A 1,153,433-nucleotide genomic window follows, 5' to 3' on the forward strand; every position below is an offset into this window, starting at 1 on the left:
ACTTTCATAGTCCCTCTATTTTGGTAATTTCACTTGTTTACTAGATATAGCCTAATTTAGATTATTGATATAAACTAGGAAGACCAGGAGTAGTGGGACCTAATAAAGATCCATGTTGTACTCCACTAATTGCACACAATATCTTGAATACATTTCCCCTACAATTTAATAATTAATCTTTTAAGAGAGGTTATTTAAAGCTTTCTGAAAAAAATATATACCATAGTGCATGCTCAGTGCAGGTCAATTAATGTTTTTGCTTGTTTAATGAACCTTATCAAATTAATCAAGCAAGAACTCCAGCAACTTGGTTCTGTTTTGTCATCCTTTTTATGGATTTTTCATTCAGGGTAACACCCCTTGTCCTGATGTCTTGCGTGACTGTTGGATGACTGTCCTTAAGTACAATTCATAGCAAATGGGACTATTTTAAAGTCCGTCAACAAAATCCTCAATTTTCCTGCTCTACCAAAAACTCCAGAACCATTGCTATAGTATATCATCTCATTTTGCAAGAAAAATGAATTTGAGAGTTTTGGGACAGGCTTGCAAAGGTACATTTTTGTGTTTTCCCCACAGTTTGTGGTTTGTGAAATGGAAATAAGTTTTGGGAGTTTCAAAGGTTTTGTAATAGCACAGAAAGAAGTTCATTACCCCCTGTTCCAGGCAATACCACTGAAATGGGATGGGGGTCATGACCCATTTCACAAGGAATGACAACGGCCCAAAATCGAAGCGTAACGAACTATTGTGGAGTGAAAATTTGGCTTAACCCGCTTGGCTGAGGGCCGACCTCCTGGCCGTAGGACGTGGAGGCCAGGACCCCCCCGCAAGGTAACCAAAGGGTAGCTGCAGAGGTGGAGTTGGGGTGGAGGTGGGATGTAAAAGTCGCAAGCGAGGGAGAGAGATATCACATTTGGTAGTTATAGTGTTCGGTGGAGGAAGGACGAAGGGAGTGATTGAGCGTGGTTGTTGTCATCCCTCCCAAACTTTAGTGAAATAAACTCCATTCATGTGCTTAAAACTAAAACTGTTTTGGTTCACAACAAATGGAAACTAGTCCCAAAGGTTCTTACAGAAATAAGTTCAGATTTAACACCTGATTTCCCACACTAACAGTAACTCACTAACCACTTTTATGCCAATTTGCCAACAAAGTGATTTACAGTAGATGCTGTTTTCTCAGAAGTCCTAGCTGAAGAGCAAATGTCTACATGGAGTTGGGGATGATTTTTCTGGTCAAGGCCCTTTTGTACATTTCAGGTTGACATCTGAGAGGTCACACATTTTAAATGGCCAGCATTTCTTAACTCAGCTGGACCAAACTCACCCAGGTGAATTTGTCTAGCAAAATCCGAGACAGTCAAGCAACAAATCCCTTGGCTTGGGGTGATGTTTTTTTTTTTGTCTCATTTAGAACTAAAGAATGTTTCTTCTAACAATCCTGAAAGAAATAACTAGAATTTCATCCATTTTGACAGAAATTAGTTTTTATTCCATCTGCTTTGAAAAGCAAGTGTTTTATTTTCTTTCCACCCAGTTTCATTCCAATCACACCCCATAAAATGCATGATTTGACATAAACAGCAGATGTTTCCAATATGCAGTACCTTCAGACCTCACATGAAATAGCCCTTTCATTAAATATCAATAGTTTCCTTGTCTGCTGTGAAAATAGACCTGTTTTAGGATAAGCAGAGCTAGCTGTTATTTTATTTAGTTTGAAATCGCAAGCGTAATTTAAGTCCTATGTTTGATGAGAGTTCCATTCTTTGCGTAATTTGAAAGTTTGTTAATGCATTTCTTAAAAGAACCAATTAACCCTATAGCTAAGCTTGCTTTTTAGTATTACAGTTTAGAAAAGTCTCTAGGGAACTTTCTCATCAGTACACTTACTTTAGATATTACTTTAATTTCAGAACCAAGATAGTTTAAGTGGCAATTTTTTTATTTTTTATTTTTTTAATATTATAGGCACATCTCAACAATGCTATTGTTCATGTCTTCATATTACTAGTGACTGATAAGGTGATCTGGGTGTCAATGTAAGTTAATTTACCTTGTCAACAAGACAAACAAGGGGGCCACATCTCTTCAGTTTTGAAGATTCGATACAAGTGTACAGTACAGTATAAAAACCTAAGGGATAATGATGGGATCAACTCAAGGGACTATTTTGCACACAGTAGTGAAACAAGGATGATGGGGTGAAATCATTCAGGACAGATAAAAGTAGATTCTTCCTTACATAAAAAGTTTTAGATATCTGGAAATGGCTTTGAAGCCAGATTGTTGAGCCTTAAACTCTAGGCCCAGTTTTCTGAAATAGCCGGATAATATTTTAGATTTCCTTAGCTGCTGAGTTACCAAACAAGCAACCAAGGAGCAAAACGAATGCCCCTTAAATAATATTTCATAAGTTCTAATGATCTCCTATGATGCTTTGCAAAAGAGAAATGATCCCATTTGATATAAAACTTGTTTTTAACCTTAATTGATTGAAGCACATGGTGTAATAATTGGTCTTAAATTTCAACCAAGTAATACAGGAAGGAATATATATAGTTGGTGCACTGTATAAGTATTTAAGGTGCTGTCACACATAAAATATCTCCTATATGGTAAAAGGAGCTATCAATGAATCAAGTTAAATGCAGAAAATAAACCTCTTTTTAATGTCTCATCTGAGCATGCCGTATTCTGCATCTTTAAGACCTGTATAAACAAGAACTGTCTATTACCCATAATCCATGTTTTTTTTTCAATGCATTTATGCTGCATCAATAAGTGGTAGTGTGACATGGAGCTGTCACTTCCCCCCAAATATGGTCCATCCTCAAGTTTGTCTGGGTTTTCTCTGGGTATGTTGGTTTCCTCCCACAGTCCAGACCCATTCTCTATAGGCTAATTGGCATCTGTAAAGGACCTCTTGTGTGTGTGTCCTGTGATGAAGTGATGTCCCTTCCACAGTGTAACTTTGCCTACTGCCTTGTGCCTGCTGGATTAGGCTTCAGTTCAGCACAATCCCGATGGATACTAAGCTTACTGAAAATTGATGTGTTGCAGTCATAAATATTACCACAACAGAGTTTTCATTTTTTTAAATGAACAATTTAATAAATTCAGCACAATAGCATCATAGTACTGGTCCTTTTTATAATTGTGTTAGTACAAACTTTGGTAGTTCTTTTGTTTTACACAGAGAAGGTCATTCCTTGCAAGTTTCCAGGCTTTGGTTGTTCATACATTTTCATAAGGAATGCAAACATACTCCTTCAGGGTATACATTTCAAACACAGCATAATTCCTCATCATAATCAATAAACAAGGTTGAATAATGTTAAAAATCATTCCAATTAATGGAGGCGTCATTAAAAAGTACATTACAATTTAGCCCAAAAGAACAAAAAGATAAATCAGACAGGCAGCAAAAATGCAGCCTTGTATATACAGTATGAGTAAAGACTAAACAATAACATCTATAAATTGTTACTAATTGGTAATAATAAATCTGCTAGGAATTCTACAATCTAACAAATTCTGTAATTAACGGAAAGCCTAAAATGTACTCCATTGTCCCAAAAGTGTATACATAAGGTTTAAGAAAGTATATTTTATAATTGATTTTTTTGTAGGTCTGGAGTAAATATTAAAATTGGCATTTTGACAAGGAAAGGGTGCTCCTTTGATCCTGTGCCATTTTGACAAATTTGACAAATGAAGCATGGCTGTCTTCACATTAAATTCACATTTTTGTTTTATTGCTGTCGTTAGCAGCACAACCCTTTAAAACAACAGATTTTATTTCCTGATAGTTTTATGGGTCATCAACTAGCCTTACTCTTTCATATGATTTCTATATTTCATACATGTAGCTAAATTTGTTTGCTTTTCACGCTGCTTGAAACAACAGCTTTTGTACCAAATGCAACAAGGGTAGAACTTTGCAGTGCTTCCTGGTCTATACCCATCAATTTTGACCACTTACTTCTGGAATGTGATCTATTAAGACAAGTTACATGGTCATCCATTCCTTTCTTTACCATACTTTATGATGCCAGCTTAGATGTTTGACCCAACGTGACGTTTCAGTCATGAGCCAAACGCACACCGATTGCACTGAAACACCTCCCTATACTCCTAAAGAAAGGGGAGATGGCAATGTCCAGGACTGATCCCCAGATGGTTTGTATGGACCTCATGTTGATCAGCAGGATTTGGACACAAGGCATGACGCACCTGGAATGAAAATGCGGAAATGTAATTGTCGAGCAATGAAAAGCTTTACAATATGCAATTTTTGTGTATTCCTAAACTGAGAGGTTAAATAGAGTACATCACACATTCTTCCCTCTTCATACAGTTATAATATCAATTATATCATATAGGTTTGTTGAACTTTAAGAATACAGATTTTAAAACGCATTCTGAAACAAATCAGAAAATGGCAAATTATATAAAGGCGTAGTGAAGTCTAAGTAACAAATAACTAATATTAATACTGTATTATTCAATATACTGTATTTCACATACTTAACTGCTAGATTGCAATTTGTCTGTTGATATTCAGCTTTAAAGAAATTGAAAATCAACAGCATGAATTATGGTTTGCTTCTAAATCGCTCCCTTTTTTAGCATTTCTGAATGACTGTCAAGAAAATTATTAGAGACATGTGAAATGCGAATACTATATTAAACTGTCATTAAAAAATTGAGGGCAGATGATTTAGTACAGTACATAGTAATAAGAGGTATGTCAAGCCCTACGTACCAAATGTGAAGGCAGCTTAATATAGCAAAAAGTATTCCACTGATTAAAGACACAGGGATAGCAAGGACAAGTGTTATTATCCTGTAAAACCAAAGCCTTGAAACTTCGAACAGGGCATGGCTCCAAATCCATACTTTGTCAAAACTATGTACTGTGTCTGGTTCTGCAATCACATCTTCGAAGGAAACCTAAGACAGGAAAAACAATTGTTACATTAGTCATTAGACTGTTTTTTTTTAAATACACCATCTTTTTGTCCTGAAGTTCAAGGATTCTTGACCGAAGAAAAAAAAAAAAGAAGGATCCTGGTACAAGAAAAAGACCATTTATAAATTGTTGTTTAAAATATTTCAGCTTATAGCTGAAAAGCAGATGAGTTGATAATTTTGAGAAGTCAAACAAATTTTTAAAAAACATGAAAAAGTAAGAAACAAAAAATGTCCTCTAGAGGTCAGTAACAGCAAGCAAAAGGAGCAGGAGACCATGAAATACTTTCTTCTAAATGTTTTTTTTTCTTGCATTTTTAAAAACTGCATCACATTAGGGAATATATAAGTTCTGTGACTTGTAGTTGCCTTAATCAGTATGCGCACTTATTTTAAAACATTTTGTACCTAATATTCCAATATTTAAATTTCACTTGTCCGTATAATAGTTTCTGCATTCAATATGGAGACCAAAAATGCTAAACAGTTTCCTGAAAAGCAGTAAAAAAGTAAGCTTTTCTGCATAGAAATTTCTGCTTAGAACAAACTTTCAACCATTCACCCACAATCTTAAAAACATTTCTTCAGACATGTTTTCCTACTAAGTGAGACAGTATAAAGCAGTGATTATCCAATTAAGCATCAAACAATTTGTTTTAGTCACTTTCATTTACAGTTACCTTAAGGTATGCATTTACACCTCTTGGGTCTCGACTCTCCACCACAGGAATTGTGTCTTGTTGGGCTGAGTGGACATTATTCTCTGCTTGCTGCTCTACCACATCGAGAGCACTCTTGGTTTCTGCAGTATGATCCACTTCGATCATCACGGAAAGTTGTACAGAACAAAGAGCCAAGAGACTAGGATCTAGCTGTGTAAACCTCCAAAGTGGACACTCCAAAAGCCCTCGTTGTGTGAAACTGCTTGATGTTAATGTTGTCTGAGGGATATATTAAAACACTGACTTTCTCCTTGAAGGCATCTCCAAACTGCCAATAACAAGTGCAGTTTTCACATTGTTACACTGACTGGCAGCTCAATAAACAGGTTATTGGTACTAATGTGATACATTCCACTATTTAAATATGGGGTAGTGTGCTGAGGTGCTAATGAAAAGAATAACGTGTTAATGAGTTGCATAAATGTGAGGGGGGCTTCAGAAACAAAGCAGCGATCCTTTGTACAATTTCAGAATGACAACAAATTGAAACTTTGTCCTTCCAGTAAAATAACTTTTGTAATAGAAACCACAACATTTACAGGAAAATGGATCTTACTTTCTAAATATAAAACTGCTTAATCCATTACTGTCCACAAAGCCAATGTCATTAAATCTAAATTTTACTATGTAAATGTACAGTACATTACCTGCTATGCTGATAACAAAATTCTTCAGACTAATGTGAAACCTGTTGTATCAAAATACAGGTCATACATTTCATGGGTCTATATAAACAAAGTATTCTTAACAGGATTTGTCAATACTATAGTCAATTTCTATACGTACAACATTGGTGTTAGAACTTGCAGTTAGTCGAACCATTAGCAACCTTGCATCATGCATTTACTCATAATGTACAGACCATTTTCTTATATACCTCAAATCCTTCTCCTTACATTTGCAGTAGCAAAGCACCTGGAATTATATTGAAGGTTACAGATGGCATCAGAAACAATTAAAAATTATGTATCTACATGGAGAAACACTCATTGAAGTCAAAGTAGAACTTCATGCTGGTGACAAAAATGCTATTGAAGAAAATAAGCTTTGGTAAGTACAACTGAGAGGTTCAAAGTCAAATAACTTCTTGTTGCTTGACCATTTCAATGGAGAAACCATTGTTTTTTTTCAATGATAGAGTTAATTAAATTATTTGGTTTCATTTGCAGGAGTTAGGAATGGGCGTTGAGTTAATATTTCAGCACCATGGATAGCAGCTTTGTTACTGCATCTTTTAAGTAATTCCATTCCTACAGCAGCTTCTCATAGGCTGTAATAAATTCATTAAAAAAAACAAGCTTTAAACTCAAACTGATTGTTTCAAAGACACTTCAAGTTCTCCTACTTCCTTACCTTCCAGTATACAGCTGATATAGTAGTCTTTTATATCTTCTTTTAGAATTTTGCCCATTGAGATGTTGGTAGTTAATCCTATAATATATACATGTTTAACACATACTGTACATAGGTTCACAGTGTCCTCTGCTGGCCATTGTGTAGGTTCTCACAGCCTTTAATTTTCTTGTTTTATTATAATTCAGCTTTTTATGCACAAATGAAATACAACCCAAGTGCTTAATTAAATCTGATTTAAACACAGCACTGGATGCTACACGGATAAATATTTCGCCTGATCCTCCTTTGAATGGCATAGACTTAAAGGTACAGACATGAGGGGAAAAATGTATGGTAAACCATATTTTGGTCCACCTGTAGCCTTTCTGGCACTTGCAAATAAAAGTGAAATTTCAGATTGACCATTCAAATACGCAGAGCTCTTTTTTTGGCAACAGCCAATCTCGTGCTTTTGCAATCTCGGCTTTGCTCAACACTGGCCTTTGTTTTGTTGAAGCTGCTCAAGGTGGAAAGCCAGTTCATTACTGCTGTTTTCAGGATGACAAACTCTCTTACCAATGATTTCACAAGGTGCTTTTCAGAAAAATCTGTTTTCCCCAACCTTTGGACCCATTAACGGATCAGCCTCCACAAGCTATTAATAGCTCAAGGCAGCCTTGAAAGTCTGCAAAATGTGCCTTTTAAATGTGCTGGGGAAAATAATCCGTTCAGAAAATAACTCCCGGGTAACCTGAAACGAGGTAGCATAAAACCCACTTAGCTAGATGGATATTAACATAAAATTGATGTCCTTGGATGGGAGACTGTCGTATTTTACTGTAGGTGCTGTATATTTTATAATGCTGGGATTCCAGATGAAACCTGTTTACTGAGAGGAATATAGCCAATCAATATTGAAATCACATACTGTGAAAGTGCTAAGTCTTTCAACAATGAATCAATAGGGAACGTATACATATAAAGACAAAACATTTTATCGCTTTCATGTAACAGCCTAATCAATTTAAACAGCAATTCAGTTTCTCTTTATTTATTTACAGAAAACCTAGAAACTAGATGAAAGTTCATTCAGTGTTGACATGGGTTGCAGGGGACATACACAGCACAGCTCAGGGTCCCTCGGAAACTCTTTATCAACAAAGCCTGTTCACTAACAATCAAAATGCATTAGTGGGAAATGTTTTTGATTAAAGATGAATGTTACACCTGACACATCACCACAGCAGAACAATTTAAAGGTTTGCATGTCAATACATTAGATCACATATATTGGACTAATTACATTTAAAAGTAATGAGAGAATTCTCACTTAATAGCCACATAACACAATCAATCAATGTTAATTTCTAAAAATAGGGTTTCCATGGCAATTTATTTTTGATCAACAGGCTGAAAAGAAATTAGGTTTCTAAAGGTCTGTATGCTTTGTAAAAAGTAAATGCGAACATCTGAAATTCCAACCTAGATGTCACTTATTTCTGTTTGTTCTTTATACTTCCAGCAGTGTAAATTCAATCTGCATCCATCCCAATTTCAGAAGTTTCCCTTTTTCAATGCTAATAATCATTGTGCTCTCTTCTGGTCTTCATATCACAATTTTCATTAACATACTTCGACTTGGGCAGCAGGGTGGTGTGGCAGTTAGCTTCATATGTATCGGGTTCAGGATTCAGTTCTGGTCTGTGGCCCCTTATGTGTGGAATTTGCTATCTGTTTCATGGTCTCTGGTTTTCTCCCACCTTCCAAAGTCATGCTGGTAAGGACTAGTAAGACCTGTCTAAGGTGTACTTATTTCCCAAAATGGACTGTAATGTCTCATCCAGGGTGCAGTCCTGTCTTGTACTCTATGAATCCAGAATACACCTGGGTCCTGACTTTTTGCAGGAATATGCTATTTTTGCTATTGGCTTTCATTTTTCAAGTGTTTGAAATATCAGGTCTCTCAAAATGTAAGTACGATACGCAAAATGTTCTCTTTACTTCACTTCTCCATACAGTGCCATAGAAAAAATCATTTTTTGAGATGCAATCTTTCCTGGCTACCTGTATCTAAAGAGAGCATTGAACTTTCAATCAGCATAGGAATATACTGTACTAAAATGTCTTCACATTTCAATTTAACTACCCCTCTACTCAAAGATCATAATTCAAAATTGAAACCTGAAATATTATACAGATTCCTCACTTGATCTTTGCTCAGGATTAAGAGAAAAACTATTTTCTACTGTATATTGCATGGAAACCTAGTTCCAATGCCAAGTTATAAAAGGTCACAGGAATTGTAGTCACTATCTAAACAGAAGCACACATACAGTATTAAGATACTAAGCTAAATGACCCAAGAGCCCCCTCACACTTTAAATACATTCTACATTCATTCACCAGATATTTTCAAAAGAGAGTGGGTGGAATGTTAGGGCTTTCTCCTCTTTCTAGTTCATGTCCTCCCAATTGATTTTAACTTCATTTAAAATTTTAATGTATGCAATGTAATTTGTTGTGTCTTTTATTTTTAACAGGATCACTGAATTAAAAAAATATATGAAAGCTGGCTCTGACAAGTGTCAAAGTGTTGTCTTGTAATGAACATGAGGGCCTGCTATCAGAACAGTCAGGCCAGTACTTAAGCTTGTGTCTGGGTAATGTGGATAGATCAGTTTCCTGGGGCTAGCAAATCCAGACCAAGTAAATGTGCAAGCCATGCTATTAATTCATAACCTCTCTGTTCTTATCTTAAATCTAAGTCCAATTACATACAAGTCCATATTCCTGCCTTTTTGGCTCCATCTGTAGCATAACACAAACAGTAAGTCACTTGATTGGAAACAAAGTGCCTAGTTTTCCATTCTGGATGAACTGTCCACCTACATAATTTAACCTGGAGTAGGCAGTTTCCCACAATGGAAAAATAAAGAACATTTATTTTTAATTTGCGCAATAAGTAGCAATTGAAAGAGGGGAGCTAGAAAGTGAGGGATAGTTCCCTGGAAAGAATCTATTGGAATAACATAAAATGACACTCAGCAAAATCTAAAATCTAAATAGAACATCTGTATTATCACACAGAAAGCAGCAGCATTAGACTCAATGCTCAACTCATTTCTGAACCAAAGATGTTATTTTTTCCAGGAAAGAAGAACGCATCATTCAGACTAAACCCTGCCGGTTTCCTGCTGGAAAATAGTGGTAAAATCTGGTTTTCATGACATACTGTACATTGTTCTTACCCACAAACGTTGACATTGGCATGTTAATTAATGCATTGCAATGGCAGATGGCAGGCTGCTTCTGAGCAGGAAAGTGAAATAACATTGGCACTGAAATCATTGGAAATCATTGGACTCACCTGCACCTGTCTTGATCCACCTGACATTGACTTGCTTTATTTCCTCAAACGATTACTCAGTAAAAGCTTGACCCCTGAATTTTAATTTTCTGTTAATCATGAATAGCCATCAAGCACAACTGCTTTCTTAGTGGATAATGATAATATACAAACCGTTTATTAGCATGCAACTGTAGTGTTAAGGAGTCCATAGGCCTTTATATTAACCTCCCCTTCACCAGAACCTCCCACCAAACACAGTCCTCAATCCTGACCACACTGTAAGGAGATAGCTCACTCTAACCTTGCAGAAACAGGTCATTACCAGTGTCTGCTGGCCTGTGCTAATCGGCGTGATGAGAATCTAATTATTGTAGAACAGGATCCCCCCTGGAAGACAGAATAATGAGAGTTACATGCATCGGGAGGAGGGATGTGACAAAAAAACATCTGCATTTTCAATCTTTTCCCACTGTGGAACAAATGAGTGATTCAATACTTCATAAGAAACTTGTGTCTGGATAGAGACAAGTGTACAAAAAGATCTCGTACTGCTTGAACATACTGGTTAAATGATTCATATTAAGCTGGCATTTAAGTGGTTAGGAAACTCAGAAGCTAAATTAATAACAAAGTCTAAATTGATTGCAACAGCAGTGCACAGCATCTCTTACTGGTGTCATGTGTCTTCCCAGCAGGATTCTGTTATCCTGCACTAAGCACTACAGCAAGCACAAGACCTGATTCTGTACAAACCCCTCAGCTTCATTATGTTAGATCTTAATACCATTTCAGAATTTTTGGACTATCCCACACTTTCACATTTCCACTTCTGTATATACATATTTGCTTGTTATGATGGCTGTGAATTCTGCTTGGTTTCTAAGATGGATAAGTGTCCTTTTTAACAATATACTATAATTCTGTGCAGCACAATGAGGCAGCTAATATAGCTATAAAAGCGTTAGCATACATTACATGAATGAAATCGCAGTAACAACAAAATTTTTTATATTAACAATAAACTGAAAACAAAATCATTTGTCCACACAGAGTCTTAGTTTATTTGTATCCATGTTTTCCTTCTGAGATGTCAGATATGAGGGTGTGTGCCCAACAAGTCCCTCCCCACAACTAATCCAAAATCAGCTAACCTTACCTTTTAATGTATGCAGTATGCTTGCCTCAAAAATAGTGTATTTTCTAGTTTCCAGTTTATGCAGAAACCTCTTGCAATGTTCTACAAAATGTCAAACAGTTTTGATCCAGATTTAATCCAAGATTTCAAGAATAATATGCAGTCTACACGGAATTGTAACTTGCTTCTCATCTGCATTGTTGATGGAATTAATCATATATATTTGCTAAAATATTACTCCATGTTTCAGAATCTGTCAGCAAGCAAAGTTAGCAGTCAAACACTTAAAAATTTCCTGATAAGCAGAAAATGACATTTTAGCATCAGTGATGAAATGAGTAAGGATTGCTTTTGAAGGTGATAGTGCTCTTTGTGGGAGCATGGACACATACACATAATAGACAAAGTGTTTTTAGATGGGAGGTGCAATAAGAAAACTTACAGTATGGGGTATTTCAACCCCCTTATGCAGTATTTAGTACTTGCTCAAAAGATGTAATAAAAACTATGTAACCTTTTTTAAGAACAGATTTGCTACTCCCATTCCTGGAAAGCATTAATCAATTGCTGTAGGTTGAAAATCTAGATTATCATATAACGACTGGAAAAGGTAAAAAGCACATGTTGAATGCTGAATTAAAGCACCTAATAGCCTCTTTTTTAAATTTTATTGTAAAAATTGTGGTGTTCTCCAAAATCTTCTAATGGCGTTTACTTAAGATCTTCTGCAAGTCTGGTTTTGTTAAGGTAGCACATCTGCATATAATGGTATCTTACAATCTCTGTTTGCCATTTGCAGTCCAAGTGCATTCATTTATAAGGATATGCAGACAAATAGGCCTTTCTCCTTGTTTAATCAGTGCCCTTTAATCTTCATCACAACATTCCTGACCACATTTAAACTCTATATCACACAATGTTTTGATCATAATGTGACACTTGTAATATGAATCTATAATCACATCACATGACTTCAGTTAAGCATAGCCTCTTTTCACAGACAAACTGATTTATTTAATTCATCATTTGAAGCCAAAGATAAAGCTTCCTTTCTTGTGTCTTTCATTAGCCTGGGTCTCTTTTAGTTTTTACAATTCAATCAAAGCTGCTCCTGCTGTCTCTCAGTTTTAACCATAGATGTGCTTCAGAAGCCACTTAACCCCTGCTACTGGGCTACATGAGGTTTCCTAATGTGAAGTCTAAACATCATTAATGTTTATAAATAGATGGATTTTCCTAGAAATATAGTAACAGAACACTATATATCAATAGAAACAAGGCAACATTTGGAATTGTATAGTGATTTTGCTTTAGAAAAGCTGAAATATCCTGCTGTGTCTGCCTTTTGTGTTTGTAATGTCATGTAAAATCCATTTTTCTATCCAATACAGGAACATGTTTGACCAGCTCCAAAATCAGCAGACAATTGGCTCAAGGAAGAACACATCCTTGTTAGGATACCAGTCCATTAAAGGACATACCATCATACAGGAGCAATTTAGAGTTGCCAGTTGCCAGTTCACCTAGTCAACATGTTTTTGGAACGTGTGAGAAAACCAGAGTACCTATAAAAAACACAGCCATAGGCAACAGGCAAAAACCACACAGAGGATTTTTCAGACTGGAGTCAAACTGTGAGCTGTAGCTCGAACTGCTACTTATCGTGATAAAGCCACGTGTAACTTATACTTACTTTTTAATGATAATTTCCATTTGGAATTTTGTTCTATTATACATTTAATGTCCTATGTCTACTCCTTCCTTAATGATCTATAACAGATAAATATTTGTTTCGTCTGATGTCTTCTGGTCCCCTACAATTGAATGATTATAATGAAGAGGCAATTAATGGTGTACCTGCTACACCTGACCTTTAAAGTTCTCTAGATAAAATGTCAATGCAATAGAAAGCCGTCAGATTTCGAAACAGGTATGTGAGATATAACTGATTTTGAATAGAATTGAATATATTGCTAAATCTTAAAACATTCTTCTCAAATTGTTGTTTGGACTGGATTATTATTACTAGACACCTATAAAGGACACTGGTTTCTTTATCACACAAAATTAGACTTTAACCTTAAAGTTCATGTAACTTAAACAGATGTTAAAGACAACACTATTTCGGCTCCCACTTAAACAAAGTACAAGGGTTGGGGGATTATCTCAGAGACTGTTAATAAATGAAGAGGTAAAGAAACAACTACAATAATGTAAATAGAGCTTATGTGCCAAAACAAGGTAACACAGTAACAACCACATATTGTGAATAACACAATCTGTCTACAGAAAAGAAGAAATGGGCCACAGGACACTCAACCAAGAGGCATGGACTCATTTAGACCCCCTGGTTAAGCCCTATAATCTTTCTAGATGAAATCTGGGTATGTTATTAGCTGACTGAGGTTGGGACTATCCAAGCGGCGGTACAAAACCTTCCAAGAGCGACCAAGCCTGAGAGCCAGCCAGGGTGCCCCTGTGAGGCAATAAGAGTAGCTGGTAAACCTTATCTACAGATACCCCAAGTTGTAATTGAACCCAGAAGCCTGGAACTGTGCTCTTCACCACACCATATTGCCTTCAGATACAGCATGTTCCAGGTGAAAAATGCTAGTTGGTTATGAAAGGAGTAGTGCGGTGGTGAAGTGGTAGGCATTGCCATCTCGCAGTGCTAGGACCCTGGTTTCAATTCTGTAACTGGGGTACTATCTGTGTGGCGTTTGTACTGTATGTTCTCCCTGAGCAGACTTTCCTCTGGACGCTCTGGTTTCCTCCCACAGTCCAAAGACTCGCTGGTTGGTTAACTGGCTTCTGGGAACTTTGGCCCTGGTGTGAGAGTGTACACGTTTGTCTGTGTGGGCCCTGCAACAGACCGGCATCCCATCCAGGTTGTTTCCCACCTTGCCCTCTTTTCTTACAAGGATAGGCTCCTGTGAAATGGATTATTGGCTAGGAAATGGATGGTTATGATAGGTTCCACATGAGTTGGGACAATAGCTATAGAGGTGAAAGTGTGTTTATTATCCACTGTGGGTTCCAAATTGGAGAGAGTGCTTTTAAATCTCTGTGTGCCCAAATTTTCAAACTGCAAAAATTGCTCTGACTGATTTGATTTATAGCTGCACTGTTTGCATGTATTTTGCTTTGAGGAGTTTGAAATTCCTGTTTGCATCCCCTGCAGTGTTCCCAGGGTTATACAGCAATGAAGTGATAAATAAAAAGAACACCCTATGTGCATTATCCAATAAACCCTTTAGCACATCCAAATTCAAGTTTACATTGGTGTCTTTCTTTAAAACATACAGTAACCTAAGTAATGAATTTTTCAGATGCTTGAAGTGCAAAAGTCTCACGTGTTGCGGTGTGGTTTTCAAAGCATGTTTCCTTAGCAACAAAGGGGTTTGATAAACTGGATCTTCACTTTGATTAAGGCTTCATTATGTGAGCTGTAAATGTACATTAATTAACCATCGAAGAAGTGGAAGAGGCAGATTCTGATTATCTTAAAACATGAGCACTTGCCTTTGAAACAGTGCCTATTCATCTGGCACATCGCTGGTCCACAGAAAGTCTTCTTCCAGGAGCTGTGTTAATTAAATTAGATAGAAGAATGGCACTAGATTAAATGGGGTTGGCATTTCTAGGCAACTGTATTAATAAAAATCGATACCTGGTGTTCTTATCCAGATTTTCCCTGTCTGGACACAATGCACTTCAACCATTGGAGAACTGCTGTAGTTTTCAATGTTGTAGCTGTTTTACCTGTATTTACATTGACTGATAGTATTGCAGGTTATTTTAATTTCACATTTACAGCTTCCTTCAGCTCTAACATTCCTAAAACCTTTTACAATAACTCACCCTACAGTATGTCTCACATGAGACAAGCTCACCTGACTGAACTTCAGCCAAGTTGAGGATAGTTTGCCTCATTCTGTTTATGTACAGTATACTGTATATACTGTACGTTCAGTATATAAAAACACAAGCTTAGACCATGTCATCCTGATATTTGAATATGCTTCAGTTCTAACTTCTCAAACATTCCATCTAAAAAAACCTAACGCTCTGAAAGTAGTGATACCTCAGACAAAACAGATATTTTTAGCTTTTGTTGGTATTAATGTTAATAGATGAAAGTTTGTGGTCTTTGTAAAATAGCTTAGAAAAAAAGCTTAACTGAATCCAATGCATTTTGTTTTGTTTTTGTTTTTTGTTTTGAACTGTTTATGCTGAAAACTCCAGCAATTGACTGACAACATCAGTAGAAGGAAACAACCCTTAATCCAAAATCACGTAAAATGATTGAGCTTCATTTCATACCTAAGTATTGTAATCTTTAGATTTCAACTAAAAATCAGAAGCTTCAACAGTGTGTGCATGTGAGAGAGAAGTACAGTAGTTCAGGCTGCCATGACACAAAATTAATGGACAGACAAAAGAATGTGCATCTCACTATGACAGTGTGAATGAAACAATGTAGCCGACTTATTCAGCATATATTTTTACATATTTTCAAATAAGTGTACCTTTAAATAGATTGAGCAGTCTTCTAATTTAGGTGTACAATATTCATGAATCCACCCTCCTATTTCTCAGTTCTGAAACCGTAATCACTCAACGGGCACTAAATACTCCTCTTGACCCAAAAAATGAAACAGCTGTGCAAATGTTCACATGCCCTAATTAACAGGGGTGGTTGGTTCATTTTAACCTATTCTCCATAATTTACTCCATCTATAGTGAAATAAGTAGTAATGGAGAAAGTCTCTTTAATGGGTCCCATGCGTTCCTAAATGAATTCAACACTTTGATGTGTGTATTATAGACTATGTACTGTATGTCTTCATGCAATGCATGATAGACATAAAGACATGGAGCTAAAATATATATGCATTTGTAATCCATTAAGCCTTTATGATTTGAACATGACTAAGTAGTACTCAAAATTCAATAATTGTTTTTCCTGCAATGATAAAACTGCTGTACATATTTAAGTTGTCCCTGTATAATGCACCTCTAATAAAGGAATTTGTGTAAAAAGTCATTCTAGCAAAATTAAGCAATAAAAATCATAATGACAGTTACAATATATCAAAATATCACAGCAAAGTATTGATGACACATCTGAAATAAATCACCTCAAAAGGTAATTCACTATTTAAATGTTAAAATTACCAAAATAGCTTAAATTTGAATACATACATGCACAAAGTTAAATTATATATTTACAGCATGACAAATGTTTTTTTTTAAAACTCCAAAGATAAAATTTCACTGCCAAATTATCTTGACAAATGCAAGTCACTGAATACTGCTGATGCATCAACACTGCCCTACTGCAAGTAATCCATTCCTGCTTAAACTGCTTCATTCCATCTTATGACAACCAACAGTGGCATTTCTCTGAACAAAGTAGATCAACTTACCTGAAAACGGCCTAAATAATTACAATGAATAAAACATTGAATGTTCAGCGTGCTTTCTTTTCCAAAAGATAGGAAATTACAAGTTTATCTGTGGGTTCTGCTCCTACCCATGATTAACTATACTATCATCCTGATATACTGTTAAAGCTACACATAAAGGATATACTACCCAAACAAGACAACAGAAAAAATGTAAAGTACTAGAATTTGCTCAAATCAAAGATCACTGAACAAGATGAACATTGCTTTTTATTTAATTTTCAATACTGAACTGTCTGAATAAAATAGACATATTTGGGTATTTTCTGTCTGGCAGCGTGAAATGCTACAGTACATGGTGTCAATATAACCGCTTTTACTTATTTTACTTCATAATACAGTAGAATATTGTAGATAATATGCTATCTAAGAGCTTATCACTATTTACAAAGGATGCTTTCCTCTAGCTCATCTTAGCATCACTGTAGAATGCAGATAATAAAGTCCATAAACATACTATGCTATCTTTGTTTGTTGTTATTTTAATTATACAGTAATTCCATGCCAAGGTCTTTTACTATGTCACAATAAATATTCATCTCCTTGGTTTGGAGATGGTCCTCCTATTATTCAGTTGCACTGATTGGAGGCTATAGATCTTTGGGCAGCCAGGGGCTATCAGCTATGCATTATTAAGGCATGTCAAAAGCAACCCACTCACTTTTTTTTTCTTGTTTTGTCTCTGCAGTTAAAGATCCTGCTTAAAAGCACCTTGTTGCTATGTGAGCAACAGGAAAGTTATCAGCTTCCTGTCTCATTGCATTCCCATGGCAACTGAGACAGATGGCTTGGAGGGGGTGTATTAGAACTCCTTTAGATTATTTATTAAAATGAGACTGCTTCAACACTAGATTCAGTTCTAAAGCAAAGGTCATGGTATTTATATTTTTAATTTTTTGTATTCCCCAAATGTCTAAAACCTTGAAAGACCTTTAAATCTGTATTATAACTCGTTGGGGTAATCCCCAGCTTCCAATATCAAATCACCAATGTCTGAAATTTAGGTCTGTTTGCGTTTTATGGCAATGAAGGAAAAACACATTAGATTGAGAGGCATTAGATACATGACAAATTATATCGGTTCCATTATTTATTTGTTACATTTTAATGTACTGTATCTCTTTGAATTATCTTTTAAAGTACTATAACACATTAAACTTGATCATAAAGACTTAGAGAGGTAAAACATTGTGCCTCCATTTCCTTACTAAATACACTGTATGTAATTGCAGTTGGAAGCTGAAACCAAGTTCATAAAATGTGAGCATCGCCTAAACTTGGATACATAGAAACCACTGTTTCATTGAAGGAATCATTTCCACTTACTGTAAATATGAAATAAGAAGCCCATTGATGTTTTCCAATAATCTTTTTATTTTTACAAATAAGAAGCCATATGCACATACAAATAGGCCCTGTACAAACTACTAAGAGCAAGTAGCAAAATTCAAAACATTTTTTGCTTTATATTAAGAAATGTTTCCTTCTAAGTGATATATTTTAAAGCACAGAAAAAAAATCAATATCTTTGGATCTAAAAACCAAAGTGCAGTAATACAATGACATATAATTAGAGGAAAAAGTGCAAATGCTGAAAGCAGCACATTGTGTTTTGCTGTTGTATTCTACATTGCTTCAAAACAGTATATGCACAAAAAACGCTCCTTTACAGACAATAAGGGAAAAGGCATTTGATTAAAAGCAAAACAGCTATTTTCAACAGCAAAGGTTTTGAGAAAAATCTGAGAAAGTTGCTCAAAGAAAGACACTAACCTATATGTTTGTGCTTTGCTTTGTGCTTTAACAAGTTGTGTTCACTTTTGTTTCACTGTTAGAGAATACAGACAAGATGTAATGAATTGTGGATTCTCCACCAACCTTTACAACAGAGCTCTTCAAACACAACATCCCCTTCAAAAAGCTCAACTACTGCAAAGTGCATGCTTGAAAAATGTCTCATTCAGAGAAGCAGATTGCGGCATGGTCTTTTGCGTTATTTGCTCAGCTTTATAACAGCAGAGCAGTACATAACAAATAAAAATATATATATACAGTATTACACCTTCCCACACAATCCTTGCAGTAATTAGCTATGCAGAAAAGACCTTTTTCTGATTTTAACACTTTCCTCCCGATACATATCATGACAAAGTCTATTTTATTGTAGAGTTAAACAGTTGATTCTTCCTATCTTTCTTTTTCTGATCATCTTTATTCTTATTATTTTGAAATGGAAAATGTGCCTCCAACATACCTTCTCAGAATAAATCACTTTAAATAGAACCAGGTGAGCTGGTGTAAGATTTGGTTTCAAAAGTTATTCTATGGTTGAAATAAACTTTCTAGGATAAGGATGAGTTCAACAAACCTGAGGCAAAGCCACATTTTAAACCGTTTGAAACTATTAAAAAATGAATAAAAATTTTCAACAAAATGGCAGCATGAAAAGGCCTTTCTTTGCTCAGCTGAACTCTTCGGGAATTTGTCCAGGAATACGGAATCCTTGTATAGTCTGGTCTAGAGTGTTTCTGGGGCTGGAATTGATGTAACTGGAGCGGGTTTCCACTGTGCAGCTGGTCCTTTGTAAAAACTGAAGGAAGTTCTCCTGAAGGGAGCCATCGTGGCTAGACACGCCAACTTCTGTGGGCCTCGTCGTGTAGCACCTTCTGAGCTTGCACAGCTCCTCTCTGATCTGCCGGTTCAGAAGTCCGTAGAAGAAGGGGTTGATGGCGAAAGAGGAATAGGCGAGCCAAGTGACCACAATCTCCATGTCTCCTGGGCTTTTGAGTGCTTTGTTGCCTGATAAGTGCAGGTGAAATGAAAAGTAAGGCAGCCAGCAGAGAAGAAACTGGCCCACGATGATAATCAGAGTAAACGCTGCTTTGCTCCCTCCAAAGATTCTCTCAGGGGAAAGCCTTTGGGGGAGGTTTCTGGTGGTGATGATTGTTGTCTGGCTGTTGATCGAGTCGGAGCGTCTTTTCGGACTAGTGGTCCACGTGGGAATGGGTCCATGTTGCAGAGCGGCAATCCTGGCCACTTTGTAGACATTACAATACACAGTGAAGATGACAACAGCAGGGAGGAAAAAGCAGAGGATGCTGAAGATAATGACAAAGATCTTTTTGTAGCTGCTGTGGTTCCAGTATAAAGAGCAATGGGCAGCATTTGTTGAGGTCTGAGTACTGTCCATGGACCACCCCAGCAAGGGAATGAATGCTAATAAAATCGACTTAACCCAGATGAAAATCATCACTGCTATAGCTAGGCTGAGGGTCATTTTGACCTCATACCTCATGGGATGTACTATGTAATAATACCTTTCAATGCTAATGGCTGTTATGGTAAATATTGAGGCACAAATAAGGCAGATATTAAGGAAAATATAAACCTGGCATTCCAACACACTGAACACAACCATATCAAAAAAGGGGGAGCTGGAGACAATGCCCAAAGGCATTAAGAATACAGCAGAGAGAAGGTCCACAATGCACAGATGACAGACAAATCCAAACTTCCTCAAATGTGGGGCTTTGATGATCACCACTATTACAGCTGTATTGGCCAGTAGCGCAACAATGTTCAGTGACACCATAAAGAAAATCCCAAGCAGGTTTTTGAAATTGGTTTGTACGTTGAGAAAAACTCCTAGATCTGTACTTGCAGGTGTAGAAATAGGCTTCACTTGACTAGAAGAGTCATTTGTTGCTGTGTTATTTGTCATCGGGTTCAACATTTGACCTAAGACCTCCATAGTTCATAGAGAGAGCTTTTCAAGAAGCATACTTAACTGCCCCATTCTAGGGTTTCTGTTTCCTTCTGAACTAGTTCCACTTGGCGTGACCTTTTTTAGAAAATATCTTGATATAAAATCTGTGTCCTGCAAAATAAAAAAATGATATTTTAACATTTCTACGATTTTATTTTGTAACAGCACAAAAAGAAGAAGGAAGAATCCCACTTACCAAAGATTCTGCAATTGTAAGAGTTTGCAAGAGCTCCTAAGAGATTAAACTAGAAAGTCACAATTTCAGGTCATGTATACTATACAGTATATTCAGCATTTTTTTAAAGTGCATTTGTCTCTAGCCATTAATTGGAACACAGAATAATTCAAGAAAGTACCCTATTTAATGTTCTGGAGCTATTTATTTTTCTTTTGGTCCAGCAAGATTATTTTCTATATGGAAAAAAATTAGAAAAATCTTATTTCATCTGTTATCCTTGATGATGTAGTTTAATCTGTAACTGGACGTAACTGGATGAAACTAAATTAGAAACGATACCATATATCAATATGATTTTTTCACGTCTAAGACAAGTAGAAAAGTAGAACCATGTAACGTGCTGCTGTATTTACTGTAACTACATGAACAATCATGATTTATAACAACCATGATTATGACATAATACGAGTAAAATGAAAGCTAGCAGGGGATTGCTGATGTACAGCTTAATCAGCATGCCCTTGTGATCAAGGACCACTGGTCTTTTCAGCCAGCTCTTTCCTTTCCAGATGAAATTTCCATTACAAGAACATAAGATGCATAGGAACAGCCTAGTTTATAAGCTTACCATCAGCTGTCAAATAGCTGTAGTATAGATTTTGATGTTGATATTGGTTTTCAATAACAACAGACCCTTTCAGTAAATAAACCTATGGTTTAGCTCCTACTAATGTACGTAAGAGAGCAGCTTTCCTGTGTAATAAAAGGTCCATCAAAGTCTCATTTTGGACTTAATACATTTATTACTTGTGATGACAGCATGCCCTTTTCTTTTCTTTCCTAGTTATATAGCTCTGTACTACATTAAGAAGCCACAGTTTGGATGGACAGCAATATAGGTGAAAAATAGATGCTAATGTGCTGTGAAGCAAGGGGGCCTATGTCATCTTTCAGAGGAGGTGTATTATGCAGGTGAGTATTGCATTCCCTATTGGTTTTCAGGCTATTAAAAACAAGTGAGAATGGGAAATACAAAAAAAATATATCAATGTGTTCTACAAGAAGAAGGAAAAACCTCTGGAAACATTTTGAAAAAAGACAGCAACATACAGTAATCGTAGACCCACAGTGCTGAAGGGTTAAATGGGTTTTTGGCTGCCCAGGTAAGGCAGTGAATAGCACGCTAACATTTTTTACAATGTTTTCAATGGATAATAAACCTATCAAAACTATGAGATACATCTGACCACAATTCTTAAGCTGTGCCATTTGCTGGTGTATAGGATTTGTGAATCTGTACTATGGGTAATGAATTCTCATAAAATCTTCAAATATCTTACAGGATATTTTTTCAGGGATTGTATGTAGCAAAAATATATTTGCATGATATGATATTCAGGAATCATATTTTAAAAAATTCTAATGTAGGATTTTAGTGTGTGTTTTGCAAATAAAAGCTTTATTGTCCTGTTGGATTTGTTAATGGCCCCCAAAGCCATAATCTACAGTAGATGTAGCTTAACTCTTTCTTTCATTAAAAAATATTTTAAAATGCCCCTAATAGCTGCAATGCATTCTAATGAATGCTAGTGCTGTCCTTAATTGTTTATTTACATGGATCTCCACAAGACAAAAATGTAACATGGATTAAGGCAAAAGACCAGTGATGAAATATACAAAAAAGGCCAGAGGTGAACTATTATTATTGTCACCCTTCTAAAATGCTTTACGTTTAACTGCTGCAATGTAAAGCAAAGTATTGTATTGAAACTCCAGTTTTACACAGAAACATATCCTGTCTGGAACAACTCAGCCCATATCCTGTCAGTTGGAACGCCAAAAGATTAACTTGTGCACCATGCCACTTTAGGAAAGACATGTTCCACATTGCCATCAAGGAAAGGCAAATACTGTACATGTGCCAAACGGTTATTATTATTATTATTATTATTATTATTATTATTATTATTATTATTGTTAATAAAGATGTTCAACATCCTTATTAAAGATCTCATTTGGCCATGGTACTGCATATTTGTTCTCTTTTTTTATTGCCAAAACAAGGTTACACTGCTACACAGGGTAAACTTAAAAAATGCTAGCAAGCATACCACAAACAACTTATCTTTGTGATATAACATCTTCACATTTTAGGATTTTATGGCTGAATAATGCCAATATTTTCTGTCACATTGTAGCACATAATATTTTGATATGAGAAGAATGTTCTCAACATAGCAACCAACACCTTGACATGCCTCTAGTCACTGTACAGATCATAAAAGATAAGCTGACCTGTATTGACAAGCAATATACTGTAGGTTTCCATAGCTCAATATTAGTGCCTCACAACTGTGTATTTACAGTATGTTTTGCTCAGCTCCTTGATTATTATCTTTCATTACACCTTTTAAAATTAGCATCATTCTTCCATCCTTTTGTTTGATGAAGGATCATTTCCAACCTGTCTTTTTCTTTATTTTACTTGTCTCTCAGCAATCTTGTCTCTCACTGATTCTTTTTTATACTCCTTGTTTCACCCTGTGCTGAATGCCTTTCATCAAAAGCAAATTTGTGGGAAGACCACTTCTCTCAATCAGACCTTCAGTGATTACTGACACTGAATCCTCATTTGACTGTGTAAAACGTGTGAAACCGTGTAAAATAGTGCATTAATTATAAGAAGCATTATGAATGCTGGATACTGTACTTTGAATGACCTGGCTATATGAAAGTTGATAGCCTATCATTTCAATTTCCAGCTCATTTTTATGATTCCCTGTTCCCTGTGTATTGAAAGTCCTATTGGCTATCATTGGCAATCTTAAGCAATTTTCACTATGAAATGCTAATGTAAATCAGGATGCAAGGCCTCCTAATACCCAGCTGTTCATCTTGACAGTGGAAATAGGAATCGTGATGGCTAAACTCTGAAGTGCTTGGAATTAGGAACGTCACCATTTTGACTTTGGAAAGTTCTCTTTTGTAGTAATACAAAAACACCCGACATTTATTACTTTTGTAGTAATCCAAAAGAGAAAAGAAATTACTCGCTTTAGTAATACTGTACATTGGACAGTGAACTCACCTCTGTTTCATCATTAATACAGCAGATCCCCTCATGAGTGGTTCGTGGATTGTTCAACTTGCCTTGTATAACAACAGCTAACTCTCTATGCATGGACACCTACACACAAATATGTGCAAGCAGAACTGAACCTAATTCTTCTAACCCTATCCGAATCCACCCCCACCAGTTTATGCTTGTTTAAGAAACAGATGAAAACTCATAATGACGAACCCATACCTCCTCTAGGAGGTATTGTATTTTGAAATAAAATCGCCTTCATTTTTGTTTTTTAGCCATCTTTTTCTGTAGGGTGCTTTTGGATTGCTGTTTTCATTCTGAGCAGTATTCCTCTGACATTGTTTCTGCTGACATTTTGAACTGCCTTTGTCGTGTTTGCTAATAAGAACTGCAGAGGGCATGTGGCTGCTGTAAGCAGAAGTATCCTTCAATATTATGTAAGGTTGTTCTAATTTTTATAACATCATTTTCGGTTTGAATGTGTTGCCAGAAGTATAGCTATTTTGAAGACATTTGACAAATTTAAGGCCAATTTAAATCACAAACAGATTAACAGTGATCGGAAGGCAATGAAAGCAACTGTGCTTTTTTTAGTGTTATCACAGGTTTTCAAAATGTAAAGCAACACACAAAGGCAATTGAATATTTAATTATTAATATTTCACTATGTAATGATATTGAATCCAAAGTTGTTCTCTGTTTTGCTTTTTCGATAAAGTTTCCATAAAACATTGCAGGATTGGCTAATGGAAAGAGTTAGCCAGAGAGTTTTTATTATTTTGAGCTGACTATTTCATTATTTTATTTTAATAGTGTAATTATTATGACACAACTATCTGATAGTTGTATTATCTGATAATGGTATGGTAGTTTACAAGAAAGTATGGAATTACAGAATGACTGTACAGTATATGGTGTCAAAATAATAAATAAAGGAAAACAAACAGCAAATATCAATGTTATAGAAAATTCAGCATTAAAAAGTTTTAGGTTTCAATCTTAAAATGTTATTTTAAGTGTCATATATGCTTGGCTGAAAGGAAAGACAGATTTTGTAAGGTTTCACTGTTCTGACACACTGGACGGATAAGCCATGATTAAGGCCAAACATGATTCAACAATCTGGACCAAAATCATCTGTTATTTTTATGCTACAAATTGCCTACTTAATTCTAAATTTAAATAAAAATGATTTTAAATAGAGGTAAATCAAGAGAAATTGTGTAATTATGTAAACTGAGTATTTCATTAATAAATGAGATAAGGCTAAATATATACAGTAGTACCTCTACACTTTTTGAGTTAATCAAAATTTATGTTAGGGGTTCTGTTAATTTACCTTGTTCTCTGAATAAGAGTTCATTAGTTTGATTTTTTTTTAAACATAAAAATCAATTCCCAATTCCTAAGGTGTCACAACAGCAATCATTCTACACAGGTATCCTTAGAAACCCCAGATAAGCTTTTGTGTATTATTTTCTCTTCCGGTTTTCTCAATGTCACTGTGTAAAGGTGTGAATAATACCACGTTCTTGCTAGAGGAGATGTGAATGTGTTCTACAGGGCAGACCAGATCTAAAGCTTCCAGTTCTATTAGAACAGTCTGACTTTACAGTCTGTATTTGTTAACCAGTTTTTCTTTTTACATTAACAGTTCTGCTATTCTGCTGTTGCATGGGTAACTCACATGTGGACATGGTGTGTAGCCAGTACCAAGATGTTGAGGCATGGGGGCATGACCTTTCCCAGTCAATGATTTAGGTAAGACCCAAGGTGTGGCCTGTCCCATGACCCCTGATGGCAGAGCCAGCAAACTAGGGCCCTTTGTCTCTTTGGGAGAAAGAAGGTTGATGTACTGTACAGTAAGTAACATTACAGGAGTTACAGTATGTTTATTGACACACTGGTGCATATGGTGAACTGGTGAAAGGCAAATTCAAATAGCCTCTAAGGCTTCCAGGCAGCTCTTAGAAGACAAAAAATACCAACTCTAAATGTGCTAGGTGAGTGGTCCCATATCTCCACAGACTTCTATGAACATCTAGTAACATGATATTATATGACATTACAGTTTTCACAGCCATTTGACATGGACTGACCCACTGTTAGGCATATTCTCCAACATTCTGTAAAAACTGTATGTCCACCCATCCATCTTCTGACCATTTTATCCTATATAGCAATGGTTTCCATTCTGGTCCTGGTGACCACTCAACTGTTGGTTTTTATTCCAGCCAAGCCCTCAGTTACAGTACACAATCAAACCCTTCATTGACCTAATAAGAAGATTATTTTGAACTGTTTGTTCCCAAGTCAAAACATGTTAGAGTTTTAATTGTTGCATTTTGGAAGTGAAATAAAATCCCACACTTGTGACTAGAAACAAAATGCAAATATCCAATAGAAGCAACTTCTTAGATCAAGTAAGGCTTCAGTTCTCTAATTAAGGTGGGATGGAATAAAGACCAGCAGATGTGAGGGTCACCAAGACGAGGATTGGAAAGAGGGTCGCAGGGAAGACTGAGCCTATCCCAGCCAGCAACGGGCACAAGGCAGGATACAAACTGGACGGGACACCAGTCCATCACAAGGCGCACACATAGACGTACACACAAAGGATAAAAATTAAATGCCGACAGCAGCCCGTGAATTAAAATTAAGAGCCCCAGCACTGCTAGGAAGCAAAGCTAACTACTGCTGCACTCTGTGACCAATACTGTACAGTATGTGTAGGAGATGTTTACAGAATAAGAAATGAATGTGTGCAATGAAAAATTAAAGATCTTAAACTGTCTGCATTTCCTCAAATGCCAGTGTTGGCACAGAGATCACAAACTATTGGCAACTAAACAAGAATTTAATTGCACAGGCTTTCTAGGTTTAATAAATAAATCATGTTCCTTTCATTTTATTTTTGTTGTTTTTTGTATCCCCTGAGTGTACTATGTGTACTAGCCCAGTGATCACACATCTTGACAATAATATTTTTTTCAGCCTAACGGTTGTTCACCTTCTGTGAATCGATCACATTTAAGATCAAGATTCTTGTCAGAAAGTCATGTGACACTAAAAACAAATGCTCAGTTCTAACTTTAGTTGTCCTTGCTCCCTTACCTGACTCATCCAAGCGGGGAACACGTGTTGTCTGTTGTGTTTTGTGAACACTATGTCTGGTGAATGTGTGACCTCTGTTCTACATACAGTATACAGTACCTTGTTATTCCCAGAGGATGACAAAAACTGGTTCAAACATGAACAAATAATTATCAATAAGGAATTGCTGTAAATTTATTTTTATTAACTTTATTATATAATTTGGTCTTCATAGAAAATCTGAAGATAATTGGTTAAACTTGCATTTTTAAAATACTGATTGTTTTACTATTTTAGATGAAGATGGTTTTGGAATTTGTGCATTCCTGTGTGCTTTGTATGGTGTTGTATAGACAATTTCTTCAGTTACTAAAAAACAACACAAATGATTAATTTCTTAAATTTATATGATCAAGGTTTCAAGCAAAGGTAGTCTTCTTAATATTATTTTATTAAGGGTTATTAAAATACTTTTTTTCATAATAAGCAGTAAGTCAAGAACACATTTTGTTGTAGAAGGCACTCCCTGCACACGTGCACACATAAAATGCTACATAAAACTTAGAATTACATTGTTACCAAGGTAAGTACATTTCTGGTTGAGATAAATGATTAAATAATAATTTAGTTCAATTATTAGACAAATTTAATTTAAAATGTAGTAAATGCAAATGACTAGACATCAAAAATTGAAAACTTGAATTGTATTTTTAATACTTAAACATTTTTGCTTGGTTATTAGTCTCATATTGACAGCACTTACACAGCTTCACCCTTACTGTTTTAGAACCTTTATCTTAAATCTGATGAGACATTTACGTTTACGTCACTTTGGCTAATTTCCTTTTAAAAATCTTTGGGCTGAGGAGCATACTAAAATGTGTTTTGTTCATCGTTGCTCAGAGGACTACAAATGTCCATAAGATGTCTTTAAGTTGCATTACTGTACATACAGTACCATTGAATCCTGTTATACTGTACATGCAACTCCTGGCAATCAACCTATTTAGCATTTTGTTGAGGTCACAAACCAAATGACTTCCTACATTCAACAATTAAGTAAAACTGTAATATTTAAGATAAATGTACAATGATAAAAAGTAAATGTCTCACCTTAAATTCAATGGTGATGGGCATTGAGCTTCAGGTGTTAGGTTGTCATTATGAACGTCTCTAATGTGCCTGTATTTTGTAGTATAAGGAGTTTTTTCCTCCTCTCAGATGTCCTCTTCAGGAAAGTTCAAAAGGGTCTTTGGTGCCTCTTTAGTGGAAAACATTTTTCTTATAATTCATTTTTCTTGTAATTAATTGTAATTAATTATTTGAAGACAAGAGGAGAAATCAAACAAGATATGGGTAAGGAGGCAAAACATTCTGACCGCAAATCAGTCCAGCAATATTTAAAATATTAGGTTTGGGTCGGTCTTACTTCGGTACAGCTTTAAAAAGTTCAATCAAGGCAGAGCAGGTGAATTTGGAATAAATCTTCCTAAATGGAGATTTGTCAATAAAATGTTCTTTATTGTCCTTTTTTTCTTTTCTCTCTTCTGTAAAAGGTGTTTGAGGTAGAAAAAAAGCCACTCAAATTCACTCTTTATGTTCGTCACATCTCTAGCTCATATATAGAAAAAAACATGTCACTCAAAAACTGTAGCATTGCACTTTTCCCTTATTTCTAGTCATTCAATAATGCCACATAGTCTCCTTGAATTTCTTCTAAAAAAGAAGAGAGCCGACTCCGTTTCGCTGAGGTCCTCTTAGTGGATGATGTGACTGTGTTGAAACCAGATTCTCAATTCTGTGTTAAATGCAGCCTTGTTTTTCCATACGTCTGAGCTGGACAAGATCAGAGCAGTGCTGCTGGTGGCTGGTAGTGCGTCTGCTTATTGTTTTTCAAAAGCAGATTGATTTGGAATGGATGATATCTGATGATGCTCGCTCTCTCTCTCTGTCCAGTGCTGTGTATGGCAGTGACTGTCACACACTGTGCGTGCCTGCCTTTCTTTTTTTAAGTACACACACTCTCTGTGCCTCAGAATCAGGGTTCCTCTGGGTCCTAAAGCACATCCCTCAGACACACTGTAAATATCAGAAGCTTTGCTTTTATTTGGGGGGGGGGGGGGGGGGGGTGGCGACGACAGATTTTAGTGAAGGAGATTTCTTTTGTGAATAAAATATAATTTCAGGGGAAAAGTACTGAGCCTTTTTATCACATCATGTTCACTTGAGAACACAATTTTCATCTTTTGCAGTATTGATTCATTTAGATTTTTATTCCTTATAGACAATATAATAGAAATGACCTTTAATGATTAGTCATATTCAGAACATTTAAAAAGAGAAAAAAATAAAGAATATATACTGTACATTTATCCAGTTTATCCAGTGCTGCTTTCTGTGTCTCATTTAAGACTGAAAGTCATTATTGGTATCTGAAAACAGCCAATGCATACTTTGGAAGAATAACATTGCAATGTCATTAGAAGCACCAAAACTGAATGATTTAAATGTCCTTATTTTTTTCATGTGTCATTTATCATTGAGATTTGCAATTGATAACTTTTCTTCTGTAGTTTAAAATCATTTAAGATTTTTAATATACAGTATTTTGTCTTTCTTGTTTAGTAGCAGTCTACTCCAGTCTAGCTGCTCATCAGAGCTGAAGACTATCCCAGTTTCTGTGGAATTTAACTCTATGGGTGTCTTTCTAATCGAACAGTGTTAATCCAGAGATTCTGGTATCCATTTATACAGCTGAGAAGACTGGAGTACTAGAGCTAAAGTGCTTTTGCTGAACAGTACAACAGCAGTGTCTGCAGTGAAACCTTTAATCTATAACCTTCCAGATATGCGTTCATAGCCATAGCAACTATTTAACACTCCCCCCCCAGTTTTAGCATAGTAAAATGGCAGTGGGTATTTACTGTATATTTTAAAAACTAAGGTGATTCAGTGATTTTTTGAGTTACTCCGAAAATGGGATTGCATCTGATGCAGTTAAAGCAAAAACAGAAGCCATTATTAGAAACACTTGTTATCACCACAGTAATACATAAGTAGGCAACATGAAAAATCTGATGGCAAAAGGAAATGTTGCACATACAATATACAGTATAAATTGTGTGCAGACATAACATTTTATGGTCTGCTTACACATTTCCATTAAGACCATAAACATATTTTTTTATGTTTCTGAATGGTTTGGCAAACATAATACATAAAGTTTTTGCTGTATGGTTTCTGAAATTGCAAAGGCTTAAAAGAAAAAAAATGCCATACATATATTAAGAATGAAACCGTAAACAAAACAGTTTTCTTTTTTCTTATTTTGATTAAATCAATACACATTAATCTTGTTCAGAATAAGTAACAGTAGATTTCAGAATCCTAGCCAAATAATTGGTAACTTAAGGTCAGCAAATAATGAACTACAATTTCCAAGCATAACTGACAGTGGAGTAAACAATTTACAAGAAATGCAATTTACAAGGGACTACTTGCACAATTTGGGTCCCTTAAATTGTCCAACGCAATACTGTTAAACAAACAAGAGAAGGCATTATCCTTGTTCGGTTGTTGGTAGCCTATTGATTTCAGGACCTATAGTTCTTGACCAAGTACCCAAATGAGTCTCAGGTGTAAAGACATTCTGCCTTTTTTCTTTTTGTAATCAAATGCCCACTCGTCTTACAATTGTGCTCTTCAGGTGCACCTGTCTTTTTCGAGCTGAAAGCTGTTGTTCTACCTCATTTTGTTATAAAGATGAAGGAATTCCAAGTTATATTAGAGAGGCTAAAGAGATTGAGTTATTGTAGTCTATACTGTATTTGACTGACCTTTCCTTCCAGAATTTGTTTCTGGCTAATGTTTTTTGAATGCTTTCCGGAAAATCAGTGTATTTTTGTAAGACAGAGGACAGTTATGTGTCAACAAAAATAACTAGGTCGTTCTCGTAGATTACCCCCTTCAATTTCAGTGCCTCTCTTCCGATTATTATCATGCACTTTCCTTTGGCTTGAGTGCAATCCATCACACTTGTTTACATTGAACTTCATTTGCAAAACATCAGCCAGGAAAAGATTAGGACCTTTTAAGTTCCCTTCATCACTGCCTGAGTATTTCAGAACCATTCTAGTTTTAGCTTATCTACAAATGTAACACAATTACACAAAAAAATACACAACACAATTTTAGTCCTATGTATTAAAACTTTCTAATCACCAAAAATAATGTTGTAAATTAGGGGTGACCAAAACTAGTCCTGCAGAGATATAACCCAGCACATTATAGAAGTCACCCTTAAGTATGGAGGACATTTTGGTGATGAGCTGTTCAATTAAGTCTTTTAGAGACAATTTGAAATGCAAATACCTAAATCCAGTAGCTCTCAAGGACTACAGGGACCCATACCTGATACACAGGTAACTGACCCAATTAACAATTTTCAATTTACAATTTTAAAATGTACAGGGTTGTAGCTTTCCAGGACCAGGGCTGGAAACCTCTGCCAAATGCCATTTGAAAAATACTATAAATGACACAAGTCATTTAGATTGATTTTATTTTACCTTTTAGTTTCAGTTTAGTTTTATACAAAAAAAAGCATAAGAGAGGCTTTGGCTCCTCTGTGACTCTCTATTGGATAGAGCAGTTAGAAAATGGATAGAGGGAGGGGTGGATGGACTGCATTGGTACTGTAAAAAACAATATTTTAATATTAGTTGATCACACCTATAACGATTTTGTTCTTATTTGATCAAAAGACAGCAACGGAAAAATCATGCAGTTCTAAATACCAGATGCACTTTAAGTATTGTACACCTTTGTAACGTTTTGCTGTAAAGTGCTGGTGGAAGATTAACCTAAGGCTTCCAGGTGAAACTTTCCAATGAGAGAAAGTACTGTACACTAGACACTAAAAGTGTAAAATTGCTCTTTGTCTTCTTTTAATGTATTGATGTTCAATAACTTTGTTGAACTACAGGGGGCTGAATATTGGCTTGTCTGAGCACAGAATCTCTTGGATGATGTAAAATGTTATGTTACACAACAATATACAGTATAATAAGTCTGACTATACTAGAGATCTGATATTGGAAATAGATCTTATGAAAAGGTGTAAGTAGACATAAAACCATTAAAAATTATGTGAGTATACACAAGAAATCTGAATGACATCCTGACATGTTATTTATTTTTATGACTGTAGAGTGAAGCATTTAGTGTGTTGTTTATATGGTGCATTATTTGAAGTTAAAAAAAAGTTTTTTTTTCTGTATCTGTAAACTCATGTTTTTATTCTCATATTCAGAAGTAACCTCTAGTAATAACCGTGTGTTGTTCAGATAATGCTCTATAGTACCATCTACTGGCAATTAAAATATGAAAAATTCCATATTTAAGTCAGGGACTTGCGACTGAAGTTTGAATATTTTTACAAATTTCTTACTTTTACAAATAAAGATCTCAAAATATTTAATTTTTGTTCATTTTTATTTGAAAACAGGAAAACAACACATTTTTTAAAAAAATCTTCTAGTTATTCAACTGTTAATCAAGCAAAAGACTGGTCCACCCAGTCACATTTTCAGAACAATGCTGCCCTCACTGTTGCCCTCCAGTTTACATCAAGGTACAGTACATTCATACAATCTGTATCAATAATTTAACATTAAAAACATTCTATCAGGAAGCATTTTAGCAGCTTCACTAATGAGGCCTCAATAACTCTCGCATGGACTGCAGCAGCTCTGATCTGTCCAGTTTATTAGTTTTTAAGCCCTGGACCAGAAAAGGTGAAAGAAACTGTAACACAGGCTGGGCTGAAAATAAGACCATGAACAATAAGCAGCGTCAGCTATATTATATCAGTATTAATATAAACTGAAGTGTGAAAAAACATATTAAAGGTCCTCTGCATTGAAATTGATTAAGCTTTTCTGTTGCTGCTAAAATTGATATGAGGCAACTGCTTATCTGGAAGCACTACAAAGCTGTGAGCAGGTCTGACATTATTAGATTCAAGAAAGCAACAATATTTATATAACAATATCACGTATGAGCTGCAAATTATAGCAAGAATAAAACCACAAAACATGCCTTTATTTACTAGTATGAAAGGACTTTATCTTCCCCTTACGTCAGTTGTTATAATATAACAATTACTTGCTTAACAGGAACAATGCAATGTATTCCAGGACTTAAAAATGTTGTTTTAGAACATATTATATAGTAAGCCTTACAGTACGTTACTTATCTAAAAAATCACAAACTATTCACAAACTATAAACTATAATAAAAATAAGAATGACCTAAAAAACAAATGCATTAAAGTTAATGTTGTGATGTTTTTTACTGTATTAAATGTATGTACTAAAAGCCAAGCAAGCTTTATGGGCTGATATAATTTTTAATAATGGAGTCCAATTGTGTGTAATGTGTACGTGTCTTTGTGTAGATGGCTAGAACAGGCCAAATACCTGCTAACATGTAATGTCTTGTCCAATATTTGTACAAGAAGTACGAAGCAAAAGTATATTTGTACATTGTCTTGTACTGACACTGTACATTCTTGTACATTCCTGAACAAATAAAAGAGTATGACAGCAAACTATTTATTTCTCTTTGTATAGATTACGTGATTAAAGGCAAAAGTGCTTTCTCTGTGACAGTCCATTCCAATGTAGAAAGTATATTTATATACTTCAGATTTCTTACAGTATATCCTTACAGTATACAGTATGTTCAGTCTACAGTAAATTCTTACTTTTGATATTTTACTTAGCAGGTTCTACAACTAAATCACAATCTGGCCAAATGAAACAAATTATTTTACTGTAGTCTCTGCAGCTAAACAGAACCGGAAGATGAAAGGACAAGCATATCACTTGGACAGGGCAAGTCCGTTCCTGCACTTAATGAGAAGCTGGACTTTCAAAAAAAGACTTTCAAAATTTGAAGGACATTTTCTTGAAGGGAAACAGAAGAACAGTAGTGAAATATACTCAAGGAGTTCTCTCTCAAACATGTTGACTTTATTGCCAGGGGTAGAGACACTAGGAATATAAGGCACAAAATGTTAACCAAAGCAAAGGTCAACAGGAACCCTGCTAGAACAGCACATCAATAAAAAGTATACATTAAGTGCAAAAGATGATAGCATCTTGCTTCATACGAGAAAAGGCAATTGAGAGGAGAAAAGGCAAATCAATTAAACCTTTTACATTCAACCTACAGTGCAAATATGCAAAGACCTTGGAAATCAAAGGAATTATTCATTACTAAATCACCAGTAATATATACAAACCTGTTTTACAAGTTCCCAGAATGTCAAATTATTACTAAATTATATTAAACACACAAATCAATAAAAGACAAAAACATTCAACTTCAGCTTTTTTTTCAAACATCCTTCTTTAAAAGGAGGCACAATAGTGTTCTTTGGAAAGAAAGGTTTTTGGAACTCCTAGACACAGCTAATTTTTCAGAACACATTCATTCCCTTCAATATGCCATGCCTAAAATTGCATCTCCAAGAGGTATCGAATGCGGCACTGGCTCTCCTTGTAAATGAGGTACTCACTCTGAGAGAAATAACTGTCACTATAGAGAGACTGGGAAATGGGCTTCCCTTGTGGCACAGTTACTTTCTTCCCATCCAATGTGATGAAGGTGTCCATAGAGGGATCTAAAAGGTGAAAATATATAAAAGACAGCTCACACTACAGGGTTCATGTTGAACAAATAAAAACAGATATTTCTTGTAAGATGTCTTAAAATCAGTTTAGAAAAGCATTCTCTATAGAAATATATGGACCCTTAGAATGGCTTCTTCAAAGAGGGGTTGTCCTTAGCACTGTCAAATATTTGTTAAAAGGTGAGAAAGCATCTACTTCAGCATTAGTACAGTACAGTAGATCAACCTAACAGGAGCTCTGCTTAAACTCTGTCATCTAGAGATCACAGTTTTGATCCTACAGCAGGTTACATCACCAACCCCCCTGGAATTGGGATTCACCCAAAGGTGACACACAAGGGGAGTGGCTTGAAGGTGAGGTGGGCGGAGTCAGAGGAGTCTACCTAAGCTTCTTCATTTTCCCTGTGTGCGGCTACAGTGTTTGTAGCCATGAGCCAAAAGAAAAAAATTAACAACTGCTCCAAATGCCAAAAAACGTAACTGGCAATTCTATATTTTAAAAGGTTCACTAGAAGCATTTTATCTAATGACTTCTTATATTTAGTTTTTATTTTAAAAATCAGAATTAGAGCAGTAATTTAGCACTAGTTTAAAACTGCCCTAAAAAGTGTAACTTCAGGAGGAATTGAATCTAGGACTGACCACTGTAAATGATCTCTAGAAAAATAGCATCCACAATAGCAGGATTTAAAATGAAACATTTTCCAAACGTTTTGTCTATTGAAAACAGTGTCAGGAAGAGTCAGCACCTTACTGATTTTATTTGAACTGTCACAACTGGCATTTTCACCTAATTTATACAGCCATGACTAAGCTTTGTAATTTTTCAACATTTTTCTGTGTTAACAGATTTCTGAACCAGCCATCACTGTCAAATATGTGAATGCAAAATAAACTTTGTCCCAGTAATACCTATGCAATATTTAGAAACACATGGGTGAATGAGTGCTGTTTTACAATGTACAAATTCAGAGTCACACCATCTCAATCATTCGTCTTATTCTTCAAGGATAATGATGGTCACATCTTAAGTGTCTTACCTGGCTCTGTATTCCCTCGAGCCACCACGCTGTCATAACCCTCTGGAGGTTTCTTCAGAGAGCAGTCATCCTTAGTAATGGTGTACTCCTTCCCGAGTGACACCTCATTGAGTAACATGATGCCAACTGATTTGGAAGTAGTGCCAACTGCAAAGAATGCATTTTTTTAAGATTTAAAAATCGTGTCCATTTCTTTACAGTTCCAAGAGGTCTGGTAGAGTACATGAAAGTCAGCCTTACCGTAACCTGCGGATTTCCCGTTCTCTGAAGCAAAGTAAATCCCTTTCCCGACACGCCCACCGGAGTGTGGCATGATCCTAAGGCCACTCTTCAGAATTGCTGCCACGACTGCAATGTTTGTGCCGTGCCACAGCAGGCGGCGGTTCTCCAGCGCATCATGCTCTTCATAGCGCTCTGCCTATGAAACAGACCATGCACCATTAACACTGGTTTCAAGTATTACTGCATTAGTCCATCATGTCTCATTTGTAGCCTTTCAGCTCCTCTTGCTCATCTAAGAAGTAGCTTAATGATATAAGAACTCCATCAACCTGTCTCTTAAAGAATCCTATTAAGTTGGATTCAACAATATAGATAGGGATCTGGCTCCAGAGCACTATAGCCCTTTACTACAGTAAGGAAATGTCTCCTGGTTCCTATTCCCAGGTCTTTGCATTACTAGTCCACTAGAAGAATGACCTAGCCAATGATGCCTTGCCTGAATCTGAATACCTGGATCAAGTCCTCACATAATCTTCTCTGTTCCAGGTTAGAAAGATTCAGTTCCTCATTCATACATTTGTATGAGTTTGTCATTCATACATTGTCATTCTGAAGTACTGTAACACCAATAAGAATGATCCCAAATAGACTGTATAACAAACTGTGTGTGAAATAATCTCACCTCTTTGTCTCTGTTTACCACCCATACATTGAGAATGGTGGGCCTTCTCCAATTTCCTGCTGTTGCATTAAGGTAGTTTTCTATTATCTAGAAGAATAAGATACTGTTTAATATTAGTAATATAAATAATGATTAATACTAAGCACATTTAAACTGACAGTATCATAGACGTAAGCAAACATGGGACATTACTGTCTTCACTTGGATCTAAATTTAAGTAATTTTTGCAGTATTTTAAATTGTTTTGGGGCGTATACATTTTTTTCTGTGGCTTGATTGATACTCTTTCTAATATTTCTTTGCAATATCCCTCAGTATTAAAAAACGGTATTACTGTACCTCGTACTCTTTGGAAGATTTATCCATTAATGCTAGCTCACACTTCAGTGACAGATAATCCTGGTCAGTTGGATGAGGTATCTCTTCAATCATCTCCTCCTTTGTCTTTTCAGTTTCAGCCTTGAGACTCTGAGCAAGCTCGATATCAGCCAAGACCTGCAAGAAGACAATATTCAACAGTTTTGATACCAGCCCTTATAATCATCTGAACAAATTGGACATTGATCTGTGTCACTAGCTTTAGTAAAATATATATTTTAGCAGACAATATTGTTGTGATAAAACTAAGCCGTGGAAGAACATGTTACAACTGATGAAAAGTTGTAATGTGATTTTATAATAAAGATATGCAACATGAAGTAAAATAAAAAAGGCATTATGATGTTAAGTAATTATATTGGAAATCTCTTATACTTTCAGTTAATGGGATAAAACAATAGCAAACAACACCTACTGAACTTTATATACTTCATCAAAATGAGCATAAAAATATTCAAAAATTATAGTTGAATTTCAAACCACTCATGCCTTGTGACTTACTGTAGGAAACTAAATAGTTTCTGTCATACTTATATTAGATAACTATGGAAAAATGAAAAATAGTGATGTTGCTAATTAAATTAATAAAGCAAAGAGAAAAACAGACATGTTGCATCAATGAAATATACCTATTAGTTATAAATCTCCAATGGATTAATATAAAGAAGTCACAGGTCATACGTACAGACAGATACAAGGTTAAGCCACTTTATTGTCTACCTTACCAGAAGCATCTCTTTTTTCTTCTCTATTGTACTCATATCAGCAATAACTGGAGGCCTGTTGCGTCCAAAATTGTGAGGAATAGTGGTGTAGAACTTCGAGGACAGTTGCTCCAATAAGGCCTTTTTGTTCTTCTTCTTCAGTGCTTCTTCCATTTCCTCCAGAACTTCAAACCCTTTAGCAATCTGTACCTTGCTCAGCTTCCCTAAGGGCATTTTCTTTATGTCTGTGCATACAAACAAACAAAAGTTATTGAATTCATGCCAAGCACTATGTCACAGTATAGCACGGATGTCAATCTAGTAACCATGTAAGAAAAAAGGTGTATGACACCATACGTTATTAAAAATGTTCACAGTGTCCAGGACAGTGGAATGTTTGATCTTGATACTTTGATGTATCTTAATTTATAGCAGAAATTATTTGTTTAAATAATTACAATGGTGTTTCAACATGAAAATTAAAAAGAAATAGGGCTATTCAATTTAATAGTTTCTGAAAGTGGTTCTCCTCTGAACATAAGAAAGCTTATTAATGAGAAGAGGCCATTCAGCCCATCTAGCCTGTTTGGTAGGTAGCAGTTAAATGATCCAAGGCTCTCATCCAGCTTGTTTTTGAATGAAGCCAAAGTATCTGTAACAGAATTATTTTTGCAGTAAGGCAACATTAACAAAATAGCTTTGTGTGTGACATACTGCTACAGGGTTCCATCTGCTTTGTGTCATAGTGCTATGTCGCCATGGTTTAAACTATTGCAAGCATTTGAAAAAGCTTTCTGCTATGACCCAAGACCCATATGTAAAGGTGATCAAACCATTTCTGCACATTAGTTGTAACCTCTTGCATTAGTTTTGCAGCTTCTATAACAGAGCTATCCTGAATCTGGACTTCAAACATTCATAGTTGAATCATCAGCATTTGATTGAGCTCAAATATTTCACTCATGATGTCAGTGCCTTCTACGTTATGAAGGCTTGGCCACACTTCAGGGCTTGCTTATGAAACAGTTTTGACAATTTGGATTTTTCGGTATTTGCAGACATGTTCCAGTTCACACAACTCCTCCGGATTTTGTAGGTGGTTTTATGGTCTTGGGATTGTCAGTCTAAACCGGGGGTTCCACCTCTGACCCTTAGGGTCCAGAATCCAGCAAGTTTTCATTATTTCCTGGGGTTACAAACAGCTCATCACCAAAGAGAAATAATAAATTGATCAAATTAAGGATACAAGAATTAAGTTCAACTGGAGATATCTATCCATTCTCCACAACCTACAGCCATTGAGGTTTTAAAGAGACACAAAACCTCTAGGATTCCTGAGGCGCAAAGTTGGGGACCACTGGTCTAATCTTAAGTTCTCAGTTAGATTTGTACTTTTTCAACACAATGCATGGATTTGTTGTTTTTTTCTCTATTCTGGTGGTTTCTGAAAAAAAATGCATCCATCAAATAAATTTGAGTATTCCAAACACAACAGGCCACAAGCACCTCTTTAGAATGGCATGACATCTGCATACATGGTTCTCACTGGTTCCAGATTCAGAAAGACAAAAGACTATTCTGGGGCAAGGGTAGGTTTGACTAGTTTAATGATTATCCAGAATCGAATGGAATTTGTAGCTGAGCACAGTAAATGTTTAACACCTTGGATACCCCTAAAAAATGAAATGCTCACAATACACAAATACACAGAAAAGTGAATATACTGTACATACTGGACAAACATACTGCCCCCCCACTGCAAAAGTTGCAGAGAGTTGGTCTGGCCATCCTCTCCAGGCATTTATATTATTGTATAAAATAGACCATAAAGGAACAAGTTGAAGGTTTATTCCATGCTGAAAAGAGAGGAAAGGAAACACAATGTTTCAGCTGTGGAGCCTTCTTCGGATGTGAGCACAACCTTGCGTTTCCTTTCTTCTCTTTTCAGCATGGAATAAATCTTTAACTTGTTCCTTTGCAGCCTACTCATGCTGATGCAGCTACCTACTTGTACTAAAATAGACCATTACACTTTCAAAAAATACCAATGAATACCACAAGTGCTGTACACTTCAGAAGTTTAGAAAGACTTTAGGAAAGCGTATGCAATAACACCTCACGTTATAGACCTTTATTTAACCTGTTCTGAAAAAAAGATCAAGGAATACTTGAATACTCAAGACCTTCCAGTGTCATTAAAAAATTCACACCTACAAATAAAAACAGACAGAAAGATGGACAGGTGAATTTCCCAAAGGAATACTACAATTAATGTGCTTTACCTTACCTAGGTTCATGACTTCCATGGCCTCTTTAAACATATCGGTGCTGAAGATGAGCTCAATGAGCTCCTTAGTGGGCGTGTCAAGTTTGCTGGGCAGAACCTTCTTCAGTCCATCAACTGTATCCACCTGAAATTAGATGCAATTGACACCATCGCTTATATCAGCACCACAAGTATTAATTGCATTTTATATACATTGCCTCCTATAGTCTGTCAACACCACTTACAAACCTTATTTGCAAACAAGTACAGTTTATGTAATTGCCTACATTAATCATTGCCATTGTTCTCCCCTGTAAACTAAAAACAACAAGATCAGCCTCAATGAACTCCTTATCTGAAAATATACATGCTTTTGTATTGTCAGTTTCAATCCAGGGAACAAAAAGACAAGCTGAATACAAACTCCATCTGTTCTGAAGATATTTTCACCCCCTCATTTCTCTCACCTTGACCTCAGCTTCTGATTCACCATCCACTTCGATCAGGGTGTATTTTCCAGGGTGGCAGACAAAATTGTCCTTTTTCTTCCAATCATTCTTTGTCTTGTCTTTGAATTTTTTCTCAAATTCACTCAGTGCTTTATCAGGGCTGCTGTAAGCACAAGACAGCTTTGACTGCCCAACCTCCCCCTGAAAATAAAAGCAGTATGTCAATCTTCACAGCTGGCTAGAAGGGAAATCAAACTAGTCCTTTCCAGACTAAGGGTAGATGCTGTGTGTTAATATCAAATATTTCTGAAGTACAGTAATGCGATATAATTACTGATTTAATTGAGGAAAATATTAAATGTTAAGCACACATTACAGTATATTAGTAGTTATCCGTATTATAATCAACAACCTTATAATTGCTGAATTTTTGTGGCATATATTTCTATTTTATGATTTAATCATTTTTAAACGCAAAAGAACCAATGCTATTTTGACTCACCACTCGACCCCATCGGTTCCAACAATAGTACTGATTTCCTTTCTTTATGACTTGAATAACATAAAACTTGTTGTTGTTAGGCCCAATGTTCGTCTGGTTTAGCATGCAGTCACAGTCATTATATATCTGGGGAAAAAAGTAAAAAAAAAATTAAATATTTACAAAAACTTATCAAAGCAGTAATGCAATAACCAGTGTTCTTAAAATGCCACATAAAGGGATCACAAGCTATGAAGAAGAATAAGTACATTTACCAATACTTTTTTTGGCCAACTATGTACATTTGGCTAAACGTTTTGCCCAGAAAACCAGTCCTCGAAGTTTAAACCCTTTGAATCATATGCCGTAATTGTTTAACAATACATAATTCAACAAATGAAACAAAGAAATGCACAGAGTAGTAACGTGTTAAAAAAATTCACCCTGATAGTCATTTACAAAACAAAGTACCAAAGGGTTTGCAGAAGTCACCCTTAAACAGTGTCCACCAATGCTCATAGAGTCAAAGTAATTCATATTCCACTTTATTACTGGCAGGAAGCTACAATACAGTCATGTACAAACAAGCAATCTCATACAATCAGAAAACAAAAACCTTTCTTTAAGCTCTTGGGTGCTGCAACCCAAGCAGCTTTCTGATAATGGATGGACCTTTGTTGAAAAATGTCTAAAACAGCAGAAGAACACATCCTGTTAAATATCAAAGGAATCAATAATTCAAAACACAGAAAATGAAAAACGTCCTCCTTTTTTCTGTGAATAGACATCTGCACTTTAATTTGGCACACAGGGTATCCAACAGTGTGTACTGTGCACAGTAAATTGTTTCCTGTACAACCTTGCCCTTACTAGGCCACAAGGCAGGGATCTACAGAAAGAAAAAGTGGCCTTGTTTCCTCGATCTAAAAAAGTAAGGAAAGAGGAGTCAGATTCACACAAACAATGTATCTACACATGCTTATTAACCTTTTTTCTATTTATAAATTAATTTACATTTAAGCAGAAATGATAATGGCTCTAAGTTTATACTGTATTAAAACACTGAAAATCTAATAATTACTTATTTCCAGTACTTATTCAGAGAAGGCTTAAATGCCTCATAATTCAGAACACATCGTTTTAAAAAGCTTTACTGAGAAAAAAGCTATAGTTCGATTTCACATGTACAGTAATTATACACACTATAGTCTTAACATCAAAAGGTACAGAACAAATAGCAAAAATCTATTTTTTAGTAACTCTAAAATTATGTCAATAACTACAATGTTAAAAAATAAAATTGAGAAGACCTACTGGTGCAGCAAATGTTTAAAGACTATTCCCTACTTCTGTGTACATTTATGAAACTTTGGAAAACTGTTAGAATTACAGCTAGGAAACAAACGCAACACTACTAACCACCAACTTATGTACTTATCAGGTTGTTCAGTCTCTTCTTCAACATTTTATCCTCATTATTTAATTTTGTCCTAATAGCAGCTCTTATAAGGCTTGAATCAACTCCAAATTTTATTTTGACGTGCTCTAGAACAAAAATATAAGCTTTAATTAGTTACATATTTTTGTGATTTAAGAAAAAAACAAACAGTAATTACTAATTTGCAACACATTGCAAAACTGGGAGTCATTTCATATTCTATGTTTCAAGGGAAAGATAAAATAAACCTTTCTGATTTAAGTGACAATAAAAAGTTCAATGTGCAGAATATTAAATGGACTAAAAGAGGAACTACTTTGTTTTAAAAAATCATTTTAATATGTATCCACACTGTGATAAAGGCAGATTCCTCTATTTTACATGTTTTCCAGTTTCCAAAGACAGAACCATTTTAAGTTATTGTGTTTTTTCTGGCCAGTAGGCAGCACTAACTTCAATACAGTAGGCAGCACTAACAGGAACAAAAAATGACATGGAAAATAAAATTAGGATACCTATTATATTTGCTAGTTCTTCAGAGGGAAGTGGTGGCTTTTGGAAATCCTCTTTGGAATTGTAGGATTTTCTGCCTTGGAGGGAATGAGTTGCGAGAGTTTCTCTATTGAAGACCAGCATTAACAGTTCAGAGGTGTACTTTTTGAAATCTGTGGTTGAAATTCTGTTGTACAAATTCTTCTGCACCTTTAGACCTCCAGGCAGCTCAATAAACTTATCATCCTATAAAAAGAAGTAGAAGGGGAAAAACTATTTCAAAACACTTAACTCTGCACAATATGATGATACACTGATTTCAAAATATTCAAAAACATTTAGGCCAGTATATTATCAAAAGTCTAGTTTAAGATTGGATTCTGCAAGCAATTAGCCAACTAGGACTGGAATTTCCCAAATGGCAGTATCTGATTGGCGAGTAGGTTTGGGAATAATCTGCAAGGTCACTCTTGGCACAACTGTAACTTCTGTGACCTGCAGGGCGCCTATGGGCTTGCAGTAAGGTCAGTGAGAGATGTGCTATTCCTCCAATTGACTGTGAGATGGTGGAGGTCATAGTATGTCAAATGTCTCTTTAAAAATTAATGTTCTTTGCAAGTCTTAGAGATCCCTGATTCATAACAAGTTTGACAATATAATTTTGAGGAATGTCAAAATATTTTAAGGAAACTGCGTGACCACCAATCTACAAATATTACGATAGTTCAACATTAAAATAAGTCATAGTTTGGTTAGCTGCCCACCTGTGAATCATTTTCAGGTGAAGCCACGGAAACCTGATTTATTCCAACAGCAGAGCTCCCATTTCTGTTCTGTGCATCTTCAATGCCCATCTTGGCATAGTTCAGAATTGACCTCAGCTCATTAGCTGTTCCTCTCATTTGTGCCATGAGGTTGTTCATTTCTGTTAAGAAGTGAGAAAATGAATCAAAACCCCTAATGTTCTGAAATTCTAAAAATGTAAATGTAAAGGTTAATACCTTTGCACTGTCTCAGCTCCTTTTCTGCAATCATCCTACATCTCCTCTCATATTTAAGTTCTGCTTCCAGCTTTTGAATTTTCATTAAAAGGCTTAAGGTGGCCGTTTTAATCTGGGGGCAACTGATAAGCCCGTCTTCATCCTCAGAGTCATTCAATTCATTCTGAAAAGTCAAAAGTAGAAGATTATGAGGCCATTCCATTGTTTCTACTTCTGCTGCAAAATAAAAAGAAGCACTAAATTGATGGTAATAATTTGCAATTCCATATAAATGATAGCTCAAATTTCTGTAAACGTTTTTAAAAAATAATACTACACAGTATTTTCCTGCTTTTTAAATGTTGCAATAAATCATCTTGCTGAACACAACTTCAGACCTCCTGTAGATATTTTAATATTTTAAAGGATCGTTTTAATTAAAGGAATAAGGTATGGCAAGAATGTACAGTAATACATCTATTTGTACATGTAACATTTAGTAATTCAATAGAAAATGTGACTTATTCAAACATCTGCAAATAAAGCAGACACCTTATAGCGCATTTTTGCCTCAACAGAAACTTAATTAACAATTAATTCATTAATTCACCATATCATAGTGAATTGCACATACCAAGGGATCTCAAAATTCAGTTCTGGAAAACTCCCTTGTTTTTTTCAGTCTCCTCCTCCTGCCTGGGAAACTTGGCAACTACAGCCAATTAATAAGATAGTTCTAATATTTTGTTTTGAACTCAAGCTCTAAGGCCCTTCAGGACTAGATTTTGGGCATCCCCAACATACGCAAATCACATTGATTTCAAGATTCACAACATGCAGAACTGCAGCCTTCCATGCAAACATATAGCCATGCAATACATAATGAACAATGACATGACCATATTCTGTGTCAAATAAACCAGAATGTTATACTCAAGATTTAGATTTTTCTAATACTTTGTGTAGTAGTACACTGGTAAATATTTACAATATGTTCAATTATTGCTGCTGGAAAACAGCACCCTTTTAGTGTCTTTGTGCACTGTGCAGTGGACTTAAAACATGTCTGCTTTAGTACTCCTGTGTACCATGGTGGGGCCTTAAGATTGAAAATCCCTCCACTGTGTTAAACCTACAGTGATTTTTAAGTGTTTGTTTCTTGAAAAGAAGGACAATTTCTGTTTTAGCTCTACTCTTCCATATCTACTTTACTGTGTGATTTAAAGATCACAAATCTAAAGTATCAAAGTATCAAAATTGGCACCACCTATGAAGGACTGTTAGGTCTTGTGACAAATAAATAATCTGAACTTTGGTGGGCTGAGAGAAGAGAATTTGTTGTGGAAAAATAATTCAGCTGGTAATATCTTACATTTTAAGAAGTGAACCAAAATTAACTTTGCTTTATGATATGATACAGGTATGTTATAATTGTAGGGTATAAATCAGCTCAATTATAGGCATAATCAAAATCTTGTGGCAGGAATTTCCTAGTTTATGGATGATTTAATTTGGTTATAATACATGTATGCATATAATGTAAAGAATACTGTTAAACATTGCATTACACAGTAAAAAATATTTTATAATGCTCTTCAATGAGAGAGAGGCAGAGCACAAATCTGGCTTTTGTAAGCCTGTACTAAGTGTACTGTTTGCAACATAAATCCTAAATACTAAAACATCGACCCACTTCATTCGGTCCCCAGTCTTGAGAAGCATCTCTTGAGTTCCATTAAGTTTTCTTCTCAAGCCTTTATCCTGGTTGCAAAAAATCTACTGACTAAAGCAGGCATGAATATTAAGCTTAATCGGATATTTGTGGAGATTAAGCCTACAGTTTGATTCAAAGGTTTGGAGCTATGAACAGCTCTAATTGGATAGAGAGCTCTCTTGTGCATGAGCACTGGCCAAGAAAATCCCATGTAACCTAAAAGGCACAGTGATATCATCTCTCTATGAGAGGCTTCAACATTAATTCTACCAAGTAAGTCTGTTTCACACAACATAATGTTTCCACATTGTAAATCTTCTCAAGAACGTAAGCCTTACGAGGAGGTAAATGTTCTTTTGAACAAAGAGACGCTAATATTTAAAAATAACTTTGCTTTCAAACTGATCAGAAGGGGTGGCCTGATGCTACTGAAACTTATTTTAGCTTATTAAGCTCAGTATATAACATACTCCCTGAAATAAATATATGAAGCTCATTACTTTTCAGTAAACCTGCAGGTTTCAGTACAGCATATGCTAAAGCAGTTTAACTTTTTGCATACTTCAAAACAACTAAAAACATTTAAAAACAATATATGTTGGAATACTTACAGTATAAAGGAAGTGTATTTAAACTTCAGGGATATTGTATTCCTTCTCTTCCAGGATCAGACAGTGGAATAAAAATCACAAAACATCAGCCTCTTCTTTTCTTCCACTTATGTAAAAAGTTTGTGCTTATGGATTAATAACACCCACATTGCAGATATGGGAAATTCACACAAAATCAGTGTACAAGTGAAGCACAAACTGATAATGGACATTTATTAATTCTAAAACAAACAGACTGGAAAAGTCAATCTGGACCAAAAGTAAGAATCAGCAAAATGTAACTAGGGCAATATAATGCAAGAAATACATTATTTGTGGAACATATGCAATTTTTAGTGCAAAACACCAATGGGATGTCATATGTTGTCTGTTACTGATAAGGAATTTAAAGTGTCTCATAATTGTTTTTCTGTATGGTACAATACATGTCATTTTTTGTATTGAATTTTCCCCCAAAATAGGAACCTTAGAGTTCAGACTAAGAAATGTGCTCACGACTAAAATTACAGCATGTTTCACTCATTTGACGCATGTCAATCACAGTGATTAAATATGTTTGTTCAGCATGCTGGGCTCAACTGTTTTGTAGGTCACAGTCTCGTGATATGGAATATCTTAAATATAACCCTTGTAAATTCCAAGATCTGTTCCAAGAATATATAAATATTCTCATTTGTGGTAAACGATGAAGCAAATAACCCTTGACTGAATCAAAGGTGTAACGAATTTCAAACACAGCTTGGCAATAGTACTTGCAGTTCAAACAATGCTCAGTCTGCTAATACACTACTTCAGGTAAAGATGCTTATGATCAATATTTAGTTACAGTATTAAGAGTGCTGCTTCTTCAGACTGGGGAACTAATCTAAGTACGAGTTAGCTTTTCACACAAAATCACATTGTCGTGGAATTCAAATCAAGATTAACATAAAAGCAATATTTAGGGAAAATATCTCCCTCTCTCAGGACAACATCCCCTGAAGAAAAACAAAACAGTTTTTTGGGAAGGCAGAAATTCTTCTTTATCTCCATAAACTAAAAAAAAAATTGCTGTCTTGTCTTCTCTTCCAATACTCGAATGCATTAAGAGTCTTGCCCTTGAGTACAAATTATAAAATACATATTTCACGTATAAGTACAGTAAATAGCATTTTACTTCTGCCATTGTGCGACAAAGAAAAAACATATAACTCGTAAGCAACAATTTGGTTTTCTGTTGTATATATCTCAATTTGAACTTTTTTTGTAGAAAATAACAGTGATACCATGGTACTGTACATTCCATGTTAGAGCACGGTATACTTACTTGCAACAAAATAATAAGCTTTACTGACCCAAATAATTAGAAGAACACCATTCTAAACACTCACTCGAGTTCAAGGAAAATGTACAGTAGGCATAATTTTGGACCCTAGAAACCAAAACTGGAGGTGCGATGAAAGCAATGAGTCTACAACTGCAATGACAGACCAGTGTAGCAGGCCGTGTGAAAAATAAAACACAACACATCAATATGAACAGAAAAACAGGCACACATTTGTCTCACACTCCGCTGAACGGTCCTCACCTCTGATGTTGAATCCCAGCTTAGATGGCAATTCTCATCCACTTTACTCTTGCACTTCTTCTTTGGGGCAGATTTCAGAGCCTCTCTTGCAGATTTAAAGGCGTCTTCGGGGGCGTCTGGTTCCTCTTTTATTTTCTTACCCCCAGCTTTGGTAGCTGCGGCCGCTTTTCTCTTTGGTGGCATCTCCCTGTCCGATTTCAGTTGCTGCAAAATAAATATTTACGTAAAAACCACAAAACAAAGTTCCAGTTTTCAGAAGTGTTAAACCACTAACCGATTTACTATTCAGAGGTCTGGATTGCCCACAGTGGGAGATACTTCCCGCCATTTCCTAAGACACAAATACACACGGAGGTTAACACTCTTGATGTTACCGTGCATTTGTAGTCCCAAAATAAGAAAAAAACTTCATCATGTTTATATCACATCAGAACAGGTAGGCTTTATTTATTTCGTACTATGTGTGGGTTAATAATATTGCTAATTGATAATATCAAGAGGTGGTTTCTGATTTTTAATAATTCATCCATCTATCCATTTCTTAACCACTTCTTCCAATTCAGGGCTGCGGGGGAGCCAAAGCCTATCGCACCAAGCACCATGCACAAGGCAGGGTACATCCTAGACACAATGCAAGTCCATTGCCGGGCAGACGCAATTTTCCCAGAAGCTGATTAAACTACCAGTACTGTGTGTCTTTGAACTGAGGGAAGAAACTGGAGCACCCAGAATGGAGCCCAAGCGAACACAGGGAGAACTTAACCCCACACATACGTGTAGCCCCCCAGGTCTGGAATCGAACTTCGGGCCCAAGCGCTGTAGGGCAGCAATGCGAACCACTGTGCCACTGCTGGTTTTGATAGTGTCAAAATAAATCTGGATTGGCTCAAGGTTGTTTTGGTAAAATATTGCAGCAATAATTATTGGACAGGCATCTCTGGCAGGACACAGGATACAGTATATGGAATTAAATCTATAAATTTGTTTGATGCTCATCTAGTCTTATACGACAACCATTTTGCAGGTGCATTTAGGAAAACATCCAGAAAACGGCATGCAGTTACTGCTTTAGTTTTGCCTTTACCTCACACACACACAAAATAAAGAGGTAATCCCCAGTTACCGATTACAAGGTGTGATGAAATTCTGAAGCTGATTTTAGTTTGATGAAACCTGTGAAGCTTCAATTATTAAAAATAATTTGGATTTAATTTGCATTATAGTTTTTAATGAATAATAATAATATCAAGAGTTGGCTTCTGGTTGTAAACATCCATCCATTCATTTGCTAACCACTTCTTCCAAGCAAACTAAGCAAAGTGAGGTGCATTTTCAAAGAGGATAACTTTTGGGCAAAAAAAAAACTGAGAGCTCCAAATCTGTAGCAGGTTTCAGTGTGATGAAATACACTTGAACTTACAAGAAAAACAATTTTAATCACTTGAGTGAAAACAATTGAAATTCCTTTTATAAATATTTCCTAGAAATGGCTTACTACTTACTGTATGTTGCCACATCTTAATCTCTCTTTGAAGGTTACTCTCTCGGAAATCACTTTAACTCCAAACACGCTGGATGGTAAGATTTGAATCTGCAAGGCTGTAAACCAACCTCATTATATTCTTGATTGACAGATGTTGTGTGATTAAATGTGCTATTAGATTCTGTTCAAAATAGTTAAATTGGCTCAAATATCTCAAAATCTATAAATTGGCTTCATTACTCCGCTCTCCTCCCCACTGATAGCTGATGTGTGGTGAGCGTTCTGGCGCACTATGGCTGCCGTCACATCATCCAGGTGGATGCTGCACATTGGTGGCGGTGGAGGGGAGACCCCATTACCTGTAAAGCGCTTTGAGTGGAGTGTCCAGAAAAGCGCTATACTGTAAAAGTGTAAGTAATTATAATAATAATAATTATTATTATTATTAAATAAATTATAGTCTTGTCATATAAAGTGTTTTCACTGACTTTCAACATTGAAAAGTTAAAATTTGTTTTTGCACATCTGTTATCCAGAATGGTAATGTACATCAGCAAAAAGATCAATTTCTAAGCATAAACAGTAGTTGTTGAATTAAACACTACTGAAACTTTCATTTCAGAAAAAGACATTTTGGAAAGTTCCAAATATTAAATTAAAAATCCAGTACAGAGGTTAAACCTAGTTATCCATCAGCCTCATATTCATGACTCAATTTCCCATACGCCTCAATGATCCTGAAAGGTTTCATGATTGTTCTTCAACTGTAATGATTGAATACACTTTGTGGCAATTAAAAAGATCCAAAACAATATTGTTTTTTTCGTTGCTTGGTGACCTTTTAATCGAAACAAAAACAGAAGAGCCAAAAGATGTACTTACTGTACTGTATGGAAACAAGATCCCACTGCACAGCAGTCTGAGACAATACAAGTACTGAAACTGGCAGACTAACAATAGCTATATTTCAAGGCATTTTCAGATTTTTCTTTTTACAAATATCAGATTTTGTGCTTCAGCAAACAATTTGTAGAAGAGTGTCCGCCAAATAAAATCTAAAGTGCATTAAACCTATGCAATTGAATTCTTACAGTATTTCTAGTCCTACAATAACAGTGTTTTAAAATAAAAATAAGTTTTGCTAGGGATCTTTCTACTTGCAGTAGAGCGTTTTGCAGTTTAATTCTTTTTGTCTTTCACTGGGCTCATTCTAAAACGTTATTAAGCTATCTTGTGCTGATGTCTTACTGTACGCCTCCCCTCTCAATGTTGCCCAGACATGCCACGAGCAATGTCTCAGTACTTAGACTGCCGCTTCAGTCTGTTAATACTGTACATACAGTACATGTTTTGTCAAAACTTTTACGTTTTGTTTTATGTCATCATACAAACATATAAAACTGTAAACGTCGGGTTGCCTGTGATAAAAGGATTGATTTATAGTTTATATGAACGGCTCGCTGATTAATATTGAAAAAGCATTGTTTTAACTTTCACGTTTACAAACAGTTCGTGACTAAATTATTTTGTAAATATCGCAGTGTACATCTCACAGGATTAACACGAGTGCATTCATTTCGTAGTAGTCTTTTTTGCCGTATGACTTCAGCCATTGAACTGTACTGCACTGCTTAGACGACATAGCATCACTGTACTGCAGTAGAACTGTATGACCTACGCAGCACTGCAGTCTCAAATAATACTGCGTGGCCTTTCCTTATCGCAATCACTGACAGCTTGTCTAGGCGAGTTTTCTGGAAAACAGCTTTAAAAACAAGTGTTGAAGACGACACATTCCCGTTACGTTTTATGTTTCGATACTCTGTTTTAAAAAAAAGTTTAACCTTTTTGGATATAACTTCTAAAGAATAATAAACACCCACCTGTTCTTAGAGAGATACAACACGCCCTGGCAGTCACCTGAGTTGTGCTGTGTGTTTTGAACTGCAGTTGCTGGGCTCCTGAATTGTAATGTGAAGTGCTGCAGGACGACTCGGGATTAGGAACTCATGATGAAAGCGCATCGGGAGTGGCTACGCTTTTGGCTCACTGCCTGTTTTTGTGGTTTCATTAATTTGTAAATAATTTACTGATGTAATGGAAACTAGTGTTTCAAAGTCCGAATTTCCCAAAGAGCATTTTAACATGTAAAAATATTCGCGAGTGTATATTGTTTTACCACTTCTAGTGCTCCTCGATGTCTACATTTTGAGCAGTTATACTGCAGTAGTAACTACTGTACGTATTTCTGCTGTCTTTTTTACAGTGCCTGAAACACGAAAGTTATCTCTTCGATTTTTTTTATTTCATTGCAACAGCATTGGGACATTTTCATTCTTTTTAACTATTATAAATGCCCCAACCGCCCCAACTCAAGACCGAAGCTGACAACCCTCTCCTATTCTCAAACCCGAGATCATTGCAAATCCCAACACATGCACATCAAACTAGGTTAGGGCGAACTCCTATCACGTAGTGTTACTATTTCTATGGACAGTGCTAAAATTTCAGATTTTTTAATGAATAATTCATAACATTGCACAAGGAACGAAATCACTTTCGACTACATTTTTATTTGTTGGACATTTTACAATCAAAGAATTCAAAAACATCTATAATGTTTAACAAGTACTGTCCAAGAATTTGCTCGGTATTTCCCGGAACTGTGTTTCTTACTTTTCGTTTCTCACGGTTTCATTATTTCACCGGACGCATTTCCGCCACAACCTACCCTAAAATGTGGTGTAATGTATGCACCAATCGAAATCTGGTAGGTGGGAAAGGGCACATTGCGATTCAATAGAAAAGCGAAGACGGAGTTAAAGTATTTAATATCCAATCAATTACCTGCTTTGATGGAAAGGCGTGGTGAGTGAGGTCCAGTTTGAATGCACGTGGACGGTGCCAATGTGGTTCTAATGTTGATTAACAGACTGAAATATTGAATTCCAATTATTTTGCTTGTTTTTTTTTCTTAAAATCGTTAAATAAAGAATCATATTGTCTGCTAGTATGTCTTCCTTCTTCATCAAGAAGAAAGTTAACGCGAAGCCTACTAAAAAAGCGGGCAGTACTAGAGTTATTAAAAGGAAGGTAAGTTTTTTTTTTTGCTACTACTTGAAAATGCCGGTTATGTTTTTATTTAACCTAGATTGCAGATTTTACAAGGTAGTCAAAATAAACAATTTGCTTCCTAAAATCCTATCAAATGAGCACCTTCCAACTATGTGTTATTTCGTTTGGAGTGCACAGGAGGAAAACGAAAAGAAAAACATTAAAATGGATGTATGAATTCTTAAGCGGCGAATGCACTATCTTCCAGTTTAGGTATACTTCACTCACTCATTTCAAATCACTGTTGTGCTGTGAAACCGCTATTGCTTGAAGTTAACTGCGAATATCCAGTATAAATGAATCCAACACAAATTCTTAATAAAAACAGGACGTTTCAGATGCCGACTGAGAGTTATCAGCAATGCGATATATGACCTGCTTGAAACGCATGTTTTGCTCATTGCCTATACATTATTTCAACTGGAAACTTAAAATGTTTCCTTTTTATTTAGAAAAGTTCTACAAGGACAGAGGTCTTGAGTCTTCCCATTCCCTCGCCTGTGTTTGCTGATCTCAGAATGTCGTTGCATTGCACAGGGGCAAAATCTATATTGCGACATATGCAATAGCTATGCCTTGGGTTCTATTCCCTGATAGAGATGGGTCATTAAACATCTGTGGAATTAGCTCAGACGATTTGTGTCCTGTAGAGCTCACAGACAAGTGAAGAGGCACAATGCATATTCAGACTGTACGAGAGCAATGGGGCAGCGTCTTCGATCTTGTGTCCATGAAACGCAGATGCACAGCTTGTTTTCCTTCCGATAGCCGAAGCCCTCCCTATTTTGAGGATTCCTGTTGGTGACAAAGGTTAATCGACATAATGAAGTTACATGTGTCTGTTCAATCAAATTCAAATGACTCTGCTACAGATTACAGTTTTCCTGATGATAACTTTATGAACTTGTTGCTGTTATACGTGGTTTCTTCGGATGCTCAGCAGAGTACGCTTATGTAGTATGTATGTCATACAGTACGTTACAATGGATGCTTCTAATTCAGTTACTTAAAAAATAATGTTTTTTGTTTCTCATCCTTTAAGGCTGACGATAATGGTGTGAGTAGAGGGCGCGCCAAAAAAGTAAATTCTGGAGCTAATGAAGAAATTTCCAGCGAGTCAGAGACAGAAGGGTGAGGTGGATCATTTAAACCTAGAACTATAAGCGGCACAGTTGGCTTCCAAACAAGTACTGTCACTTTGAACACAATCACTGTAATCTTTTGTATCTCGAATCAAATTTACTTTGAACGTTTACAATGTTCACCACTGATACTAGCCTGATGAAAATGTTGCTGCACCCATAATAAACAGCTTCAGTATCTTCTCCAGAAATACAGACTAAGGTAGAAGGGTCATCTTTTCCAGGCATGTTTTATATACATTCTGAGAAAAGACTTGTGAAAATATCTTAGTATAATATTGTTAGACAAAAGTTAGATTAAAAATAAATTGTCAGCATGAGTGTTATAATTGGGGATATCAATATTTATCCTTATATAAATAGGTTTTCACCATGGTTATACCCACCTCGGTTAATTATAATTGACTGAAAGAATTGCCACACTGTGAAGATTACGTAATATTTTGATTATCATCAGCGCAGCAATTTTGTTATGTAGAAACAAAAGTTTGGGAAAAGTGAATCCTATGATGCACGCATGGTGCACAAAAGTTTGGCCATTTTTCAACAAAAGCAGTTAGTTTCCAATTTCCATCCAAGGCTGAACTTTACAAAATGATCAATACAGAAGTGATAACAGAATGACCAGTTAACACAAATTTGGATTTAATTAGGTTCACAGATTTTTAAAAAGAAGTCTAAATTTGTATCAGGTTTTTTGCATCAAATCTAAGCTGATGTGTATTTGGATGTTTCTTGTTTTGGCTAAGGTTCAGATCAGTTGATTTACTGGGTCTTATGGAATACTGCTCAGGCTCAGGCCACCTTTTTGTTTTTCCTGTATTATTGCCAAATTATTAACTGGCTAGGATTGTAACTGACAATTCTGAAGTTCACTGGCGTTAGTTTTTTTTCACAAGGAAAGCAGACCGAATTTTCCTTCTGAATTCAGAATTGAATTGTCAGTTACCATTGTGCCACATTTTAATTTTATTGTCCCCAGGATTATACTTCTCAAGTTTTCTTAACTGTCAAAGAAGTTTTTGAACAATAGTAGTTTGACATTTACACAGTGTGTTCTCCAAGGCCTAGCTTTGTAAATCAAGTTTTTCTGAAAACTCAAATCCCAATATGTCAGGGACGATTTCTGTCAAATGTATAATTAAGTAGCTAAATCAGTGTAGAACAGATTACGTCTTGAATATGAGAACAAAATGGTCTTCATCCAACCATCCTGGATTACTCTGAGAAAATGTTGCTTAATTTATTTTAATTGTAGGTGTGCTTGATTGGTAATTATTAAGTGTGGAGTTATCAGGTCAGTTTTCAGAGAGGAGTGGTTTGCAGTATGGAACATACTTCACCAAGAGTTTGGTGACTCGCTGTGAGCGATAAGCAGATTATCACAATATAATTTAAACCAATATAGTTTCATATATGTCACCGATTTGGGTGTTTATTAAATTTACCACAGTTCAATCAGTGCAGCCGTTCCCAAGCCTGAGATTTTGAAATAATACAAGTATTTTTCAAACTCACTGTAGAAATGAATAATTTTTGTGACTCTTTTTATTCTTCTCCCCAGTCCTACAGTCAGTAGGAAAAGAAAGGAGAATGAAGAAGAAGAGATTGAAGAAACTCCACAAGAGAAGAAGCTTCGATTAGCCAAACTGTACCTTGAGCAGTTGAGGGAGGAAGGTGAGAGGGAGACGCACCGCTTTAAGCTTCATCGTGCACAGAAATGGAAATTTCCCTTTTTGGAGTCCATCCATCCATTTTCTAAATGCTTCTTACAAATCAGTGTTGCAGGGGAGCTGTGGCCTATCCCAGCACACAACTGGCACAAGGCAGGGTACACCTTAGATGGGACACCAGTCCACCATAGGGCAGACACGTACCAGGTCTAATGTTCCCGGAAGCCAGTTAAACTACCAATATGTTTTGGCCTGTAAGAGAAAACGGGAGCACCTGGAGGAAACCCATACAAACATGGGAAAAGTATACATGCTCCACACAGATAGCACCCCAGGGATTGAATTTAGGGCCCCAGTGCTACAAGGCTGCGGTGCTAAACACTGCGTCACCACACCAGCCATTTTGACATGAGCCCAAAATTAGTTTTAATTTCAGCCACTGTCAATTTAAGCGGATAGATTCACATAGATGACTGAGAATGGATCACATGTATCTTTGCATTATGGCCACCTTGTGTACAGGGCAAAGCAGTCAAACTTCTGTGATAGAATGTGACTTCATTTTTTAGTGCGTACCACAGGCAGAAACAAGACAGCAGTGTAGAGAAGTTAGGGCTCTGGGGAAGGTTGTGAATACACATCCTAAGTTAGGTACTGTCACTGTACCCTTAAGGAAGCCATTTTACTCATTGCTCCAGTCAAATGCCTATCTGTATAACTGAGTACAAATGTAGGTTACTTAGGATGAGTGTCGGTGAAGTCAATAATAATAAAATGTGAAACAGAATGTGTTTCCTGTGTCAAATACTTTGAACAATTGTTTCATATTTGTCAAATTAAAATAGAGTTTCTCACAGTTGAATTCAACACAATGGACAGCAATTTCAAATTTGGTACCTCAAAGTTAAATAGTACATAACAAAGAGTTTATGTTTTCTAATTTTCAGAAGAAAATAAGGCTGAAGAGGATTCATTTGAGAAGGATTTAATTGCGGGAAGACTTCAGGAGGAAGTAGTAAGTGCTTTGCAGCTATTTTTGCAGAGTGAGCTGTTGGGTATGTTTATATATCTGGCATCTCAGTCATTGACATTACATGTACATTTATTTCTAAATTAAGGATATTTTCCTTGTTATTCCAGCTTGAACAAAGAGGAAAACTGCAGCGCTTTATTGCGAAAGATGTAAGTACTGTGTTTTTTTGGGAATTCAGTGTATGCAGTTGTATAGTGGTGCAATAACATGTTGTTGCTTTTTTAGGAGGGCTTCAATATGTCTTCAGTCATATTAGGTCGTTTTTTTTTTGTGTGTGTTACAGCTCCAGGCTCCGGATGTTGCCGATCTCCGTCTGTTGAGAGGGCACCAGCTTCCAGTCACCTGCCTAGTTATTTCCCCTGACGACAAGCACATTTTCTCTGCTGCCAAAGATTGCTCCATTATTAAGTGTTAGTAGGCTTTTTTAGATGCTGTACGTTACTAATTTATTTGATTCTTTTTTAGTTTGGACACGTTTATACAGCTGTTTATTTTACTAGAGCAGTTTGGGTGATGTACCATTATCAAGGGTATAACAGCGGAGTCACTCTTGGGATTAAACCCACAACCTTTCAGTCGACAATCCTAACCACTGCTCCACCCAGCTGTTTATGTGAAGGGTTGGATCTAACAAATAAATGGTGTTTGAATAGACCTTTTGACTATTTTTGACAATTTTATTAACCAGACAACTTATGTTCCATCAGGTATGTAATAGAAAGAAATAAGGTGGACAAACAATGTATCAAATGTGGAGAATCTTGATATTCTGTTTTGTAACATTTTACCCCTTTTAAATGTAGTTTGAGTCTTTTTTTTTAATGAATTATTTACAGTGACAAACAAATTCAAGAATATATTTAGGATCATGATGAGTACAATTTTAAAGTATAGCTTGTTTAACAGGAGATATGAAAAACCCTGTGTGTGCTGAGTGACAGAGATAGGAGTAGGATACATTTTGATCAAGCTGCAGTTAAAACAGGTGCTTTGGGGATCAAAGGCCTGTTGTCCGTTAGCTTCTTATTAAAGGTTGTTTTCGTACCAAAGGGGATGTGGAGAGCGGGAAGAAGCTTCACACCATTCCAGGAGGGAGGAAAGGAACAGAAGACAGACATGTTGGACATACTGCGCATATCCTGTCCATGGCAATATCATCTGATGGCAAATACCTGGTAAGGGAGGGAGAGGGAACGTGCTCTTTCTAATCAAACTCACAGTACTACAACTTCTCAACTGAAAATGTTGTGGATAGTGTTAGAGCTATGAATTCATAGGTTCTTCTGTAACGCTAAACTAGCCTAAAACCTTTTTGATTACTTAATTTTTTTTTTTGCTTCTGGTTTTGCTTCTGCAGGCCACTGGTGATAGGAATAAGTTAATCATGATCTGGGAAGCGGCCACATGTAAACATCTTTACAAGTTCACAGGACATAAAGATGCTGTGTCGGTGAGTCTCTTTGGGCGTTTCCTTCCCGGCTGTGTGACTTTAATATCGCAAGGTTTGAATTTTATTCCTTAGAAACAGCTATTTTAACCTTTCAAAAACTTTGTTTTATGTACAGATGTTGTAACTGATTTATGTACAGATGTTGTAACTGGGCAGAGCGGTGGCTCTGTGGCTAAGGATCTGCGCCTGTGACCGGAAGGTTGCCGGTTCAAATCCCGCGGCCGGCAGAGGAATCCTACTCCGTTGGGCCCCTGAGCAAGGCCCTTAACCCCAACTGCTCCAGGGGCGCCGTACAATGGCAGACCCTGCGCTCTGACCTGCTTCTCTCCCTGTCTCTGTGTCTGTGTCTCCCTGGAGAAAAGCTGGGGTATGCGAAAAGACGAATTCCTAATGCAAGAAATTGTATAGGGCTAATAAAGAAACATTATCACATTATCATTATCATTATATACAGTACAAATGTCAGCTGATGGTGTCCAATGTTTAGGAGCAGTCTGGCTGTTCTTTTTTTTATTTTTCCCTTTGTTTCAGCTTTTCTAGACCTTTTTGCCAGAAAATCAGTGTGAGAGCAGATTTCAATAATGGTGAAAAAACACATATTTACTGTATAGTAATTATTGCTGTAATGTACAGTACATGTGTAGTGCTAAAAGGAACTCGAAGATTTTAACACAAAGATGGGATCCACTTCATCTGCGACTGAAGTGCAGTGCCAATGCGTGATGTGCAGCAGTCCTTCTGCACCAGCAGATCAGGCGGAGGAGTGAGACATAGGTTCACCAGATGACTTAAGGGCAAAATGTAGTTGCCTCATTGAGCAGGCAAAAATTCAAATTTAGCCTGGAAGCTTGGGTGAACGTCCCTAGCTTGGGATCTTTAACGACCGTGTTATTTGATCCCCCGTTCAACACTTAATATCACCACAGTAAATATTGGAGCTTCACTAAGCTTCTTTTGCTTTCCCAAGGGCTTATCCTTTAGAAAAGGTACGCATGACCTGTACAGTGCCTCTCATGACCGTTCTGTGAAGGTGTGGAATGTCAGTGAGAACGCCTACGTGGAAACACTGTGAGTACCTGAATGGATTTCATCACCTCATGGTTTCCTTTATGGTATGAATCTGTGAAATGCAGTGTATTAAGTCTTGTACACTTATTTGGTAAAAATACTCAAAATACTAAAGTTGAAATAGAACATTCAAGTAAAGCCATGTACCACAATATGTTTTGTAAAGTTTTTGTGGTGAACTCCAATCTTTTAGTGTCATCACAGAAAACTGGGGTATCATCTGTTGCATAAATTTAAAAACTGAACATAACACTCAGAAAATGTTGGTAATCTTTCATAGCAGTGGTAAAACCTTTGGTCCAATTTATCCATCTAGTAATTAAGGGTTTAACGAGGAGGGTGGGGAGAGGAGTTTCATTTTTTTTATTTCAAATATTCGCTTTCTGGGTACTTTTTTAATTTTTAACTGTACTACCTATCCATTGCCTTTGAGTCTTGTTCTGAAGAATCTCTCTCTGTAGTTTCGGCCACCAGGATGTTATCACAGGCCTGGACAGCCTGAGTCGAGAGCGTTGTGTGACTGCAGGTGGCCGGGATGGGACTATCAGGGTCTGGAAGATTGCAGAGGAGTCACAGCTTGTATTTCATGGGCATGAGTGAGTCCCGTACACTGCTTTATCACTTCTTGGATTTAATTCCCATCTTTATTCAGAAAAACAAATGCTGCGAAAACCAATCTGCAATGCAGCAAAGAAGAATCTGTCTTTTAAAAGTTAGCAGAAGGATAATGGGCCTGTAAGGTTTTTTTATGCTGTATATTTTTATTGCGAAATGTATATGAGTATTTGTAAATATACTGGTAACGCCCCCTGCTTCTTGATATTTATTTCTCAATATACTTGCAATTTTCAAAGAGAGATCTGATGAACAATTATTCACAGTTGTGTGTTGCAAAAGGATCTCTCTTAGTTGTTGATATTTGCTCTCCTCAGTTAAGTGTCACTGCTGTAATATGTAGTCACTCCTCAGTGGCTTTCTTGCATACTTTATAGTTGTTAAATTGTTTTGTATTTTCTGTGGTATGCATGTGCTTTCTGTGCATTGAATATTTTTCTCTTCTTTTTAGAGGTTCTATTGACTGTGTTCAACTGGTTAATGAGGAGCATATGATAACAGGATCTGATGATGGGTGGGTATAATAGAACAATGTAATAAATATTGCTTACCATGCTAAATGCTGTAGTAAAATGAACTGGTGCCATTTTCCTTGACGTTTTGGTAATGGTTTTGACCAAAATATTGCTGCACAGTACTTGTATTGGAAGGATAAGGAAGGCTATATGTGTTTTTATTAATTGGTGCCTAGGGATGAGGTTGAGTTCTGCTAAATCTTCTAAGGGAATAAGTTAGACATGCTTGTCTTTTGTATCCAATGGAAAATTCACTGAAACTTTGTCTGTTTACAGGTCTGTTGCTCTGTGGAGCGTTGGCAGGAAGAAGCCTTTAGCCACAGTAAAGCAGGCCCATGGTTGTCATGGAGACAAAGCCCTAGAGCAGCCCTATTGGATCTCCTCTGTGGCAGCTCTTCAGAATAGTGACACTGTAGCCTCAGGTACTTCAAGCTGTGAGACTCCTTGTCAGTGGTTTCATAATATCATTCTTTTGGGCATGGGGAATAAAATTATACCACCAGATAAAACTTGTACAAATGTAGGCAGTTTGTGGTTACTGAGGAAGTGTTCTTCCCTTATGTGGTTATAAGAACCTTGCTGTGTTTTCATACTCCACAGCAGTGATCACATTGAATGCAGATCTACCTTTGTTATTGTCTTGCAAAATCTCTCCTCCTTTTTTCCTATATAGCCTGAAGCTGGGTTTCCATGTGTACATAATCAGAATCTTTAGTTCCTGTATGCAATACAGCATCTGGATGAAATGTATTGCAATGGTTAAATCAGCTTTGCAGCCAACTAAATTAAAAACATGATTCCTAGCATGTGTGGTGTACTAGAATACTATCCCAGGTGCTATAGTAAAGAGATTATCAAAAACATGACAAGACAGAGCAGTGACAGTTTGGTTCCTGATCAATGTCTGCATGTTTTAAAAATGTCCATTTAACTAATTTGGTTGATTGTATCTCATTTATCCAAAGATCTCACCCAGCTGAGTTGTGAAAGAAGCTACTGTTTTTTTGTTTCAACAACATGTACCTGAGCTCACGTCCTCAGAGAGATTCTAGAGTAATAATAAACTTTTTATATTGTGGCAATTTCTTACTAGAATGTGGTATGGATAAGGAATGCAACATTCCTTACACTAAAATATATGCTTTTAATCATATGGTAGTGTATTACCCCATTCTACAGTGACAACTAGAAGAGTTTTTGTTAATAGTGAGGAAAGAAAAACTAATTTCCTTGAGTACGAATAACACAGTAACATAATTAAGTGTGAAATGAACACGGACATTGTTCCTGTTGGTTTTTTTACCATTTGGGTAGGGGACAGTTTAGACAGTGACTTGGGAGTATTGATTTACTATAGAAAGAATTGACAAATCTTGCCGTGTCCTTATCTGCATAATGTTAGAAGAATATCATAGAGTAATGTAACAAATAAAAGAAGGATATCTTATTGTGTACATATGGAAATGTAGTCTTGTCTCTTTCTGGTGACCACTCATAGTATTTGAGTTCTTATCTTTTTGACCTAGAACATTTAAGGCACAAAGAAGAATTCAAAGCTTAAGTGAAACAGAAGAGGGTCGATTGCTGCTAAATTTAGTGAATTCTTAATTAGTGCTGAGTTTCTGTGAACTGTTAACTGTACTTGGAGTAAGGGTTATAGAAAGGTTTTCTGTCATACTACAATCATGAGTTTCTTTGAAGCTGAAGTACATGATGAATAATGCGAAACCATCACTGGTTTACTGTTACAGTTCTCTGATGTTTATCGTTTCTTAGGCTTATTTTTATAAGATGTAATATTCAGTTTTGGATAAAATTCCCATTGTTAAGTCCAGATATAAACCTCCAAATTCTTATGGTCAAAAATAGGCATACTGTTTTTCTGCTACAAAATAAATTTGATTTAACATTTGTCAACATTTTAGCAAACACCAGTCTTCATCAAATTTCAGTCATTTGAAGATCTTTTCTTCTTTTTTTTATAGGTTCTCACAATTCCAAGGTACAAATCTGGAAAAGTGGAGAAGGATTCCGTAGTTTGCAGCCTCTCTTCAGCATTCCTGTTGTAAGTGTTGTGTGAAAAATTACACATGATCGCATCTATTAAACATAAGAATCAGAAGGGAAAATTGAGATGTTATGGATAACGGTTTTGCATTCTTCAGTAAAAAAAAAAATCTGCAGACAGCCATAATGCTAGTACTTTAATTAAATCACAAACATACCTTAACAAATAAGCCTTAACACATTTTCAGTGCTTTATTGCTTTTTATGTCGTTTTGATAAAGATTAATACTGATGCATTATTTTTATTGTAAAGAAATACTTAAGATGCAGTAGTTAATTGGAGAAACTGTATACTTAACACTCATTTCATTACTATGGTCAGTCCACTTTGTTGTTAAAGCACTTTTTTTTGTTTTTTCCCATCAGGTTGGTTTTGTGAACAGTTTGAAATTTTCAAGTTCAGGTGATTTCCTTGTTGCTGGAGTTGGACAAGAGCACAGGTACTAAGTTTTGAACATCTGGTACAAACATTAAAACTTGAAATTAAATATTGTAGTGTGTTGTATCCTAACTATACGATAACATTCAATAAAGAGACAGAGGCGTGACCACATTTGTTGGGCAAAATTTAAAGAGTGTTTGTAGTAATGTATGCATTCTTGCTCTTTTACGAAATCTTTCCATTTCTTTGTGTTTTTTGTATTTTTTTTGTATGATGGTTTGAGATGCATACTCTATAAGAGCTGATCAAGTATCAGTGCCTCTCTGTTCAAGTTATACATGTAGAGATAAAGGTATTCTTAAAGTCACCATTAGTATATACAGCATGTTTGTTCAAATTAAAATTTTATGTACTGGTTTATTAAAGGGTTACTAAATAAACCTTGGTGGATTTTTATGTGTGCACTTCAGGGAATCAAATAATTTATATGCATTGGTGCAAGAATATAATCTGAAATTATTGAGGTGTACACCAGTATGAAATGTGTCGTTCCAAAATCCTCTTGAAATGATGTCCTTTGGGAATCTTGTTACTATGCCATAGCCTGAATCTAAGAAGTTGGAAATAATTTTTGTGGCAGCTATGTTTTATCTGCTACTGGATAAATCTGTTGAAAAGTGGTGCAGACTTGCTGTGAATTAAAGAGCTGCTTTGCACTAGATGGCACTGTTGTTTCATTGATGTATTCCATCGTTATATTTACAAAGGTGTGCAAAGTGTATAGGTGATGGTGACTGTTTTCTAAAGGCTTGTAGCACTGGTTAACTTTTTTTCCCTCCTTTACTGATGAGAATATTTGTTGCGTTGCAAATAGACTGATGGTGTCTCTTTTTGTCTTCTAGGCTAGGCCGGTGGTGGAGAATCAAAGAAGCAAAGAATGGAATTTATATAATTCCACTAAAGAAAAAGAGTTCTGAACAAGACCCCACAAGTGACCAATAAGTGACCCAGATAAAGACCTGTATGTGCAATAAAGGACTTCACTCTCCACACAACCCTGGTTATAGAACTCAACATGTTATACAATATAGAATTAAATTGGAATATTGGGCTTTTTGTATCTCCCATTGATTAAATGTTTTATTTAAATCAAACAGGTTATATACCCTTGTTTTGACATCGGAAGCAAGTTTGCCTTTATTATAGAAACTGCACTCATCCAATGATCTGCAGTTCAATTTTTAACTTGGTCTGCTACATAGCTGTGTGTCAGCAGCTAGTGTGAATGGTTCTGTGATTTCAAAATAGAATATGAGGTACTGTTATCATTGCTTAGATTATTAATACTGCTGACTGGCATGATATGAAGTATAATTCTACAAAAAGATGGAGTTTGGAATAGGTGAGTAAAGCATGTTTGGACTGGTGGTTTTACACCATGGCCAGGTTTTGATGCCTCGATATTCTGCTTATCTTTCAAAATCTCTTTTAAACACAGTTTGCTCCATGCTCATATAATATGCCAGCAGCCATATCACTCTGCAACTTACAACTGGCAACCCACAGATGCTAAGCATGTGTGATTCTGGTCAGTACCTGGATGTGAGACCTCCTGGGAAAAACTAAGGTTGCTGCTGGAAGAGGTGTTAGTGGGGCCAGCAGGGGGTGCTCACAGGTCCTGACTCTGTGGTCATTAAAAATCCCAGGGTGTTTCTTGAAAAGAGTAGGGGTGTAACCCTGGCGTCCTGGTCAAATTTCCCATTGGTCCTTACCAATCATGGCCTCCTAATAATCCCCATCTATGGCTTCATTACTCTGCTCTCCTCCCCACTGATAGCTGATGTGTGGTGAGCGTTCTGGCGCACTATGGCTGTCGGCGCATCATCCAGGTGGATGCTGCACATTGGTGGTGGTGGAGGGGAGTCCCCATTACCTGTAAAGCGCATTGAGTGGAGTGTCCAGAAAAGCGCTTTTTAAGTAAGAAATTATTATTATTATTATATTTTGTTTACCAAAAATAATCTCAACATATTAGATATCTGAAGCATCACAGATTAACCAATAATACAATTTTCTTTAACATTTCTGGCAGGATATTGGGAACAAAAATAGTGTTGGCTTTAATATCATTGTTCATTTTGTTTTCTGTGGCTATACACACTGTTTTTTAATGGAATTTTGTACCTTATTGTGCTATGAACATGCCATTGGTCTGTCCTGCAGAGTGTCTTATTTTTACAATAAGAATGCTCAAAATATACTCGAAGCAGGTTTAATGTCTGCTGATATATCTTTCTCTATAGGAAATATTCCCATCACAGACCAAATCTTCATTCATTATACTGAGTTAGAGCCTTGATATTTTGTGTATAGAAGTCGAGGCTATTGCTTTTTGTTAGAAATATTGTTTTAATAGGCCAGTACTTCCTGAAGGAAGGTTTAAAACCAAAAATCTCACTCCAATGATTGAATAACTTTGCAGAATAAAATGACATTGCACAAATACAGTTTTTAATATTCATAAAAAACACCTTTTATTTACATAAATTACAAGAAAGCACAAACTGGTTCACAAAAATCTACATTAAAAACATTTCTTTTTTTATACATTTAACAGATTAATCTATCATTTACTTCATGTTTCAAATAAAGTGTACATTTTTTTAAAAAGGAGGGATACTGATATTTAAAATTTATTGTACTAGTCAAAAAAAATAATTGGGACATTGTATTCACAGCACTTTTTCAGGACAAGAAGATCATATCTTCTGTGCAAAAACATTCTCATACTGTAACACTTCATTCTTGACTAGTGATAGTAACTTTCATATATTTGGCCAAAGGACGTTTATATCCGTCTTCACAATGAAGAGGTAGTGGAATCTACCACCTCTCTACCATTGCAGACTGTTGGCACATAGTTGGAGGCAGAGGCTAAAAAGAAATTAAACAATGTTTGGTTTTATTGATTTGTGGTGTGTTCTATATAAAAAAGCCACCTGAAGCTTTTTAATTAACTGAAATTAACCCAGAGCTTTCTCATCTTTCCTAGGGTATATTTATCCTTTTTCTGACTTTTCCAAATGGCGCCCACCACCGCCAACACAAACCTGTGCTTTTAAGGTGTGCAGGAAAAGAGGAAAAAATGACCAAGGAAAATGTTGACAGTTGGATTTCTTTTTTCTGCATGCCATTTAGATTAATTCCTTTCCAGGAATTTTGGATTTGGTATCTTGTAGGCACACAGTGTTGCCTGTGAAAGTTGAGTTTAAAACACTCGAAAAGGCTGCATTACTTTTTAGACAGAACCTCTGAATATTGCAGAAAAATATTTACACACTTTTTCCTCCTAAGTGAATTAAGAAACTTAGTAAAGGCTTTTTGCACTATGCACACGTACTGTATAAACAGGGTTTTGCTTCCAATTTCATTCCTTAAAGTAGCCACAAACCAATGGGATGTGCTCCCAGTGACAGAGGACTGAGCTTATCTATCAACATCACTAGCAGTCTGGTCAGAAGCATGCTACTGTATCTCTGCGCCTTCTCCTCAGGGCTACATTCTTTACTTTCCTCACAGTTAAGTGACTGAGCAGGGTTTTATCTGTCTAGCTCATTGACTGAGTGTGTATCCAACTGGAAATGGGCTCGATTGCACCTCCCTCGGGTTAATCCACGCTCTGGTTCCCTGTCCAAGGCAAGAAACAAACTTCTTTTTAGTGCTATCTTTGGTCATGCATGGGTATGGATTTTACTGCCTGCTGCTCTGTCTGTTGGTGATCTACCCTGCAGCTCCATGCTCCTTTTCCCTATAAGCCAGTGGATCTCAATCCTGGTCTTGGTGACCCATATACATGTTGGGTTTCGTTCCATCCCACCTTAATTAGATAATTGAAGCCTTACTTTTCTTCAATTGAATATTTGCCTTTTGTTTCTAGTCACAAGTTTGGTACTTTATTTCATTTACAAAATACAAAGGTTCACGTTCCAACATGTTTAAGAACTGGGAACAAGCAGACAAATTAATATTTATGTTGTTTTATCTAACGTTCTGGAGGAGTGAAGGCAGCCGGATGAAGCTCAGCTGCTGCAACCCACAACAAATCTTGACTCAATTCCTTAGTTTTCCATATACTATATTCCATGTCACCCTCTCTTCTTCGTCTTCTTCCTTCATTTTTCATGTCTTCACTGGGTAACCTCCTAACCTCCCCCATCCTACGGCAGGGAGGTTGGCCCTCATCCAAGTTTCCACAAACTCAATAAATGATTCTTTTACACAATCTTCGGCTGCACTTCTTCCTCGTTCCTAAGTCAATGAAGAGTTTGACTGTGTAACTGAAGGCCCGGCTGGAACAAAAACCAACAGGTATGTGGGTCACCAGGACCAGTATTAGGAATCACTGCTATAAACCTTATAGCATTTTAATGCAACTTGGTGCTCCATTACACTCCCTTTGAGTGCTCTCACACAAGCACTGCCCCAATCTCTCCATCTGAATGACTTGTTCACTGCAGTGAACATACAGTAATACTTTCATATTCCTGTTCACTCCAATCAGGAGAAGTACAGTATTTTTGTTTCTCCTTATAATAATGATACATTTTCCATGCTTTGTTATGGTTGGTTTCTCACGTATGTTTTCCATAAATGCTACAGTGAATTCTGAATTATCTGGCCATGCGATTTATTTACACACTGTCCAGGGATCTGGCTGCACTGTATCACTGACCATCTTCAGTAGCTCAGTCTTACAGTTAGCCTGCAAAAGAGCTGCTTCTGTTTGGACTCTCATGATAAAAACACATCTCTTGTCACAGGTATTTCCTATCTGGCTAGAGAAGACGGGGACTGTCATAGAGTCTCAGGCTGCTAGATCTGGTTGATGGATTTCACCAATCTTTCCCTTTGGAAGGATATTTTGCAGGGAGGTCAAACACCTGAAACATGAATACATCAGCAGGATTCTGTACAGCATTTGCAGAGAATGCTGACAGTGCATACACATCAACACTGGAAATTTAGCCCTACAGTTTCTTGTCCTTCAGCACTTTCTCCTGATGCTATGGACCTGCTGTGTTCATACAGATGAACAACAAAACAGTTTTGTTCCACTTCAGTCATGAAGAGGAACTCAACCCCACCTTAATTCCCTTGTAGGATGCATCAGTGATGCAGTCCATCAAGTGGGATCCCATCAAGAAGGAAAACATAGATCACTTCTCATCACAAGGCCAAAGACTGATTTGAAAGATAAAAGATGCAGTTGACGCACTGGGTGTACTGTAGTTGCCCTATTGCACAATTGTCCACACTATCAGCTGTGATTCGAGCAGAGATGTTTGATGCTCAAGGCACAATTTCTCAATGACATGATAGTGCAGGAGCTATGAGTTTGGTCCATGAAAGGGAATATTAGATGGCTCTAGGCTTGTCATCAGCCATTGCTGCTATTATCCAGAGGGCTAAAACACATTTCTACAGACATTATAACAGCAGTGGCATTTGACCCAATATCAGAATCTGGTGTCACTGTTATTTTTCTCTTTCAGTTCAAAAGTATCAGTTCAGACCCTAATGAAACTGCAGCTGCAAAAGCACATGTCACCACCTCCCATGGACATGGCAACATCATGGTCAGTATTCAGAGTGCTTCTGTCTAACAACTACACAACTGACGAAGTAAAATTGTTCATAATTATCTTGTTTTAATGCTTCGTAAATGATTACTAACTATGCCCATGTAGCATGTCTACACGTCTATGTACGTGCAACCCTCACATTTTATACTGTCAGAGTAAGACAGCTTTGATCAATGCTAATTTATTATAGCTAGCTGGGATACTCGGCATACCTTTTCAACTGCATGACTGTGTCTGTTTTTTTAAGCCATTTGATGGTGTGTTCTGTTTTAGACACAGAGTGGCACCCTAGCCCTGATGTTGAGTTACTCCTGCTGCAGTTACACATTTTCCACCAGGCCTACAATGTGACATTATTGGTATACTGCCCCACTGTTTGGTGGATACTCCTCCAAATGAAAGAAGTGAAACTCCTTGAAAGAAATTAGTAGCGGTCAATTTGAATTTGGCAGTCCCTATGCAGTGTTCATCAATGAAAGAGGAAGTGTCAAAACTGTGCCAGCTTTCTTTTACCACATGGGAATCAGTAGCGATAGGGTGATAGTCCTCACTAGGCTATTGGTAGTATTGATATTAATGCTCAGTTCTCTGCCCTGGGAGTGGCAATATTCAATGGGTTGATGTCTACTTTTCATTCAGGGTGTCAAGGTTACAGAATTAACTTGAATTTAACATTTTCTCCTCTGAATAGACATACAGTACAGTCCATAATTAGCTTTAACTCCATTTGTTTTACTGCCTCATAAATAAGTACTAAAGCAGACCCCCGTAAACTATTTGCACTCTAAGAATAAAACAGCTTTATTCATGACTGTATTGCTACAATATTTTTTAGTAAAATATCTGTTTTTTGCTTCTGTTTACTTACCATGTGAATAGCTAGATCCTGGGCCAGTGACACTAAACCGGTTGGTTGCGACTCTGTGACTTGTCACATTCTTCTGGGGTTGAAACAGGATGATATGCATCTTAGGAGCAAAGAGGCAGCCCAGGACCACTGATCCACTCAGGCTGACAGAGATACACATGGTGGTGGTTTGAACCTACAGAGAAACGGAGAGGAAGAGACACATTTACACAGTGTGTAAGTTCAGTCCCCTGCAGTTGACTGAATCATTGAACTTCCCCACCACTACCAGAAAAGCCAAAGAAAATAAAATTATCAGTAACTGATATAAAAGATGCATCTGCCAGTCTTTTGCATCTTGCAGTTTCTATTTAACTAACCTCAAAGTGATTTTCATTTTCTCTTTCAATCACTGGTTTATTTATCTTTTATGATGTAGGCTTTAAGCCTGTGAAAGTCTCTTATTCATAATACACCCACAGTGTGCGCTTTTTCAGGCTCAAAGTATGAATTGGGGATGAGAGAGTATGAGATTAATTTCCTGAATAATATCATTTTATGTTGAAAAGACGAAAGAGAAACCTGTGAATGTGAGCAAAGATGCAAGATGCATCAATGTGGGTGTACATTACAATAAGAAGTTAACACTGGACACTAGCATGGAGGGTTAGTGAGGAAATAGATTGGAATAAAATCAATGTGGAACTATTTTGAGAAATGGTCAGTCATACAGTATAATATCCTATTATAATCATGAGTATAATTTTTTAGGCACATATTTTGAATGAGTAAACTACACAAATATTCCCTGAAAAGGGTACTGAGACTATGCCTCAGGTTAATGTAGGAAAACATTCAGTTCTGATTAATCTCAGTATAACAGAAGATGAAGTATAACAGGGATTAAGAGTGTTTTAAACCAATAAATCTCTTAGGCTATACAGTATGATTCCAATTGCATTCTAAGAAAAGAAGAGTGATATTCAGGAATCATTATACAGGACCTTTCTGGGGTTACTCAATAGTTGAACTGAAATCCAAATCAGTGATATAAATAATCTCATGAGGATGCGTCAGCATGGGTTAGAAAAGACTGATCCTATGTAATTAATTATGTCACATTGTGCAAGCAAAGTCTTATATATTGTATATAATGTATATCTTATATTTACATTTCCAGAAGGTTTTTGATAATTATCCACATAAAAGATTGATTCTAAAGCTGAACGGCATAAGGAATCAATGCTAATACTGTATATGTAAATAGATTGAGAGCCAGTTAATGCATAGAGCAGTGATAAGGGACAAAACCTTGAACTTGAGTGGTGTAATTAATGGAGTACCACAGGGGTCTGTGTTAGGTTTGCTGCTCTTCATTTCAGACATTGCCATAGTAAACTTGTGAAGTTCACAAATTATGCAGAAATGGGAATAGTATATTTCCTTTTCTGCTTGTAGAGTTTGCCAAAAACTATGACACTTTACAAAGTAGAACGTGCAGATAAGAAAATAGAATGTGCAGTAGAATTCTAGATATGAGGCATTAAGGTATAAGACATACTTCTGAAAAGCATTTAAATTTTATATTGAATCATCACTGTTTTCTTCTTAACAATATGGGGAACAAAAAAGCTATAGATGTGGTTGTAAAAGAACAACTCTGTCTTACAAACAGTTCAAAGTAGATCTACTGTACCAGAAAAATTCCTGGTATAGAAGTAATGTCATACGTGGGTTAAATAAACTAACTTTCTGCAAAATCCAGGAAGTTGCAGTCAAGGCTGACAGCAGAGAAACAAAACACAGGGTTCCAAGATTCAAAGACAGAAAAACGGTATACTGAGCTTTACAGTACAGTAGGTACAACTAAAAAACATTAAAATTGTCAAGAGAGAGACGGGAAAGAATATTGAAACAAAAGCAAAAATAAATGATAAAAAAACAAATTTCAGCAGCACAACAATAATAAATATTCATAAAATAAAATAAAAATAGTAAATACATTAACATTTCATGCATGTTTAAATATTAGGTAAATTCAACATAACTGTCACTGATGTTATACAAGTTTTATGTCATCTTAAAACTGATGGCAATATCCCAGCTATACTTAAGGAAATAAAGAGATATTAGAGTTATTACTAGTATTCTCTAACATAGTAGGGATTTGGGCGTTTACAAACAGTAGATGGTTTGTAATATGATCAATGAGGTAATATGAAGAAACAATAAAGATAAGTAGAATGCTTGGAAATTCAGCATAAAGCACAATGTACGAGTAGAATTAAAACCAAGGACTTTATTTAGAATGGTATCTTCAGTTTTGGTCACCATACAACTAAAAGGATATTATAGTCTTAGGGAGAATTAAAGGGAAAGCAGCAATAATTCCTAGTCTCAAGGGATTGTCATAAACACATACTGTATTAAAATAGCAATCTCTGCAGTCTTGAGCAAAAGAGATCAAGGTCAACCCAGGGGACTATTTCAAATTCAAGTCTTGGAACAGGGGCACAGGGTCACAATCGTAAAATAAAAGGGAATTAATTTATGATGAAAAATAGGAAACACAACTTTCACACAGAGTTGTGTGTATTAGGAACATACTTCACAGCCAGATGGCTGAGAACCACACATTCAAAAACCTTCATCATTTCAAATCATGACTACATTTTTATTCAGGGAGCAAGGGATATGATAATCATGTTCTCTTTCGAATAAATCATCACATCTTGTGGAACAGAATTGCCCCAAGGTGTGGCACAATAGTAAGTTAAGCAGCCAGAGGTCACAATGATGTATAATCATGAAGACACTCAGAGGCAGACCACAGACATAAAGTGAGGCCCACATTGCCATCAGGCAGAGATCCTCAATGGATGCCCTGTCATGGAGGGACCAGGATGAAGTCAGTTATGTTGGCTCTATCAGGCCAACAAAGGGACAAAGGCGTGAATTCTAACTGGCTGCCTGGATATACTTCATGACCCTTCTGGCCAGCTCTGATCTTCGATCCTTAAGGTGACGAAAAGCTGCTTGTGTGACAAGTGCAGCTCTGCCCCTGCTGGGCTCTGATTAATATCCTTCCAGTACATCTCCACCCTCCGATCCACACAGCACTACTCCCCAAACAGCAAGAAATTCTGCTACGCAAAACTGAAAGAACAGGTTTCCGTGCAGTAGGAGAATCCGGCAGTCTCTGGGTTCCTTGGGAATTACTGTACATCACTGTAAAAGGCTCAAAGGACCATAGCTGCCTCATAGCACTTGGGCCCTGGATCCAATTCCTGGGGTGCTAAGTGCATGATGGCCGTTCTTCCTGTGTTTGCGTAGGTCTTCTTAAGGTGCTCTGGTATGATTCCATAGCCCAAAGACATTCTCTGGGAAAATTGGCCTTCATGCAAGTGTGTGTGTCTTTGTGGATGGATAGGCGTCCAGATGTATCCTGCCTCGCACCTCTTGCTTGCTATAGGCTTCGGCTCCTTCTCTCCCCCAAATTGGGAAAGAAGTTAGAAAAGGGAAGTATGGATGGAGTCCTGTTATACTGGAGGTCTTGAATGGGGCTCTCCAGCATACACAGTATGAAAGCCTGAAGTACCCTGAAGGGGCACAACACATGAAGAAGCTTCTGCCGTTCTGACTTAAAATTTAAGCTAAATGGGTGGGCTCGAAGGCTTCTTGCTTCACTGATTGACTAATGCCTTTCCATCCTCTAGCAACTGCTGAAGAAAACTAAGTATAGCAGATACTGTAGTTTGTGGGGAAAAAGATCTCGGTACCTGGCCAAGCACTTAACTGCAAAGAATGCAAGGATCCGCTCTGTGATGAAAATAAATGTATGCCTGTATACAGTAAACATGTGTAACTTAAAATAACTATTTACTCTATGCAGAATATTGATGCAGGTCTCTATTATCAATGTCTTGTATTTGCTATTTTATCAACTAAAACATACATTACTCCGTGTGTAGGCAGGTTTTGCAACAGTGTGCTTACCTTTACTTCTCTTGATTTTTTTCACATGAATCAGTGAGCCCAGGGGTGCAAAAATTCAGTCACCTAGTGTTTCAGCCGAGGTGATTTTATAGGATTTCAAAACCACACCTGAAGACTTTTACAAAGTGTTAATTTTGTACACGTACGCTCATAAATACCTAAGCAATCAATGGCTCAGATGGATTGAAAACCGTAAAACCCTACAGCTGTCAATGACTGGAGCTGTGCTACCCTAAGCTTATCAGGACATTTCAGTTATGACAGCATGAAAAAATGACACTGACGGAGTAGAACAACTTGAACAAAAAGACAAAATGACAACAACATGAAGAAAAATTAAAAAATGCAAATACTTCTATAGCGATGCATACAATTAATGGTGCAGAAGGCTATATTGTACTTAAACTTGTTTAAATACTTAGCTTATTTATCACTTGAAATATGTATGTTTGTTTGTGAAGGCATTACCCATAACTCCTGTAAATCTCCCATATAAGATTATAGATTTATTTTGCAGGCTTAAACATAGAAACAAACAGAAATATGTAGCCAATATAATTTTGACTTCCCTAATTAAGCTTGAGGTCCTTTTTATTTTGAAAATTGAAAAGAACAGCTAGCCCAGTGTTTTGTGAGAATACATTAAGCACGAGAGACTGAACAGCTCAATACTTCTGAGGTCAGATTCCACAGCAAAGCACCACAATAATGATTCCCCTTTTCTATGAGGCATATCTAGTATCTGTTTCCTTAATAGCCATTCTTGGCTCCTTCTACGACAAGAATTCAACAACGTAGCCACGTTTACACTATGTCCAGGGATCTCTGAGAAAGACAGAAATACATGTAAAAGCCTACCGGCATTTCTAATTGACAAATTCTTTATACTTCAAATCTTTAATGGATATTAATTATTATAATGCCTGGTTTAATTATAGTTGAATGCACATCATTTACACCATTTTGAAATGTTTAAGCTTTACTTATCTTAGAAGAGTTGTGTTTCTAACTGCTGTTATTTAATAACTGCTGTATACTGTATGCTTATTTTCAAGCATTTTTGTGGCTTATGCATTCTAAAGTCAACTCAAAAATGCAACACAACATCTTATGAATGTAAGCATTATTCCGCCACTTTGAATGGACACAGTTTTTTTTTTCTTCCATTTTTCTCCATTTTCTTGTAGTTTTAAAACTGATGAGGATGTTTGTGAACTGCTAGGAATTAAAGCTCCATAGATAAAAATGTCATACTATGGTAGTTTGGCTAATCAGACTCTCATGATATTATTTTAATAAATGTAACATGAGCAGTCAAAATATATTAGTTGTCATTTTCAACTGCTTAAATATTTTCCATACTAAATATGTTTGTCTTCATACTGTATATGTACTTTAGATCCTCTGCATACTAATAGTTAATGGATCCATGAACCTCAGGTTGTGATCTTCAATTACGCAGCAAGTCTGTGAGACTCATTACGTTTAGGAACAGCCTTGGGGTTGCCCTAATCATGAAATTCATGCACCACCTGAACAAGATTACATTGAACAAAAGATTATTTCACTATTTTCATGATTCGTTGACAGGAGTAATTCACTCAGAATTCATAATGGTCAGCTAAACTTTGTCTTAATGCCTTGATCTTTCATTGCAACACAATTATCGTGCCTCAGCATTGATGTAATTAGACATACGAACATACTCTTGCTATGCATTTGCAGGTAAAGCTATGTTGCTGGAGCTGAACAGAAATGTTAATTGTCACTGATGAACACAAATGACAGTCACATTGCCTATCCTGGACTGCACCTGTCCACCCTGAGTGCCCAAATTCACCCAGAGGACCTGCGTTATGTGGGTTTGAACAATGTGTTCTAAGAGTCCCCAGAAGAATTTTGTTGCTAATGGTTGCACGTTCCGTAAAGGTTATCGTAGGTGCTGCAGATGCAGTCCAGGTTTGTCTGCTTTACTGAAAAGGCTACTCTGGCCCCTGAACACCACAGCTGAGCGCTCTGTCAGCACACATCAGTCCCAATCCAGGGACACAGCTGGGATGCATCCTCCTCTTTAACACTCCATTCCACACAGCTAAGCATGGGCCACATCCCCCAGCCTGCGGTCGGTCTACACATACAGAGACTAGGGCATTGCCTGTCAGCAACTTAGAAGGAGGACGGGGGGAGAGGATCCTTTATTTAAAACATGCTGGAGTTCTTTTATCTTCTATCAGACACTGCACAGCCCTCTGTCATATTATGCATGGATCTTTGGTTAGGTGTATAAGGAGACAGTATTGATGTGTTTATGTGTAAATATTCAATTTTCTGATTTGACAGAATCTTTACATTTATACACTGATGGAGGGTAAATTATGAACATTTTCCTGGATTAATTCCACTTCGTACAGTCAGGGCTTCTTCTATTTCAGCATGAATCCAATTGGTGAAGTAATCTCTACCTGTGGCCCAGTGGTTGAGAGAATGGATACCTTTTTATGTGAAATGCTACAGAATCCTTTGGAATAAAAAGCACTATATTCAGCAAATGCACTTTAATTAGAATTGTATTCACTGTACATATTCCGAAACAATGGTACTGTTTGATATTTGTTACATTTGAGCTTTCTGTTCTTAGTCAAGTTCTTAGAAAAGGGTCAATACTAAAATACGTTTTTAGTATTCCAGCTTCATTATTTAATATTTATTGGTTATATAAGAGTCTACTCTAGGAATGTTATAGTCTTTAATGTCCCTCCAAGTTGTTTTTGGTTCACTGAAAGCATATTGAAAACACTGTAACATAACTGACAATACATGATGATATACAGAATAAAGTAACTTAAAATGAGGAACTGACAGATCGAAACAGTACTTCACAACTAAAACTGGTATCACACATCTATCTTTAAAATTAATGCGTCATTGTCTCAGACAGCAAACCCAGAAAAAAAATACTTCTGACAAAGGTTGTTGAAAAAGCAGGTAAAATAATGTTACCTTGGGCCACACTGAAAACTGCTTTTGCATTTCAAATTACTCTCACACAGTGCATTGTGGCACTAAACTCCTTGTAGCAATGAAACATTTATGTTTCAAGCAGATGTACCCATCATTCTGTGACAGTCTCATGTCTATAAATTCCTTGTAAATCAGTGATTTTTAACTGATACAAAACATTTCTCCCAATGTGCATTTTCTTTACTCATGTAATTAGTGTGGGGGTGGTGTGATGATTCAGTGGCTAGCATTGCTGCCTTGCAGTGCTGGGGCCCTTGGTTCAATTCTAGACCAGAGGAGCCATCTGCATGGAGTATGTATGTTCTCCCCATGTTCCTGTGGGTTTCCTGATAAGTTAATTGACTTCTGGGAAAACCGTGATGTGAGTGTGTGTTTTTGTGTCTGTGTGTGACTGGCGTCCTGTCCAGTATATATTCTGCCTTGTGTCCGTTGCTAGCGGGGATTGGCTAAGGCTCCTCTTTGAGCCTGTGTTGAAATAGAGTGGTTAGAAAATGGATGGTTGTACTTAATATGATGTTATTGATATTCTCTCACCTATATTTTGGTGCCCGGTATTAAACAGCATTAATGAAGTATTTATTTAAGGGACAGGTAAAATACTGCGTGGAGTATCCTACGGTAATATCATTAAGGTACTGTAGGTGCAGGAACTGCAATGACAACTTTTAAAATGTTTATATTCCTTTAATACTTAATACTGCTAAGTAAATGAGAGCCAGATATTAATATCTCATACTTTGAGATCCTGTTCAAAAGAGAAATGATTCATGAGCACTTACCATTATTTATTATTGTTGTATATTAAATTTCCAAATCGAAGAGGGAATTAAATGCCTGGTAAAAGAATCATGTTGTTTTTTTATAAGTCTGTGCTGCATTGCAATCTTTTTTCTAAAATGCATTAAGTGTAGCCTGAAGAAATGTTTGTCTTATTTGAGGCGTTCCAACAAGATTTCTCACACAATTGTTTTCACGTGTGCAATTATATGTGCAGCACACAAACACAGCAGAAATCTATTATTCATAAACAAAAGGCAGAAGTATGCTTTCCTGATATCTTTCATGTTTACTAATACATCATTATACTGTATATTATGCACAAAGTATAATACAACACTTGACACTCTCGGAGAGACTATTCCAATTGAACTTTAACCATAAGAATACGAGATCATAAAAATAATTACTAATTATTACTACATATTAAATAATTAATTAAAACACAAAATTGCAGGTCAGACAATTTTTATTGAAGGAACACTTGGATTAAAAGTCATGTCATGTCATTTAAAGAATCGCTTTATACCATATGGTGTCATGGATGATTGAAATGTAACTGATCGTAGAAAAGATTACTTAGAATGAGAGTCATCTTTTCATAGTGTCCAGTGTCAGGTAGCCACAGCATATCACGTTAGCAAAGCACTTTATATCATTTTTACAATTAACAAGATTTCTGTACCTAAAATAGACAGCCCTTCATCTGATGTTGTGGTTCATTCCCAGAGAACTACTTTGTAGCCATTCTCACTCATCATAGCAGCCAGTGCCCTTTACCCTGACCTGATTAAAAATTCACTCCCAGCCATCCTCATCTACAAAACCCTCCCCTGTGTTTCTTGAACAAGCTTTAGAAATTCTGTGTGGCTCAAGGCTACCATCGTGTCTCAAAGTGAATGTGTCCCCACAGAGAATGAGCAATCGTTTTAGCTTAGGCTCTTATTAATGTCCTTCAAAGCATGGTGTGTTGACTTAATATTACTCTAAGTATAAAAATGAGTCCTTTGGGCTAATCCCAGATGAAAACTAGCACTGATGCCCCAACTGGCAATAACTACAAAGGGCAGACCCTTGGGGATAAATGCTGAAGTATTTCACGTCCCAGAAAAGACAGCACTCCCAATGGATCTCATCATAGCAGATTAAATAAACCTTTATGAAATAAAAAAAAATATTCTAACTCAAAATATATTATTTCATGATAATTATATACTGTAATGCTGCTTAGGCTAACTATCTTATTTCAAGGACATTCTGCCATGATATGTGCTGGTTTGGAAGCAATTAAGACTCATTGGTTCAACTGTTCTTCTTTCTCTATTCCATCTCTTTGTTTTTTACTGTACCAGATTTCTTAGTCACATAAAAAGACAACTGTGCCTTTTATCAGACGTAAAGCAGGATGATCAAAAGAATAGTAAATCTTTTCTCTGCCTGATACCACAACAATTAAGTTCAAAGGCAGACCATCATTTGTGCTTCTGATTTCTTTGGCAATAGCAGGTAACCAAGTAAAGTTCATGTGGAGGCAGGTTCCAGGAAAAAAAGAAAGATGTACTGTACTATAAATACGTTTTTATCAATCAGGCTTGGGAAATATTATTTTAAACCATTGTTTAAATGATTTTAGTCTATGTACTTAATTTTTCCAATTTCTGAATGAAAATAGTTAGTAAAAAATGAATGCATAGAATGTGTAGTAATAGCCTTTCACAACTATTAGCACAAACAGTAAATGCATGAAACAATGCATAACTCTGAACATGACATCAAAGAAGAATAGCAAAATAACGAAAAATACTGAATAGCAGCACTGTGTGTAATTCACAAATATAGACGGGAAACTCAAAGTGGTAAATGTTTTTTTCATCCTTGCATTTTCTAACGATTTGTTCTAGTTCAGGATTGCAGGAGTCTATGCCAGCAAGCACTAGGTGCAAGGCAGGATACATTCTGGACCCCAGGTTGCTACTCCATCGCAGGGCACACACAGACATGCACACTCACACCAGGACCGATTTTCCCAAGGCGAATTAATCCACCATTATTACTTTGCACTGTGGGACAAAATTGGAGTATATGGAGGAAACCCACACAAACATGGGGAGAACATACAACAACTGTACACAGATAGCGCCCCAGGTCCGGAATGGAATCCAGAGCCCCAAGGCTGCAAGGCAGCAATGCTAACTCTTGTGTCACCTCACAGCCTCAATAGAGTTTTTGATGTTTTCAAAAATCTACAGTGTAGCCTTTTTGGAGTCATATATCTGTGACCAGTTATATATATATAATAGACACTTACCCTGTAGTCGCTTGCCGTGACATAGAATATGGGCTGGAAAGCCAGCCAGATGATGCAGGTTGTGTACATGGTGAAACCAATGAACTTTGCCTCGTTGAAGTTCTCAGGGCACTTTCTGGTCTTAAAGGCGTAGACAGTGCACAGAATGATCAGGACGCAGTTGTAGGTCAGGGACATCAGCATGCTGGAATCCTTGCTATTACACTTCAGAGTTACCACATCTCGCTTCTCTGGGTTGACTTCCTTGCGGACCCCAGGTGTCTCTACCAGCAGCCAGACGATGACGACAATAAGCTGGCAGGAGATGAGTGCCATGCAGATGACCACCTGAGAGGTTGGGCTGATGAACCTGGGCCTCTGAGCCCCTTCCTTGACTCCGTTGAAAATCCGGGCAATACGGTTTGTCTTGGTCAAGAGTGCAGAGTAGCACACAGCAAAGGATGTACCCAAGCCCAACCTACGAAGGGTGCAGATGACAGCTGATGGCTTTGCTATGTAGATGAATGTCATACTATAGCACATCAGTACTCCAAAGAGCAGAATATAGGAGAGCTCTCGGCCAGAGGCCTTCACAATGGGTGTATCATTGTTCTTCATAAAGACACCGATCACAAAAAGCGTGCAAATGATGCCCAAGCAAGAGATAGTGACTGGACCAATAGCCCATGCATCCTCCCAGTGGATGTATTCTTCAGGCAGATCATAACAGCCAGTGAGATTTTCTAATGGCCAGCGTCCAAAGCTGCAGTCCATGCAAGTGAATTCATCCAGCAGGTACTGATAGGGCTGGCAAGGGATGCAGATCCAGCAGCAGACATCTCCCGGCTGCATGCTTTTCACCTCATTTTTCTTGCAGGGATCACTGCACTGGGAGGTGGGAACTACCTGGTTGGCCCAGGAGATGAGGCTCTTGTTCAAGACCAGATCCTGAGCCCAATAACCAACTTTTCTGTAGATGTACTTGCCCTCCACCTTATGATAATGAAAGATGTTGTAGCGCCCCAGGCTATCACCATATGAGTCAAACCTGACAATATTTTCAGTGTCTGCTGGACGGAATGGAGCTAAAGAAGGGAAAACAAAACCGTAAATTAGCAAAGTAACACACTAGGTTTTCTGACATCCCGCTGAGAGTCAAAATGGTGGATGTGTGATTCCTGTCAAAGTTCAGAAGCTTGTTGTCCACTGATCACTTACTGTACTTGAAATCAAAATGAATCTCAGTTAATGTACCAAAACATTTATTTTCTTTTTAAGCTATTCTAACATTTTCATATTAGAAATGAAAATAGAACTGTGCTCTGCAGTCCGTCTCAAGGGTAGTGATAAAAGCATCGGAAAACATACAATGTGTTCATGTGAAGAAAATCAATCTTTAGATTCATAATGCTGTAGTTGCTACACACAGTAGGTACTCAGCACCTCAAAAGCCCTCTTCCTTTTCCAGACCTCTATGCACCAAAAACCTTTCTCAGATGAATATCTAAACACTAAATCTGGACACAGGTGCAAACTGTAAATTAACATGATTGAAGCTAAAAGGGCATGTTTTCAGCAGGCCAGCCTTCTGTGCTGCACTCGACTTTGCTATTAATGAATGGCAACGAGCCGAAACACAAGGAAAGAAAAAACATTTTTACCAAAGAAACAGGCAAAGTTAAGTAGAGGGGCAATTGGACATGTTTTAACCATTTCCCCCCCAAAACGTACATGTATAAACATATAATGCATTTTATTATCATTCTATTTATTAGAATTGAACTGAAAATCTATATTACACAATTAAAATTTTTGCAATATCAGTTAATGAACGATAATTTATAAACTAGTATACATTAAAATACCTAACGTATTAAAGACCTTTAAGGTTATACTATAAATAATATTCCCTTTTTAGCAATTTTAAAAACTGCTTTCATGTGCATGAAGAATACAAAATCTAGTCTCTAGAAGATAACCTATCTTCTGCACAATGCATTTCTGAAAGAGATTCAGAATAAAGAGTTTGGGGATTTTATCTCTGTCAGCCCAGACGTTCTACTGTTAAAGAAACCACATCTGGGACTGTGTTCTTAAAACTCCATTGAAATATTAGATAGCCTAGGGTTTGTGCCATTTTCCTAAACCTTAAACCACCCAGGATCACTGAGGCATGAGAATATTGTCGCATTTACTGCATTAATACCTGGAACAACCTGGAGTCATGTCCGATAATAGGGCTCTCTGGGAGACTAGGTATAGCAACATTTTATTATTGGATACTTAAACAGTGAGCCTGTAATGATCAGGGATCATTCAGAAGCCTACAATCACATAGCAAGCATGTCCTTTTGCACCTTTTTCTATAAAGTTATTGGCAGCAACACTACAAACCAATAGAAAAGGTCAACATTTCCCTCGTCAGTCAGGTTCAACATGTACAGTATCAGACCAGCAGTGCAGACTTTAATACTGGCTTTACAGCACTGTTAATTAAAGAGCACACTAAAACCTCAAGTGTGAAAACATCAATTACAGGGAAATACAAAATGGTATTTAATGTATTCATTAAAAATGGAACTATTAAATGTTCTGCATATCAAATATAAAACAAAAATGTATCCTAAAAGCACCACTAAAATCCTGAATAAGCACCAAACAAGGCTAAAGAACATGAAGATCCAAGACACAGACTTCCATACGTGCTACTAGGAAGTATATCACAGCTGAAAATTCAGAGAAAAACAAAAATCCCTCCATTGGCCTAATATAATGTACTTATTCATAATTTATATTCTCTTTTCTTTTGTTGTTTGTTTTAACCTATGCAGACACAGTATGGGAGCATGCAGATACAAATATGTCTAGAATGTCTAGAAAGAGAACAAGACAGAAAAAGTATTTCCATTTAAATGTAAGGCTTAAAGGGCTCTAGGAGTTTTTTTAAAAGAACAAAAAAGACAAAGAACATTTACCACAAGCTGACTCAAGCTGAAAGAGATTATACTGTATTTATTTCAAAATGGACTCCTAAAAAATATTATTTAGGCTGTCCTATCATTTGAAGCCCATGTTTTATAAAAAGAGAAGTGCTAAATCCACAGCACTTACCATCAAACTTTGTTTTAAGGATGTAGTCCCTGTAAAACCTCTTCCCGTTGCCTGGCTTCATGGCATCACACACTTTGGTGGCGTTGGGACACACGGCCTGCCTCATGTTGTGCAAGGCATGTGCCATGGCAAAAACAGCATTCACCACAAACATGATCTTTGACTCCTGCTCAAATTTGCCATCTTGGAGGGAGCGCTGACCACAGCTCAGGTCCTGTAGGCTGCACTGGAAGCGACGCTCCCAGAACTCCCGGAACCACGGGTTGCGAGTGTTGTTGTAGGGATCCAGCCGGGTGAAGTAGTCAGCAAACTCCTTGATGGGATAGGAGGCTAGCTCTATGGTGAAGGCGCCATTGGCCACCAGCTCGCTGCCCCGGACAACACTCTCCTGTGCCCCCCAGCCATCGCTGGCCACCCATATGAAAGACACGTTCATGCGCATCGCAGCCACCAGCAGCTCCCTGGCATCTTCGCTCCTGGTGAAGAGGATGACTACCCTGGCATTGGACTTCTGCAGCAAGGACCTGATGACTACTTCATAACTCTTCCGATTCATGGAGCGGCTAACCTTGGCGGAGGTAGCAATGCAGATCTGCCGCGCACGGGCTTCCTGTTGAAAGGCCTCGATGCCAGTCTCCCCATAGTCCCCTTCTGAGGCCACTGTGGACACATAGGTCCAGTTGAAAAAGCGTAGAATCTCTGCCATGGCTTTGGCCTGGTAAAAATCAGGTGGCACAGTGCGAGCAAAGTAGTCATAGCGGGTCTTGTCACTGAGCTTGGCACTGGTGGAGGCATAGCTAATCTGAGGGATCTGAAAAAGCCTCAAAAGATTGGCCACCTATGTGAATAAAAGGAAAGCAAGAACAGAAGAGTCATATTACTAAGCTGGTGAAAGGTTGAAACCATTGCATGCAATTTCTACAGAATACAAATTGTAGCTTCTCATACCATAGCTTTTTATGGTATAGACATATAACATGTTTTGGGTGTCGCAAACATACACAAGAAGGCTTTACATAAGGTTAGAATGTTTCTCTTCAGTCAAACATGAAAAAATGAGGATATAACCTTATCCATAAAATGCTAAAACAATCTTTCCTGACCTTCCTTAGTAACTGAATAAGAAGAACAGAGATGGAAAATTTGTATCCATTAATAAATAGTCACAAACATATCACTGTGAACTGGCAGAGCATACCTTGACTTATTTTTGCAAACAATGTCTCATCTTTCTAAAGAAATTAATGACCTTAACAGGAAAGAAAAGGTCTATAAGATCATTTTCATTTAGACAACGTGCTGCAAGGATTCTGCTGAAGTGCATTTTATTTAATCCTGGAATTTGTCACGCTGTAGCCACTGCAGTCTAAAAATGAGGTGACCCTCTACCTTCCAGGATGCAGCTGGTCCCTCCTACAGGTGTCGCAGTGTCCTGGTTTCCTTGTACTAGTCTGCCAATTGTGGAAGCAGAACATCTCATTCTCTAAGCAGCTTACCTCACAGACCGACTACATGTATGTTCAATAATGCCCTTAGCAACTAGGTGATCTTCATTAACCAGGTGGGGAAAGGTCTAATCTTTCGGAGATTTTGCATTCATAAAAATGATGTCTCTTTGAATAGCTATTTATAAAGATTTTTGAGCATCTGAGAATCTGATGATCACACTAAATAACTTCAGCTCAGTATTTTGTTATTGCAAAGAACAATACTTTTCAAACAAATAAAACTCCAACTGTATCTGCTCAATGTTTAAAATATTAAGTATACATTTTATTATATTTTAGCCATGAGTTATTAAAGCATAACAGACTGTTGTGTTTTCATCATGCATCAGTATGTATTTTCAGTGATGCTCAGATCAAAGGTTTCACTGGGAATGATGGGTAATAAACACAGTGGTATTTATTATTAACAAATCAATGGGCTGTTTCAAGTTAAAATGATTATCTATTAAGCATGAACATGATATTAATAAATCAATGTCTTATGGCAGGCAAAATTAAAAATAGATCATTAATATCAGCCTACATTTTCTTAAAAAAACAATGTTTAGCATGCAGCCTACATGTAACTAGCTGTAAAACAAAATGGAATATTGGTTTAACAAAGCGATTATCGAACAAATGCATTTCTACCATATTAAGTCTAAGCTACAGGGACTCCACAAAGCCTAAAGAAACCTTAAGCAACAATTCCATACATTGTTTCCCCTTTAATACGGTATTTTATTTGTATTGTTTCAGAAATTAACTTGAATTCCAAGAAAGATATTAATTTCAATGCTTTGCCCACAAAGAAAATCAGTTTACAGTTTGAAGAAATTGGTGTGTTGTTTTAAAGCAAGAGCATATTTATATTCTAGTGTAATGCTGTCTTAGATAAGTCAGCTGTGTGATCTGTCGTAATGCAATTTGACCTGTAATGAATCAGATTATACAGGATACAAAATAATGGGTGGAGCATACACAAAGCACAATCTCAGACAGCAATAGTCCATGACTAATTTAGCAAGGCCATTCCTCTTGAAGGATGTGAATAATTGTGCATTTCTATCTGATTTGCCTAGGTTTTTAAACCATCAGACTTTAGAATATCAATCTTATCTTTCTTAGCTTGTTAGAGAGGGAAAAAAAAGTTGTCTAGAATATACTGCCTCTATTAAACTAAATTAATACTGAATCAACCCTTCAATCATTTTTTTATGTTTCTGTCCTGGCAGGGTCCTCTGAACATGTTTCATGTGAAAATCTCTTGGTATCTAAAAGCAGTAATAGTAGTAATATTAAAAACAACAATGACAATACAAGCAGTTGCTTGCTGTCAGTGGTAATAAGAGTTTCAAAGTGCCCTTGTCACATTGAGAGTACAATGCATTAGGTTAGATGTATGTTGCTATAGAAACCCGATAGACTCTGCAGCACTTTCACACTGAAAGAAGAGTCTTTTGGAAACCAGGTTGTTAATATTAGAAAAGCTGTTTCTCTGGGGGTTTCTCAGAGTACAGCATTATGGAAAGCTGAGAGCCATTGAAAGTTATTTTAAAATGGTTTCTTCTTCAACAATCAAAACCCAACAATTTAAACACAGGACTCACACAGACTAACATTCACACCAGGGCCAATTTTCCCAGAAGCCATTTAACCTGCGAGTATGTCTTTGGACTGAAAGCAGGAAAGCAGAGCACCCAGGTGAAACCCATGCATACAGTTCATTGGGAAAACATTGGGAGCACACCAGGAATTGAATCTGGCACCCCTTCCTTGAAGAAATGAGTAGCCTTAGCAATAGTTGAAGGCAAATCCAAAGCAATGATTAGCTCACTGCTAGAGAATGAATATAAAATATGTTCACAGACTAGTTTTGACACTTCACCTATCAATACTTAAATTAAACTGATACAATTTTCCATAAAGCATGCATTGTGTACTGTGACTTTGTTCAAAAATTGACTTGATACTCAATTTCCCTGTGAAACAAAATACTTACCATCTTTTTGAATGTCAGTAATTATGTGCAAATGTTTTATCGTTGCTAAAAAGAAGGGTTTCAGAAAAGTGAAAGGTGGCAACTTACAGTATATACCGTAACATTTCTAAAAGATCTTTTTAGAAGTCATTTTAAAAAAGTGACACATTGTATTTTTTCAGTACTTAAAGAAAAAGATGGGCGAACATTATAAAAAACATGCGTGTCTTACTGTCAGGCACAATACAACAGCAGATTTCACAATGAATAATTCACTACTGTGCCATTTGACACATTAAACAGAATCATTCGTAGCCGAAGCATGCTGCATGTTCTTAGGAGGTGACATATGTTCTCTTCAGAAGCATGTGCTACAGATTTTGCTAGAAGGTTATTTAACACCTAAAGCTAACTGTAGGAAAAGTGCACATTAACAGAGCAACAGCAGTTGTACTAATACCCAGATTTGCACAGGAAGTTTAGTTTTTTTATTACATGTATTGTAAAACTGTACAACATTCGAGAATCAGAGGCATAATACACAGCTTTCATACAGGTTGTATACATTTGATTCGGGGTTAGGGTACCTTCTGTGTGGAATTCACTTATAATTTCAGATGGGTTGAGATTAGATTTGTCTGGGACTTCTGGTTTCCTTCCACCTCACAATGCTACAAAAAAGATGCTTACTTGGTTTTATTGGCAATTCTAAATTTTCCTTTTCTCCTTGGTCCTGTGATGGACTGGTGTCCTACCTAGTGTTCCTACTAGTGCTCTCAGTGTTCTGATGATGGATCAATCGATAAATAGATTTTTCTTGCATTAGGTTATGTAAGTCATGTACAGTACTTTAGATGACCAGAATTGTTCAAAAACTGACAAGATTATACAAGAATTGAGCATAACTCTTATTAAAAACAGCACAAAGATCACATTACCCTTAATACTAGTATATTCTATATTAGAAACACAAACAAAAAAAATAACCACACTGAGATCTTTGCAGATTTAACTGTGAAGAAATGTTAGGATAAATATATTAATTACGTGACTGTATCCTGTCTAGGGACAATATTTCAGAAACAAAAAGTGGAAAATAAATAGGTAAAACATAATTTTCACAGTCTATATTTTTTCTGCATATGAAATACAGTATGCTCTCCCTATGCAGTTCAGCTTAATGTATTAATAAATATAATACTGTACATGAAAAAAGGCTTCTGAAATGTTCCCCCACTCATAATGTCAGATACTCAGTGGAATCTCTTCACAATAAAGAAACTGAGATTTTAATTAAAAATTAGTGCAGATGAGGCAGGGATTTGTGCATGTAAGGTCTTAATATCAAACGGATTATTTTCACAATGACTTGCTTTGCAACTGTGGGAGGATGGCATGTGAAATCCTACTATATTTCAGTAGAGAAAGCACAAAGCTTACTACTTTTGTCGCATCAAAGCTTTCATTTTCATAGTAGAACAATAAGCTGCAAAACGCATTATGAAACAGTCATTCTTTAGCCTTCAGTGTAAAAATGATCATCAATATCATCATCACCCTTAACATTATTGTCAGAATGAAAAGTGTCATAACATGCCTTTTAAAAAAGCAAAATTTTCTCAAAACATTCACGGTGTAAAATTGTGGAACATAAGCAGACAGAATTCGATTGTGACACCCCAATGGAAATTTTCACTGCAAAAGAAAAACTGAAACAACACAATCTGCACTTTATTCATTCCATGCTATGTGTGTGTCATGAACGTACACTATTTGTGTTATATAAATGTGTATTGCACCAACAAGAGAAATAGAAAGTTGAAACGCACATCCCATGTTATCAATACTGTATCTTACATATGTTAGACAGTGGACTATTGGAAAATATGAACAGACAACAGCAGTACACTAATACATAATGACTAAATAAATTAAAGATGCACAGATATTTATATATGTTGGAGAAACATGGATATTCTATGAAGGTACTTAAAGTGAGAGAGGTTTGTCTTAGAGGCTAAGCTTTGCATTTTGTGCTCTGAGAGAGGTGACAGAGGGTAACAGCTGCTGCCTCAGTGATAAGGCATTCATGAGGACTAAGCTGTGAAACTGGGAATGGCAAAATGGAATGGCTTCTTATTTCTAGTTTTTAAAAAAGCAAAATTCTAGTTTATGTAAGACTTTATCCAATGATGTAACCAGATGTCAACCACGGCTCCACCATCTGCAATACTCTAGGATTTGAGCTATTCATAATACTGAAAACATACATGCAGGTATAGATAAGATTAGATCACTTTACTGGCCATATACTATTTCTTGTATTAGGAATTTGTCCTTTTGCATACCCCAGCTTGCTCTCCATGAGACACACAGACAGGGAGAGAAGCTTGGGGTCCAAGTGCAGGGTCAGCCATTTATACAGCACCCGTGGAGCAGTTGGGGTTAAGGGATTTGCTCAGGGGCCCAATGGAGTAGAATTCCTCTACCGGCCGTGGGATACAAACTGGCAACCTTCCAGCCACAGGCGCAATTCCTTAGCCACTCACTGCCCAGACACTGTATATTGGTACCCTCATTAATAAACAATCAGCTACAAAATGGTTATGTCCTGTCTGGGGCTCATAAGTGCAGCCTAGCCATGTCTTCAGTATGCCATTGTTGCTGTTTTGTCATTCAATTGAACTGGTGGTTCCCAGTGGTTGCTAAAGAAAGAGACTCACGAAACACTGGAGACCAATTGCTGCATCTAAACAGCACAATATAACCTTAACTGATCTTGCAGTTTGATGCAACATTTACTACATACTACCACATAGGTAGAATTTCAAATGGCTCAACTGAAAGGTTGGTTGGTCTTTATGATTCTGGTGTTTTAGATCTGAGATTAGGATATGTCAGTACTTATTAATATCCCAGTCTACATATGATGTATACAGTATATTATGGGTATGAATATTATCTAGTTTTTGTCCAGTCACAATACTACAGGAGACAGACCTGTTTTACAACTTCTCATTCTCTACTTTTGCAGTAATCAATTCAAAGTTGACAGGTACTTAAGTTTGTTAGGGCTTCATCTCCTACAACATTGTCATTGAATGAAAAATTCAACACTAACATGGAAAGGTAATCATTTTAATACATACTTACTGTATATCCATCTATCCAACCACTTTATCAAATACAGGATCAAGATTAGACCCAGAGCCTATCCCAGCAACCAACACGTGCAAGGCAGGATACACCCTGGACAGGACACCAGTCCATGGCAGGGCATACACACACTCACACCCGAGCCAATTTTTTTCAGAAGCCAATTAACCTGTTTTTTTATGTCTTTGGACTGTGGAAGGAAACCCACACATACACAGGGAGATTATAAAAACTCCACATAGATAGTATCCCAGGTTCCTATCTGAACCCAGGGCCCCAGCACTGCAACAGTCTTCAGTACCATCTGTGCCACCCCCATACATATATGGCATGTACTGTACCTAATACATATTTATGTTATCTTTTAGATTCTCAAACTAAATTAGCATTATGGAGTATTTGGATCCTGTTTGCTGCAAAACTTTAACTGATACACCTTTAAGTGAACTAGTTTTGCAAAGTGTACTGATTATTATCATGGTCACCATTAGTTTATTATTTCTACAACTGGTAAAATAAGCTAAAAGCACAAGAAAATAAAGTAACTTAGAAGAAAGTAGCAGTATGAATAAAAATATTTGAACTAAGGTACCAAAGAAACTAAATTTTTGAAGACGTCATGTTATTTTTTAACATGAAAAGTCCATCTGCAAATCCCAGCAGGTTAGCGGGTGCACTTCAGCATCAACAATTCCAATCACATGGAAAAGTGTTAGAAGCAATATTCAGTAGTAATCACTTGGGCCCATGAAAGGAAAAAGAATGAGCAATCACTTTTCTCTGAATCCACATCTGTATGAATTCAGGGAAAATTGAATCCTTTCATATATGAGCATAAATGCAGTGTACAGGTACAGTATGTATACCTGATGAGTAAGTACACATGAAAGTTACAGACTGAATTGTAAAAAAAGGGAAGGACCATACACAAACTGTCAAACAGTGAAAGTACAGGGGAATATATATATATACAGTATATATCATATATAATTTTTGAATGAAATTGTGAGCACCATTGGTAACACTAACTAAACTTCTAAAGAACCCCGCCTGATCAACCGACCTTGATCCTGTGATTACAGAACAGTAACTGATCAACAACCAGTCTATTTCACTTGACAAGTTGCAGCATTTTCCAGATTGTGAGAACAGAAAGAGAAGAAAAGCAGATAAGTTAAAACAAACCATTCTCTTCAATTTTATTTAAACTCTAAATCATTAATGAACTATGCAGAATTGCGGGTGAATTGGCAGTCACACAGATTTTGCGCATATGTTCTGACTTACTTTTATCAGCCCCTTCTTTTCAGAAGGTTTGTTTCACCTCCACTTTGTTAATTAGCGAACAGCACAGTGTTTGTAAATGTGCTAAAACTTTCAGCTTAAAATATCAAGTTCAGAAGCAGCTTAAACTCACTGCATAATAAGCAGCACCTTTTTGAAGTCTTCTCAAGGAAATCTTTTTTCCCCACTTTTAATGAAGAACGCTCAAACACCACAACAGCTTCATCTTGTTCCTCCCTTTCTTCAATTTTCTGTAATCTTCTATGGACGTTTTCCAGACGTGCCCAAAATATATGCATTACAAAGAAGCCCTTGTTTCTTACTGTATATCTAATGGACACATAGGGATGAATTCAGAAGCCAGAACAACACCATCCAAATACTCCCAAACAACTGAACTTTCTGTGCATCAGTATGGTCACTCACCTCTTACCTCTTAAGATCTTTGCTTATTCAATAATCCACCTGTTATTTTTAGGGAACAGCTGTTGAAGTAAAAAGCACAAACACTACAGAAATGATTGGCTTTACATGCATATGGAATTAGAATATAATTGACTGGCCTGGAGCATCCACGTACTAACTCTGTAATCACAAACACCGTATTCACTTCCAATTAATACCGAAGTGTATGGTGTTTATGCAAGTCAGTGCCATGTTTGTGTACTGTATGTCTTGATTGCAAGGCAGCATTAACCACAAGGAATTATCCCTCAGCAAATGCCAAATATATTTAAATTGCTCTGGTCTCACATCTCAGTAGAATATCTTTAGTTCTGAAATTAATTGGTTTTTGTATGTATGAGCATCTTTATGAAAAGTGCTGTTTAACTTCTTAAGATGCAAAATTCTAAGTGTAATTGCATTTGAACAGTCACTTATCTCAAGAGCATTTCTAAAAATGCCCTGTGTTTTACTGGGGGGAAATAGCAGTGCCCTATGTGACCAAGATTTGTGAAGCACTGCATAAAAAATAGTTTTTCAAAAACATGCTTCTTTCAATGAAAGAGGAGAGTTACTTTTTATTCACATTTTATTTACATGGATTTGTTCAAGTGGTTAGATGCTGTGAGGAACTCAAAAACAAATGACAAAATGGATTGCCTATAGTCTACAACAGAGGAAGGGATGCCCAGAGACTATTATGGGAAAAATTAAAAACAGCCTTTGGACCATAATCCATATTGGAAATCTTAAAACCATGGTAACTTTGGTTGTAAATATCCAAAAGTACAAAATAGAAATGGAGAATGATATGGAATGAATTTTTAATACTATTATTCTGACCTTTGGTCATTTTATGAAATAATGCTCCAGGGTACCCAAAAATTAAAAAAATACAAACAAAAGAACTGAAGAATAAGAGCTTAAGTCTAAGTATGTCTCTTAATAAATTCCAAAAGTAATTACATTAGAAGAACAATGGGATGTTCATAAATTATGTGGAGAAAACCTTTTAAAAATGTTTTTAACTTTTAAATAATGAGTATAATAAGTTTTTTTGCCAATAAAAAATGTTTTTTTCCCTTAAATATAAAGGAAGTAAGATACAGTAATTCATTAGAGATTTTTGGAAACTTGATTTTGAATTTTGTACATCAATAAGCTCTAAAACATAGAGCTTAGATAAGATAAAACATAGATACATAGATAAGATATAGTACACATTTTTCCATAACATGCTAATCTACTCCTAAATTTTCCTAAATGTACCACAACACACAAATGTACCCCATGTATGAAAAAGTACCTTGATATTGTGATACCTAAAATGGCATTGCCCAGAATCTATAACAAACCTCAGTCTCTAAAGTATATACCTAATATCTCATTTTCAACAGCACAGTATTTCAGTGATTCATTTCAAGCTGAAATATTATTCATGGAAACAGCTTAATCTTAATAAAACTTTGTGTAAGTAGTGCAGGTGATTGTGAGGTAATCAGCTGTCTCAATATCCCTGTATAATGAGATAATAAAATCCATAAACTGTTAGCTTCATCACAAGAGGATGAACCATCTTTTCTTTTATATAACGGTTTCAATGGATTACAGGCATGTCCAAGAGTGGAAGTCAGATGGCAGAGGAATTGTCATTTACAGTCCTCTGTGCTAGTGACATTTTGAACTGTCATTCTGTTGTGTTCTATGAATACTGCCTCACTCCCAGTGCATTGAACTAAAGGGCCACTGAGCTCAAATCGAACACTACCTCATAAATAGATTTCAAAAGATGGAAAGGCTGTTTTAAGTAGTATAAATATAATCTTTAACTTAAAATATACATGAGACTTACAGTTATATTACTTGTTGAGTAAAGCTAAAGAAACTTCATGATCCCCTTTGCTGTAATATAACTTTCAGAGGTTCAATCAAACTTTGATTATTGCAATAATGCAAGAACATTTCTAGGAATAGTGCATTTGACATTTCTGTGGTGTAATTTTCCTTGGTGAGAAAAGGGCAACCTGACTGTAAGGACAAGACTTACAGGGAATTTGCTTTGCACGGAATGAGCCAGGGAGCAGCTGCAGGGGTGAAGATGGTTTGGAGAGAAGGGTGTGATAAAAGATACACAAAGAGGCTCAGGAGGTGAGATATTTATATATTATATGGAGGAGTGAGGAAGGGGGTGAGATTACAATTTGATCTGCTCCTCTATTAAACCATTTCCGTTTGGTCAAATTTCAAACGTTTGGTGATGTGACAATAATGTTCAATAATGTTTATTACGAAAAATTCCTTGAAAGTTAGTTTTATGTAGCTCTGCTGGCTGAGTAAGTGGCAAATGGACAGTAATAATGAGGCTGACAGCATTCTATTAGTGAGTAAGATTAAAGTCTGATATCCAGTGGCTCTGTGGCTAAGGGCCTGTGACTGGAAGGTTGCTGGTTCAAATCCTGTGGCTGGCAGAGGAATCCTACTCCGTTGGGCCCCTGAGCAAGGCCCTTAACCTTAACTGCTCCAGGGGCGCTGTACAATGGCAGACCCTGTGCTCTGACCCCAAGCTTCTCTCCCTGTCTGTGTGTCTGTGTCTCCATGGAGAAAAGCTGGGGTATGCGAAAAGACGAATTCCTAATGCAAGAAATTGTATAGGGCTAATAAAGAAACATTATTATTATTATCTGTTTAAATGGTAAAATGATTTATGGATTATGGTTTAAAACTCCATGATGTACAAGTTTTTTTCATATACCAATAATACAGTAAAAAAATAGATTAGCTCCTTTGTTTCATTAAAGGTGAGCTAAATCTAATGTTTTACTGTGTTCTCATGCCGGCAGCAGACAACAGAAATGTATTAAAGGCATTGAGTATGACATTTTTGACTGTGGAGCTCAAATTGTTTTTAGTCACACAGGGGTATAAGACAACAGCAAATTGCAATAATCATAGCCAGGGGTTAATGCAAAAAGTCATGCATCAAGCTGATAGTTGAAATGAGGATCTAGTGGCTCCTAGCCTTCATCCCAGAGCTCAAGGCTACAATACAGTGGGAAGAGTGAATCTTCTTATTATCTGGCTCACCTTAAACAACACCTACAAAATGCACCATAAACTATTAGGAAGAACTGTGTAAATGTTTTAGAACAGCGTGGTTTTACTCTGTCCAACATCAGACATGTAAACCTGTTCATTAAAATGTTAATTTAATGCGGTCTATGACTCTCTCCATCATCTATACAGTTCTATCATGTTTTAACAGGTCCTCACGGCTTGAAGCCTTGAGATTTAGAGGTTAGAAGCTGCAGTTGGAATGTGGGAGAATTTATGATGAATGGCAACCTGATGAGGAAACAACAAAATAATGGGCCGTGTGGGACCAATTACACAGTAGCAGTTCTAATTGTTATTGAATGTTTCATCAAATAATTTTATCCTTTTTGCTATTCAGGAAACAGCTGCAATATCTGTGCGCTTATGTTAAGCATAATATGAATCACCAGAACACATTCTCAAAATTGAACATATGGCTAAGAGGTAGAGACAGTATGTTAAAATCAAGGTTATTTTCAATTTCCAACCCATCTGAATTAAATTGATGGATCAAGATGATGCTTACGCTTTTGTTACATTGCAATACTTTTTTTTACTATTGTTCCAGCATGCAACTTAACATCGTATTGACACTGTGCTCTTCAAAACAGCAGTCCTGGCTAGCTTAAGATCTAGATAACTAACCTTAAGATCTGGCTTATAAATGCATAAAATAAAATATTTCTGTTATAGCGTTCTTCCTTTATCCCACTGCATAATACATCACAGAAGCAAATGACACTATGATACTAATTCATCACGAGAGTATTCTCATCTTAATGTTGTGGAAATTCCTACTGTTTGCAACCCTCCACGTACAGACTAAAAAAGGTTTGCAAGGGGTGAAACTCTCTCTTCTTCCAAGAAACAGCTAGATGAGATCCTTGGATCAATTAATAGTAATTAATGTTGATGGGTCATTTGGTCTCCTCTCTTATGTTATGTTAAGTATTTGTGAAAACAAAATATTATAAATTCAATTAAATACCGGGAAGATTTAGCAAGAAGCTAGACAGTTTGGCTTTCACATCTACTTACATTTGCTCTGAGTAGTACTCTATAGGATTTTCCCAAAGACAGGTGTAAAACATGCCAATACTAACCTCTCAAAGAAATGTCATTACAGAATCCAGGCCAAAATCCAGAATGGAGTCTGCATGCAGTTTACACAACTTCTTTATTAATTTTTGTAAAGGAGGAAATTCATTTTTAGAATACTGTATATCAATTGATTTGCTATTTAATTTGTTGACAGACTAGATTAAGGTTAACAGCTCACAGAATTAATCTTCTTGCAGTAATGTTTGATCATTGAAAGCAAAACATTGTCCTTTTTCCCTTTCAGATACTGAATTACACCAAGCCCAACCTAGCAAGGTTTTACTCTTAGCCAGTCATACCCCTGCCATGTGCTGTTTTCTTATTGCTTCACTGCCAAGCATAGGAACAAACAAGTTAGCAAGGTAAAGCATTAAAGCATTCATCTCATAAAACCATATGGAATTACTAAAACAGAAGAATTAAAAAGTTAATTATTTTCAGTACCTGAATGGAGACATCACTGTAGGAGCCGCCAATTACCCCAGAGATAGCCAAAGGGAAGTCATCATGAATAGCATATGAGCCATCAGGACAAATGTACTCTGTCTCATCTACTTTAGTCAGGGAGGCCCTCACAAACTCTAGGGACTGTTCGAGGGCATAGGTGTCTTTTGAGCAGGTGTCTAAGATGTGGGCACCCAGTTTGAGGCCAGGTAAGATTTTATTGTCCTTGTTGATCTCGTCCAGAGCCAGGAGCATAGCCTCTAGCCTTTGGATCCCTCGTTGCTCATTTATCTTCCCACAGTCCTCTGTTCCCTCCCCTTTCTCGTGGACGGGAAAAAGTCCTCCAATAACAAGGTCCCCTTCCATAGTGATCTCCCTCTTGATGCCTGTGTTGTAACTGGAGGTGGGAAGAGCCACTTGCACCAGAGTGAAAAGAAACAGGAAGTGGAGAGCACAGGAAGCACCCATTCTGAACCACATGCTCTTCATGGAGCTCTCTTGGTGTCCAGAGTTGAAATGCAGCCTAGTTTTAAAGGTTTTGTCTTTGCATTGGTATGTGTTCCTCTTCTGGCATCAAAGGTGACATTTTATGAATCATTAACCTAGGGATAGAGTACAACATAAATACAGTAGCTTGATTGCAACTTTTATAATCTAACAACCAAAAAGTGATTATTGTATACTGCAGCCATTGTCTCAAGCATCCCACAGCTTGCAAACATGCAACATAATGCTTTTACACCCCAAAGACATTACACTGAAGAAAGATGAAAAGGCCTGTCCAGGTATACTGTATGTGATGTGTACAGTATGTTAAGCTTGGAGATCATGAGTATCATAGACAGTAATGACAGGTTGATACTGTACATAGTAAGGTGCAAACTGAAGACATGTTCTTTGTTCTTCATTGTTTTAGGATGCTACTATTATAAAAATGATTTTTAATATCTTGTTTCATGTCATTAAGGTCCCAATATGTGGCATGCTAAAGCTTAGTGAATATGCTAGAAAGAGATGTGTGCAAATTCCCTGCCCATGAAATGTTAATAGTCTGTAGTTTATGCAATCTTTGCCCAGGAAAAGATCAGTGGTTAGGTCAAATTCTCATTAATGTGACACCCAAGAGTTTATTCGGATAAATACTGAAAGTTGATTCAACATAACTCTCCTGGCTGAGGAAATGGCAACCTGACACCAAGCATGAGGATTACGGCACTCATAAACGGATCAAAGGAAACCCATTACACCCATACAGAGTTCTTATACAAAGCATATGTCATGCAAGCTTTTGGTTGACTGGCGCTCAGTTGGAAAATAGCCAAGGCAGGCTTCAGAGGACCACCTACCTAGATTTTGAAGGTAGAAACTGAGATTCCACAATGTGCCAAAGAAGACGTTGTGCCAAGCTGGAAGAAGTGACCTTGTGGTCGATTTTGGCTACCCAACCAAGAGGTGGTGGAGGAACAGGTAATGAGTACAAGCTCCTCTGCTTGTTGAAGCTCGTCAGTGAACAACGGGTCAGAAGGAACGTCTGCCTGAGATAAGTGAAGAAAGTAATAAGAATAAGGCCAGGAAAGAGAGCAGAAACTCATCACCACCGCTGACTAGACTGAAGCACCAGGGGCGGCGAGGCCTGTGAATGACAAGCCCTGTCAAACCCTGTCAAAAACAATTAAGCAGCTAATCTAAGCAGTATGCAGTGCATCACACTTGACCAAACTGATCAGCTTTGTACCTGTCTCAGCTATTGCTGTGGTACTCTACCTCAGTTAGCTGGATTTTTCATACTGTCTGATGTGTATTTTTCAAGTTTTAAACTCCTTTTTATAAATTTCCTTTGCCCTTTCCATGATTGCTTATTATTTCTGTTGTTATTAACCATAATGAGTATTGCTACTCTAAAAAAAGAGCATCATTTTTTTTGTTGTTGCCCAGATCAACCCAAACAAGACAAAATACTCTGGTACTCTGGGAGCACTTCATAGAGCTGATCTGTAATACTCTTCTCATATAGAAGTGTACGTGCCAGCGATGAGCAGTTCCTTCACCTCTTATCAGCCATCACTGTTGTTTTTACTGTTATTTTTTGCAGCGCAATCATCTCTGGATCTTACTGCTTCTTCTACAACAACCTCTCCCTCAGAACAGATAACAGGCAGTTGAATTTGTGTTTTTTCGAATTTGACTTTCCAACTGCATTTTTTATTACTTTTTATTGCTTAAACTTTTTCATTACTTGTTTTTTTTCTCAGTATGACTGAGCTGTATTACTAGGGGGAGGGAGATCTAGTGCAAGACAAAGTACTAACATGGTTGCATAGCACCGAATACAGGCAAAAGACAAATCACTGGGCTAAAATTCAGTCAAAACATGTTATGTATATTTTTCGGTATGGCTACACATTGTATGTATCCATACATCCATTTCCTAAACTACTTTATTCATTTGCAGGGGAGCTGGAGCCTAAACCACCAAACAGTGACCCTGCACAAGATGCCAGTCCAAGGCAGGGCACATACAGACATAGACACACTCATACCAGGGCCAATTTTACAGAAGGCAATTGACCTACAGTACCTGCACGTCTTTGGACTGTGGGAGGAAACAGGAGCTCCCAGAGGAAACCCTTGCCAACAATGGGAGAACATTCTGTACAAACTCCATACACATACTGTAACACCCCTGGTCTAGAATTGATCCCAAAGCCCCAGTACCGCAAGACTGCAATGGTAACCACTGTGCCACCCCACATTTTATTTATTTTAGGCCTAATTTAGCACCAGTGAGTATTAAAACAGCATCAGGTATGGGGCAGAACATACATTAGATTTCATTTGTCCTAACTTGTTTTTTCATGCTTCTGATTATGATGGTTTAATAATAAACATGATGTTGGTATTTTACAGTCTTTGTCTGCATGTTGGTGTTAACAGTGGTACCATACAGTACCAGTTGTATGGTCTGCCCAACACCATGAATAACCTGTTTTCATTCATATCCTTTGTAACAGGAGATAAAATTTGCATTTACCTCTGCCACATTTACAAAAATGGCCAAGTTGTGTGCAATTACGTATTCATGAAGGTAAGTTTATTCATGATTTGTGTATGTGACAGATTTCCCTGTTCCACACATTTAAACAAAGTCCATTGCAATAAACACTGCATAAAAGTACAAATGGTTATAATAAGTAATAAACAATTGCTAATAAATACTAATAATTAGGGCAAAACAAACATTTAAATAAGTTTAGCAGGTTTCCTTAGACATGATTATTGATAATAATATCCATTACCAAATTAAATCTGAGTACCTCAGAAGCAGCAAATACACATTAAGATAAAAAAAACACATTTAGGATACAAGAAAATATAATATTGTATTTCTAATAATCTAAACTGATGTAATATTGAAAGTTTACTGTCTCTATGGGAAAGGCTACAGTACAACACATTTTATGGAAATTGTACCTTGAAGTGTGTTATTTGTTCATCGCACTTTTCACCATAAACATAAACACATGACAGATACCTACGGAACTACACTACATCATTTACATTTACGTTTGCTATTTTATTATGTTTTGCATGATAAAAATTACCTTACTACCATTCTATTGCTATACTTTATTTATTGTACTTTCTTGATTGTATTCCTATGATATGTACTTATACATAATATAATGATTTGCATATATTGTTAATTGTCCTGGATAAACAAAAGCAACAACAATAATCATAATAATGATGATGATGATGATGATGATGATGCCAGGTTATGACAGATTTTCTGCAAACCTCTCTTAAAGTGTACCTAAATGCTTTGTCACTGGTTAAATCTAATGACAAAAAAACAGTTCAATGGAGATTCACAGTTCAGTTAAAGAAATCTGAAAATCTATATATAAACTGTATATCATATTTACATTTTAGTGTGCACAGCAGGTTCTCTATGAATTAAAGTGAATTGAAATCAAAGGATAAAAGCTTAATCTCCCCTCCTGCATAAATAATGCAGTACATGTGAGTACATCATTTCAAACTGCTGAGTGGATTACTATTTTATATACTGATATATAGGGTCAGTGTACAGCTCCCTTGGCATATATCTCAGAGCAGAATGACAGTTAGAGTGTAATTCAAAACTTGTGCACTCATGAATTGTGGAAGTACTCTATCATGTGCATTATGTCTATGTCTGTTGTGCACACACAGATCCCTGAAGAATACAATGTCAGAGCGAATGATGCATAAGAACTGCAAGAATGCCATGAAAATTATCCTCAAGTAAAATTCAATGACACTTCCACTTGGGATCTTCCCAGTCCCAATCTACATCTAATATTTCACTTAAAGAGAGGTTAGCACATCCACACAAACATGTACTAACAAAGTAATGATGAATATATGTTAGAAAACATATCCTGTTTCATGTTTGTGCACCTTATAAAGCAGCTTCATTAACCCTAAATGTAAACCTGACAAGGTAAAAAAAAATGAATAAAGAAGCGAAAGGAAATTTCAGCAGTTGGGTTACAATTTTTATGCATTTTCACTACTGTACTTGGACAGTTGTAATATGCAGTTTTAGGTTGTGGCAGTTTCTTATTGTTTACATTTATATTTCTTGATGAATACAGTTTTGTAATTTTTATATGCAAGTGCAATGTGTTTTTTTAAACAGTATACACGGGAAATTCTTGAGGGACTGCATGGTAAACTGCAGAACCATCAAAGTATAAAGAACAGTCTTTTATTTAATGTATAGAAAATATTTAAACACTTAGTATTATGGGAGATCATAGAAAATGAAATAGTCCTGTTTTTTTAGTGTTCATATTTTTTAGTTTTCATGTTTAAAAGGAGAGGGAAGTTACAAGTCACTTGGAAAAGAAAAAGATTAAATAATTGTCAATTATTTATAAGGGAATTTGTTAGAATGCCAGTCACAGTATATGAACAATTAAACAAAAGTTAGTCTACTTTTGGCTCAGCCTTTCTCTCTGTTGTCCACTATAAATAATCCTAATATTATAATAGTAATAATAAATGTCCACCTGGATGATGCAACGGCAGCCGTAGTACGCCAGAATGCTCACCACACATCAGCTATTAGTGAGGAGGAGAGCAGAGTGATGAAGCCAATTCATAGATGGGGATTATTAAGAGACGATGATTGGTAAGGGCCAAGGGGAAATTGCCCCAGCCAGGGTTACAGCCCTACTCTTTTCGAGAAACGCCCTGGGATTTTTAATGACAAAAGAGAGTCAGGACCTTGGTTTTATGTCTCATCTGTCACTATACTGGGGCATTAGGACCCAAATGGACCGCAGGGTGAGCGCCCCCCTGTTGGCCCCCATAAATACTATTATGTCGATAGAGGGGTGATTATATACTGCATATAATGTATCTAGAATGCAAAATTAAGAAAATGTACAAGTATAACTTAAAGAAAAACGGACAAAACCAGTAGGTAATTAATTATTAGGGATATAGTATACAGTGTACAGTACATGCTTACGTAGAGTTAAAACACTACTTAATATGTTGGGTGCAAAAACAATAAGGTGCATACATGAAAAAATGAAATAATGAAAAAAAATGACATGAAATATAAATTATACAAAAACTAAAACTTAGATGTACAGTATGTTTTCTATAGTTGGAACAAAATGTATATCCTAAAGATAAGAGACAGGTGAGCTTATAAACAGCAACATAAATGTGAAGCTGCCAGAGAGATGAAATTGCAGCAACTTAAACCCTTAATCAAACTAGAAGAAGCTTAAATAGACAAAGAAGAACCAAAACAATGAAATAAGATTAGTGTTATGGTCTAACGGAGCATGAGAATAAATTGAAATGGAATCTTTACTATTTTACAGGAGAACCTAATAGGGAAAGTTATAAAAGTGCATGTGATACAGAAACCTACAGAGAATTGTGCTTGAGTTGAACTGGTTAACAACAGTACAGGAAGTATTTAAGTCTAAATTGTACAACAAAGTTTATTATAGTTTGTATAGACCTTTGCAACAAGAATAGTACTATTGAGAGTTAAATGAAGAATATACTGTATAAGATATGTTTAGAAGAAATGTACAATATTAAAGAGACAGCAACTCACCAATGTGAACTGATTAATCCTGTAGTTCAGTTTGATTGACAAGACCATGCTGTATGTGTAGATAATGTATGCAGGAATGTTTTTAAGTGACATTTACCATGAGGGAAAAAACTAATTTAGAATCACCAAAGCTGTAATGGTGTGAGAAGGTTACAACCAGTAACAGAACTACAGTAAATGCTTTTTACCAACATCACTTATTGTTCAATTCTTGTTTTTACAGGAACAAATCCAAGGAGCAAGCTTATATTTTACAGATAATCAAGGGGCAAGCCTGAAATGCACATTTAGAAAACATAATATTTAAAATTGGCTAATGTTTGTGCACAAGAAAAATACAATGGTAAAAAAAGAATTTGCAATTAGACTGACAGCATAATTCACAGAGCACAAGAGAAAAGTTCATCGTTAAGTCTCAAGCCAAAAAGAGAACTGGGTTTTTAAAAACTGCACCCAAATTCCAACTAACTCAAGTGAATGAACTCTTTACACAAATCTTCAAGACTCCCCAAACTTAATGGAAAAAGGAACGTATCAAAGATTTGATAACAACGCAGCTGCAACTGAACTCAGTTAAAATGGATAGTGCAAGGTGTACACCAAAGGACTTTTTAACACAACTGAAGTTGGATTTTAATCATGTCTATAGACAGATGATTTATGGACTGTGTGAATTTTAAGAACAGTATTGTTTTTGTCTTAAAGATGTTATTTAAAATGTCGAAGTATGTATGCCAAACAATATGAACATGTGTAAGTGTTGTAAATTTGTTTTTAAAAATCTTATTTCATAAGGTGACAGGTTACAATGTTCAAACAAATTCGATACTCTGTGATTGCTGCAGTATGGCATATTCATATTGACAGTGAATAGCACCTGAAAAGTAAAATTTAGTTTTTAAAAGATATTTGAAATCTCTTTTTGAGAATACAAATGTGGCCCTAAAGCACATGTACAAATAAATATGTCATTATTGCTTCCTCAGAACCACATTTTAGATACTGTACAGCGACATAATATGAAACAAAGTAAAGGCAGTAGCTGTCCACAAATGAAAATGGTTGTCTGTATAATCAGTGGAATCACTTTCTGGAGCAGTTTGTCCACATTTCCAGCACATCAGCCTGTACAATTCCCCTGTTAGATAATTAAATGCTGACTTAATTGCATACTGACATAATTTACAGGCATTTTTGTTGAGCAAATATCGCTGGAGGTCTCCTACGTAAGTGAAGCTGACTTACTAACACACCACGAGTCACAACGAATTAAATTACCAGGAGATGAAAACATGAATAAAATTAATTCAGATTTTTAAATATTCACTGTTGCTCTGTGTGGACAATGTGTACTTCTCTGGCATGTAAACCAGAGACCCTGGTAACACTGCTGGCTTTGCTCATAACTGTGTGGGAGAAAGAGATTGTTAAATACAGGCTGGTGTCAATTATTCATCAATGGAATTTGTTACAGTGCCAGCCACAGAATATGAACGGCATTTTTTATTCACATAACATAGACAATCCCCATCAGATGCTCGCCAGTTCTGCTCTGAAGTATTTTCTAAGGAGCCCTAGCATACAGGTTTGGTTTGTAATGGTACCATTTAATTAATGGATTCTATTTAATTCAAGCCCTGTCATAAGAATTATACTATTAGGGTTACTTAACATCAAAACGGTATGTTTTAATATGTGTTGTTATTTTAACAACTGTGAAAAGAGGACAATATTCTATCCTAATTTTAGAATGTCAAGTGATATGTCCTCTGTGGTCATTACTTCAGTCAACTTGAGGTCAAAGGAGACTGTCATGGCCTTAATCTTATTTATACCACGATCAGAAACAAAGTCAGTATTCAGTGACCCCATTTAGCCTTCCTGTTGTGTCCTTGACCCAAAATAAAAATCTAAAATAGGAAATCTATATTGCTATAGATCTAATAAAAAAGAACAGGTACCTTTCTTAGCATTAAAGGTTTTGTTTTCACTTTATTAAATGCAGAGAAGTTCTAAGACTCAGTCACAGCTATTTGAACCTGTATTCAGGTTTAATTCTCTATGGTGTGATTTGTTGCATTTCACAGTTCAGAACATGCTAGGGGCACGTCCTGCCACTTGTTTTAACGAATGCTCAGTAATGAGGTGTTGATACCTTTCTGGATACAGCTGAGCTCTAGACAAAGGAAAAAAAAACATTTATCATTTCCTTTGTTGACATATATTCATATACACAGATGTAAATAGAGACAATACTGTACATTCAAAAAAATATTATTTCACTCATTAGGTATCCCTAACCTTAGTTTCCATGGAAACCTGCCAGGCAAGATGGAACCTAGGAGAGAGACAAGCAAAGACATGTACCAATATGCAAGCCCAGCCAGCGGCTTAATGAAAAAGCGGAGCTCCTCTGTGTGTTGCAATGTGTAGTGTTTCATACCAATTTACTGTAACTGCAAAGTGCTCCCAGAAAATCGTCTTCAGTTTTTTAAGGTAAAGTTAAAAAAGAAACATCACCCCCCTGGCAGTGTTAACTAATTAGGCCTTATACTAGGAAGCAAGGAGATGGACAGATTTTGATACTACTGATTAACTGTGCAGTTATCACTTTATTCATTTCATTCTATTTATTTCAGCAGCTCTCAGTGAGTGATATTGAATTTAACAGGAAGGTGGAAAAAGTCCCTGCATGCCGATCCCAGAAGGTACCACCAGGGGGACTTTGTTTTCCTATGTACTGTATTTCTATGCATCATTTCCATGCTTCTGTTCATTCTTTAACATTTGATTACATGAAAACTCCTTCAAGCTTTAAGGATCGTGTTAAATGCTTTAATCATAACCTTTGTGTCCTCTTCAGTCTCAAAAACATTGTCTTACAGAACGCTACAGTAACAAATTTTAAACTAAGTAGGGCACAGAAGAGAACAAGAATTAAGTGTTAAGCGCTCTCCACTGTTCTAACTTAATTTCTGCAATAATCTTATGTCACAGGGAAATGTCATGAGTTCACGATGCTGGCAAGCGATTTTATCAACACTTCATACCAAAGTATCTTCAGAGTATATTAGCAATGACTATGTATACCTCATTTGTCCTGTCTCTTACACAAACAGCTGAGTTCAAATCATTTTCTTTTCTTCAATGGCCCTAAATATCATCAATATATTTTACAGGACAAAGATTGTAAAATTGTAAAGATTGCAATATATACATATATACTGTATACTGTATATGTAAAAATGATCATTTTATTGTGATTTATGTATTTGACTTTTACTTTCCAGCTCTACAGTCTTTTACAATACAGTATATGTTCATTCATCTTAGACTTGGTGCTGCTGGGTTTTCAATGTGGTCGTAATCCAGAATTTCAATATTCATCCATCCATTTTCTAACCACTTCTTCCAGTTTGGGAGTCAGCGGGGAGCCAGAGCCTATCCTACTGAACAACGGGTTCAAAGCAGATTACAGACACACACAGACTCCAGGGCTATTTTCTCCAAAGCCAATTAACCTACCAGTATGTTTTTACACTGGCAGGAAACTAGAGCACACAGAGGAAGCCCACACAAAACATGGAGAGAACATAAACGCAGATAGCCACCCAGGCCTGAAAATGAACCCAGGGCCTTAGCAGCGTGAGGCATCAGTACTGACCACTGCACCACCATGCCTCACAGATTTCAATCCCTTAATTTTAAATGAGTAAATTTATGATTCTTATCTTCAGTTGTCTGATTTGCAGTTATGCAACACACACAGACACAACGCTGAGCTCTGCTTTAAAACAGCCTCATACCACGTGAAGTGTCACCCGTCTAGCTGCTTATAGTATGATGTGTACTCATTTGCATGCGATGCTCTTTTGGTTAGTTTTGTTAAAAACGTCAGTGGGTGTGATGTCTTTTAACAGCCTGTTTAATATGGACTCCCACAGGAAGAAGACAAACAGGCAATAGAAAAAAAAACCCCAAAATAAATAAATACAACAATGCTGAAATGATTCAATGGCAGATTAAGCACCATAGATTATAGTGATTTGAAAGAGTGAGCAAAAAGATATGGCACATCTTGCTGTATATAGAATAACAAAATATCTTCTTTTTGAAAAGTAAACCAAATATTTGTGAAAGATGATATGTCTTAGAGCTCTTTTTGTTCTCCTAGGGGGCTGTCAATAATGATTCCTGATGTCTGCATTAATTGGTAGTGTTAAATGTGTTGGCCATCAGCCAGACAGCATGTAAAGAAATCTATGCCTAATTACAGTTGTTTCAGAGACAGTTACACTGGGAGCAAAGACAACAGCATTGGTTTGGAGAAAAGGGGACAGGAAAGAGTCAGGGAGGGGGGATGAAATAAAAAAAATATACAAAAAAAGGGAAATTTAAAAAAAGTGTTTATGATCTTCAGAATATGAGAACTGATTAAATACTGGATTACTTAAAAACCTTGAGCAAGAATCTGTAATTCTTGTAATATCTGGCATTATGAAATGATTGATAGAGAATGAGGACAAAGATGTTGAGGACAAAGATGTACTCACTTAAAGAAACAGTGCTGATACTGTACAGTATATGTTACTTGTTCTAGAGTATAAAAGATAGTAGAGGTTCATTTATTCAGCCTAGCCATGAGCACTCTTTGACACCAAAGGATTAACCGTTTTTTGTAGAATCCTGCTTCCTAAACTGTTGACAAACTGTTGATTTTTCCCCCTGCATTCCAAAGCACTGGAAATCTGCCAGCATGAGTCTGATATCTTGGTGGCTCACAACTTTTAATTAACGTTAAAAACCTAATAATTAAGCTGGCATTTCCTTGAACAGATGGCCCCAGTGTGAAGTTCCCATTTGCAAAACCAGTGTGGGGCAAAGTGGCCTTTCAAGGAGCATCAGGGACATGAGTGGAGAAAAGGCTAAGGAAACAACCTGGGTTTCCTCCATTTGCCTGACAAATTATAGACCTAAGCTGGCATCAATAGTCTGTCAAGATGGCTGTTTGATCCTGTTAATACCCTGTGTCAGGAAAGAGGGAAGGAGGCACACAAGAAGTATAAAAACAAGCCCTCGTTACTTAAGCTTTTGCACAATCTGGAGTCTTGATGATCAGATCTCTTTTCCACTCAACATTAATCCAAGATGTTTTGAATCCAGAAAGCACCCACAAAACACAATCTACTGTAGGTTTCCAGAAAATTAAATTCTGTATAATTTTGGTACAATATATACAGCAATACAAGCTGCATGAGCTACACAAAAACAAATAAGATGATAAAATGAATATTTACCTAAACAGTAACCTGAGCACCTGAAGAACAATTACATGGGCTCAAGAAGAAACATACAAACCCCAAACCTAAGATCTGTGAGGTATTATTAGAAGTAGAAGTAGTAAAAGTGTTATTGATTCCATGCTCTACTTGTCTTAAAATCTGACAATAAAATAAGGTGTGGTGAGTTTATGGAGATTTTAGTAAATTGACCTGACAGTAACTCTTCAACGAGAGGTGTAGTGTTGTATGAAGTCATTAAAAACAGGGTATGAAGGGAAAAGAATCTAACTGTATATTGGCTGCGAAACCATCATTTTTCATGATCAAATTTAGCTCTCAGCGGGAACTGCCATCATATTGTTTTTGCAGTCGAGAGAATTTCTCTCCAGATGTCTCTTCAGAATGATTCTCTCTGAAAGAAAGAATCAAAAAGAGGAGCAGCTTCAAAACACTTTGAAGCTTCTGATACAGTACAACCACAAGAGCCTTGCTTGATATGATTTTGATGTTATCCACTATATATGTATACTGCATATATTTACATGTCTGTGGTCTATTTTCCTTGCATGTGCATCATTGCATTGTCAATATTAATTCTTGCAGTGTTTTTTTTTGGAGTAACGTGCATGAATTAAGAACAGACTAAAAGCAGAGAACAGGTAACTATCCAAAGAAACATGGACATTTTCCAATGAGAAATATGAAAGATTTTCTTTATCTTTTTTTCAGAGATTTTCCAGAGAAATGTCCTTAGTTTTTCCCTTTAATTTGGACAGATGGTGTTTTTAACGTAATTCAATAGCCTAGCCAGCTTCTTGAACACTTCAATCCTGGCAACATCCATTTCAGAAGAACGGAATGAGATGGGAGCTGTGAAAACTGTTAATCTGTCTGAGCAGTTTCAATCACATTCCTGATGGAAAGTAGTATTAATATATGGTAATTTTTAGAGATTGGTGGCATATGAGGAATGGTGCTTTGCCAAGGCTGTTAATCTGTTTGGGACTTGAAGAGTCCTTGAGAAAGAGCTGCACGCTTGCAGACTTCTATAAGTGCGCTGCAGAAATCTTCTGTATATGAACAGATAGAGCTATCGTACCATTTTCAGCCTGTCATGGAAATGATCTGGAGGGATGCAGGAGTCACAATGCTAATAGGAAAATGTGTTTTGTGTTAATTTTTTATCCTGAGCAAACCTGACATACAGTGAATAATGAATAATGTGTCAAATCAATGCAAGCTTGTGACCCATCAACAGAATTTGGATGTTTTCATAACATGTTATTTAAAATAGCAGAGAAAAGAATATCTATTAAATTACACTATGTCACATGGTCATTTATGTTACCATGTCTGCAGGAAAGGAGATGTCTTCTGGTCTTTGTGGAGTCTTCTCTGAGCAGTGAGACAATAATCAACACCTTTTGCTTTTACCGTTCTCCACTCCTAAATGTTATGCTTAGCTACTCCAACCATAAAATGTAAAGAAAAGTCATTACAACATCCATCAAACACCTTGGAAAACAACATCCTTAATCTTTGATGCTAAATTATTAAAACTATCTCTCTTTGCGCAATATTTTATGATGTTTGCATCAGTGCCAATCCTGCCCTCCTGGCAAAAAAACATAGGGAATCTGATTCAGTTGCTAATATCTGATCTTGTTTTTTTTGCTTTTTCAGTTTTTCAGCAGATGCGAGTAGAATACAAAATGAGGTCTGCTATGATAATTAGGTGCTTGTTCTAACAAATCCAACCACCGAAGAAAACACAGGCAGAGTATTAAAGGGATGATACTTTTAATTCAATTTAAACCATCCTTTTTTTTTCCTTTTCCTTTTCTGTTTTGGTTCCCACTGAATGCAGACTTTCAAAGTATTTCCTTCTTATTCATACAGTACTCTGAGTCCCAGTGTGACTATAGTTAAGTTAGCATCAACTAGAAGAGTGACACAATTCTCACTGAAAGCCCTGGAAAATCACAGACACCCAAGAAAAAGGCCATTGTTACATTCCAAGCTGAGAATGCCTGGCTAACTCAAGCCCACATGACCCAGCCAGCACTTGACTGCATGAATAATCTTAGTCAACTAATGACATGACAGACTTAATCGGTCAATCAAGACTGAATAAATCCTGACTGCAGGGCTCAGCCAGAACTACACATGAGTGCCTTTGCTACTTGAGCTTATCAGGAGCCCAAATGCCAATACTGAAAAATAATAATACCTAACACTCATATAGCGCTTTTCAGGACACTCCACTCAAAGTGCATTACAGATAATGGGGACTCCCCTCCACCACTACCACCGGTGTGCAGCCCCCACCTGGATGAGGTGACAGCAGCCATAGTCTGCCAGTATGCTCACCACACACCAGCTATCAGTGGGGAAAAGAACAGAGTGATGAAGCCAATTCATAGATGGAGATTATTAGGAGGCCAAATGATTGGTAAAGGCCAAAGGTGTCACGATCGTTTCTCCTCCTCTTAAGGGCGCTCCAGCCCTTCCTCGTTCTGTCCCATTCCCCACACCTGTTTCTTATTCCAGCCCCTCTTTAGTTCCACCTTTAAAGCCAGACGCATGCGATTGCTCGGGGCTTCTCATTGAATCCCGTTTCGTGAGAGCCCGGGGTCCTGCTGCGTCTGGCTCCGTTATGGTTTTAGTTTCCTGTTCCTGATTCCCTGTCCCGCCGGTCCCGACCCGGTTCAGGTTTTTAGTTACTTTGGATGGATACCCTGGTCTTGGACTTCGCCTCCCGTTTTGGATTTCCTTTTTGGATTTATGCTTGGATTGTTTGCCCCGGACTCACTTCCCCTGGACACCTGCTCACCTCGGACATGCCCCCCTGTCTCCTGACCGACTCCTGCATGATATTTTTCCTTATTGTTTCTTCACCTTTCGGATCGTGTCGTCCGCATAGGGACCTGAAAGAACTGTTTCCTGACAAAAGGGAAATTTGACCAGGACACTGGGGTAACCCCACTACATCCCCTTAAGGTTACATTCCTTCACATACTGTACATCCAAAGCTCGCCAAAAGGCTGGGTTTAAACCAAGATAGTGATGGTCCTTTAAATATGCTGTTGCATGCTGTGTAGGAACTCCCTGATACAAATAGCTTTTAATTACACATTTAGTTTTTTGGTTCCCATAAGATGTTCAAAAGATTGTTTTTTCAAGCCTATCTTCTTTTCCTCTTACAATTTATGATTAACATCCATATTGTTTAATATTATGTTCATTCTGGATGTGAAGCAGTATGGTTTCAGGAAACAGGGATGACTTGGTAACTAAGTTGAATATGAAATGTAGGTCATTGTATGAGATGATCATTTGAATAGGTTCACTGGTGCACTTTAAAACAGCCTTTAATTAAGAAGATTCTTATGGAAAATTCAGCAGTATACCTTCACAGAGATGAAAACCGGTGATTGATGCACATGTGCAGCAAATGCATAATATCGAGCAGCTGTTTACTATTCTTACCATCAATCAGATCCTGTGAACAGCTGTTAGCTTCATGTTGCAGTTATGTTTTAAAGTGATGTAGGTTATGATTTTGCTTAGAATTAAGTGTTCAGAAAGATTCTAATAATAACATTTATCTTACCTTGAATTGCAACTTACCTTCTGGAAATGCTTAACTTCTTTGAGACAGCTTCCTAATGGTAGGTTTTTGAGATGGTATATTCAATAAGAAAGATGTCCCAGTGCCAATCAAAGTCACCACAGATTAGTTTTAATCTGACACCTCCAGTGATGAAGTAAACAAATCCGCACCTCTGCGGCTCCAAGAGGGAGGCACATTTAGACTCAAACCCCAGTTTGAGGTTAGCCATTGACTAGGCCAAAGTGATCCACCAATCAGCAAGTGCCTTGAGGGGATGCTCTGATGGCATCACAGCCAATCACCAGCCCTAATGCTGTGATCTAAGAGGTGCTGCTCAAGCAGTTGTGATGCACTCTGGGACCACGGCAACTTGACAGTTAATCTGATCACATGACTTTACCACGATGGCGAATAAATGTAGATGAGAAAAGCAATTGCCATACGGACAGATCTATGTGAACCAAAATAATGCCCAAGACATACTTGGAAGTAAGAGAACGTCTGGGAAAAGTTCCTTATTGTAATTGAGCCAATCAACACAATGATATACTGTAGTTGGACATTTGTCAATACCACTGAATGTTAAAGAATGTTTCGCACAGAAGCTAAAAAATAAACAGACTACCTAGGATTCTGCCCATCTAAGCCTCAACTTGTAGCCATGTTCCAGAGTCTTGAGATTTTGTTCGAGTTCGAGTGGAGGGCCTGACTTCAGCATCACTAAGCACAGAACCATTCCTGCACCAGCAGGACATCCCTTTTGGCACAGAGCTGGCAGACGAAGACTGGACACAATCCAGCTGTTCTTCTCCCCATAGGACTTGTATAAACCTCATTTACTTTATACTTTCCTGGCCAATCATTCCCAGTTCCAACCAGTATACAGTAATTCAATATTCACATTTTTGTACTTGAGAATTAAGCTATTTTTCCAAACAAGTATGATAATAATAATTTGATCAAGATTAATTCAGGAAAGTTATTGAATATCTACTTGTCTATCAAGCATTTATGAATGTTGATGTCAAGAGACTGATTATTATGAAGTTGAGGGATTGATCAACTATTTGTGTCTATCATGGCACATAGATTCATATATACTCCATTAGGGTATGTGTTTATGGCTGACGTTATTATCATATCAATAAAATTGTATATTGTATTCTTTGAAGCTGCTATTGACTCAAGACATACTTGGAAGTAAGAGAACGTCTGGGAAAAGTTCTTTATTGTAATTGAGCCAATCAACACAATGATATACTGTAGTTGGACATTTGTCAATACCACTGAATGTTAAAGACTGAGTTATTTATTCCTAGTAGCCATAACATACTCTATGACTTTATTGCCTAATTTCTAATTGCTTAATTACATTCAAATAATCAAATCACCACGGAAATCAGCATTACACATTTATTGGAAAAAATCCGTTTTAATCCTAGCAAATCCTAGCAAAGGCAGAATGCTGATTAACACAAATTAACATTTTTCAATTGAAGGACATTTTTTTTAAATTCCATCCTGCCTCAAAGCAAACATGGAGTCACATGGTCACCACGGGAACTCATGCCATCTTACATACAGGCTTGTTGTGGTGTAGGACAATGAGATTGGACAGGATTTTTGTTCATCCCACATACATAATTGAAATCTTACATTATTATCTCATATGAAATACATATCCACTTCCATTTTTAGCTCCCCCTTAGCCACTTGTGTTTGGAATTCTTCACATGTTCACTGTTCTTGTACACTTGGCCACACAGGTGTTTCCAATACAATAGATGGAGAGAGGAGGAGAGGAGAGCGTGTGAGGATGGGAGCAATACATGTTATTCTGAGCTATCCAATGTATATTTCCCCTGACATACACTACCTTCTGTCTGACTGTGCTCCGAGGCAATCAGGCATGCACTTCACACCCAAGCAGAATTATCAGATTGCACAAAGCTGCAGATGTCATCTTCGTCAGATAGCAGGGAAATTCTCAGGCACCAATTTAATCTTCATTTTCAAATGCTTTCGATTTGCTTTAATGAGCCATCGTGCAACTCTTCTCCTCCTACACATGACCTCTTGTCTTTCATCTATTTCTCTAACCGGCATATTCCATCGTGTTTTGGTAATCTATTCCTAAAGTCTAGCTCATCAACACGACCTGCTTACATTACATCCTTGCACACAGACAAATGTCACAGCCTGCCTGGGACTCACTGAGTGTCTCTTGGGTAGTATTCTAAAGGCCCATGATATACTCAAATCTTTAAGGACAGTTATTAAAATATTACTATACTGACTTTCATCAAATCAACATTTACTCATCAAAAGATTTTATTGGCCTCATGGTGGAAAGAATACAGAGGAGAACTCTTTAGAACTATGTCTATTCAAGACAATATTTATGTAAAATTGTGTTTCAATATAAATGGGCTGAGTAAAGAAAACTAAAGTGATGGGGAGGGAGGCTTATAATGGTATACAAGTCATGTACAAATCCATTTCTACCAGTATCGGCTATCTCTACCTCTCTCCTTTATAGTTGAGGACTGTGGTAGTGTTTCAAGGCTGTATGCATTTACTATAACTGGTTTAAATTCAGTTGGGGGATTTAAAATGCTTGCTGACAAACCAGAACAGTTTTAGAAGATGATATTTTCTTGATTGACATAATCACTTCCCCCCTTCCTCTCCTCTCAACATGTGTCAGGGAAAGCACTAGCCAAAGATCATGCATCTTTCTCCCTTGGTCACTAATTACACTTAACAACTTTGATTCCTTCATCTATATTCATACCCTTGTCTCCCCTCCTGTTGCCTCATTAGGACATACAGTTTGATGGCTGGTGACAGGGTAATGGATATTCGGATGGTATAGGAGACTGAAGCTCCTTTTTTGAAGGGAAGTGCTTTTTTATTAACCAGTAAGCTATGACAAGAGTAGGGCTAGCTGCTGGGCTTTTCCACAAACCCTCTCTGAGAGTAACCTACTGTAGCTCTGACAGTATGACAAAACTCCAACTGTTTGAGCTGACAGGAAAGGGCCTCAGTTTGCATTCAACACTCACACACTCTCACAGACTTGCTTGGCATACTCTGTGTTGGCCCTGTGTTCTGTCACCATGTGTTGGAATATGAGTTTGAAATGGCCTGAGTTTTAAAATCAGCTCTGACTCTACTGGCAGAAAAACTAAAATTCAAAAACAATAAAACAAATTGATTTTATCTACACACCACAGCTGCACTCACATTGTTGATGTCAGGAGCAATTGTATAAAAGATTAGCTAACTTCTGACAATTTACCTGTCCTCCATGATTTCATCCAGCTTGATTCATTCATAATTCATATAAAGCTTGTTAATGATGACATTTTTAGAAACAATGGCAATGCTTTACCTTTCATTTTTAAAACACTATTTCTCAAATCTACACAAAAGCTTAATGAAGTTCAGAACCAATTATTTAAATAAATTGTTTAAATAATGTAACGTTTTAAGTCTGAACACAATTTCACATTCTGTTGTTCACGAAGAGTATCATCTAAATTGGATTTGCAACAGTGTAGTTCTGACAGAATAAATACTGTACATTTATAACAGGCTTTGAATGTACATAAAAGATATGTTATATAAAGTATTTCTATAATATTTACAAAAACATACTGTACATTTCGAACAGAAATGAATAAATCTCAAAACAACAAAAACTAGAGAGGTGTTATGGCTGATATTCATCATATGTATGATGTGTGTGAATTAAAATTACATTAGCCTCAAACTGTGAAATGGTGTCAGTGTCAAAGCTACCCTGTTTCAAAAAGATTGGTGATATTGCGATCATTAATCATTCTGCTGTGTATTTCATCTGGTAGCAAGCAAAGAGTGTCATAGCATATCTCAATGATGATGTCGATGATGATAATAATAATGTATATGGTTCATCACCATTTCATGCACTCAGAAATAAGGCAAAATGATTTGCTTGCTCAATTACCATTGCCTGACAGTACTTGCTAACCCTATCACAGCAGGACCTAATGTAGAAACAGTTTTGTTTGGGGTTTTTTCTCTGTACTGTAATAAACACAGCTTTGACAAAATATTAAGATACACAGGGCCTTGGATAGATGACAGAACACTGAAAGTAAAAACCTCAGAGGTATTTGTCAATCCTTCCTCAGTGGACACAGGTCAAAGCTTGTATCTCGGTACCTCCATGTTCTCTCACCTTGCCAAAAAGAGCTGACATAGAATGATTCTGCTTTGATGTGAGGATCTTGAAATGGAAGATTTACCAGAGGGACTTTCTGTGTTACTGATCCATAAATCAATTCCATATGCACTATTTGCATATGGTTTGGTTTGTTCTTTGTCAAATGTTTGGTTGGTTTTTTTTTTACCAATTTTTTCTTAATTTAACAGATCTGATTCCAGATTCCAGCTTCGGCAGACTGCTTACAAAAATGTTTACGACCCAATGTGAAAGCAAATAGCTTTTTTGAACCAAAATGTACAGTACATTTCCAATGTTGGACAATATCCTATTGAACACACAAAGATAAGATCCGCTTTTTCAGATTAGGCATAGATTTTTGACTTTCCAAGACAAACTAATAGATATATCTAATGGATTTTTTGAACTTCTTATTTTTTAAATCTCAGACTTATCATTTGTTAAAATGTTTGACTACAGACATATAGTTTAGATGACGCACTATTAGAAGAAGAAAATGTTTGGTTTACTACTACCATTGCTACACTTATTATTAGAAATATATATTATGTAAATCATTTAACTTTTTGCAATCAGATACATCCTTAAATGCTGGATGCACATGCTATATCCTATTTTCTCTTAATAACCATAAAACTGATAGATCTTAAACAAATCTATCTGTCTGATAATCAGACAAAATAATGCCTTTTGTTTAGAGTTCTGCATTGCATTTTCTCATGACAGTGATCTGTCTGGGCATTTCACCTAGAAGCTATATTTCGATACTACAACAGCATGACTTCAGGATGGAATAACTAAAATAATTTTAGATCAAAATCACATTTGTGTGTGTAACAAAAAAAGAATACAAAATAATGACCCCATTAACATGTGATTTTCTTGCAATGGGTAATTATGGCTTGTTTTATTGCATTTTAATCCAGGTGTTGTAGCTATTTTACGGTTTACCAATTTCTGTTACAGTATATAGCACGTGGGGGAACAGAGAAAAATATAAATTTACATACAGGTTGCTTTGCCTTCCACCATAAATGTATTGGGTTCATTTCTGGATGAACAGTGATTAGAAAAAGGTGCTGTTTTTATTTTTGCTAATGTGATTATACTTTGGAAGTAGGCTGGTACTGACCACATAAAGATCTGGAGTTTAAGGATCTACAACAATAAAACGAGGAAGCTTCAAAAACCGTGACTGTCAAAATTTGTTATTCTGGGATCTGTTCTAACATACAGCAAGTACTCAGTTGTTAGAAGGACAGCTGGCATACAGGACAGTGCCTTACCTAAATGAGCAATTTTTGCATCATACAGAGTAAGAAAACTTTACTTACCAGTCCTGTCACAGACTCCTATTCTACGTCAGAACAAAAGAACATAAGGTTGCAAATAAGAGGAAATCATTAGATCCAACATGTTTGATTGCTAGTAGATAATTGGTTCAAACCTCCTTATAGGTTATCAGTGTCAAGGACATGTGGCTGGACACTTGTCCTCGGCTCCGACAACCCTTTGATTTAAAAAGTGCCTTGTCTTCTCAATTTTAAATGCATTTCTTCATCTCTTCTATTTGTGTCCTTTGGAAAATGTTTCACTGTCGATTCTGAAGAAATCCATCAGGCGAATGTCTTTGAGGATTTTGATTAAATAAATCAGGTCCCTCGTAGTCTTCTCTGTTCAAGACTAAAAAGATTCAGGTATTTTTACCTGTCAGTGTAGGACATTCCTTTAAGAATGGAAATATAAAATATTGAAAATAAGTGAAATATCTGATTGCATTTCTGCTGACTGATTCAATAACTGCAAGATTTTTTTTTGTCATCTGGCGATCATAATAAGGTTCCTGCCTATTCTGCTGAAATGCAATTTTGGTCTTCTAGGCAAGTGGAATGTCACTTGTCACACATTGTTTTTTTTTTACATTGTGATCATAAACCTGTGAATTGCCTTTCATTTTCACAAACTGATTGCAAATGTATATCTTTTACAGAGATCAGGGGCATTTGACACCAAAATATAAGAGTGGAAATACAACTTTTCTATTTTCTGTACTGAGGAAAAAAATATCAAATGCATTATGGACTTTGAAAAGAGTTTCATCCCAAACAAATTTAATTTCAGGACTGAGGTCTACATCATATATAAAAATATCAGTTTGATATTTTGTAGTACCATTCAAAAGAGTTTGGTTGCACCTTATATATTTATAGCTGTTATTTGTATTATATCCCAGTTCTAAAGTTCACATTTTCATTTGCTAACTGACAGAACCAGTATATATCCAGATTATACTGTTCGCTTACAGAAAACTAAGAAACTAAAAAAAGAGAAAAGAGAAAGAAAAAACTAACCAGCAAAAGGTAATAAATAATGACAAAAAATATTGTGGAAATCAAAGTTTAATAATGTACAGTAGCAGTAAACATGCAATGTTTTTGGAGAATAACTGCAAAATGTAAGATCAGCAGAGAGCTGTACTACTATAAGTGCTGCTGGACCTATAAAGTCAGCCTACTCTGTTCATTGCAGTTGTGTATAACACAGATAAGGTGATGTTTTACACACTTTACCTCCGATAAGCAGTTCTGCAGCACGGATGGGCGTTCTGCACACTATTTCAATCTGGAAAGTCAAAGGTTTCAGCAGAGGCTGTGTCATGCACTCTTCTTTAAGCTTCCTCTTGTTAACAGTGCCAGTATGCAATCATCTGTGGGTTATCTCTTGTAGCAGCCTTGCTTTCTGCACTGATACAGGTGAAGTGGATTCCATTTGGACTAAAGAGCTTCGTGCTGGAAGCTGGTTTCATAAGCTTCTAAATAGAGGATCAGAGCGTCTTCACTCCAAGAAAATGCCTGAACTGAAAACTTACAGTTTAACTATTTAAGCACAGCATTTTTCTTGTTTATGAAAATCGAACTTATTTTCAGAAGCCAGTCTCAAGCCAACAGATCATTCCAAAAGATACATCGGACATGCTATGGACTCAACATCCCCCTACAGGAGAGTTAGTGATTATTAGAGGAGAATCCACTACCAATGTACAGTACAGTATCTGAAAGCCTGCGAGACCCCTGACCATATGAAGTCTGCCTAGTCCAGTTCTGTACCACCACTTGGAGAAACCTGATAGCAGTTGACTAAAGACAACGAGAGGTCTTGACTACTTTTTTCATCCAGTCCTCATGCTATATTTATCCAGCAGTCATATCACCCTGCAACTCACAACCCACTGAAGCTAAGCAGGTGTGAGCCTGGTCAGTACCTGGATGAGAGACCTCCTGAGAAAACGTAAGGTTGCTGCTGGAAGAGGTGTTAGTGGGGCCAGCAGAGGGTGCTCACCCTGTGGTCCATGTGGGTCCTAATGCCCCAGAATAGTGACAGGGACACCATACTGTTAAAAAAATGGCTCCGTCCTTAGGATGAAACGTAAAACCGAGGTCCTGACTCTCTGTGGCCATTAAAAATCCCAGGGCATTTCTCAAAGAGTAGGGGTGTAACCTTGGCATCCAAATTTCCCGTTGGCCCTTACCAATCATGGCCTCCTAATAATCTCCATCTATGAATTGGTTTCATCACTCTGTTCTCCTCCCCACTAAAAGCTGATGTGTGGTGAGCGTTCTGGCGCACTATGGCTGCCATTGCATTATCCAGGTGGGGGCTGCACACTGGTGGTGGTGGACGGGAGTCCCCATTATCTGTAAAGCACTTTGAGTGGAGTGTCCAGAAAAGTGCTATATAAGTATAAGCAATTATTATTATTTTTATATTTCTGTCTTTCTTTATTCATGGGTATCTGAGTTGTCCTGGACATGAAATCTGGCATGACTGTGATTTACAGTACATGCTAAGCCTGGGGTTTGCCAGTTTTTAACAAACCTACACTATTTGTACATACTGTACAGTATGTTAATCTATTTGATTGATCGGTCAATCAAATGTTAAAATAGTCTCGCCTAAAATGACTAAATTCCTATTACCCTGATACCCATTTTTTACTCTTGTCAATTCTACGGGTATCTTCCAGGAGCCAGAATCCTGTGAAAACAGGAGACGTAGACTCCTTTCACCTCTCACACCTTTAGACACTCCAAAACCTGTAAATTACATTAAGTTTGCTACCTCTTTAAGAAAAAAAAACCTTTTTAAAAAAATCTGAAACATAAACATAACTGCACATTGGTGGTTGTGGAGGGGAAAGTGCTTTGAGTGGTGTGTCCTGAAAAGCGCTATATACTGTAAGTGTAAGCAATTATTATTAAATTACATACATAAACATACTCTAAACACTAATATTATTTTAACTGTTCTTAATGTCCTGAAATAATTATTTAATTATTTTTAGAATTGTGAGTTTTCGACTTACTTGTGTTACTTAAAAAAGACGTTTTCCTAATTTTGTCTGTACAAGTAAAATTAGCAATGATTACGTTACCTTTACCTTTACTGTACACTTTTGATTAAATCCAAGCATATATAATACATCTTTATAAATTATGGTCACAAATTCAAATTTAATTTTTAAGGGTGTGCTTAATAAATAACAATTACTTTGAAATAATATTCCAAATTGCAGAATACTACAGTCAAAACACAGTTTCTATTTATACTGTACCAACACAACACAGACCAAATATGAACACAAAAGTATGCATAAATAAATAAATAGTGTCACAGATAACATGAATCATGTATTTTTGTTTCCAGACAAGAAATTATCCCTCTGTGCAAACAAAGTTTTGTTAGATGGAGAATACAGGCATTGGAGTCCAACATCCATCAGTGGTGTCTTCAGTCTTTTGTCTACACATGTGATCAAATGTAATTTCATCTGGCTAAAGACCAACAGCATCATATTCTGTACACAAGTTGAACAAGTAGAAATAGAAGATGCATAAACCGCAGTCACAAACCTCACTGGCCTTTCAAACTATATTGAAACATATTTCTGTAGAGCACTACAGTACACCTAATCATAATAAAATACTGGTACTGTAAGTCAAGAAAGCTTGAAAAAATGTCTCATTTGCAAATTTGGAGCTCCCCAGTGACATAAGACTAATTTGTCATTTGCTATGTGAGAACAGCATGCATGTGTCTTTGAACACAGAGAAAGCAAAGAGAAAAATCACTGCATAACTACAGACAGTGCAAAATCCAAATTAAAAGACACAAGCTAAAGAAATATAAGAGAAATGACAACGTATTATCGAGAATGATAAATGTCACTAAAAGTATTTGATCGCAATCGACTTCAAAACGACAACAAACCTTTGGCGTCGAGGCAGAGAAAGACAGCTACAGGGATATAGCAGAATGATGCAGCTAAGGGTTAACAGGGGCCATTGTGTGGATGGAATAGTAATTTCTATAACAATAGTACAAAATAAAAGAAAAACATACTTATAAAAAGATAAGAGACATAAATGTCTCACTGTATACTATACAATATGTCGATGTTGAGTCAGCTCCCAGCCTTTGGTGAGACATGATACACAATATACAGTACAGTGCTACTGTATACAGTGTGAATACTAACTAAATGTAAAAACCACATGGTCACACTTCATTTGACAGAGGTCAATATCCACAGTATAACACCATCTAGGAAAATTGTGGTAAAGGAGTAAAGGACTAGGAATATTATTTTGGCAATGTAAGTAGCCTCTATTAAGGTGTGCTGTCTACATAAAACAGCTTTCAAATAAGCCATCAGCAGTCATACAGTCATCTTCAGATACCAGTTAATCAACTAACAAAAGCATGCTTCCTTAAATACTACAATTCAGATGGAACCCACATCATCAGGAAGTTAAAACTACCCAAATTTAGATACAAGCAGACATTTTAAGCATGAGAGATACTGTATATACTGTTCCCTATTCCTATGGTTTCCCACTTTGTGACTTGTAACATTTTCTTAAACCTATTTAATTCAAAACCCTATAGCTAAAACCAAAGATTGCTAAGGGTTAGATAAAGTTACAGCAAATGTCAGCAAAAGCCAAAGAGAAAAAAAAATGTATATGCTGCTTACATAAATAGTCATACCCATGAACTGAATGTTTGGAGGAAGCACCTTTGCGATTACAGGCACAAGTTGTTCAGGGTAACTCTCTACCATTTTTTTCCACTACCTTGGAACATTTTTTGCCTTTTCGTCTTAGGAGATTTGCTCATGCTCTCTCAGGTTGCTTGAAAAAGATTCTACTCAGGACTTGGACTGGGTCACTGAAGGACATTCACTTTCTTATCCTTTAACCACCCAACATAGCTTTGGTCTTGTGCTTTTGGATCATTGTCCTGCTGAAATGTGTTTTTTGTCCCAGACTTAGAGATCTGAAGCAGGTATTCCTCTATGATTTGCCAGTACTATTCTTCATAGATGTTCCCATCAGTCATGACAAGTTCCTCACTCCCTGCTGATGAGTGATGAGTAATGCAATATGCCTGGTACTGTATGTGACTGATGTAATGTTTTGCAATTAGACCAAAAAGTTCAAATTTTGTCTTGTCTGACCTCAAAACCTTTATGCCACACATATGCAGTATCAATTAGGTGTTTTGTTGTAGGATTTGAGATGTAGTTTTTTTGTGGGGACTATACAAGTCTCCTTAGTGGAGAGACTGGGATATTGTTGACCCATGAATGCTTTCCCCCATCTCTGCCACTGAACTCTAACTGTCTCAAAGTCTCCGCCTCACAGTGGCATACAGTATCCAAAGGATTCCATTTTGACCGGCTGCTTAGTTTGAAGGGACAGCCTGATCTAGGCAGTGCCTGTGTGTGTTATACTTCTTAATTATTGACTTCACTATGCTCAAAGAGATACTGTAGTAAGGGACCTTGAAATGTTTAATACTTGTCTCTTGAAGTGTGGCTTTATACAATTACATTATATTTCTGCATTGTTCATTAAGCTCCTTGGTCTTCATGGTTGAATCGTTGCTTGAAATACCGGACTGAAGGATCTTACAGGGACACATGTATTTATTCAGAAACCATGTTAACCACCATTATTGCACACAGACATCACTTAAGTAATTGTGTGCTTTATTAAGGTAGTTTTGTACACCTACATTAACTTAGGTGTGCCACAGCAAGGGGTTTGAATTCTTGAGCAATCATGATATTTCCATTTTTCATATTCATTACTGTTTTTACGTCTTTTTGGTTTTCGCTTTGAATGTTAATATTAGTTGTTACTTTAAAGTGTTGTGACTGCAAGCTTTAAAGCAACAAAATATGAAATGCGTGGATGTGAATAGTATCATAATGCACTGTTTATTCTTAAATATACACATACAAATATTTAATAAGTGTATAGTCTGCCTTTGCCATCTACTAATAAGAAACAAAAAGAGCATAACACTACACACAGATACTGTATGTACAACAGACATTTCGAAATATGTACTGCGTCACAAATGCAGACAGTATGCATACACAGTACAGTACTGCTATTATGCATGAACTCACTAATGTTTCTACTAGATAAATAAGCAAATATGCAGGCATGCAGAATAAATTGAGGCATAAATTAATAATTGTATTAAAGAAAGGCAAAGGTTGTGCTTTAAGTTGCAAGAGTGCCCAAGGTAGTATTCTCATGTACAGTTTTAAATGCTGTTTAATATGCTTAAGTTAGAGATAAGACACCACCTTTCTCCCTATACACATATATTATCAACACATGTGCTATACAGTAATATTAGAAAAACAGCATTTTTGATAAGCACACCACATTTCCATACAAAAGATGTATGTGAACTTAAGTTTGAAAGAAACTGCTGCAGCTGCTGAGTTATAAATACGCACTCCTTCATATGATCTATCCTTGCTCTTATGAATCTTGTGGGATTGTGTGTCATGAATTCCCTTCCGCATGGGGTGAGATGCTACACTTTCAAAAAAGCTCATCCCTTCCATGTTGAATCAATTACAAGGGAAGTGAATTGAAGTCATATTAAAGGTTAATGTCACAGCACTCCAAACTGAGACAAGAAATTGTGATAATTATGTATTGTTATCTATAGTACACCTTTCCTTAAATTATTATTTTGTGATTTTCACATAGTTTTAACCCATTTTACAAGTATAAGGTCTGATCATGAGATGTTTAACTACAAGCAGCTTTATTGTATGAATTAGAAAACAATTTCCTTTGAGTAAAATATTCTACAATCACTATTAATAATGAAAGTCTTTTCTGACTGCTTTGATGATGAAATATCATAGAATTCATCAAACATCAATCATTTTCTCTGTTGGGATTACAATTGCTTGTCTTATTTCTAATGAGGTATCAATTGCAAATTCAACCTTAGCAGATAGTTACTGTTTCTTGTATATTATCAAGAAATCAGCAATTAACATTAATTTTCATTAGGATATTTTAATAATTTTGAAAAACAGTCAACTAACTTTTCCATACTGTGACATTCATATTTTAAAACACATTTAATTTAGTTATTGTGGTACTGCTGAGCCATTCAGAAAGGTCTGTTGCTCTCCTGTCATGATTCTGTTACCAATTAGTTGTTCAAAATGGTTGAAGTATTTTTTACCATTGGGTAAATTGCTCTAGGCTTTTACAGTGTTTTGATTATTATCTGCTTTTATTTCATTTTATATGCTAAGAATATGCTAAGAATGCTAAGTAGTCATGTTCTGTTTTTGTCTTCAGAAAGTACATGTAAAGAATTGATGGCAACTTCACAGATGAATAACCTCATACAGTATATAGCCTAAGCCATGATCAGAAAAACATGTTTCTGGATTATTTACATTCACTCAAGCTCAATTACTATGTAAATGCACAGTAAGAGTAAGCACTATAAATGCAACATTACTCCATTTGGATGAATAACCTTATAAAACTGTCCCCACTAACAATTTATTATAATCACAGACATAGCTCTATAATGGAACGTCATCGATTTCTTGACTCTAACTAAATAAAACATACTGTATACTGCACTCCTGTAAGGTGAATTTGATAGCATGCTTTTTCCTTTACATTATCCACCAAAAGCTATGTAGCAGAAAGCCCATTACAATCACAAGCACCATAAAAACAATTCACAAGCAATTAGTAACAGCATGTAATAAAACATGCAAAGTGTTTTCATTGTCTTTATCTTTCACTATTAATGTACTTATCGTAAGTATTCCATCCAAAGTTCTCATCTGTGTTTTATGAGTTAAAAAGACAAGCTACTATTTTTTTGGTTAATATTTGGAAAATCTTTGCACTAAGGTGTGGAAAGGGTGTGTGTACTTCACATCTTTTACTAGAGCTCATGTTCCAAGTACAGAACTCTGCACTGGTTTTGTGTCATTGAAATTAATAGTGTATATACAGATGCAGAGATAGACACATTACACTTGTATTGAGTGTGATGAGACTGAATCAACAACTTCACTTTACTTTATAAAATTTACTTTATTTCAATTTACTTTATAAAACAAACATTCTTAATGTTCCATTCAAGTCAAAGTAGCAAAAAAGGTATGCTTCAGCCCTGCACTGTACTCCAGAGTTCAACCTTGACCTTGTTTAAACTAATAGGATGTTGTTGACCAGTGACCAATATATTCATTATATTCAAACCCCGAGGGTAAATAAATATCATATGTGGAGTATACAGTATGATTTTTTAATGCACTGCCCTGCATACGTTAATTTTGGTATGAGAATAATTGTCACTTCACAACTTAAAAGTTGAGAGACATTAATCTTAATCATAAACCTATTTATATAGATTACCATCAATAAATAAAAATAGCATTTGATTACGATATAAAACAGGTGTTAAATTAGAATGAAGAAGAGTGAAATCTTCCAACAGCCAGTCTGGTTTGTATGAATTACATACATACTGTACAGTATATGCAGTTTATCTATTTCCAAAACGTTGTTAGAAGTGTTTAATAAAGATCGAAGAATGATTGTTAATATTCCTAGAGCACTATTCCTCGGATGAGCAAGCCGTATCCTAATAAGATGATAGCTGTTACTGTACAATTTACAATATTATTAACGGTTTCAAACGTAATGCGTGTGTAAGCCGAATTAAAGAAAAACAAAAAGTATCCTTACCTGTGTAATTCTGAATCGGTTTTCTCGGTGAATTTAAACTACTCCATGTGTGGACTTGTTCAGCCTTGGGTTCTGCGCTCAAGCTGTCCGCGTATTCCTGCTCAGTTCGAATTGCCACAGCTTGGATGTGGATCTGTCCTTGGTCCTGAAACGGAGTCAAATTCGCGTGAATTGTCCATGCCTTGAAATGCAGAGCCTCATGCGAAACTCCCGTGTCTGCAATGTTAATACACTCTTCGCTCTGACTCTAGGTAGCACAACAGAAATATGGTTTGAGAAATCTGGATTCAATAAAAATTTGTTTTCTGCTGCAAGTTCACTATTCTATCAACAATTAGACATATTGAAAGTGCTTTCACTTTGCGCGACAAAAGCTGCTCGAAATAGCCGCATGGAAACTATTCAAAATAAAACCAAAGGCTAATTGCTAGGCAGTGATTACGCTTTCTCTAGAGAGATTTTCGATTTTTCATCGTTCCTTTGTCTTCATTTTTTAATCGGATCTGTCCAAAACTGAAATACCGAGATCAGATTTAGTTTCTCATAGCGGCTGAAACTGAGAGCTTCAAATTATCAGCGACCCCAATCTCTGAAGTAGTGTGACTAGAGACGTTCAAAGCTGTCTTCGAGGCAGCACAGACTTTCCTTGAAGATATATCCAACTTTCCCTCTCCACGTGTGATTGATTTTTGACTGAAAACTGCTCTTCTTTTTTTTTGAAGCGGCTACATATAAACTCATTCTAAGTGGACGTGCTCATAACTTTCTAGATTCACTGTTCATCCTCATTTTATTTGCTTTCTGCAGCAGGCTTTTTCACCCAAGGAAGCATTTTTAACTAAAGTGCTCTCAGCCAATGATAAGGCATTGTCTTACACAAGAAATTTCCCGTTTAGAGAATGCCCGTTTTCTCTATATATACAAGCATAAATCTGCTGCGCAAATGAAGTTCAAACGCTATGTCAAGCCTCGGCAGGGATAAGTCTTTAGAGGCTCCTTTGTTATTCTGACGTTTAACCGCTGCTCTTGCTATTTCTGGTTTCTGTGCAAGACCAAACCTGGTATTTTTGTTGAGTGATAGGGATTCTCAGTTGGTTTGACACCGTGTTGAGAGCGGTCTCACTATACATCAGATGAAATTAGACCTCTAGCCCAGTGTTCTCGGACTTACCACCTAAATCCAGATGTAATGAAAGGAGGAGTCACGAGATTTTTTTGCCCTAAGGGGGATGTTGCAGCCGCGAGCTTGTCTTATGCGAGATGTCTTATGACATTTAATTTAAAACTCGGTTAATATTCATCACCAAGTGAAGTGCAATCCGAAATTTGCATTATCTTCTCGTTTGCTCTAGAACATACTGTATAACCAGGCTATTTTTTTTTCAAACCGTTTTAAAAGTATTATCAAATCACAAGAAAAGCCCACTGCTCGTAAACAATTTAATTAATTTTACAGATTTGAAAGTTCTGCGGTGGCATTTTCATGTGGTGATTATAATCGCGTTCATTGTGTGACTCCTGATAACAATGAGATACTGTATATATAGTGTATACTTTGTGATTAAGCTTTTCTACTTCACAGTGTTATGCGGTTGTGTTTCAACTCTTCCTTCTCGTTTTGAACTAATATATAAAACAGATAAATTAAAAAATGTCAGTACTCGAGTGGTTCAGATTCAGATCACTGGGATTATGAATGATTTGATCGGAAATCTCCATGTACTTAAATATCAATAAATCAGTAGGTTAAGTTCTGCTCACACAGACCTGGGAAAAATGTATATATTGTAATATATTCCTGTCTCTTTTGAATAACTATTTACATGTGTGCATTTTGTTTGGGGATTTAATTGCATTTTGAATTGAAAATAAAACAAAAATATGCAAAGTAATCTAGTAAAAACTAGATATGGACAAAACATCTATTTGATTATATCTCGTAACTAAAACATCTAGGTCTAGGTTTACACTGACTGACAGCACCTAATAATCAGATCCTTCTGATTCACAGGACATGACCCAAGGAGGAGAGACAGATGAATTTTCTTACCTGTTGGTTTTTTAATCCACAAGGAAAGAGAGAAGTGAGATTTGATATTTATGTGTACACCACAGGGCATCTTCTCAAATTCAGCATTACCCTAGCCAGCTAACACCTCCTAACCAGGCTTTCAGTTAACAGTAAATGAAGCATCTTTCCACTTTTTTCATGAATATTTAATTTTACATCAGCCTCCTCAGCAATAGTAAAAATGTTATCGTTCTTTGTTTAAAACCAGTAAACAATTATTAATTCATGAATGGTTTCTCAATAGAATCACTGATTGAGAGTATTTTCTTACACTTCAGGAAACAGGTGTAAAAGGCTAATAATGTAAGTATCATACATAAAGGGACTTCTATATTTACAGATATGCAAACTGTAAGTATGCTCACAAACATTTTGTAGATAAAGTAATTAAAGTTAAGTTATTAGAAAGACGATTTGGGTAGTGAGTAGCTCAACATGTAGTGGACAATATAATAATTGAGAGAATACCCAGTGAGTAGACTTGAAAAGGCAGAAATATGATGTCCTGATCAACAAATTTCTGCAAACATACCAGATAAAGTCACTTTGCGCGGGCTCCTTTGTAAAGACTTCGTGCTGAATACGTTATAGTCCTGTAGAATGGGTCTGCTAGTACAGCCACACATTGTTTCAGTGTGTTACTTCTGCCAGTCTAGTTTATTTCTTTTTCTTATATTATCTTATCAATGTAAATCCAGCAACAGAAAATTTTACATATGTACTGCACATCCTACAGCAGAAAAAAACGTAATAAAAATAGTGCTTCTTAATTAGTTTGTTTTTTCTAATTGGTAATTATCACTCTATTTTTACTCAGTCCTATTTTTTCCCCTCACCGCACTATTTTAATATCTGCCTTTATCTGTTTTTTTCTGCTTTTATTTTTACTTCAAAATGCCTTCTTACAACATATCAACTTCTTCCTGAAATAATCCATAAGATTTGGGTATTTGCTCTGTCAAAATGATGTTACCGAGGCAACTGAATAGTTCAAGGAGTAGGCAGATCATTGTTTTTACTAATTAGCTGTAAATTTGTGTACTTCAGCCACTTCAGCCACTGTTAATGCAATAGAAAATAATACACACTAATTGCAATATAAATGTCAAATGGCAGGATTGCAATTCACCAAAGTGTCAAAGTCACAAAAGATCTTATAATTTATCTTATAATGTCAAAATGAAACTAAAATTAATGAGTTAAGCTAATATAGTGAACTCCTTGTTAACCCTCTTATGCCTAAGAAACAAAAAGGCTGTACTTTTTTTACCTGCACTGTTTGTCTGCCTCATTGCAGTCTGTTTAGTTTGAAATTACTGATATAGCATTTTGATACAGCCTCCCACTAATAATGCATGTATTTTCTCTGATTACAATAAAAGTGTGCTAATATGAGTAATCCTATTAAGTGAATTTGCAGAAGCTATGACTTTTTGTATATCTTTTTTAGATCAAAGTACCTATGCTTTGGATCCCTCTCCAAGTAAGTCTAGCAACATTTCATTTTTAAAATGATTGAAAGCTAAATATGGGACTTATTAATTATATTGGACAATTAATGTGTGCAATCATCAGTGAAAAGTCTATTGTTGTTGTTTAGAAACATCAACATTATATGTTACTTAAATCCAGGAGATCTGGAATTGCATTTAAGTCACTTAACTGTTCAAGCATTTCTTTCTTTTGACCCATGATTTAGAGAAATGTGATAATTGCCATATCATTTTGAAAACCTCACATAAATGTTGTTTTTTTACATATATTCTTATGCCTGAAAGAAGAGGGCATCTCTTCTCATCATGAGTTCTTTCAGTGCTATTTTTTTTTTCATTTCGCTGTCCAGACTCAGACAGCCATATCCCAGGAGAGCAGCCTGTTCAGAATATTCAAAATAAACTACAAGACAGACAAAAATTCTCTTTCAAAAATCAGGCTGTATATTGCTAGTGCTTGAGAGAGCTTTTTAATAACAGTGTTAAAGTGACGTGGCTTAAACACCACAAAATCTAAAAACATTCATGAGGTTAGAATTCTATTATTTCATATCTTGAACAAGAGTTCATGGATTGTTTCACAATACAGATATATTCTCTTCTTTGGAAGTGCTTTGAATGTACTTAGGAGAGATACACTCCGAAGAAGTTTCTGTTGATATTGTCAGCAGGGTTTATTAAATCCCTTCCAATCTTTTGCTTCTGCACTCATTAAGATTATTGCCTTGGTTAGTTTCTGGTTTTCAGCAAAACCACCAGATTTAAAATCATTTGTTGAGGTTTGATAGAAATAGTCACTCCTCTAGGATAAGTACTGTAATTCGTATCAGGGAATCTCCTTCCTATATAGCTACAGTATAAACCCACCTACCATATAATCACTTATCTATTGACATCACTGCATACAGCATTCAAATTCAGCAGGGAAGAAAGTTGTCCTTCATTAGTCAGCAGTCAAAAAATGAAGAATTTCTCTAGGAATTTTATTTCCTATATCTTGTAATGAATTTAATGGGCTGAAGAATTGAGAACCATGGTTGTCTAGTTTCACACTTACAGTATGTCACTTATTCAGTATGTCTATTTTTAAGGCCTGTCAATACAGTACATACAGTAGTATGTATTACATGCAATGTAAACGTAGTAAAAATCTATAGAACAGAGCTCTGGAAGAATGTTGAAGAATGCTGCTGAAGGATTAATCTTTCAGATGGGAAGCTCAAAGAAAGTATGTCTTGATTAGTGAACTTTCCCTTGTCTGATATAGACTAATGTTAAATCAATGCATAGTAGTACCTAGTTAACCATGTGGGTCAAACATTAGAATGTAAGTCCATGACATGTATCACTTTTACAACATCACACAATGGCAAATACTGAATACCTGTAGCTATCTCACAAAATAATCTATTTTCTTTGATATGTCAAGTGACCACTTTCAAAAGTAAAAAAACATCTAAAAAATATCTAAAGAATCAAGCTGCAGCATACAATGTTGATATTTTCCTGCAGAAAAAAGGATTATTCTGAACAAAAAACAGATAAAGTATGACTCAAGGAGTGCTGTAGAGAATTTCCTAGAAAAATCTTCAATAAGGTGTTTTTTAAAGTGAGTATGTTCCTTTATGTACTTCATATATAAACATGTTAAGAATGTGATGTGCAGATACAGTATAAATATGGTCTAACCTAATACAGGTATTTTGCATGGTGCATTTTCAATGCTGTCTTCCTTTGGTTTTAATGGCCTACAGTTAATTGGGAGAGAAAGTTTTACTGTAGAGAAAGAGGAATAAACAATGCTAATCACTTAGAGCTTTGTGTAGCAAGGAAATAAGAAAAATCAAAGTGGGGCATTTAAACATTTAATTTATGCTTTATTTGAGAAGTGGAATGGATGTTATATCTGGCAGCAGCTATAGTCCGTCACTGTTGGGAAGGGGAGAAAATATTAGATCCATCCATCAAAACACAGGGGTACAGTACGTTTCCTTTGTATCTACTCTTTGTATGTCACAAACACTTTCAACATATTAAAAAAAAGAAAACTCTAAATGCGTGCACTGGAAATTTGTTTAGCTACCCCCATTGTTAAGAGCAACTTTTGTGAATAGAACCCAATGCAATTAAGTATGAGAGAGAGGAAAAAAACATCAATCTGTTTTGAAATTAACTTTGTTATCAGTCTTTTTAAGCATTTTTTAATTTACAGGCAAATGGGATGGCCATTTTTGCATAAAGAATAATTTGACACACACAATAGCAATTAAAGTGCTAACATTTTTACTATGTCCTGTAATCCCTCTTTCACTGTCACAAAGGGACTAATCTACTACAATTTTAAGCCATAGGTTTTTGAAGCAAATGTTACAGTAGCAACAGAGCAGAACAGAGGGTTCAGATAAGAGCCCATCATTTAATATGACTATATATTTTTAATTAAAATCTACGGCATGACATATTGTTTGGTTTTAAGTAGTTTGGAGCACTTCCTGATTCCTTCCTTTCAATCTAATTCTTTTTTCTTCTTTTTCACTGCTGTAGTAACATTTACTAGGGTGGATATGGGCTTCTAAGGCACTTTTATAATGGCAATATCACTAAGATGTGCCAATTAATACATTGTCTTGTTTGGTTGCAAGAGTGATGAGGACAGCCTTTATAAAGATGTCTTTTTTATTGTTAAAAACCCTGTTTTTAGCCAATCAATCCTTCATTCAAAGACCTTTGATCTATGGTGACAACCTGGCCAAGACATTAACTCTAATTTTACTTTTAACAAGTAACAAAAGCCAGGAGGCCACTCCTATGTGTGAAAACATCTGCAGAAATTAAATGTTTAACTTTTGCTGCCATTAGCAGCAGCAAGGTGAAATGAGCAATAACCAAGAGCAGTGCCTAGCCTGACAACAGCTCCTTTAATTAGATCAGAGAGTCTTAAATTGTACAATGCAGAAGAATTATTATGCAAGAAAGCAGGGGTTTTCCTAATTGTTTTTATATACTGTAATTAAGCATATACCTACTGTAAATTACATACCTAAATGTTTCTGTTGATAAGACTGAACAAAATGCAAATTTACCAATGTTAAATTTGTTTAGGAGGATGCTAAAGGAACATAAATCTAGTAGCAATGAGGAAACTGTATGTTATTTTGAGACATCTTGGGATTCTTTACCTGTGAGAGACAAATTATTACAATCAAGTCTGAAGGAACTATAAAGTAAACATAATCAGCAATAAGAAAGTGTTTCAACTGCTGTACATGCTTTAGCTGCTACATTTTAATGTATGAAAAAATATACCAAATGATAATCCTTCTCTATGAACGTTTTTCAGATTTGTCACTGATTCAAACTCTGTTTCCGACTGGATGTTAAAAAGGATTTGTTCTTTTAAAATTCCTTTATTACTATAATACAGTGCCAGGCCCGTGTAGTTTCACCTTTTGTTACTTTAAAGCTTGCAGTGATGGCACTTTGAAGCACGGTGCTTTGAAGCAGCATTTAATATTTGTTATGTGTACAGTACCAAAACGCAAAGCAAATAAAACAAGATGTAAGAAGATAATTAATATGAAACAAAAATTTAAAAATCATGATTGTATAAATATTCCTTTGCTGTAGCCAACCTAAATTCATAGAGTGTACAGTATGCACACAAAATTATCTTGTGATAATTAACATACCCAATGAGTCTTTGAGCACAGTGAAGTCAAAAAATTTGAAGTGTAAGGCACTGAGATACTCCCTTCAAACTGAGCAGGTGGGCATGGATAGATCTGTTTAGGGATGCCACTGGAGACCTTGAAAGAGTTACAGAGTTTAGAGGCGGAGATGGGAGAAAATGTTCTTGTGTCAACAAGATTCCAGTTACACCACTAAGGGGGCTTGTGTGGAACTGGATGTGCATTTTGAACTCAGACAAGACAAAATTGGAACCTTTTTTGGGGGACAAACACAGCATAACGCATCACTTTGTAAATCCCTACTCTTAAGCACGTTAGTAGCAGAATTAAGTTATAGACTACTTTTCATCAACAGAGACTGGGAAAGTTATCAAAACCAATGGAAATGTACAGTAGATGAAGCAAAGTGCTGCTAAATATTAGAGGAAACGTGCTTCAGACTTAAAACCGAAAGAAAAATTCACCAGGACAATAATCCAAAGCACAAGACCAAAGCTTCACTAGAATGGCTTAAGAATAAGACAGTGGATGTCACTGAGCTGCTCAGAGTCCTGACTTGAATTATTGAGAATCTGTAAGAATGGATGAAAGCTGCTGCCCACATGTGATCCTGAAACAAATTGGAGTGAGCTTGATTAAATCTGCAAAGAAGAACGTCACCCAGCCAGGGTGCACATTTGGTAGAGATTTACCCAAAAATATTTTGTGCCGAGGAAAGGTTTGAATATGGTTTCAAGGCACTGTACATTAAAAGATCAGGGTGCCCTGAAAATCCCAAGATATGTTCAACTTTGGAATACATGGAAATATGTTAAAGTTTGAAAATGTTTCATTAACCTTGTTTGACATTCATTTTAGTCTGTAGCCGAAAGGTGGAAAAAACAAAATAACTAGCTGATTTTTCTTAATGAAGGTACGGTATCATGCCTTAAGAGCTGACAAACTGTACATTACATATTATTATTTCTTCAAAGGATTTAATGCCTCCAAGTTACTAAGAAGATCCTTATCCTGGAACAAAGATAAGAAATTCATTGTTATTTCATCTTTTTCATTAGCGGTGAATTATTTTTTCAATAGTTTTCAGCTAGAACATGAAAAAAAAACAAAACACAGGGGAGCATTAAAGTAGAGTCCTTTGCATTTATCCTATTTTGACTGCAGAATTCCTTCTTTGGTTTAAACTAAAATGATAATGCCCTCGAGCTGCATTTAAGGTCAGAAAGGGTGCATTCCATTTACTTAGTCAGACATCATACAGTGATTTGCAAAATATGAATGGGCATTCTGCTTCAGTATGGAAGCAGCTGTTGTAATGCCTGTCCCAGAATAACCGCTGGCTGTTTGAATCTTTGAGCTTTCCTGACTTTTTATTTAGCCATCTCAGTTGGGTTGTGGTTGAGTAATTAAACACAGAAACTAAGAACTAAAGAAGTAAGTGGCATTAATAGAAGTTGGCTTAAAATATGTGAGGGTTACTGCTGTTTATTATAGGTGTACAGTATATACAGTAGTTTATCTTCCTGTTTTCTGTAAATACTACATGCTTAGAAAATCTTGTAATGGCATACAATAATATTCCATTAATTTGTAAGAATCTATACCTGCACATGTAATTGAAATTCTGCAAGAATACTATTACCTAGAGAATTTCATGGTTATCTCTAACTTGTATTGTTATGAAAAGATTTATCTGGTAACTTGCTTGCCTTTAAATTCCATGTTATGGCTTCTTTTGTTGTGTGAAGTAACATGTATTGAGGGCTTTACTTTATAAAAAAATCTTAGCTTTTATGACAAGTACAGTTTAATCCTCTTACTCAGGTTTGTCAGGCTCTTGTATCTAATCCAATTGCAGTCATAAAACCACTCTTTTTACGTTTCAGTACTTTTACATTCCACAAGGGGGAGCAAACACATTCCCTGCTGTGTGTCTAGTATTAATGTTCTAATTTTATTTTTAAATAGTTCACGCTTTCCTTGTCTTCATTTTGATTGACCTGGTGAAAAAGGCAACTTAGGAAACAAAAGACTTATATTTCTAAACATAAAATAATTCTGCTGATACAGAATCCTCCATCTACTGTTAGCAGTGTAGTACGTTTTGTACTCTATACACATACAAAATTAATCACAGGCTGATATACAATTAGATATGCAGTAACCAGATTGTGTGGTAGTAAGCTGTTAACATAGCACTTCAAAACTAATTCAATTTAAATTTCACCCACTGTTTCCTTAGACTAAAGGAAAGGAAATGTTAGCAAGGAAACGGCAATAAATCAGAATTCACAAAACCAATTCCTGCTGCACAGCCATACCTGCTACAAGGGCTCAAGAGTTAATTAAGTGCAATCATCTGTATTTGTGATTCACAGGAGGAAATGTGTGTCTGATTTTTGAAGTACAGACTTATAAACGTATGTTTTTTTATCTTAAATCATTCACAAAGGCTGTAGAGTGACTCAACCGCTCAGAAGAATGTATTAATAATAATTATGTTCAGTTATTTCTGTTTCATGAAATTCTGACTGAAGGATTACCTTTTTAGTGATAATACACAGATCAAGATTATTTGATTCAGTTGCCAAAAAGATAATTGTTCTTTAAACACAGCCAGGTGTGCAGGTGCATATCTGTGTATACGTACAGTACCTGTATTTGTTTATTCAACAGACATTGACACATTAAGAGGGTAGCACTGTTGCACAGTGGCAAGGGCTTGCAAATAAAAGTACCCATGTTCAAATCCCAGGGGGAAATGATATATTGCCCCTGTTAACCTCAGACTTGCGTGCAGTAGTGGTTCCTGGTTTTAGGGACCTACAGTACAAACCTGCTGGTTGGTTCAAAGATTCATTTAAGTAAGGATCTCAGCTGCAATGAAAACCAGCAGCTGTGTTGGTCCCCACGAGCAGCATTGAGAGCCCCTAGGTTCGTTTCTTGATTCCTAACAAGATGTTCATAGGTTTAGATTCCATATGGGCATTGCTGCTGTACCCTGGAACAAGGTACTTAACCTAAATCATCTATCTATCTATCCATGCATCCAGTTTCAGCCACTCCCAGGAAAGAATGCCAGTCCATCACAGGGAACACATAAATACAGACTCACACCAAGGTCAATTTTCCCAGAAGCCAATAGACCTAACAGTACTGTACTGTATATCTTCAGAGCCAGGACAGGTTAAAGAGACATGGACTACAGCAAATGGTAACACCCTGAAGGGCTTGGAGGGATGCATTATTGTGCAAATCCAGGCCCAACAACCACTTGCAAAGTGAATGGATTGAGAATGGACAACCACCCCTTTAAGACCTTTTATTTGATAGTTTTCAGGTTAGAATTGCACTCAGTGTAAGAATTGCACACATTGTGGTAATCAGGTTTACTTACATAAAAATAGAGTGTGGGAGGAAACCAGAGCTCCCGGTGAAAACCCATGCAAACATGGGGAGAACATATAAACTCCACTCAGATTGCACCCTAGATCTGGAATTACTCCCAGAGCCCCTGCGCTACGAGGCAGCACTGTTAACTAAAGTAACTAATGCTAACAGCGCCACCGTGCCACCCTTAACCTACTTCCTGGTCCTGGAGGACCACACACCTGCTGATTTTCTTTCAGGCTGTGCCTAATTACCTTATTGAAGCCTTAATCGAGCTAATTAGTGGTTTGATTGGAAAATTTTCCTTTTTTTTCCCTACTCAGAATCTTGGGATTTTATTTGACTTGTGAAATGCAGTAATGAAAAGACAACTTCCAACATGTTTAAGAGCTGAAAAAAGGCATCTTAAATAAATCTTATTATTAATTTACTCCAGAGTTCAATTGTGTAACTGAGGGCTCAAATGGATTAAAACCCTGGTCCAGGTACAGGATTGGGAACCTCAAACCTAGATTATTTCAGTTAAAAACAACCTGCTGTAGAAATGAGTTCTCCGCATGTCATTGCTGTCAATGTGAATTTATTTCCTCAATTGACCTCTCGGGTTAAATTTAAGATTATTTATGTAGCAGGCGCTTCACAGAGTAAAACTGTGGTGAAGCTCAGCAAATAAGCAACAACAACAAATGAATTGAAGGAAACAAAGGAACTGAACCATGTGCGTCATGAGCTGAGACTCATTACAGGGGGACCTGGTCCTCAACGCAGAAGAATTCTTCAGAAGGAACAGTGAAACACGAACCAGTTGAAACTACATGGAGGTGCATCTAAAACCACGGAGACTCAGGTTTGTGGGTGTATGGAACAAGCTACCTAATCCTGTTGTATCCTAGCTTCTTTTAAGAAACAGCAGGATGAAGTCCTCAGATCAATTAACTATTAACTACCAATGGACTAGATGGGCTGAATGACCTCCTTACATGCAAAACATTCTTATGATCTTAAATCCCTTGCTCTGGCAATAGTAATTATTATTACATTATTTAATGAATCTGAGGATTTCTGTTAATGTATTAAATCGCTTAGTTTTTCACATACAAGTGAAAAACCTGTAATCATAGCCTGTATGTGTAATTAAGGGTGACTGATTTGGAACAGTTGCCACCTTGACTTTTTAAAACAGAAAGGGATTAGTTATAATCTATTGATCAATAATGAGATGTACAAAAATACTTTGAAATTACTCTCCCAACCCTAATATGTTAATTGAGCAAGAACTGTGAACAATTTATCAGACTATTAAACATTTGCCACACCAATAATCTTAATTCATACATTAATTTATTTTAGTCCTGGTTACCATAGCCCAGATTATAAGCAAAAAATGTAAATAGATATATATTCTCTCCCCCAACATTTCAACTTCTTTTTCTAGGCATAATTTTTTTAGAGTTATACTTTATGTTTCTTTAAAAAGCATCACAACACTAGCCACTAAAAGCCTTGAGTCACAGTGCTACAGGACAAGAATTTCTGATTTTGGCTAAAAGCACAGAAACACATTTTTCTTGGGTTAAGCCAGTGAACCTCAGCTTGGTTACACTGGCAGTGGAAATGAGACTCAATAATCTGCCTTCAACTTCTCTTTTACTACCAGAAGAACATCAATTATCCATTGCTTTTCCAGAATATTCCTAAGAATAATGATTTTGCTCATAAAAGATGTTTTTAATATTCAATACTTTGGTACCGTACTGTTTCTCTATTTAAATCAGGTTGTTTAATTTTGATGTCACTAAATTATACTTTCTAATCCCCAGAAGACAATTCTTTCTGAGTTGATTATCTGTTTCTTTTGTTGTCAAATGTGAATGTGATTGTGTCAAATGTGTAGAGATTTAAACCGTGAGATGTGTCTCTGTGTCTCTGTGTCTCTGCTGTTATTGAGAAAGATGAGCACCAAATGGCTGAAGCAGGGATTCTGAAATCAGGCTGACACCTAGGCATGGTAAGATGGTCTCAGAGTTCAAGAAACCATGCTTGATTAGAGATTCACTTCCCTCTTATGCCTGAGTTCTGTAGTGTTATAGGTTTGAGCTGTCTAGCACTTATCTTCCACTCTTTAATCTGAGGTAAACAATCTTTCCTCATCACTGTACAGTATATACAATATTTTATTTTGTCCTTTGGAGCATTGGAAAGGAAAGTTCTATTTTCAGACAACCACTGACCAAAGCATACCAGACATCTCCATTTCATTTTAGCTTACCTCTTCTTTTCTAGATCCAATCAAAGAGCTTTTGGGGGGGTTTACATATTCCTCCTTGATCTCCTTTGAGCTCTTTTTCTCTAAAACATCTCCCAGTTGTGTGAGCAAAAGGGGCCTTTTTTTTCTTTTTGCCTTGAATTGTAAATATACTTTTAAAAGCAAGTATTAAGTAATCTATACATGAATGAGTGAGATTTTTTTCTAACTAAAAGGATGATGAAAATGCACAATGACCAAAGCAAAAAGGTGCATATCTGGTTTACAAATTCTAGTCCAACCAACTGTACATACTGCATACTGTACAGTACAGTATATGCAGAGGAGACAGAACAGCAATTATATTTGTTCTTGGTCTAGTTTGGCTGTCAGGTGAAGGCTTATGATTTTCTTATGGTCTTAGGGTAACAGATAAGCTTTTAAGTCTGTACATTTGGATTGCAATGTCTCATTGTACATGTTCAAAGTGCACTTAACAAATCTGCAATGCCAAATGAATGACTCTAGTCTGATGTATTAATTATGATACAATAAGCAGACATATCCATTTACAAGAGCTGTGCAAGGACAACAAGAAGAGCACATATAATGCATACCCTCCTGGAACACCTTTTCATTAATGAATTTATATTTGGTCATGTGCGTGACCAGGGTTATCTCTCAAAGTCCTTCTGGGGTTTCTGTGTCTCAGCTGCCAGACGTGCTACTGAGTTAGAGCTTACAGTGAAGCTGAAAGGGACCAAAGGAAGTATTATCACCAGAAGGTAGCTTATTTTGCACTCTCTGAAAGACAGTGCAAGTATTAACTGCAAAAATGCATTGTCCTACTTAATATACTGGGTGAAAGGAAATCCTAAAGGAACAGTGATTGACGTACTCCGGTTCTGAGAAAGAAAACTTGCATATTATACAAGATCACATGAGCACTACGGATCTTCTCAGTTATCAGTTATCTTTGTTAATTGCAAACGTGAAAAAAACAACATCTAAGAAAACTGCAAAAAACACAAAATGGAATATAAAACTCTGCAGTAATTAAAATCACAGTAATTAGGTTCATTGACTTTATTGCTCAGCTTAACCTTTCTTCAATGTATCACTCACTCTTGAATCAGTGCAAGCAATGTTGCTTTCTATTCATTCTTATTAATTTGCCTATGTTCTAGAGGCACCTTCTCTTTTCTTCTTAGGAAAGCCCTAAAAAGCAACATAAAAAACATTTTTCAGGTGTCATTTCACTATTGTTTTAAATATTTTGATACTTTCATTATAGCAGGTACAATTGTATTTGTGATCCTGGCTTTTTCTGCTTTTCTTTAATACTACAAAATATGTTCCGTTTTTTTTTTTTGTTCTGTCAGATGTGGATCCAAACTGTAATTTCAATGGTGTTCTACATTACTCTTTTCTACATGAAGCCCAGTTTCAGCCTTTCAGTGACTGATACTGAGATGTTACTGTATATTGTACGGTACTGAAGCTCGGAAAGTTTCTGGTTGTTTGGTTCATTAGCCAAACTCTTTTAAGCTTGTGAAGGTAGTTGTGCTTACAGAAGAAGAACAATGTTAAAACTGGCAAACACAAGCAAGTAAGGAGTTTAGTTCTTCAGAAACCTGACCTCTCTTTCTCATTCAGTGAATATATACTGTATAATTTGAGAACACCTTTAATTGTTTACACTGCAAATGCTAAATGGATAGATAGCATAAAATAATGTTATATGTTCACAATTTCCTGGATAAAATACCTTTAAGTTTGGATTTACCATTTCCTTGTCAATTTACAGTGGTATGAACTTAGTTAAATTTCAGATAATTAATTCAATTCTCTATACTTTTTCAAAAAGAAATCTGGTGCTTTCAAGGCTCAGCTGAGTTGTGAGCCTAGTTTGCACAAAGTCTTTTTGCTGTCAATACGCGCTCATCTGAAAATGCATTGTCAGATATGCCTGGACACGAGCTGTATGCTGTGTTGTGCCGAAACAGTTTTGGATAGCAGCTGGCACCCTTCACACTTCAAATGAGAGAAGCATTCAAATACATTTTACTTTTTTATTACTGAATTAATATTTATAGCTAGTCACCCTCCTGTCAAGTTATCCTCTGACTTATCACATGATTCTTCAAAAACCCCTGAAAACGGAAGCACATTTAAACTGCGGTCATGTCATTCAGATTTTCTTTTCCTACTGCAGAACCACATCTGTTAACCCATCAGCCTCCAGCAATTTTTGTAACACTATCAACTCAATATCATCCTGACAATTCACAAATCGGCATTTCACTGTTTACTTCTTGAGATATGACAGCTACAGCAGCTGACAGTCGAGAGACAGTAAAATAACTCTCGGACAGATACAGAATTGCTATGAAATTTGACTTCAATAGCAGTTTGAATTCATGCTTACATGTCCATAAAAAGCTGAAGCAGGGTTTTTAGGTGTTTCATAGGAAAGAACATTTTATGAAATAGAGAATAAAAGGTGAAGAACAAGAGAAAAATGTCAACAGAATCAATTGAATAACGTTAATTTATAGAAACTGATCTGTAGTGTTATTTTAATATCTGTAGGTGTCTTTGGTTTAGACCCATCAGGGGAAACAAGATGATTCGCAGATTTAATATCAGATATATTTTGAATTTAAGGGAACAGTCCTTACATGTTTGTATACCAGTTAGCTATCATCCTAAGTGGATACGAATTAGTTGTTAGTTGCATGTGGGAAATGAACATGCAGTCTTGATTTTCAAACACATTTGAATGTCATTATTATAATTAATGGAGACTATTACAACAGTTATAGAGATTGTTTGCTTGGTTTGAGGCCACATTAATCTAAGGCCCATCTACTGTAGCTCTTTTTGCAAGTGCGAGAGGTGATGGAAATATATTTGACAATACACTGTAGCTGGATAGCTTGTTCCAGAGTCCTAGAACCTTCTCTGAGTTGTATTGAAAGTTCAGAAAGGAAAAATCTTCACTCAATCTTCACATATTTGAAAGCTCCATTTCTGTTATCATTGTTTGCTTTTTCCTTAGACCTTCAGGTAACATGAATATTCTATTCTACAAAACTGGTCTATTGTACAGAGCTGTTCAGCACTTAATGGGATGGAATTAATATCCCTGACAATGAAATTCATATAAATGCACCTACTAAAGCTAGATTTCTAAAACCGCCTGGCCTAAATTATGGGAGATACAGGAATTCTAGAATAATTGCTGAGGATTGTGCAATTTCTAAGGCATGTCCATTAGGGGGGGAAAAAACGGGTAATTAAATGTCTAAAATTATTCTTCATAATCCCACATTTCCTTAGTTTATTCAGGTAATGCATCTATTAGTGCATACAACATCCATATACTAAATATAAATATTTTTAAATGTAGTATTCACTTCACATTTCTAAGATAATACATTTCTTAACACAACAGTTACAGGTTTTTTGTGCCTTATAAAATATAGGTGTAAAATTTGCTTATCAGAGCAGAGTTAATCTTTGAAAGCCTTCACTGGCAGGGTGCATTGTGAGAATATAGTATGTCTTAGCCTGGGAAGGAACTAAAATTGACAGGAGAAGAGCCATTAAACAGAGTGTGAATCTCAGATTTTCAGTTTGGATTGATATTTACTACATTGAAATCCTCTGAAATACAGTATGTATTCAATCAAGGAGACGAACAAGTCTTTATATTAGCATTGCACAGCACCTGCAGAATATATTGGAATGATGCAGTTAGATGTGTGCAAGTCTAGTATATTTTCATATATCATTTTCTTTCATTTACCTTTTAGAAATATAAATGACATTTGAAATTAGTAAGCATGGCATATACACTTCAATAAAACATCAAGCAATCAAATGAAATGACCATAAAACTGTATGAACAACATTTCAGTGCTGCCTGTGGTGAATGCTTATTTGAGGGATCTCAGATTCCCAGTTTATTGCATAAAAATTCCTTAAGTGTGGATTTAACATACCTGCATGCATCCTTTGATATTATTCTTCTTCATATTCAAAGTCTCATCATCATCTCTACACTGCCTTATGATACCTAGAGATTGTGTTTTACACCTGGAGCCTATAATTCTTTCTGGCTTTGTAATAATTAATGCTGTATTAATCAGTCTTCCATTTTGTATGCCACTTACAGTAGATCACAAGGTTTCGTACTTAATTATTTGCACTCCATCAAATGTTTTAATTGGAAATTGCTTAATCACTAATACATTAAGGCATCAGCTAGTAATGAACCAATATAATAATTCTAATAAAACAATTTACTGTATTTTATGACACTGTAATTTGTTGATTTAACATAAGAATATGAGTAAGTCCATTAATTAGAAGAGTTCTTTTCGCGCATCTAGCAAGTGCAAGAGGTGATGGAATATGATTTGACAATACACTGTAGCTGGGTAGCTTGTTCCAGATTCCTATAACTTTTTGTGTAAAGAAGTGACTCCTGGTCTAAGTTTTACATGCACTTAGTTTCCACTTGTATCCTCTGGTTTGTATTTCAATGTTGATTCTAAAGAAACCCGTTGGGTTAATTTTTTTCAATTCCTTTCAGAGATCTCTGTTCAGGAGCTCAGGAACCTACCTGGCTGCTTTTCTCTGGACTTGTTCCATAGCTGCAATTTAATTTTGCATCTTGGTGTGCAAGATTGCTGCCAAATTGCCTCTGATTCCTGTAATTAGTTCATTTGGGTGTATTCTCACTAATTGTTTTATTGTATAATTGCTTCATCTGCATTTTCACATGGGATTAACTTAGGAGTGTACACATTTTCACATGGTTTTAATGAATGGTTTTCTGTATGTAAGGTTCTGTCGCAGACAAAGCGCTACAGTAGATGAGTAGCATTATGCTAGAGAACATGGGTGAGTGATTGTAGCACTGGTTGATGAGTATATTGAAGAACACTTGTTTTTCTTGGAAGATATTTTTATTCAGCTAAAACATCATTTTTAAATAGAGGCCTGGATGTTTCCTGGACTTTAAAGGAAGCTGGATTTGTGTGAAAGTTCCCCAAGGCAAGCTACCAGAAGCTGTCCTCCTCCACAAACAGAATACCTCAATTTAAATTATATGCTTTTAACAATATATCATAGCATTCTGTTTACCCTTTTATTACCTCCACATAAAAGCCTAGTTCCCCAATCCTGGTGACTCAGACACTTGCTACCTTTCATTCCATCCCACCTTAATTAAATAGTTTAAGCCTTAATTGATCTAACAAGTTGCTTCATTTGAATATTTGCATTTAGTTTCTTGTCAAAAGTTTGGGATGTTATTTCGCTTACAAAATACAGTAGTTAAAGCTCCAACATGTTTAAGAGCTGAGAACAACCAGCTCAAATTAATTAATTAAATTAAGTTAAGAGTTTGATTGTGTAAATGAGGGCTCAGCTAGAACAAAAACCCACAGGTGTGTGGTTCACCAGGACTGCGTACCGCGTACCGCGTACCGCGTACCGCGTACCGCTCATCTAGAAGATGACATTGTCAATGTAAACATGTAAGTCTTTTTCATAAATAACTTCAAGTTTGGGTGTTTCATATTTTATATTTATAGTTTTTGCTGCTGATGTGTAAGACATTGTCTGCATTAAATATCACCTTCTAGCTGTTCGCCCTTGCCTTAAATTCTGTTTCCTGTGATACTTCTAGAGAGTTTGCTCACCCTCCTATTTTAGTATTTAGTAGTACTAGTATACTATACCAGAATCTACATCTTTGGTGTAAATAAGGAAGAGCAGTGGTCCTAATAGTTTTCGACTCCACTGTTTTCATGATCTCAAAATATGAATGCCCATTTAGGATAAGATTTCTCAGCTGGGTTACTAAAGAGCCAGATGGTCTATTGCCAGATCTTCTGGGTGAAATCTTACCATTTCTTGAGATTCTTACCCTTGCTTTCTCTTGCTGAATTCCTCAATATAAGGCTCATAGCTAAACACTAAGCAGCACAGGAACCTCTGAGGATGCTAAGGTTCAAGGAAAGCCATTAGGTAATGTTGCCATCTTCAGTTTCTTGCTGGCATGAGGACAAATGCTTAGTGGTTCTAGAGATGGGAACAGAGGCAGAGGAATGGAGTAAACCCAATGAATGACTAGAGAGGTATGCTGCTGGTTTGGAATTACTGCACTGAGGTGCATAAGTGGGTTAGCATTTCAGGAGAGTTTCCAACTGCTGTAATGTTTTCTTAGAATAGTTGAGCAGATCCTCAAAAGCTGTGGCCTGATGTCACCAGAACATTAAGAGGTAACACATTATTAGTGTCTCCCCACCATACAACAACTGTAGAATGCCAATTGAAACAGGTGAGCTGTGATCAACTATACAGTAACTATTTCCTGTACTCTGGGTCACACTGGGCTTTCTGTTCCTTGTACAGGTTTTCCATGTACAGTATACAGTAAGTGTTCAGGATGTCAAAAAAAAACTCCCAAAGTGTACAGTCTGGGATGCAGTGTTAAAGGCCCCTTGCAGAAGAGAGAAAGGGATAGTATTGCTGTACCTGTTGGCCCAAAACAAATTACAGTGGTTTAGCCCTGCACCAATTCTGAATGGCCTCCTCTTTTAACCTCTCTTAAGTTGTAGCATACTATTATAGCCACTAAAGCAAGGGTCAGCAATCTTTCGGTATGGGCATGCCAAAAGTTAGCTCATACAATTGCTTTTCTTATGGATTTGTGTGCCATTGATACTTTAATGTTAATAAAAGCCCTACTTTTGATTTTGATTAAGAATAACAATATCTAAATTGATAAATTAATATGCATATATTGCCATATGGTGTGATCCTTGCTTTCCTTTGCTGAGTTCCTCAATCTGTAGGATCTAATTACAAGTAGAGCTTTTAATACTTATTTTTTAATACTAATCAGCTGGAAAAGCATAGCATTCTTACATTCACTGTTAAATAAAACATTAGAGTAAGTTTTAGCTTTACTTTGAGAAACCAATACCATTTTTATGGCATAGCGAATAATTTTAATACATGCAGTTTGACTGTTCATGCATACAGTATGATCTACATACAAAGAATAAACAGGAAATGTTTTCAAAATAAAAATATACAAGATTTCTACATTTAATATGGAGACCATACTGAAGCTGTGCAAAGACTCATTAATGTACATAAGGTATAAGAAGCATTCTGTTTTGTTGTTATTACTGAAAGACGCACATTGTTTGTGTCTTTAAGCTTTACTCTGTAGTTTTTAATGAAAGTTCAGGATGGATGACAGCAGCCAAGGTTTCCTTCACCTCAGCTACTCTAACTTGTAATTTGATGTTGTCATTTCTTGAAAAAACATACACAAATACCGTAGTAAGCCTCTTTCCCTAGATCATAAAGACTCTGTATAAGAAAACCTGTGCTACTGAATTACTTCCTACCTCTTCTTCGCTGCTGCTGCTGCTGCTGTTGCATCATGTTTAAAAACATTCTCCACCATTTTGCTAGGGATCTGTTGCTTCAATAAGATCCCCCATGGATCCAAGCAGGATTCCTCAGCTCCAGCGAAGATTCTCAGGTTCAGTTGACCACCCTTCTGCTAAGGCAGCCAGCCCTATTTTGCAACTTAACCTTATTTGGATGCCGAAACTCCTTATCATTTTCTCCACATACTAAACAGTGTGCAGATTTATAAGGTACACAAGCTTGCTCAATGTACAGTACATCAGCTCCCAACTTTTGCTTCAAATCTCAGGTCGGTCAGCTTCCCCCAAATGTCTGTTCTCTGTGTTGTTATCATTGACCACACAGTATGTTTGGCATGGACCAAAGAAAATGTTAATGTCACTAAACTAATGTGTGTTTACTGTAATCTATGGCACCTCTTTAGGATATATAAAAATACATACTAATTAACAGTCCTTTTATAGGTTTTGTGCGTCCTGCAGGAAAATACAGTAAAAGGGCTTTTTTGCAGACCCAAGCCATACAGATTCTCTCTCATCCCCCCCCTTTCCTCCACCATAATTGCAAACTGTAGCATTTTCACTGTAGCTTTTTCTGGAGTTCCAAAGAAAAGTGACACTCCAGACCTTCATTCATGTCTGCAACCAATTTGCACTCCTATCCGGATTTCTGGTTACCCATCCAAAAGTCTTCAATGTGGTTAACCTTCCATGCTAAACAATGCCATGAACTCAAATGACAGCAGCATGCAGTCTGTGCTATTTCACATTCCACATTACACTTACCTTTGGACTTGGAAATCAAGAGTTCACCTCTGTTTCATGCAACACAAGCTAACTCTGCAGCTCTGTTTAGTTGCTCATGAACTAAGACTTGAATAATAATTAATAATGAGTAGTATTCCTTACACTTATAATGCACTTTTCTGGACACTCCATTCAAAGGCTTGCACCTGTTATTTGCCGAGATAGGATCTGGCTCCTCTACAACCCTTAATTGAATGAAGCAGTAAGAAAATGGATGGATGGAGTACATAAATATGTGATCTAATTTTGGTGGTTCCTAAATAAGGCACAGATGGTTGTAGTATATAGGTGCTTTTCTCCTAGTGAGGATTAACTACATCATGTTTCTGAGCAAGTGAGATAAATACACCAAAGTACCATCTGATATACTGTACAAAGGAATGTTAATTCCAAGCTACAGATGGAGATGCCCCCTGAACACCCAGAATAAATAATACAGCCAATGAATTCATTGAAAAACCTGTAATTGTTTACAAGTAAAGATAAAACAAGATTGAAAAGAAAGGTGGGTTTTTAGAAGTAAATCTTTGTCATACAAAAAGATGAATTAACACTGTTGTATTGGAAACCAACACCAAAGGCTCTGTTCTGAAGTCGTTTTAAAAAACTTCTTATTAGGTCTGCTAATTTTACACCACTGTTGATGCCTTCAGCAAAAGTCTGCCTACTTTCTTCCTTTAATGAAATTCTAAACTTCTTCATCTTATTGTTCTAAGTGTAGCAACAACTAAAACATTGTCGCTGCCTGGTGTGCAAAACATTTTCATATTATCATTGTCAGTGACTGGCAGCTTGTGTCTGTTTTTAATATAATCTTATTTATACAACCCTTTTTCCATTAGATTCTCATGTGAAGACATTGAGGGATGAACATCTCCTCTACAGACATGTGAAAATGTTAAGGCCTGTCGCAGGTCCCGCACAATGACAACATTTGGCTTGAGTTCAAAACAACACCACCACCAAAAAGCTGAAGTTTCCAAACTCAATAGGCATCACATCAGACATTTGACTAATGATGATCGCTGTCATCATAATCGTAGTAATTCCAAAGTAGATAGACATCTTTCGCTGCAATCTACTATTCAGTATCTCAACAAATGCAGTAGTTGAATCTGCAGATTTAGTATTGCAATAAAAAACAATACATATTCACGTATTGGTCCACTGCAGAAAAAAAGAATATGTCAGATATGCTGAACGTGGTATAACTAAACCCAGAGACAAGATGACCTGTTAATTTCTCACACTGCATACAATGAGAATACAGAGATGGTAAGTTATCCCAGGCTATACAATCTTCACATCAAGGCGAGGGTTTACTGTACATGCAGTGGTTGGCTTATTATAAAGAACAACAGGAAATACACCTAGGGCCACAAAAATTACTGAACTACTTCCAAAATTTCAGGCAGAGCTGCATCAAATGCTGTTGGTTGAGGGGTGCTATATTTTCATAGACATCTACCGCTAGTATAATAAATGCAATGATTTGTAGCTGTAGTTACTGTTCTGTGTGGACTGACCCACTATCAGGAACATTCTCTAATATTTTAGACAGGTGGTCTATCTGAACTTAATATTTATTTATCTCATACACAACCCCTGAGAGGGTAGAATACTACACTGCAATTTTTCTTTCATTCAGACTTCATGATACTGTAAATAGTTTCAATGTTGGAAAAACATTAATGGCTTGATATCTCTGTGTGCAAAAGCCATCATATTTGAAAAGAATGGTGGAACAACAATTATTTCCCAATGTATCAAGTCAATGAATGAAGTAATAATACTCAGATTATGACAGGAAGATGTCTCTTTCACTTTGCCCAGTCGACACTCTAGCTTGTGTCATTCATCACCTTTTTCAAAAGCATTGTTTCTTTCTGTCACCATCAGTTCCATGTCATTCTGAAAGCAATCATCTTGAACAGCAAATTATAAAACGGGGGACATTTTCTCATCTCACAAGTGAAATTGATGAGAGCTTTAAGAAGAAGGAAAACAGAAAAATCAATTCTAACTATTTTGTAAGGAATGAAAACATTTACTAGCGTATTTCTGATACATCTTTCTCCCAAGAATCAACATTGCAATCCCTTTAATGGTTGAATCGATCAGAAATAAAACCTGTTTATGGCCAGAATCTAAGGAGGCTTTAAATAAGTGTGGGGCATTTTGAATTGATTTTTTAAAAAACATTCCTTTAAAATGGTAGTAGTATTTACTGGATTACTCGCTGATTCTTTATTGCTTCTGTGTTTTCTGAATTGTGTACCAATCAAACACAATTGGGGGGGAAAAAAAACACTTTGCTGAAAAACAATGATTTAGGTGACATTTGCAGAGTTAAATGCTGAACAAGACAATAAAAATCTAAAGAAAATTTATGTAATCTTCATCATAAAGCATGATTTTATTAAATTTTTCAGGAGAAAGGGAAACACTAATGTAACATTCCAGCTTTTGATGACTCTAAAGTCTGCAGAACTCAGAATTACTTCTTAAGAAATAAAAACCACTGAATGTTTTTTGGGGGTGTAAAATGTTAATTTTAATAGGCCTTTTTTCATATACTGTAATTACACCTTAAATTCCAATGTAAAAAAATTATAAATGGATGCCTGAAGTGAAAGAGGTGCAGACAAAAAGAACTCGCAATTGTTTGTTTGGAGTGGGAAGAGACTCTTTATTACAGTCAAGAAAATGAAGACCATGTGAGACAGAGTACACTTTCCATCAACAATTCAACAACACAAAATACTCTGGCCAAAACCAAAGTGTTAAGTTCCTACAATATACTGTATATGCTGTGACCTAATTTCAGCAGTACAAATGTGGCATGACATATCCAAAAACGCTGAAAATGAATTAGTTCAATAAACGCACTCTAATCGCCAGCAACATGCCAAGTTTAACAGGTCTTAATAGGAAAATGCCTTTGTAGCACCACTGCATTTTCTGTATAGAGATCACAAAATAGAAAATGCCAGCAGCACAGCTCCACAAATCACCAGATAAGGTGTGTTATCTAGGTTTTGGTCCCTATCAGAATCACAAAACTTGAAGACTATTGGGGGAATTGATACAGCTTTGAAAAATCTGAAAGTCTACAGTTTGAAGTTTAGAAAGCATCGTCAGGGAAAATAATGCTAACTTAATCAAAGGATATATGTATGGAAACTCCACCGGTGTACAACGTCTTGATAAAATTTCAATATCAGTTTTTATAGCAGGACTGACTGGAGACGAGTAAAAGCTAATAATCAAGCCTTGTTTAGGAAGTCAAGTTTACAGTACCTTTATTCTAGATTATGTGTGTACACAATGGATTACATGAGAGTGCTTTTAAATTTGCTGTTCCTGGTTCTAATTATTTAAACCCTTCACCAGTGGTTTTGTCAGCTACACAGATTTTCAGGGAACATTCAGTCTCGCTGACAGAAGAGCAGAGGATTTGCTGTAGATACAGTAACTTCCAGAAATATGAGATTCAAAATGTCAAGATAGGAAATTCTGAACACACTACAAGCATTGTACTGGAAAAATATAAGCACCACTATTTCCAAAAATTATGATATTGTAGATAAATAATACACCTTAACAACTAAGAGCCCTTATTTCAGGTTGTGTATTTTTTTTTAATCTACTGTATAGAAAAAAATGTGCGAAAGTTACTTTTGGACTACATATAAATCTCTGAAAAAAAGAAACTACTATAAGAATAAAGTGACCATAAACATTTTAAGACCAATCACGGGTTTGAAAATGTCTGTTTCCAGATTACGTTTCTCACATTTCCACATGTATTTAAATGAAAAACTGCAGGAGCATTAAGAAAAATGTCAGAAACTCAATTTTCCAGAACACATTTATCTCCTTTTATATTGCACAAAATAAAAAATTAAATGCCACAGATTCCATATTTTCTAACAATGTGAGGCTGCCATAAATTGATTTAATACGTGTGGTAGGAGTCAAGCGCAGCTACATATTCCCTCTGCATTCTGAAACTACTTCTTTAAGTAAGATTACATCTGACTGTACTTCTTGCTTCAACCAAAGAGGGGGAGGCCTCAATGTTTTGGATTCTAACCTTATATCTCCAGCAGACAACACTTACTAAAACGAAGACAAAGTTGTGTTTTTTTTTTTTTTTATTTGAATGGAGAAACAGACAAAAATGCAAATATAATGAAGAAATCCCACTCTGCCCCTTAACTGACAAATGAAGCTATTTTAATACATCAGTCACATTGAATTCTTATGTCGCTCATTGCAGGTTGTTATCTGTTAGCCCTGTCAGCCATATGGGATCAAAAAGGAGAGGCTGGATTTTATCTGAGGTCAAAACAAGCTCATGAACGCTAATCTGAAACTGTACCTATGGCTAACTGCATCCTTCTTTTCCTTTGGACTTGCATCCTAGGGGCACCACTACAATTTCTTGCATTGTTTTTAGTGAAAGACATGTTGACAATATGTGGTTAATTCTTTTTTTTTACATTCTCAAACTACTGACAAAAACCGCCTGCCTTTTTAGTAACTGTCTACTCCTCCCCTTCCACAATGGCCCCACGCTCCTCTGCGATAACATCCTGGTTCTTGTTGGCCCTCAATTCCGCCTGGGTGACCCCCACATTTTCCGCTCCCTCAATCGATTCTAGGTCGAGCTCCTCGAAGGAGGAGCCACTTCCAACCGATTCGTTAGAGCCCTTGTCACTTCTGTCACTCCTGTTGTCCCCGTCGTCTTGGTCCCTGGGAGGCAGAGAGGGTGCAACCGACGTTGCCAGGGAAGTCTCACGGCTCTCAGACATGGCCAATTGGCTCACGGAACCAGTTTCGCTGTTTGAGTCCTCACCTTAAAAAAAAAAAAAAAAAAAGAAGAAAATGAATATGCAATTTATATGAAAGGAATGATGCACATTCCAGTCCTGGAATGAGAGAAATCAAGGATAAATGAAAAGCTACCTGTTTGATTACTAATTTGGTAGTTTGGTTAGATCCCAATGAATGCAAAGACAAGATACAGTATGTATGAAGTGTTTGGTGTGACTCGCCTAGTGAAAGGAATGTCAGCCTATCAGAGAGGCTGTTGTGAGCAGTGAGCTAGGGGGTTTGCTACAGGTGCGTAGATGAGGAGGCAGGGGGGATGCAAGACAGACAGAAAAGGGAGGACCTGGGTACACGATTTATGTACGTACTGTAGGCGAACTGAAGTGTGTGAGATTAGTATCTAGCCTTCCTCCCGAACTTCAGTAACAAACACAACAAGTGCATTCCCATCTGTTAAGTGCAGCTTTTGTTAAATGCAATAATAAAGCACAAGGAGGATTTTAAAGGTTGATTTTTTTTTTTTATCCCTGTAATTAGAAAAAAAACACTGAGTTATTTTTGGCTTAGCTGCTTTAAAGTGACACTCAAGCTCAAAAGAAACATACCTGAAAGCTAAGCAAAGTACAGTACTGTACATGAGAGTGACTGAACATTTAGCAGGCTATTATCTAATTGTGAATCCTTGCTATGGCACAAAGTAAGCTTTTTTTTAAGACCGGTAACATCTGTTTTCTGAAAGTGTGTGCTTTGCCTTCCTCTGCTCTTGTGTAATTGAGAGAATAAAGGGGAAAAAAAGAAAGTCGGTCATTTTAAGATCTAAGCGTGTAAAAGTCTGGAAAGACTCCTGGCATGCCAGTTACCACATAATATACAATAGGTGAGATTTGTTTTTCCTTTCACAAATAATGGAGACCATAAACATTTGTCTTGCCTTTTCCAGAAGCATTAAGCATCAGCCATTATAAATGTATTCTCCTGTCAATACAGGCTGTTAAATGTCAGTTTAAACACTGATAGGCAAAATATCATTTATTCATTATAGACATTTTATGACTCATTTATAAAGGCATACAAACCCTTTCACAATACGGTTTGGAAACGCAGAACCTGGCTGCAAAATCAACTTTGCCTGCTATTGTCAGTTAAAATTCCAGGAGGTATCTGTGCTTCCAACACCTGGTCTTCATGATTCATCAGCATTGTTGGAGTACTTTCTGAACCAGTTGTTGTGCCGAGCTACAGTATATGAAGCCAGGAGTGCTGGCAGACAAACAGCTTTGTAGTGACACTAGAAAGGGGCTTTCCTTCATTGCAGAAGCTGTACTCCACAGAACAGCTTGGAAATTAACTCATTCACTGCCTATGGCAACTAGGATTGCTAAAAAAAATCCTGAGTTTTCTACACTGTCTGTGAGAACTAAAACAATAACTTTAATTTAAATATGCAAGATAATACTCATGTACCATTAATTAGAATATCTATATAGAAATTTGTATCTTTTTGATTCTATGCAACAAGGTTAATGACAGTGTGCAGTGTTTTGACAGGTAGAAGACAGGAGAGGAACATAGTAGCTCTTTGCAGGTTATAATCTTTTGAAATGTTGGTAGCCACCTTGCTTTGCCTGGCTGAGACTTCCAAATTCCAAACCAGATAAGCAGTGAGACAGGTAAATTAAGATCTTATCAAGAAGATATGTGGACATCAATGCAAATGTACCCTCACAGGGAGTGGAGACGGATAAATGACTTCCTACAGGCCACAATACTGGCATAGAATAATCTTGTTTTGGTGAAATTTTGACCAATTAAACACATAATCAATTCAATCTTGTACTTGTGAGATGAGGAAACACTAATAAAACGATTTTATTACTACAGAGGAATAGGTTTTCCAACCACTAGTACACAATATAAAACCATTAAATGGTTCTGAATAACTTTTGTGTTTTAGTTTCACCAAACCTTTGTGATTTTACTGAGGCACTGTCAAACAAACCTATGTTCACAACACCGTAATCTTTAATTTATTTTAATTTAGTGATGATTTTGATGACTAAACAGAATGTATTAAAAGTCAAAGTTAGTACTGAATCACCTTAGAAAAATAAACACTGAAATGAAAGTTGCAATTAGCCAGTACTACCAATCCCACCGGAGAACTAACATATTGGGTAAAGATTGAGTTTCAGATGCCTCCTCAGGACAGTGAGTTTTTCATTTGAGTTGGATCCTGACCCAGACACATTGGAAATGGTCTATCTGACAAGCCAGGCTCTTTGATTTTGTGTCATTAACCATGTGAGATTCCAAGCTGTGGAGTTTATTAGAGGCTCTTTATTTAGCGCAAGAAATGTTTAATCAATACAGCTCCATCTCAGTCACCCTGTTACTGTCTTGGAGTCTATTAACCCCCACCAGACACACATTCAATAGTGCATTTTATTTCTTCCTACCAGCCAGCGACACGCATCTTGCATTTACAGTGCTATAAGAGTCACAGGGAAATTCACAATTAAGAGATGTAATTAATCCAAAGCCAGATATGAAAAAGGGCACCAATCACAGCAAGAGATCTAAATCTCCTTCTGTCATGCACAGGATAATGATTCATTTCGTTCCCCTTCTTTATAGATCACAGAAGACCTTCTTACTTAAAGGGCCAAGTGCAATATTTTTCTCCTGTCCTTCTTTTTATTGTGATAATGTATTTGGTACATCAGACAATTTCCTGAAGCATCATGAAAAGTGCAAAACAGAATAACATAAGAGTCTGACTGACAAACATAGATAATCTTCATATCCCTAATCAAATTACTTGTTTTCATATCCGGGATATGATATCGCTGGCCAAAATATGTTTGCAAAACCAGAAATATTCTCTGTGGGCACTCTGTAGCATTTCTGTTATCAATTTTAATATGTCTGATTGTATTTCTTTTGGCAAAAATAACTGTCTTCTACTTTTTGGGTAAATTGTCCTTAACAGGATTAGAAAGGCTCAATTTAACTTAGCTGTTATTGGTAACATCTGATGTGCAGGCTGTATTTCAGCACAATTAACAGTTTCTAGTTGTTATGTTATATTGCTGTCAATCTTTAAAAATGGTTGCATGGTTCATTTACAAAATGCATTTCTTGTACGAAGACGGTTTTCCGATCAATATCATATGTACAGTATCTACTTCATACACCACTTAAAATAATACACAAATTTGAGTTGCCTTGTCACTAAAGAAATTATTTTTACCATATCAATACATTTTTTTTCTGCTTAGGCCTGGGGAAAGAAAATGTTTTCTTTTGTGCTGCTCACAAAAATTAACTCAAGCATCTCAAATAAATCAGGCCTCCTCAGCACTAACTGTACACATTCATTTGGTGACTATAATATTCTCCAAAGATCTGAGACCTTTACAGAATTAATTAAAGCTTGAAGCACAGAACACCCTGGGTTCTCCACAGCCACATTTAAATGTCATTTAGTTCATGAGCATCTTGATTAGAGCACTGCTGCTCATTTTAATTATATGAAGGTACAGAATCTGATATCAAATATCAAATAAAAGGGTAAGTTAATATATAAGGTGAAGTTATTCACCAAATACACTTCATTGGAGAAGGAAAACATTTATGAGATCGACATCCACACAATCCGCAGGCTTGTGTTGATGGCCCTGTGATAAATTAATGTTGGTTGGTTTCTGAACTGGACCTGCATGGCCAGTTGGACCTTGCTGTCGTCACAGAGACTTTCTGTCATCTGGCTGCATAGATACACATCCAGCAGATGTTTGTAAAGCCCTGTGATGGACAGAGCAGTCCGACTCTCAGTGCTATCTTGGGCCTTGTTCTGGAATAAGCTCTGAGTGGTAGTGAACCTCAAGAGGAGAAGAATGATTTCACATAATGGATAACATAATGGAGCTGCTGCCTCTGAGCTGTTTTTTATGGTTTGAGCTTAGGGAATGCTGCTTGGTGACAATTGTTAGAGAGAAAATATGTACAGGCATTCACATGAGGTTGCAAGAGTAAATTAGACTGCTGCTGATTTAGATTAACAAGAGAAACGACTCAGGAAAATTTGTTTAACCATGGAGTCATGGTGAGACGAGTCTAAGGGCTATCAGGTGGACCAGGAAAGAGATAAGATAGTCGACAGTGCAGTGCTCAACTGCCAACTGACTAACTTCCCGTAAGATAGAAAGGAAAAGCAGTGTGTGCTTCTCATTGGTTATTAGGGAGAATCACAGCTTCATCTCCCTTAGGGTTAAGAGATAGGATGGGATAAGCATCATTTGCACACCCATCATAAAATTTATACAAAAAGGGAATCCAGTCAGGAAATTAACTTTTTCAGACCAAGTAAGGGCTGGACTGCAAGTTATTAAGGGTTGGTCCATCCTTAGCTTCTCAATTCCCCACAGTTTCATTACCATTAAACAGAAAGTAGGTCTAATGCTACACTAGCAGTTTAAAGAAGATCCGGCACAGATGGATCAATTAGAAAAGACGGAATCATCAATGAAACGTTAAGCTCTAAATGACAAATAATTATGCAAACTCTATCCAGTACCAATTAGTTCAATTATTGTATTAGAGTTACTTAGTATGTTTATTTGCATTAGACACAATTCAAAAATCAGTTAAAGTAGGTTAACAAAGATATACAGGGAGTGAGCACTCTAAGCAGTTAAGAAGTACAGTAGATAAACGTACTTTGCTAGTCTACACACACAGGCTTGTAGGAATGCATATGGTGACCATGGTGAAAGATTACACTAAGCTCCTTACATCTATTTGTGGGTAATATATTATTGTGAGCATACTTTCATGATAATTAATCACAGGCTATGAACTGACCAGGCTAATTCTGGGTGATATCTGCTTAGGGACACACCAGCCAAGCACCTAGGTCAGTCAAGCCCTAACTGTGCGTGCTTACTTGCTCATTTATATTGAACTGTTTCAAGGCAGCAGCATCTCTACAGGAAACACAGAGCATGTGTCATTAATAAGCAGTGCAGAAACCCATGCCACATTGAGGGAAAGAAACATTTATTCAACAACACGCCTGCAACCTCACAAAGTATATCGATGGTGGAAATCCATGGTTTTCATTCATGCACTTGGGGAGTTTATCAATGTCCCGGTCAGGCTGTTTAATTAAAGAGCATCCCCCAATTTTCCTGTCAGAGCTTTTCAAAGCAGTGTACATTTTCCAGGTTATCCAGCTATGTATGAAAAGTACAATTCCCAAATCAATGAGCTGTAACTCACTGGTATTTTTAATGATGTTGCTTCTGTAAACACTGACACCAAAAAAGGAATATGGTCCTGAGCGCTTGGAGGTCAGTTCTTGCAAGTGAAAAACAGATTTAAGGCCATCTCCTGCCGAGAAAACCCTTTTTTAAAACCTGGAAGAGATGGAATAAGATTATAATAAAAAATTAAAGAAATGATAGCTCTAGAAATGAGCAGATATAAAAGAATACACGGATAGAAATAAAAAAAAACATTACTCTACACAGATTGTTTTTCTAGGGCTAAAGTACCAAATGCAATATGAATAATATCTTACATGCTGTGAAATTCAAATTTTGACAGTGCAATATTAATATTAAATATTAGTAATTAAATGGTACACATTGAATCAAATAATCATTAATAATTCAGGAGTCCACTGTTGAGATCACTGAAATAGCAGTAAGTCTTCTTTGTAAAAAGGATTTGTTTAACTGATCACAGGAGCTCCGGTGCTTTGAGATTGAAGGAAATTAAAGAAAAAATGTTTCTAATTTAAAGTTTTCCAACTACAGTACATGGAGTCATGGAAATTGTGTGAAAACACATTTTAAAAGGTGAAGTCATGCTGTATCTGTCAAAACATTTGCTTCCTTGATTATTTCATTAGTACTACCGGGGATGTGTGGGTTTGCATTTCCATAACGTGAAAAAAGCTCTCCCTGATTTTATTACTGTGTCAGTTATGTTTTAAAAAATAAATTGATGTTGTATTTGATTTATTTAATGATGTATGTTCATTTCTGTTTTGACTTACACCGTACAGTGTTTTTAACAAAAGGAAAAAGCTGACAGGTTTAATAATCTGGAATGAATTGTACATCAACATCAGACAATATATTTAAGAGAAGATTATTATCTTGAGTTTACATTCATATTACATAAAAAAGTATTTTTCCATGGGATGTAATATCAAGACGGAGATCATTTTATTTGTTATGTTTTTGTTGAACTCGCGTTTGGGACAGTGAAAATGGATTTGTATGTATTTCTTCACATTCAGCTGTGAGATAGGATGATATTAATGCACAAGTGCTATTCTTGCTGACGGTTGTGAACCTTCGTGTAGTCTTTCCTCCTTCATATTTATTTATTAAATGTCATATTTTTATTGCTTTGGAAAAAAACAAGTCTAAGGAGTGCGGAGTATCGATGGCAGTGTGGTCACCTTTAATTAGCACAGTCTGCAGTAAGAGGATTTGGGAAAGCGCCTAGAATCTCCACATCTTATTAAATACTGCTGGGCAGCTTCAAGGCACACAGTCTCCCAGGGGGAAGAGATCTGTGGAAATGCTATAAAGTACACTGGTGTTGAAAAAGCTTGTGTGGAAAGTACAGTATGAAGTCAGTTCCTCTGTTACAGGTGAAAGATGGTTTTGAAAAATTAAGCCACGTAGAATAATACATACAGTATATGTACACTTTCATAAGGGTCACACTGTGCAGCACATTCAAGATGTGTATCTCTTAAGAAAGTCCATAGATCTACTATTCCTTCCGAAAAGCCTCCTATGCCTGGCTTAAACCTTGGCAAGAGCTACAGTATGATTCTCCTTCGTGAATGAGTGAAAATTCACCCTAGCAGATGTTTTTAACACCTTTGCACTTACACTCAAGTAGCAAATTTGACTAGTTTTTGTCAAAAATGGCTGTGCTCCAGTCTTTAATTATTTAACTGGGCCTGATCAAGGTCATTTGTGAAATGAATATCCTTGGGGAAATACAGCTCTGCATACCATGAAACAGCAGAGAGATCTCCCCACCCCAACAAGCTACAGTCTGTCTTAACACCACAAAAGAATCTGTCTGAAGCAAAACATAGTGTCCTAGTGACCTGACTCCTACATGTTGCCCCAAACTGAATTTCAATCATTTGAAAACCGCTGACTGCCACTCTGGGTCATGTGGAAAATGGGTTAAAGGTCTAATTTTTGAGAAGTGACCCAATTAGTCTCTTTTTACCTGGAGTGGACCCCTGCACAGGTCAGGATACCCTGATCGATCACAAGAGTATCTCGGAAGCACAGCACAGCAAGTACTGTACCACGGGTCAAATTGTATCTGCTGGGTGTTTTGAGTGATATCGTATCATATCACTACCACAGCAGTAAGACGGAAATTAAAAACACATTTAAAAGATTTGTAACGAACACAGTTAAAAGAAGTAATGTTGTAATAAACAACAAAAGAGGGAGGTGTTTACTTGTGGTGTTAAAAATGAAAAGTACAGTATGTGAGAATCACAAGGTGAGCTGCTATCTTATAAAACTGCAAGACCATAATAAACGTGTAACATGTTTACAGCATTCCTGAATAAGACTCCAAGAAATAAATAAAAAACATTGTATGAAAGAAATCGATTGAAATTCAGCCTTGCACATACTAATGTACAGTAGGTAAAACTGTTTCTGCAACATGTTTTTTTCTTACCAATTAAACACATTATGGATGCAGAAACTGCACTTATTTATTATAATGAGAGACCTACTGTATGTGTGATCTCCCCTTACTACCAAATGAGCCAGGTTTACCAGAAAGACCAAAAGATTGAAAGCAACTATGAGGCATTAGTTTAGTTATGAGTATTTCACTTGGTCAATTACTGTAGATTAAATCTTAAACTAAAATAAAATTGGGGTTTCTTTACATTCTTTTAACACATTTTTTTCAAAGAATGAAAGGGGAAAAAAAAAGTCAAGATACAACTAAGATTATATTTCATTTTAATTAGAAGAATCCTCAATTTCATTGCACTTTAGAAGTGCTGGCACATTACAATACTCCTATTGAAATTTAAATCATTAAAAACATTTAAAAAATAAAAGCTTGTGAAAGAGAACAGCCCCAGCTGATCTTCCACAAAAATACCCCAAAATAATGACACAGATCCAACATCTTTATATGTATTCTTCAGCTGAAGCTGTTTTGGTTCCTTCAGAACACTTGCCTGCATTAGTTGCTAAATTAGTCCCAGTGGGATTATTAAATGAGAATCAAGGTCTTGTTCTTAAAATGTAAAAAAAACAGAGCAATAAACTTCTAATATAAAACTGAGATAACCAATAGCTAATAATGTACCCAGGCTATTTCAGGTCAAGACTGAATAATGAATGATGACTGAATAATACAATGGTGAAGTGCAGATTTTAACTCGGAAGATATCCAAATACTTTATAAAATATCATATCAGATAACCAAACTACCACTTCAAAAACTACAAGCCTCAGAGCAATCATGATGGTCTGATTTTGACAGCACCCATACAACAGCATGGCTGGAGCCTGTGACCACCTGGGAAACACAACTTAACTGAAACCCCCCTCCACATTACCTCTTAATTATTCTTTTTAATTTATGGGTTTTGCACAAAGTAACTCATTATACTATGATCGATATCATTATCCTTAGAAACAGTATCCTTTCATACTTTTTTTTTTTGTACCCATAGCCTGCTTCAATATTTTCAACGCAGCATGATTAAATGTCCCTAAACTCACCTATGGTCACGAACTTTGGGTAGTGACTGAAAGAATGAGATTGTGAGTATAAGTGATGGGAATGAGGTTTCTATGTAGGGATGCTGGGATTACTCTCTGTGGCAGGATGAGGAGCCCGGCAGTCCAGGAGGACCTTGGAGTCAAGCCGCTGCTCCTCCAGATCGAGACAAGCCTGTTGAGGTGGTTTGAGCAGCAAGTGAGGATACTTCCCACTGGAGGTGTACTGTACCACTGGGAAGTGACCCAAGGCAGACTGAGGACACTCCCTCGACTGGCCTGGGAATCCCTGAAGAGCTGGAGACTGGTGGCTGGAGACTGGTGCTGGGGAAAGGGAAGTCTGCTCTGCTCGGCCTGTTACAGTACCTCCTCACCAGGAGTCAGAAAATGAGATGAGCATAATAAAAAGTTCTAGAGCATGAATACAAGACACGTTGATGGTAAGGACGACACAGTCAGCTCATTAGTGTTCATAATTCTAGACGTTAAGTAAGCCTATCATGACATTGGGAAAACAATATGTATGTGAAGGCTCCCAGCATGTCTTCCTCCGGAACTTGTCCTGAAAGTCGATTCCATACATTGATAGATTCATAATTCTATGAGTAAAAAGTGTTTTCCAAGGTTCACCACAGGACTGACTTTTAACTGACAGGACTGACTCTCCTCTGTTGTATTCACTGCACTTGCAATGTCTTTTGTTGACCTCAATTACATTTTTCTCTTAAAAACACTTATTGAGCCTCAAACGTTAAGTTCATGTGACAACGCCTATCAAAATTTTCCATGTACCCTTGGCTTCTCATCTGATATTCCAATGAGAACAAAAGATGAAGGCATCTAAATCTTGATGAATCTTTGCTCTTTAGGGATGAGGAAATGAATGAAGCTCCAAAAACATGAATAGAAGATTAGACAATCATCATCTGGAAGATGGCCTGAGATCACCTCGGAATACTACTGCTGAAGTGCTGTCTGCTCACAAGTGATTGATCATCTCAAGCAAACAGAAACAAGGATTAATGATTCCAAAACCTTAATATGCTGCTAGACCTGAGACAGCTTAGACAGGGTTAAAGAATTAGTGCTGTGCTATCCATCTACGCATCTCTTTATAAACTGTTCATTGCATATACAATATGATGTACTGTAATTCCATTTCAAGCTACACAAAGGGCTCAGTGTAACATTTTTGACCAGTAGTACTGGCATGCATATCAATGGTAAATCTTAAGTCAACGCTTAGGAAAACATAACAATAAAATACCTGCTGGTTTGCATATTCAATTTCTCCCACCCCCAAGGCATAACATTACACAAGACTGAATAGTTTAAAAACTGACAAAATAGACGATATGATTTCATTACGGTTTAAAGCTCAGAAACCCAACAGTTAAGATGATTTTCATGATTTTGTTCAAGCTACTTGCATCATTACTATACAAGTGTGTAGGATAGAGTGGGAAGGTTTGTTTTTTAATGAAAGGCTTTCCAGCCTCTATTAAAATGCAATGGCTCAATTTGGCAACCAATCTCCTTTAAGCTATTTTCAAGAGGATGCACATGAGATAAGGATTCATGTATTAGGCTGCGACATACTGTTGCAGTCACAATCATACTAAAAAATAATGCTGTTTTCCATCATATCTCTATCAGCTCTAACCAAGACTTTCCAGGCGTGTAGTACACTAAAATAGTGACAATTTGTCCATCCAATACCAACCCTAATAACTATTCAAATGCTACTGTAGCACTAGAAGGTTGTTTCAGCTCAGATAATTCCTTTTTAGTAATATATGACAAATTGGAAAGGAATTTCAAAGTTCAATAAATCCAGCCTCTTCCTATTTCAGAGGTAAGGTAAAACAGGACTACAGCTAATAGTGTTTTTAGAGGAAAGCAAAGAAATGTGCTGTCACTGATTGTGTTGTTTCTATGTATAGTATTTCAAGCTAGTATGGCATAGTGTCTGTCCAAACTGTTTTTTTGTTCTTGTCAAAGCAAGATGGAGGAGTGTTCTGCAATTCAGCCCCTAAAATCTGCATCTTCTTCTTGATACATAACATGAAGATGAACAGATTCCAAAAGACTATTTATTAGAGAAAAAATAGACTAGTGAGATGAAAAATTGATCTTGATGTGCCTACATAATACATATTTTCATTAAATATTGTGATCTATTAGCAAGATTATCTAATTTGCTTTCCTAAATCTCCAGACTGCCAGTATATGTTACAAACATCTCTTTCAATGAAAAGGCAGCATTACTCATTCTTTTCATGAGTATGATCTGTTGTGTGATAAATTCAATTCAGAAAAAAGCATAAACAGCATAAACGGAAAGAAAAAAAAACATCACAAAGTAATTTTTATTTTTACAAGAAACTGGTATTACTTTTAATCTGTACATTATTTTCCCTATCTTCTAAACTTTTCTGAAACAGAAAAAAAAACTGTCACTATCAAATCCTGGCTGTAAGAATTGTTCCACCTCTGCTCTAGTTGACAACTGTGCCAGTCTCTGTTATCTCTGCCTTCTGAACTATACAAAGCTAACAGCATTGCTCTTAAACTATGTTGATCCTAGAGTGAAAAACCCTGGGGGCTCAGAATCACTGAAGAGTCGGTCTGCAATGCTGCAGAAATTCTCTGGGATTATGGGAAAAATATGATGCTAATTAAAAGTCCATCTCTAAAAGCTTCCAGAGTCCTTTGGTCAACATCAACTTGCCAGTCTCTCTTAGTTAAAAAAAAAAACACTCTTCATGCATTTTTATAGCAAAATATTGTAGCAAACCAATCAATAACAAAAATACTCATGTCAGTTAATTATCAGTTATTGAAGTGCACAAAGCTTAATCTGTTTTACTATATTTCTTATCAGAATATTAGTATAGATTTTAATGTGCAAAGAAACATTTGCCAGATCTAGGGTTTGACTAGTAAAGTGTTTGTAAAAGAGATGCTGAGTACTGAGTACAACCTTCATGTGAAGAATAAAAAGCATGCATACAGTATGTTTAGAGAGCAGAGATCCTGCTGTTCCCTTGATGTCAGAGAGACATGTTTTCTAAATATTAAAGAGATATCTAATTTACTCACTTGCTATTCGCTTATAGCAAGTAACTTATAAATCACTTCCTTTATATTATCAGGAAATGTGCATTGCAGGCACATACTGTACAAGACACAACACAAAACATAAAACATTTAACACAACATGAAACTGTTAACAACTAAAAAACATACATGCATTAGACGAGGAAAACAATTTAGCAGCTTACGTACTGTAATCTTTACAATCATGAAAAAACAAACAAACTGGGTCATCATTGTGTGAGACAGATGACAGAGTTTAAACTCCATCTATGTTTTACAGAATCATATGAAAACCTTTATCCATGAGCCTTTGATGATGATGAGCTAGTGCTGAATTCTAAATATTTTGATGGAACTGCTAGCACATTTCAGTGCTGTGAGCTGCTTTTTAAATTATTGCTTATATAACAAGAACAAAAGCATTGATCAGACTCTAAGCAGCTTCACTGACCTGTACTCTATAAACAGAAACTCTAGGGCAGGCACAACATTTTACTGTATATCTTAATTAAGCTTGCAGTTTTTGAGTAGGAATGGATGAATTTACTTACATACTGTACATTCTAATGCTCAAACCCATTTGGCTGGTGAACAATGGCCTCACTATGAAGACTGGGTCCTATACAGTGGCTGGAAAGACACACTGGAAGCACACACATTGATATTCACTACTGGTCCTGAAAAGCCTCAGCAATGCATTTGTAGAGGGATTTCAGGGACTAAAAACTAGGAACTAGTTGTATTTAAGACCAAATAAGTTAATAATTGACTCTAGCTAGTAAGAACAAACCAAAAGACCTTGTAGCTCCAGTATGAAGAGTGAAGATCACTGAGTTACATGAAGTGATACACAACAGGAACATCATCCTTCAGCCAGGAACATCCTGTAAGAACAGCTGATCTTTTTTTGTTATCTGAAAGTTTAACTGTGTCCTCTATTTTGTGTTTCAGAGTCATTGGGAAAATACAAACCGGAGGGCACAAGTGAGAAATAAAATGAAAGTGCTTTTAAAACCAAGGACAGGATGCACTGAAAAAGGTTGTAGGAGTCTGGAACAAGCTACTGTACATACCCTGCCATGATATTTAAGCTTCTTCCATGGAGAGGTTGGATAAGATCCTTGCATCACTTAGCTACTCATTCTGTACTGTTCTGCATATGTAAGTACAGTACAGTATGTATTAGGTGAGCTGGAGGTGGTCTTTGTGTTTAAGTTTACTGTCCAAATTTAATTACCAGAACAGGTGTTTATCACAGTCTGTGATGACTGTAGTGTATGAAGAGACCGTTACAATACTATCTACTGTATATAATGTAATGCTAGTCTGCATTCTCCAGAGAAATGTGTGCACTTAGCTAACCTGAGGAGACAAAAATGCTGTGGCCACTCAATTGCAGATATCAGCACTGAGACACCACTTCATAATACAAGAAACTGTCCTTAATGGTGGTGTAAAGGGTGCCCCCAGTGATTTTAACTCACTGGAAAAGAGTGGAAATGAAAGGTTCTCAGAGCCTAATTAAAGAATAACACTCACAAAGTTGTTGTTTTCTGTAAGTCCTCATTCTGCTGTTTGGATTAATAAATCTATAATATGAAGAAAAAAGGAAGCCAACATTCATATTTGAAATGTTCATGGTTTTCTAATATTTATTAAAGCCTTACACATCATGAATCTCATTTCTTCAAAACAAGACTAAAAACATCAAAGCACAAAACTCACAATGCACTGCATGAAATCTTTAACAAGCATTTTTTAATGAGTAAATACGTCCTTTAAGGAGAAAGATGTGATTATTTTACTACTTTCTAGCACAACACAACTTAAATGAGATAAGTTGGAATGGGAAATAAATTGCAAGGGCATTCAATTACTGAACATGGCGTTTAAGGTCATAGTCAAGGGATCACGGCTCAATAGAAACTTGTAGATCGGTCAGTCCATGTATTTGGGCTGTATACTGCATATGAAACTCAATGGAAAATCTCCAGAATAGGCAATAGATTAGGCAAGACTGAAGATTATAGCAAGGCACACTCAAGCAGATGGCAGGCTTGAATTTGAATCCTGAAGTACAGATGTTTAAATACGAGGCAAGAAGTGTGGCTCCTTGATAAATACTATGACAGGTGCTTTTGCCCATTCAGATTAAAAAGCTCTGTGATAGGGCAGCACCTGATCATTTGTTGTTGAGGTTGTTTTTCATTTGTGCTTTTTGTTGTTTTTTTTCTGCGACTCGGGGCACACAGAATGCAAGCTCCCACAGACAGCTGGTGAGCTAGCATTCACACCTTAAAGGCCTACCAAGGACTACATATAGTAACAAGACTTTAAATATTAACAGTGACTACTCCATTTTATTATTAGTATTAAAGGCCTTGAACTGCATTTTTGCATTCTGGAGCACAATTCTTAATGATATCCAGACCTTAAAGACAGCACTTTCATGTCTGCCTGTGGGCAGTATTTTAACACCCTGTCCCCACTGCAACACAAAACAACACTCCCCCTTCACCTTGCAAAGAGAGAAAATGTTGTCTTACTGGCAGAGAGTTTATAAAAGTAAAGACACCAAGGACAGCATGCCCCTTGCTACTTTCTATAATACCATAAATATGTTCAACACATAGAGAGTTAAAGCACTTCTTTTGTCAACAGTATGGCTTTAACAAGCACTTCTGCTTGACTACGTTTGACACTTTGTTAGAAAGCTCATAACACATTGAGGAGAAATAGCAATATCCCTCAACATAAGTCACAGAGATGAGAGTCACCATTAAAAAAAGAATAAAATAAAAAAGTCAACTGAAAGGATACTTAATTGTCAATCTGAATTGATGTTCTAAAATTCTTATTATTATTATTGTTGTTATTGTTGTTCTTATTCTTAGCATTATTATTACTTATTTTGTTTCTCTGCCAATTGCATTTCTTGAAGGGGTGTCACTTCAAATCATTGTCCACATGCAGAATGTCCCCTCGCAGATAAATTCATCACAATTACCAAACCACTGCTAAGGAGGGAAATTAAAAATAATATTATTAAGAGATCAAAACAATGAGACGCTAAAAACCCAAATGGGTAATTTGTAAATTGTGTAATTTTAGGGCCCGTAAAGAAAGTATCAGTTACATTTTACATCAATATAAAATCTATTATTAAATTCTATAGCTAGTACCCCCAATTTGGTAAAGGCAGTCTGGTAAATGTTTGGTCCAGTGATTGCATTTATGCATGGTTCCAGTTTTGAAGTATAATATAAATAAAAAGTAAGACGGTAAAAAAAATTGTCTTGTTCTTAAAGGGAAAGAGAAAGGTACTGAAACACTTAGAAGCTAAAAGCATTTAATAATTTGAATTACATGATGTATTTTCAAGAATATGAGCCTATGCTGATACATGTAAGCAATCTTGCAGTTTGATTTGCACAGATTTGATTTTTAAAAACTTCCCATTAGTTGCAGTACTTTAGCTCTAATTGTCTGAACTCTAATTATCTAAGTAATTCACTTCACCCCATAAGCATTCAATTAGTGGGTGCTACTTATTTCTATGAAAATAATGACTATCATACAGTACCTCTGCAGAGGCATCTTTTACCAGGATATACAGTATTACCAATGCAGAAAATTGTCATGTACATGCTCAGGTAAGGTAAGAGTTAAGAAGGCTGCCTATTGCTGCTGTGAGACTCCAGGGCAGGCTGAGAGCTATGGACTAAGCCTCAATGTGGATTGTTCTCCGAGTTTTACTATCTGGGTTGGACAGCAATCTGTAGACTTGAAACATTCCAGCCCCTAGACTTGGTGACCAGCAGGCCAGCATGTGTCTTATTGAATAACATCAAATGGAAGGCAAGAACCACACAAACACTCACAAAAACCCCAAGAATTCCCTGAAAGTAATATCCTACAATAACATTGTGGAAGGAGAGAATTTGAAACCTATGCCTTCTGGCTCGATCTTAAGGATTCATACCTACAGCATGCACACTATGGTGAGCTGCATTTAAGTCTTAAGCCCCACAAATAGAATTTATGGCAGATGTGACAAGTTTATAACTAAAGCAATTTTGACTTGAACTAAACATCACATGGTCCTGTCCAGACATAAATGAGGTCTTGAGGCTGCACAGCACTGTGACTTTTTAATTCACATAATTCATAACATTCTGACACCAGAGCATGCCATGAAACTACAAAAGCTCTGTTTACTGAAGCATAAGTCAAGCTGCAACCTGAGGCCTTTAAGAAGTAGTCATGCAATTCCATACAGTGAAAAAAAATATTTGGTATTTGACCAATCTTGAAGGTTTGAATATAAATGGAAAATACTATATTGTAAACCTTTATATATGACAGCAATTCTCAATCCAGGTCTTTGTCACCCCGGTTCTTGTTTCAGCTCTGGATTTTCATCAAACACTGAGTTTTTTTTATCTATGATCATTCTAATCAAATGAAAGGATGAATGAGATATACAGTACAGTACTGCATTTGCAAAAGTCATATTTTGCAAGTGCCTTGCGAAAGTATACATTTTTCCAATCATATCCCAGCTTGATGAATGACAAAAAATGTACACAGTTTTTTTTTAATTGACTATTTTTCCATCAACAGTTATTCTGGTCAAGCCAAATATTTCTTTAAGGATGAAAAAGCTACGTGTTAGCTAACACTGCAAAGAATAATCTAAAAAAATACATTTTTCCAAATTCTGTTTACATCACCTGTTGTGGAAAATCATTGGAAAGGGGTGAATACTTTTGCAAAGCACTGTACGCAGAAATGGAGGATATCTGCTTTACAATATGTGGTGCTTTTAAAAATTGGACTGGACTGTATAGCAGATAGATCTGACATTAATTAACAATGACATTAATAACCCACGACTGCTGCTGTGAGATGAGTCCGATCCTGAATCCATCAATGGCTTAGACATTTTGAAAGAATTACACATGAGGCATCATGTACAGTACTAAACTATCATCCATTCATTTTCCAGCCACTTTATTTGGTACGGTGTCATGGTGGAGTTCAAGTCTAACCCAGCGAGCAACGGGCTCAAGGCAGGATACATCCTGGAGGGAACAGACATGCACACTCGGACCAATTTTCACCAGAGGCCAATTAACCTACTGTACAAGCATGTCCTTCGACTACGGGAGAAAACTAGAACGCTGTGTGAATGTGGGGAGAACATACAGACCAAGAATTCAAGAATTCTCAGTTTATTAATCAGACAGTGAATTACTACAGAAACATGCCCTGTAACTGCACCTGGCGTAGGTAATAAGTCAGGATTAGTCTGCATAATCTCCCAGAGCGAATTAGTATTAATTTTACTGCAGTGCTGGAAGCACTTTACACAGATGAAATCAAAACAAATGTTTCCAAATATTTCAGATGCTCTTAGCATTCTACAGACGTGATGATTATGTCTTTAAAAATAAGGTTGAAGAATTTATACTACAAAGAAACTTGAAAATATAAATATAATATTTAAACAGGACTTGCTAGTTTTCGTTTTCCAAGACAATGTAGCCAGCAGGACCAAAGAATAAAACATGTATCAGTTGATGTTAAATGGGAGGAAAACTGAGTCAAAATTCAAGTAACAAATCCCAATAAATGTCAGGGATCATAAGGAATCAGTGAGGTAAATATCTTCTGAAGCCTGTGGAGTCTCACTACTGACTGCTGAGATAGGAAATGTGTTCCACAGTGTAACAAGGAATGTCCTTCTAAATGCCCTTACCCACTGGCTTCAGATAGAATAATATCACAGCTGTACTCATAACTCTCCAAATGGGTGACTCTAGCCCAGTCATCTAGTCACACTTAATACAGTGTCACAGCTCAGTTTTCAAATGATTTATATTGTGACAAGTTAATATCTCCGCTTACCTAACTCAAGACCTTTTTACTAGAGTCCCGTCAGGGTTTTTTTTTCTGTTTTCTTTTAATGGTAAGGCTATTCATCTTGTTTGACTGCTAGCACTTTGAAGAACATGCTCAAACTGACAGAGCAATTATACAACCTCATCTATCAACAGATCGATGCAATCAATAGAGGGAGTAGCAACTGGAAAAATACATTTCAAAAAGTCTTTGTTCAGCCTCTGTATAGTCTTCAATATGTAATCAACATGCCACACGTCCAGCTCAGCAGTGTGTTATTGGCCTTCTATCTGGCAGGTACAGCTATAACCCTTACACAACCTCTTTTAATGAAGAACAGAAATGCTGCACAATAGATTGAAATGAATCCTGCCCTCAAAGCAACATATAGCAATTCACTATTCACTCCTCATTTCTTATTAATAACTCTAAAGAAAAAAGGTGTTTGTTGTGATCTGTAGCCTGCATAGCACCAACAAGAAAGAACGTACCACATTTGATGAAACCTTATTACCAACAAAACCTTAAGTTTCACAATGTATAAAATCTGGACTAAAATAGGGTTCAAAGATGGTAGCTCCTGGGCTGAGACAACATAAGATGAGGTTTTTCTTATCAAAAAAGGTTCCTCTGGCAGAATTTCTACAAAGAACGCTCTTGAATAAGAAATATTGCATTTTAGAATAAGGAAGATCAGACATATCTATCATTATCACTTTGCTTAACTGACTCTTTTATCCAGAGTAACCCAGTACACCTATACTACATACAACAGGGCATGTTAGTGCAGCAATCTGAGCATACCACTTCCCTCAAATATCCTGTGCAACAGCTGTACTCCACCCAGGATTTCAACACCCAACCTTCCAGCTACAACCCTAACCAATACTACACAAACCAATACTGCCTGAAAAAGAATGCCACATTCACAGGGTATTTATAGAGTCTCACGGTCTCCTCCAAAAAGAATCTATCTGTGACTATTCATCCGATTTCCAGGAAATTCTCAGTATACACACATGCAGACATGGGCATGCAAATGACAGTGGAGAAGAAACAGCACTTGAAGAGATACGGAGAGCCACTAAAGTGTGGTTGTTCTCAGGGAATGACTGCAAGAATGTACAGTATAACCACCCTGTATATTATAAAGTTTCCAAATGTTTTTACTTTGTTGCAGTTTGGGGCAATTTTTGTGTTGACACTGAACAAGTCTACCAGACTTCAAGGGTTGAGTTGCACCTGAAAAGCAAAGCGAGGCTCACAAACCGAAGATCTGTAAATTACGTGCATAAGCATAATAAATCAAACACTACTGTAAGACATGCAGTACGTTGAAAGGTTTAGAAATTTGGGGGAAGCCAGGGCTGCCGGATTTGCACAGGAGGGCAGCAGTGCATATCATCGTCCATTCGTTATCTGACAAGTTGATTCCTTGTGTGGGCAGGCAGGCAAGGGGAAAGGCAATGAGACAGCATAGTGCAGTGCTCTCTCATGTGGAGCCAAACCACTGTTTTGCATTTCCATCTTACCTTGAAAGAGATTCACATCCACCTTTTCTACAACAAAAACAAACAGTACACCATCTTAACTCGGAGAAACGTAAAACAACGAACAGCAGGCCTTGGCTTCACGAAACTGTTGCTGCGGGTGATGTCCACCATTTGGAACCACCGCATAAAACTAACTCCAGAAAACCATAAAACCTTGAATTATTTTTGCATATATCATGTTTGAATTTATTATACCATTCTCTCTGCAACTTAATCCAAATTGACCAACATTAACATTGTCATAACTCAGCAAGCAGCAAAGATTTGATATGTCAATCTCAAATTTCAGCTTCCTCAGTAGAAGAGCCATAATGATAATGAGAATAAAGATATTTGTAATCATTTTAACAGTTATTTAATAATAGATATTTTGGCAATAGGTCATAGCAAAATGTTAAACAACAATTAAACAAAGCTTTCCCAAATATGTGCTCTGTTTCCCAAAAAAGCATTGCACTCCATTCATTTCTACAGTTTTTTTTTTAAACAGTCTCATTATTCATACTATTTGTTACTTATGGAACACATTCTCATTTTTTGTTCAAGTGTATTGTAATATTACCAGAACAAAAAAAAAGAATCTAGAACAAAGGGAAAATATGGAAGATGAGTTTAAAGCTCTAGAACCAAAAGGGTAGGATTCCTAGACTTCTAGTCTATGAAGGGAAGGTCATGAGAAGAAAGCTGTAGAGTATGCTCTCTTGCAGATGTACTGAGAGGAGTCTGTTCAATGCCTACCTGTGATGTCTGTTTGCCTGTCCTCTGACTCTTCATCAGCCTGCAGTTTCCGTTCAGTGTCTCTGACCTCCGGTACATAGAAGTCACTCTGGCGAGCAAGAGGGCTCATGTAGTGAATCAGGTCTCCCCGGTAAATCTCAAGGAAGGGGTGAGCACACAGCTTTCGCTCCTGGGAAAGGAAAGAACGGAAACAAAGAATGGCTCAAACATTTGTCTCTCCTGTCACAAGGCCCACCCATGTCCCCAAAACCGTTGAAAGAACGTCTTAGAAGGATTCTGCAGTATTAAGAGCTGCCAGCCATTGTTACTACTCATTATTCATATTCCTTCATAGAGATTTCTCTCAGTGAGCATTATAATGTCCCCCTCACTTCGCCACTGACTGCATAATGGAACGAGAACTGAAGGCTGAGTCACTCAATTGACTGGAGAATTGTAATGTTTAATTGAGCTTATAAATAACTGCTATCTTCAGGGGTGTGCAATTAATTTGGTAAATACGTGCTGGTTTAAAAGATGTATTTTAATAACTTCTGATAGGTTCAGAAAATTCCCCAGGTGCGGGGAACTTGAAGTTCAAGTTCAAAAGCACAATGCTAAAAAGCCCTCAGGTACGTCAGCAGAAAATAGTGACAACTCCAGGCACCGTGAATCAAAATGTTTACTGGGCTTACAGAAGACTTTGGTAATATCATGCATAACACAGTTTTAACATGTCTGTTCAAAAACTAAAAGGGTTTTTAATTGAAAAGACATTGGGCTTTTCAGAACCAAAAAGGTTTGCTCAAATTTAACTGTACTTTAGGTATCAGATGTATGCACTAAGCACAGAAGTAAAACTTTCAAATAATGTCATCACACTATCTGAATTACTGTAGTCTCAACATCAGGTTTTCCTACACAGGAAAAGAGCTTTATTTCTGTATCTGCTCTTGTCAGATTTGTTTTGCTGTTATTGTTTCTTCCTTGATTTCTGGTCAAAAAAAGGTCATTTTTGAAGTACAATTTGTAAACAAATAAGAACAATATGTCCCTGATTTAGCAAAACGCATTATCTAGAGCTAGTTTCATCAAATGAAACGCAGTGGTATGCATTTTCAGAGTGCGGCCTGACTCCAGGCGAAGCCTACAGCACAGGAAAGGTGAGGCCCAGTTCGGCTATACCATGTACAGTATATCGCCTTCAGGAGCCAGCCTGGATATCGCACTGACTTAATGGAAAGAGCTTCAACTGAATGTGTTCGCTACAGCTGCCCCGATCTCCCACCAGTTCAGTCATCTGTATCCTCAGCATGCAAGCAGCTGCCTGTCAGTGGGCTTCAGGAGCATTCGTCCTGCAGAGAACCTGCTGCGTTTCCACTCCACAGAGCGCCAAGCAGCTGCCTCCAACTTATTTATTATTTTAGTTCTTTACACAAACTTCAAGTGAAATCAGACTCCCAAGGAAAGCTGCAAGAGAGAATGAAACTGTCACCACTTGGGCACTTCTGCCATTAAATACTGAAGAGCACTTGCGCCAGTGTTAAAATTCTATTTCTTTCCTTACGGTCATGAAATATAAATTAGCCTGAAATGTGGTCATCATAATAACTACTTTTATAACTAAAATGGTTTATATTTGGGGAACAGTGCTCCTTACGGTATTTCAGCATATTCACGTTAATACCATGAGGTTTATTGATGTAAAGTGGATTGCTTTACCTAAAAATTGGCAGCGAGAAAAAAACCTTGAAAATGTCAAATGCTTACAACATGACAACAGGATTTCAGAATCTCTGTATTACGATAGTGGAGGGCACTTAGCAGAAGAGGAAAAGTCTGATAAGTGGGATTCAGATAATTGCAATTCTACGGGACTGCATTTGAAACGAGATAGAAGCTGCACCTCCATTCATGCATTTCCCCATCACAATTCAATTGTGGATGCTCCTTACATCTCTTCCACTACCCCCTCCCCCAATATATCCTCTGATCTTGAGTTTGATAGTTTTATTTAATGCATGAGTAACCTTTCTTGCTGTATCCCTGAATTGACTGTCCAAATTAAAACTACGTTGTTCTTTTCTGTCGGCTTTCTGAAAAGAGAAACTACCCCAACGGAGACCATTAGCCGACTCCCAGTTCATTAACTTTTAATTTTGTGCAGTTTTGTTATGCAGTGCACACAACTGATTACTGAACGCTTACCACATATAGGTTTAGAGCGAAACAACTTGCCCCAATTAAATTGCACTTAATGAGAGCATTTAATTCTGCCACAGACGAGACACAAGCAAGACTCAGCTAAAAAAAAAACTGAATTTTCTGATACATAAAAGGTGAGGGCAAAATATCAGAGAAATTTTGCATTTGAAACTAATTAGGATGCCCCTTCAGCCAAATTGTAGTTCCGTTTTTATCTATATAATTGTAGTCACTCAGGAAACTGCTGAAAGGTGATTTAACACTGATGTTCTGTTAAATTGATCTCACACAAGCTACCTATACTGTATCCTATTGCAGCTCAGCTGGAACAAGAAATATTCAATTTCAGAACACTTTATTTCTCTACATTTTAAATTATATGTGCAAAAACTTTCACAAAGTTTTGTCGGTTTTTCAGGTCTGCCACATGGCTGTTACAGTATGTGATGTGCAACCTGTTCCTTAGAAATGGAGAATTTGTTTAAACTTATGTTTCTAACAAATACGGACTTTAAATAACATCTTCTGATCTTAAGCTATTCTAAAACAGATATTATTCCTCATGCTTACTGAATTAAACTTTTATTTCTTCAAAGGCTTTTACTGTGTTCTGGGAGTGGGGCACAAGCAGGGCAAGGACAGTTAATGTCTTCTTGTGGCTGTTTTTAAAAAAGTTCACCGCTGGCTTTAAACACCCCTGTGACTGATCAAATCCTAACATCATCGCACAATACTTCTGAGTTCTGTTAAATAGTGATCTTTTTAAAATGAGTACGAATGTCTTCAAGGTATAGTTCTTAATTTCAAGAACACTTAGACACCAATCATAGAAGACCATCTACTGTACATTTAAAAAATGCCTTTCTTTAGTATGGAGGTTCAGAAATCTAGTTCATGGCGCAGTGTTAATAATCTGTTCATGCAAATACGAGAATATCTCATGATTTACAAGGCAACGATACAGGAATCAATCTTGCTTCTAATGTGTATGTATACTGTATCTAAGGAACAAGTAATAGGTTTATTCCATACTGAAAAGAGAAGAAAAAAAACACAACGTTTCAGCTGTGGAGCATTATGTACTTTATCTATAAAATAGGGAAATTAGCTCTTGCCCTTTTTCAACACAGAATTCCACAGTGTTGTGCTACTCTCCAAGAACGTTTCTTGGAGTACCTGCACTACTGTCCAGCATCACAGATAATTTCCAGTGAACTAAACGAGCATTAAGATTGAGAGAAGTAACAAATATTAAGATTGAGAAAACCTCCCAAGGCAAATGTGAACCCAGATCTCCTCCAATAACCTGAACATTTCAAATGGCTGACTGAGTTCTTATTCTACATGCTATTTTACTCACTTTCCCATGTGATGAAAAATATATACAGTACTTGCCTATGCAGCCAGCTTCCTGGAGCAGGCATAAGAATGGTACCTTACTACCACTGAATGGAGCTAAGTGTGCTCCAGCTAGAAAACCTGACAAACATGGCTGGGATGAAAATGTGGACCTTCCAGATGTCAGTCACAAGCTACGAATTTAGAGTTTAAGCTGTTAAAAAAGAACATTATAACCTAGTTAAAATATGTCCTTTGGCCTTATCAATGCTACATCCCATGATAAACTACTGAGAATCTGGATTTTATTTTTGCTATTTCTGCAACCTTGGTGGCTCTTGGAGGCTCATGATGGCCTTTAATTTGGAGAATGGTGTCCAAACTAGAGGCCATCATGGACAACATCTCCCATCCCCTCTATGACAGGCTTGTAGAAATGAAGAGCACATTCAGCAATAGACTGATTCATCCACGGTGTGACAGGGAGCGCTACAGGAGGTCATTCTTGCCTTCTGCCATAAGATTGTACAACCCATCCACCTTGCGTCTGGGCAGAGGCAACATTGACAGTGACCTGTTTCTGGACTGAACGCATCTACACATCTACTGCTACATCTGTTCTCTTTCTTTTCCCGTTTACAACCGTTTTTTGTGCAATACCCAGTTTTTTGTGCCAGGGACCCATGCAATACATTTATATTTATATCTATATCTATATTTATATTCATATGTGTGATACGATTTTTCTGCGTACTGTTCTGTTCTACTTTTTACGTTCTACACTCTATGTGTGTCCAGACTGTGAGTAACTCTTTTAGTGCTCCCCTCACTGCACTGATTGTATTGTATGTATTGTACTATTACTATTATTGTATCATTCGTTACACTGTGGCTGTGTTGTCTGTGTAAAGCTGCTGCTGCACTGCAATTTCCCTCACGGGATCAATAAAGTATCTATCTATCTATTTCATTTACCTTGCAAATGTAAACCTACAGCACTTTCTACTAGTAGTATTTTAACATTATTCAATACCCCCCCCCCAATGTATGATGATTTTGAGAAAAAACAAATATTGCAAGCCACTTTAAGAAAATATAATAAAATTTCTCTTCTAGCTCAACTGTGTCAATTCTTCGTCAATTTTCATCAACTGAAATGCAAATATTCAGACAGATATCAGAATGCCTAGCAGAGAAGCGTTTAACTATATATCCAATTTCATTTTTTGCATATATGAGCTCTTACGTTTCTTAAACATGTACGCAAAGCACCATTTAGTATCATACTAGTGCTGTTTAATCTTCATTAGAATTGTCTGAGTTGATCAGTGTGATGTGCTACAGTTTTTCTTTCTTCCAGATGAACTATTTAGCCAATTTACTTTACAGTCCACTTCCACTTTTTTACTAATATTTACATTTTAATACTTTTGCAAGTACTGTAATATGGATTATTATCACTCCTTTATCAAAAAGGTTTTTGTTCCTGGTCAAGATCTCAGAAACCTGGAGTTAAGATTATGGATGCATGAGGCACAAGAAAGGACCGCACCCATGACATGAGGCCAGTACATCTCATAGGCAGTAAAAGGTTACACGGTTCATTTAAATATAGCTACATATAAGCTTCAGATTTTATTTAACATCACATGCATCACCACATCCTTTGTCAATATGACCTTCCATGTCATTTCAGAAAGTCCCTGCCCTACAACACCTTGGTGGACAAGTAACTGTGACCATGAGGTGCTGGTGTCATATCAATGTGCGGGTTGGAAATATGCATCTGGGATATTCTTAATAGGCTGCTAAGTGTTTTTTCTATGTTTACCATTGCATTGAAACATTAAATCAGAAACGAGATCAGCAGAATAAATGTAAAAGATGTTTAAGTTAAATTAATAACACTGTAATTTAGATATTTCTAATAAGCCACACATTTCAGGCAGCCAGTTGACTCTTCTGTCCAACTCCACATACTGTTTGTCACTGGTGTACTCGTGAGTACATCATTACATAATTACAGTATATATCCATCCATTTTCTAATGACTTTATCCAATACATGGTAACAGGGGAGCTGGAGCCTTTCCCTGCAAGCAATAGGCACAAGGCAGCATACTGTATACCCTGGATTGAACACCACTCCATCGCAGAGCACACACAAACACACACACTCACTCCAGGGCTAACCTTCCCAAAAGCCCATTTAACCTGCCAGTATGTCTTTACACCATTGGGAGGAAAAGGGCATACCCAGAGTAAACCAATGCAAACATGGGGCCAACACACAACCTCACCACACATACTGTAGCACTTCAGGAATTGAACCAAGGCGGAAAAGCTAATCACATCACCACCATATCGCCTACATCTGTACTGTATATATTACATAAAACAAACATGAATCAATGCAATCAGTTTGCACAAAAAACATTTACTTACAAAGTTCATATATTTATTTGAACACCGAATAATAAATGAGCCACTGTTACACTATAATCTACTGTGAGTATATAAACTATGGCAATACCGTCTAGTAGGTACAGTATTTCAGTGTTCCTTCATCAAAAGGCCAACTTAAGCAATCAAAACAAAGATAAGGCCATTCTAATGATATTGTTGGAACAATAATTTGCTGCTATTAAACTTTTTTTCACTTGAATCTTGCCTTGTCGAAAAAAAAATGGTTAAATGTTCAGCTCAATGCTGAAAACATCCATTATAGACAGTATAACAATTCCTCCTGCAGGAACAATGTCTACGAAAACAGGAAAGCGATTTCACATCACTCCTGTTCTAGAAAGTTAATGGACACAGAAAGACCAAAATGAAAACTGATGTGTAAAAATAAGCTGCAAACTGAAGTGTGACGATGCTAATTGATGCTTGCTGCTGTGTGCTGACCTTTAAGTGCTTAGCTCTTACTGAGAAGACTTAATGGCAGGTCATTTAAAGACAAGCAAGAGCTATGTAGGGCAAACAGTGAACTAGCCTTAAAGACATGCTTTGCTAAAGATCTCTGAGCTGTCAGGGACACTAAAACTAGATATTCATTCTTGTATAAATTCTTTCTCCCAACAAAATTCATCTTTTTAACTGATAGATCTGGTCGAGCTGCTAGATTTGGAGTTAGAAAAGACACTGTCTGAATTTGGGTCAGCTGTTTTATAGTTTATGAATCCTATTTGGACTGTATTGAGCAGCTTTCATCTCTTTGAATATAATTAATAAAATGCATTGTGGTGCATTTCTTTGAGGAAAGACCTTACATTTCAGGACACAATTTCAGTAGCTGTTCAGGCAATTAAATCATAAACTGCTGCTGCTCTTGGAGAAATAAAACCTTGAGGAAAACAATTACAACACAGATAAGCCCCAAACGCATTTTCAGCAATAAAAAGTGAATATAATAAACATTGAGGTCACAAATGTTCTCTTTATAACAAGTAAGCGAGACTCTTAAAAATAATTATTTCAGCTGCACATTTCTTGTATTGAAAATGCTAGCTTTTTTTCATGGATTTTGGCATGTGGCTACAGAGCAGAGCTATTCCATTTTAGAATAAATGGATTAATAATAGTGTTCTCTAAACTTTCTTATTGAGCAAGCATATACGTTTACTGACTTTCCCTCTCTACTCTGAACAACCCCCGAAGCAAAGTAGCACTATGTTAAGTGTACCCGCAACTCTATTATCATTCTTCCTGGGATCTGGACTTGTGATCTATCCCAGCAAACTGCCGGCACACCATCAATTAGTGTCAAGAGTCAACTGAACTGTAACAGTGATCACTGCTACTGTGAAGTGCATGTGTACTGTGCCATAAACAGCATGCAGCCCACAAGAGCAGAAAAACAGAAGAAATAAGAAAAAGGCTTTCACAGCCACCAAACACCACAGGGAGCTGGACAGCTACAGGAAATAAGTAACAAAAAAAAAACATGATTTTGCTTGTTCTTGAGAAGGCCCAGTACGTCATGCTGAGATGTGTTAAGTCAGCCCACTGAAAATACGTATGCTTCTGCTCCTCTTGCGCCTTTTCCCTTAGACTGTCAGATGAAATTGAGGACTTTATTTGTGATCAAATTTTGTTTATAACCACATTCTCATATGAAGCAGAGAAGGCAGTCTGGCATGAAGAATGAACATCAACAGTTATTTCCATTGATCTTGCTCTAACATGTTCACCTTTCAAAAAGTACTCACTAAGATTGTATAACAGGTACAAGCTGCAGGCCTGATTAGGTTAAAGATTGAAGCAATTGTAGCACAAAATGATAAGGCAACACATTTTCCCATTTATTTCCTTCTGTTTTTCCTCATGAAATTGACATTGCCTTCAATGTAACTTTGCTAAGTTTGTACACAGGATATCTACTGTATATTGTGGTAATCACAACTATCAGCTGTTTTCAACCCTTAGTCCAACAGTCCAAGACTTCCCCCAGTATCTACAATCAGTTTGTTCATGCAAACATTGTGATTTCATCTTTCAAAGAGGTCTTCTTTTGTTCTCTTTCTTTCACTCTATCAATGTTACCATCAAGTCCCTTCTACAGTATATACTACTCCCATCTTTTGTTGTCTCTTTTCCCAAGGCTTTCTCTGCTTCATAGGACCATCTGTATATACGGTACTGTATTGTTCAATTTTTGTCTTCAGCTACCAGGTTTCAGACTGACAGATTAGAAAAGGCAGGGTCTTTTGGACAAAGACTTTCCTTTTAAAGCACAAAGAGATCCCCTATCAAAATAACAATCAATCTTGCAAATGCACTTTATCTCATTTTCATTACTCTTACTTTTTCTGACATCCTGTTTACAGTTGATGACTTTGGCTGACACATACTGTACAGTAAATGGTGACACATGTAGAGCATCCACTACTTCATCCATGATCAGGGATTCTGTTCTCTTCAACATCATCCCATACTGAATTGATAATTTCCTAGTTTTTGTAGCCAAAATTCCCATCTTAATTGCCATAAAATGGCCCTATTCCTCACCAAATGCTATATTGGGGTTGCACCAAATGCACTGAATGCACCAAATGCTATAGTCCTAATAGTTCTTCAGTAATAATTCAGTCAATATTTTATCTTCAATAGAGCAAGTAAAAGAAAATCAGAAAGAAGAGACACAATGCAATCTTTCTCTGGGTGTGAAGACTGCACTGAGGAAGAGTCAGCAGCCAAAACAGTGTATTTCTTCTTTCTATGATTCAGCACGAAATTAACCTTTACTTGTTCCTTTGCAGCCAACATATACTGACACAGCTTCCCACTCAGTTTTTTTTTATCACAACAAACTGAAGTTAAACAATTGCAATTGGAAACAATAGGTACTCAGCTATTAACTTTGGACTGTTGCATTTCTTTGTCTTTTCTCTCTATCTCAGTTTAATAGTCTTCTACAAAGAATGAGCTGTGGCCGGCTTTTCAATGTGCCCTCCAGATCATTTTCTCAAATGCCACTCTGTGGGGTTCCTTTCCACCTTAAAATTCCTTTAAAAAAGCAAAGGGAAGGCCCCCCTCTTTTCAAAAATAGGATTCAGGAAATTAAAAACAACACACCATACAGTACTGTATATAGTCGACAGCTCTGTTTCCAGATGATCTCCCCCCATTTCCAAGATTTCGACAATCTGTTTTCTCAATTTACAAGGCTATTCTCCCTGCCTGAATAAATGATATAAGTACAGGGATTGATTAGTTTTAATCTAAGCTCCTGCAAGGTATACCATATGAATCACCCAACACACCTGTTGTGTGGCGCCCCAGAGCAGCTATGTAAATGAGATCACATCTCCTTGGACATGCTGATAATGAAGAAAAGCAAAGGAAAAAAGCCTGACTGTTCTCTCATTGAAGAAGGAAATCAAAAAGAACTTCTAAGTTCACACAGAGACAGACAACTAAACAAATCATCAGAGTGAGAATTCAGACAGAAAAAAACTAAAAACGCCGGAGAGTAATTACACTGGAACTCAGTCCTGATTAAACTAAGTGATATTGGTTTTGTTTTTTTTAGTTGCTTTTCTTTTTTACTGCCATCAGCTGCGATAAAATACAAGTATTAACAACTACAAAGTGTTTGGATCACATTTAGTGCAGTGTCCTTAAAAGTGTAATCTGTGCAGGATCTACAGTGTTAGTAAAAGATTTAGCCATGCAAATTCTACAACATATCTCTGTCTGTGATCAGGCTCTCTGAGATTAGTTCCAGTTATAGTCCTAATTACTTTCCGGTGGCTTCATTAAGATAATTGCTTCTAGTTTTTTTTTGCTTTACATAAAACCTGTTTCATTGTTAACTTTCAAAGGTGTTTTGTTTGAGATTTACAGTGCAGTACATTCAGTTAAAACAACAACAACAAAACGCTGGGGAAATAAACCAATACCTGCTTCAAAACATATTATATTATAAGGAACAAGTAATAGGTTTATTCCATGCTGAAAAAAAGAAGAAAGAGAACACAACGTTTTGGCCGTGGAGCCTTCTTCAGGTGTGCCACCTGATATATTATATTATATTCTTTTAACTTTAACAGTTACAGAAAGCAGTTACAGAACTGTTTTAGCCTGCAAGAATTCATTCACATTTCAAAACTGTTTTCACACATCAGTAGCTGAAAACAGCTAAAGTCTGGATTCTGATTCTGCAGCTTTCTAGACTAAACAGCTTTGGTGCATGAACTTTCTAAACACTTAAATACCCAACATTTCCCAACAACATATTTATAACATTTATATTTTCAGGAAGAACAAAGCAAGTTCTGCAGTTTTACCATTTTATAGTTAATACGCAAAGGTATTCTATTGCTGCAAGATTTAAAATAGAGATGCTACTGTACCAACTGAATACCAACTGAATGCTGTGGTAAAAAGCCTTCTAAATAAGACATAAGGACAGAAATTTCTGATGTAATAGTCAGAACAAACTAAAACAATTTAATAACAGATCCTTGTAAGAGTTTTCATGACCTTGAGGACGAAAAGCTAATCAAGAAAGGTGAGTGAATGCACTCTGCAAAAATATCAATCTGCACAGGTGAAAGACGATTCTCCTTTCTACTTCAACCAACACTGACATTTTTCCATTTTTATAAAACACAGAGTACATAAAATAACTTATTTTCAAATGCAGTGTAGAAATGTGACTCCAGCAGGGTCATTACTCCTGACCTGGCTTGAGTGAATTTTAAACAGACGCCTGCTGTTGTACATTACATCTCAGAAATATCTCAAAGGTGGGAATAACATCATCAGGAATAGCAACTGGGCCATTTTGGTAATAGTCACTCTAACACCCATTCATGGTAATAACATAGGGTGACAATGACTGGATTTGGACTATACACCCTTCTGTAGCACTGTTGTGTATGTCTCCTTCAGTGTCCTCTGGAAATGGCCGGTTGCAATTAAAATTAATTGGACTGTGTTGTGACTCCTTGCATCCCTACAGCAGTATCTTAAAATGAAAATGTAGCATTAAGGGACAAAACACAGGATAAGCATGCACAGTGTTGAAGATGTGTACTTAAGGATACCTCATTGGGAGTCTTCACACATGAACACAAACTCCAACACACATCAAAAGCCCAGGCTATAATTTATTGAAGATTACAATATTTATTTTACAAGAAAAACAGTAAATATGATTTATTTTTCAGGTTCTAACACAAACAAAACAGAAGACTCTTCAGATGAAGACACCACTCTAAACTTACAGTAATTCTAGTGGCTACCACCAGCTGTGATCTAGTCACAATCCTCTAACCAACACTGACTTGACGCCAACAACACCAACATCAATCCCTAGTGAGTCAATGCCACACCTTTTATACGACTTATACCTGTGCACAAACTCAAACATTCCAAAACATTGCAATTGTTCAATTAATTACACTCTTCACACCCAAGACTTTCATTAAACTATTTCTTTGGCATCCCCTTGTGGCCGACACTGTCATTACAGTTGCCTGTTTATTTCTACAGGAGGCAATCCACCACAGTATTAACGTCAGAAAACGATGAACAAGAAGTCGCAATACAGATGAATTCAAATAAAAATACCATTGCAGGAACCTCATATTATATTTTAAATAAATATAACTGAGATTTCACTAACACAAACTTCAAATGCATTAGTTGGATTAATGGAATCCATTAGGGGAATACACTGTATGCATATGCAGTACAAATTCAATACTGCCTTGTTAAACAGATCATACTTTTCTAGAGAGAGGAGTCAAACTGTATAATTAGTCGGAACATAAGCAACTGTGGATTGGCATCACAGAAACCCGTTGATTTCCCCCAAAACTGATTTGGGGGAGCTTTTCTGTAAAAGCTACAGAGCAAGCAACATTTTTCATTTTTTTGGGGTCATTGTTGTTTTAAAGTCTAACTTGTTTCTAGCAGAATAAATGCTGGATTTGTTTCTTATTATTATTCATAACAACAAAACTTAATTGCGCATACTAAATGCTTTTAAGACAGGATTCTAAAGTAGTTAACTGCTAGGAAAGGACCTACTTCAGCCACCACCTGAGTGATGTGCAGTATTTATTGAGACACCAACATTCCCTCTGAGGAATACAGGGAGGTCAGACTGAACATGTGCAGAGTGGAATTTAGCCAGGACACTGGAGACCACTCCTCTTATGAACAGTGCCATGGGAACTTTAATGACTTCAGTCAGGACCACATTTTAACTTCCCATTCAAAATTTGGCTCCCCTTACAGCAGCTTGTTTTTGGTTACTATATTGAAGCATTAGTATTGGACATTCTGGGCCAGAGGAAACAGTACATACTGGTTTTCCTTGTAGGTGCCCTAGGCCCAAGCCTTGCTTGGCTGGCCAGAATAGGCTCGTAGGCTGAAATGTACATTGATGAATACTTAATCACAATATCGCTCCATCTTCATTACATTTATTTCTGTGATCTGCCACATCACCACTATCTATTGATTAAACATTCAAATATGAACCTTATCTAATTAATGCGTTATTAACATATGAAAAATGGATTGCACACAAACTATATTTTCTCTTGCCAAAATCAAATTAATTGCCTGGTCATAATTGAATAATTTACAATGCAATCTCCAAAATACTCATCTTAATTAGTGCATGAAGATTTAACAGCTTTTATTTTTCACACTGTCACAATGTCTCTCTAAGGTTGCTTAATATACATACTGCAACACAGGAGCCTTACTGCAGGATTTTAGACAAACTCTAACTTGTTAATGGCATGTTAATGGCATGGACCTTACTTACTCTCATTTCAAATTTCAAGGGCATCAATCAAATATTCTCTGAGACATCTTCATTCATCTCCTTATCATCTGTCATCATTTACATGAGCCCTATTCATCCATTTTCTAACCACTTCATCTAATTCAGGGTCACTGGGGAGCTGGAGCTTCTACTAGCAAGCAGGATACACCCTGGATGAGACACTAATCCATCGCAGGGCACACAAACACAGACACACACTCACACCAGGATCAATTTTCTCAGAAGCCAATTAAACTATCTGTATGTCTTTGGACTGTGAGAGGAAACCCACACAAACATGGGGTGAACATACAAACTCTAAGCTACCCTTGGTCCTGAATTGAACCCAATGATCCAGCACTTTGAAGCAGCAATGGTAACCACTGAGCCAAAGTGCCTCCCCTAGAAAAAGTGTTGTTGTTCTTTTCTAGACTTTCACTGACACTTCTTGATCCATTTTGTACAGTGGTGCCTGAAATTGTATGCTATTTAACTGGTGAATTCTTCAGTTTTAAAAGCATTACCTCTTTCACCTAAATTGTGCACTATTGTCTACGTTTCCAAGCTTTCTATTAACCTTTTTTGCCTTTTAGTACTTTTAAAATTCATTCTGTTGCTCCTGGGCACCGTGCAGTGGATTTCTTTTTCCCATTTAAATCTTGCATCTGATTAATGACAATATAGTACAGTCCACAGCATGTTATTTTTTAAAACAAGATTTGTATGTGCACTGTTCATTTTTTTACAGCCTCGACTATTGCAGACTGAAAAGCAATATTGAAAACTGATCTATCCAAGAATTCAAAATGACATTTTTGTATGACACTGTGCATGTAGAAAGTGTCTCCAGTGCATCCTGCAATAAAGGCAAGACAAGATACTTTACACAGAATTCTAAATTAAATACAGAAGGTATGCCTCATCACTGAATCAATCTGAATTGTTTAAAATTAATTCTCTATAGCCACAACACAGGATGGATTATAGGAAACAATAAAATAGGCTAAAGAAACCACAAAGAACAGTAGAATATTTTAAGTAAGTCTCAAGCTTAAACCTGTAGCATCAACCTCAAAACAGGATGAAAGAGCCGTGATAGTATTCTAATACTGTGTTTTAACAGCTTACACTTTGTAGTTGCACTAAAAAAAAAACTTGACAAGGCCAGACAAAAAAATAAACTACAAGAAAGTTCTCAAGCCTTTCTTGACTGTGTAAGCCTTCTTTCTGTGGTGATGCCTGTCAATTTTTTGCTCCCAGTGTCTTTTCACTCATTTCCCATCGCCATTCTTAATAATATTTTCCCTTTCACTATTGGTTTTCTCTTCCACCGATTTCGCTATAGAACGAATCATTTCTTTCGGTCTGGTTTCATTTCACCCCACTTTGCCCAGATTCTGCGACGCGCTGTGGTGTTACGTCTGACAGATAAAGACAGAAATATAGAGAGAAGGAAATCGGTCAGATTGACACCCCAGTGTGTGACTCAATAAAATGTAATGTTCCCCAAATAGAGAACCTCTTCACAATCCCCTTGTCTAGACACCGAATTGAATTGAGGAACAGACTTTGGTTATTGGCTCTCCTACCTAGTGAACTTAGTTATTAATCTGGCATTAGTGGGTTTGTTTGCTTAAAACTTCACTTGGCTGCAATAATATGTTCTTTTTACTAACTTCCTTTGGGTAATGTTTATTTTTAAACAATTACATAATTGATTAAAACTAAAAAAAAAGCTAGGAACTGCAGTGCTGTTCTCTTTGTCTTTTTTTTCTGAGGCATTTTGAAGTGGCATAAGTGAGATGTCCTGCCTGGACACAAAACAGAAATGTACATTTCCTTAGAAATGGTCTCAAGAGAAATCTTCATTTTGACCACTGGGCCCCTAAAATGAAGAAGAATGAAGAGCTGATACCATGCAATACCAGAGGGAACCTTACTCCAAAAGGACACAATTTTGACCTTAGACACTTGGGAAGAACTCGGTGAACAAGCTGGGTGGGTGGAAGATGTGAACATGAGAAGGAAGCCCCTTGTGGGCCTGATAATCAAGATCGATGTGCATTTTAGAAGCACAAACTGCTTGGCTAAGAATAAGTATTGACAGCAGATTGTTTAATGTTCAAGATGAAAGGCTGTTTGCATACTGATTAGGGATCAGTAGATCAACAAAAGACCCCATTAGCTAAAGCTCAAAACTCCCTTGGGTCTTTCCTCCTGTGTGTGCAAAGTATGACAGCACAGAAGTGAAGAAAGCAGTGTGGGCCTCCACTGCACAATTACAGTGATTTGACATACAAACTCAAAGGTCACAACTTGGCAGACCAGAAACAGCAGTTTGATTTCTGTTTTCTGTTATCAGTCTCTGCATATAGAGGTCAAGCCAGCCTCTCACAGACACATGGGTCAAGAGGAGAAACCACCACACATCTAGCTCAGCAGGAATGTGCTGTTATAACCTGATCCAGGGGTTCCTCCATTCTTTGCAAAACCGAATTGACTATAATTATAATTTCAAGTGGGAATTCCAAAACATGGGCACATGGCTTGCAAATGGCTTGCTGCCAACAGTCTTTAAGAACAGATGGGACTGTGAGGAAGCAACATTTATAGTCTCAAAACACGGCCAATAACTGTCCTGCTGAGACTGAGTCATAGAGATAGGCAAGCATTGACCCATGTTATGATGGCTTGATTCCTAAACTTTCAAGTCCAGAAGCTAACTGAATTCATGAAAGAGGATGGTTGCATTATCGGAAATCTATCACGAAGATTTCCAGTACCTCACAGAGGAGTGTCTATTTTCTTAGAACATGGGAAAGGCTTAAATAAAAAATAATAATCAATTCCGACAGGAACAGAATATCAAAAACAGGAATGAAACGTTCCGTGAGGGAGTATGGTGGAAGCAATTATGTACCTACCCTGTCATAATCTCATCAGTCTAAGATTTGAATCTACAAATACTGTCTCATATACTGTAATGTAGCTCTTTCAGTGGGTTTTGTAGATCATCAGTTTTTTAAAATATGGATCAATTCCATTGAGATCAGTTAATGAGCAGGTAATTTGTTGAGTATATCAGAGATCATTTAGCAGTAAAAAATAATGGAGGTACTCTTTATCTCTCAAGGACCAGAGTTGCGGACATACTACTTAACTACATACTTAACTGGATTTGGGTTCTCTTGGAACATTTTTGAAAACCTCTAGTTATGCCCGAGGGACGTCTGGTCATTGACTAACTTATACTGATGTTGTACCGAATTAACACATCATATACTGCAGGTTTAAGGGATGAAAAAACACATTGAGCTGAATTATTCTGTAGTCATTAAATATATACAGATTATAAATATCCCACAATCTATAAAACCCCTCTCGGCACAGTCAACTTGTTTTTTGATGCAGTACCCAGCACATTCTCCTTCAAATATGCCAATGAAAGCTACCAGGTACTGGCAACCTGTGAGCCGTGCTTCTGCTGAACTGTAATTACAGTATCTCATCAGCCCTGACATTATTATGCTTCACTTGAGTCTACAGTGCCATAATTGATTATTTGTTGGAAGGAATCCAAGCAACAGAACAGAAAGAAAAACATTTTCAAGAAAAAAGAACATTTACCATGTACTTGATTTCTGAGTCTGCAGCTTCACCATGGCTTCAAACAGGACACTGAAAGCTTATCAAATGCTTTTTCCAAAAAAAGATTTACCTACATTTCATTTACCAATGAACATAAACATAGGTATCCAGAGATATTCAAAACAAAGGCTGCAATTCTCATGATCATTTTCAAAGAAGTATCCTATTTACAAATCATAGAATACTGCAAATTGTAAATGGTCTTAATTTCTGTATTTTTAAAATTACTGTGTACAGCAAAGGCAACTTGCCAATTAAAGTTCCATTTCAGTAGTAAGTCCATAGGGTGCATAACATGACGCTAGAGAAGAAATCACTTACTTTTATGGCCTTTCAGAGAGAAACAAACATGGTTTACAAAAGACAGAAAGAAGAATCAATCTCAGAGGACTTTCACAGCCACAAGAGATAAAGTACACTGTTGTCTCTGTCTTTCTGTAGAAAGAAAATTTAAACAATTGAAAGGCTTATATTAAAGTCCCCGGGGTGAAGGTGTTTTTCATCTTTATTTTTCCATGCAGAATTCTGAAGTATTATTTGCTGTGTATACAAAGCCATAAATCTGTGAAGCACAAAACCATTAAACTCCAAAAGATTACGTTTTTTTAAATCAAAAAGCATTCAATTAAGGTTATACAGGAATGGTCCATGGGGTTCCTTGTCGGATCACGTCATGCCATTTAATGCTATGCTTTTCATAAGAAAATTATTTTGCTTCTTTTACTCCTTTCCAGAAGGAGAGGGCTTTATATGGTGTATGGACTAATTAAGAAAGGAATGAAACCCATCAGAAAGTGCCACACTGCTTCAAGGCCACAGCATAGGCAGTGGTATCATCCTGCAGAGAATAATAGTACTGGATTTATCACTTATTACGTGTCAAATTTACACTGAGGAATTTGACACTGGTTTACAAGCTTTGGGGCTTTCTTCCTTGATCTCTTTTATTGCACATTTCATTTACCTCCCTCTGAGTCTTATATATCTTATGCTGGGTAAAAGATGGGCAGCAATCTGTCAATAGGAGTAGCCATCATTTGCTAAAATTAATTTCTTGTCATGAGATTAAATTCCCAGGAGCCATTGTCTTCACCACATACTTAAAACTCTACAATGGCTGCAATGCTATCAATGCAAATAATTACACAGACCTTGAAGCAGCACAGCACTTTCTGATGGGTTGCCTGACATTGCCAATGACATTGAAGCGTTGGGGAACGTTTCATTTTTACACAAAACTTATTCGTTTATAATACATTATAATAATATAATACCCATAATTATTTCTTCTCTTCTTCTTCTTCTTCTTTTTCACAGCCTTAGTCCCAGACTGTCCTGGGGTCAGCTGCTTTGGTTGCTCTTCTCCATTTGTCTCTGTCGAGCACATCTTCCTCACTCACTTCACATACCTCCATATCTTTTCTCACACAATCTATCCATCTCTTTCTAGGCCTGCCTCTTCCTCTGTTACCTTCCACCTCAAATTCCATTACCCTCTTTGTTACTTCCTCAACGTCCCTCCTCATGATATGTCCATACCACCGTAACCTCGCTTCTCGCATCTTCTCAACCACATCCACCACCCTACATCGTCTACGGATTTCTTCATTTCTGATCTTATCCTTCATTGAAATCTGCAGAATCCATCTCAACATCCTCATTTCAGTTCTTCTCATCAAGTTCTCTTCCCTCTTTCCAACTGCCAAGCATTCAGCTCCATATAGTAATACAGGTCTAATCACAGTCTTGTACATTTTGCACTTTAACTTTCTGGGAATTTTCCTGTCACAGATTATTCCAGTTATTTCTCTCCACTTGTTCCATCCAGCTTTCACTCTTTGTTTTACTGCCTCCAGTGTTTCTCCTCCCTTTACCAGTTTTGATCCAAGGTATTTAAAGTCATCAACTTGTTTCAGTTTTCCTCCATTTGTCTCCTCAACATTGGTCATAGTATCTCCTCTTCTCTCCATTACCATTATTTCAGATTTTTCTGCATTCATTTTCAGTCCACCCTTTTCCAGACTCCTCTGCCATTTGAACACTTTCTCCTGTAGTTCTACTTCTGAGTCTGCCATCAGTGCCACATCATCAGCAAAGATGAGTTCCCAAGGCACTTCTGTTCTTACCTCCTCTGTCAGTGTGTCAATAATGTTTATGAAAAGGAAAGGACTTAGTGCTGATCCTTGGTGTACTCCAACTGTGATTTCAAACTCTTTTGTCTCTCCCTGTTGTGTTATCATCTTTGTAGTTGTATCTCTATAGGTTGCTTGAACTAACTTCACCATGCTTTCTGGTACTCCTTTCTTCCTCAAGCACCAATACACCACCTCTCTGGGCACACGGTCATATGCCTTCTCCAAGTCCAGAAAGGCCACATACAGCTTTTTCCCTTTCTCTAGTGTCTTCTCCTGTAACTGTCTCATCACAAAAATGGCATCTGTTGTGCTTTTCCCCGCTGAGAATCCAAATTGTGAGTTGTGGATCCTGATTATCTTCCTGAGTCTCTTGTCCAGAATTTTTTCCAGGATTTTCAATCCATGTTCCAGAAGTTTTATTCCTCTATAGTTTTTACACTCCATTGGGTCTCCTTTCTCCTTGTAGATGGTAACCATACTGCTTTTTGTCCATTCTTCTGGAATTCTCTCTTCCTTTGCAATATTGTTTAGCAATCTCGTCAGCCACTGAATCCCCTCTTCATCGAGGTTCTTAAAGTGTTCTGCTGCTATTCCTGATGGTCCAGTTGCTTTGCCCACTTTCATCTCTTTGATAGCTTCTGTCACTTCCTTTACTGAAATTTCTTGGATTGGTCCACACACTACGTCTGCCTCCACTAGGTTCTCCCTCTCATTTTCTACATTTAACAGATTTTTGAAGTACTCCAGCCATCTTTGCTTGATCTGTTCTTGTTTAATCAAGACTCTGCCTTCTCCATCCTTGAGTACCGCCACCCGGATAATATCTTTTTTCTGTCTCGCTCTATGTTTAGCAATCTTGTAGATTTGGTCCTCTCCTTCCTTTGTTTCAAGTTTCTCATACCATTCTTTCCAGGCTCTTTCCTTTGCTCTTGCTACACTTCTTTTTGCTACCTTCTTTAGTCTCTTATATTCTTGTAATTCTCCAGTGCCATCTTTCATACCCATATGAATACCCATAATTATTTCACATACTGTAAATGACTCCTTGACTTTACTGGCTTCCTGTGAAACCCTTCCTTAAAAAACCTCATTAATAAATAAAAGAGGACAAAACCAGTGGAGTCCTTGATTTTATTTCATTTCCACACAACCTGTGTGGTACCACCTATGGCACGACATATTTACTAACTAAAAACATGCAAACAACTAATTGAAACACACAGTGTCACGACCACCAGCCAGCGGAGATCATCTCACAAAAGAACTAACCAGTACCAGCAGCAGGTTAATAATAATAACAACAAGCGCCGCACTATTTAAACCATCTTAACCCGCTTCCTGCTGCTCAGTATTGAGTTTACTCCCTGAGAGCTCTACCTGGCGATTACTAAACCTTGCGTCACTCTGGATGTTGGACTACCCCTTTTTTGCCTTTTGACTTCGTACCTCGCCTCTTGACTCGGATTGTTTGCCACCTGTGTTTGTCCTGGATTGTACCCTACCTTACTCCCTTCCACCACGATCTCGCCTCTCAACTTGGATTGTTTACCGCCGGTGTCTGTCCTGGATTTCGACATTCCTTACTCCCATTGACCACGAACTCGCCTCTTGATTCGGATTGTTTGTTGCCGTGTCAACCGGCTACTCCTGCGGCTGCACAGGATCCATATCTCCTCATTAGGGTGTCCTTACACACAGTTCAAAATTGGCACAAAAAGAACCAGGCCTACTGTGGATACTTCTGAGCATTTAATGTAGTTGTTCTCTTAAATCTATAGATGGATTTGATGCTTTGGATTTGACCTTTATTAATTGGACACTTTACAGGTTAAATGTTGTCCCACATGAGAAAAGCCTCTAATAACTAGGAGGCTGTTGTAATACAGTACGCCACATAATGAAAATTACGATTTTCTTAATTACATGTCTGTTACTGTTTAAAAGCCAGAAAAGAATCTTCCCTTCATCAAAGTTGCTGAAATTCCTTTCAGGTTTTCTTTAACCCCCGATAGATCAGCATCTGTCTAATACAACCGAGGTTCTAATACACTGTATTTGCTCAGTTATGCAACTGACTCCCACGCACATCAAAACGCCTACGCACCTGCTTTTGCATCTGGTAATGATCCCTAATACAACATCCCCAAAGCTCCCACAAAGATTGGCTAGGAGACCATTGCATGCAGGATTAGGAAATTCACCCTACAGCTGAACAGGCAAAATCTAATAAAATGCTGGACTGATATGAAGACCTTAAGGCCTTCCAAAGTAACAGTTCAATGCGTTAACACTTCCACAAAGAGTGCAGAAAAAAACCTTTTCTTTGCTAATCATTACTGGCTAATAGAAACCTACTGCATGCATACCGAAAAGTGTATGTCTTGGAAATGAAAACAAAATAATTATTATAGCAGCAACTTGATTGCGTTTTCACAAAGGGCCACAGAAAAATGGCTCAAGAACACTAAAAAGAAGTTTAGAGACTGTGGGCAGAGGTACAGAAATACACCAGCCCAGTGAAGTCATAATGAATTCAAGCAGAGCCTCCCAGACGTACAGAGCAAGTACTGTCAATCATAGTGTTTGCTCGGTGATCCATTGCAAGAATGAGCTGTGATTTATGTGATTGTTCAGCTTCAGGAAGGTCCAGATATGTGCCATATTAATGTAGAGCCCATTCATAATTATGGTGACAAAACTGAACCAAATAATTTTAAACCAAAAACTCTGACATTTATAACAAGACGTTTCGGAACCAACTTTTAAAACTGATTTAGAAGATCACCGATACAGAAATCACACAGAAGGGTCAACAAGTGCTGTGAAGCAACACCCGTTACTGCCATACCACCATGCCACCCAAGTAACAAATAGAATATGCATTTTCTATCCCATTGATCCATTTTCCAACTGCTTCTTCCAATTCAGGATCACAAGGGAGCTGGAGCCTGTCCTGGCCATCAAGGGATGCAAGGTACAGTAGGATACACCCTGGATGGGAAGTCCATCACAGCAAAAACACACAGACACACACATTCATGCACTCACACCTAAGGCCAATTTTCCCAGAAGCCCATTAACCTACCAGCACATCTTTGGACTGTGGGAGGAAATCGGAGCACCTGGATAAAAACCCACTCGAACACAGGGAGATAATATAAACTCCACTCAGACAGCCCCAGGTCAGGAATAGTCCTGAGAGGCTGCAATGCTAACCACTGTGCCACTGTGCAACCCACAAGTAGAGCATTCACAATTCAATTAATTAGAACATTTCCAAATCAAATCCTGATTGTATAATATATAGTCTACAAGGTCAGCTTTCACCAGGCTAAAATATGTAGCACAGTGGTAGAGTCCAGGACTGACACCAAGCACGTTTTTATGTAATGGTCACATGCTCCTTCGAGAACATTTTTGTGCCACTTTCAAAAATCTTTCGGCACTCTGAGTTTGATGTGGAAATGACGAAGATTTAGCAGGTTGCCTGCAATTAATTTACTGTTAAGAGCCATGCCTTTGAGCTATGGAAAAAAAAAGTCTGTGGGAAGGATTCTGACACTCAAGAGCAAAAAGACTGCACACAACTGTGCAAAAGAACCCTATTGGCACTGCATGCCATACTGACAGGATGCACAAATGTGCTGCAGGTTGATCCAGCTGCCTGGCACTGCTGGCAGACAAATGTGTTCCCTGAGTGAAAAGGTTTAAGCACAACCAGAACAACAACCGATACCCAGGCTTTAATGAGCAAGCAGAAAAATGCTAATTTGAAGGCTGAATTAGCATATAAAAGTTAAAGCTTTCCTTGATTAATGTGAATGGCAGACAGCGCCAAGGGATCTCTTGGGACTTTAAAGCACAGCCAGAGGGAAACCTATGAGCTAACAAACCACAAATTGATTGTACTCTGTCAATTAGTATGCAGAACAAGGCCTGGCTCTCCCAATATTAATGGACTGTAATTGGATTTTCTGTCCGATAAGGCAAACCTTTCGCAAACAAGTTAGCAACATTACAAACAATCCATTTAATTGGAAAGCTCATTAAGAATTCTTACTATTTGTAATGTGGAGTAATAAAGGAACAAATCAGAAAGTGCTAATTTTTACATGGGTTCTCTCACATTAATCTCAAGTATGAGCTATGCAGCAGGTCTGCGGCAGTTAAGTACCTCCGCTTTTGAGTTTGTGCTCTGACAGCTCTAAAAAAATAGGTCCTCAAACATTTAAAAGGAATAATTAGGGAAAGCAACTTGTCAACTCACTTCAGTCAGATTTTAAGGAAACATTTTCAAATTTGTGAGCCTTTCACAAACAGGTAATGCTAAAAGATACAGCCTTAATCATAATTATTATGCACAGCATAATGTGCGTATGGCATTTTCATTGTACTGCTATGCACTCTAATGTGACCATAAGGGAAATGTTGCACAAACAATGGAAATTAATTTAAAAATATTTTTGTGGCTAATAAATGCAGTTCATCACTGATGTTGAAGCCAAAGGAGTGAAAACTGTCACTCTCCACACAGCAAAATCCACAATAACAACATGACAAAGTTCTTCACACTTCCAAACCAACAGTATCTAATGCTTGTTCTGAAGAAGTCAGTGTTTCTGCAAAGTTTCCACATCTCTTTACAGCAGAGGCACCCAAAGAGCTGGGAGATGTTTAAATTAATCCAGTTAATCCTGTAAAGAGTTTAGTTGGCTTGAAAAAACACAGATACCTCAGCCCTCCGGAACCAGCATTGGGCACTCCTGACTCCTGATAAATGATATAACATAATAAAACTTCACGACTATTTTAGGTACCCTTAGTGGCAAGTATTTTATTGAAATTACAGTTATAAACCATGGGACTTAATCCAAGTTCATGTGGCACCGTTACCACTTAAAATTTATAACTGACCACAAATCTCAACCAAAGCACAATGTTTTGAGTAACACAAATTCACTGTTCTTCTAGAGTGAGAAAAAGAAGAGCACAAATGACTAAAGTTTAGCAGCAGAATTTCTGGCGAATGGGATACTCTTCATGCCCCTGCCTCTTCTGCTGTACAAAGAGCGTGCACCACTGGTAGTCCTAAAAAGCTTTCCATGCCTCATTACACTGAAGAAAAGCTTGAACTAAAAGACATAAAGTGATGAAATTCTTTAATCTCCTGTCCTTCTGTTGTTCTAAATTTCTAATTCCCTTACATATACTGTAGTTATTTTATTCATGTATAATAATCTTATTTCACAGTTTACTATACATTTTCAGCATCAATCATAACATTTGAATACTTTTTTTTTTTTTACTTCAATACAGGGTCAATGTCAGAGGGATGAAGAGCATTTATTCCCCAAAAAGCAACAAATGGTAACATTTTTGCTGAGGTTTCTCTGCCAAGGAATTCAGTTCCTGACAGTCAGCATTCAGAACATTCAAAAGAGGATCACACTTGACGCAGTGAACTGGTTAAAAAGCATAAAATCTTCATCTTTTTGGCACTTTCACTAAATCCTCCTACGCAAGCAACACAAAGATATCCCAAGGGAGGTCTTTTCAATGCGTGCCACGACCAAAAAAAAAACAAAACTGAACCATCATCCGTCTGTCTTATCTGTTGGCTTTATTGCTTGACGTCACTCTCACCCTCCAATCGTCACCCTCATCCCACCTCCCCATTCACGCCATCGCCACATTCGCCCCTCACCCCTGCTCCCTCACTCACAGGTCTGCAGGTTTACGGAGAAAATACTGGACAAGCAACAGCCTGACGTTTGCCGTGAAAAGGAGCAGGGAAAATGAAGCTGGTGAACATAAGGGAGCAAGGCACTTGGCCCACGTCTTTTGTTTGTTAGTTTAATGGCTACGTGAATTAAAAAAAAACGAATCCATCCTTTTCTTGAAAGAGCCCAGGATTTGGATCTGAATGATCTGGCTGGGAAGCCAGTTCCAGATTCCCAGACCTCTTTGTCTGAACCAGTGTTTCCTAGTCTGCTTCCTCAGTGAATTCTGTTTTAGTTGTCAGTTGTGAACTTGTTTTGCTAAAATCAAATCAAAGATCAAATCTCCTCTCAATCTTCTTTGTCTTAGACTTAAGAGATTTACTAAAGCAACTTGTATCCTGTCTATATATTGTATGACATTCCCCCAAGGCAAAGAATCATTCTATTGCTATTCCTTAACTGTTTCTAGAGCTACAATTTATTTTATGTGATATGATGACCCAAACCAAACAAAATATTCTGAACGAGGTCTTGTAAAGCTTGAGCGTAACTTTTTGCTATATACCCAACTATTCTGTTTGCTTTTTTAAGGTTACATACTACTTCCTGTTCACTAAGCAGGTTTTGATCTTCTGTATGTGTGAACATTACCTAGATTTCAATATCTTTTACTTTGAAAATTAACTTTTTATGAAGAACCTTATCAAAATATTATCACTTTATAGAGATATGAATATATATTGCCTCATGCTTTAGTGCTATCACCTCCCCTTGTTGCTTGTTCAAACAATTCTGTTATGATAAATACAATATTTCATTTTTCCTGTCTCTTAAAATGTCATTGTTTTGTAAGTATTCTTCTAGTCCAGCTCAAACTATTGTTTCCATAGTTTTACCAGTAACTGAAGTAAGATTGATTGGGTCTTACAGCTCTGACTGATGTTATATTCTCCAATCTGTGGGTACGACTAGCATCCTAAGTGAGAGCTGTAACATCATAGCTAGAGGTCTATGAATAACAGCCCTCATTTCCTTCAGCACGACTGAGAAACTACTGTCATGTCCTCTGGTGATTTATTAGTTTTAAGATGACTTATCACCCATAGAACCTCAGTGTCAGTTTTGTTAAAATTACCCAACACAGAAAGTGCTCTTTCTATAACATGTAGAGTGTCATTGACATCTTCTGTTGTAAACACCTGTGTAAAATATTCATTTAGAAAATTTACTATTTCTTTTTCAGCTTCCATTATAAATCCCAACTATTCACATGAGCTTTTACAGTTATTTTTTACTGCTACAGTACTGAAAAAACATTCTTTGCAGTGTTTTTGCCTCTGTTGCAATTTTCTTTACTGGATATCTGGTTGCAATTCTAATCTTTTTTTTCTGCTATTCCTGTAGTTCGCTATACTCTTTTTCTATCTTTGAATCCTGGGCCCTTTTATGTAAAGGCAGATAATGAGCTTGTTTCAACCTAGTAAATAGATTCATAAAGAGGGTATTTTTTTCCTCAACTTTTTTAAAAATACAGTAAATTGCGTTAATGTATTTTTTCATGGAAATTGAAACAAATTCATAGAATTTGGAAATGTTCATTTGAATTCATAAAACAAACTGCAACTGATTGACATTGTATTTTTTTTTTACTTATATTATCTTTATGCTGAAGACACATAGAGGTCTGAGCTTCTCTCTTTTCAATAACTTCTACTGTACAGACGAACTGGGGGATTAATCTATAGAATAACAGGCAGATGCAGTGCAAGTGTGGAAAAGATCGTACGAATCTATTCCAACTGCCATAAAGCTAGAAGCAAACAGGTATGACATACTGAAGCCCTGATCACCACTGACTGTTCTGCAGACTTATACCAGAGGCAGACCAAAACACAGATAACCCAAGGATAAAATTGTAAGGCTGCTCTTGAAAACAGCATTTTATTACAATGGTTAAACTACCTGGGAGGTGGCTCTGTGTTCTTAGTTGAGGGAAGCTGAATCAGTAAAGTCCTTTATGGGAGATAGAAAAAGCATTTATCCCCTTATTACAGATCAGGGACTGGTTCATTATTTTCCTGAAAATGGCTCACATGGATGTCTATTTTTAGGTAGCTGAAGTTTCACCAGAGCCTACAGACAGGGAGGAAAATTAATACTAAACAAGACATCTCACAATGCCAATTGGTGTCTGTCCCTTGTGTGTATGGGCCTATTTATTTCCCCTCTACAGTAAGTGAGCATGAATTCTAGCAATCCACTCCCACCAGAGACCTAAAACTCCATTTCACACCTTTTAAGGTGTTCAATTCTGTTTTCCCTCACGGATGCCACTTCCGAAATGCACATTACTCTTTTCTCAATTTATCTTTTTTTTTTTTCCATAATCCTGAGCTACTTGAAAGCTGAGAGGGGTCCATCTGTGTTCCTTCTAAGGGAACACACTGTGTTCTCCATAGCTTACATTTATCACACAATGGACGTTCCCATTTGCAAAAGAAGGCGTGAGAGATCTGAGGTGCATTTTAACAGACTCCACAATACTCTGTGACAATGATCTGTTACAGGGAAAAAAAAAGAAGGAAAATCCCTAAAGCCAAAGATAAAAAAACTTACCTTAAATCTGCCACCCCATCCCTCCCACCCACCTCTTCTTACATTTAAGCCACACTCAATAATAAAAAAAAGACTTAATGACTTCTTATTGTAGGGCCACTCTTTTCACTTCTGACTGAGGCAGAACACTGAATGCCTGATGATCAATATGCCAAACTGGAGGAAATGAAAAGCAATAGGCTTAACTGCTCAGAATCGATGGAGCTGTAATGGATTACTTGTCTTGTTTGGTCAGAACTGATAGGGATTTGCCTGCTGCATGTTTCTCCATTTGGATGCAACAATGAAGCACTTTCCATCCCCGCCAGCACTCACGCACTAGAATTCACCCATTTTTTATCAGTAAAAATATTATTCCACATAATATACTCTTCTTCAGATCAATACAGCAATCAGCAGACAATGATTAAAAACAACACACAGCCATTTCATAGCACAGGTCGAAATTTTTTCCACTGTGTTCTTTTTGTCAAACGTACTCAAGAAGAAATAGACTGCAAAATTGCCTTGCTGCAAGTAGAAAAGACACCAACAAAACAATGATTTTGATAACAAAATACTACTGTATGTTGTTGTAGGACTGGAGATAAAAATCTCAATGAATAGGTCTGATGTATTTTCTTTAAATTCAAAAATGTACCAAGAGTCACACAGTTTGGGGAGGTACAGTACCAGGCAGTAGTGACCTCTCAGATATTAAAAGACATGTTATTCTGATTAGATTTAAATGTAACGTCATATTGTGAACCACTTAGATTCAATTAGAACCATTAGATTAATTAAAATGTGTACAGTTCAACTTCCAGGTACTTAAACAGAGTTACTGCACATTTAATTCCTTAGCTTTTTTAAAATAATTGATTACAATTTAAGATACAGTACAGAGGAGACTCAGTATACAGTATAACTCAGCAATGGTATATTGTGCTTTCATTCATTTTCTTTGAATGGTATTACATCAACTATTAATGCATTTTACCACTATTATATAACATACAGAATCATGCAAAAAGAGATCTTAAGAATTTCTGATCCAACTAATTTTCCTTAAAACTTCTAATGAAGAGAGATGCCTGATACCACCCACAGTAGTGTTATTTCATTCTTTATTTCTGTAGGCATTAGAGTGCAATGAATTGCCTGAAGTCTTTACCCACCTACCATTTTGAATTTTGTATAATTTCAATGAATGGAAATAGGCCAGCCACGCAGACATTTCATATTTAATGCCATTTTTCACAAGCAAAATACCATATACACTGCTTTTCAACTCTATTCAATATCAAATTCTAGACATTTTAAAAGACAAAGAAATAAATATGTTCAATTACTCTGTCTAAAAACTTCTGAGTCTTCTAGCATCTTATCACCATGCACATACTCAAGTGTTAAAAGTGTTCTCTTGAAGAGACAATACAGTGTGGCTGGAAGGCTGAAGACTGCATACATGTATTTACTTTATTTTCCCCAGCAAGACAATGAAAAGGATTAGCACATAAATGTGAAAATGAAGTACAATGGATCATAATTGTGGCAAAGAGAGAGTCTAGTAATTTGCTACAGCCCAGAATAATTACTGTACAGTTTGTGCTAGCAGGACCCATAGCTAGAAGAGCTTGGACAGCTAGTACTGTACTGTATATACAGTATTTTAGCAGCCACTGGTAGGTAGTTTATTTAAGTATACAGCTACCCCATAAATAGAGCACTATAGCATGATAAAGGTAAAAATTGCTTTGTCTAATAGAAGGAGGAAGAAGAGGAGGAGGAGTAATAATTTAAAGTAAAAAAAGATAATACTGCCATAGTATTAAAATGTGTCATCAGTGTGGAGACTGAAAAACTGTATATTTTGCATTAAAGAAGCTTCATACTGTACTTCCACCTAATACTTCACCTTATTATGAGATGTGGAAGAAAGGCAACGACAATATTAAACTGCAATTCGAAAACATCTTTTTGGGTGGTATTGTCAGTCACGTCTTCCTTCTGTTGCCCACAAAGCTCCAAGGCAGGGTTTCGACAGCTGTAATCAAAATATTGGTCCATCCAAAACAGCATTTCAACCAAAGCCCTTGTGAATGAGCATTCCAAGCTACATAATCTTCCACAGTGAAAATTAGCCTTGTTATTCAAGTGTCTCATCCAATATAATGCTCCTTAATGCTACACCTAATCTGTTCCTTTTTTTTTTGCAGTGGAGGATTTGGTCCATTGAGTTTCCCTCACAGCATCGCAGCTAGCGGGATCAGTGCTGGCATCGACTCGCACTCTATCCGAGATCGCTGACAGCTGCAGCACAAGTTATTACAGCCCACGTGTTGCTGTTTTTCTCTTTCTTCCACCTCGGTAAAATCAAAAACAACAAACTGCTGCTTTCCCCTTTGTTGTCGGGGTTCTGCCAGTCTACCTCAGGAAAGTCACGGGTCTCTTTCAGAACAAGACAGGCGTTTCAGATCGTTTTCTGTGTAGGTTAAGCTTAAAGTCGTAGAAAGCATACGCCAAACCTGAGTTATCAAACCTTCAGTTGTAACCAAATTAGTCTATGCTCTTTGTTGTCAACTGCTTTACTACTGTAGCTTCGTTTTCCCAAAAAATTGTATCTTTCTGCAAAAAGTTTATGAAGTGAATAAGGAAAATATTCACGTATTTCTCAGTGTAGGAAATGGGAAGATGGTAGCAAAGATGACAAACCCATTTGGCCATCTAACACATTTAGTTGGTAACTGGGCCAACGATAACATCCTGCCATCCAGGAGACATCCAGGTGCTTAAACTTCACTTCACTTCATCCCCTTGTTCATAATTCATCATGGCACTGTAGTCTGCTTTGTAAACATTGCCCAAATCCTGCTGTATCACAGGATTTTATTTATTTACCGAAGATGTGCATATTCAAATCCATCATCTGTGTGGGGCTTAGAATATTTTGCATTAAAAACTTCAAATGCTTCGTGTTAAACATAAAAGATAGTCTTACTTGAGAAAAGCGTGCCATCTACTAAATCATTCCTCAGCAATTAACATGATAAGCAACTTGAGTAGTCTTTGTATCGTGCTACAGATAACACCTGATTACTAGAAATATTGAATATTTCTACTCCAAACCCAATAAATTGGCTTCAGAAGACACTGGTCTGTTTTAAATTATCATATTTTACATTCTTAAAACAGAAGAATTCTTAAATCAGCCTTGCAAAAATGCCAAAATTTAAATTGGCATGCCAGCAAGTTGAATAGCAGTGTTTTAACAGCTTGCAGATCTAAAATAGTTATGTAAACTATTGTTGTGATGTTTTGAAAGTCTGCCTTTCGGCTTCAGATTTTTCTGGAATAATGAAAAAATATGCAGGGATACTCGGGGGAGTCACATTTATTAGCAAAAAAAGTGGATCCCAAATTAATTCTCACTACTTATTACTACATAACTTTGGGTGCAACAAATTTACATTAATAGTTCTCTAGCTTCTTTGTTTACTTCCTTGCCAGTACATTTAAAAATAAATTTCACTGGCTCCCTAATTCAGTCAATTCAGTCAATTTAGACTAAATGCCATGGGATCTATAAAAAGTTTGCTAAATTACTTTCTTCTTCCTGTACCTATGCATATATTTCTTAGATAAGGAGACCTCCTATCAGGAACTACATACTGTAAACAGTGATGTATGGAGTATCAGCCTGCACACGCATTGTGTCATTATACTACATTGTAAGCACTGTAGCAAAATGGGTTAGGTGTGTACAATCGCAGTGATTAATACTCATCATTGTTTATTCATGTAGCCAATGTAAAAGTTCTGCACAGTTTTATGAACCTGCGTCTATCGCTTAATAATTTACTGCAGCTGGTGTCTAGTCTGTTATCAACACAATTTATACTGGATTGGCACTGGACGTCATATTCTGCTTTACTTGCTAGTAAAAAAATACACACAAAAAAGATTATCCTCACTGGACCTATATAGTCTGTCTTGCAATAGAATTGTTAGGTGGAAATTCTATTTTTCAATTCCAAATGGCTAGCACAAACAAAACTCGTCTTGTTTCTTAACAGAGAACAAAATGTAAATGACAAAATTTTAAATGTGATTTTCTCAGGAACTGTTGAAGCTTGAAGACCCTCTTGCACTGTGCACAGTGATAGACGATGGTGTAACAGATATATTGGCTTTCTGCTTTCTGTTTCTGTCTGCTTGCTTTACATAGGCGATTCTGAAGAAGAGATGCAGCACAGCAGCACCAAAAATCAGATGACAGGAAGACATTCAGCTGAATTCTGCTTTCAACTGAATTTCCAAGAGGGTAAGCAGATTAGGAGAGACTGAAAAAAGTTGAAGTTCAAAACCTCATAAAGAAAGAAATTGCCTAAATCTTTTTTTAGAAGTCTAACCTTGTGTTACACAATTTCTTGTAAATTGGATTGTGAGGTTCTGGGTTACTCATGAAATGCCCTAGTAATAATAAAAATAAATAATAAAAAGCCATCTATTGCCTCTTCATGAACACAAAAGGTCAAATTAGTTGTTATTAAATGCCGCTTAAATTATATCACCCACGCCTTCATTATTCTAATTCATAAACTTTAAGCTGCCAACAGATCTCAGGTAACAAGCTATTATAGACTCTGGAAATTACTTCTGGATGAATAAGTAATGAGTTTCAGGCCTATGTCAGTAACTCAAAACAGGGTCTGCTGGCTAACCCTCTGCCTGTAAACTTCACAGTTTGTGCTTTTACTCCTTTCATCCCAATTTTCACATGCCCATTAAGCAGGAAGAGTATGGAAAACTAATTAAAACTCAATTTGCACCGTTGTGTGGCTAGCAGGCAAGACTTAATCCTGTTAAATTAAGCACCAGAGCTGAGGGAGCAGGGCAGCAGGTAGCTGTTTGTCCAGAAATCAGCTTCTTCCTCAGAAGACCCAGCAGGACCCTCTCCTGGGCAGGGAAGTAATTAAAATGTTTCTAAATGTAAAGAAGACAAGACTCAGTAATCCTTCTGTTTTGATTTTGTAGGGGTTTTTTGCCATTATAATTAGCAGGAGCAAGTCAAACGCTTTGATTGTGAATTGGATTTTTCAAGACCCAGCTTCGGAGTTTTCTTTCCTTCTTCCTTTTTTAACCTTGAATCGAAATCCAGCTCGACGCTGCCCATCCCCACCTTTATTTCTCTGGAGGCCAAACTTCAAAAGCTTCAGCCTGTTATGCTGTGCATTAGAAGAAATGTATCACATTCAGGAACTCCAACACATTCCCAAATTTATAAACTGGAAAATGGCATCGTGTTTTTGTCTATGTATGTGATGGCTTTTTTGAACAGATTCAAAACAGGCAAATTCATTACTCTGATTATTATAAGAGATTAAGTTAAATTTGATTTTATCTAGCTTGGGCATTCTAAGCCTGTTTTAGGAAAGTCCATGGCAGAATTCATAAAATAAGTGGTACTTATTCATTGCATCCCAGGTCTAATTTATTAGTTTGTGTTAATTCAACTGATTTGCCAAATGTGAGATTATTCCCGAATGGTTCTGTATTGTGTGTGTGTTGGAGGGCAAGTGGCAAGCAGGCATCATTAAACAAACAAGAAACAAAATAAATGTGGATAATGAGAAACAGCTATGAGATTCAATGGTACCAGTAAGGTTATCTTGAAATGAAAAGTATAAAAACAAAAAGCACATGAGCTTTGGAACTATTATTACTCCCTGACAGGTTCAGAATTAATTCTGAAATATACTGTTTCAATTGGTACGGACTATAGAAAGTAAGGAGGGGGGCTGAAGAGGTAAAAGCTGCTCAAGGAAACAAGAATGTTCTGAGTTCATTCCTTTTGCCAGTTTCTGGAGTTCCTAGTACAATGAGTGTTTAATGCATCTTCCAGTCATCTAATTCTGTGAGACTGCCTGTTCGTCGGTTTGCACTGGTGTTCCTTTCTGTCACGTTCTAAAATCTGTCCTGACAGAATTCATGCAGATTTGCGCTTAATTGTGTTAGTACATAAACTGCCACCAACAACATGTTCAAAAACTGCTCCATTTGCTTTTACTGAACAAGCCAAGAATGGAGCAAAAGCAATCACGGAGATCATCATTTGAAAAGTCTGGGTGTGAGGTCGACTTGTAGGAACCAGATGGGAGCTTTATTTTTATTCTATGTTAGCACATCTCTGTGTTCGAATGGTCAAAGAGAGTGAAATTATCATATGCTGATGATAAAAACAGAGGATGACACAGACACTTTCAAGCAATGTAGATGGCTCCCCACCTTTAATTACATTCCAAGAGCAATTCCAATTTATTTATTTTTTTCTAGGTAAAACAAGCTCAACCAAACAACCTTTCAAATATAATTGGACCACTCTGAGGTGGTGTACAATTTAGAAATCTCTAGCCATTTCCTAAAGATTTGGGGAGAGCAATAAATGCTCATTATGGATGTTACAATCTCCAATACACAAGTGAAGAAATAAGGGAGACTAAAAACAGCTAATATTGCTAGAACCGACCAGAAAGAAACACTGAAATTGCCCACATAATGAGCTCTGGTCTCCAATGGTGACAAGGAAAGTGAACATCCTTGCTAACATTACTGACAGTGATGTAAGCAGGTGGCTTGGTAAAGAACAGTCCTCCTGATGCGTGTAATTACAGTACATCTACTCATGCGTTTCTATAGCAAAACAATACTGGAAGAACGCTCTGTAATTCCACAAGCAAGACCGAACAGCATACTTCTCAAACCTTGTGTAAACTTAGTGTAAACCCAGGGGAAATCTATTTAATAGATCATTTCTTGGCTCGTGGAGTGAATGCACCTTCACTACAGAAATTATACAATTACCTTATTTCTACAAGGTTATCACTGTGTTGCCTGCATTGTTTTTTGAGCTGCTTTTTATTTACATGAAAAAAAGGCTTTCTCCTATAACACAGTTTTGTAGACTGGAACTACCTTAATACTTAGTGAAGAACAAGAATGAAGAGTGCTTGTAGTGTTAGGCAGAGTTCAGTTTATACCATACCAGGATACTCTCTGGTATGAAATGTTCGAAATGTTCCCATTTTGTTCTAAAAATGCGTATAATGTCTCTGGAAGGTCTGAAATGTTTTAAACCAAATCACTTTCTCACTCTCTATTTTCTACTGATAAGTTGAAAATATTTATTTTTGAAAAATATTTTGGTTTTTTGTAAATCTATAATTCCATCAAACAATACAAGAAAATATAAGAAGCTATCTAAGTTTAACATCAAAACAACATGCGGTTTCTATACTCTCAGCTTTTCAGACCTGCCAAGTCAGAGTCGCTGTAGGTGTTCATAATTGCTACAACATAAATACCAGGCTGTCATGTTATAGAACTGTCATGGAAGTGCAGTACAAGAACTAGGCTTCCTGAGAAGTAAAACTACTAAATGCATGTGCAATACAACTTTTTATTATAAAGCACAATATGTTTGGTCAACTACTCTCAAATAAAAGTTTAGTATAATGAAAAAATAAGTTTTTTAATGCTCTATGTACCAATTTCAATACTTAAACATATGATTTAAAACTGCAGCCTGAGAGAGTTCTCTTGTGAAACTCAGTTTTCTCTCTGAGTTAAGGATTTACACCAAGAGTAGGCCTTTCAGACAAAAAGTCATAACAGAGGTGTCATCACTCATGAAAGAAAATATATTGTTTCTCTGGAAACTATCAAGACAAGAGAAAGCAGATACATTTCAGAGCTAAACAGATTGTCCTGACTGGCTGAAGTAACTGAACCTTTTTAGTCTTGAAAAGAGATTACAAGGGCACGTAATACCAGTATTCAGTGGACCCAGGGGACTTCTTCAGAATGAACAGTGAATCGTGAACCATAGGGCACAAGTGAAATCACTGTATGCACTGTAGAAGTGGATTTAAAACAGGGGACAACAGAGCACGTCTTTTCCCAAAAGTTGCAGGAGCACACAGTGGGAGCACAGAATAAGAACCACATTGCTTACGTTTTATATCAGATAATGTGGATATCAAATACTTGGTACAGTGTATGAAGAAAGTGAATAGATCTCAGGGTTTGCAAGAAGGAATAGAGGACCAGCCAAAAACCATAATCTTTCTGGTATCATCACTGCTAGCAAAACAACTGCAAGTAAAGTTCTACTCAACAAAACAAACATACTGTATTATTAAAACCTGGGAGGTTATTGTGTCTGGGGACTGTGTGTTTTAATACTCCTATTCACAGCAATAAACATGTTGTACTCAAACTTTATTTCAGCTCTTATCCTCAGAATCATTAAAACAGGTACTGTATGTGGTCAACTTTTTGTAAAAGTTTTAAGCACTGAATGAATTTCCACCACCGAAATTCTTCCAAGCCAATGATACAGTATGTGGCTAAAAATATTGCTTCCCTGCTGATGCTGCAATAGCTGTAGTGGAAGCTAATACGTTATTAGGTTAAATCTTTCTTCAAAAAATGTTCTAATATTCTGCAATTTGGCTGACTGGGAAACTAAAGAAGTTATTAATTTTTAAATTAGATCAATGTTTCATGCTTCTCTGAACAGTTAGAACTTTTAGAAAAAGCAGGTAAAATAAGTTCACCAGAAAACAGTTTTTCAGCATTAATCATTGACAGCATTTCATTAAAGAAAAGCTTCATTAAAAGAGGACCTTTCCTTTACATTAAATCTCGTAGGAAGTGTAGGAAGTATTTCTTCACATCTTAGAAGTGATGCAAGGATTTCAAGTCATAAATAATGATTGAAACTGTAAAGTGTATCATACAGAAGGTTCTTTGAATGTACTTGTAATCAAAGTGATCATTTTAACGAGCCAAAGGTCCCAGTCAAAAATAAATGAAAAAGAAAAACCTTTGATATTAGTACACAGTGAAAATCGCAGAGATTGTGTGTGAATCCTAGTGTAAAGAAAACAGCAAGAAAAAAAAAAGCACCAGATAAAATTACAAAACGTGCACAATTAAAAATCTCTAGAACTGTTTCCTAGCTGTGTTCTCCAAGGGATCCCAGCTGTCTGAGCAATCCACTTTAGGAGCCACTGTGAAGTGACAGATGTGACAGAGGCAGACATCTTTCACAAGTGTGGTAAAAACTACCAGATGTCCAACTTTTGGACTGCTTGAACATTTGATAAGCATTGTCCTAATTAGAACTATTAATAATACATACAAAACTGAGAAATGAAAGAATATGCTAACTGGCAACATGCAGTACAATTTTCACATAAAACCTGGACTAGGCATAATCACAAATCCTGCAGAAAAAAATAAAAACACTTCTATAAAGCAATAAAAGCAAACTTGTCAATCTAACTGCCCTAGTGACAATATTAACTGCCCCCTTTATTTGAAATACAAAATTGTAAATTGTAAAATTGATTCACAGAATCTAACTGCCTTATTTTCTGGATACAAACAAAATAATAAGAATTAAGCTCAATTTCTTTGTCTGTTAGCATTGGAAAAGTCTCATAAACCATGTGCCCATGCGTAGATGAGGTTCTGCAATTTATAGACATACTGTAAGAACCTCAATTGTTATTTTCCAAAGAACGTATCTTAATCAGTTCTTTTTATACCTACAATCATGCTACTCACCTTTATCTTTGCACTTTGCCTAACATGTTACAATCTTGTTTGTTGTAACTATCCATCCATCCATTGTGGAACCTCTTTATCCTATTCAGGAGAGCCGGAAGTCTATCCCAGCAAGCAACGGGCACAAGAAACGATACACCCTGGATGGGATACCAGTCAATCTCAGTTATTGAAAGTAGTTGTTTTGGTCAATTTTAAAAGCATAGTTTAATTTATTTTCTCCTTTTTTTTAGTAAAAGATCAATATGTTCTTCACGCATACAGTAAGTGTAATGCAGAAGCTGTGTGTTCTAGCCATTTGGGACTGCGGCACTGCGGCTATGGGGCTAACAGACCAGTCAGAGAGAGACATGAGCAGGCATTCGCACAAGGGGGAGAAGTAAGTTCAGTTACTATCTCTTTAACAGGGCTGTGCACAAAGTTTTTAATGTCCAACTGGCTAGTAGTGGGGTACCGTTAGCCCTGAGAAATGATTTAATATTTCCTGTGTGGTAAAAAGGAAAAGTAGGTTTAAAAAGGGAAAAACAGGGTTAGTTTTACCTGGAGGGTGAAGTCAGAAGGAAGAAGATCAGTGCTGCTCTTCCATCCTTTACAATTTAGTTTATAGGGGAATCCAGTGAGGCAAAAGCAGAATATGGGCCAAGTCAGGGTGGGAAGGTTTGTACACCAGGTTTGGTCCTGCCTCAGCCTTGATGTCAAAATTCCCCAGAGTTATGACAAAGGTTAAAGACAAAAGGGCGCAGATACCCTACGACAAAGAAATCATGTGAGTAGATCCTTCTTGCCATGCCACCAGGTTAGGGGGACATGCTGCAATATGCTATGCATGACTGGGTCATGGCACATTACATCATGTTCAATTGACTCTGGGGGCTGGAAAACCAGAGCACCTGTCCTAGACAGACCCCATGCAAACCCATTGAGATAGGAATACACATAGAAATCAAACCAGGGACCCAAGAGTTGTGAAGCGGAAGAGGTATATTAGGAGCAGAAGCACTGCCATTTGTGGTAAGATGCTGTAAACAGGTACAGTATAAGTGAAGTGAAGAAAAATGAGGCCCCACATGGTTGTGTAGCAGACAGCCAGTAGACTCTGGCTGGTGGTCTGCCACAAATGTTCTAAATATTTGTTGGCCATATCTGTAATGTTTTGTCCTGGGTTAGACAGGCTATAATGAAAACTTCTAAAACTAATTACCGGCTCCCTTATTTTTAGTAAGAATTGAAAGTCTTTGGTTTACTCTGTGATCACTGTATTTAATAAAATCACAAATTCTGCAATGTTTGTGGGTCAGAATAACTTCACATACAGAAGGATCTCTCTAGAGTACAATAAGGAACCGAGCACATTAAACCACTTCTTAACTAATTTACTAGATTTCTTTGCACATGTAAATTCTGCAGTAAATATATTTTAACTACTGTACGTAAGTAACACATGACAGACTAATCCTTAAACTTAAAGCTGCAAGAATTCAAGGCACTGTATGGAAATGCATAAAGAACTGGTCAAAAGGCAGAAAAATGGTGACTGAAAAGTTATTTCAAACTGATCAATTCTAGGTCTTCTACTCTTAATATTATACATTTGTGATCTAGGCTCTGCAATGGTGAATAAAGTTAATGATTTAAAAGTAGTAAATAAACTTTTTAGCAAATCTGAAGATGATAGTATCTCATTGATACAAAATGGATGTAGTAGGATGTAGTGCACAGCACACACAATATGATAAAACAGTGGACTGGGCAGACAGCTGGCAGTTGCCAAATAAAATTTAACCTGGATAAGATCAGTGTATTACACATAAAGTAAGAATGTGTATTTCAAATGCCAAATCGTCTGTATTTAACCAGGAAAAAAGCAATAAATGAGGAAGATCTAAGAGATGATGTTGATGATTCAGCACTTTCTTCAATTAAATATTACAGGGAAGCAATAAAAGAGGCCAATAGAAATTCTGGAGTGTATCATTAAGACTGTAGAATTTGAATGAGCAGACGTCATGCTAAAACTATATAATGTGTGAGCTTCACGTGGAATACGGAGTTCAAGAAAGATATTACTAATATGGAGGCAGTGTCAAGGGAAGCGAACAGATTAATCTCTAGTTTGAAGGGCATGTAATACTTGCACAGACTATGGAATATTTTAAGCCTGTAACTGAGAAGATTACATGGGAATTTTTTTTTTCACATATTCAAATACTTTACTAAAAGGCAGTGACCAAAGGAAATTGTTCAAGTTCAGCAGCAACACAGGTAACCTGGGAAATAACAGGACATGTCTTTACGCAGTGGGCTGTAGGAAATTCACACTTCATGTGGTTAAAACCGATCTTTTAAGAAACAAATGCAATTCTTAACCTCATATTTCTCTCTTCTATTAAGTTACGGAAAGGTACTCAGACATTTAGCTACTCTCATTGAATTGTTTGACTGTTTTATCCATCCATCTATTTTCTAATTGGTTCTTCCAATTCAGGGTGGTGGGGGAGGTGTAGCTCAATGCAATGAGCTCAAGGCACGATACACCATGGACAGGACGTTAGTCTGTCGTAGGGAGGACAGACACAAATACAGACTGTAGTTCAAGTAGGTAGCAAGAGTTTCCAACACTAAATTTAAGGATTAAATATTATTAAATTATTTTGTTATCCCTACAAATTATTAAATTAAGAACAGTTACCGATGAGAGGAGGCTATCTAGTCCATTTGATAGTTTGTAGATTATTGATTCAAGGATCTCATTCAGCTGTTTTTTTTAAATCAACGTCAAACATGTCTGGATATCTTGTTTCCGCAAACCCTTGTCTAATAGGAACAATACATAATTATAAATTAATAATACAAGATCCTTTACAAATTGAAGAAAGGATAATTGGTAACAGATTTCAATCAAATGCTTGGTGTGTGTAAAAGGACTGCTCCCTAAACTATTAATTTGTTCTTTGTCTTACTCTTTTCATTTATCTAATTTGTCTCCAGATGTATCCTGAAATGGCTTAAATGAAACATGAGTTTGCATTGGAAAGCACAGAACTAAAGGACATGCCCACACTCCTAGGGCACAAAAAGAAATTAAAGCTTAAATGTCACCATCTAATCTCTGTTGCTCTCCACAGCTACAGTATGTATAGTTACAGTATGTGTGCCAATCAGACGTGATTATTGCACTAAAAGCTGTGCGTGGCATGAAAAGAGAGGCTAAGATAATGACACACTGTATTGTTTCTCACCTTTTCTTCCACCTACACTTTCAATCTTAAAAATATCATCCTTACCTGTTTTATGACCCATTCTAATTTTGATGGAAATCTAGCCATCACCAAGAAATAATACAGTGCAAAATTACTGTATTTTGAGGACTTGCCCGATTCTTCAATATTCCTATTTAAATAACAAAGAATGATAAAATGATTATGTATTTATACTGAAAACAGTAGATAACTGACAGGTTGCTACAGTTATTAAATGTGAAATGTAAGAGTTTACACCCTGCTTAAAGGTCCATCTTGCTTGGAATCACCTTTTCACTCTTTGACGACCTAAAAAGTTTCACAGTTAAAAATGCGTCACCCTAAATACAATAAATGGCTCAGGGTGACAAGGGGGCAGCATAAAGACGAATAAAGTCCTGTTACATGGCTCAGCCTTCTATCTGAGTTAAGGGTTAACATCCATTTTGAGCACTGTGGAAAAAAGAAACACATCTGGAGTGCCGTAAGCCATGTTAGGGGTCTTAATCTTTTAAATGTAGGAACAGTGTGAGACAATGTTCTGTGGGAGCACAGAATAAGAAACAGAATGTTTAGCAGACCCAGGAAACACAGTGGTATGGTGTTGAGCATCGCTGCCTTTACAAAGCTGAAGCCCTGTGTTCAATTCCGGACCTGGGCTGCTACATGCATGAAGTTCTGGGTTTCATATGTCTGCCTTGTGCCCATTGCTTGCCAGGATAGGCTTCGGCTACCCCGAGACCCTGTACTGGATAAAGCAGTTAGAAAATGGATGGATTATGTGGACCCCATTTTGCTTACGGGGTTCAGTTTCATTATAACCATCCAGATTATTAGTCAACACTTGTATGATCTAATTAAAAGGAAAGAAAAAGTCAAGAAAGGGAAGCCATTTTCATGGAACATTTCCTTATCTTTTAAGAAAGTTATCAGCTGCTAGTGTAGCTCTCACAATTCTAGCTGTTTAATTGCACTCTATTGTTCCAGTTCTCTTTTTTAAAGGCTACCCTGCCTTCTGCCACATAACTATGCTTTCTCAAGGGAAAAGGCTTCCAGGACCTTGTCTACTATAATTGGCATTGCCCACTGCAGAACAGGACAGTATTTAAACAAATTGCTCACATAATTATTCTGCATGCTGACAGCACTCCCAATTAAAGTCCTTCTGATTCTGGGTTGTTAATGCTCCCTATGATTAATGTACATGGGGAAAGCAAGGATAGTGCTGACCCATCAATCTGAAAGAGTCTGAAATTAACCTTCATGCTGACAGTTCACAGGGTTTTTTCTAGAACAGATTCAAGGTTTTCCAGGCCAGGACTCTTCACCTTTCAATTAATCTGACAGCAGAATAAGGAGCTCCAAGGAACATGAGGTCTACTTCATGAACCTTAACACTTTCTGATTCAAAAGTATTATAAATCTGTCTTTTTTATGTCAAAACATTGTGTTCATACAGTAGTTCAGATCCCTGTATCTAAAATTGTATTATTATATGTTTTACTCACAATACTGAAATATGAAATGTAAAGGCTATATTTTTTATGTTGAATTCCAAAAAGACTTCCCAAAAAATCCTAAAGCTACCAACAGTCAGTTCTTCATTGTTTCAAAACCACTGGTCCGAGGTAGACAGTAAGAGTCCACTTGATTGCTGGTCTGTCTTTGGCTGGTACCACAAAATTGCAAATTCCTCAAAATTTGACACTCCACTCTGAGGGCAAAGCAAGAAACACATCTTTCTGCCTCACTCATACTTCACTGGCTCCAAATTGCATTTTGAATTGCTTCTGAAAATCCCCCTCTAGAAGTGACGGAAATCCCACGCATTTGCATCCCTATCTCAATTATGTGACTCAAAGGTACTATGTATTTCAGGGTATTGCTTTTAAATCTTTGGAAGACGAAGCTTCGTTCTTTTCAGTGGAGTCTAAGGTGATGAAAGGCTTCTATATTACAATGCAATCTTGAAGAAGACTTAGAATAAAGCTTGCTAACTTCAAAAGGCAGAGAAAAGGCTAGGATTCCATATTTTTTAATATATTTTTATACATTTACTTCCAAGTCAAAATCCCCAAAAAGACAGGAAGATCTTTAAAAACTTCTATTTCTTCTTGTTCGAGCTAAGCCGTTTCTTCAGACAACACCCACAAGCTGGTTTTTACACATAAAAACTCCTTCTGGAGCAGGAACCTCATACAACAACAAAATCATATCCAAGAGTTCTATTTCTACACATAATTTACAACTGCCTAAATGCCAGTTAGCAAAGTCTCAAAGTACACAAAGCATCAGAATGACTTATCATCCAACACTGGGTACTTGATGTATGTACTCTGTTGATCTGTGTCATGAAGACAAGCTCTCTAACTGTTGAGGAACCACTCCTGTTCAATCTATAGTGCTGTGCTATAATATATTGACTCCCACATTCCTCCAATTTATAATGGACCAGAAAAATTCTAATTGGGATTTTTGACCCCCTGAAGCAAAGTGTTTGTAGAAGAACAATAAGCCTCATCAGCAACGCAAGATAAAGAAAACAAAATGAAGTGGTTTTTGAGTTCCGTATTGGAAAACAGCTTTATACTAGATGCAAGGCCTCCGCTTGTTGTCCTGTTAATGAAAAAGAAGCTTTAAAGGCAGATTACTTTAAAGGTTGTGTTGCTAAAAAAAATGCTTACAGTCATCTATATAAGAAAAACACAGCTGTCAAGCAAGCTGAGGAATCATGTAAGTGGAATTCTGAAACTGTGGTGCTTAACTATTCTGAAGTGATCTGTGGGACAGTCAACATATCTTCCATCACTGAATTAGTGGAACATAAGGCCTTGTCAAAGAACCAAAACAACAAGCTCAAAGTGAAGCACAATTCATGACACCCCTCAAATATGAACTAAATCAAAACTGACAAGAAATCACGTGAAAAATAATTTTTGAGAATTCTGACATCTTGTGGTTTATTCACTTGAGACTGCAGATAAGGAAGCTTGCTTTGTAGTTGTTTAAGCCTTATTGTTTAAGGCTGTGCCTCGTCACTTTTAGCAAGAGGGGGGGGACCCGGCATAGTGCAGTGGTTGAACACTCGATCCAGCGTTCGCACCACTGAAAAGGGCAGAGTCCTCACTGGAACAAAGAAGCTCATCAGGTCACAGCTCATGTTTCTTAACATGATGTTAATCAATTTGATAGGATGTGACCCAGCCCCCCTCCCGGATGGGACACTGGTCCATTGCAGGTATTATCCTCAGCAATGCTGGTCTACTTTAAAAATTGGGTAGACTGGCACCTGTTGTAAAGTATTTCACTCAAGGCTACAGCAGCAGGGTCCGCAGGAGAGACTTGAAAACTAACCTATCAGCTATGAGCACTGAAGGCACTGCTTGGCCACGGCACAAGAAATCTTTAATATAATTTAATTATAAGGGAAATAATAGGCCTTATTTATGACAATTAATTATGATCTATGACAATGTTGTACTGTACATATCAAAGGCACTTACCAAAGTGAGAAGGGTCTGAGATATAAATATTTAGAAGGGTAAAGTGTCCTAAAGACTTATATTTTATTGTAAACTGCTATCCTAAGCATGATACAACATATTAAAAGATATTTGATACGCATCATAGGAGCACATTCTGAACTAGACAAAATACTGTAAAACTGTAAAGAAAGAGGTAACAGATGGATTATAGGTCACGGCACTTAAGGTAAACAGAGGGCATGATCTGTCAAGGTTTTTGCTTATATTTGATTATTTATTGATCTACACATTATCATGCAACAGACATTATGTATATGGGCAAAGCACTGTACATAACACTTTCAAACCTAGTCAAAATCAGACCAAGCAAAAATACAAAACATTAACAATCACCAAAATCGGCTGTTGTGATTTTATTTTGCCTCTACTGAAGTGAGACAGTTACCAAGGAAACCATCTCCATTGCATCCCATCCTTTTTCCTATACAGTTCCAGGGAGCAGTGGATAATTTGGTCATTTCGAAAAGAACCTACAGTATATAACTATAATTCAACACACGCAGGGCCTCCAATGCTAATATGTTACATCTGATGATATCAACTTTCAAAAATTGCAATAAAATGAAATGCTGAGAATGAAACAGATGTTCTAAAAACAGAAGATTGACAAAATGTGTAAGGGGTGCCACACCTTTATTTCCATGTCATTGTGGGCTTTTCAAATAAAGAAAATTGATTACAATTAATCCATTAAAGTTCCTTCATATTAAAATAATAAATAAAATGTAAAAACACCGACACTCAGTAGTAGCCTGACTGTGCCAGAAAAATGAAAACAGCTATGTCTTATCTGTTTCACAAGGAACACACCACAAAGGCAGCAAAGAGGAAACTAATACTGTAAACAGGACACCGGTAAGGTGCCAGCAAAACAGATTTAATGACAGGAGAGAAAAAGGGTGTTTCATTTCACTCCCGTTGCCCTAGTAGGTTACACAACATGATCACAAACATCAGGGTTTTATTAACTTAATATTAGGATGTTCAGCTGAACTTTGGAGTCCCAGATCATTTCAACACCTCTGTGTGCTCCTGTGTTACAATCTGTTATTATCTGCCATGACAAAATGGCTTGATTAGCATGCGGCACCTCTTGTTATCAACAGCTTCCCTTAACATGGAGCATGTCATGACATGGGGGCAGATGTCCTTATTCTGAACTTATGAACGGGGCACAAATCGCTGTATCCGAAAACAATTCTTATTTTAAAATAAGAAGCCCGTGGTATTCCAGTCAAATGGAAATGGCATTATTGGCAGTGCTCTTTGCAGTTAAGCTATCTGAAGACATTGTTGGTGCTAGCGAAAGAATGTGGTTTAATTGACATAACTTGTTTTCTCCAATGGAAAATAAATACATTAAGAACTCTCATGCACTACAGAAAACACTGTACTTCTACCAGGGTAAAACATGTTCTGTGCCAGTTCTAACAGTATTTTATGTTGAGACTGAATATGCTAAAATGCATAAACTTCATTAAAAAACCTGCTCCATGTTTTAAGCCCATTCTGTACTTTATTCCCCATGAGGGAAGAATAATTGTGCTGCACAGTTGTAATTTGTTGGGTAGCGAAGGGTAACTGCCTCTCCCTTCCATGCAGTGAATGCAGACAGCCAAAAATGTTGAGCTAGAGAGGGCAAGGCTAGTTAAGAAGATGATGTCTGTGTTCAATTGTGTTTAACAGGGAAGAGTTGCTTTTTACAGAAACAGGCAAGATTATCAGCTAATGAAGTTTTCTTCTACAGCTCCTAACTACATTTCATGATGGATGTCATAAAGCTAGTCACATTTTAAAATCAACCAACAGACTGAACAGAAGAGGAGTCTTGGCTTGGTAAATCGACCAGAACCACCGATTTTGCCAAGTTTATTGTTCACACATGGTGAAAATCAAACCAACAGGCAGTGCAAATCATGTGGATGTACTTCCTCTATTTTAGCCAGCTTTCCAAAGCAAAATATTTTAAATAAACAACATAGAATCCATAGTGATTAGTCAATAACTCCATAGATATTGCATCTTAAATCTTAAATAGCCCTGCAGACTATTTGGATGGCGATAGATAGCTACAGTTTTCTAGTTAAAAATTAGTATTTTAAAAAAGATATGATATATGAGCACTTACTTAACCAAGGAAAAGTCATGGCCAGGGCCTTTGGTTATTGTTTTGTTACAAAACAGGCTCATGGACTACTGATGGATCTACGGTATATTGGTGCACATGATGACACCAACATCATACCAAGCAGTTTCTTCTGTATTCTATGTATTGCCTAGAATTCACATCTGTGACAGCACCTATAGCGACAATATCTAATATGCTCTGATAAGATAAAGTAGATTCAGTAATCCCACAGCATTGCTAGGGTTAAATAAATCAAACTGAAAGCTGTGCGATCTGTGTCCCCTATCTATTAGTCTGGTAATTGTTGGTAAATGAAGATTAATCTGAGAGGTGTAACATCAGCAATTTAACAGGGTTTTCTTTTTTTTCCTCCCCAGCGGTGAAACCCAATCCATTTTCATTAGCCCCAGCATGCTTCATCGACCAAAGGCATGTTCAGTCCTTCAGACTTACATTTATATCTATTAGTTCTAATAACGGAGCCCTAAACATGAGCCGGAGGTCAGGAATGTGAGAGGCGAATATAGAACAAGAATGTGTCTTAGTGAAGAATCGGTATCAGACTGTCCATCACAAATTTGGCTTCTTAGCCTTCTCTTGAAGGAAAAATTTAAATGCTTCAGCTCTGCGTCTCTCCTGAAGTAAAAGACTTTGCTAACACTGCCGCGCTATCCCACCCCTTTACAACAAAAACTTTCCTCCTCCCTTGTTGCCTTTTCAATCTTTTTTGGGGGAGATACAGTACAGGAATAGACATGTACTCAACCCTGTGGCCACAGGCCATATGGTCCAGTATATCTCTCATAAAAGTTTTCTGGCACAACTTACTTAAGTGCTACAAAACACAGTTGAATCATGGTAACAGTGAGTATAAGAGGCATGGGGAAAAAAAAGGAATGCATGCTATAAGCATGGTAGAGCCAAAAGAGATCCAAAAATGCTACAGATGGGAAAGGATGTATTTGAAAAGCCTTTGTTGTTAATAATTTTAAATTAAAAAGTAAACATCTCTAATAAGGAAACAACACAAACAGCACACTTCCGTGTCCAGAAATGGGGAGAAATCAAAGCTCCTTTTGGGTTGTTTTGGTTAGATTTGTTTTTCCCCGAAAGAAAGCCGACTGTACAGTATTTCCTTTACTCCTGCCCACCCACACATGCACACGTACTGTACAAATGAATCATTTGATACAAAGCAAATTTAAATTCCCAATTATTTTCAAAACTTAAGCAATCATTTATCTTCATGCACAAAAAAAAAAACGAATAGAAAAAAATATAGAATATGCTGTGAGCCCAAATCTCCCTGGAATGAAAATTATGTATTTTTTCTGACACTTTCTGCTTCTTGACATTAAAATGAAAGATGAATATTGTCCCAGAGAATTGTTTCTTACACTAACGCTGTAAAAGCAGTATTATCCATGATTATTAATGTGCTGAAGATAATAAGCTCTAGGAGCTTGCATCCAGCGTCTTAATAAATTAACTATATGCAAACATGTCAAGGGATGCCTGATAGCTCTAGACAGAAGACAATGCCTGAATAATTGCAAAACTTTTCTTCTGCCATTATAGCCGGACACCTAAGGCTTGTTTCTGTACCACGTTAGAACGAGGATGACCTCCAGATAAATTTCAGTATGGTTTTTGTGAGATTGCTGTGATGAATAAAAGACAATGCAAAATAGATTAAGGCGATAACTAGCTAACATTCAGGAACCAGTGAATGAATTGTACAGTAACCATTTGGAGTTTATAGCTTTTTGAACAAAGAATACATAAATAACAAAAAAAACAGTCTGTACCAGAAATACTGTATACTGTATTTAGACCTTTTCTAGGATCTTGGACTGAGATCCTAAAGCAAGTGGATGCCCCTGATGAAAATGGTACCATCATAGTACCAACTTTTATTAAAAAAAGTTAATGTGCTGCCTTTAGTCAACAGAGAAATGAATGCTGTTATTTTTTTAAACTGTTTTTTTTTTCATAAAAAGAGGACAATATTCTAAAAACAGGCTACATAAATTAATCATTGAAAATGAATGCACTCACCCGTTAGGGAGAAAAGCTTGTGAATTTATCCGAAAGCCCGGCTGTTGAGATATAATGTGTAAATCTATATAGGTATTTCATTTGAAAAGAAAGTACAATGCTTTCATGTGAAATCCACACTTACTCATTAATTTCAATTACATTTTCACAATGTAAATGTGGAGCATCTGTAATTACAGTACATAACATTCTAAAGGCAGAAGAAAAGACACCTAGAGATACATACTGTAGGTTCATATTTTGTACCAAGCAAATAATTTTTGGTTTTATATTTAGATTTTCATGGTAATGATTTTCTTTCTAAAAATCCTCAAGATGTCTGTGAAGAGTTGTATTACTAATACTTACTGTTTATAAAAACATCTAAAAGTCCATAACTGGATTGTGTGCTACTTCACAATGCTCTCAAAAATACTGTGTCTTAACTAACACTGCTCAAATGTTGCCATTGTATACTTGCATTGCTGCCAGTGCTCTGAGTAGTTATACTGACGAACGTTTACAGTATGTAATCCTGCCTTCCCTGGCAAATTCTCCTACTGACGTCTGAGGAAAATGACCATCCCTTAACCTTTACAAGAGAAGGATATGATTAGATCATCCCAAACAAAGGAAACCAGATACAGCTCATACAGTATCTGTATGTGTAGCAATATCGGTATGTGTAGCAACAATCTCACAGTTCTACATCTTAGCTGCTCTTTAGCCATGGTGCTAAATTGTTGTTAGTAATCCACCCACCCATTTTCTAACCTTTTCATCCAATTCAGGATCAATTCAGGGGGAGCTGAAGCCTAACTCAGCAAGCAAAGGGCACAAAGCCTGGTACATCCTGGACAGAATGCCAATCCATCACAGGGCAGACACAAATACACAGACGCTCACACTTACATCAGGGCGATGTAAGATACATGGAAGTATCTGACATGATGAAGCTCATCCTATGTGGTTGGGTTTCAGCCAAATGTCAGTTAACCTACTGTGGGCCGTGGGAGGAAACTCATAGCACTCAGAGGAAACCCACATGGGGAGAAAATACAAACTCCATGCAGACATTGAACAAATTTGAACCACTGTAACATACAATAATAACACATCAAAAGCTAAATTTCATTCTTTGCCTATGAAAACAAAGAGCTTCCCTCTAGTTTTATTATAATTACCTGCCACTGAAGGTCATTCGGGCCTAAATCACTTGTACTGCATATACTGTAGATTCTCATGGGGGTAAATTAGTTAACTGACAGTAATTGATGGAGGATGAGAGATGCGAACTCACATGGGTGTCTACAAAGGGTTCCAAAGCGATAGCTGGTGTTGAGTCTGGGCGAGCAGGTTTCCTTTGTGTGCATAACAGAACTTGACCTGAAATAAATCTTATCTAATAGTATTTCGTTTCCACTTCAGTTTTGTGCTCAGGCCTCATGAGACACCTGAGGAGAGGCTGGCCTGTCACAGTCCCTTTTTTGCTTTCATTGTGCATTTTATTTGTAATTGCATGTAGTTTAAACTGCAATACACTTAAAGAGCGAAGTACATTTAGAATTAAAGGACAGTCCAAGACTGAACACCATTAAGAAATATAAAACACAAAAGTTATATACTGTCAATTTCCTCCATGGACTGTGTGTTGTAAAAATGAACTTCCAAGACATTATGATTTCTAAAGTTCTAAAAGTTCCTTGGTGCCTTAGGTAATTCCCAGTTTGAATATAATGTGACTCTAACCCCATGTTGCACTCTTGGAATGCACCCTAAATGTCACTCTAAGTTATTTAAGTGTGTATTGAAAAAGAAATCAGTAGGCTATTTTCTTAAGCCTGGCATGCGTTCTTTTAAAATAAAATTCTGCTGCATCTCTCTGAAAAACCCTTTTAACATAACTTCACTGTTTTGCTTCACCAACTCCAATGCAAATGTAAAATAATTACTATTATTCGACAGTCATGAATAATGACTACTTTCTAAAAGGTACATTTGCTTGATTTCTAAACTATCAGGGATACTTAATGAGACCTAATCTCTATTTTTTTCCACTGTGCTTTCAGAATTTGATATGAATGAATGTCAGCAAAAGTAATTTTTAAATTCATAACTAAAAGTACTTCCAAGTTTATCTACAAAGTTAATCCCCAATACCAGATGAGGAATATACATTAATGAGTTTTGTCCTGTCCATTAAGGAAATAAAATTGCTCACTACCACATCGAAGTATGATAAAGCTCATCCTGTGAGGTCGGGTTTCGAGCAGCCACAAGGATATTTAATCATGCTGTCACCTAGCCATATTAATTAAGTTATAATTTAGTTATTTATTCTCTCTATTACAGCTCTCGGTAATGCTCTAAATTAAGTTAAATTAATTCTGCGTTATTTCCTTTTGAAATAATGTACATACATTTTGAAGTCCATGAATTAATTAATTCGCTGGAAAACATAAGGTCTTCAGAACTAAAATTATATGAATTTAGCATCCGGGATGATGGCCAACAGACAAAACAGTCAGTACATTCACACTTATTTCTGTGTTTTCAGCTATGACTGAGATGTCAATTAATTCACTTCCTCACTAAGTGCTCATAATATATACGAATATGCAACAGCTCTATATTTTTCATATTAATAACCACTGTGATTATGTATATATGTTGTGTGACAGCTTAGTTGAAAAGTGACACAACACTGGAAAATGTCTTCACAAATATATTTTCAAACACTGACTATTACACTTTGAAGTTACTGCTCAGCACCGGAAAAGGCCTAGATACTGTAGATGAAGGTAATGTAACTCCTCAGACATTTGAAAACTTCCCTGACTCAAGTGACACGACCCCATTCTTAAATCTGTTGTGATCCATTTTATTTTTCCTTGAAAATTACAGGAATGCGACAAAGGAGATACAGCATTGTATGTAGTACCTTTCATATACAGTATTCACCTCCTACAAACGTCCCACTTTGCTGTACTGTACGTACAACTGATGCATTGTATACACATTTTTTGGGAATGTTTTCAACCAAAACTAGGATGTTTAAACTGTGCACCACTAATGAGGCTTTGTCATGCAGCTTCTGTCCTCCTGAGACTGGAACAGACAAAAAGCAGCAGATGCCCCATGTTATTGTGGGGATGCATAAGCAATACGTGGACAGATGGGCCTGTGCTTTTTTGGGTAAATTAGTCCAGTTTGTACCAACGGCTCTCCCAGGCTCCTGCCTGATCTCTGTTTGGCAATACAATTCATGAACACCTTCTGAGAAAGAATGCGAGAGGAAGGATAAAGGTAGGGTCTCACAGATGACAAATAACAATGGACACAGACAATTCTGACACTTATAACAATTACAATAATATTATTAATATTGCATGTTGATTGAATTAATTCCTTAATTTCACCAAGCAGAGGTTTAGATGTTCTGTTGAACATCTTAAAATCTAATTTACGATTTTAATTAGCTAATTTAACATTCACGATGTGGAGTTTAAAACAAAAGTTTAGGAGGTCAGACCCTAATCTCACCCACATGCCTAGGTATAGATATCACAGTTCCTCCTGACCCACTTTAATATATTGCACAACTGCCTCTATTCCGAACTTGCAGGAGTAAATTGGCTCGACGGAGTGTTTCAACGGCCCCATTCTTGCCAGGTAAGATTTGAACCAGGCCTCTTGCCCTAATTCCAATCTGACTAAACTACTGAAAAGTACCGTATACATACAGTGACTGATACACCCAGTTTCATTGGAATTGCACTTTTACCTCAGACACAGGACCTGAAAAAAAATTGGGGGAGAAAGTATTTATGCATACAGCTACAATGAGTATGCCTGATGAAATGTTTTTTAAAAAAAAGAGATGGAAGATTCTTCCACAATCAAACTTCCACTTCTTTCTGGACAATCCCAGACTCCATTTAAACACACCTGCTTTCTAACAAAGACAACTAGAAAAATACATTTTTTTCAACTAAGGCAAAAGACTAAGTAACCCTTAAGTAACTGTAAAGGTGAGAAATGCAAAAACACAAATCTCTCCAGTCCTTTACAATAATGTCTGCCAGTTGTTCCATAAGAATGTCCAGGATGACAACAGGTCATTTGATCCATCAAATTTTCATCCAATTCAATCACTGCAGACATTCTACCATCACATCTGATGCTGGCTGTATCCAATGCATCAGACTGAATAGCTTCACAGCTTAGCAAACTGCTTCATACGTTCCATAAGAATGAGTTAGCTTGGGATTAAAACCAGTTTCCTCAAGGACATTGGTAAAGATGTGTACATAACTGTCAGCACATATGCCCATTAGTTGTAACAGCTGCAAAAGTATAGCAATATTTAATGAAAATTCCTACCGCAGATTATTCCAGGGACAGTGTACACCCTTCAAATGGCATTTTCACTTGAGTACAATTACTTCATAAAGTCCAGAAAAACTGTGGAAAGCACTATTTATAAAACCTACAGCTTTTCTGAATCAACTCTTCACCAAGAATAAAAAAATACTGTAGTGAGAGAAAGAACAGTCCTGGCTCCATGCCCATCTAGTTCTCAGTTATTTATCATGTGTAGATGCCAGTTTTGTTTGGTGGTTCTAATCACAGATTGCTTTAGTAGACACAGTCCAGTCTATTTCACTTGAGTCCTAAGCCAGCTAAAAGCACAAACATGTAGGTTGGTACTAGGACCTGAGAAAAAAAAAGATTTGGCTAATCCTTAATTTACGTAAGTAGGGGATCTGTAATTATCAGACCAAGGGTAGCATTGATAAAACAGTACAACATTATGTTGTAGTGAATCAATTCTTCTTCTATGATAATATATTCTTGCCAACAGAGATGTTTTTATTGATGCATTATTAAGCCAAGAGCTATAGTTTTCAGTTTCACCAGAAGGTCTTACTCACACTGATGTAAACATGAGAGCTTTGACAAAACAGTAAAAGAAGAGACACATTTTGACTGTGGAGCCTTCTTCAGATGTGGTGTCACACCCGAAGAAGGCTCTACAGCTGAGATGTTGTGTCTCTTTTTTTTTCCTTTCAGCATGGAATAAACCTTTTCCTGTTCCTTTGCAGCCTATGCATGCTGATGTAGCTACAGTGCCTACTTGAACTTACTAAGGCAGCAAAAGGGTGTGAAACTCCATAGATAAAAGAATGGCCCAGCTATTTGGACACCACAAAAGCATTAAGCTTATAGCCCTTTACTCTACTCCCATCTACTATGGGTCCAAAAGCCAAACACAAAGTTGCTCTTTAAACAAGTAGTAATAAGAACTGGTGATTTTATTGTAGGATTGTGCAAAATGAGTGAGTTTCTTTTCGAAAGCCAAGCCAAGCACAAAGTGCTTTGGAGTCTGTTTGTGGAGAAAGAAAAGCATACACTTGCTAATAAGCATCTCCTCTGGTCCGGTTTATCCTTCTATTAAATCTGTATGTCATTTTCCGACGTGCTTCAGCACCCTCTCACAAAGCAAAAGCAGATATTATTTTAATGTAGCACTGCATTTCACAAAACCTTTCAAGTTGAAACATTTGGACCTCGTTCTGTTGTTTTGTGAGTGACAAGTTGCTGAATACTCCTAATAAAACTGACACCTAGTTTGAAGGGTTTTTTTTAACTCAAACTGTTGTGAAAGGCATTCTTCTATGTAACGAACTCTTTGCTATTAACGCATCTGAAGAATGAATGCATGATTAGAAGCTTTCTGGTCAGTAGAAATGCATAGCTGGAATAATTTGATACATGAACAAAATGCATACATTTGGACTGATTAGAATGGGAATTTCATAGATAAAGATAAAAAAGCACTTACTATTTTTTCAAAGGAATATAACACTCCAACATTCACTGTCAAAAAGCTGCTGTACCCTTTAAATATATTTACTGAAACAATGAAAAATACCAATAAAACAGTTTGCTTGGAGTTTGAAATACCAAAGCCTGTCACTTTCACATTTCCATTAGTTTTAACAGGAGACTGACATCAGAATCCCAGACAGTTGAGCTTAAGGTCATTTTTAGCAAAGTGGAAGGGACAACTCCTAAGTTGTAAGTGAAAAGTGAAATCTCTATATGTTTTTTTTTTGCATTCAATATGATTTTCAGCATGTGCTTTTTTCACATAGTTTTAGATCTTAAAATCTGATGTTCTGGGTAAATTCTGGAAACCCATACGTTTTATACATAAACTCAGCAAACAGTTTTGAAAATACTGAAAAATGTGATTGCATTTATAACTGCCTACATTTGTCTGGAGGATAAGGGTCCACAAGTTTTTAAACACTGCAATACAGTATGGTCACTCCCACCTTTGAGCAAAGATTAACCCACAGCAGCTATGGTCAGTGATTTGTATGGGCGATAATAGCTCACATTCGACACCTTTTCAAAATATCCTCTTTTGACTCCAACACATCACAGGCAAGTTGTAACCAAACCTTAGCTAATTGGATTCACTTCAATTTTTAATTAAATTCAGTACAGGCAAACATTAAAGAGAGCAGCCATTTTCTTTTCTTTTTTTAGGATTCAACTGACAAACCAACAGCAATTTTCAGCTGTCAAAAAAAAAAAGCAAGTCAAAACAAACTGTGCCTGCCCTTCCTGCGTGTTACTGAAATAATCATTTTCATCAGGTCTTTCACCCTTCAGTAGTTAACAGTTCTAGCTATTCCACCTTAAGCCTCAGTATGGTATAAATGGAAATAAAGTACAGCATTAATTATACCGTTTCTTAAACTCCTGGTTTTAAAGTGATGGATATTTTAGCAAATATACTCTAAAACCTCAATAAATATGAAACATTTAACACTGCACATTACATTGGCTCTGTAGGTAGTTGTATGTCATGTGCTGAACCTGCTCCTCTTTTTCTGCTCTACTATGATACAGAATCAACACCTAAAGCAGCAATAATTGCCCACCTAACTCTGACCCTAAGAGAGGTAATTTGTCATTATATAAGGTGCAATACCCACCAGTGTCAATCATTTTTAATGCCATATAACTAATTGTGTCTCTGAGCCAGCCGGGTGACCATTTAAATAATCTTAAAAGGAAAGAGAAAAAAAAACTGCCAGTAGAGAGCATCCAGGACTTGACGCTGCTTCATTTTCACCTCCGCTCTGTCAGATTTCTACACAATTTACACCTCCTAGCGCTGCCATCTCCTGACACCTGCTTCAGAAACAATTCCCAGGGCCCCCTCCACGTTCTCCAGCACTAAATCACACTCACATTCTCTCTAAAGTACAAGATTCTGTAAAATATAGCCCACGCTGGCAGCTACTAGACACAGAACACAAAAAAAGAAAGCACTGAACCACACAGCAGGCAAAAGCAACATTATGTACAGCAATTAATAACATGGTTGTCCCTCAGACATGCACACAATTAATCAGAGCCCAATAAGCAGGTGCTTCAGTGTGTTCAGTTTTCTCTGCACTATTTTTGATATTAGTAGAAACCTTCACAGGAAAATCTTTTCTAGTCCCTTTGCTGCTAGTGGCTGTTCAGTTGTTTGCTTTGTAAAATCATTCTAACTTAATATATCCACGTTGATTGAGTGTTATTTCTTAAATCATTCAATAAGACATAAATACACCTCCATTTTCCAACATTTTCATTCAGATGAATTTTGGAAGGAGTCTTTTGGAAGTGGCTTTGTAGCATTGCTGTCTTACGGCTTTTGGGTTCTTTTAGGACCGGGAAGCGTCTGTGCAGAGTGTGAATGTTCTTTGTATGGTTTGTAAATACAGCATTTCCTTTTACTCCCTTATTCTTGGCTTTACCATTTGTGAACATGGTCCAATGTTTGGAATTGTGGAAAAAGAATAAAACAACACCTTTAAAAACTATACTGGCTTTAGCTAAAAGAGGAACAATATGTTGTAGTTACAATATCTTCTGATGGTTGAAAGGCACAAACTTGTTTTCAGCAAGCAGATATTAATAGGTGTAACTATAATTCAAAGAGTATAGTTACAATAAATTATTTCATACTGTATTTCTGCTGCTGTTCAAGACACAAATTGCCCATGGCTGATAGCACTTTTCCATCCATCCATCCATCAATGTTCCCACATGGGGACATGGGGAGAAAATAGAAAACTTCATGCAGATAACACCCCAGGTCCAGAACTGAACCCAGAGCCCCAGTGCTGCAAAGCAGCAAATGCAAACCTCTGTGTCACCACTCAGCACTTATTTCATAGCTACTGTATTTCTAAGCTTTCTTTAATTATACATCATCCTGTTTTAGCTTGATTATACTTTGATTTTCTTTTCAGAGAATGTAAATGTGTACTTAAGGAAAGAGAACCCAAGGAAAGCAGTGAACTTCCCAGAATGCTCTTTATCCAGTGGCTGACGCTGTATTCTCAAAGGGAGTATACAGCATCAGAGATGCTTTGACAGATGTAAGTACTGTACATGTGATAGGCCTCCTGTTGTCTGCAATCAGTGGTATACTCTGCACTTGACAAGTGAGTACAGTATATTAAAATACAAAGTCAGTTACATAGAGATATTGTCTGTTACCAAAAATGGGAACCAGCAATTGTAACTTCATAAAAAGCTGGTCTTTAATTTAATTTAAGTGAGTATATATATATATGAACAACTACTGTACAGTATATGTAACTACATTGTCCTCATGAAGAAAGCAAAAAAACTGTATTACTTTAATTGACAAAGCATTTTTCCCATATTTGGCATTGAAAAGTGATGGCTACACCTGAAAGAGACTGGTATTTTTAGACCAGATTGCTCACACATTTGTACAATTCCTGGCTATTGCCACATAGCCTGGAGAGTCCTGCTGGGCATTTGGACAGTCATAGTAAATCAACTCTAATCAAAATTATCTGGAAATAGGGTGCTAACTGACTTTATTTTTCCTGCAGATGTGAACTGAGATACAGTACAGAACTGAACAAATATTACCAATAGATAATGTGTTATAATGCTTCTAGGTGAATGATTTCCAAATTCCTGAAGAAATAAACACAAAAAACATACACCTTCAAAACATGTAGACAGTTTAGCATTTTAACTTTAAAAACTACAGAGGGATTTCTTTAGCGTTAGCGACCATATGAAAATAAAAAGTAGCAGTGTGCATCCTAACCTCTGACAAGAAAGAAACTGATGCCCAGCCAATTGAGTGAGTCACCAGCAGGAGCCTGCTGGGATTCCAGTTTGGCATCTCATTGACATATCAACTGGAATCTTTCAAAGCAGCTGGTAATAATGTTTTGGAAAACTGAGGCCCAGCAAAATTAAATACACTGTTAACTGCTTTGAAGGCACCAGGGAAAGATTCAACGTTGCTGAACATCAAAAAACAAAACATTGTTTCTTCACTGACGTCTGTCTGGACATTAATTTAATTTTCAAGGGTGAGATGCAGAATTGGAATCGGCACAAAAAACACAAGATGAACATAAAAGGCAATAAAAAACACCCATATGCTATTGATTTTGGTTATAACTATATTCATGGATTGCCTTCAAGTTAATTGCATGAGTTCTGGGCTCCTGGCTTTCATTCTGGTCTGGGGCACATTCTGTGTGCATGTTCTGCACATGCTCATCTGTGATTTCTCCAGGTGCCCTGGCCCTCCAAAGACATGGACAAGGTTAACTGGTGTCTCTAAATTGTTTGCACCCTGTGCTTCCCAGATACATTCTGGTTTATATTTATTATATACACTCCCTTGCCCTTACCAGAAAAAAGTGAGTTTCTGATCATGGATGGATGAAATTAAAGGATGCACTACTTTTTCTCACTGCCTCCTTCTCTAAAGGCAGCTCAAAGCTATTATGTTACAATCAAGCCAATAATTGGTCCCATTAGCTTTAACAGTAAAAGGCTTGGCTTATTATGCAGGTATTTTCTGAAATATTAAGCCTTTTTTGTGCTGTAAAGTGACCCATACTTAAATCCTTCAGAGATGCCCCAACACAAAAGTCACAGGGCGTGTTCTGATAGAAAAAATCCTGGCTGAGACAGAACCTGCAAGATAAGAAAGATTTTTCCTCTTATTCCCGCAAAACAAAATATACAAAAAACTTAAATTACTTAGAAATGGATCCCCTTTCATACAGTTCTCTTGCTATGTCACAGTCATCTCTTTGTGCATGAAAGCATTATAGAATCATTGACACTCCTAGGGCTTTAGTGTCTGCTTAAAAGGTCTCTGCCATTATATTTATATCTGATAAATCATATTCAAATGTAACATTTACCCCTTATAAATATCTCACAATTCCCTCAGCTGGAAAGCAAAAGTCATATTTAAACACTGACAGCCAAGTGTCAGAAACACATCAATTATGAATGCTCCAGAGTCGTGATGCAATGGCTTGGAATGTAATCTAATTAGTGTTCAGAGTCACATTGCTCCATTAACCCCCTGTAAGACAGACCACTGGGTCAAACAACACACCCAAAGATGTCTAGTACATGAAAATCGTGTTTCCACTGGTCATATAAGAGAAGCTGAAAAGCTTCTAACTCCAGCTGAAGTATTACATAAGTTATATCCATGATTTTCTATTTAAGTATTTTTTTTAGTTTAAGACCACAAACATTTCAATGTTCTATAATAATATTGACCATTAATCTGCAGATAAACTATCTCCTTGGCCAGTTATACAAGAAGATAAGAAAGCTAACAAACAAGATGAGACCCAACCAGCTCATTTGATTGCTCATAACTAAGTGATTGGAGGAGCTTATTGTGATCTACAGTATGAGGACTTTATTATTAGACAGAGCATCAACGTCTCAACTTTCATAAGACTTCTGTCTGAATATCAGCCATGTCTCTCATAAGCCTGTGTTATTTATTCAGTCTTATTCTTCAAAAGCACTTCAAAAACAACTTCTGCTGAAAACTGGAAAACTGGAAGGAAGCAGTGATATTCATTTTGAAAATTCTAAACTGATTTTAAACCAAACAGATTTTAACACTTTGAACTAGTGCAGTTAACCCAAAGGGTGGCAGGAGTTTTGAACAAGCTACTCAATCATTCTGACGAAACCAATACCCTCGTAACCTTCAAAAACCTGCTGGATCTATCAGATGCTTGGATAAATTATTGTAGACAGTAAATGCCAAACGGGCTATAGTAGATGGACTGAATGGGCATTTAGAACAATTCTTATGGTTCTTAACTTCTGAAAACATCCTGAGAACAAGACGTCTGCAATGTTTTTCCTGTTGCATTTTCTTGCCTGTTCTGAAAGGATTTCCCTCTTTCATCTCTCCTACAGTATACTGGAATGTACTCACTTATGCTTCCTATTGTCATGCTAATTCAACTAAGCTTATCCTAATGTCACTCAAGATCTATTAGCAAAAAATGCTACTAGCCTTAATTTGCTATGCACAAAGTCCCAGGGAACAGTGAAATGCAAAATTAGCAATTAAAGAAAACAACAAATACAAACTAAGGCAATTTAGTTTGTTAATACGATCAAAAATAAAGAGAATGAGAACTATACTTCTTAGGATATTTAAATATAGCATTAGGGAACAACCTAAAAAGAATATAGATAGTAGATTAACAAGGTTCTTAATAATAGTAGAAGTATACACTGCGCACACATACACACAAATAATCCTGCAACCCTGGGGTCCCTTGTTGGCACAGTTATTTTCTTATCTCAGAGTATGAATGAAAATATCAATAAGTCTTTGCACTGAAAGCCATAAATATAAGGATTTAGTTAATAAGGTTATGGCCTGGTCTCTAAGATATAATATTCATATCCTTTTACCCTTTATTATGTCTGGGAGATCAAAGACTTCTTTGTTTGGAAGACCAAGTTTTAAAAGGAATGGCTGAACAATCTGCAAACAAAGGGGGTTTGCTCTTTGGGATTTACTGCTGAAGGTCAGGAAGAATTTGCAACTGTCCCTAAACAAGATTGTAATACTACCTGCTGTGCCTTGCCTCAAAAAAAGTCAGAAGCTATTCCTAGTTTTTAACCCCAGTGATACTAAAGAAATGCAACCACAGTCTAAAAAGGCTTCAAAACTTCAACAGTATGGTAAAACACTTTTAAAACTGGAAATAAAATATAAATGCCACAGTTAACTGGACAGTCAAACATTATCTGTATTTTCTTGGATATATCAGATGATGCACTTCAAACGAAAATACAGTGGAGAGATCAAGCTCAAATTTGAAAGGCAGAATTAGGAGTAGGACCTGGATATACTGAAGAGAACCCCTCATCTGTTTAAAACAGAATTGGGAAAATTCTCCAGTTTGATGGCACAAGTGTTTTCTTTATTTGTACTTATGTAAACTTTAATAAAAGGCTATTTATTTAAAGATATTTCAAAGATTAAAAAATATTATTCACAATTTGCTGTATATAACGTAAAATGTGTAAGTCGGCAGAAAATATTTGATGTACAGTTGCATTACACAGTACTGTATTGGTATAATATTGCCACAGCTCTACATGAAATGTACTGCATAGAGTATATTTATGGATACACTTTTTTGTGGTACAATGAGGTAAAATTCACAGAACAGTCATAGCAAAAATGTAAAAGATTATGGTATGTTCATGGTAACAACAAATGTAACAATTTAACATGTTAATTTTTCCCTTTCATTAATCTTGGAAACAATGACAATCCTGTTTTCTTTGGTTGGGGGGTCTCTTTGTAACCATTTATGTTTTATAGCTTTCTTGCTTGCTGCCAAAAATATGTTTAGCAAGTATTTATCTCTTCCCACAACCTCGTCAGGCAGATTACCCAGATACAGAACTGAACAAGACTTTGGAATTTCTAAATATAATATATCTTGACTCGGAGACCACACTTCTTCCCAATAAGATTGAATTTTTGGACACTGCCAACATATATGGGAATGTCCTGCGTCTCTACGACCACACTCTCTCCAACATGGTTAAATTCTTAAGTTAAGTTAACTTAAGTTAAATTCTTCCGCCATCTTTTGGATATTAAGGAAGTGCAATGTGTTTTACACATATTCTGCCATTCCTTGGTGGTGATAGTAGATCTTTTTCTAACTGATATATCCAATACAGGGGTGCAGGGGAGCCAGAGCCTATCCCAGCGAGCAAGAGGCATGGTGGAGGATATACCTTGCATGGGACACCAATCCATTAGATGCTGACACATGGAAATAGACACACACACTCACAGCAGGGCCAATTTTCCCAGCAGCCAATTAACTACCAGTATGTCTATGGAGTGTGGGAGGAAACAGGAGCACCCACAGAAAGCCCATACGAACTCGAGGAGAACATACAAACTCCACATACATAGTACTTCAGGAATTGAACCAAAGGCCCTGGTGCTGAGCTGCCGTGCCACCCCATAATACTTTCCAATCAAAGTATTTTGAGCATCTTATTCATAAATGTTCTGCATTGTTTCAAAATCCTTCACCCATGCTCCGAAAAACATTTCTTTAAAACTGATTTTGATTTCATTGAAAAAAATGTTTCTAACATAATGGGGAAAGTCAGGCCAAATATTTTGTACAGATATTACATATGTATTGTGCGTTCATTTTTTTTCAATAAAAACAATCAAACACTAAATAACAGAAATAACTCATTCTGATCAGCCTGGTCTCTTTGGTACAGTCACTATTACAAACTGTTGCACTTTTGGGATAACAACCTACGTATAGAAAGATTGTCATTTTTAACACATAATTATGAGTTGAGAGAGCTCTGGTCTGCATGCTATTGTGACTAAGCATCACAGAGCAACAACTGTCAGACTGAGGACATGGCTGTCATACTTCTGCAGAACTAGAAAGCAACCTTGTTCCTCAGCACATTCCTGAGATATTTTAGGAGTACTGTTCTGCTCACTGCTCAACACTTTTGTGGTTTGCCATTTATTTGCTAGTTGTTCTAGTGTTTAGCACACACCATGACATACTGTACATCCTTAGTTACTGCTGCCAAGTGGTTATAAACAAAGTGAGCAGTGAACGCAAAACAAAAATGTTAGGGATTTTAGAATACATTTATTACTGTACTGTAGGTTTAAAATCTACAGTAGGTTCAAATTTAATTTAAAAACTTTTACAGTGGTACAATATAATAGTGCCCTTTAAGGCATGCTCACCACTTTCACAGTACACTGAAATAAATGGAAAGAATTGCAGATGCCATTACAGTAGTGTGAGCACTGTCACAATCATATTCAAAATTATAATTATGCTTCTATATCCGCAGCACTTAAAAGTCCTAAATTATTCAAAAGCTTCCTTTTTGTTTAATACTGCAAAGAGATAGGTAATGTTGTGGGCTGTATTAAACAATGTAGGGTTGTTTTAAGATATATCAGTAAACTTCATCTGGTGTTGAGAAACAAGGAGAGGTCACATACAGCTCCTCAGCTTTGGAGAAGCCCGGGGGCTCCTTGAGCCTTCCTCACAGGCCTCATTATCTCGCCTGGGTGAGAGAAGTCACACCACTGACTTCCTGTTCCATTGGCGAGCGCTAGTCGGCCAACGCAATTACAGGATGGCACTTGACAGGCAACGAGGAAAGGAGAAATTGCAAAGAAGTGTCGCAATGTGGGGAAATAAAAGAAAAAAAACATCTTGAAAAGCAGTGCTGGGAGAGAGTTATTTTGTTTATAAATGCTGGTGACCTTAGCCATGCCTGTTTCTTCAATGCAGCTTCTCATCTAAGAAAATGCACATTGCCTTGAGTGACAGCTGTGTGCTTTACGGGAGAGATAATTATGGAGAATACTGACCCTGGTTTTGTTTGGAATATTAGTCAACTGTATTCAACATCAAGAGGCTTTAAGTGGCATTTTTATTTGTTGGTTTTGGTGGCTAAATTATATGGTAACTCTTCTAATGAGCTGACACTGAACCAGGTTTTTGGGATCCAAGGTCAGTTTAATGGCAAATAGGGTGAGGAACCAAGTCCAACACCTTACCAACTTCATGGATTCTCTCAGTTTTCAGTATACTGCTCTCATTTTCTCAAATGACAAACTGCACTCTCGCATTTGACTTTTTCCCCCGAACAGCTTAGAATTTATCAAATTATGATTCACAAGTTATACTGAAACGCTGCCAAAATGTAAGGCAGCACTTTTAATCCCAAATCCTCTTCTGACACTATGGGGGTATACTCACTGTTGAACCATTTTTAAACAGTGAGGGGCATCAGCTGCAGAAAAGGTCTTGCTGAACTCTCCATGGAAACGCACAAAACGGCCTAATGATCCTCTTGAGTGTCCAGCCAAATTCCATGGCTCGGCCTCAACAGACATCTATCCAGCTAAACCCCACAAAGGAGAGATTCTGGTGCAGAGGGAACAAAATGAAATAGGTAAAACAAATAATGCAATCTTTCTTCTTTGCTATCCATAGCCTTTAAATTCCTGATTATACATAGTGATGGTGAAATATAATTTAGATTCAGCGCAATCAAGCCTACTGCCAGTATGACTCTTTTTGCCCACGGCAAACAAATGTTGCAGGGCTGAGGCTTGCTGTCCCACAGAATGTCAGCATTTGATAATGACTGGATTTTGACCTGAACATGGTCTCTAGACACCCAGGTCATTGGCGGACCCACAGTCTCCAAAGTCAAAACGCAAACGAAAAGGGCAGCCGATCATTTGAATACCCAAATATTAGCCCCACTTGACAGCAGTCAATCAAAATGACTGTCAGCTACTTCCTGCACTCCAGAAAAACAGGCGAAGCGTACTGCTTGCTACTGAATTAAAATGAAAGGTTTTTATCCTCAGGGTCTAACATTGCTGCGTGCTGTTTGAAAGTCTGAACTAACTTTGAACTGCTTCCTTAAGAACTTCAGTTTCAAATGTGTCATGTCATCTCAGGAAACACTTATATACCTGTGGGCGAAAAGCAACAACAGTGACTGTGTAAGATGGACTGAAGTTCACTCTTTATGCACAGAATCTGCCAATATAGATGATGAAAGACTGCTAAGAGGTCAAGGCTTGGTGGTGGCTTGGGAATAATGTACACCTTGTTAAAATACATCTGACAGGGGAAGAACCACAAATGTATCCCTGTCCTGCTTCCCCTTATTACTGGCCATAACACCCTGAGAGAATTTCCAACAGAGTACAAATCCTTCTGCAATTACCGCACGAAATGCACAATGCTGCAAAGAGCTGGTTTATGGAAATTTAAATCGCAATTTTGTAGTTAAGCAAGTCAAGTGTAGCCAGAAGCATCATCTCATGAGGAGCTACAGTTTAAATCTCTTAAATGTGTAAACTATCCATATATAACAGTTATAAGTTTGTCACTTTGAAGGCTTTTCTTTATGTTCCATGCTGGGTTCAGATGTTTTTCTGAAGGTCCCTGCACAGCTAAAAGCATAATAATAATGAGGAAAAGGGAGAAAAACATGAAGAGGAGACTGTGGAAGAAGAAGGCTAAACATAATGTGAAAAGCATACAATGGCGACATGGTCCATAGATCAAGTAATGAGCCTAACAACAGACCAAACAACTATAACTATAACTAAATTATTTAGGACAAACATTTGCATTATTTTATGACAGTTAATGGGTATTCTTGAACGAAAACTCAATAGATGGCCCATTTTTTGTGGTTTTCCTTTATGAATGACTCTTACACATCTTTCAAACAAATGATGTGAGCAGAAATTGAAAAGGACAGGGGAAAGGAGAAAGCAAGTCGGATCAGGTTTTGAAAGCAATAGCAACACAAATCACAAGACCTCTGACTGACAGTCACTATAACCATGACACCATAACAATATTAAGCAGTGCAAGGTGTTGCTATTAATTTTATTCAGTTCATGATCCTCTCAGTCTTTTCCAAGCCAATGGCATTCAAAACTATCAAAATACAAGCTCTTCTTGTACTACCTTCCTCATGAGCCATAGAGGCATGTTATTCTATCATTGCCACCTCCATATAATAACATAGCAAATAAAATATAACGCTACATGTAATTTAATGCTACATGTCATCTGCCATTTCCTGAGTAGCAAGAGACAAAGTGCGTTGGTTCGAACCCAAATCAAATTAGATCAGATATTTTTGATTATTTTTTTCCAGCATGTTTTGCAGAACATTATGCATTTTTCTGTGAGCCCTGACTGGTCTTTATCATTCACTATCATTCCCTAAACCATACTGAGTCCCAGTTAGTCCCTTCTCATGTCACCAACCATTCACTATCATTCCCTAAACCATGCTGAGTCCCAGTTAGTCCCTTCTCATATCACCAACCACGTACAAATTAAGGTGCTGGAAGTTCAGACTAGAAATCTTAGGGATGTCAAATAGGGATGTGGATAGCTTTGCTGGCTCAAAGCACTGGGGCCCTGGCTTCAGTTCCAGACTGGAGGTGATATCTGCATGGAGGATTAATGTTCTCACTGTGTTTCCGTGGGTTTTCTCTAGGTGCTCAAGTTTCCTCCCACTGTCTAAAAACACAGTTGTAGGTTAATTGGCTTCTGGGAAAACAGGCCCTGGTGTGAGTGTGTGCAAGTCTGTGTGCAATGGACTGGTGTCCTGTCCAGGGTGTATCCTGCCTTGTGCCTGTTGCTTGCGTTGATAGGCTCCGGCTCCCCCACGACACAGAATTGGATGAAGGGGTTATATAACGGATGGATGGAATACACAAAGAATTGCATTCTTAACAAAAGGAGCGTTTTTGGACATCTGGATCAGTAATATGTGACAACAATTTCACGTTCATGTTCCTGTGCATCTTATGTGAACTAGGCAAAGTTCTTGAGTTTTTTCTATGTACTGTAGGAACTATGGGGAACAATTCTTATCTTTGTCACAAGGGTGGGCAAATTCCCTGCAGACAGCATGTTGCACACAGATACAGCAGATAAACACTGGCTACAAAAGTAAAATGGGAAACATTGACTGTTAAGAAGCTTATCTATCAAAACAAACTTTAATGATTAATCATTCACAGAATTTCATCTTCTTGTGGCAAAGCAATAATAATACAAGAATGTTCATATAGTGTAGGATATATAATCTAGACTCTAAGGGTGACGTGTACAATAAACACTGATATTGAAAAGTGATACAATACAAATACAATATTAAGACTATTAAGACTTTTATATAATTTTGGTCACCACGTTAAACAAATATTGCTTCTTCACAGTCAGTCCAGGGGTGTATGAGAGTATACATTTCCAGGCATAAACTAACGTCCTGCTTCAACAGGTTAAATAACTAAACTTTTCACTCCTGAATAGACACAGAGAGGCTTCATGATTTCTTCACAGTCAACAGTAAGACATAAAACAAGAAATGGCAAAATGTGATCTTCCAATCAACTACTAGAAATCTACTAGAAAGTATATGAACTAAATGAGCCATTTTTGCCTTCAAATAAGACTGCCTTTGAAAACAACACTCCAACATTGTACTAGTATATTTACACTCTCCTTTTCCTTTGAAAACAAAGACTCCTCCAACAACAACAGTTGTCAATGTTTATCAGGAGTTGTGGACCAGCAAAGAAATAGCCAAGCTCAGAGATCACTAGTTCTTATTAAAAGTGCCTGTTAAGATGTTCTATTCCAAAATCGTCTACACTTGTCAAACATGACACTTTCTAATGTCAGAGTGAAATATTGCAGAAAGATTTCCCGGCAACATATTTATTCACTACCATCCAACTTTAACACCTCAGCTCATCTCGAGACGTGACAGATTGTGGGGCATGAGCTGTTCTTTTCGCCAGTTCATTTCTTCCCTATCTTTACTCTGCCTTTCATTTTTTGTTCTGTGTTTTAGTGACCCAGAACAGTCAAAGCAGCTGTCATATCTCTTCCAGATCTGATACGAAGTCAACACAGTTTACAAAAGCTCCACTGAACCCATTTTTGTAATACATATAGAGTGTCTTCAATTTTTCTCACTCTGGCATTCAGGCTGAATGGATCCAAGTTCTTGCCTAGGTATAATCTGGAGTCACTGGGGTCAGTGAACCACTTTACACAGCTTTGTGAACAAACAGGGCCCAGCTATATTCACAGAAGCATACAGTGTGCTTGACTACAATTAAGCCTTACCACACTGGATGTTTTGTTCTGCACATTACCAGAAGAGATCTTAAGAATTTGTGTTTCTGTAGATAAACAGCTTTTTACCTCTAAAATCCAATTGCTGTGGAAAAGCAGCAACTAATGAGTAATAAACTGAGAACATCAAGTCAAAAATTTGGAAAAGAATAATGACTTACAGATATAAAAGGAAAGGCTCACTTACAATATAGATGTAACAACGGGCAGCATAGCCATCGTTACTTGACTTCTATTGAGGTCTGTCATAAACCTTATACTTTCTCATCTGTTGCTCTTATCATCCTGGAACAACTTGGAGAAATTTCCTTTAAAAACTGTTTACTATTTTGTTGAATATCTCCTTGTTTTGTAAAAATTACCTACACAAGAACATTTAAGTAATAAGACATCTTTTTGTAAGACATCACATCTATGATTTTATAACTTCTGCAACCATCCCTGCACTATCAGGTAGGTTTGTCACAACATTAAATGAAGATTATGTTAATTTGGAAATCTGCAAAAAAGACTAATCTACTCATACACTGTTTTACTGAGAAAAGGAAGTCTTTCACAAAAATTTAACAAGCAGAGATGAGTGGTAAAAAACGGCTTTACATTAAATATATACGCCTTAAATGCTCATTTTAGACAACAAACAACACTTGTACATCATCCACTACAACACCCCCGTATTACTTTCTTGTTGTAGTCTAATATGGAAAACAAGATAAAAAACCTGCTATGAAGTCAGCAAATCCATCTAAACAGCTGGTTAAATTGAAGATTTTATGTGAAAAAAATCATCAGGCTTTTCAGTGTCACTGGTTAAGCACTGGATTCCACTGCAGACTGTTGAAGTAAAAAGCAGACCTCAGCACCCTTTCACGGGCCACATACAGTGGGTGTCAGTTTGACAGTCTGCACATATACTGTATACTGTGCAGCTTCATTTCCAGCCAGTTACATGCAGCACACCAAATGTATTGCAATATTTCCACAAACTGTGTTTTATTTATTTATATCCATCCATTTTCGAACCAATTCTGGGTCATGGGGGAACCAAAGACAGGGAACCATAATCTGGACAGGACCCCAGTCCATCGCAGGACATACACAGACACACACACGCCAACACTTACAAGAGGGCCGGTCTTCCAAGAAACTAAATTAGCCTACCTGTATGTCTTTGGACTGAGGGACGAAACTGTAGCACTCTGAGGAAACCCATGAGAACACAGAGAGAACATACAAGCTCCACACAGATATTGAACTAGGAGCCCCTGTCTTGTCCAATGCCAACCACTGTGCTGCCTCTATTTATTCACATATTTGACTTCATTGTTAATGCTACCACTTTAAGATCAAGAGTCAAGGTACTGTAAGTGTTGTGTAAACCTAGAATCAAACCTAGAATCAGTTATAACAAAGACCTCACGAAAGAATTTACAGAGCTTTCCGAGATGAATGAACCGTAATCTGTCATTCATAAGGGACACAAGTAAAGGCTAATTCTATGCCAAAAAGTGGGAAAAAAGAAACAGAACATTTCAGATGTTGAGCCTTCTTTGGATGTGAACACATCTTCCTTCCTTAATCTTCTTCCTTTGCAGCCAATGCACACTGATACAGCCCCCCACTTGAACATTTCATAATACAGTTCTCCTGAAGCCCTGAGGTCTGCTTACGGTCACCCTTGTCATAAATTATGCCAAGCAAATCTAAAAGCGTTAATCAGGCATTTATGAAACATTTACGTCTGCAAATTTATGTTGTACTACTGGTGTACTGTAGACTGTCACACGTAGCTAAGGCAGCTGGAATACAAGTGCCCTGAAGCCAAAGAGCCTCTCCTATTGCGAGACAGAATTCCACATAGCAGACTTGACGTACAGCCAGAACAGCTCCTGAGAGTTTAGACATGCTTCTTCATTGCCCAGGGACCAGAACAAGACATTTTACATTCCAAATTACATGAGCATATCTAATATTTTTCAAGTACTGTAAAAGAATGTCTGTTCTCAGAACCTTAGGAGACGCTGTGTATTTAAATAATTTAAAGCTGCCACAAATGAACTGTTTACAAGCGACAAGAGTTTTTTTTAATGAATATATTAATCAGAGCTACAAAGTGTGAACAGATTAAGACTCTACAGAAGTGAATGCTGCTTAAGAGTTAATATAAACTGGCAGTATTTTGCCACTTTTTTGAGCCCAAATTCAACTGGGAAGAGAGCAAATAAGTTCATTCCGAGACCAAAGAGAATGTTTTTCACAGATCTAAATTATCAGGAGTTTTACAAAATCAATATTTAAGGCTGCATAACTATTCATGTTTGAAAAACTGCAGCTCACCCTTCACTTTTTTGTGTTTTACTTTGAGTTTGAATCTAGTGACACTTATTTCTTCTCCCAAGAAACAGGTGATGGAATCCATATTTTTTCATTCAGAAGAAAATATGGTATTCTGTCTGTACAAGATTTACTTAGGAAACTAAAGCACTTTTAAATAAATGGTAAACAGTATTGTTTTGAAAAGTTTTTTTTAAGTGTTCTACATTCACACCTCAAAAAGGCAAACATTGACAAAACTTTAGTTTTTCCACTCTGTGTGAAGCTTTTGTCAATAAATACTCAAGAGGGTAAAAGGGTTAGCACAACCAAATGTGTTTCCAAACTTGCCCATTTCTGCTGTACTACCGTATTTAACAGCCAATGGTGACTGCCACAGCCAAGCCAGAGCTCAAGCACTCTATAACTAAATGTAGCTTGAGTTTTCTCCTCCACTGAGCTATTGATTGGGGGAGGGGAACATAAACTTGATTAAGCTAAATTTGACTTTTATTTAAAAGACCTTCCAAGCAAACTGCATAATTCTACATAATACTTCTTTGATTGTTAGTTGTTTTGCTAATTTCTCTACCGTAAACATTTTGAACACCCTTCTCAGAGGTTAGAGATTACAGAGAGATTACAAGCTGAACGAGAGTGAACGAGAGTGAATGAAAACCCTAATAAAAACATGCGGTGGTCAAAATGAGGAAAATCAACTTACAAATCATTAGTGATCCAAATAAGTCAAATGTTGCAAACATGTTGAATTGTGATAAGGATCACCAGCATTTATAACTAAACGTGTTATTGTAATAAATGACTACCAGAAAAATGACAAGCTTGATATTAAAGCACATGTTAACTTAGGACACAGGAAGTGAAAGGTTTTCAGTCTGCAACACCTTTTAAACAGATGGTGTCACTGGAATGCTTCATCCTCACTCACAGACAATTTTCCTACAAAGAATGTTTTCTTACGCACATATCGACCTCAGTGTCAGATCAACATAATGGTTGGTAGATACCACAAAAACAGTTATTTCAATCATTCCATTACATTGTATACAGTACTTATGGGAATAAATAGATACATTATTAAACAAACACACATAAACAGCAGTCTGGATAAAAAGCCAGTAAAAAAAAAAGAAAGTTACATATATATTCCTTCAGAAAAAAAAGACTTATCAATGCAGTATGGGGGGGTTTAAGACAGAAAACAAGTTAGTGTTAGATAAGCCATTATTTTAGAGATTAGGTTTATGGGTCAATTACTGTAGGAGATACTCTGGTCCTCGGAGCCCATCTACTGAGAGGACAGAATTTCCCAGGGACTGAGGATGTCTAAGTCGACTATGTCTGTCAGTGAATAGCCTTTGACTCCTCCTTTTCAGTTCCATGGGTAACTGACGTAAGTGCTATCCCACACTCCAATCACACACTCTTTATCTCATCCAGTTTCAACTTTTTACACTTTTTTTTTCCTGTGACATTGACGCAGTTCTGTAGCTTCATTTACTTTTCCTCGTTATTCGATGAACCACATGACGTCTTTTGGGAGGCAAACAGATGAAGCGCTGGGGAGCAAAAAAAGCAAGCACAGGCCTTCTAAGAGAAAAGGGTAACTCATTCCAAATGTAGCTCTAAAGCTGAATGAGCCAGAGGAAATATGGATGACTTTTATACAAAGTTCAGACGAATCTGAACCTGACATTAGTTTCAAAAGAAGATAAGGAAGCCCAAAGGCTTTTCTATTACTATTCTTTTATTGGTCGATGCTTTCATCCAGAGCAATTTACAAAAAAATCTAACCCAGAATGGAGTGTCCTACTCAAGGGTAGCGCAACAGTGCCCTACTCAGGAGCTGAACCCACAGCCTTCCAAGGTTATTTCATAACTACACCACACTGCTGCCTGAATGCTAGTTTTCTTACCCAATGTAACAGGATACACTTTCAAGAACTAATGCTTTTTTGGTATTCCAGAGATCTATTCATTTCTCTGATAATAACTGTCACAGGCACCTTTTCGTGCAGTACTGTCGCTTTGAGTTGGCTTGTGCAATGTCTGTCACCCAATACCAAATGTGGAACAACTGCGTGATAAGGGGACACTTTTTCTCAGAAAGTGGTAGAAGACGGGCCTAACGTGCCTTCTGTTTTCTGGGAAGAAACCATTCAAGTTTCAGTACCGTGCCTTTCAAGTGATTGAAAATCCCCGCCAACATCAGACTTTAAAATTACATCCAAGACCGGGGCGTGAACACGATAAAAAATTCAAGGTACACCCAATTCTACAGATTTTTTTAAAGAAATGCAATTGTCTTCAGTGCCTCTTTACTTGTCGGGTTGAATCATACAGTAGGTGTCTGCCGTCTGAAACATTTCAAATCATTAATTTTTAAATGATGGCTAATAGAGGCAGAGCTGATCACAAGGTGATGTACACTGAGTTGTGATGCATGAGAGGAAGCACACAGGTCTTAGAGAAAAACCCCAGACCTGAGTCAGTCAGACACATAAGCTCTTGTATGCAACAAGCCTTGAGACTTGTCCTACAAAATGTACAGGCAGATTTTCGAAGTCTGAAAGCAGGGGCCTGACGTAACAAGGTGGCTGAACAGTCTGCAAAAATGTTTATGAACATGCAGTTAAAGTGTATATATATATTTTCCATTCGAACAAAATACTGAAAAAAAGAGCCCTTTGGTTGAGTTTCCCGCTCAGCATACTAGGTGAATACTTAACTGGTTCAAATTAATTTACAGATCTTTAATTGGAATAAACTTCTAAGTAACTTCCTAGTTTCTCACAGGTCTCTGTGCCATCTTTCAATTTAAGATTTAGTAAACTGAACCATCCCACTATCATTTTGGTGGCCAGGTCAATCAAATGTGTCACTGCCAATAACTGGAATAATTTGCACAGGAAGCTAAAACTCCTCATCTTTGTATTTGAGCACATTTTCAGTGCTCAAGGTCTGTAATTTCCACTTAACACTTCTTAATATTACCTAATTCTGCTGTGTTACTGTATTTACATTTTATCGATGGCTCTTTTCTTTGTTTCAATGCTTTGTTCTCTGTGCTCTGGTCACTTCATCATTTTACATGATAACTCATGTATTTAATAAACAGTGCCATCTTAAAATTCGATGCGTTTGAGGATGTTTATTGAGTCTTTAGTGTGATTTGGCTTTATTCACTTGGATTCCATGCAGACTGAAGAGTGAAAAAGCAACAGCTACCAAGGTGGAGGAATAATGCATGAGCCAGAATTCAAAAAGAGGGGTTTACAGTACAGTGTATATATATAGCTTTCGGAAAATTACATCACTAATTATGATTTAGAACAGCTGGAATAATAGTAATGTGGTTGTCATCTTCCCTTCTGCACCTCAGTCAAAAACCTCTATTTTAATTATTTAGTTCAATAATCAAATACCTAAAAACAAATAAATGAAAATACAGGTCAGCCCATCTCTGAAGTTGATGAAACTAGGGACAAGCCGATCAAGTGGATAGATTTTACTACGGATATTAAGCAACAGCTATGGTGACTTACAAACTGAGGTGATACTGTACCTGTAATGTTTCTCATTGCATTTTTTCTATCTCTATTTGAAGAATTCCAACAACAAGCGGCACACAGAGAACGAGTAAATGTGAATATTTAACATTTTTTAATGACTAGATATGAATCTAATGTTCAAGGCTAAATCATATTACAAAACCTAGCAAAATCATCTGTGCCCATATTTGCATATTTTCACACCAAGATACAGTATAATGAAAACCACACACAGTTAAATTTAGGAATCTTAAAGAAGTATAAAAAGCAAGAGTTTTAAGACAAGCACATTCAACCTTAAACTCAAGCTGTTACAATAAAAAATACAAACTGAATTGATGAGATTCACATTACAGATTCTAAATATACCCCAGTCTGTCTACAACCCTTGTGAAAACTGTTGGCAAAGAGAAAAAACACAAGTTCCAGATACTCGCCTAGCAAAAAAAGTGTGAATATCTCAGTCTGGTATCTACTTTTTAAAATTAGCAAACTGTTACCAAGGGATTTGATAAAGCTATTCAATGAGATCACAAAGCTGATTTCAAAGGGTGAGCTGAACTTTCATTAGCTGAGGAACCATTCAAAGTCAGGTGAATTTTTCATGCGTGGAGCTAAGCTTGAATCTTAAAGTCTGTGTACTTGACATTCTGTTCAATAATGTTTCATACAGAGTGTGTTCATTACGGTCAGATTTTAAATGCAAAATTCAGTGTTATGAAATCTTCCACTTCATCCATACAATGGTAACTTAAAGTCACAATGTTTCTTCCATTTTCATGTTTGAGCAATATTGTTGACATCTGTTTTGGTCGTGTTTATATTCATCTTTTTATTTAAAAGCTTTGGCACACAGTGCTTTGTTAAGGAATGTCTGCAATATACTGTATGTTCTTTTTATGTTTTATTAGATGCATGAATCCTGCAAACCTTATGTAGTTATATAGGTGGTTAATCAAATGAAAATAAATTCAGCATTCTAGAAAACCTGTAAATAGGTCTACAAGAAGGGAAAGCAGGTTGCTTCTGATACAACTCATTTCAAAAAGTTCAGAGTGGTTTTGTTCCCTCAAAAACTAAATTTGTCTCTGAAAACAAAGATCTTGCTATAGTTCATTCTTGCTTTAATATTCACTTGTGTCATTGTATAAATTTGTATATTATTATTCCTTACACTTATATGGACACTTCACTCAAAGCACTTTACAGATAATGGTGACTCCTCTCCACCACCACCAATGTGTAGCCCCCACCTGGATGATGCGACAGCAGCCATAGTGCACCAGAACGCTCACCACACATCAGCTATTAGTGGGGAGGAGAATAGAGTGATGAAGCCAGTTCATAGATCGGGATTACTAGGAAGCCATGATTGGTAAAGGCCAATGCGAAATTTGGCCAGGACGCCAGGGGAACACCCCTACTCTTTTCGAGAAATGCCCTGGGATTTTTAATGAACACAGACAGTCAAGACCTCGGTTTTACGTCTTATCTGAAGGACGGTGCCTTTTTTACAATATAGTGTCCCCGTCACTAAAGGGGCATTAGGACCCACACAGACCACAGGGTGAGCGCCCCCTGCTGGCCTCACTAACACCTCTTCCAGCAGCAACCTTAGTTTTTCCCAGGAGGTCTCTCCTTCAGGTATTGCCCAGGTTCACACCTGCTCAGCTTCAATTGAAGTTCCCTTAAGATGTAATAAAGTTATTTGATTTGAATTAATTAGAATAAATCATATAGTGTATCTGGTTTAGTACAACTGGTAAATCAGCATGTTAGTGTTACACAATAAACATTTGAAAAATATAATATATAGAAACATTGTAATAAAGTTCATAGGAAGTCATACAGTAGGCTGTTTTATGGGGCGCCCAGATTCTGATGTGATTGCATTTCTGTACTAAAGTTCTATGGTATACACAGACAGTACCATTCTCTATAATTAACATGCATTCCTTGTCAAGCAATAGGACTATGTTATTCACTTGGTTTTGGAGTTATTTAGATGACCAAAAGACTCCTGTTGAGGAGTTAACAAGGCACTGCAGTAAATAGGACTGTGCTCCAAAGGGTTTAAAAACTTTGTGGTTTTGTAGGGTTTTTGTGGAAGAACTAGCCTTAAGCTATAGCCTTACCCCAGGAAGAAAAAGGTTACAAAAATCAGAGGAACAGAACTAAAAGAGACCAGAAGATCTTTTTAAACAAAAATATTGTTAATGGCACAAAACCATCCAGAAACAAATTTGGAAAATGTAGTTTGATTTGGTGCTCAGATGAAGGATCAGTCCTTGATTAGACAACAGTCCAGAGACAGGCTGAGGCAAAACTCCACAAGGAGACAGGTGTTTGCAGTGATTGCATTAAAAACACTGGTTATCCTCTGGCAGCCAGTTATAATAACATTATATGCACAAAAAATAAAATAAACTTCAATCAAAATGAAATAATATTTTTATATGTCATCATCTGTAACATGTAAACCAATATAATATTATCCATTTGTATGATGATAATTATTATGATATGTATTCGAAAGCGTATTGCCCATTACTAAAGTATGTGTCCCTTTGAGATTTTTTTTCGTATACTATATCTTTACCATATGTATTGCTAAAAAACATGATGGGATAAACCGTAACAAGCATTTGAAGTTAGTAGGCTTCAAACATACTACAGTATATAAGCAGCTAGCTCCGCTTGGGCAGTGCACCGAGTTCTAATTGTGAAGGGCTTTACAGACGGGATCCGAATGAGAGGCCGTTATAATTGTTATAATAGTAAATCATTTGTTATTTGTTAAGGAATAACATTGACACAATATGAATGATCCTCTCTTTCCAAATAGATAGTTTAGAAACAGTATGGGCGGGTATTCTGAGATTTTTTTTACTCATCTAACAAGCCACATCACCGATCACTCTTTGCAATCAGTAGAAATTAATCCACTGAATAATGCAGCATAAGTGAAAACCTGAGTCTGAGTAAAAACAGGCAGCTCTCAGTATCATACTATGGGGAAAATACTTAAAGGCCTTCACAAATACATATGGTAGAGACAGGAAAAGGCACTCTTTGAGCCAAACACTGTTTTAAACTCTGTTTTTTTTCACTCAGGGCATTTGCTTTATGACATTTCCCGAACATGCTCTTTGAGTCTTTTGGTTTGAAAGGGGATTAAACAGGATAGAGTTCCACCAAAGGACAGGAAGATGCACTATAAAAAACAAAACATATTTTCATCGCAGAGCTCCGATACGAGGTTTGGTGCAGTAGCAGATGTCCCTGTTTTTTCTGCCTTTTTTTGCTTTTACTGTGGGAACCTGTATGACTATAACCAGCCCTTCGGGGAGAACTAGCAGAAGGCAATAAAACATAATAGGAGAAATACTGCTGGTGGTTTACATCATCAATTATAGAGGAACAATTTAACTTCCTGTGGCCCATGAGTCAACACAGAGCTGAGTGACACACTGGAGTGCACTGCCACCTCATCTCACACAGGATCTGCTGCAGGTTACATGACCGCTGATATTGCTTTGATGGCATCTTGCGTCTACCTTTCTATTTAGGCAACTGCTGAGGAAGAAAAGCCAGCAAGCAGTAAAGAAACACAGAACCTATTAAAAATAGATGACCACTGCAGAGGATCAAAGCCGATGAGACTTATGAAATCCAGAGAGGGAACCCTGATATTATTGCGAGACCAGCTTTGGGTCATCTTCTTATGAGTGTGCAGCCTCAAAGGAATATAAAAGATCTGTGTGCCGAGTATTTTATTGACCAAAGGTGCAATACAGAAGAGATGAGAATTTAATGGAGACTAAAAGGTGTGTAAGAACTTGCCATCAAATATTAAATGTCTAAGGAATCTACAGCTGTTGTGTTTTTCATTCCATTATTTCCAAATCCTCCATCTGTATTTCACCACAGATCAACTCCCAATTCAAAGGGCTGAAGACACTTCACTGAAAAGTGCAATCTCACATTTTTCAAAGATTTAACTGCACTGCCTCTGAGCTTTCCTCCTGGAATCCATTTGTGGACTACTGTTTTACCCTAGCAAAAAAACACCCTTGAATTGTGCTGAATTGTACTGCACCTACAAAGATCTGACCTCTCATAGCTCAGGAAAGAAGGAAAGATTAACAGAAACTCCCCAAACTGCATATCAATACTGCTCGTTAACAAATACAGCAGATACAGAAGTATATTGAGCATTAACATTCAGGAGTGACCAGTTACATGTAAATGTTCATTGTCTGAGAAACAATCTTAAAAATATGCCGTATCTTGTAAATTTACTCTATGTTGTCCCCCTCTAGTGGCTGCCTGTATTTCCTGAAGCACAATCTAATATAATTTATTTTTTAAATACTGTCTTACACTGAGTCTTACACAGACTTACAGTATAATATTCTAATGTTTTTTTTCTGAAAACTGAAAACAATTAAGCCACTAAAATAGATTTACTGTACCTTGTAACTGTAACTCATACAACACTAAAAGACTGACTGCTCGTGCGGTTGATGGTGATGATTGGGCAAGACTTGTTTGGTTTCAGGTAACTTTTTCCTATTCTTCAAATTTCTCTCAAGGCTATTTCCTAAATCAATGATTCAAAGTGAACACAAAATCAGGAAATTTCTCAAAAGCAACCAAGACACAACATTAATTAGGGAAGTAACTAAAGAACTATTTTTTTCTGTTGAGTAGCCATTCCCCACAGTGGGAAGACAACAAGATGCCTTGACTCGGACATGAAAGTTGCTTTATGTTAAGGAACTGATGTCTACTAACTTGATCTCCATACACTCATCTACTGTATACTGTACATTTCACCGGCTCCAAAGGGTCATATCTAACTGCATCTCTGCATTCACATACTATTCATGTACTGTAGTAAGAAAGTAAAAATTAGAATACACTAATGGAGGCCACACATAAAGTATCACTAATTAGGATGTAAAAGATGACAAAAAAAGAATGGTTAGCATTGCTGCCTTGAAGCACTGCATTCAATTCCAGAACTGGGGTACAATATGTGAGTTTCTATGTTCTCCTGATGTTCATAAGGGTTTCCTACAGTTACAGTTGTCTTCGGGAAAACTAGCCCTGGTGTCAGTGTGTACGTGTCTGTGTTTGCATGTCTGCCCTGCAATAGACTGACATCCTGCCAAGGTGTATCCTGCCTTGCGCCCGTTGCTTACATCACTTAGGAAATATATGACCAGTAAAAAAAAAAACAGTGGGGGAACAAAACTCAGATTTCAAATCATTACAGTCAAAACCTTTGGGAACTGATAAAGCCGGGTTTGGTACAAATTCTACTTCACAGGCATTGTGCTCAGACACTAAATCTAAAGTTGCCTCCTCAAAAGTTTTTAATCAGGCAATGGGTCCTCGTCATAAATTAAGACTCGCAGAGCTGAATTTAACCCTGAGCACTTGAAACTGTGTATCTCCATCTGTCTGTATGCCTGTAAAAAAATAAGAATTTCCAGTTCCCAAAGTGGATACCTGATGATGGTAATGAAGTGAATAAGCCTGAAAATGCACTATAAAAGCACTATAAAAGGCAGGGTAGTGAACAGAAGGTTCGTAAATGGAGCGAGTTGATCAGGTATAACCTTGTTAGATACATAGCAGCTCAGTAAACCTGATTTAAAGCAATCTTATGTCTGTAAAGGCTCTATTTCTTTTGAATGTTTACTCTCTAATATATGTTACATTTGTGTTTTCAGTGATTTTTATTATACTGTATGGCTGTCTCTGGACCAGGTCCTTGAAACCTTCAGTGTAAAACATTTCTTTAATTAATTCCGTTGCTTTTCTTTGGATCATTTCAGTGCAACTAATGTCTTTTTGAAATGCGACAACCAAAATTATACACAGGATTCTGAATGAGGTCTTAGCAATATATTTAAAAAAAATTAACATGATTTCCCTGTACTTGGAATTCTTCAAATATAGCTATATATTTTGATGTTTTATTTTGAAAATACATAAAATTACAAAAGCTACTTCCTAAAACTTAGTACCATCCATTTTGTATTTATAATGTATACGTTTACTACCTACAAGTAAATACACTAGCCTTTACTGAATTTCCAGGTAGCTGCACAGTCATGCCCAAGATTTTCTGCTGCTCTCTTTTTGTGTCACTACAATTCTGCAGACTATATCAGAGTTCTGGTTCATTTACATAGAATCAGAAAAACCAGTGTCCCTAAAACACATCCCTGTGGTACACTACTAATTACCACAGCACAGTAACTTTTACTGTACCTTCTTGTATTCAATTAACCCAAAAATTGAATTGAAAATTCAAAAATAAGGATTTTCAGTGAGGATATGGAACTGTATCAAAGGCTTTTCGGAATAACACATATACTACATTCAAGGCTTTACCTACAACTACTGCAACCACAGCTTGTTCAAAGAAATCTAGTAGGTTTGTAAAACAAGAACCACCCTTTTGCATCCTTCCTGACTATTCCTGATAAACCTTTTAACATAAATTTATTAACACAAACATAAGAAATGGATATAATTTCATTCCATATATAATTCCCTAGTTTTTATCTCCTTTGTTATAGACGAGTATATATGTCATGTTATCTTAAATGTAGATCTACAGGTGTGCAACCTAAACAGGAATAGCCCCACACACAAAACACATGCTAATAAATCGGTTAAATGCTAAATTAAATTAATTGGTTGGGGCGCCAATTAAAAGATAAAAAATACATCAGCACTACCATGGCTTCATTAAAAACAGTGTCTCCAGCACACTGCTTTATTCTGTCTAAACCACAACTTTGTATGACAGTTGTCATCCTTGAAAGCAAAAAGTATGCTTGTAACGGCTAATCCAAATAATTAGTCCAGAAGCACAGATAACCGCAAGAATGTCTTCATTAGCTTTAATTATGAAAATGCCTCTGAAATAGCTATGGTTACAGCAATTGTGATGGTGATCCAAAGGTTAGGATATAATTACAATAGTTAATGACAACTAACTTGCTTGAATGATAGGTTCCCAGAATACACTACAGCACCCAAAATACCATAGTGCATACCAAAATACTAATTTGCTGAAAATGTTAATGAAACCTTCATTTTCTTTTATCTGTTTTGTCCAATTTTTACACATTACATTTATTGTATTTAGCAGCTAAAAATACTATACTGTACAGTTCAGGTCTGATCTCTGCTCTGCTGAATATGTTCAGTGGGATCTTGCTCAGAATGGTCTGAAGTGGACTGTATTAGCTATTCAATTCACAATTATACATTTATTTCTGAAGTTAATTTAACTGAAAAAGTGGAGTAAAATGCAAAACCCAGCACATTTGTTACAATACTTCCCAGAGAAACAGTGCTGATGAATACATCATGCATATACTGTACAAAATCAAAGAAAGTTGTTTTTTAAGTACAGTATATTTAATATGACCTGATGTAAAATATGCTTATCACAAAGCATAGAAATGGCTCACCAACCTTCCACATCACATAATGCCCATTTCACCTGAGAGGTAAGAATCTTAAGAGAACCTTAATTAAACTCATTTCAGGAAGACAATGTAATTTACCAAACAGCCAAGACAACAGGAAAAAAGATAGAAAAGGACACTTAAAGTCTGCTATGGTTCCAAAGTGCCCTGATACGAACCCCATTATTGTTATTTTCTCACTATATTTAGTTATATTAATAAAGAGGTCTCTGATGTATTTTTCAGTAATGTCATTTTTAGTCTTTATTGGAAAAAAACAGAAATTTCTAATTAAAAACCTATCAAGATCGGAAATGCTGATTTGCACAACAATGCATCTAGATGTGGAGCAAGCTCTAAATGAAATTTACTTAAGATACCAGGGTTATTTCTATGAACAATGCCATGAGGTTTTTCATGACGTAGCAGGACTGAGCTTTATTGTCTCTCAGGGTGGGGAGAAAGTCAACCAAAACTGGAGCACCGGTCTTCCAAACACCACTATATGTAGCAACCTATTATCCTTAGTTTTCCCATCCCAGTATAGACCAGTCTCAGCCAGGCTTAGCTTCTGAGATCTCATGAGATCAGGCTGCAAGGTGATTATGCCAAACACATATGACAGTATTTGAACAGGAACTGTTAAATTACATTTGTGCCCAAAGAGTTTGGTAATACTAACATGCAATTTGTAAATAAAACATCTGCTTTAATGAAATAAAATACAAAACTGTACTGTTCATGTTTTACGAGCTCTCATATTATTTTGGTAGAGCATCGTATATACTGTAATACTGTATTGTTTTATTTGTTTTGCCATTTTTGTCTGTTCTTTAAAAAAGTACTGTGGGTTTATTTGCTCGTACATGACACCTGTTTCAGCCTGGTTATCAGCAAGTTGGCGCTAAAACTGTTGGGTCTCTGACACAGTCACATTCACGCCTGTGCTCGATGAATGGAAGAAGCTAGCAGACATCTTCGGCTCTGCAATTTCCGTATTCACGGCGCTCTGAAGGAGCTGGACGCGCTCGGCTGGACTGCTGTGTTTCAGTGGTTTCATCAATTAAACTTTAATATATTGTGCCCAACCTCGTTGACCCTGCAGCCAAGAGCATTATCTAAATCCAATTTGTTTTTAATCATTTGTGTATTAAGAGAACGACAAGAAATCCCCTATGGACACCATTTCTTCAACAGGATCACCAAAAGGATATGAAAAGTGTGACAAAAAAAAGGAGAAGCCTAATGCATTTAGCCTGGCTGCTGCTAACAGAAAGGCGCTTGGGGGTCAGTGCTGGGGGTGGCAGCATCACAGTTGCTGAGAAATACAATTTTATGTTTTCCTTTATCAGTGAGACACTTTTCAGAACACAGACCATTGTTCACCTCCACCTTTCGCCCAGTTATCACATAGATTCATTAAAAATGAATGCTGTGGACAACAAACCAATTTCCCATGCTTAATTCAACAAATAATAACATCCCAGAAGATGGGAAAGGCTTCGTGAATAATACATCACAGCGCTGAAAGTGGAGAATAATTTATTGGTTCAGTCATGGGGGTGGAGGTGAATAGCTAAAGGGGAGCTGAGGTGGTGGTGGTGGGGGGGGGGTATTCAGAACGATTTTCTGTGGGGCGTGCAGAAGTAGATCATTAATCATTAACACCCAAGAAAACACGGATAAATTAAGAACATTTCATGAACGTGAACATAAGCCATTTCCTTACGAGATACAATCAAATGGAATAGTGACATCCTAAAACATTAGCTCTTGACAGAAGACCACAGAAGGCTTTCAAAAGGTCTAGGGAGAGATGAGATACAGGTGGGGCTATAATTCACATGAAAGACTAAATCGTTCCAGAATGCCTTGTAAGAGAGAGAAGAATGGCAAAGGAGCTTTAATGAGATCGAAAACGGGATGATGGAAGTCACTCCAATATCATTTATCATTTTATTTCTTTTGTATAAAACTCCTGTGCAGGTGGATTAAAGGTGGCTTTCCCTCCAGGCTGAAAGACCACGTGAAGGGCATAAAAGCTCTTTCACCCAGAGGGTGAAATGAAATTACACATTCTTGACAGTGAGACAGTCTCAGCTGGTTACTTAAAGGGGGCTTTAGTGACTAGTTATGATGAAAAATGTCATTTGAGAGAGATAAGTCAAATTTTAATTGGCTTGGCTGTTCGGCAGTATTCAAACTCTAAATGACTTGAAAACATGGCCAAACATACCTCCTATATCCATCCAATTATTTTGCAATTTGCTTATCCAGTACAGGGCTCTGGGGGAGCAAGCAAGGGGCATATGGCAGGATACACCCAGAAGGAGTCACCAGTCAATTGTAGGGCATACACATTGTCACATCAGGGCCAGTACACGCACTCTCACAAACAGACATAAAGTACACTCACACCAGGGCTAGTTTTTTTACAGAAGCCAATTAATCTACCACAAAGACTTTGGAGAACAGACAAACAGCCTTCTGTCATTGCAGCTGCCTCTTCTCACTGTGCTATGCCTGCATCAGCCTTCTGACATACCCATGGAGAGATTATTAACCTACATGGGCCTTATATCCTGGAGGATACCTGTGAGCTCCCCCTGGAGGCGTGTTTGAGATTTGTAATGATACTGGACAGACACATTCACATTCTATTGATTCAAGAGTGACGCTCAAATTCCACCACCTCCGAGCTCTCATGCATCTTCCCATGTTGCTGTTAATGAGAGGAAACAACAGGTTGTGTAAGGTTGTGACAACTCAAACTTTGAAATTTTTAACGGAGAAGACAACGAGTGAACCCAGGTCAAGTACCCTCAAGTTGATCCAATGGACCTCTTTATAATCTAAAGTGAGACATGTACCAGAGGACATGGAAGCTAAAGATGAACGTCTGTATTGAAGCTGGAGTATCTATTGCAGCCATATTGCCAAAGCAAATACCACCTTTTTTTAAAAAAGGACTGGATGAGATGCTCAGAGCCATTAGCTACTGGGAGCCAAACTAACTACATGGGCTGAATTGTCTCCACTTGTCTCTGCCCTCTCTCATGTTCTTAACCCTTGGTTTCTGAACGAGAAACAACCCCTAACTCGTAGATTTCCTGGTGAACTGGCAACCTACACAAAATTCAAGAGAGAGCATCAGAGTAATGTGGTGAGAGGCAATACAAGCAGACTCCTAGCTGGGCCACACTAGCAGCTCTGAAAAAAAAACTCCTGCCCCGTCGCACATTGCCAGTGTTTTCTCCATGCCTCCCTTGGGATATTTCTTTTCACGATGAAAGAAAACAGCATCTTAAAACAATATCTGAGGTTAGTTTTTATTAACGTCATTCAAATTGCTGTCATTTTATGATCATTCCCTGGAAATGTTTTCATATGATTTAGTAAAAAGTTAGGCATTTACTGAACACCTCCTGTGTTTCTATTCTAGAGAAATGTGTATCTTGTGTTTGTCCATCATTACACACATGGAACACATGGGACTGACTACATTTATAGATTCTATAGTCTACATATCAAAATCAATTCATGTAGCCCCAGAATTTATCTTATTAACTTATTATCAAACCAATGTTGCTCTTAGAATTCATATGAATAGTGTGATTTCAAAGCACCAGAGGAAAGAAATCTAAATGTCATTTTAAGCATGAATATAATTTTTGTAGCAGAGCTAATGCTTGAATTCATTAAATGTATGTGTATAAGCCCTGCACTTACAATTACTCATTCCTGTCAGAAATTACTCTATCGGGGACTAAGACATGAGCTATAAGAAAAAAATGGAAACCCTGCATGCTAGTGCTCTAGGAAACTATGAGGACAAAATCCCAAAGTCTCAAGACCACAATACATCAATCTTTTTTCTTTTTGTTTTACCTTAGAATCTACAGTATGGGTTAATAATTACATTGCAACACCAAGGCATTTGTTAAGCGACACAAGTTTAATCTTTTTACTTCAAGAGCCTCTTTAAACAAACACAATCAGATTTGTTGAAGAAATGTATTACAGTTCAGAATTTAAATCACTTTGAACAATTTGTCATTACGCTTTCACCAGGGAAAGCAGACAGACACATTACAAATGTTCATTTGGGAACTGCTACGACAACTATTTCATTTATTTATATTTCAATACACAAAGAAGAGATGACTTAATTACTTGCCATTGATATTTTCCTCCATACTGTACTTTAATAGCAATGGAATGTAGATGAGGTATGGGAAGAGCTGTCCCCTAGTGTTTCACCATGGCATTTTAATAGCTCAACTGGCTGTTGATTACAATTTCTGAAAAAGCTATATATATATATTAAATGAATAATATTCCCTTTGCATTTTGCCTGTGTGTAATTTGTACATGTGAAAGGAATTCTAAATCACCTGTGTCTCCACTGAGCTTCACCACACATTCTGACAGCTTGGGCATCGCAAATTAAGTGTCACTTTTCTTAAGTGATGCTTTGTATATTGAAAACTGAAAACTGGGAAAAAAAACTAAACTTTTATTCCGGTAGAACATTCAAAGTCAAGCAGTCTAAGAATTATGGCCATAGCAAAAATAATAAAGTGGAACAATTATAAGTGGAATCATTTTCTTATATAATATCCTTAGCCTCAAAACCCTTAGACAAAAGGTATTCAGCAAATTCTCAAATCATGCTGCTCAAGCCAACCCTATTGCTAAAGCCTTTAATAACACTACAGGCAACTTTGCTAACTAGGAAAAAAAAAAACTTTCTCTGAGAAAAGTTACTTTAGGGATTTCACTTTGGACATCTAAAACAGACGTTTTTTGGGTGCTTTCCCCTACTTCTGTTAATCAGACCCATAATTGCTATTCACTCTGAATTTTGTTAGTATAAAGCACTGTTACGAGGCCCCGACTCTCATTATTCCAATTCAAAACACTACCATGGGCTCGTCCAATAATCTCTCAGATTTAAGAAAAAGTAATAATAAAACAGGAGCTTGAGAAAACATTTCACACTGGTTATGTACAGTAATTCATAGTCAATGATTTCGAAAACGAGTACTTTTGAGAACCCAGTTCATTTTTCAGACAACAAATGGTCTGGGATTGGTTAGAGCAAAACTGGAGTGGATACTAGTGGGCTCAGCCAACTAGGCCAAGGTTAATTACAGTGGAATATCCAGGTCAGATGTGCATGGTGGCACAGTGGTTTGTATGTAATAGTTTGTATGTTCGCCCCACGATCGTGGGTAGGGTTTTCACCAGGTGATCCGGTTACCTCCCACAGTCCACAGACGCACTGGTAGGTTAATTGGCTTCTAGAAAAAAATGGCCCTAGTGTCAGTGTGTGCTGTCTGTGTGTGCCCAACAACGGACTGGCATCCCAACCAGCGTGTACCCTGCCTTGCGCCTGTTATTTGCTACGATAGGCTCTGCCTACCTGATGGAGCTGTTAGACAATGGATGGATGTTTGGTGCATGCAATGGTATTTTTTTTGGGTGAGACAATGAGAAGAGAGAAGTTTAGCTCAAAGGCTTATTTACACATTTTCAGCCTTTGTGAGGGGTCTGAGTTTCTTCGTTTCTAACTCAGGAAGCAATGCCTCCCTTTACAACACAGATCTGCTGCACTACATTCATTCCTTGCCAGGGAGAAAGCCATGCTGGAAGTGGGTCAGGTAACAAGCTAGAGTGATGCCCCGCTGTCATTATTTTCCCAGGAAGTGCTCAACAAGCAGCAACCCTCACTTTTACAGAACTAATGAAATAGAAGCCTGCTGCCATTTCGTGTGACCCTGGAGTGACATCAAAGCATCCCAGAAGATAACTTTCTTTCAGAAGTATAATTTAACTCTGACAACAGAGCTATTTGAGGTCCTCTGTTTCTAACTCTGAGGCAAGAAATGGAAAATGCTCAAATGTCAGTTAAAAAGATCATGTTTTTTCTTCAGAATGGTAGCTCTACATACTGTATAAAATACACCAGAAATTATTTGCTTGTGAATACCTCTTTGTCCTCAGAAGGTTGTCCGTCGTTACTTTGGGCACTTCTTAATACAGACTAATCTGAGTTTTGGGTTTAAACCAAGTTTGATCAAGTCTTCACTGATTCCATTAAAGCTGCAGAAGGTCAAACTAAACACTGTCAGAAATCCTTCTTGTTTGGTACCAACGTTTGAGATAAAAGCGTAACACAATTCTTTGCCAGTAAGCTGAAAAAAAAAATAACACCAAATATTGTTGAATGCATTTTATATGTTTGACCCATACAAATTGACTTCCTCAGCCTTCCTAGTTTAGAAGAATGCCGTAGTGATCCCCACCTTGAACTTTAAAATTGCAAGCCCTAAAGTCATTGTCCAGCAACTCCCACTCGATGTGGTTCTGCATCAAAAGCAATGGATTTAAAAAAAGGGGTACGTTTTCAATTCCAACACTTCATTCCTGAAAATAAATGACTACGAGCCAAAGCTACACTATCTCTGCTGATACTTACTGCACTACAACGTTTCTTTTACCGGGGTTTCTTTCTCCCCCCAGTGCTCTTGGTTGATAAAGATTAATTTCTGGTATTAGGGAACCTGTAAGAGGTTCATACTGCTGAGAGGCCAACAATCACAGGATAGGAGCCCTCTTTAAGAGAAGCCGCAAGAAGTCCTTGGGCACAGCTGGTGGCTCAGAGGAGGGCGGTAAGGAAGGCAGCCTGGCACTTAACATGTTTTCTGTCAAGGAATGTGCTCCACACAGTGGCTCAGTGCGTCGTGCAGGCTGCCAGGGCAGATGGCACTGCCAGCCTGAAACATGCACTTACTTGGAGGGAGAAGAGGAAAAAAAAAAGGAAACAACTGACTGCCTGCCGGGCTGCCACCTGCGAGAAACAGAAGAGATAATTAAAGCTCATCAACAACTCTGCAGTCCTCCACATTTAGCAGAAGTCTTGCCACCCCTGTATTACGTGGTAAAGCCGGACACATTCCGCTGGCTACCCCTCTCTCTGAGGACAGTGATTATCTGGCTTTTTAAAGGAGAACCTTTGCAATCACCCCTATGGAATTAATTACAAGTTCATGGCATGACTAAATCCACCAGTTGTTTTTTTTCAATTGCTACCCTCAAAAGTCTGTGTTTAATGGGGGTTGATTAATGCAGCCTTTATCTGCTTAGTCTAAAGTCTTTCACATTTCAGTGCCCTGTCCAGAACATTGTCCCAAAAGATGCCACATTATGTTGCCATTTTGACTTCCTTTTCAAATTATCTGTCCCTTATTATAGTCATGGTTGGAATTGCTGGCTGTTTTATTACTTCGGATACTGTATCAGTACCACCCAAAACCACACACATTCTCGGGAGAACAAAGATGATGCATCAGAACGCCTGGATCCACTTCTTTAAAAAACGCCTGCTCTTGCAGGCCATATCGCCACACCAGAAAAATGAAATAATTGAAAGCTCTGTTTTTTTTATACTTTGGGCATTTGAGAATGAGCGCTCCGGAGACAAACACTCTGCTGTGCCGCAAATATCCATGAAGAACGCCTAGCAGAAATCATGTAGATTCCTTTTTTTACAGAGAAGACAAAAGTAAAACAAATGCATGACCATTTCAACAGGCCCTAAGCCTCTGCCGGTTTTCTATTCACAACTCAAAACATCTCAGCCTGTCTGACTTTTAAATTGATAGTAAATTGTGGAATCATTACAATTTTGAAGAGAAATGTTCTACATTGATCTTCCACTTAAATGAGCTAAAATAAATACTTTTCAATTACGTTGGGGTCAGTGTTCAGTCTCTTCCCAGTGGATCAAAGCATTTCCTATATTAAAGCAAATTAATTAAAGAATATAATCGCAAAGTGAAAGAAGTAAATGTTTCTTAATAGTTCAGGTGGGTAGCTGCGTCAGCATGCGTAGGCTGCAAAGGAACAAGTGATAGGTTTATACCATGCTGAAAAAAAGAAGAGAGAAAACACAACATTTCGGCCATGGAGCCTTCTTAATGCTGTGATCCACCAGTGGATGTCTATTCAAGCCAAGCCAAGGCTCCTCTCTACTGGGCTGTGACGATTTTTACTGTCCACTTTGTTTCCTTTAGTGCACTAGGGAGACTAGGGCTAGACTGTCAGACTGTCAGGAGAGCACCCATGTTGCTCAGTCCTTGTTGTTTGCAGGCAGGCTGCAAACAGTGGTAATGGGAGCAAAATACATAATGTATTTGACATTGATCACGAGGAGAAAAGCACCAAGGACAATGAACTTATTCATAAGCAATAACTCAATAGCAATTCTTTACACATTAGTCTAAGACATTTATGTTTTTTAATGAAGACCACTCCAAATAAACTCATGCTTTTGAGAATTATGGGATCCAAATAAATACCTGTGACGTACTTCATAGGACTAAAGTAATCCACCAAACTAGGAAATAGCTACCACGTATCTGGAAGCAGAAGAGCTCTTATTGTTTGGCAAAATTGAATAACACATAATGTTGTCATATACTCACACGCAGTAGTCTGGCTAGCTGCCATTTTGTTATTTTTGTATTTGAATCACAAACATAAAAAGACCTTTATCAGGGCAATGTTAGAAAAGCAGCATACTGTCAAGTTACAATCCTAGACACTGCATGGCAATCTCTCGTTATTCTTGTTTGTTTGTGTGTGTGGCTTATCAGTCTGCAAGCTGACTGTATTTCTGCAACTGACAGGTACTACTGCTACTTGTCATTTTAATAGAGAGCTGACTGCTTCACTCATGAAGTACAAAACTCGCGCCTGCATTTAAAACAAAAGAGTTCTGCCCACCCCTTGTCCTAGCCTCGTCGTCCTGTGCTGCCAAACATCCCCAGCAAGGAAGCGTTAGTTCTAGAAAGGCACAAGAAAGAAGAGACAGAAGAAAAAAAAACACTTCGAGTTTTTAATTAAAGTTAATGTCTAACAGACGCTTGGCATGTCTGAATTTTTTTACAGTATAATAAATTCGACGCTGGACTGCTGAGATTTTCCATTGCACCATAATTAAACGCTCCTGCAAAAATCACAACCGCGTAGGTGGAACTGATTAAAAGCCAGCAGCTTCATGTCTTCAAAGCGGCAGAAACTCATTAAGCCCTGCACTGTTTACCTGCCGATTGTGTAAATTACAACACCCTGTCTTAGCCAGCTCCTGTTTAAATGATTTAAAACCGTATTCCTGCCATCTGCTGCAGGTGGGCATTTCAAAGTAAACAGGTAGAGCTGAAGGCACAGCAGGAGCTCGCTAAGAGGGAGGGAGGATTCCCTTCTGCGCTGCCCTGAGCTCTAATTGTGCTGTCAGTCATTGGAGACGCGGTATTCAAGCTCAACTTCACTTGTGTGACAACTGGGGAACTCCACAGTCATTCCTGAGCCTGAAAACTAATGGAAAGAAAGAACAACAACAGAGAGGCGGTTTAATACAGGAGTTAGAATCAGGGGGAGGAGGAATAGTTCTGTGTTAATTCGGTCTAACCAGAACGCTGGCGCGTAATGGAGAGTTCATGAACCGCTCAGCAAAAGCTGGGTCAGAATCCATGTAATAATAATAATTAATAATTGCTTACACTTATATAGTGCTACATTGACACTCCACTCAAAGCGCTTTACAGGTAATGGGGACTCCCCTCCACCACCACCCATGTGCAGCATCCACCTGGATTATACGACAGCAGTCATAGTACGCCAGAACACTCAACACACACTATCTATCAGTGGGGAGGAAAACAGAGTAATGAAGCCAATACATTATAATAATGGGGATTATTAGAAGGCCATGATTGGTAAGGACCAATGGGAAATTTGGCCAGGATGCCGGGGTTACATCCTACTCTTTTCAAGAAAAGCCCTGGGATTTTTTAATGACCACAGAGAGTCAGGACCTCAGTTTTATGTCTCATCCAAAGGATAGCGCCTTTTTACAGTATAGTGTCCCCATCACTATACTGGGGCATTAGGACCCAGATAGACTGCATGGTGAGCACCCCCTGCTGGCCCCACTAACACCTCTTCCAGCAGCAACCTTAGTTTTTGCTTTAGCTTCAGTGGGTTGCGAGTTGTGAGTCTCAGGGTGATATGGCTGCTGCTATGTACTGTACGTACAGATGAAGGAAAAAAAAATAAAATGAGAGAGATCAATAGGGTCAGTGACTTTTCTTTTTAAAAAAAATAAAAGCTGAATTCTGCCAGTACTTAAAATTAAGGAATTTCAAAAGCAGGAATTATGCAAACGCCAATGGGTAAAGATGTTTAATTAAAGCTAGTCCACAGGACAGCCTTCAGCATGTAATGAAGATCTAAGGTGAGATCTAATAATGTATTGAGCTTGCACCTGTTACTGCCCTAGCAAGAAACCTATACCTCCCCTTTCTTTACAGTCTGCTGAGAGTGCACCACATGGTTTTCTGCTATTGTTCTCACTTTGACAGTTTTATCACCTTGCTAATTCACTGTTACAAAAATAGGTTTTGAAAGGGTTTTGCAAGACTATATTTGTGGTAAATGAGGCAGGAAAGTATATTACCCAAGGCTTAAGTCCGGAACATTTCGTGGCAGGTATTCAAAGCATCCCAAGTTACACGTCGCCACACAGTGAGTTGGAATGGCAATGCGTGCATCATGGGGGAAGACAGAAAATGCACATGGCTCTATAATAAAAAATGATGTGAAAGATTAAAAAAGAACTTCTGTCATCTTCAATTTAAACCCGACTTATCACCGGCTTCTGTTTAGACGATAAAATATTTCATTTCCAAAGAGGAATGCGAATATCAGGAACAAATAGGTCCGATGCATTATTTTGTAATAAGTGGCCTAGAAATAGAAATTCAACCAATCAAAACTGCCCTAGCAAGAAAAAAAAAATTAACCATAAAAACAATGACAAACAACATCCATCCATTAATTTGCATTAAACATTAATTCGTATTCAAATATTTTTTGAGGAAAGTGACTCAGAATAACATTCAAGAACATAAATCTCACATGGTGCCCCTGCGTTTCTGTGATAGGCTCTGTGTTGCCATGACCCTTCTCCGGAACGAGCTGCTTTCTGACTTTGGATGAATGGAAGTGACCCACAGACAGGATTGTGATAAAACCTTGCTAAAGTTGGGGTTCTTGGCGGGAAATGAGGGAAGCTTTCATATACACAACTCCTCTGAACTGCACGAAATGTCAGGAAGCATCTTTCAAAAAATCTTCCTCCATGAAAATAAAATGGCAATATACTTAACTATTTTTATCATCTTGTTTGGTGTTATGTTCCTAAAGAACCCACGCTACCCTTATTTGAGCTTGTCACAAATGTTTAATCAAAACCTTTACTGGGAAAATAATCCTTTAATGAGGAAAGTCTCATGGAATCTGGAGAGTACAGGCAGTTCTATATATAGAAGCAGCAATCTGTGATGATATATGGGATTGTATAAAAAATGAAAAATAATTATCTGCCTAAATTATTCATAGGTCAGAGTTTTTCATCAAAATGTAATCATCCATCACAAAAGTGAAGTTAAAAAAAGCATTTTACCACAGGAAAACCCAACAAATTCAGGGACTTAAAAAAAACATGTATCCAGGTGAGATGGGATGATAGACTCAGACAAGATGGCAGCTACTATCTGAACTACATCCCCCAGAAAGATGTGTGGAATGACCTGCCACCCTCAGTCCCCTGACTTTAGTCAGTCATTATGTCATTCGAGAGAACTTCTGAACCCTACCAGTCAACAAACCATGGGACTGTGGAACCTATGTGTTTTTGTACTGTTGGGAATTCAAGAGTTTCAGAGAGAAACTTTGTTTTAGAAGAGTTTTTTGGAATGAGTTTTGAAGGAGTTTTAGAAGGAAACTCTCAGTCTCTTGGTCCACTTACTTGAGAGAGGGATTAAATATATCCTGTCAGTAGCTTTAAAGAGAAGCTCAGGCTTTTGTTGGTTTTGTAGTGTTTGGAGTTTTGGTTATTTTCCCTTGCACCGTCAATAAAAGAGCACTTATTTTTACCTTTTGACTGCATTTATGTCTGTTTCTCTGCAACCCAGCTATTTAGCTCTGAGGGCACACCTTTCCTGCATGTCACACACAGTGACAATATAAAACAATATAGACAGAATTTCAGCAGATCACCTCAAAAGTGTTTCAAAAGTGTTTCTGCATAGAGTAAGAAAAGCACTGAGTGAGAAATGTTGGGCAATGCAAAATGTCTAAGATTACGACACAATAGTACTGTATATTAATGTTATATTAATGACTTAAAATTTTTAAATTTTTAAATCTTCCATCCTTCCTATAAAAGGCAAGACACTCCTGTCATCAATGTCATGTGGCCCTCAGTTATTCATTATCTCATGTCAACCTGCCCAATAAATGTTTGGCCCAACCAAGCCCAATAAATCTCTCTCACTCTTGTAAGGACAGGTCGTTTACTATTTTGTTCTGCTTAACAATCTGGAAATGCACAAAACAGCAAAGAGGGAGGGAAGCAGTATTTCCTCATTTTCTTATATATGTGACACTAAGCAACACGCCACACTCCGATTATAGTCCAGCTTTCAACCGGCAAAGTTTCAGCTTTAAAGAGAGAAACATAGACTTAAGGATGGAAACTCAGTAATAATGTAATGCTATAAGAATTTGCATGACAACAGTGTGCTAAACTAAAGCATAAAAATGAGAGGTTTTCAATGTATCCACCTCCGATAAATGTCATAGACAAAGAGATAACACACACTGAGCATCAAAAGAAAAATATCACATATAACTACAACAAATTCATAAAGTTTTTATCTGGAAAATGACAATCCTTTTGTTGCAGATGACCTGACATTTTATTGAGCAGCCATGACATGACATCAACTATGTCCTCAACAGGAGGTCTACTGTGAACCTCATGGGCTATTAGTGGCTGTGACCCCACTGGACGAAATAAAAGCTGTACATCTGCAATGCCCCTTTCCTCTCAATGAGCCTAGAGCTTGGCCATGTTTAATAGTCTCAGAGACATAATAAAGATTCACATGTTGTCCCAGATCTTCCCATAAATGCTCAATGAGTCTCAACTCTGGTGAAGCATAAATGTCACGTGTCATCTTGCCATTATTACAGAGTGTGATGAGGGTGTCCATTGCCCTGAAATGTCATGTCAGGATGAATCCATAAAAACTGCCATAGTTTCACAAGTGAGGTCCGATGGACTTCATCAATGTAGTATTGTGCAGTTAGATTGTCGTCAATGACTACAAATAGAGTTCTGCAGAGACTATTGATCCAATTCATCACACTTAAACCTCCTCAGTTATTGGCATGTTACACACAACAATTAAAGTACTGTTTGCATTTCTATGCAAAACTCACCCATGACCAATAGGGTGGTCTACACCACACTTAAAGTCATCGCCAAAGACAAGTGTCTTTGCTCCAACACACCCAACACACATTTACAAGCAGGTTTTCTTGATAAGTGGGGCATATTGGTTCCAAATTCAGTTTTTCTTTTCACCATGCTTGACATTCAACTGGTTAAATTACCATACCACCTGTGCCAAATCAACACCCTCATCTAGTGACACTAATACAATTTAATCAATTTTCAAAATAAGCATCCATTATTTTTCTAAAAGCACACCTGCATAATAACACTGTGCAAGTGTTTTTGATGTGCTGTATGATTTGCATTTTTGCATATGCTGTATGAAATATAATGAAATGTTTAAAAGAGCATCTGTAATACTAAATTAATACCTTCTAACTGTAAGAACGGAATCAAACCAAAAGATACTGCTGACATTGATTTTGCTGCATAGCTACACTACATTTGTTAGTAATAAATAACTTGAAAAAGTGTGTAAGAGTTCTGTTGTGCTAAAAAGAGTAAAATTACTATCCCCCCTTATACTCCTGTTGTAAAAGCAAATACCCAGAAACTAGGCCTAGTAACTCTAACCGTATTCCAGCACCTCAAGGAAATTGGTTCTGTATACCTTTGCACTGTCTGTGATGTTACATTTCTTTGGTTTCAGTTTCTATAGACCAGTGATTCCCAACCCTGGTTCTCGAGGAATGCTGTGTCTTTTAGTTTTTGCTTCAGTTGAGCTCTTAATCAAAGGCTCATTGATTTCAGTTTCCTGTTTGGGGCATATTTGTAAATTTGTCTTGAGCTCTTAAAAGGACAGTTGGGATTTGAAAATGGTATCCAATTTCTGAGTCATTCTGGCATGTTGCCTGACCTGCCACCAGCAGGACCTCTGGAGAAGGAAAAACTCTCACTGTGGTTGTGTCTGATACAGCGTCATTCCCAGCTGCGTATGTTCATCAACAATCAATCATCATCAATTGATCAACTAGTAAAAGCTGTTTAGTCAGAAATAACAGCATGCAAGTTGAGGAAAGGCTACATAAATTTCTGTATGCTGACGTTGTTGAAAACAGTTTGGTATATTTGAAATTCAGGACTGCCCAAAGTAACAAGTTAATAAAAATGTCTAAACAAGCAAAGAGATCAATAAATCAATTAGTACTGGAGATTTAGAGCTCATCTGGAATAGAAACTAGCAGATGCAGTATTCCTCCAGTACTAGGGTTGGGAAACACTGCTGTAGAATGCACATTTAAACTCACATGCACATTTAAAGTGGGGACAAAAAGATTTGTCCCCACTTTTTGAATCACAAGGACGATAGATAATAATTTCTCAAATTAATTTAATCAACATTGTATTTACTTAGTAGCAACCCTTCAAACAGATCCAATCCATTGTGAGGAGCTCATCTACTTTAGAAGATCAACTGCAAATGAAACAGAGGCTCTGCCCCTTTACAGTACCTTTATGTAGCTGGACAGCTGTGGGTACACCCTGTGTACACCCAGCATAACGGACAGGAAGGTTTTGTGAGGGAAGGCTGTCGTGACAACGTGCGTGACCTCCGGGAAGGAGAAGATCTTGTATCCATACTTCTCGTAAAGCCGCAAAAGATCTTCAGAGGGCTTCACCTCCCCCTCGCTCAGGATGCTGCCCACAGCACACCGGCATTTCTCAGCAGGCACCTGAAATGCACAGGGTGACATCATGACCACACTGGTTAACCACAAAACACGGCCTGCAATGCCCAGAGGCCATCAGAGACCAAATGTGACGTGGGTTGGACAAAGAGGTACTAAGTGCATCAAAGGTTTTTTTAAAACTTTTCTATCTTTTCTAACATGCCCTATTATCAAATCACTTCAAGCCAATGTCATTACCTTGCTTTTGTCAATGCCTCTGATGTCAAGGGGCTTTCAAGATTGTGAATGGAGCACTGAATTTCAAAAGTGTGTTCCTGCATACTTTTTAATACAGATAAGGGCAATAGGCTTGTAGATGATCAATACTCTTTATAAGCTATGTTTTCAGCAAAACCCTAGTTTGTACCCTGTCCATTTTAAAACATCTCACATGTCATTAGGCATATAAACCAAAGCACTGGACAAAATACCAATGTGACTGTAAACCATCAGGATTAAATAAATATGAACATCTTGTTTCCTTCCTACAAAGATAAGATTCTAACAAAGAGCTATACTTTTCCACTGAAGGATGTGAAGGCTTTTGAAATAAGCTACATTTTGTCCGAATGAACTTAAACCTTAGTTGACAGTCAGATCTGATTTATGTTTTCCTGAGCTATATGAATTACTTAAGTGGATGGTTTGAAATACGCAGTAAAAGATCAAAATTAAAGGTGTTTGTTTTGGTTGCTACTCGCTCTTCAGCTCTTATTGTGACTTTTTTTTTATGATGACCTTTTCACTATGATTAGTGTTTGCTGATAAGAACATTTTTAAAACAAACAGGATCCGGTAGAGGCAACAGTTCAAGCCAGGATGGCCAAACAATTAGAGGCGCCATGAAACAAGTGTGAAAGAGAATCTTTGTGGCAGGGAGTTATTTCTGAACCTCGTGTGGCTCCTGGCGATAGCTTAAAACTTAAGACAGGGAGCAAAGACGAAGACTGCAAATCATTTCAACACACCTGTAACATCGTCGACCCTTTTTTAAGAGAGGGAAGAGTTAAAAGTCATGCTGAAGTAAATGTTTAAAAGACAAACTTTGAATGCTGCCATTTACAGAAGTTGTTCCTTCTTCCCTATTTTTTTGAGGGAGGAGTAAAGAAAACCGTCTACGCTGAGCTGCTTTCATGAAAAGTGAAGTTGTCAGCAGATGGTATTTAGTCTTCTATGTGCCAAAGCTCTGACAGGCTCTAACCAGCCTGCTCAGAAGATACACAGACTAATTGCTGTCCCTATCACTCTCTTATGTTCAGGGGTATGCCTTTTCAAGCTGCTCTCTCCAGAAATGTTTTGTCACTTGAGGGTTTTTTCCTTCTTCTTCAATCCTACACTGTTTCTCACTTGTTAAGAAGCACTATTGCCTTTCAATTACTGTGATTATCCCTGTTTACATTGTTGTATATCATTACAGTAAATGTATTTCCCCGTGTCAATCGTGAAGCATAGTATCATGCTAGCCTGATATCCTGTCGTTGTATTTGTAAGTCCCACTATTAGAGAATCCAACCAGGAAGGTTGTCTTTAAGACAACAGAGTACATAGTAGAAGGATTAATATCCCCTAATTTACCTTATTTTTATATACGTCAATAAATTACAGTTCTTTTAAATTTAAGGATTAGAGTGCAGAGTATATCATGGTTTATATTCACTTAGAACAAGTTAACTTCCTGCATTTTCAAAAATTCCGATAATCAATTTAAATCACAAAGCATCCCCCCCTCCCAAAAAGAGCCACCATATGGATAACTCAAACGCTCTGTCAACAGAGGTGACAATGTGCAATCTGGAACCCCCAGCTGCTGCTTATTCCCCTGTGTGAGAGCGTTTGTCAGATCTACCTCTGAAAGACTAAGAAACAGTAAGAAAAAGTGTCCAGCAGTGCAAAATCATAATGCAGGAGAGACAGTTTAGTTTCAGGCTTATGGCAGCAAGAGCAGTGCAACCAGAATGCAACCAGGAATCTGGAATTCCTAACATGAAGAACATTAAAGAACGTAACAAAGAAGGGGGTAAAGAATAGTGCAACAAACAAGGCACAATGTATTATCATATACAGTAATATTACATTTTACCACTCAATATGCGAAATGAATCACATGCTATAATCCTACCCTGCAGCTCAAATCAAATCACTTTCTCCACCAAAAGAGGCATCTAGTCCTACGCGAATAGTAGCCATTTTCAAGAAGACCTGCAGAAAGACGGTGATGACTTAGCTATGTAATAAAACTTTCGAATTCCATTTTACATTTGTAACTACCCAAAGCTCGTAACCTTTGGGTAGGTGAGGATAGGGACGTACTGTAGATCGACCGGAAAACTGAGAGCTTCATCTGAAAACTCAGCTCCCGCTTAACCACCAGGGTTCGGTACAGTGTCCGCATTGCTACAGTTGCCTCACTAATCGGCTGGTCAATCCCCTCAATGTCCACCCGTAAACAAGACCCTGAGCTATTTACACTTCTCCACTTGGGGCAGCTGTTCCTCCCTCACCTGGATAGAGCAACCCACTCTTTTCTGTTCTCTCATGGGAGAGGAAAATGACCTCAGATTTGGAGGTGCTGACCCTCATCTCAACCGCTTCACACTCAGCTGTGAACCTCTCCAATGTGTGGCAGAGATCACAATCAACGAGGCAAAGAGGACAACACCATCAGCAAACACCAGAGATGCAAACCTCGGATGCATGACTTGGATCCACTACAAGCCACGGCTGCATCTCCATATCGTGTCCATGAACAGGAGAGGAGACAAGACGCACCCTTGGGGGAGTCCGACACCCACTTTGAATGGGTCTGATTTAACAGAGGGGATCGTGCGATTGACGTGACCAGATTCGTGCAGCAGCTGCAGAAATACGGACACTGTACCAAACCATGGTGAAGTAGTGGCTGAGTTTTTAGACCAAGCTTTTGGTGTTCTGCTCAACCTATTACTTTCCTTGCTAATGGTCATGAGCTTTGAGTAATGACCAAAAGAATGAAATGGTGGGTACAACAGAAATTAGGTTTCTGCATAGTCTGCCCAGGGCTGCTGGGCTGACTTTCCATGACAAGGTGAGGAGCTCGGCTATCCCAGAGGACCTTGGAGTAGAGTCACTGCTCATCCAGATCTAGAGGAGGCAGTCTGAGGTGGTGCAGGCATCTGGAAAGGATACACCCCAGGCGACTTCCACTGGAGGTATACCGGGCACTTCCCACTGGGAAGAGATCCCAGTGCAGACCCAGGACACACTGAAGGGATTCTATCTCCCTGCTCACCTGGGAATAACTGGAAGTACCCAGACTGTTGCTGGGGAAAGATCTCCTCAGCCTTTCCTCTGCGACCCTCACCAGGAGTAAGAGATTAGAAACTGATGATGATGAAGACAATGATGATGATGTTTAACTATAAGGAAAGCTATAAAGAAATACAGTAATCCATGTTTTCTATGTCTATTCCTTGACTGCACCGAGGATGTGCAGCAGTATTATTCATCCAAACAAGACCTGCCACCTGGCCTTTGCCTCCAAACTAATAATAATGTTAGTTCTGAAACATTCACAATCAAACTTGTCTATAATTTCCTTGTTCAGTGTTGTCTTCCTTTTTATGAAAGGGTGTTATGTTTGCAACTCTTCAATACGTATGTATAACTCCCACCCTTGGTGACAGTAGAAATATCCTACTTAAAAGCCTATGATTACCATCCCTCAGTTCCTTAAGCGTGATTAAAAAGTAGCTTCGTTTTTAAGATGGTCTGGTCCCTGTAGTACCACTTTGTCAGTTATGCTAGATTCAACCTGGACCATGTTTTCAAAATGGGAAGCACAGTGGTGCAGAGATTAACATTACTGCCTCACAGTGCTTTAGCCCTGGGTTTAATCCTGCACCTGAGGTGAAGTCTGCATACTCTCCCTGTTTTTGTGTGGGTTTCCTCTGGTTGCTACAGTTGCCTCCCACAGTCCAAAGACATACTAGTAGGTTAATTGGCTTCTGGGAAAATTGGCCCTAGGTACAAATATCTTTGTGTCTAGCCTGTGATGGACTGGTGTCCCCTCCAGGATGTACTTTGTGCCTGATTCTTGCTGGGATAGGCTTCGGTTCCCCTGAGACACTAAATTGGAAAATGCAGTTAGAAAAATGATTGATGGATATTTATGAAACAATCTTTCGTAAAAACCTGCATATAATATTAATTGAGCACATTACTTCATACAATATACCATCTTCTAGGAAAAATCTAATATTATCTTCCAAAACTCTTTACTTAAACATTTAAAGCTGCATTATTTTTAGCCTGAATTGTCGCTCTCTTGACGATTCTAATGTCTTATTTTCAGTTGCTCTTCCAGCATGATGGACTCTTTTTCTGTCTTTAAATCTTGGGAGACTGCTCTCTTACTTCTGTTTTTTTTATTAAATTATTCTGTTAAACCATTAGATTATATTTTCCTACCCTTAAATTTAGTTGTGTGCCTTTTATATTACAGTATGTTCAACATTTTTCTGAAGTATAACTTTCTAAGAGGCTCCACCTCATTCCTCAGTTTTTAAGAAAAGCGTCCTTTTCAAAATTATAAACCCTAATTCTAGGGTCATCCTTTAACTACCAACAGTATTACTGATTAACAGTTCCAGATTACAAACAACAAGGGCAGCACATTGGTCCAGTGGTTAGCATTGCTGCCTTCTGGCTCAGGGCCTTTCAATTCTAGACCTGGGATGCTTCCTCTGTGGAGTTTGTATGTTCTCCCCATGTTTGCTTGGGTTTCCTCTGGGTTCATCCCACAGTCCAAAGACATACTGCTAGGTCAATTGGCTTCTGATGTGAGTGTGCATGTTTGTGTCTGTGTGTGCCCTGTGAAGGACTGGCGTCCTGTCCAAGGATGGTTCAACCTTGACCCCTTGCTTGCCAGAATGAAGCAGTTAGAATGTGGATGGAAAAACGGATCGATCAGGAAAAACAAGTGACTGGCTATTCTATCATCACTAGAATATCACAAGAATGAAAAAGGTCCCTTTAAGTGCCTAACGCCTTTCCATTAATATGTGAAGCCATTTTAGATGTCTACTTTCTTTGCATATTGTTGCAGATTATAATTCTTCGGGACAGGACCTAAGAACCATGTTTCATGTTTTAGTTTGCATTAAACGTATAGAATATATATAGAATAAGTTTTTACTGATGCTAAATATCAAATGAAATTTAAAAAATGAAATTCAATAAAAAGAAAATGTAAATAAAAGTATTTTTCCTTGATTTTCTAAAGTATTGTCAACCTTAATGTTCATAAAATAAAATGGTTAAAATGGTCTGCAATTAATACTCAAAATACTTATTTTTTCCTAAATAAAAATAAATATTGTACTATTACTTAGGATTATTAAATTAGTTGTCAACTAGTTTAATTTAGTGTCTCTGGGACTCAACTGGAACATGTTACAGACCAAAAAAAAAGTCTGTTTTGCTGAGCTTCGGTGAGTTGCACAGAAGCCAAAAGATGAGTGTTAAGAAGAGGCTTCAAGTCTTACCAAAGAAAGTGAGTAAATTGCAGGAAAGCTCATGTTGAAAGCCTTCTTTGATTCATCTCAGAGATAATTGGACTGCTAGCTCGCCAGTTGTTACCGAAGCGGTCTTCAAAATTAGAAAACAAGTTGTCAGCTGCACAGCAGAAAACAAGACTGTGCACAACACAGACTGCATCCAAAATACCAAAGATTTATGTAAGCAATCATTTCAGGATGAAAACCCACAGGTAGCACTGTCCAATTAAAATTCAGGGGAGTCCTTTGGAATGTACTGCTAAAGTTTACCATCATTTTTTATTGTTATAGTTTTGTGAAACCATCAATTCACAAACCTTTAAGACATTATTTGCAGACATTTACAGACTGCCTTTACTCAGACTATGTTTTTGATTGCTAATAAAATACAAGACTGGTTGATATTCTTGAGCCTCTTAATAGCTGCTGAAAAGTTTGGAAATTTCTCACTGAACATAACTTTAAATTTAATTATCTAAGATAAGCCAAAATATGTAAGATGCTTTATGATAGTTATAATAGGGCTAAAAAAAGTGGGTCTTGCTTAACTAATTTGTTAAGAGTTCTATGAACAAATGGAAGCAATAAGGATGTAAACAAGATGCAAATTATTTAGATTTTCAGAAGCCTTTCCATGATGTTCCTCATAAAACTTTATTGAATTATGAAATTGCAGATGGTAGGCGTTCAAGAACAGGCGTGTATTTGTATTACGAACTGGTTAATTGATCGGAAGTGTACAGATTAGGCTTCCATGCTCTCATTGGGAAGATGTAAGGTAATTAATAGAAGTAGTTCAAGTAGGTAGCGTGTCAGCATGGGTAGGCTGCAAAGGAACAGGTAACGGTTTTATTCCATGCTGAAAAGAAAAGAAAAGAAACACGTTTCGGGCGAAACGTTGAGTTTCCGTAATTAGTAGAATACCACAGGACTCTAGACACTGTTCTTCCTAATTTCGATTCAATGATCTAGATTCTGGCATACTTACTGTAGTAAACTAGTATATTTCACAGATACCAAAACAGGAACATTACTGTAGAAGCTGCAAAGGATATTCAAAAAGTCTTAATTGGCTTTCAAGACTAGGCAAAAGATTGGCAGATGATGTTTAATATAGACAAGTGCAGAATAGAAAAGATACATTATAGACACAACCAGAAGCTTTAAAACTGCTTATGAAAAAGACTTATGTACTTACTGTACATTGACACATAATTTACATTTTCTAGGCAACGTGGGAAAGCAATAAACTAGCAAACCAAATGTGAGGATATATTAAAAGCACTGACGTTATTTAGAATAAAAACATTTTTCTCTTCTGAAACCTCGACAATATCAACCAGACAAATCCCCAGGCCTAAAGGAATGCCCTACACTGACAAAAGACCTGATTCACATATCTAAAATTCTCAAAGTCATTTACACAATTAAGCCCATGCATCTCTTTGGAATCAACAGTGAAACATAAACCAAGAGCACATAAATGGAAGCAAAGGGATGGTGAATTTAAAATAAAACAGGAGAAAAAGTTGAAAAACTTGCTTTAACATTCAATACAATAACAGTTACTGTGTAACACTGGGTAGAGAGTTAGCCCTTTCTGTTTACCACAGTAATTCCTTATGGGACTAAAAAGCATTTATGGTTGCTTCTAAAATGCTTTAATGGCAAATGATTGTCAGCTCATGGGATTTAAAAGATGGTTTCTATTCCACACAATACAGAGTGCCTCATCCTTGTTCCTTCAGTGGAGTCTCAAAGGATTTGTGGTATACTTTTTGTATCAAGTAATTTTCTTTATGTAGCTCTGAAATCTTTTTGACAAATGAGCAAGCACATACCTGGACAATATAGAGGCCATCTTACAAGGGTAATTCTTCATTAAATGGAGATGTAACAAATTGAATTTTCTCTGTTTCTGCTGCTGTTGGTAGCTTGTGGTAATAACTTCCTGTGTTCTTGGAACTCTCTGACCTTCCTTCCACATTAACACTTTAGTTCAGAGGGACTACTTTTTAGCTATAAACTGAGCCCGGTGCACCAAAAACATCAGCACAACCTATTCATGAGCTCATAAAAAGTGAATGAGACAGTATTAAATCACCTATTACAGGGTAAAAATCAAGAAATGATCCGGAGCTAATTAGTACAAAAAAATGTGAACTTTTTCCCACCTGTATAGTGAGAGACACTAGACATTAGAACTGCATTTGTTTCATATCTTTAGTCTTTAGGATTAGCATAGTCGACATAACTTGCAAGTTGAAGTTGAGAACATAGCCTTTTCTACTCAACATCTCTTACTTTTCCTTGTATTTGTTTTCATTTCGGGTGACACCATTTCTAAAGCAGGAACTCTGGTTCATTTTCATCCTGAATCCTGCAGCACCTCACATCACTTAAAGCCTGAAGTTCCTTTGAAATGTGACAGGCTTTTCTCTGAGGACTCACTCTGAGGTTAAAAAGACAAGGCTGCATTCCTGTCAAAGGCTGTTGATAAACACTAAGGCAGTACTACATGAAACGTAGAGAAATGCACAGAAACATGCCGCTAACCACCACAGAAGTAATTTATTTCACAGGGCTGCTGCCGCCTGTGTATTCTCAGCCCTCAAGAGGATTAAGCACCACTGATCAGCCGTCGCTGCAGGCAAACTAATCCAAGTCTAAAAAATAATTGGGGACCCTCTAATAATGAAACATCCCCTCCAGAAGTGACAAAGCACCTCTAACATCTTATCATCTCTTTCTGGCAAAGTAAGTCGTGAAATATCCCTTTCATCCAGAGAGAACAGCTTAATCTTCCAGAGGTTATACTCAAAAACAATGTTTACATCAGACACCCACACCGATATAATTGTCTGTTTCACACCAGTATTAATTGAAGTAATTTTGAAACCATACAAACATTTTTCATTGCTTTCGAATCTGTTGTAATCAGTCTATTATTCCATGAATTCTCTGGTCACGAGGAGTTACGTTTCCTTTCTTTGGGGAATTACTATAAGCACTATGGTGGACATAATTCACAACAGAACATGGAGTTGCACAATTAACATCTTGATGAAATAGAAGAAATAAGTCATTTTGAACTGCTACAGAACATAGTTTAATGTCTTAGTAGTTTAAGTACTGACAACTGTTAATTACCGTTATAATCTGTTGGACGTCTACTGTAAATGCACAAGTCTAATAGAAATAAATTAATCAGCAGCAAGAATCAACATTGACCCTTCACAAGTAGAACCATGGGTGTTCAATGTCACATTGAGTAAGTACTCTCATCACACTACAATATAGAAATAAGAGCACATTCAATAGCAAGGCACCATGAACAACTACATGCACATGTATCACTGACAGCAAAGAACATGCTTATGTAAAGAGTAAACACAGTGAGGATCTCCCAGACACTGGCAGTGACCGACAATGCTTTTTACTGTGCAGAGTAAGATTCCTTAGTAGTGGAAATCTAAAGAATACTGTCAGTTCATCTCAGGCATTTGTGTCTGTGTTAAATGCCTTTTGCTTTGCAAACAATTTATTTCACCTTCATTTCCACTCGGAAATTAACTACCAAACAAGCAGGAAATGCTTTGAAGGACACTGCGAAAATGTTGTTCTGTGCTGTTAATACAAGCTGATCACAGGCAGGGTAATAGCTTCACCACTTGGTGAGCCCCGTGTGGTCAGAAACCAGGACAGCAGGATGAGGCAAGTTCAGAGCACTGTTGGGCCAGATGAGATCAATCAGTACCAGGTGGCTACACATCTCATTCACAGGGAAGTGAAGTATACACACTCTGATGAGATGTAACAATGAATTCATTGATAGGGGCACAACTTCACACATCACAAAGACACAGGGAACACACATGTCTGCGCTGCCAAAAATGCATTAAAATAGAGAGACTTTAGTTTCAAAATGCAAAAACATGACTTGTCTTGTGCAGTACTAGACAAATTCCTGCTACCGAATACCTGTAGGCTCTTCACTTGGTCATTCACACACCTGCTGTTACCAGTGTAGGGTTGGTATCACTATAGTAAATGCTACTTATTTCCATGTGACCTCCTCTCAATGGTCTGTTACGTTTTGAAATTTACGTGATTTTATATTATTTTACATGAATTTTAGCACTATGATAATTGTGCTTTGTGGTCATAGTTTCCTGGAATACATCCCCGTCAGTTTTTGGGGGGTAAACACAGGACACAGGAATAACAGGAATAAAAGTAAGAACTGCTGGATGCAACAATATAGGACTACACAGCAAAGACTTGCACAAGTTCTTTGAAGAAGAGGAGGGTATATATGAATTAGGTGGATAATTCAATTCATAGTCTAGTATTTCTACATAGCACGTACTGACAAACATCTACATCAACCAGACCATAGGATGAAAATCCTTGTCTTTGACTGTCCATCCATTCATCCATTTTCTAACCACTTCATCTAATACAGGGTCACAATTTTCCCAGAAGTGACATAACTTACCAGTATGTCTTTGGACTCTGGGAGGAAACCAGAGCACCCTGAGGAAACCAACATGAGCATTAGGAGAACATACAAACACTATATGCCGATAGCACCCTATGACTAGAATTGAACCCAGAGCCTCAGTCCTGTATAATGTAAATTGGCATATTTATTAAATTGCCATTAGGCACTACTGAGAGTAACCCACTAACAGGTTATATTGCCTTTAAGAATTAACAGTAAATTAACCAAAAATAGAATCGAAATGGAATCAGAATCTGTTACTTATTGAATAGAACAAAACAGTGAAGGGAGAAATACCTGACAGTGACAGACCCACATCTTTAAAAAAAAACAAACTATTTTAAAATACTTTTAAAATAGCAGAAGATGTATTAACACTGCTCTATCAATGCAAGTTTCTTATTCAAGTCAAGTCAAGGTTTATTTATCAAATGCACAACAATACGGCATGCAGCAGTAGTTGCTGGCAATGAAATGTCTTATTAAAACCTATTACCAGGTGAAAATTTTTGTTTGGTTCTGAGCTCTCTTTCAACCAGGCCTAATGGTAACACACTACTATGAACACAGTATATTACTACAGACAAGGTGGATCAAAGCTTTGAGTGATCCTAGGTCCAAGTTAGTCACTGTTAACAGGTCTCCTTTGAAATACAAACAGAATGAAGTGTCACTAATGAGCCTGCTAGCAAAAAAACTCAAAAATAAATTTGACAAGTTATTGATTTCAATTCCAAGTGGTCAGCTCTTTCAAGGTGTAAACGTTCACAACCACTCAATTTTCACTGTTTAAGGAGCACAGTGCTACCGACAACAGCAAAATTTCGGATAGGGAACTAAGGGAACACAGTTCCCATCTACTGACAAAACCAAATCTAAAAAGTAACAATGCAGAAGGCTATATTTCAGCACAAATTAAGACACAGGGATAGGCTGTAAAACACATGTCCTACTCTATAATGTGTTTCATAAAGTATTATACAACACGGACTAATCATATTGATTAGAATTTACAAGGAATGTGTGATCTATTTCTCTTCAAGTTTGTGCAGCACATCTACTGTCAGGCTGATTGATAATTCATTGCATGCTGTAGGATTTCTCAGAATAGTAGAGGAAGAAAGCCTGTGTTGGAAAAAAACAGAACTCTGCTTCCAAACATGACACGCAAGATCAGACCATTAATGCATAGGAGAGACAGTACTTTCTTCACGTTCAGGTTCAAACAGAGCACCGATGTCCATTTGCAAAGCTGACAGTGTCTGTGTGCCCACTCTGTTTACAGCTCCTAAGCCCCTGAAGGATAAGTCTTTTTTTCTGGCCAATAGCTCACAAAGTTCTCTGGGAAGGCTGACATCACTGTGAAAGAAAGTCTGTCAATCAAATCAGCCTAACAGTCACTACGTGCCCCCAGTAGTTGCTCAGACATTCGACCCTTCTGACAGAAAGGCATCAGCGCTGGTGCATCCATTATCTCGAGACTACCGTTTCCCACAGAGTCTCTCTCCCAGCACAAATGGTAATGCCTCTCAAAACCCATGTGTAAAAACACAGTGTAGTTTTTTACAACCTGTATAGTAGTATAAGATTATAAACAAGGGGTTACAATTTGAACCATTTGGTTGCTAATTTATCTAGGGCTCTTGTATCGCCATTTCTCGAAGAAAGACAGTATCAGCTTTAATAACAAAGCTGAGCAGCTTGTTCCATTCTCCCACCACACTTTGTGTATAGAACAGCCACCTGTTCAGTCTTAAATGCACTTGTCACTTATGTGTTGCATGGTTCATGTTTCACTGCATCAGAGAAGCCTCTTAACAATATCAGCAACGCTGTTCATGGACCAGACTTTGATCAGGATGTCCAGTTGGCTGAGCACTGCCCTGATATGGTGGGCATCGATCAGATTAGAGATCCTCCTGGTTTTCAGAGCAACAGCAGCTCCCGGAAGGCTCTACAGAGCTTGTGACAGACAATGGGTGGCATGCCAGAGGAGCATGTCTGCAGGTCCTCCTTCTGCCCATGCAGCAAGGCAGGCCCTGATCTGTCAAGCCGAGCCCTGAAATTTCTGACCATTTCAAGCTGAGTGGGTATAATTAAAGTTTTTATAAAACATTTTTTTTTAATAAAAATCATACACACAACATGGGAATAAATCAAATGCCAGTTTAATATGTCCTCCTTGCCTGCCTTCCAACAGTGTGCTCACTGCCATCTTAGTTACATTAGCTCGTATTTCCTTCTACATTAAAATTACAATATTACCTTCAAAGATTATGTGTCCTAGACTTCCATAATGCCCAGACTCGAGCTGGAGTTTTCCTTGCTTCATGAATGCTCTTTAGTGGCAGTGAGGCCTGGGGAAACTGTCCATAATCCTCTGTTGTCAAGCCCAGCCTCTAAGACGTGTCACTAGCCGGTATGTGACAGCGCCTCTGTAAATGGGATATGGCCAATGACAACTCCCCCATGGGCTCATACTTGGTCCTTCCAAGCTCATTAAGCATGGCAGCCTGTGAGTACTGGCACTTGAGAAGAAGGGGTCGAACTGCTAAAAGCAAGACAGATAACTTGGCAAAAGTGATTTTTCCCTGCTTATCATTAGATGTCTCCCTCCCCTGTCAGGCAGTCAAACACGTTTGTGATTACAAGAGAGACACCTGGGTGCAAACTTGTAAGTAACAAGAGAGTATTAAACCTGACAGGAGAAAAACAAGTATATTAATGAGAAAAACTGTACACGTTGGGGATTTTTTGCATGGGGCATCTCAACCACTTTTCTGTGGAACTCAAATGTATTTTGAGGTTTTCATTCAGCGCTGCCAGCAGTTCAGGAACACACAAATGGAAATCCATGCTCACTGAACACTATTAAGAACATCCTTATCTTCACTACCAGAAAGCTGAATCCAATGTCCTTTTAAAAAGGAAAGAGAAACGAGCGACCCACCAGTGTTGGCAGCTTAAAGATAAATCAGTAATAGAATTGAAATTTAAGCTGTCTAACTCTCTGAAAAACCCAGCTCTTGTCAGCTGTGGCAGCTGAACACCCCCCCATCCAGATCTCTCACTCTCTAAAGTCTTCACAGTTGCCTCTGGCTATTCTACAAACATACTTGCCAGGTAACAGGGAGTTAGCAGGCCGCTCTGTATTTAACAAACTGTTCTGTCAACACTGCTTCTCGGGAAATTCTTCACCAGTCACTCGCACAAAGACTCCACCTGGGTCACCACGCGTGCTGGTTGGTGGGAAAGGACAAAAAAATCTTTCCTATTACCAGCAAAAGTGACAGCGAATCAAAAACCACAGCAGACACAGCAAGGAAAAAAAAACACATGTTTATGTATGAACGGACTTAAATAGCTGTGCCCATCACATCCTGAAAGGCTGTTCATCAGCAGAGCTGACAGCAGTCTCAGCCCTGGGTCTCTAATTAAGACCACGGTTCCCTTACAGTCTGCTCCCTAGCATCTGCAAGACCGATAACAGGTATTATAATCCCACTTCATCTTCCATCACACCATTCATCAGATGGCAGGGATAAAAGGTTATGTAATGAATTCAAGACAAACCAGCAGTGAAACAAGACAGGACTTATGAAGTGTAGTAGTCTATAGCCAGAAAACAGTCTCTTCAAAAACATTATCCTAACTTCTAATGGACTGTACATGTTGTTGTGGAAAGTAATTATATCACAAGTCTCTATGTGAGCAGTAAAACAGGGCTATCCAGGGCTAACAAACTTCTAATGGACACTCAAAACAAAACCAGGTGACTCATATACCTTTAATAGATGACTTCAAACCATCACAGTGCAGTTTTCCAATCCTGCTCCTTGTAATCCCCAGTATCTACTGGTTTCATTCCAGCTGTACTCTTGCTTAACTGAGTCCTCAGCTAAACTAATTGATAATGTTTTTTAAATCGCTTTCTGTTCCTACAAAGCTGCAGTTTTTGAATTCATTGAAAATAACCACATTTCACACCTCATGCAGCTGCAGGTCCAAAAACAGTTGTGTCCAATTAGTGTTTCATTAGTTATATCTGGGTTCCAATTAAAGTGTGCACAACACTGGGGTCAGAAAGACCAGGTACTGAAGCATCCTTTTTTATACTAACTAGAAAAACAGCTTCTTCTGACTACGAAGCAAGTTTTCCTTTCATGTTTTCCCATCAATAGGCAGCTCGCTTGAGCTGCACATTATTAAATTTCACTTTGAGGGCTTTCCCTTTTGAAAGTTTTGATCTCAGATCTGCATTTATGAATAACATTTTGGAATTTACTTAGGAAAACAATTTATTTTTGTGGGGGCAGCATTTTAGACACAAAATTCATCTTGTGTTTGGAGCATTAATTTGTGAGATATTTGACCATATGTTGACTGAATTTAGAGGGGAAAAAATGCACTTTGTTTTCATACATATTCGGGAGTTGGAAGACTACAAAGCTCCAAGTCCCAGCAGGCTCTGTCTGTATCTGCCTTGGTGGAAAAGGCTGTGGTCTTTACATCAAGGTCACAGTGCTCTGACCCAGCCTTGTAATTTTAATAAAATCTTCCAATTACCCGCTAAGGGGTTCAAGGCAGATATCAGACTCTTTTATCTGGCTCTGCTCTCTTGGGTTTGGTGAGGAGCACAACCGACAAGAACCTTCCTTAGCAGTACAGGTGACCCCCCTTATAAATTGCCTTGCTATATGCCGTTTCGCACTCAAGTTGTTAATTAATTTATAAATTCAACATACAAAAAAAACATTGTATTTACACCAATTTCCAAGGCACCAAAAGGCACTTTCATCACAACATATACTGTACTGAGTTGGACAGGGGACAAGGGTAAAATCATATAGCACACTAACATTTTACCTGCTTGTATGAACTGTTCTTATGTGAACACAATGCCGAACACAGGAATTAAGTGTGAAATTGCCCTGTGTCTTGCATGCATGTGCAAAACTGCACTTGCACTCCAATACTTCTCTGTAGCTACAATGCTACAGACCAGTGAGGGAGTTCCAGAGAACTGTGTTTTTGAGGGCTTGTACCTAGCCTGCAGGCGATGAGAGCTGGGAGCCTTAGCACAGAGCAGATCTTCGTCTCCATGCCCTGCTCATCCCGTGCCTGTCAACTCTTCACATAAAAACACAAACTTGCCAGGGCTGATCCGTTGTTGCCTATGAGGTGCCAGTAGTGCTAATGTATTCAGTGTTGATGTCACCACTGGTCGGCCTTCAAAGAGCTCTGCCTTCCCTCAGATCTGTCAATCAGAGAGCGGGAGGTGGGAGCAGACTGACCTCTCCTGTCAGCCCCGTCTGTGCAAAACCACCCCTGTCACTTTGAACCTAGATCCTCCCCAGAAAGAGAAAATGAGGTTACACCTCTCTTTTATTCTGCAGCTGCAAACTAATGTGAAGTGTGAAGGCAGGACAAAGCATCTCTGCCGAAGTATCCATGGCAACAATCACAAGATACATCCCTGGGGTCTACTGCTTTGGACTGGACCATAGCAATGTGCTGCTGAAGAAGAACTGAAAGAAATGGACCAAGAATAAGGACTCTGACACACCTCGCAGAAAGTCTTGTCGCTTTCAGGGTACTTCATACCAATCCAGCGGCATAAATTCACTTAAGGTCTTCATGCGTAAAAATGGCTTGGAGCATTAAAAAAATGTGCTCACACCTGAAGAAGGCTCCACAGCCAAAACATGTTTTCTTTCTTCTCTTTTCAGCACGGAATAAACCTGTTCCTTGTTCCTTTGCAGCCTACGCATGCTGACGCAGCTACCCACCTGAACTGCATAAAAAAATGTTCTTATTTTTTAATCACTTGAAAGGACATTTCCATTTAAGGAATGTCAAGCACAAAAGCATCAAATAATAGCATTTTAACAAAGATAGTGTTTAAATATGTCATTCAGTGTACTGCTTACTGTCTTTGCAGGAAGTCATATTCTTTTTGTTCTGCTGAACGGTTGTTTGTCAACCTAATACAACATAAAAAATATACAACAAGATCAAGAGGAATTAACATGGCTACTGTATCATTTATACCATTACTACAAACGGCCAACACTGTTTGATATGGTGTTAATGGATTCCAAAAAAACAACTAATGACACAACATTTTTCCTTTCCAAATCTGTTGACCATACTCTAGAATCTTGTTGTCATACACATGATCCCAGAGTTTTGTTAGAAGTTTCATAATCCTACATGTGATAGAAGACGTCTACATAATTATGTGGTTTGATTTGGTAACTTTTTTATGGATGGGTGTTATCAGTTTTCAAACCAATGGGTATTACCCCAGTTATGTGTGACTGCTAGAAGGGTTTTGTCAACAACTGGATCACACTTCATTTCCTTAAGTACAACTGGCAGAACATCACCAGGTCCTGGATATGTGTCAACCACAGATACTGCAATACTATTTAATACAAATTCTTGTTCACCAAGAGGAATGTTGTTGATTTCTTTCTTGGTAAACACTTGATTAAAAATCATTTAAAACATTCACCAAATCTTTTTCATCATAAACAGATTCCCATTATTATCTGTACTACTAAACACCATCATTGCAGGGTGCAGGGTTGCAGGGTGATAGCAGCCATATCACCCTGCAACTCACAACTGGCAACCCACTGAAGCTAAGCAGGTGTGAGCCTGGTCAGTACCTGGATGGGAGACCTTCTGGGAAAAACTAAGGTTGCTGCTGGAAGAGGTGTTAGTGGGGCCAGCAGGGGGCACTCACCCTGCGGTCCATTTGGGTCCTAATGCCCCAGTATAGTGACGGGGACACTATACTGTAAACAGGCGCCGTCCTTCGGATGAGACGTAAAACCGAGGTCCTGACTCTCTGTGGTCATTAAAAATCCCAGGGTGCTTCTCGAAAAGAGTAGGGGTGTAACCCCGGTGTCCTGGCCAAATTTCCAATTGCCCCTTACCAATCATGGCTTCCTAATAATCCCCCTCTATGAATTGGCTACATTACTCTGCTCTCCTCCCCACTGATAGCTGATGTGTGGTGAGCGTTCTGGCGCACAATGGCTGGCGTCGCATCATCCAGGTGGATGCTGCACATTGGTGGCGGTGGTGGGGAGACCCCATTACCTGTAAAGCGCTTTGAGTGGAGTGTCCAGAAAAGCGCTATATAAGTGTAAGCAATTATTATTATTATTATTATCATTTAATATTATTTTGCTGTTGTATTACTGAAAACAAAACTTACATTATTATTTCAGCTTCCAATGTTATATTCTTTTTACCTGGTCTTCTTATTTAGTGTACTTCACATATTTACTTGAGCGCTTTTCTTTATTTCATAAAGGCTTTCTCCTTAAATTAATTTGTAAATGATTTAATAAACCATTTGGGTTGCTACTTTCTACTCTGTGCTTCCATTAGAATGCCTTTTGGTATCAGTTCCTTACTGATTCCATGTGTCTCTTAGTCTGCTCCACTGAAATTACAAACTTTGTTTTGGTCTCAAGTAGTACATTTTTACAATATTCTTCAAAGCAGACCATATTATGATCACAGTTCCATAATGTTTCTCTTACCTTTGCTTTTCTCACTGTATCTTCTTTGTTAAAAACCACTGGATCAATAAGGGCATTCCCTCTAGTAGGTGCTCTGACAAACTAAGTACGCTTTGACAAAGTATGAATACAGTCATTAACCACATATGCCATTTCAGTTTCAGCTGCTAATATCTATAAGGTTCTTACTGATCTATAAGGAAAATTAAAATCTACCATGATAAAATATTCCTTTCCATACATGTATGATTTCATTATACTGTATATGCCTGCATTAGAATTAATAACTGAATTTGATAACTAGTATTATGATTCTAACAATATGGCTTTTGATTTTTTCTAATTGTGACCCACATTGATTCCTCTAGGTTTTTTTTTCCTATGGCTGAATGTTCATTTTTATTTACAGAGCTACATCTCCACTTCTCCCATCATTCCTGCCTCTCCAAAATGTTGTATATCCACTAATATACAGTATTCTTCGCCAGCATTCTCATCGAGCTTCTGTTAAAGAACACTTCGAAACAAATACTAAAATTGACAGTGAACTTCCAGGATCTTGTCTGTGAAACAGCTGAGCAGAACACCACCAAATGAATGGAAGCAAGAATTCTGAATACTTGCTTCCACAAAAATGCCAACACTTTCTTTCATTTTTCAGCTTTTACCTACAAATTGGGGATTTAAAACTACAAAGATGTGTCTTTCTAACCTGCAGCACAGGCTGTGTCACAATACTTGTCTCTCCACCTTTAAACACACATTGTGTTCTAAGAAATTCCAAAGCCAGCTGTGTGACAAGGAATCCCGTTGTATTATTATTATTATTCAAAGGCAGTGCTCCACTGAGTACCTTGGTCTTAACTAACACAAAGTCCAGCTCCTGTTTTCTTCCCACACAACAGCTCCCCATTTTCTTCACCAGCTCCTTAAGCCTTTGTCATGTCTGTCTCTTTTTTCAATTCACCTACTGTACAGGCACAAATAGTTGAATGTTATTTCATACAAACTTTTCTGATACATGGTCCTAAAAATAAGTGGCACAGGGACACAATGGTTAGCATTGCTGGCTTACAGCCCTGGAGCCCTGGTTTCAGTTCCAGACATGGGGTGCTTTCTGTGTGGAGTTTATATGCTCACCCAGTGTCTGTGTGGGTTTGTTCCCACAGTCCTAAGACATACAGTACTAGAAGGGTAATTATTTTCTGGGAAAACTTTGGTGTGAGTGTGTGTGTTTGTGTCTATGTTTGCCCTGCAATGGACTGGCACCCCATCCAGGATGTATTCTGCCTTGCACCCATTGCTTGCTGGGATAGGCTCCAGCTCCCCCGTGACCCTGAACTGGTTCAAACAGTTTAGAATATGGATGATCCTAAAAATTCAAGACTGCTGGGAATAATACAAGATTACTATTAACATTAGCATTAACGGAAGCATTTTACCATCTGTTCTTAAATCTCACAATAACATTAAAAATCCTAAAAAGCTTAAAGAGAATTTACTCAAGCATAAATCAACAGACTATCTGCTTTGGAGACCTTATTATTAAAAAGAAAACACACTGTCAGTTACTGCTATGAAAATAAGTGTATAATGCTTAATTTTGCTACTTAATGCTAAAAGGCAAAAACTGAAAGGCTTATCCAAGAGATATATAAACACCAATTTAACAATTTTACCTGTAACTGTACTAAATGATAGGCCTACAATTGCAAGTACTTTGTTGGTTATGAACACACAGCTGTCAGCCCATTCTGAACATTCTACAAGATCAGTAGGCAGCTGGTGTCACCAAGTGGTGAAAGCCGGTATGAGTTTTCCTTAGAATTCGCCAGCTAAAAGGTGTAAACAAGGAGGTGAAAGGGGAGACTTTGTAAAATCCCTATAAATTAAAGGTCATCGTGTTATGCAGTACTGAGGATCATTTTAATAGATTTTGCCTTATTTCCTGTGACCCTGCTAGTCTGGTAATAATTATTGTATATGTTGTATAATGTTCACTCCTGTCTACAAGACAGAGTGATTTTAGTTCTTTACTTACTGTGAATCGTAAGTTACCTAGAAATCCTGCGGAACAGACTTTGTCAAGGACAAGGAGAATATCACAAATATAGACCAATATACTCTGAACAACAAAACAGATATTTAAAATTGAACTGTTATCAAAAACTACACACAATGCACAAAGGTAGCTTGAGATTTACAATGACAAGCTAGGTATTAAGTCCTATATTAACAATAACAAGTTAAAAATTGGGATGTCTAGAGGTGATTAAACCCTGTGTGCATGTGCAAAATACACCATATTTGTAGTACGAGAAATGCAATTACTTTTCCCATAACTACAGGGTTCATTCACCCTCCAATAGAGGGAAGTACTTTCCTTTTAAATTATATCACAATTGCTGCCACTTTTTTAAAGATGTATTTACAATACACAATTTACATATACATATACTAAAATTTCCTTTTGTTTCATATACATCTGAAATATCTTATTCATAAATTTAAGGTTATAAAAATCATTACATAGTTGCTGTACTGGTACCCAGATTAACCAAACATCTGAATTCAACACCTGAAGGAGTTTTGTTTTTTTAAAAACTGCTTTTTTGAGCCACAGCAGGCTATCAGATATATATTAAATTTATCAGTTGCCAGTTATTTATCAGTCACTTAATTACTGAAGTTAATGTGATTAAAAGTTTTTTGTGGGTTTGTATACAGGATTTGGCAATAAATCTTAAAGAATCAAGGCCTTGGCATATACTATCAACCCCTACTGTCAGACATAAACTTAGTGTCATGCTTAAAATCCAACAAAAATCATTCCACAACACCCCACTCACTGCTGTGAAATATTGCTTTGGCCCCTGTGTGTTTCTAAGGAGTACACACAGTGATATTACCCCTGGTTTTTCCATTAGTATTATTTAAGGAAAATTTAAGGTTTTCTACACCTATAGCCATTATCAGAAAATCACTTTTACACAGGTGGTCTTCCTACAGCCACTCTCCACATAAAAATACACTTCCAAATTACTACACCCTGCCAGCTTGGCATGACAGGGAGCACAGACAGGGACAATTTAGAGACACCAATTATGCAAGTTAGTCAGCATATCTGTGGAAGGAATCTGATGCAACCAGAGAAGACCGACGCCAACATGAAAAACGCCACACAGAAGGCAGCCCAGGCCAAAATCAAAGTCAGAATCCAAGCAGCGCCAGCAGTTATGCAAGGTCGTGTAAATATTATTGCCACTACTGCTTGCATTTGTATAGCTCTGTTCATTGCAAAGCACTCTATGGGTACTGTAGCAAAGGACCCACTACATCCACCACTCAAGTGTAATCTGAATCATGGCACACTGTCCCAGATCACCATACAGGGCTGTGGGTTTTGAAATTCTACTGGCCCACCAGCAGCAACCTGGTTTTCTTCAGAGGTCTCCTATCACTGATCAGGCTTAACCTTGCTTAGCTTCCAGATTCTAAGCTCTGGCAATATGGTGGCAATGCTTTGGTCAATGTGGCTTGAACTAAGTATGCAGAATAGTCACATTATTGAGCATACATTGTCCGATTACCCAGTTACTGATATGTTGTCTTCTCAAATATTCTTAAAAATCATGACATTTTAGGCTGAGTTACACCAATCTAATTCACTCATGAATTTTCCCTGAACCATACTTACAGAGTAACATTAATTTGCTTTCTCTGGGCACTGTGGCTAACTCCCTGCAACCGAGTGGAAAATAACCAACCCAAAGGCCACACTGTCATTATTATTGGCAATTGGTTGGCAACCCATGAAGAGTGTAATTGGTTGTTTGTGATGGCATCTTCCTGAAGTTTCCACAGACAATGTGCGTAACTAAACTCTGCCTGAATTAGCATGGTTGGGGCTGTTTGCATGTGACAGCAAAAGACTGTAGAGACACTAATGAGAGAGAAGCAGGAGATAAAGACCCTCAAGTTTTGTCTGAGTACTCTTTTTCTTCTGGAATGCGGTGATGTGAGACATAAAAAATACAATGTGTTGTGTTCCTCCCAGGAGAAGAAACTAGGGTTTGTAAGCTAATGAACCATTCATGTCAGCACCAGGGCTTTTCTGAATATAAAAACGGACTCCCAGGATTTGAGTGAGAAAAGAAACTGTACTCTGAGCAGTATCTGGATAAAGGACCAAAAGCCCAAAAGGGAAAAGTCAAAAAGTCAATTTCCATTTATCTGTTGGCTCTGTCGTATTCCGACTATGAAGAACCCTGTTTCGAATTTTAAAACAGGTCATTATTATGGGAGGGAGGGAGCTAAAGAAACATTTCCAGCATATGGTTTATCTTTTCCAGAGACAATGATGAATAGTTTGCCTTCCTTCTTAAAAATAAAAAAAAATGCTGACACGGTGCCGAAACAGCAAGAGGAACTGTAGTTTTAAAACTGGTTATTCTAACTGCAGCATTCAGGGAACTTTAAGGCAAACAGGCCTGTTTTTGTTTTTGATATAATGTTAGAGTGAAATTATGAGACCATTTTTTCCAACAGCACTGTGTAAATTTAAGGCACTATTAATGGAGTAATGACAATTTAGAATATAATATTCATACCCAGAAACTTAATTGTCTTAAAGCATTAAATTCTCAGTTCCAAACCAACAAAAAAATAGACAAAAACAGGACATAACTCAATTAAAGGACCTAAATTTGTTTACTGTGTCCTCTTGACCCTCAGCAATGCAGTATTTCCTGGCCTGTACAATGGGAAGCAATGTAGCTTCAGTGATGAAAAAGGCTTCTGGAGAAATTCAGTACCTACACATAATTTTATTTTGAGTAGAGAGCTCAACATACATCAGAGTGCGCAAAGGAAAAAGTCAAGGTTAATTTCATGCTGGAAAATAGAAAAAACAACAAAATTTCCACTGTTATGAATGCCCAAAACATTATGTTTTTTATTCCACACTGAAAATATTATATTTTCGGTGTAAAATTAACCTTAACCTTTTTCCTTTGCAGCCAGTTTGTTCCTTTACTTAAGAAACAGTACTTAGCGGGCCTGTTAAAGTGGTAATTAGAAGCATAGACAATAATGTCCATTTACTTTAAATTCTTCATAAAGGCAGCTAGTAAGGAGTGAATTTCGATGTACCACCCATTGGTGGCAGTGTGGCACAGTGTACGGGGCTCTGGACTTTTGACCAGAGGGTCATGTGTTCAAAATCCAAGCTGGTGATGCTGCTGTACCCTTGACCCACTTACTTTACCTAGATTGGTAACTGGCATTGGTTGGACATAGATTGGCTTCTGTCAAAGTTCTCTCTCCTTCTCTCTTTCAACAGATCTACATGCTGGGAAAGTAGGTCTAGCGTCTCAGTCACACAGTAGCTTAATCTTAGGAATCCACATATGAATCACCGCAATCTCTCCAAAACAAGAGCTCAGAGCCTGACCACAGAGGGAAAGCACACTTTCTGGGCCAGGGAACTCTGACACTTCAGTCAACTGAATTCCCAAATGCTGTCAACTGCACTGGCTTTTAGAGTCATGCTTTTTTCTTCTGTTACTTAGGACCTCAATTAATGTTATTTCTGAGCAGCTGCTGTATATAGCAGTGCAGCAGTCAAATGCTAACAGGTTAATACTTCTCAACTCAAATAAGTACTTATTTATGTAAGCCGAAATTTACACAAGTGAGAACGCACAGGTGGCATGGTGGCACAGTGGTTGTGGCATTACTGTCTTGTAGCCCTGGGGCCCTAGGTTCAGACCTGGGGTGCTATCTGTGTGGCGTTTATATGTTCTCCCTGTGTTCGTGTGAAGTTTTCCTCCAGATGCTCCAGTTTCCTCCCACTATCCAAAGACATAGTGGTAGGTTAACTGGATCTTGGGAAAAGTGTATGTGTTCTTGCATCTGTCTCTGCCCTGTGATTGGCATCCTGTCCAGGGTGTGCCCTGCCTTGTGCCCATTACTTGCCAGAATAGGATTCGGTTCCCCCAAGACCCTGAGTGGGAAGAAAGTGGGTAGAAAATGGATGGATGGAGAATGCACTCTTATACAGTACATGAATACCTACAACTGTTATCATTATTATAATTACAGTACTGTTGTAAAACAAAATTACACCATTGCATTAACATAGTGTGCTATATTAATAAAACTGCACTCACACAGAGCGTTGTATGACTCCTTTTCACAACTCCAGCTACTTCCACATCACCAGAGCACTTTTCAGGCAGGACTAAAAGGGTAAAACTGAGAAAACATGGCGGAGATTATTCCAGAAAACAGACACATAAGAGCATGGTTTCCATTTGGCCAACAAAGCCATATGTGGAATAAGCCTGAGACCAGACACAACCTTTTACATGATATCTGATTTACATGTTGTAAGTCAGGGAGTGGCTGTACCCCCGAGGGCTCAACATTGCAGAGGGTGTAAAACGAAAGGAAGGGCAGTACATTTTTTGGGGTTCAAGAAACTGAACCGCACGGTTTCATGGGGCCAACACGGCCAGTCTAGCAACAGGGTGTGAGCACTCATCCTCAGACAGGGTGCGGAATGTCAGCAAATCTGGATCTCATCTGCTTCTTCAGGGCGGGGCCGCGAAAGTATGCCACTGACCTTTGGAAAATGTGGCCACACCGTGTCTGACATCACTGCAGAATGACTTTCACTTTGGCTGACACGAAGTAGCAGACTGCCCTTCCATCTTCTTTTGGACAACCAGATCTCTGCCAATACTGCTCCCTCTGAGATTATCTTATTCAGCAACACCATTGGCTCTTTTTTCATTTACTGTACGGAAATGAAAAACTAACCTAGGCAGTAATTAGAAACAAATACAGCATTTTATTGAGTCCTGAAGATATTAGAAGGGGACTTGTTACATTTATTTAAAACACAGAATGGTACTGACAAAGCCAGCCCAATGGACTACTTGAGGTTTAACAACCGAACAGTATACAAGTGTAATCACACAGGAATTGGATTTAACGAAGCTTTAATTAGAAAACACCTCTGTAAAAAACAGCAGGTGGTGTCCAGAACAAATTAAAGCAGCTTTAAACCAGCTAAGTTATACCTCACTATTTGGGCTTTTCGGGAATTTAAATTCTTGGATCAATGAGCCACTATTTTCTAAACAAGCAAGAGGAACCAAACCCTTTTAATGGTCTGCCTGTACTGCTTCATTGTTGCCACATTTAACACTCTTTACAAGACTTGCTATCCTAATGTTGAATGTTCACCAAGGCATACTGGTACTTTCTGGGGCTCAACTGTCCTTGCCAACATCCCAGACTTTCACAGCCAGCCTACCTACTGCATTTTTTAAAGAGATGAAGAACTCCATATACTGTAGTGAAATGAGTGTTGAGAAAATCTGATTACACTTTCACTCAAGCAGATAGTCTTGAAAATGTGGTATAAACCAAGGGTTTCCACATACAAGTAAGTTACATAACTATTACATTTTCCTTAAATGTTAGCTGACAGAATATCACACTTAAGAAATTTCAGGCTGTTTTAAAATGGCTAGATGGGCCCAATGCCCTCCTTTCCTTTGTAGTTTTGTAATCCACTTTCTGAAAGCAAAGTGCATACTAGCACAAGCAAAATAAAAAGATTTTTGGAAGGAATATCCTGTCACAGTGTTTTCTGGAGAACCCTTACATAGATTTAACCTACAGTAATAAACTATTTTATAAACTGCAAGATGGCAAAGGAGGTCTGGGCAGCTTTCAATAAGTTCACCTATCACACAATTGATCATCATCGTTATTTAAAAGACAGTCGGACTCTTCAATTCCTATTCCGTGAACCCAAACTAAAATAACATTTCTCAGAAGAAAAAATATAAGCCCACAAAACCCATTTAATAATACACAGCTGAAGAACAGTTCTGCAGTTCATTACAGGGATGTAGTGACTAAGTGTTTAGGCAGGGCTATTACCAGTGATTTTGAGTCTCTTAAATCAGAGGGTATGCCAGTGTTCTGAATTCCTCTGAAAAGTACATAAACATAATAAGTTTATATCCCCTAACACTGAATCACACATACCACAGCAATGACACGGAAAACCAGCAGCTAGGAAAAGTACAATGAAAACACACATGTAGTTTGTTTCAACATGTAACCGTTTCCTTCTAAACTACTGCACTGACAAGACATGACTTTCCACACACTGCTATAAGAAGACAATAAAGCCACCCAAAAGCACTTAATAATAATAACTGCTTAATTCAATATAGAGGGTTGTGGGGGAGCTGGACACAAGGCACCCTGGACACCACACAAGCCCATCGCAGGGTATACAAAGACACAAACATGCACAAACTCAAACCAGGGACAATTTTCCCTGAAGCAAATTAATCTACCAGCATGTGGGAGGAAACCAGAGCACCTGGAGAAAACCCACCCAAACACGGAGAGAACATACAAACACCATGCAGACAGCAACCCAGGAACTGAACCCAGGACCCCAGCACTGTGTGGCAGCAATGCTAACCACTGCGACACTGTGCCATGCTTAACAATAAATCGAAGTACAAAATTCTAATATTGTGACTTTCTAGCCATTCTGTTGCAGCCTATGGTTAGATGTGCTTAGAGATCACAGCCTTTAATACCTAAAGAGAACAGTACATAGGCACATCCACTTACCTTCAAATAGTTAACTACAGCAATCTGTTAAGCAATCAGCTTTCACAGTTACTGAATTATGACCTCAACTGCTTCAGAACTCAACTGTCTAACAACTCATAGTCTCCAGAAAAGTGTAATCGTTTCATCAGAAGTAAGGGACGTGTATTTCACATACCTCTCAAGCTGTATCAGGTTCATTAGAACCAAATCTCTAGAAAACAACAAACCTGCATTCAGAGAAACGTCATGTTTTTTCTTACTGCTCGTCCACATCCGACAGTTCATATATATTACGTGCTGTGGGTGATTATCATGCCAACGCATTTACAAAAGAAATTAGTGCAAAGAGTGTTGGGCTGCAGTGCTCCCCATAGGTAAGAACAAATCGCATAATTGTCCAGGAACAAAGTTACTATTTAACCTGACCCAGAAAAAAGGCAAGAGATGAGTATAAAGAAATTCTAGTATTGCTAATTTGTGACCAGGGTTAAAAATGAAAATGTCTTTTATCCAAAATCTATAGCTTCCTCGCTTGGTGGCATAAAAGCTTTCAGGTATGGTCTCATCAACCACTGAGGGCTACCAAATTATCCTCTTTTGTTGTTCTCTTCTAATCATCTAGCGACTAATCTTTAAAATAAACACAGATGATCTAACACAGTAGAACCCCCTTCCCAGCACAGTTCCTTCATTTGCACCAAGAAAATATTTGTTTAGTGGGTCCACAAAACCCCCTATTCATTCTTGTTTTTTTTCCCACTCAGGATTGTGGCTGTTGTGTACAGAGACAACAAAGACAGGGAGCTGCAAAAGCATGTGATTAAGTTGGTAATGCGTTCATTTGACTTTCACCACCCAAGCCCTCCTAGACCTGCCAAAAAAAACAAGGCCATTATCAGAACACTTTATCAGCAGATTCCAACTCTTCAGAATCATTGAAGGCAACGAGTATGTATTTTGCCACTCTTGGTGGCTTCGACTCTGGACTTCTATAAAAAACGATGAACAGGAGGCCTCACCAGCTGTTTACTGGAATAAAGCTTGTTTCACTAGAAAGGAAAACAGCAAGGGCCTTATTCTAAAAAAAAAAAAATACCTTTGGTGACTTCATGCCCATTGGAGCTGTTGGCTTCAATATATCAGTTATTTCCAGTTACACTTTCTAAGGAAACTTGGGAAACAATGTGAAAGTCTATGGAGGCAGAAAAAAAAAACAATGCAGTATGTGTCAAGAGACCCTTAAAAAACAATCAATTTTCAACATGCCTTGAAGATTTAGAATAGTTTCTTTACACTAGCTTCTGTATTCTTTTGGGATCTGATGTTTACAATGTTATGATGTAGACCTGTGGCATGAACCACTGTTTCAAAAACAAAAAACGTCAGAAAGACACACAAAGAATAAAATAACGCCTAACAATCCTTATTTGTTTTTCCATCAAAGGCAGGTGTTTACATGTGAAGGTAAACTCAGACTGAAGCTCATTCTTTTAATGATTCTGACCAGTTGAGGATCCAGAAAATAAACACTAAGAGAGTAGACTCATTTCACGAAACCATTTCATCCGGATTCAACAGTCTAAGATCAAATGTGAATGCTGAAAGGCACAGGTGTCCAATGTCATTCCAAAACATTTGGTATACAAAAAATATTTGTCATGCACATTCTAATGATTTATTCCAATCTTTGCTACATGTACCAAGTATTAAATTCATTGGAAATGCTGGAAACCTCCATGCTGAACAACAAATGATCACAAATACTGTCCAAAAATCACAGTGCCAGCACAAGTTCATTCTTTAATACCTCCAAAACAATTTTAACACTGTCTCTAATGATTCCAAATATGTCTACAAAGTTATCTCTGAAAATATTAACATTTAATAGAATTTCTGTTATATGTGCATTAGGCCTCTTTGTGAAATAAAGCCACCTCCATCCTCCACCCCACTTTAAATGCTACAAAAAAAACAATTTTACTTCATCTGTCAATAAAAGGACAAGAACTAAAATTGCAGTACAACTGGCTGTTATTTTATGACAGCACTGCTATCCTAAGGAAAACAAAAACCTTTGAAACAGAAAGTCCAATGAAAAAAAGAAACCTTCCTTCAAACTCATACACACAAAGTATTTTTCAGAGCAGTCTAAGCTTTCTGCCAGGAACATGAGTAGATAATACTATAAGAGCTCCTGGGCCCTATTACGACAAGGCAACTGCTGTGCCAAAAGAGCAAGTTCACAGCAGCACAGCAACTCAGCAACACAGTTTCAGGCCTGGCACTGATGTGCCAAGAGAAAACCCTTTCAGCCCTACTTTAGAAGGAAAAGAAGGATTAGTAAACATTGCCTGCTAAATTCATAATCTGGCATTTCTTTGTTTGCAGTATATATTAACCATCTCCTTCCGCATGTGTATTTAAATATGTATGGCCATAACAGGATTCCTCTGGTCTTGAATAACACCTTCTACACAGAACAGCCTATAGAACATAAAAACCGAAGGCCCAACTTAATGGGCCTGACCCCTACAAACGTTTAACTAGGTAAATTTCAATAGCATTTGTGCACTTTCATGATGGATTTGCTACATTTTTACTGTCATTTCCCATATTTCAACAAGTTTTTGCCTTTAAAAACACCATCATTTTAAACAAGATTAGCTCTGATAACAAGAACTAGTATTAAGACATAGTATTCCCAAGTATTGGGAAAATCATGACATGTTAAAACCTTAGAAATAATAAAAAAAACTACAGTAACTCTTCAGTAAGACTAAACAAAAGTGCAGAAATACCATGGTATAAATAGCAAAGTAAATGCTCACAAGGGGGTGCTACTTTCAGTGCAAGGTTCTTCTGATTGCAGTCGATGTGCTGCACATACTGTCTCTGTCATCATCTTCATTGACTTGCAACAAATTCCAGAATTGTTCTAATATTTTTATGGCACTGATCACTTTTATCGCTATTATTATAACATCAAAGGTGTTCCAAAGTTTCTGAACAGAGTTTTGGCTTCATTTGACAAACTTGACATCCGAAGATGGGCACAATATAAAAATAATAAATTATAAGTTTTAAAAACTGTGGCTAAAACATTATCATGGAAGGTTTATTTGATCATTTGACATCTCTGCTTGTCTTGGAAGTGACATAAAATACAGAAACCCTGAACAGAAACTGGTGGTTAGATTTATAAAATACACATGCTCGGGCTAAATGAGACTTAGCCATGAATAACATGTCTGGATTCAGTGCCACAGCCCACCACATCACTTTTTCCAGAGGCTAAATTAAAGTAGCAGGCTAATTCCCTGCTACTTGCAGGGAAATTCCAGAATAGGAAGTGCCACGCTTTCGATTTCCATGCCCAAAGGTGCCACTTGAAACCTATCCAATAAAGTTCTTAGTACAGGCTGGAAAGCTGAATTTGGCTTCAATAAAACCTAAATGAACAGCCCTTAAACAATCACGTGTTTCTTAAAAAATCCTATCGGTTCGGAGCCAGTTAAAAATTGCAATTGTGTCGAAATGCTAAAACTGAACAGGCGGAGAATGGCACCCGTTGCCAACTCACCTGTTTAGGGTCATCATAGTACACACCGATTGAAGAAAGCTTCGGGCCGATGCTGCAGCTTTCGGTGAAGAGAGATCCGCACTCCTTATACGGACCCTGTTTGAATTTGTAGGCAATGGTGATATTCCTGATCGGGGGAGATCCAGTCCGGACGATGATTTCCGTTAACAGTCCCGAATACAGCACATACCCCAGAATAGTGAGCAACAGACCTAGTAACAGAAAGGCAATCGGCGCCAGCAATACCAGATCAGACATGATCATCAATCAGATCAATCGGAGGCACAAGGATTGTGTTGTGGTTGTTTTTGCTCGTTTTTACGTCTTACAAAATAAGGCAATACACCTGTCCCCGTTGGCTCTTGGGGTGACGCTGTCAAGCTCTGATTAAATCTACCTTTCCACAAGTAAGCAATGATCAAAGTACATAAACCCGTCAGATTCTACTGGTGCGTCCTTTAACCCGGTCTTAAACAACAGCTAGGACCTGTATTTGTTTTTTTTTGCATTCAAGTGCCGTGTAATTATTACATCCGTTAACGTGGACACAAGAATTTTTCCAAAAGCAGGACGCAAAGGGTAGCTGCACCGCTTATTTCCCTAAACACAGCGACATGCCATACAGCTTCCTGCATACACCAAGTTCCACTTCGCTCAAGGGGGGTTGTACGAAATACAAAAATCTCTTAAGCGATCGTTCTGTGCCGCAAACAGAAAGCTATAACACTTTGCTAAAAGTATAATACATTATACGTAAAGCACGAAGAAAAAAAATACCCAAAATAACCTTTTTTCCTCCTCCACCTTTAGTGAATATTGGTACCGACCAGCTTAGAGCTGAAGCTGTCCCATCAACATCCTTTGAAAGGAAGGTACTAGGTAAGAAGACGAAGACTCGGTGTTACAAGGTGGAGATTAGATTTCCTAGTTAAAGACAGCAGTTGCCATTTTACATACGTGTCCCAGGTTAATAAAGTATGCCTTTTTGTTCAGCAGGAACGGCTGAGCCTTCCTCAAAATCACTAAATCACAGACAGACTTCCTGCTGCTGTCACATCCTCAGCTAAGTCAGCATTATCTACTGCGCTGTAGTGGCAGAGCACAAAAGCCGATAGATCTTACCGTTTCAAACACGACCGAGTTCATAAATTGTATAGTTATTCCCTTTGATCTTGAGCGTGTTTAAATTTTCATTTTATCTTTCGTTTTAAAGTAAGATTTCTTTCTGAATAAAAAGGTTCTTCCATTCCAGGACTTCTAAAAACTTAAAATGTTTATCGACCCAACAATATTTATGGAGAGAACCAATACAAATTAAAATGACATGGGTACCATCTTCGCTCAAAATTATGTCTTTATAGATATTATACTTCAAGCAGGATATCACATCTATGTATTGAACAGATAATTTATATTTGGAACAATAACTTTTTAAGTGCTGTACAAAAACAGTCATACAAAAGTGTACAAGCCACAAAGACCATTTTAAACTGAGTTAACATTCACATAAAACTAATATTTTTCCCAAAAACTATATAAACCGTTTTCTTTTGAATAACATGTTATTTAACAAGCTTTAAATGTGCAATGTTTTTATTTATAACTCAACAACGTCAAAGTTACAAAATAAAAATAACCTGCATGAATGTATACTACATTAGAAACCTCACATACAGTATTTTTTTCAGAGAACTTCTCTAGAAATCTAGGTTATATCAAAATATTCCATCTTGTTCAGCTTTACAAATCATCCTAATACAAATACTTCAATATGGATCCCCAACTCTGTTTTCCAGGAGTAATTTTCACTCCGTCTTCCATTTCCCAAGTGGCTATTTGCCTAAACAAAATTAAATTAAAATCCTTCCGACTCCATATTTAGAATTTAAACATTTCTACCAATTCAGCAGCACATTACTACAATATGTTGTGAAGAAGGGTCTTTTTAAAGAAGAGCTCATGGATGAAATGAGCTCGAGATTAAGATTAAGTACAGGTTACGTCTAGATACTGCCAGTGGAGTGGGTGTAAACAAAGATAGAAATGAATGTTTCCATCTGAAGTCTAATTAAGATGAATTTAAGTAAACTAGTATAAGCCTGTTTACATTAGTTTAATAGAGCAGTGAATGGTCTGAACACAGTCTCTTTATCCACTTCAATAAAAAGTCAAAACAGTGTTCGTTCTTCTGTGACCACTGCTAAATTCTTAACTTTCGTTGTATATCTGTGTAAAACCGTTTGGACTCATCATCCATAGCTGCACCACTTATGATGATGAATAGCTTTAGCAGAATGAGTATGTCACTAGCAGTTGACTACAACGCTGTCTGGAGCGCTGGTAGAGTTGTGAGGCTGGAGGAGGCCATACAGACACCATAGGACCAGACCACACTGACAGCAGCTCTAAGGGACCTGCTTAGTCCTGTGACCCTCTCTCCACCAGGGGGCGTCTAATCCGAGTCATCGGTACTTTCGTCATTCTCCTGCCCGCTCTTCCTAGCTTCAGAGTCGCTCCTCACCTCCTGTTTAAGAGGAGAAAAAACACGCTGTAAACCAAGGATGAAGCGGGGACCTCAAAAGATGAAATTCTCCATGAGACACACAGACAGGGAAAGAGCCTGGGGTCAGAGCGCAGGGTCTGCCATTGTACGGCGCCCCTGGAGCAGTTGGGGTTAAGGGCCCTGCTCAGGGGCCCAACGGAGAAGGATTCCTCTGCCGGCTGCAGGATTTGAACCAGCAACCTTCCAGCCACAGGCACAGATCCTTAGCTACTGAGCCACCGCTCCACCATAAATTTTTAACCTAATTTAGCTTTTTGACCCCCTTTATTACTAATATTAATATTACAAATAACCTGTCCACATTCTACTTGTTCTTAAAAAATAAAGTCAGCACATTCAGTGTATTAATCAACCCAGAAGTCTACTGGCTGGATCTCACTATTTAAACATTGCAACTGCCTAAAGGGCGTTTTGGATCATTGGACACCTTGTGAGCAAAGAGAAGATGAAGCAGCAAACGAGTGTTAGTGGGAAAAAAAAAAACAGGCAATTTAATGAAAAGTAGGACTTTATGAAACTGGTTTTTAATTAAATTTGCTTTTGACACAATAGTAGAAAATGTGATACACCTTAATTTACTATGGAGTGAAAGTATCCAGACAGAGCTCACAGTGACCTGGAAGAAGCTCCAGGTTCTTCATCAACATCGCCATAGGAAGATAACTTGCAGAAAGACCCGACAGTTTTTTCTTTCACATTCAGGAACTATACTGGGCACCCAAAAGGAAGAGAAAAACTAAGTTCTGCTTTTACAAGGACTGGACTCCATATAAATGAGTTGTTTCTTATACATGTATACACGCATTTAACTTTTGGATTTTTACTTATTCCATTTTAGGGAATAGGCTTTTTTGACAGAGTCCTGCAACATTTTTCGTAATGTTTTATGTCTTAATATATTATAACTCACTTTGGCTGTGAGCCTACTTAAGTAAAATGATTTACTCTCTGCCATTGAAATTACCCAGCTTATTATTTTAAAGAAAGTAAAATTAAATTTGGTGAATTTTTGAAATAATGAGTTTTCATTTTTGAAACTAAAATAAAGAGCTCTCACTTCATAATTTTCTTTAAAGAAGCTGATTAAATACAAAAATAGGAATGTATTTCATGAAAAATATAATTTCCTTTTATCTAGTGTGATGTACGAGTGTGTAGTTGGGAACTGGGTGAATACAGTTATGTAAAACGTACAAGTTCATAGTTAAGGCCTTACCTCTGAAGGTACTGACCCATACACATACAGTGATGCGAAAAAGAATGTGCATTGTCTCAAGATTCTTTGGTTTTACGTATTAAGACATATCTGACCTTCACCTAGTCCTCATTGAGTCCTAACAGTAGATACATCTTAATTCATGTGACAGATAACACACACACACAAACTTTACTTTGTCATTATTTATTAAACAAAAATAATCAGGCAGGATTCAGAAAAAGTAAGTGCACCCTTACTGCTTGCTTCAAGGTAACTGGAACATGTGCTCATGATTAAATGATAATCAGGAAGAGCTTCCACCCGTGTATAAAAATCTGAACCTTTGGCAGTTTGGTCTGAAGTGTTCAGGTTTGTGGTAACAAAGAGAAGTAAAAAAAGATATCTGCGATGGTCTCAGAGAAGGAATCATTGCTGCTCATCAGACTGGGAAGGGTAATAAAGCCTATATGAAGTCGATCATTCCACAGTTAGAAAAAATTGTACAGATAGAGAAAGTTCAAGGAGTGCACGTCCCAGCAAATTCGCCCCGAGTTCAGACCACATGATGCTCCTAGAGATCACAAAGAACTCAAGAGCTACATCCAGGGATCTACAAGCCCCTGTCAATACAGTAAGCATTAGAGAACCATCGGGAGAAAACTGAACAAGAATGGCTATCATGGAAGGGAAGCCAGGAGAAAACCCCTTCTCTCCAAAGAGAACATTGCTGCAAGGCTTAGGTTTGCAAAACAGGACCTGAATGATAAGCATTTCATTGCACTTGTGCACTTGACAATAAACTGAACTGAACTGAACCACAAGACTTCTGGAACAACGCCCTCTGGACAGATAAGAGCAAAAAGGAGTTGTTTGGCCATAATGCATCAACCTCATTCCAACCGTCAAGCATGTGATGATTTGGGCCTGCTTTGCAGCCACAGGACCTGGATGCCTCACAATCATTGAGTCCACCACTATTCTTCACTATACCAGTGCAATTTAGAGGAAAATGTGAGACAATCAGTCCAACAGCTAAAGCTTAGCCACAAGTGGATCATGCAACAGCGCGATCCAAAACACGTCAGTAAATCTACAACTGAATGGATGAAAAAGAAAAGAATCAGGATTCTGGAATGGTCCAGTTAAAGTCCAGACCTCAACCCCATTGAGATGCTGTGGCAGGACCTTAAGAGAGCTGTGCATAAACAGATGCACTCAAATATCTCCAATCTGAAGCAGTATTGTAAAGGGGGAATTGGCCAGAATCCCTCCCGAGTGAGGAGATATACTGATAGATTCTTACAGGAAATGTTTACTTCACGTTATTGCTGCTAAAGAGGGGACCACATGTTACTAAATCATGGGGTGCTCTTACTTTTTCACACAAAGCTACTAAATGTAGCCTGATTTTTTTGTTTAATAAATAAAAATGACAAAGTAAAGTTACCTGTCACTTAAGGTTAGATTTATCTACTGTTAGGACTTGAGGACTAGATGAAAGTCAGATATGTCTTAATCTGTAAAACCATAAATCCGTAAGGGGGTATACTTTTTTTTACATGACTGTGCAAAATTTCATGAAGTTTTAGAATTAGTTAAAAGGGTAAAAGCCTGGAAATGAAAGTTCACTTTCAGAAACGAATAACTGCAAAGCTGAGACTCCTCCACCAAGTGTGGAATCAGATCAGATAAAATACGGACATTTTTAGAGAAAGGAGGGAACCCTTCATAATACTGTTACTTACATATTGGCAATATAAAGGACGATGGAGCATTATTTAGCAGGCTGACTTTTTTAAGAAAACAAAATGTGTACAATTTGAAGAGATAAGTATGATCTTGTGAATTGTCTTACCAGGTATTCAATTTCAATTTTATATATATAGAAATTTACTTCACATCTTGGGTATGTTTGTACCTCATTGAAAAGACCCTGGCAAAGCACGTAATAATTAACTGAGAAACTCTACTTATCTTATCTACAGAACATAACAAAGATTGACCTTTTAAAAAGATCACTCTATGTAGGGCAGGATATGCTTATGTAAGAAAAGATCTTGCACATTTTGCTGAATTGACCTGTACATGATAAACACCATGAAGTGAGTGAAGTGAAGTTTCACATTAGGGACTCTGCTGTGGATAAATCCCACCTCCACTACTGTTCCATTCAGCACTGCTGTTGAATGCAGATGAAGGGGGGTCAAGACTGAGTTGGAACGAGCTGTCTGGCTATGAATCCTCAGAGATGTATGATCTGGTTTGAGCAATAAAAAGGAAGGGGAAATTGCCTGTGGTTGATTCTTTTCACTGTACTTTAGATAACCAGACTGGATAAGCAGACAGCATCCAATAACCAAGCTAGCTAGCCCCACTGTTTCCGAGTCCAACACCGTCATTCATTGGGCGTGCTCAGAAGAAAAGAAGCCCCAACTGCAGGATTTCAAGTGACTGTGTGCGACAGTAGCAGAGGTCGGAGTCAGACTCTGGAAACGAGAAAACGAGCCCCAGTACCTCTTCTTCAGACTGCTCCTTTGGCAGCTGTGAGACCTGTTGCTCATCCTCCTCGTCACTGGCCTGAGATCTCTGTGACAAGATCTCCTCACCCTAGGGAACACCACAGACACAGAAATGAAAAAAAAAAGGTGACGGGCTCAGAAGACTGCACTTTGCTCAGGAAAACAGAAATTCTATGTAAACACGTTCCAGAGAATGTTAACCTCACATTACATTGTGAAGCTGTACAAGTCAAAACTTCTAGATATCCATGATAAAACCTTTGGTTTATATTCTTCTTGAGTGAGCACAGCCAGACAAATCTGGTACAAATAAAATATTATTAAAGACATTCTGTTATGATCTTCTTTGTATTTAAACTATAACAAAACTGTTTTTACTTTTACTTTGCATTAGCACTTTTTCCTAGGTGCTAATGCCCTTTTTGCCCTTTTAAAGGCTACGCAGTTGGTAATGTAGCAATACCTGCAGGTCTCTGTTCTTGAGGTTTCCTAGCCAGAAAGCCTCCTGGCAGCTGTTGAGGACGAGAGTGGCCTTCACGCGATACACAAACTGCTCCAGGGTCTTCTTCAGCACTGGCACATGATTTGTCAGTCCTGTGTCCTGTCGGATCTGAAACCAGAACCTCAAGGTTTAGGTGACACTCTGGCTTGAGCAATAAGGAAAAATAAAGACATTTTCCAATGTTAATGTGCTGGAAACTTGACCAAAAGAAAAAGTCATAGAGGTTCAAACCTTGTTTCTCACAAAAACATAAAAAGCTAGCTACAATACATCAGGGTCAGAGTACATAAACTGGTCTTCCATTCTGCTGCGCAGAGAGAAACACACAGAACGACCTTTGAACCCACAAGTCTGTGGAACAACACAGTCAAGAACGTTATACAGTACTTCTAGTCAGTGCCAGACATCACAACTGACCACTCCACTTTGTCATGAAGGGACACATCTGTGATTCTCTTTTAACTTGTCAGTGAAGGAGACTGTTTAGCCACTGGCCTACTGGCCAAGTAAGGGAAGCTTTTCCGTCTATATAGAATTGGAATGTTATCCAGTCAACCTGACCCTTTTCAGTGCTGCAACTTTTCCTGGTCCTACTGTATGTAATAATTACCTTTGAGTACCCACACACATGATGAAGCTGTCTGGTGCTCAGCTGAAATGTTTTCAGCAAGGTCTGCACGTCTTCCTGCAGCACAGAAAACCATGAGGGCAACAAGACCACTTTTGCTTAGTTTACCTTAAAACTAAAGACTTAAAAATATCGAACAGTTAATCTGCAACACTTGGACAGGGCCGTACATGAAATGATATGGAACTGAAAGAAATACACATGGTTGTGTTTTGGAAGGGAAGGGGTGACAAGTCAGTTAACAGATGGGAAAATGAAAACTAAGAAACAAAAGATTGTTTTTAAGAGGACAGCTGTTAACGGCTGAAAACTGATAGGACAAGCAAAAGAAATGAGCAAGAGCTGGCAGACATCTAAATCCTGAATGTTTCAGGATTGGTAATTTGGTCATTTGTAGTTGGTAGGAGACAGGCCCCTTATACTGAATATGGAATTTTAATTTTGCGTAGGTGTTTCAAAAGGGAAGGCAATTTGAAGACCCTTCTGTGCCTTTGAAGATGTATTCAAGATGCTGCTTTACCTTGTGTTTCTTAAAGCTGAAATCTAATAATGGCATCCCAAGCTTCAAGAAAGCTTCCACAAAAAGGCGTCCATACTGACAGGGCAGGGGTATAAAACAACAACATGAGTAACAATGACAGGAAACACAGTTCATAATATTTTCACTCCACAATTACTAGCCACCATAAATCCATTATCAAAAAGGCACTTTTTCCTGGTATCGGGAGACTATACTATAAGCATGGGGCATGAGGTGGGACTTCATTCTGTACAGGAATCCAGTCCATTGCAGGGCCACACACATACGATCAGGTTATATTTGATTAGCCTAATCTGCATGTATGTAGAAGGTAGGTAGAAACCAGAGTGCCTGGAGAAAAGCCACATGAATGCATGAGATCACTGAAACTCCTCGAGGAATTTACCGTAGTCCAGAATTAAGTGCTGCCTTACAAAACAATTTGTATGTGTGTTTATTTTATTACTGCTATTATCAATATAGTTGAAAACAGAATATTGTGCATAAACATTGTTAAAAGCCACACTTACCTTTAAACAAACACCAATCACAGATCTGCTGTCAAAAACCTAGAGATGTAAAAGAAAATTATTTTTACAGAAACCTAATAACTGTATCTAGAAGCAGGCTTACATATGAAGACAAGCAAACACTCCCTTGGCTGTGCATGATTGGAATGCAACACCTGCATATCAAAATGACAGTGTCTATTTTCAGAATCAGAACAGAAAATGAATAAGCATCTAAGGAGTCAATACTAGCAAGGCTGACCTTCCATACAGAACAGAGTGACTGAATGTGTTTTTATATGAACAGAACCAATCTCCTCTCCCTCTGGAATTCACCTGGAAACACCATTTAATCATAATGCAGCAGACACTTTGAATCTTCTCCCTCCACAATTATTGAAGCTTAAAGGAAAAGTACATTTTTAAGAGCATTTGCGAAACAATTCTGTTGTTGTTGGTTTTCAAGACAACGGAACATTCCGTTTCTCCATGCTGAATATGCTAAATGAATGAGAACAGTGTGTGTCCACCAGTTCCAATGTCCAGCAGGGACAGTGCTCAAGACTTGTACGACCCTCAGCTGAGCCCTCCGCTCACCTTAACCAGATTCACCAGGATGTGGAAGTCTCGTACTGCCAGATTCCAGATACAGAGTTTCTCAGTCTGCATCTAAAAAGACAGAGATCACGGTCACTGCCAAGGTCTTTTTTCTTTAAAGATCTTAATTGTTTTTTTTTAATATATCAACCCATCCATTTTCTATCCACTTTTAATCCAATACAAGGTTGCGGGGGAGCTGGAGTCTGTCCCAGCAAGCAATGGACACAAGGAGGGATACACCCTGGACGGGACGCCAGTCCATCTCAAGGCAGACACAATCACAAACAGTTGTACCAGCGCCAATTTTTCCAGAATTCAATTCACTTACCAGTATGTCTTTGGACTGTGGGAGGAAACCGGAGCACCCAGAAGAAACCCACACAAACACGGGGAGAACCTACAAACCCCATGCAGATAGCACACCAGGTCAGGAATTGACCCCAGGGCCCCAGTACTGCGTGGCTAATGCGTGCTGCCCCTTTTTCTTATATGCTGTACCATCAAAAATTTAGATCTTTCAATACTGCTACTGTATTACCCCCTTTTCCACAGGGAGAGAATAAGGAAGTGAAGACAGACTCTTCCAAACCACCCATCAGTCTAGCCATTCATTTGTGACAGGCTACAGGCTGGACAGCACCATACAGCCTGTACAGCCAGCCAGGGGGATCAGTGCCTATTAGAGGAGAGGGGCGTCCCTCACCAACTTTACTTCAAGCCTGCATACATCCCAGATCTCTCTGAGGGCATCTGGGAGCTGAGCTCTCCCTGGTCCACTAATCCCAGCGCTACCCCAGACAGTGCTTCACCATTTGGGGAACCTCAGTTACAGCTGGCTAGTTCACCAGACACATCTGGATCACAGAGTCCAGCCAGTGCTCACAGTGGGCAACTTTACAAGTTGAACCACAATGGATCTCCTTGTCCTTCCCAGTTGTGTTTTTTTCCTCCATTCTGCCAGCAGCCACATCACCCTGCAACTCACACCTGGATGGGAGACCTCCTGGGAACACTAAGACTGCTGCTGGAAGGTATTAGTGGTGGGGCCTCACCCTGTAGCCTGTGTGGGTCCTAATGCCTATAGTGACAGGGACACTATACTGTAAAAGGCACCATCCTTCAGATGAGACATAAACCAAGGTCCTGACTGTCTGTGGTCATTAAAAATCCCAGGGTGTTTCTTGAAAAGAGTAGGGGTGTAACCTCAACATCAAATTTCTCCCGGTCTTTATCAGTCATGGCCTCCTTATAATCCCCATCTAGGAAATGGCTTCATCACTCTGTTCTCCTCCCCATTGATAGCTGATGTGTGGTGAGAGTACTGGCGCACTATGGCTGTTGTCGTATAATCCAGGTGGATGCTGCACATGGGTGGTGGTGGAAGGGAGTCCCATTACCTGTAAAGCGCTTTGATTGGAGTGTCCAGAAAAGCGCTATATAAGTGTAACAAATTATTAATTATTAGCATGCTTGGAAGAAACTAGAGCACAATGGCTTGGTTTTGCAGATGGTGTTTTAACAGCTGACAGCACCTATACAGAACAACAAAATAATGTAAGACAGAAGAATGTAAAACAAAAATAAGCTGCAGTTGCTGTTTTTTCTTAAAGTTGTTATGGTGCTATTTTTCACATTTAATTTTTAGGTATGATTGACTAAAAAAGATCAGGTCAAAGACATCAAAGTCTTCATTTTGGCATTATTGCTAATATTTTGTTATAAATTAAGTCTCTGAAAGATAAAACTTATAATATTGTCATATCTCCCAGTCAGACCATTTAGGCTTGAGATAATCAAGCAGCACAAGTGTGACAAAATCACAAGCACACACAATGTTGTGTACCCTAGTGCTTTGTGGAGGCCCATGTCAAGCACTCCCTATCCACAGCAAATACTGTACCTCACTGGAGTCCGTCTGCTTCCCAGGTTGAATCCTGCGGACAGATTTCTCCAGCTCCATCATCATTCCCCGGTAGAAAACCAAGAAAGTCTGTCTGAGATTTAAAGCAGTGAAAAGTCAGGCTGGGCAAGCACAGGTATTTGCTTTTGCAGTCACAATGAGAGACCTCAGGGAATAGATGCTTGGTAACCAAATGTCACTGAAAAGGTTGCCTACTAACTCACTTGTGGACAAAATCAGGAGAAATGAGCTCGGATGTGAAAAACAAACCGAGCTGAGGTTGAAATGTGGACACAGAAAGAGGGGATATGTTTTAAACCATGTTAAAGGAATTCTAAATACTAAAGGATTGCATTTCTTATTGCAACAACTTCTGTTCAGCACTCAGCAGAGCAATGAATTCTGGGACATTGACAAGTCCTTAGTCAAGTTTACCGGTTAAGAGTGGGGAAGGTTTTGGAGCAGCCATCCTTGGCACTGCTCACAAGTTCAGACACCCCCTCCTCAGCAATCTCTTCAATGGCCTTCAGCACATCAGCGCTGTGATCCAGATAAATGCTAAAAAGGGAGAAAGAAATGGAACCTCAAAGTGGAAGAAAGCTGATGCTCATGAACTGTTCAATATTTTTCATGATGTTTTGCTGCACAAACTGTATTATGAAACTGTATCTTGTATCTGTAACTTATCTCTCCACAATGAAAGGTAGTAAGAAACCATCAATGTTTTAACATTTCCTGAATGTGGCCACTAGATGGCAGTGTTGGTTTTACTGCAATTCATGGGGGGGCTGTTTTAGCAACATGTTTTGAGCAGAATCTAAAGCTGAGTACCTGAGGAGGGTCTGCAATGTGTCATTGTGTTTGTTCCCCCTCTCTCGCTCTCCACTAGGCAGAACCCACTCCTGGCACAGGAAACGCCGGGCAAGAGAGGCTGGGTGGAGGGCACACAAACAAGCACATCAGAAATCCGGCACCACCGAGGAAGAAAAGCTGAGGGATTAAGCTACATTACTGAAACTCGTCATTACGTTGGTAGCATCTAGCCAATTGAGCTAGACGGGTCTGGTGACCCTATCTAGAAGAGGTGAAGAGGTGTTAGTGGGGCCAGCAGGGGGCGCTCACCCTGCAGTCCATGTGGGTCCTAATGGCCCAGTATAGTGACGGGGACACTATACTGTAAACAGGCCCCGTCCTTCGGATGAGACGTAAAACCGAGGTCCTGACTCTCTGTGGTCATTAAAAAATCCCAGGGCGCTTCTCGAAAAAGAGTAGGAGTGTAACCCCGGTGTCCTGGCCAAATTTCCAATTGGCCCTTACCAATCATGGCCTCCTAATAATCCCCCTCTATGAATTGGCTACATTACTCTGCTCTCCTCCCCACTGATAGCTGATGTGTGGTGAGCGTTCTGGCGCACTATGGCTGTCGTCGCATCATCCAGGTGGATGCTTCACATTGGTGGTGGTGGAGGGGAGTCCCCATTACCTGTAAAGTGCTTTGAGTGGAGTGTCCAGAAAAGCGCTATATAAGTGTAAGCAATTATGATGATTATTATTATTATTATTATTATTATCATCATCTGGGTTTGTAACCTTTCTTTTCAGGGAACTACGGACATTTCACAGCTTGATATAGCCTCTGCCCCACCCCTCAGCCCTCATCAGGATATGAACAGATGCGTACGGAGGTTGTTGGATACCTAGGTGCTCTCGGTAAGCAGAATTACTGGGTCCGGCACACTCTGCAATCAGTATCAGCAGCTGAATGAGGGAGAGAGCTGTACAGCAGGTGGGCATGCTGCTGCGGAAATTCAGTAGGTATTCGAAGCTGTGCCTACATAGACAGGGAACACCAGAGACAACTGGGTTAGCGCAGCACTTATCCCACACAGATGTTCTCAACACACATAAGACACCAGCCAATACTCAAACACACAAGCTGACCGGGAAAGGTCACAGTGCAGTCCCAAGTAAACCTTTGTTAGTTTTAATAAAAAATGTATGATAGTCATGCTCAGAACTGTGTAATTTGTAATTGTGTTTTATCTTGTGTATTCTTTTTATTTATTGTTGTTCCCATTCTGTAAAGCGCTTTGAGAAGCCACCTTTAAAGGTGCTATATAAAATAAAGTTTATTGTCAGAACCAGAATTTCGTTCCTGTCCTTTTAAGTGACCTTTACCAATCGGAAAACGGGCTAGTACGTTTCAAACCCAAAACGGGACCCTTTTTTAAATTAAGGGTGTGGAACAAACTATCTACTTATTTATTGAAGAAGTTTCAACTGTATGCTTTCAAGAAACAGCTGGGCAATATCAGGGCTAAAACTAACCTTTTCTAGCAGCTCTGTAGAACATATAGGCTAATAGAATTGTCAGGAATTACGTCTCTCAGGAGTGCTTAATAAAACTGCTTATGCTGTTACTTGGCAACAAAAAATCGTTTTAAAGGAAAACTTGACCAGCCCATTCCTACAGCCGCCAGTGGGAAGTTCAAATTAATTAGCAAGACAATTTTTGTACACATTGGCAAAATTGAGTCGTTAATGCAAACACCACAAAGGTACTTTCAAACAGGTACTGCCAACAAAGATAAGAATATTTTTTAAAAGATGAAATAAATATATAGAAACAACCTAAATACAATGTGTATGAAACATCAACTACTGTTCACTGTCTTACCTGTATCATCAACCAGATTTCACATACTGAAATACCTAAATAAGACAAACACTCCTTCATTTACCCAGCGTACACAAAGGAGACCCATTAATGCGAATCAACAGAAGATTAATTCATTCAATTTTTTTAAAACGTGTTCCTGATGCAGTGCAGGAAAACGACAGTTTGTTTCAGCATCAGTTTCAGACTGTAACGTGACAGTTATGTTACGTTATTAGTCTGTGAAAATGGCAGAGCTAATTGACAGTTTGCCAGATGTGTAGGTGTGTAGCTGGTTCCCATAAGCATATGGGAAGAAATATTGGAAGTAAATGACAAAAGTAGATTGCTTCTACTAATTCTGAGCCCTGGATATCCTTGGATGAGTTAGCTGTAAGTAACCCAATGAACTGAATGGGCTGAACAGCCTCATCTAATTTCTACAGTCCTCATTCGCTTTCAGTTATGACCAACAGATGAAAAGAATATTTTGGGTGAGCTGAATTACTCAAAACACACACCAATCAGTCAGAGTTTTTGTAAAAAGCTGTTCCCAGCAGAACAGTACAGTTGTAGTACCATGGCGCTCTCACACACTCAGACAGGTGAGACTGGAGGTAGGGAAAGATTACCTGACCTGCTCCTCTAAGCTCAGTTCCACCTCCTTTTCCTTCAGACGCCCAGCCAGGACACCCAGCGCCATCTTCAGCAGCTTGCGCTTCTCCTGTTGAAGGAACCCATTCCTACAGCAGAAGAAGGACCAGGCAAAATGATTGCTCTTCCCTATTAGCCTAGAACACTAGAACGCTTACACTTCAGACTGGAGGAAACCTCCATTTTCCAACACTTTATCCAATACAGAATACAGGATATTGGGTCACAGGGGAGCCAATCCCAGCAAGCAAAGGGCATAATAATAATAATTGCTTACACTTACAGTATATAGCTCTTTTCTGGACACTCCACTCAAAGCGCTTTACAGGTAATGGGGACTCCCCTCCACCACCACCCATGTGCAGCATCCACCTGGATGATGTGACGGCAGTCATTGTGCGCCAGAACACCCACCACACAATAGCTATTAGTGGGGAGGAGAACGGAGTGATGTAGCCAATATATAGATGGGGACTATTAGGAGGACATGATTGGTATGGGCCAATGGGAAATTTAGCCAGGACGCCGGGGCTACACCCCTACTCTTCTTGAGAAACACACTGTGATTTTTAATGATCACAGAGAGTCAGGACCTCGGTTTTACGTCTCATCCAAAGGACGCCTTTTTACAGTGAGCGCCCCCTGCTGACCCCACTAACACCTCTCCAAGCAGCAACTTTAGCGTTTCTCAGGCTCACAGCTGCTTAGTTTCAGTGGGTTGCCAGTTGTGAGTTGCAGGGTGATATGGCTGCTAGCATAAGGCAGGATACACCCTGGATGGGAAGCCAGTCCATCACAGGGCAGACTCAGACACACTCACACAAGGGCCAATTGTCCCAATAGCCAATTGACCCACCAGCATGTCTGTGGACTGTGGGAGGAAACCAGAGCACCTGGAGGAAACTCATACAAACATGGAGAAAACCTACAAACATCATGCAGACAGCCACACAGGAATTGAATCCAAGGCCCCATTGCTTGCAAGGATAGGCTCCGGATCCCCTATTGGCCTGAATCAGAAGATGTGGTGAATAATGGATGGATAGACCCTTCACAACAATTTTCTTAGCTATTACATGCTCAGACATGTGGCAATCCTGCACCAGAAACAGCAGCTCATCTCCATCTCTCTTGGCTCTTGGCTCAGTCTGTAAGGGGTGCAGCCCACAGTGAGAAGAGAGGGGTGCTGGAACTTACCAGCTGAAGGTGGTGTGTAAGACCTGGATTAGCAGCTGGTAACAGGAGGCCATGAGCTGGTATTCTTTCACATCTACCCCAAGCGCATCAACCACACCCTGGTTCTCCGTCAGGAGACTCTGTGCACAGCAATGGGAGATCAGGGATAAAGTGGGACAAACACGTCAAAACATATCCTAGGTTGTAGAGTTAGCATTGTGTTGTATTGTGGAATGTGTAGAATGTGCTAGAACTTAGCTATGCAGCTCTGTATCGGTCACCAGAGTGCCTCAAGGTTGGTTAAAGTACAATAAAGACTGACTTTGCAAAAAGTAATTGGTTTGTTCCTCATGAGATTAAGAAAAGGAGGGATCAGCTTTAAAGAACAGGATGAAAACCACCTGAAACAAATCAACAACAATCATATACTACATGAGGCTATACTATATAAACAGGGCTAGAAAACTTTAACAGTTTGTCAAAGCTCCACTGCTGTGTGTGTTAAGCTCAATAAAAACTGAATCTGCCCAAGGCTGTCTCCTACTCCTTTGTCAAAGAATCTCCAACTCAAGAAATCTCCCTATAACAAGGGAGCTTACCTACAACTACTTCCTCGGGGCAGGACAGGAGAGCTATCTAGCTCTCTGTGAATATATGGGTCATACACAAATCAAACTGCCAGCTCTTAATGGAATTCTTTACAACTCACATTTACTTAGAACCTGCTGTACATGTGAGCTGCACAAGCCTTTGGTATTCATAGAGTGCTGAGGCCTATTTACATGATTTCTGCTTTGCATGACATTTTCTAGCCTCAATAATCTTACACCTTACATTAAAAAACTGAAAATTTGCCTAAAAGAGGAAAAAAGGTCTAAGAATCATATACTTGTGGTCTAAATCATTTGCAAAAACAGAAAATATGATTTTATGATTGCAACATTGAGCTATGGCTTTTTGCTCACTTTTTCCTTTTTTGATAGAATTCTGTTGACACAGCTGCAAATTAAAATCCCCTTTGTTCATTTCATTCAATGACAGAGAAGTCTGAGGGATAAAGCTCCTCACGAACCAAAGCAGTTCAGAGGACTAGAACATATCCCAGCTCCTGGGGTGTTAAGTGATAAACACCCAAGGTCTGCCTAAACATCATTCACTACAGTCAGGCCATTTTTCCCTCATTCCTTCAGTCAAACCAGCTGAGGCTTGCTGGTGGTGTTGACTGTAGATGGTGTAGGAGCTCTGGAGACTGAAAAGTCTTGGTTATCAATGAAGGCAGCTCACAGGAAGGGGTCTTGGTGAAGGAGGAAGAGCTGGGAGTCACCTGGAAGTAGTTGTGCGAGTTCTCCAGGTGGGTACAGAGAGTGGGCAGCAGTTGCACACAACATGCGGCGATTTCCGCAGGACTCTTCTGCTGGAGGTGAGAGAATCCCACCGTCTTATCTGCCTTGCCCTGGAAAGACCATATGTATCAGTCACACAAAACAAATTAAACCCCCATATTTTTCTAAATCTGCATGCCAGCATACCATTATTTTAATGGTTCTTTTATGAACACAGAACTTATAGTCATATAAGAACCCTGTGACTCTGTGTGTGGATCAGGAAAGACTGAGAATAACAGCTGACCTGCCATCCATAGATAGAATAACTAGTGAAGGATTAGAAGATATTCTCACATGGGTGTGATTAAAGGCAAGTTTGTTATATAAAGGGCTTCGCAGGTCTAGCTAGTGGTCAGGCTCAGAATAGCAAACTTCAGTGTGGTTTCCACTGCTAGTATGCAGAATAAAGACTCCTTCACTGCATTGATCAAGTCATTCCGAGTTCTTAATGTTCCCACACACTGAGAGCTTCCTTATTGAGTCAGAAGCTGGTCAATTACACGAATGAGTTCAACAGAAAAAAGGCAAAGTGCTAATTTACAATACATCAAAAAACTCTTTAACATTCTCCAAACAGCCTAAAAAATGACCCACTTTAATTGTACTCATTATAACATCCAATGAATTCTGAATTACGAATCTGAAGCTCGCCTCCTTCCACACGGTATCCCCAGAAAGAGATATCTTTGACGTGAACCCACTTGGTGATAACCTCTTTACCTTGGAGAGCTCTCACCTTGAGAAAGGGAGCCCTCTTAGCAGGGGAGGCTGCCAGGCTGAACTCCAGCTTCCGGGACAAATCTTCCAGCAGGAATACGAGCTCCGAAGGGCCAAGTCGCACTTCCTCACGCACCTGCAAGGATCAGAGCATCGGCTCTCCTTACCATATCCCAGCTGAACTTCTATTACATAGCTCTGGGGCTGCTTCTGCACTCACGACTGCCTTAAGAATTGGTGAAAAGGAGCTGTAAAACCAAAATCTGGAGGGACTGTAGGGACAAGTGTTTAAACCTGTATAATACTGTTCTGACAAAACTGCCTTGCTCCCGTTTCTACACCAATGATCAGGTCTGAATTTATCTGTTTCATAAAGGGTGAGTGTGAGGGATTAAATGAAAATGCAGTCTCAGCAATTAGCCCTTATGTTTTACCAACTGCCTGTCTAGTTCAGTCTTAACAGTATAGCACAGGCCTGATGTTCACCTTTAGATTTAATCCTCACTCCATCACTGCTGACTCCTCCCCACCGTGCCCTCTGTCCTGAACCCTGAACCCAGGCACCGTACCCTGGTGTGGAGCTCGCTGTCCAGAAGCGACCGGGAGAGGACACCACACTGCAGCACATTCAGCACCTCAATGTCTAGCTCCCGGAAATAAGGCCGGAATGAGGCCAGGCTCACTCCTGCCTTGCCCTCCTCCTTCTCCTTCTCCTTCTCTGCGTGATCCTGGAGGGAAAGAAAGCCCAGGGGGGAAATGAAGCCATTGGTGGGCTTTCTACACAGAAGGGGGCAAACTATATAAAATAAAATCCTAAATTTAGGAAATTACTGAAGGCATTAAATGAGCTAAAAGAAGGGAAAGGATCTAGGCTCTTTCAAATTGTTTTTCTAGAATACTTCTCTAGACAGAAACGCACAGCTCCGAAGATCTCCAGTGAGCCTTTCCCACCCTGCCTAACCTGTTTCCTTTCCTCCCCTCTGGTAAGCAGCTAAGGTCTCTCAAAACAAGGATGACTAGGTTCCATAACAGTACCTACCCAGAGGCTGTGATATGCAATATGGTAATGGAATATGTTTATTTTCATACTCGTCATAATACAAAAAAAATTCATATGGGGCTTTTCCAGCTCGCAAATGATCTTTTTTTCATAACACTGATTTAACACAATTGGAACAATAAGCCTGTTACTCTACTAACTACTTCATGCACTAAGCAAGAGATTACAAATGCAAAATCATAAAAATGGTAATTAAATTACCCTTTAACCAAATGAAGTAATGTAATGTAATTCTAAAAATGCTCAGTCACACAAATTACAATGAATAAGGGGCATAGCACCCTAGAATAAAGCTGGGCCAGTGGATGAACACAGTGAACTATCATTCACATTTCTCATTAATTTCAGGCACAGAGCTCTGAGATCTGTTTTTCTTTTCCGTCTGCCGTGGTTCTCTAATTTTTTAAACCAGAAACTACTGTATGGTTCCCGAACAGGCTTCTGGAATGTTCTATGCGATTTTCAACAAAAGCACAAGACAGGAAATACAGCTCTACATATTTAAATAGCACGGCAACCTAGATTTTACAAGTGTTTTCCTGTAGGGGGGTGCCATTCGTAACACATTTATAGGGGTGCAGCCCACGCTGTTGAAGATCTGTTGAAAGTAACAGCGCAAGCCTCCTTAATTTAAATCTGGTGTGATCTAGAAATCTTAGGGTGTGCAGAGCCCAGGTAAGAGAGAACAGGAGCCTGCCTTATGGAGCACCAAAGGGACGTGCCTGTACCTTCTCCTGCTGGGATTCCTCGGCCTCACCACCCTCCTCCTGCTGAGAGCTGTCTCCAGGGACGGCCTTACTGGCCTGGGCCTTGCGTTTCTTTCCGCCGAGCTCTGTGGGCACAGGAAGCATGCGGCTGTTAGGACAGAGTTGAAGAAGCACCACACAGCTGCCCCACTGTTCACATGCTACCCTTCAACTCCTCCTCCTTCTCTTTCTTCTTTTCACCTGGACTGGTCAATGTGGAGTCGTGGGAACTAAAGGAAGCCGTGATAAACCAGAGCAGAGCAGCCATTTGAAAGGCTATAAAAACTGGAAGCCTGCGAGGAAGGAGAATCATTCCTCTTTCAGCTGGAAAAACTCACTTTTGATATTTAACAAAACGGACAAGTCAACGAATGTCTAGCCAACAGCAAACAAAGAGTGTTCAGGTAAAAGTTAATAGAAAGAGACAATAGCTCTTCAGAACAAACTTTTTTTCCTTTTGTGCCTTTCCTCTGGTAGTGCTGTACCTTTTCTGGCTTTCTTGAGAGGAATGGTGCTTGTAGGGGCTGGACCTCCTTCTGCAGTTTCACAGTCAAAGTTGGCGGGAGGGGGCACATAGCTGGGAGTTGCTACAACAAACACGAGAGAGGGAGAACTAATTATGTTTAACTTTTCTCCAAGTGGGTCAGACTTCAGATGTATACTGGCAGTTAAGATGTGTGAATTGGTCAAGTAATCCCACACTGCTTCAGTTGCACTGTAGTGTAGTGTGGCTGCTGGCACATAACGGGCACCAGGTGGGTACTGCTCTGTGGTTGCCAAGTTACTGTATGTTCCAGCTTGCTGTGACCCTCTACAGGAGGACGTTGGATCAGGAATGGGCAAGGTTGGGGTGGTACAGGAGGTTGAAGAGTTGCAGGGTTAAACTGAAGTCCACAACACAAATTTATGACCAGCCAGAGCAAGAATGAAAGAGTACTGGTTAGACCAAGCCTGACAGCAGGAGCACGCATTCCTGGGTACCAAACTGTGGCCAAGAGAACATAAAAGGTGATATATGAGAGAGGTCCTTAATATATGTAGCTTAAGCAGAAATTGAGGAAAACGAGCCTAGAAGCCACAGAAAACTTGGATTTGGTTTCTGTTGTGTTACAGTAGCTCCAAAGTGTTGTACAACTTTCAGGTTTACAAACTGTTTGCTAGGTACAAAATCAAGCAAAAACAATGAAGCAGCAGTGAATAAGATTTTCCATTTTCCTGTTCCCTCAGTATCATTTTCGCCATGACAAGATGGATATTACAGATAGGAAAAATCTGATAATTAAGAAGCACGTTCTCAGCTGGAGAAAGAGTGCATGAAAAAAAAAAAGGCCAAGTACAGGTTGGGATTTTTTACAGAGCGAGTGCATTACAGTGCTGCTCAGAGATCCAGGTCCTACCTGCCAAGCACCTCTCCAGGATGCTCTGCAAATAAGTGATGTTCTGAAGACGCATCACCACCTTCAGCTTTACCTCAGGGTCCTTCTGTCGGCAGAATCCATTCACCACCTGCAGGTGGTAAAAAGAACGCTTCTGTATTTGTGACACGCATAAAGGTCTGGGAATGTCAAATGTGTCAGATATTCTGAACTGCCCTAATGATCTCTCACAGGTAACCAGCTGGTGAAGGTGAAGTATTACATTCTTCAGAACACACACCAAAGCACTCCCTTTCTCAGCATTTCTAAACACTAGCAAGTTCCCAGTAAAACAGATGTGAAGATTACGATTAGATTATGTAGCTGGAGATCTCTGTACCTCTCTGAACCAGTTGATGGTGTAGAAAAGCAAAGTGCAGAGAAATTCCTTCTCAGACTTGGACAGGGACTCGATCTTGTCAACGACATCCAGGTCAGTCAGAATCAGAGGACACCCTGCAAGGCAGAGATGATCCCTCTTACTCCCAGCAGTATGTATAGAAAATTCTCAGAGCAGTATTGCTTTGTTACAATTTGAATGTGGTAGTTCAATGCTTAGAAGTGCTTTCACACTGGAGGTCAGTGTTTCAGAAGTTATGTCCAAAATATCAGAGCATTTATTGCTACACAGTCTCAAATGCGAGCTAATGTGTTACAGTAGCTCCAAAGTGTTGTAAGGCTTTCAGGTTTACAAATTGTTTGCTGGGTAGAAAATCACTCTAAGTCAAGCAAGAACAATGAAGCTGCAGTGAATAAGATTTTTTATTTTCCTTTGCCCTCAGTATCATTTTCGCCTGCAGTAGCAGGCTTAAGCCCCCTGACCTCCGACCCCAGTGCCCCCCCCTCGGTGTCGTTACCAATCAGGGCGTCGATTTCCTCCAGGTTGCCGTCGTGCTGCTCTTCCTCGCACAGACGCAGCAGGCGGAAGAAGGAAGCCAGGCGCAGCGGAGACACCTGCCTGAAGCACCACGGGGAACTGTAACACTTTACCACTGGTGTCATCTTAAAACACATCCTCACTCTTTTCACTCGCCCTCTGGTTCAGCATTTGTAATGCTAGGCCTTCTGCAGATCGAGAACTTAACTTCAAAGGGCAAAAAGTTCCAGAGAATGAAAAGGCCTCAGAAGAATCCTAATCAAACAGGTTTTTTATTTTTATGTCTTTTCTAATCTTCTTTTCCCGCCAAAGGAGCAAAGAACAAGTGACAAGAAAGTGAATACGTCAATGTCGATTTGAAGTAAAATTTCATTTTTAAAATCCGTTAGTGTATTGCAAGCTCAAATTTGTAAACAAATGCGTTTCTAGAACATTTCTTTTACCCTCCCTTCTACTGTCTCCATTGAAAGATCAGAAACAGCTGAAGACTGGAAAACTGTGACATGATTAATCAGACAGTGCTATATCTTGTCTTGTGTTGTCGTATCGCTTGTTTTGCATTATAAAGGCCTGTTTTTCAAAGCGTCCTGCATACAGCACTTATGTGCTGGAGAGACACGGGGTTACTGACTTCTTGTTCTCCTCTCCAGGCTGACTCCACTGCGCCCCCTTCTGGCTGAGATCTTTGACAAGCAGCGGCAGGAGGTTGACTGCAATTCCCCCCTGGCTCTCCTCCTCCTCATCTAGGCTATACATGACTTTCACAGGGAAGGGGAAGTCTCTGAAACACATAGGCAGAGGGCTGCAGAGAATGGAATAGTCCCCTCGCCAAACAAAGCTGCTCTGAGAACAATGGTTTCTACAGGACAGAAAACCCAGGGAGAGAAACATGGAAACATTCAACAGATAAATGCATAGGCCTATATTTTATCACTGTGCAGTACAGAAACTATCGTCAGATAATTACAGCTCAAATCACATACAAGCCACAAACACAGAAACAAGAATGATATGGGTTATTGAGATAAATCTCCAAGCAGATAGTTAATCATATCAAAATCAGAAAGGGTTTATATTATACAGATCTGAAAATCATAGAGGTGTTCAGATGCATACAGTCATCATAGCCTATGCTGACTATACGTCCTTACCCCTGTATCTCTGGCCCAAGGTCCACCACAAAGTCATCCTGGAAATCCTCAAGTACACTTTTCCCAATCCATTCCTGCAATCACACAGACAGAAAATCTTATGCTGCTTCACGCAACTCCAACTCAAGCTTGATGCTCCCCCATCGTGTAATTCTCTGTACATTTTGTTCGGATAGAAAGACACTTTTAGGTCTGTCTAAGGGGGTTAAAGAGCTAAGAGACAAACCTACAAGGCAGCGAACCCTGAAAAACTAAAGAATTGTATGAGTTCTGGATGGCAGGAACTGGGCCCCTCTAGTGTGAACAATACCTTCTATGAACTAAACGACACACTGACAGGTCCGTGTGCTACAAAGTTAGTGCGTTGTCCTATTGGCCGAGTGTGAAGGAAGGCTCAAGCCTAGGGAAATGAAAGCAATCCCGGCGCAAGGCAGACTGACCTGCACAACTTTGTCCAGGTGACCAGTCTGCACCAGATTGGCCAGTTCATCGTAGTACAGTGCGGCCGCCTCCGGGGAGCCCTCGCTACAGGACCGAACCAGCTCCAGCAGGGCCGTCACCTGACAGGAAGCACACACGCGTCGCCATGACTACCAACATTCTTTCCAAACATCCGATTGCTTTCCTGCCTACTTTTCTTCTTTCAGGATGAATTAACAATTTTGAAAAGGGATTTGGGATTCATCCATTTTCCAACCTTTTCTTCCAATTCAGGGTTACAGGGGAGCTGGAGCCTATCCCGGCTAGCAATGGGTACAAGGCGGGATACGCCCGCAGAGCACACACAGACACAAACACTTACACACTCACACCAGGGCCAGTTTTCCCAGACGCCAATTAATCTGCCAGTATATCTGGACTGTGGTAGGAAACCAGTGCATCGGGAAGTAACCCACTCAAACCCAAGGAGAACATACAGACTCCATGCAGACAACACCCCAGAAACTGAACCAAGGCCCCAGTACAACGAGGCAGGAATGCCAGTCACTGCACCACTCAGCCATTCTGAAATAAAACTAAGAAGCACCAACATTATTTGGTGGTTGAAAGGAGCTGAGAAAACTTCACAACTGGCTCACCTGCCTACAAATTTCCTTGGACAGAGAAGGCTCCTGTCCATTTGACGATGCCGAGTTAGTCCTGGGAACAAAGACAGTTTGGAATTCTTATTCTGCATGTTTCTGAGGGGAGTCAAAGAGTTCACAGCACTGGGTATACGGAGTCCCTGTTTAATCCTGGTCTTAACGTGCCGATATGTTAATACATATTACACAGACAAGCTGTTATAAACCTGCTGCATTCAGCAAAGGGTGGATTTCTTAAACTTTTAATCCCATAAATACAGAGAATAACAGCTAGACAGGTAACAAAACTAGGCAACAGAAAAAAATATACATACAGTAGCTGCCCACTGTTCCACTCCTATCTGACATTATTTTAAAAAACGTGATGATTCTTAGAATGCCCTGTAGTGCAAAATCCATCTAAATATGTACTGTACATGTACCCTACACTTCCCTGTTGTAACTTATTAAAATGCACACACGCCAAACATAATTATACTGTATACTGCCACTCTTCCAGCTTTAAAGGTTACCCCCACTCAGTCATTTAAATTATGTATTTAGTGTTGTAAACTATATACTGTAGAGGGCAGAGAATCAAAAGGATGTTCATGCACAACAGTAATGTTTAGAATTTGTAAAAGCAACATATTATAAAACACAAACACTTAAAAAACCCAATAAAACATGGTGTCTATATAAGCTCTTTATGTACGTACTAATCTGAGGTTACTTTAATTTAAAAACAGCAAAGCTAAAACAACGATTAAACTATGTTGTTTTTTTCTATTACAGTTTGAAGACTTGCCCCTTTCTGAGGTTTAAATTTTTAACTGTCAGTCAATCAGCTGAGTATTTCATTTTTAGATGACTTTCAAGGCAGTGGGGAAAAAAAGAAGACTGAAGTAAATGAACACTTTAAATGAACACAATATTTCCTGAAAATACTTGCAAATGATTTGCAAATCGTTATAAAATAACACAACTGTAACAAAACTGCGTCACTTGTTATCTATTAACATGCTGTGGATTGTTTTAAAGGTTGAAGATCCTATTGGACTCATGGCTGGATTGCCACAGACAGCTTTATTACTAAATTACTATAACCTCTAAAAATTGAAAAGCCACTGTTTTACTGTTTTGACACATGCATGTCAAAAAGTAACAAACTTATTTAGACATAATTCACAATTTCATCAGGTAAATTTGAAGTACCATCAAGTACCTTTAAGAAACATATAAAGTATAGCAGTGTTTCTCATAAATGTGAAAATTACAGTACAATGGAATGTCTTTTCTGACAGACTCATAGTCACCCAATGCTTTCTCTGACCTCTTTAAGAGCTTGTTATATTTCCCTGTGGAAAAGATGGCACCAGAGGCCAGAACATCCTACTGGCTTTTTTTCAGAAACTTTTCTGAAACTCTTCCTCTTTCCTTTAATTAATTTTACCAAGTCAGTGTCCTAGTGTCCCTTTGCCTTTAAGACATGTATTCAAGATGAATAACTTCAGCAAGCGGATAGTTTGAAATTCCTGCTTGAGGATCAGATTCTCTCACTTCACTGACCCCATCAAGTTTCATGTAACCAGGGAGTGATGTTTGTTAGTATATCACTAACGTTAATGTAATGTAATGTTATCTGTAAAACTGAATCCACAACCTTGAAGAAATTGTGAAACATCATAATATTATGGGGTAGTTATGTACTCAAAAGTACTGTTTTCCCTTAAAGCCCATCTTTTTCCTTCTGGACTGTATACTCCTCTGTTACTGCTGCCCCTCAGTGCAGTACAGATCGCTGAAATGACATGTTGATCTCCAGTGCCCCCTACCTGTGAGATGCCATACCACCCACCACCATCACTGCGCCTATGATCCCGATACGTTTGTACTTGGACACCGTGCTGGACAGCTGCTTCCGGATTACGATGTGTATGTCATCCTGCAGCAAGAGCAGAAAGCGACACCATCCATCAAAACCCCACATTGAAGCATAAGAGCACGAGACAGGTTTGAAAAGAAAAGAGGCCATTAAGCTTGTCTGACTGCTGGCACCTGAAGGACACTACAAAGACAAGTGTCCAACTTCAACAATGGGACTGGGTAGCTTGTTGCAGACTCTTACAGTTGTTTAAGTAAAACAAGTTACTTAACATTGTGTTTATGTTTTTGTGAAGCCTGAGGCTTGTTTCCTTGGTAAACACACCTGAGCGAAATATTCATTTACTAAACTAGCCATTTTTATCATCTCCTTTCCCAGTTTTATCTCTGGGACACCTTTACTTCCTCATTTACTGTTCTTTTGATGTAAGAAAAACTGGACTTGCAAGTCTTGTACTTATTTTACTTTATTCTTTAACAGAATGATTTTAGATCTTTTCTCCATATATTTTCCTAACATAATGTATTAAATCAATCTGGCCATTGGTTTCTAACTTTTATTTACTTACTCTTCAAATGGAACTATTCTGTTGCTCAAGAAGAATGTCATTAAACTTCTACCATCAAGTTATTTACTAGTTTCCTCTCTTATCCCATTGTCTCTCAAGCTCAGTCTCACTGCTATAGAGCATATTGCCATTTCACAAAACAGCAAAACGATGAAAAAATATGAAGAAATGCATATCATAAAATATTAGTTCAAGTAGGTAGCAAGCGTAGACTGCAAAAGAACAAGTAAAGGTTTATTCTGTGCTGAAATGAGAAGAAAATAAACACCGACACCAGAAGAAGGCTCCACAACTGAAACGTATTTCTTTTCCTCTCTTTTCAGCATGGAAAATACCTTGACTTGTTCCTTTATAAATATTATGTGTCATTTTTAATGATATTCCATCTGAACAATGTTGTGCACAGACAGACACTAAATGAGGCATGCTCTCGCTGACTTGCACTACGCTGTGGCTATCTTGGCTAAGCGGTCCAGTAGATGAGCACAGCTGTGACCCAGGCAGGCCAGGAAGAGGCTACTGACCTGGATGTGGCTGCCCTGGGGGTGCGATCCAAAAGCCAGCTGGCTGAGGATGAAGAACAGCCTGCGGATCTGCTGGGGCGTCAGGTTGTCCATGTAGTCTAGGATCCCCTGCGCAAGGACACAAGCACATTCATGACCACGCACCGAACCAGCTCAGCAGCATCCGTTACTTACAGATTTCAATTTGCAACTGTACCAACATAAACCCAACCCATCGGAATTAAAACCACAGAACTGCACGTCCATCCATCTGTTTTCTCACTGCTTACTCCTGGCGGTAAAAGGCTAAGCAGGGTAGACCAGACTAGACTTTCTCCAGCTCCAGGCCAGTTCAGAGAGATCCCTCCACCATGTCCTATGTCTTCCCCAGGGTCTCTTCCCAGTGGGCCATGCCCAGTACACCTCTGGTGGGAAACACCAGGTGGGCTTCCTCACCAGATACCTAAACCACCTCAACTTGCTCCTCTAGATCTAGAGGAACAGCGACTCTACTCCAAGGTCCTCCTGGACTGCCAAGCTCCTCGCCCAGTCACACAGAGAGTAAGCCCAGCAGCCCTACAGAGAAACCTCATTATGACGAAGTGCGTGTGAATGTTTTAAATCCCTTTAACTGGCCGCAACACATGAAGCTGGAAGGTCCTCTCACCTTGATGAAGACGGCGTACAGAGACATGTCGGAGGGCCGCTGGGTCACGAGCTCTCCCAGCAGCTCCAGGGACACATCCACCTCATGGGCATAGCCGCTGCACACGTGTGCCACCAGCGAACCCACCACCTCCTGCGGGAGACACAGCTCTCTCAGCTACCGCCCAGGGCCAGCAGATAATCACTGCATGCATCACAGGGCCGGGTGTATTGAGAGCCTCTCACAGTCACAGACACATCCTACACTGCGGCAAATGCAGCATTAAAGGAGAAATGCACCCCTATTTTTATAATTTGGGGTTAAGAAAGAATCAGCATTGATAAGTGCATTTCAAAACAATAAAACTAAATGGTACACAGTAACTTGTAAAACCTCCAATTTACATCACAAAACAGATTTCCAGGTATGCGCAGCGCCATATTCTGTGATTCACTATGAGGCAACAAAACTTCTGGTGAAGTGTTTCGGCTCTATTACATTGTCAAAAAAAATAGGCTTGTAAATACATCTCTTTCAATCCAATAGAAATAATACACTCGATTTCAAGATGGTTTTGCCAACAAATACAACTTGTTAATTCTGCATACAGATCATGTTTGAACATTTCTGCGGTGAAATGTCTGCTGTACGACCTGTACTTATTTGCTCGGACATCGCATTACATTAGTCATTATGGTGACTAATGAGCAAGAAGGGCCGCTCCAAGTCACAATTCTCGCAAACTCTCACTGTGCGGTCGAGACCAGGAGTTTGCAACAAAATGGCGACTTGCAGTATTTTCTGAGAAATTGGGACTGCAGCTTAATTTGAGATTCGCAGCTTGAGAGCAATTAAGACAGCACTTTTATTCCAAGGTCTGACCGCACACATCACTTGAAAACACTGATCCTAAAAAACTACTGGTGTTTTCAAGCATTCAGGTTCCTAATCAAAATTTGCTTCCTGTTACCTCAAATAATTCCAACATGCATCGATAAGAGAACACAATGGAGAGCAAAAGAAAGATCACATCCTTTCACCTAAAAACAGACTTACATGGCTATCTAATGTTTATGAAGAGATCGGTTAGAGGCAATTTTGCTCAAAAAAATTCCCTTGCAATGTATTTAAAATGGACATACTGGAACCTGCAAACCCGTTGAACAACAGCTTTTACACCATTTCATATTTTGAATGTAAAAACGTCCCCCATATCTCCCTAAAAACACACAGAGGTCCCTGACCTTCATCCCACATGTCCTCAGGGATTTGGCAAAAAAAAAAGTAATCAGATAAAAACAGGGCAAGATTTGGACTGAAGCCTATGGCACGGAAGAGAGGCGTACCTGCTGGCAGTAGGAGTCAAAGGCCATGAAAGCATGTTTGTACATGTGGCTCCCAAATGTCAGGACACTGGAGTCGGGAGAGCGCAGGAGAGTCTGAGCCAGCGCCAGGATGGAGGGGAAGTACCCACACATCACCTGTGCCACACATAAAACCAATGAGGACCTAATTCCTCCACACGGCAGCCTCACTCATGCACGCCTCAGTTAAACATCGTTATTTCTTTACACACGGCAAAACAGGCCTCGTTTGCAGGGCAATGAATGCCACGTAGTGAATACCTGTAAAGGAAACGCTAGACAGTTCGTGGCAGCGATTCCTGAAAATCACAGACAAGTCATAACCTTGCAGGACAGACTTGAAGTCTATTAAAAGATACAAGTGCCTTCTACAGAACAAGCCGAATGCACAGCTGCATTCAAGTTCGGCTGTGGGCACTACCTGCCGAATCCACATGCTGCCTGTGTCATAGTAAAGAGACGGGCTGGGGGGACTCACCAGGGCATGACCCCGAAAGGCGGTCTGCAGGAGGGACTCGCGAACCTGCCCCGCGCGTACTTTCACCCGCAGGAGGCGCTCCACCTCGCGGCGCCCCTGGTTTGCGGTGGCAGAATGGAGAATGAGCAGTGCCATGATGTCTATGACCTGAGCGAGGAAGGCAGTGGCCATTTTAGCACATTTAAAAATATATAATATACTGTTTTAATTTGAAAACCATAACAACACAATTTTTTTAACATATAGCTAAAAAAGATTCACGATTACATATCTGATTTAAGTTTTAAATAAGTGAGGCAGTCTTTAAACATTCTGCCATTTACTGAATGCATCATTTAAGACGTCTCGCCTCACAAGAAGTACAGTTCCTGCTCCTTGAAAAAAAACAAAAAGCTGCAGGATGGTGAGGAACTGGAAAAAACGACAGAGCAATTTGAACAGTAAGGAATGAAGAGAGATTTTCTCTTACTACATAAACATTATTTGTTGCCAAAGGCTTTAAAAAATGATACTAAACACCTGTTTATTATTATAAAAATTCTGACTTTCCCCTGCTTTGATGGTCTCCTTTGAAAATTAGATAGATCCTGGCTGCCACCTATATACTAGTATCACATTCACAAATTCTAAATTAATTGTGTAATTGTGTACAATACACACCAAAATGTGTATAAATATATTTTTATACACTTAAGACATTGCCTGGTTTTTACACTGTATTGCAAATGTGCACACTGTATAGTTACAGAAAAGCATTTTATAGCTCAAACTTATGACCCAAGTATTAGTGAGTTAAGTGACCATTTTAAACATCCCATGGAGTTTTCCCCTAATGAAGGTTTGATTTCATGGTGAAAAAAATGAGCGTTTTACCTTGTGGTCTTCTGTTGCATCAATATTCTCAATAGCCTTCAAGAAGAAAAAAAAAACACGTGAATTTAAAGAAGTGAAAATTCTAGTTGGCTCAAAAACAACTGACAGCACGAGCCAGCGTTGCTCCTCACCTTAAGCCATGCCTCTGAGATGGGCTTCTGAAAGCGAACGGCTGATTTGATGACATCTAAGACCAGCGACACGCAGTCCTGGCTGCTGCTGGCTGCAGGGTGGTGGGAAGATCTAGGGCCACAAGAGAGACAGGCTAGAGCAGGGATGTCTAGGCCTGCTCCTGGAGGCCCGGCGAGTCTGCGGGTTTTCATTCGGACTCAGCTCTCAACAAGCTAAACTAGCCAGTCAAACTGGACCAGCTGAACAGCTTCTCCCAGTACCTTGCGTGCTCCTGCTTGGGAGAGAGCTGGAAAACCTGCAGACACACCAGCCTCTCCGGGACCAGGCTTGGACACCTCTGGGTTAGACTCGATTGTGAGTTCAACCGAAACATTTCCTCTTAATCATTCTGTGTAATTCATGTAGTCCAGCACAAAGATTGTTATGAAAATCTCCCAGATAAATTGATGGTAACTGACTGGGCCAGTCTTTTTCCACAGAAAGAGATACTGTGGCTCTCAGATTGAGATTTCAGTCACTTAATGCCAACAGTTGTTTGCTATTTTCATACCAGCAAAAATAAAGCTCTATACTTAAACTGTTACAGACGTACTGAATATGCTCAATATATGCTTTTTCTCTTTCTATATAGAAAGTTAATGCTGGTTTATGCTCCTGCACAAGACAAGCACAGGGTATTGGTTAAGACCTTGCTCATAGTGGGTGCGCTCCCATTACAGCGACACAAATCACAGAGCTTTTTCAACCTACCCAGCTGTCCCTTTGCTCTTCAGTCGGTTCTGGGAGGCTTGCAGCACAGGGGGTAAGACACACGACTCGAGTTCCAGCTTCTTCCTGAGATCACAGATGACCTGCAAAGGTCAGGTTCAAGAACTCTGTCAGTGACACAGCTTCACATGGTGTTAACATCTCCAAACTCTGCCTTCAGCCCTCCAAAGTCCTTCAGGAATGTCAGCCCTGGACGTCTGCTTTTCAAGTCTCAGGACATGGTGTGGAGGTGGGGGCTGGATTCTAAATTCGTGGCTCACCTCATAAGCTTCAGCTCCTGACAAATTGTGCAGTATGAACTTCACAACCACGGGCAAGTCCTCTAGCTCCACCGCAGAAAGAGTGGTCATGACAGCCTGACGCACCTGAGGGGCCAGGTTGCTGTGTTAGTTTTAATTTAAAAGGTCTTTTCTGTTACAGCTTGCTTTGAAAACATCGAAGAGAGCTGTATGCTGTTGTTTAAAACATATACAGTATGATGCAACTGGAGGTTATACAGTACATATCTTACAAAAATACAGTTATAGCTGTTTACTGTGAAACTTTAAAAAAATAGTGCAGACGTATGCATATTTAATAGGTTCAGGTCAGAACTGGACTGAATGAGTTACATGAGGACCACATGGACTTAAGGTACTGACCACTAGTTTTTGCAATGCAGTACTCTACCTCAGCCAGCAGGGTGGGGCTCAAATTGAGACTGGAGAGAGCATCCAATATAGGCAGAGTCAACTGCGTGTTCTTCTGAAGCAGGGAACTGCACAAAGACACGACCAGGGAAATGGTTTTTGGATTTCCAATAAGGACACAATGCTGGTTTTGAACAAGTGAGTTCAAAGACCACTCACTTGAGCTCCCTGGCAATGTCGTTGTGTTGCGTGTCCTCAAGAATCTCGGGCAGGCTGCTGATGATGTCCCGCTGGATCTCCACTGGTGCCACAGCAACCAGCTGCATCAGCTTATAGGCCAAGTCCTGCAAAGGAGAATGAGGAAGGCAAAATGGGAGAGAACAAAAATGAAAACATCAAAATATTGGCAAGGGAAACTAACGTTTCCACTACTGCTTTTACAAAAGCAATTCGACATATATTCACCAAAGGCGACTGGATGCAGTATTGATGAGGAGTGACAAGCTCAGAAGTATAAAAGCCTAAACAAGAAAGGAGCCTTTTCACTTACTTTGCTGTCCATCACTCTGTCCAACCACTTGAACTGGTTGATTATAATGCGGGGAATATTCAACCCATCGTCTCCCACACTGCAGAGGAAAAGAGCTGGTGAGTCTTTACAGCCCAAACTAGATCATCATCATCATCATCATCAGTGGGTACACTTCTGAGAGGAGCAGGGTAATCAGAAGATATTACAAAATATCTACAATCCTTATGCCAGATTGTTTTTTTCTTACTTCAATAATGCATAACTGGTCTCTTAAGGAGTCCTCCTAGCTAGGCTCTGAAATGATGTTTAAAATGTGAAAACATACCACAAAGTAATACAAAGCTCTCTCAAATGTATGTCAGTTTCCTTCTTAGTGAGCAGTGTACAATAATAAATTCATAGCATAAACTGAGCTCAGCAGGATGACCAATGAGCAAAAATAAGTAATTCAATCAAATGTGCATGGACAGTCAAAGCCAGCAACTCAACGTGTGACAAACACCTTTATCACAGCAAGAAGAAGGACATTTCATCAAAAACTTACCCATCATACATGAACTCAGGCAGCTTCTCAAACAAGGTGTTTATGACAGATGGCTAGAAGAAATAAAAATATTTTAGCTCACCCTCTTCTGTTCCAAGCACAAAATGCAAATTTTACTTCCCAGTGTTGACATATAGCGAGTTAAGAGACAAACACTATCACTCTACATCTGCAGAATATGAATCCAGCCACCTGCAAAATCTTAATAATACACCAGTCATAGAAATAAAACAGAAGACAGTTCCACTGAAGCAGGTTACCTGGAAGTCTTCAAGACAGCTGAAAGACATCCTGGTCTATAGACTATAGAGGGGCCAAACGTCCTACTCCCATTTACAACTATTTTGTGTTCTAGGCCTAATAGGTGCATGAGCTACATTAGGGCTGCAGGTTTCCAGTCACAAAAGTTTCATAAATACCTGAAGCATCTCAATTCCCAGAAGCATCTTGATGAGACTCTCCTGGTATGAAGTGACAGCAGTGCTACAATGAAAACCAAAGAGCATGATTGCAGTGATCACCCAAATGCATATACATACAGTTTCACTAAATTCCTCTCTGAAGACAAAATGCTCCTTTCACAACGGCACTGAGACTCATCTAATCCCAGCTCGTGGAGACCCAGGTCACCATTACTCCTGCCGCAGACGCAGGTATCCGATTGTAGCAAGAGGAAAATTGTAGACTCATGTCATCTAAAGGCAAAGAAAACAGCAAGAGGAGGTCTTTTTCCACCAACATGTTTCATACTGTAAGGTCACAGCTGACAACAGGACAATCTGCACTTTTCTTTTCACCAGATCATTCAATACCGTTATCTTCCAGATTTCTCTTTCCAAATGTTGTGTGAACTGTTTTAAGTTAAAAAAAATATTGTCTCTGCCATCGATAATTTTCAGTTCATGCCTTTATTCAATATTAAGATACACATTTTCTGCTCCTCTGTGTATTTTGGTGATAAGAGCTAAAGATGGTGAGATTAAGACTAGAATGGCACATTCTACCCACCAGGACTGACAATTAGTCCACACAGTATTCCATCTTACACTGCCTTAAATAATGAAATACATGATTTTGGCAATAATAATAATAATAATAATAATAATAATAATAATAATAATTGCTTACACTTATATAGCGCTTTTCTGGACACACCACTCAAAGCGCTTTACAGGTAATGGGGACTCCCCTCCACCACCAGGTGGATGTGCAGCATCCACCTGGATGATGCGACGGCAGCCATAGCCAATAACTGGAGCTTGTTATTACCATAGGGAAAATTCAAAATAATTCAATTTCTAATTTTACTATTTAATTTATTAATCATATCAAATGTAATTAATTTGCTAAATTAATTTGCTAATATGAAACCTAATCAGTAAGTGCAGTTCTCTAGGGAATTGTGCTCCTGTATGAAATGGAAAGCCCTCTGAACACTTTTCATGCACAGTGAAAATGAAACATATTAAAGCACAGTGTTGAAAGAATCGTGTACAGCATCTGCTCTTAGTAATATTTGGGCTGGCCATTCAGTTCAGAGATGTCTGGATGGACGTTTCTGTGACACATTCTTGAGAGGCTGAGAGGAGGAGGCTGACCCTATTAGTTTAAATTGCAGTGTACAAACTGTGTACTTCACTCACCTGACACTGGGTTACCACTCACTCAGGGTCAAACACAAGTAGAGCATGCCTGCGTCAAAGGGCTTAAATTATGAAGAACAACAGGTATCACTGCCAATGACTGAAACAGTTCCATTCTTTTTTCATATGATTTCCAAAATAGAGCCTTGCCTCTCCTTCTTGAAACCTTGAAGCAATCTGAAAGGTTTCAAGAAGCAGGGCAGGTCTCTATAGCCTGTTCCGTGTAGTTCAAAAACATCCATTAAGAGAGACCTTAATCTTTGAGGTCGTGAGGAGTTAAGAGTACCAGCCCAATCAAGACTCGCACGGGTTACCTGGATTCCCCATCAGATGAGCGTGGGACACAGGGCAAAAGGCAGTTCTTGAACTTTTCCTGATCTTCAATGTGAGACTCCAGTCCAGTAATAAATTCTTTAATTACCTGCAACCAAATACACACTCATTACCAAGACTGAGCACCGCATAAAGAGTCAGAATGGGTAACGACTGAGTTCTAGGCTGTATACTCACATTGGGATAATGAGGATGTTTCCTCAGGCTCCGCTGAAGTCTCCTGTGGAACATCGCTTGATCCACAGCTATAAAACATGCCAGATCCACTTACACCACCAACCAATGCCCACATTCCTGCTGCTGTAACCAGGGCTGCAAGGCTTAAAATCTTCAAACATTTTAAAATATTTTAGCAAACATTTTTTTTCCAATTACTTGTGTATTAAACCATTTAGATCAGGTATTCCCAGTCCATTCCTGTAGGCCCACACACCTGCTGGTTTTCATTCTGGCTGAGCTTAATTACTTAATCCAACGCTTATTTGAACTTATAGGTTTCTTGATTGAAACATCTGCAAGTTTATTTTTGGACTCAGAAGGCTGGGATTGTATGCTCTTTATGACTAACATGTACTAATTCTGCTGATGAACCTAACACTACTTTAAAACACAAAAATAAACGGGAAGGAAAGCATACCAGGAAACAGAGCCCACTTACTGATTTCGTTGGGCGTGCGGCCCTGTCTCAAAGCAATACCTGCCCCCCTCACCAGCTGGGCAAACACAGACTCCCCCGCGTCATCGTGCTGCGCTGTGGGCTTCAGGCTGCGCGTCCCATCACGACTCTTCTTGCTCTCTGCCGGGGGATATACCAGGGCTTGACAAGGACCCCAAAAAATTGACGCGCAGTACTCGGGAGGGGTGGGGGCAGGTGTTGAAAAATCATGTTTTTTTAATTCATCTCCACTTACTGCACCTTTGTTCATTACAGGTGTTAAGCTTCCTTATACATTACTGAGAGTGAGGATAATTCGAATTTCATTTAGGTTTACAGAATCTGAAACGTGTTTTTAAAAAAACCAAACATGTCCAAGAAGGAAAGAAAAACTGTACTGAAATAACATGTTTTTTTAATGTTTCCCATGGATTGTGTTAGCCATGCAGGTCTCTCAGCTTTGTGTATTTTATTACTGTTTTTTTGGAACCCTACTTCCAAATTCAAAGTTACATAAGAAAGACAACAAATGAGAGGAGGCCATTCAGGCTATTTAACCCATTCAGCAGCCAACTGATCAATCGATCTCATCTAGCAGTTTCTTGGAGGACGTCGGGGAATTGGCTTTAACCACCTGGCTGGGGGATTTGTTCCACATTTTAGCTGTACAGTAGCTGTAGTCCTGCTATCACAGGGAAGGGCGGTGACGTCACCAGCTCTGGTAAGCCGGCTCTTACACAGTACCTGTCGGCCGTATGCGTTACAATATCATCATGTCTGCTGCTGACTAGCTCTATTATCAGGGGACTGCCATATTGAAGGACAAAAGGTCTGATTAATTACACCGAGGAATACTTTTTTTTTAATTTAGCAAAAACTTGCATTTTGTATTTCTGTCTTAATGTGGCAAAAAATAAAATTATGACAGAAACCAAACCACTTCAGCAATTTCACCGATGACTGGGCTTAGGATGAAAGCAGGTTTGGCAGATCCTAGCCGTGGATTTTACTATCTCACTCTTATGATTCTGGATTATTTTATCTCAAGAAACTGAGCTGCAGGTGATATAAGGCAGGTGTTTGTGTGGGTAGGAAGGTTGGGGGCAGGACAGGAGGCAGAGAAGTATTGTTCCAAAACAAAAAGCAATCAGGGTTGTGCAGTCCTGGTACTGGAGGTCCCGGGAGGATTAACTCTAAATGGGTGACAGAATATCAGTTTTTCTAACTGCGCTACTACTGCTGTATCGAAAAAACACAGAAATATCTACAAAGCGAAATGGATATACAAATGGGAATTATTAAGAACTGACATGTCTACTCTGTGCATTTAAAGTTTAGAAAAACGAACGTATTCCGAATTCGTTTGAAAGCAATGTCTTCCTAGAGCAGGCTAAACAAAGTTTAATAAACGCATAATTCTGCATTTCTGGCATCATCAATGGATTACAGAGTAGTTTTTTTTTACTTACTAGACGTGACGGAGGCGTCGCTTTCAATTTTATCCAAAGAGGAACGCCTCTTCTTTCGCATCATTTTGATCAAACCACTGGTCCTGCCTTAGCGGTGTGTATCTGTAAAAATAAAAAAAATAGTCCCACAATTGTAACCTCAGGAACTATTCGTGTTACTTATTTGCCCTCGGTGACATTCCAAAACATATGAGGGAATTAAACACATTAAGTCATAAACATAAAAATACAAGGACAACATCCATAGTTTTTATTTGGTAAACAGCAGCTGAAGACTGCGTCAGTAAGTCAAGATTTACAGTTGCAATTCCTTTATTTTCTACTACGATTTCGTGCAGACTAGCTAATTTGAACGATACATTTACATAACCATTCAACGACAGAAAATACTCAGACCCACCAGAAAAACAGACTCGCTGAAATCCCCCTCAACCAACAGGCTGTAATTCAGAAAGTTACTTTCCCGCGCCAGTGTTTGGCAGCGGGTTAGGGATTGTCGTCAAATTCAAGGATGTATACGTCAGCGAAAGCCGGAGTACATTAATGGGGTGAACTGATGCAGTACAGTCTCAGCGAAAACTGTACATGTACATTAAACCAACGACATAGCTGCCAGCAAATAACAGTTTTTTGGATAGCTGTTGCATTGTCTTAGCTATTTTGTTTTGGTTTGTTTTTTATTGGCAAAACGTGCTGTAGTCGGAATTATTTCCTAATTTACAGCCCACATTTTAATTCGACCCTAATTGAAAGGGCATCTGATCTGATGTTCGGGACTATTTCCGTGTTGTTCCAGTCCCGGCCATTGGGTGGCGCTGTAGTTTACGCCTGTTCCTTCCTGTTCTGTTGACCGCTCTTTCTCAGCAACTCATCAGTGCTCTATCTACTCTTCGGTGCTCTATGGTCTCTCGCCCTGTGTAGCTCCCGACTTCCTGGTTTCGAAACGAATCATGGCTGCTTGTACCAACAAGAGCTGATGCAGTTTAGGTGTAGGGTTTTCGCCTTTGATTAAATCGCCGTACAACGAAGAAGGGAATCCGGTCATTTCGAAAGCTGCCCCTGAACTGAATGACTGAAGGCGTAGGTTGCATAAACTTCTCTGTTTGGATTGCTTTTATATTGAAGTTATTTAATCTCATCTTTCCGCTACTGTAGTAGAGCGTTTCGTTCATCTCCAATAACTATCGACATTTGCACATCCTGTGCGTCTGTTCGTTACAGGTATTAGACTTCCTTATACATTAAAGAAAGTGAGGATAATTAGAATTTAATATAGGTTTTTATAATGTGAAACGAGTTTTGAAAAAAAAAGCATGCCTTTGAGGAAAAGAAAAATGTTTTGTTATAATTTTAATGTGCTGCCCGTGTTACAGTAACTATCATCACCGCTAGAGGGAATTAATGTGTGCTATTATTATTAATATTACGTATATTACGCTTCGTATGTATAGTTTTTTAATCGTTTTTAACTCACCATTGGTTTGCCACAAAAGAAGGAATTCGGTGGATGATTGTCTGAACAATTCTCTGGAACCAATAGGGAAAATGACAGTGTTTTCTAATGCGTGAAAATGTTGAAATTTCCTAATGTGTAATGCGTTTAGCTATCTTAGATCGCAGCAAAATCTCTCTTTTTTTAACTAAAGAAAGTATGGGAGTGCTTCTTAAGAATACGAACTGACAAAAGTACTTTTCCAGATTGGTTTCTGGAAAATCGCAGCTATGCTGTAATCCTTTGACTGATCGTTTCAGAGGTGGAGTAAACCTGCAAAAAATATATTTATTAAATAAGGAAGGGTGTCATTCTGCGAAACAGTTCCCGCCTTTGAACCGGTGGTTGGACCCTGTTGGGGTCACGTCCTCTCTGTCTCTGCAGCTACAATGGCAGAGCCTGAGCTGCTCCTGGACTCCAACATCCGCCTGTGGGTGGTGCTGCCCATCGTCTTCATCACCTTTTTCGTGGGTGTGATCCGCCACTATGTGTCCATCCTCCTGCAGAGTGACAAAAAGCTCACACTGGAGCAAGTCTCCGACAGGTATTTCTGCCTTGATGTCCCTCACTGCCTCTCTGATCCGGTCTCTGGCTATGCCAGTCCGGAATAGGGTTGGCACGCCTTTGGGATTTATTGATTTTCGTGATGGAGGCTTTCTCTTGCACCTGTTGGAAACAAAGCTTGGGGAGAAAGAGCCACTTGCGATTAAAGGAGGGCACGATGGTGGCAGGGTTAAAAAAGTAACAAAAAAAGGAAGTTTACAAAATTAGGGAGGCCCATCTAGCCCATTTAATACGTAGCAGTCGAGGTGAACCAAGGATTTCAACTGTATGTTCAACTGGATATTGATTTCAACTGTATGGCTGGGTAGTTCCGTATTCCCCCAGCCAAGATTGTCCTTTGGACATTGGGAGTCGAACCCTGACCACCTGGTGAAAACCTAACAGCTACACTATATGGGAGTACCGCAGTTTTCCTGGAAAAGGTTCCTGGAAATGTCAGACATTTGTCACCAACTACTAATGCTCATTCTGGTTCCTGAAGTAGGATTCAGTTGAGCCGCCCCCACAACATGAATTGCCAAACTGTATTTTGTTAACATCTGGATTTTAGGTTTCTATCTCAAAATGGTCAAAGTGTGAATTCCTGTTAATGAAGATACAGCACAAGTTTCCTTAAGTGCACCAGACTCTGTAGAAAAACACGGTATATGCTTGCTATTTTTTAGACTAAAAAACCTCTGAAATTCCTAATTCAAAACTGGAAAAAAGTTTGATGCACTCTTATTTCGCCAGGATTCTGTAATCCTGGAACCCAATAATTAAATGATCTATAAAGTCGGGATGATTGCTTGTTTAAGAAGCTTTTGAGGGTCAAGATGCGCATTGATGGGTTGTTGTGATTTTCACCGATTCTCACATTTGTTTTTTTAACCCTTCAGTCAGGTATTGATAAGAAGTCGAATTCTAAGAGAAAATGGAAAATACATCCCAAAACAGGTATGTGCATTTTAATGTTTGATGTCTTTACACAGTAAAATATGTATTACTGTGATACACAGACGTGTGTTGATTAAAAACATCTTTAATACACTGCATAGAAAGCTTTGCACCGCATTCCTTCTAACCATTTGGGCTAAATCATTATATACATTTGCTGACAAAACTGCCTATAAAATCCTCTTTATCTTGTTTTATTTTAGTCCTTTTTAATGAGAAAGTTTTTCTTCAATAACCAAGAAGATGGATTTTTTAAAAAGACTAAAAGAAAGGTTGTTCCACCTTCTCCTATGACAGGTAAGGCATTCTAATAATACTAAAATAAAAGGTTTATTTTTTAATATATATGGTAATAAAAAGAGCATATAATAACATAAAATAAGGGTATAATTTTATGCTATGACTGAATTTGATTACAAAGTAGTAATATGGCCCAAACTTAGAAGAAGCAAGTATTTATTAACACAAATTAACACAACATAACAAGTTCCACGTATTTACGTTTAGTTTGAGTTCAAGAGTCCTGTCTTCTATAAACACAGAAGACCAAAAAGTCCCTCCTTATAATCTAAATAAAGCAAAACACCTTGATTCTCCATTCTGGGAATTCCAGATTAAACTGACTGAAAAGATTCTTCCATTGCAAGTATGAAAACGCTAAATATGGGCTTCTTTCCTTTCAGATCCCAGTATGTTAACAGACATGATGAAGGGCAATGTGACCAATGTGCTTCCTATGATCCTCATTGGAGGCTGGATCAACTGGACCTTTTCCGGGTTTGTCACCAGTGAGTTATAGAGGGCGTCCTTGGGTCTGTCCAGTTCATAAGCAGATCCTCGTCTTTCAATTCCTGCCATTCTTATGTTTTGGGAAGACGTAGCTCAGTGCTGCTGCCTACAGCTGCCAATGATTGCATCTGGTTATCTTTGGTTGTGGAGTTGGGTGATGTTAGGAAGTTTCTCCTCTGCTCTTGAGCTGCTAGAGGAGCTGCATGAAGAGAAACAAATACAATATTGGAGAGACGGCTTCTTAAGGAAGTTCTGTTAGTATTTTTGATATTACTTTGTAAAAATGCTTATTTTTAATGGAAAGACTGGAACACCATATTGCCTAAGCAATGTTCCAGCACACATTTGTTTTAATTTTATATAACAATGTGGCACTTTTTAAAAGCATTACCTGATTATGATATCTCCAGAGTTTTTGCTGCTAGCTGCTCCTTAAGATGTTGTTTTTACAGTAACAAACCTCCATTGCATAAATTATAGGTGACTTCATTGTTAGATTGAATTCAGGTGTCTCCACTGTTACTTCTCATGTTCTGTGTCACATCCTTGGTTACAGCGATTTTTAAGTGTGTGGTGGTTTTTAGCTCACAAAATTGCACTTATTCCACTAACCTCACTGCTCACTCCTCCAACTTGTAGAGACATATTAGAAGGCTACAACGCATACAGTTTTTTGCATCTCAGTGTTTCAAACCTGGACTCTTCTCTGCCCACACAGCTAAGGTGCCATTTCCTCTCACTCTCCGGTTCAAACCGATGCTCCAGCAGGGGATTGAGCTCCTCTCTCTCGACGCCTCCTGGTCAGTGCTCCGTTTTTTTTCTCTCTCGCAATAAGTGTGCGCGCGTGCTCACTGTTGTACGTGATTCCTCAGTCCATGGATGCTTTCCTTTGATGTTTTGTGCCGTCTCTGCATCTGCATTTACATGCCTGGACCCTTTCAGGAATTGTAGACTCTGTGTTCCTGGGCTTGCCTGCATGGTCTTGGCAACTGCTTGGGCTGAATAGAAAATGCGTCGTCTCTTGTGTCTGTCTGTGGTGGCCTGTAACTGCTCATCTGAACATATTTCCTCAACACAGTGAAGACGTTTGGGTAGGATGAAACTCCCCTGAAGCAGATGCCTATGAGCCTTGTGCAGCTGGTATAATAGTGCTGCCAATAGCAATCACCATGCTGTAAACAGCCAAATAAATGTTTAACAAGGCATAGTTAAGGTCATAGTTAAGGTTTTGTTTTGTTCCCAAGCAACAGAGCAATGAAGAAAGTTTGGTGGGGTAGTCTGTGTATGATATTCATGCCACTCTACAGATATCTCGGCCCCCCGTAGGAGATGTAAGTGCAGCCTCTGTGTATCTGTATCCCTACGCGGATGAATTTCAATAACCCCTCCCCTTGTTTGTATGTTTAGGGTGAGCTCAGCATCGTGGTATTTCCTGAACGTGTTCGGCCTGCGCAGCATGTACTCCCTTATCTTGGGACAAGACAATGGTAAAGTACACAGTGTTCCTGAATATCATTCTGTGCAGTCCCCCCTTACTTTCCAACTTTGCTTGCGTGCTAGTGTGCCTCCTTCAATGCATATGGCTTCTGTTAAGTAGCTCGACCGTGAGTGAGGATAAGGCCGTGAACCAAGAAAAAAAGAAATGCAAAAAGTAAAAAAAGAAATAAACCTTTGTGCTGTAAATGTAGAGTCTTCACAAAACCACTCAGATAGCTGGGCACGAAGAACTGTGTGCCTTCCTTCCCAAACGAAAACCACTTCTTTTACATCACTCTTCTGAACGTCAGGCTGAAGACAAAACTGTCTAAAAATAGATCGGGGCCAGTCCTGTTTGAGCAAAGATGTCTTTGGGATGGCAGCCCTCCAGTTAAACACAGGCCAGGTTGTTTCTGTTGTTGTTAACAGCAACAGGTATCTACCCTGGCTTAACAGTGTTTGAGAATGTAGTGGTGTACATCCATGGGAACGTCTTTCACCGTCACATCCCCTGAGCCCGCAGAAAACCACTGGTAATTGAAGAACAAGCAAATCTCCTTAGAAAAGTCCAGTTTAATTTGCCTCTGGTGCCTCCCGGGTAAGGGTTCAGGTTGTCGTGTGTGCCATGTTTGAAGCATATCTGTCCCAAAACTCCCAGCTTTTATGACGATGTTGTGCTGTAGCATTGTACGGATAATTACATGAGGAAGTACAAGTGATGGTCCTGATTCCAGCCTTCAAATTGATTTGTCCCTCATCAAGAGCTCTTCTTCATGAGGACTGTTTTCCTTAATGCCATCGTACACACTCCTACCTTTGTTGGGAGTAGACTGTATTGAGGTTCCCACTTTGTTTTTTTGCATTTTTATCCTCTTCTACACAGCAACCTTAGATCACCACCCACCATGCTAATTTTTAAATGAAAGGATTAGGATATATATTTTTATTTTGTCCTGTCAAAAATAACGGACATGAAATCTCTTGCCAGTACTTAACTTTTCATATTAAAATCTTGATTTTAAAAAGTTTCTAAAATTCTGTTTATTGCGGTCAAGAGTCTGTCAAAGACCGTGGTCAAAACAAATTGTTCCACGGTTTTCCCTTCAAATGTTCAAGTTTTTTTTAAGGATTGTTATAAGCAAGATGAACTTTAAAACACCAAATTATATGCAAGGATTATTAATGCTGCTTGAAAACTCCTGAAAAAAAGCATAACGCATAAGCATAAATTGTATAGGAAAAAGAAGCTCAAACAAAACATTTATTAATTTTACTGAATAGGAATCTCTTGCTCTAACTAGATTCAGTTTTTCCACAAATAAGTGGGTTTTTTTCCTTCCCAATTCCACCTTGAACTACATAATGTTTTTCCCACTCCCAATTTTGCTTACCGAAGCCCATCTGATCCCACGTCCACTGCAGGGCGGTACTTTTACTCCATGCTGACCTGAGTCATAGAGTTTGGTCCATCGTAGGTTTAATAATCATGACGGTGTCTCGGTACGCCATCTGGTGCTAAAAAACGAATCAAACAGCTTTCCCCAGCAAGCCAAAGCATTAGAGTAAAGATTGCAGTTGACAAATGTACCTGAACTGGGTGTGAATCTACAGGTGCCGATCAGTCCAGAATTATGCAAGAACAGATGAGCGGAGCTGCCATGGCCATGCCTGCAGACACCAACAAGGCGTTTAAGGTACGAATGACTGAATGACTTGGATGTGTATCCTTGCCATAGTTACCCAGCACACACAACGCTCTTGACTTCAGCGACTATTGACCATTCGCCATGGCAAGATGTTCATAGTCAGCTTTTCAACAAAAAATGTATAGGAAAAATAGAGACGGACAACGTCTAGCTACAAGTAACAAGCGTTATTATAGTGCTTTGGAATATGTTACAGATCTGGGAGCCCATGACAGCAGGCCAGAACTTAAAATGTCCATGCCATGTCTTATTATAGTGAGATTACATCAGCAGGTTTGTTGCACTGCGCTCTTGAAGATAAGCGAATAAACAACTATTAGTTCTGTGTTTTATCAAATTGTTTTCAGGTGCCCTCCCTAGAACACAGAGATCATTATAAAAACGATGTTATAATAATAATAATAATTGCTTACACTTATATAGCACTTTTCTGGACACTCCACTCAAAGCGCTTTACAGGTAATGGGGACTCCCCTCTACCACCACCAATGTGCAGCATCCACCTGGATGATGCAACGGCAGCCATAGTGCGCCAGAACGCTCACCACACATCAGCTATCAGTGAGGAGGAGAGCAGAGTAATGAAGCCAATTCACAGAGGGGGATTATTAGGAGGCCATGTTTGGTAAGGGCCAATGGGAAATTTGGCCAGGATGCCGGGGTTACACCCCTACTCTTTTCGAGAAACGCCCTGGGATTTTTTAATGACCACAGAGAGTCAGGACCTCGGTTTTACGTCTCATCCGAAGGACGGCGCCTGTTTACAGTATAGTGTCCCCGTCACTACACTGGGGCATTAGTACTCACATGAGCCGCAGGGTTAGCGCCCCCTGCTGGCCCCACTAACACCTCTTCCTCTTCCTTGTTTTGAGAACAAGATATATTGTCTTGTTCTCAAAACATTAAGCATAACATATGTGAGTCAGACACTAACAAAATTCTGCAGAGAGAACTTTACATTCCCTAGGCGTGATTAGGGAGAGAAATGGTCCCGGCTGCTTCATTATTTATTAGAATGGGATACAGAGAACCCCTCTTTGTTGACCCCAGAGCACATTGTAGCTGCAAACATTAAATTTAAAAGCCCTCCCACACTGTTGGCAAAGAGAACGGCTATCTGGTTTGTCTTCAAACATGAAATAAGGAAAGATAAAAGCAGATAACTTCTTTAGGAACTGTTTTCATGAGTAGATTATATCATATAAAACAGGTTAAATGAATGATACCAGAAACCAGAAAAAGAGCCCGTAATCTGAAAACACTTGTATTGGTCATTGCCACTCCAGTCAGAGGGTCAGCGCAGCTCATTACCAGCTGTGAGCTACCAGACATCCTGGATATCTACTCAAGTAGATGTCTGAAGGAGGCCAGGTCATTCTCAAGGACCCCAGTCATCCCAGTCACAAACGGTTTTCCCTCCTACTTTCCGGTAAACGGTACCAAAGCATTCGGTCCAAGTCCAACAGACTACGGAACAGCTTCTACCTCCAGGCAATAAGACTGCTAAACAGCCAACCTGCAGCTCCTATAGCAAGTCACCTGTAATGGCTACATGGACACACAGTTTTCACTGCATTCAGCATAACCACACTACTTGTATATATTGCATACACCACGGACACATACTGTAGCAGCTCTACTCATATTGAGTTTTATTCAATTTCTATTACATCTATTATTATGTAACCTTATTTTTCATAACCTCAATTTTGTGATTTTTGTGATTTCTGTGATTCTTGTGATTTTTGTGAGCTCGCAGAAAAGACATTGCATTGCCAGCGACTACTGCTGCACGCTGTATTGTTGTGCATTTGATAAATCAACTTTGATTTGATTTATTTGATTTCTTGTTATCCAGGCTGAGTGGGAAGCCCTGGAGCTGACTGACCACCAGTGGGCTCTAGAGAGTGTGGAGGAGGAGCTGATGAGCAAAGACCTGGATCTGGATGGAATGTTCAGCAGCGAATTGCCCACTGGCATCTTCTGATTGGCCAGAGCATGTAGTACTGACACAGTGCTGCAGATTTCAACAGCAGCTGGATGGGGAGAGGATCAGAGCAAGAGCTGCATGAAGAAATGACCAGGTTTTTCTCGGTTGAACATTGTTGATTAGGAAGTCAAAAAAACAGCTGCCTACATTTGTATTGATTGCTCTTTCTGTGGATGTCCAGTTCAGGAGAGGAAACCCTAATTCTTCGAGGTTTGCTGCGAAATGCTTCATCAAACAAGCTCATATGTTTGTATAACTGCGATTTTGATTTTACCCTCCCTCAGCGAGGTGCAGTCAGTGGAAATCAAAGCTGCTGTACCATGGTAGACTCCTGCATTATCCCTGTTCAGGATGGTTTAGCCATCTCTGAAAAGGTACTACCAGGAATTGAATACTGGTTCGCGCAGCTCCTGGCATAGGGATTGTACATCACAATGCTTTACAAGAATTACTTGGCTCTGCCTCAGTTTCAGCTCGTTTTATTTTTGTGCTGCCTCTTCATGGTGTTAGTGTTCTGGTTTCTGTCTCTACCCTTCTGCACCCCTCCCCCTCAACACTAATCCCGTCTTTGAGTTGAAAGCAAGGCTGGCTGGCTGACACAGCTACATAATTCTGACTCTTTAACATGTACATATTCAAATGTGTAGAATTCAACCATTGATGTTTAGTGTAGTGTATTTTTTTATATTTATTTTCCAAGCCATATTTCGTGTAACATTCCCTTCTGTTTTGTAAAGAGACGGTTTTGACTAGAGTTGTTTTTTGTGGTTTATTTCTCCTCTCATCGTAGTCTTGTATATTGTTAGCATTAGGGTAGTAATGTAAGTTGATTCTTTGTCCAAAATGGCTGACCATCTGAGGTTTCTGTTGTCATGGTGATGGGGATCAGTATATAAATACTGGTAGTAATAATATTGTACCCCCAGACTTTGAGAGATGGAGTTAAGTAATTTACTGGCAGTTTTTACATTGTTATCAAGTGCATTTATGATATATAAAAATCTATGATACACTGTGATAATCTGAAATGGTCAAATAGTTCAGTATGTAGAAACCTTGTGGGATTGGCATTTGCTTGTAGATGTTCTGATTTTCCTGAAAATACTGTCCTGTATGCAAGACAAAAATGTCCATTTAAATCAAGGGGGCTTTACTCCAGTCCTGTAAGGGGCAAACCAAAAGGTTTTAAAACATCTTGCTAAAGGACGTTAAAAAATCAACAGATGAGGGCTTTTGAAGTGTTTAATTCAGGCAAAGTGAATGAGTAGCTCAGATAAGCAGGAATGCTAACATCTGGAATGAAAACTTGTAGACACTACATGTGGTCTTCAAATACTAAAGCCGTACAACATTTTCAATAGTTTTTGAAAGTGTTAAGTAGAGAGTTTCCACTTGTAGTTGTAAAGCTCCCAAATAAGGCTAGGAATACAGGCATTTTGGTTATTTGGTGTACTCTGCTGTTTTATTACACTTATGTCAGCATGTGTGAAATAGTGTGTGTGACCAGCACGTGTGTGGTCTGGAGCACTTGATGGAAACTGTTTGGCACTTAGACACAGCTATTGTGATGGCAACTCAAATCTATAAATTATCTTAAAGCTGGTTTCTCAGGTTGCTGTGGGTGTTTAAAAAGGGGACTGTAATAGGGTTTGTGACACAACATGCCGTGACAAGTTAAAGTTGGATTACTACAACTCTGCTCAGATGTTTGATTCCATATTGTTTAATGTGAGGTGCTTCAGAAGTAGTTGTTTCAGATGTTCTGATATTATCTTGGTCTTTAAATTAATATCCCTGAAGAGATAATGACACTACCAGAAAAAAGTGATCCTCATTCCTCCATTACGATGCAACTAGTAATAATTTACAGCTATTCAGGTAATTTGGAACAAATGCTTACTTTAATTTTCCTGTCTTGAGTCTGTCAAAATCAATGATTGTGGCAATTTATTTTTTCATATGCAACGGTCTCATGAATGCTAGCAGATTTATCACACAGTTCAAAATGCAAATGTTTGTAACAAAATAAATGATTAAAATTATATACCACTACAGCTCATTTTTATTTAAAATCTAAGAAGTTGACTTTTTTATTTTATTTTCAACAGCAGCATTTCAAGAGAAACAGTCTTAACCAGGTCTTGACGTTTATTGATGAATTAAGCCTTTTAATTTCACATCACAGTCTTTGCTCACAATGAGTCAGTTATCGACTCAGTAAGTCAGCGCCTGAAATGAAGGTGGTGTCAGATGCTTTGATTTGTACTCTCCGGTTTAGCTAGGGAATGGAAATGCCTATGAGGAGAGACTGGGGTATTCAGTGTGCCTAGCATGGCTCAATGTTAGCACCCTACAGATAAAGAGTGCACTCTGAGCATGACTGGAGACAGGAAGTTATTGTGCTGACATCACTAACGAACTTGGCATTGCACAGTGTTAGCAGCAAACTCTAAAGAAGACACAAAAATTCAGAGAGTGCATGGAGCACCAGGAAGGAAAGTCCAGGGTACACAACTGTGTCCAATGACTGGTAGCTGACATTATGCCCTCCAAGACAAGAACACTCAATTCCACACAGATCCTGCTATGCTATGAACCCAGATTGAAACTCTTCTGGCCTCAGGTGGCTGGATGTCTGTCTAAACCTAACCAGCAACAAGAATTACAGCATTATTGCACTTGTTCAGGAGAGGAAAACTTTGCCTTAGGAAAGTATTTGTAACCTAATCAACAATGTTTGATATTGAGGCCAGGCTGTTACTGACATTCCTGGGGATGACACCTGATATTGACACTGGATTTTTACAATTATGGGGATTGTGCTTGTTCACTGATAATAAAATTATAATTACCGTCTTCTGTGTTTTATTGGCTGATTTAATTATATTTTTATCATAATGTATAATAAGATGTGAATTATATTTTTAATATTTAATATAACTGCATATTCAAGACAATACTGTGTGAAGTAGTTTAATAATCTGAGGGGTAATGTAATTTTTGAGAAACCACTGCTCTTAATTCAAATCAGTGATCCACATTCTGGGATAGTAAAACGAGTTAAATTTGCAGATGCTACCGAATTAGGATTAGCAAACACTAGAAGTAGCAAAAACATTCACGAATATGTACATGAAATTCAAGATTGAGCAAAAACTTGGCAGATTATGTTTAAAGTAGACAAGTGCAGGGTTTTGCATGCAGGGAAAACATAAAAACATGCGCTATAAATACAAAATGGGAAAGACGCTACTTATGAAAAAGACTTAAAACGATTATGTTGACATATAACAAATTATTTCAATTTATATCTCCTAGAAAACATGTGATAGCAATTAAAAAGGCAAAAAATGTTAGGATATATACAGCAGGGAATTTGAATCAAGGGACAGGGAATTAAAATTGTATAACACTAGTAAGGTCTCATTTAGAATATTGTCTACAATTTTGGTCACGCAAGAGAAACGCAAACATTCTGGTTGCGCAAATATTCTGGTGCTTAAAGGAACTTCATCCTACACTGACAGGATGTATGAACTGAACCTTTTTATTCTTAAATAGAGAAGACAACAAGAGCATCTGATAGAAGTATTCAAAATTAAGTGCACTGCAAATTTCTCCAAAACGCAGAGAAAAATGAACCAGAAGGCACAAGTCGAAACCGTATGGAACTGTATTTTAAAACAGCACTTGGTTACACTAAGACATGTGGGAGTGTGGATCAAGTTGCCCAGCCAACTTGTTGAAGCAGATAGCCTGGCTTCTTTCAAGACAGCTGGTTGAGATCTCCAGATCAATTAACTACTATCAAATCAGCTTGATGATTCAACTGACTCCTCTTGTTTTGTAACCTTTTATGTTTTTGTCCTAAATGGTTTTTGAGAAGTATATACAGGTAAATGTTAAATGCATATATCGGTGTCAACTATTGAATATAAAACTGTTTTTTAAACTTCGGTTTTGGTGTCCTAAATTACCTGTCCTCCATATCTATATTAACATTGAGTAGTCCAATGAATAGGCTAGAGATTCATCCTTGAAGTCATGGGAAAGAGTGTAAGAACATTCAGTGAATGCTGAAGAATATTTAAATCGCAGTTTGCACGATTTCATTGATATATATGAATTATGCATAATGTTATAATCATTTTGTTAGTTTCACATTCAAGAAAGCATAACTGTTTTTTAAGAGATTTCCTTACATATTGAATCAAACTAGCCAGTCGCGGCTTCGACTTTAAATAAACCCTTACAGGTGTTCATTTTAAAATATTTCAATGTAGGTGTACACAGTGTAATCTAAACAACGTGTATTAACGAAGCTCCCAACCGGGGTCAGCACCAAAACCTCCCATTGGCGTGCTTCTGCAATGGGATTGAGGTCATGACCCAAGGGAGTCGCGCTGCGCGTGCACGTTTCGTCCGCCCGCGGTGAAGAGGGGGTGCGCGCACCGCTCTCGGACGCGAGTTTTTTTTTCCGTGACTCAAAATTCCAGTTGAGGCGCGCGCGCTCCCGCGGCCCCGAGTCAGATACTGAACGATGGCTGAGGGAGGAGGACCCGAATCGGGTAGCGGGACTGAACCCGATCCGGAGCCGGTACCTGCTCAGATACCCTTACCTTCACCCGACAGCCAGAAGCAAAGCCTAGGAGCTCTGCTCAAAACCCCCCTCCGCAAGGGGGACGAATGGTGAGTGAGTGGCCGGACCGCGAGCTGAGCTTTGCAGGCCTGTGTGAGGAACCGTAGCCGGGGAGACGCCGGGTGCGGGAGGCAGGAAGAAGCGTGGTTCGCTGGGTCTGGTGGGGATCTGAGAGCACCTGTTGCTGATCCGACACCCGACGGTTTCGTTACCTCCAGGCGATCCGCGATTTTGAGCTACACTGTAGGGAACGCCGGCCCCTCTTCCTGGCAGCGTGAGGCACAAGCGTGACACGAAGGGTGGAGGGGAAGTAGGAAAGTGCGGGGATGACTAGGCCGCTGTGCGTAAATCAGGAAGAGCACGGGAAGCCGCGGTTGATGGCAGTACCCTGGTTCGCCCTAGGACGGGACGCCGGAAAGGCATTACAGAGAGCTTATTGCTTTGTCATGAAGGCTGGGTGGCACCCAGCTACTCCTTTGGCACTGTCCGCAGAAAGCGTGAGGGTAAGAGTGCCGGCAGCGGCTACCGCCGGACGAGGACCTACCGGCTTCCTCGCTGGTGCTTTGAGTAGCAAGTTTAACCCACCACGTAAATGAGAGGCGCCGCAGCGAAAACACGGAGATCGAGATCATCCTATGCGTTTACGTCGCGACCGAGCCTGATCTTTTAAGTTGGCGTCTGCGCTTCTGTGTGATTGTTTTCAGGCGTTTCAGCCCTGCGAGAGACCACGACCCAGGTCGCTGTTATCGGCTGTTGCAGGGAACTTGACTGGGTAGTAGCCCTGTGCTGATTCAGTTGTCAGAGCTCGTTGTATTAAACGGCGATGGTCATCCTCACTATCGAGGGTGACCCAGAAAAACGTCCTGCAGGGTTGATGTGCTTTTGTTAAGCAAAGTACGGCACATAATATTTAGCATAGCGAATCTCAATCTAATGAAATGAAACTAGATTATTTGTTTTGGTTGACTGTATACTTATGGGTAAACATGCAAGAGTCCCTGTGTTAAGTCAAGCTAACAAGCTTATGATCAGCAACTTCCTTAATTCAGATACGATTAGCACATCCTATCGGTTGCTATATTGACCAGTGTGACATTAGATTAAAATACATTGTTGTTTTCCATTTGTTGCATAACTTGGAATTTTATTTGTTCTGGTCTTGACATGCACTGAGATTGCCGTAGAATTTTTGTCTCCGCAGATTTAGGTTAAACAACGTACTTCAGTCGGTTTAGAAAATGAAAGATTTCTTTAGCATAAGTGGTTTCTCTAATGTGACTTGCCTCATGCCCAACATACAGCAATAAAGTGCCGTTTTCTTCTCATGATAATAGAGTACTTTAACAATTGGAACCTCTGTAATGAACTTTTTTATAGTGTAGTTGGTTAGAGACCTTTCCTCTGTCATCATTTAAAAAAAATCTCTGGTTTCTGGCTTTTTAATAAGAAATATACTTTTCAAAAAGCTTGTCTTGCACAATTGTAGTCATAGAATGACTTGTGTTTTGAATGCAGTAATGGTGTCTAGGTTGGAGTGTTCATTGGCAAACCTGACTTAAACCTTGATCTCGTAAGCTATTGATCATGTTTTCCTTTAAACGTGACTTGAATAGTCTTTGTGGAGACTGTTAATGAACATATAAAGGATCAGGTTATATTGTAAGTATTATTTTTAAAGGTTAATTTAAGTAATTCCCATTAAACTAAGGTATATATTGTATTTTCTCTGTGATCGAAAATTAAAGTTACCATAAAATGGTCTATAGATCGACCTCTTTGTGTGTGACAGCAGTTGTAGTTTTGTATTGAATTTAGCTCACTGGAAAAGCAGAATTATTGTCTTGTCCTGGCATAATGTTCTTGAGATCAGTGTTGTGTCCCCCCTCGGCCAAGGGAAGGATATGTATCTGTAAGGATAAATATAGAAGAAAATAAAATCTACTGCCTGTGATCCCCTTTGAGCAATTGTGAAAATTATTTTCCAGCCCAGAATAAACAAAAACGAATGTGCATAAAAGGGTACAGTTGCCTTCTGAATACCTTATTATAACATTAAACATGTCTGTGAGAATAGATTCATGCACTAATGTTATTTGTATTGCAAAAACTATGCTATTATGTATTGCAAAATTCCTATACATTCACTGTGTCATAGTTGGGCGTATTTGGATTGTTTTACAGGTTTTTGATTGACAGCCGCTGGTTTAAGCAATGGAAAAAATATGTAGGATTCGACAGCTGGGATATGTACAATGTTGGGGAGTTCAGCCTATACCCAGGGCCCATCGACAACTCAGGGCTCTTTTCAGGTAAGGAGTTAGGCTGCCACATGGTGTCATTTTGCATCTTTGATTCTCCATTGTGAAACTTTTTACACCTGGAAATAAGGGAAGCACAGTAGCAAGCGCAGGTATTCTAGGGCTCTGTCCTGATCTGAAAAAGTCTCGGCAAGAAGCAGCAGGGAAATTCTATGTGAAACACTGCATAGGACTGTTTTTCTGTGTCCTGGAATAACAGTTAGAATGTGTGCATGGACTGATGTGCAGAAAGCATAAGCTTGAAAGTGGTGTACAGCGGAAATTTGACCTTTGTATTTCAGACATCACCATGTTATTAACCAGTGCAAGTAAAATAATTTTATTAGCCAAATAATGGTAAAATGTGTCATTGTTCTGACAATCTTGGCCACCATTTAACTTAACATAAATTAAGTTAAAATATAAAATAGTTTAATAGTTTCTGTGTGATATCAGGCCAGGTCACATACTGTCGATTTAGACTTTATACAGATACACCTGAATGCTCAGGTGTTTAATGCTCTTAAAAAAATCTGTCTCGAAACTAGCAGTTGGTAATCTGCTAAGAATTAATGGGATAATTGCACTTAAAAACTCTAGTCTGTGACTCATTTTTGAGCGTCCTGTCACCAGTCACTCCTTTGCGAAATCACCTGTTAATCATTAAAATGAAATCTGTCTGTGTCCATGCATGTCAAATTTTAAGATTTGTTTTTCTGCTGGCACGTCATTAATTGTTTTTGTTCACAACAAATGATTACATAATTATAATGGGGATTCTACCTGTTGTTACCTACTTTGTTACTTTGTCAAATCAAATAATGATAAAGCTTAAACTTACAAAAGCCTGTAACAAACTTGTAAGCAGTGTAACACTTGTTTCTGGCCTTGGGTTTTGATCAAACATGTCACACAGTTTTGTACTTTTTAATTTAACCAGTCTATACATTACTATCATATCATCCCTTTATTTAAACATCAGACTTCAAATAGAATTGGTTAAAGCATAAGTATTGCATAAGGCCATCTAAAGTCACCCTCAGGTTGTGGGTAATTCATTTAGAGGATATTGTTTATTTATGGTTAAGGTTCGATAACTGAAATTCCCATTCTATTTCAAAATAATATTTCTCAATACTAAGTTCTTGTTTATCCAGGCAGTTTCTTGTGCCTTTAAATTTGTCACAGAAAAGGTGGGAGTTTGTTTCTTTGCCTTATCCCATATGTGACTTCTCACTGGTTATTGTTCCCCTGGCAGACCACGAGACTCAGACCCTAAAGGAGCATTTGATAGATGAGCTGGACTATGTTCTGGTGCCCACTGAGGCCTGGAACAAGCTTCTTAGCTGGTATGGGTGTGTGGAAGGGCAGCAACCCATTATCAGAAAGGTGGGTGATATCTTTCCTTCTGCACATGGACTTCAGTTTATGGTAAAACTGCACTTCCTGACCCCTGAGTACAGTTTAAGGCTTAGCAAAGCAGCCAAACATGCTTTAAGTGTCCTCTTGCTGAAGAGGGAGGCCTGGTGTGAGTCAGCAGTGCTCCTGACCAGCCGGTCTTTGCCTGTCTGATTCTGGCTGGTCTTCAGCCCCTGACCTCAGCTGTCCTGTGATTAGCTAAAGTGTTGCTTAGGGGTGGGTGAGGGAGTGCGTGCTTGAGAAGGCAGATACTCTTGCAAAGAAGCCCCACAATAATCAATAACCTTCTGGATTAAAGCAAATATCCCGTTCTCAGCACTTTGTGTTGTAGTACACAGCACAAATGTTATCTTTGAATTTTAACACTACTAGAAAGGTTTTGATGGTGCCAATCAGCACTTGTCACACTGATGCAAATCTATTTAAACACTCTTACCTCAGCAAAAGGCTTTTGCGGAACGTATACGTGATTGAGATTCTGCATTAAAACACTCATAGAATATTGTTCTTTTATATTGTTTCGTTGCAAGATCTTATTTTTTTTAAAAGGAACACTTCAGTGTGTAGAGAACCAACATTAATGCCCTTAACTATTTATATGGGAGTTCTGCTCAAATGAACCAAGATATGAAGTGCATGTTGAGTTTTTTTAGAGCCTAGAGGGATTCTGGCACACATGCTTTTCAATCACCTCTTAAGACCGCCTGGAGAGGTAGTGGGGAGATTGTACCCCAAAGTTACTGGAAGAAATGAGCAGTTAGACTCGAGAGTTTCCCTGATCTCCCTTATGTTACCAATGGCAGAGTCTAGTCACAGGGTAAGCTGCTCCAGCCCACGGGTATCTCCCTGACAATTGTCTGGTGGGGAAACAGCAGTACAGTATTATTATGCATATTCAGAATAAGTGTCAAAAGATTGCAGCTTTCTGCTAATCCTAACATACCGTGTGACCCTGTGTCGTTTCCTGTGCTAATCCTGACAAGTCGCTGACAAGTTGACATGATGCAGGCATGATCAGGCTTCCATTGGAAAATTCCAGCCACTGTAAAGGAGAGTGTCAGAAGTTTCAAAGCCATTTGAACCAAGGTCTTTATCTAAAATGTTGTTCTTACTTGGCATATACTGTACAATACTGGAAAGAGTTTTGGATACGGGAAAAAAAAGTAGTTGTCATTCAAAGTCTTTTATAGATTAATAACTTCTGTGTACAAATGAAGTGTTCCTTAATACAGTCATACATTGACATTCTACAATGTTATTGGTGTCCCTTCCTATATGTAAAGCATTTTGGGATGAAAAGAGCAAAACAAATATAATAAATTATAATCATTATAGAAGACGTTGAGGAAGAAAAATTAATATTGCATTTCTTAGCATAAATTCTGTTTTTGATGATCCAGTAGAGCCCATCTCTAGACCATTTCTATGGGTGTGAAATGAGAACTGAAAACTTCTTTGATCAATTGCAAGGGTGATCACCTTTGTGGTTGTGGATTTCAACACTTTAAGGAGCTTCTCTCTCTGGCATATGCATTTTTTTACAGGTGGTTGAGCATGGCATGTTTGTGAAGCACTGTAAAGTGGAGGTTTACCTTCTAGAGCTCAAGCTCTGTGAGAACAGTGACATGGATAATGTCATAACGCGGCATTTCAGCAAGGCGGATACCATAGGTGAGAAACATGGCAAACGGCAGATGTTCTTTGCTTTACACTGTGGTGAAATGTACATAAATGTGATAAAAAAGAATTGTACTTTCATATGATGGTACTCAAAAACAATGAAAATATCTCAATATTTGATTTGGGTTGATATACAGTTTTAGTATGTCTAATGTACATTCACTCTTAAGGTATGAATGCCTTGTCCCCCAAAACATTTCTGTGCCCTTTTTGCCTCGACAGAGACAATTGAAAAGGAAATGAGGGTGTTGTTTAAGATCCCGCCAGAGAAAGAGACGCGTCTGTGGAATAAATACATGAGTAACACCTATGAACAGCTGAATAAACCAGAGAGCACCGTGCAGGACGCTGGACTCTACCAGGGACAGGTGGGGTGCCTTGATATTGCCTGGATTCCTGTAGGAGTGGACTTTCTGTGTAGCCCTTCCAAACAGTTCACTTAATCCCCTCTCATATAATAGTCCACCCCTGCTCTATGTTGTAGGATTTTTGTTCTTCTGTATTACCCAGTCTTTTGGTTATAAAACATGCTCAATTAATTTGTTTCAAGAATAAAGAATTCTGTTTTTCAGAGTCAAAATGAAAATAGTCAAACTGAAGCAGCCTTCTGATCTGCTTTATGAACTTAGAAGATTTTTTTGTATTGTTCAAATACTCAGATACTCTGAGCTGAAATGAAGTTCCTACATTTTTTCCACTTCTTTTAATTATCTTCTAATAGTGGTGTCCTGTTTGCTTGGAAAGCAAAGTTTGGCTTGAATAGACATTGCTTAAACCTAAGTTGCTTAAGTATGAAAATATAGTTCAGACTTTCAAAGCAGACTTACTGCCTTTCAGAAGTATGTGTGTATATTACCTCATACCTGTGGATATTCAGCAACTTCATTCCCTTTATTAAAATTGAAGGTTTAGTCACTTGATCAGACTGTGCTGAAGATAATCAATGGGTTTCTCACTCTTTGACTGCTTCAGGTTCTTGTGATTGAACAGAAGAATGAAGATGGCACGTGGCCTAGGCAAAGCAGTCACCCAAAGTAAGATCTTTCATGTTCCTCACAACCGTTAAGTTGCAAGCCACTGTACAACTTGTGTTATGAAGGTTGAGACCAGAACTAGCCCTCTGTCAATTTCCTGTGGGATATTAAGTTCATAGATGTGATTTGTGTTCCAAATCATTATGAGTGTATGAAGAAAAAATAATTGCCACCTCTTTGTTGCATTTACATTCATTTAAATCTACAAAATATAAAGTATTTCACTTCAGTCTCCTACAGGGGATGTAACTGCTTTTTTTTTTTGCATGCATCTTAATATGGAGAACTCATTCTGTTTGTCGCCCTGTTCCTAGGTCCAGCACGGCCACTTCTAGGAATTTCACTACCTCCCCAAAGCTTTCCTCCAACTCCTCAGCCACCATTTCTTCTAGTGTAGCCAATGGGGATAGCAACAACTCTGGCTACTCGCTGAACAACAGTCCCAGTTCTGGTAACCGGTAAGTCCCATTCACTTATCTCAATTCCTTACTGCTTTCTGCCTACAATAACCTGTTGGCAAGTTCCGAGTTTTTTAACAAATGTAAAATATGCCCGTTCACATTGTGATGTCATATAAACCTGCCTATATATTTTTTTCGCAGTTCTTAATGTTGCAACTTCATTCTTAAGTTCTCTTTGCTGTTAAGGATCTCTCTGACCATTTAGAATTTTAATCTTACACTCTGGTTCAATATAAACTCTTAATATTAAAAATTGCGATGAGCTCATTTCTAGTTCTGTTTTTTTCTATTTAAGCATATAAAATAAAAATAAAAATCTTCAAGGGTGTTAATATCAAGTGATATATTGGATCAGTTGTAATGTATCTACTCAGTTGTAATGAGTGGAAATTTTCACTCTTTCTATGGCACTTGACAGTTCAAGGTGTGGTTCAAAGTTCAAAGTGCACTGCTGCAGTGCAGTGTCAACAGAATGGCCACTAGAGGCCTCTAGTGCATTATGGAAGTATTCCGTGAGAATCTGCATGTACACAGGGAGATCAGTTGGTCAGTTATTCAGCATCTCAGACCACGGGGTAATGTCCAGATGATCAGTCTGTCAACTTCCCTGACGAGGTTCCTTTGGGAACTAAGGCTGAAACCGTATGCACAGCTTTTGCAGCAGGTGGGGCTGAAAGTGAGTTGAGATAACTGAGTGGCCTGGATTTCATTTTGAAGATTTGAAAAAGACACCTGTATATTCAATGCAAGCTTGACCCTACAGGTACATTAGAGGATTTGTTGGGGTTGTATGTATTGTTTTGTAACCTGGGTAACCTGTTGGCTGGCCAGCATAGACTGCCTTTCATCTTTAGGCAGCATTTAATGGGAGACTTTTTTTCTGTTGATGAAACCAAAACTTTCACCTCACAATCTTTCCTAGACCTCTGGTTTATGTGCAGGGATCTTCAGCCATGTAATTAGTACAGAGGATCTTGTACATTCTTTAAAGGCTGTCTAACTAAAGGGCTTTATTTGTTTTAATAGGCTGGGTGGCTACAGCTCCTATAGCTCTTCTTACAGCTATAGAGAATCGCAGACACAGCCTGGTCTCTGTGGCTTAAGCAACTTGGGCAATACCTGCTTCATGAACTCAGCCCTGCAGGTAGGACTCCATCTTTAGAAAAGTGTGTTCAGCTAATCCAAATTATATGACTTTAAAAAGACTTCAAAAAGAGTAGAATGCCTGCAGAAGAAATACATTTTTTTTCTTGATTTAAAGATCTCATTGAATTTTAAATTGTTTGAGTTTGCATACACCCTGAAAAGTGTCAAATGCTGGATAAACTTTAAAATCAGTAGTTAAAATGATGAGGTATTTTACTGTCACGGGTAACAGATGGTTTTGCCAAAATATGAATTCGGCATAGAATGCTAAAAAGCCCAACATTCAATTCGGAAGAACCTAAACTGCTTCTTAAAATACATTAGAAGTCCATCTTAGTTGTCCTATTTCTTTAAGCTTAAAAGGTATTTCATGTTTTGTAGAGAACTATATACATTCTAATTATTCTTTGTGTGAAATTAATATAAGCTGCAAATGCTGAATGTGTATAAAATGTACTTGAGTCAACACAATGTGCTGATTTTTAAGTGAATGAATGAAGACTGGAAATTTACTGTTGTAAACTGGAGTCGTCATAATTTACATTTACATGGCTGTAATAGTTATACTAGATAAAATATATTAGATTGAAGTTCATTAAGAAGTTTAGTGGGCAGCATGGTGACACAGTTGTTAGAATTATTGCCTCACAACACTGGGGCCCTGGGTTCAGTTCTGGACCTGGGTTATTATTGGCGTGGAGTTTGTATGTTCTCCTTGGGTTTGCATGAGTTTCCTCTGGGCGCTGTGGTTTCTTCCTATAGTCCAGAGACTGACAGGTAAGTTAACTAGCTTTGGGGGGAAAAAGTGGCCCAGGTGTCAATGTGTGCATTTCTGTGTTTGCCCTGCAATGTACTGGCGTCCTATCCAGGGTGGACCTTGTCTTGCTCCTATTGCTTGACAGTATGGGCTTCAGCTCCCCTGCAATTCTGAATTTGGTTGGAAAGCGGATGGCCGAAGAAGTTTAGTTATAGCTCTGATTGTGGGTTTTTGGTGGCTTATTCACAGTGCCTGAGTAACGCCGCCCCTCTGACAGAGTACTTCCTGAAAGATGAATATGAGGCCGAGATAAACCGCGAGAACCCTCTTGGGATGCGAGGAGAGATTGCAGAAGCCTACGCTGATCTGGTCAAGCAGATGTGGCAGGGACGCAACAGCTACGTGGCTCCACGAACGTTCAAGGTGGGACAGTGGTGGAAACCTTTCTTATCCAAAGCCTGAGGTTTGCTCACGGGTTTCCAGTCTTTTTCCTGGTGACACACGTCCCAGGTGTACAAATAAATAATTCCTATTTGCCGTAAGACCACATACCTTTTCATTGGAGTACAGCTTTATGAAGGATTCACTGTTCTCGTTGTTTTTCTCCCCCAAACAAAGTAGCTTGAAATATTGACTTGTGTTTAACCAGTTAATGATATAAATTGGGAGCTCAGGAATTTATAAAACAAAATGCATAAAATACTAAATGATTTTTGAAAGACAAATGGCATCAGGTTAATAATAAAATAAATACTACTTGTGTAAAACGTGTAAGGGGTTTTTGAAACCCTTTTTGAAATGCAATGTAATCACTGCATTTCCAGCAATATGCTGTTGGTCACATTCTACATTTTGTATGGAGCTTCTTCAGAAGGGTATGGATGTTTTGAGATACACTCCAAGAAATGTAAGCTGACCGTTTGTGAAGAGAACGGTTTCGTTTGACTGATGAGAGCAGGAGCGGGTTTTTGAAGATCTCGAATTTGCCAGCAGCCAAATCACCCTGCAACTCACAACAGGCAGCCCACTGAAGCTAAACCAGTTGTGAGCATGGTCAGTACCTGGATGAGAGACCTCCTGGGAAGAGGCTGGAAGAGGTGTTAGTGGGGCCAGCAGGTGACGCTCACGCTGCAGTCTGTGTGGGTCCTAATGCCGCAGTATAGTGACAGGAACGCTATACTGTAAACAGGCGCCGTCCTTCGGATGAGACGTATAACCAAGGTCTGTGGTCATTAAAAATCCCAGGGCGTTTCTTGGCCAGCTTCCTGGCCAAATTTCCCATTGCGCCTTACCAATCATGGCCTCCTAATAATCTCCATCTATGAATTGGCTTCATTACTCTGCTCTCCTCCCCACTAATAGCTGATGTGTGGTGAGCGTTCTGGTGCACTATGGCTGCCGTCGCATCATCCAAGTGGATGCTGCACATTGGTGGTGGAGGAGGAGAAGCCCCATTACTGCAAAGCGCTTTGAGTGGAGTGTCCAGAAAAGCGCTATAGAAGTGTAAGCAATGTTTAATTATTAATATACAGCATGCACTCTTGCTCTCTTATCTCCTCATAAGACCCAGGTAGGCCGCTTCGCCCCGCAGTTCTCAGGGTACCAGCAGCAGGACTCGCAGGAGCTTCTGGCCTTCCTGCTGGACGGGCTCCACGAGGACCTCAACCGCGTCAAGAAGAAGCCTTACCTGGTGCTGAGAGATGCGGAGGGCAGGCAAGACGAGGTACACAGCACCACGGGGTCTTGTCTGTGTACACTGGGCTGTTCAACAGCTCCATTCGTGAAATGTGTGTGTCACCTCATGTTACTCAGCCTTGCAGTTGTTGTGTGGAAAAAGAGCTCTGTAAAATGTATTTAAAAGTAAATTTTAAATTGAGTACTCCTTTAAAGTTTTGCCAGTGGTATTGTCATCAAAGAAAAGCTAAGAAACTCAGCATTGTTCTGATTTAGAGATTTGAAAACATAATGTTTGGATACTGCACCCTGGTTTCATTATATACCAGCAGCCATAAAACATGCAGCAGATGCTGCTGGTTCCAGCATTTGTTTGTTGTCATTTTAATGCCTCTCGGTATATTTATTTTCTTTCCACAAAATCCATTTTTTGTCGAGTAAACCTTTCACTCATGTCATGCTGGAAGGGGAACAGACGTGAAAAGGGTTTAACTTTGTTTTGTTGATAGATTGTAGCGAAGGAAGCCTGGACAAACCATCGTCTCCGAAATGACTCCATCATTGTAGACATCTTCCACGGCCTATTCAAATCCACCTTGGTGTGCCCAGAGTGCTCGAAGGTCTCGGTCACCTTTGACCCCTTTTGCTACCTCACCCTGCCCTTGCCAATGAAAAAGGACCGGACCATGGAGGTGTTTCTGGTCCGCACAGACCCCCAGTCCCGCCCTATGCAGGTAAGAAGAGCAATTGTGATGGAAAATGTCTTTTTTTTTTTCATTTAGAGAAAACACAAGCATTCATGAGGGCTTCTTGATTTTTTCTAACCTCTCCATGTTATTCAAAGAACAATATAAAACTGAGATTTCACTACCTTACATTACACAAGCCTCATAGATGTTAATTTTTCCCATTAATGCAAACTTCGTTCATGGAGGTATTGCTGTTATCTGAGGCATTTTGTATGCCGTGGAAGAGTATCCTTTTGATGGAAAAAATGTTCTTTGAGTATATTTTAGCATTTGTTTTTTTACAGGAAATTTTAACCTGTTATCAATGCATTTCCAAAGAAGGCTGTTTAAAGGGCGACTTATGGAAAAAAATTGTTTAATCATATGATCAGTTATCATTGCAAATTAGTCCCTCAGTTTTACAAATGGAGCTTTCCTTGGTCATTTAGTTGGTAGCAGCTACTTTGTCTGTAGAAAACATGAAGAACTGTGTCCCTTTACCATTTTTGGTGGTTTGCACATGGTTAAATACAGTTACTGTATTAAACATGTAAAAACATTAGATTTTTCATTTTATAACATGGCTGGTTTTTAGTAAGATTATTGTTACTGCAAGTATTGATATTTGTGATTGTACAGTGTGCAAAATTGTAATCATCTGTGTTTTTTTACTTGGTGATGATTCTTTTAATGCATGTCTGCATTGTGTGCCCCTTATAGAGGGGCACGATGCAAGGGAAAGCTGGTGTTTGTGTAGTGAATAAGCTAAATGTCCAATGAAGTACTTCTTGTGTCTTGACTGCTGTCTTTCTATTCCAGTACAGGGTAGTGGTCCCCAAGCTGGGTACTGTGGCAGATCTGTGCAGCTCATTGTCTAAGCTCTCCGGTGTCACAGCAGAGAATGTAAGAACAGCCTTTTACTACTCCTGCAGAGAATGCTATGAAATACTGTATAAGGTGTCATATTAAGCTTACTTGAACTAGTATTGTTTGGTGTAAACAGCACAAATAGATTTTTTTTAGCTGGGGAAAAATGCAGCAGGTGTCCATATAAAATATTTAATACAGATTTCCCACATAAATCTGAACAGATTTCAAATCATAATATTAAATTATCAACAGAAGTTTCTACCTTTACTTGCAGGTTTTATTTATGCTGTATATATGGTCACATTTGAACTTACTTTAAATATACCTGGCATATAACCTGTACCTTATATATAATGTTTTTAGAGACCTCATATCAAAATGTGCCATTAAATATATACCCTTTTATTGATGTTAAGTGCTTGTATTGACGTCGGTATAAATACTGCATGCATTTAACACGCGCAGTCAAACCACTATCTATAACAAACCCTTCAGGAATGTTGTTTGCATTGTACAACTGTATAATTATATATAATTTCTGACCTTTAATTACAACTACAGGCAGTGATGTTTCTGCAAACTATAAACCAACTTTAACCACTGTCTGTACCAGTTTTCAAAATAAATAAAACACCATCTACAGTGACCTCTCAATTTTAATTAACTTAATACAATCTTCACAGCAAGAAAAGAAAGCTGCATGCAAATGCCAGTGTAATCTTCTCTAGATGCTGATAATAAGTAATGAAAACATAATTTTGTGCTGGAAAATGTTGTATGTTTCTTATGTTTGTGATTAATTGTACTCTGTAAGAGATATTTCCTACGCTTGGCATGACCAGAACCTTATGAATTAGAGGACATCTGTTGTGTGTACTGTTTGTGCTAGGAGAGCTCCTTTTTCAACCTCTGAAACCGAAGCTGTTTTACAAGTGAAATTTGAGAAAGTGGGGAAACGGATATTGTATATGTGCAGAACTGCGTATCTGAAGACTACAATTTGGAAGAATTGCCCTTAGATGTACTCTCTAGTCTAGCAGAGTTGAAAGTGTTTGTGATATATCATACTGTGTAAACACAGCTCAAAAACATTTTAAAATAATTTCTTCTAATCTCTATCTTTTATATTATGCAGCAAAATATTAAAAAAATAATTATAACTTCCCATCATTCTTAATTTTTTTGTTTAGTATTGAAGGTTTTTACAATTATACATCAAATGTTTTCAAATCTTTTAATAAAACACTTCACCCCTTTGTGTTGATATAGCCTTGTGTTTTTCAATAGAATACACATTGCTTATGCCTTTTAACTGATTCCCATGTAGTGTATTATACCTTATGAAATAAGTATGGAGTTTTTGGTCCTGAAGACAACACTGCACTGAAAGGCACAGTTGAGGATTGAATTCTTCTTTCAGAAGATGTCTGGCTAATTATTACATTCAAACTTTCTGCCGTTGTTTCAGATGCTGGTGGCAGACGTGTACAATCATCGGTTTCATAAGATCTACCGGCGGGACGATGGACTCAATCACATCATGGACAAGGACGACATCTTTGTGTGTGTAATTGTTCTGATAATTTATTTAAGAAAAGCTTGAGATTATTTATGAGAAGCAAATACTCTCTAGAGTTAGACCCATTTTCTGTTGTCCTTTTTATTTTAAAGCTAAGGTCATGTCCTTAGTGTTATATGTTAGGAAACCTAAGTAAAACTAAGGTTCTGAGTTCCAGATGAAGTTTTGCCAGAATCCTTCCTCTGTGAAGAGGGTAGTTTGTCTCCTGTTGGGTGGGGATCTTCATGACTCACTCTGTCTCTTGACAGGTATGAGGTGGAAGAGGAAGATGGGGAGCGAATCAGCCTGCCCATTTACTTCAGGGAGCGGCACGTTAAGCATGCGGGTACTTCCACTAGTACGGTGCTGTTTGGACAGCCTCTGATTATCACTGTTCCCCGGCAAAACCTGGCTGTCGACTTCCTGTACGAAAAAGTATTGGAGCGTATTGGGTAAGTGTGTGCTCGTGTGCGTGGACATAGCAGTGTTAAACTTATAAGCCCAGCTCGGGGTAATATGTCTGAACATGTGAAGAAAATCTGTCATCCTTAATAATTATACGATTGCTGTCAGGAGATGTCTTGTGTTTCACAGCTTCTTTTTACTGGTGCTTAAGATGTTTCATCTTAAAGTAGTTCAAGATCCTGTGTCAGGTGATAAGTGTGCTGTTGTTTCAGGCGTTATGTGAAGAGGCCGCAGGGTGCAGGATGTGAGGGGAAAGTATCGGCTACCTGTAGTAGCAGTTCCAGCTGCAGCAGCAGTCAAGCTGCAGAGATGGCAGGGGGTCGCAGTCTCAACACTGAGATGGGTGCAAGTGTGTGCCAGTCCTTGGAGGAGGCATCCTGCAGTGCAGGTACAGCGGGCATGGTCACGAGCAACTGCCAGAATGACAAACACCAGCCAGGGACCTGCAATAGCAATAACTCAAATGGGGTTTGTGAAGGTAAGGTCCTCCCACAGTGGTGCTTCATTTTATGTAGCTCACTTCAGTAACAATTGTTTTACAAATAGATGAGACAAGAATGAATAGAATAATTTGTATTTTTACATCTTTTTGCTGTGTATCTTATATTGATATTTTGTATTTGTCTGTACGTTGTCAATATATCATATTGGATATACTTCTGTGTTAAAAGTTATTGAGATTTTTTTAGCGACTTGATGGCTCAGTGTTTTTGTGTTTTGGAAAGCTGTGCTTTCGATGAAAGTTGCAGCACTACCATTTTAGATTTTAAAATAATCCCTACCCACTATTAATTTTGATTTGGGGGGGGTGGTTCAGGCTGGTCTGGACCTTCAGGAATCCTAAAACCTGTAGAATACTGAAAAAGGCAGTAGCTCCTTCACTAGATGTTGACATGAGTGTTACTGGGGCTAACAGTCTGGCTGTGTGTGGCAGGGGAGGATGAAGCAATGGATCACCAGGAGGAGATCAGCCTGGAACCAGACAACAGTCAGTCAGAGGGCTCAGTGGGAGACGAGGACAGCGAAGACCTAGAGAATGGGCCAGTCGATAATGCACCAAAATCCTCTGTCAAGTCAACGACCTGTCAGCCAAAGCTTTTCTCTTTCACAATGGTGAATTCATATGGAACAGCTGACATCAGTCCTGTTACCAATGAGAGCAACATCCTCAAACTTAAGGGTGAGTATCCAGATATTCAATGTAAAGAAAATAACTGCACACTTCCAACACCTTTATAAGCTTTTGCTAGGGCATAGTTTCAGCAGCTTGCAGGTTTCAGTTATACTATCCATGGACTTTGGAACTAAGAAGAATAAACCCTAGACCACAGTATAATTGAGCTTCATTAGTAAAGATATGTGGGGTTGAATGAGCCGTTTAATGTGATAAATAATGAATGAGCTATAAGTACTTTGAAGACTCGCTGTTAACACTTGATTGTGAACAGTGAATTTGTGGTATAAGTATTTTTGACTATCTAAATGAAAGTAGCTGTAAATGTATCTTTATATTTTTTTTAACATTTAACTTTATATCTTTATATTTATCCTGTATGTATCAGCATTTTCCACGGTAGCAATTGACTGGAATTCTGAAATGAAGAAGCTCTACTATGATGACCAGGAAGCAGAGGTCAGTGCTTCAAAGCGTCTGTGGTATGATTTCCACATCTATACACAAGTGCATTTTCAGATCTTAAATTTATATTTGGAATTTGTTTTGAAAATTTAGCAATCAGTGCAGATGTTTTAAATTGAATGCATCAGCAATGCAACTGAGTATATTTTGGCCATTTTTGCCTGATTGCTCCATGCTTTTTTCCCCAACTCGGCTACATCTCTGATATCAAACAGTCGAGAGAGCGGTATCTTTTAAGAACATGGTTACAACATAACAAAGTCACTGCTTCTCAGTGCATTTTCTTTTTCTCATTAGCTGATCTTATCACTAGATTGCGAACAAAACAAGCAGCCCAAAATATATGCACTCCACTTAGTCTGTGTTGCCCTTTGGTGAACATCTGTTGTTTTTCTACACCTAGGCTTATGAAAAACATGAGAGCATGCTGCAGCACCAGAGGAAGAAAGCCACAGTGGCCCTGCGAGACTGTATTGAGCTGTTCACCACCATGGAGACACTAGGAGAACACGATCCCTGGTGAGCATGCACTTGCACTTCTTCCAATAAATAAAAAAGACAGAAATACACTGGCCACATACTGTATTGCAGAATAAACTTGTGAACAAAGACCTGTTCTTAGATTGGCAAAATGGCCAAAGAGATTTTTTTCAGATAAATCTGAAAAGAAAAACCCGGATTATCGTCTTTATTCTTCATCTGTCGTTTGTTTCATTTATTTTTAGACCCTGTTAATTTCATGTAAGGGCAGCCGGTCCTAGATTAAATCTCGCGTCTGTCTGTAAATGATGAGAATTTTTAGTGAAGTAGTTTTTTATGACAAGTTTCCAGAACAGCATATAAGCAAGTTAACAGTAGATCCATTGTAAAAATTGTTTTTGCAACACTCAAAAGTTGGGCAACCAGTTCTGAAAGACATACAGTGGAGCTGAATCAGTTCATAGCAGCATGCAAGTGGGTTTCCTGCGTCTTTCAAAAGCTACTTTGTACCTGTGTTTTTGACATTGATTTCCGTCTCTTAGTTTTGAAACCATCTACAATAGAAGGGAAAGGAGTGGTTTAATTTCTGTTAGTATAGTTTCAGCTGTTACTCAAACCATTGCCTCCTGTAGACATAGCAGGTTTCTGCTGCTCTCCTGAAGGTGCATTGCTGGAACTAAGCAAACCACAATAATTGACTGAACCGTACCACTGTTACAGACGCCGAAACTGGAAGACCTCAGTTGTCTATTCCTGAACACTGATATTTTGAACTCTCCCTTTTTCCCCCCCATAGGTATTGCCCCACCTGCAAGAAACATCAGCAGGCCACAAAAAAGTTTGACTTGTGGTCATTACCACGTATCCTGGTAGTCCATTTAAAACGTTTCTCTTATAACCGCTGCTGGAGAGATAAGCTGGATACAGTGGTAGACTTCCCAATCAGGTAATAAACTAATTTTTTATGAGTTAAAGCTGTATTAAACTGGCAGAATATTTAACAGCCCTACGAACTTTACATGGCTTGAAGGTTCAGTTAGAACTGCACACCAGATGGCACTGTGCATCAGGAGTGATTGGTAATAGTCCTTTCATTTAAAAGAGGAATATGATGTGATTGGCTAAATCTGTGTGGCACGGCGCCGCAGTGGTTAGCATTGCTGCCTTACAGAACTGGGACACGGGTTTCAGCTCTGGGTCTGGTGTGCTGTCTGTGAGGAGTTTGTATGTTCTCTCTGTTTTCACATGGGTTTCCACTGCTGTGGTTTCCTCCCAAATACACAGTCCAGATACATACAAGTTGGTAAATAGCTTCTGGAGAAATTGGTATGAGTGTGTTTGTGTCTGTGTGCCCTACAAGGGACTGGTGTCCCATCCAGGTATACCCTGCCTTGTGCCTGTTTCTTGCCGGGATAGGCTCCTACTGCCCCTGCATGACTCTGAATGAGAAGAAGCAGTGACAAAAAGGATGCATGTGTACCTTTGGTTAGTTCAATATGGCTAAGACTGCAAAAAATAACGGTTGACACCCACTGTGTCATCTAGTATTTAAAACTACATGGTGCAAATAACCATTAGGTATCAGTTAATGTGTGTGACCACTAACATCTACCCTGGCCTTTTTTTGGCTAAAAAGATGATTAGCTCATTAAACAAACAGCATAGAATAGGGATTATTGAAATGTAAGGCTGTTTTTTAGTCATATTTTGGCCAGTTTTTCACACTCATGTTTATCTCAGAATTCAATAATAACAATTAGTGCTAGTCTAAAACCTGCAACAGCAATTACTGACTTTAATCTTTACAGTAAGGCCCGCCATTAGTGTTGGAGTGAAACCAGGAAGTTCATTCAAACAAGGAGCAAATGCCAAAGTGTTTTGGCAAGCGGCACTGGCTTCCAAGAAGCTGATTCATGATTGTGTGGAAATGTTTGAGCTTCATTAAAAAATAATAGACATATAATGTGACAAGAACACTGTGAGCAAGATAGCATAGTATGACATGCAGTTAAAATATACCAGGAGGCTGTAAAAAAAGCAATAAATGAGTACTGAAAACGGTATAGTTTTATATTAATGTGACTGTTAATAAATTAAGATAAATATTTAAACTCCTAACTGTACTGTTATCAGGTTTACCTTAACTCTTTGGCCTCTTCTTGTAAGTCTTCAACAATAATGCAGTTTTATAACCTGTTTTAAATGACATTTGTTTTTGACTGATTTTCTTGAACCATTACCCAGGAAAGACTCAACTGGTGTGTTCTTTGTTTCAGCGATCTGAACATGTCAGAGTTCGTCTGCGACCCGAAGGCTGGGCCCTATATCTATGACCTCATTGCTGTGTCCAACCACTATGGTGGAATGGGTGGAGGGCACTGTGAGTAATGTTTTATTTATTTGCCTGAACACAGGTTTAAGCCTACAAATAATTTTCACTCTTAAATGTGCTTATTAGATGCTGCACTTTAAAAGTATTTAGCCGTATTGTTTAGGTCTGTTAAAACAATCTTTATCATTGTGATTTGGCCCCTAGGAAGATTCTCTGTGTTTCCTGAGAGGTATGGTGGTGATATGTTTAGAGTATGTAAGAAATCCTTAATAGGAACTTAAAGGTGGAAATGCAGACAGTTTATCTGAATATTTGCTTTGGAATAAATAGGGATCAAAAGTTTTTCTTCTTTGAAAATCTTAGAACATTTGATTAAGAGGCAAAATTAAGAAGCCACTTGAAATTCGGGTGAAATGTTTAGATTTGTGTTTTCTGTGAGACCTGTCTGAAGAGACCGCTATAACAGAGATATCAAAGTCTGGTAATACCACTTTCACTGCTTTGTTGTGTAAACTCTTAAAAATGTTTATATAATTTTGATATAAAAATAGTAATATCCTTGGCTGACGTATTTTGTTTACCACAGAGTTCGCCTCCCAACAGACTATTGTGACAACAGTTATTGTGAAATATAATTGCACACAACTTGCTTTAGACAGAGAAAATATTTCTCTTTTCATTTTGTCCATGTGATCCCTACAATCAACAATGGTTTCATAACATACAAAATCAAAGTTACATATCCACGGCAGTGTTGTTTGCTCCGTAAAAGGTCTATTTTATCTTTTCAAGATAAATAATGAGATTTGGCTGGTTTGTTTACCAAATTATACCAGGTCCCTAACAACCTTTGTGTATATTGGCCCTCTCCCTCTTGTGGATTTTTTTGTTTTCAGTCTAAGTGCAAATGCTAGTGTATTGTTAAGAGTGGAGTTCCAAAGTCCACCCCTTCTTGGATCCTGGACAATGGGTAATGTAGGTTGTGTATTGGTCTTGCTAGACACTTTCAGTTTCATGGAAAGCAATCCATGCGAGGAATAGCCAATGAATGCTTAAGATGAATGCATATAAGCTTATATTTATGATATGGAGGATATTTTGAGGTGGACTTTAACCACTGACTCAAACAAAGGAAAATAATTACATAAGTATCAAAATTTCAATTAATGATTGAAATCAAAATTAATGATCGTGGACTACTGCTAGTTGAAAACTTCGTTTTCTTGTTTTCATAACTGTTGCGCTCCTGTGATAAAAATTATTAAGTTGGGTTTAATGTACTTGTGCTGTCTGGCTCATGTTACTCAGACACAAACAACAAACTTCTATATTAAAAGGCTGTTTTATCTGTAACGTTTCGCTCAGTGTTGCATCTTTCTCCCTTCTCCCCACAGACACAGCTTATGCCAAGAACAAAGTGGATGGGCAGTGGTATTACTTTGATGATAGTAGTGTCTCATCTGCAACAGAAGATCAGATCGTGGTGAGTGACTTTCGGAGCTTCACAGTGGTATTATGGTTAATGCTGCCTCAGGTTCTGGGTGCTGGGTTACCGATAATAGAAGGATGGATTAACTATAATTATATATCTAACTTGAGGAAAATCTGCATAGCTTTATTATTACCTTAAAGGGTTAATTTCAGGTTAATTAACCTTTAAAAGCTCTCCTGGAGTATTTTTTTTGTATTCATATTTTTCGCTTTTTGCTTTCTAATTCTAAGTGGAAAGGTATATCAACTGGCCGTTTGTTGTTCACCAGCATGAAACTGCTCAGTTATCCCTTCCCTTGTCTTTTCTCTTTCTGCAGACCAAGGCGGCGTATGTCTTGTTTTACCAGCGCAGAGACCAGGAAACACCCCTGAACTCTCCCCCTTCAGCCTCACTTGGGGGAGCTCCAGAGGCAGGAGATGAACACATGGACACCAACTGAGAGGCTAGGGTTTGAGGAACATGTACTGATGCAATGACATATATGTCAACGCACACAAACCTATTTCAGTCGTTTAAACCTCTGTACTGAATCAATGCTATACCCATTTGATATTTTGGTCTTGTTTTTTTTAGATGATTCATCACTAAGCCAAAAACCTTTAAAAATATTTGATGTATAAACTGTGCAGCGCCCAAACGGGGACTGCATCAAGTAAGTGTACACATTTTCAGGCAGATGGTACAATTTAAGCAAATGTTGGATGACTAGGATGATATTACAAATAATAAAATGAATACTTTTCATTTACACACTAGAAAATTAAGAGAAGCCAAAAATGCACATCCTTTCAACCAAAGTGGCCGAGGTTGTACACAGACATATTACAGACATGCCAACTGTATCACAGAAACATCCACCTTTGTGTATATTACTCTCTTAAGATGGAGTTGCCCCAGTACAGAGATTAACACACATTGAGAACTTTTTAATCTTGATTGCCTGCACAGTCATTGAGACCCGGTCTTTAAAAACACACAGACCCTATGAACTGTGCCACTGCAGGAGAATGAAAATGTCAAACTAAAGACACAAACCAGAAAACGGGGGAGGTTTCTGTTCTTCCTTTCAGGTTCCACCTAGCCTTCCTTTGGTTTCCCCGAAAATTATCATTTCAGCTTGCAAAAGATTTTCCTCATCAATGTTTTATCCTTGGCTGTTTGTGTTTCCCCATGCCTAAGTGTCTGCAGTGTAAGGAGCACACCACCTACAGACGCTGAAGAAATGTACTGCTTAAGCACACTGTCCAGCTCTGTGAAATGTCCAGTTCCATGGGCTCCTTAAGAAGTTTTCACCCTCTGCAAAAAAAAAAAACTAAACACAAATGTGCTGCTCCATCAAACACGGAAGCACCAGTTGCCTTTTAGCAATGAGATGCTTTCAAAAGCAGGAACAGTGTCTGAATTTATTTCTTCGGGAGAGCTTTGGGTTTCTTCACTTATCAGTTTGTGATCGATCGTCAGCAGGTACCGTTTTTAACTTCCTGTGGTTTCAAATCCAGACAACTGGCCACAGGTTTGTGTAGACTCACACCTAAATGAGGTGAAGATTTAAATTCTGCTCTCCGTTGTTGGCAGCATAACCTACTTAAAATTCATTGCTTGGTGATTTTTTTTTGAAGGCCGGTAATTGCGGTCATTTTCATCACTTTTGGTCATCTTTGCCGTCTGATTGGTCTTCTGGGCATCTGTTGCGCAGCATTGCCTAGGATTTTCTACCTGGGTACGTTGGCTGTTCCTCTTCAGGATTATATTACATTGGAAGATACAGTTACATTCTCTTTTTTTTTTTCCTGGAGTCTGCAGAACATTGTGAAATTTGGATTTATTGGGAGTGGTGCTAAATAAGGTGAACTGGGAAAAATGGCGTTAGAAAAGGCGATTTTGGACAGCTCCTTTGCTGCAGCAATCACTGAAGAGCATGGGATTGCATGAGGATACGTTTGCTCCCTTGCTATGTGTTTTACACTGGTAAAATTATTTTCAGCTTATTTAAATGAGACTGTCTAACAGTTCAGGAACAGTAAAAAATATGCAGACTTTGTAGTTTCTTTTTAAATTTGAAAACCACAACAAAATGTTCTTTGGAGATCCATGTGGTTTGAATAACATCATAGGACATGATGTTTGTATTCCATGGAATAATAGTTAAACTGCCATTCTGTTCCCTGTAATGTTGGAGTGAATGGAAGTAAACCTGCAGTAATGGATGTATATGTACAAAGTGAAAAGTTAATTTAATCCATTATATGTGAACACAGACAACCGTTCTATAGAAGAAATAACTGAACTTGACAGATTTTCTTTAAAAACAGACTGAGCTTGTCGATCATCCCTTTTAGACATAAGATTTTATGACATCTCTGTATTGGCAAGAGAAAGTCAGATTCTTCAGCAGTTCCTGAAAATTCCGTTCCTTATTCAGTTCTTGGGGCAAATTATCAAAATTCCTTTTGCTTAACTATTGCACATTGCAGTCCTGTTTCCTGGAGAGTTTTTCCACTGTTTACGTTAAAGGAAATTAAATTTAAGACTAGGATCAATAGATAAGAATAGGTGCCTTCAACATGTGATTAACTGATAGATGTATAGATGTTTATTACCGAGAAAGGCTTAATCATTATTCGTATTTCCTGAAATTGATAAAATGAAAATCTGGCTGCACAAATTAGCTAGCTCAATATCTTGCATACCGTCTTTCTGATGTGAAATTGTGCTACTCTTACCCAGAATGTCCTTGTTTTACATTCAAATAATTAACGTTTCACAGATCTGTGTTTCCCAATTTTGGTATGGGATTACCAGTTTTTCTGGTTTTCATTCCAACTGAACTTTGTTAGTTTGGCTGCTCAAGATGTTTAAAATTGAACTGTTTACAAAGTAGTTTTAAATCATTATTAAATAATAGAACTGGGTTAGAAATTAGTGTAAAATTTGTGCCAGATGCTGGGTTTCAGGTTCATTATTTGGATTAATTTAACCCATGAAACAAGTTAAAGTCAAACATTCATTAAAGTCAAACATTCATTATAACCTTAAGACTTTTAACTCATTATAACCATGTTTATAATGAATGTTTGACTGTAACTATTACTTGTGTCTGAACATAATTTATGGGTTAAATATTTAAAAACAATATCCTGAATACCTAATATTGTAAAAAATCCAATCGGTGTTCAGTTAAGGATTTTGTACATTTAAAGTTAAAAGATCAGTTTCAGATAAGTTAAAAGATCAGTTAGTATGAAAACCAGAAGTAATTAGAGTGCTCCTCTACAGGAGTAGGAAACAATCATAGATTAATTGTACAGTTAATACCATTAGTTAATACTGTTGAAAACAGTGAAAGGTTCCTGTGTTCAGAATGGGATTAGAAAACCATAATTATTCAAAACTGCTGATGTTTTGCTCCATGTCAGTTGCTCTGGTATTTAGCAGTTTAGTGTTGAATGTCTGTCATAGAAAGAGGAATTAGCCAGTTAATGAAACATTACATAAGCAGGTGAAAGTATAAGTAATGATTTCACTTTTAGTGTAATGTTGCTTTGGGCATGCTGTATTAAATTGCAAAAGAAAAAAATATAAAACTATATCATAACCACGTTAGTGTAAGCCACAGTATTTTTCAAGTAACCATATTTCTGTGGTAGACTTAAGTGACGTCTGTCAGTAACAGATCAGATTCTTGAAGTGAGAAGCACAGAAAGTACTGAATCTCACTGTAACAAAATATAGAGCCTTAATATGCAAATGATAGTTTTCCGTGTTACTGTTATTTTTAAACAAATGCCCAAGCTCGGTTTTAACTGCATTAGATAGACATACCTGGAGTAATTATATTTTTGAAACAAAAAGCGTATGACGTCAAAACCAACTGGAAAATTCTGTATTTTTCTATAGGCACTCTACTCTGACTGCAGCCTGTTTCAGCTGTGCATATATAATAAAGACTGGAAACAGCATTTTTGCATGACTTTGGCTTTCTGATGCTATGAAACAGGCTTCTGCTTTACTCCGCAAGTGTTCTGATTGAAGCTACTGTGAATTGTGCATCGGGCTTAGGCAACATGTACTAGATTGGATTACAGCTTTATTTTGGCCCATGCATGTCTGTATAGCTTTGAATACCTACAAATAACAGTAAAGGTTATTATTTTAAAAATGATTACATGTTAATCTGTTTTTTAAGAAGAGATAAAATGTTTCTTCCAATGAAAAACCATGCTTGAAAGGAAAGGACATTCATTTATACCCAGCCAGTAGCTTTGCTGAAGCTTATCCATGCTTTAACAGAATGCCACTTACTCCCAGTAAGGATATGTGTATTATATTGAATGAGAATTATTTTCATCATCAAAACAGAACTGGGGGAAAATGTCCTATTAGCAGCTTCTAAGATGGAGTTTAGTAGCATTCTCTAAATCTCTAAGACTGTATCAAAATGGAATGATAACGTTAACAAATTTATACTCCATAAATTAATTGATGCACTCAAATCTACCGGTTTTCCTGTTATTTTGGCATTGTTGGAAACTAATGGTGATTAATTGATAGGAGCTAGGGTTAGGTTTTTGAGTTAAAGTACAGCTGTGAAACATCTTTATGAACACCAATATTTTATACTAACTCAGGCTTACGCTTTATAAAAGGCCTAAGCTTTTTACTCTTTTAAGAGTGGTACTGAATTTTTCCATTCAAGTAATCTTGCTTATAAGTTGGGGGAATTCATTTTATAGTTTACAAACAAGGGTCTTGGGTTGTTTTAGTGATCCTCAGTGCCTGTGCTTTCGTGTAATGTCTGTAAAAGGAAACTAGCAGGTGCTTCTTAACACTTTTTGGTTTGGTGTAAGTAGTACAATATGGGCAAAGTAAGACCACATGTTTAGTTTGTTTATTCTTACACAGTGTGGATGTAAAGTCAGATTTTCTATGGAAAGAACACCACAATGGTGACCTGTTTTCTCAGGCTTTGCTTTCTCTTGCCTAGTTTGTGGTTTTAGTATGCAGAATCAAAACATTATAGACAAATACAGTTTGTATTTACATTAATATACAAACTACCAAACAACCTGAATGCCGGATTTGCAATATTTCTTACATTTTTGTGGTGGAGAATCACAGGGGTGGGACCTACAGGATGCCTTAGCATAGAATCATATCTGACCTCATACGCTCTTTGTAGCTTATATTACTGAAATACATTTTTTTATGAATGTGGTAATCAGCATTTTGTTGCAGTTTCACAAATGTTCAAACGCCTCTCCTCCCCAATTAACTTGGAACGTATAGGCCCATATTTGTTATGATCTGTCATTGCACCTTAGCGAACTGTCTCAGTTTCTTATAAAGTGAAATGAGTCAAAATATTGGTTATATTTGTAGGATGGTCAGGTATTACCATCCACAACTCTTACCCAATAACAAACCAGACCCACAAAGCCATGGGAACTACAGACTGAGGCACAGATTCACCCCTGCAGGTGGTAGCCTATAATATATGTAATGTATAACTATGGGAATGCTTGGGGCAGATCGACGAATGGGCAGCAAGTCACCAGTAAGGCAAGGTGCTGGTGTGTGTGTTCTATAAATCTCAAACCCACTAGCCTGAAATATATATATTTTTTGTTGTTGCTGCGGACCAGCACTTTGTAAGTTGCTGGGTTTATTAAAATAAAGGTATAATTTAAAAAATCAATAAAAGTGTGATTTTTTTAGAAAAAAAGCTTTGTGGTTTTCTTTGTGTGCATTTTATGGTGGGGTCTGAGCATCGATAGCTTTTATTGATAACCATCAATGACCTAGAGTAGTTGTTCCAAATCCTGGTCCTGGTGACCCACACACCTGTTTTCATTCCATCCCACCCTAAATAGATAATTGAAGCCTTAAATGGACATTTACTGCAGAAATTGGTTGACCGCTATCTTGAGAGTTTATGAAAACTCGCATATTTTATCTGGAGTGGGAAATTCATGTGTCACTATTAACCTTCTGCATAATTACCTGATTTAATTTATTCAGCCTTTTAATGGAAGGGCATTCATTACATTAGATATTTCTAGTCAGTGCGTACTATCTTTGTGTTGTGTAAGGTAAACAAAAGAGTTGGAAGAATTTTGTTAGGATCTATGAATAACATCTTGTTTCCTTTAGTATTTGCATGTGTTACTTTAGATATCTACACTTCAAGATTAACCTTTTAAGAAGGGACACCAAAACCTTTGGGGAAATCTGAAACACATGAATACATTTAGCTAATTGCATTCATAGACATCTGGTCATTCCTTCCTCTTATAAATCCATTATGGTTTTAATTCACATTATTTTGCCTGTTCTCCTAATTTATATTGTTTCCTTAATCTTACCAGTAATAGAAGTGAGACTGATAAGTTTGATTTTCTGACTACACAACATCCATCTTTATCATTGATTTCTAAAGCCTTTGTACAATTTAACTGTCAATAAGTAAACATTTATTTCAATACTGATGGAGTTTCTTTGATGACCCGAAGCATGATGTTGACATATTTTATAAAAATTGAAATATTTCGATTTTAATTTGAAATATGAATTCCATATTATCTTGCAAAGTACTTGAAAACTACTAATACATAATACCTGCAGATCCCCAAGGATGCAGAAAGACCGCGTCGAATATAACAAAACCAATTCATAGGAAAGCCTTGGGCTGATATCAATGTCTATTGCATGTTCTTACACTTTAAGAAATCGAATATTAGCATAATATTAACACAAAGTAGTCAATTGTTCTCGTGGTACAGTACTCTGTCCTCGACGTTGCTGGAACAAACGGTAACGAACAGATGTGAACGGTACAGAAGTCCAAATACTATATTTGTTGTTATTGTGGTTGGTAGTGAGGTTTATTAAGAAATTACGGGAGACACGTTTTTATTAACACAAAGTGATTATTCTCGTGGTACAGTACTCTGTCCTCAAGGGTTGTTGGAACAAACGGTAACGGACATGTATGAACGGTACAGAAGTCTAAATTATTTATTGTTGTTGGTAGTGATGTTTGTTAAGAAATTAACGGTTGCGTTATTAACTATTAAACTAGATACGGCCATTCGGCCCGTCCAGTTCGTTAGGCGGTCAGTGGTTAATTGATACTGTGATCTCGTTCCAGACGCTTCTGGAAAAAAAGACTGAGTGTCGGCATCAACTGGATCGCTGGGCAGCTAAGTCCGTACTCCAACAACCCTAAATTAAGTTGGTAACACAGTCGCAGGCTGGTATTTTCGTTACCGGTATAACCTTTTATAAGCGTTTAAGGATAACGTGCGCGGCTGTGGATGGCCAGCCCGCGAATCAGTACCCGCAGCTCAATGAAGGAGCTGAAAGGCGATTCTGGTACCATACAGCTCGCACAAATTGAAATAAAAAAAATAACAGTACAAAGATTGATCCCGACTTCGCAGTCAGAACGTAAAAGATGGCAGTTTTGGCTTGTTGTCTGTTTTGTAACAGGGCGGCTACTAGTCATGTCCGAGAAGTTGCGGCGGTGCAGGCAGGGGCTGTCTGCGGCTCTGGATCGGGCACTGGAGGGAAGCGCGGCGGCCCAGGGCTGCCTTCTGGTCGCCTGCGCGCTGGAGCGCCAGGTTCCGCAGCCCTCCGTCGCTCCCACTCCGCGGCTGTTGGCCTTCTCTGGAGAGGCCCCTGACTGTGTCCTTCGGCCCGGGGCAGTTCACTGTTTCCTTCCTGCCTCCCCGGAACACAGGGATTCCCTCTGCTCCTCTAACTTGCCACTGTTATGCGGTGAAGTTTCACCCACAATACTGTCATTGTCTTCTCCGGTATTTCCAGGGTAAGTTAGTTTATAGGGATTTTTCTCTTGTTTAAGGAAAAGGAGGATTGGGTTTATGGCGATAATTATGATAAATAATGAAAACAAAATAGCATAGTTTGTATTTTGGGTGTGCACCTTACTGATTCTCAGAATGAATGTTTTCAAAACGTCATTTTAATTGCAGGCTGCCCCGGTGCTGAGCACAGACAACAGTCATTAAACGAGACTTTTTATCTGTTATACGACGTTTTTCTGTTGACATGAGTTTTGTCATGTCATTTTCCGAACCGCTTTATAGCGTACGAAGCCGGAGCCTACCCGGCAAGCAGTGAGCGTAAGGCAGGGTACACCCTGGATGGGGCGCCAGTCCATCGCAAGCCAATCATACATGGGGACAATTTGGAGGTCACGGTAAACGCTGAGGGGGGGAATTTAGCCCGTATAACGGGAAAACTCCCTACTCTTATCGAGAAATGCACGGGGATCTTTAATGACCACAGAGAGTCAGGACCTCGGTTTAACGTCTCATCCGAAAGACAGCGCCCACTACAGTATAGTGTCCCCACCAGTATACCAGGGTATCAGGACCCACACAGACCGCAAGGTGGGCGCCCCCAGCTGGTCCCACTAACACCGCTTCCAGCAGCAACCATAGCTTCCCAGGGGATCTCCCATCCAGGTACTGACCTGGCTCAACCCCGCTTGGCATCAGTGGGTACCCAGTTGCGAGCTGCAGGGTAATATGGCTGCTGGCTTGACCATAATTGGATGAATAATTATTTATTTTTCAGTTTATCTTACAGTTTTGCGAGGCGTAACATGAGATAGTAAGCTGCTGTATAGAGAGCTGTTGTAGATAAAAAAAGAACTAATAAAAAATGAATTAGATACAGCCACTTTTTAAGATTTACCAGGCTTTGGAGGTCCTCAGGCTTTTTAATTAAAAAGAAATCTTATATTTCATGCACAATATATAAAACATTATTTTATTCTATGGGAAAAAAATAGTCCAGTTGTTATAGATGTGGGAATAAATTAACAGTGAGTGCTCTGCCCTTACCTTTGAAGTTGATTTGAATGTATGTTATTTCAACTACTTCATAATTTTTACTCCTGATTCCTCATTGTTTCTCATCCTGAATACTTCTGATTGCAAAGGAAGTTCATGTTATGTAGGCTATCACTGGGTAAAGAAGGCTTAGGCATTGTAATTCAATTTTAAAAGGTTTTCAGCATTTAATCACCTGCATTTAAAACCATCTCCTTATTTATCAGGGAAGAGGCTTTCATTTGTGGAAAACTGGAATGTTCATTTTCAAGCAGTTCTGATCTTCCACTTGCTCAGGATTTGCTAGAAGGTAATATGTGGCTACAGTTAATGACAAGCATTGGCTTATGATGAAGCAAATGCATAAAAGCATAAAACACTTACACCATGTAAATGCATGCTTAAAAGAACAGAGGAAAACATCATCTTTAAACCCATGCTATATTTCAAACGTTATGTGCTGTTCTAATCAGTGGCATGTATTCTGAAAGGTTTTTTACATATTTGCAGCCCAGAATCTTTAACATTATTCTTTAAGGAATAAATGGACCACGTTTTAAGACTGTGATAAGGATAACGATGTTTGGGATTGAGGAGGACATTACTCCAGTTTTGCATGTTTTCATTTTAATTTAATTCTGAAAATTGCTCAGACCATAAAAAGTTGCGGAAGCCTGATGTTCCTTAAGCCAAGTATGCATCGACAGTCAGTAAGAAGTCAGTTTGCTTGGGGGTCCCCAATATTATGGCTAGTGGGTACCCAACAAAGCTGGCTGCAGAAAGCATAAGACATTTGTAAAAGCTGATCCTAAGTGTTAAAATGACATAACCCCAAACTTCAATTGTATGTTATACATCTTTTCCATTCAAAGATTTTGAAGACATCCAGGCACTAGAGGATCTAGCTGGGAAGTTGGAGTTTGAGAACACGTTGAATAGAGTGTACTGTAATATGAGCCAAGGAGCAGAACTGGACAACCTTACAATGCTGTGTGGAGATGAGCTTAAAAGTTCACTAGAAGGAAGCAGTAAAGAGAACACTTCAGAAACAGAGGAACACAACATGATAGAGGCTGCACTGGAAATGGAGCAAGAGTATGACCTTCTATTTTATTGCAATCGCTTCTTCAGTTAGTTCCTTAAAAAGTGTGTTATGCGCAGTTGCAAATTTGAAAGTTGCATCATATTTCTCCACCTAATTTTCACAAATAGTTGGGCCCCCAGGTTGTTGCATCTTACAATAGGAGACCTCTATCACTAACTCAGATGTTTAATTTTTTAAGTATATCACGAAAGCTACACTGTGCATCTCCTGCACACTTGATGACAGTTATGACGATATTTAGTCAAGACGCAGTTATCTATTATTAATCAACACCTTTATTATAATTTCAGCTGTTCCAGTAGATATCATTCAAGCTCATAATATGACATTCTCCAGGTTTCAATTAATAAAAATAAAAGGAAGTACTGATTAATGATGAATAACTGTTTAGATTTTTTTATCCAAGCTGTGTTTTCATATTTATTTTTATGTTTATCACAAATGTTTAGTCTTTTCCAAAGTGTTATAAGGTGTATATTTTTCTAACTGTAATACATGTAAGGTAATTAAATAACAATACATTTGTACATAGACAAAGTAAAAAAAAATACACCCTTAAGTGTATTTTAGCCTTCAAAATATAGAAAAGCTTTGTTGTAATTAACACTGAAGGCCAAAGCATGGCAGTATACAGTATACCAGTGTACAGGTCAAAATGTTTCAATAAAAAAATCAAATTATTTTGAGACTACCCTTTACAAAAAACTTGAGTGAATTGTTTAGACTCAATGCAAACTATTTGTGAAATGATTACATTTAAAGGGAAACTACAGTCCCAATTTTACAGACTAGTTATTAAATCCTGGTAATAAAATAAATCCATTAATGGTATAGAAAAACTTTACAAATTTTGAATTAAGCACAAAAGCATGACAGTATGGTAAGTTGCAGCAAAGTTCCCACAAATGTGACGTGACATGGCTCTTCCTGCCCACTAGTCACTGTAATAACTAATGTAATGTGATGTACAAGGGAATTAAGTACAGGTTTTGCAGAAGATATTTCACTGCAGAAAGTTTCCAACGTGATCTGCATGCAGAGTTAACAAGTTCCATTTATCGGCAAAACTCTCTCAAAATCAAGAGCAATATTTCTATTGGTTTAAAAGCAATGTATTCACAAGTCAGCTTGTTAAAGTAATATGGCCTCTTTAAGTTTTGTTGTCTCGTTCTGAATCACACAATATGGCGCTGCACATACCTGGAAATGTAATCTATTTTGTGATCTAAATTGGGGATTTTACAAGTTACTGTGTACGTTTTACTTTTATTGTGGTCTGAAATGCACTTATCAATCCTGATTCTTTCTAACCCTGAAATATAAAAATAGCATTGCATTTCCTCTTTAAGTAGTTACCTCAGCTATGTATATGTATGTAATACTAGGTACAGACTATGTGGATATAAAGAATATTCAGTCATTCTGTAGTTATTGAGAAGCAGGATTTAACTAAAGCATACAAAGTCTGTTTCCTGCTCTACCTCCACCCCTCCGGTTATGCCTTGAAGACAGATTTATCTCTTAATCTTCCTGGTTAGTTGAAGATTAAGCAAATTGAAATACCCTATTTTTAAAGTTATTCACCATGCATAAAAAACAGTATAGGTTATATTTGGTAGGTAGTTATAAAAAACTGAAGCTTGACTAAAAACTTTTGAACAAGATGTGAATCACAGCTTCTGTAACTATTAATGAAATTAAAAAGAATAAACCAAGGGCTTTACTTTTTTTCCTCCGTCAGCATGACTCGGTTATTGCAAACTGAAGCATTCATCATATGACCTTGAAAACTGCTCTGAGCTATGGGTGAATCAGGGTGAAAGATTCCAAATAAAAGGGTAGGCAAATGAAAGATGCCAAATAGAAAGTAATCAGTATAGCAACATTTTAATTCTAAGAAACTACACACTTCAGTTCCAAAATACCTATTTAGAATTTGTCAGATTTGATGTTTTCTTAGTTCATGGTTTAAATAACTGGGAGGAAGACTATCTCACACTTTCAGAAATCTGGCTGATTTATAGAACTCCGGAAACCACATGGTTTTTTTCATCCCAATAAAACTTAACACGAGAGGTTTTCTCTTCTGATGCAACACATTGAAAAAATTATAGTTTAAAAAATTAACATCTTGCACAACTTTAAGAGGAAGTGTGCTACAAACAAAACTAACCCGGCTTAACAAATCAAATATCTTTTCACTACAGTGAATGCATGTTTAACATTTACATTTTTATACTGGAAATTGAAAGTATTCAAATAGTATACGATTGGAATAACGGAAGTAGAGGTATTTCACAGGCTTTACATGTTAAGAAAAAAATATCTGGAATATTTTTATTCCTTGTTAGGCCATAAATGAAATAATTACACCTCGATACTATTAGTCAGTTTATGCAAGTTATTTATACCCCCCAATCTTCTTAATATCTATTGGGATTATTTACAGTAAAAGGTTCAAATCTAGATAAAAAGGCCTTGCAACTGAAGCTTGACTTAACTAAAGGCCTTGAAGCTTGACTAAAAACTTGAACAAGACGTGAATCACAACTTCTGTAACTATTAATGAAATGAGAAAGAATAAACAAAACAGTGTTTGAGTGATGGAGTAAAAATGGCTTTACTTTTTTTCCCTCTGTCAGCATGACTCGGTTATTGCAAACTGAAGCATTCATCATATGACCTTGAAAACTGCTCTGAGCTATGGGTGAATCAGGGTGAAAGATAAATAAAAGTGTAGGCAAATGAAAGATGCCAAATAGAAAGTAACCAGTAATCAAAAAAGCATAAAAATGGAATGGAGTAGTCAGGCGATGGAATGAGCTCAGTATTTAAAAAAAAAAACTTCTGGTAAAAGTCCCAATTGAAGCCCTTCTATAATAAATTTTAATTGTTCAAGGATACTGGGTGGAAGGGGGATAGTAAATAAACCAAAGTTTACAATCACATTCTTTGTAAAGAATATTTATTTTTCCACAATACACAAAATCCCAGTAACTCAGCTATGCTTTACGAGGGCCAAATGCTACTGTTAGGTTAAGGCTTTTACATTTACATCAGACACCCTTCTCTGCACATGTTTCAAAGGGCACCTTCATTCAGTAAAGAGACTAAACACAGCAGCACCTTGCTCTAGAGAGCATAAACAGAGTTGGGAGACACCCACATGCTTTTCTCGCAGAGGCAAAAGCAGGCAAGAAATAACAGGCTCGCCAATTTGGTCTTAAGAGATACACAGCGGCAGTTGTGTGAAGCAGAGAAGAAACCCACTATTTCTGAAAATGTGCAGACTGCAGATTAACAGATAAAGCAGAATCATTACTATCTTTCATGGCGCTCATGTTACTTCAGGCTTATCTCTAGCCACACTAATGCTTCTCTGAAGGAAGGGCCTGTCTACTTGGCCAAGCTCAGCAGCTTTTTGATGTCTTCCTCGATGTCGCTGGTAAGAAATCGTCTGCTGTAGCGCTTGAACGGCTTGCCATCAGGGCCAATGAGGAACTTCTCGAAGTTCCACGAGATGTCATTCCTGCAGACTGGGGTCCAGATGATGTACTTGGGGTCGGTCATGAGGGACAGGTTGTCATCACTGGGGTAAGGCAACTGCTCCTTAAGGAATGTGAACAGGGGGTGGGCATCCTTCCCATTCACATCCACCTTCTGCGTCAGCAGGAAATCCGGCACAAACCCATTGCCTGGACGGACATACTTCAAGGAATTGAGAATCTCTTCGTTCTTACAATTCTCCTGTGGAATTGTAGGAACATAATTGGTTATAAATGGCTCAATTGAATGTCTGAAATATAGCTAATAACCCTTTTATAGTCAATTGAAGCACTACAGGATTACAGTATAATAGCCGAGTACAAAAACAGCCAGAGCAGTTATACCACCTCCATTTTCTCCAGATAATTTTTCATTTTTAAACTTAAACATTTAAAACATTTTTAAACCAGCCATCAGTTAGGAATCAATTCAGTAATTTATTGTAATGTTTAAAATGTATTTAATGGCGTTGAACTAAAAAAGTGTTAAGGTTGATTATCCCTGAAAAACCGCATGTACTTTGTTTTACCATCATTATTATTATTATTATTTCACTGGGACATTTTCTCCCAGTATGTTGGTAAATGGGTCCTGTAAATCCTAGCCTCCCAAAAACAATTTGTTCAACGCGACAACTCAGTCCTCCTGCAACATTATCACAATTGGTCTAATATATAAAAAAATGGGGCTTACAACGCCCGATTACCACACACAAAAAAGGAACTGAAGTTTAATCATTTAGGTTACTTCAAAGCTAATATTTCACATCAATCAATTAAGAATACACACTTGAAAAGCCGAACGATTACCGTTTCCTTTTAACCGATAGCCCAAAAGATAAACAAGATTATTTCAGCGGCTCATGTGCAAACATCTCGCAAAAAAAAACTAAACATTAAGCAATAAAAAGTACCATCGAAATTATGAGATTTCCATTTCCTTCTGAACTCAGGTGAAGCCTTGCCTTCACCAGATAACGGAAACGTCACAAAGTTACCGTTTTTCTAACTTCCTATGAAACTAGAGAGCCACTAAGGTACTTCAAGCTAAAGGAAATTGCTCCTGCGGTCAGAAGGAGTAACCTCCCTACCTGATATCCGAACTGGTTACAGGGCACCCCCAGTACCACCAGCCCCTGGGCGCCGTAGCGCTGCTGGAGCTGGTTCATCTGGGTGTAATCCCTGGTGGTCGTGCCTCAGAGAGACGCCACGTTCTCGATCAGCACGACCTTGCCCTTCAGCGTGGAGAAGTTATACGCTTCTCCCGTGGACAGGAGATTAATCGAGAAATCGTAAAACTTCTTCATCCCTCCAGCCATCTTGAAACACTAAGACTGTCCTGCTTTCCCGCTGTCAGGTCCCTTTTGTACCCGAGCCTGGAGACGCTGGGTCCAGGTGGTGCGCAAGGAAAGGGGAGGTGTTAAGGGGCTGGCCTTCAAATGTTAATAATTTTTTGAGGAAGTTTTCCAAAATGCAAATTACAGAAACCCTTATATGAACAAAACAGAACACTAGGCGGCTTCTGCGCCTATGCGTAATATTTATGCGTGGGGCTAGATGGAATATTTGTGTTGAGAAATAACCCCAAAGTGCCCAAGAACTCATTGATCAATGTATAAAACGACAAAAAGCACAAAGTATGTTCCTATATCAGATAACGCTGTGAAAGGAAACGATAGGTTTATCTCTTTTGTATGTAAGGTTTGAAATAACCGATGTAAGCAGGGGGGGTGTACAAACGGACCAAGGCCTCCTATTGTAACAGGAGGAAATAGATATTGTGTTAGGAAACGAGATAGGTTAGAAATCGCTTATTTCAGTGTCGGCAATCTCAGTTTTAATTGCACCAGAGTTAATAAAAGGGACAACACAAAATAATCTTTATTGGGTGATAAAGTGTGATAGTATGTAAATAGGGGTATGTAGGCGAATTAACTTGGAAAACAATCTGCGATGCTAGTAGAAAAGAGATAAGTAGCCTGTTTCATGATGACTCGGCAAAAATAAAGCTATAGTTCAAGTAGGTAAAAATAAAGTTGGATTTTCACGTTGTCTTTACCTTCAAATGGGTTTAAAAACCGATTCCTGGAGTAACCGTATATATCGAGACTTATGCAGTATTAATAACTATTAACTTGTTTCGGGAGTAAGAAGAGAACTGGACTAAGCAAAGTACGGCGGTTCTTTCATAGAAGCAGTGAAAGGCGTTAGACGCTTTAAGGCATATCTTGTCCTATATAAATACTAACTTCCATTTTTTCAGGGTCTTTTAAATAACCATCTTCGGTGTGAAACACGCTGTACGTCCTTACATTTCGTACGGATATTTTTATAGCCCACTCAAGCATAAATTATATAGAAGAGCATCTAACCAAACCAAGAACAGAAGACGCATATTTACAGAACATACAGAAATGTGTTTGAGAACATGGAACAAGATACCTATTAACATGTTGACACCGATACAATGGTTTCTGTCTAGAGACAGCTGCATGATATCATCTGATCACTCAGCTACATATCAATTAAGCCAGTTAGATATACCGAATTGCCTCATCTTGTTTGTCACCTTTCTTGCGTTGCAGGGTTTCCCTTTTCAACATTAAACAAAAAAATCAGTAAGGAAAATGACGAAAATTAATATTACAAATAACATTTCGAGACAAACGATGGCGACGGACGGAAGCTTTATTTCACAACACTTCGATCAGCCCGAACACTTCTGATCGTAGCTGCGACGTGTGTATTAATAGCGCCCTCTCCTGCTGAAATGTGGTACAGTCTCGGCGGGGGGACAGCAGGTAGGCGGCGCTCTGTCTCAGTCCAGATCTGCGGGAAAATGGCCGGCCAGGAAGATCCCGTCCAGAGAGAGATTCACCAAGACTGGGCAAATCGAGAATATATAGAAGTTATTACCAGCAGCATTAAGAAAATCGCAGATTTCCTCAACTCGTTCGGTAAGAGATTTTGAACTGAAGGCGAATATGAAGGGTCAGAGATGTTTAATACAGAAAACTAGGCCTTGCTCTGCTGCCGTCTCATCCTTAAAATGCATCGGGTTTTCTGTTGTATTTAAGTATGACATAAACCACACTGTTGCAATTTATAATACATATCTTAGCTGAAACTGTCAGTCTTTTAATTCGGTGGACTTTGAGCGACGTTACGTTTAAGATTATGTTCGGTCAACATCCTCAAGGGATAGGACAGTTGTATTTAGTTAAAGCATACACCCATAAATCTGGGTGATTTGTATTTTTCTTGTACCAAATAGCTCTTTAAACCCATTCCGTAGGATTTTTTTTTAAAACGGGAGTCCTCTCAACGTTTAGCATTCCGTTACTGGGTGGTCCGGATGGGGTTATGAATGTAATTATCTTTGCTCAGCCACGTTATTTGACAGAGGTTTAATTACTCTATAGGAACAGGCACATTAGGACACGAATTCAGACCTGAGGCCATTTTACAGCTTCCGCCTCTGGACAGCCCCAGTGCACTATAGATTTTGCTGCAGTTTTGATGTTTCCCTGATGTTGCCCTATGATGTACATGTAAATTTGTTATCATATTGCTTAGGGGGTATCCAACCTTATTCTTCGGGTGTAATGCACCGGCTGCATTAAGTTTTAACCTAACATTTTCCTTAATTGAGCCAACACTGTGCTTGACTGGAGCATTAGCAATTTTGTTCCACTCAAATGATTGACTTATGAATTGCAGTAGTCAGAAGGCGATCTCCAACATGTTTAGGACCTGGAAATAATTGGAGGTTTCAAATCAATCCGGTTATTAGATCAATTAATAAACTAGCAGGTGTTGGGGACTGGGGAGCTCTGGCTTGAAGAAGGAACACATGAACACGTTATTTTATTATTAGCAGCCCAGAAACAAGTACATAGCCTACTGCCTAGTGCTGAGGATCTTCAGTTTTTAACATCTTCTCTGCCCTAGGGAAAGCTTGTCATGGAATGTGATGTTGAATTCAAGAGAACCTGTTAACCAGGGGGCAGCTGAAAAAGTCTCTTTTGTGTCACAGGGTTTTAGGGTTGTATAACAATGTAGTTCTTAGCAGTGTTCCTAACTATCGGAGATGCTTCAGTATTTTGTATTTTTTTCAGGTTACTAAAAGTGTCAACTGCAGTGGCTTGTTTGATATAAGTTCTGGTATGATTGACAAGATCCGGTACTAATTTTATGTAACAGAGCTCAATGCACTGATTTACAGAAGTAATGTCCCCCCCCCAAAAAAAATATTGATAGTTATAAAACGCAAAAGACCTGGTCTTTTGTCAAGGAGAGGATATCTGCTGTCTAGGGAGACAGTGCATGTTGGGAGCCTGCAAGTGATTGGATTGAATCTCGGTAGGGAGACCTGCACTCATCACACTGACAGCTTGGGCTAAACTGATTGGACCCAACAGCTGCAGGATTGTCTGCTGCACAGTTGTGTTACAGCAGTACTCAACAGCAGGTTTCTCATGTATAGATATGTCCTGTCGGTCCCGACTGGCAACTCTGAATGAGAAGCTGACGGCGCTGGAGAGGAGAATTGAATACATTGAGGCTAGGGTAAGTAGTAGGCTGTTGTGGGGCACTGATACTTCAATATTTAAATACTAGCATTCTGGATTTCCCTGTGCTTCATTTCATCCTTCTAGGGGGGGAGAAAATGACAAATGTATTTGTTCTCGCAGTTCCAGTCACAATTAACTGATGACTCGCCTTTGAACGGGAATTGTTTAGTAGGAGGAGTGTTCATTGTACACACAGTCATTGGGAATGTGGGAGAGTTGCCTTGAGAATTGAAAATTACTTGTTTTTTTTTGTTTCATATCACTGCACAGTCATTGTTACAAAAAGAGGGTAGGTGGGTCAGAAAACTGCACCATAAAGTCAATATTTTAATGTTGCAATCACCAGATTCATTCTGGTAGAGTGTGTTGCAGTAACACCTACTCAGTGTATTGCCTTTGACTCATACAGTACCTCATGGCCTTTATTTGCTGTTTTGATTCTGTACTTAAAATGCAATTCCTCTGCAGACAGCCGCAGGGCAGATTTCTGCTCATGCCCAGGTCTCATTGCAGATATCCAAATGCATAATTTCCATGACACAGGTGATAACTGAGAGCTGTATCTTTGCTTATAAATACTAGTCTCTGGTCGTTAAAACGACAAAGCTAATAGCACATTAAATGTTTTTTTTAAGATCAGCTATATTTTAACAACATCAAAAGCCAAATAATTATGTCATTTTTTTTCTGGATGCTAAGTGCTTTCCAGTGAAGGATGAATGTCATTAATACTAAACTCATGCTTCTTCTTTCTGTATAGGTAACAAAGGGGGAGACATTGACTTAGGCAGCACGGGGACACAGGATTCAGAAGAGCCTGGAGTAGCTCTGTATAACAATGGCACCCAAACATCACCTTCTTCCATTTTATAACATTTTTTAAAATATGCTTGCATACTTTAGACACATTTGTGTTTGCACGGGACAACTAAAAGACCTTCCCAAATGAGATGTGTGCGTGGCTTTCCTTTTCTCTTAATCCCTCTGGATATCTTTTAAGTCCCAAGACCTGTTGCTTACTTTTGGCACTCTCCTCAAAATGATGGTGGCATTTGAGGACAGTGTTTAGAACTGCACAGAACACCGCATAATAATTTTAGCAGGTACTGTAAACGTGGAGACAACTCGCAGTAGCCCGCAGGAATGAGGAGTTAACTACTATAAGCAGCATGAAGTGTACCTTGTGCTTGTGAATGAGTGAAGCAGTAACTAAAAAAAAATGTCACTGAAAATCCAACTGTCCTTTGAACCTTTAAACCTCACCCCTTCTTTTAGAAATCCCCACTCCCTAATCCCTCTTTTACTAAAGCAGACAGGGAGGTGGTGCATGCAGAATGCATAGAGGGTGCTCGTGTAGCAGAGACAACCAGTCATAACCCTTCTATCATGGGCACAGTGCAGGAAATGAAGAGAAGTCCCAGAGTGCCAAGTTCATTCTCTTATTGTGGACACTGTACTGCAGGGGTCTGCATCCCTGATCCTGGAATGTCCCCTTCCAACAGTGCTCGTACTATACATAGCCTTAATTGGTGCATGACCAGAGATCCTTAAAAAAAAGTCTAGCTTTTCCTAATGACGTCAGCTGTAATGAAAACCAGAGGACACCTTAGCTCTCCAGGACCAGCTCTGCAGACCTCTGCTACTGTATCTCTTATTTTTTTTCTAAGCTCTTTTTTTAAACTTTGTGTAAGTGTAATATAACTGTACCATTTATGTTTGAAAAATTAAAATTGGAAAAAATGGTGTGGTGGAGGTTTTTTTTTCTGTGCTTAATTAACTGTAATGCCAAGCCAAATAAAAGACATGTTGTGTGTGCGATTGAGGAAGGAGCTGTGTTGGCGTGCGATCTATAAAGGAATACTGTAGATGGTAATTTCATGCTGAAAGGTCAAACAGAAGAAAAAACTGTTTCCCCACTGTCAAGGTCTTTTTTTCTTTTGTTTGTGGAATTAGCTTCTGCTATTAATTTATTAGGTGTCTAGTTTTTTTAGGTTACAAGCTTAAGTCAGATATTTGCAGTTCTTGGTATCGGACATATTAAAATATTTAAAAAGACCTGTGGTCAATACCTACATTCTTCTAACCCCTCTTATAATAATCTTTTAACTGCTTCATCTCCCAATTATTTTTTTCAGAGATGGTATCATGTACAACCATGGCACCATTAAAATGCAATTATATACATTCACACCTGATGAAGGCTCCACGGCCGAAACTTTGTGTTTTCTCTTGTCTTTTTTTTCAGCATGGAATAAACCTATTACATATTGAAATACTGTATACACATTATTGTATTAAAAACCAGCTGGGTTATTTTGTGAACCTAACCTGGATGGATCTTGGTAAGGAGAAGTGGTTATTAACCTCACAAAGGTAAGTTTGTTTGGAAGGTAAGAAATGTTTGTAAGAAAACAGGAAAAGGTTACTTCAAAAATCCTTCATTGGCTTTGTGTATAGTATATAAGGTCATGGAGGTGGTACAGTATTACAGTAGTTAGCATTGCTGGCCTTGCACCATTGGGGTCCTGGGTTCACATCTAGGTTGCTATCTGTATGGAGTTTGTTTCCCCCATGTTTGTGTGGGTTTCCCCTGAGTGCTACAGTTTCTTCCCTCATCAAACAGGTTTCTTGAATTGAAACAGAATTGGTTTCCGGGAAAATTGTACTCATTGTATGAGTATGTGCGTTTGTGCCTTGAATTGGACTGGGGTCCTATCCAGGAGTGTACTCTGCGTTGTCCCTGTTGCTTGCCGGAAGAACCTCTGGCTCTCCAGCAAACCTGAATCGGAAGAAGCAGTTAGAAAATACATGGATATATAAGGTTTGTTAAAATCGTGTGAAATCATTCATCAAAAAACGTTTATTTTATTTTTAAGGGTCATGGCAACTCATGAATATGGTGCAAGATAGTACTTACGTTTAACAGGACACCAGTCTGTTGCAAGGCAAGACAATTAAGAGACACCAATTAATGTAAGTAGTGTGTTTCTGTAAACTAGAGCACCCACAGATAAAAAATGAAGAGAACACACAGACTCCAAAAAACGATTCTCAGGCTAGAGGTAAGTCCAGGACTAGTCCGGAAACTAGGAAGTGTTCGTGCTAACTACCACGCCACTTTAATGTCAGATGCGAATGGAATGATCTGGTAGTTTGGTGAGAGATCAGAAGACTACAGTTCCCATTACACACTTAACGCAAATAGGGTGTCATCTTAATTCTGGTGCACGCTGGGAAGGAGAAAGCTGTATCCGCCATTTTAACTCGTTGATCAAGAATGGAAAAGGCGTGAATAGAAACGTTCTCCGAGAAAATATTTGTGTTTTCGAATAGAAAAAGACGCGAATATTGTTCTGCAAAATTGTAAAAGCCTGGTAAGTTCTGAAGTCGATTTGCTTGAATATATTTAGTAATATTGTGCTTTTTTTTTTGGATACGTCTCCATCTTGTTCTCAGTGCTTTGAAATGGGTAGCTCTGTTTATACAGGAGATTCATTAATACCGTAATGATGTTGCGTTTATAGTGCATTTTACCGCTTTGAAACAAGATATACTGCAAAAATATTTTCATGTAAGTAGAACAGTATCGGCTTAATGTGTTTACATTACTTGCATTCTGTGTAAGAACGGAAGATACAAGTTGGGAGACTACAAATCAAAATCGAAAGGCTTAAGGTTAAAGAAAATTGCTGCATCCTAAATGCATGGTTAAAATGCAACTTGTCACAAGTCCTGTGCAAATGCGTTTCTTTAAGCTTTGTAATATCGTAGGCTTTCTGGTACCGGTTGCTATGTTACATAAGAGCGTTAAAGTTGGCTTGCTAGTATTAGCCCTCGTGGTACATTTTGTAGTAGCTAGTTCAATTCGCGATAGTATTGGTATATACCCATAAAAATGTGCCGAAATGCTATTTTAAAAAAATGCCGACCCTGCTGTGGCGAAAACTTAAGTTTTGAAGCAGTAACGCTATCTTAGATCTTAATTGAAATATACTGTAATATTTAGTTGAGGGTTTGGGATTCAAACGCTTGAAATGTAGCAGCGTGTGAGTAGTACATAAAGTTAACACGGATCGGTCGACTAAGGCAATGATTGCTCAGCCGGTGCCAATAATATCATGGTACTCAGCTGGTAAGAAGGGGACTATCCTATTCAGTAGCAGTCAAGAGGGGTCTTTAGTGCACATAGATCTGTGCTGGCTTGCCTGGACGTGGTCTCCACGTCTTGGGGTAGAGATTTCTTAGTGCTAATAATTATTTTCCAAAGAGGTCGGTTTTAATAGAAATAGGTGTCTGAGCTCACACTGCTCTTTCAGTGAGTAAGATGAGTTCAGTATTTCGAGTGTCATGGCAGATCAGATTTATTGGGTGCAAAACTATAGAAGGGCAAAGCCAGCTCCCAGCAACTTCCCAGTGTATGTTTAATTCTGAGTAAATGTTAAGGTTTTAGAATCCCTCAGTTTGTTGTCTTTGGGTTCTTCCTGTTTTATTTGTTTCAGTCAAGTTCTTAATTATGTTCTACCGAGACATGTTTTTAAATGTACTCTCCGCTCTTAAGAGTTGATTTTGTGCTTTCAACCATGTAGCTGTTTTTGAGTTTCAGGACCTTATTCTGGTGTTAGCTGAAATTTAACCAACTAAATATCGGTAGAAAGAAAAAATAACTAGCTAGTCATTCCTGCTTCTGTTTGTTTGGAAATTACTTTTTACCCATTAAGAGCTATTTGGACAAAAATAAGCAAGCAAACGCCTTAAGCAAAATGAGAAGAGGCTGTTTAAAGTTCTGCATGCTGAAGATGTTGGAAAAATACACTTGAAATAAGGTGTTTTTGAAACCAAGTGCCTGAGTGCCGAATCAAGTCTAAACAAGCAAGTATATCAATTAAAGGTATCAATGAGCGCCAGTCATTAGCAGCTCAACCGGAACATAAAACGGCATGCTTAAGTCCCTCATAGCCCGGTTTGATTACAATTGATGTAGCACTGTAAAAACTTCACTGTTTACTAAGTGTTGAATCTGCCATCGGAGTGTATATAACTGTTGGGGATGAATGTGAATTGGTACCTAATTATTTTTGTCTCTCTAGGGATCTAAACCAGAAACGCTGGCTGAAACTCCTGACATGGGATCAGATAAACGGTGAGACCTACTAACAATTAAAACCATCCATCATGTGTCTTCAGGGAGGTTTCATTTCTCTCTGAGCAGCTTCAGCAGTGTGATAAGTTCTTTTGTGATAAATCATTCCTTTAGTTTATTTAGTCCCTAGCTGTTTGACAATATTCTTTTTGATACCCCTCTGAGAAGAGTTATTTAGACAGATTGTACAGCTTAAAAGGGTCTAAAAATCTGATGTGCAGTTTTGGATAAAAGATATTTAGAGGGGAATGTGTGAAGAGTACATAAATGATGTCATGTTTCGTATCATTAGTTTCAATTATCAATTGAAAATGAAAGATTATGATATTTAGGTATTGTTACATTTTTCACTAAACTGAATTAAATGAATTCTTATTGTTGAGATGCTGTTGATCTCATCATGAGCAGAAATAATAAGGATGTAGTGTTTCATCTATCAGTATCCCTAGAGAACTAAATGGTTGTGTAAGTTCTGGGTTTTCCAATGGGAAAAGCATTAAAAACCATTAAAGGAGAGAAAGTGCTGATTGCATGTAGATTGCAGAATTTCAGATCTTAAATAGCAATCTTGCATATCAGGCGCTGTTATACAGACCGGACAGCCTTATATTTAACAAATATGTAGCTTAATAGAAACTTTTACAGGCAGTACATTTTTTGTTAATCTCATAAGATGTTGGTGATCTTTCATTTTCACCTCCGAAATCTTCAATCTTATTTAAGTGATACTTCAATAGTTTCTGATGGTCAGTCAGTTACAGAGGCACTTCACCAATTAGTGGTTGGAAGCCAATGAAAATCTGTGGCGTGGAGTGAATTGTGGTCACTCTGTGCAGGATCAGTCGCAGTGAACGCAGCGGGAGGTATGGTCCAGATCAGAGTCGGGACGACTTGGAGTGGCGAGAGCGCCGGGACAGAGACTCAGACCGCGAGTACGAGCGGCGCTGGAGCGATGAGCGCAGGAGCGAGAGATATGAAGAACGCAGGAGCAGGGACAGTCCAGAGGTAAAACTGTACTGCCTTAATCAGGGTCTACGGAACTACAATTGGCTAAACTAGTCCAGATTGTCAATTTAAGCTTCATTCACAAAACAGAAGTGAAGAACATAGTCCTAAATGCTCAGAAACAAAATGGAGGGGGGGACTTTGTACAGGGATTGTGCCCACAGAACTGTAGGCATTCCAAAATGGTGTGAATAGTGCAGACCCTTATTCGGCTTGTGAGACATACAAAATAAAAATCACTGGGTGTTTTCTTTTGGCTTGAATAAATAGTTCTGGCATTTCTGATGTCTCACTTTTTCAGAGGGAAAGAAAGCGAAGAAACAGCGACAAATCTGAAGATGGTTACCACTCGGACGGTGACTACCAGGACCAAGATTACAGGGGAGACATGGGTGAAGAGAAAGAGAGCAAGACCATCATGTTGAGAGGCCTTTCACTTCATGTCACAGAGGCAGATGTAAGTGGTTCGTCTCTTGCTGGGTTCTACTTTGGGGAGTGAACATTCTTTTGCCTTTTTTATCACCTAGGTAAAAGTAGCATTGTGATGAGCAAGGGGAAAATAAGTTTTAAAGAGCATCTTTTGCTTTTGGAGATGCCATGTGTTTTATGCATTTCTGTGGAATGCCATGGCCTCTGCGATGTCGGGAGAGAGGTAGTATTCAGATGTTATTAAAACTAGATACTGCCACAAAATTTTAGATACCATTTCTGACCGTTATTTGCAATTCTCTGTGTCCTTTGATATTTCAGATTCGCGCTGCTTTGGACTTGTTGGAGGGACCCCAGCCCGCTGACGTCAGGCTAATGAAAAAGCGGACAGGTGAGACCCAAGGCTGGGCAGCAAAGTTTTCCTCTCCCTGGAAACAGAAAACCCCCGACAGTCCACTTCGCTCCAATTGAAATAATTTTGCCATAGCGAAGGAATGAGCATAGTTTTTTTTAAAAAAAATTGAATTTTATTCCTTGAAAACAAAGAACAATTTCAAATGAAAAGTGAGGTAATGAGGTAAGTAAGCATAATTGTCCAATAATATCATTCTTCCTTTCAAAATATAACCTATTGCATAGTTGCATGATGGTCATTTGAAAGTCTATGGATGAGTGCAACTTAAAACATTTCAAACATATTTCTTGCTATGGCAAAGTTTGTGACAATTGTCCAGATCTCCCACTGTTTCACTTGTTGGGTTTCTGAGTTGTGAAGCAGTTTGACAGCTTGATTGTGTATCAAGGAATCTGACTAACACGACTCCCGTCTATATTTGAATGCTGTCTCTAGGTATAAGCCGAGGTTTCGCCTTCGTGGAGTTTTATCACTTGCAAGATGCTACCCGATGGATGGAGACCAATCAGGTTGCTTCAATCGCCAAGTCTAGATTTTACCTTGGGGATGAAAACAAAAAAAAAAAAATCCAACGGATGCAAATGAAGGAAAAAACAATGAAGATTTTTTTAAAAAGAAAACTGCAAATTATGAGCAGAAGAGGGTACTATCCAAAAAACACTACTGCGTGTGCTGTGAGATTTGTAATGCTGGAAAATGACAAGGCTTGCTTATCTTTTGAGCCGACTTCTTTTAGGCTGTAATATCCTTACATGAGTTACAAGTTTTGCTGCGTGTGGCAGCCAGTAAAGACACCCACCCAAATGTAGATATAGTCTGTTATCCAGACTTCATGGTTTTGAACCTGGGACACGTTACTAGACATCTCTGACTGGGAGTTTCCAACTAATAACGTGATTTACTGAGCGCTGCTGAGGATAGGGTAGTTGAGTAATAGTCTGCTCGTCTGCTGTCTCGGAGGTGCTGTTGGTGAGGGATAGGCCTCTCCTCAAATCAGCACTGTGTTGCCTGTGTTGTAACTCAAAGGGAGGGGGTTGGAGGAGACTGCCTGTACTTCCTTCCCCTCTCATGTGTAAATTGTGCTTTTTGTAGTTTCTACGTCGGCTGACGAACATAAAATTTGCAAAGCATTGTAAAGTATTTTTCTGTAATACTTTTTGGTGTTTCTGTAATTAGAAAGTTCCTTAGTATCCTTGTACCCTTTAGGAGGAAAAAGGTTTGGGAACTTGAGTATGAATTTTTCAGAGTGATTGCATCCAGTAACGTAACAGATTTATTCATACCCTCTTAGTTAGAGATTTTTCTCCTTCTGATACTTAGACGAAGTAGAAAAATGAGGCACATTATACAAGAAACATTCTTAATGGAATATGTAATTTTGGCTTGCCTTTAAACCAGAAGAAAAGCTTTTGTAGAGAAGTTATTTGGTAAAAAAGCATTTTAAAAGGCATTTATAATTCTTTCAGCATATACAAAGAGATGGGGATTGTGCTTAAGGAATTTAATCAAAACACAAATGTAAAGTCTGCATATGTAAAAAGTATAGGTTGAAGCTAGAACCTTTTACATGAAGTATGAGAATATTGTATTACAACAAATTTTTAGCCATATTTTGTCACCTAAATCATGTCATTTTGGGGAAAAGTATTGTCTTGTACCTCCCAAAAGACCATTCTGTGCTGATCTGTTATAATGATAATCAGTTTTTGTAATAGCACAGAGACATTTTAGACTGTAAGTTGGCATGGTTTAAGATATACTTTTCAATCTATAGTTGTAAGGTTATATGATTTAATTGTTAGCAATGTTTTAAATTCCAGGTTATGACTAATGCTTTCCGGTGGATTTAAGTGTTTTAAATATACATCACTGATGAACACCCTAGTAAATAAAACTTTAGGTTGCTCCTTATATGGCTTGAATTTTAGGTAATCTGCCTTCATGGACAGATTTCCAGGCAGATAGTCTGTTACTTTTCTGTGAGTATAAAGTTAAGAACATTTGTGTTTTAGTTTTTAGAATTGAAAAATCCTTTGCACAATACCTTCCTTGGCAGTAGTTTACTGAAAAATAACATGGTCCCTCTGAAGCTCACTCTCAGAATGTCAAATTCTGCAAAAAACAAAGAAAATTGGCATATAAGTACAAAACGGATAGATCTGTGTATGCGGTCAGTCTTTTTTTTTTTATTTGAAGTGCAGAAGTGAAACGTCTGTGAAGGTTGTCCAGCTTGTCCTATGAATACAAAGAGGATCTTTATTTTTTTTGATCTACCCTGTCTCTTTTGAGGCCCTCCTCGGTTCTAGGTTCACACAAGTACATATCTATTCGGAGATGTGCCCTGGGTTTCCATTTCACACTCGCTCTGCCTGTGAGTCTTGGCCCATTTTGCAACGCTCCCTCATTATCCGAAGACGAGAATGGGCCAAGGCCAAGTCAGTAGCACTCGGGTCCTCTACACTTTTACAAAACTTCCTGGGCGCGCGCACACACCCTGCTCCTCTCCCTGACAAACATCAGCTGACACTAAAACTTGGAGCCCGAGCACTCCCCAACACAACTTGAAGTGTGCTTTTCCTTGGGATTAATGAAATCAAACCAGCCAGCGCAGATCACTTGCCATGAAAAACTGAAATAATTGAGTGTATCTTCATCTTGCAGAAACTGCTGGTGATTCAAGGAAAGCCAGTGGCCATGCACTACAGCAACCCGAGGCACAAGTTTGAAGACTGGCTTTGCAACACAGTAAGCACCTTCATTTGTTTCCTCACCCTTGCAGTGTCACAATGTGTATGGACCTAGGTGGGCTGTGCCTCTGCATCCTTTCGTGTTACTGTGGTAGTGCCTAAATTTCTTTTCACTGAATTTATCGTGCAACATGAATGTTTTAGTTTTTCACTTTTAAATGACCTTGTGTACTTAACTGGTCTGAATAAACACTTCTTATCAATATTTTGTATATCGGGGGACATCCAAAACGTATTGGGCTGGTAAGTATCAGTTACAGCAACTTACTAGTTTGCTTGTCACCGAGGCAGCTAGTTCAGGTTGCAATCATCAGTAGCATTTTGGGTAAAATAATCTGACCAATTGCTTGCAGTGTGGCCTGTACAATTTCCGGAGGCGGCTGAAGTGCTTCAGGTGTGGAGCTGCCAAAGTTGGTAAGTGTCCTGTGCAAATTGAATAAATATGAAGCAAGAATGGTTCATCCTGACACACCAGCAGTTTTCTGCTGGGAACATCGCTGACAGGTGGTGCTGATTTCTCATCCCCGTTTGGTACACCTTTCATTTTTTCCAGTACTGCATTTAGCCTCTAGTGTGTCAGTTATTTTTGATTGTGCCACGTATTGTATGGGTGATATGCTGACATTTTCACTATTTAAATATCCATGTACAGTCTGAAACAAAATTATAGTGTTTTTAGTTTTGATGATTTGTAAAAAGTGTGTAAATTGCATACTTTCATCCTAATTAAGACAGTTTGCTTAAAAAGCCGTACTTAGTTTAAATAGAGGTGTGCTAAGTGAGAGAAATGAAAAGAGAAGCACTAATGTCGTATACACCCAGCTTTTATTGAGCAGGAGTCATTACACCAGGGGTCAATAACCTTCACAAGGGGCGTTGGCTCATGTACTTCTTACAGTGCCATAGTTTTTTAATGTCAATTTTTTAAACGTTTTCTGATTTTTAAAATTGAAAATTAATATCTATAATTGTGCACATCTTATTTAGTGCAGTCCTAACCCTTACTTTCCCTTGCTAAGTTCCCTGATCTCAGGCTCATAGCGAAGTTTGAAACTGCCTGTGTCAAGGCAGATCAAGCAAGAAAAAAAATGACCACTGTAGTCATAAAAGTATTAACTTCATAAATTGAAATCTTGACACAAAGATTATTTAGCAAGAAAATACCATGAAAATTTGCCATTGGGTGGCCAATGTGATTTGAGGTGATCTTTACAAATCCCTTCAGTTTTCCAAATTATAGCTGGGGAGCCATCAGTAACAGAAAGAATTTTCTTAATGTCAATTCCTCTTTACTCAAATTGATTAATAAACTGCTGTATCTTCCCTTGTAGCTGAGCCATACATGGGTTTTAGGCAGCGCAGCTCTTCTCAAATTCCATCCAAGTAACAGTATCTTGCAAGAATTGCTAACTGCGGTACTTCATTTATATACACACATTTTTATTTTGAAGAAATCCATATTCGCCTCTCCAAAAAGCCTTAAATGAATGAACGGCTAAATTTGCTTTCTTAGCAACTCACATTTTGTCCAAAATATTTCTTTAGATTTAAGTGTAAAAAATGTTATCAGCAGCACAGACTGCAAGCTTTCCTTCTTTTCGAGAAAGGATGTTGGGAGTTTTAATGAAAATGGAGAGTCAGGACCTTGGTTTTACACTTATCTGAATGGCAGCATCTTTTTTACAGTATAGTGTCCCCATCACTAAACTATGGCATTGGGACCCACACAGACATGTTTTAGAGAATTATAGAACAGTCAAGCATAGTTTTTTTTATCTTGATTTGTGGCTCATTAGACCTTTATTGCACGTGCCTCTAAAAATCCCTTTGCATGACAGTAATAGCATGTGTGCCTTAGGTTGCTGAACCTTGGGTTACACTTTTACATTGATAAATGCATGGCAGTTTTGAAGGAAAAGATGCATAATCTTCATTGTGGTTTTACAAACTGATGTTATGTTTTGGTGAGTAACATGTTTTTCCGTACTGTAAGTACGAAGCTCATCGCTCAGTGTAGCAGACTTCAGGACAACCAGTGATGCTCTTGGGTACCTCTGCATGTTAGACCTAGAAATGAAAATATCTGTGCTGCAGATTTGAGGTAGCAAGAGTCCAAGTCCTGACTGATCCTGTACATATCAACAGTTATGGAAGTGTATCACATATGCAATATTCACTAAGTCAAATACTGCAAAGAAAAACAGATTTGGTAGGAATATCTGGATAGATGAAGATTAATGTGCATAAAATACAAATAAGCAATAACATTATGGCATGCCTGCTGAAGGGAATGAATAAATTCCAGGTTAGGATGGTAAAATTATTAATAAGTGGCAATTACAGCAGCACAGTTACATTGAGAATAGTTTAACTACATGAGCAATTTAGCAATAACCAATTTAGTGAACAATCACAGCATCTGAAACTATCCGTTATAAATTTAGTCAAAGTTAGGTTGTGTTAATTCTGGCTGATCACTAACATCTGGGATACAAGAACACTACCTATGTGTATTATGTTTTTTTTGCAACGAAAGATTCTTGGTTTTATAACTTTATTGGACCTGTTAAACTCTGTGTTGATGGCAAGTAAGCATTTCATTGCTGAGACAAAGTTTGGTCTACTTGTGAAATTGAGGCCTGTTGTGCCTTCACTACAAACATGAACATACTTCAAGCCAAGGCCAGTTTACGTTTTGCCTTTTCAATTCCCTGACATATACTTATACGTATTATTACTCAAACGTAGTCAAAGCAGAAACACATCATTTAATATTAGAAAGTAAGTAATGCAAATGAAAGATTCCTTTCCATGTTTTGTCATTTTCTGTTTGAGTAGCATGAAGGGTTATTTCAATACAGTTTTCAAATTTGTGGATATGTGATGTGACCATTTTTCAGTGATTCCAATTTGTTGGAATTTTATTATTTTTATTATTTTTGTTTTGTCGGTAGCTGTAAATTGAGAAAACGATGGTGACAAGTGCCAACAGTCAGTAGCATCTTGAGCTATTGCTACTGCTGACTTCAAGCCATGCAATCCGTCTAAATGCTTAATGGAATGTGTCAGGGTTCCTTATGTCTTTTCCTTGTAACAGAAAGTGAGTCAGGCAGCCCAAGTGGAGCACCCGAGCCACAGCAAGGAGGAGATTACTACGGAGATAGTAAGGACTTTATTACTTACCAATCAATTTTTACACAGATGTATGTAATTTTTATATTACGTTTACTGTCTTTGTAAAAATAATTTCTGTGGTTATCAGTTGATAGGTACATGTTAACAAATAACGTAAGCTGTTACAGGCTGCACATTCACAAAATATATAAAAACAGTTTGTTGAATACTGAACGATCATTTCAGTGTAAAAGTGAAGAAGTTGTTTAATATAACTGTTGTACTTTTGAACACAAACTGCCTTTTGGGAATTATGTGGATTGCCTAGAGAATGGTGGCAGAGTTTCTAAATTAATATCAGTTTTAAACAGGAAACAGTTTATAGTAAGGACATAATCTTAATTTCATGTTTTAAAGTATTAATATTATTAAAGTTTTGTCTACCTGCCTAATGAAATTTTATTTTACCTGACAGCTATCATCTTGAGAAACATTGCCCCTCTCACAACAGTGGAAGCTATTATGACAGCTTTAGCCCCCTATGCCAATTTATCAGTGAGCAACATACGTCTCATAAAGGATAAGCAGACCGGTCAGAATCGAGGCTTTGCCTTTGTGCAGCTCTCCTCCCCTCTGGTATGTAGAACTGCACTCTCTTTTCATTGAATTGTTCGATTATAATCCCTGTTGGCAAAAGATGTTGTCCCATGCTTCTTGTCAAGTTTACATGTTCATTTTTTACAGCACATCCTAAGTATCAGATTTACCTTAGGGTATTGTAGAGATTATTAATAGTGCTGTTTGCTGTACTTGTTTAGGAGGCATCGCAGCTTCTCACAATCTTACAAGGTCTCCAGCCCCCTCTTAAACTTGATGGAAAGACTATTGGAGTGGATTATGCGAAGAGTGCAAGGAAGTAAGTTGGTTCACACTGTAATTTTAAGCAGTAATATGTTCTTAAACATTTTAAGTTTCAGCGAAACAAAGCCCAAAGGTGTTGGCTGGTACAGTGGAGCAAAATTTAAGGAGGCACTCTAAAATATACATCACTGTGAAAAGACCCTGCTTGTGTTCTGTAATATGCAGTACTCAGCATCTTTAGTTTATACAAGTGAGACTTTTATTTTTGTTCTGATAACGGCAAGTATTTGTTTTAATCAGGGACTTGCTTCTTCCGGATGGAAATCGAATCAGCGCCTTCTCTGTGGCCAGCACAGCAATTGCTGCTGCTCAGTGGTCATCTAGCCAGGTACTGGATCGGTAATCCCCTGTGCGTCTGGTCACTAAAACTCCACTTCGTGGTGTGTTAACATGTCACTGATCTTTCTAGCCACAGCAAGGATCAGACGCATCTGTGGATTATGGGTACCTCCAGGACGGTTATGCACAGTATTCACAGGTGAGAACAAGTTGGTACTGATCATTATTAGCCACTGAAAAGTATTTAATTGCACACAAGCTGTTAAAATCAATTCAAATTCTTTCTAATATAACCATATAGTTCAAAAGAAAAATTCAGTCTTTGGATTTGAAAACATGCTTTGGTACATCATCAGCCAGCTATTGATATAACTGTATATGGTTAATTGTCATTTCCATTTGTGCTTCTTTCTTCAGTATGGTCAGGATTATCAGTCGTACTATCAGCAGGCTGGTACTGTTGAAGGTGCACATGGATCTGGCTTGCTTGGTGGTACGTATAGGCTTACAGATATGATTTTAAACTTTAGTCTTCAATGTTGTTATAAGATTTCCAAGGCAGTTTTAAGCTGGGTTCTTTCAGAGCAGAAGAAACATGCAGCAGAATTATAGCACAATCTGTAATGTCTAAAAAGACAGTCTTTGCAGATATTATTTTCTAATTTCTTTATATGAGAGATCAGTGCTCATGTGCAAACATTGATCTTCTCATTGCTCTTCTTACTAAAATATTTGTTTTGAGTTTTTTTTTCACATGCTTTATTTATTCAGGTTTTGCAAACCTCTTTTCACCTGCACAGGCCTTTGGTTCACAGGGATTTGAGACAGATGAAAAGTGATCTGATTAGTTTATGCAGGGTGCTGGTTTAAATGTGTTCCAAATTCAATTAAGTATGTAACTTAGAAAATGCTTTCTGATCAGAATGTCACTTTGTGCTTGAAGTAATTTGTTGCTAAAAATTAATTTGAAATGATCTTGATATTTTCTAGCTTGCCCTGCTGTAAAGTCAGCTCCTGCTGCTCCAGGAGTTGTGGTATCTCAGAGTCCCCAAGTATATCAGCCACATATAATAAGCCAACCTGTTACACAGGTAGTGTATCAGTATTGCAAACTCCAGTACTATAAATCCTCAGTTAATTACATTCCATTCCATTGCTTTATCTAAAACTGTTACAAGAGATATAACGTGAGGTGCAGTGCTGTGTTCCAGGGCCTTAGAGTAGGTCTGTACAGTACAGTTATATAGACTAACAAACATTAGGTCAGATCTGCCTTTAATACATGGAATGTGTATTCCATGGATTCGTTTCAGTGCCCCTGCTGAGTGGCATGTTGTAGTATCTTGCTTTGCTGTTAATGGTTTGTATTTGTCTTAGTGTAACAGTGAGATCACTAGGTTGCTGCACTAAAGCCTTCACTTTATATGCTCTTCTTGCCCACTAGGTTCACTAGCATTCAGTTATTATTTGGATGACAGTGTGTATAATTCAGTCTATTCCTGTCAAAAACACTCAAGAGTATTTCCCTTACAAGGAGCTTGAGCACTGAGAAAGAGAAGGAAGGCTGGCAAAGTGTTTCACTAACTGGGTCCTCATATTAATGAAAAAATGAGTAGGGAATGAGTCATATGATGCCTTCGTCTTCACTCTGCGTTTAGCGGAGGTTTCGAAATTCGCATCCTTCTTAGTACTCAATTTTCATAAGAAAACGTTCGTAAAAAGAAATACAGGTGTACATTGTCAGTATGAGTAGCAGCTTAACTTGACTTTTAAGTTAACCAAGGCTTCTTAGTTATTTAAAGCTTGTCTGATTTTTGTTGTGTTTTACAGGCACCTCAAGCAACTCCACAAACTGAGGTTGCTTCTCAGTCCACAACTGCTGCAGCCACAACAACTACTGCAGCAGCAGCAGCAGCAGCAACAGCAACAGCAGTGTCTGCTGCAGATGACAGCAAATGTGGTAAGCCCCAGGGATCACAGTTCCTGAATTCACACTTGTGGCAGTAACGGAGTTACTGTAGTCAGCTTCAATTGAGAGGTGTACAGTATTACATGGACACCCAAATATTGTTGGGGTTGGCTCTTAAAAATGGGGTATAAGTCTTAAACTTTAGTAAAATTGCAGAAAGATACATTTGTGGAGATGGAAATGCAAAATAGAAAATCCATGTGTTGATGCAAATGTTTTGATCACACTCTAAAATTGCATTGGAGTACCTTGTTGAGTTAAGCCTAGGGTGTCAACTTTTTTTCAAATTGTTATTGGGATTTGTTTGTGACTTGAGTTGTTTTTTTTTTTCCAGCTGCTCCAGATACATCCACTTACCAATACAATGAATCATCAGGATACTATTATGACCCACAGACAGGACTTTATTATGATCCGAACACCCAGGTATCTCATTAACCTTTGCTGTATTTGAAGCTTTTTTATTTATTAAACACTGCATGAAAGCACAGGAAAAATCTGGACTTGGTTCAGCTCCTGTTGAAGAACGTCTTTTAAAGATGTTCATTTAAACCAGCTACTGAATATGTCAGAGTAAAATTGAACATGCCTGCATGGTAAAACAATTTTTATTTCTTCAAAGTGTCAAGAGTTCTCAATTTTCGTAACATTTTTCCCCATGGATCACAAAGGTCATAAAAACCTATTTTTTATAAAATCTCACCATCCTACAAACTACATCAAGTATACAGTGAAAAGGATTTTGCTTTATACAATGAAAGAATGATAATTGAAAGTGGTGTGAAAAATAAAATATTCAGACATTCCAGCTGTCAGACTTCATTCATCATAAGAGTGGAAGAGTGAAAAAAAACTGAGACACGATAACCTTCCCATTCACAGTTGACCTAACTATTTCTGGCTTCACTGACTAACTAGTTTCTTTGCAATGCTTTATGTAAAACAGATAAAAAGTTATTTTTTGACAAATAATCACTAGGTGGTGAAAGACATTTAAATTTAAAGGTTTGAAAACTAATGAGACATAGAGAGAAACAAGCTTTTTATCTATCAATATCTAGACAATATTTTATTCATCTGCATTGCAGTGTCGCTTGAATGAATTTGACTTTACCTACCAATTGAAGGAATGACTATTACAGCTTAATATTTTATCATGGATATGTCGCACCAAAGAGGGTGACAAAAATCACTTTTTTATTAAGTTGTGGTTCACATTGTGGATTTTTATATAGTGTCATTGATTTTCCACATCCTTTTTTACTTATCTCTTTTTCTTAAGCATTTTAAGTCGTCACATCTTTAGAGACTATACATGCATGTTAATGTACAACTTAATTTCTTGATCCCTTAAATGTTTAATTTCACAATTTAGTGCGATTGCATTGTTTATGGTTTACGCAGCTACCCACCTGAACTACTTGTTTATGGTTTGTTTATCTTGTGTCCATCATTGACCAAGTAGCAGGTATATTGTTTTATACTTTGTATATTGTAAGTACAGTAGGGCTGAATATTATAAATGGTGTCATGTATTAATTTCAAAGTTGTTAAAAATGCTTGCACAATGGGCAAAATATATCGGTACAACTGCCCTGGATACAGTTGGCCACCCTTGTAATTATAAAGAGTAGGAGGTAAAAAATTGTATTCTTTCTCCTTAGTACTATTACAACTCGCAGACACAACAGTACCTGTACTGGGACAGTGAGAAACAAACTTATGTACCTGCTACGGAGGCACAGCCTGCTGCACAGACAAATACCTCAACTCCTGCAACAAACAAGGAAACCAAAGAAAAGAAAGAAAAACCTAAGAGCAAAACTGCCCAACAAGTAAGAATCTGTTTTTTGTTTCTCCAGAACAAAATAATGAAGAGCTGCTGTTCTTAAAGGAATTTGTAGGCATAGATGGGCATCTAATTAAATAATCAATGTAAAAATGAATAGTGTTCGAAAATGTCTTAGTAAAAATCTGTAACTCGAGATTGGGCCACAGGACCAAATAATGTGTCAAGGTGCTGCATATTACAAACTGAAATGTTCCCCTTTTTTTCCCATGCAGATTGCCAAGGATATGGAACGTTGGGCAAAGAGCTTGAACAAACAAAAGGAAAACTTTAAGAACAGCTTTCAACCTATTAACCAAAACAAGGATGAGGAGAAAAAGGAATCGGCTGCAGCAGATGCAGGCTTTGCCCTCTTTGAGAAAAAGGTATAGGCGCGTTAAGAAGCAGAGTGAATGGAATATCATGTGAAAGTTGCACTCAATAACGCGCTTCTGAATAGAAAACTTCTTTAGGTTGAACTTTGTAATTTACTTTTTTTTTGTTTTAATTTGTTATTTTGAAAACAATCTGAATTCTTTTTATTTTTTTAGGAAAAGGTGCAAAGAATAATGTAAACCACTTTTTTTTTTCCAGCAGGGTGTTGTGTCTGAGAAGCAGCAGCTGATGTCTGAACTTGCAAAGAGTGGAGAAGAGGAAAATCCTTTGAAGGTAGGAATACCTTGCAGTCTAATAGAAAAGGCACTGGATAACCTTTTCATAGTGTTCTAGTATTTATTTTGGGTATATTGTGCTTTAACATTGTGCACTTGGATTGATTTTGTTGTCTAATGCTCATTAAAAAAATAATTGCTAGTAAACGGTGCAGTGCAGGTTCCAGTTTTATTACCTAAGAATTGATATTTTGGGGATTTACGATCATGTTTTTTAAAGGTGGAGGGATCTTGCCGAAATGGATTTCAACTTTTAGAAGTGATTAATTTGTCCTATTAAATGTCAGATGCCAGATTATGTGCAAGATTCATGCTTATGATAAAGAATTGAAAACTGACTTTCAACTAGGGTGAAAAAATACATTGGTGATGGGTATATTTTATAGTAGCATTGTATGATGTACAATAATGTTTTTGTTAGTGTGGGCTGGTGGCTGCGTACAGTGGAGACAGTGACACAGAGGAGATGGAGCCGCCTGAGAAGGGTGAGGAGGGAGCAGACAAGCTCACAGATTGGAAGAAGATGGCCTGTCTGCTTTGTCGGAGACAGTTCCCTAATAAAGAGGCTCTACTCAGGCACCAGCAGCTTTCTGAGTTACATAAGGTATGATGGAGGTTTGAGGTACCCAGGGTAAAAACAAAAGACATTTGGGGTCAAAATTGCACTGTTATCCCATCTTAATCAGGTGTGTGGGAGAGAATATCTATGTGCACTTCCATTTTATGCAAATTGTTTTTAATTTGAGAACTGTTCGTTTCATCAGGATATTTTCTTATGGAAGTATTGGTTAGCTTGAAAATGTTACACATTGCCATTTCAAATGAGTGTTTTCTTTTATAGCAGATTCCTACTTTCAGTCTTCTCTGCTTATTTCAACAGCAAAACATGGAAGTTTACAAAAGAACAAGAATGTCGGAATCAGAACTGGAGGCATTGGAGCTGAAAGAGACCGAGGTAAGGACCATTAGTTAATCCATTTCTGCTTGCAGTTACCCAGTATTGGATCTTCTAGCACAAAACCTGATTTTGGTTGGTGTACTTTAAATTATTTGAAATTTTTTTTAGTATAATTTATAATGAAGCTTTAAGAACAAACAGTTTAGGGATGAATACCACTTCTTGTTGTGACTTTCATAATCAACCCAAGTTTTGAATCGCATTTGAATTTTGTTTTCAGATGAAGTACAGAGACAGAGCTGCCGAAAGAAGGGAAAAATATGGCATTCCAGAACCCCCAGAACCTAAAAAGAAAAAATACTATGAACCTCCTACAGTGTGAGTATAAACCTCAGCAAAAAGACTTAAATTCGGCAGGCTGAATCCTGGCTAGGTCTCGTTCAAGTGATTATATTACTCCTGGAGTCCATTATCCCAGAGTCCTTGCACTGGCTTCTTGTCAGTTTTCGTGTTAATGAAAAAAAAAACATGTTCACCTACAAGGCACCTCAGTAACTGAGTTACTAGCATCCTACTTCCCACCTCACAACCATTGTGTTATTCTGGTCTCCTGTTTGTCCTCCAAGGTCGTTTGCACTCTGTGGGTCAGAGGGCTTTCTCCTGTTACACCCCAAAGCTCTGGATCTATTCCTGAAGATATCGGTTACCTTCCCTGAGCTCTTTAATATCTAGACTCTGAATCTTCTTTTTTAGAAGTGCTTTTATTTAACTGATCCTGTGTGCCCCTTGGCTTTCCTACTGTACTCTATATTCCTATCTACTGTCTCCTGTTATTGTGTATTTTGTTTTTGTCTGTAAAATGCTTTGAGAAGCCACTTTTAAAGGTGCTATAAATTAAAGTGTATTGATTATAAATTTGCACATCCTTTGATTTCACACTTGAAAATAATAGCTGAAATGTTAATGATCTTGCAGAAACTATGAACAGCCCACAAAAGATGGCCTGAACAGTGACAACATTGGTAGCAAAATGCTGCAGGCCATGGGATGGAAGGAAGGGAAGGGTCTGGGGAGGAACCAGCAGGGCATCACTGCTCCCATTGAGGTAAGTCCATGTTTAACCAAAATTTGCATTTCAAAGAATTGGTCACATGAACTACTTGAGTTGATGTCCTCATGTTGCCACTCTGATCAATATAAACTCACACCTTATCAACATGCAAACCAATTAAGAGCAAAAAATGAAAAGGTCTTCCTTTCTAGCCATTCTATTTTCACTACAGAATCTCATTTCAGAATGAGTAACATGGTCTGTAATGTTCATAAACCATTAAACTTCTTTAAAATGTTTAAAACACGGTTTTAAACTGGAATTGCTTGTGACTTGCACATCTTTTGATCATCTTTCAATGTACTTTTTTGAAAGGTGCCTCATTTATAATTTTTAACAGTTAAATGTGATTTCTATATAAGCTGTGAGAAAGTAAGTATAGCATCATATTAGAATTTTCTTTGTAAAATTCCTCTAAACACCACCATTCATAATTTCATTCAACCATCTGAATTTCTTGTTAAAACACTTTTACATACTTTTTAATTAGGACATTGCATCAGGTCACGAACTAATAAAAAGGCAGGTAGACAAACTTGGGGCATTACTAATATAAATTTGTTTTATTGCAGAAATGTCACCTTGTTTCCATCAAAAATGTTGCTTGTGTGTCTCTATTGATATAGTTTTGGACTTTCGCTACATTCAGTGCACTATTTAGGGGTTACAAATGTTCGAAGCAGGTCTTTGAGACCCATAGTTTCGTATGTGCAGGTTCCAAAGGTCACTGTTCTGTTTTCTCCTCCAGACACAGTTAAGGATGAAAGGTGCCGGACTAGGGACAAAGGGCAGTTCATATGGTGTGTCTGCATCAGATTCCTACAAGGATGCTGTCCGTAAAGCCATGTTTGCACGGTTCACAGAAATGGAATAAACTGTCTGTTCTTCGGGACATTGGTAATCTTGCCTCTTTAGGACCTGGCCTTGTAGAAGAGGTGCTGCTTTCAATATGAAGGGCTTGAGTAAAGTTTTCTACCTTTTGAGACAAGCCGCTTGGAATATTCATGCACCTTCCCCCATTCAGAGGTAGGGGAAGGGGGACCCCAAACAAATCACACCTTCTCTTTGGTTTCATTGAATCCTCACTGATCCCAAACCTCCATTCCTGGAAAAAATACACTGCAGGGAAGAAGCAGGTAGTGACAGCCTGAAGCTCAGCCATTGATTTGGAGATTACATAAACCTCATTTCATTAGAAAGCTAAGTGTGCTTGCTCTTAGCTACCCCAAACCATGGTGTCTGTTGCCCTTCAACGGAAGATCTGTTTGGCCTTGAAACATCAGAACTCCAGTGTTTACAGTTCTTGTTTCCCATGCAGTACCAAGAAAAGTGACCGGAAAGAAATATCTTTATTTAATATCTGTATATAATGTATATGAAAAAGACCCGTTTGGGAAGGAAATGATTTTCAGTCATCTTTCATTATTTTTGTTTCTTCTATGACGTCCTGCCTTTTCATTTGTGTGCGTTCAAAATGTACAGTTTGTATTATAGATTTTTTTTGTACAGACCAAATTAGTGTTGTCTGAATGTTTTTTTTTTCCATCTAAAATAAACAAACTGAATCCAACCTCAAAGTCTTGTTTTATTCTGAATGGGCTGCCTTGATTGCACTAGCATAATAAACCAGTTGTTCCAAACCCTGGACAGGGCAGATCTGTTTTCTGGTTTTTACTCCAGCCAAAATCTTAATTACAGGCTTATTTTGGTTTATTTAGGCCCATATTTTAAAATTTGGTTTTAACTCTTAAATTTTTGTAACGGTGTTTGTAATTTGTTTTAATGAGGTATGAATTTTTGAGTTTCAGAACTCCTTGTGTTCCTTCATATGGAGAAGAGTTCTGAAACTCAAAAATTCATACCTCATTAAAACAAATTACAAACACAAGGAAAAAAACTGTGGGAATGTTTGATAAATTCCATTTTACAGTATTGATCTTATATTGCATATCAAGTCAGAAATGAGGGTAAGCAAGTCAAGATAACTAGAAGTCCATAATTGTGATCAAATATGCACTGGTGATTTAGATATCAGGTGAATTGAAAACCAGCATAATGGTCCCCTAGTACCAGGTAATAACTTTTCTAAATGCATAGACTCCTGTTCTAATTTTTGAAATATGCTCAGAAGCTCCTTTGGTGCTTTTTGAGTGGAGGTGTTGGGCTCCATTACCATGAATTCCACTCCTCATGGATGATCTATCGGATGCTGATTTGTTACCTATTAGCTTAAAGCCAAATGGCCTATGACATTTGTGTAGCATGATTTGCTGTTAGGGAAGCATGGTGGTTTACTGGTTGGCATTGCTGCCTCGCAGAGCTGTGGCCCTGGGTTCAGTTCCTGGGGTGCTATGTGTGTGGAGCTTTTATGTTCTCCCCGTGTTGACTGGGTGCTTTAGCTTACTCCTACAGTCCATAGACATACTGGTAGGTTAATTTGCTTCCCATGAAATTGGCCTTGTGTGCCCTGTGATGGAATGGCTTCCCATCCAAGGGGTATCCTACCTTGCCTGTGACCGTCAATGGCATAAAGCAGTTAGAAAATGGAAGAATGTCCTGTTTAGATATATGCAAAGAGTATGTATCATTTATCCATGGCCTGGATTCACGGAACTTCCACATTTTGTTAGAAGGCACTATGAGCAATGCAGCCAACAAAAGCTGCTCGATATGTAAGAAAAGAGGTTTAGTTTTGAAACTCTGGAAAGATTATGTGATGTAGTGTTAGGAAAACATTGTGAACACTAGATGGCAGTATAACCATAATTTAATCCATTGTGTTTTTCCAAAGATGAAGGTCACAGACTGCAGACAATTTCTTGAAATGCATCCATTATAGAAGACATCTACACTCAAGCACATATGAAAGAGTGTGAAGAAAGTTCGGAGTAAAGCTCAAGGACATTATTATGCACAGTTCATGTTGTGTTTTTAGTGAATTGTTTCTCTTTGGTATTCATTTTAAGATATGAAACTGTAGGACGGATAAAGGGATTTGAATAATTATCAGTAGAAATGTTTTTTGTGGCACATAGGAAACATACTGAGGATAAATCAAAAGAAATGCTTATATTCAAAGGAAAATCATAATTTTGTTTTTTACTGACTGTGCAACACCTTCCTTTGTTTGACTTTGCTCTCTTGAACATTTATAAATGAAAGAGCTCAACCAAATTGTACCTCTGTGAGCCTAATAAAGTAGCCATATTTCAAGTTTAATGCTATAAACCCTTTCAAACCTGATGTTTTATCTTGAAACTGTGATTGCACTCAAAAAGCATAATATGGTCTTTAAGGAACAGGTTACAAATGCCTCTGACATGGAAGTCACCTGAGTATTCAAAGTATTCATGTCTGCAGCTACCTTGTGATGCTGTGGTGGTTGAGAATTGTGTGCAGTGCTTGCATTGCTTAGAGGATGTGCTCTGTGCTGCAGAAAGACCACCTTTGCCAGCTGCAAATTTGAATTTTGTACTGTCCAGTTCTGGTTTGAAATCACCTCTGTTGGGGGTGCTTCATATTCTTTCTGACTGGTTCGGGTGAACTGTGACTTTCTTCTTTTCATTCTAGCTGAGCTAATTGATGCTTGTTTAGACATTTGTTTTCCTGTTTCTGCATTCAGTTCTTAGTCTTCAAAATACTTGACTGCAAACTTATTGTTCCTCAGCTTCAGCACACAGAATGTTATGCAGATTCTCCTCAGCTTGTCAAGACTTGACAAGAGGTGAGACTAAATCAAAAACTCCCATACTCTGAAATTGGTACGGGGTTGATGACAATTACATTTTAGTCCCATTTTAATCTTTAAGGGACTAAAGCAAATTTAAGAGCATTTCTCAAATTTGATTGATGATTTATTGTCTGCTCTCCAGTAGATACAAGGGTCTCCTTGGACCAGGACTGGAAGCCACTATACAATACAATTTTGGACAACTGACAACTGTTTTGACATGTACCAAGCCCTTTTTTCTATTACAAGAAACATTTTTGGGTGTCAGGAAATGTTCTGTGCTTGCACAGATTTTCCTAGGCTTAAAATTAAATGTGTCTCCAATAAATCTGTGTAGTATGATCTACCAATAATGCTGACCATGTCAAGAGGCAAAAAGGGACTGCAGGGACCTTGATATGAGTTTCAGTGTTTAACTGAACTGTTCTGCTGTTAAGGAAGGAAGGCTGGTTTCTGCTGTGATGTGGACTCCCAGGTACCAAATAAGTGAGGTCACAGGGACACCGGACTTCTCCAGCTGCTCTCTTGGTTGCTTTCCACTGCGTAATCTGGAGTGAGGGTGACTCACACAGGAATCTGATGGTAATTAATAATAATAATTCCTTACAGTTATATAGCGCTTTTCTGGACACTCCACTCACAGCGCTTTACTGGTGATGGGGACTCACCTCCACCATCACCAATGTGTAGCCCCCACCTGGATGATGCGACGACAGCCATAGTGCGCCAGAACACTCACGACACATCAGCTATCAGTGGGGAGGAGAGCAGAGTAATGAAGCCAATATAGATGAGGATTATTAGGAGGCCATGATTGGTAAGGGCCAATGGGAAATTTGGCCAGGATGCCGGGGTTACAGCCCTACTCTTTTCGAGAAACACCCTGGGATTTTTAATGACCACAGAGAGTCAGGACCTCGGTTTTACGTCTCATCCGAAGGACGGGGCCTGTTTACAGTATAGTGTCCCCGTCACTATACTGGGGCATTAGGACCCACATGGACTGCAGGGTGAGTGCCCCCTGCTGGCCCCACTAACACCTCTTCAAGCAGCAACCTTAGTTTTTCTCAGGAGTTCTCCCATCGAGGTACTGACTAGGCTCGAGAAGTGATAGTAATAGATGATGAATACATGTTTGATAGCCCACATTTCTATTAAAGTGAGGAAAAAGTTGAAGACCCCAACTAGTCTAAGCTTGTACAGCTATTTGAGAAGGCGTGAGCTCATTTTATCCTGTTCAAGAAGCTGAAAATTCTTCAGATCCTGAAAGGACTACTATAAGATTTCATGGATTAAATTGTTTAGAGGTAGCTGTCTAGAGTAGCTTCTAAAAGGCATGTTCCATCTTTGACACAGTTTTACAACACCAATTGAGGTCTATTAATAACCTTATTTCTTAATGTATTTGAAAAAAAAAAGAAAGTCCTTTGTTTTTCAACAAGCCATGGCACAAGATGTGCTCATGTGATTTGATGCCACAGTCTAGCCCAGTTTGTTCTGATTGATGATAAAAGGCTAACTGAAAATATTTTCATGACAGCATCCTTTATGTTTCAAGTTGATTAATTTTATGAATGCAATTGCAGATACTGTATATCTTAAAGAATGAGCAGTGAATAAAACAAAGGCTGTTATGTCTGGCTACCTTCAAGGCTTCTTGCTGAAACCAGGCTCAGATTTTCAAGACATGTGCTTCAATAGTGTTAAAAACCCCATTATTGTTATTGTTGTAATCCGTTGTGGACCGTTTCATTCTAGTTATCATCCACACTGCTGTTACTGTAGTGTTCAGCTAGTCAAATCTGTAAAAGACCTGGTACTGTATATCTTTATCAGCTCCCTTGTCTCCTAAGTAAACAGCGGCTGGTAATTAACATTGACTGAATCCCTGAATCTCCATAAAATAGATTGCTTTTTCAAGATAGTCACTACTGAGGCATTGTTATATGTTAAATTAGTTATTTTTCAATAATCAAAAAGACACCTTCATTAAGGGGCTATGTAAATAAGCTAGATAGTACAACAAGAATATGAGTCTTATAAGGATGTGGATGTCTGAATGTCAGCAATTCCTGATCTGCAATGTCAGCTGCATTGCTCTGGCCAGTGTTTGAGACATTGGACAAAAGTTTATCTTCATTTCTTGCACTACTTTTGTTAAATATGAGTTTGGCAAAGACACTGAGGTTAGTAAACCCATTCTTCACAAAGGGTCATGGTATCATTAAAAACAGCAGGTTGTCCAGTTATCTTGGGTTGCTGCTTACTAAAATGAGTGACATTTATGACGGCATAGTGTTCTCCTTCAACACAGTGGAGAACAAATGAACAAACGTCACCTCCTGGACCACCAAAGCCACTATCACTTCTATCACCCACATGCTTGGACACAGAAGGTGTGAGATTCAAAATGTATATTCAGATGCAGTGTCACATGAGACTGCTCCATGAGAATTACAAAATGATAATTGTTGTTGAATAGGACAGAGAAAAAAAAATGTTTCTGTCTGGGATTATGTAGGCATGGACATCTTGTTGGGCCAGAAGCCATATCACCCTGCAGCTCGCAACTGGCTACCCACTGAAGCTAAGCAGGGTTGAGCCTGGTCAGTACCTGGATGGGAGACTTCCTGGGAAGCTATGGTTGCTGCTGGAAGTGGTCTTAGTGGGACCAGCGTGGGGCGCATACCCTGCGGTCTGTGTAGGTCCTAATGCCCCGATATAGTGGTGGGGACCCTATACTGTAATGGGTGCCGTCTTTCAGATGAGACATTTAAGCGAGGTCCTGACTCTCAGTGGTCATTAAAGATTCCTGGGCATTACTCGATAAGAGTAGGGAGTTATCCCGGTGTCCGGGCCACGTTTCTCCCCTTAGCCTTTACAATGGGCTCCAAATTGTCCCCATGTATGATTGGCTTGCACTTGCCCTGTGATGGACTGGTGCCCCGTCCAGGGTGTACCCTATCTTGCGCTCATTGCTTGCCGGGTAGGCTCCAGCTTCCCGCGGTATAAAGCGGTTTGGCAAATGACATGACATGACGTCTGTTGAATCACGTTTGCATGTTCTTTCTCTCATGGGGCTTATCTTGACAATCCCTGCCCAGTGCATCAGTTTGCTCAGGCGAATCCCTGTTGAAGCTCCAATCAGAAACTTTGGTCTTGACCCTCAAGTGGCTAATGGTCAGCATTTTAAAAATGGCACTAGAAAAACCGAGAAAAGGTACAGTAATCTTCTTGTCGATATGTGCCTTTGTGTATTTCAAAATGCATTAAAGATACAGCTAGCTTATAACATGGTAAATAGGCAAAAATCACATCCAGATATGAAAGAAGACCACCCCCTACCCTTACAACAAACAGAACACCGGATAAAGTTAATCTGATCACTCTGACAAAAGCCTGAAGGTCATATCATCATATTATTACCTGCATACACATTTATGTGAGATCTGCAAAGCAGATTGTCCAGAAGTGCTTTTGGTTTCATTCCTGGAATACTCATTTCAAGAACAGATCCAGGTTTTGTAGAAATTGGTAGGTGTTTTCTTCCCTTTTGAGTGTAGTGTGAGCTACTTATTGCCTAGTTCTGATTTAATTATAATTCACACTCTTATGAGTCTTTTGATGATGCCACATATTTCTGGCTTTAAAAAACATGGCCATTTTCACAAGATTGTGTCCTGATGTAAACTAAAATCAAGATTATGATGTTGAAATGGCTGTTGTAACACCAGGTTGTTGTCCTAGGGTATTTCATGTTTATGTTCCACAGGTTACCTGTACTCTCTGTACAGGGGATGCTGCGCTGATTTGGGTTAATATTAATCTCAGTAATACGTCTAGAGCACTGGTTGCTTATCCTGGTCCTGGAGTGCCCCTGTCCAGTTAGTCATATAGCCACATAAAACAAAAGTTTTGGAAATATTTGGACATTGTTGTTCATTCAAGCAAGTAATTTGTTCAATTAAGGGAGTTCTAGTCTTTATGGATGAAAGAATTTCTGATTTGTGTTCCACATGATCTGAATAATTGATCCAGGTCCTCAGGTCCTTAGATGTTAATGATGTAGCGGTTTTCTACAAAACCTGTCTGACAGGTGCTCTCCAGGACTAGGGATGAAATCCACAGAGGCTATTGTGTACTTTGGAATATTCAGCTCGCATGTGAAAAGTACTACTTGGCTCAGCATTGAATGACATTTGTAGCCCTTCCTATCTTTATTTACAATGACCAAAGGAAAGCAGATTCGCTAAAAAGACAAACTGAATGTCATTGAAATTGAAGATAGCATACTTTAGCATAGGAGTGTACATGATCTTTAACATCTGGCATTAAAGCAATCTGCAGTTTGTCTTTTTAATGAGAGTTTGCATTTAGCATGTGCTCCTTTCAGAATCGCAACAGTAGAAGTCTTCAATGATAAAAAGTCGCTCCCTTGATGTCAAAATATCTTCCTATTCTTTGAATCTCATTTAGCCTACCAAAAGTTTCCAAAAGCAAAACCACTTCTTCATAGTTTTATCAAAATGGCTATTAAGGTTAACACTTTCTGACCTGTCAGATTTCCCATCCTTTCATTTAATTTAGAGAGGGGTTATGGGGACTATTGGTGCTCTGAAAAAAATTGCTTCTGCATCAAATGCATAATTTCTATTTTGTAGGCAAGTGATGATGAGGCTGATAAATGTAATCTGTGCCCATTATTTTTGGTGTTAAATCCTTAACTGACCTTTGAAGGACATCCTCTTATGAATCCTGTTTCCATTGGGTTAATAGCATTCCTCTAACTCTTTCCAATGAGACATACTGACTTTTAATGTTCTGCTTTGTGGTGAATGGCATTGAGCCACTGTCAATCAATGAGACCTTTCTCTCTCCCTGCTCTAAGGCAATATACTGTGCACTGAGAATCTTTATGTAATTACAAAAATACACTGTAATACATTCACTGATTTTTTTTTCCATTCATCGTATTAAAGGTAGAATTTCGAGAGTAGTCATTTTCTGGTTATGCATTAAAGGTTTTTGGTAGGTTTTTCTCATTCTGCTGGGGGTATTTGTAGCAATCCTGTGTTTTCATAAGAGTAGCTGAAGCCAGGTGTCACAGTGGCGTGATAGCATTGCTGCTTCACAGCACCTGGGTTCTGGATAGATTACCTTCTGTATGGAGTCTGTGTGATGCTCAAAGAAATAGATTCAAAATGTCTTTCAAGGGCCATGCACCATGGTTAAAAGGGATATAAAAAAGGTCAATAAACCTGTATTTTAAATAGCAGACTGTAGTACTGGAGTTTGACAGTTGGATGGAACTTTGACGCAGTTAGAAGGTCAAATACAACCGTGTATTGTCGTGTTCCCTCAGAAGTAAATGAGCCACAGCTGATACTTGATCCGTTTATCCGGTGACTTCATTTCTACTATTTTAACAGGTTAGTTATTTAAATAACTAACACTCCCCAGCCTGTTCAATGCACTGATTACTTTGCCTAGAGTTGGTACGATATTTTGTTGATTTAAGACATTTTTTGAACTCTTGTAATAGCCGATGGTTTTACCGTTAAATTCCGGTGGCGTGAATCGAGGCAATGCGGCGTTTGCGTTGTATTCTAAAAGTACATTGCGCTGGAGATTGTCACTGATAATAAAAAATCAATGCCTGTGATTTGTGTGAATAGACATTTGCAGTTCTGTGATCCTCTTAATTAAGAAGTGTAAAGAGATGCCTTAAATATCACATTTGCTCAGACTGTGAAAGTGTCAAATGTCCTATTCGCATTTGGTATTTTTTGGAATGTTTGAAAACTATTTTACCCTAGACGTAAATGAGGAAGACCACAAGCTACAGATAATTGTATCCCGTGTCTTTATTTCTAATATTTTAACAGTAACACTACCTGTTATTTTAATTTCTCCCTACGACTTGTAAGATTTGCATGTTCTCCACCTGTCCATTTGTGATTTCACCAGGTCCTCTGGCTTCCTCCCAGCTCTCTGACACAGATTGGCTTGGTTAATTGGTCTCTTGTAGTTGTGTGTGCTCAGCAATGGACTGGCATCCAGGGTGTAGTCCTTGCCTGGCACACAGTGCTTTAACGGCAAGCCGCAGGTTGCTGCAAACCATACTTGGAATAAGCTGCTTTTCAGTAATAGATGGATGGACTACAGTATATGAAACCTTAAAAGTTTAATACTTTACATCTTAGTGAAATTACATTGAAGCATTTCCATTTATTTTCTTGATGCTTTTATCCAAAGCACCTTACATTAGCACTCATCAATACAACTGAGTATTTTATTGCAGCAGCTCAGCTTAAATACTTTGCTCAAGGATACTGTATAACAGCAATGTCTCACCCAGGATTCAAACCCCACAACCATCTACTATTAGAGTCCAGAGCCCTGACTACTACTCCACACTATTTTCACAGATGTGTAAGTAGTAACATTAGACTAAACGCTGGTAATTCACTGCATAAATCATGGTAAAATGGAAAAAAATGATAAAATAAGCCCTGATTACAAACCTAAACACCAGACGTTTTCTTGAAGCAAAGCATAAACTCCCACCGTGTTCTTCTGATACTTTTTTCTTCAGTGTTGGTAGATTTCCCACCATTTTCAACAAACCACCAGTCTGCTATTTTTATAAAGCATCATGCACTGTTTTACTGCCAATAAAATATTGTTGTAATATTAAAGAATAACACAACAACTAATTACATTTCTTCAAATCTAAACTGTTTAAAGCAGCTCTTTCAGAATAGCCTGTAGAGAACACAGTAAATCTCTAACCTGTGTAACTACTTTTGATATATGCTGGTATATAAACAGTTATGAGTTTTATAAACAAACTGATTTTTACGGCATATATATTCTGGACACAGTCCCTTCTCTTCAGCCATCAAAGCTTGTTTCCTCACTAGCTGGGCTCTTCTCAGAACAGGATTTCAAGAGATTTTACATTGATTTATTGCTCAAGTTGAAGTAGCTGAAGTAAACTCATGCAGGATTTGATGCAAGGTACTATTTAAGGCATTATACTTTCCTTAATTGCAATATGTTTAGTTTTCCTTTTAATACAACATAAGAAGTTCTAGATGTGGTAAAGTGCTCTGTCTCAGGGAGAAAGAGGACAAGTAGTGTCTTGGTGATAATTGTTTTCTTTGTCTTTAATGGCTGTTTTTGGTCTGCATGGGAGGCCTGTATGCAATTATTTTGAATCCATGCAAACAGACTTTTTTTTTTAATTTGAAATAAATTTGAGTATTTATTCCAGCATGCTGGAGCTAGTCCTTTCTTCTATGAAATTGATGGTTGTAGCTGTAAAAAAAATAATACCTTCCATTGTCCTTGTTATTTTAGTGAATGCGTCTTAAATGGCATTCAATCAAATTTAAGAGGCATCTTCCAACAGATACCAGAATTTAATTTTCCCACATGAAGAACAACTGTGATGTTGATTTTCTGTATTTGATTTATGTTTGCCTGACTAAAGCTCAGATAACTAAAAAAAAGTTTTGACTTTAAAAACTGAAAAATGCTTCTACTTTGAAAATTGCTGGTGTACAGCAACATCTTTTTTTTGGTTACTGACACACTTTATCCTAGCAAGAATAACTGTCCACTCCCTAATTGTCAGATGAAGAGGAATACTTGCAGTGTACTGATGAAGTGTTAATTATTTATGTTTTTGATGCATAATACTGTATAAGATTTAAAAAAATGAAAAACACCCTTTCTTCTTTAGTCTCTGGAATCTTTCAGCTTTCTGCCCCTTGAGAAGAATATTATGTTCTGTTCTAGGCTAGTGTGCATTCATACAGCTCCCAATCACTAACAACAATGAGCCTGGTGTAAAACCCAGCCAGACAGCTTATGAAACAAATACATCGTTTAAAGAGGATCTGGCTTCCAGACGTTATTTTGTATCTCTTTCCTGTATTTCAGAAGGAGAAAATGCTGCACATTGTGTAGAACTAATATACGAGAAATCTGCAACAGCATCTCCCTCAATTATGCCTTTTTGGTACTGAATTAGTATAACTAAATGTCCGTTTAAGAACACAAGAAAGGATACAAACAAAAGGAATCCAGCCAGTCCATCTGTCCTATTTGGAAAAGGGACATTAAGTGAGAACAATTGTTCATCTACAGTCAAACATCTTTTTATACAGCTGGGTGTTATACTGGAACAGAGATACTGTAGGTACAGCAGTAGTAGGGCCATGCTTTGGACTTAAACCCATGAATCTCTAATTACAAGACAAGAGCCCAGTCCACTACTCCACATACCTGCCTCCTGTTAATCCTATTAAGTCCTAACAAACAATTATAAAGGGCAAATATGCCTTTCACTATTGACCAGATAGTTAACCTGTTAACCAGATACCAAGCTGTTGAGGATGCTGATCTTAAACAAAAACCAATGCAGAGACATTCTTCTCCTTCAAAGTTGATGTTAGCCTTCCTTCTTAATTCAGCTATTCAACAGACTCTAAGAGGCCTACTCATCCTTTTAACATTCTGCTGAGTTGGCTTGTAGGTTAACATGTTTGTATTCCCCTCTAGTTTCCATACCAGGAATACAGATATTCTAGAATCTTGTTTTTTGGCCTTATTTGTCTTCACCACAGTGTAAACATTTAGATGAAGAGAGAAAGACATAGGAAGCCAGGAAAATTCTGTCATGTTGGCCTGTGAAAATATTCCCCTTGATGCATTTTAGCTGAGAGGAATAATAAACAAAAAGCCACATCAGAATGTAAGAAGTCTTGGAATGATAAAATGTTTAGTGCTGACAGTGGCCAGAAAAGCAGAATGGAACAAGTCTTGCTAGGCTTAATAGCATGAAAACAATTTTACAACTTGGTTGTAGTGCGCTGCGTATCTTTTGAAAATGGATTTTGCAATGATTGTATCTCACTGATTTTTGAGACATATATTTGCTGTTTCCTAGTAAAACTCTCTGTCCTCTGCTTGTGAGCTTGTGATGGTAACCACTCAGGAAACACCAGGTTTCGCAGTGGACCAATGTCCTCCTGTTTGCTTAGCTCTGTGCTTATTTTAAACAAGGCCCATAGAGAGAGGATCCTCATTGCGTCTGATTGTCAAGGGCAAGGCCAGGGGTCATGGGCAGGTGCCAGATTGATAGGAACAGTATGAAAGTCCATTGGCACAGAGAAACCAAATAACAGCCAAAGTTGACTGGGAGAGCAGGGATTGTGGATCTCTCTGTTCCTGGAACCTGAATGAAAATCACTATCTGTAGAGCTGCTCTTAAACCTCAGTCTTAATATGATCACTGTGCCATTAAATTATTAAAAAAAACGTTCACATCAGTAATGACAACACCTTCATTTTTGCTTGTGGATGATAAACAATTATTCCCTGTTACAGTGCAGTTTATTTAAATGATCTAGATCATGGTTTAGTAAGTAAAACTGGTTAAGTTTGTAAATACTGAATTAGGAGGGTTAGGAATCTAAAATAGTGTGGCTGGCTTTTACCAGCTACTCCCTACAAAGTGGTTTGTGCCTTCTGAGGCACTGCCAGTTGAACACATGTAGCAGAAGATGAAAGTACGATTCTCAGGCCCTTCAAAACTACCAGCATCGAATGAGAAAACCAGACGGAGTGAGTCACAAACAGCAGCCACTCTGCAAGGAAAGGTATGGAGATGATGAAAAATGAACAATGAATGAAATCTGGCTAAACACATACAGAATATAAAAGAGAAACATAATTTGACAAATGCAGAGCATGGCAAAATTATCACATTAAACTTAAAATCATAAAATGAGGAATCCCATTCCCTAATCCTTAAAATACTTGGCTGCTGTCCACGGGTTCATTGGCAAAAGTCAAAAAGAAAACGCTTTGTGTGACCAAAAAATGTATAATATTTGCTTTGGTTAGATATACACTCTCTAAAGCACATTACAAATGTGAAAGGTTAGGCTACGTTCATTGTTTCCTCTTACTTTTTGATTAAATAACTAAAGGGGAAAAGTGTTTCACAGCATAACTGATTTCTCATGAGACTGCAAACTATTCATAGGAAACTTTCACATACCAAGAGATCTGTATCTCTGTCATTTCAGCCTTATCTGAAGTGTTTGCGAAATTATCACATTCTAGTAGAGATCTTCCTTTTGATTTAGCAAAACGTACTTTATTTAGCTTTAATGTGAATAACCATCCACCACTATTGAAATGGAACACCAGCCAGCATATTTTCTTATTTCTTTCCCAGAATTGCTTACTCATCAAGACTCCAGTTGAAACTATAGTAAAAACAGCCTTATGTGACCATAATAACAGTTATTCAGAAGGGTCATAGAGTTTATCCCTAAGGATAATCTGAGTTTAGACTTGAGTAAAACAGTGAGAGGAATTAATTCTGTCAAAGCAGTGTTATACACAATTTGCCTTGAATCAGTCAGTCTTTATTGCTTTATGGTTCCTTTAACAAATATCACGCAAAGTGCTTTACTTGAATTAATACATTGACAATAGTAAACAGAAAAACATAAGAAAGGTTATAAACAAGAGGAAGTAATTCATCCCATCCAGGGCATTTGGTTACAAGTAGCTGATTGATCTGAGAAAGAACCATTGCAGGTTAGCAGCTTTGGCAGCATGGCTCAGTAGCTTTCACACGATGTCTATACTGTAGGTAGAAAATATGTGTCATTATGAACATCTAAGTCTTTTCCAGTTATCTTATTCAAGTTTAGTGTATATATAAATATATATTTTAAGTAGGCGGTTGTGTCAGCATGCGTAGGCTGCAAAGGAACAAGTAAAGGTTCATTCCACGCAGAAAGGAGAAGGAAAGAAACACAACGTTTCCGCTGTGGAGCCTGACACCCAAGAAGGTTCTGTAGCCAAAACTCTGTGTTTCTTTTCTCCTCTTTTCTTCATGGAATAAACCTTTACTTGTTCCTAAAAATATATTTACCTATGTAATTATAGCTCAATATAATTTTTTAATTTATGGTGTATATAAACATTATAGTTAATAGTTCTGCTACTTTCATATAAAACTGTACACTTGCCTACTTTAAATGTCATTTAACACGCGTCCCCTGTCTTGGATTTTGTTCGAGTGTTTCTGAATTTCCTTTGCAGCTTCTACAATGTTTGCTAATCATATTTTGGTATAATCTCAGTGTTCAGTGATCAGTGATCTTATCTGCTAAATAGACTCTAGATCTCTAGATAGATTCTAAATCATTTACATAATTTAGCAAGAGCAGTGGTGCAAGAACAGTACCCTGAGGTACTCCATCACCCCAATCAGAGCATTAGCCTCTTTTCCTGTACTCTGTTTTTTCATCCATGAACAAATTCTCCTTGCAAGTATACACATCCTATAATGCCCACTGTTAGCAGTCTTATAATTAATATTTTATGTGGACCTTTATCAAAAGCCTTCTGAAAAAATTTAAAATGCTATATCATATACTCTGTATAGAAATACTGTATTATTACTGTTGGGTCTAACAAGTTAAACAAAACGAGTCTTTTCTAAATCCATGCAGACTATCCTGCAGAATCTTATCATCATTCAAATGATCCTCTTGTTTAGTGCTAATTATTGTTTACATATCCTTACACATAATAGAAGTAAAGTAGCACTTAATAGTTTAAAATCATGATGACATAGGTGTAAAAGGAATGAGACAATAGCAAAAAAAAAACAGCTGTGAAGAAAATAAAGTTTAATTTTCTTTAAAAATAAAGAAATAGCAAAAACAATTACATTGAACTAGCAATAAAAAAATTAATCCAAGAGTTAAACACACTTCCATTACAAAGATGGGTATCTCATTCCATAATTGTAGCATAGCATAGAAACAATACAATATATGAACATCTACAGGCTCTAATTAAAAAGTGCTTCTAAACTTGCAGGACCTCAGCACTTGAGGGTTAAAAATGTTATGGGATGGATGGGGCATAAAACATTCATAATTGTGATTTATTTGCTGCAGTTGACATGAGTTCAGAACCTCCTGGTTTGTTAGGTAATTTCTTCTAAATCCAAGGAGGATACCACAGAAGTTTGTTTTGTGGCACAAACAAGCATGATTTGGAATGTTTGGGTTGTACAGTCCAGTGTCATTATTGTTAACTGGGCTCGTGTTCTGTGTAATTTAGAATTGTAAAATTATAGGGCTTTGAAGGCATAGAATATATATTTTTTAAAGTTTCCTTTTTTCTTGTAAAAGGCATGGAAAAAGACATACATATATACCACCCTTTTATCTAAAGAAACCACTGTATGGTCATTTGATTCTCCCATTGTTTCAAATTTTCCCCAAATAATTATATGTCCATGAAAGTGATATTCAAAATGTGTATGCTAGACAATATCTGGGGTAACAAGGAGTATTTAATGTTAAGAATAACTTTGATTATCGGATATGATATATTTTATTTTAAAATGCAGCTTTAAAATTAAGTGGACAAATTCAGAAGATAACAAATGTTTTCAGAAATAGTTTGTAAATTATTGTGTACACTAATCCTTAAACACTTTGACTTATATTTAGGATAGTTCCCACAATTTAAAAACGCTGCAGCTAATTGAAGTGTTAGTAGATATCTAAGCTCAATGTCTTAAGTGCGGAATGCTGTTAGTAGTACGGTAGTTGTAATAAATGTATTCCCATTTGAGTTTTTAGACAGATATAAAACGACAGGTTATGTTTTCTCATCTGCGTCTGACTCGGGCCTTCCTTTGTATTTATAAAGACTTTAAAAATACAGCAGTGCCTATGTAGAATTCTCCTACTCCAACACTTCTGTGTGTCTCTAGCATTTTTGGGGATTTGTTCACTACACACACATGATTTCTCAGTGATGTCAGTGGCTATGTGCTCTCTAACCTGTTTCTTCCTTTCCCGTCTTAAATTGTGAGTTATATCATATCCTGTACCTTTTCATGTGGTGTTGTGTTGATTAGGGTTTTTGCATATTCTGAGCCATGAGTGTCCATATTTCAAATCCATATACAGTATATATATCTATCTTAGAAGAGGCTGAACTGCAGCATTCCAAATCATTTCAGCCTAGTTAACAACTCAGAATCTTCCTTTTACTTGTGTATTTTCCAACCACTTTATCTAATACAGGTTCATTGGGAACCAAAGGCTGTCCTGGCAAGCGAGAAGCACAAGGCAGGATACACCCTGAATTAGGCCCCAGTCTCTTGCAAGGTCCAAAGATACAGACGTTAACACTAGTTCTATCAGAAGCCAATAAACCTACCAGTATGTCTTTGGATTGTGGGAGAAAACCAGAGCACCCTGAGAAAACCCACACATAAATGGGGAGAACATACAAACTGCACACAGATAGCACCCCAGTTGCAGAATTGAACTCAGCACCCCAGTGTTGCCCATAACTTCCTTTTATATATGGTGAAATGTAACTACCCACCTTACCACCTCTATATTTATAGTCCTTTCTTCCTTTAGGTTACACACTAAGCCAGACTATTTATCTTCCTTCACTTGTAAATATTAAGATCAAAGTTCCCTAAATCATGAAGGTCACCAACACCTTTCTTGATAATATTATAACTACTATGCTGTCAGACTCCATTGATTCCAAAAACATTTTTTTAAAATACTGTACTCCTTTAAAGATGCAACACAGAAGGTAAGTTACTAGTAGTGTTAAGCTATTTAATGCCTTATTACATTCTCTAAAACTGTGACAATTATTTTTTAAATGTTTTACAGACTTGTCTGAAACCAGTTTAATATTTATAGAAAAATGTTTAAAATACATACTCCTATAACAAAATATGCTCAAGTAGTTCACTGCATCAGCAGCTAAACCTTTACTTGTTCCTTTGTAACAAAATATGCCTACCAAAAACAATAAGGAAAGATAATTCTTTGATTCTATAGTTCCTAATTCTGGCATCTCTAGGAATCTGTTATACACACAGATCTCACGAGTTACCAGAAAGTTCAGTCAGTCCTTTAAATATTATGTTTGATGTAGTGAATGTGGGTCTGGTTAGCTGATGTTTCACTTGAAAGAGCATGCGGGCTCCTTTTAACAGTGTTGACTTAAGTGACAAAACAGGAATTTAGATGTTTATGTGAAGTGTGTGCATTCCAGCAATTGGCTACTAATTAATGATATTGTGGAAGAGCAAACACAGGACAGGATTGCTAAAGCCTTCCCCAATTGCTTTTTTAAGCAATCTGTAGCATTATATTGACTCTGTGTGTACAAAAAATGTTTTGATAATATCATCAAAGCACAATGTTGCAGGTTTTGAAACGTAGTTATGTACCCTCCTATGGTTAGATATTAGGAAACTGATGACATCATAATACCTTGGGTAGACTTTTAGGTAAACTGTTTTGCTTTAGTATGGTGTCCATAACGCTTGCATGTTTGGTGTCAGTCTTGGAAGGCAATTTTGCAGATCAGCTCTGACTTCAATTTTATTACTTCTGCAAACTAGAATCATGGACTTCTTATATCGTTCCGTGTGATTTGAGAAGATTGCTAGCAGTTTACTTGTAAGTTAAACACAGAGCAATGTGAAACAGTTTTCTCTCATGATAACCCAAATGCCTATTGTGTAATCAGCGTCATGTGTTGACTGAGATGAGTGACTTGTGTTACTGCCCTGACAGGGCTTGCACAATACAATGCCGTGCTAAAAGCAGTCAGGGACAGAGGAATGTTAACACTTTACTGGACACTCGGAAGGGCCTTTATTAACACCTGGAGTGAATTTTACTGACAAGAACTATTTGAAATGGTAATGCATGTCATTCCTTTTACTGTTTTTCAAGTTGCAGACGTTGGTCCTGCCAAAACGTCTGGTTGCCATGGTGATAAAACTTTGGAACAAAACATTGTGTCAAACGCAAATTATTGTCCAAACTATGATACAGTTTCCTGGTTGTGGCTGTCCTGGAATTGCAGTTTCTGGACTGGACATTCTACATATGCATTTTTTTATGTCTTGTCATGTCTCAAAGTGTAAACATAGAGGACCTAAGTTTAAAACAAAACCTAGACTACAAGTACTGAATTACACAAAACTGTTTAAAAGCTAATTATATTGCAGGATCAATAGTCAAAACAGTGTCCATAAAGTTTAGCTGCACCAACTAGTGATTACGTTTGAGAAACATTTGTGACTTTGTATTCATCTCTCACCAATGTCCTCCATATTTGCTTCCTGTCATTTGACTTCTCATATGAAATTATGAGTGATGGAAGTAAATACTCACTTCTTCCTGTTTTGTTACTGTGGACAGTACAAGGCCTAGGCTATAATTTTCAGAAATAAAAAGATTACAGATCTGAAACCAGCATGATTTGTCTCTATAGAGAAACATCCTGATACATTTTCAAATAATGTCAATGAATCTCAACATAAAGGATCTTTGACTTGGATTGGATAAACAGAACACAGGTCTGAGTTTCTATTGCATTAACCTTTCATGGTTTTTATCCTTCGATGTATAACAGTTTAAAGCAATGAAATGAAATCTGATAGTTTAATATTTTTGTGGGTTACTTCTGTAATCCATGAATAAGGGAATACTTATTGTGTATTCAAAATGACAGCTGTATTTTTTATCTCTTCATGAAAGGTCAAAAATATAACTCTGTCTCTCTAAATATCAATGGCTGGTGAAAACTAGTCCATGCTTGGCATCATTCTACAGCAGACTCTAAATCACCAAAGTACATTGGATCTGGGCAATGTGCTATAAAAAGCCTCTTCACAGAAATCCACTGCACTGTCTCGTCGTTGACCTTTTCAATAACTATATAAGGACTCACAGCATTCAAACATGGAAAAGGACTGATTTGTTGGCAACTTCCCATCTGAGCACCTCAGAGACATTGAAATTAGATGTCACTCTATTAACAGCAAGGACCTTTCTGCCAACTGCAAATACCACCTCCCCAAGACTGGTGGCATTAACCTGCGTGGCATCCAAGTGACATCCCTGGTCAAGTGTACTGTACCTTTACATTTGCACTGTCATGAGTCATGAGTCATGAATAAATATTGAAGGTCCCAAAATTCCTAATCAAGCTGAGACACACAAATGCTACAGACAGACAATCAGTGCACTTCTGAGATGTGACAAAGCTAATCTTAATGTCAATCATAGAGCACATTTCAGGGCATGTCATGCTGTGTACATGGGCTGTCTTGGTGTAGGTTTGTGCCAGCCTGTAGAGGTGTTACATCCACTCATAGTGAAACAGACTTATTGTTTGTGAGCACATTTTTACTTTTTCTTTGTTGTGTGAGTGTTTTTGCAACCGCCACAGATTCTGCTCCTTCAATGACTGATTAGCCAGGTTCTTCTCTGATCTAGTGTGTGGGATGGGCTGGACCATTGTCTTCGATGCCTGCTAGACCTGCACACAGAACTAGTGAATATTTCTAAAAACATACCACAAGACTTCCACACCAATGTGAGAATCTCTATGGAGGGCACATGCCTTGCAGCTATTGATGCTAATGGTAGCCATGCAAGAGCTTGACTCTGTGACCTGCATGTACAGTATATCACCTATGTAATGTTACAGAGACTAAGACATAGACGTTGAAGACTCGGATGACTGAGATGTATTCAGTTTTTTGGGAAATGTTTCTTCCATTGCCGATTGAATTAATTGCAGATTAATTTTTGATCACAAGATGTTTCCTACCACAGTCCAAAGACGTTGCTTGGTGGGATAGACTCCTGCTCCTCCCGTGTCCCTGAATGAGATGAAGCGGTTAAAAAATGGATGGGTGGAAGTTTTCATAATGAGCTACATTTCCATTCACATTAAAAATGTAAAAGGTAAATAAAAATCACCTTTATTGCTTCTGTGTTACGGGCACTTAAAAAGTATTTATACTGCCAGCTTCTCATGTTTGAGAGACATTTTGTTCCACAGCAAATGTCCTCAGTCCGTAACAATTCAGTGCTTATGGCTTTTTTGAGGAACAAACAATTTTGTATTTATTGTTGGGAAAATCAAGCGAATAAATGACTAGCAAACTAAATTGTCATTCTGAAAACCGGTAATAAAAATTCCTGTTTTTTTGTCTCTGTCTGAAAGACTGTACAAGTCATAAGGGAGGAAAATGAGATGTTGCTTCTTCTCATTCCAAAAAATATTGTGTGCCAGTATTGTGCTACTCTGTGAGTAAATCAAATAAATCCAATTTTGCAGTTCAAAGTTATTATTCTAAGTTCTGATTTGGGTTTACTGTACCAGACTATAATCGTTTTTCTTTTTGTGTGTTCCGTTATAATTAATGTAAAACTTACGCATCCTGAAAAAGCAGAAAGATAGATCCTGATCGAGTCTGACCATATAGGCAAATGCTTTCAATGGGGTTAATTATCTGTACCATAATCTTTTGAGCTCCTCATTAGCTGCTATAGTGAGCACATGAATAGGGGGTCTGTGGAGGAGAGTGTGTGGATTTGTGAGGTCTGTTGCTTGTTTTGGCCGTTTGATATTACATTCACCAAGCTTAGCCAGTCCTTGCCTTGAGAATCCATCAACCCTCTGTGGGACTTTCCTGCTCCTCTATTTTCTTTGGCTGGACATTTAGTATCTTGTGGTACTGAAAAGTCTCTCTCCTTCCTGATTTGTGGTAGACTCGGGCCACATTTCTGTTTCTACTCAGCATGGGAACATTTCTCCTGTCATACCCCAGCTGGTGCTTTCAGCTGTGCTTCTGAAAGTCCAGTTATCTCAAACGTAACTGCGGCGGGATGGACATCCAGCTCCAGCATCACAGGAGTTTTAAAGTCCTCCAACGGACAGGGTCATTTCCTCATTCGGTTTCTCTGAATATTTAGCTGCTTGTTAACAAACGCAAGTGAAAAACGTTTCGCCTGTTGGGATGTCTGTTAGACGTGATTTTTCAGCTCGCCTTCCACTGTGACTTGTATACCAGCAATGAGCTTATGGCCAGCTGCATCATGTGAGCCTAGCATGGGATCACAGCTGTGTGATGCACTGAACTTGCAAAGTGCAAAGCTGTGGCTAAGCAAAGAGACTGCAGGGCCTCTCAAAACAAACTCTGGCTGGTTGCATTATGTGTTGGATTATTGTCTGACTTAATAACTGTAGCTTTCTTATTACATCCAAGGCTTTACCAGAGGGAAGAGGGCAGGCAAGATAACATTTTTGGAAAAATCCCTTCATACATTTTCAATGTACAGTACAACAGTAATGGTCACAGTACAGTTCTTTTTTAACGCTGAAAGGGTAAATTTCTTGTTTACAGTTGTTATGGCTATTTATTGATTATAAGCAACTTAAAATTAATCCTAAAGTGTGTATATCTGAACACACTGGAATTGTGTTGGATTTTGGACCTTTCTTGTGTCAGGAAAAGCAAATTTAGTGCAAATTTTAAAACTGAAATGACAAGTACCGTATCAGCCCTAATCATACCCTGATCACAGATTACTCTATGTTGAAGAAAGTCATTATCAAGTCATTTTCGTTTGTTTATGTGCTCATGCTATTTGTGCTGTTAGCTGTTAGATATTACAGATATCCTTTGTAAGCACACATCTTTTGCAAACATTTGTAGGCATAGTGAGGAAGCAAGGTTTGCTATTAAGTACAGTAATTATGAAAAACAACTTTAGCCTTAGCGAAGCTCTCTTTATGTATTGAATGATGAATTAAATAATTCCGCAGATGAGGAGCTACTTCACTGCACTGGTCAGCTGCTGTGATGGCCTTTAATCCTTTCTTTCACTGTTCCTCTCTTGTTCACCTGGACTTCACTAAGGTGGAGCATTCAGTTACTTTTCAAACTATCAATTCCAAACGCAAGCTATCTTCATTACACAAGAAGGCATTTTTATTGAATAAACGAGTCTCTCATTATGTTGACTAACCAAATGCAAAGTGAAGTAAAATTATATAATTTTGTTATACTACTATACATCTTAATATTCTTGAAATATCACATTGAATATGTCTCATGGATGTTTTTAATGCTGTTGAAACAGAAATCAATCTAATATCCTCTTGTCATAAATCTGTTTAATTCTTCTGTGTCACCACAGGGGGCTAAGGATACAAATGTTAATAGTTAATAATGCCTCACATCCACTACACTCTCAATTTGAAAATTTACCATTCAGATGGCATTTTAAAGTCCTAAAGCATACAAAAACATTTTTAAGAAGTCATTCCTTTTGAGTGTCATTATTCTTTTAAACTCTGATGTGTGAGCCCCTTCACAGCAATGCATTGAGAGCATATTACATTCTATTGTCCTGTATGGTATTGTTATTTATATTACATTGATTGTATACACCTGTAAAATTAGCTAAATGTTTTGTTTACTTTGTGTATACAAAATTTTATTGTTGCCTCAGTGAGGCCAAAGGAAAATTAGCTGTGTATGTGGACAATAAAGTAGATTCTGATTAGTGTCAGTAGGCTCTTGTACAGAGCACACCTCTTGGACGATTATGTGACCACCCTTCACGAGACAATAATAACATTTGTTATTTTAAAATAAGTCTTAAGATTCCCAGAGTGGAGAGTTCAGTCAGCTCTGTGGGAATCTGTGCTCAGCTTTCGTGAAGTACAGGTTTATTAAATATATGCTATTTGTGAAAACATACCTCTGTCGCAGAATAATGGCTTTTAACATGCAGCCTATGCAGAAGACCTCCAATTCCTAATTAGGGTAACATGCCTCCTCCTGTAATTAAGTTTATGGACTACCAGTACCGATAGTTACCTTGCTTTATGTCTAGGACAAATGTCTTTTGTAGTCTATCTATATGGGTACCACTATTGATTATGGCACTGGACCTGAAATGTCTAATGGACATGACTGAAATAAGTTTTAAAAATAAATATTGTATATGTATAAAAATGTTTATTTTATTCACATGGTAAAAATGTGATATTAATACTGTAATGTGCTTTCACCGTAGTTCTGCAGCACCCATCCCTAGTACTGGCATCCTGATGTGGGAATTCTAGATTTCATTAAAACACCTGAAATGCAGGGAAAAGTTGTACAGTTCATCGAATGGAAACTAGAAAGAGCTGGTCAGAGTCATTCATGCCTGAGCTGAACTAAAAAGCCACAACAGTGCACCATTCTGTTTGTCTGAGGCAACAACGGAGTGGTGAGCACTCTGGAACATGGCGATTGATAGCTGAGTTTCCCATGTGCTTCATCAATTTCATTTGCATTGCCTTAGGAACTGGACTCCCGAGTTAGTAGGGTCATAGTGGTATTTGTGCAAGGCTGGCAGACAGAGGAGAGCCATTTACCTGGGACTGTGGTGTACAGTAAACAGAGGAATCAGCATTGCTGTATCTGCAACCTTATCTTTCCAATCCTTCATCACAAGCAAGCTGTGTGACGTTACTGAGCTGTGGATGTGCCGTTTTTCATGAGTCACTCCCCGTGTACCACAGGCTACGAGCGTCCTAGAAAACTTAATGTGTGTTCAACAGCCTTAAGGGCAAGCACGGGAAAATAAATATCCCCTTAGCATCTTTGTGTCAGCTCGACTCAAGCAGTTTCAACTGGCTATTTCACCTTTAACAGGGAGTTACTGTGAATAATCTGTCAAGCGGATTTGGTAAAAAAAAAAGAGGGGCCAGCAGTAAAGTGTATTAGTTTTTCATGGCAGACTGTATTCACAAAGATGTACTGTTGCGGAAAATATGCCGCTAACACGTGGTTAATATTTTAAGGATCTCGCGAGTGATTTATGATTTGGCTTATGTTGCGTGTCTTGGCTGACCTAGGACACACATCTGTTTTATTGTGTATTGTGTGGTATTGTGCCATATGACTTTTTCAATTTTGTTTTAAACGTTTCACGCTTTGTGAAGCATGATTTCATCGGAATGTGTTATATTTAAATATAGTTTCACTATATTGCAGCGCTATGTAGTCCGCTTCTTTACATACATTCATAGTTCTTGCATAATTTCACTGGTGTAGTTTTTAATACAACTTGGCAAACCGCATTTCTTTCTTTAAAACCGTTGTATATCCTAACATTCCAGTTGTCCCCAAGCACAAGAGAAGACTTCGGAAAACATTAATCACAAAAGCGATCTGTAACAATAGGCTACAAGTAATATTTGCCGCTTGACTCCTGTGGTTTATCTTTGCTTTGACACGCAGGCTGGATAAAATTAAGAACTTCTACTATAGCGCCTTCAAAAATGTGCTGTTGTTCGTTGCGTGATGACCATCACGGCACTAGAAGCACCACTTTAGAGACAAATGAGAAATCCTAGGAGGATTAATGTACGGTGTATGTAGGCGATGCTACCCGTTTTGTGCGACATTATTTTATAGTTTCCTTTAAAGAAGGATTTACCGCTGCCAATGCTATATCAGTAAGCCATATACACTGAAACATAACTTGAGATATTGACACATAATGAAAGATGTAATCGGTACAATCCCCAATTATATTGCTTGGAATTAACGCCAAAGAAAACGCTTCTTCCCAATCCAGCAGAGTACAAAACGCAATTGTATCCCTGCTGTCCGTCGACAGCAGTCGATGACATTCAGCGATGAAGAGTGTATTCACTTATGATTTAAATATCCCCGTGGACGTCGAGTCTGAATCATGCAATTCATTAGCAGGCAGCATGTGCCTTTAAATACACTTGCGTACTCCATGCTGTACAATTTTCTTTACTCCCCGCTCCCCCCTACTAGCTCCCCCACACCGCTCGGTCTCTCCGCGGGCTGGGTGGCTCTGTGGAAGAGGGACCAGTGATTGGAGATCCAGTCCGGGAGGCGGATCACGACCCTAGTTTTACTGTTGAAACCCCTTTTCAAACACTATATTGCCTCGGCAAAGAAGTCCTAACGGGGTTGATTGAAGTGCCGCTTGAGAGGAACATATTCATTAAAGGCTCTGATAAGAACAAGAAGAGGTAAAAAAATAATAACAAACGGGGAATTTATTAAAATCCTGCGTGGCGACATATTTCCTTTAGACTGGTAAGGATACTAACTTAATGAAATGGCTTATAGAACTGTGGAAAGAGTTGTGTCATGGCTTGAACAAAAGTCTTTTTACATGTTTTTTTTTATTTTGCGATTTGGATTTTGGTATCCTGAAATTAACTCATTCTGAGCTTTTATAACGCATTTATTCTATAATAACTACAATTACGGAATGTTTATTTTTTTATTATTGTTGTTACAATATTACAACAATAGGCTTCTTTCTTTGCTACTTAACCTATATACTGTAGCTAGCCGTCATAACTTGCATTGCACTCTGAAGATCTGTTATGTATTCTCCGAGACTGGAAGGTGTGCTACAAAGTATTTCGTTACATCATGTTGCTGTATACGATAAATATAAAGACTCTTTTAAACTTTGGTGAAATCGTCGAAATCCTTGATGATCCAGATTAATCCATTAATCCAGTCACATATAAAAAGAGATTGGTTACTACTTCTATACCAAGCACAGTTCTTGTGCTTCATGTCCCCGTTGATTAAGGTGGAAAGATTTAATTTCAATGAGTCTTGAACCTACACCCTAGTCTATGTGAGGTGAATAAATGGATTTGCTCATGCCGAGTGCAAGTGACACAGCCATGTGCTCGGTCCCTGATAATGCGCCTGACAGTTCTCCGTGTATAATTGGATAGATAGCTTTCAATTTTGAAATTAACTTTTCATTTGAGCTTGTGACGGAAGGGACGGCACTGTGTTTCTATTTGGAATCGGTTTTTATTGATTTCATAAGTGATTTCTGGGTAGTTCTGGTGAACTCCTTTGTGTAAAATCCTCAAGGGTACTACGTGATCATAACTGGGGGGTTCGTAAATCTGGTGTAAAGTGAATGGGCACAGACAAACTTTAGTTTCCGTTTGTGGGTTATTATTTTTCAAAATTACTTTGGACACGTGAAATTAAACCAGACTGGGTGTGGATCTGAAACGGGTGAAGGTACTGTACAGATTGTATTTCTGTACCTTCAGGGACAGTTCAATTTTCCGTGTCTGTTTCATATCGGATTATTTCGTTTATGTGGGAATAAAGGGTGAATGCTCGAATGGTTTCTTTACAAGGCTGGCTTTGTGTTATCGATTTGTAATTATTAAGTTTGACTTTCTTTGTTTTAGGATCTTATTTTTTGGTTTATTTGCTCGTTGATGTTTAGGGACACCAAGAGACCAAATCGGTGCTAGATGCTTTAAAAACCAGTTTTCTATGTATATACAGTATGTTATTCTTATTATACTTGAAATGTATAACTACATGATATTTCCATTAACTCTTCAACAGTCTGTTCTTTTCCATGCGCTGAAGCCATCTGGATTCTATGGTGAAATCTGATCCACGTGGAATTCGCCCCGTGTATCATTTTTCCAAAGATATTTTTTTGCTCCTGTCTACTCCTACGGCGAACGCTGATTGGATGGGACGTTAGTGCATCGCCCCTCCCCTTGCGTTTTCGGCCCCTCTGCTTGAGGACAGGAGTGTCTTAGGGCTCCAGCTTTCTTGTACAGAACAGAATGAGCGGTTAGACGTCCGGGGAACGCTGGCAGTAACCGATCCTTTTTAAATACTTTAAATGTATTTTTAGTAAAAAGGCAATATGATATGCGCTCGAAAAATACTGAAAATAATACGCCAAGTGTAACAAGTGGTTTCTCTTACACTGTCCGATCAGTCTCTATTTTCTCCGGTGCTATGAACTTGGTTTGTGGTTTGGTTGGTGGTACCGTTCTTGGCGAATTTACCGTGAAATTAGGTGAGATAATCTCACTGAAATGATATGATATATTCTAGTGGTGTTGCCAGGAAATTAAAGCCTAACTTCTAGAGGCTGTAAAATATTACAGTACTTAGAACTGTAGCAGGGTATTAGTACATACACATATAATACAAGATGATTTCATAGTTAATGTAACGATACTCAATTGCTGAATAGTGGTCATTTTGCTTTGTTTAGTGCTGATCAATTAAATTCATATTGCTGCTATGGCAGTATTTTTATAGAATGCTATGCTTTGGAAACCGCAGTAACTGTGCCATGTCCTCGCAGCTCCTCAGAAATTAACAAGAGTGTACGGTTAGATACTTTTTTGTCTATTTGATTTGACATCGCGGGGCATGCATGCGTAATAACGGAATTTCTTTATTGTAGGAGACAGCGCACTGACTGCAAGAGGCAAAAGTTGTTGTCAAGCGCGTTTTTCATATTCGATACATGTCAACTAAAAGCGAGCATCTTATTAGACTGACAGGATTTGTATCCTCTTTATTTCTGCATCTTGGCTCAGATGATTTAATTGCTGTTTATTTAATGATAAAGGCTTTTTTTTTACAAACAGCCGAAGTACTGAGATTTCATTAGTAAAATACCAGACTGAGAATTTAAATGTAAGATTAAATTTATTTTTTACAATGCTATTTGTGTCACAGTTTTTCCAGAGTCTGATTATGACTGGGGACATTTCATTTTTTCGTAACTTTTATATAATCTACATAGAATAAATGCTAACGCGTTCGTTTTCTTTTGTGTTACGTGAATGCAAGCCTCGTGTGTTCTTCGAAGACGTACAGCTGCATTTCTACAAGAACTGTGCTCATCTTTGCATGTACTGTACGTGTCTCAATATTGCAGTATATTGCGTTTACTATGTATAACAACGAGAGGGATGTGGGAATAAATGTATGCATGTTCTAGCACTGTACTCTTTATTTTGTGCAGGCTCATGTGTTTTCTTGTTTTACTCTCCTGTAAGCACACTTGCGTCCTACTATTAAGTAAAATTAACACCAAAAAACTTACCACTTTTATCCCTAATCCCAATTTTTCATCAACCAGCATATTAATTCCTGGAAGGAATATTTGACTAGCCTTGACAGTAGTGAACAAGACTGTGTATTAAGAGTATAATCCCAAAACATCATAGCTTCTGGGCACTCTGAAAGTAAAATGACACAATTGCTTAAATGAATATGAGTAGTGCAGCACTCTAATATGACTTTAGATTTTTGTGTAGCATTTATTACTATACGGCTGAAAGGCATTTAAAAGCAATTCAAAAATAACTAGCACTTTATTCCTAATCATCTCAGAAGGTATCACTTTGTAATTATTTCAGGAAGGAAGAAAAATTCGACTATAATATAAAGATATACGGAAGAACCAAATAAAAACCTTTTTGTTTGTCAAATGGGATGTTGTCTCTAGAGTTTTTTTCGAGTGTTTTCGCATAACAGGTGACACTGACCTAAACTGGCACACCCACAAGACAGATTACTGAACTCTTTTCAGGTCATAGAACAAAATGCAGTTGCAGAGTTTACAGAAAAGTGCTGAAATGCCTCACAAAAATACTACAAGTAAATCAGTGCCATGTTTATGGGAGAACAGTGCCCTTTTTATTTCAGCACTGTTTAATTGGGAAACTTTTTTACGGTACTGTAAGATCTTAATTAGTTTTGACCCTATAGCACAGCAAACCGTCTGGTGTTAATTCACCTCTGGCAGAGTTCAAAATAGTGTTTCAATGTTAATTTTAACTCCATCAGGGCCAACTTGAACCTTTTTGCTGTGGGTGTCAAGGTTTATTGCTTATCTTAAAAGAGGAGACTTCAACTCTGTCAGACAGCCTGGAGATGCTGCTGAAAGCAATATGTTGCCATTATCCCAGGCAGGGTTTAAATTTGTTCCAGCACCCAGAGACACGTCTGACTTATTAAGCACATCAGTCCAAGCTATTTACCTGATAGGAAAACAGCAAGTCAGGATCACATCTTGTGCATTTACCTGGTAGGGTGTGATATGCACAAGCTGTGGATATCACACATATATATGGTGTTATTAGTCTCCCTGTGTTTGTACAAATGCTTGTTGTACAGTATGTTGTAGTGCTAAACATTTAATTAAGCTTTTATCTTTTCCAAATCATTTGACAGGAGCCCAGTATAGCAATGGATCTATTATCAGTGTTGGCTCAAGAGTCAAATATAAAAACTCAGCAAAAAGCACCACACAAGGACCATCAGTGCCAATTATTGGAATAATCTCGAGATGCGCACGATTGTTCAACAGTTACATGAAATTATCTTTTCTGCTGGTCAGTTTACACTTGGAGTGAAGACCTGAGGTCATTTCTGAATTGGCGTATGGTATGATTTCTGAAAATAGAGGTACTGTATATTGGTCCAGTGAGTGTTGACTTGGACACATGGAAGGTTCTTTTTCTGTGTGACAGTCAACAAGCCATTTTTAAGTCACTCAAGGATTATGTGTAGTAGCCGATTGCTTGACTTAACTATAAAAGCCCTGGCAGCCAGGGGCTTAGACATGTATATATCTGATTAGTGGTATAACTAATTAGGATCAGGCCATTAATGCAAACGTCTTAGGCATGCAGTTCAAATAGAGTTGGTTTTACAATTCCTCCTATATACATTCCAGCTGGCAAATGAATATTGTATTAACTAGGTCTTGACTCCAGATAGTCATTGCGTCTCATGTGTCACATGCTGCCCGTATTGTGCTGTTTATGTGTAACATTTAAAAAAATTAATAGCTTTGAGTGACTTTGTGTCTTACAGCTCAAGTTCTGTTTCGCAGTAACACAGAGAGTGCAATATTAATGTAGACCTTGTAGATAACAATCAGATGGAAAACCATGAGCATATTTGTTTGGATTTATTCCTGGCAAGAGTCCAGGAAACCCAGGGCCTATCACAGACGTGCAGAGCAGAAAGCAGTACAACAGCCTGACTGGAATATCAGTCCAACAGAGGACACCCACACAAAGGAACAATTTAGAAACACTAGGTAACCTAATGAGAATGTATTTGAAAAAATGGGAGGAAACCACACCATCAGGCAAAATCAGCCCTCATGTTCGCAGAGAGAACATGCAAGTTCCACACAGAAGGGAATCCCATCAGTCTGGAATTGAACCCAGGACTCAAGCGCTGTGAGTCAGCCGTGTTAACTGTCTTACCATTGTACCGTACTACCCTTGGAAATCCCTGCAGTATATTCTAAAATTCAGTCATTCTAAAATGAGAAAACTCTTATTCTTTAAAACTTTAAAAGTGACTTAAAAAGAAACTGTGTTTGTTAGAGGTGTGCTTAGTATGAAAGAAGCAATTTTATTATAAAGAGGAACAGAAAACATTGAAATTATTTCATTTCATTTTCATGATTGATTTAGGATTGTTGTCTAAATGTCTATTTTAAGGACAGCTGAACATTATCCTGTATCATAACATCTTAACTACTTATATCCAGTGCAGGAGGTGTTAAATATTCAGGGATAAGGCTGCATACAATAATAATAATAATAATAATAATAATAATAATAATAATAATAATAATAATAATAATAATAATAATAATAATAATCAGTCATATTGTGTAGGAATGATCACCACACATCAGCTATCAGTGTGGAGGAGAAAAAGAATGATGAAGCCAGTTCATAGTTGGGGATTAATAGGAGGCCACGATTGGTAAAAGCCAGGGGAAATTTGGTCAGGATGCCAGGGTAACAGCCCTAATCTTTTTTTAATGTACATCCTTCAACCATTGGATGTTTTTTGTGCTTCTTAATCTATTAAAAATCTGTGGTCCCACAAATGACACAGGATCTTAATACTCTGGTTGATGATACAGTATATGAATATGATGTGGCAGGTATTCATACAGTATTTAAAACTTAATGAAATGATGCTCACTTTATAAATCCTGTAAAGGTCTGGACTTTGAATAGGTAGGTTGAATCTGAGAACCTTTACTTGGAGGGACTTTGAATGCTTATTTCACAGTAGCACAGAAAAAGATGTATGAAGAGAAGTGTAAATTCCTTTTCACATCCCTTTGCACAAACAACCAAAAATTATTACTTTCTCAGCGTTCTTTTCTGCTTCCTCACGGCTTGTGGTTCAGTGTTTTTTTGCCCATAACATACTTTCTGGAATTTGCAGTATTTTGATCTTTTTAATCTTTTTAAACATTACATGTTCAAACAGACCTTTTATGACTCATATTGAGTTAGAATTTAGGGAAAGTTTTTGTACTGTTTCCACGATTTTGTTAAAGCACAGTCCTTGAATGTGGAAAAAAGAAAACAAGCATGCAGATTTTCTGAAAATGCAAGATTATATTAAGAAACCTCAATGCTTTACTGAATATGGGGACATCTTTTAGATTCCACAGAGAGATTATAAAGTGTCACATTGGCATTTCACTGCCTAATCACTTACCACTACAGTACACGAGCATTTCAAGGCATTTAGGACTACAGTAAAAAGTAAAGGACTTTTTTTATCCACACTCAGTGTGGTTGCTTCTCAAATACATCTTACTACACTAGATTGAAGTTGTAAAGAATTTCTGTATGAATATAACACACAGGTTGGATAATATAGTGAGTTGGTGTGTACAAATTAAGTTGGTATGCAAAACTGTTAGCAACCCTAGTGCTACTTCAAAATCTAGAGCTACAGTGAAAGTCAGAATGAATTGAGTGCAGAAAAACTGCATTTTATTCTTACAAAAACTGGACCTCACAAGGATCAGACTTCTCTGCTGTGAGTCAGTGTGACAGAGTGGTTTAGTCAGCGTCCATCAGATCCATGATTGTGGACGTAAAAAACATAATTCAGAAAGTTTTTTAAGCTTTTCATACTAAAAAATGTCAGTAATCCTTTTTATCCTCTTGTGGGTGGCCAGATCTCCAGGATTTTCTGCTTACGCTTGGTAAAGGATTAATTAGGGGAATATCTTAACAAGGCCCTGCCTGAGCTGGAGCTAAACATCTTGCTCATGTTTAAAATCTTGTGAAATGTTTCATGGCATTTTATAGTTTACTGTAAACCAAATTGTTAAAGAGTATGGATGGTACTTTTTTTTTTGCATTTGCCAGCAAAGTGATTTAGTTGAACTAACCAATTTAGAGGCTATCCCAGCAAGAAGTGGGCACAAGGCAGGATACACTGCCAGTCTATTGCAGGACACACAGGCACAATCATGCACACACACACACGCAATGAACCTACCAGTATTTGTTTGGACTGTGGGATGAAACCAGAGTACCATGAGAAAACTTAAGCAAACACAGGGAGAACATGCAAACTCCACACAGATAACACCCTAGGAATTTAACCCAGGGCCCCAAGAGGCAGTAAAACTAGCCACTGTGCCACCATGCTGCCTGGCCTTTTAATAATATGATATGGAATTAATATGATTTGACCTGTAGTCCTTCTCAATTCATAAAGTTGAGTTTAGAAATGTAAAAACTGCCTCTTAATAATTTTTCACCTTTATCAATGAAGAGTTTTCACTCTTCAAGACATTCCAGACAGAACCCATGACAAAAAGAGAGGTGTAGTATGTATGACTTTTAAAATTCAAGAATTTCTCTTTTGGACATCTGGGAACTCTCTGGTAAGTCATTCCACAGTTGTCAGCTTTCCCTTTCTCTTTTCCACAGTGATGGGATTATTAATGGTAGTTAAAGAGGTGCAGGGCCTGTGCTTGTAAAGGCACTCCAATGTTTTTCTGACAAAATGCCACCCAAGATGATGCCAATAACAGATGATTAATATTCCAGTTAAAGACTGGCAGTCGTGTGTGCTTATTTGGGATGACTTCAGAGCGCAGAACCTCTCTTCAGTGGATTCGGTGTTTTTAGAGGTCTGCAGAGGCAACGCTCCTGAGCTCGACTGCGTCACCTCGGTTGGGATGTACCAGCAGGGGAGCAGAAGCACAGCTGGGCATGATCTCGTGATGGCTCCTTCTTGCCGCTGAGGTGGAGGGGGAGCAGGAAATGACCACTTCCCCTTTGTTACAGGGAATGAGAAACTGGCACTGCCTGGCCTGGCCTGAGTGGCGAGTGCACTGCTTGCTGGGAGGCTGCCATTCTGTTTTTGCTCCTGATAGAGCGATGTGAGGATGCTCCGTCACCAGCACGTGGCTTCTAAGTAAATGTTCTCCTTCTATGTGCAAAACAGAAGCAGCCAACCTCTGGGGCCAGAATCTGACATTCTCAAAAGTGGGGAAAATAAAGTAGTCTTTTTAAAACAAAAAAGTATATTTTTCAAATTCCGCTGGTACACGGTGAAGTTGTTTTTGTTAGATAAAAACAAAGCTTGTGGTGGAGCTAGAGATGAATCCAGTAGAACACATCATCTCAACAGGTTATGTATTTGAAGTATTGTACATCTAATAACAGTGGAACACATCTGTTTTAGTTAGTTTAAGCCCTAAAGCTTGTTATTGTGTATTTGTTGAAAACCCAAAGCTTTGGTTTTTGTCCCATGGCTGTACAAGTACCTCTCCTTAGTACTGTACTGGCAACAACACCTTTTCTGGCTCACCAGGCTGCAGTGCAAGGATTGATTTTGACGTTTGGCAGTGTGGAGTTACAGAGATGTTTTGGAATATGTGATTATACAATGACCTTACTTTGGTCCAACAACCAATAAAAGGTGAATTGTTAAAGTAAATGACATCATTTTGGACAAAAATTATTATTCTTCACGAACTAGGTTTCCTTTAAATAAGTGCATGACTTGCTTCATTGAGTAATTACAAGTGTTCTCATTGTTTAGAAACAGATGAATTAGAGTGACCTCTTACTTACGGGATAGGTGCTCTCTCCTGGACCAGGGTTAGAGACCTCTGATCTAGAGGTTGTACCCCTCCTTTGCGAAAACTCAGAACAATTAGGTTTTGTTGGTATAGGATTTTCTTCTTTGGAATACCTTGGTTTTATAATAAACTGACTTAGAATCAGATTTGGAGGAACAAATAGGGTAACAAAGGTAACTGTTATTTCTTATTCAGTTTTATTAGTAGTGTTAAAGTTTGGCGGGAGCTATTAGGTTGTGCAGATGTGAGAAACTTGCCAGTTTCTCAGTGGAAAAAAAAGTTTTTTCAACTTCTGATTCTATTTTTGCTTCCTGCCCCCCTATCTGATCCTCATCAGGCATTCTAGGAACCTGCTTCCAGCGGATTACTGTGTGTAGCTTGCTGGGGGCATTGTCGTTGGTCAGAGCCTGAATTTTTCCATTTGAGGCACTGTTCTGAGAGTGAACAAAACCTGGCCCGTACGCCTACAAACACTTAAAACATCTGTGTCCACAGAGGTGTATCAAGGCACGAAGCCTGAACTGAGAAAAGTGATAGGACACACAGCTGTCCGATATCAGCTGTAGCTGAAGGGGTGGGGGCATGCACTCTACAAGGTTGTATCTACTCCCAAAGAAATAAATAAACTTCAGCCCTGCTGTGTTTAAAGAGCTGGTGGACAGTTGTGCACAGCAGAGGTGCAGTGCATGAAAGAGGATAGTGTTCGTTCATGCAGTGGAGGTTGTGTAAAGTGAGGCCAGGGTCAGCAGGGAGAAGTATGTTAAAAAATGAAAGCCAAGCAGACAGAGTGCAATGCTCCGACATGTTTCGTATGAGTGTAAAGGTGTAATTATTTTAAAATACAAAAATTATAGTTTGAGTTGTTACTATAAAAATATTCTTATGACGGTTGACCTGATAGAAACAGTATAGTATATATATAGAAGTATTATATTCAGTATATCTTGCAAAAGGCAGAAGAAAAGAACCACTATGTTTTGGCTGTGAAGGCTTTTTTCTTTTCAGCATGGAATAAACCTTTACTTGTTCCTTTGCTGCCTGCGCATGCTGACCCAGTTAACTACTTGAACTATATTGGAGAAGTATTACAGTACAGTACTTCTACAGCAGAAACAATCTACTTAGAACACAGTGGATTCTGCATGCTCTACACTTCACAAATTCATCATTTTGGACTGGAAGCAGTGGTTCCAGGTGCTGCGTTGCTACTAATAAGCAGATTGTGTTTACTAACCCAAACCAATGGGAACTTTCAAAGTCATACACAGCAGAAACATTTGAGAAGTTCACTTTTAGCTTCAAATGTCCACTACAATACATCGATCCGTCTGCCTGCCAGTGTTAGTCATCGGTGCCAGTCCGATACAAAAGTGGAAAATTACTGACACTTCCCTGCTATCCCACCTCCTGCATCTGTCGTCATCAGAACAGAGCGGGCACTCATTACTTGGAGATAAAGCTCCCGATGTAGATAGAAACTTGTCAGCCGGGTTTGAATTTCCAAGCCATCAGCAGCAGCTGGTATCGTGATGAACACCTGTTATGTAAGAAGATATAATAAAGCATCTGAAAAAAACTCTGCCCTAGTTACTTGACTACTTTTAGCATGCGGTTTTATTCTGCTGTCTAGCTCCATAATCTGTTTTTAATAAAATACACAACAGAACAGGGCTCTTTGCCTTGGCTTGTCTTAACCCTTTTGCTCTGTTGTGTTGCTGGAGCTTGCTGTTCGACCGTTTCTTTAAGATTCGGTTTCAAAGGCACAGATTCTAAATCACAGCTACTCAACCAGCACCACTTCTAATCTGCTTCATTACAGAATTTTGCCATCAAAAGCTTTCTTTATTAATTGATGATTACCAGGATCAATAGAGCGATTAAGGCGCTGGTTGTATCAAAGTATTTCAAATGAATACGTAAGAAGGCCTGCAAGCTGAGTAGTCCTGTTCTATCATAAGGACCTTATAATAACAGAAGGACTTCAATAAGGCCTCTGCACTAAAGCAAACTCAAGCACAGAAAATGGCAAAAGAATGAAGGATAAAAGCCCAACAAAGAAAACATGTATTTTTTGTTATATGCACACAGCTTCTTTTTGTTCCTTTTTTATGTTAAGTTTATAATACATTGTTAAGCATTATAGCTGTGATAGTTTGTAAAGAACAATAAAAGAACCATTTGTTGGTCATTATCTAGATGATAGCCACACAATTGTTGGCAGAGGGGCCAGAAAGTTGAAGAAGAGATGGAGGAACACGTGGATCAGATGAAACAGAATCGGGCAGTAACCAGTCCCTTTCAGTAAAGCTGCTTTTCAACTTAGAAGAGTAACAATGCAAAGTGATCCTGACCACCAGGAGAATGTAGGTGCTGATGACTTTTTAAGAAACAGATGATGAAAGGAGTGTGCAAGAACTCATTACATTCCTTCAGAACAAAGTACACAGAGCACAGAGCGACTCGGCATGGCATCTACAGCTACACAGTGCACAGATTCCTCAAGGCCTAGAGACAGCAGCCATATTTTGGTACATGCTAGTCCACAAGTCAGAGAACTGCTTTGAGCTGGCAGTTGCAATCTGAAAAGCAAAACAGAAAAAGTTAGGAAGATGCATCTGTTTGTTTGGGACACAAGGACTTTATCAATCTTCTTTGGACAAAAAAAGAAACTTTGGTAGAATGCACCTATATTATTGATGTTTTCAGACCAATTTATTAGTGAGTGCAAAGTGCCAGAGCCAACCGATAGCTTCTGGTCCACTAGGATGTGCAGTCTAGGATGTGCTGCCAAATTTGCTCCATCCCACAGGAACAAAGAGGGCTTGCACTGATCCCCCATCTATAGAATTTGGCAAGACACGACCAGTCCTAAACTTGTTATGTCCACTTTGATGTAAAGGGGCTGGGAGTGTTGCAGCTACTGTTGTGTCCACCATATTGCAAGTGTAACATGCCACGGGCCACACCTCCACCGTCCTGCCTGTTTTGAACAGAGTGCCAGGGACACAAGATACTCAGAGCACCTGGCTATCATGAGAAGTCATACTGCATCAAATGCTCCAGATTGTTTAAGATCTGCTTAGCTTCTCCTTGGCAAACCGGCATTGTGTCACCTGCATCCGTGTAACCGCCAGTTAGCCTTCCAAGCAGAATGAGCAGAGTCCTCCCCGCCTCATTCCTGTGTCCCTGTCTGCCTGGATTTTCCCTGTATCTGTCCTGGCAAAACATTCTGGAGTGCGCCAGCCTCTCCCCTGGACTGCGATGCCCTTTCCTCTTGAGTCCGTGATGCCCTATAATCCAGAACTTAAAACCAGATCAGAGAGTGGACTGTGCAAGATGATGTGTTCTTCAAGACAACTGATCTGAATCTGTAAGAGCTGTGGACAGCAAGGAAGATTATCTGAAAAGGACACACTTGTAGTGTAGCAAGCATTATGGTGGTGTATTCTGCGAGAGATTTGGCAGACTATAGAGACCTATGAAACATATTGTAAAGGGTATCTCTTCTCTTTTAAGGCCTTGGCCCAGTTCTGTCTGAAGTAGAGACCATTCTGAATTCTGAGCTGTTTTTTCAGAGTGATGTTGCCAAACCTCATTGACATCAGCACATTTCCTACTTGGATAAAGACTACCTTCATTACCAGCTTAGAAGTTTCTAGGAGTTGCCAACCCCTACCTTCCAACCAGGAAGAAGCCCTGGTAGTAGAATTACTGGCAAAGACTTGTAAACAGTTTGTCGACCAGCTGGTGAAAGAAGTAATTGCATGATCTCAAGTCATGGCATAGGAGCAGCAGATCGTAGCCCACCTTGTTGCCCGTGGGTGACCCAAGAAACAGATGTGCAAAAGCACGAGTCCTCTTTTCCTGGACATGATGGACCAGTGCCTAACTTTAACTTTTGCTCACTCCAGAAATTTACGAGTGATAAAAAAAAAAAATTGTGCCAGAGGATGTTGTAATTTTACTTTTTGGATGTTGTAATTTTACTTTTAACTTTGTGTGTGAAAGGTTCATGGTCATTTATTTTAGTGAATTAAAGCCTGTAATAGCCAAAAGCATTTTCAAGCACTGCAAGACAGAAAGTAGGAAAAAAAGAAACGCTAAAAAAGAGGGGAAACACCTGGTATTTCTGCGTGTAGAGATCTGTTTCGCTTATTTTTTTTTCGTAATTTGGCAGGTTATTAATGCATTATCTGTGACAATTTGCAAAGGCCAATAAAGGAAGTTTTGAGTTTTAAAGAAGACTAGTAGTTTGTTATTTAGACAATAGCTACACTATATTTTAACTGCATGGTTTGTTTTTAATTTCTCATATGTTAGGGGAAGGAATATTAGTGTTATTTAGATTAAATAAGTAGGCCAAAGAATTTTGTAGAAATGTGTTCCATTTCAATTAAGTGATAAGAAGCATATCTTTAAATGTAAATTAAGTACTATAATTGAATCAGTAATGAAAATAGAGAGCTCCGGAGCTTGCTGATGAATGAAAGATAAAATCAGTGCTGCTAGTGGACAAAAAAGGGAAACACTGGTGTCAAGTCACTTAATAAGACATTTTCCCACCTTGTGAGGCCATTATGGTCTGTATGCATAAAGGCATAGAGTCTAAGAGTGGTATATTGTAGGAAGGATGTAGCATCATTGTTCCATGAGAAGATCAATCAGCTCCTGCTTGGTTAGCACACTGTCTCAAACATTGTTCCAGAATATCTAATTAATTCTCAGCTGGATTCAGATCTGGTGAGTGAACCTCAGCATCAAGCTCAGACCAATGGGCAACTACACATTCTCTGTCAATGGCGGCAATCATCCTGGAAGAGACCCTTTCAGAGAAGAAAGAAGTGCTGCAACATGAGGTGAAGATCACTCAGTACTGTTAATAAGCAATTAGCATTGACCTTGCCTTCAAAGGGAATAAGTACAAACCATGTCAAGAAGATGAAAATACTCTCTTCTCTTTGAACCAAACATTCAGGGCTGGAATTCTTTGGATGGGCATCACACATGCACTTGCCTGTTTGTCACGTTCATGGTGAAGGATGATTTATCTGACCATATCACATTTCTCCTTTATTAGACATTTTTGATGTTGTGAGCAGGTTGTACACTGCAACCAAACTACTATTTTCTGCTCTGTGGAGCAATTGTGGTTGCTTACCCCTGAAGTGGATATTTGCAGTCAAAATATTTGCTTTGTAGCTTGAATTAATGCACTGATCCTGATCCTGGAGAATGCACCTCTGTCCACTGTTGTCCTTTGCAGATGATGTCTTCCCCTGGGAGCTCCCTGCTGACATCATGTTAGACATTGTTACTCGTGACACATCAACCAGATGAGCTGTCTTGGTCACTGAAGCTTCTGCCAAATGCAGCTCAATAATAACCCCTCTTTCAAAGTCCCTGAGATCTCCTCTTGTTATGCTAGCCATAATAATAGGAACCCAGGCCTGTCCAGGTTTTTTATGCATAACCCTAAGCATACCGGGACTGTATTTGTTTAATTAATAAATGAGCCACACGTCTAGAATCGCTCATTCAATAATCTTGGTTTCCCTCATTTACACGGGCGTTTCTATTTTGTGTCTGCTACCTTTATATATTCAGGAATATCTGTACTGTATTTTGAAACTTAGTTTAAGTGACACTGTGTACCTTTAGCTCCATAAATAAACTGAATTTTCAGTGACTCAGAATGAGCTGCCTCACTAGTCTGCTCCAGGGGATTCAACGCTTGTCAGAATGACAAAAGCTAGACATTTACGAATGCAAGAAAAAAAGCCACAGATTAAAATATCTCAGGTTTTACCTGCAACTTGCAGTTGTGAGAAGATTTTATGTTGATTTATCTGTCACAAAAATGTCTAAGATGTTAACTGTACATACATTTGGAAATAGCATTTAACATTAAATAATGCAATAATTGCAGTAATTTAAGAAGTTAGCTTCGTCAGCATACAGTACATAGGCTGCAAAGAAACAGGTAAAGCTTTATTCCATGATGAAAGGAAAAGAAAAAAATTGTCTCTTTTCTTTTCCTTTCAGCATGGAATAAACCTTTACCTGTTCACTTGCAAAATTTGTTTTTTATTGCATGAATGTACAATATTAATAGAGGTCAACAATATAAATGTTAGAGGTCTTTCAATGCCTAAATTATTACCATTTTTTATATGAAGGAACTTCCTTCACCTCAGAAACCAGTAAGGCCAACATAGCTAGATAGAGGAGGTACTTTCACAGCTGTAGTGGTATCTACTTAGATAACAGCTCAATCTGAGAAGACACCAGATGCCTAAAACACTTATCAGGCTGAAAATGTCCAGAAGATGACCACCAACTTATGTGACCATGAGGTATACAAAAGACAGTCAAGAAAAGGTATTAAGCACTCAAGGGACTTTTAATTTTACGGAAAGAAGAAGTATTTTCAAGCTGATTAACCTATTTAACTTTCATTTTTAAATCTACAAGGCTAAGTCTGTTAGGCGTATTTATTTGGATGCACAACTGTAGTAGTAGTAGAGGAGTTTATTGCCATATGTACATGTACATTGGAATTCTTATTTGCACTGATCTCTAGGGACATATACAGTACAATAGACATCACAACACAATGTAGACATTACAAACATAATAAATAAGAACAACAGGAACAATAAATATGTTGTGGGACAATAAATAAGTTGTAGTGAGAAAAAACAACAACATGGTAGACCATGCAAAAAGTGTATAGTGCAGATGTGTATTGAGTCTGAGGCATTGCAGGTAGCTGTTGAGAATGAGTACTGCAGTGGAATAGACGCTGTTCTTGAGACTAGTGGTCCTTGCTTTAATATTGCAGTAGCACTTGCCAGAGCGCAGGGGGGAGAACAGTTTGTGGCCGGGATGGTTGGGATCCTGAATGATGGATTGGTCTTCACTGAGACAGTGGATGGTGTGAATCTCTCCAATTGATGGTAAATCGCATAGTATAATCCTCTGTGCCGCTGCCACACCCCTTTGTAGTGAGTCTTTATCATGTATGGTAGAATTGCTGTACCACACAGTGATACCACTGGTGAAGATACTTTCTGTGCTGCTGTGGTAAAAGTTCATGATGAACTGCTTCCTCATACTGCATTTTGTTTAAGCACTGCAGAACGTGCAGTCGCTGTTGTACCTTTTTCAGACTTAACTTAACTATTGTTAAAGAAACTTAACTGTTGTTAAGTTTGTTAAATTAGTATTGTTAAATTCTCAAAATTATAGTGTTGTTAAATACTTAAGTATTGTTAACAATTGTTATTGTTAACTTAACTATTGTTAAGTTATTCTCCTTTAGTGGGTTTATTGGACAGGCATACCTGTGAAAGATATTCAATGTTTGCAAACAGTCCTACTTGCCCTCATATAGATGTCCACTTTTAAATGCATTATGGTGGTCAGTGCTAGGGATCCAGAGGGATAGGATATATATAAAATGAAGGGATCTAAGAAATCACTGATTGAAAATAATAATTTGTAAATGTTATTGTGTTGTTTGTATCTTGTGTGTGCATTACTTTAATACCAAAACATTGCAAACAGAAGGGCAGTTTTAAATGATTCATAAAGGTGATCACATGCCTGCCATTTCAGATACTGCAGACACCTGCTATTCCTTGAACAGACCAATTACCAAGTACATCATAGGAGGTGTCCCTGTGACCTTTAGTGCAGACAGAACCAATCTAATTATACAGCTGTTTAGAAAAATCAAATCTCTTTAAGAAAACAGAGTGACAATCACATGACTAAACAGCAGTTCTGCTTTTGTGTAATGTTTTTTTAAACACTGTATGGGTGGTCCTATGATACTAAGAAAATGTAATCCTTTCAGGTAGAGTGTCCGTAGCCGAAGATACACAGCTCTCAGATCCTGGGTTCAATTCATGTCTTGGCTGTCCAAGACCAGTTTCCTCCCACCTTTCTGTCCTGTCCAGAGAGGTGTAGTACTGCCCTGTGCCCTGTGCTTTCAGGCTAGACTCTGGGTTACTACTGCCTTTACTAGGAACATGAGGCTTTCTGATGGGGTGGATGAATGAAAATTTTTTTTTTCTAGAATTAATAATGGATTGTAGTCAAAAGATACAGATAATATATCAACCAAATATGTGTTTTAATTACTGAAATATTTATTCGTGTTGTTTAAAGAAGGTACTGTTGCCTCTTTCATATGTATGTGTTCTATTATAGACTGTACGTGTTGATTTTTAGTTTTATAGATCAATTATTTTCACCCATCAATATTAGTAGTTATGGAACATATAATAACCCTTACATATAAAGTATTCAATCAGGACCATCTGTTCCTTTTAACTGACTAACCTAACCATTTTCGTGTTGTGAATAAATATGTACAAATGTACGTGACATTCCCCACTGAGAGCAAAATTGCCTGTAACAAAATCTCACATTTGCACAACATGCTGCCTTCTGAGCACATTCGGAAAGATTAATACAATTTTCAATGCTTGTAGAACACCAAGGTTATTTGAAGGTTAATCTCATATCTGTTGGAATGCTGAAGTTTGGAAAGAACACTTGCCATATCTCAAGTATATATCATTCCTCAGAGCATCCCAGGAAGCCAAGATCTGGAGATTTTCTTTTATAAGCACAAGGGACAGTCTTGCACCTTATCTATCCACTCTAGAATAAACTCTATTCCACAATAAACCAGTGATTGTTTCAAAATGTGGGCACCACTTGAATATAGCTTGTCTATAATTGTTTTTACAATTGTTTTTGTAGAAAACATAGCTTTTTCGAAGCTTTTGTACATTTCTAAAGTTTTTTTATCAGGTAATTTATGAAAACACCCTTTTTTCTAAAATGACAATATGCTAACATTATTTTAATAACATATGGGACCCTGACGAGACACAGTCATTGTTTATCCTAATTTGCTTCTCCACAAAATCTTCCCTGCTCGTTAGTTTTGTAATATAAACGCATACAGATCCCAGTCTCAGCCATTTTGCTATCTGCAGGAAATCTTTGCATGAGCCTTTCTTGTCTATTATGTGTCTATTGGCAGCTCATCAGTAAATGGAGCAATCTGTAATCTTTTAATCTTTCTATTCCACTTCCTGCATTGAAAACGAATTGAATGAATCAGCACTAAGGATGAGAGAAGGTTCTGTTACTCAGCTTTGTGAGATCTAGACAACCTCCCCTGCGCAGTACTGTTAATTTCCTTCCCTGTATTTCTTTATCCCACCTCCTGAGCTGAGAGGATGAGCACATCATCTTAAGATTCCTTTCCCTCCAATTTCCGTAAGCCTCTGTAGCTGCATCTTCTGTGTTATTTCTCTGTGGAGCACCGGACCAGCAGTTTGATTTTTTCTACTTTTTCCTGCTTACAGTTCCTAGTTCACCTGTGTCTCCCAGCCCTGGGTGACAAAAAGTATTGCCATCACAGGAATTGTCAGCTCAACATTTCTCTGGCAAACAAAAAATACCACAGCTGAGCTTTCCATGGAAACCTGCAAAAAATAGTCCTTTTTATGATGTGAGAGGCAGTGACGCTTGTTTTGCTGCAGGGCTTAGCTAATCCTTCATCCCTAATGATAAACTAGAGCCCCTTTAACTTATCAAATGCCCAGGATATTGTGGTACACTTAATGAAGCTTAGAGACTGGAAGCCTTGATCACATCCTATGGTGTAATGCAGGCAGATTATTCCTGTAGTCACCGATGTGACAGTGTAATCAGGAACAAAACACTGTGTATCTCTGCTCATTTCAGCTAGAGGTTCTTTAAGGAGCAAGGGGCGATATTGTAGGGGCTGTGAGGCATGAGTGATTATACGTCTGGCTAAATTAATATTCACTTCATGCTGAAACCAGCACAATCGCATTAGGCCTGGATTAGACTCACCAAATGAACCTGTCTCCTGTGCTCAGCTCTCTTAATTTCAAAAGTCGAAATGTACAAGGGCATCCGGCTTGGGCTGTTTTCATTTACAAAAGAGTCGGGGGTTTGGAGTGGAGCAAACAACCACAGCATAACACTTGTGGGGGGAACTGGGAATTGATTTGCATCCACATAGAAAAGGAACCCGTTCTCTGTTATGTAACCCATTGCTTTTGTGCTGTTGTTAGTGCTGGACCCCTGGGGACATTTGCCTTCTGTTCCAATCACGGTGTAGCAGCTGCCCACAACAGGAGAAAGCCCCTTGACACAGCAGCACACAAGTAAAATAAATGGACACCACTGCCATTTTGGTTTATCTTACATAATGCTAGAAAGGCAGCTGCGGAAATAAGCATAACACTGACCATCTTATTTAGCAGCTTTATGTAATTATAGTTCACCCTGAAAAAGAAACACACTTTTGTTCCCTTATTTAATTTCACAGTAGCCAATTGGCTTGTAAAAAAGACTGTAAAAATGGGAAAGTGTTAAAAAGGAAAAGCCTGGTAATCTGTCAATGACATCTGTATTAGGATAATCAGTACCTTGCAAAATGATGAATAGGTGGTAGTACGTATGTATGAAATCTTTCATGAATAGCCGTTTAAAAGCCTTCAGTCCTTATAAGGGTACTATTTCAGATATTTCCAGAAATCCCCGTCCCCATTAAATAGCTTTTTAGTAAAATTGCTAAACGTATACCATATTCACGGTGACAAAGCCATAATGTGTTTTCAATTCCTAAATTAACCTGGTTAAATCTTGGTACTTAGTGTAGCATCTTGTTGGAGAATGTGCTGTTGTGTTCTTGATACAATGAAATTTCATATACAGAGTCTGTGTCTTTGAGGGAAGACATCTCAGATTGCTAGAGCTACAGAGTTAAATTTTTATTGTGTTTCAATAGCAGAACAGATAAGTAAAAATGAAACATTCCTGCCTGCACATGATTGCTTTTTGTAGACAATGAAGCCTAATGAACCCCGTCTACAGTAGATTACAGTGTAGAAGGAGGCTAGACCTTCAATTTCTGTTGCTTATACATTCTAGTTACTGGAGAACAAGGAATCCATTTTGCTCCTTGGTATTGAGATGTACCCTGAAAGGAAGTGTTAACTGCAAAAGCTATAAATCTATTGCATTCTAAATTGATTATTGCAGTATTACTGTAATAAAACTGATGATTATATCATTACTGCACTTTAACAATAGACTTTCAGTTTATTATAAATAAACTGAATTATAAATAAAATAAATGTTTTAGAAAGCTCTGCTGACTCTCAGTTCACCACAATTAAAACTGTTGTTCTTTCTTCAACTCACTTTGTTACTTTGCCTGTTAATAGGGTGGCGAACTGAACATATGCTCTGTTTTCACAGTATAGATCTCATGACAAGAACGCACGACATCCTATCAGCTGGAAATCAGAGGGGGAATTAGAAATGTATTGTCCCCAGTTTTACTGGGTTGAAAAGCATGAGGGTTGAAAAGTCCACTGGAACTGGTCTTGCAGAAACTGCTACAACCCTGACCTACCCAGCTCTCACCTAGCTAAGAGCTGGTCCTGTGACCAGTCTGGCTGCCAGGACATTTGTAAAAAAAAGGGCCATATAAATAAACAGCTTTATATAAATACCCACCCCTAGACCCTGATCTTTTAATAACACTGTTTTTGTATTTATTTCTGGCAGTCTAAATATACAGTAGTAGTAATAAATCAACACGACAGAGGGCTACACAGAAGCCATATAGGAGGACAGGGACATGGTTCTCTAGGTCCCTCTGTCCTCCTCCACTGTCCTTTTACAGAGATTGAATCTTTTCTTCATGCCAAATCTTTTCTGCTGCACATAGGTTCCTTTTTACGGAAGTATGTTTTCCAGCACAGGTAGCTTTGGTTTATCTTCTGCAGGCAGATGGCGGAGCAAGTTTTGGTATTGGAAAGCAATAGAACTCCCGTACCGTTGATCATAGGTCCCTTTAGAGTGATCGCGCTGACATACTGTATATTTGTCGCCTTGCTGATGGCTGCACTGTGAGCGTACACACTTACCTCTCACATTGTCTAGGAGGTTGTCGTCTGTGTCCACCAGGCCTGAGGCCTGCTTGATAGAGAGAGCCTCTAGTCCTGCCAAGACCTCACGTTTTTCCAAGCCTGAATTAGTCAGCTATCTGTCTTTGCCTGTGAGTTGGGGAAGCTCGGGGAGGGCTGGGTGGCCCAGTCCACAAGGGAGGGAGCCTAGCTTTGCTGTCCCAGCGTGTGCTGCGTGAGCTGAGGTCCTGGTGGGAGCTGGATTTAAGGTTGCCGTCTTTTCAATTAGGCAAAAATGAATTACCTTTTCAGGCCTCGAGTGGCTCTGCAAGCACCAGCCAAGGGGGCCCAGCAGTATAATGCTGCTGATATAATAGCTCCACTGTTTCCCTGGCAGTTCCCAGGAAACGACACAACGTGCGCCATTGTGTGTGGTGTTTTTGCTGCCCATCCACGTTGCCCAGTTTTAGCCAGGCGAACAGAAGGCCCTAACTGTGCAGTAAGGCACATAACGGGGCCTGGGGAACCGGTAACAGGGGGGAGTGAAGGAAACGCGGCAGGGTTTTCAGATGTACCATCGCTGCTTCACCTCCCTGGCTGTTTGATGTATAATAATAATTTTAAAAACAGCTACACATTTAAAAGGAGACGTTGGAGGGAACCTGAGGACTGTGCCAGGAAAAGGTTTAAAGCACTGAGAATGCTGGCTTTATGTTAAGTCCTTCCTAATTAAAAGAGGAAAACAAAACTGAAGCACAAAGAGAGGCCAGCAATGGCCAGAACTAGTTCTGAGCTGGTCAGAGCTGGTTCTGCAGCTTTTCATCTCGCAGGGTCCTGCTGGTTCAGAGTCCACTTGTTTATGGAGGAACTCAATCAAATTACCCTTTTGCTGCAATTGGAATGGGCAATCAAGACAGTCCTTTTATAAATTAGCTGGGACACCTTCAGGAAACCTGGAAGTGCGTGTCATTAGCCAGCAGATTTTTTGGACTGAGAAGGAAGAATAGAGGTTGGGATGCAATGGTGTGTCCAATTCATGAGAATGGAAACCGTGGAAAGCGATTCCTAAAGCTTTAATATCCAAATGTCGACACCACTTGTGTTTTTTTCAAAAGAAGAAAAAAATCAGTTGTCAGATCGATTAGCAAAGAGCAACTTGTTGACGCAAGAGACAGACCCTGTGTATTCCTCTGCTGCCTGTTCCTGGGTTTGATCTATGGTGGACATCTCCGATGAAGTAAAAGCTGAGGGAACTGGTATTTTTAAGTTATCTAATGTCTCACTTGCTATTGGAGTCTTTGTCTATTTGTGTAAACAGATTTAAATGGTTTGGGGCAGTAGAACACTTTTTTACCTTGCATGTTTTTTTACCATGATACTAGTCCTTCTTTTATTGTAATTGTAATGTGACTTAAAGATAGAATATTTATCATCTGTGTCACCAGTGTACCGAATGGTGGCAAAACTGAACACAATGAAACAAAACGGGTAAACTCACACAATTACAGTATCCATATATATAGTAATGGCTATCCCATTTCTTAAATGTACTTGACAGTATTATTCATTCTGATTTTCATTTCTGAAAGTTTAATCAAATTGGTTTGATTCAGTTCAGTACTTAAAAGAACTACCATGTGCTGTATCGTAAAACTATTTACATATTAACATTGCCACATTTCTTTGGTAGCACTGTTCTTTATTTTTGTGTGTGCTTTTTTGTGTTTTGGAGTTTGATTTTTAATTATTAAAAAATATAAAGGGTGAACTTTCAACTCATTCATTGCAGGGACTTTATTGCCTTGTCATCGATTGATACTACTAATGTAATTTTGACTCCATCCAAAACATAGCCCTGTCTTTACACATCATATTAGAACTATGCTGTTTGTTTCTTATACAACGTTTAAGAACAATGAGACTATCTTGTTAGGTTTGCTAAACTTCCACATGTGATAATGGTGCAGCTTACCGCAATGTATCCAGACCATGGTCAGTCCTGGGATGAGGACTATAGGTGTCTAACCTGTAAACCTGTAGGTGGCACTAATCCTTTAGGACCACAATTTCAAAACCAATGCTTCATTATTGTGACAAGGACACATTGCGCCATATGATAAACCTAGGTCATGAGTGTTAGCTATTAAATATTGCATGGCACTGTACATAAGAGAAAGGGTGCCAACTGTGTTGTGTCCTTGCTAAATTTCCACTTGGGAACAAGACAGCCTTACTGGTGGTCTTTGTTGTCATAGTAAAGTTCATCCTTCATTCCGTCTTGGTGATGGACTTTCTCTACTGATTTGCTGTATCAATGGAAGTGTGTCCTGTGTGTGAAGTGCTTGGACAGCCTTTGGCATGAATAGCAACAGGAAATACTTGCCATTATTCATTCTTACAATAAAAGTAACTGTATGAAATGGGAAATGGAAAGAACTGAGAACTTACGCAAATACATCAACATGAGAACAGCTGAGGAACGTAACAATTGCCATTGACAGACTGAAGAAACACCTTCTGTAAATACTGCTGCGCAGCACACATTATATTGCATTGTTCAGGGTGTGGTTGTAGATTAACAGGATGGTCAAAGGAAACCAAACACTCACTGGGAACCAGCCTGTGGTATAGTGTATACCAGTTGGTGAGCAGGGTGGCACTGTTATTAATTACTGTTTCTTTGTTACAGTCTCTAGGAAAAAGTAAGAACACCCACTTCTTGGTGTTGGAAGGAACCTGGGCTTTAGTGGGTTGGAAGTACAAGCAGGAGCCATGGAGACTGCTGAGTCCGAGATGAGCATCATACCCAATGGAAAGCACTGCGAGGACATGACCATGCCAGTCAAAATGCTGCCGGAGGACGACCAGTAAGCGGCGTTCACAATCGTACCATTTGTCAGTCCCTTAAAGAAGCTAGTAGCTTTTTTGGGGTGTGCTTTTTAATTCTGAAAGCAATTTTCTCATGTTAAGAGTGATAGTAAATGTATCAGGACTGCTTCGCTTCAGAAATCTAGATTCTGGTGTAGTTAATAAATTAGTCAAGACTTCAGATGATACCAAAATAGGGGGGTCAAGTCCACATAACAGAAGCAGTTAAAGACATTTAAAAAGACTGAGGCAAAATTCAAGACTGAGAAAACACAAGATAGATTTAATGTAATGTGAACAAATGCGTACTTTTTTACGCAAATAGCAAAAAGTGGACAAGGAATGCAAGCCTGAAGAAACTACTGTGAAAGGGGTTGATATATCACTCTGCTTCTCAAGACAATGTGGAGATTCAATAAATAGCCAAGCAAGAATGTTAGGATATATAATTTAGTGATTAAATTAAATCAAGAGAAATGTTATGTTTTACTGTTGTAAGTTTTACAGCATGCTAATAACAGTTCATTTAGATCATGTTAGAAAAAAGTGCTGCTCTGGAATCGGTCCAGAGAAAAGCCAACAGATACATTTCCTGGCCTAAAAGAATGTCTAGCACTCAGAGGCTAAAATAACTCAACCTTTTTAGTCTTGAACACAGAAGGCTAACAGAGGGAAGCTGATTCAATTATACAAAAATCCTCAAAGGCATTGACAAAGTCAAATGAGTGGGCTTCTACAGATTAAAAAATGCAACACAAACCGGAGGAAATAAGTGAAAAACTGAGGAGGAAATGCTTTTAAAACCACTTTGCATGAGGACAGGGGGCACTAAGGACTGTGGGAGTCTGTAAGAAGCTACCAAGTCATGATATTTTAAGAAATACGTAGCTAGATGAGTTCTTTGCATCAATTTATTGGCAAACAAAGACATCAGATTGGTTTTTTTTGTTATTTATAACCTTTCTTATGTTCCTAAAGTGTTCATGAGTGACTTTCACCCTGACACTAAATGTTTTAAATAAGGTTGCTTTCCTTTCAGTGTAGGGAATTGTAAATCACTTTTTTAAATCTAAATCTAAACTAATCTAAATCTAAAGTTTAAGTGAGGCAGGAATTGAAAGTGAAGGATTTTGAAAGCAGCACTTGGTTCTCAGCATTAAGACTGATTTGAAACAGTTCACTAGCCTTTTACAACTAAGCTTTTGTTCCTTAGCTTTCAGTACTAATAGATGTTGACTTAAAGATGGTTTCTTATGTATGGAAGCTCTAGCATTCTGTCCCTTCAGTAAAAAAATATTTTCTACAGCATTAATTTAAACTGCTTAATTCAAGGACCCGGTCTATGTGACTAACTTTTTGTGTAAAAGATGTAAATATTTCTGAGGCAGAAATGTTCTGTTTTAAAAATTTAAAATAAAGTAAATAAAAGATGATTGGAATTTCTTTTAGACTGGGATGTGACTGGGCTTTTTCAGTACATTGTCTGTCTCATGATAAGACATATGACTGAAATGTGAAGCTTTGCATGCAAGGAATTAAGGAAAACAATGACAGCCTGGTTTCATGTAAACAGCCCAAGGAGAGGTCAGTTATGTTCTGAAAGGTGAATGATTTGTAAAAGATGAGAAGGACATTTGGTAAATGTATTTTTGTAAACCGAGAACAAAGACTTATATAATTTTCATTAAAAGTATTTAAAAAGTTTTAAAATCACACTCTAGTAGGTGGAGAGAAATCCAAGAATGTTCTTATTTCCTCCTTTGCATGACAGGATACTTTTTTTCTCAATTTTCTTTGAGAGGAATACATCATACAAAACTTTGAGAGCTGTGGTCAAATGTTTAACAATATATGCTGAATCCTATGAGCAAACAATCTAAGCAAAATGTTTTTTTTTTTACTGGAGAACAATATAGAAGAATTTGAATACATAATATCCAATCCATAACAATTTTGAAACACCCGGTTAAAAGTAGTGCTGGCTATTTTTCTTGCAGGTCCTTTTTTTTTACTGTAGTTTGCTCTTTCAGTCCCCGCAGGTTTGAAGATGCAGAAGGGAATTTAGCAGAGAGTGAGGAGTTCCTCCCCAGCACCGAGGGCAAAAAGCCAACCCGCTTCACCGATGTGAGTTATTTGAAATGGACAACGTCACTGTATACTGTGTATGCAAACATTTCAGATTAAACACCCAGGAATCGGTATTGTCATCAGGTTATTTAGAAGTGTGCAGTATAAGCCCAATGAATGCAAACAAACAGATGTGATTTAAGTTTTGCAACACCAAACGCTAGATTTATGATAAGTTATAATGGATTACTATGTAACTAGATAATGCTAGGACAATGCCCTACAATGTATATTGCATTGGTACTATCATGTCAACGATGATTGAATCAGTTAGATAAATATTGAATACAAAAGCCTTTATTCGGTTACCCTGTTCATGACATGATTCTTTTTGTGTCTTTGATATGGTTTGTTTCTGTTCACCCTGTGCTCAATTAAGTATTAAGAGAATATGTTGCGCTCAGTAGCCAGTATATGAATTTTTTTGTTGCAACTTAACAACCAAACTGGGCTCCCACAGACAAGACAGAGGTAGGTTCTGAAACTAACCCACCTAAAAGTCTGCAAAGTCATTGCCTTCATTTTTTTAAAGGTCTGCTTTGTGGTTAGAATATTGAAATAATATTGAATTATATTGAAATCCTAATTAGTATACAGAATATTTACCAAGCGCATACTATGAGCTGTACATATTGGAACATTGTACGAAAAGGAAAAATAGAAAACCAAGTTTAATTAAGACAGCAACAATTAGCGTTTCAGTTTATCCAAAAGTTCAGTCTGTTTTTGGTTTAGTTCAGCTGTCTTAACCAGTAAAGGTTTTGCTAAGGTTGTGTAAAGTATCTGTAAGTCCCGGTTTTGAGGTTAAATTCAATCAAATAAAAATGATCCTATTCATTTTCAGTTTGATGGAAAGACCTCCTTTGGCATGTCTGTCTTCAACCTGGGCAATGCCATCATGGGCAGTGGGATCCTGGGGCTGGCATACGCTATGGCCAACACTGGCATTGTCCTGTTCCTGTAAGTAATGTACTGTATGAATAGTGTGGTAAAGTGAATCAAGCCCTGTCAGTTTTGCCTTTTTGACCCAACTCTAACTAGTGGCCCCTCTCTGCTAAGCAACATGGAGTCTGGCTGTTTAGTTCCCTGATCCTCTGAAACTCTTTCACTTACCTGTGCAAAGAATTGCAAAGCTTTTCTTGTATTCTCCTTTCTTTCCCTGTAGTGTAACAGTGGGGTACACAGTACAAAGTCTGCATTCTGTGCCTTTCTGTTTAAATATTCACGGTATATTATACCACATATACTTTAATAATAATAATAATTAATAATAATAATTGCTTACACTTATATAGCGCTTTTTCTGGACACTCCACTCAAAGCGCTTTACAGGTAATGGGGTCTCCCCTCCACCACCACCAATGTGCAGCATCCACCTGGATGATGCGACGGCAGCCATAGTGCGCCAGAACGCTCACCACACATCAGCTATCAGTGGGGAGGAGAGCAGAGTAATGTAGCCAATTCATAGAGGGGGATTATTAGGAGGCCATGATGGGGTAGAGGCCAGGGGGGAAATTTGGCCAGGACACCGGGGTTACACCCCTACTCTTTTCGAGAAGCGCCCTGGGATTTTTAATGACCACAGAGAGTCAGGACCTCGGTTTTACGTCTCATCCGAAGGACGGCGCCTGTTTACAGTATAGTGTCCCCGTCACTATACTGGGGCATTAGGACCCACATGGACCGCAGGGTGAGCGCCCCCTGCTGGCCCCACTAACACCTCTTCCAGCAGCAACCTTAGTTTTTCCCAGGAGGTCTCCCATCCAGGTACTGACCAGGCTCACACCTTTACTATAGTCATAGACTTTACTATAGTCATTCATGATATATTTAATTAGAACAACATAATTATCTATTAATAATGAAAATCAGCATAATAATAAGAAGAAAGCAATCTTTAAAAGTATTAAGAAGTTCTAATCAATTTCAATAAGACTAATTCCAATGGTTCTTCTAAAAGGCACTCCATCCAAGTGTGTATGACAACTATTATTTATATTACATTTCCAAATCTGCATGAACCCACTTGCACAGACTCCTGAGATGATCCCTGAACTACTATTTGCTATTACTGGGCAGAATCAGTGCGTTCTTTAACGCAGTGCTCAGATTAGTGAAATAATGCTGTTATGTAATGAAAACTCTGGGTTTAGCTTCAACTGCTAAAGATTTGGCACTGTCCCTTCTTTGTTTCTTTTAAACTTCAGGGACAGACAGAGAGAAAATCTTCCCTCATTTGTCTGTATATTTTCTTCCCTAGAGTTGTCTATCGGCAAGAGTCCAATCTCAGTAGAAACTAGCACATTCTGACATTTCCCTCCCCTGAAGGATCCCCAACCCCACTCCTTGTGTGTGTTCTGCTTTAGTTTGCAAAAGGTTAAATAATGGAAAGGAAATATTTTTGAGAGTTTCAGGGCTTTGGATGCAGGCTTCCTCTCTTTATCACACGAGGGGCGCACAGATGGGGGAGCTGAAATCGCTACGACCTTCGGCGTAAGGGCAGAGCTGAGCTCCAAGGAATGTGAGGGCTGAAGCTGTGCTCTTGGTGGGGTATGGGGAATGGAGAGGGGAAGGGGCCAGAGCAGAGTAAGTAGCGCCATCCTCTGTAAACCAGCAAGAAATGTCTTGAGTCAAGGACATATCAGACTAGCCACAGAAATGTCTCTTGAAGCCACTGTTATTACCGTTGCTGGTTTTCACTACAATCTTTTAACGAAAACCTTTGTAAGTGCCCAAAATGCGACAGAAAATAGTTCCCCTTTGCTGCAAGCAGCGGTCTGGCCTTTCCTTTTATGGCCTCGTGAAGTATCTATAGCACTTGTCCATTGCTGAAGGGAAACCTACTACAGTGAATCAAGAACTGCTCCATTGAGAGAGATCACTTTATTTCCCATATATAATTTCTTGCATTAGGAATTTGACTTTTTCACATACCCCAACTTACCCTCCATGAGACACACAGACAGAGAAGCTTGGGGTCAGAGTGCAGGGTCAGCCATTTACTGTATACGGCACACCTGGAGCGGTTGGGGTTAAGGGCCTTGCTCAGGGGTCCAACGGAGTAAAATTCCTCTGCCGGCCGGGTGATACAAACCGGCAACCTTCCAGCCACAGGTGCAGATCCTTAGCCACAGCTCCCAGAACATTGCTTTCTGATTCCTCACAGTTTAGAGGATATCTCATTGCAGTAGTTTCCACCTGACTGGGAATCAAATCTCTCGCTGAATGCCAATTCTTACCAAGAAATACTTTACACTGTATTTACTCTGCTTTTAGATGGAACTTTAAGATCCATTTCGATTTCAAAAGGCAACAAAATATACATAAGAGACACAATTTACTTTGGGGTGACGTGGTAAGGGGGAGAAAAGCAGTGAAATCCTGGTAGGAAGATAACAAAAAGATTTGTATAAAAAGGATCTTTAATAATATGAGCGTGGATTGGAGATGCAGCAAAAGAACCGATTAAATTTAATGACCTTTTATAATAGGAGACTCACTCATTCTCCTGACTTGAGCCTGTAGAATAGCAGTTGTTTCTGACTATGAGATAAGCCTTACACATGCACCCTTGGAGTCTTATGTAGATGCAATAACTGTAACAATTTTAAGGAAATCTGCAGCCTCAATGGGAGATTCTGATATATTAAAGATTTTTGCTCTATAGTGTGCTTTAAATTCTCAATTATATTGCAAAAGCCCAGCAGTGAGGAGTCAGTGCTTTAGCAAAAACCTTTGGATTTTCATATTGTAGTGTTATACTGATGGAAAAATGGATTGTATGAAGGCTAAATCCTGTTCTATGAAAAAATGCAGATGTCGTAAGGTTAAGTAATGCTATTTTTATTAGAAAATTTAGATTGTCAAGGGATTTGTTTTCCAAGACCTGGTGATATTGGAATGGCTCTCCAAGGAACAATTACAGCATGAGTGTGTAAAGGCCAGCTTTCTTCCCTTAGTTCCAAACACTTGTGGAAATAGACCTTTTCTGGTATAGGCAACCTAATGTAATGACATTTCTACAGATAAAAGTTTTTATCTTACCGTATTTCATGCATGACACTGATCTGAGTCATCAGAAGCACAACAGCCTAGGTGGTGACACAGTAATAGCCAAAATGAGAACTTCTACTTGTAAACTTTTGATCCCTGTTTAGATCCTGAAAAAAATAAAATCCTCTTTAGTTTGTACAGAGTCTCCAACCTTGTTCCTGGAGAGCCCCACTCAAGCAGATTTTATACTTAGTTTTTAAATCACCAGTATATAAAGGCCTAGAACAACTTAATTATGATCAGTTGAACAGGTGGTGTGGTCAATTAAGTAATTTATAAATCATTTATATTGTAAGTATACTGTAAGCATATCTGGACTGGGGCTCCGCAGAACCAGACCTGTAGACCTTCACCATACTGACATACAATATGAGTGCAGAGCCATGCCTTATGAAACGGCTAGATTGTGTGATAGCATTCCTTGTGCTTAACTTTGGTGTGCCTGTGGATTCACAGGCCTCCTGTGCAAAGACACTGTAGGAAATGTACCCATTTGTGAGGGTGCCACTTGTGCTGGTTTGCTAACCAGAGGTTATTTCTCCTTACTTTATAAAAGGTGTGTCTGTAAAGAAAAGACACGTTTCCTAAATTATAGAATGCAAAATGAATATTCATCTTCCCATTATAATTGCAACCTTTGATTTGTGGAGCATGATCATTACAACTTTTATTGTTAAATAAGCATATCTTTATAGAGCTCATTATGTCAATACTATTTACCCTTTTTTCTGGAGTTATTAATAAGAAAAAAAGTTAAAACTTAATTTCGTTTTTTGTTTACAGTCGTATAATTTTTATTTGGATCAGGTTTGGTACTGTTTGATGTGTTAGGTTTTAAATCATCCACAGATACAGAATCAGTTTCCACAGCTTTGGGTTGTATCTTTCCTACACTTTTGGACAGTGGTAGAAGCAGAGGTGAGCAGCACTGCTGTTGTCTTTGCTGAGCTGTCTTATGATCTGCTAAAGAGGGATGAGAACAGCAAGCAGGGCATCTGTTTTTTTTTCTCTGGTGGTGTGTCTTTGTAAATCCCAGATGATGTGTCCTACAGGGGCAGAGGACCTACATACAGTATGTATGCACCACCTCTCAGCAGTTTTCTAGAAACAAAAAAACTGCAAATTTGGGAGACCAAGCAAACAAACGGGCAAAACAATACACCTCTGGATTTTGTTTTTTATCTGTAGCTTGGAGGCTTGGCAGGAGAACTGTACACCCGAGGCCAAGATTTTTTGTAAATTGAGAGGAATTCCAAATATCTACCTCTGGGCCCACGTCTGGGTCTGAAAACAAGATGCTTTAGTTGACAAATATGAAACAAATGGTGGCCCTTGTCCGACTTGTGAGGCGACATAACTCAGGGCATGGGAACTGGACAGAGTGACCGACTGAACTTCAGGAGCGCTGGGATCCGTGTGTTCGAGACCTGCTGCTCCCCAAGACACCTCTTGGCACAGGAAATATGAAAGGCTGCTCCTTGACTTTTAGAGAAACAAAGGACTGGTTGTGGGAAGTTGCTGTGCCTCTCATACCTCAGAGACTGAAGCCTCTGAGTGTAGGAGCCTGACCTTTAGAAAGTGGGGCAGGTTGAGAAGAAAGGTTTGATAGTCAATCCTAGAGATGCAGGCACAGGAGTCCAAACACTGTGAAGGTACAGTAGGGCAACCTCTTTATAACTGAGATAATGGGGTACACATGAGGGTAACTGGTTACAGGTTGCAGGTGGGAAACCAAATGCCCTGGCTAAAGTAACACTGTACATTTTTTTGTACAATTTTCAATAGGTTTTTAGCATGTTTTCTGACTTGACCTATAATGTGTTTTCTTTTCTACATACTGTACCATATTCATCTATATGTGCTCTAACCCATAGTGATATTATATCAGTTCTATCTAAATTAAAATAGTTGCTATAGCGACTAACTAATAATAATAATAATAATAATAATAATAATAATAATAATAATAATAATAATAATTGCTTAAACTTATATAGCCAATTTCTGGACACTCCACTCAAAGTGCTTTACAGGTAATGGGGTCTCCTCTCCACCACCACCAATGTGTAGGCCCCACCTGGATGATGCGACGGCAGCCATAGTGCGCCAGAACGCTCACCACACATCAGCTATCAGTGGGGAGGAGAGTGATGAAGCCAATTCATAGATGGGGATTATTAGGAGGCCATGATTGGTAAGGGCCAATGGGAAATTCGGCCAAGACGCCAGGGTTACACCCCTACTCTTTTCGAGAAACGCCCTGGGATTTTTAATGGCCACAGAGAGTCAGGACCTCGTTTTTATGCCTCATCCGAGGGACGGCGCCTTTTTACAGTATAGTGTCCCCGTCACTTTACTGGGGCATTAGGACCCACATGGACCACAGGGTGAGTGTCCCCTGCTGGCCCCACTAACACCTCTTCCAGCAGCAACCATAGCTTCCCAGGAGGTCTCCCATCCAGGGACTGACAAGGCTTAACCCTGCTTAGCTTCAGTGGGGTGCCAGTTGCGAGTTGCGGGGTGAAATATATGTAAAACACTCACTATGGGTCAAAAGGCTTCCCCTGATCTGTAACCGTTGTTTTATTTACTCTACAGAATAAAAAGTCTTCATGCTGAAACTTCTGTTTCTCCTGGACCACAGTCAGATCCCTGCATTGTATTGCAGAATAGTGACAGACTGAAATATATATTTTATTTGTTATGATATTTATTTTTTAAAAAAAATAAAAATCTCCTCCCTGCGGCTGAACTTTGCCTCCACCAAATGTAAGTTGAATTTGAGGTGAAGTGTCTCCAGAGTCTCCAGGGAGCCTAGTGGTAGTTGCTGGGAGTAACCTAACAAAAATAGCTTGGATGACAGGGGCATTGCCTTTAGCTAGCTAAACCACACATTAGACTGCTCCCTTTAGTCCAGATTGTGGTTTTGGTGCAGATGTTGCAGACTTGAGAGGTAGCCTCTCGATTGAAACTGAAGCAGTAGTTTGAAATATGTATACTGTATCAAGTGCCATTCTATGAGGACATTTTGTTTGTTTTTTTGCTTTAATTTTTATTTTCTGCCTCTAATCACTTTTGTGGCTGCTGTTATCATTTTAGAGTAGCAGCTGCTCTATTATTATCTTTCTATTAATATCCTTGTATTTATAAACATACCCATGGGGAAATGTAAAACAGTTAACATACACAGAATGTGAGCTGGCCAATGGTTTTGCTGGTTTTGTCACACATTGTTATCCTCATAGAAAACCCTTTGATGGCCTGTATGTGTGTGCTTCTTTCCCAAAGTTAGTTATGAACAAAAAGGATAGGGTGATTTTTTTTCTTTCAAATATAATTTGTTTGTGGTGAGTCACATTATTCACCTCTGGCTTGTAACGTACAGTAGCTCCTGAGTGAAACTACGCTAAAGGAAACTGCCATTATAGACGGTATAATACACATTCATTGAAAAGATTAAAATATTTTCAATCTCAGCAATTTAATTTAGCTATATCTCCAGGATTGCAGTTTCAGCGATAGTGAAAAGTGCTTTATAGTGATTTGGAAACATCAGTAGGAGTTGGTATTGTAAAATTGCCTGAATGCTCACCACAGTGGGTAGATATGAACCAGAATGAGGATATATGAGATTAACTCGAATAAGAAAACAGATAATAGATGTTGAACAATATTGATAACTTTGGAGAATGTTGAATTGGGCATTTCATGTAAAGATCCCAATCATTGTACTTCTCCTCGTATACAACAAATGTGACTTAATGTGTGAAAATTCCCAGAAAAGCAAAAGACTGACATAAAAAGTAATCAGCAAAGTCATTCTGTGCCACTGATTAATCCAATATAGTAACATGTTTGTGACTGTTAAATTATATTCAGTGTAGGATGCTGTGACATCACAGTAATTGCTAAAAACAATATGATTAATTAACCCATAATTCTGCATAAAAATTATATCTTACATCTTATATGTTACATTTTACATCTTACCCTACCATTTAAAGTTGCTTCTTTAGTTTATTTTGCCGTGTATTTACTCCATCTTTCATTTTGTTTCTTCTTGTTACACCTAGTTCACTTAAAATGTCATAGCTGACCTCAGATTTGTGAAGAGGGAGAGTTTGTGGTATTCAGGGATACAGACATTTCTCACTGTCATATTAATTGTAATTCTACCCATTGCAGGAAAAAAAAAAACATAGAATGATGGTTGCGGCTAGTTTCAAAAATGTCCCTGTAAAGATCCGTCTCCACCAAACAATTAAAGATAAAAAAATGTTTGTTTTTCCTGCAGTTTTCTTCTCACGGGCGTGGCAGCTCTGTCCTCCTATTCCATTCATTTGCTGCTGAAGTCTTCAGGTGTTGTGGGTGAGTGAGCGTTGTAGAAGAATTAGATGTGTCCTACCCCTGGCACAGTAGGCTTGCTCTACTCTGGGCACAGTAGGTGTCCTCTATCACTGCTACAATACGTGTGCCCTACTCCTGGCACATTAAGCATGCTCTACTCCTGACACAGTAGGTGTGCTCTACCACTGCTACAGTAAGCATGCCTTACTCCTGGCACAGTAGGCTTGCTCCACCCCTGGCACAGTAGACATTCCCAAATATAGGCACAGTAGACATGCCCTCCCTTTGGCACAGACGGTATGCCCTGCTCCTGGCACAGCAGATGTGCCCTGCCACTAGCAGAACATGTGTGCCCTACCCCTACCACAATAGACATTCCCTAACCCTGCCACAGAGGGTCAAAAGTCTGAGGACAGCCTAAATGTTGCTCAGACAGGTCCCTGAATAAAAACAACAGTGTGTTGTTCTTTTAGGAATATTAGATCTGTTGGTCTCTCATAACATACAGTACAAAGAGATAAATGCATTATTTATTATCTTTCAGTAAAAAAGTCACAGGACTTGTTTATTTGAACCTAACAGGCAGCTGTCTGAGTTTTGGAAATGGTTTGGAATTCAGACACGTTTGCTCTTCAGATGTTGAAGTGAGAGGACATTAACCGTCATATGTTCTCTTTTATATCCACTCTCAATAGGTACAGAGTAGACAGTCTGTCCCAGGAAACAAATAAGAGGCTTTTATGAAAGTACTTACTTATTAAAAATAGTATGCTTTGTGTGTGTAACTGCTCTGTTAAGATTTCCTTCACACACACTGTCTTTTTGTGACTGTAACTTTCAAGAACACAACCCATGTAGATGGTATCAACCACTCTTGTTGCTGTACATGGTTGATGATTGGGATATGGGTGTTTTTTCTCTTCCCACAGGGATACGGGCCTATGAGCAGCTTGGGTTCAAGGCCTTTGGCACACCAGGCAAGCTGGCAGCTGGGATTGCCATCACCTTACAGAACATTGGAGGTCAGGCCTCATTGAATCCAACTCGTCCGACACATTCATTTTGTTCCAATTCCTTTGATTGCAACACAACACTAGCACCATGGTGCATGTGTTCCTCTTTCATACTGAAGCTGTAAATCTAAGCGGTTGCTTTTTCTATCACATCACATCCTGTTCTTTCCTTTCTTTTAAGATTCCTTTTAAAATATAAAAAGACTGATAGCTTGCATTTTTGGTGATCCACAAACTTTTTTGTTAATTGTACATGTTGAGCATCTTTTCAAAAGTTGGAGAGATGTTTTTGTCTGTTGTTAGCGCATAACAGAGGCTGAGAATTAAGAGGTGTGGGGAGCGACCTGTTTTCTTTTGTCTTGAGAGTGAGCTGCGACAGCCCATTTGACAAACACCAGTCGGGCCGTTTGGTTTGTCAGTGTAACCTTAAATAATGTCACACCCTGATAGTAGGACTGGTGAAAGTTTAAACTGAATTGGAACTGGCACCCTGGCAAAGACCCGATTGTTTGAAAACATTTTAGATGGGCTTTGTGACGTATATTATGGAGGCCAAATCGCAGGTACACATGATTGGATTTTGAAAAGGATTTATAAAACAAATGTTTAACAACAACTTTAAAGGAACACACCCGAACAACAGAAATTAATCCAAGGTGACGTTTAAATCTGAATTGTAAATAAAAATACATAAACATTGTTTGGAGAGCTCTTTTGGTATTTTTGTTGTGTGCACATGAGCAATGCTGATGGTCATGTACCGTTCTTTTCTGAAATCATTCAGAACACCCAATGGGCATCTCCCTTTGATAAAATGAATAACAAACTAACTCCCAGAGAGGGGACATTTGTAAACAAAAAAGGCTCCGACAGCTGTGGTGTGAATTTTATTTATGTTATATACCTGTGGTATCGCTTAGTTTTATGCACCAAGATCACCTGTTATGTTAACTAACCTCTTTTTCCCCTAACAGCTATGTCCAGTTACCTGTACATTGTCAAATACGAGTTCCCTCTTGTCATCCAGGCCTTTCTGAAATCCAGCACCTCATCTGAGTAAGTATGTCTGAAGGACTTACTGAGACCAATTCACACAGTATTTCACTGCAACGTGTCATCAGAGGCATCTGATGACCTCTTTGGCTGTGGAAAGTGCATTCCACAATAAGCATCATAGAACACCTATGATTTATTTAAGCTGCTTCTTCAGTTTATAATATTAAACTCCTGTGGAATACCTCAAAACGTTCTAAACCCAAAAGTATCGATATGCACTGCATAGCTCTCAAGACATTGACAGCATTAAGTTTGATTCATGTTGCTTTTCCTGAGCCCCATGGATGTTACTATCCCTGCTAATGAACTGTAATGGTGATGGCTGAATTTGCACCCAGTTCACAACAGTATAAATGTCCTTGCACTGGGAGGCTTGGTGATCATACCCAAGAGGCCAGGAGCTAAGGTGCTCATGTGGCACCATATCAGCCATTCTAACTCTGGTAACAGGGTCTGGGCTTGTAGTCTTCACAGCTGCATTCTCAGCTACTGGTTTTTAGAACACAGCTGTGTCCTTGGCTCCCATTAGGAAACAGAGATAAACTCTGCAGAGAAGGTGGGTGAGCATTCAGGCACCACTATTGGTCAGAGAGGGAGAGGATGTCTGACATTGTTGGCATGGTGGAGCCCCTGGTGTGCTGACAACCATTCATAACAACAGCGTTGTCATGCGGAGTGTTTCCAAACTGACAGCAGCACTTAAACTGGGAGTTATGAAGTGGATGGTTACACTCGTGACTGCAGGTCAGTGTACAACGTGAGCCACAAGCAATGGGAAACTGTCCATCTTTTGCTTGTCCCAAATGCTTTGTCTGTTCTGTCTCAAATATATGTTTTTGGCTCCTGGCGTAAGAATGTCTTAAAGAACTTGGTTTCCAGTCGGGCGGTGGTGGGATGTGTGTGTATACATACAAGTGCTTTTCACATTGTGATCTCAATTCTAACCATCAAAAACAAAATAAAGCGCTTAGCAGGATTACAAAAATACTATTGAGGTCTAGAGATAGAGATAACTGGCTAATGGTCACATATTTAGTTCTGTCTAATTGTCTTGATAATGTGCAAAGGTCTTGGAATGAGATAGATTTCCTTTTCAGGAATTGGTGTCTGTTAGTAGGAAAAAAGCAGTGTTTAAAATGGATTTCATGACCATTTGTCATTCCACAAAGGATATTTAAAAATGTATTTATTTCTTTGCCATAGAGAGCAATTGGTATGATGAAGGTAGGCCATTCTGAAAGGTGGGTGGCACCTGAGTTTGGTGTCAGCATAAAGTGGGATCAAGGCATCTGGGAATGTTTCTGAGAGTCTGGGGATGTCCATAGATATTGAGGGAAAGGTAATTCACAGTCAAATTCAGCAACAGATTACTGGTAATGGAACTGCAAAACCATCAGGCTGATGGACTTCGGAATAGCAGTTCTGTTTCAAGTATAGAAAATTGGGAACCATTGTCACAGTACAAGATGTTTGTACTCTTTTACAGCAAGACACTCAAGTGGTGTGATGTCTACCTTACTCACATAGTGGAGCTTTTTTGGAGCTTCTCTTGGCTAATGAGCCATGAAGAGTCTACAGGATAGAGGATATGTACTGTACAGAAATGACCTGGTTATTGGCCTCTTCCTGGTTATCCTCCTGAAATGGACAGTTTTGTTGGTTCTAGAGGTATGGAAACACAATTGCAAATGGCTGCACAGATCTCTTTTTTAGCATATTCATTAATTGTAACATACAGGGGTTTTAGTCATTTTACCTTGTAGTGTCTTATGTTGTACATATTGTAAATAATGGTAATGATTCTGAAATTTTGTATTTTAAATCTTGACTGGTATTGACCGTTTACCTAATCAATCCACTTACGTTGCTTAGAGTGTTTTATGTGACTTCATTTAAAAACAGGAAATTTTGCGCATTGTGTTTTGAATCATGTTTGAAGTACAGTAGCTACAACATAGAAGAGTTGCAAAGGAAGCTGGAGTGATGCATTTATGGTCATTTAAATTTCTGTAAATCCATATTTTCAGAGCATTTACTGATTCTTGTTTTCAAAATACATTGCTTTTTCATATGAGTTCATATGAAGACACACTACATGTGGAATACAGGCTACTTTGAGGAGTCTCTCGCTACTTTAAAAAAAGGCTGCTGTGTTGTTCTGGATAAATAAAACAACCATTGACTGAGACTTTGTGAACTTAGTGGTCACAGAAGGCAGAGGGAGAGTAATTTCATATACAGGCCTCACTTTGACATAGAAGGGCTATGTTTATTGGATACAGTAGGGGCAGTCAGCCACGTGTATCTATGTATATAGAGCTCTTTTTGTAGTCATCCCCTAATTTGTCTGTGTTTGGTTTCTTGTGTCAGTCAAAAGGGATTCTGAGGATAGCAAAGAGCATGTCATCAGAGGCAGCATCTTTGCCTTTCTTTACATTAAAATTGTTTTATACCCTTGTTAACCCTCTTGGGTAACTCTGCTCCTCTGACCAAAATGATTAGACAGTAAGTCACCTATAACTGGATTTTTAGTATTTTGGGCATTTGGGATTTAGTATTAATTTTTAATATGACCCCAGATTACATGACCCTTCACTTTTTTTTACAGAACATAATATAATTTCTTCCACAGCATTATTTATTTTCTAAAATAATAATATTAGTTTTCATTTCTTTGACCCTGTGGGTTTGTCAGGAAACTGAAATTAAATCTAGAAATAAAAACTCTGCAGACTCCAGTGTCCTGTCAGTCTCTTCTTGTTTTTAACTACTAATCCTTACAATGTGTTTGTTTTTATTTCAGTCTCTGTTTTTATTAGCAATTATAATGTCGTGTAGTTTACAATGTCTGTCAGCCTGCCTGACTGGTATGAGATACAAAGTTTTTTTTTTGCTGTTCCAGAAAATAAAAACACAGATAGTTATTAAAAATGACAGCAAAAAATACACTTACAGAAAGGGGTTAGCAGCTTTTCTGTCTAGAGTTAGGCTTGACCATGGTGGAGGATATGGCATATTTCAGAAGCAAAATGAATTTTCTGGGCAATTGCCAGGTGGCAGACAACACATTTGCTTGGTTTTTTTTTTCAGGTCATGCGTTTTTTGCTCGAAGGAAAATGAAAATGCATAGAGGCACCCCCTTCCCCCTCCCCCAGAAATCCCAAAAGTTGTGATGTGAGGAAGGTCCCCCCCAGAAAAGGAAAGGGTTGTCAGACAGTCTGAAGTCGCAACACTGGAGCGACGTCCTAGAAAAGGAAAGTATCTTGAAGACTGGAATCTCTTTGTTAGGAGGTCCATGTTTGAATAGAGAGAGGTTAAACAACCATTTTAAAGCAGCCAGACTGAGTGCTGCCTCCTTGGCTTGTGCTGTAGCCCTCACAGAAAACTGGCTGCAAGTCTCTCTATAAATCTTTTCAGTGAGTGTAAGAATTAGATGGTGTAGATCTACTCCAGACTGGAGAGCTGGCCTGACGTGACCTGAGTCCAGAGCCTGTCTGCAGGCATTTTCTGCAAAACTGGATCCCTCTTTAAGATCAGACCACAATTGGGTTAAAAGGTCAACAGCAACAATGTCTTGAGTCGACTTTCAGTGGACTTTGTCTAAGGTGGGCTTAGAAGTGTCCCAAACTAGTGCAACAATGTCTGTTTAAACTTCCTGTGCTTCATCTGAGCCTACTTTAACTGTTGTCAGAGCACATAACACCATTAGTTTATGTTTAAAGTAATCTTTTATGACATTTACTTTTCCTATTAACTATGCTTTAGTAATAGTCGGGCTGATTAGGCTAAACATATGGTTCTCTTTGTCAAAATTTATCAATGGAATTTGTCAGTGGAAGATGTATAAAGACCAGCACCATTTTAAAAACTATAGTCAAAAGTCAAAGACATTTACTAATGAAGAAGACAGACATAATAAGCATTTTTTATAATGAAAATATTATTTTGATATTCTGGATTCCCTTTATCCATTTTGGAGCTTTGAACAAGGACGTGATTTTGTTTTTTAATCGTATTAAGATTGAGCTTTTTTTGCATTCTGTTATGTTTACTCAGTGTGTCTACTCAGTCTGTTCTGCACACTGTGCTTAGCTGGAAGAGAAAGAGCTCTGGGAGATGTAGGATTTCTGAGGTCAGTGTTACCTCCCTTTTCCTAAGACACAGCAGTTAATGTGTTTGCTCATACTGAAGGAAAAACTATACTGTAAATACTAATGTGCCAGATTGTTTGGTGACTCTGAGAACATATGTAAGACAAGTGTTTTATGAGTCACACATTTAAAGGCCTATTTTAAGAACAAAATGTGAGGGTGTGGAAATCATTTAATTTCTATAGCGCTTTTCATCACAAAGTGCTTTACATAGGAGGAAACCCATTTCATCTTCAATATGCAACAGCCATTACATAGCAGACAACCCAATGCACTTCAAACTAGGTAGATAAATGAGGCATTGCTTCACCAATTCATGGTGGTCAGACTATTCAAACCCTGACGTTTAACCAGGATGCCAAGGTTAACACCCTTATTTGTGTAATCAGTGGAATCGTAATGACAAAGTAGTCAGGGTTAACATATAAACTGAAGGATGGCACCTCCTACAGCAGTGTCCCCAGTGAACGTACTGGGAAATTGGCTTGGAAATTGTGGTTCAGTGGGAATTGTGCAACCTATTTGTCGACAAGCACCATTTACAGCATTGACCTGGTTTTCCTTAGAGGTCAAACCAGGGCTGACCAAACCATGCTTTTCAGTTAATTTCTATCAATTTCCATCTCTCCATCCATTTTCTAACTGCTTTGTCCAAACAGAGTGTCACAGGGAGAGCTGGGGCCTATCCTGGCAAGTGATGGAAGCAAGGCAGGATACACCCTGGATGCAGGCCAGAACGACACTAACAAGGACATATTCAAGCTAGGGCTAATTTTCCCAGAAGCCAGTGATCTATGAGTTACTATGTCTTTGGATTGTGGGAGTAAACTGGAGCACCTGGAGGAAATTCACATGAACACAAGGAGAACATAGAAACTCCACACAGACAGCAATTCAGAATCTTTAAAAAATAACAAAAGAAACAATTGTGAATGATCTCATTTCATTTGTTATTTTGGAGGACTAACTGTAGCCTTGAGAAGCCTTTGTACTCTGGTTTAATGAGAAAAAACAACACCAAACCTACAGTATCTGTCTGAATGGTCCAGTGATACCCTGGTATTTAGGTAGTGAGAGACCAATGGACATCTAAGTCTACACCAGGCTGGTTCTATGTTTCCTCCATTTCTCAGTTCCTGGAACTCCAATTGATATCAATGATCAATCAATAAGATATCAATATTTATCGTGCTAAATGGACTGGTTAAAGATCTCAGTCAAGAGCCACTATTTTCTGCCTTATTAAATTTTGTATCTTGATAGCATCTGGGTCTTTCAGAACATTTTACATTTAGTCTGTGACAGACTTCTGCTCCATATTACAAAGAGCTAGATTAGGCAGCTTTTTTCTTCCTGTTTCTTTTAACAGTAGGAGAATAATACTAAGCAGCAAAATCTTTTCTGCTGCCATGATTTATAGTTTGGGGAATAACGCTGTTGTTCTCTGTTGTGCTCCCATGTCCATTTCTCTCAACTGGAAATACCTTTGAAAGAATGTCGACATTTAAACAAAGAGGTTTCATTAATTCCTCCAAAGGATTGGTAAACTGTCAAAAGGCAAATTTATAGGTCTGACTCGGAAAGTGTAAGTCTGCCAAACACACCATGTTGTGACCAGCGGTCAAGAAAGGCAGACAGGGTGCTTTATTATTTGGTAGTGTGTCTGTTTGTCTTTGAATTTCTAAGAAATGGGACTTATAAGAGTTTGGTGCATGCTATTACCAAATGAGTATTAACTAGGAATAGCAACACCCAATAATTAAGTGTATTAAAAATATTTTTTGTGTGTTTTAGTTGTAAATTGACACATCCCATGTGCCAGGGCTAATCTCTTGGCCATAGGTAAATGAACCTGGGACCCTTGTGTGGAGTGAGGAGTGACCAAGGGGTTTGCTGCTAAGGTGGAGATGGGGTGGAGATGGGATGCAAAAGATGAATGCAAGGGTGAAAAGGAATGATTACAAATTAGACCAGCTGAGGCTGTTTGATTTCTTGTGAACTGTCATTAAAAACTTCATTTGGTGGCACATTGTATAGGCCACTTATGATCTAGGTGTTTTAAAGATTACTTGAAGATTATTTCATTATTGATTACTTAAAGACTGAAAAGTGCTCTAGGAAGCATATCAAATTTGTCTTTTAAAAGAAGGCTGATGTTAGCACTGTGCACTTCTTAATCTATGATCTGGCAGCAGGTTTGCAGAAGACAGTAGAACAGATGCCATGGCAAGTTCATTATTTTTTTTTTCCCACTGATGCTTAAATTGAGTTTAATGAAAGCGCATTGAACAGATGAGAGTTTTTTGTTCCATGAGTAATTAGAGATTATGATTCACAGTCACTTTGCGGTACTAATTTGCAGTCTGCTAAGTCTTGTAAAATAAAGTGTTTTCAGATTTTACTTGTTCTAACAAAGCAGCACATCTTAGTACACACATCAGTATGTATAGATCGCTTTTGCAATTGTCTGGTGGATATTTTGATAGAGTAGCTGAGACTAACAATGGAGCCTCACTATTCTTAGCTGAAGTCTACCCTAAGCTTGAGTAGGTGGGCAGATTGGTGGTTTCCAATCACTACTTTTTGTGTCTAGGTTGCTAGAATCACAGATCACAGATTGAAACCATCAGCTCTTTAACACATTTTCCTCCACCTGCTGATATGTGGAGCTACAGCTGTTGTGTCTTTAATAGACAGTCTTTTCCATTGTTCTAAACCAGACAGTAGCTGAAAAAAAAAGATAAAGGTTTAAATGAAGGAATTCATTGATTTAATCTTTTCATTTTCTGATTTACCTTAGAGCAGATTCTTGGCGGGATTAAAACATTGATAAACAGCAGATTTAGGTTTTCCAGAAGATTGTAATAGTGAAATGTGCAGCCTGTAGTTTGTGGTCCTCATAGAAATATTATTATTTGCTGTAAATAAAATCTACATCCAATATTTTCGAGAAATATTTAATGATATCTGCCAATCAATGTTTTTATTTTTTACATTTTATGTCTTCTTAACAATTTTGCATTGTGAGCAGTTTAGCTGGAGATCCTAACGTGGTTATTGTCAGGTGTAACTTGCCCCATGTTGATTTCTTCTTAAAATTTCTCTGTGTAGTTTACCCTGGGTCATCCTCCACCTCACTGGTGCGATGGTGACTTTTTTATTTTTCCTTTCTCTGAGCAATGGTAGAAAGTAGTCTTACACTAAACTTTGTTTACATGACATTCAGAGCAGTGTACCTGTCACAGGAGCAATTCCTGAAAATGTGTATTTGTATTGTTCTTTTTTTAAGGCACACAACTTTTCATAAATTACAGATGGGATTATAATGGGCAATATCTTCTAATGTAATGAACACTACTATTCTATAAAGTGTCGTTATTAAATTGTACACCAACAAAAATACAGAATGCATAATGTACATTATATTAAAATAATGTGACAGACATGTCAATTGTTGCTGCGTATAAATTGAGGATAAGTTGTGAAAAGGTAAATGGAAAATTTCAAATTTTCCACATCCTCCCCAAATCTTCCCTCACAATAAAAAGTCAAACTAAAGGAAAGGGAGACAGACATAAAAAGTGGCGTAACAAAATACGAATTGTACAAAAATTGATGTGTTTTTAAAAGATTAGGGAACAAGAATTCCGTACAGGAAGGTTTGCTTAGCCACGATAAAGGGAATAATTACATGGTTTTGAACACAGAGAAAAGAATGAAAATTGCAGTTCAAGTCTATTGTGGAAAAAGAGCTGGAGACTTTCCTTGTGCTGAAGTCGGGATTGGCTTTATGCTTGCTTGCTGACAACAGTCTTTTGTTCTTCTAGGGAGTGGTACGTGAATGGCAACTACCTGGTCATCCTGGTGTCTGTCTGTGTCATCCTGCCTCTGGCTCTCATGAAGCAGCTAGGTGAGTTTCTGGTTTGAACTACCATGATTCAGGAAGCCTTGCTTGTACAGTATGTTGGATTACATGTTCAGGTTTAAAAAGGATGTCTCCATATTTCACCTTTAATCTAACCTCACAGCTGCTTTGGAGTCAGTGTGAACTGTGGCATATGACTAAATAAATACATTCCATGCTGAAAAGAGAAGAAAACACACAAATTCCATTGTAGGTCCCTGCAGTGTTTATAGCCATATACAGAATGTAAGGCTCCACAGCCGAAGTGTTGTGTCTCTTTTCTTCTCTTTTCAGCTTGGAATAAACCTTTACTTGTTCCTTTGAAGCCTACGCATGCTGATGTAGCTACCTACTTCAAATAAATACAGTACATGCTGCTTTTATCATAACGAAAATATATTTTACGGGACATTTTGTTATGTTTTGTAGTGTTCACACACAGCAAGCAATTAGGTGATTTTCCAGAGGACAGACCTAAAAGACATGACAATTTCTGACATTCAGTATTACAGTTGCAGTTACAGTGTAGGGGAGGCCAAAATGATGGCACAGTGCTCATCTGTGTGGAGCTTGTATGTTCTCCCCGTGTTTGCATGGATTTCCTCTGGGTGTTTCAGTTTCCTTCCACAGTCCAAACACATACTGGTAGGTTAATTGGCTAATGGGAATATGGGCCCTAGTGTGAGTGTGTTTGTGTCTATGTATCTGTCCTGTGATGGACTGGCGTGTCTTCCAGGGTGTGTCCGACCCTGCGACCCTGTATTGGATTAAACAGTAGGAAAAAGGATGTATATGTAGAGGAGCAAAGAGGAGTAACGAGGCTGCTAGGAATCTGCAGTGTTGTGCTGTGGTACTTGTGTTTGTAGTTGAGGTAGCCAGTATCGTTGCCTTTCAGATGTACATTCCAGACTTACACACACCGCTAAAGGCAATAATGTAAGACATGCAAGTAAAAATCATCCCTTCCTGAATTTTGATATCTAACAATTTTGCGGTCTTCTTAAATGAGTAGTTTAATTGCCTTAACCGCAATCATTCTTGTCATTCCTGCTTTCTGAACTTGTATTGAAGCATACCATTCTTGAAGATTTGCCCACAGATCTCTGTGGTGTCCTGCATCTTAGGTTCTAGTCAAAGAAATTGGAAATAAATCAGTGGGCTTTAATGGACATGTAGCATTGCTTAAAGTAACACACGGTGCTGTGCTTAGAAAACTAGGTTTTTGCTCTAGTGTCATTCTTTGGTATTGTTCCTTTCAAGAAGAACCATGGTTTCTGTGTAGAGTGTAATCTCTACTGAAGGATTACTGGCACACAGACAGAGTAGGAGTTCTCTTGTGCCTCATTTTAAACATGTTTTGCAGTCAGGAATATTGCCATCCTCCTATGTTTGTCTCAACATAACACAGGCCTCTAATTAATTGAACATACTCCACTTACCCTCCAGTTTGCTCTGAAGGCAAATTCTGTATTGATATATTTTTTTGTCTCATACTATACTGAACATTTTCATTAATGAAGCACAATACATGCATAAAAAAACAAATGCCTTATATAAAGTGGGATTCTTTGAGTTAATGGCTACACCCCATGAAAAGTACAGTATGTACTGTATTGCACACTTCCTGCCAAGTGAAGTCTCTCTCAAATATACATCATCACCCTCTGATGCAATTGTACATCTCATTCTGCTTCTGAAGTATAGTAATGCTGCTTTCTTCAAATACCTGTCTTTCTGTGGACAGTATTGTTCAGGATTCCCAATATACCGAAAGTGTCGAACTAACTCTGAAACGAAAAAAACATTCAGATAAAACCTGTAAACGTGAAGCTAAATTAGACCACTTTACCAAGAAATGTTTTGTAGGAGTCTTCTGGGAATCTTGAGCTCCAGTGCATGCTTGAAACATAAAAAAAAATCTGTCTTCTTGAGTGTAATGGAGAAAGGGCTAATCATTCTCAGAGAAGCCATCCAAGTTCAGACTATTAACGGTGCATACCATGTGCTCCATTAATTAATCTTGTGTTTCAGGAAGTATTCGTGCATTACTTAAACATCTGGACTAGTCTGTGTGGTTAGTGAAGAAGTGGCGCTCCCATTGTGGAAACTGTGACGTAATCTCTGTATCTTGATTGGACACAGAGACACTTTGAGGCTCAGACTCATGTTTCAGTTTTACTGGTTACATGGTAAATCCAATGTCTTTCAGTTCAACTGGCACAAAAACAGTGTAGTGACTGGAAAGGCTGTGATCCTAATTTTGCCTTTATTATCTAGGACTTTCATAGATTCACTGCCTTTCCACACTTGGAAGGATCCTTGGCAATCCTATTTAAAAATATAATAATAATAATAATAATAATAATAATAATAATAATAATAATAATAATAATAAAAAACTATTTTATATAGCGCCTTTAAAGGTGGCTTCTCAAAGCGCTTTACAGGATGACAATAACAATAAATAAGAAGAATACACAAGATAAGACACAATTACAATTACAACAATACAACAATGACAATAGATGAGACCGTGGAAGGTGGTACTAAGAAGAGCAGAGGGGTAAAGAATAGAACCAGTTAAGTAAAGGCTTTTCTGAAGAAGAAGGTTTTGAGTCTGGATTTGAAGGAGTTTAGAGAAGGTGACTCTCTGATATCTTTGGGCAGAGTTCCAGAGCTTGGGGGCATAACAGGAGAAGGCCCTGTCACCCATACAATGTAGACAGGCTTGGGGGACAGTAAGGAGAGCAGAATTTGAAGAGCGGAGGTTGAGAGGTGGAGAGTAGTGCGATAATAGTTCAGACAGATAATAGTTCAGATAATAGTTCAGACATAAATATATGTGATCTATATATACACATATATTTAATATGTATATACTGTACCACAGTAGTAAGATACATTCTGGTCACACTTTCAATCTGCTTTATAACTGTCTATAAACAATCTATTTATACAGTATGTTGTTATTGCTGTTATAAACTGTTATAAAAATGATTATATATCCCTAAGGTTCTGGCTCAAAGTGTGGTCAAGATTATGCTTTTGATACTAAAATTCAGTTAATCTATCAGTCTATAAATACTTTAGAAATATATACCTTAGGACCCCAAAAAGTATTGGCCCTAAAGTAATGCAAAAATTGTGTTTAATTTTGTTATTTTGTTTAAAGTACACAACAAGTAAGCATTGTTTCTTTATGTTATGTTGCCAAAAATAGAGCAGTTTGACCTGGTCATAACAATGTTCTGATAGTCCAAGCAGAGGAAGCAAAAAAATATTTTTCTTTATATCAAACTGGTGCTGTTTTTTCAACTACAGGCTACCTGGGCTATACCAGTGGGTTCTCACTAAGCTGTATGGTGTTTTTTCTCATTGTGGTAAGTGCTACCTGTCATAGCTTCATGCTGTAAAAACACATTTTAAAGCTACTTATCTATAAAGCAGTCCACTTTGGTCTTAGAATTCACAGACATATTGAAATTTAAAGCAATAACATGTTCTTTTACAGTACGTATCACACTTGGACACATGATGGATTTTTTAAAAAGCTTGAAAAGGCAGCAAACATTTTGATTCTGTGCCTTTGTTTTAGATCTGTGTTTGCTCCTATTCTTAAATATAATTGCTGAAAGAGCTGTGGTGAGGTTTTTTGACGGAATGATCAGTTATCAGTTCTTTTATCATGTCTGCAATGGTGCTGCTGGTAACATGTAAGTGATGGAAAACAATGTTTTTTAACATTATTGATTGCCTGCAGGTCATCTATAAGAAGTTCCAGATACCGTGCCCCTTTTATGACTATAAACATAACGCCACAGAGGTTTTTAACACAAGCACAAGTCTGGATCACTCCAGTGGCTACCTGAATGGCCACAGTCAAGAGACAGTAGAGCATGACTGCAGCCCTCGCATGTTCACCCTCAACTCCCAGGTACAGTGAAGCAGCCAGCACCTCTCTCTACCTTACGGATGGTAATTGTGCCCTTCAGATTGAACCTCTGTATTTTCAAAAGCAGCTAAGAGTTGTGCTCATTCTTACAGCTGACTATTTTACAGAGGACATCTGTGCAATTACAGACACACGCACAACAGCTGTACCATACTAGGGATTTGAACTTGCAACCCTCCAATTAGGGGAGCAAGAACCCTCACTTCTAGTAAAAGCCGTTTACTAGCAAGCTGCAGTTCTGTGTCTGAGTAGATTAGCCAATGAACACAAAGCCCCATCTATATTTTGTAAAGAAGATCATCAGCATTTCTGCTATCTATTATTTGGGTCCAGTGAGCAATTTTGAAGGTGGGGCTTAATTGTCTGGCATTGGTTCTCCTATTGTTTCAAATTCATTACTAGTTTGTTGGCAAATATGAGAGGAAAAGCAAGTAAGAGGAAAATCCGCAGACATCTAATTTGGGTAATTGATTGCTCAGTATGTCAACCCCTCCACCTCCCGCAGTCATCTCTGACTAATGGTTCCAGACAAGTTTAACTGAGCTGGTATTACCATCATTCTAGTTATCTTAGAATTATGTTTTTAAGACCTCATTATGTGAGCACAGTGAGTATCTATGAAGCAGATTTTTCAGAAAAGGTTTGAAACCTAATTATGCATTTATTTCTTGCCTTTTTGTTATCATATAATTGGACCATTGATCTCTGTGGAAGTCTATGTCTAACTCACTGAAGACTGACATTTTTTTTTCCAAACACTGTGAAAATGACACCAAGCCCTGATGTTTTTTTATCTGCATTATGCTGATATGTTGATGCTTTATGGTTTCTTTTGGTTACCTTTTACATTTTGATTTCCTGAAAGTAGTATTTGACAGTTCTCTTTTATGAGAGTATGAGAGTATGATTTCCTCAAAAGTCACTATTTCCAAAATATGGAAACAAAACAAGTGAATTTGATAGGAACACACATGCATAATTTCTAAAATGTGAATCCTGCAATTATCTGAATTCAGTTAACACTTGAGAATGATTACTCATACTAACTGTAATACACACAAAGCAGCAAGAAATAATAAATGCTGTAAATGTCAAGCCTGTGGCTGTACTGTATTGTAATTTTGAAGTGGAGCATTAAAGACATGAAAGAGAAAATAGTGTGCGACAGTGACACAATAGCAAAGGACAACATGAGATTTTTTACTTTAAATTTTTTAGCACTGAAGTCTAGGTGCTACACTAAGGTGCGGACACTTACCACTAGATTCTTCAGTAGCTTCTATCCACAAGCAGTGAGACTGGCGAACACATTTAGCCATCCCCCTCGGACCACACCTACACCATCACCATCTACCTCTTTATGATTTCTTATCTATTGCACATCTCCAGTCATTGTTTACATGTCTGCATTGTTTACATTCAAACTGTCTACATGTTTACTTGCACATTGTCTATTGTTTGTTTGTACATTGTCTTGATGCACTGTTTGCACTTTGTTTTGTTTTTTACACTTGTTTTACAATCGAGAGACTTTCTGTAAGTAAGAATTCCATTGTACCAGTACCGGTTACATATGGCAATAAAGTTCAAGTTCAAGTTCAAGTTCAAGGTGTGCATTCCATTCATTGCATGCCATTAATGTAATGAACATCCTGGTTTTATGAATGTACATTTTTTTAAAACCTGAAAAGGTTTTAAAGGTTGTGCATTGTAATGTCTTTTACCTTATGTAATGCTATGTCTTTGTTCCAGACGGCCTATACCATACCAATCCTGGCGTTTGCCTTTGTGTGCCACCCAGAGGTTCTGCCTATCTACACTGAACTTCGCAAGTATGTGTGGTTGAAACAGTAGACTTATGTAGTGTCTGTCTAGTGCAGCACTTTTTTAATCGTGGTTCTGCAGGACCCCATACTTTCTATTTTTTTGTTCTAACAAAGCTTTTCAATAATTACAATTATTGAACCCTTAATTTACCCAACCATGTACTTTTTAACCCTGTTCCTGTACTCAAGTTTCATTGTCATTATTCTCATTTATGTGTATCTGTGTCCAAGAAATGTTGCAAACAGATCTCTCTTTCAACTTGGTTTAAAATGTCAGTGATGTATGTACCCACTGTTTAAATTCCATCCTGGAACGGTAGACCTAACTGAGGGAAAATCAGAAACCCAGTTTCTCATACAGGGTTGACGCTAATTGCTTCCAGTATCCAAAATCTGTAAGATTAAGAGTAGTTTAATTAAAGTCTCACTGATTTACAGTATAGTGTCAAGTCCTCTCCACCTGCAAAGCTTTACTCTTTTGTGTCTGTAGTGTTTTGATCATGCGTTACATTCTTTAGCTTCTCAATTGCAGGGCTCCTTCAGATTGGTAATGCAGTGCCAGGCCATTATCAAAGCTAAAACACACAAAGCAGTTCACTGCAATTACTCAACCAACTCTCCATCCCGGAATTGGTTGTATAGAGTGGTTGCCAAGCAACTCTTAGCTCCCTTGGCCTAATATTTGACTAGATAAATTATTTGTGTTATAATTTTTAAAAAATAACCCTTTAAATCCAGAAGCAGTGTCTTTCCAAAGAAGCAACAATACCAGATTAAAATGTTGATATTTCAGGCATTTGTGTTGCTTCCTCCTGGGTCACATTCCTTTTCTCCAAGTGTGCGAGTCTGGACGCGCTGTGTTTTTTTCTCTCTCATTGTTTCCATGCCCATCTTTTCTAATTTCAGCCCCAGCAAGAGGAAAATGCAGCGCGTCTCTAACATCTCCATTGCTGTCATGTACACCATGTACTTCCTAGCAGCTCTGTTCGGATACCTGACTTTCTATGGTGAGGTTTCTCCTGCATTAGTCAGGCAGTGTGCCAGAGGCCCCAGCCCAGTGCCTTCAGGGATAGCTCTCTTTGCTTCGGCACGCAGAAGTCACACTTACTTTTTCGTTATTCCTGAGGGAGGGTCCCTTCTTCTTTTGCCCAACATGGTCGAATTCAAATTGCACCGCTGTTTAGAAATGAGGGACTGTGTTTTTGTGAGGGTAGGCATTGGCCAAATATTTTGTCTTTTACGGAGTGGACAGCGACAGATTCACCTCACTGTAGTTTAAAGAGTTAAAATAAAAAGAGTTCAGAAAAGTGTCAAGGGACTTTTACTTTGTGAACTTCACTGTTCTCTTACTTTTTATTATTTCCCTCTTGCCTGTGGCCTGAAAGAAAAGGAAATATAATGTGACAGCACCACCTGGTGGTCACTTCCTAATACTACTCTGGTTGTTGTATGTATGAGCCTTGTAATTCAGGCTCATGATTAAAAATACCATATATTTTCTGTAACAATGAATTCACCTGTCTTACAGAGAGAGTTGAGTTTTTATGTATAGTATTCCTCTCATTGTGCTCGAAATTGCGGTACTAGTTCTAGAGGCACTTTTTCACTGTTCATTGTGAACAAGTCAGCTGGGTTGACTTTGTCAGTGCCTTTGACAAATACCTGAATACTCGTAACAGGAATAGTCTTTTCTGTTCAAGACACACTGTCTCGTCTCTCTGCAGGTAATGTGGAAGCTGAGCTGCTGCACACCTACAGCCGCATTGACCCCTATGACACGCTGATTCTGTGTGTGAGGCTGGCTGTGCTCACTGCCGTCACTCTAACTGTGCCTATCGTCCTGTTCCCGGTGAGTGGGACACCTGGGCCTTCAGCCAACAAGGGCTTTAACCTAGCTCAGGTCCCATCGTCAAGACTTCTTTCCCACACTTACAGGTGTGGTGTTAATCTGGAAATCAAAGGACAAAAACTACATGCAGTGTACTTCAGTCACCAAAAAGTAAACTAGGACATCATTGCTGTGCCATGTTAATGGAGATTTATGAAAAGAGGTTTTGGGAAATAAAACAATGTATTTGATCATCAAAACTTTCAGCACTGAATTTAAAAATGTGCATGCTATTCTTTAGGAATTGCTATAGGAGCTGCTTGGCCAGAGTACTGTGTAGAGTTAATAAAAACATCTTTGGATATTATGTGCCATTTATTGGTACATGATTTTTGGGATGGTAGTGTAGGTGCCTCAATGCCTCAGCTGTGCTTGCTGGCCTGCTGTCACTCCTCCCTCTCCAGGCCCAGTGATTTACTCTGTACCCTGCAGGTGCGGCGAGCTATTCAGCAGATGCTGTTTCCCAACAAGACCTTTAACTGGCTGCGCCACGTCATCATTGCCGTGTGCCTGCTCACGCTGATCAACATGCTTGTCATATTTGCACCCAACATCCTGGGCATCTTTGGGATCATTGGTGAGTCTGATTGGTCCCCTTCTGGCTCTTGAACTGGCACAGGGCTCCAGCAGAACTAACCCTGTAAAATGTCATGCTTATGGGAACTTAAATAATTAATTGCTGGATAAATAGTTGCTGGACCCTGTTTTGTAAGGATGGATCCTTGATTTTGTTTGTCCTGCTTTAATTCATTTTAAACTGAATGAAAGTGGTGTGGCATGGTAGCGTAGTAGTTAGCATAGCTGCCACAGAGTGCTGGGGCCCTGGATTAAATTCTGGACCTAGGCTGCTATCTGTGTGGAGTTTATATGCTCTGTCTGTGTTTGCATGGGTTTTCATCAGGTGGTCAGGCTGTTCACTGTCTAAAGATATATTGGTAGGTCAATTGGCTTCTGGGAAAATTGGCCCTGGTGTAAGTGTGTGAGTGTCTGTGTCTGTGTGTCCCCTGTGCTGGACTGGTGTCCCGTTCAGGATGTACCCTGCCTTGCTTCCGTTGCTTGCCGGGGATAGGCTCCGGCACCTCCCCAACCCTGAACTGGAAGATGTGGTTAGAAAATGAATGGACAGATGAATATACCTAAATGTACAGTATTGGAAATATTCCTGGAACACAAAAAAAACAGATATAACACAAAACGTTAATCTCATTTCATGTGGGAAAATGAAATGCACCATAATAAAGTCATGTGTTGCTATAATACACAGCAATTTAGAAAAGTGCCACACCCACATAAGGAATATACAAGTATATGTGGTGATACCACAGTACCGTGAGGAATGTGTGCTGATTTCTACGGCTCCAGGGAAGGACATACAGTATGACAAGCACGTAGAAATCGTACATCTTCATGTGACAAATCGTAGCCTGGCTCCATGTTTCAGCAGTATATGCAAGACCCTTTTGAGGGTACTCAGAACTGGAACTGTTGATAATAGCAGTCGGGGTACAAAGCCCAAGCTCTCCTGATATTATGTTAAATACCTCAGAGTATGTACTGTACTGTTCGTGACAGATGGCTATCCACCAGACTTGGAGTGAAGTGTAACTTGCATTCCATGTCATTATCATCCCAGTCCAAGCCTGAGCCATGAGTTGCAAATTCCTGCTTTTGAAGGCCTTGTCAGAATCTCAAGTCCTACAGACAAACATAATTCAAAATTTCCATTCAATTCGTGCAGATCTTGCTAATGACCTGATTTGGTGCCTGAAAACCAGTACTGAGGAGAAGAAATTAAGCAAAAAGGCAGAAATGGGCTACCAATGTAAAATACATCCATTAGGACTCATTAGCAGTAGTATATGCCTTACCGTTCTGTATTTAAGATGAACACCTGTACTTGAATCTAGTTCATTGCTGGATTGTGGTTTATCACCCAACACCCTGAGGTATTTAATATCACTACTAATATTATATATAAAGATATCTAAATGTTCTATAACAAAACTTTTTTTAACTATTGATTTTTAAAGAAAGGTTCGGAAGGAGTTCAAGACCTAATCTTGCCCACTGCCGGCTACCTTACTGCCTCTCTTAGAAACTTACTTACTGAGTCTTACCGGCTTTCGTTTTCATATCACTCTCTCCGCCCCATCTTTGCCCTTCCAGCAGCAACTTCCCTCATTCCTTCATTAAAGGGGGGGTGAAGGGGCTCTGACAGTTCAGTCCTTACAGGCAGGTTGTTGTTCACCTCAGCCAGGTGAATTACCTTAAGAAGCTTCCCTTTCAAATCAAGCCTCTTGTCCTAATTAGTGTCTAACTGGACACTAATTAGGACACTAGTGTCTAATTAGACACTAGTGTCTAACTGGACACTAATTAGGACAAGAGGCTTGATTTGAAAGGGAAGCTTCTTAAGGTAATTCACCTGGCTGAGGTGAACAACAACCTGCCTGTAAGGACTGAACTGTCAGAGCCCCTTCACCCCCCCTTTAATGAAGGAATGAGCAATACATCCAGCTACAGTCTAGTCGTTCAGTTACTGTAGCTGGATGTATTGCTCTTATTTTGTCATTTATATTACTGATCACATCGTATTATAATGGCCGAGATGACTTCTGTGGCTTGCAGGTATTGAATCATGACAAAGTTAAAATCTCAGTAAATGTTTTGCGGAGTCCACCAGCTTGATAACCCCACCTGCCTTGCACCTCACGTGGCATGAACTCATCTGCCTGCCCTCTGAAACTGGCAATGACATGTAGGTGTGAGGTGAGGTCAGGAAACTCTCCCAGACTAGATAAACACTCTGTCCTGTTTACTGAGACTTCAAACCTGAAGCAGCGTGCTTGCGTTTGTTTTAACCACACACTAAAATGCCCCTAACCTTTTCCAGCATCTGTTCTAAAGACTACTGCAATTACATAAATGCTTATTTGCCTTTCTGGAAATCAGTGTCATGCCACTAAATGGTCACGTGTAGGAGTATAGCCCTTTTGTGAAACAAAATAAATGTTTCTTGGTAAAAATAACTCAGACTGCTGCTTTCAAAACACAACTCTGTTCTGTCTGCCATTTTAATATCACTCACATGTGAAGAACTGGTTTTGATCTCTTCAAACTAGTGATATTGTTAAAGTGGAGGTCTCTTACTGAACCTAGGAGGATACAGACTTATCATTCCAGCACAGAGCTCTGCAGAACCTGTGAGAGGCCCTCTATTCTAGCCCGTCAGCCTTGCTGTTTCTCTAAATTTCTCAGTTTAGTTCATAGTTGCCTGGCAACCTGAGTCTCCTTTCGGCCATGCTTAATGATGCTCCGTCCTTCTGTCACAATTTGTTTCAGCTGTGCCCCTCTGATTCCCCCCACATACTAATGGCTTGCTGCTTATATTCTGCTTGTGTGCTCTGTGATGGATTATCTGTTGGTTTTATCCTAATACCCAGTGTTATTTGTCTTTTGTTTTAGGTGTAGTTTTGCTGTCTTTGAATTTGTGTTTGGGCAGTGCAATGTTGAATTTTGGAGACAACTTTGCCTTCTCTGTGTCCCCATTACCACTTACTCTCTCTCTCTTTCTCCCTCCTTGACAGGCGCAACATCTGCTCCCTGCCTCATATTCATCTTCCCTGCTGTCTTCTACATCCGCATCGTTCCAAAGGACGAGGAGCCTATGCGATCCACTCCCAAGATCCTGGTAGGCTGCCCATCCTTACCGAAATGAATTCTGCCATTGTAGCAATTACACTCAAACAACATACTGTATAATCTAAAATAGTGCTTCATGCATTAATGGTATGTGTTTTAACTTATTTGTAACATTTCTACTTAGATATCACACTTTTTTAAGTGTTTCTAAAAATTAGAGTACACATAGATGATATGCAATTTAAAACGACTCCCAGTTTATCTATTTACAGAGCTCTTTAATATATGTTACAGCACATTGAGACATCCCTCTAGGCACTACTCATTGATTATTTCTTCTCATTTTTCAGGCTGCCTGTTTTGCCGGGTTGGGAGTCCTCTTTATGATAATGAGCCTGAGTTTCATCATTATCGACTGGACAACAGGGAGCAACAGTGCTGGTGGTGGCCATTAGGCCCCACCCCTGTTTGTGGGGGGGTTAAGAATTGTTGCTGTTTTGTCACTGTTTAGAGGATGCACCATCTCTTCGGATAGGAAATATCAACCAGGGCTGGACTTTTTCAAGCTTTCCTCAGCTGTTGAAAGATCCAGCACACAGTGTACAGTTAATTATTGTCCTGTGCCTGGACAGATCGGTTAAAGTCAACACATGAGAACCACCATACCTCAGTGAAGGGCCTTCAGTTGATTAGCCCGATCCATGACTTGAACTTGTTAGAAATCCTTAATTATATTAATTCTTTATTTACTTCATGAAAAACTCCCTTCTTAGTCCATTGCCTTTAAGTTCACAAGAATTAATTGATGTGATTTGGCAGAGAGGATAGCAAATTTACAGTTTAGTTCCTCTGGGAAATTGATATGTGGAATCCTAAAACATTATTTTTTGCTTGCTTTTCTGTTTTTTCATGTTAAAGTGAGAAACAAAAATTAAAAGAGAGATTCGTTGATTTGGGAAGGTAGTGATTACCATTTTAATTCAGAAGCTAGGTAAAGTTGTACAGTACACCAAGGAACAAACAATGGTTATTTCTACACTGTAAAGCAGAAAAAAGAAAGACAACATTTCATCTGGTGAGCCTCTTCAGATAGTAGTTTGAAAATCGCACGTAGCTCTATGAATTCTCAAATGAGAAAAACTTCCAGCACAGAAACTAGAACAGAAATTTAAAAAGACACTGACTGGAACATTGCAGTGGTTTTAGTTTTCTATTTTTAATTGCCAACGATTTAATCATTTCTGATACACATGTGACGACATCTAAACTCCTTGCAAATACTTGCAAATAGGAGCTGAGGTAAACGCAATAAAGCCAACAGTGGTTTTAACATTGGAAGATCTATGGTGCCATTGTAGCAATTCCAAAGGTAACTCTGCCTGAAGATACAGAGTAAAGCTGAGACTGAACAGACATTCAGAAAAGGGATAGTGCATCCTTGCAAACATGACGGAAGTAGACATTCAAGCTGGCTTGCTGAAATTGCAACCTTTCTCCCCGGTAGCCCTTAATTACCCTGAACTAACCTTTTTCCTAACCCCTGAACCTTGTGAACTACAGCTAGTACTGTACAGAGGCAAAGAAAGAGCACAGTTAAGTTTTATAATACCAGAGCATACACTACAAATGTTAGGAGTGTAGAGTGTTATTTAGTATTTTTATATAAAGGCTATAATGATAAGTTATTTTGTAAGTAGGACTGGGGAAATATAATGTGCAATAGAAAAGAAATGGGCAGTCAATTGTACTGGAGCAATATCTGTGGCATTCCAGGTACTCTATTCATCTGCTTCCTAGACTGCCATTCTATTTTCAGAAAACATGAACAAGGTCATAAATGAATGTTTGGCCCATGTTGCTCATTTAGGTGATAATGGCTTATCCTTCTTCCTGGAGTACATTGTCATTTATTCATTTTGTGTGTTTTCAGCACAACAAGAAAACAAAGAGTTTTGAGCTTTGCCATGGGTGTAGCAAGCACATTTTGTGGCAGCTCGGTCTCATTTTTGTGCCATATTTGTGGTTCGGACTGTGGCGCAGTGGTTAACATTTCTGCTTCGGCACTGAGGTGGCGGGTGGATGTTCTTCCTGTGTTCCTTCACGTGCTCTGTTTTCCTCCTGCAGCCCAAAGACATACAGTTAATTAGCTTCTGGGAAAACTGGCCCTGGTGTGAGTGTGTGTGTGTCTGATGATTTGACTTGGCAATGAAACTAAAACATTTGATCAAACAAAGTATATACTCTGAACTGTCTCATCATTGTGGGCCTTTGGTGTAAGCTACTCTAGTGAGTAAGGTCTGTCAAAACAAAAGAAAAACTAATTTTGAATTAGCTATTAATGGTTAAATAAGAGCAATACTATATAAGGAAAAGATGAATTTTGCAAATGGCTTTTAAACTTACATTTTACTTAGGGGAAATATCTCATTTCAACAGGTGTTGAAATTCAAGGTTGTCTCATGTTTGATGTATCCAGTATAGACTATAATGAAGATGACTTAGTGTTGAGATATTTCAGATATTATATATTATATAAGTTTATTATTAAATCCAGGAAAATTACATTAGTGTTACATACAAACAGTGAATCAAACAGTATATATCAGGAAAGAGGTAAAAAATGCTAGAAGCTTCATTTCATAAATACAATCCAGTGAAGTAAAACAAAGCTTCTTTGAAGTGTGCTTTGGATACTTGTATTCAAACTGCTATTTCATATTTTAAATAATTTTTAGTATTGAGTATGAATCGGTTATACATTTAAAATGTGTACTATATTAATTGCAAATCTTTGCAGTGTTGAACAAATACTGCACACATGTAAATCACTTTATACTTTGTATTTAAAGCTATCTGTCAGGTTTGATGGACAATATTTCTCAGATTTTAATGCTTGTAAAAATTGAAATGCTTCTCAAAAAATAAGTTACATTTCTCAGACACTATATGATAGACCATCTCTGTTTTGGCTTAGGAGCTGAGAAGCTAGCTTTCTTCGCCAGGCTAGATATATTTGCTTGAAAACAAAATTAAATCTGAAAAATGTGAAACTTAGTAGTTTTTAGTAGTTTTATTTTTAATCAGCAGAAAAGAAATGGTTAGGAAGGACAGCCTTTGTCTTCTTAGAGCAAAACTGAACTAGTGCCATATTCAGGAAATGAACACAAACTTCTCAGAAACAAGTTTTTTTTTTCATTTTTGGTGCTGCAACACTGAAGACAGAATGTTGAAACATTTCTTACACACCATTTTCTTATTGCTGTATTATTCAAACCAAGTGGTTATATTATTTAAGATTTATATTATTATTATACTGTTATAATATATATTATTGGTGTATAACTCTACATTATAAAGTTACATAAAGAAGGGTATCCTGTCCTCAGTCTCCTTCTGTTTTCCAACCTACTGTTTTATCTAAACTCACCTGCCAGAGCTCTGCTTATATTTAACCCCAGTCCTACTTAAGAAAATTGTTGTGTTATTGTTGTTTTTATTGTATTTTATTGATTTCCACATTTGTGGATGTTTTAGTTTATAATGTACAGTAGTTGATTTTCGTAATTTATAGAGGTGGGTGCGTCTGAGAGTTTCACCGCATTTCAAAGTGCGTTCTTGTGAACTGCAAAAGTTGTGGTTCACCTAAACAAGTATGCCCTTTCACCAGCTTGCAAGTCCCATTTTAGGAAGAACACATTCACAACTGGACATTGGTTTTAATGGTGAAACCCTACAGTATATCCTTTGTTACAGAGCAGTGACCGGCGTACAGTAACTGAATGCTTATACTAGTCTTTTCTGTCAGTCTTTCAGTCTGGTCTCTACAGCACCATCCTTTTTTACTTTAACTGGCACTTATTTCAAATTATGTCATGTCAGTGTTCAAGTATCACGTCGAAATATACCATGATACTTTTTCAAAATCCTAATTTTCAACAAAATATATACAATTTCCTCATCTACATACTAGTTTATTTCATATTCATGTTACAGGAGGATGGTGAATTGATGTTATTCTCCTGTACTGTAACCTAAACCTGTACTGGCTTCCTAACCAGGGGATAAGGAATGTTTATTACTTATGGTTAACAAGTTTAATCCCAGGCTGTTTAATATGCTATCTATTAGAACTATCATTGTCCACAACAGACTGTCAGCTATTTATTAATTGATGCAAGCAATGATTGATGTCATGGTTGAAGAGCTGGTTAAAGCCTAAGTCTGGAAAGGGAATTGATAGAAAGGACTAGCTGACTTGATATCTGAGAATCAATGTGAACAATTTGGCATGTTTTTATGTCATGATATGAGCGGTAGTGTGCAGAAAAAGTCCATGTAAAAATGTAAGATTGTGTTGCCAGACACATACTGTACCATGTTAAAGAACCAGGGCAGACTTTGTTAAAATTGCCAAATGGTGCCTGGGTAACTGGGTACTCTCACAAAAACTCTTGTTTTCTTATTGTATTTTTGGTCTACTACTAAAATAATGAAATGGCAATGAGTGAATAACAATATGTATGAATTTTGGGCTTACATGTCAGCATTTATAAATAATGTATATATTTAATAAAAAAGTAAACCCTTTATATTCTTGATGCATATCTAGTTTGTATAGTGTAAATAGACAGCAGGGACAGTTTTAGTTTGACAATAAAATAAAAGTAGTGATTTTTAAAAGTGTTTAATCTTGTTTTTTCTCGATTTTTTTTTACTTTTCATTATAAATACATTCACGGCACTTTCTATAACTAATGCAAAGAACAAAAACATTCATACCACATCCATCTTGTGCAAGGGTGAATGAATTCTGAATTAAATTTTGTTAAAACAATACGAAGGTACCTTTTTTTCCTTTCAGGTTTTCCTTTAAAAAGTGGGCACAAGATTTTTTCCGCACCTATTATGAACAGACGGTTTACGTTTCTCCTCCTTACCAAACTAATATGAGCAAGGAAAATAACAAATTGCTGCGTCTTTTACTCTCACAACATGCAAACTTCATCGATGTAACCCAGACCTTTTCTGAACTTGTTTTTGAGCTATTAAAGTTGACCAAGGCAGACCTCTCTGTAGACTGTTTCTATCACCAGCACATGAAGAAAATCCAAAGGTCAGGTTTATGGTGCTCAAATTCAGTCTTGATCAGATTTCTCACTGATTTACTAATCAGTGCTTCCAGAGTGGTACTACACTGAGGATTTCACATTGTAAAATGAATTTCGTCTTCACAAGCAGATAGCTATAAGGGTTAAGAGGAAATGGGGTTAAGAGTTCAGCTTTGAAAGCAACAGCTTGGGTTCAGTGGAAATGGCAGATAGTAGGTGAAAGAAAAGGCATATATAAACCTGTGTGAGTTATCACTTCCAAGATCCCATAATTCTGTGTTTGCTTTTCAGAGATGCACATGGGCAATGCATGTCACTCATAAGTGCCATCACACAGTCAAGTGGTTCTCCACTCCACACAATCACACACACACACAACACCTGCCCACACCCCACAGTTCCCCTCTTATTTTCCCATTCTGCAGACATGTTTTTCTCCTCTGTCACACCACCACTGAAGTGTTTATGGTAAAGCATTAACCTGAACAAACTCCTTGGAACTGCCCCAGTTATTAAAACAAACATCTAGGTCCTTGTTCACTTGTAACTGTGATATGTAAAGCACACTGAACCATTAAAAGTTACTTTCTCATTTACAGTAGTCTGTGTTGAGGAGAATACTGTCATGTCCATATTCGGTGAAACTACAAAAATCCAAAACTCTGATTTTCATGAATAATATTACTGACAAGTTATTCATCTTACACTCTTCATTTCTTAACATTTTAACTGGCAAACATGGAACAAGAGAAAGCTCTCTTATGCCTAAACTAAACTTAATATCTAAATCTGCAAAATTTGAAACTGGAGAAGTACATTTTTGTTCAAACTAATCCCAAAATGAAAGCACAGATTTCATGCCAGTTTTAGTGACAGTGAGTTTAAGCGTTATTTACTTATTAATATTCTCAAGATTAGGAAACATGTGGCTACAGTATGTGATTTGGAGCAAAGCCATTTGTTAATATGAGGTTTAAAATTATGTTTGACATCGAAATCTGGTGATTATGATGTTTACATGATGTTATGTAACAACTTTGACTATTTTATGTTATAGCCTTTTATATTCAGAAATTTTCCAGAAATTCAATGCACTTTGAAAATGTAGTATGTGGGGTTCCATTGCTTTGGTATGATAGACAGTACAATATGTTTATTGAACTAAACCTAATTAATATAGCAGGCCCCACTGCTGCTTATCAAACAAATCAGCACTCTAATACATGAACACTCTTAATGTTGATATTCCTTTATTTTTTGTGCCCTTTCAAACTTTTTAATGCTTTAATGCTTCCTGAAACTGTAAAGATGTTGTACATTTTCTGTTTGGGTAATCCTAATAGTGTTTGTAATCTTACATAATAGTTACATCTTACATCTACAGTATTCCCTTATAAACTCAACTGCAACCTGTCAAACAGATAGATTTTACCTGGCACATTTTAGATCTGTGTTTTGAAGAATAACCTTGGTTCTTCTTTATAAAACATTTTACATTCTAATAATCTCACTGTTATTGCTGTGTTGGCACGAATCCAAGCAAAAAAGAATTATATTCTGATAAAAGTAAAATTACACAAGGTACAAATCTAAGCACTCGGAATTACATTAACAGTTTTTCTGTCCTAGGTAAACAAACTCAACGTTTACTAAGGGTTCAAGGTCCAAACATAAAATTGCCAGTCGCTGGCAATTCTTCTTAAATGATATTTTTAGTGAATTCTGAAAAGAATTGGGGAAGTGTGATTGAGTAGGTGTCACGGACGTCCAAAGGGACAAACCGTGGGGAGCAGGAGAGCGGAAAAAGACCCATACGCGTGGCGGCGAGATGGGAAAAAGGCCTGGGCTCATTAGTGCAAAGAGTTCAGGAATGCCGTATAGAAACCTATGCCCTCAGGGAGCGGACGTGGGGCACCCTGGTGCTAGGCGGGTCTCAGAACATCCGAACGTCAATGCTGAGCGAGGGAAGAGTGCAAGACCCGGAAATATATAGCCCAAGGGAAAGAGAGGGACCGGAAGGACAGCAGGCAGGAAACTAGGGACAGGACAGAGAAGGAGCGCCCTCTGGCTGCAGAGGGCGTGACAGTAGGGGACAAAAAAGGTTACACATCAAACCAGGATTGTTCCTCCTATCATCTGCTATAACACATTGTATTGCAGGGGAATATGTGAAAATCCAGATTTGTGGTGCTCATAACTCTGCTGAAAGTATAGCAAGTGGATGAAACTTTTAAATCAACTTAAATACAGACGCTTGCTGGAAGCTTATTTTTATATTGAATTGTTCATAGCCAAGAGGACTAGCTGTGGCTAATTAATGCTAGAGGTATGTGCCGGCTTTGAAAAAATATTCAGCCTTTTTTGTGATCTGATTTAGAAATACACACATAAAACCAGAAAATGGTACTGTAATAATATCAAAGTACTCGAAACGCCCTGCTCTACAGTTGTGTGCACTGGAACCATTGTCTAATATTCTCTTCATCACACCGACTATGCTCATGTGCACAATACAAAATGACATTTATCTGATAAGCTTGAAAGAGATTTATTCACTATAACACTTGACAATTTTGGTCAGCCACTGCCCTGCATAAGTTCAGCCTCTAGAACGATGTTCAAGATAAGGCCTGGATTTTGAAGACACTCGCATACTGGTGTTAGGATTGTGAGGATGTTTATAGTGAACATGATCGATATTCCAACAAGCTGGTCATGAAAAGGTATGCGTATGCTACTGGAAGACACAGATAGAGTGGAAAACCATTCTTCTTTAAGTGTGAAAGTATTCACGGCTAAGCCCGTTCAGACGAGGTTGAATTCAACACACGGACCTTCAAAACGCCTGTTCAGACCCACAGTGGCTCATCATACAAAGGTCAAAGCTTCTCATTATTTGAATATTCTGAGAATATTCTGAGATTCAAATTCCCTAGCTCATAAAATAACAAACAATAGTGTGCCACTCTAAGGGTGTACAGAGAAGATGCATAAAACTTCTTTCCAAGTAAACAAGAGCTTAGATTACTGTTATTACTTTTTCACTTGTCTGAAGCTTTTCCCCAAAGTGGCTTTGGATCAGCAATGCAGCAGTATGTATTTTAGCCAAAGGAGTGTGATTCAGAATTACAGTGCAATACATTTGTGATGATAAAATGCCATGATGGAAAATTCACTTACCAATGTATTTTATCTTGTATTTTCCTTTCTCTGACATTGTGCTCCTTGATCTTATTCACACTATGCGCTAAGTTCCCACAGATTTCAGCTGAGCGGACATCACAGTAAAACAAATAAAATGAATGTCCTAGGTTAATTATTGCGAAACACTTGTAATGTTGACACTTTAGGCTCTCCAATCATTACTTTTCTCAGAAGTTAAGGTGTCATGTAAATAAATCTCTTTCCAAAACAGGAAACAATACCATCCCAGTTGTACTTATTTACCTTTTATGAGTGTCCTTGATTTATCTGTTACTTCTGTTTATGATAGTTTGACAACTCTGACCCTTATTTTCAGGTGTTTAATAAACCCAACATGAAAAAGAACAGGTCAGTCTTGTTAACGTTTCATACAGTATATATATATAGGTATAGGTTACAGTTTCGGAAAAAGAAAAAAAAACAACATTTGGACCGAGTTCAAAGTTTTTTTCCAATTAAACATTTCAACAAAAGAATATGGTAGTGATATAAGCAGTATCGATAAATTATAATACTACAAAGATATGAAGCGCATCTAAAAGTCGGAAATTCGTTAAGGACACTAATTTTAATAGAACCTTAATAGGTCTTGTAGAACACATGTCCAATATAAATAACAGAACATTATATACTCATATATAACTGTAAAATAAAGTTGCAAGGATCTCTAGAGCAATACTAAAATGGGGGATCTCTAACAGAATACAGAATGAAACACCGTATTCTGTACATTAGACAGTTAAGAAACAATATACAGTACAGAAGCAGAATGCGTAATTCAATATGAGTAACCGATATTAAAACTACAGAACTGCAACTGGCTGTGCGCGGCAGTACAAAATTTCAAAATAAAGTACCTGCAATCTGATCTTCAATGTAGACGTGTAGTGACAGGTTAGATTGTAGTAGTTTTTTGTGAAACTGTGAAAGAGGTATATAGACTATAGGCAGTGTATGTGAAACAGCGTGAACAAGATAAACTGGAGGGGGAATGATTCAATCGCAGGACACGATTAATGGAACGCACTAAACGGGTAGTGGACGCAGAAGAACAGGGAAAGGTACAAGTGAAACCGGCGCAATACTATTATGATGGATTTTTCAGATCTTTATTGTTGGCATGAAACACATTTGAAAACACGGAAGAATAAGTCACTTTGTTTGGATACATTAAGGATGGCTTTGTCTTTTTTCAGCATGATACCCTTTTCCTTCAAGGACTCTGCTGTGCTTCTCTAATCGCTGAAGTTAATGGTCCGTTCTGTGTAATAACCTCTTAAAATCTCATTACTGCTTTCTTTATGCCTTAACTATCTACTAATGAAGAGTAAATAATTCTTCAAGAGGGATTCAACAGGTTTTTTTTAAGTGAGATGTATTAAAGGAGGAGTTATTTATATTTCTAGATATTGTTTTTGATCTGTAGGAAATCCTGGAGTTTTAAAATTAAGTTTCAACTCTCCATGTAATATAGTCCATCTTTCCATTGTCAGAAATGTCGTAGTATGGACACACCCTAGAGACTAGAGGGCCCAGAAACACAGGACGCAAGGTCGCACTGAGACCATGGACTGGACAGCAGTCTATTGCAGCCTAGCGAAGCTCGTAGAGAGTTGTCTTTTCAATTAACAATAATAACACAATATAAGTAAATTTGCATGAACCGATGCAGAAAAGAAAACATTAGCAGAAATAGATTGTCCAGGAAATATATACAAGAAAAAAATCTAGTACACTTACGCTATCAATACAAACATCACATCATCATCACTTATCCAATTCAGTGACATGTTGGCCCGGAGCCTATCCTGGGAAGCACCCAGCACAAGGCGGGATGTTCTCTGGACAGGATGCCAGTCCAGTGCAGGCCACAGACAAACACGCACACATTCACACCAGGGCCAGTTTTTTTTTTTAATAGAAGCCAACCTGTTTTTGAACTGTGGGAGGAAACCAGAGCACCTGGAGAAGAACGATACAAACACCGAGAGAACATGCGAACTCCATGCACAAGGCACTCCAAGGATTGAACCAAGGACCCCAGATCTGCGAGGCAGCAATGATAACCACTGCCGCCTTTTTAACTAAACAAATACAACTTTAATTGTTCTTGCTGCAATTAACTTCACGTGATTAATAAAGTATCTTTGGACTCATAGGTGATCTTGCAGTAAGAACTGATGCAGCAACACAAGAGAGCGCTGTGGTACAGGAATGTTTCGTTTATCGTTGCGTGTCAATTTAAACTTATAGAAAGCATAATTTAACAACATAATGGAGCAAATGAAAAATTCATTTTTTTTCGTTGTATGCCTTATGAGAAAATAATGCGTTACAATTTATATAGCCCTTTTTCGATTCACTGTCTTGTTTATTGCCCAGAAGTTCATACTTCCACAGTTTTCGTTTTATTGTGACAGAGCTTGACATTTTACGCATAAATGCATATTTTTAAAAACGTTGAATAGTCGCTGGAACTATCAACTATGTATTACTTTGAAGTAAAAGGCAGATATTTTGGCAAACTTTAGTATCTTATTTTTTAAATAAAATGAATGGGATATTTAAAGAAATGTTTAAACCAACATTAATTTATATTATTTATTTTGAATATTTCTGTTTAATCTGTTTTTACCCATCAAGGCAAGAAAATAAGCATTGTGTTTTTAATATAATTGTTATATCATTTCTAAGAACATTGGTGGAGCTTTTAGTAGTTGCTTTTATGCTCCAGAAGACGGTCACATCTTGTAATCTATAGCGATTGAAGACTATAATTTAGTTAAAACAATCCTTTTATCTCAGGTAGAGCTCTGGTTTTATAATGTACCCAGAAAGAAAAAACATCAAGGCGGCCACGGAGTAGGTTATTTGCTTAAGTACTGTTTTCAGCTGAGTTTCTCCCTGATGAGTGCGGTGATTATGATTAATGTTCAGGCCTTCCCTATTCTTGGCAGTACGCTGCGTTTTGCAGTACACAGTTTTTACTGTACTGATGTTGACATACGCAGGTATAAGCAGGTATATTATAGTATAGTGCATAAGCGGATTAAGCGTGTAAATATGTATAGGGTAGCCTATTGTAAATAGCTGTCAAAAAGGTGGGCGCTAAAACCGTCACTAAGAATAGCAGATCAAGCAGACATCACATTACTAAATCTAATTAATGAAGAAAAAAATACTGTTCATAATTTTATTTTGAAAATGCTGTGAAGGGAGATGTTTTCTTTTTATCGGTTACTACTTTTCCGTCCAGTATATCACACTAAACGTCAAGGTAGTTATTTTAACTTTTGCATGACAATTTATATAAGGTACCAATGTTGCTACAGTCCTTTACGATTGTGTTAGTGCAATTTTGTTAGCGAACTGTGTTAAACTTAATTGTATTTTAATTGCAAGTACTACACAGTCAGGTATAACTCGAAATCCCCCCGGATAAATAAAATGCTGAACACTTTGACATTGTATCTGACGAAATGAATTAAAATAAACGAGGGTGTTTAAACGTTACAGAAAAGGTGCCCTACCATTGGAAAATGAGATCTGCGCTTCCGAATTCTGTTGAGATATTACTGGTTCACAAAACATGCCTACAACGGCCAGACCCAAATGGATAATGACTGTCACAGAAGAGCGAAAACCTAGGACAAAAACATCATGACCCGATCAGATACTCGCTTGTGTTTAATAGGTTTAGATGAGTATGCGAGTTAAATTTACCGCGTGCTAAATATTGAACACAATATGGTTACATGGAAGACCGATCCATTGATCCATTAAGCCCACTACTTCAGATTAACTCCACAAGTGGGTACATACTTGGACTCTGCTTTCACCAACATCTCCTGTGGCATGACATAGGCTGAACATAAACCACTGAAAAGAAAAGTGCAACACTAAATCACAATACTACAGCTGCCATCTCTCCGTTCACAGTAATGGACGTTGCAAGTTGATTAAATAATAATTGAGTCTTGAATCTCTTGTAACTCCCATGCTTGGAAAAAAATTATAGACTTTAAGCAGAAGTAATATAAACATTCTAGACAAGGAACGTTCGCTACTAATTTACTGGATGCCTTCGGCAGTTAGATGTAATGTCATTTTGGTCGCAATGCAGGTTACAAAGTGGTAATGTTGTTAGAAAGTGATAGATACTCTGCGCTTGCCCTGTGATACTTGACTGTGAGCGCTTATCAGAGCTTGGTAATGAAAATGGGAATCGAAATGATTAATACAGTTTAATCTAACGTGACACAAAACGCGCCTTATTTTTTAATACAAGTTAGGAAATACAAAGATAATAAACACATTGTTTTATTCGCCGTTATTTATATTATTTCAGAGTGCAAAGGAGAAGACTGTGAAATTAATAGAATGAAATGATAATGTGTTTCAATTCTGAGTAAAAACATCAATTCAATATTGTAATTAGACTTCCAGCAATGAACAAAAGGCTTTTACTCATTAGGAATTCTTGTTTTTTTTTTTCACTGAGGTTTTTTTCCAAAACCTCTCTGTTAGCCTGAAAGAGTACAGTTGGTCTTTTTATGGAAAGATGTTTAAACGGTAACGAATAAACAGTTACAGTAAATGTACAGTAAGACACGGTCACCTGTTTAATGTGCGAAACAGTGAGAAGGATAATTACCAGAATTCCACATCCCAACATTTTTTCGACATTGCGCTTATCAAGTTTTGATTTGCAGCCATTTTCTGTTTTGTTGAAATGCCATGACCTATATAATGAGCTACTGTAATTTATAGCTCATTGTCTCTGCTCACGTGTTAAACTTGTTTGCCGCATGGCAGTTGTTCGACGGGGCGAATAATCTTTACAAGAGCCATCACGCTTTAGGCTTTTCAGTACATACTGTAGCTGATGCTCTGGCCTACATCCTTGCTGATGTTGTGGAGTTAAGGCAAAACCACGCATTGAAACGCGCAGTGTAAGGCAAATCCGAATTTTGCATTTTTGCTTTGCTTAAATGTAAATCAAGTAAACACCAGAAACGGAAAGGGAAACCAAATGGTTGTTCGTAAAAGTGTTTTACATGATATGACGAAAAAAACGAGAAAGCAACTGGACAGGAGCAAAATTGTTAAATAGTAACTATAATTATCAACGTCGAAACCACAGGGAAATCGAGCGTCTACGCTTCTCGGAGTGAATTACCACGCTAAACATATTTGACCAAAGATTACGTTCACAGCATTATGTCGAAGAAAAGTTTCTAAATTAAACATCGGCTTAATTTAGTCAACCAAAGACAGCCTGTCTCCGTCTTTATTGCATCCATTGATGAAGCTGGTTGTTTACTGTGAAGGACAATTTGGTCAAGTTTTTTTTTTAAATGCTCAGTGTCTTAGCCTACGCAAGAACTTCTGTGAAAGTTGCACAAATTGAACGGATCCAAAGGGAACCAAAGTCATTTAAAACTCATTGGTATGTGGTATACCAAGGGAAAAGTAGAGTAAGCAATAGACTTATCTGTTATTAGCTATATAATGCATAGCTGACGTTTATGGACAACTGTTTATATCAGAGTCTGTGCATAAATCTCAAATTGTCCTTACAAATCAATACAATATAATTGTGTAACCTGAAATGCGCAGAACCGAATTTCTGTGGACTTTGTCTCCGCAGAAGACTACAGTTCCCACGATGCAGCGCCAGTGGGCGTGCAGACGGAGGTAGGCAGAGTGCGGTGCGGGGAGCTTCAGATTTTTCTCTCTTGCTTTTCAGGCAGAGAGGAACTTCTCAGCGGGTTCGGGTGTGGCGTCAACAAAAATACTGCAAATAAATCAAGACTAGAGGATTATTTCATTTGCATTGCCGAGTCCTGATCGGAGCCGGGAGGCTTTGCAGAAATTTGATAGCAAAGGGAAAAGGAGGATTGGTGTGTATGTGTGTGGTTTTTTTAACTGTTGGTGTACCAATTTGACTTTTTTTTCTTATTTTATGGTAATTGATTTGACTCTGTATAGCTGTCCAGCTGGTGGAATATAGTTGAACAGTTACTCATTTCCTCCTATCTTGTTCTCTGCGTGCAAGAAGCTGTACGGGGAAATCTTAACTTCTTTGAATCTTAATGTGACTTTTAAAAGAAGTTCTTGCTGGCCCCTTATATTGATTATTGCGAAGACCAGCTTAATAGTGTGGTTTGCTTGCTCTTCTTGCACCTTTCGCTTTTTGTTACTTTTCAAATCATCGTGTTCCAGCTGAACTGTGATTAATGGAGCGTTACATGCGTACAGGAAATTAAAGATTTCTCCGAAAACACAAGAAAAAAGAAGGGCATTTCTGATTTTTTCATAACTTTTTTTTTCCCCACGAAGATTTTTGTGTATGTGTGGATAAACCTTATTTTTTTCTTCGTTTTGTCATCAGAATAGGAATTTGCCAGTTCTTGATTGTGTGAAGGATCCAGAATAACGCGGGACTGGTTCTTAGCACCTGTTTTTTTTGTATTCAAGTGTATACATACATTTTTTTGTGAACCATTATTCGTACCTGCGTGTGTGTGCAGTTGGAGCCATGGGTTGTACAGTAAGTGCTGAAGATAAAGCGGCGGCCGAGAGATCCAAGATGATTGATAAAAACCTCCGGGAAGATGGGGAGAAAGCCGCTAGAGAGGTGAAACTGCTGCTTTTAGGTAAGAAGGAAGGCTTTCACTCTCATTAAAATGTTCTTTTCCCTTTCAGTTTGACTGTCTCGCAGGCGCCTGTCCACGACCGTTCAAAGACGACAAAATCATAATTGTATTGTGTGATTTAAATGTAGATTTGTGCCGCGACCATTAGAATAAACGGACTTGGTCAGCTAGCGGATGCTGACATGAGGAATTGAAATCTATCTCAGGTGAATGGGTTTTACCCCCCATGTAGGAGAGATGTTTTTGTACCGCGGTCTCTGTGCGGGACTTGGCCAAGCTATTTTGGAATAGGATGAAATGCTCTGGCTTAATTTACTGCACAGAACAGTGATTCCGTGGTTTCGTTCGATGGAAACCAAGTTAATGTAACGTGCTGTGTTATTTTACATGTGTGACCAGTGTTACGTCCCTCGCTTAGGTAAACGTATAAGATTGACATTTTTACCTTGCAGGCTGTGCGCGTATTCATCCTGCGAAGACTCGTTGTCCTTCGCACAATGATATGCTCGTTATTTTGTAAAGTGTTGGAAACATTTCTGAATGAGTTAAGTTCAGGCTCTTTGTTTCCCTGGACAGATAAGCTGTGCTTGCGGTACACGTCTTATTTGAATATAACCTCATAGTGTAGATTGCAGGCGGATTTACTGTATGAAGCGCACGTATTGACGCTGCAGTGCGCGTAAAACTGCCACAGGGTTGCAGTGCCTGTGCTGTGTATGTCATCTATAAGCTTCGGTCCTGAAATTCTTTGACTGTGGTAATGATTCTGTGCCGTTGCAGTGCACAAGTAAAAATATAGCCTTTATAATAGCTAAGGTTTGCTGTAATTAAAAGCACAAGGGTGGTCAGCCTTGTTTACATAACCAAAGGTTCCCTAGAAAAAGGAGTAGAAAGTCATTGATTTTATAATTGTTTACCACAACGTCAACAGCTTCATTAATAGGTCTATATTCTTACAGTGTCTGCAGTGAAGTGTGAAGCCTGCTTTTCAGTACACCACAGTTTCCCTGCTCTGCAGGCGAAGGTGTAAATCTAATTAAGATCCCCATAATCTGTGGTCTTTTTTTAACCTTTCTGTCAGTGGCAGCAGACCTGTCATAATTGTTGATAGTGACTTTTAAAGAGGCTGTACAGCTTCACTTTTTGATTTTGTGGTTTAGTGCCACTGTATTCTAAATGTTGCAGCTGTGAGCTCAGTCTAGCCCATATTCAGTTGGTTAGCAATAGGTTAGGGTAAGGTTTCCAAGAAATGTGCTGACTCTCTAACCCATAAACCCTGGGTCAGCTTTGTTCCTCCATACACATAAAAAATCTTCTAGCCTCATCCTGAAGGACTCTGGTTTTCCCATGATGCTTCAGTCTGACCTAGTGACTCCACATCTTGAAAATAAGTTATCTTCCTTCTGCCTGATTTATTTACAGTAGGCTGGCTTTGTATGTTCCTTATGTTTGGGAGAACTGAGTGAGATGGTAATAAAGAAGAAAAAAGCGAATGGTATCATTTCACGATAGAAACGCGGACGTACTGAGATGTAGTTGCTCCAGGGTTCAGATTTGGCCTTTTGTCATTCTGGAGAAACGTGTTTCATGCCTGCTTCATATGTGTGTCTCTGAAATGAGTCCTTGGCTTGGTGTACTAACTTAAACTTCATGGTTAATGGTTACCTGACTTCAGTCATTGAAAAAAGGACTTTCGGAATCACTTGAGTATGATTGCTGGTGGAAACAGACAGCCTGTTTACCATAATAAAAACCAGTTCTGCCTGCTGAAAAAGTAGATAATGGTATACTGTCAGGATAAACTGACCTCTTTGTAGCCTGAAAGACGGCTTCTTTTAAGGTAAAATAAGAACAGAATAAAGGCTTTGGCTTAGACGCATGGAATAATGTGATTATTAATTTAGCTGTCCTAATTATTCATGCTGTGGGATACAGTTTAGGAGAGTAACGCATGTTACAGTGTCCAGTTTGTCCCTGGGTGAGCCTGTTCTTTTTACCCTTTTCAAAGAGTTTTGGCAGTGTCCTCCACCACCCCTAGAGAAAATTTAAAAAAAACAGAGACCTGGCAGGTAAGAGGCCTCACCACAGATGAAACGGAACAACCTCACAAAGACAGTTTTGGCAGTCGCCACTGTGTAGTCTGAGTTTAAGAATGGCAGAGTGTCCCTGATGTTAGACAAAACGTGTGGAAGAACGGATGTCATTCTGCTCATCTTTTTCAAACATTTTTTGAATGATCTGAAAGTGCAAGTTTGAAACTGCCTGTGAACGGATGTATCTAGATTTATTTGTGATTTGGAAATGAATGGGCTTGTGCCTGTGCAGCTACTAAGATGGAAGGCACTTAAGCTTCAGAAAATCAACCATCATGCAGATAAGGGATTTAAGTTACTTTTGTTTTGAGCCACATTCTGTCTCAGAAGTCTCGCTTCCTCAATTTGAAACACAAATGCTTAGTTACAAAAACACTTTTAAAGGCCCAGTCCCCCGCACCCAACGTGCATGTGTGCTCTCATCCTATTGAAAATCATCAAAGTCTGCAATACAGAGCCTTATTCTGTTAAAACTGACAATTTTAATTCCTAATTTCCTAATTATGAAGAGTCAGACCAGCTTATTTCCAGGTCAGTTAATGGCAATACTTGTTGCCTGTTTCTGATTTCACAGTTGGGTTTTGGTTGTTTTACATTGTCTTGCCCTGCAGAAGTGAGAAGAGCATTGTGTTCTCATGTTGTGCAATTATTTTGAGTATTATGAACAGTTATGATAATCAGAATTCATAAAAGGTCTTGTTGCTCTGGAATCAGTTTAAAAAAAGCAGCAAGGCTGAATGGACTGTCCTCCATTGATAGGTTACAAGAACTTACTTTTTTGAGTCATTAAAAGAGAAGACTATGAGGAGACCTGATTCAGTCCTTAAAGGCACTGACAAAAGCAGCCCAGGATTAGGATAAGATAAGATCACTTTATTGACCATATACAATTTTTCTTGTATAAGGAATTTGTCTTTCGACATACCCCAACTTGCTCTCCATGAGACACGCATACAGGGAGAGAAGCTTGGGGTCCTAGCATAGGGTCAACCATTTATACGGCGCCCCTGGAGCAGTCGGGGTTAAGGGCCTTGCTCAGGGGCCCAACGGAGTAGGATTTCTCTGCCGGCCATGGGATTCAAACCAGCAACCTTTCAGCCCCAAGCGCAGATCCTTAGCCAATGCATCGCTCCTAAGGAGTGAATCACAAACCATAGGACACAAGTGGAAGTTAAATGGGAAGTCGATTTAAAGTTGGGTACAAGGAGGCACTTTAGTGCTCAAAGGATTGTGGGAGTACACCTAGCCATGTTGTTGACCAATACCTTCCTTCTATAATAGAAAGACTGGAGGAGTTGATTGGATCTGTTAGCTCCTACCAGATAAATAAACTGGGGCCAAATAGCTTCATTAGCAGGCTTTCTAATGCTGGTTTAATATGAATAATATGTCCTTTGATAAATGGACAAATAAGTGGTAGTCATCCAGAAAGTCTTTTAATTGTTTTGAAGGGGATAGTTGTTTTTATTATGTGCTATAAATTGGCCGCTATAAATGAAAACAGGATTTAGGTGGATGCATTTAGGAGGATGTGCTTTTTAGTCTGTTAGCATTGCATAGACTCCATGGGTAGGTGTGACAAACTCTGCAAAGTTCTACTTTCATCTCCAAGAAGCCCTAGAGATTTGCAGGTGTGAAAGCCTGGTTATCAGACGGTTAAGTGTGTATCTCCCTCCAGACTGTTAAGAGCCAAGTGGTCTCAGATATTTTAATGAAAGCTTTTTTTTTCTTCCTCTGATCCAGAGTATTAGTAGGAGAACAGTGTCACATTTAATTAAATTATGCAGTCAGTCGCTATCTCAGAACAATTTTAATACAAAGGGTGAGGTACAGTCATATGCAGAGATAAATCTGCAGAAGCAGCAAAAACTAGTCCAACATAGCCTGCTTCTAAATGTTATTTCACCAGGGTATAATTTGTAAGTCCCCAAGAAGCTGTTAAAGAATTGAGAATGTTGGTGGGAAAAACTTTTAATCCGCTAAAGCTGTCTTTTACAGTTCTTCTCAAATTCTGGACTCTGACCCTAAATTAATCCTATTGGCAACTTGATCCCCAGCAAATTCCACTTCTGCTGCTTTTATTTTTGGGATTAATCTCACCCAGCCTTGGTGGAAGGTCAGCTGGAATGGAAATTTCCTTGGCAATTCCCTCTCCCCACAGTGTGATTCCATTGTCCGAGTGAGCCCGCATGGCCACCTTCATCTCTCCTCCTGCCTGGATACACACACGCGTACAGAAGTCACTGTGCATCCCCCAGTGTCAAAGAGAGTGTTGTGTGTTGTTCTCCCTTTTAAAGATTAAAACTGCGTAATCCGGGTTGAGGGTATGGGGATATTTAATCCTTCAGTTCCTCATTAAGATTAATCTTCTGACCCTCCCCTCCCTTCTCACCATGCTCTCTCCCAAATGTAAATATTTCTCTGTCACGGATGTAAATATTACTTCTGAAAACAGTCCTGCACTCTGGTGACACCAGGAGGGTAAGATCAAGAAAACAGCCGTTGGCTGCCTGGAGTGTCTACCGGCACTCCTCTTTGAAAGTGACCAACACACCGGCCAGTGTGTAGAGTTAATCCCTGGAAGTACATATGCTTATCATACCCATGCAGACGACTTCCAAAAATGTCAGGGAAGCGTTATTTCCGAATGACCACAGCTCCCCAGAATGAAACAGGAGCTCCGAATTTGGTCTAGAGCAGTTAAAGCTTTGCTTTCCTTCTTGCTGGTACCTCCTGTTCTGAGCAGCCTTCCCTCTCTACTGTTTCAAAAGAACAAAAGGTTCCAGAACTGTGGTGAGCAGAATTCTGAGGAAGGAACGACAGGGTTCTGAAACTCTGCTTTTGTTCCATCGAAACAAAGGAATGGGAAGCAGTGTGGAGTGTGAGGTAACAAGTTTTTTGTCCTTGTGTTGTCTCCTAGTGCCAGCATTTCCGATTACATAGCAGTCTTGATTCTCTTTGATGGCCAAAGGATTTAAACTGAACAGTGTGATTTTAATTGAATCTCAGTGGCTATGAGTGCAAGGGCCTAAATGCCAGAGGGAGAGTGGACTTCTCAGTGAAGAAGATTATAACAAAGTGATTTGGCCTCAAAATATGGATTTGTTTTCATGACTCGGCTTGTGTCGCGAATGCTGCGGGTGGAATTGAAAAATGTTCATCAAGCTTGCGTTGCAAAAAAGGGGAATATATATATATATTTTTACCACAACCATAAATAATAAAAAAACAGATGGTATTTGCCTGCCACTTCATTCTCCTTACGTTCTTGGAACGGAGTGATTATTTTTCCCTTGTAAATGGCCACTTACACTTCAGAGTTTTATTAAAGAACAGTTTCGAGGTGACATGGGGTTCCTGATGTTGAGATAGTGGGCAATTTCACACCACTGTTATTTCGCTTCCGACATCAGGAGGAAACGAAGGCCTGTAAACCTACTTTAGGCAATTAATCTGAACTCTCCCTTTTCTAATACTTCTTTACCTTTATGAAGGATCTAATATTTCTTCTTTTAAGCAGTTTAGTGATTTGCTTTTTCTCCCAGCAACTGTACTTTGATAGCTGTGAGTGTGGAAGCCCCAATTCCCAAAGGAAGAAAAAGATTTGCCCTTGGGGTCCCAGTTAATCCCAATTCGCCTTAGTTTGACCCTTCAAGAGTTTTCCAGTGCTGAGTGCTAAACAGCAGGGTTTTCTCTTGGCACCACTTCCCTGCAGGTGCCAATTATTTTCAGTTACTTCTAGTCCATTTCATTTCCTAGCAAAACATCATGCTAACTTGGTACCGAATCCACATTTTTCCCACTTGCCAGCGACCTCAGGACCAAAATAAGATGTGTATTAGTCTGAACTGCAGAAGCTTGTCTTCTCGTAGTGCTTTGTAGATCCTCTGGGTTTCATGACGGGAAGTTGAGTCATGCACTGTGACTCCATACGGAAGTGGGCATACGTATTGATTCAGTTTCTGATCAGATGGTTCTGGAAGAAGAAAGAAAGTCACATGCCTGCACACTGCCCCTGATTCCTGTGTCCTTTAGAGGTTGTCAAGAAATGGACAAAAGAAAAAGAAGACTTGAAATTACTTGGGTGTTCTCTAAACCTTTGTAGGTCACAATGCAAAAACAGTAGTGAATAAAAAAGCTTCAACTAAAGCAAATGACTTGTTCCATATTTTTAGTAGTCATTTTTGTTATTATAGTATAGTGCATGTAAGATCAGTCGTTCAGTAGGAAATTTCGAGGAATACTCAGTGTTCCGTATTGCTGCTCAGCTAACATTTAATTCCTCTGCCCCTTTGAGCAAGGTTTCTCTGACCTTACAGCCCACCCAGGGAGGCGGGGGGGCTTGGGGGCAAACTGAATAGCACCAATGGCCCTTGACATGATTCCTTGACCCCCTCTACAGCTAGGATAAATCACTTTCCTGCAACAAATGGGAAGTCAATTGCTTTCTACTCAAATCTTAACTGTGCAATAAAATTGTACAGCCCTAAACTGTGCAAACATTGCACTTTATGGCCGTGCAGTTTGCCATTGCCTTGTGCAATGGAAAAAGAAACAGGGGGGGGGGGGTGTATGTGAATTCCTGCAGCAGCAAAGGCTTCAATTGGGTTAATGAATGACAGAAGAGAGCCTAGAGTTAGTTCTGTGCTTTGATTGTGGTTAAATGCTGGGGATTTTTCTAATGTATCAGATAAAGGATTCAAGTCATTAAGTTGAACTGAAGTGCGCTAGATTGATAATTTGGAATTGCTGTCACACTGTGACTGCGATCTGCCCTGGGCTTTGCGTATCGCAGTAGCACGCTTGCTGTGTTTCAGGTCTGAGCTGCTCACTTGTCCGTTTAGGACTAACAAGACTAAAGAACCCTAATATGAGTTTGCTATGCTAAATGCCTGCCATTTTTGAAGTTTTCCATTGGTTTTACAATGCTGGTACGATGCATTTACTTTGTTTTGCCTCTTTTTCTCATGTTTCTTATCATGGTTTACCATAGAGTACATATATTTTACTGTGATGTCACAGCTATTCTGCTTTTACCATCATATGCAGCAATACACTTTGTAACAACGATAAGAACTGAAGGTACAAAAATCTAATCATTTCATCTAGGTAGAAGTACAGATACTTCACCAAGAAGCAGTGGCTTAGCTGCTTCGTAGTTGAACTAGATACAGAGATTTAGATTTTTGTTTTGCAAAGAAGAAAAAAGCCCTTTTCAAGATGTTTTATGTAGCGTCTACACATCACATCAGGCATGCGATTATATACCTCCAGAATGATTTCTGCTTTGCATTGAATGCTTTTCAGCTTGTGGTTTAAGGTTGCAGGGCATTTTAGCTCTGCGTTGAGAGGAGCTGAGGGATTTGTAAATCAGGGTCTCTAATCTGACCTGATTACAAATGAGTTCAAAGATGATTGTTTCATGTTGTTTTTTTTTTTCAAAGATTGAAGCGAAGAAAGCAGAGAGCTTTAAAGAATATTTACTTCAATTTATATCAGAATATGTTGCCAGCATTTGCCAGAAAGAAATGTGAAGATATATTGTTTATAAAATATTTGTTCCAGTTGTTCAACTGAAAGTTTAGAGTTTTTACTGAGTGAAACAACTTGCTTTTTTTCAGTGAAAGCTGTTTAACATTTCGGAAGTAAAATATATATCCTAAATGACAGACATTTCCTTTTGTACAGATTACTAAATTTATGGATCCTGTTGCAGGAAAAATAACTTTATTCCACAAGATTGATATATTTTGAGGATTACTTTTTAGACACTAGAGTTTTTATTAAATAAGTAGTAAAGACAAATGGGTAAACGATTAAAAGCTGTATGTTTGATGGGTCCTGATACAGAATCATTATAGAGTTGAACAGGATAACAGTACATCAGGTTCTAAAGGGCAGGAGAACAAAAGGGGAATTTACATGGCAGCACTTTATTTAAAAAGGTTAATGAGCACCTTGTGTGTTAATATCAAGGTATGAGACATTAATGGATACTTTTGCGTGCCTTCAGGAAATAAGGTACTTGGATATCTTGGATATCTTTAATGTTTGTGCAGGTGTTTTTTTGCTTGCAGAGAAAACAAAGCACCATCTTTATTTCTCTTAAGAGTGAAAAACAGGCTCATGTTCTCTCAGCTTAAGCCTGGTATTATTGATTGAGTTCCTCTCTCTTTTCAGTTTTTTTTTTAATTCATCGACCTGCAGTTGGTGACTGGCAACCTGCAGGTATAAAAGACTACATTTAACAGGATGGAGAACAGAGATGATGAAGTGAAGATCCTAGCTTCAGATCAGCAGTTTCTGTTTAAATCTGAACTAGCTTTACAGTAGCAGCCCACTTTAAAATGAAAAAGCAAAAAACAAAAGGAAAATACTTTAGCAAATGTTGTGTTAACATTGTCTGGCATTTTGAATGGAGTAATGGAGTTAATGTAACATGATGGTAAAGGGTAATATTTTTAAACTTGAATTGTTCATTAAATTTGCTTTCATTGAGTGTAATTTTAGAAACATAAATAATTCTACTACTGCAAGCAATTGTCCAGATGGCAGAAGCTTTTCTGCAGCTGGGCTCCTGGCCTGGGCAGTTCTAAACTGAAAAACATTACGTCAGGCATCTCCATCGCTCGCAGTGAATGCCACTCAGTTTGCTCAGTTTGTTAAGGGAGTCTGGTGCGGTAATGAATTTGACTGGCGGTTCTGGAAAAGAAGCACTTAAAATTAAACCTTCTGCACCCAAAATAGAGTGCAGAAGCCATGAGCATTTTAAATAACAAAAGCATTTTTCCTTTATCTGAAATGTGCTTCAACAAGTGAATTTCAGTAGGTGACTCTTTGTTGACTTCATTGTTGGTGGAGGGATGCCTATTTCACTACTTTTGTTACCAGTTTTATCACGACAGTGGCAGAAATAATAGCAAGGGAGTGTACGCCAAACTGCGCATTCACACTTAATTACAGTACAGCAGGGATTACAGCATCCAAACTGCTTAGACAGGATTTAGAATGGCGTGCCATTACAGACATGAAAACATGTCTCCAATCTACTTAAAAAAAACAGTTTTAGTTTTTTCTTTAATTTGTAAACTATAATGGATTTACATCACAATATTAGCACATTATAATGTAAATTAGCAGTGAATGATGGCACTTTAGACACTCTGTTTAACATGTCGTTTGTTGGAAAGAAACAGACGTTTGAAGGTTAGAAATAAATTGTTATATTACAGTGACAGCTGGTTTCTCTGTTTTCCATGACCAGGTAGAATCTTTTAGGTTTGCTGTTCTTTGTATTTTTCCAGGTAGCTTTGCATTGGCAGTTCGTGTTTGACAACAGGACAAAAGACAGTGCTGTAGTTTTTGTGAACGATAGTAGAATTGCTAGCACCCTGCTTTTGTTGAGAGAATAACTGCAAGGGTTCTGTTGTCTTTCTTGCTTGAAGCACTACCGATGCCCCATTTTTGCAGAGCAGACGACGTGTACTTACCACAACTTACACAGCTGGGACAGGAATGGCCTTAAATGTCTGAGGTGAACCCTTAGACAGCCAGTTCTTTCTCCTCATATCTTAACTTTCAGTCTCTTAACAGTTAGGTTTTAAGTGAAATTTGCAGAGCTGGTTTCCCTGGACTGTAAATTGAGCTCTAACGGGGTTGCGGAAAAAAAAGCAAAGCAGGAAAAATTCAATGAAATGTGGCCTTTGTGTTTTGCACTTTGAAGGCTGGCGTTACTATTGATTGTGCGGTTCAAGTGTTAGCAGCAAAAAGGTGAAGACGTAGTGTCAAGTAGTTGTTCTGAAGGAGCTGAAGGTAAAATAAGAAAAAACAGAGGACAATCAAGCAGTTAGAAACACAGTAAAAGCTGAATTCACATTGTGGAGAAGCTGCACCAGATGCAGGTTAATTCTCCAGAGACCTGTCTGGGTTAGCAGTTCAAAGCTAAGGCTTCAAGAGATGGCTGGCCGGCTCACATGCTCCTTCCCAATTACAACTGAAGAGCAAACATCTAGATGGATTTTGACTTCTGCAATAGACTTGGCTCCACTGACAGGACAGCCCAGAGACACTCACACCAGTGAGAAGCCACTTGTCGTTCTGGTGGGTTATGTTTCTAAACCTGTAAAGACTAGATGCTGTGTCAAATGGAGCTTTGGTGCAATAACAGTGTTTATGTAATAAGCAGTCTTTTCAGCACATTGTAGGACTCTTTAGAAATGAAGGCCCAAAATCATCTTTGATATAGTTCAGTTTAAGATCGAGGTGAGTGGTTTTAATATTTCTGAGCCTCCAGGTTGGCGTCACAAAATGTTTTGAGCCTCTTTTAAATTTTTCATTCAACTCTCATGTGAATCATTGGCATTTTTGTGTTTTTTAAGCAATTTTCAATTTCAGTTCCCTTGCTGGCCCTACTGTGCACATACAGTAATCGTGCACACAAAAAAATTATGTCTACCAAATTCCATTCTGTGCATAATAGTTTCCTGGGTAATATTTAAACACAATCCCGCATTGTTTAAGTCATAAATACTTAATTGCATAAAACAGCCACTGAGATTATGTTCCTAGTGCCACTAATAACTGATCTCAACCTCTTCAAAAATCTTGTTGATATTTGGCAGGGGATGTACAGTGTTTTAGAGGAGGGGAAAACACGCGGCTGAGAAATCGTTGTGTCAGTCAGCTTTTTGTTGCGTTCTTTTTCTGTAGAAATATACCCCCTTTAGTCATGCAGTTTCTCTCCTGACTGTTCAGTATTAAAAATATCTGGCAGAAACTGATGAGGAAGTGGGTTGATTTACAGACTGCAATTGAGAGGCATTTTGTCTGTGCTGTGACTTAGGGCTGTGCAGAGCGGAACAGTTCTGCTTGATGCACGCAGACGCAGATTTTAAAGTTCGGCTAAAAGCTGGGAGAATGATAGAATTTTTGCAGCTCTCTTTGCTTTCCAGTGTAGTTGATCAAAATAGAAAACAAGCAGTGTTTCTCTTCATTATCGTTTGAGTTAAGGGACCCATGAATTCTCTCCCAGGTGCCAATCTAAAAATATTTTGCCCATCCTGGGCAAATATTTTGTTAAGTTTAGAGTCAGTACTTTTCCTTTTTTATGCTTCCATATTTGAGATACGCAATCCTTAATCAGCTCAGCTACTGTACCACCTAGTACCGATTTAAAAGAAAAAGACATGTCTAAAGAAAGAAACCTTCATTTTGCTGGCTGTGCAACTTGGTGAAACGTTTTTTATCAAAATAGTTTGAATTGTCCAAAGAAGAAATCATTTTTTTGCTGATTTAAAAAAAAAGTAATAATTGAATAATAATGGAACAGGCCATCAGTTTATTTTCTTTCTCCTGTCTGCAATAATTTACTGTACCAAGAAGCAGGATTTCATTGTGTCTCTGGCTCCCTGATGGGAAGATAATTGAGTGTTCAACAACGATGTGGATAAGCTGGAATCAGCTTACTTGTACTGTATGTATTAGGCAATCTGTCAACATGTTCCCTGTGAAGGAAAAAAATACAAAACACACGGTCAGAGTCAGAATATTATGTCTGGTGATCTGAGTTTTCTAGCAGTGGTAAAATTGAATTGTTTCAGGCAGTGTATATGAGACAGGAGCCTATTTTTTGCACGTTTTTGGCTAAGCAGGCTTATAAATGTGGTGATTGGAGCCAAAGCTGCAGTCACAGTTTTCACATTTGAGTTTTCACATCTTTTATTCTATTTCCAGGTAGTTTTGATTAAACAAGCATGTTGGCGATTAGCAAACAAATCTAGACAATTTAGATGTAGGCAATATAGGCAATGAATAGGCAATACAAGCAAACTATATATTGACCTCCCTCCTCCATCACCTAATTTGTTGCTTTTTTCATACTAGGCCTAAAGCTAACACTACATTTTTTTCAAAGGAAGGTAATTGTCAGCCTTTTCATTTCTCCCTCATGAAATTGAACGCCATTGAACGCTCAAGAAATATCAGCTGTCCTGCTTCGGTTTGAAATCTTTTGAGCAGAGGCTCGTCTAGGATCTCAGAGTCGTGATGCTCTGTGAGGTATGTAGGAGTCAGTGTGACGAGCACCGTGGCAGAGGAGTAGATTCAGAGGTGCTAATTACTGTCTGGTGTGGAGCATTGCATGGTGACATTTAATTTGTGCACTTCCCTTACTCCCTCCCTCCTCTGCTAAAACTGTTATCACACTTGACTCCCCGCAGAGCTTTTAAATGCCGTCTCTCCGTTATTTTGCCTGGAACGAGTCATTGGATGCTATATTAATAGAGGTCGTCTTTGCCCTACCCAGGTGTCTGACACCCCACAAAGTGGATCCCTTAAATAGTGTGGTTGGTAATGTCTAAGTCCGTGCGTCTGGGTGTTAATACTTGCCAATTATTTTTATGCAGCTGCAGTGCCCTGGAAACTGTCGAAAATATTTCCATGCTGGTGATTCAGATGTTCAGCAGTCAAAGGTCGCTAACTGACTCCTGATGCCCATGGGAAGGCTGGCCAGGATGACTGCAGTGTTGGAAAGGAGGGCTTGAGTGGGCCATGGCAGCCATGATTGGCTTCCTGTGTATCAGTGACTCCTGTGACTTAACAGGTGCCAGTGAGTTTTACTGGAGAGACCCCTGAGGACGTGGAGCGGGGCTGAACTTAGCTTCTGTCATAGTGGTATTAAATGTCTGGGCTGTCATGGGTAGACAATAAAGCTTCCTTTGCCTCCTCACGTCCTGTTCAAGATTCAAGAGTTTTTATTTGCCATATACAACAAGTCTATTGGAATGCTTACTTGTTCAGCTGTACCCAGTAAGAGTATAAAGAAAAAAATGGGTACAAATGGCAAACAGACATGGACAATAAACAGTGCAGTACTTTAAAGTGCATGTGCTAATTTGAGCTGTTTATGATGCGGACTGCTTGGGGGGAGAAGCTGCTTATAAATCTATTGGTCAGTGTTCTGATACTGCGATACCTCCTACCAGAACCCAGGGGTGAAAACAGGTCGTGGCCAGGGTGAATTGGGTCCCGAAGTACAGCTCGAGCCCGGTTGTGGCAGCGGTCGATGGAGGGTAGCTCGGATTTTCTGCGTGGACCTCACAACCCTCTGTATGGCTTTCCTGTCCTGTACTGTGGCTCCACCATACCACATCGTAATACCACCGGTCAGGACACTCTCAATGGTATTACGGTACAAATTGGTGAGTGTTGTCTTGCTCATCCCCCACTTCCTTAACTGTCTTGGGAAGTGAAGGTACTGTGCTGTAATATCTACAGTAACAGAGCAGACTGTGTTTATGTGTGAAGGTAAGACAGTGTCATGAGCTTTCTCCAGATTAAATGAACCATGGGACATGGTTTATGTGACTCTTGCTGGAGTGACACAGATCCCCCTTTTAGTGATACAGTTTGTGCAAGTACTGCATTGTGGCTGTTGTGTTGGACTGCAGACGTGCGTGATCTGGAAATCTCAGCCTTCAGTGCTCACACTGAAATCTGGACCACGATGCACTGTTATGCTGGGTTATAATTGCTTCTCAGTGGTTAACAATTCCTTCACTTTGCAAACGGACTCAATCGTGAGACTTTCTGGTGCTGAATGAATTGCTCTAGCACACCTGGGACGGGCCACATACAGGACAGTGGCTGCAGAAGACGGCGTTTGGGCTCATGGGGAAAAAGGGGTCTCCTACTTAAGCGGAAGGCAGGGCCATCTGTCTTTGTGATCCATTCTTTGCCTCCTGTTTCCACACTGAAACAATCCTAATTGTGTTAAAACACTGTGCAAATGGCCATCTGCATCCTGACCAATGCGTGTGGCTGTAAATGGGGAAAAAAAAAATTTCTAGGCCTTAAAGTCTGTAACTATTTCTTAAGGTACATGTTGCTCACTTCAGTCTCTTTAGTATTAAAATACTTTTTACAAAATTCCCAGACATTTCAGAGAAACAGGTTTTTCTTCTTCTGTGAAACCAGGATGAATAAAATATATTTTTTTCTGAGGACAGGCCTTGGTCATGACCCATTATTGTAAAATTATTCACTGTATGAATGGATGAGTCAGCTGAAATTTTTGTAAAAATCCCTTTTAGTAGTTATTTACCAGAATATTCTTTAGGTTCTACCTACCTTTCATGTAGGATAATGCTACTTTTTTTTAATGTATTTTAAAGTTATAAGGGTATACAATTCTATATCAACCCAAAATGTCTCACTTTTGGAAAGCAGGTTCAGATCTTGTGTAATATTAGTGTTTTATTTTTTTCCCTAAATTGTCCTTTTCGAGAGAGGCCTAGTGAATAAATGCTTTACTTTTCAGCTAATAATTCTTAAATGCTGTGAAACCCTCTGGATGAGGACGTTTATCTCAGAAAATTGACCCTTGCGAAACCTGCACCCTTCTCTCACTCCCCAGTCCTCGTGCAGTTTTCTGACATGTTTCAGGGCCCGGGTGTTGACTCTTTTGCTGGTCAGGACACTGTCCTGAGGTCCTTAAACCTCCACCCTCATTTTGTGACAGAAATTGCTTGGCCTTTTTTCAGTTTAAATTTGAGCTGCTATGGAAACTTGCAGAAGTGATGTATTTTCCTGAGACCCAGTCCCCACCTCCTTCACTTCCTCTTTTGGTTATCTGCTGTTACAACTACACAGAAGCCGTGGTTAACCCTTCGTTGTCTGAAACAGGAAGCGTGGACGCCCATCCTGTACAGTTTGGCCTGGCTTTCAGCGGGGCAGGGTTGGAAAGATCTGCCGATTTAATCATTTAATGATACGTCTGCTCTGCTCTGCACTCTAAGTTCGAAAGGGACTCGGATTTCCAGTATTCTTGTTTGTTTGTGCCTCTTGGAAACGGCTTATAATTACAGCATGTGAGCCCCACAGGAAAAAAAAGAAGATTTTTTTCCAAGACGTGTTGCGCTATTGAGACTACACTTTTGTAACTTTTTAAGACGGATGTTTTACTTAAATGCATTCACAGATCTCCCAGTTCAGTGTTTGCTTACAGAATGTTTTTATTATGTGTAATAAAATATCCCTGGATTGTTAGTTTGCCAATATCCCATTTTCTGGTTGCAAACTCTAAAACGTGAGACTTTTGCCTTGCATCAATTGTCTGCCAGTACGACTGATAAGCAGCAGTAGCTCTTGATCTTCCTTAGCTAGTTTTCAAGCACATTAGCATTTTTCTTTTGAAGGTGGACAGGGTTGGGTTTTTCCCCCAACCTGCATGAAAACAAAATCGCAAAAAAGTGTGGGATGTGCGTTGTGAGTTTTAGCAATCCCCTGCACCTGGCGAGATCCGAGGTCTTTCCTTGTGTTTGAGCTGGCTTTGTTATATCTCATTTAAACACAGAGTGTGTGCTAATGAATTCTTGAGATGGTTATTTACTCCTGGCCTGAGAGTCCTCTTTATTCTGTCTTCCTTCTGCTGCAGTGATAATGCCGATATTGGTGTGTGGTAAGAGCTCTTTTGTTTGCTGCGGTGTGAAGATGGTTTTGATTGTTAAGGAATGAAGAGAATCCAAGTCCTTTCTTCAAACAAATAACGCCATTAATTTGAACACACTAGCCTTTTATTTTCCTATAATGCTCCCAAGTGTAAATCTTGCTGTTAGGCCAGAGTGAGCCTTATGGAGCTATTGCCACTTGGATTGTTCACATGCACCTACTGTACATTCATTGTCCCTTTGTTGCGTGATCCCAGTGTGGATATTTCTGTTAAGTGTGCTGGCTGCTGTGATAAAGGTATTAAGAGTTCATCTGCATAGATCTACCCAACCGCAAATGCTTGTTTTTGATCATGTGTAGGATATGCTGTCTTTGAGTGGCACTGTCAAATTAAAAAAAAACACCCTTTGTTTGCTCTGGAAGTACAAAAAAGTAACAAACCTTTGCAGTTGTCAAAAGAGCAGGGATTTAAAATCAGTCCCGCTGACATTTTACCGTGCTCCCTTCTTGGGTTACGGAAAGTTTTTGAATAAAGCTTCTCTCTTTTAGGGTTAGCTTTTGTTGTTTTTTTCACCTCATTAAAAAAGGGGGGAAAAAAGACAGTTGCCCAGGACAGCCAAAAGTGGGGTGGGGATGTCAACCATTTGCTCCAGCTGTAAAAGATATGTTTTTCCAGGTGTTAGCAGCAGGAGCCCTAGATATGACTAATTTAGAAAGAAAAAACAGCAGCATCAACATTTGAATGGTCTTGCACCACGTTATGGCTTTGCGGTTAGCCTGTCACCCCCTCTGCCCTGTTTTGTTTTTCAGGGATTGGCAACAGAGAGACAATCTCTTCCCTGAAATGTTCTTTAAGTGCTTTGTGGTTGATAAAATGGAAGGTTCTTAAGAAGGAAGAGATATTACCTATGTGATTCCTGAATTCCCGGCATTCCCTAAATGTGCTAAACAATTAATAATTTCATTATTCTGACAAATGGGGAGCTTAGTCCTCACGTATCCATTATGCATGAGGATTATGGCTTCCTGGAAAAGGTTTAAGTGTGTGGTTGGAGTTGCAGGGAACGGCTGAAGTAGTAAAGATCAGTGCCAGTGTTGGGTGAAGGCAAAAGCCTCACAGTGCCCAGAATTTTTTTTTCCAAGAGAATGTCTTCTCTGCCATGCATACTGTATCTTCCTGTAGACACAATGTTGCTTTGAAGCACTAGCTTCAACAGGAACAAACTTTTAAATGTGCATAGATTAAAATGAATGGATGTGTCTTACACTATGTCAGTTTTGTTAGAAAATATAAACTACTTTATATTTTGGATTTTGTAGGTTGTTGCATATTGTACTTTGAGGTGTGCTAGTTAACTCCCTCATATTAGAATTATCATTAGGACTTAAAAGCTGAATGTTGAATGTTTATACTAACCCGTTGTTAGTATAAAATAGGGGTTCAGAATTCAGGGTCTTCAAGGGCTGGAATCTAGCCCTGTGCTTCTCCTTACGTTAAGGTTGCTGCATCATATACTGTTTTCTGTCCTCTTGCCTCACAGCTGATAAACAAAAAATAAAATAAAAAAATTTAAGGAGTGCTAGCTTTTATCCATTCAAAGTTTTCTTGAGGATCCATCCAGTGTTTAATGAGTTAAGCGTGTTTCATATGAACTATTTACAGTATAAACCAGTACCATTTGTTTAAATTGTGCAATGTGATCAAATTCCGTTTTTGATTACTAGTTTATGACATTACCGTGACTCACAGCGCTTCCTTGTATACACAACACATTTTATCATGGTAAGAGTAACCTTGGTAAGTCTCATTGGATAAAGGCATGAGCTGAGTGAATATTAAACAAGAGTGGTTTTAGAAGGTGATAGGTAAATGTTTTTTGGGGGGTATGTACAATAAGTTTGGTGAACGAGATTTACACTCGTGTAAAGGGATTTCATGTGTCAATGCTGAACATTTTTTTTTCATAATATGGATAGTCCTTTTGTATTTCTTTTGTTCCCTCCGGAAGAAATGTTTTACACTCTTTATGGATGGGAGCTTGACCCTGGCTTCAATACTTCATTTTCTTTTGTAACATGAGCTAGTCTACTTTTTGTGCCATTTGGCTTGTAATTGAAGAGTCCTATTTTAATTGTCGTCAGTACCTAGATTGCTTCCATATAATCCTGTTTATGTATCAGTTGTTTTATTCTTTACATTTCTTGCACAATTTATAATTTCATTGTTCTTGAACTCACACAATGTAAACACAACAGTGATATATGGTGTAGATAGTAGATTCTGATTTGTGTGTTAATGTGGCACTACCTAGGCTGATTAAATTGTTCACCTCTTACTCCTCCATCTGAACTACTTTGGGATCTTTGTGAGGTCCAAGCAGTTAATATTGTTTCATACATTTCTAATGATTCTAGTTGCTGTAAAGCTCACCCTGTGGTCTGTGTGGGTCATAATACCCCAGTATAGTGGAGGGACACTATACTGTTGCAATTCTCTGTGGAAAGCGAAGGGCCTGACAAGGCACAGAAAGGCGTCATGGCCATCCACTTCAACCAAGGAAGTCTCCAGTCAGGGGGACTATCCATACCACTGGACCCAGGCTTCTGAGGTTGAGAGAGTGGGACTGCCCCAGTGCAATGGCTTTTCCACTTCAAAAAGCTCCCCCACACAGGTTTCTTTGTGCAGTTCATCTTCCAAACAGATGAGCTGCACCTAGTGCAGCTGTCATCGTCGGACACGACGGACAACCATCATATTAAATTAATGATCACAAATCAATTGTAATGACCGCAGGTTTCAGTACGGAATGGAGCAGGCATGGGACACAGGGTATGGGGTTGAACAACACATTTATTAACTCGAACCGGGGAAAGGTACACACACAGGGACAGGGGTTACAGTGCTGCACCCTCGCTAACACACACACACGAAGGGAAGAGGCCGTCTCCCAGCCTCCGGCCCACTATATACAGTTCCGTAGTCCACCCCAAGGCGCTGTTCTCAGCCAGCCTTGAGTGCGCATGGCTAAAGCATATGGCGCTATACTATTTACCAGTATAGCAGTTTTATACTACTCGCAGTGGTGTGTAGCATATGAACCCAATTGCTTTGTGCAAGTTTTATTGTATTTCAATATTATACCATTTTATGATCCATTTTAAAGAGATGAAGATATACAGTGAACGGTGGCTATAATCACCATTATAGTGCTGAAATAAAAAGACTAAGCATCCACTCAAGGAGATGCTTCCCCCCCAAAAAAAAAGGATGACATTTCAGAAGATCATCAGACTAATTACCTCACCCTGAGCTGTAGCACTGAAATGTACGTATCAAAGGTAAAGCAGCATTCTTTCCAAATTACATGTTTGATTTGGCTTTGTGAGTAATTGGGTTGTTTGCTTTTCATATATTTGATGTGAGGGATTTTAGTATACAATAGAACAGTATTAAAAAAAAATAGAATTTGTATTTTAACCAGTAGCAGGGCTCTATTATTTTGTTGAAGGCAACGAGATTGCAGTTGGCTTCTCTCAATGTACTAAATAACATTTCACTGTGGTGTAATGGCATGCAAAGCAGTGCTGAGCGTCATTGTGTAACTGAAACAAAGGCAGAATTACAGATGTGTGGCAGAACCTGTGGCTTACTGCCTCTTTGTGTATTGCCAAATGATGTGCTTAAAAAATAGCTACAGTGTCACTGCAGGATAAGCTGCAGTGGGCTCTTGTTTGCTCTTTTGGATCTCCTGCGCTGCCACAGAATAGTAATGAGGCACAAATCAATGAAAATACTGGACTAATCGCTCATTATAATGGTTCCGGGGTCCATTCAGAGCTGCACAAATGACGAAGTCTTTGAAAATATTCCATCTTTGAATGGCGTATTCAAAGGTGCCTTGTGAGATTGTGTCCATTTTGATTTGTTGTGAAGCCTATTTCAACTGTGTGGGGTGAGTGGGGAACAAAGAGAGGAGATATTTAGTCTCGCTGTTGTTTGTTTGCATATGAGATGGACTTGTTACACAGGACATTTGTTCTAGTCTTCGTTTAACACAAACCTCCAGAATTATTTTGTCAAAAGTATGCATTTCTTAAAACAAGTGTTGAGATGTGTGAATGTAAGAAAAAATGTGACGGTGTTATGAACCACTAAAGGGGATAATGCAGTGTTGGATTGCCAAGCACAGACCACTCTTCCTCCTCATCATCGGGGTACTCTTATAAATATGAAATTTAGCTTAGTGGTACCATACATGGTGGCAATGTGGTGCAGTGGTTAGCATTGATGTCTCACAGTTCCGGGGGTCCTGGGTTAAGTTCCGGACCTGGGGTGCTATCTGTGTGGATTTTCTATGTTCTCCCCGTGTTTGTGTGGATTTCCTCTGGGTGCTCTGGTTTCCTCCCGCTGTTAGGTTCAGTGGCTTCTGAAGAAGTTGGCTCTGGTGTGAGTGTGTTTGTGTCTGCCCTGAGATGGACTTGCGTTCCTGTGCCTGTTGCTTGCCAGGATAGACCCTGGCTTTCCGGTGATCCGGATGGGAAAGGCGGTTAGAAATGGTAACATGCTTCTTCTTGGGCAGTTTTTTTTTTTATACTTGCAGTTAAAACATAAGAGAGGTTGCATACGAGAGAGGATTATTTGGTTCATCTAGCCCATTTGGTTGCTAGTATTGGATCCAAGGACTCCATTCAGCCATTTCTTAGAAATAGCCAAGGAAACTGCTTCAAAGACACATCTGGGGGGGGGGGTAACTTGTTACATTCTTCCACAACCATTTGTGTCAAAAAGTATCTCCTTTGCTCACTTGCGAATGCACTTTCTTGTAGTTTCCACTTGTGTGATGTAGTTGGCATCACACTGTTGGTCTATGGGGTTGACACTGTCAGCGCCTTTGAAGATCACAAATAATTCTTAGGTCAACCCTGTCACTTTTAAAAGTGAGTGGATTATGGTGACTCGGTGGGCGGTGCAGTGGCTCTGTGGCTAAGGCCCGCGCCTATGCCTGGAAGGTTGCCGGTTCGTATCCAGTGGCCAGCAGAGGAATCCTACTTTGTTGGGCCCCTGAGCAAGGCCCTTAACCCCAGCTGCTCCAGGGGTGCCATATAAATGGCTGACCCTGTGTCTGACCCCAAGCTTCTCTCCCTGTCTGTGTGTCTCATGGAGAGCAACATGGGGTATGTGAAAAGACAAATTCCTAATCTAAGAAATTGTATATCGCCAATAAAGTGATCTTAATCTTAGAAGCTCAGCAAATTTTGATGATTCTTGCCTGTATTGGTTTCTTTTTTCGCTGTAAAGATCCCTAGGAGGTTGAGTAGTTTATCTTGCACTGCATTTAGAAAAGCTTAAAATTTAAAAGATGTTATCATAAAAACGTGGTCTTAAAGTATCGGCTGGAAAAGAGCTGTGATCTTACTATACATCCAAAAAATACAGAGCCCTGCCATTCTGGCACTGGCACCTTGATGGAGAGGTGTTTGGCTTGTGTGACAACACTCTCCACTAATGGGAGGAGTCAGAAACAATGTGTTAGACATTATCTGGTGCATCTTGCAGTGCAAGATGTACAGTAGATAGTTCTGTAGAACAATGACGATATATCATAAAACAATTAAAACAATTAGTGCTTAACATTGTTCATTTTTTAATAATGTAGGGGTATTATCTAAATTTCCTTCCATATGTGTTTAATCTCAATTTGAAAAGGTTAATAACATGAAAACAAAGTAACAAAGAGTCTGGGCATAGTCCTGATCACCTCCCTTTCGCCATTATTTACTGCGTTTCTTACCCTCCTTATAGGCCTCTCTGTAATTTCAGGTGTTCGAAGACCCAATCAGGAGAACTCAGGGCTCAGTAATGTGGAATCAGGGATTTTGCTCTGTGTGGTACAGTGGTGTTCACTGTCAGCCTTGTTTGAGATACAGCAGTTCAGCAGGTCGAGTCACCTCGGTTTAGCAGCTTTGAATTTAAATGTTTTTATTCTGCTGGCTCAAGGCCAGGCCCTGACCTGCTGTGATGCAGTCTCAGCCACAGCAATGTTTAGTCACATGGCTGTGGTAAAGAACAGCAGTGCTTTCAGTAGTTTACAGGTTATTTTCAGCCCATCTAGAACTAGTTCCTTCATGGAACTAGAAAAACATGTCTTTTTTTCCATTTCTTTGCTCCTTCCACTTCTGGGAGGCTGGTAATGAGCCGTTCTGTTTATTGGGAATGCACTGAAGTGGTCAGGGTTAAACATTGTGTGCTGGGCTGCAATCATTAGAATAAGAATGTAGTGGTCTAGGCAGTGTGTTTACAGTGCATAGAGCCCCTGATAAGGTGTATGCCTCCAGCTTAAATAAAAGTCAGTGTTGCTGTCTCTTTTTATGGCTTTAGATGCAAAGGTGGTGCTTGTTGTTTGTTCATAAGCCAAATTATGACTGAAGAAGTCCTGTTCATTATGAACAGTCTGGTGAGTAATAATAAACAACATAGCAAGAATTGCTGAGCACTGGGAACTCAATGTTATTCATTTTTGAGTAGGGCATTTCAAACATGCAGATAATATGAAATTATGAGGGCTTTTGGAATGCAATATATGCCTGTCAGAAGGACGTTCATCAAGTTCATGCACTGTGTTTTCTCCTTTATAATTCATGGCAATTATTTTGACATTAGTTCATTTAAGTATGTCTTCTCAAGATATTTCTGGGTAGTATAGATGGTTAATGGTGGTGGAATAGCCAAGCAGCCAATAGCCAAGTGATTGTTTCCGTGTTAATTACAAAGAACAAAACAGTCAGTAATACTATAGTCATGTTTAAGCTGAGAGAAAGGAGGTGAAGGAATTGAGTATTGTAATTGAATGTGCTTGCACACAAGAATGTTAACCCCCTTTATCTAGAGAGAAAATGTGGTTATGTAAGCAGTTGTGCTGCTGTGCATAATCACAGGTTTGCCAGTTATGCAGAGATGGAATGATCTTGGTTCATTTCCCTGTGGAACAAAACAACTGCCGTTACAGCTGCAAAGCACCCGTTAATTTGACCCTTTCGATGACGCAGACCTAAATCAGGCTTCTGTCTGCAGGGATCACACTGTTTTTGTGTTTGTATCTTTTCACTTTTCCCTTAACCCTCTTTGAATGCAATCTAGAGCAACCTGCATGTGAGCCAGTGGGAAGACGGATTAGTGGCTGTTGTCCAATTTCTTCTCCGTTTTTCAATTTCTCCATGTCTTGTTCCATGCCAGGGAATCTTAGACGTCAGTGCTGCAGAATGGACAGGCTTCTTGGCTTCTTTCTGTTGGACTGTAAAGGTTTGCTGCAGTCTGACCTTGCTTCTTTCCTAAGGCCATCCGGTAAAGGAGTAAAAAGGCATCTCTAAGGCATCCGTATTGTGAAAGTTACTCAAGCTTAATGATTCCTGCATGTTATATTCCAATAAAACCACCAGAAATGCTGTTCCCTTTCTCATATCCCATAAGGCACCAGCTTCCTCTGTGAGTCCAGGAAAGTGGCTGTTGAGATACCCCTTATGGAAGCTGGCTGTTTTGCATTTTGAATTGTTTATGCAACTTGATTTTCTTAAGTGTATCAGGCCTTTTTTTTTTATAACATGCCACGTGAATACCTCAAGGGTACTCAAGGATGAAATCTGTGATTGAAAAAAAAGAACAGATTTGTTGTACTGTAAATGTTACTGCTTCTATAGGTAACGGCTGTTAACTGCTAGAGGGGACTCAATTCAATTATAATTGACTTTCCCTGAAGTATGCTTGCGCTTCTTTTTGGTTTTTGTTATTAATGAGTTTTAATGAAGTGAAGCAAATCTAATGTGTTCTTTTGTGTTTTAGCTTAAATTTAATTTTGGGCTTTTCTCAGTTGGAGTTATGGTGGTCTGGTTCTCCACTAGAAATTTCTAAAGCATAATTGTTGTCCAAGTTTGAATAGCTAACAGACATTAAAATGACTTTTAAGAAGTCGTATCGAACTCAGAGAAAAGGTTATTTTATGTGTTCGTTTCAGGTTTATGTGTGGGGCTTGGGTTGCAGTGAGTATTATGTAACTGCCTTTGACACTTTTGAGTTTCCAGTTAACACCCCTTTTACAGTATATCTGGTTTTGGAGAATTTGGAATGGGAAATTCACCACAAGCACTTGGCTTGACCGCCTGCTTCTTCTCCGAGTAAACTGAGTAAACTGCGCCACAGTGTTAGTGTTGAACACAAGAATGGTGTGCAGTGAGACCAGGTGTCATGTGTACTGGCCAAATGTGCAGAGTGTAAATGTGTGCCCGCTGTTTGGACAATCCCAGTTAGCTATCGACATGGCAGCAGGCACTCATTTGAGCCCTGTAGTCCAGAGACATCTGGTTTGAATCTGGGCCATGTTGGTATGTGGGCTCAAGTCTTAAGTTCAGGCCACTACACTCAGGTTTTTTTTCCCCCACTTTCCTATAGTTTTGTATTACTAAACCCAGAGCACATGAATGAGAAGTCAGGCAAACTATTTTCTATAGCACATTTTAATAACCTAAAAGACCCAGGAAGAAATGGACATTTCCATTTGTGTAAAATGAAAAGTAACATGGGCAGTATGCAGAGTATTTGCTGTATATCTGAACTGGGCTTGAGTTTTTATGGCTTTCACACTGCCTAGTTAAAAAAAAAGTTAGCCCTGGGCTCGCCTGCTGTAGCTTTCATTACAGCAGTCTTTTTCATGTGGTGATAAGGTGCAGGGATTGATTTCCTCTTCTGTCGTGAAGCTCTGCGAATGCCTTGCAGCTGGAAGATGGCGAGGCGATGGAAGCAGCATTCTAATGCCTATAGCACGATCATCGAGAGAGACTTGCAGCTCCTGATTTGCAGTCCCTTGCTTCCACTGTGATAGCTGGAGTAAAAGAATACCTGAACATGCAAGACTATTGTTCAGTAAGCAGGAAACCGTTATCTGTGCCGCAGGCTGAGACGATATCGAGGAGACAGGATATGCCACACCTTGCTTGCTACATATACAGTACCACAAAAGCTCTGAGCATCACCCGAAATGATGCTTGTAATTCTTGAGACTCCCGAATCCAAAATCACAGCCTTTTTTTCTGGTAACACCCTTTCTATACTCAGCTGGCTGGCCCTCTTTTGTTCCTGTGTAATCCAACTGAATTACAAAGCTAGGGAATTCTTTAGTCCAATGAATAAACTTCTTTTTTGTGGGACATTGGCATCATTTAAAGAAATGTTTCTATCTATAAAGGAACTGCAGTTAACTGTTCATTTTGTGTGTTTTTTTTTCCATACACATCTAAAATCAAACAATTGTGCCACTGCTGAGTGACACTGTGGCCCTGAAGGGCTACCTGGCAGTGCATCTTTGATTTTATCTGCACAGCGTCTATCACTATCACTGTGTCTGCTCTTGGCTGCAGCAGCTTAGGAATCCACAAAGGCACACTGTCAATGAAATTAGGCCCCCAAACTGGTGTTCAGACAACAACGCCACGTCCTGCTCCCCACCATCCTGATCTGCCACAACACGTCAAAATAAGTGGCTGTCAGTGTCTCCCGCAGGAAGATTAAACCTGTCTGAAAGAAGAGCTACAGTGACGTTCTCTCAGGGGGTATAAAAAGACTCCTCTCGCATGCTTCAATCACGCTTTCCTCCGGTTTTTGTGTGGGCTGTTCCTGAGCTCCCATCTCGGCATATTAATCGGTTCTACGACAACTCTAACATGTATAGGCGTGTTAATGCGCATAATGTACGCTTGCTGATGCTGCTTCTGTTGCCGAATAGAAGGCGAAAGCCGATAAATGCGTTAAAACTAATTTTTCTGTCTGCTGTTCATATACATATCAGTTTGTAGAAAATAATTAGTTAAGGAAGTGGACAGCTCTGAAGAAGCAGTGTCTCTATACTGCACTCCTTCAGGCTGTATCTGTGAAGCCTTTCTGAGGAGACGCAATTCAGCCACATATTTAGCAAAACGGCCCTTTAAGTGACAGGCAGGAGGTTTGGGTGTAGCAGGGAAAGGAGAAGCCCTTTTTTTTTGCTTTACTTAGAAACCAAGCAAAGCACCAGAATATCTACAGGGCACGTTTTTACTAAAGGCTTTATTATGATTTGTAATTATGTGGTGTGCTGCAGGGCATGGAGTTGAGTGGAAAGGCTCTGTTCGTTGTAAATGCATAACGTGAGAGGACGGTGAACTGCAGGAGCGGGAATGGGAATATTAACCCTCACAACACACGACCCGCAAAGCGTGCTAAAGCCCATTGGAAAAACTGGGCCTTTGCACACCCAGAGAACAGCATCAATACACAAAAAAAGGTGGTACAGCAGCCCATGTGGCAATGATATGATATATGAATTGTTTACAGGCTCTTTATGAGCTCTTGCCTCATAAAGAGCTTTTCTTTCCAGAAAATTCAATTTGGGCATGCGCCTCTTTCAAATGAGAGCAAAGCAGGCATCTTCTAATGCATTTGTCCCGTGAAAAGGGTAATATGTTAGCGAATAAATTATAGATGCCATAAGCAGTGTCCACCCAGTGAGTCAGTAATCCTGGCTGCCTGTCAGATTTCCACAAGAGCTTTAAAATTTCTTAATGCTGAATGTGCAGTTTTAATGGATTTTCACATTCTTTCTATTTCTGCATACATCTTCTGCACTAAATGGGCTAGCTCAAAACTGAACTATATTTCTGCATGGTACTGCAGTGTATCCTTTGTATGTGTCTTCTTGCTGTTTATTCTTTTTTGCATTACCTGTCTAATTCCTATGCTGTTGGGTTTCTTTAACTGATATGTGCCACCTTTCCTGCAAAAATACTTTTTAATACTAGCAGGACAGAAATAAAATATATTATTAATTAGAGTTGATCTTATTAGCAAACCCTCTAATTCATGCTCCTTACGACTTTGGTCAAACAACAGCATTGAAAATAATGAATAAGATACCACCTTCCATGTCTTAAACTTAAAACTAGCAGGAAGGCCAGTGAGGAACTGAAGTGTGAAGAGCAGTATATCTTTGTAACCTTTGATAAACCCATGTAAGTCCTGACACGCTTATATAACTCCCAACGGTAGCTCAGAGTGCGAGTCTCTGTCATTAATATGACAACAAAGGCTGTTGTCCCAAGAATTGTGATAGGGATAAGTGATAGCCTACTGTATGTATTCAGACTAAGAGGTTTCTATTCAGAGCTGTTTGTGGTGTGTGCGATTGTGTCTGTGTGTCAGTGAGTGATGAAGTCCTTGCAGTAGGAGTCAGGTTTCCAAGCAGTCGTGTGTACTGAAAGGAGTCTTTCTTATTATGTCTTCCTCTGTTACTGCTCCCTCTGGATTCCCTCTGAAAAAGATTAGTTTACCTCATTCTCAACCAGCAGGAAGTGTTGAAATCTTTAAACTGTAAATGCCATAATGTCAGTTATGGCTGACATTCATTAGAAAATAAACAGGAAGCTGAAGAAAGGTGGAAGGAAAAAAAGTGTTTTTAACCCCTAAAACACTCTAGAGGGAGTAAAAGGAAACACTTTATGCACTGTGAACAGACAGCTTGTTATCCCTCCCACTAACCTTCTGCAGCTCTGCTTACTCCTGATGTTCTCATCATTTGGCATCCATTGTCAGTGTACCAGCTCTCTGAAAAGGAAATGAATAGTTTTGAAAGGTCTTCTGAGATCTGTTGTGCTCCTGCCATGGAATATGTTAAGAGACAGGTAAGAAGCCCTGTCTAGTACCCTACAATGTTAAAATCATGTAACTGAATAAGAAGAAATCTCTGTAATCTGTTAAAAGAAGTTATTGTGGTCTGAAAAGGAAGACAGCATAAATGCTTGGTGCTGTGCATGTACTGCACTTATGTCCATCTGTGAAATGACACCACCACAAAACTTGCCAATTTATGTGTCGTAAATGGGTGATAAATGGTATTTTAGCCCACATGTTGTCAGTTTTCATTCCCTTCTTTAAGTCTTTTATACTGGGATTTGTCCTGCTTCACACATAGCTTTGTTCACATTCTGTTGTCGGGATGGAAATCATTTAATTTTCTTCCTTTTGTTCCGATAAACTCACTGTTGTGACCCCTTTCCCTTTTGAGCCCTTTTTTTGCTTGGCTGCTGTAACTGCAGTGGAAAAAAATGGGCAATGATAATAGTTTTAATGGCATTTAAAACTCAAGCAAAAGTGAACAGGAAAGGAGGAGATCAGGGAGTGGGTTGATACATCTAGTGCCTGCTGTAGTACAGTACATGTTTTTAACTCTTTTAGTATGGAGTCAAGCCCATACTGAGAGTAAGAGTGACCAAGTGATATGGACATGTAGTGGCTCTGGAATTCAGATATTATCCTGTACTCATGAGAAAAATGTGATTTTTTTTCATGTGTATATAGTTAATTGTATTAAATAAAAATAGAGAAATAAAAACTCCTCACATTCTGAGGGCAGAGGTGTGTGATAATACTAGGCTAGTAGGTTTTCATAACTTATATATCGCACATTAAAAAAGATAACTCGTATGGCAGTGCTTTGAACAGTCATCTGTTAATTCATTGATTGGCTGACAAGTTTCCTAACAAGGTGCCATTGATTGTGCTGCTAGTGTAAGCTACAAAAAGCTAAAAAGCTAAAAAAGTTCTGAAGGATATGTAACCACTTTGAACTTTATCAAAGCTACCTAAAATAAACCTAACTGAACAGCAGTAAATCTTATATTGCTTATTATTTGAGGTTGTTTTGATTTTGCAAGTTGTTTCTTTGGTATTGAATGCGGATCTTAATGTTTACATCTTTTGTGTTATTAGTCTTCGGGAATTAGTTCACACAGTGTTCTCCATAACTCTCATCCACTGCTGTCCTCCAGGATGTCCAGGTAGTGTGATCATAATATTATGTTATGTTGCTGTGTTTTTTTTTTTGTTCTGTCACAATGGAAAAACAAAGGCAGAAACGTAACCATAGATACTGGCTGTGAGCTTGAAATTCCTACATTTAAAAAAAAGCAACATGGGTTAAATATTATTGAAATCTTTTAATTTCTGTTTGTTAATAGCTATCTATGTTGTCATTTTGAAGACTTCTGTTTTCACAGCCTCAGTCATAGTCTTCATAGTTTGTTCATGATTTACCTCCTTTTCAGTTTTGCATTGAATGCAAAACCTACAGTATATTTCATTGCTCCCTGACAGCCGAATAGTGTTTGCTTTTCCTTTTGACTTGAATGATATTACATATTCATACTTTGTATGTTTTTTTTATCATACCCAGTGTGATACTGCATTTATCTCCATTTAGATAGACTTACATCTACTTGGCATAAAACCCTGCATTAAACATGTTTGTGTTTATAGATGGTAGATGCTCCAAGCCTTTGAGGTTTGTGTGGGATTCATTCTTAATTTTTGTGTCATTTTGATGGGAAAAATGTGTTGCTGAATATGATACTAGATGAAGGGTGATGTATCTTATAGCCATCAGCCATATCACCCTGCAACTCACAACTTGCAACCAACTGAAGCTAAGCAGGTGTGAGTTTGGTCAGTACCTGGATGGGAGACCTCCTGGGAAGAACTAAGGTTGCTGCTGGAAGAGGTGTTAGTGGGGCCAGCAGGGGGCACTCGCCCTGCGGTCTATATGGGTCCTAATGCCCTAGTATAGTGAGGGGGCCACTTTACTGTAAAAAGGTGCTGTCCTTCAGATGAGATGTAAAACCCGAGGTCCTGATTCTCTGTGGTCATTAAAAATCTCAGGGTGTTTCTCAAAAACAGTAGGGCTGTGACCTTGGCATCCTGGCCAAATTTCCCATTGGCCCTTACCAATCATCGCCTCCTCATAATCCCCATCTATGAACTGGCTTCATCACTCTGTTCTCCTCCCCACTAATAGCTGATGTGTGGTGAGCATTCTGAGGCACTACTCATCCATGTGGGGCTGCACATTGGTGATGGTGGAGGGGAGACCCCATTACCTGTAAAGCTCTTTGAGTGGAGTAAGCATTTATTAATTATTATTATTATTATTATTATTATTATTATTATCTTGACCCTTCTTTGAGAAGAAAAGTCATCTTTACTCGTGTTTTGTTTGTTCCCTCACGTTTGTCGTTACTGTGGCTGTGTTAATGACACAATACTTTCTTCCTTTTTTGTCCTTTGATTTTCACAGATTGGTGCCTTCAGTCTCAGTCTGTTCCCCATAGAACCCTTTTCAGATAGATGTTTGTTCCTTTGTGCCACCCACGTTAAGAAGCACCTGAAGCAGGAATATGGGAATTTGACAATCAGTAAAAACCCAGGCAACAATCCCTGTCAGTGTCAGGTGCAAGCAGGTTGTCTTGACAGGAAAAGCTGTGGATGTTTACACAGTTACTCCTCAGCTCTGACGACCCAAGAACCCTTTGAAGTCAACAAGCCCCTGGAGTGGTGTTTTCCACATTTGTGTGCTTTCGGAGTCAGTGGTGTGATGATTGGTTAGTTTGCATTAGCCTCCCAGAGTTCTTCTAGAAAGCACGGCCAATTTTGCTTTTTGGCAAAGTGGCCCACCATTTTGTTGGTTCTTCACATTTCACTTACACTGCTGTTTTTTTCTTGGTTCGAGTTCTGGAGTAGTGTGCGTGTGGATTTTTTTGTGCTGGGAATATAGTCCTTATTGCCCGGTACCTTAAGATGGTGACAGAAATGATGCATACACTGATCGTAATACTCAAATGTTTTGTTTCTTTAAGAGTTTTCTGTGTTCATTTGCTCTATAGCATTTTATTGTGAATAATTTACTTTTCTAGTGAAAAACAAAGGAAACCCAAACTACTATTTGTGAGCTACTGCTTGCGTCACTTACCATGAATAGTGTGTTGCTGCCCAGCAGTGTTTTTTTTAACTCTGTCACTGTGTAATTATCTTCTGATTTTTCTCCTTTTGAACCTAATTACGGGGGGAGGGATTATAGAGACATATATTTGCAAATTCTATATACTACTAATATAGTTCTTTGTTCTATAATTGCTAGCTGAAGCTTGCCAAAGGCCTCACAGCCGCCAGACGAGAAACTCTATTTTTTTTGCCTTTTCTATGGGTGTTGCACTCTAGGAATATGAGTGGTGTCACATTGAAGATCTTGCTTTTAACAATGTGTAGTCATGTAATTTGGTGTGAGAGATGCAATGCAACAGTGAGGTAGGACACCAGGACAGACTTAAAAATCATCTTTTATGGTTTTAAAACCATAGTCAGTGCATCTAGCATGTCCTCTGCAGAAGATTTAACCAGTCCTATCCTTAAATAATATTAATCAAGATAATTTAATTCTATTTAGACAATACCACCTTATTAAGAGTATTACAGAAGGTCTAATTAATAACTAGTCAAAAGCTATGTACACTACCTGTAAATGGGGAAACTCCCCTGTAATGAAAAGGAACAATTTAGGGATACTTGACTTGCAGTGTGAGTAAAGTTTGCAAGAAGCATTTCAGTTCCAAGACTGGTTACAGGGGGAGGGGTTTTCAGAACCATCTGGAAACATGTGGGAATAGTTTCCACATCTGTCTTTTTTTTTTTACAAGTTGAAATAGGAAGCAACATTCTGATTGAAATGTGTTGAAATTGATGGTAAGAATTTTTTTTTTCATTTGCTTGCATTGTGCTCTAATCCCAGTGCATACTAAAGGTCAATGCGTGAATGTTAAGAGGTGCTATGTCAAGTTTGAGGTAGCCTTCTTAATTTCAGCACTGTTTAACCTAAATACCCCCAGAGGGTTTGAACTTGAATTGAGCAAAGCTCTTAAAGAAAAAAAGGAGGCTGAAGCTTGTGAAAGTGAGTGTTTCGTCACGGACAGCTGTCTTGCATAAAGCTCTTTTTGAGAACGCCTGAAAACAATTATGGGAAGGAATACTAACTCAGTCTGAGGCAAGAGAGGAGAGCGTGATTTTAAGCAGGACTCACAGAGGAGGTAAAACTGGTTGACAGGCCAGCTGCTAGGGAGGAACAGGACCTGACTTTAATGCTCAGGAGATGGGTTCCCTAATGCCTTTTTTGAACAAGGAAGAAGGGATTTTTGACTGTTCTACGTGGCAGCCCCTGGCTCTGTTCGCTATTCAGCTGAGTGGCGGGGGTGAGATCATGGTGTGTCTGCTACTGAATTTGGCTGGCCAGTGTGCTCCTAGCTACATAATACAGGGAGAGATGCAGAGACCTGTCAGCAACTGTTTGTCCAAGGAACCTTTACCTCTGCTTCTGAAAGCTCCCTCCCTCATCTATCCTCCCTTTTTTGTAGGAGTAGCAATATTATGCTTTTGAAGGAAAAACGTCAGCTGCCTTTTCCTTGTTGTCTGTCGAAATGGCCGAATTCAGCAATGGGAAATGGTTCATTCTGACTTGAACCTCTCTAGTTACTGAACAGGCCTGGGCACTGACAGATGTGATTTTCTTTTTCCATAGCATTAATCGGTGATTTCAATCTTTTTATTTTTTTGGAGTTTTTTGTAAGGTTGGCAGGGGGAATGAAAAAACAAAGGAAAAAGACAAATCTGAACCTAGCTGGACAGTGCTGAATTTCAGAGTGCTAGGAGGAGTACTCAGGTAAACATTTGGAAAGAGGTTAGTGTAATGGCTCTCAATCACCAAACATTACCTCTTCTAGAGGACTGACATCTTGTCATTTTCTGTAGAATGCCAGAAGCTTATTTCTTTAAGTTGAAGACATCTTGAATCAGGGACATTGGCTTCCCTTAGCATTGTTGCTACTGTTATTACTTTGCCACCAACACCATCACCAAGGAAACTGAAATCAGACAGCCCTGGGGTGTTCTCTCTTAATTCCCAATTTTTCTCAACCAGCATTGTCAGTTGTCACTCCAAACAGCTAAGATTTACAGCATAAATAAACTTGCCGCCATGAACTTCTCATACAGTAAACAAGAGAACTGTGATGTCACTCTTTTTATTCTCTGCTGGTTTGGAGTTTTTCCATTTTATTACTTCCAGAATTTTATTTCTGTGATAGTTTCACTATCGGTTCCACTGTCTTGACAAGTTTGCTTGAGTGCTTCTATTATTTATTATTCGTGATAAGAGTGTTGACATTTAATACGTTCTTTGTTTAATTTTTAGAATATGAGGTTAAAAACATTGTCACCCACTTCAGCACCATGTACTTATATTTTTAGTGTCTCTGTGATGCCACCTGTCTTTTTTCTCACGATTGAAGCTCTTTTCACATATTTGAATAAATATATAGTACTCTTGTATGATACATGTTTTTTTTTTAAGCTGAAGACATTTCATATTTATTATACAAGCTTCAGGTATTTTGCAATGAGGAAGACTGCAGTTGACCATAGACAAAAATGAAGCTCAAAAGCTCTGGAAAATACCATCAGGTAGTCAGCAATGTAAAAAGAAATGAAATTATCTCAAACCAACGAAGCATAAAGTATTCGACAGAACTGATCAAAGATTCACCAGAACTTGGTGAGCTGTGTTTTCAAGAACTGTACATTTGCTTTCTTTTTTTTGGGATCCCAAAATCCCAAAATGGGGAGGGAGTTCAAGAAGAAAGCAAGCACCACAGTGGTAACAGAAATGGCCGCAGTATGAGAACAAAGGCAGAGAGGGCAGGTCCTTACAGCATCTACCGCAGGCACAAAACGTGACACCATCAAGGAGCTGTGTTGAAGGCGTAAAGGCGGAGTGTTTTACAAGCTTTGCTGTACCTGAGGAACAGAAATTCTGTGAACTGAAAGAGGAAGAATACCAGAGAGGACAGTAGTTAACAACATGCAAGCTTGGGTGGTTGGAATAGGTGTGGTCATAACAGGGTTGTGCTTTTGATGTGCCCCAGTTACCCCTCAGATCCCTACCTAAGAACTGAGGCTTACCTAACAGAACGCTGTCTGTTAACGGCCCTGTCTCTGGGTGTTTGCATCAGTTTCCTGTTGACAAGACAGGAAGACACTGCATCACTCACCTCAGAAGACTGGCAGCTTTTAGAAAGCAATTGAAAGGCCACATTTTTGCACACCCCAGATTTGTGATTTAGTACAATTGCTTTTTATTCCCCCCCCCCCAATGCCTTTATTGAGCAGGTTTAATCACTTTGTCAAAATATACAAGATGGAATCTTTTTAATGAATTGGAATTGTAGCGTGGCTGGTTTAACAAAATATGCTGCTATCTTATCTGAAGCACCTGCATGTGGTGATTTATAGGGGAACTGCCGCAATTGAAAACTAGGGCGCTAGTTAATGTTTCCAAAAGTGGTGTAATTTTCCTGTTGTTGCTTTCATAAGCAGGAAACACACCTTAAATCAGACAGGAGTAGTAAATTAAAGAGACCATATGCAGAACTGAAAAGCAATTTATTCAGAGAACAACACTTCAGTACCTGGAGTTTTATAGAACTGGCCTCAGTTGGAATGGATAAGGGTCATGATTTAAAACAGCAGTAATGCTATTGACCGTATCAATGTGTAAATTATATTAAGAATAATTCCCTATTTTTTCTTACTAAAAGGTTTGATGTGTGTTTTTGAGGGTTCATTATTCAAAACTTTCTTTGCTGCTTTAAACTCCTTATTCACCACGGAGAAGTGAAGTGCCTTATAGGTTATCGGCCCAGTTATTGGACTTCAGGCACAATCTGCCCGTAGTAATGCCTGTAGTAGTGTAGTAGTGCCTGCATCATCTGTAGCAATCTAAATAAGGGAAGAGAAGCTGAAAACATCACTTCTTCTTTTTTTCACCTGTCCTGTTAACCATGATTTATATCTGAATGCACATATCCTTTAGAAATGTTAAACGGCTAATCTGAATGAGCAATTAGTTTTATTTTTTTTAAATGAGTCATTAGACTATTTATCATGAGAAGGTAGTCTCATGCTTCACACTGAATTCTCCCTATACATTTGCAATTTGAGTATGGAACATTGCCAATAGTATAGTCCCTATAGTGTGGTTTTAAGCCATGGAAGCTGTTTAATCGAAGATTTAACCTATTCAGTACTTCAAATTGGTCCTGTTTTGTCAATTTCCTTTTTGCAGTTTATATAATATTCATTTGGAAGGTGTACATATGAAGATAGCTACCGGGCCTCAAACAGAAAAGAAGCAGGCAAGTGTTCTGAGTAGCAATTAGGTTTGCGTGTGATAGTTCCTGCGGACTGTGTCATTCATACCCCTGCAGTTCTATTTCCTGTCCTTAGTTTCATCTTCCTCTTTCTCTGCCTTTCCCATAACTTCAGCTGTCCAGCAGCCTTTGTGTTTGAAAAGATCGCCTCCTGTGCTGTGACCTTTTGTCACTGCTCATATTTCTGGATTTGGCCATCTTTTTCAGTGTTAATCCTGCCTTGGTAATATTCTGTCTCCCATTGCCTTTCCTGGGCTACACTGTCACATGACGAGGAACCCCTATACATTGGAAAGATCCTACAGTAAATAGAACATTTAACGCACCATGTTGACGTTCCTTATGCTCAGAATCTAAATAATACCAAGAACAGATCACACCACAATGTTATTCAAATGCTTTCAGAATATTTAAAGCAGTAGGGAGTGATTACCATTTTGAGAAAAGGTTTTTCTTTTTAATGTTTTCTTTCTTTAATGATTTCTTGCTCTCATCTTCTATTTTAACATGAAATGAAGTCTGAAAGCATTGGTTACAGAAATATGAGGACTTTTGAAAGGCCTTGGTAAAAGAATAGTGAATCACAGAGTGGTATGGTAAAGCAGGATGCAAACTGTGTCTAACTGTAGGCAAATGAATGAAACAAACATTACATAAACAATGTACAGCCATTGGAAAAAGGGGTAATGTACTGATAATTGTTCATGGGAGAGAAACCAGCTTCATACATAATCAGCACAGTGTGGTGATAAGCTCTTTCACTGCTTCCATTGAGCATTCATTAAGCACAGTTTTGTTTCAGAGCTGTATCTTCTGTTGTACTCTAGTACTGACCCCTTTTTTCATTTACCAAAAGCCATGTTCAAGTCTTTCTGTCCTGCTCTCCCTCAGTCCTGCTGAGTACACAGAGCAGCTGCATGCGTATTCCTCTCTCCAGTTGTAGGCCTTGATTTTCTCTCCGGTCACTTTGTACTGTAGGCCAGAAAAGAAAACCCTGGGTGTTCTCTTGTGTGGCAGTGTTGGGACAAAGGCCGCACTGTTGCACTCCAAAAAGCTTTTTACATTTACATGCAGTAGTCATGAAGACTGGGAAAAAAAACCATCTCTGAATAAATGTTTCTTGTCAGAGCTGTTGACCTGTTGTTGTACCTTCATATCATCCACTGGAAGGTACAGCAAACTTTCACCCTTTGGCTAGGCGCATTAATTAATTGAATTTCACCATTTTAAAGGCAGTAGCCACTTATAATGAAAGGGGGGATATTGGATTTGTTTGTGACTTTAAGCAATGGGCACTCCAGAATGTCCCAAAGCATATCCAGTTGTAAAAAATCACACCAGTCGATCTTGTAATTTTTATTGTTGAAGTAATGTTGTATTACGTAATTGAGTTAATCCGAAATTCATGTTTGGCAGGATGGTACAAGAATTGCAGCATTTAGCACAGACCTTTCACCACCATTGTAATTTAGAAGGAAGAAAAAAACTGTGTCCATGTAATAAGAATCTAATGGAGACTTTTGGATCTTTAGGGAGTTCTTGTGTTGACATCTTGAAGTTCTTTATTTTTTCTTTGGAATGGAAAATGCCAAACATGAGGGAACAATGACAGTGGCTTTGTGTGAAGAACATTAAGCTTACTCTCATCAAACCACACACACACACACACACACACACACACACACACACAGTCTGATGAACACCCCTGGCTATGTATATCCAAAGACAATTAACTGAAAATCCTGTTGCACAGCCCTGGCCTCCCAGTTGCTCTTTAATTTTAATTTGTGCACGAAGAACAATCTTGTAAGGATCCCAAAAAGAAAGTCAGATGCAGTTTCCTTCTTGCCAACTGGAGATATTTATGTATTCCCTCTGACGTGCAAAATAACAGCATTATGTGTTCTTGCGTGAGAATAATAACATTGTTTTAGTGATTAGCAGTTGACACTCGAGTAGTTTAAACTTTCTAATTGCTATCGTGGCAGATGGCTAATTTATTTCAACAGCAAGGGAGCATGGACAAGAAATAAGGATTTATTGCCTAGGTGCTTGTGGGACTGCCGAATGTGCTGGATTTGAATAATCCAGGACTGGTGGGAAAACTTTCAATACTGATAACTCAGCAAGCACACCTGTACTGTAAACCTGCACTGGTGTTGCAGAACCTTGTAGTGTTAAGGAGCTAGGGAGGGCATGTCCTTAAAAAGAAATGACAGCCTTACAAAGGAGAAATATCTAGCCAGAGCTCTGTTTCACCCTTCATTTACAAAACCAACTTGCACGTGATATTAAATAAGTAACTCATGGAGTTAATTGTTAAGTAACCTGTGTAGTTTTATTTCAAGCCACTTCACGGACCTGTGGCAGCTGGTCGTATTTAGGTTAAGAGCAGTCAGTGCTCTGGTGACTCCCTTTAGTTTTGTGAAGCCTGCAGCTGGCATGTGACCACAGAGCTTGAGCTCCAGCAGAAGAAACATGTCAGCTTCAGTGCGATCAGCTGTGTGGCTTTGTCGGACAGGCTCAGAGGAACAAGTGCTGTGCTGTTCAGTCAAGGGCCACCCCTGGTGACTATACAAGGCACTGCCCAAACCGTCTGAAGTTCATGATAATACTTTCCCCTCCAAACAAGACTTTGTGTGAATGTGCTGATGCCACTGGAGTGCTAATCTCCAGCTCAATACAGCTCTGAGCAATGCTCGGTGCTTGAGGCTTCTACGTGCCCCAGCCTGCAAAAAACACACATTGCGGTGTGCTCCTCTTGAGATATAAACTACTTTAAGGTGTCTGGAACCGTCAAAGCACAAAATATTTGCATTCAATACCAACACAATTTAATGAAGTGGCAATCTAATAAGATGATCTGGTCTTAATGGGCAACGATGTTAGTTTAATCATAAAACTTTGTTAAATCCATTCTTTAGCTCCTCTGTAGCTGTAATACAGTTATAAATTGTATGAGGTAGACCTACTCATTTCAGTGCCATTTGTCCTGTTTGATGGCGTGCTTCACTACTTTGCTAAGTTTCTGAAATGTATTGTAACCCTGGTGTTCAGTGCCTGTCTGGGTAAGCTGCCTGTCCTTTTTTTTTTGTTAGAAAAAGTTTCCTTTTTAGAATGGCACCTTCTGCCCCCCTTTTCATTTCCTGTGGTTTCTAACAGCATGTTGAAAGTTGCCATAGTGACGGGGACATGGGATAAACTTCCTGTCTGTGCTTTGTGGTCTGGTGTTCTGCCTCTTATTTTCAGCCGTGTAACACTGATATTATTTATATTTCAACAAAATGTAAATGTTCATACGTGAAGGCATTTCTAAAAATGAAGCATGGGTACCCGTTTTAAGTAGCTTATCTTACCTTATTTTTTATGATTATTTTTTGGTATTGAGTATTATTATCTAAAAACTATTTCTAATGGTAACGGTTAGTAACGTGATGAACGTAATGCACCTCATGTTCAAGTCGGGTTCTTTCTATTTGTGTCTGTTTTTTTATATTAAAATCTCAGTTCTGCTTTCTGAGAGAAATAATTCCTGTCTAAACTGGCACCTGATAGGGCACGCTTCCTCCTCTTGAATTTTAGAAAAATAGGAAGGCTACTGTAGTATTAACTTTTCATGACAGCAGCAGCCTCTTTGCATTTAATCTCATTAGGTGAGCCGTGACTAGATTAGACCGGTAAAGTGTCTCTCTGCTTCAATTAAGCATCATCTGTTTTTATTAATTTATTTTAATCAGTGTATTCAAAAAAGCGAACTGGAAGTGCACGCCGATCAAAGGAACCAGTTTCTCCTACTAAAACGTCCATTTTCTGGTACTGCAAGGTGACCTCAGTATTACTTCTACATGAGCACCTGTACTTACAGTCATCAACTTTTTTCCACTCTCCTTCACGTTACTGGGTGGGGTGCAAAACAATATGAGTCTTTAATTCTTAAGTCTTTCGAAAATCAACATTACAGGGTTTTGATTTTTCCATCGATGCAAAGAACTTTATAAATCAACGTTGGAAGATGCCAAAAACATTTTTAAAATTAACTTTCTGAAAACAGTGTGAAAAATATCTTGGTTTTATAAACCTGAGTTGATACATACGTCAAGCACATTTTTATAGATTCAACCAATAATAAGGGCAATACATACAGTTAAAACTGTTGGTCAAATAGCAGTTTCTTCTGGATTCTGTGAGCAAAGGTTTCAAGGTTATGTTAATAATAATGTATCGATTTTTATCATGGTCCTTACATAATTTCTCCTGGACTCTGTTATTGCAAAATATGTTTTGCTATACTGTATTTCTGTTTTTGTCTAAATTCTCTGTTGCTACAGGTGAATGCATTTGTGGTCAGGATAGTTTTGACTTGTCATTGATTCAATTAATTTTGAAATAAGCCTTTCCTGTAATTGCCTTTTCCTTGTAGTGACTCCTGTGTCCTCAGACACCTAACAAAAAGAACACAAGAGCAGGCAAACATCCAGCTCAGTGTTTTATCAATGACTGTTCTTTTCCACTTGTACTTTAAATACAATAATCTGCAAAAACAAAAAAAGGGCCCATGTCAATTTCTGATTAAAGCACCGTGTTCAAGAATTACTTCAAATTATTTACAAACTTTCTGTTTTTGATCTGTGCAAATGTGTAATTGCAAAATTCAAAATTTTAGGAACTTTTATACAAATGCTTTCTTAAAAACATGAAAATACATCCCACCAAGAGAGTCTTATATTTATGATGGCCTAGTTTTTGCTGATGACCCCAGGAGGTCAGTTTTGCTTAATTGATCGATGCAAAATTAGACTCCTAAAATAAAGAAATTGAACAAATGGTAAATTAAAAACAGAAACTGTGCCTATGCAATGATGAACCACAAGCACAAGAAAAATGTTGATCTTGTAACCTGTTAGGCTGCTGACAGCACAGCTCATTGGTCTAGCATTAGCACAATAAAATGGAAGGGAAAACAGAAAATTATGCCCTTTTGAACCAAAACAAATAAAAAAAAAGATTGTACACATTCCCAATAGTCTGATGACAATACATTTGCATTGCTTTAAAAACATTCACACAGCAAGGACTTTAAACAAACTCCTGAAAATGACAGGGATGTCTTTTAAGCTTTGGGACTGGGGACTGCTAGTTGCTACACTAAAGAACTTGAGTGCATTTTGTGAAAAACAAAAAATTAGTTTCTCTGAGAATTGCTTTACCTCTTGGTATATTTTATAAAAAGAGCTCAACAGCCTTGAATTAAACAAAGTGCCTGCCTGAAAACTGTTGGAATAAACTAAACCCAAAGAGCAGAAATTAAGGAAGATGAATGCAATAACAAAACCCATTGAAATCGGCACAGGCTGCACAGAAAGTCGGTTTGTCATTGAAAACATTCCAAGGTGCTGCTGTGCAAATTATGGCTGTTGAAAAGTTCCTTCTGCAATTTTTCTAGGAATAAGTCATGTTAGGAACTGAAATCCATTTTGTGTAATGTAGTGAAGAGTGAATGGTGAAGAAAGCAGTGGTGTTTTTGAGTCAAGTCTGGTAGATGTCTGATTTTCTATAGGCTGGCTGTTGGTCTCTTCTGTTCATTCCTGCTATCTGAGGTCACTGTGGTTTGAATGACTTTTTGTGTGTGTGAGCTCCTTAGAGACGTTGGCTTTATGTTTTTCTGATAAAGCCCACAGTTTTAGGCAGCGGCTGGATCTGTGCACCTTTCCTTTAGGGTGGAAGAGGTGCATTGAGCAGCAGTTTTGTCCACTTATGCAATGTTAAAGTCTATCAGAGATCCAGTGCCTGTTACAGTTTTACTGATATTCTCATTCTTAGGTATTTTTAACAGCACATGTTCACATTGGTTTTTAGGAATGTTTCTGGAAGTAGACCTTTAGATGACTTACAGATTAGGCACGGCATCGTGAATCTGCTGTTTTTTTGCAGTGCAGAAAAACTGTCTTAACTCAAAGCAAAAAGTCATAGATTTCAATCTTGACAATTTTGAACCTAGAACATTTTTCACTGTACAACAGAATTTGATGGAAAAGTGGGTTACATAATACAATACGTAATCAGTTTAAAAACCCCAAACTGGTAACCGTTTCAGTCAATCCTGTTTTTAGTTTTCTCCTGGACGTGTTTCCCTGAGTTCTGTCAGCTATGTTTTTAAAGGGTTAATCAATGTAAAATATCTGCTTGCCTTCTGCTTTTAGGAGAAGAGAAAAGATGGCTGTGGTTGGAGTGAGGCATCTGAGCAGGCAGCTTACTAGCATTCGCATGACACCCTGTCCCCAGGGACAGTTTAGAGGAAGTGAAGATGCTTACACAGCACACTGCTTTTAAAAGGCATTCCAAATACCACTGGCTCTCCTCTGTGTTTTTAAGTGTAATTGGAACTAAGAACCAAAGGTTAAGTTTTTCCTCTCAAATGACGTGACTTCCTACATGTCTCATACAGGAGTGTCCGGCGTGTCCTTCACTCCTGTGTTTGTCCAGCCTGTGGGGAGGTCAGAGGTCTGATCTCTGTAATCTTGCAGGGCAGTGTGCCAGCTCATTTCCTCTGCGGTACAGGTCAGAAACACACACGCGCTTGTCCAGGGGGCCAGGAATCTGTCACTTCAGGAATCAGCCAGGCTGTCTCCATTCTCTTCACGTATTGCAGAGGGGAAATTCAAGATTTAGTTCCCCCTTGGAGTGTCACACTCACCTATATTTAAAATTCATTTTAATTTAATATTAAATAACACATCAAATGGGCTGGATTATATTATTTCTGCATGCTATATTTTCTTTCTATTCTTTCACAAGAATGGACATTTTTTAAGGAAAAATATTCTGCTTAGATCTTATTCTTTCACATACAGTACCAATTTATTACAGTTTTAGAGTCACTGATTTCATTATTTTGAGCTGTTATTAGGATCTTCATTGTGAGATACTGTATATTTTAGCTTTATTCCTTTATTCCTGGAAAAAAAACATGGAAAAATAATCAGATATTTTATAGTCTGGGTAATTGGTCCTGAAGGGTTTTAAGTTCTTTAATTTAGGGCATAGTATAAGGCCAATTTTATCTGAATTTTACTGATGCAGCAACTTCATGCTCATCTACAATTAAAATGTGGTACCTTTCTTAATTAATATATAAAAGCATCCGTCTGTCTGTTTGGTAGTAGTGTTACTATTGTGGGTTGTTGGGTATGTTAATGCAGTTTAAAGGAGCTTTATACCTGTTTTCTAATCCCTTGTTTGTTATTGGGCTGAAAATGTAATCAAAATAAAATAGAAATATGGTTGCAAAAGAAACGTAAATCCATTAATAAATAAGAATAAGTAAATGCCCATCAAAGGAGAATACTGGCAATGTAATTACAACTGTTGCCCAGTAGTATATCTGAAAGAAATTAGGTCCAGTTAAACTGAGTCACAAAGATAAATAATACATAACTGAATAGATTTTAGGTGCTAACACTACCTCATGTGTATCCTGGACAGATTTTGAATATCACAGTGATAAAGAAATAAGCTTATTAAAATATTGGAACTTGACTGAAATTGCATACTTATTCTTAGACTTATTCTGTGGCAGACTTATTCTTATAATGCTGGACCTGAGTTTAGTTTGTCTCTCATTGAGATTAACTGCTTTATTGATACAGAGGTAAAAACATTTTCTGCTGCAGTTTTAGCAGTATCAGTGTGAGCTTGGAAGCTGCCCGGTTATCTGTGAAAGCAGTGTTTCAACATGCTTTTAAGGTCTGTTCTGTGTGGAAAGAGGGTGTTGCTTACTGGGTTTTGTAAAGAATATTTTGGAGTCTGGAACAAGCTGCCCAACCATACTGTCAAAGTTGATACCATCACTTCTTACAAAAAATGGCTGCTTCAGATCCTTGTTCTTATTTGTTTCACATACTTACAAACCTACAGAAGTGGAAGTTTTCAGACAAGATATAATTCAGAAGTTGCTTCTTTGGCTGCACCCACATGTTTATGATTTTAAAACCTTCCTACATGAGACGGTACTAAGAGAATACCACTTTTTTTCATGGAAAAAAGTACATCCTTCCCCCTCTTAATTGCAGACCACCCCCTTGTACAATGCCAGAGTGGGATTGTTCTGCACACCCTCAAAGTGTTTTTCTGTATTACTTAAAACAGTTCTGTGAGGGTGTTCAAAGCTTTAGATCTCTTCATTGAGTACTTTAAATCCTTCTCAGTCACGTTCAAGTCTGACAGATGCCATTTCTTTTACACGATACAAAAAAAATCTTTCTGTAGTTTTAACTTTGTCGTTCTGCCAAGTAAATTGCATTATGCAATTTTCTCCCATCCACTGGTTTGATTTTCTTGCTTGAAATAGTTTAGCTGTCATTTAGATCCATCCATCATATCCACTTTATCCAATGCAGAGTCGCAGGGGAGCCAGAGCCTATCCCAGCAAGCAGTGGGCACAAGACCTGGGCTATACTGGGAGGGGATGCCAGTCCATCACAGAGCACACAAAGACACAAACATGCACACACTCACACCAGGGCCAGTTTTCCCAGAAGCCACTTCACCTACCAGTTGGTCTAGACGATGGGAGGAAACCAGAGCACCAGGAGGAAACCCACACAAACACAGGGAGAACACACAAACTCCACATGGATAGCACCCCAGGAATTGAACCCTGGACCACAGGAGTGCAAGACAGCAATGCAAACCACTGCACCACCATGCCATATTGTTCCTTGCCTTTCTGTTTGTTACAATTACTGGGCCTGACTGCCCTGGTCGTGGCAGGTAGCACAATATAACAACCATGAAGAAAATCATTTAGATATATGCAAGTTTGAAAAACCCATTATTCTGGTTAGTTTACAATTTAAAAAAAACCCAACAGCTAGTGCATTTGGACATAAAAAATGACCAGACAGTTCCTAGTTACACTGAGACCATTTGTCATCACTCTTTAAGTAGCTTTTACCTTGACATTAAATATTCCATCAGCTCTGTTACTGTCTGGGGAGAAGAATTTTAGCATTCAGGCCACATATTATATTTGCTCTTTGTGCTGCAGTTCAAATGCTTGTAAGGGCTACTGTACCGTTTGGATGCTTCTCATTGTTTGTCTGTGCCTCTGGCTCTTTCCGTAGCCTGGCTTAGCAGGAGCTGCAAAGTGACAGGCCTCAGCAGCTACGATAAGGGACCAACATTTAGCACCGTATTACTGACAGCTCCGCTCATCGCTGGGGACAGGAAAACACTCCTGAGTAATGAACTGTAATTAAGTGCTCCTCCTGGGTTTTGCTTTGAATCATTTGATTAGCAGCCCATAGGAGCACAACATTGTGCCCAGGCTGTGAGTACAGTTCTCCAGAACCCTGGGAAAAGATGTTTAATCCTTCCACCCACATTTTATTTGAATTTGGGTCCTTTTCCACACTGAGTGACATGAATCAAGCCCTTATTCCTTTTCAACTCAAGCTACAATGTGCTTGGTATATTTAAGACTTGCGTACAGGAGAAATTAGTGCCTCACCCTATATTTGACATACTCTGAGCTAAGAGTGGAAGGATTTTATACTTTTTCTGGCCCATAGTGTTCTAACCATGAGTTAATTTAGCATAGCTTTGATGAACTAATGACAGAGGTTGCAGTGAAGACCGTTATAAAATGGCTTCAGTCTCACCCTGAAGAAATTGAATCAGTATGGTTCTCTCACAAGGGCTCTTTATACTCCTAATACAAAGAAAAAAAAACTTTGGCTTTATTCCTTTGGGATTGTACGCCAGAGGGAAACCACAAAAGCCCACGTTTATGTGTGTTTGGATGTAAGGTATTCCATGGAAAGCCTGAGAAGCTGCAGATGGATGGTATTCTGTGATATGACATGGCATTAACAAAGGAGAGAGTAAGAAAAACAGATAGATAGCCAGAGTACACAAGCAAAGGTTCCTAAACGTCCACAGCACTAATGAGTGAGCCCACATCACAGGCTTAGCTGTTGCTCCTTGCATTTCAAAAGCAGTTGAATAAAGGGGGCACAGTTCTTGCTTGATATCTTTTTCAATCCAAGATAAATATTTTAAACTGGCTGATTTAACAATTAAGTCTTCCTCATCCTCGCCATTAGTTCACCTCATGCTCCCTCTCTGTAGCAGTGAACCAGAGGCATCTACCTCATAACTGACATCTGCTGCTGTCTCACCTGGGATGTTACCACTGTTGCCCGTTCACAGATAATATCAGAGTTTTTTTCACCTCTTCATTTGATTAGAGTAGTTTACAGGATTCAACATTAGAAGAGAGACTCATTGTTGTACCATTTCATGTACTACGCAAAACAATATCTGACTAGCTGGTGTAATGGATGACTTTGTAATTCTCTGGTTAGAGGTGTATAATGGCCTAATAGTGGATGTTTAACACAGAAACATTTAGGACTAATGAGTAAGCACATAAGAAAATTTGCAAATGTGACAATGACATTTGGCCCATCTTGCTCATTCAGTATTTACCTGCTAAGTGAACTTAGCTAAGTGAAATTTGTCTCGTAGTTTAAACACTTTGGTAGGTGTCTAGATGATTCTAGATAACAGAACATTCTATATAAACAACCAGATTTCCTTCATGTCCGTTTTCCTGTATCTTAGAATCACCCATATTAATATAGTGGTACTATGTTATATGTGGTCCTACTTCCAGCATGGATCAGTTTGCTCTTATCAGTGTTAAGTTTAATTTCCCAAGTGTCAATGATTGCCCTTCTCTTTCTGCCTTGGACCTTGGACGCTGTGCTTCCAGGATAGTCTCTGGGTTGCTGCAATTCTTATCAGAAATAAGTGGCTTTCTGATAATGGACAATGGCCAGCTAATTGTGTGATTTTTAGAATTGTGTTTCGACAGTACTGAAGAATTCCCTGATTTTAACACTGCCACAATTGACAATGGTGTTTGTTCATAGCAGAATAACAATTCTCTCTTTTTGTATTATGAGAGTCTTATTCACTTATGCTATCTGATGTTCAAGCACATGTTCCAGTATTGACTGCACACTAAACCACATGTAGAAAATGCTAGGTGCTGCTTCAGATCCAGGTATTGCTTGTGTGTTTTCACTCTGAAATTTCAATTTGGTTTGGTTAAGTTCTAAGTACAGCGTCTCACGCATCCTCCTTAGCAACAAGAAAAGTTTACAAAGTAAAAGTTTTTCAAGCAAAGCTTTGAGAATTACAGGTGTTTCCTTATTCAAGCAACAAAGCCTGAAGACACACAAGGACATTTTATGAGTAGAAAACACAGCTCATTTGAAACAGATTTTAAAAGGATGCTACAAAGAAGTTTCTGAAAGGTGACTGATGTTTCATAAGCAGGAATGGAAAAAAAAAACACATTCCACTAAAGCTTTCAGTAGCAGGTAGGTTTTGTCTATTAATAGATGTCTCCTCTAATAGAAGACAAGTTTAAAGTGCAGTAAATAAGCACCGTTTGTTTTCCACTAAGTAATATGGGGTCAAGGGTTAGGGAGTGGGCTTGTGGAAAGATTTTCTCAGATGTCTGTAATATGGTGTTCTCGAAGGGTTATGGCTGTTGCTGTGTACTAGTTTTTTAGTACAGAGCAATCCTGAAATGGGATTGGTTTTGGAAGCTTTTAATTAGAAATGTTAATGTCGGATAGCCTTAAATTGTCGGTAATAATGACTCAAATGCTTAACAAATTAGACATACAGTATATCTTTAAATTACTGGAGTACAGATTATAAATTACCATGCAGGGCAGGTTAAGGTGCACCCTCAGTAGCACTCATGGGTGGCTGCGATAATTTAGGATTCAGAAGAATCTTCATCCCATATTCATTGGTTCTGTTGGAAAAGTGAGTAGAGGTGATTGTTTAAGTGTATGCCCCAAAATCTGTAAGAATGTGTGTCTCTCTAGACTAGTAAGGTCTGTGTAAGAACATATCTTTCTACAGTAGTCTCCTCTGTCCTTCACGCCTTATTGAATTACATTCCTGCAACTAGGAAAGACGACTCTGTAAATAAAAAGCATTCAGGTATGCCAGCCTGAGACGGGTCAGATTTGTTTATGGTTTGAGGAGGCCACATCCTAAGTTTAATTAAAGCAATGCAGCTGCTTTTGAGAGTATAAAGCTGGAGGCACTGTATTACTTCTGCATTCTTATTAGTCTGCTGCATTCCCCAGTCCTTTTCTGTTTTTTTTTTATTTCACACAGTTTCCAAGGTATTCGTGTTCCCAGCTGCTCAGTGTTGGGGATGTTCCCCCTGCTGAGCGGCAGATGCTGTCCGTGTGCTTTTCTCTGATCGATGGCCTCTCAGGCCCGGATTCATCTTCTTTTCAGGACAGCGTGTGGTGTTGGGGAGATCAGCCCCCGTCTGTTCACTTCTAGGGGCTCTCCTGCGGCTTCAAACGCAAAAAAGCAAAAGCTAAACAAAAAAAACACACAGTCAAGGTGTGAAATTAAAACCACCCCTAGAGCCGCTCAGATTAGGATCTCTGGGATTTCAGCCCCAGAGGGACGAGGCCAAGATGTGGATTGGTGATCCATGTTTATCCAGCTAAAAGCCCTTTTTTTTGGCTAACTTGCTACTGCACTGGGCTCTTCCTGTGTGCTCTTACAATGCTGTGCAAGAACAATAACTTTGGCAGAAATCAGAGCAGCCACAGCCCTATACTGAACAGCAGGAATGGGCTTTCTTACTGCTTAAAATTGTCTTCACTGGACTGAAATTGATCAATTTTATTTTTATTTTTTGTTATGAGCTGCTCAGATTACTCTGGTGTTTTTTTTTATATTGGAACAGTTTTCCTGCACAATGTAACTTCTTCATTGTTGTTCATTGCAGAACCCTCCTTCATTGTTCCTGGTCTTTTTGCTCACAGCATTAGTCTTAACCACTTTTCTTCAGAAAGGCTTGCTTTGACCAAGCCAAGCTAAAAAAACTGGAGTGCAGTTGCATGTGCATCGCTTTCATGAGACATGCTGTTCATCTCTTGTTATAACTTTTGTTTGTTTTTCTAATCCCCACGTGAAAAGACTTGTGTTTTTCACAAAATGGAACATTCTGCAAACCATTAAACTGCATATCTATGTCCATTTTTGGAAGTTGTATATCTGTGTTTATTTATGGAACATTTTAATTGCTTGTGCTTCTTTAACACAATCCAAACTCCCTGACCTTGGAGGAGTTCCCTCCTCATGAATATGAGGGAAACAGATGACCAGTCGACGAGGTCAGTAATGTTCAGGATTACACAGCATTGCCAGGCAAGAACATCACATGAGTTCTACTTGTACAAACTTACAGTCTCCCACATGGAGCTTTTAATCAACATTCCATAATAAATTCTGGAGGACTTAATTCAGATACAGCTTTAGCGACTTAAAATCTCAAGAGAAAGGTCTCTTTGAAGGGAGGATTTTGTGTGCTTCATTACATCCTGAGCCATTACAGATCATTTACTGTGAAACTATCTACAAGAGTGCCATTTTTTTTTGTTGATTTCTTTGTACATTTTGAATGTCTCCTTCAGGATATTATTGCATCTTCTACTGTTTGCAAAATGTCACCTCGATCAACAAATTCTGGAACAAAATAGATTGAGCCAAGCTTTAAAGGATACCTTGCGTCCAAGACTCAGTCTTCACCAGGAAATTGAAACGAAAGATTAACGTTAACCCAGCAGTTTGTTGAGGGCAATGAAATTGATTTATCTGCGCCGTTATTGTTCTCCGAATTGCACTCATGTCCAGGCTTTGTGATCATTGACACTTTACAGATCCAGCGTGCATTTTATCAAGCTTGTGCAGATTGTCATAACCTGAGGTGATGTCATAGAAATGTATTAACCAGCAGTCTGAGATAGAAATGGATTGAAACAAAAGAGCTGCTTGTTCTGCTTAAACAGTGGAAGACAAATATTTGAATAGTCTTGCTAAGTTCTGTGTATCGTTTGGTTGTTCTTAAGATTATGTATCAAGTGATAATTGGACTTTATCTTTTGCGAGTTCTTTTTTTCAGGCTGTTCTGACCTAGACTTGCCAGTTCCGTTGTGACTGTATATACTTACTGTAAGACCAGCAAGGAGAGTGAACAACACTTTTAAGCACAAAGCTGCAGTTGTTGAAACATGCTCATACAGAAACTATATAGTGTTCCCGTAGAGTTTTTACCAGTTATTTAAAAAGTTTTCATAAGCATTAATGCTCAGTCTGTTTCTTTGGCCAAAAATTATAGCTGCTTACATTCAATTTGAATGGCCTTTCGGATCATTTTTTCTTTATTCAGCTAGCCATGAATCATAATAGGATGACGTGACAAATGTCTGCTGTATTTCACAGAACCTTGAGATGCTGTGCTGTATTTAAAGTGTGTAATAGAAGTCTTTTGTTTTTATTGCTGTCCCATATCCATTATGCATTTCCCTGCTCAATGCCACCCTAATGGAAAAATTGATTTTTCCCTTTTCTCCTCACAGATGATTTTTGTGAGGGATCTGGAATGTGTTAATTGGTACACATACCTTTAGGATTATACAGTACACATTAAAAGGCTTGATTTTATTGCTGGTCAGCGTATGTTGATCAGGGTGACACAGCACAGCTGATCCAGAGCACATTGGAGTTGCTGAAAGTTGGGTGAGAAGACTGCAGGACTGCTTTCCTTTGATCAAATGGCTGGTAGTGCAAGAATCGATGTGACTCTGCATTGAGCTGTCTAAAATACTTGCCTATTCCTGTAGGTAATCATTCACTTAGCCCTATCTCTTATGTCTCACTGCCAAATCAGATGAGAAATAATTCCAAGGCAAAAATCCAATTTGTCCTGCCTTCGATGGTTTTCTGTCAAGGCAGAGGTGTTCTTCTGTGACCCTCTTCCTGAACACAGTTGTTTTAAATAATCCTGACATTTTACAACAGCAGATTATTAAAGCTTTAGAATTACCTATGAATCAATGGAAAGCCTTTTACATCATCAGATTTTTAAGGAAGTGACACTTCTGTAAACTTCAACCAATCAGATATTCAGAAAAATAGGAAAGATAACATCAGCTACTGAACCCTTTCAAGCATGTTTTTTGATAACTGATTTAAACTGACGTTCTGAGCTCGTGATTCCAATGCGTTTTAAGTAACTATAATGGAGTTGCTTTTTTTCCAGCTTCTGCTATGCATGAACACATATGCTTATTTGTTACATATTAATTGGTTTATAAAGGACAAGCATTTTAATCCTTATTAAGTTTAGTATTCTTCTAAAATACAAAAAAATGAAAAGGACCTTGAGATTTTATTGACTGTTTTCTTTAGAGGAGTCAAAATTCAGCTGCTCTGCTGTGTAATGGATTAGTAAATATAAAGGAAGGGGTAGTTGCTGCACTTAAATATTTTTTAGTTTAAGATTGCCCTGTAGACTGTTTCATGTTAAAGCTGTTTGATAAGCTGTTGATAAGTTTATCATCAAAACAGGAAGTTTTTAAGGAAGAAACCATGTACAGTACTTACAAGAAAAAAGCACATGTCTGCTCTGCATCTGTAATTTCTTGTCTCAAAGGCCTAAAGCCCATTATTGGATGTTTTTTTGTTTTTCCAAAACTCAGACACTGCTATTTGTATACTAAAGCCCTTAACATAATATGGGAAAAATGATCATTTCTCAAAACTGGTCGTTATCCACTGGAACCGTATTGTAATTTCAAAACCTCATCGCTCATTTTACCTAAGTGGTGTTTCTGTTTGTTATGGTTAGTCGTTTGGCTTCAGAAATTGATATTGTAATTGTGTGGTACTCTTTTGCTGACACCTGAAAGTCTGAAAATAAACCAAACCTCTTCATTTTTGGAAGTCATTGACTCTTCTCTTGAATTACCCTGCCAGCAGGGACTGGTTTATTCACTTTAATCTTGTTTATCTCTCAATTGAATACATGATGTTTTTGTATCTTCGCTGTGGACGACTGTCAATTAACAATCATTGAGAAGGTGTGCATCCTTCCACGCTTACCATATTGATATGAGACACGCATCTTTAGGGCAGAGGTAGTCTGAGACACATCTTTCACCATACAGACCTGAAAAGGCCTGTTATCTTAAAACAAGAAGAATGACAAACCCTACTTGCTGGAATTGTTTATCCTTTATCTATATATAAAATGTGTGGGTTGTGATTAAAAAAGAACATAATGTATGTGCAGGTAACTGTCTCTTTCTGCTTGGGAATTTCGGACCAAAAAGCCCTTTTTTACATGTGAGTGTGCCTTTTGTTTTGCTTGTACTGTACATTTAAAAAAAGTCATTAGGCTACACTTAGCAGGATCTCCTTTGTACTGCCTTGAAGTGATGGATGCACAGAGCAGGATGTCTGACCACAGAGCAAATCCATCTGCTAACTGGTTGCAAACTAAAAATAATATAATACACCAGCACTTCATCACTCATTTTTATAGTTATCCAACAGTGCTAATAGCTGTTATCAATAATACTTAAGTCTACTTAGTATGTAAGCTGTGCTTAATCAGTCTCACACAGTAAATGGTCATAGTAATATACTGTTAAACTCAAAGGGTTTTAAGTAATTTGTGTTTAAAACTTTCTCTTTTAAGTTTTTCAGTCATTGTAATATAAGGATGGGTGGGTGTGCAGATCGACCTGATGATGAAGAGGGTTTTTCCGCAATGATGATTTGAAAGTGAGCATTTTCCCCTTTTGTAGTAGTGATCACGTGTCCAGATTGTCCTTCTGGGCAGCTCCAGTGCTACCCGGTTTGTGAAAATTGGAGTTGTTCATTACTCACAGTACCATGCAATTCCAGAATGAGAGGAAATGAGGCAGGTTAACACCTCCTACCAGGAGTTTGGTGACTTCAATGTTCTGGAGCACTTCCTCTTTTGGTTCCGGCCTCCAAACCCTGAACTGTTTCATTTCAAACCTCTGCAGGCCATGCTCCGCCTTAAATACACTTTTGTTATGAGTGTGCATTGTACTCTATTTTTTACCATTTACATGTTGCAACAAGAAAAAGCAGCAGGTAATTTATTTACAAAATGTTTTCAGGGTGTTTAAACAAAGGAGTCTCTTAGTTGTTTCCAGTAAGGCCTCTGTGAGTGACAGTATTAAAACATTCCCATTAGCTTGTCTGCTTGAGAATAAATTGATCTATTTTAGTATAATATAGGTTCTTGTACAAATGGATGACCTCATGCGCAAGGTTCATCAATGTACTTAGAACATATTATTGCATTTGACTTAGCAGACATAAGCCAGATACAAAATAGCTTTATTTCTCGTTTGTTATGTTCTGGGTGGGGTTACAACACCTCCGGATCTGTGATTCTAATTTTGTACCCTGTGGCCAAAAATAGAAAAGGAATTCAAAAGGAATTCACTTCAACCATGCAGGGCACCCGATTTACAAGAAATGCTTATAATCATGGGAAATGTTTGGATTGGCAATATTCCTAATGCAAAAAAAAACACTTTTTCAAGTGGCCATCTTTTTATCTTTGGAAATTCCCAGGTCAGGATCAAGTGCTAACGAGATTCCTTTGATGTTGTTTTTGTTAGAACTTTTGACATTGCAACAAATCTTTAAACATTTGGTGAACATCAATTATAAATGCCTTCCATCTGCCCCTCTTAAGGGAAATGTGTGTTGTGTTTTTTTTTTACACTACAATAAGCAGCACTGTTAGAGTGCCGCACTTTAACAGCAGGAACGTAATACTCACCCAAATTAAGAATGCCTCAATACAGTAAGAGGTAGGTAGGTACAGACTAAGATTTTAACCATTGCTTGGTTTTGAACTCCACGGCTAACAAGAGTGTTTCTCTTTTCTGCTTTGGAGAATGCATTAGACATCCTGCTTTGTTTCTTATCATTGGAATCTCCAGAAGCACACATCCCCCTGGTGACAAAAGCAGGTGTTTAATAGATAATGCCTTGTTAGCATCCTCTGTTCTCTGTTTCTCTAATTAGAGAAACATATTTTCCCCTAATTACTGTAACAGCAACTTGGGGGCTGCAGGTGAGGGAGGAAGGAGTGGCCCAGTGTGGTTTAACGAGGAGGTGGGAGGGAATCGGTAGCTAAATGGAACAAAGTACACTGTGCACTGCTGCTTGACAGCAGAGCAGATCAGATTGTTTCAGGATTGACGTGTCTGTGAGAAAGTCATCCTTCCTGCTGCTATTGCAGCCCTTGTATTGTGATTTCCTGAAGCACTGTCAACACAAATCAAATGTGTGACACTATTGATTTTGCATGCTGCCTGATCAGGCGTAAACACAGTGCTCTTTGCATCTGGGTACTCCCTGAACAGTCTGTGAGGACCCCTGGGGTCTCCAGAACCCTAGTTGAAAACACCTTTACTGCAACCTAAAATGTATGTCTTCTCCCCTAACAAATAAAACAGTACTTGGGTTTTACTGTAGATTAAGTTTTTTTGTTATAGTTTGTCAGTCCACAGTGCCTTGAATGTACTTAGTCTGTAGTATCAGAAGCAAAGAGTAGATGTTTCTGTTCTTGCTTGTGAAGTTCTAGGTTTTAATGTTAAGCCCCTTTTGTCAAATCTTTTTCTTCAAAAGCACTGTTTCTTAAAACAAGACATCTGGCTTAACATGGGATTCACATGCTCTCACCTCTTTTGGGAAGCACTCAAGAGCAGGGCTTGGATCCTACTCTTGCAGTGCAGCTCAGTTTGTAGTTCTGCTTTTTTATTTTCCCTCTGTTCTTCCCAAGCTTTATTTCAGAAGGCTGTGAGGTTCTGGACAGGATCAGCAGGGTAATCTATTTAAACGTCAAGTGTTACTCTGTGGCCATAGAAAAGCTGATGTTTTATTTGTCTGGATTTCCTGCTAGGATGCCAAGTTCAGTCCCACCTGTGCCTCAGAACAATCCTCTTCAGTAGCACATCTGCTAGTTCCTGCTTTTTCTTAAGTAACTGGCCAGTTATGAGACTGTGCAGCCCAAAATAGCAAAGGCAAGGGACTTTGTCACCGGCATTGTGGGAAAGAGATGACAAGTAAGGGGATACAGTGTTCATTCCTAACCCGGATAGGGCATGAAGGGCAGTTAGGTACACTCATACAATAAACACTCTGTTATTTAAAGGAGCTTTAATTTCCTCATCATTTATTAATTATTGATGCTGTTATAGATTAGGAGCTCAATAGCAGGAACCCTAAATAGCCCAAAGTTTTAAGATCAGTGTCTAAAAGCTGCCAGTCCAAGGTCAGGAGTGAACGATTCTCCGTCACAGGTTTTTCTTTGATCGTTCAGCCAGAACTGTCTCTACAGCACTGTGTTTATATTCTTGACCTTAATGCAAATGCAAATGTAATATGTTCCAGTGAAAAAAGCAGAAACAAATTGTCCTAATACATTATCCAAAACACAAGTCTCCTTTTTTAAAGTAAAGGCTATTAACTCTGTAACATCAGTAGTAATTCTTTTTTTTTTCTTTTTAACTTTTATGGCCCACTTTTAGATGACTCTTTGGATTGAAGTACTGTGCAGGAGAGTGAGGCATAACTGGGACTTCTCCACTGTCGAAGTACAAAGAGTATGACGTTCTTTTAGGCAGAATCATCTTAAAAAAGACTTCTAAGTGTCCTCCCGAGTCCTGAGAATCCCATTGATATCCCATTTGTTTGAGAGGCTTGTCTTTTATAAAGGTCCAATTGTCTTGTCTTTCAATGATTTTTGATGAAAATAACAGTCACTCTTGATTTATGAACTACTTTGCCTATCTTATCTCTTATTCCTGCACTATATCTCTTTCTTTCAGAGGTGCCCCATTTCCAAACATGCCTCAGCTTTGAGGCAATAGTAACTAACCCCTGTGCTATTGTGCCATCCATCAACTTGGGGATGAACAAAGTGTTCTGACTTTGTCTTCATTTTCCACTGTTAAAGTTACAAACTCCACCTCCTAGAATGTAATGTATTGTTTTGCACAGGCAGATGGACTGCACACTTTTTATATATTCTGTGTTACTTAACCAGTATAAACATGCCCGAAGAAGATTTTAATCTGCACGGTTTATTTCCCTTAATGTAGTGATTATTTGAATATCAGGCATCTGTTGGAGAGCACAAAATAGCTCCTAACAGTGCTCCTCCACCTGATTACAATTGCTCAGTTGTCAGTATTTTCTTTCCTTGTGACCAAATACATTTTCCACACACAAGTCCAGTGAAATTGAAAAACATTCCCTTCACTCACTAGATGATGACTGATAGTTGAGGATTTTCTAACATCATCTGCATTATTGCCATCTGTTTCGCACTCTCCGGTACTGAGGTAGTCACTCTTTATAATGCATCAATAGACTTTGACATACAGAATTTACTTCTTTTAGCAGATGCACAAAATCACTTGTGGCGCCTGGTTAATATATTTGTATGCGTGTCGCTGTGGGTAACTACAACACACCATTATTGTTTTTGGCTTTCAAATTTGTACGGCAGTCACTGGCGCAACACTTACATAAATGGGGGTTTTCCTTCCTGGAAAAAACAAAAATGAATGAGGTGTACCCGATTCAAAAGACTGTGCATTTATTCCTGGAGCCTACAAACGGCAGATTTAGCTCCCTGGGTTTGTCAGACATGGAATACTATGTAAACCTTTCACCCTTCCAGCCATTTTCTACAGCTTCTTACAATTCAGGGTCACGGGGTAGCCAGAGCCTATCCCAGCAATAAACTGACACAAGGCTGGACAGGAGCTAGTCCTCTGCTGGGCGAACACAGACACAAGAGCCATCTTTGCCAAAAGCCAGTTAATCTAGGATGTCTTTGAATGGTGGGAGGAAGCGGGCGCACCCAGAGAAAACCCATGTGAACATGGCGAGAACATACAAACTCTACACAGATAGCACCTCAGGTCAGAACTGAACCCAGAGCCACAATCCTGCAAAACAGCAGTGCTAACCACTGCACCACTGCGCGTCCCGCTGTGTAACTTAAACTTTTTAAGGTTAATACTACATTGTATTAATTTAAAACTGAGCCAGCCCAGGGCTGTGGTTATTAAGGGTCTGGAAGACTACCCTTGTCTATTAGTCCTCGTTACGTGCCATACACAGTCTAAACTCTTTGGAAAGAGTAAGAAGGTTACTGTGTTGGGGGAAAAAAAAGAGAAGAATCAGCACAGCGTCTCTTTAATTTCCCCAAAGATTGTTGTTTTGTTGCACTGCAGTGTTGTACGGATAAGCTGAATTAGAAGTGCTGTGCTTTCTGTCTTGGAGATTTGTCAGAGGAGCTGCCAGAGGCAAGGCCAGCGTTTCACCAACTCAGCCTTTTTTCCACTGAGCTCTCCTCGCTCTGCTCTTAACAAGCTGCATTAATGCATCACGGTGGTACAGCCTTGCTCCACTGTGATTTCCCTCCTCTGCTTCACATCCCTGATTCTCCCATCTCTTCCACACTCAACATGGAAACCCAGTACCACTGCATAAGGAAATCAATCAGTAGAATTAACATTTTCTATTCACAAGCAGGCTCTGATCCTGTAGCCTTAATTAGTTGGCTCTTCTGCAGTATTGAGCTTAATATGGTGAGATTTGTCCAAAAATATTTAAATACTTATGTTAATTTTCAGTTTTGGAAACTGGTTTTGTATAAACCCAGTTGTCTAGTGGTGTCAAAACGTTTTTTTAACTCCTTAAAAAGTTATTGTATGAAGATTATACCATCCTTTTCTAATATTTTCTTACCTAAATTAAGATATAATTTTGACCTTAAATATTAAATGATTGTGTTTTTAAGGCTGAAGCTGTTACCTCTTCATGGCAGAATGGATGTTTTTATTCCTTTTAATTGACTGAACTGTTGAAAAGTCCTTATGTATTTCTCTACACATCTTTTGGATCCTACAAAAAAATTGTAATACTACAACATCTACAGTACATTTGGACATGGATACAGTTAAAAACACTGTAAGCTCTTGTGCGTATTTCACTAAAGTAGTGGTGATGTCCTCTATGTGCTTTATGTTTCTCTCTCTCTATCTGCCTCTTTCTTGATAAATAATTAATAGTCTGCCCATTTTTGCCATTCTTTGAGCCTGCACCCAGCTTATTTTCCTAGCTGTGGAAGAAGGTGAGGAAAAGGTTACACTCTCTGCTGCAGCACACCAACTTGACTTAGCTTTGAGACTTCCTGGCCCTGCTCCTCGATCTTTATCCATTCCAGTCACATGGGACACACAAACAGAGCACGGTGCTGGAAAGGGCATCGCTTTGTTCACAAAAGATTCATTAAGTCTCTGCTTCCAAGCGGAATTTTGTCGTTCAGCAGTAAAACCTTTTTTTTGTTTTTAATTTTTTTTTTTTGCTGTACCTCACTTTTGTGACTAAACTATCTGAATACACATACCAGGACCAACTTAAATATGTTCCTTAATCTCTTGTAAACAAGAAACTATCAAAGAAGGGAGAATTTGCAAGCACACTTCACTTGCATCTTCGAAATCGTGTTGTCAATATCAGTGAAAGGGTTTGAGTGGTATTGAACAACGGTGTATAGGAAATGGACACAATCTGATTACATTACAACCTGAAGCCAGTTTTTGGTTTAGCCTCACTGGTACATTGATGCATGGTCTCTAGAAGTTATTGAGGACTGAACTGGTATAAAAAATAGGTGTGGAGTTATTTTCTCAAAGAAAATGTTTGCAGATTAGGGTTTAGCGAAGGCAATTTGGCCTCCTAGGTTACAGCATTCTAGAACTCCAGGCTTCTAGAACATTAGGGAACTTCAGTGCTTTTAAAAAGCTTAGCAAAATGTTGTTTCTAGATTTGATCTGAGGTTTTCAAAAGTACTGCATAAGATGAGAAACCACTGTTAGGTAATATTCCTGAACTTAACATTAGTCTGGCAAACAACTGTTTCTGACTTTCACATATCCCTATCATAAGTTTCTGCAATACGTTCTTTCAATATTACAGATACTGTAAATTACTGTATGTGTTTTTGCTGAATAATTGGCTCATTGGATAGAGTCTGAAAATAATGTACCTTACCAACCATCAGCTGTCCAGCTGTCCAGGATTAGCACAAATATAAGAAATCTCTTTTAAACCCTTGCTAAATATAAGGACTGCGGGGCTGTGTTACAAAGGGTCTGTTCTGACTCAGTGCTGCCTGCTTAAAGCACCAAGAAAAGAAAAAAGGGATTAATTTTATACCAGTGCAAACTGGAGGAAATCACTGTACTCTGTCAGAATGCATCCAATTAGAATCATCTGTACAAGGAGGCTTTGTGGAAGGAGTTTGTTGGAAATGAAAGGAGACAGGGGGTTCCCTGTGTTAACCGGGGGAGCTAACATCACTGTGAGCTGTGAATAGGGTGTAGAATGCGCAGCCAATCGCGGGAACACGTGATCTGTTTTTTTCTTTCTCTCTTTCTCTTTCTCTTGGTAAAATGTATGAGCGATACAGAGTGAATAACAGGGGCCCTATTTTGCTAATTGCCAGAAAGCGATTCTGGAGCAAGTTTAGATGTTATTGTTTGAGCCTAAATGACAGTAAACAGAGAGGGCCTTTCTCTGTCTCCAGCTCCATCCACAGAACTGTCTTTGTCACTCCATCATCAATCTCGGCGATGGTTTTGTGTTCAGGGCTGCCTGTGGGTAACGGAGTTAAAGTGAAGCACTGGGTGGCTGTTATGAGATGTAAGATAATCCATTCCTTTAAGGGATAAAAAAAAACATTTGTACTGTACCAACATAATTAGTTCACCCACCCATCCTTGACAGACCTACAGGGGTCAGTTAGCCTTTTGTATAGATAGTGTTTTGTGGGTAGATGTTAGGTTTTAGTATCATACATCTTTTCACTGTGTTTAAAATGCGTTCCTACATACCCTGAAGGGATTATACCAAATACACAATGCAGTACAGTACACACAATAAAACACCTTTTCTCTGTCTCATGCAATGATTAATGTGAAGAAATTTCGGAGACATTGTTAAGAATGAGCAGACTCGAATGAGCAGATCTTAAGAAAAGTTATAAACGGAGGGGAGTCTATCATCGCTGCCTCAGTTTACTTCCTCAGCAGAAGAGCTTCATATAAAAAGTCTGGTAAGGTTCTTTGCCAGATTGTATGAAATGACATTCCAGCAAGGAGAGGTGTTCAGTTTTGTAAACAAACATCAACTAGGATATCTGATGAATACTAATGACACACATTATTCCATATTAGGCAGAGCTGGCACTCATTTCCAAATGAAATCTTCTGAAGTGTGGGATGTAGAGATATACAGTTGGTGAGAGAAGTTGGCACATCCACTAAAAGATCTTTAATTTCAGTTTTGTTCCTTATGTCTTTGCCTAGTTTGCCGTTTTAATATCATTCCAACACACAGATGTGGCTCCAGAGACTTGGGCTTCTATTAATGACATCTCTACAAAGCTCATGAAAATACTGTAGATGTCAGGTCTCATGTCTTCCTACAGAAGGCCTGTTCTGTCCATCAAGAGTTCCATGAATTGAGATGCTGGGGCTCATCGGGTGATTTTTACCAGGAGGTTACCAATTTAAACCCGAACTCTGCAGTTGAATCACTTCGTGCCGTCCTTCACAATCTACAGAATCTGCTCATCCTTGGAGTCAGATGAAAACGATTTGAAAGACTGTGTCCTGCCGAGAGCAATTCTGCAGGATCAGTTTTTGATAACATCCTGTAGTCTACCCCCTATTCTCTGTAACTTTTTTTGAAGGGATGCTTGAGCTAAAGTATTAATTAATTTTGCTAGTAAAGGCGTGTGAAACATTATCAATGTACTGCTCAAGTCTTAATGCATGTAGGGAAAAAAAAGGGAAAAAGTGATGATACCACAGTTTTAATTTCCAATTTTTTGGCTGGTTGTGCAGTATATCTGGTTGCACTGTGTGTGGTTTTTTAACAAAATTCAGGGTCTGAAATTGTTTTGTAGTCATTAACGAGCACACAATTCGACAGAATAAGCAGCAAAGGCAGCAGAGAATCCCGTACGATAAAGAATATAAGTTTTGTTTGATGTTTTAGCATGATGCTACTGTAGATATCCTTAAATAGCTTCAAAACCAAGAATTGCTTCATATCTTGTTTGAAGCTGCGCATTTGTGGCTAAGAAAATTAAGAAATTCTAGTGATTGCCTTTTCTCCCTGCAGCACTACAGTATACTACAGTGCTAGATAAACTCAGTGAGTGAGGGTCATACAAAAAGGCACAGGTCTTTAATATAGTACTGCAGTCAACCTTTCCTGGCTTCTACATCCTGTTGCTAATGAAACCTTGTTTTTTAATAAGCAGGGCCTGTTTTAGTACTAGGTAAACAACAGGACTGTTATTTCCTGATGTCCCAAAGGGATCAATTAAACCTTCATAGTTGGCCATTAGTAGTTATTTGTATTGTAATCTCCCCACTGGAATGGCTTAACTGTGCTCCCAGTGCAATTATTTCTTTTTGTATTTATATATTAAATACTTTTTTTATTTTTTACCTCATGAAGCTGTGTTGCCTGCTGTTTCCTACAAAGAGGTCTAATTCTCTGCTCCTCTGCCTTCTTACTGCTGTACAGTAATATTAGAGCTGTGCGGCCTGGTGTTCACTCTACTACTGTTGTCATGGGTCTCAAAGCTGTAGGTGTAGGTCCGTGTTCTCCTCCTTTCTCCTGCCAGTCTCTGACTCTGGCCACTTTGGCGTAACTTGCAAATCTGCCATTATCTGCCCAGCAATCTTCCCAGGTGTCACTCATGCTCTTTTCCTAGACTGTCTTTATCTCTGTAGGGCCACCTAGAAGACTTAAATCCTCTATAATCCTGAGATAATAGTTTCAGAGCAGCAAGCATTAGATCAACAAAGTGATGAGCCGTAGTATTAGAGGATCTGTCCATATCATTGCTGGGCACTTTCTGATCCTTATAATTTTTGTGGGCAAGTTACCCATCTCATTAATTTGCTGTGAAGTGGGAAATTTGCTCACAGCATAAAACAAGGCCCACTGTTCCTTCATCCTCAGGCAGCTGTGGAGAGCTACGCAGAGATTAGGGGTACACAGGTGGACCGGTGTCATGTAAAATATTGTGAGGAGTAAACTGTAGGTCTTTTAATGGTGCTGAGAGAAATATTTGTACATGAGCAACGCAGATTTTAAGCCAGGCGTTGGCTTTTTTGTTAATCTTATCTAGAGCAACTTTAATATTGAGATGCTGGAGGCTCCTTATTTAATATTGATTGTATCTTTAGAGAAACCCGTTTATGCACGTGTACATGGAACCCTGCACACCGATGTCCCATCCTGAAACTCGGTTATTTACAGTTACTCGAGCTGCAGATTGTGCCCCTTTGTAGTCGTGTGGGAATGTAGACAAGGATTTGTTGGGGGAATAAACTGCATTTTGCTTTGCTTTTTTTATCCTTACAATGAAGTCGGAGCATGTCTGTTTATTGTATCAAAATTCAGCCAGCATACCTTTTTTTCTCTGCCTTAATGACTGTATATCATTTCAAAGGCATCTGTGGCAGTTGTTTTGTGCTCCGTTCAAGTCTGCTTCTTCAATCAAATTAACTGTGCCTTGTTCTTAACTGAACTAGCATATTGAAACTGGTCTTAACAGTCTGACTGCTTCCTTGGTCATATAAAAGCAGTGGGCCTCTCACAATTCACAATACCCTTGCAGGCTAATGGCCCTCTTCCTATTTTCTGGAATATTATTTTTGTTTAATCAGTGTGGGGGAAGTGACAAAAGCGTGACAGAAATACAGATCACGTTAATCATATTCAATTGGGCTGGGAAAGGAAACTCATTTAATTCAGTGGCTAAAGCCCCCCACCACTACCTTTTTTGTGAAGAGCCTAGCTCACTGTATAGCACAAGCAAATTGCTGTGACCACCACAAGTATCTCTGAATTGGCAGTTGCTAGGCAGCCAGGAGTGTTTGTTTTCTACATATTCAAGGAATCCAGAGATCTGTGTAAATAGAATACAAGAGCTGTTTTTTTTTCTTATTAATATTGGTGTTTCTTGCACCAACAAGCAACTTTTGCGACTGATAAATTGGCTTAACATAATCATTCTCTTTCCTGTGTTCTTTTGAATGCACGCTGCGAAAATGAATTCAGTAGCGTTTATTGTAGGCACCGATCCTGTTTTCCTGAAAAAAAGGAGCACTTCCAGTTTGTGGAAATACCCTGTAAGGACACAATTGCTCTGTTTGGACTAGACCATTTACACTTCATGTTAGGATCAAGCTCAGTACAATATTTAACAGTGGGGTTTAGAAGTCTTTATAGCAAGACCTTTAGAAACTTAAACAATGCAAAAGTGTTCATGGGTTTAGTTTAGATTACATGCCCCCAAAAATCAGTTTTCTTGCTCTTTAAAAACAGATTACTGGCAAAAATAAATATCCTTGATGCAACAGCTATGAACCACATACAGTTGTATACAACACATGAATCTGTGTTAGATTTACTGGTTAATTTGAAGTGGTGATACCTTTCTGGATGTGTTGCCCCAGCTTCAAGTGTATGCCATTAAAGGTTAGGTTTGGGAGAGTAGATTATTTATTAAATCAAAAGGAAAAAGAGTTGTTGGAGACATTTCCTCAGAGCACCCTCGTGTACAGAGTCCATCTGTGAGGCTGTCAGTGTGTGTGGGGGGGGCAGAGCAGTGGGTGTTGAAACTGGGTCTTGGCCATCTGTGAGCAGCAGTGTGGCATCTTGTGTGGAGGCTTGTGGAGGCACATTGCTGGTGGAGAAGTGCACTTCCTACTGTGCGACTTCTGATTTCTGCAAAGAGAAGAGCAGGCTAAGCCTCACACTGCCTTCCAGCCCTCTAAGGCTCTTTGATTGCTTTAACCTCTTCAGGCTCCTCATCAGCCCTGAAAGTATATTGCAGTACCTCTGCACTAACAGCCGTCTTAATCAGCGCTTAATTTGTAAATCATGTGGTGCTGAAGCTCAATGCAAATGTCAGAGAGAGGATGTACTGTATGAGAGGCAAATGAGGTACCAGAGTGCTTAGCTGCAACATGTGCACAACATCAATGCATAGCACTCTCGAAGCATTTTCAAGGCACTACAGTTAATGACATGCTAAAAAAAGCAACTTTTTTAATCAAAACATTTTTAAAGTCCTTCCGTTTTTCAATGAAATTTTTATGACCTGGACCTGGGTCGCCGAGTCTTTAGAGTTTCAAATATATGACTGTATGATCTCACACCAGCCCCTCAGCTGTGTAACATGTAGCCTATGATATAAAAAATTATCATTTCAGCTTTAAAATTCTTCTCTTTTCCTTAAAACAACTTTTTTGTTGTTGTTCAAGTTTAGTAGCATCATCTAGCATTAGCCAGATTTGGGGAGTGAACGATACCAGAGGCTCTCACAACTCTCACAACCATCACATTTCAGTCCTGTTCAGATCCTGACAATCACTGCGGTTAAGTTATTCACCTTTCAGTGCTTCTGTGGAAACGTCATAGGGGATTCAGTGATAAAAGAGCAACAGTCTTCACCTTGTTTATGAGTTTTCATGACACGACGAGGAGTCCGGTGTGCAGACAGTCTCAAATAAAGAGGTACAGGAGCTGAGCACAGACACAAACTAAGCACAGGCTTCATTGCAGTTCCTCTGCAGCAAAAGCAGGGGCATTTTAGTATCTTTACATTTGAATACCAGTGTGGAATTACAAAAAACCCAGCACAGCGTGGGAAAACCTTGCATTTTTAAATCCATGTTCTGTAAGTGAAAGAAGATACATAAATGAAGGAGTCATGATGCAGGGTGGGGGTGGTGGGTGATAGTAATTTCACCAGAATTTCACGAGAATTACAGTGACCAGCCATGGCTTTCGTTTGAACTGCAGGCACTGTAGCTGCAGTAGAACAGCTACATTCCTGGAAGTCGCAGGCCAAGTCGGATGGGAAGAAATGTGCCTGTACGTGTTTTGGGTGTCAAAGGAATGTGAATACACTCAGATAGATTGAAGCACTTCCGACGAATTTGGCATAGTGGCACTGACTGGCAGGAATCTGATCATGGACTTTATTGAAGTTTTTGTGACAAGAGCATAACTGTATATTGCAAATTAAGAATTCTCTTTGACAAAATATGTGCCGCTTTTGATGTAGTAACTCAAACATAAAAACATGGCCTTTTTAAAAATATCACTGGGAGATTTCTCATGTTTATGTGGCTCACTACACCATTGAAAGACGCTCCAATGTTATAATACATATGGTAAATTGCCACCGTGGTGGGCAATAAAGTATCTGTCTCTGCTTTTTTATGTATCTTCTTTCATAAAAGCACAAAACACACAAGCAAAACATAAAAGTCACATAAAATCACATAAAGTACAAGAAATCACAACAACAGTATGTCATGCATAAATAAATGGATACATAAATACAGTAGGTAGTGAAGGGGACTACATTTACATCCATTCATTGAGCAGTTTTATTGCACAGAGGACAAAAGACTTCTTATAAAAGTTTTTTATTTGAATTTGGTACCCTATACCATCTCCCCGATGGGAGCATTACGAATTGAGAGTGGAGTGGGTGTATGGAGTCAGCTCTGACGTTCCTTGCCATTCTGAGAACTGTATTGTGATATAAATTGCTGAGCTGGGCCTGCTGTTTCCCAATTATTTTTCCCTGCCATTTTCACAATCCTGGACAGTCTGGCTTTATTTTTCAACCCCAGGTTTCCATACCAAATTGTCATGTTAACTGCCAGGATGCTCTCAACAAGGCATTTATATGCCATCTCTAGGACATTTTGACTAACGTTAAGGTTTAGTCTTTAAATTAAAAACAGCTTGTGATTTGCTGTCTTAAAGATATTGACCATATTCTCAGTGTAACTCAGCCTCCGGTCAGGGTGTGTTCCCAGATATTTGAAATTGTATTTAAAAGATATGATTTGAGGTTCACAGTGGCGCAGTTCTGATGGATTTGAGGAAGTTTTCCACATCTCTCTCGTCCCTCTTCATCCGGCTACACTGCTACAGTACATTACTGGAAATGGAGACAGCAAGGATTTGTTGTGTGGGGGGAGAAGAGATTAAATGGTTTCAATTAAGATAGAATCAGCACTCACTGGGAAAGATAAACAGTCCTGCATTATTACATTAGTCTTGTGGGGTTGTTAAAGGGCACTTGCTTGCTGCTCTTTTGCACAAACAGTTGGCTTTGCCTGGTGGTATAATTCGACAGTTTTAAGGTTTTTCTGAATAGGCAGAAGTTATGCATATTCAATTGAGGGAACTAATTAATGTAATTGCATGCTTTTATTATCATAATTACTTTTTACTTTGCCATCTTGCTTTTTTATTTCATTCAATTACCATATGCTGCATAATCAGGTGCATCTCTATATCTAAATCACATTCTTTGCCTTCTCAGTTTTGAGAAGCTGACATTTTCTAAATGAAAGGTCACCTTTCTGCTGGGAATGTCAACTACTGTCCATTGACACTAACAGTGGCCAGAGGCTGCAGCAAACTGCGGGAAGTTTTATTATGCCTGTTAGATAGGGTTTTCTTCTCCATATTTTTTCATTATGCAGAGGATTTCCAAGAAGACAAATTCTGTTCATGATTCCAGAATTTTGTGCTGCAGGCAAAAGGGTAGCGTGTATTTCATGGTTATTGATTGGTGGTTGCTAAGTCTGTTCTCTGGTAGTCTTTTTTGCAAAGCAGAGTGCTGAGTGACATACTCGCCCCAACTTGACCTCGGCAGCTATTCTTAACAGGACGGAAATGTTCACAGACCTGAACCCACCTTTCACAACCACGTTAATCTGTTGGTTCATTAGGAGCGGGATTAATTGTAAATATTACAGTTTCATGGGTGAATGAAGTCTCTCTGTGTTCATACTGTGGCTGCCCATGCTCTTTGTGGAAGGACTGTATGGTGGCTTTTGGCCAAGTCCCTCTATAAGATGTGTCAAGTTCATTGAGGTAGAGTAGCAGGACAGAGCTGGCCTCTGTTTAGCCTCTGATGCTCTGCATTCCTAGAGCACTGTCTTTTTATGGCTGGTTCTGTAAACCTGCTGTCTCTGGAGATTTTGCCTTATTAAGACGCACAGCAGATCTGAGAATATATGGAGCCTAGAATCTCTTTAGGCCTTGCCAAGGTTAACACCTATTGTATTAAGACATACTGTGGCGTTCTGTAGTAAATTACAAAGATGGGCTCCCAGAGGAGAAGAAAGTTCTTTATTTCTGGCACAGCTTTGCACCACAAAGCTGTCGGGTGTTCTATACGTGAATAATATTGTTCTTTCTCTCGTGGTAAAAAAAACAGATATTGAAGATGTCTTTACGAAGGGCTTAGAAATATGACTCAGCTGCAGGACTCTGGTTTGCTTTTCTTAGATCAGACGCATTTCTTCATATCCTTTAAGATCTTGTTTTTGTTTCTGCTTCTTCCTTTAATTTTTCGCCTCTTAAATGACCACTCTGTGTTAGGAAGTACTTCCTCTTCTGCACAATAGTTGGATAAGTTTACTGAAAGCATCCTATTTAGACCTTTGTATGTCATTCCCGTGTTTAATTTTTCTTGGTTTACATGACAGTAAAGTGTCTTCAGTAATAGTATGTTGTCTGTGTTATTCAGGATATTTTAATCTGTTTGTTTTGATTTGTGCAGTGGCATGTGGAGAGCCAAAACTTTAAATTAAAAGAGCAAAAGCCCCACTATTGTATTTTTTCATTAGGTCTTTTCTCTCTTCTTTAGAATATTGTAGGTTCCTTTCATGCCATTCAGTAAGTCATAAACTAAGAAACTGTAAAATGGTTGGGATAATCCATTGCACTTTGAAACTAGTATGTTAAAGGTGTTTTCTAGGGTATTGAAATTCACAAGTTATTGTCAACAGTATTTATTAATACTATCCATCCATTTATCCATTTTCTAGCCACTTTATCCAGTACAGTTTGGTTGGAGAGGCAGAGCCTATCCTAGCAAGCAAGGGGCCAACCCATTGCAGGCCATAATTTATATTACTTATATAAATATTAGCTTTGTTTTTTTTTCTCCAGAAGCAATATTGTAAATAAAATTGTTAAACTTTTAAATTGCAGCTCATTTTTTTGCCCAGCTGTCCAATTCATGAACGTAGAGTGTGACTTGTCATTATTTAGTCTTTGTCCGCTGGATCCAGGTTAGACTGTCATTTCAGAAACCACACTACTACCTTCTTTACTACATAGTGTGGGTACGCTTCCCTGTTGTACAGGATAATTGTGCTTCCCTAAATGTGCTTTATCATTTCATCTTTATTAGAATGGCCAATTAAAGGCGGCTCCAAAGGTTCTTTTTTTATTGCACCTATACTTCAAATCAAAAGACAATAAAAGAAAAGCCATTGAGCAATTATGTTGCCTCATTGGGAGTTTTGTCTGTGCTTTAGAGAAAATTGTTCCAAAGACCACATGTTGTAGAACTTTTTTTTTTTGTCAGATAAAGACATTTACCCACCTTTATTTTTTCTGTGAAGGGTTTTTTTTCTCTCTATTGACTTTACTGCTATGGCAGTAGAAAAACAGGTAAACGTCTTCTTCCAAACAGACAATAAATATCTTCGTTATATGAAGATATCATTCGTATAACTTCAAAGCCAATCTTCTCTTTCCGTCCCAAACGGAATGCTTTTTGTGTCAGTTTCCAATTTTCTAGCAGTTGAATATTGCTGAACTTTGTTTTGTTATTTGCACCCTGTGTCCTGTTAAATAGCTCTATTAAAGCCTGTTGCATTGCTGAGAAGATGATCAATGTGGAGACAGTTGCTGCCATTGATTTTCTGCTACCTGACAGCCAGATAAAGGAGCCTGGGTGAAATTCTACCCCTCCTTTGTCACACACACATTTATCAGTGGGCCCTGGCACCAGTTTTTCCTGCCAGCTTCTCATTACTTAGTTCTGCGACTGCTCTCTCTCCCCCACCCGTCTCCTGAAGACTTTCAATCTGTCTCCCCACTTGCCCTTCCACATCGTACTCAATAAATATACAATGCAGGTGTAAGCCTGCTTCTACCTCAGAAGCCTGGTAGCATTTACTGCATGTCAAGCAAAAGGGTGCACTGTTTGCTTTTTAAATTGGTTTAAAACCAGCACAAAAAAAGGAGTGTGGGGACACCATTTTGCCACACCTCAGGCCTGACCTGCAGGGATCTAATTTTTCCCTTTTAACTGAAAGCAGATTCCTCCCCATGGAGGCTGCTGGCTATCTGCATGGCTTCTGTAGCTGTCTGCTGTCATCCAAGGATGTAGAGAACTAATTACTTGTGCGGGGCTTTCTCCAGACCAGCTTCTTTTATGGTTTATACAGATTTTATGACTGGCTGTTTGAAGTTATAGATGTCATTCGGAGTTCTTAAAAGTACACCAAAGAGCCACAGGGTTTCTTGATGATTAAACAAGAGCTGCTGCGATTGTCAAAGAACGGCCTTTGTTCCCTCCTTACAACTTATCCGGGCTACAGACTCTTCCTGAAAATGAGTTTCTTTGCGGTGAAATGCTGAACAAACCTTAAAGGTCCGGTCTGCTTCTTCACCTTTATGCTGTTGTTCCATAAGACTCATATCCTATTATGTCTTCTCTCTGGGGTCTTATTATTGAGACTGTATTGGCCATGTGGTCCCATGAAGCAGCGGGAGCTCTTGAAAAGACTTTCTCAGGTGCGGACACACATCAGAGTGACACAGAGCTTGAACTCTCAGAGGGATGCTGAGTGCACCGAAGTCAGCGGGTCACAGATATACTTTCCCAACTCCTTTCATCTTCTTTATCCATAAGGGGTCTGTTGAGAGACACTGCTTGTCCTGCTTGGTAGGCAGGGTGGCACATTACAGAGCCTCGTCGTGTGAAAACGAGAAACCTCAAAACACTACTCCATTCAACAATTATTGCACATAGTTGTAAATCAGATATATATCTTTTAGCCAACCATTGCTTATAGAGCCCTGAGTAGGTACCCATACATCATCTAATTACTGCTGATGACGGGCTCTAATGAAGCAAGTGTGCACATGTCAGGATTGCAATGTCTTTATCAGTAGCTTATTGTATCTTTAGGATAACTAAATTGGAGCTACACATTGCTCCTGCATCACTGCTCTATCATGCACAGTCTGATTCTGGAGACAGGGATTAGTGTCCTTTTTTAGCATGGTTACAGTCACTGTAGGAAGAGTGTTCGAGATGGGGTAGATAGCCAGGCAGAGAACGCAGGGCGGTGATTTAATTGATGAGTTAGAAGGCTCAAGGTTGGGAGAGACCTGCTGTGTCTCTCCTGCCAGGTGCAAATTGGAGCTTTTCTCCACATGATTTATTTATTGGAAAGTTAAAGATCAAAGGATTTAAGATCCCCATGTTATCCATATTTTAAATAAACGTCAGTGAAAATGTGATGAGAGAGGGTGTTTGGAAGATTATCTCTAAAGCAACGTTTGCCATTCACCTTTCTCTGTTTTTAGAAAAGGCTTCTGAAAGAGAGGTGATGGGGTGCAGGCTGGCTCATGTGATTTTGCTGGCTTTCTTAATTAAACCTCAAGCCTACATTATGCAATAGCTCCGTGTAACAGGTCTTTCTGTGCTGAGCCTGTGAGTGTTCATTTGCACAGGCTTGCATCCAGTGTGTCATGGAGTGCATCATTAACTAGATGTGTGGATTAAACAAGAAATTCTTTTTGTCTCGCAGAAGTCAGGCATGCTTGTCTACTGAGCTTTAAGCATTTAAATAGTTTCTCACGTAGTACTGTCCTGATCCTAGAAGAAATTCAGGTGACAATCTGCACTCAGAAGCTCTCATTAGATGGTGCAGAAATGGTACAGTATGTGTGTTGGTTGTCACTAAATGTTATAAAGAAAAATTAAACTGCATTTTCATGACTGCCCTTTGGCGATATTTGAGGTTTCACAACAGTTTTTTTTGCGTTAAGCTCACTATGATTAGTTCACTATAATGTGGGAACATTTTCTGTGGCTTTTAATAATCAGCAATACATGGAAGCTTAACTGCCAAAGGGTCTTTTGGAAATAAACATCAAAGCTAGGGAATGTGACATGTGGCGTGATAGGAAAAGCAAAAAGGTTTATTTGATTTTAAAAAGAGAAAGCTTACTAAGTGGATGGCATGGTTTGCCTTGCTGTGCTGGGGCTCTGAGTTCAATTCCAGACCTCGGGTGCTGTCTGTGTGGAGCTTGTATGTTCTCCCGTGTTTAAGTGCCTTTGCTCCCACAGTCCAAAGACATGATACCGTAGGTTAATTTGCCTCTGGGAAAATTGGTCCTGGTGTGTGTTGGTGTGCACACTGTGATGAAATGGCATCCCGTCCATGATGTATCCCGCCTTGTGCCGGTGCTTGCTGGGATAGCTGTGGCTTCCAGCTGTATGGATAGATGGAAGCTTTCTATGTGAGAAGGTCCTACTTTGTTGAATCGATGAAATTGGGACAAGAAGGGTAATGCGTTTTAGTCATTGTAATTGGATTTAAGTTTTTCTGCAAACTGTTTTCTTTGAACGTTAATTCTAGTATTAACTACAGCAAAAAAGGCATAAGAACTCCCCTACTGTGTACAAGGCTGAAGGCCATTGATTGTCGAACATGAAACAGCTATAAATACATCAAACACAAGGCCAAACCTCAGCTGATTCTGTCACATTAAGGAAAGGGCCCAGATGTGGCAAGCCTCTGCAGTAATTGTTCAAGTTAGCCACTAAAGCGATCATATACTGTATTTTTAACCTTTGACTGTTTGTTTGCAGGTGCGGGAGAGTCAGGAAAGAGCACCATTGTGAAGCAGATGAAGTGAGTAAATGTCTTTCCTTTGTTTTTCCACACTCACTTCTTGTTGGGAGCCCCTTCTAATTCTTGTTTGAATTGGAAACATCAGCCTCACGGCAGCAACCAGAGCCATTGATGACCACATCCTGGCAGGAATCATGTGATCGCCACAAGGCTTCTGTAGCTTTGCGAACTGCTGTATTTTATATCAGTGTCGGTTCATCCTGTACTTGTCTCTAATTATACAAAATGTGGTCAAAACAAAAGTTTATAAGCCATATTCACAACATGTGTAAGGTTAGCAATGCTTTTTGGACAGACTGCAGCAGCTGTGGAAATTTGGAATTTTTTGCGGTGTTTCTGTTTTGATACTTAATACAGATGTATGGCTAATGTGCAGCTACAGTTTAATAAAAGCTTAAAGAAGCTCTTGTCTACTTCAGAATTTATTAAATATACCAAAAATAATCTGGGGCCATGACAAGTCATTAAAGTGTGGTGTGCCATAGTTAAACATAATTTTGTTTTAAATATATATATTTTAAGATTTTAAAGGAGCTCATTTAAGAATGAATGCAATTTTAAGATCTACCAGCATTCTAGGGTCTTGACAGAAATGGCACCCACTGCCTGTAATGTAAATTTCACTTAAACCCCCGATCAGACTTTTTGAAAATCTACTGTTCTAACTTAGTCTTGAACTCCTGGTCTCTTGTAGCCCAGCTCTGATGTCTGCACTCTTAGCAGTGCTGTCAACACTGTGATTACTGTAATGTACCGAGTGCCTCCTTGTCCGGTACAGCAGCCACTTTCTCGCTGCCCCATGGTTTCAATTGCCTTGTTATCCAAAGTCCTAAGGACAAGGCAGGCTTTCACTCCTCCATTCATCAGCACACACAGAAAGCCCTTAAACCTCCTGCCATTAAAGTCCTGCAATTAAAGTCTTATATTTAGTACTGTTAATGACTTATTGAGGTACCTGTTAGAGCCCTTAAATTGTCCATTCGTCCACTATCAGAAAGGTGCTCCTTCCTGGGAAGGTTTCGGACAATCCAGAATCTATCCAGGAAGGTGGAATAAATATTGTTCTCCGCGCTGCTGTGATGTGAAGACCAAATTTATACAACTCTAGCTATATTGTGAAAATAAAAATGAAAAAGAGGTATGTTCTTAAAATTCCTAAACCTCTATTTTAAGGCAGTGTGGTTCAGAAGTAGTTTTTAAGTTTTTGATAAATATTTATACTTACTCCAGTTGTCCTCTGTGCTTTGTCTCGATCCCAAGGCCAGACTGCGTTCCATCACTATTTGTTTACGTTCCAGACTCGGATTTCTGCCAGTCTTATCCTCTTTAACTGGGCCAGTAACACACACAGTCTACAACTCAAGATCTCCACTCAGGCATAACAAGAGACTGGGACACTGTGTCCCCCGCACTACTTACTTACTGGCTTGTACTGTGGTGACTGATAAATTAAGGGCTTGTCAATCCCATGCTAACAGGTTTTATGTGACCTTGAATCCTATAAAATGCACAACTGACAGCACTTAACTTTAACCATAACCTCCCCAGTGTAAAGGTAGAAGGCTGCTTTGGAAGCAGTTTGCATGGTTTTCCATGTACTATAGTGTCGAATGATGTAAAATGTGAATAATGAATAACCTAGGATTTACATTTTACAGTAAGATGACCTTGGGTTGAGGTATGTTGTCTGTGAACAGATTTCCCATCAGCAGAGACCTGCATCTTTTAAAAGCTCAGGAATCGTATTGATGGAAAATCACTGACATTACTGACATGATATTCTGAGACAGATTGAGATATTGGTTTAGCTGAAACTAAAGTGATATCTAGATAATTAATAATCTAAATATTTCTATTAAAAGGTTTAAAAGAATTAGTTTCATGTCCCCAATGTCTAGCTAAGAGTGTGTATATAGAACACATTCTCTTTATTTCTGTAATATTAGCAACTTTTGAATAAAGTTTAACCTCCTCTAAAAAAGATTGTCTACTGTATATAGAGGGTATAGAAATGCTTAATGAAGAAAAGGCATTTGAACTCTATTGTAGAAAAGTAATACAAATAGGAAAAAAACTACAATAAACAATAGCAGGATTTGGCCAGCATGAGGCTTCTTTCAAGGAACAGGTGGATGTGACATTCTGACAAATTAGCTGCAAACAGCCAAGCAAAATACAATGGCTGTATGTCCTTCTCTCGTTTGTTGTTTTTTTTACATAGGTGGTTTGGAGAACTAGGATATTTTGAAGAAGGAATCATTATTCTTGTTTTAGCTGTTATAATCTTATTTAAATTTTATCAAATGTATAATTAGTAGTAGTATTATTCAACCATTTTCAATAGCTTGTAGTTAGGGCAATACAGGCTCTCAGTGAACTGCCAGATTTGAACCCAGGACCTGAGAGCTGTGAGACCGCAATGCTGATCACCCACATTATTGTGTATCCAAAACAAACTTATTTTTGTTATTGGCTAGGACCTTGAACCTGGTTAATGCTGCACCGGTCTTGCAATGGAAATAATCTCTCTTCATAAAGTGGACATTAAGTATTTTGTTACCTCGAAACAGATGCTTGAAGTTTAAATGTTCAGATTGCTAGTATGATTGAAAAGAAAGGAAACATCAGAGATACTTTGCTACAGTCCTGGCATCACCTGAAACAATATTGGTTTAGAAACCACAATCTTCTTTAAGATGCTTTCTAATACTGTCTAGAATGTTTAAGTGATCAGATGGCTCATATGGTACAAAATGTGATACAAAATAAAAGGAACATTTCTTTAACATGCCTACTAATAATATCTAAAAATCGACATAAATAGATACAATGAGATCAGTAGCTTACCTGACTTAAAAGAGACTTCACAATATGAGAGACTTTATGCAAATACATTGCCCTGTGTTTCAGATGAGTTGCTCAGATGTGAGCTACATTTTAATTGAAAATGATGACCAAAGTCACTTGCTTAATCAATACATTGACCATAAATATCAAAAGTATGTTTTTAAAAGTTGCGTCGTTTTTTTACTTTTAAAGCAATGACATCAGTACAAAGCTATTTATATCCCCCCCCTTTAGTAATTTCTGGAGCATTGGTTCTGTTTAATTATGTAAGGCATTATGACTTCTCTGTTTAATTGTCAGCAGGGCAGCTATATTCTAAAAGTCTTGGGAATGCAGATTGTAGTGTTGTTACTCTGTGTAAATGACCAGTTTCCCTTCCCTTTCAGGATCATCCATGAAGATGGCTACTCAGAAGACGAGTGCAAACAGTACAGAGCTGTGGTGTACAGCAACACCATCCAGTCCATCATGGCTATCATCAAAGCCATGTCCAACCTCAAGATCGACTATGGAGAGGCTTCCAGAGCGGTAAGTTCACCCCAGAGGTCACAGCTGGTACTGGCGGTTGGTGGGGCAGGTTGACTGAATGGTCACTAATTTTCTCTGTTATATCCAACAAGTGTAGGAGTAGTCAGCGCTACTGCAAATCTGCTGTACTGCAGGTGGAGAATAAAGGCCTCCAAGCATGTTCCTCCACCACACCCTTCTTTCAGAGCTGCACTGTGCCTCAGAGGAGAGTTAACAGAGTGTGGAGGAGGGGTGAATCTCTGACTTCATCGACATCAGTTTAAACAAAAAATCAGGGAATTACACAGATCCAGACCCACCAGGTCCTCTTGGATGGTATAAGTGATATGTGAAAGTAAACAGCCATCAAACTTGACCTCAATTTGATCTGGCAAGTACTCAGCAAGCCCTGGGAGTCACTTTTGCACAACATGCCAAGAAAAACCATACCTGATTCTAACCTCTCCAACCCCCCATGGTGTTCAGCCAAATGTGACACCACAGCTTCGGGAAATCCCAGTCACGGTCAGCTGCATAACCCAGGCAATCAATTCAGCCTGCAGTGCCTGGACGTCTGGTCTCAAGCTGTGCATGCCAGCATGTGAAATGTTGATTAGTTTAGTTAGTTCAGCTGTATTCTTCCTCCTATGTTGAAATTCGTCCTCTAAAGTAAGTGAGATGAGATGACAGATTTCATCCTGAGGGGGAAAAAAAATAAATTTAATATCATTATGTTTCTGAGGCCTGAAATGACTTGAGGAATCAGATAACTTACGCTGAGCTCCAGGAATCCTTTTTATATTCAATATGAGAGGATACTGTTTGCATTTATGTGCATATCTCTGTTGTTTAATCCCCTCTGCTCTCTGTTGACTCAGCAGGCTTTGCTAGCTGGTCAATATGTTTACACATCCCTGAGGTGGCTTCAAGCTGCGACAGCAATCACTAAATCTAACTTGTAACTGGGCTTTAAGAGAAAAATGCTCTCACTGAGGCTGTTTCCATCTGTGTGCAAATATCATTCGCGCTCCAGTAGACACTAAGTAGGTCTGTTGGAATGATAATGCCAGAGATTAATTGTCACATGGTGAGATATTTGTGGGGAAATCAACAGCTACTGAAAAGCTGAATCAGCATTTTACTACGTCAGGTCTTTTGTTTCAGTTTGCATTTATCACCTTGGTCTGGCTGTTTGTGGTTAACACTAGTGTGTGTATTTAAATGGTCTTTTCTTTTACCTTAAAAGAGGAATGGTCATGTTTTCGCTAAACTCTGCCAAGAGAACTCATCTTCTGTGCTTCAGGAGTGACAGGGTTCAGTAACAATGACTATAGGTGTCAAGGTGGCAGATGCTACATATACATCAGCAGCTATATGACCCTGCAACTCACAACTGGCAACCCACTGAAGCTCAGCAGGTGTGAGCCTGGTCAGTACCTGGATGGGAGACCTCCTGGGAAAAACTAAGGTTGCTGCTGTAAGAGGTGTTAGTGGGGCCAGCAGGGGGCACTCACCCTGCGGTCCACGTGGGTCCTAATGCCCCAGTATAGTGACGGGGACACTATACTGTAAACAGGCGCCGTCGGTCGGATGAGACGTAAAACTGAGGTCCTGACTCTGTGGTTACTAAAAATCCCGGGGCATTTCTCGAAAACAGTAGGGATGTTACCCAGGCATCCTGGCCAAATTTCCCATTGGCCTTTACCAATCATGGCCTCCTAATAATCCCCATCTATGAATTGGCTTCATTACTCTATTCTCCTGTCCACTAATAGCTGATATGTACTGTGGTTAGTGTACTGGCACACTATGGCTGCCATCGCATCATCCAGAGTGCTGCACATTGGTGGTAGTTGAGGGGAGTCCCCATTACCTGTAAAGAGCTTTGAGTGGAGTTTCCAGAAAAGCACTATATACTGTAAGTGAAACGAATTATTATTATTATTAATTAGATGCTGACCAGAAAATTAATCATTGATAGAAATACAGTACCTGTTGAAACCCAACAGAGAGGGGTCCAAAACCACAAGTGCTTTGGCCAGTTAATCCTTGTGCCTGAAATTAGTTTATTGAAGCATGACAGATCCAGTTCTTTCTACTGATCTAATTTCATCTTTTGATATGGATGGTGTGCTTTAGGATATTAATGGATGTTTAAAGTTATTAAACATTCCAAGAAATGTTTCTCATTCCTCAAAAATTCCTCTTTTTTTCAAAAAAGAGAAATCCAACTCGTCTAAACGCACTGCCATAAATAATGAATATGAATAGAATAGATCTAGAAAGCTGCAAATTCTTAATCTTAACGATTAAGACAGTATTTTTGTATTTATTCAGCGGCACTAATTTCTTTGGCAGTGTCTTATATTGGATAGAAAATTATGAGATACAATTTAGTTTCTTAACATCTTCGATTGCTTCTCTCCTTTAACTTCATGTTGGCCTCTAGGATCTGAAACTATGAAAATCTAGGAATCACAAACTAAAGGTGAAGTTCAGCCCACTTCTGGTTAGTTTGTGGAGCAGAACTTTTTGTCCCCATCCCCCTTGATCCACAGTCCTTTCCCGAGACGATCTTTTGCAGTCACCTTATTCAGTAACTCATTGCCCTTCACTTCAGCACCACAGTACCACATGTTGCCTTTTCGTATCCATTAACAAAGTACTGAGATATAATTCGAGAACCTTCATCTTTAAGTGATTGCATTTAGTTTTGCACATCTGATGCAACACTCTCTACGTGCATTGAGTTTTTAGATTGTAATGCCTTTTTTTTCAGTTCCCCTTCTCCTTGGAGTTGATTTCCAGTCACCGGATCTACATTTTTAATTGGCCTTGGAAATACTGCCTTCCCCACTGCCACTCGTTTAGTGGTCTGCTTTGCACATCTCTGATGGTTTTCTCTCTGCAGCTTGCGTTCCGTTTCATCCATTGAACGCTACCTGCCCAAGCCCTCTTTGGTCAAAACAGTCCCCGCCTAACTGGCAGTCATCTTCATAGCTGCATACACACGTCAACAGAAGCCCAATTCTCTTTACATCAGCACTCTGTCAGCAATGTAGAAAATTGTAATAGCACCTTGCTGGAAGGGATGTTAAAAGATGAGAAGCTGAAAAGTCAAGCAGATTACAGGGATTTTCAAAAGCTCCTGATTTAAAAATCCCTTTAGTCAAAATGATTTAATTTTACTTGTTACGTTCTAATTTGTCCCCTAAGATTAAATGCAGTTGTTCTTTTGCCTCCGTTTTTTGTGTGCATTTCACTGTCACATCAGCTCTACCAAACGAGAAAAGTCAAGAGCTGCTTTTACAGTGTGCTTTCAAGTTAACCCTCTGAAGGCTCGCCCAAGTTATTTGGCTTCGTTTTTGTCTGTTTTAGAAATTGTTTGTTGAATAAAGCAATCCAAAATGCTGCCTTAACTGTAGAAGTAGTAAGCAGCCCCTTTCAAGATTGGTTGCTCATTATAGTTGACACTAGGATTTGGGTGAGCTAGACTTTGGGGGTAGCAGAGTTAAAAAGATAATCTTTGCTGACTTGTTCGGTGAGGGATAACAAATTGAATCCTGTGCTTTTTTGTTTCTCTTGACTGAGTTTATGATTTCTGCTATAAGGTGTCAGTCACCTAACATATAAAAGCAAATATAAATCTCCTCCTTGATCCATTTATTTTTTTGCCTGCTGTTTGCCAAGATATTGCTTTGCTTCTTTAGTTCCAAGCTATGTAATAGAAATGCTTTCCTAAAGGCCAAGATTAAGTAAGAACAAGCGATATATAATTGAGGTCTTTGTATATGCAGTAGGTAGTGTTTTACTTTCTGACCTTCATGTACAGAAAGAATATTGTGAGAGAAGTCATGTTTTCTTTTCTCTTAAATTAGTGTTTTTAGTTATTTAAAGAAAGAAACTGGAGTTCTGAACAGTTCTGCGACCAATGATTAAATTGTTATGAACCCATTATTATCTTCAAAAGGTCCAGTCATTTCTTCAACCTTCCCCCATTGGCATTTTTTGCGCTTGCAAGGGCATGATATTTATTTATTGTGGGATGAGAATCGTGCTGAGCCATTTCATAAAATGAACCTGGTGATCATTAGGGTGGTCAGTCCCTAACGCAACAATGAGACGTGTCGGAGACTGTGTTGTCGATGGCCAGCCTCTTTCCGCACTGCAGATACAGAAACCCTGCCTTCCAGAGCCACCAAGTGTCAGTCAGACTCCACTCCTCGCTTCACCTGATGTTCTTCTCTGCTCTCCCAGCGTCTGAATGCATAACGATCTATTACAGCTTTTAATTACAGATTGATATAGTAATAATTTCTTTGAAACATCTGTGTTCAGCACCTACCCAGCTTGTGAAGTTGACCTACTTTCAAAGTAAATGGGCTGGACAGTGATATTTTCAAAGGGATTAGTACCTTGTTTGTTTTGTATGATATATCTACGAGTGCTACAGAATTTTCATTAAGTAAATGAAATTCAAGAGCTGGCTAGAAATGGCTGGCTGGTGTTGTATGTGCATTTCTGTAGCTATGTGGTGGTTTGCCCTGCAGGGGACAACCTCTGGACAAGCTGGAATAAAGCTTTAATAGCTTTAATAAAGCCGTTGGGGCAGAAGGTCCCGCTCCACCAAGTGGGCAAACAGCCTGATGCCAAGCCGTGAGCAAGCTCATCTCAGACAGTCCGACTCTGATATCGGAAAAACCCTGAGATTTTTTTTTTTTAAATGTGAGTTGTTTGGCTGGAGACTCAAGTTTGAATTATACTTGTTTCCTCGACTCCATTGATATTTTTTACGACCTCTGTCCATTGTGTTTTCTGTCAAATGATAGGTCTGCAGTGCAAAAGGACAGTTTTCAGAACACTGGTGCCCAAGAACAAACCCTACCACACATGATCTGGGAATAAATTGCAGGTCTTACGTGTGCACATTGAGAAGCTAATTATATCTGTGTTTATCTACCCATCTATTAATTCTGACATTTATCTTCCTTTTTTGTTAGTGTCTGGATAGCCACCCTTTTGTCATTTAAGAAGGTTGGATGAGCTCCTCAGATGAATCAGCTACTACCCAACAGGCTAAAAGCCCTGAATGGCCTCATTTCGTTTTGTACCCTTTCTTATATTCTTGAGAAGTATGGAATTTTCAAATCTGTTTTTAAAAGTTTCTTGGCTGTAATTCAATTCTGAGGCGTGCTACAGCGTGAGTATGCCTCCCTGTGGCAAGGTGCCACTCCCTCACCATGTGCTGATTTTTTGCTCCATTTTGCCCCCTACAGGATGATGCCCGTCAGCTCTTTGCCCTGGCCAACACAGCAGAGGAGCACGGCAACATGCCCGAGGACCTGTCTAACGTCATCCGCCGGCTGTGGGCCGACAGCGGGGTGCAGGGCTGCTTCACCCGCTCTAGGGAGTACCAGCTCAATGACTCTGCTGCCTAGTGAGTACTCCTGGCTCCTACAGAATTGTCCGGACCATGAATTGTCAGCTCCAGCCTTCAAGGATTAGGCTTCTACAGGTTTCAGAGGTTTTCAATCAGCAGTTGGTTCAGACTTGAACACACCAGTGACATGATTTTTAATCCAAAAACGAGTGATGAAGTCATTAAGATCAGAAGGGGAATGACAGCCAGAGCCCTCTGGGGTGCTTGAAGACCAGAGTACCGCTCCCTGACATGCTGTCTGGTCAGGGACCTGAGAAGAGGGCAGGGTTCTCGGGTCTTTGGAATTGGCAGTACCTCGATTAAGTGGTACCGAGACCCGGGATTCTGGTAGCCAGATCTCAAGATTTGTCAATCCCTGCTTGGCTGAGACATTAAACTCGACCTTGGCCATTTCCAAATGTTTATTATTATCAGGCTCCCTGCTTTAAAAGCACTCAAGGTAACACCCAGCTCATTAATCCTTTTGAATTACAGAGCTGTACATATCTTCCTTGCTCCCCATTATTTCTGGTCAGTCTCTTTGATATCCATGCAAGCTTAACTTTAAAAGGAGCCTGTTTTACTCATTAGTACTAAGACTTTAATTATGGCTGCTTGTAATCGTTAAGGAAAATTATTGAGTGACTTTGCCTTTTTACCACCTTTCTGCTTGAGTTAAAGGTAGGCTTTCTTGTTCCTAATTGCTGAATTAGACTGAAGAGTTCTGGCTGCTTTACAGTATGGCACAGAGACAGGCCCTAGAATCAGGAGGGCCTGTGAAGGTCCTCCTTAAAGTTCTGTTCTGTATTTCTTACATTTTAGATCACACTAGTATGGTATGTTCTGGACACTTGGTTTTAAATTAACACACAATGTTTTAATGTTTTTCTTGATTTCTTCTTATTTTACTGGGCCAGAGTTCTTGGCACTATAGTTTAGTGACCATAATGCATGGTAAATTGCTCCCATGTGACTAATTTTACCCCAGAAATCCTGGTGACTTAATTCTGTGTAAGGCATTAAGCTCCAGTAGCATTAATGTTTCATTGTATTGTACTTAAACCTAAGCTGCACAGTCATTACGGAGATAGTACAGATTTGAAAGAAGTTAGGGCTGAAAAAGGCAAAAAAATATATATACATCTATATCAGTGGGTGCTTGTGAAGAGGTGGTCTTTCCATTCAACCATGGTTTCATTTCAGATATCACAATAACTAAATTTATTCGCTCGTGTTCATTATTTATTTTATTGTTATTATTTAAAAAGTAAAAAAATCAACTTGATGCCATTGCAGTGCTCACAATTATCTAAATAGAATAGGTGGGCATTTATCGAGACAGCTGCATTCTCCAATTTTATTTTATGCCTTTGCAGTTGTTCAAGTTGTAGTAGGTGCTGCAGTTTAAGCTATTTTAAGGTCAGTCACTTTGCTACATAAGTGATTAAAACAGGCTTGTTCCATCATGAAGTTCAGAGTTTGCATAAAATACTGTATTCTGTATTTTTCTGAATGTATACTGTATTTTGCGTAAAATACTGTATCTGTTAAATCTGTTAACTATCCAAGACATCTCAGCAGCATAAGAATTTACAATCATGCCTTTTCATTTGCTAAATACTCTCATGCTGTGGAGAGGCTTCAATGTAGATGAAAAATATTCAAAACTTCAGGCAGTTAATTTAATAATCGTGCACCCCCATTTTTATTATGATATTGACAGTGTATCAAAGAGCAAAAATTCTAAATATCCTGGAGGATCTGCACTGTAGTTGCCCAACATATGTAGTAATATGGACATGCTTCACAGTCAATATTACTACACTTAATTGGAATTTGATATTAGCGCCAAAAATGTTGGAGATTTGTTTATTCATAAAAACCATGGAATAAAGGGCTTGCCAATATTTAAGGGTTTGCCAGTAATTAAAAGCACATTTTTGGCTTTATTGCTGAGTAGCCTGTCTGTCCCAGTGCTTGGCAATGACAAAAACACAACTTCCAGCACAGAGCAGTTTTGACTTGGCTAAACAGCCTCAGATTAGAACAAGTGGAACTATCTATATACTGTGGTTCTTGTGTATGTGTTAGTCACTACAAAGCCTGTGTGTACCTGGCCCAAACATTAGGAATCCCCAGTGAAATAAATAGGCCAGGAGTAGACAACTCTGGTCTTCAAGTGCCAGGTTCCTGCAGGCTTTAGAGGCCTTAGGTTAGATCCTTAAGATAGGATCTTAGATTAGGACCTGGAAAATCCATCTGATTTGACTTCTTATCCATTTATTTAGTTCCAGTAAGATATTAAGGTCTCTGAGGGAATACGGTCCAGAAAGAAACAAGAATCAGGGCTGTCCAGTCAGTGACTGGCCTGAGAAGCATGAGACAAAGCTTCAACACCTCATAGAGCACAATTTCATTTCCAGATACCATTGCCGGCTTCCAACAGCCAACAATGAAGAAACATAGAATGAGATTGCACTGCAGATATTTCAGAAACTTGTAGCACACAATTTACACCCTATTCAAGTTGTTGCTGGACCTCTGTGACTGCAAACAAATTAGTTGCTACTGTACAGTATGTTCTCATAATATTTTAGCCAGGTAGTATATCTTAAAAAAAGGTTATAATTTTGTTTTACAAAACAACCTCACAGTGCCTTATTAAGGTCACAGATTTAAAAACCTGGAAGAATGCACCTGTCCAAAGTCTCTATGCATTCATATAGACCTCAGTTAATTTTGGACGCCAGTGTGAATGGTACGTTTACATATTAATTACCTCCTTTAACTGAAGTTTAAGAAATTGCATTTCAAGTTTATATTACCTATGAATCTATTGCCTTTTGAGTGAACCACAGATATTTCTGTTTATTCAGTTTTTTACACAAAACTGCCAGTTTCATATGGAGAAACTATATTCAATGAAACCAGATTAAAATCCATTCGTTCTTCCTATGGGACGAGATGCGAGACTTTTTCAGTGACGTCAAACTGTATCATTCTTTAAGGATCTTAACAGGAAAGGTTGATTTTGTCTTTTTTCTATGAAACCAAGACTGTATTTAAAGTGGCCTTAATGGTTCACCTGTGTTAGACAGAAATATACAAAGAGGTTTAAAAATATGTCTGAAAATCAAGTTTATATTTTTATTACATTTTCAGGCTTTTCTCTTTGGTTGAAGTCAGCTCATGTTTTACCTCTTCATTTTTTAAATATTTGGTTCCAGAACCTAGGAGATAAATTATTGGGCAAAACAAACACACAATAAGCCTCATACCTGCCTATACCTTGATATCTAATTTAGATGGGGTTAGACAGATAAGTATTTAGATGGGGTTAATATGAGGGCAAATTCTCAGGAAACAGCAATAGCAAGCTATAGAGAACCACAAAGTATTTTAAATTGGAGAAGATTCAATGCATTTAAAGCAGGGTGTCAGATGAAGTCCATTTGATCTGACATCTGTCTGTCTGGGCAAAGAGAAGGGAGGAGCAGAAACCTTAAGATCTATAAAGCTATAGCTTTAATGTGGCTTGCCTTCCACAAACCAGACTCTTCAAAGTCAATCTTCAAGCTTACAGTTTTGATTCTGGCAGTACTTTATAAGACTAAATCTGGAAAAGTAATAAACACTATTGATGGCTGCTTTAAACTTCCCTCATGATAGAAATACATAAAAATTCATCTTTGAGGACTGACCTTGAGGAGCCTGGCTTTGGAGGATCAGGTCACTTGAAATACGGATGAGGATGATATAAGGTTTACAGTTTTTTGGGGGCATTTCCAGAACAAGTATGACGTTTTTGTCCTACAAATGTGGAGTAAAAAAAAAAGATAATCCAGAAATATTATATGAATGTTCTTATTTAATAAGAATGAAATCTTCTGCAAATAAATTTAATATCTGTCTCTTCAAAAAAACATGGTGTGCAGGGGTTTACAGCCATGGATTTAAGTTAGATTTTGTTTTTCAAGTGCATTTGAGAGTGAGGTGTTTCATAACCAGCCTAATTCTTTGTAGAGGTATCCATTTTCCTACTGAATTAACATTTACATAGTGCATAAAATAGAACACAATCTTAACTGACATGCGCTGTTGCTTATATAATCTTTCTTGAGCCAGAATGATGCATAATACAATTGATGAGTCATTTTGACTAAATCGCACCATTGTTGAGAAAACAGTGGGAAATATAAACACAGCTGTTTCTGTTTTTGTCAAACATAAATCCACGAATTTGCACAGTTATTTCATTCAGGTAACGATATACCTGAACTCTTATGGACAAGGCAATAAGACCAGTTCTGTGTTAAGTCTTGATGTTGCCCACATGAGGTCTGTTTGATATTTCTGTTGTTTGTTCGGTTTTGCACACCTCTGTGAAGTGGCCTGCTTAGTTGACTGACTTCCAGGTATTCACACTAACATTGCAAGTTCATAGCACTCCTTTAACTTTAAAAACGAGGAGGAACATTTTTGCTCGTCACCGACTGCTGGATGCACAGCACATTCCATTCCACATCATGTCGGGATACTTAGTTGTGTGAGATTTGTGTGAAAAGCACACACAGTGAATCTCCTTCTGGCAATTAGAACTTAAATGATTGCTACTTTCTTATTAATTAGGGTTGGAGAACTCTCAGCTGGTACGACTGTTTCTGTTCCCCCGCCGTCCCAGAAGCGCCGATCTTCAGCTTCTCCAGGGCGCTCTGTTCTAGGCCCTGGTGCGTGCCAGGGCCTGTGTCTGAAGGAGAGGATGATGTCAGCTCGGGGAACCACTCGACTCATTAAGTCAAAGCACCACAAATTCCCTGCTTATTAATACATCTCATTTCATTAATTGGCCATTGTCTATAATTCCTGCATATCAATCAGATTTGGGCTGAAGCATCGGCCAAGTAAAAATGTCAGTGTTTTAGATGTTATCGGGACCAGTAAATTGCTTCATCCCTAGTACTCCTTTTAAATTTCTGCATTTCCCACTGTTACTGCAATATTCAATGATAATTCAGTAACTAGAGATGTGGACAATGCTTCTCATTGTCAGACCATAGTATTTCTCATATATATATATATGTAACTATAATGAAGGTTAATTTAAAACAGAAAGTGCAATGAAAAATTTGGATTCCAAAGACTTGTTTTCAGTCATTATGAAAGCCTAGGCAAACCGTATACCTGTAGCAACTTCTACCAAGTACTAGCAGCAATAAAACTATATTGCAGTCATTTTTTTATTTTATTGGCTCTAGTAACTTAATTATATACTTGCCTGAGCTCCCGTGAGATGCCTTGCATCACTGTATTTTATATTTTTTATTGATCACAGCTCTACTAGTACACCGCTACTTAATGCATTAAGCAATCTGGCACTTTCTAAAGTTCCATTTTAATCCCCACTAAAGAGTAACAGCTGTAAGAGCTCAACAATATGAGATTTGTTTGCTTCGCTCTTCGTTATACCACAAAATATTGATTTATAACAGCAGGTTTGAAATGTTGATCATGGCATTCCTCTGCAAAGCTATTTGAATTGAAAAATTCTTCCTAAGAACTCTAATAAGAATTTCGTCCTGTTGTCAACAGTAGCTCTATTTTGATTAAGAAAACAAAGTAACCCAAAGTGCTAATGGCAACTATAAGAATTTAGCTGTGGCAGCACACTTGTGGCAGACCAATAGTTGAAGCACCAATAGCTTCAGTAATCCTTTAGAAAGATTTTCACCTGTCTGTCATTACAGTACTGTTTTGCTAGTCTTTGGATCTCTTGCACAATTTTCTGTCCATCTAAATACTTCAGTTCCTCCCTGTGAACTACAGAGATTTTTTTTTTATGTTTTCCCTCCTTTATTCTGACATTGACTCCCTGCAGGCTGTCTGCTCTGAGTGCATTGTGCAGAGCTGTCCTCATTGGCAGCCAGCTGCTGTTGAAAAGATTTCACTTCTTCCTTGAGCCTGTCACCTCCCCTGTCACTCAGGACACAGCAGTGCCTGTTCTGTATGGGAGATGCGCGTTGCCTGGGTGGTGTTATAGAGGAATGGCTAAAACATAGAGTTGTGCAAACCCTTTCTTGTCCTTGCATTACACTGAAGCAAGCCTTATGATGACTAAAACTAGCACCCATTTCAGATATTAAACTAGCACCCGGAATACAGATATTTTGGGGATACATATTTTGTACGAGATTAAATACCAAATACAGTAGGTAGGCATGATGGTGCAGAGGTTAGCGTTGCTGCCTTGCAGCACTGGTGCCCTAGGTTCAATTTCTGGGGTGCTGTCTGCATGGAGTTTGTATGCTCTTCACATGTTTGCATCCAGTTTCATCCCACAGTCCAAAAACATACTAGTAGGTTAATTAGCTGTAAAAAAAAAGGTGTCCCATCCATGGCGTATCCTGCCTAGGTATAATGAATGAATGGATGGGTGAAATGCCAAATACACATAAAGCATACCAATCTTATTCAACACTGTAATGGTAATGCTGTGCTTGCTCAATGTAAGCACAGTAAACTGTGCTTACTAGCACTCTTCACAGAGACATAAGAGAACCAAGTGTTAAATGTTAAAGTTTGGTGTGATTCCGAAGTTGGATTAATGACCCCTTGCTGAGTTCTTGGTTTGACGTGGTCTGTACCCGTCCACTCAGTGCAAAAAAAAAAACTAAGTACCATTTCCTGCATATGGTGTTTTTTGAATGTATTCCTTGATTTCTCTTCAGGAAGGTGTGACAGCTCAGTGATGGATGAATATTTACTGTTGCTTCAGTAAGGTAGACTTTTCTAGTCTTTATCCCTGCAACATACTGTAATGCATGGAATCAGTCAGGAGCAAAATGGAACAAAAAGCTGTCAAAATGTGTATAGGAAACCTTCTAACATCAAAATGTAAGAGCCCTTCAAATCCATCTTTAAATATTCTGTGTCTATTGAGTAGTGAAATATTAAGGTTAAATTGAAGCCTAAAAACAGTCAAGCAGTTAAGTTAAACAGTTAGGCTAATTCAGAGGTTTAATACTATTTTGACATTACTTTCCAAGCAGTTGTTCCAGTGTGAAATCACCCCAAAGCGCCCAAGCAATATAAAAGTGGTTTGTTGACCAAAAAGAAGAGACTGTGCTGGAATTAATGTCCTACAGATGGCTATATATTTAAATTCAAACACCAACGTGTCCAGACACGTTGAAGAAAACAAATGACAGTAATTTTATCAAAACTGTTAGAACAACAACATCAGGGCATCATGAAATTTGTTAATGACTGCAGCCCTGTAATATGACATTAAAGGTTAGAAAAGTACAACATCAGTGTTGGGGTTGAGTCATATTCTCCCGTTTTGGGAAAATAACATTTTTGAGAACTGTTTCCATGTGCTGTATTTATACCTTTAATTGTCTAAGAAAAGCATGTTTGAAAAAACTGGGCTTGGTGACTATCTTGCTGCTGTGATAATACTTTTCCATTAAGTTTCATCCTTTTGCCTCCTCTCCAAAATAAACAGGAGCTGAAAAGGTCAGGAAGGAGCAATAAATAGAGCAGCTGCCCCCAACTCCACCACCACTACACACACACACATTTGCTCTTCAATAACAGGCCTCTGATTAAAGACAAGTGCTCCTCTCTCTCAGCCCCGGGAGATTAGCTTCTCTCTTTTGGAAAGAAGAGAAATTATTGGAGATTAATCTAATTACAAATGGAAAAGGTCACTGTTAATTGGCAGTGTTTTAAGAGGTAGTGGAGCATGCACCGAGATTGGAGGATGTGCTTTTTAGACCACACAAGGCCCAAACCTGGAAACAGTAGTGCTGCAGTGACTGTATCATTGGATAATGATCAGAAATGTGGCTTATTTTAGCAGTACGGCTTGTTTCTGTCCCGTGTGGTTTTGCTAGGAAAGGAGATGCTTAGGAAATGTTAGCCTTACAAGCTGTTTCAGTTATACCTAGTAAGAAGACCACAGAAAAAAAAACAATATATTTGATTAAATTAACATATCAGGACTGTCAAGCCCCTGTCCAAATAAAAAAGAATAATAGATATGATTCCCGACCTCTGAGCGGTGAATTATTTTAAAATTATTTTTCTTTTTAAAGCAAATATCAAAAGAACCACAAATAATGGTTTGCAAATTCATGTTAAACTGCCCAGCATTCTTGTCTCTGAATAATTTAATAATTGCCTTTTGAATGTACTATAGAAACGAGAATTGAAAATATTTCTGCTTGATCTAAGAGTGTCTAAATGAAGAGCCAGCACTTATGTACAGACAAAACACTAGCCTTTTCAGGAAAGAAAGAGTAAACCTGAAAAGTGCTACTTTTTCTTGTGTTTTTCTGTCTGAATAAATGTCTTTGTGTTGGAGGCACTGAAGGTGCCCATCTTTCACAACGGCTTAGTATCCATGAGGTGGTGCAATAAGATGGGCAGAGTTATCTTTGAGCTGTTGATCTGTGTGTTCTTTCGCAGTTACCTGAATGATTTGGAGAGGATAGCCAGACCGGACTACATTCCTACCCAACAGGACGTTCTGCGGACCCGAGTGAAGACCACTGGCATTGTGGAGACACACTTCACCTTCAAAGATCTGCACTTCAAGTAAGCAGGGAGGGCCTATCTTGTCTTTCAGTCCTTCTGTTCCTTGCCACTAGACTGTTAGAAGATCCTAGTCAGGCCTACATATCGAAAGTTTCAGTCCATCAAACAGAATAGAACTATGGGAGGCCAGAGGCAATTCATTCAACACCACCAATCTTGTGCTAGCTGGATAACATACTGTATAAAATGATAAAAATGAAAAATTTCCTCTTTTTCAACCAGTTATTTGAAAAAGAATTGTGCAACATGAGGTTATGGTGACAAGAGTTTTCATAATTTGTCATATTGGATGTCGAAGTACCAGGGCTCATTATGCAAGTGATGTCTTCAGCCATTTTAAAAGAACAATATCTGAGGGCTCCTGTATTATACTGTATTTCTGTAGGGAAAAAAGTATTTCATCTGTGAAAGAAAAAAAGTCACAGTTTCTTTTATGCAGTAGTTCATCGCTGTACTCTGTGTCACAGCAGCTGAGAAAAGATTATCTCCAGGTTAGCCGTGTCGGCCAGTCACAAACAGGCGGTCGTAGGGAGAATGTTATCTGGCCTCTGGGCTCCGACACACTGAGACGCACGTCTGTTTCTGTGCAACTGCGCTTTCTGAGGTCAAGGATGACGCAATGCCTTGCTCTGTGAGCCAGATTTCAGTATAAACATTTATATACCATAGCGTTCTCTCTAAATAGTGCGCTGTGTCCGTGTGCCTGGAGACGTGACAAGCAAGCTGAGCAGCCTGCTGTCTCGGATCACCAGTCGTCCGCTGGCCAGCGGCTGTGTCCTGGTTTGTTATTTGCCGCACTGTTTTTGTTGTGTCGATCCTTGATGCTGCTGACAGTGCCTGTGTTTGCTATCTAAAATTGGGAGACATTAAGAGGCCTTTTTTTTCACTTTTACACTTAATGTGAACCTCAAGCAAGCTGGAATGAGCTTATAAACATAATTCAGTCTTCAGTATCACCTCAGTTCCAACAGCATTAACTCACCAGGACAGCCTCTTCATCATCAAGCTCCGCTGACTGTTGAACAATGTAAATTTACGCAGTAGCTCACAGCCACCTATAGTACTGAATGAACACTCTCATAATTCTGCCAAGAGATAAATGATTACAAATTACTTTGATACTTACATTCCTGGTAATAATTAGAAAAAAATGCTGTAAATGCTTACTTGCTGTAAACCTGTCCAAAATTATTCTTATACCACCTTCCTTAATGGTGATTGATTTGTTTTCTTTGATTTTCTTGATTGGGGCTTGATTTTGAAGATTCTCCATTTATTCACCAGGATGGCCGTTGCCTTGGCTTAATTAAAGAGAAATCGGATGTTAACTGGTAAAGCAATACCCCAGTCACAGATTAAATGACATCCTTTTAAAGATCTGAGGACTTACAAACCTTGTGGTAAAGAAGACAATGGCTTTTATCATTGTTTCGGCTTTCAGATTAAATCCAGGTGCATTGCTTTTATGAAAATAATTACAAATGCTAATTCATTATAGCTCTATAGCTTTCACTGGCCTGAGGAATTGCAATTTTACAAAAGCATTAATGTACAGAAAGCATTTACTATATGGGAAAGTGTAACATTGGGTTTCAAGTGTGATGATATATGAGCCAGGGGATCCCAGGAGAGATTTTATAATTGGATCAGAACTCGGGTTTCCCTCTCAGTTTAAAATTATAAGACATTCACATTTAAAGTAGTATTCAGGGAGTGATTTTGCAAGCTTTTTAAGATGCTCTCTGGCATTCTTTCAGTGTGCTCTAATTTTAATAAAATCCCACAATGTCATTTCCTTCCAGAAGCTGTCTTACATGTAACCTGGATTCCTCTCCCCACAAAGCTGTGTGGACATTGTGTTGATCCTAAAGGAGATGCCTTGTGTTCCATTCTTTTTCACCGCTGTAGTGAAGATGACAGGCCAACAAACACTTGAGTGCAACTGGCACAGTCGCAGGTCTTTTGTAACCTGGAGACTTAGATGGAAAGTCATCCATGTGAGGAGAGCTTGAATATGAAGTGCTGTAGGATCTCACTCAGATAGATCAATAAGATGCTTTAGTAAAATGGTTAAAATTCAAGTTATTTTGCCCTGACAATCTCTGCTGGGCTATTCCTTTTATTTCTTCATCTTCACTTAAAAGGAATAAAAGATGAAGTACAGTATAATGAACCAGATTTAAGAAATAAAAACAAATGTTTTGTCTAGATGGTGAGGAATGGAACTTTGACTGAAGTAACATCGGTATCATAAAGAGGAATTAAAAGTCGATTTCAGTAGATATAATCATTAGGAAAGTAGTCCGCACAAATGCTACTGTTTCTTTAATTAATGATTTCTCACTTTTCTGCTTCACTCACTTGCTTTCATCTTACACTGTGCTCTGCAGATTTGACAAATGCCTCAATTGCCCATTTGTGGTGGAAAACAACCAGCCGGGCACTGATAGAGCAGTTAGTGTTAGGATTGTAGCGATACGTGCTTCTATCGCATTAAATGCTGCCTCCCAATGAAGAGCAGCAGAATGTTTTCCGCTGCATGAAAATAGAACTGTTCGTTTATTAATGTACATGTGCAGATAAAAAGGTTAGTCAGCAAGCTGTTCCGGGAGACTAATAAAATTTAACTTCTGACCCCTCTATAATGTGCACTACTTAGTTATTTTAATATTTATATTCCAGGGAAAATCAGGGGTATAAATTGTATTGACAAACAAAAAACAAAATTGATTTTTGGAAGAAAATATCTCTTTGTCAAAGGTTGAATTAACTGTGAAGAAGAAACACAACATCCTCGTATAGAAACGCAATACTGACAATAAACTATCACTGAATATTCTAACAAAAACACAGAACAAATTTATGATATGGAGAGTTACTCAGAACTGTGTTGATCTTCACATTTCATACTGAAAACCCGACCAATATTAACTTAATACTCAATAGCATCATAAGTGGCAGTGTTAACAGATATACCTGTTCAGCCTTATGACAGATTTGCTGCACAAGATAATCAGCTGGGAAGAGTTGACCAGCCATAGTTGTGTTCTATTGATAGCATTGGTGAGTTGATCCCACAGAAGTGAACTCAGGTCAGACAAGAAGGTTGGACTGCAAAACCTCAACGTTGAAGTCGAGAAGTTGCTGTGCATTGCCCCACTTCAAAATCAGCATTTCCAGATTGGCCTGAAGGAAGATAAAGTTGTTACATCAAACTTCCACTCACAATTCTGGTTGCCCTGAGCACACCAGTCAGAATAAGACTTCCCCCATGTTGTCTTCTGTCAGGTTTGTCAATGGCAAAACATTGTTAGTCAGTGGAAGAAACACTCTGTTGCCACCTCAAATTATCACTTTTAGCTTACAGGAGATGAGGAGTTTGGCTTTCAGCTGTTAATGTTACCAGTGACTGGCCTTTGAGCATGCAGAGCCTTTTCATGCAAGTTAGTCATTTGGCTGATTGGGCATGGGATATTTCTGCTTGGAATTTTCGTTGTTAATAGTCAGTTGAAGGTGTCTGAAAGTGATTATGTTGATGAATCAAATGGATGTGATAATTCTGGACTGGTGTGTTGACTTTGTTTTTCAGGACATTACTTGTCCTTTATGGTTTTTATATAGAGATTATTCTGTTGGTTCAAATTCTCTGGGCAAATTTTCTTTCAGACAGACCACCTTCAGTCATGCTGATAACTCCCAGTGATCCTCATTACAAACGCATGGTACAGGGCTGTGTCTTTCATTGTTCATTTGAAAGGGTTACTGGTTCTTTTTGAAGTAGTTTTGACAATGTTAACTCAATAAAAAAAACATCACACACTCAATTTTTAAAATAACATGACTTGAGTTCAGTATTTGGTTATCCCAAGGAATAATGCAACCCCCCAAAATTCCTGCTCAATATTTAAAATGTTAATAACATTTTTTGTGTCAGCCCAATGAACTATTGAGGTAAAAATCAAACTCTTGCATTTTCATTGTACATCAGTATAGTTACAGTGAATAAATGTCAAAACTACTGTAACATTTTTATCCTCTCCACCTAGTTATAACCATGGCAACACAATTGTAGGAAAATGCCAATAGATGCCACAAAAATGACAACATCTGCATTGACAGCATGCATTCACTATTGACAGATAAAAAGACAGTAGACCTCTTATTTAAAAATCTGAAATGCAGGCCAGCTTTTTAGATGAGTGACTTGTACGTGTTTCCCTGACACTTTAGAGTGGAGCCAGGCTCTTTTTACTCTTTAATTCTTTGGTCAGTATTGTTTTGCAAAGGAAATGCTCCCTAACTCGTGTTCTGCAGTTGTGACAGGCATCTCTGGTTTGTTCGTGAAAGAAGACAATAAATGACTTGAGGGTAAAAATAACTTATATGATGCACAGAAGACTTGAAAAGGCTGCTGTAATTAGTCTAGCTCTTTGTTCTCCCTAGTGCAGAGTTTAATAACAGTTTTACCTCTCACAATGTTATTGATGCTCTCAGCTACCACTCCTTTTCTGCTTTGTATAGCTAAATAATTACATTTTCTCTGCATTAAAAAATCTAGAAGCATAATGTAGCTGGTTAGCTTGTCCCTGTCAAACAGCTTCAGGTACTTCGATTATCATTTCTCTTACAGTGAACAATCACTGCTTGAACTTTTGCTTTCTATAAAGTACTTAATTCCTCTCATCTTTTGCTATTACTTTGAAACAACTAACTTGGAATCTTTGAAGATTTGAAGTCTGTAATGGATTTTTAAGCCGCATATTAAGTCTTGATATGAAAGAGCAGATGGATATCAACTTGATTTTCACTTAATGTCTTTATTTTTCTCTCTCACATACTAAAGCAATCCCCACACTTTTTCCAGGCATAGCTTCTGGCAGTGATTAGAACGAAAAGGGATATCTCAAAACCTGCCAGTGTTATTATTCTGATGTCAGAACAGCCCCTTTTAAAAAGTACATTAGGTAATTACGGTCACTGTTGTCCATTAGTCATACTTTAAAACACTGGCCCAAAAGTTATTGAAAGGTAGAACACAGTTTCCTCTGTGAATCTGTTCATCTTACACTTTCTAAAAAAATAGATTGCATAGATTTGCATAGATTGTACTGTAATTGTGTGTTTTAATTTTTAAGTTACTTTCTTTTTATTTTTAATGAATTATTTCTTTTCCAGCCAATTGCACATGTACATTTTCTGGGAAGAGCATTCTGTGCCTCAGACTCATTTTTCTTGAAGAGCGTTTTATCATCATATAATTGATGTAATCCCCTTCAGGAAATATGACAAATTGATGATGCACCTCTTGATGTTTACCAAGCCACCACATATGCAAAACCCTATGGGTATGCCATGGAGTGATACTGAGATGAGGTTGTCATTTGCAGTCTCCTCTGTCTTTACTAGTCTATACTAGCTCAGCTAATGGGGAGCAGTTCTGCCTCATGAGTGCACTTGTCAGGAGCTCTGCAAAGTTAGGATTCCTTGTTGACCCAAAACATTAGACTTTCAGGACTTCAGCATGCAAGAAAAGGAGCTCTTTTTAAAAACAAATTCATCCACTGCCTGTGCTGTCAATATGTAAAATACTATTGACTTCTGTGCTCTTGCTGATAACCCCTCTGAAACAAAGGCTCTAGATCACAACTGAAAAAGCATGCCAAATGCAACCAAATGGGTTTGATGAATGTGTGAGGCATGTCATTGTTGGTCACTGCAATATCTCTGCTTTTAAAAAGTACGGATGAGTATCCACAGATGACAATGTTTTTTACAGAGCTTGTTTTACAGGCATGTACATGCACCTTGTGTAAAAGAAAAAGCCAAGTAAACACAGGTTGTTGTGCAGGCCCCATGGGGTGGCACACAACAAGTTCACAGAAAGAAAACCAAAGAGCTCCACCTTCTTCGGGAGCCTTAAATCCATTTTCCCCACAGGAAAGCCAGGATCCACCTAAACAAACTAAAGGAACAAGAAGATTATTTTCCAGTGATGTTTTCTTCTTCTGCCTGACTAGGCTTTAATGTCACTGTGAGGCCATTCTCACCCCTTTGCTTGCTGTTCTCCCCTCAGGATGTTTGATGTGGGGGGGCAGAGGTCTGAGAGAAAGAAGTGGATTCACTGCTTTGAGGGAGTGACAGCCATCATCTTCTGTGTGGCTCTGAGCGCGTATGACCTTGTCCTAGCGGAGGATGAAGAGATGGTAAGGAAAGACAGTCTTTGGCCAAGTGTCTTACCCTTCTATGTTGACTGTCATACTTCTGCATTTTTTGGCACATGACATCTGTTTAAACTTATTTTTGCTTGATTCTAATTCCCAGTTAAAAAAAAACACCAAAAGGGAGAACAAGACCAGAGCTGTTTTTCACTTTGTATTAAAGCCCGCCAATTGTTTTGTTTTATCAGTCCCTCAGAGGTTACAGTTTACCTATGCCTATCTCTAGTGCCCACTGAACTTGCATTTCATTCCTTCAGGCTACCAGCTGATAATTGTGTACTTAGTTCCGAATTTCTTTTCTCTAGTTGAACGAGATGCCCCAGCAATATTCTTTTCAACAGAATTTACAATATGCACAACCATAACCTTGAGGACAATTTTTAATTATGATCACATCACGTGTGGCACAGAGATGCAGTGGATAGCATTGCTGCTTTGCAGCGCTGGGGCTCTGGGTTCAATTCCAGCCCAGGAGTGTTGTCTGTATGGGATTTGTATCTTCGCTTCGTGTTTGTGTGGGTTTCCTTCAGGGACTCTGGTTTCCTCCCATAGTTCACAAACATACAGGTAGGTTAATTAACTTCGGGGAAAATTAGCCCTGGTGTGAATGTGTGCGTGTCTGTGTATCTGCCCTGCGATGCACTAGTGTCCTGTCTAGGGCGTATACCACCTTGGGCTCGTTGCTTGCTGGAATAGGCTCTGGCTGCCCCATGACCCTGAATTTGAAGAAGTGGTTAGAAAATGGATGATAAAATGGACCTTCCTATACCCAGAGGGCAGTGAAGGAGCTTAGCTAAACTGGTTCTCATAAAGACGCTGACTTTGTGGTTCCTTGTAAAGGAGGTATGGCATTGTAAAGTAAGCACCATAAATGCAGAGCACTAATCATACTTCAAAGTTTTAGTTTATTTTTTGAAAATTATTTATGGTCTTTTTGGTTTCTTACAGACTGTTGATGTTTCTACACTGCAGAAACATACAAGAATCTAGAAATGCAGTACTTGTTTGGAAAAGAATATATTGGATTGAGTGTCTTACCTTTTAAGTTACATAGAATTAGTGAATGTCTAACTACAATTTTTGTTAAAATTTTGGTGATTGCTTTTCACAACAGAAAAGCCCCTCCTCAGCCTTTGGTGGAAAAAGTGCCTTAAATTACTGATGATCACTGAAACCCCCTCTCTTCTGTCTTCAGAACCGCATGCATGAGAGCATGAAGCTCTTTGACAGCATCTGCAACAACAAGTGGTTCACAGAGACCTCCATTATCCTCTTCCTGAACAAGAAGGACCTGTTTGAGGAGAAGATCACCCGAAGCCCCCTGGCCATCTGCTTCCCAGAGTACTCAGGTACTGTAGTGACCTCAGTCGTCACCCTTGAAAGAGGCCATTTTAACACATAGTCCAGAAGCTCTTTCATGATGTTATTTTGCTTTAGGGAAAAGATGTATATTTGTCCTTTGGGACATTTTGATTTTTTAAATATTTTTTTAAATACAGGTGGCATGGTGGTGCAGTGGTTTGCATTGTTGTTTTGTGTGGATGTGTGGAGCTTGTATAGGGTTTCTCGGGATTCTTCCAGCAGTCTGAAGACATGCTGGTCGGTTCATAGGCTTCTGGGAAAAGTGGGATGGTGTGAGTGTGTGCATGTCTGAGTTTTTCTCTGTGCCCCATGGTGGACTGGCATCTCATCCAGGTTGTATCCAGCTCCCCTGTGACTCTGAACTGGACAAAGCAGTTGGTGGATGGATGGAAGTATGTACTAGTGTGGAGCACACTGAGAGTTCAATGTGCTGTAGTTCCGAAACTGAATAGCTCCATGACTCTACATTCTAAAGGAGATGGAGTCGGTTACATTTAGCTGGCTTTCCTGTCCAATGACAAAACTTATAGCTTGCATTAGCTACATTTGCCAACAGAAGTATTTTTTTTCCTAGCTACTGTGCTATAATAAGCTACACAGCAGTTGAAATCTGCAGGGAGCTCTCAGCGTTTGATTTTGCAATAGCTTTTTTTTTTCTTCAACTTTATTGTTCATTTCAAAGAAACAGGAAGCTTGACACGACTGATACTGTGGTGAGGCCGGAAGCAGGCTGTCTTGGGGTGGGTGCATCGGGCTCTTGCTGATTAGTTGGCAGCTGCTGTTACTGGTATTACGACATTAAATAAAACCACCCTGTTCTGGGTTCTAGGTACAGGAAAGAGAAAAAAAATGCCTTTAGCAAATCTGACTGGGGGAATCAAACGACTGTGGCTCCTGAATCGTGCTTGCCAACTTGAAAACTAAAAGAAATATCTGTCCAAAAAAACCCCGTCTCTCTGCGATCTCAGTGATGGTGCTGGCAGCTTGTGCAGAACAGTCTGGTAGTTTTGGAAAGCCATTGAGATCAGACGCCCTTTGTAGTTTTCCTCACTTGAATATTCATTGGCTTAATTAAGAAGCAAGAAACAGGGCAGTTCTCCCAGATTTGTGGGATATCTTGTAATACTGCCTTACTCCAGTAACACCTTCAAACATTCTCCCTTGGGGGAGATCAAAGCCCTTGGTTGTGGAAACAATCCATTTGTTATGCTGAAGCTCTGATCATGCTACTGAATTACAGTGGATCTGAAAGCTGGGGATTGGATTATAGACGTTTAGCATTTCGTCATTTTCTGCCCCAGCAAGTCTGTTTTGTGGTTCTAGGGAATGCGTTGTTTACCAAGGAACGCAGTTAGTCAGGTGTTCCTTTGACTCGGAAATGACACAGATAAATCTACAAGAAGTATGTTATGCCAGAAAAAAACATTCCAGTCTTTACCAAACTGATGTGTAGATAATTGAATGTGGATACATTTATGGAAGCAGGCAGCCATAACCGTTTAGTGAAAGTGATGTGTACAATATGTCAGCATGTTATTTGTGCTTCCTAGTACTTGTGAACTTTGCTTGGCTATTACCGAGCTTTCCCCCCCTGTGTTGTAAAACTATAAATGTCCTACTATTGGGAGACAGGCTATGAAATGTTTCTCGTCACGCCTCTTTCAAGGTTTTTATTGCTTTCTTAGAATCTATAAGCTGGGAACTACAGGAAGCCTGACCTAAACCAGGCATAACTGGTCAATATCATTCCCACATGTATTGTACAGCACAGGAGCCTGATAGAAAAGGCCACTTTGATGACAATGGGGTGAGGCAGAGAGACAGGGGACCTGTCTGTTCCCACTGCCTAGACTTCTTTCCTCCATGGAAATACAGTCCCCCAGAGCATTACATTGTTACCTTTTCCTGCAGTAACATAAAAATCCTTAATCTGCTTTATTTATTTCATGTTCAGAAATGAAAACAATAATCCCAATTTAACATTTTTCTCACTCACATATTTCCACCAAAAGCATAAAAAACATGAGTTCTACAAATGCCACCAACTATTGATGCCCATTATTTTGTAAAGGCCTAATTTCTTCTAATTCTGGTCTCCTATCTGTCCCCCTAGCCCCTCTACACTCTATGGGTGACAAGGCTTTCTCCTGTTATGCCCCAAAGCTTTGGAACTCTATACCTTCTCTAAACTCCTTTAAATCCAGACTCAAAACCTTCTTCTTTAGAAGAGCCTTTACTTAACAGGTTCTATTCTTTACCCCTCTTCTCCTACTATACTTAGTACCACCACCTACTGTCTCCTGTATTGTCCTCATGCATATCTTGTGTATTTTTTTTTATTGTTGTTGTCATTCAGTAAAGCGCTTTGAGAAGCCACCTTTAAAAGCGCTGTATAAAATAAAGTTTATTATTAGTAGTCTTAATCGAAACATCCTGGTTGCTTTTACTTGGCACAGTTACTGCTCTGGTAATTAAAGCCAATCTCTTAAAAACTGCCCTGCAGGAGCCAACAAATACGAAGAGGCATCGAGTTACATCCAGGCCAAGTTTGAGGACCTGAACAAGAGGAAGGACACCAAGGAGATCTACACTCACTTCACCTGCGCCACCGACACCAAGAACGTGCAGTTTGTGTTCGACGCCGTCACTGACGTCATCATCAAGAACAACCTGAAGGACTGCGGACTCTTCTAGAAAGAGGGCCTCTGGGAGGGACAAAGGTGAGAGGTCACAGAGACAGAAAGTAGTTTGAACACACAGAGGTGCCCACACATCCTTAGCTAGCCATTTGCCATATTTAATCCAGACGTTGATGTGGCTATAATGCAGTAGAAAATTATCACAGCAGTTGTCACACTGCCCACAAGACATAAATCCATTGGTTACTTAATGGCTTAAAGCATTCTTTTACTTTAGGAATCCTGCCCACTCAGCCTTCCTTCAGTCTGCGAGTAGATGTCAGTGGCTAGGTGTTTGACGCTGATTGCCGTTAACTGGCCTGGTGAAGCCTTTCACACCTCAGACAGGGGCTCACCTTCCCTCCTGAGACCTCATCGTTGTCAGTGACAGATACAATGCCACCTCTTGCTGCCGACAACTCACCCAAGATATCTGCAGACAGCCGTCAGAGCAGATCCGACAAAAGAGAGCCCCACTCTTTGACCGTGTCAGTTGTTTTTGCACAGATAAGTCCTTTGAATCAGGAACTGGTTATTCAATAGCATAGCCCAGAACTGGATCTCAGGCTCAACACCCTGTTTTCAGGTTCTGGAGTGTGGAGGTTTTTTCAGAGGTGAACCTTATGAACGTACTAGGGATCTGTGTTTTTTCAGTATGATATCCAGACTCGAGTTTAACACTAATGCCATGTTTCCATTGGCCCGCTTTGAGCTGCACTTTAGCCTGTCAGCTCTATCTAGAAGTCACTGATGAAATAAGTCATAACTTTTGGAATGTGACTGTAGGGAAGTGACATTGTTCCTGTGTTCCTTTCAGGATTACTTGAACTGCTCTCATGACCAGAGAGAAGAGTGGACACACCATGACAGACTGCACTGGCTAATGATTCCTGCTTTTATCTGCTTTTATAAAGAAAACAGACTGAGAACTTGGAAAGCCTTGCAGGAGTTTAAGGATTGCAAATTCCCCAATTACCATGTGTGCTTGTTCTTTTTCTTTAATTGTTTGATATTTAATTTGAAGGGGGTTCCATATTCATCTTATTTTAACTCCTTTAGGCCAAGACCACAAATCATTGTTTTTTTTTATTTTGTTTCTTCCATTTTTAATTGATAGTTAGCAGATGCAAACAACATGTTTTTATGTAAATGCATTCACCTTACTTCTACAAGATTGGATGTGAAAATTTTATGGAACATTTGAAGTGCAGAAGACTTATTTTTGAGTGAAAAGAAAAAGATAGAAACCGCTTTTTATAATGTTTACATAAAGTCCTCATTCTTAGCAAAATCTGCATATTGTGCTGCATGGTCGCTGATAGTCAAAATTTATTAGTTCTGTACTCTGCACAGACCAGCATAACATTCCTTTTAAAAAAAAGAAATGCTTCAAAACCTGGGGGAAGAATGGTAAAAGTTTTCTTTTAACATGTATTTAAGATGTGTATCTAACATTCTTTTCTTTTTTTGGCGTTTTCCATTCCGTGTCTTTTGCAGTAAGTTTTGTGCCTTGACTTCTCTGTTTACGTCTGAAAACTTGTCGTAAAAATTTGCTTTATCAATAGTGTTGGCCTAATTTTTTTTCTTCCATTTTCTTCACACCACAGTAAAAATGAAAATAAAAATCTAACAAAATAAGGTAGTCTTTTGGTAAAGAATAAAATGCTTTAAAAGTCATAAAATGATTTAATTTAAATAAAAGGTCCGTCACTAGAATGGTGGTCTCTATTATTGCTTCTTTTTAATAAGTTGAAAAGCCGCTGTGTGATTGAGTTGCATTGATGGTTGCATTGAAGTTTTTTTTAAAAAGCAATGCCCTATCTGAGGGGAATTTCTAAGAGTTTAATGAAGGTGTTATGTACAGTATATGCAACAATGACAGTGAAACAATTTCAAAGAAAAAAAGAATGTAGAAAAAGACTTATAACCTCCTCTCTCTGCACTATTAGGCCAACATACTGTATTTGAAGGAAAAAAAATCCAAAGGTTTTATTTGTGTTTTGCTTGTAGATATTCTGTCATCTGGACATTAGTTGAAAGATCCCATGAGTCTACTTTATCAACAGGGCTGGGCAGTTTGTTCCAGAGCACTGCAGTGCTGTGTGTAAAGACCTGTGTGGAATTCACACAGTACTCCAATGGTCCAAGAGAAAGGCTTCTTTCTTGTAGAGCTGGAGATGCTAGAATGAGTGAGGGCAATAACAGATGTACCAGAGAATGTGTTTCAAAGGTTGTAGAAATAAGCTGTAGGGAGATCTTTCATTTTACTTAATAAAGAAGCTTGAATAAATTGCTATTAATAAAAACAGCATCCTTTTGCGAGACATCATGGGTGGTGCTATCTACATTATAAGATTTTATCAGGAGATCAGGAAGGAAAGAATAATATCTTCCTTCTAACACCATTCGGAACGGATTCACAGGACCAGGTCTTAAGGCCTCAAAACTGAGGGTGAACGTCCAGTTTTTCAGTAGAAACATTTTTGCTCCAATTTGATAGGTGCATGTTTGACAGAGTCTGAATGTACACAGTTTTTGAGCCTCAAATGTCACAATGTTGCTATAGTAACTTGTGCAAACTACCTAAATTAAGATAAACTACATTTTTAATATCCATGAACAGTCTGCAGGGGTATAATTTGAATAGTGATTAAATTACAAACAGTCTGAATTTACTTTTGATCTCCTAGACTGACGCTGCTTGTGTATGTCTGAGTCTGAGAGTGAGAGACTATGATACTGGAGACAACTGTAGCTCATGCAAAGTATCATGGTTTAAAAATCGATTCTTAATTAAGCCAAGTCCGTTGTGTCTGAAATTCTTCAAAACAAGCAGCCCAGCAATGAAAAAATGCAAGAATCGTTTTACATTTGCAAGTAATGATCAGGAACTTTTTGTTATAGAGAATCTCAGGCTAAGATAAAGCAAATCAATTAAAAGTGTCTAGATGTGATTGGTATACAGTACATATTCAATTTGTTGGGACCAAAACACCGTTTTTTAAATGTTTAAGATTAGGGTTGGGTCCTTGAATAGTTCCAACATTGAGCAAAAAAAAAAATCCATCACTTCTTGGTTTATCATGTTGGATGACGTCTATCAAGACATTGAATTGGTCTTTATTCAAATTAGCTGAAATGTATGTGTTGGAGAAAAAAATATTTTAAATTTTGTAATTTAGTGCTTAGGTTCACAAAATATCCAGCATTTATGTTTTGGTTTTCTGATGTATTGTGGGTTATTTGAACTGATGAACACTGACAATGATTGTATTTGTTTGAGGAAACGCTATGTCCCTGAGCTATAAAAAGTGAAATTTCTGATCTTCTGTTTTTTTTAAGTAACCACAGATATATCTCCCTGTATATGTCAGAAAGATTTTTAACATCAATGTACAGTAGTTTTGCACACAGCGCCATGGCTAAAAGATCAGGTTGCATATATTTTCCTATGAAAGCTATAGTATTTCTACTGCAGATCATTTGCATTTGACAGATGTTTTCAAATATGACTTTTTAAAACTCTGAGCTCTTGTTTTTAATAGATAAAATACCTAGAACATTTCATCCTTCCCCCAGTATCTTGAGGTCTGATTTCTTGAAAATATCTGAGAGGGATCAAAAAATTACTGTTTCCATATTGAATGTTTCTTGTGATTTTATTATGATCGATATTTAATTCAGCATCATTAGCAAACAGTACAGCCTTATAACTTGCTCATTTTACTTAGAAATATGACTTATAACATAGGCCTCAGAATTCAAATACATATGGTACATACATATGTACACATGTATACTGCCATCTGCTGGTTAAAAAAAAGAAAAAAGTGCCACCAGGCCCAAAAGATTGTTACGTTCCTTACTTTACTTAGCTGATATTTTCCTCTAAATATTCTAATCTCATCTATTTATACAACTGGGTATTTTACCGAAGCAACCAAAGTAAAGTTCTGTATTAAAAAGAACAGCAGCTGTTCACCTAGAATTAGAACCCATTAACCTTATTAGAAATTTAGGACAGTCTCTTACTACCAGAAATGCATAATACTGACACATTTAGCAGATACATCATTATAAACCTTTAGTAATGAAGTTATCATCATTAATTAATGAAAAATCACATATATGAAAATACAGCCATGGAATTCCTTGATGGGCACTCTGAAGCCATTATCTTTATGCATTGTCTCAGCTCCTAGATCCACCTCCTCTGTCCTGTTTGGGAGTTAAACAGATAGTGTCTTCCTGTAACTAAGGAAATAATATTCATATTAGCCACAAGAGGGACACAAAGGAAGGGTTAACATGATCACTATCTAAAATCTCAAAAGCCTAAAAACCTACCTAGAGGACTTCACCAGACTCAGTAGTGATAACAAAGACAACCATGATAATGGAGGGGGTATGCATTTAGGACTAAAAGCATGCCGTACGTCTTTACACTAATGGGTGTGTGGGGGTGGTACAATCTGCAGTGCGATGTTGATGAAGTTCGGAAATGGGATCTGTCAAGAAATGAAGCTGAAGCTAAGCAGCTGTGAGCCTGGTCAGTACCTGGATGAGAGACCTCCTTGGAAAAACTAAGGTTGCAGCTGGAAGAGGTGTTAGTGAAGCCAGCAGGGGGTGCTCACCCTGCGGTCCATGTGGGTCCTAATGCCCCAGTATAGTGACGGGGACACTTTACTGTAAACAGGTGCCGTCCTTTGGATGAGACATAAAACCGAGGTCCTGACTCTCTGTGGTCATTAAAAATCCCAGGGCGTTTCTCGAAAAGAGTAGGGGTGTAACCTCGGCGTCCTGACCAAATGTCCCATTGGCCCTTAACAATCATGGCCTCCTAATAATCCCCATCTATGAATTGGCTTCATTACTCTGCTCTCCTCCCCACTGATAGCTGATGTGTGGTGAGCGTTCTGGTGCACTGGCTGCCGTCGCATTATCCAGGTGGATGCTGCACATTGGTGGTGGTGGAGGGGAGTCCCCATTACCTGTGAAGTGCTTTGAGTGGAGTGTCCAGAAAAGCGCTATATAAGTGTAAGTAACTATTATTATTATTATTATTTTATTATTATTATTATTATTATTATTATTATTATTGAATGGTCCGAAGAGATCCTTGGATCAATAAGATGCCAGGGGGGACAAGTGGCCCCCTCTTATTTCTAACTTTCTTCCATTATTTGGTTCTGGCAGGAGATATGCAGCTGTGCTTCAAGCGGTTCTTTTGTCATGTGCTGGTACCTACTTAACGATGCTGATATTGTAACTGTCAATAGTTGGAGAGTTCTGACACCTTCTGCATTCTGACTATCACGGCACTCTGGTAACCAAAACCCACATTTTATGTTTCAAACTCACAAAAGTCTATTCATACTGCATATGGCATGTTCACAGTGCCTCATAACCTGCACAACACAAAACCTTCTCCTTCCCTGGCACCAAAAGAAAAGAAGAATACCTGGATCTTGTGCTTTCCCGTCAAATCTCTGCAAGCAGAAATAGCAATGAAAAATAACTTTCAAAATACATTCTTATCACACTAATTAACAGTGTCTTATCAGGTGCCGAGTTATTTTAGTCAATTGTTTTGCACAGAAAATGACTTCAGTTCTTTGTTGCTCGTCTTCACAAAGGGAGATCTCCATCTAGTGAATATTGGAATATAACATCTCAAAGAGAGATAATCCAGTAAACCCTACTAAAAACACAAACTGTGCATTTTTTAAAATGTAAAACACTTCCAAAGCAGCACTATCACTAATGAGTTCAGATTCATGTAGGTCACAGCTGTACTGTTCACATACATCCATGTATAGTGACACTTTTTAGAGGTTTTTTTTTAGGAGACCTACACAGAATCAGGTTCTGTTCTGTGTAATTTTTGTTTTCGTGTTCTGGTAGAGGTGGGACTGGTGTCTATAAAGAAAGACAAATTAGCCTTGAAAAAATGATTGGGGGAATTTTTTTTTTAAATGATCAATCTCCAGGATCATAACATTGGTTCTCATGTTGAATCAGGAAAGAGCTACTGGGGACACAGTACATGGATCAGGAAAGCTTTGCAGCTTGTGTGATAACAGAGACGCTTAATGAGCTGAGATATCTTGACATTTCCACTCTCCCCTTCAGCTTCAACTGAATACAGGAAGAACACAGACACATTACTGCTGGAGCAAGATGATGCCAGTAGCACAATCACCTTACATCACTATTAACACATGTGAGTACTTATGAAGTGTGCAAACGTCCTACAGTTGAATGTGTACTCGCAGAGAGTGAGATCATCTGTTATGTATAATATATTTTGTAAGAATACGTATATGCATATTGACATATAAGTGTCAGACTCATGTGTGGGGATGTTGCAAACAAAGAAAACACGGTGAAGGATGTGGGTCTTATTCCGCAATGAAGATTTTTTTTTTTTATTCTTTATGCCGAAAGGTCGAATTCATCCCTTTCCCAGTCTTTTCTTGCTGCAGGATCCTTTTCATTTGTAGTTGTGATGAAGGAGATGGTGAGGTGGAATGTTCAAGGCCACAGACAGGGACTGGGAATTCGACACTATTGGCTACTCTGTCATCAGTGGGAGCGGTTTCTCCATCAATCCCGAGAATGGTCAGTTATGCCAGATCATTGATATTTTCCTTTGAAATGCCACCCTTGGTAAATACGAGACCCTGTGCACTGGGCAAAAACATATCTAATTTAAAGGTCAAATATCCTTTTTGTAATCCAGTGCTGCTAACACTTATTTCACTCTTCCACAAGTTAAACTACAAATAAACCTTTTGGTTTTAAGTGTTTTGTGATATAAACAACAAGAGGTCCTCTCATAGAAGAGACAAGGTTTTAAGCTAAATTGTTATTGATCTGGTTTTCTCCACCTGGAATTTGCTGGTGGCGGCATATCACATTTACAAACTCACACTGAGATGTGAAGCTTTTTGTGCTCAAAGAAGGTAAATGAAATCTGACTCCAACTTCTCAAGCCAACCACCCATTAACTACTCCTGAGAGAGTCTATTTATTCATCTGGGGTTCATAATATTTTGTCTTAGTGAATGGACAAGACCATAGTCGGTTTAACATCAGCATGTTTCTCAGACATCCCTTTACTCTTTTCATTGTATGGTAATGAGGAGGAACTCTGCCCTCATCTTTTACTTCTCAAAGGTTTGTATAATCTCTCATCCTATCTCATTTCTCTTTGCTTGGCCACTGTGATATTTGACCATCCTCTGCTGTATTACCTTTATCACTGGATCAACTTGAAGACCGTGGACTGATGCTTCTATTTCCTTAGTCCTAATTTCATCAGCGCTGTTCAGAATCCTGTCATAAAGAAGAAATGATAACATTCAATATGATGATAAAAATGATAACACACTAAACTCTCTGTAGTCCACACTCTAAACCAACAGATAACGTTTGAAGGGAGACATTTACTGTATACTTACATTTTTATATTTCAACACAAACAAATAGGTTTGACCCGAACCCCTTAGATTCTTTCCTTAATTTTATTAACAGTGGCCAAGAAGTCGTGTCATGTCATTTGACGAACTTGTTTATACCATACAGTGTCTTGGGAAGCCGGAGCCTACCTGGCAAGCAAAGAGCACAAGACAGGGTACACCCTGGACGGGGCGCCAGTCCATCGCAGGGCAAGTGCAAGCCAATCATATACATGGGGACAATTTGGAGGCCACAGTAAAGGCAGAGGGGGGAAATTTGGCCTGGATTCCGAGATAACTCCCTACTCGTATTGAGAAATGCCTGGGGATCTTTAATGACCACTGAGAGACAGGACCTCGGTTTAACGTCTCATCCGAAAGACGGCACCCACTGCAGTATAGTGTCCCCGCCACTATATCAGGGCATTAGGACCCACACAGACCGCGGATGGGTGCCACCCACTGGTCCCACTAACACCACTTCCAGCAGCACCATAGCTTCCCAGGTGGTCTCCCATCCAGGTACTGACCTGGCTCAACCCTGATTAGCTTCAGTGGGTAGCAAGTTGAGAGCTGCAGGGTGACATGGCTGCTGGCATTTGGCCAAGAAGTGCAAAACAACTCTATAAAAATGAGAGAACAAACACAAAGACTGTACGAATAAAAATAAGTGCACAAACATGTGTTTAAAGTGGAAATAGGTTCTCCACAAGGGACATGACATCTCTTGTATGTTTTGCACTTCTGGGCCAACACAGTATTTAGATGTACTGTAGTATCACTGTAGTTTAGCATCACACTCACTTGTCATTCAGCAGGTGCTCTGACATGTCTAGTGGCCTTCCACAAACTGAAGTCCTGGGAATAAAAACAAAGACTAAAATAAGGAAACCCATACTTAAAAAATAGTACATTTTGTGGCCTTCTGAAGCCAAAAGGAACAGTTTGTAGCTTTTGCTACTGCTGTGTGTTGTTCCATTTTATGAACAAATTCCAACAGTATTCCTTTATCCTTGGAAAAGGAAAATTCTGTCTGACACATCTGCGTGTCTGATTCATTTTGCCACACTAAAGGATAGGTTTTATGTAGCCAGTGAGGTTATATGAGAACAAATTCCACCACTTTACTTCCTGTTGAACAGAGTGGTGGGGGAGATAGTTACCATGTGAGGAACTTCCACATAAGAAGACCCAGAGAGATCAGAGCCAGAGCCCCCGTAATAGTCAGGACAAGCACGAACCACAGATCAGGATCCCAGTACTTCTGCAGTGAAGTCACAACCAGGGGAGCCCTGGAACGAGTCTGCTAGAGCAGAAGACAGTGTGAGAATCACATTCAGAAATGAAGAAGACAGAAAACCTATCTATACACCTCTGCATATAAGTATGATGAGACTAGTGTTCACAATACATTTTAGATTTTCAAAGAAGCAGAGAATAGAATTATGGGAGTAATGAAGTGGACCAAGAAAGAAGTTGCTTTCCCACTTCACTGACCAAATGTTTCACAGTTTGCACAGAATCCTGTTTCTTAGTAAGGATCCAATGAGTATTGGGTATCATGTGAGCAGAAAGGCGTCAAAATAACACCTGAGAGCTTAGGTCAATCTACACTGAAAGGCAGTCCAAATTTCATGAAACTGTATAGTGCATGTTTCACATGGATACAGAATAATCAGATGGCAGTCAAATATCTGGGTAATTCGCATTTGCTCTGTGTTTGAGTATAGAAAGGACTCTTTGTCACCTGTATCTGTGTCAGACTCACCTCGGTGGTTGTTGGGTTGGTTGTCGTGGTAGTTGTCCATGGAATCACACGAACCACAGCCAGGACCTTGGTGGAGTGTTTACCATCTGACACCTCAATGGCGACCTCAAACAGTGTGTGGTCAAACAACCCTTCAGGATTGTAGGAGAAGGTGTTTTTGGAAGAGAGACTCATGCCATTCATTGAGAAACGCTCAGTTACTGCACCTTAGTGAGACATTTAGCAAAGACAAAACAAAGTGATGATTAATCTCAACTAAGAACATTTAAATGCATTCATGCATTAATAAATGAAAAGTGAAAGCTATTTTCTGTTTCCCGTCTAATTATTAACAATCTTTTAAAATGTCTGTACTGTACAGCATTAAAGAGATTAATTTCCTCTTCGTGCACAGCCATACCGTTTGTTATAGTTGCAGTTAATTCATCGTCATCAATGTCTGTGCAGCTCAATGTGATTATTGGGATTCCTGCTGCAAGTGTGGAATAAATTGTTGACTCATACACAAATGGATTGCATACAGGTGGATTATCGTTAACATTCTGTAAAGGGGAAAAAATAAAGAGCTATGACATTTCCAAAGGCACCATATTTATCACTTATATAACACTACTACTGTAAGTCTTGCACTGCTCAGATAGTTTCAGACAGCAATGTGACTGACATTTATTAAAGCCACTAAACAGCATTATTTTATCATTTCAGACTACTGTACTATATGTTGCAAAGTCAAATTTTTGTTTCCTGAGTGAACAAAACAGAATCCTAACTTTATACATCTTTCTGAACTGGCTCCCATACTGGATTAAAACAAAAAGATTAACATAATAGTCTTCCAATATTTTTATGTATGTCATTCAATCAATTTGGGGGTTCATTGAGTATTTCTGGTTTTTGGGCTTTTAATTTTTGGAACTTTCCAAAGACTGTATCCATGGAGCTAAAACACAAACAATTAGATCATGGGAGTCAGCAGTTATCTTGTTTAAATCTCTTTAATTTGTCTGTATTTCACCATGTTTTTATGTATGTATTTAAAATGTAGATAATCATGGGGTATTTGAGTGTGTTATTTTTTATTCTCCTTTTTGGGTGTGGATTGCTGTTGTAGGGATGGATGGCAGGAGGTCTGGGGGGTTGTTTTAATTTTGTTCTCATTTTTATTGCAGTTTTTTGATTGTATAATAGATATAAATAAATATTAAAAATCTAAAAATATTTATACAAAACTGGGGGTATCACAGGGTAGTGGGTAGGTCTCTGGACTCCTAACTCCTATGGCTGATTCACAAATGTATAAATGCATTTGTTTTTGACCACATAATAATAAGTCCCTACTGAGAAGACTCTTCTTGTACTTTGAGCAAAGTACATTATCCCACCTCTCCAGTCCACACAGCTCTATAAACGGAGATCAGCATGTCTGAGAGTAATCCCTGTGAGGGAGTCTTATGCTCTCTTGCCTATTTAATGCCAAGGAAACCAAGTTCTGGCCTGAAGAGCTGGCATAGTGCAGATATTGAAAATTACTTAGTAATCATTAGGCTGAAAAAAATGCCTTAAAAATTTTCTGTTCTTATTTCATCATATAATTATCTGCTAGAGGATCTCAGTTCTTTCTACTTTCAATAAATGACATGCAGTGAGAAAGCTCACAGTTGCTCTGTACTTTAAACAATGTCTTGTTCACACAGTTTCTGGTGATGAATTTATTTAGTACTTCTTTTTTAAAATCACTTGAAAAGTGTCTTCAGAAAACAACAAAATGGTTTATACAAAGCAAATATTGAAATTTAATGCCGATGAAGTTTCTACTTGAAAAAATATAATGTACTAACCATCGTGTAAGGAGGTTTTTAGGGAAAAATGCTTGTTTTAATAAAGAAAACCTGCTTTCATGCTTTTATAAAACCCTTTCTTTTATGACTTAATATTAAATAAATAACCTCTACCCACAGTAATAAATACCAACTACGCTCATTGACTCTTGTGTCCTACCACTTTTAAGGGGGACTGCAGTTCCAATTTCGCAGACCAGTTAATAAATCTTGGTAACAAAATGAATTTAAAGTATAGAAAAAATGTACAAATCTCGCATTAAGCACAAAATCATGAGCTTTGTGCAAGTACTGTGAAGTGTCATGTTGTTGCAAACCCCATGTGTTATCACGGGCAAGAGCAAGAGTTCCCATGACTGTGACGTGATAGAGCCCTTCCTGCTCACTAGTCACTGTAACAACTAATGTAATGAGATGTGTGTGTGAATTGAGTACATGTTGTGCAGCAGATATTTCACTACAGAAAATTACCAATGTGATCTGCAGAGGTATCAGTAAGTTCCATTATATCAGCAAGTCTTGATGTTGAGGGCAATATTTATATTGAATTAAAAGAGATGTATTCACAAGTAGTTCAAGAAGGTACCTGCGTTAGCCTGTGTACCTGCAAAGGAACAACTAAAATGTTATTCCATGCTGAAAAGAGAAGAAAAGAAACACAACGTTTTGGCTGTAGAGCCTTCTTCTCCCATACCCAAAGTAGGCTCCACAGCCGAAATGTTGTGTTTCTTTTCTTTTCAGCATGGAATAAATTTTACTTGTTCGTGATGTATTCGCAGGCCTGCTTCCTTACAATGTAATAAGACTACATCACGTCACAGAAAGTTTTGTTGCCTTGTTCTGAATCGCTTAACATGGCGCATACCTGCAAATGTAATCTATTTTGCGCTGTAAATTGAAGGTTTTATAAGTGACTGCATACATTTTGCTTTTATTGTGGTTTGAAATGCACTCAACAATACTGGTTCTTTGTAACCTTGAAATATAAAAATAGTGATATTTAAATAAGTTCCCCTTTAAATATTTGCCACCTGCCACTGGTTCTCTCTAATAATCACTGTGGACTACAAAAAGCCACAGATTTATCAATTTGTAATTTTCAGGAAGAAGAAAACCCGTCCCCTTTCCACTGAGAAAAATATTGGCCTTTGCTTTAGGTCTCCAGCTCAAAAACTACCTGCATGGCACACCATGAAAAAGCACAGTCACTGCTGCACAGTATCAATAAGACAGTCTGCTCGTCTTGGGAAGAAAAAGCAACTGGGTGAGAAGAACCTGAACATGGATGGTGATCTCTTGATTGGCTGTCCTCTGGTTGCTAGGATCTACATCCTGGTTTAGGTCTACAACTTGCACCTTCAGGAGGTGTACCTTCTGGGTTTCAAAATCCAAGCTTCTTCTGAGATAAAGTTCTCCTACCAATAGAGAGAAAATTAACCACCAAGGAACATAAAAAACAACAAACCTGTTTTTCATAATTTCATTATCATTCCAGAACGTGGGTTTGTAAATGTGATATGCAGCCACCAAGAAATTCCGCGTCAAGAAAACCAGATCAATAGCAATCTTGCTTAAAACTTGTATGAGAGGACATCTTGTTGTTTATATGATCAAAGACTTAAAATCAAAAGGTTTATTTGTAGTTTAACTTGTGGCAGAGTGAAATAAGTGTTAGGAGAACTGGATTACAAAAATAATATTTGACTTTTAGATTAGATATGTTTTTGCCCAGTTTACAGGGCCCTTTTATTTACCAACAGTTGTATCTCAAAGGAAAATACCAATGATCTGGCATAACTGACCATTCTTGGGATTGATGGAGAAACCACTCCCACTGATGATGGAGTAGCGCATAGCATTGAACTCCCAGTCCTTGTCTGTGGCCTTCACTGCGCCAATCACAGCAAGCCTGGGTGCATTCTCAGGCACACTGAAAGCCAGCGGGCCCTGGAACTGAGGTGTATACTCATTAACACGGGTCACTGTGACCAGCACAGGCACAGCAGCTGAAATGCAAAACACAGAGGAACCTCAGCCTCTTTTTCTGCAGCCGTGCATGAACACGGACAAGAAAAAAAATAAACGTGCAGCCTTTTCATATGGAGTAGCATATGATGCATTAAAATATTTAAACTAGAATAAAAAGCATGAGTCCAAACACATTCTTTTTCCTGCCTAGTATAAAGATCTTCCAATGTCCATACCTTGCTGAATTAAATCATTGGCCTACAACATTCCCCAGACTTTCTTTGATGTTTCACAGAGAGCAATATGTCATTGAGTTTGTTTTGCTTTCCTTGATTGAGAGCTCATAACATGTTCTGAATGTCACAATATTTTTGGTCACAAGCCACAAATCTGAAGCTACAGTTTATACCATTGTCACATAACGAGATGCTCAATAAAAGAGCTGTGAGAAATTGTAACAACTGGACTGATTCCAAAATGTATAAATGCATTTGTTCTTGACCACGGGGTCATATATAACAAACAATTGTTATTTAGCAGACCAACAATACTAATAACCAAGGTGCCATACTGACTTGTGAGGGAGGGTATACCACTGTCATTGACCCATACAGTGGCCTGGTACTGGAAGTTATTATTTGCAACCAGAGCATTATCGTAGTCCAGAGTGTTATTCACCTGTAAAAAAAGAAATGATTATATGCAAGGATTGTGTTTTTATAAAGATATAAAGACAGATGTTTATACAATGATTTTTTGACATACACTGTTACAAAGTGATTCTGCCTTTAACATTCAAGGTTGAAATCCATAGTGTTAATAAATACTTGTTGTGTTTAAACTCCATTGTCAAGGGTTTTTAACCCTGTGTGAAAAACAAAGGAATAAGTCTGAAAGCAGAATCAAAATAAGTTTGCTGGTATGCAAATTCCTGTCGTGTCACAGTGAATTAAGCCCAGGTGTATCAGTGTATCTGTCACAACGTCTCCCCATCATCTGTAAATCTTACCCTAAGATAGCCGTTCTCAAGATGGAAACTGAAGAGAGATAAATTGTTCGGTTGTAGCTGATAAGAGAGAGCAGTGTTGCTGACGTCGACATCATGGCAGGTCAGTGTACCCAGGCTGGTGCCTACTGGAGTTGTCTCTGATACCATTAGCCTACAATGAAACCATTTATAGTGACAATATCAGCCAGACTTTTGCTGCAGAATTTAATTTAGTCTCTACGACTATGAGAAGATCAACTATTTTGCATGGGTATACAGTAGGAGAATGAGGTGATGACAATGATTTTGGAAAGGTTTTGGGCTCATTTAAAAACTATTAAGCTCCATCCATTACATCTTGGCTTAACGGACTCCATTACTTTATACACTGTGGCTCTTAGTCCTTTGTCCATTCATCCCTCGCAACAGCTCCCACTACAACTGATCTTACACAAAGACAGAAGGGAAGCAGAGCGGGGGGTATTCATTGACATCCAGCACGGTGACAGTAACAGTGGCAGTGGCACTGCGACGATCTAACCGACTGTAGGCTCGCACTTTCAGGACACTATACTGCAGGGCCAGGTCTGCTTCAAGGTCAAGATTGTAAGCTGTTCGGATGATCCCACTATCTGCAATAAGTGACAGAGGAATGCTGTTAGTGCAATGTCAGGATTCCTGATAGGCCCAGCTGGTCAGCTCAATACTCCACCTGTGGGCCTTTCCTGTGAAGAATGAAGAGAAAAAAATATTGTACCATAAAAGACCAATCAATGTGTTACATTTGCACCTATTTTTAAGCTCCTTATTATATTTTCTCATCAAATCTTGTGAATGCTGTCACTGAAAAATTATAAATGTGTTATTTGAAACCATGCTTTTCTATCTGAGTGCACGATCCCGTCCATACCTTTGTCTATCTTATATGGTGGGTAAATTTCCACAAAGGTGTAACCTATATCAGAGGCGTTGGCAGTGACAGTCGCCACATAGTCATTATTGCCTTTATTCTCAACAATGGAGACATTCTGGGAAGGATGTCTAAGATAAAAAGAAGAGGAATCATCACAAATGGCAAATAAATGACAATGTAGGTATTAATTCTGCATTATATACTGTATACTGCATATATCCATCCATTTTCTAACCACTTTATCAGTTAAATCACAGGGTTGCAGGAGCGCAGGAGTCTATCCCAAAAGACAACTGGCATAAGACAGAGTGCAAGTCCATCACAGGGCACACACAGATGCAGACACATGCACACTCACACCAGGGCCAATTTTCCCAGAAGCCAATTAACCTTCCAGGACGTCTTTGGACTGTGGGAAAAACCCATGCCAACATGGGGAAAACATACAGACTCCACACACATAGCACCCCAGGTCTGGAATTTAACCCAGGCCCCCTGCGCTGTGAGGAAGCAATGCTATCCACACTACTATACACATTTATGATTTAATTCTAAAACAAGCCACATTAATCTTTGACAATCGTACTATCTTAAATTTAATAGTCGCTGTCTTATTTTCTTTCATGTTTTTGCTCTAATGACGGAGTAATCATCACTAGCTGCATTATTCTACATCTGCCAGCTCTGCAAAGATACGCTTTCATGACATATTGCAAAGAAAGCCCTGTTTATTTTAAAGTACCGGGAAGGAGAGACAAGCCAGGGAAAGCTGCTGCTTTGTGGTCTAGAGGTGGCAGGCTTTTAGTAGCACAAATTCACAAAAAGTGCTGTACTTACATGAACGTGAGGGGGTGAATAAAGACTTTTAGGACCTTGATGTGGATGGTGCCACTGCAGTTTGCACCATGTTGGTCACTGACAGTCACAGAGACAACAAAATCCTAAATGACAGCGGAGACAGAGCTAGCGTTAGTGTCTCTTTCACTCCATTTACTTTTCACAGACATTCGGCCTCCCACTCTTCACCTGTTCACCCCAGAGCAAATGGCAGGAAGACAGGATAACAGGTGGGGTAAAAAAGTACAAGTGTGCAGTATTTTCGCACTTATGATTACAGTACATGTCTTGTTTTCCTATCTGCGCCTTTCATTTATTTTTCAGTGCAGGGCCTTAAGTTCGTTCTGTATTTTGAGGCACACATTAGTAGCATACTAAATACTGAGTAACAATAATATGCAAGTCCTTTGGGAAACAGGTGCAATTCCGTAATTTATCATGAAGTGTTTTAAAGTGTTACCATGTTTTATTTGTTTCAGTATGGTATGGTGGCTTTACGCAGGAGGACAGAAACTTATTTATTGGAAAGCCTGAGCATATCAGAATTTCAAACTGGGGTTCAGACCGTTTGCTGCCCCTCTGTGGTGGAAATATGTTTAATGGAATGATTAAAACATCCTCATCATCTATTATAACTCTCTCAGTTCGTCATATTATCATAAATATATAATAAACTGAATTAACCATTTTTCTGGAGCCGTAGATGAAGAAACTGGTACTTCTATTTGAAATAAAAATATTCACTCACTGAGAATATGTGAATTTGAGAGACATAACTATTGACTGTTAAGCAGTACTTATCTATTAACTGAAGTTACAATGTTCTGGTGCACTAACATATACTGTATGCTGGTAACTGCCTTCAGGTGTGAAGTTAACAAACAAAAAAAATGACGAAATAAAGCTCAAACTTACTTGTGGCCCATTTTGGTAATCAAAACTTTGATTAGAAGTCACAACACCAGTGCCATCAATCTGAAATTGTTTTCTAGATGAAATGGGCTGCACTTTGCTTATAGTGTACTGAATGAAAAGAGAAAGAAAAATAAATGAAAAGAGAAAGAAAAATAGACTTGTGTATCCAGTAACCAGGAGCGTTCATTACAATATATAAACAAGACCGCATTGAGATGTGGATGCTGGGTAGTGAGAACTTGGGCAGGGGGCAGAGAGAGGCTCGCTCACTAGTTAGATTCATCCCATGATCCTTGCCTATTGCGCGGCTAATTTGAAAGTTGCACTTCACAACCTTCGGCTTGGTTTTATCCTGCTCTGCTGTTCTTCCGCTCAAGACCCAGAATCACAAACAAGCAAATTCCCAAATGTTAAATTTGCAAATATCGAGACCCTGCTGTATAACAAATGTGTCATTTCACAAATAGTTGGGGGACAAAGATGGCAGTAGAGGGTCACCTTCAATTTCTGAGTTCTCCTCTATATTACCACCGTTCTGCCTGGTAAGCCACATCACAGACGCTTTGCAAGGCTGGTCCTGTCACTACTGGGCTAGTAGCCCGCAAAGCAAAACCAGGTTGCTGCTGCAAGTGATGTTGATATCCCAGCAGGTGGCGGTCTTTTTTTCTGGATCAAAAGTTCCAAACCAGTGCTCTTGTATGGTGAAAGGGTACACTGTGCACCAGGAAATAGACTGAGATGTTACACCAAAGTCCTGACTACTTGGTCATTAAATTTGGTTATTTATTTATAAGATTACTTTTGCTCTGTGTTTTTTTTGCAAGCCCCACATGTCCCTGAAAGGAATAGTCAATTTATGGACAAAGCGATTGGAGTGATGCACCAGAATGTGTCAGTACAAGTATGTTCTCCTTCTTGTCCAAGCAGAAAGCATTTTTGGGGCTCAGGAGGCTGTACTGAGAGGACTGATTGACAAAGACATATGGCATTGGAATAATTTCCCAGACTGGGTTTATAGAGAAGTTATTGTCTCCGAACAAGCAATTATCATAAAATGATATACTGTACAGTGATACACTCTGAACCGCAGTATGGTATAGTTTGTGTGTGACTTTTGGTTTGAACCAGTTTTCCCCTTTTAATTGAACGGAAAAAGCAAATGACACCAATGTCCACTCCAAGTCCTCTGCTTACAGTGAGCATGTCCTTCTCATCAGGGTCAGATGCCAAGACATTGTAAACCCTCACAGGGACAGATAGGCTCTCAGGGATCTGGACTTCTGCACCTACAAACACACACATTTTATCCTCTCTGTTAGAGCATTTCACTACCGTGAGGTGAAGGAACTGCCATCACAAAACTCACATGGGTCTCACAAGAAAGGTCACTCCATTCTCCATAACATAGCCTAAAGTGGCACTTCTAAATAATGAAGGAATGACCTACAGAAATTATTAAAATATTAAAATGTAACCACAATTCCATTATTATAAATATTTTTGTTACTTAGAATGCCACTCCCTGCATGTTTTTCTCTCAGTATGTGACAATGAATAAATACCATCGTATATCGCTTAAAATTATATAGTATGTAATAAATAGAATCTTATGGACATATATTCCTGAGGAATGAGGAATATATGTCACAGAAAGCACACAATGGGTATTGTGTTGGGGTGACATAGAGGTGCAGTGTTTAGCATTGCTGCCTTGTAGCACGAGGGCCCTGGGTTCAAATTCTGGATAGCTATCTGCGTGGGGTTTCATGTTCTTCTTGTGTCCACATGGGTTTCCTCCAGGTGCTCCAGTTCCTACCCACACTCCAAAGACATACCAGTAGGTCAACTGGATTCTGGGAATTCTGTGCCTGGTGTAAGTGTGCGTGTATTTGTGTTTGTGCTTCACCTGTAATAGACTGGCATCCTATCCAGAGTGTATCCTCATTTGTGTCTTTGGGATAGGCTCTGGCTCCCCCAAGACCCTTAGAAAATGTATGAACGGCTCGGTATTATGTTGGGCAGCAAATGCTAAATATACAGTATCTACTGTAGTTATTTTCTTTTCTTCAGCTGCATCCAATAGTGTTTTCACCGCGAGAAGACAAATTAACGTCAGCATGTACAAGATTCAGTACCTGGGAACTGGAAGAAATGGTCACACACTGGTGGCTCATTGACATCTGTAACATGCACATTGAAGCTCTGCTGTACAGTACCATTGGCAGAGTCCACCCTTAGGTACACAGTGTACATGCGGACTCTCTCAAAGTCCAACGAAGCATTGAGTCTGATCTGATTGAGGGGAATAGAAAGAATAGAAAGATTGATTTATTCCTGCCATGACAGTGTCAGATCGCAAAGAAAGCAAGAGTGAAGGACCATACCATGAAATAGTTTACCTCAACACTGAATACTTCAAGGTCAAGTGTTGGATTGACAATGGGCACCTCAAAGACATTCTGCGGTGTCACGGAAATGATCTGCACTGAGAAAGGGGGACTCAGCACTCGAACTCCAAACTGTTGCACAAGAGTCCTGGGACGACTGTCTTCCATAATGTCAACAGAGGGCTGGAGGCCTATGAATTCTAAAGAGAATGCCATTTAGATTCTACAGTAGTTCTAACCCTGGGTAACTTGCAATTTCACTGTGCACCACTAATTCACTACAAATTCTGATAAGACTGTTGTCAAGTAATGGATATCTGCATGACTCCTGCATTAATATATAACTTGGTAGCCAAACAACACCTGACATTTATGTAATATTTTATTGTATACATCTTGAACCACCTTGTGTCATATTTGCTTCAATGGGTAATGACTGTGCTAATAAAAATCTGCAAGCACTCAAGATCACACTAGCAGACACAGCTAAACTATGTGGAAATTAAAATAATTCTCTCTATACTGTATGTCTTAAAAGTATAAAAGCCACTCATTCGTTTTTCCTGCACATAGGATTTCATAAAACTTTTTCCTGGGCATAGTGACATCCTGACACACACAATCCAGCACAAATAACAAATGTCAATGGGGGGAACACTGCAAAAACAGGATAAAACAGGTATGCGAAAATGATACAGCAATTAAAATGATTTTTTTGGAATTATCTGTTTTCCAATAAATGACTCATCATATTAAATGATGAAGCTAATATACTTAGACCTAATGTCTGAGAGTATCCCTGACACTGACGTTATGTCATGAAGTTCCAGAATTTATCATTGCTCGGTACAGTATAAAACATTTGTATTATTAATATTATGTTATTATTTAATATATTATTTATTTTTAATTATAATTCCACCACTTTACATAATTCAAGTCTGTTTTTATCTGCTTTGCAGAAAACTTGTAAAAATGAACCCAGGTCAGGTAGGAAGAAGCAACAGCGTTGATGTATTTTAAAATAAACTTATCATACAACATTTGGTGGTGGCATTTTAATTAGCTAAACATAACAAACAGTATTACTGCTGTCACACTGTTGGTGAAAGAGAAACAACCTAATCTTTATGATGACAAAAGCTTAACAATACAGCTGTTAACATTTACACTCGTTAATGCAATTTAGGACACAAACGTAAAAGAAAGAACAAAGTTAGAGCTAAAAGGAAAAGCTAAACCAACATTCTCACCTTGAAGCAGACAGACATGAAAGAGAGCTGGGAAAAGCAGCCCATAAGAAGACATCTGACCCATCTTATTAGAGCTTTTCTATTGCTCTCAGTCCAGAATCCAGTCAGTGAAGCAAACACACTTTTACTGATCTTGTCCTGGAGACTGAGAATTTTGTTGTCTTTAGCTGTAAGCCCAGAGGGTTGCCAAGTGCCATGAAGATCAAACATACCTTCTCTATACACATAACTGATCTGTAATTCACTGTTATATAAACTTAGATCTGCCTGGTCTTGCCTGGTTTACAGCTTTCTGATGACGTTGTCCGCTGTATTTTATCATTTTGAGCTGGGATTGCAACCAGATGAGGCAGCTCACACTATGATGGCATGCATCAGGGAATAAACTCAGATAAGTAATTGGTGGAAGATAGCTCTGAAGCCCAAGGTGCATTCAAAGACATTTTTTTTCCACATTCTTTCTGAAAATTCTTTAAATCTTTGTGTTTGTACATTTATTGCAATAATTTATTCTGTAACATTTTCTCTTTCAGAAACAGTCCTGGAATATTTACCACACATCAACAATATCTTTGAAGCGTTGTCACAATCTGTTATTGCCGTAGAAATGTTAACACATCTTTTATTCACATCATTATTAAGTACAACCTAATATGCAGTAATAAACACTTTGTTTATTTTTAAGTCAGGAGGTCGATGTGGTTCCTTTGAGAAGCATGATGTCAAAATCATATTGATTTTTCTTAGTGACCTTGAAAATCCCTTTATTCCCACCCGTTCCAAGTAAAGCTACTAGAGGGCAGTATTAACACAGTGAAAAGGCAAAGTCCGCAGCTGTTATTGTGGTGGTTGTTATTCTCAACAACAATATTATTATCGCTATTATTTAAAATTCAATTATATTATTGTTGTAAGCAAACAATATTATCGACTTATTCTTAACCATAATATTATTGTTATTACTACTTACAGTTACTGTTTTATTAGTAATGTTGATACAAACAACACTTATTTTTTAAATATAATAATACAGTATTTTCTTTGCGTCTTTAACAAAATCTAATATTGCAAGCAGTACCATTTCTACTTCATTGTTGCAACAGATATGCTACTAATCGCTAAACGTGGACGCATTATCAGATTCAAACAAGGTCCATTTAAAAACAGATACGTCGTCGATCCGTCATTAGAATATGCAACACGAAAGAACATTATTCGCTTGTATATAAATAAGACTGAAAACTTCTTAACGTTTTTAATGAATGGCGTCTCTTATAATAGCCCAAAATTGTGTATCAAGACTTAACTTGAAGGAACTATTTAGACACTAAATACAGACTGAAATCAAGAAAGAAGAATGATTTTTTCTTAGCAAATGACATCACACAGTACTACGCTCTGAGAAACTGCACGTGGAATACTCTCTTCAAGGATCTACGAGTAGCTGTTGTGCTTATCGTATTCTATAAAACAGCTGTTCACAATTTGTGTAACATTCCTAAGGCCAGGCTGACATCTTTGCATAAGGTAACTGCTTGTTAACAGTCTTATTTACATTGTAAAACAGCGATGAACGCGAGAATGTTCGGAATGTTTACGGGAATGTAGCACTGATGAGTTTTCACACCAAGCGGGCGTTTTACATGCGCGTAGATGCCGATACACAAGAATGAAGCCTGTGGTGTATTTACACTGCCTCTGCGTTTAAAATCAGACGCTAGATGGGGGTAGTCCACTGTGCTTGAGAAAGGTGCAAAAAGCGAAGAAGAGAAATTTGATTTTAAGGAAGGACCTAAATTGGAGAACGCTGCAGTTTCACTTTAGATAAAATGTCTTTCACAGAATTTGATTAAATACAATATAATATAATAGCTAAATACGGCTTACGAATGCATAATTTAATATACCCCCTTAAAGTAGATGTCACGTTAGTCTAATATATTCATGCAAAACGTAGACCATTTTGTGATGGGAAAATGACCTTTAAAAACGTATATGTGCTCTAAACAGCTATTTTACAAAATCAAGTAAAATATGTCTCTACATATTGAAATATATATATATATTATATTTATACCATCAAGGTTTGCTTTTACAGCGATATAATTTATTATTAGTTATTATCGTGATAGAATCGCGGTCAACTACCCAATCATCAGTGGCTGTTTTGCTTAGAATATCTATCCGTGCATTATCAATAACCGCTGAATCCAATACGAGAAATATGTTTCAAGAAATACAGTATCTGGGCACTGCTTGACATGAAATGGCTATCACACGACAAAAGGCATACTATAATATTCCAGAAACTCAGAAATCAGCAACTGGCGCACTTTGCAATACAGATCAGTATGGGTGTTCTCTTAATTATACTGTACGTACTGTAGATAATGGTGAAAGTGCTATGAAGATGTTTTCAGTAGCATCTTATCTCATAGGCTACACACTGTATGTCCTTTTCTTCTTGTCAGCGATCAACAAAATGTTCGTTTTTGAGTTGATAGGTTTATTATCTTATGTACTGTACAACCCCTATAACAAGGCGTAATAGAAGAACGGCGCTATACTGTACATGTAGCTATGATTAAAAAAAACGTACACAGTATATCTAAACACAGCACGGGATAAGCTAATAAAATATTAAATCTAACCCCTAATGTAGGATTAATACATAAAGCATGCGTGCTTTCCATTATAAGAACTGATATTATGTTTACAGACTGTTATGAGAGCTTATATAAATCTAAAACATTGGGATACCCCAGTCACGTCACTTCATTGTCTAGAAACGAAGCACCGCGATTTAAGCATGTATTATTTTAAAGTGAAACAAGTTTTCAAAACACGGTTTAATAGGTGATGTTTGTAGAATAAACATGCGCATTTAGTAAAGCAGAAAATGTTTTCGGAAGACAAAAGCAAGTCAGAACTTTCAGATGTAAATCGTACGTATTATACTTAATTCTTGCAAGAATTTCCTTAGCAGTTTTCATACTGTACGTTCTTATCAAAATCAAATTGAATATAGCATATCTGAAAAAATGCCTTCCATTTTACATAGAGCAAATACATTAACAGTGCATCTGTTCACTCAGGAAAGATCTCGAGATGGTTAAAAGATTAATTTAATAATATTAACTTATTTTGATCCTGACATTGGCGCATGGTTCATTAGGAAAGCTGAGCATATATATCACACTGCTGCAAAACAAGCTAATATTACTGCAAATAAAAACACGGATGGATTGACCAACTTTAGTTCATATTTGTAGTCTCTGTGGGTTATAAAAACAGTTATTCACTATCCGCTATTCCATGTAAATTATTTGGGCTTTAGTAACGGCATGTTCAAACCATTTTAGAAAGGAATGCCATGCTGAAGGGGTTTGTGTAGCTTATTGAATTGTGTTCTTACTGTACATAGAATTCACCCCATGTAGTTTTCGGGGAGATGTTGAAACGTGCTAGCCATCTACTTAGAGACCGAGTGACAGCAGGAAAAAAACTAACAATTCATTACGTGTTCCATATCGCCCTATTTATTTTTCTAAACTGCCAGATATCCACTGATCAATACCATCTCGGCACCTGGCTCCTCCTGTGTTGAGCCCCTGTGGGTAACCCCCTCACGAAGGTGTTGCCTGATAATCTGTTAGTTGGGGTACACCTTGGCGAGGTAAAACCGTGCTCCACATTGTCTCGGATTTCAGGAGCGCGGGTATTGGCTGAGAGGGTGATGCACGTTTCCTATTGGTGGAGAGTCCCACGCTGAAATGGGGACAGATTGGACAAAAACGCTGAGGGAGATTTAGACCTGCATTATAATGCTTTAAAGGTTGAAAGGAGTACTGAAACGTCTGCAGATACATGTGTACTTGTAGAGCGCATTAAGGACTACGCGTACGCATCTGGAAACGAATCACATACCAATGTAAGTTTCTATATATATACATTTCCATTTCTATATACACAATTCATTATATATAATCGGTAAATATTCTAATTGGGTTAATTTCTGTACTGTCAGCGATTAAACATCCCCTTTTTTTCTTTCAGGAAAACTGGTTAGCTGTAACTGGCTGCTGTTAACTAAAAAGGAAATGGTGAGTTTTAAAACTAATTTTAAAATTGGATTATATTTACTGTGGAAAAACAACATCGATACATGCAATGCCTTTTGACTTTAATGGGAGTTAGAATAATCATAATAACGTTACGATGCTGGATCACCGAAAGCATGACTGAGAGAAGTTTGAGAACTGTCAGTTTGTGTGGGACATGTATCAGATAACCACCATGCTATAGTTATTTGAGAAACTATATGTTACCATTCTCGGAGACTGCAGAACATGCAGGCAATGCACGGAAGTATGGGTTATCTTTGGAAAAAAGCACCTTAATTAGCACATATTAGCAGTAGGGTCTTGCTTTAAATCATATTTGACGAGCTATGGTAAAGTGGTATGGTACTTTGCTTTAAGAGATACAGCTAGGCTTCTAACACCTTTTCCATTACGTTCTTAACGCACAAATAGATAATAGTATTTGTATCTACTGTACTATACTGTGTAATACTGTAAACCCCATTAAAAAGCCACTATACCAAAGACTCACTAAAGCTTAAAATGATAACTTGAAAAGCTATGAAAACCGAGGTACAATTTTAAAATCTAATCAGTAAATGTGTTTATTGAAGTATGAGTGGCAAAACGTTTTTCTTATAGGGAAGCTATGCTGCAATCCAATGCAGATGTGTAGAAAGCCAATAGACTGCGGATTGGAAAACGTTTAATGTTTTATTGACTTTGCTACAGTTGAACTGATCTAGCCCTTGGTGTGATGTTTTTCTATGCCATGTGCTCGTGAAAACGCAACCAAATGGTGGCTTTTTATTTAAAAGCCGCGAGGTTCTCAAGAGGGCGACGAAAAATAAATAATTGGGAAAGGCCTCTAGACAAATTTACGGAAAAACGTTACCACAATGCAGCGTTATATTTATAAAATGCTTTATTAAGAGATTAAATGTGCACATTGTTTTAAGAGTTATGGCATTTCATAGCACCGCATAAATCAGTGGTATCATTTCTGCGAATATTGTAGTTTATCTTTTCATACTGTTGGTCATTTTCTGCGGTTTGCGGCGTTTTTATAAATGTAGATTCTTATAAACGTGTACTACAGATTACAGGAAATCTACTATACTAGGCGGATGTTGAGGGACTTGAACTACTTTGTGAAACAATTCCCTGTATTTTGCCGTTTGGGAACTTGGAATGGAGTGATACTGGACGAGTCATTTGGAGATATTCTTGTTTCTCATAACTGTTGGCTTTGTATTCAGGTTGGTAGACCTGCCAAGGTATTGTTACAGGTCAGACAGCGTCCTACTACCTTTGTTTAACATTTTTAAAGTTTTTATTGGTTAATTGCTTTACGTCTGCATTTGAACTGGTTTAACGTATGTGTCAGTAAACGAAACCACGAGAATTATTCTGTTTTGTATTTCTATATCCGTAAAACTTTCTATTAAAGGCAATAAAGCGATCAGATAATTTGCTGCAATTCGTAAGCAGAAATAGGGTTTACTAGCTCTTTGCTTTCCCTTTGGGATGTAACGTTCCTTTACATTGTTCTTTTAAAACCTAAACAGAAGGGTGAAAAAAGTAGTTCTTCAGTGTGCATAGTTCACGTTCTTCACAAAAGACCTCAGGTGTGTTTAGGTTTCAGCTGTGATGGACTGTTTACTAATAAAGACAATTGGAAGCAGAGGACCAACCAAAAACGTACAAGAGCTGCTCTCTTTAATTTTTTAAAGATGCACTCCAGAACACAGCTTTGTTCAGAGTTGTTATCTTTACACTGTTAGTAAAAATGGCATTGAGCAATCTTGGAATTTTTACTATGGTAAAATAATTCAGTACATTTTTTAATGAAATCCTAAAAGAAGTGGTATTAAAATAAAGTGCTGAAAGAAGTATTAAAAAGAGCATGTTCTCTTTCCTTGTTTCTCCTTACCCAGCCCTGTACATCTCACACTCAAGGATCCTGTTTTGGAGCCAAAGAGCTAACTTTCCGCAGCTGTGATAACATAGCTACTCCAAATAAGCACTGTTTAGCCTGTAGGACTATGAACTAGGGATGTGTTATACAGTTGTGAAAGCTACAGAAATAATCTGTTATGCTCAAATGTAAAGTTCACTAGTCACAATTATTAGTTCAATTACAATATAATCCTAAATTGATGTGACAAATGTCCATACATCCATTTTCTATCTACTGTTCATTCCCTGGTTAGGGTGAACAATGTGAAATGTAAAAAAGTCTATATTTAATGATTTTAGTGCTCAGAAACATTGGGAAATCCCATGTTTGAACACTGACCAGTGATAATTACACTAAGTATCAGTCTAAGTCTTTGTAAAAAAGATAAGGAAATGTCCAGTGCAATATCCACATTAAGATTTCATTTGACCAAAGGACATATAAGCAATTTAAGTGCATTTATGTAGTGTTCTTAACACTCAATGCTGTTTCATGATATATTTCACTTACTTTTAAAACCCCCTTTTTAACATATGAAGCTTGCCAAGATACAGTATATTTATGTTAGTAACATGGGTGACATCTCTCACGTTGACAGTATTCCAGGTAGTGAAAATAATCAATTACTTCTGTCTCTTAGGTGGAGGAAAAAGTTAGTAGATTTTACTAAATGTAATTAGCTGTTTAAGTTCAAAACCAGCTGTTGCATGGTAAGAATGCTTCTAAGTTGCCACTAGTCTGTTTTGGCCAATCTGAAGTTCCTGTGACTCAGTTTCAAGGAAATGACTTCTCCTACTCCTGTGGGTTTTAGTGCTGTTACTCAGCCATGAGTTTTCTCTTCTTAAAGACACACAGACCACCTTAGTTCTGTCCCACTAACACGCTTTGGATCACACAAGACAAAGCTGTATCAATGCGCATTTCAAAACCAATCAGGCCAGTGGTGTTATAACAGTTGGTCTTCTTTTCAAATGGAACAAACATCAAAACAAAATTCTGAAAACAACAAAAAGCAGGCAAAAAGTGGGTGGAGAGCACATGAAAAAATGGAACATTGATGTAAAACTATCTGACCACATTATTGCAGTTTTGCACTAACAAAATGTAAATAAGTCTTACTTTCTATAAGAACAATGTCTGCAAATGATTACAACCTAGTGGGATTTAAGAGGTCTTTGTAAACATTTTTTTGGACTGTTTTGGATTGTCTCACATTTCCATATCACTTCTCCCTTCTGTTTTTATTTAGAAATATATAATATTAATTTGACTATTTTGATAAAATTATGAATAAATAACAATACCTCTAAAAGTGATATTGCCAAGAGATGTTGTTTTTTTAGTAGCTGAATGTCATTTTATAGATTGTTTTTTTTAATCATTCTTTTCCTATTAACGTGTTTGTTTCCAAACATTTAAAAAAATAGAGCAGAGCTGAGAGAGCAGAGGGAAATGTTTTGCAGTGGAGTGTGAGTTGACAGTCCCACGGGACAGCTAGTGAAAAGGACAGTCAGTAGATGTGTGAAGCAGAGCCTTCAATCAGGTCTCTGGCCCTCAGAGGGCAAGGCTTGTCTTTAAGGCACAGCCTGACGGTTCTCCCAGGATAGGAGTGAGGGTGCTGCTGTGGAAGGCAATCGAAACTCCCAGGCTGCCACAGAATCTCAGTGCAAGTCTGTGCCTGTCCAGGGAGCTGGGGAGAGGCAAGGACTGGGCTTTAAGCTGAACCGGTGAACACGTATGCAAATGACACACTTAAAAACCTTGTTCCACTGGAGAAGAGGGAAATAAAGTGGATTTTAATTGTCACTCAAGCAGTATTTGGCTCTGGTCTGAACCCAACATCAAAGTAGCTACATATTCTTTCTTATTTTCTGGCAATTAATTGTGCAGAAATACATAATTACATGCTTCAAAGATATAGTTCCTTTCAAGAACTTCCTGCAGTTAAATTATTAAGACGGTATAACTTTATACGCGGGATGCCTTCCTTATGATATTGAGTAGATTATAGTGTTTTGTGAGTTGATATTCGAATGAAAAAAGTCAGGAAATCAGGAAATCACAAAGTGAAAGAGGAAAAGGAAAAAAAAAGGGTGACCCTTGTCAGAGAAAGGAAGTTTTGCCTTCCGCTCTAAGCTCTAGCATCTATCGCCGGGACTGGCTATGCCAAGTGATACATGGTCACAAACAGAGTGGCCAGAGAGGAAAGGAACACTCTGGAGTGATGAGTCAAAGGAAATGAAAGAAAAATAACACTGCTCCCCACCAGCGTTAATACTTTTCAAAATGTAAAGCCATTTGCATCGAATTTAAAACAAAGGGCAGATGGGTGAGGTATAGACAGCAACCACTCTCATTATCTGATGAGAGGTTTAGCAGTTATTTGGGGGATTCATCTGAAAGACAATGGTAGGGTTGCTTCCTCGACTCACAGAGTTTCTTGCGCTGAGGCCTGTGTGAGTGACTGAGACTGACCTGCTCTTCCTCTTCTTTTCCTCCTCAGCTGTGCTTGCGCGAGCCGGGGGACTGCCTGCGGGAGCAGATGCAGTGCGTGATGAAGACCCTGCAGGACCTGAAGCAGATGAGAGGAGGGTGCCAGGCCTCCAGCCGGCCCACGCCGGCCGCCACCAGGGGCTGCCAGAAGAGGGTGCTCCAGAGGGAGCGGCTGGCCCGATTGCGCATCTCCGAGGGGTTGGAATCCAGCACCTACGACTCCGCCTGCTGCCTGGCCAGCTCGGTTGAGGAGGACTCCGGCAGCCGACTGGCGGTAGGCTCTCCCAGCAGCGAGAAGAGCCTGGAGTTTGACTCTGGCTACTCCGAGGCCTCCTGGCAGGATGAGGTGGTGGTTCTCCGGAGGAGCAGGAATGTCAGAGTGTCGTCAGCGGCGTGCGTCCGTACCAACCGGGCTCCCAGTGGACGCGTGAGGCCCAAATCCACTTCCGACGCTTGCCTTGAGCGCTGGACTTCATTTGAGGCCAGCGACCCAGAGGACTGGACCACCTCCCTGTTGACGAGGGGACGCAATCGGCAACCCTTAGTCCTGGGAGACAACAGCTTTGCTGACTTGATTGAGAACTGGATGGACCTACCGGAGTGCCCAGATCCGGCAGAACTGAAGCCAAACCCAGGGCGACGTTTGGCCAAAGACTTCTTGCTCAACATGCGGCGCAAACTGACTGGAATGTCAAAAGGCACAGATGGACGGGGTAAATCTGTGGATGGCACACGGGCCAACAGGACTGGAGCACCAAAGCGTCTATCTTGTCCTGTAGGTTTCCAAGCCAGAGTGCCCTACTTTCACCAGTCACACACTGGTCTTCATGAACTGGGAACAGACTTCTACCAGTTCACTGCATTAATGAAAACTGGCAGCCGACAGCCTATCATCTGCAATGACATTATTGGGTATATCTAACAGACTCAGGAGCTTGGGATTCACCACTTGCTTAGCACATGTTTTCTACAACATTTTTTATGCCTCGTTTGTTATGTCTCACTTGTGCTCATAATAAAGCCCAACATTTTTTTAATGAAATGCCTTTTTTTTTACTGGAGGAGGTGTACTTGTTCTTGCGCTTCAGTTTAAAATATATTAAGAATTGTTCCATTGAAATGGAAAAGAAGAAAAATGGCTAACAATTTATGACTAGTAGGCTGGCAACTTGAACAAATTAAGAGTAAGGTTTGAGTGTGTAGCTATCATATGCAGGGAGTACTGTTTCCTGGTCCATCTTTTAAATTGATAAGAATAGCAGTTTTTACATTTGTTCCTACTTCATGTACAAAACCCAAAGGTTCTTTAATACAAAGAAACAAATGACAGTCCTCTGCAGTGTTTGTGCAATATATTGGAATGACACTTTGAACATAAAATGGTCAAGTCTAATTTAATATGACAAACTAAACATTATTTTGATAAAAAATGCTAATAGTTTCCTGTGTGTAAACTTGTAGTCTATATTCTGTGTAAAATGTGGAAAAACACCCTCATCTACTTTTTTCATTTGAACACAAATACTTGTAAAACCCTTGGAGAAAAGCTGAAATTCAAAAGGAAAATGAAAAGGAATAGATAAAACAAATATGAACTTTGGATACATGTCCTGCTGTAGGTACCTGATTCCAATTATAATTGAGAGATATTGAGAACATACTGAGAGTATGAGACTTATTCTCGACAACTTGTCAAAAAAGTGTTAAGGATCAAATTGATATTTTACTTGGATTTTTGTGGAAAAGGAAAGTCAACAGGTTTTAACCGGACAAATAAACGATATTCCTGTGAAAACATATTTGAATATGAAATTAGGTCACTCATTAAACCTATTATAAGATGACGAACAGCTGGATAAGAAACATCAATAAATAATTTAACATAAAAACTAATAACAAAAGCAAAGGGACCAATGAATAATTTAAAAGGTTATTTTTATGCCTCAGTCTATGTGGAACTAGACTGTCAACACTGTGCACCAATTTTGAGAACTTTCAGTCTCGGATGACAGGCAGTCACACAAGCTATGTATAATTGCACAGGCTGACATACAACTATAGCACCTAAAGTTACTCTCTGTTGGTACTGGGAAACATCACTGCATATAATCTTACTTCATTCTCTTATCATATCAGTTAGCAATTGTACAATACAACCCTAGTGGTACAAAAGTGACATTATTGTCACAGCATACTCTCATGTTCTACATAAACTTTTTATAGTTATTTTATATTCACCTGGGAAGTTCAAATGAAAGGAGGAGGAGAACAAAGAGAGTGAGTCCTTTCTGACAATTCCCAGCTCTGTCGTGGCAACCCAGAGCCAGTTCTGCTCTTATCAATTGGAGAACGCTGGTCACAGTCAATTGGTATTTATTGCACATTGCACGTTATTGCTATAATAATATAGCATCTGTATGAAAAATGATCAATATCCTGCATGTAAAAGTATAACCCAGTACATTTAAAATTATTTTTTCCATAAAGACCAAACCTATTAATTGTATGATGGCAGTCATGGAGTGTTGAAGCAAAAACAGAACACGCAGATGTTTTTGCGTCATGTTGGAGCATAAGTAACTTCAAGCAGAAAGAATGTTACTGGACGATTAATTGTAAAAGAGTACAAAGGCAGCTATACACACAGAGCCTGCCATGAGACAAACATGTGTTTGATTAGCACAGCCCTATATTTCTCTTGTGACCACTCCAGCAAATGAACCAGCTGTGTCCAGATGGTGAATTGCAAAACCCCTTCCAGCGTTTACTCAGGCTCTTGGTTTATTAGCCGTGAAGCTCACTAAAAATCATTTCGTTCCATTTAGCTTTGTCAATCCCTACTGGATGGAGTGTGAGAGTCACAATGCGAAAACCACCAAATCTGTCCAAATCGGTTTATTATTTTGGGGTCAAAATTTGTTTCGGAATTTTGGCAAAAATCTCTGAACACGGAAGAAAGCAAGGAGTACTGGTAACTTTCTCCTTTAAAATATGCATTCAGGTTTATGATTCATCACTTGTAGTAGTGAATCTTGCTTTGTTTGAATCCCAGCCACTATAAACCTGAAGGGTAGCTTGTGTTTATTGAGAAAATTCCACTGTCTCCCTTCATGAAAACTTTTAAACTCTTCTCACACTTCACCAGTCCGGCAACCTTATTTGGGAGATTCCAATACAAGGTTTAGGTTTTAAAATAAATTCCCCATATTGCTATTAGGAATTTTCACAGGTGAGATAGTCTTGTGTTTCACCATGCAAACGCATTTTGCAAACATTTTTATTTATGACAGAACTAGCATTTCAATTTGTAGCCAAAAAATGAAAACATTTTTGACCACACCATCAGTGCTTGAAGACAGCAGAAAATCTTAATAACAACAGATCAAATTCAAGTCGGACGTGAACAGCAAAGAATCATACTTACAAGAGGGGAGTTCATTTTGTGCAGTGCATGAAACTACCCTTGCTTTTCAGCATGCAATACAGAATGTCATCCTGTTTATTCTTACAGGTTTAGTCCAGTCATCACTATTAAAGGTTTAGTATAGTATACATTACCAAAAATAACTTATTGTTAAAGAATTAAACTCGCCATGGACCGCTTATTACATATGTTCTAATCTCGGGAAGACTTTCACAAGCAGATATTAAAATTCTTTTCAAGAAATAACACCCTTCCAGGCTAGTGTGGAAGATAAAGAGCAGTAATTTCAATTAATAACGATTATTTGTGCTCACAATTAAAATATGTAAAAAATCTCTGGAGCTCGAAAACATGAACAAAAATCTGTGATACAGTAATTCAGGAGAAAGCATATGAAAGTCTAAAAGAGCTGCTCAGGAGGAGGGATGAATGGAGGAAAGTAATGAATCGGATACTGTATTTTCACTGGGTGATCCTGAAGCTGCTCTTTACTGAACCTGGGCCACTTCCTGTCAGGCTGCAGTTAAACAGGATAAACTGTGAATTACAAAGACACCCCTTTGAGATCCATGATTTTCAAAAGTGGTTAAACAGGAATCAGGGCACCCGTGTAATACTCCTTAGTGGGGGGAGGAAAACATGAAGGCATATGAGTGTGCATCTGAAATCAAGCTAGAAATCAATGGAGAAAACTATATTCAATGCTCTGAACATTTAATTAGATTTTACATTGGGAAACTTCAGTAACTCATGTTATACAAAAATCACAGCATTATATCAGCAGCAGTGACATCAAACTACAATTTTTTTAAGTTCCATGTAATACAGTGATTTAACAAGGCATGACTCAGGAAAGTCAAAAAGCTTTGCAAGGTAGCACAGATTAATAACAACCTCAAAATTAGGCTAAACATTGAAGCTTCAGAAATAAGCTTTAGATGCATTTTCTTGATTCAAACCCTTAATTAGACAAAAAGAACAGATTCTTGGCTGTGTACACCCCCAGTACTACGTAGCTACTCCTCAGATGCCAGAATGTTTAAATGTGAATCATCTGAATTGGTACCGTATGGGTGGAACTTCTTGACTTGCATTGTCTTCAGCAAAGTCAGCATACAATACCAGCACCTGCTGATGATGAGGAATCCCGTTCTTGAAGACCTTTCTCACAACATCAGACACCCTGCAGACACAGAAATACAATTTATAAAAGATCTTTTAGATTGGTGGATTACATAACAAAATTTGATGTAAATGTCAAAAGAAAATTAATTTTCATAATCACTTAATTATATGAAATGTGTGATAAATTAGTGAAATAAGTTTGATTTTTGAGGGGGCAAACTGAAAAAATGTCAAATACATTTTTATTTGACTAAATACGTTTTTTTTTAAATTCTTCACTGAGTAACAACACTCAGGCAGAACTCTTAACACCTCTGTCCAAGAATTGTTTTGGCAGGACAATCTCTGGAATTATTTTTTGAATTAACGTGTACAACATTTCTCAGCTTGATTTAGGAGAAGAAATATCTCCAGGTTGAGGCAATAAAGCCCCTGTTTCGATATTGCTCCATAAAAAAACAGTAACGAATCACACACATGCACATGGATCAATAAACAAGGCCTCTTGTTTCACCAATGAAGCAGTTCAGGGTGTAGCTGTTTGAGAAGGCATTTTTCAAATGATTTTTCTTGCCTTCATACCTCTCTTGTGTCAGCTCCAAAAAGGGGTCTGGTCCCTAGAGGATGTTTTGCTCTAAACTCTGAGGAAACGGGCTGTGTTGCTGAAGACGGAGAAACACAGAAAGAAGGGAAACAGTGGGGGGGAGGGGCATGGGCAGGATGTTTTTGTTACAAAAAAGCCGCCTTCCTGATATCCTCCCTGTGCTTTGCTCCTTTCTTTTAAAGTCTTACAGCAGTGTGGTCAGAACGAAGGTTGGGAAAGCAGGAACAGAAACAGTGTGAGAGGCAGGGCCAGACACTAACCCACTAACCCACAACCCACTGTCTCCAGTTGACATTTACTGAAAAAGGGAATGGGGAAATCCCCTGGCTTGTGAAGGGCAGTACTGATAACCCACTTTCAGCCGAGGGTTGGATTCAAGTCTTTAGGTGTTTCTGAACTGAAGGGAATTTCCACTCTTACCATATGGTACACTGCAAAGGATAATGATGCCCCTGGTTATAAAACATGACATAATATCTTGATCCAAAGACAACTGGGTTGCATTAATTCTCTCTTGGATGATTGGTTTCTCTGTTCAGTTTCACATGAGCTTGTCTCTCTACAAACATATTCTAATGGTTAGATGTTTCCAGAAACAAAAAGTCAAACTAAATAAAAATATCTGATATATTTTTGGTAGTCCTGGATATAGCTTTACTACACATATAATTAATCAAGAATAGAAAAAGCTCCATTTCAGAAACTTAAATACTTGTAAGCCACTGAAAATACTAGTTCACAAGACAACAATTGGATGATGGCAGCCTAGGTGTTTTCTTGGGGGGATTACAACATGATTTTTTAAAAGATTACAGGGCTTTACTGAAAACCCCTCAAATTACATCAATGACTTACAATTCCCCTATAACCAGTTAGATTTGATAAACTGTCACTGAATCTGATAACAGTGATCTTGTGATAAAAAATTCTTGGACACAATAGGCTAACACAACTCTTGCAAGATACAGTTTTAATTGAGTAGAAAGTAATACTACCAGCTTCAATGTCCTAAAGGCATACAGTGTGGCATAAAGGTTTAATAACAGATCAAGATTTTTCAAAAGGTTGTGTTTTGAGATCATATGAAATTTAATATATAATAAGAAATACAAACTAATGAAAAACAAACATTTTATTGAGCTGTATGTTTCATCACTTATACATAACAGGAATATGACCAAAGAACCTAACATCAAATAAAGTTTAAGATGTAATCCTGTTGTTTTCCTTAATTTAATCAATTCTTGCTGTTACGATAACCTAATGTTTGTGAGGTATTTTACTCTATTTGCAATGATTTACCATAATAAGAAAAAGAATCGCATCAAACAATTTATTGGAATGCTTTGGAATATTTATTCTGGTCTGCAGTCCTTTAGGTGTAATAACAGGGTAGACTTTCCTTAAATGGGCTCAGAATTCTTTAGTTCTGTATACACAGCAGCCTGTATAACACCAGGTGATGACTTCCAGCTATGTATTTTCTCCATAACTTTGTGCTTGGAATGAAGAATTGTAACTTAAGGGGAAATGTTATGTCCCCATCAATTCCAGTCCTGGAAGTTGGATTTATTATCACATCTGTGCTCTTTGTTCTAACTTGTTACAGTCTGATATTCACATATATACTGTAGCATCAGAGAACTGAACTCTTTACAGTATGCAATTTTATTAGAAATATATATAACCAGTGGCATGAAACTAATGTACAATGAACTCATCAAATACAATATTATATTACTATCTATATAAATCTATATTACTTTTGGGAAAACAGACTATATATAGCTTAAATGCTTAATTTCTCAAAATAAAAGAATCTGTTTATTGGGAGGCTACACGAGTACAAAGCAGATGTACTAAAATAGCATATTTTAATAGGCGTTTTAAACAATATTAAAAACTGCATAATGGCTTATGAAACCAATGAAGTATAGTATATCATACAGATCATTCTCAAAACATTAATCACGCATAGCAAAAATATGTGGCATCCATAGAAATTACAGTAAGCACATAAAAACTCTCTGAAATCTGTTGCCTTTGCTAAAACAAACGCACTATATAGTATGCGTTCTCATGTGTATTTGATATTGTTTTAAATCTCATTCAGCTTCAGGAGGGACTGACTTGCTTCTCCTCACTGCTGTAACCTATATGTCAGCAATGTTGAGTTAAAGGCCAGTGAGTCTCTCCTGCTGGCAGCAGTAAGTCTGGCTTTCCTTTCCTAAACTTTCATAAATCAAACTGGTGGACAGTGCCAAACTAGTCTTGCTGGTCTGAATTAAAATTAAATCTAACGGCTATTATGACCTTCCAATGGAAGTTACTGCATATTTTATTACTTTTTAAAATAATTCTGGCATAATCTCTCTGGCTATCCTCAAAATTCTTCCATCGTCAGCTCCACTGCAATGCACATGACCAGGGGAGCTGCTTTAAACAGGATTGGAAGCACAAACCTAGTCTAGTCTTAAGGAGGATCACTTTAATACGGCAGGTCTTCCATAATTAGGAGCCATACCTCCCTGTCCATAATGTTAATTAAACACTAAGGAGAGAAAACATGAACTTGCTTCCTAAAGCAATGGCATGTAGCCTTATGTACCCAGGAGCTCAATTGACATTAGAAACACATATACAAAACTGGATGTTAAAACTGGTAGCAGACTCATTTCCCACAGCCTACAGGTCATGTTTGTAAATAGAAATAAATATTTTTGTGTTCAATGGATGCCTTTTCTGCCTTACACACCTGGGCAGTATTGCCCAACCTCAGTTCTTTCTGCCCCCTTTAGCCAAATCTAATTGTAGCCATAGTAGGTCTGTTAAATGCTGCTTTCACTCACTGCCTTTGATGTTTAGAGTTGAGTTTGAAATTATTGTAATGACCTTGAAGGTCTTGAATAATACCCCCCTCCCCCCATGTTAAAAGTCTAGTTAGCACCCATTTTCCATCATGGCACCTTCAGTTTAGTGACACTGGCTTATTTGCTGCCACTAAAATAAATCATCACCCCTGAGGCAGCTATGAACCCAAGCTTTTCAACGTTCCACCACATGCAATTAGAGTCTGGGTCTTTATCTACTAAGTAGATATAACTTATAACATCACTTTATTAACCCTATACAATTTCTTGCATTACGAATTTGTCTTTTCGCATACCCCAGCTTGCTCTCCATGAGACACACAGACAGGGAGAGAAGCTTGGGTTCAGAGCGCAGGGTTTGCACTTGTACAGTGCCCCTGGGGCAGTTGGGGTAAAGGGCCTTGCTCAGGGGCCCAATGGAGTAGGATTCCTCTGCTGGCCACGGGATTTGAACCGTCAACCTTCCAGCCACAGGCAAAGATCCTAGCCACAGAGCCACCGCTCCACCCCAGTTAAGAGTTGTGTTACAATACATCTGGTTAAATGTGTTTTTATGGATTTTGAATTACAGTGTACTTTACTTTAAATCAGTTACCTTTTACCATTTCATCATGTCTTTCATCAAAATCTATTACAATGTCTTACTCTGTATCCATGTTTTTAACCAATACATTTCAAATAACATAATAATAAGAACATTGCTGCCACTTCTGTTCCTGAATCTGCTGCTGATTATTATTATGACCTCTAAATTGGCTCAACTAGTAAAGGCATTTTCCCGAGTTTAGGTTGCTTGCTGCAGGTGTTGCAGGTACGAGCCTGGGTTATATCACTATCTGACTGTACCATAAATTCCCTTGGCACAGGCATATAATTGGTTGAGCGGCCTAAAAAGGTACTGTAGTGTGGGAATACTCTACTACACTACTCTTGGCTCTTGGCAAATAAAGTGCCCCCTGGGGGCTCCTGGACCCTAGCAGGTCTGCAGTGCAGTCAGTGAGGGATGCACCTCTCCTGTAATCAGCACAGACCTCTGGTGTTGAAATAGGAGTGGCTCAAAGGTGGGCAGGTTGAAGATGTCAGCTTCTACTTCCTCATCGTCTCCTCTGTGAGGCCATGGGGTGTGTGGCCATGAGCAGGGAAAATTGTGAGAAACACACAACTGCATTTCCCCAAAAATACAAGCTGGTAAAATAAAAAATAACTTGCAATGTTGCATTTCAAAAATCATATTAACCTTCATGCGGTACAGAGAAGGTTTCATAACTCAAACCTCTGACAAGGACGTGTGTGAGTGAGTACAGCACTGAGCAGAGAGATGAACAGTGGGTAATCGAGCAGAAAGCCCCTCTAGACCTTCTTTGTTTGGAGTTGCTGAGCGAGATCCTCCAGGGACCCCCCAAATAAACAAAGAGGCTGTGAGGTCATGGGTAATTGATACCTTTTGTTTTCACAAGGTACTTAAAGGGATGATTTAAGATGGCAAGAATGACTGTTACATGTCACCTCCTGAGATTCTAATGTTTATCTGCCCTGCTCAGCTGAGGTAAGGTTAGGAATTGTTAACCTTAAATCACAACTACAGGGATTTTCATTGACATTTCTGGGTATTGAAGAACTGGTCAGCTGTTAAACTGTTGCACAGTACCCAGGTGATGTTTCCCTCACAGCATACAAATAAAGGGGTCTGTAAAAGAGTTAGTTAGTAAATGTAACCGTATCTTACAACCTGTGTTCTGTGATTTTATGCTATCTTAGGAGAAAGTGATTAGGTGTTCTTCACTGATGGCCTAACATTATGAGATGCCTGTGAAATGCTATCTTCTTCACTATGTTAGCCCATCTTTGAACTCATTGATCTGCCAACCATACTGCTCTACAGCACCCAGCACCACCAACACATGCAATATAAACACCTTCTGAATAGTTGATGAATTTGCTTATTTGGGAAACTTATTGCCGATGGTTAGGAAACTAAATAATAATAATAATAATAATAATAATAATAATAATAATAATAATAATAATAATAATAATAATAATAGTTTCCATGGAAGCCAGCACAAGTTGTTAAAGACACACTTTGCTATCGGACACTCACCTCTGTTTGAGCTTTTCTTTATGCGATTCATTATCCTTAGAATAGAGAAGTGCATTTTCATAGAATAAGGCAGTTATCTCCAGGTTATATTCACACTGGAAAAGAGAAAGAAAAAAAACAGAATCACAACCACTTATTTAATTTACTTATTACACATGCACTACCAAATGCCAACGGTTGTACATTGTTCCAATAGTATGTGATGCAGTTAGATTGTAAAAAAGTGCATAATTTAAATGCCATTCGTCTCTAAAGCTTTAGTGTCATTCAACTGAGGCCTGTGTGGAGCACAACCCTCATGCATTAAAAGCAATAGGACGTACATTATTTCAACCAAGTTGCAGTGCTGTGACATGCTATTGACAGCTGTCTCCAAACCACTAAGATTTGAATATGCTCATCAGAACTGAATCAATACATCATGATCTGGTGGTTAATTATTAATTCAGGATCAGAGGAAGTCCTTTAATCTATTCTGGAAACCAGATTCCACGTGGACTGCTTTTACCACTGCATACAGAATGCACTGTGGATTAGCTGCGCGAGTCTAATTACTATCTCAGCCATGTGCTTCTGTGTTCAGATGTCCCATGGAAAGAAAGGAATCTCTGGAAAGAGTAGTGGCCCTCAGTGACAGCTAATGAAATCTGCATCCAAATAAAAAGGCTATGCACTCCAATTTCCTCCATGACTTAATGTAGCTTAGGCAAGGGATTAAAAGGCCACATATTTTGTAAATAGACTGTCATGGCCTTGATTTCAATGAAATAGTCAAGCTCTGGCATAAGAGAATCTTGATAAAAATGGAAGACAGAGTTAATAGAGGGAAACAGTTGTTATTATTACTGGCTTTGCCAATTGTCACTTTGTAGCAGAAAATGTGAAATATCTGAAGATGACTAAAACATTACCTTCTCCTTGCTTCAAATATAGGACAAACCCTTTAAGGGAAATCTAAGAATGTGCTTTAGCACAACAATTATGCAGGAAATCAATAGCATTTGATCAAAATATGATCAATATGGTCATTTGTTTTTCAGCAAAGGCATTTTTTAATAAAAATCTATGTAAAGAAAAAATGAACTTTTTCTTTTTGATCCAAAACCGAGCAGTAAAACAGAATACTGCTCATGTGTTAGGGCTTCAGTAATACAGCAGCCTAACCCATCCTTGGGAATTTATCCCTCATACTCTAGTAAAAAACCCAAAACCTGATAACTCTACATAGGCTATGATTAGTGTATCCAGCTATCTATTATAAAGCCTTTGTCAACCCTGTTAGAGTTTTTTCAAGGCTCATAGTTCTTTTGGTGTTCAACATCTTCCATTGCTGGGATCACCACAGCTTGTTCTGTGTACCTCAGCACTATGCACTATGAAATTAACATACTCCAGCGCTCAGAATCCTCAAAGTCATTGACACTGAGCATACACTCTATGGAAATGCTCAGAAACAACAATGAAACACTAAGCAGAAGACACAAGACACCCAGCAATGTGTTGAAGCTGACACACTGGCATCATTCAAGCAATGGTTGGATGTGATCCTTGGATCATTTAGTTACAAGCCATTAAAAAGCCTAGAGGGGATGAATGAACTCCTCTTGTTTGGAACCTCTTTATGTTCTTGGGTATTCTTCACTCACCATCAGTGTTAAACTGGACCTTTAGAATAAGAATTAGCATAATGCTTTAAGCACGATCACTCTGGCAAATTAGTTTTACTTTAACAAAGATAGACTGGTCAACATGTACTGAATAGTATAATGTACTGTAGCAACATTGACAATGGAGAATAATGTTTACTTAACTATCACTTGTAAAATAAGTTAGTGTCCAAGTCATTACATAAATGGAATTTACTCCCTATAGCATTCCAAGGAAACTCAGCAGTATTTTAAGTATGCAGAACCACAACATATTAAAATTCTATATTTTGTTGTCAGCCTATGCTGATTTCAGACCAACAGCTAAGGTTAAAGGCCTAAAGGAGGCTCCACAGATGAAACAGATGAAATTGTGTTTTTGTTTCTTTCTTTTGATTTAGAAACTGGAAATTACCCTCCTCTTGTTTCTCATACAGTTATTGAAGGTGGATGTTTATGCGCAATTTACTTAATTCGCAAACGAAATGAAACAGAAAATGGGGAAGCCTTTCAGCAGCCCTTTATTTACTGTGTTTTGTTATCTCTTCAGATATTTGGCACAAAGATGACATGATACCTCCTTTAAAGCAAGTTTCAATGCAGATCACTCTCAGAGGTAGACCGAGACGATTAAAGAATTACTGGTGTTAATTGCAGATGAAAGCCCTGGCGCGCGTATAAAGTCAGCGCCTCTTGGCGCTCTTGATTGAAGTCACATGAAAGGTGTGCTGCCGCGCTTGTCCAAACGCGCCGAGTCTACTTTCTGACAGACGGCTGCCTGCTGTGCTCCCGCCTTCTTACAGGTAGGTGGAGGACGTGGAGCAAGTCAAATGCCTGTGCCCTGCCTGGCCCTTCCCTATTCTTCACCACTAGCAACCAAAACCAGGTCCTACCCTCTTCTCAAAAGAGGCACAGTTTCATCCTTGGAAAAAAAACACATTGTGTGTGCAGTTGTAAGACTTACTAATGATAATTAATAAGTGCTCCTCCTAAAAAAACATGCAGTGCACGTAACGTGTTTTCACACAGCGAATGATGCTCCAGCCTATATAAATAGTAGGATCTCCACATTTGCAAAGGGTCAGAGCAGAGCACTGTTGCAAATAGCTAAAGTCTGCCCCTATACTGTCGTGTAATGTACTACAGTATATACCGTAGTATTTATGTAGATCAGGTGGGTAGCTTCGACACCTGAAGAAGGCCCACGGCCGAAACACTGTGTTTTCTTTCTTCTCTTTTCCGCATGGAATAAACCTATTTCTTGTTCCTTTATAGTATTTATGGTTAAAGTACTAATGCATTGGCTTTAAGGTAATTTAAGTAACATTGATCAACTAAAAGAAACAATAGTAATCACAAATTTACAGGAATGAGTTAAAAAAACACATCAACCCCTCCTCTGAGTCCAGCGGAGGCCTGTAAGTTCTCTCTCTGCCTGAACGCCCCACTGTAATGAGCAATGGAACTGTCAGTGAGCCTGTAAAGTCATCTCCAGCCTTTCATTCCTCCTGCTTTGGACACAGAACCTGGATTGTTTCTTACTCTACAAAAGCAAAACCACATTAAGATGCAGATACATTTCCTTCTGAAGAACTGTACTAATACGGCGGACGCTGGAAATGGAATTTTCCCCACTTTATACTAATGCGATGTCATCTGCTTGTAAGATGAAGATAACTTCTGTGGGTTCCTAAACAGAAAGGCTTGGTGAGGTAGTCAGCCTTACCTTGAAGACTGCAATGAGCTCCTCTAAGGTCATTTCCTCCTGGCCATTCTTCTTGCCCTGAACTGGGAAGTGATCCCAGACAGTGTAGTCCTTCTTTGCAAGCTGGAGAGAGACACACACCAACAGGAGACAAGTCAGAATGTTCAACATTGAGTTTCTCATTTGGATTTTTTTTTAAAAAAGCAATCTGTTGATTTTTGATCCACATCCAGATACAAAAGGTTAGGAAGAAGGGCACCTCCTTCAAGGATTAAGTGACAATGGCCAAATGTGATTTATACTTCTCTCTTTACACAAGTGCTCATTCCTGGAAGTTAACTGAGTAAATAAAATCAATCAAACAACACAACATAGAATCCTTACAGAGAGGTTAAACAGGATTGCTTGACAATATTGAACCAGATCTATCTGGACCATGGGGCTTTCAGTATGTTAAACGGAATATATTGATGCACAAAAGAAATGCAATACTGGGATCTAATTGATTTGTATCAAACTTTGTAATCAACTTCAAGGTATAGCAGATATAAAAACAAGACAAGACAATGTGATCAAAAACGCAAGACCAAAAAAACAAAAAATCATGATAAGGTTTCATCAGGAAATGTGACACTGCCAGAATCAAAACTTGACAGCGCTAGAGTCAGGTACTGTACTGTATGTCCTCTCTGAGATTTTACTCAGTCCTGGCAGCCCTGACATACAGAACTGATGAACCTGGATAAGCTGCTGCAGGCGGTTCTGAGATCCATCCTTGTAGGTGCAGCCAACTGGCCACATTACCCCTGACCTCTGACTAGTTTTCATGCTGACAGCAGGAAATTCGTACAGATGCAGATATTCTGCTAATGGGTGTGTTATTTCTTCCTGGTATGTCTTGTGTTGTAGCCTCTGCAGTCCAAAAATGATTATACGAAATGGATCACACAGATGTTAACAGGATGGCAAAGTGAATGAATTGGTTTCCAGGATGTGCCCTGTTCTTTACAGAGTTTCCTGCTTTCTCTGGTTGATTGTTAAAGCAGGGCATCATGCGCTAGACAATTTCTCTTACAAACTCCCCTCAATCTTACTATAAGAATTCTACATTACCCAAGTAGGGCATCACTGTTATTGCATTAGTTAAAACAATAGAGATTCTTAATCAGCTCATATTCACATACTGTATCAGCTAAAAAAACCAAACACCTCACATCCTTATTAAACTACATCTTTTGAGGCTGACCACATGAATCTGGTGTCTGTAGCTGAATTCCATAGTAACATGACTTTCCCATATAGTATCTAACTCACACCCAATAGCCCAGTTTCCAAAAAGTTAAGAAACAAGAATCATACCAAGTTGAATATTTTCATAGAGTTGTCCAAAATTCACACTTTAATTCTGAAAAAATAACCAGATCCCCCAAATAACCCATAACTAGTCCACAGTTTATGCACCAAATAATCAGAAAAGCAGACAGTCAAAACAATCCCAATAGCCTTGTTCTCCTAATAACCTTGAAGGTTGTGGAAGCAACCTTGATTAGAGAGAAGCAGAGCCTAGATAGAGTCAAGGACCATACAAGGCAAATAATAAAATCTCCTTGATATGTAAAATAATAAAAATCAAACAGCTTTTTCTGTATAATAAAGAATATGGTGAACAGACAAATAACTAATTTTTCACTGCTTAAAATGCTCCAAACACACTATCACTTTACTCAGGTTTTCTAAGTAGGGAAATTGAAAGCAATCTAATTCTTCAGCTCCTATTAACTACCAAAACAGACGCATTTTTACAGTGATAATGGATTCTTTACTAGGCTCTATAAGAAAAGATTATCACTTCAGCTCAGATAATATGTACTCATGTAAATTCTGCTGAGTTAAAATTAATTTTCATGGAACGAAAAAGGAGTTGCAGACTGTTCACAGGACCAGTCTGAAAACAGAGACATTTTCAGTTTGTCTCTTAAAACAAAGCATTTAAAATCCAAATTCTTGTGCAAGCTAAAGAAATTATATTTTGCTTTCACATCAATTCTGTCTCTATCTTCATTGCCATCTGCAAAAATGTATACTTTACTCTCTATAAATTATGAGCAACTTGTGTTCTGGGATATAAAGTTTTGAAATTCCCCCTGTAATTGCGAGTTCAAGACAACATTGTTTGATTCAGCAAAACTGTACACAATAAGTGTCGAGATCAATGTACACTCATTTGACTGGGAAACCCTACCACAAAGAGAAAATTTGACGTCAACACCTAAAAAAAGGTCTTATCTTCTATTTGTAACTGTTCCTTGAGAGGTGTTTTTTGTTTTAAATCTGTGCCAGGTTCAAGATAAGGGTTTGATCAGTTATTTATACAACCATATTTGTTTCTCTTCCATTTTCTTTCAAGTGTTTGTTACTGTATTTTTTTCAAGTCAATAAAGAAGTCGATATATTTTTGCTTTTGAATCATTGAATGTGAAGTCCATAAGCTTGTGTTCAAAGGGAAGCCACTGCTCTTCATAAACATCTATTGTATAACAAGTGATTTTTATTATCACTCCAACATTTTTTATCATTTCTTCATTATTGTATCGCAATATTATTATTTGCAAGTGTAATTAAACAAAGCAAATAGTTATTGTGATACACACCTTTAACTCAAACCTCTGTTCATGCTTATTTAACATGCCATGTATTATTTAAAGAATTTTTCACAGAACACAATCATTTTAATTATTTGTGGAAGCAACTTTTATAGTTTCCTGTTTCACAGTAAAAAAAATAGATGTGGGACTAAATCAATAATAAAAAACCCTAAGGAGACCTGGTTGGCACTACTGATTCCTGAATTCCTCTTCAGGCACATTCTTTCTTCTTGATGCATCAAAACAAGTTAGGCCCAAATTCTATTGGATATTTTTCTTTCCCTTTCATAGAGTGTGATTCTTTGGAAGAAAGAGGCTATCATATGAATTGTGAAAAAAGAAAGTGAAATTACACAATCGATATTTCCTAGGCCTGTCACTGAAGAAAGGTACTTTCAAATGCCTTGAAACGGTGAAGATAAAGACATCTTTTGCCAAACAAACAACTGGTGTTTCCAGACTGCTGTCAGTCCTGTTTTTGCTTCCTAAAGAAAAAAAACATTTTATAACAATTTATAGATCTTCTAAATGTGTACATTATTATGACTTCCCTAAACCCAATATTTAGGCCAGACAACCTGGCCTTGTGTATTTGCCTCCTGATCTCATCCAACATGATTTCCTTTCCATGGCATCAGGTGAGAACAAAAGTAGACATTTAAGAACACAAGCCTTAGCTGACTGAAGCGCCTCATTGCGCACACAGTTCAGAGGAAACCCCTTGTTAAACTAAATTAAGTCCTGCCTAAAGACTCATTATATACAGTGTCTAGCCATAGAACAGGCCCATTCTGACAGCAACCAAATCACATACTGTATGTCCAGTCAGACACCACTGCAAGTTAATGATATAATAGCAAAGAACAGGGCAGTTTCTGAGAGGCTCTCATCATTATGAGGTGAAAAGATCAATTAGACAAAATATATATAAAGTATTTTGAAAAACCTGGACAGATGGAAAGGTGATGTCACTTTTTTGCCATAATATTTTTCTTTTTCCCTGAATTCTCTGTCAAGCTATTCCCATTAAGTAGCCCTACCCTGCTGCTTGTGAGCTTCATGTACAGACTAGGACACCACCTTCCCTGTAGCAGAAGATTCTGGAACTATTTTTACCCTTTTTCACTGCGCCTCTGTCAGGAAGGGCCTGCCTGGGCTTGTGGGCTGCGCCTGAGTGAACACAATGCCACTGGAACGGAGACAAGGTCACCGCAAGCATTCCAGGGTGCAGAACTGAGGCACGTTCTGGAAATCAAAACCAACTGCAACCGCACACTGCAAAGTGACGCAGCCTCCTTAAAAGCCTGGCTAAAAAAAAATAAAATAAAATAAAATTGTTTCCTGTGTGCATTCTGGAAACAATTAGCGTTGTTTCTTTTTGTTTGATTTCCACTGAAAAGAAAATGCATCCCGCAGTAATGCTCGATCGGGGGAGAACAAAAACACAAATAACTGCACATGCTTTAAGGTTAATTTCTTAATTAAAATTGCAGCTTTTGGGAATTGAAAAGTGCTTTTGGTGAGAAACGATTACTCTGATAACAGTTAGGCTTGAGAAGTACACTCAGTCCGGTGGCCTCAATTGGGCTTAACTGTACTTAAACCCATTTAAAACTGATTGTAAGAACCAATGATCAGGCTTTAAGATCATATTTCTGAACTTATCACTTATGAGGTCATACAGTTGTGCTTCAAGAGTTGACTGGACAGCAAAGCCACTGAGATTTCTCCTAGTACAGAACTTAATCTTTTGTTGATTATCTTCCAGATTCTTAATATCACTACCAGAATTTACTAAACCACAACATGTTGAAGCAAACTTTGCCTAATCTTTAAAGATTTTAGACCTGAAGACTTATATCTACTGTATGTAAATACCAGTACTGTCCTTATTGTGAGCTAGTGTAAGTGCTCTTCGGTATTCTAAAAAAATGTCACTCCCTGTTAGCATGCCATATCCAGTACATGTATACCACTGCTGTGCTGTGCAATTATGTCTCATCTTGTCTAGTTCGTTTTTAGATTGGAGATCCAAGTAATTCTTAAGGCACAGTTCCCTAAAATAACACTTTGATATTCTCATGTGTATGCTGGGGTGGAAAGGGGTCTTTATACACATCTATTTTGGCTTCTTATTTAAAATGAGTCATACTTATTTACTTTTTATCTCCACTTTATCAAGCAAGATCTGAAAAACAACAGCCTTTCCTCAATTTTGCCCACACCAAAAGATAGCTCCAAAACCATGATGGCAAAATAAAGAAATCATATGGATCCACAGTAAGTGAAAACAGAAAGCTGTAAAGAGCAGGCCTGTTATAAATGTCTCCTGCTGCCGTCTGTCTAAATACCAAAGCTTGTTTGGAAATCCCTTCCATCGTGGTTCTGGGTGACTGCTGTCTCAGCTTTTCTTTAGCCATCTAAGGCAGCAAACAGACACACCCTGGAAAGAATGTCCATTTGAGACTCCTGCCAAAATTCTGGAATCTGCATGACACATTAACACAGCCTGAAGAAAAAAGGATTAATATGGTTTTGGGTTTTATGGAAGAAGGCCAAAATGTATCATCTGTCATGTTAATATTTACAAATGCCTTTTAACTAATGCAGGATTGAGTTATTTTACTCTGTACAAGGCAATGTTATAGTCCTTAAACATACAGAAGCAAATTAGGTCTAAAGAGATGTCAAACAAATGTATTAAATTCTTGAAACACAGCTAAACCTTTTTAGCTTTGCAAACTCTTGTATAGGAACATAACAGATACATGCCACAACTATATTCTTCAATGTAATAATGTCCATCTTTAAATGGTTGTCTCCCACAGTCATTACAATTGACTCTACACAATACTGCACAAAAAAATACATTAAAATTAGAGTCTTCTCTAATTGCCAGCGACTTGGGCACTTGCTCAAGAATAGCACTCATGAGCATTTATGACTCCCAAAAGGAAGACATTTGGTGATGTGGACAAAGATGAACTGGCTGAGCACTCCAGCAGAATGACTGCCAGTTTCTCAATCTGGGGGGTTAAATCATTGACACAGTATAGGATAGGAGTTTAATGGCCCCAAGTTTTCTTTTCCAAAATGACACGTGCACTAAGATTACACTACAAGAGTTAGAAAAAATGTTTGTGCCACCAGATGAAATTTCAACTGCTAATACTGACATAAAGTCTGAATGATTCTCCAGTTGAGAATGTATCTAGGATAAGTATTAGTGGATTAAGATAATATAAGGCCACTGTAACAGCAACTGCAGTTTGGAAATATTTTTGATCCTGTCTTGGATAAGTGAACAGCACAGTTGGTCACTTAGATAGGAGAATCAGCTTTCTTTGTCAGGATATCCACAACATGTATATTGTGGGTTGGGAGTGCTCAGGCAGGATGCAGGCAGCGAATCTGAAAGAACCAGGGGGGCCTTCCTGTGGAAGCTGGTTTGACACAGCAGGGAGGAGAGCTGGGCTCAGCCAAGAGGAGATCACCCTCACCAAGAACACCACACCCTTATCAATACGCACAGTCACAATCCAGACATACGGACATAAAGAATTGTGGTTTGACCCATTTCGTTGTTACTGAACCCTGGGTAAGGGACATATCTAGTAGCCATGTCTCCACTGAACTTCAATGACAGAAAATAAATCTTCCATTTTTTAAGATGCTGCTTGGTAAGGACCAGTGCCGGGGATACCTTTACATTACCTTTAATGACATGGAATTCATAAGAGTCATATAATTAGTTTACAATATGAACAACCTAAGTGTAACTGGAGAGTGAAACGCAGAGATCCTGAAAGGCATTCATTTAAGATACTGTAACAGGAAGGGCTATGAACAAGACAGGTCTTCAGTCTGCAAATGAAATTCATTTTCAGGCATTCAGTTCAATGAACCCTTGGCCTCAATTGATAAGGGAGCTATGGCAGATCAACATTAGACAAAAATTCTGTTGAGCAGCACAATTACATAGCTGAGACACTGGCAGCCTCAAATGCCACATTGAACTGACAGTTAACAGAGTACCAGTTACTGGGGCTTGAGTAGCCACTATGACGTAAGACTATAATCTGCCTTTTTACACAATGCACCATTCTCTCAAGACAGGAAACAGGGTCAGAGTGCTAGTCCAGATAAGTCTCCTTTCCTGTAGAGTACCGCAAAATGGAGATTTCACACAACTGTTCCTCAACAAGCACAGTATAGTCCCTGGCCAACTTTCTACAATAGAATCGTTTGAATTCTCTAATAGATGAAAAGTAACAGCAGCACTTATTCAATTTAAAACCTATTTTTAAACACAGAAGTGGTCTTTAGAGTCATTTTGTCCTTCGCTTTGAACATTTCTTACTTTCTCTTCACTGGGTTTCCTGTACTCTTTTCTTTAAGCAACTTTAATAACCCAGGCATGTAAGCATACTGTAGCTCAATCCAGAGAGCTTGGAATAGCATTCGGTCAGACCTTCTGCTGCAGCCATATCATTCTGCAACTCACAACTGGCAACCCACCGAAGTTAAGCAGGTGTGAGTGTGGTCAGTACCTAGATGGGAGACCTCCTGGGAAAAACTAAGGTTGCTGCTGGAAGAGGTGTTAGTGGGGCCAGCAGGGGGCGCTCACCCTGTGGTCCATGTGGGTCCTAATGCTCCAGTATAGTGACGGGGACACTATACTGTAAATAGGTGCCGTCCTTCGGATGAGACGTAAAACTGAGGTCCTGACTCTCTGTGGTCATTAAAAATCCCCAGGCGTTTCTCAAAAAGAGTTGGGGTGTAACCCTGGTGTCCTGGCCCAAATTACCATTGACCCTTACCAGTCATGGCCTCCTAATAACCCCCATCTATGAATTGGCTTCATTCTCTGCTCTCCTCCCCACTGAAAGCTGATGCGTGGTGAGCGTTCTGGCACACATCCAGGTGGATGCTGCACATTGGTGGTGGTGGAGGGGAGTCCCCATTACCTGTAAACCGCTTTGAGTGGAGTGTCCAGAAAGGCACTATATAAGTGTATATATTATTATTAATTATTATTATTATTTTATTACAGCTTTCAGATTTCTGTCCCTGTCATACACCTTTTGCCTCCCCCAGACTTAGTCAGGTCCTGTCGAGATTTCTCCAAACCCATTACGGCCCAGAAGCAGAAGTGTAATCCTTGTGACTGGAGGTGGATGCAGAATTGGTTTCTTTGTTCACCTCTCTAGGGCCACCTCACAGCTGAGGTGCATTAAATCTTTCTTCTGTGTGCACCGATGTCAAACACCAGTCAGCTTCCACTCAGACACATTAAAAAGGCCTTAAAACAACATTTATGTAGTAGACAGAACAAAAGGCACCACAAAAAAAAAAAAAAAACTATGAGAGAATGCAGAAATAACTGGCCAAAGCCTTTGGGCCATGAATAGGGTTTTAGAGAGTGGTTTCACGAGCAAGGATGATGTTATAAACCTATTAAGTGCAGGAATGTTTCAAATGAGTCATGTAGCAGGGTTCCAACACTCTGTTTTGCTTTCTGGAACAGAGACAAATGTGACCGAAACACATAATGGGTGTTAGACCAAGTTTAGTTGTTCTTCCTCTTTTTTTAAGTCATCAATATCACTTTATATCTTCCCCATTATGTTGACCTCACATGCTTCCCCATTCAAGTTCCATGACAAAAGCAAGAGAAATAACTGAAAAGTATCTGTACAAGTGGGAACGATATGCGAGTTGGGGGGAGAGGCCTACTGAAAAATATGAACAGCATTCATATAGTACCTCTGTGTTCACAAAAATTAATCTGGGATTAACACTCTTGGTACGAAAGCAAGAATCACCAAATCACAAAAAATGAATAAGAAAAACACTTCAAACACACAATTTGTGACATACTGCCCCATTCCTTTCCTTATTAGTTTAAATGTGTTTCTGGTTAGCCAATTTGTCCTAGAAACAATTAGATGCTATTTTTAACTTTTCTTTCTGTGTTTGGGGATAAAGTGTCTTATGATTTTATCCAGACTCATTCCTTTCTGATTTACATGTTGAAACAAGCAGGCAATCCCTGCCCCTTTCTTTCTACCCTAGCCTTTCACAGATCTCCTAGGTGAAAACAATCTCCAGAAATGAAAGGAATAAGATGCAGGAAATCCCATCTGAACTGAAAAGGACAGTATTACCTTTTACATACATTCCACATAACCTGTTAGTTTACAAAAAAATATTAATTTAAATACTTTAAAATATTCTTCATTTAAATATCATTTTACTACACATCTATCAAAATCCGGTTTGTTAAAAGACTGATCAATCATTAACAATAAGAGCATTAAAATGAATATGGAGGATTTTGGATGTTGAATAAGCTACCTATTTCTGTCACCAATCAATATAAGGCTTTCCTACTCAATATGCAAACCCCTTGTTTCCTATAATGATCTGTAAGCAAGTTGTGGGCAGACTCCCCATGAAGTCATTTACAAGTAAAGCAGTTCACCTACAGAGGAGAATAGGGAACTTTAGCCGTCTTGTATCTATGGATTTCCTATCTGGAAAATAATGTCTCTTCTAGTATATCTATTACATAGTTGCCTGCATTAGTTATATGACATTTCCACTCTTCGTTTTTAGCCAACTAGCAGTGATATTAATTGCCAATTAGAATCCCAGAATAGGAAACAGGAGAAAGTATATGATTAATGCTAAAAGTTAAACCATACAGCCATGTTCTATGAACTAAATCTTCATCCCTGGTTCTCTATAAAAACTCACAATAATTATAACTGGTTAAAACAGAAGCATGGATACCAAACTATGACTGCCCTTTCGGTATAAAACTACTCATCTGTGTTCCATGAAACAGAGAGCCTCGGGCTGTTTTCTGTTAACAAGTATGATAAATTGAATAAGTAGGTTCCTCTTTCCTGATCACATCCTAACAAAAACAAAGAGCAGTGGAATTATTTACTACAGCACATGACCATCGTATAGTCTTGTTTTTATGTTGCTGCTACAGCCATCTTTATTGTAAGGACTGACGTTAAAGAAGCTTTAAACCCCAGATGGGCTAGCCAGGTTATAGCCATGGTGCTAAGGGGCATATCATGTGACAGTGGAAACTTGGAGTGAAAACAGACCCCAAGGATAATATACATAATAAATCTATTCAATTTCATAGAAATGTACTCCATGTTAAGGCAAAACACAAAAGTCACATGAAACGATGTTCTGCGGTAGAATATGCCTTTAAGCAACTGGGTTGTAGGCTGTTTGCTGTCTTGTATAAAGGCATTAGCCAAATGAATCATTTAAAAGAAATAGACAAAACGTCTCCAAATTGACTGTTGCTACAGGCTGTACTTCATCGGTGCCCTGTGCATATTTCCAAAATGATCATACCATCCTACTTTCTGAAGGAGGTTTTGTAACATCAGCTTTCATTTTCTTGGGTCAATAGCTCTGTCTCTCACCAAGGTACCAGCTAATGGGTAAATATCCATTCAGTGAAAGTGTCTAGAAAAAACTGATGACACACTCATTGACATGATTAGTTGAGCGGGACAGATGGCTGCTGCTCTTTTGGTGTCTCAAATGGTCTTTCAGTCTTCAGATAGGAAGCTTCACTCTGAGATTGGATACCAATACAAAAAAGCTTAGTGGGCAACCACTTATCCCCTTTATCGCCTGTATCTTTGACTGTTCCTACAATTATCCTTGATAATTCTCACAGCAGCCTCACAATGACTAATTATATCATATCCAGTGTATGCTAACTTGTGTGGGACATAAAATGTGGTGGTGCATTCGTCACTCTACTGAATCTTGTTTAATGATTCAGATCTCAACTGACAGTACTGACAGATTTATTTTTAACAGTACTGTTATGGAATTCTCAGTAACAGTAATCAAACTTCATTGTCACAATCATGGAATACCACGGCTTTTCCTAGCTCATGAGGGGTCTTTGTTTTTTTTGTAACTTTTTAGTAAGTTATCCCCTGAATGTGTAGGGGATAGAAAAAGAATCTTACATGATCAACATTAACACCAGTTTAATTGCTTTCCTATTGCTTGTTATTAGTGCTTTATGAAACCCTGACTACATGAATAATTATACAAATTATGAGGAAGATACAGATTGATATCAGGTAACATCACCTCTAACATGTGTTAAATCCTTACTTTCACCGCTCCTTAATTCCACACGGTGAATCACATATAATATAGGAACAGATGGCAAGAAGTCAGATGCAACTCAACAACTGTGCTAGGAATCCTGTTGACGTTAAACAAACAAGCCCAACTGTAAATAAGCAGTCGTGACAAAATGGTTAACTAAGATTCTAATGGAATTAAATATTAAACCCATATAAAGACTGCTGACTCAATACATTCAAGTAATACTGACTTTTATTAATAACATAATATACATATACTGTAGTATAGTTAAGTAATAATATTAAGCAATATTAATATTCCAGCTTCCCTAACCTAAATGCAGCAACATAGGAAAATACACTCTAAATGGGGCATCGTATAGAAAGAATATTTTGCTGAACAAAAAGGCGAATGTCAAGAAAAACAACAAAACTATTTAATTACAATATCACACTAAAAACATTTAAAATGGTCTGAGATCATGTCTATACCACAGGTGTAGGGTTAGCAAAACATATAAAGAAGAACCAACAAGAAACATCAGTGTTTTCTGTTTAATTCAGAGCATGCAAAGTGGTTTATAGTAGACAAAAACACCACCCTTTAAGATGTCACAGTTCACATGTAAAAGAGGTATAGAATACAGCTTATTGTCTTCCAAATTAGCAGTTCTTACCATCAAATCTCGTATGCAAGGAAATATTTGCAGGAATGTAGAACAGGTGAAAGTCTACATATACTGTATCAGACCATTAACCAGATAAAATTTACATTGACAGCATTATTATATGGAAATCACTGGTTCACCTCAACAACAGCAGAAAAACAGGTTAAGGCATTTAGAGCCTTTCATTTTGAGTTAGCTAGCATTTATACAATTAATATTTGAGAGTAATTACAATTAGATTTCAAGCTTTATTTACTGTTTTAATTAAATAAACGGATCAAATAAGGGTTATTTACGCTGTTTTGTGAACTTGCATTTCAAGTTCACAAGTCTAGTTCAAATCAAACAGGAATCGGAGTTCTTGAAAAACCAGTTAATATTGCGACATAACGAATTTATACGACAAAGTGAAACTAGTCTTCCTCACTGCTTGTCAGGTTGGGATCACACACATGAAATGTCAATGGGTTGTACTTCACTACAGGAGTAAGGAAGCTAAGAGACACTGGGCTGATGCTGCATATACTGTAGGCACCTGTTACCAGAGACCTGAAGGACAAGTAATCTGAGAATCTCACACAAGGACTGCAACAATCACATCAAGGGGAAAAAAACAAGCCAACTGTTAATGTTTATCTGTATGACTGCACATTACTATGGTTCAGCACTACTGTGTGGTGGCAGGTCTGGTTAACAATACAGTTCTTTTTAACACATCAAGTTGTTTGAAAAAAATCTGTTCACATCTGTTCACAATGTATTCAATTGCATTTTCTATTGAGATATTCTAATTTTCCCTTGCCTGAAATCACTTCTGGACAAACAGGTATAGGGTTAGCAAGGCATATACTAACTAAGGAGAACATAATAGTTGGAGGACAAATAAGGAACACCAGAAAAGTGTTTAATTCAGAGAATGTAAACTGGTTTACAGGAGACAAAACACTGCCCCTTGAAGTCATCACAAATCACATGTAAAAGATGTACAAGAGTACTGTTTACTTTCTTCCACTATTGTAAGAACTAAACACTGAAATACATGCAAAAGCGGAAATTACTATGTTCCAATGAAGACACAACACCTGACTTTGTACTCTTACTGTACTTTTGAAATTCTGGGATTGTACACCTAGTGGGAAACAGCCTGGCTCTAAAAACAATTTTGATTGACACCGAGAAGAAGATCTGCTGAATGAACCAAGAAAATAACCTGTCCTGTACCTGCACCTGCATTAATTGCTTACACTTATATTGCGCTTTTCTGGACACTCCACTCAAAGCGCTTTACAGGCAATGGGGACTCCCCTCCAACACCACCACAATGTGCAGCATCCACCTGGATGATGCGACGGCATCCATAGTGCGCCAAAACACTCGCCACACATCAGCAATCAGTGGGGAGGAGAACAGAGAGATGAAGCCAGTTCATAGATGGGGATTATTACGAGGCCATAATTGGTAAAGGCCAATGGGAAATTTGGCCAGGACGCCGGGGTTACACCCCTACTCTTTTTGAGAAATGCCCTGGGATTTTTAATGCACAGAGAGTCAGGACCTCGATTTTACGTCTCATCTGGAGGACGGTGCCTTTTTACAGTATAGTGTCCCCGTCACTATACTGGGGCATTAGGACCCACACAGACCATGGGGTGAGAGCCCCCTGCTGGCCTCACTAACACCTCCTCCAGAACACAACCTTAGTTTTTCCCAGGAGATCTCCCATCCAGGTACTGACCAGGCTCACCCCTGCTTAGCTTCAGTGGGGTGCCAGTTGTGAGTTGCAGGGTGATATGGTTTAATACTATTCCTGCATATTCAGATTTTCACTTTTTTCAGAATTAATTAATTCTTATAAGGATCAGAGCCTGAACTGACTCCCCAGCTCTGGAATAGGGAAACATTGTTTGCACTAGACAGACTACAAAAAAAATAATAAATACCTTTATGTATCACATGACTGCACATTAATAAAGAGAGGCACTCAGATCTAAAGCCTCATACACCACTATACAATTAATCATATTTTATTGTTTAAAAATGATATATCAGATGATTACCACTGACAGCTGGAAGCACAACTGTAATGTCAGGACTGTGAGTCCTCCACAACCTTCACAGTCAAGGTGAACATCTAATTAAAATCAAGTTTCTATTGTTCAGAACATAATTTGCAAGGGCAGCTCTACTCTATGCATGGGAAATCACATGTTCAGTTGAAAATGATAAACAAAGTATGACTAATGCCATTATGGAGCAAGAAATCCAGTGACTGACAGCTCAATGTGTAATAGAGACAGCTGCTGTTGTATTGCACAGTCCAGCAATAAGTGCAAAATCACAGCAGATGTCAAACTGGCACAACTTGCTCAACAGTACTCTGTTTTGGAGGGAAATCATGGACCTAATGCAGCAAACTTGTGAATAATGTAATTCTGAAGACTACCCATCCTGCACTCTTTATTTTTCTCATTAAAAAGTACAGTACTAAGATTCTGTAAGAATATACTTTACTTTGGTCTCCAGTATTCAACATGGTATTGGTATTCATGAGGTTTGATTTGGTCTCATGAAAACGCCTGTTTTCCTGTAAAAGCATCACGTTACCTAGTTATTTAATTATAAGATCATAATTGCTGTGTTAAATTATCACAAGGACAGGTTATTCAGCACTCAACAAAAACTTACTAGTTCACATTCATCTTGGTAAGGACAAAACATGAACACTTCAACTGTTTTTGACAAAAGGCTTCATATGTTTTTAATTTCAGAAAGATATTTGGCTTTGATATTTTCCTACTGCTTCACAATTTTGCATTTCAGCTTCAGGATTAGATGGGAATTTATTCTTTTAAGTGATATGCCGATGTAAAAAAAAAGATGAACCTCTTTTTAAAGTTAAACACACGCATTATAAAAACCTTCATTGTTAAATTAGTCACTTTAGTTCAGCTATCAGTGATTTTGGATAATTGAAATTATTGCAAATTACATATTGACCATCTAAAGGAGAGAGCAGGTGAGGGTGACAATGTGGGGAGGTGAACCAGCAGATTCACATTTTTCTGTTCTGTTGTGCTTTATTGGATTATGGAAATGAGAACACAATTCCCAATGTTACTAAATTGAGGAAACCCATGCAAGCACAGGGAGAATTTTACAAAGTCCAAAAAGAAAGCATCCCAGGAATTTAACCCAGAGCTCCAGAGATGTGAAGAGCAATGCTAGCCACTGCGCCACCCTATTTGTTGAAATGTTTGTATAAAAAGACTTTTAAGATTTTAATTGGTGCAAACGTTTTACCTTGTTGAAGGATCTTCCTGGTGAAAGAAGAACGGCTTAAGTGTTGTACAACTTTTTTTTTACTTTGCTGCAGTGATAAACAACAATGTGTTAAGGTAAATGTAAAGACTAAAATAAATGGAGGTGTTTATTAAAAAAAACATTCCTTCATGTGCCATTTTGGCATCACAGTGATTTCAATTTCCTCAAATGTGAAGAACCATGTGGGGGAAAAACATTAAAATTGTTTCTGAGGTTGAGTCCCTCGGTGCTGTGGTGTTAAAGACTTTGTTGGAGTCCTGTACAACCTGGCACTAAGGGAATTCTATGACATGGACACAACTTTACAAGTGACATTAACATATGGAGATTTTATTAATTTTACTTACTACAAAAGAGACACAACAAAACTCTTATGGGCAGGCCTTGTACTTCCATTAATAATCTCATTAGCTATACTGAAGGGGCAAAGCAGTCATGCTTTGCAACACATGACCCACAGTTCTACGTCAGCCTGTCAGCTGGCTGTTTCTTCAAATCCAGTTCAGCTTCTCCAACAAGGAAGCCTCTCAACTCTGTGCTGGCTACACAGACAGGCCACTGTCACTCGAATTGCTCTAACATCACAGGAATCAAGACCCCTTGCCCTCTTTGTGCCTCCAATGTACGAGAAGCCAATGCAGCACTAATCTCCCACCATCCATGAAAAACCCTAGTAAAAGCCAGGCTGGAATTAAACAATCCAGTCAGAGCCAAAGATAGTTGTGGTCTTTGACCACTGTGTACAGAAAGAGCATTTGAGAGCTGTTTGGATCATATGGAAATTAAAAACTGTAGGCCTATAGAATCCCAGGAGTTCTCTCAATTTACAATACAGACTGCTATAACAGGATAATGATTTTCTAATATGATGCAATAGTGTGAGAACATACTCATACATACCATTTGATTATTTTTTTTCTTGAGTTTCCCAGTAAACTAAAATCACATTTCCACATCCATATTATGTAATGTATTTTAATATTTGTAAAAAAGAATATAGCATTGATTTTGTTTTAACATTCTGATTAATTCCATAATATCCATAATGTATAACAATTAGCCTTGCTGGATGGTTCAATTTCCAAAATTATGTTCTGTAAATAATTGAGTTAGAATCCTAACAAAAAATGCTGAGGTATGACAAGGACAAATTGGTTTGCTTTATTTTTTCAGTCTTTCAGTTTCATAGGAAATTAAGAAAATGAATAGCCTGACAGTTTGCAGGAGACATACAGTATGTGTTTTGGAAAGGAAAATCCATCAAGCAGTGTGTGAAAATGCAGTTTCTGGTTAGCTTTTGATTTTGTGTCTTAAAAGTATCCCTTCTCAAGTTCTGTTTTTCACTTTTGTGGAACCCTGAAATGTTTGCATAAGCATGGTTTGCCCCCTATAAAACAAATACTGTTTTAAAAGGCTGTTTGAACTGCCAGAATTGCCTTGATGGAAACCTGGGTAAAAACGTCTTTGTATGTAAAAGAAAACAGGAGCATGATATTGTATACTGCTAAAATTGTTTCTAAATAATTATTTATGTAAATTAATTACATCAACACTAACTTAACCCCAAAAAAGTGCCCTGTCCTAACATTTTCTGTTAGCGATATTCAGATCTTGTGTGTGGCAGCTTGAAGATTTATACTCATTTGTCATTCAGTCTGTTTCTCTGTTATCTAGAGATGCGCTTGTGCCAGCATTTGTATGTTCTGTTTTGTAGAGGATGAAGATTTTATTAGTTGTATTGTTAATCAAGATGCCTAAACTATGACTTCAGATACAATGAAAAATGTGTCTTCAGTGAAACATGTAAAATGAATAAATCTTAAAAGTGAAAAGGGAGTGAAATAACTAATAATGAAAGAATGAAGATAATAACAAGCTATTAAATATGATTTCAACATTAGTCATTTTCAGGCTTGGTACAATAGTAGGTGGCGAGCTTTAAGAAAATAAAACCTTCTTCGCCCATTTATCTACTGACTGACTAATTTATCTACTGACACATATTGTATAGCTCATGCAACGTCTTTAATGCTTGAGACATTTCTATAAAAATATTATATTTTACTGATTCATCGTATGATATTCAATGACAAAAGGCTTTATTAAGCTTTATGAATTACTTGTGTTATTACTTTTTGAAACTGCAAAAATAAAACAGGGATTTACAAGGATTCCTAGGACTGGAATCAATGGAAATCTATACAGTAGAGATCCAACAACAGAAAACAAAAAAAATGCAACAACAATCATTTGAGATTCTATTGTTTCAAGGAAAAACAAGCACCTCACTACTGGAAAGTCATTAATGACTTTAAGGATAAGAAATAACTTGAATTTTAGGCTGTCTTCTGGCAGTTCTCAACATGTTTTAACCCACATCATTTGAAATCCACAAATGTTTGAAAGGCTTTATTGGTATATAAACGTTTTTCAACTTAACTTACTTTTGCCTCAGGCTCATTAACTGAAGTCAAAGACCTGTTTAAGCAGCTTGGTGATATCAAACAAACTCACACATCAATGTGCCATACAGGAGCCATGCATGTGTTTACTGTGATGCAAACTAGACCTCAAATGCAGCCCATCATAAATCTCTTCATCAGTGTGGAACAGATGGTTACATAAAACACAATAGGTTCCTCCACATCATGTGTTGTACAGTATTTCATTTACAAGTAATAGGAGTTAAATTTCAGAAATAAATGAGTTACATTTTAGCACAGTATTTTCCACTTTGAACTATGCTAACCATCTCTAAAGCCAAAGCTAAACTTTCAACTTTAAAAAAGTGCTTTCTTTTAACTGCACAGAAACACAGAAATACTAATTTCTGCCTATTTCATAATCAATCAATAATCAATAATCTTTTTATTGATATTTAACTCCTAGACAGTTTGTGCATATGTATGGAACTTTGGAGCTTTTGAGTGACAAACAATGGAGATCATTCACTAATATTTGTTGTCTTAGAGCACTAATATATTTAATTCAGAATGTTGTAGCTTTTCTTAGAAGTGTATAGGATTCTTTGGTTAAACTGAGCTTCGAACCCTTTGAATGGTACCCAGTGCAATATTGCCAATTTCAGTATCAGAGTAATGGACTATGATGAACCATGTCATGCAATGGGGCTAATTCTGTCAGCAGCTCTTAGCTATAGCTAAGCGTACCACATGCAAAAAATGTAAATTAAATTGGAAGATTGGATCTGTATTTTCTAGCAATCTCAGAAACCTGTAGATGTTGTCTGTGCTTGAGAAGCAGTGATTTAAAGTTTGAGTGCCAGTAACTTGAAAAAACTGAGTTGTGTCCCTGTTCTCCTTAGTTATTACACAAAGATTGTGCTTATTAAGCATGGAAATGAATATCAACAGCAGTTGATGCACTTAAAGTATATTGAACAGCTTTACTGGGGTTCCAGACTTTTAACTAGAAGGACTTTGGGTTCAAATCCCAGGTGAGACACTACTGTTGTGCCCATGAGCAAAATACCCAGCTGTATAGATGGGCTCATAGGTCACTCGCTTTGCCAAATAAATGAATAATGAGCAGAAAAAGATGCAAGAGCAGCCACAGAGCTGTACACAAATTAAAACTAATTACAGTTCACTGCAGCTTTTCTCATTTCACAAACTCCAGATCAAATTGTTAATCTGGATTTTGCATTGCATTTTAAATACTTAAAAAATATTTAATATTGTATTTCTAATGCATATCTCTTTAATATGGGTTAGTTATCCTTATTGCAGACCCCATGTGTTGGTATCTAACAGCCCCTGTTCCCTGAAAGGTCCATCTGTGCATTATCAGAAAACAGTTTATCATGTGAGGATGGCAGCAAGCTGGAGCCCATTCTGGAAACATATGGTACAAGGAGGGACTGACAGGAGACATGGGATACCAGCCCTTCATGGGACCACAGGGAAAAGAACAATTCAGAATAGCTGGTCAAACAGAGCCAGCATGACTTTGGAAGAAGCCAGAAAGAAAACTCACGGGAACATGCAAACTCCACAAAGATGGAAGTCCAACACTGGAAACGAACTCAGGGCCCTGAAGTTACCTGAAAATATGTAGTACAAGTCACCACATAATTGTCCTGGAAAAGCATTTGTAAGACACAAACAGCCATTATTTGTCTTAATGAATGCCACTCATTGATAATACGACTCCCGGTACAGTACTGATTTCACATGACTATTTGTAATAGTTCTTTAGAAAAAGATATCTGTATATGGTTAATCTGATATAGCCTAAAACACAAAATACACACTGCATTGAGAACAGCACTTGCATAGCAATAATTAAAGGGGGAAAAATTGTGGTGGTGGAGGGGAGTCCCCATTTCCTGTAAAGCGCTTTGAGTGGAGTGTCCAGAAAAGCGCTATATAAGTGTAAGCAATTATTAATTATTATTATTAATGTGGATGTTTGTATATCATTCCTTATACAAAAATGGACATAGTGGTGTAGTGTTTGCTAATAAAAGATCAATAATCAGATTACATGAAGAAAGCTATTTAGCAGGCCTGAGCAACAGAGATGTCTTTTGTAGGACTAGTTTCTCACATCTCAACATGTGGGAACCTCTAATAAGTCTGATGTGAGCATATTAACTTTAGGCTCCAGGGCTACTTCCTGTTGAACTTTATAACCCACCAAGCTTTGAGTTATCTGGCTGCCTCTGGTCCTTATTAAAACCAGGAGTCGCACAGAGGAAGACAGTTTTCTATACCATTAACTAACACCAACTCAGGACATCTGATTCAGAAATGCATTTCCCTATACGGACAACAAGGAATTTTTCTCAGCTGCCTAAAATACGATTTTCTTTTTTTAAAATACATACAGCCTACCATGAGTGAAGATTCCACCTCACTCTCTTTTGATTTAGGAGGATGTCCTTTTTGAAAAGCTTTTTTTTTATTATTAATATTGGACTGAAATGTTCCATAGGGCATAACCTGGAGCTAGAAAACAAAACTAAATCCAAACATCTGTGCTTCTAATAGTGTTGAAAAAAAGCCAAGACAAATGCAGAGCAACTGTTTAAGATACATAATAAAACTTACTGTACATTTTACATAATATATTGCTAGGCAATATTTGGAGTATAATACTTCTGAATTAATCACATGCAGAAGTAATTCATAGAGATTCATGGGGATCTGTATAAAAAAAGGTGAAAAAAAGGCTACTGGAGTCAGTTTCTTTCCTATGAAGAGCCAGCTGTTTTATTACTAATTTTTACTGCCTTCACATTTCTGATCTCCCCAGAGTGGAGTAATATCAAAATTTCCCCAGCTTTATCCAGGCTTGATCTGTGCATTTTAACTGCTTATTATTTACTGTGCTGTAACAGAATGCATACAGAATTTCCAATAAACTCTGCGTATCCCATGCAAAATGGCCCTTTTGCCCTGTTCTCCTCCAGGCTGTTACAACTTATCCAGTCAGTGGCAGCAGGGGAACTAATTGGTTTCAATTACAGAACCAAATGATCCTAATTAGCAGGAAATGATTTCTGGGCTGTGGAATGCTGTGCTACTCGAAGTATCCAATACTTTTTTTTTTAACCGGGTTTACGTTTAAGCTCGTGGCGTGAATGCACAGCAATGGTTAACCATTAAAGAAAACCTGACCGAAAAAAGTGCCGGGCATGAAAGAGCAGGAATGTGGTACAAACAAAAATACAGAAAAGTTGCGTGTGAACAGGACAGGGAACAAATGCTGGGGGAAAACGCTACCGTGCTGCTGAATGAGCATAACAATATGCTGTGATTACATGTTTAACAGTGGAATCCCTCGCACCTACATACAAAACATGTAGCATTCCACACGCTATTGAATTAATAAGACCTTTGTATGACATCTGACAGGAACTGTGCTCTCTGTTGACTTCAGAGGTAATGTTTTCCCCAGGTCACCCCTCAGGGCACAGTGGATCAGAGCAGGCAATGTGGGAGGCCTGCTCTGTGCCCGCTAGGCTGTGTGCCCTGTTCAATGCTTGCCTTGTACCCCTGTGAGAGAGGCCAGTCAGCTGCGGCAGCCACACATGAAAGAGGCCTTTCACTGTCCAGCCCTGCAGTCGGCTCCACTTCTCCACACACGCGAACGCCTTTCTTTTTGGAACCGTCAGACGCACCAGGCACCCTTACGTCAACTGGAGGAAGCCATGAACAACTCTCTGTGACCTCACACCACTGATAGACATCTCAGGTAACATTCAGCCAGGCTGCAGCAACAGGGCCACCATTCAAGACAGTGACGCACTAAAGGTGTTCATTGTGGAGCGTCGGCCTTTCTGAATCACCTAGCCGTTACTTGTATACATAAGGTTAATTCGCATAAAGAAGAAAAATATATTTTTTTCCTTTAAATTCACCTTTAAAGGTTTAATAAAGGTTGCATGATCTGTTTCAGAAAATGAATAAAGACCGGCATCAACACAACCTGAAAACCTACAAAAGAGAGATCAAGTGCTGGATGTTGACTAATGACTCCGATTTACAAAACCTGAGGCATACTCCTCAGTTCTATTCATGTGCCACAAACACAGACAATTTACAGTTATGGTGAAAAGCCTGCAACCTATTATTATTCAGCATTGGACACAGAAGGTTAAAGCAGTGTTGCTTTACTTTTGTGAGGAGTAGCAATCTTTATTTAAAGTGAATCGCACAAATTCTTCATTTTGCATGAACTTAATGAAAGTTCACTGCTGTCCATTTAAAACCGAAAACTCAAACTGATTTTTAAATCTAAAAGTGTCAAGTTTTTACATCATGCAGGAGAAAAACGTATTCAACCCTCAGTAATGCCGTTCAAAGTACGTTAAATGGCTGTATCATTAGTAGGAGTAAATATCAAGAGTATACACCATTTATTATATATTGCAATATACAACTCAACTAGACTTTCAAACTTTCCATAAGAAGCATGGGCTTGCCAGATGGCAATACATGACACTGTAGATCAAAAGAAAAATGGGATTTTAAGAAACTTTCCAAGTACTTGAAACGTATCGTGTACTGAGGTAAAGGCTACCATTTGTCTTTGAATATGCTTGAAATATATTGTGACACATAACTATTACCCACCAAATAAGGAATTTAATAATAAGGGAAAATTCAAAACACTTCTGTCTGCATCAGTCATACAGAAAAGACTTCTTTCCTCTACACAATTTTTCTATTTATTAGAAGCAACGGTTGGTTCCTTGTTTCCACCACCTTTCTCTAATCACTCTGACGTGATATGTTTTGTGACTCACTGGACGTCCCAGTGTGTTATCATAAGACATTCATATTGTTTTAAAACAAAGCAGAGCAAGGCCACTGGAATGGCGCTGTGGAGTGTATGGGGATTTGAACTTCAATTCTACATCAAACCAGTACTAATGGTGTCAGAGATCTGTGTTAATATGATAAAAATAAAACACACACATGGAAAATACAGGCAATGCTGAAGGCGGTATGGAACTAAAAGAATACTATATATTTTAAGAATTAGGAAGATTATTTTTTAGCCCTCAAGAGTAAAAAAGTCCAGGTAATATGAAGGAACAGAAGGCTGTGCTGCTAAGAAATTGTTGTGCTGTGTGCATTGGATGCTTTTTAAGAAAACAATATTAAGTTAGCTTTGTTAGAGTTAGAGCAAAGCATGCAGCACACAATTCACAGCATAAGGATACTCTTGTACAGATGTCTGCATGCTGAAGAATGACAAAAGGTGCTTCTCAATTACAATGTGCTTCCAATAAACTGACTGAAATCTATTACAGTCCTGCTGAGCCAAACTTCTTAGTTACCTTTTTGAGGAACACTTGGCAAACCTGTATCTATTAGAAAACCTACGGACACAAAGGAGTTAATATCGCAGTTTATCTCAAAGGTGCCGTCCTTAATAAAACTGTAAACCAGGGGCTGGGTTATCTCCAGGTATAAGAGCTATCTGAGGATTAGGAGTGTGAAGGATGAGGAAGCTTTGAAGTCCAGGCAGAAGCCAGGAGCTTCTGATGGGATGGAGCTTTGAGTTGGAGCATGGGGTGCCCTTCGTGTACCTTTATCTCAGATCAATGGGGGGAAAAATGCAACAAAAGGAGATGATATTTCTGGGATGTGTTAAGGTGCATTCTACAGAAAACAAGACATATGGAAAAGATAGGGAGGAGATGCTGACATTCCCTGGAGAGAACAGATCTTAAAGGCAGCCAATACCCACTGCTGTATCGCAAAGGTTCAATTCAAATCAGGAATTGCCAAATAGAGCTGATAAACAGCAAAATCAGTTCTCTTTTATAAAGCTCGCTTGTTTTCATATTGGTTCTGCACAGTCTCTCTTAACATGGTGAGATGCATAATGAAGAAATGAGAAAATCTCCACCTGAACTGAGTGAAAGAACAGGATTATGAAGGTGTTTTATTCCTTTGCCCGATTCAATTCTGTAAACGCCTGAATAAAATGACAGGCTGTTTCAAAAGCTGTTCGAAAGCTGCAAAGCGCATTCACATCATCGCTCTGTTTCAGCCATCATGGTATCTAAGCAACAGACAAGATTTTATCAAAATGCATCAAAGAACATGAAAGGCGAAGGAGTATTTCTGCACTGCTATGGCGGTTGTACAAGAACAATAAATTTTCCTCCAGATTATAATATAACAGATCTCAAAATTCAGTCACTACTTACACATTTCTATAAAAACAGCTTTATCTACAAGTCTTTCTTTTAACGTCAACACATTAAGGTATATACCTCAAGCTTGTTGGTGCCTACATCGGTGCTACAACCTAGACTATGAGATTATAATAGTCCGAAACAAGATTTCTCCAAACCCATTTTATTAAAAGAGAAATCAGAATTCAAATGTTGAGTAGAGGTGCTTTTTAATAAAAGGAAAAATCAGGGGAGAAGAACAAAAAACAGGAAAACAATTCCACTGCACCAGTGAATCCATACAGCAGAAAGAGCAAAAACATTTTATTCATGTAAAAGTACCGTGTGGGGAAATAATGTTACCGTAAGGGTGTGAAAGAATCGCCATGCTTTCCAGTCCTCTGAATTGTCTACCCTGATCTCTAAGGACACACAACAGATAATCTCAATGAGTGTTAACGGCTTTTTGTATTTCTATGCAGCTGACAGAAGTTTCAGACAGCTTCGTCCTGTTTCTCTCTGTAGAAGTGATTTCGTTATGAGGAATTAAGTGGAAGGTTTATGGAGTCAAAATGCGGAAGTCCCTGCTGAGTTCCGGGGTGGCCAACAAATGGCTTCCTCAGCCTGCTCGTGGCCCCTCTTCCCTCTCCTTTACTTCAGATGCAGAATGTGCTCCTCACACTTAATGGCTGCCGTTTATATTCAGAGACTCTTTCATCCGACTCCCTTCATCTGCTCTCAGCTCCAGCAATTGACACTGCAATGTGAATTAAGCCCGTCTGTCCGACCTGATTGTCCTTCTGGTTTGGAAGCTTTCCTCGAGCGGGAGCTGTTGTCATCAGTCATCATTTATTTTCCATTTCTTACTTTGCCATTTCCTCACAGGACTTTTGGGAACATACAGTCAATTTGGAACATTTCAACCACAGCATTCCATCTACAGTCATGCTGACTGCCTGTTTGTTCCGCAGTGAAACCATTTCACAAGTTTCATGTCTAATCGTCCCTGCTTTTCTGGTGTGCACGGTTTGTACTATTTAACTAAATTAACTGGTATAGGAGACTACTGTCAGAAGAAGAGGCAAAAATTGATGAATTATATATAGATTTCTAGTGGTCTCCATCTTTCTGACCTAGGCAAGATTAAATGCACTTTTAGGGAGACATTTAAGCATGTTTGGGGAAAATAACTTAAAAAACGATTCTGTAAATATAGATAGCTAAAACATAGGTGTGGAAAAGCAAAAGAAAAAAGCTTCTTTTCTACATAATCATATTTTATCATTTTAGATACAACTGACAGACTTATTTAGGGAGACAAAAAGAAAGCCCAACCCTGTCTGGGTTGCATGTCAATTGCAGTTCACACATTCAAGTAAACAATGAGAATTTATAGACAATTAACCTAACCAGAATGTTCTTGGGAAATAACCCATATGGCCATGGGGCAAAACATGCATACTCCACATAGAAGGTACCCCAAAACCTGATTGAACCCAAGAATCAAGAGCTGTTACAGCTATAAGCTGTAATGCCCTATTTAAGATTTTAATTTTTCTAGATAGAAATCACTCTTTACTCTCAAAACACTTCAATACTGCAAAACATAATGCAGCACAATAAATGTTTTATATTTATTATATTACAGACTAAGTCCTGAAAAACACAGAGCCTAAACCTAAGCCCCAATAATGAAACTATTACTAGTTTTTGCATGGTAATGGATTTATGTGACCTTTCCAGTAAAGCAAAATTAACAAAATTAACTAGTAAATCAGAATTCTGGCAGAAGATGAGACATTAATGTATGGATTTTAGAAAGAGTTTGAGTGGGATCTGTCTTCGAGTCTTCAGCAACATGAAGTGCAATTCGAGGGAGAATTAACACACTAAAGGCTGCATTTGCTCTGCATCTGTGGAACTCATTTGATGTTACTGTACCTTTTGAATAAGTGGATTAGGCCTGTGGCCACTTGTTGAGTCAACAAGACAACCTTAGGGTGTCAGAAAACAGAGGCAGGGGCTAAGAGTCCCTGTCTCCACACTCAGCTGCTAGAGATGGAGTTTCCCTACGGAGACTGGTTCTCACTGCAATTCTCAGCATGTGGCATAAGAGCAGACATCAGAGAACTGAGAGTCAGGCAGCAGGAACCCAGGGGAGCACAGAAAGGGAGAGAGAAGAGGAACAGCAGCAGTGATACACCAGTCTGGACCTCAGATGGAAAGCTATTCATTGTTTTTTTTTTAACCTCTATGTGAAAATCCATTGAAATCATTAAATTATATACATTTTAATATGCAAGTAAATATTCCTATATGTATAGTGGCGACATAGCAATTTTCTTGAAAATACTGTATATTTATCTGTAACTACAACTATTATCATATTCTTAGACAATTACTTGAAGATTTAGTTAGCTTGTTGATGCTTGTACGATACAATAGTAGAATTATATAGTAGAATATAGTAGAATTTTGCATTGACTTCTATTTAAAGATACTCTGCGTTTAAAATTAAAATTTTTGCTCGACTTTGCCACCTAGCACAAAAGCCACCCAAGGAGCATATCTGCTTTAAAGTTGCAGCGCTTAATTATTCCTGGGAATAGTGTAACTGACACCAAAAGATGAAGCCATGTGAAGCAGCATAGATCATAAACCTATTTTTTTTTGTCTGAGTTCCCTTTATTGACTTCAGAAATAAACCAGACCTATCAAAGGAAAAATAAATGTATATAGACGTATATTAGAAATTGTTACCAGGCCTCACAGAGATTAGGTTCCTGACATCAACCAGAAGCTGCAAGTCTTGCTTTAATTAGAGCCTGATGATCATTTCCAAATGCAATTAATTACCCCAAGCACTGAAATAAGTTCCCTTTCATAACAAATGTCAGAGTGGCGATTCGTGAGCTGTTGAGGTGCCCCCGCTGCCTTGCTAGGAACAGCAGGGGTGGGCTGAGCGTAGTTCAAAGTAGGGTTGCAACAGATAACTTGATTATTCCCCTTAATGAGGGCCCAGGGCTGGGCTCAAAGCCTGCTCTTCCCTTCCTAACAATCAGGTGCTAAAAGTTGCAAGAGGGACACTTGGCCTCAATTAAAATCTAAAGCAAGGCCTCAGGCCCACATAACTCACATGTGAGAAAAGAATCAGGAAATTATTGATTCACAATTGGAAGTTAATGCCTTACAGTACTGTAAATTTCTTTAGCTAGTTCTCTTTAGTTATATCATTGTTGGATAAAGGAAAACATCACCTTTTTCTACTGAGATTTCTAAAAATGAAATACTCAGAGTAAAGCTGGAACACAGGAAATGTAAATCTAAGGCAACATGTGGTGCAGTGTAAAGATCTTGGCAGCAACGCATTCACCCATAACGGGAAGGTCAAGCAGATACTGTTTGCAGATACGTAGCAGCCAAAAATCAGCTCACTCTGTTGCAAAAGGGAAATTAAACAGGATGACCTGGTGATGTTTTGCCTTTCAAGTTTACATTAGTGAAAATGAATTAAAAACACACATGAACTCCTACAACAATTAACGAAGCACATTTAAATTTCTCAATGTGTAATACTTTTGTGTTTTCCCCCCCATAAAAACACACCTGAGTAGCATAATGTGCCTGATATAATGTGTTTGGTCTTTAGCATCAATTGAATAAACCTAAAACGTGTGTAACAACGTCTGGACCTCGAAATCACAACAAGTCACTCGTGAGTAAAGGCAGCTGCAAACTTCATTTCCTGTCGCTGGAGAGTTGGGTTGTTCAACTTCCAGGGAATTTTTTTCTTTAAACTCCAACATAATATACATGTTTCCCCACAGGACGTGATATGCAATACAGGGTTTAATCACCAAATGACACAGAGCATTTACTCACCAGCGTGCCCAACCCTAATCTACGAATTCCAGCAAATTCTTGTTGCTATTGGCAGTGTGGCACTGGAGAAAACCATACAGTAGCACACAAAATGCTCTCCAACAATTTTTTGCTTCTAGCCTACATGTTAAGTATTTTAGAAGCACTTTAAAATTCTGGGGAGTCAAAGAAAGCATAACCATAAATAGAGCTAACATTCTGGTTAGACAGACTTTAAAAATAGCTGCTCTTGTGGCTTTCTTGATGTTTGCAGGCATGCAGCAAGAAATATCCCTATGTAAATGCAATAATAATAATAATAAACTTTATTTTAAACCGCCTTTAAAGGTGGTTTCTCAAAGCGCTTAACAGGATGACAATAACAATAAATAAAAAGACTACAACAATCAATAAGAAGATTTTACAAGATAAGACACAATTACAATTACAACAATACAACAATAACAATAGAGGAGACCGTGGAAGGTGGTACTAAGAAGAGCAGAGGGGTGAAGAATGGAACCAGTTAAGTAAAGGCTTTTCTGAAGAAGAAGGTTTTGAGTCAGGATTTGAAGAAGTTTAGAGGAGGTGACTCTCTGATATCCTTGGGCAAAGAGTTCTAGAGCTTTGGGGCATAGCAGGAGAAGTCCCTGTCGCCCATACAATGTAGACGGGCTTGGGGGACAGTAAGGAGGGCAGAATTTGAAGAGTGGAGGTTGCGAGGTGGGGAGTAGGGCGATAAAAGTTCAGACAGGTATTGAGGTGCCAAGCCATGTAAAGCCTTATACTGTAGGTGAGCATGATGATTTTAAAGTCTACACGGAATTTGACCGGAAGCCAGTGCAAGGACTCCAGGATAGGAGTAATGTGAACACTTGCACTAGACCTGGGCAGGATTCTGGCTGCTGAATTTTGGACATACTGCAGTTTGTTCAGAGTAGATTTAGATACCCCAATACAATAGATTTACTAGCAAACATGAGACAGCTCTCAGATTGTAAGAAAATTACAGCGTGAGGTGCTCTGAATGCCTACCAGAGGACAACAGACAGCTCGCTTACATTCAAGATATTATAGACTTGCTTCAATGTTGATCAATTAACACAAACTCACTGTGAGCTGGACAGTCATATTAACAGCAAACTCTCTATGTAGCTGAGTCTGCATCAACATATCCTTGCAAACCTGGTTTGGCCAATTAGTGTACATTATCCAATACAATTTTTTGCTTTTAGTTCATATATTTTCGCATACTTTTTGTCAGTGGATTGGCTTTGTGAAAGAGTATGTAGCCTTCAGGATGAGCATGTAACAGGGAGAGGAAATGCAAAACTGCAGAATGAGGGAAAATACTCATAATTACTCATTCAAGCAAAGGCCTGGCATACTGACAGTTACTGTAGCACTCCTCCCCCTGTATCAGAATTTCAAAAGCAAAACGGTGATCGGGGAACCTATAGGAGGTGCCATGCATTGGATAAGATGTCAAACAGGGGCTGTGGCCACTTAGGCATTCCAATTAGAATGATTATGATAATAATAATAATAATAATAATAATAATAATAATAATAATAATAATAATAATAATAATAATAATAATAAATGCATTGCATTATTACTAACAACATTAATGTTACTGATATTTATTGATAATACATGTGATTCATTATAATTAAGCATAAGGTTATTTTATTATTGTTTTAGTAAATATAAAAAAACAGTAACGCTTCAAGCATTGTCAATTCATAAGAAATTCTTATTGATATTTCCTTATGTTTACCTAAAAAGGCTTTTAAATTTATAAGTGTACTTTTTGCCCTTTTGCCATATTGCCCTACTCAAAGACCCATATTAGTCATGTCAACTCATTCTCGGGGTTCGGCTTTCAACTTTTCGGAAAGCATTTCATGTGTATTGTTCCTTACTCGGGAGCATGGGGGAGGGGGGCTTACTCATAGCTGTTTTCTTACAGACCATATCACCTGCTCTGTTGCTAGGAAACCATAGGGGAATTTCCCACCTGGTTTGAAACACCTGCACAGGTGAGCAGAGCCTTGTTATAGAGGGCTAAAAGGGCTAAATCCTGAAGCTTTGAAGTCAGTCAAGGTGACAACCAATGATGTCGAAGAGCTGAAGAAAAGGCTTCATTGAAAAGAATATAAGCCCTCTAACATTTGCAGTAAATGTGCTAGAGATTACCTACTGGTGAATTTGAAGGAAGAAGAAAGAGAGATACCTGTATCTACTGTGATCCGACGACCACATGTATAATTAACTCTTAGGAGAAATTTTAGCCACAGTGAGAGCTTGCAAATCTTTAATCTTTTCATGGGTGGGGTAAAAAACTGAAAAAAAACCCCACCAAATTCAGATCCTATGACAATAACCACTGATTTTCTTTTGTGCTCAAACACAACAGTTCATGAACTTCAGAACACCTGCCATTGATTTCTGTGAAACATATTGGGGAAGTGGATGACCTTTTGTAGCATTATTATTTACAGGCAAAACTTTATGTAAGCAGTCCACTAGACTTGTTTTCTGTGCATGGGTGTAGCAAGTGATTCTTCTGTGGTTGCCATGGAATTCTCCAAATGAATGTGAATTTTAAATTGATTTCTGAGATCACAGAATAACAAAATCTGTGAGGGCATGCATTATAAAAAAAACGTTAATATTACATCATAATTAAGGTGAGCCAAAACTAAACTTATCACTTAATCTTTAATCCACACTAATCCAAATTTTCAAAAGCATGATCAGAACTGAAAGGTAAAATACGAGCAACCAGAATGAAGTGTAGTGGTAGTTATTCTATCACAGTTAAGCAGTCAAATCCAATTCACTCATTGTTAGGTATTACTCATCATTAACATTTATTCATTTTTACACGTTCAGAAAGCTAAAAGGTTACTTTTTGTACCATAAAATATTAATCATTATCTTGAAATTGCAATTTTTAAAATGCCACAGAACTGTGTTTCTGCACAACAGAGGAAAAATACTGAGTGAAAAGTATACACCAATATCAAATGAAAGAAAACACATACAGTATATACATATCGATGCCATACCTATTAGGTGCCTCTATCAGCGCAGTTTTGGACAGCTCCATGTTCATTAAAGAGTATGCACTAACCTTCTTTTATTACATGTCTATGTTCCAGCTACAGTTTAACAAGCATTTCACTGATGGAGAGGATGAAATTCATTTTAATTCTGTGAGCCTTTCGGTTACTTGGTACAAACTGCTCCACGTGGCATCACAGAAATTTCATGTTTTGTTGAAGTTTTGTGCCAGATGGCTACCCTGCGATTACAACTCCATAAAAGGCTCTGTCTTACTATACTACAGACAAATATGAGCAAAGCCTAAAACTTTCCCACAGTCAGGCACGATAAAGAAAACTGAACTACACTTCAGGGAATCCCTAGCAAATGCCCTTATTTACAAACCACATCAAGAGCGAAGTGAACGTGGCAATAGTGCTTGATCTAAAATACACAACTTATAACTTAGTACATTATATAGCTTCAAGACACAGAAAGCAAAAGAGCAATAATCTGTGTTGAGGCATGAAGGCGACAAACCAAAATAAAAAATAAAAAGTTATTTGATAGCCCACATGAATTAACATTAAAAGGCAGTAAAAGGAAATGAATACAGCAACCTTTCTAAACTGTGTTATAGTGGCCTTTCCGAAAATCTTTTTTTTATGGGATTTCCCTGCATTGAACATTCTTAGCCCAATCAGCCTTGGTATAAACCTTCCTTTCCTGAATAAAATAACTACTTCAGGAATCACGACAGGAGTGTACAAAGAGAAGGAATGAAGATTAAATGAAAAGTTCTATCAAATGTAAAAGAAAAAGACATTATCCCCAATTTGTCAGCACTTTATAATATTACAAAATATTACCCCAACATGGAGTTGACATTTCTCTAGTGAAGAAATATCTGATGTCACGGAGATCAGAGATCTTGAAATTCAAAGGCCTGAGCTGCTAAAATGGCTATGCCTCCCCTTCACAGTGCTAGTACAGGGCCTAATCCCCAGCACACTCCCAGTGACCCCTGGGTTATCACCATGATAATCCATGGTACAGCTCCCTGGGGGAGTACACGGGGCTACTAGATTATACCTGGACTAGCCAAACTGTCTCCCAGGAACAGTGCTGCTTCTGGAGGCTGAGTCTGTTGTAATCTTCTGAGCGGTAGTTTACACACACCTAATCCTGTCATCCACAGCAAAGGGCTTTGTTTTTCAGTACTCACGACTCGCTCCTCTGTGCTAGACCACATTTTCTATAAGACTCAGAATATTTAACTTGTATATCTGACTGTTAAATCCCCTTAGCTCTTACCTGAAATAATTTATGGACGCAGAAATGTTTGCCAGGAGTACGCTATGATATAAGATAAGAGGTACAGTAGTTGTCACAAGGCTGTTGCATTTTCTCTTAAACCCAGTGTTAACAAGGTTTAAACAGAAAGTAATACAGAATCACATTTTTAAAAAGACAAGTTCCAGGGGCACACTGTGCTCCATAAACTGGTGTGTTTAAGACTTGGGATTTGATCTAAAATCCTCAGTAAGTGTAACAACCAAAAAACCTATAAATGCCGTTCTTCTAATATGCATCTCATTGTCTTTTACCGTCTTTGCAGTTGAGCTTTATTATCATGGGAGGAAAACAAATGTGGAATTAATATACATTTTAACTGACCTCTTACCTTTAAAAACAGTATTACCAAGAAGACCTAAGCTATCTGAGGATGTAAATTGCTGACGTGGCTGGAATCAATTTATCAAATGCGTTGACACTTTTAGGCCTAAAATCAACAGTCCATTGAATTCTACCTCCTTCTAAATGGTAAAACACTCCACTCGAATCACAATGTTACACACCATAGACATCCTGCCTTACAATGATAAATAAATCAGTTTGCAAATTTAATTTTGAAAGTCAGGTGGTAAGATCACAAAAATGAATTGACATCTCTGCTTTGGTATAAAATGGACAAAGAGGTTGTGACAGGAGGGTCATTTAGATGACTTCTGCCACCTAAAAGATGGCTAGGTTAGACAATCTGGCCTTCATACAGTTCCCCCTAAATTCAAATGCTCTAAAGTTCTTTTGAGTTTATATATACAGGAATAATAATGTCTGTTCTGTGTTTATACTGGGTGTTCTCTGACTTTGTGCAAAGTCTTTTGTTTATTAAACCGGGTTTCTTCTTCTATTTCTGAAGACTGGGTGTCTCCTTTCACTCAGGGCTGTATGACATTACAAAACCCCTGCTGTAATGCAAAAGTGGAATGGAAAGAGATTGGGGGTAGAAATGAGAAGAAACCAATTTTTTTTTCCCTTTGAAGCAAAAAAGAAATGAAAGATCGTTAAAAAAAGAAGAGAGGGGATGAGTTTCAAAGGCGGCTCCTTCCCCTCCTTCTTGGGGTCTGTAAATGATTATACTGAAGTTCTCTCAGGAAAATCTGGTTCCAATATGCCACTTCCTGTGAAAGCAGGAAATAGCCTTCATTTCTGTAAAACCCAACAAAGCACCTCTGTGAGAGATGGCCTTGACCCGCAGTTTAACAGAGCTCAGGAACCAGCCTAGCTCCAGTTAATTCAATTAGGAAATGGGGAGGGAGTGGTGGGGGCTGACAACACATGTACAGTACACTGCCCTCAGTGGAGTCAAGAAAATATGGTTTAAAAAGATTACAGGTCCATCTACACCGCAACAAAGACCAGAGTGCTGCCAAAAGGAAATCACGATGAAAACAATCGTTTTCCAATGTGTAGGCATTTTAACTTTGGAAGATACAGATTCTCAGCTTTAGTGATGTTTATTAGGATTCCATTTCAGAGAACAGCACCCCTGTGTATAATGTGGAGTACAGGCTTTTCGTCTACACTCCGGTAATCATTCAGACAAATCTCTTGAAATAAAAGCCAGTTGTAGTTTGGGTAACGTGATATTCCTGCAGATTTCATAATGCATTTCTGTCCATTATTTTGTTAGATGCATGACTAGGAAAAAAGGGATAATGGATATAGTTTCGCCCACTCTGTGGTGAAAAAGAACTTCAAGCTGTGGAATATAAAGAACTGCTGGAACACCCAAAACAATCAAAGAAAGCTGAACATGTGTTCCAACACTCTACTTCCATCTGGGACTACTCTGCCTCTCATTTCTTGGCTTTCATAAGCCTCTCAGTGATTCCACAAATCTAAGATAAACAGTGAAGAACACTTTAAAGAGGCAGACATCAAAACACCTTTAACAAGAATGAACACATTTTCCCATGAAACATTCTTCAACTTTAGTAATTTTGTGCCTTCTGTAGTTTGGATTCTGGCTATCAACTGTATTTTCATTGGTTGAAGATTTTCATTGTGGAGTTTTCTATGCTTAGTACTCTTGAAAGATCTATAACTAGCACGGAAAAGAAAGCCAACATTTTCAGCATGGTCCAAAAAAACACATATAAAGCAATTTGTAAGACTGGTAAATATACATCCATTTTTTAACAACTTTATTCACAAAAGCAGCAAAGGAGACAAGGCAAAATACACTTCGGATCTCATATAAAAAAAACATTATAATGTGCTTTTGAGCATAAATTGCTGTCAGTTTGATTTTGGTGGAAGGTAGCTGGGATCTCTAGGAAGAGTTAAATTTGATTAACTATGTACTATACCTTATTGCACTGGTTCAATATGGTACTGTGGAGATTTCATATTGCATTTGCCACTGCCATCTTAATGGCACAATAATATTTTCTAAGAAAAGATCAACTCCTCCAGGTGGGACTGTTGCCACCTTCAGCTAAATAACATTAACAGAGAAATAAGAAAAGCCTATTGTTGAGACTGCTGTGAAAAACAGTTCTGTGCCTTTTATTGCTAAAAATCTCATAACAACTTAAAGACAGGAGAGATGCTTCCTACAGCGCGATACTAAAGAGCTTTCTGTTATGTTGTCTGGGTTATTTCTTTAACTGAGAGTGTTGACATTTATGTAGGTCTATAGGAAGAAAACACACTGGGAGCTTCCTATATTAGGAAACAGCTGTGAAAGAGAAACTGTGCTTGCGCCAACAAATGAGGAAACGTCTCAGAAGGGTCAAGTCACCTTTGTTAAGACCAGAAATTCGACAATGGAATTTGCTAAACGCACTTACATAACAAAATGGAATTCTGTTGGAATCTGTTTTCTGTTTTGTATTCCTATGTTTCATTTGTGAGGCACTTGCATTGATCTTGCAGATTTTGTGAATCTTGTTGCTTATTTTTTGCATTATGTAAAGTTAATCAAAATTGTAAGTCCGGTGTGTCTGCAAAGAAGATAGTAATAATTGAATTATTATAAACATTATTGGAAATTCGGGAAGACAAAAGAGGGAGTCTCACTGATTACTTCTAACAGAATATCCAGCAAATGAAAAGTGCTCAGTGTGGGTGATGTATACATCAGTTATAGTGCTTCCACGTGCACTGCACTCGGTCACTGCTATATGGACTGTGTCCAGGTTATCATTCACGAATGGCTTGTTCCCTAGGAGGTTAATAAAATCAAGTTAGTGGCGCCTTGACTGGACACCACATGGACTTAAAAGCTGCATGCCTGTATCACATTGCAAACATGTAAGGTAATATCCTTATTAGTGTTTTGATGGGCCTGTGTTCTGAGTTTTCTGTCTCATTGGCTTCTTAAACAATTTAGAGAAGTGGACATTGAATGTTTTAGGTCACTAAATCAAAAAAACAAGAAGATTAGTTTTTCTTCTTGAGTTACGCCTTAAAACAACACTGCCTGTCGCAGAAAGAATTGCTAAACCATGACAAAGCACTGTTTTCTGAAGTCTAGTCAGACCACATTACAGCGCCTGTCCCATCTGCCAAAATTGCCTTGAGAAAGCGTTTTTTAACATTAAATTAAAGTGAGATTAAATGGCTGTCACACATGACTTCAAACATTTGCCCATCAAATACACAAAAAATCCAGATTAAGTTCGGTCTACCAAAATAAAAAAAAACCTAAGTGCTGGACAGAAATGATTAAAGGGCACTTTGCAAGTACTTGGGTGTTTCTCAGCAAAGCACAGAATTCTGGAATGGCTCATACCATACTACCGTTTATCTTCATAAAAAAAGCAATGGCAGCAAAATGGTAAATAGGAAATGTAAAATAGGCAAAAACAGTGAGTAGTTAATTCCTTCTAGTTTTTTTTTCCTAACCGTATTTAAAACATAAGGAAGGTTATGAATGAGAGCAGGCCCATCTCATCTGACCCCTATATTCAGGATCCCAGAAAATCTGCTTTAATAACATGACTAGCCAATTTGATCCAGACCCCCACGAACCTGACATTCAAAACTTATATTTTGAGTATGCTAACTGATTTTCAATGATCCAAATAAAAATCTCCATATTTCAATTTGAAAGCAGATATTACATACTTACATAACTTATCCTTAAGCACATTTCTTTCATACAACTGTGCTTTGAGATTCGGAGCTTGTTTGCACAAATACGAATTAATATGGTGTGCCAAAAAAAAAGCCCTGTGACAATTTCAGTTCCTAATATTTAAGCACCAGAACTTCTTATCTTAGAGCTTCACAGAGACACATGTTTCCTCTGAGTAACTGGACACCAGCCTGAAGCCCTGTCATGCTGGTGACAGACAGCAGTGAGGACATGCTGGGTACCAGCCTGACCTGAGCTATACGGCAGGTCCACTGCTGCCGAGTTTCCTACAGACCTGCTTTAGATTAATCACCATCTGGTCAAACAACTGTGCTTCTACTTGTACCACAGGTAAACACGAAGCCTTCTGGAAAACACACAAAGACACTGAAAGTAACTAAATACAAGGGCAGGCTTATCGCCAGATGGAGAGTAATTGTGTGATTATAGAAATCCAATTCTGCTTGCTTGTGAAATGCGATGAATGCAGCAGAAATGAGGTTTTTATATGAAGTGCCTCTTTTAATGATTACTTTTCCACATTATGTGCTTGACAAGGTTGGAGGTTTGCTCTTCTGCCACACGGGCTTATTAAGAACATGGGATTGCAATCTCAGAGCCATCTTACACATTTAGAACTCATCATGAAGAAATATGGGCCAACACTCACTGAAATGAAACAGTGAAAGCAGGTTTATCCTCAACAGGATGGAGACACGGCAGTTCCACTCTAACACAGAATGCTAATCATCTACTTCATTTGCTAACTTTACAACTTTTCCATTAGTATCTTTACAACAACACATGCATTGTTGGTGCATCATACTTGGGTAGAATGAGCCTTTTTAACTGGCTAGCCTGCAGACCTACAATCTAGCAAACAAGAACCATACAAAATAGACATTAAGGCTCTTTTAAAAAATAATAAGGATTTCACTCTCCTGTAAAATTCTCCTATTCTTACTTCTGACCATCCCTCTTTTTTTAAACTGTGCAGCTCATTATCCTATAGGAATTACATAATATCTGTAGCATTTCCACAAATATACCCATGCAATATGCTGAAACTTCACAATTGCACAGGCTTAGGCAGCTTAACTTGAAATATGGCTTAAAATACTATATGAACACTTACAAACACAAATATTAATTGGCTTTCCTACAAAATAACACTCAAACCTATTTCTTTCATTTGAATTCAACATTCATGCATACATTTACCTAAATTAAAACTATATTAGGACAGTGTCCAGAACAAAAAGACCACTAAATTCTAGTAAGGGACACGTTTTCAGAGGATTCGATGATAGCTACAGGAACTCATTAGAGATACACAAATTTCTACAAGGATCCATTCGGGTAAAGTAAATGAAGTCTTGGTGTCCATCCCTCCATCAGTCCTCTCATCTATCAGAAAGCTAAGTACTTACTCCTGTTGAGAGCCATGGCGACCTGCAGTTCATCCCAGAAGCACAGGATGAAAAGTATGACCACTACCTGGACTGGACTTCAGGCCATTACAGAGCCCTCACATACTGTACAATAATTAATCTAACCAGGTTTAACCCAAGGATGTGCAGTAAACCCATGTAAGTATCTGGAGAATATGGATATATATATAGTATATGGATTGCAGCCAGACTGGGTGTGAATTTCAGTCCTATTGTGAGGCTATGGGGGTGTCTTTCAGTCCCATGCAATAACATTAACTGCTATTACAATGCCCTGTTCAAGTTATTGTATCATACACAAAGAACAGTCAAACATCTTGAAGCATAATATCATGGATAAATTCTACTGGATCTTAATGCTATCATAGTATTATACATACTGGCAATAAACCCTGCCAAACATGTCTTATCAGCAGAGCAATTAGTATTTTACTGCTGCATTCATAACATGTCTTCTAGATGTCATTGCTCTTTCAAAGTGTTTGAGAAGCTCAGAAATTCTCATGTCTGAAGACTTCAGTTGTTCCGTTAACTAGTGTTTGCATATTAATGGTGTGATTTCTTGTTATAAGGAGACTCAGTTCAAATGTCATGCATGTAAGAACAAAAACAATTGAATCCTTCCACAGCCATGGAAAGACAGAAGCAAAACCAAGGTACACAGCAACTGCATGAAGGCATTAACACTGTTTTTCAACACGAACATCAGACGGAGAAGTGTGTACTGCATAAATATATTGCTTAGGACACAACACAGATTCAGTCTTCAACTGTAAGTACACTATCCTGATAAACCAACTTGTCAAACCTTGCATACTTTGAAACTATAAACTGTATTGATTCTAATTGAAATGGTTGCTTAAATTCTTGCAAAATAAAAATACCTCAAATTATCAATTGAGAATCATCATCAAGATTAAACTAATCCATGTATACAACCAGCTGTGGATATATATATATATTACACCATTTTAATATTAATATCACAAGGCCACCTCCCCAGGTCCTGGCTGATGAGGTAATGCAAAACAGATGAGACTCAATCACCTGGGGCCTTTAAGTCCTATTGCAGCAGAAACCCCTCCTCCTGGCCCCAGACACAGCAGGACTATTAGGGGACAGAGAACAGGATAACTTTCACCCAAGGGGCTAATTTGTACAGGGGCTCTGCAACACTAGGAATCAGGTTACTAGTTGATTTTAACTCAATATGTCACAAAAATGCCAGTGCACCTCAATGATGAATCATGCAGTCACACTTAATGTGTATGTGTTAGTTTTGTAGACTAACAGCATGGCACTGTAGGTTAGTTTTCTAAAGACTTGTTCTGCACTTTAGAATTTAACTATTTCCCATACAACTACTGCTTTCTTAAATATCAAATTTGATAGAAATTACAAAAAAGAAAATATTTTTTACTGGAAACGAAATGACCTCCGATATTGAAAAAACTACTGGTTACCTTGCCCCAAAACTGTGAAAAACTGTTTCCAAAGGTAATGTTTCACTTTAATTAGGAGTATTAAATTGGATAGTTCCAAAAGATTTTTCCACTTTCACTGTTCTGCACCTTAATAAGAAATTTGAGAACTTGATATGTTCTTCTCGCATCACTAACACTGTCAAAGTAAAGAACTGCAGTGGGAAATATAAAAAGTACGGACTGGCACTTATAGTGTATGTAGACAAGGCGTCCAAAAAACCAAATAGATGAGGCAGCCACAAGTTCTTAGATTACTGGGGCATAAGGAAACCAGATGGTGAAGAAAGTTCAGGGTTTGCCTGGTGTGATGATGATGATGACATGCAGATTGGTGTGAAATCCACTAGCTTCTTTCCAGTTCTGCTTTAAATTTCACCTTGTCAGCAATTTCAGTGCAATACTTCACTCTTCGTGTGGGAGCTAATCTTGCATTGGAAGAGTCTGCTGGCATCAAAGCTATTCTGGCCTCGTACCATGAACGCTGCTTTGTGCTCCTATCTAGAAGGCTGTCTAAATCTCGGGTGAGCACAGCAGGAGAAGAGTATTTTATCTGTTTTTTTATAAACTACACAGATATAAAACTTGGGACAGCAGGCACCAAAAAAATGCCTTTGGTTACCTTTCAACAACCTCTTACACGCCCAAAACGTAAAGTTCATGGTCCACTGCTCACAAAGTGGTTCAAATTGTCAATAAAGGACCAGATTTTAACACTCTAAAGCCTAGAAAACACCCATTGCTTAGGAAGATGTGTGTCTATGCAGACACAGAAATATTGGGTTAAAAGTACAAGCAATAAACTGTATGCCAAATTCAACATTGAGCATCTTCACAGCATTTCTAAACCATCTTGAATTATACCAAAGCTGTATTCAATAAGCTGATTTAGTGACAAAGAAAGTGTTTCATTCCTTTTAGGTACTCTTATTTCAAATAATAAGTTGGCACATTTCTTCGCCGTATTCTCAAATATAGAAAACAGCTTAGTACAGCAGACAGCATTCAATGTTTCGATGTGACAGCCATTGCCTCTCTGTATTTCTAGGTTGCTGTGCATAAAAAGGTTAAAAAGGCAGCAGATTTAAAAAAAGACAGCCAATTTTTTTTAGAAACTTTTTTTAGATCACTTAATGAATCTAAACCGATGAAGAAGGTTTAGAATATCAAACAGGAAACATTTGTAAGTTCTCTTAATGAAGGAATTATTTGAAAGACAAAACAAAGCTTGATTTGCTAATCTTTCTGCCAGGACACAACCTATCCATGTTTCAAGAAGATAAAACATGATTAAAATTAAAGAATGGAAATAAACTATCTAAACATAGCATTCCACCAGAAAACAACAGCAGCAAACCTATTGAAATTTTCAAGTGAAGATTTATAAACTAAAAAGCACAAACATTTGAGCTATTTCCTGTTGTTTTCCTGTGAGTATTATCATTCAATCCAAATAAATGACCTCAACATTTTTTTCTATCTCTTGTAGCTGAGAAAGACAGAGGAAATTAGGATAACTTGCTCCTTTGTACTGTAAAACACAAAATTATAATTTTGCTTTGTGGCTGGGCATGTATTTTTATGCACACTATAAAACTGAAATTTAAATTATTCAAAATGGGCGGCACAGTGGTTAGCACTGCTGCCTTTTAGCTCTGAGGCCCTGGGTTCAGTTCCTGGGGTGCTATCTGAGAGGAGTTGGTATGTTCTCTCCAGGTTCATGTGGGTTTCCTCTGGGTGCTCTGGTTTTCTCCCACAGTCAAAATCAATGCTGGCAGGTGAACTGAATTCTGGAAAAACTGACCCTCGTGAGTGTGTGTGTGTGTGTGTGTGTGTGTGTGTGTGTGTGTGTGTGTGAGTGTGTGTGTGTGTGGCTATGTCTGCTCTGCAATGGACTGCCTTTATCCTGTTGCTGGTCTGAATAGGCTCGACTCCCCCACAGTGGTCTTGCCTCTTCCCAAACCTGGGTTCGATTCATGAATGGGAAGCTTTCTATGTGGAGTCTGCATTTTCCCTTGTGTTCACGTTTTCTCCAGGTGCTTTCTCTTACCTTCCAAAGGCCTGCTGGCCAGGTCAACTAGAGTGTCTAAATTCTATGTGGGTCTTGTGATGGTCTGAATTCTCCAGGGTACAGTTCCGCTGTGGGAATCTGAACTGTCCCAACTACACTTTCTGATAACTGAAAAATGCTGGAAACAGCATAAGTTCATCACATGAGGTACCACATTAAACTGCAAATCACAAAATTAGTATTTTTAAATTGTGTATATTTGAAATACACAATTATAAATACAATATATTTGTGTATACTTCAGAAACAAAAACAGCTCTGAAGATAATTGAAACAGGCATGAAAAGAGCTAACTTGAATAAAACTACAGTTACAGTTTAGGCATACAAGTCTACACCTCTGGAAAATAATAATTTATCAAACAATCACCAGAAATAACCATTATCTGCTCTGTGGAGTTTCAAATAATAGTCTGTCTGCCAGACAATGAAAAATAACAACTTCTGTGTGACAGATTTGTACTTATTTGGCAAGCCACTGCATGGCTATGATAATTCTTACAGAATGACCTACGCTTTACAGTACTGCCTGGTGGTGATATGCCCTTACCATTGTATGGGGCTGGTTTTCCCAGCAGTAACATCTGTTAATAAAGTTCTAGACTAAAAGAGCAAGTCAGGATTTGTGCTTCTTATCCCCAAGAAACATCAATCAAGAACATAGCAGAACATAAATGTAACAAGTACAGAAGGAAAACTGCACCACTCAGTACGTAAATCAATAAGCACTTGACAGCTCAGTGGTCGCCTCTATTAAACTTTGCACAAATATCTAGAAAGAATACAAAGTCAACAAAATTAGAAGCACTTAGAACTTTAAGTAGTGATTAGTTATATGCAAACAGTAAGTAGAAAGATAATTGCCTCGAGACAAGGGCGAGAATAGTGACAGAAATGAATAATTATACTGATGGCAATGTCTCACTGTGGATGGCATTTACTCTACAACTGATTAATACATTGTACAGTCTTTGATATGGAGAATCTTTTCTGCTTTAAATCTAGTTTTTTTTTTCTCCAGGAGAGGAATCAAACTTGACAACTGTTTTATTCCAACAAATTTGAAGATGCCTACCATCTATATACTCTAATTAGCTTACAAAAGGGCGTTTTTTACTGGATATTTCTAAAAGTATACCACACAGCAAGTGAAATGAATTTATATATTCCAAGGGGCAAAAATATTAAACATTTGCTTTAAACTCCAAGAAAACATTTTTATTTAAATTCTATATTTATCCTGGTACTAAACATATATTGCAAGCTACTAATTTCACTAAAAGTAGCCAAATAGTCAGTTTAATGACCTTCTAACACATTAGAAAAGAACAGACAGTAATATTAGTCAAATAAACACAAAATGGGTTAGATTCTTGTAATACCTATAAAGCCTAGTCCAAATACTAGGTCATTGTTATCCATCACTGTTTAGAAGGGGCGATAATGTTTTAATTTTGTCTCGTACCATTCTGAAAATTAGGTGTAATTAGTGACAGAGCTGAAAAAGGTACTTGCATGATTGTTTTCCACTGCGTATTTACTGTACAATTACCAATGCCAACTGTCTCTCATCTCTCACTTCTGATTTAATTTGGATCTACTAAGCACCACATGAACTCAAACTCACTGACATTAATAAAGCCAAGCAGATTTGGAGAAAAAGAAATTATAAAGCATTTAAATGTCCAAAACAAGAAGTAAATTTAAATTTAATAAAACAGGAGCAATACATCTGACAACCTGAAATAAGTAATGGGGTCATTTATTACAATGAAACAAGCTACAGTATACAAGATATGTGGGCAGCGCATGGTGGTGTTTTTCCCATGCTTCCTTCCTCACTGTTAGTAGTTTTGAGTCTTCTGGAAGAGAGCTGGAGAGGCTCTTGGGAGGGGTTGACACAGTAAAAAGGTAAAACCGTTTGTATCGTATGAAAAGTTGAAGAGGTTGTCAGGATTTTGGAGTATCTAAAGCTGTTTCTCTTTTCCTTGGCGGTCCTCCAAGGAGCTGAGTTTATAAAGTTGATGTGTGTTTAATATAAAGTTCAGGTCCTGTTTCCTGTGGCTGATGGGTCCCAGAGTGAGAGGTCACACAGACAGAACTGGTGTACAGAGGCCTGTCTGCAACACTGGGAAAGTGGCCCTGTGCCAGGCAGATGATAGCTGGAGTTTAAAAGTCTAATGCGCTCCTTGACTTTGTTATGAAGAGACCGGCTGGACAGGAAGTTATTAACTCACAGACAGACATGCACTCCCTCAATCACACCAGCAGGCACGGCCCCAACTTTAAGCGTAAAGGCTCTCACACAGAAATAGACACAAAAGAAACACAGAAAACCATTAATCCATTTGGCATAAATATCAGAGATACTGTAGAGGTCGGACTGACCTCCAAACCCAAAGGATGCAGTTACATTGAGGCTATATTCCTTAGGGATTTAAAATGAAAAAAAAGAGGAAAAAATATAACGGCCTCTTGTAAAAAATTGAAACCTGTCTCTTAAAAATGGTATGTCAGACAGATGATGAAGTGATTTCCAGCTCAAGTCCTTACTGAGCCAAGTAGTATTTAAATGCTTATATAGAAATGTATGCTACACACAAAATATAGTAACAAAACTATAAAAAGCAAAAGCAGTTTCCTGCAGATTCCCAGTTAAAAAGTTACAATAATATGGCATCTTTTTTTCAGATACCCACCACCCTTTGGATAAAGAAGTACCCCTTTTTGTCCTAAAAGCACTTTTTCTTGAATTTGAAGTAATCTGTGGAGCTCACCTGATCAATACCTTCCAAAATTTGGAACAATTCTGTCATGTCTACTTGTGATTTTCTCTCTTAAACATAATCTGTTTCTTCAACCTTTCTGCATATGGAATTATTTTTTAATCCTGATCATTACTGTAGCTTCTTTCAGACGTCTTTCTAGGACAGCACTGTCTTTACTGTACAATGCAGCAACATAATTGTACACAATACTTTCTAGAATTTAAATTCTTCATTTATTATAATATACCTTACACATGTTTTGGATGCTTTGTCTCTTTCACCAATTCTCTCAAAGAAGACAGTCAGGATCTAGTTTAAGGATCCTTGTTTCTCTTCAAAAGGTTGAGGAAAAGTACAGATGGGTAATGATCCTGGACAAGGTCCTCAATGACATTCTACATCACACAGGAATTACAGAGAAATCCTGTCCTGCATTATTCAGGTGTTGACCACTGTTACGATTAGAATTACTGATCAAAATATGGTTGCATCAAGCAGCAGACAGTTTATCCACACCACTCCTCAATTACAAGTTATTTTTAAGTAAAATGAAAAGATATGGGCTGTAAAACATTTAGAGGATGAAAGGCAAAAAATACTACATGAAAACACTGGGTACAACCAATCTCCTGTATTATCATCACTCTTAGAGCAGATTAAATAATCGATGAGATATTATATTGGAACATAAAAGAGTGACATTTGAACTTTTCAAGCATTCGATTCCTAAAATCCTGCATTAGCCCTCTATGAGGCAGTGAAAATATAGTGAGCCAACAGTGACAGCGAGGCCTCAGCCAGCAGATACTCACCGTGAATGCCTGTGCTCTCAAAGGCTCGGACAGAACGCAGAACGGGACAGCCAGGTTCACAAAACCATTGCGGTAGGAGCGTATCTTTTTGTGGCCCTGGACAATCTTGTACAGTTCCAGGCACATCAAGCCCACCACAGCAGCCGTGGTCGTAGCAATAGCAGGGATGATCCGTCCAGCAATCAGCTTGCTCTACATAAAGATACTGTACTGTAACGGACTGCACAGTAAAAAGTGCTGATGCACTATAATACCATACATTGTATTTTAATAAAGTAAGACCCAAGTTCACAGTATTCAACACATTCCCTATAAATTTCACTCAGTTTTATTTTTTCCTGCTCTTTTATTAGATATAAAATTCAAACCTATTGGTGGGATAAACATCAACTATTAAATAGCGAATATGAAAACAGCATTTGAAATTACTGCTTTGTGCATTCCTTTACATTTTCCTTCTTCATTATCTTACATGAAATTCCTCAGAAGGCAAAGCACGTTATAGGCTATGGATAAGTAATTTATGCTATATGTTATTAGAATATTTTGTGCAACCTTAAGCTACCAAAAATAAATACTACAGCTGGACCTTATTTGACCTACCAGTTATCCTTGAATTTGGAAAAATAAATTTTTGCCTGAGGAGAAAAGAAGCTAATCAACTTTCATTAAAAAAAGGTTTTCTAACTAGTAAATTGCAGTGAATGAACAATTTTTACAAGATCTAATTCAAATAAATACTGAAAATGCTAGACAGTACTCGGTCTGTGACCTTCTATTGCCTTCTTGTACAAAAGTGTTGCCTTTTTTAAAATCCTCAGCTGTAATTGTTCTTAACAGGTTGCCTAAATAAACTAGTTGCGTCAGGTCAGCTTTCCTGGGGAAAAACAATTATGAGAAAACATTCAAACAAAACCATAAGCTGAATAACTTCAGCACCTGGGGAGATGTGCAAACAGTATTGCTGGAAAATAAATAGGTCGTGGCTTTCCACGGACAAGCCTAGACAGACACAACAGCGCTGATGCACAATGTGATCTGCCTCTGAAACTCCCATTCAGTTTTCCCAATCCATGTTGGCACGCGAGGAGAATAAACCAGACTCCCCCCCACACACACACTCCACAGCACACTTCTCAACCCCTCCACACTGCCACTTCACACTAATCCATAGCACACAGCTCACATCTCAATCTCCCCACACAACCCCACAGTACCCGTCTCAATCTCCCCACACAACCCCACAGTACCCGTCTCAATCTCACCACACAACCACACACAACCTGTGTCAATCTCACCAAACAACCCTACAGTACCGTCTCAATCTCACCACACAACCCCATAGTACCCGTCTCAATCTCCCCATAGTACCCGTCTCAATCTCCCCACACAACCCTACAGTACCCGTCTCAATCTCACCACAGTACCTGTCTCAATCTCACCACACAACCCCACAGTACCCGTCTCAATCTCACCACACAACCCTACAGTACCCGTCTCAATCTCACCACACAACCCCACAGTACCCGTCTCAATCTCACCACACAACCTGTCTCAATCTCCCCACACAACCCCACAGTACCTGTCTCAATCTCCCCACACAACCCCACAGTACCTGTCTCAATCTCCCCACACAACCCTACAGTACCCGTCTCAATCTCACCACACAACCCCACAGTACCCGTCTCAATCTCCCCACACAACCCCACAGTACCCGTCTCAATCTCCCCACACAACCCCACAGTACCCGTCTCAATCTCCCCACACAACCCGTCTCAATCTCCCCACACAACCCCACAGTACCCGTCTCAATCTCCCCACACAACCCGTCTCAATCTCCCCACACAACCCTACAGTACCCGTCTCAATCTCACCACACAACCTCATAGTACCTGTCTCAATCTCCCCACAGTACCTGTCTCAATCTCCCCACACAACCCCACGGTACCTGTCTCAATCTCTCCATACCCCCTCCTCACACAACCCCACAGTACCTGTCTCAATCTCCCCCCACCCCCCACAGCACACAGCTCAACTAACCCCCCCATCCAGGCCTCACTCCACACACCGCAGAGCACACGCCTCAGCCCCCTCCTCCTGCCCTGACCTCTCTCTCCACGTGCTGCACAGCACACGCCTCAACTCTGCCTACCTGAACCAACCTGCCCCTCCCTGACAACCTGCATGACTGACTAGGAGACGGGGCACGGCTCTACACCCCGAGGACAGGTAAAACATAGTGATTAATTCAGCTTTATAAAGAAGATAAGGGGCCCACAGCTCGGCACCATTAAGCCTCTTATCTTCAGGTCTGCTTGGGCAGGTGTTGCACAGATATACAATTAGGGAAGGGCTTGGAGTCAGTCCTTCTCCATTTACTCAGTCAAGGCACCAGACAGGGAAAGAAAAGGAATTAGCTCACAACTGAGAGACAGCAATGGAGGGTGTAGCCCTGTGCACAGTCTGCAGTTTTCTTCTCCTCTGAAGACAATGAATGACTGCCAAACCAGACAAATGAGGGCCAGATTGAAGGAGGGTATCCTCAATCTCTTTGTCAGAGGAAATCTAAGGTCACATTTATGTCCGTTGAGGATTTAAATTGACTATGTTTAGGAGTTTAATAAAGATTAGATTTTATACATTTAGTTTAGGCAAAACCCCATGATAGCAATTTTAGACACAGAAGGTAAAGGGAAAGCAAAGCTTAAGATAGTATAGTATGAGTGGCCCACCATAAACCTCTCATATGAATCTGAGAATATAGGAGACTATTTGTACTGGAATTAGAGTTTGCGCTCCCTAAAATGTTTTTTTGATCTTACACTGGAAATCTACAGAGACAAGAGGAAAAGCTAAGTGGAACTTAGAAAATGTTCTTACTGATCAAATATAGTTCATGTACTTACTTATCTTTGATCAAGAATACTATGTTGTCAGACACCAATTAGAAAGAATAGTAAAATAATAGATATGGAATAACCCCAACTTTTCAGGGTGTTGTATATATTCATAGCTCTTTCATACCACATGTGTGTCCATTTCCGAGGCTGAATTGAACCACTCACTGTGATGCCATGATGGTGTTCTCACCTTGTGGCGGTCCGCTGGGGGGATGTCATAGTTCTCAGCTCTCAAGTTGGATGCAGCAACAATGAAATCCATGTGGAAATTAGTGTCGTCATCCTATAAAAAAAAAAAGGTTTGGCATAGAAATTAGGCTGTTTGCTAAATCTTTAGTTAGCCCTTAAGGTCTTAATTAGCAACCAAAAACCAACTCGTAGCAGGAGATTTCAGTTTGTTTTTGTCCTTTCTTTACAAAAGCATAACATTTATTTCTAATTAGAAAAAAAAAACAAAAAACAAATATGAAGTAAACATTTATACTTGGCGCTTTCGGCTTGGTTATTTAAATGCGTTTGATTTCAGAAGTGCCAAATGCAATCCAAAAAACTGAAATAAACAGGGAAAGTTTCTCAAGGTATCTTGAGTGCTTACAAAGGGGATTTACTTTCATTTTAATACACTCTTTAGCTCTTCTGAATAATTCCAGTTTGGTGCTTCTAAACAATTTTTAAAACAGATGGAAGTTATATCCCCAAAGAGCGGTGACACTGAGCAGCCCATCCTGTGCACAGTGGGCACTAAAATGGCAAAAGTTTAAATATAATGTATGCTTAATTCTTAAAAATGGGAACTGACACTTTCCACACAATGTAAAAAGACACAAACAGTGAGGGTCAGGATTGATCATTACAACACCAATTCAGAAGCCAATGTGAGCAAGCTGATCATCAGTCAACTAACAGTCAGAGACTGAAGACGGAGCCAGAGGGGCAGAGGATAGTGAGGAAAACGGACCCCAGCTGCTGCGAAATTGGATACAGAGAGCTTCAAGAACGGCTCGTCATTCCATCATCAGGTTTTTTCTTTTCTCCAAAACAGAGGACTCCGTCTCAATTAAAGGCGAGGGATAAAAATGCTGGCACAATAGTACAGGTATTTGAAGCGCTCGCTTCAGGGTAGATTGGGCACAGGACTTCAAAAAGCTGTTACCGCTGCAGAACCACAAGCTGTATCAATGGTGGTTAAGACAGATATTGGGTTGCCCAAATTATATGCAGCTTAACACTTTCCTGAAAACTAGGTTTTTAATGCTACCTTTTGGGAAAACAAGTTTATTTATGACTGTCTATGCTATTTGCCATTTTCATAATCCTACTTTTATTACAACCAAAATGAATTCAGATCTCCCTCCATGTATGAAAAGATTAACCTCATTGTTGCCTTTCTGTTAGTCAGGAAAGCTCACATCCCACAGGCACTATGTTTCTGCTCTGTGTGTATTTGGGAACATAAGAAATAACCAAAGAAATAAGTACAAACCAGAGAACAGTATTATTAGGGTCGATCTAGATCCAGTACTGTTCAGCTTATAGCCCCCCAAAAAAGAAGCTCTGTTATACTCTACCTGACCTCAGCTGTTTTGGTTTAGCAGGGCTTATGAAACTGCGATATAATGAAGAAATCCCATCCTACTTGCACAAAGATCACTGCAGCACTCTCCAGTTGTCCAGCAACGACAGATGTCTCAATTAGTATGTGCACTGAAATATTAAGTGATCCATGTCCTCAAAGTTACCTTTTCAAATTCCACTGGGAACATCTTGGAAGCACTAAATGTCTCTGGGGATGCCAGCTTCTCGCTCAGCTCATCCAGCTTGATTTTGTCTGGAAAATGCAAGACAAAGCAAAGCATATTCATTCCAACCACTCAGCACGTTAATCTGTCATGTTTAGAAAGACTGCTCATTTGTTCTTATTCTTGCTGTCTTATACTCACCCACTGTCCCCTTGTCCTCTTCCATCTCTTGATCAGTAAGGTGGATTTTCACATTGGATTTGGGAGAAAAGTCTGGCACTCTGACTGTATGGAGGATCTTCAGAATGGCATTTCTATCTCTGGTACCATCAATACGATAGGTATGAGCATAGAGATTTGCTGCAGCTACAATATAGTCCATATGGGTGGTCTGTAGAACAGAATGTATTAGTAAAACTATGTATTCTCATTTCTGTTCTGAAAATAAAAATACTATCTTGAAAGCTCTAATAAACTGGAAGAAAAAAGACATATTACAACAGGATCAAAAGGTTCACATCTCAAAGCACAATTATCCCATATCGAATATCCTGACATAGCATTTCAGTGGCCTCTAATTAAAAAAGATTCAATAATTTGTGAATAATGTGCTGTACTCTCATGAGACTGACAGGCTCAGGCCTGAAGCAGAGCAAGACTCGAGACAACTACAGAAGAAACAATTCAGAAGGAGGGAAATTGTGGAAAAATCCAAAACTTTGTTGATGTGTTTATGCCTCTTGAAGAAGCTTTTCTCTACTTGACCAGTTTCAGGTATAGTATGAATATCACACAAATTTTAAGACCAGAAATCAATCCTTTTCTCATTAACGTCAAGTTTTAAATCTACAGTAGGATCCCTTAAATTATGAGATATGAGCTAGAATACTGGACAGATCAGAAATCTTCATCATGATTTTTCAGTCACAGACTGATGATAATAAAGTGTACAAAAGTTGTGATGAACATAGTCATGTGTATTCTTAACTTTTTGATAACATTCAAGTTTTTTCCTTGGCTGGATATCTTATATTTCATGTACAATGGGGGTAAATGCTGGATTCTATCCACGTCCAGCCTCTGTATAGAATAACACTCACATTGTTGGGGTTAAAGGTCAAGGAATGAGGACATCTTTTAGGTCCTGACCAGAAGGGCAGACCAGAGCTTGTTTTCTGAGAGAGAAGAGAGAGAATTAGGAAGAGGCAGGGAGAAATAAAAAGAAATATTTCCTTTTCACACAACTGCAAAATATTTTCGCTAGAAAATATGCAAAAGCTGGCCAAAATGCCTGATTCGAAAGTTGATATTTATTATCTCTGTTTGCAAATGTTGATTTAATACAGTTGCATTCAACAGGAAAACAAAAAAACAAAACTTATTTTTCTTTTAATTTATAATATATATTATAAATATATACAGTATGATACATTATGTAGCTGGATCCATAATATATGTGCTCAATTAATTTATTAGGGACTTTTTTTGTATTAAACATTTTGAGGAATGCAACAGATAAGCAATACTACCAATACAACAGACAATTAAGACTATCCAACAATTTGTCTTTGGACAAAGGAACAGAGGTTAAACACTCTACCACAAAAAGAGGCAGTGAAAGCTACAGTATAATCTGCCAGACAAGCAGAAACACAATGGCCTACACAATGGTCACACTCTGTCCTGCTGTGTGCTAGCTACTGTGCACTGAAGGGTTATCTCGGCAGATTCCTGATTAAGAGGACCTGCTTACTGCTGAAGACGACTGACCTGGAGTGATGAGAGACAGTACATCACAAACACTGGTGACTCTAGAGTAGACTGAGATCTACAGTATGCATTTCTCTTTAGATTAAGAGCACCAACACAATACAAAAACTTAGATAAGTAACACAAATACAGATCCATTAAGAATTGTACGAGATGAACAAGGAACACATATGATGATGAGTCATTTCATTGTCATTTGAACCCCAAACAAATTCCATATTTGCTTTCTTTTTTTACTCAAACAGTTCTGCACAGACTGTAAGGCAACATAACTCTGCATCTCCTGTATGACTGTAACTTCATGATTCTCTGCATGGCCACCGTCTATGTTTTGGTGCGCACCTCTGTTTGAGCCTATGTACAATCTTAAAGACTATGTAGAAAAACTTGTGTAGAGAATCGATAAAAAGTCAATTAAAGTTTTTTGTAAGCAATAAACAACCATAGTGATCTTACATTTTGCAATGAAGAAATGCAAATAATGTTAAAAAATGGTATTCTATTAAGAAATTAAATTCCACCAGGAATCATTTATGTTGCAATGTGTATTTTGTTGGATAACTCTATCCAATTTCATATCTAATATTCATCAACCAAAAGAAAACTTTAAAACAATGACAATACCAACAACAAAAGAACCATTTTCCCCCGTCAGTTCATTTAAACTGATGTTCCTTCTTTATTATTACCTCCTCTCCTGGGATTCTATTAAAGTCAGCATTTTATTGCTTCTTAGAAGCAGACGCCTATTATTTGACATCCAAAATTCAATGATGTGGCTTAAGGGAAATGAACAAGCACATTAATTTGAAATGTTGAAAGGCCAAGCGTAGCTCTTTGGAAAGGGCTTATGTTCCTTGCTAGAGGGGAAAGGCACTTCATGGCAGTAATAACATGTTATTAAATACTGAGCAAATTAAAAAATTCTGCGTTTTATGTATATTTACAATCTTCCCTAAGAGTGCTTTCAATGCTAAAAAACATGGTTGAGATAAAGAGCTCTGGTACTCTATATGGTATGACCTAAGAATTACAACTAAAAACACTCCTGTGTAAAAAAACCAGCAAGCAGGTACTCATACCTCTGCAATACCTTAACCCGAAACTTTCTAGTAACTTTGGCACTATTCAAGGCGAGTTCTTTCTTCATTGCTTAGAGCACTTTTTGAGTTTCTTCAATGCCGGGTAAGTACTCTACATGTGGCTTCCACTCCACTGCAGTACATTTCAATAGAACCAGCACCTTATCAATCTTGCTGATCATCAATAAAATAATGAAGGTGGCAAAATTGAATAGGGCACAAAATAAGTAAAAGGGCTTAGAATGTTATATGTAATATAATCTTTCAAAAACCGTTTGAGGTCTAATCACTATGACTTCTGATTGTTCTGTAAACAGGAAATGCCCTCTGGTTTTGAAAGCAGGACAACTGCACAGCACGCAGTGCCATCTCCTGTGTAAAAATTGTAAGTGTTTATTCTCTTATGTTTAGTGGATGGTGTGCAGATAGCTTTACCTCATTTGGAGGAAAACAGTGCAGCATCTGGAGAATGGCATTATTATAGAGACTCTCCCAGTGCCGCCGGGCCCAGCTCACACAGTCCTCCCAGCATTGTGGGCGCTGCTCCCCAATGCTGTTGTACACTCCCTCCAAAATCTCCAGAGCCTCTGTGTCTCCCAGCTTCAGAGTTCGTTGCAGAAAGCCAGGGTCACTGGGGGCAACATAGACACACATCAAGCACACAGAACACCACAGGGTACAACTTTGATCTGACTGACTCATAGACATTTGCTCGATTTTGTTTTTCTGCTGCAGAACTCCGAGATTGCAATACATAAATCCTTAGCAGCAGCAGCACCTCTTCGCTTATATAGTTTATATTGATTGAAAAAGCAACTGTAAAATAAATGAGACATTAGGCACAGCAATAACAGCATAGAATGTGAATTTCAGTTGCCAAGAACTGAGGCACTGGCACAGAGAGTAGCAGAGGCAAACATATAGTAGATGTACTGTTGAGTAATGGGGTAAGAGCAGCTGAGACTAAGACAAGTGGTGGGAGAGGTGATGCATTTAATTTGTCACCGAATGTCTCCGGGACATTGATGGGGATTTACACTATAATCTGAAGGAGAATGAATGAGAAAAAGGCAAACAGGGCCTGCCAAGGAGCTGGGAACGAGAACCAAGGTCTCCATACATATAAGTTCTCAGCAAACTCAAGCGCCAAACAATCTGGCCAAGATCCGGCTCCCTCGATGATATCTGCCTCATTCACATGCTTCTCCACGACCAGTGTGAGCACAGGGGTTCCTCAACTCACTCTCTATAAACAGTCAGCCTTTACTTTAAACAGCACAGGGGGAAAGTAAAACTAAATTAGTTGCAGATGTTTACACTCGGAGGCCTAAACAGGAAGCAGAGCAGATTTGCCTGTCATCTGGTTAGTAACATATTTCTCATCTTAAACCCCTCTGCTCTTGCTGGGACTAAAGATAGACCTGCTTCATCTGCATCAAATTTAAACAGACTTCACATTTTATTGCCTCCCCCCCCCCCACCCCCACATCTAATTTCTTTTTATCATTCTGTATAAAGTTTAGAGACTTTGATTTCTGGTGAGAAAGTTCAATTCTCAATGTAAAAAAATCCAAAAGGTGGCTCCAGGACACAGGTAATGTAAGTGGTTCTGAACATGCTGTACAGCTGATTTAAAACCAACAGTGCATTAAATGCTGGACTGTCAATTGAATTAAACTGTGACAGAAGAGCCACTCTAATTATGTTTGAGGTCTGCGCGGGGCAACGCACGGAAGAGATTCCCTTCCTCTGTGGGGCAGAAAAGGGTTAAGTGACAGTGACTAGTTATGAAAACAGAACTCTGGTTTATTCATGTATTACACTGCTTTCCCCCGGGAAGTCTGCCCATTAAATTTATCTGGACACGTCTGGAGCTGGACGTGCTGTAATCCCTGGCTCTCCCTGCGACGGCTTCCCTGGCCTAGTGAAGGGTTCTTGCCTTTTAAGGTGGGTCATGTTTTATCTTTTTAAGATTTATCAAGTCTACAAAAACAATTACAGACTATGAATCAAACCAGGCCCTTAATGAGAATAGACTGGGTAGAGTTGGACTGATTTATAAGGCTTATATAGAGATCTTATCGCCTCATCTGGCAACGTTGGGGAAAGGGGTGATGACTTCTTTCTGGCTCAGCTGAGAGCCAACAGGATACAGTACATAAGACAGAGTTTATCAAAGATAGGTGTTATATTAAATTTGAGCACAGATCAGGAGTAGTATAAAACAATCTGCCATTTCTGATAGTCCACATCCATTTACCACAAACCAGCCAAATAATTCTTCACCTATATTAGCCGTCTGAACTACCCGGACGATGGATTTAACGCTACATGGGTCAACAGTATTACTGTACGTTATCTCCCATTTTACCTGGAAGACATGCTTTTCAATTCCAGCTTGCTCCAAATTAAATCCATACATAAATTAATTATAGGTCATAATGAGCAGGCTTATTTAATAACGATGTCCTCTGCAACCTGTGGGTTTCAAATGCTCAGCTTGGCACAAATTAAGTGAGGGCCATCTGTTTTAAAAAACAATGCTATCAGAAGATTTATTGAATCATGCCCTGCAAAACCTTTTTAAATGTGTTTTTTTTACAAATTAGATTAATATCGTGCTTGTATGCATGGAGGGAACAGTGTAGGCAATGCCAGTACCTCATCCCCTCAGTCCTTCTCTCATTGACTAGTGCTTCCAAGTCCTCTTTATATAGAGTGGCATGCTGCCTTGGTGGACAGCCTCACAGCTTCAGGGTCCTGGGTTTAATTCTAACCTAAGACACCCATCTGTGTGGAATTTGCATGACACTCATAGATTCAAATAGGTCTTTGCCAGTCACTCTGGTCTCATCCCATTTCCCAAAGATATGCAGGTTGGGTTCCATTGGACATTCTAGAATGCTGGCTAGGGTTTACTCCCTGGTCTCCAGTAGCTGACTGAACATGCCATGATATGCCATTTCTTATCCACACATGGCCTGCATATACAACAGATGACTGCAGAATGCTTTGTTTTGAATCGTAGAAGCAGGAAATAAAGAAAAAAGATTTTAGTTAATCCTTAAACACTCTAGGAATATACAGGGTTGCGTGAGAATGGAGCTGAACAAGTCCTTTCAATTGTCATTTGGGCCCATTTGGAGAAACACTGACCTACCCTTTCTGTGGTTATGGAAACACATTTAATTGGTATAGCATCACATAAACAACGTTTAATAATGAACTGCATGTAAACCTGAAACAAAATACAGCACAGCAAAGGCAAATAAATTAAATTCAATGAAAAATGGTATTTAACTAAAATTAAAGACAAAGCAATTGAAAACCAGCAATGACATTCTGTTCCCCTAATTGGTGCTAAATCTCAAGCAGGGCACTGTGAAACTTGGAGCATGTCAAAAGATGAATGGCTTTGACAGATGGACGTGCTGTAGAAGCAAATCTGTTGGTCCTCCTTCTTCCTGTGGGGCACAGTTGTTTAAGTTGTGAAGCTTAATCTTAAACAGCACCGATTCCAAACTGGGTGTGTATATACAGTAAAGTCTGCAAGCAGAGTAAGGTTGCCAAAAAGTCCAAATTCAGAACAAATCCTGATGTAATGTCAAGAATGTATGGCGAAGGCATACAATATCTGCAGTATTTCAACTGTGACACTATCTAGCTTTTTTAATGACTCCGGAACACTCAGCCTCTATGAATATAATTAAGAATAACAATATTAAAAAAACACATTTACCTCAGATACTGGTTAACATTTTCTGCTGGCTGCTTGAAAAGCCCTTCAAACTGGTCTCTGGCCCACTAGGAAGACAGGAAATGCATTAGGAACACAAATGACAAGCCCTGGAGAGACGCAACATAGCAGGCCTTAAGTCTTTGAAATCAAGAGTTTTATTACATTTATTTTGTTCAATACAATTAAACAACTGTGGCCCTTAAGAGCTGTAGAAAGTTAGGGTCTTCAATTCAAATGCTCTCTAAACCGCTTAAGTGAATAACTCACATGCAACCCATAACCCAATACCTACCGGGGTTGACTGTCCCTGAATTAGAGATGTCTGAAAATGCCTTGCTCTCTTTGAAATCTCTTTTGCTACCATCCCCAACACTATTTATTTTATGCTATCAAACACAAAAGTTAAGTTAAGTTATTGGTGGAACTCTGAGATCCTAAGTGGCTTAGCCTGTAAGGCAAATGCCTCAGCATACAGTATGTCAAGCACTATGATGCAGGCATTATGGGTTCAAACCTGGGCCAAGTCACCAGCCAACTGTGCTGTGACCATGGTTCCCCAAATTTCTCTGTACAATTAGTAGAGCTCTGCTGAGGGAAGAGTTCAGATTTGATGGCTAGGGCTCTCTCAGATCCTGGATGTATAGAACCTCCCTTTGACATCCAGCAGGGGGGATGCCTAATCTGTGACATGTCAAAATATGAGTGGGTCAAAGGCAGGCAGATAGGAGCCTACACTGCTTACACGTATTTCCCCTGTATGCAGTTACAGGGTTCATGGGTGTAAGCCAAGACGTGACAAACACATAACAGGAGAATCCGAACTCAGTAGGTGTATAATAAAATTCTCAAAAAATTGTTAAAAAAGTCAATGAACTACTGTAACAATGAAAACCAATTAGCTGTCTGGAGTGAAGATAGTGGTGGAATTGCTGCCAGCCTGCATTTACCATGCAAGGTAATAGCTGTCATGCATCGTGATTAGGTGTTTATTGTGTCTGCTTCGCTAGTGCTAGAACCTTTACTGCAGCTGCCAGAGAGCTGTAAATGACACAATTACAACATTTGTTCCACAACTAACAGCACAGTGAAGACAAAATCCTATTTAGAACATAGTTAAGACAAAACCAACTCCTAAGAATCGGCAATAAAAAAAGTACCAAAAAAGTTACAGAAACATTCGGCAGCTAAATCCTTTTAAATGGAAAACCTCAATATTTTAGCAACCAGATGGTCTTTTGGAGACGCACAACTCCCAAAGGATATATTCCAAGATATTAATAAATCGTAACTGTGCAGCAAAACCACACCAAGAAAGCTGATATAAGATATTAATACAAACAACTGGTTTGAATTTTTAAGAGTCAGCTTAAAACTGTAACGGTTTTGTGTTATTTGTTCTTTGGAAAGCAGCATTGAAAAACCAATGTTTTCAAAACAAACAGAAAAAGAATAAAAAAGAAAAGCATTCTTAGCATGGCTGACAGTTCTTCACTGGCATGTTTGGAAAGCAACCCCTTGTTGCTCTTTCTCTCTGAGGTAGAAACAATGTGGCCTGCAAAGCCTTAAGCTTGTGAACAGCACCTGCACACCAGCTGGACCCCATTTCCTGTTAGGCCCTGACAACCCAGACTCCTGCGCTGGCTTGCTGAGTTATGAAAAAGCTCTGCAGCGAGAGGCTCAGGAGCAGGGCATCGATGCTGGGGTACAGAAGTGCTCTGTAGAACTCAAGAGAGCTGTTGTAGGTCACTGGAAGCTCACTTTTATTTAATTTGAAATTGTCAATCCAGCCAAGGAGAACTGAGCAACATGTTTTTAAACAGATTTAGATGGAAAAAAGCACCAAAACAGAACATTAACAGAGCACAAAATAGCTGAGAACAGAATGCCACTGAAGTACAGGGTGACACTGATGCAAGATGTACTTCCTCAGTTGGCATATACCTTACCTGAAGGGTGTGTTCAATTCGATATGGGAAGTTCTTGAGTGTGCACAGTGGGAATGAATTCTGGGACCCACTTTCAGCTGGTCCATAAGGTTCTGTCAGAAAGGGCACAATGACCTGGGTGTGCCCCTTGGCACCTAGAGTTCCTCCTTCCAGAAGGGGCTTCTGGTATTGAACACAACGCCCATCAACGTACACTCCTAAAGAACATGCAAGAGTGTGCATTAAGACAGCAGGTTATCCCATGTATTGCAATGCATTCATGACAGCTAAAAATGTTGAAGAAAAAGGTAGCCAGGTATAAATATTTTTTTTTTTAAATTGTTGCTTAAAGCAAGCGATTTTCTAGGATGTCAGCAAGTAATTTACAGTGACTTGTAAGGGCCGGAGACTGCATTGCTTATGTAAGTCAGTGTAGCTACTGTAGTTAAACACCGTTCTCTCAAGTTTATGAATGCTTGTGCAAATACCATCTGAAATTTTGTGAGCTTGGGTGCTGGTACAGACTTCTGATGCACATGGAGCTTAACGTTATCCATGCGTTAAGAGTTTTTATTAATCTATTCTTGTGCATTTTTTTTAAATAAAGCTTTTCTATATCTGAGGACCAAAAGCTTTTTTAAGGTCACCTGTAAACCTTATTTACTGTGGCTCAGATAAAAGCTAACAATATCAGGTTTAGAGACAGATTAGTGAGGTGACATCAATGTGGTGGGATGTGAGAAAGACCCGTGTAAAGACATAAAACCTGTTTTGGCAGAATTTTAAGTCAGGTTTTAACTTGAAGCCATGTTATTGAGTTGACAACATTGCTTTTGCAGTGGCAGATATGCTTTTTCTGCTTTTCCTGACGTGTTGAAACAGCAGTCAGAAGCTTATTAAACTACACCAGTAGTACTGCCACACCAGGATCAGGACTCACGGGCTTCAATGTTGTCCAGAGCAGCAGCAACACCATCGAGTTGGGAAAAGAACTCATGTCCGTAGACCTGCTCGCTCTCCGGACCTACTCGGTTCTGATGGGCCGTGATGTGGAGAGCAGGGTTCATTCTCCTGATCACTTGGAGGGCTGTTTCCGATTTGGATTTCTGAGGTGAACAGGAAGATGGTGGAACAGAGCAGGTTTATCAGGTGAAGGGAAAGGAAAAAGCATAAGCACCAGGGCATCCTGATGAAAACACTGCAGTGCAGATGAATGCGACTGCAGATATTCTAATACTAGTTACATGATTGAAATCAATAAGCGGGCTTGTTGTTTGAGAGATACCTAGAGAACAATTTATTCAAGAAAACAGAATGTAGCAATGTTACCACATTGATGGAAAAACAAGGCAAGGAGGCTGTTGGTAAAAGAAAGAGACCTTCACAGGGTAATGATGTCTAGAATCTCTCAGCTTTCTACAGCAAACCATGATCTGCATTTTCAATTTGATTTGAATGTTTTATATTGATTTAAATATGTAAGCTGGACACAGCTGCTCCTCAGTTGCATGTTACAGAAATGCAAACAAAAGGAAATTCAACATTGTATGTCATAGAGACTGGTGAGAGACAACAGTCTGCATGTCTGAGGAGGAAAGAGAGACAGACCCATAAAACCAACATGGATCAAACATTTCTTACTCAAGAGACATGGCCAGATGGGGTCATAAAAAATAGACTTTTGAGTGAGTTGGGGGGTGGTGTCCAGTAGGAGTGTGATCTCAAAAAGAAGCTAACTGGAATTGCATGCAATGTGATACGCTGGTAAAAACTGAAAGACGACTTCTGACTTCTTCTCCTTATCAGCAACCTTTGACACAAATACTTAACAAACCCTCACTGACAACACAAAGATTAACCAAAGGTTTAGAATTAAGACCCAGAAGAACCAAAAAACAGCTATCAATATTTAATCATAGATCCTCTACTGTAAACTGGTGGTATAAAACAGTTCAAGCTGACAGCAGTCGAGGGCACATGCTTTCTGAGAGACATTTTCCTGTTTCTAATAATAGCAGTTTGTGGGGAAAAAGAAATGCAATCTGACCCAAGAACTGCAAGAAATAAACAAGACTGAAATGCATAGTAGTTTCTTTGTTGTACAATTTCAGTTTCTTCAATCTACAGCCATTTTGCTTCATGTATCCTGGCAGTTTGCGGAAAAGGGTGACTTAATTAACAGATTATGAAAAGAAGATCATAATCACCAATGTGAGAATATCTGGCTCTGAGGATTAATGTACAGCTCAATGTTGACAAATGTGTGCTGCACATGGTCTAAAACTCCAGGACCTTTAAGTCAGGATAAATCTAGTTCTCCTGTTTGGGATTACTACTTTCCTGTCAAAAATGAGAGCAACATTTCTCTATTAATTCCTAAGGCTGTGTTACACCTTAGTTCAAATCATTCATAAATATTACGACTTATAAATAAAACTCTTTTCTCCGTGCAATCTCTAGAAATTAGTAACTTGTTGTCCATACAGTACTTGTTGCAGAAGATTTGAAAAGTGATTTTTTTGGTGCACATTTACAGTTTATGAAAAAAAATCCTCTTTAAAGATTAATGCTGCATTCTGCACCTCAGAAGAACAAACACTTATATATTTTTTTTTTTTTACCATAATGTCTTCAGTCCTAAACAGGAACTGTCGGTTCAGATTGGACCTCTCAATGGAATCCATATCAGTCACAGTGATGTGCCCGCCCTCTCCAGCTGCCAGGCCAATCAGGGCAAAGCTTTTCAATAGCTCACAACCAATGGCACCCGCTCCCACCTAAACAGGGTTTAATTAGTCAAGACAAGCCAGACGTTTCGCAAAAAGAAAAATACTTGCAAGTATTTTTAAAATATGCTTTGTGTGTTACACTGCTAATCACATTGTTTTGATAAAGGTTCATACCGCAGTTTATTTAGATGATATAAATGTTAATTATTGAATATTAACTAAACATAAATCAGAAAAGGTAGAAAAAAAATTATATAATTTAAAATGTACTTAATTTGAGACATGGATCCCATTCTAAGGTGTCACATTTTTTGCACAGTGATAACCTACAATCTAAATACATTTTGTTTTTCACCCTCTGTTTTTCTTTGGGATTCACAATGGCAACACAGTCTAATTTATACTGTATGGGACTGTAAGAATCTACAAGAATTAAATACACCCAAGTCATGAGGAGCAATCTGTGCTGAATGATGGACTGGTATCAGCAGACGTGCATGGAGACCAGAACAAACAATGTCCAAGAATATCCTGTACAATATCCCCATCATGCCCAGATAGAGCGTGCTCCTATCGATCTCCCATCAGCACTCACCTGCTTTCTACCGCCAAAAGGGGGACACCCAGACAGAAACGGGCTTGTGCTACAGTCAGTAACCTTTTAAAGGTTCATTTATATACTGATGGAAAAAGGAAATGCAACATTTTCTAGAATGAGAATACTATAGTTATAGCTTATGTACTTTCACCAAAAGTTGTCAATTTGTTCTAAGCCCTCTGACCAGCAATACAGCTTGTGCAGTGAGGCACTACAACTTCCAAACACACGAAAGCTCGTTAGGTGCACTTCTACCCAACAAAGTCCAGGTGGAACAATGTCTGATCAGGCCACCTTTAAAAAAGCCCTTAATTCAAAGCTTAGGTCACTGCAAGAAAAAGGCCAAACTAAGAAAACTTAGTCTGTTTTCTGTGCATTCCATAATACCTCGAAAGTCACCAGAAGCAAGGAAGAGGGCCATTGGCATGCTGCAGGCAGGCATGTCATGTGCCAGCATTGCCGGACACTATGGACTATGGACACTATGGAGCTCCACTGTGTCCCAACTGCAGAGAAGGCTTTAGCAGACCGGGCAGGACAGATGACTGTCCAAGATCCGGTCACCCTCGAGTGATCACACCAGAGCACGAACGACACATCAGACTGGTCCATCTGAGAGACCGTACTGCTGCTGAAACTGCCGACAAACACAATGCCTGCATCGGTGACAGGACAGTGAGGCTCCATGCTGCTGGCCTTAGAGCAAGGCGACCTGTCAGAGACCCTCTGCTCACATCTCCTAGATGTCACACCCGACAGGCTTGAGCCAGACAGAGGCTGTGATGGTCTCGTCAGCAGTGACACCAGGACCTATTCATGGACGAGTCACTCTTCAGCCTGTTCCACGCAGACGGGAGGGCCAGAGTGTGGAGGAAGAGGTGTTGCGTTTCTTTTTTCCATCAGTGTATATAAAAAGACTTATTTGTGACATACATGTGTGCCATTTTGCAGATATCACATTCTCTCTCTCCAATATGAAAAAAAAAGCTTTTAGCACAAAACAAATCACTTCTATGAATCTAAACAAAGAGACCCTTGGTGCCAAGGTTTCATTGCTCGGCAGAGATAAATGTTCATCACTCGTTAACAGGAAATTCCACCTGAATCAGAGTCACTTCCTGAGTGTATCATTATCAACTCAAATGACAGCCCTGATGTAGCAAATAACTACAACTTCTACTGTAATTCTAATTTATTTTTTATGCCAGGAGAGCCCTCTGGTGGTTACTCCTCAGAAATGCACTTACCAAAAAGTAGCGCTGCTGGGCAAGCTTTTCCTGGAAAGCAGAACCGAACACAGCGATCTGTCCATCATAACGACAGGCCCGCTGAAAGAGAAGCATTCTACACTCAAACCTGTTACCTAATCGGGAAATTATTCCTGACATTTAAAAAATAATTACAGGAGGAAGAAAGTAGAAAAAAAACTTGTGCATGCCTGTAAACATAAAATAAGAAATAATTCAAGCGCAGGGTTGGGATTTTAACATCTTCAGCAAAGATGCCAGATAGAACTGTGCTCGTGAGCAGCACTCTCCTAAAATGCCATGGCAAAACTTTAAAGTTTAGTACTTTAAAGTACTAAACAGATCACTTTCATTAATCCCCACTTCTATCAAAAGATTTCAGACCATTACTGCGGAGAGCAAGTAGGAATCTTGGAAATAGCCAGGAATTAACATGCTTGGTATGCATATCATGGTCCTCTCTACAGACGTGCATTATGCTGTAATAATCACTTGATAACGCACTAAGATGATCTTTTTTATCCAATAAATAGTTCTGAAATTACAAAAACGTTTGTAAGATATTCTAAACTTTTAGCTAGATATTTAAATGATAATACTAAATATCTATTATAGATTAGATATTTTGAATTATTAATCACATACATTTGGAGACAAGACACAGGTAGCATTAACACGCCTGAGAAGTTATTGGAAGATCATGACAGTCACATGACATGCATATCTGATGCAAGAAGCAAAGTTCTCACTTTATATCCCAGCTATCTCACTTCAGATGCCTTGCTCTACCATTCCTTTTGCTGGTCATGGTATATTTGGACAAACACCACTATTCAGCATAAAAACAAATTCCGTAAGGATTTTCCCCTGCAACCGGAGAGCTGTAATACAGCGAACAGGGAACTCACAGGGGCACAGGTGTCCTCTGTCAGAATCAACTCCTCGTCCTCCTCCGGCAGGCACTCAAAAGCATCGAAGTACAACCATTGATACAGTGGGGTAAATTTTCCACTGCAGGCCTGTGGAATGACATAATAACACTGAAATAAAGCACCACAGTTCAGAATAGAAGGACACATTTGCAGAGAACGTTATGAACATGTCTGAAGTTCAAGTGCATAAAAAATGTTCACCAACTTTACTCTGGGTCTTGTCCCAGTTTGGAAAATTATTCTATCTCCCATAAGAAAGCATTCATGAAAGGAATGGTAGGCACAGCTGGGGGAGCTAACCAAAACAGGAAATAAACACACAACACTTCCTGCCAAGTCTAACAGTGGACATTACTTTCCCATTGCAGACTGTGTCTTAGTTATATGCTGAATCAAAGAGGTACAATCACACCATCATATCTTGTAGGGAGAACTGCCTCCAGGCAGTCTAAAATAAAATCCTAAAATTCAAGTAATTAAAAAAGTGATAACATGGAAAAGACCACCAGAAATTGTAATTTGATACGTTGAACTTCTCACTCTTTTCACTTTTTTTGTCATTAAAATTGTGAGTTGCTCACCGTATATTGACCTAAGAGTGTTGTTAAAATGATGTGGCATGTACAGAAAGAGGTTCCAGTTTGCAGTATAAGGATTACTAAGAGTACACTGTGGCCGTGTTAATGCTTTCTGTAAAGGCTTAATAGTTTTAACCCACATTAAAATATGAGGGAACAGACTGAACTCAAAACTTCCTTTACAGGAAAGAGAATTTCTTACGGGATTGCACATCCTGTACAGACTGTTGCAGTCAGACTTATTTTCCAGAATCACAAGGGTTTTTAGTCTTAATTTTGATAAAGACGTCTGATATACATAAAAGCTGTGTTGTGTTTTATATTTCCTTGACATTTTGCTAACAATAAATATGCTTCCCATTACTTGCCAATGATCACTCAAACATCTGGCCATGGCTACAATTTTAAAACGTTTACTTATTACATTTTTCAAACAACCATTTAAGTTTGCAGATTTTTTTTTAATGTGAAATGACTGGAACATTATTCATGGTTTGTAATGAAACTGCCCCAGTGTTGCAGAGAGTGGTGTAACAAGGTTAAAACGTTAACCTTCATGACTTCCTGGGCTGCCAAACCTCCAATAAAGGCATTGACAGGACTCAGATCTCCCACTGCTGTGAATGCCAGCTTGCGCACGGCGTGCTCATCAAACTCATTCAGGACATCCGCATTCAAATCCTTTGCCAATGCAAGCAACCGTTCTGCGTCGCCCTTAAAAAGCCAAAAAAGAAAGTGCGTATGAAAGCTTATGAAAGAAAAAAAGGCATTGGATCTTTTCAATTTCAAAATTACGCTTTAAACCATTTCAGATCATTCATTTTTACCTGAATGCCTGTATCTCAAAGAACTCCCTCCATTGGAGTCAATGGAACAGTTATCAAATTTCGAATATCAAGTTTTGGCACTACAGAAAAACCATCATGCAAGGAGTTAAGATGCAGCAGTGTTCTTATCTGTTACTCGTTTAACAAAACATATTCGGTCTCAAATCGCCTTACTGTATGTTGTTATAATTCACTTATGAAATACATTTTCACAGCTTCAGCTAGAACGCTAACCTGTGCTCTTGGTTTAGGCAGTCTGCCTGAATCTTTAATGAACCGGTGGAGAGCCTGAAAAGCAACGTGCAGTGTCTGGTGACGTTCCAACTTTCCAAAATCAGTCGCAGTGATCTGAGGCTGAGTTAGAGCTTCGTTTATGGGTTTCTATGAGAGAGAGGGAAAAGCAGGACATTGAACAGAATTAGTACACAATGATGGGACAACAAAAGCTACAGTAATTCAGTCCAATGTCCCACAGCTTCTGCTTAAAACTACCTTTTTGCAGTCTTCTGGGGAATTTTTATGATTTTTTTTGAGTGACAGGCAGCATAATCCCTCAATAAATCACTGTCTCTCTGTTGTAATCCAGAACACTGTGGCAAAATAAGATTAGAAGTTGACGCTGAAATCAGAATTTGAACCCCTAATCAGTACTTACAAAGCTCAGTTTCTTTGTCTTTTTAACCTCTGTGGCAGCACCTCCCCTCTCATACTCAGAGAAGCCTGAGGTATCGCAAATGCTGAATGTGTAAGGACCTGGAAAACAACACAGACACACAAACTCCCATATTGTGCCATCTGTAATAGGACTGCAAAGATCTCATGACGCTCCTTAGGATCAAGTGGGGAAATATATACACTTACCCAAGACTTTGATCTCAACTGGCCCGAGGCCATTGAGCTCCGTCATGCCACAGACATCGGAAAACGTCACGCGATCACCCTCTTGGAATCCATGTCTTTGCTCATCCATGCAGGTCACTATTCCTGGGTTGCTCTAAAATACACCCGTATGGTTCCCCAAATGTAAAACAGCCTTTTCTCCCCCACAATAAACCCACCTTACTCCACCTGAAATAAGACACCACTTTATGTTACAGAAACTTCACAACCATGTAATGACTGGGTTAGATTATTGTAGCCATAATGTCAAAGAAGGAATACACACTGTTAATTTGCCAGCAAACCTGATATTATCTTAATATCAAGTACAAGAGTAATCAGGAATTGCCCAGTTATTTTATTCTACAGCAATTACAATGAAATAATTCCAATAACATCAGTATAAACCAAGTGAAACATAGTAATTATGGCACTGTTAACTGGGGAGAATGTTTATTGCCTTCACATAATGAGAAACAGCAGACGAATATGCTATAAGAAGACTAATGTGTTTCTGTTGAGGGAATGACACTGCAACTCCCTTCATTTTCTTTATCTAAAAGTGTTCCCTATCTGTTTTGCAAAACATGAAAACAAAGTTCACTATGTCAATGGTACTCATCAATGCCATTCGATGGCTGCTGCAAGACTGATAAAAAGATCAGACATTCAAAGTTCGTTTTTAGTTTTGAAGGAGTCTTATGAACTCAGACAAGGGCAGCTGATAAAATTCTCATTATATAGCATTTTTATCCACTTCATTGACATCACAGAAAATGATTTTTTTTCATTTTACTTCATGCCTTTGCCTATGCATATTTACTTAAAATTATGAAAATTAGACCACTTGCTTTTGACTAACATAATATCCTGAAGCACATAAAACATGAAAAGGATCTACCTTTTTACACAATGGATGTCATATCTGTCACCTTAATAAACTTCCTTACATTCCGTTAACTGTCCCACAGGATTGCTTTCAGCGATTTCTCCCTTTTGTCAAGTATTTCAAAACCTTTGTCCAAATAACTAGTTCTGAAATATGTTTCATGCATCTCTGAACGGGAATTTCCCTTGAAAGTGCTTGGAAAACTGTGAGAAATTACATTATACAATAAACATTTAAAAACATTGTCAAGGTAGTGACATGCAGACAAACTGTCAGAAACCATTTACAGCTTGCTTGTATTTGCTTAGAAATAACAGGAAATCATGAAGTCAAACCACTCACCTGCTCATGTAATATTGCAAGTTTTACTACAAGAAAAATACAAATAAGGTACCTGCTGCCTTTATAGTTATAAATGCAATTAATAATGAAAGACATTTTAAATTGTCTTTAAATTGAATTGTTTGTAGGTTTGTATTATAAAAGTTCAGAATTTTGAATTCTGGTACCTCAATATTTCAAATATTTGTTGTTTAAAGCTCACCTGTTTCAGGCTTATGAAATGGAGTTTAGGGTTTGTATAACATGTAATAATAAAAAAAGTACAATACCGGTCTGTATCAAGATTCAGAACCTCTTAATCACCAATTGTCAGGATTGGATTCTTATAACCTGGTATCCGCATTAGGTTGGGTTTATATGTGAAGAATATTGCTAATAAGATTTAGCAAAACCACATGCATGTAACTGAAAACCATTTTGCTTTAGACACAGCGTGATCTGAGGATGAATTTGTTTTTATGTTGCTATCAAAGCAGTTTTGAAACCCCAGTGTTTCGTATTACTAGGAACTGTGGAGATATGTACCTTTTCTTTTTGCTATTTTTATATACAGTACCTTAGAGACATGAACAACCATGGCTGAAACTGGCGGTTCCCCATTAGGATCTGTCACCTCAAACTCCTCCCCAAAGTCACAGAACAACTGTCTACAAAGGAAGGAGAAGACAAACAAATGTCAAAGACGGTTTAATATTTGCTGCACCGGAACACTATCCAGGATGCAGGCAGTGTTACCACTTTCTTCCCAGATACTGTCAGATCTCAGAAGCGAAGCAATGTTGGGGCTGGTCAGTACTGGGATGGGAGACCTTAATGGAAACGTGTCCAATGTGAAAAGCTGTAAGTGGTGAAGATAGACCACTAGGTGACACTGTTTCCCCTGTTATGCAATTGTACCATGAGGAAGAGAGGATTTTTTTTACTTAGTAAATACAAAGCCCTTGAGCCAAGTGACAGGTCCTGGTCCAGCTGTGTTGAGGGTGTGCAGTCCTCTCTGAGTCTGTGGATTGAGCAGTTCTCTAGAATGTGCTGTATAGTTTGCTCTATCCCACAGGAACAAAGAGGGCTTGTACTGATTTCCCATCTATAGAGGGTGACAAGATATGGACCATGTACAGTCCTAAAACAGGTAATAGGTTTATTCCATGATGAAAAGAGAAGAAAGGAAACAACGTTTCGGCTGTGGAGCCTTCTTCGGGTGTGAGCTCAAGGAGCCCAAGAAGGCTCCACAACTGAAACGTTGTTTCCTTTCTTCTGTCACACTTTTTTATACATCACTGTCCTCCTCCACACTGGTGTGATGAGGTGTGGTGAGCGTACTGGCGCACTGTGGCTGCTGTTACCTCATCAAGGTGGCTGCACATTGGTGGTGGTGGTGGAGGGGAGTCCCCATTACCTGTAAAGAGCTTTGAGTGGAGTGTCCAGAAAAGCACTACATACAGTAAGTGTAAGGAATTATTAATTAATAGGTGGGACAATTTCCTAGCTTTTTTCCTGATACTATCCCTGGTGTGTCCTTGCACTTCAGTGAGATATGAAGAGTGTGCCTATCTATGACTATAAAGTGCTTTGGGGTCCTTTGGGATGAAAAGCTCTATCCAATTTCTTCAATTTCTTTTAATACCATTCTGAACATATGAAAAATGGATCAGCTCCAAATAAAAAGATTTGTTGAATATTACATAATTTAAATCTTAGTTTCTTCATTTCATAAGTCACTCACTACAACAGTATAATCTTAACAGTTACAATATTTAATTGTAAGGGTATTTAAAAAGCTGTATCAAACAGACAGTCCATTCCGATAATATTAAAGCCATCACTTGTTGAACAAACTATCAAAATTCAAGTTACCTTCAGTCCTCCTTAAGCAGATTTGACTTAGGTGAAGAAAAGTCTCCTTTGTTATGAGGAATCCAGAGACTGAGAAATTACAGTAAATTCAGCATGTTGAATGCATGTGTACCTCCATAATTTTTAGTTAATTTATAGCTAGAATTTGTGTTAAAGCTTACCTGTTTCAGGTTTGTGGAATGAGGTTATGGGTTTGTATTATAAGCAATAATAAAAAGACAATGACTAACATCATCCTTACCCACACAGGCCTTTGGTATCTGCTACAATGTATTTAATGCCATTTGAGTGACAGAAACTCCCAATGTGAAGCTGTTCCTCCAAACAGGAATTGGTGAGGACCACCACCTGCCAAAGATAAGGGGGCTTTTTAGAATACTACTTCAGCACTGTACTGTTGTACTCGTCACTGAAATACCAGCCATCCCTCACACACTTTTTAAAAAAGGGAACAGATAACCTGACTGAGGATAATTAAATTAGAAAAGTCATGATTCTGAGAATACATCCTGTGTGACTTTACTGACTCAGGTTTGGAGGCTGAAAGTTTAAACCTTCTCATGGCTTTTTTATCCTTTTAAACTAATATTATAGAGGCAACTTTCTATGATTCACTTCTGTGCCCTGTACAATGAACCTGCTTCTCAATTCTTAACTGCCATACCATTTTCAACAGGGGAATTCATTCACAGAAGCACAGTGCTGCTACTGTATGTACTGTGCTCTGATCCTCTAGCCCCACCTGCTGTCCGAAACTGGCACTTCACTTACAGCTCTTCATATACTGTAAATACACTCACAGTCTTAAGGCACCCAGACAGAACAGCTTAAGCTTTACCGTTTGTTTAGGTTCAGATACACCTTAAGCAGGGCAATCAGCTACAGTTTTGAAGCTGATTTTTTAAAATTTTGTATGCTTTTTATAGTATTGGTCTAAGAAAAAAAAAATCAAAAAGGCCTGTTTCTCCTTCAGTGGTCATGGATATACCTGGAACTGGGCCAGGAGGTCCTCTGAGAGCGGTCCTATATGGGAGGACACCCTGACATAGGAATTGAGCTCTGACAGCTGGTCCTCACAGGACTGGGCCCGATTCTGACCGACATCACTCTCCCGCAGATAGAACTGAAAGATCAAAGGTTATGTCACAGAACAGCAGCTTTGTTGGACAGTGGGGGAAACAACAGTCTCAACATTGTCTTTCATCCATGCATTTTCTAACCACTTCTTCTAGCTCAGGATCGGGGGGGGGGGGGGGGGGGGCGAGCCGGAGGTTATCCCAGCAAGCAACAGGTGCGAGGCAGGATACACCCTGGACTTGACGCTAGTCCCTCACAGGTCAGACACTCACGCACATGAAAAGGCAATTTTCCCAGAAGCCTATTAACCTACTAGAATGTCTTTGGACTGCGGGCGAAAACCAGAGCACCAAGTAGAAACCCACATGAACACAGGAACACAGGAAACCCACATGAACACACAAACTCCACACAGACAGCACCCCAGGTTCAGAATTAAATCCAGGGCCCCAGCATTGGGACACAGCACTTCAAACTACCATACCACATGTTTACAGTCTGTACATTTGTAATTAGATACATTCCAGTGGAATAAAACTGGACTACAAACAACTGTCTTTCCAACAGTATGTGCCACCTTCAGAGACAGTTTCCAACAGCAAAACTCAGGAGCAGAACACGTCTCTGCTAGATAAGATATTTGCTGAAGAACTTATTCCAAAAGAAGGACAATAAATGTTTGTTGTTACAGTGCACCTCAGTATGCAACTGCAATCACACAGTACACTGTAATTGAGCAGAGAAGGCTGAAACAGAGCACACATCAAACTGCAGCACAAAGTACTGCAGCACTCTACCTGAGAGGACAGGTCAGCCCACTCAGTGATGCCCTCATCCTGGATAGTGACAGACTTGACTCCTGCCAGGATGACATTCTTGGCAATCTCCACTCCTAGACCCTTCATCCCCGAGATTAGCACATTAGCCTCCTTCATGCGCAGCATGGCCTCGTGTCCTAACACATACCTGTCAGGGGAAAAAAGTTAATACCCACAGACACATCCACACTGAGCACATTTCAGAAAGTACTTCATACTAGATTCGACTAGGTCACAACATATTAAGATAAGCTTAATAAAAGCCTGCTGCAATGAGAGATCAGTTTCGGAAGGGCTTAAATTATGTCATTCTTATTCCATTCACAATGGAAATGTACACAAGATGAGTTCAATAAACTTGTGAAGTCAGTACAGTGTGTTGCCTATTCAACACACACACAAGTCACACCTGAATAAAACTGAAAATGAAATTGAAAGCTCACTTGTCAGTGACTTGTGAATTTTCAGGTTATTTGAATAATTTCTTGATAAATTGTTTGAATTAAACAAATGTGAATGTACCCTTCTAAAGTTTTTTAAAAACCAAATTACAATTAAAATGCGACGTTTTCAGTGCTCCTTGGCAAAATGTGAACAGACATTCTCAAAGAACAACTTATCTAGAAAACAGACTATATTTAATAAGAAAGGTGTATATACAGTATGTATATGTATAAAAGCATAAAAATAATGTAAACAGAATCGTAGTAATACTCACAGCTGCCGAGAATACAGACTTTCGTCTATTTCTGAGATTGATGACATTTCTGTAATATATGAAGTTTTATCTAGTGTTACTTGGCCTATATATATATATTTGTTTTAACGGAGATTTACGTCTTGCACAGAAAAAAATTCCCGAGAGACTGAAATACTGAATATTTCTGAATCAAATGGTCTATGCAGTAGAGTAAGGTAACGATTACAACAAGTACTAGTAACATAGAAACCCACCGATCCGTGGTTAAACTACATAATAATACCGTACTTGGCACTGACAGTTCAGCACAGAAATTGAAAAATAAACATCATTATCAGTACAGGAACTATGCAAAATGCCGTTTGGTCACCCAAAGGTTAAATATACTGACACTCAGTCTTCAAGGGTTTATCGGCATTTTCAATTTGTCATTCAATCTCACGAAATACGGTCAAGAGGGATGAATAAGACTCACCAGTTCACCAAATTGCAAGAGTACACTGATAAAAGTAAAAAATGAGATTTTTTAATGAAAGGGGACCCTGCACAGTATAGCACTGTATAGAGAAATAATTTTCACTTTCGCTTTCCTAAGAACCAGCTGATCTCCCCTCAGAAACCTTTACCGGCAAATGTGCTCAAATCCTTTTCCCGTTTTGCTTATTATCCCTTTCTAACGTTCACTGGTTTTATAAAAGCTTGAATTCTGAGTTTGTAGTAGATCACTGCATTCGAGTGTTAGGAATTAACTCGGCTATTTTTATGTCAAACTGTTTTTAATGTTGCTGTTTTTTTAAGACACTCAGCATTGACGCGTTCTGCTCAATATCGTGCTATCCAAAAAAAGTTTAAATGTGTTTCGCAAAACGCCTTCAGAAAGAAAGAGATTCATATGTGCAGTTCCGAGTTCCTGTAGCAAGGTTTGATGCCAGCAACGCTCCCATTTTTGGTGAAACCGACTCCGCTGATTTAAGCAATTATGCACGTCCTCTACAGTATAGACACAATACTTCATAGTTGCAAAGGAACAGGTAATAGGTTTATTCCATGCTGAAAAAAAGAAGAGAACACAAACGTTGTGTTCTCTTTTTTCAGCATGGAATAAACCTATTACTTGTCCCTTTGCAGCCTACGCATGCTGACGCAGCTACCCACCTGAAATACTTCATAGTTGGTTGTTTTCAAGGTGAAAGGTTATTTTGTATTGTTTCTGCTGAAAAATATTCAATTACTGAAAACCGCAATATACGAGCAGAAATATGAGGTATTAATATTTATTTTGAAAACACGTGTAAGCGGTCTGATTGCATTACCAATGCCACTTCAGCACCCAGTATTATTTTCAAATAGCTGCTTCTTCGACACGAAAAAGAAAATCTTATAACCTTTACACTTTAAGCTTTACTAAACCCTTGTAAGAGATGAGCAGATCTGCAATACTTAATAATGAGGATTGCACACCATTTTAAATTCAGATTGTTATCCTGTCACACGAGAATACGTGCATTATAAAAATATATATCTAGCACATATAAGGTCCATGTTGAATAAAGAAAAAAAAGTTTAATTGTAAACATACAGTAAAAAATAAAAACAAACAGGACAATTAAAACGAAAACAAGGGTATGTAGACTATTTTTAGCATTACCTATTAAGAGATTATCTAAAAATACCACTGATCAACAATGCAAATTCTGGGTAACCTGCAAATCCTGTACGCTAGAGCCCTTGCACTCTAGTACTCTTGTTCATCTTTCGGAGCCTTCTTCAAAAGACACCTGAAGGAGACTTCACGGCAGAAACATTGGGTTTCTTTTCAGCATGGAATACATCTTCATCTGTCCCTTTACAGCCTATGCATTCTGACACGGCTACCTATTTGAACTTGGTCATCTTTGGTCTTCATTCCATTGAATATCATGTTCACGGACAGCTGAAGATGACTCCATAGTCATTACTTGCCAAACAACCTGTGGAATTCACCTCTACTTGTTCCATTAGTGGATTAAGTGGATTATTAAAGAGCTCAGAAAGCTGTCCTCCAGAACTGTCCTCCAGAATTACAGAGGAAACTGGTTTGTCCTCTAGGAGACCCATCACATAGTACTTTCAAATCTCTTCCGAATATAACGGCAATTAATTTAGATCTACATTTTAGCTTAAACATCTTGGTCTAGGTTTTGCTTTATTTCCGGTAGGAACACTGTGCTGATTATTGGCTATAGTCACTCTTACGTGACAAAAACATCAAGAGTTATGAGGCTAGGAGCAAGTTTTGAGGAGTAATTTTTGTAACTTATTTTCCACAGTAAATAGCAACAAGTCAACAGCATTAGAACTGATGTGCATCTGTTCATCGGGGTAATGGCACTGATGCACACTGAGCAGCTGATAACCCATGGTATCAGTAGGAAAAAGACTAGTATTCTTCAGTGAACATCATTTAGCAAGACCAAACCTTTAATAAACAAAAGCCATATGAAATTCAGAATGGTTAATAGTAGTTAAGAATCAAATATTTTTGTACTATAATATACGATGCACTCCTTGCAACTATCTAACCACAGCCAAAAGATAGATACTGCTTTCGCTAGCATGAAAATATTCGAGACAGACTTGAAACTGAATTTGTGTTTATTACTTTTCATAAAAGAAGCATCTAAAATTAAGCGAATGTCAGACAGCCACAGGTTAAGAGTGCACTCAGCAATGTAACCAACACAAACTTTTACAGGCCATATATACACAAAACACAGCAAATGCCCATTCAAGTTCCCCCTAGGTTGAAGAGACTGAGGTAAGGATTCACCACACTATTTTTTCTGTCTCAGCATCCCCAGATACACTTGTGGAACTGCTGATCCATTCTTTGCAGGTGCTTATGCAAGAATGTGAGATCGTTGGTCTCACTGATCTGTGGGCTATAGCAAAAAACAGAAAACATAGGTGATAAACTGGTGAGTACGCCAACCATTTCAAAACCTGCCTTGTTTGTGCTGCGTTGCTCAGTTGGTAAAGAGTATGCTGCATGGGTTTCAAAAACTTCAAGGTGTCTGTTCAAGGAGCTGACAAGGTCCTGTTAAGCACAATAGCAATAGTTTATTTTTCGATAGGCAAAGCAGGCTCATCTACTCCCGTTCTGTACATTCCCGTGACCTCTGACTCCTGGGAACACAGTGTGCTTCATTCCAGAAAGCTGTCCAGTTTCAGCAGGTTGGAAGCAGACCTGCTGCTGCTTGGCCTGCTCACTTTTTTCCGCTTTGCTTTCATCATGAGAGGACGGATTTCTGACAGGGGTGACTGGAAGGTGTGAGGTTAAAGAAAAAAGAAATCTTCTGCCTGAAAAGCCAGGACACATCAGTTATCTGATATCTCTCTGCAGACCTCCTGCATGTAACACAAGTGCCATCACTTATTTTTCAGAAACACAACATTAATATTTGACGGTACTAAAAACAACCATCCTGACATACAGTGTGTGTAAGCTTCCTTAAGAGTCATACAACTTTAATGCCACACACTTAGGATGAAAAAGTACACTTCAAATGAGAAAATCTTTGTTCAAGTATTTCTTCTCTTACAAAATGTGTTTTAAATATTAGTTTTTGAAATTTTCAGCAACTTTATACATTTAAGATCCATTCATACAGACTTCCAATGCCCTAGGAAACGTGTAACGTTTATACTGGCCTAATAATACACTACAGGCAAGAGAAGAATTGAAAGGATACAGGTTGAATAAATTTAGTTCTTCCTCCAAGTCCATCAAAACCAGTTCTTACCTAAAAAAGAAGAAAAAATGTGTCTCATCTAACCCTTGAGACATTAAAAATAATACTTCTTTTAAACAGCATAAACATACTCTAGTCCTTAAATAGTCAACTAAAAAGTCTGAAATTTAAAATTACTGATATAGAAAGACTATTAAAACACAAAGAAAAAGAAATGACTTCATGTTCAAAATGGCAAGAGGTTAGAAACTGTACATGAGTTATCAAATCAGGCCAGGATCTTACAGTGCCCACTTTGGTCCTCTGGGGGTCCAGCATGCTTCCAAAGGTTTTCTTCCTGAAAAGCAGCGAATTATAAAGCAAAGGTGCCAAGGAAATTTCCTCTTCATCCCGAGCTCTGGAATTCTGAAATACAAACATACCCACACCTGTTGTCAGGCACAGTGGGCCACATGACTAGCTTCATCTAAAACACCTACTGTATAACAATACCGACCCAAAATTAGATCTGAAGAACCAATAATATGGGCTGCACACGCTAGACTATGTTTGGACTACTTGTTCTAAAGCAACCTAGCATTTCATTTAAAATAGCTTCCAGAGAAAATACTCTTGTCTTCATTACCTTCTTTTCCGTTGAACAGTTGCCAATATGTCTTAATGTTGGTGACCTACAGGGAAACATTAAAATAACTTAAAATCAAAAACGGTTTATGAATTATTCATTAAGTGTTTCCTGAGCATTAGCAAAGATTGCTAAATATGCTAATTAAACCTGGTGCATCAGAACCATTCCAAAAAAAAACATACAAACTAATTTGATAGATCATACATGCATATTGCTTTCCATCAGTATGTGGAATTTGCATGTCTGTAGCCAAGGTCACCTAAATAAACGTCAGTTGAATGACACATTATTGCAGCTTGAAAATACAAACAAATTGTGTGGAGAACTTGAGACTGTATAAATAACTAAGGAAGGTTTTGGCAGGTTAACAGTATTCTAGTTTTTCTGTATTTCTAGACTTGTCTAGTAATGCATATACAATAATAAAAGTGTGTTATATTTTATACAATGCTCCTACCTAATAGGGAAAGACTACAAATATCTTAACAAGTATTGAAGATTTACGAGATCCAGAATTACTCTTTAGGATTTTGTTTGGAAGTCTTGAATTTGACATTGGATAAATCAAAAACTAAATGTGCTCATTTAATAATGCACTTTGCAAATTTCAGCTCATTTAGTCCTCCTTTTTTTTTAGATTTTAAGGCAAAAATTTATAATCCAAGATGGCAGCCACACACCTATCCTGAAAATAGCTGTGTAACGACTATTCACAAGACGGGCAGTACTCACTCAGCAGGCTCTAGCCTCATCTTCTTGGATGGGACTGGGATACTCTTCTTTTCCTGCTGTTCAGGAGTTTCAATGTCAAAGGTTATGCTGAGATCCACATCCTGACTGTCCTCTGGCTGATGTAGACGAGGCTGTTTCAGTTCCAAAGGAGCAGGGCTGCCAGAAATGCATAAGAAACCCGTTTAGGCTATGAACAATGAAATGCTTAAAATCTAAAACCTACAAGCTGACCTTTATAAGGCTGCTTATACTGTAATACCATAGGATATTTCCTCAATATATACTGCACTCTTTATAAAAAAGAAGAAAGTTAGCCAATAATGTAGTCTTGAAAAAGAACACTGAAACAGCTGATATGTTTCAATAATACCTACGTCCGTGGTGTAAGTGTTAATAGCATACTGTGTTTCTAATTGTATTGTAGCCAGGTACTCACTGACCTTTCAAAGACCATGCGACTAATTGCTTCATTGGTGCGAGACGGCGTGCTCAGAGCCTTCTGCAGGAATTCCACCTTCTTTTGAAGACTCTGAAATTACAAATAATGGGCCAGTGAATCCCACCAGTAATTCTGTGTAGCATTACACTCTTCCAAATATGAAATCAATAGCACAGCACAGGGACAGGATTAGGAGTTTTGTGAGCATGTGGTCGAGCATAACACAAAAACACTTTTTTAGATTTTCGAAGATAACATTTATTCCGCAGGCAGCAAGATATGTAGAAGGTGATAGAGTAAAAGGCAAGGTAAAAGTCAGGGCTTCAATTTAGATGTGTTGAGAGAAAAGCTTGTGGGAAATAAGTGAAAGCTTTCACACTAAACAAATAGATTTAGGCAGACAGGTGTTCTGCAGGCTAGCATATTTATACAGGTTTGTAATATTAATAAAAATGTGGAAAATCAGAACAGAAAGGTGCATACACTGATTTGCTTGTCAGCATTCTTCAGATCCTCTTGGGCAGCGTTCAATTCTTCCTTTGTGCGGCTCACCTGCAGGGCGGATTTCTGCAACTGGGTACAGATCAAGGTCAATTTTTATGCATTGTTTTCTTCAGCCACCTCACCAAGGCATTGAATTCTAACACTATCTGCAAATCTATCATCTGTTTTGAGACCTGTATTGTGGTCCCAAAAACGGTAATAAGACTTCAGCAATACTCTCACGTTCTCCACTTTGTGTTACAGAGATGTAGAAAAATTTGCTGTGACCACTGAAAATTCCCTCCCAAAGACTGTTAACATTCATTATAATAAAGGACTCATAAATACACATCTGATTATAAAATTTCATGGGCAAAGAACATAGGCTGAAATATAAAATCCTTTTTTCCATTTTGCAATTTTGAATTTTTGTTTTTCTTAAATAAAAAAAAGTGTTTAGATTTAGATTGACAAAAACATTTCACAAAGAAATCAGTATTTTCAACAATGCATTCCACAAATATGAAGTATAGCTTCTGAATTTTGATTTTCAGGGGTTTTTGCTCCTCAAATACAAAGCATCCAATGAACACTATAAAAACACAAAAAGATATTCAGTTTAAATTGACTTTCCCAATGCAGTTTTAACAGTAGCTGTTCAAGTCCTTACCGATTTTTAGTCAAATTGCAGTTGACAGCAGCATTATCAGGTACTTGTGTGATCTTAGGTTTCAATAAATAAATAAGGCTGGGCCTAGTTAGTAAAGGGATGGTGCTTTTCTCTTGGACCACAAAATACACAAGAATGTATACAGGGTAGGCAACCCTTAACTGGATAAGTGGTTTCTGAAAGCAATGTAATGATGATGTGATGTACAATAGGTGGTGCCAGCCCTCTGCTGAAATGTTAAAGACTTGACTTGGTCTTAAAAATTCCCGACTGGCAGCAGTGACAAGAGTGTAACCTCAGTGTCTTGTCCTAAATTCCACTCCGAGGTTTCATATTCTGGTCTCCCTAAATTTCCCCTTGTATCAGTTGGTAAAGCAATACTTTAAAGAATACTCTAACTGATCTCTTGTGGGTACTGTGCTTCACTAGGAACTAAGGTGGATCCTCTGCTTTAACAATGACTGGTTTAGAAAAAAATAGCCAGAAACCAATTAACTACGACTTTACCACTTCATAAAGTAGCTTCGGGCAATTTTTCAAAGCCGACATACTTTGATCACAAATCCAAGGAAGAAAAAGATTTTAAATGTGCGCGGATCTCAATATGAATAATTATAAAGAAAATATCTTATTCAGTAGACTGGTTTTAGACAGTATTAAAACTGATGTTCCAATGACAGGAAAGACTAAAAGTATATTCAATTTTTTATCAAATGATGAACAACGTACATAATGTACATTAAAAAGTAAATCTTCTCAATTACTGTCAGTGAAGCCCCACTGTATTGCAAAAAAATGTACATATATACATCGGATTCATCCGTCTTTCAATGACAAAATTACGGTTTTGCCAAAAGTGTCTCACAGATCTGGATTTGGTCCATATTCTCATTAATATAGATTTCGAAGAGCATCTATCCACATTGTAGTAAGACACAGAGGTCTAAGGACCAAATACTTCAAAAATGTTTTAAGATAAAAAAAAATAATCAATTAGCAGTTACCTTGTTGTTGGATACAAAAACCTCCCTTTTGAGTTTTTCACACATCTCATTTGACGTCTTGTTACTTATCTTCAGGTTTTCATATTCTCTGGAGAAAGCCATACAATTAGAAACAAGATTTCAGAGAAATGCATTTTACATAAAAACGTGTAGCCATGTGTGTTAAAGCAATATCTTAAAATACAATAAATAAATACATTTATGGATCTAACGACATGTTAATAAATTCAGGTACTGAGGGTTTCAGGTTGTGCACAACAATTATTTCCCAAAACATTGCAATGACTGAGAAGCAAATGTTTTAGGCAAACAATCATCTCAATGTAAAAGTATGAAAAAAGAGACCAGTACAGTAATAGTTTATCTGAAAACCTTATAGATTTTTTCCATAACATCTTTCAGATGGCGAGTGATTTGGTTCATTGAACTCTTCCAACAGTTTCACCAGCTGCAATGCACAGTACAGTATAAGATTAGAAGTAGCTTTACAATTGAGAAAAAAAAAAGAACAGCGTTTGGCAAACAGAAAACCATCATGAAATACTGTTTGATTAAACACGGGCTGGTTGAAGCTTTGATTTAATTGAAACATTGTGTGACACGGTGCCTTTATAAGCTCAAAATGGATCTTTAGGAAGAGGTCAGCCCTTACTTCTTGAGGGAAATGCAGAAGATGGAGAGCTGTTCAACAGCTGCCTGGCCAACTCCCATGTCTCTAATCATGGCCTCCACCTCTGAGCGCTGGCCCTGCAGAAGAAGGTCCAGGCTATGGATAGATAGACAGACACACACACTGGGGTTAGCAGGAGTTTTCAAGGACTGCACTCTTTTGGAGTTCCCTTCTCATGCCTTGGACAATGGATTTACAATATGACTGGAAGTGTTTCACGGACTGCATATGAATAATACATTGGAAAAGTAACATTAAGAAAGCAAAAAGTGGCACAGTGACACAGTGATTAACATTGCTGCCTCTCAGTACGGGGGGCCCTGGGTTCAAGTCTGGTTCTGGGGCTCTGCATGTTCTCCCCACATTCATGTGGGTTTCCTCCGGGTGCTCCCAGTCCACAAACATACTGATAGGTTAAAGGGGAACTGCAAAGTTATTTTCTTATTTCAGGGTTAGAAAGAATCAGCACTGATGAGTGTGTTTTAAACCACAATAAAAGCAAAATATACAAAGTATCTTGTAATCGCAGCGCCATGTTCTGCGATTCGGAACGAGGCAACAAAACGTCCATTGACGTGTGCGGTTGCACGTCATTGGAAACAAGCAGGCTTCTCCTTAAAACCAATAGAATTATTGCTTTTGATTTCAGCATGGTTTTGCCGATAAATACTACTTACTTGGTAACTCTGCATGCAGTTCATTTTGGAACATTTCTGTGGTGAAATCCCTGCTGCACAATTTATTTTTATTTGCACGCACATCACATTACGTTGGTCACTACGGAGACTAGTGAGCAGGAGGAGGTGAACCATATCGCAATTCGTAAAAACTCGAATGCGAGTTTGCGACAACATGCCGACTTACAGTACTTTCACGAAGCTCACGATTTTGTGCTGAATTCGAAATTAGTATTTTTTTTTTATAAAGTCAATGACTTAATTTTTTTTAACCGAGATTTAATAACTGGTCTGAGAAATTGGGACTGCAGTTCCCCTTAAACCGGATTCTGGATGTGTGCGTATATATCGATGTGTGCTATGCGATGGACTGGTGCCTTGTCCAGGGTGTACCCTGCCTTGCTTGTCAGGATAGGCTCCAGATACCCGCGCCTCTAAATTGGAAGTAACAGCTTGAAAATAGATGGATGGAAGAAATCAAATCCCTACTATCTGCATTTTCCCAGCAGGTGACACATGGTAATTATTTTAATCTTTTCTCACTCAATTTGCATGCAGCGCACCTAACATCATTCAGAGTCATTGTGAACAAAATGCGTTACCTGAGTTCTTTCCACCTTTAGGCCTGTTAGTTCACTGCACTGATGCTTAAGGTATCATCATATTACCTTGCCATTATCTACCAGTAAAGATAACATAAATAGGCCTCCACCAAGATGGGTTTCTAATAATAATTACACTTGTAATATATTAATGCTTATACTTATATAGCGCTTTTCTGGACACTATACTCAAAGCGCTTTACAGGTAATGGGGACTCCCCTCCACCACCACCAATGTGCAGCATCCACCAGAACGCTCACCACACATCAGCTATCAGTGGGGAGAACAGAGTAATGAAGCCAATTCATAGATGAGGATTATGGAGGTCAAGGTTGGTAAGGACCAATGGGAAATTTGGCCAGGATGCCAGTGTTAAACTACTTACTCTTTTCGAGAAACGCCCTGGGATTTTTAATGACCACAGAGAGTCAGGACCTCGGTTTTACATCTCATCTGAAGGACGGCACCTGTTTATAGTATAGTGTCCCCGTCACTATCCTGGAGCACTAGGCCCCACATGGACCACAGGGCCCCCTGCTGGCCCCACTAACACCTCTTCCTGCAGCAACCTTAGTTTTCCCCATGAGGTCTCCCATCCAGGTACTGACCAGGCTCACACCTGCTTAGCTTCAGTGGGTTGCCAGTTGTGAGTTGCAGAATGATATGGCTGCTTTCTGAAAGTGTTACTGCCCTGAGCATTATTGAATATGTCACAGAAGACCACTGTGTTTTGCAACTGAGGGAGGAGCTTAGTACTCATACCTCTCATATGTTTTCATCTTAGTCCTCAGACGGCGTGCCTCCTCTTTAGCAGACTGTGTTTCACTTTGTTGGTTCTCCAAAAACTTCATCTGTTTCTGAACGCAGAACAGTGTAAATCAGTCTTCACTTTAAACTGCCAGTAAGTATTTTCACTTGAATCCTAAAGAAAATCTAATCTTTGGGTTTATTACTAAGACAAGCAAGATGTTTACTGATAAAGACAACAGAAGAACAGTCACAACACTTGTAGTCAAGAAGTGTGCACTTGATTCTTTTTTTACAAACTGCATTGTACAACTTTCCTGAGAGATAAATTAATATCTACTGTGATCCTCAAAATAAGAAAAACTAGCATTACAAAGAAAGAAAAAAGCCATATATTTACTTTTTTTTGACGTGTAACATAACTGTCAAAAGCTGACACTTACCCTGAGTGCTGCACATAGCATGTCCTTCTCACTAAGCTCCTTCTTGACACATTCCAGATCTATATTCAGTCGTCCCACTGTCTCCCGCAAAGCCTCGATCACTTTCTGAAGTCCTTTCCTGTCCTTCTCTGCAACACAGAACCATAGCTAGAACACCTATCCTCCTTAGATAAATATGTGGACTTTACAGCTCTTTCTCTCTAAACTGTTTTTTCCTCATGTGTGATTTCTGATGCAATGTTATTTCTTTAGCTCTTTTCTTTAAGATCATTTAAAACTAACAATTTGGATTATTGTCATTATTGTCCCTGAGTTTCTATGTTCTCCCCTTTCCTCCCACAGTCCACGACACTAATTCGGATGAAGCGATTAGAAAATTGATATATGTTTTATTGACCTATTGTTTTGGATAGTCTAAAAAAAAAGGGGGGGGCTCCAAACTTGGGCTTCCACACATGGAGCAAGCCAAAGGAACAGGGCACATCTGTCCCAAACAATTAGAAATGACTGGAAATTAAACCTGCATTCTAAGGTTAGACTGTAAAATCTAACTTCTAATAACCCATGTCTAGAGAAGTACACAATCTTCACATTACCTTTTACACTTAGAAGGGCTTTAAATTTGTCCAGTTCATTCTGAAAAATAAAACACAGGACATACACTTCATCACATTATGTTCAGGAACCACACAAAACACCAACAAAAAAAGAGCAAAATACATAAACATAAAAAAACATTTAAAATGGTCTACAAATGAAGCAATGTGTGAACAGCATGATAAGGATTGATTTTTGAGATTTTGCCTAAAACATAAGTTTATTATTTAAACCCATCTTCCTCTTTATCTTATACAAATTATATTAACAAGATCTTGAAAGCAAATCCAATGCAGATAATCCTTGAGGTTGTGTGGAACATTCTACACCAATACCTGAGATATAAAACAAACCACTTCAATCACTGACTATAAACTAAAAAACCCAGAGGCTGGGCAATAGGTACTCTGCTTTCTACTGCTGAAAGCTGTCAAAAGCCCCACTCCCCTGGGAGACTGGCAGCTCCTGCAGAGCTGAGCCAAGACACATAACTCAGGCAAGAAACTTGAACCAGCCTTTATCCAGGCAGACGAACAAAATACCAAAGAAGATCCAATAAATTGCTTTTGATCACAGGATCTGGACCCCATACATCTCAGCAAACATCCCCTTTGCTTTGGACCTGGAAATGTTTCTACTGTCAGGTGTTACACACTTTATCTAAACTTTAAGAGACACTTCCTAGTCACCAATAGCTGCAACAATATCTCAACTATACCTTAATATAGTGGCAGACAAATACTCTATAGACTCCTTTGTGCAATAAACTACATTTTGCACGAGAATATAAAAAAACCCTGTTGTGCCCATTCATGCAGCCAATATGGAGATGGGCTCATTCAAAATGGGAAGACATCTCTCAGAGCAAAATACAGACCGGTGACAATTCTTTCAGAATCTCTCCTGCTATCAGTGATCTTACTGGAAGGTATGCATAAATGAGACGGCTCCACAAAACATTATAAATGAAAAAGAAGGAGGAATCTTCTACAAACCTACTGCAAAGAAAATGTGCTTTGCAATTTGCAACTTAAAGCCATTTTCTATTCAAAGTACAGTTCATTTTAATCAGTTTATCTGTTTTTATTTTTATCTGAAGTTGAGGCATTTTTGTTTCCTTTTTAAATGCAAGGTAATTAAAAAGTTGAAATTAAAAATGACTCCATTTAACAAAAAGACTGGCTTGGCTTTTGCAAGAGGACTACATTAGCCTGCAGTCATAAACTGCAGAGCAAACACTGATGAGTCATACCTGTAAACTCTCAGGGTCCACACGGGCACTATCCTCCTCACCTCCCACATCAAAGAACAGCTTGTTAATGATGTGCTTGGTGCTGACCTGAAGCAAAATGGAAGAGCTGCATCAATACACATGGGAACAGGTATGTCACGCACATTTCACCAATGGAAGAGGTCAGTGCAAGTGCAAACATGACTAACCAATACCAGATAATCAAGATGTAACCATAAGGTTTCTAACCTGAAACAAAGACCAAGTTGAGAAAATCTGCTAAAAGACATTTTAGCACAGAGTCTCATAAGAGGAGGCAGGGATCTAAGTAACACATATCTCAAACAGATACTAAGCTACAGTAGAAAACATGTGTTTTAAATACTACAGAGCACCCTAGTGCAGCTAGAAGTGCACGCTGATGCAATACCCAACTAAAAGTAAATCTCTGGAGGCCTCTTTCAAGAAATAAGTTAAAGGAGCCCCACAGCGAGCAAGAGTTACACATACCTGCTTTCTGCACTGTGGGCAGGTCTTCGATGGTGCAGACTGGAACCACTGAAGAAGACTGCAAATGGAGAGATAATGTATTGCTGTGTTTGGACACATTCATCACTAAAAAAGGTGATGATCTCGACTTAGATACAGTATGGTCAAGAATCACACTGGTACAGTAGGTACCAGCTAAAACACCGCACCGTAAAGCGTGCTGCAAAAAAAGTAAAGGTACGGATTTTGTGGTCAAGCTATGACGGTAGCAAAAAAGAAGAAAAAAAAGTGAACTTTTCCATTCCAGTTTACAGACCACATATTCTTAACTCCTCATTTCTGATGGCTAAAACGGCTATATCGAAAGCTGGGCATTAGCTGTGCAGACTTACCAATCATAGTGGAACGTGTGCCCACAGTGGATGGCTGCCACATCTTTAGAGTGATCAAAAAAGTCAGAGCAGATCGTACAATAAGCTCGAATCGGCATTCTTCACATTGACCTGAAGAGAAGAAAAATAGCTGACATCCTCCTCTTCCTTGTAACATACATATTTTTAATTAACACTATTCTATACAGTATTTATAATAAAAATGGTTACATTTCAACAAATATTTAACACTGTAGAATTCTATACAATGTAACATAAACAGTATAACACAATGAAAAATAATTCTTATCTTATCAAAAACACTGCTGTCCTGAACTCTTTGCTGGGGATGTTTTTGTTGTATTGCCAGAAAACAAACTTCCACAAGGAAATAATCAAGCTTGAACTGAAATCTGATACATACTGAACCACTCAACACTTGAATTCAGTATGATTTCTATATTAAACATCCCATTAAGAAGAGTGTGGTTTTAACCTTGACTGCTTCCTCCCATCACATTTATTTTAGTTAGAGACAACATATTTGAATTTGAGTATACAGGAGCAATGGCTATTAAAAGACAAACGAGCTACAGCAGATGGGTTGAATGGCCCTTCTTGTTAGTGAACATTCTTGTTTAGTACTCACATTCCAACATCACTAGTGCACAATAGTGCACGGACATCTCAACAATCCTACAATTTACAAAAGCAAAGTAGACCGGGTAATGATTAATCCTTTTTTAAATCAACAAAATCAGAGGAAAAAAAGTGTAAAGCGAGATCAGCTGTGTCTTAATTTGTAATCTGGACTGAAACGTATTTCACCAATTTCCACTGACGCCAGTTGAACCTATATCTGAACCAGTAAAGAGAATTGTATCCAATGATTCCATTGAAAGATTAGGAAATTAGCAAGTTAAAAATATAATATGCGACAGTGTTACACTTTAATTATTAAAGCAAGGCCTTATTGAACGAAACTGTATTTTTACGAGTGATACGGTTTTACTTATCCCATAAAATTACAGAAATAAATTATATATTTATATTTTAATTCGCATGCATACATTCTGACAGTTCTCGGTGTTCATATACTTACTAGATTGTAAACCGGAAGACCGTAAGCGTTTTTTCCACAAGCCAACAAATCCACGAATAATAATTGACAAAAAGGCTAAGAAATAAACGGTGAAGTTACAAGTAAACAATACTTAAATGTTTAAAAATAGTACAGCTAACATATTTACCGCAGCCATTTTCCATTTACTTAAGTACTATTCTCTAAACATTCTACGCATTTAGATGTACAATCTTATTCAACCAACTATTTATGTTTGCGCAGTCAGCGTACGAGAAACGTTGTTTACGGAAGCTCTTCCAACCATTCTCTTTGCAACCACTCACCCGCGCGTAGTTCAAACGTAGTCTCCGCCTTACAATGTACGTAATCCGTGACGACACAGGGTTCTTGAAACCATTTAAAGAGAAAGAGCAACTCAAGAACTGCAAAGTTATCTATTTCGCAAAATCCCTTTTAATGAACACTCTGTGTATTTCTTTTTACGATGTGCTTCCTCTGACGATAAACTAGATAACTGCAGCTACTTTTACAAACAACGTTGTAAATTATTGGAAAACAACTCAAAATCTCATCATCGTTCTCCCAGTTTATCCATTTCAGGACCTAAGGTTTTTAATTTGAAACACGATAAAAGGATTTTAAGGGCACTGTTAGATCCATGGTTTACCGACATTAATGAAAGTTAATGAAAATGTTATCCTTTATAAATATTCTTGGTTTTACTTTTGTGAGATTGACCCTCTCCTGACCACTACAGAATATTAAAGCATTCAATTTTCAGTATAAACAATTTAGAAAGAACGTGTTCTTGTATTTCAGTAGTCTTTAAAAATTGAACACACAACTCTTTGACTGTTTTGAACATCACTTTATTTATGATATGAGCCATACGACATACTGTATGAGTGTACCCTGTGCTACCTATGGCAACAAACAAGATCTTGTTACATGCAACCGACACATCTCCAGTGAAAGATCAACCCTCTCACGTCAAAAAGGCCATATAAAAATATAATGTGATGAAATAAAAACAGAATTCTCATTAATAATCATCATAGCTATGTGAAATTTAAGTCATGCAATCTGCTCTGTTATTGACCTATTGTACCTTGAATGCCACAGACATTAGGAAGAACTGCACTTGTTTATGCAGAATCATCGTTGGCACCTCATGGTTTTCATTTAGGTCAGGAACCGTAATTGTGTAATTCTTACACATTCTTTCTTTTCTACTGGCATTCACTCCATAACAACCTTCCTGCCATACTGTCTTACCATTGTATTTGTTGGCTCTTCTTGTGTCAGGAATGAAGGCTACTTCAAATAATTATATTGATTAATTGCATTTATACAGTATAGCACTGTTAATCCAAAAGGATTAACCCCACTGCACAGCAGGTCAGGGAGAGAAATGGGAAAGTGCTTCACCGATTGAATTAAAGGAGAAACTATACAAGTGGCGGTGATTGTGCAAGGTCAAGGAATTTAGGAGTTCAGCTAGGATGTCAGGTAAACATACTTACCCTTAGGAGCAGGGACATTTAATGATCAAAAACTCAGGGTTGCACTGTATTGTCTCATTGGAAGAGCTCTGCCTCTTGCTGCAAACTGTCCCTTGGCCACAATACTGGGTCACTGGCTTTTGGACATTTTGGGCCAGATGACGGCAAGGGGGGTCAGAGGTTAACATTGCTGCTGTCATGAACCGCACGCGAGCACCTCTCACCGTAAACATCCATGCTCGAATTAATCAATTATCATTCCACACGCTCTTCCCTATTTATACCCCTTCACTGCACTCGGTCTCCCCTTATGATTGAGGTTCCCTCTTCTGAGCTCAACCCTCGCTTGACCTTTTTGGGAAAGAAACACTTTAAACCTAATCGTCTTTTGGCTCTCGAAACCCTTGCGCAATCCCTGGACTACGGCACTGCTTTATGTTTTGGGGATTTGGTTACTTGTGGAGCTTTACGGAACCTTTCCGGGATTAATAATAAGAATAAACTTTATTTTATATAGCGCCTTTAAAGGTGGCTTCTCAAAGCGCTTTACAGAATGACAACAACAATAAATAAAAAGAATACACAAGATAAAACACAATTACAATATGCAGAGGAGACCGTGGATGGTGGTACTAAGAAAAGCAGAGGGGTGAAGAATCGAACCAGTTAAGTAAAGGCTTTTCTAAAGAAAAAGGTTTTGAGTCTGGATTTGAAGGAGTTTAGAGACTCCCTGATATCCTTGGGCAGAGAGTTCCAGAGCTTGGGGGCATAACAGGCGGTAGTAGGCCAATCTACCACAGGCTCGCATAGGGTCATAACCAGCCACATCACTGCAACCCCTGACAGCTGCGGGGGACTTGGGATCAATTCCAGATGTGAGGTGCTATCTGCATGGCGTTTGCATGTTCTCCCCAGTTTCCTCTGGGTGCACCAGCTTCCTGCCACAGTCCATAAACGTACTAGTCGGCTTATTGGCTAGTGGGAAAAATGGCCCCTGGCGTTCCCTCCAGGGTGTACCCTGCCTTGTGCCTGTTGCTTGCTGGGATACGCTCCGGCTTCCCAGCATCCCGGAATTGGAAGACGTGGTTAGAAAATGGATGAATGGTGCAGAGGGAAGATCACCAACCTACAGGTCAACTGACATCACTTACAGCAGCTACTTTTTTATTCTTTAGAGGTCTTTCATCCAAGTACTGGATGAAAGTACTTGGTAACCTAACCTTGCTTAGCTTCTGAGATAATAATAATAATAATAATAATTGCTTACACTTATATAGCGCTTTTTCTGGACACTCCACTCAAAGCGCTTTACAGGTAATGGGGACTCCCCTCCACCACCACCAATGTGCAGCATCCACCTGGATGATGCGACGGCAGCCATAGTGCGCCAGAACGCTAACCACACATCAGCTATCAGTGGGGAGGAGAGCAGAGTAATGAAGCCAATTCACAGAGGGGGATTGTTAGGAGGCCATGATTGATAACAGCCGATGGGGAAATTTGGCCAGGATGCCGGGGTTACACCCCTACTCTTTTCGAGAAACACCCTGGGATTTTTAATGACCACAGAGAGTCAAGACCTCGGTTTTACGTCTCATCCGAAGGACGGCGCCTGTTTACAGTATAGTGTCCCCATCACTACACTGGGGCATTAGGACCCACATGAGCCACAGGGTGAGCGCCCCCTGCTGGCCCCACTAACGCCTCTTCCAGCAGCAACCTTAGTTTTTCCCAGGAGGTCTCCCATCCAGGTACTGACCAGGCTCACACCTGCTTAGCTTCTGTGGGTTGCCAGTTGTGAGTTGCAGGGTGATATGGCTGCTAAGAAGTGGTGAAGTATATATATATATTCATGGATATGAAGTAGTAGGTGAATTCCTTTCCATTCCACCCTGGGATTCCACGAGGGAAGACGTGCAATGAAAAAGCACAGCAACGCAACTCAAATGAAGAAACCTTTATTACCATCAGACTGAAATAACTTTCCAGTTCAGCTCAGGAATACTGAAGCTTTCTAAGTGAGAACCACGTCCATGGAGCACAATCTAGAACCCCCTTCACTCCAATGATTCATAAAGACATAAAAAAATGAAGAAAACAAAACAAAACTGAAAAGAAATAGAAAGGTTGTGGGCAATTTTTTTTTTTAACAGAGCATACTTCAAAAAGGGGAAGTATGGCATTACAAAAGTGGGGGAAAAGTTTTTATGACTTAGGAATACAGAGGGTATAGGAAAAATACCCTCTGTATAATATGATTGATATGTACAGCAAGTGTTTTTTAAAGTATGAAGTGTCTGAATCGAATTGAGAAATTTATTGTGTATATATAATTTTAATAAAACATTGCATCTGCCCCACGTTAGTTTTTTTTTTCATTTTAGGTATTTAGCACTTTTCTAGAACGTGCTCGTATTTAGGCAGAAGAAAACAACCATTCCAGCAATCCCTCACAAATTCGACTGATAGTACATATTGTTACAAAACAATATAATACTCTGCATACATTTCTAAAGAAAAAAATATAAATATAGATCCCTGTGAAACAGGTTTTAAAGACATACAGATTTGCTCAAATTTTCACTTTGAAAGATGCGAAACGATAAATTTCCTTCTGTAGAAAACTGTAGAAATATACCCATACTACAGATTTCACAGACATATATGAGAAAACGTAAGCAAAAATACTACTGACAAGTCAATCGGATCTATCAATGAGACGACAAAAAGAAAACCCCAAAACTAGAGCGAGAATATTTGTTTCGCTTCGTATTTATTGGCCTTGAACAGACAGCTCTCAACCCAGCAGGTCTGGCTAACATTTCAACCCTGTTTGGTGTTGCAGAGGAAGACGGAGCGGAGACATCGGAGCATAAATAATGCGATCTGAGCTATTCCCGGGAGATGACGGTTGCGGTGCTAAAATGTGTACCATCTGGAAAAGGAGAAAATGTGCTCTCTCACCTAAAACTAGTACAGGGCAGTTGGACACTTTCCTCCCTGTTTCCTATGCCCAATTACCTTAATTTAATTGGTTTTGGTTAATTTAAAATAAATTAAAAAACATTCACATAATTTGTGTGGGATTTTCCTGTTGCATAATCAAACCAATGTCAAATACCCTCCTCCAGCCTCACGTAATTGTGTGTTTTTTATGTTAAAACACCTCCTTCGATGAGATCTGTGGTATCTCTATACAAAATGGGGGAAAAAAGCTGGGTAAAAAAATAGATTTTACAAGGCCCTGTTTTTTGGCAGACGTAGAATCTGAGTGTCCTTTACTAGATAAGGTGTCTAGTAACTATATTTGAAAAAACACGTCTAACCACCCTTAAGCATAATAGGCGAATCCAAGTGGTTTAAGAAAGTAAAAAGAAAAAAACAATCGCCAGATGATGCGTTTTAATCGCACAATAAATCTCGGCTCACTTTCAATCTGCCTCAATCCCCATTGAAGTTTCAATTAGATTTTTTATTTTCTACAAGTGAAAAGTTAAACAAAGGAAACCGAGGAGACAAGGATGGCTTTTAATAATCAATATTCACATAATAGTAAGCTAGTGTTAAAAGAGCAGAAAAGTATACATTGACGTTTTTGTTACAGTTTACATACAGAACCTAAGAAGCAATAAAATAACGGTGTATGAACTAGAGAGCTTCGAGACAAGCAGGGCGCTGGGAATAAAGAGAACCATAATGGAAAGGCAATATCCGCAAAACAGGGGAGTTTAACCCGTTTTTACACAGAACAGAAGACAAAGGCATCTGACTAACAAAGATTTTCATCGTTGTAAAACAAACCAACTCCTACCACAGCGCAGTAAGCTAAATAACCTTGTGCAAAACACGGTATTTAGCCGTTCTATTTTCAGTTCAGAACCATTTCCCCTTGATCCAGCCTGTGTGCATTCATCTGATTCTTTGTCCTTGCTGGTATTTGTCAGGGGTTATGCACAAAAAAAATATTTTAAAAATGAAACACTTCAGAGTAGCACCCACTGACTCAGCCTGCTATTACAGAAGGTCTGCTACCATGGCAATTATAACAATTGTTCTCGGTTATTATTGCACATTATTGACAAAGGTGACGAAAATAATTCAAATTCATGTTTTGTGGCGTAGTTTTTAGTTTTATTATTTTAAATTTATATTTTTAAAGCTGAAAATATACACCGGTGCATAACAACGATTTTGTGAAAGAACATAATGCTTATATGTTCGACAATTTATAAACTACTACTCTAGATGTGACAGAATTCGACAATACCGAGAGCTCACCCTAAGCTAAGTGGAAAATGTATAATACATGCAGTAACAAGCATTAATTGCGTAAGGCATTACATTCAGAGCCATCAGAATGACTAGTTTCCTTCACACAACATACGGAATTAGAGTATGATAAACATACTGCTAACTTTATCCCTCCAATCACTGTTTGAGGTACCCTTAGGTGATGGGGTGCATTTAAAAGTAAAATATGTGAAAGTTATTGACATTTAATAACTATTACTATATCTGTTTTATTTACTTTCTGTTTAAGTCTAGGGCAGCTAAAGAACAAAAGAGAAATACAGTTTCCACAGAGGTTATCAATTGCTCACTAAAGAACAGTGAACACCCACAGCAAAAAATGTTCACCTTATTCATGCCTTATTTGTGAGAAGCATCTGTTGGGGCTGTTTTAAAAGGAGGTACCATTTTAATAAGTGACTTGTCCATTTTCTAAACAGAGAATAAGGAAGTATACTGTACATTCACATTTCTTCTAAAAAGAAGTATGTGCAATATTGAAACTGCATCACTAAGTCTGTTCACTTTACAGCCTAGAAAAGCATTAGTAAAATCTCTAACAATCTCTAAAAATTCCACTCTTAGAAAGGAATCGTACAGGTAATAGTTACTAAAGAAGCAATAAAAAATAAACAACAAAATAACTTCTCCCTTCGCATCTTTTCCACATGCAAGTAATATATTCCTTGATGGTTGTTATGTAAATTTTATTATTATTCAGCATAAATGAAACAGTTAAAATTAACTGACATCTCCTCAGTAAAGGATGTGTAAAACTAACTTCACAAAGCTATGTGTATGAATGCTATGAATATCTGTTTTGTACAAGCATGTTCTTATAAACATTTGATCTTTAATATAATTCTATATACATTTATCTAAATCCAGACAATATTTTAATAAAGGAACAAAATCAAATGATATTTTAACATTCTTTTTTATGCATATTGTACTTCTTCATCATCTACGTAGTTGTAATGATATGTCTGTCTACGGCAATCTTTAAGAATCTGCTGCTATTATATGAATTCAGAAAACAATCCAGAAGAATCCAAAGAATATTTTTTACTATAATGGAGTGACCATGTCCCAAATACAAATAAAGTCTAGAAATAAATAGAACATATTCATACATACATATGTATGTATTTCCATATCAACATAATCTTCCCCCGGAAAATAGAAGTATACATGAAATATACTGTATGTAAGAAATGGACAGAAACAAGTAACCGAGTGTACACTCATTAACATTTCTAAAGTACATATGAATAAAATTGGCATCAGTTAAGAGAACAATGTGTTTCTACATGTAAAGGCAGGGAGTCAGATCAAATCTTTATCCATCAGGTGCTAACTAAGAAACAATGTGAATGAATAGGAAACTTAAGAATGCATGCCAGTTTGGCTACTCCTACGGACATTTCTATTTACAGCAGTATAATACTTAAAGAGCAGTGTCTGCTTTCCGAAGGCTGCTTGGGCAGTAATCTGAGAGTGAAGAACAATACATTAAACACCTGCTGATGAGATTCACCCCACAAAAAGCAGGAATGTACTTGATATACTGCATCCATTACGCAAAAAGCAGAAGGGGTGTCCCATGACAAAGAGAACCAGTAAGTACTTATTATAATAACATTAGTGAGGAAATGAAGAGGGGAATAAAAGATATCAGAAGCAGAGCAGAAACATTTCCAAGAGGGAAGTATTATTCAATAAATACTACTGAATTATGTTACAATGAAGATGATGATCACAGAGTAAGATTTATTATGAAAATCCAATCTTATGTAAGGGGCTTCAAAGGTTTAGTTGTGGGGTTGTTGACGTTCAGGTTTCCTTCCTCTGTTTACTTTTGGAGAAACACTTTTTAGAAAGTCTCCTGGGATAAGTCTACCTATTTTGGGATGTGTTTTGGGATAATATTTTGTTATACCTTGTTTAAAAATGAGTGGGAGTCAAAACCTGTTTCTTTAGGGGACTACTGCTAAATCCCTTCAAAAGGGTGGATACTAATTGGTAACTAACCAATGATACCAAAACTTATCTGCCATCAGAGAGGTTTTTCTTCTATAGCTTAATTCCCTGTCTGCAAGCACAGAGACTAAAGAATCTGCTTCAAAACACCTCTTCTTCAAAGAAGACTCTGAGAATGAAATGCTGACGGAAATTCACAGAAAAGACTGCAGTCCCAGCTGTGTCTCTTACAATACTTTGGGTTTTTAACGCAGGGTGGGAGCATTGGGGGAGGAGAAATGAAATCTCAGAAGGACAGCTTAAGGCAGTTACAAACCCCATTCACAAAGAAACAAACATTTCAGAAACAGCAGCTTCCTGTATCTTCAGCAAAAAGCTGCTGTAGCGAGGGATAATTTAGGTCCCTAAAAGGATGGATAAAAAATTATTGAAAGGACAAAACAGCAGAACACCTCTCAGGAAAGACAGAACACTGGCTCTTTAAGCTGGATACTAACTATGCTGTGTGAGAGAGCAGATTCAGCGTCACCATGCCAGCGGCTATAATACAGAGTGCTTGGGGGCAGGGGAACAGGGCCCTAGTTTAGCCATTCTGCTCATCCCAGGCTTCAGTTGCAGAGTTGAGGGGAGCTGGGGTCTCCCCATTACATCGTGACGAAGGATCCTCTTCTTCAGCTGCCACACTCACTTTGGCAGAGTTGTCAGGCTGAGCCGGGTCCTTGCGGTCTTCTGCGCTGGCAGGTTTGTCCTCTGACTCAGCGCCGGGGGCCCCTGCAGGGGCAGGGGTGCTTTCTGGGGCTGCGTCAGGGGGCGCAGGGGTGTCGCTAGCAGGTGGAGCAGACGGAGCCCCCTGAGCTCCGGGGGTGGCTGGGCTGGCTGCTGCCGACTCGCTCTGCTCCGGCGCCCGAAGCCTCTTCATGATGGTGGTGACCCGCACTGCTTTCTGTGGGGCAAAGGACAATAAGGAGAATAATAAGGACGATAAGGAGAACCAGCCAGGTCGGGTATCTAAAGCACCCGGTAGAATGTTTTTAATGAAACAAGTAAGGCATTTCAAACTGTATTCCACAGTGCAGGACATCTGTTTTCAAATATTAAATTACAAAGCCCTCAAATAAAAAAAAAACATGGTCTCACTATCCCTACGTATCTGTTTAATTTGGCTGAATTTTAGTTAACTAGTGTCAGACCCCATAAAATGTAAATGCTTTTTTAGAACACTGTCACAAAACCTCCAGAAGAAGAGACAAAGTCCAGTTTTCTGCAATTTCTGCAGTTTTCGTTAAGCGTTTTGTAGCTTTGGGGGAAAAGTGTTAATCATTCTCAATTTCAGCCAAATTAGTGCCAGCTGCAATGGGATTTTAATGTCCAACTGAGACATAACCAGGAATGTAAAACATTTCCTTACACACTCTTCCAAGTGAACCTCTATCGGAAAGATTACAATGCTAATTGGCAAATTTCAAGTCAAAAGAGAGTATGTGCACACAAAACAGCAGCAAAAAAGCAAGAAGATTACCTTCCACTTTGCTTTGGCAAAATTCTTTTCAATCTGCGCACAGACACCATCCTTTATGTTTTTGTCTGAAGCTGCATTTCCAGAAATCCTGAGGCAAGATAAAAGAAGTCCATGACTTTCCCTTCCCATGATTTGTTTCAATAAAGAAGATTAGCAACTGATATTTGGCTAATGTTGAACATTGAGAAGAAAACACAGTAATGCAATCTAATCCTTAAAGTGACAAACCCTTAGTGATTATATCTATGCATGACATACAGCACATAACTGTCTGTAGCAAAACAACACATATTTCATTTTTTAGGAAAAAAGAACCACTTCTTATTAAATTTAAATGCCTTTTCTTTATAAAATGGCAGCTTAAAAATACGTTTGACACAATTTACTAAAACACTAAATGTTTACCACTCGTGGTTAATGGCTTCCTGTGCAGTGAGTCTCTGGTCCTGGTCTACCTCCATCAGACGGGCCACCAGCTCCTTGGCTGCAAAGGAATCAACACGGGCAATTGTCCATTGAGAAACCAACACGTGCAGCATAATCTACTTAGTAACTGTTCACTTGTTAAACATTTCTGAGCTTAGTGAATAAAAATAAGTACACTAGACAGGATAAATCAACTAAATCATTAGATCAAAGAGGAAACAGATGGAAATATGTTGGTCTATAGCATGAAAATGAACTCATCTTGCATTATTAATGAATTTATTGGTGCTGGCAAATGTATATTCAGTGTTATATGACTATATAATGCATGTGTATTGCTGTGTGTGTCTAAAGCAAAGACGTTTAATTAAACGTCTGTATTAATCTGAGCACCTGAATCAGAAATATCGTCCCAGTATGGAGAATCAAACTCGTAGTTTCCAGCCAGGATCTTTCTAAACAAATTCTTGTCATGATTCTCGTAGTCCTCATCATCAGTTTCATCATAAAATGGAGGATTACCCGAAAGCCTGTGAAAAGAACAGACATGTCTTAAGCTGCACTGAATCCTGCCTGAACACAGTCTCAGTTCTGTGTGGTAGCCATGAAGGCACTCACCAAGTGGAGTGACAAAGGGTTGGATTTTATGTACAGTAGGGTCTCGATATCTGTGAATTCAACATTACATTACATTCATTACAGTGGGGCATGCTAATCATGGAGCAGGGAAATAGCTGGGAAGTGCAGGCATCTGCTGGACACAGAGGAGGGATTTTTTGATTAACCTAAATCCAATGCTTTAGTACTTTTATTATCATGGGGGATTATTAGGAGGCATGGGAAATTTGGCCAGGACGCCAGGGTTACACTCTACCCCTACTCTTTTCAAGAAACACCCTGGGATTTTTAATGACCACAGAGAGTCAGGACCTCGGTTTTACATCTCAGATGAAGGACAGCGCCTGTTTACAGTATAGTGTCCCCGTCACTATACTGGGGCATTAGGACCCACAAGGACTGCAGGGTGAGTGCCCCCTGCTGGCCCCACTAACACCTCTTCCAGCAGCAACCTTAGTTTTTCCCAGGAGGTCTCCCATCCAGGTACTGACCAGGCTCAAACCTGCTTGGCTTCAGTGGGTTGCCAGTTGTGAGTTGCAGGGTGATATGGCTGCTAGCGCCTTTTAACCATACTGTACATACTATATACTCTAGTACATTATAGTATGGGGTGGACTAGGTCATATAGAATGTGGCTATTCACGAAGATTCAAGGCAGGGAATGTTGACATCCTTCTGTATTGCGGTGGAGTCTGTTGTGTTCCACGGGAGCCCATTTCACCCAGTCAAAAAATTCCAGCCATATTTTTTTCTATGGAACAGTCTTATGGTACCTTTATGCCCTTGTCCACAATGGATTTCCCAATAAAAGAAATATTATACAAAATTAGGAGGAGGGCTCATTTTTAACATAATTGTCATTTAAAGGATTTAGTGGATGTTATAATAGAACACATATTGTAGAAATAAATATAATATAAATATAAATAATATAATATAAATAATAATAAATAATTATATAATAATAATATAATATAAATAATAATAAATAATACAATATAAACATAATGCTACAACCATGTGCCAAGGAAATAGATGTCCTCCTAATCTCATTAACAATGAAATACTTACAATATATACATAATGACTCCAATGGCCCAGCAATCGACTGGTCTTCCATACCTCTGTCTGCCAACCACCTCTGGAGCTGTGCAGAGAGCCAAATAATTATAAGTAGCAATTTAAAACCATTGATGCCTGCTCTTCTGTTTTGTTTTAATTTATTTAGGGAGTGCACTCTTGAACAGCCTGTGATTATCACAGTACAGGTGAGGAGAAACCTGTTTAAACGAGAAAAGGACTGTTTCAAGATACAACATAAACTTCGGTCTGATATCTCAGCAACTCCTTGTGAGATTGATAATACATAAAATTAGATTCTGATTAGTAGTGAGAAAATCCTCTTAATAAATTAGTGTGTGGGTGTATCGATAAGGGTGCCTTACATATATATCCAAGTAAACCTCGGCTCTGTGGCTAAGGATCTGCGCCTGTGGCTAGAAGGTTGCTGGTTCAAATCCCACAGCTGGCAGGGGAATTCTACTTTGGTGAGCCCCTGAGCAAGGCCCTTAACCCCTGCTGCTCCAGGGGTGCTGTACAATAGCTGACCCTGTGCTCTGACCCCAGGCTTCTCTCTCCCTGTCTGTGTGTCTCATGGAGAGCAAGCTGGGGTATGCAAAAAAACAAGTTCCTAATGCAAGAAATTGTATAGGGCCAATAAAATGATCTTATCTTATCTAAACCTCTGTCAAGCTAAACTGGCAAGTTTCTAGTCAAAGAAGACTGTGTGTGCACAAAGCACCAGCAAAAACCAGAAGATTTTCTTCCTGAAATTGATTTGAATAAGTAATGAATTATAACAGAGCTCACAGGACTGTATCAAAGGCACACATTAATGTCACATAATGACATCTTGTGCAAAACTGGTAAAACACTAAGCAGTGCTGTTGGGTCAGGCCTGGTGATAGAAGGTCATTTGTTAAAAAGTACACCAGCTGCATCTGTGAGTGTTATGGGTGGGACCACACCAGACCACACCACACCACCTCCCAGCCCTGACCTGGTGCACACTGATGTCCATCTCTTTTGCCATTAATGAAGCACCTGTCCAGCTGATTATTTGCGGTTGACCGACAAGAAGCTGGTGAATCTTATCTCCAGAGGATTTCTGCTACAGTTTGTCTGATTTGATACACTGTTCTTATGAAGGGACAAAACAAGAAGGATGATGTACTGTACACCTTGACCTTACTGTTGGCTATGCTTGTAGCTATTCTCTTATGCACTAATGATTGTGCTTTGTTAGATTTTGTTTTTTCTGGATAGTATGTCACATACTTATATCATGAAGACACACCTAACAATTAGGTGGAGGAAATTCCTGGTTTTCATGAAGGTTAAGGAGATCTTTAAGTCTTGCTTCTGCAATGTTATTCATTAGTCTTTGGGTAGAGAATGGACAGGTGAGAGTTTCTGTTTTTAAATGCATGCTATTTTTGAAGAAATGTCTACTCAGAATATTCTTCAGCACTCAGACACATTGTCAAAAATGCTGATAGTCCTAGTCTTAGACTAAGTAACATGATTTCTCTGTATAACTCTGTTTTCTAACTACTAGTACTTATCACTGCTTCATAAATATATACTGATGGAAAAAAGAAATGCAACACCTCCTCCTCAACACTCTGGCCCTCCCGTCTGTGTGGAACAGGCTGAAGAGTGACTCATCCATGAAGAGGACCTGATGCCACTGCTGACGAGTCCATTGCAGCCTCTGTCTGGCCCAAGACAGTCGGGTGTGACGTCTAGGAGGTGTGAGCAGAGGGCCTTTGACAGGTTGCCTTGCTCTAAGGCCAGCAGCATGGAGCCTCACTGTCCTGTCAGTGATGGGGGCATTGTGTCTGCCAGCAGTTTCAGCAGCAGTAAGGGTGGCAGATCTGAAACGATCTCTCAGATGGACCAGTCTGATGTGTTGGTCCTGCTCTGGTGTGGTCACTCGAGGGTGACCGGATCTTGGACGGTCATCTGCCCTGCCGGTCTGCTGAGACCTTCTCCGCAGTTGGGACACAGTGGAGCGGCTTACTCCATAGTGTCTGGCAACACTGGCACATGACATGCCTGCCTTCTGCCAATGGCCCTCTCCCTTGCTTCTGGTGACATTCGAGGCATTACGGAATGCACAGAAATCTGACTGTGTGGCCTTTTTCTTGCTGTGGCCTAAGCTTTGAATTAAGGCCTTTTTAAAGGTGACCTGATCAGGCATTGTTCCACATGGACCTAGTTAGGTAAAAGTGGACCTAACGAGCTTTCGTGTGATTTGCAAGTTGCAGTGCCTCACTGCACAAGCTGTATTGCTGGTCAGAGGGCTTAAAACACATTGACAACTTTTTGTGAAAGTGCCTAAGCTGCAACTATAGTATTCTCATTCCAGAAAACGTTGCGTTTCTTTTTTCCATCAGTATATGTTTTAGTTTACTCAACATCATCATATTGTGAAAGATTCTCTATACTCTCATGTTTCAGCTGAGTCTTCCTTTCTGCTCATTCTGTTTAGCTTCTTATCAGTGATGGTTTTCCTGCTTTGTAATGTTGGTGAGTATACAGAGACAAGCAGTTCTCTCTGGAGTACATTTTCATTTGTGGATTATTATTTTTGATGCCTTTTAAAATACCCAGCATCACAACACAGTGCGCTTAAGTGCATGTATTGTCACATGGCAGTTTATATGTCATATTGTACCACACTGTAAAGTCTGTAAATATCTGTAAAGTATTGAAGACATTTATTCTGCAATACAGCAGATGTGATTAGTTTTTGTCTGTGATCAGGCTCACTATCAACATAAAAGTTTAAAGAGGACCCTGAGGAGGCTACATACTGTACTTCAGTGCAGGTTCATCACAAGAATGCTGTTTCCTTGAGAACTTGAAGAACCCGATAGCTAAAAAACACCAGAACTCTCTGTAGCTCACCAGCCCTTTTCTCCCACCAGACTCACCCAAGTACTCCGGAGTCCCACAGGGATCCTTAATGAGCCCGTTCTCCAGCTTGGCCAGGTGGAAATCACTAATGACAATTTTGGAATTTTTCAGGCGGTTGTAGTAAACCAGGTTCTCAAGCTGAAATGACATTTCCAGTAATTATCACCCTTTTTTAAAAAAGAAAAAGCTAGAAAAGGGTATTTTGACACTTTGGACATCCTTTTCAAGATGACTGCTCAAAAATACAAGGCAATACAGATAATTTAGTGATCTACAGATTTTATAATTGCATTTTTTTCCCTTAGGGTTTTTAAGATTCATTATAAAAAAAATCTTACCTTGGTTTTCTCTCCTGTGGTGCTAACTTGTACCATTAAGAATCGTTCACATTTATATTGTCCTTTTAATTCCAAAGGATCCAATTTAACATTACATGTATGAGGAGGGAGACCATTCACCATGATACAGTTTGTTTTAGTCTAATTGATTTGCTCCAGTTTCTCTATCCCAGTGTCAAGCAGAGCTTCAATGCTGTGAAGTGCATATTTATAACTTGGCAGGAACGGATAAAGCCTCTGTGCAAGCAGTGATGATGGATGTCAGCCCGATTTTGCTTGGTGCAGTACCTAATTTACCCAGCAGAGGGCAACATACCTTGAGGTTCCTGTGCACTATGCGCAGGGAGTGCAGATAAGCCACTGCTTCCATCACTTGACGGATGACATTGCTGGTGTCACGCTCTGAGTAGTAGCCCTGGTCAAGGATCCAGTCAAATACCTCCCGGCCTGTGGCACTGTATAGGAAGACAAGTGCTATTGTCAAAGTCACTTTTTGGTGACTATAATACCTTTATTTCCAGAGTGCTCAGATTAGGAGCTTTGACTGTATTTTACACATGTAGAACACCAGAGTGACTGATCAGCCAAATATCCACACATGTATATGAGTGGACCCTATCTCCTGTTGAATTCTGCAGTCAGAGAATTTGCTTTCTGCTGACTAATTTATAGTAGTTTTATGATAATTCACTGTCAGACTGTCAAAATGTATCTGGCTTGGTTTCACTGACCAGACAACATTAAAGGTAATTGTGGGTGAAAACAAGAGTTGTTACCGCAGATATGGTAAAACTCAAATATATGAAATTCACACCTCCTTATTATTTTCAGATGGTGAGTATCTCTACATGACTGTATTCATAATATAACACATCATTTCATCAAAATTAATCAAGAGGTGCATTATCAGACTCGTTTTTAAAATAATTTAAAAGATGGGTACCCTTCCCTTAATCATTGTTTTTTTTTACAACTGGGTCTCCCTGAGGGCTTTCTTCACAAGAATCCAGGTGTCTGGCTTCAAGGCAGACACTATAGATCCATCCCGAAAGTTGTCTAGAGACTGAAGGTAGTCGGTTACACTGCTGGGGGAAAATGGCTCTGATTCAAGAGTGTGGTTCCTGGTCCATATGGTCTTTCAGTATTAAAAGATGTGCAGTGATTTGAAGAAGGAGTCACTGTGACTCCTTTACAGCAATAAATAAATATCCATTTCCGTGAGATCTCATAGGTGTTGTTTTTAACTGAGATGTGGCAGATCTGGGGGAGGGAAGGTCTGTGATGTTAAAAAAAGAGTAACTATGGTAAAGACACAGGGATGGCATCACAAGTCTGTAAATTAATCACAGTAATATTTCCATCCTAGCCTAAAAAACAAAGTCATGGACCTATAATTTGACAGATACAGATACAAGTACAGTCATCAGAGGTATTATGTGAATTTTGTGAATAAAACAGAACTGAAGAGAAAATGGTTCATCTTGATGAATAAAATAACAAGTCAAGAATGCTGAGATGTACAGCAACTCTCAGACAGAGCATCAAGATATCAGTGCAGAACAACTCCCTGTACTGTATATATCATTTCAGACCACAAAAGGCTTAGAAAGCGTCTGCCAAAACAAAGAGAGTGAGAGTATGTTTGTCAGGCAGCCTTCAGACACAGTTGCTCATTCACCATGAATTCTGATTTTATAATGCAAGTACTGTACCACCTCCTTCTAGTTTAATCTGGTCTACAATACCAGACTGAGATGTTGACTCACAGTTCAAGAAACAGAAAATACTCCTTTTTGGTCTCAAAAACATCTACCAGCTGGAGAATGTTGGGGTGCTTCACCCTGAGAAGTGGGAAAGGAGAAAGGAAGTTAGAGTAGTAGAGAGACGTAGTACATCTTCAGATTTCTTCCAGGCAGGAGAAACTGTTTTATAATGTGTAGAACCAAAAAAATTTAAGTATATAAATATATATATAGTGGGACAAATCAAAACCGAGAAACTGAAAATAATGTTTTTCACTTCATAAACATTTCCAAATATTTATTAACATTGCTTAAAAATATTGACTTAGCCACCTGTGTGCTCTGGTAGAAAGACAAAATCAAAGACAACACACATTGTGAAACATTGTGGGTTTTTTTTCAGTTTTACAAAACATCCTCTTTTAAGACATAAAGCAAACAACATGAGAAATAACTGCACTGAAATAATTATGAAACACAACAGGAGGAAAAAAACATTATTTGAAAACACATTGTAAGTAATAAGTACTGTATAGTGTGGTGTCATATGCATTTTATTTATTCGGGAAAGGAGGTAAATCACATTTTGTTCCCAGTATAGAGAGAAAAAGCCCTGCAAATGAACAGTGGCAGTCTTTAGATATTTTAGTTTTCTGTGTTTGTGTGGTTTCCTGCCAGTAACAAATTCTGTTGTAAATTTCAACCTGCTAATGCAATATAACCAAAAAGGAAGACAAGGGTGTTTTAAAAAAGCTCTGAAACAGTGATATATCAGTTAACTTGTATACTAGTTCAAATACAAGTAGAAAATTTGTCAGAAAAACAGACAATTTTTCAGAAAAAAATCCCCACATTGCTCTTGCATTCTAGCCTTGTTAATTTCTGAAATGATCAGAAATTATATTTTTTAAATATTTTTTAGTTTAATTGTGATCATTTTGTATTTGGTTTCAAAAACACTCCAGAGAGCTTTTTTTTTGTTTCATACTGAAACATATTTTGTAACTAGTTTGAGCTCAATCATGGTATTAGAAAATGTAAAAAGTGTGATTTAGTATTATTATGGCTTGTTAAGAAATATTTATCATAATTTATTATATAATATCATAATTGAGCAATTACATGTTTTTAAAAACCACAACCTACAGTACATATACTGTATATTTAAAACTATCAACCACAGAGCACAATTTTATACAATTATGCAAGTAAAAGTCCATGAAACCTACAGTACATGAGTATTTACCTTACTTATGAATACTTATATACAGTACTTAGGAATACAAGCTCCTTCATGTTAAGTCATGCTATGTGTAATACATCAACTGTGTTTTTTTGTAATGATGTCACCATTAATAAGAAAAGAAAACTGTCAAAATGTCCTATTGAAAAAGTCAAGGTGTTAGTATTCTCGTGTTCTGCAGTTCCTGGTCACATGCAAGTCCAACTTTAAACTAGCAATAGTTGAAAGATTATACAGTACAGTAGATGCCTAGAAGTTTCTTTTTATTGCACCTCAGTGAGTACAAAAGGTAACTGCAGTTTTATTCTAAACGTTTTAGCATAATTGACTGTACTTTCTTACTTCTAGGGTCTTTTGGACCCTGTAAATGTGAAAAATCTCTAATTGGTACTCTTAATCTTATTGCAGCTGCCATTGTTGTATTATGACATATGCTGATGGATTTCGGTTGATAAGTGGTTAGTCTAAATTTTACAGTGAATGCTGAACGCTGCTGTCTCAAGGCAACACAATATAAATTTTTCACAATCAGCTTCCTCTATTAAATTACAGACTACATACAGTATTTACTGTACCAATCAAATAAGAACCAGGCATCCCTGTGATGTAATCCGGGTAGATCGGACAACAAGACTCACAAATCACTGGGCAGTTTGGTCCACACACCCACAACATTTTGGGAAAACTTGGTGTTTGGAATGACCAATTTAGGGTGTTAGACACATTGTATTTTGGGACAGATTTCATTTCTTGAATGCAGTCTTTCAGGCTTTGAATGATTTTGCTTGATTTTGCAAGGAACCCAGAAAAGTGTTATACGTTTTGAAAATGCTTTCACTTTAATTAATTGAGAAGAACACCCAAGATGTTGACAGTAAAAATAATTAAGGAGAAGCAGCCAATGAATACCGTACCTAATAAAAGCCGAACTCTTGTAATTGAACCTCCTTTCCAATGAATAAATAATTCAAGAAACAAAAAGCAAAACATGAGATTGTGAATGTGAATTGTGAAAGTAAAACTTTTTAAATTATCTTAAAAGAGTGCACAGCAACAAAGTTAGCAAAACAAGTGAACTGTGTGCTTGAGAACCAAGGGTACAGAGATGGTAGACAATATTATCTGGATGATTAATCTTCAAATGGTTATCCAGGATTGAACTGGACATACTGTATGGACTAATATGTTTATGGTTTGTTACCACTTACAAAAACCTCTCTTTAAAGGAAAAAGACACTCACATCTTTAAAATTTGGATCTCATTTTTGGCAGCTTTCCGAACTTTCCTCCCATCTTTTTTCAGGAATTTCTTACAGGTGTACATTTTCAGCGTGGCCTTGTCCTTGGCCCGAAAAATTTCACAGAACTCCTCCCTTCAAACAGAGAGCAAACACACATGTGATATTAGACGAACAAGTAAGGCAACAGCAATCACTGTAGAGTTCTTATAAAAGGCGTACTATCCTTCTTTTTATTATATTATTTTACAAAAGTAAAATTACATAATGGTGAAGAGGCTTTCACATAGTGGAGAAGTATGTATGCTTTTTACTTCTCCGTAAAGTTCCAACAAATCACAAAAATTGGCACCCCGGGTACTCACGTTTTAACAATCTGGCCCAAGTCATATTTGTCAGTCACCTCTGAGGGATCGTTATAATCCTTCTTCTCCCCTAGTGTCAGACAGCCAAACGGCATGACCTCCCCTGCCCTGAAAAACAAGATATGACAAAAGTTTACTGTACAGTGTCCATTAGGCATAACAGGGCATTATGTAACAAAAAGCAGTAATGCAGACGAGAAAACTATACTTTTGTGCCCAGGATACACAAAATTCCGAAATGCAGGGATCCAAAAATACTGTCAATCTTAGATTGGAATTCCAATTGAATTGGGTTGGAAATCTCCGTTGACCTGACCTGGACCCCAATACTGAAGCCATAGAAAGTGTCCTGACTGGTGGTATCACTTTATGGTATGGCAACACAACCACACAGGACAGGAAGATGATACCGAGGCCTGTGAGATCGGCAAAAAATGTCATAGGATCTGACTTACCATCAGTTGAGGAGATCTACTGTATATGAACCGTTTCTGAAATAAAGCCTGTGTCATAATACAGGATCATAACCATCCCGGACACAAACTGTTCTCATCTCTACAGTCTGGCAGGCAGAACCGCAGCATAAAAACACAGACCACCAAGTTCAGGAACAGTTTTCATCCCCAAGTGGTACAATATGTGTTTCAAATAGATAATAGCTAACTGCAAACTGACTGACTGCGAGCCACTACCACCATCTGTTGTATGTTGCATTTTTGCAGTGCATGCTTCATGTTTTTCAATCATTATTGTATATTGGAAGACATGTATTGTATGTTGTAATGTATTGTGTACTGAAAGGTACTGTCTTTGCACAATGGGGAATTCATTTAATCGGCTGTGTTTGTACTGTTAAAATTGTTATAACAGAAACCTTTTTGTTAGACACCACATCCATCTTGTGTTGACCTGCTGCATGAGCTACAGACAGGGCAACTTCAAGAAGCATTGTACCATAAGAGCAGGCTACAGTGTTGATTTCCCTTACATTGAAATTTCAGTAGTTCAATCAAACCCTGGCGTAATTAAGAGGGAGAAGAGGCAGAGTTTGAACAGTGAACTCTTTGGGGGGGAAACTCGCCTGGTTGAGGAGAACAACAACCCGTCCATAATGACGGAGCTGTCAGAACACCCCTTTTCAATGAAGGATGAGCCAGGAACTGCAGCAAGGCCAAAGATGTGGGTGCAGGGAGGGATGAGAAAACAAAATGTGCAAACACATAAGAGAGAAGCATGATATATCTGGACCGCTGCCACAACCGGGCTCGAGCTGTACTTTGGGACCCAATTCACCCTGGCCACGATCTGTTTTCACCCCTGAGTTCTGGTAGGAGGTATCACAGTATCAGAACACTGACCAATAGATTCAAAAACAGTTTCTTCCCCCAAGCAGTCCGCATCTTAAACAGCTCAAATTAGCACCTGCACTTTAAGGTACTGCACTATTTGCACTATGTCCTGTCTTGGCTGTATTATAACGTCTATTGTCTAAATTTATTGTCCATGTCTGTTTGTCATTTGTGCCTATTTTTTTTCTCTACTGTTACTGGGTACAGCTGAACGAGTAAGTATTCCAATATACTTATTGAATATGGCACATAAAGAAATCTTGAATCTTGAATCTTGATGTTTATATAGTATGTACTGTAGGTAGGCGGAGGTGGGTGAGATTAGGGATTGACCTCCTCCAGAAGTTTTATTTGAAGCTCCATTAATTATTAAGGCCACAGGGCAAAGCGTAGGATCACACACAGCTGTGTTCATGAGACGGTGGTAAGGTGAGACTGCAATACACCTACCAGAATTTCAACTCTCCTCATCCACCAATGGGCTGCAATCGTAAAGCAATGTGAATTACGGCATTAAAAAAATGATTATGGATATAGCTTTGAGAAAATCATGCTACTTTATGAGGCTGATAATATTTGCACTTTCCTTTCTTCTTCAATGTCGAACAAAATCAGAAAAATGAATTCGAAGCTGAGGTTATATTTTTGTGACCATTCTTGTTAGCCTTCACACTGCCTCCCAGTTAATCTGGTCAGGACGAATACAGAGTCAAATGGACTGCCACTCTTTGTTTGGTTTTCAGTTCCCGACACAGGATGAATCACTTGTGTTTTTATGGGCATATCGATGTAATCACAGTTTCCTAGAGGTACTGTATGTTTAGCCGTGATTCACGCACAGCAATGTCAAAATTTGGGTTAGAGAGCAAACAAAATCCTCCCAAAATCAGTATCAGAAGGAAGAAAGGCAATTGGACCTAATGCAATCAGTCACCCACACCATCACAACTGAAAGATCAAAGGGACATAAATATGACACACTAAAACATAAGAAAGGCCTCAAGACACCCAGAAGAAAGTGACCAGATTACTATGCCAATGTGAAAAGAAAAGATGTGGATTGTATTACACCTCACTCACGAAACAAAGCATTCATACTGCAGGTTCTGAAATAGGGCTTTTAATAAAATGTGTGACCACATTTTATCAGTTTTTGGTCCTCTTGCATTCCTTTACCTTTATATTTGACCTTTATGGCTACCATAAGTTATTTCTCACTGTTATATATTACAAATGTTTTAGAGCCCTTTTAAACTTATTGAATAAGCAGATATTTGCTGCTTTCTGCTTGCTTTCTGGGATGTGCATACACTTACTAATTGCTCCAGTGCCATCCTTATTTGATTAATTCTGAAATAAATAGCATGCATTATAAATCACTGGAACATAATATTAATTAATACAGCATATACAGTACACCAACAGGCACATATGGCTAAACAAAATTCATGTCCAACTCATTCGCTCTGGTCCCAGACCAAATTATGTAAAATAATTTAAGCAATTTTGAACCAGCCAGAAACGGGCACAGAATCTGAAGACAAAAACAAAATAACATCACAAAATTCCACTTTATCATTATTTATAATTGTTTTGTATCATGCATATTCTTTAACGGTATCAACTTTTCTTGTTGTTTGTTCTAGGACATCACATTTAGCAAGACCTTCCCTTTTAAACTCCATGATGGTTATCGCTTCAAATGCCATTATTTAGGAAATAGTATTCTAGTTTAGCCCTTATAAAAAACTATAAAAAAATCCACAGCTCTCCAAAATTCTCCTGTCTGTGGGCACAACTCCCATCCCTAATGACTATCTAAACACTCTAAAACCCCTCCTTTGGTCAAGGCTTAAGTATGATTGGGGAAATACCATGAGACTTACTCAGTTTAAGTCATTCTGGTCCCTAAAGTAACTCAGAGCTGTGTAATAGAAGGTACTATAGGTTGTGTTGTGTTTGTTGTACACATCTAGATGTCCTGGAGCTCAGTTTTAGAAAATGATTAATAAATGCACTCTTGAATCTGTCCAGGGGCTTTTTAGTCAGCAGAAGTCAGTGCTGCTGCCTCACAGCTCTTAGGTGCCGGTATCCATCCTGACCCCAGTCCTGTGTGGAGTTTTCATGCTATCCACACCTTCTGCAGGTTCTCTGCTTCCCTACCTCCTCCTCTGTCTGATTCAGGTTGTTTATTTATTGTCAATTGTCTCTAAACTGTGCACATGTGCATACCCTGCTATGGATTGGCATCTTCTCCTGTGTATAGTTCTCCTACCTGTTGTTCCATTTTGCGTTGATCCTTAACAGGCATACACAGCTTTGAGATAACGAATGGGTGAATGATGAATGAATCTGTCTGAAGGCATACAGTATATCTGAAGTAGCTAAGTACTGAGAGTCATCAAGACAGCTATAAAGACAAGAACATACAGTATCTTTCTCATATCTCCAGTCTGTCATGACACAATTTGAATAGTAACAGCTTCTGAACAGGTTCATATTTCTTCATTTCTTTTTCCGCATTACTTTGTCTATTTACTGCAAGATTATTATGGCACAGTGGGCTTTTTAATATTAAATGACATGGCCTTTTTCAGTTTATCTGAATCAACAGGAGCTCATTTTACATAAATGATCATTTCACAGCTGGACCCTATGGAGCAGATAATTCCAAAGCACTGCACAAGGAAAGCCTCATGATGGTCTCTTTCAAATATTAATGAGCAAATTAGATTCTTGTTCCCTTTGTTTATTAAATTGATTTGCAGCTACTGTATCAGCATTTGTCTAAAGATATATGATGAATCATACAAAGATTTAAACAGAAAACTTCAGCACGAGAAAGGATTTGATTCCGGATACATCCTGGAAGCACACATAAGCCCCATGCAGTTATACTGTAAATCAGGCATCACAGGCATGTTCAGTCCATACAAAACCTGCAGTAGCCCAGTGCTAGCAAGCCAGCACGCAGCCTCCAGAAACATGTTCACATGAGCCATATTTGTCCATAAATTGGAGGTCTGTTGAGTTCTGTCAAACACAAATCACACTGACTGTAGTCAAAGGTGATTTTTTTAAATCACATGTGAAAAAAAGAATCCTAATAGTTTTAAGATCTAGACAAACACCTGACACTTTTTTTCCAAAGTAATTCAAGATCAATATGGGCTTTGTAATGTTGTCAGTACATTTGAATATTTTGTTTGTAAGTTACAAATAATGATTCCAGACATGTGTAAAGAAATGTCCGTGGCAATGCTGTTGCTGTGAATTAGTGTCAGTGGTGATGCTGTGGTTTTGATATAGTTTCCATGGTAATGCTGTTCTTGTGAATTACTGTCTATGGTGATACTGTGTCTGTGAAATCATGTCTAAGGTGATGCTGTGGCTGTGAAACTCTGTCCATGGCAATGCTGCCGCTGTGAAATAGTGTCTGTGGTGATGGTGTGGGTTTAAAATAATGGTCATGCCAATACTGTCACTGTAAATTAGTGTCTGTGGTGATACTGTGGCTGTAAAAAAGTGTCATGGCAATGCTGTCACTGTGAATTAGTGTCTGTGGTGATGCTGTGGCTGTGAAATAGTGTCTGTGGTGATGCTGTGGTTATAAAATAGTGCCATGGCAATGCTGCCACTGTGAATTAGTGTGTGTGGTGATCCTGTGCCTGTGAAATAGTGCCTGTGGTGCTGCTATTGCTGTGAAGTATCGCCTCATTTAATATCACATGTATTTTATGTTAGTGTTTTCACATAACCACCACTGTTAGCTGACAGTTCTTGATTTTTCAAATAATTACATATAATTATTTGATTAATATTGCTGCTGTATACCTTCTCAGCAAATATTTTTTATACTTACAAAAATATACATTAGTAAACCTAAGTTAAGCTTTAAATCTCTGTTAAAAAAGCTTTCTTTTTGTTAACTTAATGACAGAAAAAGAATAATATTCTGTTATTTACTGTAACTACCTGCACTACCTACACCACAGTGGCTGTTTTCTGGCAATTAAGTGCCTTTATGCTTGATAAATTCTATCTCTTCTCCAACTTTAGACAAATTTCATTGCATGTTGTGCCGATTTCCACAGAGAAGGCTCCAAACAGCTTTCGGACTACATTTTAAATGTCCATTTACCAAAAAACATCAGGCAAAATCAATTTTTGGACAAACTGCTGTAAACCCCATAAATTGCCTTGACTTATTCAAACTAATTTTTTCTCTTTTCTTGATTGTGCCAATTGAACTATGGATGCTGTCATTAAACCCATCACAATTTAGAACATGGCAGCTGTCTGGCATTTGAGCATACAATGAAATTATCCATGGCACAACCAAGAGCACTGATATCACCTTGAAAACTATTTTGGAAAAAAATACTTTTTCATTTGGGCTGCTCAATTGATCTGTTTCACAGCAGTTACTGTTGGGCTGCGGTATTACACCTTGTTATAGTACTACAAGAATGGGATATAGGGAACTGATGGTGCACGAAGAAGGGTATATGAGACACAGGGAGAATAATAAAGACATTATTGTTAAAAGAATAGCCATTTCAATAGAGTACTCTCTGGGTCTTTACTGTTCAGAGCTTTGCTGTATCATTCATTGTTTAACAAAGTAAATAGTAGAGCAAACTAATTGTTTCTCTTCCAGAGTTCAATTTACTATCCGCTTGGGCAAAACATTTGTTTTTAATTAAAGTATGCAGTGCTTACTGTACTGTACATACGTTTGTAATACCCCAATGGCATCATATGTGTATTCCTATGTAACATATCATTTACAAATGAAAACTTTAAAAATATTTATAGCAACTACTATTCAGCCATTGTATGATTTCCTAGGTCAGTGGTTTTCAATCCTGGTCCAGAAGTACCAGTCTGCTGGTTTTTGTTCCAGCTGGGATCGTCACTGGTGATAATTTGTGTCTGTAACTGATGCTGGTTTAGACCTTTATGTGAATTCAGTCCTTGGTTTCACAAATACCCCAGTTTACATGTATTATTTCTAACAACAGCAACACAGAACTTTATGCAGTCTCTCCTCAACATGCTAATTGTTAGCTAATTACTGACTTACCAGATCTTAATAAGCGATTGATTGATGATGAACAGACACAGGAGGGAATGACACTGTATTTAGACAACTCTCAAAGGGAAGCAGTGTTTTTTCTTCTACCTAAAGTTCCAATTGTTACTGTAGTGGTCTAATTACCAAGACATTCAGCTTTTTCAGAGCTGAATGCAATTTTTTTTAAAAAAAGACTCAAATATAAAATTGACATAAATGAGCCTGTGATTAAGAACCAGGCAAAAAAAACAACTGAAGAAATAGAAGAAATGGAATTACCTACAACAATGACTGAGCATCACTCTTCAAAGGGCAGGGGTGTCTAATCCTGCGTAATTACTTAATTGCTTAATTACTTAATTGAAACATTAACTGAACGATGAAAGACTGCGTACAGTAAATTGACAGGTTCATTTGCGAGGACTTTTTCTGGTGAAAAACTTTGAATTGCATGTTGCTTCTGAAATGTAAGAGTTAAAAGGCAAATCTCCAACATATTTAAGAGTCAGACAGCTCAATATAATCCTGGTATTAAGTCATTTAAGGGTTCAATTATGGAACTGAGAGGTTTGGAGGACCAAAGACCTGCAGGTGTGTGGTTCTCCAGAACCTGGATTAGGACCTGTCTAATTATATAATCATAATTTTAAAAGGACACATTTGATGCCCCTGTCTTTTTATTAATTTGGTAGATGATGTATTGTAGAGTTTCGTAGCCTCTTACACAGTCTTTTAGATTACATGTTTATGTATTGAACGAACACTGACTCTGCAAAAAATATGGTGTTTGTTCAAAACAAATTCAGGAAGGTTAATGCTAATTTTAAAAGTATGTACTAATTCATTTTTAGTTTTATTTGTTACAGCTTTCCCCCTGCTTTTTGTAGCCTTTTCTTTTGCACTCTAAGGCGGTATTAATATTTAAGCAGATAGCTATGAAGTCAATCCAAGTTCTACCCACTTCACAGCATCTGTGCTTGGCCCCAAACAATGATGGGTGTCTGCACTTTGTTTTGCGCCATTCTGGCTGTTGTGGCTCCAGTAGTGTTCCTTGTAAAGCGGATTTGAAGACCATAATGAAGACGGGGCTCCTTGTGCAGAGTGTGAGTGCCTGAGAGGGAACAGGAACACTCCTTGGTTGTAAATGTCTGTATTTAGGTCCACTGTTTTGTGGACTCACACAAAGAACCTCACATACAGTATGCTAACAAATGTGCACTTTGGGATTTCAGTAAAATTACACTTGTTTTTGCAGGAACTTGCATGGGCTCTCCATTGTTTTCTGCTAAGCAGATCTAAATATATGATACAGAAATCTGTGTGTTCTCCACAATTATGTTACCACTGCCACAAGTTATCAAGGGCTTTGTTGCAAAGGTTAAAAAAGTGCACATGTACAGTATAGTGCGGCTCTTACCATTTGCCGCAATCTGCTTTTTTACAAACCTTAATTAATTTGGCATTTTGCTTTAATAGGCATAGCAGATTTGATTAAACTAAAGAACAACACTACTTAGCTTTGTTATGATGCATTACAAAGTCCCCTATGTTTTTGGATCTGAAGGGTGACTTCCTGCTAATGTTTTGCTAAAGATCTCTTCTTACAGATTTCCTAATAGGCTGAGTGATTTTCTGTACCAGCCCAGATGCCTGTAAAACCGTCTTTAAAGTACAAGAAACAGAATACATGGTACAAGCCAGAGCAAACCAAAAGAAAAAGACTGTGTGCAATTGGCTGAAAAACAATATTATATTACTAATTACAAAGTTCCTGCATTTTTAAAGATTATTTGTGGAGTCATTCGGCTGTGGAAAACCACCATTCTGCAGGTAGAACAATCTGCAATGCAATGAAGAGACAAGGGTAGGTGCAGGTACTAAAACCATCTGTGTGCCTCTTGTATTTTAGTATTATTAACTTATTAGGCCGATGCTTTTATTCAAACCTCTCACAGAGGTTAACCTCTTTACAGATATTACAGTCGCTTATATTTTTAACATACAAAGTTGGTCACTCATATTTCCAGCGGGGTTTACAGGTACGGCATCTGGCCCAGGGCTACACTTGCAGCATCCACAACAGGGATTTGAATCCACAACTCAACTCCATTGAGGAATCCAGAGCGTCTAACACTATATCTCACTGCTGCCATCGTGTGCACATAGCTGCATCAGAAACGCAGCTCGTTCCAACTGTATAATGATTTCATCTATTTCAGGTACTGCAAACTGCAGGATCTTGCATAATCCAACACCAGGTATTTAAATCTTTAAAAAGTTATTTTGAAATTTGATAACATTGCAGCAGGAGGTGTGTTGCAAGAGCTGACAGAAAATTAAACAGACAGCTTTTCTGTTTCATTGGAAAGATCTAAAAGGGAGCGTGCAGACTGTGAAACCTGAAATGGATGAATATGTTATGTAGTGGGCGTCTTATTCGAAATTGACAGTGCAAAGAAACGCAAGCCAAAATTGGGGAAAGTTAATTATTAGTTCTGCATATTATTCATCAGTGAGACCTGTTTTTTAACATTTGTGTGATATTATTCTAGGATGGCATGGTGGTGCCGTGGTTAGCATTGCTGCCTTGTAGTGCTGGGTTCAGTTCCATACTTAGGGTGCTACAGTATCTGGCTGAAGTTTGTATGTTCTCCCTACTGTATGTGCACTTTGCTTTCCTCCAGGTGCTCCGGTTTCCTTCCCAAGTCCAAAGATCTACTGGTAGGTTAATTGACTCTTGGGAAAACTGCTCCTGGTGTGCATGTGTCTGTGTGTGCCCTGTGATGGCCCACCCAGGGTGTATCCTGCTTTGTGCCTGTTACTTAATGGGATAGGATCCAGCTCTAATGACACCCTGTATTGGAGAAAGTGGTTAGAAAATGGACGGAAGGATATTGTTCATCTTTCTATTTCTGCGGAGAAGCAGCATAAACTGAAAGGTAAATATTTGTCCTGGCTAGAACAGTAGCAGCCTTTCTGGGCCACACTGGCCTCCCACTGTCAGAGGGAGCCTGAAGTCTCTGAACTTATCAAGCTCATGTGCTTCATAAGAGCAGTCGGACTGATAATAAAACAAAGAGCACTAGAAGTCTGGAAGTTTCATTAAGTTTCGGCTATTACTTCGACTCCAGGACCCAGGGTTTTATTCTGAACTGCCAGTCTCCAAGAATCTCTTTTGTTACCTTGCTGTTAAGACTTGTTATCTTGTTGTGGTGCTGTTAGCTGAAGAATTAATACAGCTGATGAAAAACACTGAGCACATGTAAGAATAAAACATAATTTCTCTAGCCATCTCTGAATCACCCCACACACTCATCCGACACTGTGCCCTTTCCTTGTTTCTAGAAAATATGTCACTCTTTTGGGCTCTTTCTCTGTCTAAAAATTGTAGTCATGTTCAGAATGCTGTCACAAATTCATTATTTCTAGCTTCACATCTAATCTCAAAGCCAATGTTTCTGTAAGCCTCTTTGTAATAACGCAAGATTTCTAAATTAGGTTAAAGGCATTTACACAAAAAAGGGAAATGTACAGCTATATACTATGGTTTTAGTTTTGAATGTGCCTCAGTCATGAATTCCATTCCTTTGGTAACAGTCAAAACATTTTCTGGAAAAGTGTCATTTGTATAATTTGAAAACCCAAACAATTTCAAACAAACTCAAAATGAGATGCATTGATTACAATGTTACAAGGGGAATGGCTTAAAAGTTATGACGTCAATGATTACCATGCTGCTTAATAAGTTCTAATCTGAATTTAGCTCTAAAAAATAAAACAGAATGCAAAAATTATTATTAAATTATTACTTAAAAATAAAGATTGCTGCAGGTAATACACAGGTGAAGTCAACAAACATTACAATGAATATTCCGGTCTCATCACAGAGCAGTAAAAAGTTCCCAAGAACATCAAGGAACAGAGATATTTCAGCGAAGTGTTCTGTATATAATATATATCAAAATAATAAAGTGCAAGCAAGCTAATACAAATCTAGGCATGCTAGGTTTACATATGTAGCATCCATCTATCTTCAAAGTAACTATTTTGTCCTTAGAGGGCCAGTGTGCTGGAAAATACTAAATACTTGGAACTGCATTTAGTGTTAATCCGGTTTTCCAAAAAAAAAAAAACTACAAAAGTACAAAGATTTTAGCTTGACAATTAAAAAATCAATTTAAAATGTTAGACTGTAAACATTCCATTAGCATTTAAGAATTCTAAATTTTTATATTAACTGCAACTACATTGTACCTTATATCCCAATACTTAAGAAATAAAAATGTGGTGCAGTCATTCCAAACACAAATTACATTATAGTTATACAGTACATTAAGAAACATAGCTTTAATTTAATTGCTTTTAAATCTATCACTAACCACATACATGTAAACCTTTACACTTCATTAAGATGTGTAAAAAAAAAAGATTATTTTCGACTGTTGGTAAAGATGCCAATCTCTCAATTTATTAAAGTCCACATAAATGAATCCTAAAATGCTACATTTCTCCAGTCGCATCACATACAGTAGCTGGGATAAAAGTGCAAACTGCTGTCTGTAATAAGCAGAAAAATAACCAAACTATCAAAAATAATGGGCACAGAGAAAATCTATCTGCTCTTCAGCAATGATTCCATAAACTGGATCAGCACAGCCACGTCGGCCTTATTCAACCTTAATGATCTGAATCCGACTTACAAAGATTTAGGCACTTTCATTATTGTCCAAATCTTGTACCAAATAATTCTGTCCTGTTCTTTGCGTTAGACTTACAATCACTAGCACGTCAGCGTGTGCAGGATCTCTGCCCTTCGATAATGTAAATGAGCATGAAGCTGTCAACCTTGCTTCCATGGTTCCTCAGCGATACTTCTCTGTTATTCTTTCTTTTGAAAGGCACAGCTGTGCTTATATAGAAATCCTGATTAAAAAAAACAAATAGCCCTATTTTAAATAAATGTTTTCTGTGAGTAGATATTTCTTAATTATAGCTCCAAATTTTAATGATCATGCATCTCCTGCTGCATCTCTAACCACTTTTCTTATCTGCCTATGTTGTAATGTGCTATCCTTATAACTGTTTTTTTTGTTATAACTGTTTTTAAACATACTGTACTGTAAAGCTTTTTGAGATGTGACTTATTCTTCTATTTCATCTTCTTATTAACAATGCTAATCTTTGATTTACCTACCCTTCCTGTCTCCTGTGTGCTTCTGCGCTGCATTGTTTTTTCATTTTAATTAAAAGCAATGAATGAATTAAATTCTAATGAATTTAAATGTAATTTGTAATTTTTTCCCCAGTAGATTCTTGTGTTACGTGTTTTACGTGTTAACAGCAGCATTTACAAAGCTGTGAATGTAAAGACATTTCGTACAGGAAGAGGAAATCGAAGGCTAAAGAGAGACGTGTTGAAATGAGAAAGCAATTTACTGTAATTAAGCCATAGAAAGCCACTGGGAGGCTTTTCACAAAATCAAACCTATACAAAAAATAAAGTTTTAAAATAATTTTAGTCATTAACATTTATGTAATCATTATGTAAGGAGCAGCTGGAAAATGCCAACAGACTGATGCTTAACATATTATGGAGCTAGAGGCTCAGGTGAGGACAATTTTAAAATAACAGGTTCATAAAAGCCCTGTTGCATTTGTATCTGACTCACCAACGAGTGAACATTAGTTTTGTTGTATGGCCCTCCTCATAATTCTTTTCTTATGTGGTGAAAATGAAAAGGAATTTAGAAAGGAATGAAGACCCGATGATATGAAAATTCTAGGCACATAAATAGAGGAAAGCATTTCAAAAGTTAAAAAAGGAACAGAGGGATAAAACATGGATGCTTTACATGACCACAATCAGAGAAATAATAGCAGAAATGTGATTATTTAAAAAAAAAAAGCCTGATACCGTCTATTACTGGTACCACCCTGAGCATCTTCCATTTTCATCAGTCTCACTCACCCGCTGTACTCTTGAGCTCAGTGAAATGCGGGGTTGGCTTCAAAATCAGCAATTTCAATCACTAGCTCATTGTTTTCAGAATGACTGCTGATGCACATACACTTTTCTATGCCTTCCTCTTGGCCTTGTCATTTCTGGAGCTGTGGGGTAATCAAAGTGGGCACAGTGCCTCCAGAGCGACATCCCAGATTCCAACAAGTACTCAATTCCATCTGGAGCCTTTAACCTGGAGCACAAAAGGTTCCAATCATCTCTGTCTTCAAACACTCTCCTGCTCACAGCCTGCACTGTGTCGGGGGATACTGAAGCAGAATGAAATAATGAGGGAAAAAAAAGGAAACAGATATAGCATCCTCCTCTGAACTCCAGCTTTTTGAGCCATTGAGCCCTTGGAATTTTTTCCAAAACTGCTCTCTTTCAAAGTTTTGTCAACTCTTTACAAGCATCTAACATCAGCCCTTCTCTACTGTAGCTACCCACATCCGCGTTTGTCTGCTCTCTCAGCCTGTTGCCAATCCATCAGTGTAACCATCCCACCATGGGGTACATTTGAATGCCTCCGACTGATTCCGCTTTCAAAGAGGCATGGCTATATTCAGAACTTAATTTCATGAGGAATGACAAAACACCCAAGATGGAAGCGTCATAGAGTGAAATTGTGGCTTAACCTGCTTGGCTGAGGGCGGATCTCCCAGCCATAGGACAAGGCCAGGACCTCCATGCAGGGTGACCAAGGGGCAGCTACAGAGGTGGAAATGGGGTGGAGGTGGGATGCAAGAGACATATGAGAGAGAGAGGGATCTCGTAGGTATTTATAGCGTTTGGGAAAAGAATGGATTGTCAGGAGCGATTGCTAATTACTGACAGCTGAATCGGATTGAACTTGGTTGTTGTCATCCCTCCTGAACCTTTGTTATAAACTCTATTTCTAGTATTGGCTATTATTTAATTGTTGCTCCACATGAAGTGACAGTTCTTTTGTTACATATTCTGCATTCTGTGCTCAGGCCAAAAAAAACCCTTCGTACAAACCCCACTATCAGATTGTGAACACTTTCTTATGAGGAGGAGCGAAATCCCAGAAATTGAGATGAAAAAAGTACAGCATCAAATAATACAAGGAGCATTTGGGGTTTGCTTAAAAATAATAAACAAATCCACACATTTCTTACCATTTTTGGATCAGTCTTTTTCTCACACCTCCTTCTGTTCGGTTTTAAAAAAAATTAATAATGATTGTTCTCCGAAATATCAAGGGAAAGATAAAGGACTGTCACACTGTCACACAATGTCACACATCAAAAAATGTTTGATTATTTACTTGTGTTTCTTTTATCCTTCAAACTCAAAGTGAAAAAGAACAAAGTAAATTGTTTTCTATCTTTAAAAACTTTCAAAAACGTTTTATATCCACCTTTCAATACCTTGCCATTCCCTACATTTACCTTCTATAATCTTTTATCAGCTGAAAGGCATTAATCTTGCCTTACATATTTCTTATTCAGAGTGGTTGTGTAACAGAGATAACCACAGAGCAATGCCAGCAGGTTTAAACTGCATTTGCTAAGCTGCCCGTGTGGAAATATTTCCATGATGTGCCGGCGTTTCTTCTCAATTTATTCTGTCTGCAATGAAGTTAAGCCTCAGTAGCATATTATGCAGTCCACAGAATTATGTTTATTTGAAACTAGATCATTTGCAAAAGAAAAAAAGACGCAATGAAAATGAGATATCAGCAGGCAGTAGTAATTTTGTGACATACACACACACCACCTTTCTGAACACTGCAGGAAAATTGTGATATGATAAAAACATAATAGAAATTCATAGAAAATTCACAGGTCACAGGTCAGCCCAGAGCTAATGATATTATTGTATAGTACTGTATATCTCAAAGATGCACAGAAATCCACTGCAGTAACATGACCAGTTAGGTCAGACCCTACTGTTGTTCTGATTAAAATATCCCTTTAACCAGCAGTAACCAATCTTGAAAGATATCTTAAGTTCAGCAATAAACCTTCTTCTTTAAAGATAAATTAATAAACTGTTGATTGTTAATTCAGCCAGCAGAAACTTTACAATTTGTCCAATTCTGAAAAGGCTAGATTGAAGCACACTTTCTCATGTAAGCACTTCTAAGGCAAACAAAACAGTGACGACATTATGAATTAAGCCATACAAAAAATCAATTTGAATAATAGATTAGCATAATCTTGTCAAAGTGTGCTCCAGTAAATTAACTGTAGAATATTTGCATGGTTGTACAATGAAGCAGGCCTTGCACATTATTGTTCTATTAGAATGCAGACCACTCCAGTGTTTTTCCCTGGCCGAGACACATGTTTTTATTGTTACACTCTTGGTCCCTGAGCTTTATTTAAAAACTGGCAGCAGAAGCAAGTGGCCAGTCAGCTTCCTGCTCAATCCCACAGGCAGAAAAGGGGCAGATATAGTAACTGCATACAAGGCATAAATCTGATGGCTAACAAATCACATGCACTTAGACACACCACACCTACGCACCAAACTGTTGCGAATATACTGGGAATATACTGATATACTGTATATTCAGGGAAGTATACTGATACCTCATCAGTTTCTGAACTGTTTCGGAAACTTTCATATGCTACATGATCAACAAATAAAAAGCAGCATTAACCATGAATACTCCTGGTTATAGAAGGGTAGACCTGTATTGTATTGTGCTGTAATCAATGATTCCTTACCTTCTCTTTGTTTACCACTTCATGGACACTGAATTCATTGTGCTCTGCTCTATAATGGCAGAGCACAATGCTCTATAAAGTGCACTTCTAACTTGTGCATGCCTCAATGTTTTACTATTAATGTCTTTCTTTTTTCTGTTTTTACTGTATTGAGAGATCTTTTTTGCATTATTGTATATTTTGTAAGTTGCACTGGAGGAGTTGCACCTGCTAGGCAAGTAAATAATGACGATGACAAACTTGGAAATAAAGCTGATGTGAATTGGGGCAAAATAATTGAATTTCCTGGCATCATGTTTGTCTCAATGGACAAATGTCTTCATGAGGGTGAAAGTGGAGAACAACAACGGAGAAGACAGTACTAGCCTGCTTCTGTCATGTCTTAAACAAGCTCCCTCAGTCAGCTGCTTCGGCGTGAAGTGAATATCTTTATATCCAGGGATTCACGCTGTCAATTCATTATTGCTGCACTGGGATAGCTTATGGAGGTAGATGGTTTCAATTAAATTGCTTATTTTATGCGTAACATTTCAATAGTGTTGGACCCATCCTAAAACCGAGCAGCTTGAGACACAGATTTGACTCTAACCTACTTGGCTTTGGAAATGACAACCTTGAAAAGAGCATGAGGCCAATGGAGTCCAACCCCCCCCCCCCTCCCCACCACACACAGGAAGTAGAATGAGCCAAGGAGCTGCTACAAGGGCAATTATGTGGTGGAGAGAGGAAAGCAAAATGATGAATGTTGGAGAAGGAGAATTTGTTACCTAAATTTCTAATTAGTTAGGTGTGCCTGAGGGGTTAGCACTTAATTGCTCGAACTTTAGTTAGAAACTCCAATTAAACATTGTCTACTTTAATGTAATTCTGAGCATTATTGCTATTATCAAAAGCTAAGGTTATAAATCCTTTAGGCAACTGTAATCATTTGTAGTCTTCTGTTCCACATCGAATTTTGGATGCCACTAGAAGAACTTGGCAAAAGTTCCAAGAAGCTGGAAACTGTGTAACAAACATTCTGTCCTAGGATCGATATATCACAGTATGGAAGATTTATTGTATCTTGGTGTATATATTAAAAATTCAAGAATGGCTCACAGCAGTTTTGCACACCTTTGTTGCAGGTTTTCTGACTTTACCATCTGCATACCATGCTCAAGCACTGACCTGACCTTTCATTATTTTTTTTAAATATGTTCCATACATTTGTGTGCCTCACTTGGAGGATTAGCATGAAAACTTTGCACAGAACTAATCTTCAGGGTGTTTTTATAAACGTCTGAAAATTTGTATCATCAGTCTCATTCTAGAGGAGACGTGATTCTGAGCACCGATTAAACTGTATGATTTCGCTGGAAACCATGGAAGAGATAATTTAATCAAATCACAGGGGTACACAGTAAAAGGTACATTAGCTGGCAACTATTCATTAGCCTTTTTAAAAATGTCTCTGTTATGATGAGAATACTGCAGAAATACTCCCACCATTGGCAATGTTAAACTCACAACAGATTTGTATTAGGCATCTTTTTGCATGCTCTTTTAAGAGGAAGCCCCACTTCACCAGATTTGCTCATGTACAGCATGAGAATATGTCTTCAAAGTATACAATAAGGAAGGACAGTAGCATAAAAAGGGAACAGCAATGCAGGATTGTGTAAACCACAAACACATTTTATGGACATTTATGGCACAGACAGAAATGCAAAAGTACTCTTGTCCCCTCTGTTGATACTGTATATAATCCCACCCTGAAAAGGCTAGATTACAAGAAATCCAGCAAAGAGTAGCACTACAAAAATGAAAAAAAGATCACATCCACCAGGCATTTCACCAGCGATCTGAACCCTGTTAATGAGCTCTATGGTGACAATTTTGAAAGGGCACAAAAGGTTTAGCAAGCCCCACTGTTCAGAAAAGAGCAACTGCTTGTTTTAGTGTTTTGAGGAGAGGAAGGAAAGTCATAAAAGACATCTGATACCATCTGAAGACTGAAGCACACTTCCTCGTGTAAGGACTTTTAAGGAAACATTGTCAAAATGATAAATTCACCATAGAATTGTTGTAGTTGTACCATGGTTTTACTGACGTTTCATTGTGATTTCTTAACTACTTAACATGTCTTCACTATGCTTTATTACACTTCGCCACCATACTGCATCATGTCATGATATAACATGATAACATTTTGAATTAATTTTACTATAATACACCATAGGATCCTGTGGAGAAATGCACAGTGGAGACATGTTTACACCATAAAAACAAAAAAGGCCGCAGTCATACAGTACCATGGTAATAAAAGGTAAACTTCATGCAATAATGTCCTGTATGCAAACATATGACAGGTGGCACATTAATTAACATTGCTGTTCACAGCACTGGAACCCTGAGTTTAATACCAGACCTGGGGTGCTACAGTATCTGCGTGGAGTTTGCATGTTCTCCCTGTGTTTGTGTGGGTTTCCTGTTTTCTTCCACAGGCCAAAGACATACAGGTACAGTAGGTTAATTGGCGTCTGGGAAAACTTACACCAATGGAGGTGTGAATGTGTGCCGTGCCCTGTAATGGACTGGCATTCAATGCAGGGTGTATTCTGGCTTGTGCCCATTGCTTACTGGGATAGGCTCCAGCTCCCTCACCACCCTAAATTGGATGAAGCAGTTAGAAAATGGATGGATAAACATGAGAAAACATGGAGAGACCAACAGAGATATAAGGACCTGGTAACACTATTGGAAATTACACTGGAGACAGCAGCATTACTCCTTGTGCATAACTCCACATAACGTGTCCGCAAACTGATGTAAAAAACTGATAATAACACATCAGCTACCCAAAAAGGTTGCCATTTATTAAAAGACTGTACACTGTATTAGTAATTTAAATAGATTTTCCTACACTAAGCCCATGAAATGCACTTTGTACAGTATATAGCACTTGAGAAGCAACACAGGCGTTATGGGTAAAAAAAATACACAAGGATACTGGCAGATGATGTCCATATGAGGTATCAGGAGCAGCACTGAATGCTGAGTGCACTTACAAGAATGGCTCCTTGGTGGATCAACACTCACATTTACTAAATTCCCAGTAAAAACACCAGAGAAGGAACAGGACACCCAGTGCTTCTATTTTTTTATCTTAAAAATTTAACAAAATGAAAGCACTCTTTATGATGGATATTCAGAAATATTTCTCTAGTGTTATTATTCAACTTTCTTAATGCTTGTTTATTAATGCTTGTTTCCATATTATTTTATAATGAAAAGAAATGTTAAACTAAAAATGAAACTTTAACAATTAAAAAGATTCAGGTATTACACAGGTTATGGTCATACAGTTAGGTGCAGAAAATGACAATCTTGCTACAGAATATTAAAATGAAGGAAAGACAGTGATTTGAAGACATGAAATAAATCACTGTGAACACATAAGAATACTGACTATTTAAAAAAAACCCCACTAAAAACATTATTTAAAAGAAGGTTCAGTTAACTACTTGAGTGTGCAGACTGTAAAGGAGACATACTGTAAATCCTACAGTATGCTGAGAAGTAGAAAGAAAAAACAGAACATTTTGGCTGTTGAGCCTCTTCGCCATTATTGTAGGCAAACATTCTCCATGACACGGAGGTCCTTTCATACTCTTTTACTCTTCACAGTTAGCAGTTAAATATAATATTTTTTATAGGGAAGGATATACTGTTGACTTTCTCTCCAGTACACAATTTTATGTTAGTGTCCCTCAAAATAAAGAAGTGTTAGCTAGTGCCCTTCAAAAATACAAGAGCTCAATTCACTGTAGAAAGCAATAAACACTGGTTGAAAGCAGAAGAGTCATCAGTCTTCACAGCGTTAGCTTCGACCCGAGGAAATCACATAGCGCCAGCCCTACTTACAGTAACTGACACTGACAGGGCCAAAGTGGATTAGACGCCCTGTGTGTACATGCTATCACTTAGAGATATCACCAAAAAGAACAAACCTGGCTTTCAACTCTGTGGATGAACATTTCTATGGGTCATTACCAGCTCAAACTGTCATGACAGTGTCCGTCCTCACAGAGCATCTAAAATTTACTCACAGATTAAATTTTATTTGAAGTTTCATCTACTGTAAGTGCATTTAAGTCAGTTGGTGCACAGGATTGCCTTTAACCATTTGAGAAACACTGCTAATGTCAAACCCTGCCTGAACAGGACAGATGCAGAGATACTGTTTCAGTTTTTACACATTTCTCCTTGATTTTTGTAATCCTTTATTGGAACCAAACCCATGAAGACCACCTTGGGGTCTTGAACAAGGAGTATCTTTCATGTGCCAGGATGCATCCCAACACTGGTAAGGGACAACTCAAGATCCAGTGGTGTCCCAAAAAAGAAAAGCTCTTTTTTTCAACTGCTAATAAACCTCTTTGTTTTCCCCATGAATAGCTGAGTTTGCCACCCTGGCAGGTCATTTCAACTTAATTAAGTAATATATATAATATCGTCTAGAAATTTGAAAAATATATTTGGTTACATTTTATAAACGGAATACATACTAATTTGTAAGATATAATTTGGGTAAATTAACTGAATATATCTTACATTCTCTTGAATGATGTGCCAATATACAGTATATTGCATTTGTCCTGTATAAAGGCTATATGTTATAGAATTTTATATATGAATCCATCATAGTGTATTAATGCATGTGTTTTTATGCAGACTGCAAAACGTCTTCCCATTCTAACATATTCTTCTCCTTAACATCATTCCTTGCTATCTGCTGCTCTTTATTGATCTGGCACAGATACAAATATACCATAAAGCACTTCACACAAACAGGCAAACTGAAGGAAATTAAATCCCAACACAGAAAGACAGCTAGTGCATTTTGCTTTATGTGGTGGCCTTAAGTACCCAGAAGAGACAATGACATTCTGAAACACCAGTGCATTTAGTTTTCCATGCACTGGGACAGGCGATGATATGAGCTCCACTATCGTGAACTCTGTTTGCATGTTATACTGTACATAACATTGGAGGTGTCTGGTGATGTCAGGCTAGCGGTGATGCTGCTTGGGACTGCTGCAGCTGCACTTGACATACAGTAAAGGTGCCTGACATTCTCAAAACGGAGTACTGCTGGTTAGTGAATGAGGCCCAAAGTCACTGAACGTCTCTGCAGTTGAATCCCTATTTATATCTCTACCAAAGAGCCGAACAGAGAAGAATGTGCTGCATTTCATTTCGCCTGCTGTTAAAGTACGCTGAGATTGTAACCCAATGTTATATTGTTGAATATCCTGGCTTCTTTACAGGTGGTGACTTTTATGTTCAAGAAAAACTAACAATGTTCCATCTTCATAGGCTTGCACCACGGCAGGGAGTGTGAAGAATCTACACAGCTCACTGTGGAGCTAGCCTTTTCCTCTACCCTTTGATGAATCTAGCCTAATTATGATCAAAACATGCTACTCAACAGTCAGGATGTGGTAAGGGAGTTTTTATTATAATGATTCCAGGGGCCTTCACAATAGAAGCCAACAAACATGCTTGACTTTCATAGTTAGGAATGTAAAATAATACAAGCATTTTGTGAGGGAAGAGAATTAATAAGCTTGTTGAATTGTTTCATTGTTTATCGGTGTCTTCATTTTCTACAATGTGCTTGGATGTAAAAATGATAGTACATAGTACTACAGGCTGCCTAGGAGCTGAAGGATGTTGACACAATTAAATCTCTTAAAATGCAGCTCAATTTCCTTATTAATATGCAGATTTTTCTTAAATTTTTCTTAATTTGTCTTTTGTCCCCGAGTTTGTTAACAACAGTAATTAAAAACTCAGTCTTACTTAAAGTGTCAAGACCGAGACTGATTCATTCAAAGGCCTGAGAGGTAACCACAGGCAAAGACTGACATTATTAATCCTTTTGATATACAGTAAAATGGAAACCAGTACACAAAAGACAGCAATTTGTATTCAGTAATGCAACGGCACAAAACTATTAAAGATAAACGGTAGTCTCTCCACCATAAGATCTGTGACCCTGTCAGAATAAATTACATTTCAGAATACACAAAAGGCCAGGGTCCTGAGCCAGTAGTCGGAATGTTGTCATTTGACACTCACAACTCCAACTCTTCTCACATCTGTTTCTTTATAAAGGCAATTACAGTTAGAAGATGAGAGACACAGGGTAGCAATAAAAATATGAGACAATCACTCTTTGACATTAAATACAGTCTGAAAATTAAACTGTTCGCAATTTTGTGAATACTAAGTGCAGAAACCTATTACTCTATACTGTATACCTTTGTGTGTTTTGAGAATAAAGCATACACCTTACATATTGATTAGATTTTTAAAGCTATTTGGTAGTAATTAACATCTTATTAATTAATACAATTATCCGATCATGCTTAACTGATATTGATGTTCTCCAGATGCACCTAATCAGTGAGTTGGATGGGAAAATAAATTTCCTGAGATTTCCCTGAGACAATTTCTTTGTGATTGTGTTGCCGTTGCCAGTGCTCAGTTAATAGTATGGACCAATTGCATTTTCTAAGCAGAAACCTTCAGACGGTAAGTTAAAGCAGATATTCATTAAAAAAGAGGACTGGCTCCAAATGAGCTTTTCATGATGGCTGAAAAAAAGTAGCCTCTGTGTTGTCTGTGGATTTATTAATTTTTCAGAGGTATTATAGGGAAGTGAGACTGAAGTTAATTACAGACGGTGTTCATAGATTTTACTATATTTAGCATCCCTATTATGACCATGACATTCCTATTTTTAACAAGATAAATAAAACTATTTACATTCCCAGTCTACTTTCACATTAACTAAGAATCTACAGGTTGACTACCTTAGTGTCACACTAAATTTATTTGGTAAATCTGCATTTGGTAAATTAAGACATCTTAATTTTTCTGATGTCTTTAGCATGCTCATACAATGCATTTATCCTTGCCACTGTCCTGCGTGGTTTGTATAATAATTTACCACACATCTCCTTCTGCCTTGGTTTTTACTATGATTTCATTGCTCTTTGCTAAACCTTACAATGGCTTACCATAGAAAACATTTATAAGAATGCAAACACACACAACTGAGCCATCTGAGAATAATCACTGTGAAACTTCTAGCAACAGGTGAAATGGAATCTAGTTTACAGTGTACCCCCTCACAGATATCACTCTTTATAACATGCAAGAATGATACCATTCTCTTTGTTAAAACCTTTTCAATGTTATTTAAAACAGGGCAAGGATTATCTTCTTCAGGAAGGCTACAGTCAGTGCAATTTGGGAATTTGTCTTCATTTTGCCATGTTTGAGAATGTTACCACAACTGGTGTAAGTTTTTTTTTTTATATATACATTTACTTTTCACTGGAGAAACTGGTTGACATTTTACACCGGTCTCTGTATAATGCTGTTGCCAAAGTAAATGTGTAATGCTAAGCCAATTTAAAGTTCGGGCCAGATGGACACGGGCAATGTACAGCAAAACACAAGAGACAGCTTTTCTAATGAAGCAAAAGAAGACAGATACTGTACACACAATTTGATGGTCTGTGAAAAATACATTCCAGAAACACAACAAAAGGTTGGTATCTATAATACATTTGTGTTTAAGCTATATTTTGAAGGTAATAGACATGATAAGGCATAGTTCATCCCATAAACGTATCTATAATAATGACAAAGCTTTAATTAAATGGGAGATCAATATCTCAGCAGTTGTTAAAAATCGTGAGCTGTCTTGACTGCATTGGTGATTTTGTTTTTGCACTGTGTTGCTTTACAAATTTAAATTTAAAATAAAAACAAAATGCATATTAGCAGCTCCAAGTTTAAATATCAAACTGAATTATTTTTGATTGGCCTTGGACATTTGAGCTACAAAATGTAACCATTTAATTTTTCAGACATAATTTTTAATTCACACACGTCTTTCCAATAGGAACATTGTCCTTCAGGACTGAAAGCAATGAAAATATTAAAATAATTTAAATGTTTACAATGACAACATGGAATGTGCACCCCCTTCCTTTGTGCTGAGCTACGTGCACATTCAATTTAATTAGATTGGAGCTCCACAATGCTGCTTCAGCTGCTTCTCCTAGGCTTTAATTGCCTCACATAAAATTGACATAACATGAATTATTTTAGCTTTCACTACAGATAATAAGATATTCAATTTTAATGTTAGCCTTCTGTTAATTGAAGATTAGATTGGAAAACTGATGACTGAATCTTAAATCACCTTCGAGAAATTGTGTCCATTTTAGACTGTAAAAGATTTTAAAAAATAATGATAACTCAGCTAATGATTCATGTTGCAAACACAGCACATCACAGTTGCACAGTGTTTCCAAAGGAAAGGTCACCAACAAAGAGGAAAGACATTCGGCTTATCTCACTTATTTGCTTGCTAGTAGCTTAATGGTCCATGAATCCTGTCAAGCCATTTCTTGAAACTGCTGCAAACTGTCAGCTGGAAAAGCACAACAGGTATAGTTTGATCCAGACTCTCACATCTCTCTGTGTAAAGTACTATCACCTGGTTTTTTATCCTGAATGCTTCTTAACATCAGTTTAACTTTTGTTCTTGTATAGGATCCCTTTCTTCCTCTTTCAAGGGGCCATAGAAAGGGACTGAAAAACCACCATGCTACAGAAACAGAAGGACAGGAGATGAGAAAGCAGATGACCCTCATTATCCTGAAGAACCTCATTCCCTGTTCTTTTGTCTTTCAGCAATCCTATGCTAAAATCGAACAGACAGACTACATTACTCCATGTTCATTCTTGCACCCTGGCTCTCCTTTTGACACACAGGAACACTTGCTATTGCATTAACTGTGATGTATGTGCAACAACAAGCCATTTCTAAATGAAAACTGCAGATAGATGAGATGCTGTGAAAGCATTTTTATTTCATTTCTCAAAAATCAGTTATATCTGGGCATATCAGTATATAATTTTGCAATTATTGCTTCTTCTTTAAAGCTCTAAATAATGTAATCGACAGGAATCGAGCAACTGCAGCACTGCTTTGTGTTGAATATCATATTAAGATAGTTTAAGAAATGAAATCAGCTTATGATATGACTGCCTACTGGGACAGATTGAATTGTTGACAATATCCTTGTAGAGTTCAGTACCTTCCAATCTGGAAGTATATATGTACATGTCTCAGATCTGTTTCTCATTTGCTCTGTTTGTGATTTTTTATTAAGGCTGGATGCAACATTTACAGCTGTCTCCTGCTTGATGTGACAGAGGAGTTTTGAAGTCTTTGGGGCTGCCTGCCTGTTTCCAGCTCTGTGTTTCTTAGCTGGTCTTTTGAGTGTTTGTCCCAGGATGCAGTGTTGCCTCTCTCTTTTGTTACCACCTGTACATCTTTGCTATGATACAGATCTGCTAAGAATGCAAAGCTTCTCAATAAAGCAGAGAATCAAAATTAAAGGCCAATGTTTGGCTACCATATATATCTTCAGTCACTAAACACTCTTTATGAGCTTTTCATCCACAGCAGTGTATACTGGGGCGGAGCGGTGGCTCTGTGGCTAAGGATCTGCGCCTGTGACCGGAAGGTTGCCGGTTCAAATCCCACGGCCGGCAGAGGAATCCTACTCCGTTGGGCCCCTGAGCAAGGCCCTTAACCCCAACTGCTCCAGGGGCGCCGTACAATGGCAGACCCTGCGCTCTGACCCCAAGCTTCTCTCCCTGTCTCTGTGTCTGTGTCTCCCTGGAGAAAAAGCTGGGGTATGCGAAAAGATGCATTCCTAATGCAAGAAATTGTATAGGGCTAATAAAGAAACATTATTATTATTACTGTGTGTTGTATAGCCCACCAAGGTGAGCTTCTCACTCACCATGATTCTCTAAGCATTAAATGGTTCCTGAACATGGATGGACAGATACCTTATATACCAGAAGATATATTTCAAAAATTGCCTTTTTAAATAAAATGCATCTTTCTCACAGTAGCCATGTCCTTCGAAATCTTACAACACTCTAGGTTGTGATTAACAGTCAGTTAGCAAGTGTCACGATCTCAACCCCTCCTCTCAAGGGAACTCCAGCCCTTCCTTGTTTTGCCTCATTCCCCGCACCTGTTCCTTATTCCAGCCCCTGTTCAGTTCCCCTTTAAAAGCCAGACGCTGACACTAATCAGGGCTCTGCATTGGTTTCCGCATCATGCGAGCCCGGGTCCTGGATGCATCTGGCTCCGTTAGGTTTTTACCTTTCTGTTTCTGTTCCCCCTGCCGGTCCCGACCCAGTTCCCATTTTTAATCTCCAGGATGGATCGCATGGCCATGGACTTTTGCTTGATTTTAGATATCTCTTTGGACTCGTCCCTGGATTTGTTTGCCTCGCTACACCTTCCCCGACCACCAGCACTCCTTGGACACGACCCCCTGTTTTTTATTCACGAATCCTGCATGCTTTTTCCCCAGTGTTTCCTCACTACCCCAGATTGTGTCATCTGCATAGGGCCTGGAAAGAACTGTTCCGTGACAGCAAGTTGTCAATTCTTATTTTTTGAGAGTCTTTTATTGTTTTTACACTGTCCATCCTTTTCGAAGACTCTGTGCTTTTATACCCCTTTTTATCTGGGCTGTTGTGAAATGGTGTTTCCCATCTATTTCTTTCGATATTGCACTTTACGTCAATGCAATCCTCTGTGGAAAGGGCTGGGTGAGAATGGGGAGATGCCATGGTGGGGAAGGATTAGATTGTAATTAGTTAAGTTTTGTCTTTGTTCTAATTACAAAATGAGAAAAAAAAACAACTAAGAGAAAACAATTTCAGCCGGAAATTCTCAGTGTTGTTGTGCTGCTGTCTGTATTTGATTTCCTCCCCATCAAAGAAACCTGCAAACCTGGTTACTTGCAGAGCTCATGTACTGTATAAATATAAGTGGTGTTGTCATAGCAACAGTTTATTATAGACTCTCTATGGGTACTTGCTGCCCCACCAACAGACATTTGGTATTGGGTTTATAAGTGGGACATTTTAAGTTACCTGATAATATATTTTAAATACAGCACATTAAGGCAAAGTCTAACTGGCAATCATTAACACTGTAACTTGGATATTCTGCAGGTTTCTATTGCATAAAAACTCTTCAGATGTAAGAATTGAAATTGACACACGTAATCTTTTCAAAATAATTCATATATACTATAATTTAGAAGATAATTTCCATCAGTACAAAATTAGCAATCAAGCTGCGACAAATTTTCAAAGGTTTTTGTTCAGGAAAATGACAAGATGTTGTGCAGTGTCTTTTTACCCAACAGTTATGACAGGTAAGCCCATCATGCTGATGAACATTTCACATTAACAGGATTGATCAACAGGGAGTCTACAGTGAAAGACACGGGCTAGTAGGGTGTGTAATTACCACTGGAAACAATGCACATTTTACAACTGTAGATGTACCAGGTTGCAGATACTGTCTTTTGGGATTCTGTATCATTCCTGTAGCACAGCCTGGACAAGCTTGCTCATGTTCACTGGAGTCCATGAGCCACACGTCACTCACACTTTAACTCATAAGTATTCCGTGTTTCTCAAATCTGCTGAGAAGGTTTGACTGTCATTTATCATCTTCCGAGCAAACCACTGATACATGATACAGCAGCATGAGGATGTTTACTATTCTGTGACATCAGGATGAGACCACATGAATGACAGCAAGTGACATCACAGAATATGATTAATGTACTGTAGCACTATAAAGTCACTTACAATCACTAAAAGCTGAGAGTTCTGTAGTAACTAGACATTCCTACCTCAAATCAATTCACTTTGTCTTTTGTACACAACAATTATTGCAATGTTCTACACTCATTGTTGTTGCAATGAAATTGCAAAAGTTACACACTAATGCTATGTAACTGGCATCATGAAAACAATCATGAAGATGGGAGTGTGATGTTCTGCTGATGAGGTGGTGTCATAACTCTGAATCTCCAAGGTCATGGGTCTATAACTGAGAGACAGTGTTTGGTTATATAACGTCTTGCCACCCCAGACAATGAGGGATTTATATTTTCATCAGTCTTGAAATTCTACAGGACAAATCACCTCCACACATGCGCCCTTTCAACTCTTTCATGACAGAGGTGATTTAGTGCTCATGCCACAGTCAAAGGCACTCAAATGTACAGTTTTATGGTCAGTCAAGAATAATCAATTGATCAAAATGAGGCCAAAAACATACAATATAATCAGTATCCAAAAGGCATAAACTTTAGTTTTTATTTTAAAAAACCATACATGAATAAATAGAGTAAAATGTTTCTTTTGATGCTCAGTATCTACTATACATTCTACTTTATCAGATGCAAATTAAACATTAGTCTATAGTACTATCCTAATGCAGATTTTATGAAAACTGATCTTATTTGCTGAAATCCTTCAGAAGCATGAATACATTATATGCTTTTATTTTCAACGCTATAGTGATGCATTAATGTCTTAGTCTTGACTCATGGGCTCCAGGCCTGAAATGAACTTTCCTGGTACTGTAGATACATCTCAGACACTTTTAAAAAATCTTCATAATGGGCTCTATATTCAAAATACAGACAACATCAGAAATCAACTCGTGTTGTTGTTTTTCACCCACTATTACCATTATCAATACACGTAATGACTGTGTACTCATTCCACACACATAGAACATGATAGCTAACCTAAAATACAATAAAAGAAAAGACTACAGGTATGAGCAAGAAAGCACCAACTGTAGAAAAAAGAATCTAATATTGTTCTAGCTATCACCATTTACGACTTATAATCAGTTTCTTGTTAGGTGATTCATACAGCCTTCAATACTGAGCCCTGAGTGATCTTGAGTCATGGGCAATCCAGTTTTATCTTGTAATCTGCACTGTTAAAGGGTGTGCCAGGATTTTTAAAGCTGATTAATGTGAAGATCAGTTTCTTTACATCAAATAATTGTGTGTTACATAATTATTAGTGGGAACATGTGCGAACCATCACACCAAACATCTTTTCCACCAGATGGCATGTGTATGACAGTCACACCTGGCCAAACAGGATCATTAAAAGATTTGTTTAACCATCAGCAAAAGAAATGATTTACTGACATTCCATTGTTACTTACTTCTTTATAGCTTTTAACAATGTAACCTCAGAAAAAAAAACAGCACAATGAAAACAATATTCAGAGGTAGTGTCATTAGAGAAAAGGTGTATCACTGTACTGTTCTCTGAATGGTATTAATTAAAACTAAACACTTCCAAAATGTTTAAGTATATATACACAGAATATCAGATATTTATGGAATAATACGTAAAGTCCCATCTTTGTAGCCATAGAGCTACAGTATATGTCTTGCTGTCAATGTGATTGTTCACCATGTTCTGATTTATATACAGTTATCTCTAATGTAGGTTAGGTCCCCTTTCCAGGCCATAAAGGCCCATAGGGGGAATGGACTACCATTTTTCTCATCCGACACTGGAAGTGGAGGTGATGTGGTAAGCATCACGCTCCGGCTGGCCTATTACCCCCAGAAGGATTAACCCCCGGTACTCATTTGGAAAGCAGGCTGAGTGGACCTGGGAGCCATCTGGAATGAATTAGAGCAAGCTACAGTACATCACTTGCCCCTACCTGGGGTTTAATCCGGGACTTTCTGGTCAGGAGCTAGACGCCCTTGCCGTCTGAGCTACCACAGCTCCTATCTCGAATGTAAATTATATTATTTCATTTTATGCTTTTTTCTTATATTCCCTTAATTTTCTGCATCCTATTTCTGACATGTTACTTCACAACATCTAAGACATCTGCACTCATGAAAGGTAAGACTTCAAAGTGGGATGTGTTAGACTCACCTCCCCTTATTCTGCAGACTCCCCACTCTCCAGTCTCTCTTCTTCCTTCCTTTCTGTTCTTTTTTGCTTCACCTTTTATGATTATTTCCTCACTTAAAATAAATGGCTTCTTTGCAAGGGTTCAGAAACCTGTTATATAATGGCAAGCTAAGATTGTACAGAAAAGTACAGAATGTAGCACACAAAGCAAAAAAAAATAATGGAAGCAATTTAAGGTAAATATATTACAGCTAAAGAAGGCATTATTCTGGTGTTAGTAGAGAGTGAACATACTCTACAAATAAATGTAATGTTATGGATATACTGTATACTTAAATTATTTGTACAATTCAGATCATTTGTTTAATGAGAATAGAGAATAGAACTTTGCTTTCAAAACAGGACAGAACTGGGGTGATGAGATTAAGATTACTTCCTCACTTTATAACATATACAGTGTAGCTTCTCTGAGAGGGTTCAGTAGCCTGTTATACAATGGTTAGTTAAACTTTTACAGAAAAGCATGACATTTTTAGATAATTAAAAAAAGGACAAACAGAGGTGATGAGCTCATAAATGTAATTATAACACCTCCACCCTGTGCTGACATCTACAAGCATTTTATGTAAACCTGTACAGCATAGACACATACTGAAGGGAGACTTGTCATTATTAGAGAGGCTGATAACTTGAACTATTGGGATTGATAGCAAACATTACATTTTGACACATACTGTCCTGCTGCAAAAAGCCTATGCATATGAAGATAAGAGAATGTGGTCTCCTAGCATGGAGTGTCTTAAATACATCTTTAAGCAGAGATTGTTCATAATTGTTTATATGCAATTGAAATTGTTCAAACAACATAAGGAAAATTAAAAGTGTTTAAAATATGTCCCCGATGCCTGAAAGACAAAGAAATACTCACAACATGGTCTATGTTGTCAATGATTCTCGAACTCTCTTTTTTGTCAAGCACAGACAAGCATTTGCACATTGTGTATTTCTTATACAAGTTCCACCTGTATTGACCTATCTGGAAGGTTTTTTCCATTTTAGATTATAGTAAGTCCCATGCAACTCCATGTTAACTTGTAGTCAGATAGTTCACAGTTCTACTCATTATGAAGACACCATGATCAATGGGAAGTCAACATGCTTGCAATCAGCTGCTAGAATCCCCCTGCTGAGAATACAGGGTGCGGATACAGGATGTGGAGTTTGCTAGTAAACAGGGGTCCTTTCATCCCTCTGACTGATCTTAATTAAAGGCTTGTTAGCCTTTCCCCTTCAAAGAACTCAAAGCCATCTAGTCCATTTCTCTTGAAAGCCTACCTCACAGCTTTCATTTGGATTTCTCTTTCAAAATTCAAGATCAGTGCTCTTACACCTTTGACATAGAGTGTTATACTGTAGTCCTCATTAGAGACCAGGTTAGCAGCATTGGACTGCTACTGTATGAATGGAACTAATCTAAATTCCAGAGCTGAGGATGAACCAGTTACAAATTAACAAAAAAACCCTTTTGTTATTTTGCAGATTGTAAATACAAAACCTCACACCTTTTACAAGGACTTGTAGCACTGTTTCACAGCTCTGATTCTGGAGCATTCCTATATATTCTGGTTTTCATTCCACTGATCTCTTAATCGACATTGACATTTCTTAGAGAAACTACACCTTTCTTTCAGGAGCACCCACATTGTTGCCAGTTACCCTTCTCAGTCTTCCCTCAGCCTTCTAATAAAATGCTGCCCCCATGCGGTCTCTAAAAGGCAACCAAAAATTGGTATCCAGACAGTAAGAAAACTATTTTGATGCTTATACAATAAAAGGTCTTTTGCAGAATGGGTCTAATTTCTTGAATTCTATACATCATATCATTGAGAAAATGTACCTAAATAAGAGCAGTTAACTTGGTTACATGGATAGTGTTAACAGCTAATGCCATCAAATACTTTTAATACATTAGGCACACTTTTCATATTCTATAGAACTAATGGGCAAATGTGTCTCTTTGGGCACATGTGCTCATCTTTCATCTTTGAATTAATGGTGGATTTTAGACCTGTGTTATCAATCGTCACCACCCACAGCCGTGAATTCATACACCCATCTGTACTGTATGTTGATGTCTAAGACCTCAATATTCAGGCCCGTTAACACAAGCACTGCCTTAAAGTTGCAGTCACTCTGAATGAGAACATTTGGACTTCAAAGAGTTAAGGATGATTGCTTTTTTTTCTTTCTTTAGTCTTAAGTCTGCAGCATCTAAACCCACAAACTGCTCGCTCTCACCCCCGCGCTTCGCTGTGTAACAAAAGCTGGATAAGGAAAGCGTGTTCCAGAACCTGCTTGGTTTGTTACGATAGGAATGTAAATCGCATTTTTGCTTGGCAACAAAAAGCTGTCGAAACAAAGAGGCTTAGGGAGCCAGCTTGGTAAGAGAGATGTTGAAAGAATTGTCTCCCCCTGCAGAGACCGCCGTTTCTTTTGCTTAGTGTATCTTATCCTCGTCCCCAAGACTTCTGTGGCTCTACACTCTTTGAACAGAGTGAACAATGGAGGGAATCATGAGGGGCCAGTGAGCCGAGTGCGAGAGCTGTTCAGGGCTGATGTTGCTGTCAAGACGTAGTTGTGCTCAAAAGGCAAACACATCTGTGAAAAAATGAACCAGAAAGCAGAATCTCACTCAAGCCAGTGTGTTGGAACCTAAATGAATAACCCTAACATGTTAACACACTGCCTGCTATAAACAGCGTGACACTTGGCCAACAACATCAAGACATACTGTACAAAACCTCTAGATAACTTTACTTGAGTTCAAGTCTACCTCTTAGCAACTGAGTCCACCTCAAGTAATAATAATAATAATAATAATAATAATAATTGCTTACACTTATATAGCGCTTTTTCTGGACACTCCACTCAAAGCGCTTTACAGGTAATGGGGACTCCCCTCCACCACCACCAATGTGCAGCATCAACCTGGATGATATAAGTACCCTATTTCTAGCAATTCGCATTTGCTTTTCAGATCGATCCTTATTATTGTCACCTTCACCTTCTAAATAAGTGCGTGTAGTTTTCATTGCTGTATTCAGGTGCTGTGTGTAGGTTAACCACTGTGCCACTTTGGTCTCATTGATTTTGATACAAGAAAAAATTTAAAATGCTTACAGAAATGTAAAAAAGAAAAACATTTTTTTTTTCTATAAGAAGCAAGTGACTTTACAAGTATTACTTTATGTAGTATTTTTTATATTTTTACATTTGATCTCTGAAGATGGAGGTAAAGAAATGATATATCAAGGTAAGAAGAAATAAAAAGTTAAATAGTGTAAATTTGTCATAAACAGCAAAATATATGCCACTACTGTTAAATTTTATTAAGCACACACACAAAAACACACTCAAACCAGGGGTGATTTTCCCAGAAGCCAATTAACCTACCAGTACAAACGCATGGAAACACGAGGAGAACATACAAACTCCAGACAGACAGCATCCCAGGAATTGAACCCAAATTGAACCAAAGGCCCCAGAGCTGTAAGGCAGCAATGCTCACCACTCTACCCCCATGCTACCCATGTCCTCTAAATTTTCTAATTAAATACATTTTTTGCTTGTAGAACCACAAAATCTTTTTTTTTTTAATATACAATGGGCACATGGGTTTCTGAGTGGCTCAATCATTAAAGACACTAGCTCAAGACTAATCAACATCATTAACCAGCTAACCAGAATCTCTCAAACTGGATCACAGAAATGGCCAAGTGGGACTCAGTTTGAATAAGAAGCAGGTGGCTTAGAGTGCATTTACATTCTGAGAAAATTGAGCAAAGTCTTCTTCCCATCCCGAGCAAGTATGAAGGTCATAGCAATAAAGTAGAGTTGATTAACTACTGGCAGCTGCAAATTAGGGAAATGAAATAAAAAAATGAACAAATAATTGATATATAAATGTTTTGCAACTTGATGGATTCAAAGAAAAAAGTCTCCTCTATTTAACTGTCACCTCAAAATGTCTGACTGTTCCTTGATGGCATTCAAACAGAAAATACCACTATTCAAATGAAGGAGATTAAATTGGTCAGATAAAACATCCTTTTATTTCAAGTGCTGTTCGGACTACCTAAGTGGTTTATTATCAGTCTCTTTTCCTCCCTCTGCACATAAGATGAAATCTTTTGAAGATCAGCTTATGAAAAGCACACAACTGACAGCATTTTGTTAATTTTTTTTTTACTGAAGTGGAAAATTTTACCCTCCTCTTATTTTCCAAGGGAATCATTTCAAAATGATATTTGAAGGACAGACTTCACAAAAGAACAGCAATTTCTGTTTCTAATTTTAAAAAAGTATTTTTTAAGACACAAATGACATTTTATCAAATATTAAATACAATTCCCACAGAAAGCAAGCTTGACAAAAGCACAAAGATGTTGTGGATAATATCAGCAAAAAATAATTGTGCATGCTAAACTGGTCCATAATGCATAAAACTAGCATTTCTTCCTTTGCATAACTAGATTAATTTAGCCTTTGTAGCTGTCTTAAAGCTAGTCCATATGTTTAAAACACTACTAATTAGTCAACTACCACAAAATGCAAAATACAAACTTTAAAATTCCAGCTCCACTTTTACTCTATTAACAGGAAAGAAATATCTTCAGATGTACTGCTTTGCTAAATTATTGAAACAAACCACTTTGCTGTGAGAATAATGTATTACAAACATGAATATTCTTTTTAGATCCAGTGCTTTACTGTATGGTGCTAACACACATGATGAACTGGGCTGCTGTTCTGGAAAGGCCAAAAATGGAGGGTGGGGAGAATTAAGATGGGCTGAGAGGGACAAGGGAGAAAGGTGAAGATCTTCATTTAGGGTTTGGCTTAGGAAGGTATTGGAGCTGACACTGGAAGTCAGAACATACCTGTAATAAGGGACTAAAAATTCAATGTACAGTATGAAGAATGCTCTTCTGGTCTACTGTCTTCTTATTAATCTGCTATGCCTGCTGTGCTCTAATAATAATACCTGTAACCACAATGCTGTAGCAATAGGAAGATTTTCCCCTTCTATTTTGCACGGACTTGCTTTATCAGTTTGCCACAGTGTCACAGGTTATTGATTCAAGGGGAGGCTCCTTATCTGTTTCTTCATTAAACACCACAACTCATCTCAATTGGACTGAGATGGTATGAGACTGAACGTTTTTGAAACCACTGCAAAGAGGACCTAACAGGATAAAAAAATAAACTTTTCATCACATCTTTAAAACATGTGAACTGATTTGCCTTTTTTGAATCACATAAACGAATTATACTGTGAATAAAACACATATTAACATACTTTTTCAAATACATATTAGACCAAACTATAAGGTGCTCGTGACAAATGCAATAATAGAGTGTAACACCTGAGAAGTGTCCAGTAATGATACTTTTTGTATGCTTTATCCAAAGCAGCTGACATTTGTACCCATTTATACAGCTGGACATTTAATATAGTAATCTGTGTTTATTCTGATGAGTGAAGCATCTCTTGGAAATGTCAATAGCAGTACCTTATACAGAGTTGAATGCAGAACCTTCAACTGAGAAGGCCAGAGCTCTAACCACTACACCTCCCTAACATAGCTAAAGAACTTCAAAACCACATTTGTAACTGTAAAATGATTTTAAACACCCAAGAAAAAGAAATAAGAATCAAATGAACACCAATGTTGTAGCATCATGTAAAAAGGTGATTCAATTCCATTCGGCACCTCATGTCCAGTAGGACCTTGAACTCAAGACCTTTTACAAAAAAATTAAATATAAATTCAAATGAATTAGATGGAATTACTGATTTTTTAGTGGGGAAACTGACAGAGAATATCATGAAAATTGATAAGTCATTAAATTCATGAAATAACAGCTTATTGATGCCTCCCAGGAAGCATAGTGTACTGTAAGTGAACTACATTCATCCTTAGTTGCAGCTGAAACAACTACAGTGGTGTTGTGCCATCTTATTCTTGCAAGAAAAAACAGACATATAAGGAATATATATTTGATCAAAATATTAGTTCAAAACTGTTTTCCTGTGAGCTACAGTAACATGGTCCTAGTGTTACAAAACACATTTTAAAGAGGTATAGTGCTGCCAATCAAATAAACATTTAAAACAAAAGTGGAACATTTTTTTAAGTCCATATTTACCCAAGCACCGATTTTTTCCCCCTTAATGTTAGTACATCCACATCGAGAGACTAATTCAATTAGCATTCCTGTTTCACAGCCTAGAGCTTTGGCTCAGTTCCTGGGGTGCTATCTGTGTGGAGTTTGTACGATCTCCCAGTGTTTGCTTGGGTTTCCTCCAGGTTATGTCCAAAAGTATAATGGGAGGTCAACTGGCTTCTGGAAAAATTGGCTTGGGTGTGAGTGTGTATTTGGTTGTGTCTTTGTGGGTCCTGCGATGGACTGGCATCCCATTCAGGGTGTGTCCTGCCTTGTGTCAGTTGTTTGCCGGGATAGGCTCTGGCTCCCCAGTAACCCGGACTTGGATACAAGTGGCTAGAAAATGGATGAACATAAGAAACAATTTAAAAAAAATTTAAGTAAGAATATAATAAAAAATGAGGAAATATTTAATATGGTATCTACTGTACAGTATATATAGAAATACAGCTATAGATCTATACAGTATATGTGTATGGACAAGTGGCCAGTTCAGTTACTGTATTTACTATTTTAAAGTTTTTTAACTTCTATAAACAGTGCTGAGACGGGACAACATAACCAATGCCTTTCGTATGCTTACTGAATTTTGAGCATCAATTGAAAGGTGGTCCCTCCTGCAGTACACAGTGCCCTCGGTTATCAGACTGGATAAGAAATTGTGTTCCAAAGAGAAAATCTCCAACTACTGGTTCACAAACACCAACTGCAATGGCAACCTGTTTTCCTTAGAGGTTTCCTATCCCAGTACTGAGCAGGCTTAACTAACTTCAAGTCAGTGTTTTTTGAACAAACATATTAAAACATGACACAAGATCACATTTTGGTGTACGTCAGCAACCCCTACAATAGTGAGTGTTTAATGCATTGTCTAATTTAACTATGACCAACTTATTAATTCATATCTTATTTATTTATTGTAATACACATGCTTCTTTACTGCCTGGTTAAAGATAGCTATACAATATTAAAGAATCAAGGTCTGGAGGGTTATTGCTGTATTTTGATTTATGAGACTGCTTCTGCCCTGTTGTGTTTCTATGTGGACATTAGTGTGTGTCCAGGGACACTGCAGTGGGCATGAAGTGTCATAATGCGTTAGTAAAAGTACCTTTTCCTCCTTATCCTAGTGGAAGTCACTAACTGAGGAGGCAGCACTAACAGCACTGATTTTTAAGATTGGCAGTGTGGTATAAGGTACATGTTTTGGATCACACAATAAACACACATTGACATAATATGTTCTGGTTGCAGTAAGATGTTTGAAAGTCTGTTTTGGATTTTTGTTTCAAACCAGATTTTTCATTTATCATTTGAGAAATATTTTTGAAAAAATCTTGTGCACTGATAAAATATTGGATATAATTCAGGAAAACAGCAAAGAAAAAATGTTAAGATGTAATGACTTGACACAATGCCATCTCATGCATAAAAACTGAAATACACCACAGCTCCCTCTGTGATTACTGGATAACATTTTATCAAATCCCGCCAGATAACGTGTTGCACTTCTGCAAGAAGATAGAACAGGTTAAAGGAATATTATTACTGTGCATGCTGCAATGTTTTGAAATATCTGCAGAGCAACTCATTTTTTTTTATTGCAGGGCAGCGTTCAGCTGAGTTTGGGATAATGGTAATGGTATGGGATTAGTATGCACATTCCACTGGTTTTAACATGAGTGGAATCTGGCAAATGTGATGGTCAGAAAAGACAGTCTTTCCTGTCTGAAGTAGTCTGAAGTCAACTACTGTATGCACCTGTCTACCTGTGAGGAAGTAAATGGGGGTACCTAATCTTTTTTGCCATCAAATGTTAAGCTTCACAGCATGATTCACTGTGATGCAGAAAAACTGAAATACCACACATTGCATAATCCATGTGAAAGTGGTGATAACATCGAAGTGTGAGTAATGCATAAAGGTTAGTGTGACTCCCGTTAAAATAAACATCACAGGAGTGCGACACTCGGGGTCTTTGCTGTAGAATGGAGTGCTTGCTTTTCCATGTGACCAGTAGGTGCCAAACAATATATTTTAGCAGAAGCTGTATACAAGATCCCGAGGAGAATACACATACTGTATGCTGATCTTACTTCCAGAACAGTAAAATTGTCAGTAGCACAATAAGTCTTAATGGATGTGCTTCATGTCTGCTGACTACAGCTGCCTTTTTCTTTGGGTACCTGTCGAAGTTTTTTGGGTCCCTGCATTTTTATTTCTGAGATACATTTTTTCTAGGTGTTATTTTTTTCTCATAATCATTTCTCTTACTGGTCATAAACACATAAGATGTATGGAGAAAAAAAAAGGGTGAAAAGACACCAGGTCTTACGCAGTTAGCTTTTTTAATTGAGTTTTTTTTTAAGTTATACTTTTAATCATCCATGTTCTTGCCACTATTTGTCTAGCGTCCATTAGCAGAATTGAAATTGGTGGCTTTAATGTCCTTGTGCACTTAATTTGGCATTAGTAATTTCCTCAAACTCCCAATGTCTCCAAATAGGCTGTCTGAAAGTAATTCATCATTAAGCTAGTAACTCTGAGTGCAGATAAACTATAATTAGACAGCCAATAGCTTTTAAATGTATGTTCTCTAAGTGTTATTAACTGAGGTGAAGCTGTGTTTGCTGAAAAGTGGATCTATGACTTCTTAGATAATGCATCAGTGGGTACAAACATAGAGCTTCCAACCTCCAGGACTTTGCTTTTGATGAAAATTACACACAAGTCCATCATTTTCCATGGACAAAATGAACAGCATTTGTGACAACACAAATGACAAACTCAAACCATAAGAATAACAAATGTAGACATAATTATAAAACAAAACACATCAAAATGTATCACTGCCCCATAATAGTTATCACATACTGTACCGTACATTGTGATCTGAAGCTGTTCACCATCTCTTGTTTATGTGAGGACTTGTAATACATTTTTCTATTAGCTGGAAACTACAGGCAGAAAAAGACATAATCTGGAGGACCTAATGTAGTACAATTGTTCATTTGAAATCTGATATCGTGATAGGCTAAATACAATTTACACACAGCACACAGCATGTTGATTAATGCACACTAACATACAGTATTTTCAATGAGTGGTGTGTGTTGACCATTTATTGGGAACGCTGTACTGTATGTCTGTAAGTATCAGAACCGACAGAACCAAAACGCAGACCACACTCTCACAAAGAAATTTTGCCTCAATGTCTAAAAGTAAATTCAATGAGGACTGAGATCTGCAAATGTCTGTAGCTGCCACAGATACTCAGTTACAGTCAAACACAAAAAGCCACGGTGACCTTCTACAGAAACGGCTATGAGCCGCCTAAGGGGAAGAGCGAGCTCAAGTGAATTTTCTGACCACTTGGGAAAACTCCAGTCAGCAGAGGGTAATGTCATTCAGCAGGACAACTCTGCCTGAAGGCCAGAGCTATCAGACCAGTGTCCCTCGCTGAGCTCACACTAGGTCTGGCAGAAGATTCCACATCCCAGAAATGTCATCTCACAAAATCTAGTTTGCTGTGCAATTGAGTTCAGGCAGTATTTGCAAAAATTGAATTAGTATCTTAGGAGCTCATCATCTCATTTCAGGGTTGTCACAGATATATGTCTAAAACATCAAAAATCAATAGAAGGTTTATTGTGACAGTTGTCTCTTTAAAGCTTGTTTCTCTTTCTCTTTATTGTTCATAAAATGTATTCCTAATAACATTATTTTAACCTTTTTAAACCACATATTCTTCATTTTTATTAGACAACAGATAGCTATGGATTATGGGAATGTGATTACGAGTTAGCTTTGGTCAATTCTCAACACTTGAAAGCAGAATTGTCTAATGAAACTTCAAAGTCAAAGATACAGCACATACTGTACAGTGTGCAGACACTTTCCAAGTGCAAATCTGTCAATGTCATGTTCTAATCTGGCTGAACAAACAGTTTGTGGCTGCTCAGTTTGGCTTTATCTTAAGATGGTACCAGTTTGGATTTGCATTCCAGTGTTTTGGATCAGCAGTAGATAATTAATTTTTATATTCCCATACTTCATTGCCCTTCATTCACCATAAGGCTCAAAGGTCTCCCTTGTTAGAAACATACATATATATGTGGATTTATGTGTGAGCATGATTTGAAGGGCTGCTTGTATTCGGCCTAGCACATTTAAATGAGTTTGAATTATTAAATATAGATAATGGTAAATCAACTGAAATATGGAATAAGACATTATAATATTGTATTATGTTAATAGAAATTATTATGTTATTCCTATTAACCTTTTGCAATATCATACAATTAAAAGGGCATTCAATGAAAAAATTAAGACTTTATAATTCAAATCATTTCCCATGCTTATAAAAGAAAGAATACACAATAAAATACAATAATGAATAAAAAATAAGAAACAAATATTAAAAAACAAAAAAAATCTTTTCTCAAGTCATTCACCTTCAAGTCAAATATTTTTTTAAATACCTTGTATTAACCACAGCATGCCATGCAAAAGTGCAGTCATTTGAAATCTTTACTATTAAGTCTGCGTTACATGAATACCTACTAACAATGAAAAAAACAGCACCTATGGCTAACCAGTTCATTTGTACAATAAATACAAAAGGCAAATGCCATAATAAGAGACTGGCATATGACAAATGAATGACTGACACACAATGCCAGGCTACCAGTTCCAGGTGATTAGAGAAACTGGAGTCTCGCCCTCAAGCAAGGCAGAGATTAGACCTTCTAACCCGAAGCAGCAGTGGGCTCAGCTCTGTTCTGTGCCAGCTGGACTTTTTATCCCATGTTTGTCTTTCGACAAATAAAAAAAAAAAGCAAACAAGACTTTGGCACTAAAAGTGAGCCTAAGTGGAGAGCTAAAGAGCGCAGATTACAGCTCAGACCACATGACGCTGGAGGAGCAGGCTGGGAAAGGAGGTGCAGATGGCTCACAATCTTACAGCAGCAGTCTGCCTACTACCGCATCCCACCTGCCACCAGCCGGTGCCAACTCACTACATCTCAAAGATGATCTCACTTCCTGACTTACACAGTTGGCAGACTCACTACATCTCTTGTTCTCCTTTTCCAGGTCACGCTGGTGCAGAAAATCACCATTTCTGTGTCCAATCCCTTTCAGCATCAAGATTATCATTAATTTGCTTAGCAGAGGTGCTTATGTCAAAGAAGTTACATTATATCCAAAGTTTACATTTATATATAAGCACGAGGAGGAGGAATCATGCAGGTGCGATCAGGTAAAAGCAAATTTAAGTGACAGAACCTGTAAGAGGAATGCAAAGAAAACGAACCTATCAGAGCTTAAATAGAATACAGTGTGGGAGCAGAAGTGTACAGTATAGCCATGTTTGTTTGTAGTTGATGTTTACAGTAAGGACAATTAAGAAATTACAACACCTGTCTGAATATTAGAAACACGAGTGCAGCAAAATGGAAGAGTTACGGATTTAGTTGAGAGCTGAGAGATTACAGGTGCTGTCTAAAAAGGTGTCTTGAGATGAGTCTTGAGTAAGCGCCAAGAGGTGATCAGGGATGCAGCAGCTGTGATTTCTAAACATTCCAAAAAAGGACTAACAAGGGTCTGGCACTGACTGCTGCTCTTCTGAAAAACCTGACATTACCCTTCTTTCCTGATCACTTAGCCTGGCTTGGGAAAAGGGCAGATGGTGGTATTTTCATCCAAGCAGCAAGAACTCTGTCTTTTATGTTTTAGTTGAAAGTTTCTCATGCATTTCGTGACCCTGAAATATGCCAGATTGAAGCCTGGGAGACCAAATGCTTCCTTTTCATCCACATAGGGGGGTATGGTGCATGCTCAACTGCTGTATAATGATTTTAATATCCGTGCTAAGGCATAGAAATATATGTGATATTGACAGGAGCATGAAAACCTAAACACATCTCAAAATAAAAAAAAAATCTTTCTTAGCCATTATACTGTAGGTACCTCTTTCGTGGTATATATACACGGGTCCTAATTCCTGGCACTGAGGATTCACGGATCTACTGTTTTTATTCCGTCTGACCAGAGAGTTATAAAATTGAATGCCCAATTGACCTAATAATTGGATTGATTTGAATTCTCAACTGGTCTATATTACCACTCTTTCCAGGTCATTGGTACCCTCACTGAGAATTAAAAATTAAAAACAAAATCCAGTGGACTGCTGCCCTCCAGGACCAGGAATATAAATCCGTTGTCTACATTGCCAGGCATGGCTTCCATTAATGTGGAGAGCATAATTACTTCATCTGAATTATTAACCATCCAAAGCTGCTGAAATCAATAACTTAGAAATTCCCCGTAGGAGTCAGCATTTTGATATAACCCGTTCACTATCTCTGAAAGATATTCTCTGTGCGTATTTGCTTGTGGTTAAACTTTTTTATACAATTGATCTTTTTTTTTATTTCAGAAAATGAAATGTCTCTGAGGGAGACATTAAAGACCTCACACCAGTTTACCTCAATAATACACACAATATCCAATAGCCTTTGTATAAAGCACTATTTTTTATATCACCTTGCTCAGTTCCACTTACTGCTCTATAGAAATGATATTTGCACCACAATATTCTTAGGACTGAAAGGCACACGAGAGCAAGGATGGGTTGATGAACATACAGTGATATTGTTAATTTATATTATTTAATCTATTACAGGGAGATTTGAGTTTTTCAAAATAGTGAAATCCAAGCTATTATTAAGTATCAATAAGAAATTAAATCAGATTTTAGGACTGAGGAAAAGACTTCCTTTACAAGTAAGTCAGAGGCACAGACAAAAAGCTTCAGACTACTGTCTGATTTCTTATGATCTTTTGGAAAATGGCTATATCATGTTCTTAGATAACATTACCTACAACCCATCATGGAAATAAATGGATACATTTCTTATCTTTGTCTGATTATACTATTTGATAACTAGCTTAGCGGCATAATAGCACAAAGGTTAACATTGTGTCTCGCAGTGCAGTAGCATTGAGTTCAGTCCCTGGGGTGCTATCTGTGTGGAGTTTGTATTATCTCCCCATGTTCACATGGGCGTCCTCTGGATGTTCTGGTTTCCTCCCATAGTCCAAAGACTTCCTGGTAGGTTAACTGGCTTCTGGAAATACTGGCCCTTTTTTGAGTGTGTGTCTGTGTCTGAGTGCACCTTGCAATGGACTGGTGCTCCATCCATGGTGTATCCTGCCTTACTAGTAGTATATTATTTTGGCTCTGATAACCCCAGGTTCTCACTGTGTACTTAAAGGCTTATCCTGGAATGCATTACAAACCCTTGCTTCTCCATACCTAGGAAGTCAGTGTGCGGAGTTCCACCTTCAGAACTCTATGAAACTTTCATGCATGTGAATTGTAGCATACCAACATAAGGTGAATTCGGACAAATTCAGACAAACCTCTTTACTCCCGCATGAGTGAAAGAGACTCAGTTATGAAAACACTCCATAGTAACATACGTATATATGTATTTAGGCACGAGTTCCTTAAAACTTTCCTTCAGCACATCTCATTTGGAAGAATGTTAAGTCTTAAGTCAATGTTCCATGGTATAAAAGACAAAAAAAGATTTGCTGCACATGTGACAACCATGGATGAAGCAGAAAAAGAGGCCACCAAGGCCTAAACCCATATTTTATCTGCCCCTTTCTTTTTGATTAAAGTACGTCTATATAGTGAAGTAGGATTCCATTTTATTGAGAAATAAAGCTCTATGCACACGAATCAACATGCAGTGCATTACTATTTGAAGGTGATTATCTTGAGAACGTCAGTATTTAGCATGCAGCATGCAAATGTCACACTTACAGATGTCTTTTAGAGGGAAATATATCCTATGCATATCTTAGAACATGAGGAAGTTGTTAATTATGTTCACTGGAGTATTCTCAAGCCTAGGTAGAAGGTAGGATACTGAGGACCTTCTTCCAGGACAATATAAATCATAATGAATAGCCTACCTTATGGCTTCCTACAGTAATAGGGACCTACTGTAACACTTCTTCTAGACACCAGTCTTGATTTGGCCTCACTTCCAGAAATTCTGTACTGCTTCCTCTTCATGCTCCAGTAGATAATCTGGTGATTGTGCTCTGATGTTGTTTGTTGCCGTGGTTACCAAATCCTTCATCTCGTTCCTCATACTGTAAAGTTACTTCAGAAAGCAGCTAGGAGTCTCACATGGACATCAAGGGAAGATATATGCTTTGTAGTATTCTACAGCACTGGAATATTTGTGAAAATATTAGGCGGCTTGTAGACCTTATGCACAGCACTCAACATTTGAACCTCCGATGACGTTTTTCTAACATAATCAATTATCAGTAATACATGCTTTCCTAATAAAAACTGTTACTGTTGGCAATGTTGGATGAAGGCAGGAGTGCAAACAAGAAAACTGGTAAATGTACATTACCAAGCACAGCAGCAATGAGTTTTAGCTGGACTGTGATCAAACCTGTCTCCAAAAGAGCTTTCGTTACAAACAAGTATCATGCTCTTTACAGTGGTCTGCCAAGTGTATAAAATTGGTTGTACTTTGATGACTTGTGGCAAGCCTCTCATTTATGAGAAAATGAAGTGTTTAAAATACACATGAATGTGCACTCCAGAGATTTATAGGCTCATTGCTTTTCTGTTATGTAATCTATTGTCTTTCATTGATTTTCGTAGTGGTTCAATCCAGTACTTAGTAATGTTTGGTAGCTGACAACTGAGCTCAAAATCAAAAACTGGCAAGACTGTAGTATAAAACTGTCATGCATTTGTCTCGCCTAGTTAACACTGCTAAAAAGCAAAATAGATTTTTGTAGAAGAGCGGAACAATAGTAGATAGAATTGTAAAGGCTAATGTTACTATTTACTAAACACACTTGTTTTTTCTTTAATCCTGCGTAATTTTAATGGATTTAAAATGAAACGGTGAATTAATACTTGCAAATTTGTCACAGTAATTTGGCAGTCTGAATAATTATGATTTAAAAAAACTGAGTTACTTGAAGGGTAATTATCCATTTTATTTGTGAGGTTTAAGACTAATCTTAAACTGTCAAGTCTTTGTGAATTAAAATGAATGGAGAATGACTACATTCTATCAAAATGTGATCAAAAACATTTATAAAAAAGCATCTCTGTTTTTCATTTCATGTGCTTTAACACTGTCTTACTGTATGATTACTGAAACAGAAAGTGTTACACTACCTTTATTTCATTTCTTGAAGGTATTTAATCAGACAAACATATAAATCTGCGCTTTGCCATTATACACTTAAGATAGGACTTCAACTTTGCATCTTCCTCTGTATTTGCACAAACACATTAACAAATTACTTATTTATCCTCTTTCATCACTCCTGTAAAACTCTTTCAATTGTTCAGACTGGCAAATAATGTGGCATCTCTTAACCTTCACCCCCCACTATCCACTAACTCACATTCCCCTTTTTTCCTAACAAAATTAAATAATTCAGTTAGGTAAATAATCCTTTTACCTTCACAGTGCAAACCTCATTCAAATATATGAAAATCCTTAAAGGCATTGACAAAGGTCAACCCAGAGGAATTTTTCATGTTCTACAGGGAATCATGAACCAGAGAACATAAGTGGAAACTGAAGTCAGGAGGCACTTTTACATAAAGAGTTTTTAACATACAGTCTGAAAACAAGCTAACCAGATTTAGTTCCTTTAAGGAATGACTAGATCAGATCCTCAGATCAATTCAGACCAGCTACAAGTAAACAAACTGTTTCTACCATATAGACTCTACCATTCTATTCTCAGATCCATTTTCTTCAGGTTCATTCCCCAGGATAAATAAGTTCCATAAGTCTCTGCTACATTTCGGATAAACACAAATCTTGCAGACACCTACACTGCTGCAAAAAAGTCACCAGTGTTACAATAGTGCACTTAAGAGCAGAATCACTTGTTTGATAAAATACTGCAATAAAGATGTTAACCCATTTCGAAATGGCCCATGTTTCTCAGCAAAGTTATAATGCTGGAATGGCAGTTCGTTCTGTCTATCCATGAGATTATGCGTACATCGAAACATTAAATGTGCCTACATCTTTACAGCTTAGCATGCAATTTTAATGAAAAACAATTTTCTCTCATCCTACTGCCTGTGCTAGTTATGGAGAAAAGGATAACTTTCACCCTGCTGTGAAGTGAAGTGAAAAGACACCACTATAATGTGCTCAGTAGATGGTGACCACTTTTTGACAGATATTACATAAAACACAGTAAGAGTCATGATTTATAGAGACATGAATTTTAGTAGGTAGACCACAATCAACCACTGCCTCCTTCTACAGAATTATATGCATATGCTTGGGAGAACTCTAATCATTGATCCTTTTCACCACATTCCACAGCTGAATGACAGAATACCAAAAGAAATGTTCAGAACTGTAATACATTATTAAAGGTCATACACTCACTTCTCATGGATACTTTTAGATTAAGTTATATATATATGGAAATATGCATTTCCATTTGAAAACATGTCCTTACAGCAGTATTTGCTGATTGATCGCTGGCTGCAATCTTTGTTACTACTCAAGTAGGTAACTGGTTGGTACTACAAACTCTCCTACTCCATGACTGATTAATACCGTATGTACAGTACACTTTTGAAGGAATTGGATGTATGATATTTGTGCAGTAGTATTTCAGTAACAGTAACACTGTTTTGTAGAACAGTTCAACAGAGTTAAAAAGTTTAGTACAATAATGAATGCATTGATCGTTCCTGTCAATGTTTTTGCTGCCTGTGGAAGTGGAAGTGATCTGGACCAGAGGCAATCACTTGCACTGTTCAACTGCATCTTCAACTCAGCTCATGAGGTATTCAGTAAACTGAGAGGTTTCACAAGAACTCATAGTAAAAACATATAATATAGCTGATTAAACTGTCATGATCGTAAACCCCTCCTCTAAAGGACGCTCCAGCCTTTCCCAATCTGGGCTCAGCTTTGGAAGATGGACGCCCGGAAGCCCGCCTACTCGGGAGTCCAGGAGCGACTTCACATCTGGCCCCGTAATCCCCTTTTATTCCCCCGACCCTTCGCCGGATCCTGCTGCGGCTTTTAACTTAATTCATCTGTGTCAGGATGGATCACCCGGCTTTGGACATTGGCTTACTCTGGTTATTCTCACGGACTCCCTTTGGACTTGTTTGCCCTGGACACCATAACACCCTCCCCCCCCGATCACCAGCGCACCTTGGACACACCCCCAATTCTTCTTCCAGCCCCTATCCTAGTTTTTTTTCTGTGTTTTCTCACTCCTCTCCGGATTGTGCTGTCTGCATAGGGTCCTGAAAGACGCATCGTGACAGACACAATATATAACATTTTCTGAGAGGTGACCACATGTACTTCAAGGTATCAAAGGAATCATGGCTCTGTAGAAATGGAAGATGATAAAAATCTAAGTGTGTATAGGACCAAAATCCTTAGACATATACACTGAATGCTCCATTGTCTCTTGGAAAATCAGTAGAATGAAGCATTGGAAGGTTAATGGAGACATGCCGTCAGCTTTAGTAATAGAAACGTATTTGAACAATTTGGTCCCAGGAAGCTACAATTCTCCATGGGCATTCTCTGAAAACTATTGTTCCACGACTGAACTAATTCCATTGACTATTCAAGCAAAAGCTTTTTTTTTTCCATGTTTCAATTTCTCGTCTAATATATGAACTAATTAAAACCACCAAAAACAGTATTTCTAAGGTTGGGATTATTTTTGCTGTGGGCTACACACTGAGAAGCTTGTGTTCTCTCTTACTCAGCCGTATTCCCACTGCAGCACCCATCTGAAACATAAAAAAAGAAAATATTCAGAACAGCCTATTAAATATTCAATTAACTTTCTCCTAGTAGAGTGGATTTCTCGCATGCTGCAGCTATTCAGGACTGGAGCCTAACTCCCTAAGTGTAAGGGCAATGACAGCCAAACACACGGTGACATCTGCTTGCACTTCAAACACGTCAAGAGAAGCTCTTCTGGACACTTAAAGGATATTAACCTATGTGAACATCATTCTGGTCTCGATGTTCTTTTAATAATAGCAGAATGTCTTAGGGGTGTGAAGAAAGTATCTGTTAAAATGTAATTTTTACTCCACAAATGATGCGTTTGGATATGAAGAAGTCTTGATGCCCAATGTCCGATTATGAAAAGAATCTAAAGGTTTTTATAAATACGCCCTGAGGTCCTGAGGCCATTTTCTCCATAACTGTTATGATAATGGTTAAGTTTTAAGCAGAAACCTTCCAACTTTAGTATACATTCTGGCTCGCTCAAGGATAAATTAACACACAAGATCCCTTGGAGCCTTCCCTTACAGTACTTCACATTACTGATTATCACCAAGATGAAAATATCCAGGGTGGCAGCATGAATCAACCAGAGGTGAAATATTAATCAATTTTCATTTAAAATTCTCCTTTAAATTGCTATTTGTAGATGCTATCTAGGCAGAGACTGTCCTTTGATGCCTGCTTGTGTCACATGTAACCCATTAATTGAAAAAGAGTGCGGAGAAATTCCATACTCGCTTCGGATCAGTGGACACGCAAGGTGTTCACTCCCCAGTAGCAATCTTGTCATGTGACCAATTCCTTTCACACAGCACAGAGCCCTCCAAAAAATGTCTGAGAAATTCTCTCTTCATGAACCTTAAAGCATGCAGACACCAAAAAGCTTAACTTCATTTAAAATCCTCGTTTTTCTCTTTCCTTCCCATCTTTTAACCAAAATCTCTTTGAGGATCTCTAACTTTCTGTTAGATACACATATTGGATACACTCATATCCCAATTAAATCTTTCCAAAATATGGATAATATCCATTTCTTCTTCATCACAATATACAGTAGATCTCTATTTAATTTTATTCATCATCTTTTCTCAATTTTCTAATGCCAAGAACAGCGGTGGTACTCGTGATCCCTCTCTTTCCTAACCATACTGTATTTATTCCTTGACAGGATTACTGTATGTTTTCTATTACTGAATAAACTCTCAATTTAATGGACTAATACACATTTTTTTCAACCCCAAAACACACTGTGAGAAATATATAGAGTGTTTGCAGTGTGTAACACAGTCAGTTTAAGTTCTGAGCCTTTTTATTAAAAATATACAAGCTCTTTATTTCATGTATTGTAAATACACATTATTGCATAAAATTCACTAAAGCACACGATTAACAAAAAAACACCCATCGTATGCAATTGACCTACCCCTATAGGACACAATTGATATTCCTGAATTTTAAACCTACAGTATTTATTTTTACCTTGTTTAATTAGTTGTACATTTCCCTCTTTTTGTGGGGAAGTCCAATATTTCTGATTCTACAGACAAAAGTCCCACTAACAGATTTTGTCTGTTAAATCCGAAGTCCAGTAAAGGGAAATCGGTTAAACTGAGGGCTTACTGTACCATCTACAGGATCTGTCCGATTTAAAACCCTACACCACTCAGCTCCTGGGTAAAAAATAAATAAACTAGCTGCAGTGTAAACATCCAAGAGGAGAAGAAGTGCCATTTTGAATACTTTGTTCTATTTTTCTTTAAAATAACTATTTGAAAACAAAAAAATCTAAGGCCCTACAGCTTCATGTAACACAATTTGACATGATCAAAAAGAACTAGTCTACATATCTCTTTACCTGCACCTAACCACTAATGTTTTCCTTCTATTTCAGCTAATTTGCTATTTTTCATGTTTATCAACACAAGAGAGCCTTAACGAATATTATTTTTGTGAGAGAGCATGCCCCCAAGAAAACACATAGCAATGAGATGTGTCTAAAGTACAAACTCTATTTCTCCTAATGAAACAAATATTATATCATATAAAAATAACAGAGTATTATGTAGCCCTAGAGCCTTTTGAATTCAACTGTTTTCAGTCCAGTAGACAATGCTTTGATGCAATATAGTATTTTTCCCCTCATAGAAACTGCATAAACTACATTTGTAAGACATTCCAGGAATGCATCTGTTTAAAAAAACAATACAGTGAAATATTTAAAGTCTAGGCCCAAGGGGATGAATGGGACCTAAGAATGCTGGAATTTAGTTTTAGAGGGTAAAATTAGCATTTTTACTGCAGTTTGCACCCAGTAAATAAACAGCTCATTTTTTCCCTTTCTGGCTTATGTCTGCAATTTATTTCAGTATCTAAGCACACAGGATATTATTACATGGTACCAAAAAGAACTGAGTATCTGCTTCTTTCATCTTCCATACAGTGTTTCATGCTGAGTTTGTCTGAAGTGAGTCTTCATGAAAATATAATATAGACCTTGTCAGTATTCTCTTTTTGGCCGGGCATGATAAATAAAAACTTTCAAAACATGATGTAAATCTAATTCCCTTGAAGATTGCACTTCATTTTCTTAACCTCATAGAATTCAGTCTGTTATTTAATTAACTACACTGAAAGCCAACTGTGCATACCACTGACAGCAGCTATAATCCCTCAGAATGAGTGATGATATGGAATTATAGTACTGGTAACTGTTCCCGATTATCTTTGGCCAAATCAATAATTCCCCAAAGAAGCATAAATGGAAATACTGAGAATCACTCACTCCACCGGCTATCTCCAAGAAAAGGTTAAAACCCCAAAAGAAGGAATATTCATAAAAACCAATGCCATCCACAATTCCCAGGTGACTCAGCTCCCATCAAGTGACAATAGAAAATCTTGAAGGCACATGTCTGTTCGAATGTGCATTTTTGCACCTCTGTCCACCTCGTCTCACACTCACAAACTGCAAATTATGAAAGAAAAGCAAAAAATCTGAGATAAAAGATTCTGAAATAAACCCCAGTAAATTATAAATAGATACAAGTGAAAAAAGTCAACATTTTGTTTTTTATTCCTGGTTTTAATGGCCCTAGAATGCAAATAATGAAAATGTGTATTTATGCAATCAATCTAGCCAGTTGTGTGCTATAGTGGACCTTACAACAGTTAATTTTTGAAACAACCTCAAAATACTTTTGGCTTTCCATGAATGGTCCGTTTTGAAACTGACAAACAAGCCAATTGCTTTTATACTGGCTTACTGTATATTGAGACTGATATATTTAAGAACAAAGAATTTTACAAGGTGAATGAAAAAAAGATATGTGAATTAAAAAGCATATCTTAAAGATAAAAATTAAATGACTTTACTGTGTGAAAAAATTGCTTATTTTCATAGTCACACACATATAATATACTGTATATGTAAAATTCTCTATTAATATTTGGCTGGGGCGAGTAGAATATTGTGTTGCTGAACTATTGCATATTATACCAATGTTTATGTTACAAGACTAAAAGGTGAGAAAATGGAGAAAGTGAACGATTCCAAAAGGGCTAGGCAGAGTCGGTATCCAAAGTAGTCACTAAGAGATTTACTGTAGCTTCTAGACTAGCAGCAGGCTAGCTCAGGAGACAGAGACTGTACAATACCGAGCCCAGAGGTGTGGACTGAGATGGGTTTAAATAGCAGGTCAGGCATGGAATGTTAATTGTTAATTAACGATGTCCCGGTGTGCCTGTAACAGTGTAAAGTTTCCATTCTGCATCTCAAGTCATTCTGAAAGCCATGATTCATTTTGTGGGTTGGTTTGGTTTGAACTGTACTCCTGATAACCCTCTCTAAAATGCACAAACTGAATTCATTTAAAGCGGGAATGGTCTCGGCACTTCTCTCTTTCACAGTTCTGTAATTCAGAAGGTTTAGATCCAAACACAACATTATACAGTAATTCACCCATCACAGAACTGAAATATAGATGGCAATAAATTGAACACAGTTCTAGGGCTATCATTTTGTTGTCTTAATGGTGTCATAAATCAGGGAATCTGCTAACTGGAATAAAGCCTTCTGCTCAGCTCTATACCACCCAGCAGGAACATGACGTCCTGCAGCCTCCATTATTCTAAGAAGTTTACTACAAGCCAAGTTTAAAAGAATACATTTGTTAATTTTGATTAGTTTTCACTGCAGGATTTGCAATTGTTGTTCCCTGTTTTCAGAGTCAGTCGACAGAAGAGAAAACACTGCAATGGGAACTCAAAAACTGTCACAAAAAGTGGAGTGAAAATGGAAATGTCAGGATTGAATTTGATTGTTCACATTTAATTACTATACACTGTAAAATCTATCAGAATGCCTTTAAGAATGTATTTTTTCTTCTGTCTTCTTGCAATTAAATATAAGATATGATAAATATCCCTGTTTATTTGTAGCGAACAGTACCAATTCTATGAGGACTGCTATCCAAGAGGTCTTGGATTGTGCATTATCTGTGTGGTACCGTAATGGCGCTACTTTGGACAGAAATGTGGATGTATTTCTCCACAAAAACATGTCTTTTGTTGGTAAAGCCAAGGAATATCCTCAAGTCTGGGGTGAAATCTTAACAGCAAGCATGATTTACATGGAGGGCACATATCCAGGGTGTGCAGATTAAAAATCATGCAGGCACAGCCAACCAACAAAGAGGTGACAACTGCATTACAGACGCAAATTCATTAACATGGCACTATCATAATCTAAAGCCCAAGACCATACTCTTTCATACGTGAAGGGCCGACGGTGCCAGTGGGGGTCAGGTGAGAAATTAAACTATTGTATCTGTACAGAGGATACACAGTAATTTCCATCATTAGAGGTTAAACCTTTTCCTTTGTAATGAACCCTTGTTCTGAGTTTCACTCAACATATCCCAGACTGTAAGATTAGGGTCACACCCCATGATTCTAAACACTAAAATCCCCGGGCACTACAAACCAGAAAAAATAAATCTTTTAAAGTATACTAACAAGATGTAGATATTTTCTTAACATACTGTAAGAGAAATAGCTAAGGGTTCTTTTGCAGAGCAGGCTTTGAAACAGGCACTCACCACACAGCAATTCATACTAAATTATCCAATTTCTCAAACTAAAATTCCTATTACTGCCCTCTTATATCTCTCACTCTGTATTTGATCCCTTTATCATTTTCAACTGCACAATACATTTGCACCGACCCCTTACTTTTGCTTGAATAATCTATCACTTGTAACTCATTATGCTGGTGACGCAGAGTTGGCTAGACCAATTTGTAAAGAATGTGATTTTAATGTAAATTATTTTCCTAAGTATTTTAAATACTTATTAAAGTACTTAAAGTAGTTTAGTAAATTAAAAATGAAATTGCAAATTTGCAAGATAAAGAGGAAGAATATGAATGCAAATTAAATATTTGGGGATCACCTTCATGTTATTTAACAGGGCGTATCCTTTGTCTTTAAAATGTACAGTAGTTAACACTTGGTTAATTCAGTAGTGAATCTTGGGAAGCACACTCACATTTGTCTTTATTCAACCATTGTGACTAACAAAGTCTTGTGAAAAACCAACTTTGTAAAGAAGCCTTTTGTATTAAACATTCTGACTGCAGTATGTTTTTTTTGGATCGAGTGTGGTCCATACAGTACATGAAACTCCGACATAATGTTCTCCATTTACAAGAAATCCTTTTTAGGCTTGGTTAAGCAGAACCCTTTCTCAATGCAAGAAAAAGTCCTGTTTGAAAAGCGTTTTGGCTAACATCCATCATGTACCATCATTACATTCCATAGCTTTATATCATCTTAGGTATATATTATATATACAGTAATTAAGAGCTGATTTACCTTCCTGCAATACAAAATCTAGCAACCAGCTAGATCTAGCAACCTAGGAGACAAAATCTAGTAACCAGGAAAAAGAGTTTATAATGGAGTTTATAACAAAAATTCGGGAGGGATGACAACAACCAAACTTAATCAGACTCAGCTGTCAGTAATTAGCAATCGCTCCTGACAATCCAATCCATTCCTCTCCCAAACGCTATACTGTAAATACCTAAAAGATCCCTCTCTCTCTCTTGCATATCTCTTGCATTTCACCTCCACCCCATCTCCACCTCTGCAGCTACCCCTTGGTCACCCTGCATGTAGGTCCTGGCCTCCTTGTCTTATGGCCGAGAGTTCAGGCCTGGGAGGCCAAGCGGGTTAAGCCACAATTTCGCTCCATGACGCTTTCATCTTGGGTGTTATCATTCCTAGTGAATTATGATTCTAAGTCTCAGTTGCACAAACTCAAACACTATGTTCTCAACTCTCTAATGCTTCTCCGTCTCCATCTGCTGACTCTCTTTACTGATTCTGGTAACAATATGCAATGTTTTCTTAGCACGTAATTAGCCTGCATCTTAACCTCACTGAGGAGACAATAAAGACCTTTCAACACTTCTCTGAACTTTCTACACTTCTCATTTGATTAGCATGATTGGTTGTATGGTTTCATTGATGATAAGGGATTCTAAAAGGTTCTGGCAGCTTTTCAGCTTTTCAGTTTTGTTTGGTTTATGCTCAAAGGTTTAGTGGTGTTGACAAAAATAGGTTTCATTATCATTATTGGTGACACATTTTACACTGTAACACTGTATCACACTTTTACTAATCCAACCTCTTAGATTTCCAGTTTAATACAGTACACAGATTGTGCGATGGTTCAAAACTAAAATAGAAAGCATCAGTAGTATTCTTTCATCAGTCCGACAATGACAGTTGCAAACACGTATAAGAATTAATTTATGTAAAGTGCAATGGAATTTCCTTACAAACCTTTCCAAAGTATCAATTAAGATACTTTTTTTTACTATTGTGTGGCATGCTGTACTCCTCTTTAGGCTTGGTTAAGCAGACCCCTTTCTCAATGCAAGAAAAAGTCCTGTCTGAAAAGCCTTTTGGCTAACATCCATCATACACTGTACATTCCATAGCTTTATATCATCTTAGGTATATATTATATATACAGTACTTAAGAGCTGATTTGCCTTCCTGCAATACAAAATCTAGCAACCAGCTAGATCTAGCAACCTAGGAGACAAAATATAGTAACCAAGAAAAAGAAAAAATATACTGGAAGACTCCTGAATTCCATGTGGAGAAAGAAATTAGTTTATATTCATATGACAGCATCATGCCAAATTGCATATACTGTAGCTACAGATTCTCCATATTTGTTTCTGTCATTTTAAAGTTTTTTTTAGAATGCAGAAAATGTGTACCTTTTGATTTACTTTTGGAAGACTAGGATAAAGGTTGGCAAATAGACTATTAGTAGCTATCAGTTAATTTATCATGGCAAACTGGAAAATTGACTTTTACCAAAATATTGTAAGTATGACAGTTCAGGTCTGAGATAACTACTCACTTTATGTTAATTATTACAACTGTCTGTGAACTTTGAAATAGGGAAACAAGTTACTGTTTTTGGATTCTAAGTCTGAATCAGATCACTAAAATGGAAGGCTTCGGTAAGTGAAGTATCATAGTTGTCAGCCCCGCTTCTTGACAAATTCTATGCACAGGATGAGGGCTGGCAGAATACAGCAAATTGAAAAGATTTCATGTTTCGATGTTGGAGTTCAGTACCTTGTTTTCATTATACAGACATACAATATATAAAGCCTGAAATAACCATTCAAACAGTAACTTGTAGCTCAACTTTGCATTGAATACAATGCTATCAGACTTCTGCAATGAGCAGCAAATGAATGTGATATTTCAATGTGAGTTTACATTTTTATGATACAGTACTGTATATTAATAATCTCTGGCTTTAGCACTTTACAGTATATAAAGATGGATAATAGGGTTCCATTATTTATTTTTAACTTAGGAACCTCTAAATCAAGCACCTGTATGTGAATGAATCAGAATTCAAAATCAAAATTCAATTGTTGGAAATTTCTATTTATGGTTTAATTGCCTTGACACTTGTTTTAATTTTTTCCATATAAAGGCACTGCAGGATCTGAGCAGTTTCCAAATGAATTCAAAAGCATGAACAGAAAATACTAAACAAAAAGAAGGATTTCAAAAATGCACATCAAGCAAATTTCTGTAGTTTAATAATCAGCACAGATAGGATAATATATTCACTACTTACAATCTAAGACTAAGAAATATAGTACAGTAAACATGACCCCAGCATTAGCTATGAGACACATTTAATGCAGAGAAAACTGCTAGGAACAGCAAGACATGAAACATGCCTGAAAACAAATTCATGGCTAATTCCAAGGCTTGTGTAGAATCAAATTTATAGATTACTCATTAGGAAGCTGTCTGAATGAGCATATCTGATGCATAAAATTCATTAGCACCAATCTGTGCAGAAGAAAATAAAGTTATAACTAGGAAAGAAGATGTTGAGACAGAATACAACCCCAAATAAGTTGTCTGTTATGTCAATACATGTCATAACTAAGTTAATTTCATAGAGAAGGACGGGACCTCCAGGTTTTATCAATTCTTGCAGCTGTCTGCAGAACCTCTTATTTGCATATTCGCCTTTTGACTTTAAAAGCCTTTTTCCCTGCTGCAATTTAACCTATTAAAAAGAAATGTACTTATTTCAATGGTTTACTTGTAGGTCGAATTAAATCCATTTGTGATCTTAAGAATTCCAATTTAAAACATACCAAACATTTTTAAACAGTTTATATCTGAATGAAACTAATTTATTCAGTCATATTGTTGCAAATATTGAGTGCTCGTTTTAACTTTTGTAGTTACGCTTTATCAAACAGGTTCAACCACAACTTAAAGAAAATTCTTTCTCTGTTATCTAAGGTACAGTATACACTCTACCTGTAATCTCTTTGTGACTGCCTCTCCATGCCACTGCCAATCAGTGCTGTTCCTGAATTCATATGGATGCTACTTTTTGTCAGTTTCATTAAGACCAAGGCTTTTGTGTCTGAATGCTTTATGAAGTTTGTTGAGAAGTCAAGCCAAGTCAAGTTAGCCAAGTCAAGAACATGTCAGCTTGCAGAACAGGAAAAGACTGTCAATGTCAATACAAAATAAATCAATATGTCTTTTTTTCCCTTTTCCCTTTTTTTCCCCTTAGTTTTAACTTTGGCCAAAAAGGTCTTCAATCCATGTTAAATCTTCCACCTTTTTTCAATGACACTACTTGAACGCTGCGGCAAGGTGCTGTAGTTTTATTCCGAGTTTAATGTATGAACTGGACAAGTATTTAAGCAGCGTCTCTGCCAGTTCTTTCCCATAAATGCATGGGGTAAAGCAGAACGAATGCAATGGCAATATTCCAACCCTTGGACAATTCAAAACACAACTCACTCAGGTACTGTCAACTGAAAACCTAAAATGCCAAAGAACCTGAGACAGCCGCTGTTGGTTTACTTTCAATTTTGCCACATGGGGGCGACTCAGATGTTGAGTGGCAGTGAGATGGATAAGCAACTGCGAGGAATAATATAGACGTTCAGCAGCAAATATACACATGTCTAGCAATGACAACAATAAGACAACAATAGCAGTTCTGAAGAGATATCATAGAGAAAGGTACAAGACTTGACAAGAGTGTTCAGGAAAATGTCTAACAAAAAGTGTTTTATGGTATGTTTATGCTAGAGTTCATGGTGTTCAAATTAAATATAGATATCGGTTAGTTTGAGACATGCACATGTCTGTGTTTAAGTGTCTGCTGCAAATTTCACTTTATCCAAGCGACGGCAGAATCATGAGTCATTGTGCTAATAGTATTAATCATACTGTAACCCAGCCAGCCTGCTTTAATGCAATTTTGAACTTTAAAGAACAAAGTGATCTTGATTATTACACTAAAACATGGAAATCTGACATTTTAATATGAGGTGTTGACCAAAATAATTAACATGAGCGACTCAATGATTTGTCTGAGAATAAGAAATATATCTCATGGATGTCTATATAGTTCAGAAATCATTCCCATGCTCAATAAATCAGAAAGTAATGCCATTTAAAGGCTTTCAGAAAGATTTATTTTTTAAAATAAAGTTCCCTTTTCTTTCACAACCTACTTCAAATTTGAATAAAACAGTTTACAAAGATATTTTTTATAAAACACTCACATTATATATATATATTATTGTAATTATTTATAATTAACTTATAAATTATTACTTACTGCCTATATTATATGTAAGCTTACTTACAGTACTGTATACAGTATACAGTATATAACTTTATATGTTTTCGTTATATAATGAAGTGGAAACACTTCTGGTAAAAATCAATGTGTGAAAGGCTATGAACACTAATAACACTGGAGTAACGTGAATATTTTCAAACCACTCCTAAGGAATTTCTGCCTAACTATTATATTAATATGCCAAATACATTAATTATATAAGGTAATACAACCACAAAAGGTTAGATTTACAGTATAACATTATACACAAGTACATTCTATACAAATTTATACAACATTCTATACAAGGTGAAACTGATCTTAAACTAAAATTCACACACAAATCTAGGTGAAATACAGGGGAATATAAAAAACTAGATGAAATCCATTTTTATTTGTAAACTCATATACAATTATTATGGTCAAGTTTCTAAATGGTACACACTTGCTGCTGAAAAAATGATTTGCATTAAAAAACTAAATATTATTTTTTCAAACTAAAACTATAGAAAAAACAATAGCATAAAACAAAAAGTAGATTTAGATTTTTAAATACTGAGTTAATATAATTTCATAACATCTTTTGCAATGACTTACAGTATAAGTCTGAGTAAAAGTATACTAGTTACAGTATTTTAGAAAAACAAGCAAATAAATAGTTAACTGCTGTACACTGCAGGCATCGGAGAGTTGCGTATCTCAGCCGACTGCATTACAGTACACCAAAATTAAACGCTATTTATTCGCTGTTGTATGACACAGCGCAATTCAGCGTAACTCAATGCAAGTACAAATTTAAACGATTTGAATTTAAGTAATCGTAATACGGTGCTCCGCGCAGCTAAGACAGGTTCAGGTCAGTTATTTCTTTCCTCTGACTTGGTACTCTATCTTAGCGATGCACTGAAACTCAATTCAAGAAGAGCTATCAGTTTTAATAGTACTCTGACTTTTGACATTACACTGACTTGGTGAACTAGCGTGCTCCTTTATTCAGAGCGTATTAACAAGAGTCGACAAGTTGGGGTTAGAGTATTTTATTTAAGACCCCTAACAACTAGATACAATAAATATGCACAGTAGATTTTTAATGCAGTGGGTGGACCACACTACAGCTTCACTGTCTGTACAATTCATTACTTTGAATTAAGAGCGTAAAGAAAGCAGTTTTTATAGCGCTTTTCTCTCTGTAGGCTACAGTACATCCTGAGAAAGAATTCAAAATCTAAATTAACATTTCAAAAAGCAGGTCAACTATCTGGTAATGTTGCAATCATTAACTGAGTAACATCAAAATAAAGAGCACAATTAAAGTTTTATGGGTGATGAGACCATTTTTGTGACATAATTGTACCTTTTTCCATTATTGCGAACATGTTAAGTATCTAAAGACCCCCCCCCCCCCCAGAAAAGAAAGCACATGCATAAATGGCTGCTATATGCACTCGTTTTACGTTATGTAAGTTGATGCCATCATCCTTTTTATCCTCTTCTTCACACATTACATACAGTACAGCAGTACTTCAAAGCACGAAGTGTATGCTTCGCATTGAAGTCGAACACAGAGCAAATGCAACATAACAAGTGAGCTGACTTGTGAGGAAAAAAAAGATAACTTCTAAAATAACGCTTCTTAAATTGGCTTACTAACTCAAGATCATTACAGATTTTGTTTTAAAAATAGCAAAGCGTATTTATTTACACTTAAGTTAAAGACCAAAAACAGGACTGCAAACAATAAATAATGCATTTGATTTTTTTTTAAAGAATCCGCTCAATCAACCCTGTGCATGAAAGAAAGTCTTTGTCTAAGGCAATTACCAACCTTTTCCGTTTCACATTCTACTCACATATAAAGTGACAACTATACAAAACAAACCCCACAACACGTAAGAGCTCCACTGCGCCTACCTAAAATGCCAAGTCCTCGGTAAATTTAGGGTCCACTGTAGTTCCCTGCCTAGTCTTCTTCACAAAAATAAAGATGCTCTGTGCTTTCAGATCAGTCGACTCTTTTCTTGTTTAACGTGTTGAGCTGCTTGCAGGTGTTTCTTTTGCTATAACGAGAGGGGTAAATTCCAGGTCTCCTGTTCCATCCACCGTGCGCTTTCTGGCTAACCGGAGTTGGAGAGGGACTGAATCTCTCAATCGCTACTATGCGTAACAGAAACCGAGCGAGAGAGAGAGGGAGTTACAGCGAGATAAACTGACAAGCAAACGAGGGGTGTGGCTATTAAATGAACCTCTCTACAAATGCTACAGCCTTGAATGAATAATTCTTTCTAGGCCTTCTGTGGTGGAAAAGTTATAGTTATGTGATAGCTGCTGGGTGCACTGTGGCACAAATGAACTTACAGTAGTGGTGACGGGGGTAAGTGCATCCAAGTTTGGGAGTGTGATCACGGAAAAAAATCTTATCGGAGAGCGGAAGAGAAGCAAACGCAGCGCCTTTTGCCTTCACTGCACTTTCACAATTATACAAATTAACTTCGCAAAAGGTTCCAATTTCCGTCGCAGTTCGCGGTTTTACACCGTTTACGCAGTGCGGATGCTTGAACCCAATATTATCAAGAATCAAGAATCTTTAATAGACGCAGCTGTGCTTTCTTGTATCGCATTGTATTGTGAATATAGGTACTGTGTGGATGCGTTATACTGTAAGTCAGAACAACTGTAGTTTCTTTATACATCCATTATATACAGTACATCCTCCTCATCCTCCAGCAGCAAGCTGGTGCCTAAACTAGCAGACACAGTGCACAAGCCTTGACTTTGGATTGGCTGAGACAGGGGGATGACAGAGCACACACATGGAAAATTTGTGGACACCAACTAACTGACATGGAGAAAAACTGTGAACTGTGAGGCAGCACAAAATAATTTTAAGACAACTGTATATTGAGCACATGAGGGCAGCCCCACTACACAGTAGCTTTGGTGCTCTGTCTCCTTTACTAGCACTAAATGAATTCCTCTGATTGCCCCGGTTCTGGATTTTAAAATCATGTTAGCATTTCACAGATACTCTGTTCTCCTTGTGCAATTGGTTACAGCTTCAGTACAACAGGTAAAAAAACAACAACATGAGGGAAGCATGGTGCAATGGTTAGTATTGCTGCCTAAGAGCACTGGGGCCCTGGGTTTAATTCCAGACCTGGGGTGCTATCTGTGTGGGTTTCCTCCAGGTGCTCTGGTTCCCTCCCACAGTCTGAAAACATACTGGTAGGTTAATTGGCTTCTGGGAAAATTGTTCTTAGTTTGTGCGCCGTACTATGGGCGTCCTGTCCAGGATGTACCCTGCCCTGTGCCTGTTGCTTGCTGGGGTAGTCTTTAGCTTCTCTGTGACCTTAAATTGGGTGAAGTTGTTAGAAAATGGATGGACGACCTCCTCAGACATGTAGGCAGGGTGTAATACCCAAGTATTGCACATAAAAATAAAACAGGAAAACATGAGCTTAACCTTTTGTCACTCATTTTTTTTACTGGTGTGTTAAACAAGGCGCACCCTTGATATTCCCTCAACCCTGATAACATGGGATAAACCGTGTTTGACCCATATATACAGAATTAAAATACTATATACTGTATCTGTATATATTTCAGTCTTTACTTCTAGAAGGTTCCAGAGGGGGTTAATATTACATGTCCTTGGCAAGATAAATGTTCTGCATTTCCCTTGGAGCTCTATTCATTCCTTGTGGATCTGAAGGATTTTCTTTGTGGCAAAGACCATTGACGAAATGATGACAATCAGGCTACAGTGCAGTGTTGAGCAGAACAGCAATCAGGAAAGCAAACCATTCAAACAAAAAAATACACATCTTGATTTGAGAACATTGAGAGCTAGATACCATGGTGCTCCAAAGGGTTTTTGAATAAAAGAATAAATGGCGGTTATAAACGAACCTTTTCTGTATCTGCGTGGTATTCGTTTGGACCAACATCAAAGTTTCAGTTTCTAAATCTATGCTGGTCAAGGAGAGGGGAGTAAATCTGGGCCTGTTTATCACTGGCATTTAAAAATTACCAATAAGAAGTACATAGAAAATTCAGGTATTTTCAGAGGGTTAACATTTTATGGTCACTTATGTACTGGAAATGTGTTCCTAATACATTTCATTTCTAATACATGTTGTTTTATCTCTCTTCTTGCCATTAGCGTAACGTAATGGAGATGCTTGATGTTCTGGAGCACTTGCCAGTGTACTGCTGTGACTTGATGAAATCCCCTTGGATCCATATGTCCATGTGCATTAGTTTATATGTGTCACAAAAAGTAGCTTGCCAGGGATGTGTGAAGGGGTATTGTGGTAGCCAATAAGCATGCACTGATTTTATTCAAATTCACTGTCTTTTCCTATTTAGTCCTTAACATAAATATTCTTATATCATATTAACCTGAGGCATCTACTGTAAATGCATGGATAATGTTTTACCATACGCAATGTTATTCACTGCTATGATGTCACATTGACCCCTTTTTTCATAGTACTGAAACCTGGTATACTGAGCTGCTGAGGACTATTTCGTACCGCTCTGTGTTTCTTTAGAACAGTCATGGTGACCTACTTTTTCGTAGTGTCGGCAGTGATTATTTATGTTCCTTTTGGGGGGACTTGTGTGTTGCTTCCGTTCTTGTGTTCTTGCACTCTGACTGATTCCTGCCTGTGTGATTTGTCACCCAACCAATGTAGCTGAATTCCTTCAGAACTCTCATTTACTGTACATTATGAAGATATCTGAACAACAGAGGAAGAGGTGTCTAAAGCACGGGAAATGAAAATCACACTTTAGATTTCAGCCTTTACAATGAATTTTAGTTAGTCACTGAGTAAGAAATGTTTCTGTGACCCATTTTAAATCTGTATGTTTTTTTGTTCAGTACTTGCACAGAAAGGGCAATGTGGAATTTTCTGCACTTTTATTTTATTGCTTACATTTTTTTTTACATTCCCCTTCTGTATTGTTTTGTTTTTTAGGTAGTATCAGCTCTCCCCACCCCCTCTCTTTCTAATAACACTTGCTGTGCATTATTGTAGGCCCCCTCTCCATGTACTCTTGTTTCTTCACCCACATGGACTGGAAACTGCTGAGGCAGGTGATAATGGAACCTCCTACCCAGGATGAGAACTGGCGGTGGGGCCCAGACAGCACAGCCACAGGGGAGCCCTGGGGAACGAGCTTCAGCATCTCCGTCTTGAGTCTCTCAGAGAAACCAGGGAGCAGCGAAGAACCACCACATGTTGCCACATTCTTCATCATCACTGCCTGGTGCTCGGTAGCACACTTTTTAAGACTGTTCATGGCCATGATGTGCATGCCAGGTTGTGACACACCTACAGTGGATGGGCAGAACAGTATTTCAGGGCAGAGGAACCGCTGGCTGCCCAGAGTAATGGTGTTTCCATCTGGAAGCAGGTAATCCATCAGGTAACCTTGCTCTTCTGACCTCAACTCTTCGCCTAAGTCCTCTGACACATAGCAGCATTTCTCCTTCATATCCTGCACTATGGATATTTCCTTTGAGCTGAAACAATGTCCTGCCTCTGCCGCCAGCTTGCTTAGGTGTTCATTTAAGGCCTGACCAGCCAGATCGAGACGGGAGGTGGCATGGGGCAGACAGTACCCGTTATAGACAGGGGAGACATAAGTGCAACCAGATCCAGAATCCACAACCAAACCTGTGAGTCGTCCATAGGAGTAGATGGACAGCACAGACTGGGGAGCTAAGTAAATGGCTGGTACCTCAAATCCTTCGAACAGAACTTCTGCAGTCTTCTCCCGGTTGGTGGAAGGAGTGTAAGGAGGGTCTGTCACTAAGATTCCATGCTCCTCAGGGCAGACTTGCAGCTCACGATAGAACACATGGTGCCACAACTTTTCTAAGGCATCCCAGTCGGTCACAATACCATGGGTGATAGGCTTTTTCATCACTAAATCCTTTCTGGGTATGTTGTGTCCAATGTAGTAATCCAGTTCTTCGCTCTTTTTTGTATTCCATCTGCTTCCTATAAACATACCAGTAGAGGACTTGATCATGGTTTGGGGTCTCTCATCCCCAGAGAATCCAGCTTTAGTGTAGTCAGATCCAGAGTCAAGTACAATAGCTACGGTCTGTTTGAAATCATCGCCTCTGTCTTCAGAAACTACAGCTGACTCAGAAGAAGCTGTTGTATGTTGATTGGTGGCTGGAGTTCTCGCAGACATTAGGCCTCTTGTTCAGGTTACTTTCACCTTTTTGTCCTTTATGTAATTATTTTTATGAATTTCTTCTGCTGTGCAAAGGCAACAGTGGGGTTTTGAAGGATACTACAGTATCTCTTGGTAGCTGTGACAACCAACCACATCATAATGGCCCACTAGCTAATACAAAGGGGACTGGCAAAGGTGGGGTATCCTTTGTTGCCTGTGATGTCACAAGTAAAACTAATGATGAAATTCTTTTCAAAAACATTCCAAAGTACGAAGGCAAAAAAGAGCATGCTCTAAAATAAACAGGAATTTTGATTTAAATATTAGAGAGTGAGAGTAGTTACATCACAGCTCAATGTTACAATCCCCAAAGTCATAAAATGCTGAATCAAATGTATAATTATTTCAGAGTATGTAATTATAGCTTTGTTTAATATTACTTTGAAACATGATACTTCAGTGGTCAAATATCACCTAAAATAATTGGTTATATCTTAACATTTATATAACACTACAATGAAGCTACAATTAAAATTGTGTATTAGCATTTTATTTGGAATTTCCTTTTTGAAATAATGAGAAGATCTCGTTTTCCGTGAATATAAAAAATACAAATCAACAGCTATAGAAGTAATAGAAAAAAAAAAACTAGAACTGTATACTGGGTAATAAGGATTTAAATAGTTGCCAGAGATGTGGGGAACTACCAACACCTTGTGTGATCACCTGCTGAAGTGCTAAGTAATGAAACTCTCAAAGAGACAAGGATGTTCTCACACGCTTGTTATTCTGGGTTTCACTGTTATTAACACTTTACTTTTAGCCTGCTCTGCAAAAAGAGTCCAGTGATTTTCCAAAGAAATCCTGAGAGAAAGTTCCTAGGATAGAAAATTCTAACCACAGCTTCAATTGGCTGTACGTCCTGTGATGAGGACTAAATGTAACTTTATTTGTATGAACAAATACTGATCCCATCATTGACTATTACCAGGGTGCATGTGCACAACACTTGTCTTTTTAAGATGATATTCCTGACTGATTCTTGTGCCACGCTTTTAATTGAACTGGCAATGGTTTACTTTACTCGGGCGGACCTGTGATGATGTGGTCAGCATTGTTCCCTTGTTCCCTTGCAGCTCTGGGGCTCTGAGATCAGTTCCTGGGGTGCCATCCACTCGGTGTTTATATGTTCTTCCTGTGCTCGCTTGGGTTTCCTCTGGTTACTCTGGTTTCCTTCCACAGTCCAAACATACTGGTAGGTAACTTAGCTTCTGTGAAATTGGCCCTGGTGTAAGTGTGTGTTTGTGTCTGTTTGTGCCCTGTGACAGACCAGTGACTTGTCCAGGGTGTACAAGACTGTCTTGCGCCTGTCACTTGCCAGGATAGACTCTGGCTCCCCAGTCACCGTGCACTGGATAAAGAGGCTTTGAAAATGGATGGATCGTTCACTATTGTCTATATTTTGTTTGACCATGGTATTATTGTCATATAATCCATCCATCCAGGGTATCAGCACCACTGCATCTCTGCACAGCCCTGGCCATATAATTCATTCTGTAACCAGATGATTAACAAAATGTAAATAACCTAGTAGTCAATTATCCATCTTCATGCTTAATAACACATTTATTAACAGTTCTCTGATTGTTTGAACAGACTAGACAAATATTTTGTTAATTTCAAAATGCCTATTGTGCTTTTACTAGGGCACAATGCAACATATCTTTCTCATTACAAAAAAAACCTTAATCATGTACCCTTACTTGAAAAAAAGAATTATTTTTTTTTAGAAAAAACAACGCCTGGACTAGTTTTAGCAATGCATGTTCATGCAATCAAGGAATCCAGCCGTACGTTCCTAACCATCCTCCCTGTTCACCGACATGCAGCCTCTCTCTGAGTGCTTCTTTTCCCCTAAAATGGTCAATTAAACAATCAGTTAACTGACTCACACCCACCTCCTGCCCTCCCGCTGGCTCCAGAGACTCATTATTTCAATACGTTTCCATCATTAAAATGCCCTTTCACTTAGCAGAAGCACAGAATTGTGTTGTTTTGTTTACAGAAACAGCATTAGTACCGAAAGACATGTCATGTGCTAAACAAGCACTCTCATTTGTAAGAACCCCAGTCACTTTGTTCTACATTCTAAAACGAGATAAGTAATACAGATTCCATATTAATGCTGCAGGTGTACAACACAAATCGGCTCACTTTCAATCTTGTAGTATTAAATTAAAATGTAGTTTCAGCTAAGGTATTGAATTTTTAGATGGAATTGTTAGAAACAAGACCATCACTGCAGTATGCCACTTTATATTTGAATGAATTAAGGCAAAGTTGAATGCAGGAGTATTTCGGTACGATTTTTGATCCTTCATGCCTGGATACAAATCTGGATTAAAGATTGCGGCTGCAAATACATGCCTTTACGTGGTCAATAAATCCACAGTCTTTCTGTACTTACAGTATGTATTCACAGTCTGTATGAGTGGAAGTGTGGCATAACATTCTTATATGTTCGTGGGATTAGATATATCAAAAAGAAGTAGTAGGTTAACTGCAGTATTAATGCTGTATTTTACCAGCCCAAACCTCTAAATCATACTGGATAAACTGTAACACATGGGAAAATACATAGTAAAGAAGGGGATCATAGGAGTCTCTGACATCAATGACTACATTTGTGCTGTTATTAAGCTGGCTGTGGTGAGCTGAAGAAGAAAACTGCCCACAGACCTTGTTGCTGAAACTTAAAAATGTGTGAAAAGCAGCCACTGAAACAAATTTTAGTTTTATGAATTAGAAACCTAGTGAAAAAAAAAATCTGAACTACCTTTTCATGACATGCAGAATTTGGCTTATTTGAATGAATTTCCGTACAATAAACATTGGAAATGAGTATTTGATTCACCTGGAATACCAGTGGCTTGGCATTGATGTCAGTTGAGTTTATTGCTGTATTCAAGCTTTGTTTCAAAATGACTGTTAGTGTTAATGTAGGGAAAACAGGAAAGTAGAACGTGAAAAATGTTCAATACCTTTGTATTTACTGAACAAGATTATTGGGCAGTGACGGGCTTTGAACCACATATGGTTTGTGTGCAACATATTTTAAAATTGCAAACTAATTTGCTCTTTGTGTCAAGAACTTATTTGTGAAATACTTGGCTGAGCTTTGTGAATTTCTTTTTTAGATGCTAGGTCCTACAGGTATTTCCATTGGCTCTGCTGAGAATCAATACAGCCAGAGTCAATCTACATGCTCAGAAAGTGTTACAGTGTGGAAAAAAAGGCACATCCTTTTATCTTTTTAGTGTACTTATCCAGGAATGAAAATCTTCTTGAGCTGATACCATGAATCCCTAGAAATTCACCTTCTACTAGAAGTCTCTGCAATGCGAAAAACAGAAATAGAGAGAGATGAAATGTATAAAATGTATAAGAAAAATAATTCAAAATCTCAAGGCAGACAGAAAAATCAATCATTATGATATTATCTACAGTGAAACACAACAACAGAAGCCAGACAATTGTAAGCACAATAAAGTGTGCTGTGCATCAGCGTTCTCTGATATTCAGGGCAGCAAGTCTTACAGACCTTGAGTTCATTCACTGTGATTAACTGTGTTTTCAGTTGTTTAGAAAGAACATCCTTAAATAATAAATCTCTCACCTGGTCTCCACAAGATTGTCTGGTCCTTGCTGTGGTTGAGAGTATTTACATCAGTATGTCATAGACTTCATTTACATAGCATTATCAATAGGCTTTAGGGAATGATGCTATGCTCAGAAACTACTTTAAAGTTGTTTTAAAATACAAGATCCGATTTGGTTTCCAATCCATCAGCATTCTTCCTTTCTTTACAATTCACATCTTCCAGCAGCTGCCCGATTTGATTTAGACATGGTATATCATTTCTTGTGTGTACTATGATGGTGCATTGGTTGGCATTACTACTGTACTTCACAACGTTGGTGCCCTGGGTTGAACTCTGGGGTGCTATCTGCTTGGAGTTTGTTTGTTCTCCCCTTGTTTATGTGGGTTTCTTCTGGGTGCTCTGGTTTGTTCCCATGGTCCAAAGACATACTGGTAGGTTAACTGGCTTTTGAGAAAATTGGCCCTAGTGTAAGTGTGTCTGTGTGTGCCCTGTGACAGACTGGTGTCTTGTCTAGGGTGTACCCTGCCTTGAGCCTGTTGCTTGCTGGGATAGGCTCCGTCTCCCCCATGAACCTGTATTGGATAAAGTGGTTAGAGAATGGAAATTAACTGGAACATAAATAATGCTTGCCAAAAGTCGTGCACCCTCAATATTCCAACACTTTCCTTTTTTGTTCGTTTTAGTAAACCCGTCTGTAGAATAGATTATTATTTCAAAGTCACACCCTAAAGAATAATCGAAACTGAATTTAAATATATGTAGCTTCATTGAGGGCACTGTGAACCTGAAAGCTGGGTGTCTAACATGTAGGGAGTATCATAAGAAAGAAAGATGACAGTGTTAAACAGAACCAGTTAATTATATTGAAAAGCCATGGCGCAGTCCACTCTTCAATTAACTGAAAGACATGTGGCTAGAAATTTGATAGAATATAATCTGACATTTTTATGTCAGTTTGACAGACTTTATTTAGACAGCAACTAGGTTATCAGTATAATTAAAGCATTTTCTATTTCATAGAATTCTTTCTTTAATAAAATAACGTATATTCTTGGGTCAATTATATACATACTGTATATGATACACTCAATTATATTTTGGAACCAGATTAATATGACATATTTCTTCTTTGTCAGCCTTCTTCTATTACATCTCAGTTCAGGATTGATAACATTTTACCTACAAGTCTAGCCACTCTCCTTTCTAATTACAATTCAAAACTGGAACAAAGGAGTCCATCAGGACACTTGCAATCCTAAATTGTAGTGAGAAAGTAAAAAAATTTGGACCCCGTGACACAAGTGGAAGCTAAGAAGGAATGCATTTAAGACTGAAATCCGGAAGCAACGTCTATAGAAAATATTATGGAAAACTGGAAAAAACTGGCCAAATACAGTACAGTATGTTATGGAATGAGCCGACGTGGACCAACTGCCCTCCTCTCGTTTGAAACCTTTTTATATTGTACATATGAATGATTTTGCCTTGAGACTGTTTAAGCTACCTTGTTTATTAAGTTACTAGAATCTAATTGGTCCATGGGTCTTATCCAGTTGAGTCTTGGCTGAACAGTTTGTTTCAGACACCCATCACTCTCTGTAGTAAAGAACTATGTCCTATTCTTGGTCCAAAAATTATTATCTCCTGATTTCCATATACTGTAGGTCTCTGTGTTTTTTGTTTCACTGCTTTCTTTCTAGTACATTTTAGAAGGCTAAATAAAGTGAAGTGGAGCCATGCAGTACATTTAATTTTCCAACTCATTCCTAACTGAGGAAACACATTGTGCTCTAATTTTACGTTAGCATGTTTCATGCCAAAAGGATTTTAACCTTTGGGCAAATTTCCCCAAACTCCATTTAAACTCAAGCTGCCTTTTTTAAATGGTCTGAGGAAAATAAATATTTCATTTTTGTTTTCTATGCCTATGCCTCTTGTTTGATTTATGCTTTAAGTACTCATTTCAGTACAAGTAGAGTGTGCCCTTTTTTGCACAGAACCAATACAAATTTGAAAATAAAATGCCCACAGTCAGATTGGGCAATATGGAATAACAGTTGATTATAATAATGCAGGGGAAAAGAACCCCACAAGAGAAACAATAGTTAATGTTCTGATTTTATAACTAGAAGGTTGAGGGTTCAAGACACTGATGTTGTTGTTGTGCCCTTAAGTGAAATACTTTACCTGAATTGTTCCTATAAAATGCCAAGCTATAAAAATGATGCAAATGTATGTCAAACATCAACCTAGTTAAGTAAGACAGTTTTGGAGCAGGCAGTGCATATATCAAATATGTTTGTACTGTACATGAAAAAACTCAAAATCATGTACATTTTAAGGATTTATAAGTTATTGCTAATTGAATCTTTATATTCCCATCTGGTTTATAAATTGCTACATACAGTATCTTCTGTTTTGAAGTGTCCTGACCCTGCAGAAAGAACTGTAATCTTTTACTATGTACTGCAAAAAGCAAACAAGCAAAAATACTTTCAAAAGAGACTACAATATGCAATGGGCCGACATTATTGTTAAATACAAACAAATTATAACTACAGTAACTGCCTTAATGGGTTATTTACCTGTAAAAAACCGAGTTTTATTGTTCAGATTCTCAGTGTACTATTAATAAGTCTACCTCACAGTATATTCACATAACCTGTCACAAGTGGGTACTTCTGGAGATAACTTTGAGATAGGAGATGACCTCCATCTGCCAGTGAGATAATTCTTTATACTGTACACGATGTTATTGCCATTGGAATGATGGTACCACACATCCAAATTATTGGGCAACAGTCACTAAATCACTTTGAAAAACTACAGTATGGTTAGAAATATAAAATTCTGTCATGGCTAATTAACAATATGCTGCTTGCCAACATTTTACACAGTTCAAAGCCTTTTTTTCCATATCACACCTGCCTCTCTGTAAATAAATAAAAAATCCTTTCTGTAAATAAAAAATATTAATCTACAGAATTTGTACTGCATCATTTCCAGTCTGTTGTGACTGATTTAGAGATATTTATTTCAGAAAGTACTGCAAAATACAGTAGCATGGTCATGTTTCTCTGTACAAGGTAATCCAGTGCTCTTCTTTATACAGTATGTTCACAGAGCTATGAACTCTGTTTTAGTGGGATACAGCAAAAAAGGCTTGAGTGAATAACAGAGCTATAACCAAACTTCTACAGCTCATTTCTTTACAGCAGAATAAAAGTCAATTGTAGCGATAATAAAATGTTCATGTTCATGTTCGGATGTGAAGGAACACGGAAAAATTCATGTTATTTAAAAGCTGTCTCAGTCATTACAAAATTCATAACTTTAGCACTTTGAATGAACAGCAGATTTTTTTTAAAAGTGTGGTAACTGGCAGGAAAAGACGAGGTATCCTCATCTGAATCTAATTTAGATTAGTAAAAAACAGCTAATGAAACATTACAAGTAATTGGACATGCAGCACACATAACTGTAATTCGACTTCCACTATTTGTTTGCATCAGCTAAGCTTCAACTCAACAGTAGGTGAAATGGATACCAGGCTGATCATCTAATAAAATCTGCTCTAGCTGGGATCACTCTGACATACAAAAAAATCTAGTATACTGTATCTGTAGATTAGCAAACAAAAACAGAAAATATATCATAAGAAATGCAGAAAAATGCAATTGTGCAATTTCCTTCTTCTTACATCAGTTATCCACAGAAGCTAAAGGTCAAGTGATGGATTCAGAGAGAAATCTTCTTTAGGTCAAATGCTATTTCCCTGAATTACAGTTTATTAGCATTGAAACACATAACATTTATTTTGGTGTATACTTCTGAGTATATTGTCTGCAAACGTGGAGATCCTGAAACGTCTTTGAAACGTAACTCATATATCAAATCACTAAAATCTGATGAGCAATTTGAAGGTGTAATAAATCATGACACATTAGGGGTACCCGAATCCAATACATGAAAGTACTGATGTTTACTTTCTGTGTAATTCAGTGTGCAAGTTAATGGACCCTTTGCTATGGCTAATTTTTAGCCAAAATATTCAGTGAAAAATGTGAAGATACCCTGGTTTCTTTCAAATAATACTTGAATGAGATCCTTGTTTCAATTAATTATTAACTTTCAAATATCAGGACTTTCATGGTCAGCATATACCTCGTAACGTTCGTATGTATGTGCTATTGGAATCACTTGGAGAAACATGAAACATCCCCCTTTGGACAAGTAAAGATTTTGTACAATTCGTTAAACTCTTTGAAGAATGAAAACAGAAAGAAATTTAAATCCAATTGTTTATGATTTAAAGCGCGAGAAGAAATATTCACCAAATTACCATTTGTGATGATGATGTTCAGTCAGGTATGTCCAGTATCGTGTTCAAAAGGCATAACTTTATAGAAATGTTCTGTTGTGCAAATTGAAAAAAAAGACAACAGGCCCCTCATACATTTTTTCAGTAAAATAATTTCAGGAAACTTTACTGAGAGTAAAGTCCTACAGTATAAGAACTTATTAACAGCCTGACTTTGTGACTCACTGTGGATCACTGAGGCTGTTACAGTTGAGTGAATTTTAAGATCTTACCCCATCACTGCTTGATAACAATTGCTTTTTGCAGCACTTCAATAAATTACAGAATATTTCACTACATTTGCACAACATTTTCTAGGAATCATGGTAGTAAGGTGTTTAGTGCTGTTGACTATTCGCATCACAGCTGTTCACTCCAAGTCTGATCTAGGGAGACACCTTCATGGAGTTTACATGTTCAGTTTGTGTGTGGCGTTCCTAATGGTAATTGGGTTTTATCAGAGAATCAGCTGGTTAGCATTGCTTTTTCTACAGCCCTGGGGCTCTGAGTTCAATTCCCAGGGTGCTATCTGTGCAGAGTTTGTATGTTCTCCCTTTGTTTTTATGGGTGCTCCGGTTTCTTCGTATAGTTCAAAAATATAACGCTAGGGTAATTGGGTTTCGAGAAAATCTGCCCCGGTGCGTGCTTGTGTCTGTGGCATCCTGCCCAGGTTGTATCCTGCCTCGTTCCCCTTTATAGGTTCTGACTTCCCCATGACCCTATATTGGTAAAAGGCGTTAGATGAATGGATGAGGAGCAGAAGATCCCTTTTTCATTAATTTGCCTGTTTGAAGAAGTTCTGCTACAATGCCAACCCTGAAATTGGTGCAACAAAGTGCCAAAGAACCCTAACCCTGATGAAAATAGATTTTTAGGCCAAAGGGAAGCTTCTTTTACTATTCAATTGTTCTTCCTTACATCCTGCAAGGAAATATGTAAAGTCACCCTGCTTAACTATGGGATTTTGGGTCTCAGCACTTTAACATATAGGGATTTAAAAGGACTCATGACAGTTGGCACCAGGGGAACTGCTGTGAGAAAAAAAAATCACAGAAAACTGCAGCAGTGATAAACAGATGGCTTCATCATCCACTCATGGCTGTAACAGGAACCACACAAGTTCTGTACTTTCATTTGTCGACTGAGAAAGACACAATAAAATATTATTAAAAAAGTCAAACATAAATGCGAGCCTACAGAGGCCTACAGGGTATTATATCCGTTTTAAGTAGCTTGATCTTGAAGAACAATTGTAGAATTTGATTGCAGCCTCTTTAAGCCAGTGAACTTTAATTAGTTTCCGTAATTGAAGTGATAAAATGAGGAGCTGGGTGATGTTACTGAGGAAGATATGAGTATCAAACACCACTGATGGGGATGCACTGTAAGCCATATTGATGAGAGTTGAGGTCATTTTTATGCTTTTCTCATTAACCTTTATTATAGCACTGATAAAAAAGGCAGCTGCTTTCTTTTGGCTAAGAGAAAGAGGTCATGTTGTGTACACTTGTGTTTTTAGCTGAATTCCTCTGAAGTTTGGCATGAAACAGGACATCACTATTATTAAGTGGGTAGCCTAAAGGCACAGCTGGCTGTCAGTTGCTTAATTGTGCGCTTAAGGTTTCACTCTAGTTTAAGTAAAGAGACAAAAAAAAAGAAAGATAAATGTGCATAACATTCCCAAACAGGAAAAATCCAAAAGGTACATTTGCTGAAGACAAACATTAATTCTAAAATTACAACATGCTTAGTTGTGCACATCACAGCAAAACTGAGGAAAATATTGTATTTCCCTTGTACCTTGTAGCTCCCTGTAGTTTTGATGATCTATGTACAGTACCTGTATGCATTAAAGATTTATAACTCAAATAAACAGGAAAGCAAACAAATTAATAACATTTACCATGGCATTTTTCAGAGTAGTTTAGCCGAGTGAGGGCAATTGGTTGGTCTAGCTCTGGTTACTATGGCAATAAGAGCTAGTGTAGAGAGTACCAAATGTACTGTAGGAGGTGTAATCCTGCTACCAGGTGTGCAGCTCCCTCCCCTTCACGCCTATAGCTTCACAGTGGCTATGAATGCCACAGCATGTGGTCGAAGACATCAAGAGATGAGGGGCTGTTTTCAAGCTAAGTAAGTGTTGGATTCTTAACAATAGGGTGACAAGCTGCAGTGAATGTGATCCTCTTTGTAAAATATACAAAGCATTGTGGGTCAAAGATTATCTCGACAGCAAACAATGGTATCAGCTGGCAGTGGTCATTATTTTGTAAACAGAAGTAAACAACTGCAGTGCATCTGTTCATATCAGAGGTCTTCCCAGATGCAAATGCAAAAGAGAGGAACTAGACCAGGAAGGGAAATTAAGAGTTTGTGACACCCCTTAGGTTCAAATTTTCAAAAGCTGTGTGTCGTAGTCAAAAATAGCTGCGTAACAGACCTTCTGTATGAAATGGTTTAAGGGAGTTACCATCTGTACAACCAAAGGAAGATGACAACCCATGTATATGACAGAATTTGCCAGTAGTGTTACTGCCAGGCCAGAAAATTACATTAAAATCACAGTAATATTACACTGTAGTATAAGACAAATTCATAATTTGTACAAGGTTAGACATCAGATTTAGAGAAAGCATGTTGTTATACTAATATTTATTAAGTAAATACAGAGTAAATAAGTATACATAAATATTAATATTCACGTCGAAATATTATTTGATTAATTTTTACAAAATATATATGATATATTTTAAGATATGATTGTCAGAAATATCTGCAAAAATATTTTGCAGATTGAACAGAAATATCAAAGATTTGGACATTGACATCCCTAACCTTACAACAGGATGACATTTGAAATTCAGTTCACCAAACAGGGTGATATTGGAAAAAAAGAAATGCCTTTGCAGTTTCACACAATTTCACAATTTATTGTAAAATGTGCAGCTGCTACAGGGTTTGACTGAAAAGCTCCAAAGTAATTGCCAGGTTATTCTTTTCAAAATATGCATTTTCGGATATTTTGATTTGCCTTTTAAGTGCTGATTAGTTCCTGTCACCTTAATGAAACTCTCCTTTCCTCTCTCATACATTACACAACTTATCCATGTGTCATTCTTGCAACCTACAGTACAAGAACTCTTCAGCCAGCTAAAATCATTACAGCAATAATAAAAGAGCTTAATAATCTTTGTACTATATCTTAATCCATACAGTATATTGCTTAAGGGCGCACTCATAAATCAAACTGTCTTAATCATAAAAAATAAACTCACACTTTTGAAAATCTTCCTCAATAAAATTCAATGAAAGGAGCGTGAATTGACAAGAAACCACCATTTACTCAAGCCTACTGAAAGCCTACATCGGTGAATTAAAGTTTCATTTTTATAGACACTGTTCAAGGACGTTGGTTCCCTTGACAACAGTGTTGATATGTCTTTTGAAAGCATCACAACAGACTGAAAAAAAAAATCCTTTTAATAACGCACAAGCCTCAGCCTGGTGAATAGAGCCCTTCATTTCAGTTAGTATTTTGTAAAATCAGTTTAATTTAGTGACAGAAGAGGATTTAGTCATACCAAGGGTAGTTACATAATTATTTACTAAATTCAGTTGTGCTCTGCTCAAAATTGTTCCACTGATGTATCTTTTTTTAGGAATTACTGTGAATAATTTATAAAGCAAATGTTTTCCCAGGCTTAGCAGCACTTCATCACGTCCAACAACATGCCATCAACAATTCTGACAATAACAGTTCATATTAATATATTTCTTTCCATCAGGCACTCTGTCACTCACCGTAATCTCTGAACCTTGTGTTCCACATCTCCACATGATTCAGAGGCGGTTTTTAATTGTCTATGAATAATAAAAGCATTGAAACATTTAGACGATTTTGTCCAGCTACTGTAGTTAATATATCAAAACAATTGTTTGCTTATGCGGTCAGATGGAACAGAGACTAAAGGAAACTGTCAGCCCAGAGGACTGTGCAATGTGTCAACAGTCAAACAAGAGCCATGAATATGTTAATCTGTAATACACAAATGTTTTTTTTGTTTTAGAAACCTATTAATATGTAAAATCTCAGTGTTAACACATCCATCTTAAAACACAGATTTAAAAGGAATAAAATCTAAATATTGTTCATCGAAAATTATATTCTAAACAGGTAATTTTTTTATATATTAAAAAAAAAGATTACAATAGCCAATGCGGGTTGATGGGTTCATATACTCATTTGATTTGGAAATATCCAGCTGTGTGCTTTCTTCATGTCATAGCTCACACTTTCTAATCCTGTCCTTGCACACAGTGGAGAATGTGTTAGACTCCTAGAGCTTCTAAACCGTAGAACAATTTGTGTTTTCAAACATCACAGGCAACACATCCCCGTACTGGATACAGGAAAACACGTCCCTCACTGGCAGCACTGAGTGTCTGCAGTAAACTTGGGAGACCAAAGGAGGAGCAGTGTCACTGAGAGCCAAGAGAGCCCAAGCCTTCAGAAACTCTGACAGCTGCAACTTGGTCACAGTCAGCTAGTGCCATGCTCCAAGCTCGAGCATGTGATCACTGTTAATACATTTCAGTGAGAGTGTTTATCAGTTGAGCCAATCAGGAGGCCCCTCAGCAGGTACAATTTTAAGATTTAAAGGCAAACAAGCAGTCAGAGTTCCGGATTCTTTTCAGGAGGGTGTTGCACAGGCTCTGAAGCTACAGTCACAGTAAGCCCGATCACCCACAGTGCTTTGTCTGGTCTTGGGCATAGAGAATCAAGCATCATTTGACAAACGGTAGCTATTAGGCGAATATTTAGATGAAAGATAAGAGTAATTTGAGGAAATGGTCATGGAATAGACTATTCAAGGCCTTGGATTCCAGAAATAGGATTCTAATACTGTATCAGTCTGATACTCAATAGGAAGCCATTGCAGAGATCCCAGAACAGGAGTAAAATGAACATCAGAACAAAACATCTGTGTATTGAGAACTAATATAAGTTTTTGAATGTATTGCAATTTATTCATAGAAATGTACAGAGCACCAAAAAGTGTACAAAAGACAAAGTTATGTTACAGCTGTGTTGCTTGTTTTTGTCTTTATTGGCATCAAAACAAGACACAGGTGCGAAAGTATCCTGTGCTGGAAAATGATGTGTCCATGGGATGCAGCACTAAAATAATCTCAAGATTTTTTTTTTTATTTTAGAGCAAAATATGTGACTGACTCCAATGCCTAGTGTTGGGGGTTTTACCTCTGGTTGAGGCCATTGAGACAGTGATCATGTGCCCTGTAATGTACTGTACAGGCATTAGAAGAGGCACTGTCTGAATTGTGCAGCCCTGACCCATATTAGATTGAATTCCATTTCTGAGTTTTGATCTAAACCTTTTAGCACCATTAGCTTGGTAATGACAAATAGGTGTTGGGATGTTTAATTCCCATGTTGCTCAGGAAAAGCAGTGAACTCAGCCAAAATAAATTTCAGGCATTGTCTGGTTTGATGACCCATGGTAACTATGAGTGGACAAACTGGTCTTTCGGCATATTCCTTTTGAGAACGACAGCTCACCTTTAACACTGGTGTAGTTCATCGGTCACATGCAAAGGCCAGATATGACATAAAAGCAAAAAGGAGTGATGACAGAGAAGGCAATAAGCCTACCCGTACTGTATGTTTTTGGACTGTTTCAAGAAACAGGTGTACAACATACAAACTCCATGTTCTATAGATAATACGCCAGGAATTGTACTGAGGCTACAATGCTGCAAGGCAACAATGCTAACCACTACACCACCTTGCTGCCCTAGAGAAAAATGCATGCAGAACGTATTATATTTCAGTGTGATAACCAATTTTGGAGCTGGAAGTTGTCAATAGTTACAGGTATGACCATATTTAGAGCAAACACACACAATCAAATGAACTTGCATATGTGCAACATCATTTGAAATGAACAAAACTAAACAATGCATTTCCAAAACATTAATTGCTGTGCTGCAAAATCACACTTTAACACTTTTTCTAAAGATTCATTTTGCATATCAAATATTTCCCTTTTGTAATGGTAAACCCATCAGGGTAGCTTACGTCTAGTACATTGTTTCATACCACTTAATGTTTAGTTAATGGTTTTAAATGGACATTAACTGACAGTGTTTCGTGTACCTTAGAATGGGAAATAGTTCAGTTTGTCAGACAGTGTCAAGGACGGAGAGCAATTCTGATGTAAGGCAACATTTCCAAATAACAGCATTATTGATTATTTGCAAAAATGCTTTGACTTTGATCAAATGAAACCAAATATTGGATTCAATAAAGAATATCTGAATGTCTGATCATATACAGTAAATGATAACGCAGGTCGCAGCGTGTAAATACTGTACAGACTCTAGCAAAAATAAGTATTCAGTCAATTTGACTTAGGTTACTCAGTAATTTTAATTACTTGAAATTATGTCCAATTTGTGACAGTTAAATAAGCAATATTTAATAGACAATAAATTGGTGAGTATTTTTTGTGCTTTTAAGTAATGGTATATACTATATAGTGTTTATGCTCTGGGTTACCAAGTGAAATAAAAAAGCTCTCCCATACTCACAATTCTCCTCTTATTAGGCACTTGTAGTTATGCATCTACAGCAATGCAGTTTTTAGATTCAATTCACACTGGGCCATGACAATGTGGTGGCAGATTTGCCTTCCAGGTCCATCACACAGTCCCTGGCCCTGAGCACCAGCTGGTCAGCAGAGAGCAGGATCTGATTCAGATGCTACACAAGCTACCACAGAACATGGAGTTGCATCCTGAGCTCCAGCAGGACTCCGGTCTATGTGTGCCCTGTGACGAACTGGTTTCATGCCCAGGGGGTATCTTGTCGTGCACCCATTACTTTCTGTGATAAGCTCCAGGTCCCCCACAGCCCTGTATTGGTTAGAAAATGAATGATTGGTATGTATTCTACGTTTAATGTAGAAAACCCACCCATAAATTGTGGGTAGGTTGTTCTTTAGTTAATATATTATGTCATCTCTATAGACATACAGGACAGTATATTGCATGGCATACTGTAAATATAATATTAGTTTGCTAACAACTGCTTACTATGGTGCAGAATGGTCAGTAAACAAGGAAGAAATATGCTTAATTAGTGAATAAATTAGTTGGAAATAGGAAGTGCTTGTGTCTGTGACTTTTTCCAGCGGAAAATCACTCTTTAATTTCAATCAAACACTTATTGAACAAGAAATCCACATTAGTATAAGCACTACTGATGCTACTACTACTATTACTGCTTCTACTACACCATTTTCTTCCTGGCAAATCATCTCTGGCACTTTGAAGCATTGAAGCTGTCCTCTGCATGCCCATACACTCATTATTAGTGCTTCCTTGTACAAATTAGAGAATTCAATGCAATAAATATCCTTACACAGTCAAATTAGTATTTGTATTACTAATTTTATATATTTTTAATATTTCTGTGAAAAGTGTTTCCTTTTTACAGCATTTACAGTCCATTAAATTATGAGTGTTTTCATACTGATCTATTTTGAAAAACTTTCAAATGGGAGAAGCATTACAAGTAGAGATTATATTTACTGCATTATACTTTCACTTAGAAGATCTTTTAAATGCTATAGTACTGTATGTGCAGCCAGTGTTCCTTTTGACAAGAGTTTGCATGTTCAAGATGATATCAGCAGCTAATCATGAACGATTGTCACCCTACAGTCAATGCACACAAATGTATAAGTTCTGAATGTCAATACAAATCGTGTCTAAACTTGAAAAGGCAATGATCTCAGCTTTTGATTGAAAATGACTTTTTTTACACATTCAAGCTCTAATACTCCAGGTTTATTGTTGGGGAAAAAATTACCAACACAGCTCAGCAAAACAAACCGATCAATTCTACAAGCTAAATCAAATTCCAATTTCATACTTGCCAGAGGATGAAAAATACTCTTCATTATATTTTTCTTTTTACCTACATGCTTTATTCTACCAGTAGTACAAAACTGCAAGATAAATGGTAGGATTACAGAAATATTGTCAAATTAAATACAATTATGGGCATAGCATCCTAAACTCCCCACTCAGTTTATTTTAGGAGGTCAACCCCTTGTATGGTGAGTGGGCATCATTCTCAGTTCTAAATATTCTTTTTCTGTATTGAGCTCCTGGATTCATTTTCATTCAGGGCTGAAGTGTACTATTTCTTTTCATGTAACTTGATTGACTTTCTGGTGATTGTTCAGGTCAAAGCCAATAACTCAATATCCTAGATTTGTTGAGCATACCTACAATACCACTAAAGTATTATTACAGTTAATATTGATGCACTGTATAACAGCTTGTAATTACAGCTCTAAAAAGACAAGGTAGAATTCAGAAGAAGCTATAATCTCCAAAAAACAAGTACATTTTAGATGTAAAAATAAAGAGCTTACGACAGAGAAAATCAAAGGCATCTGAGAGGGATATTTTGGTTATGAGAACCCATGTTTTAAAATAGTTGTATTACTTTTTAGCAATGAAAGTGACCAGAAAGGGTTCATTCCTACTGTACATTACAAAGACTGCAAAACTGATGTATTAATGTAAATGAAAAAAAAAATTAAAGCAGAATAAACCCAAACTGACTTTTAAAGAGGAAATGCATCACTTTTTGTAGTGGAACTCAAATGGATAATCAACTTTTACATGTGGTATTTGTGAAGTAAATCGTCTAAAAACAACTAAATGCTTGCTTTCATTATTTAATTCACTCTTGAAACTCAAGTGGTCCAATGTCGTCTTGTTCAGATGACATTGCTGGTTTGGTTCCACAATAACATAATGTCATTGTAATTCCTGCATGACATGCAAATGGACACGGGCATGCCAAGTGACACATCAGTAAACTCCACCATTTGTGCTATTGCCACTTGCCTGGGATTTTAGAATAGAATCCATTCATTTTGTAGCCACTTCATCCAATTTAAGGGTCAAGGGGGAACCGGAGCCTAACCCCGCAAGCAACAGGCACAAGGCAAAATACAAACTCTGGACAGGACGTCACTCAATAAAGATTTGAAATCTCAACACTGGATTTCTACTGTCTTAACAAAGGGTGTGATATCCCTGCTGTGTCAATGGAAACATTCCCAAAATGCCATTAGGAGGTTAATGATGCTGTTAAGTTGTAAGGTATAATTTTCCTGACCTTTGAATCCTGTTCTTATAACTGCTCTGTGGCCGAACGGAATGATGGGCAAATTGATGAGACTATTCAATGATGATGAATACAGCAGAATGACCTTATAAGTCACAGGGGGATATGATGCACCAAGCAATTAATTTTTAAATTGTTGATTTTATATGCAGTAAACAGGTACTGTACCCCTTACCTGAAACCAGTATGATCACACAGGAAATGTAAATGCACAGTTCATTGCATCTTAGTAGGAGTTACTGGGTGAAGAATTACATCTGATTTCATTGGGGTTTCAAAAATCAGAAATAATTGAAAATGTTTTGCTTCATGCAGCAACATTACTCACCAAAAAGTGTCAGGATGAAGTATTGGGATCTAATACTACAAACGTTTTTGTACACACTGGTTACTCAAAAAATCAACAGCTTTAGCATTTTTCTTTAATTCATTTGAGTTCCAGATTCCGAAATATCATGCTGTGGTTACTATTAATCTTTATTTTGTGCTTGGGTGGCAGAAAAGTGAGGTAGTTGCTTTTATTTTTATTCATGCCTCGGTCTTTATTACAGTATAAGAAAGTGGGTGGGTGGTGGTGGAGGGGAGTCCCCATTATCTGTAAAGCGCTTTGAATGGTGTGTCCAGAAAAGCACTATATAAGTGTGAGGAATTTTATTATTACACACTTTTACACATTTACACACTGTCCCCTTTCATAACTTTGATCTTTATTCAAACAATAATATCCTTGCATTATTTTATTATGATTAATTCTGATTTCCTACCTTCAACAGTGTACAGCTAATTAAGTGCAGAGATTTTTATCAACCATGAATTGTGAAATTTAGCACAGTATATACAGTATATACAGGTATATAGTCGTGCATCAGATGTGTAAAAGAAAGGTCCAGCAAATATATTTCAAACATGATCTGAGGTAATTACCAGAATTGTTGGAGAGTATGGACTCAGACTCTGATTCAGGCATTAGAGGTCTCTGCATTCAGTCCTTGAGTCAATTGCTGTAACATGTCCAGCATATAAACCTGAGAACAGTCAAAAACAGTCTCTTTTTTTTACCACCATCAAAGAATTTTGAAACGGCAACTGCTAGGATCAGAAGTTCACATTAGAAAAAGCTTTGGCCAAAATAACTTTTTTTTCCCACCTTCCTCCATTTCTCAAATTGAAAGGAATAGCAAGAAATTCAGAAACTGTGGATCCAAACGGTCAGATTTTTACCAGCTTTTCTAGATAAATCTAGATATTGTACATCTACCCCCTATGCGTATCAAGATATTATAAACACAGGTTTTTAACAATTAAGAATTGCTACTTCTTTTTTCTTCTAATACTGTTTAAGTGGTCTTATGTCTTTGGCATGACCCCACCTTTATCCTGTAGTATTAGTGTCTAGGTGACCTACCTTGAAGGTCACTCTGGACTTTCTGAATGTCACTCTGGACTAAGCATTAAGGTCTTTGTCAAGGTGTTTTGCTGTCTTAAGTTTTTTCATTCAAAATTGTTGAGTACTAACACAGAATTGGAATTACTATTTTATGGTCATCATTTCTAGCAGACGGTCAAACATAACAAATTTCTAGGAACTCTTTTAAAAATGAAAAAGCTCTTAGAATCCAATATTTTTAAAATAAGATCAGGAATGCCAAAAAACAATCTCGACCATCTGAAGGAAATGGTTCGCTTGCATGCCAAAATCATAAAAAGAAAAAGAAAACAATAAATATTTTGGCATTCCCAGTTTTCAAGAGTTCTCGTCAAGTGCTGCAACTGCATTTCATAATTTTTCAGTTGTTTATTTGTAATTCTTTCCACAAGCGTTAACATTTATTGGATATGCTGAACCGATAGAAAAACATACAGTACAAAACTCATTTTTTTTCTAATTTTGATATTCTCCACTGTACGGTAAAAATACAAAAGGCTGCCGCAGCTGCAGTTTTGATGTGAATTATAATATAAATATTCTTTATGGGAGATATTTGAGCATGTCACTCCACATTGAGAGATAAATTATGGTCTTTCACTACTCCCTTCAGGTACAGCAATATGCATAACAGAAACACCAAAGCAATGCATAAATAGCATGACAGATGATTTTAATAACTCCACCATAATTACTGTGCAGATGGGATTTTAGCCCAAGCATTATGACTTAAAAACTTAACAGGCAGTGAATGTAAAAATAACAGCAATTCTTCTTATTATGAAATTTGTCGTAAGGCATGTGACCCTAAAGAGCAAAAAAAAAGCGCTCATTCCAAAGTGCTTTGAAATGCTTTGAAAAGAGAACAGTGCTTTTTTCATGTTATTTATTTGCTAATAGAAGTCTGAGGCTGATAAGCAAAGGCAAACTACAGTACTTTGTAGAGTACCATCTTCAAAAAAGTGTGTTAATTTGTTTTTCTGGGTGTCATGGTGACATAGTGGTTAGCATTGTTTGCGTTGCCATGCTGGAGCCCTGGGTTCAATTCCAGACCTGGGGTGCTATCTGTGTGAACTTTGTGTGTTCTCCCTGTGTTTGCATTGGTTTCCCCTGGAAACTCTAGGTTCCTCCCAGAGTCCAATGACACCCTGGTAGGTTAACTGGCTTTTGGGGAAAATTGCCATAGTGTTTGTGTCTAAGTCTTTGCATACCCTGCAACGAACTGGCGTCCTGTCCAGGGTGTATCTTGCTTAGCCTGCTGTTTGCCTCCAGCTCCCCGAATTGGATGAAGTAATGAGAAAATGGATGGATTTATTTTTCTGGCAGTTCATACTTGCTCAATGTATTCTGACCTCCTGTGGGTCATTAGTTTGCTTTCAGCATTGACTTATAAAGCTCTGCTAATCCTAGAAATTCTCAGAAATTAATTTTCTGCGCCTCACTCCATTACTTGTAAAACATGTGATTGATTCTTATGATTTAATACCCCTTATAAAATTTCTGAAGCTGTATTAATTCATGAAATTGTACTAAAGTTTTATGGAAACTTATGGAAATGCAAATGAATCTATTTATATGTTTGAATGTCAGTGTATCAATTTGAGACAGACAGCTGAGGCTTTCCGAAAGTTTCATTGTTGTCATGCATTAAGCTCTAACTCACAGCTGGCATATTGTAGATTGATGAAACGCTTTTTCATTGCTTGAACAGAACTATTAACATTTTTTCAACATTCTGAGTAAGTGTTTTGCCATATGTCAGACAAACCACTGTTATCACTGTTGGATGGAGAGAGAAGTGCCCAATCTTGCCAAACTTCTAGTTAATTCTTTTTTTTTAATCAGTCAAATTGAATGATCATTTCATGATCACGCTGAGAAACAATTGGCCATCGGATGTTTTTGGTTTGCAACTTTTATTTGTGCTGAACTTTAATTTAGATGATTGCACTTAAAATTAAATTCAATTAAATTCAAAATGCTTTATTCATCCCCAGGGAGGCAATTTTAGAAGCAAGCGGCGCAACATACAACACATAAAAAAAACATTACTTAGAACAAAAAAGATACTTAAAAAACAGCAAATGGACCATAAAAAATGATTGAAAGTACATGTAGCAGTTTGTGATATTTAAGAAGGTATTAAATTACACATACATTTGTAGAGAAGGCTCTATCCAACAGACATTATATTAAAGCTTATCATATAAGTTTTATCAATATTAAACATTTAACATTTATTAAAATTAAAATATTTAATCCAAATTAGAAATTAAATTTAAAATGACATTGCAGTGATGAAGCAGAGCTTAAGTAAAATCACACCTCTCATGATCAGAGCATTGAGACACGATTGTTAACTTCTCTATTTCAGGCACCTTCATTCTATACAGAAGAACTTGGTGGATGGTAGTGGTACTAGCTCTTACCAGAAGGACAGTTCCCTATACAACACAGTGTCCCAAGTACTATACTAGGGCATTGGTTTGGAAATGGCCAGAGGAAAGATCACTGGTCTATCAGTTTTACTTATAGCAGCAACCTGATTTACCTTCTCTACTTTTCACTAATAGTGTTGTCAAAACTCAGGCTAAATTACTACCTTTATGAAGACATATGTAATTTATTTTTATTTACTTTAAGCTTACTGTAGTTTTTTTTATTTCAAGTTTCTGTTTCCCAACCACATCATTTGGTTGGCACAGGCCTGTTCTGTGATCAACAGAGGTAGGAGATACAAAACCAAGAAAGACAAAGCTCTTCAGTTTAACTCTAATTGTTACTGTATGTAAAAAAAAATAGAATCCATCTTAATGTTTATAATGTACATAAAAATAAAGAAAACTAGGCTCTTCTCTTTTATGTAAGAAAACCATAAAATAATAATAATAATGATAACTTACACTTATATAGCATTTTTCTGGACACTTCACTCGAAGCGCTTTATTGGTAATGGGAACTCCCCTCCACCACCACCAATGTGCAGCCCCACCTGGATGATGCAACAGCAACCATAGTGCGCCAGAACACTCATCACATACCAATTTATAGATGTGGATTAAGTAAAGGCCAATGGGAAATTTGTCCAGGACGCTGTGGAAACAGCCCTTCTCTTACTGAGAAATGCCCTGGGATTTTTAATGACCACAGAGAGTCAGAGCCTCAGTTTTACGTCTCATCCGAAAGACAGTATCATTTTTTGGTACAGTATAGTGTCCCCGTCACTATACTGGGGCATTAAGACCCACACAGACCATGGGGTGAGCACCCCCTGCTGGCCCTACTAACACCTCTTCCAGCAGGAACCTTTTTTCCAGGAGGTCTCACATCCAGGTACTGACCAGGCTCACCCCTGCTTAGCTTCAGTGGGTTGCCAGTTGTGACTTGCAGGATGATATGGCAATGAGAAAATATACAATTCTACAAGAAAAAATGGCCAATCCAGATATTATGCCATTAATGCAGTATGTCTACATATTCTCCAAAAGTGTAGGCTATAATTCTTAGGGGAACATGTTTCCATCCTATAAGCTGGAGAGTCATATTTTCATATTCTCTAAAGACAACTGATACAGAATAAAAGTGAATTTCTGATGCCTGGGCATGTAGAGGCTTTTGACACTAGTTCTGTTTTTTTCAGATGCCATAACACATTTATAAAGCAGTGCAAAATCATCAACAAAGTCAAACAAATAAACCTTTTGGCAATCAATTGTTACCACCCAATTACATGATAATTGGAGTAAAGATGGTAAACAGATTTCACAGCAGAGACACTAACAGCCAAAAGCGAGTTTTCTTTAATCTGTCTCTTTCTTTTCTCAATGCTCGGCCAGTGGTCCCTATTGTTTTGAAATAAAATGACAGGCATTCTAATCAAATTAATGTTGTTCACTAATTAAAAGGCCTGAAAACACCATTAAAACCAAATGCAGACTGACTGAAGAGGTCAACACCCTGAACAACTATTTTGCTGCTACATGTATTTCAGGCAAGATTAACATGGGCACCTATCCATGAAATGTTTTTACTCTGCCCTTGGTTACATCATTTCTAACAAGTAATGGAATTGTGACTTAGACACAAAGAGAGACAAATTCAATGGTTCAGAAACATATTATTTGTTACTCGTTAAATTGATTGTTTTAGCTCTTAAACTGTCACTCACGATCAGAGAAATACTGTAAATAGCTGCAAACTCAAATGCATGATGCCTTACTGAGAAAGAGATGTCAAAATAATAGCCTACAGTGACAGTATTTCAGCTGCCCAGCTGAAAACACGGAAAGCGTTTTATGAAAGTGTAACTTTTCACCTATGTTTGCCACCACTTCAAAAAAGCTAGACTAAACAGAATTGAGATCACACCACTAAAAGGTGTTTTTTTCAGTAATATTTTAACACCCCAAATAACACCCTGGTTAGCAGTGATGTCCACTGTTGCCATGTGCCATGTAGTCATTAGAATCGTAAGGCTCTTTGGACATATTTGTACAGATCATTGCCAAGAGTAAGAACATAAAGAGAATGTCATTTGCATGTGCTAATAATGTTTGTTTGTTCTTTCGATGCAGTCTATCAGACACTGCCTTCAGGGCTATGGGGAGATCCTGCTGGAACCTGCCCACTCACCGCTTTGGTGAACTGTGACATGTGAGTGGTTACAGGCCTTTGCTACTGAGGGTATAGTGGGCTGCAGGCTAGAAGCCATGTAAAGACTTTACATTCAAGATCACACAGTGTACCAAGATGGAAAACATAAATGGGCAAAAAAGGACTTTACAAACATGAAGGATGGAAGGCACACAGAAAAGGGCTATAAAAAGACTGGGAGACTAAAATTCCTGTCAGTTTAACACAGCATAGCACAGTACTAAGCATAATAAAAATGAGAACTTTCCCCTGCCTGTCCTTTTCTCAGGCAAAATAATTCCTTACTTAATAGTGTGGAGAACACACTATAACAGTTTTATCACCCCTATATGCTACTGTATATGTGTGGTACAGTACATCATGAGAGCTGATGTATATTTACAGTAGAATATTTGTGAGACAGACAAAATATGAGGTTTTAATTCCTTTGATGGAATCTGCATGATCAAAATCTGTGCTCAATGCGGATAGAATTGCTGTCCTAGCAGGATGAAAGTTACCTTCGAATCTAGTTACCATACGTCATAGAATCTGACAATTGTATCAGAAATTATTTTGTGCAATAATGTGCTCCATGAAGACATTTCCTTTTGAGAAACATCCTAACATTTCCATTTCTTAGCAACCTGACTTCTTCATCTCCACTTAAAGGATCAAGTGTACTTCATCATAGAACCTCATGTTTTAATAAAATATCATTTCAATATTTGAGGGAACACAGTGAGGCTCATTATGTCAGAGAGGGAGAAATGTACTGTCCAAATATTTTGGTTTTCTTGCAGTGTTGTTGGTTTAATCAGAGGCAACAGCACTGCGAAACAAGAGAAAGCATAAGAGACATACTGTAAGATGCATGAAACTAGGTGCACTGAATCACCAGCTAACAGCCTGAGTTTGATCCTTGTGGAAGTAATGACAGGTGCACAGCATAAAAATAATGTGATTGAAACATACTGTATCTCAGGAAAAAACAAGAATATTATATTTACTTTTTTAAGCCAAAACCTTTGCATTAGTAATTGTGCTGCTTATATTCTTCACTTTAACATGTTTTTTTTTTAATTTAGTGCCTTTTTAAAAACTAACTATGGGTAAAACCCCAAAAGATCTGAGGTTCCCCAGCTTGAGGTGATGAGGTACAGTTTATACTGTGCTATAAATAAGTTGGGGAACGAAAGGTCTACAGGTATCACAGCAAATTCTGATTTTTGCAACACTTGAATTCCACTATACTCATGATTTACCTCTTTTTACAGTTTCTTTTCTTCAGGGTTAATAATTAAGCCTTACATGAATATCAAACTGTCACCCTCTTGTATTTAAGTAACGAGAGCTCTTTTTATTTTAAATAGCCCTACTCTGTTATTTGGGAAATAATGAGAGTGTAAAAACAATGTGCCACTGTGCTGGGTGCTGTGCAGCGCATAATTAGAGGTTGGTGTCCCCATTGCTTTTGTTTTAATGACTCCCAGTGCTTGCAGCCACCAGGCAAAGAGGATTAGGTGCTGGAGAAAGTAGGAAGATGGCTGACCTTTTTCAATTCAAAACAGCCATTTTCCTTGTTTAATAATGGAATTTCCTTAGGAGAGCTCCACCATAGGCTACAATGAAAGCACTGCAGACATCTATCCTCATCTGACAATGCCTTATCCTTTTGACTACTTAAGAACATTTCTGCAGTAAAAGGTTTTAGTCAGTTCTTAGCTCAAAGACACCACATGAATATTTCAATTGCAGTAGATATTAATAGGGCAGCACGGTGGCACAGTGGTTAGCACTGCTGCCTCACAGCCCTGGGTTCAGTTGTTGGGGTGCTATCTGCTTTGAGTTCCCCACAAGGAAGACATACAACCTTTGTAAGGGGGTGTTCCTCTGGGTGCTCCTGTTTCCTCCCACAGTCTTAAAACTTACTGCTAGGTTAACTGGCTTCTGGGAAAATTAGCCCTGCTGTGAGTGTGTGTGTGTCTGTGTTTGTATCTGTCTGCCCTGTGATGGACTGGTGTTCCATCGAGATTGTTCCCCGCTTTGTACTCATTGCTTGCTGGGATATGCTCCAACTCCCCTGCAACCCTTTCATGGATGAGGGGGTCAGAAAATGGACGAATGGATAGTTATTAATACCACAATTACTACCTAGAAACTACTACAGTATCTCCTTCTCACAGTAGTGATGCTTCCCTTCAACAACAAGCCTAAAGTTGGAACAGAATCTGTTAGGGATGACAATTTCACATATTCTTAGAATCAGTTAGCAAGGAAAACAAGAGCATTCTGAAGCACAGTACAGCTCAAATGTCCCAAATGAAAAATATTGTGCTGTATTCTACAGTATCCAGATACACCCGTTTACATAAAAGAAAAGTGAAAAGTGGCATCATACTGACATCAGTTTTTCAGTAAATGTATTGGCCAACTTAAATGTCTTTTATGTAAAGTGTCAAGCAGCATTTGTGCTTGCAAATCGAGGCAAAAAGATAAAAAAACAACACCTAACAATGGTTTCCCTTTTCAACTGTAACATAGTGAACTATGTTGTTTTGCCATCACTTAATATTACAGTTTATTTTTATTTAACTCAGTTTTATAGTTATACTGCAGAGTTCTTGAGGACTGGTCTTTTGTTAACGTTTTCCACTCATGATGGGGCCTCAGGTACAGTAAGACTCTTCAGGTCACTGTGACACAAGAAACACTTTTGTTGGCTACAAGGGGATAGAAAAACAGTTTTCAAAGCTGTCATTTTTACCTTCAACCACCACAGAAGAAACAAGAGCCTTCTGTATGGAGAGGGCGGTGATTTCTTACTATGAAATGAATAAGAAGTGATACAATACCATAAAATGATACAATAAAATGTGAAGGGCCCTGAGAGCTGTGTTTTTCACGCAGAGATGCATTTCTTCTGGACCTTCCACAACACAGCCCCTAAGGGAAGTAAGTAGCAGCACTGTGGGAGCATTTCAAAGCCTTTGAAATTGAGGAAAAAGGGTAAACTATGGTAAAGGCCTTTGGTAATATGTCAGGAACGGTTTCCACTTGCCATATTAAAATGAGCACTCCCCCCCCCCCCCCCGCCTCTCTGTCTCTCTCTCTCACGCGCACACACACATTGACCACTATTTTAGACAACTCTAAGATTTCTGCAGTATAAATTAAATCCTTCTCCACAAGAGTCTGTGTGAAAGTTTTACCAGCAGGGCAAAGCTAGTGGATAGTGCTCTGTTTTGGTGTTTTGTTTGGAATCCTGAATCTCCCCAAATAACCTTAACCAGGAATTAGAATTCCAGAACCTTCCTGTACAGTGGCGATCTTTCATGCCTCCAGCCAACTTCAGCAGCCAAATCTACCTGTTTCCCAGTCAGCCATCACTCTCCTCACTGTGCCCTCTGCTGTCTTTGGTAGCCTCAAGCCTCTCTGCTTCAGGCAGAAACCAACAAAACTCCCCTAGCCCTTGCACTTGGGTTTCAGCCTGCAATTCCACCACCACAGGTGTGTCATAACAGTCTGCTCTTGTGTCACAAAATCTCTAGGTCAAGACTAGTTGTTTTCATGGGGGAGGGCATGCTTCGTTTGCTTTAAGTACAGATTTTGTGTTAAACATACAGCATAAGAAATCCTAGCAGTGCAAGAGACAAAGAATAAAAAATACCTTCTGTTCCACCTGTCATCAGTCAACCAGCCATTAAGTCATTAATTCAAGAGAGAGAGACCTCTTTTAGAAACACTTAATGACCTTTAATAATCCATTATAGAGATCAGCCCATCCACTATAATGAAAGAATGTTTAATTTAAAAACAAGCATTTAAACAGATAGAACAAAGAATTACAGTATTTGGTAAAAACCACAGTACACAGTATTGAGATAAATGGCATCTTCTTCTCTTCTCATAAGACCAGTGTTGCATATCTCTCAGGTTTAGAGAGGAACCTTGTCTATACTGTACCTTTACTGTGAGTGGAACGTGTGGATTGCTCCTAAATCGTTTACAATGAGTTATGATCAGGATCAGACGGAATCCAATTTTGTGTACATTCAGATAAAGATTTGTGGAGAGTTAAATGGGTAGGAAAGATCATCTTAACTTCAGTAGAATCAGTCTCTCCTTATAATTTAACCTCCTTATAATTTATAATTTAACCTGACCCAAAGGCCTAACCTACAGAAAAATGAGAATTTACTGCAGTTTTAGATGTGTGTTCTCTGAAAGGCAGGCAGACGTGATTCTCTTTGAGATGGAAAAGTGCAGATTTTTTTTTTGTTTTATGAGTTCTCCAGAGGTGCTGAGCCAGACTCAGAGTGCAGTTAATGTTTAATTATGACTGCCCACACAGTGCTGGCATCTCATCTAGCACCTCATAAATCCCCTCTCTGTCCTAGACAGTCCATGCATCTCTGCCGGGACTGGGGAGTGCTTTTACCATTCTGATCAGTCTGTTCTGGACCATAGAGGCGACAATTTCACACTTTAGTGTTAGGCTGATGTATGGGGCCTTTTGTAACACAATGCTGAATGGGTTACAGCTAATACTTTTATGCTAATACTTCTTGCTGCACTCATAGACAACCTTCTCTAATTGTCACAACACATTCTGCTTTGCATTTATAGCTTGCCATCAATTATGTGTTCATCTTGTGACTTTACTGCATTTTCTTTCTTACCTCTCTGGGACTGAAACACCATGTGTAGATAATATCTACCCTGTTTTGTGCTTTAAATTCCAATCCCAGAGATCCACACTCAAGCTGCATTAAGCCTTCATTTGTGGGTTACAAAGACCATTGAAGAATGCTTTTTCTTAGAAATTCAAGTGCATTGTTTTTAATTGAAAGGTATTGCTTTGTTGTGCAGCGCTGAAAAATACATGATGCCTTTTGTAATATTCTGAAGCATAATAAAAGTGTTAAAGCTGCAAAACTAAAGTTCAAGTTTATTTTTTTTGTTTAAACTCCCTGATTTTTTTTTAAATAAAATATTTCCAGATTAATTGACTTTAATCACAAGTACTAATAACTTTAAAAGCCTTTCTGTTGTCACCTTTTTAATGGAGAATTAAAAAAAAAGAAAGCTGTATGACCGATCTACTCAAATGCAGCATACTAAATATTCTTTTGGAAAACAGTCAGCACTGCTAAATTACTCTAATTATATAATGCTTTTATACAGACTTCTATTCTAGCACCTTGGTTTTGTCTGTGAACTCAAGAGGATTTCTGACATTCATTTTGAGGTATATTTAGCATCTTTGTACGTTAGTAGTGCAAGTACTTTAGTAATGGGCTTGTTATTTTACAATTCTCAAAATCCTAGAGGATATGGCATTCCAAGTGTCACATAATCCATAATTATAAACTCCTTACAGGTAATCTTTTTTCTACATTGGAGACAAACTCTTGCAGATATTTCAAATGAACACTGTCAATGCAATGTCTTTCCATTTTTAATTCTATCTCTGTCTATCGGAACGTCTTGGGGGACAAGGTTGTCCAAACACCCAGTGCATAACCTGACTGATTTCAAAGACAAAACAATATGACTTGATGATGTTTTTGTTCTAGAGACATCATAGCAGCTCTTATGATTTGGAATGGGGATTTGAATATGATAGAATTATTTCCTGGGAAAATATAGATTTGGCTTCCAAACCACCAAATCAACACATAATTCACTTAATGTTGTTTTAGGGAAGGTACACGAATCTCATAGACATAAGAGGAAACCTATGTCTATGTTACGCGTGATCTGTCCACAAGACATTTTTTTTACTGTACACATTTGGAAGTACTTGGATGTGGTTAGTTTCTGTAGATTGGTAAATATGTATTTTAATTTTGTAGCATGATAGGAAGCCTTTTGTCTTTATGAAAGTTTGGAGAGGAAAATATTTCTCAAAGTTATCATAGTAGAAAACACTACTGGGTGCACTTAGCACAGAGCTGCAGTGGTTAGCATTGTTGCCTTGCAGCCCTGGGGCTCTGGGTTCAATTCCAGGGGTGCTATCTGTATGGTGTTTGCATGTTCTCTCAAAACAGTATCCAAAACATGCTTCCTACAGTTAAGAAATATTGCAAAACTAAGGCAGTTTCTCTCTACTCAAGACACAGAGAAATTAATACATGCTCTTATATACAGCAGGTTATATAGAGCTCTTATAGTACTGCAATGCCCTACTATCATGGAGCACCCATCACTCTTTACTAAAAAAATTGGCCCTTGTATGAGTTTGTGTGTCTGTATTTGTGTCTGTGTGTGCCTTGCAATGGACTGGAGTCCCATCCAAAATGTATTGTTGAATTAGGCTCTGGTGTGCCCTGAAACCCTGTACTAGATCAAATAGTTGAGAAAATGGATGGATGGACAATTGGGGGCTTAAACACAGTAAACTGTGAATTGTCTTAAAATATATATATTGTAACTCCTGATTGACTCTAACACTTACACAGCAGCATGCGTTCACTGTTTTAAACAGTGAAATATTCCTTATTCTCACCTGCTGCTCTTGTTAAATGGAGTGAGGCCAACCAATCAGGCTGAAACAAGCTTGATAAGTTGGCATTACATGTGCCAAGAACACACTGGTGCTTTGTTAGGACCCTCTAATTCCTTCCTCTAATTGGATCCAACATTTCTTGATGATGATTAAGTGGATCTTTGTACGGAGGCGATTAAGCCAGGCTTACTGTAGGTGCAGCTTGCGACAGTTGAACTTTATTAGTTTGGCTGCCTCCCAAATTTCGTTAGAACTCCATTTCCTTCTGCAATTTCTAGGGCTGCAACCACTGCAGTCTAAAAACTATTACAGCACATGCTGTAGGTGTTCTGTGAGGATTTGATGGTCCTGGGCTGCTGAGAGAACCTTCTGCCTTATCAACCCGATATTCTTCATTAGTGGGGATGTGGTTGGATTGTTCTCTGCTTTTTCAAATGTTACAATCATGCCTTTTGATTGGCTGTTTATACAGATTCTTAATAAACTAATTTTGCAAAAGCTTTAACTGGACTCAAGTGCGAAACACTGAGGACCTGGAGTTTTAATGAAATAACATGAATTTACCTTAGCGTTTTGTCATCACAATTGACTAAGTTGCTCAAACTATTAACAAAGCTACTTGAAACTGTTCACTAGTTTAAAATGTAAATACTATTGTGTATGTGCCAAACAAGCATTTGATGCAAAATGTAAATATCTGTGTTTTCAATGTATATTAGTGGCTTTATTACACACAGATTAAATTAGTTTTTTTATGTACAGGTTAAGGCCCAAAAATGAAATCAGGACTTTTCAGTATGCACTGAATGAAATTTAAAAAATAATTCGAAAAAATATTTCAAAGACAGTTACATACCACAACAATCGTTCAGGCAGCGGAAGAGAGAGGACCTTGCATTGTGCTGCTTCTCATGTTCCTTGGTTGCTTCTGTCCTTCAGTGAGTTATACTGGCAATTTCTAACTCTCCTGTGAACTTAAACCTAAGGAAATATGGAAAAGGTTACAAACAGACCATTCAGTCCATCTGCCTCATTTGGTCTAGGCCTCATGGCCTAGTAGCCATGTGATCTGAGGACTTTATTCAGCCTTTTCATAAAAAAGCCAGGGTATCTGCTTCAGTAATATGACTATGCAATTTAGTCCCTACACCCACAACCCTTTGTGTAATGCCCTATGTGTAGTGTCCAGTTTTAAATGCATCTTACCATAGTTTCCATTGTCTTCTGGTGCCTTCTTCACAGTGAAGTCCAATCATTTGAAAATACTTAAATCTGGTTTCCTTATGGTATTCTCTAAATAAAAAAAATAAAAAAAATTATATTATATTAAAACTCAGTGCTGGATAAAGGTTTCCCCAAAATTTCCAATGAAGGTCAAATAGGTTGTCTTTGTTTGAGTATTGGAAGAGTTTTTATTTAATTTTGTCATAAAATAGAATAAGAAGGTGTATGATGCTGACAAGACAAAACAGTATTTCAGAACTGTTACAAGACTGAACTTTTATTTTCTACTTCTGTACTAAAGTGCACACTCCACAATTTCTGTGCAGTGAAAAAGCCAGTTTTCACAGGAAACAAGAGGAGATTTCAGTGTAAACTTCAAGGGTGCTCAGATACTTTATATATATCGTATTCAAATTGAAAAAGAAAGTCTGGAACAGATACTTACTTCATGTATTCTGTTCAGTTCAGTTACATTTCTTATGACAAATGTCTATTTTGTGTTTAGAAAAAGAAAAAAAACAATTTGCACATACCACAAATACCATGACACAACTGCCTTCAGTTGAATGTAAGAAACAATGTTCCTTGTTTTCTCTGCATGATCACAGAGTCTGTGTGTATCACGTCATCATCACCCAGATTACTCTCACTTAATCGTCTGCCCACTTTGTTTATAGTCCACACAGGTGGCTTTCACCAGAAAACATCAAACTGCCTCCTACTACCCGCAATCTGCTCACCAGTTACAGGCTCTGTAATTTACTTGAATGCTCAGCAGGCTATTATGAATTACTCAAAAAGTCAAATTACAAATGTAGATAAAACTGTTTAAAATAATACGAACTTTTAGAAACCGTGGGTACAAGTGTCTTAATGACCTAGACAAGAATACAATTCCCAAGTAGGAATCACACGTCATGTGTAAGAAACTGAGTTGACCAAAATAAAGCAGTAGAAACAATTTGTTAAAATGAAACATCCTTCTACAGTACATATACAGTATATAGAACAGAGGAACAGAAGTAAAACCTATTCTAGAGAACAGGTCATTCAGCTCATCAGTGTCCATCAGTTTTCAGTATGTTAAGAGAATCTATTACAGCATCAGCCACCTGACATGAAAACTCCCAGTGCCCCTGCCTCCAAAATTAGATAACTGGAAATGTATTAAAAGCCATTTTCGCACCAGTGCTAAAAAACAATTTCTTACACAGAGTTATGTCCATTCTTCTCACTGAAATTAACTTGAAATAACTGTTGGGGTCATTCTTTCAACATTTTGATGACCACAATTAAGTTCCCCTGTCAGACATCTTTTACTTAGACTGGGAAGATTCTGTTTCATCACGTCCCCGAAATTCCTTGAATTAATATCAGTGCTCTTCTCTGGTCTTTTGCAAATCCTTCCTGAGTCATTTGAAAACTGGGGCACTATTATACAGCTCCGCATATGCATTTGAGCCTAGAGTCTAGAATCTAGCTATTGCATTGTACAGTTCTAAGATCGACTCCCTAGAGCTCTCTATACTATTTGCTATGCAACAAAAAAAGTTATTTGCCCTTTTCATAGTTTTTGTGCACTAATCATGAAGAGGCACAATCCAATTGTTTGGATTTGGATTGAACATATTGTATATGTAGCCCTGAAATCATCTGATGAATGCTTTTTTTCTGAATTACTTTCTTCAACCACTGAATCTGGTCTTTTTTTTTTTTAGAACTACGGTAGTTTAGAGGTCATGTGAAATAAAAATACAAACATCCTTGGCCATTCCTGATGGTGTTGAATTAATTAACTTGCTAAATTGGTCAGAACTTCACATGTGCCAATTACAAACTGATTATTGAAGGGTGATCAGAATGTATTTGATACCTTGATCTGTAGCTTCTATATAGAGTCGCAGTACCTGTCCTTGTAGACTCCACTTAATGCACTGCCCAAAGCAGAACATTCTTCTCTTATTATTTCTCTGTGCATCCTGTGCTGAGGATAGAAAGTCTCAAGGCAACATTTCAAATATGAAACTCACAGTAAAAGCGTGTCCTTTTTTAAAAGTCGTAAGCTTGTTGTAGGCTACCAACTAGCAGTAAAATACTTAGCTCCATTCCAAAATACAGGTGGTTGCAGGAATCTAAACAATGTGACAAACAAGGGAGATACGACTTTACAGTATATTGATGATAACTATATGTTATTTTCATTACTACGGAACATAAGGAAGGTCATAAATGAAAGGAGGCAAATCGACTCATATTTCCAATATTTTGCCAGAAACTTTTTATCCAAACAGTTCCTTGAAGGATCCTAATTTATTTTGTAACATGTTTGCTGCTTCAAAGTGTTTCCTGCTTCCTGTTTTTGTGACATCTGCAAGTCTGACAAGATTGTTCAATGTACTGTACCAGAGTCTGGGTCATTTATATAAATCAGAAACAACAGGCTTAAGATGGATCCCTGCACCACTCCACTAATTACCACAATCCAGTTTTTTTCCCTTACTATAAATCTTTTTTTTGTCCATTTACCTGTTCACAATCAATTTTTTTACTTATAATGATTGTTTCCATGGCTAGTTCAATGAAATCTAGTACTGTACCTTGCTATACAAGACTTAGACTTTCTAACGTAGTAATATATTGTAGTATAGTAGTAATACATTTTCTATAAAGGTCACCTTGTAATTTTACTAATTTTAATTTTATTGTTTCTCTATATGTATGCCTGACACTCCTTTAGCTCAAGCCCAAATCACCTCTGGGTGAGAACGATATTTGAAATTTTCAGACAGTTCTCACAGTACCTTGTTTCTGGAAAACCTCTTCATCTAAGATTTCTCAAAACCAATGAAAGCCCTTCATCATGCAGGCGGTTGGTGTTCTCTTTAGTGAACACCTGCAAGAAATATTCGTTGGATATGTATTTGCAATTCCCTTTTCATCGTGTACTGTACATTGGGATCTTTTACATGGATCTCCCTTTACTAATATTTTACATTCATAGTTTGCTTTGTGCTATTTTCAGCTTCCAATGCAATGCAATCCCTTCCTGATCTTGTGTTTGGAACTCAATGTATTCATTTACTTTCTATGTGTCCCTTTTAAATGGCACCTCAAAGTTACTTCTGCATGGCAATATTTTTGATTGAACCTATTAAAACCATTTGGTCCACTTATTCCTGGGACTTACTTTTGTAACTATATTACTATGGGATAAATGTGCCTTGTACCCCTTGCCTTATTTTTTAGGTATAACCATAGATTCCTTGTCCACTAGTCCCAGATATTTTGAATGTAAGCTGGACTTCAATTCTTCAAAGTCATCCTGCATAAAATTGCAGACTTATGGCTGAGAATTGACCTCTAGAGCTTAAAAAAATTCACAGAAGACTGTATATGGTTGTGGTCACAATGCCCAAGTGGGTCTCTCAGCTCTGTTGCCCTTACTAAGCCTGCATTGTTTAGGAAGACAAGATCAATACAAGTGTAGTCATTAACCATTTGGATCATTATGAGATCTTTCAATTTGATTATCTTCTACCATATACTGTAGGAGAAACCAAAGAAAATCAATCAACTAATCATTCAACCATCTTCCAAAAAATAGAAGACAGAAAGCCAAGAAAGAAAGATCACATTTCAACTCCTGTTGTTCTTGTAGCACTTATATACAAATGTGTGAAATTTTCTAATGAATCAACAATGAGATTCAAGGATGGCATACAATAAAAAAGATATTTCTAATTCATTACTAATAAGAATAAGAATTTTACAAAGCTCCTTTCATGTCAAGCAATCTCAAAATACCCATGTTTTTTGTACAGTAAGGGCAAGCTGAACGTATAAAGGGGAAAAAAAGAGATGAAAATATTAATTAAACCTCGTAACTAGCCTAACAAGTTAGCTTAAAAGTGCCATCGAAAAGTACCCAATGAGCCAGATTCCCTAACCTCTCTGAGAAAAACATTCCATGGTCTGGGAGCACAAGAACAGAAAGTCCCACCAGTCTTGGGTCTAGATTAAAGCCTACATCTAGCCGGTTAATTACACAACAGGTAAGCAATGTATAATATGAATGAGATAACACATTCAATGAGTTCAAAATCAAAAACAAGATTAGAACATACTGTATACAAAACTCATATGGAAGTCAATGCACAAATTCCCCAACAGGAATAATACAACCAGGAACTTTTAAGTGGTATAATTCGACATAAAAATTCTTTAGTGAATCATAACCAGATGCAAAGTAATACAATTAGAAAATTTTAAATATCAAGGAAAAGATCATATAGACTATTGGTCTCGTTTATGACACTAAGTGACTATCTGTTAACATGCCTGTAGATGAAATCATTTTTCAAGCCTTCAAATCAGAGATCATGTGTCACTTAGTGGTAAAACCACTTTGGCGCGTCGGTGTACTCAGTTGTATGGATAATGGAAAAACTAAACCTAAAGATAAACTTTTCAAATTCATTGACTTTTTCCCCATACACTAGCAGAAATGTAGAAGATAATCAGTGAATCATAGTGATGCAATCTGAAACTAGTGTACAGATATGAAAAGGTTTCTGTTTACTACAGTGCTGTAATGTGCATTTACTGTCAAAGAGAACAGCGTCTCTGAATACTCAGGTATTTAACACTGATTTCCCTGTAGGACAACAGAAGCATTTTATTTCATTTGAAAAACAATTTGATTGGCTTTAATTTAATTGGTGTCTATTTTTATTTGAATTAACATGGGAAGAATCATTGCTGACATTACAGATTGTGAGGAAGAAATGTACTCTCAATTTGTCATTTTATCCTGCTTATCTTAGTCTGACACAAATAATACCTGTGAACAATGCTTTTTGCAATCCCACAATCCATATAAATCTCTTCCCCAGAATTTAAAATCCAGTTCCTCCATGTTACCTCATTACAGTTTCCCTGCTCCATTATAGTTCCTAATTCTTAATTTAAAAAATATGATTGCAATAATAATTATTATTTAAATTAATCTAAAATATAATTTTAATTGAAAATGTTATTGTAGTGCTTGCTATTGTAAGCGCTGTTCCCAGCTCTGGCAACACCACAGCCAGTGGTCAATTACGTCTCATCTGTCTATTCCCATGGCAACACGGTTGGTCAGGTTGTTGCTACCAGCAAAGTATTTATTCCCACTCGACCGACATTACAGTGCTTGGTCTTAGCCTCTGTGACCCGTGTTTCATTGTCCCTTGAATGTGTGAGACATTTTTAATTTGTGTTAACATATTCTGGATTTTGTATCACCTATAGACATTTATGTATGTTAACATAAATTAAATATGTCTCACGGTTGACCTTCTCCCCCCCCATGTTTGTGTATTCTATTTTGGCTTGACGTTCTGCTTGTTCCCCCTGACCCCGATTCCTTAATCTCCCCCTGGCTTTGTTTACATCTTCCCGTGCTTGATCTGGACTGCTGTACTCCATGGAGTTGCCTACCCAACCATTCGCCTAGAATTTTCAGAAGTTTACACTTCTGACGTCCTTCGCTGCAGTGTGGCCACAGCTCTGCAGCCACTGTGTTGCTGTGAAGTTGACTCCTGCCTGCATCCCCACCCACTTGCCTGCTAACTCCTGCAGTCCTGTTGTCTGCCATCGCCCTACCTGAGCTCTGCACCTGTCTTCTCCTGCACTATTATCCTTCTTCCAACACAGACCACCTCCCCCTTCAGGTTCGTTCAAAGGTCTTAATAGTTCACACTTAATACTTAATACTTTCACACTTACTGTACATGAAACCAACTCATGTTTTGCAATGAGAAATGTATTCAGTTTCTCAGTTCTGCACTGGAAAGGAGAGGAACGACAACCTTGCTGCAAAACAAGTGAGCAAATGTTGGTATTGAACAGTTTCTTTCCAATCCAAAACAAACAAATAAACAAAAAAGAATAAAATAGGATTAGGGATTCCTCAAGACCACTCTGGACAGGGTGAAGATCTGGGGAGGGGCCACCATGAGCAACAAGACCTACATGTATGCAAGAGCAGTATTGCTTATATCCACTATCAAGACAGCATTACTGAGCCACTGAGCTGCCTTCTGTCTGTTGTCATGATTGTGGCTGTTACGAAGCGTCTTTCAGGACCCTATGCAGACAGCACAATCCGGAAGGGGGTGAACAGACATGGGGAGGAGACGAGGAACTGGGCTGGTAGACGAACAGGGGTCGTGACGAAGTTGCTCGGGGGAGCGTGGTCCAGGCGAACAGTCCAAAGAGAATCCAGGGGAAAACCAGGGCGAAGTCCAAAAGTCCAAAAGCCAGGAAATGCAAGAGGAGATGAAACAAAACACAGTTAAAAGCTGGAACAGAGATCCGGTGCAGGGATGGGGAATACAAGTGAATAACGGGACCAGGAGCTCCAAGTTCCAGACTCAGCTGGTCGGGACGCCGATAGGAGGCAAATGCCCCCGAGCCGTGGACGTAGGGCGACTTGGCGGTAGGCGGGCCTCCGGGTGTCCATGTTCCATTGTAGAGCCTGGAACAGAGTGAGCGTCTGGCTTTTAAAGGTGGGCTGGAACAGGGAGCAGGTGCAGAAAATCAACTAAAATGTAAAAGAGCCGGAACGCCCTTAAGAGGGAGGGATTACAATCGTGACAGTGGCTTTATTTTCCAAGATGACAGTGCTCCCTCTTCTCTTATTGTGACAAGGCACCTCCAGGGCTGTCCAGTCCAAAAGCTGCCTTGACCACCAATGACTCCTGGATGCCTTTGTCCAAGCATCCCCAGGGATGGATGGGCTTGAGTCAGCTTCACCATATGGCACAACAGCCATGTCTGAATATTCAAGTTTGTCAATGAGAGAGTTGGCCAAGTGGGTGAACCGTAATTTAAATTTTAAATAAAAATGTTTGGCATGGGAAAAATGCACAATATGAATTCATTTTCTAATGGATATACTATTCTTATTTCTTTGTTTTGCAATGATTGCTTGAGGCTTGTGGTATGTATATCCACATTGCTTTATCATGCTTCATTACACTTCACTCTGCCTTTACCCTGATATGCCACAGTAAATCCATATAACGGGCTTCTGTCTAATGAGCACTCTCCACAGATCCTAAATGGTCAGTAAATATTCCAAGCATCAGTTCCTTATCTTACAAGAGGCACCTTGTACCTATTGAGAATGCAAAAAAAAGGATTTAATTATATACTGTAGAACAGACGTGATGGAAAACAGACTTTTATGTACAGTATCCTCAAAAACTCCAAAGAGAATATACAAAGAAATATTATCTACTGATAGTAAATGTAAAACCCTATATGAAATATTACAATCAGCTAAAACATTTAAAAATCAGAACTGAACTGAATAAAATTCAAATTCAAAAATCAAAGTACAAAACATCTAAAATACAGAAGAGGGATATTTGTATCTATACAGTATATAGCAGTAAGCTACAGTAGTGTCAAACAGCTACGAGGTACGGGATAAGAGATTATCCCTAACAAAAAAAAATATTTCCCATTTCTGGTAATGCATTCTGGATGACCACAGTCATATCCAAATTTTAATTCTTCTACAACATATTGTGATCTGTTAGGTTTACACAATTAAATAAAGTCTAAGATGTAAAGACTACAGTACATTTACACAAAGGGGCAGCCATGCCTGTATGGATAAGCTTAAGTGAGATCTAGAAAATATTTTATCTGGTTTACTCATATTTAGAAACAATGTGAACTGTGCAATATAGGAGAAATTGCTACACAGATCATTTTTTCAAATGTGGGACTCGAAGGAAATTTTAGCAGGTGAGTTAATATTGCCGAATCACAGGGCCATTTATGAAGCAATGAGATAGTGCCCTGGAGTGAATATTGTACTGTATTGTGTACAGAATTCACAGCAGGCAAACTGGGAAGAGCTAATCAATTTTCCCTCAATGAAGTGAAAAACATAAGAGTGATGTCAAATAATATCTGCCTTAAACCATTTCTGTTTTCAAAATGATGACTACACTGTATGTCCACAATACTAAATCATCTACAAATGCTGTTTATAATTTAGAACATTAATCACAGTTTATCGTTCACATACGTTTTGGAACACATATTGCACATTTGTGGGTTACAGAGTCATTAAGTAAGAAGACTAAGCTTGTGCATTTTTCTTTTTCTTTTTTTAACATTTTTCTCCCATTGTCCAAAAATACTAGTACATACATTTTCAAGCAACAGTTTTTGCAATATTATTATTCCTAACCATTTCAGCTAAAAGGCTTTCAAAACTGATGTAATGTGGATTTAAATCCACATTTAATTCTACAGCAACACAGTGTGGTCAATGAGTTTTACACAATTAAATAAAGTCTATGGTAAAAAATAAACATATACTGTAAACTGGGCAGTATACCTGTATACCTGTATGCATATGCTTTAAATATGCATACATAAACTGTATGACCTGGTTTACTGATACCTGTATAGAAAGTTGTTGAAATGTCTTACATGGAATTCATTTGCTAAACAGACTGCACAAAGTTACTGTCTAGCCTAAAGTAGTTCATGTCCTTTTTCACATATTTTTTAATGATTGATGCACTTCAATACATCCAAACCTTCTCAGAGAAATAAAATGAGCCATTTGGATATCTTATCTTACTTAAGACGATATGCTAATGATATACGGCTACAGTTACAGTATAAGGCCAGATGAGATACCTGATGTTTCTTAAACAATGACTGCTTTAAACACTTTTATTCCTTTTTCCCATGACAAAAAAATTATATGCCATGTTACCGGAGATGACAACAAAATTACAACAAAACAAGGCAGAGCTTTTACTTTCAACGCAGTTCTGCTATCATCACTTCATCACATCTAATCACATCAAGTAATAAATCAGGCTGTGGCATCACTGCCTTGCTTTCTACAGCTACTACATAACCATTGGCACAGACAGGGCATTAATTCCAAACACCTGAATTACCACCAACAAACTCAAACCAACAGAGAAATCCAGCACCACACAATCAATTCACTCAAGAGAAGAGTTAAACGTGTAACAGGAAAGTGAATAATGGGCTTTAAACTGAGCCTAAAGTGCCCCTGTTTTTCCTCATATTCACTATAAAATCCAGAAAGCTGACGACCCCTAGAAGCAGCCTGTTGAGGACAAGGAACCAGCTGACAATGTTCCCCATTCTAGAATGATAGTTCTCCACTTTTTGAGGTATGTTAAGACTTTAAGAAAGGTGTTTGCAAAGTCTCTGTTCATCACTCTTCCTCCCCTCCGTACCCCTTCTGCAAATGTCGGCCAATCCTGGAGGGTGTGTTTCCTCTCTGTAGTCTCCTGCTGCTCGTGAGCCACCGATGTACGTCAGCAGCTAAATGCTATGGAGCCTTATTGGTCTTTGTCTCCGTCAACAGACAGTGGAACAGAGAGGAGCACAGGCAGATGTAAGTCAGTAGGGTAATTAGGAAGATGAGTCCTCGCAGAGGAATAAGGACCTGCAGGCTATCTAACAGATGTCGGTAAACTACACAAGTATGGCAGCATTTGCTTGGGTTAGACATCTCATGTCTCACATCATTTCTCCACTTTGCTCATTTCACATTCATCTCTATCTGATCTTTTTCTCTCTCAACTAACAATGTATAAACCATATAAGTTAGTAAAGATTCCATAACATACTGAGGGCTGAGGTCTCTCTTTTGTGTTCTGTATGATGCACAGAAATTAAATAATAAAGAAAACTTATGCACTACGTTCCTAGAAGGTATCCTGTTTTCTTCATCCTGAAAAAGTTTCCGCAATGCAAAATGAGTTTCCGCAATGCTTTCTCCTCACAGCTGATGGTTCATTTCTTACTTGTGCTGGGCAAGATTGGACTAGTTAGGTGGTACTGTACAGAATCTGGCTTGTCATTCAATACAGTGCCCTCTACTGAGTGGGTACCTACAACAATGGCGTGTTATCAGTATTAGCTGTGTTTGTCCTCTACTTGACACAGACACATTGCCTGTGGAATTCCAGGAGCAGGTGGCTAGACAACGTGACAATGCATATCACTCAGATGTCTGTGCTGTCTTTGTCTCTCCCAGGGTGGTTTGTGGATTGAGGAGGTAAGGAGCAGAATTATGATATTGTAATTCTGAAATTTGTGGTAAAAGGACAGGTAGATGCAGGGGTAGGAGAAGGGCACAACATGGAAATCAAAAAGTATAGAGTAGATACTGTATATATATAAGAAGTTAAATTCAGAACCATAAGGAATAATTATAAGAGGAATGGCAGATGTTGAAAAGAAAATATAAAACTGCTATTTATCTTCAGATTCCCAAGCCATCTTTGAACCAGTTGCCTCCTGTTAGTCCAGCCAAAAAGTCCTTTGTGAACATCCTCTGTCAGTAAACTCTGATGCAGTCTCAGATTTAATACATTTTCAAAAAGGACCATTTTTTTTTGCAAGTACATTAGGTTGCCATAGTTATAGTACAGCAGTGGAAAAATACAACTAAAGCAAAAACACTGAAAAACACTGTACCAGAATACTGCCACACAGTAATGCAAGACATTATTTTTGACATACTAAGAAGGCATCCTGTCCCTAAATAATCAGTCTGAAACAACGAATAAGTACAAAATTGAATAATTTAGTACATCAACTTGTAACCCAGTAGTACGGATGTAGTTTAAGTTTGATTTATTAAGAGAGTGTTTCACATTCTGGCTAGACAGATTTCACAAAAGATTGCGAATGGAAACCGACATTGTGTTTCATCTTTTCTTTACAAGTCAAGCTTACGGCATGAAGCCTTAGTCATTATCTTTCAGTTTATTCCCAGTTTAGTAATAGGCACATTATGACCAACAAAAGAAAGAAAAGAAAAGAAAAGAAAAACAACCTTTCTGGCTGAAACACATCATTGCCACATTCTTTTTTCATAACAAATGTATGAATCAGAAGAAGGCTAATATACTGTATAATCCCAAAATTTTGAAAAATGTATGAAATGACACACAAACGCGATAGGTTTTTGTCAGTAAATAAAACTGGGATGTGTTATTTATGTCAGAGAAGGTTTATATGGTTTTTTAGTGGTAGAAGCAGACATTTTTAAAGAGGTTGCCAATATGAGGGAAATGTGGCTGGTATTTATGTTACCAATACTGACTGATCAGGCACCTCAGAGAATCAGCATTTTTGATGTTCCTTGGTGTGGTGAGCAACCACTGCTACTTTTTTACCTACAACTGTGTGCTTCTTACAGAATTCATTATAAGTCTTTCTAAAGAACACCATGAATAAATCTCTTTTCTCAAGTTGTTTATGGTTTTCCCAAGCAAGACGCATTTCTCTTATAGCAGCTGAAATACACTTACATTGGATCTTTCAGGATGCCAGAGCTAAGCTGATGCCAAGGACTGAAAAGTTGTCCAGGCTTGAGTGGACTTGGGAATTTTTTTATCCCATAACAGGTAACTATTTTGAAATTTTGTCTGAAAAAAATCATGCAGTAGAAAATTCAGTTGATGATGAGTTTTTGTTGAAATTCCGGGATTCAAAATAAAACAATTGACTTAACTCAGTATTAAATAATCTGAAAGTTAATGAAGAAAATCTGAAACTGCAGGCTGAACCATTAAAACTGATTTAACTGTTTCACCAACATCTGGTACTACTGTAGTTTCTGTTAGCATTTGTGGGCATGAAGAGGTTAATTCATCATGTACAGTACTTACCTTCAAATAAAGAGTTGATCAAAGCTTTGCCCACCCCTGGGAACAGTAGGTGGAGTCTATTTTAGTTTTATCAAACACCAAAATTCTACACAGCATTGGCCTGAGGCTCAAAAGACAAACTCAGATGAGAAAAAAAAAACAGTCTAGTTGCTGAGCAAAAACAAGGTCTCTGCTGGGCACAATTTGTATTTTGCTATGCTGCCTAGAAATTCGAAATATCCCCGTGTTCTGCTGCAAAGTGACCAGCCAGTGCTAGTTGGTAGGTGTTTTAGGGGGGAGTTGTTCATCAGCATCCCACGAGAGCTCTCATCTCGCTCCAGATTTAATGAAGTGGCTACTCTAGCGGGAACAGAAAGGGGCACTTGTGAAACATTAGCTGCGGATGGCGCCAGCCTTCTCAGCAAAGGCAAGGAGGGATCCACCACCGAATCTGCCACTGCATCAACCAGAGACTGTTGTGAGCCAGATCTCCATGGAAACAGCTGATGTATACAGGTCGGTGAGGCCCCAGCCTCACTCTCCGTTAGGCGCAATGCTGGTAGACAAGGGCGGGCTGTGGGCGGCTCCAGGGTGGTCTGAGTGAGTGGGGGGTGTCAAGGGTACTCTGTCATTCTCTTCTGTCATCTCAACGACCCTCCAACTAGATTACTCAGTTTGGAAAATTACACGCTGTTATATAAACCGTCTTACTTATCCACCCTGAGTTGTCGCATTGCAAACCTGGAATTCATAATCAGAGCTGGCACTGGTTTCACATCAGTTCATGCTTCCAATCTATTGGCTCCTTTGTTTCTACTTGTATGTCATAGTGACCTAAAGTCAACTTTCTGCTGAGTCCCATTCAATAATCAGTCCATTTTCATTTTCCTTTTAGATTTACAGTATAAAAGCAAAACTACAATTAATAGCAACACTTACAATAAAGCTGATCTATCCAAATTACACAGCAGACGTTTTTGTAAATTTGGAAGAAAATAACTGCAAGAATACAACTTTTATTTTTCTAACACAATCAAAATTTGCATGGTACTGGTCTGTAATAATAACTTTTGGATCGGTATTGTGAGGCTGATGAGAAAAACATAAGTGCATCATATAGACAAATCCTTATATCTACTTTTCTTGTGGCACTCAATTCTGTAGCATTTATGAGCAAGGCAACAATGCAAACCGTTGGAATCCAAAGTGACCCTTATTACTGGTAATTTATAACAAACCTATTTTCCTGACAGTGATTTTAATGCAATCTTTGCAATATTTGGTACAGTATAAATGAACTGTGGACTATTCAGCATTTTTGTTATTTTAAAAGATTGGATCTCATGTAAGGAAATGAAAAACTTAAATGTACACTGACTGTGCCCACATGACTTTCAACTTGATCTGTAAGGTCAGCTTGATGGTTGGCTACTGGGGAATTTTATTTCAGGCTCAAGAGAAGCAGCTGTAGCTACAGAACCAATGTCATGTATTATGGTCACTCCTACTGTATTTATTATGGGCGTGCACATCAGTTCTTTATGCAATCACAGTGCTACAGAAGGGCAAATGATTTTACAACTGTCTAAAGAATTCCCATTCTGCCTTTCTGCACATACTGTATAAAGTTAAAACTACAGTTCTCACCTTTAGAAAGATAAACATAAGGGAGCTGAAATGAGCTTTGCTAAAGGGCAAAAAATGACCTTAATCCAAGAAAGACACATTTCATTAAAGTTCTTCAGTTTTGCTGTTCTCAAAAGCAGGACTTACATGGAAACCTCATTTGATTGGTTTAAATAAACCCTCAGTTGCTACTTTTCTTGCTTCCTCCCAGTGGAGTATCAGTAAAATTTAGGCCTCTTAAATTAGATGCTTGCTATTGAGCAGAAAGCCATACATTAGAATTGTTGCTGGAAGGGCACTTTTCAGTTAATTGCCTTGACTTCATCTGAACATTTCATCAGCTACTATTATTTATTTAGTCATATGACACTGAATACTCTTACACAACACTCTTTTGCCACTTAGCACTTTAAGGACTGTTATCTCCCCACCCAGAACAATATGTACAGAATTTGTCCATCAGCACACTTCACAAAATATCAGAAAGATATTTTGATTATTTTATTTCTGTATTATCTATCCCGCTGTCAAGTTATCGGTGCGTTCATCTTATGCAGATGTAATTAATGACACTGCATTGCAACTAATTTATTTATTTTCTTTAAGAAGATGCAATCCATCCCTGCTATCGATTTTACAGATGCTGATTGATATTTAGATAACAATATATTGAGCAAGCAACCCTTAATGAGCAGGGACTGTGAGACTAGTAAAATGAATAGCATCATGTTTTAACTTAATAAGTACACTTAGGTGCCTGAAACCAATATTTCTCTTACTCTTAAGATGACATCAGTAATAGTCACCAAGAGTCCTAATAATCGTGCTGGATTTCAAAGCACCAATATTGAACATCTACAGTATGCTTTACGTCTGAGTATGGTATATCAGCAAACCCAATAAAAAATCTGGTAAACTGCACAAAACTGGGTTTCCTTGACAAAAAGGTTTGAATTTAAAGAAAGAGTAAATCAGCAGATTAAACCTTTGTTAAAATTTTCTCACAATGTAATGAATTGGGGGAATAACAAAGACACACGAAGCACTGACATATTATTCACTGGTTATTACAAAATGGACGCAAGTGGGTAGTTATTCAAAAAGCCACAAAAGAGAAGAGTCTCACCATTCTGTAATGAATGAGTAACATTACAGCAATGCTAATCAAATATTCTCCAGGGCATGTAATGTACAACACTTTTTTTAAAAACAAATTAGGAAAAACTAATCATTTTCTTTGAGGCTATTCATAGTTTTCATGCTTTTATTGCTAGTATTCAAATATTCTAGCATTTGTTCATACTAAGTACTAAGTATGTTTTACACTTTGCACATGAATGTCATTTAGAAGGGTAACTTTATTTTCCTACCCATTCCTAACCCACCCATCAATTCCACGTAAATGTGGCACACTTCTAAATCATATGTTCACACAAAGGCTTTATACTGTACATCTATGGTATAATTCTATGATTACAGCATTAATCGTGAATTTCATGCATCTCTTCTGAGGAGACACCCAAGAGACTCCCTGATATAACCTCAAACACCTAGTCATGTTCTCTTTTTTTAAAGTTAGCTTTATCTTCATATATTCCCATGAAAGCAAACCCCTGTTAAGATAGTATTGAGAACAGAATTTTAAATACAGTGTTCTTGCATGCCTGTGACTTGGCTGGCTTAACCTCTTTATCATTCTTAAATCTGACGCAATTATGAGTGACAATGTATCTTCATCAATCAATTTGACAGCTCCAATAATAAATTAGTGTACAGTATGTTACTGTCCATTTAAAACAATTCAAGGCAATTCTGCATTTAAATTGCAAAGTAGTAGTAGGAGTGGAAGAACACAAGTAATACTACAAAAATAATCTCTTTCTGTTGATGAGTTTTTCTCTTTTTCTATACCTCAGCAAAATAATGCCAGATTTCTAAAGATAAAATCAAAAATACAAATATGGTGACAGATGATTACTTTAAAAGTTGAATGTTATATGAGTACTGATGCTACTGTTTTATAACAGAAAAACTAACTACAGTGCCTAAAAACTGTGTTCCTTGCCTTGTTTATGCTGAAGTATAATGCAGACTGCTATTTTGAACAATGATCGACCATGTTGCTGGTATATTCTTCATACAACACAGGAAGGTCCTGAATAAGAAAATTATTTGTGAATTCACACACAAGAGATACGGTGAGGGGATGTTTGATCTTCCTTAAATTATATAGCTTTTCACAGTGAAATCACTGCAATTTGTTCATCATGTTTCTTTCTGAACAGATTCTTAATCACAATTCCAGAGACCAGCAGTTGTACTATACACTGTTACTGTTACAATTGCCAGTGAACTCAGAAATGTAACTGGAAAACAAATATTATTGCTACAAAAAGCAGCTGTTGATGTAAATTATACAGCCAGGTTAATTACAGTAACTGTAACTTTTATACTTTTTATAAGTTTTGTTTTGGTGTGGAGAATCTGACATATCTCTGTAAACAATACCAAAAAGGTAGGAAACGTTGACATATATTTTTCAAGAGATGAGCACATCAATCAAACAGGCTGTCTGTAAGTCCACAGCAATCAGACAGCCAGTATGATCATCAGTCAACATAATAAATGCATAATAGTGTGATAATCTATGGCCTACACTTTTGATGGTGGTTTCTTAAAAAGAACTCAAAGAAATGAGACCTTTAAATTTAGTTCACTCTAATGCTGCTCAATGGGAATGCTGTAAATAAAGGATTTTGATCATCCAATAGTGATTCATTAAATCTTACACATATAAAGGATCATAACAGCTCAGAACATCTTTCTCGAACACCTCAAGTAGTGTACAGTAATTGTAAATACTAATGCAAATCACTGATGTTTCACCAGAATTAAATGGGCTGTAGGCTTACAGTACTGTATATACAAATAATCAAGAGAAACTTCAATACGTATGTACTCATGAAACCAACAGTTATTCAAATATTAATGATTCTGGCTTTACCTGAGAGTACACTACTGATGGCTGATAGGATATTTCAAGATGGCATTTTTTACAGCTTTATGTAGGTACCATAATTTAATATTGCTTTGCCAGGGTTTCTTGCTTTACCATGACTACAGGTATGTGCTTTATCATGCACATACTGTACTGTACGTTGCCTCTCCCTGCTTTATAGTACGCTGCAAACAACATTGTGACTGCTTGTTAAACTGTTTCAAGATCAAATCCATGTGCTAATTTAGACAACTAAGATAATTAACTCTCCAAGCATGTTTTTGACTGTTAGAACAAACCAGTGATGTCTGCTAATTTTCTAGTAACTCTCATTAAAAGGCTTAGCTTTCACTCTCAAAATTGGACCTCTTTGATTAGTGTTGGATGAACCGTTTGATATACAGTATGTTTTGACTAGTCATTAGAGAAGTAACAGATCACACTTTAAATTTCCTACACATAAAGTTAATACAGGATTAAAACGATACTCAAAATATTTTCAATCCCTTCTGTTTTGTGAAATTCAGAGTAGTTACTATGCTTGCCTATTCAGGCATATAACCTTATATTTAATGATGTGATACGGACATGAATTAAAGAATTCTGTTTACCAAATACTCTACCTGTGCACACTCAGGAATTAAGTAATTTTATGATTTATAAAACATTTGGCCAATTATTTTTATTTACTCACTCAGCTCAATTGGCTCTACTGGGAATTGCCAGCTTATAGTTTACAAGATAATATGATAACATGTTTGCAAGATAATCGCTCCAGTAATCCATCCATCCATTTTCTAACTGCTTCATCCAATTCAGGGTCGAGGTGAAGCTTGAGCAAGCAAAGGGCACAAGGCAGGATACTCGCTGGACTGTACTGCAATCTATCATCAGACACTCACAGACACAAATGCATACATTCACACCAGGGCCAGTTTTCCAAGAAGCCAGAACCTGCACAAACACAGGGAAAAGATACAAACCCCCTACAGATAGTAATTGAATACAGGGCCCTTGCTTCAGTAAATGAAAAAGAAAGAATTCTAAATGAAAAATGAAATGAAAAAAATGCTAAATGAATTTTTTTACAAATGATTTAACATAACAAGATGTCAATAACATACCCCAGATAATAGAAGGAGCTCCATTAGTACTGAATAATTTTCAATAGCTTAATTGACACTGAGGTACTACAAGTACCAGGTCTTGTAACATTTAATAAATCACAGGGGCCGGGCTTATTTTCCAAATTGTACTTAAGAAAATGAGAGGAGTTGTTCAAAGGACTGTATGAGGCTGTATTAACTACTACTAAGGATGAGAAACATAACCACAGATGGGAGAATTGAAAATGTGCAACGTGTAGCAATGTTTAAACACTTTATAAAGTTTTATTTACACTACATGATCTCACAGTGCGCACATTCCTCATTTACACATATTAAGTAGCTTGACAAAAATATTAAATATAATATTAGATAACATCTTAGCCAGGGAATCTTTTTTTAATCAGCTCCATGTTGATTTTGGATTTTGGGTTCATATAAGCAACTATAGTGGGAACATAATTAGGGGATTATACATGTGAGATGAAAGAAATGCACAAAAAAATCACATCATTGCATATTGGAAGGTGTGTTAGACTTGACACAGAAAGAGTCTCAGGAGACGTTAGACATTTTGGGTTAAAAACGCCTCTTGCCAGCAAAAACAAACTACAGTACCCACTTCGCATAATGCATGGTAAAATTGCTATGGACATTTAATTAAAAGAGAAATTTTCAAATCAAGCGATACTTCGTAATCGTATTTCCACAGTTCAGTTCCAGCTGACATTCTCAGTGTACCAATGATTTGACAAATTACTACAGTATGTCCCAGGTAAATGCTGCACAATAATCATGATGGGAAAGCATTGAAAGAGATTTCTATCCCTTATTCTGCATTAATATACCAATTCATCTGAGGCAATTCTTGCTGAAAAAAAAATAAATTAAACATGCTGTTGCACAGTACAGCATGATTATGCCTTTAAGAACCCCCTGGGTTTCTTGTGATTGATAACTGAAATGTAACTTTTGAGTTCAAACCAATCACACAAGAGATTAAAAGATTAAATGGAAATTCAAGAATCCAGTCTCATGCACAATTTAGTTGCTTTATTACCAGGTTTTAATAGTTAGCACTTAGAGACTCCACATCTCTGTTGTTGTTATAAATTATTTTTAAGATTACCTTTGATAAGTTGTAATGTACAGTAACTGACCTAACCTAAAAGTGATCAGATATGCAATATGAGGCAGTATAAAGTACTGAATGAACTACAGTCCACAGCAATACCTTTCACTGTTTCTATGAAATTATAGTTTTTTTTTTGTCGACGATGCACACAGGCTGACTTCATAAAAGCAGAAGCAGAAGCAGAAACAAAAGGATTGACTTCAGTGGATGAGTATGAAATCATATAAAACAGTCTTAAAAAAATCAGATTTTCAGATTAAATATCCTTAAAAATATCCTTAAAGATTACAGATTACATCTGTGAAAACCCAATTCTCTGTTGAAGGAACTAAGTGACCACCATGAGATTGAGGTATTGGAAATGTACTGTATATACTGTACATAGCCCTATTTATTTGTCAGAAAACCAACATGGAGACGATCACTGGAAGGTTCTTTTTGCAGATTAAAAAGGAATGAGATTTTATGAGAAAAGGAGAATATGAATATGAGAATAGGAGAATATGATTGATATTAAATCAATAAAAAATGGAAATTAAAAGATATTCTGAAGCACAAAACAGATTCGTCTCAAGGGTAAATAAATCAAAGTCTACAGAATATTGACCAACATGTTTTAATACATCAATTAGGAAACATTTGTTGAAAAGTGCACTTTCTAGAATATAATATAAGACAGAAAATAATACTGCAAAGAATGCTAAATTAAGAACTCCCTTTTCAGTATAGCAATAGCAAAAGAGCAGTAAAGGATGAATTAAGAAATCTCAGAGATAAATTGGGAAAATTTTAGATTCTGAAAGGGAAATGAAATGTATTAAATGAATGTTTCACTTAGGTGTTTGCAAAGGAAGAAATCAATAACATGCCTCAGGCTGAGCAAAGACACAATTCTATATTAAGCAGCACAGAAAAGGCAGAGACGTGTTATAGGTATTAGAAACACACAAGATTTCCAGGGCCTGGTCTTCTATCAATTGTACTTAAAGAAACAAGTGATATTTTTAATTAGCCATTAGCCAAACATTTCCAATGGGCAAGTGGATTCCATTGATCGGAAAATTGTAGTACACAAACATTAAAAAGGTAACAAAATTTATCAAAGTGATTATAAACCAAATTCAAGGTCTCCTTTAATCAACAACTTATTAAGGGTGGCAAAGTCTGAAGGCTGCAAAAGAACGAGTAAAGGTTTATTCCAGGTTTATTCCATCATCTGAAGAAGGCTCCATAGTTGAAACATTGCGTCTCTTCTTTTCAGCATGGAATAAAACTTTACTTGTTCCTTTGCAGCCAATACATGCTGATGCAGCTACCTACTTGGACCTGTATGGAAATAGAATTCTAGGTAACAGTAAACATAGATTCAGAATACTCCTTGGTTAAGTAACTTTTTAGAGTTCAGATTAAATGTAAATACTCAAATTGAAATAATGTACTGTATTTAGTGGTACAGGAGAGGGGCCTGTTTTTGGACCCACTGCTCTTTAATTTACAGTTTATAAATCATTTAGATTCATATATAGTTAGCAAAATTAGCAAAGTTCACAGATACAGTACCAATAAAGAGAATTAGCAAACACTGCAGATGAAGCAAAGCAAATTAAAAAAGATGTAGGCACAATTCAAGACTGGAGAAACTTGGCATTATGGCATTTTATGTAAACAAATGTAGTATTACATTATTAGCAAGTACTGTAGCAGGAAAAAAAATGATGCATAATGTCACGATTGTACACCCTCTCCCTTAAGGGCACTCCAGGTCTTTCACATTTGAATTGATTTTGTGCACCTGCTTCCAGTTCCTGCCTCCCTACTTAAGCCAGATGCTCACTCTGTTCCGGGCTCTACATTGGTTTCCAGTACCAGCCGAGTCTAGGACCTGGAGTGTCTGGTCCTGTTCCCCCTTTTTCCCCCCCGACCTTCTGCTGGATCCCGCTCTGGTTTTTAACTCCGTTTGTCTTCGTCTTGAATTAACCACCCGGCTCTGGACATTTGCATCATCAAGGATTTCCCTATGGACACTCTTTGGACTGTTTGCCTTGGACTCACCCCCCAGAACACCAGTGCACCATGGACACGCCACCTATTTTCCTTCCAGCCCCCTTGCGTGCTTTTTCCGCCGTGTTTTCCTCACTCTTCCCTGGATTGTGTTGTCTGCATAGGGTCCTGAAAGAACGCTTCATTACACATAAAGGAAAAACTGGTCTTGAAGAAGCATAAAGCAAAGTGATGGTTCACCTTATAAAGTCACTTGTTCCTGTGACTTAGCACGTGCATGAAAGATAACCCACCTTTACCAAATACAGTACATTATGACACCAGCAAAACTAATTAGAATTAATAAACACATATATCCAGTGATTGGCAAGGAAGGTTAGTTACTCCTAAGTGTATTCCTTTAATGAAAGCCTGAGAGTGAAAGGATAGACTAGCTCTTGTCAGTCAAAAAGATTTAAGAACAGGCTTTTCAATTCTCGCTGCTCCTCACCATTGTTGTTATAGCAGCTTTTTGGCTTGTTCCACCTGGGAGAACTGTTGTTCTGATGGATAAGAATTTCGTCCCCTAGCCAAGCTAGTCAATGCCAAAATCTGTACCAAACTGCTTACTAAACAAATCATGCAATGTTATAGGATTTGCTTGAAGCTACTGAATAATCGTGTTATATGTTTGAAGTAGCCCTTATCTCTCTAGCTTTCACCTGTTTTCTTGTTCTACCCAATGAGTTGGATTGGCAGCCTACTGCCCAGATACTAGCAGAAAAGCTAATCTTTGAAGGGAAACATTGAGGGCAGCAGTGTATTGAAGGAAGGAGATAAAGGCAAATGCAGTAGCATAAGAAATACAGTGCATCTTAAATTACAGATCTAAGTTTGCTTTCTGAAGAACAGTTGTAAGAAACAGAGTTTGTCTTACATAAAAGAATCTGCTAGAATTTTGGAAAGAACAGTACACAGAAAAAAATCATAGTACTTCACAGAAACACAAAGCAAAGAAGTACTAGGAACATAAATATAGTTTCAAATAAACTGAAGTGCTTATCAATTCTTATGAATTATCCATTTTATTACAATCAAACTGCTATAGATGCAATTGATACAGTACTGGAAAGAGATAAATATACTTTAATCATTTAACTCAGATGGCAACAGTGAGCAATGCATTGATTATTGTACAATTACTAGGATTTATTCACTACTCATAATACATACACATACACTTAGTGTTATTATTAGTGCATAATATGAACTATTCATTTAAATGGTCAATATGGCCCAGAAGATCATCGGCTGCGGTCTCACCGAGATTAAAGAGCTCTATGAGGACTGCTGCCGTGGTAGAATTCTGGCCATCACAGAGGACAGTCACCAACCCGGGCATGAGCTCCACCCCACTGCCCTCAGGCAAGAGATATAAGAGCATACGGACACTTACCACTAGATTCTACAATAGCTTCTATCCACAAGCAGTGAGACTGGCGAACACATTAAGCCATCCCCCTCGGACCACACCTACTGTACACCATCACCATCTACCTCTTTATGATTTCTTATCTATTGCACATCTCCAGTCATTGTTTACACGTCTGTATTGTTTACATTCAAACTGTCTACATGTTTACTTGCACATTGTCTATTGTTTGTTTGTACATTGTCTTGATGCACTGTTTGCACTTTGTTTTGTTTTTTACACTTGTTTTACAATCGAGAGACTTTCTGTAAGTAAGAATTCCATTGTACCAGTAGCAGTTACATATGGCAATAAAGTTCAAGTTCAAATATTCTCAAAAATATCATTTTGTAACCTTGTGAGCTTTGTAAACAATTAGCACAATTGTTACAAGTTAGAATGGTTTGTTCATTCAATTTCAAATAGCATTTGAATAAGTGATTATAAAATATTCCCATAATTTATCACATTTCGGCTATAGAGCCTTCTTCAGGTGTGGAGCCTCCTTCTTCAGCCTTCTTCACATACACGAAGAAGGCTCCACAGCCGAAACGTTGTGTTTCTCTTCTTTTCTTTTTAGCATGGAATAAACCTTTACTTCTTTTGTTAAACACTCAATTTAAGAACTAAGGAATGTTCTGTCACAACCATACTTAATATCAATGCAAAGTGTTAAAAAAGTTAACCTTTTCAAAGATTTTGTTCGGGGTGATATGGTAGAATAGAATGGAAGCTTCTTTGGCTATTGCACGTTTTGACAGAAACAGCTAGAGATAATTTAGATATGGGCCTATACTATACCTCTCAGTTTCACTGTTTATTTCACTACTCAGTTGCAGATACTGTACTTGAAGATCCTGTTACCAGAGGAAGGCTTTTTCATGTAATGTATGCATGCATAATACCATCCAGAAAAGAAAAAAACAGCCCTGTATTATGAGAAAACTATGCTAATTCAGATACATTTATTTTGTCTTTTTTGTAACCTGATATTTTTTGTGATGGAACTGTGTTGTACATTATCAGAAACTAATAAAAATCCAGACAACATAAGAAAGTAGAAGTATTGAAGGGAATGATACATACAGTAAGACAGCCATTAATAAAGTTGTTTACAAAAAAAACAAATAAAGATTCAAAAATTGTTTAAAACCATTGGTTGAAAGAAACAAAAATAAATAAAAAAAATGATAAATGAATATAAACTCAAGACTGAGCAAACACCTGGCATATTATATTCCACATTAGATGAGTGTAGCATTATGTCCCAAAAAAATAGATATCTGACATGGACAACATTGAGTATGAAGAAACCATCTACAATGTGAATAGGTTACTTACAGTAGGTGTTTATATTGACAGATACAGTGTGGTGTAAAAGTACCCAGGGCCCATATACAGTACTGTACATTTTGTTACATTTTGATGTTTTAAAGATTGCAGTCATGACACCTTGACCTTGAAGTAGCAATTAATATGTGTTATACATACAAAATTCACAAAACAATCAGACAAAAATTAAAACAAAGAAGCAAATACTGTACATATGAAAGAAAAAAGGAAAATCCATAATTCCATGAGTATTCAAAACCCTTGCTGTGGCAAATTAATTCTGCCACAATTCTGACAATGATTACATTAAGAAGCTAAGAGGATAAGTTGAGTGGCCTTTATCTGTGAGGAATAATAGCAGTCCACATGATTTCAGAATAAATACATCTCCGTAAGGTCCCTCAGTCAGGTGGTGAATTTCATGCAAGCTATCAACCATGAAGATGAAGGAGCTTTCAAAACAATTCAGGGATAAAGTTATATAAAGGCACAGACGAGGAGAAAGGTATAAAAACATTTCAAAGCTTCTTAATATCTCTTTGAGAATAGTGAAGTTGATCATTTAGAAGTTTAGAAGTGGAAAGCTCTCAAAAAAAAAGGATGGAGTGGTGGCTGTGTGGCTAAGGATCTGCGCCTGTGGCTGGAAGGTTGCTGGTTTGAATCCTGCAGCTGGCAGAGGAATCCTACTCTGTTGGGCCCCTGAGCAAGGCCCTTAACCCCCACTGCTCCAGGGGTGTTGTACACTGGCTGACTGTGCTCTGACCCCAAGCTTCTCTCTCCATGTCTGTGTCTCATGGAGAGCAAGCTGGAGTATGCGAAAAGATGAATTCCTAATGCAAGAAATTGTATAGGGCTAATAAAGCGATGTTAAACACTGCCTAGAGAAGGTTATTTTTCTAAACTGCTGGGCAAGCAGGAAACATGGGAACATACATGGAGCAACGTTCTGGCAAGATGGAGCAATGTTCTGCTTTAGATCTAAAACTGGGGCAAAATTTCACCTTTCAGCAGGACAGTGACCTAACTTGAATACTATTGAAAATTTGTGGAAAGACTTGAACACTGCTGCTCATAAGCGACCCTCAATCAACTTTAAAAAGGTGAGCAAATCTTTCAAGAAGAATAGGAAACAATTATACCGCACCTGTGTGCAAATGAGGTAGAGACTTGCTGGTAATTGCTGCCAAAGGTGTGTTCACAAAATTTTGAGTTCATATGATGGACTACTTACATAATTAACCTATTTAATTTTCTTCTCTTTATTATTTGCTGAAATGTATTGCACCTAATTTACCTTTTGAGGACATCAATTTGAGCATTGAGGCTTTTAATAAAATATTAAGTTCATAAATGTTCTTGCATCATTATTAATTTCTCATAATGAGACATGGTAGGGAGGATTAGAATATTTTTGTAAGGCACTCAATTATGACACATTCATCTTCCATAAAATGTGGGGAAGCAGTAGAAACATGTTTATGCAACACAGAGTAAACAAGGTATTTGTCGGTACAAAGGTTTTTCTGACTTCTATACAAAATTCCTATTGTACTTTATTTCTCTGAAACATTTAATATCTAGTACAATTAAACAAAGCCTGGACCTGCTAAATTTAATTCCAACCGCAAATTGTTTTCAGCCAGTAAAATTCAATGTCTGACTTGGACTCAGACTGGGAAAGGAAAATGGCATTGTGACTTGAATATAATCTCAAGTAATTTTATTTCAATTACACATATTTTGACGTGTTTTCTGAAACAAAATGTAAATATCCTTTCTTTCGGCCATTAACTGCTTGCTGCTTGGCAACAAAAAATAACTGAATATGTTGCATAACAGATGTCTTACATCTGCTTTTTTCCTGCCCTGCTTGTGTGACAAGAAATGTGGTGAAACGGCAGCACAGGTGCATATATACTGTAAGAGATAGGCAGAGATAGTCTTTGGAAAAATCACAGTTAGAACTGTTGCATTAAAGTTGCATCAGCAACATTACATGTTGAATGTAATTTTCTAGAGAAAAAGGTGGAAGAAAATGATGGATGGCATCTAACTTTAAAAGGCAGCTTTTAACTGCCCATCAAGACAAGTGACATAAGATGAGAACCATTATATTAGGATTATTAACAATACATTAAGGGTATTTTAACACTTACTGATTGCATGTTTCTCTTGGCAAAGACAAAGTAGTTCAACATAGTAATTATAAACTTCTACTCAATTAATTTAATGGAGCAAGTCATACTAATGTAAAAAGGGAGAAAGGAGCATTTATACCAAATAAAAGTTGAGTAAATTGACACCTGAGAATAGTATGATTTGCTCCACTGAACTTATTGTATACTGCTTCTTTTGTTCCTTCATTTCAATTATAGTTCTGAAGTAATCCAGAAGGATTAAGAGTTGATCAGTGTTAAAAACGAATGGTTGAGAAATTCTAGTTAATTTCTGAATCTCGCACTGTGAGAATACAACAAAATATATATATATAATCAACCTATGCTGTAGCAGAAAGAGTATTTATAAATGCAGACATGGCACCTATTTTCTGATTAATTTTATTTTATATGTATGCCAGATTCTGTTTTTTTTTTCTTTGGCTAACTACATATTTCCAATGTCAAACAACAGTAGTTACCGTGGCAACAGGAACAACACAACAGGGGTCTTTAGATAGGAGAAGGGCAAATCATCATTGTACCGAGCAGAGTGGAATAATGTAATGGTATTAAATGATGCCAGACTTTATGTTTTTATTTTTACTATTTTTTACAAATCCTCAGAAAGATCACTTTATTTTTAAAGTCACTTTCAAATAAAATAATAAACGTTTACATTTTGAGTTATATTATAAAATATTATGTAGCGCTGCCAGTAGTTACCGATAATGTAAATTGCTTAGGATAAATGCGCATGCAGCTAATTTAATGTTGTGTCTGTACGGGAGGACCATAATACGGCCGCTGTCAGGGTCTCTCACAGGACCTTAATTCCTTGCATCACACATCTATTAACCTTCAGGAGGAAAAAAAACTACAGAATTCTCAGGTCAGTGTTTAGAAAGAAAACCAATAAAGACAGATGCACAAGAAGCATGTGGACAGTTTCTGCTTGAAAAACTGCTCATTGGCTTAGTACACCAGGGTAATCTTAATACAGGAGATAAAGCAAAGCTTGCCAGTACTGGATAATGTAAATGAAAAATTAAACACATACAGTATAGCTTAGTTCCTGTGGTTCCCAACTTTGCAACTGCACTTCACAACAGACTAATGTGATGAATTTATCCGTATCCTTTATGAAACCAGACTGGACTAATTTAGAGATCATTTCATTTACACAATTGACATGCAAAATAGCATATGGGAAATGCAGAATTATAACATGGGAAAATTACCCTAATCAGAGTCTGGCTCAATTAGAATGAGAAGACAAGCAGGTTTCAAACAGTTTTTTTCATGGAAGGAAAACATGTCCTTTTCAGTAATTGACAGCTCCAGATGCCAACAGATTTTTTCTTAGCTCTATAACAGACATTAGCTATATTTCAAAACCTTATTTCTATTGTCTGTGATTGAGATTTGTACACCATATTGGGAATTTCATTAATTGATTAAACATTGGTATAACTATTATTATCCTGAACTTTTATTTACTTTCATTTTTAGGCAATGTTACAGTATACATTCTAATATTATACATACAAACAATGATATAACTATTATTATCCTGAACTTTTATTTAGTTTCATTTTTAGGCAATATCATATTTTTTTAATCAATTTATATTATAGGGTATCCATGATTTATGGTTTTGTAAAACTTGAGTCTCTCTATCTAGGTATCCTTCACAGTGAAGTACAGCATGAATGACTTCCATGTCTTTTGTGTTTGTGCAGAGATGAGCAATAGTCACCCAAGATCTTTTAGTGTCTTTGCTGGCTTTAAGGGACAATTTTTGAAAAACTCTTGAATGCCAAGACTAAATGGCAGAATAAGACTTCCTTATTCTGGAGTCTGGAGTTCAACATCTAGACAACACTGTGGATCCAGTGAAGTTGATGTTGAAAGATTATCATCATATTCCTTGTTAAATTAGACAGTCTGTTAGACAAGTTTCAGATCTGATATTTTGGGATTTCTTTCACTAGTTTTCTTACCTGAATACTGCACTTGCACATTTGTCATGATGTTGGATCTCTTTGTTGATGTCAGCCATCTGTGTTAGGCTGCTTTCCATTCAATAATTAGCAACATTAACAGATGTAATGCTGCTTTTGATGTTCCTTACTGCAATGTATGGGCAATGACAAATGTTTGGTTGTCTCCTGTCTTAACTTATAAAGGCCTTGTGACAGTTACTCAGTTACTGAGAAACAGGGTTCACACATCATAATTTATTAATTTCATGGTTCATCCACACTTCAGAAATATCCTCCACAGTGCTTCCCAGCTGATATACCCAAATGCTCTTGTGAGCCTAAATAATGGATTACGAATTGTAATACTGTGCAGTATATTGCACCAGTTTTTACCTTTCTGTATCAAACTAGAAACAATTCTTCAAGTCCCAAAATGGGCAACTACATGTACATTAACTTAAATAATACCAATGACTGAAAATGTAAACAGAGACGTGAAGGCTGCAAAGGAGCCAGCAGAGGTTAATACCAGGATGAAAAGCAGGAAGAAGAAATAGTCCAATGTTCTCACTGTGAAGCTCTCTTCAGGTGAAGGCTCCATAGTCAAAATGTATATTTTCACTTCTCTACATTTCTGAGTAGAAGGAAACTAAAAAATGTCAGTTTTCAAAATGGACCATATCCAACATGGAGTTCTGATTCTTCAAGCTGCCTTTATGTAAAAAATATTTAAACGGTTATTAATGAATCAATGGCATTTCAAATTGGAAATCTGTATTCAATATAGAGTACTTAAACATTTAATTTTAGGGAAAATATTTTTGGTTGTAGTATATTGACTGTCATGATTAAAGTAAATTGTTCTAAATACTAAGAAACCATTTTGAGAAAATCTGCAACAACCACAAACATACATACTGTACCACTCTCTACTTGGTATGTCTATAAATACTTTTTGTATTTGTTTATAGTTTAATCTGAAATGTAGACAAACATTTAAATGGTGGGAGGATTAAAAAAAAAATTGTTCCTGATATTTTCCCTGTAGCATGTGCACAATTAAGAAATACATTATATCAGTTGTGTATCTTGATTGTCAAAACCATTAATATATCTCCATCATCCTCAGGAATATGGCGTGAAGATGTGATTTTATCTCCGCTCCAACTTGCTTGAAGATCTCGGTAAGCAGTTAGTTGGATAGCGATGCCTTCTTGTTTTTTATCTGTTTTATCACCAGGACGGTGTTCTATTCAAGTGCTCAGACCATATTCATATACTATATGGTGGCACAGAAAAAACAGCTTACAGTAGAATGTGGATGTTGGCGAGATTCTGGATTACCGTATTTTTGCCTTGTCATTCCACAATATGCTCTTTGTGTGCTGAATCATTCTTTGAACCTCTATCATGGTTTGCTGGTGATTCAATATCTTCAGTTATGATTTCTTGAAGCTGCTGCCATTCTTCCAAGCACAAAATGTATTTGAATTAACTCCTGTATCTTTCCATCAAGGACCCAAAAGTGAGTTTACATGTGCTGATGATGGTAGACATGAAAATACATCAAATATTACTCAACCTTTCCCAAAATGTTTTAGAGTTTCTTTGAAGCACTGATATAAAAGACCTCACTTGGGTCTTTCAGTCTTTCAAATTTGATGTTCCAGTGGCATTGCTTCTGCTGCACCCATCTCCTATATGGTTCTACTTTAATGGTTGGATTTAGAGGATATTGCAGATCACCTGCAGGTACAATACTTTGTGAAACTGGGAGCCAGTTTGACGGACATGTTTCTGCAGATTAGTTGGTCATTGGTCCAGCAGTTGTTAATTTTTGGCACTGCATGAGGACATCTTTGTGATCCGATTCAAATCAATATCTGATCAAAGAATAATTCATAAAGGGGCAGTGGGTATTGTCAAACTGTCTTGTTTTTCTGGCAGATTGCTTTTTTTAACAGCAGATGCATGTTTGCACATTTGTGCGTATACGTATTCTCCATCAGGAGCAGGACACCATTGTTGTTTTACACTCCTCCCATGCCAATAGTCCTGTTCCAAAGGTTTGATTCCCTTCCAACTGTGGCATTGGATGTGCCAAAAAGATTAGGATTATCTGGAATGCCATAATGGACCCAGTCAAGGTTAGAACAGAATTTATCCTTGATTTCATCAGCGGTCTAATGACAATAGTGTACAGTATCAGTCCCCCACCAGTTTGAGATGGAGAGTCATATGGCACTTGTTCATTTGAATAGGAAATTCATTGAGCTGATGCAATTAATTTATTTTTGAAGTCTACTTACTTGTTCCTCGATCTGTTCTCCTTCTGTTTGCTGAGTCTCACTCAGGGTCACCACAGTAATGTCAGTTCATAGGTCATGACTGCAGGGTGGTGCTCTAAGTATTCACTGGCAGGTTTCTACATTACGAATCTACTGTTCCAGGACCCCAAGGTAAGTAAGTACTAATGTACCTTGTGAAACTGTAGAAAGATGACGTTTCTGTGGAGAACGCCAGTATATGATTTATCATGGAGATGTGGTTGCACTCCAGATGTCATACAGCTCTTGACAGAATGGAACCTTGATCCAATAGCAGGGATACCAAGGGGAGGCCTTATTCTGCTGCATCCTTGATCATTTGCTACTGATGAGATTGTGAATTGAGGTAAATGAGCTCTAGTGCTTGGCGGTGGCACTGGAGTGACTACACAGTTACAACACCCTTAAAGTCAAACTCATATTGTCATAAACAACATTTTTTAATCCTTTCACAAGGTATTGTACATGCAAGTGATCTTCAACATCCACTAAATCCAATGATTAATTTTCTATTAACAGCTGTGAAACTATGGCACTTTGATTACTTCAGAAATAACAACATGTACAGTACAGTACAACCCTATCAGCTGTTTTCATCAACCTTTAGCAGCAAAATCAAAGCACAGGACCACAAACTATATATCATAAGAAACAAGGCAAGAAACCTGTCCTTCAAGATAATGCATTTCAAATCCCAATTAGGAAACACAATTGTTTTTTACAAGACCATTTTTCTAATGGCCTAGAATTAAACAATGCACTATATTCAAAGACCACAACCTGTTAATTTGCCGTTTGACAGTAAAATAACATAATCGCAAAAAACAAAAACTTACCAGATCACAATATATCAGAAACGCAATCTAACTTTGACGCTGCAAAGACATTTTCTAAATCCCTGGAGATAAATCCAAATTGGATCACAGTAAAGAAAGATAAGGGATTGGTTCCTGATGCAGAATTTAAATGAATCCAGTTATTTGCAGTGAATTGTGCTCTGTTTGGAGAAAGTAGCTATCACTCAGTTAATTTTAACCATTTAGAGATTTAGGGTCAGTTTACAGGTGTCCAGAGGAAACACCAGAGATTTTTTTTGGGGTTATTTTTACAGCCTAACCACCATGAATAGTCTCTTTAGCATTGCCCAACAACAACAACAACAATAATAATAATAATTTAATTTTAATTATTTTTTTTTTTCCTAATTATGTTTTATTTTGCAAGGCTAAGTAACAATCATCTCAAAACCTTTTTTTATGACTCCTCACACAGAATGTCTTTGTCCTTGTTCTATCAGTCTCAGATTTGGATCCAAAGCAGTAGACATTCAAGAAGCCCTGAGAAAATTGGGTTCCTAAATGTGCTAAAACTTGAATAAAAGACTTTTGAAGGAATACAATGAAATGTGCTTCGTGTTTTGTCTGTGTGTACTAAGACATATACAAATCTGATGATTCAGACTTGATGCCCAAGGGGTTACATTGAATTCAAGCCCTCAGCCAGGCTTGTACTGTCTATACTTTCTAATGGAGGAGGTTTAAGGGCACATCCTTCCTGACAGAAATGGCTTCTAGAAGGCTGTAGGTGCTAATAGTTACTTATAGTGTTGTGCACTCTGCATTTATACAGTAAGTCAAGTAGATTACTGTCATTTGTATTTCTAGTAATGCTTTTAGCAATCATCAATGAAAGTTGCAGTACAAACTAAGGGTAACAGTCATGTGTAAAGGATTTCCATTTTTTTGTATTAAGGAGGAATGCCAACCACTCCCCATGTTACTCTGTAAAGAAATTTCTTACATTTTACCAAAACTTTATATTTGCTTGAACTTAAAGAAGACTGCAAGGTGAACAAAGCAATAGCTGGTCCAAACCGCAAAAAAATAAGAAGAAATATATCAGCTCAATTTTACTTTCACAGACAGCAGTTACTTTTCTCTTGTAAGACTTTAGGGAGTTGTGAGTCACTGAATCATAGAAGAGACTTCCTTTGGTATAAACACTTCCCATGAATTTGACAAGCCTGCTGTTAGCTTTACACCTTCAAAGACAAAAATTATTAGAAATCGAAATTAAGAAAGAAAAATCTGCATAAAGACCAATTTCAAATGTAAGGAATTCTAATGTAAGTTCAAGGCTTGTGGTCTTCCTGTAGATACCCACGTTCTTTAAGATCCCCTCTTTTTTTCCTGTCTTCCTGTCCATCCACTAACCATGAGGGAATTTTTTTATAACCTATATAATGTGATTAATCTCACTGAGTATAGGAACCCAGACAGTGCTGCTAACAAGTGGGCCATGACAGTAAATCTGGTTACAAAAACATAGCTCAGAAGCAAGGCCCGTTTTTTTGATTACACCCACCTAGAAGACTTACTCTTTTGTTGGTGACCTATATTCACAATGCCTGAAGGAATTGTGCCCATCAGAAATCCTATTACCATAAACTGCTGCTGCTCTTGCAGTAAAAACATAGCAAACATGATTTGCTTAACACTCATTTCCCCATGGTTAAACTATTTGTGAAAACCATTATCAGTGATCAGCCCCTGGCTAAAAAGAATTTTGTTTTGTTGGAAGTGTTCAGTGTATATTTTGTTGTTTTTTTATTTAAAATGTCTTATTTTCTGTTCTTTTCATGGGCAGGGCAAAATAATCATTCAGGAATTCAGATCTCGATCATAGAGGTTTCAATTGTTCTTACCGCTTATTACCAAAAAAAGAGGAGTGTACGTTTTGACTGATCTCCAAAGCAGACTGTAAATAGAAGAAATCAATTCCCTCTGAAGTCCTCACTCTAACAATGGTTAACAGGCAGAAACCTAAACAAGGGCGTCCTCTTGAGAACTTCAGGAGAGAACAAGGACAACAAAATAACTTCAAAGCCAAAAACCGAAAACAAATTATTTTTTTTCATTTCCATTTATGAAATAAACAAACAAACCAAAAATAGGCAACCGGGCATATTACAGTACACTGCACCAGTTCTGACCTTTCTGTAACAATTTTTTTAACATCCTAAAGTCCCAGAATGGACAGCTACATTAACTTATTATACACCCATGCCTGACAAAAATGTAAACAGAGGTGTGAAGGCTGTAAAGGATCCAGCAGAGGTCAACTCCATGATGAAATGCAGAAAGAAGAAACAGCACAATGTGCTGGTTGTTCTGCCCTCTTCAGTTGAAGACTACACAGCCAAATTTTGTGTTATTCCAAACACACAGAGTAATCACAAACATTTATTGAGATCACCTACTAAAGTCAGTTTTCAAATCAGATTATACCCAGCACTGAGATTTGATTATTCAAGTCTCCTTCATGTAAATATACTTCAACAGTTAATAATGAATCAATGGTATTTCCATTTGGAAATTAATAGTCCAATTCTCCAATTCTCAACATTTTGAGAACGTTTGCAACAACCACAAACATACTGTACCTACCACTCTCTACTTGGTCCATCTACAGTATAAATACCTTTTGTACTGTATTTGTTTGCAGTTTATTCCAAAACGTACACAAATATTCAAATGATCAGAAGATTAAAAATAAAGCAAAAGTAATGAAAATGTACGCACTGTGCTAACTGTCTCTGGATTTGAACATTTAGAAACCTTTTCTAATTGCACAGAACATTTCTCTCGTTTGTAACAACTATATTTTGATGCTGCGTTCCTGGTGGTGATAATGGCTCCAATATGCTTTAATTCTACAAGTAATAGATCTCCTGGTGAGGTGAGAAGTATAACCAATAGCTTGGGACCAAGGTGCAGGGGAGCAGGGCTTCTGTAGTTCTGAGATTCAGACCTGCAGCTGGAGCAATTACCCACAACACTGCCAGCAGCACTAGACACCAATCCTAATTACACACAGCTTGTTCCATATTGATCGCCAAGATGTAGCGGCAGTTCAATTGTATTAATGATGTAAATGGTTCACTCGTTTACCTAAATGGCTGCTTGGTCCCTAGATCACTGCAAATACAATCCAGCTGTAATTTAATTCCTAGATGTTAGGGAAGAATAAAAAAAAAACTCTCTCCCATTACTGTTGTAATAATCCCCTCCAGTACCAATAAGATTAAACTTTAATGATTAAAGTTTTTCTTTCCTTTCACTTAGTTCTCCTGAGTTTCGTAATGCAGCTTGGAAAAAAAAAACATATATATTTTGAGGTTTTTGGTTTCACATGGAAACCATGTCAAGGATGAAGAGAAGTGCTGGTCAAAAAAGATACTCCCTGTTATCTGCCACCACTGGAGACACAAAGGTAATATAATAATAATAATAAAGGAAATCAAACTTCACTGCTGTCAGTCCCTTTAGTTTTGCTGGAACCAAATCCATCACTCTGCTCTAATTCAGAAAAGACAGATATACAAAGAGACAGGTGTATTTTTTTCTACTAACCACAATTCCTCCTTGCGCTCTACATCCCTGATGCATTGGCAAACACACACCGCTTTTGAGTCTTCGCTGTTTTCAGTTTGAATAAGCTTTGAACCCAGATTTCTCTTCTGAGCATTTCAATCTAGCCTCTGGTTACCAAAGGAATGGAAAAAAGACATGTTTTATGAAACAACAAAGGCAAACAAAACAATGCCATTCAGAGCACATGGCTAATTAGACGTCCGAGCTGAATACCTTGTTTTTGGAGCTACTGTATTGGAGCTTCTGCAGTGTACAGAAGACAGTTTTGAGGTGTGAAATTTGTACCCTTCATGCATGTTTAATCTCACATTGCAACATCCAATATATAAATGATATTGCCTTATCTTTAGCATGGCTTGTGTAAGATGCTGCTTAATTCTCAGTACAGGCTGGGCATTTTAGAGAAAGCTCAGTATATGTTAAATTGGCTTAAAATAAACAGAGTTTAGGAGATTAAACAGAGCACTGCAAAGGCAGTGATCAGAAGATTAAGTTATACAAATGCACTGGACATGGATGTAACAGTTCTTTCCGGACCCTATGCGGACGACACAGTCCGACGGAGTGGGGAAACACTGGGGAAACGTCATGCAGGAAAACGGGGCTGAAGACAAGGGGGCGTGTCCAAGGTGCGCTGGTGCACGGGGGAGGTGTGGCCGAGGCGAACAATCCGAGAGTAATCCTTAGGGAAAATCCAAAACGCAAGGGTAAGTCCAAAACCAGGAGATCCATCAGAGGAATGAATTAAAAACCACGAAGGCCAGGTCGGAACCGGCGGACGGGGAACAGGAACGGGAACAGAGGTTAAAACCTTAACGGGACCAGGCGCTTCCAGGTCCCGGACTCGCACGATATGGAAATCAGATGCAGAGCCCGGAAGAGCGTCAGCGCCTGGCTTTTAAGGTGGGCTGGGAATAGGGAGCAGGTGCATAGAATAAAGTCTTTAGTGAAAGGGCTGGAGCACCCTTAAGGAGGGGGAACTAATATCGTGACAGTACGCCCCTCCTTTTCAGGGCGGCTCCGAAGCCCTAAGAAAAAAAAACGATGGAATCCAGGCTGCCAGGGTGCCGTCCGCGGGGTCCAGGTGTTGGCTCTGCATTCTGTAACGAACAGTTCTTTCCGGACCCTATGCGGACGACACAATCCGACGGAGTGGGGAGACACTAGGGAAACGTCATGCAGGAAAACGGGGCTGAAGACAAGGGGGCGTGTCCAAGGTGCGCTAGTGCACGGGGGAGGTGTGGCCGAGGCGAACAATCCGAGAGTAGTCCTTAGGGAAAATCCAAAAACACACGAGAAAGTCCAAAACCAGGAGATACATCAGAACAGAGAATTAAAAACCACGAAGGCCGGGTCGCAACCGGCGGACGGGGAACAGGAACAGGAACCGAGGTTAAAACCTTAACGGGACCAGGCGCTTCCAGGTCCCAGACTCGCACGATATGGAAATCAGATGCAGAGCCCGGAAGAGCGTCAGCGCCTGGCTTTTAAGGTGGGCAGGGAAAGGGAAACAGGTGCAGAGAATGAAGTCTTAAGAGAAAGGGCTGGAGCACCCTTAAGGAGGGGGGACTAATATCGTGACAATGGAACTCACTGAAGAGAAAATAGTTCATTTACCATACACTTCATTATGACAGTCTTTTGGTTATGATATACTGTATACTGATGGAAAAAAAAGAAACACAACACCTCCTCCTCCACACTCTGGCCTTCCCGTCTGCATGGAACAGGCTGTAGAGTGACTCATCAGTGAAGAGGACCTGATGTCACTGCTGACGAGACCATCGTAGCCTCTGTCTGGCCCAAGTCAGTCGGGTGTGACGTCTAGGAGGTGTGAGCAGAGGGCCTCTAACAGGTCGCCTTGCTCTAGGCTGAGCAGCATGGATCCTCACTGTCCTGTCACTCATGTGGGCATTGTGTCTGCTGGCAGTTTCAGCAGCAGTATGGGTGGCAGATCTGAAACGATCTCTCAGATGGACCAGTCTGATGTGTCGGTCGTGCTCTGGTACGGTCACTCGAGGGTGACAGGATCATCTGTTCTGCTGGTCTGCTGAAACCTTCTCTGTAGTCGGGACACAGTGGAGCGGCTTACTCCATAGTGTCTGGCAATGCTGGCACATGACATGCCTGCCTGCAGCTTCTGGTGACATTCGAGGCATTATGGAATGCACAGAAATCTAACTGTGTGGCCTTTTTCTTGCAGTGACCTAAGCTTTGAATTAAGTTTTAAAGGTGACCTGATCAGGCATTGTTCCACCTGAACCTTGTTGGGTAACAGTGCACTTTATGAGCTTTTGTGTGATTGGCAAGTTGCAGTTCCTCACTGCACAAGCTGTATTGCTGGTCAGAGGACTTAAAGCAAATTGACATCTTTTTGTGAAAGTACCTAAGCTATAACTATTGTATTCTCATTCCAGAAAATGTTGCGTTTCTGTTTTCCATCAGTATATATAGAAAAACATTTAGAGTCTTGACTTATTCTTTGTGATATGGAACAGCTCCAAAGGTTTTTGCAAAGAGAAGCAATTAACTGTGCTATTATTTGCTTAAGAGGGAAACATTTGATCCAGCCATAGAAACTTCTTGAAAAAGTGCATGTATTTTTGTCTGAGAGCCACAAGAGGGCTTGCAGTGATGAAGTTGCTTCCTGTAACTCAGTTAAAGTCAATCCATTATTTAAGGGCTTCTTTAGTCCTTTGACATCTACAGTACATTCTAAAAATAGATCACTTTAATTTTATGTCTACAAATGCAAAAAAAAAAGTTTGTAATCTCTGCTGGAAACCATAAACAGCACACTGTGCAAAATCATTTCAAGCAAAATAACCTGACTTGCAGTGCAGCTCAGGAAGAAAACTTTTTACTTGATTTAAAAGACTGAGAATAATAATATTAAACTTCAATGAGTCTGTATCAAAATACACGTTTTAGAAAAACAATAATGAGAAAGAAACACCATTTATGAGTTTATTCACGTTCAAGCATATTTTGTGTTCTAGAGTCAGAATCGTATTTATATTATAGTTGCTTCCCCTAACAATACAAATAAATCTTATATAAATAAACTGTATATAGCACAACATTCTAGTGTAAAATTAGCACAATAATGAAAAAAAAAATTAGAAATAATATTCACACTGTATTTGGCTTAAACCTTACACGCAACAGAAGAAAGGTGAATTTGTGTATAATTACTTGGTGCCGCTTCTAAAGGATGAGCACTACATGGATGTTAATGGGCATTTCTAATTAACGGGCACAACATTAGCAATTTTGCAGTCAACAAACACTGCACAACACAAACACAAAGGCAAAGTGAGACAAGTTGATGCACTCATACAAAAGTGGCGCACATCTTAATTACCCCACTACAAACACAAAGACTCCGGTCAGCCAATTTTCCCAATACTTTAACCTCCTTCAAAGTAAAGAGGTTTAACACTATATAGTTGACCCAAATGTGTAGAACTGAATTAACTTTCTTAATAACAAAATACTTAGGAGTTGTAATTATTAGTAATGTACTTTGCAGATTTGTTCACAGGATATGATATTTCTACTTTAAATTGGAGGTCATAGTGAAAGTTCTAGTTTAGACTTCATCTTCAAATCCATTTGATACAGTTGAGAGTCATACTTATAATACCCATAATTCTCTGCAACTGTCCTTCACTCCTACCTTAACCAGAAAGGGTGCTTTGTCTATCAACAGGTTAGGATTTGGTTCTCTACTGATATCTGTATCCACCCATCCATTTTCTAAATGCCTCATTCAATTCAAGGATGCGGGGGCAAGAACTTTTGGCAAGCAAAGGGCGCAAAGCAGGGTACACCCTGAAACGAACACCAGTCCATTGCACAGCACACACAGACACAAACACGCACACACTCACACCAGGGTCGGTTTTCCCAGAAGCCCATTAACCTACCAGTAATTCTTTGGACTCTAGACTTCAACATTAGTGACAATCACTGCTAAGTGGTTTGGGAGGAAACTGGAGCACCCATCTGAACACACGGAACACAGGGAGAACATACTACACAAATTCCAAACAGATAGTACCCCAGGTCCAGAATTTAACCAACAGCAGAGCTGTGAAGCAGTAATAATGACCATTGTGCCACTGTGCTATCTGTTATTGATAACCATCCATTTTCTGTGATCATTTTATTCTTATAGTGTCATGGTGAGTCAGAAGATTGAAAAAATTCAAATAGCCAGAAGCAAATATGAACAGATATATGAACACATATGAAGGGTGGGACAATCACACTTGTTATTGTAACGCAACGGGGGCTCTGGCGGGCGCCCTTGCCGCATTAGGTCGGCCCCTGCACCGTCCGGGGCTCGAACCCGGGACTTCCGCGTCTCTCTGCAGCGACCTAGCCCCGTGAGCTAAAGAGAGATCTCTCTACAGCCCAGTAGCTGTGGTCCTGCTATCACAGGGAAGGGCGGTGACGTCACCCGCTCTGGTACGCCGGCTCTTACACACACTGCTTGTCGGCCGTAAGCGTTACACTCTCCCCCGCTTAAATCGCCGTCCCCGGCGAAGGGCTATCCCGCCCCGCTTCTGACACCAATGTAACGCAACGGGGGCTCTGGCGGGCGCCCTTGCCGCATTAGGTCGGCCCCTGCACCGTCCGGGGCTCGAACCCGGGACTTCCGCGTCTCTCTGCAGCGACCTAGCCCCGTGAGCTAAAGAGAGATCTCTCTACAGCCCAGTAGCTGTGGTCCTGCTATCACAGGGAAGGGCAGTGACGTCACCCGCTCTGGTACGCCGGCTCTTACACACACTGCTTGTCGGCCGTAAGCGTTACATTATAGTCCTAAAAAATCAGCATACAATATAAACTATAGTGAGGTACAATAGTGGGAGCTTGTCACACCTTCATTATGCAGAGCTGGGTTGGAGTATGAGTCTCCCGGTGATGCTAATTGACCATATGAGGATGAGGATGCAGGTTTCCCTGCCCCAGCCGGGATATGATCCCAGTTTCCCATGGGATCAGTGCACAAAAAGTGTTGATCCCTAGACAGCTTATAGCTCTACCACTCTGAAAAACCCTTTGGTAGCCTGTTCAGTGCATGAGCCCTGTTACACAGACATTCCTGTCTTCTCCACACTTGAACAGTCATCCAATCAACTGCCTGGGACCCAGATGCAACTACAAAACCTGCTCAGTTGGTACAGTATGTTCTTAGATACCTTTAGGGAAACTCAATAAGACATTATGCTTGAATATTCTGCTTTTATTTGTTTTTTTTTCTGGTGCTGTAATTGTCCCAATTCTATTAAGGCTGCTTTCTCTGAGCCAGTTTGTCCATTTTTGTGTGAAGTTCTGTAATGAAATCCCTATTTAGACCTCCTCAAAAACGTCACCCCTGCATGTCTGACACCACCCAAGTCCGACCTTGTTACATATTGCCAAGTTGTCCTGGCAACAACCTAGTCTAAAAGAAAACTGCACACGCACAGCAACAATGATTTGCAGTTATATAGTTTTTACTAATATTTTAAGGATTTTGTTATTTGGAATTTTGCCCAAGGAGAGCAATATGAAAACACTTGTTGGTGTACTGTAAAATTTATGACCCATGAAAAAGAACCCCCTTTTTGAGGACAGATCAAAAAAGCAACAAAAAAAATTCAAATAGTAATCTGATCGTATGTAAGAGGACTAAATACTATACACTGGGTTTACCAATCTGAATAATGAAAAAGACATTAAACTAAGATTTTCTTTATACTGCAGGCATACTTCAGCTAGAGTGCATTCAAATGCCAGAGAGGATGTTTAGTCTCAGTCCATTCCTGGTTTAATCTCTTCTATATCATTGTATGGCCAAAATAAATCATTATTCTCCATCGGCTGCAGACTACTACAGTGGTAATTACTCACTGCTCGGTGATTTTACTAATTGATTCAAACCAATAAAAGACTGTTGTCCACAACATTTATCTTCCTGCTTTTCTATCTTATAAAAGTTCTATACCTTCTGCATTATTATTTTGTACCCACATGAAGATATAGGAACATGCCTTTTCTTCCCCCCAGCAATCCATATGCTTTATTTTGTTGACATGATCCTTCCTGACATGCAACAAAACATGACATTTTTGCCGTAGGAACATGGAGAATTTGATGAGGTTCGATCATCTGAGCACCCCCTAGTAAGTAAAGGCTTTTATGTTGCTAGGGAAAGGGGTGGAGGTTCAGATGAAACTCCATAGCAGAGCAGAGATGTCACCTATAATTAAAACCTGTCAAATTGCCTGCCAGTAAACACTGCAGCCTCGAACCTTTCATTTTTCATTACAAAGCAAATCTTAGAAAGAAAATGAATGGACCCTATAACACTAATTTATACAGTACGGATTACAAAGAGGACAAATAAAGTGAATGATGGTTTTACCTCTTGCAAGTAGAAAAGAGTTCCATGGAGGTTTCTGAGTTTAAAAACTGGGTCCACACAGGAAACGTCATTGTCTATCACCTTGTAAGGCTTCAGCAAATGAGACGGAACCTGAATTCCACCACTATCACAAGAAACTCTCTTCCTCGATCCCAACAATCTCTAACCATTTCTGTTTCTGTCTCAGGACTGGAACCCTACAGTGCTCATTAAAAACCCCTTTTATCATCAATCCTTCCATCCATTCAATTTCTAGCCACATCATCCAATTTCAAGTCATGGTGGTGGCCAGATCTTATCTCTGCAATAAAAATGCACAAGGCAAGGTACTGTTCACCCTGGATGGGATGCCAGTCCTTCACAGGGCAGGCACAGACTGAAAACGAACAAATTCATACCAGGGCCAGTTTTCCAAATTAACCTACTGGCATGACTGAGGGAGGAAAATGGAGCAACTGGAGGAAACCCATGTGAACACAAGGAGACCATACAGAACAAACTTTATGCAGATAGCACCTGTTGTAACAGACAAATAAGTTCTGGACCCTGAGACGAAGTTTAAACAACTGAGTTTATTGCATGCAAAGAACAATAAGATCAAAGAATTGTTCAGAGATATAGGTACAAAGCTCCAGTTTATATAGCAAACTTCAGTCCTTTCTGATGTAAATTGTTACTATGGTAATGGGGGGAGGTCACCTGTGTTCGGACATTCTCCAGACCTTGAACGCTATGAATGCCTGGTCTCTTCTTCCCATGGTTAGGGAGTCTCTAGTTCGCACAGGAATCTCTTATCAGTTAATCCCCGTCCCTGCCATAACTCAAAAGTGCTTAAGCATGGTCTTGTACCAAAAGAAGTTGTTGTGCAGAGAGAAATCAGTTAACCCTTTTTCCACATCTTATATCTTTCTTCACACTCCAATGCCAGAATTGAGCACAGGGCCCCAGTGCTGTGAGGCAGCTATACACTACTGCATCACCAGGTCACCCTGCAGTATCTTTATTAATTAATCATTTACTAAATAATCAAATATTTTTAAATATGGGATTGAAGTCAGTTCAAATAAGCTTGTTGTAAAAAATAGGCACGTCACTCCACTTTTGTAACCAATACAAATCAGCACTGGACAAGGCAGTGTACTTCAATTTTTGTCTCTTTTCAAAGGTTTAGTATGCTAGTCTAGGACAAATTGAGAAACGTACTTTGCACAATAATTAGATGTTGCACACAGATGATAAATGCTCAGGAAAGACAGAGATTCAATAATGCACTCAGTGCTTACACACCTTTGGGAATGAAAAGTCTGGGAATGTTTGGAAGACATCTACAGCTTACAGCTTTGAGAGGATAATCATATTATCCTCACAAATAAATGCTGCAAACAAATTATTTTTGTATATATTCTCTTTAGTTCATCTGAATCATGTTTAAGATTCACTGATAAATACATAGAATTTCTGGTATAGCTTATACAGTTATATTTTATCTATGGTCCCTATTGTACATAACTGAACCAGGATTCCTTTTCAAAATAAGCATACAGGTATGTTGAAAGCATACGGAAGATACGGAAAAGCAAGCTGTAAATCAAGCTGAAGCACAGTTCTGTTTGCAACACTACTTAGAAATTACATACTGTACAATATGTAAAGGAGTTTTATTTCTGAATCCAAGACATTGGTGTGTGAAAAGGTTGAAAATGAAACCTATTTAATTAAGAGTCTATCTCCAATAATGAAGAGGTTTGTTGGAACATGAACCAGAAGCCACAGGGCTTCTCTAGGACTGGAAGACTCCTCTCTTACAGAATAAAGATGTTCGAATGATCACTAAACAGTGTTCCTATTAATGTTGACAGACTGGATAATAGACTTTTTGATGCAAGTAAGAATTACGGAGAGAAACTGAGAGGAGAAACTGAGAGATCCGGTGGTACAGAGTGTGCTAGTTATATAACAGGACTGCTGATTGCAGCTTTGGATGCCGCTGAGCGCATATACTGTATACTTACACTTGGCTGAGAAACAGAAGCGTTTTACATTTTAATGAAAACTGGAATTCTGCATCTGTCAAAATCAGAACTCTGTGGGTTAAACCGTCTCTTGCTGCCCAATCTCAGAATTTAATCCACAATTGCTTTCATATGAAGTGTGCAATACGAGTTTGTAGTTTTCATGTCTAGGTTTTTAAAAAGCCTCATTTTGCAGGTACTCTATATTTAAAAACAGAGCTCAAACATGGTGGAATGTGAACTCTTGTGTCTCCTCAGCTGTGAAGAACTGCCTGACAAGGTCTGGGCTAAAGTATTATTTTGATAATTCACTTTTCTTTCTAGTAAAGGCACTTTGAAATGAAGACCTATTTTATTTGCTGCCTTAAAACACAAAGTTAATGAGATTAAAGATCAGTAATCCCACTGTAATTTCAGAGACTGACAACAGAAACTTTGATTCAATATCCCAATCCATAGTTGTGTGCAGAGGTTTCATTACCTCAGGAACTCTTTTATAGAACCTGATTTGTCAGATACACTTGATTAAGATTCTGTTAAATTCCATAAATGTCCCCTCTTGCTTCCTTACTTATACTAAAGTATAACTGCACCAAAACACAGTGTTTCATCCTTATTGTGCACCATCAAATATTACTTTAGCTGCTCAAAGCTTTTAAATGTGCTTGCCCTGGACTCTATAAGTGAAACTCAAGTGCTTTAAAATGAGACTGTCGTTCAGTTCTACTGTATAAGGGGGGGAAATCAATATAACATCAGGAGTTTGTAAACATTTAATTATTTGGAACTATGGTTTTCACAGAGGTGAAAGAGAAGAAACCAGAACATTATTACTAGATTAGTACAAATGCATTGCTTACAAAAATCTATGAATCTGAAAGGTAATATTGTTAAGCTTAGCTATTTGATACTTCACAAGAAAGAAAACACTTGGTACATTCCTGGGCACAGACAAATGCCTTAGTTACACTACCAGGATAAAAGAACAAGTGAGAGGACTTGATTACAGGATTCAAAATCAAATTCAGAGTCAAGTGAAACATGAACCAAAGCACACAAGCAGACGTAATGGCCAAGTAGATTGAAAATGGGAGGCACTTTTGTAGGAGTCTTTAATATATTGACTTCTTGTTGAGGCATATGGCCTGACATCTTTCAAGAAATGGTTGAATGAGATTACGTAGATCACATGCAGTAGCTACTAGGACCCAAATTAACTGGTTGGCCCAAAAGGTCTCTTTATTTGTAACGGTTCCTATAGACGCTTGTTAATGCAATTATAATGACAAAAAACTGCCTTACAGAGCAATCCATATAGCAACTACTGTATCAGAGAGACTTAATAGATTACAAGAAAAAAAATTAGTCAGTTTAACCAAATAATATGTTTAATTTGCAGAACAGTGGAACATGATTTGTAAATTAAAACAATAACTAACAATTCTGTCTTTCCCAGATCCATACCTGACTTTTCTCAGATATCTATTTCTTGTAGAAACAGTGAGATATTTTTTTTTACTTGGAAATCTTTTTCAGAGTTCTGTATCTTTGGTAGTTTTCAGCCTTAATTCAAAGTAATTGTCCATAGCACACTCTGTGGTCTCAACTGGCCTTTTTCCTAGTAAAAAAATAATGAGCTAAACCTAACGTGCACAGCAAAAAGAGCTTGTGCATTTGATGTTTATTTCAAAGTCCAATTGTCCAGAGTCCAGCTCTTGACAGCCATAGTGAAGTCAGTTACGTATGAATGTTCAGTCTGGAGACTGCAAAACATTTCTCATTTTCTGACAAATAAAATCAGAACTCAATATGAAATGATTATGCCTACTGTCATACCATTACAATGAAAACTGCATACTAAGTATAATATGTACTGTTGCATACAGTATGTTACTCTATATAGTACTGTATATACTGTATACAGTATATCACTACCGTGTTTATACAATGGATTTTATATTTGAAATATTCTATATTACAGAGCAACATGGTGGTCCAGTGGCTAGTATTGCTGCCTTGCAACACTAGGGTCCTGGATTCAGTTCCTGGGATGCTATCAATTTGAAATTTGTCCAAAGATGCTCGTAGGCTTCTGGGCATAGCTTTAGTGTATGTGCCCTGTGATGGACTAGTGTCCCTTCTGAGATGTATCCAGGGCTTGTGCCTGTTTCTTTCTGGGATAAACTCCAGCTCCATGACCCTGTATTGGATAAAGTGGTTAGAAAATGGGTGGTTAGATGTTCTTATACTGCACAAACATTGTTATAGTGGTAGTACAGTACTTACAATTCAGAATCCATCTCTATGGTAATACAATTTCAATGACCAAAAGATATTGTATACAAAGATGAATGTTTCATTTTAGTAGAGTGTTTCAGCACACAAATACATATTATTACGTTGAATGGTGTAAAGGTCACTAAACAGCAAGGTGTTTTAAAGCTTCAGTTTGGATCATTTGAGAAACAGTAACAGGACTTGAATGTTGATGTCAGATTTGAAAGAACAGCTACAGAAATTACAACACCTTCGAACAAGAATGTGGAAAAAGTGTTGTGCCAGCAGAGAATTATATAAAAAGGCCGACTGAGCATTACAAACAGAAAGACAGCACTACAGAAGGTTTTGGCACTAGTTAAAATACATCTCATGATCATGTGCACATCACCCAAAATGAAACTTGTCATAATACAAATAGTTATCTTGCAGTGCACTGATATGCACAACTGGTTGTGGCAGCATTGCAAAGACCAGAATTTAAGACTGATGTGACTAGTGTAACACCTATGATTTTAGATTAATGACTAAGGTACATATTAAAATGGCAAGACATGTTTCATCAAAATATTGTGCAGATTAAGGTACATTTTGCAAATCTCCTTTCTGAAAGGACTGTTTTGACTTTCTGAGATAAATAGGGATGAAATTCCATGAATATCCAACCTGCAGTTTTTTATTACAGTCTCACTTTATGGCCAAAATGAAAATGGCTGATCTCAGCTACCTACAAGAGAAGGAGGGGATTAATCAGATTCACAGCGATCACATTAATCTCTGCTGCAGAGCTCCTTCTATTTCAGCTGGCAGCTACTGAGATGGGGGCATGCCTGCATATATAAGTATTCTGTATATTCCAGCTCAATCAAGATTAAAAGAGTCATCTCAATCTGAGCGCATTTAATTCTATTTGATTCCCTGCTCCTCCTCTACACTCAGAGTAAGAGTAAAGCAAATTGTACAGTATAATACCAAATTGTACAATTTAGCAGATTCCTGTTGTCTTTAGCTTGTGATCTAATTTAAATGCCATCCACAGCAAAAGTTGATCTTTAGTTAAAAAATTTAGCATTAAACAGATTTGGAATGACAAAAATGACAATAATCTGAGTAGACACCTGGTCTGCTGATTTCGATCTGCTGGTAAAGGCCAGAAAAAGGTTATGTGGTTGTTTAAATACACATTATGCAATATGTTTATTAAAAAGTGTATTTTATACAGCATCCATAATTAGGTTATATTATTTGAATTTGTTGATATATGCATATACTTAGAGTGGCACAATGGCACAGTGGTTAGCATTGCTGCCTCACAGCACTGGGGCAATGGGGCCATTTCCTGGGCCCCAATCTCCAATTGTGGAGATTGTACGGCACGATCTCCCTGTGTTTTTGTGGGTTTCCACCCATAGTCCCACAGTAGGTTACTGGCTTCTGAGAAAATTAGTCCTAGCATGAGTGTGTATCTGTGTGCCCTGTGATGGACTGGCATCCCATTCAGGATGTACTGTATCACACCTTGTGCCCATTACTTGCTGGGTTAGGCTCCGGCATCCCCCCAAGACCCTGTATTGGATAAAGCAGTTAGAGAATGGCTTGAAATAACTACAAAATTCGAGTCACCCATACAAATTAAATGTGTTAGTTCAGTGTCAATCGATACTATGTGAGCTGTGTCAGCAATTATTTATAAGGTCACAGTTCTCATTTCCAGGAAAGAAAACCCAGGTACTTAATTATATTCAAGCTACTCCCCTGTTTTACTAATACTATTTCTTTTGCTTCTTTTCTGACTTTGTTTCAAATTAAATGTCTTTAGAGATCACTTCAGACTAAAACTCTGACATTTTAAGATTTCAGTGGTCTACCTAAATATTCCTGTCGTTGGTAATTGATAATAAGCATCCAATAATCCTTAAAAGAAAATGGCAGATAACGGCAATTCTTGTTTTCACAGAGTTCCAAATAAGCCAGTAAATACCGAATGAAATAAAGAAGAAAGCACTGTGGAAGCTTCATGACACATGTTCCCACGTCACTACAATCACTTTGACATTTTTCTTTGACATAAGCACTGTCACAATGCAGCTACATAATGCGGGTCCCATCTATTTTTTCAACAGTCTAAAAAAAGCAGTCATTCCTTTCAACTGTGCACTGAGGCCCAGTCCTCCTTTTCATCACATTCTTTTTCCCCAAGATCTGTCTTCCTTTCCCCCATAACCTGTCATGTAAGGATCATGAAGGTACCCTGCTCTACCTGAAAGTACAGTATAGGGATTAAATACGTGTAAGACATTTTTTTCCGGACCACAAACATACAAACCATGGAATTCGTTACCTAAATGTAATAGAGACAATATCAGTAAATACCCTAGATACCCTTATAGCTGCAGTAAACTGAAATGTAAAATTCTAAGCATAATGTAAGACATACTACAAGTATGATACACCAAAAATTGAATTTTAGTGTTCTCAGGAGGGCCACGCTTAAAATACACCAGCCAGAGACCCTATTTTCAATTAGAAGAGAAAATAGTTCAGAGTTTCACAATGGTAAGGAAAAAAATGCATCAAATTAAGCAATGAGGAAAAAAAGGCAATTCAGTTCGTATTCCTGTAGGAAAGTATAATCATTCACAACAATGAAGCAAATCAAATTAGTATGAGCAATGCAAGCAGTTGTGCTTGAGTTGATGAATAGATGCACAGCAATTTTAAGCCAATTGCTATAGTTATTATGTTGTAGTGATTATTGTCGCTCTGTGATATCTGCATCAAGGCAAATTCTAAATAGTTAATATAAATTTATACTTTTGTGATATTTAATTTAAATTTCAATATATATACTGTTTTTCATTGCAGCAACAAGATGAGGTTTCGACCTCTACAGATCTATGCTAAAGCAGCTACCTCCTCTAACTTGTGTGCATTGATCCATTTATCCAATTATTCTTAAATTGCAAGATGTACAATTTGCTTTTCTTCTTTGAAATAATTTTTCTGAAGTTTATATGGTCAGATTTCTGTTTAAAATTCAGTGAGGTGCTCTCTTACTTTAACACAAGACCAAAACACAAGTTACTCTTAATAATATACATGCAGCATGAAAATGCTGATCAGGTATCATTCTGCATCTCTTAACTAAGATGTGGAATCATTGTTCTGTGAAATGCATACTATGAAACTCTCCATGTGTAAGGAAGACTAAAGTCATCTTCATTCATTTAATTTAAGATTTAATTTAATAATCTAAAGCATAGTTTTACTCTACAAAGCTTTATAATGAATTTCACTATTTTTCTGTCATTGCAAAACTAATGGAAAAACAATTTTAGCCATTTTGAAACTTGCTGTAGAATGATCTGAATGTCTATGTACAATAGGAGGGAATTTTGTTCATTCTTGCTCTTTTGGTTGCAGGTAGTTTCATGACTCAAGACTAGTGAGTGGGTTTAAACTCCCACAATCCTCAGAGTGCAAAAATGCCTTGTTTTCAGTCCTGAATTCTGCACATCTTAATTTTTACTTGTGCCCTCTTATTGCCTCTATTCTTCAAGAAATGCCCTAAACTGACTTTGTCAAAGCCATTCTGAATTTTCAATACATGTATTAAGTCCCTACAGAATCTTCTGTGTTCAATTTTAAAAAGATTGTGTTCTCTTATTTTGTCCAATTATGACATTCCCATCAGACTGGGAGTAAGTTGGGTTGCTCTCCTTTGTACATCCTTCCTGTAGCATGGGAATGAAAACGGAACACTATTTCAAATGACGTCTCACCGATCCATTGTATGTTTTTTACAATGTCCCTTGATTAGAATTCTGCCCTCTTACCAACACATCTAAGCATTTAATTATAGATAGGATTCAAACACCTTGATATCCCTTACATACAAAAAGGTAATTATAAAGTAATGACATACTCTTTAGGGAAATTATGCAACAAAATCTCAGGTAATTTTGACACAATCTGAATTAAAAATAAATGTTAAGGAAATGATTTGTGTTTGGAATACTTTGCCAGCTTTACTTCTGAATCTGTGACAGGCAAGCAAGAGAGTAACTGATATTAAGCAAATGACACTTGTTCCTGGACTCAAAATGTACCTGGATTGCACACATACCATGCCCATAAACAACACATTATTGTCTCATTTCTAGCTCAGCAACACTTTTGCCCCTTTGATGTTAATAGGTTGTCCTTCCTCTGCCTGAGACATGTTATTGATTTCTTGGTAAGAACCTATGTAAAATATTCATTTAATACATTAGTAAAAAGCAAAGTTTTTAATTTTACATATATGATAGTAAATGATAAGTTATTATATTATACTATTTTTAAAAATAACTTTTATTTATAAAGCACCTTTTTCACTTGCACAGTATATACAGCAGAGATAAAGAAAAGGCTAAAAACAAAAGTAAAAATTTAAAAGAAAAGAAAAATATAAACAAGAACATACGGTACAAGTTCGTACAGATAGAATCAAAGTGGAGAGTTTGAAAAATTTGTTTCTTGTGTCTGAGGAAGGGCATTCTGTAACAAAGGAGCAGTGACAGAAAAATCATAGTCACTAAAAATGTGAGATTTAGTCCTAGGTACAGTGAGAAAAGGATGAGCCTCAGCTGAACAGGGCCTACAGGAGAGAAAGTAAACATGAAGGAGTTCAGCGGTTTATGATGGAGCCAGATTTATTAAAGCCCTAAAAGTCAGCAACAAGATCTTATATTGAATATATGACTTTATAGGAGTATAAATGCTGAGACTTAAGTGTAATAGTGATGTACTGCCAAGGTCTGGTGTGAGTTAGAAGTCTAGCAGCAGAGTTTTGGACATGTTGTAACTTAGCGAGAAGAGTGTTAGGAAGCCCATCAAGTAAAGAGTTGCACAAACCAAGCCTTGATGTTTTACTGCAAGTGCATAAATCAGGTACTCAGCACCAGACAACGATAGAAAGTGTCAAACGTGGGCTTTATTTCTAAGGTGAAAAAAATATCTTAATTTATTACATTTATCCCATGGGGCTCAAAAGACAGGAGAGGATCAAGTGTGACTCTCAAATTCCTGATACAGGTGAGGATGAGGCCACCTCTGGGCGGCATCCGCTGGGGGTAGGTTTTCAAGCATTATATTTTTGTTAACGCACTGTATATGTAAATAAAGGGGTGGCACAGCATAGCGAAAAAGACAGTTATAATACGTTCACGTCCCAGGTTCAGACACTGCTCCTGTACTCTGGAGTGAGGTCCCTTATCCCAGCTGCCCCCCAGCTGTATAGAATGGAAACCAGCATTGCTACTGTAGGTAAATATACTGTAACAACAATCATAACCTCATAAAATCATAAAAAGGTAACAAAGCAGACTCTCACCCGGAATTTATTTCAAATCACAACCTTCCTATTCCATTTAACTCACCAATGCTGCCTACCTACCTACCGAGTACCTGTATACCCCTCCCTCACGTTCATTCACTATGTGAACCATTTCAGTTTCAGCACTTGTGCTGCCAATTGGCCCATTCCAGTTTACTGTACACGAGGAAACTGCATTTCCTTTCTCAGATTTGTTGCAGACCTTAGGCGACTTGTAGTAATAACGGCCAGTGTATTTCAGATCCACCACTGCTCACAGAATGCAAACTTTCTCTTTCAGTTGGAATAAAATCTTCAATCTCATCTTTAGATAAAAACAGACTTTTCTATAAAGGGCCATCGATTTAAATTACAATGTCCTTTACCCTACAAAATGGCTAAAACGGGCTCCTCTTTTCTTATGGTACATATGTTTCTCATTTCCATGTGAAGCTCTTCTTTGATCTGAATTTTTATTACAAAACTATAGTGAGATGGGTAAAAAAAAAGCCAATCATTAGGTTGAAATTCCAAACTGAACAAATGATTTACTATAAATATTAAAACAGCTGTGATACAAGAGGATTTCATACATCTGAACTGTGCTTTGAAAAGAGTCACATTGACAAATATTCACACCCCATCCTGCCATTTTTATACATCTGAACATCACTACTGTCAGTTCCAGGATTTTTAGATTGTGCTGTTTTCTAGATTACTTTGACTAACATTTTATTTTTGTCTTGATAGTACTGTCTTCAGTGTGCTATCGTAGAAGATTCAGCTGATATTGTCTATGAAAAAAGAAAATAGATCAGTGCATACAGTTATTCACATAGAACTGAACATAACACTTAAATATACTAAGATGATTTAACAAGAAGAAATGCAACGAACTTGCAATGAGCACCAACTGTATTATCTGGATTCAGAATTGTCTCCATACTCTAATATAAAAGGGTGAACAGTTTGTGTCATTTTACAGCAAAATTACCAAAGAAGTAGCATTTAAGAGACTGTTGGCATTAACATCACATACACAGAAGCAAAATGAGCTCATTTTAATTGCAAATTTCTACTCCCGTTTCCAGCTTGTTTGAAACTTGCACCTTTTGTCATTTTTCACCCTAATTGGTTGCTATTACCCAGACAGGAAGAATTCCATCTTAGAAAACCTGCTGGCAGGCCATTCTAACCTACTGTAGTGATAAAACATCTCAAAATAGTATTTATTTCAGTGTTAAATCAATATTTATTTGAATAGTATTTGCATGGTGGCACAATGGCATGCAATATACCAAGTGAATAGTGGTTATTTCGGACATTAGAAGAACGAACAAGGTTAGATGCAATTACATTTTTAACTGACTCCAAATCGCGAGTGAATAACTCCTGTTTTAAAAGATGATCCTGAACTACTCACTATCTCTCATGTAATCTTAAACAGGTGTAACATCCACTTTGATTCCCTTATTTCATGTAGGGATCCTGCAAGGTGTTTTAAATCCAGGTGCAAAGTGGAACAGATGCAATGCTTGAAGTTACAGTACCTTGAAGCTTGAAGTTGGTTTTAGTCCTATTTTAAATGGTAAACATTTTAATAAATCAGGATTATAAGCGATAATTGGCAATAGCATACACTTTATTACTTAATTGACTGGAGCTCATAAGTAAATGACCACAAAATACATTAAAAACACCTTTTTGTTCATTATTCATATTAGTGATGTTCTATAGCCACCAGCTGCTACAACCTATGTGGAATGAACAAATAAGTGCCTAACAGTATATTTACATTAAAGGGGAACTGTTTAATGTAAGTGAAAAAAAGTGAAAAAAGGCACACGCACAAAGCATTTTGGGGCAATTGTGTGCAATCTTTAGCTGTACCATTTAAAGAATATTGGTTTGACTAGCTTATTATTGCTCATTTGTTATTGATTTAGAGAAAAGTTCAAATTCTCTATGCTGAATCTAATATTATACAGTAGATAATTTACTTTAGGTTACTATTTTACTGGAATTATCTTAAACATTACCATTTTTTTTATCAGTGCCAAAATTCAATTTGATATATGCCAAAATTCTCTAGTATCATCTATGATGTCAAGTCTGCTTCTAAAAATACATACAAAATATTCATTATTTTAAAGTAAAACAAGTAATTTCCCTAACAAGAAAAAAATATGCAAGATATTTAAAGGATCTCCATCTAGAATGCTTGCCTAGCCAAAGCATCATCAGAATTAAATGTGACACACTGTACATTTGAATAAGAATCACAAATAAACAATTATGTCTCAGTGGTACAATATCTTTGCATGCTATTCTAAACTCTGAAGAGAAGAAAAGTGAATCCTGTTGTTCTGCTCTTTCCAGCCAACTGGGAATTGATGTACAACCTCTTCCCCCAACATTTATTTCTAATGCTGCTTAAACAAAACTGTGTAGCCTCAGGCTTTCCTCAAGTCTTTTACTTGGGCATAATGACCTTTCAGAAAGGGCCAGGGCTCATCTATGCTGTACAGCTTCTGCTGATAAATACAGTCTCTTATTGTTGAATATTTTTGCTTGTTCTACTAATGGATTATCTGTGTACCTGAACTACACACATCACACTACCTTTTGCAGTTACTATATGTACAGTATTGATTGGCAGATCGCATTAAGGGCAAGGACGGTAAGGACAAACTTTTATCCTCTCCGTGTTAAGACAAGCTGCATCATTCCCAAGCAGCAAATTTATACAATACAAAAGTTCCTTAAATTACTCTTTAAAAACAATGCAGGTGAGGCTCCCGAGTGCAGATTAAACTCCAAGATCTGCAGACTGGATCACATCACTAGCCCACTGACCAGTTGTGCGTATAGATCTCTGTGGCACTAGGAGAAAGGCAAGAATTAGTCAGCAAGGTATTTTTCAGCTCCCTGGGTTAGCAGTGACCCATCAGGCCTCCTGACTTCTGGTTAAAGGTTCATCATTCTGTTTAATGTGGTACTGTACTCATCTTTTTTCCAGGCAGTATTTTCTACAGAGCCTGTGAAGTGTGCAAAGATAAATGACTCAACAGGTGAATCAGAGGAGCCTGCCTGCACTTTCTCATCCTTCCCATGTGGGTACAGGGTACAGGGATCATTGCAGTGTGTCCACTAAAGAGTGAGACAGGTTGGATATATACAATAATGAAAAAAAAATGGTGATTCTATGTAAAATCACTTAACTAACCAACACACGGAACTCAAAATAGTATTTGTAAAGAACAAGTGCAATAGTAAACACTACACGACAAACAAATTAATTAGAGCTAGGATCAGTCTATAATAAAGGGAAATCCAAAAATTTGCAGAACTGGGAAGAATATCATCCTTCTCATTATCACCCCTTTTTTTTCTTCTTTTTATACGGTATTTTCTTTTCCCACTAATCGTTTCCAGGAGGCAATGTAATCCCCCTTCCCAGGACAGCAGCCGCTAGGTCTTGCCTGAAATCTCAAGAACACAAGGGTGCCTGACAGCCTAAAATTAGAGGTGAAAATTAGATGCAGGATAAAGCAATACAGGAGCAAGGATCTCTGTGAAGACAGAGGAAATACACACTATTAGGATGGCATTTGCAATGGCAATTTGTTATTTGAATTGAGAGAGTTGAGTGACATTTCTCTCCCAGTAATGCCACAAAATAAACAGGCAGATATCCAAAGATAGACTATCAATGTGGTAGCTTACCTGATACACACAAATGTGCCTGTGTTTTCAGAGGTAACAATACCTCCTTCAGAGGTTTATCTGTTTTTTTTATTTAGTGCTTGTCAGCTCAGAATGCACTCTTCCCTACCCTACCCTGTTTCATAATGTTTCAAAACTTAATTTTGATGAAAGCATTTCACATAGATTGTATTCAGTAAAAGTGACAGGGATTCTCACAGGACACGTACAGTATAAGGAATACCAGAGCCACTCTGTTTTCTGGAATAAAACAGCTGAAGGTTAAAACCTTATAACATGAAGAACATGTCCAGCAAATTCAGTTTATTGTGCCATAGCAGGATTAAATAACAAATGTTTTTTTTTTAAAAGCAGTGAACATGGTATTATTTTTGCCTTGAGGTGAGTGAGTGATAGATGGTTACATTTTCCAAGCGTGAAGTTAAAAGTTAAAAGGTCTCATACTGTATATGATATTATAGATACAGTATGTTTGATAATAATCTTCTAGTTGATTTTCACTTTACCTCGGAGTATGTTTGACATGTTTAATATACTTGACTATATCTATTAAAATTGAGTGCAGTGTGTATGTGTTTCAATATCTTTTTTCTTTCGTTTTTAGCTTTAACTGGCTGATATTTCTTGATCTTTTAGTAACTTTCTACGAAGAGCTTCAAAACTTCTGGGATAAGAGTACTTTGTACAGTAAATAGACTTTTTACTGCTAATATAAAACTAAAGCATGGACAGCAAAGAATCTGCAAAGCGCTCTTTAGAAACCACTGACAAAAGCATTTCTGTCTTTCATACATCATGCTGACCTAAAAGACTGCATATCTCAAAATATTTCAGACCAAGAGATTTCACACAGCAGCTCTAGGACCAGTGTCTGTCTTGTTCTCTCTAATGCAGATTTATTCCAAGACCTTGACTGCTGTGTTTATTCACAGCTTCAGCTGTCAGCAGTCTCTGCCTCTGAATATGCCCTTTTATAGACCCAATCTGATATTTAATAAACACCTGGTATCATCTGGAATTATTCTGTTTCTTGCAAGCCCAGTGTTAAGCTTAATGTTTCATCCCTGATTACCTTTGTTTCGAAATGGGTGCTAAAGGTAAGACCATGTGATTTATTTATAGTCTGCTCATTTACAGACAAATTACAAATTTAATCTTATACGATGTAAATGCAGCCTCCAAATGAAAACTTTTAATATCGGAGATCTTGGAGGTATTTTGAAGTCTTTTGATATTCCATTTGAGTGCTTGTTGCCTAAATCTGAAAACATTAAAGCTCTGCTAACCATTTACAGTATTAAAGAATGAGAGCGTCAAAGTAATTAAACCTTAAGGAAAACCTAACAAAATGAAACCAAATAAAAAAGGCATTTAATGTTCCTGATTTAGTAATCTTTGAAGTTTTTTCAGTATAATATTCAAATCATAAGGCAGCTACCGAAAGGGACTTTATCAGAGCTATAAATGAAGCTCAGTTACTGCCAATTGCATGACAGAATGAATATGTAATTGTTAATGAAGGCTGAACTAGAAGATTTTATCTACAGAAAAATTGCAGCAGTTTAGATATATGCTATCCTTCAACAAAGAGATAGAGATAGAACATAAAATAAGCTATAAAACAGTACTGTATGTGCTGGGTGATAAATGTTACTTGTGATAAAAAGACAAAGCTCCAATTGCATGCTGAAATGTACCAAAATGGACATTTACAGAAAGCCCAGTGTCATGTTTTTCTTTTTGATTTGTATGTTTTTATATAAGAATTAAGCTGCATAAATTTCAATCCATCCCAAAGCTGCAACTTACAGTAGGAGCGCCTTGTATATGTGAATAAACGTCTGCATTTTGTCTCATCTTTAAATTGTGATTGTTTGAAGGAAGTTAAGAATGTTGGACAACTCAGAGTGCTCAATCAGGTCTTCAGGGGATCATACAGTTCTAGGCTCTTTGGATTGAAGCGATTTTACCGTCTCTGCTTGTCTGATATCAGACACCTGCCCTCACTATGCTATTAAGCCATGGAAAATGAGACATGATTAAACCATTTGCAGTGCAATTGGTAACTCTGTTAGTGCCTTCTCTGTAAACTGGTCCATAAAATGGTACGTTTCCCCTCAAGGGCCTCATTGATTGCTGTCTTTATAAATCTTTTTCTCCTGAGAGTAGATTGTGTAGGTGTCAGGGATATAGCAACAGATTATGTTATGTAATGGAGTCCCCAAGTACTTCACAGGCTCCTGTACCTGCTCTGCAGCTGGCTATAGCTCTACAGCACAGGCTAACAGAATTAAAAATACAAGATCAAGAAGGGCTTAATGCCACCTGTGTGGAGCAGTGGTTAAGATTCTGGGCATTCCATGATGGCTCCTATAAATCACGACAGATTTGTTGACAGAAACACTCCCTCAATACAGTTTTGTTTTAAATTTGTAATTAAAATATTAGAAAAGCAGCGTAACAGTACATACTAACATAAAATGATAATTATTTAAAATTCAATAATAAAACTATAATAAATTATGATTTTAATTATGAATTATAAAATTCTAAAGTACACGAATGGTATGCTCTTGCTTATTATCACTGTATATTTATTTCTTTACAAGGAGATTTGTTTTTTTTTAAATTACTGTATGCATCCACTGCCCAGTTTTGAAATGTCTGTTGTCTTAGGACTTAGCTGTCCAGCAATGACTCCTAAACTGCCCTGGACAGGATGAGAAACATGAGCTCAGTCTGCTCTCCTGGCAGAGGCTCTCGGAGCCCCCAAGCTAATTCTAACTAGATGCAAGAGTAGTTTTGCACAGTATGTTAGGACATCACTATGAGGAAACAAAGAGCTGTCCAAGGTGCTGACCCTTTTCCTAACAGAAAGCATGGCACTGCTCAGGATAGTAGTAATGCTCTGGGAAAAAAATGAAAAAGTAAATTGCATTTTACTAAGTACAGTAAATTAAAACTATTGTTCTTATGCCCAGCCTTCAAGCTTATCTTTTCGGTAGACAGTAACTGGAATAACTCCTATTTAGCAAAAAAAGCAATTGCTTCCCTGTGTTTAGTGAACATTCCTTAAAAGGAAAAATAAATTCTGGACATACAGTAAGTAGAAGAATAGCCAAGGTAAAAATGATTTAACTATTATAAACTGACATGTTTTCGAAACTTTTCAGCACCTAGTCATTTGAAACTCTGTCCTTCATTCTATTCATATACTGTACTCTTCAGACTCCAGGTACCAAATTCACATAAACATGTTGAATACCTTTTGTCTTTAAAGGTATTAAATTGCAATAAATGTATTGTGGATTCATAATGTTAACTGAAGTGACATTTGATACTCCATGCTCAAAGGTCACTTTGGATTCTCCATCTAGTAACGGAGAAGATTAATTTCTTATCCTGGCCACACATCTGTCGGAAACCGTATTACAGTCAGATATCACAAGACCGCTTTCAGTCCATTGTGCTCATGTTGTTCTATTTGCAGAGGTCACACATATGAAATTGTAGCGGAGCTTGTTCAGACACGGTGATGTCATCGCCCTCCCTGCGTGTAGCAGGGACCTCAGCTGCCTGGGCTGAGGGAGGTCTCCTTTAGCTCATGCGACTGGCTCCCTGTTGCCTTACGCCGGAGACCCAGGTTCGGGCCCCAGGTGTTGCGGGGCGAAATGGGTGAGGTAGAGCGGCGAAGGGCACAAGCCCTCATGGAACTGCAACAGTCACAAAGTCCCCTCCAGCCTCCCATAGTTTAGTGAAAGATGGTTGGAAACCAGAGCACATGACAAAAGCACAGGGGGACCATGCAATTTCTACACAGACCCATTCTAACAGCTGGGATCAAACCCAAGTTCCCTGAAGCTCAGTGTTAACCACACTGTCACCAATGTGCAGGTCATAGCGGAATAGAAAATATATACCTTTATGTAAAAGCAAAATTATCTACTTTAAAGTCCATAATAAAAAAGAGAAATTTAAACTAAAATGTTTATATATGTATAGAAGAAGCTGAATCATTCTAACTGTTCCTTAGGGGCCACACTACAGCATTATCCTCCAATCTGTAAATAGTACATTGCATGCTAAATGCTAATTGCTGCAGCTGGTTTGTAAAGTTGGGGGTATTTGGTAAGCAATATCTGAATAAGTTTATCTTTTTTTATGTGCTGATACAGTGCAGCTTTCCTGTGTAGAACGAAGCCAAGGCTCCTGAGTATTTTGCTCAAAATAGTTTTGGTTAAAATGAGGAAGTTTAGTTCACAGACTCCAATGCAGGGTCACTGACTTTCTACTGCCTGTGATGGGCACTAAAAAATAATGAATATTCTACTGTATATTAATTTTGGACTCCCTAAATGAAACCTCTACAGTCTCAGTAGTTATCTACACCTTGTCTTTCCTCTAAAATGTTTTCATAAATACACTTTTCACAGCTGATTGGCACTGCAAGAGCTAAGTAGGCCTTCCAATAACTCAAAGTCCTATAATAACATATTTATTTTGCACATTTCATCTTTAGGTATTCCTAGCTCCCCTGTAAAAACTTTGAAAAGCCAGAGGGCACAAGGCCCTTCCAAAGTAAAGTTTAAAACTATACAAAACTGCACCATAGAATATTCTCATAATTAAACACCAAAAAAAGAAATGTAACAGACCAAGGTTCTCGTAGGAGACAATGGGTCATGCTCACTCCCACAGGTTCTATAAACTAATAAGCATAAACCGGCTGAGCTGCTAATACAGTATGTTGATTTACTTGAATTTAAATTCCTTACTTGCCCTCTGGTGCTTGATTCATTGTAGAGAACACAGTTCACTGCAATACACCTTAGTGAACATTAAACCCGCAATTCTGACAGTAACAATATGTCACCACAGGTTTGCACATTTATGACATTTTTGACACATGTGCTGGATGACTGCCAAGGTAAGGCCTTTATTGCTGAAGCCTAAACTTGCAGAAGATGGTGTCAAGGTACAAATAACTGTACAGTACAATACAGCTTAGTTTTATACTGTACTATTTATTAAAAAGAACATTTTATTAAGTTAAAGTTTCGACCTGTCTTCATCAATCATCATCGATTAGGCCACAGCTATCCTTGGGTGAAAAGTGGAAGCATTCTATAAGAGCATATTCTATTGCTTCATGATATTACAATGGGAACAATACCATTTTAACAGTAAAACCAAAATATTAATAGTTAATCTTTGGTGTTACTGTATGTGTAAGAATGATGGGTGGCACAACAGCATGGTGGTGCAGTTAACCCTGGGCCCTAGATTCAGTTTTGGACCTGGGGCTCTGTCTCAATGGAGTCTGTATGATTTATCCATGTTGGTGTAGAATTTTTGGGGGTGTTCTTGTTTCACATACAGTACTTATAGGTTAATTGGCTTCTGGGAAACCTGGTCCTGGTTTCTGTGTCTGTGTGTCTGCCCTGCAATGGACTGGTGTCCTGCCCAGAGTGTGCCTGTTGCTTGCCAGGATAGGGTGGCCATGATAGGATGAAGTGGTTAGAAAATGGATGGATTAAGAATGCATATTCTAATTTTTTTTTATTTAAAATTATCCAAGTTTTTTATAGATTCTAATTTTAAAAGTCCTTTTGCAAATTGCGTTACATTCAGGTGACTTTATGAATAACAGCTTCAGTGCACTAAGAATAGATATACAATAACATTTAGAAGCGAAGTTCTACAGGATGAGGTCAATTAGCTACAAAGTCTAATCCAGTTTTGGGTACTGAATCAGGGATGATGGTTTTAAATCCTGCTGTTTTGGAGACAATGTGATCTGTAAACATCACAACCCCTGCAATGAGTACCTTCTTCTTGAAGCATACTAGAGCAACATGGTGACTTCAGTGTGCAATGTATTCTACCGAAATCAGAAAAAAACAAAAATTTCTCTCTTCCACACAAAGATAACACAACAGGAACTTCACCTTGGTGTCACAATAAACAGAATCCTTGATGAGGCCCTGTCTGTCAAGGCACAAAAATAGTAACCCCTTAACAGAAGTTGGACTGAAATGCATCTGATCAGCCTTCCCCTCCTGTAGTCTAAGATCTTGGTGTAAAAGCTTTGTTAACTTTCAGATTTACATAATGAACCATAGAGCATTATGCCTATAAAAAAACTGGAGGATAAAAACTGTACTGTAAATCCCAATGCTCAGCTCATTGCATTAAATGAACCAGAGCCAGATGCTTTTGTTTAATGACCTCTGTTGCTTTAGTTACAGTACATTCCTCTTCAAACAGCCCAGACAGTTAGACCTTCCAGCTGCTGCTGTATTGTCTCTCTTGCTGATGAGGCACTTTGATATGTGGTGGTCCACAAATTAGGCTATTAACCAGCAACCTGTGCACACCCTTGCCACATGACCTCTGTTATCTTTTGGTTCGCTTGCTCACTTATTCTTGGTTTGTAGGAAAAGTCACTTTCTTTGTGCTTTTAGTTTGGTAGAAATATTGTTATTGAGTTATTGTATTGGTTGTTGTGTATTTGTCCTGCCTGTTGTGAATCCTGTTGACAATCAGCTCAGTCTTGTCATTTCTGTTTGTTCCACCATGTTCAGTCAGGATAACAGAAGATGTCTCACCTCTAATTAAAACAGAGGTTTCGTATCTAATGAAAGGAGTCAGGGGTGGGGCTTAGAGTATTTAACCTGGCACTCATGGTGAAGCATGTTAGTCTTTTTTACAAGAGATTATAGTGCACCTTGTCCATGTGATTTCGCAGCCTGATGTGTACTAACTCTTTCAAACCTGCAAGTAAGAACATTCCTGATGTTTCTTCCATTTGTTAGGTGTCCTGTTTTTTTTCTTTTTTTTTAATTGTTTACCTTCAGTAAGTACTCTGTGTTGAAAACAAATACCTTTTTGGACAATGTTTATTCTATGATTTATGTGACCACTCTTGCATTTACCTTTCTGTACAATTTCCATGTTAGTGCATACCAATTATATTAAACTGAAAGACAGCACTCTTCTACAGTGGGGTTACTCTGACTATGTTTAAAATGATCTGTTGATTTACAGTTGCCATCAATACACTGTCCTACCCTATGCAAAGCAGTGACAAGTGTCCAGAACATGGTATGTGCCAAGGCTACCGAGAACTAACTGGGCCCTTTCCTCAGTGTGTTATCTAATGAGACGTAACCTGATTGTAAGGAGTCTTACTGTATATAATGCATGGTTATTATCTGGTGCATCACTGAAGGTAACAGAAGCTGTAACTAATGTGTCCATTCAGATGGCTGAGGAGAGTGAGTGGATGAAGAAACAAAAATCAGGAGATCGCTCATGCCTCATAAAGTTACTGAATAAAGACTGATGGTGGATTTGGGGTCTTCTGATGAGAGGTAGTAAGTAATCCCATATCTTCATAGGTCCTATAAAAACCTGTAACGTAGTGCAGCTATAATTGCCTCGAGATGTTGAAAGTTTATTCTCATTTTTTGATAGACAAGCAATATTTAATAATTAATGGTAGAATTATTTTTTACTATTAAGTACTTCAGTAGGATTTTCTATTTAAATTTAGAATCTCTATGTGGAATAGCATCTTGAATGCCATGGTTTTTCAATTATATCATTGAAAAAATATATTATTTTTAGCAGCCGAAATGTAAATATTAAACTAATCATTTGTTCAATGTTTCACTTAAGTAACTAAGTAAGTAAACACCTGGAATGCAAATCTGCAGGTACTGCTGTCAGGAAGATCAGAACTAGGAAACCCTACCAAAGAGGTCTCCTAACAACAAAAACTAATTCTGCGGTTTGTCAGGAGACCGTAATCTGTTGTTTTAAAAGCCGATTTCAAAGTATTGTGATTTTTTAAGACCGTATATTCATAGAAGGAACAGAAGACAAACTGCAGGCCCATTTTCACAGAAAAGACCTGACTTTATCTTTTTTAACTCATTTGTTAAAGAACACTAATTGTCAGCTACAGGACAGTTAGCCAACTGAGAATTAAAATAGCAATGTGAGGTAGCTTATTAAACCTCTAAAATCCTTCACTATTTTGGGAATGTGGGTTTACTTCAGACTTAATTTAAAGGAAGAGGGAACAATGATGCCAGCAGCTGAAGCACAAATATTTTTTTTTTCGCAGAACTATCTTTTCTCTTTTACTTCAAAGAATGTTTTCCCCAGGGCACACTTTTTCAGATCTCTGGATATTTCACTCCAATATAATATTCAGAACCTGTTGTGTTCTTTGTATGGCAGGAGGAGCATTTTTTGCAAATAAGTACACAAGCTGACCAAAAGATTTACTAGACTAGAAAATTCAATGTACTGTATTACAGTACATAGAACTAAGCACATTAATACTAGCTGTTGCTAAGTAACAGTATCAGAAAGTAAATACCCATGATTTTACAATTGCTGCATACTGTCAGCTTGTTTATGCCTATAGTTTTGATGTTTTTATTAAAACTACAGCCTCATAAGAACCATACACTTCTAGTATCAACTCAGTTCAGAGATAGAAGCCAAATTATAGTATATACTAAACACTTTCAGAAAAAGTAATTTGAATAAAAAAATAGGTCAAGTGAAGAAGACTTTCTCAATATTCCTGCATATAAGATTTATGGGTATGAGTGATATCTATTTCAGCATCTTTTTTTCCATATTAAAGTAATAAATCAAGTCCAATTTTCAATTCACAATTATATATTTTATCCACTCTCACTAAGATAATGGTATTATTAGCATTAATTTACCTTTCATTTACACAAGGCTCTCTACTTCAGGTTATCCAGAGCACATACAAGCTTCTCTATGAATTGTAAGCAAACATATGCTGACAGGACACAAGTGTATAAATACTAAATTAATGATTAATGAAAAGCTTTTTTCTGGCATTCTCTTAACTTACTGCCAAAAAGCACTTAAAAAAACATTTAGTTTGCTGTCTAAAATGGCATTAATTTTTACTAATACAAAGAATTAATCCACAGAGGGACAAAGTAATTTTAGATTAATCCTGTTTGAATCTACAGTTAAATGTTGAAATACAATTTCTATGTTGTAATGTATATTTTAAAGTAGAATAACATTCTCTTATCCAACATGTCCCCTGCCTTATGCTTAACTGCAGCATCATCTGCTTATATTCTAAGGTGACGTCAAACATACTGTATCACTTAAAAAGGAAGCATCAGTGCTGTATTCTTCAAGAGTTACACAGGCAGACCTCCATGTCTTATTAAATAAAGCTATTTTTTTATTTCTGAACAAGGACTTTGTTTTTAAATAATAAAGGATGCTTTCAGTGCCACTCTTCAATATTTCACAAAGCGAAGCTTCTTACTACAACACAAGTAACAAAATAGCTTTTGAGCTGATGTACAACATCTGAATTCATTTAGGGTTTTAAAATCTGTACTTTAAGTGTGCAGGATTGAATTAATTGTTAAGTGATGTGTCGTAATGTTTTTGCTTTTAATCACTGATTCACTTTCCCTGCTTCATTCATGTAAAATGAATTGATAAAGGAACAGAAAATCCTGTAAGAACCCCCAGCCAAAAAAAAAATGTTTTTCAAAAGAATGTTTTATTCTAATAAGAAATCACAAAATGTTTAACATATTGGATTTAAAATCTGTTGGTGATGTTTGAAGACAAAACCAAAGTAAAGATTTCTACATTTCCATTTCTATGATACAGGATTTTACAGACTTTCAGCACACATTTTAAGGCATGCAAGGTTCTTATTAGATTTTAGATTTTCTTTTTTTAATATGAAAGGTTATACTCAGTTCCTTTATACGACTAGTAGCAAAATAAATCAGTTAAGCATGAAAGGTCAGTTCATTTCAAAATGTGCTGAGTTATCTTATAAAACCACTTTTCCCCACCAATCATGGAGAACTCGTTTCTTAAGTGTCTCCGTATATTATCTCAAAGTGCGAGTTATGTCTCAGTACAAGCACTTCATTTGTATTTGTATTGCCTTCTGAGGCAATATCTTGTAATTAACTTTGCGTTACCTCACTTCCCTGTGAATAGCATCATATATTCACAAGATGTTTCTAAGAGGAAAAATTTTTAAAATAAAAAATTGCAAACCACGTAATCTATAAAAAACATAAAAAAATTATGCTTGCTAACTGTGCTAACATTGTACATACAATATATAACTAGGAATTATAGTTTAACTCTTAGAACACTATAATACTTTATACTATTAACTATTTATACATAGCGCATTAGCAGTCTAGGAAATTAGCAAAGCAAATTTCTACTGCATGGTAACTGCTCAATGAAATCTGAAAAATGAAAGTCACAATTTTAGTTTCAGTTCCATTTTTTAAATTATATTCAATTAGTTGTCACTTGAGCAGACATTCTTTCAAAGATTCCTAAACAACAGCTTCAGAAGCTTCACATTTCTATGCTGTGCTGAAATTTCACTTCCACCCTGTGACATTTATTTTTTATTCACTTTTATTCCTCTTTTGTCATTTGTGCTGGTGTCTTGGCTTCCATTTCTTAAAGTCAAGCTGTTGTAAACCATTTTTTAAACTATCAGGGTACACTACAAGGGGAATCTTTTTCTTACAAATATCTGTTAAAAATGTGGTGATGTCACCATATTATATCATTTTCATTATGGAAACAGACATATCATGATGTAGTACAATGTGCTGATAATGGGCAGAACAGGTAGTGAAGATAAGAAGAGGCCTGTGTCCCCAAGCACAGTACCTTTTCCTAGAATGAGGGGCATTAGTGCCACTGATGATCTGAATAGAGAAGGAAGGAATGACCTTACAATGTAATTGGGTGCTTGACATGTGCCTGTTGGGGACTAAAGAAACTCACAGATCTGTATTTGACACACTGCCAGGTTGCTTCACAACAACATCAGGACACGCATTGCCACCTGCACCCATGAGCGCTGGCAGCATTGTGGGTAGCAGGTGGTGACCTGCCTAACTCAAAATCCAGACCTGCTCCCCCTTCCCCCCTGATTTCCAGCTCTACATTCCTAACAGAGTCAACTGCCCTGCGGACAACTTCCAGACAGACAAGTAAGCTAGCAATATAAAGCACGATTCCATGTGCTAAACGGGAATTTGTTCACCTAATTTGATGCACTGGTATCACAGTGGGAAATGATGTAAAAGAAAGTGACATTAAATACCATCTTATTATCAGTTATACTGTACATGTCTCTATTAATGCCTAAATGCATTGAAAAATCCATTACTTTCACACATTTAATAACACTTATATTCAAGGATAAAATAACTTAATTCTTGAGGATTAGGTAGCACTTACTATTTAGAATGACTTATACTGTATATCTGTAGCTTTGGAACACACTGATTTTAAATTTGTTTAATAAGCTAAAATGGCTTAATAAACAGGAATACTTAATACAAGCAGAAGAAAAAATTGGACAGTTTGTCATCAGAAATAAAAGGACAACCACTTGAAAAAAATTAAAACTGTCAGTTGTACAGCCTTACTGTAGGTACTCAAAGGCTCATTTTATTTTTGTCTACAGTGCTACAATGACGTTGAAAACTGTTAAGTTATGAAAATATTTCTTAAAGCAAAGGGGGCTGAGAGAGAGAGATGAAATCTCACTACCACAGTGTAACCTATTCCTGGTCCCTGATTACACCTATACCATCTGTTTTGTGTTCCTGCAGAAGCCTGATGGAAGAATGATGGAACAGACCATTAAGTACTTGAGAACTGGCTTTCTGCTGATGCGCCTCAAATGTGGGAAATAGTAGTTTGGGTATATTAACAATACAGTATGTGAAATTGAATTTTGCTACATGTTTATGCCTGTTGCTTTATAGTGTTGTGTAATGATTATGAAGGAGATAAGTGTATTCTAGGTTCATTTAACTTAAAAATTACCATTGAATCAACAATTTTGTATCAATCTTTTATCATTCAGCTCTCGGCTTCAGCAATAATCACTTACAGTACATGTACAGTATTACCTCCGAAACATGTGCTTTCACACAACTTTTTAAACATCTAATTACTTATCAATTAGTGATGTGTTCTGTATACCCAAGTGGAAAACTGTTAAATACTCACATAATAACTTAATGCTGTATAGACCCATTGTTTGAATGCCAGCTTGTTTCTAACACAGGGTTAATATGCTTCTCTAATTTTCTCTTACAACTCAAAAGCTGAAATTTGTAATATGCAATTACAGTAGTTCAATAAGCAATAAAGCTCAATAAGCTTAATTACTCAGAGATACTCAAGTGGATAAAATCAGAAGGCACAGGGGAGCTTCAGGGTCAGTATTGGGAAAGATTGTGCTTCTGCAGGATTAGAGCTTTAACCTGATTGGCTTGTCCTCTGACAAACTGGGAAACTATGGGTAGGGTGAAGGAGTGATTGAGAAGATATTCAATTCCTTGCTAAAAAGGTTTTTAAAAATGTCTTGTAGCCACACCCTAAATAAAATTACAGGATCTGAATGTTTTCAGTCTTCAATTTCAACTTTCAATTCTTACTTTGCCTGACAACTGCTCAGGCACATCTATCCAAATGCAAAATTCAGCTAGTTTATGCCTAGATTACAGCTGGCCTGGTCAGCTAGGTCAGCCTGCAAAATGCAAAGGAATAAATAGAGGTTAATTTACTTTAATTTACATGACCTCCATAATCTTCCAGTTTTCATGACCTTGAATAGTGTAAAGAGACCACATTTTCTCAATCTAAAAGACATAGATACATCACAATGAAAAATTAAACCACTGTGCCTTTAACTATTTCACGAAAGGAATGTGTGTATTTTGATTTACCATTAAGCTTTGAGTTGACTTTGCTTTATAATTCATAACAACACCTACTGATTGGGAACAAGGTCAGTAGTAGTTGCATGCTTCTCTTTGTTCTTCAAGCTGAAAGGTAATGGTAAATTGTTCAGGTTTCACTGGGATTTTATTCAGGTCTTTTTCCAAATTCGGATTTTTTCTTCATTTTTACTTTTTACTTTCACAGGTACGTGTGCAAGACGCTGTATGTCCTGAAATATTTATTTGCAACTTAAATGAGGATTAGTATAGTGCACACTTATCACAGTCAGTGCTTTTGAGCTTCATGAGCTGCAGAATAAAATTCGCATTTATAAGGCGCTCAGTGATTGATTTCCTCTGCATATGGTTCCAGAAACAACTTAAAGATTGAAGTCTGGTAAATACAGCAAATAAATTAAAGTTTCAAGCCCTACAGTAAGTATCTATAGTCTCTCCATTTTGATAATTTCCCATGATTGCCTCCCACCCTGCACACCCTCACATATCTTTGTTGAAGTTCTTTTGCATAAAATGGCTAATTAATCATTTCCAAAGACATAAAACACTAGTAGATCTGTAAACCTTCTTTTACATTTGCTGATATTTTGCTATGAGAGCCGTTGCTATGGAGATGAAAACAATTACCTCAGTTATGGCCTTGACTAACAGGTTTTAGCCTTCACTGTGTAATAGTACACTGACAATGAGAGGTAACAAAAGCTGAGCCTGATATTTGAAGTTCTGAGACCTCATCTCAATCTATTCTGGGGCTAGTGAAACATACCTGCCTTCCATCCATTACATGTTTTTTTAAAACAGAATTTTGAGTCAGCAAGAAAGCCGGTTAATCATGGCACAAAATATTTAATTAAAAATTAATTGTGTGATACATGAGCTGAGTTAGATTAATAATTAATCCCCACCCCAAAGGGTTTGACTTCATGCAAAGAAACATGTTGCTTTTGTGCAGATGGAGCTGTGTGTCAATGGCACAGACAGTCCTGATTCTGATCTTCTGGATCAGTCACTTTCAAAGCCAGAGGGCACTAAAGAAAAAGATGATTACCCAGTTAGATGCACCAGCGCAGTTCAGCTCAGGTTTTAAAAAATATTTTCAATGTGTGGCCTTCTTTGTTTCATTGATGGTCTGACCTAATTACAACTGAAAAATCTTACTGTGGGTATCAACTTAGTCCATTTTGGGAAACTGAAAGATCCAGTGCGATAGTGAGATACATTTGCCATATTACTGTTAGAATGTGTTGGATTCAAGCCAATTCCTCTTTACCATGTTGTAACTAGTTTCACATAAGGCTCAAAAGCATTTAGGGACTTAGTGGGTTATTTTACTTTACCTTAAAAATGCAATGTATAAACTAAAAATGAGGACTAATAGATTCTATTTGTATCTGTGATATAAAAGAAATTGAAATGGTTAATAAATGTAATCTACCTATGATACTGTATCTACTAAGTTGAACACCAGTTGGATTTTTTTTTATAAGAGGAAGTTAATTTTTAACACAGGTTCAGTGCAGAATAGTGAGTAGACGAGGAATTTACAAAGAGCTTGTGAGAAGTTGGGGCCGACATACGACTACTTCCACCTGGATAAAGAAACAACTGTTTCTAATATTCAATAACATGCACACCAGATACCAGAGGCCTAACATCAACCCACTAGAACAAAGCTACACAACTTAATATTGTATGTCTGTACATTATAAAGGTTACAAACCAGAGAAGGCCATTGGGATCATCTCAATCATTTGCTAGCTAGTAGTTAATTGACCCAAAGCCATTTCTTGAAGAAGAAGACAGGGTATCAGGTTCAAGCACATGGTTACAAAATTTCTTCCAGACACTCACAATCCTGTGTGTAAGAAAGCATCTCCTGTTCTCAGTTTTAAATGCACTCCCATCTACAGTACTCTAGTTCCCAATTGTGGTCTCTGGTTTGAGTTTCACTGTTCATTCTGTGTTGACTGTCAGTGTCTTTGAGGATTATGAATATTTGAATCAGGTTCTCGCAATCTTCTTTGTTCAAAACTAAAAAAGCATAATTTTGGAGGCATCCTGTTGCTTGACTAAAATATTCCAATTCTTTTTCTTTTACATGAAAGCCCACCTTTGTTGTCACAAAATTTCAAATTGCACAGCTAGTTTGATTCCATATGTCACCTAAAATTGTGTGCCATTCCTTCATCAAATATTCTTCAGATTAGCTATCACAGTACATAAATGCGATTTGCAATTATATATTACTCAGAATTGCTGTTTTATCTGCTTTGCCATTGGGTCTTATAAAGACCTTTACATTGAAATGATCTTGCTGTTAATTGAGTTAGTTCCATGCAATTATTTCATTTGACCTTAGCTAAAAAAAAAATACCCAAGAACAGTTGATCAAAAGCTGGCAAAAGAAAGGAATGTACAGTATATTACATTATATTGGAATTATTTTGAATTTTGCATTTGCTCTGAATGTTTTGTGTTCCATAAACATTCAGTAAATGTTTTCATGAAGACTACAGACTATAGACAAGAGATGATCTCTTCAATTAATGTCAGCTGAGCTATAAGGTACTATAGGACTCCCAGCTTGAAAAATATCAAATGACCCTGATTAGTGCATAATTCAGACCACACACACTTGTGGACATTATGAGAGTCATGGCAGTGAACCAAGTGGATTAACAGTTTACAATGCCAAATTGAAGATAAGTGCCTGCTGACTCCATGCTGTACATTACTGTACATCTATATTTTTCTGTAAGCTTAAGTATTTAACAGAAATATAGCTGCCAAAAGTAATCTAAGAAAGTGTGAGCTGGGCCTCTCTTTCACTAAAGAAATGTTAAAACAGCTAAACGCATAGGAGATTATTTAAGTTGCCAAACACATGTGTAGTGGAACTGCCAACAAAATCACTACAAACCAAAGGGTGTAAAAAAAAACACATATCCCTCAATTTTCAAACTTAATGTGTTACTGAAAAAGCCCCATATAAAGAAAATTTGTAAATTGAAGACTAAATTACCAATAATTGGTAAACATCATAATGCTCGAGACCAAAAACATACACCTATTTTAACCCTTAAATGCTCAGAATACACCCAAAAATATTTCCAACCACAAAATCAATCAATTATTTAGTGCTACTTATCCAAGAAATATAATAACTTTCAACTGTATTTATATAATAATAATAATAATTGCTTACACTTATATAGCGCTTTACAGATAATAGGGACTCCCCTCCACCACCATCAATGTGCAGCATCCACCTGGATGATGCAACGGCAGCCATAGTGTGCCAGAACACTCACCACACATCAGCTATCAGTGGGGAGGAGAGCAGAGTAAAGAAGCCAATTCATAGATGGGGATTATTAGGATTGGTAAGGGCCAATGGGAAATTTGACCAAATTTACACCCCAACTCTTTCCGAGAAATGCCGTGGGATTTCTAATGACCACAGAGAGTCAGGACCTCGGTTTTACATCTCATCCGAAGGACGGCACCTGTTTACAGTATAGTGTCCCCATCACTATACTGGGGCATTAGGACCCACATGGACTGCAGGGTGAGCGCCCCCTGCTGGCACCACTAACACCTCTTCCAGCAGCAACCTTAGTTTTTCCCAGGAGGCCTCCCATCCAGGTACTGACCAGGCTCACACCTGCTTAGCTTCAGTGGGTTGCCAGTTGTGAGTTGCAGAGTGATATGGTTGCTGGCATATGGTAAGAGAGCTATGTCAACTTTCTTTGGCAAAATCAACTGGTAATACTGTAATTATAATATTTTGCTTTGTTTTATTAAGCCATTAATAATTAAAAAGCCATCAAAAAGTCATTTTTACTACGAAACAAAATTAGCGTGAAGAGTAGAGATGTTGTTAATAATAACACGTAAACAAGGGCAAACTGCTAGTTATCATAAATACCAGTTATTGTAAACAATAACACAAATCAATAATAAACTGTAATATGCTATGTACAGTATTGTTTTATCAAATAATTTATAAAATAACATATTAGCCTAGATAATGTACATAGACTATGTAATAATAAAAAATAAATGCTCATTCAAAAACACCCAAAAGTTGACATTGAGTAAGGAAGAGGAAAGAGGTGGTGATCGAGAGAGCAGTCATTGTTGTTTTGGACATTGCAGAAGCGATGGCTGAGATGGTGAACCAGGTGGTGGTGGCAAGCCAGCAAGTAACGAAGGAGAAGAGGAACTTTCTGAAACCAGGAATTCTTCCTCTTCTTCCTCACATGACTTTGCTTTTGGCCCCGTGACAGAGTGCTTGTTATTTTTTTTCTTTCTGAATGTGAAATATTCCAATACTTCCCCCTACCCTTCTGGTATGTTTGAGAGAGTATATGTGATACGAATGAAGTGTGAATGATACTTACCCTTTTTGTTGTTTCCCTAAAAGCACTGCAGTGTTTTCCCCATTTGGAGTATTGTATTGTATTGTTTTGTGTTGAGGACCTTACAAAACATCGGTTATTTATAGATGGCTCACCAGTCACCTTTCCTGTTTGTAGTATCACAAAAATGATCTTAAAGGGAAAGGTTACTGGTGAGCCATCTACTGTATAAATAACTGATGTTTTGTAAGGTGTTTTGTTTAAGCGAATATATCACGGTTGCATGACTCTGTTAAAATTTATAAGGTTTTTTTAGATTGTTGAATTCTTATTTTCAGCAAACTGCCCATCTCTGTTAAGAAAATGTGAGTGAGTCCCTTTAAGAGGATGGTCCTTAGAAGACCTGATCACTTGGCCGATGACAGGCCCCAAACCTGATGTTGAATCCTGAGTATCCCAAGGAGTGACTGGACAAAAAAAAAATATAACGCTGATCTTTTGTATCTCACATCTTTTTATCATAAAGGCCTTGGCAACAATGAATTGCATTGCCAATGTGAGTTTTCACCTGACAAACTCAAGATTACCATCGTGTTCATCCAGGTAAGTTTTAGCTGCATCAATAAGGACAAAATACTAATGAAGTGTTTTGCAATCCATCTTTTTTGGCAGCTCCATTGCTTCATTGCATCCAACCCTTCGGCATCAAATTGTGAAGAATCAAGCTCTTCATTCTTCTGCATGGGAGTCCAGCACCTCTTGAACATCTTTGGTATTGATCTCCTTAAATCTAGCTTTGTTAGCAAGCTTTATGTCTTGTTTAATGTTTTTTTTTTATAATGGGTACGAAGCCTTCAAAGTCATGGATGAATTGAGGTGGAAGATTTTTCCACACCACATTCATTGTTTTTGCACTTCTCCCATGCAGTTTCTATATTCTCCACAGCCATTTTTATGTTGTTGTTTTTCTGTAAGTTCTTAACTGAGATTTTATTGCTGCTCTCCAGTCCCTCAACTAGATTTTTTTATCACCAACTACAGTACATACAGTATAACACCCTTAAATGTTGATATACTGTAGGTCCGTGGTCCATAGGTCTGATTAAATATGTTGTGTTTGGAGTAAAAACACAACTTACACATTTTCACCATACTCTACAACAGTAGAAGGATGTCCAGGAGCATTATCTATTATCAAGAGTGCCATGTTGGAAAGGTTGTTTTGCAAACTGTATTTTTCAACAAAAGGAAAAATATTTGTGGAGTAACCCATATTTTTTAGTTTGAAGTGCAAATTACTGGAAGATGATTCTTTTTTCTCCCTTCAAAGCCATAGGATTTTTCAAAAGGTGAACAAGTAAACGTCTCAGCTTGACGTTAATGTAAAGATTGCCACTGAGCAGAGCAACAGTCTTAGACACTTTATGACCTTAAGTGTCACGATCGTAAGCCCCTCCTCTTAAGGACGCTCTGGCTTTTCCTTGTTTTGCTTGATTTTTTGCACCTGCCTCCTGTTCCAGCCCCTCCCTACAAAAACCAGACGCCCCCACCATTCCAGGCTCAGCTTTGGAAGATGAACGCCCGGAAGCCCGCCTACCAGCGGGTCCAGGAGACACCTGATGGCATAGGCTTCACAATGGCGTCCTGACCATCTGGGTCCGGGGCTTGGAGTGCCTGGCCCTGTTACCCCTTTTTATTTCCCCGACCCTTCACCGGATCCCGCTCCAGCTTTTAACCTTCGCCATGTCTGTCAACGATGGATTACCCGGCTCTGGACTTTAGGTAACCCTGGATTACCCTACGGACTCCCTTTGGACTTGTTTGCCTTGGCCATGCCTCCCCCCCCCGGGCAACAGCGCACCGTCGACGCGCCCCCCTGTTCATCTACGGTACTAGGCCCATTCCTAGTCTTCTCTCCCCCCTGTTTGTTTCACTCCCTTCCGGATTCTGCTGTCTGAAAAGGATCCTGAAAAATGCTTCATGACATTAGGCGCTTTTCTCCTCCTGCGAGATAATGGTGTGAGACATCATTTGTTTCCAAAACTATCTAGTCAACATTGAAAACTTGTTGAAAGTGATATTCTCCTGAATAGTAGAGTGAATAGCTAGAGTGAAAGTCTGAATAGTAGAGTGAAGTAGAGGCGTTTATTGCCATAAGTACAAGTACATTGGAAATCTTGGAAAGGAATTCATTGGAATTTCAGTGGATGCAGCATCGCCCTCACTCCTGTGCTATGCAGAAATCCGGTTCGTTTGAAATGTTCAAACCAATCATGCCTAGCCTTAAACTCTAAATTGTTTGCCGTGTTGCCACCATTGTCAATGGCTTTTTTCTTTAAACCTACAAACAATAAGGTAAACTTAGCTAAAGGAGAAGAAAACCTATCATCATAGCATGTTTGGTCTTATCTTCAATTCACTGCAAAAACATTTTTTCTATTTTTTACAAAATTGGATGCCTGGCTTTAGAAACTGTTTTCAACGTAGCTCCACCAACTACAGATTTAGCAGTTTCGCATGTGAATTTTCACAATATTTATATATGTACTGTATATAGTATGAACAGTCAACAAAGATAAATGTAAACTCTGTGGTGCCCAACAGATGTCATTGCTACACTGGCTTTCACCAATGCATCATATCACATCTAGGTTTATGTATGGATTTTTTCACTTTTTGGCTTATATATTTCTTTCAAAACTTTCTTTTCTTTGGGTGCCATGTTCATAAAAATAATACTGATGGAACAACACTAACACCCCAGTGTTTGGTTGCATTCCCTTACAAACGTTGCTACTTGGGAACTGAGGTGTGTAAGGTAGCAAATTTTGATCTTACTCATAGCCTTGCTCATATATAGTTGTGTGCTTGTTATTTGAAATTTGGCAATTAATTATAATTGCTTGTATAATAAATGGAGTGCTTGCAAATTGATGGATAAGTGTAAACGACTGAATTACTCAAAAAGATTTAATTTGGTAACTAAATAAAAATAAATACTTTTAACTAAATTGCAAGATATCACATCTCATTGTTCCTTAGTGTCTAGTGGATACAATGTTGGCTTGTAAATTATGATGTGACCAAGTAATATAGAGTGTAAATAAAAGTATTCAAAATTAAGTACTATACAAATAACATTTTAATGAAAAAAATTAAGGAAAGAATTTTAGGTTTGACTTGGAGAGTTGAATGTTTTCTGATCTTGAAAGTAGAAAAATAAGGAAAGTATCTTCCACAATTTGAGTTAAATTGTGATAACTGAATTGCTGAATTGAACTGGCTATATGTAGGACTCCAAAGAAACGAGTCATCGCTTCAGTGATTTTTATTAATTAGCTGACTTAGAAAATTCCATGTTTTAATGGTGTCCAGCACAGCTCAAAGGTGAGCCAGAAGAGGATGTATGGGACAGTTCACCATGATAAGGCCTGGCCACTGCATGAGAACTTGCCACAAAAATAATTAAAGCTGTTTGCTCAAAGGCCTATAGTCTCAATTCCTCTTGAAGCAATTTTGTAGGTGTTGTTTTTGTATGTATTTGAGTCTTAGGTTTTTTGCTGTTTTCTTTTCAAAAGCCACAGAAAGAAAGCTGAATGCTGCAGACTTGAGTCAGCAGTGCTCAAGGTTCTTTCCTGAATCAAAATTCCTCTCATTGGAGAAAGAATATAAAAGCATTTTTGTATATATTTCTATATTTTCCTTGAAATAGGGTGTTGAGGTCAGTGATATACAGTAAGTTTTCAGCAGTCTCAAAGTAAAACTTTTATACCAGCAGCAGCTAAACCACCATGTAGTTAAAATGTTATAGGTGGTGCCTTGTTTGACCTGCTCACATTTCTCCAGAAGAGACATCCAAAACCTCTCCAGAGCAGTAACTGAGTCCTTAATTGTTGACACAGCATTGCATTCACAGACGGAGTTCTGCTTCAGTGCTGGATGAAGTGAATCTACTGTATTCTGTGAAGCTCTCCAATCAAACCCCTTAGGTTCACTGGTAAACAACCACTTAACACAAGATGTGAAACAACCTTTTGTGATGTCTTGCTCTAACTTTCGTATATTTTAGGTTTTTTTTAGGCTCTAAAATTGTTCACCCCCTGATAACATTGCTTTAATCATCAAAGGCCCGATAAAATATCAGTGGACTACAGTCGGCAAATCATAATATATATTTTTTTCTAAACCCACCTCCACCCCCCAACGTTGGAGGACTTCTTTATTTTATTTTTCTTCTCTCTCTTTTTCTCACTCTCTCTACTATTTTTTTCTTTTCTTTTCTTTTTCTCACAATTACAAAAAAAATTAAAACCCATCAAGAAAAAAAAGATCAATACAAAAACTTTCCTCTGATATATATGATATCACGGATCTTTAAAATTGTAGGCAGCCTCTCCATATTAGCACTGTACATGAACCTCACTTCCTGTCAGAGTTCAGACTTGCAAGAATATGTAAGAGTTCTAATTCCCTTTAGATAGGCTGTGTCTGGGGTTGAGCCTGTCGCATGATACCACACCACTGCACAACCCTTGTAGTTGGCATATTAGAAATTCATTTTTATGTTGCATATTTAATTTTTCTAAACATCTGCTTTAATGTACTCCTTCTGGAACCTGAGAGCCTGTTTAAAATGCATAAGAACAACTTAATGGAGCATATTTCATTCAGGAAAGGTAATTTTAAGGTTCTTCGATTTATTGTAAAAGACTGCAAATGAATCTAGGTCTCTGTTTGCATTTGCAGTTCAATAAACATCACTGCCTCTCCATCCTCATACATATTTTAAATGCATTTTAAAAATCCCCATTTATACAGTATGGCAATTCAACACTTAGTACATTATTACTTGACATCTTTACATGATAGGAGGATTAAGCTGACCTTCAAAAGAAGGATTGTTTGAATGCTAAGACCATGCAATGTACCATTAACGTTGTTGAAAAGACCATACTGTATAAATTGAGAACTTTTGTAGATTCAACAGAATAAAATGATAAAATGATATGTGGCATTGATGCATATTAATATCTTCACTAGCTGGGATAAGGGCAGCTGTTTTCCTGACTGCTTCTAAAACTGCTCTCAGTTTCAGGTTTATTTTCTTGAGTAGTGTTCAGATTAAGATTAAAATCAATTTCAGAAATGTTACAGCTGTTGCTGGCTAAATACATTCCTATGGACTTCTGACTTTTTATTCTTTGCTCCTAATGAGGACTAATTTCATGTCATGTAACACATTTAACAGTCATATTTTTCACACCCAGTGAAGGCAAGCAGAGTTGTTTTGGTAACCTCATGGCTCTTTACACATTAAACTAAATTATCTGTATCTGTTTGCTTTTGCAAATAAAACATATGTTCTCCAGTACCTTCCCTCAATAGTTTTTCATGCTACAGATGCTGAAGCTGTTAAGCGCTTACTTTAATTAATCCATCTACCTTCTAACTGCTTTCGCCTTGCATCTTCAAGGTAGCAGGGCAGCCAGTCCTGGCAAACAATGGTGCACATGGTGGACGGCACTCTGGATGGGATACTGTATCTCCATCACAGGGGGCACACATATGAAAACACAGACCAGTACACCAGGGCCAGTTTTCCCAGAAGGTATTTAGCCTTTGGTCTGTGGGAGCAAACCTACACACCTGACAAAAACCTCAAAAACACAGGGAGAACATACAAACTCTACATGGATAGCACCCCAGGTCCAAATTTGAACCCAAGGCCCTTGCACTGCAAGACTGCAATGCTAACTACTGCACCACCATGCATGCCTCATGAAAATGGAAACTGTGTCTCCATCATCTACTGGCTTCAGCCACACTAAAAAAGGACAGATTTAGATTTGTCTTAAGGTTTGGATTTTAGTAATTGCCTAACAATAAGAAATATTGTTCATATGGTTCTGTAAATTATACTCAGACAATTTCATTAATGCTAAAAATGTTTTCAAATATATTGAATGCACGTCTTAAGTTCAAAGCAGAACCATGCAAGAGCACCATCTGTATCCATGATCCACACATATCTGTAGATCCCAAAAAGATTTTTAATACGCTAAAATCATTTAAAAATAATTATCAGGCAGTTAAGCTAGCAAAGCTGAAAAGAAGCAAAGCTGCTTTTGCACTTTTTGTGGTAACCTATAACTGATCTGCCAGACTCTATGCATCATGTGATCATTTATGTTGGTCTGATAGGTCCATCTTTAGTTCTTGGGGTTTTTGTGTGTGCTTTTTAATAGGTATGCTCTGGAAAGTCACGATTTTTCTTTCCCATTGTCACTGTGCTTTCCTGCTTATGCTTTCTTCATTGTTTTTTTTTTTAAAAAAACATCTTGCTTTTCGTCCTTGAGACCGGCCTATGATCTGGCAGATCTGTAGTGCTGAACTGTAGGATGATTTGAGATAATTTTATTCCTCTTTAGTCAGTAGACATTTAGGAGCTGATGGAAGAATCTTAAAGGTCAAAGCAAACTTGAAAACTCATTGAGTTTATCTGGCTCTTGCTTTGAATGTGTCCTGAACTTGGAATAATAGAGAATATTTTCTGCATAAATACAGGCTAAAAGGGTGAGCTGAATATTAGTGGCATGTACAGAAGTGCAAATAAAGTTAATCAGATTCTGAACTCTGTAAAACAAAAACTATTCTACCTAAAAGCAATCTCTAACAGTTCCTATTTAAAAATGAAGCTGATATTAAAGAAAACTGATATTTTGATGTTAATAGATTTTGCCAATGACTTTTGCACCAAAATAAGATATTATGCTATGTGAACACCATTTTTATTATTATAAATACACTTTAAAGGTGAATTTAAACACTTTCAGATGACATCTTAATGTAGAATTGAAACACAAATAAGCCAGTTAAACATCACTCACATTAAATAATGGAAAGAAAACTCGACTTTAAAAAACCTATCCATTCCCATAGAGTGAGAAAACTATACTATTTGTCTGATGACTTGATTCAAAACCATTCTAAAACTGTAAAGATACATTGTGCAAAGTGTAAACATAATGGAATGGTAGAGTACAAAAGTTTGGAATACTGCAGATATTACACATAGCTGAAGGGTACACAAAAAGCAAAACAGTCCAATCTGTGTCATGGCATAAGGTGAAAGACAACAATACACACAAAACTCAATTACAGTATGTTTACAATTAAAAATCAAATTGGACATACCTAAGATCTTTCAAAATGTGTGAAGGAGTGCTACGGTGTTTTGTTGCACTTTAGCATGCAGTCTGCTTGCCTTGGCTTGCTTGGTCTATTACTACTGTACATGTATTAACTGTATGTTTTTCCTTATTACACCCACTTTCATTTCTAGTTTCCTGATAGGAAGTACCAATGAACATAAACATCCATCCATCAATCCATTTTCTAACCATTTCTTCCAATTCATGGTCGGGGGGAGGCAGAGTCTATGCTGGCAAGCATGAACGTACCCAGTATCTACTAAATCAGTTTAGTTTCTAAGGTATACTTGGTTAATCTTTAGATGTACTACACCTTTCCTAAAAAAATGAAGTTATCTTACAGCAATTGTGATATACAGGTAGTACCTATGGTGTTTTGAGAATAGAAGACAGAGTGATAAATATGCTGACAATCCGTTACTCTAAATACTATATCAGTCTACATATGGTGTAGTAAAATAAACATTGCTTTGATGCAGAAAAAAACTAAGGTAAAATCCTAATGAAGTGAGACAGGTATGATGTGTTGTAGAATGCAGGGCCCTCTGAGTTGTTGTTTTTTTTTCAATTAAATTCATCATGACACTTCTATTTATGTATTTTACAGCATGACCCAAATAAACCGAATGTGTGGAGGAAAAAAATTTACTTGAACAAAAGAATATACATGTATGTCCGGCAAAAATAGTTCTACTTATGGCGTCTTTCTTTTTGTTCTTTCAAGACTGAGCCTCTGGGAGCTGGGTAGGAACATGAAATCAAACCCTTTAGGCCAGGTTCTCCAATCAAGGATGCAAGCCTGTGGGGTTTAGTCTCCTATGGAAAGGAAAAGCAAATAAGGCAGAAAAACATAAAAGGGAGGGGGGGTACTGTGTAGGTGATGTGTATCAAGAGATGGGTGCAGAAATAATGAGAGAGTGAGATACTGTAGCTGTTGCTAATCTCTAAAAAAAATTAACATTCGTATCCCTGGCGCGTTGGTCGTTAGCACTAGTGCTGCAGGCTCTTTGAGTCATGCTGTATCACTGCTTGCTGAACATGATACGCAGGCTATTCAGAGCCTGAATACATATGCCAACAGACAAGCAGCAGAAAAAAAATCAAGGGTTCTTAGTTTTTCTTTTTTGACATCCTCCATGCATAATTCATTGATTATCCTAAGCCTACTCCTCCCAGGAAGCAGCAAATGTCATTCAGAAGTGAACCATTTTTTCCTTGTCTTTCAGACATGGCAGTAATGAACTGGTTTTAGAGTGGAATACTGACAAGACGTTTTGCTGGATGCTTAAGTCATAGCTTTTAGTGGCGGAGACATTACTCCAAAGTGGGTTTTAGGGATGAAAAATTCATTTAAGAGAAAAAAGTTAAATGTTGTCATTGTGCGCCTTTGTGCAAAGCCTTTTGCCATCGGCACTCTAGAACAGATGCAACAACCCTTTAATGGAAGTAAAATGATCCACATATTTTTCTGTTTTTGCATCTTGACCTAGAGCTGAAAACTGTTTAATTTCATTGCTACAGTATTTAATATGTAACTGTACAGTATCCTCTCAATCAGGGGTCTGAAGGGTTATTACTGAATAGTTTTCCTTTGTTTAGCTCTTTTGCTTCAGTATTAGCATCCATACATCATCCCCAAGTTTACTGTTGCAAGACCCTATAATCCTCTTTCTGCGCTCACTCTTCATTGCTGCAAAGCATCCAGTTGTTTCACATTCATTCCCTCTTGTTTGCTTGTTTCTCAAAGGGATCCCTGTCTCATAAAGCTAGCATTTATGACACTATGAAGTACTAATTTACCCAACCTGCTCCACACATTCAAACCAAAAAAGAAAATATATAAAATAAATATAAAAAGAAATATATACAGTAGACAATATGAACAAATTTGAAAAATCACGATTGCATAAGTATTCAAACCCTTTGTGTCACGATTATAGTCCCCCCTCCTTAAGGGTGCTCCAGCCCTTTCACTTTAGACTTAATTCTGTGCACCTGACCCCTTTTCCCAGCCCACCTTAAAAGCCAGGCGGTGACGTTCATCCTGGCTCTGCATCTGGTTCCGCACTGTGCGAGTCCGGGACCTGGAAGCGCCTGGTCCCATTAAGGTTTTAATCTCTGTTCCCGTTCCCTGTCCGCCGGTTCCGACCCGGTTCATGGTTTTAATTCCTTGTTTGGATGGATCACCTGGCTATGGACTTATTCTTTTGTTTTTGGATTCCCTCTATGGATTACTTTTGGATTGTTTGCCTCGGCCACACCTTCCCCGTGCACCAGCGCACTTTGGACACGCCCCCCTGTTTTCAGCCCTGTATTCCTGCATGACGTTTTCCTAGTGTTTCCCCACTTCTTCGGATTGTGTCGTCCGCATAGGGTCCGGAGAGAACTGTTCGTTACACTTTGCTGTGGCGAGCCTAGATTTAGACACAAGAACTTACCATTTAATTGAGTGGCCTCTGTAAAGGGTATTCATAGTAGTTCTCATGATTTCAGAATTCAGACATCTGCCTCTGTTAGTTTCCTCGGCCAAGTAGTAAACTGCAATCAAGTTGGACTCAACCATGAATGCTAAGGAGCTTCCAAAGCAAGTCAGGAATAAAGTCACTGAAAATCACAGATCTGGAGAATGGGGCAAAAAATATTGATGTCACTGAATCCTTTAAGGAATGAGTGTGAGCACAGTCTACTGAAGTGGAAATAGAAAATGTTTTTTTTATTAACCCGACACTTCTTAGGTCAAGTCGTATCTCTAAAATGAGCAGGTGGGCAAGGAAGAAACTGGTGAGGCCAATTACAATTTTGAAAGAGCAACAGAGTTCATGGATTTAGATGGGGAAAGTTGTTCATCGATTATATCCCAGTTGCTCCACAAAGTTGGCTTGGATGGCAAACTCATCTCATATCACTCATGGGGTTTACAACAAAGCACCTGAGTGATCCTGCAAAATGTGTTGCTGTCAAATGAGAACAAATTGGTCATTTTGATCTAAAGGCCATGCATTATGTTTAGCCTAGACCCATGTCACATCTTCCAGTCAACAGCATCATCTACTGTACAGTCAAGCATAGTTGTGGCAGCATCATGCTCTGGCGATGCTTCTCCTTAACATTGACAAGAAGGTGTGTTGGGACTGAAGAAAAAATGAATGGTGCAGCATACAGTATGTGCAGCCCATTGCGGTCTTCTAAAGACCTACACCTGGAGCAAAATTTACCTTTCAGCAGGACAGTGATCCAAATCTATAAGTGGATTTTCTTGAGAATAAGACATAGAATGCTCTTCAGTGGGCTGAAGTCCTGACTTAAATCCTATTGAGAATCTTTATACAGTAATCAATCCCCAAGCAACATGAGAGCACTTGAGCAAATCTGCCAAGAAGCTGATAGAGACTGCCCCATAAAGAATTGTGGCTATGATTGCTGTCAATGGTGCTTCCACTAAATATTCAATTCATGGGTCAGACTACTTATGTAGTCAACATTTCAGTTTCTTCTCTACAATTTTTGATGACATGTGTTGTAACTTACAGTATCTTGCACTTAAAAGACATTTGAGCTTTCAGGTTTTGAATAAAATACTAAGTACAAAAAAAGTGTATGCATCATTATGTAATTTCACAGAATGGGATAGCATATGATGGGCCTCAATGTTTTAAGGCACTGTTTGTAGTATTAACTGGAGCTAACCAAATCTTAAAACAAGTTACAGTATTTATACAAATTTCTCTTATAACTTGGTTGAATGGATAAGGTGATGTACAGTAGAAACCAAGATACAGATGGCAAAACATTATTATTAACACATTTAAATTACAAAGCTGTTTCATGTCAGAGATCTGAGGTGCTGAATGGAAAAGAATTAAATTACAGACCCAGCTTCCTGGCCTGATGCCTTTTTAGAAAGTCAGACTTTTGGCTCAGCCCTTCATTCTCTACACAAAGACCAATTTTCACACAACTGAATGTTTATTCATTGAAATGCCAAGTCATTTTCCTCAAACTGAAATAGTAGACATCCTTCTCTGACCCCAGCCCACACTGATAAGATAGAATTGGCGCAGCTTTCAATGTTATTGTGTGCATGTTCTGTTTTGTAATTTCTCTTCAATTAAAATAGCAACAAAGTGTACATTAAAGCATGATTGTTAAACTTTGCATCTGGAGCCAGCACTATACCTTTTTTTAGCAAATCTAAGCTTGTCTGTGATGTACTACAAGGGCTAAATAACTTAGATACTGTATGTTACACTAACATATCTTAGTTATTGAACACTTTATTTGAAGTTGTATGGTTGTTTTCATGTAGTATTGCAGAGAAATTCGACTTAATTTAACCTTTATTTTTTAAAAATAAAACAGCCAGATGTTTTCCATTTCACCATAAATTACTTGCATATTCACTGTTTTTAGCTTTTCGTTATTGTAATTAAAAAAAACAGCTCAGTTTTAACAATGCTTATTTGTAACACCTCTTGGTTTCAAATTCTCCCTTTATGTTACAATATAAAGCAAAGCTTCAAGTATGTCTGTTTTGTTTAGTCATGTTACTCTGTGACTTTCATATCAACTGCAGCTGAAATTTCCATTTTTTGTCATTTGCTGAATGCCTACAGAGCCTTGTCAGACTGGCTGTAAGCTCGGGCTAGAGCTATACCCTTCATGTTCCCCAGACAATAACACAACTTGCTACAGTCCAGCATTCTCGTTTGCTGTATTGAAAAAAAAATGTTGGAATTCAGTTTTACCCACTGGTGTTATACTGGTCTACGTCTGGGACTGTATTCCGTACATACAGGTAGTTACAATATTTAGTACCTGGTTGCAGATAGAGAAGGAATGTATTAAATGGGGAATAGATTTCTGCATCTATAGGGCCCAGAGATTTCCTGTTTTGATCCGCATCTTAAGTGTAAAAAAGGAACTGGCTGAGAACTCATTTTTTGAAGCTACTTTGTAATTGGTCAAAAGCTCTCATGAAGCATGTTATAAACTCAATCCATAGAGTGGAAATTAGAAGCACAGAGCCAAGGCAACGTATAAGAGAATTCTGCTGTGGTTTTCAGCTTTCAAACTGTAAAAATATATTCCCCCCATGTGGACTTTTGTCCGACCTTATAACCCTTTTCCTTGACTCACTTTGACTGTTTTCTTCCCCTGCAAACATCCTGCTGCTTTGCATTGTCTTTTGTTTGCTTTACTCCATCACTGGGATCTCTAGTGTGCAGTGGGAGTGTTGTGCTTACCATTTGTTTTCTGAGTTTGTTAGCTAGTTCCTTTAATGTATGTTTTTATGGCTCCTGTGCCCTTTATCACAGACTAATATTTCAATCTTAAGAATTTTAAAATGTCACAGTCCTTTCCTTCATAATTCCTCACATTTCCTTAATTCTTTATTATGATGTCAAGTTCATGTCCGCAGAGGGAGTTTCGCACGCACTTGATACGATTGAGAACATTTTAAATGTGAACAACATAGTCTGCTTCACAGCTTGGTAAGTTCACTGTACTAGTGCACCTAAAAATTTGCACTCTAAATTTGTTTTATCTTAGCTTTTAATTTGTTCTCAATAATGCTAATTCTAGTGATGATCTATTGCATACAAGCATAAAAACAGCATAGTGTATACATATCATCAGTTAACTAAAGGTTTAATTCCATCTGGTAAGTTCTAGAATCATTTTGTAAGGGTGAAACATATTATGTCACTTAGAACTAAGTGTTATTATAAATTATTATTATAAGTTATTATAGATTTCTAATACTCTTTGTGCTGCCTTAACGAAGCAGCCTGGTGGCTCTCTGTGTGAGGTTACAGGAATGGTCCTTATTAGAGTGGCTAACAGGCCCCATTGTAAAGCTGTACAGTACCAAAGCTGAAGAGTGTAATGATATACAGTATAGCATATACTGGACTCCATCCAGCTTGTTGTCTGTTTTCTTCCCAAGACCACAGTTCTAAGATCACTATCCATTGCCCTTGGGGAAATCCACCAACAGGGGGTCTGCAAGGTGGGTCCCAGAACTATACGATAGCATCACAGCTAATCACCAATTTGTGATGTTGTGCCATAAGAATGAGAACCCATTTCTTTTTTAGTTTTGGGGTTAACTCTCTGGCTCCTTATCACTTAACTGGTAGTTCAAATTTTCCAACTGTGTGACTGCAAGCAATCCAAGTCAGGACTTTTCTTCAAAACACCAGGCTGAGAGAGAGAAAGAGAGAGAGTAAAGGAAATGCAAAATTCTGTCCAAGATTCTTTCAGAAAAGAAGAAATTGTGAGTTTGCGTACCCACTTATTTTCACCTGATCGATTAAATAAGACAGTTGGACTGTTTCTTTATGTCAACATCCTGAATATCCAGTACAGTATATTCAGAACCAAGCTAAGCTGGGATAAACAAAGTTCTCCCACCTGTCAACCTTGCAGTTGAAAAGAAGCCAGTGTAGCAGCTAAAGCAAAATGGCGATAAAGGTTGTTGTGGAACTCCACAACACTTTGTGTAAAAAATACCTCCTGCTCTCAGTTTTAAATTGACTTCCTCATTGTCTCCATTTGTGGCTTCTGGTTGTTGACTCTAAAGGAATCTGCTGGGGACTTTGCCAAAGCCTTTAAAGACTTTGAATACCTGAATGAGGTGTCTTTATAGTCTTCTCTGTTCAAGCTTAACAAAAGTTCAACTCTTTAGGTCTTTCTGTGCAGGACATTCCTCTCACCCTGGGAACATCTGGACATCTCCGGACTAATTCCAGACTGGCTTAATATATAGCAATGGAGTGATCACAATTGTATACAATATGGTAAACAAGGTCTTACTAAAGCATTACCATAAGTATATTTTTATATAAATTAGTTAAAATATAAATCAAGAGGAGCACTTGCTCTCATACAGATCTTTCTGGTACTTTACCTGTTACGCCACTAATTTCATCACTCCAATTTGATCATTCACCCTTTATCTGTATCCACTAAACTGTTCTTAATCCAAATATATGCATTACATTGAATATTTACAGCCTACAATTTGGGAATTAATGTTTTATGAGTAATTTTATTAAAAATCCTTCTGAAAGGCTAAATGTACCAAATCATATCTGTTTATATGTATTACTTCTATTGCCTATTGAAAGAGCCCTAAAATATTAGGTAAGCAAGACCTACAGTTACGTTTTTTAATCCCTGTTGATTATCCCCTAGGATCTTATTGCTATGCAGAACTATTGTACTAACCATTTATGCAATAGGGTCAGAACCTATTGAACATTTGTAATTAGTTGGATTGGTTTGGATAACATTTTATGGATTGGTGCTATATTAGGAAATTAGAGTCAAATGATGTTACTCCTGTCTTGAGTGACTATTAAATGAAAAATGTACAATTTTCCTGTGTATGACTTTACACATTAATAACATCCTATAAAGTTTGCTTCCTAATCCTAGTCTTAGAGGCCCACACCTACCCTATGCTGTTTTTTGTTCCAGCTGGGCTTGATTACCTAATTGAAGCCTTAATTGAACTAGTCAGTTGACAAACAAGTAAATGCTTGTGAAATGAGTTCACTAGCAGCATCGTATAAGGACAACCACAGTCACTGTCTTTACGGGATTACTGACTGCACACCCCTGAAAGTACAATATACCTAGGGCTTCCTTTTTAATTTAACTGGTCAGCAAAATTGGTCAAAAACGGATGAAAGGATTCTGTCATTTAATAAAAAATTGACACCTTCTTACAAAACTCAACCGATACACAAAACTTGAAAATTAAAAGGTGCCTCAAAACATTCCAATTCAGAAGCAGTGACTGGTTCACATTTAGATTGTATCGTTCATAAAATATATCCCAGGTGAACTTTCAAAGTTTCTGAGAGCCTCTGAGACTGGTTAGGATGGAATCACCAAAGAGATTCTTGGCACTTCATTAGACAGAGACTACTTTAGCTGGCTGATGCCTGCTGGAGTTCACTCTGCCAGCAGGTTCTGTACTGTCCTGCTGGGAGTATCCTTTCCCTATTTCCTGGTTAAGTAAGATAAGAGGCATCAGGCCTGACATCTGGAAGGATGCCATGTGTGCCTCTTTAGTTTGAGATTGAAAATGTGCATCTCATGCTGAAGTTCAGGTTCTCATTAAAGCCACACCTGGTTCATCAAGTTGGAAATCAAAAAGCTGTTTTTGAAGCCTGCACCTTTCGTTCACCCACATTATAAGGTTGATTTGTGGTGACTCAGGCTGAGATGCATGTTCTGATTTCAAGCTGTGACTCGAAAAGGAAAAATGATTGGTAAACGTAACAAATTGACATTATGCAAATATTAACAACAGAATAGATTGTTTTAGCTATGGGTTAAAAAGCAAAAGGTCCTTCTACTTTAAACATACAAACTTAGGCAGCAATGAACAATTATGAAATACAATTATTCCCTGTTTCACAAGTTGAATCATGACAAATGTGCACAAAATTATTGGATTTAGATTTAGATTTACCATTCTGTAATTTAATGTCACATGATCAATTATGACTACAGACAGTGACAAATTCTATAATACAGTATGTACAGTATTTCAAATTTAGATATGTTTTAAACATTAGCCAGGACTAAGAATTATTCCCAACTGGTTTCTTTTAACCTTTGTTAATTACTCCATTTCACCTGCTGTTGTTTACAGGACAGGTAAACTAAAGGGATGTTTTAGAAGGGATGATGAATTTTGTATTATTCATATAAAGTAAATCACTAATACAATTTAAAAATATGTATTTTACAATCATCTGTAATTTGTCTGTAATGTTGTTCTTTTTATTGTTTTTTTAAACAAGAAAATGCTTTAGATTAATACAAACACGTTTTATTGTGAAGGTGATTTTTGCCATGGTAGTTCATGCCTAATTCTTGAACCCCCAATTTACATCATGGAATGCTTGAGTTTTAGATAACATTTTTAATATCTGAACATTTAGTAACACTAATTTCCATTCCAAATTTAATATGCAGCACCACACTGACTTCTCACCAGTTAATGCATGCCATAGCTTACAGTGGTAGCTGCATACATGCTATCTAACCATCTGAGTACACCCAAGAGTGCATTACCCCATTATTGTTAATACTGTATATACCATATAATTATTATCATTTATTACCTTAAATTATCTTTATAAGATAAAAATGTAAATTTGATAAAAACTTGATTTTATCCTTCTGCTGGGCCAATGACAACTGAGGAATATTTTTTTTAATTAATGCGCACATATGATATGAAAATCATGCACAGAAGCTGAACACGGCTAATTTGTGAGGCTATGTGAGGCGAGTGAGAGGAAGATGTACAGTACTGCAGTAAACCAGTCTTTTCTGCTTTTTTGTCGTGTGGTAAACAGTAACTTAAAACCAGCATATACAATATAATAACCTTACAACCAGTAACTAAACAATGTTTCTTTAAAAGTTTGCATTACCTGCTTATTTTCAGTATGGCTGAAATAGCTAAAACAACACTACACCAAGAAAGCCATTAAATACATTGTAAAGCCTTGCTATTCCAGGTCTTTTCCCTCTAAACCTTTGAACACAGACACATTTCTGCACTGCATGAACAACCATACACAGGAAACAGTCAAAAGTTGCTCAATAGCTGCTTCACAATACCACACCTGAGCCTCCTGCCTTATTTGCAAGCAGAAAACAAGAGCTGTGCCATCAACAACAGCCATAAACAAGCAATCAGCATGTGAAAGAATAAAAATACTCATTAACATTGAAATGTTCTCTCAGTGAGAAAAGTACACTGCAGTTGACAGTGAATGGCATCTTGAGAATTATGGTAGTAATGCAAGATCTTGATCTCTTACAGGGTTTACAGCCTAACTTTAGCTAATATAAAGGTGACATGAGGCTCTCAAGCACATAAAACCAGTGGTGTCAGAAGAGAACTTATTAAACCCATTCTTCCAGTATTAGAACGACCAACTAGGGATGAGCTTTTCTGTAAGTAATATAGCTATAGCCTTCTGTTAGGATCTAGTACTCTGTTTCAGAAACATAAAAGAAGCTTTAGTGTGGTAGGTAATTGTATTGGACTGGCATGCCATTTACAGTGCCTTGCAACACTGCCATTTACACTTTCCCCCTGTCCAATGATATCCAACTTTTTTAATTATAGCTGATACTGTATGTACATATGCATCTGTTAATTCACAACTTGTATGCTTAAATTTCAGCAAAAATTATATATACTGTACAGTAGATATCCATATTCTAACTAGTTTTTCCAATTCAGGATTGTATTGGAGCCATAGCCCACTCCTGCAAGTAAAGGGCTTGAGGCAGGGTACATCCTGGACAGAACACCGGTCCATTGCAGGGCAGACAGACACAAACACAGACACACACCCACACAAACACCAGAGCCAAATTTCAATTAACCTACCTGTATTTTTAACCTACCACAGATTTTGGACTGTGGAAGAAAAATAGAGCACCTGAAGGAAACCCATGCAAACATAAAGAGAATATATGACCTCCACACACATAGTATCCCAGGTCCGGAATTGAACCCGGGGGCCCCATACAGCAATACTAACCACTACACCATGCATATTGTATATACTGTATATGTAATTTGTCATGTCATATAATTTGCCAAACCGCTTTATACCATATGGTGCCACGAGAAGCTGGAGCTTATCCGACACCCTGGATGGGGTGCCAGTCCATTGTAAAGGCAGGGGGGGGACATTTGGCCCGGACACTGGGATAACTCTCTACTCTTATCGAGAAATGTCTGGGGATCTTTCATGACCACTGAGAGTCAGGACCTCGGTTTAATGTCTCATCCTCTTCAGTATAGTGTCCCTGTCACAATACTGGGGCATTAGGACTCAACACAGACCGCAGGTTATGCGCCCCCCGCTTGTCCCACTAACAACACTTCCAGCATCAGCCATAGCTTCCTCAGGTGGTCTCCCAACCAGGTACTGACCAGCCTCAACTCTGCTTAGCTTCAGTGGGTATCCAGCTGAGAGCTGCAGGGTGATATAGCTGCGGGCTATATGAAATTTGTAATTCAACTAAATAAAAGTATATTAATTTTAAATATTCATCATCAATGAATTTATACTGTCTTTTTTCTTACTGTTTTTAATCTTGTGAACTGATAAGTGAGTTCAAGGGGAGAAGCAGGGGTTAACAGAAAAGTAGCACCCAGACCCCAGTCCAACAGTTTCTCTCCCAATACCTGGGAGGACAAACACAGTGTGTGCCAATGTGTAATTAAAAAGAATAGGAAAAGAAGGTGTAGAGGCCATGTGTGAGCCTGACCTCACAGTTGTCACGACCACCAACCTGCCCAGACCAGCCCCCAAGAAAACTAATCAGTGCCAGCAGCAGAGTGATAATTACAAGCGCCGCTGCACGTGTTAACTCAACATCAGATGCCCTACCGTGCGTCAGGCTGCAGTATTTAAGCCTCTCCAACCCGTTTCTTGCTGCTCGGTATTGAGTTAACTCCCTGAGAGCTCTTCATGGTGATTCTAAACCTTCTGTCACTCTGGATTTTCGACTACTCCTTTGCCTTTTTACTTCGGACCTCGCCTCTCGACTCAGATTGTTTGCCACCTGTCTTAGTCCTGGATTTTGACCTCCCTTTCTCCCTTCGACCACGATCTCGCCTTTCTACTCGGATTGATTGCCACCTGTGTCTGTGCCGGATTTCTACCTACCTTACTCCCTTTGACCTTGATCTCGCCTCTCGAGTTGGATTGTTTGTTGCCGTGTCAACTGGCTACTCCTGCGGCTGCACAGGATCCATATCTCCTCATTAGGGTTTCCTTACAATAGTGGAGTGGAAAAAAACCCTTTATGCCAATTCAGGGGAAAACCTCCAGTGGAACAGGCCCCCACTCCGAGCGGACTAGCAATAGATGACTGAAATGTCTGAGAGAGGGGTGTCAATGTTTAGATTGACTGTAGAGGAGGACCAACAGCCCAGTGTTTTAATAAATTGAATATCCAAGTTAGCAGTTGTGGTGGCTCCAATTCTGAAGGAGGTTGAGACCCACCTTGGAGATTAAAACTGACAGTCGTTGAGAAAATCAGTGCTTGGTTACAGCTGATAGAGAGGATGAGAGAAACAAAGAAGCACAGGCTTAAAGAGTCAAGTACTGTACTTGGAATGGGCAAAATAAGGGTACAATGGAGAGGGAATCTTGGTTAGCTGGATGAAATGCCCTTGGTGAAGGGGATCAGTTTTAGAAAAGCGTAGAAAAACAGTGAAGTGGGAGTCTGGGAAAGGAAATGTCACAGAGTCGAATACCCAAATCTGGAAAACAAGATACAGAGCAAATGGTGAATTCTGCTGCTCATAAGAAACCGAAAAAAAGCAGTCAGACACATTGCATCCATAAGTGCATCTTCGTAAAACAACCTTGTCTAGGGACAGAAAATAAAATGAGAAAGATGTCAGAGGAGATTGGCTTACTGGAAATGAAGATTGGGAGGTGCTGTCTTTTGAATTCCACAAATCATGAGACGTATTGCTGGAATAGAAAGCACAGTAAGACAGTGAATAGACTGGAGCCTGAGATGAAACTGAATCCCAAAGAGGTAAGACCTTACAGCACTTCGAGAGAGATGAAGAGTGTCTAGCATAAGCAAAACAGGCAATTAGAATAGTGAGGTTGAATGGGGTTGAAGGCAGCCTGTAGAATATGCAGAAGGTGGTACAGTATATGATGACCAGGCAGGAAAGTAGGTTGCATGGGTAGATGGGGCTAAAGCAGCAGACATGTAGAAATGTGCTGATTGAATCTGTAAGGAAAGAGTTGAAGCTAGTCAAATGGGAGATTCCAGAGTGGAACTCTGGAACTTTAAGTGGTGAAGGAGCTGTGTGTCACGGACGTCCAAAGGGACTAACCGTGGAGAGCAGGAGAGCGGAAAAAGACCCATATGGGTAGCGGCGAGACGGGAAAAAGGCCCGGGCTCATTAGTGCAAAGAGTTCAGGAATGCCGTATAGAAACCTATGCCCTCAGGGAGCGGACGTGGGGCGCCCTGGTGCTAGGCGGGTCTCAGGATATCCGAACGTCAATGCTGAGCCAGGACAGAGTGCAAGACCCAGAAATATATAGCCCAAGGGAAAGAGAGGGACAGGAAGGACAGCAGACTGGAAACTAGGGACAGGACAGAGAAGGAGCGCCCTCTGGCTGCAGAGGGCGTGACACTGTGGTGGAAGTGCCAGAGTTCCACTGCAGTGGAAGAACGAGGACGTTATGGGTAACAGAAATCCGGGTCAGACAGTGAAGGAGGCTTGAAAAAAGAGTAGAAGAGGATTGTTCTTTACTAAAATTGAAAACAGCGGATTTGTTATAGCAATGAAATAGAATTGATTTTCCCATCCAGTGATATCCTCATATGTGGGCAGCAGAAACAATATGGTAGAGTTCCAAAAAGGAGGAGGATCGTATATGGGGAGAGAGTTCTTGTACTCTCTCCCCATATTGTTTCCAGCAAAACCAACAGCAGAAGCATCAGTGAAGAGAGACAGACCATGCTGAGCAGACAAATCGTTGTAAAACATAGAGAGGCCATTCCAATGGCAGAATAAAAGACTCCACATCCTAATATCCTTCCGAACATAAGCTGATATACAGTAGCAAAGTGGCCATTGCAAGACCTGACAGTCGTAGAAAGGGCGAGAAGTTGCGAGATGAAATGTTTGCCTCGAGGTATAATGCTGATAGTGTAATTGAAATGCCCCAGCAAGAAAAGCAAGTTGCATTTACTGATAGAATTTGAAATCTGAAAGTGAGAGATGAGGGAACAAATATGAGAACAAATATTATTTTTGTAACAACCAAGTACTTTAAAGTGTACAGTATTAGTAGAACAGCTCAAGCTAAAAAAACACAGGTTTGTACTAACCACTATTTTGTCATTACTGGGCTAAAATCCAGTCATTGCTTTGCATCAGCACAACAGCTGTAGTACAGGACTAAAGCAAAAGAAGGGCTTGGCAGTTTTGCTTTGACTGGACTTGTCAGATCACCAAGCTGCAATGAAGTTACAGATCAGTTCCAGTGAGCATGGTCATGTGGGAAGCTCTTTGCCGATTTCAACCTTGTTTGCTCTCAATATCAAGAAATTGTACTGGATTGATGCCATCTGATCTTCAATTAAACAGTTAAATGTATATTAACATTTAAAATGAATACATTCGGTCTGTATTTGCTTCTTTGTTTCCTCCCTGGTGAGGCTGGGATTAAAATAAATAAAACTAAAAGAATTGATTAAAAAAAATACAAAAAATGTTGTGCCAAAACCAGTACATTCAGTGATACTCTTTTATTCCATCCTGCCCCCACAAAAAAACAACCACAAAAGAATGTCCCGCTGATCCCTGAGACTGAAACTCAAAGTCACAGACACCTTATTATTATGTGTGGTCCAATATAAAAAAGGTTCTGCTGTGGTGTGTGGGGGTTTTGTGACGTGAACAGAAATCGACTGGGAACTAAGCTGAAGGAGCCAAGTTTCTTTTCTTTCTGAAAGTTTTATTTTTACTGACAGTCTTCAGCACTGCAAATGCAGTACTGGGTAGTGGATTAAAATGACATTTTCCTGACAGTGTTCTACAATTTCACATCCTTATTAGTGTCAATAAACACAAAGCAACAACCATGGACTGATGCACACTTCCAGGACAAAGGGCTGTGCCAGCCTTCCTGTCATTTATATATCTTATCAATTACATTTTAGGAAAAAATGAGAAAATAATTTAATCTATAGCAGTTATGCATTTAAAGCATATTTTAAAACCACTAAAGACAAGGAAACAATAGAGAAGGGAAGATTTCTTTTAAAGTAGGTTTGAAAAATGTGCTTTGGAATTTATTGAGTTTTACTGGAATTTTTGTACCTTTGAATAGAGTACGGATGACACATTTAGAGCAAACTTTGAGCAAGTTACAAAAAATGACAAAAATGTAGAGATACGCCTTTCAATAATTGATATAGACGGGACTTAAGGTCAGCTACATTCAATCATCTCTATCTAATAGAACCTACTGGAAACCAAGAGCGACAGAGTTGAAATGGTCTCTTTTAATATTCACTCAAATTGATATAAATTCCAATGATCACTAGTTATAACAACAATGGTGAGTAAACAAGATAAATGTTAATGTAGCTTTGTAAGTTAATAGACATTTATTGGAGATAAATATGTCATATCTATTTTTAATAGTATTTATTTTATTTATAAATTCTTAAAGATGGTAGGTAGGCCAATGTCATACCCAAGCCACACCAGCTCATCAGGCTAGAGCTGATTCAGGATTCAGTGGCAACAAGTGGATAAGAGGGCACATGACTTCAGCCCTGGACAGGGATGCTAGTCCATCAAAGGAATTACTCCCCAGCTGTTACCCACCCATACAGTTGGGCGGACTGGAGCTACTGGGGTAAAATACCTTTCTCAAGGTACAAATCAGTGTCTGTACTGGGTACTTGAACACACATCCCACCAGTTGCAGTATAAGAAAGACTTACTGTACGCGATAAAAGCCACTTATTGTTTTATATGACATGTGCATAAAGAAACTATAAGAAAACTACAGTAAATGGAAAATGCTACAGTACAGTATATCCTTTGGCATGCTAATAGAAGCATATTCTTAATTTCTCTAAAGTAATAAGATTAAACTTGTGCAGCATTTATACAACATCACTTAAGTTTACAAAGTGTCTTAAAATGGAATGCAGATAAAAAAATCACTCGTTTGAAACATAAAAATTATGGGAAATATAAAATTTCTCACGTTATGAGGAAAGGAGAGAATTATTAATTAATTTTATTGGAAAATATATTATAGAGTGCCACATGCTGAATGATAATATCACTAATTAATATAAGATGTTCAAGTTTAAATAATGTGAAACTTTTTTTAAGGTACAGTATACAGTACCATTCATGATAAGGACAGCTAAAAGTGTTTTATAGTACAACAAAAAAAACATACTTCCAAAATACATAGAAAATAATCTGTGAAACCATCAGAAAAAAAAAGTGAAAAGGTACTAGATAGAAGTGACACTTGTTACAACCATTAAAAAGAACAAAATAAATTATAAGTACATTCAAATTTATATAACATATTTTTGGTAAAAAAGTATCTCATTCTTTATTAAAAACTACCCATGAGGGTACATCTCTGACAAAACACATCAATGAGGTCCATATTTTTGATCCAGAATAACAAAAGAAAACAGCTAATTTATCAGTTATCTATATCAATATATGCTTTATACTACTGTATGTTAGCAATGCCATACTGGATGCCAGTGCAGAGAGGTCAATGCAGTAATGAAGTAATGTGCCCTTATCTTATCTACCATAGCAGCTACATTCTGACCAAGGGTGGTTGTGACCACATTTGATACCACAAAACAGAGTAATCCAATAGCCCAATCACTATGTAATGAAGACTTGTTTATTAACATCAGAGAAATAGAGAAATTATTTAATTTTAGTTCTTTTTCTTAGATGATGAAGGGACGTTAACATTTTTTAAAAATATTACAAGGAAAGCTTAGCATAAGCATATACAGTAATCTGCAAATTCCAGATGTATAAACACTTTGAATTTAAAATGTAATGTTAAATTTCCCTAATCTTCTTGATTCAACACATCAGTTTCTGAGAATCAGATTATTTTCATTCAAATGCTGAAAATTTAGACCACTAACTTTAGTTTAAGCAAATTCAAATTCAAATAAAATTGAAGTAACACTGATAACCCCGAGGACTCCACATACTGGATAATGTAAAAAAAAGCCCATTTTGATACAGACTCCCCTACAGAAACAAATGACTGTCAGTTGATTAGGTATGATCTCTACTAGTTCAGAACCACTCCAAACAAGCCCACCCTTTTTAATATGATTAATTCAAATTTCATGGTGCACAGTATTAAATATAGTACTCGGGTCTAAAAGGACAAAAATAGATACATCATTTAAATCTGGGAAAAGAAGCAGATCGTTTACCACTCTGACCAGAGCAGACTGCGCAAAATCCTGACTGAAACTTCACCAGAACAATATAAATACCGAGGAAACTATCAATTGTTATAAATACTAAACTTGCAAGAATCTTGGATTTCTGAAACATGTCTGAAATTGTTCAGAATTAAATTAAATCAAATTTAATATTTTAAGTAGGAACTTCACTAAGGCAGTTTAAATGGCACCTGTCAGAGAAGTATTCAATTTAATAAAATGTACTAAATCTATCAAATAAAAATATAGTGGGTCCTGAAGCCAAAGAATTGATATCAAGATTCATCTGCACTACTATTCTACTTAGCTTTTTTACACTGAGCACAGAAAATAACCCCCTGACCACACCTGGGCAAGCTGTAGAAATGATCCATAAACATCAGTATTTTAATCTGAAAATGTTTTAGAAATTCTTCAATTAAAAAAGAGCTAAGGAGCTATCGTCTGGATTCTGGAAAAAGGAGATTAGAGTTATGTTTATGTACATTGATTAAAATTGCCATTATAAAGCAATTCAACTAAAAATGTAACTGTCCTCTGTTATTTCCATGGGAGCAAAGAAATATGGTTTATTTCAGGTTCTCTCATTTATGGTGAGAAATGTTTCATTGTGTTCTACAGCCATATCTGCAAGTTCAAACCCAGAACTAATTTTGAGCTGTAATTAAAGAACTGTAGGGTGAAGACTGAAATGGCAGATGTTCATAAAGTTGTGCGGTCAAACATTTGTTAAAAGGTTAAATGAAAAGGCTCTAAAATCCCTCTTTTTCAAACCTGGTCTTGGGAACCCAGCTGCAAAGAAAACAAGAAGACAGTGTGACTCTCACAATATCAGAGTTGCAGATCCCTGCTTTAGAGTGTTCTGCTTTCTAGATTTGTGAAATGCAGCCAAGTGATATTCACATTTCCCGAATTCATAGGGCTTTCTATTAAAGATACCCTGAGAGGTGCTTCTTTCACATGGTGTATAGTACAGTATATTCACATAGAATTTGTAACACACGTACCGTATACACTCATTTCATGCCCTGCTGATGAGCCCCAGACAAAACAGCTGTCCGTGGCTGCTGTCTATTCACTTTATATATAGAAAGCTGAGTTAGAAATGTATTGAGATAGCTCTGCTTTTCAGAGTTGTAAAACAGTAAGAGATAATTAATATTCACATTCCATCCATTTTTACTAGATGGAGAAAACTTTTTCAGAGGTTGAATGTTATGTTGTTTTTTTTTCTCTCAGGAGAATTAATTGAAAACAATGAATAATATGTTTTTTAAAATACTTTTCCTCTATAAAAAAGTAAAGAATTCAAAATGAGCTTTTTTTGGCATTAGCTTGTGGATTGTAAAGAAAGGAACACATCTATAGAAACTGAGGTAAAGTAATTTAATATCTTTTCATAATATAATGTTGCAGTATATATTCACAAAGAGCTTTCTTTAACAAGGAAGAAAAGCATTCCATAGTTTGAATGGATGAGTGCATCTTTAAAGATTACCTTTAAAAATACAAAGGGGCCTGGCTAAAAATGTTGCTTTTCAGAAAAAAAAGGCGACTTTTCCTCACACAGCTTTGAAATCACAGCTTTTCAAAAACCTTCAGTGAATTGTTTTGGTGTGTGTGGGTGTCCCATTGTGAATGCCAGAAATACAGCCTTTTATTTTAATTAATACTGAATAATATACGGCTAGGTTACTGAACTGTCCGCCCTGCTTTGCAAATGTTCACCCAGCTTTAACCCTCTCCCAGGATCTGCTGTCTTTATAAACGATGTCAATCTCTCCTATATTAGAGGGCTAATGTAACTTTTAAGTTATCTGTTCCACTCTTTCCAAAAATTCTATCCTACAGTATATTTGATATAATTACACATCAGACAACAATAATAATAATAATGATGATAAAATATAGTGATATATAAAGCAAATAGAAATTCTATTAGAAATTGAATTAATTAATCAAATTATAATGAGATACATTAATTGACATTTAATGGTTGATTAAATGCTTAGTGTGCTTTACAAAGTATGTGTACATTGTCATGGACAATGGAACACCAGACTATCAGTACACCGAAGCTGGAAGGATCCACTACAATTCCATTACACTTCCACTACAATGCTTCTGCTATGCTGTATTACATTGTCAACAGCCTGAAAACTATAGCTTAAATAGCAGGGGTACCTAGTTCTGGTCCTGGGGACATCCACTCACTTGCTGTGGTTACTTCTTGCCCCAGCCAAGCTCTTTCATGTAATTGAACTCTTAATTGAACTAACAACATTTTTTTCTGCTTGAAAGCTGGAGGTTTTGAAGCTATTATGAAATACAGCAGTTAAAAGGTAACCTCCAAATTGTGTAAGAGCTCAGATAATTAAATAATTCAAAGGAAATTGTATTAGGTTAGCTAGGAGTTCAACTATGTAACTGAGAGTTTTAGCTAGGACAACTCCAGCAGGTGTGTGGGTCTCAAGGACCAGGATTGGGAACTCATGGTGTAGACAGTGGGGATAGGGGTAATCTGATCACCGTTATGCGTCACCTCGTGATGTTTTTAGGAGAAGTAATGTTTTTCTCAGTTTTTAGAAGCACTTGTTTTTTAAAAAATAATTCTGTGGTTGATAAATGTTAAAATATTACAGTCAATTTTCAAGACTGCACTAGGAATAAATAACATCATAACTGTTCTTTTACATCAACACAACACCTTCTAAAATCTTTGTGAAAAGCTTGAATGGTGCCCTCAGTTATAATGTACATATACTCTTCTAGAACCTACTGGATATTCTCATTAAAGCACTGTCACAGATGCCTTAAGCCACTGGTTGGATGAAGCTGTGAGTGAGTTTCTCACACATTTTTTTAAAACTGTTGTGATCCCTATTAAAGATGTCAGTTTATCAACATTTGGCCTTTAATTAATTCGCCAAATGGTGCTAATCAGCTAAAAGCAATAAAATGTAAGACACATAAATAAAGCTTAAGAACCGCGTAAAGCTATCTTCTGGGGCATTTGTGACATTGTTCGGTTACTGTATATTTCGAAGACACAATGCGTTTATTTATCTAAAGAGAATACTGTATAAACTAAGGAAATAAAAATGCAATGCAAAGTGCTTTGGAAAGGCAGGCTAGATAAAAAACAGTGCTCAAGTGGGACTCTCTATTAAGCATAACTTGCAAGCTAGTAGACACAAATTTAGATTCTATATAGGAAAACCATAATTTTAAAGGTTTACCTACTGTATAAATATATACTCTATTTCAGACATGGTGTAGACATTAATGAAGCCCTTGTAGAAATGAACTGGGATAATTACTAAGAAAGAAATGTACATGGCTGAAACAGTTTGTGATTGCTTCTTAACTCTATTTGGTTAGTAAAGACAACTACCAGGGAAGCTGCTCTCTTTGACCTAGTCTTTAATAATCTCAAAGACTCCGAATCATGAATTAGATGTGATAGAACCAATAGTGATGTTTTTGACATATGCATTCTTACTTTAAATTAAGGCTTGCAATTTTAGAAAGTAAGGTTGTGAACAACGATGCAAAGATTTCAAACACATAACTGCGAACAGGTAGATACATATGAGAAAGAAAGTCTCACTTCAAAAAACAATCTTAAAGAGTCAATATGAATTCATCCTTAAAACTAACATATCAAAATCTAGGAAAATATTGCGTGGCCTAAAAGGTTTAATGGAGAAATTATTGGAAAAATTGGAAGAAATAGAGTATGCTACAGTTATTATAAGAGTCTGAGATAGAAAAAATAGAAAAACAGTATTCTCAGCTGCAGGCACAGCAGCAAACAGACATTAGAATTTCAAAGAGGAGGTGAAAAAGAATATTGCAGCAGAGGCTAAAAATAAAACAAACCAATTTTTTCAATACTTTAACAGTATAAAAACCTCAAAAGTTGACGTAAACAGTTTGCAAGACAATAGCTAGAAGATGAAAAGGGAATAGCAAATGTGCTAAATAAGTATTTTACGCAGATTTCTGGAAAAGAAGATGCCAACAATATGCCTTTAGGTTATAGAATGAGCTCACTCTGTATTAAGAACTTCTAGCATAACTGTCATTGACATGCTACAGGGCTAGACCGGCCAAAAGTAATACATTTCTGGGGTTGGATGGTACAGTATGTTCACTGTTGCACTTATGGAAATTAGGGATTTTAGTCACTAAGGGTGGAATCTGTGCAAGACATTACCAAATCAGGTAATTATGGACACATTTGTCTTATTAGTCTAGTCTGTTATGGTAATTATGGAACTGATAATCAGAGTTATCTAGACCATTTACAAAATAATGGCAATTTGAGACAATTAAAGAAAGGGAGGTTTTGTTTAACTGGCCTATTATCACTTTTTTTTTCTGAACAAGTGACAAAAATATTTGATACCTCTAAAGCACAGGACGTTATATTTACAGAAAGCCTTTGATAAGGTCCCTCACGAGAAGCTAATCCTCAACTAAAAGCTGTAGGAATCCAAGTTAATGTATGCACATGAATTGAAATTTAAATGGATAGGAAACATCAAGGAATCTTAAGGAGCATAACCTCTAATGTAACCAATGTAAGCAATGCTTTACAACTGGGATCAGTCTAAAGCATCTTGCTCTTGTTGATCTGCAGTATATATATGTAAATCACGTAGATTCTTGTATAGTTAGCAAGCTAGTTCAATTTGCAGACAAAATTACAAAAATGTAGGGAGTGCGAACTGCAGAAGTACTGGTAATGAACTCACATAAATAGCAAAGTGATCTGCACAGCTAGTGGGGAACATAAACTACAGAGTACATAAAGTATGGATGATTTTTACCTGCAAAATTTAGTTTTCTTTACCACTAATCTTTTTCCAGCAGCGGAGAATACATTTTAAATGTATTTGACATATACCATCACTTATAATACCCAATATTAGGTGATAGGGGTACAATTGTAAGTATTGCAATAACACATATTACATATTGCCAGCTGTAGTATTCTATATGCAGACATTTCTCCCTTAAGAGCTTCAGATTTGAAAAAAGCAATGTGTTAACTAAGAAAGTCCTTAGCGAAGCTACTCAATCACTGTGTGGGTGTGCTTTGTCATGTTGCTGAGGAGTGGAGCATGGTGCTTCTGCTGAAGAACCCTGATCCATGTTTTAGTGGCTGACAAACCCCTCCCTTTGTTCCACCAGTATTGCCATCATCACTTTCCTGACACTTACACCGTCATTGGTATTGATGATTATAGGCTCTTCTGTTACACTGATGGCAGTTTATATTGGGGTTCATATTGGCATTGGTTCATTGCAGAGACTAGTCCATCCTTTCACATTTTTCCTCAACTTACAATTTCTCAATTTACAATTTTTACACAAAAACATAATGATTCCTCAGTGTCTGTCTACGTTTATTGTTGGACAGGCACCTTTACGCATGAAGTTCAGTAAGCAGGTAGGGAAGCTGGGTATTAGCCTACCGGACCTTATTATACATAAATATGCCCTATAAGGGACAGTTATATAGTTGTATCGTCTACTAGAAATACAGTAATAATTAAACTATTATATTATGAATACAGTACATAACAAAGAGTCAGAGGGAAACCAGAACCTACAGTATCCCAGCAAGCAACAGGAGCAAGGCGGGCTACACTCTCAATGGAACAACAGTCCATCGCAGTACAGACACACAGACACAACACAGACATGCACACACTCATACCTAGTGCCAATTCAGAATCCAGTTCACCTGCCAGTATGTTTTTTGACTGTGGGAGGAAACTGGTGCACTTGGTGGAAATCCACATGAACATACACACTCCACACAGATACCACCCCAGATCCAAAATTGAACCCAGGGCCATAATGCTTCAAGGCAGTAATCCGTACCACAGTGCCTCCCTAAATGAATTCATGTTAATGAATCATTTTGTTGCAAAGCTATATTTAAACAAATCCATGAAAAAGAAAACCAAGCATATGGAAATGCTTAATATTGTATATTCTATAGCAGAACATAAAGGGAATTGAAGGAACAGAATGAAATGGTAAAAGATAAAGATATAGAGCCCCATTGCTCACTGACACACCATTTGGCTTTGGGAATTATCTCATCATTATTGAATCTGCCCAGCACACAGTGGGTAAAGAGAAATACACACTGTGTTCATATGAAATGGAAGGATAGAGAGGGATTACAGGAGTAACTGCTTCACACAATGTCTCAAAAGCAACAGCCTGGAAAGAAGAAGCCAGCCAGTTGACACCTACCACTGTGAAAGCTTTGTGGGTCCAGAGGATATCACTCAGATGACATTTCTTGTTCTCTCAGGATGCCTCCCATGAACACATCTGGGAGCTGGTGGGATTCAAAAGCTTCAGTATGTCTCCTTAAGCCTCTGAATATATTTTACTGAACTAAATCAACATGATCAAACCCTGGGCAACTGATTGCAATACTTAACATTACGATTACTTTTGTGCCAATAGGATGCCAACACCCACCCAGCCACTTTCTTCTCGAGAAAAGCTTTCTGCAGCACAGCAGTTTAAATGTTTCAACCTTTCAAAAAGCCATGGGAAGGCCACTTATTTATGACTTCTGAACAGATATTTAAAAATCAGATTTTCTCAAAGTGGGAGATAGCCCCCAAAACTTTTGAAATAAGCCTGGAGCTTTTTATTGCCACATTTCTGTTTTGATGTGTTATTTTTTTCAGAATGGATACAAAGTCATTTACAGTTGTTGGACACAAAGGATCATACAAAAAGGAAAATACATGCAAGAATGGGACTGGCCGAGGCTTCCATTAAGACTTTTAAGTAAACCATAGCAAAAAAGATTTGGAATTTCCAGATGCTAACACTCCAGTCATTAAAAGAAGAGCATCTCTTCAGCATGTTTGTGATAAGTAAAAGGCAAGCTATCATCTCTGTTAGCCCTAAAAACCTGACTTGTATACCCTGATCACAGGCCAGTGCACCAACTGGTGCAGAGAGAGGTTTGAGAAATTCAAGCAATTTATGACGGTTGTTTGGATGATTTCTTTCATTTAATCATCTTGTAGTTATTTTTCTGATGCTTGACATGTATAGAAATAGTGAAGCTGAGAGCTACTACATAGAACCTAATTCAAATCTATCATTTTTATAACAATTACTGTACCAGGAGGGTATATTGTCACGAAAGAATTGAAGAAATACAGCCAATTTATAATTTATTTCATATTTAGTTTAATTTATTTCAACAAACATATCCAGTCCCCTTTATAATATTTCTAAATGGTATTCCTGAATTTGTGCAGAATGACAGTTATAGTAGCCTTATACTGCATTTTGTTATTAATAGAAATATAATGCAGTAATTCATTAATCCACCTCCATAAACATCCTAAATAAATTTGAATACAATGGCAAATAAAAAAAGAATGGTTTTCGAACTTAGTCATCTAAATACAAGTAACAAATTTCAAATAATTTATTTACACTCCGTTTAAGGAGAGTAATGAATAAATATTAATGGAGTAAAGAATCATGAGCTTAAAAAACCATGAGTATGAACAACTATGAAAACTTGAAGGGTGTCATCACTTATTTTTAGTAGAGACATTTCTTAATTGGGTGCAGTATCTTTACAAGGGAACACGAGGTGTTAAATTTTTTACAACACATGCAGAGAACATGAAGGAGAGTTTAAACAAAGCTTTAGGTGTTGTGTTAGTCATAACCAGAAAGAGGCACTGAGAGATCTCCAGCTCTCCAGCTCTGCACTGTGGAGGCTACAGTCTCTCTTGTGCAGGTGAATCATTCCAAGTGCTGAAGCAAGCTGCGCTCAGAAGGCCAAAAGCTCAGGGACTTACTGATACCCACCTGCATAGAGGGTGATGTCAGTGTTTAGCTGACAGGAAATGTACAGCGTGCCTAGAAACAAGTTATCATTTCAGTATTTTTCCACGACTGTCCAATAAGTATTTGGCTCCCCTCAAAAGCACATAACCTGTTCATTATGCACACCTCTGCACTTCATACACACCCTGCAACTTTCATTCTAACCTCAAGAAAAAATGTCTGTTACATTTTAATTGTAAAAGCCTTTGGAAAGATCTCAACATTTTATGCAGGTCATTTCCTATGCAGGTCATAACAGGGTACAGTAAATGTTAAATGGATGACTGCATGGAAAACACAACGACATGCTTACAAAAGAAAATCAAAATGTAATTTGAAGCACTTACAGTATGTTAAATGTGTAAACCAAAGCACAGTAAAGCACATTCATCTGAAAAGTGTTAAGTGTGTGTCTTTATGCTTAAGTTCTTAATCCATGAATTTTAATGATTAAAGGAGCAGTGGAAGCAATAATAACAGCAAGTATTAGTGTTTAATCTTTCCAGCATGGAATTACCCCTTCTTTCACTTGAACCTTGAAGTGATCTATGTGTTTATATACGTTTGCTGAGCTCTCACATAAATCTTTTGCAAAATGTGGTTTATTTTTTCATTTTTTACTTTTAATATTTATGAGCTCCCCTATCGAATGTCCTGGACATAAAATTCTTCCTAACAATCCTCTTATTTAGTCCGTAGATAGGTGACTCATTCCAAATTTTTTACCATCTTTTGGCACATTACTAAAATTATAAGAAGCTCCAAGTATGTTTTCTAAAATATCACCAGATATCTGAATTTTATTTTGGAAAGTGGAAATAAATTATGTTTGTTATTTTCCCTGTTTCTTGACATTGGCATCAGTCTTAAATGCTTTTAATATTATACATACAATCCTGTTGTAGAATCTGAACTGCATTGCATTATCAAGACCACTGCAATAGGCAGGGAAAATCTGTTACTGTGATGATTTTCTATTCTTCCCCTGTCCTGAAAACCAATTACAGAAATGCGGGTTTCAAACTGAGACAGGAAGTTAGAAAATGAGAGTGTACGTAGGGTCCAGGTCTCCTACCATGCTTTCTCAGTAGGCAGACTCTTGGCACAGGGTCTTCAGATAAGGTCAACAAATGCATGTTTTAGTATTTCAATGGCTGTCTTCCGAATCAGTGCGTGTTATGTCCAAACTTCAAATAGAAGTTATAATGAGAGATGAGAAACTGAAGTCAAGACACTATGCTCCATGTGAAGTAGCAAAGCCTTTTACCTTCAAGGACACGATCAGACTCCATCTAGATGAAGAGCACCACGTTGTGTAACCTTTTAGCCCTACCTGTATCTCGACTCAAACAGACAAGGACAAGTGCACAAGGACAAGGACATGAGACACAAAAATCAGGAATATCAACAGTAATTTCAACAATATTTTCTTAATCTCAACAATCTTCTTGTTAAAAACACCAAAATCATAATTTATGTTGTTAAAATGACATCAACAATTTGTGGTAAACATGAAAGAATCTAAATTTCAAACCAAATAGCATGAAAATCAATAGAAATAATTTTATTGAAATTTGTACATTGTGTTTCTGAAATCAAAGAAAGGACACTTGTACTGGTCTTTTCCATATTGCTTTCAACTGTAAAATGCATACAGTGGATAGTAATAGTAATTCTGCAAATTGTTAAGCAAAAACAAAATAGTTTATTTTATAGATCACTGAGAATTTGTAATGCAATACAGTGCATATGATGTATTCTTCAGAGAGCACTATATGCTTAGATACTCTTAGAAAAGGGGTTAGAATTGGTAATGATGTATATGAACTGAAAATATGTAATTTACCTTCTATTGTAAACATACTGTATAAACCATTATAGTAACTGCAGGTAAAATGATTTCTTTTTCTTTTAGTTTTGTTTCACTGTAACTCAGTAAATAATTTCTTAGTGCTGGCTTAAAATTACATCTGATCTTTTAGTCATGAAAACAGCTGAACATGTTTATAAGCTACTTATCTTGAAATTAGGTTAATTTGTACACCTGTTTTACTGTTATTTTTCTAGAATGTCTCAGACCCAAGTCTCAACCAGCCATTGTGTTCCTCTTTTCTTAATTTTAACCTCTTATTTAAAGTCCATTACAATTTAATGGAGCAGCAATGAATTGTGATTCACCACAGTCTTTTAAATCGATTTTCTTCTTCTTTGTTGTTGTACTAGAACTTAACAAATAATGTTAAAACAGGCACTGTGAAGGGCTGCATTAATAATGGCCATGATCTGCAAAGTATAAGATCATTTAAAAAGTAAAATCAACTGATGGTTTGTATTTTAAAAGCCAATCCAGCCAGTCTACTGTTAAAATGCTAAGAGGCACATGTCAGTGTCTTGCAGTAATTAAATACCAAAGCAAGAATGAACAAAACCAACACATACCTACTGTACCTGTTTTCTGACCCAGAAAATAACTTTTTAGAGCTACTGCCCTTGGCCAGAATGGAAGTTAGTGGATGCAGGTTCAGTCATTCACTGCTTTTCTTGTCATTGCCTATCTTCATTAAACGTGGGTTTGTTCTCTGTGATGCTTGTAAATTCAGCCAGAACCTTTATCAGAATGCATAAAATTCTCACTTCATATCAGGTTTGTTGGCCTCAGTGTATGAAGTACAGGCATCTCCAGCATGACTGGTTTGGAAGCACTAATTTAGAATCCATTGCAGCCAATTTTTTAATGATTCATTTAAATACTATGCATACTATATAATGTATTGAAGTTTTAATTATGAGGGCAAAGAGGAATGAATTTCTTGGAATACAGTATGTCTATTACAAGGGAAGGCACAGCAGAAAGCCTTCAGATCAATGATTATTAAACCACCATCTTGAAAAAGGAAAGGTTGTTTACTTCTGTTGCTTCTTTAGTATAGGCAATGTCAAAACCTGAAAGTTAGTGGCAGTTACTTGCCACTTCTCTTTAAAATAATAATGGGTATTTCAAATGATTAGAAGTCGTGGTAGCTCAGACAGCAAGGGCGTCTACCTCTTGACTGGGAAGGCTGGGGTTCAATCCCAGGTAGGGGGCAAGTGATGTATCTAATTCCTTCCAGATGGCTCCCAGGTCCACTCAGCCTGCTCTCCAAATGAGTACTGGGGGTTAATCCTTCTGGTGGTAATAGGCTGGCCAGAGTGTGATGCTGACCACATCACCTCCACTTCCAGTGTGAGATGGTCAAGAAAAATTGTGGCCCTTGCCCCCCATTCCCCCCATGTGCCTTTATGGCCTGAAAAGGGGACCTATAGTACCTGCCTACCATTTAAAATAATTAAGTATTTGAATATTGTGCTACTACAATTTCAATTCTTTGAACATTCAACATTAAACAGATTCTGAACAAAGCAGCAAATTGAATTTGCATCAGAGCAATACACATAATACACATAACGCACAAGTAAAAAAAAACATAAAAAGCAGGAAATCAACATTTGCAATTCATTGAAAGCAATTAAAACTCTGAACTGCATTTTAAACTTGACATCTAGGCCTTATGACACCAAATAGGCATTTATGTTAAGTAGTTGAAGTACGGAGCTGTGTCAGCATGCGTAGGCTGCAAAGGAACAAGTAAAGGTTTATTCCATGATGAAAAGAGAAGAAGAGAAACACAAAGTTTTGGCTGTGGAGCCTTCTTCAGGTGTCACTATTTTAAGTTAACTATTTCAGTCCATGTAACTGCCATCATTACTCTTTCCCTTAAATATCCAATCAACTATCAATGACGTTGCCTTGCAGCACTGGGAATATGGATTCCTTTCAAAGGGTGCTACCTGCATAAAGTTGTTATGCTCTCCCTGTGTTAACATGGGTTTTCGCCAGGTGCTCTGGTTTCCTCCCAGAGTTCAAAGACATGCTGGTAGGTTAATTGACTTGTGGGAAATTTTGCGCAGAAATGAATATGTTTGTGTGTGCCCTGCGATGGACTGGTGTCCTGATCAGCACTGATCCCTGTACCCTGCCCTGTACCATTTCCTTACCAGGATAAACTCAGGTTGCCCTGTAACTGGCTGCTGAATTGCTCAGCTAGGGTGGAATAAGCAAATCTGTTTCAGTACATAAATAGTGCTGGTGATACTTAACAGTAGTAGTGTTTAAACATCAACGTGTAAAGATTAAATCCACATTGATTGTAGAGTTGTAGAGGGATTTACCCTGATTTTGGATATCAGATTTGAAAAGTATTCTATAGGATACACTAGACCCATTTAAAACAAAACCTATCTGTCTTCCAGTTATCTAGACTGGGATTCATCAGACCGTTCAATCACAACGTAATGGCTAAGTGGTGATAATTTGAGCAGGGGTATTTGGATTTCACCAAAAAAGTAATGATAAAAGTACAATTTAAAAGAATTCCAGGCTCTTTGGAAGGCATTTTCTGTGTAGAATGTTTGACCATGAAGATTTAATGCCCTTTTTGTTTTTATGCTTTATGAGTTCAAAATATTTATTTTGATTTACAGTATTTAACTGGATAAAATCTTTGCTACAAATAATTTGATGTAATATTAAATGCAGCACTAAAGATTTGCTTTTAAAAAATTTTTAAAATGAGTTTACTAAGGGTAAATTCACCCAAATATTTATACATTTAAAATCAATTCTCACAATGTGGTGATTTTGTTATTTCTGGTATTACATAAGCATAATGCATATGCAAGATTCAGCTTCCACAAATGAATAAATGCAGATCATTGCTAAATATGGAATAGGGCATAAATCAAAGTTGTCTCTCAGTGACAAAAGTACAATGGAAAATAGCAGACAATACACATGATAAGTCATCTCCCACTGATTCCTCACTAATAGTAGACCATATCACAAAACATTTGGGTCAACTCATGAAGTGAGAAAATTTTGTGTAAAAAGTAATGACAAAGCTGCACCAATTATCCTATGACCTTAAAGAAATTAGTTTAAATAAAAGATGTCTTCAAGGAAGTGACAAAACGTCAAATGAAGGTTTGTGCGAAAAATAACAATCCTATCAGGGAGAGATGCCTGTTGTGGGGAAACATTTAGTTCCTCTCACTTTTTTGCTCCCACAGCCCAATAAAAATGATAAGCTCATTAAAATCATAATGTAAGTATAGACACAGAACAGAACACCACAAAATGTTCAGGCTAACATTTTCTGAGAGCTGTACTCCTGCTTCAGGGCAAACAATCGCTGCAGAGTGCTTAATAGTCCTTGACAGAAGCCAGCATGATAAGAGCTGACCACACAGGCAGTGTCCCACTGAATCTAATCATCCTGTTACAAAGTGTTTCTAAACCCACAGCTGTATTCCAAACACATATGCCACCAATATTACTTTTTGAACTCTAAAAATGCATGCAAGACTAAGATACCAATTAAAAAAGAACATGGCTGATAAAACATTATCAATTATCTTTAAGTATTGCTACAGCATCTTATCTTTATTAGGATTAATATTGCATTAACTGTTCTTAGTCATGTACTCGATGGCTAAGGAACTCCAGTACTGTCTTATTATCCATGACTTCAAAACCTCAACTTAAAAATCTAAGAATTACTGAATAATTAATACATAATATGCAAGAAAGGTACTGCCTATTTTATGCAGCTTTTTCACTGTCAGAATTTATACAACTGTACAAAAGCATTAAAAAAAATAAGCACATCTTTAAGCATTTTACATAACCAGTCATTCATCATATTTTTTTTAGCTTTCTCTACTTGGAAATCTTAATCTTCTGTAATATTTTGCTAAGGCATTCATTAATTAATTAGGAGGATGAGATTCATTCTTAAATGAAATAGAGTACTTGGATTGGGGGATATCCATGATCTTCAGAAATTGACGGTAAACTGTCATCATTAGAAAAATAAAGGAATTGTAGGTGCTCATTCACTTAAAGGTTAGACTGTTTTATTGAACTCATTTAGCTTGACAAACTGACATTCATCAGAAACAACACTAGTTATTTAGATATCTAGCCCTATCAGAAAATCAGAAAATAACTAGAATATATATATATACAGTATAACAACACATTAGCAGTACTGTAAAAATAACCATCATCATTATAATAATCATGAACAATGATATTTACGACTTTGACAATTCAGGGGCGGTTGTCATATTACAAAACATAGTACTATTTTGAAAAACCTGATATGCCAGCACAATCTGCTCCGTAAAATCAAATGAATACAGCTTTTAAAGAGCATGAACCAGCTTGTTGAGCAAATATTGCAATTTGAGTGACCTCGACTTTAAGATCACTCTTTATGCATTAAAGATGTGTATATGATGTTCTTCTATACAAGCTGGTGTTTATTTTCTCCTTTCAGTAATATGACAGTAAGAAAACTGAACCCACTGAGTATCAGCAAGATGAAAGTCATGTGCAACACCTTAGTAGAGGCTACTGTGAAAAAGGCAAATCAAACTAAACTTGAGGTCAACAAGAAAATCACATCTATCTTGGCTAACACAAATTGAAAGGGGGGCACATAAGTAAATTAAAAATTTAATCTGTATGCAAGTATTGTACAATTGAAGCTCATTGGTTGACAAATGGACCCAATGCAAACAGAGCCTACCACTGCTGGAGACCAGCTGGACAGAGACTGGTAGGAAGAGCTGAGGGATCACAACAGCAATGGATTTCATTGACTGCTGGTTCAAGATTGACAATCTTGAGGTGAATAGCTTGATTGCTGTAAAACACTGACCACTGACCAGTCAACTAAAAATCTAACAAGAAAGCTAACAAAACTATGCACTTTAATAAACTCCTTGTTGCACACTCACTCCTGAAATATTTTCCATTACCATGTCTTCATAACTTAAATTAATTGGAATAAAATAAAAGGGAGAGGCACAGTGGCACAATGGTTAGCATTGCTGCCTCTCAGCGCTGGGGCCCTGTCTGCATGGAGTGTGTACAGTGTGGGGGTTTCCTCCAGGTCCTCCAGTTTCCTCCCAGTCCGAAGACATATTGGTTGGCTTCTGGGAAAACTGGCACTGGCTTGAGAGTGTCCATGTTTGTACCTGAGCACTGCGATGGACTGTCATCCTATCCCCACTATATCCTGCCATGCACCTGTTGCTTGCCAGGATAGGCTCCAGCTCTCCCATGACCCTGTATTGGGTGAAGCAGTTAGAAGATGGACAGCTGGACGGCTGGAGAGAATGCAAGGAGCTAGGATCGTAAAGAGACCCAACACTGAAGAACCAGCTAATCTATGAATCTCTAGAAAGATAAGGTAGGTAACATCGCCATCTGTGGAGTAACTCAGTACCATGAGAACACTTGCATCATGCAAACAAAAGGTACAGATTTCTTCTTTTCAGACTTCTTCTTTTTTTTCTTTTCAGATTAGTTACTTTGGAACTTCTTGGAATGAACATTCTGTACTGACACATCACGCACACAAGCTTACTGCTATGTTATGCTTTTCTTTCAACGCAGCTTAAGAAGGACTTCTTTCAGAAAAGTCTGGAAACAAATTATTTTAAAGATTTAAACCTTGTGTACGACACAGATACTTTCCTTTTTTTTTAGTCTAGATAGCTACTATTCAGAGCATAATACTAATTCCTCAAAACAAGAGGCACTGAAATGAATTATGCATGAATTGTTTGTCAGAACAAGAAGTCTTGAGGTTCTGTATGAACTCCAGAAAGCTGTTTACATCTCAAAGGGATAAACCTCCCCTGACTTGGTTGTTTCTGGAAAACAGAAACATAAAAGGACAGACACTAATAGAGTTTAGAGTTAGGCGAGCAGACTGACTTGCAGACTTAGAACAAATAAAGTATTTTTGAGCTCTGAACAAAGTTGTATTTTTTTTTATAAATCAAACATAAATAAATACAAAGTTATAAAAAAATGAAATAGCACTGTGGTAGCACTATAGAAAGGAGCTGATGGAGTAAATTGTGTAGAGAGAGGAACACATTTGTCCATTTTATGAAAGACTGCGCACCATCACAGTGTACTTTTTCTCTACTTTTCTGTACTTTTTTCCACAAAGCAATGTTTATAAAGTAATACAAACAAGTGTGTTTCAGAGGTATTGCAGGTTCCACTTTGGCTCACATGATAAATGCTTTGGTAGAAAAGTGCATTATAACTGGTAACTAATAGTAAACAAGGAATCGTCAATGAGCTGAAGCAGACACAGATTCACCAGTTACTGTATATATACCCAGAAGTGCTCTATGACAGGGCAAATATCCCCAAATATCTATCTATGGATATTCCCTAAATTTCTACAGGTAAATTCATATCCTGAGTGAATGGGAGAAAGGCACAGGAGTAGTTTCTAACCAAAACAGTTTTGGTGTTGCATACAATTAATGTAACTAAGAAATTAATTATAGAAATTATTAAGAAAATAAATAAATTCTGAAGAAGAAAAGGTATTGTTTAAGACTGCATCTCAATTGGGACTGCCATTAAATTGACTACCTCTCTATCCTACAGTATATAACATTTACTGGAAGACAACTAAATTTAAAAGAGAAGAAAAAATCATTTACAAATAAGAAATGAGACCTATCATAATGTTATCTGAAGCAATCAGAATGAGAAGGCTAACAAGTATCCCATGGCAACCCAAGTGTGCCGAGGACCAAGAGGATCCTGGGGTACATGAATTGCAAGTCCAGTCAGAAAGTAAGGCTTTGAATATGTGTAGGCCATTGCCATGAAAAATACTGCCTAGAAAATGACCATTTCTTTGGCAACAGAGGATGGCAAAGAAAGGTGAGTAAAAGCTGAGTGTCAGTCAATAAAGTGATTTTTTTTCTCAAATTTACGGTAACGTGAAATTTTAAAGGAGTACCAACAGGTTAATTTCCCTCTAAATATCCAGTGATTTATAAATTTTGTGCGTCTTTGATGGTCTTTCCTTTAGGGGCAGCAAGTGCTTTACATTTCTGGTTATTTTCTCCTCTAAATAAAACTAGCTACAATAGAATTAATGTGTTCTGAATATTGTTGTTGGAATGAAAGAAAAAAAACAGAAAACAGGAATTATGCTAATTTTAACAAACATTATTCTATGTAATTCAACCTGTAAAGTTAACTATTAAACCAAATCAGTCTTAATTGTTGTTCGTGACCTCAAACAAGTTCTAATTTTGAATTGCCGGAGACCTTGAAGTGTAACTTCAGGATTGTGACTGAGTAGGAAAATGAGATGGAAGAGAAAATATTCTGGTAAGGTGATTCGGAGACGGAAGAACTGATTAAGTTTACCTTGGTTTATCTTTTAGTTAATTAAATTATTGGTTGATGATTACAAGCCTCATCAACAGTCTCAGAACACACCATAAAACGCAGGTACAGAGAAAAAGAGGGAGGGACAGGAAGACACAACAAGAGACAGAAACACTGAAAGGCAAGAGGTCCTTATCCAGATCATCAAGAAAGACCAGATTGGAGTTAAATATGTGAACCTTGTCACGAGAGCTTGTCATTCTGCTGTTGAAAGGAACTTTGATTTCCTGTCGCATTGTCTGCGTGTCTCATGGAGAGCAAGTCGGGGTATGCAAAAAGACAAATTCCTAATACAAGAAATTGTATATGGCCAATAAATTGATCTTATCTTAAAGAATTTCTCAGTTAAAAATGGCCTCTCCTGCTTAGTTAAGAATAGGGAAATAGGTTCTCAGTGATTTTGTAGAATCCAGGTTTACTGAGAAGAGAGATTTAACTGTAGGGTGTATTCTGCTTACATTACAAGGCAGCTTTCTCTTCTTTTGACCTTTGTAAGCGTTATATAAGAGTTGAATACTTGGTATTAGTCCATGGTTTTTCTGGATGCTGAAGACGAAGGCCCATATAATTGTTAGTAAGTTTGCTCATAGTGTAACTTATGTGTTGTATGTTAATGTTGTGTGTTGTTTAATGTGTATTGTCATTTTTAATAAAAATGTGTTTATCCCAGTGTGCCTGAGTTATTACTCTTTTATCCAAAGCTTTGCCAGAGAAAAACAAGCTCATGTGCCTCCACTAACTGTGTACCAACCACTCAAGTATATTTTTGGCAAAATAATTTATTGGGGAAATTGGGGATTATAATAATTTTATTTAATTATTCATTAATCTGATCTGCCTGTTTTCTGATAGTGTTTGTAACACCTCATTTGTAACAATATTAATAAAAAATCCAATGTTTTTTAATGTTTTGTTCTAGGAAAGTCCAATGGTTGTACCATCCTAATTGATCAGAAACAGAGTGATTAGGTGCTTGATCTACATTGTGGTAGAGGCACTATACATTATTAGTAGAAAACAGATCTTTCATAATGCCTTTCCGGACATACTGCAAAGCCTAAGGTGGCAAAAAGAAATATTTTCTTACCAAAACTCTTTGTAAATTATTTTATTTGCAAACTCAATAACAAGAAACATCAACAGTATAATGCCTTTTGTTAAGACGTGCAAAAAACTGAAAATGGTATCCAATAGCTGTTATTTAGATTTACGGTACAGTTCAGAGTCTACATCCTAATCACTTCTGTTAACTGAAATTACATACAGTAGATGCAAATAGTGAGCATAAGATATAGGTATGGCCTGAGGAGAACCTGCATAATGTATTAGTATAATCACTTCTGGTGCTGTGGAGGGAACAGCAAAATAAACTGACCCTCTGACAGGGCTAGTGCAGCTCATTGAGCTAACTGCCAAAATACTGCCCAAAGAGGGTAATTAACCGGTCCAATAACATAACATCTCTTGCTGTCTTTCCATAGCTGTCAATTATATGCTTTAATTGTACTCCTCCACAGGTTATTTTTGGTTGTAAAGTCTAAGGTTTTACATTTCATTAACTAAGACTTACAGTATTCAGTCTAGGAGGGAGCAATCTTTGGATCCAAAGTCGTACCATGCAAGGAAAGTGAGAGAGCACACATTTGAAGAAGACTGGCACATTGGTGTGGTAAGGCTGTGAAAAAAATATGTACAGTACGTCGTAAAGGCTGTTCGGATGGTTCAGGACAGAGCACTTTGCACCAGAATAATCAGTGATTTGTTTTGTTATGACTCAGCATGTGTGTACTTGATTCTAGCCCATTGGTCCACAGCTTTGACCTCTCTGACAGGGGCTGATGCAACAGGAAGCACTTCTTAATCTGAAACGTAGTGGGAATAAGACACAAGCTACCCAGACAGGTTGTTGAAGCTGAGACTCCATGCTTCTTCAAGAAACAACTGGATGACATGACGGATGGATGAATGGATCAATTAGCTACAAATCATTCACTATGCTAAATGCCCCAAATGGGTTTATAACCATTCTATTCTTAGTACACACTTTTCCTTAAATTGAAAGCAGGAGCTACATGTACCATTTACTTACAGTAAATTCTAAAAGGCAATATAAGCAGGGCAGGCATGGCTTAGTTCATGCAAGGTCTGCAATCTCAAAATCAGCACGAAAATATATAATGTCAGACCACTGGAAAGCAATCAGGTGTATGTTATGGAAATGTATGTTATAAACAGGAGCTCACAGATTCTGCGATGGAAATATATAGTATTGGTATTGGTATGTATGGCTGTAAAAAGGCAAAAAGGAACCAGAAAATAATCAGGTATGCAGGAGCACCTCAGTTACGTTAGTCATTTGAAAATGCGAACACAATACATTTTAGTGAGGGGCTTAAAAGGCAACAGTTTGTACTTTACATTGGTGGAGAAATCTAATAAACATTCCTGTAATGTTTTGACTGTTTTGATACAGCAGCACTTCAAACTTGGATTCAATTTGCCCAGAACTACAGAAGCACTGCATTATTTGATACCAGATTAAGTGCTTGAGATAAACTGTATTGGTTTTATCTCTTCTCTTTGACAGAGTAACACATTGAGTTCATATTGGCACCTCATCTTGAGCTTTGCTTTATCAAACTTGTAGGCGCACTCTCCTTCTCTTCCAATACCAAGAACATAAAAAGAACCCATTGTCCTATTTTTCCTTTGTTTTACAGATTTGGTTGCAAAAAGGCACACTTATTTTATTCTGCTTATTGTATTTCCAGAATTGCCAAGGAGCAATATGCACAGATGTTTTGATCAATATGCACAGATGTCAGATCACAATCCTGAAAGGAAAAGATCTCATAAGACATTGCAAGTCTGGCACCTAGGAGCAACAGTATGAGGTGAAAGGTTAGGAAATGTATGCTAATATTTCAGATAAAACTATTGACTAAAAGAAAAGCCCATCAATCATAACCTGCTGACGTTCATTAAACTCAGTTTGAGAGAGATCCTGTCTACTTACATTCAGTTCAATAGCATCCTGGTTTCTCAGCTCTTTTTAGATTTTTTGTTTTAGACAGTGATGCAAAACCGCTTTTTTGCCCTCTTATCACACAGGAAACTCAGCTAAAATAAGTGTATAAAGTAATTTATGTAAGTTGCTGTTTAATCAATACTGTAACTCTTAAGTATCACTAAAGTTTATTTTTTTACCACAAAAATTCAGTAACTCAAAATTTAACAATTCAATTTTGATTCCTGCTCTTGAAATAAAGTATTTATATTGCTTAAGCTTTATTTCTTGCAAAAAGCTGACAGTGCAATCAGTTAGATAGGGTGCATTCCTTTTAAATAACTGGGCCTCAACCACCCTTGAGTTCAATAATCTTTAAATATAGAACAACTGAGTTAAATCATAACTGATTTATTAATAAACCAGTCTTGAGAAGAACCATTCACATGTACAGTGACAACTTTTTCTGCTAGAGAACAACCATTTATATAGCTGAGCCTTTAGTATCAACAATATACTGTATGTGATGCACCTTTCTCAAAGGTACAGTACCCCACCAAAGATTCAAAGTAATTGTAGCATTAAGGATCTTTTCCATTTTACATATAACTGTACTATGCATCAGACAACATGAAGATCATATACTATACATGATTACTTGCACAAACTACCATGAATTTCCAAGAAGAACAAAAAGACTATCCTACTGTGAACAGTGGAAATTAGGGAAGTAGTAGACTTTACCAAGGTAAGGGGAGCAGGAAAAGAAAAGAGTTAAAAGACAAAAAGTCAAAAGTTAAAACAGTTTCCAAGAAAGGAAGAAGAGAGAAAGAAAGGAGAGAAAAGTTAGACCTGATAAGATCGTTCATAGTTAGAAAACCATGTCGACCTGAAAACAGAGAAGATCTACTAAGGCACTAGCCAAAGTAATTGGTGGAGATTTGCTATACAAAGTGAATTTATTCACTGATCCACAAGTTTTACATTTATTTTTTTCTCTGCAGAAGACCATCTATCCATCGAAGACAGGGTGGGAGGAAAATGGAGTCTAGATTTCATCTAGTAAGGATGATAGATGCTACATGACAGAGTAGTAGGAAAGTTGGAGAGACTATCTGCCCAGACTGAACTATCACCTTGCCCTCATTACATTATCTTTAAAAAAGCCCTCTGCTGCTAGGATGGGGGTTATATTACCTTGTAACAGGTGTGAGAATGTGCACTATTGCACTGTTTTAGGCCCAAAGTTTAGCTGCTTATCATTGATACTGGTCACACATAACAAAGATGTTTGAGTTACACAATGGTAACCCAGCTAGGATTTGGACTGAAGTTTTGACTCACAGCCAGTAGCTTGTTGAAGCACTGCCTACTGAGAAATACCTGTAGTTCAGCAGCAAGTTTGGTACAGCTGAAGAAAACATCTTAAGTCTTAAGTGCGGAAAAAATATTTTTTTAGTAGAGCATTGACTTAAATGTGTTCAGCTTTTCTGAAATATGTTAGAATCAAGAAAATGAAGGCAAATTTTAGCTTGAGATGTTTTAAACCATTTGCTTGACGACATCACTAATAAAATTCTCTGCTTCTACAGTTTTCCCCAAGTAAGGAGCATTAATGTATTTGAAGATGTAGAGTGGCTCTTATGATGGATTCTTCAGATTTGAGAGTGAAATCATAAGCTAAACTTAATTAATTCCTGGGTGCGCAAAAGTTACCAGAGTGCCTGCTCTTAATTACCAGGAAATGCAGGATTATGATAATTAATAATACATAAGAAAGCTGAGTTGAGGCAAGGCCCTCAGCCATGATATTTTTTTAATGAGGTAGAAATAAATTTCTTCTGGGATTCATTGGCTATTTTAGAACAATCTTCTAAGGAGACAGAGGCACTCATCCTATACTACTGTACATCTTGCAGTAAAGACAATATAGATTTTAAACTCTGGGACACAGTGATCTCTGGTGGAGAGAAGCTGCTATTGTTCTTTAAAAACTCAAGTCATGCCCAGTGGAGAAGACATACAGTACTAGAGAAACATGGCAGAAATGTATCAAATAAAAAATCACACATTTAATTGCTGTCATACTCGTCACATACTTAGAAAGTACATAAATATATCATGTAGTGCCCATTGACAGAACATGTAAAAATAATAAGGAATAACCTGAACGCTTTTTTGGGAACTGTGGAACACAACTGTGTAATTTCTTATGGTATAAGACCATTTTAAATATTTTTATTCCAAAACAAATGACACTGCACCAATGTATTGATATTACTTTGGTCGAGCACAAGACACAAAAGTAGCTGAACTGTTGATGTTATAGTCTCGACACTGTGTGGCCTAATTAACGACAAACTACTAAGGAGTCTTGACTGGCTAGGGCTGCAAAATTACTGTAGTTTTAAAGAAAGTTTTGGGGGCTGTATAGTGCAGTGAGTGAAAACTAAAACTTTGAATAAATCCAATGTATGTTTTTAAGCTCTGAGGTGTTCGAACAGATTTTGAGATACATGTAGATATGGTACCACCTGCTGTTAGCAATCGTAAAGCACAGACCATCAAAGAAGAAAAACTGCACCGATATCTTTAAGAAATGTTTACACACTGCAAAATTAACATCACTGTTCAGTTTTTTAACATATTATTTGTACATAAAAATATTTTTGTGAAGATTTCACAATTTCTCTTTACCTGCAAAAGCATTTGATTTGTGAAATACTTACGTTTAGTCAGACATACAGTACGTTCCCTGGTTCCTTAAGAGGCAAAAGCAGGTACTGTAGATTTATTAAACAAGAGTACTCACACAAGGCAATCATTTTCAAAAATAGATATCCAACAGAAAATATTAGGTACCACAATTTTTACAGTTGCGAATGCACTAGTGGCATTTGTTTTGTGAAAATTACTACAGTGTTTTCTCACTTACTGTATGTTCATCAACCAGGTTTGTTGCTTACAATTATGGATAGTTTCCTTCTTTTCCTGGGTGTTAGACAACATTAGTTTACTTAAAATAGAATCACAGACTTCACAGACTAGTAACTCAACTCCTTAAGCCCTGGAATGAGTCTTTTTGCTGTTCTTTGGACTTACTTAAATACTTACAGTATTGATCTATAGTATAGCTTATTTTGGAGAAGTGTTTTGTTAGGAAAAACCTAAACTAACCTAAACCTTGAACTGACATCTGGGTCTGGAGTGTTTCATGTGTGATGTTACCCAAAGCCATTTTTTCTCATACAGAAACCTTTCTGAACTCTTTAGTTCTAAAAAAACATATTATTTGCATTTACACTTCTCTTGGCATCCAATGTTTTTTTAAGCTTGTTAAGTCAAAGAGTGAAGATTGAAATTTCCAATTATTTAGGCATCCTCTTCATTACAAATATTTGTGATGTTTTCATGGAAGTGGTTATCAAAACAAGATTCTGGTGGCCTGTTTCCAAATCCAGTGATAGACTTCTAGATGATTCTTTAATTCACAGTGCAACACCTCCTCGTCTGTCAGCCTTAAATGGTGTCTATCTAAGCTTGTTATACTCGCCTCCATCTGGCATAGCAGAAATCCATATAAACCCTTGGAATCATGACCTAAACCAGGTGTACTTCAGTGATGTATTGAGCAGGTGTTTCTTGAAGAGACTGAAGAGATGGGTTCCATACTGGGGCACACAGCAGCAGGAGTCCTGTCTGGATGGTTTGGTGACTCAGAATTTGCTTATTACACAATTTGTGGTACCCCAGATCACTGTAGATATTGTTATACACAGTACTCGGAGAAATGTGGAGCTTGCCTTACTACTAATACAGAATGTATTTAAGTGTCTGTACCAGGTCTTACCTCAAGATGATGTTCATTTTTGATCATTTACAGTATGTGCATTTTGGTCAGTGCTATCTTGCATTTTATGAAATACTCACAAAGCCTATAATGGGGCCCCCCGCACAGCTTGCAAGGGAATTCTTTAAGCAGGCAATTTCAAACAATATGTAAACTTGTGTGGTTTAAAGAAGAAAGGAATCTGCACTACAAATTTACAATACTTTTATACAATTACACACTTCTGTACTGGAGAGGAGCTCTCTTTTCCATTTACACTGTACCTTCACATGGGCATGCAAACAATTATTCTGATATTTAATAATAACTGTAATAATGAAAATATAATAGGCACAGGGGAAATGTATACTGCACATACTTTATGTGTTATATGGGAAAACGATTTGACTATTCATAACATGTTGTTTGAACATTATTTTCTGTTTTAAGTATTTAGGGAGATGAGCAGTATGCCTTTTGATGGCAAATAGAAGTTAACAAGAGGAAGGAAAATTGTACTTATTTGAAGCATTACTCTTGCAGACCTCTGAAAAGATAGATGTTTGGCTACTCTGCTTTGTATTTTGCTTTTTTAGATCTCTGCTAAGCTTGGCTGCTTTGGTCCTTCCATTCTCTTCCTTTAATGAAGAATTGTTTGGGTTTTGACTGGGAAAATAAAGAGATTGTTAAATTGCCACAGGCATAACTTGTGCCTTTGATCTTTTTTACAATATATACAGTATCAGGCCCAAAAAAGACAGCTTGGAAAAGTGGGACCACAAACAAAGCCTTCTGCTTCACTGATTTTAGGATAGCTCAGCTCTGGATGAACAAACTTCAAACAAACTAGATGGGCTAAATGGTGTTGTCCCATAGCTTTTCAGCCTGGCTTGATGTGATCAATTATGCTGTTAGAACAAAATATTACTTTGTACTTACATCTAGGCCTCAGAACAATGAAAGCAAGTGAAAACACTCCATTGGATAATTATTAGTGTCCTCATTCGAGGAGACAAAAGCAATGTTTTTTCTTCCAGTGTGGAGATCTTTGAGATCCCTTAATTGAAACTGCTTTGGTCTACTGCCTGTAGAAAATAGCTTAATTTTATTTTAAACAACTTTTCAAATACATTATATAATATTCCAACATGTCATATGCTATGTAGCCTGAATTATGTAAATCAGTTTAAATCAGTCACAGTCTTTCAATTGCTTGTGTTGAACGTGCAGCACATGGCATTGTTTCTGTTTTTTTCACATAATTCTGTGCATTCCTGATAATATACTGTAATTTATATCCTACAACTATCCTCATGGTCCTTCTGGTTGGATCTAACAATACATCACTATCACAAATGCATAAATAAAATGTATTCATTGTATTTAAAAAAAAAGATTTTGGAGGGTGAAAGAAGATGTAACTGTTTTTAAATAAAAAGCTATCCTGTTTACAAATTACTAATCCAAAATATACAATCAGAATATTCCAAATATATATTCATACAGGCAGAAGGACAACAATTTGGTCCTATTTACAGGGCACATTCAAAAGTGCTGACAAGGATACTCAAGCTCATTCCGAACATCTCCATTTTATGACAAAAATAAAATTAAAGACTGTATTTAACATCAGAAAAATGAAGAAGAATAAGCCCACTAGCTTATTAGCTACACCAGTCCTATTTAGGGCTCTAATAAAAATTTATTTTATCATTTGCAATAACTTCGCTCTGAGAAAGAATGGTGCTTTCGATGGGCAGGAGGTTCAGACGTTTTGCCATACCACCCAACATCATTACGTTCAGTCTTGCCACCGATCACATAGATCTGGTTTCCACTTCCTCTTTTTCCCAGAAATCATCACAAGTCTTGTCTCCAGCTCCTGTTCTTTAGCTCTTCTTTAGATCGCACTCCCCTGCTGTTTGCAGTCCAGTAAAACTCCAGTTCATGAATATTCATGAATGATCTTAAGAAAGGTCCGATACGTCCCGCTGGGAGCGAGACTGCGATCGTCAGGCAGAAGCAGAGGAGTCGTACTCATCGGCAGACTCGGTCATAGCTGGGTAGGGCCGAGGCTGGTCCAGGTTAACGTAGGTGACTTTGAGGTTAATGTAATGCTCGCCCTCCAGGTTTGACAGAATGTCCAAGATACTGCCGACAAGGTGAGCAAAGGTGGGCCGCTGTTCAAGCTCAGGGTCCCAGCACTGCAGCATGATTCTATACCTATTGAAGGTGGGAGGAAAAGGAATATTGATCTTTCCGTTTGCTTGAAGCAATGTTCGTACAAACGCTTCTGATGTCAGTTTAACTAAATATAATCACAAATGGGCAAGAGCCCAAGTTTGCATGAATTACAGTATACCTTAAACTGGATGCTTCTTCTCTAGTCACTGTAATAACAAATACAGCAAATAAGTACAGGTTGTTCGTATGAGCAAATAAGTACAGGTTGTGCAAGCAGATGTTTCACCGCAGAAATGTTCCAACGTGATCTGCATTCAGAGTTAACAAGTAAGGCGTATTTGTCGGCACAATCATCTCAAAAACGAGAGCAATATTTCTGTTGGATTAAAAGAGATATTCAAAAGCCTGCTTGCTTTCAATGTAACAGGGCCTTTTCACGTCACTGTAAGTTTTGTTGCCTTGGTTTTGTTGCCTGACTGAATCACAGACAATGATGGCAATATGGCACTGTGCATATTGTACCTGGAAGTTTTGTCTATTTTGTGATGTAAACTGGAAGTTTTACATGTAACTTTGATTGTGGTTTGGAATTTACTAATCAATGCTAATTCTTTCTAACCCTGAAAAAAGTATAAAAATACCATTGCAGTTCCCCTTTAAGTATCCAAAGCACTGGTTCTCAGCCCTGGTCCTGGAGAAAGACTGCATGTACTGAAAGCTGAGCTCTTAAACACAGGCTAACTGATCTCAGTTCCTTATTTGGGGCATATTTGTAAATCTGTTCTTAGGTCTTAAATGGTCACACGGGATTTGTAATTTGTATCAACCCTGGAACAATTTCAGTTTCAGAATTGCCCAGTCAATGCATGCTTTTGAAATATAACCAACAGAACATCTAGAGAAGAAAGAGCGCTCATCATGGGCGTGTCTGATACTGTATCATACTGTCTCTGTTCAATATCAATTGATCGATTAATAAGAGCAATGTAGTCAGAAATAATGACTAGCAAGTTGAAGACTGGCTGTGTATTGTTCTGTGTGCTGAAATTGTTGGAGACACTATCCTTAAAGTAGTGTATTTTTGACTGACTAAAGAAATATGTTCAATGAACGTCTAAACAAGTCTAAATAAGGAAGCAGATCAAGCACCGGTGAGTTAGAATGCAACTAGACTGAAAATCAATAGACACAGTGTTGTGCCAGGACCAGAGCTTGGAACTACTGATTAAGTGAAACAGTGGTGTCACTAGTTTACTTGTTTAAGTTTTTAGCTTTTGAGTTTACCTGTCAATACTAATCTGTCCTGAACAACTATTCCAAAAGTAACCACAATGTTCCTAAGCAATGGTATTTTACAGATTAAATAAACAGAACCCATAAAGACTACAGTATATGGTTTGCTGTTAATTCCAGAGTGAAATGACGTTTTTTTTTTGTCAGACCAAAGTGATGTAATTTAACTCAGATTAATTTAACACAATTTCTGTTTAACACAATCCCAGTCTTTTTGCATGTGTCAGTCTACTGAGGGCTACTCAACTTGTGGCTCCTCCTGTCTACTCCATTTCTGCTATACTTTGTTATAACCAGTTTCTTTATTTTTACACTAGTCGTGATACGGATGACCTATTCTGTGTTTTGCTCTGTACTGTACTGTATTGAAACAGTCACACAGATTGCCCTTTTGAAACACTGAAAAATTTGACCACTTTATTTCCATTGAAAATGGAACAACCAAGAACTGAAATTAGAGATGTATGTGCAGCTGAGACACTTCCTACTGGCTTTGTAACCCCACTTTTCAATGGTGAATGGGAGCAAATATGTAAAAAAAACACACATGGAGAGCAGAGCTAAAATCTAAAAGCCAGAGGAATTCAAATGCCTTGAAAAAAAATGATTTTTTAAACATTTTAAACAGGCTGATTGCAGTGCTAATGCAGTGTACTCACAAGGGGTCAGGGCAGTACTGAGGCTGAGGTAGCCTGCGGCCCTTCAGTAGGAAATGTGTGATGTCATAGGGATCCACCTCAGGGTAGGGACTTGCTCCTCTGGTCAGCATCTCCCACATCAGAACTCCAAAGGACCACTACAGAGAGGCACCAGTGACTACAGGCGTGGCAACTCCAGGTGTGGCTCATCACATAAATAATTAAAAATCAGTTCTCAAAGGTGTGCTTGGTGCCACACTTTTACTAAGTTTGTGTTTTGCTTGGTGAATTGTTTTTGAGAAAGAAGCTAAATGCAACTGCACAAAAATGTACAGCCTTGCATTCTTCCAAAAGTGTGACGTTAAAAACCCTTTTTGCTTTTTTATGTAACATTCACAAACATTCACACTCTGTGACTCTGGTCACAGAGTCTTTAGCTATAAAGATTAAATAATACAAAATATTCCAAGTTTTAGAACACCAAGACAAAGCCGTTATCAGCAGTAACTATGTAAATGTACTTACATTTGCAGTCTATTATATGCAGATTTTGCTAATATGGTTTAGCACAAAGCTACAAAAGCCACTACCAAGCAAGTTTATCATGTTTTCATTGTGAGTGACATAGCTTAGAATTAAATGTGCATCTGCAGCTTTATTGAGAACGCTGGATTTACAGTGTAACTGATGGTGCTCTGAGAACTCACGTGTAAAACAAAGATGACTACTCAGATTAGAATTCCACCCAAGCCTTGTACTTACCACATCTGACTTGGTGGTAAATTTTTGTGTCTGCAGGCTCTCAATTGCCATCCACTTCACCGGCAGCTTAGCCTTTTTGTGGTCTTGCACGCTGTAGTACTCCTTATCGAAGACATCCCTTGCCATTCCAAAATCAGCCACTTTCACAGTGTAGGACTCATCCAGCCTGTGGCAATTCAATTAAAACTCCAGTATGTATAAAGGCACCAATGGTGAAAGCTCAGCATGCTAAAGACTGGTTTGTTAGCGCCAAGTATTTTTAGACTTTTTGTATTTGTACATAAAGCATAATGCAATTAAATATGAACATCAGTTATGAACAATCCCTTTTTTCTGTTAGTAAGCTAACAAGAACCACAAGAAACAGCAATAATCAAAGACAAATTTTAAAATGAAATATAAACGGATAAAAAATAGCCTACACTAGTGTTTAGAGAGCTGAGTTACTAGCAAATGTGTTCATGGCCATAAAAAATTACCCGTCACTATGTGCCTGTCTTTAATATTTATTAGTTCAGGCCCTCCCATAAACTAATACATCTGAAGGATGGTGAAAGGATGGGGTTTAAATGAGTCATGAGCTGAAAGAGCATCACCTTGATGTGAAAAGCATAAATCTCTCCAGAGACAGAACTTTCAAATTTATGTGAAGCCATTAGAGCAGATGGCACATCTGACACAGTATGATGTGGATTAATCTGACATTACACAGGTCTGACAACACAAAGAGATTTGCTGCTATGAAATTAATGTGTTATTTCACAGGGCTACTGCAATAAATACAGTATATGATTTCATCATTGATGTTGTCCGATAATTGCTATATTTTAGACTAGGGTATTAGCTATGGGTACTCCTTTAGGACCACCTAGCTCAGCCACAGAGAGCAAAATTGCAAAATTGTTCCCTATTTTATTGTGAAACATACCTAAAATGTACTGTATTACAGGCTTCATTAACAGCTACAGAAATGTGTTCATTTGTCCCATTGGCTAACTACAGACAAGGAGGGACTGACAAATTGGCCCCAGATGTGGAATATAAGGAGATACCATATACAGCACAATAGGAGTTTTATTAAGTATGATGCTGCCCCCTGTTTATTTCAAAATTTATGTTGAGGTTTTTCTTCTCTGTCTTACTTAATAATAAATTAAATAAATAATAAATAAGTATGTCAGTTCATACAATTTAAAGTTTTAAAAGTTTGTCCCAATGTTCTTTGCTGATGATAACAATACATTCATCTAATAGTTTAGGATTTTCTTGGCAATTCTTTACTGCATTATGGCATAAAACAGAAAGTTTACAGTTTAATTACTTAGTTGTAATGTTTTACAAAAACTATAAGGTAATTAATGGCTGAATGGGTGACCTTAATTTTATCCAACTCAATGTGACTCACCAATTTACCCATTTTTATTATTTACCAATCTCTAAAGTGCTTTTTTTCTTCTGGAACTGTTCTGTGGGAAGGAGTCCTGCTTCTGATCTTAAAGGTACAGTAGATCCAGATCTCAAGGGACAGAGTAGTTCATTGTTTTCTATCAGCCTGAATGTGGTGGCAATGACTCACATGCAGTTCCGTGCTGCCAGATCTCGGTGCACAAACTTCTTCTGTGCTAAGTACTCCATCCCTTTGGCAACTTGCAGACCAAAGCCAATAAGATCCTTCACTGTGGGATTCTTGGAGGAGAAAGAAGACCAGAGATGAAGCCTCAGAAAATGCTTTTCAGGTAGATGGTTGATTTTTTGAAAGACGGACAGCACTTTTGGTGTCCCTCTTAATCACAAAACATGCACTCAGCTATGAAATCATCTCACAACACAGCAAATGACAAAACTAAATATAATGCAGCATTTTCACTAAATGTACCTGCAGTGGACATACAGTTATGCTTGGAAAGTGGTCTGAAGTATACTTTGGCTAAGCTCATATTTGGACCTCCAAACATATTGGAATTGTCCAGTTCTCTTATGTTCACATACCTGGAATAAATATGAAGCTTCTAACAGGACTTTCTGGACTACAAGACACCTAAATCTAACTAGTAGCCCCAAAATGTGCCTGATGTCCTGTTACATTCTCTCTGCCAAGGCTTATTAGTAACATTTCACATGGATCTGTCCTATTTCCAAAGCCTATAATTAATTTTCTCACAGAGGACTTGAGCTAATCTGATTCAGATTTTTTTGGGTGGGGTGGTGATGTTGGGAAGTGAACCATCAAGTGCTGATGTATGTGACAGTCTGATACTAAAGGACTAAGAAATAATCTGTGACACATCCTCAAGATAAACAGGAGATGTCTAAGCTTGCTATCAGCGTACTGTCGAGCCATCTCTGGAGTTCTCACCCGGTGCTCAGAGCGGATGAAGTGTCGCAGGTCTCCGTGCTTCATGTAGGGTAGCACCACCAGCGGCAGGCCTTCATTGGGCAGCAGGATGCCCAGCAAGGACAACACATTGCTGTGGTGGAAACCCTTCATCAGGATGCCTTCCTTCAGGAACTGCTCCACCTCCTCCACATCAGTGATTCCTAAAACAACAGGACCTCAGCTCAGCTAAGAAAGGGCACTCAACGACTTTCTTGATGGAGCTCTGCACTGGGGAAGTTATAACTTCAGAAAATGATTATGAAACTTCACAGTTCTCTGCTTTTCTCCTGACATGTCAATTATTCAAACTTGCTGTCTGAATATATTATATTTCAACTGACAACCCTTTGAAAACAATTAAACTAATTTAGTTAACATCCTTCACTTGTCTTTAATCGATGATATTTGTACTACTCCAATAATGCTTAAAGTTCAAATTAATGTTGTTTTTTCATTCCTTTCCTCCAACCTTGCCAACAAAGCTTTGAAAATTATTTATTTTAATCTAACAATTTGCCTTAGAAGGATCTGCAGTTATGCTCTCAACAGTAGGCACAAGCTTCTTATATGCAGTAAGCTGTGCTCACATTCTGAGTCTAAGGATGTTATTGCTGACTTGCCTCCTAGCTCTTGCCTCCTAAGTCTTTTCTATAATCACTCTATACTCTATACTCTATACTCATTAACTCCTACACAACCCCTCACCCCATCCCAATATCTACTCTATAGGATCAACATATTCTATAGCATCCATTACCAAAGACAATGTATCAAGCATGCAGACACATAACAGATTTGTACTTACTGTTCAGTGACTTAACAGCACAATGGATTTCTCTGTTTTGAGGGTCCTTTAAATATCCATGGTAAACTATTCCAAAATGACCTGAAATATGAAAGGAAAACAGTTCTCGATAATAACTTATCAGTAGCTAGAATCTCCTTTCTACCCAGAAGATACTTTCAACATAAAACCTGAACTATAATATTCTAACATCTTGTAAACTATGGGACTAATGTTGGATCTTACATACAGTTTTCAAGGAACGAATTGCATTCATAAATGTAGGGATAGGTGCACAGATTTAATCATTAAAATTAAAGAGCAATTAAGTTTTTGAATCTATATTGAATAGATGATATCCTGTGCTCAATAGAAAATACTGGACCTGACCGCTGTTCATACATTCTATGATCATATATAGTCAGTATGATATATACAGTCAGCTGAAGCCAAACTGCTCCATGATGTGCCAGTATTTGATATAATATAAATATACTGAAATATTTAAAAATAAGAAGTCCCACCCTTTCCAATGATTTGGTCCTGATGCACTTTGAGCATGTTGGCTGGAATCAGCACATCCTTTACTTCTTCTAGGAGCTCTGGACGGAAGCTGGTGATCGAGATCTTCTCAGGAGGCAGGAGTGGCATTAGAGAAGCCTCATGGCTGCCAGTGTAGATCAGGCCTGGAATGGTCACCCCTACAGAGTTTGTGCTGGTCAGTTCTGGGGGCAGACACAGTATCAGGGTTACCCTTACTGTGAGCATGAAGAGCAACAGACAGGATGAAGAGAACATGAACGCAGTTTCTCAGTGTTCTTACTTGAACACTGAAAATCCTCACAAATTCCTGTTGAACCTGCTGCTGTGTGCGATTTAAATCCTTTCAAATTCATCAAAGATTTTTTTTTAAAAAGCACCATCATGAACAGAAATGGTTTTAAGGTCACAACCCACTCAGAAATACAGAAAAGCAGCTTTCCAGAACAGTTTTCTTAATTATTTGTCCTAAAAATATCTTAAATGTATGTTATTTTCTAGTTAAGCAAAGAAGAAAACCAACAAAAATGCTGTTGATTACCTTCATGCAGTTTTGACTTATGTCATAGAGGTTGAGCAGACTTTTTTATTTTCTATTTACAAAGAGGTTAAGATTTAAGGGAAAGACAAAGGGCAAAGGCGGTAGTCTTATTTTCTTTGTAATGTGCTTCACAGTGGAAGGAAAAATAAAGCAATGCTGAATTACAGTATTTCACCTTGTTAAGCATGCGATCTCCATATATTGTTTGTTGTTACAGAATAAAAGATAACATGGGGAAGTCTTACCTCGTCTGTAATCGCCCACTGGGGAGTCTAACTGAGAGCCAGCTCTGTTACGATCGGTGTCACGAAAAGTCAATAAATGGTTCTCTGCCGTGGCAGCTGAAAAATGTAAAATGCGTTTATGATCAGTACATGCTGAAACACATCACTGTTCTATCAAGCTCACCAGAAACCATCCAATAAAAATGATCGTACATCCTGGTCTCGACATCTGACAATGTTGTTCGAAATACTGTATAAAAAAATTCAATAATCTAGAATGAAAGTTTAGATTTTCTGTTTTGTTTTGCAAATAGCACATAGCATTTTGACCTCCAAGACTATGACATGACCATGACTATGCCATTTCTGTGTCTTAAGTCTTTCTTGTAACATAAAAGGATTTAAGTCAGAAAACAATAAGGAAAACTGCCTTTACCTTTCTTCTTTTTCCTTAACTGTTTCATTACCACGAAGGCAAGTACGGCCCCAACCAACAGAGCCATGAGGATGCCCAGCACAATTCCCACCACAGGCTGGCTCTCATTCACAATGACCACTCTACCCAGGTCCTGAATTTGTCCATTGATGGAGATCTGAGAAACACCACAAGAACTTTAAGCAGCTGTACAGTATATTATTACTATTTAACAGCGTTTATTCTGAGGAATTTTCCAACGGGTTGAACAATGTGCTTCAGCAGCAGCAGTAGCTCACCTTTACAGGCAAACCTTCATTGGTAATGATGACGTTTTTGGGAATCCTGCAGGTAATTTCATTGTCCAGGACTCTAGCATTACAGTCCACTCCTCCCACTGTCATTATGACTTTCATGCATGAACTCACCAAGTTCAGCTTCTTGTGCTGGAAATAAAAAATTGCTTATGCTTTAACAATTGTCTTCAAGTTTTCAAACTTTGTGTGCTTAAGAAGGAGAACCTGAGTTGCTCGGATTTTGTTTTTGGATAATAGACTGATTACTTTTTTTCAGATATGTAGCATGACTAAAAAAACATATGACAGTACTGACATTCCTGATACTTCTAGTCAAAGCTGATCTAAGCAGCTAACATTCTTAGCTAACATTTTTGTGATGTTTTATTTCTGTTTTTATTTGTATTTAATGAATATTGACATTTTTATTTAACTTAATAAACAAATCATTTAACATTTCCCCAAATCTTGGCCTGCTTTCTGACACCATCACTGAAAACTACCTGATCTAGTTCAGGTGGGTAGCTGCGTCAGCATGTGTAGGCTGCAAAGGAACAAGTAATAAGTTTATTCCATGCTGAAAAGAGAAGAAAGTAAACAAGTTCTCCTATGCTATTTAATCTTTGCTGTCTGCTCTGTCTTTCTCACACCCGAAGAAGGCTCCACAGCCGAAACGTTGTGTTTACTTTTTTCTCTTCTCAGAATGGAATAAACCTATCACTTGTTCCTTTACTACCTGATCTAGTCTTCAGAAGTACAATCCATTTCACACTGACACTATGAGCCTCATAGTGTCCACTACAGAGTTTCCAAAATCTTTAGGTATTAAGTTGCTTTATATGACAACCCTGAAAACTAACTCACTGTAAGTCATAAGGGTTTGTTTACTTTGGTAAGACATGGCAAAGATGACATCATCTCAGAGCACAGAAATCTGGGCTGTGGGACGTCATGTACTGTGCACAACGAACACTGCTTTCTGCTTCAGCAACTTGGAAGCCATAATCTCAGGTGTAACAACACACATCATAACTACAACAATATGCTTCGTTTAGAGAAACCACAGCGCTAAAAAATGCCAACATGCAAAACAAATAACAGTTCTCCCAAATATGTTTTTTTCTTAGTTTTTCAAGATTCTACACATTCTTTCAATTTTTTAAATTCTTTACGTCCTGCATGGATGACTGCAGAGCATTTGGTCCAAACTGGGTTTGAACCACTACTATCAGTTACTTGGTTTATTCCTGTATGCCCCAAGTATCCAAATGCAGGCAGAATTACAGCTTACATACGTGTAAAGACACTTCATCCTGATCAGGATGCAGGCGTAAAATATTGTCTTGATGTTCGAACGGGATAACTTCTGCATCAGGAAAGTACAAAAACTTCCTTCTCCATAGCTCAACAGCTCCGTCCATGTTTACAGAGAGTTCCCCTTTCTCTTTATCCTCCCTAAGTGATAAAAAGGGGGTCTCACATTCCATCTGTGTGGGGCTTGAGGCAGTTTTACACTCCTGAGGAGAAATTACGGTGAAGTCATTTTCACTCAAGTACAGAACATCAGTATATTTAAAAGAGTAAACAATTACTTGAACATTCTATTCACTTGTATGTTATGTCTGTTGACATTTCAGATAAAGAAGCAAACATTTTAGGCTTTGAACTTCAGCTCCATGGCTTTTAAAATATAAAAGAATGGCACAGGCAGGAGTGAAGTAATTTATTATGGTAATTTAAAATGGTAAAAAAACATTGCCATGCTCAGTATGATCATCAAGATGTGTTTAAGATAAGGTCAGTGAGTCTGACAATGAACAGGACACAATAAATTCAGACAAACAAAACAAGCATTCCTTGAACAAATAATCTTCTGCATTTGTCTTCACTTTACAAAGCTAAATATCTTGTGTGCTTGTGTCAGAGCTGATCCTCAATGAATAAATGTTTGTTGGACTTCTGTTTTCCTTCTTGTAGTATTACTGAAGTTCTTAAAGCTAAAATTTTATTTTTTACTTCATTTAAAAACTACATCCAATTAAAATGGTTTTTTTTCAAATGTAGATACAAAGCTGAGAATCAGATGTGTATTTAAGGCAATAGTGCAATTGGAAAGGAAAAAAGTTACGTGAACAAATGGGCACATATGAAGTCTCATTAAGAATAGTTTACAGCATTAGCATTTTATACATTTGAATTTTTCAAAATCTAGAAAGTTTAAATCTCATGTTTTGCCCCATCTCATCTCAAGTACACAGAAAGCAGAATTGATATAAGTCAATGTTCAGATACTGTGTACTAAAAAGGAACTTTAGGGTAATTTAAATTTCTAGATTTTAAATCAGATCATTGAAAAATATAAATAAATCCTGCATCAATGTTAGTTTAAATATAAAAATACAAACTTGTTACTATGATAAACTGGAGGACTATAGAGAATTGAAGTGCTCATTCCCTGATAAAATCTTCTTTCAGGAAAACAGTGGAGATAAAACCACACTACTGTAAGTATTGAGACTTGCTAACTTTTCATTGGTGTGTCAGCTACAAATGAACACATACTCTGTGCTTCTAAATAACTTAAAACACTATAATATAATATAATATAATGATAGCTCTATCAGGAGAGCTACTGATATGCTACTGGCATAAAGCCAACAGACAGATCTGGGGCAAATGCATTACGACTAGTGATCACCTTAAACACAGGCTTTAGGGTCTTCTCTGTAGGCTGAAACATTATGACAGTCTTGTAGACAGAATCCAGATTTTCTCCTTTGATAGTAATATTTGATCCCCTGTGTCAGAGGACAACACAGAAATGTTAAACATTATACACTTGAATCAATTTTCAAAGAAAACAATATACAAAGAAAACAAAGAAAACAAAGTTAAAAAAATATTTTGAAGAAAAAAACATCTCTTGGAGCAGAGCACCTCCACAACCACACTTACTTGTCAAAGCTACAGTACGGAAGGATCTGGGAAATGGATGGTGTTGGCTTATAGTGGAATACTTTAGTGTTAGGTGCTTGAGCTGCATCAATCTTCACCACCAGAACAGCATCTTTCACAGCTTCCACTTCAGGAGCAACACAAGTGATTGAAGAGGTCCCCCCTTCTATCTGCAAAACACTGAAAGGACCAGACAAGAGCAATCAGCTACTGTCGAGTATATGGCCAAGTTATCCTTGTGCAAGTTCGTTGTCCTCAGTTTTGACAGATTAAGGACATATTTAATGGTCTGCTAGTACAAAACATTTATTTTAAATCTGCAGTTTAAAATAAAAACACACATTTTATTTTGATTAGAGTTTGTTTTGCATGAATACAGAGGCACAAAGATCATCACTACACAACAATGGAACTCATCAAAGATTCTGTAATGAGTTAAAGTAATTCAAAAGGAAGTGTGATAAAACCTCTGACCAGAGTACAATTTAGCACTTATCCCCCCCAAAATTTAAAAGGAGTAAAGTACAAAGGTTTAAATAATATACTGTAAGTGTTGCGACAAGTTTAGACATCATTATGTGTTCCTGGTGATAACAAACACAGCAAACTACTATGTAGATTCAAGCTTGAAGACAGGGTACCAGGGACTAACCGATAAACAACACAAGCAAGAGAGAAACGGATTTTAAAAGATTATGGGAATAAGACAATGTTATGGGAAATGTGCTGGCAAGGATGAGCTTTATTAAGGGCAATACTTGTTAACAGCCATAGAGAGCCATAATTTCAATTGTACAGACATTTGATCACAATCTAAATGTTGCTACCTCTTGATTTGGCAGTCCTTATCATCAAGAAGGACTCTCCTGTGTTTTCCTGAATCCAGGTAAGGCCCAATCACTGTTATCATGGTCCCTCCTACAATGGGCCCAAAGTCTGGCTGGATCTCAGTGATATTGGGTTCCTGGACAAAGATGACAAGTCAGAAACATGTATCAACAATGAGAACACTTTGAGTTATACTGTAGTTTTTTAAACCTTAATTTACAGTGTAAAGGTGCCTCTTCCTCATGTTAGAGGCTGTATTTTGCCTGCCACTTGTTTTATTTATGTGGCATTTCTCACTGCTCAGCTCCTCCTACTCTGAATTACACTCCATGCTGACTAAAACCATGTTATTGTTGAGAAACCTATTTTTATAAATACACTTCTGACTATTATGTGCCATAGGCAATGTATACATCCTGAGTATATAATGGAATAATGAAGAATGCAGATTAAAAAATATATACACTTGTAAAAGGGTATTTTTTAACCTGAGTAAAATTGTCTAGCCTTCAATGAGAAAACTAATTAGACATATTACCACAAAAATAAACTGCTCGATCTGTGCCTTCCCATCGATAGAATATCGACCTTCCACTTTTGCTTCATGGACTTCAACAGTGATCTGCAGAGGCTGAGACAGCTCATTAGCTCCTGACTCAATCCGGCAAACCAGTCTAGGAAAGAGAAATAATCAAGTGAAATAATTTATCTTCCAATAAAATCCTAGTGTACTATGATATTCTTAGCGAATAAAGCTGTACATTAATAAAGACTCCAGTCAGTATGTCTTTTGTAGTGCTTCCTTGTAACTGCAAAAAAGACCAAACGAACATCTTTTCTTTAAGATGTACATTTTGAAGGTTAAATACCCACTTCTATATACTCACTACAAAAGCTAATTTTTATAAAAAGCTGTTAATTTCTGTGGACTCAAAACACAGATGTGTATTGATTGAAATGCACATCCCAAGCTAAGACATGAGATGGCTTAGTGCCTTGTGGACACTCACTGGGTGTTGCTGCTCTTGTTGGGCAGTACCACACAGGCTGTTTGCCCCACATTCACTTTATGAGTGCTGGCACTCATGGCAGCTTTCGGTGAGGACTGGAGATCCCATCCACACAGTGACAGTTCTGTGTTGCCATCAGGAGGTGCTGTCTTTGGAAAGAACTGGAACAGCAACAGAAACACGTTATCTATTTATGCTTATTATTTACCCAGTTTCAATCTAAAATAAACTCCACATATCTGTAAGAATGAGAAATGATACATTCCTCATTTTCAATAGCAAACTGAGCAAAATGTAACTTATAATACTTATAATGTGAACATCACTGATATTTTTTTTACATTCAATTTAATGGGTCATATCTGTGGCTAGATTTGTATATCAAATCTAAGTAATCTAATCCAATTCCATGATATAAGCAGTTCTTTAATGAAAATAAAGTCTAGCTAAATAATGACAATAATTGGATTCATTTTGTTTTATTTTAACTGATAAGCACAATAGTTTAATTGCTTTTTGGTAAACAATAGAGAGGTTCAATAACTTCAGGTCAGACTAAAGCAAAACCAACATCAGAAGTTCAAATGTCAAAGTTCAAATTCAGAAATAAAGGTCCCTCTCCAATACCTCAGTGATGACTGGTGGACATGAATTGTTTCTCCACTGGGTGGAACACTCTTGTTTCCAGGTACAAACCCCATCACACCAGCCACAGCCCATAAACTCTGGGGCAGCCAGGCAGGAGCTACAAATGAGAAAGTGCCGACAACCTGGTCCTCTTTTAGGCACTTTGATCATCTGCAATCAAAAGACAGGCTGTGAACCAGTTCTGATACCCTAAAGAAGAGTCTGTTGTTACTAATTAAACACAATAACTAAACACAAGTTTATATCATGATTTGTGTCAACACATCAACTGTAGTGGAGCAAATATGTGAGTTCTCACAAGCATTAGTTTGGCAGTGGTCTCCCATGATTACTGATACACAAAACATGGGTCATGCATCTGTATACAGTATTTCTCCCATGCTACCTCCACAGTACAAAAATCCCTGTGTGGAAAGTAGAATATGCATGATTCATTTGTAAAATGCAAGACATACCAACCTGCTAATATAATTACATCTGTTTTAATATGGGGTTCATAGTAATGATTGCGTCTTTTTTTTAGTTAGGGTTGATAGCGGTTAAAATACCTTGTTACCAATAACAAATAGCAAGGAGTCTGATGTGTAATCAGAGGCTATTGAAGACACTGGCTGATTCTGCTCCAGGGAGTAATTAGCAAAGATAATTGGGCTTGTTCTTCTCAGGACAAGCTGCAAAACAGAAATGAAAAGAGCCCGTTAGACAATATGTCAGTACGTTATGGTTATTATAGACCCTATTTACTTTTATTTTTCAAGGCACAATTATTCCATCTGAAACACTGTGCTCGTTTTTAGCTCATGTGTATATACAGTACTGTAGGTGCAGGTCAGCTCTGCCCTGTCAGGAATCTATCACAACTACTCACAAACTTAAAAGTATACCCAGTGTCACATGTTACATGCTTCGAACTCCACTACACCAAAAGAGTGCATCTCCTGCCATGGAAGAATTCTACACTGTCTAGTTTTCAAAGGGGTAATACTACCTTCCATAATAGGCTCCCACATATGAAGCCCTGTTGCTTAAATCGAATTTGGAAGGCTGAAACTGGCAGCATAATTTGAATATTGTTGGTTTGTTGGAAGGACCAAAGAAAATGATCCAATCAATTTTGCAAAAGGCTACTATGCTAGGCTATGGACAGAAGCACTGAAGTTGAAAGAGCACACAGGATCTACTGTATATTGATTCTCGCACTTGAGGGCTTGGTGTTTATATACTAGCCAACAGGTCATCCTTCAGGTGGCCCGAAACGTAAATGCACTACATTGGCGGGATTTATTCCTTTAATATCCATCCACTTTCTAACCATTTTATCCAATACAGAGTTGAATACAGAATACACACCAGAGCCTATCCCGGCAAGCCTTGCCTTGTCTGGAACTTCTTGAACTTGAACTTCTTTGAAAAGCAGCTCATAGTTTTTAATAAAGAGAAAAATACGAGAGTATAAAATATATTGCTCTTGTATTCAAAATAGAGAGTGGGGCTTGATTTTTACGTAGCCATATTTTGTTGATCTGTCTTTTTGATTAGTTCAATTCTACATAGATTAAACAGCTAAGGGCAGCTGTTCAAACTAGATGTAATTTCGTTGCACCTTGCTTTAGAAGTTGTAAAGTTAATACCAACAATTCTATCAAATTTTCATGGGGAACAAACTCATTGCATAGAGATCTTAGATCAGCTCAAACTGATGTGTCGCACTTGAAGGCTCTAGGAACAAGCCGTAATTGCTACAGTATCAAACTTGGACACAAAACTATTTGCAAAGGCTCTTAGAGGGCAGAAACACGAATCATCTAATACATCATCATCTCACATTAGTTAGTTTTTGTGTTTGTTGTTTTTTCTCATCATTTCTTCCGAAAATGTTAAAAACATTTCCCACAAATTAGAAGGATTACTGAAGAGGTCTAGCAATGAAACAGAGCAAACCTTCATTGTTGAACCTTTGTGACTAAAGATACAGCATCCCCTCCCACAATTAAAGATAGAAGGTGAAAATCTATAAAGCAGGCAGGTCCATCTTTGGTAAATACTCCACACTATACCTGCAAAAGCCTCCCTTCTGATGTCCCAATATGTGCTACTGTTTTGTCATTGATAGGGGTGACCAGCACAGATGTCAGTAGAACGTCCTTCATGTTCCCATTGAAGAGATCCACTCTGTAGAAGGGCTGGGCCACCATGGTGGGTTGGTCCGGGCAGCTTACATTGGTCTCGAGCTGAAACACACAAATCAAGGAAATACTATGGCACACATTGGGTAAACGCATGGGTTTCCACAACTTGAGCAATCTATTTTTCCTGAACAAGAGTTATACTGAATCATTGATGTTCTGAGGTGAAAAGGCTAAATTAATTTATGAACATGTACAGTATAAATCAGCACATGATTAAAGATACATAATAGTGTCACTAAGAGAGTCATTTAATTTGACATATTTGAATCATTGTTCCCAATGTTTGGTAGGTGAGTATAATTTCCTGTTTAAAGACTCATTTCCCTTGTAAATCATTACAAATACAGAAATGTGATGACATCAATATTTCAGTGCTCGACAGATCTACTATAGGGAATTTATTTTTAATAATTCTAGTAAAGAAGCAATTCTGCCACTTCCCACAGAATTCCTTTGAAAACTATAAAGTCTAATACAATCTTTAATGAATATAGATTACATATCTCCACAAACTAATGGAAAACATTAAAACATTACTAAATTAAAATATTTCACTAACAGCATATGTAAACTTTGCAGAAACCAGCAGGTAAACACATGATTTTGAAACAATTAAATTCTACTTTAATGTGTCACTGACAAAAAAAATATATACCACATCAAACATACTGCCAGTTCTTGTTAAACTGACCATATTTACCATCAAAAGTAGTTGTTTTCATAGAAAAGGGAAAACCAGTGGAATATTTGTATATATATATAAATAAGGAAACTTCTATGTCCTAGCCATCACATCTAACTGCCAAACATTAGCAATTAATGGAAACAATTTAAAGCAACATAAGGAAAGGTGATAATGAATGTCAGAAATACAGCACAAATCCTGTTGAAGCTTTGTCCTTAAATTAAGATAAACACAATACAAACCTCCTTCTCTCTTTACAGGTATATCATATATGAACAAGAAATGTGCTGCCCAGCTGCCTTTACCTAAGTGTTGAAATGTACTGTACACCTGGCTTTGAATTAAGTTTTTAGCTACTGATATGGCATGAAGGCAAACTATTTCCAACAAGACAACTTGTGAGACATCTTGTAATTCTCCAGTGTCACCTAATGTGAGCATACATGATGAGGTGCAAATCTGAATCCTAGCAAATCACAGATGTTTTAAAATCTGTCTCCTAAGCTAATAGAGATATTTTATAGCAGAAACTTGCCAGAGTAAATGTCTAAATATTTTATCTAAGAAGTCCCTCCATCAGTCAACATTTGCTGTTAGCTGTCAGCTGGTTGTTATGAATGCCCTTTCCTGATATTTTTCTGAGAGTTGATGAGTGTTGTTTGTAAATGATCTAAAAGTGACTTATAAATATTACCCAATGGTTTGTCTCATCACCAGTTATCTCTCCATTTTTCACAATATTTTTCTAGTTGCAGGAATTGCACAATTGAGTTTTTTCTCTTGTCGTGCTGTCTTTCTCCACTGTTTCCAAATTGCTTCATTTGTCTATAATTTCTCGATGCAGCTGAATTGAACGCACTCTAATGCTGATCAGTCCTGCTACATTACACCCTGTGTTAGTAATCCAAAAGTAAATGATTAATGATTTAGTTTTCACTAAAACCTAAAGCACTGCACAGAAACTCAAACAGGAAAATGTTCTGATAATATCCGCCTTACCTTACATAACTGTCCCCCTCGCCAGTACACCAGGCTATGCATAGTCATTAAAGTAGGATTTCAGACAAAATGATTATTAAAAAAATACTTCTATTCAAAGACACTTCTTCTTTCCATGTAGGCACACATATAAGTCATTGTCTGCTTTCTTGAAATAAAATACTTTTTTTCTTCAATGCCAGGATTGTGGAAATCTCCAGCGAGAGAGGCTTGCCTTTTGGGATTCATTAGACAATACATGGAAAGTTGGCTAAGGTGTTTTAGCAGAGAGTCCCCACAGTGCTTCCTGCTTCAGCAACAGAAGTGGACATGAAGGAAGGAAGGAACTGAAGGAAGGAAGAACTATTTGATAGCCATAGAGGGAACTGACACAGATATGTGAACTGCTTAGACAACAGACTACACATTATGGAATGCTGGCAAAGTGACAGTAACAGAGGTGTGCTCTGTAGCAATCTAGGAGAAAAGACAGCAAACAAGAGTTTCTACAGGAAATTAATATGTTATTACAGGAGGCTGTTCAATATAACTGCTTTCTGTTCTGAAGATATTTCAAAACCATGTGTCTGGCCTTCCTGAGCACTTGCTCATTGTAGATGTTTTCATTATTGCTGTTGTTTTCCTTTTCAATAGCTGACATACTAAGAACCAATAAAACAAATGCTCAAACTTTTCTCGCGGCCATGGTGTAAAAGGGCACTGCCAATTCACACTCTCCCAATTACATAATCAAGAACTCCACCTCACACTTCAGAAAAGCCCATATCAGCATTATAAATTGTCAACAATGAGCACACTCATTCCACAGGCACGCTCTGTCCCCTTTCCCAGTGAATCACTTCTGCTGTCAGCACTACCTCTTCACACCCTCTTAAAACTCGATTGCCAGAGTTAATGTGTCGGCAAGCCTGCTTTAACGTGCCTACTTCCTTCTGAGGTGTAAATCAAGGTCCCCCCCCAAAAATTATATCTATGCAAACACACGACAGGTTTAAGTTCATGGAGAGATTAACCCCTCACAATACCGTATATCAATAGTCATAACAGTGGTGTTACAGAAACTCAAACTTGAATTTAAATGTTTAAAGATATGATCTTCTTAAAGACCTCCATCTTAAGAACTCAAGATCCCAACTGTTTCAGGAACAAATAGATTTGCAATTTAATTTTGTAAATCTAAATAAGTTTCTACATGTAATGTTTACTCTATATTTCTATTATTAGGAAACTACTGGCAAACTATACAGTACAGACAGCCCTCGTCTTATGTAAGAGGAAACTGTTCTGTAAGTCCGATTTCTAACTTGAGCCTTAATTGCTATTGAACTTATTTTTTAATATGTAATGAATATACTTTGTAATGAAATGAACAAAAATCATGCTTGGATTAAACATGCTCTGTAGAATGAAAACAAAACTAATGGATTAAATAGCAGAAGTAGCAGAAGTAAATAGCAGAAGTTGTTTAAGGACGTTGTATTTAAAGAAGCCTGACATGATCCTGAGCAGTTCCCTGGGAAAAAAAAATTACAGTGGTTTTATTAAAAGTTGCATTTGTGTAAGTGTAGTTTTATATAAACCAAGGAGCATTTGTATTTAAATTTGGTATAACAAATGCCTTAATCTCCTGAATCTTCTCTGGTTCCTGTCCCCTTATATGTTAAGAACAAATAGATTTCTTTAGAATTATCCAGCAAAAAATGGTTTTCCCTGCAGCTCTCTCCATATTCTGTCATTTTGAAGAGTACAGACATGGACAGAAGGCAAAAGCACTGCATTGGACTTAGGGTATTTCTTCTGCACAACAGACATTTCAAAAGGGACTTTTGCTCATTAAATTTCCAAATTGTGTTTCTAAATGGAAAACAATTATATAGGAATGTGAATTCCAATGGTGAAATGTCCTGGTACAGTATGTTTAAGTGGCCCTAAGAAAATTTATAGACCTGTTAACTGCAGGTCACTGGAATCATCATTGGGTACTATATTGAGGAAAACAAGCATTTTGGGAAATAAATTGAAATTACAACAAAAGAAGGACATGAGCCCCACAGGTGTTTTGCAGAGATGTACTGTAGGTTGGGATGTCTGCACTATAATTCATTTTAATCATGGTTATATCAACAACAAATGTTGTGCTTTCCTTTGTCAAGTATAAAACTATTTTTTTGCAAGATGTCCTTTTCGTTTCCTTTTGGATAGACAAGGTCATCCAGCAAACAAGGTAGACTCTAGTTTGTTCCATTTCTTGACTACCGTTTCATTTTACTTCATGTTAAGTATGCATTAACTACAGCTTTATATGTACATTTTCCATCCTCTTACAGCTACAGGGCAGCTTTAACACTGCCATTAAAAATCAAGCCGTTGAACTTGGCATTTCTTAGGCACCTCTGAGAAAATTCTCTTGAGTTAATGGCAAAAAACAGTCCCAACATTTGCATTAGTCTCCTACATTTGTTTATAGAGTTCACACCCGACAGATGTCTGACGAAACCTTTTAAGAGTCTGCTGCTCCATGCTCAGAGACGTGGCTTATAAAAGTATGTACATTAGACATCTGAAAGCTAACTTGACAGGCAGTGTAAAAATTTTCATTATACAACAGGTAATATATTAGAATTTGAGCCAGGTTATTAAGCTGTTGGCTGAAAGCACAAAATTAGCCTATGTTCAGGAAACATGGAAGGGAAGACAAAAAAGAAACCTCAAAGTTACCTCAATTTAACAAACACATGGTCTTTAGAAAAGATCAGTGCCACTTTCGAGCATCATTGTATATGTACAGCATGTCAGGTTCATAAATATTGCTGTCTGGGGGAGAAGCAGGATCTGGAGCATCTCACTTCCAGAACTGTGCAAATTAGGGATGTCAGGAGGGCAAGCCGTGGAATGACAAGGAGAGCAGTAAAGACCGTATGCGTGGCGGTAAAAGGGGCAACACGGGGGTTAGCCCAGGCTCATAACATAACACAAAGGCAACCATATTTAAGTCTAAATTCCAGTTTTAAGACATAAAACATTTAGAGTATACAAAAAACAATAAAGGAAGAATTCTGGCATGTTTCATACACATCACAAAGCAGAGATTGATTTGCAATACAAGAGATTAAAACACAAGCATAAAAAACACTTAGAAATTTAGCTGAGATGATGTCGGTAAAGAAACCTATGCCTTCAGGCCACGGACAGAAGTGACCGGGTGCTAGTTGGGTCTCAGGACATCCATACCCTCAATGCTGAGCCAGGAGCAGAGCAGACACAGGAAGTAAATAGGCTAGACAACAAGACTCACCTGAAAGACACGGATAATCACAGGGGACTAGGAACAGGACAGAAGAAGAGCGCCCTCTAGGAGTACAGGGCGTGACAGATTGTTGGTGCCATCAACGCAAGGATTGCAGAGGGTCAAATACCTTGGGCACTGACTGTTACTCTTTTGAAAATGTTGTAGGACAAGAGAGTAGGAAGTGCGGATTGTGGCTCAAAACATGGACACCCTGTTCATTTGGTTAAGATTCTACAGGTATGGGAAGAATTGTAAACAATGCCTCAGTTTTCCAATAGGAACGTGGAAGGATGCAAGGTAATGCATCCTGGGAATTCAATCACCACACTCAAGTGATCTGAGACACCTTGCTCCCCCAATTGTGTGTACAACTTCACAACCAATAAGATTTTAAAATGTTAGAGAAAATAATTGAGGTTTTAAAACAATATTCTCTCTGCTATGGGACAAGCACATTACCATATCTTCACAAATAGTAAAAAACGAACTTCTTCCTTGTTTTTAACTGTCCTTTACCACTTGTTCCTGTGCAACAAATCAGACGTGCTTAAACAGTCTAAGAACGCTTGGTATTCACAGGCGTCCATGACTAATATTCAAATCGCAAGTTATACTGAACTTGTTTCTACATACTTATCTAAAGTTTCCCAAAGACTGGGCCACGCCCTCTGCATTCCAACATTTCTTAGTTTATCTTTCAGAGTTGATAAAAGGCTTGAGTACTTTAAGTTCACCCGAGTGCTATACAATCACTCCATGCAGTACGTCACAGTTATGGAAAATGTACAGAGTCTGACAATGTTCACCATGGGCCAGTCATCCCCTCTGGACCTGTACCTGTACCCTCTGTTTTTGAGGAAAGAAAACTGTTTTAAAAGAATAAAGGAAAATAGTAAGGAACAGTGTCTACCTGGAACAAAGCAGCATGGAAAATTATAATCAGGCAGTAAAAGTGAAAGTGTGCCTTTGCACTGCATAAGATCAGCAGGAAAAGTAAATCCACTTTCAGCTAATACGTACAGTAGGCTTATAATTTGTGAACTAGATATCTGTACTTCCATCCATCCATTTTCTAACTGCATCTTCCAAAACACTCATGGGGGAGCCAAAGCAAATCTCAGCAAGCAATGGGCACAAGACAGGGTACACCCTGGATGACATGCCAGTCCTGGCACCTACAGACACATACAGGGACACACTCATGTCAGGATTTTCTTAGAAGCCAATTAACTTGGCTACCATTACGCTTTTGGACTGTGGGAGTAAACTGAAGCACCCAGCGAACAAGTGGAGAACATATGAACTCCATGCCAATAGCAGCCTATGTCCTGAATTGAACCCAGGGCTCCAGAGCTGCAAGGAAGCAATGTTAACCACTGCACTACCATGTTGCCCACATACTGTATGTACTTAAATATCACAATTGTTTTTGCTGTTGAAAGGAAAAGAGCATTATGAACACAAGCACTGGAGGAGGAGAACAGCTTTTTTAGCATTAGGCTTCTATTCCCCTCAGTTCAAAAGATCTGCCAAGAGAGCTTATTTAGGCTTAAACTTTTACAAAACAAACACAAGTGACATCATGGATAAGAATGACATTTTACAGTGCTTTGAAGAATAAAGCACCTGGCTGCAGAAATCTCAGTGGTGAGGCTAAACATCAGCCTGGTCTACTTCAAAAAGGAGCTTATGACGCATGTAAAAATAGGTATTTGCGAGACATGCCACAGAAGGCTCATGCAAACCTCAGTGTGACAACACAAGACTGCTTGAGGCTGTGTACCTGTGTAACTTTCAATTCCAACTTACAACAACTTTACATCATGTAAGCCTGTTAAAAATGGAAAAGCAGCATTGCATCTCTTACGTTCCCCTGTAGAATTGTTTGTTAAGCATATATCACTGGAGAAAGGAAAGGTAAACAGTCCACACCCAGCCCTGTGCCTGCCACCGATGAGGAAATTACTCAATTCATCTCTCAGTCCACCCCTTCTGTACTCCAATACATTACACAGCACCTCCTCACTCGTCTAGGCTTGCCCAAACTTCCTGTTCGTCATGTTCCCATCTTCGTCAGTGAGCATGCTCTGGTTATGATAGTCCAAACCCCTTAAACCTGGACTTCTCTGGACATTCCCAATCCTGTCTCCTGGATTTCATTGCTTAGATTCTAGCTGAGCACTCATCTATTTAATTATGCCTCAAATAATATTTATTATTGTATTCTAACAAATTATATAAAGAAAAAATATGAATAATAATAATAGGTTAGATTATAAATGTGGAGATTCCAAAGACTTAACAAAATTCCAGTTCACTTAAAACCTCTTTCAGTTTAAGAGCTGATCCAGGTAACAAACTACAAATTGAACTGAAAGCTCAATAAAGTATTATGTATTCAGCAGAATACATAAAGCAGGGCGACCAGGAAGCTGTAGCCCGGTCTTGAACACGCAGTTTGCAAAATAATTTTGGTACTGAAAAACTAAAAACCATGCATCCCAACTGTTTTTTTATGCCTACTTTGTTTAACCCCAGGGGTCCCAGTTCGGCAGGAAGTGGTCAGGGTGACGTGACCTACTGTACTGTACCTCATGCGGGCAGTTCTCACAGTGCTGAAAGTAGCAGAGCCCACGGGAGAGGCGTTCTGGCCCAGTGGTGCAGCAGTCTTCCACTCCCTCCTCTATGGCTTTGTTGACCTTCTCCATGGGGAAGGCGCATAGAGCAGAATCAGGAAGGGGCTTCCCAGTCTCTGGGTGGGTCACCGCAAACACCCCATATAGGATGTCAGCATCCTGCTCCACCCCCAGCTCTTCTGCCAGCTCTTTGCCCACCCTCCCGAAGTGGGCGGCCTGCAGGGCGTTGTAGACCACGTCTCTTAAAATTTCTCTCCTCCGCCGCTTAGGCTCAAAGCGGCATTCTAAAACCACCTCGCGGTAACGGCGCACCTCCCACTCATGGCGAGGGAGGCGGCCCAGCCGCGTCTGAAAGGGGGAATTGGCGTTATCGACGCTCTCCCTCTGCACGGATAAGAAGTAGACAAAATCGGTTGTGGAGAAGCTGTAAATGTATTCAATGGGGTAGGACTCCAAGAACTCAGGACGAACAGTCAGTCCCCGCACATCGGTGTAAAAGCCATCTTCAGTAGCTAACGGCCGTCTGACCGATATGGATTTTCTGCCATATTTCTGTGTTACTTTCTGGTCCACAGTGGCCGCCACAAAAATAAATGCAGTCTTGCCTTCTTCCACGATTGTGACCTTTGTACCCAATGGGCTAGCCACACAGTCTGGACAATTAGATGGTGAATTTGACCCATTTTTATAGAGGCACTTGGAGGAGGAAGGTAATCCATTTCCAATGTCATGAAAGTAGCAGATGCCATATTGGGAACTCCCACATGTATACAAGTAATTTAAAAATGGATCCAGAAAAAGAGCTTGGTTATCAGTGTCCTCCAAAATACTGGGGTCCTTTTCAATGTCACATAAGTTGCAGATCTCACACTGAGAGCTGCCCACTGGACCAGTACGCAATTCCCATAACTTGTCAAGACTGGCATTTACAGTTTCAATAATGTTCCGTGAAGCCACATAAATGTCATTGTTGTCTGGATCAGCCAAAATGTTTTGTATACGAGTCTCCGTCTGGAAAAAAGGCAAGGTGTACGTAACTGAAAAATTTACATTTATGGAGGGAACTGGGGGGCAGCCGTCCTGAGCTAAGACTGATAGGCTTAGCATCCAGATGTAAGTCACAAAAAATGTGGCCTTTCCGAGCATCTCAGCTAAGAGTGCTGGTGAAGGTGAAGTCTTGGAGTCTTGTCTGTTACCTACAGGCTGCAAACCTGGAAGGGCAAGTCCTGTTATTCATCTTGAGCATTGCTTAGCGATCACTGCAGAAAGATGAAGAGGAGAGAGAAGAAAAAATTAACATCAAGGTAAATGTAACTTATACGCAGTACCCTAAATCATATTTCTGTGAGTGCCTGTACATGCAGAATAAGACTTTTTAAAAAGCTGTACCTGGCTTGTAATAGTTTACCCAGATAAAGTTTTGCATTGCTAATTTAAAGTGATCATCACCAAATAACTAATCTTGTTTCTATTTTATATTAACTTATGCAAAACAATGCATAGCTTATAGAAAAAGATACTGTGGCAAGAGGATACTTACATAAACTGTCTATACATGCATTCAACAAGCATTCAATTCAGTCAGAGATAAAACTAAACACCCATTAACAATGTACAATAATATACTGTACAACTATACCATAATAAACAAATATACAACAGCAGAATAAAACACTGCTAATAGAGGCTGTCGTGAGGTTTTGAGGTACACAAAATACACAAGATTATTTCAGAACAACAGGTCTGAACCTCACCACCTCTGATTTGTCTCTTAGAAACTAGATCTGGAACTAATTTTCCAAAAACAGCCTAAAGACAGCCTAGACTAAAGCTGTAGATATTAAATTACCATGTGACATTTCATATTCAAATCACGTGACACGGCAGCATAACAGTCAGGGCTGCTACCTCATAGTTCTTGGGATCTGGGTTCAATTCTGCACTGGGGCACCTTCAGTCTGAAGCTTGCATGTTCTTCAAATATTTGCAAGAATATTCACCAGGTCCTCTGGTTTCTTCCCACCTCCCAGAGACATTTCTGGTAGTTTAACTAGTACCTCTAACCTTGTCGATGTAGTTCCACCTTACCGCCTGTGCTTCTGGGATACATTATGAGTTGCCCAGACACTTACCATGAATAAATGGCTTACAATTGTAGAAGGACCATTCAAGCCATAACCTTGAAACTTTGTATACTGATCTTTTCAGAAATTATGTCAGATGTTTATGTGTTCTTATCCCTTTTACAGTATGAAGTATGAATATCTACTAATTCTTCTAAGAAATTCTTAAATTGTACCAATATTCCAGGAATTAAAACTGAAGGTTTATACAAATTAAGATCAAAAGAGGAGACTTATCACTGTTTTTTCCACCTCGAGAGATGTTTAAACATAACATTAAAAATTATTTTTGCCTTTTGCAGGCTTGAATATTGTAATACAGTGCTTTCTAGAGTATGCAGTTCTTAACACGTTGCAGCATGTTCAGAGCTCAGCTGCTCAAATAAAAACCGCATGAGAATTTCATGTCCTCAGCTTCTTTGCACTGGTTCCCTGTGAAATCCAAAATTCTCAAGTTTTGAGAGCTCAGTTTTGAGGCCTTGAATGGTTTAGATCCTGAGCATATCAATGAATCGTTAGCTCCCTACACAATTCCATATCTTTTGTGCTCTTTGGACTCTGACCTTCTTTCAGTCCTAAAACCAGGCTTCAAATGCTGAGAGATTGTACATTGTTTTCTCTTGCTCTGAGGCTGTGGAATAATCTCCTAGCACATATTAAATGAAGTAACTGCTATAAAAGTGTTAAACGTTACTTTTATGTGCTTGCTTTTAATTCTGTTTAATTTATTACATTTATGTGCGTGTATCTGTCTGTACTGTTTCATTACACCTTCTGATGATGTGTTAAGAAAACTGCTATATAAAGTAAAAAAAATATTATTACAAGAATCTGAACTAAATAATCTCTGATCTCCTTCAGGCAACTCCTAAAACACAACTTGTAGCTCTAAAACTAAAGAAACTTGTCATCTTCAGTTTCGAGTTACACTTTGGCAATTACTACAATTCTTAATTCCTAAGAATACGACAACAGGCAAGGGTTTAGCAAACAGATAAGATGGAGCTAAGATGTGCCACTTTTTGGATGTTGAATTACAATTTTTACAGCTCCAATACAAAGTGAAACTGGACCAATTGAACACAACTAACAGGTAGCTTGTCTCTGATGACAGGATGGATAATAATAATTAATAATAATTGCTTACACTTATATAGCACTTTTCTGGATACTCCACTCAAAGCGCTTTAATGGTAATGGGGTCTCCCCTCCACCACCACCAATGTGCAGCCTCACCTGCACGGACTACTGTATATCTTTCAACAATTAATTCAAACTAAATAAATTCAATATTTTTGTTGACACTACGGAGAACAGAAACAATTTCAAAAATGTTTAAGTTTTCATATTTTTTGAATATGTACTTGGGTTCTGAAAGAAAAACAAAATAAAATTATGATCTTACATATGCACAATGCAATGTGGCTTTAATATAAAATACATCCCTGTTTTTTTTTACACATGACTTTTGTAGCCAAGCTAAAGGTACAAATTAAACCTTTACAAAATGTTGACTCACACTTTGCTTATTAAAATATTCATTGGTTTATGCTCAACCTATATTTTTGGTGAGTCATAAAGTATATTCTAAAAGACAGACAAATCAGTAGAAGGATCTTTTCACATAATAATTCACCCCAGGAATGATAAACCCAGCAGAAAATTTAAGATATTGAATTTGAAAAATACTTTGTCTGACACCTTTATTACTTGCATCTTTCGTAAACAATTAATTTCAAAACACATTTACCATGAGTTCAAACCACACCACTCATCCTTGTCACAGCTGTGTTCAGTAAACAGACTTTGTATATTGTGTGTTGACTTGCAATATTTCGTTTGGAAAAAATGTCTTCCTCTCATGTATAAAGAACAGCTGTAAATCAGTTGCTGGGATTACTGTGTTGTTGTTTTAGTGAAAACTTTGTTTTCACTCAGAGGAACAGAAAAGCTGTTGATTAATTAAACGAGTAAAAGTACAACTGTGTCAAAAAGAGATTGGCTAAAATTCAATGGCCTGTCCGCTTGATGATAAAGAAAGATATTATCAAAACCCGTCAGCTCCCAAGTTTGCTGTTTGTTTCTGATAGGTTTGAATAGTCTCTTTTAAGTTATGAACAGTGAAAGACTGAAGAGTGGAAAACCCATCTAATTTATCCTTAGTTGGCTGATTGTTTCAGACGTTTATCAAAATTTCTGTTTGGCTGTTTTCCCCTGTGATTTCAACATGCCTTTAACTGCTCTTTATTGGACTGGACCCTAAGAATACTGTAAACTGCCCTAAGAAACATTTCTCACAGTGTATCATGGTAATGTTCAGTAATAATGCACAACAAAGGTGAGGTAAAAATTGAAGAAGAGCTGATCAAGCAGTAGCGAATTTATGGCAAAATGCAATCCATCAAGACAAACTTTCAAAGGGGCTAATTTGCAGATGATTTAAAGATAGCAACAGAACCCGAATAATAGAATATGGATCTTTGAATAGGCAATGGGGGTACGGCTCAAGGTAAATTAACAAGCTAAATTTGGTAAACAGGACAGCTATTTCTTTCTACAAAGTAAGGTCACAACAATCTGCAGAAATGGATCATGAAAAATTCAGACATCTAAAGAAAATACACATTCAAGGATGGAGTACAAAACAAGTGACTACCCTACTTACAGTACATATTAATTTATTGTACAGAGTTTCAAATATCACCACTGATCAACATCACCCTTGTTTCTTGGGACTGAAAATCACAGATTCTTATTCTTTTCCTTATCTGAAAGGAAAATTGTGCCTGATCCATAAATCTAAAAATGTTCAAACAAAAGACAGGACCAGCATCGTTTTGATAAAGCTAATTGTGTTGCCCTTCAGTAAATGACTAAGCATCATGCCAATTCACTGCACGCTGCAGCTTCAAGCACATAACACTGTTTTTTTAATAATCCCTGGATGTCAAGCAAGTGAACCGTGTCTTGGCTGAAGAAACTTCTGCACACCAAAATTTCCACTGAAACAAAGATGGATACTGTTTTGAAATATTTTACTTGTAAAATGTAAAATAAAACACTATAAAATGAGGAGCTAGATTTTTTATGAAGGATTAACTGTTTTCCTTCAAAGGAAAAATCCATCAATGTTACAGGTCATAATGATTCTACCATTCATGATCTATGCCACCTCCTGAGATCGTGTTCTTGTTTAGTGTGTCAAATGATGGATGTTTAAGCTTCTTCTGCCTGGTCTTTTTCTCTGTTCGGGGTAAAGGCAAATAAAAGAAAATCGACCAACCTATGTGCTTCCCAGTACATATTACAAATTCTGTAGCATCTGAATATGGCATCTAAAAAGTGGTTTCCCTTTTTTTAAAATCAATACCTTATGAGCTTTTAAATATAATTGATGCATCTCAAATCAAAATCAAATCAAATCAAATCTAAGTCTATTTATCAAATGCACAAGAATACAGCTTGCAGCAGTAGTTGCTGGAAATGAAATGTCTTTTCTGCGAGCTCACAAAAATCACTAAGGCTATTCAAATCCGTGCTGGAGAACTGAAATAACTAGTATGTTAATTGGTCATTATTAATGTTCCAACTGTCTTTAAAGGTACTGTATATAAGACATTTGATATGTTTTAAAAACTATGAATATGTATGAATAAAGAAGCTATTTCTTGAGAAAATAGCTTGAAACACTACCTTAATTCTTTCAGACAAATGAACTAAAGTTTTGAAACTTGTTACATGTTAACGCGAGTTGCTCTATCTGACATCAGACCAGGACGAAAGGTCATGTCTACAGAACTGCGCAAGTGAGTGAGTGTACATATTGACAGCACTGACAAACTAATTCCTGTATGGTTTTTTTCCACACTCTTAGTAATTCAAGCTCAAGGTCAGAAAACAACTTTCCATTAATAGTTCTTGTACTCTATTCATAGAGGTCTTTCTGCACACATTAAAAAAGAAATCCCTCGCCGGATACTTTGAAGAGATTTCAATGGTCAGAAAAGAACAAACCAGAAAGGTCACTGTGGATATAAAAAATTGCAGTGGCTAAATCACTTCAGTAAAATAAACATAAAAGGCAGAGGATCATTTTAAACAAATACTCTCTCATCAACACAGAAACAAGGTATTTAAATTGCTTAGGGCATTTAAGGTGACATTTTCACCATTTCTTTACTTTAGTAAGAAACCTGGCCTGATAACAAAGCATTAACTTCATTATTTAGCTAGAGACCAAGTGCACTGGTCTCAGTGACAGAGAGGGAGAGGAACAAGAAATAAATATTGATGAAGAAAATAGTCACATGAATAATTTCAGACAGGTTTAACCTGGGGACCCTGGAAAGAGGCGAGCCCAGGTAATTTAGAACAGGCGACAGCCTTGTTTACAGTCTTACAAAGAACAGGGTGATTAAGGACGTAGAAATTCCCACACCCTCCCTTATTAAGCCTTAAGGGCAGGGCTGTGTGAAAACCTCAGTACGTCTAAGGGAAATAGGCCTGTACTGAATGCAAAGATGCATTTAATGATCTTCTATCTACCAGAAACTCAAATGCATTTTCATACAGGATAAATGACACTTTTAATTCTCTTTCTCACAAAGGTTAATATTGAAAAAAACATTTTGGTTTAACCATCTATTCCTATACAATGCAACCATTGTATATTATCGGTGCTTAGGGTAATGCGTTGCTTAGCGATGCACTACAATAACAATCTAACTTATTACAAGGTGATATATCAGGTTACAATATATGGAAGTTTACTGTATGTATATTATTAGGTAGAGTTAATTATATATTGCTACTTTCTGCAGCGAACCCTTCATTATATTCTAGTGTATTCTTAGCTTAATTATTTACAAAAGGGCAACACAATCAGGTTTATCAAAAAGATGCTGGTCCTATCTTTTGTTTTAACATTTTTAGATTTATGGATCAGGCACAATTTTCCTTTCACAGCCATTTACATAGCCATTATTTACATTTGACACATGTCAAAATACTATAACAGAACTTGGTTTAATCGTTTCAGCATTCAGTTCCAGATTTGGCCAGTTTCCCCGGAAGTAAAAGAGTTCACTAATATAAGGTACTAGCAAAGTCAGTGACGTAACCAGCAGAGCCCTTCTGGGACATTATCAGACAAAGTTCTGATTCTGCTTCCAAAAGACTGTAGTGTTGAAGCCTTTCAGATACACAACACCAAAGAAAGCAAAAATCAAAATGTCACTGCTTAAGAGATTTAACACATTTATTTAACTATGTAAATACATGCAAACAAAAAAAAACAATATTAGCAAACAAATATACTGTACTGTAAGTGCTTAGGAGTGCTGGACTATTAATGTATTGTCCTTGGACTTCTTTTATTTTCCTACAGCTTTCCTTTTCACATTTTTCCTGTTTTTTGGAGACTGGCTGGGTGACAAAGTCCACTTCAAACACTCTTCAGAATCAGGAAGAAGAGGATACGGATGGCAGCGTGTGGAATGACATTTACCTTGGCTACTATAATATTTTATGGCCAAACGAACAATGTTACTGTGGGCTGTTCTTGTCAGCATAAAACATTTACCATTTAGACCACTTTTATTGTCAAGCTTTAAAATAACTTTGTTTCATGTTCTGTGGTAATACATTGTTAATGAATACTCACTTTCACATGCTTATTTATGCTGTAATGTTCATATATCTTGCACATGTTTTAGTTGAAAAAAAATGTTCATTCTTCTTTCAGAAATATAAAGCATTACCTTCAAAAATGTATTTTTGTATTTTAGTTTGTTTAAAAATAAATTTAGATATATTTTAGCAAAAATATTGTAGGAAAACAGGTTAGAAATTCTGTGAACTGAACTGTTGATTTGTGTTTTTTCAACTCAATGAGTACTAAGTTATGTACTGTACCTTGTTTCATGGATTAACATTAGTATAATCATCGAAAATATTAATAGCTTCATGTTAACCTATAATTTAGAAAACATATTTGAATTAAATAGCCTATGTAAAATGACTTACCGAAGATTTTGTTCAAACAAAATTAAATCTATTGAGTTATACATAACACATAACAAAATTAAATACTGTTTACATAAATATGTATTAAGGTGGTCATTCAATCCATTGTTATTTATTTTCCTGAGGATCGTACTAGCCATTTCTTATAGGTTTTCATGGAATCAGTTTCAGCAAACAGGACTTGGTAGCTTGTTCCAGGCACCGACTGTATCACCCTTTGTAATAATAATAATAATAATAATAATAATAATAATAATAATAATAATAATAGCTTACACTTATATAGCGCTTTTCTGGACACTCCACTCAAAGCACTTTACAGGTAATGGGGTCTCCCCTCCACCACCACCAATGTGCAGCATCCACCTGGATGATGCGACGGCAGCCATAGTGCGCCAGAACGCTCACCACACATCAGCTATCAGTGGGGAGGAGAGCAGAGTAATGTAGCCAATTCATAGAAGGGGATTATTAGGAGGCCATGATTGGTAAGGGCCAATTGGAAATACATGCCTTGTGCTCTGCATACCTTTGTCAATTCATGATTCTAAATACTTCTGTGTTGTCCCCTCGTAATCCGGTATGTTCTAGATTTAAGAGAGTCAGTTCTTTTAATCTATGTATGACATTAGACCTGGAATAGACTGGTTACCCTTCTCTGAACTTTTCTAAGGCAGTAAGGTCCTTTTTATAGCACAAAAACTATTATTACAAACATTATTCTAAGTAAAGTCTAACTAAAGCATTGTATAACCTTATTGTTACTTCTTTTGAATCCAGTTCTACTGCTATATAATCTATATCTTCACTATATTCCCTAGTACATTATTGGGTTTTTTTAATTGCTTCTCCAAATTGCCTGGAACAGGACAATAATAATAAGTCACCATGAACTCCCAAGTCTCTTCAAAAAGTTTGTTTCATCTGTTTTCAGTGTTTTCCAAGCTGCGGTCTGCAGACCACTTCTGGGCCATGGCTAGACTCCAAGTGGTCCATGAGTAACTCCAAAAATACAGCCTAGCTCTTCCAAAATGAAACCACTTCTAGAACAATGCGAAGTGTCTATGATAGTCGCACAATAGTTAAAGTCAGTACAGAATTGTGATGCCCCGACTTTCCTTCCATTTTTGTGCTGTACACATAGTGAAAGCTATGAAACTGCTGAGTGGTTAAGACAGATGAATATCGACAGGCCGAAATCCCTCCAAGAGAACCTTCATGCATTAGGCACTCAAGATTCATACACACAAACCACTAGTGACTTTTGACCAATGGCATTCAGCCCCTGACAGCCAACCAGCACTTTTCTGTGGTTTTTAGAACAACCATTACCTTGGAACTGGGTAATTGTGGACTCATCAAGCAAAAAAAAGGACAGTTTCCAAAGAGCACAAGAGCAAACTAAATGGAATTTATAACGAACGTTTGGGTGGGACTACAACAGCCAAGTTCAATAAGCCTCAGTCGTCAGTAATTCGTAATCCCTCCTGACATCACTTCCTCACCTAAAACATGATAAATACTCCATGTAATCCGCTTCTCTTCCTCGCATATGTCATCCCAAAAGAGGCAGCTGCCCCTTGGTCCTTCCTTAGTCTGCATTGGGGTCCCAGCCACCTCATGCTATATCCAGGAGGTCAGCTTTTAGTGAAGCAGGTTAAAGCCAAATTGTATTGTAACTAAAACATTGCACTAACCTTTAAAACATCTTAGAGGATATACTGTATATAGATTACATGAAAGAATTTGACAAGGGCCCTCATTAAAAGCTATAAGCCATGCATTAATTGCTACAGGAATACAAGCTAATGTATGTACATGGATCAAAATGTGCTTTACTAAGAGGAAACAGCAAGTCATCTTACAGAAGTCTAACTGGGCAGCTTCAACCAGTGGTGTACAATGGGGTCCTTTTTTGCCCACTTTTAAAATAAAAGATTTAGATTTGGATACATTTAGCAAACTTTAATATATGTTTAAATATATGTAAAAAATATTAACAAAGTATAACTTGTAGATGATACAAACACAAGCGGAGTGGCAAACACAGACTCATCAGCAAGAAACTTGCAAGAAGCTATGAAACACCGAGTGCCCTGACACATGGAAAATGAAATCCAACACTGACAAGTACAATGTGAACCACACAGGATATAGGAGCATACACTATAGATATTCCATACGTGATGTTGAGGTGTGGAAATGTGCGTAAAAATGAGATCTGAGTGTTTATAAAAATTATTCCATGTTTTCAAAATAATACCGTGAAGCCAAGAAAAAATAAAACAATGATTGATTATAGCAAAACTAGAAGCAATTCAAATTTGGTGGGACAAATGACAAGATCTCCACTGTAACTTTTTTTGAATTGTAGAAGAAAAACCTAATAGAAAAACTGGAAACTCTAGGAATTCAAGATAATGTAAATACTTGCACACGGATAAAGAATTTGTTAATAAAGTAGTAGTTGCTTCAGACTGGAATGAGGTCATTTTGGGGATTTTAAAGGGATCGGGTTTAGGACTGATGTTTCTACAGTCATTTGATGATATAGGGAAGGAGTCTATAATGATGGAGAACCCCAGTACAGTTAATCTTGTGACCTTAAAGACAAGTTATTTATAAAACAGGGACACCAAAAATAAGTCATCTGGTCAATTAAGGGAGCTCTGGTTCTTCAGATTTAAAAGATATTCTGATTATTGTGCTAAGTGATCTCTGAATCAGGATGGCACAGTGTTTAGCATTGCTGCCTCAAAGCATTGGGGCCTGGGTTCAATTCCTGGGGTGCTATCTGTGTGGCGTTTGTTCTCCCTGTTTTCACCAGGTGCTCCTGTTTCCTCCCACAGTCCACAAACATACAAGTAGGTTAATTGGATTCTAGGAAAACTGGCCCTGGTTTGACAGTGTGCATGCTTGTGCCAGAGCACTGCGATTGACAGTCATCTTGTCCAGGGTGTATCCTTTGTTTGCAAGGATAGTGTGCATGTTTGTATTTGTGTCTGTGTGTGTCTGCCTGCGTGCATCGCGTCCAATTATGGACAGGATAGGCTTCAGCTCCCCTCGACCCTGTATTGGATACGCAGCAGATGATCTCTAAATGACTTCATTGAACAACCTCCCGTTTAACTACACATACTGTAGTGATTAATGGAAATGACCATCTCCATGACTGTAAACTCATGCGCTAGGGACTGTCCTATATTTAGAAAAATAAGTGTATCAAATTTGCCGATGATACGAAAGTAAATGGAGCTCCAAACAGTTAGGTAATTCCAAATAAAATAGGTGCAGGCCATCTGGCGATTTTTAGGAAAAGTCAACATAAGGACATTTTATTAAGGGCTCTAAACGTCACATTTAATTCCTGTTGATTTGCAGTTTAAAATCCCAGTTTAAACATAAACAAGTTAATTTATCTTTTCGGGAGTCGTACATTAACGTTCAACTTCATAAAACATACATTTATCAGCTTAAAGAAATAAACTGTCTCATGCATTAGGGAAAAAGTTAAACTGCGTTCCCTAAATTTCGCTCACACGATTCCATGCATTATTTTATTTCATTCACGAAAAAGAGGGACGACGTTTATATTCAATTTAGAAGCGTACTGTATGCGCGACGCGTTTAGAACCTAAATAGTTTTTTAACAAATCACACAAATCTTTTACCGCAGCAATCTTTTGCAGCCTTAACAGATATATGAGAATGTAAAATATATCCTAACTACAATAAGCAACACTAATAGACAAGCGATGTCACGGAAAAAATGTTTTGTAATATTGTATTAATCTTGTTGTTAATCTAAGTTCTAGTGTTATACATCATTCCGTATGCAAACACCTTCACATTTATTAATATGAAATATTTTACGTGACTACCAACCGTTAATATCAAAATACGTCAAAAGAAACAATACACAAAAAAGATATACTGTACCTAAGGTGAGCCTTCTCTCTTGGTTTAGGTACAGGAGAGCAAAATCCAACTAATTTCCAAGTTTTCCACAGCCAAACATCAAGAATTGACCAAGATAAACTAACAGATACCCGATGTTTGTTTCACGATTCCTTACTTGTTGATTAATACTTTTCTGTTCCGTTAATAAAGTGTTAACTTAATAAAAAAAACACCCCCACACGCGCTACTCGTTCTTGGAGAGACGGGCTTCTTCTCTGAGTTGAGCTCTTTTGCCAAAGCTCGCCCCTCCCATCGCCTGGCGAAGAGTAATGTAAGGATTGCTCAATTTGTCTGTGAAGCGTGACTGTTACCACTGCCCAAAAAGAGAACTGACGAGTCTTACTTCCTACAGCTACTGGGTTTCGTTTCTTAACGATAAAAGAAAACTGCTGAAACGTCCACCTTCTGCCTCTTCTTTATGGAGTGTTACAGTATACGGTGATTCTACCTGTATTCATACATTGGTATTTAGTATTTTACTCTCTCAGCATGTTTACAGTCCTTTCCTTTAGTTTCTCAACATCAGTCCTTACACACCTAGAATAAGAATTTTAAATTCAGATTTTTGTTATTGCTAACTTCTGATTTTAGGATAACCATATAGCCCAGTTTGATTTGATGCACTTGTCCTTCTATAAATATAATTCCTGAAAATAATACATATTAAATTATATATAACAAAGTTGAGTATGTGATAGCGTGAATGGTGGCAAAATGTTGCATTACTGTCTTTTCTGTCCCTTTTTTTAGTATTATAAAACTTAAAGTAACAGAACAGAAGGAAAAGCGTTTTCAGCCAATAACAACTGGAACCCCTCCAAAAGCATGATGGAGACAGACACATTCCAGTATCCTGCAATAACTGTTTCCGGACTGTTTGGGTAGACAGTGACATTGCAGAAAAAATGAGTTTCTGCCATTGCAGTGTTTATGGGATTGCTTAAGAAAATGAAACAAATTACTTGGAAAATCTTTTGTTTTGCCGATCCTAGAATTGGAGTTTTGGTTAGTTTGTACCCTTATAGTAAGGAGTTCCACTCAGATCACTTCAGTAAAATGCTCACCTGTAAGCTGCTTTCAATAAAAGTGTTAGCCAAATAAATAACAAATGCTACTTTATAGAGCAGATCCTTGAACAGTGTTTTATTCCTGCCCAGCTCAGACTCCTGATAACAGGATTGCTACTGTCTTCTTCGATGTGAGTCCTTTGGCCTCTAGAATCACAGACAAAGATTAGAAACACACTCATGATAGTTAGCTGTGGTGTGGTTATCACTGCTGCTTCACACCTTCAGACCCCTGGAATCTCAAAATGGAGAGTTTGCACTGTTTTTGTTTGTCGAAGTACTTTGGTTTCCTACTGTTTGTCAGAGAGAGACATGCTGGCAGGCTGATTGGCTGTGCTGAACTGCCTCTTCCACCTCGAATAGGAGTGGGGCTCCATCTTCGTTACTCCGCATCTGGGGTAGCCCTGCTGCAATGTACAATGCTGAACCCAGATTAGCTGGGAGAAAGATGAAAGCAGAATGTTAATAATGGGCAAAATACATGGTGACAGTGGTCTGGACTGGGATGTCAAAACTCATTTCAGTTGTTGATTTTAGTTGTACTGTAGAATGTGTCTGCCTCTAATTCAGGTCATTCAGATAAAAGACTACTGTATCCCATATAACACTGCATCGATGCAGATAAAAAAACAGAATCATTTACTTGTGTATTTCACAAACACATTTCTGATTATTAGTAGTTTTGCTCTGTTTTATCTTTATTCCTTTTATTAAGTTGTATTGTTGTTAATGTATTTATTCCCCTCCACAGAAAATGGGAGTATAATACCTCTATTCTCTATGCTTTCCCTTTTTTAACAATTTGTTTCTGTTGTCACCAAATCTGGTCTTCTTGTACAATTTTCAACACTAAGTGAAAGTGAATCTGTACAAGCACTCTGGAGCTTCTGTTTACACAAAAGTTGGGGAGACAATGATCTTCAGTGTGTGTAACACCAATAATAACATGAATGGCATTTTTCAATTAGTGGTTTCCAGCTAGCACTTACACTACCATAATGTCTGAAGAAATGTATAACTTGGGGGAAAAATCCATTAGGGTAAGCTTGCAGTCTTGTCACATTTACAGGACTGATCTCATCCAAACCTATATACAATATGTGCTAATCTTTCAGAATCAGAACCACCAGAAGGACAGTGAAAATCATATCGTTTTTCTAGGAAATGCTTTCCAAGACATCACCAAGAAAAGATGTGCTATACATTGCATTTTTGTCTGGGGGTGGTCAATGTGTGTGTTCAGGAAGTACAGTCCCTTGCGAAAGTATTCGGCCCCCTTGAACTTTTCAACCTTTTGCCACATTTCAGGCTTCAAACATAAAGATATACATTTTTTATTTTATGTGAAGAATCACCAACAAGTGGGACACAATTGTGAAGTGGAACGAAATCTATTGGATTTTTGAAACTTTTTTAACTAATAAAAAAATGAAAAGTGGGGCGTGCAAAATTATTCGGCCCCCTTGCGTTAATACTTTGTAGAGCCACCTTTTGCTGCGATTACAGCTGCAAGTCGCTTGGGGTATGTCTCTATCAGTTTTGCACATCGAGAGACTGAAATTCTTGCCCATTCTTCCTTGCAAAACAGCTCGAGCTCAGTGAGGTTGGATGGAGAGCGTTTGTGAACAGCAGTTTTCAGCTCTTTCCACAGATTTTCGATTGGATTCAGGTCTGGACTTTGACTTGGCCATTCAAACACCTGGATACGTTTATTTGTGAACCATTCCTTTGTAGATTTTGCTGTATGTTTGGGATCATTGTCTTGTTGGAAGATAAATCTCCGTCCCAGTTTCAGGTCTTTTGCAGACTCCAACAGGTTTTCATCCAGAATGGTCCTGTATTTGGCTGCATCCATCTTCCCCTCAATTTTAACCATCTTCCCTGTCCCTGCTGAAGAAAAGCAGGCCCAAACCATGATGCTGCCACCACCATGTTTGACAGTGGGGATGGTGTGTTGAGGGTGATGAGCTGTGTTGCTTTTACGCCAAACATATCGTTTTGCATTGTGGCCAAAAAGTTCGATTTTGGTTTCATCTGACCAGAGCACCTTCTTCCACATGTTTGGGGTGTCTCCCAGGTGGCTTGTGGCAAACTTTAGACGAGACTTTTTATGGATATCTTTGAGAAATGGCTTTCTTCTTGCCACTCTTCCATAAAGGCCAGATTTGTGCAGTGTAAGACTGATTGTTGTCCTATGGACAGACTCTCCCACCTCAGCTGTAGTTCTCTGCAGTTCATCCAGAGTGATCATGGGCCTCTTGGCTGCATCTCTGATCAGTCTTCTCCTTGTCTGAGCTGAAAGTTTAGAGGGACGGCCAGGTCTTGGTAGATTTGCAGTGGTCTGATACTCCTTCCATTTCAAGATGATCGCTTGCACAGTGCTCCTTGGGATGTTTGAAGCTTGGGAAATCTTTTTGTATCCAAATCCGGCTTTAAACTTCTCCACAACAGTATTACGGACCTGCCTGGTGTGTTCCTTGGTCTTCATGATGCTCTCTGCGCTTTCAACAGAACCTTGAGACTATCACAGAGCAGGTGCATTTATACAGAGACTTGATTACACACAGGTGGATTCTATTTATCACCATCAGTCATTTAGGACAACATTGGATCATTCAGAGATCCTCGCTGAACTTCTGGAGTGAGTTTGCTGCACTGAAAGTAAAGGGGCCGAATAATTTTGCACGCCCCACTTTTCATTTTTTTATTAGTTAAAAAAGTTTCAAAAATCCAATAGATTTCGTTCCACTTCACAATTGTGTCCCACTTGTTGGTGATTCTTCACATAAAATAAAAAATTTATATCTTTATGTTTGAAGCCTGAAATGTGGCAAAAGGTTGAAAAGTTCAAGGGGGCCGAATACTTTCGCAAGGCACTGTATATTGAGTAAGCTTGTCCACTCCAAGTAACAGCATTTTATAACTAATGTACAAGATCAAACAAGATCTAGTGCGATACTTTCACAGGGAAGATAGTACAATATTTGAGTTGATTTAGCTACAGGAAAAGTGAACAAAGAGTATCAAAATCTCACATCATTATTTTTACCGCCTTCCAGCTATTTAGCCAGAAAACACAGACTGTATTATCAAATGTCATCCTGCACACTTTAACTCAAGATTTTCTCTTATGCATAAGATTTTCATTAATTTCTAGACTGTTCAGTGGCTGGGTTATAAGGCAGAAACTGTATTTTTTAAACATAAACTTTCATTTGATTACAAACCTAGACTGAAATTTTGAATGCTTCATCTCTCTATTTGCTAAACCCTACTAGCATTACATGAGAAAAGAAAACAAAAATCCAGTTTTTCTAATCACTACGTTTCCTCTTGAGCAATGACAGTGCTTGCAAAGTTCACACCAACCTTCAATTCAGCAGTGTGAGTAACTGTCTGGTTTCTACTGTGACAAAGTGGCAGGTTTCAGGCAGGAGGGAGTTTTGAGTCTCTGTGGCCAAAACACACCCTTACAATGTAAATATAGTAAGATTGGCCTCTGTCAGAGGCTGAAACAATAAAAATTAACTGGCAGCAAAATGCAGTAAACTGTATAAAGGAATTCTATTTAAGTAAAAGAAACTCCCCGTTTTCGAATGACCTCTGCTCATACACACCTTCTCCCAAATGCTAACATGAAGAATTAAGAAAAAAAACATAATGGGAATATGGGATATAAATCAAAGAATACCTCAAAATGAATGACAGGAAATTTAGGTTATACCTTTATACTGTATATACACTATATATAAGTTATGCTTAAAGTTAGTTACAGAATATAATGGTATCTTAAGAACATATACAGTACTTAATCAACTCAAATGTTGTATGGATGTCTGTAGACTGTATGAGATTGCAGTCAGGAGCTAGTGTAAAGAGATGACTACACTCCACCTACTGGATGTGATATTATATTGCCCTGTAGAGTACCATATTATATTATTTTAAGTTAAAAAGTTACTGTTTTAAACAAGAATCCCCAATAACAGTTTATATTGCAAGCAACAATTATTATAGTACATTGGTTCTCAATACCGGACCTGACGTAGCCTTGTCTGCTGGCTAGTGTTTCAACTACAGTAGGTCCTTAATCACCAGCGCTAATTGTTGCTCTAGTTAAACAGCACTACAGTATTTCAAATACAGACCTTTATGCAGTTTCTCCTCAACTTGCCAATTAAGAATTTGCTCCCTTATTTCAGACTAAACAACTGTTAATAGATGAACCACTGGTGATGAACACACAGCTTCCATTTAATGACACTATTAGTCAGTGTTTTTTATTTCTGCTTAAATCCAATTGGTTGCATTTCAGTTAACAAACCTGATTGATGGTTAATTAGCACAGGGTTCAGACAATTACAAATCTAGATTTTTAAGAACTAAAAGCTAATGGGTTTTTAGTGGGTTATTAAGGGACGAATTGGAACACAAAACGGCAGACATGGTTATACTCCAGCACTAGAATAAGAAACTACTGATATAGTTAAACAAAAAAGACACCCAAAGCTGCATTGACATTTAAAGACTTTATTGAGTAAAACCAAGCATCATCCCTGTCAGTATTCTTAAAGCTTTGCACACAAACTGCCACTTTGCAATTCTCAGTCACATGCTTGTCAGTTAAAAATAAGATAATCTGGGATGTCTGCACTGCAGTTTTACACTTCACCTTGAGAGTGCTGCAGGCAAATTTGGCAAAGCAATTTTTATACCCTCAACATTGTTCTCAGTCAAACCATATTCCTTTGAGTCACTGCCCCAGGAAAGCATGTCCTTTTCGTTAATGTTTCTTCGCTTTGATTTGAAAGCAGATGTGAGAATGTTTGGTGATGGGGATTGTTTATTTCATTTAAACAAGGGAGGCGAATATTAGTAAAATGTCTATGAAACCAAGAAAGTCATACTATACTTAAAGCATGTTTAATACTATTACTGCTGTTACTGCAGTACTAATTTATTCCATACCATGGGCACAGTGAAAATGCTTTTTCGAAGGAAACAGTTCCAACTGTTCAAGGTGTATTAAAAAGATGTACTTTCTTTTGAAACTTCACCCAAATTGTCACGACCACCAGCCAGCGGAGATCATCTCACAAAAGAACCAGTACCAGCAGCGGGTTAATAATAAGCGCAAGCAAGCAGCACTATTTAAACCATCCTAAGTCACTTCCTGCTGCTCAGTATTGAGTCTACTCCTGGAGAGCTCTACGTGGCGTTTATTCTGTATCTCGCATTCTTCTAGATTCTGGACTTCCCTTTTGCCTTTCGACTTTGGACCTCGCCTCTCGTTTCGGGTTGTTTGCCACTATTTGTACTTCCTGGATTTCGAACCACCTTTCTTCTTTTGACCACAGACTCGCCTTACTTATCGGATCATTCGCCTGCTTCGTCACCTACCTACTCCTGCGTCTGCACAGGATCTGTATACCTTTTCACTGAGGATTCCTGACACAAATTCAGTTGCCAAACGTGGAAAAAAGACAGGAAACCTTATTGTTCTTGATGTTTCAATAAAAGCAGAGATGTAGTGGTGGGCTAAAATAATCATCAGATAAGGTACAGGTAGCTCAGGTGGCCCAGAAAGTTATACAGTCCCTCTTGTGTAATGAAGTATTTTAAATACAGGCCACAAATGTGAAAGGAAAGTAATTAATCATGTCTTCAAGTAAAAACATTAAATTTTAAAACTAGCACATGGAATCTGTTAGCTCTACAAGTGTTTTAAACCACATAGAAAATAAAAAAAGTTAACCTGATTATATTTCCAGACTTATAGTAAGTCTATGTAGGTCATGAAAATATCTTCATATTGCTTTTAAAACAGATTTCTCAAGGGATTCCAAAGGAAGGGAATTTAATGTAATCTAACTGTTATGTTCCCTTCTTTAGTATCTCTTCCCTCAGCTACTTTTGCACAAAGCAGAAGCCTAGGGTCTCTGTCCTGATGCATTCTTCATCACTTATGACTTTCCTTTCACTTTGGAGCCTGTCAGCGAAGTGTACCCTCAAGTAAGCCATCGTTGAAGATGGCCAAAAAATAGTCCCAATTAAGAACCTAATTACCCTGATGTAAAGCAAAATAAAAAAGTTAAATCCAGAAAGAATTTAATCACAGTCGGAAGGTCATGAACTTAATATGTGGCCTAAGATAAATTCCCTAAGAATTAGCATCCAACCAGTGTACTGGTTCAATACTCATCATTAATAGCTACATTTACTGGATTGAAATGCCTCGGTTAGATAAAATACTGCCTTTGCTTTTGTGTTACATCTTGTTCTTTGTATGTTTAGAACAAAGTTAAATAAAATTCCCAAAATAACCCTGTTTGTAGTACACTACCGTTCTTTTAAAACTGGTAACGCACTTGGCACCTCTTGTTAAAGACCTTTGTCATAAGTGCCTTTTTCAGTATTTAAATATAGGAAGCATTTTACCTTCTAAAACACTTTGCTAAAAAGAACTATGCACTCAGATCCTGCTTTTCAAGTCAAAAATGTCATGCGGCAAAGACTATTGTAGTGCTTGTAGGGCAAAAGTGCCTTGATTTCTAGTTTTAATATTGGAAGCATTACAGATCACATTGTGTTATCTGTAAAATCAAAAGAACAAAATCAAACATTTTTTTTTGTTCTGTAGATCATGGAAAGAATCTCTATGGCCTGATACGCCATGGCAAACTGAAAAATCTATAGGTGAAAATAATTATCCTGAATTATTTAAATATCTATTATCGTAAAGTATTCAATAAAAACCTAGAATCTAATTTTAACACTGAAGGTCACACATTTTTGTTCCCACCATATTTTAGTAATTTGTAGTAGTATTAGCTGCTAATATTGCATTATTGAGAATACGTGACATCTACAACTTTCTATACACAGTCTGATAGTTAGTCCATGTGAGTAGCGAGCCTTCAGCAGGCTGGAAGGTCAGTATGTCTGTGGACTGAGAATGAAGAGACGGTCCTCCTCCTTTCGAATCCACTTCAGCAGCTTGTTAATAGCCATCACAGCTTGTGCTTTGGTCCCCAATGGACTGAAACAGAGGTAGAGCTCAAAGCCGCTGGTCACCTGCAATTAAATGAGAGGCTTAATGTCTCAACACTTATAACATTCTAGAACATTTGGAAATTCGTGATCTGATGCAGGCGTTATTAACATTCTCTATTGACAGTCTTTTTAAAAAACAAAAGAAGATATCAAGAAATAGACATGCTAGAAAAGACCCGTCTTTTAGCATTAATAGATGTTAGCTTTTGGAAATGTTAACTGGGACCAAAATTAACGTTCCCAAAATCAGGAAGAATTAAGCAGCCCGGAAAGTATATTTGTTTATATAAAGGCTAACTTTTCTTTAAAATTTGGACCTGCGAAAGGAGAGTGAGAAAAGGAAGACAGACTCCGCCCGTACACAGCACTGACTTTACTGGAGGTTCAGTTGGAGGAGTGGGGCATCCCTCGCGGATATCAATGTAAGTCTACAGGCAGTACTGTTTCACCAGGAACCAAGCACAAACTCACGATGAACGGATTACAGGGCTCAACTTGCACTTGGAGTGAGTGCTTTAAATATCTAGGCTAATTGGTTCAAATTGTGTCTTAAATCAAACAAATGACAGTATATCAGTATATTTAACCACCAGTACTGTATAATGAATTATTGTGACTAATAATCAGTGAATGTATGACTGGGATTTCGAATCACAATAGTTTCCTTTTGACTTTTTCTCTGGACAGTTTATTTTTTCAATTAATCTCCTCCTAAACAACCATTCCGCCAATAACCTGACATGAAAAACATAAATCTGATAGTGAACCCTGGGGTCCATTTATTTGTCCTTTGGAAGTTTCTTAAAAACACAACATTCTGACCCTTTTGTGAACCCTGCTCTGAACCCACCCCCCAAAAAAAAACAGAACATAACAGGAGAAGGTTAAGTTTTGATTTTTTGAATCATACCACCAGGGAATAATTTAACTGCTTTTCCATCTATTATGACAACAAGATCCATCCACTTTCTAACTGCTTTATCCAATTTGGGGGTACAGTGGAGCTGGAGCCTATGCTGCAAGTAATGGGCATAAGGTACTGTAGGATACAGTATATTTCCCAGATGGGATTCAAGTTCTTCATAGGGCACAAACCAGGGCCAGTTTTACCAGAAGATGGTTAACCTATCAGTATGTCTATGGACTGTGGAATTGAACCCAGGGCCCCAGTGCTTCTAGCAATGCTAACAGCTGTGCCACCACACTGCCCTAAGAACATCATACAGTATATATCACAACAGCAAGTTATTCTCCCTCTGAAGAGTCTCACCCAGGCCAGCAGGTTCTCCCTCTCCCCGCAGTGGTAGATGGAGCGCAGTGGGCGCGTGGTGTGATGCACTCGGCTGTGCAGGTACTGGTATAGACCCATCAGCCTCTCCTGCTCTTCCTCAGTTTGGTATGGTGCAGGGAGTTCGGGGCTGGCAAGCAACAATGTAAAAAAAAAATAACAGCAATCATTCCTGACCTTTTTTGCTTTCTTCATTTCTGATTCATTCTATCCATCCATGTGAGTCAGCTGATTATCCTTTTGATGTTTCTTACATTGCAAAGCTAAGTTTTACTGTGTGTTTCTTAAAAATCTGGAAAAATGAACACCTACAGTCATAGTAAGAAATCAGTACGAGAAGAAAATGAGAGGAACAAGTGAATTCCAAAGATATGGCTTACACATTCTCTTATATTATTAACAGACTTCAGATACCCTCAGACTTGCTTCAGTTATAAATAGAATATTGCTATGAGGCCTATAAATTAGTTACAGGCTTAACGCACCTAAGGGATACTGAGCTCTTTATATACAAATTAACACCAGCCATTTGATTTTCGCATTAGCATTAAGATCCTGTACCTGTGATTTAATTGCTTACTTGTGCTCAATTAGTGATTAATAAATATAAAAAACATCTTGAAACCTGGAATGGGTTCATTCACCTCATTAATGACAAAGTCCGTAGTCCTCTTCTCATGAGAAGCTGCGCACAGCACTGTAACACCTATCCTCCAAACAACTCTCCCTCCCAATATGCACAGTACATTAAAGTATAATAATATACAGTATACTGATGAAGTGCGTGATATGCTTTTTGGGTCACAAAAGAATAACAACAACAATAATAACAGGCCACAAATATAGTGCTAGGTAGTCATTCCGGAGTCAACTTGTATTAAAATAAATATTTCAATGTTGTGATAATTTCATGTTCGCGTCATAGCGCGGCAATGTGCCACTGAACAAAAGAACGAGCAGATGTCTGAAAGGAGGGAGAATCCAGAGGTCTGTGTTGTAAAAGGACACGCCGACTGCAGGACTCCTCACCTGGTGTACAACCCAGAGCTCTTGGACTTGTAGACGAAGTGCCTGAGTTCTGGAATGCCCACCTGGGAGACGGGATAGCTCGGGGAACGCGTCGCCTCCTGCAGGGCCGGGTAGGCACTGCGACGGCGGAGTCGCTCCAGAAAGCGCTGCTTGCAGTCAGACAGGTTGAAGAAGTCCTCACGGTCAGTGGAAACCAGGATGAGGCAGAGGTCAGAGGCTGGCTCCAGGTAGGAGATATGGGCGTGGAAGAACCCGGCAGTGTTGAACTTGGGCAGGCAGATAGGGGTCCAGCCCTCCCCCTCACGGAAAGAGCTGGAGGAACCCACCAGGTTGAAGAGCAGGTGGAGGTCCATGTGGTGAAGATACTGGTCCTTCTTTCGCACCAGCGTCACTAACTGGTTCCCAGCGAGCAGAATGGAGAAGACCAGGCTTTTGGATTTGGCGGCTTGCAGGCTGGAGGAGATGACATCGCGGGTGGAACTGGGGAGGGGGAGGCAAGAGACGGCGCACAGCAGAAGTCCGGGATCCCGGTCCAGGAGCTTGAGAAGGTTGTCGGTGAGATGCTCAGAGCCAGCCAGCAGCCGCCGCAGGTCGTAGTTCTGCTTGCGCTGGAAGATATTGTTGAGCTGCGTGAGGGTGAGCAGGCTGACGATCTGGTAGTAGATGTAGAGCAGCTCTCTGGTCAGCTCCCTCTCTGACTGTCGAGTGTGCGCCACCCCCACCAGCACCAGGGGGCTCTTACGCAGGAAGACCACCTTGTAGCCGTCTGGAAATCACAAACGCAGAAAATGACAACCTGGGATAAGGAGATATATCCTGGGACCAACTGCTTCACATTCAAGTACATTACACATTCTCTAAAAAGATGATGAAACCAAAATGACGTTCAAAATGGAGGAATTAAATACAATATTAATTTGAGAAGTTTTTATTTAAAGATACAAATATGGTGTTACTGGATACAAAGGGAGTAGAGATTTGTAAAATAAGGCCTTTTCTGGTTCATTAAGATGGAATGGCAACATGTATTTTAGATGTATCTAAATCTCCTAAAAACAAGCTGCATTAGAATAAAGAATGAAAAAGGAGCCCCACTTCCTTTTTTTACTTTGTACATTGGTTTTACGTAAATGTACAAAGTTCCAGAGGAAGAAAAAAAAACATTCAACATTCTTTTGTGATTAATTCTTAGGTTGAGGATAATGTTAAGCTTAAGAGTCTCTGCTACATCTAAAATCCTTCACTCATATTTAGCCAGAACTGAGGAATGTTCTTGTAAAAATTCTCTGGATTTTAATAATTCTCCCAGATGTTGAGAGAAAGTACAGATTACCCAGTAAGGATAGTACTAGTACTGTGCTATAAAAATAGCTTTTCCGTTTCAGCAATTTCCTTCTGTGTTCCACTTTCTGATACTGATCAGTTAAGTTTCATTTCTGAATCTGATTGAAATCATAGAGCCCATCATCAGTTAAGACATAAAAAGTATCCCGTACAATGAAGAACTTGAACTGAAGTTAAATTGAGCTACAATGAAGAAAAAGAACTCTCATCTTTGGAACGATATGTCTTTGTCTTAAAGATTCAACATTACAACATCCAAGAAACGCATTCAAAATTGTGCGTAGGAGCTTGTGTCTTGGCTCCTGTTCCATCTCATGAGTCAATTTAAGCTTTGCTTTTAGCTGCCCAGCCCAAAAACTGGAGTTTACAACAAACATTTGGGAGAGATGACAGCAGCCAAGTTCAATTTGCCTCAGCTGTCCTAAATTACAAACATGACATACTGTATCTCAATTCATAAGTACACCCCTTTACTCCTTCAGATTCATCTTTCGCATCCCTCCTCCATCTCATCTCCACCTCCCTGGTCACTGCTCGCTTTACATTGGCCCTCCGCCATACCAGTTAAGCCAAATTTACTGTGACTAAACAAACACTCAATCACTTTTCAATCCGTTATGTACAAGTGAACGGAAATGCTCTGAACTGAAAAGGGAACAAATGCAATTACACGACACCAGCAACCACCAAGCCCTCTCACCAGCATGGATGGACCTGATGACGTTCTTCCCAGCTTCCACAAAGGACACCAGAGCCATCATCACCCCCATGGTGCTCGAGAGCGCCTCCTCTGTGCCGTAGCGGGAGTAGATGGGCTTTCCTGCCTCGCTCAGCACGAAGACGTGCTTCCGCCGCCCGCGCCACGCCTCGCTGGTCACGTCCTCCTCCTCTGCCCTCCCGCCAGCTGGGGTCTCTGGGGCCTGCTCCTCCTCGGGGCCCACCGGCTCTGCCTCCGGCTGCTCCCGGTCCCCCAGCGGGGTCCCGAGCCCGGAAGCGGGCCCCGAAGGGTCCGTGCCCTCGCCTTCTTCGCCGTCGGCAGTAAGGTCCTCAAAAGAGCGCGTGTGGACAAACATCGCATCGTCTTGTCCTGCACCTGTGAAGTATTAGTATTGATTACTGTTAGACTTCTTCCTCTCCTGTATATATGTAAACTATCATTTTTAAGGAGATTTCCATAAGCTGGAATCATTGTTTTCAATAAACCTTAGCGAGGGAATTCTTTTCAAACCCTCTCCCCGATGATCCATTTTCTTGGAATACCACACTGGCCTTTCTGCTTTTATTCCAGCTGCTTCTTTAATAAACACATGTAGATAAAGGCTATCGTGCTCAACAATAGAGGGGTCAATTGTAATGTCCGTTACTAGTCTCTGACTGAACAGAACTTTTTCATGGCGTAAAACGCCAGTAGGCTAATAGGATCTAATAGGAATCACTGTACTGAATGAATCATCCTGTAATCTTTCTCTATGCTAATCGCATCCTGTTCATAAAAATAATTTCTATAACAGGGCATGCTCCTTGCATTCAAGTTTCTATTAAGAGGCCTTTGAACATAGAGGAATAAGTATAGAAATGTTGTATGTATATGTGACAATTATGCTTTTTTAATTATTCAGTATAACAAGTAATGTGAAAATGATGTTCAATGAAAATGTCAAGAATATGAGAAAAGATATGACACATGGGTGCTAACAAATGGCTGATCTAGAGCTCCGGTAGTCATCCTTTAATCGTACAGCTCCTCTCCCATAGATGTGGTTGTCATATTACATCTAGTATGACCCTGAGAACTTTACAGTACAAGAAACAAACCCCCATGCAGTGCATTACCATCTTCAATGAAATACTTGAACAAAAGTGTAGTACGTAAAAACTCCAAAAGGGCTAGATGATAAATTTGACATCACTCCCGGAGCTTTTTCTAAAGCTGATCGTTCAGCTGTCTCTTGGAAGAAAAAAAAAGAAATGGTGAAATGGCACAAAGATATATAACATCTTTGCAGACATTTAGCGTGGTTACGGTATTTATTTAGATGAATTGCCATGACTGCATTATAGTTTAGTGAACACAGAACTGTTGTCAAGAAGGATTCTGTCATCTACATCTGCAATGTGTATTTTTCAGAATATAGGTTTTTTTTTATTTATAATGGGTAACACTGCCAACTGTGATAGAGGAGGGAGGGGCTGCATTCCTGATGGATTAATCTCATTAGGATGATGCACATTGAGTATGACAGAGTATCTTGTTAGTGCAGGTTTTTGCTGACTTTCTCTGGATCTAGAACAGGTACTAACACAAAACACTTGGCACACCAGTACAGTGTAAATTTCCGTGTGAACTTCTCCCATGGGATGTTCGTAAAAGAGGATGAAAAATGAATCTGTCTTTCTTGGACACACAATAGGACAGTCTTGTCCAGCTGCTACCTAACACAACAGTCCAGATGTAGGGCCAATCTGTTCTTATAAAAGCAAATACAGGAAAACAACCAGCAAAAGACATATGGATTGAATCTAACATCCAGGCTATCTATACAAAAATGTTATTTTTTTGTGCAATATCATTTACTGGTCTGTGTAATGACTCAGTTCTGTGTTTTTCTACAAAGATTACAAAGTCTTCTAAAAGGATGCTTCAAAGTAAACTGGATTGAAAGAGATGGGCATCTACAGCAGTAACCATACTGATGATATCATAGATCTTAAAAGAAAAGCTTTTTAGAGAAAAGAAAAGTTTCTTCTATGATACCATAAGTGGTTGGGCAATTTTTATGCCCAATTTAAAGCCCAAATTGTATGCTTTAGTCTAAGCAATACCACATCATTTCTACTTGTGCCCCCTGTGTCATGTTTCACTGTTAACTCTAAAGAAGTCCTCAGCATGGACTTTGTCAATGCCTTTGAGGATTTTAAATAATTGTATCAGGGGATCTCACAATCTTCTCTGTTTATGGTTAAAATTGCTTTTTTTTAAAAACCAATGTAAGACATTCCTTTAAGTCCTAGAGTTGCCCTTCTCTGGACACACTCCAAAGTAGCGTTATCTTAACATAAGGAGTGTCATAACATAATAACCAACATATATAACTTTTAAATGCACAGTTCCTTAACGTTTTTGAAACCTACGTTTTGTGACAATCACTGAATGACATGAAGTGTAGTTCATTACATCTCACGTCTCAAATGTACGCTGTTTATATGTCTCGAATAAAAAGATCAAATGCCCAAATGTGACAATTTCAATACACAGAAGGCATGAATGAATAAACGCCATAATTTCAGTTCACTGATTGAAAATAGCAGATTATTGTAACTAGATTAATTAAGAGGAGGTGGAGAATAAGATTAATTAGCAGAGGTGGAGGAAATTCACATGCTTGGGCACCTGTGCATTAGGTGTTCACTGACGCATGAGCAGAAATATCTACCTGGCTCTGTTCCCTCTACAAGTCCAGGAGTGGGACTGTCTGATCTCTCGGCGCGGAGTTTGCCCACTGGAGCCAAGCTCCCATTCTGCGTCTCCCAGGCCACCTTCTTATTGTGGACATCGGCCGCCATGCCTGTAGTGAACTGCTTTCAGTCTCCAGAAACAAATGCCTACAAAGCAAGAAGCCACTTGTTCAGTAAACGGTGCCATTAACCAGCTCTTCCTATCCTGCTTTCCTGGGGAAGTGACAGAAAGACAACTGCCAGATTATTCAAAGATTATTCAAAGGTCACTCATCACCGCAGTTTCCAATAAGCCCTTAAACTTGAACACAAAGTGTAACTTTTTATGGGAATTTAGGCATATGCAACACAGGCTTAATGTGAATATTATATTTCTGGTAGATTTTCGGCAAATACACAGTGTATGCATACAGTATAAAATTATATTGAATACATCTAAAGCCCACAATATTTCATTACTAGAGTTAACACAGTGAGGGTGAAATTCATTTTACATGGTCTTTTTCGTCACTTACACATTTAACTTTATAACATATTTTACTGTGACCCTTTGTGCTACCAACAGTTGTTATCATAACAATAAGAAACAACAATAATAATTTACTCAATTTCTGTCTACACGATACCTCAACAATCCCCCAGTTTCGCTTTTCATTATGTTAGTTCACAGAGGTGACATTGTAACGACAACAACAAACTTGGATCTACTCCACTGATAAAAATGAAACTTTGTAAATAGCGGCCTTTGGCATTACAAACTACTCAGTTTGGATACGAATCAGCACTCTGAATAAAAAAAGGTGTAGCTACCCTTTGTTTTCTTTACCAAAGACTAATCTCTTTGGCATGGGTTGCTGAATTTGGGCAAATAAAATCTTCTCGCTGTACTCTAGAAATGTTTCACAAACCTTGCACTGATCCAAGTGAAAGTACATCTTTTATTCGCCTTCCCTTACCACGGCTGTAAAAAACGAACACTACGAATCTGAATCTGTCATAGGAATCACTAACTCCAATACGGAAGTACCCTGGACTATGGGAATTGAAGTTTTCAAGTGTGGGGTACTTGTAATTTATTATTTTCGAAAACGAACCTAAATATAGTAGTTTTTAACTCAAGTCGCAGTCTGTATGACAACAATTATGCATTGTAATATTCATCCAATTTTGTCGTTTATAGGTTCTGCATACTCCACAATCTATCTACACGCGGCGCACATCACACAAGAAAGTGACAGAAATAAAAATTTCAGACACACGAATTTATCGTTTCTCCATTACATCGAAAAAAAAATATTTCAAAAGAAAAATCTACGTCTATGAAATATAGTGACAAAAGCAGGGTGAGAATGAGTGGAAACTGGAAATTTTCTAACTACATCTCCCATCAGGCTTCAGACATTACAAATTTCCGGTTGGTCGTTCTGTTTCCGCTATACTCCATGTTGTTTAACTTCTAAGAGGCGGTGTGGTGCAAGAAGAAATATACTGTATTTAAAAAGGTTTGTGGATTATTTTCAATGTTCTGTTTTCACATATGTAAAAGTGCGTGTAATCGAAGGTTTTCCCGGGGGGAAAAATAGTCATTTTGTTATAATTGCATATTTCGTGAGGGTCGTGGTCTATTGTGATGGAGAAAGAGATCGAAATCTAAAGATACCATCCGCAGACATGTCTCTTTAACCTAGTTACGATAATGTAGTTCCCGTGATTTACTGGTAATCTGTACAATGTAAAATATGGTGGCTCAAGCTGTACTACAATATAAAGCCAAGTCCAGCAGATGTAGCTACACCTATTCCGCACGCCCTGGATGCTTTATAGGGCCTGCGTGCTACAGTTCCTACTAGTCTCGGAGCCTAGTGCGGTTTGAGACCGAGAGAAAGTGCTGCAGTGATCAGTTAATATCTAGCTGTGTGCTGTCATTAAATGTTTGGTACAGGAGTGATCTTTATAAGTTCAGCTGGGAAATTTCTTTTGGGTCAGTATCAAAACATAATGACAGACTGCTTTGATTTTGTGTCTCGTCTTCAGCACGGCACCGGTATGTGGTTCGCCTCCGAAAAAATCGAAATATGCCTGTCCAACAAAAAATCGTGGATGGCGTGATTTAGTTGTTTAAGTGTTTTTTTTTTAAATTGTAATGAACAAGCTTTTCTTCGTCACCTGGCTTTAATAAAGATGCTTCTATTAAGATTGTAAGGTGGCAGTATTGTCTGCATGCGTACACCAGTCATGAGGTTCAGTGTTAAAATTAGCTGTAGACCTTTGGTTCCCATATGCGCCAACTAATTAAGGAACAGAATCCAGCCTGGCGCACAAGTGGTGCGTTTGGATTTTGCAGCGGACCAAAACGTAATTGCTGGCTAAGTTCTCTAGTTGGGGCCTATCTGTTAATTTGTTAATGTTGTTTTATTAGCCCTATACAGTTTCTTGCATTAGGAATTCGTCTTTTCGCATACCCCAGCTTGCTCTCCATGAGACACAGACACGGAGAGAAGCTCGGGGTCAGAGCGCAGGGTCAGCCATTGTACAGCGCCCCTGGAGCAGTTGGGGTTAAGGGCCTTGCTCGGGGGCCCAACGGAATAGGATTCCTCTGCCGGCTGCGGGACTTGAACCGGCAATCTTCCAGTCACAGGCATAGATCCTTAGCCACAGAGCCACCGCTCTGCCCCGATTCTGCAGAAGGGAAAAGTGCTCATAGCAGGAGGGTTTGACCTAGTGCCATTGCCACCTGTGTTTGTCCATCACCACTTGACCAGCTAGTCCTTGAAAATGAGAATTGGCTCTCAACCGACTTATCTGTCAAGACCTAAGCACTGTTGGAAAATCAGTTGCAACATTAATGATTAATAACAGAATTTATTCCCCCCATAAGTGAGGGAGAAAGCATTAAATCAGAACCAGTATATGTATCTTTTTTCAGTATTGCTACTGATCATTAAATACCATTAATGCTATTCCAGCTGTGTTCTTCTGTTTGTGTTTCAGAAGCGTAGGCCTCCATTGGAACAGCGTGTCTCACTGTTTTCGTAGATACTGTTGACTTGGCTTGGAAAAGAAAATGTGGGATGGCCCCCGGCCTGGCCCGCGTGGGCCTCCATTTCGGTAAGTCATACTGAAGGAGTGTCAGGTCAGCCGTTCGTCGATTTATGAGACTGCTCAGAGCGCATGCCGAGAAATTGAAACATCTCACATTTGTGTTGCAGGGTGATATGCCAGCAGCCATATCACCCTGGAACTCCTGCTGAAGCTCAGCAGGTGTGAGTCTAGTCAGTACCTGGATGGGAGACGTCCTGGGGAAGAACTAAGGTTGCTGCTGGAAGAGGTGTTAGTGGGGCCAGTAGGGGGCGCTCACCCTGCGGTCTGTGTGGGTCTGTGAGGTCCTGACTCTCTGTTGTCATTAAAAATCCCAGGGTGTTTCTTGAAAAAGAGTAGGGGTGTCACCCAGACGTTCTGGCCAAATTTCCCTTTGACCTTTACCAGTCATGGCCTCCTAATAATCCTCCATCTCTGATTTGGCTTCATCACTGTTTTCCTCCCCACTGATAGCTGGTGAGTGGTGAGCGTACTGGCATACTATGGCGTATATACCACTACTATCCAGGTGGGTGCTACAGATTGGTAGTGGTGGAAGGGAGTCCCCATTACCTGTAAAGTGCTTTGAGTGGAGTTTTCCGAAAAACGCTATATAAGTGTAAGCAAGTAATTATTATTATTATTATTTTTGCAATGTTGATGTGTGCTGTAATCTCATCAATCCATCTGTTTCACAGTGTGCCCCATTAGTAGTTTTTAATCAAATATTCAGTTTTAATTCTTCTGTTGTCCCAGCCTCTGTGTATATTTTGTTTCATCATGTTATTTTATTTTTCTGTTGTCGTCGCAGTGGGGACTCCCATGGAGAGAGGTTTGATGCCCCAAAACGGCCTTTTCCAGATTTTGGAGGAACTGGTAAAATGCCATACAGACCGATGGAAAGGCCTCCTGCAGACATAAGGTTCCGACATGAACATCCAGGAGACGGGATGGGGCGAGATTTTAAACCTATGGACTTAAGAGGAAGAGATCCCCGTATGGACTTCCCTAGACGAGATAAGCCTGAGTTTGGAATGAGAAGAAGACCAGAAATGGGAAACAGGTTCAGGGGACCTCCAGATTTTAGGGGACCTCCAATGCATCATTTAGATAATAGCAGAAGAGATGGAGAACCTATGCATATGGGCGAGTTTGATGAGCCAAATGTGGATTTAAGAGAGAGGCATGGAATGGGCAGACCTGAATTCAGTACACCTCCTGTGGATTCCAGGAGAAGACTTCCTTTGGAAATCTTGGGTAGAGAAGGTCATGGACTAAATATGAGGGGAAATGATAAGGGTGGTGGGGATTTATGGAATAGAAACAGGCCTTGGGGGGACATGGATGGTGCAGATGGGTCAAATAAGGATTTGCCACAAAAAAACAGAGAATTTCCTGACTTTAAGAGGCAAGGTATACCTCCTGTAAACTTAAGGGGAGGGAGGTTTGATACTGACATGGACCTCAGAGACAGGCGTAGACCTCCTTCAGAATATATGGAGAGGGAAAGATCTCCTGTTGGTTTCAGGAACAATGATGGTGTCCCATTTGATGCGCGGGGAAGAGGTGAGTTGCCCCCAGATTTTGGAGAATGGAATGGACCAAAGTTTAGAGGTGGGGATGGAAATTACAGAGAACAAAGAGAACCACCTATGGGTTTCAGAAATAGGGATGAGCCTATTCATTCTCAAGATATCAGGGAAAGGGGGCCTTTTCCTATGGAGCCCCATATGAAAGGGGGTCCTCCTTTTCCAAAGGGCAGGGATAGATTTCCTCAAACCAGAGGTCCAGAGAGAACTCCTAGAGGGACTCATGACTTCCAAGGCCGAGAGGGAGGTCCCATGGATTTCCCAGGGGCTAAGGAAGGCCCCTATACTTTTCCTCCTCCAGAAAGAGAGACTTTGGGTTCACAACCATGGAAGAGCAGTGTCCCTTTGGACAACTTTATAGGTAGAGATTTGCCACCGTTTGAGCACAGAGGTTTACTAGAGACTCCATTAATGCACACAGACCCACCGCCAATTAACTCTACCTTGGGAGAGGAGCCAAAAGGTGGACCAAGAGATCAGGAGAAGAATGGGTCATTCAGAGAGAAACCTCCTTATTTTGTGGGTGCCGATTCTCTCGATTCTCTCCCAGTTATGGACAGTTTGTCTCAGGAGCACCACAGCATTGAGGATCGTTCTACATTCCCAGAACCTAAGGAAGCAGCAGCAGGTCCAGAAAGAGAAGAAACAGTAGTAGAGACTGAGAAATTCATGGACAAAATGAGTAATGAATACAAGGATCAAGACTACAGAGACATTGATTACCGGCTCGCATCCAGTCATACCTTTGATTATGAGCATGGGGAACCTCAAGGGCTGGAAAAAACTTCCAAACCAACCAAACCTGTCCCACCTCCTAGATCAAGTGACTTCAGTCTTCAGGTGAGACCACAGGTATTTCTCAGTTAATCAGGGCTGTGATTGATGTACTGTAACGCTTCTTGTTTTCATTGCTAATATCTCAATAAATAGACCATTTTAAACCCAGTTTTAAAAGTTATTGCTATAGATTAACACATGTAATTGAATAAATAGATAAAAAAGAGGCACTCCTTTTGTGTTTTTAAGATGCTCAAATTAGTATGTTGTATTGAACTGTTAAAACTAGCCATCTGTTTTGTTTATGTTCAATGTCTTTTTTTTATTTTTTATTTAAGGATCAAGATTACAGAAGTGCGTCCATTAAGGAAAAGGTCTCTCAAACCATTTCCATCACAGGGATTCCTAAAACTGCTACAATGGAACAGGTACATACTTTAATACGTTATTATGTGTCAATGGAGATACAGGCATACATCATGTTGTACAGATTTATGTTATTTAAATTTATTTGTATAGCAATATTGCAACTCAAATGATTTGTGTGGAAAACAGGAATTATATTGAAGTTTCTAAATGTGTTTATTGGAGTTATGGATATCATGAGCTTCATATATGACTGCAATCTGACTGAACAGAAAATGTAATGGCAATTGTTTTACATTGTTTGAATTGGTTTACATACCTTGATGCTTTCTGTTTTTAAAGCAGCAGTTCTCCAGATTATTATTAGGTTTGGTTTGCAAAACTATTTAAGAGGACCTTTTGCTTCTTATAATGAATATGTTTTACATTTCTTATCCCCTGCTATTCATCTTCATATTTTGGGTAAGATGGCAGGATATTGAATCGCCATTCTTCCTGTTGGTGCTTTTGTATTATTTGATTGTTATTTGACCTTTTATTTTATGTAATTACAGAAATCGGTAGAACTTTGTGCTTTTTAGGCTATTCCGTTGGCTAAGGAGAAATCTGCAAAACGTAGGATGCAGCACATCGATCAAATTGTGTACTCCGGTTACGGAAGGTTCTGACGCAGCACTCTTTCTGTGTGCACGGTCTTTACAGTGCTTAATTCTTTAAGCATTTCAGTGCAGAAAAAATTAGTCTTGCCAAATATTAACCAACCACGCAAATGTGCCTTGAACTTGCATGACATTCAATCTTAAATTAGGGTGTAGTACTCTCTCTTTGTGGACCTGAAGGTTATTTCAGTTGTCAAAATCTTTAAATTATTTTAGGCGTTCAATACCATTTCCCACAATATTTCCAAAATAATTAAAACGCTTTGTACTGACTGCAGAGTCTATTTTTTGTTTAGTGGTCATCATCTGATTATAAATATGAATCAGAAGTCTTTTATGTTTGAGGCTTCTGTTTGTAATAAGTAGCTTACATTTTAGTACAAAATATATAAAGACTGTGACTTTATTTCCTAAGCTTCTCAGTGTGGTTCTTCATTGTTTTCCAACTTTTTGATCAATGAGGAATAGTCTTTTCTAAAAATAAACATAACTGAGCATCGCCCAAGCCGAACCCTTCACACTTTTGAATGAAAGTTTCTTGTTCTTGAAATGCTTCAGGGATATTAAAAATTTTCGTTAACACATAGATTCATTTGATATCTGCAAGCTGACGAATATTTCATGCTTGTTGCCTTATTAAACTTGTACAGGCAAACTTTGAGTTAAAGTTAATTAGACATAATTATGTCAACATAATGTTCTCATATTTAAAGAGCTCATTGGAGGAGTTTTATTCAGACTGTTTCATAAACCCTTTATGATCTGTTTGGTTTGAGTTCAGGTGGTAATCTGAAAAATCTCTCCAATGGTTCTGAACAATCTTTTGGGTGGTTTTGTAAAGTCATTGTTACATATTCTGCAGCAGTTGCAATTTGTAACCTCTGAAAGTGTCGTGACTACAATTTTGGGAGACATATTCCTGTGTAACTTTTTCAATACCTTTTCATTTTTTGTTTTGTAGATCCTTTCTGCGTTTGCTGTTCGAGATGGAGTTCCGATACCTGGCATGAAAATAAAGGCTGTTGTACCAGGTGAGAGAGCAGAACTACAGAGAAATAGAGTAATTAGAACAAGGCTTGAAGGCCATTTCGCTGCACAACATTCATCTTAGTTGTCTTTCGAAAATCTTTAAAGTTTGTTCTTCAAAGTCTTGTCAGTTCTAATGATGTTTGGTCATTTCCCTTTTCTCAATTAAATATAATTAACAAGAAAACCAGTCTTAAAGCACATGTGACGTATCACAGTACTGTGATGTTAAAATGTAAACCCCTTTTCTTCATGCAAACAAATGCATAGGTAATTCAGTTAAGCGAACTCTTTATGATAAACATTGTCAAGTTTCTATGGGTAATGTAACTAGTATCGTACCTATCTTCATTTAGTCCACATATATGTTTGAGTTCTGAACTCAAGAGTTCTTTTGATGAGTCCTCAACTATTTCTCAAAATGGGAAGTATTCAGGGACCTTATGAGGAAACGCATGGAATATCAACTCTCCAGGCTGGAGCAGGAGAGTTAACTTTTGTCATCTGTGGCTTCCAGTGTCAGTCTATGATAGTATTCATCTATGATTGACTGTAACAGAATGTTTCACTTTTCTATAATAAGAAATGGTGATTAATGAGCATCTGTCTGCTCATTCGTAAGAATGTGTGTGGAATTTTTGTTTTGCCTGTGCAGTGTTTGAGTACTCCCTATAGCATCTACTAGTGAGGTGCGGGTCACCTTTTTTCTGACCCCCACCCGTCTGTGGTTGTGAGAAACGAACCCGCACCAGCTCGACCAGGTTTAAAATGATAAAAGTACTGACCCGAACCCGCTCCATACGAAATTACTCCAAACAATTAGTGATGCACGGGTCAGCTTTTTTTTCCCCCCGTATCCACCCGCGGTTGTGAGAAACAAACCCGTACTCGCCTAACCCGATCGAAAATGTTTTGCGAACCTGAGTCGGTGAGTCATCCCGCGCAGCACTAGCATCTACTGTTGAAGGCAACATCATTACTCATAGAAGTATGCTGAACACCCCAAATCCCAACTATTCAGCAGAAATCAAAGTTTTCACTTTGCCCTAGTGCGCAATATACTTTCTACCTTCTACAAAGAATTCTCTTTCTACTGCTGTTTTTAATTCCTTTTTACACTTTCAACGGATTTCTTTCATGCCATCTGCAAACTTAAAAATGTTGTGCACTGCCACTATAAACAAGGAACTTTTGCTGCAGATAGACTTGCACTTCAGATCAACGGACTCTGCCCTCATAATTTTACTGGGTATAATTATGGAGAAGTAACTGAAAAAAGTTAAAAGAAAAGTTGATTTAAAAGAGAGATTCCTCAGATAGTAATACTATTTAACCATTTTCTATTACAGTAGTTATTTATACATGTATTATGTAGTATAATAGTTATTCTCGTATGGTTGGTCCAGTTATACTTTATTTGTCATATCTTTTTGTATGCAAAGATAAACAATAGAGGCAACTTCTGTAAACCTGAAGTATTTAAAGAACTTAAGAAGAAAAATATTTTTGTTGTTAATGGATTTCAGTGTTTTTCAGTGTCGGTATAAAACCAGCATTTTTAGAAAAAGTTTTGGAAATTATTTGAATGTATAAAATGGACTTTTTTTGTATTTTACGCCTTCCTTCTGTGGTGAACTGTAGTGTGGTGAATATTATAATTCAGAACGTAATGGTAGTGTGGCTCATAAGGAGTGTTCCAAACTTACTGCCAAAGTACTGACTGCTTGTTTATTGTGGTTTAGCTTTGTGCCATGAAGGCACATATGTCCTGTGTGAAGAAACTGTGGTGATTAAGCAGCAATTATAGATATGGAAAGACAGTTTTTAAAAACAAAGATAATGAACTTTATAGAGCTGTACTGAATTTATTCTGTTGCTTCCTGTTTTTTTGTAGGATGTTTTCCTACTCAGGTCATTAATACCTCAGAGGATCTAAAGTTGTGTAGAAATTCCACACTTGTATTCCAAGATATTACTTACTGAATGACCGATTTATGCTACTTGTAGGTAATCCTGAATGCTTAAACGTGAGGAGTTGTGTGGCTTTTCCATTTTCATTCCAGATCCTTTAGCATTATGACAGAATCCTAGGCAGTTTTTATAGAAGCCCAGGGGACAACTTCAGACTTCAGGCACTGTAGCATTTATAATTGAGAATATTAAACATTCTTATGACCTGTAGGTGTTTGCAATGGACTTTCCGGCCATGTGAATGAGGCTCAAAATTTGGGCTGTTTTAAGATGGTATAATTTTCAGATTTTTTGTTCTTGTGAGTAGAGAGGTCATAGCGGTCTAAACTTTTTTTTTTGGATGGCTGAGAGTCTTCTAAAATGGCATATTGTTTGTACTGCGGAGTAAGCCAGAAGTTTTTCTTTAACCCTCCTCTTTTTTTTTCTTTCTTTCCATGTACAAATAGCACCACTTCACAGATCACATTCCAGCGGCAAATAAGTTTTAAAAAGTTGCAGTTTATTGGAAATTGCGTGATGTATGTGTCAGTTTCTGGAGTATTCCTGAAATTTTAATGGAGCATCCAGAATAATTAGCACAATATTTAGCATTAGGGGTGAGCAATACACCTAAAAATATAGATCATGTGTTTCCATGCCACAGAGAGTGTGTGATGTATTTTGTGATCTTATACAATTTTGATCAGAATTTATTGTAACTGGGTGTCTGATTCAGATCATATGCAGATCTCATATGCCTTTTTCTTAGGGATGGGTCATATATCTCTAAACAGACAAAGGAGACATGGGTTAACAAGCCCTGAGATGCAGTGTTCAGTATTTTACCAACAATAGTAGCACTGGCAGTAAACTAGAGTGGTATCACCTATATGTAGGGATAATACCATTTGAAATACAGGACTGGCATTGTTCAAGCTCAAGGAGGGAAAAGTATTTGCTGTTCTCACAGTTAGAACACTGTGGTAGCAGGCTGAAAACAAAGTGGGATGTTCGTAATAAAAAAGGCAGAAATAGTAGATTTAGTACATGAGGCTATATTAATAGGATCATATTTTGACGGTTAGTTGTGTCATCTTGTCAATACTTGTCATTTTTCAACACTATGTTGCCAGTATATATGCATTAAGGCCCTGATCTGGCTCTTGTCCAAGACTATTGGGTAGTCAAAATGTAGTTAAGATCTTTTAACAACGGTATAGATATTTAAACCACAATCTGAGTTTTAATGCAGCTGCTGCATGGAGTAATGATTGGGGCTTCCGAGAATGGAGGGGGATGGGTTTAGATCCCAGCTGGGATGTTACTCTTATTAGTCTTGAGCAAGCCTTGTGGTTCACTCCATTTTCTCTACATCTTCAACAAACTTGAAATGTACAAGCTTCACTTAGTGCACAGCATATAGACAAAACCGTGCATTTTCCGTTTCTTGTCTTCAGTTTTGAAATGAACTTGAATATCATTTTACACAGAACAGATTTATAAAATGTTTTATTAGACCAAAATTCTCAAATTTTCTTATTGTTTTACCTTGGTTTTTAAAATCACTGTGACATGAATCCTTCGAATTTCCGAAAGCACTCGGGCACACTGACGTAAAGTGCTTGCTAGCACATAAAGATGAGTTGTTGCATTAATGAATACTTATGAATATACTGCAGGTGTCGACTGCTATATTGAGACACCCCTTTGTACTCTCCCTAAAGCACCAAAGGTGCTCGTAACAGTTTTTTTTGTAATAACCATGTGCAAATATTTGGTCTCTTTAACAAATTATATTTATTATATTTGTGGTGTTCTCTTGTAAATGGCTGAACTTTAAAACCTGCATCTGGTAGCATTTAATCTTCAGTTATTTATCCAGAAAGTTACATGTGCTTAAGGAAACAAAAACATTAATGAAGAAGTGAACCTAATGAAGAAGAGAGCCTGAATGACTGCAAAGTTTGTTGACACAAAAATGCATGTGAATTTCTGGAGTATGAAGATTTAAGGATGACCAATCTTGTGCAGCTCTGGCTGTTGGTATTTTTTAAAACGCATTTAGGTCAGTTTCTTAGAAGATATAACGCGTAGCTTTAATCCCATCCAAATTCTAGTATGGCGAATTGCAATAACGTTATTCTTCATCCTTCTGGTTTTCGTTTCGCCTCCCTTTGTCTCTGAACGCATCCTCTAATGAAAAAGAGAAGTGTGGCGCGTTTTTCCTTTTCATAATTCAAAAGAGTCGCCGCTGTAGTTTATGCTTGTAAATGGTCTGAGATGTGTATGTTTTGTCGATTTTTGTTCATGACGGCCAATGACTAACACAGATCCATCTGTATTTTAAATGCTGTCCCCAGGTTACAGCTACGATACCGCCTATGTGGAGTTTTTAAACCTCGAGGATGCAGTCCACTTCATGGAGTCCAACCAGGTGGCCTTTCCTCATCGCTCTGCGGCTGCTGTCACCCCTGGGCAGGAAGCGAGTTGGGGTGGTTGGGGGTGTGGGCGGGGGCTGGCATGGCAGGGGGGTGGTGGGCAGGAAGGTTCCACGTGTGCAAGGTTTTGGTAAAGAGAGGGAGTTGCTTTCTACTAGAGATGCTTGAGAAATAACATTGGTTTGACGTGGTTCTGATTTGGTTCTTCAACTTTTTTTTTTTTGTCTGGTCTCATAAAAATATAAGGAGGTGAATGATTTCGGACTTAATTTATGGAAAATAGTGCCAGAGAAGTGACATCATACCTTTCTCAGGTACAGTGAATGGATTGGATTAGTATGGTTGTTAGGTTGAGCTAGATTTGAATCCATTTTTGGAGGACTTCATCAGTCTGTTTTGATGTTTTACAGCATCTCTGATGGATATTCCTGTTTTTTATGAGGGATAATTGGTTAAAACTTACATAAGGGTTAAATAGATACGTGCAAGCTGGGAGTTTTCAGTGGTATGACATTTAACCATATGGTCTGGGATCTCTTATTCATAAAATGGTATCTTTTCTTTGAGTACATATTTTTATTATAGATTTCCTTTCTTAATTTGGTTTAATTTGTTTGGACTCGATTGCGATTTTCTTTCATACGCTAGTTCCTTTGTTGCAGATTATGTGAACACTTTATAAAAATGTTTGGGAGTGATGCTCATATGTGCCATTACCCAGAAAGTCTGGTAGCTGTGGTTTCTCTTATGTACTCATGCTACATTTCTGCAGATTCATCTAATTGAAATGTTTTGAAACGATTAGAAATTAGTATTGGTCATGTTATTTGCTGCAAATTGAATGGTATGTTTAAACATGCTAAAATGCAAAACAAATGCATTGTTTGTTAAAGGTTTAAGCCTAGAAGGATTTTAAAATGGTAATATAAATACCAAGGTCTACTTGTATGTATTGTTGCTTTTTGGTCATTCCATCACTTTTGCTTTTATTCTTGGGTCATTCATTATTCCTTGAAGGGTTTAATCTTTTCAGTCATTCTGTATAATGCATTGTTTTCAAATATGTAGGTGTTTAATCTTAGTGGTGCCTTATGAGATAAGCTTTGGCTTTGTAGTAAATGCTTGTGTTTCTGGTGTTCTAGTACATACATTTGAAATCTTTATTTTTCTTTCCCATCGTAATATGGTAAATCATTTCTGGTAGTGTTTACGGTGAAGTGGAAACCCCTCTGGCTATATTTCAGAGAAAGGAAGGTGTTCTTGTTTACTTCAAGCCTCGCCTTTTCATGATGAAAAGATTTGTGGTGTGTTCGAAGTCTCTGAGGTTGCGTTGCGGGTCTTGGATCTCTGAACCTTGGTGCCGCTGAGTCCGAGTTTTGCTTTTTGGGGAAAATGGGTATAAGTGATCCACAGAAATAAACTGAAGATACGTTTAAAAAATGCAAACATTGGTGCTTGTGGTTACTTAGGCTAACTATTCAACTCATTTCCGGAGACTAGGATTGTAGGTAATTGAGAATATAAATTAAATGTATTTATAGGTTAATTTGGTCATTTATTAGATGAATGGAGAAGAGAACACATCCTTTATTCAGTTCTCCACCTGAAGGCCAGATGCTCTTTTTTTGTCTTTAGTGTCATACCACTCTGCATAGGGGTTGAATTTCCTTGCAGTTAGGAGTTATGTTGTCTGTCCTGTGGGCAAATGGTGGATTAATGATGGATCAATTCTGATCGATCAGGTCTCAGTCTCTGATGCTTCTAGCTGCAAGTCGGGCTCAGCTGGGGCCAGGTGTGATCATCCAAACAGTGTGTTTCATCTGTGCTTCCCTTCTCAGCGGTAAGAACATTTTGGATGTGATGACCTCTGGGATAACCAGCTACTTCAGGTCTTTGGATCTAATCTAGATGTGGAACACCACTGAGGGAATGCGCAGTTAGACTTCTGTCGTGCAGTTGCCATGCAGTTCTGGGGGTGTTCCCCAGGTTATCTGGAATCCTGGAAGAGGGGCTTGTTTCACTGGTAACTCTGTTTATGCCACAGTATCCGTTTCTGGGGCTTTTCCAAAGCCATATTGGTCGGAAGGCTCTTGACTTGAAGGCTCTTCTCCTTTTGGTAGCCTTTTCTGACTTGGCACAGCCTTACACCTAATCAGAAGCTGTAAAAGCAGCTTCTGATTTAGATTTTTAGTGTACCATAACAAAATCAAAACCTTGCTCTTCTTCCCAGAATATTGCCCCTTTCCACATAAGATTTGTTTTATCCTTTTCTCACATGACTGATTCCTTGCTGGAACGGTTGCATGATCTGCAGCTTTTCTTCTTTTACGACAACGTTTGGTATGAGTAAATGTAGTTTTTTTTTTCCGAAAATGATTTGCAAGATTGTTTAATCCTTTCATTAGAAGCAATATGTGATTCTAATGAGGGTACCTGAATGGGTTTTACATGCGTTCCAGCAGTTAATTCCCTAAAAAGCTTAAGCTTTACATGGCCCATAGCTATTACCATGGTTTTTCTAGGTTTTGTGCTGATGACACCTGCATTAACTTATTAGAGTTGGAAAATGTAAGAGGTGTAGGTATGATGTCCCTTTCTTCTTGAAAGGTTTAGAAAGTGATTAGATCTGTTTCGTGCGTGTACTTTTTTCTGCCTTCCGTATACTGAAACCTTTTTGTTGTTGAAAAATGTCTGTAAGCCGGTGTTCAGTCACTACTGCAAAAAACAAGATGCAGCAAGCCCTGAGCAGTATTGCCCGCAACCTGTCAAACACTCAAGGCAAAGTTAAGAATGTTTTTTTCCTTTGTTTCCTTTAGTTTCACAATTCAGTTGCTAGTATCAAAGCAAAGTACAAATGTTTTCTTGCTGTGAGCTTTGTCATTGAGAGATCTGAGAATGCCATATGTGCACACGCTTTCATGAGCTGCATCTAGGCCACTTGTGGGACTGCTGATTTATGACTACTTTTCACACCTTTATTAAGTGAAGAAGGCATCTAGTTTGTAGAACAAAAAGGCTGCGCTGTTTAGCTATATTCTATTTATGTCAATTGCATTTCCTTTGTTAGGCAGAATGAGCGGCTACACATAACAAAATGCCTTCCTTTAAAGGAGACTTGTTATTGCAGCATTCTGCTACACTATGGATGCTTTTTATATACCTTAAAGCTGTAAATCTACACCTAATGGCTCTTGGGTTAATTTCGGTTGTCTTCGCAATGTTCCCGAAACTGCACCTTGTGCTGTCTCTAAATCTAAACTCTTTGATATTGAGCTATACCAAATTTGCTCTTTGGATACTCAGTTGTTAAATATTACTATTTTGGTTCTCCCAGGATATGTATTTCTTTTTTGTATCAGAAACATGGCAATCATAGGATGACTTTTTGCAGTTGAGTGAGGTTTTTCAAGCCGAAAGATGTTATACTGAAAAATCTTGCAGCTGTGATTGGGATGGTGACTTTTGCAATCATTTATCGCTTTAAATCCTACACCTATATAGTTCTGGTGCCGAATGTTCTCATATCTTTAGAGTGTTCTGTTGTTTTTTTTTAATACAAAAGGATCTAAGCCACTGGTGTTCTCACACTGCTATGTTACTAATCCTTGCAGACCAAAATTAGATACTACTGCTGCAGTCTTTTCACTTTACAGGTGAATGATCTGAAGATACGGATGAAACAAAACTAATAAACTGTGACATGATTCACATTCTGTGAACATATATGAGATCTCTTGAACCAGGCCTTCTTAATCTCCAAAATCAGCACTATTTCAGTGGAATTTATGGCCCGGATACATTAGAAAGCCTGCCACCGTTAACAGTTTTAAAATTGTTAAAGGGGAACTGAAGTCCCAATTTCTCGGACTGGTTATTATGTTTTTGGTAGCGAATTTAAATTAATTGGCGGCATCGCAAAATTCTACAAATTCCAAATTAAGCACAAAATCGTGAACTTTGTGAAAGTACTGTATGGTCTCTGTGTTGTCACAAAATGCTGGTCTCACCAAGGGACGAGAGTGAGAGTTGGCAAGAATTGTTTCCTTTTCCGAGGGATATTCAGCTAGCCAAGAGATGGGTAATGAACATGGGCACTGATGTTGGTCCCATCAACGCGTTTCTAAATGAGATTCAGTGCGTTATACGAGTAAATAAGGACAGGTTGTACAGCAGATATTTCACTACAGGAATGTTCCAACGTGATCTGCATGCAGACTTAACAAGTAAGTAATATTTGTCAGCAAAATTGTCCCAAAGTCGATATGTTGAATTCAATTCAATTGCACTTGTTCAAGTCAGTATTCTAGATAAAGTATCTTTAAAATGTCGTCTTGTATGTGTCGGTTTCTTAAAGTTATGGATTAATTAATACAGTGGAAAAATTAGCTTAATCTAAGGCATGTGTTTTATTGCAACAGAAATGTATTGGTTTTTTAAATAGTTAATTTGGGATAGGACATGTATATTGAACTTTTCTCGGCTTTGGAGTTTACATGATTATGAAGCCTGACAATTCATAATATGAAATATTTTCATTTCATTTACCCAACGAAAACTTGTGCTCAAACCCGGTGCCATTCCTACCGTTTATGCCAATAAAAAGCAAACAATGAAAAGAAAAGGCAAGGACAGGGTGATATCAGAGCTTGATAGAAAAACAATTTAGGTGATCCTTTTTATCATAATTATGGTCAAGACCTAGGTTAAGATGTGATTGAATATGGTTTTACGACTTGGAACAATATTTCTGTTGTATTAAAAGGGATATAGTCACAAACGTGCTTGTTAATGTAATAGGGCCATTGCACATCATCAGATATTTTGTTGCCTCATTCTGAGTCACAGACAATGGTAATATGGTGCTATGCATACCTGGGCATTTTCTCTATTTTGTGATCTAATTTGGAGGTTTACATGTTATTGTATACGTTGTGTTTTTATTGTGGTTTGAAATGAACTCATCGATGCTGATTCTTTATAACCCCAAAATTTAAAAATAGCATTGCAGATCCGCGTTAAAAGACTGTGTTCTCGTTATACTTAAAATTTTGATTACAGAATTACTGTTAAGTATTTTATTCTTGGTATCACCGATATCACTTGGTATCACTTTTTTTTTTGCTCCTGTTAATTTTATCAGGCATGCTCTGTAATAGGGCACTGGCATCTAAAGTAACAATTTCTTTTTAGTAATTCATACCAAGTATATTTGTTTGACTTTTTTTAGGACCTTTGGTACAGTGTTGAAGTGTTCATTATACATTTTGCAAGAACATTCATAGAGGTTTACAAGTATAGTTTTTAACAATAGGGATTTAGATTTCTAAAAGAGCAAAACAGTATAGACCTACCTAATTAAGATCACTGACAATCACTTATTACTTGGCTTCGGATGTGACTATTTTAAGAGATATTGTTCTGAAAGAAATATCTAACAATTAAAAAATGGATTATGTTAAAAAAAACATTATAGTTTGGTTTATGCTGTAATGGTTTAATACTAAGTCTGAAATCATCCATCCATTTTGCTGCCCTTTGTAATTAAATTAGTCACTTTCATAACTTAATGCCTGCATCCAAAATTTTAGCCATTTTTCAACAGGAGTTTTATGTGCTATTGCTGTATTTATTACAAGAAACTGTGTGTCTTCCATTAGGAAAGAATACTGTATCTGTCTTTAAACCTTTATGTACTTTAAACCATCTATATGGATTTTACACTTGTGACTAATTAAATTTGAACTGGTTTGAGATGTCTGCAAGTTTATGTAATCTACTATAAATGGGACTGCAGTTTGTGAAGATCTTTGCACAGCTTACGTAACTTAATTTTTTAATAATGTGATCAATTGGTTGATGTTAAGTGGGTAGCCTAAGATCTTTGACTTTTATAGTACAAATATTTTGAATGCTCAGCTCAATTTGTTGCCTTCTGGAATACTTGGCTATATAAAAAAACATGCATCTACATGATAAATTGGAAAATTTAAAGCACTGTAGAAATGAATGTTTCCTGGTCTTCATTGATACCCTTAGTTAATGTTGGTTTTTGTGTTTTTCCATTGGCTAAACTAAGTTCCTTGAAGTCTTGCTTTAAGTGACATCTTACTGCTTTGTATATACAGTGACCATGGTATATATTGCAGTATTTCAACCTTGAATGCACTAAGACTAGAGACCATCTCTTTATATATAAAGCAATAAACTAAATTGTATTCTCATTAATAAAATTGCATACCTCAAGCATAACCTTGAGAACAAAATTGAAGTCAGTGTAATTTTTATGACATTTTAGCATGTAGTGTTTGATTTTTTGGGGGAACTAAGTTATGAGCTGAAATTTATAGCTGTCTAAATAGTCACGGTTTACTTTGTTGTATTGGCTATTTCACCATCCAAAAACTTTCTGAAAGTGTAGAATTATCTGCTCGAGTGTGCTCTGCTCCTCCTTTGCATCTATCATGTTACCTGAATGAAGATGCATGCTGTATGTTGAAAATTAAGAGTTTTAGTATTGGCTGGCAGCGTGCTTCACGAAAAGAGCATTTTGCATGCCTGAACAAGCTCCAATATGTCATTAGCCTGGAATGCTTTGGAACACTTCTTCCTGAAATGGTTTTACTGATATTTATCAAAACATCAAATCCCATGTATCATATACAAATGTTATCTGGCCCTTAGTTTTATATTTGCATATTTTCAATGTGCACATCAAGATGTATCCCTTTATAGTTTTATCATCCGAGATCAGTAGTAGAGTTATTTGAGTATTGTAGATTTATATATACATTTTGTTTATAGCACCAAAATGTCAGAAAAGTGAATGCAGTTGGTTGTCTCATAAGTCGTTAATAGTTTTTAGTTTTTAATTCCTTGTTAAAAGCTTGTAGGTTGTCAAATTGTACATGAGTACTGCCTCACAAGAGAACAATTAAAAAAAAAACGTATTTTTCACTCGGGCATGGGTCTCAAGTATCGGTGTCTTTATGCCTCATTTTACTACTTTGAATTGTCCAGTTTTCAAACAAAAAAGCGACATTCGCATTAGCTTATTCATGAGCCATCCCACCGAATTACGCTTGGGAAAACTTGTCATTTTCTCACCTTAAATGGCCACTATGACTGCTCTTTCTTCTAAGCTGATATCAGATAGCGCAGACGTTTCACATGTATGTGTATGAAATGATTTTCTTTTAAGTCTTCATCTTAGCAGATACATGTTCTGATAACTGAACATCATCACATTATAGAGCATATCTGCGGTGAAGCATGCTGAATGCACACACACTTTAATAAGATAATAAATGTTTTCTGTTATTTTTAACCATGCAAGTAAAGATTTGATGGAAAATAACCATGTTCATTTATTTCCAGGGAGCCTTGAAGATTGGCAGCAAAACTGTGATGATGCAATATGCCGAGCCAGACTGGAATGGCAAAGTTTCTGCTGTAAGTATCCACAGCTTATTGGGGTGTTAATCATTGTTTTGTTTCTCAGTTCTATAGAACATCTTCCTATGTTTTAATATGATGCTACTGCGTAACATTGTGGCACAGTTAGTTTTCTTTTCTTTCTTGGTTTTGTCACTAATAATGCAAAGCATAAAAGTCTGAATTTGCCAGTTGTGACAACAGCAATAGCATCATATTTCAGTAGTTTTAATAAAGATGTACTATATCTTTTTAATATGGGAAAATCTCATTTTCCATTAAATCAGTTTATGGTTTCTATGCATAGTCTTCCAAACTGACATTTGCTGCTTACGTGTTAAGTAATGAGAGATTTGTTATAATTTATTTGTTTAAAGAAAATTACCTACATATAACCTGAAACTGCTAAAGGCTCCTTCAGTGCCACTATTCTAGGCAAACATTCCTGAGGGTGTTCTTAGAACTGCAACTCAGATAGTAATAAAATTATAGTTGTATTTGTTTTATTTAGGAATGTTTATCCAAATGTATGACCTTAAGAGAGTTTTATTGGGACATAATTCCTTGTGGAAACCTTATCTCTGCATTGTACTAGTGGCGTATTGGTTATTAAGTTATTATATTAGCAGTTATTTATTGATATTCCCTATTGAGGATCTTGCTAATGGTGCTGCTGAAATCCTTCCTCTGTGTTTAAACAAGGTGCAGCAGGAGTCACAGCTTGAGGAACCCCAGTCTGTGGAGGTCTGTCCTCCAGCCCCAGCGCCCCCAGAGCCTCAGCCACTGGAGCCTGTCCCCGAGGTGCCCGGTTCCCAGCACCCTCCTGGGGAGACCGAGTCTCAAACAGATTGGCTCCAGCAACCCCAGGATGATGCCTCTTGGCAAGAGTCGATGGAACAGCAACCTGCAGAGTCCTGGGGCACGTGGAACTCGCGCCCCGCAGTTCGCAGCGTCGACCCCATCTTCAAGGAAAGCAAGAGTGAGTTCTGTGGAAAATCGTGTTACTCCAGTTCACGAGTCTTTTTTTGCACATTCATTCTTATTGTGTTTTTCATTTTTTCATGCACACACACACACCCATGAAAGGAAGTTTGAGACTCCTCCATGTCCGTATACTTATAGATGCCGTACCGCAAATTCTTGTATGTCTACACTTTTACTATAAATGTGAAAATATCATTTCTCTTTATTAAATCCAAATAAATTACTATCAAAACTGTGAATAACTAGACTTCTTTTTAATCAAACTGTATATCTGCTGTTGAAGTTTCTCTTACCCATTAAGAAATAGATCGTTAGAGGACTGAATGGAAGCACTCTTAGAAATGAGATGCAGCACCATTCTTCCATGGGAGAGTCAGTCAACACAATGCCTGATTGAGGTGGAAAAGCTCCTCTACTGACACTGTCAAAGTGGTGTTCCATAATATCCTTAAAATGCTCGATTGGGTTCAGATGAAAGAGAACTTCTAGAGAAAGCAGTTTTAGCACATCTGATATGTATAAAGGGGCTGAGAAAGTATTAAGGTTTTGTAGTTTCTGGGAGGCATCTTTGAACCAAACACACCAGGCGTTGGTCAACTTCACACTGCTGCCGTAAAATATTTATATTAATACAGTATTGGCACCCTTGTAGGGTATCAGGTGTGTGAGCATTAGCTCTTCTCCTGTGCTGTTTTATTCACATGTAAGCACTGTTCCCAAAAGAATGTAATGCAATTCAGCAGCGATTCTGGGATGCAGGTGGAAGTAGACCACCTGTGTAATCTGTCAGCATATACTTAAAGAGACTACCTGGTTTCATTATCAGGCAGTTGAAATGCAAACATCGAGTTTAGCTATCTTTCCAATTTACATCATTCTGCAAGAAAGTCAGTTAACTTATCTGTTTTAAAGGCTTGCCAGTTGTACTGAAACTGTTCTGATTTAGGTTTTTGTGATACTCTAATTTGGTACTTTAAACAGTGACTATGACAAGGGGCAATAACGTTTCTTCCATTTTTGTTTGTGTTTTCAGCTATGATTATTAAAAATGTGAAGTGCACATCCACAGTTGAGTCAATCCTGAAGGCTCTGGACCCATTCGCCTACCTTGATATGAGAAATGTGCGGTTAGTGAAAGGCAAACCCGTGGGGTCCAAATGTTTCTGCTTTGTGGACATGGATTCACATGAGGTGAGCACTTTATAGTTTCCATTACGGCAGTGCCATTTCCCACTGAACTCTGTCAATATGCCTGGAAGTGATATTTTGAAGTTCAGTAAGAGCAACAGCTCTGTTGTAAAAATAACACAACATATACATTTGATTGCAGTAGTTCTGACATCAGATCATTATTTTCAGTGCATTTCCAAACACAGGTCAGGTCATGTACACTAAAAGATATAACAGTGTGAACTATTTTTTGGTTTACATCGGGGTTTTATTTATTTTCACAGCAAGTTGTCCATCTGGTGGAACTACTCACCAAACCCCAGCCTTTAATAATTGATGGTGCCAGGGTACATGTGGAAGTAGCAAGACCTTTAAAAAATCAAAGGTTAGTGAATTCTGGTTCTGACCTAATTTCCATATCCGTGTGCAATTCACAAACACCGAATCTGGTTAACATGCATTCCTGTGATTCTTTTTTTTTTTTAGTTTTAAGAAGGATTTTGAAAAACCTTCGCTTTTGGGATATCCCGATCTTAGTGCAGAGGTGAGTGTCTGGCAGTTTTCTAGAAACTAAGAATTTGACATTACAAACGTTTTGTGATCCTTTGTATTAAATAATGGAAAACTGTTAAATATTGCTGCTGTACTAGCCGATTCAGTATAATGAAAGTTAAGAAGAATAAAAATTGGTTAACAAAGACCAAATGGTTTGATTGGAAATATAATCTAGAAGTATTGTATCTTACTGGGCCAGGGGCATCATTAATGTATACAGAGATAGGGGGGGATGGACTTGTTCAGTAAAACCTATGGAAACGGATGCAGGATGTTGATGGATTTCTGCTCTTTCAACAACAGTACTATCCCCAGCCACTTCCAGCTTCTGTGGGGACCCCCGCTGTCGTTCAAGGTAGGGCTTTTCTCCTCTCCTGATTTTTAAGCACGGAGTGTTTTTTAGTCCTCACAAAAACTAAACTTTTCTAGTTTCTTCATGGAGAAAGTGTTTTCTACAAAGAACCAATTTCTGTGGCAGTACCTTACAAAATGAGGACCTACTGACTTCTGAAAATAAACAACTAATACCAATGAAATACCTCCTTCCCATTGCTGCAAGTTTCCAGGTGCCAGACCAATTACTGAAATTGCTGTTTTGCTGAACCCCAAAAGGGACATGTCCAGCTAACACTTCCTGAAGGCTGTTAACACTTTGCCCTTTGAGCTGCTGCTTGTGGGATAGGTAGCTAGATTAGTTAAACTTCTCAGAGATGGAGGACTCTTTCAAGAGAAAATTGGATCGTTAAGGATGTTTGTTGAAGCAAAGTGACGAAACCTTAAAGGTGATGATACAGTTATTCTAAGCATTGTGTTAGACCATGGAACATTTTGTTGGAGGTTGTAAATTTGACAAATTCAATGATGAGACAGTTTGGTTATGTCCTGTATTGATGCTGTCTAGAGGTAAATCAAAGGAAACGTTTGTGTAGCCCTCGAGCTATGAGCACTATGTTTTTGTTACTATATTTAGGAAAATACAAGGTCCTTCAACTTTTTGCGCTGTACTGAAATCCATGTGTGGAAATTTACTTTTGCTGTTTTGTTTATTAGGGGAAACAACAGTTGCAGTCAGTGGAGATGCCACGCTGAGCTCTGATCTTCAGTTACAAACCTCTCATCTGCCACAGGTATTCAGAGCAAGTAGTCCATCAACAAGGGGGCTACAGATTCCAAGTCCAGAGCTGCCATAATGACCGTTTTTGTTCTCTCACCCTTGTTCCAGGGTACAGGCCTTTTAGAGACTCCTGCCAGTGCTCAACCCTACCAGACTACAGACCCCCAGACCTCTGCTGCCATCACCCCTGCGGTGGGAGATGGCTCTGATGCCTATAGCTATGGTGAGGGAAGGAGATGCTTATTTTATCTTTTATATTTAAGTAACCTGTTTTGACAATAATATCAAATTCCACTTTTAATAGAATGTTGAATTTTCATAGTTATGATGAGTTGTTAACAATGAAAGGTTGTTGTTCCTGCTGTAGAAAAATAAGGAATTTTGATATACTGCAATTGAACCAGGCTGAAGATCGAATATCTCTACTTTTAAAAACCTAACGTAAACAAAGTATATTTTTACAAAAAAGTTGTGTAAAGATATATACACAACGCAACTTAACACCACAATTAAGCTTGTTTCTTTGTTGCTTTTGAGTATGTAATTTTGAATTTATCAACTTTTCTGCAGACGCTGTCGCTCCTGATGTGTCAACATACTTGTATGATGCTACCTCTGGCTTCTACTATGATCCCCAGACCACTCTGTACTATGACCCTAACTCTAGGGTAAGTGCTGGGAATAATATAAATGCCTTATTCAGTCTGTGAACATTTTGTTTTGAGGTGGGGGTTTTGATGAGGGTGACAAAGTCTCATTCAGTGTAACCAATCATTGAAAGATCTCTTATACACAGCTACTTGAAAGACAAAGAGGGTGTACCGTATTTTGCAAGTAGTTCTTTGTTGGTAATTAGCTGAAATTGACTGTCTTTCCCTGTGAATTCAGGTAATCACATTTTGCCCATGTAAGATATATGTATTGAAGCTTACACTATTAAAAACTTACAGAATTTTTTAAATCACCATTTTAACAGTAATGAATTCTGTTATTTCTAGAATACCTTTTTTTAAAACTAAATGGTGGTTTTTCACTGTTGTGATCATAAAAAAAACACTGATTTGTTCATTGTTTTTGTTGTACTAGTATTTCTACAATGCGCAGACTCAGCAGTACCTGTACTGGGACAGTGTCAGGAAGGACTATGTTCCTGTCCCAGGCCACACAGCTGAGACTCAGCCCCCGAGCTCCCAGACAGCTGCCGCAACAGTCACAGCCTCTTCGGTGGTGCCCCAGGAGACACCCCAAGACACAAAGGCAACAGGCAGTGAGGGAGCTGTGGACAAGAAGGAAGAGGACATGGTGAACAAGCCAGAGAAGAAAGAGAAGGATGACAAGCCTCGAAGCTTGGCAGCACATAAGGTACAGTGTTCCTCTTTGACACATTGTTTCACAAAGACACTATGTTTCTGTTTTCTGCCTGTGACTATACTTTGTCCTAGCATCTTATGAGATAGAATTCAAAATCTCCTTTATTCTATTCTTAAAACTGCACACATTTTTCCAAAAGAACAGCTAGAACTGTTATTGCCATTGCTTACTCTGCTCAGACACACCACAGCTGCAAGCAGGGGATTACAAAAGCAAGCCATATCAATCACTCTGTAGTGGTGTGATTTACAGCCTCTTGTAAAACACAAAGGGACTGAAAATGGGTGGGAGGTTTGTTTACACCCCTTTCCTAACAGTCCCCTTACAATTTTGACATCGCTTGGAATTCACAACTATTCGAAAATGCATTAATATGTCATATATTTGAAGATTATGAAAGATATGGAGCGATGGGCCAAAATCCAGAATCGACAGAAGGAGAGCATCCGAGCGCCCTCTCCAGTCCTGAAGCCTCAAGGGAACACGGAGGAGAAAAAGGCTTCTAAGGCTGCAGATGCAGCATTTGCAATCTTTGAGAGGAAGGTGAGCAGGGGAAGGGAGCAGCACACCTTGTGGCAGACTGCTCTTTGCCACAGGGCATGTTCCTTTTGATTACTTTTTCCAGTCAATAGACGGATATTAGTTTTTCCTCTGGCAACCATGACATAACCAAACAAATTGTCATAATTAGTCAGGGGGGTTATAAGTAGAGCTATTTGTTTCTGGTGTTCGTTTTTAATTATGTTGACATCCCTTTAAATTTACAATAAGTTAACTCAGTTTCCCATTTAATAGTTAAAACTGTTCATTCCAATACAAGGCTGATCATAGCCTTGAATGTTTTTTCCCATCCGTGTCTCATGTCACATTTACTAACCCCTGATCAGCTGTCATTCTACTTCTATAGTTTCCACAAATTATCACAGACCTTTATCACAAAGTTTTTCCCTCTTTTAACAGTTTGATCATTTTTAAAATAAAAGTTCCTGCGCATTTTCTAAATTCATATTCGTTGGTTACATGGTTATTCTTATCTAAAATGTGGCTTTCCCATAACCATGATTCTCAGGTTATTGCTCTGTTAAAACAATCTCTGAGACTCTGCGAAGGGCCAATAAGGATATTTTTTATTTATATATGATTTATAAGAACATTTGCTGCAGAATCAAAAGCTTTGTAAGAAGTTAATTCCAGGAGCATGATTTTGGAAAACCAGATCACATTTGCATGTCTAGTCAAGATATGTTAATGTTGTGAATTACTTTAGGTTTTTTTTCCCCTTAGTGTATGCTTTTTCTGGATTTTTGATGTCACCAGTTTAAAACTTATATTGCTGGAAATTGTCACAACTGGCGCCAAATTCAATTTGAGGCCCATAGTATGTCACTGGCATCTGATTTTACTTTTCTTCCTGCTCACTGCCTGCCTTTTCTGAACCACAGGGCACAGCAGATGATATTTTTAAGAAGCCATTTGCTCCACCAAAGAAAGAAGAGAAGGCTCTAAAGGTATTGATTTGCCTTCTTAACCATTATATAAGTCTCCGGAAAACCAGGGGATGGAGCATGCTAATAAATTTAGTCCTTCCTGGGCAGCAAGAAATCTATACATTGATATTATGACCACTTTTTCCAACTCATGGTCGGAGAGACCTGGAGTCTATCCTGGCAACCAGTGGTCATAAGGTAGCATACGCCCTGGGTAGGACGCCAGTCTATCGCAGGGCAAACAGATGTAAACACAAACACATTCACACCAGGACCAATATTCCCAGAAGCCAATTAACCTAAGAGTATACCGTTTTGAAGAATACTTTAAAGTTCAAAACTTTTTTTTATAATTTTTTTAAAATAATATTTTGTTTAGAACTAATATTTCTTGTTAGACATAATATATAATTGTTCATGTTTTACATTGTAATCAATGCCAAATATTTTTATTCCTGTTTTCCTTTCTCTAGTAGAGTTTTATTAATAACTAATTGCAATGTATAACTAATGTATCTTGAACTCTCTACACAGGTATCAGGACAGTATTGCTTATTTTGATATGTGCTCAAACATAGTGTTGGTGTGTAAAGACTTTATTTACGATTTTAAATCTGGCCTCTTGCTTTTAGTGATCCAGAACACTCGGTTTCCGTTTCTTCCCCATGTGTAGCGGCCGTTGGGCTCTCTTGGAATGCTGGTATCGGAGTATGGAGCAGGAAGTGATGAGGAGGAGGAAGAGGAAAGAAAGGAAGAGCCACGGGCTGTGAAGAGCCACCAAGAGAAAGAGGACCGATTGACAGACTGGAAAAAGATGGCATGCTTGCTCTGCCGGAGGCAGTTTCCCAATAAGGATGCTCTAGTCAGGCACCAGAAGCTGTCTGATCTCCATAAGGTATTGTCATTTTGGGATAAGTGTGAAGGTCTCTTAAATATTCCTGGATTTCATATCAACTTTTTGATTTTGGGAAACTGCTAATCTCTGCTTTTCTGTCACTGAATCTTGGGACATTTGCAAATTCTTAGTTTTTTTTTTGTCATTTTAGCAAAACATGGAGATACACCTGAAGATCAAGAGGTCGAAGAAGGAACTGGAGGCTCTTGAAAGCCAGGAGAGAGAGGTGAATGAGAGGATATAGTATTTCATCTCTTCTTCAGAATTCCATTTTCAAACCCTTTGTGATGTCTAGTGGTCTCATCTTCCTCCCCTGATTAGTTTATATTATGATATTCAAAATTTGTTTGAAAAACAAAATGAATATTATTTACGTTGAGGTTTCTCTTGACCTACAGACTAATTAAGGTTTATGTTATTGGTTTACGTTTCCAAGATCAAAAGGAATTGCATTTTCAACACATATTACCCAGCTATGGTATCTCCTGTCGATAACGATTGTTTTTGTTGTTGACTGCTACTCCAGATGAGTTCCAGAGATATGACCAGCTCGCCTACTGAAGCCAAACGAAGAAAGTACCAGAGCTCTGATTCACTGTAGGTACTTCTTTTTCTCACCAAGAGTTTTTGTCTGGTTTGGGGACTAATATAATTAATGATAAATTAAAAGCAATGTGTAAAACCCTTACACAGTGTAATATTTTACAAACTGAAATATTCCCTTCAACTCGACTTGAGTGTTAGGAATCTGTTGTTTTGGTTGACATAAGCCTTTTCAAACTTTTTCACCAATGCTACAAAGTTATTAGAGCAAAATCCAGTGAATAACATGAGGTTGTTCATTAGTGTAAATGTTTTTCGTTTTACATTATATATATTTAGAATATTCCATTAAATGAATTGAGTTGCAGAATCATACACTTCAGACTTGCTGCCACCCCCCTGAAAACACCTTCTTTGTCTCCCTCATGTTTGAACAGTGACGTAGAAAAGGGTGTCCGCAAGGCAGGGGGTGTGAAGACAAACTCGGGGGAGGAGGAGTCTTTTGAGGTAAGAGAGAGACAGTGCCTGCATCTTCATTCAGGCATTGGGATTCATTCGTCTAGATTTTCAGCCTTTAGAAGTAATTCTGTTGTTAAAGCTTATACTTTATAATTAAGGTAGTGTGTGCAGTGAAATGTACTGGAATGTTTTAGGTCTGAATATTTGCCATCTAAAGTGTTAAACACGGGTAATAAATATTGAAAACAATTTAATAAGGTTATTTTACAATGCTAGCAATTAAACTTGTTTCATTTAGATTTTTCTTAGCTATTTAAGTTATATACTAATATAACAAGCAACAGCAGATTGACTCCCTCTTGGTATATACTTGCAGATATTATGTGTCTTTGACTGGTCTTAAAATAAATATTTACATCCTAATTCTGCCAAGTGAAATCTTATTTTTACTCAATTTGTTGTTCATCTGGTATTGGATACCTAATGCAGTTTTTTCTCATGATCTTAAATTCAGAAGAAGAAAAGGGGCTCGGAAACGCAGGTCAGGACCCCTGCCACATACCGGGAGGCTGTTCGAAAGGCCATGTTTGCCCGCTATAAGGAGTTGGAATGATTGCCCAGGACTGCCTTTCTGGAACTAATTTTTCCCATGTCTCTGAAAAATGTCTTACGTCCGAGCACATTGACAAAACATCATAGGGCTGTTCCTTTCATGCTGTGGACTGGCTTCATTTTGAAACTCTTACCAAATGTGGGTTTATTAAGTGTTATAAACCCACTTCTTCCACACAGGCTACGGAAAGTGCCCTGACAATAACCTCTAAGGGATATGCCTTACTGTGAAGTTGTAGAAAATTAAGGCTAGTTACAGTTACTGTTCACTAGCAGAAATCAGTGTTCAGTGCACTTCAAAAATAGCATTGACAAGTGTAAATAATATTAATTAAAAGTGATTTAGTGACTATCTTTGAAACAAATGACGTCTGCCACTACCTTTGTGGCTTTTTGGCCAGTAATCAGGAGTAGGAAGACTACGATATCTGCTATTTGACTCAAGCATCTTCTGCACTTTCCCTTGTTTGAGAAGGAGGGACAGGTGTGACAGTACCTTCACTTCACCTCTGAAAGCTGAGATTTGTGCCCAGATGTGAAGGAAACAAAGTAAGGTCGGCCTGCAGTGGACTGTATATTAGCGCTGCTGCATAATACCATGATTTTGGCAAAAAAAGCTGTATATTAAGTTTGCCCCACCAGCTGAATATAAAGACCTTTGTTATACTGTATGTCTAGTTTTTACACTTGGAACCTTGATTTATGTGCCACAGGATGGTTTCAGCAACGCTAACAATTGTACTTTCTTTGTTAACACAATGATTTTTATATTTTTGTTTTCCCAGATGTGCTTTGTAATGTCTTCAGTGTACATTTTTAAAGTAAAAATGTCTGTAGATCACTGGCTTCATTTTTTTTAATTTGGCATTGACTGCTTTTTGAAAATCGTACTCGAAAAGGACTTGCTACCTTTGTGGTGTGGCATTAATCCAAGCAAATATGCTGTATATTAAAATACATGCTACAGGGGTAAACTGTACCAAAGGCTAACATTGTAGGTATTTCAGTGTTGTGTGTGGTTAGATAACCCTCTGACATTCATAAGTGGAAATTAAGAGACTTTCCGGTGAACCACTTAAGCCTGGCTGTCTTGAAGTTAAAATTGCACATCATGTCCTTAAGAGGATCTTTAAATCAACAGTGATAGAATAATTAATAGGTTTATTCCATGCTGAAAAGAAGAAAGAAAACAACATTTCTACCGTGGAGCCTTCTCACACAGCTGAAGAAGGCTCCACGGCCGAATCGTGTTTTCTTTCTTCTCTTTTCGCATGGGATAAACCTGTTGTTCCTTTGCAGCATACGCATATTGACGCAGCTACCCACCTGTTGTAGAAAAATGATATAATGGTTAAAATTAATTGAGTAGATGAATCTAATGTCTTTTCCTTCTTTTCAAGAAGGGAAGGTGACAAGATCCGAGTGAAGATAACCATATACACTATGTAACACTGCAATACCTATTTTAAAATATAGATGGCAGCATAACCATAGATCTGTTGACAAGAAGAATTCACTTCAGCTTCCAGAAGATGGCAGCAAAGTGTATTTTCATTTCTCACATTATATTGACAAGAGTATAGGGAGCCTTGAACAAGTGTGGTACCTAAGTATGTAGAAACAAGATAAGTTGAAAAATGTTTTTTTCATCTCAGTATATTTAGCACTGTGTCCTACAGACCAGAAGTGCTTGGCAATTAAACTCTTCTTAGCTATACCTCTATCGGTTGCCAAGAAATGATCTTTAACCCATGCATCATGCACTGTGTACTTCAGATGTCCAAACAAATTGTTCCTCAGGGTCAAGTCTTGGCTCGTTTGTGTTTTACAACCTCTCAGTTCAGAGCCTTGTAGTCTCAGCTGCAGGTCCAGTGATCGCTATCATTAACATTGTATCATTACATTAATTACCTGATTTGAGCCGCAGAACCAGATCTCAGGATTTTGGGGAGTGAGGTGCTTCGGGTAAGATCTGACATGTGCGTGCAAAAATACCAGACAAAAGCTTCCTTTATGGCGCCAACAAAAACTGGGCGCTGAGCCTGCCGATAGTGCCACGCTCCCACACCTTTTATGTGCATTGTATTAAGAGCTCTTGACACCTGGAGAGACTAATGTAATGCACAGGAGGCAGCTATGATAAGTAATTGGAATGTTCCCAAATTTGTGATGTATCCTTTTGCATTTCTATGATCTTTTGTTTCTTTAACTGAACTACATGTGCTTGCTCTTTTTTTTCCCCCCTGTGTCTGCTCAGCTGATTCTTTCAATCCTCCTGTTCTCCGTGTTGTCCCCGCCTCCCCCCACCACCACCACCCTTGATCTCCAGGTGTGTTGCAACCCTGCCTTACCCCAAGGGGACAGCCTCCCCCTGCTGTTTGGTAATCAGAGGATTATTTGTGCTTAGTATATCTGACACTAAAATAGGAAGCCCAGAAACTGCCCTGAATATTGAATCAACACAAACCTCGCTTTAACAAAGCGGGGTTTTAACTGCCTTGCAAAAGCATAAGTGGAAAGGCATTTCATTTGGTTTGTATTTAGTAATCAGGGGATTAAGGCAGCTGCAGGGGGATATTGTTTTCTCAACAGACAAATCCCAGAATACTGTAAAACCTCAGCTCCCTTGCAGAGGATGGGGATTTATTGCATTCCATAGATTTGTGGGGAGGTGCTGGGCTGTGATGAGACCCTGAACTGAGTGGGATCAGCAGTGCTCAGTAAGGCTGAAAGTCATGCAGAACTGACCAGCTGGATCGGTGCCGGAGGAATGTGGAATGTTCCGCATTTCGGTACACCGGATTGCAAAGAAAAATCTCGGCTGGGGATATCCAATGCATTTTGACTATTTTGGAGGGTTCATAATAACGTGTCAGTTGTTTCACAAGTTTGGCACCTTTTTGTTGTAAAGCACATTTTTACGGGTTCAATGGCTGAATCTTGTTTGAAAGTGGTGGGTTTATTTGCGTTGTGTTTTAAAACATGCTTGTATATCCAGTGTTCCTCAGTTTTCAATGTCCTACAGACGGTTGCATCATGCATCAATGCTGCAGGAGTTTGAGTCCTGGGTTCAGTTGTGGGCTGGAGTGTTTTGTGAAGCCTGTGGGCTTTCACTGTAATTGTGTGGGCTTTCTACAGGTGCTCTGATTTCCTCCAGTTTTGCAAAAAGTTGATGGCTACATTAATAGTCTCTAAGATGACCCCATGCGCATGCTATGTGCAAGGGGTGATTCTGCCTTGAGCCTTGTTTGCTGTATTTGGCTCATAGGATATTTTTCGTATTCATTTACTGTTGGCTATTTAAGTTGGTGCTTTGTTATAGTTGGTAAATGTATGCAACTTACAAGTAGGAATCTCTTAAGATGTGTTAAAAGTATAGACTATACAGTTTTTAGAATCATGTTTGCAAATTTATTCATTGGTAATTTATTCTTTTGTTCAGTGAAGGGTAAATTTAAATCAGTTTTTAAAAAATGAATATACGGTACATCAGTAAACTATGAACTCATTCAAATGAATATAATGCTCTAAAGGTGTTGGTTACTAGAAAACATTTTTTGCATTTGCTTTTTGTTCTTTCACTTGTCTACTGTATTGTGAAGTATTAAAAACCTTTTAGTTGTTGAGTCATACAAAGGAGGCTACATTTTTTTGCAGAATCAAAATTGTTACATCTTATTTGTTCTTTACATAGTGTATTTAAGAAGAAATGTTTTTTTTGGAAAATATTAATGCTAGGGCTATGAATTTCTAATGTTTGTAGTCTATATATAAATATTCTATCAAATCCTAATCTAAACATTCCTTTTTAATACCACAGCAGTGTTTTGTGCAACTACACTTTAAACAAAAAAAACCTTTTGAAGATTCCATTCACATAACTGTTTGTTTATACTGAAAAGCTGTTTGTTGTTTACGGTGTCTTAACTACAGTTTGACCTTCAGGTTGTGTTCTCAGTACTGACACTGTCATGCTCAGCTTAAGGGCCCAGAAAATATACGGTGTCATACTTAATGGAGAAGGTGTGAGGGACAGAACGGACTAGTTCCTTCTGTTTCCCCCTGCAGTTCTGCTCACTCTTCATCTAGTCATCCTTTGAAAACTGAAGAAGAAACTGCTTAGACAGTGGGTTACAACTTTTCAGAGGTGTCCTGAAGATAAGTATGCCTTTTTTGTGATGTGCGTGTGCACAGATTTGCCGAAGGGTTGTGCTTAATGGGTGCCCTGTTGAGCTTTGTCCTTAACCTAGAAAGATATTTAAAATTGTAATGTCAAACTATAACTTTGTTATAATTGGTATTTGGCCTTGACTATAAAGGAAGGAAAATGGGGGGGTTCAAAAGTAAATCTGTTTACATCAAATGACATTTTGCAGAACATTCCCTATTGCATGGTAACATATAAGACAATTAGGCCACCTATGTCTAATGGATCATTAATACATTCCTTTTCCCTATTTACTGTATTTCAATAAAGTAGATACAGTTTTGAAGATATGGAAGATGCAATGAATGGTGTGATTTTCTGACAAGTCCTGTATGGAGCTATGAACATGAAGTTTTTGAATGTGACAGACTTCTCTTTCTCTGCATTCAATGAGTCTTTTTGAATCGCTTCCTCGTGTATGCATGCTACGGATTACCAAAAGACCTTAACATATACAAGCAGCATTGGCTGCTTAGCATGACATGGAAGTACATTTTAAAGGCTTCGATTTCTTGGGCAGAAATAACTTTCCAATAATTCTTGAACTGCTAATTAGGATAATCTTACCTTCAGTAAAATATTGTATAGTGTTCATGGTGAATTGAAAAGGGTGTTAATCATTGGTTTTACTGGTTTTTATGTTTATATATGTTTATGATTGAGTGGCACAGTGGCTCAGGGGTTAGCATTGCGGTCTCACAGTACTGGGGCCCAGGGTTTGCTTCCAGACCTGTGATGCTATCTGCGTGAAGTTGGTGCGTTCTTCCCGTTTTTGTATGTGTTTTCTCTGGGTGCTCTGGTTTTCTCCCACAGTCCAAAAACATACTGGTAGGCTAAGTGGCTTCTGGATGAATTCACCTTGGTGTGAGTCCGTGTCGGTGTGCCTGTCTGCCCTTTGATGGACCATCCAGGATGTACCCTACCTTGTGCTCATTGCTTACATATAGTTTGGTGATGAGATTGGAAGACACTTTAATGGTGGTTTTCCTAGTGTTCCTATTGTAAAAAGAAATATATATATATATTTTCTATGATCTTTTATGTCTCAGTCTTTCATCCGAAACATATTCTTTCCATACTTTTAGACATGCATTTGTGGAATGCTAGGAGCTTGAATAAGATTGAAATAGACGGGGAAAAGTTTTTCCAATTTGAAAGTGGACAAACAATGTAGTTAATTGTCAGTAAAGTTTTATCCCATATGTTAATATGAGCCATGGTGCATACTGTGCCCAACAGTGAAGAACACAATACATACCATATGTGAACTGAGGTCAACAGCTACTTCATCCTCATCTGCTGCAGGATGGCTTTTTCCATTCAGAAACTAAGAGGAGTGTGATGCAGCTCATTGATGGATCATACTCCTTTTAAAGAGCACAAAGGTATTATAAATCAAGTCTGCAGGGGTTCTCATGTTCTGAGATGATTAAAAATGTACTCAATCATTGTGTCCAGTTTTGAAGGGTTATGAAGAGGGCAGATTTTACTAAGGTTCTGTTACACCAAAAATTTTGGGAAGCTTTCAATCTGGCTGCCTGAGAATATAAGATGAACTGGTAACCTACAAATGACTAATTTTATAAAGAAATTTGGGCATGATGGGAGCCTCATGTGTTCAGGTACAGGGGTTGCTCCTGCTGTGGATGTGGTTCAGTTACTGTAGTGTTACTAATCCGGGTGTTAGTGGGACCAGTAGGGGGGGCTCGCCCTGCGGCCTTTGTGGGTCCTAATGCCCCAGTATAGTGTGATGGAACACTATACTGTTGCAACGCTCCGTGGAAAGCGATGGGCATGACAAGGCACAGAAAGGCGTCACGGCCATCCACTGCTACCAAGGAAGTCTCCAGTCGGGACGACTATCCATACCACTGGACCCAGGCTTCTGAGGTCGAGAGAGTGGAACTGCCCCAGTGCAATTGCTTCCCCACTTCAAAAAGCTCCCCCACACAGGTTTCTTTGTGCAGCTCATTTTCCAAACGGATGAGCTGAACCAAGTACAACCATCATCGGACACGATGGACAGCCATGACTGCTCTGTGCTTTTGAGCTCAGACTCGGTGTACCTGTCCCTCACCATCCTTGCTGTATATGATGAGAAGGGCTGGAAACATAACGTTCCTGTTCAGAGCTGAGCCTGAAAAGCACCTTGGCCCTCCTTCCTTCTGTACACTATAACATGGTGGAGCTGGGAGTCAAAACTGGGCATTGCAAATAAGTGAATTCCACATCTTCCTTCTTTAGAACTCTGTTTTTACATGAGCACTTTATAAAAGTGCTACAGTGATTAATTGCTGTATTCTCTGAAAGTCTGTATCCATGTCTGCTCAGACTTAATTTTTAATGGACATGAATTGTCAAGTTCTGTCATAGTTTTTTTCCATGTATATTCTCTTCTGAAGCATACAGAAGCATACTTCTTTTTGCTTTAGAACTCTGGTTAATATGAGTTCGAAAACTTGTCAAAGCCTCTCTTTTTGTCATTGCAGTTCTGTTTTTCATTTCAGCTATCCCTCATCCCCTAACCAATTATCTGTACCTGTGCCTCTAAAATTCACATTTGAATTCTCTAGCATTCAAGTTCATCTTAAAAGACTGGAATGAGAGGCTTACCAGTGAAGTACATTTGAAGGGCTAAATGTCTGAACATTGTTTTGTGATGGGGGTGAGTTCTGGTGAGGAACCATGCTGTTCCACTGACCTCTTAATATTTGTAGTCCCTGGTTTTAAAATCATTTTTACATCTGCAATTACAACTAGTAAAATGTAAAGTAGTTTCTTATTCATGCTCGTAACTCTTAAGAATGGTCCTCAAAGGAATCTTCACATTTTGTTTTTTTTATGACTAGACAGGATCAAGTTCCATCACTGCCAGTTGTGTATGAATGCTTCTTTTCTTTCCTTCCTAAAAATAGTTTTTTATATTCTTGAAAAAAAAAGGACTTCAGATATTTAGTTCTTGATTCAGTTGTGAAATTCTGCTATTATCTTGCCTTCATTAAGGAACTGTTCATGTGTTCTGCAGAATGTCATTCTTTGCTAGCCCAAGACTGTAAAAGTTGGACTGAAGTCTTCAATTGAAAAAATCTACTTTCAGGGCAGGACTAAGAAGTGGATGTGTTATACCCTGATATTTTTGTAACACCAGCCTACATTTTGCTGAGTTGTCCATAAATTAGGATTGTACTGCAATAGCTATAACCTAGACACTTCACTCTAAATTTTATTTTCAGAGAGAAATGCTTTAATATTTCTGGGCTCTCGGCAGTCATGATGTTCTAATTTAAGTGCACTTTAAAATTAAACTGCATTTTTTCCATATGACCCAGTGACAAGAGAACACAGACTCTCCCCGAGGTCTTCCGTGCCATTGGAAAATTAAAGCAAGCCCTTCTTTCTGCTTTTTTTTTTATCTCTTGCTTCATTGGAATTGCAGGGGATTCGTTAAATAACCCTGTCATCCCAGGGGACACAAAGTAAAGTGCACCTATGCATGGACCAATCAAAAATACACTTAATGTAAGCAAGAGCACTGAATTTTTTTTGCACAAATTATGGAACAACTCTACGGTTATTATGCTAACATCTTGTATAAGCATATTTCTATTCACCAAATGTCATGCACTCCCAATTTCTCTTTATAAAATATTTCCTGGTGAGCCAAAATATTCTTACGGAGGGCCTCACATTCTTCCAAATATAATTGCGTACACAAGAGAGATAAAAGTAACAGAACTTAAAACGGTTACAGGAGGCAGTTCATCAGATGCTTAATTTGTCAGGTGCCTGTTGAGCACTTTTCATTAGAGCGCGGCTGTAATAATTTTTCATCCCCTTCTGACAGGCAATCTGACATTACAGCCAGCCGATTAACTCACAACAACTGTTCGCCGTGAGATTAATGGGGCCCATCTCCATGCAAAGGTCAGAGTGCTGCTATCAGCAGCTGATCAAAGGCAACAGGGGTGGTACGCCCACTGCAGCCTCTTTACATTCTCTCACATTCCTGTCATAATTGAGATAATTAACTAGCTGCATTGTAGTAGCCCTGACCAATGAATGAGTGAGGAGGCCTTATTCATCTAGCAAAAATTTCAATAAAAAAAACAAAGCTAAAAGCTGCGAAGAGAAATTTGGGAGGAAGGGAAAGTTGTCTTACAATGTGAGATGCGGTAATAGTATCTATGATACCACTATTGCATGTCAACAATGGAAGTGAAAATGGGAGTCTGAATGTTCTCCCCATGTTTGTGTGGGTTTCCTCCCACAGTTGAGACATACTGATAGGTTAATTGCCTCCTGGGGAAAATTGGCCCTGGTGTGTGTTTGTTTGTGTCTGTGTGTGCCCTGTGCTGGACTGGCATCCCTCCAGGGTATACCCTGCCTTTCTTCCTTTGCTTGCCGGGAAGTGCACCAGTACACTCACCACAGATCAGCTATTACTAGGAAGAAGAACAGAGTAATGAAGTCAATTGATTGATGGAGATTATTAGGGGACCACAATTATTAAAGGTCTGGGGGGAAATTTGGCCAGGACACAAGGGTAACCCTGGGATGTTTCATGACCATGAAAGTCAGGACCCAGGTTTTACTCTTCAGCAGAAGGAGAGCAACTTGTTTTTTTTACAGCATAATGTCCCAATCACTATACGGGGTTGTTAGGACCCACACAGACTACAGGGTGAGCGCCCCTTACTGGTCCCACTAACACCTCTTCCAGCGGCAACCTTAACTTTCCCATGAGGTCTCCCATCCAGCTACTGGCCAGGCTTACACCTGCTGTACTTCAGTGGTTTGCCAGGTACGAGTTGCAGAGTGATAAAGCTGATGGCTGAAAAAGAGAATTTGCCAATCTTATCCTTGTACACTGAAGAAAGAAATGCCTTGACCAGTCGCTATTGCCCATCAGCTGTCTCATGTGTCAGGACAGGTGTGTTTGATTTCATGCTATTCCTCCAAGAGTTGCCTTAGCAGTTTTCTGAAACTCCATGTATGCTGGTATGACGTTCTTTGAATGAACAGCAGATGTCAGTAATGGTTAACATTTTTCCTATGGAAAATTAATTGGAAGCCTTCCAGTCAGCACAGTACCAAAATACAACACGCCTGGAGTGTACTGAATAAGATTTAAAAAAAAAAAAATCTTGCAGCATTACACTGATAAAATAAAAAAATAGATGTTCACCCTGTAAAAACTTCAAAAAGTTCACCCTTTTACTTCTGAATGGGTAAATGTTTCATCGTGCTTGTGAAGGGAGAAATTTATTTTTGCTCTTTGCGAGTTGTCATATCACCCATTAATGTGTTGGCCCTGCAAACAAATTCCTTTAGACAGTGTCATGCATCAGCACTCTGTACGTTCTTTTTAATCCTCTTCAAGCACATACTATAGATGATGGAACTACAGTAGACTTACTCCTTTGTGTGCTAGCACTAGCTGAGTGTACCCACTGTCTGATGCCAAGTATTGTTGAAAATACCCATTATTCTTGTTTTGCACATTGTAAATGGGATGTTGCAAATTATTTTAATTACTGTTTGTGATGAGAGGTTTCAAGTCCAAGCCTTTTTAAAACTCTGTTAGGGATCCACAGACACGTAATTCCAGTCAGCATGTGGACCATAATTGGCTGCTAGCAGTCGTGTGCAGAATGTCTCCGGATTAGTGAATCCAAGGGCTAATATCTATCTACTTCTTAATTCCACAGCACTGGAAATGCTCAGCAGAGTGAGGTGCATGATGTTCAGCTTGCTGTACTGTAGGTGGTCAGTCCTGTGCTCATGTCTGTTTCTGGAAGTCGGTGGATACATTCTATAGAGCAAATTAAGACTTAGAATTAAAAGAGAGCTGTAGCATATTTTGGTTACAAAAAAATCCTGTTATAATTTAGACTTAAAAATTCTTTTTATTTCAAGCAATTGCATTTAGAGGTCAACAGTTTCCCTCAAAAGGGTTCAAGCTTTAAGCTTTTTTGGATTCCATTGCACATGTGGTGACGACCTTCCAATAATTGTGAAATATGCAGTCTGTTTTCACTTACCAGTACCTAAGTTACAGAGGAAAAAAGCAAGAACTGAAAACTGCTCTTAACCGGCAACTTTTTCAAAGGCAAAAAGGGTTCTCTTTTTAATCTGAGTTACAATGATCCTTTTATTGTTGCCTAATTTACAGATAAACAACAGTTAATTATAGCATCGCCATAAACTAATGAATAGTTAAATTACGTTTTAACCAATTAGGCATAAACAATAACTGGGAATAGACCTTTCATAGAGAGTTATGTATTTTAAATCACGTTAATTATCAATATTTACACTGACAGTAAAGCATGAGCCAACATACTGTATGTTCACACCCAAAGAAGGCTCCACAGACGGCATGGAATAAACCTTTACTTGTTCCTACTGTATGCTAATCTTCACATTACAACAAAATCATTTCAATAACTTTTGCTGCCCGTCTGCTAAAACCAATGTATTGATGAATAGTCTTTAGGGTTTGTTTCATCACTGAAATTGTGAGACTGGATGATGTATGAGAAACAGCTTTTATGTCTTGTTGTGCACCCCATCTCCTCACCAGTGGAATGTGGGAATGCTAATTGACTGTTTTGTGCCTGTGCATTGGTCCAGATCACAGTGTTATGCTGTAGTTGTTACTATAGCTGTGGGTGGTGGCGCATTTGACAATTATAAACCCAGATTATAGGTTTCACAGGCAAAATGTACTGTGTGTCTGTTTTTTTAGAGCACTTCTAAGTGAATTTTTTTAACATCTTGTTTTAATATAACTTCATTAAAGCATAGAAAAATTCAGGGGTGAGAAACTGGTCATGATTTACACACACAGCAAAACTTGAATTTATTGACGGAGTCACACCTAAAAAGACTGGACACTGTAAAGGTTGCAGTAGTTCATTAGCCTGATTTAGCACCATGTGAGGTGGAGGTGCTCATCTGTAATACTGAGAAAAGAACTAATGATGACTAGAAGCAGACCAGTATCTACAGTACCTGAGCTGTGAAGGATTACTTTTTTTGGTCACTGTTAACCCGTCTAAATAAGGTTAAGCTGGGATGGGGTTACAGTAGTAGTTAATAACTAAAAAAAATGTTGGGTTTTTAAAAGCCACAAATTCATTCAGGACCTGTGGAATTTGACCACTGTTTTCTCCAGTAGCACTTGACAATAGAATATTCCCAAAATGTATGAAGATATGAACCTGCCTTTTCCTGAGGAAATATGCCACAAACAGGTTGTTAAGAACATTTGAAAATATTAAGGGGTTATAAGGGATTGTGGGTGCTCTGTGGATTAAGTTAAAATGTGTCAACTGATGTGCTGTTTTTGCAAGCCAAACTCCCATCCCAATCAGGAATATCATGAATTTTTGCAAGTTCAATAAATTGTGGTTAACAGAAAGTGTTAGAAATGGGCAGATATGGGCAAAATTGCTATAGAGAAAGGAATTTAAGCATCTAAATGATGATGTTTTGGATAGAAAGTCAACTATTTAGTGTGTTCAAGTGCCATAAAGACAAAGAACTGAGAGAACTCAAATGCAATTTCTTTTTAGCTCTTCAATTTCATATGTCAATTCAGTATTGCTAAAATGTATCATGATATTGTGGTTTTTAATTAGATAATCTTAAAAAAATTCTCCTTTGCAAATTTGCAAATCAAATCTCAAAATAAGTTTCATTATTCAAATCTGTGTTCTTTATTGTACAATATAATAATAATAAGTATGTTATCTTTACACTTACTGTATTTAGCACTTTTCTGGACACTCCACTCAAATCACTCTACAGGTAATGGGGACTCCCCTCAACTCCCAGTGTGTGTCCCCCACCCGGATGATGTGACAGCAGCCAAAGTGCACTAGTACAGTCACCACACATCAGCTATCAGGTGGCTGGAGGATGGAGTAATGGAGCCAATTCACAGATGGGGATTATTAGGAGGCCATAAGTGTTAAAGCCCAGGGGGAAATATGGCCAGAACACCAGTGTTAACACTTCTACTCTTTTTGAGAAATTGCCTGGGATTTTTAATGACCACCAAGAGTCAAAAACTTGGTTTTATGTTTCATCGAAAGGACGGTGACATTTTTACAGTATAGTGTTCCCCTCGCCATACTGCGGCTTTAGTGTCCTCACAGAACACTACTGGTCCCACTATTTGCTTTCCCGGAAGATCTCCCATCCAGGCACTGGGCAGCCTCACATCTGCTTAGCTTCAGTGGGCTGCCAACTGTGAGTTGCAGGGTGATATACAGTCGCTGCTAGCAAATACAGGTATGACTTTTGTCAGTCCATTAAAACTCATTTGAGATGGTGGTTGTGTATTTATACATTAGATTAAGATTACATTTAGTATTGCGAATACTAATTGTAACTATTAGTGTTACATTCAACTAGTGTTACAAATGAACATTGAATAGTTATCAATCTTGTTTTCAAATGTCTGACAAATATTGTGTGGACTGAACCAATTGGCTTAATTGTAATAATAACATAGTTTATTCTTGTAAACTACTTTTAAACTGATCCTAAAGGAACAGAAAGAACACCACCCTGGTAACAGGCATTATGAAATTTGTTTTCTATAGTTATCCCAGAGAAGAAATTCAATAATTTAATTCATTAGGACCTTCTTAGATCAGCCTTAAACTTGCTAAGGTACCGTCTCTGAGCTCCAGAGAAATTAAGATATTCTAAGCCCACACTTCTATATTGTTATGATTTTCTGCATGTTTCACAAAAAAATTCAGTCACATATTAGCTTGGGGGACAACAATCATATTCTAGGAAAGGAAAGTTTTCAGGTTATGAGCTAATTTTGAAGTGCTGTATATTTAAATATAGATTGTATATTTATCAGGAAGATACATGTATAGAATAGATTTGCCCATTATTTTTTTGTTGAGACCAGGGATTTGTTTTCTTTAAAGTCCCTGAAAAGATAGAGATACCAATTTTGGAATTACAATTTTCTGGGAGAAGAGGCTTCTGGGAAATCTTGAGCAACGTTTCACTCTTCCTGTTACTAAATAAAAATGTTTTAATGTTAATTGTGGTATCTACGTGATAATTTTGCAGATTCTCTGTGTTGATGCTACTGTATATATTTATTTTACAATTATTTAGATTTAAATTTCAAATGAAGAATCAATGAATTGATGTTATTGATTACACCATGAAACATTAGTTTAGAAATACAGTATGTCCTTAATACTTTAATGATGCAACAGCCAACCATTCTTTAATAATTACAAACAGGGTATGATTTGCTTTTTTGTTATGCCATACATGAAAAAAATACCTTGAGCAGATTTATCTAAAATAAATCAAAACTAGATTGGCAATCAAACAGGAGAGGCAAGTTTAAAATGTTTTAAGATCTAATTCATTTTTCAATAGAATGAGCATCAAAGTATTAAGAAAGAATATCCATTATGCTTCTTTCTTTAAAAGTACAGTGCTACCACATCAAACTCTCCTAGAGATATTCTCAATATCTTAACCATATCTCATGTATCTCAGAAAAAAAGATTAACAAAAAAACTGTCATGACATAACAAGTTTGCCATCCTAAAACCGACCTGTTTCTTTGCTGGGCCAAGAGGCATGAATGAGATTATAATGCTGAAAGCCCTTGGGTCATCTCTCATTGCTCTTCATTTCAGGGCCTGGCACTTCTACATTCCAAGCAATGATCTTATTGAATCTCTTCTCCCCTTGCTCTTTCTTTCTGCCTGAATTTTCTTCTTCGACAAAACCTCTTATTCTGTGTAGATTAACAATCTGTGGTTGGCTGACACTGTTTTTGAAAGGACAACATTTTTGAAAGGGCAAATACGCTACATGTGACAACAATATTCGCTATTGAGAATGCTACAGTATATACGTAACCATCATTGGATTTAATATGGAAGTTAGTACTCTTCAGCTGACAACTAGGTCTGTAAAATGAATGTCTGTGACATAATTGTCTAGTGTCCTTGTCTATTGTCTGAAGTCTCTGGTTACCCTTTTATAAGTTTTTGGCATCCCTCTAACACAGCATATTGCTAAATATCAGGTGTAAAAGGAATGCAAATGAATCCTACAGGGTATTCATTCAAAGTCATCCTGTTGCAGACAGACAATGATTCTCACATCTCAGCATGAACAGAGATCCCAGCTGCATCTAGTTCAGCTGAGCCAACAACACATTTTTTACTGTACTTTTTAGTCTTCAAGGTTATCAAAGCACACGGTTCTGAAGACATTAATTAGCTGCAAGTGCTTTTAAGCCTATTACATGTGTTCTAAGACAGAATGGGAATCACAAAACCTGGATGGATTTATATCTAAGGTAGTCATTATTTTAGTCCCAGATTTAGTCTTGTCGTGTCATCATTTTACTTTCTTTACGTTCTGTAACTGGCTGTAATTCTTTCTTTCGCCAATAGGCAGAGATGCATGTCATGTCATTAACTTAATTATTACCTCAATAATATGCAAACATTAAAAGGATGGTTTGTTTTGTCTGTCTCTATCAATCACTTTACTGAATAATGGTATTTATTTACTTTCTGGGCAAAAGACATAACAATAGCTGGTCGTTTGGTTAGATAAAAAGTATTTCTTAATATCACCTCTTGCCCTGACCTCTCCCACTTTCTTCAATGGTTGTTCTTGACGTTTCCATCTACATTCTCTGTTTTTTCAAGCTTTCTGCATTGGCACACTCATATTCCTTCCCCAAGGGAACACAAGCATTGTGATCTAATTGAGGTTTTTGCTCAAGCTGGCTTATAATATCCATACAGAAAAACGAAAACAGAAATATTAGATTAGGATAATTGCTGAAAGCCTTGGAAAGCAAGTCAAATCGAAAATTGTATTTCTACAATGCAATATTCTACAATATTTCTACAATTGTATTTGTATCCGGAGCACACATCTTGCCCTTTGAAGCGGACAGGGGTTGAGATTCTGCACTGGGGGGCCAATTATACCAGTCCATAGCCTTTCCAAGTCTGCCTACAAACAAGGCAAGCCAACAAGGGGATAGTGCTCAAAGAAGCATTGTCAGAATGGCCTTCAGATATTGAGATTTTCTTTGGGAGCGTGAGAGATCATGGAGGTAAGGGAGAGAGGAAGAAGGGGAAAAAAACCTTTGAAAGTTTTTTAATTGCCCCAAAAGTATGTTTTTGACAGTGCTTATGATGTCCCAGCTGAGACATTTCTATAGAAAGCTACAGGTCATCTAGGTTACTTTTATACAGGAAAACTCTGCATTAGATATCTGCATGGTGTCCCTGGAAACTGAAGAAACTGAATAAAATATGTGGTAGATGTCCTGGATGGAAATTTCAAGAGTACCCACCTTACAGGACGCTGTCGTTATTTTAAGATGTTTTATAAAATCTCACAGGAACGAGTGTAGGTCAATATAAAGAGATCTTTTGAAAGCTACATGGAAACTATTTTTTTATAATCATCTCACATCTTCAGTGCCGCCATTACTTTAGAGTTCAAATGGATTTTGTTCTAAGTTTCTGGAAAGCCCTTTATGCTTAAATGTTTTGAATCTTACATTTATAGTTTAAAATGATGGTTTACATTATCAGAAATTACCACCATGACAGCCTCGCAGCCCAGAGAGGTGAGAAACCGCTGAAGCAAGAAATTGTCTAAAAGTAGTTTTTAAATGTGTGTACACTTACAATTGTTCAGTAAACTGTTCTAATAATGAAAAGTGACTATAAAGAGCTTGTAATTTCCAAAGTCGTGCCTAACATTCAAACAACAGCAGAGAGTAATTCTGCAAAGCAGCTCAGTTTGACTTGGTGCAAGTAGTGGACAGTGCTTCAGTTAGTTGCCTTGTTCTTACAGCATCTTGCACAACCAAGGTGTATCCTTCTCTGTGCATCACTGTGTTGAGGCCCGGAATAAGAAGTAGACTAGATAGAGTTGTCCATAAGGTGGACCATTAAACATTACATTTGTAAGCAGAATATTTAAATATAATTTAAAAAAAATAATTATTTAAAATAATTGTTTCTAATGATTTTATGCAAAGCTAGTTACTTTCACACATTTCTTGACCTGTTTTTTTTTTTACTGAAACAATCTAAAATGAAGTACATTGTTTAATCATACAGTGTTTCGACCAGGATTCTGACCTTGCAGTTAGTAGTCTAGAGCTCTCTCCACTGCTCTGCACTACTGTCCTTATACTGTATATAGATATAATAATAATAATAATTGCTTACACTTATATAGTGCTTTTTCTGGACACTCCACTCAAAGCACTTTACAGGTAATGGGGACTCCCCTCCACCACCACCAATGTGCAGCATCCACCTGGATGATGCGACGGCAGCCATAGTGCACCAGAACGCTCACCACACATCAGCTATCAGTGGGGAGGAGAGCAGAGTAATGAAGCCAATTCACAGAGGGGGATTGTTAGGAGGCCATGATTGATAACAGCCGATGGGGAAATTTGGCCAGGATGCCGGGGTTACACCCCTACTCTTTTCGAGAAACACCCTGGGATTTTTAATGACCACAGAGAGTCAGGACCTCGGTTTTACGTCTCATCCGAAGGACGGCGCCTGTTTTTTACAGTATAGTGTCCCCGTCACTACACTGGGGCATTAGGACCCACATGAGCCGCAGGGTGAGCGCCCCCTGCTGGCCCCACTAATGCCTCTTCCAGCAGCAACCTTGAAAATGTACAAATGTACTCGAAATTGCTACTATAGAACCTGTCCCAAATAAAGACAGAAACATTATAAACTTTAAAGTTATTTTATATATTATAGTGTACTGTATTTTCATCAGGTTCTAAATTCAGTGCTAGAAGGTTCATGTCATTCTGCACCATGGTGAGATGCCACATTACTTGCCTGCAGTGTTAGAAAAACTTATTGCACCGAAGACAAGAGACACTAAAGCAAAATCTTCCTCCCATTCTTTAAATCCCATCTTTCATCTTCATTCTTTTTTTTTTTGCAGCTAGGCCACAAAACAACCTTCAACGTTTCTAACCATTAAGTATAGAAATCCACTCATTCATGGTAAGGGTTTCAGTACCCCAGAGATATGCCATATAAGACGACGTTTTCTAACTATAACCGTAGAACTTGTGTTGAATAGTTTGCAGACATGAAGTCACAGTCTACACAACAATAGTAACTTTGTTAACCAGGCCATATATCCAACATTACACGCCATTTCACCACCAGGTCACATTCTTGTGCTGCCAGATCACTGGTTGCTATGCTACCACTGCAAAGAATCTGACTACCCTGGGTATCACAATACCCTTGTAATTTAACTGATAGTGTTTTGTTCTACTACTCTTATACTAAATATTTTTAAAGCCTTCTTAGGGAATGACAGGTATACTGCAGTTGAAAATGTACAAATGTACTCGAAATTGCTACTATAGAACCTGTCCCAAATAAAGACAGAAACATTATAAACTTTAAAGTTATTTTATATATTATAGTGTACTGTATTTTCATCAGGTTCTAAATTCAGTGCTAGAAGGTTCATGTCATTCTCCACCATGGTGAGATGCCACATTACTTGCCTGAAGTGTTAGAAAAACTTATTGCACCGAAGACAAGAGACACTAAAGCAAAATCTTCCTCCCATTCTTTAAATCCCATCTTTCATCTTCATTCTTTTTTTTTTTTGCAGCTAGGCCACAAAACAACCTTCAACGTTTCTAACCATTAAGTATAGAAATCCACTCATTCATGGTAAGGGTTTCAGTACCCCAGAGTGCACAGGACACAATGCAGTACCAAGCCCTGGACAGGACACAAGTGTCTGTAAGTTTTTTTTATGAGCTGAATGATAGGAACAAAGAAAGAGTGTATAAGAATTGTTTTATTTTGACTGATATCAAAACCACAATGCTGAATTAAAGGTTTGCTGTCGTGAAATAGTGTACTATCGTGGCACCTACTGTAGGTTCCAATAGAATAACTATCTGTAAGAATTACTTGTGTCTTCAGTAATATAATCACTTAAATCTGATTCGTCTGAACTAGTCAAAATGGAATTGACCTTAGAATTGAAATTATATGATTGCTCTGTTTTGTTCAGAATAGTACTTTTTGATAAGCAATATAAACATTATAATAAAATACTTTTTTATGAGAATCATGCAACTGCTTTATGCCAAGGACACTAACTGAAGCCCTAACAAAACTTAGCTGCAGTATTGTATTGATGTACAATATAAATGCTTTACTACTCTATTATGTACAGTATGTGTAACAACAATGATACTAAGGATTTAAAGAATGAAAATGTTACTGCTCCTATAAAAATTACGTTACCTACAGGTGTGTACACAGCAAGATAGCTTTTTCTTAAGTGTCTTTTGTTTATTAAAGTCTGTTGTGTTGCAGCATAACTGAATTTAATCATCCTGGTAACTGAATCACTGTATCGTTGTGTGTGAGTGTGGGGGGTTGTGTAGCGCTGATGATATTTTCACTATTGCTGTATGTTTGGTTCAGATGCTGAAAGTGTTGTAGTGTGCTGCTTCTCTAGTTTACAGTATATTCTATTTATACTGCTGCAAAACTTAGGCTTAAGTCCAAATACAGTACTTCATAATGTTTGTATTTTATTTTCTGCACCAAGTCACAGAATAAATCCAAATACTGTATATTTTTCTTTTATGCTCTGTACTGATGGATTTTGACAAAAATAAACCCTCCTGTTAATTTCTGTTTTATTATTTTTGGTTCAGGTTTTTTAAAAACAGTATTCCATGATTGCTGATATTACATAAAGATGCCAAAAAATTAAATATAAATGCAGCTGCGGCAACTGAGAAAATTTTTCCTCTTTGATCCAAGATTAGACCTGATTAAAATAGCTTGTAACTCCTTTCTCTTTATCTGTAGAATTGTTTCTAAAAATGTAACAAAGGTCTAATATTTAAGATAAGCTATTTTTTCCTTTCGGTAATCTGGAGAAAAACATTTCTAAAATGAAATCTATTGATATTACAGTATTTAATTTTAAAGAATGGACTGAGCAGTTACACTTTTTTCTGGCAGTAACGTTTTTCTTATAGATAATGATAAAGAACGTGAATAGCTCAGAAAGAAGAAAGCTGTTTTTTTTTCATTTTTTTAACGAGAATAAAATTACTCTAGTCTGCATATTTGCAAATGAAGGAGGCTAATTTGTCAGCCTGTTGTAGTAATTAGCAAGACGATTTGTGAACAGACTTAAGCAAAATTCCTGCTGGTGCAGAGGGAAAGCCTATCTTCTTCTACGGCACACAGGAGTACCCCTGCCCCACTCTCAGAGAGATTAAAATCAGGGGCCCGGGGGCTGACATCATGTTCTTGGCTCGGCTGCAGACATGTGAGAAACGACAGGAGTGACAGCTTTAAACAAACACACAGGGATGGCTCTCTTGGGGCAGAAGGGGTCCTAGGCACTGTTTGACTCAAAGCTCATGAAGGTGGCAGGCAAAAAGCTCTGGAAACAGTAGAACATGGCCCCAAGGGAAGCTCTGTTCCACAGCCACCTGAACACCAGCAATGAGGGACCAAGCGAAATCCACAATGACAATGAGTTGAAACCTCAAAGAACAGACATCTCTTTTGAAAACTGGAGCAATCCGCCAACAGGCTCTTCGATATCACTTCCACGGGGTCTTTTCCCCCCTTCTTTTTGTTGTTCGGAAACAAACTTGTATTTACAAGGAATAACAACACCCAACGTGAACATGCAATGAGGAATGTTCATTGAGAAGTGAATAGGAATATTTAATCTGCTGGAGTTGGCCACCAACTGGCTGTAGGATGAGGAAGTTAATACCCACATACTGAGAGGGATGTTAACCCAGGGACAGCTGCAACGATAGAGATAGGGTGTAGCAGGGATGCAGAAAGATGCATGCAAGGAAGAGAATTGTGGTATTTATAGCTTTTCAGGAAGTGATGCCATCCCTCTCAAACATTCATCTAAAGCTCTATTACTTTGCAGTCTGCTGTAAAAAAAGTTTGTTTATAGGCTTTTTAAGTTTTGTTTAATATACAAAAACAGCCCTGAAATCAGTGCTTCAGACATTCCTGCACGATCACTATTTCATAGTCAGCAAATGGCAAATCACCACCCTCAGTTACTGTATTTCATAGAACCTCAAAGAATAAAACAAACAACTGTCATATTCCATTCAGCTGCTTCTCATACATCAGCTAGAGTTCATGTGAGCAAAATAAACTAGGCCATCAGGAAAGAACAAAAAATAATTTAAAAGGGAAGAATAAATATTTTTATGATCTCAGATACCTCCTCTTGCTTTTCTCAGAACTGCATAATTGAGTTATTTGGTATGGTTGGTTGTATGTTACTCCTGTCTTCCCAAAAGTAAATGAAATGAGATGTTTGCCTACAGTCGAGTATTGGTAGGTGCCCTGCTATATGTTGAACTGTTCTTGGTGACACAAAGCAGAATTCTGAAAAGAGTAACATAGCCATATTAACTTCAATGGTAGCATGTGGTTTAACTGTCTTTTAAACAAGTATTGGTCTAAAATCTACTTAAATGTGAGTAGACACAACCTGTTAATTACAAATCTAAAACTGCAATGGAAAGACAGACCAGTACTTTACGTACAACCTCTCCTTGCCAGATTTATTTGCTGATTTTAATCTTATTTTCCATGACTGGATATCATAATCATCCCTTTTCTCATGAAGCCTGCTGTTCTTTTCAGATTGAGAGAATGGATGATGATCTTGATTTGAAACAGCTGTTACTTTCTTATATTCTCTTCAGCTTCCAAAACTATCCTGTTAAGGAAACATAGACACAGTAACAGCACTAATTACCTGTCTACCTGTGAAGAAATATCTGCATAATAGTGTATTTTGTAATGGCCATGGACACCCCTGGATGCAGGAGATGGGACTACAGCCTGGGATTTAGTGGGATTTAATTACAACAATTGCTTGATGGGAACCTGGAATGAGAATAAACTCTCCTCTGTTATTTTTGGTTTCAATCTCTTTTTCTATCATTTATAACATTCCATGTCCTGCTGCTTTTTATGCTTAATACAGTTAGTGGTTTCTGTTGTACATTTTGCATCTGGGGGAGGTGGGTTCCTGACCCTGGACAACTTGGGGATGCATGAAGCTTATGTGGTCCTGGCACAGAAAAGGTAGTCAGGCAGGGGCCCTTCAAAGGGTCTAGGTGTTACAGCTGCTGATTGCAAGTGAGAAGAGAATTGCATTTCTGAGCTCACTGCTTCCACATTCCTCAAAACGTAGGTGATTAGATGTAAGTACAGTACCACAATAACTTTCCAAGGACTTGCTTTTTCAATATGATGCAAATGCAAGATCTTATCGACTTTAATGATCTTTTAACGATTGCTTTTATGAGCAGATGTCCTATTGCAAACCCTACTTGCGAAGCAACACCTGGTCCCATCGACATGAACACACAAGCTGCTGCTATTCCAAAAGATCCATGACGCTTGGCAGGGCTGTAAATATTATGCAGCATGCATTACATTTCTCTCCCTGCCAGACAAGGCTTGTGTTTGAACGGCACAACTAAACCCCGCTGTGATTCCCTGTCTTAGGTTAGTGCGACGAGAAGACATACTGTATTGCACTGAGCATTTGGCACTGGCACTACAGTCACTCACTCAAAGAATAAGATTCAGTGCCTTCAGATGCCTTTTATGATGAACATGCTGTTCTTTTCAGGGTTCTAGGCTAACCTGGGCCTCCAGGACATAAGCACTCATGTATTAATGATAAGCTAACAGTAAGCCAGCTTAGTAGGGCTGTAGAAAGGTAGTAAACTATGTACCAAAGTTATGCAGATCAGTTTTAATAAGGGAATTGTATTGTAAAGGCATTTTCCCGGTGTGCTTACTATTTTAGAGGGTATGTAAAAGATTTTTTGTAATGTTTAGATGTTTTAAAATGTCAGCAAGCAGTTGGAAATGACTACACAATTTTCATTTACTACAGTAATTCTTGTACAATAAACTGCACAAGTGTGACATTTTGTACAATTTTAATCATTAATATCAGCATCTGTGTTTTTCAGATATGTGTATACAGTTATATATGTGTCAACACAAAATTAAATATTAATACTGATAAGAAAGGTAAGGAATGCTGATTTCAAGATATAATAAATAAGCTAAGAGCAGTTTAAGGAGCGAAATGTTAACAGAATGTCAAGCCATTAAGGGAATTACATAGCCTTCAGGTGTCGTTTGTGGTTTCTGGGTAAACATTACGTCTATGTTATGGAGCTGTAGTTAATTACAGGAAATTTGTGCTGAATTTAGACTCCAAGCAATAAAGGAATGAACTCTTTAATGTCCCATTTCCTATTAAAAGAATATTGATTTCATTGCAGTTCTTTGAAAATACAGTGCAAAAATTGCAAATAAGGATAGCAATATTTATGAAGTGACCTGAGCTTCCTAAAAGCACTAAAAGAGGACATACATAGAGTCAGGTTTGGTTTTGATTAAAAAGCTTTTTAAACTCTTACGTTTCTATTTTCTAAACCTTTGAAGAAACAATTGTATTATTTCAAAGGCTTTTCCATCCCCGAAATCTGAATTTAACAGTGCAACAACATTTAACAAAATGTTGCAAGTACTGGGTTGCTTAAAAAGAAAGAACACATGCTCTCTTAGTTGATCAAATCCAAACTGTGTTAACTGGATAGGTGCAGTGTTATGTATTCAACCAATAACTTTCTTCCACTCATCCATTTTCTAAACGCTGCTTCCAATTCCAATTCAATAGAGCCAGAATCTATCCAGGCAAGCAAAAGGCTCAAGACAGGGTACATCCTGGATGAGATGCCAGTCCTTTTCAGGGGAGACACACAAACACAGACACACATACACTGACACTTAGGGCTAATTTACCTACCAGGAGCCAATTAACCTACCAGTATGTTTTAGGACTGTGGGAGGAAACCAGAGCACCCAAAGAAATTCCACATGAACACAGGAAGGACATACAAACTCCATATAGATAGCACCCCAGGTCTGGGTCCAAGTGTTGTGAAGTGTTTTGTGGTTAGTAATGCTTACCACAATGCACCAGTGTGCTGCCTTCCAATAGCTTTAACTGATGTTGGAAATATAGATGAAACAAGACAAAACACGTAAACTCTCTCCAACCTGTATATAAACATTAAATTTAAAAGTTTTTCCTGTCCTTTTGTGACTTCTTCAGTTCACACAGAAATGTAAAAATCCCAACAATGATGTTCATCTCTGAATAGTGGGAGGGGTGAGGAAAGGTGAAAACATAATTCTATTTATAATGAATTTTAAACCATCCTACTTTTAAAACTGCAATATTTCATTTTCTTTAAACTTGAAGTGGACACTTACAGCATTCACTAGTAAATTAGATTTGTCTCTTCATTGCTAACAAATATACTGTAAATGTATGTTCATAGGAGCTTCAGGCAGTGCTGTTCTGATCCATGAGTCATTGCTGGAAAATCACTATCTCGGAGCTGGGAAATCCCAAGATACAGTTTGGAAAAACTCCTGCTTTCTGTCAGATCCCCACATCCCATAGAGAACAATGGATATCCTCCAAAATAATTCTAGTATAAAGGAAGCTAAGGCTTGATTAAATATCATTGAAATGACCACCCAAGTTCATGGAATTCTGAACAAACTACAGTAAAAAATTAAATTATGATTATTTGACGTTATAATCCCTAAACAAGATTGTTATGAACTTTTTTAGTACACAGTAGGACGAATGCATTACATAATGGAAAGTGCTTAACCTTTTTTTTATCCATAGATAATTTAATAATGTTCTTACAAATGCTTAAACAGGACGTTTTGTTCAGAGGTTTTCATTAAAGTACAAAATGTTTTAACTGTGAGATAAAAGCAGTTCTACATGCAGATTTATTCTCTATGTAGAGAAAGGATTATAAAGATGCAAACAACATGCATCAGAAGAAGATTTGTTCTGAGACCCTTTATTAAGACAATAAAATAATTTCAAACTAAACAACTAGATCATTTCAAAATGTAATGAGAGGCAGCATTTTGCATTGTGAAACATCATTACAGTGTTTGAGAAGACCTTCTGAAAACTCTCTTGGCTCTACAACAAATGTTGATCTCTGCACTTCAATTCAGAGACTTGTTAGAAAAAGGGAGGGAATCCATTTAGTTCTCACTGCTGATTATTTGCAAATTTATATTTGTGTAGAACCAACTACTTGGCATACTGTATTTACAATTGACAAAATTCCTAGCAATGCTATTTCACGTATCACCATTGCATGCATTTGTAAGCAAGATCGTCACCCCCTTTTTTTTTACAATATTAAATTAGTCTGTTTCATGTTGTCTTTAAACAATGCTCCCAGGTCAGAATGACAACAGAGAGACACTTTTATAAAGAAAATAAGAAATCAGGATTTATGATTTCATCTCACTACCATGCAATATTATTAAGATAGTAAAAAGAATTATCTATATTGTCATGCAAGATGACAATTTCAGTTATTAAATCAACATTTATGATTTAATACTTAAAGTATAATGGCGCCATTGAAAATGGACCATGGTCTAAAATCCCGCACATGTGATAAATGAGTTTCAGTCCATACTTGCTTTCTAACACAAAGTCCAGGTTCTTGAGTCATTTATTCATTTTGTTTTCTTCATTTTGTAATGAAGTTTGAATGGATTTACTGCCCTCTTGGTGGTCTCCCAGGCCTCTTGCGTTGGGATTGACATATCACTGTGATTGTAGAGCTTCTGCTTGGCCTTCACCCCAAGACTATTAGATTCCTAGACTTTGTCCAGCTTCACAAAAGAGTTCATTGCTCTCCTAATCCTGCATCTGATATCCCTGAGAGTGTTTTGCCATCTTTGTTCTATCAGTCTCTGGAGTGGTAGAACTGCTCGACATTCCTCACCTTGTTGTCCATTCAAAGTGAGACTGTTGTTTTCTCTTGCCTGATTGATTGATGGTCATCATGATTGTCTTCCCTCCTCTGACCACGAAAGCTCCTCTTTTGGCTGAGCCTTCTGCACTGACAGTTTTGATTTTATCTGTGATGGATTTAATGAGCCATCAAAAGTCTTTTGCCATATCTCAAAGGATATTTGTTCTCTGCAATGGGGCATTAATGCAGTTGACTCATTCCTTATGTCTCTGTCTTAGTTTTATTCAACTCAATACTTTATTGATCTAAAAGCACCTTACTTCTGCCACATTTTCCAATGTGTGAGTTTACCCCTAAATGTAAAAAAAGCAATAAATGAACTACTACAATCAGAATAAACACACAATCTTTGAAAATCTGGAATCCTTTGATGCTTGGAACGTGTCTACAGTGGGAAAATATAGTTCTTAAACTTTAGGAAATCAATAAAAACTGTACCCAGTGAAGCAAAATGAATTTGTCTTAAGTGTATCTTGACATCTTGAAAAGGTATATCTCAGTGTGTAAGAATCTTTCATTATGATCTATGCCAGTGGAAAAAAATAGTCTATGAAAAATAAATCAATTAGATGCAGTACCTTTTAGGATCTTCCTGAAAAGATACTGAAGGATGTATGGTATAATGTCTGTGAAATACCACAGTGGTTTTAAAACAAGAAATAATGAGGAGACAAGCTCAGACACATTCTAAGTTGTACATACTGTAAATATATATCTTTTACTATAATTTTATGTTCAAGGTTAAGAAGCAGTAGAATTGAAAATGAAGGATTTTCAGCATGAAATGGATTAAATATACTGTGAAGCATTACAAATGCAACAAATTATTATTGGGTCCAATTTGATTTCTCTAGTTTTCAGACAATGTTTTCCACTGAAATTAAAGCAATTTCAGTAATAGTAAATGTTGAATTAGTGTCATGTGAGTAATGAAAACCTTTCTGGATTGCCTTAGCTTGATGGATTTTATATCCACCTGTATGAAATGCCTGACTCATTGCAAATTATCATCAAATTGAGCTGACCTCTTATACAGTATTTCATCTTCTCCTGTCCCATCAACATCCTGTTTTATTAGGTTCTTTTTAGATATGGTTTTCATCCTTTAGCTGTTGCTATTCTTCATTCACTTCCTGCCTCCTGTCTTAATGATAGAGATATCTGAATGAAGTTACAAAAGCATCTGTTCATTTCCTTGCTCCAAATAAAATCTCAGAGGCCTTCTTTGGGATCACACAAAAGGAAAAATGGAAAGCAATGACACTTTGTTTTACTAAGAATTGCACAAGACTGGGCAGGAGTATGGAAAAGTATATATTTGGTGATTATTATGTAGATTGCCGCGGGATGCTTATACACTCAATTATTAATATTTGTTTAGTACATTCACTCTCTACAGGTGCCAAGTATTCTGCATTCTGCCAGCCTATCACAGATGAACAATGCATAATAGGCTCTCTGTAATTCTCCTGACAGCTCTTCAGCTTGAGGTTCGCTTCCTCCTGGAAGTGGGGGATTTGCACATGAATTAGGTAATATTACACCTCTGTCAGGGACAAGTGCAATGAGACCCCTAAATGCAATTCACTTGTGGCTGAGGAAAAATTTTAATGCTCCTCCTCAAGTATTGAACGTTTGCATTATTCCGAAACGGCACAAAATCACTTTGTAGAGGGGCCAACAACTTGACATGTTTTTTTTTTTGCAGGGTTCAGTTTTTAGCTGTTCAATTAACCATTAGCATCATTAGAAATATATACATAGGAAGTACAGTATAAAGTTATTGCTGACTGAGACAAAGATTAGGCCCATTCCACATGGGCAGCCAAGAAAGAACTACTTAATTCAAAATCCAGATGGACACCGACTATACTTGGCATCCCTTTGCAAGTTTTTGAAGGTTCTACCCATCTGTGCTTATTAGTTGTACTATTAAATTTCTGCAACCATATTTCTGCCCCCTTTACTGAACCTTAATATAAAATGAAGTATCCAGAGCCATTACTTAGGATTTGTTTTAGTCATCTCTTAATCCATGTATAAAACAGACTCTGAGCCTTATCCTGAAAGCTGAAATGTCAGGAAAAGTTTTTGTGAACAGCGAACCTCACATTAGCCTTGTCAGAGTTACTGTTACATGGCTCCGAGTAACAACAAGGACTTTGGAAAAGTCAGCCATAACAAAAACGTTGTTTGTTTTTGAACAGAAGAGATGGACTTGTATTTCCTTTGCTTTTAGTTGTATTATATCCAGAGCCTTGGTGTTAAAGGCACATTTGAAAACACAATTTGTATTATATTCCAAATGGGCCCCTACCACAGGATATGATACCATATGGTTAAGTCAGCTAACAGAGGTTGATATTAGGGGGAAAGAGAAACAAGAGCTTTTATATACTTACTATCCTACAGATACTTTGTTTTAGCCAGTATATCCATATTATTCCATATATGTATATATATCCAGATTAAACAGGTTCATGGGATTTTTCTACTATAGGGAAAATGTAGTCCCGTGAGTTCTGCTGAGAGAGTGGCTTTGTCCATAAAGCCTGTTGTACTACAGTATTTAATCTCCGTCATGTAATCTCAAGTTTGAGAAAGCCTCAACATTTATCCAATGTTTCTTTGGTGTAAGACTGTGATATTATTGTCACTTGTGTGACAGTGCAGAGTGGGAGGCGCCACTGTGAGCACCGGTAAAAAGTCAACGCCCCGGGTGAGGGGACGGAAGCACCGGTGTGAGGATAGCAGGGACCAAAGATAACACAAAAAGAGGTGAAAAAAATAAACAAAAAGAAAGTGTACCACTGTGCCTTGTTACCTCCAGGCTGGGCTTACCCTATTTAACGGGGTCCATCCTGGGAAAAAAGAACCGCTAGCACAGCGGCGACCAGACTGGACTTACCCAATTTAGCGGGGTCCAGTCAGGTAGAGCAGGGGGTGTAAGGCAAAAACAAAATAAGAACTTAGTGCGTGAAAAAGGCGTGCTTGCTCAGGTGAAAATACCAGGATGATGGGAAAGGCAAAAATAAAAAAAAAATCTTACGCGGGTACAATCCCCTCCGGGACTGTCAGTGTAAACTCCCCCTTCCGGGCCTGCTCGTCCTGTCGGGGCGTGTCCAGTGTGCCTTTATAGGACCTGCCCAGCTGTGGCTCATCATCTAGAAGCCGGGACGGCTGGGACTACAAAGGCGAGGTTTTGCCCTTCTACCAGGGCTCCGTAATGCCACACTTGTCACTTTGACAGTTTCTTAAAACAGACATTTCACCTTCAATCGTAACCTTAGTTTAAGCTAGGCTTGAAAACACAACAGTAGGTATTCATATACTCTTGAAATAAATGCCAGGTTTAATGATGCATTCATATTGTGTGAAGGAATTGAGAAATTCCCATTAATGATGAGACAAGATTGCAATGGGGTGTGATAGACTTATACTCAGCTTTAGAAATTAGTGAAACAATGGCCAATGACTGAAGCTTTCTGGACATGTAAATGTAAATGTTCAGGGAGTAGTTTTCAGAAATCAGTATTTACTGGGTAATGGCAGAATGGTGCAACACCACCGATCAAATGAAAATCTTAATGAAGGTCTGAGGTTTCATGTTTTTTTGTTACAGTCCACATTGCTAGACAGTTGATGTCAGTTCAGTTCACGTATTTTACCAAGGTGATACTGTATGTGGATATTATAAAGACTCAGGCATCCGATTTGGTTCAGGTAGCCATCCAAATAACCTGAGATTTTTGGATTGGAAGACGTTGTGCAAACCTTTTTGAAGTCTAATAATTAGTCTCTCAATCAAACCACTTTGTAACTGATAAATACCAGGAGACAATCTTTAGGCTTGACTGAGTAACACTGTAAGCGTAGTATAATCACACTCGTATCTAAAATGGTAGTAGCTCTCAGCACTCAGCATTCCATAAGTCCTTTCTAATTCTTCTGGTATCTGTCTTGGCTTCTTGTGACTGCCTTCCACCTGAAATGTCAAAATGGCCTTTTGCTTGCTGAGTTTTATGCATCCATACAAAGATTGTTGCATAGATATGATAGAACACTACAGCCACATGAGCAACATGCACGTCTCTGATGAAGGTCACCTCGTTTTGCCCACAGTGACTCATAACAATGTTGTGAAATGAAATTACACTGATTTTTAATGTTTAAATCACAAGACAATAAATGCAGCTATGGAGTGTCATGCATCTTAAAATGATCAGATGGAACATGTAAATCACTTCAAGTAATGACTGCTTAATCTGAGAAATCAAAACCTAAAATTAACCTTCCTGTGACTCTCTTTTCAGATGGCTTACTCTTGTCATAGAGCCAATGACTACAGAGCTTAGTCGCCCTCTATAGGAATGGAGCTGTAAGTAGATCTGTCCTTTCATGCTTATCATGGTCTTGATTTGTTTTTGCTGTGGTTCACCATGTGCATTAATCTCTACTACTGCTATCTTTATTTCATCACAAACCATGTGTGTTCCCTTTATTAATGTTTCTCATGCCAGTAGGAACATCATCCTGCTCATTAACTTCATACATTTCTTATTTATCTGTTGCTTTGTGGTGTGTCACTATGGTGACTGTGGTGAGCAGGACCAATTATGGTTTTGGATCCAGCAAAGTCTGTGTTTTTCACAAGGAAACAGGCTTATTATTCGGTTTTGTTTTCTCCTGCTCTTTTTTGTTACTCTGAGACTAATTGAACTTGATAGTGGACCGCTGTGGAAAAATAAATACATTTATTTTTAATTGTTGACGTACAGGTACACATATTTCCTCTTGTATTTAATGGAGATAAGCTTGGCTTTAACGCTTTACATATGCCAATGGATAAATCTGTGCATGATTGCATGTGCAAGAACGCATGTCTAACAGGAGTGTTGTATACCTGGTGAACATGGGGTCCTTATTTAAATGCTAATAGCTATAATCCTGAACTATTTTGGCTGCTGTAGTGAGGGCAATTTCCAGATAATTTATTCATACTTAGACATGCAATGCAGCTTCTTCTTTTCCACATCAGCTGCACAGCTGGAAGTATGATATCAATAGATTTCAGCATAATATATTATAGGCTTTCACACGAGGCACAAAAAATAATATTAACCTCCTACACTGCACCTGTAAGGCACCTACAGTACAAAATAATAGAGGTTCATAGGATACTGGACTGTTCTCAGTTTGTTTTGTTCAGTTTCATAATATAATCTTGACCAAAGCACTGCATATGTTTATGTAGAATACATAACATATATAAATGTATACGTCTTGTACTGAACTACAAATAGTGATAATATGAATAATACAGTTAGTTATAACAATTTATTGAAATAAATTATTTACTGCACTGTAAATAACAAAATTGGAGGATAAGTAAGATGCAATAATTGGACATAATCTAAAAGCCAAATAAATTAAATATTCTATGGGAGCAGCCTTCATCATATTACAAGAAACTATGTATAATGGATTAGTTCTTTATTTATTTTCTCTAAATTCATTAATTGAACACACAATTAATATAAACGGAATCTGAGGATTTACCTGTGTATATGTTATTTTATCCAGCTTTTAAATCTGTCTTTGTAAGATTTAGTGTTTGAAGTGTCTGCCTTCTTTACTATGAATCGATAAAACTGGATTGTGTGACGGTAAGATGACATAATATATTTGTTTAAAGAGACCAGTTATTTTCTGTTCACTACTTTTGTTTTGTTTTATTTCTTTGTTTTTTTTTTATAATGGGCTTGGCTATCCTGTGGATTGAATTCATAAACAAATGATGGATTCAATATGTGGAGTCTCATACAAATGACACATATCACATGTTGTGTATTTTAAAGTTATTTAATCAAACTAGTATTCTTATTAAAATGTATAGTACAAATATATTAGTAAATAGTTCGAAATAGTCTATCCTAAGTTTTAAATAGAGAAGCTGCATGAAGCTATTGCTGAGAGACAGCAGTTCAGACAGGACCTGTCTTTCCAGAGAGTGTTATGAACATCTATGATACTGAGGTGGATTCCAGAGGCTTAAAAGCTCTGCAACATGTTTTGTATTGAGAAGAGACCATCTGAAGCCTTTACTTTATGAAATGCAATCCATTTAATGCTCAAAAGTCTTGATTCAACAAAGGATTATGAGTTTTCTTATGCTACCAAATGATAAATGTCTTGCTTTACAGTACGTAAACCAAAAACTCCTAAGCAAACATTGTATATTGCTCATAGTCTTTTTTGTGATATACATTTGAAAATTACATAATTTAATGTGTGTTGGAATGATGCAAGCTTCAATTCAAGTTTCATCCTGACAAAAGCAATAATAGTCTCTGCAAAGTACTGAAAGCCCAACCTCTGAACTGCCACAATATATACTTTATACTTTGTACACATCACATTATAAAGTGTACTGTGAATACTTTTATTTTGATAAGCAAACAAAACACAGTTCAAATACAGTTTCAACACTAGTGCACTTTTTCTGTGACAATGAATAAGTTTAATTTTCATTTGATTTTTGTGTGAAAGCAAAACCAAGGACATCTACTTTCAAAATGGAAAGACAGTAAACATCAGATGCAGAAAATAGTTTTTACCTTGTTAATGATAATTTGAAGATGTTCATTGTATTTAACAGAAAATATAGTTACAATCAAAATTACCAATGTCCTAAGGATTTTCTGAGTTTTATGGGTTATGCATTAATTCATTCATTTTAATTAAGAGACTTAGTCTGTTACCCCACCTTCATTCCAATCAGATGAGCTACATATTATCCTCCTCAGACATCTGCAATTAATTTTTTAATCATCTGTGTTTGTATTATGAACCATGGAAAATGGAAAGGTTATTCCCTATGAGAGTGAAATCTCTTTTAACACCGACATTTACAAGATGTTAGCTTCATGCCTACTAAAGCCCTTCCTGTGAAATGACATTGCTCTTACTCTTATGTGATCCCAGAGGAGTTCTAACAGATACTGCCATTAAACTCTACTGATTGCTTAAACCCTGATCTGGCCCTGTGTTGTAATTTATAGTACACTCCCTGCACTCCTTCTCAGTGAGCTTATGAGAGTTCTTAAAAAAAATCTGTGAAATGTTCCAAACAGACCACTTTAAAAGTGTAACGATAGGCTGGCATTTATTACATCAGATAACAGGTATGAATGAGTTTTGTGCTAGCCTTAACTTTTAGGTCAAATTTAAATTAAATTAGGGATTTCTTGGGGAGAATTCTGCTATATACTGTATGTACGCTGTATGATTATTAAGTTATTAAAAACAATTTTATTTGGAAAAAATATGGCATACTTTTGAACTTTAGAATTGCCTACAAACAAGTGAAACTTCTTCACTAATTTGTTTATTTTTGTCAGTGTTCTATTAAATTTTTCACTTCATTTGTTTGGATCATGACACGGTGGTGCACTGGTTAGCATTGCTGCCATGGTAAAAAGAACACACAGGGGTTTAATAGTGCACAAAATAATAGTGACAGTCCGTGAGACAGTGTACGGGGAAGACAAACAGCATCCAAATCCAAACGGGTCCAAGGGCAGGTCAAAGCACAGTCCGAAAGTCCATAAACTGGAAATCCATCCTGGAACGCGACAAAGTTAAAATCCCCGGGAGGGGGGAGCACACGGACAGACGAGACATGGAGGTCCAAGGGTGACGGTGCGAGATCCTCCAGACCCCGGGCTCAGGAAGCGGGAGGTGTCGGGGATGAGGCCTATGCCCTCAGGAGACGGACGTAGGGTTTCCTGGTGCTAGGCGGGCCTCACGACATCTTTACCCTAATGATGAGCCCCGAGGAGTGGAGGAGCTGGTCTTTAAATAATGACACTAAAAGGGTACACCTGGAGAGCTAAATGACACAAACAATAATGAGAGCAGTGGAGCGCCCTCTAGGGAGGGATGTCGGGCGTGACACATGGGTTTTCTTCTGGTGCTCTGGTGTCATCCCACAGTCCAAAGAAATACTGGTTGGTTAACTGATTTCTGGGAAAATTGGCCTCAGTGTGATTGTGTGTGTGTTGCTGTCTATGTTTACCCTGCGATGGACTGTCATCCCATCCAGGTTGAATCCCGTCTTGTACTCATTACTTGCCAAGATAGGATCCGGCTCCCTCACAATTCTGAAGTGGAAGAAGCAGTTAGAAAATGTAAGGATTTGTTGTGAACAAAATCCATCTTACCACTAATTACTGAACTCTTTTTTGCATCCATACTGTATTTGCAGTGTCTTATCATTCATTACTAGTCTCTATAATTTAAATACTTTTCATTTGCTTTCAACACTTTTTCTATATAATTCTGTTTTAGCTTATTTTTTACCACTCAATCCTGAGCTCATGTATTGTCCTGCTACTGCTTTTAGCATTTGAAAGTAAAAAGCTTCATAATGTTACACTGTACAATATAATTGATTTTGTTCTCTTTCAATTTCATAGCCACTGATAATTGTGCACACTGCTTGATAGCTTTGTAGAGATCCACAATATTGGATATTGGATTGGATGGGTAATGATATTTTTTGTACCTTAACATTTCTAGGCTGATCTGTTAAATATTTCAGTGATCTTGATTCTGGTATACCTCGGTTAAAAAAAATAATCAGGTTTTCAATGATACTGAAATAGAAGATTTAGCTAACACTGCAAATGAGAAAACAAAAAGTAGATAATGTTCAAGAGTGAGTTAACACCTGGCAGATGACTTTTAATGTGCAGGATTTTTCATGCAATTATTAAAAGTAGTAACAATAAATAAAAATGGAAAACACTGAGAAAAGGTGTTTATAAAAACATTTCTGTGTTTATTGGCACATCATTTACAGCCTTTAGATGTTAGAAAACAATTAAAGAAGGGATTAAGAATATATATATATACTTTTTATTTTTTTTAATCTCATTTGCAGTGTTAGCTAAATCTTCTTTTTTAGTATCATTGAAAACTTGACTAGTTTTTTTTTTTTAACCGAGGTATACCAGAATCAAGATCACTGAATATATTTAAATGTGTAGCATTCAAACCTAGAGATGGAATTTCAAAATTGTACAACTTATTAATAGGTGGTCATTTAAAATATTGTGTGCAATTTGGGTCACCACATTTTAAAAAAGATTGTTGCTCAGGAATCAGTCCAGAGAAGAGCAAGAGCAACCATATTGACAGGTTGACAGAACTGAACCGTTTTAGTCTGGAACAGGGAAAACTACGGGAGGCACAAGTGGAAATTATTAAAGATGTGCTTTTAAAAGTGAGAATAAGAGGCACGTCTTTACCCAAATAGTTGTGGGATGATGCAACAAGCTACTCGGCCAAGTTGTTAAAAAATACCTTAAATAAGCTATTAACAACTATTAACTATGAGTTAGATAGACTGAATGGCTTTCTCTCATTTGTGATGACATTTGAGTTGAAACATTTGCTTTGACAACCACTTTACCATTTGCCCTGTATTGATTAAACAGAGTGTACCTGATGCATATTTGACTGATCCTAGTTTACTTTTTTTGTATGACTGACTTGAAATTCAACTTAAGGTTAATTAACCAGTGTAATGCTCTTGGGGATTGTATCTCTATTATGTCACCATCAAATTTGTAAAGAGGGCAAAGCATTGTTATGGAATCCATAGTTTAATCTAGATTGCCCTAGCCACATTTTACAAATTTAATGTGCCATTTGTGCTGCACAGTGGCCTTGCCCCAGTCTGGTTCAATTTAAGACCCTTCATAAATATTATCAAAAGGCAGAATATCTTGTTCTTAGAGGAAATGTTGTAATTTGCTGAGGATAGGACAAGAAAAGAAGCACTGGGCTTCCTCTGTGCTGGACGCTGGCACTGATGCTTTTGATCGCAGCCACTGTGGGCACTGATGCCTGAATGATTGAGCTAGCATAATCCTGGTAAAGTAACAAAAAAGCCTTGCACTCAATAATGCTTTCCACAGAAAGAAAAATGGCCCTTTTTTAAGAACAATGCATGGTATATTTTATATTGCAGGTGGTAGGCTGGTAAAACATGTTCAGGCTGGCTAAACAAGTGAAAATCTTGTTTCATACTAATGTGATGTTACACGGAGCACCACCAACATAATGGTGAAATGCTTGGCAGACAATGTGATCTGAATTCAATGTCATTCCGTCTGAGGAAGTTATAACTTCAGTCTCTTCTACCCTCTGGCCTTGGTCTGTGCTTAACCTAATTTAACTACATCTAATAGTGTGTAATCTCTTCAGGTGGGAGATTTATGGAAGACTTCTTTTTGTCCCTGGGGGAATGAACTATCGTTTCAGAAGAGCAGATAGAAGAGCAAATGAAGAATGATCTGATATCTGCAATTACTGTGGGAAAGATATTTTAAAAAAAAATCTAGACAGGTACTTATTTTTCTTTATTTTTTCCTTCTTTCCCACAACCAGATGTTGAAGCTGGAACATCTGTAAATGTCAAAAGAGAGAGGAAAAAGAGAGAGGCTCTGCAGAGTAAACGTCTCTCTAATTAGCCAATTCACCTTTCATCCCTCCAGTTTTTCGGAATGTCAGCAGGGCTATGAGTCAACCTACTTGGGAAAATGTTTTTTTCCAATTAAATGGGTTTAGTGTGGAGTTATTACAGCTTGGAGTATGCGAGGCTGGCAGGTGTGAGTTGGGGCAATACAGGCCTGTGTGCCTTTTCCATTCCTGACCAGCACTGGATACTAATCGTAAACCCTGCCATAAATTTAACCTGACTGACACCTTCAAAGATCCAGAACAAACTGTTAATAAACACAGTTTTTAGCCTTAGATGAACAAATGAAGTATGTCTGACACAGCATAAAAAATACCACTTACATTAGCTTGATATAAGATATACCGTAAGCCCAAATGTGTTAATGAACTAAGGAGCTGTGTGTACAGTGTTTCAGAAGAGAGGAAGGTTGTATAGATTAAGAAATAAGAAATAGCTAACCTCTTGTCCACAGACTGCTATGAAGACTGATTTATACTGTAACTGTGTTTTTTTTTTCTCATACATACTGAATGTTAAGAGCCAAGCCTGAATTTGGGAAGTTTTCAACTAGTAATAAATAGTTGAATAAATAAATAGGGCAAACTTCATAGACTACAATAATGACATTGTGCAAAGCAATACCCAGTTAATATGACACTTTTGAATCAGTTAGAGTTTGATATGTGCTTACGGTTCTTATTTTTGGGAGGAATAAAAAAAGAATTTGACCATACCATCAGACAGTCAAAATCCATTTTAATCATCCCCAACTCACATTAATTTTCTCTGGAAAATTATAGCCTCCACCATAACTGTTGAGCAGTTGATATTGTGTCACTACTAGTTTAGATAATTTTATCATCGCTTCCAAAGAATTTATGCTCCTGTGGCAGAGTTATGCCTCCAAGTCATAAAAAAGAAACCAGGTTTGAGTCATTATGAGCACTGCAGTCCTATGCTCTGGTGGACAGAAAGTTGTATTATTCACACATTCCTGCATCTTGTGTTTCCCTGGTTGTAACCTTTCTCAAATTAAAATTGTGATTAGACAATAACACTTCATTAATCTTTAATGAGTAAAACCCCAGAGTTGTCTTACTTTAAATAGTTTCCCCCCTCACTGGCTGATAGTTATTTGGACTAGATCATTCAGTAGTGGGACCAGAACAGCATTTGGGCCCCATACACCACAGAAATATAAGGCATTTGTGTTTTGCTTTAAAAATGTTTGCCAAGTATTCCACCTAGATTTCATTTACTCAAGGTTGAGAGATCCTTGCTGGAATTTGTACAGCCTCATTTATCCCATGCTGAAAGATTTTTGCTTCAATGAGATTTTTGTTTGAGGTTTATCTCTCTTGCATGAAAATATCTTGGTTTGTTTTTAAAACATTATTGTTTGAGCTACCTGACACCAAAATGAAGGTTCTTCATGAGTGTGTTATTATCTTCGATGTGGTCAAACACTGAGATAATTTAGCTTGTTTTATTCTAATTTCATGCAGCTTTATGGAACATATGGCAGATGTTGGGAGCTTTTCTCAAAAAGTAGACAAGTGACACAAATTTGGCTACCAAAATACCATGACTTTCTGCAGTTTATGTATTCAGAAACTAATCATTCCTAGCTTTTATCATTATAAGGTCATTTTAAGGCTAACTGTTTGAAATGGTATTGTATTGACATTCCCCTCATCAAATTATCAACCCCTGTTATAAACAGAAATAATGAATTTGTTTCAGGAACAGTGATTACATTTATGGACTTTAATTATTTTAATGCTGTCTTTCTCAAATAACATACTGTAGCTGTAGCCAGAAAAGGATGTGTTCTGATAAATTGGTAAGAACAGTATTAGACAATGGCTGAACAGTGTTGTTAGTAGAGGCTTGTCCCATGGTAATAAGATTAGAGTAACCTCAATGGAAGGCATTGAGGGCACCCACTGATTTCATAAAAAAAACTATTAGAGACAATTAAAAAAAAATTGATGTCTAAACCATTTATATCCCACAGCTTAATTATGAATCAGTTGTTTGGATTGTAAAGATGTGGTGCCTTTCACAGCTGGACTGAGCCCTTGGTTATTTCTTCAAGGGCCAGCTAACAGCTGGGTTGTGGGCTCAGGAAGGATTATCTAAATGGAACTGAATTGTAATTATTTGGGGTTTCCAAAAAATAAATGTACAGTCTGCATACAATATTTTTCATTTAATTGATCGGTTCTGAAAGGATTTGGAATTGTCATTTGTGTAGCAAGTCCTATTCGACTAAAAAATCTGCATACCAATTAAGTACCATTGCATCAGCTTGAAGGTGTAATGAAGTTGGTCCATTGTAATCAAACAGGGTTTATTTCTTGGCAGCTGTTAAACACACCATGTTCACGATCTTCTATCTGTATGTTGCATATGGCTGTTGATACTCCTCAGGCACTTCTCTCACTAAAGAGAGACTTTTGACTATTTAAGTGAGGTTTTCTGTGGTGAGACTTGGCTCGCGATTTATTAACATGGTCAAAATATAGTCCTTCAGCAACTGTGCTTACAGGTAACACACATTCTTCCCAATTGGCTCTTTGTAGAGGCACTTATCAGGGATTCTCATTTTCCATTCTTTTGTTTCCCTAGTTACTGGAAGCACTTGCCATACGTCAATCTAAACTTTCTGCTCCTATTACTGTCAGCTCTATTCATCATAATATTTCACTTTTTGTCGAGGAAGTGTTTCTGTCTGTTGAAAATGTCTGTTAACAACTCCCCCAGATTGTTAACTCTGAGCATTTGAATTTTGCTATCAAGGTAGAAGATTAATTGATTAAAGCCAGTGCTGATGCCTTTGAACACTGTGAGGGTAGGACTAGCCTTGCTGTAGACCATACCATTGCTTTAAGCATATCGAATATCTGGGTGTGGAGATTTATCCTTCATTCCATTTCACTGTCACTAGCTTTGGGATCATTTAATTGTGCTATATAAAATGCAATTAATTATTATTACTACTACAACCTCTGCTACTGCTGCTAATTTTAATAGGATATTAATGGAGGTAGAGGCAGACCTGAATTGATGAGTGCATTTGCCATGTTCATTACAAGGTCATTTTGCCGTGATAAAAATAAATTGTCTTCCCTGCACTACCTTTTTCAGTTCTGTGATCTGACTCCCTGTCCCAATGTGCTACTGAGATAAATTACTTTCCATGATTTCAAAGCATCCTCAGACTAAATTTTCTTTTTTTTTCCACGTTCGGGGTCTTCAGGAGGTTTGATTTTAATCAGATTTTTATTTTGTTATTAAACACCTGCAGTCTGCCCGCTTACAGCAAAGTTTTTGTCTGCTGCTCTTGCTTAGCAGCAGCCTATGAAAGGGAATATCAGCATTCAGTCTCCAAAGTTACTGTATGGTTCTTGATTGAAACACATGGCACTTTCATAGTGTCATCTTTTACAATTACAGGCTCTTGTCAGGAGCACACACCTTTGCAGACATCTTCAATAATAGTGACATTCTTATTTTTCAGGACTTACAGCACAACTTTCCAGCCTTATCTTTCTTTTTCTGCCTCTGCCTTTGTTTAGCAGTTCAGGTTTTACACAACTGGATATGGTTGGATTGGGTAAAAGGTATGGTTTTTCATATTTATTCCCAATTTATACCCTATTAACACTGATAATTTTACCTTACAGTGCACACTACCCCCATCTGAGGACAAATAGTCCCCAGAACAGGGAACTAGTGATTTCAAACAAGGGCACTTGTTGAGACACTGCTTATGTTTTCAAAAATCCTAACCATCACATGATTCGTGTTCATTTTTTTCCCCATGCAAGATGTATAACCCCTTGCAATTTAAACTGACTTCTATCAATGCCAAACACTATAGAAACCTATACACATAGTTTGGAAACGTTTGTTATTTTCTAGTTTGAGGTTACCTTAGTTTCATTCCCTATCCTTCTAACAGAACATTCTTGTGATTCGTTCGGTAATCGATGACACAATATCCATAGTGCCTGATGTTGATAGAAGTGAGTGAATCTTCTGGCCTAACTGTGCAGCAGAGACAGTGGCTGGTTTTGGAGTGGTCAAAAAGATTATTGTTCGCCATAGACAGTCTCCACATGCAGAAATGGATCCCTTTTCTTTTTATTTTATTTATATAGAACTTTCCAAAACTAGAATCCGTGTTTGAGAAAGAGGAAATAGAGGGGTGAGGAAGTGACTGTTGGGGTCTAGCAAACTGCAACGTGTGAAAACTATTATATCAATCCACAATTATTCCCATCTATCTTAGATTATTTAATCAGATGTGTTTTCCCTTCTATTAGATCCCCTGGGGATATTGGGTTATGTATATGTTCTGTGTGCGTGCTCCTTGAATTGTTTCTGTTCAAACTAAAAACTATTTGAAAATCATGAAGTCTTCCAAAATGGAGATTAGACTTCTAATTTATATGTGAATTATTCTTGTGAAACGTCTTTTACAGATTTGTGGTATACCTGTCTCATTAATGTTTGCAGAGATCTACTCCATAACAAGTAAGAGAATATCTAGGCTTCACGAGAACCAGACATGCAAGAGAAGATATTCTCATTGCTGGTAATTTGCCAGTGTAAATTATGTGATGTCTACAGTGACATGTGTGAACATGGTAAGGTCCAGTATGCTGCTTTACATCATGTGTGTAGGTAGAAATTGAGACAGGAAGCAAAGACCCAGTTGAAATGAATTAAGAAGCTTTCCAGAACAAATTACGGTAGTTGTACCTTGGCTGACTCAGGAAGGAACAATCAAGACTGAGATACATTGAACAGATAACAATCTTTTAAAATGGGGAGAGGGGGGTGATTGCTTCTTTTATGGTGTGGAGGTCACATGTGAACAATAATTCATCATGAAGAGGCTCAGGAGGAAGTAACTCACTCTTATTTTTTATGAATTATCTGTGTCCTCTTTCAATGAAATGGTATGTAACTTTCAGATAGATAAGTTGAGGGGAATAAGGCTAACAGATGCAGGAGATGATAGCCTTGTTTCTGTAATAGATATAAGCTGCCAAGTTTCTTGCTCCTTGAGTACACAATAGCTCTTCAAACCTGTCATATGAAATGTATCTCTTTCAGTACGAGAAGCCTAAGATGAGCTAATAACCAAATTATGCAGTTTATATTGCATGTTTATACAAATCTCCTTTTGCTTTCTTTTTTGCTTACATTCCTTATAATTGGATGTGCAGTTATTTTTTGGAACAGCCAAGGTTTTTGTATTGATTCCTAGCCCTATCTTCTATTAAAACCATTTAGGGCTTTGCAGTTAAGAACTGTTTTTTAAAATGTTTTTATCATTCTGTATTTCTTCACTTCTTTCATGCAGCATGCTTTTTTTACCAATCAAAAAAGCAATTATAATTAAGTACTTTGTACAGAGTGTTCATCTTAAGTCTAAAACTTGAATATGCTTACATATAAACCCTTTGGAACTTTGCAATAAATGTGGTAGTATACTTCAGCTTTTTGTAGTTGATGTGATCATGTGAAGGGATGCAAACATAAGACAAGTTTATTCAATTTCTTAAACTTTTTATAAATGCAAAATTCAATATCTAGTGTAAGAACAACAGTTTCACTGTATTTTATGATTTTCCGCATTTCCATTAGGCAGTGGAAGTTATTACCCACATTTCAGGATGACAGCAGTGTAATACTACAGCTGCTTTTGACAAAGGAACTGCCTTGTAATAAAAACACCTTCTTTTACAGTGTTAGTGCTGTATTTTTTTAAAGCTACATTAGCTCTTTACATCTTTCAAAAGTCTTTTTTTTTCTTGAAGAGCTTCAGACCTCTCTGACAAGAGGAGTCATAAATCAAGTTGATGGCCTTCTTTTTAAAAGCTGTTTTAAAAGAAAAGAAAGAAAAGAAACAACTTTGTTCATTTTAACTCAGAAAGTTTGTACAAGACTGTATTATGCTAGACATCATAAAGAAAAGTACACTTCATTACTAGGAGCGATTTATTCCAGTTCATTTCAAATGGGAAAAAGTTGGATTGTGCCAGTACAAAACTGATGACAATATAACAAGCCCTAAAACTAGGAATTTATTACTATTAAGGTGTTGTCCCTCAACTTTCAGATAGGTTTGTCTTAAATCAAGACACATTGCCTACACCACAGAGATGACAATTTTATGGATTTTAAATGCTTTGAGTTTTTATTTCTCAAAACAGTTATAATACAGTGAATTATCTGCATTATAATATCTACATTTCAATATACACATTCATATTCAGTCAGTCACTCAATGAAGGAGACAGAAACAAGCTACAGACTATAGCTGCATACACTCCGATGAACAAAGCTGTGGAAAAGGTGTCTTCAGAATTTCCTATTCAAAGTAATGGGCACGAACACTCACAATTATATTTTTGCTTTTAGATTAGTTATGGCTTTCGTGTTGATTTATTATTTATTACATAGTAAAGTGATAGGGCAACACAAGAAAAAAGTTTACAAAACCCAGCACTGCAAAGCACACACTGCAAAAATTGAATGTTGACCTATAAGCTGACAATATATTTATTTTGTTTGATTATTGCTTTGATTAGTGCTTTTGGTACAGTAAAGAATTGTATTTGCTGGTCTGTTGTTTTTGTTTTTTTTCCTCAGGTCACCTTCTAAAGACATTCTCTGAGGAAAAGAGACCACACTTTAAGAGGGAGGATACATTTCTGAATCTTCAATGGTCAAGGACTTACCCACCATTCTGCCAATTAACATTAACTAAGTTTTGACATGACAGAGCAGATTCTTGCTTCTAAATGTTCAATTAGCAATGGATACCACTATGACCATTTCTGACTATTTTGAGGGGATTAGAAAGTGGTCTGTAATGGAGTGTCTGGCTCACATTCAAACTTGCTGTTTGTAACCTTATCAGACAGCATAGACTCCCATCAATCTGAATACAGAGAGTAGGGGATATCTATTTGATACAGTAGAAAAGTAGTGTGTTTCCTGGGTGCATAATTTTTTCTATTATGTCATAACACAGTGCTTCTATTGTGTGTATTTTCATTGGTTATCTGCTTTATTATCCACCTTCAGGGATTATCAACTGGGCTTTCTGAAATATTCAGGGTATGTGAGAACAAAGGTATCGCTTTGTGTTTCTGCTTGTGTGAAACTGTGTGCGTACTGTATATCTTAGAAATCCTTTCTTACACAACAGCACTGAAGGGTCAGAAAGGTTTAAATTGGTTTTAGTATCTGTCTGCAAATGATTCAATAAATTTTGCAAATAGTTTCTAATATGTTATTTATGCTTTGGAAGCACACTTCTGTTGAAATGCAAAGGCCCATTTTAAAAAACAATACTGAGGACATTGCTCTCTGATTCTGTATTTGTGAAACTTATGCTGGCTATGTAATTATAAAAATATTTAGCTGGTGAGAATGGCACTCAAGTTATAACTTAAGCTGTCAAGTTCAGGCTGTCAAAAATGGATGGCTTGGTTGTTTAGATGCCAAGTTGTGGGCAGTGCATTACCTTCCATTGTTGACCTAGAAGTCTGGCTGCCTTCTCTGTGTTTTCTTCCCCTGTAATTCTGTCGAGAATTCTCTTCACAAAAGGCATTTTGGCAGAATAGCTGCCTGTACAAGCACAATCTTTTCCGGCACCATTCAGGACCCATGCTGGGTGGGGGAAATGGGTTTGGTTTAACAGGGTGACTTTCTGAGGAAGAGGTCTCGTTTGCAAAGAAGCATGAAACTAGTGGAAGTGATGCTTCTCTGGGATGCTTTTACAGGCCAGAAGGTTACGTAAATGATGTGGAACATTTCTTCAGTCAGGACAGCTTGTTTCTAAGGAAAAGACCCTTGACATCAAAGTGGCCAGATTCACATGCTACACACATATGTCTTTATCCTTAAAACAAAAAAAAACTTGTTTTAGACAGCCATTTTACACCACATTTTACACTATTTCAAGCTCATTTCTTCTCTTTTAGAGTCTTGTTGTCTTTTTTTCAGCAACATTAGCAGAATATGCCCTATCGTCTTAACCACCATTTCTTGTAGTCCAGGCCATGCCTCTGTCCCACACAGACTGCTGCCCCCTTTTAGCTATTCTCTTTGATTCTACTACACTTCCACTCAGGCTCATCCCAAAATCTCTGCTCATTTTGTCTTCTTCCCTCCCCAGTTCTCTAACACATCCCCACTACTCTGCTCTCTTCATTAACTCACTATTGCTGCCCACCTCCATTTTAAAATGTTTGTCCTTCTTTCACTCTAATTAGTTTTTCTCCCTACTTATAAATTCTCACACTCCATTGATTTTTTCCTATTCTGCTTGACTTTGCTGCCCCTCTTCTAAAGCCCATTTCTTTTGTATTCATGCCGCTTTTTGGTGCAATTGTCTACTCAAAAGCTCTAGAGGTTACCGATGGGAGTATTGGGACCACGAGCTCCAAGACCTCTGACTTTGGAAGCCAGTGATTTCCATATCTTCAACCTCTTAAAGAAATGCCCGTCTAACAGATACTTTGTAACCAAAGCACATTAGGCAGGTGAGTCTTGACTTTAGGAGTTTAACACTTCATTTCTACACTGTGCCAGAAACTGTGTTGGTGGGACAATTAAAAATAGACATTCGTGAACTTCATGAAAAAGTAATGAGCATCATCACTTATTGATATAGCCAGTAGCTATGTGCAAATAAATCCATTACCACAGGACCTCTGGTTACCTTTCTTATTGGGACAGAAATGAAATGTCTGCATAAAAAAAAAAATGTTATAGTTAAAGCAGTAACAGACATATTTGGAATGCTCATTTGTTAGAGAGCTGCCACCTTGCATGTTAATCCAACTGACAGGTTTTTCTTTTGTTTTGTGTGGGAATTAATCTTTTGCTTTGAGTGATGGTAATCAAAGTATTTATTTTTTTGTCATTTTTGCCATTTCTGTGGGTCTGTATTCTATTTTTTTGGATTCTCCCATCAAAACAGAAATGTAGTTAGGAGTGTGTATCAGCCTCTTTTTCTGATGAGTGTGCAGGGTGTGAACTTAGTTTAGGACATTTTAAATATATTTCTTTGGGCAAAAAGTGCCAAACGGAGGAGATGAGAGATTAGAGACTAGAGACTAGAGAGATTAAACAAGTTTTGGTTTGAAATTTGTTCTAAAACATACAGATGTTTGTCACGAATATATCACTTCCTCCTTTTGCTCCAAAAAATAAAGACATATAAACAAAATAGCAATCTCCACCCTGGTGGTGATATAATTCAAGTATTGATCTAAGTAACAAGGGTCAGAACATACTAAATAAAATGTTAAATGCTAAAATAATTAATTGCTGTCATTAAAAGAAATATCCCTGGTATCCATTGGAATTACTGTATATTTAGCATGGGCTTGCCCAGTCTTACCAACTGAATTCCTTGGATCCACATTCATTCCTCTGAATGTTTTTGCTAGAGGGAAGTTGTTTCTATGGTAACTAACATAGAAAGAGGGAAATGATGAAAAATACAGTTCTTTCAGTTTCTCGCTTTCTCACCCTATCTCTCACCGTACAGTACATTCTTCATTCTTCATTACTGTCTTGCTAGTTCTTTTGGAAAGTCACTGTTTGGCTTTGTTTGGGATGGAATAAGCACTAATTCATTTAATAGTGCCATATGTAGTTGACAGGGAAACGTAATGTAAGAAATTGGAACTAGTTGGACCATTACATTGAAACTATTAATTTTTCCATTTTTTAACATAATATTAGATTTTCCAAGTTTAAGATATTGTAGATACCCATTCTTTGATATACATAGTAATTCATGAGTAAAATATTCAGAACTTTCAGAATACAACATGTTACTTGTATTTTCAAATGACTTATGGAATGTGTTCAGATAATATCTGAGTGTTTTCTAATGTTTGCCTGGGTTTCTTCTTCACATTTGGATTCAATTAACACATCATGTATAAGGTGTTAATTAAATCTGGATAGCTTTACTCCGCTCTACATATTGCATTAATATCTCTTTCCCAGATGCATCTACGTTATGGAAACTAGGAACGCAAATGCGAGTTGGATTCCTGGCAGTGTTGTGGATGCGCCCTCAACTGAACATGAGGTGAGGAGATGGAATGATGGGAAATCTGTTTTAGTCAATTACTGGATTGTTGGTTCTACACTTCTGTTTTTTGGAATTCAAAACAACTTGAAGTGACATCTGAAAAGATTTGTGCAAAGGAAACAAAGGGGTTATTTTACCACACCTTAAGGGTTACATTTGGATACATCAGTAGTGTCTCTGAAAACCTGGATGTTTAAGCAGCTAAACCTAAATCTCCAGTCCAGTTCCTTTTTAAATCAATTACCCTGGTTACCAGCTTGGTACAATTGATAACGTAATGCTTAACAGAACACATCACCCTGAACAAACATTACTCAATGCAGATTTGTCCTGTTCTAAAAAATCATCAGTGTTGACTCAACATGTAAACTGAGTAAACTACTAAACTAGTAAACTATTCTTTCATAACAAAATGTGCAAATTCCCCATTACCTCCTTGATCTTTTATTAGAATTGATTTTGAACAAATCTACTGAACCATAAACAAACATGACGCCGTTTATATGGTTACTGGTGCAGACTGACATACTGTACTGTATCTGCGTTGGTGTCATCTATACTGAGAAGCAAAATGGTGTCTTGTATGAGGCATTGTTGACATTCTTGAATCTAAAACAACATGGCGCCTGTTAGTTAACAAAACCAATTAACAGCACCGTTGAGGGACATGCATCTCTCCTCAGTCAAAACAGCATCTGCGGTTTTGCTTGTTGCTGCGTGTCTGTCCACAGAACCAAACCGTGTGACTTGGCAGCTTCTCTCTCACCCTGGCTTTACAATGTCCTCTGCTGCCAATTCACCCTGTCACCACAATCGTTTATAGAACCATTTCAGGGTTTTATATTGCACTGGGGAGCTGTAAATGTGTTAACAAGATGCCTACTGGATATGCTAATAGTGCACAAGTGGTTGATGGCTCACATGACACCTGTTTTGGTAATCTGTAATCACCATTCACTTCTCAAGAAAGTGCTTTGTGGGTTGTGTTAACCGCTGCATGGCAGATTAACTAATACTCCAGTCTGAAAAGTCTCTGGTGTTCAATTGGAGCTTGGGTTTATATTATTCCATCAAGCAAGATGTCACTTCAAAGTGAATTGAATGGGTATAGTGGCCACAGTAATGGAGTCCTATTTTGGCTGCCTTATGTTTTGAGGCTAAACTTAACCTTTTCCTTAATGGATGCTTGTACACCAAACTTTTAGTGAGTTTTCATTCCACAATGACCAACGCATACATTGAAGAAAATAAAATTGGCATGTAGACTTCATTTTGGCCTACTGATCTTGATGACTGCCATCATTATTAATTGAAGAAAATACTCCAGTAGCAAGAAAAAAATACAAGAAATATAAGAGAGAATAGGTCAGCCTTGATATTTCTCATCCTGCCCTGCAGAACTGTTCTCCGGGTAAATATACAGTTTTAATGTCCATTTACTGTATTATTCTATGACAAAAATTAGCAATGCACTGTATTTCCCTATCACACCCAGCAGGCTGTCATTAAATAGCCCCTAATTATTTAATGACATTAATGGGTCAATTAAATATCCGGTCCAACATGCATTAAACATTTCATGGTGATCATCACCTGGAAAAGACATGAGTTCTTCCCATTTATTTGTACAGCTTCTCCAGGTAAAACTGACCTTTGGCATGAACCAAACAAAGACACTCTATGGACCTAGAGTTAAACATGAATGGTGGGTATTTGATGGTAATTATTATTATTATTGCATTTTAATTTGATTTCCAAGGTTATTGCCTTTTATTTATTTATTTTATTGGGATTAAGGATCCCAAAGTACTTTGCAGATTTTACAGGACAAATGCTTTTTTTACTGGGTCGTGAACCTAAAAATTTCCAGTGTTTTGTGCAATAGTCTTGAACTCAGGGAACTCAGAGGGTTGAAAAACCTCAGCTAGCTGAAAAGGCTATAGGCAAAAATGTATTTTCCAAGAACAGGATATGGGTTTCATTTTTATGGACAACATCCATGGATTGCGAATGGGAAAGATTTAATCTGTGTTGCATAAGGTTAAATTTGTGGTATTGTAGTATTAAAATTTCCCATGACAGCTGTGGAATTGCAATTGTGAATGGTAAAATTGTATACTACATTGTAAATGTTCTTACAAGAGATATGTTCAGTTTTATTTGCATTCAAAACTGTAAGGAAATCATTCAGAAATTGCAAACATAGAACCAAACATGTAGCCAGAATGCAGTTTGTCAGATCTTCACTCTTCTGTGACTTTTCAGACAGCTTAATAGACCATCTTCAGCTGATCTTTATAAATACTGTATATAAATAAGAAGCAACATAGATACTAGCTATATTTTGCTAATTGGTCTTTTTTGGTTTATAACATATTACCCCCCTTCTATTTCTTCTTTGGTAGAAAGTTTTTTCTGAAACAAAAATAAAAATATAAGCCATTTCTGGATGTCTGAACTCAATATTTCCACTGTTTTCCATAGAAAACCTACAGTATATTTTCTATCTTACAGAGTTAAAATGCCTGCTTGCTCACTCCATTTAAAAGCTAGAGTAAAGTTTAAGTCTTGTGTTTCTGTGTTAGAATATTTTCCAGAGCTGAGTAAATGTTGGCCACTGTCAAAACTCTTGGCTGTTTGCAAACACAGCACTCTATGGTCACCAGGCAGGTGCATCACCAGTCCTAGTTTCCTGAGACCACAGAAACACGTTTATGACTTTCACACTGGACCATAAAATATATAAGTGAGGTAATGTGTGGCCCTGTGTGCTGAACAGTTTTGACAAGAGGATATTACACTGACAAGGTACACCTCTGGAAACTGTGTGCTAAACTGAGAAACATGAATTCTTTTATTTGAATTGCATAACACAGCTGTAACAGCCCCTTTTCTGACAGCCTGTCATATTCAAGATGTCTTAAATGTTTTTTTTATATAAAATGTGTGAAACCCATATGTATAATATGACTGAAGCTCTTTATACCTTTCTGGAACACTTTGAATCTGCTGCTATGATCAACTCATTTTCACTTTAAAGTTTATTAAAGGGATTGTCAAAAATAAAGCCACAAATTAAATTTCACACTAACTGTTGATTCTTCTTTTTTAAATCAGTATAATACAGCTGAAAAAAAAATGATATTGTTTTGTGTCATACAATGGAATAGACAATATATTTATAGATTAAATAACCATTTTACAAAAGACAATTGAAAATAATTTCATTGGGTGCCCAAAGTGAAGCATCCAGTATGATTATCCACCAATGTAACAGTAATGGTTTTGCTTGTCTTTGGGGGTTTTCTGTTGTGTTTCGAAAAGGAGAAAAGCAATGAATGGTCCCCTTATGAGAAAGAATCACTCTGTCAAGCACATTTTAACATGCATCTAGTGAACACATGGTAACATGCACATCTGTGAAAGGAAAATCTCATTTTCCAACTTGATCAGCTTACCAGACACTGATATCTCAAGAGACATTCAAATTTGCCTTTTATTTGAACCCCAACATAGCTTTTTTTAATGAATATTTTCTCCACCATGTTGCACTCCGGTTGGAAACCAATGTAATTACTTGCACTTTTATGGCTATTGACATGTTATCGTAATAAACTAATGAAAAACAGTCATAAGAATTAATTGATCTTTGTTTAACAGGCTCCTGGTGTGCAGTAAATTTTCCCCTCTGGCCACACAATAGAATGCCTGAGGTATTAACTCCATATTACTAAAACATGTGTATTAAACTTTGCCTCCACTGAAGTCAGTACTTGGAAAATGCTGTAATTAGGAAATGTAAGTATACTCATTGGCTGTTAAATGTGATTAAGATCCGATCAGCTGATGCCAGTTTCTTATCTGAATTCATAAATGGTTATGTCCACAGAGCTCTACCAATAGTAAATACCAAAGACTGCTGCATGCTGCAGTAGTTTTGGAGAAATTGTACTAAAAATCTGTAGCTCTGTAATGTTATTGATGTACCCAATGTGTATATTCATATTTATACACTTTTTAGTTGTTGAAAACCCACATGTGCTCATTTCTGCCTGACCGGGCATGACAGTGGGAAATAGCTGCCATCATTTTTGTAGATCTCTTGTCTTGTGTCATGTTTCCGATTTCCCCTTTAGTTTCAGTTTCTTTCATTTCTTGTTTAAGAATTATTTCTTCAATTTCCCCACACTGCTCAGTTATTTCTGCAGTGCCTTAAATGTAATTGAGAGCATATGTAGCATAATTGAAAGGATATTTAACCCTTCTGGTTCTATTTCTCTGGAGCAGTCAATCAGCACTCACCTTTTTGTCTTTGAAGACAGGAGTAAACCAGGGCAAATGGTAAAACTCCATGTGAACATGGGGAGAATATGCCAACTCCATACAAACAGGTGCTCCAACCAGGAATCAAATGTAGGACCTTGGGCCAATAAGACAGTAGAGATAATCACCATCTCATCATATTGCCCAAATTCTTAATTATTTATTTTACCAGGGCATTGAGGTCTTCTTTCCTGTTTTCTCCATTTGTGCATTTTCATCCTAAAAACTTCTTATTCCTCCATAGCCAATCTAAAAGTGTTTGTTCCCAATGAGTAAAAATTGTTTTACCTGTTTGTCTTGCAGCTTCTCAATTGTAAATCTGTATGCGTTTGCAAACTCTGCACAGAATACAAAAACACCATTGAATACCATCTAGAATGAAAGACATGAAAGAGGTTTGCAGAAACTGAAAATTCAGTTAAATGAAGACTACAGGTGAGCTACAGTAGATATAAAATAAGTAGACTGAAGGATTGGTAGCGTGTATCGGTATGATTTTGGCACTTTCTTCTGCTGGCCATGCCAATAGACGATGTCATACAAAAGGCAGCTGCTTAGTTCACTGTCCACTGTTGTGTGTGCAATGGAGACTGTAAATTATAGAAACCTACCTCAGAGTAGCTGGGTGACCAAAATATCACAGCTCTTTCTGCACATGTCAAAAGAAATAAACACGCTGGAGGTCGATAACATGAATTGTCTTTGAAGGTAGCACATTTACTCTTGTTCTTCGAGATTTTAAAAATCAGAAACAGGTACAGCATTAACACTAGGTTTCTTTTTTGATTCTTGTATGAGCTCTATTGTGAATTTTCCACACAATTAAGGACTTAGGTTTGACTGCAGCTTGAATAAAGCAACCCTCACTCAATTAGTAATTAGAAAAGTGTCATCAGTGAATCAGGTGTAACATTCCCTTTGTGCAAATTGTATTCATCTCAGGTACCCAGTTTGATCAGCTGCCAGTGAGGGTGAAGATTTCCCTGCATAATTATTATTGTTCTCCCATGGGGGGGGGGGGGCTATAATGGGAAATTGTCAGTGCCGTTTGTGAGTTGTAAAATCCATCCTTTCCAGTTCTGCATTTTAAAAGAGCACTTCAGTCTACATTGCTGTGAAACTAGCACCTTTTACAAATCATATCAGCATCTGCATTAACCGTCTGTATATAAATGATTTCAGGCCTAAAGGGTGTCTGAAGTGACTTTCAAAATCAAGATAAGTGTGTCATTTTCAGCAACATTATTCCCACTTGTCAGAGACAGCCGTGGGAACAATGGAAACAAGGTGTCGGAGCTATTACAAATTTTGTGATATGAAAGGCCTGCAACTCATGCATAAAATGAGGGAAGATGAATTTGGAAGTCACTAATTAAATAAGCAAACTTCCTGCAAGACTTGGCTCCTTAGTTCAATCAATGTTATATGTCTAATGCAAAATCTTTTGAATACATAGAGAAAATTTAGTTTGAAGAATACTGTTTTGTTTCTGTTGCAATTTACTTCTTATATTCTTAGAAAATATTCCTCAAGTTTTTGTTACAATGTCTGTAAGCCAGTTAACCAAAAATTCAATCTCAGCTATGTGAATATGTTTTTTGTTCATAAATATTTTCCCACACATCCATAGATACAATATGAATGAAAGAATGCAGTATGTTGATGGCAGAGTAGTGCTTTGGGCACTATTGTTGTATCCTTTAGAAAGGTACTTTCCTTAGATTGCTCCAGGAGAATCCTGTCATCCTGTAAGAATGGATCCAAATAGAAGCTGCTGTACATGGAACCTCAATCAAAGAAATGACTGATATTAAGAAAGCCTCTCTCAGCTTTTCAGATCAAAGCAAGGATCAACAGATGCATATCGATGCATGGCTGGTAATAAATTGCACAAGGTCATGCTCAAGATTGCATTTGGTGCAACATGCCTTCCACCTGGCCTAACACGGCTGCCACGACTTTGTTTTCCCTGAAAATAAATTGAAACTGTCAGTGTGGGTCCTCACCACTATGAAAAATGAAGGTGATCCTGAGAGGCCTGGAAGGTTTCAAGTGGTAATGAGGACAATAATAGCCCCTGTTTTCGGCAATGCTCTACAGGAGAGGTGTAACCAGACCTCAGCTTTATGGAATAATAGCGAGAATAAGTGGGCCTGAGGGGGTTCAGCTATATTTATAATGCTGCACTGTACAGTAGCCTGCCTCTCATTTATCATCCCTTGGTTTGAAAAGTGTGGGAAGCTGTTGTCTTGGCTGTGAATTGCCTACACTTCCCTGTGTTGATGGGGTGCTGTAATTTCAAGACGAGCATCAGAGGTCAGTCTTTGCTCGCTCTAAGAGCTGCAGTTGTGGTGCAGACTCTTCCTGGAAATGAATCACGTCTGACCCATTACTTTATATAATATTGTGACCTAAGGGAAGCTTATCACCATTATATGGGCCAGATTTACTACCCCCCTGCTCCAGTGACTACAGATGTTTGTGCTTTTTTTTTCTGAAAGGAAATTAGAAATATTTTTCAACACGTTTTGAAAGGCAACAGCCAGCTAACTCCATCTACCTCGAATAATCTTGCATTTGACTTGCACTACCACACAAGTGTTTCTAGAAAAGTCGGTTTAAATTATTTACACCATAGCAAATGTAAATAATTTATTCACTAACGTATTCACTATGGATACTGTAGTGACCTACTGAATAGACATTTGAAATGCTAGAAAGTGCCAATTAAAATTCCTATGAAAGATTTCATGAAGCTTTGGTATGTATTCATTATCGACATTAACATCCCTGAGAATGTAAAATCTTATAATTCCTAAGTTCATGCTACAAATCTGCATTGTTATCACAGTATGCTTTGTGTAATAACAAATGTTGAATAAGTAAGGTCCAGTTGATTTTAATTACTTTACCTATATTTAAAAAAAAAACTACAATATTGTATGCTATGCCCCTTGTTGCTTTACTATGTTTTTTACATCACTCCCATTCTTCTTACATTCTTTATTTTTGTATATCTAAGAAAGAACAGGCTATTAGTGTGAGATACTATATATTTTTAAATGATCTCTGAGAATTATTTGTGAATGGAAATATCCTTATAAACATTATATTTTACCATTCTAATCTGTAGCATGTATTTAAATACTGGTTTAAAACATAGTTTTTAATATTCAAAATGTGTTCAAAACTATGTACAGGACATGGAGGATATTTATGTCACCAGCTCTTCTACGTGTACACCAACAATGAACAAAGGATTGATTATTGGATTCTTACACTGGTTGACTTTTCCACTAATTATTTTGAATGATGCTAAATTTGTATAAAGTGGGCCCTGTGGATTGGAAAAATAATGGATATAATCCAGATAATTAAATGTGAAGGAAGTTATTCTTGAAATCTATGAGGCTAAGCATGCTCTCATGATTTATTGCATTGCTCCCTCGTATTGATTTTTATTCCTAAGAATGTTTCGTTTTCAGAAAAAAAATCCCTCTGAAGATTTTAAATGTCTTTCGGTCATGAGTGGGAATTCATTTTAAATGGAGGGTGTATTTGTAACTGAATGGCGCTTCAGAGTCTTTACATAAATAGTCTCATGGATGTTCATTTAGCTTAAATATAATGTTTCACAAAGAAATAGGTAACTGTAGCTCAAGAAAAATTAAGTATCGCTGCTCTTCTTTTCCAAGTTTTCCAAGTTATATTACCTTCATAGATATTTTTATGTCTGATGTGCAGTAGTTTTCTAGTAAGTGGCACATTTAAAAAATAAGAAATAGATTTTTATCTTTTCGGTAATGTCAATAAATAATTCCTTTTTTTTTCTATGATCCATATGAAACTAGTTAGAATAATCTCTTTGACAGACTTTAAATAGTCATGGAAAGTATGCAGGTTTTTAAAAGGGAACAGTTCTGTAATAAGGAAAGTCTTGTGGCCAATTAAAGGGTATCATTTCGATAACTTTATCATTATTTATCAGACCTCTACTTTCTAAATTGGAATTTAAACTCTTCCTGTTCCTGTATATGAACAAGTATTCTTACTGTATCAAGGTTCAGTACAGTAAGGAATTTCTGCTAAACATTCATTCCAGTCTTCATCTATAGATGTACTGTATTGCAACAAATCAAAAGTTAAATCATTCAAAAATGAACATCTAATTAAAGTTAAGCCCCCTGTGACATAAACTTAACTTAAACACAATAAATAATGCAATAATATTCATTATAAACTGTATGCAATTTGTATTCTACTATATACAGTAGGTTCCCAGATCTGTGATACTGGAAAATGTACATAATTGTTAAAACCAGAAAAACGTCAAGCAGTTTTGAAGGCTTCCAGGTAAGTCCCTGTCCACTTTCTTTGGCAGTGTGAGTGAAATTCAAGCAAATTAAAGGGAATGTCTAATGAAACTTACAGTACCACTCTTACCACTCATAAAACAAAATTTTCATGAGCACAATCGATACTTTACAGATTGTACAAAAGTATACAGTATGTCACCATCAACAGGCAGAATGTGGCTTCCATATTTCACACTAAAGAATTTTTTATCTTGATCAATTTACTGTATAATCATTAATCAATATATTTTAGATCTATTTTGGACATTTAAATTATTTTCAAGACCTCTAAAACATACAGTAGGTAGATTGTGATTTTGAGAGCTAGGAATTTCCCCTTTATCTTTAAATACAAAATACATTACAAAATACATTTCAAAATACGTCCTTATGCTTTTGGACTCTGCTGCTAGAATAACTTCCCACACACTTTATATTCCTAGTCAGTCACTGTCCTTAGTTTTTTACCTAGGTAGGTATTATAACATCCCCTTATTTCCAGAAAATTCGTAAGAAAAATATGGTTCTTTCCTGCTTGATGTTCTTCACAAAATCCTAGAGGTTTGCTCATGTTTAGGGAATATCAAAATTAGAAAAAATATGAGGGTAAAATTAACCCTTTAGGACACTTTCACTTAATAATATGAATTTCTCTCATATAGGAGGACAATGTAAAAAATAAAAAATAAAACTTTCTTATAACTACTACAGACTAGACGAATAAACCTAATAATAATAGTACTTGGTCATCTACATTAGGAGATACTAAAATATATTTTTTCTGTGTGGAAGTGGAAAAGTTTTCCCTGCAGTTGATTCCCCATTACCTGTTTGATTACCTGGCCATGGTTTTGTCATAGCATCCTGAGCCATGCATGGAGATACAGAGCCCAAATTAAGTGATTCAAGTCCACATATTAAAAACTATTTTTTAGGTACAGTATATGCAGTTTTCATCAAACAAAATGACTAGACATTGTCCATACAAATAGAGCATTGTGAAGTATAAAATCTGAAATAATCTAGCAAGACTGACATGGCTAACTGCATAAGAAGAATTTGGGGGTCTTCAGTCACGCACCTGATAACAGATTCTGTAAGGAATGATGAAGTCCATGAGGGACTGAAAAAATCCTGTAAAAGAACAAAGATGGTGGTTGGGAGCCTGGCATCGGTATGGATCTTGTTAAAATAAGTTTTAACATCTGAATTCTGTTAAATTGACAGGCTAAGCCAAAGGAAGAAAATCTTGATGACAACACAATTGACAAAGGGTCTATGGCAGGAAATTGCTATAATGCAAAAGGCACAAAATACTTGGTCATTCCAGGATCTTAGGAGTTTTTAGTTTGATTGAGATTGTAGCACACTGTGGCATATTGGATAAATTAGTCACTGACAATAATACAGTTTACCACTGCAGAGTACAAAGGGTTCAATGGAAACATACAAATTTCATCACTCTGCTGCTGGTACCCACAGGCTAAAAGGACTGCCAAACGGGCAGATTGGACTGCAAAACAAATCTTGAAGCAGCTTGATCGCTTTCTGGCATCAAGCAGTCTAACTGAAAGACAAGAAAGCCAAAGAGGCCTGTCAGCATTTCTTAAACTGGAGACACCCAATGACAGGCCAACCTGACCTATAGCCAGAACAATTCGTCAACATCAAGTTGGATGGAGAAAAGGAACCGAGAACCACTGTTAACAGGAAGCCTGTTTCACCAAGATCATATGCAGGAGAGGATGGGTCCACGTTTGGCAGGAACAGGATTTGCAGAAGTAAGTCAACCCCAGAGCGAGAGAGCGTCACATCCAGCCATCACTCCTCCAGTGGAAGAACCAATTGTCTTCTTCCACAGCACTTCTTTCAGCAGAAGCCTGTATCAAAAAGAAAGGACAGCAGCATCAAGTGGAAGACTCATTGTAGCACCTTCGTGATGTTAGTTGATTAGAAACTGAGACTGCTGTTGCAAATGGAAAACAATTCACAAGTTGCTGACGCCCAATACAAAGTACAAGTTAGAAGTTCAATTTTGTTTTGTTTTTAATTGCAAAACCAAGCACATTTTTTCTCACGTCTAAATAGGCAGAGCTTTTATATAATACATGCAAAATACTGTATCAGTGGAGACTAATGAGAGAGGAATCAAGCTCAAAACTACAGTATATGTATGTAAATGTTTAAAATAAATATCTCTGTACTCATTTCATGCGACTCTGTCTTACCAATGCTCTGAAATGCCCATCTTGTTCTGTAATCCTTTTGTACTGCATTTAAATAAGGCAGAGCCCTACCGTCTCTTTTTCTGTTTTCCATGTAACCAAGGTTTTTAGTCTCCCACCTGCCTTAATGTTTGCGAAATTTGTACGCGTTTTGAAATTTGAGATCACTTCTACAGTTCACTGCTATGAACATTTATGAACAGGCCCAGTACAGCTTGAGGGAACACAGTGGAAACCTAGATGGGGTAAAAAAGTCTGTGAATTATACAAAGAAATCAATTTCTAGGATAACTGTAGTTTGCATTAGAATGTGTATAGCAGATAAGGAAAATTATCTATAATTAGCTAACTGCTTCATGCAGGATCACATTTTTGGCACAATCATAGTAGAAATAGTAATTGTTATTATTATTTAAGCCTGTAGTAGCAATAATAAGAGTATGATGATGGTATTATATTAGTGAGCTCCTTCCACCTTTGCCCTCCATTCAGAGCTTTCTCCGTTACGTACCGTCGATGGGTCTTAAACATAGGATTTAAACATTACTGATGGTCACTCCTGTAACCCACAGAGAAATTTGTAAGAGGAGGATCACATTACTAAATGAAGCCCACTTCTTTTGTGTTGAGTTCTTGTGGGGCCCGCACCCTACCAGGACAGCTGCTGTGTTATAAATCAAGAGGAGTAATGCAATCGGGCATTATTCAAACATGACTATACTCTCTCCATGTCCCTGTCTGTGTCTTCTTACAGTCCCTTACTCCACTGTTACAAAAGCAGACACATACTGCTTACACATACAGGCACAATAACATACAGTTACTGTGCTTTTAAAAAGTGAAGGCACATTGGCAGCGTGGCCAGTACAAGAATATTGTATATAAGAATAAAATATAAGATTTTAGTTGTTAGATTTCAGCTGTGGTTTGAAGAGGTCTAGGTTTTTATATTTTAAATCTTTCCTTTTTTATCTCTTTCAGAGGTATGTAGCCTCTGAATATGACTGAGACAAACCCCAAAGACTCACAGAATGTGAAAAAACCCTACACAATATCCTACAAAAAAGAGATATCTGATAATTTGTTGTTCACCAAAGTCATCCAGTTTCATTGATTGCTTTCTTTACTGGGATACACTGCATTTCACTACTGACAGGTTTCCATCACATACTCAGGTCCAGCTTTTAGATTTCTAGGGAAATTACCTTGTTGACCAATGTTTCTATTTAACTTTTAATTTTATTTAATTCTTTAATATCTTGTTCAATTCTAGTTCCATTTAAAGTTTTTTTTCCAATGTTTGCATAATCCCCATACCTCAGTGCCAAATAAATATTTGGTATATAATAAATATACTTTCCTATCCTGAATTTAAATTTATTGAATTCAAATGAGGTCCATGAACATTAATCCCTCTGTTTCTCAAATTCAACTAGTAATTTATTTGGTTATTAATTGTTTCCAGTTATTTTAAACTCATTCTGATAAGATTTACTGTTCTTTTAATCCATTGTTTTATCATTTTATCCTGATCTTTTTTCAGATTTTAAGTGATACTAGGTGTCTTGAATTCAAATTTGGATTTAATAGTTATGTTAGTCTATTTAACTAGAGTGGTGCATTCTCCTAACACATTTTAAATTAGGATTCACCCAGCTGTTGATGTGAATGATGCTGGCTGGTTCAATCACATTTCACGTCAATGGTTGCAGTAATGTATTTAATATATAGTCAAAGCCTTTTACGAGTATTGTCATCAAAACAAAATCTGTCAGCAACCTTAGCAGAAAAAACATTCAATAACATATAAAATTACATTTTGCTTTGTTGCAATTCAAGTTTCTCCTACCATATTCTGAATGAACAAGTGGCCCCTGGTCTTTCAAAAGGCTTATGGACATTCAAATAAAAATATTGGATGCAAACAAAAACCCATATTTAAACACAGTACTGTAGTTTAGACAAAGGTCATCTTCACACATTACAGCACTTCTTCCACTTGCTTTGTGATCCACACACAGTCCAGACTACAACAGGCTAACTGTTTAAATGCTGTTTAAAATATGAATGTAGTGTAATATGTTGTTTTCTTTGAGGGGGCAAAGCCAAAATGCAAACAGGTTAAAGCAAGAAAAAGTCCTTTTAGCTTATTTAACAATAAGATATTTTATTTTCCCCCCAAAAAAGCAAAACAAATGACATTTTCAAATTAGGCCTAATCCAAACTGCCAGTGGAAATAAGTTCTGCCAGTTGGTTTCATAACATGTTATAACAAGAAAATTAAAAAAAATACTATCGACTCTGGTAAAAAAAGATTCATGGTTCCAAAGTATGTAAGGGTGAGAGATCAAAAATATCCTTTGAATGTCAATTTTCCAAACTATGTATCAAGGAAGATAACATTGGGGTGCTGACATTTGATTTTGTAAAAGCCTTTTTCAAGTCTGGGAATTGTGCTCTAAAATCTACCTTGACTCTCCAAGTAGGGTCCTTGGAAGATCAAATACACCCATTTTGAAGGAATGTAGAAATTATTCTAGAACAATCTTCCATCTGCATTATTAAGGGACAATTGCAGTCAGTGGTAACACAATTCAATAAAAACATTGGCAAATTGTTTTCACCTAAAGGAAAACTGGATACATTTCACTAAGAAATCATTCTATAAGCAGGAATTGGGATTTTTCTGATATTCTGATTTCTGATATTCACTTTCATATAAATTCGGTGCCCTATCAGCCTGTTGCTGCATAGTTTTAATCCTCTCTGAAGGATTCCCCTTATTATAGTGTTGCGCAAAAGAGACAGCTTGAGACCATCAGGAATAGCAGCAGAACACTTTAAGAACCTCGATGAAGAGGGGATTCAGTGGCTGACGAGATTGCTAAACAATATTGCAAAGGAAGAGAGAATTCCAGAAGAATGGACAAAAAGCAGTATGGTTACCATCTACAAGGAGAAAGGAGACCCAATGGAGTGTAAAAACTATAGAGGAATAAAACTTCTGGAACATGGATTGAAAATCCTGGAAAAAATTCTGGACAAGAGACTCAGGAAGATAATCAGGATCCACAACTCACAATTTGGATTCTCAGCGGGGAAAAGCACAACAGATGCCATTTTTGTGATGAGACAGTTACAGGAGAAGACACTAGAGAAAGGGAAAAAGCTGTATGTGGCCTTTCTGGACTTGGAGAAGGCATATGACCGTGTGCCCAGAGAGGTGGTGTATTGGTGCTTGAGGAAGAAAGGAGTACCAGAAAGCATGGTGAAGTTAGTCCAAGCAACCTATAGAGATACAACTACAAAGATGATAACACAACAGGGAGAGACAAAAGAGTTTGAAATCACAGTTGGAGTACACCAAGGATCAGCACTAAGTCCTTTCCTTTTCATAAACATTATTGACACACTGACAGAGGAGGTAAGAACAGAAGTGCCTTGGGAACTCATCTTTGCTGATGATGTGGCACTGATGGCAGACTCAGAAGTAGAACTACAGGAGAAAGTGTTCAAATGGCAGAGGAGTCTGGAAAAGGGTGGACTGAAAATGAATGCAGAAAAATCTGAAATAATGGTAATGGAGAGAAGAGGAGATACTATGACCAATGTTGAGGAGACAAATGGAGGAAAACTGAAACAAGTTGATGACTTTAAATACCTTGGATCAAAACTGGTAAAGGGAGGAGAAACACTGGAGGCAGTAAAACAAAGAGTGAAAGCTGGATGGAACAAGTGGAGAGAAATAACTGGAATAATCTGTGACAGGAAAATTCCCAGAAAGTTAAAGTGCAAAATGTACAAGACTGTGATTAGACCTGTATTACTATATGGAGCTGAATGCTTGGCAGTTGGAAAGAGGGAAGAGAACTTGATGAGAAGAACTGAAATGAGGATGTTGAGATGGATTCTGCAGATTTCAATGAAGGATAAGATCAGAAATGAAGAAATCCGTAGACGATGTAGGGTGGTGGATGTGGTTGAGAAGATGCGAGAAGCGAGGTTACGGTGGTATGGACATATCATGAGGAGGGACGTTGAGGAAGTAACAAAGAGGGTAATGGAATTTGAGGTGGAAGGTAACAGAGGAAGAGGCAGGCCTAGAAAGAGATGGATAGATTGTGTGAGAAAAGATATGGAGGTATGTGAAGTGAGTGAGGAAGATGTGCTCGACAGAGACAAATGGAGAAGAGCAACCAAAGCAGCTGACCCCAGGACAGTCTGGGACTAAGGCTGTGAAAAAGAAGAAGAAGAAGCAAAAGAGACAGCTTAAATTTGTAGTTCTGCATTCTTTCTGTATCATTCCCAGCCTACAAAAAGAAAAAATATATATTTCTCTTCATCTGACATTTCAGTGGATTTTACCTGTAATTGAAAGCTAGGGTAATATCTTTTTGCATATTTATTTCAATGTACTGAGAAAATATACAATAGCAAAAAATGTTTAAGAATTACCATTTGTGAACATATCAATATGTCTACTTTGTTAAAAATAACATTATACAGGGACAGTATTTCATACCATAAGAATAAGTTTTTGTTTTGATATTCTGGAACATAAAGCAGGCACTTCTTAAAATAGTGCTGTTATCAATCATCTAGCATGGCACTCTTTGTAGTGTTGATTATGCTGAAATAAAAATCCAGTTTGAATAAATTTAAGTGTAAACTTAATCTCACTTTATTGTTCAGTTCTTGTCTCTAATTTCTTACTCTTCAGGGTTTTCCACACTGCCAACACAATGATGCTGTCATCAACAATTCGCAGGAGATTCAGAAAGGTTCCTTTACTCTTTAGTCCAGTATTTTTGCAGCCAAGTGTGTTGGAGAATTATTCCAGAGGGAAATTGTTTCATCGTGACAAACGTTTTTCTCCATTCTGATCTCATTTTGTCGCCTTATTATGAATTGCGAAATCTTTCGAACAGCTAAATACATCCTACGTATGTTCTTTGTATGTCCATTACTGTTGCTTGTTAACTCTAACAAATCTAAATCAAGGTTGACTTTCCTCACAAGGATCATAGGTAGGTAGGTACTGTAGGTACCTTTTCAAGCCATAAAGGCACATGGGGGGAATGGGGGGCAAGGGCTAGCATTTTTCTGGACCATCCATCACCGGAGGTGGAGACGATGTGGTCAGCATCACTCTCTGGCTGGCCTGTTACCCCCAGAAGGATTAACCCCCAGTACTCATTTGGAAAGCAGGCTGAGTGGACCTGGGAACCATCTGTAAGGAATAAGAGCAAGCTACATCTCTTGCCCCTACCTGGGATTGAACCCAAGACCTTCCGGTTAGGAGCTAGACACCTTTTGCCGTCTGAGCTACCACGGCTCCTCCCAAGGATCATAAGTCTATATAAATGATCCTCTTGTTTATTGTCTCCATAACCTAACATGTAATAGAAGTCAGACCTATTGGTCTACAATTACATTAATAAGTTTTGTTACCCTTTTAATGGATGGGCCCTACATTAGCAATTCTCCAGTTCCTGGATACTACACCTGTTTTGAGCAACTGTTGGAATTATTGCATTAATGGCTTATAGACAGAATCTCTTGGTATGTTAGATACAATGGAAAGAATGCCATGAAGAACCTGAAGGTGTATTAACTTCAAGTGCTTTTAGTACCTGAAACACTTTTGCCTCTTATCTGTTAATACTATTTGATAAAGAGCCTTATTCTGCCTGAGGTAGGCTGTTGAAAATGCTTATTTCGTAGTTTGATGTGTTAAACATATTTAGAACAAATGAGGGAAATATTTGGGACATCAGCCACTTCTTTTTTATTGTCTAGATGTTTTCTATTATTTTGTTTAATCGTTTCTGGTTCTGTTGCTGTTTTAGCACTCAAAAGAACCTTTTATTGTTGAGTTTAGCCAATATACTGTACCTTTCCATCTCTTTCTTTCCCTTTCAACTATCATTTTTGCCTGTGCTTCATGGCATTCATTTTCCTTAACTGGGTCCTATTGCTTTTAAATAATTTTATAAAATACTTTATCCTTGTTCACTACAGTCTTGATCACCTTGCTGAAATACTTGGGATACTATCTCTTAGCTTTTGATTTACTTACATTTTGGATTAATCTGTTCTGTGCTTCAGCTGTTATATACCCTACGCAACATTCTAGCTCTGTCCTAGCTATTTGACTTCTCTTATGCTCTCTCATTTCTTCAAAGTGTGCTTTTCTGAAATTATAAACTTTTGATTTGGACTCAGCCTCTACAGTTTCAAAGTATACTACAAAGCACACCATATTATAATCGCAGTTCCCTAATGGTTCTCTCACCTACAGTATGTTTTTTTTTTTTTTAAATCAGGAACAATACAAGCAGACATCAACCAGGGCTACCATTTCTGTTTCTGCTGCTGACATTCCTATAGGTCAGCTGTGGAAATTGAAAGAAGAATATAGGTGCTGTAAAGTCAGTTCAAAACTTGACTGATCCCTGGATCAAGGTAATGCCATAGGCAGACAGATTAAGGGAATAGAATCTTCTCAGCATGGAACAGAGACGATTGCTCGAGGACTTGATTCATGTTTTTACAGTGCTGAAAGGCACTGACCAAGTCAATCCAGGGGACTTCTTTAATATCAATATCAGTATCAGTAGCTGGGTACAGTGCAGGTATACAAGTGGTCAAGGAACCTCTTCACACAGAGGGTAATGGAAGTGTGTTACAAACCTCATAGCCACATTATTCGAGATACCACAGTGGATTCCTTTTTAAAAATGGTTTAATGGAATTCTCAGGTTATTAAGCTACTAGCAAGCAAGTGATAAAGAAGGACTGAAAGTCCTGCTCTTATTTGCAACCATTCTTATTATCTTTAGGTTTTTCACCCAAGGGTTTATTGAAGTCTGTGTTTTACATGCATGTCTTAGACATCCAGTCTTTCTGTACCAAGCATTTTTAAAGTAGAAAAAAAAATCATTATGTTGTAATGTTTCCAGTTCATGAAGAATTAGTACATTACAACTATTTATGTGAATGACTTAATCATTTTATCTATGTAAAATACCATAGTTATCAGTTTAACTTTCTAAAACAGCACCTTCTTTTTCTTAACTGTATAGGCAATTGTATGTCATACAGTATATATCTGTTCCCTCTCTCTTTTTTCTTTTGCACACAAATCTCCTCTACTGTATCTCCATACAACCCTGCCTCCCTGCTTTTCTGTAGAGTGGTGCCACAGGGAATTTTCAAATTTTGTGTCTTTATGTTTGCACATTGTTTGGTGTCTTGACACTAATTAGCAGTGAGAGTCTTCCCTCTGAGCCAGAAGCCCAAAGCAGCCGGAAAAAAGCTTTATAGAAGCTTTTTATTTTTTTCCTTCGGGGTAAGTCAATGCCTCAAATCGTCGATCCAATTGCACAAGAATGAAGAGCGTGTTCGCATGGTGCACTCCAAAGAACCTAGTTCACAAAGCCCTCTGTTCAACAGATAGACTATCTTTTTCTCTGTTTCCCAGTCTCTTAAGCAGGCTATCTTTGCCTGAAAAAAGTTTTCTATTTTTCCGTCTTGCACTCTGATGTTTGTCTCGAGCTGAACAGTTCAAAGGCACGTACTGGCCCTGTGCCAGCTGGTACTGTGTTAACTGGCACCTGATCTGAGAGAGTTTTTTTCTTTTTTACAGCATCAGGGAGTGGGGCATGGCGGAGCCAAACTTGACCCAGAGTTTTGTTAACGAGACACAGGAAATCAAGGGAATAGGGAAGTAGTGATGAGAGGTGAAAGGTGCCATTGTCTGAACTGTAGGAATTTTGAGAATGAAGATTGACTACCTGCCCAGTTCTCTAGCAGTACATTAGGTTACACGCAGAACGACGACAGTCTGAGTCAATGACTGCAGAACTGATTGCCAGACTGAAGAAGAGAGGACTCTCCATTTTCATAGGCAGGTGCACTGAACAGAAGTTGTGAAAAGACATTTAGAAGTATGTGTAAATAATGGAGCAATTTTCAATTTCATTGTTACTCACAATGGTCAAAATATATATTAACTTCTAGATCATTTCAAGTCTTGTAAAATGATATTCATAATGATGTTCACTTAAAGAGAGAACTAATATCAGGAATTTTAGGTTTTTTAAATCATTTGATTGCATGATTTATCGCACAACAGTGACAATTGTTAGAATTTGCAGAGCCTTAACTTGTCATGTACAGTATACAACAACTGTCTTTTGGCTTCCTTGTTTAAATGGTCTCTTTCTTGGTAGCTCTTGAATGGACCATTATCTGATCTGGATGGAAAGCAATCACATGAATTCAAATAGCTACACAAGTGGGCATATGGAATAAGTATACTGATGTACAGTAGTAAAAAATTGTTTCAAAACAATTACATGTATTTTAGAAAACCAGACCCTCAAACCATTCCTCTTCCCGTCAAAAAGGTTGACAGTTTAAAGAGTTAAATTGTTTTCTATGAATTATCTAAAATTAGCTAACTGCTTCATGCAGAATTACATTTTTGGCACAATCACAGTAGAAATAGTAATTGTTATTTTTTTTAAGCCTGTAGTAGCAATAATAAGAGTATGATGATGGTATTATATTAGTGAGCTCCTTCCACCTTTGCCCTCCATTCAGAGCTTTCTCCGTTACGTACCGTCGATGGGTCTTAAACATAGGATTTAAACATTACTGATGGTCACTCCTGTAACCCACAAAAAAATTGTAAGAGGAGGATTAACCAGGTGCATCCTCTGCTTCTTTTCAGGTAGGATTATGCAGTTAGAAAGGGAGGGACTGGTTCTATTAGATCTGTAAAATGCTGTAATGCTCTGTAATCTGTTCTGAGCCTTAATTCTATACCTTCGGGGCAAACAAATACTCAATTCCTCAGGCCTCATGCTGAGAGTGTGCATACATTGCTTGGAGGCCCAACACTGGAGTGGTGCTCATATGGCTTTGAGAATGCACTTTGAAGTATTTTTAAATAGTGGTCTCCTGACCCAGGCTGAACATATTGGAACTGCGGTTATTTCCCGTGAAGTTTAATGAACACTATGTGGAAAGAAGCTGATGATCTTTTTAAACATTGTTTTCACTTCCTGTGATATAATGGAACTTGCAGAAGTTGCTAACATAGGATATCCTATTGCATTCATGGGAAGCAAGCATTCCTTCATGTGTCAGTTTGCATTTACAGAACATTGAACTCCAATCCTAATTCATACTACAGTAATCTAGGAGTTGTGTGATTCCATCTGTCTATATTAATGGAATTTCAGAGAAGGACTGTGTATGTGAATATAAACTTTATAAACCATAATCACACATTACCCACTTTCAACAAGGTAAGCCGCTACATATTCCATATGTTTTTACAATGTGAAACACAGCAGGAATATTGTCATAAACTGTTAAACATATTGGGTACACTTTAGTACCATAAATGTAAAAATAATAGTTTTATTATCTTACAATTAGATAGAAATCAGAAGTACTTAGATTGAAAATACAGAAAGTCACATGAATTGTGCTTAGTTTAACAAAATTAAGCTTTATTTTAGCCCTATACTGGAGGTTTATTTTTAATATTCCATTGTCTTCATGGCTGGCATACTTTTTTAATATTGTGTTGTGCTGCTTGCTGTCTTATTTTCACCAAAGTAATACACTCAGATTTGCTCAATTAACATTTATTAATTGCTCAAATGCCAACTAAAACAACAATAGTTCAGTATCTTAAATTCACGTCTCTGAGAGGAGCCAACATTACTGTCAGCCAGAGCATACCAACCATTTTCTTATTTTAAATCATTTTTAACATTACTCATCTTTGTAGGTAATTTCAAAAGAGACCCTCAGAAAGCTAAAAAGCATGCATCTGTCACATCTGTGAACATCTGTCAACTGCTGCAATTACCCAAAAGTGCTTCCCAGGGGTGGGCTAGCCTGTATTACAGTACTTTGCAGTGAAGTGTTTGCACCGTGAGAATGCATCAGTATGACAGCTCTGTGTAGCTCATACATGTGGACCCCATATGTGCGCGTGTGGATGTATGTGATTGCTCACGTGTGTGCTTACGATAGTGTGTAACTGAGGCATGAAGAATTGAAAAATGCAAAAACCCTTTGGCTGCACAGTACAGATTGAGAATGGACACCATTCTGTTAAAAGATGAATGGATATTAAAATAATCCTTTCTTTTAACAGAGACCTGAGTGTGAATGACTAGAGTCACCATTTAGATGTGAGCTATCTAATGTCTCACATGAACAGGACTGGAGACAGAATGGCTCATTCCTAGGATACGGACAAGTCCAAAAAGACACCCATGTTTTTAACTACCCTTTCTAATGTCCATGTGTTAAAGTGTTTTTGTTTAAAATGTACAATATGCCTGCAATTCCAGTGAGAAAGCACATGGCAACTTAATGGGTGAGATATTTTAAGTGAGTTATATGGAAAGCTCGGGCAGGAATTTTGCTGGACAAAATAACCTTTCAATCAATAACCTCGTGAAATTCAAAGCTACTGCAACCAAATTAAGAAGTTGCCAAGTCTGTGGCTCTTAATTTGCTCTTAATTTTACGAAATCACTTGTCCTCTTTATGTGCTTAATTGTTAGTGTTTATGTCTTCTTTAAAATGAAACCTGATAACTAGACAAAAGACAAGGGGACTGTCAAAGTAGTGGGAGGTAGTAGTTTAAGATTTAACAGCAGCATTGTTATGGGTGGGTGGGCTTTCAATGTGTTGCAATACACACTATACTATATATTCCTTTTTCTATATGAAAATAATCTTAATATATAGAGCTGTTCAACTCTTGCCAAGTAGAGTTGTGTGAGCCAAAACCTCAAGTACATTACAACTAAGCCATAATATGAAAGAAAGGAACACATTGCTATCCTTAAGTGCTGTAGAAAGTGTAGCAGTATAACAAGTTTTGGAGATTGTGGTCTCGTGGTTGGAGCTAATGGGTTATAAGCAGTGTGGCTGAAAGCTGTGGCTGAGGATGCACAGACAGTCTACCCTAATGATCAGATCTAATGATTATAATGTACAATCTTGAAAATTAGATAAATATGGGTTTACTCTTGGGATATTTACATGTGGTTTGCCTGAGGCAGTGCCAGCAGCTACTCAACATTTACGTCGTATGCAATGTACTTATTATTTGTAATGATTTCTGGTGACAGAAATATAATAGTTTCAGGACTTTTTCTCACCGGCTCACACTACAATCAATAATTTTTGGAAAAATCAATTTTGTATATTTTTAGAATTAAAAAAGCAGGGGACCACTGGGCTAAACACTTTTCTAATCCAGTTTAGACTTGCCTGTTGTTTTGAAACCAGTGCTTGTTAATTGTTTTCTTGATGGTGCTATGGAGCATTTTTTGTGCTCAATCTATGTACAGCAGCAAGAAAGAATGAATACAAAAAGAAACAACCTCCTTTCCTCCATTTTTATAATTGTATTTTCCTTCTATCCACCTAAAGGCTAAGTTCTCAAATATTGTAAAAAGCAACAAGTGAAGGATGCATAAGAAAGACTTTGAAGCACCTTTTATTGATTAAATTAGTGTTTAGTTGCTTATATTTGTTTTTTTTTATGAAAAAGCAAAGTGGCTTTTTCTATGGTTCTTGTTCCCAAACCCATTTTCTCTGAAGAACCCCTTGGAAACATAGTCAATCTTCTTGGCAGATTTCCTTGAATACGAGATATGGACTTCTTCAACAGAAACAAAGAAAATCTATACAGTGCAAGGGAATATTTTCATTAATAAAACATAAAGACATATCTTCATTACAGAAAACACAGTATAATCAAACATATTTTGTAATGCAATTGAGGTGGTTTACACATTTTACAAATAACTAAGGGGGGTAAAAATGTCTACAGAATGTCCTGCTGTTTTTTTTAGAAAACCTTTGTGATTAGAAGGATCACAGACCCATTGCTGTTAGTTAATGTGAAAAAACGAAACAAAAAATAGAAGAAATAGCCAACGATGAAATTCGTTGGGCCTCCACAGATAGTCAGGAAAGGAGCATATGAAATCTGTCTATTGTTTATTTGATAGGATGGAAATTTCAAAACAAAATTGTAAACTTTCAAATGGAGTCTAAAGTTATGCAAATTGAGGGAAATTATGCTTAGCTGAGTAAATGCAGAAAGGAAACAATCTGGGAGTATAGGCTCAATTTATTTTCCACTGTTACTAGTGCTAAACAAATCCACGTGTTATGCATTTCTGCCTGAGGTACCTCTAGCTTTATCGATATGTTTGTTTGTTTTTTTTTGCTTTTCTGGGTTTGGAAGACAATCTGAGCAAAGGCTCCAGAGACCTGATTTGTCTCCACTTTTTGCTGCATTTTTGCTGAATTAATCCCAATGTAGTGCTTTGCCCTACTGTCAGAGAGACTGACAGACTGCGAGCTTCATTGTCTTTGCTATCATATTCTCATTATGCTTTAAATTAATCCCTGTGAAGCACCTGCCCTCAGGATACACCATATTTGGTGTGAGGTGTCTGAACACATCACTAATTAATCACTATGCAGATAGCCCAATTAGTAAAGTACACAGTGCTGTGCCTTCATTCACTGCTTGACCTTTGCTGGGGGCAGCTTTAATGAAAATCTGACATTTCTTTTCATCACCTCCTTGGAATGAAATGCAGCTGGACAGATAAGAGGTAAAGGGTGCGAGTGTCATTCTGCACTCGGTGGGGGCATCTTTATGTTTTGCCCTGAGGGAGGTCAGCAATTTGAGCTGCCCAGCCTGTCGCCCTCCTCTTCAGACCTGTGCATCCGTGTCACCAGCCTGACCCAGACACACACCACAGGTACAGAAAGAAAGACAGCTTGCAGTCAGGAAAGGAGGAAATCCTCTCAAAAAGCCTTGAGGCTCTAACAGCTTTCCCTGCTTGTTGACCTCAGGAATAGTGCAGTGAGAATTCTGCTGTCTACCAGGCTTAATGATGATACTAACAAGATTAGATTTTCCCTCCTGGATAAGACTAAAAAAAGTAAAAAGGTCATGCATACTTGCAACTTTACTGATACTTCTACAGCATCCTTCTTCATTCTTATTCTTATTCTTATTCTTATTCTTATTCTTATTCTTATTCTTATTCTTATTCTTATTCTTATTCTTATTCCTATTCTCATATTCTTATATTCCTATTTTTATTCTTATTCGTAATAACAATATTAGTAATAACCCTAAGAATAGTACTGTGAGAAGAAACATTTAAAATGGCAAGACAGTGAGTCTAGCTGAAGAGCTTACTGGCGTGTGAGGTCTATGCAATGGAATTAAGTTTCTTTCTTATGTCAACTCATATGCATACCACTGGCACACATGATACACTGGCAGCCGAAGACCTCAAAAGCCTTTCTGCGAGGTAGTCTTCAAAACAATGCAATTCCTGTCAAACAGTTACATATCAGCAGCAAAGGTCTTGTAGTCTGTTACAAATTACTGCAAGCTGAATGAACAGCGGAGTTATTGGGAGAGGAGGAGACTGCAAAAGACTGCCAAACGGGAATGAAATTCAGGTGATGTGGCTTTTTGCTTTCTGGAGCTGCTTCAGCCATTTCAAAAAAAGAAAAAGATTTATTTACACTGGAAACCTACAGTATTTCACAGCTTATTAAGAACTGAATTTATATACTGTACAATTATACAGTTGTATCTTGCAATAATATTCAGACCCTTGTACAGTTTTCACATTTTGTTGCTTTAAAGCTTCCAGGCATAACTCTTTGAAGTAACAGTTAAAATTTATTATATACACAACCTACTCTACAGTCCAAGCAAAAATAAAAAGAACAAGATAGCTAATTAAAATGGAAGTAAAAAAAAAGTCATAAGTAAGAATTCAAACCCTATGCTATGGCAAATGAATTGAAGCACACATAATTATCTTAATAAGTCACACTATTAGTGGGATGACCTCTGTCTGCGTGCAATAATGATGGCTCTCCTCATTTCAAAATAAAAACACCATCTCTGTGAGGTTTCCTTGGTCAGGTAGTGAATTTCAAGCGAAGACTTAGCCGTGAACATTTGGGAGCTTTTAAAGCAAGTCTGAGATAAAGTAACTGCTCAGGAGACGGGTACAAAAATCTTCAAGTCTCTGAATATCACAGTGAGAATAGTCTGCTCAAGCAAGAAGGGGAAGATGTATTAATTATACCAGCCAACCATTGCCTAGAACAGTCTGTCCATCCAAAAGCAGGCAAGCAAGGAGGACACTGAAGATGAGGGCCACAGTGAGTCCAGTTGAAACAGGTGAAGATATGCATCATTCAGCAATATGTTCAGTCTGTTTCCACCGTACAGAAGGAAAATGATCCAAAGCACAAGGGCAAAGCTACACTGGAGCAGCTTAAGAATAAGAAAGTGAATGTCGTGGAGTGGCTCAGTCAAAATCCTGACTTGAGAAACGTTGCCAAGAAACATGGTAAAAGATTGCACTAATCTGGAGTGCAAAGTTGGTAGACCTGGGACTGTAATTCCTGCCAAAAGGTGCTGCCACCGAAAATAGAGTTTACAGCTCTGAATACCTCTGTAATCAACATTTTATTTTGTTTTGCTGACATTTGCTGTAGCTTATCCTACACTATGAGTCTTCAGTTTGATCTTTCACGGACTAAACGAAACATTCCGTTTAGAAATTTAAATGTAAATGTCTTAATTTTGTAATTAAAAAAAACAGATATACCGTTGGAATGGTGGGAATATTTTTGGAGGAATATTCAAATGCCTCTTGTTTCAATCTTTTTAAAATAACATTGCAACTACTATTAATGAAATAAACATGATAAAATCAACAATACAAGCATTTACAAAAAATATTGACTAGAGCTTTTTCAGAACTGTCTTTAATCTATGGTTTGTAATGACTCTCACAATAATAAATATAATAATAATAAGGGCATATTTAGGATAAAGTCCTATTTCTTTTTCTGAGGCTCAGAGAGTTTAATGGAGAACATCTGTAGCTCATCACCATGTTCACCAACTGACAGAAAGAGACATAAAGGAACTTCTGTAAGTATGGAAGAGATACATTTAGACACCTTTTTTAGATATCTAGTTAAAACTAAAACACTAATTTTGTGATTTAAGATGAAATCTTTTTTAAAAAGGCATATACATTTGAGAAATACAAGCTAAAGAATTAAAATGAAATGTGTAATAGAATTATAACCAGGAATTAGATTGTATTTACTGAAAAAATAGAGATGTATTATTTATTTATAAATGACAGATTTACAAATTGCTCCACTTTCTTAGGCTGATAAATTTGAAGCATCCATTGCTTTTAGACCAATACTTTTGTAGTATGTACAGTATTAACAAGCTATGCTTATTAATATCTCATTTATATAAGACCATACAGTACATTACTGACATTATTACAATCATAATCATACAAGACATCTTAATTACTCTGCCTCGGTAAATTGAGTGCACATATTTCTCTTGAAATCTTTAAAATATCCACATTTTTTTCCATTTGGCTAGAAACTGCATACCTTAATCATGAAGTAATCATAGTCCTGTGGCCTGGATCGTGCTGTGTAATGACTCAGGTTGCCTAAAATTACTTACTAGTATTGCTGCTAGTTCCAATGTACACTCCTGTTTCAATACAAAGGGTGATTCAGGAATGATCAGTATACTTCTACCATATGTGTAAACTTTATGGCATGCCACAATCCCTGCATGAAGATGAGTGTATGTGAGTGTGAATTTCCTTTTCAAAATGAACCAGCAAAGGCTCATTTGGATTCTGGCCTAAGGTTATAACCAAATGGATTCATATTCTTTTCACAACATATTATAAGCTGCTTGCCTTGGCTTTGAACACGCAGTTGTTTCTGTAGAAATATATTCCCTTTCTTCCAACTTTGTTTAATTTGACCTTATGACTAGTTTTATTGTTTCTGAAAACAGCACTAACTAAATGTCACTAAATGCTGTTTTTGGAGTCACTTTTTGGTCCTGCAGAGTCAGAGAAGGGGGGGAAGAATTATGCCACTCCAAAAAAAACATTTTAGTCTGTGCAACCTGGTTTTGCAAGAAGTGAGTGCAATGGATTTAACAAGTTATATTGTTTACATGCTAACCTGGAATGAATTGTTGTCTTTAAGAAGCATTTGCCTCATGCGCAAGTCTTTCAGAGTCATGTGTTTCTTACTAAGTATACAGAAGCATCTGGCAGCTTTCAGGGGGACAATCTCAGTGAGGTGTAAAATGATCCTACAAGTAGAAGATACTCGTTTATTTATACAATTTTGTTTTGGACCTAGTTTGTGTTCATTAACATATATATATACCAAGATTTCAGAAACATTATGTTGTGAAAACCTATATTAGTATTTAGGTTTTGGTTGCAGCAATATGTTCAACAAGAGGAATGTTAAAAGAAATTAGATGAAAAGAGCTGTAATTTTTAAGAATTGTGTAGAGATCTGCAATACATCATAATCTATAGCTGTTAATTGTTAATATGCCCGTTGAGAGGAATTGTATAAATTAAGGTCAGGCAAAACAAATCTTAAGCAAATGATTTCTCATTGTAAGCATGGTGTCTTAAAGTTTGATTCATCTTTATGGATATTTTTTTCTCCAACTACATGTCTTTTCCCCTGAAGGTAGTTCAGATTTCTAAATTGTCATTGCTTTCTCTAAACATGTCCAAAACTAATAATATTCTTGAGCCCACTAACCATCTTACTCTCCCCATGTAACCTCTCCCCAGGGGGAAGTACTTTAATGAGTCTAGGCTCACGTTGCCTTCTGGTTAATATGACCCCTTCTTTTCTGAGGCACCCCAAAAAGGCCTCCTCATACTCCACTAAAAGTTTACAGAGAATGACCAAGGGAAGTTAAGGGCCTCAGGCCTGTCCTCGTTACTCAGTCCCTGTAGGCAATGCCTCAGCCTTTCCTTGGGCAGGACCTCACCTAATGAGCCATTAACCACTTAGTCCATCTTCTGCCTTCGGCACAACTAACTTATCGCCTCACAACAGCACAAATATCTGGCAATGCTGAGTAGTTTTCGGTAAGCTGGCTGTGCCTTGGGAGCATAAAGGGACTTCTCTAGAGTCTGGTGGAAAGTTTTTCCTACCACAACTATACATCTGCTTAAAAGTGCATGAAATACAGGATTTCCAAAAAACTCTCATAACTTTGTCTGACTGAAAGAGAAGATTTCTTTTGGCCATTCTATTTTTGCAGTTATTATTGAGTAACAGATATTTCTAAACGTCAGTCGATTTAGATTAGAAAATCTATTTTCTATCTTTTTAATCTATGCAACTGAATGAAAACTGTCAAACATGTGAACCGTGATCGTGATTATTAGTTCTCTTTTGATTACTGCTGTCTTATTTCTCCACATGCTTTTATTGTGATTACTAAATTCAGTTTTTGAAATATTTGTGCATATTTTCTTTTCTGATCATAAAGCTCACGCAGAGAAAAAATGCATTTCTCCTCACCTTTTTATTTCAGTTTAGGTTTTGCAATTGAATTTCTTGTGCAACCAGTAGTTACACAGTTTGCACTCGTTTGGTCATCCATCAGTTTAATGGCACAGTAACTTAATACTTTACTGCCTGTCCATAAAGAGGGACCGTTCCCACTCTTACCTGGTCCATTACTCAGGAAGAGAATGCTCATTACTGCACAAATGGAGCAAAATGTCAGACGACAACTAATAAAACTTACCCACAACAGCTGCACAAGGGCAGGCTGGTTTGTTTCAGTTGTATTATTTATGCTGAGAAGTAAACTGAGGTGCCTCATCTTGTTTCCAGTGAGGTCCAGCACATGTTTATTTTTATATGATGGGGGGTATGGAACACCATGGGCTGAAGTATTCGTTGTGGGAAACAAGCTCCAATCTTGAATTTTGAATCTTGAACCTTGAATATACAATATCAAAAACATACACTGTAAGTGGGATATTTTGTACTGTTTTTTTTTTTGCTAATCTATTTGGTTATGTGTCCTTGTTCCCAGCTAATTTCTGCTGCTGATCTTACTCGCATATTTTATGAGCACATCATGGATATTAGTTGACATGAGCCATGAATCAGTCACTTTGAGCTGGTCAGCAGTAGGAAATGAAGCATGTCATTGTATAATAAGACCAAGTGTGAGTCAAATGCAGGTTCATCCTTCTTCCCAGAATTCCCTTAGTTCACAGTCGCCGACTTCACGTTGGCACGGCCATATCGGAAATGTGGGCTGCCATCTTTTCATGTGGGCAAAAGAAAACCCTTTTTGTTCATATTCTGGTTAAGGCATCCATGAAAATGATGTCAGTAGCTGGTATTTGAGTGCTTGAAGAACTAGCTCATGAACTACAATTAGTGAGCCAGATATGAGTCGGCTTCATGAATTCCTTTGAAAGTAAATCTTTTGTGTGAGAATTATTTGTGAATTTTAATGATAGTTGCACCATATCATTGAAAGGAAGCTGTCTTTGTCCTGCTTCATCTCTTCTGCCCAGTTGAAAGATTGTTCCATGGAAAGAAGAACAGACTAAAAAATCTAAAATTAAAAAGGGAGCTACATTTATTATTATTAAGTTACTACCTTCGAATGAACACTGTTGTGATTGCTGTGTCTCTTGCATTCAGGATTTAGTTGTTCATATATTCTGAAATCTCTATGCTGTTCCAACCTTAACAACAGTTTAGAAAATTAAGTTTTGATTTTATATTTCTCTGTGGTGCAGGGGCCTAATTTTGTTTTTGACAGACACATTCCACAGACATTTTTTTTTGTTATTTTAGAATGCAATAGCAGAAAATCTGCCATTCCAGAAAGCACTGATCACTAGTGGTGTTTGCCATAAGGGAATTTTTAACCAAGGAGAAAATTATATTTCCTTATCACTAGCAGATCGATATTTCAAAGTTAACATAATATTTTGTTAACAGTTTAGAGGTTTATTTTTCTTCCCTTTTTTTCAATATTAAAAAAGTCCCATTTCCTGAGAGAAACATCTGTTTTTCTCTGTTCATTTTTCACTCCCCAAGGACTCATTTATCAGTGTTTTAATGGTATCTCACAGATGAATCTGTCTATCATTTCCCATCTTTAACACATGTCTCAGATGGAAGAGGAAACATACCTAATAGTCTTGGTGTGGTCCTACAAAAGTACATTGGGTGCAGATTTTGTGAAATATTTATATAACCCATTTCCCTACAGCAAAAATGTTTGACTCCAACATAGCTACCCACTGTGTCAACTTTTGACAGCTATAAGATTTGGCTAGTAATCAAACTTTCTGTAGTCTGCAACAGGCTAGACTCATTCAGCTTTAGGCAAATTAAAATAGGCTTGTTCAAGAACTGTGCCTTTATGTCATGTTTCATGGAATTCTTGCTACAGAGATGAATTAATGCCTTAAAACGGATCTTGTCCTTGCATGTCCTCCTAGCATCTCCTTACATGCCAAACTGAATGATTATTAAAATGTCTCTCAAAATGTGAATTTGTGTTTCTAATGTAGAGATTACATTATTTGTATAACATATATAGAGTTACATATAGTTTATGTACATGTAGATTTTTTGTTGCGTTTTTTGCTGATGTCTTACTTCTATGACCTTTAAAAGTGTTGTTTGACCATTCAAGTTTTGATGAAAAATATTCACTTTAAAACGTGCACATACATCATTAACAATTAATTCCAAATGGGATATTTGCATGATGGTACAGTGGTTAGCATTGTCCTGGGTTCAATTCCGGAACTGGAGTTTTGTATGCACTGGGTTTGTATGTTCTCCCACATTTCGCCAGGGTTTCCTATGGGTACTCTAGTTTTCTCCCACAGTCCAAAGACATACTGGTACGTTAGTTGGCTTCTGGGAAAACTGAGCCTTTTGTGAGTGTGTGAGTATCTTTGTGTCTACTGGGAGGGATTGGTGTCTCACCCAGGGTTTATCCTGCCTTGTACCCGTTGTTTGCTGGGATAAGCTCCAGCACACCCACGACCCTGAATTGCATGAAGCAGTTCGAAGATGGATGGATGGCATATCATTGGAAGGGGTGAATACCTTTTCAAGGCTTTTTATATGTATCTTACAAAGAAAACCATTCAAGGTCGTGATTTGTTTAAAGAGTGAGCAGTTGCTATGAATTTAAATTATGGGAAAGTAAATATTAATTAGCTTTCACTATTTCACAATGCTGAAAAGCAGAACCGTCTTAATTAACTTCTAATTCTACTTTGCATATAATAGTCAAAGTCAGCAGCTGTCTTTCCTCCGTATTAGAGTTGGTCACCATGACCATGAAATGGGCATACATACATATGTCTCTTAGAAAATATACACGTATACTGTATAGTAAAATGCCTGTTTCATTGGTTTCAAAAGCAGCCATGATTTTTTATTGTGATCAGTAGTAGTTTCTCCTTTACAACTGAAAAATTAAACAGTTTTTAGTCTGGTAAATATGACTCGAAACATACATGGATTTAAAGTGTATGCAACAAAACTGTGAAGAATTGCTTGCGGAATACTTTTTGAAATCAAACTTTTCCATCATTAGACAAGAATTTGTGAGGTTTTTGATTTAATGATCTTTCCATCTTTTTGACATTTGCTCACTATTCCTAAGACTCAGAAACTTAAATTCTCTTTGCTGTGTAATCAATAAGTGTCTGGCTTTTTAACTTGGGAGCAGTTTCTGTTTTTCTCTTTCCCTCATATATGACAAATGATCTTAAGGAATCTTATCCATCATGTGTTGTGAGCAGAATTTAAAGATGATGTTTCACTACAATTTTCTTCAGGTATCCTCTTTTTTGTCATTTCCTCTCTAAAGGCTCAAGAAATCTGAAAAAGAGTAGGCTAGAACCTTCACCGAAGAGCTCATACTTCTAAAACCAGCAGTGGTCTGGCCATGCATGGAGAGAATACTCAGTATAACTTTTAAATATATTGCAGATATACAGTCATCTGTCAAACCCCAGGCAGGCTTCTAGTGTTCTGCATATAACTAAGGGGTGAGTGGGTGGCTGTCAGAGTGCTCTACTGCTGATGAGCTGCTTGGGGGTGAAGGATGAAATCCAGTCATTACCAAGTCCACAGCTGTTGGGGAATAGAAAGAAACGTGTTCAGGGAGCTCCAACACATGCAAAACTGAGAGATGAATATAAAACAAAGTGTGACTGAAATAACTATCTTGTTAATCCTTAATTTATGGATGGTCAGATCCTGCATGAAGAAATGCTTCCAGAGGTAATTCTGTGGCACACAATGGTTGTGTTTGGCTATGCAGAAGCAAATTTAAGCAAGAGCAAAAAAAAGGTGCAGACCGCAACATCTTGATCCACCTCCTTCCTGGCTGAAACCCACACCTGATTTTAAAGCCAATGTCTACAGTAGCAGTAACTTCCCAAACAGATAGAATTTTCACCTTCATAGAAGCGTCTCTTCAATAAACGGTCAGATTGGGCTATATGGCCAAATGAGCAACAAAAAGTCACAGCCACAGCTGTGGGCCTCTTTAATGAGCTGTCCTTCATTGTGCAGTGACCCTAATAAAGTCCACCTGCCTGCAATGCATGGCTTGCTCTCTGCATCCTCACTTTCTAGCAGAAGAGGAAATACTCTACGGCAATGGATCCGCCAAATGCTTCTGGACAGCCCTGTCAGCCCCCTGCATGATGATTGATGTTGGGGGCTTCATGGAGACTGTGCCGGTCAAGGGTGGTGGAAGGAGGGGGCGAGGACCAGCTGTTGAATCGAAGAGACCCACCGCAATGAGGAAGGACACCTGAGCCACAGCTGGGATACAGTGTGACAGGACCTGGTACTCCACTCACTGACATGAAGGTGACAGCCTCACGTACAGAACAAGCTACTTGATTACACTTTACAACTACACAAGCCAGACTCACTGGAGCACATGACAAAGAACTGGTCTGCTGCTACTGTACAGAGGCTGACTGAATGGTGCATGGGAGTATGTGACAGACCTGCTTTCACAGTTTAACACACTGTAGATACATATTTATTAAGACATTTGTAGCGGAGCTAGTTTGGACACGGTGACATCATCACCCTCCCTGCGCGTAGCAGGGACCTCAGCCGCCTGGATTGAGGGATGTTTCCTGTAGCTCACTCAGCTGGTTCCCTGTTGCGTTACGCCGGAGACCTGGGTTTGCACCCCAGGTGTTGCGGGACGAACCTGCGGGGTGAAGCAGCGAGGGCATGAGCCCGTGTGGAACCGCAACGGTCACACATTGTCAGTAAGCCCACAAACATATTTGTGTACTTGCAAAGAGGACTTTGGAAAGTTATACAGGATTAACAGCCTAATTTGATAAACAATCCTACAGTGCCTTCGCACCTGTTGAGATTTCTCATGAGTACTGGAGCACAGAATGGATGTTTAATTTGTTTACATCTTACAGAATTGTGTGGCGATAGACTTAATTTTCACAATTTTAGACTTAAAATTGTGAATCACCCTCTTTTTCCCCCCACACACTATAATAAATTCCAAATTAATTCCTTGCTAATCTTACAAGAAGGGTCTTCATAATGGCAACGGACTAGAAAGCAACATGTTTTTCTAATTGCAATATGATTTTCTATTTAGACCAAAAAAAGAATTATTGAATGCTAAACATTTTGTCTTTGCTTGGTGAAGTGGAAATTTTGAATGTTCTTGCATGTTTGCATGCAGTTTTCATTTAGAAACATCCTCTTCCTAGTTTGGCATTTCTTGAGTTAGGAAATTAAATGCTCATCCGTTCCCACCTATACCTCTGCAATACATTCTCACAGAGATCCCATTCCACTCCAGCCGGTTTCAGCAATATGAAGCTCTTCAATGTGCAGACGAGGTACCAAGATTTTTCAAATCACACTATCTTAAGCCCTCAAGCTCTCCACAGAGCTGGTTCTGACTATCTGATCTCTTCATCCAATCTGTTCCTAGACAGCAGCTGAGATTGCTTGAATCTGACCATTGTCTTTTTCTGTTACAAAGAAAATTACATGGGTCTGCTGCCCTTGTATTTCAGGAAAAAGTAGTTATTTTGTTTCCCTTGTGGACTATTCACATTCATAATTCAGCCAAACAGACATTTAGACATAAAGACATTCAGCTAAGGTTGAATCACTTTGCTGCTTACTGTATATGTATATGCTGGTAACACTCCAATTTTATGATGTAAAAAAGGAATGTCTCTTCAAAGTGTTTAGTTTGTGAAAAAAAATGTATAGAAATTCACTGAATTCTGCTGGGACTCCTTTTAATCTTGAACTTTGTGTGACAGCCCTGGTTTGGCATTGAGACAATTTTTCTCTTTGGCCAGATAATGATGTGTTTCCCAAATGAAAGTTTCCTGGCTAATTTTCCATATTTTAGAAATCATCCTGACAGTTCAATCACAGAAAAGGGATTTTGAAAATTGCCACTATGGATATTAAATGTGAAAACAGATCACATTTGGAGGCAAAATTATTTTGGAATAGCAATTCTTTAGAAACTTGTCTTAGAGGGCATGATCTGTATTTGTTTGTGAATGGTGAACCAATTAATTATAAAGCACAATAATACAGAGCATTTGAAGATCTCAAGAACCAACACCTATTCTTGTCCTACATTACATTCAGAGTGCTGCTTTGCAGAGCTGTCCTGGTGAATTGTGTGATGACACCTTATGTCAGCTTTACACAAAATTGAGACGACAACTTTATTTTCATTTGTGACTAGCCTAGGTCCCTGACCTCAATATATACTGTAGGTGACTATGTTTACAGCGCCATATGACAATAAATAATTCAGCTTGCAATGTCCATTTCTAAACTAAAGTGGTCTCTGATCAAATTATGTTTTTTTGTTACTTTGTAATAAATCATCTATTCACTTTCTTCCCATGTTTGTTATATGCCACAGATAAAACACAGTTAAGTTTTGAAATATGTCAGACTTTCCCAAGTGGGTGACGGCATAGTTACTTTTTGTGTGCAACTTTTCTTTCTTCTTAAACAAAGATAAAAGATGATCAAGAGTAATTAGTAACTTGCGAAAGCTACAATAACTTCATACATAATTCAAGGACTAGATTACATGTGATGTAAAGGTTTATTGTAAAGACAGAGTGGAGTTGTCACAGCCTGTCAACGCAGGGAGGCTGCTTCCACATTTAGGGGCTTTCAGAAAGGGTGAAAACGCAGGCCTTGACTTCACATCTTATCCACTTCTTAATCTTCCCCTCCTGTCTCTCTGTCTCTCTTCTTTTACTTCCCAATATAAATCCCCAGTGTCTTTCCTTTGCCTTTCTTTCCTGAAACAAAAAAGCCACTGCTGCTAACGACAGTCCCCGAACCCCTGCCTGTCCCAAGCTAATCCCCCAAAGTGCCTTTATGTCGCTTCCCAATGATGGTAAAGTCAGAGAGCCGGACAGCGGGAGGGTTAGAGATAGGTTTTGTTTCAGCTGCCTGTGTGACAGCCAGGCTGAAATGGAGTCATGTTCAATAGGCTTTTATTATTTAAAAGCAAAAAAAAAAAACACTTTTTTTTTCCTTTTTTGAGTTGCCTCTTTTTTTATCCATGCACTTCAAAGGGGGTACTTGAAAATGACTTGTGCAGGTTTCTTTCTTCTTTCCTGCTAAATATTTATGGAAGAGGGTCTAAAGGAGATAGAGGAAGGAGAGAGAGAGAGAAACACATACACACAGAAAGACCATGTCAGAAACAACAGGAGACAGTTTCTTTTAACTGCAAAGGGAAGCAGCTGGGGTTTTTAAGAGGTTTTTTTTTTCACGATTAAGATTGAGCATCTAATCAAATAGTTTTCATCACAGGGAGTTCGGTCTCTCGCCAAATATAATTAAAGCCTGTTGGACTTTGATTACATTTATCGGTGTTGTTTGCCTGTTCTGCCCTGTTGTCTCTGTCTACCTAAATATTATACCATATATAATATGTCAAAATAATATTAAGTTAAGAATGTTTAATTTGAAAACATTTCAGTAAGTAGCAGTAAATGATCTATCATATATATTACTATCTTCAGTGCAATTAAAATTAGTCAATGAATATTTCTTTGTAATCTGGAGAAGACTCTTGATACAATATTTAAAATTTAGGGAGAAAATATAAAAATGACCACAGTTAATTGCAATCCTCAGTTGGAAATAGCCTCTATGCAATAGAAAAATCTAAGCACGTTGCACTCCGTTTGGGCAGAGTTGTGTTTCATATACTGTAGATTGTTTTTGATTTCTAATTTATGCACTCATTTTAGTTGTCTAGCTGTGGCTGATTAATTGATTTGTCATTTCTAACTTCAACCACCTATGACTTTTTGGTGCTAACTTGACTAAAACAAGTTCTTAGCTAAATAGCTACATTTATTCCAAGAGGCAAAACCAGTACACAGACAGCAATACAATCTTCTTTAGACGTGATTTTCCTGTCCTGATATGACATACTGATATACAGTAATGGCACCTGAAGGAATTTTCAGTATCTTAGGGAGAATTAGTAATAGATAAAGACCCATATCCTGCTTGAAGTTTTGGTTTGCACAGATGCTCTCTGCATTATTGAACATTGAACTTATTATTATTGTTGTTTTAGGATATTTTCATTACTAACATGGCTATTTCTTTGAAAATACTGCAGTCAATTTTTCTTTTGGGGGTGAATAGTTGTAGACATTACGGCAATCATGGTAAACTATCCTAATTGGTGGATATTTTCTTGCGACACCAATGATTCCCCTAAATGTAGGCACAACCCATGGTCATATATTTCTGTGTTTATGAAGAATGAATATTTTCTCCATATTAGAACTGCTAGCTTTATATAATGCATTATATCTGTTGTGTTTTTGTAGCCTGCCTGTGGATTTCAAGCCTGATCAAATCCAAAGCAGTGTGCGTTCATAAATATTTTCCTTCTAGAGTTGATGAAACCCAGGAACTCACAGGAAGGCCTGATGGGGGGGGGGGGAGTGAATAGATATTGTATAACAGCTGTTGTTATTGCTATGTAGTTTCAATTGCAGCAGCTGCAATGAAAACTTAGAACAGTTGGAAAATTAAAGCAAATTGGAAAGCCAGGACTGTCTGACATGGACACTGCAGGTTGCTAGCGTTTATTTGTCCTAATAGACAGTGTGACGGCAAAGTTAAAGACAGGAGATAGAAAATAAAGGCCCTCAAGGGACACAGTGACAGTCTGTCTGCATGCTAGGAAATGTGTTCTCAGTTAAGAAAATAGATCTATATGGCCTGAGGGGCTGTAGGTAGTGGTGTCATAGTTCTTATGCTTGAATGAAGACGATCATCATTTCAACTCATATTAAATCTTTACTTTGCAGCATCAAATATCTGAAATAATTACTTTGCTCAGTCGTCTGAAGACAAAATAAATATTGGAAATAGCGGGGACAAAAGAAAATAGTGTGTGCCACTAGAAGAACGATAGAGTGTGTTTTTACATTTTTTGATGGTAAACTGACGGATCAGATAAATTACCTCTTCTGTCAGGACTTTAGCTCATGAGATTTAAGCTGCTTAAGCCAGCTATGCAGAGCCTGTATTGAGTGTTTAAAGTTCTGAATGAAGGTGTTTTTAAGCGTGGGTGTATTTGGTTTAAACACACACAGGAGGTTTTGCATGAAAACAGTCGTCTAAAAATATTTCAGTCTGTCAGTTTACACAGCCTCTGTTGTTGCATTTAACAGTCAATGGCTTCAGCAGAATGGTTGATTATGATGACTATGGGGGTACTCCAAACTGTAATTGAAGCCCTGGCTATCCATCTTAACCGATTCTGTACCTCCATGCTGAGATAGGAATGCAATTTCAGAGTTTGTGTTATAGTCTTTGACAATGCAAATCAGGCAGTGAATAAATTGATGAATGAGATGAATGACTCTGATATGAAAACAGGGGGAGTGGCGAACGCAGACACAGCAGCGATGGAAATACGAAAAGAGACTTGGCAAATGAAATTTAACATTGATAAGTGCAAAGTAACCCAGGCAGAAAGTTGGAACATATACTAAAAATATATTGCTTGGATGATTTTGAGCTGCTGGACGCTACACACACAAGAATCTGACTTTATGGAGATTCTTCAAGACAATTTGGGGATGTATAAAAAATCAAATAGAATACTTGGAAATATGTCAAATACAATAGAAATTAAATCACTAGGAAGTTATGTTCAAGCTGTACAATACACTAATAAGAACTTTGGAATACTGTGTTTAGTTTTTTTCACCATTACAATTATTAATTGAATTATTCTTTTAAAGCTGAAAGCATAGAAGAAAAAAATATTCCTGTTCTCAGGTAATTGTCATAATCAGGTTAAAAGAGCTAAATTGCTTTAGATTACAATGCAGGAACTTGGAAGGAGATTTGATTTAAGTACTGTGTATAAAATCTTAAGGGTCTACACAGGGGGCTTTTTAAGGATTCATAAACAAGGAAACAAAGTCACAAATGGAAATTATGAGAATGGAAATGGAAATGGAAATTCATTTAGGACAAAGACTAGAAAATACCCCTTTACACAACAGTTTACATGCCTGTTAAAGGTTCACTCATTATTATAAATTGATTTAATTGAATTAATTGAACTTTGTTCAATATGATCAAATGTATTGCCCAAAAATAAAACATATTGTACTCATTCACGCTAATTTCATGATCACTTGACTGTAAAATTGCATGACAGTAAAGCAAAAATAACAGGCTTGACTTTGCTGTCCTAATACTTTTAAAGGATACTGTATTTCCTTAGGGCTCACTTAGTAGTGTTCAGCAGAACTGATACTATACCTTTCTTTTGTTTTTGTTGAGCAAAACAAGCAGAGAAATTGATTTTAACTCACAAACCTAGTTGGCAAAGGACTTTTTGTACTATATCAATTATATTTAAAAAGGGCCTAGCCAATATTGGTATACAAGCATAAATTGCAAAGCCTACCAAAATACAAAGACTAGCAAATCAAAATAAAAGATAGTAAGAAATATTGTCAAGTTATTTTCAGTCCAAAGTAAGATAATAACTAAATAATTGATAGTATAAATCTTTATGTAATATATTATTACATAGCAACAATCTTGCAGTACTACTTTTATCTACAGATGTCAGGGTCAGAATCACTGATCACAAAGAATGATGCCAATGAAAAACTCTTGAACAACTCTTAGCCAACGAGAACAGTAATGTAGCTGTTGACAGCATTGTTACAAACTTCACCTGTTTGAAGATGTTGTGACATTCACAGATTGATGCCCAAGTCAACGTATTCTTTATTCTTCTCAACTCATTGAAAAACAGATTTATGTAAATTAACCCAATTAAGTGAACTATAATGGTAAAATTTGAGAGAATACTGGACAGTTTTTACAAACACACTGGATATTGACAACCATGTTCATTAGTAAAACATTAACTTCCACCATCTGCATAATTAGGTAACTATAATTAAAACTAACTAGGTTATCTCAGGTAACTAGGTTATAAGGTAACTATAACTCAGGTAAAAATAAATTTCCTGCAGAGACAAGGTTGATTGATAAAAAGTGACAGCATACAGTTGTTAAGCTTAAGTGGTTTTATTTCTGAGAGACATTTAAAACACAACAATAAATTGTATTGGTTCCAATGCTCATTTTTTTCCTTTTTTAATGTCTCTTAGCATATATTGTTTGTATATAAATTGGACTGTGGCCTATACTAGCTTACATCAAAAAGATTGATTTTGCAATGTTGGTCCTGAAGTCCTTTCTTTAAAAAGTGTTTACCGAAGCAAGGCATTTGAGATCTTGACCTTCCTGAATCGGAAGAAGAGAAGAAAAGTGTCCCTTAGTTCCCTTACTTTTCATCATCCATCACATGGAGTGAGAGATGGACTGTCACACTGAAGTTGCTGCCTAGATGGTGTCTGACAGTCGAGCACAATCCTTGCAGCAGATCCCTTTAGCTGTTGACCTGTTGACTGATGTACTCTCCAGGGCCAGCAAAGCTAGGGAGTTAGCCAGCATTTACTAATGAATACAGATTGGCTCATGACGGACATTGTAAGCATAAATGAAACTAATTACTATAGCTAATCAGTTCAGCTAGAACTCTCTAAAGATTAGTTAGTGTTAGTGATACATGGATCAGGGGCTATCATTCCTAATCTTGCCATAACTTTTTATATAAAGAAAAATGAAACAAAATGTGATGTTAATTAAGCCACTACTTATAAACAGTAGTCCTTATTTTTGTCCTATAACATGCATAACAATGTTTTTAATTTCACATGTATTCTTTAATTCATGAATTTGTGTTAATTTTTTTTTCTCTGTCATTTGCAAAAGTGTTGCAATGGCTTGCCAGTGACTGCTCATGCTGAATGTAATCATTTGTTTCCTGCTAAATTGGATATAAAGAGTAAAGAAATACTCGGCATGTCTGTGTTTCTCAAAATGCCAGATTTCATTTGTAAAAACAGAGTCCAGGGCATTCCTTTGAGAATTACATGTCTCAGAAGAGGACAAAAACATCATACCCAATAAACATATAAATACATTATTACTGCAAAATGCCCAGTTCTGTAATTGGGTGCAAAGGAATTTTGCTTTGGATAAAAGCATCAGTTTGGATAAATTAGTGGGAGCAATCTCTCACCTTCTTTCATGTAATTATTTACAGGCTCCCTGTTTAAGGCATATACTGTACAGTAATATAAGAAATGTGGCAGTTATTGTGTTAGTTCTGGGGTCACATCACTCCTTGTCCAATGTTTTTTCCTAATGTGGTTCTTACTAAACATCTTTTTTCAACCTCAGAATTGTTGACTTCCTTCTCCTCGCAGCAGAAATAAGCATGACAGGAGTTTAGGAACAAAAAGAACACAGCAAGCTTCTTAAGTGCTACAACAATAACACCCCTCAGAATTCTTCATTTTTGTATTAAGAGAACATATGGAGAGAAGATGTGAAAACAAAAACAAAGAAGTAAATGCCAGTGGACTTCTCAATGTGCAGCAAAAATGAAAACACACCACACAACTCATCAGATTCCGATAAGCTCAATTACAGATGACTTGGAACCAACCAATTAAAGTAATAAAAGGTGGTGAGAGGAAGATGGCACTTTGTGTGGCTGTAAAATATCAGCATTGCCATTCACCTCCAATTGCCAAACTAGAACGAAGAGAATTTGAAATCACAATTGTTTTGTTATACTCACAGCCAATTTGAAATGTCTGTTGTTTTAGACTAGGCTAACAGCTACATCTCCACAGAGGGAGAGAATGGGGTCTTGCAGACAGGTGGTTTTGACATGTCCATAACCAGGGCCATTCATTCAGATTTATTTGAAGGCCAACATGTCTCTCACTGACCTCACTTCCAGACTACTGGCAAACATGTCACAGGAGTCATCGGGTTCAACATGTCCCTGAATAATACTTGCTTGCTTTCTTAGTTCAAAATGCAAAAGCACTGCTTGAACCTATGATAAAGGCTTGGGTTGTCTCTCAGATTTTAAAGTTATTTAGATACAGTAAGTGGTGAGATGTTTCTATTTTGTGGTTACAGAGCTGCTTGTCGATCTAATTTAACTGACTTTAGGCAAATGTTTAACAAAGTAACTAGCTGTAGGAGCCTCAATTAAAGGATGTTTCTATCTTGTCCCCAGTCATGTGACATACAGCTGTTTGAAATGAAATTACCTGACTCCAGTCCAATGTGGATTCTGCTGGCAGCAACACGATTTTGTTAAATAGTGAGTTGCATTAACTATACTCAATAAAGTTTGCTGTGCTAAATAAAGGCAAACTAAAGAACATCCAAATACATGAATCATACATTTGAATCATAACAATAGAGTTACACCATGATAAAGGGGTTAAAAACATCATGTGAATTCCTTGTGATAAATGTTCAGAAAGGGTAATATTTTTCTATACATTCTTATTCTACTGTAGTGATACTGAAAACAATGGTGACCAGTAAATATAATGTCATAGACAATATGATGAGCAGTTTATAAATAACCTATTTAAAAATATAATAAATAACTCTTGCCTCTTCTCGAAAGAGATTAGTTTTTTAATATTTTGTGAGTTTTAACACTTTAATATTATTCAGTGTCCTTGACATAATTGATTTCTTTCATTGCAGTATGATAGTATTGATGATGATAGTGTGATAGATATGATCGTTTTCATTCCAGTTTCTTTTAATTGATTTTGGTGCATGTTTGTGATGATGTTGGTTCTGGATCTCTGCCTGTCCTGGTTTCTCTAATCTTTCCATTCTGTAGGTCCAGTACAGTGTTTTCTTTCATTGTACGCATAATAGCATTATGGCATTTATCAGAAGAAAACAAACCCTCAAATTTCAGTGAACAAAAAAAGATGGTATACCCTGTATGTTACTGTATATAAAGTGTACAGCAAGACCTTAAGACAATATGTGCAATAGGTATCTAGGCAGAATGCAGTACTTAAGTCATTTGCTTTTATTTTAGGACCGCTAAGGCCTTTAATTTCTGCAAGAAAACTCTGAATCTGAGACCACCGCTTAATTTCAAAGCGCATATTAAATAATAAGAACTACAATCTTTAATAAGATTCTGTGACTTTGTAAACTGTTGTTGGTTTTTTAACCATCTTAATTATCAATAGACAAAAGAAGAAAATGGGTTGTTCTCACTGACTGATAAGGTTTGATACTTTTCTGAAGGAAACGTTTAACTTCTGTTGTGGATTTATGTCGCTATGCGTACAGTACCCTTAGACACTCGTGATGTAAATCTGTAGGGATGCATGGCTGTACTCTTACATGTTTCTTCTCAATCCTAATGTGTCCTTGAGCCACATTCAGACCCCTTGTTTCTGCATGCTATATGATATAGCAGAGGAGATCAGATGTGGGAGTTCACAGCCACAAGAGCACTGCGTGCTTCACTGGCAGGCAGTGACAGACTCCTCTGAAGGGTGTGTGCTGGACCCTTGAAGATCCCTGCTGCTCTGTTGCAGGGAGCTGTCAGCTGGTGTCCTGCAGACTTGTTAGCAGAGTAATGATGTGAATCCGGCTCCCTGAAATGGAGCCCAGTAGGGGAGGCTGGCAAAAAGGAGGGGAGGGGTGGTGGTGGTGGGGGGATGCAGTGGGTGCTCAGGCCTGCTCAGGGTGACCGACCCTTTCAGCCAGCAGATCGGGTTTCCCAGCCACATGCCAGAGTTTATTTAGCATCAAACAACAAGTTGTAGGGAAACCCAATCCTTTCAAAGGCAGCCCTTAGACCACACTCTTTTAAATTCAGTCTAGTCAGCTCAGCTACTCTTTCCAAGGCTTCCTTCACTCCTGCTTTCACTCCGAGCTGGAGAAGACATATTTCTGTAAGAAATTAAACTCTGCGCAGGTACCACTACCCTCCCTGCTCTCATTCTTAGAGCTATTTTAATCCCAGCCAAATTTCTTTGCGGTTATGTTTCAGGTGCAGAACCAAATCTTCTGCTGACTGCTTGTCGGCATACCCAAAGCAGTGTGATAGTGCAGAAGATATCACAGGTTACCATCACTGTGCCATGTCATCATTTCAGATAGTAACAACATGTGCATCACAAACTGACATTCTCTGTATCACAAGTAAATAACTGCTGATTCATAGAGAGCACAAAAGTTCTCAACTAGAATGTTACAGATGGGCAAAAAATATATTTTATCCTATACACATTTAATAGAAAGACAGAGAGTCATCTGACAGTCATAATATTCTTATTACTGAACTGATCATCTATGGTGCATGTACAATTTATGTGCTACTACAATATCAATTTTAGTTGATATTTAAAAATTGTAAAATTACTTATTTTAAATACACTGTTTTGTAGAAAGGCAAGAGCCTCCTCTATTTACTTTTCCATGATAGATCCAGCTCCTTAAACACTTAACCCTAATTTGTGGCAACCTGAGAGGTATTGATGTGCTTCAACAAAGACCCTGGCTTTTCCTACTGTGCAGGCCATGACAGATCAAAACAGATACAGAATTCTGCTGTCAACAAACCAGTAGAAATCCAAAGATGGGCTGGGTGATCCTTCACTTTGTTCTCATATCTTACTGAAGCCATGTTCTGGGTCACAGAGAGCATCATAACCCATATCAGCAGTGGGAACGTTGGGCTATCCAGTAGCAGAATAGATCCACACAGGGATTTTACCAGAAAATGCATTTTTACAATGATCACTCCAGATGTTATGTACATTTTTACTATGATTTGTACTTACCGCTCCTGATGTTAAATACAAAGAGTAAAACAGCTTAAAAGGTTATTCTAATCTATTTTTTATTTTTCTAGGCAACATTAATGGAGATAAGAACACTTTATATAAGATATTTAACTTCTATCTTAAGTTTGGAGTAGGCTTCTCGCAAGTTTGTTACCAGACTGCAGTTAATGTTAAAAGTTGACTCTCAGCAATTTCAATCTGTATTCATCTTCTATTCAGTTGTCAGTAATAGTTTTAGGACAATTGAATGGACTATGCAGACATGTTGTGTTTTTCCAATTAGGTCTTAAAAGATTGAGTGAATAGATTACACTCTAGACATTTATGGGATATATGTTCTTTCACGTAGCTCTGCTGAAAATGCAAGAATAACAAATCATGACTGGAAAGACTAGAACATACTTTTTATTTATGTTCATTCAGAACTAAAGAAAATGCTTCAAAATCCAGACAGAAGTCAACTTAACGATGTAACAAATATTTGTAAGAAAACTAATTTAATGAAGTGAGGGCAAATTGAAGCATTTGAAATATGTTCACTGTACATCTACACTGTTTTCAGTATTTTTCTTACACTCCAATGCTTAGTGCTGTCACTTAACTACACACCATCTAAACTTTCACTGTCATCGTGTATGCGTGTTTTGTATCACCAAGCAAGTCTGCAGACTTTATGTTGACACTGTTGGAAGTATACTGTAGTTCAAAATGTAGCAATTGTAAATTCCTGTATCTTTACTGTACAGTATGTATCTAACATTGTTCTCATAAGACAGAAGTACATAACAATTACATAATCTACACAGTTTAAGCAAAGTTCATAAGGTTCGTGTGTTTGAGTTTTTGCTTAGTTTTATTTCCAATTCCATCCTGATAGAGCAGGCATTGGCAGGAAAGCTATATATGCTCTTTTCAGAACAGATAGTTTCAGGGAAAGAGTTCAGCAGATGTGGGAAGTTAATTTTTCTCAATCAACATGTCACACAGGGTGACATGCCTGTTAATTCTTTGTCCAAGAAAAAAAAATATTAGTAATGCCAATTGGTTGGTTTTATTGTGTTACAAAGAACTGTTTTTAGATGACAAGGGATTAAAACTCTGCTTGTTTAGTCTCCAATAATTTGCACAATATGCATTTTTAAAGGTTGCAAATTAACCAGGTACAGTTTTTAAAAGGCTGTATAAGTGATATATTCCTCCTATAAGGTCTTTCCACATGTCTCAATTTGATCTTATTATCCTTTTCTTGAAAGTTTGTCTCCTGAGATCATGTTAGTTTATTATTTATATCCAAGCTCCAATGGTGATCTTTTCTTCTTGTTACTGTATGTGTCTGGCCATCTCCCATTTTAATCTCTTAATTCTTACAATAATGTCACACAATGTTGATTGTGCTCTCCCCAATTATTTATATATTCTGCCACTTTCTTCTTTTGGGTAGAACAATGTTCTAATGGCAGTAATATTAGTCTACAGAATCAAAATCATAAACCACTCTTTTTTCCTTCTTCATTTAATATTATTGTTTTCAGATGTATAACTAATATATGTAGTGCAATGAGTGATATAAGAAAGCTAGCCAATTGAATTAAGAAATCGAATACACTGTATTAAAAAGCGTGATAATGGGATTGAACAAAATTAAATTTGTCACAGTCATTAATAAATAACTGATAGTAAAACATTGAACAATTCTTGTGGACGGCTACTTACTGTATATTGTGAATACACTGTACCAGTACCGTGCTTGTGCTGAAGTTTCAGAATGGACAGCACAGGAATCATAGATCTAACCTGAAAGATGATAACAGGTGGGGCAGTCCTGATGTCTGCACATACTGTACAGTGACTGATTCAACCACTGAGATGCAGAGACTAGAGCTGCAGAAGTTCGATCGGAAGCAGTGATGTTCACAGAGTTAGGGAGCCAATCAAGAATCCAAGACAGAAACATGCTCTGGGAGAAACATGGTGGAAACAATACAGGGTGAGCTGCAGAGTTTTAATTTGCATTTAAATGAGCTGGTTTGGAATGATGGTAAATAACTAAAGCATGGAGGTGAGTAGAGAGTGTTCCTTTGGAGAAAGAGCAAAAGCCACAACTAGAAGCGGAAAAGAACAGTTTATTAGGACAGAAAGTATTACTGTATATAGATGTTGTTTAGAAAGAGGCACTTGGATCAGGAAAGAGATGTGTGCTTTTTTCTCATACATCTATCCATTTTCTAAAAATTTCATCCAAATTTACAGTTTCAAGAGCAATGGGCACAAGGCAAGATAATAATAATAATAATTGCTTACACTTATATAGCGCTTTTTCTGGACACTCCACTCAAAGCGCTTTACAGGCAATGGGGACTCCCCTCCACCACCATCAATGTGCAGCATCCACCTGGATGATGCGACGGCAGCCATAGTGCGCCAGAACGCTCACCACACACCAGCTCTCAGTGGGGAGGAGAGCAGAGTAATGAAGACAATTCATAGATGGGGGTTATTAGGAGGCGATGATTAGTAAGGGCCAATGGGAAATTTGGCCAGGACTCTGGGGTTACACCCCTACACCACTGGACAGGACACCAGTCCATCACAGGGTACACATACACTTGCATGTATGTTTTTTGGACTGTTGAAGGAAACTGGGGCACGTGGCCCACAGGAAGAACATCCAAACTCCACACAGATAGCGCTCCAGAAAGTGAACCCATGGCCGCAGAACCGCAAGACAGCAATGCTAACCACTTCACCACCCATGCCACCCATCTGTCAGATATTCATATATTACCATGATAATCTTTTTATCATAACATTTTAAATTAGGAGTAGATTCCCAAGAGGAACCATAAAAGCTCAATTCTTGGTGATAAGGATAATTAGACAAGTTTATTATCACTGCCTATTAGCACTTTTCAAGTAACAAAAATATACCGTATGCCTATTTACCAAAGTAATGGTAATTCTCCTCTGTGCTCTTCTTACTGCCCACCTGAGGATGCATCCTACAGTAAGGTGACCCTACCGTGAGATTGTAAAGGCAGCCTTTGCCAGACATGGTTCCCCACCACTGGAAAGAAGAGATAACCTGTGCGTGTCTTCTCTAGGCTCAGCCACACAGTATGTTTGCACTCTTCCCTGCCTTTTAATGTTTGTGACTAGATAAGGTTAAAAAAAAACAGGTGAGATCTATCTACATCTCACTCTCAGGTTTCCAAGGGGTTCTGATAAGCTTAACCTTCACGAGACAAAGATTAATCTCACTGACTGTCTGCCTGGTTTTTTCAACACTGGAATTTGCTAGGCCTCAGGCTGAAAAGTCCCAGCCCTCTCTTACACAAAGCTGCTTAAAGACAGTTGTTCAGTCTGGAAAGTTTCAAACATGTTAAATTTCATTATTCTGCTTGTGTTATTTTTACAGACGTTCAATTCCAAGGTTCTCTAACTTAAAACAATCACCAAAGTCACACCTTCGTTTTTGTTTCATTCATTTAACCTTTCTGAACATTGTAAAACATCCACTTTTTATTTTTTCTCTTAAACTTCATATTAACTTGAATTCAATGCTAAACAGTTTATGTTGATTTAAAGTATTAAAGATATAATGAAAAAAGATACTTTCAGATTAAAGTCAGCATTTATATATTGCAATTTATATAACAAATAACTAACATTTATAACTTTGGTTATTGAAGGACTTCTCTAGTGCAAGATGCAAAATAGCAAACAAATGAACTGTCCAGATTTTGGGGACGTCTGCAATGACTTTTTGTTCAACTGACCTTGAAGTACGGTACCTATTGATTTACCTTAGTCCACATGTTCGTGTTCATTAAAATGTTAATGATGGGGTAAATTGGTCCTTGAAGTTAATTAATAGCTTGGGGTACCCTGTTAGCATATACAGTAGGTTAAACTAAAAGAAGCATTTAAGTAATAGGACATGTTTGGCTTGGATAGAAACAATGGCTGGAGCAAATCACAATGACATTGAAGCATTAAGAAAATTAAAATGTACATTTTAAAGGGCTTCCAAGGTTGGGTAAACCCTTACTGACACAACAGAATTAAGAACTTAATAACATAACATATCAATGCAGTATGTACTGTAGAAATCACACTCCAGAATAGTTATAGTCATGAGTACTAAATGTACTATTGATGTATGTTCTTGTAAAAAGACTTTACTACATAAATGTAAAAAAGAAAAGGACTTAAAAAGGTAATACCAAAGAAAATGTCCAAGACATGCATTTTGTTCATTTGCCAGCAAGATGTCTTTTCTGCCGTGATAGCTGTTACTGTAACTAAAGGATGTTATCAGTGTCCAATGTAGGACCAATCCGTTGCTAAGCAAAAATATTGCTGCTGTTCTGATAGCATGACCAACACTGTTAGAATAAAAGAACCAAGAACATCATGGTTTTAGATATGTGTACACACACCAAAGGCAATCATAGATATCAAACCAAAATACCCCTATTCCCCTAGAACAACAACAAAGGCTCCCAACAGACAATCTGTGTTCCGTGCAGAGAGTGAAAGGAAGATTTGATAGGCTACCCCCAGCTATAGGTTCATTGCTTGACATTGTTTTAATGTCTTCTTTTGTTTGAAGTCGAGATAAAATTGTAAAGCATACTGTATATAAAAAGAGAGAATTCAAAGGAGGCGACAGTCAAATTATTAGATAAGCTCATTTGCTATTGCTTTCTAATTTGTTTTATCATAAGCCAAAAGCCCCTTGAGAGGCAGTGGTAGACATAGGGGTAATTATGAGGAAGTTTGCTGTAAACACGTGAGTCCTGAGAGGGCCACTCAGCTATGGAACTCTAGTTGCTTAACTTAGGTTTTAACATACAGAGGCTGTTATGTTAGACTCTACGTTTGACAAAATTCAGAAGCAGAAAGAATTGTTTAGGTGTGCTCTCTTGTGTTTTTACCCCCTGGTCAGTAGCATGTTAGAAAAACTTAACAGAACTCAGAGGATTTTGCTCTGAAATACAAAACACTAAGGTGTGGCGGTATAATTGCATCTGTCTATAATATGTTCCTGATCATTGTTACTTGGAGTTTAATGATATGAACATCTGACAAAACACTCTTAAAATACAAAAATGTAATTGTTCACAAAGTTCATATTTTCCCATATTTCTGTCTTTGTGATAAAATATATTGTCAAAAACATCGATTATTGATTATACAGAAGTATTGACATGTTGTAATTTGCACACCCTTGCATATTTTGAAAGAGTGAATGACAGATATTAAATCTACTCTTTCTAAAGATTATGGGTTTTGTAAGAATATGGAATAAGAAATTCAGTTTTCCTCACAGCCTTGAAAATGGATTAGCTGTAGAATTATGAAATACACCATGATAATAGATTATCTCAGAATTTATCAGGAAATTACAAATTGTTGCAGGCATCCTTTTGATTCATGACAGTTAAAAGGCTAAAAATGTGCATTGTATTAACGTAAATGTTTATGTTGGTATTTGCATACAATAATAAAAGTACAGGATATATGTTTGAAAACTTTGCTGTGAATATGAAATAAAGACATCAAACAACCTAAGAAAGAAAACATACTTATTCAACATACACAATGAAGATCTTAGTCTTGGCTGAATTACAAACATATTTTATGTTAAGACAAGCCATCAAGTTAATAGATGACCATTAGATAAGGCCTCACTATTAAGTTAATTGTTGGAATGAGAAGCACTTTGAGCTCCCACATTATTTTAATAATTTTATCTGGCTCACATGTAATTGAATCCCCTAGCTCCTTAAAAGTCTTGCAATTCATTGTTTGTCTTAAATAAATTCAAAGCCTAAATGAAGATATGGTGTGGTATGGTGTGTTTCAGCCGATAAAGGTAAGAATGTCTGCTACATGTTAGGCAGTGACAGCATAGCTTTTTAAAATCCACAGGCCGGTGTTGCGGAAGCAATGTGTTAACAAACGGGACTGTATTAGAAGTGTGAATGTTTTTTATTTATGTTTTTATAAAGCCTGAAATGTGCCACATCTCTAAACTCTGTGTATTGTAGACTAAACACAAACTCCAAAAACGCAGCAAGGCTTGTGGTATGTGTTTACCCAGGAGACTGAAAGTTAACATTGGCCCAAGTCAAGTGGTCAAGAAATCTTGACAGAATAATCCAAAGGGCTTGAATTTCCTTATGGGAGTACCAGAAATTCATATACATATAAAGTGTTTGAAAACTGAGTCAGAACATGTTTTTAATATTAACAATTTTGCTCCTTTTTTAAGTCCTATACTCTAAAAAATAAATAAGATATTTGTTTATGTAATCTTGTTAAAAAATCCAATCCTGATGCTGACTAAATCAGAATCACCATCAATTACATTATTTAAAGGGAAAATATACATTTTCTCAAAACATTAAAAGATAGGTTATTATGATGGTTGGAATGGCAAAGCAGTCATATCTGAGCTACAGTCCTTGAAGACAAACATATTGATTTGAGACTACAATACAAAGTAGTATTAGAACAAAATGTGCAAACGTGTAATTCAGCACCTTGGACAGATCTGAATTTAAGTTTATTGCTACTGTAATCCCAAAATGTCAATCCACTTTGCTGCGAGAAAGACATATCCAGGGTGCTCATCCTTAAGGCATTTTCTTATAAAACCTAAACTGCAACAGGCATCAAAACGTATCACAAAACCTTCTCCAGCCTCTACAGTCTCTCAACTATTTATTCACATCCCACATTGGGGTCATAGGTCAGTTCCGTGGTAAAGACAAAATAAGTAACATCAATGCATTGCATATTACATTTCCCACTCTGCATATGTTTCCTACTGACATCATAGTTTTCTATTGTTCAACAACCCAGATATTTTATTCTTATCTCAGATTGTTTCAGTTTAGTCTCAGAAAGTGTTCTCTGGTCACTTTTGATTATGAATGACAGAAACATGTGATGATTCTGTATTAATAAGAAAAGAAAAGGACTTGAAATGTTGGTGTTTTGTTCATGAAGCGGTCTTAAGTGTTTGTAATATTTTCGAATGTGAGTGTGGATCAGACGTGGAAGCTGTTCGACAAGAAGGGTCAAGGTGCCTAGCAAATTTGAAGCATGGGATTTTATTGGGAAATTATTGCAAATCATACAGAAAACAAGACAGCTCAGAGGCTTAAACAGCAAACTCGGTCTTGTACTATGTCTCCACCTGATTATCCACTCCACTTCCAGAATGTGACGTTTTCATAGCTGGAGATCCGTCCCAGGTAAGAATGAGGCTGATTTTCCAAACATGGGGAAATCAGGAATGTGTTTGGATGCTGATACCTATAGTACCAATCATCCTTTTCTATCACTGAAAGACTTATGTTCCAACCATGCTACATGTCATTTTAGGTCTGACAACACCTGACCTGCCACACGTATTGAAAAACAAAAAACAAATAGGTTGAAAATAATGGAGAGAACCTGACGTTTGCAGTTACTGTACATGCTGTTGTGTAAGTGTTAGGGAAGTGAGAACTGAAAACACATTATAATAATTACTGCACATTCCCAAACCTCAAGGGGCAGTTTAGCACTTTCAGACAGAAAGCCGCAGTCCTGTTTGATTTATTGCTCACTCATTGTTTCATTATTATTGGATATGAAATTAAATTAAAACCAGGCCACTTTCCCCTGAGTAATTATTGTGGTATTTCCCACATGATAGGCAAGCTAAAATACAACAATAATGCAGTCAACAATTTCTGAGTAATTGTACATTTCCATGAGCTTCACTTCATGCATATTTATAACCATAAGTAGAAATTAAAAAAGTGCAGACACATAATGTTTGATTAGAGTCTTATATTAAAATGCTAAAGAAAGCCAAGCTGAATCCCACCTGTTTGTTATTAAACCACAGGGGGTATGGTGAGGCAGTGGTTAACATTGCTACTTCACAGTGCTGGAGCCCTAGGTTCAATTCCAGACCTGGGATGCTATCTCCCTAAGACGTATATTCTCCCTGTGTACATGTGGGTTTCCTCCAGGTACACCGGTTTCCTCCCACAGTCCAACACCATACTGGTAGGTTAATTGGCTTCTGGGGAAATTGGCCCGTGTGTGATTGTGTGTCTGGTTTGTGTCTGTATGACTGCTCTGTGATGGACTGGTGTCCGGTCCAGGGTGTACCCTGCCTTGTGCTCAGTGTTTGCTGGGAAATGCTCTGGTTCCCCCACAACCCTAAATTGGAAGGAACAGTTAGAAAACGGAAGGATTGGTGTGGTAAATTGAATATACTCTGAAACCAGTAAGAATCACTAATAAAGCCCCAAACTTTTCAAATCTAATTTGCATTCTAACTAATCCCTTGATAACATCTCAAGCAGACACACATATATGTACTGTTACAATTGTGGCTATTTATCCTCTATGATATCCTCCATGCTTACAATGCAAGGTATAAGTAATCACCAATCAGATTTTAATAGAAGTTCAGTATTATAACAATACAAAGTGCAGTAATATACAGTATCTAATATATTTATCAGACTTGTACAATGTTGTCAAACTGAGCTCTAGTTCTGTGTATTTTCTTGGAGTACTTTCTCTTTGGCCCACATGTGTTATACTTCCCAGCTTTTTATAATACATTTGTAGTTTCCAGGAATGCATTGAGATGATTCTATTCCAGATTCAGTGGTACTGTATCTTTCCTTCAGTCTTTGAAATCCATAACATTTGTGACCTCTTAAACAGTATAACCTCTTGCTCTATAGATATTTTACATTATCTTTCATAGCAGAGTAGATGTCTTAATTATTCACAATATAATATAAAATTAGTTTGATATTAGAATATGATTTTTCGCTTTAATAAGATTTTATAAGATTGCATAACGTCTTCTTTTGCCTGGTTTATGCAAGAGAGAAAACAGACCTACCTCAAACTGTGGAACACCATTTGCTGTAATTGATTTGCCCATTGGAATGAGAAAGGTTTAACTGCCAGCAATATAAAGTAGTTAAAAAAGTATTAGTAATAATAAAAGATCTCATCTCAAATAAACCAGAATTATAACCACATGTTGCCATTTTTGAGTATTTAAAGCAATCCGTATAGGTAATAGTAAAAGTTAAAATTGCAAAGTCCTGTGAATAAATTTGAAAATGTCATTTTCCATATGAATGACCCATTCAAAGCAGTGGGAATGGCCCAACAAGTGGTATTGTATGTTCTAAGGTCTTTGAAGCAGCAGCAGACCAGGCCTTTTCCAAAGCAGAACTTAAATTCAGAAAATCAATTCAAGAATCTACTGAATCACTATCCACACTTTATACAGAGCTATATCACCTGTTGATGGCTGAGTGCATTCAGGTGTAAGGGATCTAAGGGAATCAACATCTTTAATAGCCATTGAAGATGGTCTGACCCACTACTTGGGGTAGTCTCTGATATTTGGATATAGTGCAGTATAATACAGAGTGAAAGCACATTTAAGTATTACTTCTCCAAATATATTATGGACTTTGGCACTGTAGCAGGGCTCACCTGTTTTTTTACAAAGCACGTTCAAGGTTCTGGGCTTTGTTGAATTTAAGTTTATTGCTACTGTAATCCCAAAATGGCCTCCACACGCACAGCAATCACCTCAGTCTCTTTACAGGCTAATTCCAGGCCACCACTGAGGTTGCTAGCAAACAAGACTTGGCATGAGCACATTTGGCTTGAAGTGTGGCCACACATGGTGGGGCTCCTCTGACTAATTCATAATTTCAAACACTCAATCAAAAAAAATCTGCGCTAATAAAATGTCATGCACTGAATGTTTCAGCATTTGCCTTCTTCTCATTAACTTTTGGAAACACTGATTAATGCAGTCAAAGGTAATCAATACTGTATGTTCTTAGTGCTTGTAGAATTTTGTGTGGGGCTTTTTGCTTTATTGCTCTTTATTTTTCTCATCGTTGCTGTTGGTTGTGATGCACACTTGAAGTTTTCTCTTTGAGAAGTGCACAGATGTGTATAGTTTTGGTAAGTCAGTAAGACATTGTTTTGCTACTAGCTGATTCATGTTCTTCATTCTTCTATCAGTTTTTTACATTTGATTTCACATAATGTAATGTTAGTGATAGCTAAGCTGTCGGATCTATTTATCCTGAGCTCAGAGGCAAAACTGTTTGTCTACACAAGCCAGGGATTTTGGGGAATATAATTAATTCACAGGCCTTTCCAGCCTTTTCACTAAAAGCAAAGTTTGTGGTTTGTGCATTGCATGTGTGTTGTTCCAAATATTTGTGCCTACAGTGTTTGTGGTCTCCTGTTATTTTACTTCTGAATCATGCCCCAGAGATAAGGTGATTGAGCCAACAGGCGATAAGAGTGGGTGGCTCTTTTGTTTGAAGTTATTCAGCAGTAGTTTTCATACAAGAATAATCTAAGTGGGTGATAGTAACCAATTAGTGAGAGGCTCAGCTGATCTAATTTCTTTAACATTTTCCAATTAGTGTGAACATGAGCTGAGTGCCCTCATGAAGACAGCAGCTGGAATGAGGAAATTGCATGGACAGGCATAGGTTTTCTGTCTTCTGGTATTTCTGTAATACAGTAAAGGCCTTCATGCACAAGCACCTTCCAAGCAGCACCTGTTTTAAGTTTTAAAGGGATTAGCTACAGTATATTCTGTACAACAGGAGACCAGATCTTAATGCCTAAGTAGAATATTTTTCTCTAGGTTCATAAGTAAAGACTCTTCATAATACACATGTATCTTCATATTAAGTTGTAAGATATTTGTTCATAGGAGGACTCTAAAATGTCCAGAAAAAACATATAGAATGGATTTCTTATATAGTACATTTTACAGTTTTCACTCATATATGTTAACTGTCTGTTTTAACTTCCTCTAAGACATCAAATCAGCTACTGTCCAAACAGATTAGATGGATGTGTAAATATCTGATGAAAACACCATGCACTACACAAAAGATTATATTTTAGGCTTAAAGCATAGTTTAAAACCTAAAATACACAACAGTTAGTTTAATGGCCTATGGTCACACACTTTAACTCCCTGAACCGTGGCACTGGTTATGATCCTGTGCTGTTCCTCCCCGAGAACCCCGGAGAAACTGAAATGTCTGTTCCGTGTGCCCCTCCAAGGTATTCTAATTCATCCAAAAGTGAGTTGATGGCATTTCAATCTGGACACTTGGTTATCATCTATAACGTGTGCAACTGTGCTCACTGTGTACCAGATGTTATGATACCATGAACAGTGAGACAGAAACCAAAACAGTCCTTAGTTCTCAAGGTTATTCATGAATACTAATCCCCTTTAAGTCACAAATATTTTGTGCTTTTCTCCTATTTGCTGATTTATGTGCTGTAGGAAGTAACATATATCTTTTATTGACATTGGAAAGAATACTGTATATTTTTTCTTGTTGTATTAAGGGTGAAGAAAAGGCTGAAATGGACAGCAGAACGCGATCATATACTGTACACTGTTGATAATATTTATATGTACAGACATTCTAGAGCAGTTTTAATACTCATAAGTGCAACTAGGTCATTAGCAAGATCTCTAATGGATCTTCGTAAACCATAACCTGAGAGAACATACTCTGAGGTACTTACCATCACCTCTGGAGAGTTTATGCTTTCTGCCTCAGCCCGTCCAATTACCAGCAGTCCCCTATGTGTACTCTCCTCGGGGTCTTGTCTACAGCTCTTGCTGTTGGTATTGGGCTACTATTGGTCACATGGAATAGCAAGCACTCCATTCAACAGCAAAGACTTAGTGTTGCATGCTCCTGCTGTGTGATGTTTCTGTGTCAATATATTCACCACACACTCCCCACACTGCAGAGGTGACACCACCTATTAATTTACATTCTTTAGGTGTCGCACTTTGTGATTTCCTGCATACAATATACTGTACAATGCTGTTCAATAAAGTGCATTTTGTTTAAATAAATGAGAAAATACTTTTTTTAAGTGGTTTTATCACTGCAGTTAGCACTGCTAATTCACCTTTCTGGGGCCTAATACCTGGGGTGTTATTTGTGTGGAGTTTGTATGTTCTTCCCATGCTGACATAAATAACCTCCTGGTTCTCCACTCTCCGGCATGAAGACATGCTGGTCAGTGAATTCGCTTCAGGAAAAATTGGACCTGTTGTGGGTGTGTGTGTGTCTGTCTGCCCTGCAATAGACCTGCGTCTTATCCAGGGTGTATCCTGCTTTGCACCAGTTGCTCACTGGGACAGGGTTCATCTCCCCACGTCTCTGTATTGGATAAAATGGTTAGAAAGTAGGTGGTACTGTATATATTGATAATTTTTCTTAAAGACTTTGAATAAGGGTTTTACAACGAGGTAAGAATGTAAGGAGTGCAATGTGTTTCTGTTGGATTTGGAGATTTTAGATTGCTTTTATTCTTGCTCATCCTGAACCAATTCCCAACCAAAACATGACCATTTATGGGCTTAAAAATCCTTAATCGGATTTTTGTTTTGCGAGCGCAACAGCAGTCTGAAAGTACTCATATACATCTGTTTTTGCTTCTCTTGAAAAGCAGGGATATAAATGTCATCCCTATCATAGGGTTTGGGAGAGAAGGGGGGGGGAGGGGAGGGTAACAGAGCTGGCAGTGGGAGGATGTGTTTTACTGGGAATATCGAATTACCTCAATAAAAAAATATATTTTACCTTAAGAAACCTACATTCCTTTCCATAAAACAGAGGTGCCTATCTTCAGCCAGAGTAAAACATGTTTAATGACACCCCTACACATACACTTACTTCATTGAGGAAACAAGAGAGCTTATGAGTGCTTCTCTACTATTTATCATTTTAATTTAAAGCTTGTTTATTATTTTTTTCTTGTTTCATTTCTGCTAAGTCTCAGGCTTCACCATTAATCTGGCAGGACTCTTCTGACAGGATTCAGCTTTTTTTATCAAGAGAAAAAAAGGTAGGATTTTAGAAAGGTCCTGTTGCATAGGACTCCAACAACTGAAGTATGAATGATTTGTTGTTTTAAACATTTCTTGGTCCTTTTATATAAACACTATGGTTTCAAAAGGTAAGAAATACAAATTTAAGGAAACTTTGGACTGTTTTATTGAGTCTGTGTGATTATTGTTGTGGTTTTTTTACTGTGTTTTAGTGTAGTTCTAGATATTTCTTTGTTATTACAAACCCAGGTGCTGCATGCTATAAGAGAAATGTGCACTTCATATTTACAACAAAAGCAATAACAAAACAATAAAAATAAATAAAATAAAACTAAATTAAATCCCCTGTCTGTATAATGTTACGAGTTACACTGTAAGTGTAACAGCAGTACAATTTGGAAAAAAGTCATAAATACTGTAGATGTGTACTTCAGAATGTAGGTTTACTGTATAGAAACTTAATGAGATCCTAGAAGTTTTTTTAAATAATACTAACTCGTTTAAAGTAAGCAGTTAAACCATGTGACATTCTTGTTTTTTGTCTGCAGCAGAGATTTTAATTGGTAACTTCCTTTAAGCTTTGACTCTTTTCCTTTAGTCCTAAAATCCCGGTAGTTGTCAAGAGACTCATACTGAGGTGAGGAAAAAAATGCTTTGAAGAGACTCTGTGCCTAACCAATGCAAAACCTGCTGTATATCATATGAAATGACAAAGAAATCTTGACATACTGTTCTGCAACCAGTTAGCTGGACAGTAAAGTCCCTTGAACTTTGAAAATGCTGATTTCTAACACTAACTTGAGCATTTACACCATTCTATATAAAGTGCATAGGGCATATGAAACATAATTAAGTGTCATGCCCGCACACTTAACACAAGGACTTTGAAATATTTGAATCCAAAGGGTTGTGGGAGTGTGGAATAAGCTTCCCAGCCATATTTTGGCTTCCTTCAAGAGACGGCAGATCAATGGGATCTGCCAGATGGGATGAACTGCCTCCTGTCATTTGTAACCTTTCTTATGTTTTTTATGAAATATGTGTTCGGTTAAAACCATAGATCTCTTATGTTTAGATAATTTAAGAAAGTTGTCAAAAAGGAAGATCAGTAAGACATTAAAGCTTACAATGGAATCCACTGGCATTTAGCACAAAAAAAATGTGTAATGTTTTAAAACATTCTGACTGGATATCAAAGAATATTTGAAATGGAGATTGCATTATTTGTCCATGTTTCAATGCATTGTGTAATGCTGTCCTGTAAACTGAAATCTAACAAGTATATGTGCTCAGTCAATGTCAGTCCATAACGTGCATCTTATGACATTAATCTGTTTCAAAAGTTGGGAGAAAATTTGCAGATCTCTTCTTGCTGTTATCTTTCTTTAGTTTTCCATAGCTATGTATACCAATGTCTTAAAAGTATGAAATAGACATGAACAGTTGACCTAGCTCTTTGCAGTTTTAAATACCTTAGACTTAATGGTGATTTCGCATGCCACAAATCACTTTGTCAACAACTGAAATTTATACAAGAACAGCTTAATGCAGGATATCCCTTGAACAAATCTTAGTGTGTTACATTGTACCTTAATGAGGACTGTTTCATTAAAGTGTTTTATAATAGGGGCTGGAAAGGTCTACAGCACAGGAGGAGAGGGAGCTGATTAACAGTGGTAGTCTATAATAGGTACACTTTTAAGAGCCTCTTAAGGGGGACTTAACAACATTCACATGTTTATGAGCATTTAATTGTTTCTCTGCAAAATGCTTTCAATGCCATGTGAACAGTAAAATGCAAAAAACTGAACCTCATTTGTTGATTTCATATAACTGGATTAGAACACCTGGAACATGTGACTTAAAAATGTCTCCCCAAGCATAAATAAAAAAGTAATCTTGGTGTTATTGTGGATATTTTGGTTTTCTCACATAGAAGCTCATAACTAGTTCTGGAATTTTACCAAAATGATGTTGTCCATGTCAAGCACTAATTTGAAAGCTTGACAAGTGTTCCTCACAAAATGCTATATTCCAGTTATGACGGGCCACTGTAATTAATTAATTAATTAATTAAATTTACAGGTAATTAATTTCTACCTGTGATGAAGTGAACCTTTTAAGCTCCTATTAGTTTACATTATGAATATGTTCCCTTTGTCAGTAACTTCCAAAAATTATATTCACCCACAAAAATATTCTAATTAAAATACACATTTAGTGAAATTTTTATCCTATGACAAGGTAGTTATTCAAGGTAGACCCCTCATTGTACAGGTATGTTACAGCAAGAAAGTGCAATGTTTTAGGGGCACTTACTTATTAAGGAAATATGGAATTTCCTCTAAATAAGATCCATGCCTGGTATAAGGCAATGTTTTATTTTAATTCATCTTGAAAAATTAAAAATAATACTGGTAGTTGGATCTCAAGTATTTTCTTTTCATACCTACAGGGTATAGGATTGGTTAGATCATTTATATTTATGTGTGTTGAAATTAAAATACATCAAAGAATGACCACTTTTATTGTCTTTCTGCTGCTTAGTATTCAGGACTATCATGAAGAAAAAAGATATACTTTTCTCTCTTTTGTGCTGACAAAGTCCCTAATGGAAATTAAAATTTATCTCATTTATTGTAGATCCTGAAATATACAATCTTCAGTCTGCTGAAGAAAAAGGCTATTGTAACAAACATCCATATACAGTAACACAGCATTAAAGACCAGCATGTTCCCATTTCTAAAGAAGGCTTTGTTGGAGACAATGTTTAATTGAACCCAGAAAGATGAGAGGGATTTGTTTGTTTACAAAATCTGGGAACAGTTTCTCAAAAATATTACTGAGATCATGTGCAGCCCGATCAATTTAATTCTCTCTTCTCCTGAATACTACATAGTAGGGCAGTAATGCATCTCTCATAGTCCAAAATGAGTAAGGATGAAATAAGTGACAAATTAGTACAGTGCATTTTTAATCTGTTTTCTTAAACTGTTATTCAGTCTGAGAGAGAGTAGAGGAGTTTATTGTCATATGTACATGTACTGTACATTGGAATTCTAAAGGGCTAAAATCTCCCATCAGTCCAAAGGCTGCGGTCCCTGCTATTCACAGGGAAGGGCGGTGATGTCACCGCCCTGGTAAGCCAGCCCGCACAACCTCTAATGTCGACCGTATGCGTTACACTCTCCCCTGGTTAATTCGCCATCCTCGGCAAAGGGTTATCCCATCCCACTCTGACACCAATGTAGCGATCTTGGGTTCATGTCGGTATGCGCCCTCGCCGCTGCCGCCTAATGTCGGCCCCCAACCACTGGGGACTCGAACCCGGGCCTCTGGTGTCACTCAACAGGGACTCAGCCAGTTGAGCTAAAGGGAAATCTCCCCTCAGCCCGACGGCTGCAGTCCCTGCTATTCGCAGGGAAGGGCGGTGACGTCACTGCACTGGTAAGCTGGATCGAACAAAATTGCTAAATTGGGTAAGAACCGGTCTGGTCGCCACTGTGCTAACGGTTCTTTTTTCCCAGGATGGACCCCATTAAATAGGGTAAGCCCAGCCTGGAGGTAACAAGGCACGGCAGTACATTTTCTTTTTGTTTATTTTTTTCACCTCTTTTTGTGCTATCTTTGGTCCCTGCTATCCTCACACCGGTGCTTCCGTCCCCTCACCCAGGGCATTGACTTTTTACCGGTGCTCACAGTGGCGCCTCCCACTCCGCACTGTCACACCATGATTGGATTTGCGAATGTTTCCATCCAGGGTGAGGACATAGAGGTGGTGCAGTCCTACAAGTACTTAGGGGTACACCTGGATTATAAGCTGGAGTGGACTGTTAACAGTGGCGCCCTGTACAAGAAAGGTCAGAGCTAACTCTATTTTCTTAGGAGGCTCAGGTCCTTTGGTGGAACACTGATGCACATTTTTTATGAATCAGTGGTGGCAGCAGCCATCTCCTACGTTGTTGTGTGCTGGGGCAGCAGCATCATGGCAAGAGATGTAAATAGGCTCCATAAACTCATCAAGAAGGCTGGTTCTGTGTTGGGGCTGAGCCTTGACCCCCTGGAGGTGGTGGCGGAGAGGAGAATGCTGACCAAGCTCACAGCCATCATGGACAACACCTCTTATCCACTACATGGGACTGTTAATAGGCAGCGGAGCACTTTTAGCAACAGACTGCTCCAGCTACAGTGTTCAAGGGAACGTTTCCGCAGGTCCTTCCTCCTGGCGGCTGTCAGGCTGTATAACACTGCCCTAGGCTAGGACTGCTAGCCCTTCATCTGCTCGTCTATGGACAGCATGCTGCGCTATTGTACTTTTTGGACACTCAATCTGTATATACCTATGCGCTATGCACATTTTGCACATATTTTATTGTTTTACAGTGACTATGAGCATATTTTGCACATACCTAACTCTATATATTTGTTTTGTATTGCTGTACGTATTTTAATTTTTCGTCTATTTTGATGTCTGTTTTTGCTTGTCTTGGGCTGGGCTGCTGTAACACATCAATTTCCCTTCGGGATCAAAAAAGTCTTATCTATCTATTAGGGTTATCTCCCTCATCCCACATACAGGCAGGGTATGTTAATTGCTGTCTCTAACTTGTCCTCATTTGCTTGTGTGTGTCCTGTGATGGACAAGCATCCAGGACGGAGTTCAAACATAGTCTCTTTGCCTCTGGAATGGGTTCTGGGTTGCCTTACCAGAAACGTCTGATAATGGATGGAATTTGTAACATTTAATGACACTAAGAGCAATGTCTTAATGGTAAGTTTGATTTTGATTCATTACAGATATTTTTGTTCTCTTGCATCCCTAAACAGGTACAATGATGCACTATTTACACTTGAAATGCTTCTTAAGATGGAATTTTGTATAAAAAGAAAAGCATAAACCTCACCCTCACCTCACTTTTAGAACTCTAAAGCTGTTCCCTCTCTTGGAAACACATGTGAAGTTTTTACAACTTATTTTATTGTGTGCTTTTTATGTATAAATTTGAATATTTATTTGTTTATTTTTGGAAGGATGGTGGGAATATCTCTTAATATGACCATTGGAATTAATGGCAAATGGCTTTAATAAATGAAAATTTAGTGAGCCCGGATTTAACCCTCATTTCCAGGAAACTCCAGGGTCTGACACACCGTGCTTTTACACAAATAAAGATTGAGAGACGTAACAGTCCTTGGCAGGGAACATCTGTTCCCTGTTAGTGCAATTAAACAGCACTAGCTCTCCCAGCTTTATGGTTCTCCCCCCAGCCTGGACTCTGTGCCCTAGGGCTCCACGTTTCAATCAGCACACGAGTCACTGGACCAAGAACTATGCTCTTATTGATTGTCAGGTTCCTTTTCAGGCTGGTGCTCACTCTCACAAGTTCCTGGACCAAGACTAGTCTTCTTACTGATTGTCGGGTTCCTTTCCAGGACTGATGCTCACTTTCACAAGTTCCTGGACCAAGACTGGTCCTCTTACTTATTGTCGGGTTCCTTTCCAGGACTGATGCTCACTCTCACAAGTTCCTGGACCAAGACTGGTCCTCTTACTGATTGTCGGGTTCCTTTCCAGGACTGATGCTCAGTGCCTCTGCAGAGAGTGGTAGACATCACAGCTATAGTCTGTCAGGATGTCCTCCAGTTCAGTATGAATGCAAGTGTCTGCCAGTGTCACGTTCTGGAACAGACACTTTCTGTTACTAAGCATTTATGATGCTTTTAGCATGATATATTCAATCAAACGTTCATCGGGGGTTGAATGGAAAAAACATTTCTTGTAAGATTACAATCCATTCTTGTACTTTCAGCAAGTTTTTTGCTAATTATCTAAGAAAGCTAAAGTATAGGTCTATAAGCAGTAAATTAGCCAATTATCTCTTGAATTTCACTATCAATGCTGATTTAAAGTGACGCATTATAACTTTATTTTCTTATTTAGTCAATGTGTAACATGAAAGCATTAAAAAAAATCCAATCTACTGTACATTTTCATCCAAGAGAAAGTAGAAAATTAAACAGAAAATGTGCTGAGAGCATAATTGTAACCATGTAATAAAATGAGTTTCAGGTGTGGCTACATTAGGTGCCTCTAATGCACAGGCACACGTCAGTTTGCAGACCCTGTGTTGACTATAATGAGGTGTTGACTTTCTTTGCCAAACTCCACAGGCACAGTAATCTTCAGCCTCTTGAATACTTGGAAAAAACAAAACCTTTCCATATCTTAACTTTTGCACGTGTGGCCAGTAATAGTAACCAATCCATCAAGTCTTCAGCAACAGTCCTGTAGAAGAAGCAGGACTAGAACTCCCGAGCTGTGGAGTTCTAGTGTCTGCTGGGACTGCGGTGTGGATTTATCAATGGTTAATGTGCCTTTAGTTTCTTAGTGACCTTTGCCTTCCATTCAGCATTGATAATTGCCTGAGTAATTAGCAAGTTGCTGTCTAGATTATGATGTGGTTTTTTTACTCATGAAAAGTGCTACCCCGGGTTGGGTTCTGTGGCATAAATTGGTAGATAAAGGTTTTATAAAAGTCTAATGTTTCTTTCATGTCTGCTATGAAGCACAAATCAAAGACGTGTTGACATGTGATATTGATCAAAGAACTTTTGCACAATGCAGACCAAGCAGATTTGCGGTTTATTCGTGATGTAACTCATGCAGCATTTCAACCAACAAGTGACATTTAGAGAATCTTATTTCAGCTTATCTTTCACATGAGCATAAAAAAGCTTTATAATTGGACTATGACACAAGAGGAAAAGCATGACAGTTTGACTTGACATAAACACAGCCAAGTACATATAAAGTTACTGAGAAATAAAATAGCAGGGGGCATAAACATAGCAAACTGAGTCAAGAGGATAATATTATTTATCTTAAGAATTCATATTGCAGTATGCTATACTTTACCCAGCATAATCGTCCCCAGACGTGAATTATTTCAGAAGCCCTTTACAGATATCAACAAATTCGAGAATGATCTTTTTTTTTTACGTGTTTGAAACAGGGGTTGACACTTAGTCTTTGTAATTACATATCTATGAATTGTCAGTGCCTGAGTGGGTGGAGGAAATGTTGAGTAACCTAAGTGTAATGATGAACACTCCACTTGCTGAGTACTCTTGCAAAAGGATGCTTATTGCTTTTTTCGTATCTGAGGCAAATCATTGTCTCTGAGGTAATTCGCCAAACTGGCAGGATGTAAAAATATACCTGATATTACCCCTGGGAATGCACTGTATAAAGTACATCTCTTACCTAGAAGAGAGGTAGAGAGTTTGTCATTCCTAAGTTCCTCCTTTATATCAACAGAATCTGTTCCCAGACCAAATTACTTTCATTTCTATTCATGTTTATGTTGGAAAAGTGCAAAGACACAATTGTGTAAATAAATTTTGATATTAATGCTGTATATTTTCTGTTGTATTTAATGGTCTCCTAGCTCTTTCCCACAATAACACAATCGCAATCTTTTTTTTTTTCAGGCTGCAGAAAATGGAAATTGCACCATTGTGCTGTGACATTAAATTTAATATGTTCACTAAAGATTTCATTTCCCTAAAAAATAAATAAATAAAATATAAAAAGAATAAAAACAAGGTCCAAGTTTTCTACTTCTTCTGTACTTGATATCAAATTTAGCATTACCTGTTTAAAAAAAATGGAGAAAAAGACTACAGTGATCAATAAACATAGTTCACTTAGTTGTCTGTCAATATAAAATTCTGTCTCTTCCTTGACTGGTATTTCCTTGAAGCTTGACTTCTGTTTTTGTGCCTCTGTTCATATGCTATCTTAGTAAATGCAACTGCAAATATAATAATAATTCCTTACACTTATATAGTGATTTTCTGCACACTCCACTCAAAATGCTTTATAGGTCATTTGGACTACCACCACCAATGCATAGCACCCACCTGGATGATGCGCTTTAGTGCGCAAGTACACTCACCACACATCAGCTATCAGTGAGGAGAGTAAAGTGATGAAGCCAGTTCATAGATGGGGATTATTAGAAGGTCATTAGTAAAGGCCAGTTGAACATTTGGCTGGAACGCCAGGATAACACTCCTAATGCTTTTGAGAAATGCCCTGGAATTTTTAATGACCACAGAGAGTCAGGACCTTATTTTTACATCTCATCTGAAGAACAGCGCCTGTTGTTTTATATAATAGTGTCCCCATCACTATAGTGGGGCATTTGGACCTACATAGACCACAGCTCCCTACTGGTTCCACTTACACCTCTTCCAGCAGCAACCTTAGCTGTCCCAGGAGGTCTCCAATCCAGGTACTGGCTAGAATCACATTGCTTAGCTTCAATGGGTTGCCATTTTGTAAGTTGCAATGTGATACAGCCTTTGTATTAATGTGCTACCTTTATTGTTAATTTATTTTTGAAATACAATTACCCCTTTTTTATTTTCAAACAACATATTTGTTGCAGGTTATCTTTATTATGTTATTAATTACAATTATTGCTGGAAAACCTTTGTACCTTTTCCTATTAGTTTGTATTTTTGCCAAATTAATCACTAGTAACAGGCATTTTCTTGATTGAGTGATTCAATTAGATCGCTTTTGTGGAGAATTTGCATTGGTTTTGCAGATTAAGACTTGAGATTATCCTGCAATACTTAAATTTGTGGTAGAAAATAGGGAAACGAGACAAATAAATATATCTTATCATAAAAGCACTGAAGAATATACAGAGAAATTGTTTAATTCAGATTGTCACAAGACAGTCTCATGATTGGAACAAAAAAAATGATTTTGTCTGCTATACAAGGAAAGGACAGGATGTCAATGTAACAGCTGAACCGATTGACTTCAAAAAGTGTGCTTCTAGATTCAGCAAAAATAATTTATAAAATTATAAAAAAAGTATTTTATGCATTTATATATTTTAACTAAACTTGAAATTTAATTGAAATAAAATGCAATGTATGGAACAATATATGTGAACACAAGCAGAAGTATTTATGTTGACACAAAAATTAAATGCACTATTATGGAAAGTTATGGTGAAAATAAATATATTAAGATTAAAAATAGTATTGTACATGGATTGAAGGCAATTCAGAAAAGTGTCCTTCTTACCTACCTATACATTTGGAAATGTTGTTTAAACTCTGTCTATCTTTAATTTCTGTGTTGGTTCTACAGGAAAAGCAAAGTTCTTTTTAAATGTTTTACTCTAAAAGGTCAGGGTTAATGAACATTAATCAGCTACAGAGAAAGCTGTGTTTGCAGCTATATTCAGTTTAACGGTGCTGTGGTCTTGGTCAATGTGTATGCAGCGTTATTTTCTAAATTGCTCCAATACCTCAAACACAAATACACATCTCTGGCAGTATGTTTACAGAATTGAGTTCTCAATAAGGAAAACA

The 1,153,433-nt window shown here is 37.9% G+C and overlaps 24 protein-coding genes and 3 long non-coding RNA genes across 50 annotated transcripts; 11 read left to right on the forward strand and 16 right to left on the reverse strand.

Moving 5' to 3' along the window:
* Positions 1-3,096: 3,096 nt before the first annotated feature.
* Positions 3,097-10,667, reverse strand: cav4a (caveolin 4a). Its single transcript, XM_088636386.1, has 3 exons — positions 5,658-10,667; positions 4,772-4,959; positions 3,097-4,239 (listed from the first exon to the last, which is right to left on the reverse strand). The coding sequence occupies exons 1-3, from the start codon at positions 5,802-5,804 to the stop codon at positions 4,089-4,091; spliced, it is 486 nt and encodes a 161-aa protein (XP_088492512.1). The 5' UTR covers positions 5,805-10,667; the 3' UTR covers positions 3,097-4,088.
* A 2,238-nt stretch (positions 10,668-12,905) lies between these two features.
* On the reverse strand, positions 12,906-29,212 carry gpr61l (G protein-coupled receptor 61-like). 3 transcript variants are annotated; one of them, XR_015939641.1, is made up of 2 exons: positions 28,225-29,212; positions 12,906-15,102 (listed from the first exon to the last, which is right to left on the reverse strand). XR_015939641.1 is itself a non-coding variant. In XM_088636384.1 (2 exons), the coding sequence occupies exon 2, from the start codon at positions 20,735-20,737 to the stop codon at positions 19,448-19,450; it is 1,290 nt and encodes a 429-aa protein (XP_088492510.1). In that variant the 5' UTR covers positions 20,738-20,863; positions 28,225-29,172; the 3' UTR covers positions 18,341-19,447. The 3 variants fall into 3 exon arrangements, 2 of the variants coding, with proteins under 2 accessions (XP_088492510.1, XP_088492511.1); XM_088636384.1 differs by lacking the exon at positions 12,906-15,102 and adding an exon at positions 18,341-20,863 and having other exon boundaries at positions 28,225-29,172; XM_088636385.1 differs by lacking the exons at positions 12,906-15,102; positions 28,225-29,212 and adding exons at positions 18,341-20,863; positions 20,949-22,863.
* Positions 29,213-32,585: 3,373 nt separating this feature from the next.
* On the reverse strand, positions 32,586-51,355 carry parp3 (poly (ADP-ribose) polymerase family, member 3). Its single transcript, XM_088636387.1, has 11 exons — positions 51,198-51,355; positions 47,832-48,035; positions 41,051-41,176; positions 40,567-40,749; positions 40,121-40,244; positions 37,855-38,078; positions 37,091-37,246; positions 36,752-36,838; positions 36,088-36,265; positions 35,848-35,994; positions 32,586-34,798 (listed from the first exon to the last, which is right to left on the reverse strand). Exons 2-11 carry the CDS (start codon positions 48,012-48,014, stop codon positions 34,629-34,631), a joined length of 1,578 nt encoding a protein of 525 aa, XP_088492513.1. The 5' UTR covers positions 48,015-48,035; positions 51,198-51,355; the 3' UTR covers positions 32,586-34,628.
* Positions 51,356-52,155: 800 nt separating this feature from the next.
* rrp9 (ribosomal RNA processing 9, U3 small nucleolar RNA binding protein) lies at positions 52,156-63,527 on the forward strand. The gene is made up of 15 exons (XM_088636392.1): positions 52,156-52,407; positions 53,471-53,559; positions 55,135-55,247; positions 56,191-56,258; positions 56,384-56,425; positions 56,560-56,686; positions 57,327-57,451; positions 57,634-57,726; positions 58,694-58,794; positions 59,256-59,390; positions 59,861-59,923; positions 60,201-60,346; positions 61,910-61,989; positions 62,358-62,431; positions 63,276-63,527. Exons 1-15 carry the CDS (start codon positions 52,327-52,329, stop codon positions 63,373-63,375), a joined length of 1,437 nt encoding a protein of 478 aa, XP_088492518.1. The 5' UTR covers positions 52,156-52,326; the 3' UTR covers positions 63,376-63,527.
* Positions 63,528-64,867: 1,340 nt separating this feature from the next.
* On the reverse strand, positions 64,868-125,558 carry LOC148661908 (metabotropic glutamate receptor 3-like). Of its 3 annotated transcripts, XM_088636389.1 has the most exons (8): positions 125,456-125,558; positions 124,398-124,542; positions 96,391-96,579; positions 95,045-95,646; positions 82,055-82,892; positions 78,965-80,028; positions 68,884-69,058; positions 64,868-65,307 (listed from the first exon to the last, which is right to left on the reverse strand). In XM_088636389.1, the coding sequence occupies exons 4-8, from the start codon at positions 95,531-95,533 to the stop codon at positions 65,234-65,236; spliced, it is 2,640 nt and encodes an 879-aa protein (XP_088492515.1). In that variant the 5' UTR covers positions 95,534-95,646; positions 96,391-96,579; positions 124,398-124,542; positions 125,456-125,558; the 3' UTR covers positions 64,868-65,233. The 3 variants fall into 3 exon arrangements, with proteins under 3 accessions (XP_088492515.1, XP_088492514.1, XP_088492517.1); XM_088636388.1 differs by lacking the exon at positions 125,456-125,558 and having other exon boundaries at positions 124,398-125,449; XM_088636391.1 differs by lacking the exon at positions 125,456-125,558 and having other exon boundaries at positions 64,868-66,722; positions 124,398-125,449.
* Positions 125,559-148,213: 22,655 nt separating this feature from the next.
* Positions 148,214-296,337, reverse strand: tex264b (testis expressed 264, ER-phagy receptor b). 2 transcript variants are annotated; one of them, XM_088636399.1, is made up of 5 exons: positions 295,323-296,337; positions 265,299-265,520; positions 170,481-170,649; positions 169,722-169,748; positions 148,214-150,413 (listed from the first exon to the last, which is right to left on the reverse strand). In XM_088636399.1, the coding sequence occupies exons 1-5, from the start codon at positions 295,584-295,586 to the stop codon at positions 150,103-150,105; spliced, it is 993 nt and encodes a 330-aa protein (XP_088492525.1). In that variant the 5' UTR covers positions 295,587-296,337; the 3' UTR covers positions 148,214-150,102. The 2 variants fall into 2 exon arrangements, with proteins under 2 accessions (XP_088492525.1, XP_088492526.1); XM_088636400.1 differs by lacking the exon at positions 169,722-169,748 and having other exon boundaries at positions 295,323-296,330.
* A 321-nt stretch (positions 296,338-296,658) lies between these two features.
* fancd2 (FA complementation group D2) lies at positions 296,659-332,870 on the reverse strand. Of its 2 annotated transcripts, XM_088636393.1 has the most exons (45): positions 332,585-332,870; positions 332,185-332,286; positions 330,719-330,856; positions 330,238-330,305; positions 330,042-330,148; positions 328,504-328,567; positions 328,085-328,137; positions 327,559-327,637; positions 327,228-327,352; positions 327,049-327,136; positions 326,640-326,744; positions 326,362-326,462; positions 325,611-325,722; positions 325,480-325,515; positions 324,607-324,753; positions 324,111-324,245; positions 322,786-322,917; positions 322,140-322,247; positions 320,998-321,107; positions 319,178-319,238; positions 318,539-318,658; positions 318,099-318,172; positions 317,579-317,728; positions 316,928-317,028; positions 316,411-316,526; positions 316,053-316,161; positions 315,141-315,242; positions 314,638-314,741; positions 313,419-313,577; positions 312,869-312,985; positions 312,072-312,200; positions 310,769-310,887; positions 309,550-309,660; positions 307,959-308,092; positions 307,093-307,192; positions 306,697-306,819; positions 306,262-306,355; positions 305,759-305,794; positions 304,359-304,430; positions 303,783-303,821; positions 303,253-303,327; positions 302,715-302,789; positions 302,066-302,212; positions 301,598-301,690; positions 296,659-297,846 (listed from the first exon to the last, which is right to left on the reverse strand). In XM_088636393.1, exons 2-45 carry the CDS (start codon positions 332,246-332,248, stop codon positions 297,775-297,777), a joined length of 4,404 nt encoding a protein of 1,467 aa, XP_088492519.1. In that variant the 5' UTR covers positions 332,249-332,286; positions 332,585-332,870; the 3' UTR covers positions 296,659-297,774. The 2 variants fall into 2 exon arrangements, with proteins under 2 accessions (XP_088492519.1, XP_088492520.1); XM_088636394.1 differs by lacking the exon at positions 305,759-305,794 and having other exon boundaries at positions 332,585-332,869.
* Positions 332,871-333,100: 230 nt separating this feature from the next.
* On the forward strand, positions 333,101-343,179 carry emc3 (ER membrane protein complex subunit 3). 3 transcript variants are annotated; one of them, XM_088636409.1, is made up of 9 exons: positions 333,101-333,268; positions 334,061-334,220; positions 335,119-335,176; positions 335,380-335,473; positions 335,860-335,964; positions 336,684-336,765; positions 337,373-337,452; positions 339,053-339,135; positions 341,006-343,179. In XM_088636409.1, exons 1-9 carry the CDS (start codon positions 333,253-333,255, stop codon positions 341,132-341,134), a joined length of 807 nt encoding a protein of 268 aa, XP_088492535.1. In that variant the 5' UTR covers positions 333,101-333,252; the 3' UTR covers positions 341,135-343,179. The 3 variants fall into 3 exon arrangements, with proteins under 3 accessions (XP_088492535.1, XP_088492536.1, XP_088492537.1); XM_088636410.1 differs by having other exon boundaries at positions 333,105-333,264; XM_088636411.1 differs by having other exon boundaries at positions 333,266-333,405.
* Positions 335,616-336,684, reverse strand: LOC148661912 (uncharacterized). Its single transcript, XR_015939642.1, has 2 exons — positions 336,357-336,684; positions 335,616-336,164 (listed from the first exon to the last, which is right to left on the reverse strand). It is a non-coding gene; the product is annotated as an uncharacterized LOC148661912 (long non-coding RNA).
* Positions 343,180-345,620: 2,441 nt separating the features above from the next.
* On the forward strand, positions 345,621-371,530 carry usp4 (ubiquitin specific peptidase 4). Its single transcript, XM_088636396.1, has 22 exons — positions 345,621-345,826; positions 347,958-348,085; positions 349,332-349,462; positions 351,037-351,163; positions 351,395-351,540; positions 352,145-352,206; positions 352,521-352,664; positions 353,694-353,811; positions 354,820-354,993; positions 356,135-356,293; positions 356,754-356,978; positions 357,792-357,875; positions 359,311-359,405; positions 359,670-359,852; positions 360,078-360,343; positions 360,800-361,045; positions 361,428-361,498; positions 361,908-362,023; positions 362,781-362,930; positions 364,261-364,364; positions 365,711-365,799; positions 366,125-371,530. The coding sequence occupies exons 1-22, from the start codon at positions 345,678-345,680 to the stop codon at positions 366,245-366,247; spliced, it is 3,090 nt and encodes a 1,029-aa protein (XP_088492522.1). The 5' UTR covers positions 345,621-345,677; the 3' UTR covers positions 366,248-371,530.
* Positions 371,531-371,654: 124 nt separating this feature from the next.
* Positions 371,655-377,497, forward strand: LOC148661914 (uncharacterized protein C3orf62-like). Of its 7 annotated transcripts, none has more exons than XM_088636401.1 (5): positions 371,655-372,638; positions 372,956-373,038; positions 373,297-373,633; positions 374,891-374,973; positions 375,536-377,497. In XM_088636401.1, exons 1-5 carry the CDS (start codon positions 372,514-372,516, stop codon positions 375,796-375,798), a joined length of 891 nt encoding a protein of 296 aa, XP_088492527.1. In that variant the 5' UTR covers positions 371,655-372,513; the 3' UTR covers positions 375,799-377,497. The 7 variants fall into 7 exon arrangements, with proteins under 7 accessions (XP_088492527.1, XP_088492528.1, XP_088492531.1 ...); XM_088636402.1 differs by having other exon boundaries at positions 372,956-373,011; XM_088636406.1 differs by lacking the exon at positions 371,655-372,638 and adding an exon at positions 372,645-372,803.
* Positions 377,498-378,716: 1,219 nt separating this feature from the next.
* On the reverse strand, positions 378,717-380,722 carry LOC148661915 (glutathione peroxidase 1-like). Its single transcript, XM_088636412.1, has 2 exons — positions 380,405-380,722; positions 378,717-379,515 (listed from the first exon to the last, which is right to left on the reverse strand). The coding sequence occupies exons 1-2, from the start codon at positions 380,630-380,632 to the stop codon at positions 379,165-379,167; spliced, it is 579 nt and encodes a 192-aa protein (XP_088492538.1). The 5' UTR covers positions 380,633-380,722; the 3' UTR covers positions 378,717-379,164.
* Positions 380,723-382,110: 1,388 nt separating this feature from the next.
* brk1 (BRICK1 subunit of SCAR/WAVE actin nucleating complex) lies at positions 382,111-385,714 on the forward strand. The gene is made up of 3 exons (XM_088636414.1): positions 382,111-382,270; positions 383,800-383,882; positions 384,648-385,714. The coding sequence occupies exons 1-3, from the start codon at positions 382,153-382,155 to the stop codon at positions 384,672-384,674; spliced, it is 228 nt and encodes a 75-aa protein (XP_088492540.1). The 5' UTR covers positions 382,111-382,152; the 3' UTR covers positions 384,675-385,714.
* Positions 385,715-388,909: 3,195 nt separating this feature from the next.
* rbm5 (RNA binding motif protein 5) lies at positions 388,910-405,984 on the forward strand. Of its 2 annotated transcripts, none has more exons than XM_088636397.1 (24): positions 388,910-389,027; positions 389,864-390,032; positions 390,334-390,489; positions 390,783-390,852; positions 391,312-391,385; positions 393,538-393,621; positions 393,977-394,037; positions 396,721-396,786; positions 397,213-397,373; positions 397,556-397,653; positions 397,899-397,986; positions 398,068-398,136; positions 398,355-398,430; positions 398,928-399,028; positions 399,768-399,897; positions 400,241-400,332; positions 401,571-401,741; positions 401,971-402,120; positions 402,329-402,403; positions 402,827-403,009; positions 403,286-403,360; positions 403,584-403,681; positions 404,279-404,408; positions 405,163-405,984. In XM_088636397.1, the coding sequence occupies exons 1-24, from the start codon at positions 389,011-389,013 to the stop codon at positions 405,286-405,288; spliced, it is 2,520 nt and encodes an 839-aa protein (XP_088492523.1). In that variant the 5' UTR covers positions 388,910-389,010; the 3' UTR covers positions 405,289-405,984. The 2 variants fall into 2 exon arrangements, with proteins under 2 accessions (XP_088492523.1, XP_088492524.1); XM_088636398.1 differs by having other exon boundaries at positions 402,332-402,403.
* Positions 405,985-429,895: 23,911 nt separating this feature from the next.
* On the forward strand, positions 429,896-490,303 carry LOC148661918 (sodium-coupled neutral amino acid transporter 3-like). 4 transcript variants are annotated; one of them, XR_015939643.1, is made up of 17 exons: positions 429,896-430,174; positions 453,483-453,660; positions 455,692-455,785; positions 456,633-456,748; positions 464,139-464,212; positions 465,121-465,213; positions 466,179-466,260; positions 474,239-474,321; positions 477,637-477,695; positions 478,076-478,249; positions 480,020-480,099; positions 481,000-481,100; positions 481,818-481,942; positions 482,414-482,558; positions 485,569-485,672; positions 485,974-487,220; positions 487,257-490,303. XR_015939643.1 is itself a non-coding variant. In XM_088636415.1 (16 exons), exons 2-16 carry the CDS (start codon positions 453,566-453,568, stop codon positions 486,076-486,078), a joined length of 1,530 nt encoding a protein of 509 aa, XP_088492541.1. In that variant the 5' UTR covers positions 429,896-430,174; positions 453,483-453,565; the 3' UTR covers positions 486,079-490,303. The 4 variants fall into 4 exon arrangements, 3 of the variants coding, with proteins under 3 accessions (XP_088492541.1, XP_088492542.1, XP_088492543.1); XM_088636415.1 differs by having other exon boundaries at positions 485,974-490,303; XM_088636416.1 differs by having other exon boundaries at positions 429,896-430,107; positions 485,974-490,303.
* A 9,355-nt stretch (positions 490,304-499,658) lies between these two features.
* On the forward strand, positions 499,659-600,389 carry LOC148661919 (guanine nucleotide-binding protein G(i) subunit alpha-2). Its single transcript, XM_088636419.1, has 9 exons — positions 499,659-500,594; positions 571,002-571,044; positions 574,278-574,419; positions 579,675-579,835; positions 588,287-588,415; positions 594,489-594,618; positions 595,829-595,982; positions 598,499-598,715; positions 599,491-600,389. The coding sequence occupies exons 1-8, from the start codon at positions 500,477-500,479 to the stop codon at positions 598,687-598,689; spliced, it is 1,068 nt and encodes a 355-aa protein (XP_088492545.1). The 5' UTR covers positions 499,659-500,476; the 3' UTR covers positions 598,690-598,715; positions 599,491-600,389.
* On the reverse strand, positions 562,334-572,461 carry LOC148661920 (uncharacterized). The gene is made up of 3 exons (XR_015939644.1): positions 572,270-572,461; positions 563,679-565,247; positions 562,334-563,011 (listed from the first exon to the last, which is right to left on the reverse strand). It is a non-coding gene; the product is annotated as an uncharacterized LOC148661920 (long non-coding RNA).
* A 1,924-nt stretch (positions 600,390-602,313) lies between the features above and the next one.
* On the reverse strand, positions 602,314-619,684 carry LOC148661921 (cadherin-related family member 4-like). The gene is made up of 19 exons (XM_088636418.1): positions 619,001-619,684; positions 617,760-617,947; positions 617,496-617,652; positions 616,555-616,646; positions 615,361-615,468; positions 614,446-614,549; positions 613,606-613,736; positions 613,147-613,327; positions 612,717-612,867; positions 612,283-612,385; positions 611,542-611,745; positions 611,015-611,154; positions 608,302-608,443; positions 607,902-608,107; positions 607,297-607,439; positions 606,938-606,991; positions 605,930-606,011; positions 604,135-604,162; positions 602,314-602,927 (listed from the first exon to the last, which is right to left on the reverse strand). The coding sequence occupies exons 1-19, from the start codon at positions 619,062-619,064 to the stop codon at positions 602,872-602,874; spliced, it is 2,334 nt and encodes a 777-aa protein (XP_088492544.1). The 5' UTR covers positions 619,065-619,684; the 3' UTR covers positions 602,314-602,871.
* Positions 619,685-622,776: 3,092 nt separating this feature from the next.
* Positions 622,777-628,577, forward strand: LOC148661922 (PAK4-inhibitor inka2-like). The gene is made up of 3 exons (XM_088636422.1): positions 622,777-622,931; positions 623,057-623,103; positions 627,546-628,577. The coding sequence occupies exons 2-3, from the start codon at positions 623,101-623,103 to the stop codon at positions 628,455-628,457; spliced, it is 915 nt and encodes a 304-aa protein (XP_088492548.1). The 5' UTR covers positions 622,777-622,931; positions 623,057-623,100; the 3' UTR covers positions 628,458-628,577.
* Positions 628,578-631,656: 3,079 nt separating this feature from the next.
* Positions 631,657-713,040, reverse strand: uba7 (ubiquitin-like modifier activating enzyme 7). 2 transcript variants are annotated; one of them, XM_088636420.1, is made up of 25 exons: positions 712,468-713,038; positions 712,011-712,059; positions 711,272-711,440; positions 710,386-710,520; positions 709,639-709,745; positions 708,100-708,190; positions 706,295-706,427; positions 706,089-706,186; positions 705,668-705,814; positions 705,159-705,320; positions 704,005-704,115; positions 703,097-703,177; positions 701,144-701,299; positions 699,463-699,628; positions 698,544-698,740; positions 696,598-696,662; positions 693,294-693,489; positions 691,107-691,181; positions 690,208-690,397; positions 690,007-690,095; positions 688,458-688,550; positions 685,368-685,559; positions 641,032-641,133; positions 637,660-637,754; positions 631,657-632,142 (listed from the first exon to the last, which is right to left on the reverse strand). In XM_088636420.1, the coding sequence occupies exons 2-25, from the start codon at positions 712,055-712,057 to the stop codon at positions 632,010-632,012; spliced, it is 3,030 nt and encodes a 1,009-aa protein (XP_088492546.1). In that variant the 5' UTR covers positions 712,058-712,059; positions 712,468-713,038; the 3' UTR covers positions 631,657-632,009. The 2 variants fall into 2 exon arrangements, with proteins under 2 accessions (XP_088492546.1, XP_088492547.1); XM_088636421.1 differs by lacking the exons at positions 631,657-632,142; positions 637,660-637,754 and adding an exon at positions 659,785-659,851 and having other exon boundaries at positions 641,043-641,133; positions 712,468-713,040.
* A 1,568-nt stretch (positions 713,041-714,608) lies between these two features.
* Positions 714,609-726,875, reverse strand: traip (TRAF-interacting protein). Its single transcript, XM_088636423.1, has 16 exons — positions 726,610-726,875; positions 725,529-725,639; positions 725,158-725,215; positions 724,669-724,755; positions 723,416-723,455; positions 722,820-722,947; positions 722,392-722,486; positions 720,332-720,445; positions 719,680-719,767; positions 718,006-718,095; positions 717,524-717,612; positions 717,084-717,239; positions 716,349-716,394; positions 716,009-716,128; positions 715,724-715,774; positions 714,609-715,292 (listed from the first exon to the last, which is right to left on the reverse strand). Exons 2-16 carry the CDS (start codon positions 725,624-725,626, stop codon positions 715,176-715,178), a joined length of 1,377 nt encoding a protein of 458 aa, XP_088492549.1. The 5' UTR covers positions 725,627-725,639; positions 726,610-726,875; the 3' UTR covers positions 714,609-715,175.
* A 4,732-nt stretch (positions 726,876-731,607) lies between these two features.
* Positions 731,608-805,401, reverse strand: LOC148661925 (caM kinase-like vesicle-associated protein). 2 transcript variants are annotated; one of them, XM_088636426.1, is made up of 12 exons: positions 805,014-805,401; positions 802,271-802,393; positions 745,834-745,941; positions 745,472-745,603; positions 743,012-743,086; positions 741,562-741,700; positions 740,925-741,045; positions 737,998-738,073; positions 736,702-736,838; positions 736,288-736,366; positions 735,883-735,970; positions 731,608-735,306 (listed from the first exon to the last, which is right to left on the reverse strand). In XM_088636426.1, the coding sequence occupies exons 3-12, from the start codon at positions 745,926-745,928 to the stop codon at positions 734,947-734,949; spliced, it is 1,302 nt and encodes a 433-aa protein (XP_088492552.1). In that variant the 5' UTR covers positions 745,929-745,941; positions 802,271-802,393; positions 805,014-805,401; the 3' UTR covers positions 731,608-734,946. The 2 variants fall into 2 exon arrangements, with proteins under 2 accessions (XP_088492552.1, XP_088492551.1); XM_088636425.1 differs by lacking the exon at positions 802,271-802,393 and having other exon boundaries at positions 805,014-805,395.
* Positions 767,464-770,486, forward strand: LOC148661926 (uncharacterized). 2 transcript variants are annotated; one of them, XR_015939830.1, is made up of 4 exons: positions 767,464-767,535; positions 768,214-768,306; positions 769,714-769,822; positions 770,196-770,486. It is a non-coding gene; the product is annotated as an uncharacterized LOC148661926 (long non-coding RNA). The 2 variants fall into 2 exon arrangements; XR_015939829.1 differs by lacking the exon at positions 770,196-770,486 and having other exon boundaries at positions 769,596-769,735.
* A 2,607-nt stretch (positions 805,402-808,008) lies between the features above and the next one.
* On the reverse strand, positions 808,009-809,456 carry LOC148661927 (uncharacterized). The gene has a single exon (XM_088636427.1). It carries the CDS (start codon positions 809,307-809,309, stop codon positions 808,113-808,115), a length of 1,197 nt encoding a protein of 398 aa, XP_088492553.1. The 5' UTR covers positions 809,310-809,456; the 3' UTR covers positions 808,009-808,112.
* A 152,043-nt stretch (positions 809,457-961,499) lies between these two features.
* mst1rb (macrophage stimulating 1 receptor b) lies at positions 961,500-997,522 on the reverse strand. 2 transcript variants are annotated; one of them, XM_088636428.1, is made up of 21 exons: positions 997,255-997,522; positions 985,124-986,427; positions 977,428-977,601; positions 975,919-976,041; positions 975,350-975,520; positions 974,723-974,883; positions 974,251-974,386; positions 973,712-973,848; positions 972,885-973,064; positions 972,628-972,727; positions 971,225-971,446; positions 969,933-970,079; positions 969,655-969,811; positions 969,240-969,335; positions 968,438-968,638; positions 967,935-968,015; positions 967,109-967,290; positions 966,329-966,438; positions 964,753-964,918; positions 964,012-964,148; positions 961,500-962,098 (listed from the first exon to the last, which is right to left on the reverse strand). In XM_088636428.1, exons 2-21 carry the CDS (start codon positions 986,312-986,314, stop codon positions 961,888-961,890), a joined length of 4,083 nt encoding a protein of 1,360 aa, XP_088492554.1. In that variant the 5' UTR covers positions 986,315-986,427; positions 997,255-997,522; the 3' UTR covers positions 961,500-961,887. The 2 variants fall into 2 exon arrangements, with proteins under 2 accessions (XP_088492554.1, XP_088492555.1); XM_088636429.1 differs by having other exon boundaries at positions 997,391-997,511.
* Positions 997,523-1,002,856: 5,334 nt separating this feature from the next.
* mon1a (MON1 secretory trafficking family member A) lies at positions 1,002,857-1,013,548 on the reverse strand. Its single transcript, XM_088636430.1, has 6 exons — positions 1,013,421-1,013,548; positions 1,012,491-1,012,659; positions 1,009,757-1,010,149; positions 1,007,713-1,008,478; positions 1,006,666-1,006,813; positions 1,002,857-1,005,416 (listed from the first exon to the last, which is right to left on the reverse strand). Exons 2-6 carry the CDS (start codon positions 1,012,618-1,012,620, stop codon positions 1,005,276-1,005,278), a joined length of 1,578 nt encoding a protein of 525 aa, XP_088492556.1. The 5' UTR covers positions 1,012,621-1,012,659; positions 1,013,421-1,013,548; the 3' UTR covers positions 1,002,857-1,005,275.
* A 378-nt stretch (positions 1,013,549-1,013,926) lies between these two features.
* On the forward strand, positions 1,013,927-1,041,857 carry rbm6 (RNA binding motif protein 6). Of its 2 annotated transcripts, XM_088636431.1 has the most exons (23): positions 1,013,927-1,014,014; positions 1,015,504-1,015,620; positions 1,016,402-1,018,019; positions 1,018,295-1,018,384; positions 1,019,943-1,020,012; positions 1,024,318-1,024,391; positions 1,031,770-1,031,844; positions 1,032,529-1,032,805; positions 1,033,844-1,034,001; positions 1,034,265-1,034,365; positions 1,034,467-1,034,524; positions 1,034,839-1,034,890; positions 1,035,586-1,035,662; positions 1,035,758-1,035,872; positions 1,036,220-1,036,317; positions 1,036,736-1,037,011; positions 1,037,411-1,037,563; positions 1,038,463-1,038,528; positions 1,039,181-1,039,402; positions 1,039,554-1,039,628; positions 1,039,929-1,039,999; positions 1,040,383-1,040,452; positions 1,040,919-1,041,857. In XM_088636431.1, exons 2-23 carry the CDS (start codon positions 1,015,577-1,015,579, stop codon positions 1,041,015-1,041,017), a joined length of 3,939 nt encoding a protein of 1,312 aa, XP_088492557.1. In that variant the 5' UTR covers positions 1,013,927-1,014,014; positions 1,015,504-1,015,576; the 3' UTR covers positions 1,041,018-1,041,857. The 2 variants fall into 2 exon arrangements, with proteins under 2 accessions (XP_088492557.1, XP_088492559.1); XM_088636433.1 differs by lacking the exon at positions 1,038,463-1,038,528.
* The last annotated feature ends 111,576 nt before the right edge of the window (positions 1,041,858-1,153,433 follow it).

This window comes from Lepisosteus platostomus, chromosome 6 (assembly GCF_059453375.1).
Source record: "Lepisosteus platostomus isolate fLepPlt1 chromosome 6, fLepPlt1.hap1, whole genome shotgun sequence".
Lineage (NCBI taxonomy): Eukaryota > Metazoa > Chordata > Actinopteri > Semionotiformes > Lepisosteidae > Lepisosteus > Lepisosteus platostomus.

Coding starts and splice junctions, on each gene's coding strand:
- LOC148661908 (XM_088636389.1), bottom strand. CDS start 95,533: ATGAAGAGCATGTGGTTCAGAATGGGTGCTTCCTGTGCTCTCCACTTC. Junction 80,029..82,054: donor CCTTAAAACAAAGTTTGATG/GTAAGTGCTGTG, acceptor TCCCTTCTTTAG/CTCCATTCCGTCCAGCAGAC. Junction 65,308..68,883: donor AGGATCTAGCTATTCACATG/GTAAGTAAACAG, acceptor ATTTCTTTTTAG/CCTCTGCCTCCAACTATGTG.
- rbm5 (XM_088636397.1), top strand. Junction 393,622..393,976: donor AAGACTGGCTTTGCAACACA/GTAAGCACCTTC, acceptor AATTGCTTGCAG/TGTGGCCTGTACAATTTCCG. Junction 399,898..400,240: donor TGCAGATGACAGCAAATGTG/GTAAGCCCCAGG, acceptor TTTTTTTTCCAG/CTGCTCCAGATACATCCACT.
- LOC148661914 (XM_088636401.1), top strand. CDS start 372,514: ATGTTCTTACACTTTAAGAAATCGAATATTAGCATAATATTAACACAA. Junction 372,639..372,955: donor GTAACGAACAGATGTGAACG/GTACAGAAGTCC, acceptor ATCTCGTTCCAG/ACGCTTCTGGAAAAAAAGAC. Junction 373,039..373,296: donor CTCCAACAACCCTAAATTAA/GTTGGTAACACA, acceptor GTTTTGTAACAG/GGCGGCTACTAGTCATGTCC.
- LOC148661921 (XM_088636418.1), bottom strand. CDS start 619,064: ATGGGTCAGATGTCTTCTTATGGGCTGCTTTTCCCAGCTCTCTTTCAT. Junction 617,948..619,000: donor TCATGTCTGTCTGCTTCAAG/GTGAGAATGTTG, acceptor CATTCTCTTTAG/AATTCATAGGCCTCCAGCCC. Junction 602,928..604,134: donor CGGGAAAGCACAAGATCCAG/GTATTCTTCTTT, acceptor TTATTTCCTTAG/TTACAGGAAGACACTATCTG.
- traip (XM_088636423.1), bottom strand. CDS start 725,626: ATGCCGATTCGAGCTTATTGTACGATCTGCTCTGACTTTTTTGATCAC. Junction 723,456..724,668: donor TGGACCCTGAGAGTTTACAG/GTATGACTCATC, acceptor TTTATTTTTCAG/AATGAACTGGACAAATTTAA. Junction 717,240..717,523: donor AGTCGCATGGTCTTTGAAAG/GTCAGTGAGTAC, acceptor CATTTCTGGCAG/CCCTGCTCCTTTGGAACTGA.
- brk1 (XM_088636414.1), top strand. CDS start 382,153: ATGGCCGGCCAGGAAGATCCCGTCCAGAGAGAGATTCACCAAGACTGG. Junction 382,271..383,799: donor AGATTTCCTCAACTCGTTCG/GTAAGAGATTTT, acceptor TCTCATGTATAG/ATATGTCCTGTCGGTCCCGA. Junction 383,883..384,647: donor TTGAATACATTGAGGCTAGG/GTAAGTAGTAGG, acceptor CTTTCTGTATAG/GTAACAAAGGGGGAGACATT.
- LOC148661927 (XM_088636427.1), bottom strand. CDS start 809,309: ATGTCTGCGAGAACTCCAGCCACCAATCAACATACAACAGCTTCTTCT.
- fancd2 (XM_088636393.1), bottom strand. CDS start 332,248: ATGATGCGAAAGAAGAGGCGTTCCTCTTTGGATAAAATTGAAAGCGAC. Junction 328,138..328,503: donor TGGGAATTGAGATGCTTCAG/GTATTTATGAAA, acceptor TATTTCTTCTAG/CCATCTGTCATAAACACCTT. Junction 325,516..325,610: donor TCTCAGAGGCATGGCTTAAG/GTGAGGAGCAAC, acceptor TTCTTCTTGAAG/GCTATTGAGAATATTGATGC.
- mon1a (XM_088636430.1), bottom strand. CDS start 1,012,620: ATGGCGGCCGATGTCCACAATAAGAAGGTGGCCTGGGAGACGCAGAAT. Junction 1,010,150..1,012,490: donor TGTAGAGGGAACAGAGCCAG/GTAGATATTTCT, acceptor AATACTTCACAG/GTGCAGGACAAGACGATGCG. Junction 1,008,479..1,009,756: donor CATCAGGTCCATCCATGCTG/GTGAGAGGGCTT, acceptor TGTGATTTCCAG/ACGGCTACAAGGTGGTCTTC.
- parp3 (XM_088636387.1), bottom strand. CDS start 48,014: ATGCCACCAAAGAGAAAAGCGGCCGCAGCTACCAAAGCTGGGGGTAAG. Junction 40,750..41,050: donor GGAACCGATGGGGTCGAGTG/GTGAGTCAAAAT, acceptor TTTTATTTTCAG/GGGGAGGTTGGGCAGTCAAA. Junction 38,079..40,120: donor CATGGAAGTCATGAACCTAG/GTAAGGTAAAGC, acceptor TTGTATGCACAG/ACATAAAGAAAATGCCCTTA.
- rrp9 (XM_088636392.1), top strand. CDS start 52,327: ATGTCTTCCTTCTTCATCAAGAAGAAAGTTAACGCGAAGCCTACTAAA. Junction 61,990..62,357: donor CTCTCTTCAGCATTCCTGTT/GTAAGTGTTGTG, acceptor TTTTCCCATCAG/GTTGGTTTTGTGAACAGTTT. Junction 62,432..63,275: donor GGAGTTGGACAAGAGCACAG/GTACTAAGTTTT, acceptor TTTGTCTTCTAG/GCTAGGCCGGTGGTGGAGAA.
- uba7 (XM_088636420.1), bottom strand. CDS start 712,057: ATGTCATCAATCTCAGAAATAGACGAAAGTCTGTATTCTCGGCAGCT. Junction 706,187..706,294: donor AGTTGAGATCAAAGTCTTGG/GTAAGTGTATAT, acceptor GTTGTTTTCCAG/GTCCTTACACATTCAGCATT. Junction 688,551..690,006: donor TCCCAGTGGAATTTGAAAAG/GTAACTTTGAGG, acceptor TTTTTTTTATAG/GATGACGACACTAATTTCCA.
- LOC148661925 (XM_088636426.1), bottom strand. CDS start 745,928: ATGCCGTTTGGCTGTCTGACACTAGGGGAGAAGAAGGATTATAACGAT. Junction 736,839..737,997: donor GGAGTCATTATGTATATATT/GTAAGTATTTCA, acceptor TTCTTTTCACAG/GCTTTCGGGTAATCCTCCAT. Junction 736,367..736,701: donor GGACGATATTTCTGATTCAG/GTGCTCAGATTA, acceptor ATTCCTTTGCAG/CCAAGGAGCTGGTGGCCCGT.
- emc3 (XM_088636409.1), top strand. Junction 335,177..335,379: donor GAAAATACATCCCAAAACAG/GTATGTGCATTT, acceptor GTTTTATTTTAG/TCCTTTTTAATGAGAAAGTT. Junction 339,136..341,005: donor ACACCAACAAGGCGTTTAAG/GTACGAATGACT, acceptor CTTGTTATCCAG/GCTGAGTGGGAAGCCCTGGA.
- gpr61l (XM_088636384.1), bottom strand. CDS start 20,737: ATGGAGGTCTTAGGTCAAATGTTGAACCCGATGACAAATAACACAGCA.
- rbm6 (XM_088636431.1), top strand. CDS start 1,015,577: ATGTGGGATGGCCCCCGGCCTGGCCCGCGTGGGCCTCCATTTCG. Junction 1,018,020..1,018,294: donor CAAGTGACTTCAGTCTTCAG/GTGAGACCACAG, acceptor TTTTTATTTAAG/GATCAAGATTACAGAAGTGC. Junction 1,035,663..1,035,757: donor AAACCTCTCATCTGCCACAG/GTATTCAGAGCA, acceptor CCCTTGTTCCAG/GGTACAGGCCTTTTAGAGAC.
- LOC148661918 (XM_088636415.1), top strand. CDS start 453,566: ATGGAGACTGCTGAGTCCGAGATGAGCATCATACCCAATGGAAAGCAC. Junction 465,214..466,178: donor CACCTTACAGAACATTGGAG/GTCAGGCCTCAT, acceptor TTCCCCTAACAG/CTATGTCCAGTTACCTGTAC. Junction 482,559..485,568: donor GGGCATCTTTGGGATCATTG/GTGAGTCTGATT, acceptor CCTCCTTGACAG/GCGCAACATCTGCTCCCTGC.
- LOC148661919 (XM_088636419.1), top strand. CDS start 500,477: ATGGGTTGTACAGTAAGTGCTGAAGATAAAGCGGCGGCCGAGAGATCC. Junction 574,420..579,674: donor ATGGAGAGGCTTCCAGAGCG/GTAAGTTCACCC, acceptor TGCCCCCTACAG/GATGATGCCCGTCAGCTCTT. Junction 588,416..594,488: donor TTCAAAGATCTGCACTTCAA/GTAAGCAGGGAG, acceptor TTCTCCCCTCAG/GATGTTTGATGTGGGGGGGC.
- tex264b (XM_088636399.1), bottom strand. CDS start 295,586: ATGATCATGTCTGATCTGGTATTGCTGGCGCCGATTGCCTTTCTGTTA. Junction 265,521..295,322: donor ACTATGATGACCCTAAACAG/GTGAGTTGGCAA, acceptor TGTGCATTTCAG/GTGCCTGCTGAGAAATGCCG. Junction 169,749..170,480: donor CAGGCAAACAGACATCACAG/GTAGGCATTGAA, acceptor TTTTTGTTGTAG/AAAAGGTGGATGTGAATCTC.
- cav4a (XM_088636386.1), bottom strand. CDS start 5,804: ATGATCGAAGTGGATCATACTGCAGAAACCAAGAGTGCTCTCGATGTG. Junction 4,960..5,657: donor GTGTAAATGCATACCTTAAG/GTAACTGTAAAT, acceptor TTCCTGTCTTAG/GTTTCCTTCGAAGATGTGAT. Junction 4,240..4,771: donor TTAAGCTGCCTTCACATTTG/GTACGTAGGGCT, acceptor TTTTCATTCCAG/GTGCGTCATGCCTTGTGTCC.
- mst1rb (XM_088636428.1), bottom strand. CDS start 986,314: ATGCTCGGAAAGGCCACATTTTTTGTGACTTACATCTGGATGCTAAGC. Junction 969,336..969,654: donor GTTAAGGAAAAAGAAGAAAG/GTAAAGGCAGTT, acceptor TACATTTTTCAG/CTGCCACGGCAGAGAACCAT. Junction 964,149..964,752: donor TTACCACCAAGTCAGATGTG/GTAAGTACAAGG, acceptor GCCTCTCTGTAG/TGGTCCTTTGGAGTTCTGAT.
- usp4 (XM_088636396.1), top strand. CDS start 345,678: ATGGCTGAGGGAGGAGGACCCGAATCGGGTAGCGGGACTGAACCCGAT. Junction 359,853..360,077: donor AAAGTATTGGAGCGTATTGG/GTAAGTGTGTGC, acceptor CTGTTGTTTCAG/GCGTTATGTGAAGAGGCCGC. Junction 360,344..360,799: donor CTCAAATGGGGTTTGTGAAG/GTAAGGTCCTCC, acceptor TGTGTGTGGCAG/GGGAGGATGAAGCAATGGAT.